Source organism: Bufo bufo, chromosome 1 (assembly GCF_905171765.1).
Source record: "Bufo bufo chromosome 1, aBufBuf1.1, whole genome shotgun sequence".
NCBI classification, from domain to species: Eukaryota; Metazoa; Chordata; class Amphibia; order Anura; family Bufonidae; genus Bufo; species Bufo bufo.
The window spans coordinates 47,770,490-48,923,922 of record NC_053389.1 but is presented as its reverse complement, the minus strand read 5'-3'; the positions used below and the strand labels follow the sequence as shown (position 1 = coordinate 48,923,922).

Here is a 1,153,433-nt window from a genome sequence, read left to right as displayed (position 1 = left end):
AAGACGGAAGGCAACAGGATTGATGACTGACAAGATTTTATAAGGCCCAATAAACTTGGGACCCAATTTCCAGGAGGGAACCTTCAGTTTAATATTTCTTGTAGACAACCACACCAGATCACCCACACTCAGGTCCGGACCAGGCACACGTCTCTTATCAGCCACACGCTTATACTTCTCACTCATCTTTCTAAGATTACTCTGAATCTTTTGCTAAATGGTAGACAAAGACGAGGAAAATCTCTCCTCCTCAGGCAAACCAGAAAGAGCCCCTCCCGAGAATGTCCCAAACTGCGGATGGAACCCATATGCACCAAAGAATGGCGACTTATCAGAAGATTCCTGACGGCGGTTGTTCAGAGCAAACTCAGCAAGAGGGAGAAATGAACACCAATCCTCCTGGTTCTCTGCCACGAAACAGCGCAAATATGTCTCCAGATTCTGATTGAGGCGCTCAGTCTGACCATTCGACTGCGGGTGAAAAGCAGAAGAGAAGGACAGCCGAACCCCCAGGCGAGAACAGAAAGCCTTCCAGAACCTGGACACAAACTGCGTGCCTCTATCGGAAACAATATCAGAGGGAATGCCATGCAATTTAACAATATGGTCGACAAAAGCTTGCGCCAACGTTTTAGCATTGGGTAAACCAGGGAAAGGTACGAAATGAGCCATCTTGCTAAAACGGTCCACCACCACCAGGATCACCGACTTCCCTGAGGAACGAGGAAGATCCGTGATAAAGTCCATGGACAGGTGTGTCCAAGGACGGGAAGGTATGGGTAACGGGAGAAGGGAACCTGAAGGCCGTGAACGAGGGACCTTAGCGCGAGCGCACGTCTCACAAGCAGCCACAAAACCCTCCACCGACTTACGAAGAGCCGGCCACCAAAATCTCCGAGCAATGAGATCTACCGTGGCTCTACTCCCGGGGTGACCAGCAAGAACAGTATCATGATGCTCCTTGAAGAGTTTGTGACGTAGCTCAGGAGGCACAAACAACTTCCCAGAAGGACAACGGGCAGGTGCCTCAGTCTGGGCAGCCTGGACCTCGGCCTCCAAATCCGAATATAGAGCAGAAACAACTACCCCCTCCGCCAAAATGGGACCCGGGTCCTCGGAGTTTCCTCCTCCCGGAAAACAGCGAGAGAGAGCATCAGCCTTCACATTTTTGATCCCAGGGCGGAATATGATGACAAAATTGAATCTGGAGAAGAACAGAGACCATCTGACCTGTCTCGGATTCATACGCCTGGCCGACTCCAAGTATGCCAGATTCTTATGGTCGGTAAAAACTGTGATAGGGTGCCTGGCCCCCTCCAACCAATGGCGCCATTCCTCGAAAGCCAACTTGATGGCCAACAACTCCCTATCTCCCACATCATAGTTTTTCTCTGCCGGGGAGAGTTTTTTAGAGAAAAAGGCACAGGGTCGCCATTTGGCAGGAGAAGGGCCCTGGGACAAAACCGCACCCACACCCACCTCGGAAGCATCCACCTCAACAATAAAAGGTAAGGAAACATCGGGATGCACCAAGACGGGAGCAGATGCAAAACTCTCTTTAATCTTAGAAAAAGCTGCAAGCGCCTCCTCCGACCAAGAGGAAAAATCCGCCCCCTTTTTTGTCATGTCAGTGAGGGGTTTGACCACAGAGGAATAATTCAAAATGAACTTTCTGTAATAGTTCGCAAAACCCAAAAAGCGCATCAATGCCTTCTGGTTCTCAGGAAGCTCCCACTCAGGTACAGCACGGACCTTCTCCGGATCCATGCGAAAACCAGAAGCAGAGAGGAGAAAACCCAGAAATTGAATCTCCGATACCATAAAAACACATTTCTCCAGCTTGGCGTACAATTTATTTTCCCGCAGAATCTGCAGAACCTGAAAAAGATGATCCTGATGGGTCTGAACATCAGGGGAAAAAATCAAAATATCATCAAGATACACCAATACAAATTTCCCCATTAAATGGTAGAAAATACTGTTAACAAAATGCTGAAAGACGGCCGGAGCATTCATCAGGCCAAAAGGCATAACGAGATTCTCGAAATGCCCGTTAGGGGTATTAAAGGCCGTTTTCCATTCATCCCCCTCTCTGACCCTGACCAGGTTGTACGCGCCTCTCAAATCCAATTTGGAAAAAACCTTGGCCCCAACAATTTGGTTGAAGAGGTCCGGGATCAGAGGAAGGGGATAGGGATCGCGAATCGTGATACGGTTCAGCTCCCTAAAATCTAGGCAAGGTCTCAGAGAGCTATCTTTTTTTTTAACAAAAAAAACCCAGCGGCAACAGGTGATTTTGAGGGACGAATATGCCCCTTATCGAGACTCTCGGAGATATAGGTTTGCATTGCGATTCTTTCCGGTTGTGAGAGATTGTAGAGGCGAGCTTTTGGCAGCTTGGCGCCGGGAATGAGGTTAATGGGACAGTCAAACTCCCGGTGAGGAGGTAGCTCCTGAACACCGCTCTCGGAAAACACGTCCGAGAAATCAGAGAGAAATGATGGCACAGTTTTAGTAGACACCTCTGCAAAAGTCGCTGTAAGACAATTCTCTCTACAAAAGTCACTCCACTCATTTATTTGCCTTCCTTGCCAATCAATAGTGGGGTTATGTCTAGTGAGCCAGGGTAACCCCAAAACTAGAGGAGAAGGCAATCCGTTAAGGACAAAACAAGATATATCCTCCACATGAGTGTCACCTACAGCTAACCGGATATTGTGAACAATGCCCTTCAGAGATCTCTGTGAGAGTGGAGCAGAGTCAATAGCAAAAACAGGTATAATCTTTTCTAATGTGCAAACCTGAAAACCATGCATGGCTACAAATTGAGTGTCAATAAGATTGACGGCCGCTCCACTATCAACAAAAATCTCACAAGAAATGACTTTGCTCTCTAGCGCCACCCTGGCAGACAGGAGAAAACGGGAACTGCAGGTCAGAGGAAAAGCATCAATTCCTACATCAACTTTACCCAAAGTAGCAGATGAAGCAGAGTTTGATGATTTACCTTTTGAGGTTTTTCTCTTATTATCGCTCTTAGTACAGTTCAAGAATCTCCTAGACGGACAAACATTTGCCAAATGACCTATGCCCCCACAACAAAAACACACCATACTCTGAGGACTAAATCCTCTTTTATCAGGGGCAAGTCGACCTAGCTGCATGGGCTCCTCCTCAGAGGGGAGCGAGACAGGATGAGGCCCCTGCACACTGAATGAGTCCGCACCACTGCCCCTAGACTGACAATGGCTGGACAGAGAGGTCTCGTTTCTTTCTCTTAGACGCCTGTCAAGGCGTACCGCCAATGACATGGCAGACTCTAAGGACGTTGGTCTCTCATGGAAAGCAAACGCATCTTTCAATCTCTCTGAGAGACCATGACAGAACTGACTCCGGAGTGCAGCATCATTCCAACCTGAATCAGCTGCCCATCTCTGAAATTCAGAACAATAAAGCTCCGCAGACAGTTTGCCCTGGCATAAAAAACGTAAGTTAGATTCGGCCAGAGCAACACGATCCGGGTCATCATATATCTGCCCCAGGGCCACAAAAAATCCTTCCACGGATCGAAGGGAGGGATCCCCTGATGGCAGCGAAAAAGCCCAAGTCTGAGCATTACCCCTGAGCAGGGAGATGACAATCCTCACCCTCTGCTCCTGATTACCAGAGGAATGTGGACACAAGCAAAAATGGAGTTTGCATGCCTCTCTGAAGCGAACAAAACTCTCACTGCCCCCGGAGAACGTTTCCGGAAGTGAGACCTTTGGCTCGCAACAGACTCCATGGGCCGGAGCAGAGCCCAATGCTTGAAGCTGAGTCATAGATTGACGGAGATCCGCCACCTCCAAAGAAAGACCCTGCATGCGGGCAACCAGGCCAGAAAGCGGATCCATGTCAAAAAAGACGGTTTTGGTGGATTATAATGTCACGGCTGTATGTGTGCAACAAGAGCATGCACAGAAAATAGAGCTACTGACCGGACCCAAACTAGGGAGGATAAAGGGTGACCCCTGTCAGACCCTCAAAAGCTCTCCCTATGCTGCTAAGCCCATGCCCGGATCCAAATGGTGGAAGGAGGCATGCCCGCGTACCTAAGACTGATGACCACTGTAACCCCTACAATAGTGGAAGGGGCACGGCCACCGGTGCCCTGCTCAGTATATGGAGGGAACCGTGGTCGCCTCGGATCCAGTCAGAAAACACACAGATACACAGCAATGTCTGCACACTTAGCTGAAGGGCTGCAGCCGCAGTGAAGACGGATCCAAAGACAGGCTGGCAATATCCGGAGTACTTGCTGCAGCAGAACACAGGTCCAGTGAAAGGATAGCATACAAGGGAAGATACTCAAGCAAGAGCTACAACCCAAATGAGAAATATAATCCACATCTACAATAGGAGGAGGGGGAATATAAAGGCAGGGAAATCAAACGGAGGAGGAACAGCTGGGAGGAAGGAAACAGAAAACTCCTCCCAGCTCTAGTAGTGACATCATCACAGGGGTGGAGAAACAGAGCTGTGAGAACGTCCCAAAGCTCTGGTAGTGACAGGTGCTCAGGTTTTGAAAAGCCGCTGGTTGACAGGTACAGGCGTCGAGAAAAAACGCGTCCCATGGGCATGATTCTGCAAGCAAATACTAGGAGGCCGAGCAGGGCCTGCATTTGCCGTAACGTGAACGATTTGACGGAACGGAAACCATCGATCAAACCTAACAGTTTTTCTAACTTATTCTGAGGAAGACGGAAAACCATCAGGCCGGTATCGATTTCGATACCTAAAAATGTGATAGTCGTCGTGGGGCCAAATGTGTTGTCTTCTGACAGAGGGACATCGAAACGGGACATGAAAAAACAGAAGGTGTTGAGAAGGAATTGACATTGATGAGAATCACTTGGGGACACGAAGAAGGAATTCATCCAGATAATGGATGATGGAATGGGCACCTGTCTCGTAACGAATAACCCATTCTAAAAAAGTGCTAAAAAGTTTGAAAAAATGCCACGAGATGGAACAGCCCATTGGCAGACAAGTGTCATAATAATACAAGTCGTCCACCATACAACCCAGTAGGTGGTAACAATCTGGGTGCACCGGAAGCAAGCGAAAAGCCGCATCGATGTCCGACTTAGCTAGCAAAGCACCTGGGCCCGCCGTTCTGACCAGGACCACTTCCCTATCGAAAGGCACATAGGACACAGAGTCGTCATCCTTGGAAATACCATCGTTAACAGATGTGCCTTTGGGAAAGGACAAGTGGTGGATCAGGTGGTACTTGCCTGGTTCACTTTTGGAGATGAGGCCTAATGGTGTAATACAGATGTTATTAAAGGGGGGGGGGGAGAAAATGGTCCCACTATCCTACCTAATGCAACCTCTTTAGAATTTTTTCCCACAACAGGCTCAGATTCTCCTTAGCAGACTTTAAATTGCTAGCAAATGTAGGTGAACGGGAAAAATAGAAGGGGATAAAAAAAAACAAAAGCCAAAACTAATTTGGGCAGCAGCTTCTTTATTGGGGTACAGGTGTAGCCACTGGGACATCGCGGACACGCTCACTGGGGTCTTTCCCACCAGCGGAGGTTGGGTATTTTTGCAAGAGGGGGTTACGTGAGCAACGGGCAGCAGCGTGAGATCCTCTGCAAAAGGAACACTTGTGCTTGTACTTGCACAAGGCGAAAAATTTGCAATGTCCCTCGTTGTAAAGCCAGCAGGCCCTGAGTCTGCGCACGGCCACTGGCACCTACATGTTTGATGATGAGCCAGCGGCCGCGGAAGGAAAGGGCTGTTCTTTCTGTGCCATCATGAGGCGGAGCCATAGGTAAGTGGCTTTAACCCCCCCCCCCCCCCCCAACCTATTTCCGGATGTAGAGCTAAACGTCGACGGAAATCTTCGTCATAACTCCACCATGCAGAACCTCCGTGACACTTATATATGTAATAGATGGAATCCATATATTCTAAGATCTCCGCCGACCGTTCAGGATGGCGAAGAGCCATTGTGTAACCTAACATGGAAAAGGCGTGTAGCCAATTACCTATCGTATGGGCGACCTTAGGTCTTCGGTCCACAAATCTATTGGAGTTAGGTCTCCGCTCTTTATCTACTGTGTGCTGGTCCACTGAAACCAGATATCTACATATTGATTTGACCATATTTTATTTTTAATCTCCTCTTCTAGATGAGCACCTAAGGGGCTATGGCTGCAAAACAAGGATTCCTTATGATCACTAGTTCGGGACTTAACGGGTTGTGAAGCTGGGGAGGGGGGTGCATCAAGGGCAGAACTAAGGTCTAACTGCGCTAATAACGCCTTAAGGGTGGGCACTAGCCCTTTCGCTAGTGTCTGCACCCCACGCCCCCATAAAATTAAACTCACCAGGTGTAGAAGAAGCCGAGGGAGCCTCTGAAATGGCCTGAGGAGCCATGTCTGGAACCGCGCTGACTGGTTCAACCCCGCGGGAGGACCTCCTGGTCGCATGTCTGGGTTCTCGCCTCCTACGCGTTCTTGACCTGCCGGAACTGGATCCGCAGAAGCTCAACTCCGACTACAAGGGGGACCGCCACCTAGAAGATCTTGAATGGGTAGATCTACGGCTCCGTCTGGAAGATCTGGGCACGTGGCGGGAACAGCGGTGGCGATGTGATTCCAACCTGCGCCTATCTTAGCGGACAGGAACATTAGTGGCGATGCGATTCCAACCTGCGCCTATCTCGGCGGTTGGGAACATCAGTGGCGATGCGATTCCAACCTGCGCCTATCTTGGCGGTCGGGAACATCATCAGGTGACTGCGATCTGGTGGTGGAGAGGCGGGTAGGAGTCTAGACCAGGGGACCGCTTAGAGGCTGCCCTGTTATAGTGGGCAGTGGCTCAACTAATGCAGGCTGTGAAGCCATGGGGGGTATGGTGGAGTAGGGGGGTGGGTTCAGGCAGGGCTGTTGCTATGGAGGAGACAGGAGGCAAGCCTTGGGTTGGGGGGAGGACTGTGCTCACTGACACGATGGCAGAGGCAGGGGGCAAAAACTGGGAGACTCAGAGGCTGGTGTGCTGCTTCTGAACGGCAGCGCCAGATGCAGGGAACGGGGGCGTGGCTTCAGAATGCGCGGCCAGAAGCGCTGAGGTTTGCCTGGCTGGCGCGCTGGTTAATGAGCCCCCCCATCTTTTCCCTCTACCAGAGGAACGACCAGGTAAGGGAGGGGGGGGCGGGCTAAGGCGAGTGGGTGGGCGGATATTACGGGCAGTCCGCCTGCCACCCGCTCGCTCAGAAGACTGTACAGAGGGAGCAGTGGGAGGGAGTGAGGGTTGAGCAGGGGCTTGTAATCCCGCCAGCAGGCGAGATAGAAAAGCCGGCCCTTAATTTTGAATATGCGCTGCAAGCGCATTCTGTGGCCATACCAATACACTTTAATGGAGGCACAAAAGATGGGGACAGCACACCGTCCATTCCGTGCGCCTACAAAAAATAGAACATGTCCTATCCTCATCTGTTTTACAGACAATGATAGGACTGTTCTATAGAGGGCAGGACGTTCCGTTCAACAAATTGTGGAACGCACATGGCCGGTATCTGTGAAAACGGTCATGTGCCGGAGCCCTAAGAGGGACAATAATGGTGAGACACTCCAAGTAACTGCAAGGGGCATGAGAAGAGTAAGAAAGAGAGGGGCGATGCTGATATTATTACCCAGCCTTGTAGACTGAGAAGGAGACTGGGAGACCAAACTGCAGGAGATAAAAAGTCTCTCCCACATTGGCCTTAAATCGATAAACTTTGTAGAAAAAATCTCAAAATACTCAATACACAGTAGATTCTGTAGCAATGGGATTTTTTTCTTTTTAGCAAACGACCCATCTAAATCCCCCCCATCGACTTGGGAGCTGATATATAGGTAACACACATATATCACCGAGATCCCAAGTGTCAGTAGATAAGAGATTGGGTCTTTACAATCACATATGTAACCAGTGGTGTACCTACCATAGAGGCAGACCACATGGCTTCCATGGGTTCTGAGTGGGAGAGGAGTCAGGTGCTGATCTTCTGTTTCTGACATACAGTATATCCACAGCATTTTCCAGCAGCCGTCACTAGGGGGAGCTCAGCATATAGAGTGTTTTTACAGCTTTCATTAAGTTCAATGGCGACTGTATAAAAGCACTGAGCTCCCCCTAGTGGTGGCTACAGGCAGACAGTTTTATCAAGTATACATGAGGGGAAGCAGAAGACATAGATCTGTATGTGGGAGATTTATCAATGTATTTATGCCAAGTATCTGGGGTGAATACATTGAGCAATATAGTGTTCAAAACCTAGTGCAGGGATGGCCAACCTGCGGCTCTCCAGCTGTTGCAAAACTACAACTCCCAGCATACCCAGACACCCTACAGCTATCAGCCTACAGCAGGGCATGGTGGGAATTGTAATTTTACAACATCGGGAGAGCGGCAGGTTGGCCAGCCCTGTCCTAGTGGGTGAGGTGGAGAACAACTTTTTTTTATTTTTATTAAAAAATGTAATTTGTTGGGAGGGGGGGGGGGGGGCACACAAGGTTTTCTATGAGATCTGTGTACTCTCCAGTACATAACATATGCATATTAACAACCCCCATAAATCGGACCCTCTTGCCCTCTTGTAGCCGGTCGGCGCGGTCACATGATGGCGTCTCGGTATTAGTATAAACAACTTAATTGATTTTATCATTACCGGTCCAGTTGCTCAGTGTTTTGCACAAATTAGTCTTCAGAAAAGCCTGGTGTCAGCATGCCCGATGTCTTCATTAAGTCCTAGCCGCTCTCAAACCCAATTTCTCGAATGTCAAACTAGAAGATACAAAGTACCGTAATCTTTTCTACTGGGAGGAAATGAAGAAAATAAAAAACTAACGAAAGGGTTGAATGTGACCTTTGTCCGGCGTCCCTTATGTTCCCCCCCGGTGAACGCTTAATTACAGAATATCTCTGAATGCATCTACAGGAGTCTCAGACCGGGATTAGCATCCATGGTGGGATTTCAGGTGGTCATTAAGAGTTGGGGACGTACATACATTGAATGATCAAAAGAATCTCACAATAAAGCTGAATCCCCCCCCCCCCGTCCCCCCAAAAAAACGTACCCCCCCCCCTCACTCCCCATCATCTATGAGATTTTTCTGTTTCACGTCTCTTCACTGTCTCAGACATCTTCATGGAAAGGTAAGGAGAAAGCAGCTCCATTATCTGCTGAGGAGAAGGAGCCGCCACTTTACCAGCCTCACTAGCTAGGAAAGTAACTGCACTTCCCCCATTACGCATTCAGCCTAGCCTTTCTGCTGCCTGAGGCGAAAACTGAAACGGCGCCCCCACCCTCAATGCCAATTTCTTAACCTAATCCCTTTCCCACAATGAAAACGCTCATTGCCCATGGCCGTTCCGCTGCCCCCCTCTTGCCCCTACCCGGTGCTGCCTGAGGCGATTGCCTCACCTGGCCTCATTGGTGGTGCGCCCCTGGCTGCTTGTTATCTCAGCCTGTTATATGTGTATATTCACATACAGCAGATTTATTGTATACATCAAATAAATGAAGCATATCTGCCATTTTCATGCTTTTAGATCCAGTGAAGAGTTATGACATTAACTTACATAGTATAGCACCACCCGGTGTTCAAAGTGTACAGTACTGTACATGTCCATCTACTGAGCTGGGAGCTGGGGACACACATGCTCAGTCACTCTCCCCACAGCCAGGTCTGAGCAGGGTGTCCTGTCCACTGAAGGGCAGCCCATAGTCATAGCTTTCTGCCTGCCTATCAAGAAGGAGCAGGGTCATATTAGTATGGTTTGAAAGACTCCTGCTGCTGAGGTTATAAGAGAATCGGTTGTCAGCTGCCAGAGGGAGAAGGAGGCTGATTCAGTCCAGAGACCTCCCTCTTCCCCCAAGTAGGCCAAATTAGTAGTTGCACTAACCGGGACACTTGGAAGCAAACACGATGAAGAAAAAGAGCTATTAAAGGGGTTGTCTCACTTCAGCAAATGCCATTTATCATGTAGAGAAAGGTACTTACTAATGTATTGTGATTGTCCATATTGCCTCCTCTGCTGGAGGCTATAAGGGCTACGACCACCCTGAAAACCAGCAGCGGTGGTCGTGAGAGCACATTATAGGAAAACTGCTGCTGGATTGCAAAGTGTTCATAAACCCTGGAAACGAGCAGTTTACAATGCAATGGGAAAATGAATCAATCTCATACTCCATGCTTTAGGCCTCATGCACACGACCGTATTTTTTCACGGTCCGCAAAACGGGGTTCTGTTGGTCCGTGATCCGTGACCGTTTTTTCATCCGTGGGTCTTCCTTGATTTTTGGAGGATCCACGGACATGAAAAAAATGTCGTTTTGGTGTCCGCCTGGCCGTGCGGAGCCAAACGGATCCGTCCTGAATTACAATGCAAGTCAATGGGGACGGATCCGTTTGACGTTGACACAATATGGTGCAATTTCAAACTGATCTGTCCCCCATTGACTTTCAATGTAAAGTCAGGAGTTAATATACCATAGGATCGGAGTTTTCTCCAATCCGATGGTATATTTTAACTTGAAGCGTCCCCATCACCATGGGAACGCCTCTATGTTAGAATATACCATCGGATTTGAGTTACATCGTGAAACTCAGATCCGACAGTATATTCTAACACAGAGGCGTTCCCATAGTGATGGGGACGCTTCTAGTTAGAATATACTACTAACTGTGTACATGACTGCCCCGTGCTGCCTGGCAGCACCCGCTCTTTTACAGGGGGCTGTGATCAGCACAATTAACCCTTCAGGTGCCGCACCCCTCTATTGTAATATCATTGGTGGCCAGTGTGCGGCCTCCGTCGGTCCCCCTCCCCCCCCTCTATTGTAATTTCATTGGTGGCCAGTGTGCGGCCTCCCCTCTCTCCCCCCCCCCCAGATCATTGGTGGCAGCGGAGATTCCGATCGGAGTCCCAGTTTTATCACTCTGGGGCTCCGATCGGTAACCATGGCAACCAGGACGCTACTGCAGGCCTGGTTGCCATGGTTACTTAGCAATATTACAATATTAGAAGCATCATACTTACCTGCTGGCTGCTGCGCTGTCTGTGTCCGGCCGGGAGCTCCTCCTACTGGTAAGTGACAGATCATTAAGCAATGCGCCGCACAGACCTGTCACTTACCAGTAGGAGGAGCTCCCGGCCGGACACAGACAGCGCAGCAGCCAGCAGGTAAGTGGGACTCCGATCGGTATCTTCGGATCTGTCTGCATGAAAGTAGCCTACGGCCACGGACCACGGACACGGATGCCAATCTTGTGTGCATCCGTGTTCTTTCACGGACCCATTGACTTGAATGGGTCCGTGAACCGTTGTCCGTCAAAAAAATAGGACAGGTCATATTTTTTTGACAAACAGGAAACACGGATCACGGATGCGGCTGCAAAACGGTGCATTTTCCGATTTTTCCACGGACCCATTGAAAGTCAATGGGTACGCGAAAAAAAACGGAAAACGGCACAACGGCCACGGATGCACACAACGGTCGTGTGCATGAGGCCTTAAACTGCAGCCCTGCTTTTTCAGACTGACTGGTTTTCAAACACAATTTACACCTCGGGTAACTGACGCACATAGGTGACCAACCTTAATATGATGAGACCTTGGCAGCAGCCTTATCTGTTCACCTGCTACATGCTGCACCCTTCCCTTTTTGCTCGCACTGATTGTTTTCGCCACGTGGCACACTTGGTCCCCCATTTATATGCTCTTTTCGCCCCATTTGTTTTAGCTCATCAGTAACCAAGCACAGATTGCCCTGTCCTAATTCTACTATATAGCAGCGTCATGCCGCTTGGCTGTCTATTACCAGCGAGCACAGTGTGAGGGATCCAACAGCAGAGCGACCAATCCCCCCCCCCCCCCCCCCCCAGGCACCAACATTTCTGGGGATAAACCTCTAAGAATTGGAAATGTTTCTAGAAATATCGGCCCAAGGACATGAGTACCGACAAAGCGGCCTGTACTGTCCTCACACTATGACCACTCCGGGGGGCACAAACTTGTAATGAGCTTATGTCAGTGATGAAATCTCAGGGATTATACAGAGATAAAACAGATTATCACATCCGGATCCATCAATACAGATTTCCAGAAGTTAATGAATGTGTGTACAGGACAGAAATGAGAGATTACTCGCTGCAGTGAGTCCGGGGCTGCGGTGCTTTATACTGTATGGAACCTGGAAATCAGCAACATAGAAGCAAATGGCAACATAACATCGCTATATAGTATAAAATACCGCAACTGAGGGTAGAAAGAGGGAGTAAAGTCAGTGAAAGAGTGACCTGAAACATAAGTGGTACCAGTATACATATTCTTATACATAGGAGGCAGCATTATAGTAGTTATATTCTTGTACATAGGAGCAGTATTATAGTAGTTATATTATTGTACATAGGAGGCAGTATTATAGTAGTTATATTCTTGTACATAGGAGGCAGTATTTTAGTAGTTATATTCTTGTACATAGGAGCAGTATTATAGTAGTTATATTCTTGTACATAGGAGCAGTATTATAGTAGTTATATTCTTGTACATAGGAGCAGTATTATAGTAGTTATATTCTTGTACACAGGAGCAGTATTATAGTAGTTATATTCTTGTACATAGGAGCAGTATTACACTGCGTGCAGAATTATTAGGCAAATGAGTATTTTGACCACATCATCCTCTTTATGCATGTTGTCTTACTCCAAGTTGTATAGGCTCGAAAGCCTACTACCAATTAAGCATATTAGGTGATGTGCATCTCTGTAATGAGAAGGGGTGTGGTCTAATGACATCGACACCCTATATTAGGTGTGCATAATTATTAGGCAACTTCCTTTCCTTTGGCAAAATGGGTCAAAAGAAGGACTTGACAGGCTCAGAAAAGTCAAAAATAGTGAGATATCTTGCAGAGGGATGCAGCACTCTTAAAATTGCAAAGCTTCTGAAGCGTGATCATCGAACAATCAAGCGTTTCATTCAAAATAGTCAACAGGGTCGCAAGAAGCGTGTGGAAAAACCAAGGCGCAAAATAACTGCCCATGAACTGAGAAAAGTCAAGCGTGCAGCTGCCAAGATGCCACTTGCCACCAGTTTGGCCATATTTCAGAGCTGCAACATCACTGGAGTGCCCAAAAGCACAAGGTGTGCAATACTCAGAGACATGGCCAAGGTAAGAAAGGCTGAAAGACGACCACCACTGAACAAGACACACAAGCTGAAACGTCAAGACTGGGCCAAGAAATATCTCAAGACTGATTTTTCTAAGGTTTTATGGACTGATGAAATGAGAGTGAGTCTTGATGGGCCAGATGGATGGGGCCGTGGCTGGATTGGTAAAGGGCAGAGAGCTCCAGTCCGACTCAGACGCCAGCAAGGTGGAGGTGGAGTACTGGTTTGGGCTGGTATCATCAAAGATGAGCTTGTGGGGCCTTTTCGGGTTGAGGATGGAGTCAAGCTCAACTCCCAGTCCTACTGCCAGTTTCTGGAAGACACCTTCTTCAAGCAGTGGTACAGGAAGAAGTCTGCATCCTTCAAGAAAAACATGATTTTCATGCAGGACAATGCTCCATCACACGCGTCCAAGTACTCCACAGCGTGGCTGGCAAGAAAGGGTATAAAAGAAGAAAATCTAATGACATGGCCTCCTTGTTCACCTGATCTGAACCCCATTGAGAACCTGTGGTCCATCATCAAATGTGAGATTTATTACAAGGAGGGGAAACAGTACACCTCTCTGAACAGTGTCTGGGAGGCTGTGGTTGCTGCTGCACGCAATGTTGATGGTGAACAGATCAAAACACTGACAGAATCCATGGATGGCAGGCTTTTGAGTGTCCTTGCAAAGAAAGGTGGCTATATTGGTCACTGATTTGTTTTTGTTTTTGAATGTCAGAAATGTATATTTGTGAATGTTGAGATGTTATATTGGTTTCACTGGTAAAAATAAATAATTGAAATGGGTATATATTTGTTTTTTGTTAAGTTGCCTAATAATTATGCACAGTAATAGTCACCTGCACACACAGATATCCCCCTAAAATAGCTAAAACAAAAAACAAACTAAAAACTACTTCCAAAAATATTCAGCTTTGATATTAATGATTTTTTTGGGTTCATTGAGAACATGGTTGTTGTTCAATAATAAAATTAATCCTCAAAAATACAACTTGCCTAATAATTCTGCACTCCCTGTATAGTAGTTATATTCTTGTACATATGAGGCTGTATTATAGTAGTTATATTCTTGTACATAGGAGGCAGTATTATAGTAGTTATATTCTTGTACATAGAAGGCAGTATTATAGTAGTTATATTCTTGTACATAGGAGGTGGTATAATAGTAGTTATATTCTTGTACATAGGAAGCAGAATTATACTAGTTATATTCTTGTACATAGGAGCAGTATTATAGTAGTTATATTCTTGTACATAGGAAGCAGTATTATAGTAGTTATATTCCTGTACATAGGAAGCAGTATTATAGTAGTTATATTCTTGTACATAGGAGCAGTATTATAGTAGTTATATTCTTGTACATAGGAGCAGTATTATAGTAGTTATATTCCTGTACATAGGAAGCAATATTATAGTAGTTATATTCTTGTACATAGGAGCAGTATTATAGTAGTTATTTTCTTGTACATAGGAGCAGTATTATAGTAGTTATATTCCTGTACATAGGAAGCAGTATTATAGTAGTTATATTCTTGTACATAGGAGCAGTATTATAGTAGTTATATTCTTGTACATAGGAGGCAGTATTATAGTAGTTATATTCTTGTACATAGGGGCAGTATTATAGTAGTTATATTCTTGTACATAGGAGCAGTATTATAGTAGTTATATTCTTGTACATAGGAGGCAGTATTATAGTAGTTATATTCTTGTACATAGGAGGCAGTATTATAGTAGTTATATTCTTGTACATAGGAGGCAGTATTATAGTAGTTATATTCTTGTACATAGGAGCAGTATTATAGTAGTTATATTCTTGTACATAGGAGGCAGTATTATATTAGTTATATTCTTGTACATAGGAGGCAGTATTATAGTAGTTATATTCTTGTACATAGGAGCAGTATTATATTAGTTATATTCTTGTACATAGGAGGCAGTATTATAGTAGTTATATTCTTGTACATAGGAGCAGTATTATAGTAGTTATAATCTTGTACGTAGGGGCAGCATATTAGTAGTTATAATCTAATACATATAGAATAATATAGAAGTAGAATAGTAGAGGATCCAGTATCTATTTAATGTAGTTTGTCAGTGGTTTTGACCGTACTAAACTGTTGACAGCAGCAAGTGGTGACTAGTGAGAACAGGACAAACATACCTTATATGGAGCTTTTATTTTAAGGAGACGTGTGAATAGGAAGTTTTATTATGCTAGGTTCTAGTCTTGTGAATTCCCAGCTTCACTGTGAAGTGCTTTCTGCATTGAATTGCTTCACAGCCCCTTCACTCTGCTTTGAGTGACAGATGTCTCACCCACCAGGACACCACTACCACTACAGCTGTCAATCAGAACAGAGGTTACAGCATGTGAATTCGGTCAATCTGAAAGCAGATGGCACTTCCCAGGTAAGCTCCATCTCCAGTGCCCTTGTAGGATCAGAATCTGGCAGAATACACATTTATATTAACACTACTCCTGATAATAAAAGCTCCACAAAAGTGAAATGTGAAGTACGATTAAACAAGATACTTTTAATAGACCCTTCATAATCCTGTTTTTAGGCTACACATCTCGTGTCTCCAACTCTTTTGTGCATCCTATCAGATGAGCTGGATATGCTTGATTTTTGGCAGTATTATAGCAGTTATTTTCCTGTACATATGGGACAGTACTATAGTATAGTTTATAAAAGGGACAATATAAATAAGATTCCGGTTTAACGCGACTATGCATTAGTTTTGCAAAATGAGTAGATAAATAAAACGTAAACGCTGCGGTGTGACTGGGGACTAATAAGCCTCTTGTAGACCATGCATTATTAAGTGGATTTGCAGATTGTTCTGGACGCTGCTTGGTTTGTTCTGGGTTTCTCTCTGCCCCATTCTTAATGAATAAAACAGTGCGACATATGTTATTTTTATGTTGCAGCGCGGACTGGGCGACAATAACGCTTTTTGGCAGAGCTCCAATTCTGAATATTTTTAGAGTTCGCTCCTTTTGGTTCGTGGTGCTGAATCACCAAGTTTACACTTAAAGGTAAAATCTAAATCTAAATCTCACCCACGTAGGCGTTGTTATAGGCAGCACTTGGTGTATAAGGAGTAGTTGTGGATGGGTACTAGTAGCTAAGCACTGTAGCATAACTCTATAGATACATTTGAACAGGTTTATATACCTATTGGTCGTCTTGATGCTTAAGGAAAGTTCACCATTATTGGAGTAAGGGAATTACTAGTTTATCCCCTGGCATAACTTTTCATGAAATCCAAACATCTAATTTTGTAGCAGCAGCAGCTACATTATGTTTTCTCCGTATAGGTGAATATGAAATTGGCCCCGCCCCTGAGGAGCATCACTGAATAGTAATTTTCATTTTTAAGATCTTAAGATATTAAATTGTGATCTCGAAGAAGAAAGCAAATGTAAGTTGAGGAATTATAAGGTTATCATTTTCCACACTTTTTTTTTGTTTAGTTTTTTTCTCTTGGCTTCTTATAGCTCTGCTGCATTTAATTATCCACTGTAAGGCCTCATAGCAGCTACTTCACTTATTCCTCTTGTTCTGTACATTTCCTGTAAAGGCTAATAATTTAACCAGTGTCCACATGACAGTTTAGGTGGTGGGCCCCGTCAACTGCTGGGCCCTATAGAAGCTGCTAATTAAGGAACAAGGTTATTTTATTGTATTCTTCCAGCTGTAATTATATATTTTTCCTTCTGTCTATATATATATATATATATATATATATATATATATATATATAAAATAATGTATAAGTGTTATATACTGGAAATATCCTCTGATATTCCTAGCTGCAGCTGAAGATCTTGGTGCTGCTCTAGTTAATTACTGCTGCCATGGCACGCAGGTTTTTATTCCTTAATTGCTCGTCCTCTGTTGCTATTAATTTCTGATAAGCAGAACAAGTTTGAAAAAAAAATGAAGTGGAAAAAAACAAGGAAAAAATGAGCAGGGAGTGATGTATTGTGATAAAATACATGTCAGTAAATAATTAAAACCGTGTATAACCAGCCGAGCATATATTAACATAATAGAGCAGCAGACTGTGCAGGAGAAAGGCGTTCAGCAAGGGTTATAATGTACAAGGACATGTGTATGACATAGGCTGAACTCCATGTGCACATTATGTGGTAAAGTAACATTTTTCTGCCCAAAGAAACTATAATAAAATTTTGTATGGTTCCTTGCAGTTTGCTTTCTGGCCACCAGGTGGCAGAACTGTGCACTACAATTAAGAAATGCATGAATTTAAGATTCTTGGCAATATGGATAAAAAGTGTTTTTTTTTTCTCCAGATTTGTAAGAAAGCCTGTTTCTCTGGATGGAAAATAAACAGCTTGTAAGAAAGTTCTCAGGTCATTATCTGGACCTGAAAAACTGCTACTTCTCTTCTTTAACCACTCTGGATTGTAGGGGCTAAAGCTACCCCTAGGTTCTTCACCAGAGCCTGTCACAGGACCAGATGGACTTGCCTGCTAGTGACAAAGGTTATTTCTGTGGATTAGGGTAGCAGAAAACAGGTGTGAGTTCACTAGTAGCAGACCTACCAGAATGACTAGGGAGAAACCAGTAGAGACAAATACAGCCAAATCACTAGACAAGGGGTTAATCCGGAGACAGGCCAAAGTTAGTTCACCAGGCGAATCAATTGACTTTGAATCAGCACACTAAAGGTTAATCCAGAAGCAAGTCAAAGTTAGTTCACCAGAAACAGTAATGCAGGATTTAGGAATGCAGGGGAGCCAGGAAGCATATGAAATAACAGACAATTAGGGTCCATTCACACGTCCGCAATTCTGTTCCGCATTTAGCGGAATGGAATTGCGGACCCATTCATTTCTATGGGGCCACACTATGTGCTGTCCGTTCCCGAAAAAAATAGAACATGTCCTATTCTTGTCCGCAACTGCGGACAAGATAAGGCATTTTCTATTATAGTGTCGGCGATGTGCGGTCCTCAAAATGCAGAAAGCACATTGCTGGTGTCCGTGTTTTGCGGATCCGTGGATCCGCAAAACACATATGGATGTGTGAATGGACCCTAACTCAAAGCCTTCAGATTGGAGCCCTGATAATCGTCTAGGGCTGATCTTAGGTAACTAATTTGTTATAAATCTCCATGGTAAATGCAGAACATCACTTATGTGTGCTGTCCTTACATCATCGGGAGAGGGGGCGCCGACATAGTGACTGCTTTAGTGGTGACAGGCTATGCCAAGATGTCACAGCATGGGCTTGCTACAAATGGGTGCCTCCTGTATGAATAACATGTCTTCCTGCAATGGTAGGTGCTCGATAATGAGCATCACCTATTTTCCGTGGTGTGCTCTCTTCTCTATATTGGCGCCATATACCACTATCCATTTGATCTCCTGATGAAGCTTGCATCAGAAACGTGCATCAAGGCAGATTGGTCTCCCGGAATGACACTCCCCCAACATGTCACAGGGTGGGTAGTGTTTTTGTTGGAATTAGGGGCACATGGGTTACCTGTGGTTTAGCTTACAGCGGTACCAAAAATGTTATGATATAATATTGTGGGCATTAAAGGGGCTATCCAAAGATTAACACATGCCCCCCAATACCTGAGCCCCTCATATAGATTGCTTAACATTACAATAATACTTCAGTTGGAATGCCCTATTCATTGCATAGTAATACTTTTTTTGGATAACCCCTTTAAGTCATTTGTTGTATTTAGTGGCACCCCTAGCTCCATCTCCAAGGGGTTCTCAATATTTTGGGAAAACTTCAACTTCTTCATGCCCACCCAGTCCGCCAGCTTAGCTCATCCCTAGAATATGGCAGGCATTGCCTCGTGTGGGTGAGTATATTGGTCTCATCTGCCAGTCATACAGCCTCACCAGCTGTTCCTCAGCCTCTTCCTCACTTATTTATATTCAAACCTGACTGTCACTTTTCCCAGGTGCTGTCTCTGATCTGTCCTGACTTAGCCCATACCACGAGCTGCTTATTTTATATGTCCGTCACAATGAAGGGGACACAATTGTCCAAAATATACAGAGTTTGAGGGCCCAGTGAAAGTTTAAATTTCTTGGTTTCTGCAAAATTTGTGAGCCTGAGTAGATCAGGATGGGTTTTCATGAACGTAAACATAAATGTTTCCATACACTGACAGTAAACAGTGATCTGTAGAAGGTTAGAAATAAATAATATGTACAAAGTAGTTTGTACCAGAATTTGTCACAAATCATGGCATGCATGAAAATTTTGTTTATGTCACTTGCCAAAAATTGAAAAATGACTTGAGAAGTGGGTGTGACCTACAAGAAGTGGGTGTGATTTTTAAGATGTGGGTGTGGTCTATAAGGGATTATCATAGTCTATAATGGGTAGGCGTGATTGTGTTCTATAAGGAGTGGGCATAGTTTATGAGGAGTGGGTGTGGTCTATGATGAGTTGGCATAGCCTTTTAGTAATGGGCATGGTTTATAAGGAGTGGTTGTGATCTATAATAGGTGGACATGGTCTATAAGGTGTAGGCATGGGCTACAGGATGTGATCATGGCCTATAGGATTTGGGCACAGTTTATAATTGGCAGGCATGGTCTATAAGGAGTGGACATGGCTTATACCTTGTGGGTGTGGTCTATAGGGGCAGGAATGATGTGTAAACGGTGGGCATGGTCTATAATGAATGTGCATGGTCTATAAGGAGTGGACATGGTTTATAACTTGTGGGTGTGGTCTATAATTGACAGGTGTGGTCTACAAAGGGGTCGAAGTAGTTTATACCTCATGGGCGTGGTCTATAATTGAAAGGTGTGGTCTATAAGGGGTGGATTTGGTTAATACCTCATGGGTGTGGCCTATAAGGGGCAGGCAGGGTCTATAAGGGGTGGGTGTCATTAATACATCATGGGTGTGGTCTATCAGGGGCAGGCAGGGTCTATAAGGAGTGGGTGTAGTTAATACATCATGGGTGTGGTTTATAAGGGACAGGCAGGGTCTATAAGGAGTGTGTGTAGTTAATACCTCATGGGTGTGGTCTATCAGGGGCAGGCAGGGTCTATAAGGAGTGGGTGTAGTTAATACCTCATGGGTGTGGTTTATAAGGGACAGGCAGGGTCTATAAGGAGTGTGTGTAGTTAATACCTCATGGGTGTGGCATATAAGGGGCAGACAGGGTCTATAAGGGGTGGGTGTCATTTATACCTCATGGGTGTGGTCTATCAGGGGCAGGCAGGGTCTATAAGGAGTGGGTGTAGTTAATACATCATGGATGTGGTCTGTCAGGGGCAGGCAGGGTCTATAAGGGGTGGGTGTCATTAATACCTCATGGGTGTGGTCTATCAGGGGCAGGCAGACATGAATTTCCTTTTCTGTCGTTCGAAATTGCCAATGAAGAAATATTAATTTTAAGAGTACGGTCAACCTGGGAGGATTTTCCACGGCAAAATCCACAGTGAATCTGTACCACATTTACTATGGATTTGCTGCAATGCATTGCAAAGGGTGAAATCTGTGGTTTGTAAAATCTTATCCACTGTGATATCCTGCGATTGCCCGTCCGTAATTCTGTGGTGGAAAATCTGCAGCATTTCCACCCTGTGTGATCATTACTGCAGGCGCTTTTAAAAGCCCAGCAGCATATGAGCTTACCTTCTATATGTCAGGTCATTAAATAGGCAGTGATTAGGTGAAGCCAGGGCTCTTAACCACTGATCCAGCTTGTAATGACTTTTTCCACCTGAGCTGTGGCTCTGGATAGATCGTTGGTTTATTCCAGCAGTAATAATTGAGTCGTTAATTGCCCGAGACTCGGAGGCGCACCGCTTTATACCCAGTACTTGTGTCATCAGCGCGTTATCCCTGTGAATGTCAATCATGTCTATGGCTTTTATCTCTTGGTGTTTGCGCCAAACCTGCGAGGACACTTTAATCAATTTCGGCTCCTTTTGTGTTTTCCCATTTAACAATGAGCGGCTCGAATTTTTTTTTTCCCTCCGTGAATCTCTCTTCTATAGTCAGCACTGACCAGCGCACCTCCAATCACGCCGGACCGCCGCCGCGTGCTTCGCTTAAGTATATTTGTCTTCCTCGTTGGTGCGGGTGCCCTAATGGATTTCATTATCATTGATAAAAGCCATTTTTGTCTTTTTTTTTTTTTTTTTAAACCCGGCAGAAAGTTTATGCTGATTATAGAATAAAATTTTCTGCCTTCACGTCGGCTTGACAAATGGGAAATTATACTCTGCTGAGCAGAAAAATCTGGTGTCAGCGAGAAAAGATGCAAGAGTGAAGATTAACAGGCCCATCCCTGTGCATGCGTCTCCATTCACTTGTGTATGTTGTTATTCGGATCACAGCGCGCGCTGGCCCTTTAAGAACATGGAATCGGATTTGACCTGGAAATCTAAGTCGCTGAAGTCTTTTTCTGCTCTACCCCAATGTACGGACTCCATCTAAGGGTATTTTCACACTAGCATTATTCTTTTCCGGTATTGAAATCCGGTAAAAGGTCTCAATACCGGAAAAAACGCATCCGTTTTGTCCTAATGCATTCTGAATGGAAAGCAATCCGTTCAGTATGCATCAGGATGTCTTCCGTTCCGTTCCTTTTACGGTATTTGACCGGACAGCATGCTGCGGAATTTTTTCCGGCCAAAATCCCGGAAAACAATACCGCACTTGCCGGCATAAAGTTCCATAGAGGTATATTAATGCCGGTACCAAGTGTTCTTGAAATTGCCTCATCGCCGGTTTTCCGATCTGCGTATGCGCCGGGATATAGGAGGAGCTAGTTTTGCTTTTAATACCGGATCCGTTATTCCAGATGATACCGGATGAAACGGATTCGGTATATCACCGGATCCGTCTAACGTATCCGGAAAACAAGGATATCCGTTTGCTCACAGTTTGCCGGATTCCAACAACGCTAGTGTGAAAGTACCCTAAGTGTCTATAGCGGTTGCCCAGAATCCGTAAATGATGCAGGACGGCGCAGGTCCCTGTAGCGCCTCTGCTCCTGCAATCTGGCAGAATTGTTGGAGACAACCAGGGACCCCGAAGGAGAAGACAGAAGCATTTGCGGTATATCCACTTCTGGCTGCCTTTTTTCTGCCAGTGGGTGCTATATAATGAGCAGAGGAAGAAGTACTGCCCCTAGTTCTATTGGATGTGGCGATCATGTTATCCCTGGCTACCACCCCCCAGCATGGCGGGTCTGTAGGGTCTTAGAACACCCAGATCAGGTCTAACAGTGACAAGCACCACCACAGAGGGAGTCATTTATGATCTCCTGGACAACGTATTACGTATCAAAAATATTGACATATACAAGTATAAAAATATATATATATATATACACTGCTCAAAAAAATAAAGGGAACACGAAAATAACATCCTAGATCTGAATTAATTAAATATTCTTCTGAAATACTTTGTTCTTTACATAGTTGAATGTGCTGACAACAAAATCACACAAAAATAAAAAAAAATGGAAATCAAATTTTTCAACCCATGGAGGTCTGGATTTGGAGTCACACTCAAAATTAAAGTGGAAAAACACACTACAGGCTGATCCAACTTTGATGTAATGTCCTTAAAACAAGTCAAAATGAGGCTCAGTAGTGTGTGTGGCCTCCACGTGCCTGTATGACCTCCCTACAACGCCTGTGCATGCTCCTGATGAGGTGGCGGACGGTCTCCTGAGGGATCTCTTCCCAGACCTGGACTAAAGCATCTGCCAACTCCTGGACAGTCTGTGGTCCAACGTGACGTTGGTGGATAGAGCGAGACATGATGTCCCAGATGTGCTCAATTGGATTCAGGTCTGGGGAATGGGCGGGCCAGTCCATAGCATCAATGCCTTCGTCTTGCAGGAACTGCTGACACACTCCAGCCACATGAGGTCTAGCATTGTCTTGCATTAGGAGGAACCCAGGGCCAACCGCACCAGCATATGGTCTCACAAGGGGTCTGAGGATCTCATCTGGGTACCTAATGGCAGTCAGGCTACCTCTGGCGAGCACATGGAGGGCTGTGCGGCCCTCCAAAGAAATGCCACCCCACACCATTACTGACCCAATGCCAAACCGGTCATGCTGGAGGATGTTGCAGGCAGAAGAACGTTCTCCACGGCGTCTCCAGACTCTGTCACGTCTGTCACATGTGCTCAGTGTGAACCTGCTTTCATCTGTGAAGAGCACAGGGCGCCAGTGGCAAATTTGCCAATCTTGGTGTTTTCTGGCAAATGCCAAACGTCCTGCACGGTGTTGGGCTGTAAGCACAACCCCCACCTGTGGACGTCGGGCCCTCATATCACCCTCATGGAGTCTGTTTCTGACCGTTTGAGCAGACACATGCACATTTGTGGCCTGCTGGAGGTCATTTTGCAGGGCTCTGGCAGTGCTCCTCCTTTTCCTCCTTGCACAAAGGCGGAGGTAGTGGTCCTGCTGCTGGGTTGTTGCCCTCCTACGGCCTCCTCCACGTCTCCTGATGTACTGGCCTGTCTCCTGGTAGCGCCTCCATGCTCTGGACACTACGCTGACAGACACAGCAAACCTTCTTGCCACAGCTCGCATTGATGTGCCATCCTGGATAAGCTGCACTACCTGAGCCACTTGTGTGGGTTGTAGACTCCGTCTCATGCTACCACTAGAGTGAAAGCACCGCCAGCATTCAAAAGTGACCAAAACATCAGCCAGGAAGCATAGGAACTGAGAAGTGGTCTGTGGTCACCACCTGCAGAACCACTCCTTTATTGGGGGTGTCTTGCTAATTGCCTATAATTTCCACCTGTTGTCTATCCCATTTGCACAACAGCATCTGAAATTGATTGTCACTCAGTGTTGCTTCCTAAGTGGACAGTTTGATTTCACAGAAGTGTGATTGACTTGGAGTTACATTGCGTTGTTTAAGCGTTCCCTTTATTTTTTTGAGCAGTGTATATATATATATATATACAAACAAACAAACAAATCAATTGAAAATGACGCCATAGTGGTCCCGAGGCCATATCTATAAGGTATCAAAATGACTGGCACAGATTGGAACCCATTTCTATGATCTATTTTGTTGTCAGTTTGCAAATGTAAAGAATTAAAGGACTGACATTTGAAAAAAAAAAGAAAAAGATTTTTTTTAAAACTTTTTGTACAATTTCCCCCAAGTACAAATGAAATAAAAGTTGTTTCTCTACATAATGCACTCAAACATTCTGTGTGTCATAAAAAAAAAAAAAAAAGTAAAAATGTTAAAGCTATTAAACCAAAACAGAGTGCCTGGCCATTAAGGGGTTAAATGCACATTGTTATTTATTGCTACATATCAATGCTCTTTTTGTTTTTAAATTTATTTTTTAACTTTTTCTCTCCTACTGCACGTCATAAACACAGTGCGTCAGTCCTTACTGCAGTTCTTGCATTCTATTCAAGAAGCTGAAAGATGTAGATACTGTTCCCTTCCAGGTGGGGGCGTACTGCAGTACATGGGATTGTAGGAATCTACTGTACATGTGTTACAACCACGTTGGGCCGCCATTACAGTGTCGTCTAAGGTAGGAGGCCCACCGTGAAGTGAAATGTGCCTGGAGGAAAACGATGCCAACTTTTTCACATGGCTGCACCCGGCCGCGGTACCACGTGTGTAGAGCATCTCTAGTGACCTAAGAAAATCTGTGCCGCTGCAGGTAAACGCAAGCTTTCTAGAATTGCACCTTCAAATGGTTTTCCAGTTTGAGGTAAAAATAAATAAATAAGTAAATAAATGCTTGCTGTCATTGAATGGAAAATGGTATTCTTGATTACATAGTAACAGAGTTGACAAGGTTCATCAAGTCCAACCCGAACATTTTGAGGAAGGCAAAAAAACTACTACGAGATCACCAATTATCCCATTTTAGTAAATTAAAGTCAAAGATAACTGACTGTATGCATTCTTACACACTGAGCTCCCCCTAGTGGTGGCTGCAGACAGCCAGCTTTGGAATATTTTATGTAAAAGGCAAGCAGTGATTTAGAGCTGTATGGGCGAAATTTATCAAAGTATTTAGGGCAATTGTCTGATGTGAATGTCGAGAAAAAAGGGTGTTCAGGGTGAGCCGTATTTATAGCGCTCCCTTCTCCAAAGGAAATCAGACAAAATGGGTGAGATGGAAGGTGACTTTATTTTTATAACAATTTCTTTTTAATGTAAAAATCACTTGAAAAAAAAAGTAAATTCATCCGAAATTTCAGGGAATCTGTATAGGGCTGGTGGGGCCCACACTAAGTTTTGACATCTGTGCCTAGGTATAAAAAAAAATCATTAGAAAAATCTCTGCCTGGTCATTTATATATTACTACATTGTAATTAGGTCACCCATTAAATAACTCCAAATTGGATAACGCGTCTTGTACTACAACCCAGGTGTCCGCTGCTCTACACAATACTCCATGTGTGGTCTGACTGCTGATTCGTATAAAGGGAGAATTACAGTATGTTCTTGTCACGAGCTCCTAGGCCTCTTCTGATAAATTCTATTTGCTTTGGCAGCAGCTGCCTGGCATTGGTCACTCAAGTTAAATATACTCTGCACCGATATCCACAAGTCTTTTCAGTGTTGGTTTTACACCAGCGGTTTACATTTATTACATAACTGTACATTTGCCTGACCTTACAGTCATCCGTAATGAGCTTCATTTGCCAGTTCTCCACCCAAGGCTCCTCCGTGATATGATATTATACTCCCGTGTTGATTGCAGAATATCATACATTTGCATATATGATATTCGTGGCTGAAAACCTGACCTCAGCTAATCCTTCTTCTTCAGGCCATGGTGATGTGAATTAAGGTTTTTTTTTCCCTGAAAGACAGAAATCAAGCCATGGTGGATCGGTCACATGATGGACACCAATGGCGCCGAACGGACCCTCTGCATCTGCTGCGCCCTCTCCACTTTGATTGACTTTAGAAAAGTCAGGGCCATGAATAAGGATTAGAGAGGAGCGAAGTTCTAAAAAAGAAATTCGATTTATGACGAATTACATAGTCATGAAGTGCATTTCTATGAATGTAGCGGGCGCAGTGATGGAGAACGGCGATCGCGTTGACCCCGCCATCATTGAACCTCTCAGATGCCGCGTTCATCGCTGATTGCAGCATCTGAGGCCACCATTTAGGCCTTTCAAGGGTTAGTCAGGGTACAAAATACTCACTTTATCCCTTTGCTCACGTAGAGGCCGTTGCCGCCATGTTGATTGAAGACACTGCGCCAAAAAATCTCACATGATGACATCAGGTCATCACGGTGATGTCATCAGTGATGACGTCACCACACCCGGCCAGTGTGCACGAGATTTCATGCAGTATCTTCAATCAAAATGGCCCTGACTGCCTCTTTGTGCGCAAATGGATAAGGTGAGTCTGTAATTTTTAGTTTTTACTGTTATTTCAGGGAAAATTGATTCATTACCACGAAGTGCAAGGACATTTGGCTTTGCAGCGAATCACATTTTTCCAGAAATTCGTATCGAAGTCAATTAGTTTGACTTCGATGTGGTCAACAATAATAAGTATGTTTTCACTGCCTGACCCTGTTCATCAAAGTGGAGAGGACGCGGGAGTTGCAGAGAGAGCAGAGCCTCTAGGTGTAATGGCAACGCCCCCGCATACCTCCAACCGCCCTGGATCCGGCGGGACAGTCCTGGATTTCAGTGGCTGTCCCGGTATGGGGGAGGTATGTCCTGCTTTCTGGCAGCTGTCTCTGCTTCCATAGGAAGCAGAGACAGCTGCCTCTAATGATGAAGCAGAGAGCCAGCCGTGGGCTCTCTGCTTCATCATTCCTACCCCCTGCCGGCCCTCCACACTGCAGGTCTGGATAGGGGGCATGGCAGAGCCGGGGTCCGCGGGGAGCTTTGTGTATCCCGCCGCTGCTGGTGGCGGCCTCCGCTCCCTGCCGGCTCTAGTGCTCCGTGTCCCCGCAGATTCCCCGCTCCAGTGATGCCGCCCGCTGGATGGATGTGTGTACGCGTCTTATGGTCAGGGCTCGGCAGATGACAGAGGACTTCTCTCCTGGAGATGGGCTGGCTGCAGCAGAGGGGGCGCCATTACAATGGAGCAGAGTATGGCGCCCGCCACCTACAAGTATGTACCCCGCTCTAGAGACCCCCTGAAATATTCTGGGGTGTAATAAATGTATAGAAAACATCCCTGTAAATTATAATTCCTGATCAAATGATACAATTGTTCAAGGACCTAAATAACCCCCCCCCCCCCCCCCCCCCCCGCACTGAACCCCCATAATCCTGCCTGTGAAGGAGGCACTTTACTGGGCATATTACTGTGAGGGGGGCACATATCTGGTATAACTACTGTGAGGGGGCATAAAGGGGGAATAATTACTATGTGGGGGCATTTAGGGGACTGGTTGGGATTAGGCATTTAGTTATGTTTTGGGCGGAGTTAGAGGCTGTGCTGTCCGCATCCCCATTTCCGGTCCGCGGCCCCAAACTTCCTGTCCGCGGCACCGCAAAAAAATAGAACATGTTCTATTCCTGTCCACAGCTGTGGACAAGAAAAGGCATTTCTATTGGGGTGCCGGCCCTGTGTTTTGCGGATCCGCAAATCACTGCGGACATGTGAATGGACCCTAAGCCAAAGATCTGCACCTGTTCTGTGTTTTTGACCTGCACCTGGTTTTGGCTCCCAATAACTGATTAGAAATAACTGATCAAATAACTGAAGTGAGAACTCAGCCTAACAGGTCAGCCAGTGTCATAGGTACAAAACTGCTGACAGATGGACTTTAAGGTCTCATGCACGCGACTGTATCCATGTGCATTACAAGGATACCGTCCGTGTGCATCCCCTATTTTTTCCTTCCGCAGGTCCCGTACTATGTAACAAATGCCTATTCTTGTCTGCAAAACAGACAAGAATGGGACATGTTTTTTTTTTTTTTTTTGCGGGGCTGCGGATCGGACATACAGATATGGACAAAACAAGGTGTGCTGTCTGCATCTGTAACACCCCAGAGTGGCATTACCACCTTTGCACCTCGCTACTGTCTTTATTGGTTAATCTCCTCATGTCATCATGTGTATTTATTCCAGGTCCAAACACTGTGCATTTCCTATTTTGCAACTGTTATGTTCACGTGAAATGTGCCTGGTTCGCCAGCAGGTGGCAGCTAACAAGGCAGAGCTATAGTTACATAGAATGGAGCTTTCCATTCCATTCTAACACCCCCCTCTGTGGAGGAGTGAGCGAGTCCCACTTCCTGCAGGAAGGGTGGAACCAGTTTCTAGAGCAGTCTAGCTTACTTACCCCCTGCTAGGGGAATGAAGCAAGTGCTGGCCAAGCCAAGCCAAGCCAGCTAGAGCACCGTCAGCTCTGCTGGATGTGGAGGTCACAGCTTAGAGCCTCAGGAGCCAGAAGGAGAGTTCCCTGGCATAATTAAGAGACAGACCATACAAAGAGAAGTTGCAGCATCCAGAGGAAGCTAAGTTATACAGCTACAGCTGTCAGTACAGAAGCACCAGAGAACAACAGATGTAGCACGAGTTTGCCTGCCAGAGTTTTAATGCTAAAGCCTGCTGGAACTAAGACAAAGTCTGTAACCCGTTTGGAGAAACGTTTATGCCAAGTAAAGCTGTTATTGAACTTCATCACAAGGTCTGGATTCAATTTATTCTTCATCCCCAAGTTAACTACCCCCCTTATTTGCTGCTTCGGAAGACAACGCCTGGGGTCCAGAGTATCCAGGTAGGAGCACCGTGAACATACAAAACAGTAAGGAACGTTGTAGGCCACTCACTACCACTCGGCCATTCCTACACCTTGGTACCATCACCAACACCATTTCTTAAAGGGACTCTGTCCCGTTGTTGCTTTACTGCAACTGGCGTCACAAATATTTCATATAGGGGCCCTTTGCCGCTGTCGGACGTTGCACATCTTTTTTGGTTCCATTAAAATGAATGGGTCCGCATCCGATCAGCAAAAAATGTGGATCATATGCAGAAAAATTATATGGTCATGTGCATGAGGCCTTTATCTCATCTTCTTTGCTGCAGATTTCTCTCCCGCAATTCCACATTGTAAAATCTGCAGCGTATCCATCCCACGTGGACATACCCTTAAGCCGTCCACGTGTCTAATCTCTCTGGGATTGCCCTGTAGATCTCACTTTTGGCCTGTTAACCCCCTCTCCTCCCAGGTTCTTGTATCTTGTATCTACAGATGTTGCCCCCCTCGTCAGCCGCCCGGCGCCGAGGCCGTTACTGCAGATTCCAAATGTTCTCATTAGAAAACAAAAGCAGAAAAAAATATCTCAACCACTTGCAAATATTTTGTGCGATTGCTTAGCCGGAACTAATGCGTCCCCCAGCTTCCCATTTAGTTGATGATTGCTCCGGTTTATGGCTCCGCGTAAGTGGATTCAATATGACACAAATAGATTGTGCGGTACGGTGAAGGTGGAGGAAGGGGGGACGCTGCAGATGGCACCGAGCGGAGGAATGTGACCCTTTGGATCCAGGGAAATGAGACACATTGTAATTACCCCCTCAATTCATGTATAATTAGGTATCCCCTGTACATGTGCATGTTACATCGGTGCAGTTGCCCCCATCATTGGGTTGGGAAATAATTTGCTGCTCGCTGTATGTCGCCCCCTTCAGCTGAGCCAAGAGGGGTCACACAACACACTGAACTATGGACTCCAAGGAGTCAGTTGGGGCATGACTCGCATATTCTTATCCCAACTTTGGGGGTAGTTTTGCAGGTGCAATTGCTCCTATTGGCAAAGTTGTGATATCCTACAGATGCTTTTGTTTGGAACCTGCCCTGAGGACATCTCATATTTTCCTGTTTGAGATTGTAATTAGAGCTTTTATTAATCTCGGGTTCTTGGTCCATGGTCACCCTTGGTGCAAAAGCTTTAGGCGGTTCGGAGCCTGAACCTTCCCCAAATCCACTGGTGTTATTTTTTTTAAGGCTATAGACCCGTTCTGAGCCATTTTTCTTTTTATTTAGATGTTTTTTGTTTTATGCAATAGGTTTCTGTAAAAAAATGTTACTTTGACTTCTGCAGCTTCTGTGTTTCAGGGTACATAGCAGCTGCAGAGTGCCATTCACAGTAAAATCTATCAGATGGCTCAGTCTCCAGCCCCTCTCGGACCTCTGCTGAACAACCTTCTAAGCTGATTTCTACCCATTCAGAATTCATCCCAAATTTCTTTAAAAAAAATCAGATTCTAATGAACTTCTAGTGATTCATTCCGGGCAAATCAAATATGCTCCAATTGCCCTGAAAATTGGTGTATAGCACCAAGAGAGTGAGATAGAGAAGAGAGAGCAAAATATATACAAGTGTATAGGAACGAGCCGTCCCATTGAAATGAATGGGACGGCTTGGGTGTAATTACACCTGCTTACTGCTGCAGACACGACGGCGATCAGGTAAACAATGAGGAGGAGGCAGCGCTGGCACGGCGCGCGCCTTCTCTTCAAACAGCTGATAGACGGGGGTGCCGGCTGTCGGACCCCCGCCGATCTGATATTAATAATATCACCTTTAATTGCAGTAAATAGTAACAGAGGGCGTGCTCACATTTAGGAGAGAGTCCAGCCATTTATGCTAGGTGCATAAGCCCCCCTAAATGTCACACCCGTCCCTCTACTCTGTGAGCTCAAGTCAAGATAAATCACAGCATACTTGTGTTAGGGGTGCAGGCGTGATCTGTTACGGTACCTCTCACAATATGTGATATGCGCCAATATTCTGGGTACATTGACGGGTAGTGCACACTAAATGCACGTATCCTGTTTGGCTTCTTCTTTAGTGCCCCCCTAGTCATTGCAGACAGGGAAATAATACAAGAAAGACGTAGGGCAGGGATCAGCCACCGTCGGCCCTCCAGCTGTTGCGAAACTACAATTCCCAGCATGCTCCATTCATTTCTATGTGAGTTCTTAGAAGAGCAGAGCAAGTATGCATGCTGGGAGTTGTAGTTTCACAACAGCTGGAGTGCCGGAGGTTGCCTACCCCTGACATAGGGAGTCGTTTACCATGCAAGATTTCTGGTATAAAAAAAAGTCGCAAACTGTTGGTTTGAAAGGCCATTGCTTTCAAATTCAGGCTCAAGTGGTGTTTTTATGCCGCCCTCGCAACTTACCAAAGAAGGGGCGTGATGGGGGGGCCAGTTTACTGCCTTAAATGATCATTGAAATCTTTGACGCAGAGATGGCGTTCTTCATAAATGACCCCCATAATGTTAGCTTAAAGCCTTGTGGGAATGTCCAGGAAGGGGAGAAGAACTGCCGCCACGTCTCTTCATATAACGTTATCACATCTACTATGGAAAAATGCACATAAATTACAATGTTTCACGGAAAGTTCTAGGATGTATGGTACTTCTCAAGGGACTCACATTTCCGGTTTTGCCCTGATTCGCAGCCCGATCATGCAACTCCGTCACCACCGGAACTTTTACACGCCTGGTCACATGTAATGGCGCTACCAATCACATAGCGTACATAGGGCAGAGCTATTCTCCGGACCTCCTGCAAATAGAGAGAATATAAACGTGCACAAATCATTGTGGATAAATAATGGCTGCCTGCTCAATTTTTGGGTGAAACTAAATGGCTGGTTGACATTGGGTAATTGTCCGTCACTGCATGGAAATGAGAAGCTGGAAGTAGGTCTAGGGTGACCCTGATGTCTTGCCTGAATGTTCATCGACTGACATCTAAATTATAGCAGGACTCCTAATAATAGGCTGCCGAGTCTAATGGGCGAAGACAGTGTCAACGTGTTGAGAACCGTCTGCCCCCACTCCGAAGAGAGACCTTTCTCCATGTTGTCCTAAAAACATCATCCTAGGAAGTGATGGGATGGAGGACGCTGGCTGACACCGAGTCCCTGTGCGCCCCTAACGCTCTTAACTGCCAGTAACGGCTTAATGACTGCAGAAAATTGCAAAGTAAAACATATTCCGGTTGTCATCTTTTTCCCACCTTTTGCGCTTCTGCCAAAAATCCCTTTTTAAACAGAGCGCTCCTCTCCTTACTATTAGCAAGGATTATGGGTTTAGAAGACGCAGTGTTGCAGATCCCGGTTAATTTTATTTAAAATATTTTTTTATGAAGTGTTGCCCTTCTCAGATGAAGAAATATTTGCTAGATAAACCCTTCCAGGCATGAATTGAAGGAACACGGGAGCTGAATTGAAATGCCCAATCACTTGGAAAGCTGATTTCTCTTTAAAGATATGTAATCATTTTCTTTTTCTCCGGCTCTGACAGCATTCATCTCTTGCAAATGGGAATTTCAAGCACAGTAAAGCTTGAACCCGGGAGCTGACAATCTATCATTGTAACGCGGCGATAAAGAGCGGAGACGTTGTAAAATCAGGAATGTATCCCATATAAATAATGATAAAGAAGTCATCTGGGATGAACAGCGTTGGGAATTGAGCGGTCACGTCTCCACCTATGACAGGTCTGGTGCTTCAGAAGACTCAGGCGCAGGGGCGTAGCTAGAAATGACTGGGCCCCATAGCAAAAAAAATTTATGGGCCCCCCCCCTCCCGGATCTCCCACCCCCACATACCTCTCAGACCTCGCCGCCACATCCGCAGCTCCTCATGCACTTGCGACGGTTACGCGTAGGACTGAGCACAGACGGTTGGTCACTGGCAACGCATTTGTGCCAGTGTAGGAAATGTATGAATCTAAATGTCTGTGTATTAAAGAAGATTGTTAAATTGTACAGGGGTCTGTAACACAAGAAGGTGAAAGTACATATCGTGGGGTGTGTATGTGTATTAGACAGAAGGTAGGGAATCAGGGATATGTAACTGGTGTAGTTTGGGTATTAGGGAGAGTAAGGGGTATATATCTAGTGCTGATACACGTGTAGGTGAAGAGCCGCTCTGACATAATTCGTCTCTTTCATATTATAAGCTCCCCTTATGTATAATTTACTTACAGTTCTGAAGACTCAGGGGTGCTGGCAGGCTTGGCCTCAGGGGTGCTGGCTGGCTTGGCCTCAGGGGTGCTGGCCGGCTTGCCCTCAGGGGTGCTGACAGGCTTGGCCTCAGGGGTGCTGGCAGGCTTGGCCTCAGGGGTGCTGGCTCGCTTGGCCTCAGGGGTGCTGGCAGGCTTGGCCTCAGGGGTGCTGGCTCGCTTGGCCTCAGGGGTGCTGGCAGGCTTGGCCTCAGGGGTGCTGACAGGCTTGGCCTCAGGGGTGCTGACAGGCTTGGCCTCAGGGGTGCTGACAGGCTTGGCCTCAGGGGTGCTGACAGGCTTGGCCTCAGGGGTGCTGACAGGCTTGGCCTCAGGGGTGCTGGCTCGCTTGGCCTCAGGAGTGCTGGCTGGCTTGGCCTCAGGGGTGCTGGCTGGCTTGGCCTCAGGGGTGATGGCTGGCTTGGCCTCAGGGGTGCTGGCTTGCTTGGCCTTAGGGGTGCTGGCTTGCTTGGCCTTAGGGGTGCTGGCTGGCTTGGCCTCAGGGGTGCTGGCTCGCTTGGCCGGGCAGAAGGAGTGTGGGAGACTGTGAGGCCTTTTTTCTCCAAGCTGCTCCGGAAAAAAAAAAAATTTCATTACACCTCAGGTCAGACCACCAATCAGACCCCCAATGTTAATCAGACCTCAGCTAACAGCCCCAATACATCCCCAATGTTAATAAGACCCCAATAAGACCTCAGATCACACCTCAGCTCAGACCCCAATATGAATGACCCCCAATCAGACCTCAGATAAGAGCCCCATGCCTCATAGCAGCCCTCAGTATCCTCATAGCAGCCCCCAGTAGCCTCTCTATCAGCCCCAGTGCCTCTCCATCAGCCCCCAGTGCCTCTCCATCAGCCCCCAGTGCCTCTCACCAGCCCTCAGTGCCTCTCCATCAGCGCCCAGTGCCTCTCCATCAGCTCCCAGTGCCTCTCACCAGCACCCAGTTCCTCTCCATCAGCCCCCAGTGCCTCTCCATCAGCCCCCAGTGCCTCTCACCAGCCCCCAGTGCCTCTCACCATCCCCCAGTACCCTCTCCATCAGCCCCCAGTGTCTCTCACCAGCCCCCAATACCATCTCCATCAGCCCCCAGTGTGCCCTCCCCGGTATTAAAATCATTGGTGGGCAGTGCACCCCTCGATATTAAAATCATTGGTGGCCAGTGCACCCTCCCCCCCCCTCAGTATTAAAATCATTGGTGGGCAGTGCACCCCCCCCCTCGGTATTAAAATCATTGGTGGGCAGTGTAATGCTGGGGCTCCGATCCGTTACGATGGCAGCCAGGACGCTACTGAAGTCCTGGCTGCCATGACCAGTTACTCTGCAGCATACTTACATGCGCTGTGGCCGCCTGGCGCTCCTTCTTCTTGTAACTCGTCACAGGTCTGTGCGGCGCATTGCTTATGCCTGTGACGAGTTACAAGAAGGAGGAGCGCTCGGCGGCCACAGCGCATGTAAGTATGCTGCAGACTGAGTAACTGGCCATGGCAACCAGGACTTCAGTAGCGTCCTGGCTGCCATGGTAACCGATCAGAGCCCCAGCATTACACTGCTGGGACTCCGATCGGAACAGCCGCTGCCACCAATGAGGGGGGAGGGGGTGGCCCTATCGCACCGCCACTCGCATTTTTTTTTTTTTTAAATCCTCAGCCGTCAGCCCGGGCCCCCAGTGGCGTAGGGCTCCATAGCCATTGCTATGGCTGCTATGGCGATCCCTACTTCACTGCTCAGGCGGTTTCCATTGCAACCTGTTAGATTCCATCCATATTTTCTGGTTAATTAAATGTTGGGTTGCATCATACATGATGACCATCATTTCTATCGTCCCCACCACTATACTGATCCCTGTCACCTGTACCACCCACATAACCCACATTTCTAACATTTCTTTCTCTGCATCGTCACCTCCTCTTAGCCTCCTCCATCATCCTCTACATCTTCTCGACTCTTCCTAAACATCTATATTGCCTCTCATGAAATAGTCCCCCTTCATTTCCTTAGCTTCTGCCACTTTTTTGTCCCTTACCCTTAATCTCCTCTACATTCTCCTAACTATACTGCTTTCCACCATTCTCCACCATTCCATTTCAGCATTCTTTCCTCACTATGATTGCCTCCACCATCTTGTCCTTATTGCTTTCAATATCACATTGATCATGATTCTACTAATGATGGTGTCCAACACCTCCTACCTTAATAGATTCCACCTTTATGGTGGTTTCCATCATTCTCTTCCACATTCATGGTATTTTCCACAATTCTCTTGCACCTGTTCAGTGTTTTTTTTTTACCATTCTTTCCTACCAACATGGTGGTTTCCACTATTGTACATTGATGGAGGTACCTTCCATCCTCTCTATGAATGCTTCCATCATTATATCCTTCTTATGGAGGCCTTGACAATCCTAGCATTTTCCACTGTCTTTGATTTCTGAGGCTTAACTTACCTGTCCAAATTATGCCCACTATTTTTGACTCCTGGCATGGTAACCTCCATGATCCTACCCTTCTCATGATGGATTCAACTATCATCATACTAGTGTCCTCCATATGGCATCTTGTACTGTCGTTGCCTCATCTTCACCTCCCACATAGTGCTGCCCTTTATTGCATTACATACATACAGTGCATTCAGAAAGTTTTCAGACCCTTTCACTTTTTTTCACATTGTGTTATGTTGCTCCTTGTGCTAAGTGCTAAAATGAAAAAATAATCTAGTTTCCCCCCTCAATCTGCACTACCACATAAAGTGAGAACAGATTGTTAGAACTCTTTGCTAATTTATTTAAAAGGAAAAACTAAAAACTTGCACTGACATAAGTATTCACACCTTTTAATCAGGACTCAGTTGAAGCCCTTTTGGCAGTGATTACAGCCTCCAGTCTTCTTGGGGATTATGCCACAAGGTCTGCACACCTGGATTTGGGAATTTTCTGCCATTCTTCTCTGCAGATCCTCTAAAACTCTGTCAGGTTGGATGAGGACCGTTGGTGGACAGCCATTTTCAGGTCTCTCCAGAGATGATTGGGTTCAAGACAGGGCTCTGGCAGGGCCACTCAAGGGCATTCCCAGAGTTGTCCCTAAGCCTCTCCTGTGTTGTTGTGGCCGTGTGCTGAGGACCGTTGTCTTGTTAGAAGGTGAACCTTCAGCCCAGTCTGAGATCCAGAGCTCTCTGGATCAGGTTTTCATTAAGAATATTTCTGTACTTTGCTCCATTCAGCTTTCCCTCAACCCTGACCAATCATCCTGTACCAACCACTGATAAACACCTCCACAGCATGATGCTGCCACCACCATGCTTCCCTGTAGGGATGGTATTGGGCAGGTGATGAGCAGTGTCTGGTTTCCTCCCGACATGACGCTTAGAATTGAGATCAAATTGTTCAATCTTGGTTTCATCAAACCAGAGAATCTTGTTTCTCACAGTCTGAGAGTCCTTTAGGTACTTTTCTGCAAACTCTAAGTTTTCCTGTGTCTTTTACTGAGCAGGGATTTCTTTGTGGCCACTGCTATAAAGCCCAGATTGGTGGATGCTGCAGTGATGGTTGACCTTGTGAAAGTTTCTCCCATCTACACACAGGATTTCTTACTTAACATCTTTCCCCCGATTAGTTACTTTACTTAGAGTCCTGGTTATTCCAAACTTTTTCAATTTAAGAATTATGGAGGCCACTATGGTCTTGGGAACTTTCGGTGTAGCAGAAATGTTTTGTCCCCTTCTCCAGATCTGTGTCTCCACACAATCCTGTCTCTGAGCTCTACAGGGAGTTATTTCCTCCTCATGGCCTCATTTTGCTCCGATATGTATAGTCAGCTGTGAGATATGATATAGACAGGGCTGTGTCTTCCCAAATCATGTCCAATCACCTGAATTTACCACAGGTGTCTCCAATCAAGGTGTAGAAACATCTCAAAGATGATCAAGAGAAAAGGGAGGCCCCAGAGCTAAATGACAAGTGTCATAGCAAAGGGTGTGTTTCTAAAATTCTGTTTTCACTTTCTCATTATGAAGTATTAAGTGCAGAGTGATGGGGGAAAACTCGGATTTATTTTTCTTTTAGCACAAGGAGCAACGTAAGAAAATGTGAAGAAAGTAAAAGGGTCTGAAGACTTTCTGAACGCACCATATTTTGTCATGTCTTGTTATCCTGACCTCCAGCCCATGGTGCACACAATCTGCATGAGTTGGCAATACAAGAACATGATTCCTGTGACTCCAGGTTGTTCTTACTCTGAAAATTGTCAACTCATATTCTCACCTTTCTTAAACTGTATATTGAAAAAGGAAGATTTCATAAGTTGCAGGGCTGAAATGACTCCCCGGCAGGAGTGAGAGTCATGAGAAATAACGTCCTGTAGTGCACAACATCTCCCCTTTCTCCTCACACAAAGCTTCTGGAGGTAATTCTCCTTCTAAGATATTAGTAGAAATGAGTGCCATGCTTCCAGGTCCTCTTGACTTTGGACTCGTTATCCTCCCTTGTGATTAAGACGTGTTATAGGAAAGGACAATTCTCAGCGCTATTGATTTTTTTTTTTATTAGGTCTAAAAATAAAGGAGCCGTGGCTGAATGTTTGGAGACAGCACATGATACTCTGTCCGGGGAGAAAACAGCCATGAAGGGTATGAGCGCAAACAACCGATAGAGTCCAAGAGCCACAAATCAGCGCCAAACACTGAGGAGGACAAATGTCATCAGCCAGGAGGTAGAGAATAACATTCATTCTGAAAGTAACAGGGAAGAACTGTAACCTTGTGAAAAGAAATACATAACCCCCCATGTAATACATTGTAACCCCATCTACAAATCCACACATATTCCTTTTACATCTATTCCATCTGACAACCAGCCTCTATATCATAGCTGAGTGGTTGTCACACTCCTGAATCAGTCTGTAATAGTATGATGTCCAGTGTCCCCAAATACTGTCCTGCAATAATACTACTACTGGTACACAGCCCCCTGAAAATACTAGCACCATATAGTGCCCTTTAAAGTAATTGGTGACCTCTATAGTAATTTGTGTCATGTATAGTGCCCTCACAGATAATTGTGCCCCACAAACAGATGCCTCTTGACAGTAATAATGTCTACCAAAAATATTTCTGCCCTCTAGGTTCCCCTGAAAAATTATTTGGCAATTAGCTAGTGCCCCTGACAGCAACAGCCCAAGCAATACTTCCAAAAATAATTGTAAGAAGCAAAGTGTCCCTACAAGAAATAGTTCCCAAAGAGTGCCCCCAAATAATTGTGCCAAGAATACCCCATTAATAGTGTTCCACTATAGTGTGCCACAGTGCCTTCAAAAGTGCCCTCAATAGTAATTTCTCCCCAAGCGTGCCCAGCTTTTAAATAGTGTCCCAAATAGTACCCAAAATGTTAGTTATGCTTCAACATTAAGCCTCCAATAGTAACAATGCTCCCTCCAGAATATTCTCATTTGTAATCAGGGGAGGATTGGCCATAGAACCTACAGGGACATTTCCCGTCGGGCCTTTTTTTTTTTTCCAGGGAAACTTTAAGATCTGCCCCTGTTTGTAATAGTGCCCCAAATGGTAATAACGCTCCCTCTTTAGTAACCATGCCACCATACTGCCCTTAATAGTAATACTGTTCCCCAGAGTGCCCTCATTTGTAATAATGTCCAAAAAGGTAGAAAGGCTTCAATATTAGTAACAGTGCCACCATAACAGTAATAATGTGCCCCCAACATGACCTCATTTATAAAAGTGCCCCCAAATGCCCCCATACTACACCCAGTAGTAATATTGTTCCCCACAGTATCCCTATCCGTATTAGCGCTACCCAACAGCCCCTGCAGGTGAATAGTGGGTCAGGGAGCTGCAGGCTAATGTGCCCCAATGCAGAATTACATAACTGGATCTGTGTCCTAAGGCTGTGGATACAATTCATTTTGGAGATTATTGGTAGATTCCGGCACTGGGCACAATATCTGGCCCATATGCGCCTGCTGGAAATGCCAACGGCTAAAGAGCATCTATTCTTATGACTATCTGTTGTACCAATCCTCTATTATTCCTGCTAGAAGTTATGAATGAATTACTAGCACTTTCGAGTGAAGGTCCAGATGGGTGTTACCAGTTGGGTGTCTCTGAAAGTGTCAGACTGGTAACACTCCTAGTAATTCATTCATAACTTAGGAATAATAGAGGACACAACTACTAGAGAATTGTTATTACATAGGGGATGCAAGTAGCTGCTTAAACAGACCTGCCAGGAGAGGGGACGGGTACTCGGTAAAGGATTAATCTACCCAAAGCATTTCTCTCTAAATATTTTTTTTTTTACTTTAATTCTAAGAAATTGAGAGCAAAAATGGTCTCTTATGTCTGCTTGTGTTCTATGAGTATGGTCCTTGTACAATCCTTCCATCTGACGGAGGTGACTTTGATGTCACTATGGTGGCTGGTGCAGTCTATTATTTTCCGGTCTCATTTGCATATATTAATGAGCGGCCGATTACTCCCAGTGTCTTGGTGCATCACACCAGGGACGTTTCATCCCCGATGACTTGGTGGAAATGATGATCACATCTGAAGGTAATTCAGCGGCTCAGGCTCATGTTTATCCAGGGATTGTCCTGTTTGCATTGTGTGTGAACAAACAGACATCATCCAGGACTTCATCCTCCTCCACCGCTTACAGAGTGATATCCCTGGAGAGGCTGGAGCCTGACAGCGGTACACGATGGGGATTGTAGTGCTGCGGGGAGCGCCAAAACTGCATCACACATGATAGGCTTAGATACACAACTCAGCAGACCGTATCACACATGATAGGATTAGATACAGCAGCTCAGCAGACAGTATCACATATGATAGGATTAGATACACAACTCAGCAGACAGTATCACACATGATAGGATTAGATACAGCAGCTCAGCAGACAGTATCACATATGATAGGATTAGATACACAACTCAGCAGACAGTATCACACATGATAGGATTAGATACAGCTGCTCAGTAGACAGTAATACACATGATAGGATTAGATACAAAACTCAGCAGACAGTATCACACATGATAGTATTAAATACACAGCTCAGCAGACAGTATCACACATGATAGGATTAGATACAGCAGCTCAGCAGACAGTATCACACATGATAGGATTAGATACAGTAGCTCAGCAGACAGTATCACCCATAACAGGATTAGATACACAGGTTCAGCAGACATGATAGGTCTAGATACAGCTTCTCAGCAGACAGTATCACACATGATGGGATTAGATACAGCATCTCATCAGACAGTATATATCACACATTATAAGATTAGATACACAACTCAGCAGACAGTATCACACATGATAGGATTAGATACAGCAGCTCAGCAGACAGTATCACACATGATAGGATTAGATACAGCAGCTCAGCAGACAGTATCACACATGATAGGATTAGATACTGTGGCTCAGCAGACAGTATCACACATGACAGGATTAGATACACAGGTTCAGCAGACAGTATCACACATGATAGGATTAGATACACAGGTTCAGCAGACAGTATCACACATGATAGGATTAGATACACTAGACAAACATCATGCTGTTCCTGGGGAATATTTTATAATGTAATTCATTAACATTACATGCTGGCCTTGCTGGGAGTTGTAGTGCTTCTGTATGTACAAACATTGCTTTGCTGAGATTCCTCCTGAGAAGGGTTGCCTTTATACCAGATAGTAATGAGCATTTCAGCTCCCACAATGCCATGCAGGACATTTTAGGAGCTCCTCTAGGTCTATTGGGGAAGCGTGTGTCGGCACAGTGCAGATACATCCTAGGTATCCATATTGTGACCGCAGCATTGGATGTGACTGGAGTAGAAGACATGATATAACTCGTTATCAGTAGAACAAAGTGCTTACACATTTACTAAGCAATATTTCAGGTATTTACATAGATCCAGCTCCACAGTAACCCTCACAGTATATATATAGAAAGTATGTGTCAATGTGTATTCTTTCCCTTTAAATCAGAGGCATCAATGGGGCATAAAATGGCTGCCTCCACTGTATCTGATGCCTAGCGTTCTTCAGAGGGAGATGTTGAGAGTATTCAGCCGGCGTTACTGCATTAAACACTCCTGAGCGTACAACCTTGCTGAAAATCTGCTACATTATTCACTCCCCACAGAATCGTCTTCTCGCCGCTGTCTCTGGATGTCAGAGCTCCTTTCCTGATAAAAGTCAATACTCTTCCATTAAAATTCATTTTTCTTATAGTTCCCAACACCAAATCACAGATCTGAGCCCGTGGAGATTGACACGTCTGCAAAGCTGCGGCATCAAATATAAATTATAAAAAAAAATCATATTAAATGGTAGTGAGAAAAATGGAATAGGGCAGTAATAGCGTTCCTGGCGGCTCTCAGACAAGCAGCTCCATTACCGGGAGCCTCAAGCTGATTCTCGCAGGTAAAAGATGCTAATTGTCGCCTCTCATTGTCATAAACAAATCAATTTCTTTAGAATTTCTTAAAGCTCATCTACCATTTATTTTAATTCCAGTTGAAACCTATAGGCTTAATAATATGGTTAATTTTCCTAATATATTTGAGGCTCCGGTGCTTTGCCACTTTTCATATAGATTCCTGTTTCTCTGTTGCCCCTACAGAGATTTGTAAAATTCTACCTGCCTCTGTCGAGGCTTGTACTTACCTCTTCATACAAACAAACAAATCAGCTGTTAATGGTCTTTGTGGTGTCAAATATAAGCACCATTCCTTATTGACTGCTCAGGGGTGGGGCAGCTTTGTAGCCCAGCCCCCAAGGAGCTCAATGATGTGATTCTCCATCAGGTCAGTGGGATAGGAGCAAATTCCTGCAGATTGACAATTATCTTCAAACTTAAATTCTGTCCCTAGCCCCTCACCATTATATTATATCCTAAATGGTGGAACATAGTCTTATTATATTACAAGAAAATTTAGACTAGAACACTCAGAATCACAGGTGCATATCCATGAAGCAAACATGATTATAAAAAGAAGAAAATGGCTGCACACCATTATACATACAAACAATAGAGCTAAGAAATGGGTGTCATTCTAAATAAAAGTGGTACCATACCTACTATAAACGAGTCAATGGAAGCTCTTAGCGCACATATTTGATCAAACGTGTGTCGGGCCCATCTACCAGGCGTCAAGGTGACTTCCGCAGATGGGTCCCTAACACTAGTATACTGCCTCTCTTTGGACTTGTCTAAGCCTTTGCTTTATGGATATGCACCTGTAATTCTGAGTGTTCTAGTCTAAATTTTCTTGTAGTATTAATTGAGGGTAGCGCCTCTTTTAGACTTAACACGCCCATCTACCTGGGACTTCTGAGCAGAGTACGTATGTAGCTGGTTCCTACACTGCCCTGAATATTGTAGGCTTAGACAAGTCCAAAGTGAGGCAATATTCTAGTGTTAGGGACCCATCTGCGGAAGTCACCTTGACACCTGGTAGATGGGCCCGACACACGTTTTGATCAAATATGTGCGCTAAGAGCCTCCATTGAACCATTTATAGTAGGTATAATATCACTTTAAAAATAAGGGGTTGGGTCAGCACAACCTGCCTGTAGGTGCACATCACTATGGCGAAATACATATACAAACGGAAAATGCAAATGTGATCGCACACTACATCCAGCACTCTGCCCTCCATGCTGGACGAGACATTGGTTTATATTTTGGCCAAAGCATAGTAAGCCACTCAATATCACTTTTATTTAGAATGATCCCCATTTCTTAGCTGTATTGTTTGTATGTATAATGGTGTGCAGCCATTTTCTTCTTTTTTATAATCTTATTATATACCAGTCTCTCATAAACATTGGTGTATCACTGGTGACCGGTTATTTCCGTACAGTTAATCTCAGTTGCTGTTTTATTTGTGTCTGTTTTAACCTGCTGTAATTTTTCCCAGCAGACTCTCAGACACTGATGGTTTTGAGACTAAATGAAATGACAATTCCTTTCCGACCGCTGTTTGAGGAAATAGAATGTAATGTGATGTCCCGGACACTGGAAGCGAGTAAAGAATCTCAATGTGTTTCACATCAGGTCTGCAGTAAATGCCCAAACAAAAGCTGTTACGTAACGTTAATGGGACTGACACAGCACATACTGGAGGAGCTGGGAGCCGTATTTGAAGGATTCATAATTTTATTTTATTTTTTATAAAACTTTCATTACTTAAGAACATGCATCTGTTAATTTCTTTTACACCTAGATGAGGAATATTACCAGACAGTAAACTTTGAAGAGCTATTCATGTAATGCTAATAAATATTGTAGTAAAGATGCTTAATGTATGTTTACCTTAATGCTTTAAATGCCCATGCCTATGAAATCTCTGTAAGACACATATTTATATAAAACTGGCTCTTGTGTACAAGAATATAACTACTATAATACTGCTCCTATGTACAAGAATATAACTACTATAATACTGCTCCTATGTACAAGAATATAACTACTATAATACTGCTCCTATGTACAAGAGTATAACTACTATAATACTGCTCCTATGTACAAGAATATAACTACTATAATACTGCTCCTATGTACAAGAATATAACTAATATAATACTGCTCCTATGTACAAGAATATAACTACTATAATACTGCTCCTATGTACAAGAATATAACTACTATAATACTGCTCCTATGTACAAGAATATAACTACTATAATACTGCTCCTATGTATAAGAATATAACTACTATAATACTGCTCCTATATACAAGAATATAACTACTATAATACTGCTCCTATGTATAAGAATATAACTACTATAATACTGCTCCTATATACAAGAATATAACTAATATAATACTGCTCCTATGTACAAGAATATAACTACTATAATACTGCTCCTATGTACAAGAATATAACTACTATAATACTGCTCCTATGTACTGTCACGGAACCATGAACCAGACGTACAACAAGAGATAAGTGAAAATAAGAAGGCTTTATTGAAAATAAAGCTGTAACGCAAAAGTCCAAGCGGATGGCGAAACCGAAGCAGAGTCTTTGCGAAGCCAGAGGTCAGGAACCAGAAGGGTAGTCAGAGGAGGCCAGGATCAGGAACCAGCAGGGTAGTCAGACGAAGCCAGGATCAGGAACCAGCAGGGTAGTCGGACGAAACCAGGATCAGGAACCAGCAGGGTAGTCGGACGAAACCAGGATCAGGAACCAGAAGCAGCAGCAGTCTAGAAGCATGTGAACACAGGAGGACCAAGCAAGGAACTGAAGCCACAGACCTCCTATAAATATGAGCTAGGCATCCAGCTCCTCCCAGTGGGAAGGAGAAGCCGCAGGGTGGGAGGCTACAAGAAACCCAGAAACCAAGATGGCCGCCAGCACATGTCAAACGAAGGAGAACAGCAAGAAGGTAAGACCATGACAGTACCTCCCCCTCAAGGGCCCCTCCTCCGCGGAGTAAAGAACGGTTTCTGAGGGAAGCGTGCGTGGAAGGCTCGGAGCAAGGCAGGAGCATGGACATCTGCGGAGGGAACCCAGGAACGCTCCTCTGGACCATAACCACGCCAATGGACCAAAAACTGCACCCGACCGCGGACCAGGCGTGAGTCCAGGATATTGCTCACCTCATACTCCTCACGATTACCCACTTGGACCGGACGAGGCCGAGGAACCGAGGAAGTGAAACGATTACACACCAGTGGCTTCAACAGGGAGACATGAAACACATTGGAGATCCGCATGCCAGGAGGAAGCGCAAGGGCATAGGCTACCGGGTTAACCCTGCGAAGCACTCGGAAGGGACCAACAAAGCGAGGCGCCAGCTTGGGAGTGGGCACTCGAAGGTTGAGGTTGCGGGTGGACAACCATACACGGTCTCCGACCTGGTAGGAAGGATCAGCCTGGAGTCTCTGGCGCTGCGCAGAGACCTCAAGGGACTTCTGGATCAGTACCCAAGAAGCACGTAGAACGGAAAGGTGATCCTCCACAGCCGGAATATCCTGGGGAGAGAATACCTCCGGTAACACGGCAGGTTGGAACCCATAATTGGCCATGAAGGGAGACGTCCCAGAGGAAGAGTTCACCGCCGTGTTCCTGGCAAACTCAGCCCAAGGCAGGAGGTCAACCCAATTGTCTTGGTGATCGGAGACATAGCAACGAAGGAATTGCTCCAAGGCCTGATTGGATCGTTCTGCGGCCCCATTGGACTGAGGGTGGTAGGCCGAGGAGAAGGAGAGATGAATCCCCAACTGGGAGCAAAAGGCGCGCCAGAACCTGGACACAAACTGACTCCCCCGATCCGACACAATCTCCTTGGGCAAACCGTGCAACCGGAAGACCTCCCTGGCAAAAATCGTGGCCAACTCTTGTGCAGAGGGTAACTTCTTGAGAGGAACACAGTGGCACATTTTGGAAAACCGATCCACAATCATGAGAATGACCGTATGGCCTCGGGATGCAGGGAGGTCCACAATGAAATCCATCCCCAGGTGTGACCATGGGCGCTCCCCGGTGGCTATAGGTTGCAGAAGGCCCAACGGAAGGTGCCGAGGGGACTTACTCTGGGCACAAACGGAGCATGCCGCTACATATGCGGCGATGTCGGAACGTAGGGAAGGCCACCAGAACAGACGTGAAACAGCCCAGGACAGCTGATTCTTTCCAGGATGCCCCGCGGTCTTGGAGTTATGGTAGGTTCGCAACAACCGAGTGCGCAACTCCTCAGGCACAAAACATCTGCCGTTGGGTCTCCCAGAGGGAGCACCAGATTGAGCCGCCAAAATCTGCTCACCCAGGGGAGAGGTCAGGCTGGTGCGAATGGCGGCCAAGATCTGATTCGGAGGTATGACCGAAGTCGGAATCGACTCCTCCCTGGACAGCTCGGAGTACTGCCGTGATAAGGCATCCGCCCTGATGTTCTTGGAACCGGGTAGGTAGGAGACCACGTAATTAAAACGTGACAAGAACAGAGCCCATCTGGCCTGACGTGGTGTCAATCTCTTGGCCTCAGAAAGGTAGGTCAGATTCTTGTGGTCCGTCAGGATGAGGACCGGAACCACCGAACCCTCGAGCAAGTGCCTCCATTCTTTAAGGGCCTGCACGATGGCCAATAACTCCCTGTCACCAATCTGATAGTTGCACTCCGCGGAAGACAGTTTCCGGGAGTAAAACCCACAAGGAAGCAGAGGACCCTCTGGTGTTCTACGCTGAGACAGAAGGGTGCCTACTCCCGTCTCAGACGCGTCCACCTCGAGGACAAAGGGCAACCCAGGGTTGGGATGCGACAGAATCGGAGCCGACACAAAGGCGGACTTTAGAGCCTCAAAAGCTCGGATGGCCTCGAGCGGCCAGACCTGGGAATTACTGCCCTTCCTGGTCAGATCCGTGAGAGGCTTGGCTAGCATGGAAAAGTCCCTGATGAACTTCCGATAATAATTGGCGAAGCCCAAAAAGCGCTGCAGGGAACGAAGACCACTGGGCTGGGGCCACTGTAAGACAGCCGAAACCTTCTCAGGATCCATGGAGAACCCCTCAGCGGAAATGATGTAACCTAAGAAGGTTACCTGGGATCGGTGAAATTCGCATTTCTCAAGCTTACCGAACAGCTTGTTCTCTCGTAACCGTTGCAACACTCGTCTGACATCCAGAATGTGGGCCTCCATGGATTCAGAATATACCAAGATGTCATCCAAATAGACCACCACACACTGCTGCAACAGGTCACGGAAAACATCGTTGATGAATTCCTGAAAGACTGCGGGCGCATTGCACAACCCAAAGGGCATAACCAAGGATTCATAATGACCGGTCCTGGTGTTAAACGCGGTCTTCCACTCATCGCCCGCCTTGATCCTTACCAGGTTATATGCCGCCCTCAGGTCGAGTTTGGTAAAGACCGTGGCCCCTTTAAGGCGATCGAACAGCTCGGAAATCAAGGGTATCGGGTAAGCGTTCTTGATCGTGATGCGATTGAGACCCCTGTAATCGATGCAAGGCCTCAACTCACCGCCCTTCTTTTTCACAAAGAAAAATCCAGCCCCTGCCGGGGACGAGGATTTGCGAATGTGTCCGCGTGAAAGCGCCTCCCTCACGTACTCCTCCATGGCCTCATTCTCCGCTACCGACAGTGGATAGACTTTGCCACGAGGAGGAACGGCACCAGATTGTAACTCTATGGCACAATCGTATGGGCGGTGCGGAGGTAGGGCAACCGCGCGCACCTTATCGAATACATCCCGGTACTCCTCGTATTCAGGAGGCAACAGAGAGTCCGAGGAAGTACACAGCAACTTGACAGACCCATGGATGCAACTAGCCCCACACTGCGGTGACCACGAGAGGATCTCGGCCGATCTCCAATCGAAAGTCGGATTATGCTTCCGGAGCCAGGGGTACCCCAAGACCACCGAGTAGTGTGGAGACGAAATAACCTGGAGGCAGACCGACTCTCTGTGAACGGCACCAATGGCTATCCCCACTGGAAGGGTCTCATGAGTCACGTGTGGCGGCAGAAGGGGTCTGCCGTCTATCGCCTCAAGAGCCAGTGGGGAACCTCGAGCCTGCAGAGGAATGGAATTGGCGGCAGCGAACACTTTATCAATGAACAAACCACCAGCACCAGAGTCCACCAACGCCTGGGTCGTCACCGAGCCCCCGACCCAGGAGAGGACAACAGTGATCAGTGGTTTGTCAACACGGGAAACCGGGGACGAGGAGACTCCACCCAAGATCTGCCCCCGACAGGATCTCAGGTGCGAGCGTTTCCCGGACGGTTCGGACATGCCAACCGAAAATGCCCACCGAGACCACAGTACATGCATCGGCCCTCGCGTCTCCGGAGTACCCTCTCCCCCTCGGACAGGCGAGCAAACCCCAGCTGCATGGGTTCACCCCCAGACAAGTCATCCCCAGGAGGCGTGGGAGGAGAGGGAGGCACGGGTGGGACAGCAAACGTAGGCGCCAATCTGTTAGAAAACCTCCGCAGGCTCTCCTTAAAGGAAGGTCTCTCCCTGAGTCTGGTGTCAATCAAAATCAGGAAAGAAATAAGAGACTCGAGCTCCACTGGTAGGTCCTTAGCTGCAACCTCATCCTTCAAGGCATCCGAGAGACCATGAGAGAAAGCAGCGACCAGAGCCTCATTATTCCAGCCCACCTCTGCTGCCAGGGTACGAAACTCAATGGCGTATTCAGCTACGGATCGTGAACCCTGTCTGATGGACATAAGGAGCTTCGCAGCAGAGGCAGCACGAGCCGGCACATCGAATACCTTCCGAAGAGAAGCAACAAAACCGGAAAACTCGGCAACCACCGGATTGTTGTTCTCCCATAAAGGGCTGGCCCACGCCAAGGCCTTGTCCGAGAGCAGCGAGATCAAGAAGCCCACCTTTGATCTCTCAGTAGGAAAGGCATGTGGCAGCAACTCGAAATAAATGCCCACCTGGTTAAGGAAACCTCGGCACTGAGTTGGCTCTCCCCCAAAGCGCTGTGGAAGAGGGGCAGAACCGGTCATACCCCGAAACACCGCAGGTGCAACAACAGGTGTCGGGGTAGACTCTGGCGCAACAACCGGAGCGGCAGTAGGAGCGGGCCCAGGAGCGACAACCGACCCATCGGCAACGGGAGCGAAATGAGCCGTGCGTTCAAGCAGGGTTTGCAACGCCACAGCGAACCGACCCAACAGGTGATCCTGCTGATCAAGTCTGGCAACCAGCGTGGGTAGCGAGGATGGCCCTGTACCGTCAGAATTCATGTCTTGGTCCTAATGTCACGGAACCATGAACCAGACGTACAACAAGAGATAAGTGAAAATAGGAAGGCTTTATTGAAAATAAAGCTGTAACGCAAAAGTCCAAGCGGATGGCGAAACCGAAGCAGAGTCTTTGCGAAGCCAGAGGTCAGGAACCAGAAGGGTAGTCAGACGAGGCCAGGATCAGGAACCAGCAGGGTAGTCAGACGAAGCCAGGATCAGGAACCAGCAGGGTAGTCGGACGAAACCAGGATCAGGAACCAGCAGGGTAGTCGGACGAAACCAGGATCAGGAACCAGAAGCAGCAGTCTAGAAGCATGTGAACACAGGAGGACCAAGCAAGGAACTGAAGCCACAGACCTCCTATAAATATGAGCTAGGCATCCAGCTCCTCCCAGTGGGAAGGAGAAGCCGCAGGGTGGGAGGCTACAAGAAACCCAGAAACCAAGATGGCCGCCAGCACATGTCAAACGAAGGAGAACAGCAAGAAGGTAAGACCATGACATGTACAAGAATATAACTACTATAATACTGCTCCTATGTACAAGAATATAACTACTATAATACTGCCTCCTATGTACAAGAATATAACTACTATAATACTGCTCCTATGTACAAGAATATAACTACTATAATACTGCTCCTATGTACAAGAATATAACTACTATAATACTGCCTCCTATGTACAAGAATATAACTACTATAATACTGCCTCCTATGTACAAGAATATAACTACTATAATACTGCCTCCTATGTACAAGAATATAACTACTATAATACTGCTCCTATGTACAAGAATATAACTACTATAATACTGCTCCTATGTACAAGAATATAACTACTATAATACTGCTCCTATGTACAAGAATATAACTACTATAATACTTCTCCTATGTACAAGAATATAACTACTATAATACTGCTCCTATGTACAATAATATAACTACTATAATACTGCCTCCTATGTACAAGAATATAACTACTATAATACTGCTCCTATGTACAAGAATATAACTACTATAATACTGCTCCTATGTACAAGAATATAACTACTATAATACTGCTCCTATGTACAAGAATATAACTACTATAATACTGCTCCTATGTACAAGAATATAACTACTATAATACTGCTCCTATGTACAAGAATATAACTACTATAATACTGCTCCTATGTACAAGAATATAACTACTATAATACTGCCTCCTATGTACAAGAATATATCTACTATGATACTGCCTCCTATGTACAAGAATATAACTACTATAATACTGCTCCTATGTACAAGAATATAACTACTATAACACTGCTCCTATGTACAAGAATATAACTACTATAATACTGCTCCTATGTACAAGAATATAACTACTATAATACTGCTCCTATGTACAAGAATATAACTACTATAATACTGCCTCCTATGTATAAGAATATAACTACTATAATACTGCTCCTATGTACAAGAATATAACTACTATAATACTGCTCCTATGTACAAGAATATAACTACTATAATACTGCTCCTATGTACAAGAATATAACTACTATAATACTACTCCTATGTACAAGAATATAACTACTATAATACTGCTCCTATGTACAAGAATATAACTACTATAATACTGCCTCCTATGTACAAGAATATAACTACTATAATACTGCCTCCTATGTACAAGAATATAACTACTATAATACTGCTCCTATGTACAAGAATATAGCTACTATAATACTTCTCCTATGTACAAGAATATAACTACTATAATACTGCCCCTGAGGGGCCCCTATGACCCTTGTATCACATGAGAAGACACCTGTTTTATTGAAGGTGCATGCTGGTCAAGTTACACCTCTGGCTGGAGGGAAGGTGTTAGTTCAAGAATTTGGCATGGTGGGGGGTGCAGTTAAAATTTTTGCCTCAGGCAGCAGGAAGGCAATGTGTTTCCCTGCCCCTGGCCACAAAGCAATGAGGGATGGGGGGCCCAAGCTAAACTCTTGCATCAGGGCCCATGAGCCTTTAGCTACGCCCCTGCGAGCACCTGAGCTGCAGATGGCGGAGGAGATCCCGGCACTGGTAAGGAGAATGGGGGAGGTAAAGCACCACAAACAACTGCTGCAGATGCAGATAGATTGTGTGTATAACCTGAAAACTGTGCACCCCGATAGTAACACCTTGTATGATACCAAGCTGCACTCACTGAGCATAGAGCTGGCGGAGGTGGTGAAGGAGATGGACTGTGTCCTGGAGAGGATGGGGCCTCTGGCCGAGTCCTACAGGAACCAGAATATAACTACTATAATACTGCTCCTATGTACAAGAATACATAAAGGGAATCAACTCGGTAAAGGAGGAGAGCATATTTAAAAGAAGAAAAACTACCACAAGAGGACACAGTTTTAAATTAGAGGGGCAAAGGTTTAAAAGTAATATCAGGAAGTATTACTTTACTGAGAGAGTAGTGGATGCATGGAATAGCCTTCCTGCAGAAGTGGTAGCTGCAAATACAGTGGAGGAGTTTAAGCATGCATGGGATAGGCATAAGGCCATCCTTCATATAAGATAGGGCCGGGGGCTATCCATAGTATTCAGTATATTGGGCAGACTAGATGGGCCAAATGGTTCTTATCTGCCGACACATTATATGTTTCTATGTTTCTCACAGCAGAGACAGAACTGTGACTCTGGATCCCGCTCCTCTAGAGCACAATCAGGGTCCGTGTCCCCAGATGAGCCTTGGCATGTGACACAACCAATCCTGAAGCCTGCAAGTTTCTCTTTCCAGAAGGGAGGTGGGCGAGAGCAGCCGCAAAATCCCTTCAGATGTCCCTGAGCAACATCATGGAGCTGTGGCACCACAAGTCCCAGCAGAGACAGTGCAACAGCAGGAAAGTGTACAGAATGATGTGTGTAATTTCCACCCCCATAAAAAAATCCACACCAGATGAGACGGTCCCCTCTAGTGCAGACACGCACCCCAATACTCAGGGAAGTGAGCCCCGTCATGATCCTCCCAGAAATGCCTGGAGACGCGGCGCTCCATCCTTCACCTTCAGTGCAGGATATATCGGCCGGGCGTCTAAGAGGAGGAACGTGGTTTGAACGCTGAGGCACCAAAGAAGACCTCCCAGATAGGAGGTTTGTAGTGAGAGAACTCCTGTGCCACCAGATGGGGTTTGTTCCAGCGGACATCCTGGCAGTAATAAACCTACAGTACCAGGCAGGGCTATGATGTCAGCTTTAAGCTCATGTCTAGTCTGGATAGGTTCTGGGCAAACTTTGCCAGGTTTAGGGACACAGAAGGTTAGAATAGGTTCATTTTCATTCCAATTTCCAAGCCAGACACAGTTATTGTCAATGTCATCTTCTGTAATGAATCTGTTCCTCCCCAGGACATTGTGGTGTGGCTCCGGAGGCACTGTGGCCTTGTGTCTGACCTCACCAAAAACGGGGACGATGATGGTGTCTGGACTGGAGGGTGGAAGGTGCTGGTGAAGCTGCGCCAGCACAATAACATCACCTTACATCTCCCTAATTCCTTCTTTATTGGTAGAAAAAAGGTGTCTGCTTCTATTCTGGGCAACCTAGGAAGGGCTTCAAATGTGGCAAGGTCGGTCATGTGGCAAATGTGTGCACAGTGGTCAATTGTAACCTGTGCGGTGAGCTCGGCCATCTAAGTGCCATGTGTCAGAATGTTAGATGCAATCTCTGCGGACAGATCGGCCACTCTCATAAGGATTGCCCAGATGCCTGGCATAACGTATGCAGGGAGCTTCCAGATGAAGAATTAGTGGAGGCTGCAGACGCTATAGAGGAGGAGTCTGTGATGTCAGGGACCATACTGACAAGGCAAGAGGTGCAACAGGGGTCCGGTGAGAACACCGAACCTCAGCCTTCAGAGAACACACAGGGCACCATGGAGGTGGCCACTCAGGACCAGCCTCAGGCAGCCGCCTCTGTATAACATCAGTGTATAAAGAGGCAAAGAGGAACAAAAGAAGGAAAAAAGATAAGTCTTCCCGTAAATCTGAGGAAGAACATAACATGGGCCAAAACACCAGGAAAAAAGTCAATAACGGTGCAGGAGTCATGGTCCTATCAAACAGATGGCGCTTTATCAGAGTCAGATGGTGATTAGAAGCAAGAGCTGCAAAGAATAGATAACGAATGTGAAGCAGACACAGGGGACCCCCAACAAAGAAGAAGCCCCTCCTGTAGAAGCTCCTATAGAGTCAGATATGGAGACTGGTGGTAGGCAGGGAGCCTCTGATTCTGACCTATGATGATGGGAGTTACTTACATAGTAACTTAGTAACATAGTATATAAGGCCGAAAAAAGACATTTGTCCATCCAGTTTGGCCTGTTATCCTGCAAGTTGATCCAGAGGAAGGCAAAAAAAACCCTGTGAGGTAGAAGCCAATTTTCCCCACTTTAGGGGAATAAAAAATTCCTTCCCGACTCCAATCAGACAATCAGAATATCTCCCTAGATCAACGACCCCTCTCTAGTAGCTATAGCTGGTAATATTATTACACTCCAGAAACACATCCAGGCCCCTCTTGAATTCCTTTATTGTACTCACCATCACCACCTCCTCAGGCAGAGAGTTCCATAGTCTCACTGCTCTTACCATAAAGAATCCTCTTCTATGTTTGTGTACAAACCTTCTTTCCTCCAGACGCAGAGGATGTCCCCTCGTCACAGTCCCAGTCCTGGGGATAAATAGATGATGGGAGAGATCTCTGTACTGACCCCTGATATATTTATATATAGTAATTAGATCTCCCGTCAGTCGTCTTTTTTCTAACGTGAATAACCCTAATTTTGATAATCTTTCAGGGTACTGTAGTTGCCCCATTCCAGTTATTACTTTAGTTGCCCTCCTCTGGACCCTCTCCAGCTCTGCTATGTCTGCCTTGTTCACAGGAGCCCAGAACTGTACACAGTGCTCCATGTGTGGTCTGACTAATGATTTGTAAAGTGGTTGGACTATGTTCTCATCCCGGGCATCTATGCCCCTTTTGATGCAACCCATTATCTTATTGGCCTTGGCAGCAGCTGCCTGACACTGTTTTTTGCAGCTTAGTTTGCTGTTTATTAAAATTCCTAGATCCTTTTCCATGTCAATGTTACCGAGTGTTTTACCATTTAGTATGTACGGGTGACTTGCATTATTCCTTCCCATGTGCATAACTTATCTGCTCTTTTTCTGTAGTCTTATGATGGCTGGGTTTTCTTTAAAAGTTGCTTCAAGCAATGTGAACAGCATCAAAGTAAGAAGGACCAGACACGCGGTATACGATCACCTCAGATATCTAGATGCAGATGTCATCTTTCTACAGGAGACACGTTTGACCACCTTAGGGCATCTACGTGAGGCTGAGAGTGAATAGTTGTCTGGTCCTTCTTACTGGCTATGGAGCCATATGCCTGGGCAGCCATATTGTTTAACACCAATTATGTGACACAGGTTTACGAAGGTAACTATGGGAAGATGCCTGGTGCTGGAAGTGACCATCCATGGTAGACGGTTCTGCTTCATTAATATTTACGGCCGACAGACAGTGGCTGAGAGAATCCAGCTATTTAATGACATGAAGCAATATCGTTTCACTTCTATACCTGTGGTGATGGCGGGGGACTTTAGTGTTGATCGAGCACCAAAGTGCTCGGGTGCTCAGGCCGAACACCACGGGATGCTCGGGTGCTCTACAGAGCACACGAGCACAATGGAAGTCAATGGGAGAACCTGAGCATTACACCAGGCGCCCCCTGCTCTGAAGAGGGGAGGGTGTCTGGTTCACATGAAAAGGTCAGAAATTGATGGAAACACAACTGAAATGGTTCAGGAACAGCATGGGGAGGATGTCTGGATGCATCTTGGACTCCCAGGTCGCTGCTAGGAACGATGTTGTCCGAGTAGTACGCCACTTTTACAGACTGACAATAATAAGCTCAAAACCAAAGATAAAATCGATTTTAGAGGAAAAATTGTTAGGAAACATTCTTTCCTGTACATTTACTTGTATATAAAGTGCAAGTGCTGCCAAAAATTACAAGGAAGAGGCACTCCGGTACAACCTGTATATCACATAAAGGAGGGCCTCATTCACATTGTGGTACAATAGTTCAGGTAGTGGGACTCCTACACTCATAAATCCTATGCACTAAGTGAAAGGGCTGCCAAAAAGTACAATGAAGAGGCACTCCAATACACCCTTTATTACACATAAAGGAGGGCATCATACACCCTTGAAAAATTATGATTGATGGCCTGCTGGTGAGCTGACCCTCTAAAGAATTATATGCGAGGGCCTGCTGGTGAGCTGGCCCTGTAAAAGATTGTAGGTGAGGGCCTGCTGGTGAGCTGACCCTCTAAAAAATTATATGCGAGGGCCTGCAGGTGAGCTGACCCTCTAAAAGATTGTAGGTGAGGGCCTGCAGGTGAGCTGACCCTGTATAAGATTGTAGGTGAGGGCCTGCTGGTGAGCTGACCCTGTAAAACATTATATGCGAACGGCATATATGCGAGGGCATTATATGCGACGAATAAGCATGTTGATATGATGGAAGAGGAGGAGGATGATGAGAAAAGGAAGATTCAACCATATACCCTTGTTTGTGGTGGAAGGGGTACATGGGAATACAGTGTATTCTGTACATTATAAAAACACATTTAAAGTGCCTTTATGTTCAGCCGCTTTCCTCTGGTGGAGTTGAGAAGTCGGGGGCAATCCAGGCCTTGTTTATTTTGATAAGAGTCAACCTGTCAGCATTTTCAGTTGTCAGACGGATACGCTTATCTGTTATAATGCCCCCAGCAGCACTAAATACCCGCTCAGGCAAAACGCTGGCGTCAGGGCAGGCCAGCACCTTCAAGGAGTAGAGCGCTAGTTCGTGCCACGTGTCCAGCTTGGACACCCAGTAGTTGTAAGGCACAGAGGGATCACTGAGAATGCTGACACGGTCTGCTATGTACTCCTTCGCCATCTTCCAAAAATTTTCCCTTCTTGTGACAGTAGGCCGCACATCAGGGTGAGGGTGTTGGCGGGGTGTCATGAAACTGTCCCAGGCTTTGGAGAGTGTTGCCCTGCCTCTGTTGGAACTGCTGTGCAGGGGCGGATTGGCCATAGACCTTACAGGGAAATTTCCCAGTGGGCTGATGCCCAGGGGGCCACCTGGGCCCTCTTTACAGCCGCCAGTGGAAGTTTTTAGGTATGTATTTTGTGCTGCTGTCGGCAGTATTTTGTGATGGACTGTGGTATTTGGCTCTTTTGGGGTGGTATAATGTGCCACAATATACTATTGCTGGCCCTGCCTTCCATCAATTTGGACCCGACTACAAAACGGGGCCACTTTTAGTATTTTTTCCAGGGCCACTTCAAGTTCCCAGTCCACCCCTGCTACTGTGTGTTCCCCTTGTCTCCCCTCCTCGGTAGCCCAAGGAACTACAGTCTCTGCCACCAGCATTGTCAGATGGAAATTTTTGGAGCAATTTTTCAACAAGAACCTTCTGGTATTGCACCATTTTACTCGTCCTCTCCACCAGAGGAATGAGAGATGAGAAGTTATCTTTGTAGCGGGGGTCGAGAAGGGTGAACAACCAGTAATCCGTGTTGTCTAAAATGCGTACAACACGAGGGTCACGGGAAAGGCAGCCTAACATGAAGTCAGCCATGTGTGTCAGAGTACCAACAGGCAAGACTTCACTCTCCTCATCAGGAGGATGACTCTCAATCTCCTCATCCTCTTTCTCCTCTTCTGCCCACCCACGCAGAACAGATGGAATAAACCTGCTATGGGTACTACCCTCTGTACCGGAGGCAACTGTCTCCTGCTCCTCCTCCTCCTCTTCATCATCCAATTTGCTCTGAGAAGACGAACCGAGGGTGGTCTGTCTATTACCCTGTGTAATGTCTTCTTTCCCCATTTCCACCTCTTCCACATGCAAAGCATCGTCCTTAATTGTGAGCTGCGAGCGTTTGAGTATACACAGAAGTGGGATGGTGACGCTGACAATAGCGTTATCGCCGCTCACATCTGTGTTTATTCCTCAAAGTTTCTTAAAACCTCACAGAGGTCAGACATCCATGCCTACTCCTCGCTTGTGGTATAGCAGAAGCTGACTGGAAATGCGACGACCATGTTGCAGCTGGTATTCCACTACTGCCCTCTGCTGCTCAAAAAGCCTGGCCAAGTGGCCAACATGTGAAACGTGGCGTTCCAGCGCGTGCTCACATCTCACAACAACCGGTGAGCTGGCAATTTCCAGCGCTGCTGTAGCGTTGACAGACCGGCTGAAGCTGTCGATGACTTGCGGAAATGTGCACACACGCGGCGCACCTTCACCAGTAGCTCAGAAAAATTGGGGTAGGTTTTGAGAAACCGCTGAACCACTAAGTTTAAGACGTGGGCTAGGCATGGGGTGTGTGTGAGCTTGCCGACCTCCAAAGCCGCCACCAAGTTACGGCCATTATCAGACACAACGATGCCTGGTTCTAGGTTGAGTGGCGAGAGCCACAGCTCAGTCTGGTCTCTCATCCCCTGCCACAGCTCTGCGGCGGTGTGCTGTTTGTCCACTAAGCAGATCAGCTTAAGCACGGCCTGTTGCTGCTTCCCCACTGCAGTGCTACACTGCTTCCAGCTACTTACTGATGTCTGACTGGTGTTGCACGTGGATAATTCATAGGTGGAAGTAGAGGAGGAGGCGGAAGAGGAGAAGTGGGGGTTGGAGCCACTAACGTAGGTGCTGGCGGAAACCCTGATTGACGTAGGGCCCCCAATCTTTGGCGTCGGTAGCACCTGTGCCATCCCAGGGAACGACTCGCTCCCGACCTCCACAACGTTAACCCAGTGTGCCGTCAGGGAAATGTAGCATCCCTAGCCGAATGCACTTGTCCATGTGTTCGTGGGTTAAGTGGACCTTCCCAGTAACTGCGTTGGTCAGGGCACGTGTGATGTTACAGGACACATGTTGCTGTAAGGCGGGCACTGCACGGCGTAACGCGGGATGGCCACTGACATCAGGCAACATTTCCAGGGCCAGTAATTTGGAAAGTTGCGCATTTAGTGCTATGACCTGTGGGTGGGTGGCTGGGTATTTGCGCTTGCGTTCAAATGCCTGGGGTAAGGACATTTGGACATTTGCGCTGGGATACGGAAGTGGATGTGGTCGCTGATGGTGCTTGCGAAGGTCCAGGTGCCGGGTGGGAGGCATCCGGGCCTGCATCTTGGACAGGGGATTGGCCAGCACGTAACACAGGGGAAGAGGAGACAGTGGTGTGACCCGCAGACACACATTGTGGACCCAGGCGTTCTTCCCACTTATTACGGTGCTTGGATGCCATGTGACGGATCATGCTGGTGGTGGTGAGGTTGCTAGTGTTCACGGCCCGGCTCATTTTGGTACGGCACAGGTTGCAAACTACTATTCTTTTGTCGTCCCACTTTCCTCAAAAAAACGCCATGCTGCGGAACACCTACCCCTTCGCAAGGGAGATTTCCGCAAGGGGGTGCTCCATGGAACAGTTGCGGGCCTGTTTGGTGTGGCCTGCCTTCTCCCTTTTGCCACCCCACTGCCTCTTCCAGCCTGTTGCGGTGCAGCAGATCCCTCCCTCTCTACTGCTGTCCTCGCTCAACTTTCCACCTTCCCAGGTTGGGTCAGTGACTTAATCGTCCACCACCTCCTCTTCCACTTCCTCACTCTGCTCATCCTCCTGATTTGTTGACCTAACCACAACCTCAGTGATTGACAACTTTGTCTCATCCTTTTCATCAACCTCTTGAGACAGTAATTGCCGTTGACATATTGGAAACTGTGTCTCATCATCATCCACCTCATTAACCACTTCAGCCCCCCTAGCTTAAACACCCTTAATGACCAGGCCACTTTTTACACTTCTGACCTACCCTACTTTCACCGTTTATTGCTCGGTCATGCAACTTACCACCCAAATGAATTTTACCTCCTTTTCTTCTCACTAATAGAGCTTTCATTTGGTGGTATTTCATTGCTGCTGACATTTTTACTTTTTTTGTTATTAATCGAAATTTAACGATTTTTTTGCAAAAAAATGACATTTTTCACTTTCAGTCGTAAAATTTTGCAAAAAAAACGACATCCATATATAAATTTTTCTCTAAATTTATTGTTCTACATGTCTTTGATTAAAAAAAAATGTTTGGGTAAAAAAAAAAAATGGTTTGGGTAAAAGTTATAGCGTTTACAAACTATGGTACAAAAATGTGAATTTCCGCTTTTTGAAGCAGCTCTGACTTTCTGAGCACCTGTCATGTTTCCTGAGGTTCTACAATGGCCAGACAGTACAAACACCCCACAAATGACCCCATTTCGGAAAGTAGACACCCTAAGGTATTCGCTGATGGGCATAGTGAGTTCATAGAACTTTTTATTTTTTGTCACAAGTTAGCGGAAAATGATGATTTTTTTTTTACTTATTTTTTTCTTACAAAGTCTCATATTCCACTAACTTGTGACAAAAAAAAAAACTTCTATGAACTCACTATGCCCATCAGCGAATACCTTGGGGTGTCTTCTTTCCAAAATGGGGTCACTTGTAGGGTAGTTATACTGCCCTGGCATTCTAGGGGCCCTAATGTGTGGTAAGTAGTTTGAAATCAAAATCTGTAAAAAATGGCTGGTGAAATCCGAAAGGTGCTCTTTGGAATGTGGGCCCCTTTGCCCACCTAGGCTGCAAAAAAGTGTCACACATGTGGTATCTCCGTACTCAGGAGAAGTTGGGCAATGTGTTTTGGGGTGTCATTTTACATATACCCATGCTGGGTGAGATAAATATCTTGGTCAAATGCCAACTTTGTATAAAAAAATGGGAAAAGTTGTCTTTTGCCAAGATATTTCTCTCACCCAGCATGGATATATGTAAAATGACACCCCAAAACACATTGCCCAACTTCTCCTGAGTACGGAGATACCACATGTGTGACACTTTTTTGCAGCCTAGGTGGGCAAAGGGGCCCACATTCCAAAGAGCACCTTTCGGATTTCACAGGTCATTTACCTACTTACCACACATTAGGGCCCCTAGAATGCCAGGGCAGTATAACTACCCCACAAGTGACCCCATTTTGGAAAGAAGACACCCCAAGGTATTCCGTGAGGGACATGGCGAGTTCCTCGATTTTTATTTTTTTTGTCACAAGTTAGCGGAAAATGATGATTTTTTTTATTTTTATTTTTTTCTTACAAAGTCTCATATTCCACTAACTTGTGACAAAAAATAAAAACTTCCATAAACTCACTATGCCCATCATGAAATACCTTGGGGTGTCTTCTTTCCAAAATGGGGTCACTTGTGGGGTAGTTATACTGCCCTGGCATTTTAGGGGCCCAAATGCGTGCAAAGTAGTTTGAAATCAAAATCTGTAAAAAATGGCTGGTGAAATCCGAAAGATGCTCTTTGGAATGTGGGCCCCTTTGCCCACCTAGGCTGCAAAAAAGTGTCACACATGTGGTATTGCCGTACTCAGGAGAAGTTGGGCAATGTTTTTTGGGGTGTCATTTTACATATACCCATGCTGGGTGAGATAAATATCTCGGTCAAATGCCAACTTTGTATAAAAAAAATGGGAAAAGTTGTCTTTTGCCAAGATATTTCTCTCACCCAGCATGGGTATATGTAAAAAGACACCCCAAAACACATTACCCAACTTCTCCTGAGTACAGGGATACCAGATGTGTGACACTTTTTTGCAGCCTAGGTGGGCAAAGGGGCCCACATTCCAAAGAGCACCTTTCAGATTTCACCGGCCATTTTTTACAGATTTTGATTTCAAACCACTTCTCACGCATTCGGCCCCTAAAATGCCAGGGCAGTATAACTACCCCACAAGTGACCCCATTTTGGAAAGAAGACACCCCAAGGTATTTCGTGATAGGCATAGTGAGTTCATGGAAGTTTTTATTTTTTGTCACAAGTTAGTGGAATATGAGACTTTGTAAGAAAAAAATAATAAAAAAATCATCATTTTCCGCTAACTTGTGACAAAAAATAAAAAATTCTAGGAACTCGCCATGCCCCTGACGGAATACCTTGGGGTGTCTTCTTTCCAAAATGGGGTCACTTGTGGGGTAGTTATACTGCCCTGGCATTTTCCAGGGGCCCTAATGAGTGGTAAGTAGGTAAATGACCTGTGAAATCCGAAAGGTGCTCTTTGGAATGTGGGCCCCTTTGTCCACCTAGGCTGCAAAAAAGTGTCACACATGTGGTATCGCCGTATTCAGGAGAAGTTGGGCAATGTGTTTTGGGGTGTCTTTTTACATATACCCATGCTGGGTGAGATAAATATCTCGGCAAAAGACAACTTTTCCCATTTATTATACAAAGTTGGCATTTGACCAAGATATTTATCTCACCCAGCATGGGTATATGTAAAATGACACCCCAAAACACATTGCCCAACTTCTCCTGAGTACGGCGATACCAGATGTGTGACACTTTTTTGCAGCCTAGATGCGCAAAGGGGCCCACATTCCTTTTATGAGGGCATTTTTAGACATTTGGATCCCAGACTTCTTCTCACGCTTTAGGGCCCCTAAAATGCCAGGGCAGTATAAATACCCCACATGTGACCCCATTTTGGAAAGAAGACACCCCAAGGTATTCAATGAGGGGCATGGTGAGTTCATAGAAAAAAAAAATTTGGGCACAAGTTAGCGGAAATTGATTTATTTATTTTTTCTCACAAAGTCTCCCTTTCCGCTAACTTGGGACAAAAATTTTAATCTTTCATGGACTCAATATGCCCTCAGCGAATACCTTGGGGTGTCTTCTTTCCGAAATGGGGTCAAATGTGGGGTATTTATACTGCCCTGGCATTCTAGGGGCCCTAAAGCGTGAGAAGAAGTCTGAAATATAAATGTCTAAAAATTTTTATGCATTTGGATTCCGTGAGGGGTATGGGGAGTTCATGTGAGATTTTATTTTTTGACACAAGTTAGTGGAATATGAGACTTTGTAAGAAAAAAAAAAAATTCCGCTAACTTGGGCAAAAAAAATGTCTGAATGGAGCCTTACAGGGGGGTGATCAATGACAGGGGGGTGATCAATGACAGGGGGGTGATCAGGGAGTCTATATGGGGTGATCACCCCCCTGTCATTGATCACCCCCCTATAAGGCTCCATTCAGATGTCCGTATGTGTTTTGCGGATCCGATCCATGTATCCGTGGATCCGTAAAAAACATACGGACATCTGAATGCAGCCTTACAGGGGGGTGATCAATGACAGGGGGGTGATCAATGACAGGGGGGTGATCAGGGAGTCTATATGGGGTGATCACCCCCCTGTCATTGATCACCCCCCTATAAGGCTCCATTCAGACGTCCGTATGTGTTTTGCGGATCCGATCCATGTATCAGTGGATCCGTAAAAAACATACGGACATCTGAATGCAGCCTTACAGGGGGGTGATCAATGACAGGGGGGTGATCAATGACAGGGGGGTGATCAATGACAGGGGGTGATCAGGGAGTCTATATGGGGTGATCACCCCCCTGTCATTGATCACCCCCCTGTAAGGCTCCATTCAGACGTCCGTATGTGTTTTGCGGATCCGATCCATGTATCAGTGGATCCGTAAAAATCATACGGACGTCTGAATGGACCCTTACAAGGGGGTGATCAATGACAGGGGGGTGATCAGGGAGTCTATATGGGGTGATCACCACCCTGTCATTGATCACCCCCCTATAAGGCTCCATTCAGATGTCCGTATGTGTTTTGCGGATCCGATCCATGTATCCGTGGATCCGTAAAAAAACATACGGACATCTGAATGCAGCCTTACAGGGAGGTGATCAATGACAGGGGGGGTGATCAGGGAGTCTATATGGGGTGATCACCCCCCTGTAAGGCTCCATTCAGACGTCTGTATGTGTTTTGCGGATCCGATCCATGTATTCGTGGATCCGTAAAAAACATACGGACATCTGAATGCAGCCTTACAAGGGGGTGATCAATGACAGGGGGGTGATCAGGGAGTCTATATGGGGTGATCACCCCCCTGTAAGGCTCCATTCAGACATCTGTATGTGTTTTGCGGATCCGATCCATGTATCCGTGGATCCGTAAAAAACATACGGACATCTGAATGCAGCCTTACAGGGGGGTGATCAATGACAGGGGGGTGATCAATGACAGGGGGGTGATCAATGACAGAGGGGTGATCAGGGAGTCTATATGGGGTGATCACCCCCGTCATTGATCACCCCCCTGTAAGGCTCCATTCAGACGTCCGTATGTGTTTTGCGGATCCGATCCATGTATCAGTGGATCCGTAAAAATCATACGGACGTCTGAATGGAGCCTTACAGGGGGGTGATCAATGACAGGGGGGTGATCAGGGAGTCTATATGGGGTGATCAGGGGTGATCAGGGGTTAATAAGTGACAGGGGGGGTGTAGTGTAGTGTGGTGCTTGGTGCTACTTATTACTGAGCTACCTGTGTCCTCTGGTGGTCGATCCAAACAAAAGGGACCACCAGAGGACCAGGTAGCAGGTATATTAGACGCTGTTATCAAAACAGCGTCTAATATACCTGTTAGGGGTTAAAAAAATCGCATCTCCAGCCTGCCAGCGAACGATCGCCGCTGGCAGGCTGGAGATCCACTCGCTTACCTTCCGCGCCTGTGTGCGCGCGTTCACAGGAAATCTCGCGTCTCGCCAGATGACGCATATATGCGTGACTCTGCGCAGGGCTGCCGCCTCCGGAACGCGATCCTGCGTTAGGCGGTCCGGAGGCGGTTAAACAGTAATTGCCGTTCATCACCGTCATCTTCTTGTGACTGTGGATGCTCAAGAGTTTGGGAATTAAGGCGCCACATCTGTCCCTCTTTTTAAACGTGCTTGGCGAGAGGACCAAATCAAAGAATGGCGCTGAAAAGAGCTCCTCGGAATAGCTTAGTGTGGGATCACTTGTTTGCCCAGACTGTAGATGGTGGGAGGAAGGAGGATCGGGGTAAGGATTGTGTTGAGCAGACTCTTGGCTACTGACACTGGACTTGGTGGAAGACAGGGTGGTGCTTAACCGACTGGAAGCATTATCTGCTGGAATCCAACCGACCACCTGGTCGCACTGGTCTGACTTCAACTGGGACATGCCTCTAGGTATCGTGGATGATTGTTTTTCTTGTGCTCTGGCAGCAGGCACAGTTTCACCAGCATCACAGTCACTGCCCCGTCCCTTACTGCTCGCCTTTTCATATTAAATGTTATATATGCTTGAAAGTATGTCACACGTACAGTAGAGTAGGATTTGGAAGTGTATGCGCAAACAAATTTAAAAAGGTATTTGGGATGTGGAAACGTCACACAGGAGATATCCCGCAGATAATGTCAATGCTGTCACCAGCAGCTAATAAAAAATTACAGGGAATGTCACAGGTGTTTGGAATGAGAAAACGTTATAAAGCAGAGGTACCACCAGTAATGTCACTGTCCGCAGCGTCTATGAAAAAGTACACTGTATATCACAGATAAATGTTTACACTGCAGATGTGGCACTGGTAATGTCACTGTCAGAAGCGGACACCGTCTATTTAAAAAGTACACTGTATGTCACAGATTTTTTTTTTATGTGCACACTTTACACAGGAGATGTGGCACAGCTAATGTCACTGTCCGCAGCGGACACCGTCTATGGAAAAAGTACACTGGACTTCACAGATATTTTTTGGATGCGCACACTTTACACTGGAGATGTAGCGCAGGTAATGTCACTATCCGCAGCGGACACCGTCTATGGAAAAAGTACACTGGATGTCAGATATTTTTTGGATGTGCACACTTTACACTGGAGATGTGGCGCAGCTAATGTCGCTGTCTGCAGCGGCCTAACTATTGCACGCTATTTAGTGCAGGATGCGTTAAAAATAGATATTGCTGCTACACACAACAGTCCTTAAAGGGGTATTACCATCTCATTGATCCTATTTTAATTTGTTATAGAAGTGCCTGTGAGCATTTTTGTAATTATGTTCCATTAGCAAATCCCTACCTATCTTGGAAAAAATCTTTTAATCCTACCCCACTGTTGTCTTCTGGTATCCACTAGATACGGCCACCGCTTGTGTGCCGCATCAGTGGGCCGCGCCTGCATAGAACACATTTTCTTCCCCCGGCCGGGCCACACATCGCTGTCTTGAACGTGCACACCCCCGCGCGTGCGCCATGGTGACTTCTTTCTGGCCAGTTTAGTACAGAGCCGTGAATGAGTTCACCGCCGTGCACGCGCAATGGTGACTTCTTCCTAGCCGAGTATAGTACAGAGACGCACATGCTCTGTATGCAACGCAGCTCTGTACTATACTCAGCCAGGAGTGCTGAGCATCGAGATGCTCGAGCCGAACTGATGTTCGGCCGAGCATGCTCAAACACTAGTTACTATGTCACCAGATGTCAGGTCCTCGGGCAGAGCGGTGGTCAGAGACTCCAGAGTCTTACGTAACATGATATTGCAGGCTGGCCTAAGTGATGTCTTTGCACTGGGTGGTAGGAAGCCAAATTTCATATATTCTTGTGCTGACATGAGTAGTAGAATAGACATGGCGTTTTTGAATCCTACAGAGATTGTTAGCGGGATGAGTGAGAAGGTCGTCCCCTACTTTAACCACCTGGCTTTGGTTTTTTGCTTGGGAGCCACTAAACGCTCTGATATTGGTAGGGGGCTATGGAGGCTTAATTCCAGCATCCTGGATGATGTCTATGTCCAGGATTGTGTCCACTTCCTTTTTTTAGGTTCGGCTACAGAGAGTGGACTTTTATAACAACATGGCTGACTGGTGGGATGATCTCAAGGAGATTAGATCCCTCTTAAAGAGACTGTCAGTTAAAAGAGGGAAGAGTAAGCATAGCCAGTCAGGGGCGTACACAGAAATCATTGGGCCCCATAGCAAGAATTTAGATTGGGCCCTTATGCCCGTTCCTAGTCCCTCCCACTATGCGCCCTGGCTCCTCTCACTACCCTCCCTAACTTCTCCCCTGCCCCATCTCGTGCAGCAGTACTCACGCTGGAACCCAACAGACCCATTATAGTGAATGGGATCCGGTAGGTTCCAGCAGTGTTCAGCATATATTGACAAAAATCTGGGGCATTACATGATGTAATACCACCCAACTTTCCTGCTGTCCAGCATGGCACATACGCAGAGACATGAGAAAAGTTTGATGAAGTGAGTGTCCCGCTTCCCCCGTCCTCTGTGTCATGCAGGACAGCTGGGATACAGTGACATTACTTGCTATCCTGCATGACACATGTGCAGAGACAGGAGTCTTTGGGAAAGCTGAGTGACCCCCTCCCCCTGCCTTTCCATGTTCTTATTATCTGCTTTTATACCTTGCAGGATAGCAGGAAATCTGAGTGACATTACATGATGTAATAGCACCCAGCTTTTCTGCTCTCCTGCATGGCACATGTGGAGAGACATGAGAAAGCTGAGTAACACAACCCTCATATCTTCTCCTGCCTCTGCACTTGTGCCATGCAGGACATCAGGAAAGCTGAGTCACATTGCATAATGTAGTGACACCCAGCTTCCCTCCTGTTCTGAACGGCCTATGTGCAGAGGAATAGCCTGGGAAAGCTGAGTGACCTTGCCCCCTTCCACACATACACCTCTGCACTGTCCTCACCTACAAGTCCTTACTTACTTCATTACTGGTTGTGGCAATCCAGAGGAATCAGGCGGGGGCGGAGCTAACAGACAGGAGGCGGGGCTAGCAGACGGGAGACAGTTAGGAAGATAGACAGGGGCGGGGACTCTCCTCCACTGCAGGGCCCCCCCTTCCTCACGGGCCCCATAGCAGCTGCGTGGTCTGCCTATATGGTAGGTACGCCACTGTAGCCAGTATCTCAAGCTGCGGAAAGAATTGAAGTCACTCTATTCGGCGGGTGGGGATAACAAACAAAAGATCGACCTACTGAAAACTGAGATAAGACCGTATCAGTACAGCAGGTACACCACCCTGCTATTGGGATTATAGGTCCTTAGGCGCTCCTGATCCCTTTGAGAATTGCAGGGAACGTGTGGCTAATAAATCGGTCGCAGGTCTCACTGACTCCCAGGGCGTTTTGCAGGAATCTCAGGAGGGTATCCTGGGGGTTGTGAGATCTTACTATGCTGACTTGTTTCAGAAGAACATTTTGAATAAGGACAAAATTGCTCAATTCTTGGAGGCAACTCCAGGCCCTGATACTAATGATGTGGATTTTTCTCCTCTGACAGAAGAATTAACGGTTGAGGAGGTTAAAGAGGCCATTGATCAGTTACATCTGAAGAAGGCACCAGGGCCAGATGGTATAACAGAGTAATTTTATAAGAAATTTAGGGACCTCTTGGCTCCAATCCTCATGGATGTGTACAAAACCTGTCTAGAAAATCACCTGATGCCTCCGTCCATTAAGGATGTCCTTGTTAATTCTGCTGTCTAAAGGTAAGGAGCCTAGTGACATCAAGAACTGGAGGCCAATTGCCCTCTTGAATGTCAACAGGAAGATTCTGGCAAAAATCCTGTTCTCTAGATTAGTCAGTTTCTCCCGGGCACTGTTGGCAGGCTGTCAGTTTGGCACAGTTAAAGGGCGGAACATCTCTGGAGCAGTCATCTCGATAAGGGAGATGTTTGAGAGAGCCTTCGAGTATCTATGGGCCACTTTGTCAAAGTACGGTATTCTGGGACAATTTGTTGATTGGCTAAAAACTTTATATTGTGAGGCGAAGAGCTTTCCTCTGATTAATGGTTGGCAAGGAGACACATTTGAAGTAGAGGCAGGGGTGAGACAGGGTTGCCCGTTTAGTCCACTGCTGTATGTGTTTGCCTTAGACCCGTTCCTGAGGTCACTGCAGGAGTGTGATTTTCTGGGGGTGCTGATCCGTCATTGCTTGCCTATGAAAGTAGTTGCCTACGTGGATGATGTGACTGTGGTGATATCTGAGCCTCGTGAGGTGCAGATGTTATCGGCCGCCATCAAAAGCTACTCGGAGGCCTCTAGTCAACCTTGAGAAGAGTCAAGCTCTCTGGACTTTGAGTACTGATACTGGCTTTGTTCTGCCACAATTTGCAAAGGCCTCCACCCATATTAAATCATTGGGGTCAAATTTGGGAGGGAAGATAATGCCAAACTAAATTGGGAAGAAAACTTAGAATCCGGAAATGCAAATGTTTAGCAATGGAAAAACTGGAGACTGACCTACAGATGTAGCAGGGTTAACACACAAACTCTTAACTCAAATTTTTTATGTTATCTTGAAACAAAAGACATTGAAAAGCAATTGAAGGTGTTTGCTTAACGCATTTAATTTAGATAACACATCTCATAAAGCATGTGTTATAGAGAAAGGGTTACAATGTTGAAGACTAAGGCTACTTTCACACAAGCGTTCGGAGCGGGTCCGTCTGATGTCTGCTCAGACGGATCCGCTCCTATAATGCAGACGTTTGTATCCATTCAGAACGGATCCGTCTGCATTATAGTTTTAAGTGTGAAAGTAGCCTGAACGGATCCGTCCAGACTTTACATTGAAAGTCAATGGGGACGGATCCGTTTGAAGATTGAGCCATATTGTGTCATCTTCAAACGGATCCGTCCCCATTGACTTACATTGTAAGTCTGGACGGATCCGTTTGCCTCCGCACGGCCAGGCGGACACCCGAACGCAGCGTTCAGGTGTCCGCTCACTGAGCGGAGCGGAGGCTGAGCGCTGGCAGACTGATGCATTCTGAGCAGATCCGCATCCACTCAGAATGCATTAGGGCTGGACGGCTGCGTATCGGGCCGCTTGTGAGCCCCTTCAAACGAAGCTCACAAGCAGAACCCCGAACGCAAGTGTGAAAGTAGCCTTACCTGGTCCCTGTCTTCTTATATGTCTCTGTTGTCTTTCATTTGCCAGAATATTTCTCGGCTAGGCTCTTTAGCCTGTTCTTCCAACTTTTGTGGGGAAACAGGTTGAACCCAATAAAAAAAGGGATCATCTACCTAGAGAGGAGAGAGGGTCGGTTGGATATGCTAAATCCAAGAGTTTTCTTTGAATCCATATTTCTAAAAGTTAAGTTTGGTAGCCTGGACTCAAACAACAGTCCCCTGTGGGTGAATAGTATCAGGAACTGGATATTGCCGTTTGCAGAGTCTTGGATGCGAGGCGGCAGTCTCAAGAGGGGTCGATTGACTTGTGACTACCTCCCCCAGTACCGGTAATATGGTCTAAAGTGCGTGAAGAAATGGGGAATAGATAAGGTGTATCTGGAGACTAAGACCAGGAAGGATCTCTATATCAGGATCTGTATGACCTTCTATAACTTGCAGCCAGCACTGAGAGACTGCACAAAGGCCATCTTGCAGGAAAGTCTAAAGGTCCTCAATGGACCGAGGCTTCCTGCAAAGTTTTTTTACATCGCCTGGCAGTCGTTGCATGGGAAGCTTTTCGTCAGAGGCAATTAAAAATTTCTGAGTGTCTCAGATCACATGTGTCCCTTGGGCTGTCAGCAAGAGGAGACTATGGAACATTTTATAACCGAGTGCTGGGGAGGGCGACAGATATGGCAGGAGATAACCAGTAAGCTAAAAATTCCAAGACTGCAGTCTCTAACCTACCCAGACATTGTATATGGTGTAACATCACAGGTAGCTGACATTGACTGGGGGACCATGCATCTGATTTTATCACAAGACACGGAGGCTTCGTATTGCTTAAACTTCCTTTACTGTTACCATAGCAGCAAAGAAATGAGCATGTCAATCACAAAGAAAACACCATAGAAACCGACTCCTCCCCCTTTATCCCAGTATATATAGACTCCACTCTCTGGGATCATCCTCTTTCTTTGCTGCTGCCATGGCAGATAAGTATCCTCTTTACCTATAATATGCTGTCTTGTCATGGTTAGGATTATATTGCGCTTTGGTGTAATTTCATCACTCAGGTTTGTCTGTGAGAGGTTTTTGCCCCTTCCCACTTCTTTACTAAGTTCTACCTAGTATCTGTATTTTGGCTTTTCCTTCTTCCCCCTTCTGGGTCCGCTGCCCAGTTCCCTGTTCTTGTTTGTCCCCCTAAGTCTTTTCTTTCCCTTTGTTCCTACCGGTTTGGCCCGATCCTTCCGACATACTCCTGCACGCTGCGGCCATATTATCGCGTCGCACGAGTTCTTTCCTCCTGCCCTCCGGAGCTCCCGGCACTTGCGGTGACGGCCGAAGTCTCGCGATCCGCGAGATTTCGGCCTCCGCTCTCCTAGGCATCGGCGCTCCTATCCGGGACTGCGGCCACTTGAGATCTCGCGAGATCTCGGACTTTACCTCAGGAGTTCGCGCCGTTTTTTCGCCACTGCTTGTGTTCCTACAGCCCCTTCTCACCCGGTGCCGAATCTTCTTAGGTTAGTATATATCTTTGTGCCCTACATTGTACCCTTTGTCCCTCAGGCCCTCATTGTTTTTCCCTCTCTTTTTCTTTCAGGTTTTCTTATTGTGGTCTGGGGTGACTAACTCCTTCCACTTCTCTCAGTATGTCCCGCCGCAGTAGTTCTTCCTCAGTTAGGCAGGACAGGGCTGCCCCTTCCCCCAGCTCTCCTAATGCGCTCAGCCTAATTAATAATGCCACACAGGAGAGACATAATGCTGCGCTGCAGCAGTCTATTTCTGAGGCGATCATGGTTGCTATGGGCTCCATGTCCTCAGTTTTATCGCAGTCTATATCTCAGGCCTTATGTGCTCAGGCCCCTGAGGCCACACATGATCCAATCTTGGACACTGAAAGGCCATCTGCCTCCAGAACATTAAGAACCGATGGTATTCCATCACATGACCACGCGGTTGTCCCGCGGAAAAGAGCCTGCGCACGACAGGCAGAACATTCTCGTGCTTGGAAATCGGCCAGGACCTTACCTGAGCCTTTGTCCGATTCTGATAGAGAATCCATTGAGGAGGTTCAAAATGAGTATCATTATGACTCAGGGGAGGAGCTTGAGGACGTCGATACTGACCCTCAAAACTTGCTACCAGCTCCTATCCCATCCACGCCTACGGGCGACTCTCAGGCAGGTCCTCCTATACCTGACGACCTTATGATTGACCCGCTAGGTGCCCCCCTATTTAATCCAGATGAGCTACATCATCCCAGATCAGCAGAATGGCTCCCTGCCACTCATGTAGCACATTATTTAGAGGAGAAGATCCGTGCCCCCTTAAGCAAGGAGTCCCGCAGTAAATTGCGGGCGGAATGCCCTCGCCCTCTGATCCCTAATAAGGTGTGTGAGACACCGACCGTGGACCCTAAGATGGTTCAATTCCTTACTAAAACTAAATTTAACCCTAAAAAAGGGCTGGACTCAGCTTTACGAGCAGTTCAGGATAAGCTTTTGGACATCACGGGCCCTCTGGCAAAGATCTTTGACATGGCCGAGTCCGCCAAGGCTGAGGGTAGATTGGTAGACCCTGTCGAGCTAGGAGGATGGGTGCAGAGGGCCATTTGCATTGCAGGCAATGTGAATACCTCCTTAGCCATCGAACGGCGTAAAGCCATCTTGATGAAGGTGGAGCCTAAGCTCTCCAACCTTGCACTGTCAGAAGCAGGCAAAAATGCTCAGGGCCTCCTTTTCGGAGACTCATTTATTAAGGAGCTGGGCAGATATGTCGGGGCCTTTACGGCTTTAGATAAAGCCCAGACTTCCATGAAAAGGGTTTTTAACACCCGTTTTTCCAACAGGGCTGGCAGCTCTAGGGGCCGTCTGTCCGGCCGGTCCGATTTCCATTCCCGTGGTTCGGGAAGAGGCTCCTTCAATTACAGATCCTCCCTTCAGGATGCCAGACATCAACCCTCCTTCTTCCCAGCTAGGGGTTTTTCAGGACGTTCCAGAAGTTACCGTGGAGCCCCATCCTATCGAAGACCAGTTGGTAAGTGCCCTTCCCCCCATACCGTTGTTTTCTTCAACAGAATGTGTCGGGGGCAGACTCCGTCACTTTTCCAATGCCTGGTCCGAGATCACCTCAGACCGGTGGGTTTTAGACACCATCATGGGTTTCACTATAGACCTGGTAGCCCCTCCAAGCATTCTACCTATCCCCAGACACATTCTTGGGACTGGATCGGTGCAACAACAACTGCACAGAGAACTAAAGGAACTCGTCCTCAAACAGGCGATAGAACGCACCTCACCCCTTTCAGCTGCGGTTATCAGCAGTATGTTTCTGGTGCAAAAGAAGGGCGGCCAGGCGCGCCCTGTCATCAACTTAAAGTCCCTCAACTCTATAGTCCAATATCGCCATTTCAAGATGGAGGGCATCCATCTTCTGAGAGATATGCTCATCCCAGGAGATTGGATGGTCAAACTGGACCTCAAGGATGCCTATCTCACGGTCCCGGTGGCTCCAACTTCCAGGAACCTGCTTTGCTTTCCTTGGGGAGACCAACTTTGGCGTTTCACCTGCCTGCCTTTCGGTCTCTCATCCGCCCCTTGGTGTTTCACCAAGGTAATGAAGCCCGTAGTTTCTTGGCTCCGCAGCAGAGGGGTACGCATGATAATTTATCTAGACGATATTCTTATCATGGCACGGAGCCCGTCCCTGCTTCACTTACACCTGTCCATGACCACCAACCTCTTGTCCAGGTTAGGTTTCGTCATAAATCAGGAGAAGTCATGCCTCAATCCTTCAACTTCTATAGAGTTCCTGGGATTCAGGATAGATTCCTCTTCTCTGACCCTTCACCTTCCTCTGTCCAAGGTCCGCGCTATCCGCAAAGAGCTGCGACATGCCCTGCTTCGACCCCAACTATCTCTACGCCACTTAGCACGCCTAATAGGTCTCCTGGCATCGTCCATCCAGGCCATCTTCCCGGCTCCCTTGCACTACCGAGCTCTCCAGAGACTCAAAATTGCACACCTACGCACCGGAGCCACATACTCAGACATGGTCACTCTCGATTCGGAAACGAGAGACGAGCTTCTTTGGTGGATTCAGAATCTATCAGTCTGGAATGGCAAAGCCCTGCTCGGGCCCCTTCCGGACCTGGTTATAGAATCCGACGCCAGCTTACACGGCTGGGGGGCACATTGCAATGGGATATCCATCGGAGGTCCTTGGTCCCCAGAGGAGTCCCGCCTCCACATAAATGGCCTGGAATTATTGGCAGGGTCGTTGGCGATTCGCAGTTTCGCCAACGGCACAGTCACGACCTGTATCAGATTACGGATGGACAATGTCTCCGCGGTCCGATACGTAAACGGGATGGGCGGTACTCGTTCTTCGGTTCTGACTTACCTAGCTCAAGATTTCTGGGAGTTTTGCCTTACCAAAGGCATTGTAGTTATAGCGGAGCACCTTCCGGGTCTCCGCAATGTAGTAGCAGACTGGAATTCTCGATATCTTTCGGATTCCAGCGATTGGAAGTTAGACGAGGGGGTATTCCTAACCTTATCGTCTCACTGGGGTCTTCCATCGATAGACTTATTCGCGAACCGCTTGAACGCCCAAACTCCCAGATTCTTCAGCTGGCGTCCGGATCCGCTGGCAGAAGCAGTAGACGCTTTTCTGCAAAACTGGGGGGGAGCACTGATGTATGCGTTTCCGCCTTTTGCCTTGATTCCCCGAGTTCTCCTCCAAGCCCAACTCCAGTCGGCGGATCTGATTCTGATCATCCCGCTGTGGCGGTCTCAACCCTGGTTCCCACTACTTCTGAACTTATTAGTGGATTTTCCAATCCTCCTCCCGGATCTCCCCGGGCTTTTGCGGGATCCTTGGGGGGCACATCACCCCCTCATTCGGACAGGCGGACTTCGGCTTCTCGCTTGCAGGATCTCGGGTGTCCCATCTCACTCTCTGGAGTTTCGGACACGACTCTTTTCTTACTGGAAAACTCATGGGCCCCAGGAACTAGACGGGCTTATCGCTCCGCCTGGGACGCTTGGGCTCGCTGGTGCGGAGGAAGGGACCTGGATCCCTTTCGGGCCCCTATAATATCGGTTTTGTCTTTTCTGTCTTCTTTATATGACTCAGGTAAGGCCTATCGTACTATTAATCTTTACAGATCGGCCATATCTTCCCGACACGAGGGTTTCGAGGGTTCTCCGGCGGGTCAACACCCTTTGGTGTGTCGCCTGTTGAAGGGCTCTCGCTTGTCTCGACCTCCCAGACCGCGTTTCTCGGCGACTTGGGATGTGGGATTGATTTTAAATTTTCTGGCTTCTTGGTCTTCTAATGACCAATTATCACTACGCCAGTTATCAGCTAAGTTAGTCACGCTGCTTTGCCTAATTTCGTGTAAGCGGGTGTCTGATGTGCGGGCGTTAGATCACGATGCACGGTCTTTTACACCGGAAGGGGTCGTGTTTAACATTTCCAGACGCACTAAGACGAACATTCATTCTGTTGCTTATCCCGCTTTCCCTCAGTCCCCACAACTGTGTCCGGTCGCATGCCTTCAAGAGTACGAGTCTCGTACTGCGCCTTTACGTGTCTCTACTTTTCCTAACTTGTTTATTTCTTTTAGGAGACCTTATGCTCCAGTCGCCAGTGTGACACTGTCTCGCTGGGTTAAGGAGATTATGAGTCAGGCAGGTATCGACACTAATATCTTTACGGCTCATTCTGTCCGCAGTGCTTCCGCTACTTCTATGTCGGTCTCTGGGGCCCGTCTGGAGGATGTGATGCGTTTAGCGGATTGGTCTAGGGTTTCCACTTTCCGGGAATTTTACTTTCGCCCGGAACCTCATGCTTTTAATTCCGTTATCTCTCAGCTTTAAACTAGCAATACGAAGCCTCCGTGTCTTGTGATAAAATTTCATGATTTTCCTATTTCATGACGTAAAGTCATGATTTTATTAAAGACACGGAGGCGAGTATTGCCCACCCTTACCCACCCTTGGGTTTTCAGAAGAATCTATTACAAGTTATTGTTATTTATTACAATGTATGTTGCTTATTTATGCGTTATGATTATCTTGTTTTTGGTGTACCTTGTATGGTTTTCGTTTCTCTTGCTATATCCTTACGGTACTACCTCGTATTTTGTGTTCTCGTTCGCAGGTTGAAGTGTCTCCTCCTCAGTGTTGTTGGACTAAACACACACGATGTTGCTTTTCAAGGCTACTAAAGTTCGGCTGTTTGTTCGGTTGACGAGTTCGTCCTAAGGTTCAGGACGGTTGTTTCGTTCAGGAAGATCCAGTTTCTGGAAGAGTCAGCGATTTGATTGGCTGTTCAAAGAAAGAGGATGATCCCAGAGAGTGGAGTCTATATATACTGGGATAAAGGGGGAGGAGTCGGTTTCTATGGTGTTTTCTTTGTGATTGACATGCTCATTTCTTTGCTGCTATGGTAACAGTAAAGGAAGTTTAAGCAATACTCGCCTCCGTGTCTTTAATAAAATCATGACTTTACGTCATGAAATAGGAAAATCATGAAATTATTACCACCATCAAATATTACCACTGGCATACAAGAACAAGAGTGTCCATCTACAGTGAGCCCTTCAATCATAGGAAAGCCGTAAATCTCATCCTGTCAGAGCTAAGGTGGATCAGATCTATAGAGGTTAGGAGGAAGGACAAGTATGAAAAATAATGGAGGGATGTATATTTGGAGTAATTTTGGCTCATGTATCCTGAAATTATGTTTATTTATTTATTAATTTTTTTCCCATTTATTTGTGATGGACTCTTAAGTTAAAGTTATTATAAATTTATTCTTTAGACGATAAGTATGATTTCTGTGAAATAATTGTTTATTCATTCTGATTATGAAATGTATTATTGTATTTTAAATAAAAATGGCCTCCTATGTACAAGAATATAACTACTATAATACTGCTCCTATGTACAAGAATATAACTACTATAATACTACTTCCTATGTACAAGAATATAACTACTATAATACTGCTCCTATGTACAAGAATATAACTACTATAATACTGCTCCAATGTACAAGAATATAACTACTATAATACTGCTCCTATGTATAAGAATATAACTGCTATAATACTGCTCCTATGTACAGGAATATAACTACTATAATACTGCTCATATGTACAAGAATATAACTACTATAATACTGCCTCCTATGTACAAGGATCTAACTACTATAATAATGCTCCTATGTACAAGAATATAACTACTATAATACTACCTCCTATGTACAAGAAAATAACTACTATAATACTGCCTCCTATGTACAAGAATATAACTACTATAATACTGCCCCTATGTACAAGAATATAACTACTATAATACTGCCTCCTATGTACAAGAATATAACTACTGTAATACTGCCTCCTATGTACAAGAATATAACTACTATAATACTGCTCCTATGTACAAGAATATCACTACTATAATACTGCTCCTATGTACAAGAATATAACTACTATAATACTGCTCCTATGTACAAGAATATGACTACTATAATACTGCCCCTATGTACAAGAATATGACTACTATAATACTGCCCCTATGTACAAGAATATAACTACTATAATACTGCTGCTGTGTACAAGAATATAACTACTATAATACTGCTCCTATGTACAAGAATATGACTACTATAATACTGCCCCTATGTACAAGAATATAACTACTATAATACTGCTCCTATGTACAAGAATATAACTACTATAATACTGCCTCCTATGTACAAGAATATAACTACTATAATACTGCTACTATGTACAAGAATATAACTACTATAATACTGCTCCGATGTACAAGAATATAACTACTATAATACTGCCTCCTATGTACAAGAATATAACTACTATAATACTGCTGATATGTACAAGAATATAACTACTAGGGGCGGAGCTTGGCCGCTGAGCTGCATGGCTGCTGGTTTCTGAACTCCTCATCCTAGCTGGCACAAACCCCCTTTTATAGCACCTTTCAGACGCTCAAAATGGGCAAAGTGGGGAGAGATCGCCCCAGGGAACCTGCTGACCCACCTATGAGCCGCTCCAAACAGCCTGACATGGAGCAATTCCTGAGGAAAACTTCCAAGGGCATCGCTGCAGGGACACCTAAGATGGCGCCGGCTCCTTCTCTTCACTCCGATGCGGAAGAATTTTCGGAAGCGGGAAGTATTTCGGATGCTTCCGAATATAAAAATCGCAAGCGGGGATCGAATCTTTCTAAAGCGATTCTTCGCGAAATTCTGGATTCCGCCCTGGCTCCCCTGAAGCAGGACTTGGCTGAAATAAAGACCGATCTTTGATCCATTGGCCAAAGAGTCGCTGCGCTGGAAAATTTGCAGGACTCGATTATTCGCTTCGGTGAGGAAACCTGCTCGACGCTTGGATCGCATAAAGATCTTATCAACCTCCTGCGAATCGAAGACCAGGAAAATCGAAGCCGCAGACGCAATATTCGTATCCGTGGTCTCCCTGAAATATTCGCTTCGGAAGTTCTCGAAAAAATCGCGAAAGAAATATTCGCAAATCTTTTGAATCCAGAAAGAGCGGCAAATATCATCATTGAACGCATACACCGCGCTCTTCGTCCCAAGCCAAAGGCATCGGATCCTCCGAGGGATGTTGTCTGTGGCCTCATCAGTTTTGTGGACACTGCAGCCCTATTGAAAGCCAGTAGAGAGGTGGACCGCCTGGAATATGAAGGCTCACAGCTACAGTTCTTTCAGGACTTAGCACCCTCCACGCTGGCAAAGAGACGTATTTTGCGTCTGCTTCTTGAAGTTCTCAAAACCTCGGGAACCCAGTTTCGCTGGCTGTACCCCTTTGGCTTGGCTGTCTTCAAAAACGGAAGGCAGATCACCATACGCACTCCTCAGGACTTATCCGGGGCCTGGGTCCTACTAGGTATAGCTCCAATTGAAATCCCATCCTGGATGCCGGCGGACCAGGGAGATCCTATCCCCTCGACTCCAACAGCAGACACCTGGTCCCTTGTGCCTACCGGGAATAAATCCCGACCCAGTCAGAGTTCTCAGGCCTCCGCTGCAGCGGGTCGCTCTCCTCATCGCTGAAGCCTATCTGCTGAGATGATCACAATTCTCTTCCGGACACAGTTCCGGTTTTCTCCTGAAGTGGACTTCCGAAGTTGCGGATCTTTCCTTTTCTGCTCCTCAGGACAGGCTCCAAGGCTGTTTAGTTTTTGACATGGCTTTCTTGGATGTATCCAGGCCTTTGTTTATTTCCCTAAGGACTTCTCCTTCCTGAGTGCTTTCTACCTCTCCCCTCCCACCCCCCTCTGCACAGGGGATTTGTTTGCCACTGTTCTCCTCGTTGACTTCCTTGTTACCTGATGGCCTTCCCTTGGCCTACCCCAGCTCTACGAGACCCCCCGCCTGATGGATCCCGGCACCAGTCTGTGATGGGAAAGGATCATATGATTCCCAGGCGCTCCGTGGAGCTCTCAGTTCTGCATTATGTGATCATGATTTATTGTTTGCCTTATTGTCTACCTCCTTTTGCCCTTATGTGTTTCCCCTCTTGTGTCCTTGTATCTCATCCTTATGCTCTTATTTGGTACGCTCAGATTGTGATTACTATGTGCTTTCCTACTGACTTAAAATGGCATCTCTTGTAGTTTCCTCCCTTAATGTCCGGGGCCTGAACGAGCCGTGCAAAAGATCTCAGGTGATTTCCTTGCTACAAAAAGATAAAGTTACCATCGCTTTTTTTCCAAGAAACGCATTTTCGGTCAGGTAAGATTCCCAATCTTCCTTCCAAGAAGTTCACTCAATGGTTCCACAGTGGGCAGACCTCTGCTAGCCGGGGTGTCAGCATTACCATTCACAAGCACGTGCCCTTTGCGGCTGTAGCCTCCTCCTCGGATCCTGACGGCCGGTACTTGTTTGTGAAGGGCTCTATAGCAGGCACACCGGTTACACTGGCCAATATATATGCGCCTAATAGGGGACAGGTTGCATGGCTGGTTCGGACCCTCTCTGCGATTGCTGCATTCAAACATGGTATGGTAATTCTGGGGGGAGATTTTAAAGTGACCCTAGACCCACTCCTAGACTCCTCCTCGGGGAGATCGGCTATCACTCATGTTCGTCTTAGACGCCTGAAAGTGGCTCTGCGTAAATTGGGTGTTATTGACACCCTACAGGTCGTGACTATTCGTTTTACTCCCATGCCAAGTCCTCACACCATAGACTAGATTATGTGTTCCTTTCCTCTGAGCATGTCAAACAGATTGTTAACACCTGAATAGGCAACATCACGTTGTCGGACCACGCCCCTGTTTTTCTGATGGTCTCACTGTCCACTCTCCCTACAAGAGAATGGAACTGGCGTCTCAATGAAACCATCATTCAGGATCAGGTATCATCCGAGAAAATAGCCACCTCTCTACGGGAGTTCTTCAGTAATAATACCACAGGTTCCTCTCCTCCCTCCACTGCTGTAATCTGGGAAACCCACAAGGCTGTGATCCGTGGAGAGCTTATCGCTCTCGGCTCCCATATTAAAAAACAAAGGGCCCAAGCCATATCCACCCTCCTATTACATATTGCCACTCTTGAGCTCAGCCATAAGCAATCTGTGACGGTAAAGTACACTACACACAGGGGGGAGGATAGTGACCACTGCGCTCCACCCTCACCCCTGGCCCTGCCTACTTGCCTCGCAAGTCCTAATGACAGGGGACAACTAGACGGCAGTCCCTAACTTAGGATACATGCTGGGAAGACAGACAAGACAAATAACAGAACGTGAACGGACTGGGTCAATACCTAGAGAGCTACGCAGTACTAAGGAATGAGCAGAGAATAGTAAGTAAAAGCCGAGGTCAAATACCAGGAGAGAAACAAAGTACAACAGGAGTCCGCAAAGAATCGTCAGGTGGAAGCCGGGGTCAGGATACCAGGAGAGATGCGCAGTACAGGAGGAGCAGGCAGAGAATCGTCAGGGAACACAGGATCAGGTAAGTATGCAGGAACAAAACAATCACCAGATACCTAAAATTAACAGGCAACCTGTGGCCAGCAGGCTGCCTGTATTTATAGTGGGGAGTGAGGGTCATGTGACGTGGCCAGCATCACATGACCGACTGTCACGACCGCTATCCCAGCAGCAGTCGTGTCGCACCAGAGGGAGGGGAAGGGGGACCCTTATCTACGGATGGGAAATAGAATGGCCACCCCTGAGTAACCCTAAGCTGGCACCTGTCTGCCCTGATACCCTAGACGGGGTGTGAACCCGTGTGGTGAGCAGGATGCCTAAACCCTCAGTCGCCCTAGCACTGGACTGGGGAAAGGCCGATGGGAGCGCTAGTCACCATCACTCACGTCTAGGAAAACAACAGGGGAAGACAACAACAAACAAACAACAGCAGAGATAGACTTATCCAGTCACGAGCAGAGAAGGCGATCCCAAACACGACAGTCCACGCCGGACAAGAGCTCCACAGCAACACCATCAAACGATCTCCTTCCAAGGTCAGAGTAGCACTGGAAGTAAGGACTATATCTGGCAATGACTGCAAGTGAAACTGAAACTAATATAGTAGCTGGGAGTGGCAGACAGGAGTCACCTGAGAAGGATGCCTACAAACTCCCAGTCAGGACAAAAAGGTTCACAAGACAAAACCCAGATGACATACCCTGAACCACAGAGCAAACTCACAAGCTATCGCGAGTAGCAAGTCGCTGCGACCTTCTCCTCCCAGACCTGTCTGGATCAGTCACAGTCGTGACAGTACCCCCCTTTCTACGAGGGGCCCCTGGACCCTCAAGACCAGGCCTCTCCGGATGGGAGCTATGAAAAGCCCGAATGAGTCTGTCCGCTTTTATCTCTGATGCTGGAACCCACATTCTCTCTTCGGAACCATAACCTTTCCAGTGCACCAGGTACTGAAGAGAGCGGCGAACATATCGTGAATCAACAATCTTTTCTACCTGAAACTCAAGACTGCCATCAACAACCACCGGTGGAGGCGGTAGTGGCAATGGTTCAGGAGGTTCTACATATCTCTTAAGCAGAGATCTGTGGAAGACATTATGGATCCTTAGAGTCTGAGGTAGCTCCAGACGAAAAGCCACCGGGTTAATGATCTTAATTACCCTATAAGGACCAATAAATCTCGGACCCAATTTCCACGAGGGAACCTTCAACTTGATATTTCTGGTAGACAACCACACCAAGTCATTCACCCCAAGGTCCGGACCTTCAGAGCGCTTCCTATCAGCCGCATGTTTGTATCTACCACCAATTCTCTTCAAACTTTCTTGCACACTCTGCCACACTGAAGAAAGTGAAGACGCAAATCGTTCCTCCTCGGGAATCCCAGACGGCCCCCCCCCTCACTAAACGTACAAAACTGAGGATGGAAACCATACACACCAAAAAATGGTGACTTATCGGTGGATTCTTGACGACGATTATTAATGGCAAACTCAGCTAACGGTAAATAAGATGACCATTCCTCCTGATTTTCGGAAACAAAGCATCTCAAATATGTCTCTAGGTTTTGATTGGTACGTTCAGTCTGACCGTTGGACTGGGGATGGAAAGATGAAGAAAACGACAGATGAACCCCTAAATGAGAACAAAAAGCTTTCCAAAATTTAGAAACGAATTGGGTACCACGATCCGAAACAATATCGGAAGGGACCCCGTGAAGCTTCACGATGTGGTCAATAAAAACCTTAGCCAGTGTGTTAGCATTAGGCAATGCGCCAAGAGCAATAAAGTGCACCATTTTACTGAATCTGTCAACAACTACCAGAATAACAGTCTTCCCCTCTGATACTGGTAGATCCGTAATGAAATCCATTGACAGGTGCGTCCAAGGCCTGTTGGGGATGGCCAGAGGTAAAAGACGCCCTGCCGGACGAGTATGATCTACCTTAGAACGAGCACAGGTAGCACATGCAGACACAAAATTCAACTCCTGGCGCCATTTAGGCCACCAGAACCGACGAGACACTAACTCAGAGGTTGCCCTACTACCTGGGTGTCCTGCCAGTGTGGAGTTATGGTGTTCTTTTAGTATCTCCAGTCGTAAATTTTCTGGCACAAACAGTTTACCCGAGGGGCAGGAGGCCGGGGCGTCCCCCTGAGCTTCCAACACCCTCCCCTCCAAACCTGAGTGTAATGCAGAGACCACCACCCCCTTTTGCAAAATGGGCTCTGGTACCTCAACATCACCCCCTCCAGGAAAACTTCGAGACAATGCATCCGCCTTAGTATTTTTTGCCCCCGGGCGATAGGTTATTACAAAATTAAACCTAGTAAAAAATAACGACCACCGAGCCTGTCTAGGGGTGAGACGTTTAGCAGACTCCAGATATAATAAGTTTTTGTGATCAGTAATCACCATGACGGGATGAACCGCCCCCTCCAAAAAATGACGCCACTCCTCAAAGGCCAACTTAATAGCCAAAAGTTCCCTGTTGCCAATATCATAGTTCCTTTCTGCAGTAGACAATTTCTTCGAAAAGAAAGCACACGGACGCCATTTACCAGGGGACGGGCCCTGAGATAGTACCGCTCCCACCCCCACCTCTGATGCGTCAACCTCTACAATAAAAGGAAGCGAGACATCTGGCTGTACGAGAATAGGGGCCGAGGTGAACCTCTCCTTCAGAGACGCAAAGGCAGTTTTGGCTGCATGTGACCATTTGGAAAAATCGGATCCCTTTCGGGTCATGTCCGTCAGTGGTTTGACCACCAAGGAATAGTTCTTTATAAACTTTCTATAAAAATTGGCAAACCCCAGGAAGCGTTGCAATGCCTTCAGGTTCTCAGGCAGATCCCAGTCTATAATCGCCCGAACTCTCTCTGGATCCATGCGGAAACCTGAATCTGACAACACATACCCCAGAAATGGCAGTTCTTTTACGGCGAACACACATTTTTCTAACTTAGCAAACAATTTGTTGGCCCTTAATATCTGCAGCACTTGTCTCACATGGATCTTATGTGTATCCAGATCTGGGGAATAGACCAGGATGTCATCAAGATATATCACAACAAATCTCCCGATAAGGTGACTAAAAATATCGTTGACAAAATGTTGGAATACCGCAGGCGCATTAGTAAGACCAAATGGCATGACCAGATTTTCATAATGCCCTTCCGGAGTATTAAAAGCCGTCTTCCACTCATCCCCCTCTTTGATGCGAACCAGGTTATAGGCTCCTCTGAGATCCATTTTGGAGAACCATTTAGCACCAGCAACCTGATTAAAGAGGTCGGGAATGAGAGGAAGAGGATAGGGATCTCGGATAGTTATCCGGTTTAATTCCCGGAAATCCAGGCAAGGACGTAGGCCCCCATCTTTCTTTTTAACGAAAAAGAACCCTGCAGCCACAGGTGAAGAAGAGGGTCTGATGTGTCCCTTAGCCAAACTCTCCGAAATATAATCTTTCATAGCCTTCCTCTCTGGGCCGGAAAGATTGTATAACCGGGTTTTAGGTAGTTTGGCCCCAGGTAATAGATTAATCGGGCAATCATATGGACGATGAGATGGTAACCCCTGACAACCCTTCTCAGAGAACACATCCATAAAATCTGACAGAAAGGCAGGTAAAGATGTTACAGAGAGTGTAGAGCACCTACTACTCAAGCAGTTGTCCTTACAATGTTCACTCCACTCCACAATCTCCCCGGCCTGCCAATCCACCACTGGATTGTGAGTCACCAGCCAGGGAAGCCCCAATACCATAGGAGACGGAAGACCGTCCAGGACATAACACGAGATATGCTCTTTATGGAGGTCCCCTACCTGCAGATGGATATTATGAATGATCTGAGTTAACTCTTTCTGAGTAAGAGGGGAGGAGTCGATGGCAAAAACAGGAATAGTTCTGCGTATCGGTTCTGGAGTAAAACCCAGAGCCTGAGCAAACCGTGAATCCACCAAGTTGACCCCCGCCCCACTGTCCAAAAAGACGGAACAGATCTCAGTTTTATTGCCCGCCTCAACGGTAGCGGACAACAAAAACGGAGACATGCGTATGGAGGAAACGAATACGCCCAGACTGTTCTCCTCCGCACAATCTGGGGACTCTAGTTTTCCGGCGGCTCATTTGTTTGTGGTCTCTTGGGTTCTGAGGGACAAACCTTTACAAAATGACCCCTCCCCCCACAACGAAAACAAACCTCTGACCTACGGCGGAATTTAGGAGGATTCACCCGTCTAGTGGCGCCCCCTATTTGCATTGGTTCGACTGGACCATAACAGACCGATCCCTGCCCTATAGAGGCCTCCGTAAAATTTAATAGTCTCTCCCTGAGTCGTCTGTCGATTCTTATGGACAGAGACATAGCAGCCTCAAGAGACCCAGGGACCTCGTATACCGCCAGCGCATCTTTTAATTTTCCAGACAACCCCTGGCAGAACTGACTCCTAAGGGCCGAGTCGTTCCATAACGTATCAGTAGCCCACCTACGGAATTCGGAACAATATAGTTCAGCAGACCGGTTCTCTTGCCAAAGTCTACGTAGCTTAGACTCAGCCAGTGAGACCCTGTCCGGGTCATCATATACGAGACCCAGGGCTTCAAAAAACTCCTCCACTGATCGTAAGGCCGGAGAGTCTGATGGTAGGGAGAAAGCCCAAGCCTGCGGATCTCCTTGCAGGAGAGAAATTACAATGCCCACCCGTTGTTCCTCACCGCCGGAGGATCTAGGGCGTAACCTGAAGAACAATTTGCAAGCTTCTCTGAAGGTTACAAATTGGTCTCTCCCTCCTGAGAACCTATCAGGTAAAGCCACTTTTGGCTCAGGAGTACCTTGGTTTCCCGTAGCAACAGTGGAACCCAAGGATTGCTGCTGCAGCACTGTTGCTTTTAATCCTGCCACTTCAAGGGATAACCCCTGTAATTGTTTCGCCAAAACCGAAACCGGATCCATAGTGGAACAGACAAAATACAAAGCAAAACAGCAAGCAAAAAAAATAAAATAATGAAATGTCACTTTTTTTTTTTTTTTAAAAGGCCAGATATACTGTCACGACCGCTATCCCAGCAGCAGTCGTGTCGCACCAGACGGAGGGGAAGGGGGACCCTTATCTACGGATGGGAAATAGAATGGCCACCCCTGAGTAACCCTAAGCTGGCACCTGTCTGCCCTGATACCCTAGACGGGGTGTGAACCCGTGCGGCGAGCAGGATGCCTAAACCCTCAGTCGCCCTAACACTGGACTGGGGAAAGGCCGATGGGAGCGCTAGTCACCATCACTCACGTCTAGGAAAACAACAGGGGAAGACAGCAACAAACAAACAACAGCAGAGATAGACTTATCCAGTCACGAGCAGAGAAGGCGATCCCAAACACGACAGTCCACGCCGGACAAGAGCTCCACAGCAACACCATCAAACGATCTCCTTCCAAGGTCAGAGTAGCACTGGAAGTAAGGACTATATCTGGCAATGACTGCAAGTGAAACTGAAACTAATATAGTAGCTGGGAGTGGCAGACAGGAGTCACCTGAGAAGGATGCCTACAAACTCCCAGTCAGGACAAAAAGGTTCACAAGGCAAAACCCAGATGACATACCCTGAACCACGGAGCAAACTCACAAGTTATCGCGAGTAGCAAGTCGCTGCGACCTTCTCCTCCCAGACCTGTCTGGATCAGTCACAGTCGTGACACCGACAGACCGACCAGTCGAGCACCGAGTGATCAGCTCGGCGCTCAAGGCAGACCTAGGAGCAGGGAGCCTCCCAGCTAGCAAAGCTTCCCTGGGAACAAGGTCAAACACAGATCCTCGCACCCGAAGCTAAGCAGCAGGTCTGCGGCTGATGGGAGACAGAGTGCGCCTTCGGCACCCCGTTACACAATCCCAAGCGATAAGCCTTGCGGAGGAGCTTTCTGCCGCGCAAACTCAACTCAAAAATATGCTAAACGTTACCTGGGCTAAACTGCTCCTACGGGCACGCTTTAAATCTTACGCCCACGGGGACAGAGAGAACAAACTTATGGCGGCGCTGACTAAACAACAATATTCTGACTCCTTCATACCGGCAATCAAAGGCGCTGCAGGTAATCATCTTAAATCTACCCCTGACATAGCCAAAGTATTCTGTGCCTTCTACGAAGACCTCTATAATCTCCCGGCCCCTCCAGGCTCATCTCCCTGTTCCATCGCGGATGCCTCAAATAAGTTTCTCTCCTCCCTTCAACTCCCTTCTATATACCCAGACCAGTCCGCCCAATTACTAGCTCCCATTTCCGACCCCGAAGTCCTAAAAGTCCTAGCCACTATCCCCTCCGGTCGTAGTCCTGGTCCCGATGGTTTCACCATCTCTTATTATAAAACTTTTAAACCCATACTGGTCCCTCACTTTAGCTCTTTATGTAATCTCCTTGATGGGGGCCACCTCCCTCCCCAATCACTTACAGCCCATATCACCATTATTCGTAAAGAGAATAAAGATCCGTTGCAATGCAGCAGTTACCGCCCTATTTCCCTACTAAATACGGACATTAAATGGTGGGCTAAGATTTTAGCCCAGCGAATTCAAAGAGTCCTCCCAGATGTTATTCACAAAGAACAAGTTGGTTTTGTCTCTGGCAGACAGGGAAATGAGAATACTGTTCGCCTTCTTCATCTTATGAACTGGGCACGGACTACCTCTACTCCGCTAGCTCTGCTAAGCACTGATGCAGAGAAAGCTTTCGACAGAGTGAGCTGGCAATATACTGTATGTCTCTGGCTTTGTCGAAATTTGGCTTTCCTGATCAACTTATTTCAGCTATTCTCTCTCTATACTCAGCCCCCTCTGCCAGGGTCAAAGTCAACTCTTTCACCCGCCTTTGCCATTACTAATGGCACTAGACAAGATTGCCCCCCCCCTCCCTATTCGTGATAGTCATGGAAACTCTCCTGTGTAAAATTAGGCAAGATCCTGATATTGAAGGTCTTTGGAGAGCCTCCCACACACACCTCACAGCTGCGTTTTTTGGAGGCGATCTCCTTATTATGACCACCAACCCTGACAAATCCTTCCCCCGGCTACACTATATATTTGAAGAGTTTGGTTGGATCTCTAATTTCAACTAAGATCAACTATAGCAAATCCTTTGCCTTGAATGTCACCTGTAAACCTGCTCTTGTTGCGTCGCTTAAACGCTCCACCCCCTTCGCATGGGCCACCCGTGATATCACATTTTTGGGGATTCACATCTCTGCCAACCTGAACGACCTTTTTAGCCTTAACTACACCCCTATACTTAACTCTATTAAATCCCACCTACAATCGGTTAAACTCCCTTTCATCTCTTGGATAGGCAGGAAGAACTATCTTAAGACTTTCATCGTCCCCAAACTCCTTTATCTGCTGCAGACGTTGCCCATATGGCTCCCGCGCTTATACTTTACGGAGCTGCGTCGGAGATTCTCCCTTTTTCTCTGGTCGAACAAACCATCTAGGATAGCTTACTCCACATTAACGAGGGAAAAGAGGTTTGGGGGCTTCGGCCTACCTGATGTCCACCTATATTATGTCGCTACGCACCTGAATAGGTGTTTCTCTCTCTCCTTTCCCGAGGATCCCCGAACCTTTGCACAGCTCTAGAGCGCGACCTTATCACATACCAGGATAAACTCATCCTATGGGGGGTTCGTAGCTGTACCCCCTCACACTCCTTTGTCTCTCCCATTTGGAAAGGCATGCTCATTGAATGGGCTAAACTCTACAAATCTAAAGATCTAAGATTCCCAAGCCGCCACCTTCCTCTTCACCTTTTAAAAAATGTAGTACACCCTGAAACCTCTGCCCCTTCAGGTGTTTGGTATAGGTTGTCTGACCGCACCCTACAAGAAGTTATATCCACAGCTGGGGACTTGGCATGGGACACAATTCAGGCCTTACCCGAGGTTCAAAAGCAATCCTTCCTGGCTCTCGCAGCCTTTCGCAAAGATGTGGCGATTTTAAAACTTCCTCCTATTTGCACTTAAGAACCCACCTGGCTGGAAAAGAAACTAGATATGCCGATCCCCCCGAAGAAGCCCCTGTCGACTCTCTACAAGGAGTTACTTTCTTCCACACCTCCAGCACTATCCTTTATACCCGCCTGGGAGAAGGAACTTTCGTTCACCTTTCAGAACCTGAAAAAGCATTTATCCTCTCTAATTCGCATGGATTCAGTCGTTGTATTAAAATTCAGGAAAATTCCTTTAAGTTACTAACGCGTTGGTACAAAACGCCCAAATTCCTACATAATCTTAATCACGAGATCCCTGACCAGTGCTGGCGGTGTGGAACAGAGAAGGGGTCCCTATCTCACATATGGTGGTCCTGTAGTCTAATCCGTCCCTTCTGGGAGCAGATTGAGAGCTTAATCGACCGAATCTGTGGATCCCCTATCAAACTGGACGCGCAACTGGTCCTGCTCTGGTGTCCCAATATATCCCTCACCCCTTCTAAGAACAACTTACCAACATTGCTTCTTACCGCTGTCCGACTGCTGATCCCTGTTCTGTGGAAGAATGATTCTGCGCCTACGTTGCTGATGTGGCAAGAGAAAGTTGACCAGATATGTCGTTTTGAAGAACTGGCTCACTGGGAATCTCACACCCGCCCTAAGTTCCTAGACATATGGAGTCCCTGCAAGGCCTATCGCCACCCGGCGAACTGAGCGACCCCATCATGTACTGAGCGATTCCTCCATTATTGTAACTACCCCCCCCCCCACCCCCTTCTTTTCATGTGTGTGTTCTTCTCCCTGTCTGTTAATCTTGTTTGTTTATTTGTGTTCATTCCCCCTCATATGTTTTAAACACTATTGTATTTGACTGCATATGTCTAATGCCATCTGCGTATGGCACTTGTCATACTATTGCACTATTTAAATATTTGCTTTCTCAATAAAAAGAGATTTGGTTAAGAATATGACTACTATAATACTGCTCCTATGTACAAGAATATAACTACTATAATACTGCTCCTATGAACAAGAATATAACTACTATAATACTGCCTCCTATGTACATGAATATAACTACTATAATACTGTTCCTATGTACAAGAATATAACTACTATAATACTGCTCCTATGTACAGGAATATAACTACTATAATACTGCTCCTATGTACAAGAATATAACTACTATAATACTGCTCCTATGTACAGGAATATAACTACTATAATACTGCTCCTATGTACAAGAATATAACTACTATAATACTGCTCCTATGTACAAGAATATAACTACTATAATACTGTCTCCTATGTACAAGAATATAACTACTATAATACTGCTCCTATGTACAAGAATATATCTACTATAATACTGCTCCTATATACAAGAATATAACTACTATAATACTGCTCCTGTGTACAAGAATATAACTACTATAATAGTGCTCCTATGTACAGGAATATAACTACTATAATACTGCTCCTAGGTACAAGAATATAACTACTATAATACTGCCTCCTATGTACAAGAATATAACTACTATAATACTGCTCATATGTACAAGAATATAACTACTATAATACTGCTCCTATGTACAAGAATATAACTACTATAATACTGCTCCTATGTACAAGAATATAACTACTGTAATACTGCTACTATGTACAAGAATATAACTACTATAATACTGCCTCCTATGTACAAGGATCTAACTACTATAATACTGTTCCTATGTACAAGAATATACCTACTATAATACTGCCTTCTATGTACAAGAATATAACTACTATAATACTGCTTCCTATGTACAAGAATATAACTACTATAATACTGCTCCTATGTACAAGAATATAACTACTATAATACTGCTCCTATGTACAAGAATATAACTACTATAATACTGCTCCTATGTACAAGAATATAACTACTATAATACTGCCTCCTATTTACAAGAATATAACTACTATAATACTGCCTCCTATGTACAGGAATATAACTACTATAATACTGCTCCTATTACAAGAATATAACTACTATAATACTGCCTGGAGTGCTGCAGCCTATTTAACCTGCTAATACATGGGGGCTTTGATATTTGGATCCCCTCCAATCAGATATGAGTCATCAATTTTTAATTCCTGGGAATCGCCTTTAAATGCTTTTAAACCTCTAATAATTTTTGTTGATCCTCTGATCTACCGCCCCTCTACTGATCTGATCTGCTCCTGGGCTGACGACCTAAAATGTTTGGAAACAATTTAACTATCAAATCGATCTTGTTATTAACGTTTGTGGGATCTGTGGGACGTGCAGGTCTATATTATGTTGGTTTACAGAACATTTACTGCATTGTTTGGAAAGCGTGATCTTTTAACCAGTAGTCATATTAACGTGCGCTACACCTTGTCCTGTAAATACTCCGCTGGCCGCCCTGCCATTCAACCTCTGTCTTGGTTCATAGTCCAAGGCTGACTTCATGTACAAGTTATGTATCTTCAATGTCATATCTAAGTGTGTATCCCGCAGTGCAGAGGACAATATCTCATATCTATCTATCTGTCTAGTACAAAATCAGGCAGAACTCTTTCAAAATGTTCCTGCTCAACATTTCAGCTTTTCTCAAGCATGCATGCTCAATGTTCGAGAAAAGCTGCAATACTGAGCTGAAACGTCGCAACTAAAGATCAGCGAAGTTTGGAAAAATTAGATTCAGCTATTTTGCTGAAGTTCACTAAGAAATTAGATTTGTTATGAATCACTATATATCAGATATTCCCAGGCCACTCTGCCTTATGGTGCGGCCATGCTGTGGGCGTGTTGCAGCAATGCTGCAGTGAATTAGCCCACATTTACTAATGAAGACAGCACTGTATAGTCCTTCTTCATTGGCACTTTTAAACAGGGGCTGCTGCTGGAATAGTGTTTGACTGGTTAGGTGGGGGGTGGACAATATGCAAATGATTGCTATTCTTGCCTTCAATCTCCTGCAGGTTGTTTGACAGTAAACACTGAATATTAATCAGCTCTAGCATACCCACTTCTCCAACCCCAGCGCTCTCCTGCCCTACAGGTGGGAGCCCTTCTTCTGCCATCTGCTTTTCCCCCTCTTCCACATCATCTAATATCGATGAGAATATGTCAACAGGAACATCCAGCTCCTCCTCTCTCTGCATCTTGCTGATTTTTCTAGGACATGGAGAGTGGAGACTTTAAAGTATAATTTGGAAGAAGTAAAGCCAGCAAAAGATGGGGATTGTAATCATTAAGACCTGGGGATGAAGACTGTATGGTATTGGTTGGCACCGTGGCAGTGAAATAATAAAGGCTTTTATCTTATTAGTATTGCCATTTTAGTTAGGAAAACCTGATTCGTTACCACGAAGCGCGAGAAAATTCTGATTTGTTTCTAATCGAAGTCTTCATAAACTTCAGACCAAAGTCCGCTTTGAATGCTTCATTTCACTAAACACTAGTCACAACCACGTGTATGTGAATAAAATAATGTTTTTTTTCTCTGTTGGGAGAGTGCTGCTTGATTTTGAACTTTTTAATCTATCTATCTATTTATCTATCTATATCTGTCTATTTTATTATCTATCCATTCAGGTACAGCTCAATAAATTACAGTATCATTGAAAAGTGAATTTATTTTAGTAATTCAATTCAAGAAATTAACCTCATATATTCTATACATTCATTATACTGTATATAGAGGGATCTACTCCAAGCCTTTATTTCTTCTAATGTTGACAATTACGGCTTACAGCTAATAAGACCCCAAAAGTCAGGATCTCAGAGAATTAGATTATTTTATAAGATTAAATAAAAATATGATTTTTGATACAGAAATGTTGGCCTCCTGAGAAGTCTGTCCAGTATATGCGATCAGTACTTGGTCGGGGCTTCTACTTCATCAGTGCAGCAATGTGACATGGAGGCGATCAGTACTGGTCGGGGCTCCTACTTCATCAGTGCGGCAATGTGACATGGAGGCGATCAGTACTGGTCGGGGCTTCTACTGCATCAGTGCGGCAATGTGACATGGAGGCGATCAGCCTGGGGCACTGCGGAGGGTTCTGGAAGCCCATGATGCTTTGATAGCGGCCTTAAGCTCATCTGCATTGTGGGGTCTGGGGTCTCTCATAGATTCTCTATGGGGTTTAGGTCAGTCAAGCCCAGTGATACTGCGGTTATTACACCAGGTGTGGGCAGGGGCCAAGTCCTGCTGGAAAATGACATCAGCATCTCTATTAATCTCATCAGCAGAGGGAAGCATGAAGCGCTCTGAAATCTCCCTGTAGACGGCTGCACTGACTGTGGACTTGATATAACACAGTGGACCAGCACCAGCAGAGGACATGGCTTCCCAACCATCACTGACTGTGGAGACTTCACACTGGACCTCAAGCACCTTGGATTGTGTCTCTCCACTCTGCCTCCAGACTCTGGGACCTTGATTTCCAAATGAAATGTAAAATTTACCTTTATCTGAAAAGGACTTTGGATCAATGAACAACATCCCAGTCCTTTTTGGACCAAATAAGACGCTTCTGACGTTGTCTCTGGATCATTAGGGGGCATGTGACCATTGTATCCCATGCCCTGGATAAGTCTGTGTCTAGTAGCTCTTGAAGCACTGACTCCAGCTGTGGTGATCCTTGTGAATCTCCCCCAAATTCTTGAATGGCCTTTTCTTGACAATCCACTCAACTTTCCATTAATAAGCTTGGATACAGCACTTTGTGAACAGCCACCTTCTTTAGCAATGATGTTTTGTGGCTTTCCCTCCTTGAGGAGTTTATCTATCTATCTATCTATCTAGAAAAAATTATTCCATGGTACCTCCAGATAAAGTAGTAAAGTGTGTCCTTTATTCACATCTATCTATCTATCTATCTATCTATCTATCTATCTATCTATCTATCTATCTATTAGTCTGTCTATCTATTCTGTCTCTATTGATCAGCTGTTTCAGGCTCTCACTGGAATCTATACAGAGGATGGAACCAGAAGCAGAAGGCACTGTACTGAGGTACTACAGCTCAGCTCCTATTCAAGTGAATGCTGGTGCCAGAAGCTACGCTGTGGGTAGAGCCTTCCTTCCATTGTATAGTTTCCGAAACAGCTGATCTGTGAGGAGCAGGGTTTCGGACCCCCACTGGTCTGATATTGATGACCTATCCTGAGGATAATCCATCAATATCCAAGTGTCGGAATATCCCTTTAATACATTTGCACTTTAGAAGGCTTCTTTTCAGTTATATTATATTGGAGTTTGTGTGTCCTGGTTGTAGGCTACTAACTCTCTCTTCCAAACTCTCTTGCCTTTGAACTTTTACATAATACATTTAGTAACAATTCACACCTTATCAGCGAGTAGTAAAGATAAAGCAAAGTATTTACCATCATTCCAGGGAGGTTTCTCACAGTCATGGAATGTCTGTGTCCATATGATCTCTCTGGTTATACTGGGAACGTCGTCGATGTACCAGTAATATGTTTATAGGATTTGTATCTAACAGAATTTGTTGCCATATCTAAGAGTTGCTGCAATATCTGTGGACACAATGGGCCTAAAATGGGTTATGATGGGAATGTGATACTGTTGCAGGATTTAGCAAGGGTTATCTAGAGCTGATTATCATGGTAACAGGGGGGCTCAGTGGTTTGTAATGCTGATCTGTAGCACTGGACAACCATGGACAACATTTGCTTGGAATTTGTATGTTCTTCATGACATGGATTCCTTCAGGGTTTCTGGTTTCCATCCACAGTCCAAGAACATGCTTATATAGTAAATTGGAATTAAGATTGTGAGTCCCAATTGGGACTGATGTGAGCGATGACAATCTCTGTACAGCACTATGGAATATAAAAAGCCCTTTAAAAAATGGATAAAATAAATAGATAAAACACCTATTCTGAAGTTTCAGGTCTTCCTAGCATCACCCATGCTACTTTTAAGACATTTTCATCTTCTGTTTACTGGAAATGAACTTTCCTTGTTTTCCATCTGGCTATCTGCACAGCACTGTATTCTCTTCATTGAGGTATGCTCCACTAGTCTGAAAATAATTTAATTATTAGTGTAGAAGTTTGTGCTTCAGAGCTGCTTTTCTTATTGAACTTGAATCAGGAACTCGCTACCATTCAGTCAGCCAATGCTGTCACTTATGTGGAAACTTTAAACCTATCAGACCCCTCTGCCTTCTGCCCATTGCTGTTAAACTAATGGAGGAAAAGCTACATGATGGCAAACATGTATCCAGAGAGCTAGAAATGCAGACTCCTCCTATTGAGATATCAACACATTTTAATGAAAGGAAGAATCAGGGAGAACGTCTATAATAATATGACAAGACTTACATTTAATTTGAGATATATATATATATATATATATATATATATATACAGTACAGACCAAAAGTTTGGACACACCTTCTCATTCAAAGAGTTTTCTTTATTTTCATGACTATGAAGGCATCAAAACTATGAATTAACACATGTGGAATTATATACATAACAAACAAGTGTGAAAGAACTGAAAATATGTCATATTCTAGGTTCTTCAAAGTAGCCACCTTTTGCTTTGATTACTGCTTTGCACACTCTTGGCATTCTCTTGATGAGCTTTAAGAGGTAGTCACCTGAAATAGTCTTCCAACAGTCTTGAAGGAGTTCCCAGAGATGCTTAGCACTTGTTGGCCCTTTCGCCTTCACTCTGCGGTCCAGCTCACCTCAAACCATCTCGATTGGGTTCAGGTCTGGTGACTGTGGAGGCCAGGTCATCTGGCGCAGCACCCCATCACTCTCCTTCATGGTCAAATAGCCCTTACTTTCAAAGTTTTCCCAATTTTTCGGCTGACTGACTGACCTTCATTTCTTAAAGTTATGATGGCCACTCGTTTTTCTTTACTTAGCTGCTCTTTTCTTGCCATAATACAAATTCTAACAGTCTATTCAGTAGGACTATCAGCTGTGTATCCACCTGACTTCTCCTCAACGCAACTGATGGTCCCAACCCCATTTATAAGGCAAGAAATCCCACTTATTAAACCTGACAGGAGACACCTGTGAAGTGAAAACCATTTCAGGGGACTACCTCTTGAAGCTCATCAAGAGAATGCCAAGAGTGTGCAAAGCAGTAATCAAAGCAAAAGGTGGCTACTTTGAAGAACCTAGAATATGACATATTTTCAGTTGTTTCACACTTGTTTGTTATGTATATAATTCCACATGTGTTAATTCATAGTTTTGATGCCTTCAGTGTGAATCTACAATTTTCATGGTCATGAAAATAAAGAAAACTCTTTGAATGAGAAGGTGTGTCCAAACTTTTGGTCTGTACTGTGTGTGTATATATATATATATATATATATATATATATATGGATAAGATAGATAGATAGATATAGATAGATAGATAGATAGATAGATAGATATTGGATAGATAGATAGATAGATAGATAGATAGATAGATATTAGATGGATAGATGAATAGATAGATATTGGATGGATGGATAGATAGAATAGATATGAGATATATAGATAGATAGAATAGATATGAGATGGATAGATATGAGATAGATATTAGATAGATAGATAGATATGACAGACAGAAGAGATTTAAGGTGCAGCTCTGCAGAAACTTTGAACAAATCAGTGGAAATCTCATATAAAATACGGTATAAAGTCACGAGCCTTTATGCATTTTACAGATATATTTATTTCTATAATTCATACCAAAATAAAATCTCTCTGTCGTATCTACAATAATTTAAACTAGGCGCTGATTATAACTCAGAATTTCTTTGAAATCTTAATTTGCATATAGTAAAAGCAAAGTGATTTATTTCTGATTAACTGTGCGGCTGATGAATCTTCTTTACACTTTTAATTTGCAGACTTAGTTGAAGCATTTGAAAAGATCAGCATTATATCGCAGCATTGTGTGGCTCGATTCTTCTAGTGCCGTGCTGATGCTGCAGTCATTCACCCAGGTCATGATTTCTGAGGTTACAGGTCCTCTCTGGTGGAGTAGTGATGTCATCGCACAGGCTAAATGATGTCACCTAATATTTGATACCACCCTGGAGAACACTACTTCAGTCTGATCCCAGTTTGTATTATGTGTGTTATAAATGTATGCTTTGTCGCTGCTGTGTATAAAGGTGGCAATTTCCAATGTGGTCATAGTTACTTTCTTGGACAGCCCCCAACCATGCTCCCAATTATGGAATAGGGTAGTAATGAAGGGCTCTTACTCTGTAGGACTACACAGACATGGAGAAACTAGCCTAAACTCAACGGGTCCCATGCAAACCATTGGTCCTGTGTCTCCAGAAGTTCTCCGCACTGATGTAAAGTAGTAATCACGGGGGATGGGGTCTACACTTCCTGTCATTCATTCCTTTGATAAACACCACCTCTAGCTATTGTGAGAATAGCTTTTACTCTATAGGACTATGCAGACATGGAGAAACTAGCCTAAACTCAATGGGCCCCATGCAAACCACTGGACCCGTGACTCATGTCTCCAGAAGATCTCAGCACTGATATAAAGTAGTAATCATGGGGGACAGGGTCTAAACTTCCTGCCACTTATTCCTTTGATGAACACTACATCCAGCTGCTATAAGAAGCTGTTACTCTATAAAACTACACAGACATGGAGAAACTAGCCTAAACTCAATGGGCCCCATGCAAACCACTGGTCCCGCGAATTGTAGTAATCATGGGGGACAGGGTCTAAACTCATGTCACTCATTCCTTTGATGAACACTACATCCAGCTGCTATAAGACTAGCTCTTATTTTATAGGACTACACAGACATGGAGAAACTAGGCTAAACTTAAAGGCCCCCATGTAAACCACTGGTCCCATGACTCATAGTAATCATGAGGGACAGGGTCTACAATTCTTGTCACTCATTCCTTTGGTGAACAGTACATCCAGCTGCTATAAGAATAGCTCTTATTCTATAGGATTACACATACATGGAGAAACTAGCCTCAATAGGCCCCATGCAAACCACTGGTCCTGTTCTCAGCAATGATAAAAAGTAGTAATCATGGGGGACAGGGTCTACACTTGCTGTCACTCATTCCATTGATGAACACTACATGAAATAGCTGATATCAGAGTTCAACAGAGAAGACTGCAGTGCCCAGTAATCTCAGTTCAGCCCGTCTATCCCCTCTTTTACGCCCCTAACCACCCCTCATCTAACGCGGAGGCATTTTCGTGCCTTCTCTCTGCTCTGTTACTGATCTGCTTAGAGGATAAGTGCCGCAGTCACGGCCTCTTGTTTTCTCCCTCAGGCTACATAGAAAATCTGATCAATAGATCAAAGCTCTGTTTTGGAAGTGGCAGAGATTTTCTTTCCATGTCTTAATTTCAAGCGTTTCGTATACCATTCAGGTCTAGAAGAAGATCTCTCCTAGAGCCAGGACTGACCCATGGTCAATGCGCCAATTCACACATGTGGTTTTCCCGCAGTGACCATCGCAGAGATAACAGCAGCGTGATCCATTGAGTCCTTATTTTACTGCAAGACTTGTCCATTATAATGAACGGATGCGCAAGAAAAGTGGACCGCCATCTGTGTGTGGTCAAAATAGGGTGACTCCCGATCATGACATGTTACAGTGGCGTCATCTCTGTCATGACATATCAATAAACACTATGGGGCAAATTTATCAAAACTGATGTAAAGGAAAACTGGCTTAGTTGCCCATAGCAACCAATCAGATTCCACCTTTCATTTTTCAGAGCTCTTTTGGAAAATGAAAGATGGAATGTGATTGGTTGCTGTGAACATCTGGCTTAGTCGCCTATAGCAAACCAACCAATCAGATACCACCTTTCATTTCTCAGAGCTCCTTTGGAAAATTAAAGGTGGAATCTGAAAGGTTGCTATGGGCAACTGAGACAGTTTTCCTTTTAAACCAGTTTTGATAAACCTCCCCCATAGTGTTTGAGGATTTAGGAAACTGTCCATAGCAACCAATCACAGCGCAGGTTTCAGAGCAGAGTATGAAATGAAAGCCGTGCTGTGACTGGTTGCTATGGGCAACAGACAGCTTTGCTTTTAGGCAGGTTCATATGTCTCTGCCATAAGTTGGCAAATTATGAAAATGAAGGGGAAAAATGCCTCTGTTGCCCATAGCAACCAATCACAGCAACACTTTCATTTTCCAAGAGCAAGATATAAAATGAAAGCTGTGCTGTGATTGGTTGCTATGGGAAACAAAGACATTTTTTCTTTCAGACAGCGTTATAAATCTCCTGCAATGTGCCATAATTTACTTCATAAGCTGAATACGTTCTGATACTGAAGTAAAAGTGTCTGCACTCAGATAATTATTAATACGAGGCCTCGTTCCACTGGGCTTCATACTTGACAACTCTCTGGGAATGTCTGGGAGGCTCCTGGAAAAAGAGACCTCCTGGGCTTCTGCGAAAACATGGCAGGCCGCTTTCTCACAGAAAGTATTCCTCCATGTAGAAGTCTGTAAAATTAGGTGCCCAAAATGCATTGGGTGGGGGAAGGGCGCCATACCAAGAGGGTAGGGTGACACAAAAGGAGCAGTGCTCTGTACAAAGGGTGTGTGTCCACATCCGCAAAATTTTGCACGACATACTAATTTTAATACCACGTAAATACATTTTCATATTGTGCTGCGACGCTAAGTGTCAGCGTAATCAGGGGTGGTACAGGGGCCGAGAGGAACTGAATGGGTCACCTTATGGGCAATGAATGGGGCTCATGCTCGGGTGAACCAGTCCACTAGTCTAGGTCAAAGACACCGATCAGCCATAACATTACTACCACTATGGACCATCTGGTGACAATGCCACCTGTCAGGGTCTGGATATATTAGGCAGCAAGTGAACTGTCCATTTTTGAAGTTGATGTGTTGGAAGCAAGAAAAATGAGCAAATGTAAGGCTCCATTCACACGTCCGCAAATGGGTCCGCATCCGTTCCGCAATTTTGCGGAACGGGTGCGGACCCGTTAATTTTCTATGGGGACGGAATGGATGCGGAAGGCACGCAGTGTGCTGTCCGCATCCGCATTTGCGGAGCGCGGCCCCGATCTTCAGGTCCACAGCTCCGCAAAAGATAGAACATGTCCTATTCTTGTCCGCAGCTTGCGGACAAGAATAGGCATTTCTATAGGGGTGCTGGGCGGGTGTGTTGCGGATCCGCAATTTGCGGGTCCGCAACACACCACAGACGTGTGAATGGAGCCTAAGGATGTAAGCGACTGTGACGAGGGCTGAATTGTGATATGTAGACGGCTGGCTCAGAGCATCCCCAAAATGTCCAGTCTTGTGGGGTCTTCTTGTTATGTAGGGGGTTGTAGCTTTAAAAATGGTCAAAAGAAGGACGACCGGTGAACCGGTGACAGGGACATAGGCAACCACAGTTATGGAAGCTCATAATGATCAAAGCCTAGCTCGCCGGTAGTGTACATTTTTCAGCATAAATTGCTGATAAAATTGATGCTGGACCCCTTTAGGGGTGTCATCGCTGGTTTGTGGGAATGAGGATGTGACGTACAATACTCTGTCATACAAATCCAAGCAATCTTCATCAGTGTGTGTATGCTCTACTGAAATGTCAGTCGCAGTAATGTGGGGAGGTATCTGGAGGGGGCTGGTAATGTGGCATCGCTGGAGGGAGTCAGCTTTTGCAACCAATGGGTTCAGCAGATTTGTCCCTATGACACTGGCTGACCTGGTACATGTGCGCTTGGCAGCTGAAGACATCTGTGTTGGTCCCATGTTCCTATGTGCCCGCATTGCTGAGAAAAATGATGTTTTATTATATGCAAATGAGCCTCTAGGAGCAACGGGGGCGTCGCCATTACACCTAGAGGCTCTGCTCTCTCTGCAACTGCCATGTCCTCTGCACTTTAAATGACAGGACCAGGCAGTGAAAATGTGATCACACCTGGCGCTGTTAATCAAATTGCATTGGGTACAGTAGCTGCAGAGAGACCAGACCCTCTAGGTGTAACGGTAACGCCCCCGTTGCACCTAGAGGGTCATTTGCATATATTAAAACATCATTTTTCTCAGCAATGCGGGCACGTAGGATCATGGGACTAACACAGATATCTTCAACTGCCAAGCGCCCATATAACAGGTCAGCCGGTATCAAAGGTACAAATCTGCTGACAGATGCCCTTTAAAAGACATTCCTTCAGTGCACTATTAGAATACCAGAGCGTAGTCTCTTAAGGGTCATTCTAACTATAGCATTACTGTAATTGTACATATAATTTCAAAGGCAAATACTCCTAATCTCTGTTTGCATATGACGTGGAGCGTTCAGGATGCACCCTGCCGTCCTATAATAACAAGCTATGGCGGCTGCAGCTGAAGGCTACACGTTAACCCTAAAGTCACTCTTTATATTCATGTGCAGATAATAGATTACATAGCATTCTGTCACATTGTAACTCATCCTAATTATCTATATTTGGTGTAAGCGCTCCATCTTTTTTTTTTTACACATCCTTCATCATCTATGGGGTTAATGCTGACGCCAGTGTTACACTATAGACATAAAATATGCATATTCCCCAAAATCTGGAAAAAAAAATCCCATCTCTAAAAGTTCAGCTGTGAGTTACTGAGCAATGAGAAGTAATTACTGCGAATGTTGGTGTTTTTACCTGCTAGGCTCCAGGATTTATCTTTCTGTCTCTTGCCTGTATGAATACAGAATATATGTATTAGGGCAAAAAAAAAAAAAAAAAAGGTAAAAAAGTTTCCGTCTTGCAGAAAAGACTTTAGTGCGGTGCCACGAACTTGCTTGAAGCTGCAGTTTATAACGGTGCATTTGTCAAGAGAATTGCAGTTGTAGACAATGAATAATTATCACATTTCCGCTTTTATGTCCTGTACGTGGATGTAGCCAGTGTCAAGATCTGACTCTTAACAAGCTTCCAACCTCTTTGTTGGTGAGTTCACTGTACGCCCTTGACTGGCAGAACAAGGACAAGAGGGTAGAGGATGCCCTTTGGCAAGGGCACAGTCTGTAGGTCTACATCCATAAACCTGGGAGATACTTCATCCGCCAAGAAACGCAGGTGGAAGTTTCTGCTAATGCAGTAGATGTTGTTATCGATGACCACACACTGGAAGGGTGTCGGATAAGGCATCGCGTATGTGGCACATTCATACCAGATCCTGGCTCGAATGTTGCAACGGTGGACACTTATCCCCATGCTGCGGTTCAGGTCAAAGCGGTAGAGGAAGTTGTTGGCGATTACGATCTCTGTCGTCCTGTCTTTGCTGCCGCTGATGTGACTGTTCTTCCAGATTTTCTCTCGATGGTTATATCTTAAGAGCATGTATCGTATGGTTCCACCCGTCACGTAAATCTCATCGTCATACGCAGTCGCCATATGAGCGACCGCAAAGGTGTCATTCGGAAGAGGCGCTATGTAACTCCACTTGTTTTGGCGTGGGTCATACCTTTCAACGGTATGAAGGCATTCCCCCCCGATGGCATAGAGGCAGCCATCAAGGGTTACAAGTTTGCAGTGAGGCCTTGCTTCTTTGAGCGAAGCCACCTCCTTCCAAGTGTCCATCGAGGGGTTGTAGCAGAGGACACGTTTGGACGGTTTCATTTGCCTCTCAAGGCCGTCTGAACCAAGCACGATGAAGATGTAGTTGAAGAGAGTGGCCATGGAAGAGCCTCTGCTGACAGCTTCACTTGGGATGTGGGACAACGCGTGCCACTGGTCATTGTCACTGTCGTAATAACTCAGACTGCTGCTGTTTTCAGGTGCATTGGTGGCTTGAGTGTCAATGTCAGCAACAACCACAAAACGCCTTCCCTTCATCCTGGCCTCAAGAATTAAGTCTCTCTCCATGGCGTTGAGACGTCCATAGATTGTTGGGTTTTGTAGAACCTGTAAGTAGTTGTCACTCATTATTTTGTAAGCCGCTGCTATAAGGACATCGTGGTTGTATTTCTTTGCCAGGCACAAGACTTCATAACAGTTTCCCAAATCAAGATGGATATCAAGAGTGGACTCTTTATCCAAAGAAATGTGGTAGGTGTTTGGTGCGGACTGTACCACTCTAGCACTGTCCTGGTCTTGCTGGTTGGAAAATGATGAGGATGCAGTGACAGAAGAAATTATATTGGATTTGATTCGCTGTGTTTGTGTGTCGTTGGTGGTTCCTTTGTCTTCTTCCTCTTGGTTGTCTTTTAGGTTTTGGATTTTGCTCATTTCCTCCTGAATGTTATCCTTTGTACAGTCATCATCATTAGTTGGTTCTAGTTGAGCCGTGATGCTTATGTCCCCTTTGTTAGCAGATGATTGTAAATCTGTAAGGGGTATCTGGTTTTCATGAACCCCAGTATCAAGGCGATGATCAACTTCATCTATGATTGCCTGAGAACTGGATTCCACCATCTTCTCTCTTAAGCCTTCTGTTGTGAGTATCTGGGTTTGGCCACCATATGTGATGATATCACCTTGAATTTCTGTTGAGATAACCTGGGGTGAATTTTCTTCTGGTCGATTTTCGTGACTTGCAGACAAATCTTCAGATTCCTTTCCCGTGGAACCATTTGCCATTTCTGACTTTTCTTGCATTTCTCCACCTTCTGGATCCTGCCTGCAGTCCTGGCTCTGTGTTTTGTTGATGACGTCTTCTCCATCACACTCATCTGTTTGGCCTGCAGTATCATCTCTAGTTTGTTGTTGGCTTAGCAGGGGGTCAAGCTTCTTGTGCACTTGTTCACTCGTTAGACCACTTTGATCTTTCTGGGTGACATCACCAATCGGTAATCCCTCTTGAGCCTTATAGTGAGTCTGGTTTGCAGGGTTCTTATTTCCGTGATCTGTGACCGAGCTGTTCTGCAAGTTGTGTACACACCTAAATCTCAGGTTACCATTTTCTTCACCTATGTAATCCCGTAAAGGAGTTTCTTCAGTAGGGTTCTTCTCTGTGACACTGCATGGGACATGATTGCCATTTGGATCAGTGCTCTCTAGTTTTCGTAACTTATAAAATCTATAAGCGAGTGCCAAAATAAAGACAGCAGTTGCTGAGAGCGCTACTTTTCCTATCAGCTGCATGTCCAAATGCCAGACTCTGCTCTCCCACGGCGTGTTAATCATTATTCTATATCAAGTGTGAGCTCAAGAATCTCAGGAATCCATGCAATTACCTTGGCTGCTGAAAACCAGTTGGGTCTGCTCTAGAGAAGAGTCCTCTGTTTCTCGGTGCTACCTTGTATCTAAGGGACAGGTGAGCATGAAATAGCCCAGAATCCTGCACCACAGGCTGGGCAGGACCGCATCGCCATCTGCTCCACGAGGCTTTGCATATTTAAGGAAAAAAGAGGAAGGGCAGGACACCAAACACGCAGAAACAATATAACACTGGGCTACTGTGTACTAAGTAAACACGTTCTGTGTTTCCCTCTACTAAATAGGGTGCATTCATATTACATGTTAATACCTGGACTGACCAGTTTCTTTACCTGGAGCATTGCTACCTCTAAGTCAACTTCTCTGCAATTTACACAGTGGAGCTGGGCTTATTCTGGATTCGTGTGTACTGTACAGAGAGTCAAAAGTCAAAAAAACACTCAAATAGATCACATATTATAAGGCTGCTGCTACGTGGCGATTGTGGCTGTGAAACCTGTTGCAATACTAAAGGTCGTACTTTCACTAAACTACATTGTACATTGCAGCACAGTGAGTGTGAATGGAGTCACGTCCAGACTGCTGAATTGCCCCAACCAAGGCTCTAGAGTCACAAGAAATCCAATCCTGATCGATTTTTTTAAAATTTGTCTTACCTTGAGACACAACGCAACTCTATTCATCTTCTATATGCTATGATGTAGCATAGTGAAAGGGAGATCTTAGGTCACCAATATCACCATGTAGCCCCAGCCATGAAGTCAGATAGATCATCATCATTACAATTATATAAAGGACCGTGGGGGTTTGCATTTGGTTTATAATATGGTAACCAGACTACTGACCCTACATTGCATTACTTATCCTGTACTGATCCTGAGGTAACCCCTGTATTGTACTCCAGAGCTGCACTCACCATTCTGCTGGTGCAGTCACTGTGTACATACATTATATTACTTATCCTGTACTGATATTGAGTTATCTCCTGTATTATACTCCAGAGCTGTACTCACTATTCTGATGGTGGAGTCTCTGTGTTACAAGCATTACATGAATTATCCTGTACTGAGCCTGAGTTATCTCCTGTATTATACTCCAGAGCTGTACTCGCTATTCTACTGGTGGAGTCACTGTGTACATACATAACTTATCCTGTACTGATCCGGAGTTATATCCTGTATTATACTCCAGAGCTGCACTCACTATTCTGCTGGTGGAGTCACTGTGTACATACATTACATTACTTATCCTGTACTGACCCTGAGTTATATCCTATATTATACTCCAGAGCTGCACTCACTATTCTGCTGGTGAAGTCTCTGTGTACATACATTACTTAGCCTGTACTAATCCTGAGTTATATCATGTCTTGTGCTCCAGAGCTGCACTTACTATTCTGCTGGTGGAGTCACTGTGTATATACATTACTTATCCTGTACTGATCCTGAGTTATATCCTGTATTATACTCCAGAGCTGCAGTCACTATTCTACTAGTGGAGTCACTGTGTACATACATTACATTACTTATCCTGTACTTATCCTGAGTTACAACCCGTATTTTACTCCAGAGCTGCACTCACTATTCTGCTGGGGGAGTCACTAAGTACACACATTAAATTACTTATCCTGTACTGATCCTGAGTTACATCCTGTATTATACCCCAGAGCTGCACTCACTATTCTGCTGGGGGAGTCACTGTGTACATACATTACTTATCCTGTACTGATCCTCAGTTACATCCTGTATTATACTCCAGAGCTGCACTCACTATTATGCTAGTGGAGTCACTAAGTACACACATTACATTACTTATCCTGTACTGATCCTGAGTTACATCCTGTATTATACTCCAGAGCTGCACTCACTATTCTGCTGGTGCAGTCACTGTGTACATACATTACATTACTTATCCTGTACTGATCCTGAGTTACATCCTGTATTATACTCCAGAGCTGCTCTCACTATTCTGCTGGTGGAGTCACTGTGTACATACATTACATTACTTATCCTGTACTGATCCTGAGTTACATCCTGTATTATACTCCAGAGCTGCACTCACTATTCTGCTGGTGCAGTCACTGTGTACATACATTACATTACTTATCCTGTACTGATCCTGAGTTACATCCTGTATTATACTCCAGAGCTGCACTCACTATTCTGCTGGTGCAGTCACTGTGTACATACATTACTTATCCTGTACTGATCCAGAGTTACATCCTGTATTATACTCCAGAGCTGCTCTCACTATTCTGCTGGTGGAGTCACTGTGTACATACATTACTTATCCTGTACTGATCCTGAGTTACATCATGTATTATACCCCAGAGCTGCACTCACTATTCTGCTGGTGCAGTCACTGTGTACATACATTACATTACTTATCCTGTACTGATCCTGAGTTACATCCTGCATTATACAGGGAGTGCAGAATTATTAGGCAAGTTGTATTTTTGAGGATTAATTTTATTATTGAACAACAACCATGTTCTCAATGAACCCAAAAAACTCATTAATATCAAAGCTGAATATTTTTGGAAGTAGTTTTTAGTTTGTTTTTAGTTTTAGCTATTTTAGGGGGATATCTGTGTGTGCAGGTGACTATTACTGTGCATAATTATTAGGCAACTTAACAAAAAACAAATATATACCCATTTCAATTATTTATTTTTACCAGTGAAACCAATATAACATCTCAACATTCACAAATATACATTTCTGACATTCAAAAACAAAACAAAAACAAATCAGTGACCAATATAGCCACCTTTCTTTGCAAGGACACTCAAAAGCCTGCCATCCATGGATTCTGTCAGTGTTTTGATCTGTTCACCATCAACATTGCGTGCAGCAGCAACCACAGCCTCCCAGACACTGTTCAGAGAGGTGTACTGTTTTCCCTCCTTGTAAATCTCACATTTGATGATGGACCACAGGTTCTCAATGGGGTTCAGATCAGGTGAACAAGGAGGCCATGTCATTAGATTTTCTTCTTTTATACCCTTTCTTGCCAGCCACGCTGTGGAGTACTTGGACGCGTGTGATGGAGCATTGTCCTGCATGAAAATCATGTTTTTCTTGAAGGATGCAGACTTCTTCCTGTACCACTGCTTGAAGAAGGTGTCTTCCAGAAACTGGCAGTAGGACTGGGAGTTAAGCTTGACTCCATCCTCAACCCGAAAAGCCCCCACAAGCTCATCTTTGATGATACCAGCCCAAACCAGTACTCCACCTCTACCTTGCTGGCGTCTGAGTCGGACTGGAGCTCTCTGCCCTTTACCAATCCAACCACGGGCCCATCCATCTGGCCCATCAAGACTCACTCTCATTTCATCAGTCCATAAAACCTTAGAAAAATCAGTCTTGAGATATTTCTAGTCTTGACGTTTCAGCTTGTGTGTCTTGTTCAGTGGTGGTCGTCTTTCAGCCTTTCTTACCTTGGCCATGTCTCTGAGTATTGCACACCTTGTGCTTTTGGGCACTCCAGTGATGTTGCAGCTCTGAAATATGGCCAAACTGGTGGCAAGTGGCATCTTGGCAGCTGCACGCTTGACTTTTCTCAGTTCATGGGCAGTTATTTTGCGCCTTGGTTTTTCCACACGCTTCTTGCGACCCTGTTGACTATTTTGAATGAAACGATTGATTGTTCGATGATCACGCTTCAGAAGCTTTGCAATTTTAAGAGTGCTGCATCCCTCTGCAAGATATCTCACTATTTTTGACTTTTCTGAGCCTGTCAAGTCCTTCTTTTGACCCATTTTGCCAAAGGAAAGGAAGTTTCCTAATAATTATGCACACCTAATATAGGGTGTTGATGTCATTAGACCACACCCCTTCTCATTACAGAGATGCACATCACCTAATATGCTTAATTGGTAGTAGGCTTTCGAGCCTATACAGCTTGGAGTAAGACAACATGCATAAAGAGGATGATGTGGTCAAAATACTCATTTGCCTAATAATTCTGCACGCAGTGTACTCCAGAGCTGCACTCACTATTCTGCTGGTGCAGTCACTGTGTACATACATTACATTACTTATCCTGTACTGATCCTGAGTTACATCCTGAATTATACTCCAGAGCTGCACTCACTATTCTGCTGGTGCAGTCACTGTGTACATACATTACTTATCCTGTACTGATCCTCAGTTACATCCTGTATTATACTCCAGAGCTGCACTCACTATTCTGCTGGTGGAGTCACTGTGTACATGCATTACATTACTTATCCTTTACTGATCCTCAGATACATCCTGTATTATACTCCAGAGCTGCACTCATTATTCTGCTGATGGAGTCACTGTGTACATACATTACTGAGTATTTCAGTTGCTTGACTTTGGAAGAAAGGTTGCCAGATCAAGGTAACGCGTGCCCCACCTATTATTAATTTTGGGCACCATAGATGCCAAGATATCCCAACCCGGACTGTGGCATAACAGCACCTGAGAGCAGACCTGTCAATGACACTGTATGAATTAGCACCAAGATGAGGTGGGTGGGGGTTGGGGCTGGGTCCTTGGTGTAGCATCCCTTCACAGAGGTGCAGAGTTTTCTATAGTCGTCCCTGAGCTATGGTTCTCCGCTACATCTGTGTTTGTTAAGTGCAGATAGTTTCTATAGCAAAATGACTACAAGGAGAAAAAAAATATTATGGAAAAATGTTAATGAAGAAGATTCTGCATCGCGGTCATGGACTAACGTGTCTGTCCGCTGTTTCCGCCGTTGAATGTGAGATATTGATTGAAAACCCGATCCTGGTTCTGTATTATGAAAATCTAATTTTAAGCCTCTGCCTCCGACTTTATTTTTGACTGGCTGCATCTGGCGCCTCGGCGTACTTAAATATACGAATCTGGATGCGGTCCCAGGGGCTGAGACGCACTTGCTGAAATAAATTATTTTAAAAGAGAACAAGGAGATGAAAGAAATAAATGAAGACAGCGGCGGAATTAACAGATAATTGGAGACTCTCCGGCGGCTTGTGTACACAGCCTCCCTGCTTCTCTTTTGTCTCTTCTCCGAGAAGTTTAGAACCCCCCAATGTTTGCCGAAAAAGGCGGATCACAATATCTCCGGCAAATACAAAGTGTGAAATTTAAATAAACAAGATATTTCATCCGGGATTAACGCCTCGTCGTGCGCGCCTCACTATCGTAGCCTTGACGGGAACCCACCGAAGAGAGAGATTTTCGCAGCTTCCCGCTTTTTTACATAAAAGTCAAACAAGTACGACGGATTAAACGGAAGGGAGTATTCCGTAGGCGAGGCAGGGGAGATAAAACCGATGACAGGAACCGCAGCTGGCGCGTTTCGCTCCGTGCGACGCTCAAGAATTACACGACTTGATTCCCTATCAAGAAATTCACATGCCATCTCCTGCTAAAACGGTACCTGACAAAGCGGGAAATGGTGATGGAGGCGCTCTAATACTTTTGCACACGAGAAGCCTTAAAGGTATAGTCGCACCTAAATTCCAAGTCAGTATGGGACATAAAGTACGGTATTTTAATTCAGTGAGCATTTCTCTTTAAAATCAAGTCACCCCTGCGACCTCCTTAGTTGCCAACAGTCTTGAATTTGCAGGTACGTTCCCTAACTTTCAGCGACAGTACCATGAAATTCTAGCCGCCCTAGGCCGAAAATGGGTGGGACTTATATTAGCCCTATCCATACATGGGCAGTCCCGATCATAGTTGCTTTGGGGGCATTTCCATGGGCAGGGCTTACGAGCCCCAAACTGCAATGTTGTTAACTATGGTCCTCTACTAAAAAGTTCTTGAGTAATCTATTCAGTAGGTTTTGTACTATCTTAGTCTCTTACATGACTGACAGACCACCCACATAAATAAGGTCCTGTTCACACATTCATGACTTGATGAGGATTGGAGATACTCCAATCTTGGCTTTTCAACCTGTCAGATGTCACGATCAAGAGTGGCACCAGCATTTCAAACGTTGGGCAGAAGGTGGGGTCTCGCTCTGTACTCCAGTCACCCATATTGTGATGCAATTGCAGTTTGCCAAGCAGTTATCATGGCACCCGAGGCCTATTGAAGGCCATCAGACCTGCTGTGGTAGTACTTCTAGTGAAACTAGGTAATGCATAGTTGTCAACACTCCCAAAATTGAAAGGACTGTCCTTAAATTTCAGAGACAATCCTTCCAAATTTGGGCAAAAAAAAGGTGGGGCTCATGTATGCCTCAAATTTAGGAGCAAGAACATTAGTAAGTATGATATCGGTAAAAGCACAGTACACTGAAATACAGAAGTAGGTTCAGGTTCAAGTCCTGTAGGGGGACCAAAAAAGTTTTCTTTTCCCTAAATTTCAGAGACAATCCTTCCAAATTTGGGCAGAAAACAGGTGGGGCTCATGTATGCCTCAAATTTAGGAGCAAGAACATTAGTAAGTATGATATCGGTAAAAGCACAGTACACTGAAATACAGAAGTAGGTTCAGGTTCAAGTCCTGTAGGGGGACCAAAAAAGTTTTTTTTTTTAAAACATAATAAACTACAAATATTAAAAGTGAAAAAATACGAGTGTTATCTCCACCTATGAAAATGTCAAAAATATTACAATATCGTGTAATGTATTTAGCAGGTGAACAATGCAAAAATAAAAAAATAAACGTGTAATTCCACAATGGCTATTGTTGGTCACTTCCCTTGCAAAAAAAAAAGAAAAGAAATAAAAAATGATCAAAAATTTTATGCAGTATACACCAAAATAACAACACAAAAAACCTATCCCTCGCAATGATGGAACTGCATTTTTTTTTTTCATTCCACCCAAAAAATGATTTTTTTTTTGTTTTTTTTTAAGGTTTTATAACACATTACAAGGAATATAATTAAAAAAAATAATTAATCTTGCAAAAAACAACTCCTCATACGACATGATAAATGGGGCACATTTACAGCAGAGATCCAACTGTTTAAGCCCAAACGCTGCCCCTGCAGGAAATAAATGGAAAGGCAGGCAGTTGTGCTCCTCCTCCTAACACTTAATCCCTCCCAGTGTAGGAGTGGCTTGGACATTCAGATTGGAAGTGCAGAGGTGTAGCTCGGCTTTCCTGCACCCACGGCAAGGATTCAGGACTGTGTCCCCCCCTTCCGCTGCATATGTGTCACTCAGATGGCAAATTACATTAAGAAGAAAAAGTAAAGCGCCGTGTGTAGCGTGCTGCAGCAATTCTTTTTACACTAAGCCACTCCTCTAACTCCGCCCAAAGCATAACTATACTCACCCAGTCCCACCTAATAAAATCTATCATAGGGTACATGTCGGTACCAATATTCCTCGCAATACATTAAAGAACCAACTGGTCCTACCTCATCCAGGGTGTCGCTGGCGTCGGTGTGATGTCTGCTGGATTCGGACCAGGGATGGTGACTGCTCCTGTGAAATCCCCAGCAGGGAAGTTGTGCTGCCCTGTAAGACCGAGCCATCCCAATGTGTAACAGGGTAATGTAGGGCATTTCTCCTTAGTGCTAACACACCATACTTATGCCAACATTGTGACCCTCACAGTAGTTATGCCCACATTATGTCCCCTCGCAGTACTACTGCTAATGTTCTGTCCCCTCACAGTAGTTATGGCCATCTTTTTGCTCGATCACAGTAGTTATGCCCACCTTTGTTCCCCCTCATAGAAGCTATGCCCACCTTGTGCCCCCTCACAGTAGTTATGCCCACCTTTGTTCCCCCTCACAGTAGTTATACCCACCCATGTGTTCCCTTACAGTAGTTATACCCACCTTTGTGCCCCCTCACAGTAGTTATGCCCACCTTTGTTCCCCTCACAGTAGTTATGCCCACTTTTGTGCCCCTTCACACTAGTTATGTCCTCCTTTGTGCCCCCTCACAGTAGTTATGCCCACCTTTGTTCCCCCTCACAGTAGTTATACCCACCCGTGTGTTCCCTTACAGTAGTTATACCCACCTTTGTGCCCCCTCACAGTAGTTATGCCCACCTTTGTTCCCCTCACAGTAGTTATGCCCACTTTTGTGTCCCTTCACACTAGTTATGTCCTCCTTTGTGCCCCCTCACAGTAGTTATGCCCACCTTTGTGCCCCCTCACAGTAGGTATACCCACTTTTGTGCCCCCTCACAGTAGTTATGCCCACTTTTGTGCCCCCTCACAGTAGTTATACCCACCCGTGTGTCCCCTTACAGTAGTTATGCCCCCCTTTGTGCCCCCTTATAGTAGTTATGCCCACTTTTGTACCCCTTAACAGTGATCATGTCCTCCCTGTTCTCCCCTTTGGCCCCTAGTGCCCCCTCGAGCGCCATGAAAAAAAAACCAATAAACAAATACTTACTTGCTTCCCTGATAATCGGCACTGCTCCCTGCTTCACTATGGAAATGAACCGCCGACGGGTGTGCCCCCCCCCCAGCCTCTATATATTTTCTCGCCACGGTCTTTGGCGATCAGCCAGGGCATCGTCAGTGTGAAGTGAAAGGATGATTGGAGTTGTGTTTTAAATGAAGAATGGGAATTCAAGGCCAAAAATAAAGTTTACATTATTGATCTGGAAGCTTTACATCCTGGACAAAAATTGTGTTTTTCTCATTAATATAGTGGCAGCTTATGAATGCCCTTATCATGTGTTTGTTTCTGCCAACTTCTAATTGCATTCTCAGTCTCCATAATGAATAGAGAGTTTTAATCTCCGGGAAACTGTCTGCGAAGGGTACGGATCTGAGGAGAATGGTAATATGTGCCCATACGTACTGCCAGATATCTCCTACATACTAATACTACATACTAATCACCCGCCAGTCATATCAGCATGCCGTCCTATAGATGCAGATAGGGGAGCTTGAAAACAAACCTCCTTCAGACATGGAATAAATGACCAAGTACCTCCAAAATCTAGGAATTTATGATGGTTTTACCAGTGGACCCACAACCGTTTTAGGCGCCCATAAACTTAAAGGGGTTCTCCCATGACTGATGTAAAAAATGAAACTCGGACATCATATAGTACATGATGATACCTTTCTAATAAAGCTAGAACCAGCCCTGTACCTCACATGGGTCCAGAGATCTCCTCATTCACTGGCTCTGCTAGATTATCTTTAGCTTGATAGCTCGGGGGGGAGGGGGTGTCCTTTCTGCTGCAGCTCTCTCCCTGTAACTACCACAGCTTCTAACAAGGTATGGCTGGTGGCAGTTGAAGATTTAAACTGAGCATGCTCGACCAGGTTAGTGACACGGACAAAAAACAAGGAAAAGAACAAACAGCAGGTGGCGCTATGCAGACACAATTTATTGAATAGCTCAGTGGCTACACTAAAGTTTAAATTACATGCAATTATAAAAGTATTAGAATCTAGGTGCTGGTTTGAAAAATGTAGAATATGTTTTGTGACACAACCCCTTTAAGAGCAAAGTCAGCTGAACCTGCGAATGACAGGAATAGCTGTTGGCTAAGTGAGTGATTAAATGGGATCTGTCACCTCTCCCGACATGTCTGTTTTATTAACTACTTGCATCCCCATGTAATAACCAATATTCTTATGACACTATTATTCCTGCCAGAAGTTATGAATGAATTGCTAGCACTCTGCAATGAAGGTCCAGATGGGTGTTACCAGTTGGGGGGGTGTCCCTGTACAAGTCTGACACTGGCAGCACTGATTTGATAGTGTCAGACTGTGCAGGGACACACTCTCAACTGGTAACACCCATCTGGACCTTCACTGCAAACTGGTTGCAATGCATTCATAAACTTCTCGCAGGAATAATAGAAGAATGACACAACATAAAGTCATAACACGAGAAACCCCAGAGTTGTTATCACATGGGAAATGCAAGTAGTTACTAAAACAGAACTCTAAGGAGAGGAACAGGTCCTCTTTAAAAATGTATGGTCAGTCTTATACCTAATGGCAGAATGTTAGGGCATAGGGTAGAAGTTGCAGTCGGAACCCAGTGCCAGGGGGGGTAAAGTTCTGCAACTTTCTAATAGACTGGGACAGATTTACTAATCCTGACTAATATTTAGAATTAGGGAATTTATCATAGAGCGGCATTTGACACATGGCGTGCACCTCATCATAAATTTGACGCATCCTCCGGCAGTCTGTGTGCCTGTACCCCGAGCTGCCATAGATTTCAGTCTTCTTTCACACCAGAAAACTGGCACAAAAAAAAACATTAATTTGCTGGGTCCACTGGTCCCACCTCCTCCCCACTGGTGGATCCAAGGAAGGGGGGGGGGGGCAACGGGGCAATTGATCCCCCCCCCCCGAGCTGGCGGTGCGGCACTGGTGAAAAGTGGGGGGCGGCGGCGGCAGGGCACAGGGAGATGAGCGCTTCCATTGTGGAAGCGCTCATCTCCATAGTCATCTGTATCGCCGTCCTCAGGACAGTGATACAGATGGCTGTGCTGTGGGGCAGGGGAGGGAGAGGCGTGTCCCTTCCCTGTTCCTCTGATAGGCTGCCGGCACTAGGCCGGCAGCCTATCAGAGGCCGGTGCAGGTGGCGTGATGACGTCATTGCGCCTCCTGAGCCGTACAGCGCGGGACACAGGTCGGAAGAGGCTGCATCGCATCGCTGACAGGGTGGAGGTAAGTATAACAGTTTTTTTTATATATATGTACAATACTTTTACTGGCACATGAGGAGGGGCTCTTGTTACTGGCACATGATGGTGGGGTGCTCTTGTTACTGGCACTTGATGGGGGGTGCTCTTGTTACTGGCACTTGATTGGGGGGGTGCTCTTGTTCCTGGCACATGATTGGGGGGGTGCTCTTGTTACTGGCACATGATTGGCAGGGGCTATTGTTACTGGCACATGATTGGGGGGCATCCATGGGGGCACATTTTACTGGCACATTATTGGGGGGCATCTATGGGGGCACACTTTACTGGCACATTATTGGGGGGCATCTATGGGGGCACTTATTATTGGCACATTATTGGGGGCACTTTTTATTGGCACATTATTGGTGGGCACTATAGGGGCACCTATTGAGGCCACAAAGAAGGGGCATTTTATAGGGGGGCTATGTACAGTAGCATTTTATACTGGGACACATTATGGTGGGTACTATGGGGAAGGGGGGAGAGGAGCACTATGGGGTCATCTACAGGGGGCACTAAAAAGGGGTATTTTAAACTTGCAAATTATGGGGGACACTGAGGGGATCTACTGGGGCACTATATTTGGGGCATTTTATACTGGTACATTATGGTGGGCACTAGGAGGAAGGGGGGAGGGGAGTACTATGGGGGCATTTACTGGGGCACTATATAGGGGTATTTTATACTGCCACATTATGGGGGCACTATGTGGACATTAGCTCAACTGGGGGCATTACAAGGTGGTATTTTTTGCACTGTCTATTATAAGGAGAATTATTACTACTGGGGGGGCATTATGGTGGGCTTTATTACTCCCCCATGGTATGACCCCCTAGTAGCAGCACCAGCCTCTCCCTGCTCTGCTATCCCTCTGCCCCTTCCCCAAATCCTTATTATGAAATCTTTCTCATTAGGATAAAACACAACATCAGCTCCGCCGAGCCCCCGGCCAAGTGTTGAAGTGGTGTCCGAGATCCCCAAGGGCCAAGTAACTGTAAGTTTTCATGTGAAATATGTTTGTTATACACATATACCGCTACACTGTGCCACACAATATACAGTATACCTTTACACTGTGCCACACAATATACAGTATACCTCTACACTGTGCCCCACAATATACAGTATACCTCTACACTGTGCCACACAATATACAGTATACCGCTACACTGTGCCACACAATATACAGTATACCTTTACACTGTGCCACACAATATACAGTATACCGCTACACTGTGCCACACAATATACAGTATACCTCTACACTGTGCCACACAATATACAGTATACCGCTACACTGTGCCACACAATATACAGTATACCGCTACACTGTGCCACACAATATACAGTATACCTCTACACTGTGCCACACAATATACAGTATACCTCTACACTGTGCCACACAATGTACAGTATACTGCTACACTGTGTAGTCTGTTCTATAAGCACCCTATTGTTTTGTGGCGGCGGACAGAAAATAATCTGGAAGTGCCCCTCCCGAGACCAGGCTCTGGATCCGCCACTGCTCCTCCCGCCCTCCCCATGCCCCTTTTCAGGAAGGTGGCGAGGGCAGCTTAGAAACGCCACTTGCTCCTAGAATTCCATCCATTGTTTGATAAGTTTTGGCGAATTTTTAAACCTTACACTTTTTTCTAGAATTTATTAACGCTGCTCCCTACTGGAATGAGTTTACGACTTTTTTGCAACTTTTTCTTGCAAAATCTGGAGTAACTCGCCCCAAAACTTCTAACTTTTTTACTCCAATATTCTGGCAAAAAAGAATGGTATATTGCCCTCACGCTGTCTAAATTTTAATGAATCTGCCTCATAGTCTAATAAAAAAAGTAGTAGAAAACCCTACTCATATGTTACCGTTCTCCTCCTTTCTTTTCTTCATCTTTACCATGTCCTGAACATTGAACATGTTTATTCTGGTGACAGGAAACAATATCAAGATGACAAATGATAATACCTAGGTGAGAGGGGATGATGCCCAGGTGGCAGGGGACAATATCTAGGTGACATGGGATGATGCCTAGGTGACGGGGACAATGCTCAGGTAACAGAGAATACCCATATGACAGGGAATGATGCCCAGGTGGCGGGAGACGTGCTCTGCTAACAGGGAACAATGCCTGTGTGACAGGGGACAAGGCCTGGGTAACAGATGACAATACCCAGGTAACAGGGAACGATGCCCAGGTGACAGGGTATGCTGCCCAGATGACAGGGGACAATGCCCAGGTGACAATGCTCAGGTGACAGGGAATGAAATCCAGGTGACAGGCAACAATTCCCAAATGATCATGCCTAGATGACTGTGGATGATGCCCAGGTGACACTGCTCAGGTGACAATGAAGGATGTCCAGGTGACAGGGGATGATGGCCAGATAACGGGGGACGATGCCCAGGTATCGGGTGACAATGCCCAGGTAAGAGGATAATACCCAGTTGACAGAGGATTAGCTCCATGTGATGATGCTTAGGTAGTAGGAAGCAATGCCCAGGTGACAGGAGATGATGCCCTGGTAACAGGGAACAATGCCCACATGACAGGGGACAATGCCGAGGTGACAGAGGATGATACCTAGTTAACAGGGAACAATGACTAGATGACAGGCTCCAATGCCCAGGTGACAGCTGAAAATGCTCAGGTTACAGGGAGGGATGCCCAGGTGACAGGGAACAATTCCCAGGTGATCATGCCCAAGTGATAGGGAATGATGACAAGGTGACGGGGGACGATGCCCAGGTGACAGGGTGCTAGTACATGTCACTGCTAAGCTTGGGTTTTTATACTTTATCCTGCCATTGAGAAACTTTTTGGAAGCAGCAGAGACAACCCCAACCAGGCAAAGCTCCTATAAATCAGTGCATGTCCTTAAAAAAATGAGAGCAGTGATTTTATGTCTGAGACACGGCAGGGTAATAATTCCCATAGTGTCCTGTACTCAGGAGATGACACTCCATGAAAGGCTTGAAGATGGAGATTGTCTGACAGCCTTTACAGAAATAGAGCGAGCCGGGGATCTGCAGAAAACACTGTCATTTAATTAAAGCGTCCTGTAAAAATCAATCTCCCCTGTTAGCTGGGAACATTGTCAGAGCCGCAGACCACGATCTTTTAATGGGGCTTTCACGCCGCTGACAGATGTCTTATACTCTTATCAAGCTTCTTACACGCACAATTAGCCTCTTTTAGGGCCAGTCAAATACTTAGAAAAGTTTTTGTCAAGTCTTGTTTAGCTCTGGGAATCGTTTACTTTACCGCTCTGAATTTTGTCAGCAGATTTTCCTCTGTTTTACAGAGGCATTACCAATTTTTTTGGGACATACAGTGCTAAGTCTCCAGCAATATTCTAGCGTCGTCATGGGTTCATCTAAGCTCTGTTAAATCCATGCATGTTGGACCCTTTCATTATGGGCCGCTGTGTCATGTGATCCCAGTCTGACCACCAGTCCACAGTTTGCTCTCCTGTGTAGGCAGGTTACCAGTCTCTCCTGTGCGGCTGACTTCCTGTGACCTATAGAATTTCTTCAATGTGTAATAAATCCCTCCTGTCAGCTCTCAGATCACTCTCACCAAGCTCTGCCCTTCTCGTTCCTCTGTTTGCCCTTTCATAAATAGAGTCTGATGAATAAATCATTTCCGGCCTAAACCTTTTTTTAGCTCATAACTTCTAACCTTCCACAGTGTAGCCGTCCCTGAGATCCGCCTCCCGGTCACGTGGTCCCTCCAGATGGATTTTCTGTTCTTCCGGGCGAAGTACGTCTCCTTGTCTCCCGGTCTTCTCTTCCTGCCTTGAGCAGGAGATGGAACGTCATGAATGTCGTCACCGCCTCTTGCAAAATAAAGTTCCGCCCAACTGTCCTCACTCACCACGGATGGCAAACAGGGAGCAATGGATGGCACAAAGGGGCACTGGATGGCACAATGGGGGCAATGGATATCACAATGGGGCAATGGATGGCACAATGGGGGCAATGGAGGTCATAATGGGGCAATGGATGGCACAAAAGGGCACTGGATGGCAAACAGGGGGCACTGGATGGCACAATGGGGGCAATAGATGTCACAAGGGGGCAATGAATGGCAAACCGAGGCACTGAATGGCAAACGGGCACTGGATGGCAAACAGGGGCACTGAATGGCAAACGGGCACTGGATGTAAACAGGGGCACTGGATGGCAAACAAGGGGGCACTGGATGGCACAAGGGGGGCAATGGATGGCAGAATGAGGGTACTGTAGATGGCACAGTTATGGACGCACTGTGGATGGCGCTGTTATGGACGCACTGTGGATGGCACTGTTATGGGGGCAGTGTGGATGGCACTGTTATGAGGATACTGTGGATGGCACTGTTATGGGGGCACTGTGAACGTCACTGTTATGGGGGCGCTGTGGATGTCATTGTTATGGGCGCAGAGTATAAGTGATAGGGCTCGTGCACAGAACCGTATCTGTCTGCAAGTCGCGGATCCACTTACTAAGGTTACTGTCCGTGTGCGATTCACATTTTTTTGTAGTCCCATTGAGTTCTATGGGTTTTAGATCTGCATTATGAGGACCAGAATAGGACATGTTCTATCTTTCGCAGGACGGACATCCGGATGTGGAGAGCACATGGACGTCATCAGTGTGTTTTCTACATCCGTATGTCAGTCCCAGTAAAGACAGAACATGTCCAATTCTGGTCTTCAAAATGAGGTCCTCAAATCCATGGAACTCAATGGGACTGCAATGGGATCGCAAAATGGATACGGTCGTGTGCATAAAGGTTTAGATACACAGCTCAGCAGGCTGGATCATACAAAATGGAATTAGATACACAGCTCAGCAGACTGTATCATAGAAGATGGGATTAGATACACACTTCAGCAGGCAGTATCGCACACAACAAGCTCAGGCACACATACATGTTAGGATTAGATACAGATGTGTTTGGACGTGCTTGCCGATTCAAGCTGTTTTTCACCCTCTGGAGATGGTGAGGGAAGGGAAGAGCCCGTGGACGGTCAGCGATGAGTTTAGATACACAGCTCAGCAGGCTGTATCACACAGGATAGGATTAGATACAGATGTGTTTGGGTGTGCTTGCTGCTTCCAGCTGTTTATTACACTCTGGAGATGGTGAGGGAAGGGCAGAGCCGGTGGACGGTCAGTGATGGGATTAGATACACCGCTCAGCAGGCTGTATCACATAGGATAGGATTAGATACACATGAGGGCAGAGCCTGTGGACGGTCAGTGATGGGATTAGATACACAGCTCAGCAGGCTGTATCACACAGGACAGGATTAGATACACGAGGGCAGAGCCGGTGGACGGTCAGTGATGGGATTAGATACACAGCTCAGCAGGCTGTATCACACAGGACAGGATTAGCTACATATGAGGGCAGAGCCTGTGGACAGTCAGTGATGGGATTAGATACACAGCTCAGCAGGCTGTATCACACAGGACAGGATTAGATACACATGAGGGCAGAGCCGGTGGATGGTCAGTGATGGGATTAGATACACAGCTCAGCAAGCTGTATCACACAGGTTAGGATTAGCTACACATGAGGGCAGAGCCTGTGGACGGTCAGTGATGGGATTCAGACACTGGGTGAGAAGTAGATTCCTGTCTGGGTGAAGAAAGATGGACACAGGAGGTGTAGTGGGTGGAGCTGCTGCAGGCAGAGCAGAGTGGGGGGCGTGGCCAGCCTGTGACTCATCTCTGTGCAGTGCAGCCAGGCTTGTGTATCAATAAAGTTATGTATTCAACAAAACAAGAAGGGGAGAAAGTAAACCAATCTGCCAGGATAATGTGATGTCTTCCAGGGGGGAAGGAAAGCTCGGACATGTAAAACAGGTATTGGGGGCATATGTATGGATGCTGAGGGGTGTTAGGAGCACATAAAAAGAATTTTGATTTTGGGACCGGACAACCTCTTTAACCGCCTCCGGACCGCCTAACGCAGGATCGCGTTCCGGAGGCGGCAGCCCTGCGGAGGCGGCAGCCCTGCGAGATTTCCTGTGAACGCGCGCACACAGGCGCGCGCGTTCACAGGATCAGAAGGTAAGCGAGTGGATCTCCAGCCTGCCATCGGCGATCGTTCGCTGGCAGGCTGGAGATGCGATTTTTTGAACCCCTAACAGGTATATTAGACGCTGTTTTGATAACAGCGTCTAATATACCTGCTACCTGGTCCTCTGGTGGTCCCATTTGTTTGGATCGACCACCAGAGGACACAGGTAGCTCAGTAATATGTAGCACCAAACACCACTACACTACACCCCCCCCCTGTCACTTATTAACCCCTTATTCACCCCTGATCACTCCATATAGACTCCCTGATCACCCCCCTGTCATGGATCACCCCCCTGTAAGGCTGCATTCAGATGTCCGGATGTTTTTTACGGATCCACGGATACATGAATCGGATCCGCAAAACACATACGGACATCTGAATGGAGCCTTATAGGGGGTGATCAATGACAGGGGGGTGATCACCCCATATAGACTCCCTGATCACCCCCCTGTCATTTTTCACCCCCCTGTTATTGATCACCCCCCTGTAAGGCTGCATTCAGATGTCCGTATGTTTTTTACGGATCCACGGATACATGGATCGGATCCACAAAACACATACGGACATCTAAATAAAGCCTTATAGGCGGGTGATCAATGACAGGGGGGTGATTACCCCATATAGACTCCCTGATCACCCCCCTGTCATTGATCACCCCCCTGTAAGGCTGCCTTCAGATGTCCGTATGTTTTTTACGGATCCACGGATACATGGATCGGATCCACAAAACACATACGGACATCTAAATGGAGCCTTATAGGGGGGTGATCAATGACAGGGGGGTGATCACCCCATATAGACTCCCTGATCACCCCCCTGTCATTGATCACCCCCCTGTCATTGATCACCCCCCTGTCATTGATCACCCCCCTGTAAGGCTCCATTCAGACATTTTTTTGGCCCAAGTTAGCGGAAATTATTTTTTTTTTCTTACAAAGTCTCATATTCCACTAACTTGTGTCAAAAAATAAAATCTCACATGAACTCCCCATACCCCTCACGGAATCCAAATGCGTAAAAATTATTAGACATTTATATTCCAGACTTCTTCTCACGCTTTAGGGCCCCTAGAATGCCAGGGCAGTATAAATACCCCACATGTGACCCCTTTTCGGAAAGAAGACACCCCAAGGTATTCCGTGAGGGGCATATTGAGTCCATGAAAGATTTAAATTTTTGTCCCAAGTTAGCGGAAAGGGAGACTTTGTGAGAAAAAAAAAAATAAAAATCAGTTTCCGCTAACTTGTGCCAAAAATTTTTTTTTCTATGAACTCGCCATGCCCCTCATTGAATACCTTGGGGTGTCTTCTTTCCAAAATGGGGTCACATGTTGGGTATTTATACTGCCCTGGCATTTTAGGGGCCCTAAAGCGTGAGAAGAATCTGGGATCCAAATGTCTAAAAATGCCCTCATAAAAGGAATGTGGTTCCCTTTGCGCATCTAGGCTGCCAAAAAGTGTCACACATCTGGTATCGCCGTACTCAGGAGAAGTTGGGCAATGTGTTTTGGGGTGTCATTTTACATATACCCATGCTGGGTGAGATAAATATCTTGGTCAAATGCCAACTTTGTATAAAAAATGGGAAAAGTTGTCTTTTGACAAGATATTTCTCTCACCCAGCATGAGTATATGTAAAAAGACACCCTAAAACACATTGCCCAACTTCTCCTGAATACGGTGATACCACGTGTGTGACACTTTTTTGCAGCCTAGGTGGGCAAAGGGGCCCACATTCCAAAGAGCACCTTTAGGATTTCACAGGTCATTTACCTACTTACCACACATTAGGGCCCCTAGAATGCCAGGGCAGTATAACTACCCCACAAGTGACCCCATTTTGGAAAGAAGACACCCCAAGGTATTCCATGAGGGGCATGGCGAGTTCTTAGAATTTTTTATTTTTTGTCACAAGTTAGTGTAATATGAGACTTTGTAAGAAAAAAATAAAAAAATCATCATTTTCCGCTAACTTGTGACAAAAAATAAAAAGTTCTATGAACTCACTATGCCCATCAGCGAATACCTTAGGGTGTCTACTTTCCGAAATGGGGTCATTTGTGGGGTGTTTGTACTGTCTGGGCATTGTAGAACCTCAGGAAACATGACAGGTGCTCAGAAAGTCAGAGCTGCTTCAAAAAGCAGACATTCACATTTTTGTACCATAGTTTGTAAACGCTATAACTTTTACCCAAACCATTTTTTTTTTTTACCCAAAATTTTTTTATTATCAAAGACATGTAGAACAATAAATTTAGAGAAAAATTTATATATGGATGTCGTTTTTTTTGCAAAATTTTACAACTGAAAGTGAAAAATGTCTTTTTTTTTCAAAAAAATCGTTAAATTTCGATTAATAACAAAAAAGTAAAAATGTCAGCAGCAATGAAATACCACCAAATGAAAGCTCTATTAGTGAGAAGAAAATGAGGTAAAATTCATTTGGGTGGTAAGTTGCATGACCGAAAGTAGTGTAGGTCAGAAGTGTAAAAAGTGGCCTGGTCATTAAGGGTGTTTAAGCTAGGGGGGCTGAGGTGGTTAATGCTAGTTTCACACTAGTGCTAGAAATCCGCCAGACTGTTCTGGGAGGGAACAGCCCGCCAGATCCCTCTGCATTCCGGCATTGCCAAAAACTTGAAAGTCTCCGTCTGGCCCACTTAACTATAATGGGGACTGGCAGAGATCCAGCCGCAACTCGGCAAATATGCAGAGAATCGGCCAGAAGAAAACCGCCAGCGGATCTCTAGTACTAGTGTGAAGCTAGCCTAAGAAATCAGGAGTGCAGTAATAAATTAGATGAGTCCGTACAATAATTAGTCATAAAGCCTCACTTACTCTGCCTGTCTATGCTTTCTGTGTGCTGTGCTCAGTATCTCCAGTGTATCCTATGAGATCTACTGTAGCTTCACAGCAGTGTGAGTCAGGGAAGAGCAGTGTGAAGCTAGAGCTCATAGGATACATTGGAGATCCTGCACACAGCCCACACAGATAGTATAGACAGGCAGTTTGAATCTGTGGAGTTTTATCTTACTATCTGTGTGTGCTGTGTGCATAATCTCCAGTGTATCCTATAAGATGCAGCTTCACACTGCTCTTTCCAGACTCACACCGCTTGTCTATGCTATCTGTGCATGCTGTGTGCAGAATCTCCAATCTATCCTACGAGTTTCAGCTTCATATTGCTTTTCCGCTCACATACTTGCAAATGCTGACAGGTATAAATCTATCCCAAGCAGGAGGCAGGGGAGACAGGCTGAAGTGAATTACCTAGGATACACTGAGACTGCAGTGTAAGGAAACCGCTGTTCTATATCCCTGATCTATTACTTGCTACCCTCATAAGGGACTCAGGGCAAGTTTAGTATGAGACTCTAGAGACATGATGGAAAATGTAGGCCGCAATAGGGGAATGATATCAGAGGGAAAGATGGAATCAAAATCTCAGACAACCATAGATATCACTTCACCTAAAACAGGTTTACACAAGAGCCTCTACATTACTGTACTGTACCCCTGTACATGGGTCTTTAAAGATGGTGCCAGCTTAGAAGCTGGTGCAGACACCACGGCATCTGACCTCTGCGTTCCAGTCGTTTAATTGGTTCCCTCACCCCAAGATCAAGCAAGCCATTCAGTTTCTATGACAGCCACAGGTTTTTTGAAGGATCCAAGACCCGCCACAGCGACGATTCTATTATAGAGCCTGCTTGTGGCAGGGCTCCATAGGAACACAATGAATCTCCCATAGTCTGCAATGTTAAATCATTGCAGTCTATGAGAGGAGCGATTAGACAACTGCATGTAAAAGTCCCACAGAGGGGAGTTAAAATATGTAAATAAAAAGTTTTTAAAAACACATAAAAATTCTAATTACCCCACCTTTTTCCCATGGTAAAAATAAATAAACAATACCAAAATAAAGATCATTAGTATACCGGCATCTCAAAACACCAGTAGTATTAAAGCATAAAAATATTGATTTTATTTATTCATTTGCTGTATATGGCATAACATTAACAGTATTAAAACAACAGAAAAATTATAAAAATGTGTTATCGCTGTAATCATATTTACTCAGAGAATGAAGGCAACTGGTTAGTTTTGCATCACTAAACCCATAAAACTAAACCCATTAAACAGAATTGTGTTTTTTTCCCCAATTTTATCCCATTTGGAATTTTTTTCCAGCTTCCCACGACATCGTACACAATATTCCATGGTGCCATTAGAAAGTGAAACTTGTCCCGCAAAAAACAAGCCCTCACACGGCGATGTGACTGGAAAAATAAAAACGTTATGGCCCCTGGAAAGGCCTGGAGTAAAAAACAAAAATGAAAAAAATTGAAAATCGTAGGGGCAGGAAGAGGTTAATGCTGCACTACGTAGGCAAACATTTCTTTTTTCAATTCACGTCTAGATTCACAGTTTTATTAGTTTACCGCGTATCTAGTTATAATCTTTATATCATATTGAAATCTTGTACTGATCCTGAGTTACATCATATCTTGTACTCCATTCACATCCACAGCTGCGTTCACAATTATGCTGGTTTTTGTGTCAGTAATATGCTGGCAGACATATGTTACCCACACTACCTGAGCTCCTGTGATGCATTGCCTTGTGTAAAGTTTACATGCGGCACACTGTGTGTATGCAGCTTTGGATGTAACTGGAGTATGAGATCTTATTTATGATCAGCACAATACAGGATTATTCCTCATCCTCTGCAGATTATATCTACATGTAAATGGCTGGGCTCATATCGGCTGCGTCTGGCTTGGCTCGGTCTGGCTCCGTGTCATACTCATGTAATCATGCATTGTATCCACCCCACCCCCACCCCCATCCCCATCCCCCGAGTCCTGGAACGGCTCCCGTAGAGGTTTATCAATGTGGATTCAACCGAGAAACTGCAAAAAATCCTAATTAAAAAATAAAAAATAAGAGAGAAACCTCTCCCTGGCAGGAATGTCTCCTCTCCACAAATAATAATAATAATACCTTCCGCAGGCGCGGTGACTGGCAGGCGGCTCTGATAAGGAAGCGCGCCTCCGTCTAGCCGCTCTGTTTTCATGCAGATATTTTGGAATTTTATTTGTGCATTGAAGAAAATTAAGACAATTAAGAGAAGTGGTGCCCCTGCTTATCACCCCGGCAGCACCTTCAGTGCGAGGGAAATAAGGAAACGCAAGACGCGGGAGAGGAGATTCTCTATCTTTTCTTGAGCGTTTGACTGACAAATAAATGCTCTTGGGCTGTGAAGAAAAGTAAAGTGAAGGGAGATGTCTGTTACTTAAAGGGGTTGTCCAGGGTTTTATTTTTGACGTGTGAAGAGATCTATACTGCTCCCCTCCGCTCCAGTGCTCTGGCTCCCGTCCCCGCCTGTCTACTTCTGCATGGACCGGATCACGTGCTCCACTGCAGACAATGACTGACCTCAGCTGTGACGTGTTCCAAAGTTGGGTCATGTGCCGCTTGGGGGCGTGTCACCGCTTGGCTGCAACGGCACACGTGACCTTGTCCATGAGGATGTTGATAGGCGGGGACTGAAAGTCCAGCCAATATAGCCCGGAGTGGCAGGGAGCAGGTAAATATGGATTTTTTCACAGGTACCGTTGGGTGGGATGGGAGATAATAAAAAACAAAAAAACAAAAACAACCCTTTAAGGACTTGGTTGCTCTCACTTCATGGCTATTGAGCAGGAAGGAGCGGAGAGTCAGCAGGAGGGACCTAACGCACGTTTCCGGAAAGTGGTCGATTCTGGAGTCATTCATTTCCTGTGGATGAATCTACTCTTCAATGTGATACTGTGTGTTGAGCTGGTGTATCTAATCCTACCCTGAGTGATACGTATTTTGCGGAACGGAACAGCTGGCCCCTGTTGGGGCAAAACCCCCATCTCTATGATTGTCGGGATGCCACTTGAAGTTTTGTTGATGAACGCTCAGAGGCGGCTGACACAGACATACTTGCTGAATCAAATCCTCTCTCTCTCCTTTATTCCATAAAAAGCATACATTTCTATAACACTATAGATAAGTACAGACAAATCTGGCACACCACCAAGAGGGTGGAAATCGAAACGAATGATTCGATTGGTTATTCATAAAAGGTAATACTTCCGCATCATACTAAAAGAATTCTAATTAATTAAGAAGTTTCCGTGAAACTGAGAAACCAAAACATAACATTCTTGGACATCAAACTCTGATAAGGGGAGCCAGGGAGCTGCCTTACCCTGGCCTTGAAGCTAGGATACACAGAGACTCCCCACCCCCATCCTTCACAGCTGTCTCAGTAATTTTCCACATATGAACAAGATGGAGGACATATTTATACAAAATGGATTCTCATGCCTCACATTTCCCCCATTTTGAGATATCTTGGAACTGACATCTTAACCCAGAGGTACTTCAGGTGGGATAGTATCACGGTCGGCGTGGCTATCACATACGTGACACAGAGGGAGGGAACGAGGAAGGCCCTGCCCAAGTGAGAGGGAAGATGGTGACCCCTGACTCACCTGGCGGCTGGCACCTGGCTGCCCTGACGTCCCTAGACGGGTTCCTCACCCGTACGCCGATCACGTGCCTAAAGCCCTGGCTTTCCCTGAGCTGAGCCCTAGGTAGTGAACAGGGCGATGGGAACACTAGTCCGCACCACTAACTCTAAGGGAAAACACCAAGGGGAGGACAGACAACACAGACTCAACATATATTCCCAGGTGGGCGACAACAGGAGACAACAATAAGCCCAACAGGGATCCGGAGGGTAGCACTCAGGAACGACAAGCAGGATTCACCACTCCAGTGGGTCAGTATAGATGTCCAGGCAGGAAGCTCTATAACTGGCAACTAGAGAAGTGTGAGGGGAGAATATAAGGAGGTAGGGAGTGGCAGACAAGAAACTGAGGAGGAGAAGCTACGGATCCCTGAGAGAGACAAAAAGGATAGCAAGGCAAACACAGAAAACAATCACTAAAAAACAACGTGATCTTTAGATATAGAGCGCGCAGCCACCCGCTGCGACTTCCTGACCCCGGGTATAACGGAGTCAGACGTGGCTCTTGATACCCTCGTGACAGTACCCCCCCTTTCACGAGGGGCCTCCGGACACTCAGGACCAGGTCTCTCCGGATGAGAGGCATGGAAAGTCTGAATTAACCTGTTGGCGTTTACCTCTGACGCTGGAACCCACATTCTTTCCTCGGGACCGTAACCCCTCCAATGCACCAGATACTGAAGAGAGCGGCGGACCCGACGAGAATTAACAATTCTGGCTATTTGAAACTCCAGATTACCAGCCACAATGACAGGAGGAGGTGGCAGCGGCGATGGTTCTAGAGGTGGAACATACTTCTTGAGTAACGATTTATGGAAGACGTTATGGATCTTAAAAGTCTGAGGTAGCTCCAGGCGAAAAGCCACAGGGTTAATGACGGCTACTATTTTATAGGGACCAATGAACCTAGGACCCAGTTTCCAAGAAGGAACCTTCAACTTAATATTCCTAGTAGACAACCACACATAGTCATTCACTCCTAGGTCCGGACCTGGCGACCGTTTCTTATCGGCCATGCATTTATATTTACTACTCATCTTTTTCAAGTTAACTTGCACCTTCTGCCATACCGATGAAAGAGATGAAGAAAACCTTTCCTCTTCGGGAACCCCAGAAGACCCCCCCTCTTTGAAAGTACAAAATTGGGGATGAAAACCGTATGCACCAAGGAATGGTGACTTGCCAGTGGACTCCTGATAATGATTATTTATGGCAAACTCAGCTAACGGTAAATATGATGACCACAACTCTTGGTTTTCAGACACAAAACACCTTAAATATGTTTCTAGGTTTTGGTTGGTACGCTCAGTCTGTCCATTCGACTGAGGATGGAAAGCTGAGGAAAAGGACAAGTGAACCCCCAAACGGGAACAAAAAGCTTTCCAAAACTTAGAAATAAACTGGGTTCCCCGATCCGAAACCACATCGGAAGGGACCCCGTGAAGCTTCACGATTTCAGTGATAAACACCTGAGCGAGAGTTTTAGCATTAGGAAGTGCGGGTAGCGCAATAAAGTGTACCATTTTGCTAAACCTGTCTACTACTACCAAGATAACTGTTTTACCCGCCGACAACGGTAAGTCAGTGATGAAATCCATTGATAGATGTGTCCATGGCCTATTGGGGATGAAAAGTGGCAATAAAGACCTAAAGACCCTGCTGGACGTGTATGAGAGACTTTCGCGCGTGCACAAGTAGAACAAGTAGACACGAAATCCATTACATCCTGACGCAACCTTGGCCACCAAAAACGACGAGATAAAAGCTCCAAGGTTGCTTTACTACCCGGGTGTCCAGCAAGTGCCGAATTATGATGTTCTTTTAATAATTCAAGACGCAGGTTTAACGGTACAAACAATTTCTCTGAGGGGCAAGAGGCCGGGGCGTCCCCCTGAGCCTCTAACACCTTTCCCTCTAGAACAGAGTGTACAGCAGAGACAACCACTCCTCTTTGTAAAATAGGTACCGGATCACAAACATTACCCCCTCCAGGGAAACTACGAGATAATGCGTCTGCCTTGGTATTTTTTGCCCCAGGACGATAGGTGATTACAAAGTTAAATCTGGTAAAGAATAGCGACCACCTAGCTTGTCTAGGGGTGAGACGCTTAGCCGATTCTAGGTACAGAAGGTTCTTGTGATCCGTAATCACCGTGACGGGGTGGATTGCTCCCTCTAAGAAGTGACGCCACTCTTCAAGCGCCAGTTTAATCGCCAACAGTTCCCTATTTCCAATATCATAATTCTTCTCCGCAGAAGATAATTTTTTGGAAAAGAAAGCGCAAGGACGCCATTTGCCAGGAGACGGACCCTGAGACAATACAGCTCCCACTCCCACCTCTGACGCATCTACCTCGACAATAAAAGGCTGGGAGACATCAGGTTGAATTAGAACAGGTGCCGAGGTAAACCTCTCCTTTAGAGAGGAAAATGCATCTTTAGCGGCGACAGACCATTTGGAAAAATCCGTCCCCTTCCTAGTCATGTCGGTAAGGGGTTTAACGATCACTGAATAATTTTTAATGAACTTTCTATAGAAATTAGCGAAACCCAAAAACCGTTGTAGGGCTTTAAGGTTCTCAGGAAGATCCCAATCTAAAATTGCCTGGACCTTCCCAGGATCCATGCAGAAACCTGAAGCAGATAATAGATATCCCAGGAACTGTAATTCCTGAACAGCGAAGACACATTTTTCAATTTTCGCATATAATTTATTCGTCCGTAGGACCTGCAGTACTTGCCTGACATGCACCTCATGTGTTTTCAGATCAGCCGAATAAATTAAGATATCATCTAGGTATATGACTACAAACCTGCCGATGAGATGACTAAAAATATCATTAACGAAATGTTGGAAGACAGCAGGGGCATTGGTCAGACCGAAAGGCATAACTAGATTTTCATAATGCCCCTCAGGGGTGTTAAAAGCTGTCTTCCACTCATCCCCTTCCCTGATACGAATCAGATTGTAGGCCCCCCTAAGATCAAGTTTGGAGAACCACTTAGCACCCGCAATCTGATTAAAAAGGTCAGGAATGAGAGGAAGAGGGTATGGGTCACGGATGGTTATCTGGTTTAACTCACGGAAATCTAAGCAAGGACGCAGGCCCCCATCTTTCTTTTTAACAAAGAAAAACCCTGCAGCCACGGGTGAAGAAGAGGGTCTGATGTGTCCCTTAGCCAGACTCTCGGAGATATAATCCTTCATGGCTTGTCTCTCGGGACCCGAAAGATTATACAACCTGGACTTGGGTAATTTTGCCCTGGGAATCAGGTTAACCGGGCAATCATAAGGACGATGAGGTGGTAGTTTCTGACAACCCTTTTCAGAAAAAACGTCCTCAAAGTTCCGAAATAAATGTAGGTAGGGAAGCTATGGAGGCGATTAAGCAATTGTTATTTAAGCAATTCTCTCTGCAATGCTCACTCCACTCCAATATCTCCCTGGCCTGCCAATCCACCACTGGATTGTGCGCTATCAACCAGGGAAGACCCAATACCACTGGAGAGGGAAGGCCCTCCAGAACGTAACATGAAAGACACTCATTATGGTGGTCCCCTACCCGAAGGTGTAAATTACGAACAATGTGGGTGAGGTTTCTCTGAGACAGAGGAGCAGAATCTATAGCGAATACGGGAATAGGTCTCTGCAGCGTACAGAGAGACAAACCCATAGTGCGGGCAAAATGGGCATCAATCAAGTTTACCCCTGCTCCACTGTCTAGAAAAACAGAAATAGACTCCGTCTTAACACCAAAAACAATGACCGCTGGTAACACAAATTGAGATGTTCGTATGGAGGAAACGTATACCCCCCGGCTGACATCCTCCGCACAGCCCGGGGTTAGTAGTTTTCCGACGGTCTTTTGTTTTTGAGAAAGGAGGGACAGACATTAATGAAATGACCCCTCCCCCCACAGAAAAAACAAGCCCCCCCCCCTACGGCGAACCTCGGGAGGACGGACCTGACGAGAAGTTCCGCCTAGCTGCATAGGCTCATCTAAGTCAGTACAGGCTGACTGTTGCTTGGGAGAGGTAACCAATTGCTCCGGAATTTTCAATCTCTCCCTAAGACGTCTATCTATTCTGATAGAGAGGGACATAACAGCATCAAGGGAAAGGGGGGTCTCATACAGCGCCAGTGCATCCTTAACCCTTTCAGATAACCCAGAGCAGAACTGACTCCTGAGAGCCGGGTCGTTCCACTGAGTATCCGTAGCCCACCTACGGAACTCTGAGCAATATTCCTCTGCTGACCGATCTCCCTGTAGGAGTCTCCGTAACTTCGACTCAGCCAGGGCGACTCGGTCAGGGTCATCATATATGAGACCCAAAGCCCCAAAAAATCCCTCCACTGACCGAAGAGCCTGAGAACCAGGGGGTAACGAGAACGCCCAGGATTGCGGATCCCCCTGAAGCAGGGAAATGACAATCCCTACCCGCTGTTCTTCATGACCTGAGGAGTAAGGGCGCAACTTAAAATATAATTTGCAGGCCTCACGGAACGTCGCAAATTTGTCCCTTCCCCCAGAAAATCTGTCGGGAAGAGCAACCTTGGGTTCAGTGACAACCTGGTTACCCATAGCAACCGCTGGGGGTGCGGTCTGCTGCATTTGCTGCTGTTGTTGGAGAAAAGACGCCTTCAATCCTGCCACCTCCAAAGACAGGCTTTGAAGCTGTTCTGCCAAGGCATCAATAGGATCCATATTGGATTCTAAGTAGAGAGAGAGAAAAAAAACAACAAATAAAAAATTATATAAATTTTTATTTTATTTTTTTCTCAAAAAGTAAGGGCCAGTTATAATATCACGGTCGACGTGGCTATCACATATGTGACACAGAGGGAGGGAACGAGGAAGGCCCTGCCCAAGTGAGAGGGAAGATGGTGACCCCTGACTCACCTGGCGGCTGGCACCTGGCTGCCCTGACGTCCCTAGACGGGTTCCTCACCCGTACGCCGATCACGTGCCTAAAGCCCTGGCTTTCCCTGAGCTGAGCCCTAGGTAGTGAACAGGGCGATGGGAACACTAGTCCGCACCACTAACTCTAAGGGAAAACACCAAGGGGAGGACAGACAACACAGACTCAACATATATTCCCAGGTGGGCGACAACAGGAGACAACAATAAGCCCAACAGGGATCCGGAGGGTAGCACTCAGGAACGACAAGCAGGATTCACCACTCCAGTGGGTCAGTATAGATGTCCAGGCAGGAAGCTCTATAACTGGCAACTAGAGAAGTGTGAGGGGAGAATATAAGGAGGTAGGGAGTGGCAGACAAGAAACAGCTGAGGAGGAGAAGCTACGGATCCCTGAGAGAGACAAAAAGGATAGCAAGGCAAACACAGAAAACAATCACTAAAAAACAACGTGATCTTTAGATATAGAGCGCGCAGCCACCCGCTGCGACTTCCTGACCCCGGGTATAACGGAGTCAGACGTGGCTCTTGATACCCTCGTGACAGATAGGTCCAACTGCCAGCCGGAGGACAGATTTCCTCTCAGGTATTGATGCCGTTCCCAAGACCTCTCAATAATCCTGGTAGTTTCTCCTGTTGGTACAGAACCCGTTGGTGCACATAAACATAAGCTTAATCACAGCATATACTACTATTATAATCAACACTACTTGCATTATTGTTTGTCTTGCCACCAGGGAGCCTCCACCCACCCTGCTATGGGGAGAGAGACTGCAGTGGAATTATACACTGCTCAAAAAAATAAAGGGAACACAAAAATAACACATCCTAGATCTGAATTACGGTAATTAAATATTCTTCTGAAATACTTTGTTCTTTACATAGTTGAATGTGCTGACAACAAAATCACACAAAAATAAAAAAATGGAAATCAGTTTTTTAACCCATGGAGGTCTGGATTTGGAGTCACACTCAAAATTAAAGTGGAAAAACACACTACAGGCTGATCCAACTTTGATGTAATGTCCTTAAAACAAGTCAAAATGAGGCTCAGTAGTGTGTGTGGCCTCCACGTGCCTGTATGACCTCCCTACAACGCCTGTGCATGCTCCTGATGAGGTGGCGGACGGTCTCCTGAAGGATCTCCTCCCAGACCTGGACTAAAGCATCTGCCAACTCCTGGACAGTCTGTGGTGCAACGTGACGTTGGTGGATAGAGCGAGACATGATGTCCCAGATGTGCTCAATTGGATTCAGGTCTGGGGAACAGGCGGGCCAGTCCATAGCATCAATGCCTTCGTCTTGCAGGAACTGCTGACACACTCCATCCACATGAGGTCTAGCATTGTCTTGCATTAGGAGGAACCCAGGGCCAACCGCACCAGCATATAGTCTCACAAGGGGTCTGAGGATCTCATCTCGGTACCTAATGGCAGTCAGGCTACCTCTGGCGAGCACATGGAGGGCTGTGCGGCCCTCCAAAGAAATGCCACCCCACACCATTACTGACCCAATGCCAAACCGGTCATGCTGGAGGATGTTGCAGGCAGCAGAACGTTCTCCACGGCGTCTCCAGACTCTGTCACGTCTGTCACATGTGCTCAGTGTGAACCTGCTTTCATCTGTGAAGAGCACAGAGCGCCAGTGGCGAATTTGCTAATCTTGGTGTTCTCTGGCAAATGCCAAACGTCCTGCACGGTGTTGGGCTGTAAGCTCAACCCTCACCTGTGGACGTCGGGCCCTCATATCACCCTCATGGAGTTTGTTTCTGACCGTTTGAGCAGACACATGCACATTTGTGGCCTGCTGGAGGTCATTTTGCAGGGCTCTGGCAGTGCTCCTCCTGTTCCTCCTTGCACAAAGGCGGAGGTAGCGGTCCTGCTGCTGGGTTGTTGCCCTCCTACGGCTCCTCCACGTCTCCTGATGTACTGGCCTGTCTCCTGGTATCGCCTCCATGCTCTGGACACTACGCTGACAGACTGTCACGGAACCATGAACCAGACGTACAACAAGAGATAAGTGAAAATAAGAAGGCTTTATTGAAAATAAAGCTGTAAAGCAAAAGTCCGAACGGATGGTGAAACCGAGCAGAGTCTTTGCGAAGCCAGAGGTCAGGAACCAGAAGGGTAGTCAGACGAAGCCAGGATCAGGAACCAGCAGGGTAGTCAGACGAAGCCAGGATCAGGAACCAGCAGGGTAGTCAGACGAGGCCAGGATCAGGAACCAGCAGGGTAGTCAGACGAAGCCAGGATCAGGAACCAGAAGCAGCAGCAGTCTAGAAGCATGTGAACACAGGAGGACCAAGCAAGGAACTGAAGCCACAGACCTCCTATATATATGAGCTAGGCATCCAGCTCCTCCCAGGGGAAGGAGGAGCCGCAGGGTGGAAGGCTACAAGAAACCCAGAACCCAAGATGGCCGCCAGCACATGTCAAACGAAGGAGAGCAGCAAGCAGGTAAGACCATGACAGTACCTCCCCCTCAAGGGCCCCTCCTCCGCGGAGCACAAAACGGTCTCTGAGGGAAGCGTGTGTGGAAGGCTCGGAGCAAGGCAGGAGCATGGACATCTGCGGAGGGAACCCAGGAACGCTCCTCTGGACCATAACCACGCCAATGGACCAAAAACTGCAACCGACCGCGGACCAGGCGTGAGTCCAGGATATTGCTCACCTCATATTCCTCACGATTGCCCACTTGGACCGGACGAGGCCGAGGAACCGAGGAAGTGAAACGATTACACACCAGTGGCTTCAACAGGGAGACATGAAACACGTTGGAGATCCGCATGCCAGGAGGAAGCGCAAGGGCATAGGCTACCGGGTTTACCCTGCGAAGCACTCGGAAGGGACCAACAAAGCGAGGCGCCAGCTTGGGAGTGGGCACTCGAAGGTTGAGGTTGCGGGTGAACAACCATACACGGTCTCCGACCTGGTAGGAAGGAGCAGGCACTCGTCTGCGATCAGCCTGGAGTCTCTGGCGCTGCGCAGAGACCTCAAGGGACTTCTGGATCTGTACCCAAGAAGCACGTAGGACGGAAAGGTGATCCTCCACAGCCGGAATATCCTGGGGAGAGAATACCTCCGGTAACACGGCAGGTTGGAACCCATAATTGGCCATGAAGGGAGACGTCCCAGAGGAAGAGTTCACCGCCGTGTTCCTGGCAAACTCAGCCCAAGGCAGGAGGTCAACCCAATTGTCTTGGTGATCGGAGACATAGCAACGAAGGAATTGCTCCAAGGCCTGATTGGATTGTTCTGCGGCCCCATTGGACTGAGGGTGGTAGGCCGAGGAGAAGGAGAGATGAATCCCCAACTGGGAGCAAAAGGCGCGCCAGAACCTGGACACAAACTGACTCCCCCGATCCGACACAATCTCCTTAGGCAAACCGTGCAACCGGAAGACCTCCCTGGCAAAAATCGTGGCCAACTCTTGTGCAGAGGGTAACTTCTTGAGAGGAACACAGTGGCACATTTTGGAAAACCGATCCACAATCATGAGAATGACCGTATGGCCTCGGGATGCAGGGAGGTCCACAATGAAATCCATCCCCAGGTGTGACCATGGGCGCTCCCCGGTGGCTATGGGTTGCAGAAGGCCCAACGGAAGGTGCCGAGGGGACTTACTCTGGGCACAAACGGAGCATGCCGCTACATATGCGGCGATGTCGGAACGTAGGGAAGGCCACCAGAACAGACGTGAAACAGCCCAGGACAGCTGATTCTTTCCAGGATGCCCCGCGGTCTTGGAGTTATGGTAGGTTCGCAACAACCGAGTGCGCAACTCCTCAGGCACAAAACATCTGCCGTTGGGTCTCCCAGAGGGAGCACCAGATTGAGCCGCCAAAATCTGCTCACCCAGGGGAGAGGTCAGGCTGGTGCGAATGGCGGCCAGGATCTGATTCGGAGGTATGACCGAAGTCGGAATCGACTCCTCCCTGGACAGCTCGGAGTACTGCCGTGATAAGGCATCCGCCCTGATGTTCTTGGAACCGGGTAGGTAGGAGACCACGTAATTAAAACGTGACAAGAACAGAGCCCATCTGGCCTGACGTGGTGTCAATCTCTTGGCCTCAGAAAGGTAGGTCAGATTCTTGTGGTCCATCAGGATGAGAACCGGAACCACCGAACCCTCGAGCAAGTGCCTCCATTCTTTAAGGGCCTGCACGATGGCCAATAACTCCCTGTCACCAATCTGATAGTTGCACTCCGCGGAAGACAGTTTCCGGGAGTAAAACCCACAAGGAAGCAGAGGACCCTCTGGTGTTCTACGCTGAGACAGAAGGGCGCCTACTCCCGTCTCAGACGCGTCCACCTCGAGGACAAAGGGCAACCCAGGGTTGGGATGCGACAGAATCGGAGCCGACACAAAGGCGGACTTTAGGGCCTCAAAAGCTCGGATGGCCTCGAGCGGCCAGACCTGGGAATTACTGCCCTTCCTGGTCAGATCCGTGAGAGGCTTGGCTAGCATGGAAAAGTCCCTGATGAACTTCCGATAATAATTGGCGAAGCCCAAAAAGCGCTGCAGGGAACGAAGACCACTGGGCTGGGGCCACTGTAAGACAGCCGAAACCTTCTCAGGATCCATGGAGAACCCCTCAGCGGAAATGATGTAACCTAAGAAGGTTACCTGGGATCGGTGAAATTCGCATTTCTCAAGCTTACCGAACAGCTTGTTCTCTCGTAACCGTTGCAACACTCGTCTGACATCCAGAATGTGGGCCTCCATGGATTCAGAATATACCAAGATGTCATCCAAATAGACTACCACACACTGCTGCAACAGGTCACGGAAAACATCGTTGATGAATTCCTGAAAGACTGCGGGCGCATTGCACAACCCAAAGGGCATAACCAAGGATTCGTAATGACCGGTCCTGGTGTTAAACGCGGTCTTCCACTCATCGCCCGCCTTGATCCTTACCAGGTTATATGCCGCCCTCAGGTCGAGTTTGGTAAAGACCGTGGCCCCTTTAAGGCGATCGAACAGCTCGGAAATCAAGGGTATCGGGTAAGCGTTCTTGATCGTGATGCGATTGAGACCCCTGTAATCGATGCAAGGCCTCAACTCACCGCCCTTCTTTTTCACAAAGAAAAATCCAGCCCCTGCCGGGGACGAAGACTTGCGAATGTGTCCGCGTGAAAGCGCCTCCCTCACGTACTCCTCCATGGCCTCATTCTCCGCTACCGACAGTGGATAGACTTTGCCACGAGGAGGAACGGCACCAGATTGTAACTCTATGGCACAATCGTATGGGCGGTGCGGAGGTAGGGCAACCGCGCGCACCTTATCGAATACATCCCGGTACTCCTCGTATTCAGGAGGCAACAGAGAGTCCGAGGAAGTACACAGCAACTTGACAGACCCATGGATGCAACTAGCCCCACACTGCGGTGACCACGAGAGGATCTCGACCGATCTCCAATCGAAAGTCGGATTATGCTTCTGGAGCCAGGGGTACCCCAAGACCACCGAGTAGTGTGGAGACGAAATAACCTGGAGGCAGACCGACTCTCTGTGAACGGCACCAATGGCTATCCCCACTGGAAGGGTCTCATGAGTCACGTGTGGCGGCAGAAGGGGTCTGCCGTCTATCGCCTCAAGAGCCAGTGGGGAACCTCGAGCCTGCAGAGGAATGGAATTGGCGGCAGCGAACACACTATCAATGAACAAACCACCAGCACCAGAGTCCACCAACGCCTGGGTCGTCACCGAGCCCCCGACCCAGGAGAGGACAACAGTGCTCAGTGGTTTGTCAACACGGGAAACCGGGGACGAGGAGACTCCACCCAAGATCTGCCCCCGACAGGATCTCAGGGTACGAGCGTTCCCCGGACGGTTCGGACATGCCAACCGAAAATGCCCACCGAGACCACAGTACATGCATCGGCCCTCGCGTCTCCGGAGTGCCCTCTCCCCCTCGGACAGGCGAGCAAACCCCAGCTGCATGGGTTCACCCCCAGACAAGTCATCCCCAGGAGGCGTGGGAGGAGAGGGAGGCACGGGTGGGACAGCAAACGTAGGCACCAATCTATTAGAAGACCTCCGCAGGTTCTCCTTAAAGGAAGGTCTCTCCCTGAGTCTGGTGTCAATCAAAATCAGGAAAGAAATAAGAGACTCGAGCTCAACTGGTAGGTCCTTAGCTGCAACCTCATCCTTCAAGGCATCCGAGAGACCATGAGAGAAAGCAGCGACCAGAGCCTCATTATTCCAGCCCACCTCTGCTGCCAGGGTACGAAACTCAATGGCGTATTCAGCTACGGATCGTGAACCCTGTCTGATGGACATAAGGAGCTTCGCAGCAGAGGCAGCACGAGCCGGCACATCGAATACCTTCCGAAGAGAAGCAACAAAACCGGAAAACTCGGCAACCACCGGATTGTTGTTCTCCCATAAAGGGCTGGCCCAGGCCAAGGCCTTGTCCGAGAGCAGCGAGATCAAGAAGCCCACCTTTGATCTCTCAGTAGGAAAGGCATGTGGCAGCAACTCGAAATAAATGCCCACCTGGTTAAGGAAACCTCGGCACTGAGTTGGCTCTCCCCCAAAGCGCTGTGGAAGAGGGGCAGAACCGGTCATACCCCGAAACACCGCAGGCGCAACAACAGGCGTCGGGGTAGACTCTGGCGCAACAACCGGAGCGGCAGTAGGAGCGAGCCCAGGAGCGACAACCGACCCATCGGCAACGGGAGCGAAATGAGCCGTGCGTTCAAGCAGGGTTTGCAACGCCACAGCGAACCGACCCAACAGGTGATCCTGCTGATCAAGTCTGGCAACCAGCGTGGGTAGCGAGGATGGCCCTGTACCGTCAGAATTCATGGCTTGGTCCTAATGTCACGGAACCATGAACCAGACGTACAACAAGAGATAAGTGAAAATAAGAAGGCTTTATTGAAAATAAAGCTGTAAAGCAAAAGTCCGAACGGATGGTGAAACCGAGCAGAGTCTTTGCGAAGCCAGAGGTCAGGAACCAGAAGGGTAGTCAGACGAGGCCAGGATCAGGAACCAGCAGGGTAGTCAGACGAAGCCAGGATCAGGAACCAGAAGCAGCAGCAGTCTAGAAGCATGTGAACACAGGAGGACCAAGCAAGGAACTGAAGCCACAGACCTCCTATATATATGAGCTAGGCATCCAGCTCCTCCCAGGGGAAGGAGGAGCCGCAGGGTGGAAGGCTACAAGAAACCCAGAACCCAAGATGGCCGCCAGCACATGTCAAACGAAGGAGAGCAGCAAGCAGGTAAGACCATGACACAGACACAGCAAACCTTCTTGCCACAGCTCGCATTGATGTGCCATCCTGGATAAGCTGCACTACCTGAGCCACTTGTGTGGGTTGTAGACTCCGTCTCATGCTACCACTAGAGTGAAAGCACCGCCAGCATGCAAAAGTGACCAAAACATCAGCCAGGAAGCATAGGAACTGAGAAGTGGTCTGTGGTCACCACCTGCAGAACCACTCCTTTATTGGGGGTGTCTTGCTAATTGCCTATAATTTCCACCTGTTGTCTATACCATTTGCACAACAGCATGTGAAATTGATTGTCACTCAGTGTTGCTTCCTAAGTGGACAGTTTGATTTCACAGAAGTGTGATTGACTTGGAGTTACATTGTGTTGTTTAAGTGTTCCCTTTATTTTTTTGAGCAGTGTACTTTTGATCATCAGGCCCTGGTCTTCTTTGTAAGACAAACTGCCAACAAGACATATGAATAAGTTCTTTAAAAGTCAAAGGGATTGCCAGATAAGGCATCGTTCTTGAACTCATTGAGTCATCTAAACAGCACCTGGTGGTGTCTGAAAAGTGCATTGTCCCAATTATCCTTCAGTTATTGGTAGGATGGCCATCAGCAGGAGGAATCTCATCCTTGGGCGTCGGAATTTTCTTGCAGTGAGAAGCGTGTATCCAGTTAGGCTTTCCTTCAACCTTTACTGCTGTATGAGTAGTCAGCAGGACTTGGAAAGGACCATCAAATCTGGGATCCAGGCCTTTCCTCACATGTCTTTTTATCACCACCCAGTCTCCTGGTTGCAGACTGTGTGTTCCTTCTTCTGGATCTGAAAGGGAAGCAAACACTTGTTTATAGGTGTGCTTAAGCCTCTTTGTGAGGGCCCGCATGTAGCTTGTTGGGCTATCATGGTTCATTTGCAATTGTTGTGGAAAATACAATCCTAATCTAATTCCAAACCGAATCTCAAATGGGGATAATCCTGTCTGATTCAATAACTTCAGGGACACCATACCTGCACACCAGTTCACTGACCAGCTTCTTTGCTGTGTTCTTTGCATTTGCCTTTGCTACTGGGAAGGCTTCCGGCCACCCTGAAAAGAGATGATCACACACAAGGACAAATTCATATACCCGTACCTTAGGCAGTTTTATATAGTCTATCTGCAGTCTCTGGAAAGGGTAAAGTGGTCTGGGGGTGTGCTTGCTTGGAGTCTTCACCACTTGACCGGGATTGTTCAATGCACAGACCATACATCCTTGTACAAACCAAGCGGCTACTGTAGAAAATCCTGGATCAAGCCACCCTGCATTAACCACACTTACCATGGCACCTTTTGATGGTGGTCAGTGGGCCCGTGGGCCTCCTGAGCCATAGCTGGGTATAGAGGGCGTGGTAGACCAATTTTGTCCTTGTTTTTCCAAATTCCATGTTCATCAGGTTTGGCCCCTTGTTTTGCCCAAAGTTCATTTTCCTCAGGAGGGGCTTGTTCGAGCATTCCTTGAAATTTACTTATAGAAATGTCCTCAGGTCTCAACAAGCCTCTCACCGGGGTGGCATCAGCATTTAGTGGATGGAGTGCAGCTTGTTTGTCTGCCTTGTCTGATCGATCATTGCCTTTTGCTTCCACCGTGGTACATCTTGCGTGAGCCTTTACCTTAATAATAGCAACCTCCTCTGGTAATAACAGAGAGTTCATAAGTTCAAGTACAGAGTCTTTATTTTTAATTGGCTGGCCTGCTGATGTTAGAAAGTCTCTAGCCTGCCATATGGGTCCATAGTCATGTGCAATACCAAAAGCATACCTTGAGTCCGTGAAGATGTTCACCTTCTTCCCCTTGGCGAATTTACACGCCTCAGTAAGTGCCTTCAGCTCCGCGTCTTGCGCTGACATGTGAGGTGGCCGTGGTTCAGCTATCCCTACCTCATGCTGTGTGACCACTGCATATCCAGTGTGGAACCCGCCGTCCTCTCCCATTAACCTGCTTCCATCTACAAAATACTCAAAATCAGGGTTATCAAGGGGGTTTTCATGGACATGATTAAATCCTGACGTTTCTTGTTGCATTCATTGTACACAGTCATGGAGGTCATGTTCCATCATGTCATTTAGGAGGCTGCCTGTACCTCCTATGCCCCCTTTCCCCATTTCTGAATCTGTGATTGGTAACAAAGTAGCAGGATTAAGAGTAGTACACCTTTTGAAAGAAATGTTAGCGGCATGAGGAGTGCACATTGGAGTCTGAGTTGCCTAGCCATAGAAATGTGCTTAGGTTGAACCTGTGTTAATATGCCCTGTATGTCATGAGGTGTTTGTACAATCACCGGGTAGTCTAACACAATTTCAGAGGCTTTTTCTATCATTGCCTGCACTGCCGCTACCGCCCTGACACAGGAGGGGGCGCCTCCTGCGACAAGAACTAATCTGGCTGAAAAGTATGCCACTGGCCGCTGACGGTCACCATGTTTCTGAGTCAATACAGCAGAGCTGTGACCCTGCATTTCTGAGAAGAACAGGTTAAATTTGTCACGAGGGTGTCAAGAGCCACGCCTGACTCCGTTATACCCGGGGTCAGGAAGTCGCAGCGGGTGGCTGCGCCGTCTATGTAGAAAGATAGTGTTTTCTTTATGGTAGCTTTCTGGGTTTGCCTTGCAACCCTTTTTGGCTCACTCAGGGATCCGTAGCTCTTTCTCCTCAGCTGTTTCTTGTCCAGCACTCCCAACCTCCTTATATTCCCCTCTCCGACTTCTCTGGTTGCCAGATATAGAGCTTCCTGCCTGGACTTCTATACTGACCCACTGGAGCTGTGTAGCTGTGTTCCCTGGTTGTTGTTCCAGAACGTTACCCTCCGGATCCCTGTTGGGCCTTCGTGGTCTGCTGTTGTCGCCCACCTGGGATTATATGTTTGTCTGTATTGTCTGTCCTCTCCTTGGTGTTTTCCTCTTAGTGTCAGTGGTGCGGAATAGTGATCCCACCGCTCCGTTCACTACATAGGGCTCATCTTAGGGAAAGCCAGGGTTTAGGCACTTGATCGGCGTACGGGTGAGGAACCCGTCTAGGGACGTCAGGGCAGTCAGGTGCCAGCCGCAAGGTGAGTCAGGGGTCACCACCTTTCCCTCTCCCTTGGACAGGGCCTTCCCATTTCCCTCCCTTTGCGTGACGCCGGTCATGACATTATATCTGGCCCTTATTTTGTGTAGGTAAAAAGAAAGAAAAAAAAAAATAACTTTTTCTTTCTACCTACTTAGAATCCAGTATGGATCCAATTGCTGCTTTGTCAAAGCAACTTCAAGGCCTGTCTTTGGAGGTGGCAGGATTGAAGGCGTCGGTCCTCCAGCAACAGCAGCAATTACAACAGACCGCAAGCCCAGCGGTTGCTACTGGTAACCAGGTTGTTGCGGAACCCAAGGTTGCTCTTCCTGACAGATTTTCTTGGGGAAGGGACAAATTTGTGACGTTCCGTGAGGCCTGTAAATTATATTTTAAGCTGCGCCCTTACTCCTCTGGTAATGAAGAACAGCGGGTGGGGGATGTTATTTCCCTGCTGCAGGGGGACCCGCAATCCTGGGCGTTCTCTTTACCCACTGATTCCCAGGCTCTCCGGTTAGTGGATGAATTTTTTGGGGCCTTGGGTCTCATATATGACGACCCTGACCGAGTCGCACTGGCTGAATCAAAATTACGGAGACTCCTACAGGGAGAGCGGCCAGCAGAGGAGTATTGCGCAGAGTTTCGTAGGTGGGCTATGGATACCCAGTGGAACGACCCGGCTCTCAGGAGTCAGTTCTGCTCTGGGTTATCCGAAAGGATTAAGGATGCGCTTGCGCTGTATGAGACTCCCTTTTCCCTTGATGCGGTTATGTCCCTTGCTATCAGAATAGATAGACGTCTTAGGGACAGATTGAAAGGACCGGAGTAATTGGTAACCCCTCCCAAGCAGCAGTTGGTCTGTGCGGACTTAGACGAGCCTATGCAGCTAGGAGGAACTACTCGTCGGGTCCGTCCTCCTGAGGCTCGCCGTGGGTGTGGGGTTTGTTTTTTCTGTGGGGAGAGGGGTCATTTTATTAATGTCTGTCCTTCCTTCCTCAAAAACAAAAGACCGTCGGAAAACTACTAACCCCAGGCTGTGTGGAGGATGTCAGCCGGGGGGTATACGTTTCCTCCATACGAACATCGCAATTTGTGTTGCCAGCGGTTGTTGTTTTTGGCGTTAAGATGGAGACTATTTCTTTTTTTCTAGACAGTGGAGCAGGAGTAAATTTGATAGATGCCCATTTTGCCCACACTATGGGTTTGTCTCTCTGTACGCTACAGAGACCTATTCCCATATTCGCTATTGATTCTGCTCCTCTGTCTCAGAGAAACCTCACTCACATTGTCCATAACTTACACCTTCGGGTAGGGGACCACCATAACGAGTTGCTTTCATGTTATGTTCTGGAGGGGCTTCCCACTCCGGTGGTGTTGGGTCTTCCCTGGTTGGTAGCGCACAATCCAGTGGTGGATTGGCAGGCCAGGGAGATATTGGAGTGGAGTGAGCATTGCAGAGAAAATTGCTTAAATAGCAATTGCTTAGTCGCCTCCATAACTACCCTACCTACATTTGTTTCGGACTTTGAGGACGTTTTTTCTGAAAAGGGTTGTCAGAAGTTACCACCTCACCGTCCTTATGATTGCCCGGTTAACCTGATTCCCGGTGCAAAATTACCCAAGACCAGGTTATATAATCTTTCGGGTCCGGAGAGACAAGCCATGAAAGATTATATCTCCGAGAGCTTGGCTAAGGGACACATCAGACCCTCTTCTTCACCCGTGGCTGCAGGGTTTTTCTTCGTTAAAAAGAAAGATGGGGGCCTGCGTCCTTGCCTAGATTTTCGCGAATTAAACCGGATAACCATCCGAGACCCATACCCTCTTCCTCTCATTCCTGACCTGTTTAATCAGATTGCGGGTGCTAGGTGGTTCTCCAAACTTGATCTTAGGGGGGCCTACAATCTGATTCATATTAAGGAAGGGGATGAGTGGAAGACAGCTTTTAACACCCCTGAGGGGCATTATGAAAATCTAGTCATGCCTTTCGGTCTGACCAATGCTCCTGCTGTCTTCCAACATTTCGTTAATGACATTTTTAGTCATCTTATCAGCAGGTTTGTGGTGATATACCTAGATGATATTTTAATTTATTCGTCTGATCTGAAAACACATGAGGTGCATGTCAGACAGGTACTGCAGGTCCTACGGACTAATAAATTATATGCTAAAATTGAAAAGTGTGTCTTCGCCGTTCAGGAAATACAGTTCCTAGGTTATTTATTATCTGCTTCAGGTTTCCGTATGGATCCTAGGAAGGTCCAGGCAATTTTAGATTGGGATCTTCCTGAGAACCTCAAAGCACTGCAACGATTCTTGGGCTTCGCAAATTTCTATAAAAAATTCATTAAAAATTATTCTGTGATTGTAAAACCCCTTACTGACATGACTAGGAAGGGGACTGATTTTTCTAAATGGTCTGACGCCGCTAAAATTGCTTTTTCCTCTCTAAAAGAGAGGTTTACCTCGGCACCTGTACTAATCCAACCTGATGTCTCCCAGCCTTTTATTGTTGAAGTCGATGCGTCAGAGGTGGGAGTGGGGGCTGTGTTGTCTCAGGGTCCGTCTCCTGGCAAATGGCGTCCTTGTGCTTTCTTTTCTAAAAAACTATCTGCATCAGAAAAGAACTATGATATTGGCAATAGGGAACTATTAGCTATTAAACTAGCGTTTGAAGAATGGCGTCACTTTTTAGAGGGGGCAATCCCCCCCGTCACGGTCATTACGGACCACAAAAACATTCTGTACCTCGAATCAGCTAAGCGTCTCACCCCTAGACAAGCTAGGTGGTCGCTATTTTTTACCAGGTTTAACTTTGTTATTACCTATCGTCCTGGGGCAAAAAATACCAAGGCAGATGCATTATCTCGTTGTTTCCCTGGAGGGGGTAATGTGAGTGATCCAGTACCCATTCTGCAAAGAGGAGTGTTGTCTCTGCGGTACACTCTGTTCTGGAGGGGAAGGTGTTAGAGGCCCAGGGGGACGCCCCGGTCTCTTGCCCCTCAGAGAAATTGTTTGTACCGTTGAACCTGCGTCTCGAATTATTAAAGGAACATCATAATTCGGCACTTGCTGGGCACCCGGGTAGTAAAGCAACCTTGGAGCTATTGTCTCGTCGTTTTTGGTGGCCAAGGTTGCGTCAGGATGTAATGGATTTTGTGTCTTCTTGTTCTACTTGTGCGCGCGCGAAAGTCTCTCATACACGTCCTGCAGGGTCTTTATTGCCACTTGTCATTCCCAATAGGCCATGGACACATATGTCAATGGATTTTATCACTGACTTACCTTTGTCTGCGGGTAAAACAGTTATCTTGGTAGTAGTGGACAGGTTTAGCAAAATAGTACACTTCATTGCGTTACCCGCACTACCTAATGCTAAGACTCTTGCTCAGGTATTCATCAGTGAAATCGTGAAGCTTCACGGGGTCCCTTCCGATGTTGTTTCGGATCAGGGAACCCAGTTTATTTCAAAATTTTGAAAAGCTTTTTGTTCCCGTTTGGGGGTACACTTGTCCTTTTCCTCAGCTTTCCATCCTCAGTCGAATGGACAGACTGAGCATACCAACCAAAACCTTGAGACATATCTAAGATGTTTTGTGTCTGAAAACCAAGAGTTGTGGTCATCATATTTACCGTTAGCTGAGTTTGCTATAAATAATCGTCGTCAGGAATCCACTGGCAAGTCACCATTTCTTGGTGCATATGGTTTTCATCCCCAATTCTGTACTTTCAAAGAGGGGGGGTCTTCTGGGGTTCCCGAAGAGGAACGGTTTTCATCATCTCTTTCATCGGTATGGCAGAAGGTGCAAGCTAACTTGAAAAATATGGGAGGTAAATATAAATGCATGGCTGATAAGAGACGGTCGCCAGGTCTGGACCTAGGAGTGAATGACTATGTGTGGTTGTCTACTAGGAATATTAAATTAAAGGTTCCCTCTTGGAAACTGGGTCCTAGGTTCATTGGCCCTTACAAAATAGTAGCCATCATTAACCCCGTGGCTTTTCGCCTGGAGCTACCTCAGACTTTTAAAATCCATAACGTCTTCTATAAGTCGTTACTCAAGAAATATGTTCCACCTCTAGAACCGTCACCGCTGCCACCCCCTCCTGTTGTTGTGGATGGTAATCTAGAGTTTCAAATATCCAAAATTGTTGATTCTTGTCGGGTCCGCCGCTCTCTTCAATATATGGTGCATTGGAGGGGTTACGGTCCCAAGGAAAGAATGTGGGTTCCAGCGTCTGAGGTAAACGCCGACAGGTTAGTTCGGGCTTTTCATGCCTCTCATCCTGAGAGACCTAGTCCTGAGTGTCCGGAGGCCCCTCGTAGAGAGGGGGGTACTGTCACGAGGGTGTCAAGAGCCACGCCTGACTCCGTTATACCCGGGGTCAGGAAGTCGCAGCGGGTGGCTGCGCGCTCTATGTAGAAAGATAGTGTTTTCTTTATGGTAGCTTTCTGGGTTTGCCTTGCAACCCTTTTTGGCTCACTCAGGGATCTGTAGCTCTTTCTCCTCAGCTGTTTCTTGTCCAGCACTCCCAACCTCCTTATATTCCCTTCTCCCACTTCTCTGGTTGCCAAATATAGAGCTTCCTGCCTGGACTTCTATACTGACCCACTGGAGCTGTGTAGCTGTGTTCCCTGGTTGTTGTTCCAGAACATTACCCTCCGCATCCCTGTTGGACCTTGGTGGTCTGCTGTTGTCGCCCACCTGGGATTATATGTTTGTCTGTATTGTCTGTCCTCTCCTTGGTGTTTTCCTCTTAGTGTCAGTGGTGCGGACTAGTGATCCCACCGCCCCGTTCACTACATAGGGCTCATCTTAGGGAAAGCCAGGGTTTAGGCACGTGATCGGCGTACGGGTGAGGAACCCGTCTAGGGACGTCAGGGCAGTCAGGTGCCAGCCGCAAGGTGAGTCAGGGGTCACCACCTTTCCCTCTCCCTTGGACAGGGCTTTCCCATTTCCCTCCCTTTGCGTGACGCCGGTCATGACAAAATTCCTCTTCATATTTTGGAATACCCAGGGCTAGGGCCGAGGTTATGCACAGCTTCAATGTATGGAAATTATTCAGTGCCTCTTCTGTCAGGTGAAATAGGTCAGCTGACAGGCAATCATACAGAGGCTGCATTAAAATGGAGGCATGTCTAATCCAGGGGCGACAGCATGACACCAGCCCCAAAAACACCCGTAGGCTTTGTGCTCCTTTGGGCACTTGTATCCTTTCAACAGCCTCCTTTCTTTCTGGGGTAAGGTGGCGAGCTCCATGGGAGAGACAGAAATACAACCTTGTTTTTACAAAACTACAGCTTCTGTTTTGAGGCTTTACACCCGTTCTGATGCAGGAAAACCAAAAGATATATATTTGCTTCACAGCAAGTCTCATTGTCTTCAGCACACAGGAGCAAATCATCCCCATATTGTAACAGGACCGCTGAGCCGGGCGCTGCCCAGTTTGTAGGACAGATTGCAGAGCCTGTGTATACATGGTCGGGGAGTTCTGAGCACCCTGAGGCAGGACGGTCCAAGTATACTGGTTACCCTTAAATGTCAAGGCAAACAGATACTGACATTCTTGGTGCAATGGGACACTAAAGAAAGCATTTGCCAGGTCTATCACTGTGAAACACCTAGCAGTGGATGGAACTTGTGACAGTAAGGTATGTGGGTTTGGCACTATTGGAGTTTGTAAAAGTGTCACCTTGTTAACTTCTCTAAGATCATGAACCATCCTGTAACTGACAGGCTGTCCCTTAACTGGTTTCTTCGGAACAGCGGGGTATTAGCGGGAGATACTGTTTTTATCAATACACCAGCCTGGAGAAAAGCATCAATTTGGCTGGCCATTGCTATCTCCTGGGCATGACTGAGGGGGTACTGCTTCACTCGAGGGGGCTGACATCCTGGCTCAAGATGTACAATGACCGGAGACACGGGAAGTTTCCCTTTGTCTGTTTTTGATGTTGCTCATAAATCCTTCGGTACCACCTCAAGAACAGCCTGGTCTACAAGGATTAATTCTGATGGTTCAGTCTCAGGCAGGGCCAGTGTCACTATTAAGGGACATAATACTTCCTCTGGGTCCCCAAAATCTACACGGGTAGTGCCATCGGGGTCAAAGTGTATGTGGGCTCCCAGTGCTTGCAAAACATCAGTCCCTAAAAGAGGTTCTGGCAGGTTTTCTTAAACTAACAAATGGGTAACAATCGTACTGTCTTTTATCTTTAGTTTAACTGGCTCAGATTCACGGACAAAAACTGTTTCTCTTGTAAATCCCACAGCCGATACATAACAAGGGGTTAACTGATGAGGCTGCTGTGTGAGCTGCCTCCTCCGAGCCTGCACGCCGGGCTTCTCCTCTCCATCTCTCAGTTTCAACATCACAAGCTACTTTTATCCATATATCAACCACTTCTTCACATCCATGATCCTTTATCCAACCTCAATGTGTCCTACTGAATCTTTCCCAGACTAGCTTCCTCAGAGCTTTCTCCCTAAAGGGTGCCACCGTGCTAGTACTCCTAGGGTTAAGATTCTCATACTTCATGCCTACCTTCTCTAACACTCTGTCCACATTCTTCAGACCCTCTTTCCTTAACCAATGTTTTGGCTGTCTTATAACCTTCGGGTATACTAAAATTATTCTCCATTGCTCTTCAACTGTACCAGAACAACTATAGAAAGTAACAACATTTACAGACGTCTGTTTTCCCCCAGTTTTCCCCAAAGCTTCCTCACTATATTCACCTAGTGTACTCTGTACTGAGATTTATTATACAAATCAAGTCTACAAAACGGACATCGGAGTCCAAGGACTTTGATTTCCCTTTCTATAATGTTCTGCAATTTTCCAAACACAGTAAAGAACAAACCAAAAGCCTAAAGCCAGACCAAAAACATCCCAATCAACGTTACTCATGAACAGAAACTAAACCAACAATCATAGGTATTTTCAACTTTCAAGGTTCTTTATCAATATGGTCTCTACTTTAAAAGGACTTTATACGTACGTTCCTTCAACAATCCCTCGAGCCAGACAATCGGTCAGGGAGGCACAGATACAATTACATGATTTTCCTATTTTATGACATAAAGTCATGATTTTATTAAAGACACGGAGGCGAGTATTGCATCAACTCTCTTTACTGTCCACCATAGCAGCAAAGAAGGAACAGTACAATCAGAAAAATTGATTTGACATTTGGGAATTAGGCGCCCAATCAGCGAGAAAATTCAAAACTACACAAACATCCCAGGTGGCCGAAAAACGCGGCCTGGGAGGTCGGGAGAGGCGAGACCCTTTCAGTAAATGACACACAAGAGAATGTTGACCCGCAGGACAACCATCGAAACCCTCGTGTCTAGAAGAGATTGCCGATCTCTACAAATTGATCGTACGATAGGCTTTCCCTGAATCGTAGAGCGAGGATAAAAAGGATAAGACCGTATTCACAGGAGCCCAAGCGTCCCAAGCGGCTCTATAAGCACGTCGTGTTCCTGGGGCCCACGCGCTTTCCAGTAGGAAGACAGTTGTTTCTGAAACTTCCGACATCTCGCCGGAAAAGGAAAAACTGTAAAGCAATAAATTAGAATAATATAGTAACCCAAAAGGGAAAAGACAACGAGCCAAATATATAGAGATATATAACACAAATATACATTAACAACTAGAAACACGAGCTGAAGCCCAGAGGTACTTATCTACCTTGGTAGCAGCAAAGAAAGAGGAGGATTCCAAGGGGGTTGAGCCCATATATACTGGGATGTAGGGGTGGAGCTGGTTGCTATGGTTTCTTTTTCTGATTGTACTGTTCATTCTTTGCTGCTATGGTGGACAGTAAAGAGAGTTGATGCAATAGGAGCCTCTGTGTCTTGTTATAAAATCTAAGATAAAGTCTCTTACCTTGCAGCGCTGCCTTTTTATCTGTCCGTCCCGGTCCGGATTCTCCAAGTTGCCGGGAGATTAATGAAGTGTCCTTAAGTCGAGCCCATAGTTGAGGCGCCAAGTTTTGTTGGGGCAAAACCCCCATCTCTATGATTGTCGGGATTCTAATTGAAGTTTTGTTGATGAGCGCTCAGAGGGAGCTGACACAGGCACACTTGCTGAATCACATCCTCTCTCTCTCCTTTATTCTATAAAAAGCATACATTATTATAACACTATAGATACCAACAGACAAATCTGGCAGAAACTAATGATTCGATTGGTTATTCATAAAATACTTCCGCATCATACTAAAAGAATTCTAATTAATTAAGAAGTTTCTGTGAAACTGAGAAACCAAAACATAACATTCTTGGACATCAAACTCTGATAAGGGGAACCAGGGAGCTGCCTTACCCTGGCCTTGAAGCTAGGATACACAACGACTCCCCACCCCCCATCCTTCGGAGCTGCCTCAGTAATTTTGAACAAGATGGAGGACATATTTAGGACAAAATGGATTCTGATCCCTCACACCCCTAATGGAACAGTCCTATCCTTGTCCGTAACGCGGACAATAATAGGACATGTTTTATCTTTTTGAAAGAAACTGACATGTGGACCTACAGACACGGAACGCACGTGGAGTCATTTCCGTTTTTTTCCAGCCCAATTGAAGTGAATGGTTCTGCATACGGGCCGCAATAAAAGCCGGAACGAAAACGGACAAAAATACGTTTGTGTGCATGAGCCCTTAGTCTGTCATGGGTGATACTGTCTGCTAAGCTGGGGTATCTAAGCAGGGCCGGCGTCATAACCCGGCATCCCCGGGCAAGTGCCGGGGCCCAATGCTCCTGGGGGGGCCCACTGAGCTGCTATGAGCACTTCCATCAATACAGATGGGAGCTCTCACTGCTGTCATTTCACATACGCAGTACCCCTCTGGTGGGCCCTCTGAGCTGCAGAGACTCAGGACACGCCCCCTCTACACAGGACACACGCTGCCTGAGGAGACTGGAGAGAGACCGCACGGCTGGAGCTGGAGCAGAGAAGTGTGAACACAGTCTGTGAGTGAGTCTGCACTGTGACTGTCTCTTCTCTGTGGGACAGAAGGAAAGGGGGGGACACTGCTGCTTCATTCTATTTAGTTGTGTTACTGTTTTATTAAGCTGATTGTCTCCATGACACCTGCCCCCCCCCCCCATATCCTGTCCTATCTCATCCTCATGTAGCCCCTGCTGTCTCCTTTCCTCCCTCATGTATCCAGGGCTCCTGTTCCACCCTCCTATCTCCTATTGCTGCCCTGCACAGACCTCCTGCCACTACTTGTATGAATCCCCCTCAGAGCCCCTTCAACCTACTTGCTGTGTCCACCCCTCCTGTCCATCCAGGGCCCCGGGCCCCTGTCTCACTCCTCTGCCTCTCATTATGGTGGCATCTGAACCGCATTCACCATAAGGACCTTCTAACATCACAGGGTCATGTGACTGTGCCCCCACCCCGTACTGTGCCCCTTTATACCCTGCATTGTGCCCTCTTACCACACTCTGTGCAGTGCCCATAGTCATTCCCTGTACTGTGCCCTCTTATACCCTTTTATCCGGTCACTGTATGGTGGTTTTATCCTTGTATGGCGGTGTTATCACTATATGGCGGTGTTATCACTATATGGCGGTGGTATCCAATAACTGGATGGCCATAACTGTATCCCTTTCTGCCCACACCACTTTTTTTAGACCTGGCATGAGCGGGAAAAGATACAGATTGCGGTGTTAAGGACCTTTGCGCCACATCTGTGTCAGAAATACGCCTAATATAGACGTATTTCTATATAATAAATGACCCCCTACTCGTATGATTATTCGGGGGGTGGGGCTAATATCTTTATATTATATAGATTCTAGTGTATTATACTGTGCCCTGTATTTTCCAGTAGAAAATGATCCTTAGGAAGCACTGTCCTCACCCCTGACCACCAGGACCAGGTAGCGCTCTGTCAGTACATGGCGGCCTCCCCTCTCCGCCATGCTGCTCCGCTGTGTACTGGGGCTTATTCTGACACTAGGGCTGGGTTCACATCACATTTTTGCCATCCATTTAATGCATACTGAAAATGTATGCATTGACAGATGCCTCAGACTGATGCCGCACAGTGGCGTCCGTTCACCATACAGTTCCATGGTAAAAAAACATATACGTTAACGTATGCATTTTTTACTTGACTCTGCAGGATACAAAAACGTGGAGTGCTGCACATGTGTATACATCAAACCGATAGGAAAAACGTAATGTGAACACACATTGGGGGGGAGGGGGGCGTACTAAATTTCGCTGTGGGGCCCAGTCAGTTCTAGCTCCATCACTGCACATCTCCTTCTCTCCTCCAGGCCTGGCTCACTGCTACAGCGGGCCGGAGGAGAGAAGGAGCGCAGGGAGCTGCAGTTAGTGAATGACAGGACCACCAGCTCCCCTGCAATGATAGGTATGTGAGGGGGCCACTGGGGGGTCATTCATCACACTGTGAGGGTCCCTTACACAGTATAATGACTCCCAGTGCCCCCCATTTAGTATAATGATCCCCATTGACCCTCCATTTAGCATAATGACCACCAGATCCCCCATTAAATATAATAACCCCTCGTGCCCCCTCCATACAGTATAACCCCCAGTGTGGGGGCGACTGGGGGTCATTATTCTGAATGGAGGGTCACTGTGGGGTCATTATACTGTGAGGGCCCTTTACATAGTATAATGACCCCCAGTGTCCCCCATTTAGTATAATGATCACCAATGACCCTCCATTCAGTATAATGACCCCCAGAGCCCCCTCCATACAGTATTCCCCCCGTGTGGGGGCTACTGGGGGTCATTCAGGGCCGGCTCCAGGTTCATGTGGGGAGCTGGGAGCTGCGGTTAGTGAATGACAGGACCACCAGCTCCCCTGCAATGATAGGTATGTGAGGGGGCCACTGGGGGTCATTCATCACACTGTGAGGGTCCCTTACACAGTATAATGACTCCCAGTGCCCCCCATTTAGCATAATGACCACCAGATCCCCCATTAAATATAATAACCCCTCGTGCCCCCTCCATACAGTATAACCCCCAGTGTGGGGGCGACTGGGGGTCATTATTCTGAATGGAGGGTCACTGTGGGGTCATTATACTGTGAGGGCCCTTTACATAGTATAATGACCCCCAGTGTCCCCCATTTAGTATAATGATCACCAATGACCCTCCATTCAGTATAATGACCCCCAGAGCCCCCTCCATACAGTATTCCCCCCGTGTGGGGGCTACTGGGGGTCATTCAGGGCCGGCTCCAGGTTCATGTGGGGAGCTGGGAGCTGCGGTTAGTGAATGACAGGACCACCAGCTCCCCTGCAATGATAGGTATGTGAGGGGGCCACTGGGGGTCATTCATCACACTGTGAGGGTCCCTTACACAGTATAATGACTCCCAGTGCCCCCCATTTAGCATAATGACCACCAGAGCCCCCATTAAATATAATAACCCCTCGTGCCCCCTCCATACAGTATAACCCCCAGTGTGGGGGGCGACTGGGGGTCATTATTCTGAATGGAGGGCCACTGTGGGGTCATTATACTGTGAGGGCCCTTTACATAGTATAATGACCCCCAGTGTCCCCCATTTAGTAATGATCACCAATGACCCTCCATTCAGTATAAATACCCCCAGAGCCTCCTCCATACAGTATTCCCCCAGTGTGGGGGCTACTGGGGGTCATTATTCTAAATGGGGGCGACTGGGGGTTATTATTCTGAATGCAGGGCCACAGGTGGTCATTATACAGTGGGGGGGAATTGGGGGTTCATTATACTGTGTGAAGGGCCACTAGTAGTCATTATACTGTATAGGGGCCACTGGGGGTCATTATACCGTGTAGGAGCCACAGGGGGACATGTCAATGTAAAAAAATGCCTCATGGGGGCCGACTGGGATTTATCGCCCAAGGGCCCACATGAACCTGGAGCCGGCCCTGTATCTAAGCCCATTATATGTGATAACGTCTTCCAGGGCCGTTGCTAGGTTAAAACATTTGTGGCCTCTGCTCCCCGGATGTTTTGTCCCAGGCCCCAAATGTCCTGCCTGCCAGCTAGATAGAACTGTACAATTGCATCTAATGCATTGTAAAAGCTGAAGGACCTGTGGTGACATCAATGGTCATGTGACCAGTAAAACAGGCAGTGGTTTCTTCAGAGTGACCATTATAACAGTAGGGGGCAGTATAAATACTGGGGGACTGTAGGGTTATTATTATAAATACAGGGGACATTATAGGCATTCTTATTACTACTGGGGGCTCTATAGGAGTGACTTATAGCTCCACCTTATTTCTACTAAGAGCACTATGGGGGCCTTTTTACTACTGAGGGGTCTGCAAAGAGCTTTATTACCACTGGGGAAACAATAGGGGGCCTTATTACTACTGGGGGCTCTGTGAGGGTATTATTAATACTGGAGGGCTCTTCTACTAATGGGGGCATTCTTGGGGAGCGTTATCACGGTTAGGGGCACTGTAGGTGGGCAGTATAATTACTGGGGGCACTGTAGGGGTATTATAAATCCAGGAGACATTAGGTGGTCTTATTACTACTGGGGGCTCTATAGGAGGGTCTTATAGATCCGCCTTATTTCTACTAAGAGCACTATGGGGAGGGGCCTTATTACTTCGGAGGGGTCTGTATAGAGCTTAATTACCACTGGGAGAAGATAGGGGGGCTCTGTGAGGGTATTATTTCTACTGGGGGCTCTGTGAGGGTATTATTAATACTGGAGGGCTCTTCTACTAATGGGGGCACTCTTGGGGAGCGTTATCACGGTTGGGGGCACTGTAGCGGGCAGCATTACTAATGGAGGCATTCTTGGCGAGCGTTCTGACGGTTGTGGGGACTGTAGGGGGCAGTATTACTAATGGGGGCATTCTAGATAGGAATTACTATTGGTGGGACTATAAGGAGCACTATTACTATGGGGGGTACTCCTTTTCCTTCAGGATAGTATTTAGGGGTATTGGGGCTGGGGCACAGCAAGCAGCAGGATAACACTGTGGGGACTCCAGGTTGGGGGATGATGATAGAAATGTGAGGAAGCTAAGATGTCCATGTGTCACAATCTGCAGAGACGAGGCAGCTGAGAGAAGTTGTCTGAACCAAATGGAGAAGATGATGACAGAGAAGATCTTCATCGGAGGAGACGTCACCTGGAAGCTCTGGATGTGAGAGGTAAGTGCTGCTGTATAGCAAGTACAGGAAAATGCGGTGTGCAGGGGGAGGGTCAATTTCGAGAACTGGGCCATATTCATTGGGGCTAGGACCCCAGATCCTTTGAGACCCTAGCAATGCCCCTGCCATCTTCTAAGCTGTTGTATCTAAGCTTGTTATATGTGATACAGTCTGTTGAGCTGTTGTATCTAATGTAAACCTTTCATTTGTGATAATGTCTGCTAAACTGTTGTATCTAAGCCTATCATGCATGATACTGTCTACTGAGCCTCTGTATTTAAGCCCATCATGTGTGATACTGCTGGCTGAGCCGCTGTATCTAAGCCTACAGTATATAACCAGTTTTCAGCTCCAGCAGAACTGTACAGATATTTGGCAGGTCCTGGTGATCTTCCCTTCTGCATCATCTCCTGTAGGTTTTGTTCGCACTTCCATACACTCTGCCCCAGGTCACCGCGTCTCTCAATGTGATTGCTTTCAATCCTGAACATAATAAGGAATCTGAAGTCATAAGCGCTCAGCGAGACTGCGTACAATAGGGCAGATTTATCATACCTTCACTCCAGGATTCTGGCTTCAAAAAGTCACAAAATAGGCGTTTGTGACTTCTTGTACCTGCGCAAATATTTTGCGATTTTTTTTTTGCATTTTTACACCACCCACTCCAGTGGTTAGCTATGTTAATTAGCCTGACCCCAGATTTATCATCAAGACTTTTTTTAAAAGTTGCAGAAAAGTCACAATCTCACTCCAGAAAGAGGGTGGAGTAGGAAAACTGAAGGAGCTTTTCTAGACAAAAGTGTAAAGGGCTCATGCACACAAACGTATTTTCTTTCCCTGTCCGTTCCATTTTTTTACAGACCATATGCGGAACCATTCATTTCAATGGGTCCACAAAAAAAACTGAAGTTACTCTGTGTGCATTCTGTTTCTATATGTCCGTATGTCCAGATATCCGTTCCGCAAAAATATAGAACATGTCCTATTATTGTCCGCATTACGGACAAGGATAAGACTGTTCTATTAGGGGCCAGCTCTTCCGTTCCGCAAAATACGGAATGCACACTGAGGTCATCCGTATTTTTTGCGGACCGCAAAGTACATACGGTTGTATACCTGAGCCCTAAGGATGAGACAATGGTATCAAACAACATGAGAGATTTGCTAAATGTGGCATAAAGTACACCAACGCAGACTCAAGCAAAACTGATTTCAGATACTCCCCTAACTGAGGTTTATGATTCACAGGTAATCCTGAAGAATAACTGCTCAGGAGTATAATGGGGGTTGTACCTCTCACCGGCATCCTCAACATCATTGAAATGAGCTAAATGAGGAGGGGACAATATCACCCTACAAATGTCTAATTAACACTAGTAGACCCCATATATACCGTATATGAACACACTGCTCTGGTACCTATAGTAAATGGTTAAAGGGGTTGCCCCATGAAAAATATTCTACATTTTTCAAAGCAGCACTTGTATCTGAATACTTTAGTACATGGTGGTCGCACATGCTCATTTGTTCTGTCCCCACTGCCCCCGGCCGTATCTACTGTTAAAAGCTGCAGCAGTTACAGGGAGAGAGCTGCAGCAGAAAGACCACGCCCCTTGAGCTGTGTTAGGGAGAGAGCTACAGAAAAAAGTACACGCCCCCCTGAGCTGGGGTAGAGAGAGAGCTGCAGCAGAAAGCACATGTCCCCGTAGCTGTAATTTTTTTTAGGTCTGGCTTGTATTGCTTGATTGTTTTTTAACCTGCTTGAAAAAGTGTCAATGTGTGCTGTCTTTCTTTGTATGTGTTTTTGCATGGCGTATTTTTTAATCAACGCTGTTTTTTCATACCGGTCTAGAGAGGAAGTGACATTAGAGCGGGTTACAAAGAGATGCAGACCACAAAAAGGCTGAAATGCTGATGCAATTCCTCTAGAGATGAGCAAATCTATTCTAAACTACCCTAAATGGATTTTGTAAAAATTCAAGCTGCATCTGAAGCCAATTCTTTGGTGATTTGAATTGAGCAAATTTTAGAGAGAGAGAGATGGAAAAAGGAGACATGGAAATACAGCGAGCCCTGGAGGAGTCGGTGTAGAGGATAGGAGTGGTAGTAGCCCTGATGAAGTGTTCTGTCACTATGTACTCCCTCGGGCCGTTGCTCCCTGGGGATAAGTGCAGTGGAGTTGTAGTACTGAAGAATGAGGCCAGAATTGAATGTAACAAAGTATTTTTACTAAGTGCAACATAGAACTTTAAATACATAAAATAGCAGCAAATTTCAAGTTCACAATTTTCTGGCACCGGTAAGGATTATAGAGGCAGGTTGGATGTTGATAATTTAGCACTTAGGTTGTACTTGCCTAGTAACGTTGTGGGTGATGGGTGTCTTTGCTGTAGTCCCTCACTTTGTAGCAGCATCTGGAGATGCTGGTTATAGCAGTTCACTCTGCTGTCAAACTTCTCAAGACTTCACTTGCCCCAAAAGAATAAGTGATCGCTTTAGAGAGTCTGTAAAAGGAGCAGGAGCTCTGGCTTGTGCTTCCTCTCTTCTGTCTCTGGACAGGAATTGGATTCTAAAGATCTCTCTGGAGTGTTGGTCTTACAGGAGAATTAGATCTGGTTCCTAGGAGTAGGAGCTCTGACATGTGCTTCTTCACTCTTCACTGTCTGGACTGGAACTCCCCATCCTGGCAGGAAGCAGGACCAGCCCAATTCTACCAAGAGGGGAGGAACAGGATGGTTAACCCTGTTCCTTGCCAAACTTTGCCATCCACATACTTACTGGTAATGGCTAGAAGCATACAATAGGAGACACAACATTATAATATTAAATGATATCAAACTATTTACAGAATTGTAGTACCCCCCGGTTTGGAGTACTACAGAAAGAGAGGGGAAGAGATAGGGAGGTGGAGAGAAAGGAATAGAGAGAGACAGGGAGATGGAAAGAGAGGGATATGGAGAGAAAGATGGAGAGAGGGAGATGGAGAAAGAAAGGGAAAGAGATGGAGATTCAGAGAGAGACAGATGGACAAATTGAGAGATAATTGGAGAGAGAGATAAAAAAAATTATATATATAGAGAGAGAGAGAGAGACACTAGAGAAAAAATATAAGTCCTAGGAGACTTCAAAGAGTCATACACAAATTTCCAGGTCAGTTGGGGCACTTTTGATTCAGGTAAACCAAACCCGACTCGAATTTAGATTGTTTCACTCATCCCTTGTCTAAAAACAATACCCGGCCTCCTACCTCTCCCTTCGCTTCCCTGTACAGACAGCCACCCATGGATAGACGTTCTAATCCAATGTTTTACATTGGCTGCACTTAATTCACTCCGGAAGCTTCTTTGTCTCCGGGTCTCCACTGTGCAGTAATCAAGGGGACAAAAGAATTATTATCCTGAAGAGCGTACGTCCTGATACTCCATTGTGACGGAGACAATTAAGAGCATTGTGTCCTACATATCTCCAGGTTCACTATGTTTATTTGGTGTTCTGTAAATGTCTTCTCTATTGTGCAAGTCCTTGAAGAACAATTCTTAATAGACAAGTCTGGTAAAGAGAAGGACTGGAAGCTAGATTTTGGCTTTGTCCCGCAGAGGAATAGAAAATCTGTTCTGTGTCACATTGTGGGGGAAGTAGTTAGGTCTGTTTTAGATTTTTGTCTTATTTTGTTGGTTCTCCATTTACGATATAACTGTGCTGAAGAGTCACCATGGTGGCATGAGTCTTGAAATGGTTGTACCAAAATTGGCCCTTGTCATCTATCCACAGTACAGATCATAATTGTCTCATAGGTGGGAGGAGGGGTCTGACTGCTTGCAACAATCACAAAAATGGGAGTCTCGTGTCCTTCATTTGAATGGAACGGAGTTGATTCAAAGTATATGGGACTGCCAAACATAGTTGAGCTCTGTACTTGGCTATCTTCAGAAGTCCCATAGGGAATGAATGGAGATCAGGGCTCATGCTTCAATTGGGGTAGATGGGACCGTTGCTGTTGTGATCATGGTGGACCGAGCAGTCCTTCCCCAGGTGATCAGACACTTATCACCGATAATTGACAAGCATTTACCTTTGTGCTACCGATTTAGGATGACACACTAGATGGTCCTGAATGGGGGTGTTTCAACTCCAGGGAAATGAGATTCCCATCCATTTGTTCCAGGAGAAGATAAGCCATGGCCAGAAAAAAATATGTCAATAGCTAATTTACCTCTCCCCATTGAAAACACATGCACAGTCTTACAAGTCCAGAGTACATATGGATGAAGAGTCAGAAGGAACATCCGGTTGGCCAACAGCGGTCCAAAGTGTATGGCCTCAATAACATTTTTTACTCATAGTACATGTAGATTAAGTACTTAGTACCTGTCTTATTGGCTTAATTATCGTGGTACTTTCACAACCAATGACGTAAGTTGGACATGGAACATCTGACTCTAGGAAGTCATGAACATCCGTCTCGCCAACACTGAGAAGAACAGGTTAAGATCAGTCGAGACCTTCCATCCTAAGTAGCAGCTCCATCCTCCCCTGTAGTTACTCAACTTTAGCCAAATCGATGGAGGAGGCCAGGTCTGGTCAGCTCAAAATTCATGACTGCAACAACTTAACCAAGGCTTCAACAAAATGATGGATGGTGACCTTCTCTGAGTAATGTCCTGGCATTTTTTACTTGATTGTGATTGCCAGATACAGAGTTCATGGAGATGTGACCAGTAAAACCATATTCAGAAGTGGAGTTGCTCTGGGATACTTGCTGCGGCTACTACCCGTTTTGGCAAAAGGCCACACTTTTCCACCCAGAGGTGTTAATGTGCAGTTGTCTAGTGGCCACCAGTTCTCCAGGCAGATCTTTTTGGATGTTCCTTTACTGCAGTACCAAGAAATGTTAGCCAACAAGCAAGTTGCTCATCTCAATAATGGATCCTAGTAATGGTTAATGATGTAAGAACAATGCCCCGAGCGTTAGTCACATCTCATGGTTGCAATTCAATATGCTGCTCACTGACCCACTTACCTCCAGGCTGTGAAGAAGCGAACCCTTACCTCCTAACGTAATGATAGTCCATTACTGCATAAATAACAAAGAATCGAAATCACCACATCATTAACTGTCTGCTAATTAGAAGAGGAATCCAACCTGCTACCAAGAAGCTTTAACAACTTCTCTTCTCAGAGAAGATTATTTCACCGTTGGTACGAAATGAGAGTCCAGACACTGAAAACTGCAACATGAGGCAACCTCCATTTTGACAGTTGTGCACAGGATTAAGGTATTGCAGAGGGACCTATCACAACCAGTTATAATCTTGTACATAGGAGCAGTATTATAGTAGTTATATTCTTGTACATAGAAGCAGTATTATAGTAGTTATATTCTTGTACATAGGAGCAGTATTATAGTAGTTATATTCTTGCACATAGGAGCAGTATTATAGTAGTCATATTCTTGTACATAGGAGCAGTATTATAGTAGTTATATTCTTGTAAATAGGAGCAGTATTATAGTAGTTATATTCTTGTACATAGGAGCAGTATTATAGTAGTTATATTCTTGTACATAGGAGCAGTATTATAGTAGTTATATTCTTGTATATAGGAGGCAGTATTATAGCAGTTATATTCTTGTACATAGGAGCAGTATTATAGTAGTTATATTCTTGCACATAGGAGCAGTATTATAGTAGTCATATTCTTGTACATAGGAGCAGTATTATAGTAGTGATATCCTTGTACATAGAAGCAGTATTATAGTAGTTATATTCCTGTACATAGAAACAGTATTATAGTAGTTACATTTTTGTACATAGGAGACAATATTATAGTTATATTCTTGTACATAGGAGGCAGTATTATAGTAGTTATATTCTTGTACATAGGAGCAGTATTATAGTAGGTATGTTCTTGTACTTAGGAGACAGTATTATAGTAGTTATATTCTTGTACATAGAAGCATTATTATAATAGTGATATTCTTGTACATAGGAGCAGTATTATAGTAGTTATATTCTTGTACATAGAAGCAGTATTATAGTAGTTATATTCCTGTACATAGGAGCAGTATTATAATAGTGATATTCTTGTACATAGAAGCAGTATTATAGTAGTTATATTCTTGTACATAGGAGCAGTATTATAGTAGTTATATTCTTGTACATAGGAGCAGTATTATAGCAGTTATATTCTTGTACATAGGGGGCAGTATTATAGTAGTTATATTCTTGTACATAGAGGCAGTATTATAGTAGTGATATCCTTGTACATAGAAGCAGTATTATAGTGGTTATATTCCTGTACATAGAAACAGTATTATAGTAGTTACATTTTTGTACATAGGAGACAATATTATAGTTATATTCTTGTACATAGGAGGCAGTATTATAGTAGTTATATTCTTGTACATAGGAGCAGTATTATAGTAGTTATATTCTTGTACATAGGAGCAGTATTATAGCAGTTATATTCTTGTACATAGGAGCAGTATTATAGTAGTTATATTCTGTACATAGGAGCAGTATTATAGTAGTTATATTCTTGTACATAGAAGCAGTATTATAGTAGTTATATTCCTGTACATAGAAACAGTATTATAGTAGGTACATTTTTGTACATAGGAGACAATATTATAGTTATATTCTTGTACATAGGAGCAGTATTATAGTAGATATATTCTTGTACATAGGAGCAGTATTATAGTAGTTATATTCTTGTACATAGGAGCAGTATTATAGTAGTTATATTCTTGTACATAGGATCAGTATTATAGTAGTTATATTCTTGTACATAGGAGCAGTATTATAGTAGATATATTCTTGTACATAGGAGCAGTATTATAGTAGTTATATTCTTGTACATAGGAGCAGTATTATAGTAGTTATATTCTTGTACATAGGAGCAGTATTATAGTAGTTATATTCTTGTACATAGGAGGCAGTATTATAGTAGTTATATTCTTGTACATAGGGGCAGTATTATAGTAGTTATATTCTTGTACATAGGAGCAGTATTATAGTAGTTATATTCTTGTACATAGGAGCAGTATTATAGTAGTTATATTCTTGTACATAGGAGGCAGTATTATAGTAGTTATATTCTTGTATATAGGAGCAGTATTATAGTAGTTATATTCCTGTACATAGGAGCAGTATTATAGTAGTTATATTCTTGTACATAGGAGCAGTATTATAGTAGTTATATTCTTGTACATAGGAGGCAGTATTATAGTAGTTATATTCTTGTACATAGGAGCAGTATTATAGTAGTTATATTCTTGTACATAGGAGGCAGTATTATAGAAGTTATATTCTTGTAAATAGGAGGCAGTATTATAGTAGTTATACTTTTGTATATAGGAGCAGTATTATAATAGTTATATTCTTGCATGATACTAGATCCTTTTTTTTAATATAGGTACTGACATGGAAAATTAAAAAAATGTAAACAGGTCATTCTCTGTGATGCATTTCCATTAAAGAAGAGGATGTGGGGTCTGGGATCAGTAGCAGGATGGGTCAGTTCTGGGATCTGTAAGCAGGAAACTTAGGAAGCTGCACGCAGAGGTTGTCTGATCTGGGGTCTGTAAACTGGCTAGGTTTTTCTTTTGGTGGGATTCTTATTTGGTGTCTATATGGGAGATTAATCATCTCCTTGCATTATTTTTCTGGTGTAAAAAAAAAAAAGAAGCAAGTTATCCATTCTGAAAAGGTGGTGTGGCGAGGGTGGGGAGTATCTCACAAAAGTGAGTACCCCCCTCCTATATTTGTAAATGTTTTATTATATCTTTTCATGGGGACAACACTGAAGATCTGACACTTTGATACAATGTAAAGTAGTCAGTGTACAGCTTGTATAACAGTGTAAATTGGGTGTACTCTCAAAATAACTAAACACACAGCCATTAATGTCTAAACCACTGGCAACAAAAGTGGTACTCCTAAGTGAAAATGGCCAAATTGTGCCCAATGTGTCAATATTTTGTGTGGCCACCATTATTTTCCAGCACTGCCTTAACTTTCTTGGGCATAGAGTTCACTAGAGCTTCACAGGTTGTCACTGGAATCCTCTTCCACTCCTCCATGAATATATTATGGAGCTGGTGGATGTTATAGACCTTGCGCTCCTCCACCTTCCTTTGAGGACGCCCCACTGATGCTCAATAAGGTTTAGGTCTGGAGACATGCTTGGCCAGTCCAGCACATTTACCCTCAGTTTCTTTACAAGGCAGTGGTCGTCTTGGAGGTGTGTTTGGGGTCGTTTTTATGTTGGCCCAGTTTCTGAAAGGCGGGGATCATGTTCTGCTTCAGTATGTCACAGTACATGTTGGCAATTATGGTTCCCTCAATGAACTGTAGCTCCCCACAGCCGGCAGCACTCATGCAGCCCCCAACCATGACACTCCCACCACCATGCTTGGCTGTAGGTAGGACACACTTGTCTTTGTGCTCCTCACCTGGTTGCCATCACACACACTTGACACCATCTGAACCAAATAAGTTTACCATGGTCTCATCAGACCACAGGACATGGTTCCAGTAATCCATGTCCTTATTCTGCTTGTCTTCAGCAAACTTTTTGCGGCTTTTCTTGTGCCTCATCTTTAGAAGAGGCTTCCTTCTGGGATGACAGCCATGCAGACCAATGTGATGCAGTGAGCGGCGTATGGTCTGAGCACTGACAGGCTGACCCCCCACTCCTTTAACCTGTGCAAAAATGGTGGCAGCACTCATAGAACCTCTGGATATGACGCTGAGCACGTGCACTCAACTTCTTTGGCGGACCATGCCGAGGCCTGTCCTGAGTGGAACCTGTCCTGTTACACCGCTGGATGGTCTTGGCCACCGTGCTGCTGCTCAGTTTCAGGATGTTGGCAATCTTCTCATAGCCTCGGCCATCTTTATGTACAGAAACTGTTCTTTTTTCAGATCCTCAGAGAGTTCTTTGCCATGAGGAGCCATGTTGAACTTCCAGTGACCAGTAATGAGAGAGTGTGAGAGCGATAACACCAAATGTAACACACCCGCTCCCCATTCACACCTGAGACCTTGTAACACTAACGAGTCACATGACGCCGGGGAGGTGAAATGGATAATTGGGCACAATTTGGTTGTCCAATGAAAAGATATAATAAAATATTTACAACAATGTGAGGGGTGGACTCACTTTTGTAAGATACTGTATCTTAATTTGAGTCTCTTTTTTTTGGTGAAAAAAGCTCAGATCCGCCGTATATTTCATTGTGGTGCACGGACAGCCGGTGTATGCACCTCATCATATATTAGTCGCACCCTCCGGCAGCGCAGGAGATTTCAATCTCCCCCTATATCTTTTCTTTGGGAGCATAAGGAGTGGATTCTGCCAAATGTGTGCCCTGGAGAACCTAAAGCTGCTAATATGTAGATACCACACTGCAACATTGGCTACAAGGAGCACAACGTCTTCCCCAGTGCAGGGAAGGGACCAGTACAGACACAGTGGGAGAGATTCCAGTTCCTTCAGATATCCTGTCGCTGTCTTTACTGTATTATTGTTGCGGAGCTGCAGATCCTCCGGACCTCTGAAGGTTTTTATCTCCTAATGGGTCAGGTGTCAGTCGCTCAGATCCCCTGTGGATACAGAAAAAAAAAAAGCCGACTAATTCTGGATTTGGTGTTTTGTAGAGTGAAGTCTTTTTTTCTGCGCCTGAGGAGTTTTGAACCAGTTTTTCTAGGTCATCGTCTGTGTAGACGAAGTCTTCATGTAATAATAACTTCAGTTACAGGACTCACATTAAAGAAACCGTGGAACTGTAAGTAACCCCCAACCTGCAGCCTTCTGTCTCTACAGGCGGAGTGCCACAGAGAAGAAAGCCTGGGAGGAGCAGACACCTCGCTGCTGAGCTTTTTAAAGTTACGGAAACTGAGGAGCATCGTTATTTGAGGACATCTCTAATTTACTGTATATGCAAACGACAGGGTGTAAACTCCATGGAACTTCTCTGTAAACATTTATTTCATAGAAAAAAGGTATTTGTACAAATCACTTAGAAGGGTTGTCCCATGAAAAATATTCTACCTTTTTCAAGCCAGTATCTGGATCTGAATACTTTTGTCATTTCATGTAATTCAAAATTTTGCATAACCACTGAGTTATTCAATAAAATGTATCTGTATAGCGCCACCTGCTGTTTATGTTGTACTTTTCCTTATTTCTATGTCCACATATCTGAGGTGGTCACGCATGCCCAGTCCCATCCTTCAACTGCCACCATTTGTATCTACCTTTAGACGCTGTGACTGTTATACGATGAGAGCTGCAGCAGAAAGGACACACCTCCTGAGCTGTGATAGGGAGAGAGCTGCAGCAGAATGGACACACCTCCTGAGCTGTGATAGGGAGAGAGCTGCAGCAGAATGGACACACCTCCTGAGCTGTGATAGGGAGAGAGCTGCAGCAGAATGGACACACCTCCTGAGCTGTGATAGGGAGAGAGCTGCAGCAGAATAGACACACCTCCTGAGCTGTGATAGGGAGAGAGCTGCAGCAGAACGGGCAAGTCCCTTAAGCTGGGATAGGAAGATAGCTGCAGCAGAAAGGATGCATACCCTGAGCTGTGATAGGAAGACAGCTGCAGCAGGAAGGACACTCTCCCTGAACTGTGATAGGGAGAGAGCTGCAGCATAAAGTACATGACACCTGAACTGTGATAGGGAGAGAGCTGCGGCAAAAAGGACACTCCCCCTGAGTGGTGATAGGGAGAGACCTCCATCAGAAAGGACACACGGTCTGAGAAAGGACATGCCCCTGAGCTGCCACCTAAAAATCTTTTGTAATAACATGTATTTAAAAATTACGCCACCCGCTATTTGTTCTTTTAATTATTTCTCTGTCTACCTGGCTGAGGTGGATGCACATGTTCATTTCCGTCCTTCAACTGCCATAGCCATATCTACTTTTAGAGGCTGTGACCGTTATAGGGAGAGAGCTGCAGGAGAAAGGAAATACCCCCTGAGATGGGATAGGGAGAGTGTACAGGAAGATAGATTCTTCTCTACATTCAAAGGAAGATGATTTCCGCCAATATAGATGTAAAGATGGAACATCCATTGCTGTGATGCCTTGTGATGGGTTGGCGCCTGGCTTTATCTAGAAGGCAGTAAATTGGAAGGTTCTGATTGTCTCAGCAGTGAGGATGAGGCATGAGGCAACAGACAGGGATAGTGGTCACTCACTGATAGCTGTTTATGGGGTGGTCTTAACCACCTCCCGACCGCCTAACGCAGGGATGCGTCCTGCGGGCGGCCGAGTTATTCCTCCTGGACGCATATACGCGTCATCTCGCAAGACGCGAGATGACGCGCATATGCGGCCCACACATGCGCAGTGCGGGTCGGCAAAAGGCGCACAAGGAGTTGGTCACCAGCCTGCCAGCCAATGATCAGCGCTGGCAGGTTGGTGACTTTTAAAATAACGAACCACCAGCCATATAACACATTATATTTATAAATATAATGTGTTAAATGGCTTCTGTGCTCTCTGCTGGGTCCTTTTCGTCGGTTGGTCCCGGCAGAGAGCACAGATCACAGTGAGTACACCAAGCACTACATATTTAGCCCCAGATCACCCCCCCCCCATCACCCCAATTAACCCCTTGATCACCCCTGTCAATCACTAGTGAAAGGGAAAAAAGTGATCAGTGTAAACTGTCACTTTTTTTCCCCACCAGTATTGACTGTTAGGTTTAGATTAGTTTAGGCCCCTTTGGTAGGTAGGTAGCTTCAGTTAGCGCCCAGCCCACCGCAGCGCAGTCACTGATTCGCTGATGAGCATATCGCTAATCAGCATTTGTACTTTTATAGTATCTGTAAGTGATCAGAAGTGATCACAGTCAGATCTATAATAGTATTAGTGTCACCTTAGCTCGCCCTCCACCCAAAACGCAGTGTTTGCCCGATCAGGCCTGATCGGTCGCCCACACGTGCGTTCGCCCACGCCCGCCCCGCCGCAGTGACAATTATTATTTTTTTTTATCACTGCACAATCACTTTACAAGCGCTGCGGCGATAAAAAAATCTGTTTTGATATTCTTTATCAATCGCAGCGGCTTCCTGTACTTCACTAGCCTCGTATTTGTAAGACAGGCTTGGTTTTTTTCTTGGATAGTCTCAGGGAATACCCCCTAAATTTAGTAGTCCAAAATGTCAAACAGGGGGTATTCTTCTGAAGAGGCCTACAGGATTATGACCCAGTCGGATGAGGAATAGGAACCCTCATCTGACGAATCCAGCGGGTCCAAATACGAACCTGTAGAAAGCAGTGGCAGTCTGTCTGTAGCAGGAGTGGAATAAGGTGTGACACCCCCTTTTTCTGCCCTGACCACCCTGCCCTATGCTTAGGGGAGTGTTTCCGGAAGTACCACACACAGGTACACTTAGTATAGAGATTGTGTGACACAGGACAGGCACACAGGGCTATTAGGGCCCTTTCACTCACAGCTGCTGCAAACCTCTCCTTTCACCTGGGATAAAGTGCATAACGTACTTCGCCACATCTTTGGGCGATTTGCGCTTTGCACATTGTCCCATGGGGAAGGAGAGGTTTGTCCTATAAAGGTAAAAAAATAAATAAAATAAAAATCACAGGTAAGCAAAAAAGTTAATGTTCCAAAAGTTCAATAAAGTTGATAAAAGTTAATGTTCTGTTTCAAATGTTATATAAAGTTAATGTTAATAAATTTATTGCGTTGCTGCCTGTTTTTTTTTTTTTTACCTTCTAGGTGGACCAACCGATGAACGAGCTGCAGCACTGATGTGCATTTTGACAGAAGCATTGCGCTGCTGTCAGATTACACAAAAGTCGGTGTATGCGGCGCTGCAAGACGAGATTTCTCCTCTGCAGTAAAAAAGATACGTTTGCTGAGGCTTATGAGCTGAGGAGGTGGCGGTGTTCATATACTTTGGCAAACACTTTGTATATATAAAAAAATAAAAAAAATAATTCCGGCAATGATTTATTCATTCACATCGATTGATGTGAATGGAGAAATCGGGTTTGCCAGGGCATACGGGCTGAGTGGGTTTGGATGTTGGCAGACGCATTTCCCCTCTTTTTTTTTTTTGCACATTTTTTGGCAGAGATTTTTTCATCCACATTGATTGATGCGAATGAATCTGTGCCGTTCATTTTTTCTTTCAGCCCAGAGGCTGAACGGAAAAAAAAAATCTCATTACCCGTATGCTCAATATAAGGAGAATAGCAGAAACTCCTAATGATGGCCATACATGTAATGATTGCGGAGACCCTCAAATGCCAGGGCAGTACAAACACCCCACAAATGACCCCATTTTGGAAAGAAGACACCCCAAGGTATTCGCTGAGGGGCATATTGAGTCCATGAAAGATTGAACTTTTCGTCACAAGTTAGCGGAAAGGGAGACTTTGTGCCAAAAAAAAAAAACTTCTATGAACTCGCCATGCCCCTCACGGAATACCTTGGGGTGTATTCTTTCCAAAATGGGGTCACATGTGGGGTATTTATACTGCCCTGGCATTTTAGGGGCCCTAAAGCGTGAGAAGAAGTCTGGAATCCAAATGCCTAAAAATGCCCTCCTAAAAGGTACTCATTGGAATTTGGGCCCCTTTGCGCACCTAGGCTGCAAAAAAGTGTCACACATGTGGTATCGCCGTACTCAGGAGAAGTAAGGCAATGTGGTTTGGGGTGTATTTTTACATATATCCATACTGTGTGTGAAAAATATCTCTGTAAGGCCTCCTGCACACGACCGTATTTTTTGCGGTCCGCAAAAACGGGTTCCGTTTTGCCGTGATCCGTGACCGTTTTTTCGTCCGTGGGTCTTCCTTGATTTTTGGAGGATCCACGGACATGAAAAAAAAGTCGTTTTGGTGTCCGCCTGGCCGTGCGGAGCCAAACGGATCCGTCCTGAATTACAATGCAAGTCAATGGGGACGGATCCGTTTGACGTTGACACAATATGGTGCAATTTCAAACGGATCCGTCCCCATTGACTTTCAATGTAAAGTCAGGAGTTAATATACCATAGGATCAGAGTTTTCTCCAATCCAATGGTATATTTTAACTTGAAGCGTCCCCATCACCATGGGAACGCCTCTATGTTAGAATATACTGTCGGATTTGAGTTACATCGTGAAACTCAAATCCGACAGTATATTCTAACACAGAGGCGTTTCCATGGTGATGGGGACGCTTCAGGTTAGAATATACTAAAAGAACTGTGTACATGACTCCCCCCTGTAGTTAACACATTGGTGGCCAGTGCGGCCGCCCCCCCCTCCCTCCCCTGTAGTTAACTCATTGGTGGACAGTGGGCCCCCCTCCCTCCCCTGTAGTTAACTCATTGGCGGCCAGTGCGGCCGGCCCCCCTCCCTCCCCTGTAGTTAACTCGTTGGTGGCCAGTGGGCCCCCCCTCCCTCCCCTGTAGTTAACTCATTGGTGGCCAGTGGGCCTTCTCCCCTCCCTCCCCCTCCTAATTAAAATCTCCCCCCTATCATTGGTGGCAGCGGAGTGTACCGATCGGAGTCCCAGTTTAATCGCTGGGGCTCCGATCGGTAACCATGGCAACCAGGACGCTACTGCAGTCCCGGTTGCCATGGTTACTTAGCAATTTGTAGAACCATTATACTTACCTGTGAGCTGCGATGTCTGCGTCCGGCCGGGAGCTCCTCCTACTGGTAAGTGACATGACACAACTCAGCTATGAAAAAGTTTTTATGCAGACGGATCTTCGGATCCGTCTGTATAAAAACTAACCTACGGATCACGGACACGGATGCCAATCTTGTGTGCATCCGTGTTCTTTCACGGACCCATTGACTTGAATGGGTCCGTGAACCGTTGGCCGTGAAAAAAATAGGACAGGTCATATTTTTTTCACGGCCAGGAAACACGGATCACGGATGCGGCTGCAAAACGGTGCATTTTCCGATTTTTCCACGGACCCATTGAAAGTCAATAGGTCCGCGAAAAAAAACGGAAAACGGCACAACGGCCACGGGTGCACACAACGGTCGTGTGCAGGAGGCCTAAATGACAACTTTTTAAATTTTTTTATGCAAAGTTGTCAATTTACAGAGATATTTTTCACACACAGTATGGATATATGTAAAAATACACCCCAAAAACACATTGCCCTACTTCTTCTGAGTACGGCGATACCACATGTGTGACACTTTTTTCCAGCCTAGGTGCGCAAAGGGGCCCAAATTCCAGTGAGTACTTTTAGGATTTCACAGGGAATTTTTACGCATTTGGATTCCAAACTACTTCTCACGCTTTAGGGCCCCTAAAATGCAAGGGCAGTATAAATACCCCACAAGTGACCCCATTTTAGAAAGAAGTCACCCCAAGGTATTCCGTGAGGGGTATGGTGAGTTCATGTAAAATTTAATTTTTTGTCACAAGTTAGTGGAATAAGAGAATTTGTAAGAAAAAATAAATAAATTCCATTTCCGCTAACTTGTGACAAAAAATAAAAACTTCCATGAACTCATTATGCCCATCAGCGAATACCTTAGGGTGTCTACTTTCCGAAATGGGGTCATTTGTGGGGTGTTTCTACTGTCTGGGCATTGTAGAACATGACAGGTGCTCAGAAAGTCAAAGTGCGTAAATACATTTTTTTGCACCATAGTTTGTAAACGCTATAACTTTTACCCAAACCAATAAATATACACTTATTGCATTTTTCTTTTTATCAAAGACATGTAGAACAATAAATTTTGAGAAAAATTTATATAGAAATGTAGTTTTATTTGAAAAATTTTACAACAGAAAGTGAAAAATGTCTTTTTTTTTATTAAAAAAGTTAAAATGTCAGCAGCAATGAAATACCACCAAATGAAAGCTCTATTAGTGAGAAGAAAAGGAGGTAAAATTCATTTGGGTGGTAAGTTGTATGACCGTGAAAGTAGTGCAGTGCAGAATTGTAAAAAGTGGTCTGGTCATTAAGGGGATTTAAGCTAGGGGGGGCTGAGGTGGTAAATTGTGTTGTTTCGGTATAAAGAGTCTGGGCTGCTAAGGAGGGTCTTCAGTGTTAGGCCTCATTCACACAAATGTATTTTCTTTCCATGTCCGTTCCGGGTTTTTTTTAGGACCGTATTCATTTCAATGGGTCCGAAAAAAAAACGGAAGCTACGCCGTGCGCATTCCATTTCCGTATGTACGTATTTCCATTCCGCAATTTTTTTTTAATAATGTGCTATTATTGTTCGCATTATGGAAAGGATAATACTGTTCTATTAGGGACCAGCTGTTCCGTTGCACAAAATACGGAATGCACACGGACGTCATCCGTATTTTTTGAGGATCAGTTTTTTGTGGACTGCAAAATACAAACAGTCATGTGCATGAGGCCTTATACTGAGTGCTGAAGACGCTTGTGTGTAACAAGTCAGATAGGCAGGGTGATGGCAGTGATATTATTTAGGGCACATGTACATAGTCAGGGGCTGGGGTAGTGACAAGCGGTGCAGGAAGCCTCTGCATGTTACACACAGGGGTCTTCAGTGCTCAGTAAAATGCTGAAGAAGACTCTCTTTAGCTACACTGTTAGAGCTTTTGCTAAGAAGACTCTTTACACCCTGTTCCTTAGAACAAATAAAGATCTTTCCCTAATAAAGTATTGTAACGGACCGTTTCAGCAGACAAGGGGTTAAAATCCGTTTAGGCGATATGCCCCTTTTCTGAGAGACAGGCACAGCTACTGCAAGACACCAACCTCCCGAACTGGATACAAAATAGCACTCCAAACTGGAACCTCACGAATAGCTGCTAGCAGACGAACAGGGATCAGCTTACACTTCTGGCAATCGGTCTTCTAACAACATACAGTGAATCCCCCCAATAACGAGACAAGGCTCCGTGTTGAGGGTCAAGCAGTGGTCTGACTGTACTTCACGTACAGCCTCTTTTATTCATAAACCACAAACATAGTACTGCCCACAGGGGTTTGAAATACAACCAATCAGTAATTTACAACACATACAATGTAACTACAGCAACCAATCGTTCACGCCCCCAGAGGACCAGAATGAAGACTGTGACATAGGACAGATACAATATATCCCCACAATGCATCATGGTTTCCTCCTCTCTGTCCCGGAGACAACCTGAGGAGCAATCCAATTATCTCTCAGGACAAAGGGAGATCGCCAATACACATGTGCAGACAACAGGACAGACATCACCATTTAAACACACAATGGGACAATGGCACAATAGAAACACACCCAGCATTTTCCTCCCAAGCTGACAAGTTACACTTATTATAAATTGTTACAACTTTGTGAGTTTACATTGGCCATACATATAACTTACATCAATTTAAACAGTATAACTTGGGGACAAACCTATCCAAAATTCACTTGAATAGGTTCCAGGGGTTTAAAAGTTAGTATGGGCCATAATCCTGAGGCAAGAGGCTCTTAGGTATCGCCACAAGTATATTATAAAAAATACAAACTCAGAAAAGGCCAAGATATAAATGAGTAAATTACAAGTTTTACTAAATCTATTCCCTCAAAACTTTATATTAATCTGTTTAGCTTCTCCTGCTCTATAACATGCTGCCAGCAGATGGTATAGCATTTTGTGTATGTAAGTCACGATCAGTACAGGATAAGTAATGTAATGTATGTACACAGTGACTCCACCAGCAGAATAGTGAGTGCAGCTCTGGAGTATAATACAGGATGCAACTCAGAATTAGTACAGGATAAGCAATGTAATGTATGTACACAGTGACTGCACCAGCAGAATAGTGAGTGCAGCTCTGGAGTATAATACAGGATGTAACTCAGGATCAGTACAGGATAAGTAATGTAGTGTATGTACACAGTGACTCCACCAGCAGAATAGTGAGTGCAGCTCTGGAGTATAATACAAGATGTAACTCAGGATCAGTACAGGATAAGTAATGTAATGTATGTACACAGTGACTGCACCAGCAGAATAGTGAGTGCAGCTCTGGAGTATAATACAGGATGTAACTCAGGATCAGTACAGGATAAATAATGTAACTACAGCAACCAATCGTTCACGCCCCCAGAGGACCAGAATGAAGACTGTGACATAGGACAGATACAATATATCCCCACAATGCATCATGGTTTCCTCCTCTCTGTCCCGGAGACAACCTGAGGAGCAATCCAATTATCTCTCAGGACAAAGGGAGATCGCCAATACACATGTGTATACAACAGGACAGACATCACCATTTAAACACACAATGGGACAATGGCACAATAGAAACACACCCAGCATTTTCCTCCCAAGCTGACAAGTTACACTTATTATAAATTGTTACAACTTTGTGAGTTTACATTGGCCATACATATAACTTACATCAATTTAAACAGTATAACTTGGGGACAAACCTATCCAAAATTCACTTGAATAGGTTCAGGGGTTTAAAAGTTAGTATGGGCCATAATCCTGAGGCAAGAGGCTCTTAAACAGGCCTCTCCAAAACCCAGTGGCGAGGTTGGTTTCACCACACATCTCCCCCCCCCAGGGAAGACTAACCAGATACCTGACCTCACGCCGGTCGGTACCTGAGTTAGTCTGGCAGCCCACCCACAACCCAATACTGGACCTGTTGCATTGGGTAGCCTGTCTCTGTCCAGTGAGTCCACCAAGGTTATGTTGGAAGCTGGTACTCCCGGTCTCTGTGTTGCTCCCTGGCTTAGAGTCTGGTTGTTGGAGGGGGAGACCGACTGTCTCTACCCCCTGTGCTGTAAGTGCAGAGACCACGGTCCTATCTGCACTGTTGTGGGGCTTACTGTCTCCCCCTGGTGCGTTAAGCTGCCGCTGGGGAGAGGGGGTAACGAGCTCCTCTCCCATACATACTTCCAGCCGCTGGGGATGGCGACTGACCGTCTCCGCTCCCAATACAGTGTCCTGCTGCTGGGGAAAGGAGACTGGACTCTCTATTCCCTGCTGGACACTCTGCCGCTGGGGAATGGAGACTGGGCTCCCAATTCCCAAAAAATCACTCTGCTGCTGGGGGGCAGGAACAACTACCTCTGCCCCCTGTAACTCAGCCTGCCGCTGGGGAGGGAGGACGCTGCTCTCCTCTCCCTGCATTTCATACTGCCTTCCCGGCTTATCACTCTGCTGCTGGGGGGCAGGAACAACTACCTCTGCCCCCTGTAACTCAGCCTGCCGCTGGGGAGGGAGGACGCTGCTCTCCTCTCCCTGCACTTCACACTGCCGCTGGGGAATGGAGACTGGGCTCCCAATTCCCTGCAGGACCGGTGGAGAGACCTCGGTCCCATCTCTACCGGCCACCTGGGGTCCTTCCCAGTAACACTCTACAATATCTGCCCAGCTGAATGGGTCTGGATCTGGGTCTGTCACCTTACTGTCCTGCTGAGCCTTCCCAAATGGAGTGGAAGAGATCTCGGTAGTCCTGCTCCAGTTCCCACTTCAGGGTTGCTAGGTGAGCCAGTTCTTGCTCTACTTCATGGGGGTCATCCCACTCATGCCTAGCCTCCCTCTCATAGAAAATGTCCTGAAGTCTGGACTGTGCAGGGCTCCCGAAGTCAGGCTCTGCAAAGGACTCCCATAACAAGCCAGGACCATCAAACTCCTCTCCCTCTGGCTTGTCATGTTCGGCTGTCCAGGGTATATACTGTGCCATATACCACCAAAGCGCCTGGTAGGCATCCTCCAGCCATAGCTCCTGCCATACCCGGTGCTCTAGTTCCTTCACCCATTCCTCCAGGGGCTGCTCTCCCAGTAAGGGCATCCGCAGGGCCACTTGCTTCTGCAACCGCTGCTCTTCACTGGGGAGACTCTCACCCCACTGGTATTGTACCTTATCCAGGGCCTGGTACCAGATGCCTTTCCTTAATGCATCCCGGCCATCCAGGTCCTCCTCCTCGTATAACACTGCTGATTCCATCCTGGTGCTTTTAGGGTCGCTGTACTGGGACATGCGTTGTCCTTAAATTGTAGAATCCACAGAAATGGTGTCTCCTGTAGCTGTCCTTCTGGCTGTAGGAACGATCCCGCTGCTTGCCACCAATGTAACGGACCGTTTCAGCAGACAAGGGGTTAAAATCCGTTTAGGCGATATGCCCCTTTTCTGAGAGACAGGCACAGCTACTGCAGGACACCAACCTCCCGAACTGGATACAAAATAGCACTCCAAACTGGAACCTCACGAATAGCTGCTAGCAGACGAACAGGGATCAGCTTACACTTCTGGCAATCGGTCTTCTAACAACATACAGAGAATCCCCCCAATAACGAGACAAGGCTCCGTGTTGAGGGTCAAGCAGTGGTCTGACTGTACTTCACGTACAGCCTCTTTTATTCATAAACCACAAACATAGTACTGCCCACAGGGGTTTGAAATACAACCAATCAGTAATTTACAACACATACAATGTAACTACAGCAACCAATCGTTCACGCCCCCAGAGGACCAGAATGAAGACTGTGACATAGGACAGATACAATATATCCCCACAATGCATCATGGTTTCCTCCTCTCTGTCCCGGAGACAACCTGAGGAGCAATCCAATTATCTCTCAGGACAAAGGGAGATCACCAATACACATGTGCAGACAACAGGACAGACATCACCATTTAAACACACAATGGGACAATGGCACAATAGAAACACACCCAGCATTTTCCTCCCAAGCTGACAAGTTACACTTATTATAAATTGTTACAACTTTGTGAGTTTACATTGGCCATACATATAACTTACATCAATTTAAACAGTATAACTTGGGGACAAACCTATCCAAAATTCACTTGAATAGGTTCAGGGGTTTAAAAGTTAGTATGGGCCATAATCCTGAGGCAAGAGGCTCTTAGGTATCGCCACAAGTATATTATAAAAAATACAAACTCAGAAAAAGCCAAGATATAAATGAGTAAATTACAAGTTTTACTAAATCTATTCCCACAAAACTTTATATTAATCTGTTTAGCTTCTCCTGCTCTATAACATGCTGCCAGCAGATGGTATAGCATTTTGTGTATGTAAGTCACGATCGGTACAGGATAAGTAATGTAATGTATGTACACAGTGACTCCACCAGCAGAATAGTGAGTGCAGCTCTGGAGTATAATACAGGATGTAACTCAGAATTAGTACAGGATAAGCAATGTAATGTATGTACACAGTGACTGCACCAGCAGAATAGTGAGTGCAGCTCTGGAGTATAATACAGGATGTAACTCAGGATCAGTAAAGGATAAGTAATGTAGTGTATGTACACAGTGACTCCACCAGCAGAATAGTGAGTGCAGCTCTGGAGTATAATACAAGATGTAACTCAGGATCAGTACAGGATAAGTAATGTAATGTATGTACACAGTGACTGCACCAGCAGAATAGTGAGTGCAGCTCTGGAGTATAATACAGGATGTAACTCAGGATCAGTACAGGATAAATAATGTAATGTATGTACACAGTGACTGCACCAGCAGAATAGTGAGTGCAGCTCTGGAGTATAATACAGGATGTAACTCAGGATCAGTACAGGATAAATAATGTAATGTATGTACACAGAGACTGCACCAGCAGAATAGTAAGCACAGCTCTTGAGTATATTACTGTCACAGTAGGTAAGATAAGGGAAGGAAACAGAACACGGCAAAGCAAACAGAACAACTGACTAGGCCCCAAATGCTAGGGAACAAAGGGGTCACCTCCTAGCAATCCCTAAAACACTTCCCTTAAGCTGCTATGCCCATGTGCATATCTCAATGGTAGACATGCACATGCCCACGTACCTAAGAGTATAACACACTGAACCAAACCCTCAGCTTTAGGGAAGAGGGAAAGAGACACCCAGCTCCTTCAACAACCGAATGAGCTAGCATCACCCTAGAGGCCTAATCAAAACAGACACAGAAGGAACAAGGGTTAATGACTTATCTAGAGTTGTGTTGGAGCACACGATCCACCAAACTTCCAGAGCTCGCACAAGGCAGAACTATAACCCGGAAAGGCTATAGGGAGAGGGAGGAATAAATAGCCTCACCAATTATCTAAAGAGCAACACATGGGAGAAGGATTCTGCTCAAACCCACAACAAAGCAAACGGTCAGATCGAGTCACGTGCAGCAACTCTGACAGATCTCCTCAGAACACCCACAGGGCAGGGCGTGACAGTATCCCCCCTCTACGGGTGACCTCCGGACACCCAGGCCCAACTTTATCCGGGTGTGCCTTGTGAAAGGCATTCACAAGGCGGCTAGCATTAACATCGGTAGCCGGAACCCACATTCTTTCCTCGGGACCGTATCCCCTCCAATGCACCAGGTACTGAAGGGAACCCCGGAGAACACGTTAGTTGAGAATTCTAGAGATCTGAAACTCCAGATTACCATCAACCAAAACAGGAGGAGGAGGCAAAGGAGATGGTTCCGCAGGTTCCACATATTTTTTCAACAAGGACCTGTGAAACACATTATGGATCTTCCAGGCCTGCGAAAGTTCCAGACGAAACGGCACCAGATTGACAATGGCCAAGATTTTGTAAGGGCCAATAAACTTTGGACGCAATTTCCAAGAGGGTACCTTCAGCTTAATGTTTTTAGTGGACAACAACACCAAATCACCCACACACAGGTCCGGATCAGTATTTCGTTTAGATCTTTCACCCATTTTTTTTCAAATTAACTTGAATCTTCCGCCAGATGGATGACAAAGAGGAAGGGAATCTCTCCTCTTCCGGTATCCCAGAAGATTCGGTCCCAGAAAAAGTACCAAACTGAGGGTGAAAACCATATGCGCCAAAAAATGTTGACTTATCAGTTGACTCCTGCCTATGGTTATTCAAGGCAAACTCAGCTAAAGACAAGAACGAGGACCACTCATCCTGATTCTCAGTGACAAAACACCTCAAATAGGTCTCCAGGTTTTGGTTAGTGCACTCAGTTTGACCATTCGACTGAGGATGAAAAGCCAAAGAGAAAGACAACTGAATACCCAGACGAGAACAAAGCACCCTCCAAAACCTGGGAACAAATTGCGTCCCCCTATCAGACACCACATCAGAGGGAATGCCATGTAATTTCACAATGTTATCAATAAAAACCTGAGTGAGAGTTTTCGCATTGAGCAAACCTGATAATGGTACAAAGTGAGCCATCTTGCTGAATCGAACCACTACCACCAAAATCACAGTTTTCCCAGAGGAGCTTGGCAAATCAGTAATGAAGTCCATGGACAAATGCGTCCAAGGACGAGATGGGATGGACAAAGGAAGAAGAGATCCTGATTGCCGAGTGTGAGCCACCTTCGCGTGTGCACAGGTCTCACAAGCTGCTACATAACCCTCAACACCTTTACGCAATCCTGGCCACCAAAATCTCCGGGAAATAAGATCTATAGTGGATCTACTTCCAGGATGTCCTGCAAGGACAGTATCATGATGTTCCTTGAACACATTGTATCGCAGTTCAGAAGGAACAAACAACTTGCCTGGAGGACAAGAATCAGGTGCCTCCTCTTCAGCCCCCAACACTTCAGTCTCCAGCTCGAGGTAAAGAGCGGAAACCACCACCCCATCAGCCAAAATCGGAGCGGGATCCTCCGCACCGCCCCCAGGAAAGCTACGTGACAACGCATCCGCTTTGACGTTTTTAATCCCAGGGCGATAGATGACCACAAAATTGAACCTGGTAAAAAACAATGACCATCTAGCCTGCCTAGGATTTAAACGCTTTGCAGATTGCAGGTAAGCCCGATTCTTATGGTCAGTAAATACCGTAATCGGATGAGTAGCCCCTTCTAGCCAATGACGCCACTCTTCAAAGGCCAATTTGATGGCCAACAACTCTCTATTCCCAACATCATAATTTCTTTTGGCGGCCGAAAGTTTCTTGGAGAAAAAAGCACACGAGCGCCATTTGCTAGGAGAGGGACCGTGCGACAAGACTGCTCCGACTCCCACTTCTAATGCGTCAACCTCCACAATAAAGGATTGAGACACATCAGGTTGCATCAGAATGGGAGCAGAAGCAAAATATTTCTTAATACCAAAAAAAGCCTGTAATGCCTCATCCGACCAGACAGAGAAGACAGCACCCTTCCTAGTCATATCTGTCAAAGGTTTGACAATGGTGGAATAATTCAGGATGAATTTTCTGTAGTAATTAGTAAATCCTAAAAACTGCATCAGGGCTTTCTGATTCACCGGCCGGTCTCATTCCAGTACCGCGCAGACTTTTTCGGGAACCATACGAAAACCGGAGGTAGAAAGCAACTACCCCAAAAACGGCAGCTCCTGAACAGCAAACACACATTTTTCCAACTTAGCATGCAATTTATTCTCCCGAAGGATCAATAACACTTGTCTCAAATGATCCTGATGAGTCTTCATATCGGGTGAGTAAAATAGTATGTCATTGAGGTAAATAACAATGAACCTCCCCACCAAATGATGAAAAATGTCATTTAAAAAGCGCTGAAAGACTGCTGGAGCATTAGTTAAACCAAAGGGCATGACTAGGTTCTCGAAGTGACCCCCGGGGATATTGAAGGCCATTTTCCATTCATCTCCTTCCCTTATTCTGATCAGATTATAAGCTCCTCTTAAATCCAATTTAGAAAACACCTTGGCACCAAAATCTGATCAAATAGATCCGGAATCAAGGAAAGGGGATATGGATCACGGACAGTAATGAGATTCAGTTCCCAGAAATCTAGGCACGGTCTAAGGGATCCGTCCTTCTTTTCTAAAAAGAAGCCAGCGGCCATAGGAGACTTAGATGGTCTAATATGTCCCTTTGCCAAACTCTCGGCAATATACTCCCGCATAGCTACTCTTTCGGGTTGAGAAAAATTATATAACCGAGATTTTGGCAATTTTGCTCTGGGGACTGGACAATCATACTCTCAGTGAGGTGGCAACTCCTGAGCTCCACCCTCCGAGAAAACGTCCGAAAAATCGTAAAGAAACTGAAGCTACACTTTAGTGGAAACCCCCGAAATAGAGGCACTAAGACAGTTGCTCACACAAAATTCACTCCAATTACTGATTTGTCTTGTTTGCCAGTCAATGGTAGGGTTATGTTTTATCAACCATGGTAAACCCAGAACCATTGGAGCAGGCAAACCTTTCATAACAAAACAAGAAATGACCTTAACATGAGAATCACTCACCCTCAAATGAATATCCTGAACAATATGAGTTAGAGATCTTTGCGAGAGGGGGGCGGAATCTATAGCAACCACTGGTATCTCCTTGCTTAATGCGCTAGTTTTAAAACCATGACTCTGAAGAAATTGAAAATCAATAAGATTAACCCCTGCGCCACTGTCAACAAATACCTTTAACTCAAAATTTCCAGAGTCTAGCGCCACCATGGCAGGCAGGAGGAATCGGGTACTGCAGGTAGTATACTCGCCATTCACACTACCAAAAGTAAGGGAGTTTATTTTTTTCTTTGAAGGAATCCACTATTTATTTTCATTACCACTTTAAGGTTTAATAAAAGGTCACACATTAACGAAATAACCTTCTTTACCACAGAAGTAACACAGTCTATTCAGCTTCCTAAAATTCCTTTTACCAGAACAAGAAGTAAACTGACCCAATTGCATAGGCTCCTCTCCAGCCCCTAATTCAAGTGTCATAGTACCCCGAGGAACAGGAGGTACTGATTCTTCACCAGACAGCACCCCCTGCCTGAGGGGAACCTTGCACCTCTCCCTAAGATGGTACGGCCAAAGACATGGCCGCCTCCAAAGAATCAGGTTTTTCATGAAATGCAAGGGCATCTCTTAATCTCTCAAATAGCCCCTGACAGAACTGACTACGGAGTGCAGGATCATTCCACTCCGAGTCAGTCGTCCATGTTCTGAATTCAGCACAATACGACTCAGCAGTGCGTTCTCCCTGGCACAAGCTGCGCAACTTAGATTCAGCCATAGAGACGCGGTCTTGGTCATCATAAATCAGACCCAGGGCTCCAAAAAATTCATCCACTGACCGGAGGGACAGTGAACCGGTCGGCAGAGAAAAAGCCCAAGACTGAGTGTCACCTTTTAGCAGAGAAATAATAATCCCTACTCTTTGGTTTTCGTCTCCAGATTAAATCGGACGCTGACGAAAATACAATTTACAGGACTCCCTGAACCGAACAAAGTTATCCCTTCCCCTGGAAAACCTATCAGTGAGAGCGACCTTAGATTCCAGGCAGACCTGGTTTGCCTCGGCGTCGCCAGATGCGAGAGAACTCGGACACCGTGCAACCGAATTGCGGAGGTCAGCTACCTCCAATGACAATCCCTGCATGCGATCAACCAAAGCATCAATAGTTTCCTTTTTGCAAACAGCAAGGGGGAAAAAAAATAACGATATGGCGGGTTATAATGTCATGGTAGGTAAGATAAGGGAAAGAAACAGAACATGGCAAAGCAAACAAAACAACTGACTAGGCCCCAAATGCTAGGGAACAAAGGGGTCACCTCCTAGCAATCCCTAAAACACGATCCACCAAACTTCCAGAGCTCACACAAGGTAGAACTATAACCTGCAAAGGCTATAGGGAGAGGGAGGAATAAATAGCCTCACTAATTACCTACAGAGCAGCACCTGGGAGGAGGTGGGATTCTGCTCAAACCCACTACAAAACAAACTGTCAGATCGAGTCACGTGCAGCAACTCTGACAGATCTCCTCAGAACACCCACAGGGCAGGGCGTGACAATTACAGGATGTAACATGGGATCAGTACTGGATAAGTAATCTATTGTACAAGATGACTCCACCAGCAGAATAGTGAGTGCAGCTCTGGAGTATAATACAGGATGTAACTCAGGATCAGTACAGGATAAGTAATGTAATGTATGTACACAGTGACTCCACCAGCAGAACAGTGAGTGCTTTTTTCCAGGCATTGATACAATGGATTGCTGAGGGATTGCTGGAAGGCCGTGTCCCCTATCGTCTAGTGCCTCCTCTGGCCTCGCAGTCTCACACTTCTGATGCTAATTGAATGTAATTGTGCCTTCAAAGTTCCATGAAAACACTGGCTGAAATTCCTGAATTCGCTAAACATGGTTCCTAGGGGGGAACTTTTTGAATTTGCCCGAAGAACAGCGATTAATTTTTTACCAACTAATCAGACCTCTCAAGCAGATTGTCAGCAAACGAGGTGTCACTGCTCATCAATAATGAACCGATCCAGGCAGATTCAAGCCCTGTAGCCTCCTGCATTATTTACTGACAGGTCTTCAAAAGAAATAAAATCTGAGCTTTTATTTGATGTCCTTTGTAATTTTGCAGTGAAGACTGAGCATACGGCAGAGGAGGACCCAGGCCGCTGAATGAAAGACCCTGACGGTCGGACACATTGAAGAAACATGACAGTAACTGTAGTACCTAAGTGCGTCTCATTCCGGAAATTTGTAACTGATGGGTAATATGCAGAATTCAAATCTTCAGGTCGAACGGTCTCAAGTCATGTGTTCATTCCTATGTGACATCCAGGGAATTCAGATTTAATGCAAAATCAGGAAATGTAAGAATCATTTATAAGTCAGCAGCCATCTGTCTGCATTGTGAGAAGTACAGCCTGTAAACCCTGGGTGCTAAAAAAAACTGTTGTCCCCAACACGTCAGCCATTCAGTGCAACCAGTAGGGGTTGCCTACTTCCCCAAAGCCCAGACTATGAAAACTAGACACATCCCTATTATGTAGTCAGTCCTCTTTTTCTTTGCCTTCATGATTTTGGTAGTTTGTGCAGTGGCTGGGTTTGGGGTGGCCCCAATGCTTTGATGTGTCCCCTGAACACCATGGAGGCATCGCCACGTGTTGCTGCTCTCCGGAAGGAATGGTACAGCGTGGTGCACCCCAATGGGAAATAAATCCAGAGAGTCAGGATCTGCAGTAAACCAGGGTGCTTCTTTACTGGAGGAATTCAGGTGTAGAACAATACAGGCGAGGCGTAGGGCTGGCTTCTCCAGTCTCCTACCTGGCAGGGATGCTAGGGAAAGGCCTGAGCTAGCTGTCCCTCTCTGTCTCAGAAGGCTGGTGGCCCAGGGTCTGTGGCTCAGTCGTCCAGCTGGAGCCCTGTTTAATGGACTGGTAACCTGGGATCTGTGGCTCAGCATCTTCTTCTGGTCACTCATGCAGTCTGGCAGAGTCTCTTCTACTAAGCATTTGTTCCTATCTGCAGACAAGGGCTCTGACTGGTCTCCTTATATACAGTTTCTAGCTGAACTAGAACCTTCTAGTGAGAGGGGTAGAGTGGAGAAGCACAGCCTAAACAGAAACATTGTTACAATTTCTGTCATAAACTTGTATAGAGCTTCAATGTAAGTCTATGTGAATGAATTAGCAGTTTTTCCATGTCTTTAGACATTACAGAGCTAAACCAGAAGGTTAGTGTGCCTATTTTTATTCCCCTCCAAAACTTTGCATAGCTAGAAAGTCAGTCTCAGTATTTGCTGGCTGTGCCCGCTGCTCTGTTCCCGCCCACTTCCAGGTCCTACTTAATCCCCTGACCGATGCGGCAAATCACAGGGTTTAATTATCATGTGCCAGATATCTGAAGGTAAGCCTTGCATTTCTGCCAAGCAGCTATGTGTCGGATTTGCATATTGCACATGTGAACACAGCCCAAGGAAGTCTGGAGGCCAAGCTGATACATTTTTACCTGAACAGAAACATTGTAGCAAACTATGAGGACAAGGAACAGATTTGTGCTGCTACTGTATTTATCTCACCGGTGATTGCCCAGACCGATAATGATTTAGGACAGGCCTTCATCCTCTGCACATAAAGAATGTTTACGTAGTCTGACAGCAAGCAGAGATTCTGAAAGCGATGACAAATGGAAACACTATATAATGAATAAAGGGCATCTGTCAGCAGATTTGTACCTATGACACTGGCTGACCTGTTCCATGTGCACTTGGCAGCTGAAGACATCTGTGTTGGTCCCATGTTCATTTGTGCCCGAATTACTGAGAAAAATGAAGTTTTAATATATGCAAATGAGCCTCTCGGAGCAACGGGGGCGTTGTCGTTACACCTAGAGGCTCTGCTCTCTCTACAACTGCCGTGCCCTCTGTGCTTTATTGACAGGACCAGGCAGTGAACAGATCATAACGCTTGCCTGGTCCTGTCAACCAAAGTGCAGAGAGAGCAGAGCCTCTAGGTGTAACAGTAACGCCCCCGTTGCTCCTAGAGGTTCATTTGCATATAATAAAACATCATTTTTCTCAGCAATGCGGACACATAGGAACATGGGACCAACACAGATTCCTTCAGCTGCCAAGTGCACATGGAACAGGTCAGACAGTGTCATGGGTACAAAACTGCTTTACTTGCATGCGACTGGCCCATAAGACTTTGTTCACATGTTGTGGCAGATGTGTGAGTGTGATGTGGACAGAACCACACAGCCCTCAGATTGGCACGATTTTCAATTTGAGTGCAGCTAAAAGCAGCTTGATGGCAGTATTGCAAGTATTAATTGCATTACTATGCGGTCATTAATAATCAAACTGCGTCCAGTATGAAAACTGCGCCGATCTGCAGGTGATGCGGCTTCTACTAAGATGCAGTCACCTCCAAAACTGCATGAAGTTGAGCAAAGACAAGTGGAAAATAGGAGAATATTTCTCAAGAAATATCGAAATTTACATTCCGTTCCCGCACTTGCCACGTTCTTCTTTCTACCTATTTTAAACCTGTTAATTAAGAAAAAATGAATTATACCTTCAGCCGAGGCGCCATAAAAACGTCCTGTTCTGAAGGAATAAAGGCTGCGCCGCGCGTTCTGCACAATCCCCAGGTTTGGAATTTAATTTTTTGCTGGAATAGATGATTACTCTCTTAATTGTGCAGGCGACATATATATTTTTTTGTAGCCTCTGCAGTAACTTGGAAGTAGCTGACATCTGCGAATGAGGAAAGTGAATAGAACATTTTCTTAGATACATTGTGAAAATAACTAGTTTTATTTCCTGCAGTTACAGCAAATTGGGGATCTTCAGGAGGTGAAAATGTATAGAAAGGGAGTCGGGATGTGTCCAGAAATGAAATACCCGTATATCATGTGTGGTCTATGATGACAGCACAGTGGAAGGGGGAGATTACACCGTCCAGCAATCCTACAGCCCTGTGCGGCTCTTAAATTTCCATGCAGCAGTCACTATGGATATTTACCATCAATTTAATCGCAATGCCCCATATTTTCTTTATCATGGGAGGAGATTTCTCTTGTGCTCCATGCTACACTCTGTGGAACACTTATATTAACCGCCAAGAGGTGTGGAGGAGGGGTAGTGACAACAGCTGCCACGGCGGCCTCTTCACGCTCAAATGGATAAATGGAGGTAAATATGATTTTATTTTATTTTTTTTATTGCCATTTCATGGAAAGTCGATTCATTATCATGAAGCACAAGGAGATTCGGCTTTGCAGAAAATAATTTTTTTGCTGAAATTTGGATCTTAGTCCACTTTGTCAACTTCGATTCGCTCAACACTAGTCAGGAGATCAGAGATAAGAACTACACATGAGCCTTTCGATGACGAGATTCAAAGACTTACTGTCTGCAAACCAACTGATTTCTAACCCTGTATCATAGAAACGGCTGAAGATTTTCAATAAAGACCAGTTGAAAAAAAGATTTTTAGCCCAAAATGAGTAGATTTGCAATCATAAAAAATACCTTTAAAGGCTATAGTAACCTTTGACATAGAAAGATGATTTTTACGTTTGTTGACTACCCTGAGAAAAACAGAAAGTTGCATTGAGTTTCAGGATGCAATCTTCATTTATTTTCAGACCCCCTGATATTCAGTTTGTAGCCTTCTCCTAGTATCAGCCTTTTTACATTTGGACTTGTCCCTCCCAGTAAAATCCACTGGATCTGTGTGTCCAGGATACTGCTGCTTTCCCCCTGGAAACTGCCTTGTGTGTGCTTTCCTCTTGCTCTACAGCCTGTAGGAGTTGTCCTTCTTGGATGCTTTTCCACACTGATCTGCCATGTACAACCTCCTCCCCATCCCTGCAGCTATCTCTAAATATTGAGAGAAGGGAGGGGGAAAGCAGAGAGAGCTATCAGAAACAGGAGAAGAATTCTGATAGATTTAGGTCAGATTCAGCATCACCAACAGCTAAGTGAAAGGCTTACACACACTCTGCAGAAGGAAAATGGTAGAAAACTTTTAGAGGGGTTGTCCAAGGCCCAGTAAAATATATAGGGTGGCCGGAGAAGGTTTAATAACAAAAAAACAACAACAAAACCTTATTTTTTCAGTAGTCCATGGATTCCAGCTCCACTGCTCCTGTCCTCGCCAGACTAGAAGTATGACACACCATGCACAAGCAGTCTGATTTCAACATGTCTGATCCTTGAGGAGATAAGCCATCGGCATAAGTGCTTACTCCCCTGTCCCCACGTAGAACACATGCATCCTCAGCCGAACCATGGAGGGGTTAGGAGACACATGGATCGGATATTATTTATGACCACCATACAAGGTATATCCCTCTATATTCCCTCCTGATGCAATTAAAGCCTTGCTGCCGGTCCACCTACTTTTTTGGTTTCTTCAAAAACATTGTACTGTACCTTTTTGTGGGTAATAACAACGTGGTGTTGTTTTTTTTGTTTGCAAATTTTTATTATTTTTTGTGTTAATTTTTTGCTAATTTCATTCGTGGTGCTATAATGCATACTTTTAATTATGGCTACTCATGCTGCTGTTTTAATTTTCTTACACTAAGTGGTGGGGGGGGGCCCCATCTTATCTCGCTACGGGACCCTATGAATTTTAATGATGTACCTGTTTAACCCCTTACGTCCCACTCACAGCAGCATGCATGACCTTGGTGTTTTCCCGGGGTTGTTTTTCCGCCACTGTCCGGCTCACTAACTCCTCCACTCCTGAGGAGGCGAGCCCAGGGCGGCTCAGTAATGTGTGATCGCTGTGTGAACATCAGACGGCTTGACAGCCGGGGCGCGACTATCGCACCAGTAGCCCAGCGACCTTTACAGCACTCCTGTGTCTTTAATGCTTTCTTTTTTTTGATCATGGTTCCAGGCTAAAACTTTTCATTTGCATTTAAATGGAGAGTCGGAAGTCTGTAAATCTCAATTTTCTTATTGAGTGGGCATAATGGTTGTTTAATCATGTTCAGAATGACGCCTGCAGCTCCGAAGCAGGCGAGGGGCAGCGCATATCTAATTCTGCACAGGGAACATGGATGCCCCCCTACCTCCTCCTCTCTACCCCCTCGCTCATGTTCCCTCTGGACCTATATGACCTTATTACATGACCCAGTCACTGAGTCCTCCCAATATCGAAGCCTTGCCCTATGGGCTGGAAGTCGAAAGCATGCGTGAGCCGTCCGTTAACCCCTCGCAGGCCAGATACAATCCCAACTCCTGCAAGAGCTACCTACTGCATGTGATGTGACCATTATACAATTAAGTTTTATGCCTCCCCTTTATGACTTTACTTTCCATCTTTTTACAGCTGACACGTTTCACGCAGAGCACCGTTCAAATTTTAAGCATTTAACCTGATTTAAAAGAGGCACCTTCTCCCAGAAAGCAATTTTTCAGCGTATTAGGACTTTTATAGGAATCGACGGCGGCGGCGACGGCTCTTGTGCATCTCTGACTCGGCGACGTCTTTTTGTTTCGAGAACTTTGTGGAACTTTCCTACAAGCCCAAAGCGATAAATCATCCGCATCTCCTCTTCATACCGAATCTAGAACGTATGGGGTTGTAATAAAGTTAAGTCAATAAAAATGTTCTCTTTTTCTGGCTCTTGGCTTTATTTTTTTATTTTTTGTGTGTGTCCGGAAAGTGACGTTTTATCATGAAAGACTCAGGACCTGAAGATTTAGATTGGATCTATCTTCAGACTAATAAGTTGCATTTAGAGGGCACTGGTGACAGGAGGAGTAACAGAGGTCAATGATTGACCCCTCACCCCACATAATTGTGTAGTGGTTTAATGACATATCATACATTTTGCCTCACTGATACATTCTAGCAAACAATCTAAAAATTTCTGCTGTTCCTCGTACTTGGCATCCCCAGTCACCAATGCTTGGGACTGTATTACAGTAGGTGGATATATTATTATTATTATTATTATTAAAGCACCATTCATTCCATAGCGCTGTACATATGAGAAGGGGTAAACTTACATAATACAGACAATTGCACTAATCATAAACAAGACGAGTTACAGACTGGTACAGAAGGAGAGAGGGCCCTGCCCGTGAGGGCTTACAATCTACATGGCCATCTCTTTTTATATAGCGGCAACATATTCTGCAGCTCCGCACTGAGATTGCTGACACATCAGTCCCTATCCCCATCATTGAGGCTCATAATCTAAATTCCAAATTAATCTATGTTTTTGGAGGGAACTAATGCAAAAACAAAGTTGAACATATAAACTCCAGATGTTGCCCATGATCGGATTTGAACCCAGGACTGCAAGGCATGAACGTTCACATGGTGCCGGCCTCGGCATAGATTTGGGGGATGTCCCTACACGCCGTGTGACAGACTAAAATCTACGACCGCAGATTTCTATCTTCATTCACACCGGAAAACTGGCATAAATGAAGATAAATGTGCCAGCCCTGCTGGTCACGCGCCCTTCCACCCTCACCATGCCCCCTTTTCTAACAACATTAGTGGAGAGAAAGAGGAAAAGTGGCAAATTATGCCGCAAAAATTATGTGCGTCGTAAACTGAGACTTTTTAACACGTCAATAGCATGATAAATGTCCCCCCTAAGTTCTATCCTTTCATGGTAGGTTGCTACAATGTTTCCATGCATTTAAAGGGTCACTGAGGTTTGGTAAAACATTTGATATGTCCTAGAGACATATCAAAAGTTTTGATCAGTGGGGGGGCTGAGTGCTGAGACCCCCACTGATTGCTAGAACGAGGGGAGAAAAGTGCTTGCAAGTCGCACCCTCTCTCCCCTCACCGTAGAAGACAGACTCAGAAAAAGTCTATGGGCCCATCAAATGCAGTGAGGAGAGAGCGCTATGTGCGCGCTTCTCTCCCCTTGTTCTAGCGATAACTGGCGGGCGATCAGACCCCCACCAATCAAACCTTTTGATATGTCAAAGAGAGAAGGAAGACAAGCACACTGCAAGCGGCGTTTGTTCTTACAGCTGATCGTCAGGGGTGCCGGGTGTCGGACCCTCGCCGATCTGATATTGATGACTTATCCTGAGGATAGGTCATCAATAGTAAAACCCTGGACAACCCCTTTAATGTATCAGTCTGATCTGTAGCTCACAATGTCTATCCTGGATACAGGTGTAGCAAGGCTTTCGTGTGAGTAAGTAACTGGCTGAGTGATAGAAAACAGAGGGTGGTTATTAGTGGTACACACTCAGATTGGGTCACTGTCACTAGTGGAGTACCTCAGGGGTCAGTATTGGTCCCTATTCTCTTCAATATATTTATTAATGATCTCGTAGAAGGCTTGCACAGTAAAGTATCAATTTTTGCAGATGACACTAAACTGTGTAAAGTAATTTAAACGGAAAAGGACAGTGTACTGTCTATATACTACAGAGGACAGTATACTGTATATATGCTACAGAGGACAGTATACTGTATATATGCTACAGAGGACAGTATACTGTATATATACTACAGAGGACAGTATACTGTGTATATACTACAGAGGACAGTATACTGTATATATACTACAGAGGACAGTATACTGTATATATGCTACAGAGGACAGTATACTGTATATATACTACAGAGGACAGTATACTGTGTATATATATATAGTACAGAGGACAGTATACTGTATATATGCTACAGAGGACAGTATACTGTAATATATACACACACACTACAGAGGACAGTATACTACTACAGAGGGATCTGGATAGATTGGAGGCTCGGGCAGATAAGTGGCAGATGAGGTTTAACACTGACAAATGTAAAGTTATGCACATGGGAAGGAATAATGCAAGTCACCCGTACATACTAAATGGTAAAACACTCGGTAACACTGACATGGAAAAGGATCTAGGAATTTTAGTGAACAGCAAACTAAGCTGCAAAAACCAGTGTCAGGCAGCTGCTGCCAAGGCCAATAAGATAATGGGTTGCATCAAAGGGGGCATAGATGCCCGTGATGAGAACATAGTCCTACTACTTTACACATCACTAGTCAGACCACACATGGAGTACTGTGTACAGTTCTGGGCTCCAGTGAACAAGGCAGACATAGCAGAGCTGGAGAGGGTCCAGAGGAGGGCAACTAAAGTAATAACTGGAATGGGGCAACTACAGTACCCTGAAAGATTATCAAAATTAGGGTTATTCACTTTAGAAAAAAAGACGACTGAGGGGAGATCTAATTACTATGTATAAATATATCAGGGGTCAGTACAGAGATCTATCCCATCATCTATTTATCCCCAGGACTGTGACGAGGGGACATCCTCTGCGTCTGGAGGAAAGAAGGTTTGTACACAAACACAGAAGAGGATTCTTTACGGTAAGAGCAGTGAGACTATGGAACTCTCTGCCTGAGGAGGTGGTGATGGTGAGTACAATAAAGGAATTCAAGAGGAGCCTGGATGTGTTTCTGGAGTGTAATAATATTACAGGCTATAGCTACTAGAGAGGGGTCGTTGATCCAGGGAGTTATTCTGATGCCTGATTGGAGTCAGGAAGGATTTTTTTTCCCCCTTAAGGCCTCTTTAAAACGGGCGTCCCTGATTTGCTTCAGATGCATCGCGTGTGCACTGCGGAAAACCTGCGCGAGTGCGCACGCAATTTCAGTCAGTTTTGACTGCAATTGCGATGTGTTGTTCAGTTTTTATCGTGCGGGTGCAATGCGTTTTGCACACGCGTGATAAAAATCTGAATGTGGTACCCAGACCCGATCCTGGACTTCTTCACTAAAGTTCAGGTTTGGGTTAGGTGCTCTGTAGATTGCTATTATTTTATAAGAGAAAATAATAGCATCCTTAATACAGAATGCTTACTAAAATGTCGATTGAGTGGTTAAAAAAAAACAAAAAATGTATCCACTTGATCGTCATCTTCTTCTTTCTTCTTCTTTCAAGACCTGCAAAAGGACCTTTGATGACGTAATCACGCTCACCACGTGGTGACGTAATTTTTTTTATTTTTTAACCCCTCAAGCCACATTTTAGTAAGCATTCTGTATTAAGAATGCTATTATTTTCCCTTATAACCATGTTATAAGGGAAAATAATACAGTGAATTTACTTTAATGGGGTCCGGGGTTGCTCATCCCTATCTTCACATAGTAACTATGCGTGAAAATCGCACCGCATCCGCACTTGCTTGCGGATGCTTGCGATTTTCACACAGACCCATTCACTTCTATGGGGCCTGCGTTGCGTGAAAAATGCTGAATATTGAACATGCTGCGATTTTCGCGCAACGCACAAGTGATGCATGAAAATCACCGCTCATCTGCACAGCCCCATTGAAGTGAATGGGTCCGGATTAAGTGCGGGTGCAATGCGTTCACCTCACGCATTGCACCCGCGCGGAAAACTCGCCCGTGTGAAAGGGGCCTTAAGTGAGGAAAATTGGCTTCTACCTCACAGGAGTTTTATTTTTGCCTTCCTCTGGATCAACTTGCAGGATAACAGGCCGAACTGGATGGACAGATGTCTTTTTTCGGCCTTATAAACTATGGTACTATGTATATTCTGGAGGTAAACAAGAATGTTCTCATTCACTGACAGCAAACCGAGATCTGAAAAATTTAAATAAAGTTATGAGAAAGTCATGATATTTTCCATTTCTGCAGAAAACCAGAAGTCTTTTAAAAATTTTGTACAAAGAAATAGTATTATTTATATTACAAGATGTCAAAAGCGAATCCGTTTAAGTGAGGCGAGTCTATGGGAGGAGGCTGCGTGGCTCCGGGATTTCTGCTCAATTCTAAAGATTTGTAAGATTTGGTTTTAGCCAAATAGATAGGATATAATCCGCTTTGATGTTCAGAACTGGCGGTTATCGTGTGCTGAAGTCACAGATAAGATTGTATCGTTCACTTCCCTCCCAAGTAATCTGCATATGCAAATCAGCATCAGGGCGCAGTTTGGCATCGGCTAGAATCCTTGGTCTGCAGCCATGAAGTTTGCATGATCCTTGTGTCTATATGAATTCCATCATAGGGATAATGCTGCTGACATTTACTATCTGACAAGGCAGCGATCATTTTATGGATTTTCGCGGTGCTGGATTTTCTTAATGAGCGATGACTTCATACGTTACGCGCAGTTTGCATTTGACCAACTTTACATATCTGGTGATCTTTCCATACTGCCGGACCTCATTGTCCTGACCACTTTCAAAATGGTGGCACAACCCAAAGCTGGAGCGTTGTGAACAGGTCCATGCTTAGGAGGACTCTATCAAATTGACCTGGGCATAATAGAAATGCAAAGATATTATTAGGAGAACCAGGGCTCAGTGGAGGTTTGCACAATGTCTGAAAGTCCCAAAACACGGACATTTGACATTTCTCCAGACAAGTGTGGTTAAAGGGGTTACCCAATGAATAGTATTACTATGCAGTGAATAGCGCATTGCAGATGAATTAGTACTGCAATATAAAAGAAATGAAAATAGTGTTCTATTTTTTATGTACATTTTCCTCTCTGATAGCGCCCCCTGCTGTTTATCCTTCTGGTCCACCTTCTCCTGCAATCACAGGTGGACTAACATGCTCAGGGTCTCTGAAAATGTGATGTAGTACCCAAAAACCATTCCACCAAAATCTGTGCTCCAAAAGCCAAATGGCACTCCCTCCCTTCTGAGCCCTGACGTGTGCCCATACAGCAGCTTATATCCACATTAATGGCATTTTCATACCCAGCTGAACCCACCTATCATTTCAAGTGTGGTATGAAACGGCGCACACTGGGCACAAAATGTTGGCCCCTGAAATGCCATATCTGTGTAAAACTTGCAATTTTCAGTTTGCACGGTCCGCTTCACATACATTTCTGCAAAATGCCTCTAGCGTCAAAATGCTCTCTCCACCCCTTAATACCTTGACCAGTGGAGTTTCCAAAATGGGGTCACTTCTCGGGGGTTCCACTTATTATTTCACTCCAGTTGTCAGAACGACATGAGTAAACGACCACATTGGGCCTCAAATGCACATGGTTCTCTTTTACTCCCGGGCCCTCTGATACAATCAGGTAAAAGATTAGGGTGACATGAAGGGTGTTTCTCAAACCAGGAAACACAACATAATAATACAAGGGCTGAATTTTCACTGTGGTAGATGCTGGGCGCAATATACTGTGCAGTGAAATGGAATATCTTTGAAAAAATAGCAATTTTCAGTTTGCACCATCTGCGGGGTCAAAATGCTCACAACACTCTTTAGTAAATACCACAAGGGGTGTAGTTTCCAAAATGGGGTCCCTTGGCAGGGCTCCTTTTATTATTTGAACCTAGAGCCTCTACAATTGTCAGCACAAAATGTGTAAATCAAGTTGAGCTTCAAGGGGTTGTCTACTTTATTTATATTGATGACCTGTCCTCAGGATAGATCATCAATATCAGATCAGTGGTGGTCCGACACCCAGCACCCCGGCCAATCAGCTGTCTGAAGAGAAGGCCACGCTCCTGCCAGTGCTGCCTTCCCTATTTTGTCTACTTGCTCGCTGTCACAGCCGTCCTAGTCACTTCTATGGGACGGATCCTTCCTATACACTTGAAAAGGAAGGAGCCGTCCCATAGAAGTGAATCTTGAGGATAGGTCATCAGTATAAATAAAGCAGACAACCCCTTTTAATTTTGCATGGTGCACTTTTACTCCTGAGCCCTGTGATAAGTAAAGAAAAAAAGATTACAGCCACATGTAGAGTGTTTCTAAAACCAGGAAGCTCGTCATAATAATAAGAGGGCACACAGCACACGATGGGCACAACATACTGGGCATTGAAATGGCATAACTTTATAATAAGTGCAATTTTCACTTTGCACCATCTGCCGTGAATTAATTTTGAGTTAATGACCACTGCACCCCTTGGTAAATTTTGTGAGTAGTGTGGTTTCTAAAATGGGTTCCTTATTGGTAATTTTTTTATTTATTTAACCTCAGAGCTTCTGCAGTTGTCGGCCAGTGCTGTCTAAATCACCAAACTAGTCCTTAAATGCACCTGGTGCTCCTTCTCTTCTGAACCCTGTAGTGTGCCCATACAGCAGTTTACAACCACATATGGGGTGTTGTCTTATTCAGGAGAAAAATGGGTAACGAATTGTGGCATCCTATTTCTTCTGTTTCCCCTTGTGAAAATGAAAAATCTAAGCCAACGTTTTATTGGAGAATATGTAATTTTTCATTTTGACAGCCAAGTGTTTCTAAATTCTATAAAATGCCCATAGCTTAAAAGCACTTACTACAGCCCTCAATAAACTTCTTGAAGGGTGTAGTTTCCAAAATGTGGTCATTTTGAGATGTCCACTGTAGGGGTTCCTAAGGTCTCTTTGAATGTGACAGGGCACCCAAAAACCATTCCAGCAAAATCTGCCCTACAAAAGCCAGCTGGCGCTCCTTCCCTTTTGTGCCCTACTGTGTACCCATAGAGCAGTTTATGACCACATATGGGGTGTTTCTGTAAACTGTAGAATCAGGGTAATACATTTTGAGGTTTGTTTTGCTGTTGGCTATTGCTGTGTTACAGGAAAAAAATTGATTCAAATGGAAAATCTGCAACAAAAAAAAAGTGAAATTTGGAAATTTTACCTACATATTTCTTTCATTCTTGTGAAACACCTAAAGGGTTAACAAAGTTTGTAAAATCAGTTTTGAATAATTTAAGGTTTGTAGATCCTAAAATGAGGTAATTTACGGGTGGCTTCTATTATGTAAGCCACTCAAAACCTGAATTGGCCCTTACAAATGGTGGTTTTCGTGAAAATGTGAAAAACTGCTTCTAAAATTCTAAGCTGTCTAATGTCCTAAAAAAAAAAAAAAAGGACATTTACAAAATGACGTCGACATAAAGCAGGCATATGGGGAATGTTGATAAATAACTCTTTTATGATGTATTATGAAGTCTTAAAAGCTGAGAAATTCAAATTTAGAACATGGCGAAACTTTCGGTAAATTTTTGACATTTTCTAAGGTAAAACATACCAACTCATCTTTACCACTAACATGAAGTACAGTGTGTCACAAGAAAACATTCTCAGAACGGCTTGGATAAGTAAGACCATTCCAAGGTTATTACCCCATAAAGTGATGCATGTCATATTTGCAAAATTAGGCAAGGTCAGGGGGGTACAGAGGTTGCCAGCGTTATTTTATGCAAGGAGGGTCACTTTAAGCGCTCATGCACACGCAAACAGCGCATCCGCAATATACGGCACTGGCTGTGTGTTCTCTATATCACAGACCCATCTACTTAAATGGGTTCCGCAACCTGCAAGATACGGAGCAGAAGCACTACGGAGCGCTGCCGTGGGATTTCAGTTGGTACCTCTGCTTCGCAAACAAAAATATTCTAAAAATGTTCTATTTTTTTGCAGTGCGGACTGAATCTTGCAGATCAGGGATCTATTCAAGTGAATGGGTCCGCATCCTTAAATGGCAGGCACATGGACGGTGCCCGTGCATTGCAGACCGCTATTTGCGGTCCGCATTAGGGGCACGGGGCGCACACGTGTCGTGTGCATGAGCCCTAACACGTTTTGTTGTATTACTGTCATGTGTTCTTGTTGAGTTAAAGTCCTAATGTTGACTACATGTATGTTATTGACCACAATCTGATCATATATATTGGTGGGAAACCGGAAAAATGAGATCTTCTGAGGTTTTCTATTTCTAGATGTGACTGGAGTATGAGACCTGATGCAACAGCAAACTTTTTTTAATGCAGCTCTGTATGTGATTGGAGCATAATAATGGTGTTATAAAAAGTTTTAGACATCACGCCGCTGCTATTTGGAAGCAGTTAAGGTTAAGTAAAAAAAAAAAAAAGTTTAAAAGTTAAAAAGTAAGAACGTCAGCCGGAGGTTTCAGTGACCTGAAGAAATGTTCTGTTCCTGGAGGGACAGAAAAGGGGAATACACAGAAGCGCACAGATGGACGGCGTTTGGTTTCTGAGTTTCTGTATAGACAATTCTGTGACATTACAAGATGACGAGGACGTTCTGCATTATTGAGGAGCATATGCTGATGTGAGGACGGGCCGGGACCCTACTCTGCTGCGCTCAGCACTTCTGGCCCTCCTCCCATTCACACAGCAATCTGTAAATGATGGCGTCTGTCCCTCGACGACTATTTTTCTGCTTGAAATATGGCCCAATATCAAACCAGCTGTGTCACCCAAAAGATCAATCATCGGCGTGACGCATCCAGATATTGCACATTCCCGCACCTCCCTCGGATGCAACTTAGGCCTCTTGCACACCACCGTGTGTATTTTGCGGCCCTCAAAAAACTGATCCTCAAAAAATACGGGTGACCTCCGTGTGCATTCCGTATTTTGCGGAACGGAACAGCAGGCCCCTAATAGAACAGTACTATCCTTGTCCGTAAGGCGGACAATAATAGGACATGTTCTATTATTTTGCGGAACGGAAATAAGGACATACGGAAACGGAATGCACACGGAGTAACTTCCGTTTTGTTTTTTTTGCGGACCCATTGAAGTGAATGGTTCCGCATACGGTCCACAAATAAAACGGAACGGACACGGAAAGGAAATACGTTTGTTTGCAAAGAGTCCTGAAACAATGTCGGGTTCATTACCGGACGTCGAGAGAGGAAAAGATAGTGAAAAGAAACATTTTCAAGCATCAAGAATCTCCGGGATGAGCCGAACTGACACTAATTGCAGCAGTCGAGGCTCAATTGATTTGTCTTTCAATAAAATTCTGGCGTTCCTACGATCCATCAGTCTGCGGGCTGAGCGGTTTCCCCAAGTGAAATGGTGCTTAGCTGGCGACGCAGCGAGCTCCGCATGTCACCTGTGATCGCCGCTAAACCTAATCATAATGACTGAATAGGGCAATTAGATGACAGCCGAGGAAGAATTCGCCAAGAAATACGGCAGCTCCTCCATGACGGATAAGACACAGTATCTCCACTCTGTACCGTACAAGACGGAGCGTGAGTCGTGCCGCAGCAACCAGGATACTTCTGACCAGAGGACGCCATGAAATCCACAGGTATGCAGCCTCCATGTATAGAGGCATCAGGGCAGAGGTTGTCATCGTAAGGTAGCAGGTGTCACCTGCAGTCCTATGTAACACCACAGATAACACAGTGATAACTCTCTGAGTACAGATAATGTAGTAGGTGTCACCTGCAGTCCTATGTAACACCACAGATAACACAGTGATAACTCTCTGAGCACAGATAATGTAGTAGATGTTACCTGCAGTCCTATGTAACACCACAAATAACACAGTGATAGCTCTCTGAGTACAGATAATGTTGTAGATGTCACCTGCAGTCCTATGTAAGACCGCAGACAACACAGTGATAACTCTCTGAGTACAGATAATGTAGTAGATGTCACCCGCAGTCCTATGTAACACCACAGATAACACAGTGATAGCTCTCTGAGTACAGATAATGTAGTAGATGTCACCTGCAGTCCTATGTAACACCACAGATAACACAGTGATAACTCTCTGAGTACAGATAATGTAGTAGATATCTCCTGCAGTCCTATGTAACATCACAGATAACACAGTGATAGCTCTCTGAGTACAGATAATGTAGTAGATGTCACCTGCAGTCCTATGTAACAACACAGATAACACAGTGATAACTCTCTGAGTACAGATAATGTAGTAGATACACCTGCAGTCCCATGTAACACCACAGATAACACAGTGATAGCTCTCTGAGTACAGATAATGTAGTAGATGTCACCTGCAGTCCTATGTAACACCACAGATAACACAGTGATAGCTCTCTGAGTACAGATAATGTAGTAAATGTCACCTGCAGTCCTATGTAACGCCATAGATAACAGTTATAACTTTCTGAGTACAGATAATGTAGTAGCTGTCACATTCTGTCCTATGTAACACCACAGATAATACAGGGAGAACTGTGATTACAGATAATGTAGTAGATGTCACCTGCAGTCCCATGTAACACCACAGATAATACAGTGCTAACTCTCTGAGTACAGATAATGGTGTATTAGATGATACTTGCAGTCCTATGCAATATCATAGGCATATGTGCCAAAATGTGGAGCTGGTGATCACACCTTCAGGCATCTCCTGTCAGTGAATGGAAATATTCAGAGGATGAACAATAGCCCTGCTCAGACAGCTGTGGGTTTGTTACAATGTAGCCAATCCACTGTGAGCTGAACACAGCAGCTGCACAGACCTCTCTACTGACTGATGGGTTAGCTATTACCTGCACTAATACATTGTGACAACCCAGCAGCCTGTGTGAACAGTCCTTAGTCTCAGCACTGCGGAGATCATTCAGCCTGATTTGTTAACCCCTTCTCCCTCCTCCTGTGTCTCCCTGCTTTCTGCATCCTGCGGCATCTGCAGCTCAGGCCGAAGCATAAAGTCACGCTCTGTAGCTGAATTTTCCATTACAAATTCATTCTCCGCTACTACAGCCGGAGTGCTCGATTTCGGCCGAGCAAATCTCTGTGCCGCTCTCTTATTCTCCAGTCTATTAACCCTTCCCTGCAGCCCTGAGCTTTTCTCAGATCCTCTGCCCAAGGTGTCTCCTGGTGTCCAGAAGAATAGGGCAGATAACAGAGAATAGCGGCTCGGATGTGGGAGACTTAAAAAAAATTATCTCAAAAAATAATTTGATTCATGTAAATCAGTCCGGGGAGAAGGACGCGCGGTCAGTTCTGGGCTGGGGAGACACTTTAGATCGCCGGTGGCCGAACGACTAACTTCCCCATAGACTTGCGGAAAGGGGAGAAGGTTCTCCTCTAGCGGTGGCTTATCTCCCCTAAAAAAACGGAAGGATCGGGTATTTTAAAATCCAGAATATTGGAAAGGTCAACAGAATATGCTTTCCGGCCAGAGGACTACCGCAAAGTACATATAATGCAGGTGGCGGATGCCATATACAGGCCGTGAGCGTATCGGTCTGGTGGAGTGCTCGAACCCTGAGTATAGGTTCACTCTATGGATTTACACCATGAAAAAAACTGCTATGTAGAACTGAGCGAAGTTTTAAAAAATTTGATTCGCCTGCTTCGTCAAACTTTACAATAAAATCTGCTTTGTGCGAATTTCTCTGTAAGCAGTGGGTGCAATGACAGGAAGCAGCGATTGTGCCGCTCCCCGTCATTGTACCTGTGACGAATACCGTACCCCGACTGACGTCGGACGTCAAATACGTAGAGCCAGCGAAATACTGTATGGTCACTGGTTACCAAGGCGTGACGTTACGCCGTCCCTGAGGAGGCAGGTAAGTGAAACAGCGCTTCCTCAGCTCGGGAAGACTGCCACCAGTTTCCGCTAACGGGATTATATTGGGTGAGAAACCAACCCGCAGTAGCGTATAACTAGGCCGAAACACGGACGTGGGGATTCGTGATCGAAATTCCAGAACAGCACAAGATTAAATTATATATTTATTGCCTTAGGGGGCTCACTAGACATAACATATATATACAGAAAATATATACAGTGATCTGAGTGGTAAATACAGATGGTGGGTACAAACAGGGTTAAGGCAGAACAAGAGGTCAGTTTACCAGGTATATGAGTCCTTTGGGTTGTGATGACGAGTTCTTAGCTGTAGTCACATGGGAAGCAGTGATGTCAGCCGGTTGCAGGACCCTCTAAACACATGGCACGATGTGACCTCCCTTCAGAGAAAAGACACGCCCGCTTGCTGGCATAAGCCTTTTAACCTGTAGCCGGCCCCTCCCCTCCCCGGCCCTCTGAGAGGAGTCCAGTCCCCCTCTGCTGGGGCTGGCAGCAAATGAGCCGCAGAAGCGATTAGGGTTCATGGCTCCAGACCAGAATGTCGAAGGGAGGTGGTTCTGGGACCAATGGGTCCACCTGGGTTCCGGCTACCAGTAGAGTCCAAGCATGGTACCATTATTTGGTTTCTGTGGGGAGATATGTATATCTCCCCTCCCTGGAATCCCACCACCAAACTATGACCATGGGCCTGTTCATCGTGGCCACAGGGACACAAATATGTATCTGGTTTATGTCTGTGATGGACGGGCAATTCATAATTCCTTATGAATCGCTGGTTCCATGATGTCTGATAATGTTCATTGAACTGGGGAATGGCCTAGACTCCTGCAGAGAGTTTTTTTCTGTCCCATTAGCTGGGTTCCTGGCTGGCTGAATGGAGGTGAGAAATTGTAAACAAAGGTGGCCTGCAAGAAGTTCTCTGCCATTTGGCTGGGCTTTGAAGCAGGGTCCCCCTGTGGAGTTCACTACCTCTGCTATCTGACAGCAGATGGCTGGTGTGGGAACATGGCTGACATTGAACAATAATCCATATTCCTCACACCTCCCCCTTTTAGAGGGCGCTAGGGGCAGCACATTCCTGTGTTTCCCCATGTGCCCATCCGCACCCTCTCTGGTGGTGAATGGAAAAGTGGTATGCATGACACCAAGGCCACAATTACCGGCTTCAGTCGGTACTATAAACGGTCGCGTGAAGTCGGCTGCCTGGGCTACCGGGAAGCTGGAAAGGGCGTCCTTCAGCGCCTGGAAGGCTGTCCCGCAGTTGTTTGTCCAATCGACTGCGGAGGTCCGTCAGGGGCCTCGCCAGGCTACTATAGTGGGGCGCGAACCACCTATAGTACCCTGCGGTGCCCAGGAAGGACATCACCTGGTTCTTGTCCCGGGAATGAGCCAGGATGCGCTGGCATCCACTCTCCCGGGCTCTGGTTTCAAAGCTTCCCCGCCTGCCAGGGGCCCCTAGCTTATGCCCAGCTGGCACTTTCCTGACGTAAGGGTCAAGCCTGCCTGGCGGATTTGCCCGAGCATCTGCGCCAGATGCTCTTGGGGATCCTCCCATGTAGGACCGAAGACGGCAATGACCTCCAGGTACGTGGCCGCGTACCCTTCGAGTCCCTTAAGCACCTTGACCATCCGCTTAGAAGTGGCAGGGCATACTCCATGCCCAACCGAATCTCGGTTGACCCTGTCCTGAACGGATAAGGTACCACAAATTGTCGGTCCCTAGGCCACGCCTCCGGTGAGCCCTGCTGGACCGTTCCCCATCACAACCGTCCTGGGTCCCAGACCGCCCTCTGGAGGTCTGAGTCCAAGGGAGGCCGTGCCACCTGCTCCGTGAGAGCTTTCAAGCTGGTGCTAGCCCCTAACGCCACCTGAAACCCCTGGTGGGACGTGGTGGGAAAGAGCAGGGTAAAAAACAGTAATTTTACATTTTAGGTTTTGGTCCCCCTCAAGGCAATGTAAAATATGTAAATTAGTATGAATACCATTTGCAGTGAGCAAGATCCTGAGAAGCTGCTGGTGCAGAGAATAGGAGTGGTAGTGGCAGTGAAGAAGTGTTGTGTCACGGTGTACCCCCTCAGGTCATTGCTCCAGAAGATCACTGCAGTGGAAAGCTAGTTTGAAGAATGCGGCCAGAAGTGAACTTAACATTCTCTTTTTATGTAGTGTAGAATATAACTTGCGGCACATTAAGCAGCAAAGTGCAGTTTCTGGCACCAGATGAGACTTCAGTACAGGCTTGATGTTAGTCGGCCTGGATGTGGTTTGGGTTGGGTATGATAGGTGTATGAGCTGTAGTCCTTCACCTGCAGCAGGGTCTGTAAGTCGAAATTTTGCTGATCACTCTACTGTCATGTCACTCTGATGCTTTCTGGAAGCTGTGTTTCTGATGCTGATGATGTCTCTGGAGAGTTGGTTTCTTAGGAGTAGGAGCTCTGACATGTGCTTCTTCTCTCTTGTCTATCTGAACTGAAACTTCTCCTCATAGCAGGAAGCAGGACCTCAGAGGGGAGGATAGGGTGGTTAGCCCTGTTCCTGCCAACCACTGCCAACCATTACCTCCCTGCTGAAATGAACGACCAAAACATGAAAATACAAAACTCTATAACCATGAAGATTTGCAGATACCCCTAAGTCTGGAGTACTGCATATTCAGCTGCAGGGTAGCCTTTGTCATAGAATGGTTAATTCTCATTTTCTTTTTTGTGTTATCCCTCTACCTCTACCTCTGACCCCCCCCCCCCTTCCCCCAAGTTTAAGTAGAGACTTAACGCAGCAGCTGTATTACCAGTCTCCCCATTGTGAAAACATTTTAGCATTTAATAAAATCTTTAAATCCCCCAGGGGTCTGCCAGGCCGCCCCACACCGAACCTATGCAACTCGTGTCAATAAGAAGTTAGAAAAAGCTGAAAAGAGAAGACGAAAAGCTGAAAAAGTAGAAAAGCAGAGTAAGAAACAAAAAAATCCCCCACAAATGACCCTCAAAGCGTCTCCAATCAGGAACTTTATATTCTCCGTATTTTAGGACATGCACATCTCCACAGGAGCCCACTCCTTTCCTGAAATACTCTGTGTTTGCTGGGAGACATTACTCTTTTCAATAGGGTTGTCACTCTCAGTGTGTGACCTCCCAAGATCTGCACACTTTTCTACCTAAATATTCTGTGCTGCTGGGAGGACCTGCTATTTCAGCTATAAAGTATGTAACTATCAGTGTATGAATTTACACTAAATTGGCTCTACTTTAATGCTCTGTGCTGCTGGGAGGACCGTGCTCCTTCTGCAAAGCGTGTAGGGAGATGGGGTGGATGGGACTGTGGCGGTGGCTACAGGGTGGTCGTCGTCCTCACAGAAGCTTATTCCCAGCTCTCTCCCAGGCCGGACATGCAGTGCATTGAGGGATGTAACCCTTCTTCCCCTTGGGGGACTCCCTGGATTTTGGGGTGTCCTGCATTATGTTGGCTGGGGGCCCCTTAATACTAGAGGACAACTGGATGCAAGGCAGGAGCCCAGATCGGATATGGAGACCAAATGACCAGGTCAGCTTGGTTGTAAGTAAATATGATCTCCCTGTTACTGAATAGATGATGGGGGCCTGCAGTAGGCAGAGTTCTCAAGTATGTCATATCATATCTTTTTCCAAAAGCCTTGATATAGCAGTGATGATGAGAGTCCTCCCTGAGTCTCTTTCTATAATAAAAAAAAAAATCTTCCCAAATGACCAAAGGCTTGAAGTCTAGATCAGATGGCCAGTCCATCTCATTAGCGTGGCCAGGCGCCGGAAGCAATATAACCCAATCCACATGCAGTAAGTCTGCAGCCGTATGCGTGAATTATCTTTGTCTTGTTCAAGCCCCGTCCTTTATAATCCTCAAGCTTCTGCAAAAATTCAACTTTAGAAGTGAACTGACACATATGATAACATTAACCCCTTAGCAGTGATCCAGCGGGTCACTATACGTCACTCTCCAAATTACAGTTTAAGATCAGCTAACTTTTCTACTTAAGTATGATCCGCTGGCTGGGGACCATGCTCCTTTAAACTCCAAATGTTGGACTTCCTGCTTAGATCAGTTTGTACTAAAAGCGGTCCTCTCACTTTAGCAAATGGCATTGATCATGTAGAGAAAGTGAATACAAGGCACTTACTAACGTATTGTGATTGTCCATATTGCCTCCTTTGCTGGCTTCATAATTTTTCCATCTTGTTATACACTGCTCGTTTCCATGGTTACGACCACCCTGCAGTGGTGGTCGCGCTTGCAGACTATAGAAAAAAATCGCCGGCCCCTCTGGTGGCTGGGAACGTGGGAAGCGCACATAATCACGCATGCGCAGCAGCTCCTGTGCCAAACACCTTGTTTTCTGCGCTGCAGCGGTGCCGTAACTCCTAGAAACGAGTCGTGTATAATGTGATGGAAAAATGAATCCAGCCAGCAAAGGAGGCAATATGGACAATCACAATACATTAGTAAGTGCCTTGTATTAACTTTCTCTACATGCCATTTTGCTGAAGTGAGACAACCGCTTTAAAGGCTATGTGCTGTTCCTCCACTCGCTCTCAAGGTCAGCATACTTTTCTGTTTAAATACTCTGTGCTGCTCTTTGGATTATGTAAGTCTCAGTGTCCTGGCTTTTTCACAAGATCAGCTTTGCTGCTGGGAGGACCCTGCTCCTTCCAACTATAACTCTCAGTGTATGACCTCCCACAAGATCAGCTGTACATAAATACTCTGTGCTGCTGGGAGGACCCTGCTCCTTCCACTATCCAGCTCTCAGATCTAGAGAAGATCTGAACATTTGTGCTGCACCTTTTGCTGTACCCATCCCTCCAATACTATTACAGACAGGTGCTTCCCCTAGTGGCAGGCGGTTGTATTGCACAATCCTGTTTACACCTGCCTTTTGCCGTTATCCTTTGTCCCCTCTGTACTCATTCAGGGAATATCACATCATGGCCGCGGATTTCATACTTGTCAGCTCCGAGAGTAATGATATAGGACCACGTCACATTGTAGCAACTTGTCATATAATAAGACTGTGGATTGTCACCCGTGCGGTTCCCCGGACAGACGCCTCGGTGTTGGGGACTCGCTTTTTTCTTTTCTTCGGGCCCCTGGTGCTTTGTTTGTCTTGGTATTTGCTCCACAAGGACCTGCAGCCTGAATCTGGGACACGGAGTTTCCAAGTTACATCCAATAATCTACGGATGTGTCCAATTACGGATCCACAATGTCATCTTCCTCGGATACATTAATCTTCGCGTGTCCATCTAACCGATGCAAGCACCTAAAACCGCTTAATGAGAGCTCGGATCCATCCCCTATTGATACCGCGTCGGCCGCTGCACACCCCAGACTTTAGAGAACCCGAATACGTAGACGCTCATGAGTCGTCCTGAGATAATTGAATTCCGTTTTTATTGGGGGCGCCCATCAATAGGACCATCATTGCATGGTTTGTAGAGGCCGTCACCCAGCTTTCCAGACTCGAAAGGCAAATCAGCCCAGCTCAGGGGGACACCGTATGTACGCCTTGTATAAAACGGTACGTCGTCACGCGGGACCGAACCGTGCAAATCCATCTCTTACAGGACAAGCAAAGTCAATGAGATTTTAAGGGTATGTTCACATTTCAAAGATTTGCTACCGATCCGATAGAGGGACTAATCCGTATACAAGCAGGTCGGCTACCCGTGACATGCCCTTCTTGATGTGGATATCAAATCTATGTGGAAGAAAAATCATTGGCAGTATGAACAATAATGCAGATTCCCATAGGAAAACAATGCAAAGTGGATTTTACGTGGATTTTGTTAAACTCCTCGTGAAATTTACCCCCAGTGTAAACATACACTAAGAAATCATATCCATGTGCTGCAGAAAAAAAATGATCAATCTTTGCTGCAAAATTTTCCACCGTTGATTTATAACCCTTAGTATGTTCCCAGGGAAGATTATGCCTTTGCAAAATCTGCATCTGTACTTCACAGCAGAAGCCATCATGGTTTTCTGCCAAGGTCTTTCACTTTGAAAGCCACCGACCTGCTCACAGTTACGCCTCATTGACATAGTTGCCAACTGTCCTAAATTTTGGCAACACTGTCCCTGATTGTCATAGACATTCCTGGCAAATTTGCGCTGTCCGGGCTGAAAATGGACGGGACAAGCATAAATCCCGCCCCCATCTGTATTTTCACGGCAGAAGCCGCCATGGGTTTCTGCCAAGGTCTTTCACTTTGAGTGCCACGGATCTGCTCGTGTTTCGCCTCATTGACATAGTTGGCAACTGTCCCAAATTTGTCCCTGATTTTCACAGACAGTCCTAGCAAATTTGTGCTGTGCGGGGCTGAAAATGATGGGGCTAGCATAAACCCCCGCCGATAAGTGGGTGTTCCCAGGTGGGGCGTGGCTTATATGCCCTGATCTTATCAACTGAAACGTTGGTAAGTATCCATTGAATTGTGATAAATTGCGAACAAGACACCCGTCCTGTATTTCCAGCGTGCTGTGCAGACATTGCACCAAGAAACACGCGCGGTCACAGCATGCACACGAACCGTTGTTTGCTTCCGCGTCTGTCCGCCGATTTTAGCGTTTCAGGTGCGGACCCATTCATTTCTATGGAGCCATTGAAAGTGCACCGTTTGCCATCTGCGTCCGTGATCCGTGGTTCTAGTCCGTCAAAAAAATATAACCGGTCCTATTCTTGTCCGCGAAAACGGTTCGCGGACTTATTCAAGTCAATGGGACCGCTAAAAAAACGCCGAGCACACAAGATTGTCATCCTCGTCCGCGCGTCCGGTCCGTTTTATTCCTATCATTTGCATGGCATTTTTTTTGCCTTCCTTTAGGTCTGGTGATCCTCCAAAAATAAAGGAAGGCACACGGAAACAAAAACGGAAACGGATACACGGAACAACGGAACCCCATTTGCGGAACGGAACACAACAACGGTCGTATGCATGAGGCCTTAGGCTACATGCACACGACCGTATGTGTTTTGCAGTCTGCAAATTGCGGATCCACCCAAAAAAGCGGATGACCCCCGCATGCCATCCAATTATTTTTTTTTGCGGATCCATTGTAACAATGCCTAAGGCTACATGCACACGAATGTTGTTGCGTGTCCGTTCTGTTTTTTTTTTGCGGATAGGATGCGGACCCATTCATTTCAATGGGTCCGCAAAAAATGCGGACAGCACACCGTGTGCTGTCCACATCCGTTATGTCCGTTTCGAGCCCCTATTCTTGTCCGTTTTAGGCATTGTTACAATGGATCCGCAAAAAAAAAACAGTTGGCATCCCTTTTTTTTGCGGATCCGCAATTTGCGGACCGCAAAACACATACGGCCGTGTGCATGTAGCCTAAAACGGACAAGAATAGGACATGTTCTATTTTTTTTTTGGGGGGGCTACGGAACGGACATACTGATGCGGACAGCACCCGGTGTGCTGTCCGCATTTTTGCGGACCCACTGTGTGCATGTAGCCTTAAAATGACGGCCCGGCCTGACAATATAAGGCAGAATTTTGGTGCAGTGTGAACATACCCTTAGCAAGGCACAGGGCGAAATCCGTGCAAATTCAAGACAAATGTCACAGTTTTGCTGCAAGATCCGCAACGGAAAATGTATTTGCCGCAAATGATGGACCGTTGTGGTCCATAACTGCGCTTCCGGAGGTCTGAGGTCACGCCTGGATCTAGTTTTACTTTCCTCCTTTTATATAGGGGCCCCCATTATGCCATAAAGCCACACCAATGACTGCGATAAAGACGGAATTAGGACTGATGACCAGGGTCAGGGGCCCGGAGGTGACCCGTCCTATTGCACAGGCTGGGCCTCGGTCCCCTCTGGTCTGACTCTTGCCTCGTCGGAAGCCCGGCCGGCCTAATATATGCTAATTTGTTTTAATGCAATCCAAATTCTTCGGCTGCGGAGCGGCTCGCGCCGCAGTAAGTTCTAATTACATCTAATTGGTAATTCTAACATAACAAATTCCAGGATAAATTATTCCTGGTTAATAGCCCCCAGAGAACCACTAAGATTTTCCCTTTTTAGTGTAACTCTATCTAATCATAAAATCCTGAATTCATCGGCTGCGAGGGTTCGGAGGGAGAAAGCCATAAAACCGGATTTTTTTCCCCTCTTTTTATAGGATTCGTTCAGGCCGCCGCTCGCCGTTCTCTGGGTCAGAGGCCGTTTTTACGTCAGGCCAAGTGTCTCTCGGGTCAGCTCACGGCATTACTGGTGGGGGGGGGGGGGGTTGCATAAAACGGCAGGCTCTGATGGTCGCTATGATCTAGTGGCGTCGCCGGGAAACAAACGTCGGGTTGCACATAAACAAACCGCATTGACGGTCGTAAATACTTTATGTCGACTTGTGCTTTATATCTCGCGTAAGCGTGCATGGCCCAGAAACCATTTAGGCCGTTTTATGAGGCGGATGTGCCAAGCTTTTATACCTGGGAAAAATGGAAATATCCTAGATAAAAATAAAAATAAAAAATAAAAAAAACACGCGTCACGCAGCACAGAGCACGCGAGAGATAAGGCAATGTCTTTAAAGAACGCCCCGTGCACCGTACGGAGCAGAGGCCGTCATATTACTGATGGCAGAATTGACGTTTATCGTGTTCGTCCAGTCTAAAGCCTCATTATACAAGATGTAATCCGTGATAAGATCGTCATTGATTCATCCGTCAAGATGTCCATGAAGGATCCATGTTTGGTCCGCGTGTCCGTTTTCTGCTCTCCGCGTGTCATCCGTGTTTCACCGGGCACTGCACAGCTCAAAAATTCGTTTTCATTGGCTCTCCTTCTGATGGTGCGTGAAACACAGATGAAACGCGGTTGGCATCCATCCGTGTTGTGTCCGTGGTTTTCACGGATCCATAGACTGTAATGGGGGTGATGGACGGACAAAATAGAGAAAGCTTCCGTGCTAAAACCACGGACCGTGCTGAAATACGGATGTGTGAATACACACATAAGGGGCTCACGCCAAAAAAAAAGGATCTGAAAAAAAATACGGATGACGTCCGTGTGCATTCCAGAACAGCCGGCCCCTAATAGAACAGTCCTATCCATCTCATAAAGCGGACAAAACCAGGACAAGGTTCTATTTTTTTGCGGAACGGAGATACAGACCACACAGAGTAACTTCTGTTTTTTTCTTCTTCTTTTTTTGCGGACTCTTTGAAATGTATGGTTCTGCATACGGTCCGCAAAATAAAAACGTAACGAACAAGGAAAGAAGATACGTTTGTGTGCATGTGCCCTAAAGTGATGGGGTATATGTGAATCACTGACTTGTGGATAATGGCTTGAAGGTGTCCTCTCACTTCAGCAAATAGCATTGATCATGTAGAGAATGTTACTACAAGGCACTTACTAATGTATTGTTATTGTCCATATTGCTTCCTTTGCTGTCTGGATTCATTTTTCCATCTCATTATAGACTGCTTGTTTCCCATGGTTACAGACCACCCTGCAATCCATCACCAGTGGTCGTGCTTAAACAATATAGGAAAAAGCGTCAGGCTCTCTGGTGGCCGGGACCATGGGAGCTCTCATAGGCTAGTGCTTTATCCTATATTGTGCAAGCACGACCACCACTGATGGATTGCAGGGTGGTCTTAAACCATGGAAACGAGCAGTGTATATGAGATGGAAAAATGAATCCAGACAGCAAAGGAAGCAATATGGATAATAACAATACCATTAGTAAGTGCCTTGTAGTGTCATGTGATAGAAAAAATGAATCAAGTGCCTTGTATTATTACCACTTACTAAAGTGAGAAAACCCTTTTAAGACTTTCTTCAAGGCCTCTGCTTGCTGTCATTAATAGAAACATTCACGTTTATATCTGTGGCTGAAGTTTCCTTAGATACAATTCCATTCCATTTTGAGGTTGACTGCTTCCCAATGTTCAGGATCTCTGCTTGTTTGTCTGTGAACAAGCCCATTCATCGTTCACTTTTGGGCTAAAAACCTGTTGTGTCCTACAAATGCAGGACGACAAGAAGACAGAGCCCTGGTACACTGTCACGAAGCCTGCAGTTGTGTGAGCCGCACATTATCCGCACAGGTAAAATGTTCTCATTCACTAGCAGCAAGCAGAGATCTTGAACACGAGGACGTAAAACACAAAAGTCGCAGAACCTCTCAGGATTAAGTTAAATTGGCATTGAACTGAAGAGCTGTGCCCGCCCCAGTGCCCGCACCGACTGTCTCACACTTGTTTTTTATGTGGAAGATGGAGAGTTCGTGATTTTGGAGTCAGGTGAATCTGCGCTTTGTAAACTCCTCCGGAGCTGGAACGCGCCCGGAGAACACGATTTGACATTTCGGCTATTGTCTGGGAGAAGGTCCCCGCTATTGTAGATGCCAGCAATTAGAGCTTTCAGCATCCACGAAATAATCTGCCATCATACTGGCAGAGGCGGGCACCGCCGTCTCCTTGTTCTCCTGCGCCTCTATTACACGCAGCGTTCAGCGCGCAATTCTTAGCCGCACTCGCTCCCTGGATATTATCTGCCAGTGCTGGAGAAACCACAGTGACCACCATTAATGCTGCCAGGCCATCGGGGTCTTCATAACCAAAAACAGGGAACAGAAAAAAATGTAACCCTGTGCAGCCCGGCCTCTCCACACGAACGTATTCATTCTGTTGCCGTATGCGGGCCGCATGCGGCGGTTCTGCAACACACGGGTCACCAGCTGTGTCCAATCCGCATCACGAATGCGGACCCATTCACTTGAATGGGTCCGCAAATCCGGAGATGCGGTGACGTACGAAACGGAAACACGGAACCCAGAGTGCTTCCGTGGGGTTTCTGTTCCATGCTTTCCGTTCCGCATAAAAAATAGAAACTTGTTGTATCTTTTTGCGGAACGGACGGATTCACGGACCCATTCAGGTTGAATGGGTCTGGATCCGTCCCGGCCGCCGCACGGACGTTGCCCGTGCATTGGGGACTGCAAATTTGCGGTCGCCAATGCACAGAGCGGAACGAATACGTTCGTGTGGCAAGAGGCCAAAAGCAGAGAAAGATGTAACATAGTTTATAAAGCTGAAAAAAGACCTCTGTCCGTCCAGTTCAGCCGGTTATCCTGCAAGTGGATGCGATGGATTTTCTAGGACATGATCAAATATTGGGGACAAATATTGCAGTTTCTGCTACTACAACCCTCAGTAGAGTCATCCAACATGTCTTCCTTGGATAGTAAGGCCGGGTTCACAGCACATTTACCGATCTTAAACTTACCGTGTATGTTACAGAAAACAAGAATGCAAAAGTGTAGCACACACTACGCCTTTCAATCCTGCACAGTCCAGCAAAAAAATATACGTTATTGCATACGTTTTTTACAATGGAACTCTATGGTGACGGAGGATGCTTTATGGCATCCGTTTAACGCGTACGGTCTTTGAATATGTTAGGTGTAAGCCTAAGGCTGGGTTTACACGGGCGAGATTTCCGCGCTGGTGCAATGCGTGAGGTGAACGCATTGCACCCGCACTGAATCCGAACCCATTCATTTCTTTGGGGCTGTGCACATGAGCTGTGATTTTCATGCACGGTTGCTAAGATGAAAGTCTATTCACGGTATTATTTTCCCTTAAACATGGTTATAAGGGAAAATAATAAAATTTACAGAATACTGAACCTAAACCCAAACTTCTGTGAAGAAGTCCAGGTTCGGGTCTGGGTACCAAACATGCCGATTTTTCTCACGCTCGTACAAAACTCATTAAAACGCTTTGCACTCGCGGGAAAAAATCGCACATGTTCCAGCAACGCACCCGCAACTTTTTCCGCTACGCCCGTGTGAACCCAGCCTAAGCCTAACTCCATCTCTTCACTGTGTGACGTCTGTTTGGGCGTGTGGCATAAACAGCTGAATTCTAAGTGCTCACCTGGCAAAGGGTGCCCCATAACATTACCAGTCACAATCAGTGCCCATAACATTACAGTCCAATCAGTGCCCCATAACATTACCAGTCACAATCAGTGCCCCATAACATTACCAGTCACAATCAGTGCCCCATAACATTACCAGTTACAATCAGTGCCTCATAACATTACCAGTCACAATCAGTGCCTCATAACATTACCAGTTACAATCAGTGCCTCATAACATTACCAGTCACAATCAGTGCCTCATAACATTACCAGTCACAATCAGTGCCTCATAACATTACCAGTTACAATCAGTGCCTCATAACATTACCAGTCACAATCAGTGCCTCATAACATTACCAGTTACAATCAGTGCCTCATAACATTACAGTTACAATCAGTGCCCATAACATTACCAGTCACAATCAGTGCCCATAACGTTACCAGTACAATCAGTGCCCATAACATTATCAGTCACAATCAGTGCCCCATAACATTACCAGTTACAATCAGTGCCCATAACATTAACAGTTACAATCAGTGCCCCATAACATTACCAGTCACAATCAGTGCCCCATAACGTTACCAGTAACAATCAGTGCCCCATAACATTACTAGTCACAATCAGTGCCCTCATAATCATTGCCAGTCACAATCAGTGCCCCATACATTGCCAGTCATCAGTGCCCTCACATCATTACCAGTCAGTCAGTGCCCTTATATCATTGCCAGTCACAATCAGTGCCCTCATACATTGCCAGTCACAGTCAGTGCCCTCATATCATTGCCAGTCACAATCAGTGCCCTCATACATTGCCAGTCAGTCAGTGCCCTCACATCATTACATCACAGTCAGTGACCCATAACATTACCAGTCACAATCAGTGCCCCATAACATTGCCAGTCACATCAGTGCCCCATACATTACAGTCACAATCAGTGCCCCAACATTACCAGTTACAATCAGTGCCTCATAATATTACCAGTCACAATCAGTGCCCCATAACATTACCAGTTACAATCAGTGCCCCATAATATTACCAGTTACAATCAGTGCCCCATAACATTAACAGTTACAATCAGTGCCCCATAACATTACCAGTCACAATCAGTGCCCATAACATTACCAGTACAATCAGTGCCCCATAACATTACCAGTACAATCAGTGCCCATAACATTACCAGTACAATCAGTGCCCCATAACATTACTAGTCACAATCAGTGCCCCATCATTACAGTCACAATCAGTGCCCTCATACATTGCCAGTCCAGTGCCCTCACATCATTACCAGTCATCAGTGCCTCATCATTGCCAGTCACAATCAGTGCCTCATACATTACAGTCACAGTCAGTGCCCTCATATCATTGCCAGTCACAATCAGTGCCCTCATACATTGCCAGTCAGTCAGTGCCCTCACATCATTACCAGTCAGTCAGTGCCCATATCATTGCCAGTCACAATCAGTGCCCATACATTGCCAGTCACATCAGTGCCCTCATATCATTGCCAGTCACAATCAGTGCCCTCATACATTGCCAGTCAGTGCCCTCACATCATTACCATCAGTCAGTGCCCATACATTACTCACAATCAGTGCCCCATACATTACCAGTCACAATCAGTGCCCTCATATCATTGCCAGTCACAATCAGTGCCCTCATCTACATTGTCCAGTCAGTGCCCTCACATCATTACCAGTCACAGTCAGTGCCCTCATATCATTGCCAGTCACAATCAGTGCCCTCATACATTGCCAGTCAGTCAGTGCCCTCACATCATTACCAATCACAGTCAGTGCCCCATAACATTACCAGTCACAATCAGTGCCCCATAACATTACCAGTTACAATCAGTGCCCCATAATGTTACCAGTCACAATCAGTGCCCCATAACATTACCAGTCACAATCAGTGCCCCATAACATTACCAGTTACAATCAGTGCCCCATAACATTACCAGTCACAATCAGTGCCCCATAACATTACCAGTCACAATCAGTGCCCCATAACATTACCAGTCACAATCAGTGCCCCATAACATTAACAGTTACAATCAGTGCCCCATAATATTACCAGTCACAATCAGTGCCCCATAACATTACCAGTCACAATCAGTGCCCCATAACATTACCAGTTACAATAAGTGCCCCATAACGTTACCAGTAACAATCAGTGCCCCATAACATTACCAGTCACAATCAGTGCCCCATAACATTACCAGTTACAATCAGTGCCCCATAACATTACCAGTCACAATCAGTGCCCCATAACATTACCAGTCACAATCAGTGCCCCATAACATTACCAGTTACAATCAGTGCCCCATAACATTACCAGTCACAATCAGTGCCCCATAACATTACCAGTAACAATCAGTGCCCCATAACATTACCAGTCACAATCAGTGCCCCATAACATTAACAGTTACAATCAGTGCCCCATAATATTACCAGTTACAATCAGTGCCCCATAACATTAACAGTTACAATCAGTGCCCCATAATATTACCAGTCACAATCAGTGCCCCATAACATTACCAGTCACAATCAGTGCCCCATAACATTACCAGTCACAATCAGTGCCCCATAATATTACCAGTCACAATCAGTGCCCCATAACATTACCAGTCACAATCAGTGCCCCATAACATTACCAGTCACAATCAGTGCCCCATAACATTACCAGTCACAATCAGTGCCCCATAATATTACCAGTTACAATCAGTGCCCCATAACATTAACAGTTACAATCAGTGCCCCATAATATTACCAGTCACAATCAGTGCCCCATAACATTACCAGTCACAATCAGTGCCCCATAACATTACCAGTCACAATCAGTGCCCCATAACATTACCAGTTACAATCAGTGCCCCATAACATTACCAGTCACAATCAGTGCCCCATAACATTACCAGTCACAATCAGTGCCCCATAACATTACCAGTCACAACCAGTGCCCCATAACATTACCAGTTACAATCAGTGCCCCATAACGTTACCAGTAACAATCAGTGCCCCATAACATTACTAGTCACAATCAGTGCCCCATAACATTACCAGTCACAATCAGTGCCCTCATATCATTGCCAGTCACAATCAGTGCCCTCATACATTGCCAGTCAGTGCCCTCACATCATTACCAGTCAGTCAGTGCCCTTATATCATTGCCACTCACAATCAGTGCCCTCATACATTGCCAGTCACAGTCAGTGCCCTCATATCATTGCCAGTCACAATCAGTGCCCTCATACATTGCCAGTCAGTCAGTGCCCTCACATCATTACCAATCACAGTCAGTGCCCCATAACATTACCAGTTACAATCAGTGCCCCATAATATTACCAGTCACAATCAGTGCCCCATAACATTACCAGTCACAATCAGTGCCCCATAATATTACCAGTTACAATCAGTGCCCCATAACATTACCAGTCACAATCAGTGCCCCATAACATTACCAGTCACAATCAGTGCCCCATAACATTACCAGTCACAATCAGTGCCCCATAATATTACCAGTCACAATCAGTGCCCCATAACATTGCCAGTTACAATCAGTGCCCCATAACATTACCAGTCACAATCAGTGCCCCATAACATTACCAGTCACAATCAGTGCCCCATAATATTACCAGTCACAATCAGTGCCCCATAACATTAACAGTTACAATCAGTGCCCCATAATATTACCAGTCACAATCAGTGCCCCATAACATTACCAGTCACAATCAGTGCCCCATAACATTACCAGTTACAATCAGTGCCCCATAACGTTACCAGTAACAATCAGTGCCCCATAACATTACCAGTCACAATCAGTGCCCCATAACATTACCAGTTACAATCAGTGCCCCATAACATTACCAGTCACAATCAGTGCCCCATAACATTACCAGTCACAATCAGTGCCCCATAACATTACCAGTCACAATCAGTGCCCCATAACATTACCAGTCACAATCAGTGCCCCATAACATTACCAGTTACAATCAGTGCCCCATAACATTACCAGTCACAATCAGTGCCCCATGACATTACCAGTCACAATCAGTGCCCCATAACATTACCAGTTACAATCAGTGCCCCATAACATTACCAGTCACAATCAGTGCCCCATAACATTACCAGTCACAATCCGTGCCCTCATATCATTGCCAGTCACAATCAGTGCCCTCACATCATTACCAGTCACAGTCAGTGCCCTCACATCATTACCAATCACAGTCAGTGCCCTCATATCATTGCCAGTCACAATCAGTGCCCTCATACATTACCAGTCAGTCAGTGCCCTCACATCATTACCAATCAGTCAGTGCCCTCATATCATTGCCAGTCACAATCAGTTCCCTCAAAACATTGCCAGCCAACCAGTCAGTGCTCCTATAAGATTACAGAACACTCATTGCCAACCACAGTTAATGCCACCATAGCATTGGCAATGACAGTCAGTTCACACTGCCAGCCACAGTCCTGCACAGTCCCATTAACGTGCCAGTCACAGGGCCACCTACCCTCTTAGCACATGCCCGCGATGCTTCCTCTATTGATGCCTCCTGACCCTATGGACTGATAAATGCCGGTCTGCTTATACTTCTATGTTGTTGGACCAGGGTGGGCTAGATGTGGAAAGTTAAAAACAAGAACGCCCAAGGAGAGGGAACATGGAGACAAAGGGTTCAATTTGGGACCATGCACCTGGCACACTGGGCCAATGGCTCTGGCAATGCTGCGGCGCCTGGTGCCAGCAGTAAATGGGTCGTCTTGACAGCAAATTGTCCCTGGAAATCATTATAAAACATTGGCACCGGTGACTTGGCTGTAGCCGTCTCATGAAATTAAACTTGTTTGCTTTCTCCCTGTTATGACGCTGACGGTGCCAAGTGTTTTTATTGATTTTCTTTTCAGATTCATACAAACAATAGGACGGCAGAAAGTGAACTGCTAAGAACATCTCATCCTCCGCCTCCTTCCTTCCACCATTAACATTTCACTGTTAAAATAAAAATAAAAATAAAAAGTTAGCTTGTTACAGTCTTCATTTTATTGATCTTGAGTTCCTCCAGTCACATCCAGAGCAGCATTCAAATTATGGAAACAAAAAATCCCCTCTAAGAACACGACACAATACATTTTTCTTTAGAAAGGCAGCTTTGGATGTGACTGGAGTGTAAGACATTGGATTTACAAAGTTATTCAACGTCGTGCGAATTGTAAAGTTATAAAATGTTGGCGTAAAAGCGGAATTATTATTTTTTTTTTTACCAGACTCCAGCGAGCGGCTCTGACCTTCATCTCAACTTGACAAGAGTCTCATAGAAGAGCTTTACTGATGAAATACCAGCGGGTATATGTGGAGCAGCTCTGGGTGCTTCCCGAGTTTAAAGGAAATTTTAAGGAGTTGATGATTTGACTTGGATGAAGCAGAGAAGAAGCTCTGTGATCTGTCACGTATGAACCGATTATGTCTTATTTTATTACAGGTTAAAATATTTCAACTTGGTCTAATTAATAGATTACTAATAAATGACAGTATAACAACTTTTAAGTATTTTATAAAAAAGAAGTTCAACTTCTGATCTTTACTAGGAATTAAGACGAAACATGTTTCCTCTATCATTTGTCCTTATAGGAGGTTTCTTCTGTATTTAAAGAGGACCAGGAATCTAACTACTATAAGGCCCCTTCACACGGGCGTTGCGGATTGGGGCCGGATGCGTTCAGGGAAAAAGGTGCGATTTCGACACTAAAACAAGTCAGTTTTCACTGCGATTGCGTTCCATGTTTGCGTTTTTTTTTTCGCGCAGATGCAAAATATTGTAATGCGTTTTGCACGCGCGTGAGAAAAATCTGCATGTTTGGTACCCAGACCCGAACCCGGACTTCTTCACAGAAGTTGGGGTTTGGGTTAGGTGTTGTGTAGATTTAATTATTTTCCCTTATAACATGGTTATAAGGGAAAATAATAGCATTCTTAATACAGAATGCATAGTACAATAGGGCTGGAGGGGTTAAATTTTTTTTTAACTCACCTTAATCCACTTGATCGCGCTGCCCGGCTTCTCTTCTGTCTTCTTCTTTGAGGAATAGGACCTTTGATGATGTCACTGCACTTGTCACATGGTCCAATCACATGATCTTTTACCATGGTGATGGATCATGTGACGGACCATGTGATGAGCGCAGTGACGTCATCAAAGGTCTTTTTCCTGTGCACAGCAAAGAAGAAGACAGAAGAGAAGCCGGGCTGCGCGATCAAGTGGATTAAGGAGAGTTATATATATATTTTTTTTTTTTAACCCCTCCAGACCTATTGTACTATGCATTCTGTATTCAGAATGCTATTATTTTCCCTTATAACCAAACATGGAAAAATAATAATGATCGAGTCCCGATCGTCTCCTAGCAACCATGTGTGAAAATCGCACCGCATCCGCGCTTGCTTGCGGATGCTTGCGATTTTCACACGGCCCCATTCACTTCTATGGGGCCTGCGTTGCGTGATAAACGCACCATATAGAACATGCTGCGATTTTCACGCAACGCACAAGTGATGCGTGAAAATCACCGCTCATGTGCACAGCCCCATAGAAATGAATGGGTCGGTATTCAGTGCGGGTGCAATGCGTTCACGTCACGCATCGCATCCGCGCGGAATACTCGCCCGTGTGAAAGAGGCCGAATACTGCCTCCTACAGTGGTGCTCATAAGTTTACATACCCTTGCAGAATTTATGATTTCTTAACCTTTGTCCAGAGAATATGAATGATAAAACAAAAACTTTTCTGTCACTTGTGGTTAGTGGTCGGCTGAAGCCATTTATTGTCAGACAGCTGTGTTTACTCTTTTTAAATCATAATCACAACACAAACTACAAAAATGACCCTGATCAAAAGTTTACATACCCTGGTGATTTGGCCTGATGACATGCACACAGCTTGACACAAAAGAGTTACAAAGGCTATTAAAGGGGTTCTACAGGGTGGGCCATTTATATGGATACACCTTAATAAAATGGGAATGGTTGGGGATATAAACTTCCTGTTTGTGGCACATTAGTATATGTGAGGGGGGAAACTTTTCAATATGGGTAGTGACCATGGCGGCCATTTTGAAGTCGGCCATTTTGAATCCAACTTTTGTTTTTTCAATAGGAAGAGGGTCATGTGACACATCAAACTTATTGGGAATTTCACAAGAAAAACAATGGTGTGCTTGGTTTTAACGTAACTTTATTCTTTCATGAGTTATTTACAAGTTTCTGACCACTTACAAAATGTGTTCAATGTGCTGCCCATTGTGTTGGATTGTCAATGCAACCCTCTTCTCCCACTCGTCACACACTGATAGCAACACCGCAGTAGAAATGATAGCACAGGCTTCCAGTATCCGTAGTTTCAGGTGCTGCACATCTCGTATCTTCACAGCATAGACAATTGCCTTCAGATGACCCCAAAGATAAAAGTCTAAGGGGGTCAGATCGGGAGACCTTGGGGGCCATTCAACTGGCCCACGACGACCAATCCACTTTCCAGGAAACTGTTCATCTAGGAATGCTCGGACCTGACACCCATAATGTGGTGGTGCACCATCTTGCTGGAAAAACTCAGGGAACGTGCCAGCTCCAGTGCATAAAGAGGGAAACACATCATCATGTAGCAATTTCGCATATCCAGTGGCCTTGAGGTTTCCATTGATGAAGAATGGCCCCACTATCTTTGTACCCCATATACCACACCATACCATAATTTTTTTTGTTCCAACAGTCTTGGAGGGATCTATCCAATGTGGGTTAGTGTCAGACCAATAGCGGTGGTTTTGTTTGTTAACTTCACCATTCACATAAAAGTTTGCCTCATCACTGAACAAAATCTTCTGCGTAAACTGAGGGTCCTGTTCCAATTTTTGTTTTGCCCATTCTGCAAATTCAGTGCGCCGATCTGGGTCATCCTCGTTGAGATGCTGCAGTAGCTGGAGTTTGTAAGGGTGCCATTTGTGAGTAGCTAATATCCGCCGAAGGGATGTTCGACTAATGCCACTCTCCAGTGACATGCGGCGGGTGCTACGCTGTGGGCTCTTGCTGAATGAAGCTAGGACAGCCACTGATGTTTCTTCATTGGAGACAGATTTCATGCGTCCACATTTTGGCAAATCCAACACTGAACCAGTTTCACGAAACTTAGCAAGCAGTTTGCTAACTGTAGTATGGGAGATGGGTGGTCTCGTCGGGTGTCTTGCATTGAAATCTGCTGCAATGACCCGGTTACTGCGTTCACCAGACATCAACACAATTTCTATCCGCTCCTCACGTGTTAACCTCGGCGACATGTCAATGGCTGTAAACAAAGAGAAACTTGTAAATAACTCATGAAAGAATAAAGTTACGTTAAAACCAAGCACACCATTGTTTTCCTTGTGAAATTCCCAATAAGTTTGATGTGTCACATGACCCTCTTCCAATTGAAAAAACAAAAGTTGGATTCAAAATGGCCGACTTCAAAATGGCCGCCATGGTCACCACCCATCTTGAAAAGTTTCCCCCCTCACCATTCCCATTTTATTATGGTGTATCCATATAAATGGCCCACCCTGTACAGTTATTTTAAATTGATGATCTATCCACTGGATACATCATCAGCATTTGATCGGCGGGGGTCTGACACCCGGGACCCCCGCTGATCAGCTGTTTGAGAAGGCAGCGGCGCTGGCAGTAGCGCTGCAGCCTTCTCGCGGTTTACCGCAGGCCCAGTGACGTCACGACTAGTAGAACAGAGCTTAGCCCCGCCCAGGCCATTGATACTAGTCGTGACGTCACTGGTCCTGCGGTAAACCGCGAGAAGGACGCAACGCTACTGCCAGCGCCGATGGCTTCTCAAACAGCTGATCGGCAGGGGTCCCGGGTGTCGGATCTCCGCCGATCAGATGCTGATGATGTATCCAGAGGATAGATCATCAGTTTAAAATAACTGTAGAACCCCTTTAAAGGTAACCATCTTCCCCTGTGATCTGTTTGCTTGTAATTAGTGGATGTGTATAAAAGGTCCATGACTTTTTTGACTCTTGACCCTTGCATCTTTCGTCCAGTGCTGCGCTGATGTTGTTTGGATTCTAAGTCATGGGAAAAGCAAAAGAATTGTCAAAGGATCTGCGGGAAAAAGTAGTTGAACTAAAAAAAAACGGAAAGGGATGTAAGAAAATATCAAAGGACTTGAGAACGCCAATCAACAGTGTTCAAACTCTAATTAGGAAGTGAAAAAGTAGGGGTTCTGTTGAAACCAAACCACGGTCAGGTAGACCAACTAAACCTTCAGCCACAACTGCCAGAAAAATTGTTCGGGATGCAAGGAAAAACCCACAAATAACTTCAGGACTCTCTGAAACAATGTGGTGTGACTGTTTCAAGATGCACAATAAGGAGGCACTTGAAGAAAGATGGGCTGCACGGTCGAGTTGCCAGAAGAAAGCCAGTACTACGCAAATGCCACAAAGTATCCCGCTTACAATATGCCAAACAGCACAGAGACAAGCCTCAAACCTTCTGGCACAAAGTCATTTGGAGTGATGAGACTAAAATTGGACACAACCATAAACCCTACATTTGGAGAGGAGTCAACAAGGCCTATGATGAAAGGTTCACCATTCCTACTGTGAAACATGGCGGTGGATCGCTGATGTTTTGGGGATGTGTGAGCTACAAAGGCACAGGAAATGTGGTCAGAATTGATGGCAATATGAATGCAGTAATGTATCAACAAATACTGGAGGGAAAATTTGCACTCATCATCGCGGAAGCTGCGCATGGGACGTACTTGGACATTCCAACAGGACAATGATCCAAAACACAAGGCCAAGTCGACCTTTCATTGGCTACAGCAAAATAAAGGGAAGGTTCTGGAGTGGCCATCTCAGTCTCCAGACCTCAATATCATTGAGTTACTCTGGGGAGACCTCAAACGTGCAGATCATGCGAGACAGCCCAAGAATTTATGGGAACTGGAGGCTTTTTGCCAGGAAGAATGGGCAGCTTTTCCATCTGAGAAGATAAAAAGAGCCTCATCCACAACTACCACAAAAGACTTCAAACTGTCATGGATGTTAAAGGGGGCAATACACGGTATAAAGAACTGGGGTGTGTAAACTTTTGATCAGGGTCATTTGGGTAGTTTGTGTTGTGATTATTAGCCAGCGGCACAGCACATGCGCTCTGGCTTTGCAAGATCTGGAATTGCACTTAGTCCTTGCGCACCTTCTTACTGCGCAGGACATGTGCAACATGCAGCCTGGTTCTACCGACCCTCTTAAGTTTCTGCGCATCCTCTGTGCTTGTCAAGTAGCGGTCATGTTTAGAAGTCCATGCGCACTGTTGTTATTAGTACATGCCCACTGCATATCGTAATTGGAAGAGCCATACAGGTAAAATATAGGGGGGGGGGGGGGTGGAACAGTAGTATGATAGGTGGTTTCTGTGATTCATCCACACCCACAGTGGTGTTACTATAAGGCCCCTTTCACACGGGCGAGATTTCCGCGCGGGAGCAATGCGTGACGTGAACGCATTGCACCCGCACTGAATCCGGACCCATTCATTTCTATGGGGCTGTGCACATGAGCGGTGATTTTCACACATCACTTGTGCGTTGCGTGAAAATCACAGCATGCTCTATTTTGTGCATTTTTTTTAACGCAACGCAGGCCCCATAGAAGTGAATGGGGCTGTGTGAAAATCGCAAGCATCCGCCAGCAAGTGCAGATGCGGTGCGATTTTCACGCATGGTTGCTAGGTGACGATCGGGATGGGGACCCGATCATTATTATTTTCCCTTATAACATGGTTATAATGGAAAATAATAGCATTCTTAATACAGAATGCTTACTAAAATGTGGATTGAGGGATTAAAAATAAAAAAATAATTAACTCTCCTCCTCCTCTTGATCGCGTAGTTGCCGATCTCTTCTTACTTCTTTAATCATGAGCTGCCGGCTAAAGGACCTGTGGTGACGTCACATCACATGGTCCAATCACATGGTCCATCACTGTGGTGATAGACCATGTGATTGGACCATGTGATGAGCTCAGTGACGTCACCACAGGTCCTGAAGAAAGAGCAGAGACCGGTGTTCTGAGATATTTTCCTACCCGGCGAACTGAGCATGCTCAGTACAAGTAAAGTCCCCACCCACATGTAAAGTTCCCGCCCATTCTCCCCACCCATTATATTTTCCTACTGCTTCTGTTCCCGATCTGCTGAATTCATTGTGTCTCCTGCTGTCACATTGAACAATTTAAAACCAGTAGGAACTTACATGTGACAGCAGGAGACACAATGAATCCAGCAGATCGGGAATGGGTGGGGACTTCACTTGCAGTGATGGCCAGTTCGCCGTGTTCGCCCGATGAAGGCCCCCGGCGGCTGTCCTCGGAACTGCCTGCTCCCACTGACCGCATTTGTTTCAGACCGGCTCGCGGCACAGGTAAGGGCTTACCTGTCCATCGCCGGACTTATGAGTTAAGATGGCAGCCCGCATGTGTTCGCTGGCGAAAACGGCGAACTGGCCATCACTGTTCACTTGTACTGAGCATGCTCAGTTCGCGGGTAGGAAAATATCTGAGGTAGGAAAATATCTCAGAACACCGGCAGCTATGGAGGAGGTGAGTTAATATTTTTTTTTTTTTTAACCCTCAATTGACCTTCTACTAAGCATTCTGTATTACATAATGCTATTATTTTCCCTTATAACCATGTTATAAGGGAAAATAATAAAATCTACAAACCACCTAACCCAAACCCGAACTTTATTAAAAAGTTCAGGTCTGGGTACCACATTCAGTTTTTCTCACGCGTGTGCAGAACGCATTGCACTCGCGCGGAAAAAACTGAACCACGCAACGCAATCGCATTCAAAACTGACTGAAATTGTGTGCTCAATCGCACGATTTCCCCGCCACGCACCCGCATCCTATCCGACCCCAATCCGTAACGCCCATGTGAAAGAGGCCTTAGTCAGTAGGACTTTGAATCATCAGTGTTATGCCAGGTGCCAGTGAAGTAACTGGCCAAGTAATAAAGGCGTTTATCCAGTGTGTAGTCACAGCTAGGGAGAGTGCATATCCCAATCAGTGATAAGCCTACCAATCACTAACACACCAGGCATCATAGACAGACAGCAGTTTATTTTTAACCATCTGTTTTGGCTCACATAGCAGTTTTATTATAACCAATAAAAGCTATGTTTTAATCAGACACTATATCTGGGTCAAGATAGGTTACTAGCCAATTAGGCTTTTGTTAGTATTGTTGTCTATGTTCAAAAATATACCTACTATAATACTGCCTCCTATGTACAAAAATATAAGTAATATAATACTGCTCCTATATACAAGAATATAACTACTATAATACTGCTCCTATGTACAAGAATATAGCTACTATAATACTGCCTCTTATGTACAAGAATATAACTACTATAATACTGCTCCTATGTACAAGAATATAACTACTATAATACTGCCTCCTATGTACAAGAATATAGCTACTATAATACTGCTCCTATGTACAAGAATATACTACTATAATACTGCTCCTATGTACAAGAATATGATTCTATAATACTGCCTCCTATGTACAAAAATATAAGTAATATAATACTGCTCCTATATACAAGAATATAACTACTATAATACTGCTCCTATGTACAAGAATATAACTACTATAATACTGCTCCTATGTACAAGAATATTACTACTATAATACTGCTCCTATGTACAAGAATATAACTACTGTAATACTGCTCCTATGTACAAGAATATAACTACTATAATACTGCTCCTATGTACAAGAATATAACTACTATAATACTGCTATGTACAATAATATGACTACTATAATACTGCTATGTACAAGAATATAACTACTATAATACTGCCTCCTATGTACAAGAATATAACTACTATAATACTGCTCCTATGTACAAGAATATAACTACTATAATACTGCTCCTATGTACAGGAATATAACTACTATAATACTGCCTCCTATGTACATGAATATAACTACTATAATACTGCCTCCTATGTACAAGAATATAACTACTATAATACTGCCTCCTATGTACAAGAATATAACTACTATAATACTGCCTCCTATGTACAAGAATATAACTACTATAATACTGCCTTCTATGTACGAGAATATAAAGACTATAAGACATTCCTATGTGCAAGAATACAACTGCTATAATACTGCCTCATATATACAAAACTATAACTACTATAATACTGCTCCTATGTTCAAGAACACAACTACTATAAAACTGCCTCCTATGTACAAGAATATAACTACTATAATACTGCTCCTATGTACAAGAATATAACTACTATAATACTGCTCCTATGTACAAGAATATAACTACTATAATACTGCTCCTATGTACAAGAATATCACTACTATAATACTGCTCCTATGTACAAGAATATAACTACTATAATACTGCCTCCTATGTACAAGAATATAACTACTATAATACTGCTCCTATGTACAAGAATATAACAACTATAATACTGCCTCTATGTACAAGAATATCACTTACTATATACTGCTCCTATGTACAAGAATATAACTACTATAATACTGCTCCTATGTACAAGAATATAACTACTATAATACTGCTCCTATGTACAGGAATATAACTACTATAATACTGCTCCTATGTACAAGAATATAACTACTATAATACTGCTCCTATGTACAAGAATATAACTACTATAATACTGCTCCTATGTACAAGATAATACTGCCTCCTATGTACAAAGAATATAACTACTATAATACTGCTCCTGTGTATAAGAATATAACTACTATAATACTGCCTCCTATGTACAAGAATATGACTACTATAATACTGCCCTACCCAAGGGCAGAAGAATAGAATATTGACACAGTCCTGACCTCAGTATCTGAGGAAAGGGATTTAGGAGTAATTATTTCAGAAGACTTAAAGGTGGAAGACAATGTATAGAGCAGCACGAAATGCCAGCAGAATGCTTGATGTATAGGGAGAGGTATAAGCAGTAGAAAGAGTGAATTGCTTATGCCGCTGTACAGAACACTGGTGAGACCTCACTTGGAGTATTGTGCGCAGTACTGGAGGCCATATCTCCAGAAGGATATAGATACTCTAGGAGAGTTCAGAGGAAAGAGCTACTAAACTAGTACATGGATTGCAGGATAAAACTTACCAGGAAGATTAAAGGACCTTAATATGTATAGCTTGAAGAAAGAAGAGACAAAGAGGGGATATGATAGAAACTTTTAAATACATAAAGGGAATCAACTCGGTAAAGGAAGAGAGCATATTTTAAAAGAAGAAAAAACTACCACAAGAGGACACAGTGTTTTAAATTAGAGGGGCAAAGGTTTAAAAGTAATATAAGGAAGTTTTACTTTACTGAGAGAGTAGTGGATGCATGGAATAGCCTTCCTGCAGAAGTGGTAGCTGCAAATACAGGAAAGGGTTTAAGCATGCATGGGATAGGCATAAGGCCATCCTTTAGATAAGATAGGGCCGGGGGCTATCCATAGTATTCAGTATATTGGGCAGACTAAATGGGCCAAATGGTTCTTATCTGCCGACACATTCTATGTTTCCTAGTTTCTATGTACAAGAATATAACTACTATAATACTGCTCCTATGTACAAGAGTATAACTCACTATAATACTGCTCCTATGTACAAGAATATAACTACTATATACCGCTCCTATATACAAGCATATAACTACTATAATACTGCTCCTGAGTACAAGACTATAACTACTATAATACTGCTTTTCTATGTACAAGAATATAACTACTATAATACTGCCTCCTATGTACAAGAATATAACTACTATAATACTGCTCCTAGTACAAGAATATAACTACTGTAATACTGCCTCCTATGTACAAGAATATAACTACTATAATACTGCTCTTATGACAAAAGGTGTAGTCAGAGGTTAGTATTATGCTCCGGTACGTGGACAGTTCTTCGGTCAGGTTTGGATATGGATCCAATACGGGATAATTTATCATTTATCTAGAGGCCGGTTTCCTCTTGTGCTGCATGGAGATAACAAGATCAATCCCCTTATAAAGTCACATCAGTGATATTTCCGTCCTGCTGGATATTGTGATGCAGAAGATTTTCACAGCCGTCAGTCTTGTAAGATTGATATATGGCCCCATTAAAAGATACCGCGAGCTGTCAGCTAAGCAGATGCTTTTACATTAAGCCCTGTTGGGGTTACCCAAGGAAGGCATCGAAGACTAAACAACATATAAAACACAACAGCTCGAGATATAGGCTGACATTTTATTATACAAATGCACCGCAGGGAGCGCCTTTTATATGACGCACTCGCTTTCTTGTAAAACATGTATAAACCTTATTCATGAGCCAACACATCACATGGCGGCATAGCGTTCGTTAGTGCTGCTGTATATGGACACCAGGCGGCATCCTGCAGCTCTAATAGCCCCCAAAAATAACCAATCACCCTTCAGTCTGTGAAATGTGGGTCTTTTTCTTGGGTTGATGGTCAATGCAACAATGTATTACATGATTGCCCATTTACATTAGTGAGTGCGGTGTAATTTTACATTTCCCCAATGAATCCGGATTTGGCATGAGCTCCTGCCGCCAGCAAGAACCTCACAGAAGGGAGATCATCCTGGGCAGATAGCCTCTGTATAAGGAAGAATTTCTGGGTGGTTTATGGGTAACATAGGCCAGACTGCACCGCCATATGTGTTTCAGAATATTTTTTATGGGGTTGTAAAGTGAACTCGGGGATGGGCCTCTTCGGCTCTTCGCCTGCCCTGGCCTTTCCTTGAAAGATACATTTTCTATTTACAGTATAGTTATGCCTATAGCTATAATCCCATTATTAAATGGATATCCAAGAGTCAGACAGACCTCCCAGAGTGGCCGACCCACGGTGAAGATCATGCTTACCAGGTCCCCGACCCTGGGTGTGGTGTCTAACGTTCTTGGGCCAGCTTTTCCTCTCCTTGCCATGCGGAGATCAACATCGGTCCATAAGGGGTCAGGACAACTGGTCAGGTGATGCAGGTCAACTCTGAGGCCTGTGATTGGCTGCAGTAGTTCACATGCTCTCATGCCTTGACAGATGTTGATCTCAGTTTGGCAAAGAGAAGAAATGCCGACCCGGGGAGCGACAGAGTCTGAACCCAGCCAAACAGGGACCAGGTAAGTAGATCTTGGGGTCAGCCATTCTGGGAGGTCTGTCTGACTCTTGATAACCCCTTGTCACGGATGGTGTACAGGAAAACAAGACAATGCAATATAATCAATGACTCACTGGATCCACAACTAAAGGAACAAAAGGGTGAGCCCTGCATGGACCTGGCAGACTGTCCCCTGACTGCTCAGCCTATGCGAACACCCCAAAGGTGAATGGTCGCATATCCACGTACCTCGACTATCTAACACCTGAAGAGCCTACTAATAGTGAGGGGACACGACCACCGGCTCCCTACACAGACACGGAGGAGTCAGGGTCACCTGGATCCAGCAGACAGAAAATCACAAATACATATACAGCACTTTATCTTGCAGACGACTGGGAACTAGGAACAGCAAGCACACACACTCCAGGAAGTTGTATAAGCCGCAACCTAATGCATTATGGGGAGGAATTTAAAGGGATGCAATCAGTCCAAACACATGACAGCTGAGATAGGCTAACGAGATGATGAACTGAAAACCAAAACAAAGAATCTCAAGGAGGAAGTTCTGAAAGGTTTCTGTCAGAGCTTCTCAGCTGTCTGGTTTGTGGCAGTACCCCTCCCTCTACGAGTGGACTCCGGACACTCAGAGCCCACCTTCTCAGGATGGGACCTATGGAAAGCCCTGATGAGACGAGTGGCCTTAATGTCCGTCACTGGGACCCACATCCTCTCCTCAGGACCATAACCCTCCCAATGAACGAGGTACTGGAGAGAACCGCGGACAAGACGAGAATCCACAATCCTAGAGACCTGAAATTCAAGATTCCATCAACCATAATCGGAGGAGGAGGCAAAGGCGAGGGTACAATGGGTTGAACATAAGGTTTCAATAAGGACTTATGAAAAACATTATGGATCTTCCAAGTCTGAGGAAGATCAAGACGGTAGGCAACAGGATTGATGACAGACAGGATCTTGTAAGGCCCAATAAACCTAGAACCCAACTTCCAGGAGGGAACCTTCAATTTGATATTCTTGGTAGACAACCACACCAGATCACCAACATTCAGGTCCGGACCAGGCACACGTCTCTTATCTGCCACACGCTTATATCTCTCACTCATGCTCTTTAGATTATCCTGAATCTTTTGCCAAATAGATGACAAAGAGGAGGAGAATCTGTCCTCATCAGGTAAACCAGAAGACCCCTCTCCAAAGAAAGTCCCAAACTGCGGATGAAAACCCATATGCACCAAAAAATGGTGACTTATCAGAGGACTCCTGACGACGGTTATTTAAAGCAAACTCAGCAAGGGACAAAAACGAACACCAATCCTCCTGATTCTCCGCCACAAAACAGCGCAGATATGTCTCCAGATTCTGATTGACGCGCTCCGTCTGGCCATTCGACTGTGGGTGGAAAGCAGAAGAGAATGACAAGCGAACCCCCAAGCGAGAACAGAAAGCCTTCCAGAATCTGGAAACAAACTGTGTGCCCCTATCAGAGACTATGTCTGAAGGGATACCATGCAATTTGACAATGTGATCAATAAATGCCTGCGCCAGCGTCTTAGCATTGGGCAAACCAGGAAAAGGGATGAAATGCACCATTTTGCTAAAACGGTCCACCACCACCAGAATCACAGTCTTCCCCGAGGAACGAGGCAGGTCCGTTATGAAGTCCATGGACAGATGTGTCCAAGGACGGGAAGGAATGGGTAAGGGAAGGAGAGGACCTGATGGCCGTGAATGAGGGACTTTGGCACGAGCGCAAGTCTCGCAGGCTGCCACAAAACCCTCAACCGACTTACGAAGCGCAGGCCACCAGAATCTCCGAGCGATGAGATCCAGTGTGGCTCTTGCCCCCCGGGTGCCCAGCAAGGACCGTATCGTGGTGTTCCTTAAAATCTTGTGTCTCAAAGTGAGAGGCACAAACAACCTCCCAGGAGGACAAAGATCAGGAGCCTCTGACTGGGCTGCCTGCACCTCCGCCTTCAATTCAGGAAAAAGAGCAGAGACCACCACACCTTCAGCCAAAATGGGACCCGGGTCTTCAAAATTCCCACCTCCCGGAAAACAACGTGACAGGGCATCTGCCTTCACATTCTTAACCCCAGGGCGGAACGTGACAACAAATTAAACCTTGAAAAGAACAAAGACCATCTGGCCTGTCTCGGGTTCAGACGCTTGGCTGACTCCAAGTAGGCCAGATTTTTATGGTCAGTAAACACGGTAATAGGGTGTCTGGCTCCCTCTAGCCAATGGCGCCATTCCTCAAAAGCCAACTTGATGGCCAACAATTCCCTATCTCCCACATCGTAATTTCTTTCTGCGGAGGAGAGTTTCTTAGAGAAAAAGGCACACGGTCGCTATTTGGCAGGAGAGGAAACCTGAGACAAGACCGCACCCACACCCACCTCAGAAGCATCAACCTCAACTATTAGAAAAAGCCTTACGCGCCTCTACCGACCAGGAAGAAAAATCTACCCCCTTTCTGGTCATATCAGTGAGTGGTTTAACAATAGAGGAATAATTCAAAATAAACTCCCTGTAATAATTGGCAAAGCCCAAAAAAACGCATCAGCGCCTTCTGATTCTCAGGAAGCTCCCACTCAAGCACAGCGCGGACCTTCTCGGGGTCCATGCGAAAACCAGAAGCGGAGAGAAGAAACCCAGAAATTGAATTTCTGGAACCGCAAACACACATTTTTCCAGTTTCGCGTATAATTTATTCTCCCGCAGGATGAGCAAGACCTGACGTAAGTGGTCCTTATGAGTTTTGAAATCAGGAGAAAAAATCAAAATGTCATCCAAATACACTAATACAAATTTTCCCATTAAATGATAAAAAATGCTGTTCACGAAATGCTGAAAAACGGCTGGGGCGTTCATCAAACCAAAAGGCATAACCAAATTCTCAAAATGGCCCTCAGGGGTATTAAAGGCCGTCTTCCATTCGTCTCCTTCTCTGACCCTGACCAGGTTGTATGCCCCTCTTAGATCTAATTTGGAAAAGACTTTAGCCCCAACAACCTGGTTAAACAGGTCCGGGATCAGAGGAAGCGGATAAGGGTCACGAATAGTGATACTGTTCAGCTCCCTGAAATCCAGACATGGTCTTAAAGAACCATCTTTTTTCTTAACAAAGAAAAAACCAGCGGCAACAGGTGACTTCGAGGGTCGTATGTGTCCCTTTTCTCAGACTCTCAGAGATATAAGCACGCATAGTTACCCTCTCAGGTTGGGAAAGATTGTATAAACGAGATTTAGGCAGCTTGGCACCTGGGATGAGATTAATAGGGCAATCGTACTCCCTGTGCGGGGGCAAATCCTGAACTCCACTCTCAGAGAAGACATCCGGAAATTCAGAGAGAAAAGGTGGTACAGTCTTAGTAGAAACCTCAGAAACAGATGTCGTGAGGCAATTCTCTCTGCAAAAGTCACTCCAACCATTTATTTGCCTCGCTTGCCAATCAATGGTGGGGTTATGTTTAGTGAGCCAGGGTAGCCCCAACACTAGAGGAGTAGGCAAACCGCTAAGGACGAAACATGACACATCCTCAACATGAGCATCACTCACAATTAAACGGATATTGTGAACTATGCCCTCTAATGATTTCTGAGAAATAGCAAAAACAGGAATATCCTTTCCCAAAGTGCATACCTGGAAACCATGAGTTATTTCAAATTGATTATCAATGAGATTGACAGCTGCTCCACTATCTAAAAAAATCTCACAAAAAATGCTCTTGCTCTCTAGCGCCACCCTAGCAGGCAGGACAAAACGGGAACTACAAGCAAACGGAAAACCTTCAACTTCCGCCTCAACCCTGCCAATAGTAACAGACGGAACATTTTTTAAAAGATTTTTTCCTTTTTGTTTCTTTATTGTTCCCAGAAAACTGCCTGAATCTCCTAGAGGGACAAACATTTGCCAAATGATTTATACCTCCACAACAAAAACAAACCCTCCCATGCGGGCTGAATCCTCTATTGTCAGAGGCAATCAACCCCAGCTGCATGGGCTCCTGCTCAGAAGGGGCTGACAGCGACTGAGACCCCTGCGTACAGAATGAGACCGCCTGCACTGTCCCGGGACTGAGTATGACAGGAAGGAGAGATCTCTCCTCTCTCTCTAAGACGCCTGTCAATACGAACGGCCTGAGACATAGCAGAGTCCAAGGAGATAGGCCTCTCATGAAAGGAAAATGCATCTTTCAATCCCTCTGAAAGACCATGGCAAAATTGACTTCGGAGTGCAGCATCATTCCAACCAGTATCAGCTGCCCATCTCCGAAATTCTGAGCAGTATATCTCTGCGGATTGTTTACCCTGGCATAACAGACGTAGTCTAGGACTCAGCCAGAGCCATACGATCCGGATCATCATATATCTGACCCAGGGCTAAAAAGAATTCATCCACTGAACGGAGGGGCTGTGCCCCCTCTGGCAGCGAAAAGGCCCAGGACTGAGCGTTACCCCTGAGCAGCGATATAATGATCCCCACCCTCCGTTCCTCATCACCAGAGGAATGGGGAAGAAGGCGAAAATGGAGTTTGCAAGCCTCTCTAAAACGCACAAAATTCTCACTACCCCCGGAGAACGTATCCGGGAGCGAGATCTTAGGCTCAGAACAAACTCCATGAACGCAAGCTGAACCGGTCACTTGAAACTGAGAAAAAGTCTTACGGAGATCAGCTACCTCCAATGAAAGACCCTGGAAGCGTTCAGCCAAAAGTGAAACCGGATCCATGCTTGAGACGGTTTTGGCGGCTTATAATGTCACGGATGGTGTACAGGAAACAAGACAATGCAATATAATCAATGACTCACTGGATCCACAACTAAGGAACAAAAGGGAGAGCTCTGCATGGACCTGGCAGACTCTCCCTGACTGCTCAGCCTATGCGAACACCCCAAAGGTGAATGGTCGCATATCCACGTACCTCGACTATCTAACACCTGAAGACCCTACAATAGTGAGGGGACACGACCACCGGCTCCCTACACAGACACGGAGGGAGTCAGGGTCACCTGGATCCAGCAGACAGAAAATCACAAATACATATACAGCACTTATCTTGCAGACGACTGGGAACTAGGAACAGCAAGCACACACACTCCAGGAAGTTGTATAAGCCGCAACCTAATGCATTATGGGGAGGAATTTAAAGGGATGCAATCAGTCCAAACACATGACAGCTGAGATAGGCTAACGAGACGATGAACTGAAAACCAAAACAAAGAAACTCAAGGAGGAAGTTCTGAAAGGTTTCTGTCAGAGCTTCTCAGCTGTCTGGTTGTGACACCCCTTTAATTTAAAAAAAGAAAGAAATCAGACATCATATAATGCATGGCGATCTCTTTCTAACAAAGCTAGAACCAGCCCTGTACCTCACATGGATCCAGAGATCTCCTCATTCATTGTTAAAGTGGCTTTGCTAGATTTATTACAACCTAGCAGCTCAGGGGACGGTTCCTTTCCTCTGCAGTTCTCTGCCCATCACAGCTCGTACGGGTGTGCCTTTTCTTCTGCAGCCCTCTCCCTATCACATTGTCCTTTTGCTGCAGCTCTCTCCCTGTGACAGCTCATGAAGCATGCTCTTTCTCAGGGGCTGTGTCCTTTCTGCTGCAGCCTTCTTCCTATAACTGTAACAGTGTCTAACAGAAGATATTACTGGTGGCATTTGAAGGATGGAACAGAGCGTGTGCGTGCACCTCAGAGTGGTGGACAGAGAAATCAGAAAAAGAACAACCAGCAGGTGGCGCCATACAGATACAGTTTATTAAATAACTCGGTGGCTAAACATCATTTTTAATTACATGCAGTTACAAAAGTATTCACATCCAGGTGCTACGTAGTTTGAAAAATGTAGAATATTTTTCATGGGACAACCCCTTTAACATAATACTTGGGAACCTCATGTCGGCTGTTTCGGCGTTCTTTTCCCTCATTTGCACACAGTAGGGTACTGGCTTTGATGCATTTTGGGGGGTAGTGTTTCTCAGATCTGCATCAAAGGCTTCTCACCCAGCCATGATTGCCCTGCTCTGTATCGCCCCCTGTGAGCTACAGATATTGTTGCCTCCTTTCCCAACAAAAATTACTGGCCAACTTAAGCCAAAACCCAAAGGGTGTGTGGTTGTGGGGGCGTGGCTTAACACAGGGTGTTAACTCGCTGTGTCATAATGTGGCTCCCAGTATTAATAGTGCCCCCATCAGTGACCCCCAGTAATATTAATGCCTCCATTAGTGCCCTCTAGAATGGATAATGCCCCCATTAGCACCCTCCAGGATTAAAAATGCCCCCATTAGTGCCCACAGTAATAGTAATGTCTCCATTAGTGCCCCCCAGAATTAATAATTCCCCCAATAGCGCCCCCAGAATTAATAATGCCCCCATTGGTTCCCCCAGTAATAGTAATGTCCCCATTAGTGTCCCCCAGAATCATTAGTGCCCCCAGTAATAGTAATTCCCCCATTAGTGTCCCCCCCAGAATTAATAGTGCCCCCAGTAAAAGTAATGTCTCCATTAGTGCCCCCCAGAATTAATAATGCCCCCATTAGCGCCCCCAGAATTAATAACGCCCCCATTAGTGCACCATATAATAAAAAATGCCCCCATTAGTGCCCTCCAGAATTAATAACGCCCCCATTGGTTCCCCCAGGAATAGTAATGCCCCCATTAGTGTCCCCCAGAATTAATAGTGCCCCCAGTAATAGTAATGCCCCATTAGTGCCCCTGTAACGGTCGCGTACACACACACACAGGGGGGAGGGAAGTGACCACTGTGCTCCACCCTTACCCCTGGCCCTGCCTACTTTCCTCGCGAGTCCTAATGACAGGGGACAACTGGACGGCAATCCCTAACTTGGAATAAGTGCAGGGATGACAGACAGACAAACAACAGGACGTGAACGGACCGAGTCAATACCAGGAAAGCTACAAAGTACAAATGGAGCAAGCAGAGAATTGTCAGGAGAAGCCGGGGTCATAAATACCAGGAGAGCAGAGAAGTACAAGAGGAGTCCTAAGAGAGTAGTCAGGTGGGAGCCGAGGTCACAATACCAGGACGGATGCGCAGTACAGGAGGAGCAGACAAAAGGATGGTCAAGGAACAGGATCAGGTAAGTATTCAGCAGTCCAACAAATACCAGGAAGCTAGAAATTAACAGGCAACCTGTAGCCAGCAGGCTGCCTGTATTTATAGTGGGGAGTGAGGGTCATGTGACGTGGCCAGCGTCACATGACCGACAGACCAACCAGTCGAGCACCGAGTGACAGCCCCGCAGAATTAATAATGCCCCGTGCCCCCAGTAATAGTAATACCCCCATTAGTGCCCCCCACCACACCACACTACAGTGCAAGCAAATGGAGGAAGTGAGTGCTTTTTTTTTCTCCTTAGCACAAGGAGGAGGCAAAGGCTATACTAATGAGCGCTCCACAATGTTAGCGCTCTTTAGTAACAGTCCATACAGAAAAATACCGGCAATTAATATTGCTGGGCATCAAAAAACACTGGCACCGGCAGAGCCAATAAAATACCGGCTTGGTGAGTGAGACACTGGCCTAGCTACAGATGGGTCGCTCTTCCTATTGCAGGAGTCTCTAGATTTGCAGCTATTTTTTCTTCTTTTTGTAGAAAATCTTATTTACAGATATTTCCCCATGGAGCATTGCCTGAAGTAATGGCACAGCACTCAGCCCGAATCGGTAAATTTGGCAGCTTTTTTTCTTCAAAAGGGAATTAAAACACATCTTCCCGAGATACAGTATACAGATAATGCATTTCAAGCTACAAGTTCTTAGAGGGAGGCTGTCACCAGGAACCTCACTGATAAACCCAGCTCCATGCCTCGTAGGGTTAGCTCAGGTGACCGCGAGGACACCTTTCACTCAGCCACCTGTTGCTTCATTCTGAAGAAAAATACTTTTAATCCATATGCAAATAAGCAGTTAAGTGCACTGAGGGAAGGCCCAGGCCACTCAGTGCACCCTTGCTCCTCCTTCCAGGACCAGATGAGATGACTATGCCCTGTCAATCAGGAATCTATATTTGCACTTGGGCATGTTGTGCACCCTACATATATTGTACCGTGCCTTCCTGGTAGGGCACTAGGAGAGGGTGGATATATAATATGCCCTGGAATAGTAGGGCGCTAGGCAGACAATGTAGCACATGTGCAGCCAGTGTAGCCCAGGGGCAACACGTGAGGTGCACGGTGGACCGATGAGGGGCCAAATAATATAACACCCAGTTCATAGGTTTACTCACGGTTAGCAGATAGCCTCCCATGGCTGGCAGCACAGTGTTGAGGTGGACAGCACGAAATCCTCCGGGGCACGCTCTGTGGTAGGAAGCATCAGCCAAGATGGTGGTTGAGGTGCCCTTGATGTTAGGGGTGCTTAGGGTGCTTGTTGCGGCTGAGTCCCTTGATGGTTTTTGTCGTGACACCAGTACCGTTAAAGTTATGGCCGGACTGAAGGGCGTAGCCTTAGGGGAGGGCATCATGACAGGGGTTTGGTTTAGGGAGACCCCTGGTAGTGGGTTAGGTGGGGTTAGTGGAGATGGGAGGATGAATCTGGGTATAGGGAGATTGGGTGGTTTGAGTGTAGGGGTGTGGTCAAGGGGTTAAATAGGGGAGCAGTGAGGAAGACAGGGGCCATTTTGTGGAAATCTGAAGCGAACTGGTACCTGTACTCTGCAGCATGGACCAGCTTGAAGAGACCATCGCTAAACTGCGGGCAGCGGCGGCGGTCTGCGGCGCCGAATGGTTGGAAGCGCAGGTGCAGCAGATGCTCCAGGGGGCGGCAGAGGCTCCAGCTGGGCCTCAGCCCGTAGATGTTAGCAGAGGTTTGGGTCAATTGTTAGGCGGGCTAGCAGGTTTGCTTGCGGGCTGGGGGATGGGGGGTGCGTCTCCGTTACCAGCGTGGGGGGTGTCTGGTTTTTCTGGTGGCGCGAGTGGGAGTGGGGGAGCCGGTTCAGGGGTAGGATCTGCGGTAGCGTCAGTACAAACGCAGGCGGGGGGGGGGGGGGGGGGCGGCGGAGGACAAGACGGTGCGGATGGATGATAGGGCGAGAGGGGAGGTTTATGTCTGCTTTGAAGGCCCTTTGGGGGCGCATTTGAAACAGGAGGTGAGGGAAAAGATTTGGAAGGGGGAGTATGTGGAGATTTTTTCTCTGCTTCCCTTGGACAAGTTTAACCTGGATAGGGTGAGACGGGAGGAGGGTAGGAAGGAGGAGGAAGAGAAGCGGAGGTACCGGCTGATACCGCGGACGTTTACAAACTGGCTGCAGGCGTTCGCAATATTAGCAAGCGTAATTGGGGAGAAGGCGCCGGAGTGCTGTTCGGCGTTATTTTGTTATTTAGATGCTGTTGGGGAGGCGTACAGGGTGTATGGGGGGGTAGCGTGGCTGCGGTACGACGAACAGTTCCGGCAGCGGAAGGCGGTGCGGCCCGAAATAAAGTGGGACCATAAGGATATCGCGCTGTGGTTGAAGGTTACGGCACCGGTGAGACAGGGCCAGTCCTTTCGGGGGGATGCAGGAGGCGGAGGGCAGTCCAATGTCGCGTCTGCATCAGCGAAAGGGCTTTGTTTCGGATTTAATGATGGGACATGCAAATTCGGAGCGAAGTGTAAATTTAAACACGAGTGCTCGGTGTGTGGAGGGTCGCATGGGGCAGCGCGGTGTTTTAGGGGTAACAGACAGAGGGGGGGGGGATTTTAATAGCAAAGGGGGAGACGCCAGTACGGCTGGGAAGGATGGGCCAGTTTCTAGATAGATATCCGGATAGGGATGCGGCAGCTTTATTGCAGGAAGGTTTTTCGGTTGGTTTTCGGATACCGTTTGTTCAGGGTGATGGGTGGTTGATTAACCGCTTGCCGCCACGCTAACGCCGAAAGGCGTCATTGCGGCGGCTCCCCCAGGCTACACTAACGCCAATAGGCGTCATCTCGCGTGAGCCGAGATTTCCTGTGAACGCGCGCACACAGGCGCGCGCGCTCACAGGAACGGAAGGTAAGAGAGTTGATCTCCAGCCTGCCAGCGGCGATCGTTCGCTGGCAGGCTGGAGATGTGTTTTTTTTAACCCCTAACAGGTATATTAGACGCTGTTTTGATAACAGCGTCTAATATACCTGCTACCTGGTCCTCTGGTGGTCCCCTTTGTTTGGATCGACCACCAGAGGACACAGGTAGCTCAGTAAAGTAGCACCAAGCACCACTACACTACACTACACCCCCCCCCCGTCACTTATTAACCCCTTATTAGCCCCTGATCACCCCATATAGACTCCCTGATCACCCCTCTGTCATTGATTACCCCCCTGTCATTGATCACACCGCTGTAAAGCTCCATTCAGACGTCCGCATGATTTTTACGGATCCACTGATAGATGGATCGGATCCGCAAAACGCACACGGACGTCTGAATGGAGCCTTACAGGGGCATGATCAATGACTGTGGTGATCACCCCCCTGTCATTGATTACCCCCCTGTCATTGATCAACCCCCTGTAAAGCTCCATTCAGATTTCCGCATGATTTTTACGGATCCACTGATAGATGGATCGGATCCGCAAAACGCACACGGACGTCTGAATGGAGCCTTACAGGGGCTTGATCAATGACTGTGGTGATCACCCCATATAGACTCCCTGATCACCCGCCTGTCATTGATCACCCCGCTGTCATTGATCACCCCCCTGTCATTAATCACCCCCCTGTCATTGATCACCCCCCCTGTCATTGATCACCCCTCTGTAAGGCTCCATTCAGACATTTTTTTGGCCCAAGTTAGCGGAAATTTTTTTTTTTTCTTACAAAGTCTCATATTCCACTAACTTGTGTCAAAAAATTAAATCTCACATGAACTCACCATACCCCTCACGGAATCCAAATGCGTAAAATTTTTTAGACATTTATATTCCAGACTTCTTCTCACGCTTTAGGGCCCCTAGAATGCCAGGGCAGTATAAATACCCCACATGTGACCCCATTTCGGAAAGAAGACACCCCCAGGTATTCCGTGAGGGGCATATTGAGTCCATGAAAGATTGAAATTTTTGTCCCAAGTTAGCGGAAAGGGAGACTTTGTGAGAAAAAAATAAATAAAATCAATTTCCGCTCACTTGTGCCAAAAAAAAAAAAATTCTATGAACTCGCCATGCCCCTCATTGAATACCTTGGGGTGTCTTCTTTCCAAAATGGGGTCACATGTGGGGTATTTATACTGCCCTGGCATTCTAGGGGCCCTAAAGCGTGAGAAGAAGTCTGGGATCCAAATGTCTAAAAATGCCCTCATAAAAGGAATGTGGGCCCCTTTGCGCATTTAGGCTGCAAAAAAGTGTCACACATCTGGTATCGCCGTACTCAGGAGAAGTTGGGGAATGTGTTTTGGGGTGTCATTTTACATATACCCATGCTGGGTGAGAGAAATATCTTGGCAAAAGACAACTTTTCCCATTTTTTTATACAAAGTTGGCATTTGACCAAGATATTTATCTCACCCAGCATGGGTATATGTAAAATGACACCCCAAAACACATTCCCTAACTTCTCCCGAGTACGGAGATACCACATGTGTGACACTTTTTTGCAGCCTAGGTGGGCAAAGGGGCCCACATTCCAAAGAGCACCTTTCGGATTTCACAGGTCATTTACCTACTTACCACACATTAGGGCCCCTGGAAAATGCCAGGGCAGTATAACTACCCCACAAGTGACCCTATTTTGGAAAGAAGACACCCCAAGGTATTCCGTAAGGGGCATGGCGAGTACCTAGAATTTTTTATTTTTTGTCACAAGTTAGTGGAAAATGATGATTTTTTTTTTATTTATTTTTTTCTTACAAAGTCTCATATTCCACTAACTTGTGACAAAAAATAAAAACTTCCATGAACTCACTATGCCCATCAGCGAATACCTTGGGGTGTCTTCTTTCCAAAATGGGGTCACTTGTGGGGTAGTTATACTGCCCTGGCATTCTAGGGGCCCAAATGTGTGGTAAGGAGTTTGAAATAAAATTCTGTAAAAAATGACGAGTGAAATCCGAAAGGTGCTCTTTGGAATATGGGCCCCTTTGCCCACCTAGGCTGCAAAAAAGTGTCACACATCTGGTATCTCTGTATTCAGGAGAAGTTGGGGAATGTGTTTTGGGGTGTCTTTTTACATATACCCATGCTGGGTGAGAGAAATATCTTGGTCAAATGCCAACTTTGTATAAAAAAAAATGGGAAAAGTTGTCTTTTGCCAAGATATTTCTCTCACCCAGCATGGGTATATGTAAAATGACACCCCAAAACACATTCCCTAACTTCTCCCGAGTACGGAGATACCACATGTGTGACACTTTTTTGCAGCCTAGGTGGGCAAAGGGGCCCACATTCCAAAGAGCACCTTTCGGATTTCACAGGTCATTTACCTACTTACCACACATTAGGGCCCCTGGAAAATGCCAGGGCAGTATAACTACCCCACAAGTGACCCCATTTTGGAAAGAAGACACCCCAAGGTATTCCGTAAGGGGCATGGCGAGTTCCTAGAATTTTTTATTTTTTGTCACAAGTTAGTGGAAAATGATGATTTTTTTTTTATTTATTTTTTTCTTACAAAGTCTCATATTCCACTAACTTGTGACAAAAAATAAAAACTTCCATGAACTCACTATGCCCATCAGCGAATACCTTGGGGTGTCTTCTTTCCAAAATGGGGTCACTTGTGGGGTAGTTATACTGCCCTGGCATTCTAGGGGCCCAAATGTGTGGTAAGGAGTTTGAAATCAAATTCTGTAAAAAATGACGAGTGAAATCCGAAAGGTGCTCTTTGGAATATGGGCCCCTTTGCCCACCTAGGCTGCAAAAAAGTGTCACACATCTGGTATCTCTGTATTCAGGAGAAGTTGAGGAATGTGTTTTAGGGTGTCTTTTTACATATACCCATGCTGGGTGAGAGAAATATCTTGGTCAAATGCCAACTTTGTATAAAAAAAAATGGGAAAAGTTGTCTTTTGCCAAGATATTTCTCTCACCCAGCATGGGTATATGTAAAATGACACCCCAAAACACATTCCCCAACTTCTCCTGAGTACGGAGATACCAGATGTGTGACACTTTTTTGCAGCCTAGGTGGGCAAAGGGGCCCACATTCCAAAGAGCACCTTTCGGATTTCACAGGTCATTTACCTACTTACCACACATTAGGGCCCCTGGAAAATGCCAGGGCAGTATAACTACCCCACAAGTGACCCCATTTTGGAAAGAAGACACCCCAAGGTATTCCGTGAGGGGCATGGCGAGTTCCTAGAATTTTTTATTTTTTGTCACAAGTTAGTGGAAAATGATGATTTTTTTTATTTTTTTTTTTCATACAAAGTCTTATATTCCACTAACTTGTGACAAAAAATAAAAGTTTCCATGAACTCACTATGCCCATCAGCGAATACCTTGGGGTGTCTTCTTTCCAAAATGGGGTCACTTGTGGGGTAGTTATACTGCCCTGGCATTCTAGGGGCCCAAATGTGTGGTAAGGAGTTTGAAATCAAATTCTGTAAAAAATGACCAGTGAAATCCGAAAGGTGCTCTTTGGAATATGGGCCCCTTTGCCCACCTAGGCTGCAAAAAAGTGTCACACATCTGGTATCTCCGTACTCAGGAGAAGTTGGGGAATGTGTTTTGTGGTGTCATTTTACATATACCCATGCTGGGTGAGAGAAATATCTTGGCAAAAGACAACTTTTCCCATTTTTTTATACAAAGTTGGCATTTGACCAAGATATTTATCTCACCCAGCATGGGTATATGTAAAAAGACACCCCAAAACACATTCCTCAACTTCTCCTGAATACAGAGATACCAGATGTGTGACACTTTTTTGCAGCCTAGGTGGGCAAAGGGGCCCACATTCCAAAGAGCACCTTTCGGATTTCACAGGTCATTTACCTACTTACCACACATTAGGGCCCCTGGAAAATGCCAGGGCAGTATAACTACCCCACAAGTGACCCCATTTTGGAAAGAAGACACCCTAAGGTATTCCGTGAGGGGCATGGCGAGTTCCTAGAATTTTTTATTTTTTGTCACAAGTTAGTGGAAAATGATGATTTTTTTTTATTTTATTTTTTTCATACAAAGTCTTATATTCCACTAACTTGTGACAAAAAATAAAAGCTTCCATGAACTCACTATGCCCATCAGCGAATACCTTGGGATGTCTTCTTTCCAAAATGGGGTCACTTGTGGGGTAGTTATACTGCCCTGGCATTCTAGGGGCCCAAATGTGTGGTAAGGAGTTTGAAATCAAATTCTGTAAAAAATGACCAGTGAAATCCGAAAGGTGCTCTTTGGAATATGGGCCCCTTTGCCCACCTAGGCTGCAAAAAAGTGTCACACATCTGGTATCTCCGTACTCAGGAGAAGTTGGGGAATGTGTTTTGGGGTGTCATTTTACATATACCCATGCTGGGTGAGAGAAATATCTTGGCAAAAGACAACTTTTCCCATTTTTTTATACAAAGTTGGCATTTGACCAAGATATTTATCTCACCCAGCATGGGTATATGTAAAAAGACACCCCAAAACACATTCCTCAACTTCTCCTGAATACAGAGATACCAGATGTGTGACACTTTTTTGCAGCCTAGGTGGGCAAAGGGGCCCATATTCCAAAGAGCACCTTTCGGATTTCACTCGTCATTTTTTACAGAATTTTATTTCAAACTCCTTACCACACATTTGGGCCCCTAGAATGCCAGGGCAGTATAACTACCCCACAAGTGACCCCATTTTGGAAAGAAGAGACCCCAAGGTATTTCGTGATGGGCATAGTGGGTTCATAGAACATTTTATTTTTTGTCACAAGTTAGTGGAATATGAGACTTTGTAAGAAAAAAAAAATTAAAAAAAAAATCATCATTTTCCGCTAACTTGTGACAAAAAATAAAAAGTTCTATGAACTCACTATGCCCATCAGCGAATACCTTAGGGTGTCTACTTTCCGAAATGGGGTCATTTGTGGGGTGTTTGTACTGTCTGGGCATTGTAGAACCTCAGGAAACATGACAGGTGCTCAGAAAGTCAGAGCTGCTTCAAAAAGCGGAAATTCACATTTTTGTACCATAGTTTGTAAACGCTATAACTTTTACCCAAACCATTTTTTTTTTACCCAAACATTTTTTTTTTATCAAAGACATGTAGAACAATAAATTTAGAGCAAAATTTATATATGGATCTCGTTTTTTTTTGCAAAATTTTACAACTGAAAGTGAAAAATGTCATTTTTTTGCAAAAAAATCGTTAAATTTCGATTAATAACAAAAAAAGTAAAAATGTCAGCAGCAATGAAATACCACCAAATGAAAGCTCTATTAGTGAGAAGAAAAGGAGGTAAAATTCATTTGGGTGGTAAGTTGCATGACCGAGCAATAAACGGTGAAAGTAGTGTAGTGCCGATTTGTAAAAAAGGGCCTGGTCTTTAGGGGGGTATAAACCTGTGGTCCTTAAGTGGTTAAGAGAAATTTGAGGTCGGCGTTGGAGCATCCGGAGGTGGTAGCTGAGAAACTTAGCAAGGAGGTCAGTCTAGGCAGGATGGCGGGACCATTCGTGGACCCACCTTTGCCGAATTTGCGAGTATCGCCGTTAGGGGTAGTGCCGAAGAAGGAGAGGAATAAGTTTAGGCTTATTCACCACCTGTCTTTTCTGAAGGGCTCGTCGGTCAATGACGGTATAGACCCCGCCTTGTGTTCAGTGGTTTATACCTCGTTTGATGCGGCAGTGCAGTGGGTTAGGAAATTTGGAAGGGGGGCGCTATTAGCAAAGACTGACATTGAGGCTGCGTTTCGGTTGCTGCCGGTTCACCCGGATTGTTTGCATTTGTTGGGGTGTTTTTGGGGGGGGGAGTTTTTTGTGGATAGATGTTTGCCTATGGGCTGTTCCCTGTCCTGTGCGTACTTTGAGGCGTTTAGCTTATTTTTTGGAATGGGCGGTGGCGGATTCGGCGGGTTGTGAGTCTATTATTCATTACCTAGATGATTTCCTATGTATTGGTCCGTCGGGGTCCAGGGTGTGCGCATTGTTGTTGCATACATTAGAGTCGTTGTTTGGAGTTTTTGGGGTCCCGTTGGCCTCGGAGAAGACGGTTGGGCCGGTCACGGAGTTGAGTTTTTTAGGTATTGTGATTGACACGGTTAGGATGGAGTGTAGGTTGCCCTTAGATAAGTTGGAGGATCTGAAAGTGGAGGTAGTGAGGGCGTGTCGTTTGAAAAAGCTACAGTTGAGGGAACTACAGTCGCTGCTTGGAAAACTTAATTTCGCGTGCCGGATTATGCCTATGGGGAGGGTGTTTTGTAGGAGGTTGTCTATGGCGACGGCGGGGGTGGTCGCACCACATCATTATGTTCGGTTGGGAAAGGAGTTGAGAGCGGACTTGAAGGTGTGGGGTTCCTTTTTGGATTGTTATAACGGTCGCTCTCTGTTTATGGGTGATGTGGTGTATTCGTTTGATTTTAAGTTGTTTTCGGATGCAGCAGGGAGTGAGGGTTTTGGGGTTTATTGCCGGGGGCAGTGGTGTGCGGGTCGGTGGCCTGACAGCTGGGTGGAAAGAGGTTGGGTAAAGAATGTGGCTTTGTTGGAACTTTTTCCTATTGTGGCGGCGGTGGTGTTGTGGGGGGAAGTGTTCCGTGACAGAAAAGTTCGGTTCCACTGTGATAATTTGGGAGTGGTGCAGGCGATAAATAGGTTGTCAGCCTCGTCAGGGTTGGTGGTGCGGTTGTTACAACAGTTGGTGTTGGAGTGCCTGTTGATCAATGCGTGGGTGGTGGCGGTGCATGTGTCTGGTGTCGAAAATGGTATAGCTGACGCTCTTTCTTGTTCACAGTGGGACCGGTTCCGGCAGTTGGCTCCAGACGCGGAGGAGTTTGGGAGGGAATGCCCGAGTTGTCTATGGGAGGTTTTGGAAGAACGGTAGCAAGTCTCATTCAGGCATCGCTGGCGCCTAGGACGTGGGAGTTGTATTTAAAATCGTGGCAGTACTGGGAGGATTGGTGCAGTCAGTTGGGGGTTGGGGAGGGGGACCTTGAGGTTCCTATGTTGTTGTTTGTGGGTCACTGTAGGGAGGAAGGCTGGTCTGTAGCGAAAATGAATAGTTGCATGGCCGGATTGGCGTTCGGCTTTAAGTGTAGACAGCGGCCGGATGCGACTAAGTCATTTTTGGTGATGCGGGCGTTGAAGGGGTGGCGCAGGGCGGGTACAGGGTGTGATGGCAGGAGACCTGTGTCCTTCGGGTTATTGTTAAGACTGGGCGAGCAACTGGGGGTGGTATGTACTTCCGCCTCGGAGGTTCGTTTGTTGCGATTAGCTTTTTCGTTGGCGTTTTTTGGGGCATTGCGGGTAGGGGAATTGGTTAGTCCAACGGTGCGTAAGGCAGGGGGGTTGCAGAAGACGGATGTGGAGTTATTTCAGGACAGGCTAGAGTTCGCTATTCGCCGGTCTAAGACAGATGCGGAAGGACGGGGGCGCAGGGTAGTGTTGTTTGGGGTCCCGGAGTGCGCTATGTGTCCGGTATTGAGCTTGCGTGAATATTGGGGAGGTAGGAGGAGCGATACGTTGCCGTTGTTAGTGCATGGGGATGATTCCTTTTTGTCGCGCTTTCAGTTTGCGGCGTTTTTTTCGAAATGTCTAGTTAGGTTGGGTTTGGGGCCTGACGGGTATTCGAGTCATTCATTCAGAATTGGGGCGGCAACGGAAGCGGCGAGGTGGGGGTTGGGGGATGAGATTATAAAAAGGATTGGGCGGTGGGAATCTGTTCGGTTCAGGTCATATATTCGTTTGCATAGATTGTAAGGGAACGGCCGGGGGGGCTGGTAGGGGAACGGTTTTTCTGTATGCAATGTTATTATTGGTTGGTCTTGGTTTGTTTTTCTTTACAGATGCAGTGCCGGCCCTAGTGTGGATCCTCGGACATTCTTATGTCTTTTGGGGGGCTGGCCGGGCAGCGGTTCGGCCGGATGGTCAGCAGCTGGGGTTCTCGAGGTCCGTGGCGGTGGTGAGATAGCTAGGGCGGAGAAGTATGGTTTGGGCCGGGGTGTTGCCGGAGATTCACAGGTTTGTGAGGCAGGATAGGGCACCCGAGGTGTTGGTTTTGCATGTGGGGGTTAATGACCTGGTAGCGTGGCCATTTAGGGAGTTGTTGCAGGGCATTAAGTTTGACTTGCTGAGGATATGGGCGTTGTTCCCGCGGATGGTGACGGTATGGTCTGATATCGTGCCTAGGATGGTGTGGAGGAATGCAAGGTCCGTGGAGGGCGTAAACAGGGCCTGTGTTAAGGTGAATCGGGCGATGGGTCGGTTCATGGCCAGGAATGGGGCGGTGGCAGTGAGGCATATGGAGCTTGAGAAGGGTGTGGGGGGGTTTTGGCGGGCTGACGGAGTGCACTTAAATGCGGTTGGTTTGGACATGTGGTGCTTGGCAATCCAGGAGGACATTGAGGTGGCCTTGCGTTTGTGGAGGAACGCTCAGTCTTAAGGCGGTCAAGTCTTCGCGTCAGTGGCGGGGGGAGGTCCTTGAAGTTGGTCATATTCACAGAGGAGGATGCTGTGAGGGCTCCATGGTGAGGGCTGGACTCCCAGTGGTGACGGATTTTAAAGGGGCCATTCAGTGGTGCTTCTGAGCTGGAGGGCAACGGCTGGAAGCAAGATGGCTCATTCAGCGGGGTTTCTTGCAGTTATTTGGGGGCTTCAAGGACCTCCCCTCGGGGGGGAATTGTTATTTATAAATTGTTATGTTTATTTGTTAATAAAAGACGGCTGCTGTGGCCGATTTATTCCAAGATCGGTGTCTGTGTGTCATTTTGGGGTCAGGTTGAGTCGAGAGATGGGTGGATTTAGGTTCAGGATTTTGGTGAATAAAAGGGAGTGTTGGGGGTCGAGCGGCAGATAGCCAATACCCCTGTCATGGTGGTACAACCAGTAGTGGTAATGTAGTGTCCCACTAGGTAAAGGTGGGCACTACACAAGGGTCAATTGGGCCACGTTGTTCTCCACCTCCTGTGGAACAGTGGCATTGTATTTTACCTCACATTTTAATGTGCATTGCTATGCTTTTATGTGCATGTTTCCCTGTTTAAATGACTATCAGGCCTATTAGGGTGTAGTTCAACATCTTAGACACTAGAGGGATCTAGGGGACACCTAGTATATATATCTAGACCCAGACAGGGAGGAGTCAGTCTGTGTAGTCAGGAGTCTGTGTAGAGACAGAAGCAAGAGGACACTTTAGCCAGAGAGCAGCTGAAGTGAGCTTCTGACATGCAACTAGACAGCCCAGGTTTCTAGTTGACACCAGGAGGCTAGTAAGTGCAGACTAGCTAGCCTGTGGATATTGAGCCAGAGTTAGCTCAGAAGATTTGTCACCAGGGGAAGAGTTGCCTCCTGAGAAACCAAGTTCCCATAAGCAGAGCCAGTATACCAGCTAGACAAGTAAGCTGAAGGGCAGAAGGATTTATTCATTAAAGGAAGGATATATACGAGAGGAAGTTTTCTACCAAGGATAAAGCCAGCATTAGGGCATCCGGGCCTTGGGATAAAGACAGCCAGGAGATCTGAGAAACAGTGTACAGTATTTCTGAGGAGAAGGTACAGCCTGATCTGTGAGTGTGTTTAACCCTCTGAGTATCTTGCAAAAACATTGTTGCCTGCCATCATTATAAAAGCCTGCTTGTGATTTGCTACTGTCATATGGAACTGAACCTAAAGAACTGTATATAGTTAACTACTTCAGTAAACAAAAGTTTTGGTTCACTACAAACTGTGTTCCTCACTTATTACTGCTATCAATCGGTGTGCCACCGTTACCGGCACTGGCGTCACGAATCTTAAAGGGATCTTGCCACAGGCACATTAAACCTGAAACACCCAGGGCACCTCACCTACCACCGGCCTGGTCCCTATACACTGAGAGTGCCCCAGAGGACTACTGTGCCAGCCTCTCCATCACTGCTGTACGCCTGCCCAGGGTCATCCTAAAAACTGTGAGTAACCAAGAGCAACCCTCGTTTGTCTAGTAACCGTGACCTCACAATTGTAATACCCTGCAGGGCTGCGTACTGCAGTAATAAGGAAGTAGACAGTGGTAAGATGCAACTCACAACTTTTACTTTGGATGTCTTTTAGTTGCAGCAGTACAATTATGCAGTCTCTAGATAGTACAGAGTTAATTCTACAAATCCCCTGTTTTAGACTGTTTAGGTTTCTTGGTTTTGGAGCAGTAGGTTACTTCAATGTCTGTGGAACCTCTGGTGAGGTTGCCGGAGGCTATGGTATCCTTCACCTAAAATATCCCAAAGGTCCTTTATGCCTGGTTTACGGCTTTTATCCTTTGGATGAATTTGAATTTGTCCTTTTTCTTTGTCCCTTTCTGGGCTAAAACTTCTCTTTAGAGCTGAAGTGCTGGATCTGCACCTTTCCACTCTCTCAGTATCAGTCTACTTACTGATCTTCACACTGACCTCTGGTCCCACTCTATTCAACTATTCAACTCTCATCTGCAGACCTCCCAACCTGCAAAAACTCATTTCAGGGAGGTGCACTTCTTATTTCAGGGAGGTTTTCATTTTTTTTTTCTTTCACAAACTTTTTATTACATTTTCCAAACATATGCAGTATCTGCACACTTTGCTCTATGGTGTGGAGGACTGGGCTCATTACCCTGCTCCAAATTATCATATTTATGTATATGATTAAAGGGATTCTGTCACCACCTATAAGCCCTGTGAGCTAAACATCTGCTCATGTCCAGGGCAGCATTCTGATTTCTAAGGTGGCCTTATAAAAGCTATTTGTGGCTTTATTCTGCGGAAAAACAGGTTTTACTAACCTGTCAATCATTGAATTAAGGTGCCCAAGCAAGGGAGGTCTGTGGATGCATGGTGCCCGGCTGCACGCATCGCCGTTCGTGCCCAGCGCCGCCTTCTACTCCTCAGTGCCGCCTTTCCCTCCCTCCCCCTCCTCCCACTTTGAGATCCCGCGCGTGCGCACAGGCTCAGCCTGATGCGCCATTGCGGACTGCTGGCATCGGCTTCTTCTTGCACTGTGCGCACGCGCCGAGAAGGGGACACTGCTACATGTTGCGGGAAAGGTTTACTGCGAGTAAACTAGAGATGGGAAGTTCGGATCTTTCGCATAAAATCGGTTCATTTGAATCAGTTCATTCAAATGAACCGATTCATGAATCAAATCTTCGGTTCATTCGCTGAGCTGACAAGAAGCAAGTGAACCGAAGCTTAGGTTGCGCAATGCGCATGCGCGGATGCTTGGATTCACTTGCTGACTCGCTGAGTCGGCTCTTGGTCTGAGTCAGGAAGTTTATTCTTTAAAACCCTGTGTGCAGTGCTTGAAGTGGGCCGGAACGCGGCGGTACTCAGTACCGCCACTTCCAAAAATTGCCCTGGAGAGTACCAGCACCTCTCCGTGCGCCCAGTACGTGGGTTTCCGGTACCGGAGCGCAGGGCCGGCCTTTGGGGTGTGCGGGCTGTGCGGCCGCACAGGGCGCCATAGTAACAGGGGCGCTGGGCGGCCGACAGCTCGCAATGTAATATGCGGCAGGCGAGGCTGAACTTGTGTTCTCCCTCGGGGCGCCCCCTCCATCTAGCCCTCCCCTGTCTGACCTGATTCGTTCCTCCTCCCCTGTCTGACCTGCCTGCTGCCCCCGCCGCTGCCAATAAGAAGAGAGACGGGAGGAGGAGGGGAGGGGCTGTGGCCACTGCGCCACCAATGAAGATAACTGACCTGAATACAAAAACAGGAGGCGGGTGCTGGAATCAAATAGCCGACACCCGACCTCTGTGACAGGGAGCTGCGATCAGCTGCAGTTGAGTTAACCCTTCAGGTGCGGTACTGGAGGGGTTAATTGTAGCTGATCGCAGCTCCCTGTCACAGAGGTCGGGTGCCGGCTATTTGATTCCAGCACCCGCCTCCTGTTTTTGTATAAGAAACGTTTGTGGCACAGTGCGCCCCCCCCCCCCCCCAACACCCCAGTATAAGAAACGTTGGTAGGCAGTGCGCCCCCACCCCCCCCCCTCAGTATAAGAAACGTTTGTGGCACAGTGCGCCCCCCCCCCCCCCAACACCCCAGTATAAGAAACGTTGGTAGGCAGTGCGCTTTCCCCCCCAAACACCCCAGTATAAGAAACATTGGTGGCTCAGTGGGAAGTGCCAGTGAGGGTTAAAAAATAATAAAAAATTTTTAACTCACCTCCTCCAGATGATCGCGTAGCTGCCGTTCTCCTGTTTTCTTCAAGACCTGTGGTGACGTCACTGAGCTCATCACATGACCCATTACCATGGTGATGGATCATGTGATGCTAACAGTGATGTCACCACAGGTCCTTTGACAGGTCATGAAGAAAGAACAGAAGACGATCAATTGGAGGAGGTGAGTTAATTATTATTTTTATTTTTTAACCCTCATTGGCACTGCCCACTGCGCCACCAATGATTATTATATTGAGGGGGGGCCCACTGCGCCACCAATGATTATTATATTGAGGGGGGGCGCACTGCGCCACCAATGTTTATTATATTGAGGGGGGGCCCACTGCGCCACCAATGTTTATTATATTGAGGGGGGGCGCACTGCGCCACCAATGTTTATTATACTGGGGTGATGGGGGGGCGCACTGCGCCACCAATGTTTATTATATTGGGGGGGGCGCACTGCGCCACCAATGTTTATTATACTGGGGTGTTGGGGGGGGCGCACTGCGCCACCAATGTTTATTATACTGGGGTGATGGGGGGGCGCACTGCGCCACCAATGTTTATTATACTGGGGTGATGGGGGGGCGCACTGCGCCACCAATGTTTATTATACTGGGGTGTTCGGGGGGCGCACTGCGCCACCAATGTTTATTATATTGGGGGGGGGCGCACTGCGCCAATGTTTATTATATTGGGGGGGGGCGCACTGCGCCACCAATGTTTATTATACTGGGGTGATGGGGGGGCGCACTGCGCCACCAATGTTTATTATACTGGGGTGTTGGGGGGGCGCACTGCGCCACCAATGTTTATTATACTGGGGTGTTCGGGGGGCGCACTGCGCCTCCAATGTTTATTATATTGGGGGGGCGCACTGCGCCAATGTTTATTATATTGGGGGGGGCGCACTGCGCCACCAATGTTTATTATACTGGGGTGTTGGGGGGGCGCACTGCGCCACCAATGTTTATTATACTGGAGTGTTGGGGGGGCGCACTGCGCCACCAATGTTTATTATACTGGAGTGTTGGGGGGGCGCACTGCGCCACCAATGTTTATTATACTGGGGTGTTGGGGGGGCGCACTGCGCCACCAATGTTTATTATACTGGGGTGTTGGGGGGGCGCACTGCGCCACCAATGTTTATTATACTGGAGTGTTGGGAGGGGCGCACTGCGCCACCAATGTTTATTATATTGGGGGGGCGCACTGCGCACAATGACGGGTTAGGGAAATTTCACAGCAGAGTGCGCATGCGCTGGGAGCCTCGCCGGCGGTTAGGGTAGGGAAAAATTATGGGCCAGTGCACAGGTGCGGTGATCGGATGGATGTTCTCAGCAGGACACCGGCCGACACTGCGCATGCGCTGGGAGCCTCACCAGCGGTTAGGGTAGGGAAAAAGCACTGACCCGTACATAATTTTTCCCTTCCCTAACCGCTGGTGAGGCTCCCGGTGCATGCGCAGTGTCGGCCGGTGTCCAGCTGAGAACATCCATCCGATCACTGCGCCTGCGCACTGGCCCATAGTTTTTCCCTACCCTAACCGCCGGCGAGACTCCTGGCGCATGCGCACTCTGCTGTGAAACTTCCCTAACCTGTCATTGTGCGCCTGCGCGGCGCTGCACACCTCCTCACGTCATGTCCGGTGCGACCGGAAGTGACGAAGGTAGGGAAATCTCACGAAGTAGGGAAGTATAACATTACACCGGCCTTTGGGGTGTGCGGGCTGGTAACTACTTGGTTGGATAGTCAGCCAGCCTATGCCATGATGCCAGCAACAAGCAGTGTTTTTTTGTTTTTTTTTGGGGGGGGGGGGGGCGCCACAAGGTTAGCTCGCACAGGGCGCCTGGACACCTAAGGCCGGCCCTGCCGGAGCGCAGCGGAGAGCTGGCAGTATCTCCTCCCTAATGTCGTTGGCTGGGCAGCTAGTGGAGGGGGGCGGGTCGTTGCAGAGTACGGCTCAGGCTGGCGCAGGCAGGGAGTTGACCTCACGTTAGGTGACGTCAACTCCTTCCCGCGCGCCTGTGACTGAGGAGCGATCAGTGCGGCGACCAGTGACTGGTCCTCCTTGGAGTCAGGAGTCGGACGGTGCAGCAAAGAACATCGACTTTGCTTTGGAATCCAACTTCTGAAGAGTACTGGTGAGTGACAGGCACCCCCCCTCCCCCCACACACATTAGTTCCTCTCTGTACCAGTACCCCCCCCCCCCCCCCCTGGCAGGGGGGTACTGGTACAGAGAGGAATTAATGTGTGTGATGAGGGGGGGGGGGGGGGGGTCTGATGTGCAGGGGGGTACTGGTACAGAGAGGAACGAATGTGCGGTGGTGGGGGGGGGGGGGGTACTGGTACATAGAGGAACTAATATATATGTGTCTGATGGGTGGGTCTGATGTGTAGGGGGCCCCTGCACATCAGACCCCCCCATCACACACATATATATTAGTTCCTCTATGTACCAGGACCCCCCCCCCACCACCGCACATTCGTTCCTCTCTGTACCAGTCCCCCCCCGCACATCAGACCCCCCCCCCCCCCTCATCACACACATTAGTTCCTCTCTTTACCAGTACCCCCCCCCCCCACCACCACCACACATTAGTGCCTCTCTGTACCAGTACCCCTCTGCACATCAGACCCCCCATCACACACATATATATTAGTTCCTCTATGTACCAGTACCCCCCCCCCCCCACCACCGCACATTCGTTCCTCTCTGAACCAGTACCCCCCTGCACATCAGACCCCCCCCTCATCACACACACACACACATTAATTCCTCTCTGTACCAGTACCCCCCTGGCAGGGGGGTACTGGTACAGAGAGGAATTAATGTGTGTGTGTGTGATGAGTGGGGGGGGGGGGTCTGATGTGCAGGGGGGTACTGGTACAGAGAGGAACGAATGTGCGGTGGTGGGGGGGGTACTGTACTGGTACATAGAGGAACTAATATATATGTGTGTGATGGGGGGGTCTGATGTGCAGGGGGGGGGAGCACCGGCGCCTAATAGAGTACCGGCACCTCTTTTGGCCCACTTAAAGCACTGCCTGTGTGTAATTATCTACCCCACTGTAGGAAAAAAACAAGCATCCAGGGGGGTGAATTTAACACTGGGGTAAATAATATAATTAAAATGGAGGGTTAAATGTGTAAATGTATTAAAAAAAAAATACATCTCTCTCAATAGTTCTATAGCTACTGAATGAGACAGAAGAAGGGATGCCTTTAACATGTATATCTCCTTGAGAAGCCAATTTGACCCTAACGGGTTAATTCAACCTGTGAATCTAAACTCTGTGTCCTGTCACTTCTCTATCTCTCTGCTCTGCTATCAGTGAACCTTTCCGGGATATATTGTTTCACATGCGGGCATCAAGGAGCCGCTATCTAATAGCGAGAGACTCCCTGAACGTCCGGGAGACTTGAGATCCCTGCATCTGCCTCCACACACTAACTAGGCCTGACTTGAGTATATATAGGACCTGAAATTTATCCCCATCTAGTGGTGGGATGTATAAATTACACCTAATAGGCCTGTTAACAGGGATTTTGCAGATACATAAATGCAAAGTTATACCATACTGTACAATGCAATTGTTAGGATCAAAAAGTACTTTTAAGCAGTGCCCACTCACACGTAGTGGGACGCTGCACATGTAGCAGTTTATATAGCAATTCACTTTGAAAGAAGACCCAGTAATTAAAGGAATATTCTGGTTATTCCAAGTTAGGGGATATCTTTTGATCAGTAAGGGCTTGACCACTGGGATTGTTACCAATCAGGAGAACGGGGTCCTGTACCCTGTGGGGATCCAAGAAATGAATGGAACGCAGGTTGAGCAGGCACACTGCCACTCCAGTCATCTCTATGGGATTTCAGAGATAGTTGAGTACCAGCACTGGGGTATTTCCAGCATCCCATAATTCCTTAGATATCTTCTGCTCCTCTATATACCAACCTGCTCTGTGCGCTGCTGCATGGCTGTGTCCAATTACTAATATGCTGCTCCTATATACTGTATACCTGAGTGTTTCCTTCATTCCTGGCATAAGCAGTTGGTCTCTACAGATCTTGTCAGGTCTCTCTAACTTGCTAAAGCCTGTAAAAGAACTATTATCTGCCTGGTTCATGACTTGTGGATTGTTTTATGGATTTACACATACTCTGCCTGCCCTGACTTCTGCCTGTTTACTGACTATGAGTACTGCCTGTTCCCTCGGTGCCACGCACAGGTGTCTCTGACTCCTGTGGGTCAGCAGCGAACCACACCGGGACTATTCCCGGCAGCTGTCGATGGGTTGGCTGCAAGGATGATCTCATATCCGAAGTGACCAACACATCTTCAAACAGCCCTCTTTTTGCAGGTGCGGTAGGATTGGTACTCGCACCTGTTTTGCTGTGGGTGGAAATTCCTCTGCCAGTGCCCGCAACAGCAGAATGCAGCATCTCTCGCAGCAAGGCCTGGAAATGCTGCATTCTGACAGCCCTCTGTGATGCTGGTAACATGTTCTCTAATTTGTGTTTGTACCGGGGGTCTAAGTACGTTGCCACCCAGTACAGGTCCTTGACCTTTATGCTTTTTATACAGGGGTCCCTCTTCAAACACTGGAGCATGAAGACCCCCATTTGCACTAAATTGGAAGCGGCCTGGCTCCTGCTCATCACCCAGGAGAATGTCGTCCTCGGTCTCCTCCCCCAGCCACGGACAACACCAGGGATCCCAGAAAAGTTTAAAGCCTGTTCTTCTTGCTCCTCCTCCCCCCAGGCACCATGCTCCTCTGACTCCTCTTTAGACTCCTGCTGACTTGTCTCAGATGGAGTAGCCCCCCCTGGGAAGTCATTCAGCATTGCAACTTCCTCATCTTCCAGCTCCTGCTCCTTGATGGCTTGATCAATGACACGACGCAATGCACGCTCCAGAAAGAAGGCGTAAGGTACGATGTCACTGATGGTGCCCTGGCTGCGACTGACCAATTTGGTGATCTCATCAAATGGCCGCAGAAGTCTGCATGCGTCACGCATGAGCAGCCACTGGCGTGGTGAAAAGAAACCAAGCTCCCCAGAACCTGTCCTGCATCAGTTCGTACAGGTAGTCGTTAACGGTACGTTGCTGCTGGAGCAGCCTATCAAGCATATACAAGGTGGAGTTCCAGTGCGTCGGGCAGTCACAAATCAGACGTCTGACGGGCAGCTGGTGTTGCCTCTGAACGCCAGCAAGGCGAGCCATTGCCGTGTAAGATCTTCTAAAATGGCCAGAGATTTTACCTGGCCTGCCGCAAGACGTCCTGGACCCCGGGGTATTTGGCAACGAATCGCTGCACAACTAAGTTCAGGATGTGTGCCATGCACGGCACGTGTGTCATTTTGCCCTGTTTCAGCGCGCTCAGCAGATTGGCACCGTTGTCGCACACCAGTTTATCAACTGTCAAAATGAGTGGGTTTAGCCACTGATCGTCCTGTGACCGCAGAGCTGAAATAAGTGCAGGATCGGTGTGGCTCTTGGCTTCCAGGCCAGCACAGCATGACAACGTCTCACCTGGCACGTCGAATAGGTTTTGGGTAGCTTGGGAAATGCAGCGGAAGAGGCGGTAACACTGGAAAAGGAGGAGTCAGCTGAGGAGGAGACGGAGGATGGAGTAAGAGGGGGAGAAAAAGAGGCAGGCCTGCATGCAATCCATGGCGGTAACACCAAATCCACACAGGTGCCACGGGTTACATGCTTGATGGCCGTCAGAAGATTCACCCAGTGGGCATTAAAAGTTATGTACCTTCCCTGCCAGTGTTTGCTAGACCACATGTCTGTGGTCAGATGTATCTTGGCACCAACACTGTGTGCCAGAGATATATTAACTTGCCGCTGAACGTGGCCATATAGCTCTGGGATACCCTTCTAGGAGAAATATTTCCTTCCAGGGACCTTCCATTGCGGTGTGCCAATGTCCACAAATTTTCTAAAGGCTTCAGAGTCCACCAATTTATATGGCAGTAGTTGGCGGGCTAGCAGTTCCAACAAGCCAGCGGTCAGACGTTGGGCAAGAGGGTTATCAAGCGTGATAATTTTTTTTACGCTCGAACATTTGGGCCACGGAAGCCTGCCTTGTGCCAGATGAATGCAACGATGGCACAGTGGAAGGTGGAGTGGAGGACAAATGGGAGGAGAGAGGAGAAGGAGAAGAGGGTCAACATGCGTGTTGTCTAAAATGCGTATAACGCGTGGGTCGCGGGAAAGGAAGCCTAACATGAAGTCAACAATGTGTGCCAGAGTACCAACAGGCAAGACTTCGCTGTCGTCATCAGGAGGATCACTCTCAATCTCCTCATCCTCTTCTGCCCACCCACGCTGAACAGATGGAATTAAACTTCCATGGGTACTACCCTCTGTAGAGGAGGAAACCGTCTCCTGCACCTCCTCTTCATCGTCCAATTCGCGCTGAGAAGACGAACTGAGTGTGGTCTGGCTATCACCCTGTGTAATGTCTTCCCCCATTTCCACCTCTTCCACATGCAAAACGTCGGCCTTAATTGTGAGCAGTGAGAGTTTGAGAAGACACAGAAGTGGGATGGTGACACCGATAATAGCGTTATCGCCGCTCACCATCTGTGTTAATTACTTAAAGTTTCTTAAAACCTCACAGGGTTCAGACATCCATGCCCACTCCTCCCTTGTGAAGAGCGGAAGCTGACTGGAAAGGCGAGGACCATGTTGCAGCTGGCATTCCACTACTGCCCTCCGCTGCTCACAAAGCCTGGCCAACATGTAGAACGTGGAGTGCACGTCGCGCAACAGCCGGTGAGCTGGCAATTTCAAGCGCTGATGCAGCTTTGACAGAAAGGCTGAAGCTGTCGATGACTTGCGGAAATGTGCACACACGCGGCACACCTTCACCAGTAGCTCAGGCAAATTGGGGTAGGTTTTGAGAAACCACTGAACCACTAAGTTTAAGACGTGGGCTAGGCATGGGATGTGTGTGAGCTTGCCAAGCTCCAAAGCAGCCACCGAGTTACGGCCATTATCAGACACAACCATGCCTGGTTCTAGGTTGAGTGGCGAGAGCCACAGCTCAGTCTGGTCTCTTATCCCCTGCCACAGCTCTCCGGCGGTGTGCTGTTTGTCCCCTAAGCAGATCAGCTTCAGCACGGCCTGTTGTCGCTTCGCCACTGCAGTGCTACACTGCATCCAGCTACTGACTGATGACTGACTGGTGCTGCACGCAGATAATTCGGAGGTGGAAGTGGAGGAGGAGGAGAAGTGGGGGGTTGGAGCCACTAATGTAGGTGCTGGCGGAAACCCTGATCGACATTCACCCAGTGTGCCGTCAGGAAAATGTAGCATCCCTGGCTGAATGCACTTGTCCATGTGTCCGTGGTTAAGTGGACTTTCCCAGTAACTGCATTGGTCAGGGCACGTGTGATGTTACGGGACACATGTTGGTGTAAGGCAGGCACGGCACACCTTGAAATATAGTGGCGGCTGGGGACTGCGTAACGCAGGATGGCCACCGACATGAGGCTGCGGAAGGCCTCAGTGTCCACAAGCCTAAATGGCAACATTTCCAGGGCCAGTAATTCAGAAAGATGTGCATTTAGGGCTATAGCCTGTGGGTGGGTGGCTGGGTATTCGCACTTGCCTTCAAATGCCTGAGGTAAGGACATTTGTACGCTGCACTGGGACACAGAAGTGGATGTGGTCGCTGGTGGTGCTTGCGAAGGTCCAGGTGCAGGGCGGGAGGCAACCGGGCTTGCACCTTCGACAGAGGATTGGCCAGCACGTAACACAGGGAAAGAGGAGGCAGTGGTGTGACCCGCAGACACAGATTGTGGACCCAGGCGTTCGGCCCACCTATTACGGTGCTTGGATGCCATGTGACGGATCATGCTGGTGGTGGTGAGGTTGCTTTTGTTCACACCCCTGCTCATTTTGGTATAGCACAAGTTGCAAATTACAATTCTTTTGTCATCCGCACTTTCCTCAAAAAAGTGCAAGACTGCGGCACACCAACCCCTTAGCAAGGGAGATTTCCGCAAGGGTGTGCTCCAGGGAACAGTTGCAGGCCTGTTTGGTGTGGCCCGCCTTCTCCCTTTTGCCACCCCATTGCCTCTTCCAGCCTGCTTCGGTGCTGCGGATCCCTTCCCCCTCTGTACTGCTGTCGTCGCTCGGCTTTCCACCTTCCCAGGTTGGGTCAGTGACTTAATTGTCCACCATCTCCTCTTCCACTTCCTCACTCTGCTCATCCTTCTGACTTGTTGACCTAACGAACGTCAGTTATTGACAACTGTGTCTCATCCTCATCATCAACCTCTTGAGACAGTAATTGCCCTTGAGTTATTGGCAACTGTGTCTCATCATCATCCACCTTATTAAACAGTAATTGACGTTCCCCATCATCATCTTCTTGTGATTGTGGATGCTCAAGAGTTTTGGAATCAGGGCACACGTACAGTAGTGTAGGATTTGGAAGTGTATGTGCAAACAAATTTAAAAGGGTATTTGGGATGTGGAAACGTCACACAGGAAATATCCCGCAAATAAGGTCAATGCTGTCACCAGCGGCTAATGAAAAATTACAGGGAATGTCACAGGTATTTATGATGAGGAAACGTTATACAGGAGAGGTACCACCGGTAATGTCACTGTCCGCAGCAGACACCGTCTACGGAAAAAGTACACTGTATGTCACAGAATTGTTTTTGAAGCGCACACGTTACACTGGAGATGTGCCGCTGGTTATGTCACTGTCCGCAGCAGACACAGTCTATGGAAAAAGTTCAAAGTATATCACAGATAAATTTTAGAAGTGCACACGTTACACTGCAGATGTGGCACTGGTTATGTCACACTGTCAGAAGCGGACACTGTCTATTGAAGAAGTACACTGTATGTCACAGATATTTTTTGGATGCGCACACTTTACACAGGAGATGTGGCACGGATAATTTAACTGTCCGCAGCGGCCTATTAGATGCAATTTAACGCAGGATGCGCTAAAAATATATATTGCTGCTGTCACACACAGGACTTTTTGGTCTCTGAAAAGTTTTTCTAATAAAAATCTTTCAATAACACTCCCTACACTGTCTGTCTCTTCTTATGCTCAGCTCTCCCTGAGCCGAACACGTGTCATCGGGTGCTTATATCACTGTAATGCCAGTAGCCAATATGGCTACGGCATTATAGTGCATGCCAGTACCCCCCTGCAGGTTTATTGGCTGTGTGGCAGCCAAGAAACGCGCGGTGGGGAGACTCGAGCATTGCGCTCAAGCACATGCGATGCGATACTCGGCCGAGTACCGCCATGTGCCGAGCATCGAGATGCTGGAGCCGAACTGGTGTTCGGCAGAGGATGCTCGATCAACACTAGTGATTACGAATCTCTAGTTTGAAAAGCGTAAGTAGTATAGCCAGTGACGTATCTGAGACATTTATGTCCTGTCAATAGGATATACCATAAATGTCCGATTGGTGTGAGTCCCATCTCTGGGACCGTCTCCTATCTGAAGAATGGAGAGCAAGGCCCACACGCACGACAACCCACCATTCTCCGAGCGCTCAGTCGTGGATAGGATCGTGAATGGATAGGTCGCCGCGCATGCATGATGTACCTTTTACGGCGGGGCTTCGTTCTTGTCATAGGAGAGGGTCCCAGAGGTCTAATCGGACATGTATGGAGCATCCTATTGATGTCTTATAAATGTCCCAGGTGGGAATACCCCTTCAACTCCTTCTGGATCGTTCTGCAGTTTTTTTTATATCCACAGGCTTCTCTCGCTATTGTGCGCTCGGCTGGAAACAAACTTTGCAAATGTGGTTCGCTGTCTACAGTGTTTCACTTTCTATGTTGCCTGATGTGAGTCTCCATACACTTATGGATTTCTTCATTAAAAACCAGTGCCCCGCTGAGCTGCGTCAAGGCATCTCATCCAGCCAGCCAGCACCCCGCTGCGTACTAACAAGAAGCAAGAACCCAGACTCAGCCGCCTACAGGTGGACCGCTCAGACCGCTCTTCATTTTGCAGGAGTCTCTGGTTTGGCTGGTATGAGTTACAGCTAATTTACATGCTTTCGGCTAAGGCTGTTTTCACACAGTCAGTGTTTAGTCAGTGATTAGTGACTAGGTGCAGTTCAAAAACATAGAAGAGGTGCAGATCTTTCCATTATACCATAAAGGGGTAATCCAATAGTACAAACACCCCCACAATTCCTGGGCCCCTCCTATAGATTATACTTACCAGGTCCCTGGCACCCGTGTCCCTCCGGATCCTTGTGGTGCAACCGCTGCATCCAGGGGCGTAGCTAAAGACTCACGGGCCCAGGTGCAAGAGTTCAGCTTGGGCCCCTCTTCTCCCAGTGCTTTGTGGCCAGGAGCAGGGAAGCACATAGCCTGCCTGCGCATGAGGCAAAAATGGAAACGGCAACCGCCCCCCCTCCACATGCCAAATTCTTGACCTAACGCCTTCCCTCCAGCCAGAGGTGTAACTTGACCAGCATGGACTTTCTGTAATACCAGTGTCTTCTTATGCGGCACAAGGGTCTTTGGGTCCCCTCAGGCCCCTGGGCCTGGTAGCGAATGCCACCTCTGCACCCTGTATCGCTATGCCCCTGGCTGTATCTCCCCGTTGCGAGGATCAAAACATCCGGCAATGGGGGGGGGGGGGAGCAGCCAATACCAGGTCGAGACGGTGACGAGCCTCCCTAGCATCGTGGGTGACACTAGGAAAGCTGGTCACCCCCGTCGCCAGATGTTTTAATTGGCGCGACGGGAAAATGCAGCAGTGGCACCGCAAGGATCCGGAGTGACGAGGGTGCCGGGGACCTGGTAAGTATCGTCTATAGGAGGGAATTGTGGGGGGGGGGTATTTGTGGGGGGGGGGGGTATTTGTACTATTGCATAACCCCTTTAATGGCTACCTCTCTGTAGCGTTCAGTCCTGGCTTTGGCTCACAATCACCTAAGGGCGCATTCACACAACCATATCCATTTTGCGGTACGCAAATCGCGGATCCACAATATACGACAGACGCAGTCCATGGGCACCTCACACTTTCCGCAGGCGCCATAAAAAATAAATAAAATTCTTGTCTGCAAAACGGACAGGAATAGGAGGTGTTCTATCATTTGCTGCCTGGAAGCGGACATCCGTGTACTGTCTGCATTTTCTGCAGCCCTGTAGAAATGAATGGGTCCGCGTGCAATCCGATCCGCAAAAAAAAAATGCAGTCGGACACGGACCAAAAATATGGTCGTGTGACTGCACCCGTAAGCAAAATTCAAAACCGAGATCCCGGTCCTTTCACCCCCCCCCTGCAGGTTCTGAACTAGTGAAGGGGTTTAGTCCGCGCCTCGCCACGTTCGTCCCGAGCGCCTCACTGTCAGCACTGCCATTTACTACCAGTTTTTTTCCCTGAATAGTTTTTATTTCTGAGGGATTTTTTCCTGTTCCTGTCACCGTTTTCATTGCTGCCTACAGTAGATATGAGCGCGGCATCTGGAGGGTGATAAACAGATAAATGAGTGCGATAAATCTTTCCTATCAGCAGGATCTCACCTGACATACGACCATACAGCACAACGCACCGCGTACAGCTCTCACACTACATCTTACCTATACAGCCACGTGTAATTACACTTCTTCTTACTGGGATTTCTATTCTATTAAACTGTCAGTCTTTTATTTTTGTAATGTGTAGGGGCAGTGATACCGACCGTTTTTGTAATATACTTTAATTACTGAAAATGTTCATTTTTATTAGAAAAATAGCTCTAAAATGGCCCATTTATTTTCTCTTAGCAGCACTGCCCGCCTTAACTGTGAAGACGCGCTCCACGCTGACTGCTGCCGCCCTCACTGCCTCTCTCCACATTTATATATATATACATACATATATACACATACAGTATATACAAATGTGGAGAGAGGCAGTGAGGCAGGGTGGAGCGCGTCTTCAGAATTAAAGGGGTCCTCTCACTTCAGCAAATAGCATTTATCATGTAGAATAAGTTAATACAAGGCACTTACTAATGTATTGTAAATGTCCATATTGCTTCCTTTGCTTGATGGATTCGTTTTTTCATCACATTAGTCACTGCTCGTTTCCATGGTTATGACCACCCTGCAATCCAGCAGCAGTGGTCATGCTTGCACAATATAGGAAAAAGCGGCAGCCTATGTCAGCTCCCACGGTCTTGACATTTTCCTGTAGTGTGTAAGCACGACCGCCACTGATGGGTGGTCGCAACCCCTGGAAACGAGCCGTGTATAATGTGATGGAAAAATGAATCCAGCCAGCAAAGGAGGCAATATGGAGAATCACAATACATTAGTAAGTGCCTTGTATTAACTTTGTATTAACGTTCATTTGATAAATGCTACTTGCTGAAGTTACACAACCCCTTTAACTGAGGAGATGCGCTCCACCCTGACTGCTGCCGCCCTCACTGCCTCTCTCCACATTTGTATACACTGTATATGTATGTACATGTATATGTAGTTAAGGCTGCCCGGCCGCCTGTATTTGTGGGAGGGGCTGAGGCCACCCCCCTTTTCTTTATAACCCCGTGCTAGCACTTAGGCGGGACGTGCAGCCGGGTACTTCCGGGTCACGTCGCGCTCGTCCTGTACTCTGCTCCGCTACAGGTTGAGGCCGTTCATATTCCGATCGGAGGGAGGCGACACGAACAGGTGATTGGGTTCGGGTGTTGGGGCCCGATGCAGAGCCTGGCAGGTGCCATTCTAGGGTGGGGGGAGGTGCCGCCTACCTTTGCCAATGGTGCGGGGGGAGCTGGTGGTCGGGTCCGGATCCACGCGGGGTTCTGTTAAGCCGCAGGTCCGGTCCTATGGTCATGTGACCCTGTCTTACGCATGCATAGGTCGCATGCTTATCATCTTAGATACAGCAGGCATTTATCTGGCGGTAGTGATGGCAGCGGCGCCTCTCGGGGTCACTTGCTGTCATCGGCCTGAGGAGCCTCTCACACTGCTCTGGCTGCTGCCTCTGTCATCGCTCCCCCCTCCGCTCTCACACACTCCAGGAGCAGAGCACTGTATCTCCATTAGGGCGCCATGTTGTATTGCCGGTTACCTGGCAACCGAGCCTACTCCACACCCTGACACCACGGCCTCTTCAGCAGCAGGACATTGCAAGCTCCAAGGTAACGGGTGTCGCGTCACGGCCGCCCATGGCATCGCATTGAAGCGCCGCCCACCTGTGTTTTTCTACTGCCTTTCCGAGTGTCCATTGTCATGTTCTGTCAGGGGGGAAAGGAATATAAAGCTGATTGTATTTAAAAAAAAATAATATGTGTTTTCGTTTTCTGTTGTCAGGTGATAGGGTCTGTGGTCCCACGAAGCTGAAGCTTCAGGCCCAATCTCGCAGACGTCTCTTTTTCAGGCTATCAAGTGGTACATCCAGGTCCCAGTGGCATTTGCCAGGTATCCCACGCATATTGTCATGATAGTGTCACCATGTTAAGTGTGGCATACAGGCTTTGCTGGGGCTCCATGTTGGTGTGTCTTTACCTGGTGCGTCCAGGCGTGTCATTTGTCCTCGTTTAATGTATTCCTGAAGGTTCAGGTTCCTGTCATGTCCACGTCTGCTCAGTGTGGGGGTTGTTCCAATAAGTGTGGCACCAGAAGCGGTCAGGCGTCCTGTCACGGCTATCACCATGTTGGCTTGCTGTCCTGCCTGGTACCTTCAGGTGTTATGTTCGTCAGTCCTCATTGCACGTCCGCCTGAAGCGTTCAGGGACCATGTCACGTCTGCCGCCGCAGTGGCATGTTGTCCTGCCTGGAACGTCCAGGTCGTTATGCTCGTCAGTCCTCGTTGCACGTCTGCTTGAAGCGTTCAGACGCCATGTCACGTCTGCCGCCCGCGGTGGCAAGTTGTCCTGCCTGGAACGTCCAGGTCGTTATGCTCGTCAGTCCTCGTTGCACGTCTGCTTGAAGCGTTCAGGCACCCTGTCACGTCTGCCACCCGCGGTGGCATGTTGTCCTGCCTGGAACGTCCAGGTCGTTATGCTTGTCAGTCCTCGTTGCACGTCCGCTTGAAGTGTTCAGGCACCCTGTCACGTCTGCCGCCCGTGGTGGCATGTTGTCCTGCCTGGAACGTCCAGGTCGTTATGCTCGTCAGTCCTCGTTGTACGTCCGCCTGAAGTGTTCAGGCGTCCTGTCACGTCTGTCACCCATGGTGGCATGTTGTCCTGCCTGGTACGTCCAGGTCATTGGGTCTCGGCGGTTGTTAAAAAAAAAAAAAAACACTGGTGGTGGGGTGTCCGCCAGTCAGTTCACTTCTAGCATGTGTGTCGCCTTCTGCATTCCGGTTATGCAGGTATTGTGTTCATCATGAATCTCTTCTTCACGCGCCAGCAACTTTTAGGGTGCAACAGTTATCTCCGGCCTTCGTAAAGCAGGGCCACCACCCCCTTCAGATTGTTCGTGTCAACTTCCACGGTACCTGATCCAGTCACGTCCTCAGTCATACCCAGGTAAGTGTTTCAGCGCTTGTCCACGTGTCACCATCCACCGTCTTGGGTCGGCCCATCTCACCCCTGATGGTGGCCCCCGGGTTCCTTCCCCTGTCACCAGGGTTTCCTCAGCATGCGTTCTGGGCTCTTCACGATCTCCCATCCACATGGGCTTTTTCTTGTAACTAATGTTTTTAGTCCTCAGGTGGTTACCGGTCCACGGCTCTTCGGTCGGTACGGGCGACATGTCCCAGGCTTCAGACATAGAAGACTCATCGTCCATCCCCGAGTCTCAGATATCCGGACAGACGGCACATGGATCCCTCAGGAATTGGACTATTCCGAAGCTGGTCGCTGAATTAAACAGAAGGGGCATCAGCCACCCGGTGTCGGACAGAAAGGCGGAGCTTTATAGACTTCTGGTATCTAATCTGGGACCTTCCAGTGATCAAACTTTCTTAACCTCAATTCAGAGTTCATTGGCACAGCTGCACGCCACGATGGGAAGTCTGGCTATTTCGGTAGCAGACATCCAGGCCAGGGTCATGGAGCTCGAATCCAGGGCACCCGCCGCCTCGCAGCCAGTGGCGCCAGTGGCACCCGTGGCACCCCCCCCCCCCCCCTTTGGCCTCTGTCAGGTTCCCCAGGTATGTCCATCACTCCTCCGGCCATCGCCCCGGCCCACTTTGTGGCAGAGAATATCTGGAAGGACATATTGGCAGGGAAAGACGTCAACCTGGCATCAATTCTGATAGCATCTCACAATGCTAATGAGAACAAAACGATAGATTGCGGAGAGGTCTCAGTAGTATTAAAATCCAAAGATTCCCGCCTCAATCGGAAGCTTTCAATACCCGAATTTGTGCTAGCTTTCAGTCTTTACAGGGATGTCATCTGCTCTGCTCAGCCGAATAGGAGGGAAAAGCTTGACTCGTACCTCTACCAGGTCACCGACTTAGGCCACAAGTATGGTGGCACGGCCTTCTATGATTATCATCGTTCCTTCAAGGCCAAGGCAGCAGCCGCCCTGGCACAATTCCAGTTTTTCACAAATTGGGCTACTCTCGACATAGAGCTCTTTTGCAGACATTTTGCAGGTCTCCGAGCCCCCACTTGTGGTTCATGTCAGTCCATCTTTCATTCTACTGAATAGTGCCCGAATGAGTCTGTTTCCCAACCAGATAGAGCCCTTCCTGGCCCGTCTGGGGTCCCCAGGGGCCTATTTGGGGAAAAGTCAGATATGCAACAATTTCAATTTCGGTCACTGCTTGTTCAGCGGCTGCAGGGCCCTTCATGTTTGCATAGTCTGCTTCCGTGCTCACCTGTCACGGATGATATAGCAGATAGCTGAAAGTTATGGATAAACATCCGACTGGCTTGATCCCAAACTAAGGAGCATAAAGGTGACCCCTGTAAAACCCTAAGAGCTCACCCTGACTGCTAAGCACATACAAAAGGTCTCAGAGGTAGACGATTGTAGTGATGAGCAGCAGGGGTCATATTCGAATTCGCGATATTTCGCGAATATTTTGTAGAATATTCGTCGAAAATTCGCAAATTCGAAAATTCACGTTTTCTTTTTTACTCAAAAAATCGGAAAGGTAATGATTGTGTAATATGCGAATTTTCGGAATTCGAATTTTCTAATTAGAATTTTTTATTGCGAATTTTTCAACTTACAACTATTAGACAAAGAAGATTATATCACTATATTAGCTAAATTGCTCTATTTGATTTTTTTTGAATATTCTCTATATTGCTATAACTTCGTTTTTTTGAATATTCGTAATATTCTAAAACAAGAATATATAGCAATATAGCGAATATTCAAAAAAACGAATATAGAGCAAAATTCGCAAACACTACTACTCCTAAAGTCAAGTATATTGCAGCCTTCTTATTGGACTACAAGCTAGAAGCAGTGAGGGATCATGTGTACTGAAAAAAATTCGAATATTCGAAATTTCGAATATATATATAACTATATTCGAAATTTTCGCGAATTTTCAAAGTACCTATATTCGCGATAAAAATTCGAAATTCGAATATTCGTGGTCAACACTAGACGATTCATGCACTCGTACCTAGACTGTATGACACCTGAAAACCCTATAATAGTGAGGGGACACGACCACCGGCTCCCTGCACTTAATACTGAGGGAGTCAGGGTCACCTAGAATCAAGCAAGCAAAGAAACACAATACAAGAAAGGACTTATCTGAACAAGCAGTAACAGAAGTCTCCAGCAGTGATCACTTCAATCCAGGAAGTAGTATAAACCGCAAAGTGAGGCAGTATGGGAGGGAATATAAAGGGAGGCAATTAGTGTGAATAGGTGACAGCTGGGAGAAGGAAAAGAGATGACAAAGTGAAACCAAAACAAAGAACATCATGCAAGAGATACAGAAGAACGTCTACCAGACCTTCTCAGAGAGCTAGCGGTGACATCACCCCAGGTCCACATGTCCCAAAAGATCCTCCAAGCAGCCATGACTAACCGACATAAACGTGGACCTCCTCGAAGCGCTCCTAAGGGGTCATCTCGATCGCCAGTTTGTAGCTCATTTATTAACGCGTCTTTCGCTTCGGTTCCATACAGGGTTGGTGGCCCTCCCTCAGTCCAACTGGGAGTGTGATAACCTTCTTTCCGCAAAACGGGATCCGGAGGCTGTGCAGGCATCGATTGACTCAGAATTGAACAAAGGGTTCCTCATCGGCCCCCTCGATTCCATTCCCTTAGATTTTTGGAGGGTCAACCCTATCGGTGTGGTGGCTAAAAAGATTCAAATAAAAAAAGGCTTATTTATGACCTCTTGGCTCCTCATTCTTCCATTGTGCCCAGCATTAACTCCCTCATACCATCAGAAGAATTCAATATGAAGTACTCTTCCATTGATGAAGCCATACAGTTCATACTCAAGGCAGGTAGTGGAGCTTGGTTGTCCAAAACGGATATTGCGGACGCATTCAAACTTCTTCCGATCCTTCCTCAACTTTGGCAATACTATGGTATCAAGTGGGCGGGCAAGTATTACTTGCCAATCGCTTAACTTTTGGCTCCAAAAGCAGCCCGTGGCTGTTTGACCGGCTCGCTCAGGCACTACACTGGATCCTGGTCAAACACGGTGAGACCCCCATGTGCATCCACTACCTGGATGACTTCCTGCTGGTAGAGCACCCATCCCAGCTGCCTTCCAGCTTGTCCACCCTATTAAAACTATTTTCCGCACTTCAAGTCCCGGTAGCCCCAGGGAAAACGGTAGGCCCATCCAAGGCTATCAACTTCCTGGGGGTCATTCTCGACTCTGTTAGGTTAGAAGCTAGGCTCCCCGAGGAGAAGTTGCTGCAGATCTGGATGGTCATCAATAAAGCCACCGATTCCTGCTTCCTTACCAAATCAGATCTCCAGTCGTTGCTGGGTAGGCTGAACTTCGCCATGAGGGTCATGCCCCAAGGTCGGGCCTTCATTTCGCGTCTCTTGCTTCTCCTGCCGTCTGCTCCTGAACAGGACAGTATCATTCACTTGGACCAACAGGCCATGGCGGACCTATCCATGTGGAACACTTTTATATCCACATGGAATGGTGTAAGATTGTTCATTCCCCCCGGGAATCATGTCCCTCATGCGTAGATTGGTTTGGCTTTCAATGGTGTACAATTTCTATTTTGAGTGCTCCCACATTCAGGGTTCCAGAAATATTGCCGCCGACGCTCTGTCCCGCTTTCACTTTAATGTTTTTTTCCAGAACTTGCCACAGGCGGACACAACAGGGGCGTCAATTCCAGAGTTCAGCGACCTAACTTGGGATTAGCATCCTTGATCATGGCAGCTAAAGATCTCTTGCACAGAAGTCTCTTGGTGAACACCGCCAGGAATTACTGCACGGGCTGGAATCTCTACAGGGAATTTGCAGATAGACATCCGCAGGGCGATATCGATGACGTCTCGTTCATGATGGCATTTATCTCCCACTGCCATTCCAACCTCGGGCTCTCTCCCAACACCATCCGCCTATACTTGGCGGGTGTGCAACACCTTTTTACGTTAAGCGACCCAGCCCGAGGCTCATTCTTCACGGCTCAAGCCATCAAAGCAACACTCAGGGGCATTGAGAAAGTCAGTAAAAATGGGCCATTGGTCCGACAACCCCTGTCCAGCTCAATGTTCAGGCAGCTGTCTTCGGCCCTGGACGGTAATCCTTTTGGGCCTCTCATCAGCACAGTCGTCAAAGCCGCAATATACCTAGGATTCTATGGGTTCCTCCGGCCCGGGGAATTCACTGCCACCATTAGGGGCGGGCGTCATCTCCAGAAACAGCATTTGTCATGGCACCACGACCACTTCTTACTCAGCATTCCTTCAACTAAGACCGCACAAACAGGGCCTCCGGCCCGGTCAGCGCACTACAGCAATTAACGTCGGGGCTTCAAGCTGCAGCCTCAGATAGTCCTTTGCTACCGTTCAAGGGTGGTCCACTTTCAACTTAACAGTTCATTTCTCACGTACGCTCGTTAGCGGCAGGGTTGGGTTATGATCCGAAGACCATCTCCGGCCACTCCTTTCGCATTGGGGCGGCCTCAGCTGCTTCTAGACACCAAGTACCTCCGCACGTCATCAGGAACATGGGGCGTTGGAGGTCGTCTTGTTTCTCCAGATATGTCCCGAATCCTCAATCTGAAATTCGCAATGCTTTTTGCTCACATGCCCTGTAAATCTAACAATAAAGTTGTATTGCAGTATGTTGTGCCTCTATTCTTTGCCCCCTTTTAGGCCTACCCTCATTCTTGGTTCCCGGCATTAACCAGCCATCGGTAGGGTCCGGTTTAATACGGTCGGGGGCCGTCGCCCCGACCACAAATATATATATATATATATACACTCACCTAAAGAATTATTAGGAACACCATACTAATTGGGTGTTGGACCCCCTCTTGCCTTCAGAACTGCCTCATTCTACGTGGCATTGATTCAACAAAGTGCTGATAGCATTCTTTAGAAATGTTGGCCCATATTGATAGGATAGCATCTTGCAGTTGATGGAGATTTGAGGGATGCACATCCAGGGCACGAAGCTCCCGTTCCACCACATCCCAAAGATGCTCTATTGGGTTGAGATCTGGTGACTGTGGGGGCCATTTTAGTACAGTGAACTCATTGTCATGTTCAAGAAACCAATTTGAAATGATTTGAGCTTTGTGACATGGTGCATTATCCTGCTGGAAGTAGCCATCAGAGGATGTTCTCATTCTGTTTACGCCAAATTCGGACTCTACCATTTGAATGTCTCAACAGAAATCGAGACTCATCAGACCAGGCAACATTTTTCCAGTCTTCAACAGTCCAATTTTGGTGAGCTTGTGCAAATTGTAGCCTCTTTTTTCTACTTGTAGTGGAGATGAGTGGTACCCGGTGGGGTCTTCTGCTGTTGTAGCCCATCCGCCTCAAGGTTGTGCGTGTTGTGGCTTCACAAATGCTTTGCTGCATACCTCGGTTGTAACGAGTGGTTATTTCAGTCAACGTTGCTCTTCTATCAGCTTGAATCAGTCGGCCCATTCTCCTCTGACCTCTAGCATTCACAAGGCATTTTTGCCCACAGGACGGCCGCATACTGGATGTTTTTCCCTTCTCACACCATTCTTTGTAAACCCTAGAAATGGTTGTTCGTGAAAATCCCAGTAACTGAGCAGATTGTGAAATACTCAGACCAGCCCGTCTGGCACCAACAACCATGCCACGCTCATTCCCATTCTGACATTCAGTTTGGAATTCAGGAGATTGTCTTGACCAGGACCACACCCCTAAATGCATTGAAGCAACTGCCATGTGATTGGTTGACTAGATAATTGCATTAATGAGAAATAGAACAGGTGTTTCTAATAATTCTTTAGGTGAGTGTATATAAATGTGGAGAGAAGCAGTGAGCAGTCAGGGTGGAGCGCGTCTCCTCAGTTAAGACGGGCAGTGCTGCTGAGACAAAAAATGGGCCACTTTAGAGCTATTTTTCTAAGAAAAATGTACAATATTAGTCATTAAAGGATATCACTGCCCCTACACTTTACAAAAAAATAGAAAAAATTACAGTTCCATTTGGAAGATCTCTGTAGAATTATTCCTACCAAAATGCAGGTTCTATCTGCTGCATCGGTGACCGCCTCTTTCAGGTTCATATCTCTTAGATCCCTTTCACACGGGCGAGTTTTCCGCGCGGGCGCAATGCGTGAGGTGAACGCGTTGCACCCGCACTGAATCCGGACCAATTTAGTTCAATGGGGCTGTGCAGATGAGCGGTGATTTTCACGCATCACTTGTGAGTTGCGTGAAAATCGCAACATGTTCTATATTCTGGGGCTGCGTGAATGGGGCTGCGTGAAAATCGCAAGCATCCGCAAGCAAGTGGTTGCTAGGAGATCATAGGGATGAGAAACCCCTGACCCCATTAACGTAAATTCACTGTATTATTTTCCCTTATAACATGGTTATAAGGGAAAATAATAGCATTCTGAATACAGAATGCTTACTAAAATGTCGATTGAGGGGTTAAAAAAATATAGAAAAATTAACTCACCTCATCCACTTGTTCGCGCAGCCGGCATTGTCTTCTTTATTCTTCTTTCAGGACCTGCAAAAGGACCTTCTATCTTCATTCAGCAGTCCTGAAAGAAGAAGAAAGAAGACGATTGCGGCTGCGCAATCAAGTGGATGAGGTGAGTTAATATATTTTTTTTTTTAACCCCTCAATCCACATTTTAGTAAGCATTCTGTATTAAGAATGCTATTATTTTCCCTTATAACCATGTTATAAGGGAAAATAATAAAATCTACAGAACACCGATCCCAAGCCCGAACTTCTGTGAAGAAGTCCGGGTTCGGGTTTGGGTACCACATTCAGATTTTTATCACACGCATGCAAAACGCATTGCACCCGCGCGATAAAAACTGACCAACGCAACGGATTCGCAGTCAAAACTGTGTAAAAGAGGCCTTAGGCTACATTTGTATCATATACTTTGATATACCTTTTTTAATAACAGTGTATTAAATTTAAAGGCTGGACCTCACAGAGTGGCTGGACCCGTGGTGGTGATCATACTTACCTGTTCCCTGCCACTGGATTTTGGCTCCACCTTCGCAGGTCTCTAGGAATCGACATCCTGTTGACGCAGGTCATGTGACTGCTGCAGCCAATCACCCATGCGACACGTGATACAGTTACTCTCATTAAAGAGATCCATCACTAACGACCGGGATAACATGATTCAGTTTGTTACAATTGATCATTTTGATTATTTATCAGCTTTTCTGGTCACAGTATTGACACTTCTTGCTAGGTGTGCAACCACCATTGCTCTGATTATAGAGCTATAAACCCGCATTGCTAGAAGACAACTGAAGTACCCCAGACGTAGGGGTATCTGCAAAGTTTGGGTTTGTAATGTAATGTTTTTTGACAAGCTATGCACTGTTACACCAGCAGATGGCTTATGGGTGGCATTGGGAAGGCAGTTAACCACTATAACCCCCCTTCCTTCTAGGAGAGGGTTGGTCCGACTTCATGTCAGGAGGAAAAGTTAGCTTTGCAAGCCAGGAGTGAGGGAGTATGTCCATCTGCTCCTGCTCCAAGGACTAGAGATCCAGCTCATCTATGAGGACCACTGTTCCAAGGAGACTGTAGGGTCCCAGGCCACAGAAGTTCTGCAAGTTTCAGAATTCACCGCTGCAGGTGAGGGGAAAGGTGTTAAGACACCCATAACCACATTTCAGGACAGGCACATGCAAAAGCCTCCAGTTCACAAGTGGACACCTATAGCCACAAGTACCAGTTTAGTGCTTTTAGCAAGAGAATCGGGAGAGAGAGACTTTTGCCAGCTAGTATTTTCAGAGTGCCATCGTCTGCCACCATACCTTATTTTCTGGGGAGAGAAATTGCACTTTGTAAAAACTACAGCTGGATGTACTACAACTTATCTTTTGCATTTAGTAAAGAGAGACTTTTTTACTTCTGGCCTGATACCTTGCACCATCTTTTCACTTGGCTAATCCCCAGGGAGCGACATCTCATCAGGGTCACTACCACTCCCATCCTCTGCACCAGCTTCCTAGGGACTCGCTGCACAACTTGTAGTCTCACACATGGAGTACTGTGTACAATTCTGGGCTCTTGTGAACAAGACAGACATAGCAGAGCTGGAGAGGGTTCAGAGGAGAGCAACTAAAGTAATAACTGGAGTGGGGCAACTACAGTACCCTGAAAGATTATCAAAATTAGGGTTATTCACTTTAGAAAAAAGACGACTGAGGGGAGATCTAATTACTATGTATAAATATATCAGGGGTCAGTACAGAGATCACTCCCATCATCTATTTATCCCCAGGACTGTGACTGTGACGAGGGGACATCCTCTGCGTCTGGAGGAAAGAAGGTTTGTACACAAACACAGAAGAGGATTCTTTACGGTAAGAGCAGTGAGACTATGGAGCTCTCTGCCTGAGGCCTCATGCACACGGCCGTTGTGTGGCCGTTCCGTGCATCGGGGACCGCAATTTGCAGCGGCCGGGATGGATCGACACCCATTCAACTTGAATGGGTCCGTGATCCGTCCGCACCGCAAAAAAATAGAACATGGGAGGTGGTGATGGTGAATTCACTAAAAGAATTCAAGAGGGGCCTGGATGTATTTCTGGAGTGTAATAATATTACAGGCTATGGCTACTAGAGAGGGGTCGTTGATCCAGGGAGTTATTCTGATTGGAGTCGGGAAGGAATTTTTTTCCCCTAAAGTGAGGAAAATTAGCTTCTACCTCACAGGTTTTTTTTGTCTTCCTCGACTTGCAGGATAACAGGCCGAACTGGATGGACAGATGTCGTTAGCCCTATAAACTATGTTAGGCTACTTTCACACTACCGTTCAGAGCGGATCCGTCTGGGGTCTGCACAGACGGATCCGCTCATATAATGCAGACTTGGGATCCGTTCAGAACGGATCCGTCTGCATTATATTGTAGAAAAATTCTAAGTGTGAAAGTTAGTCAGACGGATCCGTCCAGACTTTACATTGAAAGTCAATGGTGGACGGATCCGTTTGAAGATTGAGCCATATAGTGTCAAATTCAAACGGATCCGTCCCCATTGACTTACATTGTAAGTCTGGACGGATCCGCTTGCCTCCGCACGGCCAGGCGGACACCCGAACGCTGCAAGCAGCGTTCAGGTGTCCGCTTGCTGAGCGGAGCGGAGGCTGAACGCTGCCAGACTGATGCATTCTGAGCGGATCCGCATCCACTGACAATGCATTAGGGCTGGACGGATGCGTTCGGGGCCGCTCGTGAGCCCCTTCAAACGGAACTCACAAGCGGAGCCCCGAACGCTAGTGTGAAAGTAGCCTTACTATGTTACGTTGCTCTACAGGTTTGGTCACTCAGATCGGGTCTGAACATAATATTGAATGAAGGACATTATTCCTGCACTCACAGGAGACGGCTGCAGTCTTGGGGCTTGGATTTCCTTGTCCTGATGTTCTGAGGTGACCTCTTGCATCAAAAAAAGGTGTCTCTCCCCAGTGAACAAGGCTTAGTCTGCACCAGTCCGTGTCATCCAGGCACTGCCAGTGCTGCCGAGGGACGTCTCCTGCCTGGTAAGCTGCAGCTTGTGAACTGTGACGTTCTGGGCATGTAATAAATTAAGTTTTTGTGTGTTTTACCCTCTTGTCTCTGACTCCATCTGAACCATATTTGTTCAGCTGAATACATTTCTGAGAATTGTTCCAGCCAAAAAGTAAAAGGGAAATTTATATATTTTTTCCACCTTTTGGTTGACAGGTGACAAGTTCTTTCTTCATTCTCGGTTCAGATGCTCCTTCGTCCAGACAGATGACACAAAAGATTTTGGTCCTTGGCTGATGTACACCTGACTAGTGACAGGTGACACAGACTATCATGGCCCCTGGTTTATCTCATCCTCTGCTATGTGGCACGCACTGTCCTCTGCACTGCCCTGTACAAAAACAGGAGATCATTATCCTGGTCTCCTCTGTATAGATGGATGACCTTCGGGTAGACCTCTCTGTGGACCAATGACCCTTGGTTGGTCTACAACTTTCAGTTCCTAGTGTGACACAAGATTCCTTATCCTGGGGTTACCTTGAACTTTTTAGGGACAGGTGAGGAAGTTACACTAGTCCTCAAATCACCCCACCTCCTAATCAATAGGTTACACTCATCCTGATGACCAACATGGTTGCAAATCCAAACTACAGACTTCTGTAGGTCTTTGGCTGTTACCCTTGGGTTCTTTCTCACCTCTTTAATGGGGCATTCCCATCTGAGACAATGGGGCCATATTGCTAGGATATGTCGCTATTGTCTGATAGGTGCGGGTCCCAACGCTGGGACCCACACCTATATCGGGAATGGAGCAGGGAAAGCGGTGGCTGGAGGACACTGGGTTTCCCCGTGTCCGGCCACCACCAAGCGCTCTCCCCATAGAAGTGAATGGGAGTGCACCGCTCCCGCTCCCATTCATTTCTATGGGGCCTGGCATCAGCTTTTTTTGGTGGCCTTATAGAAATTAATGGAGGGCAGCCGCGCATGTGCGGTGCGCCCTCCGCGACTTTGCCGGCTGTGTTTATGAGATAGGTGGGGTCCCAGAGGTGGGACCTTCACCTTTCAGATAATTGGGGCATATCCTAGTCATATGCCCCCATTGTCTGAGATGGGAATACCCTTTTAAGGATTGCACGTTGTGCTTTTGGAATTATCTGAACTGGATGCTAATAGTCCTGTATTTCTCCTTTTGTAGATACATTTTCCCTTATTGGTTTCCACCATAGACTTAGTGGTACTTTTAAAGCCTTTTCCAGCTGCGTGTGTCTCTATAAGGCTAGTTTCACATCTGCGGCAGCAATTCCGGCAGGCTGTTCTGACAGAGAACAGCCAGACAGAATTCTCCGTATCCGGCACTGCTGGATGCAGCCGGAATGCCCGCTGGTCCCATTAACTAAAAATGACGAGAATTGGCCAGACAAAAACTGCTGCACGCTGCGGTTTGTGTCCATCCGATTCCTGTCACTGTCTGCCGTAACTGGCGGTAGGGTCGCAATGTGGCAGATGCAGGGGAGCACCACCAATGAGGCAAGGTGAGGCGATTGCCTCTGGCAGCACCAGGTAGGGGTAAGAGGGGGGCAGACGAAGGGCCATTGGCTGAAGGGAAGGGATTAGGAGGGACGCCGTTTCAGTTTTCGCCTCAGGCAGCAGAAAGGCTAGGTGCACCCCTGGGCAGATGTGAAAGTAGCTTAACATGTTTTATGAAAGCTGTTTGCATCGAGGCAGAGTTCACACTATCCAATCTTTATAGAAAAGAACATAGTTGTCAGTAACCAGGCTTTGTGTGCCTTTATTTAATGGGCAAAGCACTTGTGAAAAACCCACACGTCCAATCTCATCTCCTTAATTGTAAAACCTTTACCAATTCGCACTTGGAGAAGTCATTAACACAGGGGTTCACTTACTTTTTCTCCCTGCGCTGTGGATGTTTGCTCCATGCGCTCACTACAAAACATGGACGGTGCAACTGACTGTGCGTTATTGGTTTCATCAGATCACATTTTATTAGTAATCCATGCAGGTAACTCCAAAGGGGTCACTTACTTATTCTGTAAATTGAGAATAGGATTAGGGCGGTTGATGAGGTCATCATTAATATGCATGCCTGCTAAATCCCCTATAGGGGCTGTAAGGTCTTAGTTGAGATGAGAGAAGTCACATATGGCGGCACTGGCGGCAGCGTCAGGTGTCCTGTGCAGCAATAATCCATCACACAGACGATTTCTTTCCATTCCGCTCCATGGGTTGGATTTGCAGCCGCCTCCTTCTGGGCTCCATTAATAGAATTTAAAGCTCTTTATATTGTTCTGTTTCTCCATCACTCGAAGGTCAGATTACTCTAAAGCCTTCTCTCTGTAAGTGCATTTATTTTAATGTCAAACTTGAATAATTTCTTTGTGCCTTAAAAGGACAAAATGCTTAGAAGCTTTATTGGTAAAAAGCGAGGAGCTGAAAGGAAGGAGGGGAGTACACAGGAGAAGGAGCGAGAAGACTCATACTAATCCTAAAGATGGCGTAAGACAGGAGGACCTGCAGCAGATCTGCCACAGGGGCTCAGGCTGGACGATGACTGGGGTGCACTTTTCTCTGGCTCTATACTCTTAGGGTCCATTCACACGTCCGCAAAATGGGTCCGCATCCGTTCCGCAATTTTGCGGAACGGGTGCGGACCCATTCATTCTCTATGGGGACGGAATGGATGCGGACAGCACACAGTGTACGGTCCGCATCTGCATTTGCGGTGCGCGGCCCCGATCTTTGGGTCCGCAGCTCCGCAAAAAGATAGAGCATGTCCTATTCTTGTCCGCAGCTTGCGGACAAGAATAGGCATTTCAATGGGGGTGCCGGGCTGGTGTGTTGTGGACCCGCAACACACCACGGACGTGTGAATGCAGCCTTAGGGTTAATGCACCCCGGCTGTGCCCGTATTGCAGCCAGCAATATGCTTGCACTGGCTATGTGCTCACCGCATCATCGATGCAGACCCATTCACTTGAATGGGTCCGCAATCCGGAGGGTGGGGTGCCGAATGGATGCACAGAACCCCATGGAAGCACTACGTAGTGCTTCCGTAGGGTTTCTCTCCATACCACCACACCGCAAAAAAAAAAAATAGATCATGTTCTATTTTTCAAGTTGAATGGGTCTGGATCCGTCCGAGGAATCCGCACATTGCGGTCCCCAATGCAGGGAAGGTCTGAGCAATTTAGGGCTCATGCAGACGACCGTATGTATTTTGCCGTCCGCAAAAAACAGATCCGCAAAAAATACGGATGACGTCCGTGTGCATTCCGTATTTTGCGGAATGGAAAAGCTGGCCCCTAATACAACAGTCCTATTCTTGTCCGTAATGCAGACGAATGTATTTTCTTTCCAGTCCGTTTTTTTGAAGACCGTTTTTTTTCGATTGGCCATAACTCATATTGTAGATATTTAACCACTCAGATGCCCTGGTCAATTGTGACCACGACATCTGAGGCGTCTTTCCCCAGGGACACTGCGTGCCCGGGGCCTGACCGGCTTCCCCACACAGTGATTGGGGAAGCCGTTCATTTTCTGTAATAGCCTGGAGCCCAGGCTATTATAGCTGTCGTTCATATGGAGACCTGCAGATGGCAGGGCTCCATAAGAATATAACACATCTTCCATATACTGCAATGCTCATTTATTGCGGTGTAAGGGAGAAGCAAAAAAAGTAAAAAATTGTTAAAAATATAAAACTTTAGAAAATATATATATATAAAAAAAATGAAAATTCTAATCCCCTGACCCTTTCCCCATAATAAAAATAATAATAAACAATAAAAAATTAAGATCATAGGCATTGCCATGTCCCAAAATGCCCATACTATTAAAATATAAAAAGGATTTATCCCGTATGGTGAACACAGTAACGGAAAGAAAATCATAATTGGCCAATTCGCCATTTGTCTCCTTACCTCCCCCCCAAAAAATGAAAAAAATTTAATAAAAAGTGATTAAAAAGTCAAACACACTCCAAAATGTTATCAATAGAAAGAACATATAACCCCCAAAAAAATCATCCCTTAGACATAACTATAAAAAAGTTATGGGTCAGAATATGGCGATGAAAAGAAAAAAAAATGCAAAAAGAAAAATGCAAAAAAAAAAAAAAGGAAAAAGAGTTAGGCCTCTTTCACACTTGCGTTGTCCGGATCCGTCGTGTACTCCATTTGCCGGAAGTGCCCGCCGGATCCGCAAGTGAACTGAAAGCATTTGAAGACTGATCCGTCTTCAAAATGCGTTCAGTGTTACTATGGCAGTCAGGACGCTATTAAAGTCCTGGTTGCCATAGTAGTAGTGGGGAGCTCCAGAATGACGTCAGAGCGCCCCATGCGCATGGATGATGTAATCCATGCGATCACGTCATCCATGCGCGTGGGGCGCCCTGACGTCACTCTGAAGCGCCCCAGGAGCCGCACGGACGGTAAGTATACTGCTCCCCCACTCCCCACTACACTTTACCATGGCAAACAGGACTTTAGCGTCCTGGCAGCCATGGTAACCATTCAGAAAAAGCTAAATGTCGGATCCGGTAATGCGCCGAAACGACGTTTAGCTTAAGGATTAATGCCTTTCAATGGGCATTAATTACGGATCCGGCCTTGCGGCAAGTGTTCAGGATTTTTGACCGGAGCAAAAAGCGCAGCATGCTGCGGTATTTTCTCCGGCCAAAAAACGTTCCGGTCCGGAACTGAAGACATCCTGATGCATCCTGAACGGATTTCTCTCCATTCAGAATGCATGGGGATAATCCTAATCAGGATTCTTCCGGCATAGAGCCCCGACGACGGAACTCTATGCCGGAACAGAACAACCCAAGTGTGAAAGAGCCCTTAGGCCCCTTTCACATAGGCGAGTATTCCGCGCGGGTGCAATGCGTAAGGTGAACGCATTGCACCCGCACTGAATCCGGACCCATTCATTTCTATGGGGCTGTGCACATGAGCTGTGATTTTCACGCATCACTTGTGCGTTGCGTGAAAATCGCAGCATGCTCTATATTCTGTGATTTTCACGCAACGCAGAACCCATAGAAGTGAATGGGGCCGTGTGAAAATCGCAAGCAAGTGCGGATGCGGTGCGATTTTCACGCATGGTTGCTAGGTGACGATCGGGCTGGGGACCCGATCTGTATTATTTTCCCTTATAACATGGTTATTAGGGAAAATAATAGCATTCTGAATACAGAATGCAAAGTAAAATAGTGATGGAGGGGTTAAAAATAAAAACTCACCGAGTCCACTTGATTGCGTTGTTGCGGATCTCTGTCTTCTTCTGTAATGTTGAGCTGCCGGCTAAGGACCTGTGGTGACGTCACATCACATGATCCAATCACATGGTCCCTCACCATGGTGATTAACCATGTGATTGGACCACGTGATGAGCACAGTGACGTCATCAAAGGTCCTTTTCCTGTGCACAGCAAAGAAGAAGACAGAAGAGATGCCGGCTGCGCGATCAAGTGGATTAAGGTGAGTTAAATTTTTTTTATTTTTTTTTTAACCCCTCCAGCCTTATTGTACTATGCATTCTGTATTCAGAATGCTATTATTTTCCCTTATAACCATGTCATCTACAGAACACCTAACCCAAACCCGAACTTCTGTGAAGAAGTTCGGGTACCAAACATGCCGATTTTTCTCGCGCGCGTGCAAAACGCATTACAATGTTTTGCACTCAGGCGGAAAAATCATGCATTTTCCCGCAACGCACCCGCATCTTATCCGGGCAAAAAACATGACGCCCGTGTGAAAGAGGCCTTAGGCTTCGTGAACATGAACATCGTTTGTTTCCGTTTCCGTTCCATTTTTTTGCGGATAGGCTGCGTACACATTCATTTCAATGGGTCCGCATCAGTATGTCTGTTCCGTAGCCCCGTAAAAAAAAATAGAACGTGTCCTATTCTTTTCCGTTTTAGGCATTGTTACAATGGATCCGCAAAAAAAATGGATGGCATCATTTTTTTTTTTGCGGATCCGCAATTTGTGGACCGCAAAACACATACGGTTGTGTGCATGTAGCCTTAACCTCCTCAGGACCGCCGTACGCAGGATTGCGTCTTTGCGGCGGTCCTGTTGTTCTGGGTGGACGCGCCGGTGCGTCCTCTCGCGAGACGCGAGATTTCCTGTGAACGCGCGCACACAGGCGCGCGCGTTCACAGGATCGGAAGGTAAGCGAGTGGATCTCCAGCCTGCCAGCGGCGATCGTTCGCTGGCAGGCTGGAGATGTGATTTTTTTAACCCCTAACAGGTATATTAGACGCTGTTTTGATAACAGCGTCTAATATACCTGCTACCTGGTCCTCTGGTGGTCCCCTTTGTTTGGATCGACCACCAGAGGACACAGGCAGCTCAGTAATATGTTGCACCAAGCACCACTACACCCCCCCCCCCCCCGTCACTTATTAACCCCTTATTAGCCCTTGATCACCCCTGATCACCCCATATAGACTCCCTGATCACCCCCCTGTCATTGATTACCCCCCTGTCATTGATCACCCCCCTGTAAAGCTCCATTCAGATGTCCGCATGATTTTTACGGATCCACTGATAGACTGATCGGATCCGTAAAAATCATACGGACGTCTGAATGCAGCCTTACAGGGGAGTGATCAATGACTGTGGTGATCACCCCATATAGACTCCCTGATCACCCCCCTGTCATTGATTACCCCCCTGTCATTGATCACCCCCCTGTAAAGCTCCATTCAGATGTCCGCATGATTTTTACGGATCCACTGATAGACTGATCGGATCCGTAAAAATCATACGGACGTCTGAATGCAGCCTTACAGGGGCGTGATCAATGACTGTGGTGATCACCCCATATAGACTCCCTGATCACCCCCCTGTCATTGATTACCCCTCTGTCATTGATCACCCCCCTGTAAAGCTCCATTCAGATGTCCGCATGATTTTTACGGATCCACTGATAGACTGATCGGATCCGTAAAAATCATACGGACGTCTGAATGCAGCCTTACAGGGGAGTGATCAATGACTGTGGTGATCACCCCATATAGACTCCCTGATCACCCCCCTGTCATTGATTACCCCCCTGTCATTGATCACCCCTCTGTCATTGATCACCCCCCTGTAAAGCTCCATTCAGATGTCCGCATGATTTTTACGGATCCACTGATAGACTGATCGGATCCGTAAAAATCATACGGACGTCTGAATGCAGCCTTACAGGGGGGTGATCAATGACAGTTGGGTGATCACCCCATATAGACTCCCTGATCACCCCCCTGTCATTGATCACCCCCCCTGTCATTGATCCCCCCCCCCCTGTAAGGCTGCATTCAGTCTTTTTTTTGGCCCAAGTTAGCGGAATTTTTTTTTTTTCTTACAAAGTCACATATTCCACTAACTTGTGACAAAAAATAAAATCTCACATGAACTCACCATACCCCTCACGGAATCCAAATGCGTAAAATGTTTTAGACATTTATATTCCAGACTTCTTCTCACGCTTTAGGGCCCCTAGAATGCCAGGGCAGTATAAATACCCCACATGTGACCCCATTTCGGAAAGAAGACACCCCCAGGTATTCCGTGAGGGGCATATTGAGTCCATGAAAGATTGAAATTTTTGTCCCAAGTTAGCGGAACGGGAGACTTTGTGAGAAAAAAATAAAAAATATCAATTTCCGCTAACTTGTGCCAAAAAAAAAAAAATTCTATGAACTCGCCATGCCCCTCATTGAATACCTTGGGGTGTCTTCTTTCCAAAATGGGGTCACATGTGGGGTATTTATACTGCCCTGGCATTCTAGGGGCCCCAAAGCGTGAGAAGAAGTCTGGTATCCAAATGTCTAAAAATGCCCTCCTAAAAAGGAATTTGGGCCCCTTTGCGCATCTAGGCTGCAAAAAAGTGTCACACATCTGGTATCGCCGTACTCAGGAGAAGTTGGGCAATGTGTTTTGGGGTGTCATTTTACATATACCCATGCTGGGTGAGATAAATATCTTGGTCAAATGCCAACTTTGTATAAAAAAATGGAAAAAGTTGTCTTTTGCCAAGATATTTCTCTCACCCAGCATGGGTATATGTAAAAAGACACCACAAAACACATTCCCCAACGTCTCCTGAATACGGCGATACCACATGTGTGACACTTTTTTGCAGCCTAGGTGGGCAAAGGGGCCCACATTCCAAAGAGCACCTTTCGGATTTCACTGGTCATTTACCTACTTACCACACATTAGGGCCCCTGGAAAATGCCAGGGCAGTATAACTACCCCACAAGTGACCCCATTTTGGAAAGAAGACACCCCAAGGTATTCCGTGAGGGGCATGGCGAGTTCCTAGAATTTTTTATTTTTTGTCACAAGTTAGTGGAAAATGATGATTTTTTTATTTATTTATTTTTTCATACAAAGTCTCATATTCCACTAACTTGTGACAAAAAATAAAAACTTCCATGAACTCACTATGCCCATCAGCGAATACCTTGGGGTCTCTTCTTTCCAAAATGGGGTCACTTGTGGGGTAGTTATACTGCCCTGGCATTCTAGGGGCCCAAATGTGTGGTAAGGAGTTTGAAATCAAATTCTGTAAAAAATGACGAGTGAAATCCGAAAGGTGCTCTTTGGAATATGGGCCCCTTTGCCCACCTAGGCTGCAAAAAAGTGTCACACATCTGGTATCTCCGTACTCAGGAGAAGGTGGGGAATGTGTTTTGGGGTGTCATTTTACATATACCCATGCTGGGTGAGAGAAATATCTTGGCAAAAGACAACTTTTCCCATTTTTTTATACAAAGTTGGCATTTGACCAAGATATTTATCTCACCCAGCATGGGTATATGTAAAAAGACACCCCAAAACACATTCCCCAACTTCTACTGAATACGGAGATACCAGATATGTGACACTTTTTTGCAGCCTAGGTGGGCAAAGGGGCCCACATTCCAAAGAGCACCTTTCGGATTTCACTCGTCATTTTTTACAGAATTTGATTTCAAACTCCTTACCACACATTTGGGCCCCTAGAATGCCAGGGCAGTATAACTACCCCACAAGTGACCCCATTTTGGAAAGAAGAGACCCCAAGGTATTCGCTGATGGGCATAGTGAGTTCATGGAAGTTTCTATTTTTTGTCATAAGTTAGTGGAATATGAGACTTTGTATGAAAAAAAATAAATAAAAAAAAATCAGCATTTTCCACTAACTTGCGACAAAAAATAAAAAATTCTAGGAACTCGCCATGCCCCTCACGGAATACCTTGGGGTGTCTTCTTTCCAAAATGGGGTCACTTGTGGGGTAGTTATACTGCCCTGGCATTCTAGGGGCCCAAATGTGTGGTAAGGAGTTTGAAATCAAATTCTGTAAAAAATGACGAGTGAAATCCGAAAGGTGCTCTTTGGAATATGGGCCCCTTTGCCCACCTAGGCTGCAAAAAAGTGTCACACATCTGGTATCTCTGTATTCAGGAGAAGTTGGGGAATGTGTTTTGGGGTGTCTTTTTACATATACCCATGCTGGGTGAGATAAATATCTTGGTCAAATGCCAACTTTGTATAAAAAAATGGGAAAAGTTGTATTTTGCCAAGATATTTCTCTCACCCAGCATGGGTATATGTAAAATGACACCCCAAAACACATTCCCCACCTTCTCCTGAGTACAGAGATACCAGATGTGTGACACTTTTTTGCAGCCTAGGTGGGCAAAGGGGCCCATATTCCAAAGAGCACCTTTCGGATTTCACAGGTCATTTTTTACAGAATTTGATTTCAAACTCCTTACCACACATTTGGGCCCCTAGAATGCCAGGGCAGTATAACTACCCCACAAGTGACCCCATTTTGGAAAGAAGAGACCCCAAGGTATTTCGTGATGGGCATAGTGAGTTCATGGAAGTTTTTATTTTTTGTCACAAGTTAGTGGAATATGAGACTTTGTAAGAAAAAAAAAAAAAAAGAAAAAAATCATCATTTTCCGCTAACTTGTGACAAAAAATAAAAAGTTCTATGAACTCACTATGCCCATCAGCGAATACCTTAGGGTGTGTACTTTCAGAAATGGGGTCATTTGTGGGGTGTTTGTACTGTCTGGGCATTGTAGAACCTCAGGAAACATGACAGGTGCTCAGAAAGTCAGAGCTGCTTCAAAAAGCGGAAATTCACATTTTTGTACCATAGTTTGTAAACGCTATAACTTTTACCCAAACCATTTTTTTTTTACCCAAACATTTTTTTTTATCAAAGACATGTAGAACAATAAATTTAGAGCAAAATTTATATATGGATGTCGTTTTTTTTGCAAAATTTTACAACTGAAAGTGAAAAATGTCATTTTTTTGCAAAAAAATCGTTAAATTTCGATTAATAACAAAAAAAGTAAAAATGTCAGCAGCAATGAAATACCACCAAATGAAAGCTCTATTAGTGAGAAGAAAAGGAGGTAAAATTCATTTGGGTGGTAAGTTGCATGACCGAGCAATAAACGGTGAAAGTAGTGTAGTGCAGAAGTGTAAAAAGTGGCCTGGTCTTTCAGGGTGTTTAAGCACTGGGGGCTGAGGTGGTTAAAAGGGTTGTTCAAGTTAGAAGATCCATTATTCTTTGAAACACGCGTTGTCCCATTGATCAGCTGCGATCTGTAGAAGAATCCTGTCATCAACTGCTCAATATCCCTGCAGCACCACCACAGGTGAAACTGTGGAATGACACAGTTCCCATTGAAATCATGATTACGTTAGCATGCTGTAATAAGAAGCTATTATTCATTTTCACAAAACCGCCCGACTGGTTCAGGGCCTGACCACGTCACCAGCGCCTCTTCTGGACTCTCAGAAGATGGGAATTCTCCTCCATCCGAAGCAGTATCGATGGCAGAGGACAGGATTCGCCATTCGCGTATATGTATCATGTGACACTCTTCGCGGCCTTGTGTTCTGGGCTTGTTTGCTGGAAGCAAAGCCGAGAGGAGACATTCCCCCCTAAGCTTCCCTTGGAGACGTCTTGAGCTTCTTGCATGTTACCAGAACAAATTTTCCTTGAACAAAAAAAAAGTGCAGATGTCGGTGGAGGAAGAAAAGATAAATATTCATCCACAATCTGGGCTGCGTGTTAAACACAAGGAGCCGCGCGGCTCGCCATGAATAAATGATGCGCCTGCAAAATAAAGTCTGTTTCCTTGTTAAAATCAGTTCGGTGGATCTGACCTCTAGTTGACACCAGAAAATGATGCGGTTCCCAAAGGCCTGTAAAGCGGTACCTGATACAATACATTATACATTCTGGAGGAGCCATAGTGTGAATACTAACATGTCTGCCTCATTACGTTGTTACACGAGGAGGCGGCTTCCAGAAATAGCAGGCGTAACGACTGAGCTGGTAACACACAATATGTCACTTCTCCCAGTCCCTCCAGGCTCCGCGTTGTCTGATAAATCAACGCTTCCACCCATCCCAACCGCAGCGTTCGCACCACAAATGTCACACGGGAGCAAAAACTATTATTTTTCTTATTCAGATCACATCACAAATCTGCTGCGGCCATCAGCAACGAGCTAGTTTGTATCACGCTGGTTGTATTCTAGTATTTCACCACTCGTCCAGTAGGAGGCGTTACATCCATACTCCTTCCTGTGCTGCTCCACCTCCAATCCTCCTTCTATGGCTTACTTCTCCATAGAATACTAGATACATTGACTGGTTCTATTGTACTGATCCTCAATGACACATCAGTCACATCCAGAGCTGCATTCACAGTTCTGCTGATTTCCTGTTAGGCTCTGGCACCTTAGTTCCATTATCTGCTGATCGGATGCTATATAAGGCTTCATGCCACGACCACATTTTTTGCAGATTGGGATTGGTTGCAGACCCATTCATTTCATTCAATGGGGCCGCTAAAAATGCGGACAGCACAACGTGTGTGGTCCACCTCCATATGTCCGCACATCCTGCAAAAAAATAGAACCTGTCCTATTCTTGTCCATTTTGCGCATAAGAATAGTTTTTTTTCACAACTAGGCCCGTGGAAAGTGAGTAATGCATATGGCTGGTATCCGTATTTTACGGATCCGCGTTTTGCGAACCACAAAATACATATGGTCGTGTGCATGAGGCCTTAAAGTGAGGAGGAAAAAAAAAATGAAAAAAATTGTTTTTCATCATAATCGAAACCCAAGAAAAAGCTCCACCTGCACAGACACGAGATCGCTGGTGGGAATTGTGGGTAACTTGGTGTTTACAGGCGGCTTTAGACCTTATACGTAACCTTAAAAGGGGTTGTCCGGGATTTTCAGAAAACTGAGTAAGGGTACTTTCACACTTGCGGCAGGACGGATCCGACAGGCTGTGACGGCGGCGGAGCTCCGGCGCAGCACGGCGAAAGCCGCGGAACTAAAAGGTCCTGCATGTCCAACTTTTTAGTCCAGCGGCTTTCGCTGTGCACCGCCGTGCTGCGCCGGAGCTCCGCCCCCCGTCCCCATTATAGTCAATGGGGACAGAGCGGCGGTCCGGCGAAATAGCGGAAGGACGGATCCGACATGGTGAACAGCCTGTCGGATCCGTCCTGCCGCAAGTGTGAAAGTAGCCTAAGAGCAGGAAATGGTGCAAGATAAATAAATAAATAAAATAAATAAATATATATTTCTCACTTGTTAAATCCCCCATCACTCCAGTCCTCTGACATGGTCCCTGCTGATACTGCAGTGATGATGTCATATTATGATGTGCCATACATCCAAGCGCCAGCACTTATGGGATGACATCGGCGCTGGATCGGCAGGGAGCTCCGGAGCAATGGAGGATTTAACGAGAAGGCTGTAATTATTTTTATGTTGCAGCATTTCCTCCTCTACTCAAGTTTCTAGATATCATGGATTTTATGGAAATGTAATCATTAAATAATGATTACATTCAATTAGGCTTCAATTCCTCACCATTCTCAAGATCTCTTTAAGATGTCAGTGAATAGAAACATTCTTGTTTTAAGGGGTTTTCCTCAGGCTGGGGTGGCAGGGGTCTAACTCCCGCACCGCCGACAGTCACCTGTTTAAAGAGGCTGCAGCGGTGCGATGAGCCTCCTCACAGCTCACCAAGCACAGCGCCACCCATTGGATAGTGTCTGTACTTGGTACTGCAGCTCAGGCCCATTCACACTTAAATGGGACTGAGCTGCGCCTAGGTCATGTGACCAATGATTGTGACATCACTGGCCTAGGCAGAGGCCACAGCGCTTCAAACAGCTGATTGACAGGTGGTGCCAGGAGCCGGACCCCCACGATCAGATACTGATGACCTATCCCTGGGATGGCTAACCTCCGGCACTACAGCTGTGTTAAAACTATGACTCCCAAGATGTAAACTTGCTTGGCTGTTCTCAGAACTCCATAGAAATAAATGGAGCATGATGGGGGTCGTAGTTTCACCACAGCTGGAGTAGCCATCACTGGATTGGGCGTCAATATTAGACACCCCGGACGACCCTTTTAGACCTCATGGCTGAAACTGGTCTTTACTTTGTCCTGAAGGTTGTTACAATGTATCAGCAAATGCAAAACTGATCGTCCTGGAGCCTGGGGCAGTAGAGAGATTTGTTACAACAGTATCATTGCGACAAAGCTACAGAAATCCAGAGTCTCAGTCACCAGACTGTAAGCTGTTACAGTAACCACCCTGATACATTGTAGCAAACCTTCAGCGGTGATAAGAGGGACTAAATCTGGATGTTTTTACCTTAACGCTTCCATTCACATCAAGCAGAAATCTTCCATATGGCGAGCAAATTTAAAGAATATTAGAACGCTGCAGTACAATGATGAAGTCTCATTTAGAGAAGACGGCCCACTAAAGTGAATTTCCGCAATTTTAAAAACATATCATTTTAGGCTGAACATTCTGTGCTGATCAGTTTCTTAATTACAAATAGAGCTCAATTTTTCTGATACACAGCGCCAAATCCTCTGCATAAACATAGGGTGCTATAATAAAATTTGGGTTACACGTAGCCACCACTAGAGGGAGATAGTGTGCGAGTCTCATAGGTGGTACCTGCACCTATCCTAGTGATATACCATCAAAGTCAGAGATGACAAAACCCCTTTAAATGCCATAATAAGGCCCCATACACACGGCCCTCGCCCGGCAGTGCCCGTACTGCAGCTCCGCAATATGTGGGCACTGGCCGTGTGCACCCCGTATCACGGTGCGGAACAGAGGCACAGAACCCCACGGAAGCACTACGGAGTGCTTCATTGGGGTTCTCTCCGTGGTTCCGCACCGAACATGTTCTATTTTTTTTTACGGTGTGGACTGATAATGGACCCATTCAAGTTGAACAGATGGTGCTCGTGCATTGGGGAGCGCAATTTGGAATGGCCGTGTGCATGAGGCCTAAAGCAGTATGCAGTTAGCTCTGAAGCTCCCCCTAGTGGTGGCTGCAGTCAGAATAATTGCACTATGTCTATACAGGGGATTTGGAGCTGTGTGCAAGAAAAAACTGATGTCTGGTTGCTATAAAACTAAATTATGCAATGTATTAGCAATATGACCAGAAAGCATTATGTAACCATGACAACGTTGTATATTAATCCCCCCCCCCTTCTCATGTTACATTATAGAGGATAAATGACGAGCGGATACAAAACATTCTGATTTTATTCATGTCGCCCAAAATTATCTTTTTATTTTATATCTTTTTATTATTATTATTACTAAATTCTCGTCACTGCTTTGTGTCCATCGTTAGGCAGATGTCCTTTATTATATCCCGTGGCCGCCATCTTTGTTTCCGAGGTTGAGCTAAAACCAAACTTCAGCCAAATTTCCCAGTTCTCCGAATCCAATAGAAGTGTACCGCGCTTCTCTATGAAGTCACACGTCCGGACGGTCAGACCGTCACCGCACAGAACTGCAGTTCAACATCGAGAAGGAAAGATTTTGTGTGGTTTTTTGTTTTTTTTTCTTCTTTTTTTTTTTTTTTCCGTTTTTTAATTTATCAGCTCAAGGAAGCTAAAACACAGACAGAAACCAACAAGACGGGAGCTAGTATAGAAAATAAAACTGACGTGGGAGTGATGGATGCTTTGTGGAGTCCTTATTGGGGGGGGGGGGGGACGGGTTAGACGAGCGCCCTATTCTCACGTGAGTTCCAAAATCACTGTCAAAAGTATGAGCACCAAAATTAGTCTTGGGTGGCTGTACATGGAGACAGAACCTGCGGGAACAAGGAGACAAATGTTAGATCTGAGGGTGGAACAACATAACCAAGGGGAGACTTAGCCATACACATAAATGTAGGCTGGACTGGTCAACCATTTAAAGGGGTTGTCCGAGTGTTTAATACTGATGAGCTATCCTCAAAATAGGTCATCGGTGTCTGATCGGTGGGGGTCCGACCTCTGGCACTCCGGCCAATCAGCTGTTTGAAAAGACACCGACGACTCTTCCTTGGACAGTTACATCAGTCATATGGCGTAGGCGCAGCTCATTCCCATTCAAGTGAATGGGACTGAGCTGCAATACCAATCACAGCCACTAACCAATGGAGGCGCTGTGCTTTTGTATACTGCGAGGGGGAGCGCTGCAGCCTCTTCAAACAGCTGATCAGTGGTGGGTTCTGGGCATAATGAGGATTAAACACTCGGACAACCCCTTTAATGTGTATTAGGGCCTCCCAATGTTGAGGCAGAAAAGGATTGGGCTGTTTGATTTCAACATGTCCAATCCTCAAATTTTTTTTGACAGATGAGTCAAAGCCTGATGCGTTACTTTCAGGGCAGCAGAGGATGTTATCACTAATAGCTTTAGGGCTCATGAACACGTGTGCATTCCGTATTTTGTGGAACGGAACAGCCGGCCCCTAATAGAACAGTCCTATCCTTGTCCGTAATGCGGACAATAATAGGACATGTTCTACTTTTTTGTGGAACGGACATACAGACACGGAACGCACACTGAGCCATTTCCGTTTTTTTGCAGCCCCATTGAAGTGAGTGGTTCCGCATACGGACCGCAAAAAAAACTGAACGGACACGGAAACAAAATAAGTTTGTTTGCATGAGCCCTCATACAAAAAGAAGCTCATTCACTGTTTCAAATTCAGTCCTCCACCTGAAGTTAAGTCTCTGCTTGCTGTCAGTGAAAGGGCACATTGTTGGTTACATCATAACATAGGCTGGAAAAAGACATCCGTCCATCCAGGTCATCCACAGACCAAACATTCTTCCTGATACAGCTGACGTGACCGAGGCTTTTGTTACATTGTATCAGTGCAGGAAAAATGCATCAGCCTGAAGTCCGGTAGAAAGATTTGTGTTGCAGCAGAGGATGGTTTAATCCGATGCATCAGCAGGACTGAGTAAGGCCTCATGCACACGACAGTATTTTTTCACGGTCCACAAAATGGGGTTCCGTTGGTCCGTGATCCGTGACCGTTTTTTCGTCCGTGGGTCTTCCTTGATTTTTGGAGGATCAGACCTGTCACTAACCAGTAGGAGGAGCCCCCGGCCGCTCCACTGCCACCAATGATGGGGGATTCGGAACGTGATTTTAACTGGGGGGGGGGGAGAGGGGAGGCCGCACTGCCCGGCAGCACCTGATCTCTTACAGGGGGCTATGATACGCACAATTAACCCTTTAGGTGCAGCACCTGAGGGGTAAGGCTACTTTCACACTAGCGTTCGGGTGTCCGCTCGTGCGCTCCGTTTGAAGGGGCTCACGAGCGGTCCTGAACGCATCCGTCTGGCCCCAATGCATTCTCAGTGGAGGCGGATCCACTGAGAATGCATCCGCCTGCCAGCGCTCAGCCTCCGCTCCGCAGCGTTCGGGTGTCCGCCTGGCCGTGCGGAGGCGAGCGGATCCGTCCAGACTTATAATGGAAGTCAATGGGGACGGATCCGCTTGAAGATGACACAATATGGCTCAATCTTCAAGCGGATCCGTCTGAACGGATCCGCTCAGGCTACTTTCAGACTTAGAAATTTTTCTAAGTTATAATGCAGACGGATCCGTTCTGAACGGATGCAAACGTCTGCATTATCGGAGCGGATCCGTCTGATGAAACATCAGACGGATCCGCTCCGAACGCTAGTGTGAAAGTAGCCTTAATTGTGCGGATACCAGCCCCCTGTAAAAGATCGGGTGCTGCCAGGCAGCAGGGGGCAGTCATGTACACAGTTCTCAGTATATTCTAACTTGAAGCGTGAAACTATGGGAACGCCTCTGTGTTAGAATATACTGTCGGATATGAGTTTTCACGAATCTGAAAAAGATTTTATGCAGACGGATCTGTGATCCGTCTGTGTGAAAGTTGCCAACGGCCACGGATCACGGACGCGGATGCCAATCTTGTGTGCATCCGTGTTTTTTCACGGACCCATTGACTTGAATGGGTCCGTGAACCGTTGTCCGTCAAAAAAATAGGACAAGAAACACGGATCACGGCCGCGGATGAACAACGGTCCAAAGTCAATGGGTCCGCAGAAAATCATGGAAAACGGAACAACGGCCACGGATGCACACAACGGTCGTGTGCATGAGGCCTTAGTCTGTGAATTTAGGCAGTGTTTCCAATCAATGACAGCAAGCAAAGTTCTTGAAATTGAAATAAAAATTAAAGTAGGAAATTTTAGTTTCTTAAAAATGATGTCCCATCCAGACAGCGTCCTGGTTACATCACGTAGAAAGGCCACACCAAGAAGCTTTTGCGCAGTCATGGTGCAGCCTGTGTACTGCACTACCACTGCTACATGTGAGCGGAGCTGACTGGCCGTTACAGTTGCTATAGTTAACACTACTTTTCCATCCTTTGGTACCTTTTCCGCATATTCTGCACACTGCTCTTGCAGTTACTGGAGGGGGGCTCTCAGAAAAACCACAATGACGATTGGTCACCGGTGGACGGTTTTGCGATGATAGGATGATTTCGATTGAGTGATGTCACCTTTCATCCGCCATCACCACATGATAGGTTTGTACAGATGTAGCAGGCGTTAAACTATTTCCTGGCGCATTAACGCACAAGCTTATGACACTGGCTTAGTTTAACAATGTGCAAAGCTTGTTACACTGTCGGGTTAACGCCTTAAACCCACCGACGTTGGCGCCTGCCAGGTCTGTACGTGTTTTTTAAGGCCAGGTGCGCAGGCAGAATCCATTCATCCCGCGCGCCTCCATCACATAATTGACGTAGCAGAGTCCTCACAAATTATCTCACTGTCATGAAGATTTTAATCGCTGTAATTTTCCGAAAGTTTCTCAGAAGCAGAATTAAGGAGAAAATTGCCGGAGCGATCAGCAGGAGTTTTCTTTACGGTAAAGACATGAATGCAGTGAAACTCCGGAGATGAAGGAATAAAGCTTATAGAAGAGAAGGCCGGGTGTGGCCACACTGTGAGGGCCCATGCATTGGGGACCGCAAATTGCGGTCCGCAATACACGGGCACCGACCGCGATCCGCATCCGACGGTCTGCACCAATAAAAAGTAGTGCATGCACTACTTTTTTGCGGTGCAGAGGAACGGCCAGAAACATCACGACCAGAAACATCTGTAGTGCTTCCGTGGGGTTCCGATCCGTGCTTCCGCACCGCATCTCCGGGTTTGCGGACCCATTCAAGTGAATGGTTCTACATCCGTGATGCGGAATGCACACGGACCGTGACCCGTGTATTGCGGACCCCCGGTATGCGGGCCGCAATACAGTCATGGCAGGGCAATGGCCGTGTGCATGAGCCCTAATGGAGGAGAACGATCAGGTACTGGAGGCGGTTTGGGGTTGTAAAAACATGCTGACAGGTGCCCTTTAAGGCGAGTACTAAATGATAACACAAGGACTATGTCAAGGACTTGCACACAACAATATACAATACCTCCACTGGTCGTGTCTAGTGTTGAGCGGACTTGTGTTTTAAGTTCGGCGTCTAAAGTTCGGGTTCGGGTTATCGAAGAATCGCGTTATGGATTCTAAATTCCGTTATGGTCCGTGGTAGCGGAATCTATAACGCGATTCTTCGATAACCCGAACCCGAACTTTAGACGCCCGAACTTAAAACACAAGTTCGCTCAACACTAGTCGTGTCACATCACCAGCGCCCGCACAATCAAAGGGGTTTTCTCATGAGCAGCATTCATCTCCTATTCACAGGCAGTGAGTGTCTGCTGTCTGGGGGGGGGGGCCCACAGATCACGAGAGGAGGACCCCACGGCTGCCGTAGATCCTCACAGTAGGACTCCAGTGAGGAGGCGCTGGAATGCAGCAGCGGTCGAGGATACATGTGGCCACTCGATTCTGAATCTATGAGATTGATGAAGATAGTGAAGCGCCCATTTGGAATCGCTGCTCTCCACTCAAGCTCCAGGGACCCCATTTGCATTGTTAGTGGGAGTCCCAGCGATCGCACTCCTACCCATCCGCTGTTCTCTAGCCTAATGTATAATCTATAGTATATTGTAATAACCTCATGCAACAGTCAGGGAGTGAGGGGTGAGCAGGGTCAGGTGTTAGTATGAAGGAAGGAGAACGCTGAGAGGAGACCCGGGACGTAAGGAGAACAAAGTGCAAGGTAACACAGGGGAAGGAAAAGCTTGGTGACGGATTCCTGCTCCTTATACAAATTCAACATCCTTAAGGCTGATGCACATGTGCCGGCCGTGTCCGTATTGCGGCCCGCAAACAGCAGGCAATATACGGGCTCCCGCCGTGTGCACACTGTATCGCTTGAATGGGTCTGCACTCCGGGAGATACAGTGCGGTGCGGAATGAAGGCATGAAAGCACTACAGAGCGCTTCCGTGTGTTCTCTGTCCGCACCGCAAAAAAGTGGTGCATGCACTACTGCATAGACTGTTGGATGCGGATCGCAGACCCCATTCAAGTGTAATTTGCAGTCCGCAGCACGGGCAAGGATCGTGTTGCTTGAGCTTCCACTCGAACCTCCGCAGAAGCCTCAGAGCTCACAGCTGAGGGTTTGTTACAATTGTCTCCGGTCTACACAACCCTTTGTGAACTGAACACAGCAGCACAATGCCCCCTCATGTTGAGATTTTGCAGGTTCCTGCATGAACCATACCCCTGCTACCCTTCCCATGCAGCCATGCATTTCGGGGAATTGCTATTTAAGCCCCTTCCCCCCTGGTCCTGCAGGATGCTGTCTGTGGTATCGGCCCTCGCACCGGACTCTGGGACATAAATTGCAGATATTAAGTGCGCTGCCGCCTGACGGTATCATCTCCTTTCACTACTTTATACGTTTCTTATCTTCCAAACAGTTTATCTGCAGGGGCCGCCGTCTATTTTTTGCTCCTGTTGCTAATGGAGACAGTTGTTAATTTATTTTTGGGAAAAAAAGCCCCGAGCGCTCCTGGCTGGAAGCGGCAGAGATCTATTTTAGTCTCGTTCGCAGATACTTTCTGCTTTCGATCTTAACTCACCGTTTGAATCCTCTGTTCCCCTCGGAATATTGGGATTTTCTGCGAGGAAACAGACAGTTTATTAGAGAAGGTTACAATGTGGCCCTCCACGAATACAATGTATCACCCCGGATTCTGCGCCACAGTCTGTACAGAGCCTCACGGAAACATTTCTTATAAACCCATGTCCCCTGGGGGTAAAATTTTCCAGCTCATGACCTTAAGCTCAGCTGATACGAAGCCACTCCTCACCCCTTTCCTAAATTTTAGGGGGGGCCCAGACCTCATTTTTCCCCCATGCAAAATAGGAGGGTGGCATAACCCTAGAGGCCACTTCATTTCTTACCTGTTTCGGGCCCGGTGGAGAGTAAACCATCCTGACAGTGGCCATAGCTGTAAAGGGGTTTACATAAAATTTAAAGGGGTCTTCCGCGACCAACATATTGATGTCATACCACCCCGTTAGGTGATAATTGTCAGATTGGTGGGGGTCTGACACTCCACACACCCACCGGTCAGCAGCAGCACCCATGGTTCCAGAAGTAAGTAGTGTACGGGTACAGAACACCACAGCACCACATGCTATGTAGTGGCTGTTCTTGGGTACTGCAGCTGCAACTCCTATTCAAGAGAACGGGAGCTCAGTTGCAATACCTGAGAATGGCCACTACATAGTATATGGCGCTGTGGTGTTGTGGCCCCATACACACTGTTAGCCTTCAGAAACTGCGGCTATGCTAACAGCTGATCAGTGGGGGGTGCCGTGTGTCAGACCCCCACAGATCTGATATGGATAGGTCATCAATAGGTTAGTCCTGGAAAATCCCGTTAATCATTGAATAATGATATGTTCCGTGACTTTCAAAAATATGTCAAATTCTCAAGATCTCTGCTTGCTACCACTGAATAGAAACAAAAAATCCCTATCAGACCGAAAACCTAAGATTTATCACTGCTGATGGTTTGTTACAGTTGTATCCAATTCAGAAAATTATCTGTGGCTGTCAAACGCTACAATTTCTCAGTGCAGGCAAAACGTATCAGGTCATGTCTATGGGGACTGTCTAGACTGGATACGACTGTAGCAGACCCTCAGCTGTGTGAATTATTAGGTCTACATGTGCTTTCAGACTCCCGGTGTAAAAAAAAAAAGGTTCCTGCTCACTGACAGAAAGCAGAGTTTTTGAAAAATGGCGAGGAATTGACAATAAATACACAAAGTGTATTAGAAACTCGCAGAACATTCGATTATAAACCAGCGCGATACAGATATCTGTAATATAAGGAATATCTGATCGGTGGGGATCAGCTGTCTGACCGCGTCACCTCCAGTTTTGATCGTCTGAAGGGTTTGAGGATTTCCAGGTACAGGTGAAGTGTTTGGCTGGATCTGGCTTTTCTGGGGCCCCAAGCAAAACTATATCTGGGGGCCCTGTTGAACTGCTAAACTCCACCCACATGGCACTTCTAAGCTCTGCCCTGTCACATGGCTAAGCTCCACCCTATTACACAGCTAAGCTCTGCCCTGTTACACTGATAAGCTCCACTCTGTCATACAGTTAAGCTCCTCCCAAGTCTCACTAAGCCCCGCCCTTAATTTAGCAGTGCAGCCTGCACACTTCTGCTCTACAGCTGGGAAGATCCCCCCTTTTTGCTAGGAAGATCCCCTCTTTTCCTGCTGGGCCCCTGTGCAGCTGAACTAGCGGCAGAGACATTATGTCATTTATTTTAGCCAACCGTTTGTGGCCAAAAGCGGGCACCCTGATCTCTGGGGCCCGAAGCATTTGCTTGGTTTTTCCGGTGGTGTATGGTGGCCCCTGGACATACGGTATAAGGTGTTATAATCACGGATGAAATAAAGGAAGTTGTGATCTACAGCCCTGGAGAACCTGGATGTCTGGAACCTGGTCCTCTTCTCCTCATTCATTCCCTTTAAGAGCCCATTTCTCCTTCCTCCAAGTAACACCGGACCCAGCTCTCTACGTGTGCAGGAACGTTACTATAAAACCTCTGACATTTTAATACAGACTGCAGGGGGCGCTAATATTTCCTAAACTAAGATCTTTGGCCTGTTTCACACTTACGTTGTGGCATCCCGGTTTTGAGATCCAGCAGAAGATCTAAAAATTGGTTCCGTTTTGTCCCCATTCCTTGTCAATGGGAACAAAATTGATCAGTATGCCTTCTGTTCCGTTTTGTTGCGTTTTTTGACCGGACCCAAAACTGCTGCAAGCTGCGGTTTTGCAGAACAAAGCAGATCCGGCAGCAAAATCAATGTAAGTCATTGATGACGGATCCATTTTTTTCTGATTCGTCACCCACCGACTTAGGCCTATTGCACACAGACGTTTTTTTTCCCCGTTTACTGGACGTTTTTTGCGTTCCGTATACGGTCCGTATACGGAACCATTCATTTCAATGGGTCCGCAAAAAAAACGGAATGTACTCCGTATGCATTCCGTTTCCGTATTTCCGTTTTTCCGTTCCGTTTTAACATAGAACATGTCCTATTATTGCCCGCAAATCACAGTCCGTGGCTCCATTCAAGTCAATGGGTCCGCAAAAAAACGGAACACATACGGAAATGCATCCGTATGTCTTCCGTTTCCGTTCCGTTTTTTGCTGAACCATCTATTTAAAATGTTATGGCCAGCCCAATTTTATCTATGTAATTACTGTATACTGTATATGCCATACGGAAAAACGGAACGGAAAAACGGAACAGAAACGGAAACACAACGGAAACAAAAAACGGAACAACGGATCCGTGAAAAACGGATCGCAAAACACTGAAAAAGCCATACGGTCGTGTGCAATAGGCCTTAGGCCTCTTTCACACTACCGTTTTTTTTTCCGTTTTGCGGTCCGTTTTTTGCGTTCCGTATACGGTCCGTATACGGAACCATTCATTTCAATGGTTCCGCAAAAAAAAACGGAATGTGTTCCGTATGCATTCCATTTCCGTATTTCCGTTTTTCCGTTCCGTTGAAAGATAGAACATGTCCTATTATTGCCCGCAAATCACGGTCCGTGGCTCCATTCAAGTCAATGGGTCCGCAAAAAAAACTGAATACATACGGAAATGCATCCGTATGTCTTCCGTTTACGTTCCGTTTTTTCTGAACCATCTATTGAAAATGTTATGGCCAGCCCAATTTTTTCAATGTAATTACTGTATACTGTATATGCCATACGGAAAAACGGAACGGAACGACGGAACGGAAACGGAAACACAACGGAACCAAAAAAAACGGAACAACGGATCCGTTAAAAACGGAACGCAAAACACTGAAATGGACATACTGTAGTGTGAAAGAGGCCTTACAATGATTTTAGTGACGGATCCGTTTTTTTTTTTCGTTTCAATGTAACACAACCGCCCCCTAACGGAACGGATCCGGATCTGTTAACATCAAACGGAAATGTTTTGGTTTTGAGATTCTCTGCCGTATCTCAAAACCGGAAACCAAAACACAAGTGTGAAACAGGCCTTAGTCCTTTGGTGCCGTCCTAGCTTTGCGTCTTCTCATCATCTTGGCTTTTTACATCATAGTGAACACAATCGCAGAATGTGCAGGAAAGAACATTAGAACAGAGCCTATAAAAAAAACTAGGAATCCTCTGCCCCCCCTCACTGCTGCGGCGGGGGGCTGCCTCTAGAACTGCACTTACCAAATACTATTAACCGTGTATGTGTGTCTGTAGAGCCCAGCGGGTTCTGAGCTGTGCAGCGGTACATAGTGCCGTTCAGCTCTGCCGGAACCCTCTCCAGGACCAGTTCTTTGCCATCATGCTCCGAGCTGCCGTCCAGAAGTCGCCCTCCAACCCTCATCCATGTAAAGAGGGGCTCCGGAAAAACCTCGTTCTGTAGAGAGGAATAGGAAGAGTTAATAATTAGTGTTGGTCGAGCACCAAAGTGCTCGGGTGCTCGAGTAGAACACTTCCCGATGCTCGGATGCTCTACAGAGCACCTGAGCACAATGGAAGTCAACGGGAGAACCCGAGCATTACACCAGGCACCCCCTGCTTTGAAGAGGGAAGGGTGTGGGGATTCCAGCAGGATTCGAAACCAATAACGTTGTTGAACCATCGAGCCTTCAAACTTTATCCAGCAAGCACACACCAGTTGTACCCGCTACAATGCTTCACTATGTATGTGTCTCTCTTGATGTCTTACAGGATGTTTAAATAAGAAGTGGCGCACGAAATGTACTGGTGTGTGCTTGCTGGATAAAGGTTGAAGGCTCGATTGTTCAACAACTTTATTGGTTTCGAATCTTGCACGGTCCCCCGATACATGTACTGATTTTTGTGAATAAGGACCCACTTCACTCTCGGGACTCGCTGCAACTTGGACCATCCAGGCAACGTATTGGAAACTATTTATTGACTGTTCGGCTTAGGAGTCCCTGCTCTGACTCCATATATGAGACATCTTCTGTATAGGAATACTTACTAGTAGTAGTAGTGGTACTAGTGTAGTGGTTAACATTCTGGGCTGTAATGTAGAAGGTTGTGAGTTCAAATCCCGACAGAAACTTTTCAGAAATAGAGGCTAAATTTAATTTAAACATATATATAAGTTTTTAGCCATAATATATTTACATATATTATTATATATTTAGAATATATAATATATTATAATATATGTAAATATATTATGGCTAAAACATCAGTAGTAGATTTAGCCTCTTTTTCTGAAACGTTAAACGGACAACTTCTTCTGAATATCCGGGGTCGGCATCAATTCTCTAGGATCCTACGTGAAGACTGTTACTGTCAGTCTGTCATCATATTTCTAACCAGAGATGGAGAATGACCCTATTAGAGGGAGAGATCCTCTCCTTGTTATGTTAGTCATGAGGGAGATAAGCAGCTGCCTGACACTAAAGCCGCTTATCCCAGGGGGAAACAGAAAAGTAGGACAAAAAATACATCCTATAGGATCCTTTACTTCCAGCGACATTGCTGGGATCTACTGGGCACCATTTTCACAGGGGGAGGGGGTGTCCCTGCTGCCTTGGACACTTAAAGGGGCGCTGCATTCTCACAAAACACCCCATAAATGTCTGATAGATTTGGGTCCCCAATCTGGGACCTGCACCTATCTTCAGAATGGGGGTTCTGCATAGAAGTGAATGGGGAGAGAGTCCACACTAGGATTTGGCTGCCAGAGGTTGCCTCACTAGAAGGAAGGTGCGGGTCCCAAAAGATATGCCAGAAATGTCTAAGATTGGAATTAGTGTTGAGCAAATCGAAGTCCGCGAAGTGGTAGCGAATCGATTTTTCCTGAAATGGTGTAAAAAGACAATAAAAATCATACTTACCTCGTCCATTTGCTCGCGACGGGCCGGCAGCCTCTATCTTGATTGAAGATCTCGCACAAAATCCTGCGCGCGGTGACTTATGACATCACCACAGCGGCTGACGTGATGTCGTCATCACGAGCCGCGCAAGATTTCGCGCCAGATCTTCAATCAAGATGGCGGCCACCGGCCCGTCGCGATCAAATGGATGAGGTAAGTGTGATGTAATTTTAGATTTTTATTTTACACCGGATTATTGCTATCAGATGCCGCGATCAGCTATAAACGCCTCTGAGGGATACAATGACGGGGAACGGCGCAACCGTTGTTCCCTGTGATTGCACCCACTACTTACAAAGAAATGGAAGATTTGGCGAAGCGGCCGAACCGAATTTTTAAATACTTTGCTCAACGCTAATTGGAATACTCCATATTTAGCTATAGTGAATGTTTTGGGGGTGACAGTGCTTATCTGCTTTCATGAACCCCACAAAAAAAAAAACAACGCCAGAAATGAGGCGCAATGAGGAAGGAATGAGGCGCAATGAGGAAGGAATGAGGCGTGTCCCTCGTCCCAGTGGATTCAGTGTCAGGGATGGATGGGAAGCTTCATCAGTACCTGAAAGCCTTGCACTGTCATCCGGACTGTGTCCCCCACCCGAGCTCTCAGCGGAGTCATGGATATTTTGGGTCCTCTCGGAGCAGCTGTAAAGACAGGAAAGAAGGGAGACTCTTATTAAACAGGAGGCTTCTCTGACACCTCCAGAGGTTGGAGCGCGGCCGCAGTCTCCCGCGTCTTACGGAAATGTCTGCCCAACGAAGCCACAAAGCAATAAGAATCAATTGTGCAAAACAGCTGGCCATTATATTATTATTAGAGACGCCTGGCGCCCGTGTCGGCCATTTGTTCCACTTTGGTGTCCCCTCTTATTATTTAGCCCGTGTCTGGATGTTGTTCTTGTTGTGCGGGGACATCATTAAGGAGCGCGCTGTGATATGTAAAACACCGCGCAGACAGAAGAGTGAGAGTCGCCTCCTTGACAATTCTGCTTTCAGGAGACTTGATTTCTCGGCTAATTGGTCCCAATTAACTGTTCTGGGAATCAGGACACAATCAAGGTCACGACTCGGTCTCCCTGGCACCGACACTGCAAGCAATAATTATACTCAGGAACTGGAAGTGATTGCAAAATAAAGTCCCTGCCGGTACCCCAGTCCTGCTGCACTGCGCCCCTCATAGGAAAAAGTTACTAATCGCCCCCCCCCCCCCTCACTAACCTCTCCCCTCGCTAATGCATCCTGAATGCAACAGCCAGGCTCATCTACCTGTCCACCTGCTAAACCGATGCCTCCTCCCTGTACCAGTCTCTGCACCAATGCCTCCTCCCTGTACCAGTCACTGCACCAATGCCTCCTCCATGTACCAGTCTCTGCACCAATACCTCCTCCCTGTGCCAGTCACTGCACCAATGCCTCCTCCCTGTACCAGTCACTGCACCAATGCCTCCTCCATGTACCAGTCACTGCACCAATGCCTCCTCCCTGTACCAGTCACTGCACCAATGCCTCCTCCCTGTACCAGTCACTGCACCAATGCCTCCTCCCTGTACCAGTCACTGCACCAATGCCTCCTCCCTGTACCAGTCACTGCACCAATGCCTCCTCCCTGTACCAGTCACTGCACCAATGCCTCCTCCATGTACCAGTCACTGCACTAATGCCTCCTCCCTGTACCAGTCACTGCACCAATGCCTCCTCCATGTACCAGTCACTGCACCAATGCCTCCTCCCTGTGCCAGTCATTGCACCAATGCCTCCTCCCTGTGCCAGTCACTGCACCAATACCTCCTCCCTGTGCCAGTCACTGCACCAATGCCTCCTCTCTGTACCAATCACTGCACCAATGCCTCCTCCCTGTGCCAGTCACTGCACCAATGCCTCCTCCCTGTGCCAGTCACTGCACCGATGCCTCCTCCCTGTGCCAGTCACTGCACCAATGCCTCCTCCCTGTACCAGTCACTGCACCAATGCCTCCTTCATGTACCAGTCACTGCACCAATGCCTCCTCCCTGTACCAGTCACTGCACCAATGCCTCCTCCATGTACCAGTCTCTGCACCAATACCTCCTCCCTGTGCCAGTCACTGCACCAATGCCTCCTCCCTGTACCAGTCACTGCACCAATGCCTCCTCCCTGTACCAGTCACTGCACCAATGCCTCCTCCATGTACCAGTCACTGCACCAATGCCTCCTCCCTGTACCAGTCACTGCACCAATGCCTCCTCCCTGTACCAGTCACTGCACCAATGCCTCTCCCTGTACCAGTCACTGCACCAATGCCTCCTCCCTGTACCAGTCACTGCACCAATGCCTCCTCCCTGTAACAGTCACTGCACCAATGCCTCCTCCATGTACCAGTCACTGCACCAATGCCTCCTCCCTGTACCAGTCACTGCACCAATGCCTCCTCCCTGTACCAGTCACTGCACCAATGCCTCCTCCATGTACCAGTCACTGCACCAATGCCTCCTCCATGTACCAGTCACTGCACCAATGCCTCCTCCCTGTGCCAGTCATTGCACCAATGCCTCCTCCCTGTGCCAGTCACTGCACCAATACCTCCTCCCTGTGCCAGTCACTGCACCAATGCCTCCTCTCTGTACCAATCACTGCACCAATGCCTCCTCCCTGTGCCAGTCACTGCACCAATGCCTCCTCCCTGTGCCAGTCACTGCACCGATGCCTCCTCCCTGTGCCAGTCACTGCACCTATGCCTCCTCCCTGTACCAGTCACTGCACCAATGCCTCCTTCATGTACCAGTCACTGCACCAGTGCCTCCTCCCTGTACCAGTCACTGCACCAATGCCTCCTCCATGTACCAGTCACTGCACCAATGCCTCCTCCCTGTGCCAGTCATTGCACCAATGCCTACTCCCTGTGCCAGTCACTGCACCAATACCTCCTCCCTGTGCCAGTCACTGCACCAATGCCTCCTCTCTGTACCAATCACTGCACCAATGCCTCCTCCCTGTGCCAGTCACTGCACCAATGCCTCCTCCCTGTACCAGTCACTGCACCAATGCCTCCTCCCTGTACCAGTCACTGCACCAATGCCTCCTCCCTGTGCCAGTCACTGCACCAATGCCTCCTCCCTGTGCCAGTCACTGCACCAATGCCTCCTCCCTGTACCAGTCACTGCACCAATGCCTCCTCCATGTACCAGTCACTGCACCAATGCCTCCTCCCTGTACCAGTCACTGCACCAATGCCTCCTCCCTGTACCAGTCACTACACCAATGCCTCCTCCAAGTGCCAATTACTACCAGGCTGCTTCCACCCTGTATCAGTCACTAAACCAATTCCTCTCCCAATGCCAGTCACATCGATAATGCCTCCTCCCTGTACCAGTCATTGCGCCAATGCCTCCTCCATGTACCAGTCATTGCGCCAATGCCTCCTCCGTGTGCCAGTCACTGCGCCAATGCATCCTCCATGTGCCAGTCACTGCACCAATGCCTCCTCCCTGTACCAATCACTGCACCATTGCCTTCTCTCTGTACCAATTACTACCAGGATGCTTCCACCCTGTATCAGTCACCGAACCAATTACTCTCCCTATGCCAGTCACATCGCCAATGACTTCACTCTGTACCAGTCACTGCACCAATGCCTCCACTCTGTACCAGTCATTGTACCAATGCCTTAGCTCTATGCCAGTCACTACACCAATGCCTCCACCATGTGCCAGACATTGCACCAATGCCTCCTCCCTGTGCCAATTACTACCAGGATGCTTCCACCCTGTATCAGTCACTGAACCAATTCCTCTCCCTATGCCAGTCACATCGATAATGCCTCCACCCTGCACCAGTCACTGCACCAATGCCTTAGCTCTATGCCAGTCACTACACCAATGCCTCCACCCTGTGCCAGTCACTGAACCAATGTCTCCACCCTGTACCAGTCACTGCACCAATGCCTCCGCTCTGGGTCAGTCACTGCACTGGTTGCCCATACAGCATAGAATCAGGGTAACTCCCAGCATTGATAGTTTTAGACGCACCCTAAAAATCACATTTTTTTAGGGTGGTTTATCATATCCCTTAATCTAGAGGCGGCTTACACTGTCCGATTGTTGGGGACATCATCGAGGATGAAACTTCTTACGAACACTCATTCCCTATAATCTGCCAGTCTAAAGATGCCACAGATCATCGGGTGACACAATCTTTCATGTGGTCACCTAAATGATCATTTCTGCCCACAAACAATGCAGCTGTATCAGGACCGGCAAAAGCAGCAGCCATCGCTCGTCCTCATACTGTGGAGGTGATCGCTGTGTGTAAATGCAACGCTTCACCTCCACTAATGAGCAGGTAACTGTCGGGAGAGAACGCTTCCTTCCAGTGTGCTCCATCTCTGCGCGTAAACGCAGCATAATTCTCCTCCATTCATCCCCCTTCAACATTACTCCTCCGACCCCATGCACTCAGAAGCACTGCATACACTGGCTGGTGGTTGGCTCATGCAGCTTTATATGTCCCCACCTATATACTTAAAGGGGTCGTGTCCTCTCAAGCATTGGTGGCATATGGCTACGATATGTCACCAATGTCTGATAGCTTTTGGTCCCTGCTCTGGGACCCCCACCTATCTCTAAAATGCAGCCCGCTAAGTAAAGGAGAGTGGACCTCGCATGCGCAGCCGCCCTCCATTCATTTCTATGGTAGTGCCGAAAATAGTGAAGCACCCCGGTCAGCTATTTTCAGAAGTCCTATAGAAATAGACAGGAAGCGCACACTGCGCAAGCGCAGCCGCCACTCCGTAAACTTCTTCGGGCCTGAAGGAAATGGCCGAGCCGAGCCAGTGGGGGAGGAATGAACACACACAAGGCAGTTTGCAGGGGGAAGGCAGCAGCATCCTGGACACACAGATCCGGCATGTATTACTGGGAAGGATGCGTCCACATGAGTAAAGTCTGAAACTAGGAAAGGGCTGCAAACTGAATAACAAGGGGGTCTGAAAATGAAGGACGTGGACACTTCCCAATCATTATGTCTTGTGACTATACAGGGAATTCCACAATCATGCAGCTTAAAGTAATAGCAGGATCACTATGCGTCCAGGCCGCCATTACCCCAGTGACAGTCCCCATGTCCCTCCATTAAAATGTCCAAATCAGGTAATGAGCTCCCCAGTCAGACAGGTCGTTCCGTCTGCACCATTTCTGCAGCTTATTTCTCAGCTGAGTCTGTTAGCCTCGGTATATAGGACCGAGCCCTGTACTGTGAGCAAAGCGCCCAGGGCGCGCTTACAGCTTCCGAAACTAATGTTATATTAATGCCATCCTCCTGCCATCTGTACGCCCCGACTCCTCATAGGAAGAAGATGCAGCAGTCATAGAGCGGCTCAGAGAGGCCAAGATTTGGTGCCCTCAGGGTATCATCTCCCAGTGATTCTTACAATACGGCTCCATTCACTGTGATCAGATCCATTACTTACAGAACCCAATGTGGGAAATGATGTCTGTAAACCTGGCGATCAATCGTGGAAAATACCGGCGAAGCCACATGTGAGACTACTCCACCTATCAGGACATCCCAGGAGGTAAGTGTGCAGAAATGTCATAGGACCTCAGTGTCCAGCCTCTACTATGCTACATTGCCCTGCAGCGACTGGATGATGAATTAGCATTGCTGAAACCATTTCTTGACCTAGCCCTGCTCACACAGCTGAAGGGTTGTTACACTGTACCACTCTAGACGATCCCCTAAGGGTAACTTTCACACTTGCGTTAAAGTTTTCTGGTATTGAGTTTCGTCCTCAGGGGCTCAATACCGGAAAAAAATCATCAGTTTTAGGCTACGTCTACACGACGACATTTGCCGCGCGACATTTTGTTGCACTAATGTCGCGCGACTATTTTTATAATGGCAGTCTATGGTGTCGCACTGCAACATGCAACATGCTGCGACTGCGACGCAACAGTCGCAGAAAAATCCATCTCGAATGGATTTTCTGCGACTGTTGCGTCACAGTCGCAGCATGTTGCATGTTGCAGTGCGACACCATAGCCATTATAAAATTTGTCGCGCGACATTAGTGCAACAAAATTTTGCGCAACAAATGTCGTCGTGTAGACGTAACCTTATCCTAATGCATTCTGAATGGAGAGCAATCCGTTCAAGATGCATCAGTTCAGTCCCTCTTACGTTTTTTGGCCTGAGAAAATACCGCCGCATGCTGCAGTTTTCTCTCCGGCCAAAAATCCTGAACACTTGCCGGAATGACGGATCCGGCATTCATTTCCATTGAAATGCATTAATGCCGGATCCGGCCCCAAGTGTTCCGGCAAAACGGATCCGGTTTTGCGGTCTGCACATGCGCAGACCTTTAAAAATGAGAAAAAAATAAATACCGGATCCGTTTTTCCGGATGACAACCGGAAAGACAGATCCGGTATTGCAATGCACTTGTGAGACGGATCCGGCAGGCAGAACTGACTGCTGGAATCCTCTGCCTCAAGTGTGAAGTACACTAAGCCAGGGTTTCTCAACTCCGGTCCTCGGGGCCCACCTACCGGTCATGTTTTCAGGATTTCCTTAGTATTGAGCAGGTGATATAATAATGTCCATGCATCAGGACTTACCACAGGTATTCATTCTGTGGGATATTCTCAAATCCTGACCGGTAGGTGGGTTTCGAGGACCGGAGTTGAGAAACCCTGCCCTAAGCAGATCGGCACCAGTCCCGTCCTGCACGCCAGTATCATAGTTCCTACGTCTGATACACTGTTACATGCTCATTAGGGAGCGTTCACATCACCTTCTCATTTTCTGTTCTTAGGGCTCTTTCACACTTGCGTTCTTTTCTTCCGGCATAGAGTTCCGTCGTCGGGGCTCTATGCCGGAAGAATCCTGATCAGTTTTATCCTAATGCATTCTGAATGGAGAGAAATCCGTTCAGGATGCATCAGGATGTCTTCAGTTCCGGAACGGAACGTTTTTTGGCCGGAGAAAATACCGCAGCATGCTGCGCTTTTTGCTCCGGCCAAAAATCCTGAACACTTGCCGCAAGGCCGGATCCGGAATTAATGCCCATTAAAAGTCATTAATCCGGATCCGGCCTTAAGCAAAACGTCGTTTCGGCGCATTACCGGATCCGACGTTTAGCTTTTTCTGAATGGTTACCATGGCTTCCAGGACACTAAAGTCCTGTTTGCCATGGTAAAGTGTAGCGGGGAGCGGGGGAGCAGTATACTTACCGTCCGTGCGGCTCCCCGGGCGCTCCAGAGTGACGTCAGGGCGCCCCACGCGCATGGGTGACGTGATCACATGGATCACGTCATCCATGCGCATGGGGCGCTCTGACGTCATTCTGGAGCGCCCCGGGAGCCGCACGGACTGTAAGTATACTGCTCCCCCGCTCCCTGCTCCTACTATGGCAACCAGGACTTTAATAGCGTCCTGGCTGCCATAGTAACACTGAACGCATTTTGAAGACGGATCCGTCTTCAAATGCTTTCAGTACACTTGCGTTGTTACGGATCCGGCGGGCACCTCCGGCAAATGGAGTGCACGACGGATCCGGACAACACAAGTGTGAAAGAGGCCTAATCCATCAGAAGAACAGAAAGAAAAAAAAAAACAGGATCCTGTAAAAAAACAGGACCTGTGCATCAGATATGTACATTTAGCATCCGTTTGAGCCATTTTCATCTGAGATCCGTTTTTTAGTCCTGCATGCAATACTTTTTTCCCATCTAAAAAAAAAGATCTCAGACGGAAATGGCTCAAACGGATGCTAAATGTGCATAACTGATGCACAGGACCAGTTTTTTTTTTCCCGTTCTTCTGAGGGATCAGAAGAACGGAAAATGAAGGGGTGATGGGAACTCTCCCTAAGCCGTGTGAGCAGGATAGATGTTGGGTTTTCAGCTTCTGTTTGCATTCATTCACAGCAAGCAAAGATCTTGCAAATGGTGAGGAAGTGAAAGACAGAAGGGGGAATTTACCAAGCTCCTGAACTTCAGAATGCTGGTTTTATGACTTTTTTTTAGGGCTTTTGTGACTTTTTGGGCTTTTTTGCACTCGCTCCAGTTCTGAATAGTGAGTGGGCGTGGTTATGCATGCTAATTAGTTTCACATCAGATTTATCACTGAGAGTTTTTTGTTGTTTTTTTTAAGTTGCAAAAAAAATAAAGTTCTAGTAAAAACTTGAGTAATAGCTCTCTAGACAAAACGGTTAGAGCCTGTTTACACGGTCACAGTTTCTGCCATGGTTGTTCACTTTGGATGTCCTGGACCCGCTCATGGATAAGCTCAACTTAATGGAGACAAACCGCGAGTGGAGACCCGCCATGGCTCCAAGCTGCGGCTGTCCGCACACTGCGACAAGAAGGGACATGTCCCTTCTTGGCGTGGTTGCAGCTTTAAACCGCTGGGCCGTGAATTGGATTGCTGCCTCCCAATGGGACGCCACATGGCCACCGTCGTAATTTCTGCATGGTGTCCACACCTATATTCCGCCGGCAAAGTCTGCCACGTGAAGGGCCCCTTAATTTTACAGATGCGCCAAATTCGACAACCAAGTCCATCCAAAGTATATTAGAAAGTTGCAGAATGTTCCATGTTCTGATCATTTAGATCTACAGAAGATGGAACAAGCCCTCGACGGAGGATGACCGTTGTCATGATTAGCTCCCAATTTCCTTCCCACATTGTCTGGATATTTTCCTCTTGTGGAGGAACCAGTGAGCGGCAGCTAATTAATGTCTGCAGAGGACAGCGCTTGGTTTGGGGTGATCCGATGCTGCTGGAAGTGGAAGGCACGGAGAGTAAAGGTTCCAGTCCGTTGCTACAGAAACATTTTCTTCTCCCGGCTCCTGGGAGATCAGGAAGGCGACGAGGAGGAGAATAGATTTTGACATACAAGATCTTTGTGCTGAGCACTTTGGCTGACAAAATGAGGGCAGGAGAATGACTGTCCCCGGCGAGCCTGCAGCCCCCCACCTGTGAAATCATCTGCAGTGCTGCTCATAATGAGTTACACCTCAGAGTCCAGCTATTTTACCGTTATTTAGGACTATTTTCTATTTATTTCTGCAAAGGTATGGCCCGATGGTACGACTGCATGCGGCCGGCGGATGATGAAAGGCATCTCCACACTCCATGTAGGAAATCTCAGTCCCAACCCTAAATTAAAGGGGTTTTCCAGGAGTTCAATATTGATGGCATAGAGTCCAGTGATGGCTAACCTCCGGCACTCCAGCTGTGCCGAAACTACAACTCCCAGCATGCTCCATTCAATTTTATGGAGTTCTGAGAACAGCCAAGCAAGTATACATCTCAGGAGTTGTAGTTTTACCACAGCTGGAGTGCCAGAGGTTAGCCATCACAGGGACAGGCCATCAATATATGATCAGTGGGGCTCCAACTCCCGGCACCTCTTCCATCAAGGGCCGCGGCACTCCGATGCACCACAGGTGATTGCTGAGACTCTGACTGCTGGGACCCCAACCAATGACAAGAACAGGAGTCCCCTGTGTGAATGGGGCAATGGTGCACATTCCTGACCACGGCTCTAGTCACTTCTATGGGACTGATGGAGCCAAGTGTTGTACTCCGCAGTCCACTGAAGTGGTGGTCATACAAGTGCACTGGTACTCCATCCACACAGGGGACACAGAGACCCCATTCTTGTATTGAGAGGTGGTCCCAGCAGTCACATCATACATTTATCTCCTATTCTGCATAGAGTATTTGTGCAGTGAGAGCTCCAACAAGTAGGAGAACATTGGAGCATCTTCTTATGTGTCTGGCTGGACAATGGTCCTCACGGCATTGGGGCCCGGTCGTTAGTTTGTGGATTTGTCAGCAACGGTTCACATTCATGACCACGGTTCTAGTCACTTCTATGGGACTGATGGAGCCAAGTGTTGTACTCTGTCGTCCACAGAAGTGACTGAAGTAGTGGTCGTATAAGTGCACTAGTGCTCCATCCACATAGGGGACACGGAGACCCTATTCTTGTCATCAGTGGTGGTGCCAGCAGATAGATCATACATTTATCTCCTATTCTGCAGACAGTATTTGTGCAGTGAGAGCTCCAACAAGTAGGAGAACATTGGAGCATCTTCTTATGTGATTGGCTGGACAATGGTTCTCACGGCATTGGGGCCCGGTCGTTAGTTTCTGGATTTGTCAGCAATGGTTCACATTCATGACCACGGTTCTAGTCACTACTATGGGACTGATGGAGCCAAGTGTTGTACTCTGCAGTCCACAGAAGTGACTGAAGTGGTGGTCGTATAAGTGCACTAGCGTTCCATCCACACAGGGGACACGGAGATCCCATTCTTGTCATTAGTGGTGGTGCCAGCAGACAGATCATACATTTATCTCCTATTCTACAGACAATATTTGTGCAGTGAGAGCTCCAACAAGTAGAAGAACATTGGAGCACCTTTTATATGTCTGGCTGGACAATGGTCCTCATGGCGTTGGGGTCTGGGTCACTGGTCTTCGAATTTTTTCAGTTTACGTTATTGGTTTTATGTGTGAACAAGCCTGAATTACGGCTGCATTATGTGATCCGCTGTGAGATACGCCACCCAGGATCTAATGCGCTGCTTGCAAAATGTTCCCGAGGAGCTCATTGCAGAACTGGCAGATTAATAGAGGAAAAATGATGGCCGGGGATGAAAAATTGATATGTGTGATTTTAATGAGACTCCCAAGTAAGGACTGCACTGACTGTATTACCAGCCCATCACGGGTCTTGCTCGGAGGCAGGCGAAGATGATTGCACCTCGCTGCTTCTCACTTAATGGACGGAGATTTTAATTTATATTCCTAAAGACAGCTTAATGGTAAAGGAGCTTCTCCCTCAACTTCAGAGGAAATCATCTGACGTTATAGATGATGTGTAAACTCACCAGGGAGCGGCTGAGGTTTCATCTCTACCTGCAGCTCTACCAAATCGTGAGGAAAGGTGATTCAGCTACAAGTATCAACGGATACGATCCACGTACAGATATAGCAGAGTTAAGGGCCCTTTAATGATCGCCCGAACAATTGTTCGTACACCTGCACATGGTTAAACATGCCCTGATGCCCACCGATATGTGGGTGGCCCTCTGAAACCACAGCAAGAATGAACAGGTCAGATTTTTTGGGGTGGATTTCAAATCTGGGCTGTATAATCTACTGGTAGCCTTTTCCATTGAATGTACGTACATGTATGGACGCTTGTAACCGAAACTTACAGACTTGAGAAAAGCCAACATGAGTGCTGACCTTGTGTTAAGACGCAATAGATTGTCTTTAGATTTGAGGCTTCCTCAGCGAATGTCGAAAGCGAGTTTCATCCAGTGGCAGAATGTAATATGGGTGGTCGCCTGGTCCCTGAGGCTCCCAGGGGGCCCACAAGTACCCAAAGTGTCCAAAAACTTGATGCACGAAGCTGTTTTAATGCAATTTGGCTGTGAATCCATGCAACAAGCACAACAAAACTGCATTGATTTGTAGGATTTGTAGAAGGAACTACACTTGGACGCTTGACCGTGTCTATGCAAGTCCTAAAGGCAGAGTGTGAGCTGCTGTATAAGGCCTCTTTTACACTGGCGTTAGGCTTGTCCGGCAGGCTGTTCCGGCCTGCCGGATCCGTATTAACGTTTGCACACGTGAGCACTATGCGTTTTTTGTCCAGCCGCCTCTCTGGCCCGTTCCCATTATTGTGAATGGGGCCGGGGCGGACTTCCGGAAGCACACGTGTGCAAACGTTAGTTCTTCCCCTACCGGACAAGCCTAACGCCAGTGTGAAAGAAGCCTAAGTGTATGGGGTCTGGTCTGGGATCTTTATTTGTTTAAGGGGTCTGCTCTAGCCTCTAGGGTCTATTTAGGGGTTCTGATCTAAGTCTGTACTTAGGAGATCTTGAGTCTCAATTTATTTAGAGGATCCGGTCGGAGACTGTATTTAGAAAGTCTGGGAGGGTTCCCCATTTGTTTGCATTTATATTAAGGATTTAGTGTAGGTCTGTATTTAGAGGGTCTGTTTCGGGGGTCTATATTAATTCAGAGAGTCTGGTCTATGGTCTGTATTAAGGGGGTCTACCCTGGGTGTGTATTTACTGGATCTGAAATGATCTAGGGGTCAGGTATGTATTTAGAAGGTCTGGTTTGGGAGTCTGGTCTAGGGTCTGTATTTAAGGGTTCTCGGGTTCAAAATCATCTAGGAGTCTGGTATGGGCCTATATTTAGAAGGTGTGGCTTGAGGATCTGGATTTATTCCGTAAGTTTGGTCTAGGGTCTGTATTTAAGGGTTCTGGGTCTAAAACTTTCTAGGCGTCTTTTATGGGTCTGTATCTAGAAAACAGTTTTGAGGGTCTGTGTTTATTCAGTGAGTCTAGTCTAGGGTCTGTATTCAAGGGGTCTGCCTTGGATCTGTATTTAAGGGTTCTGGGATCCAAAATTATCTAGGGGTCTGGTATGGGTCTGTATTTAGAAGGTGTGGTTTGGGGGTCTGTGCATATTCAAGGAGTCTGGTCTAGGGTCTGCATTTAAGATTTCTAGGGTCTAAAATTATCTAAGAGTCTAGTATGGGTCGGTATTTAGAAGGTGTGTTTTCGGAGTCTATGTTAATTCAGGGAGACTGGTCTAGGGTTTATATTTATGGGGTTCTGGAGTCTAAAATTATCTAGGGGTCTGGTTTGGGGTTATATATATTTAGTGAGTCTGGTCTAGGGTCTGCATTCAGGGAGTCTGCCCAGGGGCTGTATTTAAGCGGCCTGAGGTGTGAATATATCTAGAGGATCTACTGAAGGTTTATATTTAGAGGGTCTGGTTTGGATGTCTGTGTTTATTTAGGGAGTCTGGTCTAGGGTCTGTGTTCAGGGGGTCTGCCCGGGGGCCTGAGGTGTGAATATATCTAGAGGATCTACTGAAGGTTTGTACTTAGAGGGTCTGGTTTGGATGTCTGTACTTATTTAGGAAGTCTGGTCTAGGGTCTGTGTTCAGGGGATCTACCATGGGTTCATATTCAAGGGTTCCAGGGTCTAAGATTACCTCGGTAGCTGGTATGGGTCTCTACTTAGAGGGTCTGGTCAGGAGGCCTGTTCTGGAGCCTATATTTGTTTGGGGAACAGATTTGGGGACATGCTGTGGGACCATCCCAAGCAATTGTGGTCTGCTAGTATCTATCACTGGTTTAATCGAACACATTGTGCTCCAGGCGTTTACTGATATAAGATCACTGAAAGCGAAGCCTCTGTGTAATAATAAAAGCCGTGTATGATTTATATATCTGTAGAGGTAAAACCTGAGAGGAGGCGACACTAAAGTTCTGTACGAGTTTTTGGTGCATTTGTCATAACTAATTCATAAAACCAACTTTGAAGCCAAAAACCTCCTGACTACAGCGAGAGAGATTAATCCTCTGACAGAAGCGCAATATGTCAATGACAATCAGGCGAATCTTCCAAGAGGAGGGTTTCCAATTTTAGTGAGCAGATGGCAATAATTGACGGCATATTTTAAACTCAATGTACACCAACATAATCATGGGGAATGTAAGAATTCAGACATGAAAAAGATAAGAAAAACACTTCTAGTGAAGAAAATCTGTCGCTGCAGAGAATCGTAACCCCTTCTGTGCTCCTGGAGAACTGCATGCAAATGAGGAAGGTTTATATATAGTCACTGGGTAGAGGAGACCATCACATGGAGCCTTCAAAGTCTCATGAGGGGCACAAGATACACACCGGGACCTGAGACCTGCACAAGGAGCACTGGAGGAAGAGGAACTTACTGGTGAAGACACTTCTTATGTAACAAGACTTTAAGGGGTTCTCCAGGAATAATGAGTTTTTAGCAAATGAAGCCTGTCTCTCTAAACAGAAGAGAACGTTGCTGTGTCCATACTGCGGACCTGGCAGTGTGGACATCCGACACAGCATGAGAGTGGTCACAACAAGCTCCGCTGCAGCCATTGACTGGTTTCAGCGGTGGCGTACTGCTTGTGACTATGTCACTGCTGAAGCCAGTCATTGCCCCAGCGGAGCACATAACCATGCCCATGCTGTGCCAGCACTGCTGGGACTGGGACATGGACTCAGTGACGGCCAGGTGGGTATGCATCTTCTGTTTAGACAGGCACGCTTTGGACACTTGCTAAAAACTCCTTATACCCAGAGAAACCCTTCATCGCATACATCACTTATCATAATGTATGTACACAGTGACTGCAACAGCAGAATAGTGAGTTTGTAGTGTACGGGGACTGTAATGCCCGTCACTACAGAAGGGTCACTTGTGTGCTGTCGTGTCCCCTTATTTATGGGGAAGTTGGTATAAGTTATCTTTATAAACTGTAATGCTATGTATTTCCCTGTTACTGTGAAACTTGCATGTACAGGCCTGCTAGGGGTGTCATTCCAGCTCTTAGTCACTAGAGGGAGCTAGGGAGCCCTAGTTTATATAAGGCCCAGTCAGGGAAAGGAAAGTCAGTCTAAAGTGAGTCTGTAGTGAGAGTCTAGTCTAAAGTCGGTCTAGGCTAAAGCCAGTCTACAGCAGTTGGAGTTTAGACTATGTCAGAGTCAAGTCCAGGCCGGAAGCCTGCAGACCAGGAGAGGGTATTGCTGTCCCTGTAACCGGGTTCCAGATTCAAAGAGAAGGTTCCCCTCCTGAGTTCCCATATGCAGAAGCAGGAACACCTCAGTTAAAGAGCCTGAGGAAGCTGAGAGAGAGACAGAGGCATGTCAAGGAAAGCAAGAGGTACTCAAGACAACAGAGGAGGTACTTGATAAAGATAAAACCAAGGATATACGCCAGAGCTAGGGCATTGGGCCTTGGAGAAGATTTTCTATGTTCCAGGATCAGTCAGGAATAGAGTGCAAGCCGCCTGTACTGCAAGTCCTGTGTTTAACACTCCGAAGTCACCTTGCTATACATATATTGCCTGCATCAACTGTACTGAAAATCAACTGTCTGCAAAGGAACTGCGTTTCCATTAATGTCCCTATATGATGACTACTAAAGTTTGAGTTCTGCTTTAACATCACGTGGTTCCTCAATTATTCCTGCTATCAGCAAACGGCGTGCCACCGTTTAATTGGCACTGGCGTCACGAACATTACCTATCATCACCTGCCCTTGCAGAGAGTCAGCCGTCTCAGGTTAGTGTCACTATTGCACTACAACACCCAGGAACATTTCTAAACCTAACTTGAGTACGCTGCAAGTTCAGCTCTGGAGTATAATACAGGATATAACTCAGGATCAGTACAGGATAAGTAATGTAATGTATGTACACAGTGACTGCAACAGCAGAATAGTGAGTGCAGCTCTGGAGTATAATACAGGATGTAACTCAGGATCAATACAGGATAAGTAATGTATGTACACAGTGACTGCACCAGCAGAATAGTGAGTGCAGCTCTGGAGTATAATACAGGATGTAACTCAGGATCAGTACAGGATAAGTAATGTAATGTATGTACACAGTGACTGCACCAGCAGAATAGTGAGTGCAGCTCTGGAGTATAATACAGGATGTAACTCAGGATCAGTACAGGATAAGTAATGTAATGTATGTACACAGTGACTGCACCAGCAGAATAGTGAGTTTAGCACTGAAGTATAATACAGGATGTAACTCAGGATCAGTACAGGATAAGTAATGTATGTACACAGTGACTGCACTAGCAGAATAGTGAGTGCAGCTGTGGAGTATAATACAGGATATAACTCAGGATCAGTACAGGATAAGTAATGTATGTATACAGTGACTGCACCAGCAGAATAGTGAGTGCAGCTCTGGAGTATAATACAGGATGTAACTCAGGATCAGTACAGGATAAGTAATGTAATGTATGTACACAGTGACTGCACCAGCAGAATAGTGAGTGCAGCTCTGGAGTATAATACAGGATGTAACTCAGGATCAGTACAGGATAAGTAATGTAATGTATGTACACAGTGACTGCACCAGCAGAATAGTGAGTGCAGCTCTGGAGTATAATACAGGATGTAACTCAGGATCAGTACAGGATAAGTAATGTAATGTATGTACACAGTGACTGCACCAGCAGAATAGTGAGTACAGCTCTGGAGTATAATACAGGATGTAACTCAGGATCAGTACAGGATAAGTAATGTATGTACACAGTGACCACACCAGCAGAATAGTGAGTACAGCTCTGGAGTATAATACAGGATGTAACTCAGGATCAGTACAGGATAAGTAATGTAATGTATGTACACAGTGACTTCACCAGCAGAATAGTGAGTGCAGCTCTGGAGTATAATACAGGATGTAACTCAGGATCAGTACAGAATAAGTAATGTAATGTATGTACACAGTGACTGCACCAGCAGAATAGTGAGTGCAGCTCTGGAGTATAATACAGGATGTAACTCTGGATCAGTACAGGATAAGTAATGTAATGTATGTACATAGTGACTCCACCAGCAGAATAGTGAGTGCAGCTCTGGAGTATAATACAGGATGTAACTCTGGATCAGTACAGGATAAGTAATGTAATGTATGTACATAGTGACTCCACCAACAGAATAGTGAGTGCAGCTCTGGAGTATAATACAGGATGTAACTCAGGATCAGTACAGGATAAGTAATGTAATGTATGTACACAGTGACTTCACCAGCAGAATAGTGAGTGCAGCTCTGGAGTATAATACACGATGTAAATCAGAATCAGTATAGGATAAGTAATGTAATGTCTGTACACAGTGACTGCACCAGCAGAATAGTGAGTGCAGCTCTGGAGTATAATACAGGATGTAACTCAGGATCAGTACAGGATAAGTAATGTAATGTATGTACACAGTGACTGCACCAGCAGAATAGTGAGTGCAGCTCTGGAGTATAATACAGGATGTAACTCAGGATCAGTACAGGATAAGTAATGTAATGTATGTACATAGTGACTCCACCAGCAGAATAGTGAGTTTAGCACTGAAGTATAATACAGGATGTAACTCAGGATCAGTACAGGATAAGTAATGTAATGTATGTACACAGTGACTTCACCAGCAGAATAGTGAGTGCAGCTCTGGAGTATAATACAGGATGTAACTCAGGATCAGTACAGGATAAGTAATGTATGTGCACAGTGACTGCACCAGCAGAATAGTGAGTGCGGCTCTGGAGTATAATACAGGATGTAACTCAGGATCAGTACAGGATAAGTAATGTATGTGCACAGTGACTCCACACAAATTTTTTATGTGATTTGTACAATGGTGATTGGGGTGGGGGGAGGTGATATGCACTTATAATGTGTTCCTGTTCAGACCAGTGTATCAGTATTTTTCTTTACTTGGAAACTATTCTGTTAAAGAAATTGCAGCGGCATAAAGAGATGAGTGACGGAAGCTGGCGCCGGCTGTGGGGATTAGCCCTAAGCAGCAGAAGAGGAGAAGACGTCTGGCTACTTGAGTGCATCTAATTATGGGAAGTCTTCGCAGTACAGGTGTTTAGGCCAATTAGCCTAACGATGAAGAAGACATTCAGACAAAGAAAGCAGAGATCAGATGAGTGATGTGTGGATCAGAGGACGGATCCCTTTGTCCATGCCTGCCAGTCACCATCCCTTTCTCTCGTCAGCAGTAGCTGTTCATTTAGCTGACTGTTCATTCCTTCTATCTCGCCTGGCCGAGCATGCATGTGTTCTCAATGGGACACGGGAATAAGCTGCTGCCAGACACCACAACGTCAGGATGGGACATGTTACAATCCATCTGCCTGATCCTACTCTCCCCGGAGACTTATACACATTAGATCTTCTGTGATTCAGCTGCCACTGTGTATGGTCATTTCTAGGGATGAGCGAATCGACTTCGGATGAAACATCTGAAGTCGATTCGCATAAAACTTTGCTTCAATACTGTACGAAGCGAGCGCTCCGTACAGTAATAGAATGTATTGGCTCCGATGAGCCAAAGTTATTACTTCGCTAAGTCTCGCGAGATTTCCCATACTAACTTCAGAAATAAATTTGTACTGTAAAAAAACATTTCCCGAACTCGGGTTCGGTTCCAAGGTACCGCTTGGATGTTTCATCCCAAGTCGATTCGCTCATCCCTCGTGATGACGTCCTGCACGTCCAGTCAGCAGCGAGTGTTCACAGCGGCGCCATCAAAAGGAGGAGGTGAGTTATTTTCTTTTTTTTTTTTGCACAAGCAGAGAAGGGGGCACTACTAATATTGGGGGGCACTAATAAGGACATTATTAATTCTGGGGGGCACTAATGGGGGCATTACTATTCATTGGGGGCGCTAATGGGGGCATTATTAATATTGGGGGGCACCAATGAGGGCATTATTAATTCTGGGGGGCACTAATGGCAGCATTACTGTTAATTGGGTGGCGCTAATGTGGGCACTAATAATATTGGGGGGTACTAATGAGGGCATTATTAATTCTGGGGGGCACTAATGGGGGCATTACTATTGATTGGGGGCGCTAATGGGGGCATTATTAATATTGGGGGGCACTAATGAGGGCATTATTAATTCTGGGGGGCACTAATGGGAGCAATACTATTAATTGGGTGGCGCTAATGTGGGCACTAATAATATTGGGGGGCACTAATGACTAATGAGGGTATTATTAATTCTGGGGGGCACTAATGGGAGCATTACTATTACTGTGGGCACTAATAGGGCATTACTATTACTGTGGGCACTAATAGGGCATTACTATTACTGTGGGCACTAATAGAGCATTACTATTACTGTGGGCACTAATGGGAGCATTACTATTACAGTGGGCACTAATAGGGCATTACTATTACTGTGGGCACTAATAGGGCATTACTATTACAGTGGGCACTAATGGGAGCATTACTATTACTGTGGGCACTAATAGGGCATTACTATTACTGTGGGCACTAATAGGGCATTACTATTACTGTGTGCACTAATAGGGCATTACTATTACTGTGGGCACTAATAGGGCATTACTATTACTGGGGGCACTATTGGGGGTGTTGATAATTCTGGGAGGCGCTAATAACAATAAAAAGAATATTTATATAGCGTCAACTTATTCCGCAGCGCTTTACAATTCAGGGGTTAATGGGGGCATTATTAATTCTGGGGGCACTAGTTGGGGTATTAATATTACTGGGGGGCACTAATGGGGGTATTATCAATACTGGGAGACACATTATGACATAGCGACTTAACACCTGTGATAAGCCACGCCCCCACAGCCACGCCTCCCTTGGGGTGTGGCTTAACTTGACCAGTATTTTTTTGTTGGGAAAGGTGGCGACCCCAATTGAATCCCACCCGTTTCCCTCTCTCTAATGAGAAGGGGGTCTCCAGGTACGGTTGGCCAAGCGGTCCACACAGGCCCCTGTAGACCTTCATCGGGCCCTGGCCGAATCGGGAAAGTTCTGCTGCTGGAAGAACTGACGCTACTACTATGCCGTAGGGATATATACAACGGTAATGATCTATACCGCCATGAAGTGAGTCCAGGAGAGGCCTCACAGCTAGATGTAATGGTTTGCACAGACGCCAACGCTGCCTGAGAAGGGGACAGGAACAGCCGCCGCGTGTGACGGCAGAAGCTCTCCGCCTTACATTTCCTTTTGATTAATGAATGCGCCAAAATTAACTTGTAAACAAAACACAAGAGGAAATTGTGCAATTTACTTCAGGCTTTTCTTCAGAAGATGCCGAATAAGCAAAACTCTGTGCAAACATTCTCTGCCGCTGCAGGGACGGCGCCCGGTCCTCTTCATTTACATCCCATGTACTGCCATCATTAAACCCCCAGCCCCGGGGGCCGCAAGAAACAAAAAATGATTATATATATGTTGGTCTGTAGAAATGGAGCGTTCATGCTGGAGCCGAATTAAAGGGGACCTCCCAAGGTGGTTCAGATGTGAAATAAAGCTAGGGCGGGGGTGGGGTCTCCTCACTGTATAATATATATTGTTCTATAGCAGAGATCAGAGCCCCAAAACCTTTCCTGTCAAAGTGTATTCCCTCTGCAGGACTCCCTGGCAGCGAGGAGGAGTCCTACAGGTGGTTCACCATCACATGACAAATAGACAACCCTCATGACCAGGAAGAGGGCGGCTCTTATTGGCGGCTGCCCCTCCTCTCTATATAATACATTGTGGTCATATATAACCCCCCTGTCCCCCTCCTCTCTATATAATACATTGTGGTCATATATAACCCCCCTGTCCCCCTCCTCTCTATATAATACATTACAGTCATATATAACCCCCCCCCCCCCCCCGTCCCCCTCCTCTCTATATAATAGATTGTGGTCATATATAACCCCACTGTCCCCCTCCTCTCTATATAATACATTACGGTCATATATAACCCCACTGTCCCCCTCCTCTCTATATAATACATTACGGTCATATATAACCCCCCTGTCCCCCTCCTCTCTATATAATACATTATAGTCATATATAACCCCCCTGTCCCCCTCCTCTCTATATAATACATTACAGTCATATATAACCCCCCTGTCCCCCTCCTCTCTATATAATACATTGTGGTCATATATAACCCCCCTGTCCCCCTCCTCTCTATATAATACATTAGTCATATATAACCCCCCTGTCCCCCTCCTCTCTATATAATACATTACGGTCATATATAACCCCCCTGTCCCCCTCCTCTCTATATAATACAGTACGGTCATATATAACCCCCCTGTCCCCCTCCTCTCTATATAATACATTGTGGTCATATATAACCCCCCTGTCCCCCTCCTCTCTATATAATACAATATGGTCATATATAACCCCCCTGTCCCCCTCCTCTCTATATAATACATTGTGGTCATATATAACCCCCCCTTGTCCCCCTCCTCTCTATATAATACATTACGGTCATATATAACCCCCCTGTCCCCCTCCTCTCTATATAATACATTACGGTCATATATAACCCCCCTGTCCCCCTCCTCTCTATATAATACATTACGGTCATATATAACCCCCCTGTCCCTCTCCTCTCTATATAATACATTACGGCCATATATAACCCCCCTGTCCCCCTCCTCTCTATATAATACATTATAGTCATATATAACCCCCCTGTCCCCCTCCTCTCTATATAATACATTGTGGTCATATATAACCCCCCCTTGTCCCCCTCCTCTCTATATAATACATTACGGTCATATATAACCCCCCTGTCCCCCTCCTCTCTATATAATACATTACAGTCATATATAACCCCCCCCCCCTCCCCCTCCTCTCTATATAATACATTACGGTCATATATAACCCCCCTGTCCCCCTCCTCTCTATATAATACAGTACGGTCATATATAACCCCCCTGTCCCCCTCCTCTCTATATAATACATTACGGTCATATATAACCCCCCTGTCCCCCTCCTCTCTATATAATACATTGTGGTCATATATAACCCCCCTGTCCCCCTCCTCTCTATATAATACATTACGGTCATATATAACCCCCCTGTCCCCCTCCTCTCTATATAATACATTACGGTCATATATAACCCCCCTGTCCCTCTCCTCTCTATATAATACATTACGGCCATATATAACCCCCCTGTCCCCCTCCTCTCTATATAATACATTATAGTCATATATAACCCCCCTGTCCCCCTCCTCTCTATATAATACATTGTGGTCATATATAACCCCCCCTTGTCCCCCTCCTCTCTATATAATACATTACGGTCATATATAACCCCCCTGTCCCCCTCCTCTCTATATAATACATTACAGTCATATATAACCCCCCCCCCATCCCCCTCCTCTCTATATAATACATTACGGTCATATATAACCCCCCTGTCCCCCTCCTCTCTATATAATACAGTACGGTCATATATAACCCCCCTGTCCCCCTCCTCTCTATATAATACATTACGGTCATATATAACCCCCCTGTCCCCCTCCTCTCTATATAATACAGTACGGTCATATATAACCCCCCTGTCCCCCTCCTCTCTATATAATACATTACGGTCATATATAACCCCCCTGTCCCCCTCCTCTCTATATAATACATTGTGGTCATATATAACCCCCCTGTCCCCCTCCTCTCTATATAATACATTGTGGTCATATATAACCCCCCTGTCCCCCTCCTCTCTATATAATACATTATAGTCATATATAACCCCCCTGTCCCCCCCCTCTCTATATAATACATTGTGGTCATATATAACCCCCCCCCCCCATCCCCCTCCTCTCTATATAATATATTGTGGTCATATATAACCCCCCCTTGTCCGCCTCCTCTCTATATAATACATTACGGTCATATATAACCCCCCTGTCCCCCTCCTCTCTATATAATACATTACAGTCATATATAACCCCCCCCCCCCCATCCCCCTCCTCTCTATATAATACATTACGGTCATATATAACCCCCCCCCCCCATCCCCCTCCTCTCTATATAATACATTACGGTCATATATAACCCCCCTGTCCCCCTCCTCTCTATATAATACAGTACGGTCATATATAACCCCCCTGTCCCCCTCCTCTCTATATAATACATTACGGTCATATATAACCCCCCTGTCCCCCTCCTCTCTATATAATACATTGTGGTCATATATAACCCCCCTGTCCCCCCCTCTCCATATAATACATTGTGGTCATATATAACCCCCCTGTCCCCCTCCTCTCTATATAATACATTATAGTCATATATAACCCCCCTGTCCCCCTCCTCTCTATATAATACATTACGGTCATATATAACCCCCCTGTCCCCCTCCTCTCTATATAATACATTACGGTCATATATAACCCCCCTGTCCCCCTCCTCTCTATATAATACATTACGGTCATATATAACCCCCCTGTCCCCCTCCTCTCTATATAATACATTACGGTCATATATAACCCCCCTGTCCCCCTCCTCTCTATATAATACATTATAGTCATATATAACCCCCCTGTCCCCCTCCTCTCTATATAATACATTGTGGTCATATATAACCCCCCTGTCCCCCTCCTCTCTATATAATACATTACGGTCATATATAACCCCCCTGTCCCCCTCCTCTCTATATAATACATTACGGTCATATATAACCCCCCCTGTCCCCCTCCTCTCTATATAATACATTATAGTCATATATAACCCCCCTGTCCCCCTCCTCTCTATATAATACATTGTGGTCATATATAACCCCCCTGTCCCCCTCCTCTCTATATAATACATTACGGTCATATATAACCCCCCTGTCCCCCTCCTCTCTATATAATACATTATAGTCATATATAACCCCCCTGTCCCCCTCCTCTCTATATAATACATTGAGGTCATATATAACCCCCCTGTCCCCCTCCTCTCTATATAATACATTACGGTCATATATAACCCGCCCCCCCCCCCATCCCCCTCCTCTCTATATAATACATTACGGTCATATATAACCCCCCTGTCCCCCTCCTCTCTATATAATACATTACGGTCATATATAACCCCCCTGTCCCCCTCCTCTCTATATAATACATTATGGTCATATATAACCCAACTGTAACCCCCCTCTCTATATAATACATTACGGTCATATATAACCCCCCTGTCCCCCTCCTCTCTATATAATACATTATAGTCATATATAACCCCCCTGTCCCCCTCCTCTCTATATAATACATTGTGGTCATATATAACCCCCCTGTCCACCTCCTCTCTATATAATACATTACGGTCATATATAACCCCCCTGTCCCCCTCCTCTCTATATAATACATTACGGTCATATATGACCCCCCTGTCCCCCTCCTCTCTATATAATACATTACAGTCATATATAACCCCCCTGTCCCCCCCCTCTCTATATAATACATTGTGGTCATATATAACCCCCCTGTCCCCCTCCTCTCTATATAATACATTACGGTCATATATAACCCCCCCCCCCCCCCCCCCTCCCCCTCCTCTCTATATAATAGATTGTGGTCATATATAACCCCCCTGTCCCCCTCCTCTCTATATAATACATTGTGGTCATATATAACCCCCCTGTCCCCCTCCTCTCTATATAATACATTAGTCATATATAACCCCCCTGTCCCCCTCCTCTCTATATAATACATTACGGTCATATATAACCCCCCTGTCCCCCTCCTCTCTATATAATACAGTACGGTCATATATAACCCCCCTGTCCCCCTCCTCTCTATATAATACATTGTGGTCATATATAACCCCCCTGTCCCCCTCCTCTCTATATAATACATTACGGTCATATATAACCCCCCTGTCCCCCTCCTCTCTATATAATACAATATGGTCATATATAACCCCCCTGTCCCCCTCCTCTCTATATAATACATTGTGGTCATATATAACCCCCCTGTCCCCCTCCTCTCTATATAATACAGTACGGTCATATATAACCCCCCTGTCCCCCTCCTCTCTATATAATACATTACGGTCATATATAACCCCCCTGTCCCCCTCCTCTCTATATAATACATTGTGGTCATATATAAGCCCCCTGTCCCCCTCCTCTCTATATAATACATTGTGGTCATATATAACCCCCCTGTCCCCCTCCTCTCTATATAATACATTGTGGTCATATATAACCCCCCTGTCCCCCTCCTCTCTATATAATACATTATAGTCATATATAACCCCCCGGTCCCCCTCCTCTCTATATAATACATTACGGTCATATATAACCCCCCTGTCCCCCTCCTCTCTATATAATACATTACGGTCATATATAACCCCCCTGTCCCCCTCCTCTCTATATAATACATTACGGTCATATATAACCCCCCTGTCCCCCTCCTCTCTATATAATACATTACGGTCATATATAACCCCCCTGTCCCCCTCCTCTCTATATAATACATTATAGTCATATATAACCCCCCTGTCCCCCTCCTCTCTATATAATACATTGTGGTCATATATAACCCCCCTGTCCCCCTCCTCTCTATATAATACATTACGGTCATATATAACCCCCCTGTCCCCCTCCTCTCTATATAATACATTACGGTCATATATAACCCCCCTGTCCCCCTCCTCTCTATATAATACATTATAGTCATATATAACCCCCCTGTCCCCCTCCTCTCTATATAATACATTACGGTCATATATAACCCCCCTGTCCCCCTCCTCTCTATATAATACATTACGGTCATATATAACCCCCCTGTCCCCCTCCTCTCTATATAATACATTACAGTCATATATAACCCCCCCCCCCCCATCCCCCTCCTCTCTATATAATACATTACGGTCATATATAACCCCCCCTGTCCCCCTCCTCTCTATATAATACATTATAGTCATATATAACCCCCCTGTCCCCCTCCTCTCTATATAATACATTGTGGTCATATATAACCCCCCTGTCCCCCTCCTCTCTATATAATACATTACGGTCATATATAACCCCCCTGTCCCCCTCCTCTCTATATAATACATTGAGGTCATATATAACCCCCCTGTCCCCCTCCTCTCTATATAATACATTACGGTCATATATAACCCGCCCCCCCCCCCCCCATCCCCCTCCTCTCTATATAATACATTATAGTCATATATAACCCCCCTGTCCCCCTCCTCTCTATATAATACATTACAGTCATATATAACCCCCCCCCCCATCCCCCTCCTCTCTATATAATACATTACGGTCATATATAACCCCCCTGTCCCCCTCCTCTCTATATAATACATTACAGTCATATATAACCCCCCTGTCCCCCTCCTCTCTATATAATACATTATAGTCATATATAACCCCCCTGTCCCCCTCCTCTCTATATAATACATTATAGTCATATATAACCCCCCTGTCCCCCTCCTCTGTATATAATACATTAGTCATATATAACCCCCCTGTCCCCCCCCTCTCTATATAATACATTACGGTCATATATAACCCCCCTGTCCCCCTCCTTTCTATATAATAGATTGTGGTCATATATAACCCCCCTGTCCCCCTCCTCTCTATATAATACATTATAGTCATATATAACCCCCCTGTCCCCCTCCTCTCTATATAATACATTACGGTCATATATAACCCCCCTGTCCACCTCCTCTCTATATAATACATTACGGTCATATATAACCCCCCTGTCCCCCTCCTCTCTATATAATACATTACAGTCATATATAACCCCCCTGTCCCCCCCTCTCTATATAATACATTGTGGTCATATATAACCCCCCTGTCCCCCTCCTCTCTATATAATACATTATAGTCATATATAACCCCCCTGTCCCCCTCCTCTCTATATAATACATTGTGGTCATATATAACCCCCCTGTCCCCCTCCTCTCTATATAATACATTACGGTCATATATAACCCCCCTGTCCCCCTCCTCTCTATATAATACATTACGGTCATATATAACCCCCCTGTCCCCCTCCTCTCTATATAATACATTACGGTCATATATAACCCCCCTGTCCCCCTCCTCTCTATATAATACATTGTGGTCATATATAACCCCCCTGTCCCCCTCCTCTCTATATAATACATTACGGTCATATATAACCCCCCTGTCCCCCTCCTCTCTATATAATACATTACGGTCATATATAACCCCCCTGTCCCCCTCCTCTCTATATAATACATTACGGTCATATATAACCCCCCCCCCCTCCTCTCTATATAATACATTATAGTCATATATAACCCCCCTGTCCCCCTCCTCTCTATATAATACATTGTGGTCATATATAACCCCCCTGTCCCCCTCCTCTCTATATAATACATTGTGGTCATATATAACCCCCCTGTCCCCCTCCTCTCTATATAATACATTACGGTCATATATAACCCCCCTGTCCCCCTCCTCTCTATATAATACATTACGGTCATATATAACCCCCCTGTCCCCCTCCTCTCTATATAATACATTACGGTCATATATAACCCCCCCCCCTCCTCTCTATATAATACATTATAGTCATATATAACCCCCCTGTCCCCCCCTCTCTATATAATACATTACGGCCATATATAACCCCCCTGTCCCCCTCCTCTCTATATAATACATTACGGTCATATATAACTCCCCCCCCCCCCTCCTCTCTATATAATACATTATAGTCATATATAACCCCCCTGTCCCCCTCCTCTCTATATAATACATTACAGTCATATATAACCCCCCTGTCCCCCTCCTCTCTATATAATACATTACGGTCATATATAACCCCCCCCCCCCTCCTCTCTATATAATACATTATAGTCATATATAACCCCCCTGTCCCCCTCCTCTCTATATAATACATTACAGTCATATATAACCCCCCTGTCCCCCTCCTCTCTATATAATACATTATAGTCATATATAACCCCCCTGTCCCCCTCCTCTCTATATAATACATTACGGTCATATATAACCCCCCTGTCCCCCTCCTCTCTATATAATACATTACGGTCATATATAACCCCCCTGTCCCCCTCCTCTCTATATAATACATTACGGTCATATATAACCCCCCTGTCCCCCTCCTCTCTATATAATACATTACGGTCATATATAACCCCCCTGTCCCCCTCCTCTCTATCTATATAATACATTATAGTCATATATAACCCCCCTGTCCCCCTCCTCTCTATATAATACATTACGGTCATATATAACCCCCCTGTCCCCCTCCTCTCTATATAATACATTACGGTCATATATAACCCCCCCCCCTCCTCTCTATATAATACATTATAGTCATATATAACCCCCCTGTCCCTCTCCTCTCTATATAATACATTACGGTCATATATAACCCCCCTGTCCCCCTCCTCTCTATATAATACATTACGGTCATATATAACCCCCCCCCCCTCCTCTCTATATAATACATTATAGTCATATATAACCCCCCTGTCCCCCTCCTCTCTATATAATACATTGTGGTCATATATAACCCCCCTGTCCCTCTCCTCTCTATATAATACATTACGGTCATATATAACCCCCCTGTCCCCCTCCTCTCTATATAATACATTATAGTCATATATAACCCCCCTGTCCCCCTCCTCTCTATATAATACATTACGGTCATATATGACCCCCCTGTCCCCCTCCTCTCTATATAATACATTACAGTCATATATAACCCCCCTGTCCCCCTCCTCTCTATATAATACATTACGGTCATATATAACCCCCCTGTCCCCCTCCTCTCTATATAATACATTACGGTCATATATAACCCCCCTGTCCCCCTCCTCTCTATATAATACATTACGGTCATATATAACCCCCCTGTCCCCCTCCTCTCTATATAATACATTATGGTCATATATAACCCCCCTGTCCCCCCCTCCTCTCTATATAATACATTAGTCATATATAACCCCCCTGTCCCCCTCCTCTCTATATAATACATTACGGTCATATATAACCCGCCTGTCCCCCTCCTCTCTATATAATACATTACGGTCATATATGACCCCCCTGTCCCCCTCCTCTCTATATAATACATTACAGTCATATATAACCCCCCTGTCCCCCTCCTCTCTATATAATACATTGTGGTCATATATAACCCCCCTGTCCCCCTCCTCTCTATATAATACATTACGGTCATATATGACCCCCCTGTCCCCCTCCTCTCTATATAATACATTACAGTCATATATAACCCCCCTGTCCCCCTCCTCTCTATATAATACATTGTGGTCATATATAACCCCCCTGTCCCCCTCCTCTCTATATAATACATTGTGGTCATATATAACCCCCCTGTCCCCCTCCTCTCTATATAATACATTACGGTCATATATAACCCCCCTGTCCCCCTCCTCTCTATATAATACATTACGGTCATATATAACCCCCCTGTCCCCCTCCTCTCTATATAATACATTACAGTCATATATAACCCCCCCCCCCCATCCCCCTCCTCTCTATATAATACATTACAGTCATATATCACCCCCCCTGTCCCCCTCCTCTCTATATAATACATTATAGTCATATATAACCCCCCTGTCCCCCTCCTCTCTATATAATACATTACGGTCATATATAACCCCCCTGTCCCCCTCCTCTCTATATAATACATTACGGTCATATATAACCCCCCTGTCCCCCTCCTCTCTATATAATACATTGTGGTCATATATAACCCCCCTGTCCCCCTCCTCTCTATATAATACATTGTGGTCATATATAACCCCCCTGTCCCCCTCCTCTCTATATAATACATTACGGTCATATATAACCCCCCTGTCCCCCTCCTCTCTATATAATACATTACGGTCATATATAACCCCCCTGTCCCCCTCCTCTCTATATAATACATTACAGTCATATATAACCCCCCTGTCCCCCTCCTCTCTATATAATACATTGTGGTCATATATAACCCCCCTGTCCCCCTCCTCTCTATATAATACATTGTGGTCATATATAACCCCCCTGTCCCCCTCCTCTCTATATAATACATTGTGGTCATATATAACCCCCCTGTCCCCCTCCTCTCTATATAATACATTGTGGTCATATATAACCCCCCTGTCCCCCTCCTCTCTATATAATAACTGCGACACCTTCTCCATTCCCAACGTCATCCGTCATCTGGAGAAGCTGATCGACCCCAAACCTACCGGCACCCCTACACTCCATGATAAATATATGGGGTCATTTATCGTGTGGAAAGGCCTCGTTTTCAGGTTCGGGGTTGACACCAATCCACAGATGAGATTTCATCCATTCTCGGTCCATTGGGCCACATATCCTTGAGCTGCTCTGACAACTAGAACATCGATCTTTGCACCTGACAACAAAGTATCACTCTTTATCGGTGCACACATATCCAATGATTTTATTTCTTTTTTTGGCATATTAAATCGCTGCATGCGTCTTGCGTGCATCTTTTTCGGCCAGCGAGCCACTTACAAGGACAGTTTATTTTTGGCCGCCACGTGCGTGTTTGCTGCTGGCAGAACGCAGTCTCTGCCTCTCTCGACTCCATGATGAGTCATTACTCATTTCCTTTTTAAATAATTGTATTCCGGTTTATCAGCTGCGGTGATTTATGCTTTTCTAGGCGTTTGCCAAGGGTTTATTAAATGTTCCAATCTCTCGTCTCCTGCAGAGCCTCTCGCAGCACACAGCAAGTTCCGTGTCGTCCTCTGGAGCACTTTCTCCCGCGCTGACATTTATCTTTATCAGGCATCGGATCGAGATTTGCAGCCCTGCGTCTTTTGCATTTACTTAGCTTTCGAGCAGGAATTAATTCCCTGCTCGGAGACAACGGCGAGAGGCCCTAAAAATTGTCACTGTGAATAAATCACGGACAAGGTGGGAAGAGAAGAAGGCTCGGAGATCACGCCGGACTGAAAATGAAGCTTATTAAAGCATCCTGACAGCTAAGGTTGTAATGTTTATGCGTTATAATGTGGGGCTCTGCCTCAAGTCGCTGCCAGGACGGAGGCAAACGTGACCGCACATCTCCCCCTGCACAAACCCACCCCCTCCGCAATCAGAGGATGCCCTTGTGGGCACGTTTACTGCATGCATTATGACTTTTGGGGAATTTTTAGCCTTTTTAGACATAAGCCCCTCCCTCAAATACTGGCCACACCCCCATGTCTATGCAAATAGCTGGATGGCGAGGTCGCTGGCGACAGATTACCTTTAATTTTTATTTTTATTTTTTATTTCCAATAGGGGAGGTGAAACTGCAATTTTTTTACCGCTTTTAAAATGCGCTGGTATATCTTGTGCCTGTATATTTTACACGGTCCGTGATTTCCATCAGTGAGGGCTCATGCACGCGACTGTCAGCAAAACACGGATCCACCAAAAAATTTAACATTTGACTTCTGCATTTTTTTGCCGATCCATTGTAACAATGCCTGCTCTTGTCTGCAAAACGGACAAGAATAGGACGTTCTATTTTTCGCAGAACGGACTTGCGGACATACGAATACGGAATGCACATTTTCCGTTTTTTTTTAGGCAGCCCCCTTGAAATGAATGGTTCTGCATACGGGCGGCAAAGAACACAGAATGGACACGGACAAAAAAAATAAAATACGCTCGTGTGCATGAGCCCTGATTGTATGCTAAAACCAGGCACTGGTTTCCATTATACCTTATCTCTGTGTAGCCTCCACTCCTGGATTTTTTGGCTCACAATCACTGATCAAACACTGAACAAACACTGACCATGTAAAAGCGGCCTAAGGGCTCGTACACTCGGCCGTAGTTTTGGTCCGCATCCGCATTTTTTGTGGATCAGATGCCATTCGTCTCAATGAGCCCCCAAAAGATACGTGTGCAGTCCGCATCTGTAAGTCCGTTCCGCAGCCTCGCAAAAAAATAGAAGATGTCCTATTTTTGGCCGTTTTGCAGACAAGGATAAGACATTTCTGCAGGAGTAAAAAGTAAAAATGGAGTCATTCACTTGGCCGGTATCCGTGTTTTGCGGACTTGCGATTTGCGGACCGTAAAAACGGATACGGTCGTGTGCAGGAGCCCTAGTAGTCATACAGTCATGGCAGGTTTTTGTTAGGTCCCCCACTCGAGGGCGATACATTGTCACCCTGCAACTGTGTTCATGGCGGGCCCATGAAAACCAAGCGAACCCCCCTCTCTCTGTCTACTTGCCTAGATGCTGTGCTTGCTATTGACCGTGGCATATAAGGGGGTTTAACAGCCAGGATCGGAGTTATCTCTGATCCCGGCTGTTACAGTCAGTGCCAGGCTCCCGAGTCACTGCCAGGCTGCTGTGGTGTTTGTGCGGCAGGATCGTGCTTCACAGAAACAGTGATTAGTCAAATGAATTTAATTAATTGCCCAGCCCTAATACTAATGTTTAAATTCCCAAAATCAGGATACTGAAGCTCTGCCCCTAGAACACCCCCAAAATGGGCACTTTTTAAAAAATAACACCTTGCCCTTTTTTGGGTTTGTCCAGCGAAAATTGAAAATGCTGGCGTGAGATGCCACCGCTTATCTCTATCAGCGGCGGAAAATTTTGCTTTCTTTAAAAAAAAAAAGAGATTAGAAACCCCTCTTTTGATCTTATCAATTGATGTTTCAGATGCCATTGCTTGGGATCCAGTCTAGACAATCCTTTGGATTGAAAGACTGGTACATTTTACCTGCGCTGATACATTGTAACAAACTATCAGGAGAGGAAGGAGATTTGTGCTGCTGCTGGGTTTTAGTTACATCTTTCATTTGATTGAAGAAATTGAGGTCAAAAAATAAAAAATGATGGAAATAATTGAAAGATTGGAGTCTTTGCTGCTCTGAGGTCGTTCTATATTTTTCTGTAATTTCACCTAATTAACTTCCTATTGTTAGTTAATTTCTTTGCAGAAATAAATCCAAGGTCAAAGATTCCTCTAAGAAATGTCAAGGATTAAAGGGAACCTGTCACAGGGATTTTGTGTATAGAGCTGAGGACATGGGTTGCTAGATGGCCGCTAGCACATCCGCAATATCCAGTCCCCATAGCTCTGTGTGCTTTTATTGTGTAAAAAAAACCGATTTGATACATATGCAAATTAACCTGAGATGAGTCCTGTATGTGAGATGAGTTAGGGTAATTTGCATATGTATCAAATCGGTTTTTTTTTACACAATAAAAGCACACAGAGCTATGGGGACTGGATATTGCGGGTGTGCTAGCGGCCATCTAGCAGTCCATGTCCCCAGCTCTATAGACAAAATCCAGGTGACAGGTTCCCTTTCCGTTTGTCCGCATGGTCGTTTCGCAAAAAAGTAGTGCATGTCCTATTATTGTCCGCAAATCACGGTCCGAGGCCCTATTCAAGTGAATGGGACCGTATGTCATCCGTATTTCATCCGTATTTTGCGTATCCATACTGTAGAAATGCTATGCCCAGCCCATATTGCTCATGTGTTTGGTGATTAATAAGTTACTGTTTCTGTATACGATCCGCAAAAAACGGATCAAATACGGAAACCATACGGATATGTTTTGTGAAATAACGGAAACGGAAGAGGACTTAAGGCTACATTCACACGTCCGTGGTGTGTTGCGGACCCGCAAGTTGCGGGTCCGCAACACACTAGCCCGTCACCCCCATAGAAATGCCTATTCTTGTCCGCAAGCTGCGGACAAGAATAGGACATGCTCTATCTTTTTGCGGAGCTGCGGACCCAAAATCGGGGCCGCGCTCCGCAATTGTGGCTGCAGACAGCACACTGTGTGCTGTCCGCATCCATTCCGTCCCCATAGAGAATAATTGGGTCCGCACCCATTCCGCAAAATTGCGGAAAGGATGCAGACCCATTTTGCGGACGTGTGAATGGAGCCAAAATCAGAGGGGAAAAAAACTCAGATACGGAACAACGGATCAGTGAAAAACGGACTGCAAAACAACAACGTTCATGTGCATGAGCCCTAAGGATGATTTTTACTACAAGCAGAGATTCAGCTTTCATCTTCTACCAGTACTGATGACATCTTCTCCCCCATACAGGGCCAGTCAGGTCGGTGTCCTCCAACAAATCCATGCACTGCTGCTAGCTACTGTATCTAATGGTTAACAAATAATGTCATCTCTGTATTCAATGTCAGGTCCTTTGATATTGTGCCTTGATAACTTTACTATGTAACGGTTATGTATTGTTATTACATGCACTGTGCCTGGTTGTCCAGCAGGTGGCAGTGTATCTGGCAGAGGGAGATCTTTAGATAGAATGGAACTTACCATTCCATTCCTCCCCTTTTTTGGGCAAAAGTGGATTAGTCCTGCTTCCTACCAAGGGAAGAGTAATAGGAAGCTAGTGTAGTGAGTTGAGAGAGAATTGAGAGTTGGAAAGGAGACCAGATATGGCGCAGTTAGGGAAACATCCTGCCCTCATGCTGCAGGAGCCCTGGGAAGCAGCTTGTAGAGCACCACGGCTCCAGGCAGTTCCCAGACTGGGTATTACGAGGGGATCAACAGCCAAAGGCACCCCACTCAGAGGTACCAGAACTTTCATAAAGTCCTGTAACCAGAATAAAGCCAGAGGTTAGCACAGCAGAGAAATAAAGCCAAGTATTCAAGTTCACCTGCCAGTCTACTCTAAAACCTGCTGGAGCCAGAGAAAGATCAAGTAATTTGTAGATGCAAGTTTATTCAATAAAACTGTTGAACTTTATAAAGTCTGGACTCAGCTTATTCTCCACCAACTACAACTCTCTGCTTTGAATGCTGTGGAGACTAACCCTGGGGGATATCCAGTTAGGAGCACCGTGACACAAACTATTCAGGCCACATACTACTCGGCATTCCCCACACTGGGACCCAATCGGCCCTGGGGGCCGCACGCTGCACATGTGTATGGGAGGGGGGGGGGGGGGTCGGGAGAGATAGCTGTTGGTAAAACATTAATTCAGCCGCCAAGTATATCATGTCGATGGTCAGCTTTACAACTCTGTTCATCCTTAAAGGGGCTGATATTCATGGCCAGGACTATCAATATCCGATTGGCGGGGGTCACACACCCTATGCCGATGCAGGTCAGCTCTAGCGCCTGGACTACACAGCTCCATCTGCTGTGTAGTGGATGAACCTGGTTACTGCAGCTCTGCTCCCAATTCATATAAATGGATGTGCTTCCAACGTAATGACCTGTATAACCGGCGCCTATTTCCAGCAATACTTCCGAACAGCTGATTGGTGGGAGTACAGGAGATCGGACTCCCACTGACCTGATACTAATGGTCTATCCTATGAAAATTTTGGACAACACCTGGTTAAATTGTTTAGCCCCCAAATTTAAAACAGTTTTTTTACTCACCTAGCTATGGGTGGGTAGTAGCTCATCAACCATCTGCACTTGACTGGGTGCATTGCAAATAACTCTTAATAACCCCTTCCTGCATGGAAAGTAGTCCCTCACATACAGCACCAGAGATACATATGGTATGTAATTCCCCCAAAATTTCTTTCTCCCGTGTCTAGAACAGAGATCAGCAATTCTGATGTCCTGAAATTACAACTCCCAGAATCCCCCTTTCACTTCTATAAGGGTTACAAGAACAGCAAAGTAAGTGTGCATGCTGGGAGCTGTAGTTTCACAGCAGCTGGAGTGCTGATCCCTGTTCTAGAGAGAGAGAGATGAATGAATGGCGTCCAGGCCGCATCACTATGAGATCACTGCATCAGCTCTGAGGGAGTAGGGAAGCTACTGAGCATGTCCGTCCACCACTGAATGCAGGAGAAGGTGGACCAGAAGGAGAAACAGCAGGGGGCGCTACCAGAAGAGGAAAATGTAATATAAGGAAAAATAAATAAATAAATACATTTTTATTGCATGTATATTGCATAAAGATTACATTTACAATGCCCTATTCATTGCATAGTAATACTTTTCATTGGAGAACTCCTTTAATTAAGCAGACGCTAAGGCCCCTTTCCCACGGGCGAGTATTCTGCGCGGATGCGATGCGTGAGGTGAACGCATTGCACCCGCACTGAATACCGACCCATTGATTTCTATGGGGCTGTTCACATGAGCGGTGATTTTCACGCATCACTTGTGAAAATCGCAGCATGCTCTATATTCTGCATTTTTCACGCAACGCAAACCCCATAGAAGTGAATGGGGTTGCGTGAAAATCGCAAGCATCCGCAAGCAAGTGCGGATGCGGTGCGATTTTCACGCACGGTTGCTAGGAGACGATCGGGATGGAGACCCGATCATTATTATTTTCCCTTATAACATGGTTATAAGGGAAAATAATAGCATTCTGAATACAGAGAGCATAGTAAAACATCGCTGGAGGGGTTAAAAAAATAAAATAAAATAAAATTTAACTCACCTTAGTCCACTTGATCGCGTAGCCCGGCATCTCCTTCTGTCTCCTTTGTTGAATAGGACCTGTGGTGAGCATTAATTACAGGAACAGGACCTTTGATGACGTCACTCCGGTCATCACATGGTACGTCACATGATCTTTTACCATGGTGATAGATCATGTGATGACCGGAGTGATGTCACCAAAGGTCCTTTACCTGTAATTAATGCTCACCACAGGTCCTGTTCAGCAAAGGAGACAGAAGGAGATGGCGGGCTACGCGATCAAGTGGATTAAGGTGAGTTAAATTATTTATAATTTTTTTAACCCCTCCATCTCTAATTTACTTAGCATTCTGTATTCAGAATGCTATTATTTTCCCTTATAACCATGTTATAAGGGGAAATAATACAATCTTACAGAACACCGATCCCAAGCCCGAACTTCTGTGAAGAAGTTCGGGTTTGGGTACCAAACATGCGCGATTTTTCTCACGCGAGTGCAAAACGCATTACAATGTTTTGCACTCGCGCGGAAAAATCGCGGGTGTTCCCAGAACGCACCCGCACATTTTCCCGCATTGCCACGAGCGAGTATTCCGCGCGGATGCGATGCGGGAGGTGAACGCATTGCACCCGCACTGAATACCGACCCATTCATTTCTATGGGGCTGTTCACATGAGCGGTGATTTTCACGCTTCACTTGTGCGTTGCGTGAAAATCGCAGCATGCTCCTCTTTGTGTGTTTTTCACGTAACGCAGGCCCCATAGAAATGAATGGGGTTGCGTGAAAATAGCAAGCAAGTGCGGATGCGGTGCGATTTTCACGCACGGTTGCTAGGAGACGATCGGGATGGAGACCCGATCATTATTATTTCCCCTTATAACATGGTTATAAGGGAAAATAATAGCATTCTGAATACAGAATGCATAGTAAAACATCGCTGGAGGGGTTAAAAAAAATAAAAAAAAAAAATTTAACGCTACGTCTGGACCTACGCTTATAGTCACTGCAACTTTTTGGCAGCCATTTTGCGGTTGCTAATCAGCATTTGTTTCCAGTGCAGAAGACCAAGAAACGGCTTGAAAAATTGTTAGGACCCCACAGGAGGCGACTCCGGGATATTCCCAATTCTAAAGGCGTTTCCATCTTCTTCAGTCTATGGCTGGATTATAATCCCAGCGCGGTAAGTATGCGACCCCAGTGGTAATGTGCGGCCCCATCAGTGTAACATTGAGCACAGGCCTCTGCTGGAGCGATGCAAGAGGTCCAGATACGTCTGAGGATGCAGGTCTCGCGTGGTGCCGCTGCTTTCATCCGTCCATCACATGTGCGTAGTTTTCAGCCGCTGAAACACGTAACGCTGTACGATCCGTCTCCTGTCATCGGCTTATGCACCAGGGTAATATGATGGCTTGACAAGTAACGAAACTCAAAAGGTTACTGTGTCATCGGCAAGACTCTCCTCGCCCCGTACGTCTCCGCCAGCTTTAATATGCGCCGCATATGGATGTAAAGTGAGCGGCGATGACGAGTTGATGAGACGCCACGACGCCAAACACGGCTGAATCTCTATTTTTTATTACATGAAACTTTGATATTACTAGAGAATACATGTCTTATAAATATTCAGGACCGTGTTATACTTGTCAGACCGCAAAAAAAAAAAGCGAGCAAGATAAAAGGAAAATAACTGGAGGCGGAAGTTTATAATCCACATATAGCGCAGGCAGCAGAACGTGTATCAGAGCTCAGACTCATATTCGCCAGGAGGCAGGGTGGAAGAGCCATCAATAGCCTGTGTTTAAAGGGGAATTCCAGTCAATACACCGAAGACACGGGTGACCCCAGGTCAAGACTAATGCTGATCAGCCATGTAAATTGTATATAGATGTCACTGTGATACATCATGTCCATCTATCATTTCTGAACCCTTTCCCTCCCTGCTTGGAGCCGAGTTGTCACATGATACGAGGAGGTGGAGTCTGTCAATGGGAAAAATGTAGTTAATGGAGTTTTACAGCCCTTGGATTTAAATATAAAATAAAAGGAGTGATACTTACCTTACCGATCCTGTACTGATGCTTCACAGGTCTCTCGCCAGTCTCTGACGAGGAAACTTGCTGCAGCTGATCACTGACCACGGTGGTGAACTCAGTGTTACAGGCAGTGATTGGCTGCAGCTGATCACTGACCACGGTGGTGAACTCAGTGTTACAGGCAGTGATTGGCTGCAGCTGATCACTGACCACGGTGGTGAACTCAGTGTTACAGGTAGTGATGGGCTGCAGCTGATCACTGACCACGGTGGTGAACTCAGTGTTACAGGCAGTGATTGGCTGCAGCTGATCACTGACCACGGTGGTGAACTCAGTGTTACAGGCAGTGATGGGCTGCAGCTGATCACTGACCACGGTGGTGAACTCAGTGTTACAGGCAGTGATGGGCTGCAGCTGATCACTGACCACGGTGGTGAACTCAGTGTTACAGGCAGTGATTGGCTGCAGCTGATCACTGACCACGGTGGTGAACTCAGTGTTACAGGCAGTGATTGGCTGCAGCTGATCACTGACCACGGTGGTGAACTCAGTGTTACAGGCAGTGATTGGCTGCAGCAGTCACATGTCAACATACCATGTCATCACTTAGGCTGGTAAACAACATGATGAGGGACCAGGGGACTAGAAAGTTGAGTATTACCCCTTTCATTTTATAACATTTTAAAGGCATTGTTCAGCCAGAATAAAAAAAAGGAAAGAAAGAAAAATGAAGCAGAAAGGCTTAAAAAAAAAAATCCTCACTTCATTACCACTGCGTTGCTCCCGTTTCAATGCTTCCCGATCCTCTACCAGTTTCTACTTCCTGGTCCTTTCCAACTCAGAACTGTGACTTCTCAGCCAATCACTGGCTGAGGCGCTTCCTCATTGCAGCCAGTGATTGGCTGAGCGGTCAGATTTCCTGTGTCGAGAAGGACCAGGAAGCGGAGGACCTGGGACACATCGGCATGGGATTGGTGCGGGATCTGTGAGTTATTCCTTTTTTTTTTAAAAAGCTATTCTTCCCCTTTAAAAAATAAAATAAAATCAGCTTTTTTGGGCTGCTTGCAAAAAATTTCAAGGGTCTGGACAACCCCTTTAACTGGGACAATAGTATGGCCACCTTACTATATCAAGCACTGAGACGACACCCTATGAATTCATTCACAGGTCCAAGTACAACCTCTGCTCGCATATGGTCCATAAGACCTTAAAGGGCAAGTCTGCAGACACTACCCACCATCCAAGCGCTCGTCCTTTACCGCTGGAAGCCATTTTTTGTACCATTAGCAAATATTTGATTATTCAGTAAATTTTCCAGAAACATCAAAGCGTCTGAGACCCACTTAATTACAGCGATGGCTGCTACCCCATACCCTTAGCCCTCCTTGAGTTTCAATTAACAGCAGAAATAGATGCGCCGGTGGCTCCCTACCTGCAATTTGCCGCCGCGCGGCTTCAAAAATGTTCAAACGCGTTGGTAAAGAGACAACTTTGTAATGAGCTTTAAAAAAAAGAAAAAGTAGAAGAAAAACGCAGATCAAGGAGATGAAAAAAAATAAAAAATCTGCGAAGCAAAATGCATCTTAATTTCTTCCGGAGGTGGGAAGGCGGCTATAAATACACATTACGCCCGGGATGGTATATTTATTTACAGCGCTCGTTCCTACATCTAAAGAGAGAGAGACCGGACCGGGGGGAACAATGTCTAACCACGAAGGCCCGATAAAACAAGTCCGGCCGGCCGGCTGCAGGCTTCGCTCGACGTAATGGAGCACCATAACTCATCGCGATCCGGCGAGTTTCATTAGATCACAAATCACGGCGCGTAATCGTCGGATAGGCCGTGGAAATGAATTTAGGATGTCATCTGCCATGTAATGATAAAGCCAAAGGCCTTGAATTATGGGTCTCAATTATAGCATAGGAGCACTTCATTACCGAGCGGTTCCTCCCACGAACAGGCCCGCTCGCCAAACCGAACGCCGAGCACATCTGCTTCGACAAAAGCGAAAAGACAAATTCCCATCAAGCCATGAAGAATAAGGTGGGGGACAGAATGAGTCACCGCGCCATAATCGGTCATTTCTATACTTTCACACCAATTACCGTGATATATGATGTTACTTAAAAGCTGCAATGGAAGCGTTCCAGCCGCATTTAGATAATGAGCTGAGCGGTCGGGGTTTAACCCTGTCCTCCCTGCAGCAGGCCAGCCAGGGGTAAGGGGCGGCCAATGCAGAAGAAGTCACGAGAGGTTAAAGTCCCGCAGTCCTGGTGGATTCGGAAATTCAGTTTGTTCTTTTTTTTTCTCCTTTGCTACTTAGCATCAAGTGCACATTTCCGATTGGCCTTTTCCGATAGAGGTGCGCTCGGCGCAGGCACTTACGTGAAAGCCTTTTATAGATTCCTTTTTAAACGGTGACCTTTTTGTAATTTCCTGCTTTATCAAGATTTGTTTACAGGAGCAGGGACTTTGTTTCCTGAACTTACCGTCTGCATCAAGTCGCATCTGGAATATCGTATTTCTTCAGGAGCAGGTAATGGGTAGGGCGACCCCCCAACCCCCCCTTACCCTTTCCCATAACCCCCCTCCCCAACTAGTTACTAGTTTTCCACAGTCACCGAAAGCAGGAAGATTTTAATTTTTAGTAACTTTTTTAATACTTTACTTTTGTTGTTCTGATTTATTGTTTTAGATCAGATTGATATTCACATCTGCAGGTTTTTCGATGCAGGAGTGGATTCGATATTGGTCCTTTATCTTTTTTTCTCTTTTATGATCTACTCCTGATTTTGGCTATAAAACCTGTACATGTGAATACGCCCTTGTACTCTGGATTGTAGTGTTCCAAATTAAAGGGTTGTCCCATTATGACAACTTATCCCCTATCCGCAAGATAGGCCGCTTTCACACAGTCAGTGTTTGGTCAGTGATTTCCATCAGTGATTGTGAGAAAACCAGGTGCAGGTCAGAAACACGGAAGAGGTGCCTTATGTCTGTGGAGGCACCACTCCTGGTTTTGGTTTACAATCGCTGATGGAAATCACTGACCACATAACTGACCGTTTGAAAGCCGGCAAAGGTCTGACTGTAGGGCCCCTTACAATGGAGCGACTGGAGACCCATGCTCCGCCTCTTGAATGCAAGGGCCACACGAATGCTCAGTGGGGCTGCCAGAGACACTACGGCAGACCCATAGAGGTGAATGGAGCGGTGGAAACACATGTGCGTATGCCGCTTCCTTCAAATGGAGAGCACGAGCCCCATTCTCATGACTGGTGGGGGCCCCAGCGGTCAGACCACCGCCAGTCAGACACTTAAATGTTGGCTTAATGTTATCTTAAAGGGGTTGTCCGGGATTATAAAAAAATGGCTGTTTTCTTAAAAAAAAACAGCACCACACCCGTCCATTTGTTGTGTCTGGTATTGGGGTCAATGGGGGAGGGGGAGGCCTTTTTTAATGGGCTAGACGGGGTTAAAAATAAAATAAAAGTATCACTCACCTCCACTGATCACTTGCTGTTGCATTTCAGACGCTGCTCCTATTGCCGCTGCTCTCCGCTTCCTGGTCTCAGCTCCAGATGCAGAAAATACGTGGAATTGGCCAGTGATTGGCTGAGCGGGCTTCTCCAGCCATTTCCTGTGCATTGAATCGGCAGCAGGGATCGGATCAGTGAAGTTGAGAAGGGCTTTTTTTATTTTTTAACCACTTCTAGCCCTCTTTACCTCTAAGGCGGCTCTCGTATCACTCCCTGCTGGCCCGCCATCTTTATATGCTCTCTTGGGTTCATGCACACAAATGTATTTTCTTTCCGTGTCCGTTCCATTCATTTTTTTTGCAAACCATATGTGAAACCATTCATTTCAATGGGTCAGCAAAAAAAACTGAAGTTACTCCGTGTGCATTCCATTTCTGTATGTCCGTTACGCAAAATAAATAAATAAATAGAACATGTCCTATTATTGTCTGCATTACAGACAAGGATAGGACTGTTCTATTAGAGGCCAGCTGCTCCGTCCCGCAAAATACGGAATGCACACGGACGTCATCCGTCTTTTTGCGGACCGCAAAATACATACGGTCGTGTGCATGAGGCCTTTATGGTGGTGCCTTGTGGGAGAAATGGTGCTGTGTCCAATACTGAACACAATAAACAGATGAGGTTTGCACCAGTGTGCCAAACAGTGTGAGATTTCCGCTCTGTATAATGCTGACTAATTGCAAACCGCAGCCAGCCAAATGATAAATTCTGCTCTGGATGTGACTAGGGTGCAAGACGTTAGATAAGTCATCATGATGTAACTGCTGAAGACGTAAAGACGACAGGGAAACCACTGCACCGCTCCATCACGTCTGCAAGTCACTTTCAATGAGTAATCTACATATCCTCTCAAGAAGCTCTGCAATCCCATGTCGTATCATCCAGAGCTGCATTCACCATTCTGTTTGCTGTGCCTTAGCACTCTGTCTGTTCTGGTCGGACCAGTAGTCTGAAAGAGAAAACACTATTTTATACCATTATGCATTGAACCAGAGAGTGGAATCTCAATCAATCTGAATGCAGCTCTGGATGTGACTGTAGTATAAGACATGATATACCATAATCCAAGACTAAGGCCTCTTTCACACGGGCGAGTTGTCCCGCGCGGGTGCAATGCGTTCACCTCACGCACTGAATCCGGACCCATTCATTTCTATGGGGCTGTGCACATGGGCGGTGATTTTAATGCATCACTTGTGCGTTGCGTGAAAATCACAGCAAGCTCTATAATGTGCGTTTTTCACGCAACGCAGGCCCCATAGAAGTGAATGGGGCTGCGTGAAAATCGCAAGCATCCGCAAGCAAGTGCGGATGCGGTGCGATTTTCACGCAGGGTTGCTAGGGGATGATCGGGATGGGGACCCGATCATTATTATTTTCCCTTATAACATGGATATAAGGGAAAATAATAGCATTCTGAAAACAGAATGCTTAGTAAATTAGGGATGGAGGGGGTTAAAAAAAAATAAAAAATTAAACTCACCTTATCCTCTTGTTTGCGCGTTGTCTTCTTTCTTCTTCTTTGATGACCTGGGAGGAAAAGGACCTTTGGTGACGTCACTGCGCTCATCACATGGTCCATCACCAATAATAAGTAATAAAATCTACACAACACCTAACCCAAACCCGAGCTTCATTGAAGAAGTCCAGGTTCGGGTCTGGGTACCAAACATGCTGATTTTTCTCACGCACGTGCAAAACGCATTAAAACACTTTGCACTCGCGGGGAAAAATTGTGCATTTTCCCGCAACGCAACCGCATCTTTTCCCGCACGTCACCCGCAACGCCCGCGTGAACCCAGCCTAAAGCCTCATTCTCACATCAATATTTGACCAGTGATTTCCATCAGTGATTATGAGCCAAAACCAGGATTGGAGCCTCCAGAGACATAAGCTATAAGGGAAAGATCTGCACCTGTTCTGTGTTTAGAGCCGGACCTGGTTTTGGCTCAAAATCACTGATGGAGATCACTGAGCAAACACTGAATGAGGCATAAGGGTCCATTCACACGTCCGTAATTTGGGTCCGCATTCGTTCCGCAATTTGCGGACCCATTGACTTTCAATGGGGCTGGAATGGATGCAAATCCACATTTCCTGGATCTGCATCCGCATTTTCGGGATCCGCATCAGTTTTTTCAGGATCCGTTTTTTCGAGATCCGCAATTTCGTTCCTGAAAAAAATAGAACATGTCCTATTCTTGTCCGCAATTGCAGACCAGAAAAGGCATTTTCTATAATAGTGTTTGTGATGTGCGGATCCGCAAAACACTTACGGACGTGTGAATGGACCCTTAGGATGGAATATAATATATCTGGAAGTGATCTCCATATAAAGTGTCACTATGGCCACCTTTACACCCATGTCATTCCTCCAGTGGATCTATAAATTTAAGCAACTCCGCAAGCAGTATTGGATAAAAATATCCTAGAGCTCCTATGCAGACCTATGTGTATCCATGGTAACAGACTACAAACAAACCCTGTGTAGTCTGACTCTGCAGTACTGTGTTAGGCTAAGTTCACACGAACGTGCGTGACCCGTGGCCGTATTGCGGCCCGTAAATCGCGGGCCCCAATACACGGCCACAGTTCCGTGTGAATTCCGCATCACGGATGCGGACCCATTCACTTCAATGGGTCCGCTAATCCGGAATCGCGGAACGGCCGCACGGGACGGGACCCCTCGGAAGCACTACGGAGTGCCTCCTGGGGTTACGTCCCGTTGTTCCGTTCCGCTAAAAGATAGAACAAGTCCTATCTTTTCGCGGAACGGCCGGATCGCGGACCCATTAAAGTGAATGGGTCCGCGATCCGATGCGGCTGACCTACGGCCGGCGAACAAGCATTGCGGCCCGCTATTTGCGGGCCGCTTCACAGGCACGGGTCACAACCCGGCCTTAGGCTGAGTTCACATCACCGATCCATCAGAAGAAGAGAAAAAAAAAAAAAAAAGATCCTGTTGCACATTTGGCATCTGTTTGAGCCATTTCCGTCTGAGATCTGTTTTTTAGACAGGACTTTTTTTTTCAGTCTAAAAAAAAGGGATCTCAGATGGAAATGGCTCAAATGGATGCCATATGTGCAACAGGATCCGTTTTATTTTTATTTTTTTACAGGATCCGTTTTCAGGTTTTTTGTTACGGTCCGTGGTAGCTGAATCCATAATGGAATTCTTAGATAACCCGAACCTTGCATGCCGAACTTGAAACGAAAAGTTCGCTCAACACTATTCAGGACCATTAACCTTCCTGCTCTTCTGAGGGATGAAACCCCCAATAGTTCCAGCTGCGCCCCCTTTCCTGACTACTGTAGAAGCTGCTCCGGGTGGACTTGGCACGTTCTTGTATTGCCTCGCGTCCCCTCCACGCCGTTCTGCATCCATTACTGGGGAAATGAGCTGCAAAAATACAGCAAGTTGAGTGATTTCACAGCAAGACAACGCAAAACTGGATGTGATTACTGGCTTCACCACGTCCCACGCCCGCCATCGAGGGGGAGGACCCCGCTAAACCTCGTCAGGCACTAATTACCCGGCTAGTTACTCAGGATAGGGCAGCTGGCCAGACAGCACGCAGTATGCGCCATATGTTCTGCTGCTGAATACGGCTTCTTTATTGAGGGGGAGGAGAAATCGGACACATGGAAAGGAACCAAGATCTAAGGACTGAGCTGCAAAGACGTGCATGGAAATAAGAATGACTCCAAAGATGTCTATGTAGATGAGACTTCAGGAGTGACCTACTGTATCTTGCCAGGTTCTGCCCTGATCATGTGGCCCTTAACCTTTAGGGCCAGCCCACGTGAAGTCGGAAGAGGTGCACATCACTCCATGGTGGGTTTCAAAACTTTTGGGTTTATCCCACCTTTCAAGTTAGGCTCTGCGCATCTTCATCTTAGCCCAATGTCCAGTCCTCATTTTTTGTGGATCGAAAACCGTCCCATTCATTTCAATGGGCAAAAAGGATAGAAGATGACTTTTATACCTGTCCGTTTTGAGGACAAGCATAGGAACTTTCTACAGGAGTTTGAAAAAAAGATGGTGGCATGCACACTGCCGAGATCCATTTTTTGCAGATCGGTCATTTGCGGACCAAAAAAAAAGGATACTGTTGCGAGCATGAGTCCTTTCGAGTATGGGCAAACGCTGTGTCATCTCCTTGCAACCAAACGTGGGGTGGCCAATGGGTGTCTGATTTTGAAGGTAATATCTCGGCGAGATCATGTTGGGATTCGAAGGCATGTGAACACCATAACATTTGGTGTTCATAGGAAAGCGAACAATGTTTCAGCTGTGCTGCCGGAGGAGATGATGGGAGTGCCAGTTGTGCAACTGCTGGCGAGCCACAGATTGGAGACCACTGCTCTACTGGATATTTCTCATCTGTATAGGGAATGGGGCACTCACTACTGCCCCCTGTGGTTATGGATATGTATACAGGAAAAATGTTTTGCTTCCTAAATGCATTTCGATGGGATTGCCCCCCATATTAGTCCGTGGCATCCTGGTCCAGCTATGGTTCACATCAAAACCACTGACCCCCAGAACCAGCACCCCTCCCCTCACAGATCTCCTCCAGGGCCCTATAATAACTGGCTGTATAATGGTTTCGTTCGGAGGGTATTTTTATAGTGGTGCAGCTGTGGGCACGTCCATGAAAGCAGCTGTGTTGACTCCTTCTGCCTCATCAAAATGACGCCCGTTGATTAGATCCCAGCTGCCATCAAAGGACAATCAGAAGCATCAGGTTATGTAGAGGCTGATGATGAGGATGTTCCCCCTGCCAGCCGTTGGCATGACACCCTACAAAGCGTTGGGCACTCCCAATTATATGTCCTTCTATAAGGGTGGGTGGGGGACGACGACACTGAGCTGACACCTGGACCCTCGCAATCAGCGTCATGCAGGATCTGGAGGCTGCCAGGAGATGTGCAAGGACAGACAGATCCCCGCGCGTCGTGCTCTGATTATCCGCCCAGGAAGCTTGGCAACGGCTGAAATACGACTTAAATTTACACCCGCAATTTACGGCCAAAACTGTTCCTGTGCAAGAGTCGAACAAATCAGTTTTGCGCCGTGTCGTGGGACATGAAGAACAGCTGGGAAGGCTACGTGCTATCACTTATGGTCTCCACGTGGCCTCATTACTCATCCCCAGGAAAAACAATATGAATTATCGCAACAAACTCAAAGAACGCAGATCTTCTAAGACTGAATTCATAAATGACCTCCAAGTATCACAAACCAACCGGCCGTAGACCTGGTGTAATGGTCACCAGACACCTCAAACATGTCATCATCATCATCATCATTAGACTGAAGCTCAGTATGTGAAGTCATCGTGTCCAGAGTATAGATGGTCCAGGCGCTCACTGACCACAGTTTACTAGAACCAGGGCCGGGATACCTCTAGTACAGGGATGGCCAACCTGAGGCTCTCCAGCTGTTGCTAAACTACAACTCCCAGCATGCCCACGCTGCCTACAGCTATCAGCTTACAGCAGGGCATGTTAGGAGTTGTAGTTTTACAACAGCTGGAGAGCTGCTGGTAGAGTATAAGACCCCAGCCCCCATGACAACACTTGTGGCACCGCTAGCTTCTTACAGGGCAGAGCAAACTTTGGGGACTTTGGCTGTGAAGACCCAGATGTCACTACAATCCCTGGTTAATCCACTGGCCTCATTATAGCAAAGGCAAGAGGTGCAAATTCATAAAAAACACCAACAGTTCCTCCAGATGTTTTACTCCAAGATCAGGGGGCCCGCTCCACTTCCATCAGATTGACTAGTTTGATTTGCACAGTATACGGCCTCATGCACACGGCCGTTGTTTTGGTCCGCATCCGAGCCGCGGCTCGGATGCGGACCCATTCACTTCAATGGGGCCGCGAAAGATGCGGACAGCACTCCGTGTGCTGTCCGCATCCGTTGCTCCGTTCCGTGGCCCCGCAAAAAAATGTAACCTGTCCTATTCTTGTCTGCGCTTTGCGGACACGAATAGGCAGTTATATGTAAAGGCTGTCAGTGCCGTTCCGGAAATTGCGGAACGTGCACGGACGCCATCCTTGCTTTTTACGGTCGTGTGCATGCGGCCTATGGTTGCATTTTTTAACGATCACTATTTGGATTATGTAAAGTATAGGGACAATATTTGGGTACTGTATGGGGGTATTATTTAGGTACTGTAGGGTTATGTTATCTGGATGTTAAATGTTGGTATTTTTGGGCACTGTATAGTAGGATTATTTATGTCCTGTATGGTTATGTTATATGGATGGTAAATGCTGGTATTGTGGGTTGTATGTTATACGTATCATGTAGGCACTGTAGGGCACTGTTATTTGGGTGGTTTATTGCGGTATTATATATCGGCAGTGTATGTGTACTGATATTTATCATTTATTATAATCGTGTGATGTTTGCTGTACTGTTTTTTATGTTTTATCTGTAGCTTAATTCCGGGTAGTGCCAAACCTGCCAATCTCGGTGGGACTAGTTAACCATCTAAAGTATATGGGGATGCCCCAACCATCCCCTGACAGCAGATCTCAGGAAACACAGGACTAGGCTGTAGAAGTTCAACATGCCTAATCCTTTTACTCTCAGGAGAGATACGCCTCCAGCAGACGCTCCGTTCAGAACACATGCATGCTTGGCTGAGCCGAGATTTCATGTGCATGGGGTAAGAGCATCGAGAGAAATCTGGGGATAGCTGTTGTCCGCCATCTATCTAAATTGTATGCCCGGATTTATATTCTAGCTGTTGCAGTGCAGTGTGTTGAGTAGTGTGATAGGTTCTGCTGTCCATACATACATGCAGACCTGCTAAAATGTGAAGTTTCACGTATTGCGGCAAAATATTCGCATCATTAGTGCCGATTAGCGCAATTGCGAATATATTGGAGCACTCTAACTGCATATGAAGCCATTTTTAATGTTCTGCCGTGCCAACCAGTTTCAGGAAACTTCTAGCAGCTTCGAAAATGTAGTAAAAGTGACCCATGCCTGTATTTTGCGCGCATTACGCGAAAATTACATTGCTGATTTTTCGCAATCAAGAAAATAATCTCTAATTCACAAATTTTCGAATATTCGCCCAAATATTTATGAAATATCGCAAATTCGAATATAGCCCCTGCCACTCATCACTAATAATGAGTGGCCAAATATGCAATCCCATGGAAAGAGTAACGACATGTATATGGCGGATACATAGGTCAGGCTTATAAAGATGCCACGTATGCATCTCTGTCACAGACGTACCGAGACATACGGACATTCCCGCGACAGGTGGCAGGAGATCGTGAGACTGGCAACACGTGGTTTGATCTGACATGTTTTCCTTTTGGATCAAATGACGTCTGTGTTGTTTCCGATGCTTGTCACACCTTCTTTCTCCAGGTGTGGCTATTGTGGTCATTTTACCTTCTCCATTTATCATTGTTTCTCCCACAATGCTGTGCAGTTTATAGCTTCTGTTGGACTTGTGGTTAGCTTGTGTTTTGTTCTCGGCTGAGTTCCTGGTGCTACCAAAGCTTCATTGAAGATAAATGTTTCCTTTCCCTTTTGTATTTTGTTTATATATATATATATATATATATATATATATATATATATATATATATATTATATACAGTACAGACCAAAAGTTTGGACACACCTTCTCATTCAAAGAGTTTTCTTTATTTTCATGACTATGAAAATTGTAGATTCACACTGAAGGCATCAAAACTATGAATTAACACATGTGGAATTATATACATAACAAACAAGTGTGAAACAACTGAAAATATGTCATATTCTAGGTTCTTCAAAGTAGCCACCTTTTGCTTTGATTACTGCTTTGCACACTCTTGGCATTCTCTTGATGAGCTTCAAGAGGTAGTCCCCTGAAATGGTTTTCACTTCACAGGTGTACCCTGTCAGGTTTAATAAGTGGGATTTCTTGCCTTATAAATGGGGTTGGGACCATCAGTGGCGTTGAGGAGAAGTCAGGTGGATACACAGCTGATAGTCCTACTGAATAGACTGTTAGAATTTGTATTATGGCAAGAAAAAAGCAGCTAAGTAAAGAAAAACGAGTGGCCATCATTACTTTAAGAAATGAAGGTCAGTCCGTCAGCCGAAAAATTGGGAAAACGTTGAAAGTAAGGGCTATTTGACCATGAAGGAGAGTGATGGGGTGCTGCGTCAGATGACCTGGCCTCCACAGTCACTGGACCTGAACCCAATCGAGATGGTTTGGGGTGAGCTGGACCGCAGAGTGAAGGCAAAAGGGCCAACAAGTGCTAAGCATCTCTGGGAACTCCTTCAAGACTGTTGGAAGACCATTTCAGGGGACTACCTCTTGAAGCTCATGAAGAGAATGCCAAGAGTGTGCAAAGCAGTAATCAAAGCAAAAGGTGGCTACTTTGAAGAACCTAGAATATGACATATTTTCAGTTGTTTCACACTTGTTTGTTATGTATATAATTCAACATGTGTTAATTCATAGTTTTGATGCCTTCATAGTCATGAAAATAAAGAAAACTCTTTGAATGAGAAGGTGTGCCCAAACTTTTGGTCTGTACTGTATGTGTGTGTTGCATTTCCCTGTTGTTTGTCATTAGGCCTGAGAGAGACTCCTGTTCGTCCTTCCCTTTAGAGGAACAGGTTGTCTCAGTCCTGACATTATTTCCAGGTTCCTATAGGGTGAGATAGAATTCTAGGTATCTGGTGTATAAACTTGCCTACCTTTGGGGCCTGTTCACACTAGTAGTCTCTCAGGACTGGAGTTAGGGTTTTCTCTAGGAGGTGTCCATTTTCCTTCCCTAGTTTCGTGGCCTTCGTCAGGGAGAGCGTTCTGCTGAGATCTATTGCTCTGAGTTTAGGAGGTGGGCTACGGATATTAAGTGGAACGATCCGGCTCTCCATAGTCAGTTCTGTCAGGGATTATCAGAGAGACTGAAGGAAGCTTTGGCCTTTCATGAGAATACGGAGTCTCTGGAAGCCGCTATGTCTCTTGCAGTATGCATTGATAGATGCCTGAGAGAGAGATCTAGGGGCCCCCACTCTCAGGACGTACTATCACATAACGTATTGTCTTCCTCTAACACTTTGGGTGAAGCTACTCCTGGGTTTATGTCTAGGAACGAACCCATGCAGTTAGGGGGAGCCACTCCTGGATCCGCTTTTAAGCATACTGGTCGACAGAAAGGGCATTTTATCAATGTATGTCCATGCATTCAGCCTCAAAAAGAAAAAAAACAAAAGGGACGTTTAATTCCCATCTGACTCTTAGAGAGGTGGGAGGAGAGTCAGAGAACATGAATTTGTCTTTAACTGGTAGTACCCGATTTCTCCTGACTGCTGAGGTGGCGCTAGAGTCAAAAACCGTGGGGATTGAGGAGTTTATCGACAGTGGGGCAGGGGTGAACCCGATTGATGCTTATTTCGTCCATATGCACGGTTGTCTCCAAGTGCTTTTGAGAAAAACATTTCCATTTTTGCTATTGATTCTGATCCTTTAGCTCAGAAGTGTTTATCTCAGATGGTGCATGACATCCGATTGTGGGTAACTTTCATCAGGAATTCATCTCGTGTTTTGTGTTGGAGGGTCTCCCTGCTCTGTTGGTTCTGGGTTTACCGTGGTTAAACAGGCATAATCCAACCATCGATTGGCAAGCTAGACAGATTCTGGATTGGGATGATTATTGCGTTGACAATTGTCTGAATACATCTTTTTCTGCTTTAACCACTAAAACATTACCCTCTTTTATATCTGATTTTGCCGATGTATTTTCTGAAAGTGGATGCCAGGATTTATCTCCGCATCGGGAATATGATTGTCCTATCAACCTTATTCCCGGAGCTAAATTGCCCAAATCTAGGTTGTATAACCTTTCTGGACCTGAAAGAATGGCCATAAGAGAGTATATTACCGAGAGTTTGGCTAAAGGACACATAAGACCTTCCAAATCTCCAGTGGCAGCAGGGTTTCTCTTTGTTAAAAAAAAAGGACAGAACTCTTAGGCCATGTCTGGATTTCCGTGAGCTCAATCGGATTACTGTCCGTGATCCTTACCCTCTTCCTTTGATTCCTGATTTGTTTAACCAGATTGTTGATGCCAAGGTGTTCTCCAGGACTTAAGGCGGGAATATCATCTGGTCAGGATCAAGGAAGGGGATGAATGGAAGATGGCTTTTAATACCCCAGAGGGTCACTTTGAGAACCTGGTCATGCCTTTTGGGTTGACCAATGCTCCTGCGGTTTTCCAGCATTTTGTGAATGACATTTTTCATCAGCTGGTGGAGAGGTTTTTGTCGTGTATTTGGATGATATTCAAATTTATTCTCCAGACGTGGAGATATATCAGGATCACGTTAGACAGGTGTTACAGATCCTAAGAGATAATAAAGATAAGTGTGTTTTTGCTGTACATGGGGTGCAATTCTTGGGCTACCTGCTGTCATCTTCAGGTTTTCGAATGGATCCTGAGAAAGTCCGTGCTGTGATGGACTGGGATCGCCCCGAAAATCTGAAGACTCTTAAGCGGTTTTTGGGGTTCACCAACTATTACCGAAAATTTATTCAGAATTATTCGGCAGTGGTGAAACCCTTAACTGACATGACTAAGAAAGTGGCGGATGTCTCAGTGGAGGGGGTGATTCATCTAATCACGGTGTTCACAGATCACAAAAATCTGGCTTACCTGGAGTCAGCTAAACGACTGAACCCGAGGAAGGCAAGATGGTCTTTGTTTTTCACCAGATTTAATTTCATTGTCACTTATCGTCCTGGGGTTAAGAACGTCAAGGCAGATGTTTTCCTGGAGGTGGTGATTTTGAAAATCCGAGTTCGATACTGTCGGAAGGGGTGGTGATATCCGCTCTATACCATGACCTAGAGGTGAAGATGTTAGATGCTCAGGGAGACGCACCGGAGTCTTGCCCCTCTGGAAATTGTTTGTTCCATCAGAATTGCGTCATAAGGTGTTTGAGGAACATCACTGTAAGGTTCTTACAGGACACCCTGGGAGTAGATCCACTGCCGACCTCATCTCTTGTAGATTCTGGTGGCTGGGGTTGCGTAGGTGTGTTGAGGACTATGTGTCGACCTGAAGTATCTGTGCACGCGCTAAGGTGAAACATACTCGACCTTCTGGATCTCTACTTCCGTTGCCCATCCTGTCCAGACCATGGACTCACTTGTCTATGGATTTTATTACTGATCTGCCTAATTCGTCTGCAAAGACAGTTATTCTGGTGGTAATTGATCGTTTTAGTAAAATGGTACACTTTATAGCGATGCCGGTCCTACCTAATGCTAAAACACTTGGCATTCCCTCTAACGTGGTCTCGGATCGTGGGACTCAGTTTGTGTCCAGATTCTGGAAGGCGTTCTGTACTCGGCTGGGGGTACAACTGTCTTTTTCTTCTGCTTTTCATCCTCAAACGAATGGACAGACAGAGTGCACTAATCAGAGTCTGGAGACTTACTTAAGATATTTTGTCTCTGAGAACCAGGAAGAATGGTCCTTGTTTTTGTCTTTGGCAGAGTTTGCCATAAACAATCGTAGACAGCAGTCCACTGGTAGGTCGACGTTTTTTGGGGCATATGGGTTTCACCCACAATTTGGCACATTTTCTGGTTTAGATACTTCTGGTATTCCTTAGGAACAACTTTTTTTATCATCATTGTCTTCTATATGGCAGAAAATTCAAAATAACTTAATGAATATGGGCAACAAGTATAAACGTGTGGCTGACAGGAAACGTATGAATGGTCAGGACCTAAGTGTGTGTGATTTTGTGTGGCTGTCCAAAAGAAATATTAAGTTGAAGGTTCCTTCTTGGAAGTTGGGTCCAAGGTTTATTGGTCCATATAAGATCACTCCAATTATTAATCCTGTAGCTTTTCGTCTTGAACTTCCTCAGGCTCTGAAAATTCATAATGTGTTTCACAAATCTTTGTTGAAGAGATATGTTGCCAAGATTATTGACTCTCGAGTTCTTCGTAGATCTCTTCAGTATCTTGTTCACTGGAAGGGTTATGAACCAGAGGAGAGGATGTGGGTATCGGCATCTGATGTGAATGCTAGTCGTTTGGTAAAAGCCTTTCACAGGTCTCATCCGGATAAGGTTGGTCCTGGGTGCCCGGAGGTCACCTGTAGAAGGGGGGGGGGGGGGGTACTTTCACGGACATACCGAGACATACGGACGTTCCCACGACAGGTGGCAGGAGATCTGTGAGACTGGAAACGCGTGGTTTGATCTGACATGTTTTCCTTTTGGATCAAATGACGTCTGTGTTGTTTATGGTGCTTACCATACCTTCTTTCCTCAGGTGTGGCTATTGTGGTCATTTTACCTTCTATATTTATCGTGTTTTCTCCACTATGCATTGCAGTTTATAGCTTCTGTTGGACTTGAAGTTAGCTTGTGTTTAGTTCTCGGCTGAATTCCTGGTGCTACCAAAGCATTATTGAAGATAAGGGTTTCCTTTCCCTTTTGTATTTTGTTTATATATATGTGTGTGTGTGTTGCCTTTCCCTGTTGTTTGTCATTAGGCCTGAGAGAGATTGCTGTTCGTCCTTCCCTTTGGAGGAACAGGTAGAGTCAGTCCTGACATTAGCTCCAGGGTCCTATAGGGTGAGATAATATTCTAGGTATTCGGTGAACTTGCCAACTTTTGGGGCCTGTTCATACTACGGTAGTAGTCTGTCAGGACTAGAGTTAGGGTTTTCTTTAGGAGGTGTTCATTTTCCTTCCCTAGTTTCCAGGCCTTATTCCGGTATCCCCTTTTCCCTCCTATGCTCGGTGTGCTCCAACATACTACGAGCGTGACAATTTCCAGCTGTTGCTATACAACAATTCCCAGCATGTAACCAGGGCATGCTAGGAGTTGTAGTGGCACAACAGCTGGAGAGCCATAGGATGCATATCAAAGGTCTAGACCAGTGATATTCAAACTGTGGTCCTCCAGCTACTACAACACCCATCATGCCCTGTAAGCCTACAGTAATGCTAGGAGGAGAAGTTCAGAAAGAGCTGAAGAGCTGCAGGTTTGGGACCAGTAGGCTAGATTGTGAAGGGTTAATTCCCAGAAATCATATTAAATCTGCTCCTTGAGTATGGGGAATAATACACAGGAGAAGGTCTAGCAGTTGGGATGCTCTAGCTGGTTGGGTAGTGATTGAAATATGTAATGCATATATATCCAGACGCCCTCCTCCACGCACATCACACCGGATACCGTGCGGGCAAAGGCTGGAAAGTAAAGGTTTATGAATAAATAAAGGTTGCGACATTTCAGATTATTTCACAGAAAAAAAATAAAGTTTCTTAAGTTTCCCAGAGGAGAAAGCTGCAAACCTTGTCCTTCAGATTTAGATGTGGTCACATTTAGACCCATGCTCATCTCAGCATTGTAATTCCTATTCCACTGTGATAACTCAGGATTAATAATGGAAAATTATACAGTATACCAAAAAATACCCAGGTTATACCAGCATGCTATATATCACTATACACAAGAAGATGTAAAACCTATACCAGCTGTATATATATAATTATATACAGGAGATGCCCAGGTTATACCAGCAGGGTCCACATCACTATATACAAGAGAATATATAACTTATACCAGCTGTACATATATAATTATATAAAGGAGATACCCAGGTTATACCAGCATGGTCCATATCACTATATACAAGAAGATGTATAACTTATACCAGCTGTACATCTATAATTATATACAGGAGATACCCAGGTTATACCAGCATGGTCCATATCACTATATACAAGAAGATGTATAACTTATACCAGCTGTACATATATAATTATATACAGGAGATGCCCAGGTTATACCAGCATGGTCCATATCACTATATACAAGAAGATGTATAACTTATACCAGCTGTACATCTATAATTATATACAGGAGATACCCAGGTTATACCAGCATGGTCCATATCACTATATACAAGAAGATGTATAACTTATACCAGCTGTACATATATAATTATATACCGGAGATACCCAGGTTATACCAGCATGGTCCATATCACTATATACAAGAAGATGTATAACTTATACCAGCTGTACATATATAATTATATACAGGAGATACCCAGGTAATACCAGCATGGTCCATATCACTATATACAAGAAGATGTATAACTTATACCAGCTGTACATATATAATTATATACAGGAGATACCCAGGTAATACCAGCAGGGTCCATATCACTATATACAAGAAGATGTATAACTTATACCAGCTGTACATATATAATTATATACAGGAGATACCCAGGTTATACCAGCATGGTCCATATCACTATATACAAGAAGATGTATAATTTATACCAGCTGTACATATATAATTATATACAGGAGATGCCCAGGTTATACCAGCATGGTCCATATCACTATATACAAGAAGATGTATAATTTATACCAGCTGTACATATATAATTATATACAGGAGATGCCCAGGTTATACCAGCATGGCCCATATCACTATATACAAGAAGATGTATAACTTATACCAGCTGTACATATATAATTATATACAGGAGATACCCAGGTTATACCAGCATGGTCCATATCACTATATACAAGAAGATGTATATCTTATACCAGTTGTACATATATAATTATATACATGATATACCCAGGTTATACCAGCATGCTCCATATCACTATATACAAGAAGATGTATAACTTATACCAGCTGTACATATCATATATAATTATATACAGGAGATACCCAGGTTATACCAGCATGGTCCATATCACTATATACAAGAAGATGTATAACTTATACCAGCTGTACATATATAATTATATACATGAGATACCCAGGTTATACCAGCATGGTCCATATCACTATATACAAGAAGATGTATAACTTATACCAGCTGTACATATATAATTATATACAGGAGATGCCCAGGTTATACCAGCATGGTCCATATCACTATATACAAGAAGATGTATAACTTATACCAGCTGTACATATATATAATTATATACAGGAGATGCCCAGGTTATACCAGCATGGTCCATATCACTATATACAAGAGAATATATAACTTATACCAGCTGTACATATATAATTATATACAGGGATGCCCAGGTTATACCAGCATGGTCCATATCACTATATACAAGAAGATGTATAACTTATACCAGCTGTACATATATAAGTATATACAGGAGATACCCAGGTTATACCAGCATGCTCCATATCACTATATACAAGAAGATGTATAACTTATACCAGCTGTACATATATATAATTATATACAGGAGATGCCCAGGTTATACCAGCATGGTCCATATCACTATATACAAGAGAATATATAACTTATATCAGCTGTACATATATAATTATATACAGGAGATACCCAGGTTATACCAGCATGGTCCATATCACTATATACAAGAAGATGTATAACTTATACCAGCTGTACATATACAATTATATATAGGAGATACCCAGGTTATACCAGCATGGTCCATATCACTATATACAAGAAGATGTATAACTTATACCAGCTGTACATATATAATTATATACAGGAGATGCCCAGGTTATACCAGCATGGTCCATATCACTATATACAAGAAGATGTATAACTTATACCAGCTGTACATATATAAGTATATACAGGAGATACCCAGGTTATACCAGCATGCTCCATATCACTATATACAAGAAGATGTATAACTTATACCAGCTGTACATATATATAATTATATACAGGAGATGCCCAGGTTATACCAGCATGGTCCATATCACTATATACAAGAGAATATATAACTTATATCAGCTGTACATATACAATTATATATAGGAGATACCCCGGTTATACCAGCATGGTCCATATCACTATATACAAGAAGATGTATAACTTATACCAGCTGTACATATATAATTATATACAGGAGATGCCCAGGTTATACCAGCATGGTCCATATCACTATATACAAGAAGATGTATAACTTATACCAGCTGTACATATATAAGTATATACAGGAGATACCCAGGTTATACCAGCATGCTCCATATCACTATATACAAGAAGATGTATAACTTATACCAGCTGTACATATATATAATTATATACAGGAGATGCCCAGGTTATACCAGCATGGTCCATATCACTATATACAAGAGAATATATAACTTATATCAGCTGTACATATACAATTATATATAGGAGATACCCAGGTTATACCAGCATGGTCCATATCACTATATACAAGAAGATGTATAACTTATACCAGCTGTACATATATAATTATATACAGGAGATGCCCAGGTTATACCAGCATGGTCCATATCACTATATACAAGAAGATGTATAACTTATACCAGCTGTACATATATAATGATATACAGGAGATGCCCAGGTTATACCAGCATGGTCCATATCACTATATACAAGAAGATGTATAACTTATACCAGCTGTACATATAATTACATACAGGAGATGCCCAGGTTATACCAGCACGGTGCACATCAGTATTTACAGGAAGGAGTCCTTTCAGTCACTCTGACACATAAATAGCGGCTTTCTATTTTTACCCTCAGTAAATGGACTGCTGTTGGCCGCCCTTGTATCTGTGCTGCATAAAGCATATTCATGCGGTGCCCGCCTGTGACTCCTCGCATCCATTTTTATGAGATGATCAAAATAAATATAGTAGAAAGTGTTTTGCATCTGATGCACTTGCCTTCATAAATAGGTCATATTGCTTCTTCTGTAATGTTTTAGGAACAAACCAGCAGCCGCGCACCCGGAGGAAATAAAGTGCTTCATATCAAAACCGCACTCCCTCCGAAAATTTACTATACTGGCATTTGTGGGGGAAGGTGTTGGTCCCCCTTTAAAGCACGTTATTAATAAGACCGCTAGAATATTATAATACCCTGCAGAGCTTATTAGGGACGAGAGGTGAGCGGAAGGTCCCATCGACTCACGCATTTTGGGAACCTTTTTTTCGGATTCCGATGAGAGGTCTCAGTTTTGGTGGTAGAAGTTGTGTCCACTCCGGGTTCATCACAATCATCGACTTGGATTAACCTGTTTAATAATGCTAGTCGATGGCTGCAGGCAGCGCGTTTCCATCCGCGGTGGAGGGGCCGGAGTTGGCGGAGGGAAACCATCAGCACAGTTACCATAATGAATTTCCTTAAGAGATTAAAATGCCATGTCTGATAGGTGGCTGGAATATGACTTGGTGGCACTGGAGGGCGACAGTGTGATCGGCTGGCAGCGGCTCTGTGCCGCAGATAATACACTGAATACAATCACGCCGGGAATCAATCACATTCCGGGATTTGTCCTCCTAGGAGACATATAGAACGAGGCCCAGGATGTATTTACAGGAGGGATGGCGCCGCCGACTGCAAACCTTTTTATCTGACAAATGATAATCCCTAAAAATGTATCTTTATCTCCAATACCAGTAAGTGTCGCCATCCACTGCCGGCGTCCGTCTGTATCACAGTCAGCCTCGTCCGGCTCTGGAGAAAAGACGATGTTGTCTGCAAGTGTCTGAGACATCTGTATGATGGCACAAATAATAGACGGGCCTGGACCCAGCGCTGAACTCCTGTTTGCTGGGTGAATACTGGCCGGCAGCGAGATGTGATGAAGGGTTCAGGAGCACGCAGGCTGGCTCTGGGCTCTGCTGCATTTCTGGCCACATTTAGGGTTTTGTTTGGATGGTGAGAGCTGAATGCAAAAATGTGAGATGCTCTTCACTGCGTGGAAGTGACCATATGTTCTGTCACCAGTGCCACAAACAACAGCAGACAATTTACATATATAGTAGTTTACAGCCAAGAGGTTTACTAATAACATTCCTGGTGTCCAGGAGGCTAGTAATGTCATACTGTACATGCTGTATAGGTAATTAATATTAGCACCCCTGGTGTCTAGAAGGTTCGCAATGTCATCCCTGGTGAATAGGTCCTTAGTAATGTCATCCCTGATGAATAGGTCCTTAGTAATGTCATCCCTGGTGAATAGGTCATTAGTAATGTCATCCCTGGTGAATAGGTCCTTAGTAATGTCATCCCTGGTGAATAGGTCATTAGTAATGTCATCCCTGGTGTCTCTGGGGTTGGTAATATCATTCCTGGTGTCTAAGGGGTTGGTGATATTATCTGTAGTGTCTACGGGGTTAGTAATGTCATCCCTGGTGTCTAGGGGGGGGGGGGGGGAAATGGGCAGTTATTTATTTTCTAGTGTACAGGGTTTAGTTATATCATCTCCGGGGTCCATAAGGTTGATAATGTCATCCCTGGTGTCTAGAGGGTTAGTAATATAATCCCTTGTGTCTATGGGGTTGGTAGTATTATCTCTAGTGTCTATGGGGTTAGGAGTGTCATCCCTGGTGTCTAGAGGGGCAGTCATTTATTATCTAGTGTCTAGGGGTTAGTAATGTCATCCCTGGTGTCTAGAGGGGCAGTCATTTATTATCTAGTGTCTAGGGGTTAGTAATGTCATCCCTGGAGTCTAGAGGGGCAGTCATTTCTTTTCTTGTGTCTAGGGCAGTGAGAGCAAAGTGCCAACATGGTAATTTCACCTGAATTCTACAGTCCAGCATAGTATATCTTCCATGTACTTTATCACTTACCTGTCTTAGCCTGCCTACATTCAGTGCGCCGCCTGTGCCGTACATAGTGCGCCCTGCGCTGATGAATGGCAGGAAAAGTCTAAGGCATATTGGTACACCATAGACTTTTTCCAGGGTGTGGGTGCCCACAGAGAGGGCTCTCCGTGCCATAGGTTCGCCACCACTGGTCTAGGGTTTAGCCATCTCTTTCCTGGTGTCTAGGGGTTAGTAATGGGAGCATCCTATGACCAAAGATCAAGGTGCCTAGTTGCCTACAGCACTGAAGGGACCAGATGTCTTCTTCTGAGCACTCTTCCCATTCAGCATCTAGCTGGGACATCTATCATGGATGTACAAGTCTTGTTAAAAGATAAATGGAACTTCAAAGTCTGCATTTCTGAGCTCTGGAGAACCCCTTTAACGTGGATTTTCCATCTAGCCTTTTGCATATATTCTCAGTATTTTTTTTTTACATTTTAGACATTGGTTTAAGGGAATAAGAAAACATCTATATTTTACAGAGCAGGCATTATAAAAAACCTTGGTGCACCACATGTCTTCCACAAAATAGAAATATCCCCCGGTATGGACAGAAATGGAGCAGAAAGAATATAGAAAATTGACTTCCCGTGGGGACAGATAAAGGTTGCACATTTACCAGGAAATACAGTAAATTCTTAGAAAGGCACATGCTAAAACATGAGGGCTATCATCAATACAAGGTGGACTCTAAATAGCTATTTAGAGAACTGTTTGTTCGTGTCCCCGGTGTATCGCGATCGACCCTTCCTGCATGTCGTTCCTTTTTTCAGCCTTCCTGCTGATCAATGAAAAATTAAGTATCTGATCGATAAAATGGCATGCCGAGTATCAGAGAAAAGGCCTCCATTGATTAGAAAGCCACCAGCTCAGAGGGGAATAATATGTGCCTATTTTACATGACAATGCAGAGAGAAGAGCCCTTGTAATGAGCGAAACCTGCAATTGTGTCTTCAGCGAACACAGGATGTTTTGTATCTGCAAGTGAAGTAAAGGTGAACGCCAAACCGGCCTCCAGTGTTCACTTTAGGACATCCTCAGATGTTATGGCCAAATATCAGAATAATGGCCGCTTGAGATAAGATACTCTGCCTGACACCTGACATCTGACTCCGACATCTGACAAGCACCCAACATCTGACTGACACCTGACTCCATCTGATAAGCACCCAACATTTGACTCACACCTGACATCTGACTGACTCCGACATCTGATTAACACCTGACTGACATCTGACTCCGACATCTGACAAGCACCCAACATCTGACTGACACCTGACATCTTACTCCGACATCTGATAAGCACCCAACATCTGACTGACACCTGACATCTGACTCTGACATCTGATAAGCACCCAACATCTGACTGACACCTGACATCTGACTCCGACATCTGACAAGCACCCAACATCTGACTGACACCTGACATCTGATAAGCAGCCAACATCTGACTGACACCTGACATCTGACTCCGACATCTGACAAGCACCCAACATCTGACTGACACCTGACATCTGATAAGCACCCAACATCTGACTGACACCTGACATCTGACTCCGACATCTGACAAGCACCCAACATCTGACTGACACCTGACATCTGATAAGCAGCCAACATCTGACTGACACCTGACATCTGACTCCGACATCTGACAAGCACCCAACATCTGACTGACACCTGACTGACACCTTACATCTGACTCAGACATCTGATAAGCACCCAACATCTGACTGACACCTTACATCTGACTCAGACATCTGATAAGCACCCAACATCTGACTGACACCTGACTCCGACATTTGACTAACACTTGACTGACATCTGACTCAGACATCTGATAAGCATCTGACATCTGACTGACACCTGACTCTGATAACATGTGTTTGCCTATTACATATTACTGCCTGAATGTGCTCACTTTAGGACATTCTCAGATGTAAGATCAGAATAATGGCAGCTTGAGATAAGATACTCTGCCTGACACCTGACATCTGACTAACACCTGACATCTGACTGACACCTGACATCTGACTGACACCTGACTCTGATAACTGACTACTCAATGCCCAAACATGTGTTTGCCTATTATATATTACTGCCTGAATATCTTATCAATAAGCAATACAGTAGTTTCATGTAGTTATAGTGTATTGCTTTGAGATCATGCCGCCTGTGACAGACAGTGTCCTAACACAGACTCCTTTGGTAATCTCTTACCTGGGGGTAATCTCTCTTACCTGGAAATATCTGCAATTGTATATAGGTATGTTGTCACGGTAGGGAGCATACCCGTCCCACTATCTCTACCTACTTGCACAATCTTCCCTAGGCAGCGGCCCACAACTGGTCAACGGTCCCTTCCTAAATAAGTGCTGGGGCCTAAAAGGAAGAAGGAACCTAGTGACAGATCGGCGAACACACAATGATACAAGCGGAATAAATTAGCCGGGTCAGACCAGGAGAGACAAAAAAAAAACAAATCAGAACCAATAAATCATTGCCAATACCGAATGCATAAGTCAAAACCAGAGGGGCATTCGGCAAACCAAAATCAGATATGACACAACGAAGAAGCCATTGGCGCTGCCTGCTAAGGAGCACGCTCGCCAGCCCTGACATAACATATGAATTGTAATGAATGTTTATGTTTTGGCTTCGTACTCTAGGATGGTATGGTTGGCAGGGACAGGGCTAACCACCCTGTTTCTCCCCTCTTGGTAGGAGTGGGCTGGTCCTGCTTCCTGCCAGGACGGGGAGTTCAGACAGTAAAGAGTAAAGAAGCACATGTTAGAGCTCCTACTCCTAAGAACCAGATCTAATTCTCCTTTGAGACCAACACTCCAAAGAGATCTTAGGAATCCAGAACACTGGTTCGAGAAAGCATCATTGTGTGAAGACAGCAGAGTCATCAGTGATATTGCAGTTTTACAGACACTGCTGCAAGGTCAAGGTCTACGGAAGTTCGGGGCCGCGCTCCTGAAATGCGGATGCGGAGAGCACATAGAATGAATGGGTCCGCAATAATGGGAACGGATGCGGACCCATTTGCGGACGTGTGAATGGACCCTTACGAGCCTCTGGGCTCGTTCTCCAAACTAACTTTCCACTGCACAGATCCTCGGGGAGCAACTGCCTGAGGAAGTACACCGTGAGACAACATCAGGGCAACTACTACTCCCATCCTCTTCAGTGGCAGCTCCTCAGGGGCTCGCTGCACAACTGGCCTAGCAGAACTACGCCGGTCACTTAACTATCTGTGCTCAAGAGTTCACTTCAAGGGTGCTATTCCTGCCCTGTAAATGGCTGTGGTACTCTGCTACTGAGACTTTAGTATGGAGACCGAACCTGTACAACACTGTATCATTCATCTTCTGTTGTCACCCGCACTAGCGCTTGTATTATTTTGTATATGACAACAGGCTATATAGAAAATGTCTGAATTTTTCACTAGAAACATCTTGCATGGGTAATGGTTAACCTGAATGTACTAGCTTAGCCAGAGTTCACACCACAAACTTAAATGATATATGACTTGTTTCACTGATCAAAGTCACAATGAGTTTCAGATACTGTATTTGCTACCTAGATCACCTAGTCAGAGAAAATCATTTTATTGACAGCAATAGAGCCTGCGGCCTAAAGGGGTCCTCTCACTTCAGCAAATGGCATTCATCATGTAGACAAAGTTAATACAAGGCACTTACTAATGTATTGCGATTATTCATATTGCTTCCTTAGCTGGCTGGATTCATTTTTCCATCACATTATACACTGCTCGTTGGGCGAGCATGCTCGGCTGAACACCAGTTCGGCTTGAGCATCGCTATGCTCGGCACATCGCGTGTGCTCGAGTGCGATGCTCGAGTCCGCGTATTTAAATCTAATTTAGCCTCTATTTCTGAAAAGTTTCTATCTCCTTATACCCTGCTCGTTTCCATGGTTACGACCACCCTGAAATCCATCAGTGGTGGCCGTGCTTGCACACTCTAGGAAAAAGCACCAGCCTATGTGGGCTCCCAGAGTTCCAGCCACCATATAGGCCGATGCTTTTTCCAACAGTGTGCAAGCACGGTGACCAATGATGGATTGCAAAGTGGTCGTAACCATGGAAACGAGCAGTGTATAATGTGATGGAAAAATTAATCAAACTAGCAAAGGAGGCAATATAGAGAATCACAATACATTAGTAAGTGCCTTGTATTAACTTCCTCTACATAATATATGATACAGTATTTGTTGAAGTGAGACAACCCCTTTAAAAGGGCCTCTGTCAGCAGTTTTGTACCTATGACACCGGCTGACCTGTTATATGTGCACTTGGCAGCTGAAGGTATCTGTGTTGATCCCATGTTAATACGTGCCCACGTTGCTGAGAAAAATGATGTTTTACATTTATGCAAATGAGCCTCTAGGAGCAATGGGGGCGTTACCATTACACCTAGAGGCTCTGCTCTCTCTGCAACTGCCATGTCCTCTGCATTGTGATTGACAGGACCAGGTGTTCAGGTGCGGGCACATACGAACACGGGACCAACACAGATGCCTTCAGCTGCCAAGTGCACATGTAACAGGTCAGCCGGTGTCATAGGTACAAAACTGCTGACAGATGCCCTTTAATTGCTATGACATCTGCCTCACTTACAGCAGTCTTGAGTTCTATCTATCTATCGATGGGTTCCCACATTTGGATGACACCAGTTGATGGTCCGGCGCCCTTGATGCAGGCTCTGTACAGGTGGACCTCCTGCTTTCTCCTACGCTCGGTGGAGGTTCTGCTCTCGGCTCTCATGTCCTACAAATGTCACTTGCTAGTAAACTGAAAGTTATTTGGGAATTGCATAAATAATTAACATGGATTTTACAGCCACCTCGCTCCAGATCTAATTGAACAAGATGTTCACCTGCTCCTGGGAAATCTGCGCAAGAGCGAAATGCTCCTCATCTGATAAGGTCACCTCCACCCCTTCACTGCCAGAGACCAGGGGGGAAGGGGGGGTAATGGAGAAGAAGACCTATGTCCAGCAGAGACACGCCGCCAACACAAACTCATTTCACATGAGCGGCCTCCCATGAGAGAGACCACCAACTGATCCATCCCGTTAGGGCTTCCATTGTCTATAAACATCAACATAGAGCTCATCTGCTCCGTTCATCCTCAGCCTCCTGGTTCATGAACAGAATGCCAGAACTACAGTGGAGACTGACACATAGGCAGATTAGGGAAAAGTAGAAGAGGGGTAAAACCATTACCGGTTTTTATCTAAGATAAGTCAGACCCACAGGAGAAAACACATTCGCTCAGCTCAGGATTTTGAGATATTTTACCAACATTATCCTATGAATCACTTAGGGTCTCATCCTCTTAGACCAGCTTGAAATTCCCATAAACATGAAATACTCTGTGCTGCTGTTAGCTAGTGCTCCATTTCCTTAAGAGTCGAGGTTTCATACATTTCTTTTTAATATTTCATTTTGAGATGACTTGACTTTAACAAACTTCCCCCCTCTGAATAATTCAGACGCCTGGTAAATAATTAACAATTTGCATATGTGATAAAAGCTCTGCCCGCTGCAGTCTGTCAGCTCGGATCTCTCCCATGTACAGCCGCAAATCACAACTCTACCGCTACGCCCCCCAAAATCTGCCCATTTGGGAAAGGGGGGGGCGTGCGACATACAGTGGAGAAAATAAGTATATGATACACTGGAGATTTTGAAAGTTTCCCCCATCTACGAAGAACGGAGAGGTCTGTCATTTTTATCGTCGTACACTTCAACCATGAGAGACAGAATCTAAAAAAAAATCCAGAAAATCCCAGTGTACGATTATTAAATAATTCATTGGCATTTTATTGCATGAAATAAGTATTTGATACAATAGAAAAACAGAACTTAATATTTGGTCCAGAAGCCTGTGTTTGCAGTTACAGAGGTCAGACGTTTCCTGTAGTTCTTGACCAGGTTTGCACACACTGCAGCAGGGATTTTGTCCCACTCCTCCACACAGATCTCCTCTACATCTGTCAGATTTCGGGGCTCTCGCGGAGCAACACAGAGTTTCAGCTCCCTCCAAAGATGTTCCATTGGGTTCAGGTCTGGAAACTGTCTAGGCCACTCCAGGACCTTGATATGCTTCTTATGGAGCCACTCCTTAGTTGCCCTAGCTGTGCTTTTTGGGTCATTGTCATGCTAGAAGACCCATCCACGACCCATCTTCAATGTTGTTACTGAGGGAAGGAGGTTGTAGGCCAAAATCTTGTGATACATGTGTAGTGTCCCACTAGGTAAAGGTGGTCACTACACAAGGGTCAATTGGGCCACGTTGTTCTCCACCTCCTGTGGAACATGGTTATCGTATTTTATATGTCATAATATAATGGTCATGTTATCTATGTTAATCTCCTGAGTACCAGGCCTATTAGGGGTAGTTCCTCCTCCTAGACAGTAGAGGGAGCTAGGGAACCCCTTATATAAATAGTTAGGCCCAGACAGGGAGATGTCAGTCAGAAGACAGTGTGTACAGGAGCCAGAAGTCACCTTAGCCAGACAGTAGCTGAGGTGCAGCTTCTGACGTGCAGCTAGATAGCCCAGGCTTCTAGCTTGCCACCAGGAGAAGAGCCTACCTCCTGAGAAACCTGAAGTTCACATAACAGAGTACAGTGCAGAGCCAAGGTGTTTCCAGCCAAACAGAGAGCTGAAGGGAAGAAGGATATATATGCAAAGCAAGGAGATATATACCTGAGGAAGTTTCCCTAACCAAGGATAAAGCCAGCAATAGGGCATACGGGCCTTGGGATAGACAGACAGGATTCTGAGGGAAAGTGCAGCCTGATCTGTAAGTGTTTAACCCTCTGAGTATCTTGCAAGAACATTGTACCTGCCAATTGATGTCAAGCCTGCATGTTACTGCCTCTTACTTATGGAGCTTTTGACCAAAGACTGTAAATAGTTAACTGTTCAGTAAAAGGAAGTTTTGGTTCACTGCAACGTGTATTCCTTCATTATTACTGCAACAAATCAGTGTGCCACCGTTACCGGCACTGGCACCACAAACTTTAAATGATCTTGCCACAGGCACATTAAACCTACAACACCTCGGGCACCTCACCTACCATCTGGCCTGGTCCCTATAAACAGAGAGTGCCCCAGAGGATCCAAGTGCCAGCCTCTCCATCACTGCTGTACGCCTGCCCAGGGTCTTTCATAAACTGTGAGTAACCAAGAGCAACCCTCGTTTTGCCCATTAACTGTGACCTCACCATCGCAATACCCTGCAGGGCTGCGTACTACACATGGCCCCATCCATCCTCCCTTCAATACAGTGCAGTTGTACTCTCCCCTTTGCAGAAAAGCATGATGTTTCAACCTCCGTGCTTCACGGTTGGGACGCTGTTCTTGGGGTTGTACTCATCCTTCTTCTTCCTCCAAACATGGCGAGGGGAGTTGATACCAAAAAGTTCTATTTTGGTCTCATCTGACCACATGACCTTCTCCCATGCCTCCTCTGGATCATCCAGATGGTCATTGGTGAACTTTAAATGGGCCTGGACATGTGCTGGTGTTAGCAGGGGGACCTTGCATGCCCTGCAGGATTTTAATCCATGACGGTGTAGTGTGTTACTAAGGGTAATCTTTGAGACTGTGGTCTCAGCTCTCTTCAGGTCATTGACTAGGTCCTCCTATGTAGTTCTGGGCTGATTCCTGACCTTTCTCAGAAACATCCTAACATCCTCTGGTGTGAGAGCTGCGTCCTCTTGTGTGAGCGCTGCGTCCTCTGGTGTGAGCGCTGCGTCCTCTGGTGGGAGCGCTGCGTCCTCTGGTGGGAGCGCTGCGTCCTCTGGTGGGAGCGCTGCGTCCTCTGGTGGGAGCGCTGCGTCCTCTGGTGGGAGCGCTGCGTCCTCTGGTGGGAGCGCTGCGTCCCCTGGTGTGAGCGCTGCGTCCCCTGGTGTGAGCGCTGCGTCCCCTGGTGTGAGCGCTGCGTCCCCTGGTGTGAGCGCTGCGTACCCTGGTGTGAGCGCTGCGTCCTCTGGTGTGAGCGCTGCGTCCCCTGGTGTGAGCGCTGCGTCCTCTGGTGTGAGCGCTGCGTCCTCTGGTGTAAGAGCTGCGTCCTCTGGTGTGAGCGATGCGTCCTCTGGTGTGAGCGCTGCGTCCTCTGGTGTGAGCGCTGTGTCCCCTGGTGTGAGCGCTGCGTCCCCTGGTGTGAGCGCTGCGTCCTCTGGTGTGAGGGCTGCGTCCCCTGGTGTGAGCGATGCGTCCACTGGTGTGAGCGCTGTGTCCCCTGATGTGAGCGATGCGTCCCCTGGTGTGAGCGCTGCGTCCTCTGGTGTGATAGTCTATGGAGTTGCACTGCGACAGCGACGCGACAGTCGCAAAAAAATCCATTCGACTTATTGTCGCGCGACACATGTTGTCGTGTAGACCTAGCCTTAGTCTCATCATGGCTTAGGTTTTGTAGGATTGTAAGGCTCATCATGCTCACGGTGGAGCGATTTCTGCCGATAAGAGGATGATACATAAGGTATAATTCGCGCCAATGTGATAGCCCCTTTGACATTTTTAACAAATTTCTGGCATGACGCATTCTTTATGGTGAAAATTCTGGAGAAACCAGTTGATATATTTGGGGCAAATCAAAACGCCCTTCTTTTTGCCGCATTGTACGCCATAATTCTGACTTAACATGCTTAGTAAATGTCCCCCTATACTGGCGCTGTATTACACCGCGTTTTTTCCCGCACAGGAATCCGCATGGGAAACTTTGTTTCCGTGTGCGCTCCGTTTTTTTTTTTTTTTGCAGATTGGATGAAGGCCCATTCATTTCAATGGGTCCGCAAAAAATGCCCTGTGCAGTGCTGGTGCCTCTAGTTCCACGGACCCGTCCTTGGCCGTACCCGCTGCGATACGTCAGCAGCTCACCTGTCAGGGCACTTATTAGGGTGGAAGGCGACGTCTTTGTATATGGCTCCCATCCCCCCTCCCCGCTGTCATCCTTCTGCACTGATGTGCTCCTCTCCCTTCGCTCCTCATCTCCATCACCGGGGGTTGAACATCTTTCCTGTTAGCGGCTTCTCTTGCTGCGCCGAGCGAGCGGCCTTTGTGTTCTCCCCTTTAACAAATCACGGGCCAGCGTTTTGTTAAACAGGCCGTCCCTTGCTAAGGAGAAGCCTTAAATATTTCATCAAACATGGCCGTGTTCGGTTTCCTAACTGCACTGATGAATTATTAGTGCCTGATGGAAAGACGGCGGCGGGCAAAGCGGGGGGCAACGTTTCACCTTCCCGCCGGCGAATGTCCTTGTGTCACCTCCAACAGACACCGCTTTATCCGTCGGCTTCAAGGGGGCAAGAAGAAAGCGAGGCCTGACTTCTGCTATTCACGTCCCGGAAAATGTCAGCCCCCCCCCCCCTTCTGTAAGCTCCCGGATAATGACAGCGTGTCAGGAAACAGGATTTGGAGTTTTATGCCCTAAATAATGTCTGCGCGCATTTAGATCAGCGGGGGGCTCAGCGTCAAGCTGTCTGCAGGTAGAAAGGCCTAACTATCTGTCCGGGAGACGGCCGCAAACTAACTCAGGCAATTAAGGGCTTGTCTGCGGTGGAGTCGGGTGGAAGAAAGCGTCGCGGTGACAGCGCAATGTGACGGCTCCTTCAGATATTCACAGGAGCTTCCATAGAGCCGAGGAGCGGCACAGTGCACCGGCGGGACTGGTGGCGACTCCCAGGACATCCTGACAGCGAGCGTCACCGGAGAGGACGCGGAGGAACTAATTAGTGATGTGTTAAAGGGCCCGACTCCTCCTGTCATATCAGAAAGCAGCGGGAAAAAGGATTTCCTGCTTATAGAAATCATTGTCTCCCTCCTGCCCTGATAGTTTGTTACAATGTATCAGTCTGGAGTTCACAGAAGATTGTCTGGACTGGATACAATTGTAACAAACCCGAGCTGCGAGAAGTATCAGGTCTCTAGGAATTTTCTGCCTCTGAGTGCAGATAAGTGTTCTCATTCAAGAAAGCAAGCAGGGATCTTGAAAATGATGAGGAGTTACTATCAATACATATTAGGCTACTTTCACACTTGCGGCAGGACGGATCCGACAGGCTGTTCACCCTGTCGGATCCGTCCTTCCGCTATTTCGCCGTGCCGCCGCTCCGTCCCCATTGACTATAATGAGGACGGGGGCGGATCTCCGGCGCAGTACGGCAGTTCGCGGTGAGAGGCCGTCGGACTAAAAAGTCGGACATGCAGGACTTTTAGTCCGGCGGCCTTTTGCCGTGCACTGCCGTACTGCGCCGGAGCTCCGCCCCCGTCCCCATTATAGTCAATGGGGACGGAGCGGCGGCACGGCGAAATAGCGGAAGGACGGATCCGACAGGGTGAACAGCATGTCGGATCTGTCCTGCCGCAAGTGTGAAAGTAGCCTTAGAAAGTTAAAGCAATTTTCATTAAAAAGGGATCAAACTTTTTTACATCATGAAATACTTGCCTGCTGAGCTGCTGTATCTAAGCCCATCATGTGTGGTACTGTCTGCTGAGCTGCTGTATCTAAGCCCATCATGTGTGGTACTGTCTGCTGAGCTGCTGTATCTAAGCCCATCATGTGTGATACTGTCTGCTGAGCTGCTGTATCTAATCCTATCATGTGTGATACTGTCTTCTGAGCTGTGTACCTAATCCCATCATGTGTGATACTGTCTGCTGAGCTGTGTACCTAATCCTATCATGTGTGATACTGTCTGCTGAACTGCTGTATCTAATCCCATCATGTGTGATACTGTCTGCTGAACCTCTTTATCTAATTTTATACTCCTGTCATATGTGATACTCTCTTCTGAGCTGCTGTATCTAATCCTATCATGTGTTATACTGTCTGCTGAGCTGTGTATCTAATCCTATCATGTGTGATACTGTCTGCTGAGCTGTGTACCTAATCCTATCATGTGTGATACTGTCTGCTGAGCTGCTGTATCTAATCCCATCATGTATGATACTGTCTGCTGAGCTGCTGTACCTAATCCTATCATGTGTGATACTGTCTGTTGAGCTGCTGTATCTAAGCCTATCATACTGAGAAGCTGTATACAAATATATTATGTGTGATACTGTCTGCTGAGCTTCTGTATCTAAGTTTATCATCTGTGATACTGCCTGTATTTATGACTGCCATGTGTGACACCTTCTTCTGAGCCATACATCTAGTCTATCATATGGCCGAATGGATAACACAGATACTCAGAGTGGACAATCAATGTCGCTAAGAAGAGGGTTGAGGTTTGGGACAGACAGGATGGGGTACAGGGAAATAAGAACCAGAAAAGGGGGGATACGTCAGCAGTACCACATACAGCACAGAATTAAAAAGAAGAAGAAAAGAAGTGGGGTGAAAGTTATTCCCTCCAAAAAGATCACCAACTAGAAGACAATCTCTAGCTCCCTGAAGGCGCCTCGTCATAAATTACATGCCTCCTCCGGCAGCACGGTACGAGTAACACACACTGGCCTTGATAAATCAGGGCCGTAATTATTTTTTTACTGTGTATACCAAATAGCAATGAATGGGCAATATATGGTTAACACTAGCAGATTATGTTAGGTTTCCATGGTGATGACCAGGTCCGCCCCCTGGTGAGTGACTGGAGTATTAGCAGAGCTACACACAAGACCTACATGTGAAAACTCCTGCAGCCTAGGCCCAAGTCCAGAAAAATTTTCTCTTTAAGACTACAGCTGCCAAAGAAGCAACTTGTCATCAGAGTACCCCTGAAGGAAAGAGACCTGACATCTTAAAAGGTCCAGATCCGTAAAGATCGTGTAAGATAACATCAGTAAGGTGCCGCTCGTTTGTGGCAGAAAGACTTTGCTGCAGTGGAAAGGGTATATTGCATCCCTCCCGCACCCGCTACACTTTGAGATGGACTGCCCATCCGGATCTAAATTGATATACTTTGGAACTAACTAGATGTACTACTACTCCCATCATCAAGTTAGTAAAGAAAGATGTTATTTGATTATTGAATCCACCATCTGTCTGCAGGCCTCTGCATCCGTACTGCTGCATTGCATTCTGCTAACTATCCACCATCAAGGCCACCCCAACTACCACCAGGCAGGAGTCCCAAGTCAAGGGTGTGCCCTGAGAGAAGAAAGGGTGTGCCCTCCATTCATTGCATGCCCAGGGAGTGCCAAAGAGATAGATAGATAGGAGATAGAATTATTACATGAAGGTCATCCACTCAAGTCTATAAAAATGGAGAAGACCAGGGAGCGCGACTACAGGACAGAGCATCGGAGTAGAGGTAACTAAATTTATTTATTTGGGGTCTGATCTGAGATCTGATGGGGGTCTCATATAGAGGTCTGAAGGGGGTCTGATCTGAGTTCTGATATGGGGGTCTGACAAGGAGGTCTAAAGGGGCTCTGATCTGAAGTCTGATATGGGGATCTGATTTGAGGTGTGATATGGGGCTCTGATCTGAAGATCTGATATGGGGATCTGATTTGAGTTGTGATATGGGGGTCTGATTTGAGTTGTAATATGGGGGTCTGATCTGAAGATCTGATATGGGGGTCTGATTTGAGGTCTGATATAAGTTCTAATATAGGGGTATGATCTGAGGTGTAAGGGGGGGTAAGGGGATATGTAAGGTGGTATTTTTTGTACTGGTGTACATTATAAGGAGGTATTTTTTGTACTGGCGCACATTATAAAGGGGTATTTTTTGTATTGGCACACATTGTAAGGGGGTATTTTTTGTACTGGCACACAATATAAGGGGGCATTTTACTACTGGCACACATTATAATGAGAATTATTACTACTGGGGGACTATGAGAACATGAGTACTAGTATGGGAATAATGGGTGTATTACTACTATTGGAGGCACTGTTAACACTATGCACTCTGGCAGATAATTATTCCTCTTGGTGGGACTTTGCAGAGCACGATTACTGTGGGGGGCCACCCTGGCACAGTATTAGCTTAGCATAATTATTTTTGGGGCACATTATGGTTACACTATTAGTGTCAGGGACACTATTTGCTGGGTGCAGTTATTTTTTAGGGCGCTGTGTGCCAATAATTATTGAAGGGGAACTATCTGTGCCGTCCTAGTATTTTCTGGGGCATTATCTGTTTCTACAGTGTAGTATTGGGGAGCACAGCGGGCACAGTATTGGGGGAGGCAGGATGGGATGTTCAGAAGGTGAGAAGGATGATGGAAAGTAGGAAGCTAAGATGTCTGTTTGTCAAACTCTGCAGAGACGAGAGATGGGTGAAAGGAATCATCATGGTGGTCTGGTCTGAAAGGAGAAGATAAGGAAAGAGAAGATCTACATCAGAGGAGACGTCACTGGATGGAAGAGGTACCTATGTGGCCGTCCATCACAAAGCACTGAGGGAAGGGGGGGCCCAAGCTGAACTCTTGCACCAGGGCCCATGAGTCTTCAGCTACACCCCTGCCCACCCCATAACACTGAATGATTAGCTATGAAGACCCTGCACGCATCGTCATCAGAAATGATCCACCCAAGTTCATATGTACAAGCAGAGTCAATTCCCATGAACGCCCAGGTGCTGCCACCATAAGAGGGTGCTTGAAGAGCTTACAGGATGGGTGTGTCCTCAGAACTGTAAGGAGATACCGGGGCACTTCATGTGCTTGTAGAACTTCCCTATCCTGTATTCTGTCAGCCGCAGCCCCCGCCAGACCCCAGAGCGGCTGAAGATGGTGGGCAGGAGGGGGCGATCTTCTGGAGTGCACTCTATTAATTCAACACTTTCTTTAAACAAGAAGCGCATTAACCTTAATGGTTTGTAAACGGATGAGACCGCACGGCCTGATCTGCATACAAACCTCATTAGAATCGGGAAATTTCTATCAAGGGCGGCTGCGAGGAAGAGACGCCAGCACTCACACAAGAGCCATAAAGATGCTTCATTACCTAATGCAGCCTCAGTGCATGGCGGCGGGGGGCAGCTCGCGGGGACGCTGCGGCCGCCCTGGATTCAGCACCCTGGAGAGCCACCGCGGAAAGCAAAGTGGCCCCCGTCCAGAAAAGACCATTAGGTTAAAAGCGGCCATTAGACAGTTTATATCAGAATGCTGGAAGCTCCGGGGCCTTCACTAGGCTGCCGTCCAGGAGGCGTCTTTAAGATGCACTGACATAGTCTTACATTAAAGTCTCTTCCAGACGACAAAACTCTGCTACATATTATACCCAGTCTAGACAATCCTCTGTGAGCGGAGCAACAGAGCAAATCTCTCTCCTGTCCTGTCCGTCACAATGTATCAGTGCAGAAAAGTGTGCAAAATAGAGTTTCAAAAATGTTACAAATTGGCTTGAAAATGACCGCTCTGTTAAACATGGCTATAACCGTTACTTTCTGTTACTGAAATACTCCAGCTGTGAGATACCCTCTTTACAGCATTATAATGGCGCCCTCTGCTGTATAATCTGTAAAGTAATGTGCACACCCACCTACTGAAGTGGTCGCACATGCTCAGTTCCATCTTTCAACTGCCACCAGCCATATCTACTGAAGCTGAGACAGTTACAAGGAGAGAGCTGCAGCAGAAAGGACATGCCCCTGAGCTGTGATAGGAAGAGATCTGCAACAGAAAGGACACATCCCCTGAGCGGTGATAGGAAGAATGCTACAGCATAAAGGACATGCCCCTGAGCTGTGATAGGAAGAATGCTACAGCATAAAGGACATACCCCTGAGCGGTGATAGGAAGAATGCTACAGCATAAAGGACATACCCCTGATCTGTGATAGGAAGAATGCTACAGCATAAAGGACACATCCCCTGAGCTGTGATAGGAAGCTTTTAAATTTTTACATAAGATTTTCATTTTTACATAAATGATGGGAGAACCCCTTGTATGGTCTATTCACACATCCGTATTTCTTGGTCCGCAACCGTTCTGCTATTTTTTGGAACGGGTGCGGACCCATTCATTTCAATAGGGTCGCAAAAGATGCGGACAGAACACTGTGGGCCAGATTCATCATTACTCTTACAGCTCACTCCACTTTCACATATGGCTAAAGTCAGTTTTAGCCAAGTCAGATTTATGATCGGCCCTTTAAGACTGTAATAAATGTGGTTTGACGGTAGCAGTTTATCCGTCAGTAAGCAGCTTTACAAAAGTCGCACATCTTTACGAAAAAGTCGCATGTTCTATTAAAAAGTCTCATAAGATATGCATGGTCCTCACTGGAGTGAAATTGCGAATTTTTTTGCGACTTTTTAAATAGTCCCAATAGTAAATCTGTCTAGAGATTCATTTACATAAGAAAACACGCCCACTTTCAGAAAACTGGCGAGCATGGTGCAGAGCAGAAAAAAGTCGCAAATTTGTGCGCAGTTTTAGCGTTTGCGCATTTTTTTTAGACTTTTTCACTCCATTATTCTGACTTGAGCTAATGATAAATCTGGCCCTGTGAGCTGTCCGCATCTGTAGTTCCGTTCCGTGGCCCCACAAAAAATGCATGTCCTATTCTTGTTCACAATCACGGACATGAATAGGCATTTCTATCAGGGCCGGCCATGTGCGGTCCGCAAACCACTTACAGACATCTGAATGGATCCTAAGGATGATGTTCCCGATTACCGCTCTCTCCTGATCCGGCAAGGAGAGATGTCTGCGCCGCGCAGGTCTCATTCCCAGCACTGACTAATTGAGAGTTCATCGCTATCTTGTCATTTAAATAGCAGATTTATAAAGGTTACTGTGTAATGGCGGGATTCATTGTCTGTCCACACGATACCGCGTCCCGGCCGCCTGACACACATTAAATATTACAATTACAAGGAATAATCATCGGCCGCTCTCTGCCAGTTATAGATTTACTCTCAATTTGATAACAATGCTTTACCTAATTCTTATTTTCCGCAGCTTAAGGTGACTTTAATATATTACAATCTATGTAATGGAAATGGAGCCGGAGAAACTCAAGAATACGAGCAGCCGTCCTCACCGGACTGCAAATCTCTGAGGAAGACTCGTCCAGGTCCGCACCAAGCAAATGTCTGTCTCCTAGACTCAGCGTGTCATCGTCCTGTACCCCAAGTGTCAGTGTCAATATCCTGTACCCCAAGTGTCAGCGTGTCATTATCCTGTACCCCAAGTGTCAGTGTCATCGTCCTGTACCCCAAGTATCAGTGTCATCGTCCTGTACCCCAAGTATCAGTGTCATCGTCCTGTACCCCAAGTGTCAGTGTCGTTATCCTGTACCCCAAGTGTCAGTGTCATCGTCCTGTACCCCAAGTATCAGTGTCATCGTCCTGTACCCCAAGTGTCAGTGTCATTATCCTGTACCCCAAGTGTCAGTGTCATCGTCCTGTACCCCAAGTATCAGTGTCATCATCCTGTACCCCAAGTGTCAGTGTCATCGTCCTGTACCCCAAGTATCAGTGTCAATATCCTGTACCCCAAGTATCAGTGTCATCGTCCTGTACCCCAAGTATCAGTGTCGTTATCCTGTACCCCAAGTGTCAGCGTGTCATTGTCCTGTACCCCAAGTGTCAGTGTGTCATTATCCTGTACCCCAAATGTCAGTGTCATTATCCTGTAACCCAAGTGTCAGCGTGTCATTATCCTGTACCCCAAGTGTCAGTGTCATTACCCCAAGTGTCAGTGTCATTATCCTGTACCCCAAATGTCAGTGTCATTATCCTGTAACCCAAGTGTCAGTGTCATTATCCTGTACCCCAATTGTCAGTGTCGTTATCCTGTACCCCAAGTATCAGTGTCATCATCCTGTACCCCAAGTGTCAGTGTCATTATCCTGTACCCCAAATGTCAGTGTCATCGTCCTGTACCCCAAGTATCAGTGTCATTATCCTGTACCCCAAGTATCAGTGTCATTATCCTGTACCCCAAATGTCAGTGTCATTATCCTGTACCCCAAATGTCAGTGTCATCGTCCTGTACCCCAAGTATCAGTGTCATTATCCTGTACCCCAAGTGTCAGTGTCATTATCCTGTACCCCAAGTGTCAGTGTGTCATCGTCCTGTACCCCAAGTGTCAGTGTCATTATCCTGTACCCCAAGTGTCAGTGTGTCATCGTCCTGTACCCCAAGTGTCAGTGTCATTATCCTGTACTCCGGTTACCCTACTGAGATCAGCTGATCATGGGGGCTCCTATCAGTAGGGCCCAGCAGCTGAGGGGTAAGGGAATATAAAAATCCCTTTAAAGGGGTTCTCTGGGAATTAAGAAAATGAAAAAATACTTAAATATTATTTTATTATAAATATATTCCCAACTACCTTTCATTAGTTATAATCGCTTGTTTTGTCTGGGGAACAATCATTAGGAGAAATAAAATGGCTGCCGTCCTATTAGTGCACACAAAACCTGTCCTAATCACACAGGAGGATAAGTTACTTCACAACACTGAGCTAAAGAGCTGCCTCCTCCTCCTCTCTGCTCTGCTTGTCAGGGATTATGATCCTGAATACAGCTGATAAAATGAATCTCTGTAGGAATGGAGTTCATGAGGAGACATGAGGTACAGAGAAGAGGGTGGGGTAATAAGCATCAGCACTTGTATGCAGTCTCCATTACCTCAGTCTGTCCTGTCCATCCTCTCTGTACTTCATGTCTCCTCATGAACTCCATTCCTACAGAGATTCAGCTGAAGATCTTATCCACTGTATTCAGGATCATAATTCCTGACAAGCAGAGCAGAGAGGAGGATGAGGCAGCTCTTTAGCTCAGTGTTGAGAAGTAACTTCTCCTCCTGTGTGATTAGGACAGGTTTTGGGTGTACTAATAGGACGGCGGCCAGTTTATTCCCCCTGATGATTGCTCCCCAGACAAAACGAGCCATTCTAACTAATGCATGCCTCCCAAGTGTCCCTCTTTTGGCTAATATTTAAATGGATATTGAAGTGCAAGAAAACAATTGTTCGAGGGTCTTCACATGCAGTAAAAAAAAAAAAAAGATAAAGTAACTCACACTCACCTAACCGATTCCCAGCTGGTGCAGTTGTGATGGAGTCAGTTATACTTTGGGCGGAGTTAGAGCCGTGGCTTAGTATGAAAAAGACTGCCACGATGAGCGCCACACATATTGTCCCTCTTTGCAATTTTTGAACATTGGGAGGTATGCTAATGAAAGGTATTTGGAAATATATTTAGAAAAAAGTCATATTTAAGTATTTTCATTTTCTTAATTCCGGGAGAACTTCTTTAATGGAGCAGGAGGATTATACTTGCAGAGTTTGGGGAAGACCTGATGGGGATACTGTGCCGCTCATTATCTTCTACATGGAAGTAAAGTAAAAAGGTAAAACTTTAAAAGGTGAAATAAAATCTGCTGCATCCTATAAATCCAGGCCTGAGAAGGACGAGACTCGAGGACTTCACTTCATTTGTACACACGGCGCAAAAGTCATTTCTTCCACTTTTATGAGAAGATTAACACGGTGTCCGCTTTTACACGTTTTATACGAGACATTTTCCAAAGTCACTGAAACAAAATAAGTCAGTTTTCTAAAAAACAATAAAGCGCTGACGTTCATCTGTTATCTGAGACCTCTGCAAGTATCCTCGTACCCGGACCCCTCACTGAGCCCCTTCCACATTGCTATATCTATTGGAATCCGTGAGGTTGTGCGGACATGACAGCCTTTATCGGGGGTCAGATATTGTACCCCTCATTAGACACGGTGCGGCTGATTGATGCTATTCTAGATTTCGAGGCAGAAAGTGCGTCCAAATTTATCACAACGGCCATGCTGAATAAACCTACTGCATCCTGCGAGACATCTGAGACACTTGTCCTTATATCACCTCTTTACACCTGAATATTGTTTAAAAAATGCCATTAATAAATCTGGCACATTTTAGGACTCCTATTAGCCACGCCCCCTTTCAAGGGGTGTGCAAAAAGTATCAAAAACACATAATAAAATTTGAAACCATTTTTGTTGTAGGCCTTCAGTGCAGGTTTCTCGACACAAACTCATTGCAGTCCCAAAGAAGTGAGCAGCCATCCAAAGAGGCAGCGCAGGCAGCTGCAGTGGGGCCCATTACGAAAGGACCCCTGCTCAGGCTACACATCTATGTAAGAGCAGAGGATCGCGGGGACTGAACTGCAAGCACAAGGCTATGTGTGTAAAGACATGAACCACAACTCCGAATTTTTCTATATACTCCCCTGTTTGGCACATGAAGAATTTTCAATTGAAAAAAGAAGGGCATCTGTCAGCAGTTTTGTAGCTATGAAAGTAGCTGAAGGCATCTGTGTTGGTCTCATGTTCCTATGTGCCCACATTGCTGAGAAAAATTAAGTTTTAATAGATGCAAATGAGCCTCTAGGAGCAATGGGGGCGCTGCCGTTACACCTAGAGGCTCTGCTCTCTCTGCAACTGCCACTCCCTCTGCATTTTGAATGACAGGATCAGGCAGTAAAACGTGATCACATCTGGTCCTGTCAATTAAAGTGCAGAGGGTGTGGCAGTTGCAGAGAGCGCAGAGCCTCTAGGTGTAATGGTGACGCCCCCATTGCTCCTAGGGGCTCATTTGCATCTATTAAAGCTTCATTTTTCTTAGCAATGCGAGCACATATGACCATGGGACCAACACAGATGCCTTCAGCTGTTTCAGCTACTTTCATAGGTACAAAACTGCTGACAGATGCCCTTTAAATTCTTTTTTCAATGGTGCCTTCAGCTGCCAAGCGCACATGTAACAGCACAGCCAGTTTAACAGGCACAAAACTGCTGACAGATGCCCTTTAAAGCAATATCCATAAAGCACGTCTTACCTAGCGTGACTTCGGACTGCATGGGCATGGTGAGGGCCGGGTGCTTCACCTCACAGCTAAACAGCGCCTCGTTGTCCACTTGCGGGTTTAGGGTCCAGGTGAGCATGGCTCGGACCTCCACGGTCCCGTCACTCATTGGAAGATGCATTTGGTGGAAGAAATAAGTGGGATCCGTACTGTGGACCCAGCGGGGGAACTCCAGGCTGACCACCGTCTCTGGAATCGCCTCCGTCACGGGGCTTAACATAGGTCCTTGGTCAGATGTGCGGGATCGGAAGGGGTTTTCCGTGAAAGAGTTCGATCCCCTTTCCTCAGTGTCTAACAGTAAAAGTGATTTTTGCATTTTCGTGTCATCCATGTCTCGGTTCAGAAGGTTCCTGGATCCACGATTATTCAATAGTCCGGCTGCTGCAGGCGGTGGATCCATCATGGTCACCACCTCGATCAGCTCCCCGTCCCTCTTGAAATATACCTGGAAGAAAAAACGCAATGTTACATCAAGGCGTTCCTCAGCCGTAATCATCTACAGTTCCTGACAACCAACATGGCCTTTTGGTCAGCTACATCTCCTAGGTCATTTATCAAACTGGTGTAAAGTAGAACTGGTTCAGTTGCCCATAGCAACCAATCGGATTCCACCTTTCATTTTGGACAGCTCCTTTGGAAAATGAAAGGCGGAATCTGATTGGTTGCTAGGGGCAACTGAGCCAGTCCTACTTTACACCGGTTTGATAAATGACCTCAGTATTTCTCACATCCAGTCCTCAGTTACTTTAGAACCCTGTTCATACAGACAGCTGGACCCTCGGGCAGTAATACTAATGCATGTGTGTAATGAACCCAGGAAAGGACTGGAGTACAACGCTCCGAATTTATAAAGAGGCCCTGTCGGGAGACCCCCGTCCCCTCACGCTAAGCTCCACAGTATGATTTCTGACTTTTTATACCTCTCGCCACTATCAAAAGGGTGAAGAGGTGTAAAAAAAATCACAAATAAAACGTGCGCCATAACTTGAATCTTTTCTATGTCGAAAAGCCTTTAATAAATCCCCCTGTTCACTGACAGCAAGCAGATTTCTTGAAAATCTGTACTCTGCACACAAAAAAGTGGGTGGGGTTAGCAAAGGGGGACGGTAACATTTCTGCTGCCCGACAGATTGGACATAATCAACACTAGAAAAATTACGTAAATGATAGCACAATCTACACCAGCTCAGAGGGTCTTTTTGTGTGTTTTAGTGTTTTATTTTAAAAAAACACAGCACATTTCGCTACAAGAGTTAAAAATGCCAGAAAAAAAAACATCTGTTTAAGGGCTCATGCACACAATGTTTTAATATATATGCAAATGAGCCCCTAGGAGCAACGGGGGCGTTGCCGTTACACCTAGAGGCTCTGCTCTCTCTGCATCTGCCGCACCCTCTGCACTTTGATAGGACCAGGCAGTGAAAAAGTCATCACACCTGGTGCTGTCAAAGTGCAGCGGGCGCGGCAGATGCAGAGAGAGCAGAGCCTCTAGGTGTAACGGTAATGCCCCCGTTGCTCCTAGAGGCTCATTTGCATATATTAAACCTCATTTTTCTCAGCAATGCGGGCACATAGGAACATGGGACCAACACAGATGCCTTCAGCTGCCAAGTGCACATGTAACAGGTCAGCCAGTGTCATAGGTACAAAACTGCTGACAGATGCCCTTTAATAGGTGTATGGCCAACAGTTACTCCTGCTGACCCCCTCATACACATGTACACCCGGCTCGGCTGAGGGTGCATGTGTTGTCAGAAGGAGGCAGAGTGTAAGCTGCTGTCAGACGCCGCTGTCGGATTTTCTCTCATCAGTATGGGGGCCTTATGATGAGCATAGCCGCTCAGACCATCCCTCAGCTCAGGACTGGCCATTACTACCGGGCAGTGGTCATCTGGTCACGTGTCATCTGCTGCTGTGGAATGACACGAATGATCTGCCGCTGTCAGTGACGTCCATACGATGGATGTCTCACGGCAGAGATGCTGGAACAGTGTGTGGTTTGCTGTGACACAGAACAATTGATTAAGTTCAGATCCCGTCCGGCGCTCCTGACAAGCTGCATCTGTGGCGGGCGGTGTGCGTCAAAGTGTTAGACACGAGCCTCCATCGATTCTCCTGCTTTCCAGATGAGGAATCTGACGGCTCTTTAGCGGGGTCTTCCCTCATGAAATCGTTTCACTCCTGTCAGGGCCGTCAGAAGAAATGATCTCATTCCGGGAGTCATGCAAGAAAGCGTCTCGAGTTACCCATAATCTTCTGTCCTTGCTGTGATCATCGGTGTAAAGTAATGCAGTGTAAATCATGGGGGACGGGCAAAGTAGAGGCCCGAATTTATGACAAAACTGGCGGTGGATTTCAGACTACCACCGCCTCCTAAAGGCATTGCAGTTAAGCTGGAGTTACGGGACATCGCTGTGTCCTAATGGAGCAGAGCTACGGTATAAGGGGACGACTACACGGAGTGACCGCACAAGACCCAGCTGCGCCATGTCTACTAATTATAGCCACAAAACCGCACGGTTTGGCGCTTTACCGGGGCGGCCATTAATGATGGTAACTGAATAAACAATGGCGTCACAGAACAGAACTCACAAGATGCAGCAACCGCAACCCCAGAATCACAGAAATCCAGCAATGTTAATTAATCTGTGGTGCGGATTTTAAATCCACATTATGTCAGTTTACAGTATGCTGTGGGTTTCCTCCTTTGCTATGCAGATCCTGCTGTGGATTTGTCAAGGACTTTTCAGCGGATCTGCAGAAAAATCTGCTGCAAATTGCTGCAGCTGCTCCTTAAAGGGGTTGTTCCCCCTAAATATATTCTACATTTTTCGAAACAGGCACCTGGATTTCGATACTTTTGTCATTGGATGTAATTGAAAATGTAGTAAAGCCACTAAGTTATCTGTATAGCACCACCTGCTGTTTGTTATTTTCCTTATTTCTCCGTCCACCTTGCTGAGGTGGTCGCACATGCTCAGTTCCATCCTTTAACTGGCTTCAGCCCTATCTGCTGTTAGAAGTGTGACAGCTACAGGGAGAGAGATGTAGCAGGCAGAACAGGCCCCCTGAGCTGTGATAGGACAAGAGGAGCAGCACAGAGGCCACACCCCTGAGCTGTGATAGGACAAGAGGAGCAGCACAGAGGCCACACCCCTGAGCTGTGATAGGACAAGAGGAGCAGCACAGAGGCCACACCCCTGAGCTGTGATAGGACAAGAGGAGCAGCACAGAGGCCACACCCCTGGGCTGTGATAGGGAGAGATATGTAGAACAGGGATGCCCAACCCGCGGCCCTCCAGCTGTTGCAAAACTACAACTCCCAGTACTCCCAGACAGCCTACAGATATCAGGGCATGTTGAGAGTTGTAGTTTTGCAACAGCTGGAGGGCCGTAGGTTGGGCATCCCTGCTGTAGAAGAAAGGACATGCTCCCAAGCTGCCAGCTTGCAAGAAATCTTGCAGAACCATTGGAGCAATGAATGGGGAGATCTCTGGACCCATGTGAGGTACAGGGCGGATTCTAGCTTTGTTAGACAGAGATTGTCATGTCCTATATGATGTCTGATTTTCATTATTTAAAGGGTTTTTCCGAGATTCTAGTATCGATGACCTATTCTCAGGTCAGCTAGGACCCTCACCAATCAGCACAGGATAGGGCAGGGATGCCCAACTTGCGGCCTTCCAGCTTTTGCAAAACTACAACTCCCAGCATAACTGGACAGCCTACAACTATTGGTCTACAGCAGGGCATTGTGGGAGTTGTAGTTTTACAACAGCTGGAGGGCCGTAGGTTGGGCATCCCTGGGATAGGGGATAAGCTTCTGATTGTCGGGTTCCAACCACTAGGGCCCTCGGCTATCAAGAGAATGAGGGTCCGTGCTCCATGCGCGTCTACTGCTCCATTCAACTCGCCTATCTCCAGCAGCCCTATGGAGCATGTATAGCCACTGCTTCATTGAAACCAGGGAGCACCGGGCCCTGGTGGGGGCCCCAGCAGTCAGACACTTATCCCGTATCCTGTGGATAGGGGATACCTTGTCTTAATGAGAAACCCCCTTTAAGGCTCCATTCACACGTCCGTGGTGTGTTCCGGACCCGCAAATTGCGGATCCGCAACACGCCCGCCCGGCACCCCTTGCAGACAAGAAATGCCTATTCTTGTCTGCAGCTGCTGTCCGCATCCATTCCGTCCCCATAGAAAATGAATGGGTCCGTACCGTGCGGACCCATTTGCGGACGTGTGAATGGAGCCTTAGATTCCTCTCGTTTTTTGCATCGCTGTAAAGGATTCATCCAGGGGCAGCTCTTCTGGAGATGACGAGAAATGAGGCAGCGTCCTCCAGCCATGGCTGATGGAATATTCCTCGTATTGTTCCAATTTTAGTCGATTTTCTGCCATCACATATTCTCCCCATCCAGAAGAATTTCAGGAACCCCGGCCAAGAAGACCTCGGTTTGGCAGCCGGTCGCGCTTGGATTCGGAAACACTCCATTGATCTGTGTGATGTTGTTTCTTCATGGCTTCTAATGGAATCAGTCAGTACATACACAGAACATGGCTCCGCCACGCAACCGTATCCTGACACGTAAAAAGACCAACCAAAACAGGTGCGAGCGGCGTGACCGGAGCAGCCGAGGTTCCCCTAGAGGACGGCGCATCTGCATGGAGATGATGGAGGGCTCTCCAAAGCGTCAATGATTTAACCTCCTCGCCGACACGCGGCAGAATTAATCCGTTTCCTCTCGGCCTTCGCCCCCGACAGCTGCCGATGAAGCCTAGTTAATTCTCAATGCTCAGATGTCGTCGTAGGGGCAACGCTCCCATCAGGTTCCTGGGACAAGTTTTTGCATTTCGCCAATTGAAATCTTTAATGCCTAAAAATTGATTTTTCGACAATTTAACGTAGGATTAGAGGGTTAGCGGACAATTGTTGAGAAGGCCTTGATTTATTGCAGTCACATCCCCCCCCCATGGTTAACAAAAGATGACGGTAATAAGCAAGGCTGAGTTTTCACCATACGTGGCGGATGTGACACCTCAAGGTGCAGGCGCAAGGACGCGACTTTCCTATAGACAGTCGCTGACAATGTCAACCAGAACCCCATGAGATCCAATGTCTACGGGGTCCGACTGATGATCCCTCGGTATTAGTGTTGAGCAAACTTGTCTTTTAAGTTCGGCGTCTAAAGAACTTTTATAGACGAGATCACTAATTATACTGTGCCTTTAAGGAGCAGAGCTGCAGGGTAAAGCTTGGGGATATAGCAGCAGCCTAAATACTAATACTTCTCACAACTAATAGTTTGTTACAGATGTATCCAATCTTGACAATCCTCTGTGAGCTCAGCAGCTTGGACTCCAGATACATTTTACCTGCACTGATACATTGTAACAAACTATAAGGAGAGAAGAGAGGGTTGTGCTGCTGAGAGAGGATTGTCTGGACTGGATACAAATTGGAGAGGTATTCAATGATAGTACTCTGTATAGATTTTAATAGCAGAGGGCCTCGCTACAATGTATCAGTGCAGACAATCCTCTATGTCCTAAACAGCTTGGACTCCAGATTGATATGTTTTACCCGCACTGATACATTGTAACAAACTATCAGGATAAAAGCACAGCTTGTGCTGCTGACAGAGGCTTGTCTAGACAGGATACAGTTGTAGAGGTATTCGTTAATAATAGCAATCTGTAAAGATTTACTCAGCAGAGGAACTTGTGACAATGTATCAGTGCAGACAATCCTATGTGGGCTAAAAGTCCGTGCTGCTTAGGCCTCATTCACACAGGTCTGTGATGACACGATGGTCAGTGGTTCATCGGTAAAGGATCCGTGTTTGGTGGTTTCTTGCCCTCCGCGTGTCTTCTGTATTCCACAGACACTGCTAGGCTGAAAATGAGTTTCCAGAAGATCTCCTTCCAATAGTCCATGAAAACCACCCACGGGCCAAACACGTGATTTTTAAGGACCCACGGGCTATAGTGTGTGTGTTAGGGATCCGCAATCAAGGACAAAATAGGGCATGCTTCCTTGGTGTCACCACAGACCACGGAAAACCACAGATGTGCGAATACACGCACTAAAGTCAATGGATGTGTGAGCGGTTCATGGAGACCACGGAGAGCGCGCGTCTGAGATTCATTGAGGCCTCAGCATTGTTTAGATCAGATATACGGTAGGAAGCCCTCCGCTAGGAGAAGTATTCAGTCTGTCCAAGATTTCAGCTTCTGAATGCAAACAATGAGTCAACATTCATTGAGAGCAAGCGTAGATCTTGAAAATGGTGAATAATTGCAACACTGAAATCCACAGAACCTCTAATTTTACAATGATTAAAGGGCATCTGTCAGCAGTTTTGTCCCCATGACACCGGCTGACCTGGTACATGTGCGCTTGGCAGCTGAAGGCGTCTGTGCTGGTCCCATGTTCCTATGTGCCCGCATTGCTGAGAAAGATGATGTTTTATTATATGCAAATGAGCCTCTAGGAGCAACGGGGGCGTTACCGTTACACCTAGAGGCTCTGCTCTCTCTGCAACTGCTGCACTTTGATTGATAGGACCAGGCAGACAAAATGTGATCACACCTGGTCCTATCAATCAAAGTGCAGAGGGCATGGCAGTTGCAGAGAGAGCAGAGCCTCTAGGTGTAATGGTAACGCCCCCGTTGCTCCTAGGGGCTCATTTGCATATATTAAAACATAATTTTTCTCAGCAATGCGGGCACATATGAACATGGGACCAACACAGATGCCATCAGCTGCCAAGAGCACATGTAACAGGTCAGCCAGTGTCATAGGTGCAAAACTGCTGACAGATGCCCTTTAAGCTTTATTTGTAAAACTGGAAAAACTCGTTTGCTGATGAGCCCTGAAGCAAGGCCTGGTAATGTGCCACCATCGGTCCATCCATCCAGCTGTGACAGAATTCAACATCACAACCTGGGAACTTCAAACACCCGGCTGAAATCCAGAGCACAATCACGTAAAGAGCTGCTCACTTTGCTCGCTTTGTGCGCCTGTTGTGCCACAAAGCACGCGCCGTCACCCCTCTCCGTGCCTCCACCGTGGGAGCCGCAGGGCAGAAGGTCCCCTCGGTGTCAATTAAACAGCAAGCGACTCCTTCTCTTTTCTGCCAAGTGTCTTTTCAAGGCATTGATAAGAGTAAACGCGGCTTTAATAGCGGCTGAATAATAGCGTTCAACGCGAAAGAGCGCCTTTTTTTTTTTTTGATCTTGGTAAGTCAGGGGCGGCTTCAAAGTGTCTCTCTTTTTTTTTTATTCTTTCCTCTCTCAATAGCATTTTAACATCGCTAGGCACCCGTCACACGGCGCGCGCCGCGGAGGGGGCAAGAGACCAAATTATGCATTCCGATTACCGAGGATGAATAATAGGCAGGATGGAGGCTGTGCAACGCAAAACAAGAGATGCCTTGATTGGAAAGGCTCGTGAGCGGCGCTGAAAGGAGAGAGGATAAACGCGGCGACACGGAGCTCGATACCAATCTACAAAGCGCATTAAGATGTATTAATTTAGCAGGTCGATTCCGTCAATAGGAGGCTGCCGCCTGGATTGTCGCTGCCGCGAAAGGCAACGGAACAAGAACTCGTAATGATGTTTGCTCATTTCTTCTTTTTTTCTGCTCTCTTTTTATCTCCAAGTGTCGACTTTGTGGAAATACTTATCACAACAAGCGTGGAGCAGACGTGGAAATCTCCAGTGACAGCCGCTGAGCCCACCGCCTGCATGACAATCACGAGGCGAGGTGCCAACCACAATAATGAAGGCAGCTGTCGCTTGGATGATGGGTGTGATAGTACAGATGTGCACATACATACACAGTCAAGTCCCATTATTCTGACCACCAGTTAATATCCACGGACAGACTGCGAGTGACTCCGTACGGTCCTGGTAGGTTGTCCCAGGTATCTGGAGCCAGGCTGACAGAGGCTGGAGGGGGCGTGAGCGAGGATCCAGCGATGGAAGTGTTCCCACAGAAGCTCAATCGGGTTCAAGTCTGTAGAACTAGGGGGCCAGGGAAGTACTTGGAAGTCTTGGTCATGGTCTTCTAACCAACGTCGGGCGTTTCTAGCCGTGTGACATGTCGCGTTGTCTTGCTGGAAGATCCCCTCGACCCAGGGAAGAAAATCAGCATGTAGGGGGGAACGTGATCACCAAGGATGGATTCATCATACCCAGATCAGTTGACAGTGTCTTCCACATGGATGAGTGGCTCAGAGAATGCCACGAAAACCTTCCCCGGACCATAACGCGGCCACCACCAGCTTGTGTTCTTCCAGCAATGGTTGCAGGGCGTCTGTTCTCTGGTGTTTCTGTCCTCACACACCGATGTCAATCCGTTTAATAAAGCAGAAAATGTGACTCATCGGAGAAGACAACCCTTCAGCAGAGGTCCAATTCCGAATCTGCCACGAAAACCGAAGCCTATTCTGCCGATGCAGCTTCGTTATCAGAGGTGCAGTGACCGTCCGTCTGCTCTGGAGCCCCATACACAGTAGGGTTCGCTGGACAGTTGTGTTAGACACGTCTGGTATCCCCTGGTTCATTTTGGCGGCGAGCAGCTCCACTGTAGAGGGCCGGTCCACCCTCGCGCACCTTCATAGCCGATGTTCACCTCTCACATCAATGGCACGTGGCGCTCCGCAGTTTTCACCTCACTTATTCACAATGGGGCCATTTGTCCACTCACCATACACTTTCACCACAGCAGCACAGGGACAGTTCACACTGTGCAGGTTCAGAAATACCGCCACCCTCAGTCCGAAAGCCAATAATCATCACTTTTTACAACTCTGATAAATTTCCCCTTTTACCCATGACAATAACAAGGGACATGTGCGGACAGCCTATCACACACCTTATATACCCACCGAGCCAGCTCAGAACACCTTATATACCCACCGAGCCAGCTCAGCACACCTTATATACCCACCGAGCCAGCTCAGCACACTTTATATACCCACCGAGCCAGCTCAGCACACCTTATATATCCACCAAGCCAGCTCAGCACACCTTATATACCCACCGAGCCAGCTCAGCACACCTTATATACCCACCGAGCCAGCTCATCACACCTTATATACCCACGAGCCAGCTCAGCACACCTTATATACCCACCGAGCCAGCTCAGCACACCTTATATACCCACCGAGCCAGCTCATCACACCTTATATACCCACGAGCCAGCTCAGCACACCTTATATACCCACCGAGCCAGCTCAGCACACCTTATATACCCACCTAGCCAGCTTAGCACACCTTATATACCCACCGAGCCAGCTCATCACACCTTATATACCCACCGAGCCAGCTCAGCACACTTTATATACCCACCGAGTCAGCTCAGCACACCTTAAATATCCACCAAGCCAGCTCAGCACACCTTATATACCCACCGAGCCAGCTCAGCACACCTTATATACCCACCTAGCCAGCTCAGCACACCTTATATACCCACCGAGCCAGCTCAGCACACATCACTTCCTTCATGACCTACTGTACGCGCTGACGACGTCGAAATTAGGAAGTGGTCAGAATAAGGGTCCATTCACGCGTCCATGTGTGTTTTGCGGATCCACGGATCCGAAAAACACGGACATCGGCAATGTGCGTTCTGCATTTTGCGGACCGCACATCGCCGGCACTAATAGAATATGCCTATTCTTGTCCGCAAGAATAGGGCATGTTCTATTTTTTTTCGGGAACGGAAATGCAGACCCGGAAGTGCGGGTCCGCATTTCCGGATCCGGGCCACACATCGTGCAGCCCCCTAGAAATGAATGAGTCCGCAATTCCGTTCTGCAAAATGTGGAACAGAATTGCAGACGTGTGAATGGACCCTTATGGGGCTTGACTCGATATATATATACAGTCAGGTCCATAAATATTGGGACATCAACACAATTCTAACATTTTTGCCTCTATACACCACCACAATGGATTTGAAATGAAACTAACAAGATGTGCTTTACCTGCAGACTGTCAGCTTTAATTTGAGGGTATTTACATCCAAATCAGGTGAACGGTGCAGGAATTACAACAGTTTGCATATGTGCTTCCCACTTGTTAAGGAACCAAAAGTAATGGGACAATTGGCTTCTCAGCTGGTCCATGGCCAGGTGTGTGTTATTTCCTCATTATCCCAATTACAATGAGCAGATAAAAGGTCCAGAGTTCATTTCCAGTCTGCTATTTGCATTTGGAATCTGTTGCTGTCAACTCTCAAGATGAGATACAAAGAGCTGTCACTATCAGTGAAGCAAGCCATCATTAGGCTGAAAAAACACAACAAACCCATCAGAGAGATAGCAAAAACATTAGGTGTGGTCAAAACAACTGTTTGGAACATTCTTAAAGAGAAGGAACGCACCGGTGAGCTCAGCAACACCAAAAGACCCGGAAGACCACCGAAAACAACTGTGGTGGATGACCGAAGAATTCTTTCCCTGGTGAAGAAAACACCCTTCACAACAGTTGGCCAGATCAAGAACACTCTCCAGGAGGTAGGTGTATGTGTGTCAAAGTCAACAATCAAGAGAAGACTTCACCAGAGTGAATACAGAGGGTTCACCACAAGATGTAAACCATTGGTGAGACTCAAAAACAGGAAGACCAGATTAGAGTTTGCCAAACGACATCTAAAAAAGCCTTCACAGTTCTGGAACAACATCCTATGGACAGATGAGACCAAGATCAACTTGTACCAGAGTGATGGGAAGTGAAGACTATGGAGAAGGAAAGGAACTGCTCATGATCCTAAGCATACCACCTCATCAATAAAGCATTGCGGTGGTAGTGTCATGGCGTGGGCATGTATGGCTGCCAATGGAACTGGTTCTCTTGTATTTATTGATGATGTGACTGCTGACAAAAGCAGCAGGATGAATTCTGAAGTGTTTCGGGCAATATTATCTGCTCATATTCAGCCAAATGCTTCAGAACTCATTGGACGGCGCTTCACAGTGCAAATAGACAAGGACCCAAAGCATACTGCAAAAGTAACCAAAGAGTTTAAGGGAAAGAAGTGGAATGTTCTGCAATGGCCAAGTCAATCACCGGACCTGAATCCGATTGAGCATGCATTTCACTTGCTGAAGACAAAACTGAAGGGAAAATGCCCCAAGAACAAGCAGGAACTGAAGACAGTTGCAGTAGAGGCCTGGCAGAGCATCACCAGGGATGAAACCCAGCGTCTGGTGATGTCTATGCGTTCCAGACTTCAGGCTGTAATTGACTGCAAAGGATTTGCAACCAAGTATTAAAAAGTGAAAGTTTGATTTATGATTATTATTCTGTCCCATTACTTTTGGTCCCTTAACAAGTGGGAGGCACATATGCAAACTGTTGTAATTCCTGCACCATTCACCTGATTTGGATGTAAATGCCCTCAAATTAAAGCTGACAGTCTGCAGGTAAAGCACATCTTGTTCGTCTCATTTCAAATCCATTGTGGTGGTGTATAGAGCCAAAAATGTTAGAATTGTGTCCATGTCCCAATATTTATGGACCTGACTGTATATACCACAGCCACAGTCATGATAAATGCGGCCCGGCAGCTACGCTCCAAGGGCTGGACCTTCTAAATCGATCCCACAGTGCATCCTGATGGCTCGTTATCTTCTACTAGATACTGTGAAAGCAGCATCTGATGATACAGAAAGTCTTATAATCCGGCACCTAAACTGCCGTACAAGCAGAGGGAACCAGTAAGGAAATTCAATTTCTTTCCCAATTTGATATCAGTTGTTCCATTTGGGACATTTATGGTTTATTGCTAGGATATGCTATAAATGTCTGATAAGAGCAGGCCCCTCCTCCGGCACCCGCTCCTATCTGAAGAATGGGCATTGTCCCCATTCACTGCTATGGGGCACACGAAAAATAACCAAGGGAGCTAATGGAGAGGGTGGCGGCTTGTTCTCCATTCACTTCGTCAGAGAGAAGCGGGTTCCTCCAGAGGTGGGCCGCACCTGTTGGACAATTTAGGGCATAGCGCATACCCTTTTAACTTTTGCACTTCTGATCTTCCGGAAAGTTCTCAGTTAGGCCTCTTGCACACGAACATATTTTCTTTCCGTGTCTGTTCTGTTTTTTTTTGCGGACCGTATGTGGAACCATTCATTTCAGTGGGTCAGCAAAAAAAAACGGAAGGTACTCCGTGTGCATTCCGTTTCCGTATTTCCGTATATATCCGTTCCGCTAAAAGATAGAACTTGTCCTATTATTGTCCGCATAACAGACAAGGATAGGACTGTTCTTTTAGGGGTCAGCTGTTCCGTTCTGCAAAATACGGAATGCACATGGACGTCATCCTTATTTTTTGCGGATCCGTTTTTTGCGGACCGCAAAATACATACGGTCGTGTGCAAGATTTTTTACGACTGTTTAATAACACCTGATAATCTGGCACCGGTCAGGTCTCATCGGCTCTTAGATTTTGTGCGACTGTTTAATAATCCGGAATATTTGATAATCTGGCACCAGTCAGATTGTTAACCCTTCTGTAATCCTTACCCGCTACTTGCAGGTGCCCGGCCGCTCTCACACTGCTAGAACATCAGCCGATCACCAGTGATGCCGGCGAGGTCCTTTGTAGCTGGCGATGACTGGCAGAGGGCACTGGTACGTGGGCGCCAGCATCCCGCTATGTACCCGGGTCCATGGCGGACAAACCGATCAGGCACAAGTACTGAGGGAGCGCGCGTGAAAATGACAACAGCATCACAAGGGAGGAAGATCCATCAACAGCATCTTAAAACATGCAGCCATACAAGTGCACTTAAAGGGACACTGCCCCGAGAATCCCCCTCCCCCTCAGAAGGCACTGACCTGTGGAGCTGGCTTTCCTCCGCACACAATGCACACCAGAGTGAAGTTCTGCGCCTGGTACCGGCTGAATGCCGCCGGGGTGTCCGCAGCGATCACGGCGATGGAAATGGGAGGAGCTGGAGGGAGAAAAGACGTTAACGTTACTAATTGCATCCAATATGTGAACAGTTAGGCCTCATTCACATCCGTGATAAGATGGTCAGTGATGCATCCGCGTTTGGTCCGTGTGTCCATTTTTTCCTCGCCGTGTTTCACGGACACGGTAAACAGAACTGTCATACCATCTTCTCCTAATGGTCCTTGAAACGCGGATGAAACACGGATGGCATCCTTTCACGGTCCCATAGACTATAACAGATGTGACAGCCAAAATAAAGCATGCTTCGTGCTAAAACCACGGACCGTGGCAAAACACGGATGTGCGACTACAAGGGCTCGTTCACACAACTGTATGGTTTTTTTCAGTGTTTTGCGGGCTGTTTTTAACGGATCTGTTTTTCATATGGCATATACAGTAATAACATAGAAAAAATTGGGCTGGGCATAACATTTTTAATAGATGGTTCCGCAAAAACAGAACGGATACGGAAGACACGGAGTACATTCTGTATGTGGAGCCACGGAACGTGATTTGTGGGCAATAATAGGACATGTTCTATCTTTGAACGGAACGTAAATACGGAAACGGAATGCATACGGAGTACATTCAGTTTTTTTTGCGGAACCATTGAAATGAATGGTTCCGTATACGGACCGTATATGGAACACAAATAAACGGCCCGTATGCGGAATGCAAAAAACGTTTGTGTGAACGAGCCCTAAAATGAATGGGTACGTGTGGAGAACACGTACGGTGCACATCCGTGAATCACTGACGTGCGTATGAGGCAACAGTGGCAGCGCCGCGATACAGTACTGTACAGATGTACACAGTCCGTCCCTCCTCTTGTGGCACATGAACAGTATCTGCAGGCAGTAGGACTTGCTGATGGCGGCGTGGTTGGCACTAGCGGCACTGAGGATGACTAGGCCGCTGACCAGCTCATGGGTATGGGGCCCTCCTGACTCTGGGTACAAAAAGTTGATAAAAAAAATTTTCAACTTCGAGCAAATAAAGTGGGCGGAGTTAGTCAGAAGGATTTGCTATCATTAACCCCAGGGGTCATGCACACAATTGTATTTTCCTTCCGTGTCCGTTCCGTTTTTTTTTTTTGCGGACCGTATACGGAACCCATCACTTCAATGGGTCCGCAAAAAAAAAAACGGAAGTTACTCCGTGAGCATTCCGTTTCCGCATGTCCGTATTTCCATTCCGCAAAAAAATAGAACATGTCCTATTATTGTCCGCGTTACGGACAAGGATACGACTGTGCTATTAGGGGCCGGCTGCTCCGTTCCGCAAAATACGGAATGCACACGGACGTCATCTGTATTTCTTGCGGACCGCGTGCATGAGGCCCAAAGGCGAGCACAAATCTACATCTGCTGATAGCAAAGAGGGGCCGAATGGATTATGAGCGCGCTTTGGTTTAAAGGGGTTCACCGCTTTCGACAATCCCTACTGGTAAGAAGGTAATTAAAGCGTCCCTTCTTGGCGCACGGCGGGTGTCCATTCAGTAGAGCTAAGCCACAAGGGGGCGCCATTGTATGTGCCACATGAACGTACCCCTAGTCCGGCTCACATAACTGATTGCTTGTTACAATGTATCCGGTCTGGACAATGCTATATAAGAAACACTCTACAGGGAATGTATCATGACGGGATTTTCTGACGTTGGATTGGCTTCCAGTCTGCATTGGGGCGAAAGATGCGCCAAATTTATGAAAGATTCACTTGCTTGATAACTTTTGGCGCTAGAAATGCCACACCGGGTTCCCTATGCTGCCCCCTACTGCAAATAAACTTTAAATTTTGCAACTTTTTAAATAACTTTTTCAAAAAGTTGCTGTGAATCTGAAACTAATAGTGTTGAGCGAAACTAGTTTTTTTTAAGTTCTGCGTCCAAAGTTCGGGTTAGCGTAGAATCTCGTTATGGAATCCGCTACCACCGACCATAACGGAATTTGGAATCCATAACGGGATTCTTCGATAACCCGAACTTTGGACGCAGAAACTTAAAAAACAGGTTCGCTCAACACTAGAAACTAATTCAAATATCTAACCAACTTGGCGCAGGTGGCATAAAGATGAAAAAAGTGGCAAATTTTGGGGAAAAAAAGCTGCACTTGCGCCCAAAATTTGCGACTCTCCCCTCCCCCACTGATTCCCCTTTATGTCCATGTCCAGCACACATGAAGGGGATTTAATTTGGGGTGTGTGATTGGCGGTGAGCCCAGAGAGAGAAGGAGGCAGGAGAGACGGTCCTCCCTCCAACCAGACATAAAGCGGCCCTCCGCTCTGACAAGGGAGCATTTGCATTTATTTAAATGAGGTATTTTCAATATTTAAATCTATTCAAATGAGCGGATCCTGCTGCCATCTCAGGCGCTGATCTGCCTGTGGAGGATAAATGACTCTATCGCAATAATGAAGTCTGGGGAATCTCTAGTAAATTGATCTCTCACTTACCTGGTACAACAGTAAATCACGGGCAACGTGGAGCCTAAATCACCCAAATGTCACATCATCCACTTCCCATAAGTTCCTCTCATCATGCATATTCAGCTCAGTGTACCCCACAGGTGCCTGCGGCCGACGGGGTCGCCGGTGCATCATGTGACCCATCCAATGTCAATGGGCGTCCTACAAGGCTATACGCAATGCATTTTAGGGAATTTCTCAATAAGTGCTTTACACTGCAGCTCTGCTCCATTAAGGTGCAACTATGATCAGTGAGTCCAGCTTAGCTACCCTACCTATTGGAGTCTGTCGTAGCCTCCACCTATGAGGCTCAGGATGCCGCTCTTTCCTCCTCATGCTTTACACTACAGCTCTGCTCCATCAGGGACCAGCTATGATCAGTGCATCTAGCTCAGCTACACTGCCGAGTGGAGTCTGTAGTGGTCTGAAATCCACCTCAGAGGCTCAGGCTACAGCTCTTCCTCCCCATGCTTTACACTACAGCTCTGCTCCATCAGAGCACAGCCATGATCAGTGAGTCCAGCTTAGCTACCCTACCTATTGGAGTCTGGCGTAGCCTCCACCTATGAGGCTCGAGCTGCTGCTCTTTGCCACTCATGCTTTACACTACAGCTTTGCTCCATCCACTACAGTTTATTATCAGTGAGTCTAGCTTAGCTACACTGCTGATTGGAGTCTGTGGTGGTCTGAAATCCACCTCAGAGGCTCAGGCAGCGTCACCATTTCCATGCTTTACACTGCAGCTCTGCTTGTTTATTAAATGAACAGATAAACATAAACTACAAGGAACCAAACCACATGTAAAACCCTGCACGTAGACTGGGGGAGGAGCCTCAATAAAGGAGGGAGTGGCCTCCTTTAAAATGGGAATTAATTATTGATCATCTATAGCACATTGTTGAGGGTCCGATTCCCAGCCCCCCCGATCAGCTGTCGGAGAACCCCTTTTAATGTTGAAACTGAAAGGAATTACATTCAGCCTCTGATAACAGAGAGCAATAACACTGGGCTGCACAGCAAATGGAGAGAAGATGAAGTGCAGGTTCCGCGCCCCAGAAAGGGTCGGATCCGATCCTGCGAGACTCATTCTGCCTCTGCTATGTGTTGTACGCCTGTTTTTTAGAACCGGAGGCCCCACAACAACCTTCCAGGGTGCAGCAGACGTACGTGTATTCTTTCTCACCGCTCCGAGCCTCCGGGGACAGACGGCAGTAAAGGCGCAGATATCTGCCGGCGTATTTTACTCACAGATCATAAAGAGGCCAATTAAAAGGGGGGAAAAAAAGAGAGTTGTAAAAAAGAAAAGGGGCCGGCAGTTAAGAAGACGGCACCGCTTGTGTTCTTTCCTCGGTCTTGCCAACGGCGGGGGCCTTAATGACCTACCTGCGCTGTACGCACAACAGCGGGGAGGGAAGGCGAATTATGGGGGCCCATAAAAGAGCGCCAAGGCAGAGGTTTATTACTGAACCCACAGTCCCACTCCTTTAATTAACTTCACTCCTCTGCTATATTTTTTGGGCTATTCCCTCCTGCTATGAACAATCCCCTCCCCCAGTGTTGTATACACCGGAGCGAGTCCTTTATCTTTTATAGCGATGCCTTACTTTATAAATTATTGTTAAACTTTCCTCGAAGTCGTCACCTAGACCTCGCCGTCTTTTTAATTATCGCTTTATCTTCTGATTTGTGTCTGTGCAGCTGCAGATGAGAGGGGTGTCAGGAACCCAGGAGTGTACGCTCAGGAACCGCTGGAGCCGTCACCTAGACCTCGCCGTCTTTTTAATTATCGCTTTATCTTCCGATTTCTGTCTGTGCAGCTGCAGATGAGAGGGGTGTCAGGAACCCAGGAGTGTACGCTCAGGAACCGCTGAAGTCGTCACCTAGACCTCGCCGTCTTTTTAATTATTGTTTTATCTTGCGATTTGTGTCTGTGCAGCTGCAGATGAGAGGGGTGTCAGGAACCCAGGAGTGTACGCTCAGGATCCGCTGAAGCCATCACCTAGACCTCGCCGTCTTTTTAATTATCGCTTTATCTTCTTATTTGTGTCTGTGCAGCTGCAGATGAGAGGGGTGTCAGGAACCCAGGAGTGTACGCTCAGGAACCGCTGAAGCCGTCACCTAGACCTCGCCGTCTTTTTAATTATCGTTTTATCTTCTTATTTGTGTCTGTGCAGCTGCAGATGAGAGGGGTGTCAGGAACCCAGGAGTGTACGCTCAGGAACCGCTGAAGCCGTCACCTAGACCTCGCCGTCTTTTTAATTATCGTTTTATCTTCTTATTTGTGTCTGTGCAGCTGCAGATGAGAGGGGTGTCAGGAACCCAGGAGTGTACGCTCAGGAACCGCTGAAGCCGTCAACTAGACCTCGCCGTCTTTTTAATTATCGCTTTATCTTCTGATTTGTGTCTGTGCAGCTGCAGATGAGAGGGGTGTCAGGAACCCAGGAGTGTACGCTCAGGAACCGCTGAAGCCGTCACCTAGACCTCGCCGTCTTTTTAATTATCGCTTTATCTTCTGATTTGTGTCTGTGCAGCTGCAGATGAGAGGGGTGTCAGGAACCCAGGAGTGTACGCTCAGGAACCGCTGAAGCCGTCACCTAGACCTCGCCGTCTTTTTAATTATTGTTTTATCTTCTGATTTGTGTCTGTGCAGCTGCAGATGGGGCAAGGGGGTGCAGGAACCCAGGAGTGTACGCTCAGGAACTGCTGAGATTTTTAGGTAAGGAGGTTGCATTCATTCACATTTGCACTATTCGGGTATGATCACATGACACGTAATCCACCTCCCTTGTCCTTTCAAGGAGCGCCAAATTTCTCATATCAATAACCACTGTATGGCTCGCCATGGGTTCTGTGGCTTTTAATGGTAAAAAGCAAGAATAGCACAGCATGCAGAGCCAGTCGTACCATGGACCCAGCATGCAAACCAGACAAATGGCTGTGGTCCTAGAGGTCAGGGGCTCAGTGGGGTGACAGGCCAGAACCTAGCATCATAATGGGGCAAAGCCTAGCAGTATAATTGGGACCCCCAGATATAACTTTGCTTGGGGCCCCAGAAATGCCAAATCCGCCCCTGTATATATCCAGTATATACATCCAGGCACCTATCTCTCTCTATAGACACACACACACACGCGCGTTTCAGTCTTCAGTAAGCAGCGCACACCCCACATTCATACATATATAATAGGAAATCAGAAAGAGACGATCATTTTGGAAATCAGCAGCTAAATTAAATTGAATCTATCATTGAGATTTTGCATAATCACATGTAGAGAGCAGCGTTGCCTGGAGGGCGCACGGTAGCTGCTCTCCCAGAAGACGTCTTCCATGTATTCTCTAGGTGTTCTGGCGGTATCAGGATGAAGACGTCTGGCTGACAGATTATCCCGCCCTCCTTCCTAACGATTGTCACACAAACAGGTGAATTATATAAATGACATTGCCTCGGTCACAGCCTCAGTTACACGCATAGTCTCGGGAACGTTACACTGCACATTATTTCACTTTTCCGAGGAGCAGTTTGTGTTCCAGAGCTGCACTTCCTGATCTAACTGGAAATTGCAGCCACAGACCGTTACAAACCAGGCTGAAATACAATCACCTGCCTGTAGTTGTATTCAAATCCGATGAGCGGAATTTATCTTAATGTCAACTTTCCTTCAGTCTGTGTTTGCGTAATTGGCGGCAAACTTATCATATGACGCGGCTTGCTTGTTAAATTTGGAGCATTTTTTAACCTAAATCTTGTCTAGAAAGGCTACTCCTGTTTTCTACACCACCCCCCAACTGTTTTTTGTTTTGTTTTTTACTTTTTTTTAAAAAAAGTTCCACTGATAAATCTGGAGGGAAACTCATTGACATAGCTAACCGAAACCACTTTCCCATCTACAGGGAGAGACAGAGAGGCAGTACTATCTGTACTTACATCACTTACAGGGAGAGACAGGGAGGCAGTACTATCTGTACTTACATCACTTACAGGGAGAGACAGGGAGGCAGAACTATCTGTACTTACATCACTTACAGGGAGAGACAAGGAGGCAGCACTATCTGTACTTACATCACTTACAGGGAGAGACAGGGAGGCAGTACTATCTGTACTTACATCACTTACAGGGAGAGACAGGAAGGCAGTACTATCTGTACTTACATAATTTACAGGGAGAGACAGGGAGGCAGTACTATCTGTACTTACATAACTTACAGGGAGAGACAGGGAGGCAGTACTATCTGTACTTACATCACTTACAGGGAGAGACAAGGAGGCAGTACTATCTGTACTTACATCACTTACAGGGAGAGACAGGAAGGCAGAACCATCTGTACTTACATCACTTACAGAGAGAGAAAGGGAGGCAGTACTATCTGTACTTACATCACTTACAGGGAGAGACAGGGAGGCAGTACTATCTGTACTTACATAATTTACAGGGAGAGACAGGGAGGCAGTACTATCTGTACTTACATAACTTACAGGGAGAGACAGGGAGGCAGTACTATCTTTACTTACATCACTTACAGGGAGAGACAAGGAGGCAGTACTATCTGTACTTACATCACTTACAGGGAGAGACAGGAAGGCAGAACCATCTGTACTTACATCACTTACAGAGAGAGAAAGGGAGGCAGTACTATCTGTACTTACATCACTTACAGGGAGAGACAGGGAGGCAGTACTATCTGTACTTACATCACTTACAGGGAGAGACAGGGAGGCAGTACTATCTGTACTTACATCACTTACAGGGAGAGAAAAGGAGGCAGCACTATCTGTACTTACATCATTTATAGGGAGAGACAGAGAGGCAGCACTATCTGTACTTACATCACTTACAGGGAGAGACAAGGAGGCAGTACTATCTGTACTTACATCACTTACAGGGAGAGACAGGGAGGCAGTACTATCTGTACTTACATCACTTACAGGGAGAGACAGGGAGGCAGAACTATCTGTACTTACAACACTTACAGGGAGAGACAAGGGAGGCAGTACTATCTGCACTTACATAATTTACAGGGAGAGACAGGGAGGCAGTACTATCTGTACTTACATCACTTACAGGGAGAGACAGGGAGGCAGCACTATCTGTACTTACATCACTTACAGGGAGAGACAAGGAGGCAGAACTATCTGTACTTACATCATTTACAGGGAGAGACAGGGAGGCAGCACTATCTGTACTTACATCACTTACAGGGAGAGACAGGGAGGCAGAACTATCTGTACTTACATTATTTACAGGGAGAGACAGGGAGGCAGAACTATCTGTACTTACATCATTTACAGGGAGAGACAGGGAGGCAGCACTATCTGTACTTACATCACTTACAGGAAGAGACAGGGAGGCAGTACTATCTGTACTTACATCACTTACAGGGAGAGACAGGGAGGCAGTACTATCTGTACCTAAATCATTTACAGGGAGAGACAGAGAGGCAGTATTATCTGTACCTACATCATTTACAGGGAGAGACAAGGAGGCAGTACTATCTGTACTTACATTATTTACAGGGAGAGACAAGGAGGCAGCACTATCTGTACTTACATCACTTACAGGAAGAGACAGGGAGGCAGTACTATCTGTACTTACATCACTTACAGGGAGAGACAGGGAGGCAGTACTATCTGTACCTAAATCATTTACAGGGAGAGACAGAGAGGCAGTATTATCTGTACCTACATCATTTATATGGAGAGGCAGTACTATCTGTACATACATCATTTACAGGGAGAGACAGGGAGAACTATGTATTACTTACAGGGAGAAACAGGAATGCAGTACTATCTGTACATACATCATTTACAGGGAGAGACAGGGAGAACTATCTGTATCATTTACAGGAAGAGAAAGGAAGGCAGTATTATCTGTACCTACATCATTTACAGGGAGAGACAGAGAGGCAGCACTATCTGTACTTACATCACTTACAGGGAGAGACAAGGAGGCAGTACTATCTGTACTTACATCACTTACAGGGAGAGACAGGGAGGCAGAACTATCTGTACTTACATCACTTACAGGGAGAGACAGGGAGGCAGTACTATCTGTACTTACATCCCTTACAGGGAGAGAAAGGGAGGCAGTACTATCTGTACTTACATCACTTACAGGGAGAGACAGGGAGGCAGTACTATCTGTACTTACATCACTTACAGGGAGAGACAGGGAGGCAGTACTATCTGTACGTAAATCATTTACAGGGAGAGACAGAGAGGCAGTATTATCTGTACCTACATCATTTATATGGAGAGGCAGAACTATCTGTACCTACATCATTTATATGGAGAGGCAGTACTATCTGTACATACATCATTTACAGGGAGAGACAGGGAGAACTATCTGTATCACTTATCGCAGCTCTCCGTCATAGAGGTCAGGTGCCGGCTATGGGATTCTGCCGCTGGCACCCGCCTCCTGTACCTATTAAACGTTAATTATCTTCATTGGTGGCGCAGTGGCCACAGTCCGTCCCCTCCTCCGCCCCTCTCTCTCCTCTTATTGGTGGCAGCGGCACAGGGGTGAGGGAGGGATGGACTGCTTCCTTCTCCCCTGTGCTGCTGAGGGAACATGGCGCGCGCTGAGAGCAGCGAGCTCCATGTTCTCTGATACTAGGCTGCGCACTAGCGCAGCCTAGTATTGGTAAAAGGCAAATCCTGGTAACGAATCGATACCGGTACAAAAGTAACAATTGGGTATTGATAATTTAATACCCAGTGCAACCCTAGTTTCTGCATCCTTTACAGAGAGAGGCAGGGAGGCAGTACTATCTGTTTCTACATCATTTACAGGGATAGACAGGGAGGAAGTACTATCTGTACCTACATCATTTACAGGGAGGCAGTACTATATGTACATACATAATTTACAGGGAGGCAGTACTATCTGTACCTACATCATTTACAGGGAGGCAGTACTATATGTACATACATAATTTACAGGGAGGCAGTACTATATGTACCTACATCATTTACAGGGAGGCAGTACTATATGTACCTACATCATTTACAGGGAGGCAGTACTATATGTACATACATCATTTACAGGGAGGAAGTACTATATGTACCTACATAATTTACAGGGAGGCAGTACTATATGTACCTACATCATTTACAGGGAGGCAGTACTATATGTACAGTCGTGGCCAAAAGTTTTGAGAATGACACAAATATTAGTTTTCACAAAGTTTGCTGCTAAACTTCTTTTAGATCTTTGTTTTAGTTGTTTCTGTGATGTAGTGAAATATAATTACACGCACTTCATACGTTTCAAAGGCTTTTATCGACATTTACATGACATTTATGCAAAGAGTCAGTATTTGCAGTGTTGGCCCTTCTTTTTCAGGACCTCTGCAATCCGACTGGGCATGCTCTCAATCAACTTCTGGGCCAATTCCTGACTGATAGCAACCCATTCTTTCATAATCACTTCTTGGAGTTTGTCAGAATTAGTGGGTTTTTGTTTGTCCACCTGCCTCTTGAGGATTGACCACAAGTTCTCAATGGGATTAAGATCTGGGGAGTTTCCAGGCCATGGAACCAAAATGTCAACATTTTGGTCCCCGAGCCACTTAGTTATCACTTTTGCCTTATGGCACGGTGCTCCATCGTGCTGGAAAATGCATTGTTCTTCACCAAACTGTTGTTGGATTGTTGGAAGAAGTTGCTGTTGGAGGGTGTTTTGGTGCCATTCTTTATTCATGGCTGTGTTTTTGGGCAAAATTGTGAGTGAGCCCACTCCCTTGGATGAGAAGCAACCCCACACATGAATGGTCTCAGGATGCTTTACTGTTGGCATGACACAGCACTGATGGTAGCGCTCACCTTTTCTTCTCCGGACAAGCCTTTTTCCAGATGCCCCAAACAATCGGAAAGAGGCTTCATCGGAGAATATGACTTTGCCCCAGTCCTCAGCAGTCCATTCACCATACTTTCTGCAGAAGATCAATCTGTGCCTGATGTTTTTTTTTGGAGAGAAGTGGCTTCTTTGCTGCCCTTCTTGACACCAGGCCATCTTCCAAAAGTCTTCGCCTCACTGTGCGTGCAGATGCGCTCACACCTGCCTGCTGCCATTCCTGAGCAAGCTCTGCACTGGTGGCACTCCGATCCCGCAGCTGAATCTTCTTTAGGATACTATCCTGGAGCTTGCTGGACTTTCTTGGACGCCCTGAAGCCTTCTTAACAAGAATTGAACCTCTTTCCTTGAAGTTCTTGATGATCCTATAAATTGTTGATTGAGGTGCAATCTTAGTAGCCACAATATCCTTGCCTGTGAAGCCATTTGTATGCAACGCAATGATGGCTGCACGCGTTTCTTTGCAGGTCACCATGGTTAACAATGGAAGAACAATGATTTCAAGTATCACCCTCCTTTTAGCATGTCAAGTCTGCCATTTTAACCCAATCAGCCTGACATAATGATCTCCAGCCTTGTGCTCGTCAACATTCTCACCTGAGTTAACAAGACGATTACTGAAATGATCTCAGCAGGTCCTTTAATGACAGCAATGAAATGCAGTGGAAAGGTTTTTTTTGGGATTAAGTTAATTTTTATGGCAAAGAAGGACTATGCAATTCATCTGATCACTCTTCATAACATTCTGGAGTATATGCAAATTGCGATTATAAAAACTTAAGCAGCAACTTTTCCAATTTCCAATATTTATGTAATTCTCAAAACTTTTGGCCACGACTGTACATACATCATTTACACGGAGACAGTACTAGTAGATGCACAAATTATTCTCTTCTTGGAAAGCACATGTAGTGTATATAGTGATTGGTAAATGTTTCTTCATAAGAATCCATCAGAATAGAAGATAAGAGAAGAATGGGAGACTATTCTGTATTATTTCACTTCCTCAGAGTAACCTAGCCACATTTTGTGTTGGATAGAAATATATTTTAGGTAACACTGGTCTATTCCACTGGAGAACCTTTACCCTGTATAGGTAAAATAATTATTAAAAACGAGGCTATGAAAAAAAAAATATGGACAATTCCTTTAAGACCTGAGACGGACACAAACTGCCTGTAACATATTTACTGCCGTGTTGTCATCCAGAATCCTTTGCTGGGCAGAGAATCCCAAACAAATAAAGACATAAGACACAGAGATAAATCAGTTTAGTGTCTTGGCATAAATGTAATTGAAATCTCCCCCAGTACGAGGAGAAAACGATCTACGAGGGGAAGTCTAATAAAGACGCCATAACGAGGTGGTCAGGCCGGTTAGCAGGAGAAATTGCTATAAGCCACGTGAAATGAGGAGTAGAGGAGACGCGAGGCCGCCGCCGAGCCGCCAACGAACTGGTTAAGATTTATCAGCAGAAATACCTCGCTCCCGCAGTAATCAGATGCCGGAATTCACTTCCGCACAATCTATAGACTTCAAATCAGTTGATTAATTTAAGAGGAAATTGGAAAGACGAGAGCGAACGTGTAACAATCTGTAGGGTCCCCCATGTACAGCCTTCATCAGGAATCAGAAAACCAAAGTCCCGGATGATCTGGATCCTTGGAAGACATGAGATATGGACTACAGGAAAGTGCAGTATATGGGCATATATAAATGGAAAGATATAGCGGGTGCAAAGGATTTAAAGGGCAGGTCCATAAAAGAAAATGATGCTGCTGAGCTGAAATCCTTATTCTGTCATCAATACGAAATCAATGGAGGTCCATATTTGAAGAGGCGCCAACCCCGGGGCGAGCACTGTAGTCCCTTCAAACTGTGCCAAGCACAGCGCCGTACATTGCATAGTGGCTATGCTTGGTATTGCAGCTCGCTCCCATTCACATGATGCAGAAAAGCCATGTGACTGATGAAGACGACGTTACCGGTCTGAAGACGAGGTCGCGGTTCTCGCTCCCAAAGTACGGGGGCCCTGTGCCTCCCTGTATGAATGGAGTGGCAGTCGAGCATGCATGCTCTCACTCCATTCAAATGTATGGGACCACCGGAGATAGTCCAGCAGTGTCCCATAGAGATGAATGGAGCAGCAGCAAGCGGAGGCGCACCTAACGAGGCGAAAACTGAAACGTCCATAATAATGATACCGGCCTCGAATAGGCTACAGAATATTTAGATACTTAGACTGTGCTTTACACTGCAGCTCTGCTTGCTCTCAGCAAGAAGTCGGCCACAAACTCCAAATTACTTAAGCGCCAGTGAGAAAATACAATATTGTTCAGCAGTTTCCAGACTCCGGTGGATTCTTAGATTATTTTTTTGGCGCATTTCTTCCGAAATGAGGGAATGATCCCCGATACGTAGATGAGGAATAGGACAAGACGTCTTATTATCTGGTGTAAGAGAACTGAAAACCTTTGATGGATGCTCGGTCTAAATGCTCGCATTTCCATCATAGGCGACTTTGATGAATCCGTCTCAGATAAAATAAAATGCATTTGGAATATTATCTCCGCCAAATGGAGTTTCATGAATCAACCAGAAAAATGGAGGCAAAAATACACGGATATCTACAAAAAAAAACAAAAAAAAAAAACGCCTTTGAACTGATGGATTATGGGTAATAGGAAGAGAAAAATCACCGGTAAAATGCCAGGGCATTAATAAACATTACTGGTGAGGACTTAAAGAGATAGCGCTCCATTATATCCCTGCAAGCTGGCGGCGTGGGCCCGAGGTCTGCACCTTCTAGCCTTGAGGGTCGTGGATCTCAAGCGGGACAATCTGAGGGATAATCGGCATGGAAAGTGACAATTTAAAGGGACACACACTACATAGAATTTAGAGCTAGGAAATCACTCCTGCCCTGCTATACATCACACCTCTCCAGTGCGGAGGACCTCCGGAAACACGTACACCCATATGTGAGTAGGGTCACCCGGAAACGCATATTATATGACCTCCAGAGATCTGCAGAACATTGCTCTGTCCTCTCTACCTCCTGACAGATACATAGTGATCTATTCTGCAGATGATTACACCACTCACCTCTCTAGAGATCTGCAGAGCATTGCTCTGTCCTCTCTACCTCCTGACAGATACATAATGATATATTCTGCAGATGATTACACCACTCACCTCTCTAGAGATCTGCAGAACATTGCACTGTCCTCTCTACCTCCTGACAGGTACATAGTGATATATTCTGCAGATTATTACACCACTGACCTCTCTAGAGATCTGCAGAGCATCACTCTGTCCTCTCTACCTCCTGACAGATACATAGTGATATATTCTGCAGATTATTACACCACTGACTTCTCTGGAGATCTGCAGAACATTGCTCTGTCCTCTCTACCTCCTGACAGATGCATAGTTATCTATTCTGCAGATTATTACACCACTGACATCTCTAGAGATCTGCAGAACATTGCTCTGTCCTCTCTACCTCCTGACAGATACATAGTGATATATTCTGCAGATTATTACACCACTGACATCTGTAGAGATCTGCAGAGCATCGCTCTGTCCCCTCTACCTCCTGACAGACACATAATGATATATTCTGCAGATGATTACACCACTGACCTCTCTGGGGATCTGACTAGCATTGCTCCCTCTATCTCTTGACGCACATAGTGATAGATTCTGCAGATGATTACACTTTTTATATGTCTGCAGTTTTTAATAAACTAGACATTCTTGCCCCTGGAACCCCATGTTCTTGCTCCATGTTATGGAGAAGATAACAGGAAAGACCCCCAAGGACCCCCGAGCACCAGGCATTTCATCTCTTAGACCCGCCATACATCTTCGTCACCTTCCATCTTCCTTCTATAAAGTGCCCGGATGACCTTGAGGAGATGACACAAGGTGTATATAAGAGGCCTCCATCTACTGACTGAGACGTCTTGATTTAGAAAATCAGCAATCAGAAGTAAAGTACACGGATCCGCTAAAGGTGTCGGGGGAGGGGAGGGGAGGGGGGGCACTGACGGGGGAGAAGTTATTGATTTAGAGTCTCAGGTAAAGGACACAAAAAATGATAAAAACAAAACCTTTCTTCATAAATCTTTTCCTGGTGTGAAATCTATCAAGGGGAGAAGCCGAGAGCGGAACTATCTAAATCATCAAAATCCCAATCTCTGACCTTCACGCTGACGCACTGAGTCCGTACCGTAAACTCCTAAATCCCGCTGATGGCGGCGCTGACCCTCACAGTCCGCGGATCAGGGAATGGAGCTTTAAATAAACCAATGGAAGAAAAATCGGAGGTTGTTACATTGTTAGGCCTCCTGCACACGACCGCATGGCTTTTTCAGTGTTTTGCGGTCCGTTTTTCACGGATCCGTTATTCCGTTTTTTTCCCGTTGTGTTTCCGTTTCTGTTCCGTTTTTCCGTATGGCATATACAGTAATTACATAGAAAAAATTGGGCTGGACATAACATTTTCAATAGATGGTTCCGCAAAAACGGAAACGGATGACCTACGGATGAACTTCCATTTTTTTGGCGGACCCATTGATTTGAATGGAGCCACGGAACATGATTTGCGGGCAATAATAGGACATGTTCTATCTTTCAGCAGAACGGAAAAACAGAAATACGGAAACGGAATGCATACGTACATTCCGTTTTTTTTTTTTGCGGAACCATTGAAATGAATGGTTCAGTATACGGACCGTATACGGAAAGCAAAAAACGGCCCCTAAACGGAAAAAAAAAAAAACGGTCGTGTGAAAGAGGCCTTTTTCAGTGTTTTGCGGTCCGTTTTTCACGGATGTGTTGTTCCGTTTTTTTGTTTCCGTTGTGTTACCATTTCGTTTTTCCGGACGGCACATACAGTTTATAGTAATTACATAGAAAAAATTAGGCTGGGCATAACATTTTCAATAGATGGTTCCTCAAAAACGGAACGGATACGGAAGACATACTGAGTACATTCTGTATGTGTTCCGTTTTTTTTTGCGGACCCATTGACTTGAATGGAGCCACGGAACGTGATTTGCGGGCAATAATTGGACATGTTCTATCTTTCAACAGAACGGAAAAACGGAAATACGAAAACGGAATGCATTGAAGTGCATTCATTTTTTTTTGCGGAACCATTGAAATGAATGGTCACGTATACGGACCGCATAAGGAACGCAAAAAACAGCCCGCAAGCAGAGAAAAAAAACAACGGTTGTGTGCAGGAGGCCTAAACTGGACACAATGGGGGGTCATTTATCAAAGACAGGCTTTTTATGCCATTATGTCTTCGCTGCGCTGCCGGCGCCGTCCTCATCATAAATTAATTGCACCTCCGGATGTCCATGCGCCTGGAGTGAAAACGACGCCAGCCCCCTGACTGAAGTTTTTTCCCCCTCTTTTTGCTAGTGAATGACCCCCAATGTTACCAAAAAAAGAGAATGCCTGAGCGCTCAGTGGAAACAGGTAACACGAGCGCCATATTTACCTACATTTCTGCCAGGTTTAGCGCACACCTCGTCATAAATTAGGTAAATCCTTCGCCAGTGCAAAGGGAAAACAACAAGCCAGTTTTTGTAAATGACCCCCAATAACCTGAGCTGTCGCCTCCAGGAATACAGGGTTTGTGCTGGGCTGTTTTTTGGGTTCCGTATACGGAACCATTCATTTCAATGGTTCCGCAAAAGAAACGGAATGTACTCCGTATGCATTCCGTTTCCGTACTTCCGTTTTTCTGTTACGTTTAGAGATAGAACATGTCCTATGATTGCCTGCAAATCACGTTCCGTGGCTCCATTCAAGTCAATGTACTCCGTATGTCTTCCGTATCCGTTCCGTTTTTGCGGAACCATCTATTGAAAATGTTATGCCCAGCCCAATTTTTTATATGTAATTACTGTTTACTGTATATGCCATACGGAAAAACGGAACGGAACCGGAACCACTACTGAAACAAAAAACGGATCCGTAAAAAACGTCCCGCAAAGCCATACGGTCTTGTGAACGAGCCCTAATTGGTATCATTTTCTGTTACATTCAATTTTTTTGATCACTTTCTATTCACATTTTTTAGTGGGGACAAGGTGACCGTTATGTCATACGATGCACTAGAAAAATGATTTGATATTTTAATAGTTCTGACATTTTACTTTCGACGCTGTCCTTTTTAGTCCCCTTGAGGACTTGAACATGTGATCTTCTGATTGCTTCTCCCATAGACTGCAATAGCGTACTATTACAGTCTATGGGATTTCCACAGGCTGCAGTCACTAGCCATGAGAGGCCTGGGAACATTCACAAGGCCCTAGGCCGACATGACAACTGATCAGAGCCCCACGAATTTGCTGTTATTGATAACGGCATCTGAGGGTTAAATGACCGCCATCCCAGTCAATGCCGGCGGGTGCCTACTGTATTACGGAGCTGGCACCGACAATGTATGGAGCGAGCTCCATACAACCCCTTAACACCAATCACACACAAGTATGCGATTATGCGTTAAGGCAGGGAGGCTCAATGCATGTTGCAGTGCGACACCATTGACTATCATTATACAAATTGTCGCGCGACATTAATGTCGTGCGACAACTGTTGCCGTGTAGCCCTAGCCTTGACCCCTCACCTCTCCTGACATTTCTGGTGTAGTAACTACTTGCATTTCCCCATGTAATAACAATTCTGGAGACTCTATTCCTATAACTCCATGTTGTGCTATTCCTCTTTTACTCCTACTAGAAATTTGCAATGAGGGTCCAGATGGGTGTTACCAGTGGGTGGATCCACTGTGGTACAGTTTCCTCATTTCTAGCGTGTACGATATAGTACTTCGAGCTGGAGTAAACTTCTTTGATTGATAACAGAGGGACGGCCTATTTAAGAAGCACAAGAAGAAATACTCCACAGGACCGACGCTGTATATACTGCAAACCTCCATGAATTATGGAAAGCACGAGAGTATTGAAAAGCATCAGAGCAGAAAAGAATAAAACTGTTTATTCTGCCTGAGAACAGAATCTAATCCACTGATTAATCCAGATCCTGTAAATTAATTGAATTATTAGGAGTAATAAAAGTGTCCGCGGGAACCAGAGTCTTATTTACTCCCCTAATTAGCACATATCCTTCTTACCAGCTATCCTCCGTTAGTACAGACACTTCTCTAGGAATGGAGGTTCCGCTAGATTTACTGCTCTGCTCCTGAGGACACAACTGGCAGCAATGGTGTTCAGAACTGGGTGTGGCCTAAACGCTACAGGGCGGAGCTGTTCTCAGGTTCCCTGCAGCGACCAGACAGGTGGGATGTGGTAGTACATGTCATTATATGTTATATATGAATGTCAGCGCTGTGCTGAAAAATATTGAAGCCTGCAGAATTATAAATGCTGCTCTGAAGTATAGTACAAAGCAGTTATACATAGAGTGACCATTTCCATCAGACCCTCACAAACATATTCTGTTCACTGCTATTTGGAATCAATGCAGTAAAGAAAGCACTGAATCCTGAAGAATTGTGAATGCAGCTCTGGAGCATAATACAATGCAGTTCTGCATGGAGTGACCAGTTCCGTCATAGCCTGCAGAATTGTGAACGCAGCTCTGGAGTATAATACAAAACAGTTCTGCATGGAGCGACCAGTTCCGTCATAGCCTGCAGAATTGTGAACGCAGCTCTGGAGAATAATACAAAGCAGTTATACATGGAGTGACCATTTGTGTCACAGATGTTCATGCATATTCTGTGGGCTGCTGCTTGGAATCAATGCAATGAAGAAAGCGCTGAAGCCTGCAGAATTATGAATGCAGCTCTGTAGCATACTACAATGCAGTTATGCATGGAGCAACAGGTTCCATCATAGCCTGCAGAATTATAAACGCAGCTCTGGAGTATAATACAAAGCAGTTCTGCATAGAGCGACCAGTTCTGTCATAGTCTGTCTGCAGAATTGTGAATGCAACTCTGGCGTATAATACAAAGTAGTTATACATGGAGTGACCGTTTGTGTCATAGATGTACATGCATATTCTGGTGGCTGCTGACTGGAATCTGTCAGAGCTCTGCTAACAGCTATGAAACCTGCTAAATTGTGAATGCAGCTCTGGAGTATAATACAAAGCACTTATACATGGAGCAGCTATTTCAGTCAGACCCTCACAAACATATTCCGTTACCTGCTGCTTGGAATCAGTGCTATGCTGAAAGCATTGAAACCTGCAGAATTATGAATGCAGCTCTGGAGTATAATTTAAAGCAGTTATACATGGAACAACTAATGTCATCAGTGCTGTGCTGAAAACATTGAAACCTGCAGAATTCAGCATGTAGCTCTGAAGTACAATAAAGTAGTTATATATGGAGCAATCATTTCTGTCATTGCCCCACCTTCATATTCTGCTGGCTGCTGCTTGGAATCTGTCAGCGCTGTGCTGACAGCTATGAAACTTGTGAATGCAGCTCTGAAGTATAATACAAAGCAGTTATACATAGAGTGACCAGTTCCCTCTTAGCTTGCAGAATTCTGAATGCAGCTCTGGATTCTAATACTGAGCGACCATTTCCATCATAGCCACAGATACCTTTTCTGCTGGCTGATGCTTGGGCTCCTCTGTCAGTACTTTGCTGACAGCTTTGAAGCCTGCAGAATTGTGAATGCAGCTCTGGAGTATAGTGCAAAGCAGTCACACATGAAGAGACCAGGTCCGTGTCCAGTGATGTCAGAAGACACTTGTTCGCAGCAGATCCACACAAAGCGCTGGCGCTGGATACATTTTGTATCATCTTGTTACTTTCTATCCTGAGCAATTCACTGTACAGAAAACTGACAGTCGGGTCGCGCGTCATTATCATCAGGATTGATGGGCAGTGGTCACTGTACATGATCTGGTCTGGTCATATTTCTCATGGTTCCCACCCCCCCCCCCCCCCGCTCCGTCTTGCGATTACGCACAATACGCGGATTGTTCTGCTCTCATCGCCTCCCGCCTGATTCCTACCCTCGGCGGATTAATTGACAAATGGGGCCTCACTCATTAAAGACAGCATTTTTCCATTAAAATGTCATTTTCTGGTCCAAAACCTGCAGATCTTACTGATTTGAGTACTTAAAAGCCTCCGCTGTCAGGGAGATCGTCAATAGAGATGGAAATTCGGCTAAATTAGCACTTAACATAAATTATGCACTGATTTATCTTCAGGCGATGGTGGATTGTAACCTCACCAAGTCCTGACCCTGCGGACTGGAGCAGAGAGGGACGGGCACCGCCATGATGGACCCTCTATCTATGGGTGGGGGCGGCCAGGACCTAGGATGTATAGGACTGTACAGGCGCCGTCCAGCAATGTGACTATAAAGACCATGTGCTGTAATAATAGGGGTGCAAAGAGAAGCCCCCTACACCCCTGGGGGCCCAAAATTCCCTAATGGTATGAAACTATCATGGTGATTGCAGAGTGATGTCATCTGATGACATCACATATAGTTTTCAGTGAGGCTACATTTTCCTTTCCGGTTTAAAGAGGATCTCAAAACCGGAGGAAAACGCTTCCGTTTTGTCGCCATTTATTGTCAATGGGGACAAAACTGAACAAATTGGAAGGGAGTGAACCAGAACGCATTACGTTACGTTTTGTTGCGTTCCCATGCCGGACAGAAAACCAGTGCAAGCAGCGTCTATGTGTGCGTCATGGGAAACTGATCAAGACGGATCCGGCATGAAACACAACGTAAGGCCTCTTTCACACAAACGTATTTTTTTTTTCATTTCCGTTCCGTTTTTGCGGTTTCCGTTTGTGGTCCGTATGCGGAACCATTCATTTAAAAAAATAAAAAAACACGAAAATGATAGAACTTGTCCTATTATTGTCCGCAAATAACGTTCCGTCGCTCCATGCAAGTCAATGAATACAGAATGCATATGGAACACATCCGTATGTCATCCGTATTTTGCGGATCCGTGCCCATTTTGCCCATGTGTTTACTGTTTACAAACATTATAGTACATTACAGTAATAATGACAAATTTTATGTTTCCGTTTGCGATCCGCAAAAAAAAAAACGGATCGCATACGGAAACCATACGGAGATGTTTTTGCGGAAATACGGAATGGAAACAAAAAAAGGAAGAACGGATCCGTGAAAAACGGACTGCCAAATGCATAAAAATACATACGGTCGTGTGAAAGAGGCCTAAGGCCTCCTGTACACGAACGTGTGTGCCCCGTGGCCTGTGGCCATTGAAGTGAATGGGTCCGCATCCGTGATGCAGAATGCACACAGAACGGTGCCCGTGTATTGCAGATCCGCAAATGCGGTCCGCAATACGGCAACGGGACACCTACGGTTGTGTGCAGGAGGCCTAAGTCAATGGTGCCAAATCAGCTTTTTCAGATACACACAAAAAAACGGATCCAGTACTAAAACCATTGTAAGTCAATGGACGCCTGATTTTTTTTTCGTGTCTGAAAAAACGCATCCGGCACTTTTGACTTGCATTGTGTTTCATGCCGGATCCGTCTTCGTCAGTATCCCATGACGTCTTGTTCATTTTAGAGATAATACAACCGGATCCGTTCTGAACGGATGCAGACGGTTATATTATTGACCGGATGCGTTTTTGCTGATCCTCTGCCGAATCCAGCAAAACCGCAGATGTGAAAGTAGCCTAAGGTCCGGCAGGGTTCAGCAAAAACGCTTCCGTTACTGATAATACGACGTCTGCATCCGTTATGAGCGGATCCGGTTGTATTATCTTTAACATTGCCAAGACGGATCCGTCATGAACTCCATTGAAAGTCAATGGGAGACGGATCCGCTTTCTATTGTGGCAGATTGTGTCGGAGAAAACGGATCCGTCCCCATTGACTTGCATTTTGGGTCATGCCGTATCCGTCTTGCTCCGCATCCCAGGACGGAAAGAAAACCGCAGCCTGCTGCTCTCCGGTATGAGACCGGAACGGAATGCGTTTTGGAGCGCTCCGTTCTGTTCAGTTACGTTTTGTCCCCATTGACAATGAATGGGGACAAAACGGAAGCGTTTTTCTCCGATATTGAGCCCCTATGACGGATCTCAATACCGGAAAATAGAAACGCTAGTGTGAAAGTAGCCTAACTGAGTGACACGTGTACCTCTAAGGTCCCATTCACACAACCGTATTTTTGGTCCGCATCTGATCTGCATTATTTGCGTATAGGATGCGGACCCATTCATTTCAATGGGTCCTCGAGAAAAATACTTGTGCTGTCCGCATCTGTATGCCCGCAAAAAAAGTTAGAACGTGTCCTATTCTTGTCTTTTTTGCAGACAAGGATAGGCATTGTTGCAACTGATCCGCAATACAAGCGTCACACGGACGCCATCCGTTTTTTTTTGGAGACAGCAAAATACATATGGTCGTGTGAATGCACCCTTAAAGAGACGAATGGATACAATGTTCTTACTTGCCTCCGCAGATACATGACTATGGATGTAGCCATGACAACCAGAATGAAATCCTCCATTCTTTACACTGCAGGATGCTGTTGAAAAGTAATTAACTTCCTGATTACACTGGCATTAAATTTGCTGACACTTTTATAATGTTCCATTCTCAGGTCCTATCTCGTTGTCCGTCTGTACGTTTCGTGCGTCGATAAACGCCCGTTATCCAGAAAAGTCGCACGACTTCTCAGCGTAGGGAAGACGCCGTCCTGCGTTGAGCCCCCGTCGGGTCTCTCGTCACTCCGCGTGATCTTCAGATATGTTTTTCAATTTCCTGAATCCTCCTGCCGCTTGTCTAGATAGCGCAGACGTTGGAAGGTCGCTTTCCTGGGTTTGACCCCATCATTACCGCCTGACGTCTCGTGGCATTTTCAAGTTCATTTTTTAACTCTCGATGCCGCGATCTCGTTCTGGCATTTCTATTACTCTGAAAAATGTTCCATCCCCGACACTTATTAATATCCTCCGCTGGACGAGAGCAGGAGGAGGACGCCCCAAGTATTGCCTGCGCCCCCGGGTCATTTCACATCTGTCACCGGGATTACCTGGCTCCAACAACTAGTAATTACTGTGCCGGCCCTTTGGCTTCAGATTCACAGAAATTCCCGTTCTCCAATGCTCAATAGATATTCAGCAACTCTGAGATGGAATTTCCTTCTCCAGTTACATCCAAAGCAAGAGCCAAAATTCTGTTGATTGCTATTTGGAAACTGACATTTAAAAAATAGAGTATCGCCTGCCAGCAACACAGCGCAATGCGCGGTAAATTATCCGGCTTTGGATGTGAATAGAGAAGAAAACATGATGCATCAGAAAAATACGTGGACAATTAGGGTCTATTCACACGTCCGCAATTCTGTTCCCATTCATTTCTATGTGCGGCCCGGATCTGGAAATGTGGACCCGCACTTCCGGGTCCGCATTTCAGTTCCCGAAAAAAATAAAACTTGCCCTATTCTTGTCCAAGAATAGGCATATTCTATTAGTGCCGGCGATGTGTGGTCCGCAAAATGCGGAACGCACATTGCCAGTGTCCGTGTTTTGCGGATCCGCAAAACACACACACACGTGTGAATGAACCCTTAAAGGGGTCCTCTCACTTCAGTAAATTGCATTTATCATGTAGAGAAAGTTAATACAAGGCACTTCCTAATGTTTCGTGATTGTCCATATTGCTTCCTTTGCTGGCTGGATTCATTTTTCCATCACATTAGACACTGCTCGTTTCCATGGTTACAGACCACCCTGCAATCCATCAGCGGTGGTCGTGCTTGCACAATAAAAAGCGTCAGCCTCTCTGGTGGCCGGGACCATGGGAGTGCACATAGGCCTGTGCTTTTTCCTATATTGTGCAAGCACGACCATCACTGATGGATTGCAGGGTGGTTGTAACCATGGAAACGGGCAGTGTATAATGTGATGGAAAAATGAATCCAGCCAGCCAAGGAGGCAATATGGACAATCACAATACATTAGTAAGTGCCTTGTATTAACTTTCTTTACATGATAAATGCCACTTACTGAAGTGAGAGGACCCCTTTAATATTTTACTTTTCTATGGTGAGTAGGTATTTTCCATATGTGCTGTAACTGTGGGGGTCACTTACTTCTGCGGTCACTGGCAATGGCGGCCACCAGTCTACAGAAGTGAAAGGGCAACACATAGATGATGTATTGTCACCACTTCTGGGTAGACGGCTGGCAGCTTCCACTCAGGAATCCAAACATAAAGGGGTTCTCCGGGAATTAGGAAAATTAAAATACTTGAATATTACTTTATTATAAATATATTCCCAAATACCTTTCATTAGTTATAATGGTTCGTTTTGTCTAGGGAGCAATCATTAGGAGAAATAAAATGGCCGCCGTCCTATTAGTGCACACAGAACCTGTCCTAATCACACAGGAGGAGAAGTTACTTCCCAACACTGAGGTAAAGAGCTGCCTCATCTTCTTCTATGATCCTGAATACAGTTTAATATGATCTTCAGCTAAATCTCTTTAGAAATGGAGTTCATGAGGAGACATGAAGCACAGAGAGGATGGTGGGGATGTGGGTAATGAGCAGCAGCTCTTGTATGCAGTCTCCATTACCACAGTCTGTCCTGTCCGTCCTTCATGTCTCCTCATAAACTAAATTCCCCAGAGATTCAGCTAAAGTTCTTATCATCTGTATCTGGAAGATGAGGCAGCTCTTTACCTCAGTGCTCAGAAGTAACATGTCCTCCTGTGTGATTAGGACAGGTTTTGTGTGTATTAATAGGACGGCGGCCATTTTGTTTCTCCTAATGATTGCTCCCTAAACAAAATGAGCCATTCTAACTAATGAAAGGTATTTGGGAATATATTTATAATAAAGTAATATTTAAGTATTTTGATTTTCTAAATTCCCGGAGAACCCCTTTGGTCGTAGTAATGGGGGATCTGCTGCGATGCGACTTCCTATAGAGAACTTGAAGAACAGGCTGAAGACGTCTTGGCTCTTCTTAAATGATTAATAAGTAAAGTGCTGGAGTCTTGTGAAGGACAGAAGTTCTTCCTTCGGACGTTGGGTAGGTGTTCGGAGCTGGAAGGGAGGTTTCGATCTGGCAGAGGCATACGTAGCGCCCGTCCTTGATGAGTCTGAGAGCCGCACTCGCTTTGAACGCCGGCTACTCCTTCCGTAATGAATTGATCTGGCGTCACTCTCCCTTTCTATTAGCGGCCATTTATCTTGGCCCCCGATGCTGCAATCTCGGCCTGTTTACCGGAGATGAAGACCTTGAGTTTGTCCCGAAGTGATGAAAAACGCGAGGCTGTAATGACTGCAGAGAAGCGAGGGCCACATTAAAACAATATTATTCCTGCCCTGCGCCGACTTACGGCTTCCTGAGCTGATTGAAGGAAATCATCGAGACGATTTTGCTTGGAGAAGACATTTAACATTAGGGAATCCTCCGCCACGCCGCTGCTAGATGAATGAGAAGCTGCAAACATCCGACTGAGCCACGACACGAGGCAAGGAAACTAATTACAGCGGCTCCCTCTAATTGAACATTCCTAATGACCCTTAAACTCGAGGAGATTTTCTATATAGGGGAAGGAAAAGCTCCTACAATTGGTTTCTGTAGCTGGTTATTAAGGTCAATGAGAGCAGGTAATTAACGAAGCAGATATGGCGGGATTGTGTGTGTGCGCACAGGTGGGGGCGGGGGGACTCTAGAAGGATCACAGGAGGGGGTTTATGGAGTTACAGGACGCAGGGTATTAAAGGGAACCCGTCATCAACTTTAAGCTGCCCATACTATCGGCAGAATAAAGTAGACACAGGTGAGTTGATTTCAGTGGTCTGTCATTTTTAAAGTAAGTGGTTGCCGAGAACCGACATCACAATCATTGCAGACTGGGCCTGGAGAAGAGTCATGGCCACCTGAGAAGAGTCATGGTTATTCATAAATGCCTGCTCTCCTGACCACCTGCTGATGACTGACAGTCTTCTACCTAGTTTTCTCTCTTTCTCTCTAGGAGAGAACTGCCAATGATCAGCAGATGGGTGAGAGAGCAGGAGATAATGAATAACCAGGACTCTTCTCAGGTAGATGTGACTCTTCTCCAGGCCTGGGCTGCAATGATTATGATGCTGGTTCTCGGCAGCCAATTACTTTTACCTCATGATTGACACACCGCTGAAATCTGCATTTCTGTCACTAATTTATGCTGCCCTCGGTGAGATCAGCATAAAGTTGATGACAGGTTCCCTTTAATAAAACTTTATCAGCTCTATTGCGCCAGCGCAACATCAAGGCGCTCTATTTGGCTAGAAGGGTACACTCCCACTTGCATCCATGTTCTCGGGACGTAGACACTGTTGCAAGCTATGGCGGAGTAGGCAGGGCTGAGTCCTCGCCATGTGGTGACATCATCACACCGGAAGAGAAGCTCCATTCTTTGTAGGAATGGGATTGTGTGATTTTTTTTTTTAAAGGGGTTTCATCATCTCAGACATGGGTGACATAACGCTAGGATAGGTGCAAGTCCCAGAGGTGGGAACCAAAACTATCTCCAGAACGGACCCCCCCCCCCCCCAAAAAAAAAAAGTGAAGGAGAGCGCACCCTACATATTCAGTGAGCTCTCCATTCATTTCTATGGGAGTCCCAAAAATAGCCGAAATTGGCTATTTTCAGAACTCCCATAGAAATGAATAGACGGTGGCAGCACTTGGGCGGCTGCCCCATGTTCACTTCAGGGGTCTTCTTCTGGAGACGGGAGTGGGTCCCAGAGGTGGGTCCTGCACCTATCTGATGTCCTAGCGATATGCCACCAATGTCTAAAGTGAGACAACCCCTTTAGTCTTTTTATTAATAATAACACTTTAATTAGTATTTTTCTGGGGCAGTTTTACTGCAGTGGGGATTACTATTACTATGTGGGGGCCCTAAAGGGACATTTTTTCATTATGTTGAGCCTTAATTAGGGGCACTATTATTATGTTAGGACAGTGGCACTAAAGGGGTACTTTTACACTGCTGGGGCTTACTTAAAGGGTGATACTAGCAATGTGTGAAGGGCAGTAAGGGGGCACATTTTCTAAGTAGGAGGCACTAAGTGGGCACTTTTACAAAGTAGAGGGCAATTTAAGGTAGTGGGGACACTGTGTAAGCACAGTAACGAGGGGGGGGGGTACTATTGAGGAATTATTACCATCTCGGACACTACATGTTTGGCACTATTATTGGAGCAACTATAGCTATGCCAGCAATGTGGGCACTTGGGGAAGCAGCAGGATATGATCGTTGAAGGGGCAGCAGGATGGGAGGTTTATGTGGAGAGAAGTGCTGGAAAAACGAGGAGCCACATATAGTATGTTTTGGCAGCAAAATCTAAAGAGTCAAGTCAAGGTGGTCAGGGCCACATGGAGAAGAAAAAACTAAGTGAAAGCATCCAATCAGAGACGAAGTCACCTGTGAGTCATATAGCTGTACTGTAATTACTGCCTGTGTAGAGCTGGTATTTATGACTGTATGGAGGTATTATTGGTCTTTGTGCAATGGCTTTGATTCTGTAAAAGTATGGCGGTATTATTTAGTCACTATTTGATAGTTACTTGACCCTTGTATGGTGGTGGTCAAGATGATTGTACCTAGACTGTGATAATTAGAATTGTACTGTCACACTTATTCGGGGGCAGCTCTTCTTTTGAGGCTCCATTATAGCGTAATATCCCGTGAGTTTACTGCTGAGCCGCGGTATCTAAACCCGTACACGTATACCATAGGGCCTGCTCAGTCCTGGGATGAACTGAAAATATGCTTTTATACGTAACATAGTTTCATTTGCTAATAAGGGCGGCTTCCCATCAGCGTTAGTAATTCCGTTATAGTGTAGAATATAACGGAATTATAGGACGGAATACAAAACGATAGGCATTCCGATTTGCTCCGTCCTAGACGAAAGGACTTGTTTTTCCGTCATGCATAACGGGGAAAAAACTGAACCGTTATTTGTGCCCATAGAAATGTATTAGGACGGAGAAAAACGGAATGCCTCTTAAAGGCTTCCATTTTGCATTCCGTCCTAACGCTGACGCGAACCCGCCCTAACCCAATTAAAACGGGATTGACACTTTTTTGCTGCGTTTTTTTAGTTACAAAAAGCGCCATCTCCCGATGTTAGCTGTAAGTCTACGAGAAATGTTAAACATAGTACAAACATGCCTTTTTAGGGGCATTGTTCCTCACTTGTGTTGTGGCGGTTTCTGGCTCATTACCATTGTGACGCCATATACATCCCCTGATCGAAAAAACACATCTATCAATGTGTGTTGCATTTTTATGGCATTTGAACTTATTTTTTTGTGTGACATCAGATGGGATGCAAGCGATACTTTCCTGTTCAAAAACGTTTGGACTGCAAAACAAAAGCAACAAAAACCATATACGTGTACACTAGAGCACACTGCTTGTGGAAAACAGCACCGAAAATCCTGAAAAAAAATTCAACATAAATCAATATGGAACCAAATTTATGTGTGAAGGTCCCTAAGGGCGCATTCACATCACCGTCTACTGTTCTGTTCTTCTGATCCATCAGAAGAAGAGAGAGAGAGAAAAAAAACGGATCCTGTTGTATCAGTTGTCATCCGTTTCAGCCATTTCTGTCTGAGATCCGTTTTTTAGACGGGAATACAAGTCCTGCGTGCAGTTCTTTTGCTTCCGTCTAAAAAAAAAAAAAACGGACCACAGGCTACTTTCACACCAGCGTTGTTACTGTATCCGGCAGGGTTCAGCAAAAACGCTTCCTGATAATACAACCGTCTGCATCCGTTATGAATGGATGCGGTTTTATTATCTTTAACATGGCCATGACGGATCCATCATGAACTCCATTGAAAGTCAATGGGGGACAGATCCGTTTTCTATTGTGTCAGATTGTGTCCGAGAAAACGGATTCGTCCACATTGACTTGCATTGTGGGTCTTGCGGTTTGCTCTCCGGTATGAGAACGGAATGCATTTTGGAACATTCCGTTGTGTTCAGTTACGTTTTATCCCCATTAACAATGAATGAGGACTAAACGGAAGTGTTTTTTTCCGGTATTAAGACCCTATGACTGATCTCAATACCGGAAAATAGAAACGCTAGTGTGAAAGTAGCCTCAGACGGAAATGTCTCAAATGGATGACAACTGATGCTACAGGATCCTGGATTTTTTCCCCCTCTCTCTTCTTCTGACGGATCAGAAGAACGGAAAGCTAAACGGTGATGTGAATGCACCATAAGGCCTCATGCACACGGACGTTTTTTTTTGCGGTCCGCAAAAACGGTTTCCGTTGTTCCGTGATCCGTGTCCGTTTTTTCATCCGTGGGTCTTCCTTGATTTTTGGAGGATCCACGGACATGAAAAGTGAAAAAAAAAAACGAAGTCAAGTTTGCATTGAAAATGATAGAAAAAACGGACACGGATCACGGACACGGATCACGGACGCGGATGACTATCTTGTGTGCATCCGTGATTTTTCATGGACCCATTGACTTGAATGGGTCCGTGAACCGTTGTCCGTGAAAAAAATAGGACAGGTCATATTTTTTTCACGGACTGGAAAAACGGATCACGGACACGGAAGCCAAATGGTGCATTTTCCGATTTTTCCACGGACCCATTGAAAGTCAATGGGTCCGCGAAAAAAAACGGAAAACGGAACAATGCCCGCGGATGCACACAACGGTCATGTGCATGAGGCCTTATGCATAGGATTGCATAGGATCCGTTTTTTTACAGGATCCAGTAAAAAAAAAGGATCCTGTTGCATCTGATGTCATCCGTTTGGGCCATTTCCGTCTGAAAAAAACAGATCTCAGACGGAAATGGCTCAAACAGATGACAACTGATGCAACAAGATCCGTTTTTTTACTGGATCCTGTTTTCTCTCTCTCTCTCTTCTGACGGACCTCTTCAGACAAGCCATAGTCCTTGGCCATTGCTGTATCTGGATCAGACACAGCTTTGACCAGCTGGAGCACAACACAGTGTAAAGCATGGGGGACAACATGACACCGGAGAGAACTAGAACGTCACCCACTAACACGGCAGTCGGTATAGAAGCCCACCAGACACTGTTGAATGGGACTGCAGAACTCCTGTGCCACATCAGAGAACAGTATTAGAAATGTCATGTGCTGATTCAGGGGCCCCAGGATAGATTCCGTATAGGGCCCCGAGTAATGGTGAAGGCAGATTTGTGATCACATATTTCTTCCGGGGAGATTCTCGGAGCACAGATTGATGAGCCCCATATTTCCGTGCTCACAGTAGATGGGAGGAGGCTGCCCCTCCTGAGAGCTAATAAGAGGAGGGGGCGCCGCATTATTTAGGAGGACAAATGAGCCTTGACTCACATCATGCAACACAAATGATGAGCGCCGTCCCCTCCATTGTGAGCTGTATTACCTACACAGATATAACCGCTACGTCTTGTACTGTAATCTAGGTCATTAATCGTCTCCCTGGTGGAGCCCAGAACCTGACATTCCGAGAGGCTTCATAAAACAGGTCATTAATGAGATGATTACAGATACAACTCCCAACATCCACTGATCGTTCCCCTCCTAATGAGTCTCCAACACACTCCTCATACACCGTACAGAGGGAGCCATCAATTCTGTATCTGACTACTAATAGCCTACCCACCCATCTACATTTATTACAGCCGCCTGCAACCAGATAACCGGCAGTCCTATGTAACACCACAGATAACAGGGAAATGCAGAGCACAACTACAGTATTAGTTGTTACCTGCAGTCCTATGTAACACCACACATAACACAGTGATAGTTTGTCAGTACAGATAATGTAGTAGATGTCACCTGCAGTCCTATGTAACACCACAGGTAACACGGTGATAGCTCTCTGAGTACAGATAATGTAGTAGATGTCACCTGCAGTCCTATGTAACATCACAGATAACACAGTGATAGCTCTCTCAGTACAGATAATGCAGTAGATGTCACCTGCAGTCCTATGTAACACCACAGGTAACACGGTGATAGCTCTCTCAGTACAGATAATGTAGTAGATGTTACCTGCAGTCCTATGTAACATCACAGATAACACAGTGATAGCTCTCTCAGTACAGATAATGCAGTAGATGTCACCTGCAGTCCTATGTAACACCACAGATAACACAGTGATAGCTCTCTGAGTACAGATAATGTAGTAGATGTTACCTGCAGTCCTATGTAACACCACAGATAACACAGTGATAGCTCTGAGTACAGATAATGTAGTAGATGTCACCTGCAGTCCTATGTAACACCACAGATAACACAGTGATAGCTCTCTGAGTATAGATAATGTAGATGTCACCTGCAGTCCTATGTAACACAGTGATAGCTCTCTGAGTACAGATAATGTAGTAGATATCACCTGCAGTCCTATGTAACACAGCAATAGCTCTCTGAGTACAGATAATGTAGTAGATATCACCTGCAGTCCTATGTAACACAGTGATAGCTCTCTGAGTACAGATAATGTAGTAGATATCACCTGCAGTCCTATGTAACATAGCGATAGCTCTCCGAGTACAGATACTGTAGTAGATGTCACCTGCAGTCCTATGTAACACCACAGATAACACAGTCATAGCTCTCTGAGTACAGATAATGTAGTAATGTCACCTGCAGTCCTATGTAACACCACTGATAACACAGTGATAGCTCTCTGAGTACAGATAATGTAGATGTCACCTGCAGCCCTATGTAATACCACTGATAACACAGTGATAGCTCTCTGAGTACAGATAATGTAGTAGATGTCACCTGCAGTCCTATGTAATACCACAGATAACACAGTGATAGCTCTCTGAGTACATATAATGTAGTAGATGTCACCTGCAGTCCTATGTAACACCACAGATAACACAGTGATAGCTCTCGGAGTACAGATAATGTAGATGTCACCTGCAGTCCTATGTAACACCACAGATAACACAATGATAGCTCTCTGAGTACAGATAATGTAGTAGATCTCACTTGCAGTCCTATGTAACACCACAGATAACACAGTGATAGCTCTCTGAGTACAGATAATGTAGTAGATATCACCTGCAGTCCTATGTAACACAGTGATAGCTCTCTGAGTACAGATAATATAGTAGATATCAGCTGCAGTCCTATGTAACACAGCGATAGCTCTCCGAGTACAGATAATGTAGTAGATGTCACCTGCAGTCCTATGTAACACCACAGATAACACAGTGATAGCTCTCTGAGTACATATAATGTAGTAGATGTCACCTGCAGTCCTATGTAACACCACAGATAACACAGTGATAGCTCTCGGAGTACAGATAATGTAGATGTCACCTGCAGTCCTATGTAACACCACAGATAACACAATGATAGCTCTCTGAGTACAGATAATGTAGTAGATCTCACTTGCAGTCCTATGTAACACCACAGATAACACAGTGATAGCTCTCTGAGTACAGATAATGTAGTAGATATCACCTGCAGTCCTATGTAACACAGTGATAGCTCTCTGAGTACAGATAATATAGTAGATATCAGCTGCAGTCCTATGTAACACAGCGATAGCTCTCCGAGTACAGATAATGTAGTAGATGTCACCTGCAGTCCTATGTAACACCACAGATAACACAGTGATAGCTCTCTGAGCACAGATACTGTAGTAGATGTCACCTGCAGTCCTATGTAACACCACAGATAACACAGTGATAGCTCTCCGAGTACAGATAATGTAGTAGATGTCACCTGCAGTCCTATGTAACACCACAGATAACACAGTGATAGCTCTCCGAGTACAGATAATGTAGATGTTACCTGCAGTCCTATGTAACACCACAGATAACACAGTGATAGCTCTCCGAGTACAGATAATGTAGTAGATGTTACCTGCAGTCCTATGTAACACCACAGATAACACAGTGATAGCTCTCTCAGTACAGATAATGCAGTAGATGTCACCTGCAGTCCTATGTAACACCACAGATAACACAGTGATAGCTCTCTCAGTACAGATAATGCAGTAGATGTCACCTGCAGTCCTATGTAACACCACAGATAACACAGTTATAGCTCTCTCAGTACAGATAATGCAGTAGATGTCACCTGCAGTCCTATGTAACACCACAGATAACACAGTGATAGCTCTCTCAGTACAGATAATGCAGTAGATGTCACCTGCAGTCCTATGTAACACCACAGATAACACAGTTATAGCTCTCTCAGTACAGATAATGCAGTAGATGTCACCTGCAGTCCTATGTAACACCACAGATAACACAGTGATAGCTCTCCGAGTACAGATAATGTAGATGTCACCTGCAGTCCTATGTAACACCACAGATAACACAGTGATAGCTCTCTCAGTACAGATAATATCTACTCTGGAGATAGGGCCCTGCGCACTTAGCGCCATGACTGGCTCCAGGACACAGGAGAGGCTCCTCTGGCGGCACACAGGACCCACCTTCCTGTAAAGTGACTTTATTAGGGAAAGAAAGCCCCGGCGGAGAGCTCGGCAGGTAGAATAAAGCCTCTTATTACAGATCATCAAGTCAGAGTTTGATAAATGTGTTTCCCTGGAATTCATTTTCCAGAGAGAGCGTGAGAAAGTTCCCCCTCCGGCCACGACGATCATTCAGTGGCTGTATCAGCTGCAGCCTGTGATTGAGTGCCTCTCCTGGATGCATATGTAACTGAAGATGTATTTTGCATAAATAAATATGTAAAAAGGATTACGCTGCACGCCGATCATCTATTTTCTTTTTGTAGGCAAAGATGAGGGAGATATGTGTCATTTATCATCGTCGCACCTTGGTGCCCCAGGAAAAGCACGCCATCCGTAGAGCTGCACTCCTGCCGGGTATTTGCCACATACCGGAGTCCTGGAGCCGCACAAGGATGAAAATCTATAGAATCCAGGAGGCAACCATGACACCGCCACAATAACATGTCACCTATTGTTACAGGGATTCCTGGAAGGGAAAGTGTCCTCCTCCAGAGCAGACGTTCTCGTCTCATCCAGTACAATCTCGTCTCTTAATATACTTACATTTTTTATTACCCATATCTCCTCTTCGGCAGTATAATACAAGATAAGTAATGTAATGCAGTAACTCCACCAGCAGAATAGTGAGTGCAGCTCTGGAGTATAATACAGGATGTAATTTAGGATCAGTACAGGATAAGTAATGTAATGTATGTACACAGTGACTGCACCAGCAGAATAGCGAGTCCAGCTCTGGAGTATAATACAGGATATAACTCAGGATCAGTACAGATCAGTAATGTAATGTATGTACACAGTGACTCCACCAGCAGAATAGTGAGTTCAGCTCTGGAGTATAATACAGGATGTAACTCAGAATCAGTAGAGGATAAGTAATGTATGTATGTACACAGTGACTCCACCAGCAGAATAGTGAGTGCAGCTCTGGAGTATAATACAGGATGTAACTCAGGATCAGTACAGGATAAGTGATGTAATGTATGTCCACAGTGACTGCACCAGCAGAATAGTGAGTGCAGCTCTGGAGTATAATACAGGATGTAACTCAGGATCAGTACAGGATAAGTAATGTAATGTATGTCCACAGTGACTGCACTAGCAGAATAGTGAGTGCAGCTCTGGAGTATAATACAGGATATAACTCAGGATCAGTACAGGATAAGTAATGTAATGTATGTCCACAGTGACTGCACTAGCAGAATAGTGAGTGCAGCTCTGGAGTATAATACAGGATGTAACTCGGGATCAGTACAGGATAAGTAATGTATGTACACAGTGACTGCACCAGCAGAATAGTGAGTGCAGCTCTGGAGTATAATACAGGATATAACTCAGGATCAGTACAGGATAAGTAATGTATGTACAAAGTGACTGCACCAGCAGAATAGTGAGTGCAGCTCTGGAGTATAATACAGGATGTAACTCAGGATCAGTACAGGCTAAGTAATGTAATGTATGTACACAGTGACTCCACCAGTAGAATAGTGAGTGCAGCTCTGGAGTATAATACAGGATGTAACTTATTATCAAAACAAGCAAAAATGCAATTTATTTACAAGCTGGCTACATTTTATACATGTACATAGGTAATATCTGCACAGAAAACACAGAAATGGTGCTTTAAGAATCAGGTAATGGCGTGTATATCAGGGATGGCCAACCTGCGGCTCTCCAGCTGTTGCAAAAAACGACAACTTAAAGCATGCCCAGACTGCCTACAGCAGGGCATGGAGGGAATGTAGTTTTACAACAGCTGGAGAACCGCAGGTTGGCCATCCCTGATATATGATATAATACCGTAAGTGTTGAATGAGATAACCATTTACATTTGTACCTTCAAATTTGAGAAATAGGCTTGAACTATATATTATTTATAAAGTAGAAAGACCCTATTATCAGGGATGATACAGAACTGAGGGATATCAAGAGAATCGCAACATTGTTGCAATACAGGAGCACAAGTCTTGGCACTATACCAGGATCTGGGGGGAGGCTAAAAGAGCTATGGCTACATTCACACTAGCGTTTTTGCTGGATCCGGCAGTGACTCTTAGGGTGCATTCACACGTCCGCAAAATGGGTCTGCATCCGTTCCGCAATATTGGGTGCGGACCCATTCAACGGGGCAGCAAAAGATGCGGACAGCACACAGTGTGCTGTCTGCATCCGCACTTCCGTTCTGCGGCCCCGCAAAAAAATAGAACATGACCTATTCTTGTCCGCAGCCACAGACAAGAAAAGGCATTTCTATTATAGTGCCGGCCATGTGCGGTCCGCAAAATGCGGAATGCACATGGCCTGTGTCCGTGTTTTGTGGATCCGCAATTTGTGGACCAAAAAAAAGTTGCGGACATGTGAATGGACCCTTATTATGAGCGGAGGACAATGTGACTTCAGTAGGAGCAGAGTGCAGAGCTACTTTCCCCAACTTATGATTAGTCGGAGTCTGCAGGAGAACGCGCTCCAGTGCGGAGCGGAAAGGTTGAGCCTGGCATTGTACCCGGCGGCTGCTCTTTCTCTGGGCATTGCAGGGCCATCTGCCATCACGCTGCACAAACATCACACTCCGCTCCCATTACTACAACGACAGGACACACAGCCCCGGGACGCCATCCACTCTGCAGCTGTGACAGGCAACGTTTGCAACTTTTTTTTTCCCCAATTGAAAATTAGTTTTTGTGCGGAGTTCTCTCGGCCTAAGGAAAGATTCACAGTTCAGGCGAACCGGAGAAAATTAAGATTTTGAGACAAAAGGGAACCATTCTCCACCAGGCTGCCGACTCCTCCGAGGAAAGGAGGAAAACTTCAGGAAAGCACAATGTCTAACACAACCAGCTGCAAACGTTCATTTGGCAGAGCAAGATACTAAAGCTGCGCCGGCCCTAATATACAATGTACATAACGCCGGGTCCCCTGTGCTTCTACTGAAACAAACCTAAATCACCATAGACCCATACATCCCGCCACTAGTCCTGTCTAGTATTCCAGGCACATCCAAAGATAAAGGGACTGGCAACCTGTCAACTGTAATCAACAGGTCGATCGCCGAGCGGTGCCATACAGATCACCGACCAAGAGTCACTTCTAACTTTATCCACAGGCATAAAGTTTAAAACTGCTCAGGAGCCACCATCTCCATGCCCAGTTGTGCCCTCCGTTGGTAACTACCAGTAAGAAGCTGAAACCAAGGAGAAGCTCAATACTTGTCACTAGAGCTGCAGTGAATGATTATTTTAGAAATCGAGTATTTTATTGATTATTTTTACGATTAATCGAGTACTCTAATAAGAAAAAATGAATTAATAGACTGTTTTCCTTTATAAAAACTCATCAGACCCTCTGCCATCAGTCCCCAACACCCTTAGTTCGCCCCTGTGCGATCAGCCCAAGTGCTTCAGTTCCCCCCAGTGCCATCGGCTCAACTATCCCCCAGTGCCATCAGCTCTTCCCCACCCCAGAGCAATCAGCTCCCCCCCTTGTGCCAGCAGCTCTCCCCCTCCTTGTGCCAGCACCTCTCCCCCCCCCCCTTATTCCAGCAGCTCTCCCCCCCTTGTGCAAGCAGCTCTCCCCCATGTGCCAGCAGCTCTCCCCCCCTTGTGCCAGCAGCTCTCCCCATGTGCCAGCAGCTCTCCCCCCTTGTGCCAGCAGCTCTCCCCCCTTGTGCCAGCAGCTCTCCCCCACTTGTGCCAGCAGCTCTCCCCCATTTGTGCCAGCAGCTCTCCCCCCTTGTGCCAGCAGCTCTCCCCCCTTGTGCCAGCAGCTCTCCCCCACTTGTGCCAGCAGCTCTCCCCCCTTGTGCCAGCAGCTCTCCCCCACTTGTGCCAGCAGCTCTCCCCCACTTGTGCCAGCAGCTCTCCCCCCTTATTACAGCAGCTCTCCCCCCCTTGTGCCAGCAGCTCTCCCTCATGTGCCAGCAGCTCTCCCCCCCTTGTGCCAGCAGCTCTCCCCCCTTGTGCCAGCAGCTCTCCTCCCTTGTGCCAGCAGCTCTCCCCCACTTGTGCCAGCAGCTCTCCCCCCTTGTGCCAGCAGCTCTCCCCCACTTGTGCCAGCAGCTCTCCCCCCTTGTGCCAGCAGCTCTCCCCCCTTGTGCCAGCAGCTCTCCCCCACTTGTGCCAGCAGCTCTCCCCCATTTGTGCCAGCAGCTCTCCCCCCTTGTGCCAGCAGCTCTCCCCCCTTGTGCCAGCAGCTCTCCCCCACTTGTGCCAGCAGCTCTCCCCCCTTGTGCCAGCAGCTCTCCCCCACTTGTGCCAGCAGCTCTCCCCCACTTGTGCCAGCAGCTCTCCCCCCTTATTACAGCAGCTCTCCCCCCCTTGTGCCAGCAGCTCTCCCTCATGTGCCAGCAGCTCTCCCCCCCTTGTGCCAGCAGCTCTCCCCCCTTGTGCCAGCAGCTCTCCTCCCTTGTGCCAGCAGCTCTCCCCCACTTGTGCCAGCAGCTCTCCCCCCTTGTGCCAGCAGCTCTCCCCCACTTGTGCCAGCAGCTCTCCCCCCTTGTGCCAGCAGCTCTCCCCCACTTGTGCCAGCAGCTCTCCCCCACTTGTGCCAGCAGCTCTCCCCCACTTGTGCCAGCAGCTCTCCCCCACTTGTGCCAGCAGCTCTCCCCCACTTGTGCCAGCAGCTCTCCCCCACTTGTGCCAGCAGCTCTCCCCCACTTGTGCCAGCAGCTCTCCTCCACTTGTGCCAGCAGCTCTCCCCCTTGTGCCAGCAGCTCTCCCCCTTGTGCCAGCAGCTCTCCCCCTTGTGCCAGCAGCTCTCCCCCTTGTGCCAGCAGCTCTCCCCCCGTGTGAAATCAATTCCCCCCCGCTCCTCCTGACACCCGGAGTGCACAGTGTCATTAGTTGCTATGACGCTGTGCACTCAGGGAGCCCCGGCCTTAGTCGCACCAACTTGCTCTGCATCTGACGTCAGACAGCGTGTCAGGTCACGGCGCGCGTACATCAGGAGGTCAGTGCAGCGCTGGAGCATGGATGTGCTGTGGAGTGTCCAGGGGCCCCCTGCTGGAAAGGTGAGTATAGCGATTCACTCCCGCTTTGTGGTCACGTGACTTTTTTTGTGTCGAATTACTCGATTCAATCGAGTACTCGTTTCAGCCCTACTTGTCACCACTATATGTATGCGATTAATGGAGGATACTTTTATTTAGTGCAGGCCTTGGCACTAAAAGTGCCAGTATGCCATGCACACATCTCTCGACTGGCAGTCCTCCAATGTTGCACTGCCTGTTTCATAAGATATGCCCATCGCAGGTCACCGACAGGCACCCCATTCCTTAAAGGGGTTGTCTCATCTCAGACACTAATGGCATATGGCTGAATACAAATTCACGGCACACTTCTCAGATTTTTATTTATTAAACATTTTGAAAACCTTGTATCATTTTCTTTTCACTTTACACTCTACTACTTTGTGTTGGTCCATCACATGAAATCCCAATAAGATAAATGTACGTTCATGGGTGTAACGAGAAAAAAGTTCAAGGGGTATGAATAATTTTTCAAGGCACTGTACTGTATGTTAGCATGGCACAGCGGTCTGGACCGTGTATTTCAGCACAGCTTTGAGTGATGACAGCGGGGGTAATATGGGGCAGCAGGACATTGTATTACTGCAGGTAATAGTCCAGACAGCACGACCACCACTACCTCACCAATTAATGGGGTACTGGTACTCCTTACATAACTATTACCACTCCATTATTATATCACTTCTCCACATCTTCCAATACTCCACCATATGCTTCATGATTAACTATATCTACTAGCATCGTACTACTCACTGCACCACTATCCACATTCTCCAGCACTCTACTGTCCATTTCACTACTACCTGTATCTACATCTACCAGCACCCCACTATTCAGTACTACCTGTATCCACATCTACCAGCACCCCACTATTCATTACTACCTGTATCCACATCTACCAGCACCCTACTATTCATTACTACCTGTATCCACATCTACCAGCACCCTACTATTCATTACTACCTGTATCCACATCTACCAGCACCCCACTATTCAGTACTACCTGTATCCACATTCTCCAGCACTCTACTGTCCATTACTACCTGTATCCACATCTACCAGCACCCCACTATTCAGTACTACCTGTATCCACATCTACCAGCACCCCACTATTCATTACTACCTGTATCCACATCTAACAGCACCCCACTATTCAGTACTACCTGTATCCACATCTACCAGCACCCCACTATTCATTACTACCTGTATCCACATCTACCAGCACCCCACTATTCATTACTACCTGTATCCACATCTGCCAGCACCCCACTATTCATTACTACCTGTATCCACATCTACCAGCACCCCACTATTCATTACTACCTGTATCCACATCTACCAGCACCCCACTATTCATTACTACCTGTATCCACATCTACCAGCACCCTACTATTCATTACTACCTGTATCCACATCTACCAGCACACCACTATTCATTACTACCTGTATCCACATCTACCAGCACCCCACTATTCATTACTACCTGTATCCACATCTACCAGCACCCTACTATTCATTACTACCTGTATCTACATCTACCAGCACCCCACTATTCATTACTACCTGTATCCACATCTACCAGCACCCCACTATTCATTACTACCTGTATCCACATCTACCAGCACCCTACTATTCTTTACTACCTGTATCTACATCTACCAGCACCCCACTATTCATTACTACCTGTATCTACATCTACCAGCACCCCACTATTCATTACTACCTGTATCCACATCTACCAGCACCCCACTATTCATTACTACCTGTATCCACATCTACCAGCACCCTACTATTCATTACTACCTGTATCCACATCTACCAGCACCCCACTATTCATTACTACCTGTATCCACATCTACCAGCACCCCACTATTCATTACTACCTGTATCCACATCTACCAGCACCCTACTATTCATTACTACCTGTATCCACATCTACCAGCACCCCACTATTCATTACTACCTGTATCCACATCTACCAGCACCCTACTATTCATTACTACCTGTATCCACATCTACCAGCACCTACTATTCATTACTACCTGTATCCACATCTACCAGCACCCCACTATTCATTATTACCTGTATCCACATCTACAAGCACCCCACTATTCATTACTACCTGTATCCACATCTACCAGCACCCCACTATTCATTACTACCTGTAACCACATCTACCAGCACCCCACTATTCATTACTACCTGTATCCACATCTACCAGCACCCCACTATTCATTACTACCTGTATCCACATCTACCAGCACCCCATTATTCATTACTACCTGTATCCACATCTACCAGCACCCCACTATTCAGTACTACCTGTATCCACATCTACCAGCACCCCACTATTCATTACTACCTGTATTCACATCTACCAGCACCCCACTATTCATTACTATCTGTAACCACATCTACCAGCACCCCACTATTCATTACTACCTGTATCCACATCTACCAGCACCCCACTATTCATTACTATCTGTAACCACATCTACCAGCACCCCACTATTCATTACTACCTGTATCCACATCTACCAGCACCCTACTATTCATTACTACCTGTATCCACATCTACCAGCACCCCACTATTCATTACTACCTGTATCCACATCTACCAGCACCCTACTGTTCATTACTACCTGTATCCACATCTACCAGCACCCTACTATTCATTACTACCTGTATCCACATCTACCAGCACCCTACTATTCATTACTACCTGTATCCACATCTACCAGCACCCCACTATTCATTACTACCTGTATCCACATCTACCAGCACCCCACTATTCATTACTACCTGTATCCACATCTACCAGCACCCCACTATTCATTACTACTTGTATCTACATCTACCAGCACCCCACTATTCATTACTACCTGTATCCACATCTACCAGCACCCCAATATTCATTACTACCTGTATCCACATCTACCAGCACCCCACTATTCACTACTACCTGTATCTACATCTACCAGCACCTACTATTCATTACTACCTGTATCCACATCTACCAGCACCCTACTATTCATTACTACCTGTATCCACATCTACCAGCACCCCAATATTCATTACTACCTGTATCCACATCTACCAGCACCCAACTATTCATTACTACCTGTATCCACATCTACCAGCACCCTACTATTCATTACTACCTGTATCCACATCTACCAGCACCCCACTATTCATTACTACCTGTATCCACATCTACCAGCACCCCACTATTCACTACTACCTGTATCTACATCTACCAGCACCCTACTATTCATTACTACCTGTATCCACATCTACCAGCACCTACTATCCATTACTACCTGTATCCACATCTACCAGCACCCTACTATTCACTACTACCTGTATCCACATCTACCAGCACCCTACTATTCATTACTACCTGTATCCACATCTACCAGCACCCTACTATTCATTACTACCTGTATCCACATCTACCAGCACCCCACTATTCATTATTACCTGTATCCACATCTACAAGCACCCCACTATTCATTACTACCTGTATCCACATCTACCAGCACCCCACTATTCAGTACTACCTGTATCCACATCTACCAGCACCCCACTATTCATTACTACCTGTAACCACATCTACCAGCACCCCACTATTCATTACTACCTGTATCCACATCTACCAGCACCCCACTATTCATTACTACCTGTATCCACATCTACCAGCACCCCATTATTCATTACTACCTGTATTCACATCTACCAGCACCCCACTATTCATTACTATCTGTAACCACATCTACCAACACCCCACTATTCATTTCATTACTACCTGTATCCACATCTACCTGCACCCCACTATTCATTACTACCTGTATCCACATCTACCAGCACCCCACTATTCATTACTACCTGTATCCACATCTAACAGCACCCCACTATTCATTACTACCTGTATCCACATCTACCAGTACCCCACTATTCATTACTACCTGTATCCACATCTACCAGCACCCCACTATTCATTACTACCTGTATCCACATCTACCAGCACCCCACTATTCATTACTACCTGTATCCACATCTACCAGCACCCCACTATTCATTACTACCTGTATCCACATCTACCAGCACCCTACTATTCATTACTACCTGTATCCACATCTACCAGCACCCCACTATTCATTACTATCTGTAACCACATCTACCAGCACCCCACTATTCATTACTACCTGTATCCACATCTACCAACACCCCACTATTCACTACTACCTGTATCCACATCTACCAGCACCCCACTATTCATTACTACCTGTATCCACATCTACCAGCACCCCATTATTCATTACTACCTGTTTCCACATCTACCAGCACCCCACTATTCATTACTACCTGTATCCACATCTACCAGCACCCTACTATTCATTACTACCTGTATCCACATCTACCAGCACCCCACTATTCATTACTATCTGTATCCACATCTACCAGCACCCCACTATTCATTACTATCTGTATCCACATCTACCAGCACCCCACTATTCATTACTACCTGTATCCACATCTACCAGCACCCCACTATTAATTTCACTACTACCTGTATCCACATCTACCAGCACCCCACTATTCATTACTACCTGTATCCACATCTACCAGCACCCTACTATTCATTACTACCTGAATCCACATCTACCAGCACCTACTATTCATTACTACCTGTATCCACATCTACCAGCACCCCATTATTTATTACTACCTGTATCCACATCTACCAGCACCCTACTATTCATTACTACCTGTATCCACATCTACCAGCACCCCACTATTCATTACTACCTGTATCCACATCTACCAGTACCCCACTATTCATTACTACCTGTATCCACATCTACCAGTACCCCACTATTCATTACTACCTGTATCCACATCTACCAGCACCCTACTATTCATTACTACCTGTATCCACATCTACCAGCACCCCACTATTCATTACTACCTGTATCCACATCTACCAGCACCCTACTATTCATTACTACCTGTATCCACATCTACCAGCACCCCACTATTCATTACTACCTGTATCTACATCTACCAGCACCCCACTATTCACTACTACCTGTATCCACATCTACCAGCACCCCACTATTCATTACTACCTGTATCCACATCTACCAGCACCCTACTATTCATTACTACCTGTATCTACATCTACCAGCACCCCACTATTCACTACTACCTGTATCCACATCTACCAGCACCCCACTATTCATTACTACCTGTATCCACATTTACCAGCACCCCACTATTCATTACTACCTGTATCCACATCTACCAGCACCCCATTATTCATTACTACCTGTTTCCACATCTACCAGCACCCCACTATTCATTACTACCTGTATCCACATCTACCAGCACCCTACTATTCATTACTACCTGTATCCACATCTACCAGCACCCCACTATTCATTACTACCTGTATCCACATCTACCAGCACCCCACTATTCATTACTACCTGTATCCACATCTACCAGCACCCCACTATTCATTACTACCTGTAACCACATCTACCAGCACCCCACTATTCATTTCACTACTACCTGTATCCACATCTACCAGCACCCCACTATTCATTACTACCTGTATCCACATCTACCAGCACCCTACTATTCATTACTACCTGTATCCACATCTACCAGCACCCCATTAATTATTACTACCTGTATCCACATCTACCAGCACCCCACTATTCATTACTACCTGTATCTACATCTACCAGCACCCCACTATTCATTACTACCTGTATCTACATCTACCAGCACCTACTATTCACTACTACCTGTATCCACATCTACCAGCACCCCACTATTCATTACTACCTGTATCCACATCTACCAGCACCCCACTATTCATTACTATCTGTATCCACATCTACCAGCACCCTACTATTCATTACTACCTGTATCCACATCTACCAGCACCCTACTATTCATTACTACCTGTATCCACATCTACCAGCACCCTACTATTCATTACTACCTGTATCCACATCTACCAGCACCCCACTATTCACTACTACCTGTATCCACATCTACCAGCACCCCACTATTCATTACTACCTGTATCCACATCTACCAGCACCCCACTATTCATTACTATCTGTATCCACATCTACCAGCACCCCACTATTCATTACTACCTGTATCCACATCTACCAGCACCCCACTATTCATTACTATCTGTATCCACATCTACCAGCACCCTACTATTCATTACTACCTGTATCCACATCTACCAGCACCCCACTATTCACTACTACCTGTATCCACATCTACCAGCACCCTACTATTCATTACTACCTGTATCCACATCTACCAGCACCCTACTATTCATTACTACCTGTATCCACATCTACCAGCACCCTACTATTCATTACTACCTGTATCCACATCTACCAGCACCCTACTATTCATTACTACCTGTATCCACATCTACCAGCACCTACTATTCATTACTACCTGTATCCACATCTACCAGCACCCCACTATTCATTACTACCTGTATCCACATCTACCAGCACCTACTATTCATTACTACCTGTATCCACATCTACCAGCACCCCATTATTCATTACTACCTGTATCCACATCTACCAGCACCCTACTATTCATTACTACCTGTATCCACATTTACCAGCACCCCACTATTCATTACTACCTGTATCCACATCTACCAGCACCCTACTATTCATTACTACCTGTATCCACATCTACCAGCACCTACTATTCATTACTACCTGTATCCACATCTACCAGCACCCCATTATTCATTACTACCTGTATCCACATCTACCAGCACCCCATTATTCATTACTACCTGTATCCACATCTACCAGCACCCCACTATTCATTACTACCTGTATCCACATCTACCAGCACCCCACTATTCATTACTACCTGTATCCACATCTACCAGCACCCCACTATTCATTACTACCTGTATCCACATCTACCAGCACCCCACTATTCATTACTACCTGTATCCACATCTACCAGCACCCTACTATTCATTACTACCTGTATCTACATCTACCAGCACCCCATTATTCATTACTACCTGTATCCACATCTACCAGCACCCCACTATTCATTACTACCTGTATCCACATCTACCAGCACCCCACTATTCATTACTACCTGTATCCACATCTACCAGCACCCTACTATTCATTACTACCTGTATCCACATCTACCAGCACCCCACTATTCATTACTACCTGTATCCACATCTACCAGCACCCCACTATTCATTACTACCTGTATCCACATCTACCAGCACCTACTATTCATTACTACCTGTATCCACATCTACCAGCACCCCATTATTCACTACTACCTGTATCCACATCTACCAGCACCCCACTATTCATTACTACCTGTATCCACATCTACCAGCACCCCACTATTCATTACTACCTGTATCCACATCTACCAGCACCTACTATTCATTACTACCTGTATCCACATCTACCAGCACCCTACTATTCATTACTACCTGTATCTACATCTACCAGCACCCCACTATTCACTACTACCTGTATCCACATCTACCAGCACCCTACTATTCATTACTACCTGTATCCACATCTACCAGCACCTACTATTCATTACTACCTGTATCCACATCTACCAGCACCCTACTATTCATTACTACCTGTATCTACATCTACCAGCACCCCACTATTCATTACTACCTGTATCCACATCTACCAGCACCCTACTATTCATTACTACCTGTATCTACATCTACCAGCACACCACTATTCATTACTACCTGTATCCACATCTACCAGCACCTACTATTCATTACTACCTGTATCCACATCTACCAGCACCCCACTATTCATTACTACCTGTATCCACATCTACCAGCACCCCACTATTCATTACTACCTGTATCCACATCTACCAGCACCCCACTATTCATTACTACCTGTATCCACATCTACCAGCACCCTACTATTCATTACTACCTGTATCCACATCTACCAGCACCCCACTATTCATTACTACCTGTATCCACATCTACCAGTACCCCACTATTCATTACTACCTGTATCCACATCTACCAGCACCCCACTATTCATTACTACCTGTATCCACATCTACCAGCACCCTACTATTCATTACTACCTGTATCCACATCTACCAGCACCCTACTATTCATTACTACCTGTATCCACATCTACCAGCACCTACTATTCATTACTACCTGTATCCACATCTACCAGCACCCTACTATTCATTACTACCTGTATCCACATCTACCAGCACCCCACTATTCATTACTACCTGTATCCACATCTACCAGCACCCCACTATTCATTTCACTACTACCTGTATCCACTCTGCAGAGATAAGTCAGGGCTGGAAGAAGTCATCATGGTGGTCTGGGCAACGCAGAGAAGAAATGGAAAATAGAATGTCTACAATCCTAAAAGTCATCACTGGATGTAATTGTTGTGTATTTTGCCTGTGGTTGCATCTGATACTGGATTGTGTATTGTATGTTATGTAGCATTAGTGATGGCATCTTTTAAGCAATGCCCAGGAAACTTACATACTGTACTAGTTCTGCCCCTAGTATTAAATCTTTAAACCTTTCCTGAAGTCAAGGAGACAGTGGCCGGCCCAGGCCATGTCTCATCCATAAATAGCAAACTTTTAGCACTTGTTCTGCAGAGCATGCATGTTAATGTAATGACAAATCCAAAGTGGAAAAGCAGAAATGTGCGTAAACTTTAGTTTGTCACATTTCCGAGCGGCCGCTACAATTATTCAATTATGAAAGGCTTGAAATGGGCTGTCTCCCTCTAATCCATTAAGACGCTTCCAGTAACAAAGCCGGGCTGGAGGCAGCCTGGCACAAGGTCATTTCTGACTCACCAGAACGGCTTTCTACAAAGTATCGTCTAATACAATTGAAAAATAGCATCCGGCCATCTTGGCTTTTAGTTAAAATATGTAACCTTTCCATTGCCAGGAAAACATCAATAATCTCCATCCATCAAAGCGAAAGAAAACGATCGTACAGTTATTTAGATGAATGGGTCCCTATCTGTACATCCAAGTGTCCTGCTGGACAATGCTGGAACCACATCCATCTGTAAGATGTGGCTCAGTCCTTAGAGGCTATGGACACCCATTTTTTTATTGCATACACAATTGGTTTTCATTAAAAAATAAATCACCTATGAAGCCTATTAGTACAGTCCTGATCAAAAGTTTAAGACCACTTAAAAAATTGCTAAAAATCTTATTTTACATTGTTGGATCTTAACAAGGTTCCAAGTAGAGCTTCAACATGCAACAAGAAGAAATGGGAGTGAGACAAAACATTTTTTGATCATTCAATTTAATGAAAACAACGAATAAACTGAAACAGGCTGTTTTTCAGCTGATCAAAATTTTAGGACCACAAAGATGTGATGTGCAGAGATGTGGATTCATTGTCATTTTCTGTCAGGTAGTCACACGTTGTGATGGCAAAGGCAAAAAAACTCTCCCTTTTTGAACGCGGTCGGGTTGTTGAACTGCATAAGCAGGGTCTCTCACAGCGAGCCATCGCTGCTGAGGTGGGACGCAGTAAGACAGTCATTTGGAAATTCTTAAATGATCCTGAGGGTTATGGAACAAAAAAGTCAAGTGGAAGACCCAAAAAATGTCATCAGCACTGAGCCGGAGGATCCAATTGGCTGTCCGTCAAGACACTGGACGATCCTCGACCCAAATTAAGGCCCTTACTGTTGCTGACTGCAGCCCCATAACCATCAGACGGCATCTGAGACTGAAGGGCTTCAAAAACAAAAAACGTCTTCAAAGACCTCGTCTCCTTGAACGCCACAGAACTGCTCGTTTGGACTTTGCAAGAAAGCACCAAACATGGGACATTCAAAGGTGGAAGAAAGTTTTATTCTCTGATGAGAAAAAATGTAACCTTGATGGTCCTGATGGTTTCCAACGTTACTGGCCTGACAAGCAGATCCCACCTGAGATGTTTTCTACGCGCCACAGTGGAGGGGGCGCCATAATGGTCTGGGGGGCTATTTCCTTCAGTGGAACAATGGAGCTTCAGGAAGTGCAGGGGCGTCAAACGGCCGCTGGCTATGTCCAGATGTTGCAGAGAGCATACCTTATGACTGAGGGCCCTCGTCTGTGTGGTAACGACTGGGTTATTCAACAGGACAACGCTACAGTACACAATGCCCGCAGGACAAGGGACTTCTTCCAGGAGAATAACATCACTCTTTTGGCCCATCCTGCGTGTTCCCCTGATCTAAATCCAATTGAGAACCTTTGGGGATGGATGGCAAGGGAAGTTTACAAACATGGACAACAGTTCCAGACAGTAGATGGCCTTCGTGCGGCCGTCTCCACCACTTGGAGAAATGTTCCCACTCACCTCATGGAAACGCTTGCATCAAGCATGCCGAAACAATAACGGCGGAGCTACTCATTACTGAGTTCATGTTTGGAAGTTGGATTTCTGTTTTGGGGGGGTTTAGTTTTTTTTGGAGGTGTGGTCCTAAACTTTTGATCAGCTGAAAAACAGCCTGTTTCAGTTTATTCGTTGTTTTCATTAAATTGAATGCTCAAAAAATGTTTTGTCTCACTCCCATTTCTTCTTGTTGCATGTTGAAGCTCCACTTGGAACCTTGTTAAGATCCAGCCATGCTAAATAGGATTTTTTGCCATTTTTCAAGTGGTCTTAAACTTTTGATCAGGACTGTATATACAATGTAATGCAAAATGCTTGATGCCGTTCTGCGCTAAATCCGGCAGCCGAGCTCTCAGTCGGTGTCTCTTTCTGCTGTCCACTCCTGAAGATAAACTTAGCTCAAATCCTATTTGAGTCACAATTTCTTGTATTATTATTTTAGTTTCAGTTTACTTTAGCTTCACAAAGTCATAGAAAAGGGTCTGATGGATTTAGCACAGAATGGCATGGGGAAGTTTGCAATGTAGTTTATAAACATGAAAGCTGCAGAAATCAAATGGCAGAAAATGTTTAATGAAAACCAAAACTGCAACTCTGTTTCATTTGTAAAAGTGCATGCAATGCTATAAAGCAGGGGTGGGGAACCTCCGGCCCGAGGGCCGTATGCGGCCCACGGTATCATTTCATGTGGCCCCCGGCCCCCTGCCAGAACATAATGTGAAAATGCTTATGACCCCTTCCATTATGGAAGCGGTCATTAGCATACGGGAGGCACAGGAAGGTGAGAACAGCACTGCACTGGCTGTCCTCACCTTCCCTGGTCTTCTTTCAGCCCCACACTGTGTCCTGACACATCCAGCGTCAGGACGCAGTGCACGTAGACGTGCACTATGACCTGACGCTGTGCGGTGTGAGGTGACAATATAGTGCGGCAGGAAGAAGAACAGGGAGGGTAAGTGAATCTGCCAAGAGGCAGCGCCGTACGGAGCTGGAGAGGTAAGTTTATTTGTTTATCTTAAATACAGTATCTGATCTGATGTCTGATTGGGGCTGATCTGAGGCTAAAGGAGGGTGGGGAGGGTCTGATGGGGGTCTGATCTGAGGCTTGGGAGGGTCTGATCTGAGGCTGGGGGTGTCTGATCTGAGGCTGGGGTTTGATAGGGGTCTGATCTGAGACTAGGGGGGCTGATGGGGGCTGATCTGAGGCTGGGGAGGGTCTGATGGGGGCTGATCTGAGGCTAGGGAGGGTATTATGAAGGTCTGATCTGAGGCTGGGGGGTCTTATAGGGGCTGATCTGACCCTGGGGGGTCTGATGGGGGCTGATCTGAGGCTGGGCGTCTGATCCGGGTCTGGTCTGAGGCTGGGGGTCTGATGGGAGTCTGATCTGAAGCTAGGAAGGGTCTGATTGGGGTCTAATCTGAGGCTTAGAGGTCTGATGGGAGTCTGATCTGAGGCTGATGTAGGCCTGGGGGGTCTGATAGGAGGCTGATTTCAGGCTGATGGAGGTGGGGGCAGATATTTTGCTGAGAAAGGGACAAAGGCAGGGACAGTTGCGAAGAAAGAGGCAGGGAGAGTGAAAGCTGGGTGAACCCCTCTCTGGACCCCCTGGGTTTAGCTTCCTGCCATTAATGTCAAATAAGTAACATTCTGAACTTAAAAATTAGACTGCTATGTGTGGTCAATATGGCGCCTGTATTGTATGTAATATACTGTATATATATAGTGCAGGCGCTATTTTGTGCTGCAAAAATACAGCCCTCTAGATTATTTTAATTGAAGTGCAATTTCTGTAACTTATCCCTAAGTCAATTATATGTTTGACCAAATACAGCAGTAAAAAATTTTTATTGAGAATTTTGTATGGCCCCCGAATGATGTTACAAATATCCAAATGGCCCTTGGCAGCAAAATGGTTCCCCACCGCTGCTATAAAGAAATGGCTTCAAAGGAATCCACAGCCTTTAAGGGCTAGTCCAATCCTTTGAAAATAAAGTTTCATCTTTCGCAACATTCTAACAGATTGTTTCCTGTTAAGAAATAGGCGCATTCTTAATCTGAAATCTGAAAATGTAAAAATCTTCCTGACATGATTTACTACAAATGAATCCAATCCTCTGGAAGCAAAACCAGAGGACAACAGAGACATAGGTGGTCATTTCAGTCTCACTTGTTTTCTTAAAGGGGTTCTCCCAAGGAAAGTATTACAATGCAATGAATAAAACATTTCAAATGAAGCACTACTGAAATACACATGCAATAAAATATTGTAAGCTTTTGTTATGTACATGACATTTTCCTCTCTGGTAGCGCCCCCTGCTGTTTCTCCTTCTGATCCACCTCCTCCTGCATTCAGTGGTGGACGGACATGCTCAGTAGCTTCCCTGTTCCTTCAGAGCTGATGTAGTGATCTCATAGTGAAGCGGCCTGGACATCTTCCATTCATTCCTCCCTTCTGTATTCATAGAAATATATTATATCCCTCACTCTAGACAGTGGAGAAGGAGATTCATACCATATGTATCTCCGGGGCTATATGTGAAGCACTATTTTCTATGCAGATGAGCTGCTGCCCTCCCACAAAAAGGGAGGGAAATCCCAGTTTTAAATTCTAGGGTTAACCCCTTTAAACTTAATTGTGGAGAAGGGAATCTCTACATACTCATGGGCTGCACACACTAAGGCCTCATGCACACGACCGTATGTATTTTGCAGTCTGCAAAATGGATCTGTAAAAAATACGGATGATGTCCGTGTGCATTCTGTATTTTGCGGAACGGAAGAGCTGGCCCCTAATAAAACAGTCCTATCCTTGTCTGTAATGCGGACAATAATAGGACATGTTCTATTTTTCTGTTCAAGTCTATGGAAGACGTACTGTCACAACACTCCCACCCCCTGCATTGGAAGAGAAGAATAACCTCTAGCACTCCTTTCATAGTTACATAGTTGGTTGAATGAAGTCCACCAGGTTCAACTGTCTAAGGCTGCATTCACACGACAACGGACTCACTGCCAGTTTTTCATAGCCATTTTTCAACCATTTTTATCCATTCATTTTCCTGCCGTCTATCCGTTTTTAATGGCTATTTTGCACCTATTTTAAACAGCCATTAAAAACAGATGTTTTTCATTGGGTTTGTAAAGTTAAAACCCCAACCCTTGCGGTGCCCCCCCCCCCCCCCCTATAAATAATGCACCCAATTTTCCTCCTCTAGTTATAACGGCTCCCAGTTCTTCCTATATATATATATATTAGTTTTGCACGCCACGAGCACTCACATTCGCTCCTCACTGGATGCGCAGGACCTGCACTCCCAGAGTGATGACGTATTGCAGGTCCTGCTGCATCCAGTGAAGAGGACACTGACTCCTCACAAGATATAGCTTGAAAGGACCTGTAATGACATCACCATGCTGGGAGGGTAAGGTCCTTCTGCATCCTGTGAGGTGCGCGAGTGTTCCAGCTCGTGCAAGTGGTAAGTATTATTATGATTTTTTTTTATTTTAACCCCTTAAAAAAGCCTTATTTTTTACTAGTGTACCCGTTTTTAACGACCATTTCTAAACATCGTTAAAAACAGCCCCATTAATTTCACGTCCCATTTTTTGACGGCCGCTATTCACTGGCCATTAAAAAATGGCGCTAGGAACAGCGTCATAGAATGCAATAGCTCAGAAAACAGCAGTGTGACGGCCACTAAGAAAACGTAAGTCACATGGCCGTTTCTCACCGTCATATGAATGCAGCCTAAAGGCTCATGAACACGGCTGTGTTCCGTGGTCCACAAATCGCGGATCTACAAAACACAGATCACGGTCTAGTGGATGCCACCAATTCTTTTTAACGTCTGTAAAGCCATTGATCGTGATAGATAGGTCTGTTGGGGGGGTTGAGCAAGATGGGAGAAAGATGATGAATTCTTTTTTGTCCATGCTAAGTTTTAGAAAGAGAAAGGCGAAGAAGGAGGATATGGAAGATAGACATTGTGGGATTCTGGATAGTAAGGTGGTGATGTCTGGACCAGATTAGATTTGTGTGTCGTCAGCATAAGAATGATACTGAAAGCCATGGGACTCTATGAGCTGTCCCAGGCCGAAAGTGTAGATAGAGAAGAGCAGGGGTCCTAGGACAGAGCCTTGCGGGACACGAGTGAGAGTGGGAGACGCTAAACATCCGGTCTGTGAGGTATGATGTGATCCAGGAGAGGGCCAGGTCAGTGATGCCAAGAGATCAGAGAGTTTGCAACAGAAGGGAATGGTCAACAGTGTCGAAGGCAACGACAGGTCAAGGAGAAGGAGGACAGAGTAGTGTTTCTTGGTTTTGGATGTTAGTAGGTCATTGGTGACTTTGGTAAAAGCAGTCTCGGTCGAGTGGTGAGGTCGGAAGCCAGATTATAGGCGGTCAAAGAGGGAGCAGGAGGAGATGTGAAAAGACAGTTCAGAATGGACATGTTGTTCAAATAGCTTTGAGGCCTACGGAAGAAGTGATAAGGGGAGATAACTGGACAAAGAAGATGGGTCAAGTGAAGGCTTTTTGAGGATGGGTGTAATGGTAGCATGTTTAAAAGCAGAGGGGAAGACACCAGAGGTTGGTGATAGGTTGAAGAGATGAGTTAGGGCTGGGATAAACACTGTGGTGAGGTTAGGGATGAGGTGGGATGGGATGGGACTGGGTCAAGTGCACAGGTGGTGAGATGTGATCGGGAGAGTAGAGTGGAGAGTTTTTCTTCTGTAATGGTGGAGAAGCGTGTTTTGGGAGAAGAGGACCGAGCTGTTGTGTAGAGGGTCCGTGGGGACTGTGTACTGAAGCTTTCTCAGCTGAGATGAGAGGAGAGGGTGGGGGCATTGGGGGACGGAGAAGGGAGTTAATACTCCATTATTAACAATTAAACCCAAATCCATTTTTTTTGGTCCCAACATGTATAACCTTATAACACTTGCAACATTAAACCCCATCTCCTATTTTGCTGCCCATTTGGCCAGTTTATGCAGGTCACCTCGTAGAGATCGGACGATGATAACGCTACAAAGTTTTGTGTCATCTGCAAATACTGAGAAGGTGCTTCTGAAATACAGAAAAATTAACGAGATTGAGAGGCGATCTCCTGCCTGCACTGAAGACTTGAGTCGAGAGAGACTGAGAATCTGTAAGTAACACAAGTCTGTGCTGTAGGGCTCTAGCGCAAGTGGGGAACATCTGCTTGGATAAAGACCTCCTCACACTAGGGCCGGGAAAGAAGACATTTTACTTCCATTAAACCCTTGCTGTTTTCTCTCTGCATGAACAGCATCATTGGGATATTCATTTAACCCCCTTACGTGTCCAGATTACCTGCAATGCAGTTCTCCTATTCCTACAAGAAAAGGTTTCATATTCTTTGCTTCCACCTGACTGCAAGTCACACTGTGCCGGGGGGACCAAGAACCCTTTACATATATTTCTATTCTTTGCAATAAAACACACAACTATTGGGATTGCTGTTCCTGGAACATCTGCCAGTGTGGGAAATATGACACATTCACACTTTTTCTAATTAAATGACAAGAAAAATGAACAAAATCCCTGCAGTCTTGTTCTGATAGGACAGAATGGGGGATGGCATCAGGGGGGCTCAACGTAATGATGACTATTCCAAAAGATGTCAACAGAGAAAGACATTCCTTCAAAAAACCAGACGATATCTGGTGGGAGTGCCAGGCCATGGCCGTGCCACAATTCACTGGCGTGTAATGTCATGTGTAGCTGCTGGGGTACAAGGCTGCAAAAAATCTGGAGATGATACCCAAATACAGCTAATTCCAGTTTGTGGTGATCAGAGGTGTGTGCAGAACTTGCAGCGTCACCATCAGAGTTATCATTTATGACATTTAATCCACCATGGATGGCCAATATGGCTGCTGGAGCCATAATATTAGCACCACCCGCCTAATATTGTGTAGGTCCCCTCTTATTCTACCAAAACAGCTCTCATGGACTCCACAAGACCTCTGAAGGAGTCCTGTGATATGTGATGTTAGCTCCTGTAAGCCTCTCCACAGATCTGACTTTTGTTTCCAGCACATCCCTCAGGTGATGATCAGATTGAGATCCGGGGTATTTGGAGACAAGTCATCACCTTGATCTCTTTGTCATGGTCTTCATTTCAGGACAGTTTTTGAAGTGTACCCTTAATGTTTAGTTAGGAGGTACGAGTCACATCCACATGATGTCAAGACCCAAAGCTTCTAGCAGAACATTGCTCAGAGCATCACACTGCCTCCACCGACTTTTCTTCTTCCCATAATGCATCCTGGTGGTCTCTCTACCCCACACCACACATCAATGAGTTTTGAGCACCCATGACTCTGACACCAGTCCACCGCTTGTCCTTTCTTGGACCAGCTCCCTGCATAAAGGGAACACTCCAGAAGACCAGACATTTTGGAGATGCTCTTACCCAGTCCCATCCAACTGTAGGCACCGGCATGGTGGTCAGGCAGTTACCAAGGTCTGTAGATATTTCTTCCACCCCACAGTGAAACTTCACTTAAAGCATTTCTACTACAATGAAAGTTTTTTTTACCTGCACCAGGTGTAATGGATAAAGATGAAAATGGACGGCACCATAGATATTCTCTGTTCTAGACCTAATAGAGATGGATAATTAAGAGCTTCTCCAGAGCTCCACTTAATGGAGGTCTTTCTTCTAGTTTCTGTGTTAAAGCATCTCAGACTCATTCACTTTAATGAAGATGTAATGCCAGAAGCAACCCGAGGTTGTAGTGTCAATTCTGCAAGAAAGTGGCCAGGCCTTTCTGATCCTGGGAAAACTCTTTAAACTTGTTAAAAATCATCTAGTGCACAAAGAGATGATGGGAGACATCCTGGAGACCAACAGTACAAGAACAGAGTTGACTGAAGCTACCAGATAGGAAGACAATTTAATTCCTACAAACAGGAGTAGTGTTCTGACATCATGGACGTAGCTCTTCAGCCCTCATTTCACATGGTCCCTAAATTTCTTGCCCATGATTCAGTGAATGGTCTTAGAATACAGACTGTACTCATGTAGGGCCATACTACAGGAGGTGATGATCTAATGCCCTGGAGGGCCAGAATACATCGCGCCTTTCCAAACATTGGATATCATCATCAGTCTCTAGTCAACATCTTTACACGGCCCTCACAAATATCAAGAGACAGGAAGACCTCGGCTATTTAGTTTTGATTAAAAGCTAAATTTTCTTCCCCCTGGCAAAGGAAGCTCTTATTATATCAAAGTCCTGTCTCTATAACAAAGTCTCATTATCTTATATTGTAAGACATTGTTTTAATCATGTGCCAGAGCTACCTGCCAAGATCACTCCTGACCCACCGGCATCAAATTCTGGGCACAGAAACACATTTTAGTGTAATAAAAAGGATTATATTATCCTACCTAAGCCTATATTATACCTGATTCATTATATATACAGCTGATCTAAGTTATACACCTTCTTTTATACAGTGATATGGACCATCCTGGTATAACCTGGGGATCTCCTGTATATAATTATATATGTACAGCTGGTATAAGTTATACATCTTCTTGTATATAGTGATATGGACCATGCTGGTATAACCTGGGCATCTCCTGTATATAATTATATATGTACAGCTGATATAAGTTATACATCTTCTTGTATATAGTGATATGGACCATGCTGGTATAACCTGGGCATCTCCTGTATATAATTATATATGTACAGCTGGTAAAAGTTATACATCTTCTTGTATATAGTGATATGGACCATGCTGGTATAACCTGGGCATCTCCTGTATATCATTATATATGTACAGCTGGTATAAGTTATACATCTTCTTGTATACAGTGATATGGAGCATGCTGGTATAACCTGGGCATCTCCTGTATATAACTATATATGTACAGCTGGTATAACTTATACATCTTCTTGTATATAGTGATATGGAGCATGCTGGTATAACCTGGGCATCTCCTGTATATAATTATATATGTACAGCTGGTATAAGTTATACATCTTCTTGTATATAGTGATATGGAGCATGCTGGTATAACCTGGGTATCTCCTGTATATAATGATATATGTACAGCTGGTATAAGTTATACATCTTCTTGTATATAGTGATATGGACCATGCTGGTATAACCTGGGCATCTCCTGTATATAATTATATACGTACAGCTGGTATAAGTTATACATCTTCTTGTATATAGTGATATGGACCATGCTGGTATAACCTGGGCATCTCCTGTATATAATTATATATGTACAGCTGGTATAAATTATACATCTTCTTGTATATAGTGATATGGACCATGCTGGTATAACCTGGGTATCTCCTGTATATAATTATATATGTACAGCTGGTATAAGATATACATCTTCTTGTATACAGTGATATGGACCATGCTGGTATAACCTGGGTATCTCCTGTATATAATTATATATGTACAGCTGGTATAAGTTATTCATCTTCTTGTATATAGTGATATGAAGCATGCTGGTATAACCTGGGTATCTCCTGTATATAATTATATATGTACAGCTGGTATAAGTTATACATCTTCTTGTATATAGTGATATGGACCATGCTGGTATAACCTGGGCATCTCCTGTATATCATTATATATGTACAGCTGGTATAAGTTATACATCTTCTTGTATATAGTAATATGGACCATGCTGGTATAACCTGGGCATCTCCTGTATATAACTATATATGTACAGCTGGTATAAGTTATACATCTTCTTGTATATAGTAATATGGACCATGCTGGTATAACCTGGGCTTTATCAGAACTTGGGGGAATCTTGTAGCAAACACTCGCTTTTGGTGGGTTCTGCTTGTTGCAGCCCAGGATGTGACCGATGGGTTGATCAGCCATAAACTGTATAAAGTGCTCCATTATCCTATTATTACTGCCATCCTGATATGGTAGCCCAGGCCATCTGACCATTAATCTACCACTATGTATGTAGCTGCAGCTTTAAAAAAGTTGTCCAGGTTTAGAAAAACATCCCTGCTTTCTTCCAGAAATGGCGCCACACCTGTCCATGGGTTGTGTCCGGTATTGCAGCTCAGCTCAATTGAATTGAATGCGACTGAGCTGCAATACTACATACAATTTTGTAAGCAGGTGCGGCGACATTTTGGAAAGAAAGAAGCCATGTTTTTCACATCCTGGACAACCCCTTTAAGAGGACAGGGCTTCGGTGGCTGAAGGAGCTTGGATACATGAATGGGCGGTGCAGGTTGGTTTAATTCCCTCCAACATTGACCTTCTAGTATGATAGGCAGAAGTCAATTTAGGGTATGCTCGCGTGGCGAAATTTTTTATGTTTCACATAAAACCACTTCAATTAAATGTCCCGTTGATTTTAACGGAAATCCGCAACATAGTTCACTGTAGTAGTGGATTTCATGTGCACAAGGCAGAAAAAAACTACAGAAATGTCTGTTGTAACCATGAATTTCATGTGGAAACCGTCGCTGGAATGGGGCTAAATCCACACTCTGATCCGATCGGATTTTTGTAGCAGACTCCATGCCAGATTTTTCAGATAGAAGGATCCGTGACGTGAACCTTTCCTAAGGCCCCTTTCACACGGGCGAGATTTCCGCGCGGGTGAGATGCGTGAGGTGAACGCATTGCACCCGCACTGAATCCGGACCCATTCATTTCTATGGGGCTGTGCACACGAGCGGTGATTTTCACGCATCACTTGTGCATTGCGTGAAAATCGCAGCATGCTCCTCTTTGTGCGTTTTTCACGTAACGCAGGCCCCATAGAAATGAATGGGGTTGCGTGAAAATCGCAAGCATCCCTAAGCAAGTGCGGATGCGGTGCGATTTTCACGCACGGTTGCTAGGAGACGATCGGGATGGGGACCCGATCATTATTATTTTCCCTTATAACACGGTTATAAGGGAAAATAATAGCATTCTGAATACAGAATGTATAGTACAATAGCGCTGGAGGGGTTAAAAAAAATATTTTAACTCACCTTAATCCACTTGTTCGCACAGTCCGGCTTCTCTTCTTTCTTCAGGACCTGGGTAAAGGACCTGTGGTGACGTCACTACGCTCATCACATGATCCATCACCATGGTGATGGATCATGTGATGGACCATGTGATGAACGCAGTGACGTCATCAAAGGTCCTTTTCCTCACAGATAAAGACAGAAGAGAAGCCGGCTGCGCGAACAAGTGGATTAAGGTGAGTTAAAATATTTGTAATTTTTTTTTAACCCCTCCAGCGCTATTTTACTTAGCATTCTGTATTCAGAATGCTATTATTTTCCCTTATAACCTTATACACAACCTTGAACCCAAACCTGAACTTCTGTGAAGAAGTTCGGGTCCGGGTACCACAGTCGGTTTTTTATCACGCGCGTGCAAAACACATTGCACCCGCGCGATAAAAACTGAACAACGGAACGCAATCGCAGTCAAAACTGACTGCAATTGGGTACCTACTCGCGCGGGTTTGCCGCAATGCACCGGGACGCATCCGGACCTAATCCGGACACGCTTGTCTGCAAGGGGCCTTACATTAGCATTGTTTCATTCAAAGCTCTCGAGGAACGCCAGGTTTAAATACGGAATTTTCGCTTTTGTTCATCTTTTGCCTCATCTGGCGTGCTGTTCCGGCGTAAATGACGGAGAAAAAACGCTGCATGGAGCTGTATTTGTCTACAAAAACCGGGCATTTATGCTGGAAACCCGCCAGATCCTGGGGATCCGGTGGTACTGGGTCGTGTCCAGCCATACCAGGTACGGTGAGCTACCAGATCATTCCAGATCAGATCAGGCTACCAGATTCCCAAGGCTACTGTAAAACGTACCTTCATTGCTGACATGTGAAAATTTCCCAAATTTTTGAGATTATAAGGGCACTTTCACACTAGCGTTTTTCTTTTCCGGAGTTCCCTCCTAGGGGCTCAATACCGGAAAAGAACTGATCACTTTTATCCCCATGCATTCTAAATGGAGAGAAATCCGTTCAGGATGCAGCATGCTGCGATATTATCTCCGTCCAAAATTCCGGATCAGTTTCCCCGGAATGCCGGAATGAATTTACATTGAAATGTATAAGTGCCAGATCCGGCATTAAAAATACCGCAATGCCGGATGCTTCCTTCCGGTCTGCGCATGCGCAGACTAGTATAAATGTGGAAAAAAAAATAGAAACTGATCCGTTTGTCCGTATGACAAACAGAGAGACGGATCGGTTCTTGCAATGCATTCGGATCTGTCTACAAATGCTGTCTGTTTGCATTCAGATTGCCGGATTCTGGCGACGGAACTGCTTGCCGGATCACTCTGCCGCAAGTGTGAAAGTAGCTGAACTCTTTCCATCTACGCAGGAGACACAGAAAAATACAGTACAATAAATAATATGGCAGCTGCAGCCCATTGTGGGCGTCTCACAGTGTGGCCGGATCAATAATGAACGATATCATACACGTATATCAATGTGGGTTGTCAGCAGCCGCGTGCGAAAAATCACCTGACCGAAGTCCTACAAAGCGATGCTTCTCCGCGGCGTACCGAAGCCCCGAGGAGTTCTGGGCTCCTCGTTGCCTTGTAATTGGGCGAGTGGAGCCGCCGGCGAATGCAGAACGTACAACAACCAAACAAGATTAATTCTGCGGCAAGGAGAAGCAATGAGAGGACAGTAATGGCGGAGAGCCGGGATGGGGATCGTTTGCCTAATGAGCATAAGATGACTCGGCATCACCCCCTGAGATGCTATTATTAATAAATGGGATTACGTTGACCTCGTTCTCTCTGCTTACACTTCCAAAAACTCGTCTCCTGATACTCATTGATATAAGTGAACACTTTGCTTTTACAAGCTTATTAAATCAGCGCGGGCCCCTACGGACATCAGGCAGGTAACGGCATGCACGATATTTATGTGGAGCAGACCAGTGCCCTCAGCAACAAATAAAAACAGAGGATAATGCATCGGATATAAAGAGCGGAGGCAACCGCAGGATGTCCGTATTATAGTCTGGGGGACAACCAGTATGGCAGCCATTAGCGCTCCCGTGACCCCTGTCTAGCGAAGATGATGAATACTCATTGCATACAATAAGCGTAATAAAGTGTAATATAAAAGTCAAGGTAATATGGCTGCCATCACTGTTCTCACAGGAGTGGTCACCCCCTAACACTATTGCCCTTAAAGGGACTTTCCAGAATGCGGTCCTTTTTTAATTAAAGGGGGTATCCTTCCCATCTCAGACAATGGGGGCGTATCGATACATCGAGAGCGGACCCCTGAAGATTGTGGAGGGCGCCCTGCGCATGCACGGCCGCCCTCCATTCCTTTCTATGGAGCAGCGTTTTCCGTAGAAATGAAAAGGAGCGGTGGCCGCGCAAGCGTGGTGCACTCCCATTCAATCCTATGGGGAGAGTACTTGCCAGTGGCTCCGTTCTCAGTGTAGGTACGGGTCCCAGAGGTGGCCCCCATGTCTCAGATAGGAATACCCCTTTAAGTCCCCAAGGTTGTGGTACATAAGGAAATAAATCATCTGTGCCTCGGTCAGGCATCCGCAGTCCTCCGGTCCCAGGCAGGTTTTAATTCAAACAGATCATGTGCGCTGCTGCCGCCATTCACTGGCCTCAGTGGTGACGTGCCCCTGAGCAGCATGTGATCCAGCAGTGATGAGCTGATCAGGGACAGTCATTGGTCACAGCGACTTACGTGACCCCATTCGTCTGGAAGTTTACAGGACGAGGAGTAGAAGACTTCTGAAAAGATCGGGGAAGCTGGATCGGAGCAGCAGTGAAGAAGTCCAAACAACTGGACAATCCCTTTAAGATACCGCGCACCTTACCATTTCAAAATCTATATGATCAGTGCAAAAAAAGAAGGAGCAGGTATCAACAGTCAGGCCGTAACTGAAACCCTAATACTCTTGACCACCAGGGATATTAGCATCAACCCAGCCAATACAATAGACCACCAGGAAAGCTTGCATTAACCCCTTTACCACCATAGGCTACCAAGGAGGTATCATGGAGGGGAATTCCCAAGATAGACGTTTATGAAATATCCACACTGAAGGTCCGACCACAGGGACTGCCACCGATCTTGAAAATGGGTGCCCAGTGCCCCCCTAATAGTGAGGTGGGCTTGAAAGGTGTGGCTGCCGAGCATGCATGTTGTGGCGGTGCACTGAGGAGAAACGGGGGACCCCAGGGGCCACACATTTATCAGGCTTCCTGTGGATAGGTGAAAAAAACTGTCGATCTTGGGAATATTTGTTACTTTATAGAATGGGAAGTCTGGGAAAATGAATATAATTAACAGATGTTACAAAGTCTAAAGGCAACAATGTTGCGAGTTTCTTACGATCCTTCTTTGCTGCGCTGTTATTCTGATTGAAAGTTAATAGCTCCCTGGACCCGACTGATGTATCCTGGAGGTCTGATGGAGACGGGTAAAGAGCCGTCATTATAAATGCTCCTTCTGGAATTCACTTTTGTAAATCCGTGTTTTCTACGGTTTAATCTATTTTTAATCTACGTAAGAAATGATGAAGTCGTGTTAAGTGTTGGGAATAATTCTTTATAAATTAAAGTGGTTGTCTGGCCCAATGAAAAAAAAACGTATTGCCGACAGCGGATGGAAAAATAAAAATTCACCCACTTTTCCATGCATCCTCTGTTCTGGCAGCCCAGTTCTAACTGGTCCCTGCTGAACCGGAAGTGCGGTTCTTGGTCATTAGACTGCTGCAGCCAATCGATGGCTTCAGCAGAGACGTGTACAAGAACGCCGCGCCGCTGCTCAGAAATGAAGTGTCATTCTTTCACAAGTCAACGCTAAGACCACCGATTAGGCTACAGTGGTCTCATGACCGAGAATGGGTTCCCTTCACTTCTGGAGGGGACTGTCGGGAGCAATGTTGCTGGAACAAAGGACACACTGCTGCCGGCAATACTTTTTTGAAGGGGTTGTCTACCTTTTTGGGGCGCTGGCTCCCTGCTCCTTCTCTCCCCAGTCTCTGCTGCTTCGACTACCAAGATACAAACTTCCATTCTGACACCAATCATTGGCTGCAGTGGTGACCTGATCCCCTTCAGTCACATGACCATTTGTCATGATGCTAGGAGAGCAGGTCACCGCTGCAGCCAGCACTTGTTTACATGGAAGAGAGAGAGCAGGGAGCCAGCAGCGGGAAGCAGGTATGTATGCTTCCTTTCATGGGTCTGCCCAAGAGGAGGGGTTTGTGACACCCCCCCCCCCCCCCCCCCCCCCAAAAAAAAAAAAAAAAAAAGGTACACAACCCCTTTAATGCTGTTGCAGGACATACAATGACACATGGACATGGTGGTTTTAAAAATATTAAAGTTCAGGCTTGGCTATTTATGGTATCCCACGGCAGTGAATGAAGAGCATGCTGCACATGCGCAGTGTCCTCCCCATTCTGAAGATAGGAGCGGGACCCACACCTATTTGACACTATCCTAGCGACATGCAGTCAGAATTGCTCAGCGTAAAAAAGGCAGTTTTTTAAAAAGTTTTTTTCCTTCTGTTGGTTTCTATACATGTTCTATAATGCTGGGCCCTTCCTGCTGTGCTGTGTACTCTGTACTGTGGCTCCTCCTGCCCTTTGTCCTGTTTCAGTGACAGCCTGCAGCTGCATCCCCCACCTCTCCCCCTCCTCCGTCTTTTGAGGTGCACTGAGGGGATAGGCCCCACCTCTCAGTGCACTGAAGCCCTAATTTGCATAAAGAATAAAAGGTTTTCCTTCTCGGGAATGCTTCAACCGATTTTCACAAGGCCGGTGTCGTTTTAGTCAGCAGGGTCAACCCTACCAAGCAGGTTGCTCTTTATGCAAAGTAGCTACATAGTTGCAGCTGCCTGAACTATCCAGCCCTTTATTTACTATCATCTGTCTCGATGGTTACATGGTGGTCAAGGATCGATGGTGAAATAATTGAGACGTCTTGCTTGTGCCTATTAAACGCTCCTCCAGTTCTCTGCTGCTCCCAATTGCTGGCTGTCATCCAGGACGTATGGATTGCCGGTAACATTGCGGCGACTTCATTAGTGCTCATTACTATCGGTGTGTGAATGTTGCGTTGACCTCCCCGACCCGCTCCGTCTCTTTCTAAGGCCTCTGTGAATCTGGATTTCCCTTCTGTTGCAAAAATACATAGCAGTTAATTACATTTCATGTCCATAGGAAAACAGGATTTCTCAAAATACAGATGTCAAATTCATCAGCAGATGGCGAGGGGGCCGCGGACACTTTAGCGCTGACCTCAGACCTGTCAAAGTTTTAATTACGTTCCTCTCACTTTGCCTGAAACCGATTCTAACTAACAAGTAATAAGCACTTAAAAAAGAAAAGAAAACCGAAGCGGCGGCTTCATCCATGAGCCGCGGAGGGAGAGCAGCCTTGTTAGCTCCTGCCTCGCGGCAGATGAAGCCCGGGTCCTGGAGTAATGGCGCTACACAGGAGATGACTGGAGCAGAGTCTCAAAGAAGCCCGTGTGGAGGCAGAAATGGTCAATGTGGACCGAGAACAGGAAGGATCCCACCAGAGGAACCTCTAGATTCTTTAGAGAAGTCCAGGCCCCTGCATCCTCACTTGTGAGTTAGGGAAAAGCAATAACTTTTTGATTTGACCTCACCCATCAATTCACCTCTGCTGTCATTCTGTGCTGCAGGAACATCCACTTAAAGGGCATCTGTCAGCAGTTTTGTACCTATGACACTGGCTGACCTGTTACATGTGCGCTTGGCAGCTGAAGACATCTGTGTTGGTCCCATGTTCATATGTGTCCGTATTGCTGAGAAGAATGATGTTTTATTATATGCAAATGAGCCTCTAGGAGCAACGGGGGCGTTGCCGTTACACCGAGAGGCTCTGCTCTCTTTAACTGACACACCTTGGTATGGTCACACCTAGCTCCGACTTCTAAAGTGGAGAGGGAGCGGCAGTTGCAGAGAGAGCAGAGCCTCTAGGTGTAATGGTAACGCCCCCGTTGCTCCTAGAGGCTCATTTGCATATAATAAAACATCATCTTTCTCAGCAATGCTGACACATAGGAACATGGGACCAACACAGATGTCTTCAGCTGCCAATCGCACATGTAACAGGTCAGCCAGTGTCATAGGTACAAAACTGCTGACAGATGTCCTTTAAAGGGTAGATATGCCCAATGGGTGGGACTATACAGACAGTTCTCTTCCTCGTGGAGGAAGGCTAAATTTCATCATACCCTTTTTCAGGGCTGCACCACCAATGAGGCCAGGTGAGGCGATCGCCTCAGGTAGCACCAGGTAGGGGCAAGAAGGGGGGGGGAATCCGAAGGGCCATGGGCTGAAGGGGAGGAGTTAGGTTAAGAAATTGGGGGGGGGGGGGGGGGCGCCGTTTCAGTTTTCGCCTCAGGCAGCAGAAAGGCTAGGTACGCCCCTGCTCTTATTCCAGGGTGCATAGCCCAGCTTGTAAGACTCTAAGGCCCCTTTCACACGGGCGAGTATTCCGCGCGGATGCGATGCGGGAGGTGAACGCATTGCACCCGCACTGAATACCGGACCCATTCATTTCTATGGGGCTGTTCACATGAGCGGTGATTTTCACGCATCACTTGTGCGTTGCGTGAGAATCGCAGCATGCTCCTCTTTGTGCGTTTTTCACGTAACGCAGGCCCCATAGAAATGAATGGGGTTGCGTGAAAATGGCAAGCATCCGCAAGCAAGTGCGGATGCGGTGCGATTTTCACGCACGGTTGCTAGGAGACGATCGGGATGGAGATGCCGGGCAGCGCGATCAAGTGGACTAAGGCGAGTTAAATTTTTTATTTTATTTTTTTAACCCCTCCAGCGCTATTGTACTGTATTCAGAATGCTATTATTTTCCCTTATAACCATGTTATAAGGGAAAATAATACTATTTACAGAACACCGATCCCAAGCCCGAACTTCTGTGAAGAAGTTTGGGTTTGGGTACCAAACATGCGCGATTTTTCTCACGCGAGTGCAAAACGCATTACAATGTTTTGCACTCGTGCGGAAAAATCGCGGGTGTTCCCGCAACGCACCCGCACATTTTCCCGCAACGCCCGTGTGAAAGAGGCCTAACAGTCTCCACAGGATGAAAAAGCCCGTCCCAAGAGCTATGGATTGTGACCCAGACCCCAGTGTATACAGAGGATAAGTTCTCCCCCCGTCCGTGGTGCTGAAATCTAGCACATGGTTCAGGAACACAGACGTGACACATATATACTGCAGATATCCACCCAGCGGAGTCTCAGCTCTCCGAGTCAGGTCTTCAGCTGTCAGACTGTAGACAGACGCTCAGATTTCGGCTTATTTATAGTAACACGCGTCATGGATGTAAAGGCATAAAGTGGCATTGATATGACACATAGCGCGTGCAGCACATCCGGGGATCTGGCGGCTGCTGAGCGGAATGGTTACACAACAAATGTGCACTAAGAGGGTCCTCAACCAGCGTCCACAGCACACGATGCAGAGCATCTTAAAGGGAAGAAGGTGTCATCAGAAAATGGGTTAAAATCATGTTTTCATTGAAAACACCATTTTAAAGAATTTTTGGTGATGTTTAAGGGCTCATGCACCCGACTGTGCTTTTGCTCTGCAGCTGATCCGCATTTTTTGGGGAGCGGAAACGGACCCATTCATTTCAATAGGGCTGCAAAAGTGTGCTGTCCGCATCCGTATTTACATTCCGTTCCACAGCCCCGCAAAAATATAAAACATGTCCTGTTCTTGTCCATTTTGCTAACAAGAATGGGCAGCTCTAAAGAGGGAAAACTTTGTTCTGCAAAACGCGGAACGCACGCGGCCGGTGTTTTTGTTTTGCAGATCCACAATTTGCGGACTACAGCTGAGACCATGTGCATATAGCGCCACCTCTTGGTCTCTACAGATCAATTTTACTGCAGTCATCTGCTTATCATTACAGGTAGGATTAGAATGACAGATAGCACCTCCACATATAGATAACACGGGAGTCAGCATTCACAACAGGTGATATCACAGCTTATCGGCTCCCTCCTGACCTCTGCACAGATCACAGAGCATGAATAGAAAACTCTCCCATACAAGTCAATAAGGTCAGCTCCTGTCCATTGTGTCTATGGTTCATGGAGGCTGCTGTAAAGCATATCTCTAAATGCTGTTAAAGGGGTTGTCGAGGAACAGGAAAAACATGGCCGATTTCTTCCTATAACAGCGCCACACCTGTCCACAGGCTGTGTGCGGTATTGCAGCTCAGCCCCATTCACTTCAATGGAGCGGAGCAGCAATACCAGACGCAACCCATGGTTAGAGGGCCACCATAATCACGTTCAGGAAATAGAATTTAAAAAAATGTGGATTTAACTCTCGGAAAAAAATGTTGATGACACATTCCCTTTAAGCGGGTGTGAGGAGAAGCAGCATCTTTGTGGAGACCTTCCACATCCAGGGTATTACAGGGAGGCAGATTCAGGGGATCCTTTATAGGTTACACAAGTAGAAAAATTCAGGGTCACCAAATTTGTATGTCAGAAGTGCTGGAGCAAAAAGGTGAGGAAGGCCTGTGATGTATCTAACCCACTCAGTACTGTCTAAGCGCTCAGTGCGCGAAAATAGTGGTCCGCAATGCACAGGCAATGTCTGTGTGCGCTCCGTGATGCAGATGCGAACCCATGGACTTGAATAGGTCCACGATCTGCAAGATACGGCCAAAGATAGAACATGCTCTATCTTTTTGCGTAGCGGACGCACGGATGGGAAGCCCATGGAAGAGCTTCGTAGTTCTTCCTTAGGCTTCCGATCCGTGTTTCCGCTCCGCAAATGATAGGTCAAGTCCTGTCTTCGGTCATATTTTGCAGATTGCGTAGCCATTCAAGTCGATGGGTCGGCATCCGCACCACGGCGCCATTACTCCTGTGCGCATGAGACTTTAGGCTACTTTCACATTAGCGGCAGTTCAACTGTCGGAACAGCCTGCCGGATCCGTGCTGCTTAATGCCGTGAGGCGGCCGGAATAAAATTAAGACATGCCGTAGTTTTATTCCCGGCCGCCTCTCGGCATGTTCGCCGTGCTGCCGCCGGACCTCCGGCCCGCCCCCATTATAGTCAAAGGGGCCGGAGCGAAACTCCGACGGTACACGTGCACTAGCGGCAGCATGGATCCGGCAGGCTGTTCACCCGCCAGAACAGCCTGCCACTAATGTGAAAGTAGCCTTACAGTATCTACAGTATGTCGGATACCAGAAGTTTTCTGCAGAGACTGAAACCTTCTTTTCACAGCTGAAGGTTTGCTAAAATCAAGCCATCTGCGATCTATATCATCCGCTCATATCTATCTACTGTCTTTCAATTTGTTACAAAGTATCAGTGAAGGTAAACTGTATCCGCCTAAAATCTGGAATATCCTGTAGTTCACAGAGGATTGTCTAGACTGGATACAATTGGAACATAGTCTCAGCTGAGGCAAGTATTAGGTCTGGAGGGATTTTCTGTCTGAAAAAAAAAAAATTCCACTCTCTGACAGCAAGCAGGATCTTGAAAATGCTGAGAAATTGATGTATTAAGGACTTGATTTATTAAACTCTTTTCAGTTGTTTCACTTGTGAGACACAGTTATCACAACAAATCAAGTTTTTTTCTCCTGCTATGTCAACTTCAGAAATCCGGGCATTTGTGGCTTTTTCTGTGTTTTTTTTGGGCTTATCGAATATTTTACATCACTATTGTGATCATAAAACAGGTGCAAATTATGGTGCACGCCATACTTGTGCAGTGATTGGTGACTTTTTCAGAAAAGTTCCGAGAAAAGGAGCCGGGCTTAGCGGGACGGGGTGGGGCTTTGTGCCGTCTGCCAGATTTAAAGAGCTTCTCCAGGAATTAAGAAAATGAAAATACTTAAATATTACTTCATTATAAATATATTTCCAAATACCTTTCATTAGTTATAATCACTCGTTTTGTCCGGGGAGCAATAATTAGGGGAAATAAAATGGCCGCTGTCCTATTAGTTCACACAAAACCTGTCCTGATCACACAGGAGGAGAAGTTAAAGAGCTGCGCCATCTTCCTCTCTTACTTGTCAGGGATTATGATCCTGAATACAGTTTAAGGCTACTTTCACACTTGCGGCAGAGTGATCCGGCAAGCAGTTCCGTCGCCGGAACTGTCTGCCAGATCCGGCAAAACGTTTGCCAACTGATGCCATTAGTAAGACTGATTAGGATCCTGATCAGTCAAAAAAATGCATTGAAATGCCGGATCCGTTTTTCCGGTGTCATCCAGCAAAACTGATTATTTTTTTCACCTTTTTTTCGGTCTGCGCATTCCGGTACTAACACATTCTATATTCTACTATGGAAAAAAATGCCGGATCCGGTAGTAATACATTCGTATGGAAAAAAAATGCTGGATCCGGCATTCAGGCAAGTGTTTTTACCACAGTCTGTCCTGTTCGTCCTTCATGTCTCCTCATGAATTCAATTCTTACAGAGATTCAGCTGAAGATCTTATCATCTGTATTCAGGATCATAATCCCTGACAAGTAGAGCAGAAGAGGAGGATGAGGCAGCTCTTTAGCTCAGTGTTGTAAAGTAACTTCTCCTCCTGTGTGATTAGGACAGGTTTTGTGTGTACTAATAGGACGGCGGCCATTTTATTTCTCCTGATGATTGCTTCCCAGACAAAACGAGCCATTATAACTAATGAAAGGTATTTGGGAATATATTTATAATGAAGTAATATTTAAGTATTTTCATTTTCTTAACCCCTTCACGTGCGTCATCGGTCCGGTCTTTAAACATGGCGCCTGATCGTGTGTGGACATTTAACCCCTTAGATGCCGTGGTCAATCCTGACCATGGCATCTGAGCGCTGAAAACCGAAAGCGCACGCTTTCAGTTATGCTCTGGCTCCCCCGTGTGGCGATCGGGAGGAGCCAGAGCTTGTGTGCAGCAGCCCCTGTCTTTGTGAATGACAGGAGGCTGCTGCATAATATTTCCTATGGAGCTCTTGCCTGTAATAGGACTCCACAGGAAAGTAGTAAAATCATCATAGATTCCAATGCAAGTGCAGTGGAATAGTTCCCTATGGAAACTATAAAAAAGTGTAAAAAAAAAAAAAAAAAGTTTAAAAAAAACCCCCAAAAAACATAAAACTTTAAATCAGCCCACTTTTCCCAAAATAAAAATAAAAGAACTAAAAAAATAAAAAAAATACATTTCATGGGTGTCGCGATGTTCGAAAACGCGCATAGTATAAAAATATAAAAATATATTCCCCATACGGCAAACAGCAAAACAGAAAAAAGCGTCCAAATGGCCGATTTGCCGTTTTTAGTTGCTTCATTTTCTACAGAAAAATTAAATAAAAAGTGATCAAAAAGTCATACACAACCCCAAAATGGTATCAATAAAAAGTTCAGATCGCCCCCCCATACAGCTCCGTACACATAATTACAAAAAAGTTATAGGTGTCAAAATATGGTGACAAAAAAATAAAACAGATTTTTTCCCACTTTTTTATTTTTTTATCACTATCAAAATGCGCAAAAAACTATACATAGAAGGCCAGATTCGTACTGACCTGTAGAATAAAAGTAACTGGTCAGTTTTATCACACATCGAATGTCGTAAATAAAAAACTTGTTAAACTGTGGTGGAATTGCTTTTTTTTTGCAATCAATTTCACCCCATTTGGATTTTTTTTCCCCCGCTTTCCACTACATCATATGCAATATTAAATGGCCCTCATATGGCTATGTGAACAGAAAAATAGAAAAGTTATGGCTCTGGGAAGGAAAAAAAGAAAAACACAAAAAAAAAACAACAAAAAAAAAAACTCCGGGGGTGAAAGGGTTCATTCCCGGAGAACCCATTTAACATATCTTTTGCCAGAAAGTGAAGTAAGTTATAGCTGAAGTCTATGCCAGCCTGAAGCTGGCGTAGACTTCAGTTTCTGCCGCATGGCAGGGCAGAGATGCGCCTAATTTATTAAAGGGCATCTGTCAGCAGAAATATGGGCAATAACCTGGCGGACATTAGTGATGTGCTAATGTCAGCTGAACATGACTATCTTAGTCCCTTCTCACTACGTGTCGCTATTATTGAGAAAAAATAACTTTTATTATATGCAAATGAGCCTCTAGGAGCGGAGGGGGGGGGGGTTGTTCCTGCTCATAGAGACTCCATTCTCCCACCTCTGCCTACGCCCAGTGGAGCACCACCAATGAGGCGAGGTGAGGCGATCGCCTCAGGCAGCACCAGGTAGGGGCAAGAGGGGGGCAACGGAAGGGCCAAGGGCAGTGAGCGCTTTCGTTGAGGCAAAAGGGTTAGGTTAAGGAATTGGCATTGTGGGGGAGGGGAGGAGTCGCCGTTTCAGTTTTCCCCTCCGGCAGCAAAAAGGCTAGGTGCATCCCTGGCCACACCCTGCTAGACTTGATTGACAGGGCCAGACAGTGTTCGCGTCATCCTGCATTGCCCTGAGTTTGGGTGAAATCTTCAGCCGTTTAGTATGTGGCGCAGTGAAGAAAGGATGCTCGCCAGCTGCGGACTTCCTTACTGCGCCTGCGCCGCATACATCACAGACACCCGGAAGAACAGCAATGCCCAGGGGCGTTGCTAGGTCAAAACATTCGCGGCCTGGGCCCCTGATGTTTTGTCCCAGGCCCCGAATGTCCTGCCTGCCTGTTAGATACAACTGTATTGCTGTCCTCAGGACGGCAATACAATTGAATCTAATGCAGGGCAAGAGCTGAAGGACCTGTGACGACATCAAAGTCCATGTGATCAGTTCTTAATGCAGTAGCTGAAAAGGACCTGAGATGATGTCACCATCATGTGACCAGTGCAGGAGAGGAGGCTCAGCAGTGAAGAGAAGTCCTGGGAAGAAGCTGTGGTGAGGTCTGCTACATGAGGAGAGGTAAGTGAAGGGAGAGGCAGAGCAATGCTGGGAGTTGTAGTTATTTAACTGGGACTGTATGTTAGGGCTGAAGGGAGGGAAGTTATTTACATGGGACTGTGAGGTGGAGTAATGTTAATTACATGGGACTGAAATTTGGAAGTGGCTGGGGTAGGGTGATGTTATATACATGGGACTGTATGTTGAAGGCAGCTGTGGGAGGGAGTGATATTATTTACATGGGTTTGAATGTTAAGGGGTAATGTAAATGTTATTTACATGGGACTGCGTGTTAGAGGTGGCTGGGGAGGGGGTGATTTTATTTACATGGGACTGTATGTTGAAGGTGTCTGGGGGAGGGAGTGATGATATTTATATAGGACTGAATATTGAGGAAGTGATGTTATTTACATGGGACTGTATGTTGAAGGCGGCTGGGGAGGGGGGATGTTATTTACATGGGACTGTATGTTGAAGGTTTCTGGGGGAGGGAGTGATGTTATTTATATAGGACTGAATATTGAGGAAGTGATGTTATTTACATGGGACTGTATGTTGAAGGCGGCTGGGGAGGGGGGATGTTATTTACATGGGACTGTATGTTGGAAGGGGTAGGAGAAATGTGATGTTATTTACATGGGACTGTATTTTGGAGGGGGCTGGAGAGATGCTGTGATGGTATTTATATGGGACTCGATGGCGGAGGGAGGGAAATAATGTTATTTGCATGGGACTGTATGGTGGAGGGGTGAGGAATTATAATTTCTGAGGACACTAAACTGAGGAATATAAATACTGGGGCACTGCAGGCGGTATTATAAATATTGGGGCGAGCATTATAACAGTAGGGGGCAGTATAAATACTGGGGGCACTGGGGGGCATTTTAAATCCAGGGGACATTAGTCGTTCTTATTACTACTGGGGGCTCTATAGGAGGGATCCGCATTATTTCTACTAAGATCACTATGGTAGTTTCAGGTGCTGCACGTCTCGTATCATCTGAAGGCAATCGTCTATGCTGTGAAGATATACGAGATGTGCAGCACCTGAAACTACGGATACTGGAAGCCTGTGCTAGCATTTCTCCTGCGGTGTAGCTATCAGTGTGTGAAGAGTGGGAGAAGAGGGTTGCATTGACAATCCAACACAATGGGCAGCACATTGAACACATTTTATAAGTGGTCAGAAACTTGTAAATAACTCATGAAAGAATAAAGTTACGTTAAAACCAAGCACACCATTGTTTTTCTTGTGAAATTCCCAATAAGTTTGATGTGTCACATGACCCTCTTCCTATTGAAAAAACAAAAGTTGGATTCAAAATGGCCGACTTCAAAATGGCCGCCATGTTCACCACCCATCTTGAAAAGTTTCCCCCCTCAGATATACTAATGTGCCACAAACAGGAAGTTAATATCACCAACCATTATCCATATAAATGGCCCACCCTGTACAACTCCCAGCACGAACACTTACTTGGCTGTTCTTGTAACTCCCATAGAAATAAAAGGAGGATTCTGGGAGTTGTAGTTTCAGAACAGCTGGAGGTTGCTGATCTCTGCCATAGAGCATTGCCAATAAATTCCAGTAAGTCTCCATACTGGTCTCTTTAAGGACCTAAAGCACCGCACTCAGCCATCCATACTGATGAGGAGCGCGCGCCCGAGATGGATATTTTCCTTCGTCGTGTTCCAAGGCTTGTTAAAAAGTTGGACTCTGACTCACAGGGAGTCACTTCCACAAGGTGGCGCTAGTGAGATGGCAGTGAGATCCTGCCGCTTTGCACAAAGATAGAGGGGAATTAGCGATCTGACGACACAACACGTCTTGGGTGGTCCGGGTGATGCTACACGCATGTGCACTTCATGTAATTACGGTAGACGCCAGTGACGGTGACCCCCATGTTCTCCCGTTCTGGACACACTGTTCCACTCCCTGCTGCCTTAATGAGAGAATTACAGATGAAGCACGAGTGGAAGTACATTAATTAACAAGTGCAAGCTCTTGAGGTCAAGTGCGGCTACAGTCAGATCTGTCGTAATTAGTCATTTTACGGAAATGCTGCATTTTCTGAGAGAAAAGATGATGAGTTTTTCAAGTGGGGCTGGAAACTTGGGAGAGAGGACTCTGCTGACACACGAGGAGGCGAGAAAAGCGATTCAGTCACTTGTGCAATGGGCATTAAATTGGAGAAACACTTAGAAGGAGCGAACAGGCGCCGCCGCACTGTTCAGGCTGATCAAACAAGATGGACGCTACCAGATGTGCTGTAGAGGCCAGGACGGGGGACCATAGGGGGAAACATTAAAAAATACGTAATCAATCCCGAAAAATTAAAAAAGAAAAAATCAATTCCCTTCAAAATATAAGGAATAAAACATGTCCTATTCTTGTCCGTTTTAGGCATTGTTACAATGGATCCGCAAAAAAAAAAAAACGGATGCCATATGGATGTCATCAGTTTTTTTTGCGGATCCGCAATTTGCAGACCGCAAAACACATACGGTCGTGTGCATGTAGCCTAAGGCCTCTTGCACACAAACTTTTTATTTTCCGTTTATGTTCCATTATTTGCATTTCGTATATGGAACCATTCATTTCAATAGATCCGCAAAAAAAAACGGAAGGTACTCCGCCTTCCATTTCCATTTTTCCGTTCAAATATAGAACATGTCTTATTATGCTACTTTCACACTTGTGGCAGAGGATTCCGGCAGGCAGTTCCGTCGTCGCCTGAACTGCCTGCCGGATCCGGCAATCCAGACGCAAATGGATGCATTTGTAAGACGGATCCATCTGACAAATGCATTGAAATACCGGATCCGTCTCTCCGGTGTCATCTGGAAAAACGGTTTCCGGTATTTATAAATTTTTTTGCATTTTCAAAGGTCTGTGCATGCGCAGACCGGAAAACTGGATCCGTTTTGCTGGAACACTTGATCCGGCACTAATACACTTCAATGTAAATTGATGCCGGATCCGACATTCCGGCATGTGATCAGTATTTTTGGCCGGAGAGAAAACTGCAGCATGCTGCGGTATTTTCTCTGTCCAAAAAACGTAAGAGGGACTGAACTGATGCATCTTGAACGGATTGCTCTCCATTCAGAATGCATTAGGATAAAACTGATCAGTTCTTTTCCAGTATTGAGCCCCGAGGACGGAACTCAACACGGGAAAAAAAAAAATGCTAGTGTGAAAGTACCGTTAGGCCTCTTTCACACGGGCGTCGCGTAGAGGACTGGATAGGATGCAGGTGCGTCGCGGGAAAATGCACAATTTTTTTATAGGGTTGCATGCGCGTGAGAAAAATCGGCATGTTTGGTACCCAGACCTGAACCCGGACTTCTTCACAGAAGTTCGGGCTTGGGATCGTTGTTGTGTAGATTTTATTATTTTCCCTTATAACATGGTTATAACGGAAAATAATAGCATTCTGAATACAGAATGCATAGTACAATAGGGATGGAGGGGTTAAATTTTTTTTAATCCACTTGTTTTTTTACTTATTTGCATTATTGTACGTTAATCAAGATATTTTACCCGCAGTCAGAATGGCGACACATCGCCGCGTGACCAGTATGGGTTAATACAATCCAGAACAATGTGATAGGAAGCCATAATGAACATGGAGAGATCCTAAAACGCTCCCAATCCTCACAGTAATATCGCTTCTTGTGCAGTCGCGCTTTGCCGCCCCCATGACCTCAATAATAAAAGCGAGGCGGTCACGTGGGACGCGGCACGGCGTGGTCTTATGTAACGTTCTGGCGCCTGAACGCTGCTGAACCTCAGAGAGCATTAGACAAGCAGATTGCTGCTCTGACCGGTAAATCATTTCCTCGCTCGGGGGACCGATAGCGTTCAGTGGTGAGCTGCGGAGCTTCCCTCGCTGTCCCCGCGGTGGAGATAATATAATTTACACAACAGATATACAATCTGTTTCATTAAGCTGTTTGTTTGAAGAGCCGGCCGGGGGCGGGCAGGCGGTCTGAGCGGCGGCGAGATCAGTAGGACCGCCCGGCTTCTATTTGACTCTGTTTCTACATTAGGCCTCTTGCACGTTACCGTGTGTCCCCCGTGGCCGTATTGCGGCCCGCATACGGCGGGTATGCAATACACAGGACACCGGCCGTGTGCATTCCGTATCACGAATGCGGACCCATTCAAATGAAATCCGGAGATGCGGTGCGGAACGGAATAGAACCACAGAACTGAAGCACTACGGAGTGCTTTTGTGGGGTTCCGTTCCGTGCTTCCATTCCGCAAAAAGATAGAACTTGTCCGATCTTTTTGCGGAACGGACGGATCGCGGACCCCATTCAAGTAAATGCGGCTGGCCCACAGTCGGTTCCTGTGGATTGCGGACCGCAATTTACGGTCCGCAGCACTGGCACCAGGAAATTCACTGATAAACCCAGCACCATATCTCGTAGGGTGAGCTCTGCTGAATGTGATGAAACCTTTTACTTAGCAATCTGTTGCTTCAATCTGGATAAAAAAAGGACTTTTAATCTGCATGCAAATGAGCCGTTAAGTGCACTGAGGGCGTGCCAAAGTCACTCTGTGCACCCTTTCTCCTCCTGCTTCCTCTGCCAGCCCTTCCCTCTCCTCCTTAGACAAGAGAAACCTACCTATGTCAGTCAAGAAGAGGGAGGGGCTGGCAGAGGAAGGAGGAGGCGCAAGAAGGCACAGCGTGGTTTGGGCCTGCCCTCGGTGCACTTAAAGGCTATGTACACCTTTGGTGACATTTTTTTTAATTATTGTATTGTAATTACTTTGAGCTAAAAAATATTTTATCAATTGGTCTTTATTAAAAATGATGAGCCGTTTTCCCTGCACAGCTTTGAGTTTATCTACTAGCAGGATCTGTATTTTCTCTCTGCTCCGACAGGCAGGGAGCTGACGGGCTCCTTATCTCTGCTCTCTGACATTATAAACTAACTAACTAACTCTAGAAAATGGCATTTATTATGTAGAGAAAGTTAATACCAGGCACTTACTAATGTATTGTTATTGTCCATATTGCTTCCTTTTCTGGCTAGACACATTTTTCCATCACACTTTACACTGCTCGTTTCTAGGGGTTATGACCACCCTGCAGTCCAGCAGTGGTGGTCGTGCTGGCACACTGTAGGAAAAGCGCACATAGGCACGCATGCGCAGCAGATCCGTCCTGACCACCTTGTTTCTGCTTTACAGTGGAGCCCATAACCCCTGGAAAACGAGCCGTATATAATGCGATGGGAAAATGAACCGATCCAGCACAGGGGGCAATATGGACAATCACAATACATTAGTAAGTGCCTTGTATTACCTTTCTCTACAGGATAAATGCTAAAGTCAGACAGCCGCTTTAACCCTTTACATGAGATATACTGTCTGTGACCATCCGATTATGTAGAATTTTAGAGAATCAGGCCCCGCTGATGCCGGATGAAGGGGATAACACTATATACGCTCTGTAGACATCTCAGCAGCTTTTTCCTGGATTCCCTATGAACACTCGCCAGCGCGCAGCAGCTATTTACAGTTTTCCTCGCCGTCTGTCTCACCCCAGTACGATAAAACATGAGTGAATTGTGAGTGCAGGAAAACAGAGTCGAATTCCTTCCAGCGACTGCGAGATCAGCCGCAGACAAACGAGCGGAGACAGATCTGCCTGTGCCGGCATGTCAGGAGGGATGAGGGATCGCAGGCAGCCAACACATTGCACCACGCAGCCAATAAAAGATGATGCCGGGCACGAGTGGCGGAGACAGGGTGCACCGTTAATCAGGGGGTTTAATCATGGCACCGCTGTGTGCGCTAGACGGCCTGTGGATACCACTGACACATTGTTTTGCGAGGATGATGAGGGGGGCGACAGGACGTAGCAATGGAGCAGGGGACGTCCTGCTGCCCCCCATGGACAGTGCCTCTAAGGCCTCGTGCACACGGCCGTTGTTTGGGTCCGCATCTGAGACCGGATGCGGACCCATTCACTTCAATGGGGGCTGTAAAAGATGCGGACAGCACTCCGTGTGCTGTCCGCATCTGTTGCTCCGCTCCGCGGCCCCGCTAAAAAAATATATAACATGTCCTATTCTTGTCCGCGCTTTGCGGACAAGAATAGGCATTTATATTGACGGCAGCCCGTTCCATTCCGCAAATTGCGGAAGGCACACGGGTGGCTTCCGTTTGTTGCGGATTGCGGACCGCAAAAAACGGAACGGCCGTGTGCATGAGGCCTAAGGCTACTTTCACACTTGCGTTTTGGCTTTCCGTTTCTGAGATCCGTTCAGGGCTCTCACAAGCGGTCCAAAAACGGATCAGTTTGGCCCTTAATGCATTCTGAATGGAAAAGGATCCGCTCAGAATACATCAGTTTGACTCCGATCAGTCGCCGCTTTGGAGGCCCCTTGCAGCGTTTTGGCGTCCGTCTGATGAAACCGAGCCAAACGGGTCCTGACACACAATGTAAGTCAATGGGGCCGGATCCGTTTTCTCTGACACAATCTGGCACAATAGAAAACTGATCCATCTCCCATTGACTTTCAATGGTGTTCAAGACGTATCCGTCTCCAGATCCATGACGGATCCGCACCAAATGCGAATGTGAAAGTAGCCTAATTTACGCCTCAGAGAGGATGGAGCACCCCCACAATGAAAAATTCTGAAACTTTCTAATATACTTAGTCTCACTTATTCTCTGTTTGCATTGATACCCTGAATCATAATGAGATCGGCCTGAGCTTCACCTATGAAACCCAATTAGAGCAGATTACCTTTTTGGACGTGGTGGTGAGTAAAGTAGAGGGTACCTTAAATACATCTGTTTTTCGGAAACCCACGGCAACCAACAGTATCCTCCATTGGGAGAGCCATCACCCCACCGCGGTCAAAAAGGGTATCCCAAGGGGACAATATCTGCGAGTCCGCAGAAATTGCTCGTCGGGAGGCAACTTCTATCAAGAGTCAGCAAAGCTCAGGAAGAGACTGAGTGAAAGGGGTTATCCTGCCAGGATCCTTAGGGACTCCTTTCAGTTTGCAGAGTCAAAGAAAAGAGACGAGCTCCTGATACCAAGATTGAGAGATACAGATGACCACCTGATACGTCTCATCTCTACCTTTGACTCTGGTAATGGTGAAGTGGTGTCTATACTTAGAAGGCACTGGGCAATTTTAACTATGGACCCTGACCTCACACAGGTAATTAGGGACTATCCGCAGGTAACTTACCGTAAAGGAAGAAGCCTGCGAGATCGGTTAGTCCATAGCCATTATGAAGGCCCAAAGAGAGAAGGCACATGGCTAGACCGTAGGCCCCTTGGTGTCTTTAAGTGTGGTTCCTGCAAAGCGTGTAACTTCATAAACCCATCTAAAACAATAACTTGCTCGGTAACTCAACGATCCTTTGCGATTCGTGACTTCGCCAATTGCAAAACCAAAGGCGTAGTATACATTTGCCAATGTAGCTGTCCTCTCGACTACATTGGTAAAACTAAGAGGGAATTACGGAGAAGAATTTGTGAACATCTGAACGATATTAAAAAATTAAAGGATACCCCGGTGGCTTATCATTTCAATAATTGCCACAGAGGAGATGTGAGCTCTGCTCGTTTCTCGGTGTTGGAGGTGGTCCCCTTTCCTGAGAGGAGGGGCGACTGGGACAGAAGGATTCTTCAAAAGGAGTCCTCCTGGATTTACCGTTTCCAATCCCAGTCCCCCCTCGGTCTCAATGAAAGACTCAATTTCGCATGCTTTATTTAATATCCTCCTTGTCTTGTGTTTAAATCCATGACGCTCCTCAGTAAGTTTATTTTCTCAGTATCACTGGTATGTGACCCTTGGTCTCTGTGCCGATCAGTGCGAAAAGCACCACATTTTATTTAAAAAAAAAGGGGGGTATTCAAGACTGATTCCCCCATATCTGTAAATACTACCTGTTACCTCCTAAATTTTATCAATATTAATAAAGAGGCAGGTTGTCATCCATCATGATTGATATCCTATATATACTGTCTGCTCTGTGATTCTTGTCTGTCCCTTTTTGGAGGCTGTTACTGTGGGTTTCTTTAAATAACTGTGCCCCCAGGGTATATTTTTCCCGATCCGTTAGCACAGTTTTATTTCGGACATATTTACTCACAGCCGTCACTCTCAGTGTTAACATACTGGCCGTTCTTCCAATCTAAACCCCCTATGACCAATTCTGCATTGATAGCACGGCCTCTGCTGTCCTCCGGTGCCGGCATCGGGCCCTATGCGGCTCACGATGCGTTCCACGGCACCGGAAGTGACGCGGACCGGAAGTCCTATGCGTTCCATTATGCGCTCCAGGAGACCGGAAGTGCTTTTTCCGGCGTCCGGACGCATCGACCAGACCCTATAAATGGGTTCTATAATGACTGGCACCTTACCTGGGCCCAAAGCAGGCTACTGGGGGAGTTTTGGCCAGCACCAGCACTATGTAAGTTTTGCTATACTTCTTATATCTCCTGAGAGTTATCTACTGAGCTGTGACTGATTATATTATTTTATTTTATACTGAAGTGTCCCCTTTATACGTATTTCTTTCTAGGTATCACGTGTTGATGTAGTTATCTTGCCCTTGGTAATACTATATCTACGCTCCCTCCATTGACCATCTATAGCTAAGTATCGGTTTAATTATATTGTCATTTTTGTATCATTGGTCACATCTACATCTTTGCTGGACTTTGTCCAAATGTTTAACCACCTCCTGATGAGCCTGTTCGTATACAGGTGAAACGCGTTGAGGTCTGTGTTATAAGATGGGCATATTTTAAAACGTGCGTACTGTGTATTGGAGTGGAATGGTGATCCCCAGAGCATCTGGACCCCCTGCCACCCACTTGTTTGTATTTATTTTTGAATTCCGGAGAGGAAGGGTGGTGACCCTGGTCATCTGAACCACCGGTCCCCTCCGTTATATATACATTTATTTTTTGATACTGTCACCGTATTTCCATTATCTTTCCCTGGTCAGGGTTAATCTAGGGATTTGACAGTCCTAGGTTCGGGGACAGGGAACCTCCACCATCAGGGGGTTACCCTGGGCTGAGCAGTTTTTAGGGCTTTTAGGGTAAGCATCTTGTCTGCCCTGCCCTCCTCAGACCGTGTACTATTTTTCAATTTGATCCTCGATCCGCCTGAATTGATTGACAGTTTTTTCTGTGTCACTAGCATATGTGTTTACCAGGGGTCACTACTCCCCTGTCAAAAGAAATTTATATATAAATCCTTTTGAAATTGTAGTACACCTTTTTTGGTATGAACATACCTATACCCACACTATAACAAAATAAAGGTATTTTTAAAAGTCACTAATTCCGAATAGCAATTTATGTTTAACTCTTGTGATAAATTAATCCAATAAAAATCTAATTATTAGGCAATTATTGTTTGAAATTAAGTATGGCCAGTTTCTTGACGGGTACTATTTTTACTGAGGACCTTATCAAAGAAGTCAAGGAAATTTTCTCAGACAGGGAGGTTGCTGGACTGACGTCGTCAGCCAGTTGCAAAATTGTCTTCAAAGATCTTTACCAGGGGTATAAGGATAATATCAAATCGTGGTGGGAAATCAAGTCCCTAGAAAATTATTTGGAAAATAAAATCGTGCCAAGAGGCCTGCGTATCCCTCTTAGACCGGCAGAACGTGTCCAGTCCCCAGAATTTGTGACTAAGTGGGAGGAAGAGATCACAACTAGTTCCCTTAGACTGATGTCACTTCTCCTTGGTGAGGAAAAACAAATCTTTGAGAGCACATCATCCAAATTAAAGGGACTTATTGAGTCAGCATTAAAACTTAAATCGGATCCCGATTTTGATAAACGGGAGTCCTCATTACAATCAGCCGTTGAAAGATTTCAGAACCTCATCAAGGAGAGGAAACATCGACAGTTTATCAAGGATCTGGGTGAATTTAGAGACAATAGAGCATACACCTCTTTGAGTACAAAAAATTCAGTGACTGAGTCAGAGATATCATCCTCAGATCAGGAATTCTCTGACTCAGAAACTACTGGTGTGTCCTACACACGAGGAACCATCAGAGGAGGTCGTTACTCTAAAGGGAGAGGGTCTGGTCAAAGATGGAGAGGTCCAAGAGGGCAGAGGGGCAACTACTGGGGAGGACGAGGATCCGGAAACAGAGGATCCGGACCATCAGGGCCACAATACCGTACACAAATAGAGAATCACTCCCTGTGTATCCCCTATCAAGGCCTGCCTGTGAACAATACTGCTTCTGCCGCCCCGATAGTGGATCTCAATCCTCCTTCAGCTTCCACCTCATCTTCCTCTTCTTCTTCTTTTTTAGCCAAGGGCCAGGCCGCGTATCAATTGAGGGACCGCAGTCGAAACAACTGACTGATCAGCTGCAGGTAATTAACCTGTCAGAGTATCACCTGACCCCCGCTGAGACCATTTTACTCCAGAAGGGCCTGTCCTTTGTGCCGACAACCAAACATGATACCTTTACCTGGGTAAAGGATTTGAATTTATTTGCCAGAAAATTGAAATGGCATAAATTCTTTAAAAATCACAACAAAAAAACATGTTTGGAACTGGGAATTAACCCCGATGATTTCGGAGATTTCCAAAATCTAATGGAACTCAGCGAAGAGGGAACCAGGGTCCCAGGAAAAGGCCCCTTTACTGAATTGCGGCCACGAAGTACTAGGTTGCCACCCCCGGTCAGTACGGAGCATATTGATATTTTCTTACGCCTTGTTATTGCCGATATCGAGAAATTACAGGGTATGCCCCTTCATTCAAACCTCTCGGCATCAGAGTTCCAGGCTCTGAGGAACCTAGAAAATAACAAGGACCTGATTATCAAACAATCAGACAAGGGTGGGAACCTGGTACTTCTGGACCACCACAAATATCAATCTATGTGTTTGACCTTACTGAACGACAAAAATAATTATAAAAAAATCCCTGCAGACCCGACGGAGGTATTCCGTACCGACCTTACTGGGATCCTCGGTCAGGGTCTTCAACAGGGTGTCATCAGTAAGACTGAATTTGATTTTCTTCTTCCAAAAACCCCTCAAACGGCCACCTTCTATTGTCTTCCAAAAATCCACAAGGGGATACACCCCTTGAAAGGGCGTCCCATTGTCTCGGGTATCGACTCCCTGACGCATCACGGTGGAATCTACCTAGATAAGGTACTCCGTGATTTCGTCTCTAGCCTTCCATCGTTCACCCGTGATACAATGGATTTTCTCCGCAAAATTGAAACCCTCACGATAAATCCGAAAAGCATTTTGGCGAGCATCGATGTGGAATCGCTTTACACCTCGATTCCACACGACAAGGGAATCTTAGCTGTGAATTACTATCTGAATACGAGAGGAACCCAGTTTAGTGCACATAATGGTTTCATCTTGCAACTACTGGAATATATTCTAACACATAATTTTTTCCTTTTTAAGGGCTCCTTCTACCACCAGCTCAGGGGGACCGCGATGGGGAATTCCTGTGCCCCCACGTATGCAAATCTCTTCCTGGGCTGGTGGGAGGATACCGTCGTCTTCCCAGATCAGCACCCATGGTGGAGTGAGAACATCTCTTTTTGGACTCGTTATATAGACGATGTCTTCCTGATCTGGGAAGGAAGTATTCCAGCTTTCCACAGTTTCATTGATACCCTGAATCATAATGAGATCGGCCTGAGCTTCACCTATGAAACCCAATTAGAGCAGATTACCTTTTTGGACGTGGTGGTGAGTAAAGTAGAGGGTACCTTAAATACATCTGTTTTTCGGAAACCCACGGCAACCAACAGTATCCTCCATTGGGAGAGCCATCACCCCACCGCGGTCAAAAAGGGTATCCCAAGGGGACAATATCTGCGAGTCCGCAGAAATTGCTCGTCGGGAGGCAACTTCTATCAAGAGTCAGCAAAGCTCAGGAAGAGACTGAGTGAAAGGGGTTATCCTGCCAGGATCCTTAGGGACTCCTTTCAGTTTGCAGAGTCAAAGAAAAGAGACGAGCTCCTGATACCAAGATTGAGAGATACAGATGACCACCTGATACGTCTCATCTCTACCTTTGACTCTGGTAATGGTGAAGTGGTGTCTATACTTAGAAGGCACTGGGCAATTTTAACTATGGACCCTGACCTCACACAGGTAATTAGGGACTATCCGCAGGTAACTTACCGTAAAGGAAGAAGCCTGCGAGATCGGTTAGTCCATAGCCATTATGAAGGCCCAAAGAGAGAAGGCACATGGCTAGACCGTAGGCCCCTTGGTGTCTTTAAGTGTGGTTCCTGCAAAGCGTGTAACTTCATAAACCCATCTAAAACAATAACTTGCTCGGTAACTCAACGATCCTTTGCGATTCGTGACTTCGCCAATTGCAAAACCAAAGGCGTAGTATACATTTGCCAATGTAGCTGTCCTCTCGACTACATTGGTAAAACTAAGAGGGAATTACGGAGAAGAATTTGTGAACATCTGAACGATATTAAAAAATTAAAGGATACCCCGGTGGCTTATCATTTCAATAATTGCCACAGAGGAGATGTGAGCTCTGCTCGTTTCTCGGTGTTGGAGGTGGTCCCCTTTCCTGAGAGGAGGGGCGACTGGGACAGAAGGATTCTTCAAAAGGAGTCCTCCTGGATTTACCGTTTCCAATCCCAGTCCCCCCTCGGTCTCAATGAAAGACTCAATTTCGCATGCTTTATTTAATATCCTCCTTGTCTTGTGTTTAAATCCATGACGCTCCTCAGTAAGTTTATTTTCTCAGTATCACTGGTATGTGACCCTTGGTCTCTGTGCCGATCAGTGCGAAAAGCACCACATTTTATTTAAAAAAAAAGGGGGGTATTCAAGACTGATTCCCCCATATCTGTAAATACTACCTGTTACCTCCTAAATTTTATCAATATTAATAAAGAGGCAGGTTGTCATCCATCATGATTGATATCCTATATATACTGTCTGCTCTGTGATTCTTGTCTGTCCCTTTTTGGAGGCTGTTACTGTGGGTTTCTTTAAATAACTGTGCCCCCAGGGTATATTTTTCCCGATCCGTTAGCACAGTTTTATTTCGGACATATTTACTCACAGCCGTCACTCTCAGTGTTAACATACTGGCCGTTCTTCCAATCTAAACCCCCTATGACCAATTCTGCATTGATAGCACGGCCTCTGCTGTCCTCCGGTGCCGGCATCGGGCCCTATGCGGCTCACGATGCGTTCCACGGCACCGGAAGTGACGCGGACCGGAAGTCCTATGCGTTCCATTATGCGCTCCAGGAGACCGGAAGTGCTTTTTTCCGGCGTCCGGACGCATCGACCAGACCCTATAAATGGGTTCTATATTGACTGGCACCTTACCTGGGCCCAAAGCAGGCTACTGGGGGAGTTTTGGCCAGCACCAGCACTATGTAAGTTTTGCTATACTTCTTATATCTCCTGAGAGTTATCTACTGAGCTGTGACTGATTATATTATTTTATTTTATACTGAAGTGTCCCCTTTATACGTATTTCTTTCTAGGTATCACGTGTTGATGTAGTTATCTTGCCCTTGGTAATACTATATCTACGCTCCCTCCATTGACCATCTATAGCTAAGTATCGGTTTAATTATATTGTCATTTTTGTATCATTGGTCACATCTACATCTTTGCTGGACTTTGTCCAAATGTTTAACCACCTCCTGATGAGCCTGTTCGTATACAGGTGAAACGCGTTGAGGTCTGTGTTATAAGATGGGCATATTTTAAAACGTGCGTACTGTGTATTGGAGTGGAATGGTGATCCCCAGAGCATCTGGACCCCCTGCCACCCACTTGTTTGTATTTATTTTTGAATTCCGGAGAGGAAGGGTGGTGACCCTGGTCATCTGAACCACCGGTCCCCTCCGTTATATATACATTTATTTTTTGATACTGTCACCGTATTTCCATTATCTTTCCCTGGTCAGGGTTAATCTAGGGATTTGACAGTCCTAGGTTCGGGGACAGGGAACCTCCACCATCAGGGGGTTACCCTGGGCTGAGCAGTTTTTAGGGCTTTTAGGGTAAGCATCTTGTCTGCCCTGCCCTCCTCAGACCGTGTACTATTTTTCAATTTGATCCTCGATCCGCCTGAATTGATTGACAGTTTTTTCTGTGTCACTAGCATATGTGTTTACCAGGGGTCACTACTCCCCTGTCAAAAGAAATTTATATATAAATCCTTTTGAAATTGTAGTACACCTTTTTTGGTATGAACATACCTATACCCACACTATAACAAAATAAAGGTATTTTTAAAAGTCACTAATTCCGAATAGCAATTTATGTTTAACTCTTGTGATAAATTAATCCAATAAAAATCTAATTATTAGGCAATCAAGATCTCTGCTTGCTGTCAGCGAACTGAAGCAATCTTGATAACATGATGAAGTAGAACACCTGTAAAAACCTAAAACAGCTCACAGCTGAGGGTTTGGTACAACTGCGCCCAGTCTACCTGGACTCCAGTCTGAAACATTGCACCTGCACTGATACATTGTAACAAACTAGCACAACAGGAGAGGCACGTGCGCTGCTGAGGCTGATACAGGCTTGTCTACACTGGCTGCAACATTAGCAAACCTTCAGCTGCATCTGTCAAGCCACTCTATAGAATGAAGAATGTTCCCATTCACTGACAGCAAGAAGAGATCTTGAAAATGATAAGAAAATGGGTAACAAGTACTTAACATACAGTGAGATGCAGATGGATTTATCAAAGCTCATGTAAGTTACTATGTGATGCTGAGTAACTGCAAATATTTTCCTTTATCGTGTGCTGATTTTGTCACAGCTTATACTCCAGTCACACCCAGAGCTGCAACTAGAGGGGTTCTCCAACACTTAAAGGGTTTTTCCCATTTGGAAAATGTATGCCGTATCAATACCATATGACATCAGTTCCTTATATTGGGACCCACTCCTATCTCGAGAATGGAGCCCCAAAGTGAATGGAGGGTGCACTGCCCATGCCCAGCCAGCGTCCATTCTCCGCAGCACCGGCTCATAGCAGTGAATGGAGAATATGCCGCACATATCCATTCACTTTGGGTCCCGTTCTTGAGATAGGAGGGGGGCCCAGAGGTGGGGCCCATATTTGTCTGACATTTATGGCATATCCTATTGATATGCCATAAAAATGTCCCACAAGGGACAACCCCTTTAAATACTGATGACTAGAGTTGAGCAAAGTTTTTTGAAAATTTGATCCGGCAGCTTCGCCGAATTTTACAAAAAAATTCGCTTTGTGACGATTTACTTCGTTACGAAGCACATTTTTTTGTAAGTAGCGGGTGCAATGACAGGAAGAGGCGATAGTGCTGCCCCCCTCCCCCCATCATTGTACCCCTCAGATGCCGCGTTCATACATGATCGTGGCATCTGAGAGAAAGAAAACGGTGTAAAATTTACAGAAATTAACGATGGGCCGGCCGCGCCGCCATCTTGCTTGAAGATCTTACGCGAAATCTCACTCAGCCCGAGATGACGCCGGACTCGTCACGCCAGCCGGTGTGGTGACTTCATACGTCACCACGTACGGGATTTCGGCTGAGATCTTCAATCAAGATGGCGGCGGGCAAATGGATGAGGTAAGTATGTGTATTTTTTTGTATTTTACACTATTTCAGGTTAAATCGATTCGCTACCACGAAGCACGAGGAAATTCGGCTTTGCGGCGAATCGAATTTATCCTGAAATTCGGATAGAATTCCACCTCGTTGGATTGGATCCGCTCATCTCTATTGATGACCTATCGTCAGTATTTTATCGGTCTGGGTTCGACTCTCGGGACGCGTTCTTGGCCTGTGACATCACGTCTAACGGGCACATGGCCTTGGTGTAGCTCAGTCCCATTCAAGGGAATACTGTAGGACTGAGCTGCAATACCAAGCACAGCCACTATACAATGTATGGCGCTGTGCAGAGAGAAGGCTGCAGCTGATCGGCGGGGGTCCTGGGCGTCAGACCACCGATCAGATACTGATGATTAATAATCCCAGAAAACCCCTTTAATTTGAGCAGAGTGCTACCCCCTAAGATAATGTAAGAGTGGAGCACCCTTACCTGCCTCCTGATACATTGTAACACATTCTGCGCTGACCTGCACTGCGCTGTGTGATTTATGGCCTGCCGTAAAACGACCTTTCTTACCGTCACATTAACACATTACAGGAACGATTCAGGGAAAGCGACGAGACGTCGAATGTTAATTCACTTTACAGCCAAAGTCGAGAAATGTCGAGGCTGAAATGTCAGAAAGTTGAACTTAAAAATGTAAAAAAAATAAAATAAAATAAAATGATAATGGTAAGCGCCGGACGCCATGATAAGATCACCGGCTGCAGCCTCACGGACGCTGAAGACTCCTCCCCCACCGCACTGAGCAGTGTAATGGTTAACAGAGCCCGGCGCACTATAAAGTATCTGGCGGCCTGATTATTACACATCCTATACCGCCTGATTACGCTCCGCCGCTGACAGTGGGAGATAAACATATCCGCGTTGCTTTGTCCTTCCCATAAGACTGGCTTTGTCCTTCGCAATCTACTGATAAACATGTTCTGGAGCCGCGTCCTTCGAGCGTCGGAGAGTTAAAGGGATTGTCCATAAAGCCTCATCGTTGTATAATGAAATGTTCTTTGACTTTCCAATAAACATTGGGGGATATTCACCAAAGACTGCTGTTCCATAATGTAAGGCCTAGTTCGCACTAGTTATTTCCATCAGTGATTGTGAGCGGAAACCAGGTGGGGGTTAAAAAAAAACAGAACAGGAGCAAATCCTTCCCTTAGGGCTCATGCACACGAATGTTACTGCTTTGCAGTCCGCAAAAACACGGATACTGGCGGGGTGCATTCCGCATTTTGCAGAACGGTACGGGCGGCCCCTAGTGGAACCGTCCACTAGACAAGAATAGGACATGTTCTGGTTTTTTTTGCGGACATGGAATGCACACAGAGTCATTTCCTTTTTTCTTTCGTTCCGCATACTGGCCGCAAAAATAAAACGGAACGGACATGGGAAAAATAAAATACATTTGTGTGCATGAGCCTTCATACCTTATGTCTCTGTAGGCTTCACTCTCGGTTTAGCTCACAATAAGGGCTTAAGCACATGAACGTATTTTTTTCCGTTCCGTTTTTTTTCCAGCCCGCAAAACACCCCCCCAGAAATGAGCATTCCGTGTCCGTATGTCCTCATGGTCGTTCCGAAAAAAATTAAATAGAACATGTCCATGGATAAGGATAAGACTGTTCTATTAGGGGCGGGATGTTCTGCAAAATGTGGATTGCACACAGCCGGCATCCATTTTTTGCGGACAGCAAACCGGACGTGGTCATGTGCAGGAGGCCTAACTGACCAAACACTGAGCTAGTAACTGAACTGTGCAAAATAAAGTAGCTTGAGAGAAGTGGCAGAGGCGAAGTGTGCCATTTTTATTGAAGAAATGCACCATTTTTTCATGGTTTTTAACATACAGTCAGGTTCATAAATATTGGGACATGGACACAATTCTAACATTTTTGGCTCTATACACCACCACAATGGATTTGAAATGAAACAAACAAGATGTGCTTTACCTGCAGACTGACAGCTTTAATTTGAGGGCATTTACATCCAAATCAGGTGAACGGTGCAGGAATTACAACAGTTTGCATATGTGCCTCCCACTTGTTGAGGGACCAAAAGTAATGGGACAATTGGCGTCTCAGCTGTTCCATGGCCAGGTGTGTGTTATTCCCTAATTATCCCAATTACAATGAGCAGATAAAAGGTCCAGAGTTCATTTCCAGTCTGCTATTTGCATTTGGAATCTGTTGCTGTCAACTCTCAAGATGAGATCCAAAGAGCTGTCACTATCAGTGAAGCAAGCCACCATTAGGCTGAAAAAACACAACAAACCCATCAGAGAAATAGCAAAAACATTAGGCGCGGCCAAAACAACTGTTTGGAACATTCTTAAAGAGAAGGAACGCACCGGTGAGCTCAGCAACACCAAAAGACCCGGAAGACCACGGAAAACAACTGTGGTGGATGACCGAAGAATTCTTTCCCTGGTGAAGAAAACCCCCTTCACAACAGTTGGCCAGATCAAGAACACTCTCCAGGAGGTAGGTGTATGTGTGTCAAAGTCAACAATCAAGAGAAGACTTCACCAGAGTGAATACAGAGGGTTCACCCCAAGATGTAAACCATTGGTGAGCCTCAAAAACAGGAAGGCCAGATTAGAGTTTGCCAAACGACATCTAAAAAAGCCTTCACAGTTCTGGTAGAACATCCTATGGACAGATGAGACCAAGATCAACTTGTACCAGAGTGATGGGAAGAGAAGAGTATGGAGAAGGAAAGGAACTGCTCATGATCCTAAGCATACCACCTCATCAGTGAAGCATGGTGGTGGTAGTGTCATGGCATGGGCATGTATGGCTGCCAATGGAACTGGTTCTCTTGTATTTATTGATGATGTGACTGCTGACAAAAGCAGCAGGATGAATTCTGAAGTGTTTCGGGCAATATTATCTGCTCATATTCAGCCAAATGCTTCAGAACTCATTGGACGGCGCTTCACAGTGCAGATGGACAATGACCCAAAGCATACTGCAAAAGCAACCTGACCTGAATCCGATTGAGCATAAATTTCACTTGCTGAAGACAAAACTGAAGGGAAAATGCCCCAAGAACAAGCAGGAACTGAAGACAGTTGCAGTAGAGGCCTGGCAGAGCATCACCAGGGATGAAACCCAGCGTCTGGTGATGTCTATGCGTTCCAGACTTCAGGCTGTAATTGACTGCAAAGGATTTGCAACCAAGTATTAAAAAGTGAAAGTTTGATTTATAATTATTATTCTGTCCCATTACTTTTGGTCCCTTAACAAGTGGGAGGCACATATGCAAACTGTTGTAATTCCTGCACCGTTCACCTGATTTGGATGTAAATACCCTCAAATTAAAGCTGACAGTCTGCAGCTATTGGAAATCCAATATCAATAGCGGAAAGGGAAAGCTCAGGTGTGAAAGTAGCCTAAATACAATAGTGCCATACTCAGTATAGAAAATGTACTAACGCTACATTTTAAATGTGAGATTCTTGGCAAATACATTTGTGCCTGTCCGCCAACGGCAAGGCGATCTCCTTAGGACAGGAACCTACACTAATCACTACCTCCACTGGTACCTTACTGGCCTCCATTAAATTCAGGGAATGCAGGTTCCACATGCATGCTGAGCCCACACTATAGTGATTATGGCACTCTCCAGTGGCTTAGCTATAGGGGCTGCAGAGGTAGAGGTTGTCTACTGGGCCCAGGAGACTGAGGGGGCCCAAAGACCCTTGTGCCACATCAGAAGACACCGGTATTATAGAAAGTGCACGCTGGGAGGGCTCTGTTATAGATTGTGCACTTGGGAAGCTGAACTCTTGCACCAGGGTCCACGAGCCTTTAGCTGGCACCATTGTGTTTACAAGAATATTAAATGTCCATTTTACCCTCCCCCACTGCTGTAACACAGATCAGAGATGGACCAGCGTTACAATGTATCAGTCTACCACAGTTTATTTACTCCACTATGAGCACAAATACTTAAAGCTGACTGCAGGAACCCTCGTGTGATGCTATGGGGTCCGAGAGGGGCTGTGTTATTTGGTGTTGTAGTGCACAGTAATCAACCACTGACCGCAGTGCCCTCTGCTATGTCACAGGGCAGCAGCTCTACATGGAGAGAGCTGCAGACAAACAGCTGCTTATATCTCAGCTTCCTGGATCCTTGCATGTATAACACGGGCTACGGGGGGAATATAGCGGTTAATTGCAGTCAAAACTGAGTTTTTAGGTTTTCAAGTAATCTTAGGGTCACACAGGGCGGCCCCGGCGCAGACCGGATGCTGCTGAAAACCTCAGCGTTCTGCGCCAGTCGGGATTTTTAAATAGAGTTGAACCCGGACATACCCCCATTTTCACCCCGGCAGCCCCCCCTGACCTGAGCATTGGAGCAGTTCATGCTCCGATGTTCTCCTTTGCCCTGCGCTAAATCGCACAGGGCAAAGGCCTTTTCCGGAGTTCCGGTGACGTACCGGGCTCTCCATAGGGCTGCCAGGAAGCCTGGTGACGTCACCGGCACTGATGGGCGGGTTTTAGTGCTGCCCTAGCCTGTAAAACGCTAGGGCAGTGCTAAAGCCCGCCCATCAGAGCCGGTGACGTCACCAAACACACTGCTGGGTGGAAGCCTCCGCCCGGCAGTGTGTGATTGTAAATGAAAGAGCCCTTGCCCTGCGCGATCTAGCGCAGGGCAAGGGAGCGCATCGGAGCATGAAATGCTCCGGTGCTTACATCAGGGGGGCTGCCTGGGTGAAATTATGGGTATGTCCGGGTTCAGCTCTGAACCCAGACAACCCCCTTTAAGTGGGCGCAAACCATATGGCCCATAACCATCATGTCAATGCTTGCGCTGTTTTTCCCAGTGCCCAAAACTGTGCCCACCGCATGTGGTTGTGGTTGTTTCCACAACATGTACCTGCTGGTACTTGGGACCATTGGCGTTACTATAGGCATAGCACATTCTATAGGGCCCAGAGGTTGAGGGGGCCCAATCAGGTGCAAGAATATTGCACCTTTTTGTGTGGAAAAACAATATGGCAGCTTTTTGCTATAATGTTGTTTTTTTGATACACTGCCATTATATCTGCCTTTAAATATTGTTATTTAGGCTACATGCACACGAACGTTGTTTGTTTCCATCTCCGTTTTTTTTGCGGATAGGATGCGGACCCATTCATTTCAATGGGTCCGCAAAAAATGCGGACAGCACACCGTGTGCTGTCCGCATCAGTATGTCCGTTCCGTAGCTCCGCAAAAAAAAATAGAACATGTCCTGTTCTTGCCCTTTTTAGGCATTGTTACAATGGATCCACAAAAAAAACTGATGTCATCCGTTTTTTTGGGCGGATCCGCAATTTGCATGCCGCAAAACACATATGTTCGTGTGCATGTACTGATGTTTTCATTTTTTTACACTAGGTGGTGGGGGTCCCATCTTGTAATGGCGCCCGATGGATTACACTTACAGCCCTGCTTGGGACGGTACCCTTAAAGGGGTTATCCAATAAGTCATGTAAAAAGGAAAATCAGACATCATATAGTACACAAAACTATCGACCCTGTACCTCACATGAATCCAGAGATCTACCCACCGTTTCTATTGCTCTACTAGATTTATTTCAAGCTGGCTGCTAAGGGGGCATGCCCTTTCTGCTGCAGCTCTCTCCCTATCACAGCTCAGGGGCTTGTCTTTTTTGCAGGACCCCCGTGAACTGGGCATCTGCAATTTTTTGGTAATGTATTGTACTGTAGTGTTGTGCTGTTCCTTGCTGTGTAGTGTGACACACCCAGTATGCTTAAAGGAGTCCTCTCACTTCAGTAAATGGCATTTATCATGTAAACATAGTTACTACAAGGCACTCACTAATGTATTGTGATTGTCCATATTGCCTCCTTTGCCGGCGGGATTCATTTTTACATCGCACGGCTCATTTACAGGGGTAAAATCCACTACTGCAGCGGAGATACGAGGTGGCTATGTGAGCACCCATGGTCCTGGCCACCAGAGAGGCTGGTACCTTTTCCTATAGTGTGCAAGCACGACCACCGCTGCTGGATTTCAGGGTGGTCGTAACCTCTGGAAATGAGCAGTGTATAATGTGATAGAAAAATGAATCCAGCCAGCAAAGGAAGCAATATGGACAATCACAATACATTAGTAAGAGCCTTGTATTAACTTTCTCTACATGATAAATGCCATTTCCTGAAGTGAGACAACCGCTTTAAGCATGGGACATGCATGGCTTTAGTTAACTGTCCTGGCCCAGCCTTCTCTGGAGCTTAGGGTGTGGGCTGGTCCCTCCCCCTGGTTACAGAAGATTATGGTTCTGCTAGGTGTAGGCAGAGTGAGGACAAGACTGGAGGAAGGAGGAGCAGCCAGCATGTACTCCTATTCTCAGGCATTCAGAGTCAATGCTTCTGGAGACTAACAGATCCCCGTGTCTCCTCCGCTATCATCAGTGAGACAGAAGAGAAGATGTTAGAGAATTTCCATGGCTACAGTAGGAATATCAGCAAGGTAACCAGCGTGAAGCATTACAGACTTTACTGCTGCGTTGGGGGAAAAAAAAAAGTTAAGACACCCTATGCAGTCCAGATTAGTGAACTTGGAGGCTACATTTTAGTCAGCAAGGTGATCAGTGTGCAGCATTCACAGGCCCTGCTGCAGTGGAGGGATAATGACTTTAGACACCCTGCACACTACAGGTACGAATATGCCAGTCATATTATTGGACCCGCACGCCGTTGTGCGAATTGCGCACCTTGTGACAGATTACAGTTGTTAGCCAGTGATCCCAATACTAGAGACTGTAGCAAGAGAAAGATTACTCTGAGGGCCATTGCTGTAAACATCTGCTCAGCTCATGCTTGGACATCTGGGGAGAATTTGCATTGTGTACAGATGCCTGCTGGATGTACTACAACTCCTATTTGGCACACAGTAAAGAAAGATGTTATGTTAAGTACAATCTGCCCTGTTTACTGACTCTCCTAACACTACACACTAGCCACGGCATCATTTCAAGCCCTCCCTTGCACCAACGTGGACATTTAAAGGGGTTCTGCAGTTTTTTTAAACTGATTATCTATCCTCTGGCATCTGATCGGCAGGGGTCTGACACCCGGGACCCCCGCCGATCAGCTGTTTGAGAAGGCAGCGGTTCTCGCAGTAGCGCTACGGCCTTCTCGCTGTTTACCGCAGGACCAGTGACGTCACGACTAGTATCAATGGCCTGGGCGCGGCTAAGCTCTGTTCACGTCAATGGGGCCGCAAAAGATTGCTCCGTCTTGTCGGGCCATTAAAAAATAGAACTTCCTATTCTTGTCCGTTCTGTGAACAAGAATATGCATTTTTATGATGGGCGACCCGTTCCATTCGCGAAACGTTAACGGGCGGCATCCTTGTCTTGCGGATCCGGAATTTGCGGACCGTGTGCATGAGGCTTAATACAAGTAAAAACTTGCTCCTTGCCTAAGGAAAAGTTCTTCAACTTGGTTATACATTGTGTTTCTCAAACCCTCCTGTCATACTGAAGATATCTACTTGCTGTCAGTGAACGGCCACATTCATCATACAAATAAACAGCTGTATGTTATAGACCTTACACGGAGGACGGTTCTCCGGTCGTCTCCTCCTCCCGCACAGAACTGCAGCTCAATACAAGCACAACCAATCATCAAACCTGTAATGTAAGACGGCAGAGCTGGAGGATGAATGCACCTGCATGGTGCTCTGAATGATAGGTGCGGGATCAAGTACAGCAACCCCCATCATTAAGAGCTGCTTATTCTGAATACACGTTCTTACGGGTCACTGCATTCTGCACACTGCAAATCATGGTGGCTGCAGGATTAGTCACCCTTAAAGTGACACAACATCTGTACGCCGGCAATTACTAAAGTATACACTAAGAAAAGTCAGCAATGTCCCCTCCTCCCCAGAAAACTGAACTCTGGAGATGTGAAATTGTACCGACACTCACATCACTGAGGAAATACCGTATACCATATGCCATAGGAGTGGCAACCATCACTGCAAATCCCAGTATATATACAGAGGAAAGGCTGTTTACACAGTGACCCCACCAGCAGAATAGTGAGTGCAGCTCTGGAGTATAATACAGGATGTAACTCAGGATCAGTACAGGATAAGTAATGAAATGTATGTACACAGTGACTGCACCAGCAGAATAGTGAGTGCAGCTCTGGAGTGTAATACAGGATGTAACTCAGGATCAGTACAGGATAAGTAATGTATGTACACAGTGACTGCACCAGCAGAATAGTGAGTGCAGCTCTGGAGTATAATACAGGATGTAACTCAGGATCAGTACAGGATAAGTAATGTAATGTATGTACACAGTGACTGCACCAGCAGAATAGTGAGTGCAGCTCTGGCGTATAATGCAGGATGTAACTCAGGATCAGTACAGGATAAGTAATGTATGTACACAGTGACTCCACCAGCAGAATAGTGAGAGCAGCTCTGGAGTATAATACAGGATGTAGCTCAGGATCAGTACAGGATAAGTAATGTATGTACGTATTGACTCTACCAGCAGAATAGTGAGTGCAGCTCTGGACTATAATACAGGATGGAACTCAGGATCAGTACAGGATAAGTAATGTAATGCATGTACACAGTGACTGCACCAGCAGAATAGTGAGTGCAGCTCTGGAGTATAATACAGGATGTAACTCAGGATCAGTACAGGATAAGTAATGTAATGTATGTACACAGTGACTTCACCAGCAGAATAGTGAGTGCAGCTCTGGAGTATAATACAGGATGTAACTCAGGATCAGTACAGGATAAGTAATGTAATGTATGTACACAGTGACTGCACCAGCAGAATAGTGAGTGCAGCTCTGGAGTATAATGCAGGATGTAACTCAGGATCAGTACAGGATAAGTAATGTAATGTATGTACACAGTGACTGCACCAGCAGAATAGTGAGTGCAGCTCTGGGGTATAATACATGATGTAACTCAGGATCAGTACAGGATAAGTAATGTATGTACACAGTGACTCCACCAGCAGAATAGTGAGAGCAGCTCTGGAGTATAATACAGGATGTAACTCAGGATCAGTACAGGATAAGTAATGTAATGTATGTACACAGTGACTGCACCAGCAGAATAGTGAGTGCAGCTCTGGAGTATAATACAGGATGTAACTCAGGATCAGTACAGGATAAGTAATGTAATGTATGTACACAGTGACTCCACCAGCAGAATAGTGAGAGCAGCTCTGGAGTATAATACAGGATGTAACTCAGGATCAGTACAGGATAAGTAATGTAATGTATGTACACAGTGACTCCACCAGCAGAATAGTGAGAGCAGCTCTGGAGTATAATACAGGATGTAACTCAGGATCAGTACAGGATAAGTAATGTAATGTATGTACACAGTGACTGCACCAGCAGAATAGTGAGTGCAGCTCTGGAGTATAATACAGGATGTAGCTCAGGATCAGTACAGGATAAGTAATGTATGTACACATTGACTCTACCAGCAGAATAGTGAGTGCAGCTCTGGACTATAATACAGGATGGAACTCAGGATCAGTACAGGATAAGTAATGCAATATATTTACAGATGAATGTACAGTATATAAATCATATTCATTGTATACATATTCACAAGCTGCAGAGTGATGGATACAGGAGACCTAGGGGGTGCAGAGTTCTTCTCCCCCTAGTTGGATCCTGATTTTTAAGCATGCTATAATTCAGGTCTTTAGACGTCTTTGTGTTCTGTGAAATCTGCGATAGATTAAATATCACCGGATGTTATATATATATATATGTGACAGGCGATTTCTACAAATACCTGGTTAATACTAGCTGTGGGCAATCTGCAATCCGTCCTATTCCTACCCCCGTCATCAGATATTAGCGATTGAGGCCGTTCCAATTGCCCAGGAGAGGAATCTTGATTCATCCATCTGACATCGGCCTTTCAGAATGATGGAAAAGTTATTAAACTTGAATAACCCATGTGGTAAGTAGTGCATTGAGAAGCGGCACTCCGCAGCCACAGGAGCAGATCTGCAGCGTCTGATGTTGTATCCGCGAGCCCCAAGAACCGGGCTCGAAAAAGATAAAATAAGTAATAAGCAGCGCTCCTCATCTGTCAGATATGATGGATGCTGCCGGCCATTCTGCTCATTTTAATCTCCCTATGTCCATCTCATATTAACTTTCTTACACCTAACTTATTTCCTGACTGCTTACAATTCTTGACCTACAAACGGTTCGAGGGCAGGTTTCCGGATGCCAAGTCATTATCGCCGGAGCGCCCAAAAAAATCTTAAACGTCAAAATACACTTAAAGAGGAGCTCTCCCCTCTCCTGACATGTCTGTTTCAGTAACTACTCGTATTTCCCATGTAATAACAATTCCTCAGCATCTTTTCATATAACTTGGTGTTGTGCCAATCCTCAGTTATTCCTGCTAGAAGTTGATGAATGAATTGCCACTCAGGATCAGTACAGGATAAGTAATGTAATGTATGTACACAGTGACTCCACCAGCAGAATAGTGAGTGCAGCTCTGGAGTATAATACAGGATGTAACTCAGCATCAGTACAGGATAAGTAATGTAATGTATGTACACAGTGACTGCACCAGCAGAATAGTGAGTGCAGCTCTGGAGTATAATACAGGATGTAACTGGATCAGTACAGGATAAGTAATGTAATGTATGTACACAGTGACTCCACCAGCAGAATAGTGAGTGCAGCTCTAAGGTATAATACAGGATGTAACTCAGGATCAGTACAGGATAAGTAACGTAATGTATCTACACAGTGACTGCACCAGCAGAATAGTGAGTGCAGCTCTGGAGTATAATACAGGATGTAACTCAGGATCAGTACAGGATAAGTAATGTAATGTATGTACACAGTGACTGCTCCAGCAGAATAGTGAGCGCAGCTCTGGAGTATAATACAGGATGTATTTCAGGATCAGTGCAGGATAAGTAATGTAATATATGTACACAGTGACTGCACCAGCAGAACAGTGAGTGCCGCTCTGCAGTATAATACAGGATGTAACTCAGGATCAGTACAGGATAAGTAATGTAATGTATGTACACAGTGACTCCACCAGCAGAATAGTGAGTGCAGCTCTGGAGTATAATACAGGATGTAACTCAGGATCAGTACAGGATAAGTAATGTAATGTATGTACACAGTGACTCCACCAGCAGAATAGTGAGCGCAGCTCTGGAGTATAATACAGGATGTAACTCAGGATCAGTGCAGGATAAGTAATGTATGTACACAGTGACTGCACCAGCAGAATAGTGAGCGCAGCTCTGGAGTATAATACAGGATGTATTTCAGGATCAGTGCAGGATAAGTAATGTAATATATGTACACAGTGACTGCACCAGCAGAACAGTGAGTGCCGCTCTGGAGTATAATACAGGATGTAACTCAGGATCAGTACAGGATAAGTAATGTATGTACACAGTGACTGCACCAGCAGAACAGTGAGTGCCGCTCTGCAGTATAATACAGGATGTAACTCAGGATCAGTACAGGATAAGTAATGTAATGTATGTACACAGTGACTCCACCAGCAGAATAGTGAGTGCAGCTCTGGAGTATAATACAGGATGTAACTCAGGATCAGTACAGGATAAGTAATGTAATGTATGTACACAGTGACTCCACCAGCAGAATAGTGAGTGCAGCTCTGGAGTATAATACAGGATGTAACTCAGGATCAGTACAGGATAAGTAATGTAATGTATGTACACAGTGACTGCTCCAGCAGAATAGTGAGCGCAGCTCTGGAGTATAATACAGGATGTAACTCAGGATCAGTGCAGGATAAGTAATGTAATATATGTACACAGTGACTGCACCAGCAGAACAGTGAGTGCCGCTCTGGAGTATAATACAGGATGTAACTCAGGATCAGTACAGGATAAGTAATGTATGTACACAGTGACTGCACCAGCAGAATAGTAAGTGCAGCTCTGGAGTATAATACAGGAGGTAACTCAGGATGAGTACAGGATAAGTAATGTAATGTATGTACACAGTGACTGCTCCAGCAGAATAGTGAGCGCAGCTCTGGAGTATAATACAGGATGTAACTCAGGATCAGTACAGGATAAGTAATGTAATATATGTACACAGTGACTGCACCAGCAGAATAGTGAGTGCAGCTCTGGAGTATAATACAGGATGCAACTCAGCATCAGTACAGGATAAGTAATGTAATGTATGTACACAGTGACTGCACCAGCAGAATAGTGAGTGCAGCTCTGGAGTATAATACAGGATGTAACTCAGGATCAGTACAGGATAAGTAATGTATGTATGTACACAGTGACTGCACCAGCAGAATAGTGAGTGCAGCTCTGGAGTATAATACAGGATGTAACTCAGGATCAGTACAGGATAAGTAATGTATGTATGTACACAGTGACTGCTCCAGCAGAATAGTGAGCGCAGCTCTGGAGTATAATACAGGATGTAACTCAGGATCAGTACAGGATAAGTAATGTATGTACACAGTGACTCCACCAGCAGAATAGTGAGTGCAGCTCTGGAGTATAATACAGGATGTAACTCAGGATCAGTACAGGATAAGTAATGTAATGTGATTTCATTAAGTCACCTCATTTCGTCATACAGTAAAGTAGAAGATGGCAGCAGAATTTCTAATCCAATATGCCATGATTTTCCATGCAAGTGTTACATATGTTCAATTAACAAGTCACATGAACGCTGCTGCAATCGACAACTTGTTATACAGCGTTAATTAAGTTCTTTGGTGTTTAATAAAAATGCATTCATTAGAATCGGAATTAGATTAAAAAACAACAGGCATACATTTCACTGCTCTCAAAAAAAACAACAACCTGCTTTTATAAAGGACAAAAGAAATGGTATGATACTGAGGCGGAAGGTGAGCTTTGATTGACAGCTGGTGCTGCCCTCTAGGTGTGAGCAGGAGAAGTGCGGATGAATACTAACAGCACCATTGTCCCTGCTCATCAAAACATGAACAAACAAGTAATGGGAGCAAAAAGTCTGGAGACGGGAGGAACGATGTAGAGCAACCGCCACGTTTAAGGGTCCATTCACACGTCTGCAAAATGGATCCGGACTCGTTCCGCAACATTGCGGAACAGATCCAGACCCATTTGTTTTTAATGGGGACGGAAAAGATGCGGACAGCACACAGTGTGCTGTCCACATCCGCACTTCTGTTCTGCAAAAAATAGAACAGACACGGACAAGAAAAGACATTTCTATTAAAGTTCCGGCCATGTGTGGTCCGCAAAATGCAGAACGCACATGGCCGGTGTCTGTGTCTGTGTTTTGGACCGCAAAACACTTGTGGACGTGTGAATGGACCCTAATGGGGATATTAGGGTTTGAGGACACAGGATTATAGTATTGTATCAGAAAAGTACAAATTCAAGTAAAAAAGTACAAGATTAGAAGGAAGAAAAGAGTAACATTGTGTCAATTCACAACAAAGTGGACAAAATATATTTTGTAAAATGGGGCAGAATTTTGACAATCTGTCACCAGGAATTTACTTTCAAACCCAGCACCATGCCTTGTAGGACTGGATCAGCTGAATGTAATGATACCTTTCACTTGGCGATCCATTGCTTCATTCTGGAGAAAAAGCACTTTTAATCCATATGCAAATGAGCAGTTAAGAGCACCGAGGGTGGTCCCAAGCCACCCTGTGCACCCTTGCTCCACAGGTACAGGTTAGGCAGTCCAAATCGGCAACAGGAGAGTCAAGGTAAGCAGACAGGGATCAAACAGGTAGCGGAGTCTAGAAACACAAGCATGAGTCAGGAACACGAGCAGAGATAACAGCATCCTTGGCAGAACACAAGGACCTTGACGCTCAGGCATCTGGGAAGGGGGCTGAGCCGCTTATATATGAGCAGGAGAGCTAGGATAGGTCAGCGAGGTCACATAATCTAACCCATAAAGCCCAGGAAGTGACGCACGCCGGCCCTTAAGGATGAGCTGCAGGGAACAAGCAGCAAGCATACTGTGCCCAGGACTGCAGCGGTGAATGTGGAAGCACTGGCAGGAGATCACCGCTGAACACGGCCCCCGGGACCACGGCGGTAAGCAGGGGAACGGCGACGCACAGCAGCCGCTATTACACCGCAGGGCACTGAGCCTGGTTTATAGTGAATTTGTTGGTGACACACTCCCTTTAAGTTGCACCTAACAAACTGGTTTTGCATGACATTTATTATGCGTTTTAGACACCTTTTGTGCCTCGATCAGCACGGAAGTGTGGCTAAGAGGGAAAGGAGATGGGCTTAAGATGCGCCATTATGTAAGAAAATTTTGCTGCAAGGTAAGCTAACCAATAGGTGGAATAAAGCTAGAAACATTTTTCACCAAATTTATCATCCAGCCTGAGCCACTGAGATAAGTGTATAACAGCCTTGACACCAGCGACTACTACTGCAACACATATTCAAAGGACCCTTAGCAGAATGCAGGTAAGACACCCCCGCTGCATCCTCAGGTGCCTATATGGTCCACCATCACACCCCAAACAGACCAACCAATCAATCATTAATACCAGGACTCAGCAGCCTGGACGCCTCCACTCCAATCCAGATTACTAGAGCATTCACCTTCCACTTCCTCAATCCCATGATCCAGAGCTCTGCAGAGCTGTCACAACCTGGAGAAGACCAAAAGAGGGTTAGTTGCTGAACTGTCCCTCACCCAGCCATTCGACTGAGAAGCGGATCAATGCTGTGCACAAAAAACTGCTGCAGTGCACACACCAGTAACGCACATCTCTAATCCTGTCCCACTGTACACAGTTGTAGCGACCCCTGTGGTCTTCAGCTTCTGTATGGCAACACAAATGTTCCCGTTCACTGACACCAGCCAGGAGCTGTTGTCCAGGGTGCTGAAAGATGTCCCTCCTTCACCAAAAACCATTACCAGTAAGTCTGTAGCAGTAGCATACTTCCGTATTCTTGCCCCTGGCCATAATACTGCATGTCCACTCTAGCCAGTCCTGTAGATGATGCAGAGTACATAAAAGGAGATCTCACTGGTCATTTAGTAGGCGTAGATTAGGTAAAAGTTGCTTCCCTACTGGACCCATAACCAGGAGTAACATCATCCTGCACTAAGGCCAAAGCTGTGCCCAGTCATCAGGAAAACCTACAAGCAACAAGTGTTGTCTACTTTAAGTCCTTGATAACTAATGACATTTACATTTTCCTGCTTGTTTCCGTCTTTAAGGCTATGGGTATGTTTGCACTGATCTTTTTACAGTATATTGTTCATTTGCTTCTTGAATGCAAAATGCCCTCCCTTCTGTAGAGTGTGTGCAAGTCCTTCACTTAGCTGCTGATTCTGATCGGACATAAATCCAGCAGAGCTCTGCTTCCTGCTCTAGCGACTCTCTCTGCTCTCCCCCTCCCGTCTTTCAGTGTTAAAGGGGCTGTCTCACTTTTTCATGTACAGAACGTTAATACAAGCCACTTACTAATGTATTGTGATTGTCCATATTTCCATCGCATTAGACACTGCTCATTTCCATGGTTATGACCACCCTGCAACCCTACAGCGGTGGCTGTGCTTGCACACTATATGAAAAAGTGCTGGCCTCTTTGGTGTCCGGGACTGTGGATGCTCACACAGGCTGGTGCTTTTTTCTATAGTGTGCAAGCACGACCACCACTGATGGATTGCATGGTGGTCATAACCATGGAAATGAGCATTGTATAATGTGATGGAAAAACAAATCCAGACAGCAAAAGGAGGCAATATGGACAATCACAATAAATTAGTAAGTGGCTTGTATTAACTTTCTCTACATTATAAATGCCACTTGCTGAAGTGACACAACCCCTTTAAGAGATAGCAGCAAGGGGGAAAAGGGTGTATACAGCAGATCGGAGGGTAGAGAAGGGGGAAAAGCATGGAAGCAGGACAGATCACAAAGCTGTAGATAGGGAAGAAAGTGCACAAAAGGCAGTTTGCAAGGGAAGACAGCAGCATCCTGGACACACAGATCCAGTATGTATTACTGGGAGGGAAATGTCCAGAAGTCTCAAACTAGCAGTAGGTTCTAAATAGAATATCAGGTAGTCTGAAATGAATGAATGAAGATTGCAGTCTGACATTTAGTGCTCTTTATTCTCAAGGTAACCACTAACAGATGTCAATAATTTTTTCAATGTTCCAGGTGTCCATAGTTTTTATATCATTGGCCTGTAAGAACATCAGAGCGAATCTCCAGTCCAGTTATAACACATCTGGTGGACATTAACCTCAAAGTCGTTTATTCACATCAGACTGTGCACTGAATTCAAATAAGAGAAAGGGACAGCAGAAGTTCTGAATTTCTATGAAGCTTGGACAAAATGATAGCTGAAAAAAATGGCAGCTGAACACCGGAATCGAAGGACATGTCGGACTTTCTTAAAGGGGCTGTAAATAAAGCTTAATCATAGTATTTTTCCACCAGCACCTTGGTGTCCCTGTTATTTAGGGTCCAAGCTTTAGATCATCTGAATCATCTGCAGTCGGTGAAGAGCCGGCTCATTGGTAATCACTTCACCAGATGCAACTTCTAATTCCGTGATTGATTTCTTGTCAGGATTTTCTCACAAAGTCATCTAGAAAGAAGTTAAATGGAATGGAATGTATAGGTATCACAGAGAGCGGCGGCGCGGGCTGACCATCACAGAGGACCCGGCTAATGACTGCAGCCTTCATCACTTCTTAATTAGAGCATCAAAATTTTGGCATGAAAATCATTGAGTTATTGCATTGTCAACATATTAATGTGATAAACATATTGGAGCAAAGCCTGAGGCGAAGGACTGTGCACATCTAAAGATTCCCATAGCATCCATTACTTAACGTGTAGCATCACTTCTCACTGAACCCAATAGATTGTTATGTCTACTGCAAGAAAAAATGCTATGTTTGGAGGAAAAAAAACACAGCACCAAAACCTCATCCCAACTGCAAAGCATTGTAGATGGAGCATCATGGTTTGGGGCTGATGGAAAAAGTATCATGGGTCAGCACTGGTGGAGTAGTCATCATGTCTAGAGCTGGTGGAGGGATCATCATGGTTTAGGGTTGGTGGAGGAAGAATAATGGTTTGGGGGTAGTGGAAGGACATCATGGTTTGGGGCTGGTGGAGGGAGCATCGTAGTTTGTAGCTGATGAGGGGATCATCGTGATTTGAGGCTGATGGAGAAAGTATCATGGTTCAGCACTGGTGGAGCGGACATCATGTTTGGAGCTGGTGGAGGGATCATCAAGGTTTAGGGCTGGTGGAGGTAGAATCATGGTTTGGGGTTGGTCAAAGAAGTATCAAGGTCCAGCACTGGTGGAGCAGACATCATGTTTGGAGCTGGTGGAGGGATGATCATGGTTTACGGCTGGTGGAGCTAGAATCATAGAAAATATAATAAATTGGTGGTTGGCTCACACTCAGGTGATTATGGGCAGGTGCTACTAACTCACAACTTGGGTGCCCGAACCCAAAAGAATTAGTGAACAATAGAAATAATAGAAATAAAAAGGAGTGAGCACTCACATCATCTGGACCATAGGGAATAATTGATATTTAATAAATGGTAAACAGTATATCACATCAACATTAAAATCCAATAAAATTACATAAAATAGTGGATGGTACCAACATAAAATCACACTGATGAATGGTAATTGTGCAAACCTTGCGTAATTGGTATTCAAAGCTGACACTTTGCACCGCGTAGAGTTGTATGGTAACAAAACCAATCTAAATAGTAGTGATACCGCAGACCGCAGTCGGCAGCTCTAATGTCCCAGTGAGAAGTTCATATAACTCCGGATTATTACTGAAGTGTCCACGTACATAGAGATGTCTCTCAATATGGCAGTCTCTCCACAATTGATCCGATATAACCACACAGGGCTATAGATAATAGGTGCACAGTTCAGGTTCCTACCTTATCCCAAGTTGTACCAAACTGTTCCACGCTGGGCCGTCCTACCACGAGCAGCGAGTGATGCCGGCTGCTTCGGCGTCTCACGTCACAGATCTCGGGTTGCTGACGTCACGATATCGCGGGAACACAAAATTCGGCTAATATGGATGATAGATCGTTATTGGAACCTGTAGTTAACTCCTGTGTCCTAGAAATGTATTAATGGGATTCCTTATCGCATGGCCATGCAATGTATTTAATCAGAATCCAGTGGGTTAGGTGGGCGCTTCTCTTCCAGTCACCAGACGCGTTTCGGGGCGTCTACACCCCTTCCTCAGTGGTAACTGAGGAAGGGGTGTAGACGCCCCGAAACGCGTCTGGTGACTGGAAGAGAAGTGCCCACCTAACCCACTGGATTCTGATGAAATACATTGCATGGCCATGCGATAAGGAATCCCATTAATACATTTCTAGGACACAGGAGTTAACTACAGGTTCCAATAACGATCTATCATCCATATTAGCCGAATTTTGTGTTCCCGCGATATCGTGACGTCAGCAACCCGAGATCTGTGACGTGAGACGCCGAAGCAGCCGGCATCACTCGCTGCTCGTGGTAGGACGGCCCAGCGTGGAACAGTTTGGTACAACTTGGGATAAGGTAGGAACCTGAACTGTGCACCTATTATCTATAGCCCTGTGTGGTTATATCGGATCAATTGTGGAGAGACTGCCATATTGAGAGACATCTCTATGTACGTGGACACTTCAGTAATAATCCGGAGTTATATGAACTTCTCACTGGGACATTAGAGCTGCCGACTGCGGTCTGCGGTATCACCACTATTTAGATTGGTTTTGTTACCATACAACTCTACGCGGTGCAAAGTGTCAGCTTTGAATACCAATTACGCAAGGTTTGCACAATTACCATTCATCAGTGTGATTTTATGTTGGTACCATCCACTATTTTATGTAATTTTATTAAAATTTGAATGTTGATGTGATATACTGTTTACCATTTATTAAATATCAATTATTCCCTATGGTCCAGATGGTGTGAGTGCTCACTCCTTTTTATTTCTATTGTGGAGCTAGAATCATGGTTTGGGGGTAATGGAAGGACATTATGGTTTGGGGCTGGTGGAGGGAGCATCGTAGTTTGTAGCTGATTGAGGGATCATCATGGTTTGGGGCTGATGGAGAAAGTATCATGGTTCAGCACTGGTGAAGCAGACATCATGTTTGGAGCTGGTGAAGGGATCATCATGGTTTAGGGCTGGTGGAGGTAGAATCATGGTTTGGGGTTGGTGGAGGAAGTATCAGGGTCCAGCACTGGTGGAGCAGACATCATGTTTGGAGCTGGTTGAGGGATCATCATGGTTTAGGGCTGGTGGAGGTAGAATCATGGTTTGGGGGTAGTGGAAAGACATCATGGTTTTGGGCTGGTGGAGGGAGCATCATAGCTTGTAGCTGGTGGAGTTGGAGTCATGGTTTGGAGCTGGTGGAAAGAGTGTTGTGGTTTGGGGCTGGTAGAGAGAGCATCATCGTTTGAAGCTGCTTTGCTCCCTCAGGGCCTCGAAATCTTATGATCATTGAGGGAACAAAGAATACTAAGGTAATTTACAAAAGAATGGTTGAAAAAGAAGATTTGTGTTTTAGAAGTCACAGTACTGACCATAACCCTATCAGATACTGTGGAATGACCTGAGAAGGCTGTGCATGAAAGGTATCCTAGAAATATTGAGGAACTGAAACAGATTTTCAGAGAGGAATGGTCCTAAATTCTACCTCAAAGTTGTGCAAAATTTGCAGCTGCAGGAATCATTTGGTAGAGATGATTTTTGCTAAACGGTCATTATATTTAAGGGTTCACTTACTTTTTCTCTCTGCGTGGTGGATGTTGAATCCATGTGCTCAATAAAAGACATGGGCGGTTTGTGTGTTATTGATTCACTTAGAATGTGTTTGTCTAGTCAACATGTTATTAGTAATCAATGCTGGTCTGAAGGTTTCACTTACTTTTTACTGGTTGACTGCACACAAACTGTCCAAGCCACAGTCACCAAAATGATGAAGCAGATGAATGAAGAAAATGTGCATTGTACCCTTCCTGCCCGCAGGTACCCGCCTGCCTCATTATCACATAATACAAAGACCAGTGAAACCATTGATGATTGCTCCATACATTCCTGTGTGATGCTTCTCCAGCAAGGAAGAGGTTAAGACAGAAAGTCTGGTTGGCGCCTATTGGATGCTGCACCTCTCAGGGAACCTCTGCCATGTCAGCCGCTGCCTCCCTCTCATCCCCTCCAGCTACCAGATCCTCCATGTGTCAGCTCCGCAACCTCACTACAGCATGCCAACCGCCATCAAGACGGAGGTGTAAAAATAATCCCGGCATCTGCTCCTCTCTCCGGTCTGGGTGCAGATGATCCGACGTGTTGGCAGCGCTACCTGTGTGGGAGGAAGGACGCATCTCTGTAACCTTCACATCCTGGTGAGGTGGTATCCTTCTCCTTCCTGGTGCCCTTCATAGCATGCCACATTTGTATCCACATCAGAGGGTGGCATCCGCATGCAGCCACACCTCAGGAATGACCCTGCCAGCCCTCAACAGGAGAATCAAGCCCATGGTCAAAGCAGCTTACACCAAGGAGATGCAAGCCCTAGGAGGTCATATCTAAGAATCCATAAGACACCAAGGTCTGGTCATGGGCCACCACCATCGGTCCATAAAAACAGTGACTCATAGTTTGTGACTGGCTGATGTGGAAGCCCCCAAAGTTTTCCTGCCACAGTTACTAACCACATACAGTAGAACATCTTACGACTAACTACTTTCACACTAGCGTTGTTCGGGATAACTTCCTGCCGGATCCGGCAAACCGTATGCAAATGGAAATATGTTTTTTCCGGATATACCGGATCCGTCTCATCCGGTATCATCCGGCATAACGGATCCGGTATTTTTTTTTCTTTCAAAGATCAAAAGCAAAAACAGCTCCTCCTTTGTCCCGGGGCAGGCGCAGACCGGAAAACTGGATCTGGCAACGCAGCAATTTCTGGAACACTTGGTACCGGATCCGGCATTAATACATCTCTATGGAAATGAATGCCAGATCCGGCAAGTGTGGTAGTGTTCAAATACGGTACAAGGGACGGAATGGAAGACATCCTGAGGCATACTGAACGGATTGCTTTCCATTCAGAATGCATTAGGACAAAACAGAAGCGTTTTTCCCCCCCAGTATTGAGACCCTTTACTGGATTTCAATACCGGAAAAGAATAACGCTAGTGTGAAAGTGCCCTTATTCTTGGTCATGGTAGTGTTCTTGTGTTGAGTTGAGTACATTGGGGAGAAGAAAAGGTCCCCAGGGATGAACAATTCCTTTAATAGCTCAGACATTGACCATAAAATAGTTACCTCCAATAGTTGGCACTGGAGGGACAGCTTTCTTTCTCCTGGAGGAGAGCTAATTTGCATATCATTTCCCAGGTAGCACTGCGCCTGTAAGACTCCATACAGAAGCTGTAGGTCTCCACAAGCAGAAACAGTACCCCCAGGACCACCTTGAAAGCCTTCTCATCCCGTACCTTGCTCTGTACTGCTAAGGAGCAAGTAACCCAGACCAACTACTTACAAATGGATGCCTCTGATTTGTCGAAAATCTGTAGTTATGTTCCAAAGCCTTTTAAAAGGGAAAAAAATATTTAAGAATGGGTACAAAAAATAAAAAAATTCTCCACCACTGCTGCTCAGACGCCGCTAGTGTCCCGGCTGCCCGCTCTGCCGGAGTAGTGTTGGAACGGCAGCGGTGGGAATCTATGAGGGTGAGTATTGATATATATATTTTTTTATCTTTAACCCATTCCAACCTGGTAATTAAATACATTTTTCCCCGGAAAGATCCTTAAAGGGGTTATCCATCCCCTATAATGCCTCCTCTAACGCCCGGGCCACTTATACAGTTTATACTTACCTTGATCTCCGGCATCCGCATCGCTTCTGATGCCCGCACGGCCGCCACTGCATCTCCCCGTCGCACAGATCAAGACATCCGGCGATGAAGGGGGTAGCCAATAGCAAGCCGCGACGGGAACGAGACTCCCTAGCATCTCGGGTGATGCTAGGGAGGCTTGTTTCCGTTGCGGCCACCTATCGGGTCAACCTCGCGTCGCCGGATGTTTTGATCCGCGCGACGGGGAGAAGCAGGAGTGACGCGGGTGCGGTGGAGCAAGGTAAGTACAATCTGAGGGGCCCGGGCATTTGGGGGGACATTATAGGGGTTGGATAACCCCTTTAAAGTATCAGATATTAACTCACTGGTAGCTACCTATAGGTGGCACTACAGAGAGCCAAATTAGGGCCAAAATATATACCTGCAGTACCTCCTCCTAGCCTGCAGATGTCACTGTTGCCAACACCAATACTTAACCAAAGTGATCGATAGAAGCGGGAGGAGGGAGGGGAGGTTGTACTGTAACTTTAAGTAGCTTTAAAACCGTGGAGACGACTCCTGAGTGATAATTTGTGCGGCGGTTCCAGTGATAATACCTCTGTTTTAATTAGTGAGGAGCAGCACACACATTTTCCATAATGAACATACAAGCCTTCGGCTACGATTGATTGTCTATGAAAAACCCTGCGCGGAGCTATTTATTCTGAGAGCGTTATCGACCCGGAGGGGGTGTCGGGATAGATACTCACACATGACGTTGAGGAATACGTTGTCTGAAGCTAGCACCACTTTCTCCCGCGTGGCCCGGTCATATATCCCGACGTGACACTCGTAGGGTCCGTTGTCTGAAATCCTCACCTCGGGGAGCCTGGAAGAAGACAAGAACGGGAGCGGTTAATTATATCAGCCGAGCGGAACGATCTTACGCGCCTTTTTAACGGTCACAGCCAGAACCCAATAAAGGATCCCGTTTTATTGGAATTACATTGGCCACAATAATGGAGCGAGCTCCGTGGAGGCTTTATGGGGTGTGAAAATGGCTGTTTTATCGCCTGGTCTCCTCGCAAATGCAAAAAAAAGTTTCTTTGAAGAGTAATAGATCCAAGGAGAGGAGGGGGGGGGGGGATGGGAAGGAGAAAAATATCAGATGATGGCTGGAAAATCCGGCTCCGTTCCTGCCCACGCCACCACTTCTAGTCCCGTAATAATGAATCTACCAATTAAGGGTAACCTTGACAAGAAGCAGCTTAACGTCGGGTAAACATATAATTACGTTGGATATGAGCGCCGTGACGTGCGCTCCACTGACACTGCGAGAAATATTAGTCTTCTATCCCTTCAACGTGTTATTTTCTCGCGCGCCATTAGTGCTGGCATCTGTGAGGGTGTAATTGGGGGTTTCTGGCACCTGGGAGGTGGGTCCGCTCATACATTACATTATACGAAGTAACAAGTAAAAGCTACAAGAGGCATTAACCTATCGGAGGGCGGATACAAAGTATCAGACTATGTTCACCTCATGTTCTGTGATGGTAAAGCTGCCAACGTACATGTTCAAAGGCATCCATAGGGTTACCTGTGGCGGACGGAGGCCGAAACTGTCCTCCGGTATAGGTCAGCTGTTTGAGTGTCACATGACCTCGTGATGTCCTACACTCCATCCCTTTACCATCCCTTCTTTTACAGAAAAAAAAAGTGTCAAATTTTATATCAGGGCTACATGCACAACACACGTCTGTTTTAAGACCAATGGTAGTCTATGGGGTTAATCATGGTCAGTGAAAAACGGACGTCGAAAATTAGAACATCTTGTCCGTTTTTCACTGATGACTACCCCCATACAATTGAATGGGCCCGTTTTTAACGTCCGTTTCTCAGAAAGGCATCAGTGGGAAAAAAAAGTCAGTTAAAAGTGGACAGCGGATTGACCTAAGGCTACATGCAAAACGTCTGTTAAAAACTGATAAACTGTCCATATCAGTGAAACACGGACAAAATAGAACATTTTTTAGATTTTTTTTTTAGCGTCCGTTAATCACTGGCTGTCAAAATAACTGTCATGTGAATAGCCCCATAGACTAGCATTGGTCTTAAAATGGACGTTGGTCTAAAAAAGTCCATCACACGTCCGTTATTTTTTCACTGTGCATGTAGCCTAAATCTGGTAATATTTATTTCAAATATTTACAAACATAAATATTTATGCTAAAAACTAAACAAAACATTGTAATCAGAATGAAGGTTTACTCATCAATATCTGATCAATGGGAATCCGACACCCGACAACCCCACAGCTGTTCTGCAGTGGCTTCGGCCCCAGAACTCCACAGCTCCATCCGTTTTCTAGTGGACGGAGCTGGTAACTACAGCAATTTGTCCGTCCGCTAGAGCTCTGACCTTTGACTCTGAAACTATTGGTAGGCGGGGTTTGCGAGGTCCCCGCCAATAAGACAGTGATAATCTATCCTGGGGATAGGCCTGATTTAGCCCTGTGCACAAAGCTGATTGGTTTGTAACAATGTATCAGTGCAGAAAAGAGCTATCACTCTTGTTCTGCTGCTGCACCCATAGACTGTACAAGTCTAGCATCATCAGCTGTGTGAACAGGGCACTAGGTTTGGGGGTTCTCTTTCTTCTTTTTTTTTTTTTTTTTTGCTTTCCAAATCAGAGACAATGCTTCCATTCACTGACTGGGAGCAGAGATACTAAATGATATTGAATCATACCAATGCATGCAGCTCATGACTGTGTGAGGCCATGATACGGCTACATCTATCTTCACCTCCTGAATCATGTAATCACGAGAGAACCGACGTGTTCGATGTATGTCTGGCTACAGGGAGAACTACAACTCTCAGCATGGACTGTTCCTATCTACAAAGTGCAGGAAGAGAAATATAAAACTGCTGGAGACTTTAGAAAGGCTGAAGGACGTAAGGGGCGCAGGGTCTGTAGGGCCGTGGACTGGAGATGAATGGACCCATCCTTTAGTTATGGAGATGCAGGAAACCATATCTGTAAGCCGGATACATATTTAAACATTTGCTTCGGGTCTAGTTTAAGTTCTCACAACTCTGAAATCTATTCTTCTCTGACTATACATTATTCAGACTGTTCCTTCAATTATTCAACTGGCCCTTTATGCTGAAGTTATAAAGGGGTCTTTAGTCTGTGAGTCTCCCACAAAATCCACCTGTAATCCCTACTGATACACAGTGACAGATGTTTATTTTATGCACTTATATAGCGCTGACATATTCCGCAGCGCTATACAGACATTATCATCACTCTGTCCCCAATGGAGCTCACAATCTAAGTTCCCTGTCAGTGTGTGGGAGGAAACCGGAGGAAACCCGGAGGAAACCCAGGCAAACACGGGGAGGACATACAAACTCCATGCAGATGTTGTCCTTGGTCAGATTCGAACCCAGGACCCCAGTGCTAACCACTGTATTGCACCAGTGACAGTCCTTCCTGATAAACAGTTAGAGAAACTAGACAGGCAGAAATGACAGTCTCATGATACACAAGGACAGACACTAGATGGACAGGAATGACGGTCCCTTCTGATAAACAGTGATAGAAACTAGATGGGCAACGATGACAGTCCCTCTTGATACACGGTGACAGACATTAGATGGGCAGAAATGACAGTCCCTCTTGATACACAGTGACAGAAAATAGATGAGCAGGAATAACAGTTTCTTCTGATGCAGTTTTAGATACTAGATGGGCAAGAATGGCAGTCTCTCCTGATACACAGGGGTAGGTACTAGATGGGCAGAATTGATAGTCTCTCCTGATGCACAGTGACATGCACTAGATGGGCAGGAATGACAGTCTCTCCTGATACACCAGGATAGATACTAGATGGGAAGGAATGACAGTCTCTTCTAATACACAGCAACAGACACTAGATAGGCAGGAATGACAATCCCTCCTGATACACATTGATAGATATTAGATGGGCAGGAATGATAGTCTCTCCTGATATACTGTACAGGTATAAATACTAGATGAGGGGAAATGATAGTCTCTTCTAATACATAATGACAGACACTAGATAGGCAGGAATGACAATCTCTCATGATACACAGTGACAGACACTAGATAGGCCGGAATGACAGTCTCTCATGATACACAGTGACAGACACTAGATAGGCAGGAATGAGAATCTCTTATGATACACAGTGACAGACACTAGATAGGCCGGAATGACAGTCTCTCATGATACACAGTGACAGACACTAGATAGGCAGGAATGAGAATCTCTTATGATACACAGTGACAGACACTAGATAGGCCGGAATGATAGCCTTTTATGATATACAGTAACAGACAGTAGATGGGCAGGAATGGCAGTCTGTCATGATACACGGTGACAGACACTAGATAGGCAGGAATGACAGTCTCTCATGATACACAGTGACAGACACTAGATAGGCAGGAATGACAGTCTCTCATGATACACAGTGACAGACACTAGATAGGCAGGAATGACAGTCTCTCATGATACACGGTGACAGACACTAGATAGGCAGGAATGACAATCTCTCATGATACACAGTGACAGACACTAGATAGGCCGGAATGACAGTCTCTCATGATACACAGTGACAGACACTAGATAGGCCGGAATGATAGCCTTTTCTGATATACAGTAACAGACAGTAGATGGGCAGGAATGGCAGTCTCTCCTGGTAAACCTTGACTTTGATCTATCTCTACATAGCTTGACAGATCAGTCATTCAGAACGTTAGGAAAGCTCACAACTCAAGTGAAAGCGGCAATGGTGGCCAAATTGGTAGTCACCCAGCTTTTCCAAAAAATAAGTTACAGTATAGCTAAGACCTTGATGACTCCAGGACATATATCTATGGGGAATCTTCACGTTAGGTAGCAGCGATGGACACTTGGGTCACACACATTGTCCTCCTTATATGCGGTCAGGTGAAGGTTTTTCTGTGATGTATGTGCCGGGGTTTTGAGATGAAGTTGTGATCAATTTACCTCCTCCTGTCACAGACCCCTCTGCAAAGTGGATTAAGAACACAGGCCGCACATTCGCATCAGGAATTAAGGAGCATCGATCAGGGGCGGCCGAGCAGTCGGCGGTCAGGACTCAGATAAGAGAGGCCCGGGATGGACCTGCTTTCAGCAGCAATATGGTAAAATCAATAAACTATTAATAACCTCACAGGACAAGCAGATTGCCGCCTAATGCAGTTGAGTTGCTGGAGTTTACCAACACTGACAGTTCCTCAGAAGGGTAAGTAATTGTGTTACAGAGCCGGGGCTGACATGGCGATCAGAGCCGAGTGCCAGCCGCAGATAATGTAAGTATTAAATCCCACAGCACCCCACCCCCACCCTAATCCGGCCCTGCTGCCGATGCTGGAAGCTTACCACATACTCGAAGAGGTCTAGAGCTGGCATCCTCCGCACTGATGCTCGCAAACAACCTACAGTGATAGATTGCAAGCTTCTGCGGCACACAATTACCCTCCTAAAGCTTCAAGTCTAATAATAATAATTAGAGAATAATATTGTAACCAAATAATAATAATAAATTATATTACAATATATATAATTATAATTAATAATAATAATACACAAAGCATGATCTTTTCACGGGAGAGAGTTGCAGTACCACTCATGGCCACTACACAAAGTACGGCGCTGTGTGATTTCCACTGTCCATTCCAGAGCGCCGCGACCACTTCAATCAGCTGATCGGTGGGAGGGCAGGTGGTTGGACCCTCACCGATCTGATGTCCTATGGTTAGGTCATCAACATTAAAACTCCTGGAAAACCTCTTTCTGGGCATGCTGTGAAAATTCTGAATTTTATATCTAAAAAAAAAAATCCTGCAATTTCCTAATAGACTTTGCAATTCCTCAATTCTTTCACGATCTCGTCTTGCTGTCCATGAGAGGCTGAAAACCTATTCTGACCTATCCTGCTCATACAACTGAGGGTTTGTTACAACTGAACCAGTGCTCTGTGAGCAAGTCTTTCTGACCTGTCCTGAGGGTTTGTCACAATGTATCAGCCTTGGGGCTCATGCACACGAACGTATTTTCTTTCCGTGTCCGTTCCGTTTTTTTGGCGGAACATATGCGGAACCATTCACTTCAATGAGTCCGCAAAAAAAAACTAAGTTACTCTGTGTGCATTCTGTTTCCGTGTGTCCTTATTTCCGTTCCGTAAAAAAATAGAACATGTCCTATTATGGTTCGCATTACCAACAAGGATAGGACTGTTCTATGAAGGGCCAGCTGTTCCATTCCGCAAAATACGGAATGCACACGGGCGTCATCTGTATTTTTTACGGACCACAAAATACATACGGTCGTGTGCATGAGCCCTTTGGATGTAAACAAGAATATTCCCTATTTCTGACAGCAAGCAGAGATATTGAAATTAGAAAGGTGCATTTTTTTAAATCTTTAAACAGCAATTAAGATTTAAGTCGGCCACTTAAAAAAAAATAAGCTCACGTAAAAAAAAACTGACGTAAAATAGTAAAAGTAGTAACACTCACCCCCTGCTCCCTTACTTATGCTTCCTTTATTTATTTATTGGTGTTCATTTGGTCTCTAAACTTCCTGGTTCCTCTTGATACAAACATATGATGCTGCAGCCAATCACTGGTCACAGCAAGACCTGTAATAGCCACTGATTGGCTGCAGCGATCACATGTCCATTTTGAGAGAAGCCAGGAAGTATTTAGACCGGCAAGGGATCTGGGACGCATCAGAACGGGAGCAGTGGGGGATCGGTGAGACGAGCATTAGGCTACTTTCACACTAGCGTTTTTGCTGGATCCAGCAGGGCTCAGAAAAAAAACGCTTCCGTTACCGATAATACAAACGTCTGCATCCGTTATGAACGGATCCGGTTGTATGATCTATGACATTGCCAAGACGGATCCGTCATGAACTCCATTGAAAGTCGGAGGGGGATGAATCCGTTTTCTATTGTGTCAGATTGTATCAGAGAAAACGGATCCGTCCCCATTGACTTGCATTGTGGGTCATGACGGATCCGTCTTCTGCTGTATCCCAGGACGGAAAGAAAACCGCAGCATGCTGTGGTTTGCTCTCCGATATGGGAACGCAACCAAACAGAACGGAATGCATTCTGGTGCACTGCGTTTAGTTCAGTTACGTTTTGTCCCCATTGACAATAAATGGGGACAAAACGGAAGCGTTTTCTTTCGGTATTGAGACCCTATGTCGCATCTCAATACCGGAAAAATAGAAACGCTAGTGTGAAAAGTAGCCTTACTTCTTCTATTAATTTACACTATTTTGACCATTTGATTTTTTTGTTTTTTGTTTAATTAAATGGCCAAGCAACCCCTATACACAAATCTAACTGGACAGCCCTCTTAAATATATCAAACTGGACAACCGCTTTAAAATGTCTAACCGACAACCACATTAAATTTATTAGACTAGACAACCTCTTTAAATATGTCAAACTGGACAACCCCTCTAAATATCAAAAATTGGACAACCCCTTTAAATATACCAAACTGGAAAACCCCTTTTTAAATATATACAACTGGACAACTCCTTTAAATATATCAAACTGGACAACCCCTTTAAATATATCAAACTGGACAACCCCTTTAAATCTACCACACTGGATAACCCAGTGGGGTGCTATCATGGTATTATTCTGATCAGTATGGCGGTGAATGTAAACGCCAATTGTCTGATCTAGACACATACAAAATATTAAAAGGTGACCGCACCCTTCAATACCAAAATGAGTTGAAAAATTATTGTGAGAAAAGGGCTTGACGAGGGAATCCTCCTCGAACATGAATACAGATATATAATTGGAACACCAAAACGACTGCCCGTTTTTTATTGCATCCCCAAAATTCATAAAAACTATACTGAACCACCAGGGAGACCCATAATCTCTGGTATTGGCTTAATATCATCAAAACTGTCACAATACATAAATGGATTATTGCAACCTACAGTGAAACAGATTCCGTCCTACATAAAAGATACCACAGACAAAATTAGAGGTCCAAGATCATTGGATACTGGGGACTATGGACGTAAATTCACTTTATACAATCATTGCTCATAATCAAGGGGTTCAGGCGCTGGACAGTCCGTTACAACTCAATAGCACTCTAAAACAGGGACTGACTGATTTTATAACAGAGGGTGTCAAGATATTTTTAACACATTTTTTTTTTTATATATACGGCTCTGAATATTACTTACAGGAACGAGGCACAGCCATGGGTACCAGATTCGCCCCCAGCTATGCCAATCTATTTATGGCTCAATGGGAGGCCGACACCACCGGCCATCTGCTGGGGACGAGCCTGGTACTATGGCGCCGCTACATTGACGACATCATATTTATCTGGCAGGATACAGAGGTTCTCCTGAGCGAGTTTTTGGCACAGATTAACAATAATGAGAGAAATTAGAAATTTACCACGAATACAAGTAAATCAAAAATAGAATTTTTGGATTTAACCATAAAAACAGATCATAGATTTATATGTAACACTTACCACAAGTAATACAAATTGCTATATTTTATTTTCAAGCTGTCATCGCCCTAGGTGGTTATTAAATATCCCCACAAGACAATTTAGACGCCTTAAAAGCAACCGTACATCAAATGAACAATTTGAAAATGAGGCCAGTCAATTAAAAACAACAATTTTTAGATAAACAATACCCAGAGAAATTATTAGATAAAGTAAGAATTATGAACCTACAAAGTTTTTTTTATGTCAGATAAAAAGGAAACTAAACAAGATGAGAATTTTCGCATAATATTACCATTTCACTGACCATACCGTACAGTGGAAAAAAATCATAAAGAAACATTGGGATCATATACAACGTGATAAGATAGTGGGGCCCCTATTACCGGACACCCCCTTAATGACATATACAAAAGCACCGAGCTTAGGCCTAAGAGTTGCTGTGAAAAGAAACACCCCAAAAAAGAACAACTGGCTATTTTCAAAAGGGTTCCATCGATGTGGTAAATGTAGCAATTGCAAAACTACTCATTTTTCTAAAAAAAAAAAAAACACAAGTACAATCAACCCAAAACACATTCTGTTACACCATCAAAGACAGTTTATGTTGTGATACGACAGATGTAATATACATCTTAGGGCTCTTTCACACTTGCGTTCTTGTCTTCCGGCATAGAGTTCCGTCGTCGGGGCTCTATGCCGGAAGAATCCTGATCAGGATTATCCCCATGCATTCTGAATGGAGAGAAATCCGTTCAGGATGCATCAGGATGTCTTCAGTTCCGGACCGGAACGTTTTTTGGCCGGAGAAAATACCGCAGCATGCTGCGCTTTTTGCTCCGGCCAAAAATCCTGAACACTTGCCGCAAGGCCGGATCCGGAATTAATGCCCATTGAAAGGCATTAATCCGGATCCGGCCTTAAGCTAAACGTCGTTTCGGCGCATTACAGGATCCGACGTTTAGCTTTTTCTGAATGGTTACCATGGCTGCCGGGACGCTAAAGTCCTGTTTGCCATGGTAAAGTGTAGTGGGGAGCGGGGGAGCAGCATACTTACCGTCTGTGCGGCTCCCGGGGCGCTTCAGAGTGACTTCAGGGCGTCCCACGCGCATGGATGACGTGATTGCATGGATCACGTCATCCATGTGCATGGGGCGCCCTGACGTCATTCTGGAGCGCCCCGGGAGCCGCACGGACTGTAAGTATACTGCTCCCCCGCTCCCCACTACTACTATGGCAGCCAGGACTTTAATAGCGTCCTGGCTGCCATAGTAACACTGAACGCATTTTGAAGACGGATCCGTCTTCAAATGCTTTCAGTTCACTTGCGGTGTTACGGATCCGGCGGGCACTTCCGGCAAGTGGAGTACACGCCGGATCCGGACAACGCAAGTGTGAAAGAGGCCTTAGAATGTTCATGTCAAAAACAATATGTAAGAAGGACTAAAAGAACTTTAAAACAAAGCGTATCAGAACATACTGCAAATATCAAAAAAGGATTTGAGAATCATTCTGTCTTTAAGGCTACTTTCACACCTGCGTTTCTGTTCCTCCATCTGGTATCTGCACAGACGGATCCGCACCTATAATGCAAATGCTTGCATCCGTTCCGCTTGCATTATTCTGTTTAAAAAAGTCTAAGTCAAATGGATCCGTCTTGACTTACATTGAAAGTCAATGGGGGACGGATCTGTTTTCAATTGCACCATATTGTCAGTGAAAACAGATCCGTCCCCATTGACTTACATTGTAAGTCAAGACGGATCCGTTTGGCTCCGCATCGCCAGGCGCCTCCAGAGCGGAATGGAGATGGAACAGAGGCAAACTGATACATTCTGAGCGGATCCTTATCTATTCAGAATGCATTAGGGCAAAACTGGTCTGTTTTGGACGCTTGTGAGAGACCTGAAACGGATCTGAGAAACGGACCCAGAAACGCCAGTGTGAAAGTAGCCTAGGATTGACCAAAATAAGGACTTGGAGAGGTGCCAACCACGTTGCTAATATGTCTAGAGCCGAATAACGAAACATCTTTGAATTCGACACAATGATCCCCGCCGGCCTAAATGCTGAGATGGAGCTGTTTGGTTTCCTGTGATACGGGGTGGGTGCCGGTTGGAGATGGGACATGGAGGTCCGGCTGTCTACCAGCACCTCAATCCCCCCCCCCCTCTGGCCGGCCTCTACCACCATACGTACCTCAAGTTTGGGACATTCCCTTAATTTAATATAGTGATCAAGAATCCACGGGAGACACAGATATAAAAATAAGAACTCAGATTATAAAAAGATACATAAGTACACCACAACATATTTTAATACATGCAGTTTATATGAATATCCGTGATACCAATAGATATATTTTACACTGTAAAACATAAAAATTATACACCTAGGGTAGTGCATACAGACCTGTAACCCCAAATATGTATTCAAGACGATTATCGCACCAGAAACGCAAAGTTGTGTTTTTATATTTTTTATATTATCTTTTTTACATCTTTTTTTAATATCTTTTATATAATTATTCTGTCATTTGGTTATTTTTTCCCAATATTCCTTTCTTAATATGCTCTTTTATTAATTTATTCATTGCATTTTTTGAGGAGTTTTACAAATCGTGTAAAGGTTCATACTATGTCCTGATCCATTTCATATATTGAGTTGGACTCTATCAGAATGACAGGCACCTCCTCCTAATCAGAGTATAAAAGGATCCACAATAGTGCATGGTATTGCCTCCCACTGATGAAGGAGCAGGAGGCTCCGAAACGCGTCTCAGTTTTAAACAGTTAATACTTGCACGCATAACCAGACTACATGTTGGAACCATTGCAGAGGATAACTACCTACAACAAATAGGAGCGCTCTGTAATTCTGAAAGAATAAGTCAGCGAGGAGTAGTGGGGGCCGGCAATCCAAGCAAACGTGGGACGCCGAGACAAGTAAGGAGAGAAAGGACATGAAAGACACCGCGGTCCACCTTGATCTGGAACAAGTTGCTGTAATGTAATTACTGACCCCCTTATACCCCTCCTCAATCTATTCCATATTGCTGGTCGAGAACTGTCTTACTAAAGTGAAAGGAACACTGCATATACAACAGTGTGTTACAGAATTTCCTATATGATTCCTACCAGATGATACTGCTGAACGCTACCTATGCATCATAAAGAATATCTGTAACAGTTGTCAATTGGAATACAGCTGGCTGATAACATGTAACCATGAGAACATAGGTGGATATAAACTCCCCTCTGTACTTCATGTATTCAGCAGACAGCCATATGTACAGTCGGGTTCATAAATATTGGGACATCGACACAATTCTAACATTTTTGGCTCTATCCACCACCACAATGGATTTGAAATGAAACGAACAAGATGTGCTTTATCTGCAGACTGTCAGCTTTAATTTGAGGGTATTTACATCCAAATTAGGTGAACGGTGTAGGAATTACAACAGTTTGCATATGTGCCTCCCACTTGTTAAGGGGCCAAAAGTAATGGGACAGAATAATAATCATAAATCAAACTTTCACTTTTTAATACTTGGTTGCAAATCCTTTGCAGTCAATTACAGCCTGAAGTCTGGAACGTATAGACATCACCAGACGCTGGGCTTCATCACTGGTGATGCTCTGCCAGGCCTCTACTGCCACTGTCTTCAGTTCCTGCTTGTTCTTGGGGCATTTTCCCTTCAGTTTTGTCTTCAGCAAGTGAAATGCATGCTCAATCGGATTCAGGTCCGGTGATTGACTTGGCCATTGCATAACATTCCACTTCTTTCCCTTAAAAAACTCTTTGGTTGCTTTTGCAGTATGCTTTGGGTCATTGTCCATCTGCACTGTGAAGCGCCGTCCAATGAGTTCTGAAGCATTTGGCTGAATATGAGCAGATAATATTGCCCGAAACATTTCAGAATTTATCCTGCTGCTTTTGTCAGCAGTCACATCATCAATAAATACAAGAGAACCAGTTCCATTGGCAGCCATACATGCCCACGCCATGACACTACCACCACCATGCTTCACTGATGAGGTGGTATGCTGAGGATCATGAGCAGTTCCTTTCCTTCTCCATACTCTTCTCTTCCCATCACTCTGGTACAAGTTGATCTTGGTCTCATCTGTCCATAGGATGTTGTTCCAGAACTGTGAAGGCTTTTTTGTATGTCGTTTGGCAAACTCTAATCTGGCCTTCCTGTTTTTGAGGCTCACCAATGGTTTACATCTTGTGGTGAACCCTCTGTATTCACTCTGGTGAAGTCTTCTCCTGATTGTTGACTTTGACACACATACACCTACCTCCTGGAGAGTGTTCTTGATATGGCCAACTGTTGTGAAGGGTGTTTTCTTCACCAGGGAAAGAATTCTTCGGTCACCCACCACAGTTGTTTTCTGTGGTCTGCCGGGTCTTTTGGTGTTGCTGAGCTCTTCCGTCTTTTTAAGAATGATCCAAACAGTTGTTTTGGCCAGGCCTAATGTTTTTGCTATCTCTCTGATGGGTTTGTTGTGTTTTTTCAGCCTAATGATGGCTTGCTTCACTGATAGTGACAGCTCTTTGGATCTCATCTTGAGAGTTGACAGCAACAGATTCCAAATGCAAATAGCAGACTGGAAATGACCTCTGGACCTTTTATCTGCTCATTGTAATTGGGATAATGAGGGAATAACACACATCTGGCCATGGAACAGCCGAGAAGCCAATTGTCCCATTACATTTAGTTCTTTAACAAGTGGGAGGCACATATGCAAACTGTTGTAATTCCTGCACCGTTCACCTGATTTGGATGTAAATACCCTCAAATTAACGGGCAGCTATATGTATCCAGCGTGAACTTTTATATTCAGCAGAGATTGAACCGTTTCTATGCTGACGTATTCAACGGGCAGCGTGAATTTTTATACTCCTCTATTCAGCGGACAGCTACATGTATTCAGCGTGTACTTCTATACTCAGCATAGAGTGTTTTTATATTTCCGCAATGATTGGATCTATTCAGCATGTACTTGTGTATTCAGCAACAATCTGATGTACTCAGCCATTAATACATAGAATAAGCAATTTACAATTAGCGGAACATTCTGATCTTATAATATCATGTTCATATCTTTATTCCTATGTACATAGCATTTGTTCCATGTACCCAGCAGGACACTCTATGTTTGTATAGGCAATAGTAATGCATACTGTCTGCATCCTTGTTCCACAGATTCTTGCAGATTAGGAACAAGGATAGAGACAGATACATCCGGAAAATTGTTTTCCCAATTTCTGCCTTTTACATTTTATTTCAATAATATCTTTTAATTTGAATAAACTGATGTTTTTACTTGATGAAACACCAGATATAAGAGTGCCTTCCTTTTTATAATAACACTGGATAACCCCTTTAACTAAATCAAATTGGACCAGCCCTTTCATGACTTTTCAATTTTATTACTGCAGCTGCATCCCCCTCCTCTCCCTACCACCTTGGTATGTATTGTATTTCAGTAGATGGATGTTTCGGTGACGGAGGAGGTTTGGGATCAGAGAATCTGACAGGGAGAGGAGAGCTTCAGACGCTGAGGAACAGGACATTTCCTTTAAGAACTTGTGTTACGATGTTTCCTATATGGACACATTGCTGATACATGTATAACATAGTAACAGACCGTCCTCTGTACACTAGTCCCACCGTGTCAGCTCTGGAGCATGACTCCACCACTCTACGAGGTCTATGGCCTTGGTCTCTCAGGTGTGGCGGTCTCGGGGGGTCTCTGCAGAGTGTCGCTCCCTCCTGCAGTTTAATCCTTTTCCATATTGTTTGCTTTTTCAAAGACAATCCTTGAAGCAGAATCACTCAGCCTGACAAAGGGTCACATAGAGAAGCGCGGGCGATGTGGGGGGAGCGGAGGGGGAAATCAATGGTTTTGGGGAGGTTTTTGTGAGCGAAGTAAATTTCAGTCATTCTCCTCTTGGCTCCGTGCACCTGAGTGAAGAGCCAGCACCTGCTTCCAAGGATCACGGAGCTGCCAAATCTGAGCGAGCTGCTCATCGACTCCCTGCCATCCACATTCTGCCAGTCAATATGTGACGCCATGTACTGACCCTTCCCCTCCCAATTATTGATAGACCTACAGTATTTAAACACAGGAACACGATACGGGGCATCCGTCTGTAGAGTCTTCAGAAAGTGGCGCGCCCCTTTCATTAAAAAAACAGGTACACATCATTCAAGCTGCTTTATCTTAACATTGTATCCATATTAACCACACATTGTATCCATATTAACCAATGAGTCAATTAATGCCACATGGGTGGGGGGGGGAGCCGCTCTCGATTAATCAGCGGGCCTGTAGGCGGACTATTTACCGAAGAATACGAGAAAATAAAGGCAGTGTGACACGAAAATTGATACTCATCCCAAACATGTGTCAGACGTCGCTGCTCCTGACAGCTCCTATTGACGGCGCGTATGTCCATAGACACGAATGGTTGCATTTGAAGAAAACACAAGCGTCGGTGAGAAAAAAAGCTAATATTACTCCATCGCGCGGAGCGAGGACAATCCAGGAACACAATGGACTCACGGCTCATTACTCTTTATGTGGGCTTCATTATAACAGCTATGTATTTATATGTAATATTACCTACAAACAAGCCGGCGGGAGATGAGGCTGCCAGTATATGACGCATCCGTGAGAGCAACACGAGCTGGTGGAAGACGGCGGCGGATTGCAGACTTCTGCACGGTTTGGAAAATTGCACATAAAGTAGGGTTTGCAGTAGGTGATGGGCATATAATAAATCGCGATATTGGGTCTTAATGATATTGCCACATGCTGCTCACCAATCAGGAAAATCTGGGTAATATGACCCCGCCCCCGAGGAGTCAGCTGTTGCTTGTAAAGTGAGTAACAAGGGGCTTTATGAAAGGCAATGGATCCATTATACAGTTTTATTGCTGTATATTCCTTTAGCCTCCTTTGTCGGACATTACCGTCCTTTAAAGGGGAGCCTTAGCAAGAGTCTTCTGTTTACATAACACAGTCTCCACAGTAATGTAAACAGAAGACAGAGGAGCGTTGCTAAGGCTCAAAATGGGCCACTTTAGAGCTATTTTTCTAATAGAAATGTAGAATTTCAGTAATTAAAGTATATTACAAAAATATTCAGTATCATTGCCCCTACACATTACAAAAATAAAAATAAGAATGACGGTTACACTTTAAGATAGATTATTAATATTATACTCCTGAAAAACCCTTTTAAGAGAAAGGACCTAATAGGAACAGTATTGTTCTACTACAGTATGTGAAATGCCATATTTTGAATAGAGCTTCCCCAGGCACAGAAGACAGCATAGTCTTTAATATAGTAACATAGTTTATAAGGCCGAAAAAGCCCTCTGTTCACCCAGTTCAGCCTGTTATCCTGCAAGATGATCCAGGGGAAGGCAAAAAGTAGAAGCCAATTTTCCTCACTTTAGAGGAAAAAATTCCTTCCCGACTCCAATCAGGCAATCAGAATAACTCCCTGGTTCAACGACCCCTCTCTAGTAGCTATAGCCTGTAATATTATTACACTCCAGAAATACATCCAGGCCCCTCTTGAATTCCTTTATTGTACTCACCATCACCACCTCCTCAGGCAGAGAGCTCCATAGTCTCACTGCTCTTACCGTAAAGAATCCTCTTCTATGTTTGTGTACAAACCTTCTTTCCTCCAGATGCAGAGGATGTCCCCTTCGTCACAGTCACAGTCCTGGGGATAAATAGATGATGGGAGAGATCTCTGTACTGACCCCTGATATATTTATACATAGTAATTAGATCTCCCCTCAGTCGTCTTTTATCTAAAGTGAATAACGCTAATTTTGATAATCGTTCAGGGTACTGTAGTCCCCCGATTCCAGTTATTACTTTAGTTGCCCTCCTCTGGACCCTCTCCTGCTCTGCTATGTCTGCCTGGTTCACAGGAGCCCAGAACTGTACACAGTACTCCATGTGTGGTCAGACTAGTGATGTGTAAAGTGGCAGGACTATGTTCTCATCCCGGGCATCTATGCCCCTTTTGATGCAACCCATTATCCTATTGGCCTTGGCAGCAGCTGCCTGACACTGGTTTCTACGGCTTAGTTTGCTGTTCACTAAAATTCCTAGATCCTTTTCCATGTCAGTGTTACCGAGTGTTTTACCATTTAGTATGTACGGGTGACTTGCATTATTCCTTCCCATGTGCATAACTTTACATTTGTCAGTGTTAGGGTACTTTGACACTTGCGTTGCTGGATTCTGGCAATCTGTATGCAAACGGAAACCATTTGTAGATGGATCCGGATGTGGATCCGTCTCACAAATGCATTGCAATACCGGATCCGTCTCTCCAGTATCATCTGGAAAAACGTATCCGGTATATATATTTTTTACATATTTAAAGATCTGCGCATGGGCAGACTGGAAGACTGGATTCGTCAATGTGGCAATTTTAATATTAATACATTCCAATAGAAAAAAATGGCATTCCGGCAAGTGTTCAGGATTTTTGGCCGGAGAAAAAATGCAGCATGCTGTGGTTTTTTCTCCGTCAAAATTCCATAAAAGGACTGAACTGAAGACATCCTGATGCATCCTGAACGGATTGCTCTCCATTCAGAATGCATTAGGATAAAACTGACCATTTTTTTTCCGGTATTGAGCCCCTAGGACGGAACTCAATACCGGAAAACTTTGATGCAAGTGTGAAAGTACCCTTAAACCTCATCTGCCACTTATCTGCCCAAGCCTCCAATCTATCCAGATCCATCTGTAGCAGTATACTGTCCTCTGTAGTATATATACACAGTATACTGTCCTCTGTAGTGTATATATACAGTATAGCGTCCTCTGTAGTGTATATACACATTATACTGTCCTCTGTAGTGTATATATACAGTATACTGTCCTCTGTAGTGTATATATACAGTATAGCGTCCTCTGTAGTGTATATACACATTATACTGTCCTCTGTAGTGTATATACACAGTATACTGTCCTCTGTAGTGTATATATACAGTATACTGTCCTCTGTAGTATATATATACAGTATACTGTCCTCTGTAGTGTATATATACAGTATACTGTCCTCTGTAGTATATATACACAGTATACTGTCCTCTGTAGTATATATATACACAGTATACTGTCCTCTGTAGTGTATATATACAGTATACTGTCCTCTGTAGTATATATACACAGTATACTGTCCTCTGTAGTGTATATATACAGTATACTGTCCTCTGTAGTGTATATACACAGTATACTGTCCTCTGTAGTATATATACACAGTATACTGTCCTCTATAGTATATATATATATATATATACACACAGTACACTGTCCTCTGTAGTATATATACAGTATACTGTCCTCTGTAGTATATATATACAGTATACTGTCCTCTGTAGTGTATATATATATATATACACAGTATACTGTCCTCTGTCGTATATATACACAGTATACTGTCCTCTGTAGTATATATATACAGTATACTGTCCTCTGTAGTATATATACACAGTATACTGTCCTCTGTAGTATATATATACAGTATACTGTCCTCTGTAGTATATATACACAGTATACTGTCCTCTGTAGTATATATATAGTATACTGTCCTCTGTAGTATATATATAGTATACTGTCCTCTGTAGTATATATACACACAGTATACTGTCCTCTGTAATATATATATATACAGTATACTGTCCTCTGTAGTATATATACACATAGTATACTGTCCGTTGTAGTATATATACAGTATACTGTCCTCTGTAGTATATATATATACAGTATACTGTCCTGTGTAGTATATATATACAGTATACTGTCCTCTGTAGTATATATACAGTATACTGTCCTCTGTAGTATATATACAGTATACTGTCCTCTGTAGTATATATATATATACAGTATACTGTCCTCTGTAGTATATATACAGTATACTGTCCTCTGTAGTATATACACAGTATACTGTCCTCTGTAGTGTATATACAGTATACTGTCCTGTGTAGTATATATATATACAGTATACTGTCCTCTGTAGTGTATATATATACAGTATACTGTCCTCTGTAGTGTATATACAGTATACTGTCCTCTGTAGTATATATACAGTATACTGTCCTCTGTAGTATATATATACAGTATACTATCCTCTGTAGTATATAGACAGTATACTGTCCTCTGTAGTGTATATACAGTATACTGTCCTCTTCAGTGTTAATTACTTTACACAGTTTAGTGTCATCTGCAAAAATTGATACTTTACTATTTAAGCCTTCTACAAGATCATTAATAAATATATAGAAGAGAACAGGGCCCAATACGGACCCCTGAGGTACCCCACTAGTGACAGTGACCCAATCTGAGTGTGTACCGTTAATAACCACCCTCTGTTTTCTATCACTCAGCCAGTTACTTACCCACTTACAGACGTTTTCTCCCAGTCCGAGCATTCTCATTTTATATACTAACCTTTTATGTGGTACAGTGTCAAATGCTTTGGAGAAGTCCAGATACACGACATCCATTGATTCGCCGCTGTCAAGTCTAGAACTTACCTCCTCATAGAAACTGATTAAATTAGTCTGACATGACTTTAAGATGCTATATATATAATGTTCTGCGGATTCACTGAAGTGTGTGTGTCTCAAGGTGTTTCCATGGCTGGATGATTCCTCGCAGTCAGAAGGAGAGAGGACGCCAAAAACCTAATGAGCAAGCCGATTATTAATTGAATGACGTTTTGGCAGGTGCCTGCATATTCTAAGGAGCCTCACGGAAGATCGCAAACCATATGTCTTATGTGCCCAGAGACGTTCTTTACAGGTCTGTAAGAAGTAACACAAGGAACTCTGCATGTAGAGCTACAGGTCAGATTACTGGAAAGAATCATAGTGTGAAGATGTTAGTAAAGGGGCGGAGCCGTGACAACCTCTCAGACATGATATAGAGGCTGGTTGTCAGCAGTAATAGATGAATAGCTGTTCCTGTAGTATAAGGTGTGAGGATCTCTTGTCTGATCACAATGTACTGATATTATATTATATCAGTGATGTCAGTGACAGGGGGCGGGGCTGTGACAACCTCTCAGACATGATATACAGGCAGGTTGTCAGCAGTAATAGATGAGTAGCTGTTCCTGTAGTATAAGGTGTGAGGATCTCATGTCTGATCACAATGTAATTATATTATATCAGTGATGTTAGTAACAGGGGGCGGGGCTGTGACAACCTCTCAGACATGATATACAGGCTGGTTGTCAGCAGTAATAGATGAATAGCTGCTCCTGTAGTATAAGGTGTGAGGATCTCATGTCTGATCACAATGTACTGATATTATATTATATCAGTGATGTCAGTGACAGGGGGCGGGGCTGTGACAACCTCTCAGACATGATATACAGGCAGGTTGTCAGCAGTAATAGATGAGTAGCTGTTCCTGTAGTATAAGGTGTGAGGATCTCATGTCTGATCACAATGTAATGATATTATATCAGTGATGTCAGTGACAGGGGGCGGGGCTGTGACAACCTCTCAGACATGATATACAGACTGGTTGTCAGCAGTAATAGATGAATAGCTGCTCCTGTAGTATAAGGTGTGAGGATCTCATGTCTGATCACAATGTAATGATATTATATCAGTGATGTCAGTGACAGGGGGCGGGGCTGTGACAACCTCTCAGACATGATATACAGGCTGGTTGTCAGCAGTAATAGATGAATAGCTGCTCCTGTAGTATAAGGTGTGAGGATCTCATGTCTGAACACAATGTAATGATATTATATCAGTGATGTCACTGACAGGGGGCGGGGCTGTGACAACCTCTCAGACATGATATACAGGCTGGTTGTCAGCAGTGATAGATGAATAGCTGCTCCTGTAGTATAAGGTGTGAGGATCTCATGTCTGATCACAATGTAATGATATTATATTATATCAGTGATGTCATTAACAGGGGGCGGGGCTGTGACAACCTCTCAGACATGATATACAGGCAGGTTGTCAGCAGTAATAGATGAATAGCTGCTCCTGTAGTATAAGGTGTGAGGATCTCATGTCTGATCACAATGTAATTATATTATATCAGTGATGTCAGTAACAGGGGGCGGGGCTGTGACAACCTCTCAGACATGATATACAGGCTGGTTGTCAGCAGTGATAGATGAATAGCTGCTCCTGTAGTATAAGTTGTGAGGATCTCATGTCTGATCACAATGTAATTATATTATATCAGTGATGTCAGTAGCAGGGGGCGGGGCTGTGACAACCTCTCAGACATGATATACAGGCTGGTTGTCAGCAGTGATAGATGAATAGCTGCTCCTGTAGTATAAGGTGTGAGGATCTCATGTCTGATCACAATGTAATTATATTATATTATATCAGTGATGTCATTAACAGGGGGCGGGGCTGTGACAACCTCTCAGACATGATATACAGGCTGGTTGTCAGCAGTGATAGATGAATAGCTGCTCCTGTAGTATAAGTTGTGAGGATCTCATGTCTGATCACAATGTAATTATATTATATCAGTGATGTCAGTAGCAGGGGGCGGGGCTGTGACAACCTCTCAGACATGATATACAGGCTGGTTGTCAGCAGTGATAGATGAATAGCTGCTCCTGTAGTATAAGGTGTGAGGATCTCATGTCTGATCACAATGTAATTATATTATATATTATATCAGTGATGTCAGTAACAGGGGGCGGGGCCGTGACAACCTCTCAGACATGATATACAGGCAGGTTGTCAGCAGTAATAGATGAGTAGCTGCTCCTGTAGTATAAGGTGTGAGGATCTCATGTCTGATCACAATGTAATTATATTATATCAGTGATGTCAGTGACAGGGGGCGGGGCTGTGACAACCTCTCACACATGATATACAGGCAGGTTGTCAGCAGTAATAGATGAATAGCTGCTCCTGTAGTATAAGGTGTGAGGATCTCATGTCTGATCACAATGTAATGATATTATATCAGTGATGTCAGTAACAGGGGGCGGGGCTGTGACAACCTCTCAGACATGATATACAGGCTGGTTGTCAGCAGTAATAGATGAATAGCTGCTCCTGTAGTATAAGGTGTGAGGATCTCATGTCTGATCACAATGTAATTATATTATATCAGTGATGTCAGTGACAGGGGGCGGGGCTGTGACAACCTCTCAGACATGATATACAGGCTGGTTGTCAGCAGTAATAGATGAATAGCTGCTCCTGTAGTATAAGGTGTGAGGATCTCATGTCTGATCACAATGTAATTATATTATATTATATCAGTGATGTCAGTGACAGGGGGCGGGGCTGTGACAACCTCTCAGACATGATATACAGGCTGGTTGTCAGCAGTGATAGATGAATAGCTGCTCCTGTAGTATAAGGTGTGAGGATCTCATGTCTGATCACAATGTAATTATATTATATCAGTGATGTCAGTAACAGGGGGCGGGGCTGTGACAACCTCTCAGACATGATATACAGGCAGGTTGTCAGCAGTAATGGATGAATAGCTGCTCCTGTAGTATAAGGTGTGAGGATCTCATGTCTGATCACAATGTAATTATATTATATCAGTGATGTCAGTAACAGGGGGCGGGGCCGTGACAACCTCTCAGACATGATATACAGGCAGGTTGTCAGCAGTAATAGATGAATAGCTGCTCCTGTAGTATAAGGTGTGAGGATCTCATGTCTGATCACAATGTAATGATATTATATCAGTGATGTCAGTAACAGGGGGCGGGGCTGTGACAACCTCTCAGACATGATATACAGGCTGGTTGTCAGCAGTAATAGATGAATAGCTGCTCCTGTAGTATAAGGTGTGAGGATCTCATGTCTGATCACAATGTAATGATATTATATCAGTGATGTCAGTGACAGGGGGCGGGGCTGTGACAACCTCTCAGACATGATATACAGGCAGGTTGTCAGCAGTAATAGATGAATAGCTGCTCCTGTAGTATAAGGTGTGAGGATCTCATGTCTGATCACAATGTAATGATATTATATCAGTGATGTCAGTAACAGGGGGCGGGGCTGTGACAACCTCTCAGACATGATATACAGGCAGGTTGTCAGCAGTAATGGATGAATAGCTGCTCCTGTAGTATAAGGTGTGAGGATCTCATGTCTGATCACAATGTAATTATATTATATCAGTGATGTCAGTGACAGGGGGCGGGGCTGTGACAACCTCTCAGACATGATATACAGGCAGGTTGTCAGCAGTAATAGATGAATAGCTGTTCCTGTAGTATAAGGTGTGAGGATCTCATGTCTGATCACAATGTAATGATATTATATCAGTGATGTCAGTGACAGGGGGCGGGGCTGTGACAACCTCTCAGACATGATATAGGGGCAGGTTGTCAGCAGTGATAGATGATATAGCTGTCACTGACGTTATCTTTCACTCTTTCTTTACATAATTATTCATTGGCCTCAAAGCTAAAACCACAGGGAAAACTTTTCCTCTTTCTAGAGGCAGAACCTGAACTTTCTGAGCGCAGAAACCGGACGCAATGTTCTATTTTCCTGATTCATAATTATAATTTCACAACCAGAGATCAAAGATTATTCAGTCCGAACAAAAACTAATTACATGGTCTATAAATCATATCCAGAGCCGCTTTCTATTCCCAAAAATGCCCAATGAGATATGAAGGTGCAGATCACGGAAGAGAACTGTAATGTTACAGGAAACAGTCCGGCTACTGATATTCCTATGATCCAGAATGACATCATATCTTATGCTCCAGTCACCTCCAGAGCTGCAATCACAATGCACTGGAATCCATGTGCACTGTGCTTACAGGTGCACAATCACCGGCTCAGTGTAACTTCACTCACGTCCGTCATATTGTTGGGGATGTTGTCGGATATCTGGTGCACATCAGCCGCAATGCACCACAGCAGGAGACGACCTGACCAGACCCCGAGGATCTGTAAATCGGGTCAACTGATGCCCTTAAAGGGGCTGTCCATTTATTCTCAAGGATTGACCACACGATTTCTGACAGCACAGACAGTTATCCGTTCTCCAAGTCTCAAGTCTTGTACTTTGTGTTTGCAAGATCTTTGCTTGCTGTCAGAGAATGAGACTGTTAAATGTCTAGATAATAATCCTCTGTGAGATGTAAAGGATATGAGCTCATTCATACGAACATAAAGGCCTCCGTGCCCATGCCGCGGACCTCGTGCAATCCGTGTGCGGCGGATGCGGACCCATTGACACGAATGGGTCGGCGATCCTCAAAATACGGCAAAAGATAGGACATGTCTTATCTTTTGCATGGACCTGAAAGCTCACGGAAGCTTGGTTCTGTCCTATATTTTGCGGAATCGCGAACCCATTCAAGTCAAAGGGTCAGCATCCGCAGCACGGAGTGCACACAGCCGGTGCCCATATATTGAGGACCCGCCGCTTGCGGTCCGTAATAGGGGCATGGAGCCCTTATCGTCTATCCGCGCCTCCAATCCGCAAAAGATAGGACATGTCCTATCTTTTGCAGATCGCGGATCCATTCAAGTCAATGGGTCCACACATCCGCGGCACGGACTGCACAAGGCCGCTGCCCGTATATTGAGGACTCGCCTTTTGCGGCATGGAGCCCGTACGGTCGTGTAGTGTTACCTGCATTGATACATTGTAACCAAGCGCAATGTTACAAAGTATTTCCTAGACTGGATACATGGTTGCAAGCAGTGCAGTGCATAGTCACCCTCTGGATGTAAATGTTGTCATTCAGTGACAGCAAGCAGATAATGTGAAAAAGGAGAGAGATGAGACTACAGAATATTAGGAAGCGGCAGAACTTATTGTACAGTGAGCAGGGCTGATATGTGCAGGGTATGAACATCCCACCCCAGGAAGCAACGGTGCAGCAGGAAATGTTTTCCCCTCGTGGTTTTGTAGACCACAGCTTGAGGGGCATATGTGGAGTACAATGTACAGAATGTAAATCGAGGTCAGTCTCGTAGACACTTAGTGACCTCGCTAAGATAAATCTCATTAATTCCAGACATATGATGAGATGTTATGGGAAACATCCTGCAGAGGATTCATCCAGGGGCCACGTGTCTAACCGGGCCCCCTGTGATGTGCCAGGCACACAGCTGCACTGCAGACACAGAGGACAGTCAGCTCCCCCCGGAGCCTCCGAACCATATGCGAGGATTATCCCCCGGGCAGGGCTCATGACGTCTTCTTATAGAGCTGATGTCACTGCGGAGCTCAGTCATGTGAAGAGCGGGGACATGGAAGCCAGGGGATATCACAGGGGACGGAGATGTCCTCCCTAACGTGAAGATTAATGATGGTGGATGGGGAGGTAACCCCACTGTCACATAGGGGGCAGCAGCCCGGGCGGTGCAAAAAGGCCATATCTCCAGGCTGAGGCTACATGGAGACTATGGGGAACGTCTCAAGTCTGCGATATATTACTTTATGTCACGTGTTTGATACATTTGTTTTAAAGCTACTTCAGCTTTCCCAGTTTCTACTGGAGCGAGATTGTGAATTTAAAAAAAAAGTCTCAGTGATAAATCTGAAGTGAAATTTATAACATAGCTAACTTGTTTGTGTAAGCGAGCCAAAAAGCCCCATTTTGTGACTATTTGAAGCCAGAATTCTGGATTGTCAGTGTCACTTGCAAGATAATCCAACACTGCTACACTTTTTGCTGTATTATACTCCAGAGCTGCACTCACTATTCTGCTGGTGGAGTCACTGTGTACATACATTACATTACTTATCCTGTACTGATCCTGAGTTACATCCTGCATTATACTCTAGAGCTGCACTCACTATTCTGCTGGTGCAGTCACTGTGTACATACATTACTTATCCTGTACTGATCCTGAGTTACATCCTGTATTATACTCCAGAGCTGCACTCACTATTCTGTTGGTGCAGTCACTGTGTACATACATTACATTACTTATCCTGTACTGATCCTGAGTTACATCCTGTATTATACTCCAGAGCTGCACTCACTATTCTGCTGGTGCAGTCACTGTGTACATACATTACATTACTTATCCTGTACTGATCCTGAGTTACATCCTGTATTATACTCCAGAGCTGCACTCACTATTCTGCTGGTGCAGTCACTGTGTTCATACATTACATTACCTATCCTGTACTGATCCTAAGTTACATCCTGTATTATACTCAGAGCTGCACTCACTATTCTGCGGGTGCAGTCACTGTGTACATACATTACATTACTTATCCTGCACTGATCCTGAGTTACATCCTGTATTATACTCCAGAGCTGCACTCACTATTCTGCTGGTGCAGTCACTGTGTACATACATTACATTACTTATCCTGTACTGATCCTGAGTTACATCCTGTATTATACTCTAGAGCTGCACTCACTATTCTGCTGGTGCAGTCACTGTGTACATACATTACATTACTTATCCTGAGTTACATCTTGTATTATACCCCAGAGCTGCACTCACTATTCTGCTGGTTCAGTCACTGTGTACATACATTACATTACTTATCCTGTACTGATCCTGAGTTACATCATGTATTATACTCCAGAGCTGCACTCACTATTCTGCTGGTGCAGTCACTGTGTACATACATTACATTACTTATCCTGTACTGATCCTGAGTTACATCCTGTATTATACTCCAGAGCTGCACTCACTATTCTGCTGGTGCAGTCATTGTGTACATACATTACTTATCCTGTACTGATCCCGAGTTACATCCTGTATTATACTCCAGAGCTGCACTCACTATTCTGCTGGTGCAGTCACTGTGTACACACATTACATTACTTATCCTGAGTTACATCCTGTATTATACTCCAGAGCTGCACTCACTATTCTGCTGGTTTCAAAGGTGAACTGTCCCGTCATTCCTTGCTTCTTTTAGTGATTTGCACTATACACTAATCTGATGCAGGAAAATTCTGTTCCTCCTGCTGTACTAGTTATGGCCTATAATCTGATAATCTGGCAACTATCAGGTCCATTCAACGCCAGATTAAAGGATGAATTGGATTTCTACAAAACACCCAATAGTTTCTAGATGTAACTATGCTGAAACCTGTGCGCTCCTTTCCAGAACATCATAGGCAGATATTAGATTTTGCTAATTTCCATTCCATCTGTGTTTTTTGCCGCCATCGTCACCATTTTGGAAATGTTTCTCCGGCATTTGGCGCCAGTGTTTGGCGGCGCCATCTCTTAGCATCGTCCTCGCTCCTGTTTGTCATTCACAGATTATATTATCTGATTTTGCATCCGAACCGAGTTGCGGAGTCTTTAGCTTCTCTCGTCGCTATCTCGGGCTGTCTAATTTTTTTTTATCACCTCGGCTGCTCCCAATCTCTTTCATCTGCCGCTCTCACTATCTCTCCTCCAGAAACAGAATGCGCTATTGTGCCGTTTATGCAATTCATCCAACTTTCTTACTGTTGTATAAAAACGAGGATATTTGCCCCGAGCTGCATGAGCCAACGACTCTCGGAGTTTGCATTATTCATGGTAATAATGATCAGGGAGCTCACAAAACTCATGGAGGATGTGGAGCAAGTGACTGACAGTCAGCTAATCCGACAAGGAGAAGTGGTCAATGATATTGGGATGGGGTCCTGTCTTATTCATACTACAAGAGCTTAGATCTTAAAGGGGTCAAACCTCAAGTATACCGTTTCAGAGGCAACAGAATAATTCGATATGCTGTATTTTTAAATGGCAACAGACAAATAGAACACTGTCCCTTTAAGAGACAACATTTTGCATTCTCTCTGGCTTGTGCTGCACCCAGCTCCCTGGGCATCGACACTCTGGCTCTGGTCTTCTATCTGTGGCACCAATGAAGATAGTTGTGTCTGCAGCAGGGGTGTACCTAGGATTTCTGCTGCCTGAGGCGAAAACTGAAACAGAGCCTCTCTCCCGAATGCCAATTTCTTAATCTAACCCCTTCCCTTCAGCCCATGACCCTTCGGCTGCCCCCCTCTTGCCCATACCTGGTGCTGCCTAAGGCGATCGCCTCACCTGACCTCATTGGTGGTGCACCCCTGATCTGCAGGTATCACCAGGGCTTTCTATTCATGTGGCACAGCACTGGACAATATACCCTTCCTCGACAGACACAGTAATGCACACAGTAGGGTTGCTTACAGCCTGCAGGTTTTATGGTGTTGGTCACAGGCCTAACTAATATATTGGCCTAGACTGCTATCAGGAGACAGACTAGGCAGCTTCTTTCAACTCTCAGCTCTAGACTCAGTTAATCTGTGGCTTTTTCTCGGCCTTGAGGTGTTGTACAGTTATGACCAATAGCAATACCCTCCACTTGCTAGTTAACTACACGTAGGAGTATTGCTGGTTTTGTTTTCAGTGGAAGCTTTCCAGGTCACTCTTCAATCTCCTGCCTGCTTCTGAACATGAGGTCAGCAAAGCAGGGTCATTTATCCTCTCCCAGCAACGTGCTCTCACTACATCTTATGGACCTAAATAAATTAAGAAAATTAAGTCACATGTCCAAAAGGTCCTGTGCCTCTCAAAGCATATTAACAGTAAGCCATAGCACTAGTGCCAAACTAAATAAAGGGTTTTCCAGGGGTACAATATTGATGACCTATCCTGAGGGCAGGTCACCAATATCAGGTTGGTGGGGTTCCACTTCCCGGCAATCCCACCGATCAGGTGCTTAAAGAGGCCGCAGCCCTTCAGTCAGCACTGCGGCTTCCTCAACTCATACCAAGCACAACACCATACACTGTATAGAAGCTGTCCCTGGTATTGCAGCCCAAGCCCATTCACTTAGAGCAGGGGCAGGCAACCTCTGGCACTCTAGCTATTGTGTAACTACAACTCCCAGCATGCATACGTGCTCTAAGAAGTCTTTTAGAAATGAATGCAGCATGTCGGGAATTGTTGTTTCACAACATTTGGAGTGCCAAAGGTTGCTGACCCCCGAGTTAGAGGGAACTGAGCTGGATAAAGGTCAATCAAACAATGAAAGTGACATCGCCGGAGCGGTGCGGACTCTTCACACAGCTGATCAGAGTGGGTGACTGGGATAGGAACCCTACCTACTGAGGATAGGCCCTCAATATTGTACTGTTTTTACTATTTCCAACCCTCCTACAGGCAGGTTTTCACTAAGCAGAGGTGAGCAGAAGCCACCATCCATGATAGTTGCAGGACTTTCTGACCTGGAGGATTGGACAATAGGTTGGTGGCCCTGAACCCTTGACAGATGACTTGCATAGACATCTGAGTGAGCACTTTTTTGTGCCACCAACAGACTCAGACTTTAAAATAAAAAATAAAAAATCACCCATTTTTACCAAATAGGTAAAAATAAGGAATCCACTCAAGATAAGAGTGGCCCTAAAAACATGCAAAAAGGGCCCATTCACCTTGGAGTCAGAGCCACCATCATATATCAGAAGGGAGGTGATATTCTCCAGCCTTCTGGTAGAGGAGGTCAGTGCCTATAGGAAGAGGGTCATTCTCCATGGGCAGCTGGCTCTGTCGTACACAAACCCAACGAGAGCAGAACCAGAACTGGTCCTGAAGCTGCTATTGCGGAGTCAGACGCCTCGTCTTCATTCTACGCGGTGCAGGCTGCGGCACAGGAGCTTGCTCTCTACGTTCAGCTATTTCAGCACCGGGGACAAATCTTCTCTTTTCTTATTAGTTTTTCTTATTTCCAGAGGCGAAGTGAATTCTGCCATGATCTGAACAGGATGTAATAAATGGCTACAATTGGACTTTTGTTATGCAAATACGGTACCCCGGCCCTGTTAGTGAGAACTTGTAATACGAGGAGCAGGCGGCCGGAAGAAAGCGTCTGAGCGACCTCCACATGATTCTAATTGCGATACAAGCGACCTCAATTATTGCGCGGATCGGAGGTGTCGGTTACAGGCTTGTTCCGCTTGACCTAGAACAACCTCCCGCTTTATTTTCTGTCCATTTTCCGGGATACGAATACACCAGAGAGGAAAGACGGGAGAAGAAACTATTTTTTACCTCGGTCTGCTACCTTAAGTGCAGGGGGTATGTAAACTCTCTGCGGCCATAGCTATTGATGGCCGCCAGGATGAAGGGTCAGGTAATTTTAAGGGGTCAGTAAGGAACCATGGAGGGGAGGTGTAGGCTCCGAGATGGTGAAGTGCTTTGTATCCCTGGTACATGCAACAATTGCATCAGAATATAACATAGAAGGATACACCGGAGAGCCCGCAGGAGTCACTGCAACATATGCTACAGGTAAGTGCACATTGTAACCCATCTGATGTATACAGGATCTATAGGTACGCACGTAGACTTAAAGGGACAAATATCCCACACGGTCTCCTGACAAACCTGAACATTCGGGCTCTGTTACTGTATTAGGTCTCCGTTATGGTGTGGTGCCCAGATCCTCCTCTATTAGCAGTACTTCCTGGGGTCCTGGGGTCAAATCCATATGTGCAATCCATATGGGAACTTAGATTGTGAGCCCCACTGGGGACAGCTTGATGCTAATGTCTGTAGAGCGCTGCGGAATATAGTAGCGCTATAGAAGTGCGTAAAATAATTAAATATTCAGTACAACTTGTGTAAAGCACTGCAGAATATGTTGGTGCTATATATGGTACATAATGGAAGGTTAGATCAGATCTCAGTTTCTGATTTACAATTAGTCATTAAAGGGCATCTGTCAGCAGTTTCGTGCCTATGACATTGGCTGTCCTGTTACATGTGCGCTTGGCAGCTGAAGGTAGGGCTTCAGCAAACGATTACTTTAGAAATAGAGTATTCTACCGATTATTTTTATGATTAATCGAGTACTCTAATAATAAAAAATGAATTAATAGACTGTTTTCCTTTATAAAAATGTATCAGACCCCCTGCCATCAGTCCCCAACATCCTTCATTTCCCCCTGTGCGATCAGCCCAAGTGCATCAGTTTCCCCCAGTGCCATCACCTCCATTCCCCCAGTGCCTTCAGCTCTCCCCCACCCCAGTGCCATCAGCTCCATTCCCCCAGTACCATCAGCCCCTCCATCCATTGCCATGTCCCCTACTTCCCCAGTGCCTCCATGCCATCCATGGCCATGTGATGTCCCCCACTGCCATCAGATCAGCCCCTCCATGCCATGTCCCCCACTCCCCCAGTGCCATCTGCCCCTCCATGCCATCCATTGCCATGTCCTCCTCCCCCAGTGCCTCCATGCCATCCATTGCCATCTGTCCCCCTCCCCCAGTTCCTCCATGCCATCCACCATGTCCCCCACTCCCCCCAGTGCCATCAGCTCCTCCATGCCATTTCCATCCATGTCCCCCAGCGCCACCAGCCCCTTCAAATCACAGATGCACAGCGTTAGCCAGCGTGCTGACGATGTGTGCAGGTGAGGCCCTGGCCCTGGCATCGCGGTGCGGACGGGAGGCCATGGCGCGGTGAGTGAGAGGCTTCTCTTCACTGACGCTCACGTGGTCACGTGATTTAAACGAATCCCCGATGTAGGGAAATTGCATTAAAGATTTTTTTGCATTGATTACATCGATGAATCGTTGCAGCCCTAGCTGGAGGCATCTGTGTTGGTCCCATGTTCCTATGTGCCCACATTGCTGAAAAAAATGATGTTTTAATATATGCAAATGAGCCTCTAGGAGCAACGGGGGCGTTACCATTACACCTAGAGGCTCTGCTCTCTCTGCAACTGCTGTGCCCTCTGCACTTTGACAGGGCCAGGCAGTGTAAATATCATCACCCCTGGCCTGTCAATCAGAGTGGTGAGGGCTGAGCGGTTGCAGTGAGAGAAGACCCTCTAGGTGTAATGGTAACGCCCCCGTTGCTCCTAGAGGCTAATTTGCATATATTAAAACATCATATGTCTCAGCAATGCGGGCACATAGGAACATGGGACCAACACAGATGCCTTCAGCTGCCAAGTGCACATGTAACAGGTCAATAGCGAAACCGGCCGGCACTCGCTCGTCTGTGCACACTGCCGAGGGAAGGAGTGAACCCCACTGGCACAATACGAAAAATCCCAGCAGCCGTGTCTTCTTCTAAATGTGTGTGCTTTATTCCATCAACATCATATGTCCCAAGAACCAGGACGCGTTTCGGCTATATGCCTTCATCAACATGTACATCCTTGTGCGTAGGAGCACGATATATATATATATATATAGGAAGATGATTAAGCCACATGGAATGACGTCAGACGCGCAGACCGGGGGCGGTAATCATCCGGTGGTAATTAATCCACTTCAAAACAAGATAACATAAAATAACAACATAGTATTCCACTTCTAAACAAATCATGGGTTTTTACCACTGTTTTGGGATGTGGCTTTTGGCAATTCTATCAACCGAGCGCCTAGGGGATCTTTCAACAGGATGGCGCTCCTCCGCACTTTTGCAGGTGACTGAACGGCCCTGAGGTCGCAGGACTTGACGCCTTTGGACTTTTATCTCTGGGTTCATTTAAAGTCCCTTGTGTATGCGGAAAAAATATGCAGTACGGCTGATCTGAAATGGCGAATCCCACAGTGCTGCGAAGAAGTATCAGCGTGGTCAGGATTAAACGTGGTCAGGATTAAACGTTTGACCACGTGCATCCGGCAGAACGGTGGACACTTGGAACACATTATGTAAAGCACTTTAGGAAACGTTGACCTCATTTAACTACTAAACAGGTAAAGACAGGTCCGGACGGACAGTTCTAGTGTGTACGTTCCAGACAAGACTGATATATCACATGACCTTCTTCCCTTTGAAAAAGCCTGAGCTGAATTCAATATGGTAGATTTGAAAATGGCGGCCGAAAACGTTTCCTCCCCCAAATAATGCAGCCTCCCTCCCAGTTAAGGCCCAGTTAACACTTTCCATCAGTTAGGGCTTATGCACATGACCGTATGTATTTTGCAGTGTGCAAAACAGGGATCCGCAAAGAATAAAAATGATGACATTCGCGTAACGTCCGTGTTCTAACCTTTTTTTTGTGGATCCATTTTAACAATGCCTGTCCTTGGACTTGTGAACATCCCGAATGCACGAGTCATTTCCGTTTTTTTGCAGCCCTATTGAAATGAATGGTTCCGCATACGGGCCACAAAAAAAAAAAAAACAGACCGCACCGACCTTCCGAATTGCGGGCCCACTAAAGGGATGTGAAGTGCACACGGCCGGTGCCTGTATATTGCGGATCCGATGTTTGCGGGCCACAATACGGGCAACGGCCGTGTGCATGAGGCCTAAATGGTAGAAATACCTGACCAAATAATTGAAGTGTGAACTTGGCCTAAATACTTTCACACAAATTACACCAGTTGAGCCTCATGCACACGACCGTTGTTTTGGTCCGCATCCGAGCCGCAGTTTTTGCTGTCCGTGTGCTGTCGGCATCCGTTGCTCCGTTCCGTGGCCCCGCAAAAAAAGTATAACCTGTCCTATTCTTGTCCGTTTTGCGGACAAGAATAGGCAGTTATATCAATGGCTGTCCGTGCCGTTCCGCAAATTGCGGAACGCACACGGACGCCATCCGTGTTTTGCGGATCCGCGATTTGCGGACCGCAAAACACACAACGGTCGTGTGCATGTAGCCTTATAATGTTATATTTATTTTGTATTTTAAGCATCAGTTATGCACATTTTGCATCTGTTTTCGCCATTTCCGCCTGAGATCCGTTATTTTAGATGGAAAAAAAAATACTTTGTGTAGGACTTTTTTTTTCTGTTTAAATGGAGTGGAAACCAAACAGATCCATTCATATCAGTTCTGTGCCAAATCCGACATTTCCAAAATTTTTGTTCTTCTGCTTCTAAAGCCTCCTCCACACGTCAGTGTTTTTGGTCAGTGATTTCGACCCAAAACCAGAAGAACTGAAAATGATATCGCTAATGTGAACGTAGCCTTAGGCCTTATGCACACGACAGTTGTTTTTTGCGTCCGCAACAGCATCCGTTTTTTTTGGGAGGATCTGTTTTTTCCCACAGATCCCTTGTAAGAAATGCCTATCCTTGTCCGCAAATGTGAAAAAAGTAGGACATGCACAATTTTTTTTTTGCTGAAGGGAAACACGGACAACGGACGCGGAACACAAACGGATGAACTATCAGCATTTTTTTGCTGACCCATTGAAATTAATGGGTCCCCATCCTATCCGCAAAAAAAAAAACGGAACAGAGGCCGAGAAAAACAACTGTCGTGTGCATGAGGACAGAGGTTAGGATGAACTTTCCTCCTCCGATTATACAGATGATCTTCTCGTTTACTGCCAGCAAGCAGAGATTTTGAAATTGAATCCACAGAGGGGTGCAGTAAAGGCTCATAGGAATCTATGGGCGACTTACTGCACCTCTGGCAGTTACACCGTCCGTCCTGCAGGGTGGCATCGGGCACGGTTGTTATGTCCTGAGGAGGTCAAGTAGGGAAATAGGAATCTGCTAAAATGACTGTAAATTGTGTGGACTCTGCGCGTTACATTACTTTGCTGAGGATCAGAAGGCGCGGGAGGAATCGGCTGGTTCACAGGGGGAGTCTGAACTATGGCCGTTGCCGCCATTCTTCTCCCTGATTAGTGTATGAGAGGAGAACAGAGGCTCGTTCGGCTCCGCACAGCAAGGCGCTGGAAATGGCTTTCCATTCATGTCGTTCTGCGGCCATCAGGCTGGAGACGGTTATACGGAATTTTCCGGGAAAAGATCAGTCGCAGTCCTATTGTCATCTTCTCCCCGGAGCCGTCCGTATCCAGTTGGACCATTATCTCTTGATGTTCATCTAATTGGACGTATTATCATCTCCTTCTATCCTTTATTGTGTATCTCCAGACTTGTAACTTGGCAGCGGGGATCTGCGCTATAACACAGGTGTAAAAAAAAGAGAGATACCGAGAGCGTCTGATCGCCTGAGAGACAGCCGGGGGAACCAGAGACAGCCCGATGCTCAGGGATGGCTCCACCTTGGGTAGATCTCAAAGGATTAGCCCCTTACATGAGGGCTCATGTGTTGGCCGTTCCGTGCAGACGGATCCAGACCGATACGACTTGAATGGGTCCGTGATCCGTTCACACCGCAAAGTGTGGAGGAACGGAGAGGAACCCCATGCCCTTCGTCTCTACGTGCCGCACTGCTCCTTCCGGATTGCGGATGTGCAGTATATTGCGGACCTGCTGTTTGCGGTCTGCAATACGGACACGGCGGGGCAATGGCCGTGTGCGTGAGCCCTAAGGGTGCTATGACATGTAGCGTGCACTTGTGTGCCGTGTTGGATTTCACCGATTCCAATGAACTTCACCATGGAATTGCGCCAATTTGCAGTAAAGACGCAGCCGAGAACACAGCACCATGTGAATGCACCCTTGGTAAATGCTAATCGAAGTAAATGGAGAATGATGATTGGATCCAACCAATAACATCCAAATGGGCAACGTCTGCACCAGGTTAAGGGGTCATAAACATGGCCGTAGTTTCAGTCCACATCCGAACTGCATTTTTCGCGGATCGGATGAGGACCCGATCATCTCAATGAGGCCGAAACAGATGCAGACAGCACACCAGCAAGTCCGTTCAATAGCCCTGCAACATGTCCTATTCTTGTCCGTTTTCTGGTCAAAGATATGACATTTCTGCAGGAGTAAAAAAAAACAAAGATGGCGGCATGCACTCGACCGGTATCCGGCAAAACACCTACGGCCGTGTGTATGAGCCCTAATGTGTAGAGAGCTATCATGGGGGATGGTTTCCACCTGAAGCGTTTGCTACAATTGTACCCAGTTTAGGCCTCTTTCACACTTGCGTTGTCCGGATCCGTCGTGCACTCCATTTGCCGGAGGTGCCCGCCGGATCCGTAACACCGCAAGTGTACTGAAAGCATTTGAAGACGTCTTCAAAATGCGTTCAGTGTTACTATGGCACCCAGGACGCTATTAAAGTCCTGGTTGCCATAGTAGTAGTGGGGAGCAGGGGAGCAGTATACTTACCGTCAATGCGGCTCCCGGGGCGCTCCAGAATGACGTCAGAGCCATCCATCCATGCGACACGTCATCCATGCGCGTGGGGCGCCCTGACGTCATTCTGAAGCACCCCGGGAGCCGCACGGACGGTAAGTATACTACTCCCCCGCTCCCCACTACACTTTACCATGGCAAACAGGACTTTAGCGTCCCGGCAGCCATGGTAACCATTCAGAAAAAGCTAAACGCCGGATCCGGTAATGCGCCGAAACGACGTTTAGCTTAAGGCCGGATCCGGATCAATGCCTTTCAATGGGCATTAATTCCGGATCCGGCCTTGCGGCAAGTGTTCAGGATTTTTGGCTGGAGCAAAAAGCGCAGCATGCTGCGGTATTTTCTCCGGCCAAAAAACGTTCCGTTCCGGAACTGAAGACATCCTGATGCATCCTGAACGGATTTCTCTCCATTCAGAATGCATTAGGATAAAACTGATCAGGATTCTTCCGGCATAGAGCCCCGACGACGGAACTCTATGCCGGAACAGAACAACGCAAGTGTGAAAGAGCCCTAAGGCAATCCTCTGTGAGCTAAACATCCTGCACGCCAGGTTGTTACAATGTATCAGTGCAGGAAAAATTTAACAAACTATCAGGGCAGTGTCAGTGTTTTCAAGATGCCTGTTTGCTGTCACTGAATGAGACCAGAGATGAAAAAGCCATGGTGAACCTAAACAATTTGCTACAATTGTATCCAGTTTGGACAATCCTCTGTGAGCTAAACATTCTGGATGCCAGGCTGATACATTGTAACAAACTATCAGGCTAGGAGAGAGAGATGTGTGCTGATGTGTGTGGCTCACAGAGGATTGTCTAGACCAGGGATGCCCAACCTGCGGCCCTTCAGATGTTGCAAAACTACAACTCCCAGTATGTCCGGACAGACTACAGCTATCAGTCTACAGCCAGGCATGATGGGAGTTGTAGTTTTACAACAGCTGGAGGGCCGCAGGTTGAGCATCCCTGGTCTAGACCTCCTACAAGTGTAACCAACCCTCAGCTGTGAGAAATATCAGCTATGCCACTTTCTATTAGACTTGGTTTCCATTTCCCACCGTTTTCAAGATGCCTGCTTGCTGTCGATGAATGAGCATAGAGATGGAAAAGTCATGGTAAGGCTACTTTCACACTAGCGTTGTTGCTGGATCCGTCAGGGTTCATCAAAAACGCTTCCGTTACTGATAATACAACCATCTGCATCCGTTATGAACGGATCCGATTATATTATCTGTAACATGGCCAAGACGGATCCGTCATGAACTCCATTTAAAATTCAATGGATCCGTTTTCTATTGTGGCAGAGAAAACGGATCCGTCCCCATTGACTTGCATTGGGGGTCATGCCGGATCCGTCTCGCTCCGCATCCCAGGATGGAAAGCAAACTACAACATGTTGCGGTTTGCTCTCCGGTATGGGAACGCAACAAAACGGAACGGAATGCATTTTGGAGCGCTACGTTCTGTTCAGTTACGTTTTGTCCCCATTGACAATGAATGGGAACAAAACTGAAGCGTTTTTTTTCCGGTATTGAGTCCTTATGACAGATCTCAATACCGGAAAAATGAAACGCTAGTGTGAAAGTAGCCTAAGGCCTCATGCACACGACAGTGTTTTTTCACTGTCAGTGATTTGGCTTCAGTGGTCCGTGTCCGATTTTGCTTCAGTTGTGTTTCCTTGTGTCTTCCTTTTTTTTTGTCTGACAGGGGAAAAAAAGGAAGGTTAATGAAAAGTGTAATTTTATTGCACCAAGGTCTTGTAGAAAAAAAACGGACACGGATGACATACCAGTTGTGCATCCGTTTTTTTTGACGGACCCATTGACTTGAATGGGTCTGTCCTCCGTTTTCCACTGACAAGAATAGGACAGGTTATATTTTTTTGACGGACTGGAATCACGGATCTCGGACGCGGAGAAAAAACGGAGGACTATCAGTTTTTTTTCACAGCTCCATAGAAATAAATGGGACCTCCGCTAAACTGTGAAAAATGACGGAACGGACGCGGAGAGTTTGCTACAATTGTCTCCAGTTTCAATCCTCTGATATATTTTACCTGTGTTTGGCTCAAAGAGGACGTCTAGACTGGATACAAGTCTAACAAAAAGCTATAAGACAATTGAGCTCGACACGTTTTTAGTGTATGGATGCAAAGAAGTATGTTCCAATACAGTGACAGCAAGCAGAGATCTTAACGACGGTAAGTAACATTAGAAATGTATAGGAATCTCCATTGCACCAGGATTGAGCTGTATTTATGAACATAAGAAAACGGAAAAGTCTGATGTGAAATCCACATTTGACAAGACGGGTGCTCTCGTTACAGCATCTCCTCCCTGACGCCGTCCATCAGCCGACACATAAATAAATGTTATTATCAGCAGGATGACAGGCCGCGGACGCTCTTCCATTCCTAGCGCTAAAGCGGGGGCTTCGGAACAGTGATAAAAGTATGAATGAATGGTCGCTTAGCAACAAGACCGTCAAGAAAATTATAGGAAGACCGAAGCCGGCACTGAAAGGTCCTGCCATCTCGAAAAGAAAAATTCTTCACACACACATGTAAAGAAACGATATAATCTCTATCAGACAGTGACGGCACGCGGGCCGGGGGGAGGCGCGGAACGTCATGGAGAAAGCAGCACGGAGAATTCATTCCCAAATGTTACCAAAAAAAATTCTAAACATAAAAGTATTAGAAAGGCAAACAAACAACAACAACAAAACAGAAATGAAGCAGATACAAAGTATCCACAGGATTGTGAGTGTGAGAGCAGCTGGATGGATCAGGCGAGGTAGCAAAGGTTAACGCTCAGCCAAGTTAATGACATGAAGAACCGAAGCGCTGCGCAAATCTTCTGCTTTACCGATCACACCGGTTACATTGTGTCTTATACTCCAGTCACCTCCAAAGCACAATCACTAACTGCTCCCAATAACACCGTGCACTGGTATTCTCATGGCTTCATAGTTGATGAGTTTGAAACAACAGACAGGGGTCCATCAAATCTAACCTACTGTACAGTCCTGTGTGGATCCAGAGGAAGGCAAAAAAAAACAACAGATGAGGTGGACACCAAATACCCCAGAATAAGGGACAAATTCCTTCCCGAATCCAAATAAATCCTCAGATGAACGTCCCATCTCCAGGAACTTAGCATCCATAACCTGCTCTATCTGTACATTCAAGAAAGGTAAATCAAAAGAAGTAGTGGGTGCACAACCTTTGTTATGAAAAGCAACAACTGGGTGCTGCACTGCCATACCTGGGTGCTACACTGCCATACCTGGGTGTCACACCCAGTGCTACACTGCCATACCTGGGTGCTACACTGCCATACCTGGGTGCTACACCCAGTGCTACTCTGCTATACCTGGGTGCTACACCCAGTGCTACACTGCCATACCTGGGTGCCACACCCAGTGCTACACTGCCATACCTGGGTGCCACACCCAGTGCTACACTGCCATACCTGGGTGTCACATCCAGTGCTACACTGCCATACCTGGGTGCTACACCCAGTGCTACTCTGCTATACCTGGGTGCTACACCCAGTGCTACACTGCCATACCTGGGTGCCACACCCAGTGCTACACTGCCATACCTGGGTGTCACATCCAGTGCTACACTGTCATACCTGGGTGCCACACCCAGTGCTACACTGCCATACCTGGGTGCCACACCCAGTGCTACACTGCCATACCTGGGTGCTACACTGCCATACCTGGGTGCTACACTGCCATACCTGGGTGCTACACCCAGTGCTACTTTGCTATACCTGGGTGCTACACCCAGTGCTACACTGCCATACCTGGGTGCCACACCCAGTGCCACACTACCATACCTGGGTGCTACGCTGCCATACCTGGGTGCTACACTGCCATACCTGGGTCCCACACCCAGTGCTACACTGCCATACCTGGGTGCTACACTGCCATAACTGGGTGCTAAACCCGGTGCTACGCTGCCATACCTGGGTGCTACACACACTGCCATATCTGGGTGCTACACTGCCATACCTGGGTGCCACACCCAGTGCTACACTGTCATACCTGGGTGCCACACCCAGTGCTACACTGCCATACCTGGGTGCTACACTGCCATACCTGGGTGCCACACCCAGTGCTACACTGCCATACCTGGGTGCTACACTGCCATACCTGGGTGCTACACTGCCATACCTGGGTCCCACACCCAGTGCTACAATGCCATACCTGGGTGCTACACTGCCATACCTAGTATCGCTATAAAGATAACAAAGGAACGATGATAGACAATTAGAGATGTACAAGCCAAAAAAGACAAGCTGCTTGTAGTTAAGTTAAGTTCCAGTTAAATTAATGAAACGCTATCATCTGACTGGTGCATGCGTGCCGACTTAAAGGGGTTGACTGACTTCAGAAAATGGCATTTATCATGTAGAGAAAGTTAATGCAAGGCTCTTACTAATGTATTGTTATTGTCCATATTGCCTCCTTTGCTGGCTGGATTCATTTTTCCATCACATAATACACGGCTCGTTTCTAGGAGATGTGACTATCCTACAATCCATCAGTGGTGGTCGTGCTTGCACACTATAGGAAAAAGTGCCGGCCTTTCTGGTGGCTGGGACTGTGGGAGCAGGGGCGTAGTAGCTAACGGCTCATGGTCCCTGGTGTAAGAGTTCAGCTTGGGCCCCTCTTTGGCCAGGAGCACATAGCCTTCCCGCTGCATGAGTCAAAAATTGAAACCGCAAACCCCCCATCCCAAATTCCCAAATTCTTGGCCTAACCCCTTCCCTCCAGCCAGAGGAGTAACTTGAACATTCAGGAATCAGGGCCCCAGTGCAAAATCTATACCAGAGCCCTCCCAGCATGCACTTGCTATAATAATACTGGTTTCTTCTTATGTGGCACAAGGGTCTTTGGGCCCCTCAGTCTCCTGGGCCCGGTAGCGACTTCTACCTCTGCACCCCCTTATAGCTACGCCGCCTGCATTGGAGCTCACATAGGCTTGTGCTTTTTCTATAGAGTGCAAGCACGACCACCAGTAATGGATTGCAGGGTGGTCTTTACCATGAAAACGAGCAGTGTATTATGTGATGGCAAAATGAATCCAGCCAGCAAAGGAAGCAATATGGACAATCACAATACATTAGTAAGTGGCTTGTATTCACTTTCTCTACATGATAAATGCTATTTGCTGAAGTGAGGCGACCGCTATAACTACAAGCAACTTGTCTGATATTTGTTGGCGCATGCGCACCGTTTGGTTCTCGGGGACGCAGCGGGCGCTCACGCTCTGTGATTTGGGTTATGTTGTCATGTGGATATGGTATTATCTATTAGGCAAAATGTAAACGGGCGGCTCACCTCCAAACCAATTAGGATCAGGTGCTCACGTATATGTTTACCCCAAAAAGAAGCAAAAAGTTAAAATATGTAGGGAGTGGCATCAAAAAAGTTTATATAAACATATCACCATAACATTAAAATTAACATTTAAATCAAATCAAATCAACATTCGAATATAAATCGACGTTATAATCGACTCTTGAGAATAATATTCGAACAATATCGATTGAAATACTCAAAAGGATCAGTTGTTAAGAGCATCGATTGTTGGGAAAACCACAAAAAAATCGAGTGATAGAAAAAAAGGGGGGAATCGTAACAAAGTCCTCCAGGTGTTATTCCCAATGGTAGCATATTTGACCACTTGTACTTCCTTTGTTAGGATATGTAACCATTCGTAGCTTCATATAAACAAATAAACGAACATATGGATAGAAACAAGCAGTCTCTTTACCGTGTCTTCGCCACTTCCCAGTGGTTTTTATTCAGCGAGACAGACCGCACGCTTAATCAGCGATAATTTTTTTCCCCCAATAGTCCGATATAAATGTAGGTTTCGGTAGCGTATCAAGCGAAACTTACGAGTGGTAATCCCGTATATTCGGAGGGTAATCGCGTACCTGGTGGCGTCTCACGTGGTTTCTGTACGTCACCTCTTATGTCATCCGTAATTGCTGTAGTCAAATTGCCATACGCGTTTCGAGGTTTACACACCTCTTCTTCAGTGGCTGCCTTTCTCGGTGACATCGGCACGCATGCACATAGTAATTTACACCACGCCGGGCAGCCATGTTATTACCCCAACGCACATGTATTATGCTCTGTGCACAGGCCCGGTGCTATAATGAGGCAGGCCAAGCGGCTGCCTTAGGGCGCTGAGAGGGGGGGGGGGGAATGAAACCTTTTTTTTTTCATTAATCACTTGCATGCCGCCAGCATCCTGCAGCTGTTCTCCTCAGTGTGGTGGTCCTCATATCTTCTCTCTGGGCTTCTGAGTCCCGACAAGTTGTTTGAGGACCTTTCCCACTCTGCCAATCAGTGGCCGCAGCTGTGTCATGTGTCAGGGCAGCAATTTCCCGCTGAGCCAATCACTGGTCTGACACATGACACGGCTGCGGCCAATGATTGGCTGAGTGGGAAAGGTCTTCAAAGTCTTGTCGGGAGCCCAGAGAGAAGATACCAGGACCACACAGAGGAGAAGAGGAGCTGCTGCAGACGGGAACAGGCCCAGGTGAGGAGCATAATGTTTATTTTTACACAACATTAATGGAGGGGGAGAAAAGTGACATGGAGGGGGTTGAAATGTGACATAGGGGAAATGATGTACCATGGGGGGGGGGAGAAATGTGACATGGGGGGGTGATGTGACATGGAGGGGGAGAAATGTGACATGGAGGGGAGAAATGTGACATTTTTCCCCCTCCATGTCACTTTTCTCCCCCCTCCAAGTCACATTTCTCCCCCTTTCATGTCACATTTCAACCCCCTCCATGTCACATTTCTCATCCCCCTCCATGTCACATTTCTCCCCCTCCATGTCACATCACCCCCCATGTCACATTTCTCCCCCTTTCATGTCACATTTCTCCCGCTTTCAGGTCACATTTCTCCCCCTTTCATGTCACATTTCGCCCCCCTCCATGTCACATTTCTCCCCCTTTCATGTCACATTTCAACCCCCGCCATGTCACATTTCTCATCCCCCTCCATGTCACATCACGCCCTCCTTTTTACATCACCCCCACCGAGTTGTGTGGGGGGGGGGCACCAAAATGTAGCTTCGCTTGTGTGTGCAAAAATCCTTGCCCCGGCCCTGTCTGTGCATAGTCAGGTGAATATACACACCCCTTTCTTTTATGTTCTTTTCATATGGTTTGTTACTTTTTAATTGTCTCATCTATCTACCATGTAACTACCATGTATAAAAGAGTTCCATTACTCAAGCCAGGTAGCGAGCGATACGCATAGGGTGGTTCTTCCCGTCCCCTGGCCCAGGCTGCACTGTGGTGTAGAGATCTATTGTACAGGTTTATGGGTTATTCATTATTCTTCTAGTATTTGTTAATACCATGCTGTATTGATCATTTTGGTTAGTTGTAGACCTTTGTGCATTGTCCCTGGGCACAGAGAGTGGGTGGCTGCGTATCATGGTGACCCCCTTTTTGTGCTGGATTAGGGACCTGATATACTTAATAAAGATAACTTCCCATTATGGATTTTTTGGTGTGCACACCTGTAATTGCCTACCGTCATTCCTTTGTACATTGTACTTAGGCCACCCCCTAAATAACTTTGATAAAGTGTCTTGCACTACAAGCCACCCATCCCCTGCGTTAGACCTCATGCACACGACCGTTCCGTTTTTTTTGCGGTACGTATACGGAACCATTCATTTCAATGGTTCCGCAAAAAAACCTGAATGTACTCCGTATGCATTCCGTTTCCGTATTTCCGTTCCGTTGAAAGATAGAACATGTCCTATTATTGCCCGCAAATCACGTTCCGTGGCTCCATTCAAGTCAATGGGTCCGCAAAAAAAAAAAAAAAAAAAACGGAACACATACGAAAATGCATCCGTATGTCTTCCATATCCGTTCCATTTTTGCGGAACCATCTATTCAAAATTTTATGCCCAGCTCATTTTTTTCTATGTAATTACTGTATACTGTATATGCCGTACGGAAAAACGGAACGGAAACAAAAAACGGATCCGTGAAAAACGGACTGCAAAACACTGAAAAAGCCATACACTGAAAAAGAGGCCTAAGCCATCTACGATACCTCTGGTAGTCTATCCCGACACAGGAACAGGCTACTTACAGAACAAACCCTTAGTTGTCGATCATGGTTGGACTGTGAAGGTTGTCGTCTTTGATGACGTCAGCATCATGGCCAACCTCAGGTGATTTGCATATACCCTATGCTTTACACTGCAGCTCTGCTCACGTACAATTTGTGACAATACATGCTGCAATCTGGAAAAGACTATAAGGAGGCATTATGATAAAACCCTTGCTTTGCATCTAGTTTTATTATTAGTTTATTATTCCTTTATCCGGTGACGTCATCGGGATCCCCATGGCCCAGCCACGGCAATAAACCCGGGGAGGAGGCCTGGGCCAGAATGAGTTGTAAATGAGTTTGGAGTTTTAATCAATTCCTCCTGTGGGTGAAGCCGGCGCTCGCGCTGAGTTAACACAGCCGCACCGTTTCTATTTTAAAGCCAAGTAATTTAAGACATTACACGAGGGGGGCAGTTTTTCCATTAAAGTGCTCTAATCTTTCTCCTCGTCTCTGACAGCTAATTGCAGCTCGGGCCTTTACCTACTCATTATCCCTGCTACTGTTCAAAGGCAAATCTCTGCGCATCTCCGAAGGAAGGGGTTAACGCCAGACGCGGCAACAAAAGACAGCTGAAGTGCGGCGCAGAAATCATATGCCAACAATTGCAGGTGCGGATGGAGAAGGCGACTGTCTATTAGTTTACTGACTCATTAGCACTCGGCGACGGCGAGCCCGAAAAGAAGAAGGAGCCGCGTGTTCCTCAGAAGTCGTCGAGATGCAAAGCTCAGGAACATGGAGGAACGAGACCGTTAGAAGTCTCATTTAAAGGAATTTTCTACTCTATCTTCTGCGGATTCGCAGCTTGTCACGCCACATATCTGCACACGGATTCTCACCATGCTTTACATACAGAACCATGTCACCTTCTTACCCCCCGGAAACCACCACCAGTACCTGCCTATTGTACTCCAGTGTTTTCCAAAGGTGTCAAGACGTCCACACCCTTAGCCCACCCAGCCAGGCTTGACTGACGACCCTGTGGACAAGAAACGTTATTACACGCCAAGTAAAAATCCTTGCGCGTGCGTCGCACAGTAAAGTAGGTGCATGCACTGGAACTGTACTGTGCCACTGAAGCCGGGCCAGGTAAACCCTACTTCACTGCACATGTGCAGACCACAGACCACAATAGCGCATGCGCAGGACTGTTGTCGTATTGAGACATCTCTTGGGACAACTGGGGATACTTTTGGACGCTACTGGAGCACAGCAGGTCTGGTGGTGGTCTTCATGGCAAAAAAGTTCTGAAGGGTTCTTCTTCTGGTACGTCACACAGTAAGGGTCCCGTCAAAGGCGTAAATCCGGGTCCCACCTACCATGTGCTTTTTATAATCCTGTGGTCTACTTAGGCTACTTTCACACTAGCGGCACGGACCTCCGTCAGGCTGTTCCGTCGGGTGAACAGCCTGTCGGATCCGTCCTGCCGCTAGTGACCGTGTGCCCCCGGACTGCCGCTCCGTCCCCATTAACTATAATGGGGGCGGAGTTCCGGCGGAGGCACGGCAGCGCACGGCGAGAGGCTGCCGTAATAAAACTACGACATGTCCGACATGACCGTGCGCTGCCGTGCCTTCGCCGGAACTCTGCCCCCATTATAGTCAATGGGGACGGAGCGGCAGTCCGGGGGCACACGGTCACTAGCGGCAGGACGGATCCGACAGGCTGTTCACCCGACGGAACAGCCTGACGGAGGTCCGTGCCGCTAGTGTGAAAGTAGCCTAAGGTAGGAGAAGGGGCTGTGGGATGGTAATAGGATAAGGGTACTTTCACACTTGCGTTGTTTGATTCCGGCAGGCAGTTCCGTTGTCTGAACTGCCTGCCTGATCAGGCAAACTGTATGCAAACGCATGTCATTTTTTTCTGACTGATCAGGCATTTTTCAGACTTTTATCAGGATCCTGAAAAATGCATTGCAATACCGGATCCGTTTTTCCGGTGTCATCCGGCAAAACGGATCCGGTATTAATTTTTTTCCACATTTTTAAAGGGCTGCGCATGCGCAGACCGGAATACCGGTTCCGTCAATGCGGCAATTTGAGAGAGCACTAATACATTCCTATGGAAAAAAATCCGGCATGTGTTCAGTTTTTTTGGCCAGAGATAAAACCGCAGCATGCTGCGGTATTATCCCCGTCCTGAAAAATCTAAAAGACTGAACTGAAGACATCCTGATGCATCCTGAACGGATTGCTCTCCATTCAGAATGCATTAGGATAAAACTGATCAGTTCTTTTCCAGTATTGAGCCCCTAGGACGGAACTCTATGCCGGAAAAGAAAAACGCTAGTGTGAAAGTACCCTTAGGCCACACGTAGTAGACATTTTCCATCACCTGGAATCCACTGCATGTGTTGTACACAGTTTTGGCTGAATATTTGCTGCAGATTTCACTCTATCCACAGGAAACAGATCCAGCTACAACGTATCATTCTTCCAATGTCTTTACCGCATTGTGTGTGAATGTTTACTGCAGATCACTGTCTCTTGCACGCCCCGATACTTCTGGCAGGCTGCCACTGAGCAGGTGCTGCTGCTGTCCATTACTGATGGGTGAGCGCAGGTTGAGCTCCCCCCGGTGAGTGGTTTTGGGCGCTGCCTTTCTCACATTTGTCGCACTTTTGCTTGCATAGACGATGTTTGGGAGCAGCCGAGTGTAGGAGAACTTGTCATAAACTACTGGCACACCGTGATGAAACAAAGGACAGGTTAGAGGGGAGAGATTTAGAGGAGGAATTCTCCTGTTGAGGCCACAGATCTCTCGCTCAGCACACAGCGTGACAGCGCAGCCTCTGCCGGGAGCCTGAAAACGTGATGCAAGACCACAGCGCCGCAATATTTCCCAAAACTGAAAGAAGCCAGAACATCACAGACTCTAACACAGGAGAAATATCATTAATAAAGGCGCAGACGTTGTATTTACCAAGACTGTCCATGTAAGCCGCGGAGCAGAGGATCAAACGCTGCAATTCACAAGAGTAGCAATTCCGATAGTCTCATCCAAAGGAACATTAATATCCAGAGCAATCCGACCGCGGAACGACGAGTGACAAGATACACAAGAGAATACAGTGCACTTATACTGAACATACCGGTGCAGCTCCATCAATCAGAATATCGTCCAAAAGTGAATTATTTTCAGTAATTCAATTCAAGAAGTGAACCTCATATATTCTATACATTCATTCCACACAGAGGGGTCTACTCCAAGCCTTTATTTCTTCTAATATTGATGATTACGGCTTACAGCTAATGAGACCCCAATAGTCAGGATCGCAGAAAATTAGATTATTATATAAGACCAAATAAAAATATGATTTTTAATACAGAAATGTTGGCCTCCTGAGAAGTCTGTCCAGTATATGCGCTCAGTACTGGTCGGGGCTTCTACTGCATCAGTGCAGCAATGTGACATGGAGGCGATCAGTACTGGTCGGGGCTTCTACTGCATCAGTGCGGCAATGTGACATGGAGGTGATCAGTACTGGTCATGGCTTCTACTGCATCAGTGCGGCAATGTGACATGGAGGCGATCAGTACTGGTCGGGGCTTCTACTGCATCAGTGCGGCAATGTGACATGGAGGTGATCAGTACTGGTCAGGGCATCTACTGCATCAGTGCGGCAATGTGACATGGAGGCGATCAGTACTGGTCGGGGCTTCTACTGCATCAGTGCGGCAATGTGACATGGAGGCGATCAGTACTGGTCATGGCTTCTACTGCATCAGTGCGGCAATGTGACATGGAGGCGATCAGTACTGGTCGGGGCTTCTACTGCATCAGTGCGGCAATGTGACATGGAGGTGATCAGTACTGGTCAGGGCATCTACTGCATCAGTGCGGCAATGTGACATGGAGGCGATCAGTACTGGTCGGGGCTTCTACTGCATCAGTGCGGCAATGTGACATGGAGGCGATCAGTACTGGTCATGGCTTCTACTGCATCAGTGCGGCAATGTGACATGGAGGCGATCAGTACTGGTCGGGGCTTCTACTGCATCAGTGCGGCAATGTGACATGGAGGCGATCAGTACTGGTCGGGGCTTCTACTGCATCAGTGCGGCAATGTGACATGGAGGCGATCAGTACTGGTCGGGGCATCTACTGCATCAGTGCAGCAATGTGACATGGAGGCGATCAGTACTGGTCGGGGCTCCTACTGCATCAGTGCGGCAATGTGACATGGAGGCGATCAGTACTGGTCGGGGCTTCTACTTCATCAGTGCGGCAATGTGACATGGAGGCGATCAGTACTGGTCGGGGCTCCTACTTCATCAGTGCGGCAATGTGACATGGAGGCGATCAGTACTGGTCGGGGCTTCTACTGCATCAGTGCGGCAATGTGACATGGAGGCGATCAGTACTGGTCGGGGCTCCTACTGCATCAGTGCGGCAATGTGACATGGAGGCGATCAGTACTGGTCGGGGCTCCTACTGCATCAGTGCGGCAATGTGACATGGAGGCGATCAGTACTGGTCAGGGCTTCTACTGCATCAGTGCGGCAATGTGACATGGAGGCGCTCAGTACTGGTCGGGGCTCCTACTGTATCAGTGCGGCAATGTGACATGGAGGCGATCAGTACTGGTCAGGGCTTCTACTGCATCAGTGCGGCAATGTGACATGGAGGCGATCAGTACTGGTCAGGGCTTCTACTTCATCAGTGCGGCAATGTGACATGGAGGCGATCAGTACTGGTCGGGGCTTCTACTGCATCAGTGCGGCAATGTGACATGGAGGCGATCAGTACTGGTCAGGGCTTCTACTTCATCAGTGCGGCAATGTGACATGGAGGCGATCAGTACTGGTCGGGGCTCCTACTGTATCAGTGCGGCAATGTGACATGGAGGCGATCAGTACTGGTCAGGGCTTCTACTGCATCAGTGCGGCAATGTGACATGGAGGCGATCAGTACTGGTCAGGGCTTCTACTTCATCAGTGCGGCAATGTGACATGGAGGCGATCAGTACTGGTCGGGGCTTCTACTGCATCAGTGCGGCAATGTGACATGTAGGCGATCAGTACTGGTCGTGGCTTCTACTGTATCAGTGCGGCAATGTGACATGGAGGCGATCAGTACTGGTCGGGGCATCTACTGCATCAGTGCGGCAATGTGACATGGAGGCGATCAGTACTGGTCGTGGCTTCTACTGCATCAGTGCGGCAATATGACATGGAGGCGATCAGTACTGGTCGGGGCTCCTACTGCATCAGTGCGGCAATGTGACATGGAGGCGATCAGTACTGGTCGGGGCTCCTACTGTATCAGTGCGGCAATGTGACATGGAGGCGATCAGTACTGGTCGGGGCTTCTACTGCATCAGTGCGGCAATGTGACATGGAGGCGATCAGTACTGGTCAGGGCTTCTACTGTATCAGTGCGGCAATGTGACATGGAGGCGATTAGTACTGGTCAGGGCTTCTACTGCATCAGTGCGGCAATGTGACATGGAGGCGATCAGTACTGGTCGGGGCTCCTACTGCATCAGTGTGGCAATGTGACATGGAGGCGATCAGTACTGGTCGGGGCTTCTACTGCATCAGTGCGGCAATGTGACATGGAGGCGATCAGTACTGGTCAGGGCTTCTACTGCATCAGTGCGGCAATGTGACATGGAGGCGATCAGTACTGGTCGGGGCTTCTACTGTATCAGTGCGGCAATGTGACATGGAGGTGATCAGTACTGGTCGGGGCATCTACTGCATCAGTGCGGCAATGTGACATGGAGGCGATCAGTACTGGTCGGGGCTTCTACTGTATCAGTGCGGCAATGTGACATGGAGGTGATCAGTACTGGTCGGGGCTTCTCTGTATCAGTGCGGCAATGTGACATGGAGGCGATCAGCCTGGGGCACTGCGGAGGGTTCTGGAAGCCCAGCTTGCATGGATAGCAGCCTTCAGCTCATCTGCTTTGTGGGGTCTCTCATAGATTCCTATGGGGTTTAGGTCAGTCAAGCCCAGTGATACTGCGGTTATTACACCAGGTGTGGGCAGGGGCCAAGTCCTGCTGGAAAATGACATCAGCATCTCCATAAATCTCATCAGCAGAGGGAAGCATGAAGCGCTCTGAAAGTGTAAACTTTGAGACTTTGCTATTGTATCTGGATGATATTATTATATACTCAAATCCTACGAAGACCATTTACAACACCTGTCTGAGGTATTTGCTATACTCATAAAACGTGGACTCAAAGTAAAACCATCCAAGGGCCACTTATTGCAGTCTGAGGTGCACTATCTGGGGCATGTGGTCAGTGCTCAAGGAGTCCTCCCTGACCACAATAAATTCGCTGCAGTTAAAAATTGGCCCGCACCTACCAATATCTATGAGGTGAAGACATTTCTAGGCTTTGCTGGATATTACAGGTGATTTATTCAAGATTTTACTAAGATTGCAGCCCCTTTGCAGGACTTTTTAAGAGACCAGCCTAATAAAAAAGGTTCAAATAAGACGACTGACTATTGTATGGACTGATGCTCAGGAAAAAGCTTTTAATGATCTGAAATGGAAACTTACCGAAGCCCCTATTCTTGCTTACCCAGACTATACTGAACCCTTCAGACTGTATACCGATGTATGTGAAAGGGCTTGGGAGCAGTGTTGGCTCAAGTGCAGGACCAACATGAACGGGTCATTGCATACGCCAGGCGATCACTTAGGCCTGCTGAGAGGAATGACTGTAATTACAGCTCTTTTAAACTAGAATTGCTCGCCTTGGTCTGGGGGGGTTACAGAGAAATTTGGGGAATATTTTGACCGCTACTGAATTTGTGGCCTACACAGACAACAACCCGATGGTTCATTTTTCCATTGCACATATAGGTGCCATAGAACAGCGCTGGGTCTCCAGATTAGCTAATTACAAATTAACCATCAAATACCGTTCTGGCAAATGTAATAATAATGCAGATGCACTGTCGAGATTTCCTATAGGTGCACCAGCCAACCTGCCTGAGGACTACTCGGAAGACGTTGAAATGCCAACCTTTTTCATCGTGGGGCTCAAGCAGGATACGATCACTGCCAGAGAGGCTAGTCAACAAAATCCATCCATCCACAAGCAGCCAGAATGGATTCCCTGACTTCCCTGCATAACGGAAACGGGACGGATCAGTTTTGCAGCCCATAGACTTCTATTATGACGGAATGAATAACGGAATGCCTCTAAAGGCATTTCGTCATAGAATTGCGTTATGGGGGACATCCTAAAACATTTAATGTGAAAATGGCTTAATGTAGCTTAATGTACCATAATGTGCCTAAACCTCAATCAATTGCCTTGAAACTTTGCACACCCTAATATCTCAGCTTCCCATACATCGGAGTTGTTTTTTGTACGTTAAGCCACATTAAGCTCTCCAAAAAAACAAGCTTAATGTCACTCATTTGCCTTGTGGGTAGCCAAAATCCATGAAACTTCCAGGATAGGTTTGGGAAGCTGGGAACTTAGGTTGTGCAAAGTTTCAAGGCAATTGATTGAGGTTTAGACACATTACGGGACATTAAGCTCTTTTTACATTAAGCTGTTCACATTAAATGTTTTAGGATTGGAATAAAATAGTTTAATGTGAATAACTTTTGGTATATTTAACCCCTTAAGGACACAGCCTTTTTACACCTTAGGACCAGGCCATTTTTTGCTAATCTGACCAGAGTCCCTTTAAGTGCTGATAACTTTAAAACGCTTTGACTTATCCAGGCCGTTCTGAGATTGTTTTTTCGTCACATATTGTACTTCATGACACTGGTAAAATGAAGTAAAAAAAAAAATTTTTTTTTGCACCAAAAAATACCTAATTTAACAAAAATTTGGAAAAATTTGCAAATTTCAAAGTTTCAGTTTCTCTACTTCTGTAATACATAGTAATACCCCCAAAAATTAAGATGACTTTACATTCCCCATATGTCTAGTTCATGTTTGAATTGTTTTGGGAATGATATTTTATTTTTTGGGGATGTTATAAGGCTTAGAAGTTTAGAAGCAAATCTTGAAATTTTTCAGAAATTTACAAAAACTCAATTTTTAGGGACCAGTTCAGGTCTCAGGTCACTTTGCGAGGCTTACATAATATAAACCACCCAAAAATGACCCCATCTAAGAAACTACACCCCTCAAGGTATTCAAAATTGATTTTACAAACTTCGTTAACCCTTTAGGTGTTGCACAAGAGTTATTGGCAAATGGGGATGAAATTTGAGAATTTCATTTTTTTGCCTAATTTTCCATTTTAACCCATTTTTTCCACTAACAAAGCAAGGGTTAACAGCCAAACAAGACTGTATCTTTATTGCCCTGACTCTGCCGTTTACATAAACACCCCATATGTGGCTGTAAACTGCTGTACGGCCACACAGCGGGGCGTAGATTGAAAGGTGCGCCGTTTGGTTTTTGGAAGACAGATTTTGCTGGACTGGTTTTTTGACACCATGTCCCATTTGAAGCCCCCCTGATGCACCCCTAGAGTAGAAACTCCATAAAAGTGACCCCATCTAAGAAACTACACCCCTCAAGGTATTCAAAACTGATTTTACAAACTTTTTTAACCCTTTAGGTGTTGCACAAGATTTAATGGAAAATAGAGATACAATTTCAAAATTTCACTTTTTTGGCAGATTTTCCATTTTAATATTTTTTTTCCAGTTACAAAGCAAGGGTTAACAGCCAAACAAAACTCATTATTTATGGCCCTGATTCTGTAGTTTACAGAAACACCCCATATGTGGCCGTAAACTACTGTACGGGCACACGGCAGGGCGCAGAAGGAAAGGAATGCCATACGGTTTTTGGAAGGCAGATTTTGCTGGACTGTTTTTTTTTACACCATGTCCCATTTGAAGCCCCCCTGATGCACCCCTAGAGTAGAAACTCCAAAAAAGTGACCCCATTGTAGAAACTACAGGATAGGGTGGCATTATTGTTGGTACTAGTTTAGGGTACATATGATTTTTGGTTGCTCTATATTACACTTTTTGTGAGGCAAGGTAACAAAAAATAGCTTTTTTGGCACTGTTTTGTTTTTTTTTGTTATTTACAACATTCATCTGACAGGTTAGATCATGTGGTAATTTTATAGAGCAGGTTGTCACGGACGAAGCGATACCTAATATGTATGCTTTTTTTTTTTTTTTATGTAAGTTTTACACAATGATTTCATTTTGAAAACAAAGAAAATGTTTTAGTGTCTCCATAGTCTAAGAGCCATAGTTTTTTCAGTTTTTGGGCGATTATCTTAAGTAGGGTCTCATTTTTTGCGGGATGAGATGACGGTTTGATTGGCACTATTTTGGGGTGCATATGACTTTTTGATCACTTGCTATTACACTTTTTGTGACGTAAGATGACAAAAAATTGCTTTTTTTACACCGTTTTTATTTTTAATTTTTTACGGTGGTCATCTGAGGGGTTAGATCATGTGATATTTTTATAGAGCCGGTCGATACGGACGCGGCGATACCTAATATGTATACTTTTTTTTTTATTTATGTAAGTTTTACACAAGGATTTCATTTTTGAAACAAAAAAAAACATGTTTTAGTGTTTTTTCATAGTCTAAGAGCCATAGTTTTTTCAGTTTTGGGGCGATTATCTTGGGTAGGGTATGATTTTTGTGGTATGAGATGACGGCTTGATTGTTACAATTTTGGCGTACATGCGACTTTTTTGATCACTTTTATTACCTTTTTTTGGGAAGTAAGGTGGGCAAAATTTCAATTTCATCATAGTTTTTTATTTTTATGGCGTTCGGGTAAAGTAACATGACCGTTTTATAGATCAGGTCGTTACGGACGCGGCGATACCAAACATGTGTAGGGAATTTTATTTTTTTCATTTTTAATTAGTGATAAATGTGTTTTTTGATTTTTACTTTTTTTTCACTTTTTTTCACTTTTTTTTTTACCCAGACCCACTTGGTTCTTGAAGATCCAGTGGGTCTGATGTCTGTATAATACAGTACAGTACAATATATAGTTCTGTACTGTATTTTACTTACACTGAACAGATCTATGCTTTTAGCACAGATCTGTTCAGCACCATGGACAGCAGGACGCCTGAGGCGTCCTGTTGCCATGGGAACCTTCCCCGTCTGCTCAGAACTTCGCAGACGGGGAAGGGTAAGGAGGGGATCTGTCGGGGGGCTCTCTGGGGGCTCTCTCCCTCTCCATCGGGGGGCTGCAAAGGCACTGCAGCCCCCCGATGGGAGAAGGAGGGAGCTCCCTCTTACTGTTAACTTTTTCCATACAGCGGTCCGTACGGACCGCTGTATGGAAAGGGTTAAACGGCTGACATCACATCGCAGATGTCAGCCGTTTATACCAGGGTGCCAGCAATGTGCTGGCACCCTGGTATACCCACTAGAAGCCAACGATTATACAAGGGGAGGCGGGCGGGGGATCGCGAGGGATCAGAAACTGGCGGGGGATCAGAAACTGCAAAAAGCGCATCAAACCGCAGGTCTGAATTGACCTGCGGTTTGTTGCGATCGCCGACATGGGGGGGTCACGGGACCCCCCCGCGCATTTAGCCTAGGTGCCTGCTCAATGATTTGAGCAGGCACCTTGTTCCGATCACTGCCGGCCGGGCGGCAGTGATCGGAACAACACATGACGTACCGGTACGTCATGTGTCCTTAAGTACCAGGACATCATGACGTACCGGTACGTCATGTGTCCTTAAGAGGTTAATCAAATTACCCAAAATCTTCAGAATATGTTGGCATAGAGAGAGTCTTGTAGTATGGAAGGTTTGGGGGAAATCGGTTTCAATGTTTCAAGGCAATTGATTGAGGTTTATTCACATTAAATGTTTTAGAATGTCCCCGTTATGGTCCGTGGTAATGGAAATTCACCTTTTACCACCAAAACGAAGTGTGAACGAATTTCAAAATATGAATTTTGCTCATCTTTAGTTGTGATATATACCCTGTTCATTATCACTGTATTTACATGGCTCTGTGGAAAGGATTAATGAATACTGAGAGACTGTTAGGGCTGTGATTGAGAAGCTGGTAATTTTCCACAGCTGCCAGAGGGTTTAAAGAAGAGCATGTTTTGGAGGGAAACCCCCTGACATTGTTTACCACCAAAAAGCAGACAGCCTGACCTTTTAAATGTCTGGTTTTAGTTATGTTGTTATGTGCGGAAACTTGTTTTGGTTTGGAAAACCTGCTGTGTCATTGCCATTGGGTATCATGGAAGCTCTAATGTAAGTCTATACCAGACGGGAGCTGAAACATTGTATCTGTTTGAGCTGAGTTTCTCCACTCCACCCCTCCCACTAGAAGGTTCTAGTCTAGCAAAAACTGTATATAAGGAGAGCAGTCAGAGCCCCTAGTGTGTTGCATTAAGGACCAGTGCTTGGAGGGGAGACTCTGCCAGACTACTGAGTGACCAGAAGAAAACGCTGAGATGGGAAGGCTGAGCCACAGACCCTGGATCACCAGCCTTGGACCAGGGTACCAGCCTTCTGAGACAGAGAGAGGGACAGCTAGCTCAGGCCTTTCCTCAGCATGAAACCCTTCTTCTGCCGGGGAGGAGACTGGAGAAGCCAGCCCTACGCCTCGCCTGTATTGTTTTGTACCTGAATTCCTCCAGTAAAGAAGCACCCTGGTTTACGGCAGACCCTGACTCTCTGGACTTATTTACCATTGGGGTGCACCACGCCTTACCATCCCTTGCGGAGAGCAGCAACACATGGTGACACCTCGACGGTGTCCGGGGGACCAAGCGTAGCGTTTGGGCCACCCCCAATCCTGGCCACTGCAAAATCTCCTGGCAGACGGCTGCGCTGACTGTGGACTTGATATAACACATCGGACCAGCACCAGCAGATGACATGGCTCCTCAAACCATCACTGACTGTGGAGACTTCACACTGGACCTCAAACACCTTGGATTGTGGCCTCATCACTCTTCCTCCAGACTCTGGGACCTTGATTTCCAAATGAATTGTAAAATTTACTTTCATCTGAGGTGCTGGGTCCTCCAGAAACAGTGTTTTCTGTAGCAGTTTTCAGTTCTGAGACCTCCTTGTATCAACTCAAAATGTCCCCATAGGGTATTTTAAAATGTATTTTCACAAAACCAGACAGTCCATTTATCTCAGAGAATTGTTATCTGTACACCAGGAGTGCACCAAAGCACCATGATATCACTGTGCTTGACTGACCAGCAAACTCGCCTGACCTAAATCCCATAGAGAATCTATAGGGTATTGTCAGGAGAAACATAAGAGACCCCAGACCCCACAATGCAGATGAGCTAAAGGCCAGTATCAAAGCAACCTGGGCTTCCATAACCCCTCCGCAGTGCCACAGGCTGATCGCCTCCATGTCACATTGGTGCAGTAATTCTGGACATACGTATGGTGCATATACTGGACATACAGTAGGCTAACATTTCTGTATCAAAAATTATTTCTTTAATTGGTCTTATATAATAATCAGCATAAAAAATAACCAAATTAAACAGATCCCTCTGTGTGTAATGAATCTAACAGAATAAACTGGTTTCACTTTTTGAATTGAATTACTGAAATAAATTACATTTTCAATGATATTCCAATTTTTTTTTGATGCAACTACAGTATATAAGCAGTAAACTACTGATCAACCTCCCCACCCCTAAACTCTCCCCTCTCCAATCCACCCTGAATACAGCAGCCAGATTCATCTTTCAAATCACTTCACCTGCACCCTGTGCCAGTCACTGCACTAATGCCCCTGTCCTGTACCCGTCATTGCACTGATGCCTCTGCCCTGTACCAGTCACTGCACTGATGCCTCTGCCCTGTGCCAGTCACTGTACTGATGCCTCTTCCCTCTACAAGTCACTGCACTGATGCCTCTGCCCTGTACCCATCATTGCACTGATGCCTCTGCTCTGTACAAGTCACTGCACTGATGCCTCTACCCTGTACCCGTCATTGCACTGATGCCTCTGCTCTGTACAAGTCACTGCACTGATGCCTCTGCCCTGTACCAGTCACTGCACTGATGCCTCTGCCCTGTACCAGTCACTGCACTGATGCCTCTGCCCTGTACCAGTCACTGCACTGATGCCTCTGCCCTGTACAAGTCACTGCACTGATGCCTCTGCCCTGTGCCAGTCACTGCACTGATGCCTCTTCCCTCTACAAGTCATTGCACTGATGCCCCTATCCTGTACCAGTCACTGCACTGATGCCTCTACCCTGTACCCATCATTGGACTGATGCTTCTGCTCTGTACCAGTCACTGCACTGATGCCTCTGCCATGTAAAAGTCACTGCACTGATGCCTCTGCCATGTAAAAGTCACTGCACTGATGCCTCTGCCATGTAAAAGTCACTGCACTGATGCCTCTGACCTGTACCAGTCAGAGAACTGATGCCTCTGCCCTGTACAAGTCACTGTACTGATGCCACTATCCTGTACCAGTCAGAGAACTTATGCTTCTGCCTTGTACCAGTCACTGCACTGATGCCCCTGTCCTGTACCCGTCATTGCACTGATGCCTCTGCCCTGTACCCGTCATTGCACTAATGCCCCTGTCCTGTACCCGTCATTGCACTGATGCCTCTGCCCTGTACCAGTCACTGCACTGATGCCTCTGCCCTGTGCCAGTCACTGCACTGATGCCTCTTCCCTCTACAAGTCACTGCACTGATGCCTCTGCCCTGTACCCATCATTGCACTGATGCCTCTGCTCTGTACAAGTCACTGCACTGATGCCTCTACCCTGTACCCATCATTGCACTGATGCCTCTGCTCTGTACAAGTCACTGCACTGATGCCTCTGCCCTGTACCAGTCACTGCACTGATGCCTCTGCCCTGTACCAGTCACTGCACTGATGCCTCTGCCCTGTACCAGTCACTGCACTGATGCCTCTGCCCTGTACAAGTCACTGCACTGATGCCTCTGCCCTGTGCCAGTCACTGCACTGATGCCTCTTCCCTCTACAAGTCATTGCACTGATGCCCCTATCCTGTACCAGTCACTGCACTGATGCCTCTACCCTGTACCCATCATTGGACTGATGCTTCTGCTCTGTACCAGTCACTGCACTGATGCCTCTGCCATGTAAAAGTCACTGCACTGATGCCTCTGCCATGTAAAAGTCACTGCACTGATGCCTCTGCCATGTAAAAGTCACTGCACTGATGCCTCTGACCTGTACCAGTCAGAGAACTGATGCCTCTGCCCTGTACAAGTCACTGTACTGATGCCACTATCCTGTACCAGTCAGAGAACTTATGCTTCTGCCTTGTACCAGTCACTGCACTGATGCCCCTGTCCTGTACCCGTCATTGCACTGATGCCTCTGCCCTGTACCCGTCATTGCACTGATGCCTCTGCCCTGTACCCGTCATTGCACTGATGCCTCTGCTCTGTACCAGTCACTGCACTGATGCCTCTGCCCTGTGCCAGTCACTGCACTGATGCCTCTGCCCTCTACAAGTCATTGCACTGATGCCCCTATCCTGTACCAGTCACTGCACTGATGCCTCTGCCCTGTACCCGTCATTGCACTGATGCCTCTGCCCTGTACCCGTCATTGCACTGATGCCTCTGCTCTGTACCAGTCACTGCACTGATGCCTCTGCCCTGTGCCCGTCATTGCACTGATGCCTCTGCTCTGTACCAGTCACTGCACTGATGCCTCTGCCCTGTGCCAGTCACTGCACTGATGCCTCTGCCCTCTTTCAAATCACTTTACCTGCACCCTGTGCCAGTCACTGCACTGATGCCCCTGTCCTGTACCCGTCATTGCACTGATGCCCCTGTCCTGTACCCGTCATTGCACTGATGCCTCTGCCCTGTACCCGTCATTGCACTGATGCCTCTGCCCTGTACCCGTCATTGCACTGATGCCTCTGCTCTGTACCAGTCACTGCACTGATGCCTCTGCCCTGTGCCAGTCACTGCACTGATGCCTCTGCCCTCTACAAGTCATTGCACTGATGCCCCTATCCTGTACCAGTCACTGCACTGATGCCTCTGCCCTGTACCAGTCACTGCACTGATGCCTCTGCCCTGTACAAGTCACTGCACTGATGCCTCTGCCCTGTGCCAGTCACTGCACTGATGCCTCTGCCCTCTACAAGTCATTGCACTGATGCCCCTATCCTGTACCAGTCACTGCACTGATGCCTCTGCCCTGTACCCGTCATTGCACTGATGCCTCTGCCCTGTACAAGTCACTTCACTGATGCCTCTGCCATGTGCCAGTCACTGCACTGATGCCTCTTCCCTCTAGAAGTCATTGCACTGATACCCCTATCCTGTACCAGTCACTGCACTGATGCCTCTGACCTGTACCAGTCAGAGAACTGATGCTTCTGCCCTGTACAAGTCACTGTACTGATGCCACTATCCTGTACCAGTCAGAGAACTTATGCTTCTGCCTTGTACCAGTCACTGTTCTGATGCCTCTTTCCTCTACAAGTCATTGCACTGATGCCCCTATCCTGTACCAGTCACTGCACTGATACCTCTGACCTGTACCAGTCAGAGAACTGATGCCTCTGCCCTGTACAAGTCACTGTACTGATGCCACTATCCTGTACCAGTCACTGCACTGATGCCTCTGCCTTGTACCAGTCACTGTACTGATTCCTCTGCCCTGTGCCAGTCACTGCACTGGTTGACCATTTATTATAGAATACCATTTAAACTCCTTACTCTCCCCTGCAAAGCTCTCCACAGTGCTGCACCCCTACATCTCCTCCCCTGTCTCTGTCTACCACCTTACCCAAACCAATGATCTCAAACTGACATCCTCCATAATCCGAACTTCCCACTCCCGTCCATAAGACTTTACTCCTGCTTCACAGGTTTTCTGGAATGCGCTGTCCCCGACCATCAGATTCATTCCCAATATCCACAGTTTCAAGCATGCCCTAAAAACATATCTCTATAGGTAGCCTACGACATTCCCTAATGTAATTCGGTTATGCTCCTTCTATATTATCCCCTAGAACCTGTACCCCTCCTCCAACCATAGCATTGTATATAGCAGCAGTATTATAGTAGTTATATTCTTGTACATAGGAGCAGTATTATAGTAGTTATATTCTTGTACATAGGAGCAGTATTATAGTAGTTATATTCTTGTACATAGGAGCAATATTATAGTAGTTGTATTCTTGTACATAGGAAGCAGTATTATAGTAGTTATATTCTTGTACATAGGAGCAGTATTATAGTAGTTATATTCTTGTACATAGGAGCAGTATTATAGTAGTTATATTCTTGTACATAGGAGGCAGTATTATAGTAGTTATATTCTTGTACATAGGAGCAGTATTATAGTAGTTATATTCTTGTACATAGGAAGCAGTATTATAGTAGTTATATTCTTGTACATAGGAGGCAGTATTATAGTAGTTATATTCTTGTACATAGGAGCAGTATTATAGTAGTTATATTCTTGTACATAGGAGGCAGTTTTATAGTAGTTATATTCCTGTACATAGGGGCAGTATTATAGTAGTAATATTCTTTTACATAGGAGCATTATTATAGTAGTTATAGTCTTGTACATAGGAGCAGTATTATAGTAGATATATTCTTGTACATAGGAGCAGTATTATAGTAGATATATTCTTGTACATAGGAGCAGTATTATAGTAGTTATATTCTTGTACATAGGAGCAGTATTATAGTAGTTATATTCTTGTACATATGAGCAGTATTATAGTAGTGATATTCTTGTACATAGGAGCAGTATTATAGTAGTGATATTCTTGTACATAGGAGCAGTATTATAGTAGTGATATTCTTGTACATAGGAGCAGTATTATAGTAGTTATATTCTTGTACATAGGAGCAGTATTATAGTAGTTATATTCTTGTATATACCGTCTTTCCCCGAAAATAAGACATCCCCCGAAAATAAGACCTACCTCTAGTTTTGCCTATCGCTGTAATATAAGGCATCCCCCCGAAAATAAGGCCTCCCCGATAATAAAGCATCCCCCGAAAATAAGGCCTCCCCGATTATAAAGCATCGGCCGAACATACCGTAATGCCTCCCCGATTATAAAGCATCCCCCGAACATACCGTAATGCCTCCCCGATTATAAAACATCCGCCGAACATAATGCCTCCTCGATTATAAAGCAAGCCACCACAGAATGTAAGGAGCTCACTGATTGGCCACAGCCGCCAGGACAAGCTGCCGCCTTCTTCCGCCCGCTGCTCGCTCTGCCCTGATGGAGTCTCACAACTTGGCTGGCACGGACACACAGGGGACGGGGTGACAGGTAGGGGGGGAATATCTGATGGAAGGTGGGGGATGTCTGGTGAAGGGGGGGGAGACTAAAAACGGTAATTAAAATGACACAGGGTGATCAGAGGGGGGAATCAAAATGACACAGGAGGATCAGAAGGGGGTACTAAAATGCTCTAGTAATCCCCCCCACTGATTCTCCTGTACCATTTTGATTCCCCCTTCTGATCCCCTTGTGTCATTTTAAGTGACACCCCTCCCCACCCTGATACCCCTGTGTCATTTTGCTTCCCTTCTCTGATCACCCTGTGCCATTTTAAGTGATCCCCCTCCCCACCCTGATTTCCTTTTTTTTTTTCAACAATAAATGTGTACCGTATTTTTCTTCATGGAAAAATAAGACATCCCCTGAAAATAAGACCTAGCGCATCTTTTGGAGCAAAAATTTATATAAGACACTGTCTTATTTTCGGGGAAACAGGGTAGCAGCAGTATTATAGCAGTTATATTCTTTTACATAGGTGCAGTATTATAGCAGTTATATTCTTGTACATAGGAGCAGTATTATAGTAGACATATTCTTGTACATAGGAGGCAGTATTATAGTAGTTATATTCTTGTACAAAGGAGCAGTATTATAGCAGTTATATATTTTTACATAGGAGCAGTATTATAGCAGTTATATTCTTTTACATAGGAGCAGTATTATAGTAGTTATATTCTTGTACATAGAAGCAGTATTATAGTAGTTATATTCTTGTACATAGGAGCAGTATTATAGTAGTTATATTCTTGTACATAGGAGGCAGTTTTATAGTAGTTATATTCCTGTACATAGGGGCAGTATTATAGTAGTAATATTCTTTTACATAGGAGCATTATTATAGTAGTTATAGTCTTGTACATAGGAGCAGTATTATAGTAGTTATATTCTTGTACATAGGAGCAGTATTATAGTAGTTATATTCTTGTACATAGGAGCAGTATTATAGTAGTTATATTCTTGTACATAGGAGGCAGTATTATAGTAGTTATATTCTTGTACATAGGAGGCAGTATTATAGTAGTTATATTCTTGTACATATGAGCAGTATTATAGTAGTGATATTCTTGTACATAGGAGCAGTATTATAGTAGTTATATTCTTGTACATAGGAGCAGTATTATAGTAGTTATATTCTTGTATATACCGTCTTTCCCCAAAAATAAGATATCCCCCTATTCTTGTACATAGGAGGCAGTATTATAGTAGTTATATTCTTGTACATAGGAGGCAGTATTATAGTAGTATTATTCTTGTACATAGGAGGCAGTGTTATAGTAGTTATATTCTTGTACATAGGAGGCAGTATTATAGTAGTTATATTCCTGTACATAGGAGCAGTATTATAGCAGTTATATTCTTGTACATAGCAGCAGTATTATAGTAGTTATATTCTTGTACATAGGAGGAGTATTATAGTAGTTATATTCTTGTACATAGGAGGCAGTATTATAGTAGTTATATTCTTGTACATAGGAGCAGTATTATAGTAGTTATATTCTTGTACATAGGAGGCAGTATTATAGTAGTTATATTCTTGTACATAGGGGCAGTATTATAGTAGTTATATTCTTGTACATATGAGCAGTATTATAGTAGTTATATTCTTGTACATAGGAGCAGTATTATAGTAGTTATATTCTTGTACATAGGAGGCAGTATTATAGTAGTTATATTCCTGTACATAGGAGAAGTATTATAGTAGTTATTTTCTTGTACAAAGAAGCAGTATCATCGTCAATACACCCATTACATGACTCAGCATGGTTCATACTGACGCTCCTCCCAGAGTAGTGAGACAATGGATTGTGTTTTATTCTCGGGTTGGAGGGACATTTAGAATCATAATGAGACATAATAAAGCCAAATTCTGAAATTGTCCTCACTATTGGTTTCTGGATGACAGCTGTTATAGGTAACCTGCAGTGTGATATACAGGACATTTGTGCAGCATCTGGAGTTTATTATTTCTATAATTGCTCGGTGGCTGGAAATGTTCTGAGGATCACAACAAGCTGTTGGGACAAGGAAAACACCTCATCACTTGTGCAAACAAAGATGTTCAATACTCCAGAACCGTCTGTGAATGCAGCCTCGCGTAGAACATGCAGATATATAATAGAGACCCGGTGTCCAGCGCATGCTCTGGGCTCAGTCCTCTGCCTGTGACCGTTTATCTTCTCCCTTACATCAGTTCCTTTTCCATGTTCCACTGGTTTAATCATCTATTAACATTGTGTAATTCATGTTATACTAAATGAACCAATAATGGAACTAAAAGAACACTGGAGCCTAGAGATACCTAAGGGGCGAAGAAGACTGAGGCAAGAAAAACTGCTTCAACTTACCCTCACACACATCAGTTCCTGATCCATCACTGCCCTATCTGGGTTTGCCTCTTTACCATCTGTCGTCAGTGGGGTCTGCGTCCTGCAAATGGCATTGGTCTGAATTTCCCACTGGGCACAATGCTGGAGGTTGGCGACCTGCTAATGGCCCATAGCTAGAGGGTCGTGGTCTATAGATGGCATACAGCCTAAAGTTAACCCTGGTGAATGGCACAATGCCAGGTGGTGGCGACCTGCTGACAGCACACAGGCTGACGATCGTGACCTGAGGATAGCTCACCTCCAGGCCCATCCCTTATGGTAAGGGACAGTGGTGAAGATCGGTAGTCTATAACATCTCTGCACATCATGGAATCCCGAACCAACCACTGACCATATAGTAAGTCCACCTCTCCCCACCATCATGGAGGTGTCATATGTAGTTATAGGGGGTGCATAAGACAACAATGCTCTCTGATGATGCCCCTGATAATGTGGGAACCAGTTACAAAGCTGAATAAAAAGTCATCAGAGTTTTTGGGGAGGAGATGGGTGGGGTTCCTAATTCCGACCCAGGTGGTGGAGCTGCTGCTGCAATTTAAGTGGTTGCACCTGCAGGTGAGATAATGAACTGACTAAGGCCTCATGCACACGACCGTTGTTTTGGTCCTCATCCGAGCCGCACTTTTTGCGGCTCGGATGAGGACCCATTCACTTCAATGGGGCCGCAAAAGATGCGGACAGCACTCCGTGTGTGCTGACCGCAGCCGCTGCTCCGTTCCGTGGTCCGCCAAAAAAATACAACCTGTCCTATTCTTGTCCGTTTTGCGGACAATAATAGGCAGTTATATCAATGGCTGTCTTTGCCGTTCCGCAAATTGCGGAACGCACACGTACGCCATCTGTGTTTTGCGGACCGCAAAACACACAACGGTCGTTTGCATGAGGCCTAAGCCTGTGATGTCCCTCAGTGTGGGAACCTGGTAGTCAGTAGTGTTGGGCTCGAATATTCGAATAGCGAATATTATTCGTGAATATCGGCACTTTGAGAATTCGCGAATATTTAGAATATAGTGTTGTACAGTGGATATAAAAAGTCTACACACCCCTGTTAAAATGTCAGGTTTCTGTGCTGTAAAAAATGAGACAAAGATAAATCACTTCAGAACTTTTTCCACCTTTAATGTGACCTATAAACTGTACAACTCAATTGAAAAACAAACTGAAATCTTTTAGGTGGAGGGAAGAAAACAAAAATAACTAAAATAATGTGGTTGCAGAAGTGTGCACACCCTCTTATAACTGGGGATGTAGCTGTGTTCAGAATTAAGCGATCACATTCACAATCCTGTTAAATAGGAGTCAGCATACACCTGCCATCATGTAAAGTGCCCCTTATTAACCCCAAATAAAGTTCAGCTGCTCTAGTTGGTCTTTCCTGAAATTTTCTTAGTCGCATCCCACAGCAGAAGCCATGGTCCACAGAGAGCTTCCAAAACATAAGAGGGATCTCATTGTTAGAAGGTATCAGCCAGGAGAAGGGCACAAAAGAATTTCCAAAGCATTAGATCTACCATGGAACACAGTGAAGACAGTCATCATCAAGTGGAGAAAATATGGCACAACAGTGACATTACCAAGAACTGGACGTCCCTCCAAAATTGATGAAAAGACGAGAAGAAAACTGGTCTGGGAGGCGACCAAGAGGCCTACAGCAACATTAAAGAGCTGCAGGAATATCTGGCAAGTACTGGCTGTGTGGTACATGTGACAACAATCTCCCGTATTCTTCATATGTCTGGGCTATGGGGTAGACTGGCAAGACAAAAGCCTTTTCTTACCAAGAAAAACATCCAAGCCGGGCTAGATTTTGCAAAAACATATCTGAAGTCTCCCAGAGTCTCCCAGAAGCATGTGGGAAAAGGTGTTATGGTCTGATGAAACCAAGGTTGAACTTTTTGGCCATAATTCCAAAAGATATGTTTGGCGCAAAAACAACACTGCACATCACCACAAGAACACCATACCCACAGTGAAGCATGGTGGTGGCAGCATCATGCCAAGGGGCTGGTTTTCTTCAGCTGATACTGGGGCCTTAGTTAAGCTAGAGGGAATTATGGACAGTTCCAAATACCAGTCAATATTGGCACAAAACCTTCAGGCTTCTGCTAGAAAGCTGCACATGAAGAGGAACTTCATCTTTCAGCATGACAACGACCCAAAGCATACATCCAAATCAACAAAGGAATGGCTTCACCAGAAGAAGATTAAAGTTTTGGAATGGCCCAGCCAGAGCCCAGACCTGAATCCGATAGAAAATCTGTGGGGTGATCTGAAGAGGGCTGTGCCCAGGAGATGCCCTCGCAATCTGACAGATTTGGAGTGTTTTTGCCAAGGAGAGTGGGCAAATCTTGCCAAGTCAGAATGTGCCATGCTGATAGACTCATACCCAAAAAGACTGAGTGCTGTACTAAAATCAAAAGGTGCTTCGACAAAGTATTAGTTTAAGGGTGTGCACACTTATGCAACCATATTTAATTTTTATTTTTTTTCTTCCCTCCACCTAAAAGATTTCAGTTTGTTTTCAATTGAGTTGTACAGTTTATAGGTCACATTAAAGGTGTAAAAAGTTCTGAAGTGATTTATCTTTGTCTCATTTTTTTACATCACAGAAACCTGACAATTTAACAGGGCTGTGTAGACTTTTTATATCCACTGTATATTCGTAATTTCGAAAATCCAAACTTTTTTTCCATCAGAAACCTCCCTTCTTTTGTGGGCCAATGAGAAGGCAGCAATATCTTTGTCTGAGCTTAGCAACATCCCTAGCAACCAATAGGAACTTTGCCGACCCCTTACTATATAAGAACCTCCCCAGCAGCCCTTGTATGCAGTATGTTGCAGTTCTGAGACAGACAGCAGTGTTATTACTGTGCTCTCTGCTCTCCTGTGTCATTACATTAGAATAGTTAGTTAGTTAGCATATATATATATATATATATATATATAATGATAGTCAGTGTAGGTTAGATAGTGATATAGTGTAGCTGATAGGTTCTGCTGTCCATACATACATGCTACATACATAGTGCTGTGATGTCACAAGTTCACAACAATACTTAGTGCACCAATCACTAATAAGTAGTCAGACCTGTTAAAATGTGAAGTTGCAAGTATTGCGCCAAAATATTCGCATCATTGGTTCCGATTTCGCAATCACGAACATATTGGAGCACTCTATTTGCACATAAAGATATTAAAATGTTCTGCCGTGCCAACCATTTTCTCCAGTCTCAGGAAACTTCTAGCAGCTTGAAAAATGTAGCTGACCCACGTCTGTATTTCGAGCGCATTACACGAATATTATATTGCCGATTTTTCGAATATTACATTGCCTATTGCCCCCATCATTGGTGGCAGCGGGACAGTGTAATGCTGGGGCTCTGATCGGTTACCATGGCAGCCAGGATGCTACTGACGTCCTGTCTGCCATGGCCAGTTACTCTGCAGCATTATACTTACATGCGCTGTGGCCGCCCAGTTGCTCCCTCCCTATAAGCATAAGCAATGCGCCGCACAGACCTGTGAGTTACAAGAAGAAGGAGCGCCGGGCGGCCACAGCGCATGGAAGTATGCTGCTGGCTAACTGACCATGGCAGCCAGACAGGACTTCAGTAGCGTCCTGGCTGCCATGGTAACCGATCGGAACTGCCGCTGCCACCAATGATTGGGGGGGGGAGGGTGCACTGCCCACCAATGATTTTAATACCGAGGAGGGCGCACTGCCCACCAATGATTTTAATACTGGGGAGGGCGCACTGCCCACCAATGATTTTAATACTGGGGAGGGGGGGAGGGCGCACTGCCCACCAATGATTTTAATACTGGGGAGGGCGCACTGCCCACCAATGATTTTAATACTGGGGAGGGGCAGGAGGAAGGCGCACTGCCCACCAATGTTTTTAATACCAGGGGGCGCACTGCCCACCAATGATTTTAATATAGGGGGGGCGCACTACCCACCAATGATTTTAATACCGGGGGCGCATTGCCCACCAATGATTTTAATACCGGGGAGGGAAGGGGGAGGGCGCACTGCCCACCAATGATTTTAATACTGGGGAGGGGGAGGGCGCACTGCCCACCAATGATTTTAATACCAGGGGGGAGGGTGCATTGCCCACCAATGATTTTAATACCGGGGAGGGGTGCATTGCCCACCAATGATTTTAATACCGGGGAGGGTGCATTGCCCACCAATGATTTTAATACCGGGGAGGGTGCACTGCCCACCAATGATTTTAATACCGGGGAGGGCGCACTGGGGGCTGATGTAGAAGCACTGGGGGCTGATGGAGAGGGTACTGGGGGCTGATGGATATGCACTGACTGGGGGGCCTGGGGGCTGATGGAGAGGCACTGGGGGGCCACTGGTGAGAGGCACTTGGAGCCGATGGAGAGGCACTGGGGGCCGATGGAGAGGCACTGGGGGCCGATGGAGAGGCACTGGGGGCCGATGGAGAGGCACCGGGGGCCGATGGAGAGGCACCGGGGGCCGATGGAGAGGCACCGGGGGCCGATGGAGAGGCACCGGGGGCCGATGGAGAGGCACTGAAAGCCGATGGAGAGGCACTGGGGGCTGAAGGAGAGGCCCTGGGGGCTGATGGAGAGGCACTGGGGGCTGATGGAGAGGCACCGGGGGCTGGTGAGAGGCACTGGGGCTGATGGAGAGGCTACTGGGGTCTGCTATGAGGCTACTGGGGGCTGCTATGAGGCATGGGGCTCTTATCTGAGGTCTGAGGTCTGGGGGTCCGAAGTTTCATCCGAAGTCGATTCGCTCATCCCTACTAGCTAACTACATGCAGGGACCTGCAGCTTCTTTCAGCTCACACTAGTGCCGTGTCTCTTTCTCTTGGTGTCTCCTGTGTCTGACCACGAGACAGAGCTTTTGTTTCTATTTGTTTCCTCTGGGGAGGTGCTAGGTTATGCTGGGAGCGGTGGTGGCCTTGTCAAGAAAGAGACTTGACCTTGACACCTTCATTAGTAAACCTACCCACAATTTAAATTATTCTAATATATGAAGATTTATTTCTTAGCCCCCGACTGGCACTTTGGGAACACTTTTAATGAGTCCAATTGCACCTTCTGGTTCATCTAGGATGCCCTCACATAATGTAGGCTGACCTAAATACAACTTGCTGTAACCAGCTGTCTGTATGCAGCTAGAGATACTGCATCTGCACACACTCCACAGTCGGAATATTTTGTCTTCCAGAGGACATTAAACCGAATAGTAAATTACTAGAGACAACTGGACGCTCGGGTTTTATGATCAAAGTCGCACAGATGACGGCAACTGGAACACGGCAAACAATAGACCGCAAGACGAAACATCAAATACAGATTAGTCTTTAGTTTTTGATACAACGTGACACATAAAAGATTCAGTATTGCTTGTGTTTGGAGGTAGCAGAAAGCGCTAGGGGTCAAAGGCTTTTACAGGGAATCGATTGTAGGAGATTAATTGGAATTTATTTACCGTGTAATACAATGTAGCAACACTCACCTGAACAGTGAAGCTTGTCCTCCGCTAAACACAATTTACAATACAGCGGCCCTATGGTTCAAGAAAAAAAATCCTAATAACTGGGATAGAGCAGAATATTTACCTAGTGTCCTCCTTCATCTTTTCAGCTGTAGATCCGCAAATTCACTTCTATCCCAATTCAACTGTTGGATCTGAAGCTGAATAGATGAAAAGGAGGTCCCCAGTGTTCTGCTCCTTCACCAGTTACTGTGTTGTTTTTCTTCAACTGGAGAGTGGCTTCTGGTTTCTCTTGTATACAGGATATCTGGGGTGAACCATAACCCCCCGCACTTTGATAGGAGGCTTCTGAACAGAGAGGAGAGGTCTAACCTACTGCATTAGGCCTCATGCACACGACCGTTGTTTTATTCCGTGTCCGTTGTTCCGTTTTTCGTGATTTTCTGCGGACCCATTGACTTTCAACGGGTCCGTTGAAAACTCGGCTAATGCACCGTTTGTCATCCGCGTCCGTGATCCGTGGTTCCAGTCCGTCAAAAAAATATAACCTGTCCAATTTTTTTCACGGAAAACGGTTCGCGGACCCATTCAAGTCAATGGGACCGTGAAAAAACGCGGAGGCACACAAGATTGTCATCCGCGTCCGCGTCCGTTTTTTTCCTATCATTTGCATGGCTAACTTGACTTAGACTTTTTTTTACTTTCCTTCATGTCTGGTGATCCTCCAAAAGTAAAGGAAGACACACGGAAACAAAAACGGAAACGGATCACGGAACAACGGAACCCCATTTTGCGGAACGGAACACAACAACGGTCGTGTGCATGAGGCCTTAATGGAAGCAAAGGGATCCAGTAACAGCCAAGTCTGTGCAATGAGCATAGGACGATGCTGAAGATGATTACACGGACATGGGTGGGGTGGGGGTATGATAATAATCATATCATATTATAAACTGGGGTTATTGTGCTGCAAACCCAGCAATAATGAAAAACATTCGCGGCCCATATACCGTACCTTCCGACACAAAGTCAGAGAATCAACCTCATCCATGTAGAACCAGCCAGGTGACACAAGATGTACAGTAGAGCAATTTTCTGCTTCTCCTACAAGTAATAATTCCAGAGACTGAAGAGGCAGCATGGAGGTTAGTGACCGGATAATGAAAGGTTTAGATAGAAAAGTGCAGGGAAAGCCTCCCGACATGTACATGTCAGAGTCAGCGCAGGGAGGGCTCAGCTACATGAAAGATAGAAGGAGAGCGATGAGGCCGCAGAAAACTCGTGAGGGCAGAGGGACCTGGAGGCTGCTGCCACACCAGGCTTTCTAGTTTGTGTATTTTTTTTGGGGTAAAAAAAAACAAACAAACAAACAAAAAACATTTTCTTTTGCCATTTTAGGTAATGTTTTTGTTGCTTTTATGTGCCACTTTTTTAAAGGGAACCTGTCACCTGGATTTTGTGTATAGAGCTGAGGACATGGGTTGCTAGATGGCCGCTAGCACATCCGCAATATCCAGTCCCCATAGCTCTGTGTGCTTTTATTGTGTAAAATAAAACCGATTTGATACATATGCAAATTAACCTGAGATGAGTCCTGTCCCTGACTCCTCTCACGTACAGGACTCATCTCAGGTTAATTTCCATATGTATCAAATCATGTTTTTTTTTTACACAATAAAAGCACACAGAGCTATGGGGACTGGGTATTGCGGATGTGCTAGCAGCCATCTAGCAACCCATGTCCACAGCTCTATACACAAAATCCCGGTGACAGGTTCCCTTTAATAGGGTGTTTGTTTGTTTCTGTTCCCTTTAATTCTGTCTCTTTTAAATTATCTTCTATATTCTGTGTAATGATATTCCTTGAACATACACAATCCCCCCAACAAAACCCCCATTGTGCAGAGAAAGCCAAATTCCTTAGTGGTTATCTCAAAGACATGTGTGCTGCCCACTGGAGGAGGGGCTGAAAGGTATAAACCTGCCACACACAGACATTTAATTGGCACGCCATTGAGGAACTTCATCCATAGTTGAAACACTATCCATATCTCTTGTATAACCATGGGGCGTCGGCAATGTGCTGCGACATGGCATACTCGGAATCCCCCCATATTGTATGTGTAGGCCAGGGATGATTATTTACTACTCTGTGTGACTTGTTTGTCTTACCTCATATTTAATCACACATTTTTATCACTTAACCTGTTAAGCCTATTTATTCTCAAATCTTTGAATTCACGTTAAAACAAACAGTTAACCCAGGCAATGTTTGTGTGCTGTGGACACCGGTTGGTCCAGCCTCCTCTGGTTAGTTAGTGAGTCTTGGCTGAGCAGAGGCATCATCTACATGTGTGAGCTCCTGCCAAGTATCCCCTAAAGAGAAACCTAATCCACGAAACTCACTCCCGAGATTGAAAAGCTACCAAAGGACGACTTAACTTAGAGACAACCCCTGAGGGAAAGAGAACAGACATTCACAGAAGGTCTTGAACCATCAAGGTTGTGCTGGACCCAGACAGTAAGGTGTATGGAAATAAGACATTACTGCTGGGGAAAGGGTATCCTTCTTTGGTGCCCATGACACTTTGAGATGGACTGACCATCCAAATCAAAGATCTGCCCCCTGCAACTAGGAACTGCAGAAAGAGTTAATGAGAATGGAATTGTACGCTTGGGATTATTTGGGAAGACGGCAGAGTGAGGCTCAGCACTTCTACTACTATTATTGCTACTGCCTATACACAACTATTGGGAGAAGCCTAACATACCTCAGAACTGGGCCTATTGCTGCTATTTGTGCTGCTATCACTACTCTCATCTTTAATTCAGTAAATACTTTACTATTATTCCCTCCTGTTTTGCACCCATCCACATAACATCAAGGGCACCCACCTAACACCAGTCAGGAGCCCCAGAAGGCCCAGGGTGTGCCCTCCATTCTCTGCATGGCCCTAGGGAGCATAGGAGTTAGGACAGCCACCGTGAATCAACTACTACTCCTTTCAGAGTCACAACTACCACTCCCCTCCTCCCAGCTCTCAACCTACAGGTCACTGTAAGTACCGTATGTACCCTCCTCTCTGATGTTACTTCCTCTGCAGATCAATATGTAAAAAAAAAACAGGATTAAAAAAAAAATGGAATATAAAACACAACACACATTGACACTTGACAGTTTTTTTCAAACCAGACGAAAGACATTTGGAACAAAAATGCCAGAATTTGAGGCAGGTCAACTGGTCACGTGATGCAAGGGGGTCAGGTCACCACTGCAGCCAGTCATTGGCTGCAGCGTTGTCAAAACTGATGAGGATAGGTCACCAATTAAATTTTTCTGGAAACCCCCTTTAAAGGAGTCATACAAGTAAGTTGAGCTGTATCAGGTGATGTCATCAACCAGGTTCAGGCGCCATGGCTCCTTCACTCTAGTAATGGTCCCAGCACCCCCCTACATACATAGAGCTGAATGTACTAACCCCCCATTACCAATGTAATACCACCCCCGATATACACATTCTTATCTGATTTCTTTTCTCTACTTTTTATCCCATATTTCCAGCTCATCTCCTCCCAACTGGGCTGGCAGCCATCTGCTATAACTTCTGGTTTCATGGGTGGAGGCTGTTCGCTCACAGGTCATTTGGTGAATTATAATATGTCTGTATCTGTAATCAAACGATATCACTTCCTGTCTGAGTGACCACCGAGGCACGTCCTCCATCAGACTGAGCTGCGGTGGTCACTCAGATAGGAAATGATATCATTTTACGGACAGATGCAGACAGGATGACATCACTGGGGGGGGCAGAAATGGCAGCGTAATGCAGAAGTGTCGCCCTTGGCCGGAGGAGAAGCGGCTGTGGGCGGCCGGGCAGACAATGAAGCCTCCTGGCCATGAATGGATGGCAGGGGATGGATAAAAGAGATGATATTCATTATTTGTGAGAGTTTTGTTTTATCGTTAAAATAGCAATTTCCATTGAATGGCGGCTTAGTGGTGCGTGTGCGGAGCCTGCACCGCGGAGAGCTGAGGCAGCAAATGGAAGAATCAGGCAGAAATGATTTGCAGTGCGGGTGCGGGACGCGGCAGAGGTGCAGTAATACAAGCCATCCATCCTCCTCATAAATTAATATGTCATTCACACTGTAAATAAATGAGATTTATATCCAGCGCCGGTAACAATTATTGCGCGTCTGGTAAGAAACTCATTACCTGGAGCGACTCCTCGGGGCGGCAGCTTCACCCGAAGACACCGCAGGAACGTGCTGGAGCCGCAAAAACTGCAAACACAGACGAAGTGATCAACGTGGTGACCGGACGGGACGTCGGCAGCACCGGCATGCCACCTGCATCACCGCCACAAACAGAAAACTGACGCCAGACCGCCGGGAACATCACATGTGATAACGGGAGGCGAGAGGCACAGAGGGTCAAGGGGGCCAGGACATGATGGGGGTTATAGTACTACATAGTGGTCGGAGACCGTATCACACGTGATAGGATTAGGTACAGCAGCTCAGCAGACAGTATCGCACATGATAGAGTTAGATACCAGAGCTCAGTACACAATATCACACATTACAAGATTAGATACACAGCTCAGCAGACAGTATCACACATAGGATTAGATACAGCAGCTCAGCAGACAGTATCACACATGATAGGATTAGATACAACGGCTCAGCAGACAGTATCACACATGATATGATTAGATACAGCAGCTGAGCAGACAGTATCACACATGATAGGATTAGATACAGCATCTCAGCAGACAGTATCACACATGATATGATTAGATACACATCTGAGTAGACAGAATCACATGATAGGATTAGATATACATCTCAGCAGACAGTATCACACATGATAGGATTAGATACAGCATCTCAGCAGACAGTATCACACATGGCAGGATTAGATACACCTCTCAGCAGACAGTATCACACATGGCAGGATTAGATACAGCTCTCATCAGACAGTATCACACATGATATGATTAGATACACCTCTCAGCAGACAGTATCACACATGATATGATAAGATACACCTCTCAGCAGACAGTATCACACATGGCAGGATTAGATACACCTCTCAGCAGACAGTATCACACATGGCAGGATTAGATACACCTCTCAGCAGACAGTATCACACATGGCAGGATTAGATACACCTCTCAGCAGACAGTATCACACATGGCAGGATTAGATACACCTCTCAGCAGACAGTATCACACATGGCAGGATTAGATACACCTCTCAGCAGACAGTATCACACATGATATGATTAGATACACCTCTCAGCAGACAGTATCACACATGATATGATTAGATACACCTCTCAGCAGACAGTATCACACGGGTTAATGATTTTCCTTCTCTCCTCCTGTACTATGAGCTCCAATGTTCCTCGCTCCAGATAAACACGATGGAGGAATCCATGGAGAATACAACTGAAGACTTGTGAAATCCTTTAATGTGGCAGAATTTTGCTGGTGTGAAGCGGGCGCACCTGTCCCAGGGTGACGCCCGCCCTAATAGACAAGCAGCACAAGGTACTACAAACTGCAAACAAGTCGTCAGAAGATGGATTTACCAGAAGAGGAAGCTCAGAGACAATTCTGAACATCGTTTCCCAGGGTAAAGTCACCCTGTCTTATACTCTAGTCACATCCAAAGCTGCATTCACACAATTATGCATAGAATCTTCTTTCATCTCCCAGACAGACTCCCCCCGTATTAATAATGCATAATGGGGTATAGTCATTCTGTCCAGTGCCTGGGAGAGTGAAAAGAAGCATCACATACCTTGGGGTTAAAAGGAAAGCAACAGAATCTGCAGCTTTTTATGTGACTGGAGTATAAGACATAAGTCAAGCAAAAGGTAAGTAAAGCATTTACAAAGTTCCTGAATGTTAAATGCAGAATCTAATTGGAAAGCATTGCCGGAGAGTGGAGCGAAGCTGTAACCGGCAGCTCCTTGTATGTGACTCAGATAATGGAAGGAAATTGAATAGACTTTATAGATGCATTAGAGGTTCCCTGCCTACTGTGTGCGGCTTTTATCACTGTATATAGTGTAATATATATATAGTCACCGTAAGCTGTGTACATCCACTCCAACAATGAATGCAAGGAGATGAGACATTACTGATGGGGCCGCCCAGAACATCATCAAAAGCTGCAGTCATCACTGCTAATGCACCAAGTGATGTCCTGAATGAAGACGTTCTGTTATATAAATGTGTACCGCCAAATGGTGAGGATGACTGCATCTAACATGGACGGGCTATGCTAGAAAGCACTTCAACTTCTATGTGAAGAAGTAATATAAAAAGCTGACATATATAAATACTTTAGCTTAGTTATCCTGAGTTACCTCTCGTATTATACTCCAGAGCTGCACTCACTATTCTGCTGGTGCAGTCACTGTGTACATACATTACTTGTCCTGTACTGATCCTAAGTTACATCCTGTATTATAGTCCAGAGCTGCACTCACTATTCTGCTGGTGCAGTCACTGTGTACATACATTACATTACTTATCCTGTACTGATCCTGAGTTACATCCTGTATTATACTCCAGAGCTGTACTCACTATTCTGCTGGTGCTGTCACTGTGTACATACATTACTTATCCTGTACTGATCCTAAATTACATCCTGTATTATACTCCAGAGCTGCACTCACTATTCTGCTGGTGGAGTCACTGTGTACATACATTACATTACTTATCCTGTACTGATTCTGAGTTACATCCTGTATTATACTCCAGAGCTGTACTCACTATTCTGCTGGTGTAGTCACTGTGTACATACATTACATTACTTATCCTGTACTGATCCTTAGTTACTCCCTGTATTATACTCCAGAGCTGCACTCACTATTCTGCTGGTGGAGTCACTGTGTACATACATTACATTACTTATCCTGTACTGATCCTGAGTTACATCCTGTATTATACTCCAGAGCTGTACTCACTATTCTGCTGGTGTAGTCACTGTGTACATACATTACATTACTTATCCTGTACTGATCCTGAGTTACATCCTGTATTATACTCCAGAGCTGTACTCACTATTCTGCTGGTGGTGTCACTGTGTACACACATTACATTACTTATCCTGTACTGATCCTGAGTTACATCCTGTATTATACTCCAGAGCTGCACTTACTATTCTGCTGGTGGAGTCACTGTGTACATACATTACATTACTTATCCTGTACTGATCCTTAGTTACTCCCTGTATTATACTCCAGAGCTGCACTCACTATTCTGCTGGTGGAGTCACTGTGTACATACATTACATTACTTATCCTGTACTGATCCTGAGTTACATCCTGTTTTATACTCCAGAGCTGTACTCACTATTCTGCTGGTGCAGTCACTGTGTACATATATTATATTACTTATCCTGTACTGATCCTGGGTAATATCCTGTATTGTTCTCCAGAGCTGCACTCACTATTCTGCTGGGTGTTACTGGAAACTATAATCAAGCTAGGGGCTAGACACCTCTCTGACAGCTTAGCAGGGCATCTGCACTAGATTACTGTACGTTACCGAGAATGCAACTCAACAGAACAAGCTCCGCAGACACTGAACAAGCAGTGGGATGCAGTTTTCAGCTCTGAAGTACAATGCACACTCCATATTAGGATCGGCATAAGGTAAATAAGGTAAAGTACAGGTACTGTACTGTACTGGAACCCACCTGAGGGTCTGAAAATTGTGGAAGTGTAAAGCAGGGAGGAGCAGAGAGAAGCATGGTGATGACACACATAGGTATAGAGATGATGAGGGTACATATTACATTAAGTGCTACCCTGATTTTTAACATCTTGCAGTTGAAATCTTCACACGATGCTTAGTAATACTGCAAACCATTTGAAATTAACTTGCAGCATGTGTTATACTCTAGTCACACCCAAAGCTGCACTCAAAACTCTACTGCCTGCTACTGGAATATGTCAGTAGCTCACACCTTGGCTCTAACTGTCTGCAATGCCCTGTGCTCTGGAAACAGGAAATGAACAAGATCGTGAATGCAGCTTTGGATGGGAGTAGAGTATAACAGATCAGTAAAGTAAATACAAAACGTTCTGGTAATCTGTAAAAGCATAGTTTTCCTTAGGGAGTGATTTATAAACATCTTTATGCCATTCTTACCCCCTTTTTGTGACTTTTTACACGCTGTGCACCAATATTTTGACACACGGGTGTGGGGGGGCAGTATTTCGCCCCCGCAAATTTGCTATGAGTTACGTCTGAAAACAGGCGTAAAACAAGAGTAAAAACTACTTCAGTCAGGGGCCAAAAATCTGCAGTTTTTCCAGCAGCACAGAGTATTTCAGGAAAGAAGCGTTCTGATCTTGTGGAAGGTCACAGACTGAGGGTAACATGCTGGAGGCAGCAGGTTTCCCAGCAGCACAGAACATTTCAGGAGAGGGACGTCACAGACTGAGGGTCACATGGCAAAAGCAGCACAGAGCATTTCAGCACAGGAGTATGCTGATCTAGTAGCAGATGGTTTGGCATCACATGGTGTCTGCATTAGCCCGAGGCGAGCTGAGTAGCTGCAGCTCATCTGTAGCAGGTGTATGGCACACGTGTCTACACAATGGTACGGGGAACTTTGATGCTTTATGCTGTTTGTGCAGAGTCATTTTTGAAGTCAGATAAAACCTGCAGAAAGCGATGGGGAATATGATGTGGAATAATTATTGGAACAGACATGAAGAAACGTATGTGACTACCCTTCCTCAATACACACAAGAACTACAGCACATCTTTTAATAGTGCACCTCTAGGTGCAATGCATTGTGGGAGGAAGGAGAAGGAGTCAGGCAGCAAAAGGACTACAGGTATGGACTAGCTATTGTATTGTCCTAATCACTGCCCTTTACTCAGACATTGTATGTGCCACTATATGGTCACTATAAGTGGTCATATTGCTCCAAAATTTACCTAAGGCTTGTAGGGCTTTATCCTGAACTGTAGTGAGTTACTTCCTGTATTATACTCCAGAGCTGCGCTCACTATTCTGCTAATGGAGTCACTGTGTACATACATTACATAACTTATCCTGTACTGATCCTCAGTTACATCCTGTATTATACTCCAGAGCTGCACTCATTATTCTGCTGGTGCAGTCACTGTGTACATACATTACTTATCCCGTACTGATCCTGAGTTACATCCTGTATTATACTCCAGAGCTGCACTCACTATTCTGCTGGTGGAGTCACTGTGTACATACATTACTTATCCTGTACTGATCCTGAGTTACATCTTGTATTATACCCCAGAGCTGCACTCACTATTCTGCTGGTGCAGTCACTGTGTACATACATTACTTATCCTGTACTGATCCTGAGTTACATCTTGTATTATACCCCAGAGCTGCACTCACTATTCTGCTGGTGCAGTCACTGTGTACATACATTACTTATCCTGTACTGATCCTGAGTTACATCTTGTATTATACCCCAGAGCTGCACTCACTATTCTGCTGGTGCAGTCACTGTGTACATACATTACATTACTTATCCTGTACTGATCCTGAGTTACATCCTGTATTATACTCCAGAGCTGTGCTCACTATTCTGCTAATGGAGTCACTGTGTACATACATTACATTACTTATCCTGTACTGATTCTCAGTAACATCCTGTATTATACCCCAGAGCTGCACTCACTATTCTGCTGGTGGAATCACTGTGTACATACATTACTTATCCTGTACTGATTGTCAGTTACATTATACTCCAGAGCTTCACTCACTATTCTGCTGGTGCAGTCACTGTGTACATACATACATACATTACTTATCCTGTACTGATCCTGACTTACATTATACTCCAGAGCTGCACTCACTATTCTGCTGGTGAAGTCACTGTGTACATACATTACTTATCCTGTACTGATCCTGAGTGCATTATATTCTAGGGCTGCGTTCACGATTCTGCAGCACTTAGAGCTGAAATCTCAGTCATTTCATTGACTTAATAGAAAGTCATTTTCCGCATGCAGCAGTTTTTCTGTCACTGACAAGACTGATATATAATTTGAACAGATTCCTATCACTGTTGAAGCGCAGGATGGAAATTAGGTTGGCCCAGCAGCGCATATACAGTATATATTCTCCTGTGTATGTGAATGTGGCCACTCGTGCAATGATCTGATTACATCCCGATCCCAGTCACCTATGGGGGAAGGATATGTGTTCATTATATCCAGAAGCAATCTGCAGAGTGACTGCTATGAGATGTAAAACTCGTTAGCTGCTCAATGAACGAAGTGCAGGAAGAAAACCAGATTATACATTATTGAAATCTGTTATTAGAAGGGGCTTAGCAGCTGCCACTTGGCTGAGGAGCCTCTTCTCTCCTTTTCCAGCCTGTGGTTTGCATAATTATATACAATATTCACCTGTTCCAGAATCCTGTACATCGCTGGAGGACAGTAGGAATGCTGTGTTAAGAAACTGAAGGGGCGTCATATTTCATTGCTTTGTAATAATCGCTCCATAGCTACAGTATACATCCACAGAATGTATCAAATACACACCCACAGTATATATGCTTCCATCATTTTTCATCATGTTGCCAGTTGGAAATTAACCCCGTCCCACCCGCTCTAGTGCTTATCTGCATCCTTGCCCTCTTTAGGCCCTGACGTGGTGCACTTTAATGCTAGTGCGAAATGCTAGTGCCGCTCACCTCTACTACTAGCTAGCTACATGCAGGAACTTCTACTGCTAGCTAGCTACAAGCAGGAACCTCTACTGCTAGCTAGCTACAAGCAGGAAGTTCTACTGCTAGCTAGCTACAAGCAGGAACCTCTACTTCTAGCTAGCTACAAGCAGGAACCTCTACTGCTAGCTAGCTACAAGCAGGATCCTCTACTGCTAGCTAGCTACAAGCAGGATCCTCTACTGCTAGCTAGCTACAAGCAGGAACCTCTACTGCTAGCTAGCTACAAGCAGGAACCTCTACTGCTAGCTAGCTACATACAGGAACTTTAACTGCTAGCTAGCTACAAGCAGGAAGTTCTACTGCTAGCTAGCTACAAGCAGGAAGTTCTACTGCTAGCTAGCTACAAGCAGGAAGTTCTACTGCTAGCTAGCTACAAGCAGGAAGTTCTACTGCTAGCTAGCTACAAGCAGGGACCTCTACTGCTAGCTAGCTACATGCAGGAACCTCTACTGCTAGCTAGCTACTTTCAGGAAACTCTACTGCTAGCTAGCTACAAGCAGGAAGTTCTACAGCTGACCTGTGACTCAGCCCAGCTTCCACTGTGTTACCAGGCAGTAAACCCTTCACTGTCACCAATGTACTTTAACATAATTGCAATATTGCAATAAACAGTGCCACATACAACATATACAGCGTAGACCATCCTTAAGACCCCTCCACACCCTGCCTAAGGTGTATAACTGCTCAGATGTTGGTATGCTGTCTCGCACTGCCTGTAAAGTCATCAATATGCATTCTGCCACAGACCCAATACAAAAATACATATAAAGGATATACTTTAACTTGGATGAGAGGATACGGTCAGGTTCTACCTTCTTACAATTCACAGGAGCACCTCATAGAAGTCTGGTGACTGCAGTTTAAAGTCTTACAGGGCATCTGTCAGCAGTTTTGTACCTATGAAACTGGCTGATCTGCTACATGTGCACTTGGCAGCTTCATGTTCATATGTGCCCGCATTGCTGAGAAAAATTATGTTTTAATATATGCAAATGAGCCTCTAGGAGCAACGGGGGCGTTGCCATTACTCCTTGAGGCTTATTTCTTTCTGCAACTGCCGTGGCCTCTCTACTTTGATTGACAGGACCAGCAGTGTAAACATGAGCCCGTCTACCCCTGTCGATCAAAGTGCAGAAAGCGCGGAAGCTGCAGTGAGAGCAGAGCTTTAAGGAGTAATGACAACGCCCCCGTTGCTCCTAGAGGCTCATTTGCATATATTAAAACATCATTTTTCTCAGTAATGCGGACATAGGAACATGGGACCAACACAGATGTCTTCAGCTGCCAAGAGCACATGTAACAGGTCAGCCAGTGTCATAGGTACAAAACTGCTGACAGATGGACTTTAAATCCACCTCTTGATCCCCAGGCTGCTGATGTTCTGTCAATCCCCCCATGCTTTACACTGCAGTTTTGCTTATTCAGATACTACTGTTACTAAGCTGCAGAAGATCAGTGCATGGAAAGCTGGTTTTCTGTAAAGGAAGGGAATTCTTTCGGTTTATTGCATATGTTGCACACCTATGCACTGAGAGTAGGTGGATACGTAGTGGCCATCACCGGCTGCAGATCCTCTGGATGATCCAGGCAGGGATATCCTCTCCTCCGCACAGCCGCCCTGCGCTGGATGCAACATCACGTCTGATAAGAAGACAGCAGTGACCTATGTGTCATGTTTACATCTGCTCGGGACCTGATAAGGACGGGATATCGAGAACACTGTTCAAAAACACCAAAAGCGCAATTAATAATTCACAAGCGTCTAATTAACGGAACACAACATCAGCCGAGTGAGCGGGCAATATCCATGTAATGTATCAATATACAGTCAGGTCCATAAATATTGGGACATGGACACAATTCTAACATTTTTGGCTCTATACATGACCACAATGGATTTGAAATTAAACAAACAAGATGTGCTTTACCTGCAGACTGTCAGCTTTAATTTGAGGGTATTTACATCCAAATCAGGTGAACGGTGCAGGAATTACAACAGTTTGCATATGTGCCTCCCACTTGTTAAGGAACCAAAAGTAATGGGACAATTGTCTTCTCAGCTGTTCCATGGCCAGGTGTGTGTTATTCCCTCATTATCCCAATTACAATGAGCAGATAAAAGGTCCAGAGGTCATTTCCAGTCTGCTATTTGCATTTGGAATCTGTTGCTGTCAACTCTCAAGATGAGATCCAAAGAGCTGTCACTATCAGTGAAGCAAGCCATCATTAGGCTGAAAAAACACAACAAACCCATCAGAGAGATAGCAAAAACATTAGGCGTGGCCAAAACAACTCTTTGGAACATTCTTAAAAAGAAGGAAGGCACCGCTGAGCTCAGCAACACCAAAAGACCCGGAAGACCACGGAAAACAACTGTGGTGGTTGACCGAAGAATTCTTTCCCTGGTGAAGAAAACACCCTTCACAACAGTTGGCCAGATCAAGAACACTCTCCAGGAGGTAGGTGTATGTGTGTCAAAGTCAACAATCAAGAGAAGACTTCACAAGAGTGAATACAGAGGGTTCACCACAAGATGTAAACCATTGGTGAGCCTCAAAAACAGGAAGGCCAGATTAGAGTTTGCCAAACGACATCTAAAAAAGCCTTCACAGTTCTGGAACAACATCCTATGGACAGATGAGACCAAGATCAACTTGTACCAGAGTGATGGGAAGAGAAGAGTATGGAGAAGGAAAGGAACTGCTTCTGATCCTAAGCATACCACCTCATCAGTGAAGCATGGTGGTGGTAGTGTCATGGCGTGGGCATGTATGGCTGCCAATGGAACTGGTTCTCTTGTATTTACTGATGATGTGACTGCTGACAAAAGCAGCAGGATGAATTCTGAAGTGTTTCGGGCAATATTATCTGCTCATATTCAGCCAAATGCTTCAGAACTCATTGGACGGCGCTTCACAGTGCAGATGGACAATGACCCAAAGCATACTGCAAAAGCAACCAGAGTTTTTTAAGGGAAAGAAGTGGAATGTTCTGCAATGGCCAAGTCAATCACCGGACCTGAATCCGATTGAGCATGCATTTCACTTGCTGAAGACAAAACTGAAGGGAAAATGCCCCAAGAACAAGCAGGAACTGAAGACAGTTGCTGAAGAGGCCTGGCAGAGCATCACCAGGGATGAAACCCAGCGTCTGGTGATGTCTATGCGTTCCAGACTTCAGGCTGTAATTGATTGCAAAGGATTTGCAACCAAGTATTAAAAAGTGAAAGTTTGAATTATGATTATTATTCTGTCCCATTACTTTTGGTCCCTTAACAAGTGGGAGGCACATATGCAAACTGTTGTAATTCCTACACCGTTCACCTGATTTGGATGTAAATGCCCTCAAATTAAAGCTGACAGTCTGCAGTTAAAGCACATCTTGTTCGTTTAATTTCAAATCCATTGTGGTGGTGTATAGAGCCAAAAATGTTAGAATTGTGTCCATGTCCCAATATTTATGGACCTGACTGTATATACTCCCTCTGAGCCAACCGCACTTCTAAAAGAGGTTCTGCAGTAGCTGGGGTGTCAGGCACTCAGGGTTTTACAAACAGCTTCAACACAAATACCAAAACGGGACCCCCTGCTGGTGCATGGCATCATTGCATTGAATGAGGAGAGGAGGAGCCATGGGTCAATCCTTCTTTTCAATGGCCGCCTCTCCTCAGGGGCCCGCATGGTGCCTATACCCTTGACTATACCGTCCATTGCTCCAGTTGTTGGATGCCAATTAGTAATTAGAACATTTCATAATCAAAAAGAGATTCTGCAGCAGCTGAGATTTTATCATAATGCATGAGCGCTGTTCCCACTCCCAGCTGTAAATTAGGAGAATATTATAGACTGTGACCTCCCGGGCGAAGGGGGGGGCATATACTGTACCCCATGCCCTTCTGCCTCTTCCTGCATGTAGTGAATGGAGCATCTTGTGCAGGATGACGCCCCCTGCTGACCCCTAAACAGAACAGAAGATTCTATCACATTCTGTTATTTTTAACCTGTGGAGGTGAGGGGTGACAATGTGCTGTAAGCCCCCAAATGTCCCAGATAACAGAACGACCCCCGGAGCTGCACTCCTATTCCCAGAGCTAAGCATTTCTGTGAGTGGTAAATGGGTCACTGACTGCAGCTGATCCTGAGGCAGCAGATGCCCAGAGCCGCCTGTAGTGTGCCCGCAGGCCAGCACGTATCACTGATCGATACAGACAGCTGGTGACACTGACACCACTGACAAGTCCTCTGCATATAGGTCACCTGTGCCGCTGGTACATGGGCGGGTCTATAGCAAACTGCATTCAGCTCCCAATCAATGGGTGAATGGGTCCGCACCCAAGCCGCAAAAAAAGCGCCTCGGATGCGGACCAAAATAACAGTCGTGTGAATGAGCCCTAAGGAGCAAGGTGACAGCACCACTGACAACACTGCATCTCATATCTATATAGCTAATATCTATATTTCTGTATATCTAATATCTATCTAATATCTATTATCTATCTCTCTATCCCTGTAATATCTATCTATCTATCTATCTATCTAATATCTATCTCTTATAGTAAGACCCCCTCAGCTCCTATCCTTGTGTCACCTCAGCCTCCCCTCCATCCCTCCTTCTTCTCTCCTCCATGTCCATCTCTCCCGCTGTTTCCATTCTCTGCTGGAAAAAGTGAAAATCTAAATATCTTCATTTAAATGTAAATTTGCCCCTTTTTCCTGGTTTCCAATCTAGCGATATTGCTGCCAGTATTACCCGGCGCTCCATGCCTTAATGCAACATTTACTCCTCTTTAATTCAAGTCTCTTTTTTACTTCACTAACTTTGGATTTCCCACTGAACGGTCTACACTGAGTCATGGACATAAAACCTGTGGACCTTGAGCGGTGTCTGAACTACATCTCCCAGCATGCCCGCTGACTATTGAGGCTACGTGCTACAGTTTTCCTGTGGTAAAGGAACTACAACAGACAAGTTTTGGGCTTGGAAAGTGATAATGATACATGTAATTGACTTTACTACCAGGGTAATAGGTCTAGCAGCTGCCATGGGGCCCAACAACCACTTAGCATAAGGTTCATCACCACATACAGTAAGGTGCAGTTAGTAATGACTACAGGTGATGGAAGACTGCATTACATTTTGTATTATCCCTGTATTGTGACATCACTGTGTTTATTATCTCTGTACTGTGACATCACTGTGTTTATTATCCCTGTACTGTGACATCACTGTGTGTATTATCTCTGGACTGTGACATCACTGTGTGTATTTTCCCTGTACTGTGACATCACTGTGTTTATTATCTCTGGACTGTGACATCACTGTGTTTATTATCTCTGGACTGTGACATCACTGTGTGTATTATCCCTGTACTGTGACATCACTGTGTGTATTTTTCCTGTACTGTGACATCACTGTGTTTATTATCTCTGTACTGTGACATCACTGTGTGTATTATCCCTGGACTGTGACATCACTGTGTTTATTATCTCTGTACTGTGACATCACTGTGTTTATTATCTCTGGACTGTGACATCACTGTGTTTATTATCTCTGGACTGTGACATCACTGTTTATTATCACTGTGTGTATTATCCCTGTACTGTGACATCACTGTGTTTATTATCCCTGTACTGTGACATCACTGTATACATTATACCTGTACTGTGACATCACTGTGTGTATTTTCCCTGTACTGTGACATCACTGTGTGTATTATCTCTGGACTGTGACATCACTGTGTGTATTTTCCCTGTACTGTGACATCACTGTGTTTATTATCCCTGTACTGTGACATCACTGTGTTTATTATCTCTGTACTGTGACATCACTGTATTTATTATTCCTGTACTGTGACATCACTGTGTTTATTACCTCTGTACTGTGACATCACTGTGTGTATTATCCCTGTACTGTGACATCACTGTGTGTATTATCTCTGTACTGTGACATCACTGTGTGTATTATCTCTGTACTGTGACATCACTGTGTTTATTATCTCTGTACTGTGACATCACTGTGTTTATTATCTCTGTACTGTGACATCACTGTTTATTATCTCTGTACTGTGACATCACTGTTTATCTCTGTACTGTGACATCACTGTTTATTATCCCTGTACTGTGACATCACTGTGTGTATTATCCCTGTACTGTGACATCACTGTGTTTATTATCCCTGTACTGTGACATCACTGTGTTTATTATTATTGATGAGCGAATCGACTTTGGATGAAACATCCGAAGTCGATCCACATAATACTTCGTTACCACTTGGAACTGAACCCGAGTTCGGGAAACTTTTTTACAGTAGAAATTTATTTATGAAGTTATTATGTGAAGTCTTGCGAGACTTCGCGAAGTAATAACTTCAGCTCATAGGAGCCAATACATCCTAATACTGTACGGAGAGCTCGCTCCGTACAGTATTTCAAACAAAGTATTATGCAAATCGACTTCGGATAAAAGTCAATTCTCTCATCCCTATTTATTATCCTGCACTGTGACATCACTATATCTTTTTTATCCTCCTAATGTGACATCACTGTGTGCATTTTCCCTGTGTGTTAGAGAAACCAAAATAATTAACAGCTTTGCATGTTCTGGACTTGCTGCTGTAGGTGGACATTCTGTCTCGGGGCCCAGTAATTACTTGTTATGCCCTTGCTCACAGATGAAGTACTGTTACATTGTATCCAGTCTAGACAACCCCCTAGGGACTGAACAGTCTGGACTCTAAGCTGCTAAACTGTAGCAAACATGAGTGAGCTTTGCACTTTGTGTTCAGACTGGATACATTGTAACAAACCTGCTGATGGGTTTCAGTCCTTAAACTTAACATTTTAATAAAATCGAACTGTTTTAGGAACCATTAGAAGAACCTTGAAAAAATTCTGTTGAACAAAACAAGAAATAAACCTCTGCCAGTGATTGTTTCTCGTGGGATGGTGACAATGCCAACCTCTGAGCTTATCAAATAGAGTCACAATTATGACATGGAGCCGGGATCGCTCCAGAGAATGGAATAAGTGTATTTTTATCTTTGAAATGATAAAATTTGCCTCACGCCGGTTGATTGTCGCTGTGTACCCTCAGGATCCGCCACAAAAAATTACTTTTATCTTTTCCTCCCTTTCATCTACTCTCCCTCTCCCCCTTTCCCTGTGACTCTGTATACTAATGCCGCCCTGCGCAAGGAATCAGAAAGGCGTCTGCGGTTGAGTCTCTCTCTCTCTCTCCTGTGAAGTTAATGACTTTAGACTGAGGCCGGTGTCTGCTCCATGTGTGACCTTGGGAAAAAAAGTTTGCCGGTGAATGAGCGGCGAGAACAGCTGACTCGGTTCTGACAGGTAATGCAAACGCACGGATCGCCGTCCGGTCAGGCGCGAGCTGATGGCACGCGACAAGCTCATCCCTCCCCCACTCCGGGAGCTGAATGCACGTTACATGGCTGCATTGATTGATGAGTCAAACGCCATAGCGGTGATTGGAGAGGAAATACTCCTTTTTTCAAGAAGAGTGCTGGTTGCCAGCCTGCAGCATTTTCTGTATGTTCCAGAAATCCTGCAGAGAACACAGGATTAATCTCCCGCTGATCTCCTCCATCTTCAGCTGGTGGGGCAGGAATTAGTTAAAAAAAAGGGAAACGCTTAAAGGCTATGTACACCTTTGGGGGCAATTTTTTATTATTGCATTGTACTCATTTTTTCAATTGATCTTTATTAAAAATGTTGAACCACTGTCTCTGTACAGCCTTGTGATTCTCTAGTAGCAGGATCTGAATTTTTACTTTGTTCCATGGCCCCTTATCTTTAATCTCTGACCTCCTAAACACTCATTATAGCTAAATCCTTATCTTACTGATAAGGCCTCATGCACACGAGCGTTGATCGGCCGTTCTGTGCATTGGGGACCGCAGACAGATCCAAACCCATTCAACTTGAATGGGTCTGTGGTCCGTCCGCAAGACAAAAAAGTAACGTATACACTACTTTTTTGCGGTGCGGGGGCACGGACAGAAACCCCATGGAGGCCCTCTGTGATTTCGCACCCATTCAAGCTGTTTGCAGGCCGCAATACAGGCACGGACGAGCAACGGCCATGTGCATGAGGCCTAAGAAAGTGGCTTAAATAAGTGTTTATGACCTTTTAGTAATTTAGAGATAACGGTTATTAGATGACCGGCAGAAAGTGAAAGCACAGCTAGACAAACATCTAACCTTTTGTGACAGCTCAATTGAAGAAATGAATTTTAGCCCAAAATGAGTAAAATGCTATCATAACATAGCCTTTAACAATCATTTTGTCCTACTATAGATAGCACAGAGGGGGGAGCCTCCTGCTGCAGCCAGCTGTCTTCCAGCCAGATACAGGACAGTACGGAGACACATAGCAAGGAACATGGCGGAGCTCCTGGGACACATAGTGAAGATTTCTTTATGTATTTCTCCGTTTTTTAAAAAAAATCTTCTTTGTGCATTTTCTAGTAATTGCAGCTATGTTATAAACAATTGCATATGAGCTAAAGTTAAAAATTTACCGATTTACCCTTCCTGGTGATTCCTACCAAACTGACTTGCAAGATTACAGGCTGAACTGGATGGACAGATGTCTTTTTTTTTCAGCCTTATAAACTATGTTCCTAAAATATGACGCAGCATCTTAAACAGTGAAATTCAGTATATTGCCTGAATTCACAGCAAAAGTATACACTGTAGATAGGGCCCACTGTTCAACCCGATTCCGCAGGAGGATGGAAAAAACGGGGGCGACAACCCTATAGTGACGGCCATCAGCAAATATGTCAACTGCCATAATAAACAATGTCACACTTCTAATAAACAGAACTAATGTCCTATCGTGTACAGCAGTGTTTCCCAACCAGTGTGCCTCCAGCTGTTGCAAAACTACAACTCCCAGCATGCCCGCACAGCCAAAGGCTGTCCGGGCATGCTGGGAGTTGTAGTTTTGCAACAGCTGGAGGCACACTGGTTGGGAAACACTGGTGTACAGCACTGGACATGCACGGTCTATTCCCATCACAACAAATCCATAGACATTCTGATGACCAGGGTGACGTCCATCAGTGGTCACCATGAAGCCTGCATTGCACTCCCGGATTAGTGCAGTTTTTCGGGGTGCGTTGGTGTAGCCCTGGTCGCATGCATAATTTGTGGTGTTCAATGGAGGTCGCTGAATGAGGTCAGTAAGATTCGGGGCTCTCAGCCGGCTCAGTGTTATCTCATACTCACCGCACGGTTGACTGATACAGGAGGTCCTCTCTCTTGCGATAATTCTCCATATGTGAGTAATTGGTTGAGAACATGGCATCGAAAGTGAAGATCTTCTGTTTAATGGTTCCTCCATCTGTCACCTGTAGAAGGAGGACAGCGACACATGAGACGCAGCAGGAACACGCCACATGGAACATTTAACGGCACCAGGAACAGCAGAACGAATGGAACCACCAAGTCGCTTTCACCTAGTCAGTGTTTGATCAGTGATTTCCATCAGTGATTGTGAGCCAAAACTAGGAGTGGTGCCTACACAGAGATAAGACGTAAAGATGCATTGGCTGCAATCCGCAAAATATGGGTGACGTTGGTGTGACGTCTGTGTTGCATCCTTTTTTTTTTTTTTGCTGACCCATTGACTTGTGGCCAAGAATAGGACATGTTCTATCTTCTGCGGAATGGACATACAGATGCGGGAGGCACACAAAAGCACGGAAACCATCCGTATTTTGCATCCGAGCTGCATTTTCTTTTCACTTCAATGGGGGCGCAAAAGATGAGGACAGCAGTCCGCATCCATTTCTCTGTTCCGCAAAAAATAGAACATGTCCTATTATTGTCCGTTTTGCGGACAAGAATAGGCATTTCTATCATAGGGCGGGATGTTCCGTTCCTCAAAATGCGGAAAACACATGGCTGGTATCCGTGTTTTTTGGATCCGGAATTTGAAGACCACAAAACAGGGTGCGGACATGTGCATGAGGCCTTATAGAAAGATTTGCTCCTGTTCTGTGTTTAGAGACCCGCACCTGGCTTTGGCTGACAATCACTGACCAAACACTAAGTACTTACTAAAAGTCGCACATTGATGAATTAGACCAGGGATGCTCGACCTGCGACCCTTCAGCTATTGCAAAACTACAACTCCCAGCATGCCCAGACAGCCTACTGCTGTCAGCCTACAGAAGGGCATGGTGGGAGTTGTAGTTTTACAACAGCTGGAGGGCTGTAGGTTGGGCATCTTAGACTAGACTTATTATTAGTATGACCTCTGGTGGTTGTTTTTCAGCTCGACAGGTTTATATTCACTTAGACTGGTCTAATTTATTTGAGCATGAAAAAGGTTGAATCTTTGCGGAGGAAAGTTGCATGTCTACAGGAAAGTGCGGGTTTTAATGCAAAAAAGTCACACCTCACCACTCAAAACAGATGAAGAAAAGTACTGTAATTACTGCACAGCCCGAGGTAAGAGGGGCATATATGGAATCTGCTTACATTAACAAATATAATAAGTCAAAAACTGAAAATTGGGAGTTGGGGGGTGACAGAAGCCCTTTAAGAATGGCGCCCCTTCTCTGACACAACCACCATCATCAGCTGATGAAATAAACTGATCGCCACTCTTCTCTGCTGACTTATCCTTGTCCTGAACGCTCAGCCTTCTTCATTTTTTTTAACCTCAGCCTCTCATCTCCCGCACACGCAGCATCTCTCCCATTATATATACTGGGGTACTATGCGGGGGCCATTATATATATACTGGGGTACTATGCGGGGGCCATTATATATATACTGGGGTACTATGCGGGGGCCATTATATATATACTGGGGTACTATGCGGGGGCCATTATATATATACTGGGGTACTATGCGGGGGCCATTATATATATACTGGGGTACTATGCGGGGGCCATTATATATATACTGGGATACTATGTGGGGGCCATTATATATATACTGGGGTACTATGCGGGGGCCATTATATATATACTGGGGTACTATGCGGGGGCCATTATATATATACTGGGGTACTATGCGGGGGCCATTATATATACTGGGATACTATGCGGGGGCCATTATATATATACTGGGATACTATGTGGGGGCCATTATATATATACTGGGGTACTATGCGGGGGCCATTATATATATACTGGGATACTATGCGAGGGCCATTATATATATACTGGGATACTATGCGGGGGCCATTATATATATACTGGGATACAATGCGGGGGCCATTATATATATACTGGGATACTATGTGGGGGCCATTATATATATACTGGGGTACTATGCGGGGGCCATTATATATATACTGGGATACTATGTGGGGGCCATTATATATATGCTGGGGTACTATGTGGGTCCATTATATATATACTGGGGTACTATGCGGAGGCCCTTATATATATACTGGGGTACTATGCGGGGGCCATTATATATATACTGGGATACTATGCGGAGGCCCTTATATATATACTGGGGTACTATGCGGGGGCCATTATATATATACTGGGGTACTATGCGGGGGCCATTATATATATACTGGGGTACTATGCGGGGGCCATTATATATATACTGGGGTACTATGCGGGGGCCATTATATATATACTGGGGTACTATGCGGGGGCCATTATATATATACTGGGGTACTATGCGGGGGCCATTATATATATACTGGGATACTATGTGGGGGCCATTATATATATACTGGGGTACTATGCGGGGGCCATTATATATATACTGGGGTACTATGCGGGGGCCATTATATATATACTGGGGTACTATGCGGGGGCCATTATATATATACTGGGGTACTATGCGGGGGCCATTATATATACTGGGATACTATGCGGGGGCCATTATATATATACTGGGATACTATGTGGGGGCCATTATATATATACTGGGGTACTATGCGGGGGCCATTATATATATACTGGGATACTATGCGAGGGCCATTATATATATACTGGGATACTATGCGGGGGCCATTATATATATACTGGGATACAATGCGGGGGCCATTATATATATACTGGGATACTATGTGGGGGCCATTATATATATACTGGGGTACTATGTGGGGGCCATTATATATATACTGGGATACTATGTGGGGGCCATTATATATATGCTGGGGTACTATGTGGGTCCATTATATATATACTGGGGTACTATGCGGAGGCCCTTATATATATACTGGGGTACTATGCGGGGGCCATTATATATATACTGGGATACTATGCGGAGGCCCTTATATATATACTGGGGTACTATGCGGGGGCCATTATATATATACTGGGATACTATGCGGGGGCCATTATATATATACTGGGATACTATGCAGGGGCCATTATATATATTGGAGCACTATGGGGGGTCATTGGATGTCCAGGGGCACTATGTGGGGGCCATTATATATACTGGGGTACTATGCGGGGGCCATTATATATATACTGGGGTACTATGCGGGGGCCATTATATATATACTGGGATACTATGTGGGGGCCATTATATATATACTGGGGTACTATGCGGGGGCCATTATATATATACTGGGATACTATGCGGGGGCCATTATATATATACTGGGGTACTATGCGGGTGCCATTATATATATACTGGGGTACTATGCGGGGGCCATTATATATATACTGGGATACTATGTGGGGGCCATTATATATATACTGGGGTACTATGCGGGGGCCATTATATATATACTGGGATACTATGTGGGGGCCATTATATATATACTGGGGTACTATGTGGGGCCATTATATATATACTGGGGTACTATGCGGGGGCCATTATATATATACTGGGGTACTATGCGGGGGCCATTATATATACTGGGATACTATGCGGGGGCCATTATATATATACTGGGATACTATGTGGGGGCCATTATATATATACTGGGGTACTATGCGGGGGCCATTATATATATACTGGGATACTATGCGAGGGCCATTATATATATACTGGGATACTATGCGGGGGCCATTATATATATACTGGGATACAATGCGGGGGCCATTATATATATACTGGGATACTATGTGGGGGCCATTATATATATACTGGGGTACTATGCGGGGGCCATTATATATATACTGGGATACTATGTGGGGGCCATTATATATATGCTGGGGTACTATGTGGGTCCATTATATATATACTGGGGTACTATGCGGGGGCCCTTATATATATACTGGGGTACTATGCGGGGGCCATTATATATATACTGGGATACTATGCGGAGGCCCTTATATATATACTGGGGTACTATGCGGGGGCCATTATATATATACTGGGGTACTATGCGGGGGCCATTATATATATACTGGGGTACTATGCGGGGGCCATTATATATATACTGGGGTACTATGCGGGGGCCATTATATATATACTGGGGTACTATGCGGGGGCCATTATATATATACTGGGGTACTATGCGGGGGCCATTATATATATACTGGGATACTATGTGGGGGCCATTATATATATACTGGGGTACTATGCGGGGGCCATTATATATATACTGGGGTACTATGCGGGGGCCATTATATATATACTGGGGTACTATGCGGGGGCCATTATATATATACTGGGGTACTATGCGGGGGCCATTATATATACTGGGATACTATGCGGGGGCCATTATATATATACTGGGATACTATGTGGGGGCCATTATATATATACTGGGGTACTATGCGGGGGCCATTATATATATACTGGGATACTATGCGGGGGCCATTATATATATACTGGGATACTATGCGGGGGCCATTATATATATACTGGGATACAATGCGGGGGCCATTATATATATACTGGGATACTATGTGGGGGCCATTATATATATACTGGGGTACTATGCGGGGGCCATTATATATATACTGGGATACTATGTGGGGGCCATTATATATATGCTGGGGTACTATGTGGGTCCATTATATATATACTGGGGTACTATGCGGAGGCCCTTATATATATACTGGGGTACTATGCGGGGGCCATTATATATATACTGGGATACTATGCGGAGGCCCTTATATATATACTGGGGTACTATGCGGGGGCCATTATATATATACTGGGGTACTATGCGGGGGCCATTATATATATACTGGGGTACTATGCGGGGGCCATTATATATATACTGGGGTACTATGCGGGGGCCATTATATATATACTGGGGTACTATGCGGGGGCCATTATATATATACTGGGGTACTATGCGGGGGCCATTATATATATACTGGGATACTATGCGGGGGCCATTATATATATACTGGGGTACTATGCGGGGGCCATTATATATATACTGGGGTACTATGCGGGGGCCATTATATATATACTGGGGTACTATGCGGGGGCCATTATATATATACTGGGGTACTATGCGGGGGCCATTATATATACTGGGATACTATGCGGGGGCCATTATATATATACTGGGATACTATGCGGGGGCCATTATATATATACTGGGGTACTATGCGGGGGCCATTATATATATACTGGGATACTATGCGAGGGCCATTATATATATACTGGGATACTATGCGGGGGCCATTATATATATACTGGGATACAATGCGGGGGCCATTATATATATACTGGGATACTATGTGGGGGCCATTATATATATACTGGGGTACTATGCGGGGGCCATTATATATATACTGGGATACTATGTGGGGGCCATTATATATATGCTGGGGTACTATGTGGGTCCATTATATATATACTGGGGTACTATGCGGAGGCCCTTATATATATACTGGGGTACTATGCGGGGGCCATTATATATATACTGGGATACTATGCGGAGGCCCTTATATATATACTGGGGTACTATGCGGGGGCCATTATATATATACTGGGATACTATGCGGGGGCCATTATATATATACTGGGATACTATGCGGGGGCCATTATATATATTGGAGCACTATGGGGGGTCATTGGATGTCCAGGGGCACTATGTGGGGGCCATTATATATACTGGGGTACTATGCGGGGGCCATTATATATATACTGGGGTACTATGCGGGGGCCATTATATATATACTGGGATACTATGTGGGGGCCATTATATATATACTGGGGTACTATGCGGGGGCCATTATATATATACTGGGATACTATGCGGGGGCCATTATATATATACTGGGGTACTATGCGGGTGCCATTATATATATACTGGGGTACTATGCGGGGGCCATTATATATATACTGGGATACTATGTGGGGGCCATTATATATATACTGGGGTACTATGCGGGGGCCATTATATATATACTGGGATACTATGTGGGGGCCATTATATATATACTGGGGTACTATGTGGGGCCATTATATATATACTGGGGTACTATGCGGGGGCCATTATATATATACTGGGGTACTATGCGGGGGCCATTATATATACTGGGATACTATGCGGGGGCCATTATATATATACTGGGATACTATGTGGGGGCCATTATATATATACTGGGGTACTATGCGGGGGCCATTATATATATACTGGGATACTATGCGAGGGCCATTATATATATACTGGGATACTATGCGGGGGCCATTATATATATACTGGGATACAATGCGGGGGCCATTATATATATACTGGGATACTATGTGGGGGCCATTATATATATACTGGGGTACTATGCGGGGGCCATTATATATATACTGGGATACTATGTGGGGGCCATTATATATATGCTGGGGTACTATGTGGGTCCATTATATATATACTGGGGTACTATGCGGAGGCCCTTATATATATACTGGGGTACTATGCGGGGGCCATTATATATATACTGGGATACTATGCGGAGGCCCTTATATATATACTGGGGTACTATGCGGGGGCCATTATATATATACTGGGGTACTATGCGGGGGCCATTATATATATACTGGGGTACTATGCGGGGGCCATTATATATATGCTGGGGTACTATGCGGGGGCCATTATATATATACTGGGGTACTATGCGGGGGCCATTATATATATACTGGGGTACTATGCGGGGGCCATTATATATATACTGGGATACTATGTGGGGGCCATTATATATATACTGGGGTACTATGCGGGGGCCATTATATATATACTGGGGTACTATGCGGGGGCCATTATATATATACTGGGGTACTATGCGGGGGCCATTATATATATACTGGGGTACTATGCGGGGGCCATTATATATACTGGGATACTATGCGGGGGCCATTATATATATACTGGGATACTATGTGGGGGCCATTATATATATACTGGGGTACTATGCGGGGGCCATTATATATATACTGGGATACTATGCGGGGGCCATTATATATATACTGGGATACTATGCGGGGGCCATTATATATATACTGGGATACAATGCGGGGGCCATTATATATATACTGGGATACTATGCGGGGGCCATTATATATATACTGGGGTACTATGCGGGGGCCATTATATATATACTGGGATACTATGTGGGGGCCATTATATATATGCTGGGGTACTATGTGGGTCCATTATATATATACTGGGGTACTATGCGGGGGCCCTTATATATATACTGGGGTACTATGCGGGGGCCATTATATATATACTGGGATACTATGCGGAGGCCCTTATATATATACTGGGGTACTATGCGGGGGCCATTATATATATACTGGGATACTATGCGGGGGCCATTATATATATACTGGGATACTATGCGGGGGCCATTATATATATTGGAGCACTATGGGGGGTCATTGGATGTCCAGGGGCACTATGTGGGGGCCATTATATATACTGGGGTACTATGCGGGGGCCATTATATATATACTGGGGTACTATGCGGGGGCCATTATATATATACTGGGATACTATGTGGGGGCCATTATATATATACTGGGGTACTATGCGGGGGCCATTATATATATACTGGGATACTATGCGGGGGCCATTATATATATACTGGGGTACTATGCGGGTGCCATTATATATATACTGGGGTACTATGCGGGGGCCATTATATATATACTGGGATACTATGTGGGGGCCATTATATATATACTGGGGTACTATGCGGGGGCCATTATATATATACTGGGATACTATGTGGGGGCCATTATATATATACTGGGGTACTATGTGGGGCCATTATATATATACTGGGATACTATGCGGGGGCCATTATATATATACTGGGGTACTATGCGGGTGCCATTATATATATACTGGGGTACTATGCGGGTGCCATTATATATATACTGGGGTACTATGCGGGGGCCATTATATATATACTGGGATACTATGCGGGGGCCATTATATATATACACTGGGGTACTATGTGGGGCCATTATATATATACTGGGGTACTATGTGGGGCCATTATATATATACTGGGATACTATGCGGGGGCCATTATATATATACTGGGATACTATGCGGGGGCCATTATATATATACTGGGATACTATGCGGGGGCCATTATATATATACTGGGATACTATGCGGGGGCCATTATATATATTGGAGCACTATGGGGGGTCATTGGATGTCCAGGGGCACTATGTGGGGGCCATTATATATACTGGGGTACTATGCGGGGGCCATTATATATATACTGGGATACTATGTGGGGGCCATTATATATATACTGGGGTACTATGCGGGGGCCATTATATATATACTGGGATACTATGCGGGGGCCATTATATATATACTGGGGTACTATGCGGGGGCCATTATATATATACTGGGGTACTATGCGGGTCCATTATATATACTGGGGTACTATGCGGGGGCCATTATATATATACTGGGATACTATGCGGGGGCCATTATATATATACTGGGGTACTATGCGGGTGCCATTATATATATACTGGGGTACTATGCGGGTGCCATTATATATATACTGGGGTACTATGCGGGGGCCATTATATATATACTGGGATACTATGTGGGGGCCATTATATATATACTGGGGTACTATGCGGGGGCCATTATATATATACTGGGATACTATGCGGGGGCCATTATATATATACTGGGGTACTATGCGGGTGCCATTATATATATACTGGGGTACTATGCGGGGGCCATTATATATATACTGGGATACTATGTGGGGGCCATTATATATATACTGGGGTACTATGCGGGGGCCATTATATATATACTGGGATACTATGTGGGGGCCATTATATATATGCTGGGGTACTATGTGGGTCCATTATATATATACTGGGGTACTATGTGGGGCCATTATATATATACTGGGATACTATGCGGGGGCCATTATATATATACTGGGGTACTATGCGGGTGCCATTATATATATACTGGGGTACTATGCGGGTGCCATTATATATATACTGGGGTACTATGCGGGGGCCATTATATATATACTGGGATACTATGCGGGGGCCATTATATATATACACTGGGGTACTATGTGGGGCCATTATATATATACTGGGGTACTATGTGGGGCCATTATATATATACTGGGATACTATGCGGGGGCCATTATATATATACTGGGGTACTATGCGGGTGCCATTATATATATACTGGGGTACTATGCGGGTGCCATTATATATATACTGGGGTACTATGCGGGGGCCATTATATATATACTGGGATACTATGCGGGGGCCATTATATATATACTGGGGTACTATGTGGGGCCATTATATATATTGGAGCACTATGGGGGGTCATTGGATGTCCAGGGGCACTATGTGGGGGCCATTATATATATACTGGGATACTATGCGGGGGCCATTATATATATACTGGGGTACTATGTGGGGCCATTATATATATGCTGGGGTACTATGCGGGTCCATTATATATACTGGGGTACTATGTGGGGCCATTATATATATACTGGGATACTATGCGGGGGCCATTATATATATACTGGGGTACTATGCGGGTGCCATTATATATATACTGGGGTACTATGCGGGTGCCATTATATATATACTGGGGTACTATGCGGGGGCCATTATATATATACTGGGATACTATGCGGGGGCCATTATATATATACTGGGGTACTATGCGGGTGCCATTATATATATACTGGGGTACTATGCGGGGGCCATTATATATATACTGGGATACTATGTGGGGGCCATTATATATATACTGGGGTACTATGCGGGGGCCATTATATATATACTGGGATACTATGTGGGGGCCATTATATATATGCTGGGGTACTATGTGGGTCCATTATATATATACTGGGGTACTATGTGGGGCCATTATATATATACTGGGATACTATGCGGGGGCCATTATATATATACTGGGGTACTATGCGGGTGCCATTATATATATACTGGGGTACTATGTGGGTGCCATTATATATATACTGGGGTACTATGCGGGGGCCATTATATATATACACTGGGGTACTATGTGGGGCCATTATATATACACTGGGGTACTATGTGGGGCCATTATATATATACTGGGGTACTATGTGGGGCCATTATATATATACTGGGATACTATGTGGGGCCATTATATATATACTGGGATACTATGCGGGGGCCATTATATATATACTGGGATACTATGCGGGGGCCATTATATATATACTGGGGTACTATGCGGGTGCCATTATATATATACTGGGGTACTATGCGGGTGCCATTATATATATACTGGGGTACTATGCGGGGGCCATTATATATATACTGGGATACTATGCGGGGGCCATTATATATATACTGGGGTACTATGTGGGGCCATTATATATATTGGAGCACTATGGGGGGTCATTATATATACTGGGATACTATGCGGGGGCCATTATATATATTGGAGCACTATGGGGGGTCATTGGATGTCCAGGGGCACTATGTGGGGGCCATTATATTTACTGGGGTACTATGCGGGGGCCATTATATATATACTGGGATACTATGCGGGGGCCATTATATATATTGGAGCACTATGGGGGGTCATTGGATGTCCAGGGGCACTATGTGGGGGCCATTATATATACTGGGATACTATGCGGGGTCCATTATATATATACTGGGGTACTATGTGGGGGCCATTATATATATACTGGGGTACTATGTGGGGGCCATTATATATATACTGGGATACTATGCGGGGGCCATTATATATATTGGAGCACTATGGGGGGTCATTGGATGTCCAGGGGCACTATGTGGGGGCCATTATATTTACTGGGGTACTATGCGGGGGCCATTATATATATACTGGGATACTATGCGGGGTCCATTATATATATTGGAGCACTATGGGGGGTCATTATATATACTGGGATACTATGCGGGGTCCATTATATATATACTGGGATACTATGCGGGGTCCATTATATATATACTGGGATACTATGCGGGGTCCATTATATATATACTGGGATACTATGCGGGGTCCATTATATATACTGGGGTACTATGTGGGGCCATTATATATATACTGGGATACTATGCGGGGTCCATTATATATATACTGGGATACTATGCGGGGTCCATTATATATATACTGGGGTACTATGTGGGGGCCATTATATATATACTGGGGTACTATGTGGGGGCCATTATATATATTGGAGCACTATGGGGGGCCATTAGATGTCCAGGGGCACTATGTGGGGGCCATTAGCTATACTGGGGTAACATATGGGGAGTCACTGGATGTCCAGGGGACACTATGGGGGACATTATGAATACTCAGTGAACTGCAGTATTCAAAAAAGCCAATAAACATCTGTTTTTAACAGCCATTAAAAACGGATAGTCAGAAAAAGATGCAAAATAGTCATGAAAAACTGACAGCGTATCAATTTATTTATATTTTTTTTATTTCACTCATCAAGCCCTTGGCTCCCTTAAAAGTTGAAATTGGACCCTCACTGGTCAGCAGTGCAGGAAAGGGCCCCTGTGCAGAAGCAACTATTAGGGCCTCACGCATACAACCGTAGCAGGTCCATGCTCGTATTGTGGCCCGCAACTAGCAGGTCGGCAATATACGGGCGCTGGCCGTGTGCACAATGTATCACGGATGCGGACCCATCCACTTGAGTGGGTCCGCAATCCGGAAGACAAGGCGCGGAATGGATGCGCGGATTGGAAGCCCACAGAAGCACTACGGTGTCCTTCCGTGGGTTTTCTGTCTGTGACTCTGCACCGCCAAAAAATAGTGCACGGACTACTTTTTAGCGGTGAGAATCGTCAGATATGGATCGTGAACCCCATTCAAGTGCATCTACAGACGGCGAGCAGATGGTGGGTGCCCGTGCATTGCAGACCACAACTTGCGGTCCACAGCACGGGCACAGCCGGCACAAGGTCGAGGCCTAAGGGTTTCACCCGAAGTCGATTCGCTCATCCCTAGTGGCCACATTCGAGCTGTCCACGCTGAGCCCCTTTCCCATAATCCTCCTCTACAAATGCATGAATATTCAGCCTTCGGGTCATGTGACTGCTCACAGCAGCGCAGGATATTTCAGCACGCAGGATGGACTAAGCCGTAAGTGCCACTAAATGGCAATAAAAGTGGATCCTCTCCCCTCCCCCAACCGCTATCGGCTGCCAGATAATACAATCTGTTTATTTAAAAGCTGCCTGTACATATCATTTCCATCGGCCCGACCTCTCCATAGACATGAAAGGTCATCTAATAACCAGACATGATGTGGGGCTGAGCGCGCTTCACGTAGCAGAGACTGGATTACGCTCATTTGCTGCTTTTTGGAAATCCTGGTGTCGCACTGGTTCACGTCCCAACTGGGATTCATGAAGACTGAAGGTTAGATAACGGGCAGGATCAAGGCCCCCCCCAGAACCTCTCATTACAATACTCGGCCTTGTATTCATCCAATATGGCGCCTGATGGGAGTTTCATCCACGTTTTCTGGTCTTGTTAAACCCTCTGCCAACGAAATACATCAGCGGCACAAATCTCTCTCCTGTTTGTTACAATGTATCAGTGCAGGTAAAATGTATCAAAGTCCCTGTCGTTTAGCTCACAGAGGATTGTTTGGGGACCATGGATTTGCAGTGGACATATTGCGGATTCGCACGCAGATTTAGCTCCTAGTCCGGCTGAACCACACAATAGGTTTGTTACACTGTATCAGTGCGGTTCTTCCCCTGCCCTTATAGCTCGCTACAATGTATCAGTGAAGAAACAAATATTTAGGCTACTACACATTAGCGTTAATATTTTCCGGTATTGAGATCCATCAATGGGGACAAAACGTAACTGAACAGAACGGAGCGCTCCCAAATGCATTCTGTTCCGTTCTCATACCGGAGAGCAACCTTCCCTTTAAGTGGTGTTTTTTTTTTTTTTGCACCAGAGTCTTTGGTATGTTTTTTAGTGGCAAAAACACCAGTTCTGGATGTTAGCTGAAAGTCTATGGGAAATATGAATTGAAACACATTGTTTTTTTGGCTACTGGCAACCGCTCTACTGACTGATAGGCCTCAGCCCTAGTGACACATGCTGAGTTTCATCCTTTAACTGCCACTAGCCGTATCTACTATTAGAAGCTGTGACAGTTACAGTGAAAGAGCTGCAGCACAAAGGACATGCCCCTCTGAGCTGTCATAGGGAGAGAGCTACAGCAGAAAGGACATGTTTCCTGAGCTGTAAGAAGGGTAGAGGTGCAAAGGAAATGACACCCCCCCTGAGCTGTGATAGGGAGAGAGCAGTGGCAGAAAGGACATGCCCCCTGAGCTGTGATAGGGAGAAAGCTGTGGCAGGAAGAACATGTCCTCTGAGCTGTGATAGGGAGAAAGCTGCAGCAGAAAGAACACGCCCACCCGAGAAAAGACACGCCCCCTGAGCTGCCAGCTTGAAATAAATCTAGCAGAGCAATCGGAGCAAGGAATGTGGAGATCTCTGGATCCATGTGAGGTACAGGGCTGGTTCTAGCTTTGTTAGAAAGAGGTCGTCATGTACTATATGATGTCTGATTTTCATTGTATACATTAATCATGGGAGAATCCCATTAAGCCTCATTTACATAAGACTAGGTCACCCTATAAAAGGCACAAGCCGTTGTCTTCTCCGCTGCCGGCTCATAGCACTGATACATGACAGCAGACCCAGCTCTGGTCGTCCAGCATGCGCGGAGTTGGTCGACGTGAACGCTTTGTTACCCCGAGGCCTCTATTTCTGAGAGTGAAGTTGTGTCAGGCGCTGAGTTACGGATGCAGAGCCTTGCGCTGGTACTGAGTGGATCTTCAGGAGCAGGGTTAGCAATAAAGAGACGAGTTCCTCAAGTCGAGTTTGTTATGACAGTATAAATCTCTCTGGAAGCAATAAAGCAGCTCTCGGTTCACATTATCCGGCACTGTCCGCTGATTCCGCCGCCGTCCCCGGCTCCTTCAATGCTATTTTGCAAACTCTTAGCTCCAAAGGTTTAATAGGTTTTAAGCGTTCTCCGAAGACCTCGTCAACTCGGCGCTGTCTGCCACCGTATAGTAACCAAATGAGACAAGGCAATTTATGACACCAGCTGTCTCTGTCAAAACTCCAGCTCCCAAATAGGCTTTAGGAGAGCAAATTATCACTTACGGCAGCCTTTGTGCGACATTCGGCTGCGGCATGGCGTGGCGAAGAGCTGTAAAGGGAGGAAGGGGGTTACACCAGGAGGCGTCTTCGGCATCTTCTGAGGCATGAAAAGGTCAGGGAATGACTGGAGATAGCCACTTGTCAGGGACGGGTTTTAATGCACTGGTGATAAATAATAGATGTCACCTTCTCCATCCTCAGGGGCCACCTCCAGATCCTTGCACATCTTCTGGAGTACACAGCGATCCTTCAATTGGTAATTCCGTTGCTCCTACTTGTGTCACCTCAATGTATTCTCACCTTGGTCTCCTTCAGGTTTTAGGATGTAGAATCTATTCTGCACTTGGCTCCTAATCTTCACACCTGTGAGATTCCTTTCCCAACACGGAATTATCTTCACCAGTATTTCCTTGCAGGCAGGGGTGCGCCGCCAATGAGGCAAGGTGAGGCGATTGCCTCAGGCGATGCAAACCAGAAACTAGTGGGGGCGGCATAAGGGAGGTGAGAACTTAACGCTTCCAATTACCCTGTATATTTTGTAGCATTGTATGCAATGTTTTCGAAGTATGTCTTTAACAGTAGGGCTGGAGGGAAGGGTCTGATATTGATGACCTTCGATGACCTGGTAAAGGGAGGAAGGGGGTTACACTAGGAGGCGCTCTCGGCATCTTTTGAGGCGTGAAAAGGTCAGGGAATGACTGGAGATAGCCACTTGTCAGGGACGGGTTTTAATGCACTGGTGATAAATAATAGATGTCACCTTCTCCATCCTCAGGGGCCACCTCCAAATCGTTGCACATCTCCTGGAGTACACAGCGATCCCTCAATTGGTAATTCCGTCGCTCCTACTGGTGTCACCTCAACGTATTCTCACCTTGGTCTCCTTCAGGTTTTAGGATGTAAAATCTATTTTTCACTCGCCTCCTAATCTTCACACCTGTGAGATTCCTTTCCCAACATGGAATTATCTTCACCAGTAACTCCTTGCTGGCAGGGGTGCGCCACCAATGAGGCAAGGTGAGGCGATTGCCTCAGGCAATGCAAACCAGAAACAAGTGGGGACGGCATCAGGGAGGTGAGAAATTAACGCTTCCAATTACCCTGTATATTTTGTAGCATTGTATGCAATGTTTTCTAAGTATGTCTTTAACAGTAGGGCTGGAGGGAAGGGTCTGATATTGATGACCTTTGATGGCCTGGTAAAGGGAGGAAGGGGGTTACACCAGGAGGCGCCCTCAGCATCTTCTGAGGCATGAAAAGGTCAGGGAATGACTGGAGATAGCCACTTGTCAGGGACGGGTTTTAATGCACTGGTGATAAATAATAGATGTCGCCTTCTCCATCCTCAGGGGCCAACTCCAAATCCTAGCACATCTTCTGGAGTACACAGCGATCCTTCAATTGGTAATTCCATTGCTCCTACTGGTGTCACTTCAATGTATTCTCACCTTGGTCTCCTTCAGGTTTTAGGATGTAAAATCTATTTTGCACTTGGCTCCTAATCTTCACACCTGTGAGATTCCTTTCCCAACACGGAATTATCTTCACCAGCATTTCCTTGCAGGCAGGGGTGCGCCGCCAATGAGACAAGGTGAGGCGATTGCCTCAGGCGATGCGAACCAGAAACAAGTGGGGGCGGCATCAGGGACGTGAGAACTTAACGCTTCCAATTACCCTGTATATTTTGTAGCATTATATGCAATGTTTTCTAGTATGTCTTTAACAGTAGGGCTGGAGGGAAGGGTCTGATATTGATGACCTTTGATGACCTGGTAAAGGGAGGAAGGGGGTTACACCAGGAGGCGCCCTCGGCATCTTTTGAGGCGTGAAAAGGTCAGGGAATGACTAGAGATAGCCACTCGTCAGGGACGGGTTTTAATGCACTGGTGATAAATAATAGATGTCACCTTCTCCTTCCTCCCACCTCCAAATCCTTGCACATCTCCTGGAGTACACAGCGATCCTTCAACTGGTAATTCCATCGCTCCTACTGGTGTCACCTCAACGTATTCTCACCTTGGTCTCCTTCAGGTTTTAGGATGTAAAATCTATCTTGCACTTGGCTCCTAATCTTCAAGCCTGTGAGATTCCTTTGCCAACACGGTGCGAACCAAAAACAAGTGGGGGCGGAGGCGGGGAAATGAACGCTTCCAATTACCCTGTATGTTTTGTAGCATTGTATGCAATGTTTTCCAAGTCTGACTTTACCAGTAGGGCTGGAGGGGGAAGGGGTTAGGTTGATAATTTGTCATTGGGGGGAGGGGGGGCACGCCATTTAAATTTTCACCTCAAGGAGCAGAAAGGCTAGGTGCACCCCTCAAATTAATTGGCTTGCATCTCCTGCCTTTGGATTGTCCTCACCGAGGATCACCAAGCCGCCATCACGCCAGTAACCAATATCATTTACATTGCTTTTCATACGGGAGCTCCCGGCTGTCGGGGAAAATAATGATCCCCTCAAGTCATCTCCCTGCAGAATGCAATGGAAATGCGTGCTTTTCATTGTTGACAGCTCGTGTTTATTGCTGTGAGTTGTGTCAGGAGATCTGAAGAATGAGAGCACTGCTTACAGGACTAAAGAAGAGATGACAAAGAGAGAGGGGGTCCAGGTGAGAGACCCCCCACCAGCAAGCTGTCACCACGCCACAACTTTTATAATGAATCTCACTCTCCTGTAAGGCTTGTGCTATGTGCTGACTAAGGCCTCGTTCACATGTTCGTGTCCGTTTGACGTCCATGGAGAAAAAACAGAAACACAAACCAAACAGGGATCCTTCAGGAACATCTTCACAGAAGAACCACGGATGTCACAGATGTCATCACGGACGTGTGAATGAGGTCTTGTACACATTTCTATGTCCATTTCACGTTCATGGAAAATCTATCTGTGTTTCATCCGTGAAAATATTCATGAAGGATCTGTGTTTGGTCCGTGTGTCCCTTCGTGTGTCATCCGTATGCCATGGACGCTGCTCAGCTGAAAATTAATTTCCGAAGTATCTTCTACCAATGGTCCATTAAAAAACCACTGATAGAACACAGATGCCATCTGTGTTGTGTCAGTGGCTTTTCACAGACCCACAGACTTTAATGGGCGTATTTGGTCCGCATCATGTGCGGCAAGCTCTTGAGGAGTCAGTGCAGAGGATGGGAGTGGTAGTGGCCCTGATGAGATGCCTTTGTGTCACGGTGTCGTAAGTCAGACCGTCACTCCCTGGGGTTCGGTGCAGTGAATAAGTGACGTGAAGAAATCGGGCAGAGATAGAACAAAGAAGGTCTTCCTTTACTGAGTTCAAAGACAGACAGCAGCCCACCCAGGAGCAGTTCGTATAAAATACAATTTCTCCTCCCAGATAATGGGGTATGGTGTCTGGCAATGTGGCAGAAGATGACGCTCAAAAATTTGCTAACTGACAATGTGTTACCCACATTGTCCACTGTATGATGCAGGTTTCTAGCTATGCCTGTCCTGAACTGCAGTAATGGTGTCCTAATGTGTTACCCGCCACCTTGCAGCAGAGTCTTTTTAGCTTGATTGCTTTACCACTCCACTATTGTCGCACAGGCGTTAAAATAGTCACAAAAATGCCCTTAATGTCCCCATTTTGTCTGATTTAACAGTGAAGGAGAATCGCAAAAAGAATCATTAGACGAACCTACGGCAGTCTGTGCACCTGCCGTAAAAACTACCCCTGACACGCCCCCATCCTGTTCCACTGCCAAACATGGCGTAAAAACCCCCAAAAAATCGGGCAAAAATGGGACTTGAAACTATTTTTACGTCTAGGGCTACTTTCACACCTGCGCGTTTCCTTTCCACTTTTGCTATCCGTCATAGGATCTCAATACCAGAGGAAAACGCTTCCGTTTTATCCCCATTTATTGTCAATGTGGACAAAACTGAACTGAAGGGAACGGAACCTTACAATGGTTTTAGTGACGGATCCGTCTTGGCTATTTTGGAGATAATACAACCGGATCCATTCATAACGGATGCAGACAGTTGTATTATCGTGACGGAAGTATTCTTTTGCTGGTCCATGACGGATCCAGCAAAAACGCAGATGTGAAAGCAGCCTAAGGCTGAGTTCACATCACTGTTTAGCTTTCCGTTTTTTCTGATCCATCAGAAGAAGAGAAAGAAAAAAAAAAGATCCTGTTGCATCAGTTTGAGCCATTTCCGTCTGAGATCCGTTTTTTTAGATGGAAAAAACGTCCTGCATGCAGTACGTTTTTCCCCCCCGTCTATAAAAAAAAACGGATCTCGGACTAAAATGGCTCAAACGGATCCGTATTTTTTACAGGATTCAGTTTTTTCTTTTTCTTTCTCTTCTTCTGACGGATCAGAAGAACGGAAAGCTAAACGGTGATGTGAACTCAGCCTAAAATAGTCGCACGTCCCTAAATAAATGACCCCCAATGTTCTCAGTTGATAATGAAACTCTGCAGTTCTTTCAGAATTTCCAGGGTAAAAAAAGGAGGATACAAAGGAGTAACACCTTGTGTAAATAAAAATCGGATTGTTGTTTGTACCGACCAATCGGATCGCAGCTGTCACCTTCCTTGTGTAATCAGATGAGCGCCACAACAAGTTGCTATCTTTGCTTTGAATTTTAGAATTTTTAATTTTCCTGCCTCGTTAAAATCCAAAAATACCCTCCGTATCGCGGACCTTGGTTACTAAGCAACAGGACAGAAGCCGGCGACAGAAGGACAGAAGCCGGGTGACATGGGTTATGCTAACTGCGAAACACATGTGTTAGGGTACGTTCACACTTGTGGCAGGACGGATCCGACAGGCTGTTCACCCTGTCGGATCCGTCCTTCCGCTATTTCGCCGTGCCGCCGGACTGCCGCTCCGTCCCCATTGACTATAATGGGGACGGGGGGCGGAGGTCCGGCGCAGCACGGTAGTGCACGGCGAAAGGCCGCCGGACTAAAAGTCCTGCATGTCCGACTTTTTAATCCAGCGGCCTCTCACCGCGAACTGCCGTCCTGCGCAGGAGCTCCGCCCCCGTCCCCATTATAGTCAATGGGGACGGAGCGGCAGTCCGGCGGCACGGCGAAATAGCGGAAGGACGGATCCGACAGGGTGAACAGCCTGTCGGATCCGTCCTGCCGCAAGTGTGAAAGTACCCTAACAATGCATTGCGGGGAACAATATGCAAATCTACAGCCTGATACATTGCAACTTCTCATTTTGACACAATGTATCAATGCAAGACCAGCCCAATGCCATAAACTCCCAGGACCCAGGGCCCCATCTGCAGAATCCTGGGGTGATATATCTAGATTATGGAGGGGCTGCTCTTCCTGTCATATATTTCACAGCACTAACCCAGGGTGATGTCCATGGCATCATTGTGCCCGGTGCCAGCTGGATTCCAAATTTCTGCCTCTTTCAAAATACCTTTCAGCTTCTTTGATAGTCACAAAGCGGCGTATTCCGCCCTCACAAGCGCGCATTAGCAGCTCATTCATTCTCTCTCTATTCAGCTGCGACAGGCTTTGGATTGATGCCTGGCTCTAAAGTCCTGGATGTGATCTGTGGTGCAAAATTTGAGCAAGTGACATAGAATTTACACCCTGTGTGTGGAAACAACTGCCAAGCCGTCCGCTGGATGCCGTGGACTATGTGCTGAGCCGGAGAAAGTGGCAAGGTGCTAAATAAGAATGAAGCTCAGAAAGTAAAGAGTGTTTTATAGAGACGTGTGCTGAGCAGAATTATTCCGTATCGTATCACAGTTCTACTAATACAGCTATGGGCACTGTATATACAGATATAAACAATATAAATACTGTATATGTGTCCTGTACACATACATTACATTACTGATCCTGAGTTACATCCTGTATTATACTCCAGAGCTGCACTCACTATTCTGCTGGTGCAGTCACTGTGCACATACATTACATTACTTATCCTGTACTGATCCTGAGTTACATCCTGTATTACACCCCAGAGCTGCACTCACTATTCTGCTGGTGGAGTCACTGTGTGCACACATTACAATACTAATCCTGTGCTGATCCTGAGTTACATCCTGTATTATACTCCAGAGCTGCACTCACTATTCTGCTGGTGCAGTCACTGTGTAGATACATTACATTACTTATCCTGCACTGATCCTGAGTTACATCCTGCATTATACTCCAGAGCTGCACTCACTATTCTGCTGGTGCAGTCACTGTGTACATACAATACTTATCCTGTACTGATCCCGAGTTACATCCTGAATTATACCCCAGAGCTGCACTCACTATTCTGCTGGTGGAGTCACTGTGTGCACACATTACAATACTAATCCTGTGCTGATCCTGAGTTACATCCTGTATTATACTCCAGAGCTGCACTCACTATTCTGCTGATACAGTCACTGTGTACACACATTGCTTATCCTGTACTGATCCTGAGTTACATCCTGTATTATACTCCAGAGCTGCACTCACTATTCTGCTGGTGGAGTCACTGTGTACATACATTACTTATCCTGTACTGATCCTGAGTTACATCCTGTATTATACTCCAGAGCTGTACTCACTGTTCTGCTGGTACAATCACTGTGTACATACATTACATTACTTATCCTGTACTGATTCTGAGTTACATCCTGTATTATACTCCAGAGCTGCACTTACTATTCTGCTGGTGCAGTCACTGTGTACATACATTACATTACTTATCCTGTACTGATCCTGAGTTACATCCTGTATTATACCCCAGAGCTGCACTCACTGTTCTGCTGGTACAATCACTGTGTACATACATTACATTACTTATCCTGTACTGATCCCGAGTTACATCCTGTATTGTACTTCAGAGCTGCACTCACTATTCTGCTGGTGCAGTTACTGTGTACATACTGTCACGGCCAATTTATATTGACCGTGACGCTGTTGCGTGCAGACTGGTTGCCGGGGGCAACGTGTAGTTTTCTGTTTGCACGTACACTTTCCTTTATTTGGTGCATTCCCCGTTTTGGTGGTAACGGGGTTAATTTAGGTGTGTCTGCTAGGTGTGGTGGGTGTGACCTCAGGCCTCTTTATATGATGGTGTGTTGGAGCCTGTGGTCACTCTTATTTTGTTGTGTGCCTGAGTAGGAGCTCTGCTCCCTGGCGGTATGTCTTTGTGTCTGTGTGATTCACCCTTATTTATTATATTGATTCCTTGCCCTGGCTGTGTGTCCCCTCCGGTGTGTCTCTGTTTTCCTCCCCCACCTGGTGTATGTTGTATTGGTGTGGTTGGTGTATGGAGGTTTTCTGGTGGTGTCTGGGCTCCACAAGGGGTGTGCTTTCCCGGAGGGGTTTAAGCGAAGACAAGACTGTGGGTTTCCCAGCCTGGAGCCTCATTCCATCTTGGCTACGGCAGGTAAGTGTGGATTGCATAATTATGTTGCTGTGTAACTTACCTGCCGTACTGTTTATCCCATGGTCTTGCTTCCTGTCTGCCACTGGGTCTCTGGAGACACCTTTTCATCCGTGGTGTAGGATGAATGGGTGGTCTCTGCCCTGTAGTTTGGCCTAGGGCATTACAGGGATAGTAGGGTCCTAGGTTCGTGAGCATGAGCCCCCTTACCATCTGAGGCGGGTCATGCGCTAGGAGTCCAGGGAGAGCTCAGGGTTACTTTAGGTGGTGACCAGCTCCTTGTGCCCTGCTATCTTGCGTTGCAGCCACTCCCATTGCACGGTGGGGGGTTTTCCCCGCTTCTCGCCGTGACACATACATTACTTATCCTGTACTGATCCTGAGTTACATCCTGTATTATACTCCAGAGCTGCACTCACTATTCTGCTGGTGCAGTTACTGTGTACACACATACATTACTTATCCTGTACTGATCCTGAGTTACATCCTGTATTATACTCCAGAGCTGCACTCACTATTCTGCTGGTGCAGTTACTGTGTACATACATTACATTACTTATCCTGTACTGATCCTGAGTTACATCCTGTAAGTCAGTGGTTCCCAACCTTTTTTGCACCAAGGACCAGTTTCATGCAAGACAATTTTCCCAGGGACCGGGTGGGGGGAGGAAGGGGGCGGTGGTTCTGGGGCGGGGCTTAGGGGGTGGGCAGGGCTGACTGATTCACGCACATAACAAAACACAAGGTGCATATTAAAATATATAACACTATATAAACTGACTATGGTCTCTGCTGCACTGGTCTCTGCTGCACTGGTCTCTGCTGCACTGCACCCTATTTTTCGCCTTATAAGATGCACCTAGGTTTTAGAGGAGAACAATAAGAAAAAAATATTTTTCATTACACCTCAGGTCAGACCAGCAGTCAGACCCCCAATGTTAATCAGACCTCAGATCAGACCCCCAATGGCTCAGATCAACCCCCAAACCTTTAGCCATTTATCAGCCCCCCATGTCAGCCATAAACCCCCCATGTCAGCCATAAACCCCCCCATGTCAGCCATAAACCCCCGCATGTCAGCCATAAGCCCCCCATGTCAGCCCCCAGGTCAGCCATCAGCATCTCATGTCAAACCATTAGCCCCTCATGTCAGCCCCTCATGTCAGCCCCACATGTCAGCCATATGTCAGCCCCACATTGGATGGTTTAACATTTCACAAAATGCTATCTCTGTACAGACACCAAACAAGCAGGGAATGCTGTAAACGTTCAGCTTCAAAGCCTGCAGAATTGTGAGTGCAGCTCTTGAGCATATTACAGACTGTATTTTACTGCAAAAGTGATGCATATTTTGTCATAGCTCTGTGAAAATTTCAGCAAAAACACCAAACGATGAGCATATGACCTAAGTATATAGTCTGCTCATTGTACGAAAACCCTGAAAATACATTGACGAGACTTGAGGAATGGAGATGGGAAATTCTGCTATACAGCAAAGTCTGCAAGTAACATTATTTTATGGTCATTGATTTTATATTATTTATTTTATTGTCCATAGACATTTATTGTTCATTGATTGAGGAGGTATCTAAAAGCGGAAAACGGGAAGAGAGGCTCAGTTCACAGAAGTATAACAGCTCTGACGTTTGATACGGACATGGAGAAGATGAAGGTGCACAACATCATTGGAGGTGAAATAATAAGGTCATTGAACAAAAAGGACAAGGGTCCAAGCGCTGCTGGACCGAGGAACTAGTACTATCAAGAGTGGTCAACATGGAGGTAGTATAGGGCTGGAGAAGAGACCACCACCCTTACTGTTAGAAGGAAGTCAACATGAGAAGCGTTGACAATTTGGAAAAGAGTTTGCTGCTCACTGAGCAGGCGCTCTATGGGGTAGATGTGGGGGAGGGTGGTAGCATGGAGGCTCAGGAAAGTGAGTTAGCTAGCTGGATAACAGTTAGAAAGCAGGGTAGCGGGAAGAGTGCCAGGGAGGCTAGCCCTGATCTGACACACCCCAAGTTTACAAGATTTGCAGATGAGGTGGATGTCAGTTTAGGGAGAGCACTGCTGCAGCCGGACCCTTCCTCTGCCAGTCAGGGGAATGTCAGCTCCAGTAAGCAGGGAACCAGGAGAGCAGGCCAGACAGGTGCTGGTAGTGGGAGACTCTATTATTAGGGGTACAGATAGGGCGATCTGTCACAAAGACCAGGATCGTCGAACGGTGTGTTGTCTTCCTGGTGCTTGAGTTCGACACATTGCGGATCGGTTGACAGATTACTGGGAGGGGCTGGAGAAGACCCAGCGGTCATCGTCCATATCGGAACCAATGACAAAGTTAGAGGAAGGTGGAGAGTCCTGAAAAATGATTTCAGGGATTTAGGGCACAAGCTTAGGGCAAGGACCTCAAAGCAGGGGCGAAACTACCATAGCGGCAGACCATGCAACTGCTATGGGGCCCAGGGCAAGAGGGGGCCCAGTTGGGATAATCTCCTCTTCTACTGGGGGTGAAAACTTGATCAGGACTCTACCTTCCAAAGAAACAACTTTTAGCAAATGAGACAGTGGAAAAATGGCCCAAGGGTCATTGAAAAGGTTTTAAGTGGAAACCCTTCTGTTCTGTTTGGAGGGCCTGGTTTAATCCCTGCTATGGGGCCCTTACTTCTCTATGTACGCCACTGCCTCAAAGGTAGTGTTTTCCGAAATACTGCCTGTACCACACAAGAAAGGCAGCGGGAGATTAGGGAGATTAACAAGTGGCTCAAGAACTGGTGTAGGAAGGAGGGGTTTGGGTTCCTGTAGAACTGGGCCGACTTCTCTGTCACCTACAGGCTCTATCGTAGGGACGGGCTGCACCTCAATGGGCAAGGGGCAGCTGTGTTGGGGGAGAAGATGGCTGGAAGGTTGGAGAGGTGTTTAAATTAGAGATTGGGGGGAGGGAAATTACGTTATAGGAGGAGAAGATAGTGCAGATAGAGACCGGGGCAAGGTGGTGGGACTGGGGGAGGAATGGAAGGAGGGACTAGAACAGTTCAGAAGGAAAGGTGTAGGGTAAAAAATATACATAAACCTCTTAATTGTAAGTATAATAATGCCAGAAGCCTGACTAATACAACTGGGGAACTGGAATTAGTGATGTGCGAGGAGGGATAGTGGGAATAACTGAGACATGGCTGGATGATAGCTATGACAGTGGGAATAACTGAGACATGGCTGGATGATAGCTATGACAGTGGGAATAACTGAGACATGGCTGGATGATAGCTATGACATAGTGGGAATAACTGAGACATGGCTGGATGATAGCTATGACAGTGGGAATAACTGAGACATGGCTGGATGATAGCTATGACAGTGGGAATAACTGAGACATGGCTGGATGATAGCTATGACAGTGGGAATAACTGAGACATGGCTGGATGATAGCTATGACAGTGGGAATAACAGACATGGCTGGATGATAGCTATGACATAGTGGGAATAACTGAGACATGGCTGGATGATAGCTATGACATAGTGGGAATAACTGAGACATGGCTGGATGATAGCTATGACATAGTGGGAATAACTGAGACATGGCTGGATGATTGCTATGACATAGTGGGAATAACTGAGACATGGCTGGATGATAGCTATGACAGTGGGAATAACTGAGACATGGCTGGATGATAGCTATGACAGTGGGAATAACTGAGACATGGCTGGATGATAGCTATGACAGTGGGAATAACTGAGACATGGCTGGATGATAGCTATGACAGTGGGAATAACTGAGACATGGCTGGATGATAGCTATAACTGGGCAGTTAATGTACAAGGTTACAGTCTGTTTAGAAAGGATCATCAAAACCGGAGGGGGGGGGGGGGGGGTCTGCCTTTATGTAAAGTCCTGTCTAAAGCCCACAGTCCGAGAAGATATAAGTGAGGGACATGAACATGTGGAGTCACTGTGGGTAGAGATACATGGAGCCAAAAACAATAAATTACTAATAGGAGTTTATTATAAACCACCTAATATACCAGAGTCCATAGAAAATCTACTACTAAACAAGATTTAAAAGGCGGCAAATCATAATGAGGTGGTTATTATGGGGGACTTCAACTACCCAGATATAGACTGGGAAACTGAAACTTGTATATCTCATAAAGGAAACAGGTTCTTGGCAATAACTAAAGACAATTACCTCTCCCAACTGGTTCAGGACCCGACTAGAGGGACGGCCATACTGGACTTAGTATTAACCAATAGACCTGACAGAACAACAGATGAGCAGGTTGGGGGACACCTGGGAAATAGTGACCATAAAGTAATAACCTTCCAATTGTCACTCAAAAGAGTGTTTCTTCAGGGAGGGACTAAAATACCAAACTTCAAAAAAGCTAAATTTAGAAGAGGCCATAGGCCTAACTAACTGGGACAAAGTCCCAAAAAAAAAATACAGCCACAAAATGGGATATTTTTAAAAGCATCCTAAAAGCTCATTGTGAGAGGTACATACCGTATGGGAAGAAAAGGTTAAGGAACAAGAAGAAACCAATGTGGATAAACAGAACTGTAAAGAAAGCAATAAATGACAAAAAGAAAGCATTTAAATCACTAAAACAGGAGGGGAGCGAGGAAGCACTGAAAAACTATAAGGAAAAAAATATAATATGTAAAAACAAATAAAAGTGGCCAAACTAGAGACTGAGAGATTAATTCCCAAAGAGAGCAAAACTAACCCTAAAATGTTCTTTAATTATATAAATGGTAAAAAGTATTAATCTGAAGGTGTTGGCCCTCTACAGAATAATGAGGGGGAAGTTGCAGAGAGTGATGAGGAAAAAGCAAAGCTATTAAATATATTTTTTCTCTCCACTGTATTCACTGAGGAAAATAAACTGTCAGATGAAATTCAGAATGTAAAAGTAAATTCCCCAATAAAAGTGTCCTGTCTGACCCAGGAAGAAGTACAGCGGCGTCCTTGTTGAGGGAAGTTTGGATTTAAATATATATGTATATATGCCCTTACATATATGCATGTATATTGGCCCTTTTGCATGGGCCGGTCCAGGTGGTATGGGTGTATACATGGAGATGTATGTATGCCCCCTTGTCAGCATACATCTCTATGTATAATATATCCATATGCAGGTGGGCTTATTACTGCCCATTTATGATATTGTGTATATGGACATGCATGTAGATGTGCCCCAAACATCTATATGGATGTATATACCTAAGTATCCCCAGGTTGTGTAGTGTGTATATGTGTACATATATATATTGATCAGCCTGGTTCGTTTATGACGTGGGAGTGTGTGATGTTATTTTGCAGCAGCTGGAGGCTTACAGCAGGAAGTCCTTTGTTTCAGCTCTAGCATTCCGTCACACGACCCCACGATGATGTCATCACCCTCCTGTTGAAGAAGGAGGGGGGCTGCTTTTGAGCTATAAAACCCAAAGTCAGGGCAGAGGTGCGCTCTCTTGGATTCCTGGACTGCAATGACAAACATGGGAGCTGCACCCTGAAGAGAGGCCACATGGCCCTGAAAAATGGCTGAGTACCAACCATCCCCTAACCCCTGGCTGCTGACTTCATGTCTCAGCATTAATCCTTGATGAGCTTGTACCCTGGAAGCAGCCCAGTCACCCCCTGTATAACCCTTGGTTACCCTTATCCTCTCCTGCCCTGAGTCCCCCTATAATCCTAATATCCCCTGTGTTCCCCCAGGATTGTAGATCCCTCATATCCCCTGTTCCGTAATAACCCCTGGTTATTCCCCGTAGGGATAGTATATTGTCAGGATTGGGTGGGCTGCTGGTAAAGTGTATGATGTTGGGGAGGACTTGGGACCGTAATAGTGTATTGTTATAGCGTGTGTACTTATATTGTTGTGTGCTGCTATAAATATATATCTATTCCATTGATATAGATATATAATTATAAGCAAATATTAGACTGTGACATATAGTGTGTGAATAAATCCCTGCAGAGCATTAACCTCTACATTGCCCAGTCCCTGCAGAGTCCTGACCATTAAACCCTTCAATGCCTGATCCCTGCTACCACTGTCCTGACAACTCATAACCCTGGGTCCCTTGGCCTGCAGGTATTAATCCCCTGCAGAGCCACCATTGTGTTTAACCCCTTGTACCCCATAGGGACAGTGATTAGTCAGGCGGGTGGGTTACTGATATTTGTGTGTATGCGAATGTATTATTGTATTATATAGATAGTGTGTGGGGTGGAATTTGGGATTGTGCTGTGTAGAGTAGTTAGGCTTGTATTGTGTTTATTGTAGTACCATTTCTATACTGCGGTGTGTACTTCTGTATGTATATATATTCATATCCATTGATCTATGAATATATATAGATATAGCATATTGTTAGACTTGTATAATTGTATTGTGTAATAAATATTCCTTATTGTTCATAATACAGTGTATGGTGTTTTTACTAGTCGCCGCCGTAGTATAGTGATAGTAAGTCGCACGTAGTGTAGTTCAGTGTAGTGTATAGGCAATCAGTAGTGTTTTATACTTATTTAGGTATAAATGGGCGGAGTCATCAATAGACGGCTCCTCCCATTTATGAATATTAATTATCGATATTTGCATAAATATTGATTAATATTCCCCCTTAACATTGGCGAGCCAGGCCCACTGCTAGGAATTTGTTTTCTGTGTTTGTTTTTGGTGAAAAAAAATCGTTTACGCTGTGAACTAGTCAGACAGGAGGGATGCGGTCAGTGGATTCTGAGCGTCCATTGCCTGATAGTTCGTACAGGTAAAGCGTTTTGTTCAATCAGAACCAAACACGGAGCAATCTCTACAGCAGAGAATTTAAATCTTTCTGATTTGTGTATTAACGATTTTCTGATTGCCTTGCACGCCCACTGAACACTGGAGAGAAGTCGTCGCATACGTCACTGAAGAGAGGACCATCGCCGTTGGAGCTGAACAGAGAAGTCCGGCTGAGCGGGAGAAGGCGTTCCAGATACTACAGGACCTTCTCCACGCAGCATACAAGGGACAACAAAGGACAACACCAAGGAAGATGACCTCTCATCAAAACGGGAGTATGGACTTCTCCACACTACACCAGCTAGCTAAACACAGCACATTTAACCCCATCCTCCCCACCACTCACAAGTCAGCAGAAATGCTGTGGTCCGATTTGTTAACACAGGCTTGTAGTTACGACAAGCTATGTGTTAACAAACGGACGGTTTTTAACAAGGCCACCAAACGGCTTCGGATGCTGGCCAAACTCGTTCATACGTTTGAGGCTAGCATCTGTAAGCCAAAGGAAGTGGCGCTGGTGTCTCAGTCAACGGAGACAATTCCTCCGGCCATTCACTGCCAGTGCTGTACCAGTAATTCGGACCAGGTTTCGGCATTGCGGGCACAGCTGGCAGAGAATGTGCAGTCTACTGTTGACCAAGATGCGCAGGTGGCTAGGATAGAATCACAGTTAGTAGAGCTGCAGAGGCAGAAGGAGGAAATTGAGGCTAAGTTGACTCAGTCTTATACTGAGGTCAAGGCCTTCAAGGAGCGGACTGCCTCTACTGACGTGACGGTAGCCAAATTGAAGGCTCAGGTTGCTGTAAGGTCCCAGCTAATGTCTGGCATGCAACAGGTTATCACCAAGTTGGTGCCGGCCCTTTCTTTTTCCATAAAGCCAGGGTCGGAATCTCCCAAAATGTTGCCCTGTGCAGGGTCACAAGGGGGGAGAGTAGTCAGTGACCGGTCTAATCATCAGGTCAAGCCGGTCCAGACTGACAGAGATTTTTCCCTGACTTTGGGAAAAAGAACTGTGGTGAAGAGTGCGTCCCTGAGGATGGAACAATTCAGGAGAAGGTAGCACGGCTGCAGTGTAGATGGACCTGGGCCATGCAGAGCAAACATCAGATGTTTTGCTTGTGGTGGCCTAGGTCACATAGCGAGACACTGCAAAACAGATGGGAACATAACACACAGGACAGGAAACCAAGTCACGTGTTTCAGGTGTGGGAACAAAGGACACATTGCAAGGAATTGCCCTTGTGCAAGTAATTGCAATGTGTCCAACAGTATCAGCCAGGTAACAAATTGTGCAGTGGGGTCTAGTCAGCCTGACCATAACGGGGTTACCTCTCGGCAGCATCACCAGCTGCTGAGGGGTCAGTGGCCAAGCTAGGCTAGGCAACATTTGACACCCCTGTACAATTTGTTACACCGTTTGTTCCCTGTGTATGTCCATGTTGTGTGTTTTTGTTATCTGTTTGTAAGTTTTTCTTGATGTTGGTGGTGGTGGGCCTTGTCTACGGATGTGTTCCACCATGCTGATTTTTGTAGTTTACATTCCTTGCTGTAAGTCCAGTCGCTGCTGTGTTTGTTTCATTCTGTGTCCCCTTGCAGTGGAACAGTGTTATACTGTGGATCGAGAACATATAGGCTCGCGAGCAGATAATTTCACACGGGAAATCCTACACAAAGGATGATGTGATATTATTCTGGGCAGCCAGGGTCTCAGATCGATACAGATAACGCTGTTGTGCTCAAGGTTTTCGGTAGGGCTGTGTTGCGCTGGGGACTGGGGCGGACAGACAACATTGGTGTAATGTTGTGCTGCGCACTTGATTCTAGTCCGGTCAGGTAGCACAGCTCTGATAGGGATTGGACGCAGAGTGTTTGGCAGCAGAATGTGGACTGGGTTCTTGTGTTGTGGGGTCCTGGGGAGCCAGGGCATGATTATGCCATTGGTTCTGCGGGCCCCCACAAGATGGGATCACAGGGGGAAATCAGCCTGGGTACACATGAGTGGACAGGGATGCGGTGCCATCAATAACAAGATGGTGCTTTGTCCACAGAACTCCAGTTATCCTAACCTAGTAGGGTGGCCATCCTTATCTGTTGGTGCAGAGGGATGTGTAGCAGAGGACACGCTCCTCTGAAGGTAGGGTGTTCAGACACCAGTGTTAGGATAACGAGGGGTCCTGTGAGATAATGGGCAGCCCAATGCCTTTCTCTACTCATGGGTCAAAGGTATTGGTGCTGGGATTTTTGACATTTAATTGCACCGTGAGGGGAGAAATCCCCCAGGAGCGCCTGGTATTTTCTTCTGCCATAGGTGTGTTTATATGGAGCAGAGGAAAAACCCAGATGACGCCACAGAGACCAGCTATTCCCCCTGACACTGTTGTGAAGCTCCAGAGGATCCCACTGGATTTTGGCAACTAAGCGACCTCTGCCTAGAGGTGTTCTAGAGATGGAAGACTGACACAATCCAGCGGGAGCATTATTTAAGGCTCTAGAGGAAGATTTGGGAGACGTTCGGGTGGAAGAACCTACTATCACTTGTTTCACCCAGTGAAACTTCTTCTGGTTCTGGTCATCGTCATCGGAGGGTCAAGGGACTTATTGACCAAATACACCAGAACCAGACAGAACTTTACAGAACTATCCGGAGGGGGAGGCTCATGACATAACCCAAACATTGTTCCTGTAGCCAAATATTGTATGGACACACTTTGTTTCCTATGAGGGTTCGGGACGTATAATTTGTACTACCCTGAAACCCCATAGCACATTGTATTGTACATTTATTGATTGTTTGTTGTTCGATGGTGTACCCATAGACACTCTAGGTACAAATGTGTGACAGCCCACACCCAAGGAAACTCTCCCAACACACTGTGGTGAGTTATTATTTGGCTGTACACATTTGCATCCTATAGTCGTTTCCCATTGACACAGGGGTCTGCGACCTACCTGTGTCTTTGGAGGTGTAGAGATATGCCAGGTTGCATGAGTCTATATGGGTACACACATTTAATGGAATCTGGTGGTGTTGGGAGGGATGTGACCTGTTTTTGTGTGAATGGGGAAGAGTAGATTCCCTAGGGACAGGCCCCCCCCCCCTCCTTTACCAAGTTCATTTGCCACTTTAACCCCAAGAACGGTGACGTTTGTAAGGGTTGGACTGAATGTCAGTGAGTGCGGTGTTCTTTCCCGCAGTTAGTATTTAGGTACTATGACATCACCTCTTACCAGAAATTCTGACCTGCCTTGTAAAAACCTACGTATCTGTCCATGGGAGAACCTCTCCAACAACTGAGTCTAAAGTTGTACTTGTGTTAAAAGGTCAGCCTACGGCCGTCCGTACCCCATAAGGAGGTGCTACATGGATTAAGGGTAAAGTCATTCTGGAATCATTGGGAGTGACTGACACCGAAAGACTGGCACTGACATTGGGGGTGACGGACGCCAGAAGAACAACACTGGCAAAGAGAAAGAACACGGTCGCTGATTGGAGTGATAAAAACAGCGAAGGTGAAGCCATTCCCGAGTCAGAAATAGACTACATAGGGAGTGGCTGACACCTGAGGATCATAATGTAAGATGCAAATAAATTCCAGAGAAGAAGACGGTGTATTCTGTGGATGGAGACGCCTGGTTACGTTGAAGGGCAGTACGGAGGTGTTAGTGCACGATGGGTGATGACTAGGTACCTAAGGGCCATATTACTTCAGTCCTTCCTGAACTGTTACCAAGAGGGGGGTTGAGGGGGCAAATATATCCCAACACTTCCCCAAAGTTTATTGTCGAATTGCGACAACAGGGGGATTGTTGAGGGAAGTTTGGATTTAAATATATATGTATATATGCCCTTACATATATGCATGTATATTGGCCCTTTTGCATGGGCCGGTCCAGGTGGTATGGGTGTATACATGGAGATGTATGTATGCCCCCTTGTCAGCATACATCTCTATGTATAATATATCCATATGCAGGTGGGCTTATTACTGCCCATTTATGATATTGTGTATATTGACATGCATGTAGATGTGCCCCAAACATCTATATGGATGTATATACCTAAGTATCCCCAGGTTGTGTAGTGTGTATATGTGTACATATATATATTGATCAGCCTGGTTCGTTTATGACGTGGGAGTGTGTGATGTTATTTTGCAGCAGCTGGAGGCTTACAGCAGGAAGTCCTTTGTTTCAGCTCTAGCATTCCGTCACACGACCCCACGATGATGTCATCACCCTCCTGTTGAAGAAGGAGGAGGGGGGCTGCTTTTGAGCTATAAAACCCAAAGTCAGGGCAGAGGTGCGCTCTCTTGGATTCCTGGACTGCAATGACAAACATGGGAGCTGCACCCTGAAGAGAGGCCACATGGCCCTGAAAAATGGCTGAGTACCAACCATCCCCTAACCCCTGGCTGCTGACTTCATGTCTCAGCATTAATCCTTGATGAGCTTGTACCCTGGAAGCAGCCCAGTCACCCCCTGTATAACCCTTGGTTACCCTTATCCTCTCCTGCCCTGAGTCCCCCTATAATCCTAATATCCCCTGTGTTCCCCCAGGATTGTAGATCCCTCATATCCCCTGTTCCGTAATAACCCCTGGTTATTCCCCGTAGGGATAGTATATTGTCAGGATTGGGTGGGCTGCTGGTAAAGTGTATGATGTTGGGGAGGACTTGGGACCGTAATAGTGTATTGTTATAGCGTGTGTACTTATATTGTTGTGTGCTGCTATAAATATATATATCTATTCCATTGATATAGATATATAATTATAAGCAAATATTAGACTGTGACATATAGTGTGTGAATAAATCCCTGCAGAGCATTAACCTCTACATTGCCCAGTCCCTGCAGAGTCCTGACCATTAAACCCTTCAATGCCTGATCCCTGCTACCACTGTCCTGATAACTCATAACCCTGGGTCCCTTGGCCTGCAGGTATTAATCCCCTGCAGAGCCACCATTGTGTTTAACCCCTTGTACCCCATAGGGACAGTGATTAGTCAGGCGGGTGGGTTACTGATATTTGTGTGTATGCGAATGTATTATTGTATTATATAGATAGTGTGTGGGGTGGAATTTGGGATTGTGCTGTGTAGAGTAGTTAGGCTTGTATTGTGTTTATTGTAGTACCATTTCTATACTGCGGTGTGTACTTCTGTATGTATATATATTCATATCCATTGATCTATGAATATATATAGATATAGCATATTGTTAGACTTGTATAATTGTATTGTGTAATAAATATTCCTTATTGTTCATAATACAGTGTATGGTGTTTTTACTAGTCGCCGCCGTAGTATAGTGATAGTAAGTCGCACGTAGTGTAGTTCAGTGTAGTGTATAGGCAATCAGTAGTGTTTTATACTTATTTAGGTATAAATGGGCGGAGTCATCAATAGACGGCTCCTCCCATTTATGAATATTAATTATCAATATTTGCATAAATATTGGTGATTAATATTCCCCCTTAACAGTCCTAAAAAGATTAAAATAGACAAATCGCCAGGGCCAGATGGCATACACCCCCGTATCCTAAGGGAATTAAGTAATGTCATAGCCAGATCCTTATTTCTGATATTTGCGGACTCTGTACTGACAAGGAATGTTCCACGGGATTGATGCATAGCAAATGTTGTGCCAATATTCAAAAAGGGTCCAAAAACAGAGCCTGGAAACTATAGGCCGGTAAGTTTAACATCTGTCGTGGGTAAACTGTTTGAAGGTTTTCTAAGAGATGCTATCTTGGAGTACCTCAATGAAAATAAGCAAATAACACCATATCAGCATGGCTTCATGAGGGATCGGTCACGTCAAACTAATTTAATCAGTTTCTATGAGGAGGTAAGTTGTAGAATTGACAGCATCGGATCAATGGATGTCGTATATCTGGACTTCTCCAAAGCATTTGACACTGTACCGCATGAAAGGTTAGTATATAAAATGAGAATGCTCGGACTGGGAGAAAACGTCTGTATGTGGGTAAGTAACTGGCTCATTGATAGAAAACAGAGGGTGGTTATTAGTGGTACACACTCAGATTGGGTCACTGTCACTAGTGGGGTACCTCAGGGGTCAGTATTGGGCCCTATTCTCTTCAATATATTTATTAATGATTTTGTAGAAGGCTTGCACAGTAAAATATACATTTTTGCAGATGACAATAAAATGTGTAAAGTTTAATTACTTTACACATTTTATTGTCATCTGCAAAAATTAAAGAGGACAGTATACTACTACAGAGGGATCTGGATAGATTGGAGGCTTGGGCAGATAAGTGGCAGATGAGGTTTAACATTGACAAATGTAAGGTTATGCACATGGGAAGGAATAATGCAAGTCACCCGTACATACTAAATGGTAAAACACTGGGTAACACTGACATGTAAAAGGACCTAGGAATTTTTGTGAACAGCAAACTAAGCTGTAGATACCAGTGTCAGGCAGCTGCTGCAAAGGCCAATAAGATAATGGGTTGCATCAGAAGGGGCATAGATGCCCGTGATGAGAACATATTCCTACCACTTTACACATCACTAGTCAGACCACACATGGAGTACTGTGTACAGTTCTGGGCTCCTGTGAACAAGGCAGACATAGCAGAGCTGGAGAGGGTTCATAGGAGGGCAAGTAAAGTAATTACTGGAATCGGGGGACTACAGTACCCTGAAAGATTATCAAAATTAGGGTTATTCAATTTAGAATAAAGACGACTGAGGGGAGATATAATTACTATGTATAAATATATCAGGGGTCAATACAGAGATCTCTCCCATCATCTATTTATCTCCAGGACTGTGACGAGGGGACATCCTCTGCGTCTGGTGGAAAGAAGTTTTGTACACAAACATAGAAGAGGATTCTTTACGGTAAGAGCAGTGAGACTATGGAACTCTCTGCCTGAAAAGTTGGTGATGGTGAGTTCACTAAAATAGTTCAGGAGGGGCCTGGATGTATTTCTGGAGTGTAATAACATTACAGGCTATAGCTACTAGAGAGGGGTTGTTGATCCAGGGAGTTATCTGATTGCCTGATTGGAGTCGGGAAGGAATTTTTTTCCCCTTAATTCGGGAAAATTGGCTTCTACCTCACAGTTTTTTTTGCCTTCCTCTGGATCAACTTGCAGGAAAACAGGATGAACTGGATGGACAAATGTCTTTTTTCAGCCTTATAAACTATGTAACTATGAGGTGGTATAGGGCTGGAGAAGAGACCACCACCATTACTGTTAGAAGGAAGTCAACATGGAGATGGTATAGGGCTGGAGAGGAGACTGCCAACCATTACGGTATTAGAAGGAAGTCAACTTGGAGGTGTTTTAAGGTTGGAGAGGAGACCACCACCATTACTGCTAGAAGTAAGTCAATATGGAGATGTTATATGGCCAGACAGGAGAACTCAACCATTACTATAAGAGGGAGGTCAACATGGTTTGTTATATAGGAGGGCAAAAGAAATGTATCATTATTAGGAGAGGGAGGTCAATATGGGAAATGTTATATGGCTGGAAAAGAGGATGCCACCATTACTATGTGAATGAAATCAACACAGAGGTGAAATGAGGCTGGACAGGAGGACTCCATGATTATTATGAGAGGTAGGTCAACATGGGGTGTTATATGACTAGACAGGAGGATGCTACCATTGCTTTACGAAGGTGGAAGTGTTCTATGGGTAGACAAGAGGACTCCATTGCCATGAGAGGTAAGGGATGTTTTATTGCTGGACAAAGGACTACTATGAGAATTAAATCACCAAGGGGGTGTTATATGTTTGGACAGGAGGACTCCACCGGGACAGAACTCCTTTACTATGAGGTGGGAATGGCTGGACAGGAAGATTCTATAATTTCTATGAGAGGGAGGTCAATGTACTGTAGATGTTCTCCATGGCTGGACTCCATCACTGATGACCTTCATGTTCTCATTATTTTCAGTATAATAGTAAAGTTCTCCAGCCATATACAGTATCAAGTCATTATTACTGATGTGAATTAACGAGAGATAGAAGTAAAGCAAAGCTTCAAAATCCGTCCACATATGGGTGGTGTTGGGGGTCAATGTAGGGTTGACTGGAACTGTTCCATCTTTATTCAGATGTCAAGGATGAAGATGAACTAGGTTATGGATCTATTAATCTACTTATACTCTAAAAGTAAGGCCAGGGACAATAGGGGGTCTATGGAGGAATACCCCACCATGATGAAAAATAAGGTCCTTGGCTTTTTGACCATTGTACAAAAAATGTTCTCATACAAATAAAGAGTTGCTGATCTCCATTTCTCACTTTTGTTGGTACCAGGATGGCAGTATGATGGTTACCACTACTGGAGAGTGATCCTATCACCTGGAGCTTCATATTACACAGATGAAGTCACCTTGGAACATGAGCCTTAAAAGGCTTCTGTAATTGATCTACATTGTAACGTAGTAAAGGAACAGTTGCAAGAAAAAGTGAAGCCTTTGAAATGACCTGGATTTCTGCATTGATTGATAATAAATTGGACTCTGTTATCTAGGTCACAGTTATAGACAAGCAGAATGTCACTACACTAATAACACATAAGCCGTCCATGTCTTATATTGAGTAATCGTTCATGTTGCAAGAGGAAAAAAAAAAAAGATTTGCACAACATTGAGGAGAAATTTTGGTCCATTCCACCCTGCAAATGTGTTTCATAATTCATCAGTATTTCTCGTGTGTACAGCCCTTCAGGTCACAGCACAGCATCTGATAGGGTTAAGGTCAGGACTCTCTGACATGTCCATTCCAAAATACAAATCTTCTGTTTCAACAATTCTATAGTTAATTTACTTGTGTGGTTTGGGTTATTGTCTTGTTGCATCATTCGATGTCTCTACAGCTTGAGGTCATGGTCGGCTGCCCTTACATTCTCCTGTAAAATGTTTTCATACATCTTAGAATTCATTGCTCCCTCAATGATCAGACGGCATCCAGGCCCTGAGGCAGCAAAGCAGCCTCAAACCAGAATGCTCCCTCCACCAGCCTTAGGGCTCATGCACACGACCGTATGTATTTTGCGGTCCGCAAAAAACTGATCCGCAAAAAATACGGATGACGTCCGTGTTCATTCCGGAACAACTGGCCCCTAATAGAACAGTATTATTCTTGTCCGTAATGCAGACAATAATAGGACATGTTCTATTTTTTTTGCGGAACAGAAATACGGACATACGGAAACGGAATGCACACGGAGTTCCGCATACAGTCCACAAAAAAATGGAACAGACACGGAAAGTAAATACATTCCTGTGCAAGAGGCCTTAAACCATGACACTTCTTCCACCAGCCTCACACAATGATGCTCCCTCCACCAGCTTCAAGCTATGATGTCCCCTCCACTACATCTAGGGTCACACTATCGCTAGAGATCCGGCAGGCTCTTCGGCCAAGGAAGAGCCTGGCGGATCCCTCTGCATTCCAGCATTGCCATTAACAGAGACTTTCAAGCTTTTGGCAATGTCGGAATGAAAAGAGATCTGGCAGGGAACAGCTTGCCGGATCTCTAGTGCCAGTGTGAAACTAGTCTAACCCAAACCATGATCCTTCCTCCACCAGTTCCAAACCATAATTCCCCCTATACCATCCTCAGATTAGTTCCCAGAAGTTGCATAAGGAGCAGTTTTCTATGACAATCAATCTTTCTCCCTTGTTTCTCCAGGCTGGAGGGATGTACTATGTCTGCTGCACTGTATAATGATATACTTCTGTATCCTCTCTAGGAATACTATATTCTGACAGGTGTCCTTTCTGTCCTTGGTTATGGTGGGCAGCTTGTAGCTTAGAATCTCTCCACCTAATGCAAAGGAGACTAGAGTCTGATAAACGACAGTTACCTTCCTTTGCCAATATTCTCACTCCCTCTCTGAGTTGCCTGGTTCCTCTGTAATATTTCCCTTCTAAAGGCCGGTACATGGAACTAACTATGGAGTTTGGATACCTCTCCAAAATGGCTGCTGAGGTCAGACATCACACACACTGACCTTCCTCTCCTTCTCCTCTGTACTGTGTTCAGGGCGGAGTCAGACTGTGTGCAGGGCGGAGTCAGACTGTGTGCAGGGCGGAGTCAGACTGTGTTCAGGGCGGAGTTAGACTGTGTGCAGGGCGGAGTCAGCCCTGGGAGGCTTGTTAAAACCTCCCCCTCCCTATGCAACTTTATTGGAACTCCTATACAAGCACAATTTACATGACACACAATCACAGTATTAAGCAGTGTGTTTCAGGACACTGCAGACACCACAAGGAAAGTCGCTACTGTCCAAAAACAACATTGCGGCCCATCTCAAGTGTCCACAAGACCACCTGGACGTTCCACAAGGCTTCTGAGAACATTTCCTATGTACAGATGAGCTAAAGTAGAACTTTTTAGCATCAGGGTGCTGTGCTCATCACACAATATGTCATACACCAGGGTTCTTCTACCTGAGCTTCCTTTTTGCTATCACTCCAGTTGGGGTATAACATATGTTCCAGGCGTGCCAGCAGATGTTTAACATGGGCGCAGGGCATATAAACTGTGCGTGGGTGTAAAGACTTCACATCACTGGAGCCATCGAGCCGAAAAAGAGGGAAAGAAAATAATCCTCAGTCAGAGATGTGGAGCAAAATGCGCAACATTTTCCTTTCAGGTTAAATTATTCGTCACATAATATGGCAGAGATAATTAATCCGTGCGCCTGGTGTCAACTTAACCTCGTCCCTACGAAATCAGCCCCTTCAGACCTTACAATCGTTATGTGACTTATCCAAGGCATTGACACAAATAGAAATTCAATACCGCGGGATCCGACCATATGGGCACAGTAAGTGGGTCAAGAGCTTCTTATCGGCTACGGAAAGGGCAGCAAACCGTTCCAAAGAGGAATCGGGAAGAGCGGCCGCCCCCCCCGTCCACCAAGGCGAAATATCGATTTAAAGAGAAACAAAAATAATGCAATCGTCGGTAGACGGGCCGAGCATCGTCGCCGCTTGTGTTCTGCCTGACCTGAACCTTAAGCAATGCCTTCAAATTACTGCCGCAGACAAATAAATATTACTGCAGCCAAGGTGGGAGCCTTTGTAGCGAGAAATGATGTGTAATTTTCAGAAATGTTAGCAGTGCATCAAATCATCAGGCTGTGTCAGGCAGGGAGAGAGATGATGGATAGATAGCGAGCCCGCTGCAGCCGCTGACTGCACTCTCCTCTGCCCGACAGGAAAGAAATCACAGATGAATTTCTTCCAGCAGACCACATTATAAGACGCAGATATTGGAGCCCCCCCCATGTCTTTTCATCTCTTCCTGTATACAAAGATCTGCAAGGGGAAGGGTGTTATCATTAATATTACAAACAATATATTCCAGCAATGTGCAGAAAATTAGCATTTATCCCATATCCCAATAATAAATTAGTTTGGGTGCAGAGGGGGTTAAGGAGCCGGAGAAAAATATATTGCAATATTCTGGAGCGATCGGAAAGGAAAACGGGACATGAATAAATATAGAAAAGAGGGAGAGATAAAGGGAAGTCAAATATAACTATAATAAAGAGACAGTATCAGAATACATTTCTGCCTTTTCAAGCATTAACCCCGGAAGGGTCTGCGTCTGTGGCGCCGGGGTATAGAGTGACGGCGTCCATGTTAAAGAGGAGCGTTCCCAGAGGGTCAGGGGTTAAACAGCGTCCGGCATAAATCACCACCGCAGGGCGAGCTCCGAGAAGAGAAATATTAATGGTAACTGGAAGCGACAAAGATAAGGCTGGATGCTGAAAACGCTTCAATACATCACTGTTATAGGGAAGTCGTCCGCACATAATGCACGTCGGCTTATTATATGCCATGAAGGTTGCAATAAAAACTTTCCCATACATAATAACAGCCGGCTAAGTGTTCTCTATCCGTCAGTGTGAAGAATACGGTGTGTCTGGATGTGCTCCCCTTTCAATGGGATGCGCAAGGTCCTGGTATATACAGTGCTCTCGGAAAGTCTTTACAGTAGACACATTCACTAGTTTCACAAATAAAATAAAAAACTCCAGTTTTTTCCATCATTCTGCGCTCAGTCCTCCATAATGAAAGTGAGAACAGAATCTTTGCTAATTTATTGAAAAGGAAAAACTATAATCTTGCACCGACATAAGTATTCACACCCTTTACCCAGGACTCAGTTGAAGCCCCTTTGGCAGTGATTACAGCCTCCAGTCTTCTAGGCGATGATGCCACGAGGTTTGCACACCTGGATTTGGGGATTTTCTGCCATTCTTCTCTGTAGACCCTCTCAAGCTCTGTCAGGTTGGGTGGGGACTGTCGTTGGACAACCAATTTCAGGTGTCTCCAGAGATGTTTGATTGGGTTTAAGTCAGAGTTCTGGTTGGGCCACTCAAGAACATTCACAGAGTTGTCCCTAAGCCTCTCCTGTGTTGTCTTGGCCGTGTGCTGAGGGCCATTGTCTTGTTGGAAGGTGAACCTTCGGCCCAGTCTGAGGTCCAGAGCTCTGGATCAGGTTTTCCTTAAGAATATCTGTGTACTTTTCTCCATTCAGGTTCCCTACAACCCTGACCAGTCTCTCTGTCCCCCAGCATGATGCTGCCACCACCATGCTTCACTGTAGGGATGGTATTGGGCAGGTGATGAGCAGTGCCTGGTTTACTGTAGACCTCGCTTAGAACTGAGGCCAAAAGGTTCAATCTTAGTTTCATCAGACCAGAGAATCTTTTGTCTTACAGTCTGGAAGTTTCTCCCATCTACACACAGGAACTTTGGAGCTTAGCCAGCGTGACCATTGGGTTCTTGGTCACCTCTATTACCAAGGTCATTCTCCTCAGATTACTTAGTTGAGTGGAGTGGCCAGCTCTAGGTTGTTTCAAACTTCTTCCATGTAGAAATTATGGAGATCACTGTGCTCCTAGGAACTTTCAGTGCAGCAGAAATGTTTTCCCTCCTTCTTTCGTGAATATATTGGAGCACTCTATCTGCATATAAAGCTATTGTAATGTTCTGCCGTAACAACCATTTTCTCCAATATCAGGAAACTTCTAGCAGCTGGAAAAATGTAGCAACAGTGACCCACGCCGGTATTGCGTGCGCAATACGCACATATTACATTGCCGATTTTAGCAATCAATAAAATAATCGCGAAATCTCGAATTCGCGAATATATGACGAATATTCGCCCAAATATTCGCGAAATATCGCGAATTCGAATATTGCCCCTGCCGCTCATCACTATAGCAGAGCTGAAGGAGTACAGATATAGCAGAGCTGATTGTGTTTGCCAGCCAAAACTTATGCCAAAACCTGCTGATGACTAAGATAAAGTTGGAAGATTGTTCTCTGATGAAAGTTTACTCAAGTGAAGCTGTTTCAATGTTAATAAAAGTCTGGACTCCATTTATTCTACAAATCCCCGGGTGCCGCCCTGGGTGCCGGCTCTGATGGGGGTGCCAGCTGGCCCAGAAGCAATGAGCGCTTCCATCAATACAGATGGAAGCGCTCATTGCTGAAGCGCTGACACCCGTGACCCAGTCCCACATACTGCGGCGGGGCAGGGAGCGGAGCGCATAGTTCCCTGCCCCGCCGCCGATCACCGCCATAGGCTTCAGGCCTATGTGCCAACTTTGGGAAACATGAGGGGGCCGGGGTGCACAGAGGACGTGTGGGGGCAAACTTTTATTTTATGTTATAATCTGGCAACTTTGGGGGACATGAGGGGGCCGGAGTGGACAGAGGACGTGTGGGGGCAAACTTTTATTTTATTTTATAATGTGGCAACTTTGGGGGACGTGGGGGAATCATAGTGGGATACTGTGTGGCACAGTGGGGGGGGGGGGGGGCAATTTATTATGGGAGGGATGGCAATGTGGTGGACACTACTGTGTGGGGGGCAGCGTGGGGGACACTACTGTGTGGGGGATACTACTGTGTGGGGGGCAGTGTGGGGGACACTACTGTGTGGGGGCAGTGTGGGGGACACTACTATGTGGGGGCAGTATGGGGGAAACTACTGTGTGGGGGCAGCAGGGGGGACACTACTGTGTGGGGGGCAACGTGGGGGACACTACTGTGTGGGGGACACTACTGTGTGGGGGGGGACACTACTGTGGGGGGGGACACTACTGTGGGGGGGGGACAATACTGTGTGGGGGGACTATTGTGTGGGGGCAGTGTGAGGGAAATTACTGTGTGGGGGCAGCGTGGGGGAAATTACTGTGTGGGGGGCAGCGTGGGGGATACTACTGTATGGGGGCAGTGTGGGGGAAATTACTGTGTGGGGGGCAGCGTGGGGGACACTACTGTGTGGGGGGCAGCGTGGGGGACACTACTGTGTGGGGGACACTACTGTGTGGGGGCAACGTGGGGGACACTACTGTGTGGGGGACACTACTGTGTGTGGGAAATTACTGTGTGGGGGACACTACTGTGTGGGGGGCAGCGTGGGGGACACTACTGTGTGGGGAGCAGTGTGGGGGAAATTACTGTGTGGGGGAAATTACTGTGTGGGGGGACTATTGTGTGGGGGCAGTGTGGGGGACACTACTGTGTGGGGGCAGCGTGGGGGAAATTACTGTGTGGGGGACACTACTGTGTGGGGGGACTATTGTGTGGGGGCAGTGTGGGGGACACTACTGTGTGGGGGCAGCGTGGGGGAAATTACTGTGTGGGGGGCAGCGTGGGGGACACTGATGTGTGGGGGGCAGCGTGGGGGACACTGATGTGTGGGGGGCAGCGTGGGGGACACTACTGTGTGGGGGACACTACTGTGTGGGGGGACTATTGTGTGGGGGCAGTGTGAGGGAAATTACTGTGTGGGGGGCAGCGTGGGGGAAATTACTGTGTGGGGGACACTACTGTGTGGGGGGCAGCGGGGGAAACATCTGTGTGGGGGGCAGCGTAGGGGACACTACTGTGTGGGGGATACTACTGTATGGGGGCAGTGTGGGAGAAATTACTGTGTGGGGGGAAGCGTGGGGGACACTACTGTGTGGGGGGCAGCGTGGGGGACACTACTGTGTGGGGGACACTACTGTGTGGGGGGCAACGTGGGGGACACTACTGTGTGGGGAGCAGTGTGGGGGAAATTACTGTGTGGGGGGACTATTGTGTGGGGGCAGTGTGGGGGAAATTACTGTGTGGGGGCAGCGTGGGGGAAATTACTGTGTGGGGGGCAGCGTGGGGGACACTACTGTGTGGGGGGCAGCGTGGGGGACACTACTGTGTGGGGGGCAGCGTGGGGGACACTACTGTGTGGGGGACACTACTGTGTGGGGGGCAGCGTGGGGGACACTACTGTGTGGGGGGCAGCGTGGGGGACACTACTGTGTGGGGGGCAGCGTGGGGGACACTACTGTGTGGGGGGCAGCGTGGGGGACACTACTGTGTGGGGGGCAGCGTGGGGGACACTACTGTGTGGGGGGCAGCGTGGGGGACACTACTGTGTGGGGGGACTACTGTGTGGAGGAAATTACTGTGTGGGGGCAGTGTGGTGGACACTACTGTGTGGGGGGCAGTGTGGGGGGCAGCATGGGGGCCTTTCTATTGGAGAGGCACTGTAGAGGCCAGTCTATTATTTCTGGGGACACTATAGAGGGATTATTACCTGGAGCACAATATAGGGTGTTATTATTACTGGGGGTCTCTAGGGGACATTATAGCTGCTGTAGACACTATAGGAACATTTGGGGTCATTTATCAAACTGGTGTAAAGTAGAACTGGCTTAGTTGCCCATAGCAGCCAATCAGATCCCACCTTTCATTTTTGACGGCTCTTTTGGAAATCCAGTTCTACTTTACACCAGTTTGATAAAGGACTCCAATTATGTCTATTAGGGCTCATGCACACGACAGTATTTTGCGTTCAGTATACTGGCCGTTTTTTGAGTTCAGTATGCGGTACATATACTGAACCATTCCTTTCAATGGTTCAGCAAAAAAAACTGAAATGTCTCCGTGTGCATTCCGTTTCAGTATTTCCGTATTTCCGTACCGTGAAAAGATAGAACATGTCCTATTCTTGTCCGCAAATCTCGGTGCTTGGCTCCATTCAAGTCAATGGGTCCGCAAAAAAAACGGAACACATACAGAAATGCATCCGTATGTCTTCCGTATCTGTTCCGTTTTTGCTGAACCATCTATTGAAAATGCTATGCCCAGCCCAATTTTTTCTATGTAATTACTGTATAATGTATATGGCATACGGAAAAACGGAAAGGAAACGGAAACACAACGGAAACAAAAAACGAACCGTAAAACACTGAAAAAGCCATACGGTCGTGTGCATGAGCCTTTAGGGTCACAATTTTTTCAGCAGTATAGTACCTGGGACATTGGGGACAGTATTGGGGGAGGCAGCAGGATGACACTGTGGGGACACCAGGATGGGGAGGTTGATGGAAAAATTGAGAAATCTAACGTGTCTGTGTAACAAACTCTGTAGAGACGAGATGCGGCTGAAAGAATTTCTCATGGCGGTCTAACGGAGGAGAAGAGGAAAGAGAAGGTCTACATGACAGGAGATGTCCCTGGGTGCCAGAGAAATGACCCGCCCCGGGTGCCAAACATCCTGGGCACGCCACTGCTCTGAGGCCTCCCATTTTTCTGGATCATCTTTGAGATGTTCCTCCACCTTGTTTGGAGTCTACCTGTGGAACATTCAGTTGACCGGACATGATTTGGAAAGACACAGCCCGGTCTAGATAAGGTCTCACAGCTAAAATTTAGCTTTTGCTTCCTCATTATGGGAATTGAATGCAGAATGATGGGAGAACTACAAGAAGTCCACAACATAATAAAATGCAAAACAGTCAAAGGGTCTGAAGACTTTCCGAATGCGCTGTATATAAAGATTTACCAGACGTAGACTCCGCGCAGCCGTAGATGTCTAATGCTGCCCATCGAGCAAATGAAGGTTATTCCAGTCACGTATAACACAAAGCACCTATACGGTCCTCATATTATGATCGTTATTGACCGCACCACGTGACAAGAGGGAATTATCCATCCTTATCACATGAGCAAACAGAGGAGAAAGCGGAGCGATTATTAATAGCCGCCCAATAATACAAAACCCTTGTCGGATGGATTAGAATAAAATTAAAGAGAGATTAAAGGTACTTCTAGCATAAACCTATCTTCATATGTATGGAGGATAAGAAACACTTATCATAAGCGTCTATTCAGGTCAATGTCGGCCATTCGTATACGGTAAGAGGAGACGTGAACAGCAAGAAGAAGCGAGGGTAGAGAACACAATAGGTATGTGTGATATAGGAACAGGAAGAATTAGAGGAGATTTCCAGGAATTCTCCACCATACCTTGTCCCTGATAGGTCATCCATAAGCGATTGAGTTGTTCCGACCCACGGGAACGCCTATCGTGAGGAGAACGAGTGCCGCTGGCCCTTTAATACGTTGCCAGGTATAGCAGCACATCTGTCCATGATTGACACCCCAGTGAATGGAGCTGGAGCCGCCGCATGTATGTTCTACTGCTTGGTGGGGGTCCCAGGGGTCAGACCACCAGCGATTGCAAGAATAGTGCATCAATGTGTATTAACACAGTCTTTAAAGGGGTTCTCCAGGATTTTGATATTGATGGCCTATCATCAGGACAGGTCATCAATATCAGACCAGTGAGGGTCCGCCGAATAGCTACAGGCAGAGGCCTCGGGACTCCGTGAGCACTCCGGCCTTTCCGTAGGCCAGTGATGTCATGTTCACCGGTCACATGGCCTAGGCGTAGCTTAGTCTCATTCAAATGAATGAGGCTGAGCTGCAATACCAAGCACAGCCACTATAAAATGGACGGCGTTGTGCTTGGTAAGCTGCGAGGAGCTTCGGGAGCGCCGCGGCTTCCTCAAGCAGCTGATCAGCCGGGGGTGACGGGAGTCAGACCCATGGCGATCTCATATCGATGACCTATCCTTAGGATAAGTCAGGAGGCCCCCATAAATGCTAAAGGGGTTGTCAGAGCTCAAAGTGGTTGTCAGGGCTATAGATACCGAAAACTTATTCTCAGGATGGGTCATCAATAGTGTTGAACGAAGCGAAGCATCCAAAGTGGAATTGGTCCGAAGTGTGACATCATCACGCCCAGTGCAGGTCTTTTTCAATCAAGAGGAGCGGACTGCCTCTATGCGAGAAAGAGGATGAGGTGAGTGATTCATTTCTTTTTTTAAACCTAAAAGGCCATATTGCACTAGCGCAGGCGTCAGCAACCTTTAAAACTACAACTCCCACCATGCAAACATGCTCTGCTGTTTTTTAATCCCCATAGAAGTGAATTTAGCATTCTGGGTTTTGTAGTTCCAGAACAGCAGGAGCGCCGGAGGCTGCTGATCCCTGCACTGGCGTATTACCGTTTTTAACAGCGGTTAGACTACACCTCTGTCTAAGCGGCCATTAAAACCAGTCCCATTGACTGATAGGCTGAATGGAGTTTTAACATAGCGATTCGTAACAAATCAAATTTCTTGTCAAACTCCGAGTTTAATTTTTCCAAACTTGGTTCACCTCTAGTCATCAATATCAGATCAGTGGGGTCTGACACTCGGTGCCCCCTTTCATTCAGGTGTTTTGGCCAGCCACAGCCCTAGAAATTATACAGTATACAGTACAGAAGCTCTACTGTGTAGTATCCAGTGCAGCTCAGCTCCCACTCAATTATATAGGGGCTGTAGTACCTGACATGGCCACTACACAGTGTATGGCGCTGTATGCTTCTAATCCATACATTGCATACTTTCCACTGCCGAAAATAGCTCATCTGATATTCATATTAAGTAATATTAATATCTGTAGCCTGGAAAACCACATTTAAAGGGGTTGTTCACCATTGGGGAGGTTTTGGCACCCCCCTTCCCTCTTGGGCAGACCTGCAAAGGGAAGTTTACTTACCTGCTTAACGGCACGACCTCATCTGCGCCGCTGCGCTCTCAGGATGTAAATTTCCATTTTTGCGCTGCTCCACACCCTGTGGCCACTTTTCCCTCTTCAGTCATGTCTCAGTTAGGGAACATGCACACTTTAATAGGGCCAAAGAAGATGCGGACAGCACCGCACATCCGTTCTGTGGCCCCGCTGTAAAGCACCCGATGACACGTGGTTCGGCTCAGTCTCAGTCAGGGAGAGCTGGAGAGCAGAAGGGACAGACAGTGTAGGGACAGCAGGGTTTAGTGTTGGAAGGTGTTAGAGACCGAAAAGTCCTTTTAAGGACTATTATTTTATCTGGCTGCCATATATATTATTAGCAAAACCTGCGCTAAATTGCGTGCAATTGTTTGGCCGCTGCAGACAGTGACACAACCTCTGCTACATTTGTTGTGTTACATTTGCGCATCCTAAATATCTGTCACATTCAGCGCAATTGTTTGGCCGCTGCTGACAGCGACATTACCTGCGCTACATCTCCTGTATATCGTTTGCGCATCCTAAATATCTGTGACATTCCGTGTACTTTATTTGCGCATACACTTACAAAACCTGCGCTACTGTACGTGTGACAGACTTGCAAGCATATATACCATTTAATATGCTCAAGGCGAGCAGTAAGGGACGGGGAAGTGGCCGTGCTGCTGATGGTGCACGCAGAGGCCGTGGCCCTGGGCGCGGTGAAACTGTGCCTGCTGCCAGAGCACAAGAAACACAATCATCCACGATACCTAGCTTCATGTCCCAGTTTGCAGGGCGGCGCAGGACAACGCTCCTAATGTTTTAGAGGGTCAGCTCAGCAGGTCCTCTACCCTAATGTTTTAGAGGGTCACCAGCAGGATCTTGCTCTTAATGAGGGTCACCAGCAGGCCGTCAATCATAATTTTTCAAGGCTGTGTATGATGCCCTCCTTCATGTGTAATAAAAGGTGTATTGTAGCGCCGGTTCCTTGTACTTTTTGGCAGCCCTTTCACTTAGTGCATAGGCTTTATGAGTGTAGGAGTCCCACTACCTGACCAATTGTACCACAATGTGAATGAGGCCCTCCTTTATGTGATATACAGGTTGTATCGGAGTGCCTTTTCCTTGTAATTTCTGGCAGCACTTGCACTTTATATACAAGTAAATATACAGGAAAGAATGTTTCCTAACAATTTTTCCTCTAAAAACGATTTTATCTTCGGTTTTGTGCATATTATTGTCAGTCTGTAAAAGTGGCGTACTACTCGGACAACATCGTTCCCAGCAGCGACCTGGGAGTCCAAGATGCATCCAGACATCCTCCCCATGCTGTTCCCGAACCATTTCAGTGGTGTTTCCATCAATTTCTGACCTTTTCCTGTGAACCAGGCACCCTCCCTCTCCAGAGCAGGGGGCGCCTGGTGTAATGCTCGGGTTCTCCTATTTACTTCCATCATACTCGGGTGCTCTGTAGAGCACCCAAGCATCCCGATGTGTTCTACTCGAGCACCAGAACTCCAGGGCACTTTGGTGCTCGATCAACACTATAGGCAAGGCAAAAATAAATGTACCCATGGCCACAATGCAGTTGCAACATGTGAACACATATAGCTGCCACCCAGCTTTCCCAGTCCCCGCTGCCTCCATATTGATCCAGACTATGGGAAGGCTGGGTGACAATCCATGTGAAGCCCCAGCTTTCCCAGACACGAGATGGTTGAACAGAATGGTAATAATCTGACACACCTGCACATTGTAGTTGACGTCTCCGCTGCAGGATCTCCTATGTGGGGACACTGGAGCGGAGCCCCCACAGCGGCCGCCTTTCCAGCCCCCAGACCCAGGATTTCAGCCCGTTCCTCTTTGTACTAGATTTGCACAGTTCTGCAGCAGAAAACTCTCTAATATATAAAATGTCCTATTAATTCCCATCACGTCCCCAGCACTGGAAGCAGAGAAAATGAGTTGGAGACGGCGCGGCCCCTCTGAGCCACAGGAGAGCCTGTAAATCCCTGCAGCGGGGCCCCGGCCTCCAGCATTCACACGGTTAATAGCCATTCATTAAAGCAATGAGACATTGTGGACGATTTGTCTTGTGTTGTTGTGCTGATATCACATTAGTGACCCCTCTCTGCGGAGCAGGTTACATACAGACAGCGCGCATTACATGTGGAGGGGATAAAGACAAATATCACAAATGAAGAGTAATGGGAAGGAGGCGGCGGAGGAACGTCCCGGCGAGGGCGACAAATGTTACTGCAAAGACAGGACACCCCAAACATGTGTGTCATCTGAGGGAAGGGAATCTACATGTATGTAAGAGGGAAGGGTCTCTACATGTATGTACTGTCTCAGGTGTAATACCCCAGAGTGGCATTACCACCTCTTTTATACCCCCACTATCTTGGTTGGTGCATCATGTGTCATCCTATATATATATTTATTGCCATTTCCTGCAATGTGTGTGTGTATTTCCTTGTACTGTTAAAGCGTAATGTGCCTGGTTCACCAGCAGATGGCGGCATCTAAGGAAGAGATAGTTTCCCTGGAGAGGAGCCTTCTAGTTCCCTTCCAGCCCTGTCTAGAGAGGGAGGAGTTAGTGTTAGTCAGTCTAGCTTACCCTTCCAAAGGGAAGGTTGTGTGTCGGCCCGCAGGCCCCACCTGGGAAGTCTACATGGTTGCTTGTCCCCTCCTGGGCTCGCATTGCCTACAAGCCAAGCTAAGTATGCTTGAAGCCAGGAACAAGTTCCTAGGACTAAAGATAAAGTAAGAGACAGACTACAGCTAAACTAAGTTCCAGCAGAAGAGGAAAAGTTCCTATTTATTAACCCAGCTAGCATAGCCGAGCTGAAAAAAGCTACAGCATATTAGAGCTGAGAAAGCTACAGCACAGCAGAGCTGAGATTATTGCAGAAGTGTTTGCCTGCCAAAGTTAAGCCAATACCTGCTGATGAGTCTGACCAAGATACCATTTGGAAACTGTTTGGATTATTGTTTATGCCAAGTAAAGTTGTGTTCTACGTTAATACAAAGTCTGGACTCCATTTATTCTACTTATTCATCACCCAAGTTCAACAACCCCCTTTTGCACTTGCTTCGGACTACACCACGTCTGGGATTCAAGGATATTCAGGTAGGAGCATCGTAACACATGCATACAACACCTTCAGAGAGACTTTAGGCCACTCTACACCACTCTGGCAATCTTATATCTGGGCCGCTGCACAGGGAAGGGTCTCTACATGTATGTGTTATCTGGGGTACAGGTCTCTACATGTATGTATGTATGAGGGAAGGGTGTCTACATGTATGTGTTATCTGAGAGAAGGGTCTCTAAAAAACAGACCCCGCACATGCATGTCCTGCCCCCCCAAGTGTCAGTGTGTCATTGTTCCCAAGTGCCAGTGTGTTGCGGTCGTACAGAATAAAGCCGACTACAGAACCCTACACTTTGCATGCAGAGAAATTGTACTGAGCGGTGACTCCATCGGGGGGTGCTCCTGGGAGTCACTTCATCCCATAACATCTTGACATAAATAAACAGGGAGAAGAAAGTAATTGTCTCGGCCCCGAGCTGCGAGCGCTTCCTTCCGTCCTGCAGACCCATTATGTATAATTCATCCCCGCAGCCTGTGAGATGTTTGTAAAGGTGAGCGCGGCGTGTGAGCAGGAATAAGCACGTGCAAATAAACGCCCAGGACCTCTGCTTATTTACCGCAGGGTTTATTGACTCCCCTCTGCCTTCTTAACTGCAAATATCAAAGCGCCGAGGCGTCCTGTCACTTAAACAGTCAAATTAGCTTTAACATGTGGGGCTGGAGTTTACAGAGACAAAGCGTCTTCCGATAATCTGCTTGTATCTAATACGTTCCGTTTTTTTTTTATAGGTCCGTATGCGGAACCATTAACTTCAATGCATCCGCAGAAACACGGAAATGACTCTGTGTGCATTCTGTTTCCGTATTTCCACATGTCTGTTCCGCCAAAAAATGTAACATGTCCTATTCTTGTCTCTTTTGCGGACAAAAACAGGCATTGCTACAATGGATCCGCAGAAAAAACGGATGCAATATGGATGTCACACGGAGGTCATCCTTTTTTTTTTTTTGCGGATCCGTGTTTTGCAGACTGCAAAATACATACGGTTGTGTGCATGAGCCCTTAGACATCATGCACATGGTGAGCACTGGGCCGCCTTTCCTCTGCCGAAAAAAACTATTGTGGGGTCTGCCGTCAGGATTCTGTGTCAGTTTTTTTAGCAGTGTTTTTTATTGCAATGTGGTTTTTAATGCGGTTTTTAATCCTGGACATTTCAATGGGAAGTTTGGATGTGGATTTTATGCACAATTAGCACCAGGAATGGACACATCACTTCTTTTTTCCATGGTGCAAGCAATAATAAAAAAAAGTTGTTTTACCATGAGAGATGACAACCATTTTCGAGCTCAGTGTGAACATACCCTTATACAGTAGAAGAGATTTTGAAAGTCTCATCTACATTGTGCAGACATTTTTAGCAAGGAAATTGACCGGCCGTGCAGATTTTGAAATCCTCAGAATGCCGGATTTTCGGTGCGGATTTCGCATTTCTGTACCATATCCACGCCAAAATCCACATGTATTTCTTGCAGATTTTTCATGGATTTGGCCCAGATTTCACCCCAGGTTGACATGTTTGTTAAAAAAATCGCATCTGCGTAGCCGGTACTGTATTATGCTGCGGATTTCCGCATGAAAATCTGCACGGAGTGGCTCAGCCACGCTCTCTCTCCCCAACCGCAAGAGAATTTATGCCAGGCACTGGCTGCAGGCCCCTCTCTGTGCCGGACTGCAACCTGGACCTTCCACCTACACTGGCCATTTTCCAAACCCCCGCCTTGTGTGACGCCTCGGAGACCCCATCTTCTGCTTCATCTTCGGGCAGTAAATACTCTAAGCGCCCGAAACTGAAGGGATTAGGGATAAGCGAACCCGTGGAAGTTCGGGTTCGCTGGGTTCAGCCGAACTTCAGGTCAAAGTTCGGGTTCGGGACCCGAACTTGACCCCGAACCTGGACCCCATTAAAGTCAATGGGGACCCGAACTTCACTTTATTATTTTCCGTTATAACATAGTTTTAACGGAAAATAATAGCATTCTTAAGACAGAATGCTAAATAAAATGGCCATGGAGGGGTTAAAAATAATATAAAAAAACTCACATCATCCACTTGATCGCGCAGGTCTTCTTTCTTCAGGACCTGCAAAAGGACCTGCGATGACATCACCGCACTCACCACATGGCGAGCCCGGTGATGTCACCACAGGTCCTGCTGAATGAAGATAGAAGATTCACGTCATCGCAGGTCCTTTCCCAGGTCTTGAAGAAAGAAGACCTGCGCGATCAAGGCTGCACAATCAAGTGGATGATGTGAGTTTTTTTTTATTATTTTTAACCCCTCCATGGCCATTTTACTTAGCATTCTTTCTTAAGAATGCTATTATTTTCCGTGATAACCATGTTATAACGGAAAATAATACAATCACCCGAACACCGAACTTCAGTAAAAAAAAAGTTTTTGCAGTTGGGGTTCGCTCAACCCTATGAAGGATATCTGGTCCCTCCTCAGTAACCTACTGTCATGGTCTTACCTTCTTGCTGTTCTCCTTCGTTTGACATGTGCTGGCGGCCATCTTGGTTTCTGGGTTTCTTGTAGCCTTCCACCCTGCGGCTCCTCCTTCCCACTGGGAGGAGCTGGATGCCTAGCTCATATATATAGGAGGTCTGTGGCTTCAGTTCCTTGCTTGGTCCTCCTGTGTTCACATGCTTCTAAGACTGCTGCTGCTTCTGGTTCCTGATCCTGGCTTCGTCTGACTACCCTGCTGGTTCCTGATCCTGGCTTCGTCTGACTACCCTGCTGGTTCCTGATCCTGGCTTCGTCTGACTACCCTTCTGGTTCCTGACCTCTGGTTTCGCAAAGACTCTGCTTCGGTTTCGCCATCCGTTTGGACTTTTGCTTTACAGCTTTATTTTCAATAAAGCCTTCTTATTTTCACTTATCTCTTGTTGTACGTCTGGTTCATGGTTCCGTGACATTAGGACCAAACCATGAGTTCTGACGGTACAGGGCCATCCTTGCTACCTGTTGAGGAGCGGTTGAGACGTATGCATGTATATCCATGCATGCCTGCAAACACGTGCGGGCATGTATGGTATATATATGCATACATTAACCACCGCATCATGGGGTGATGTGCGCAGATGTGCCCAGCATCTGCGCACGTCTGCCCATGGTGATCCCCAGGGGCTCATGGTGGCCCCTGTGGGAAATATGTGGTCCCTGGAAGCTGTGCCCCCTTATATTAGTAAATATATGTGCCCTCTTATATATGTCCCCTGTATGCCCCAGATATATGCGAGGGTGTGTGTATATATAGATATGTGTGTATGTATTTGCACACGTGTCTATGTATATACACTTATGTCAGCATGACAGTATGAGCCCCCAAGCATCTGTGGATATATATATGCATATATGCAATTCCAGCTGTTGTCTACAGAGTTGTTATAGCCTGTAGGATAACAGCTGATTAGCATCTAGTCCCCTTTTGTTCAGGCCCAAAGCAATCAGACGCTTTGGCACCGTTTGTGAGGGGACCTTCTAACCAGACATCAAGAATCTGAGAACCTGTTTTTCCACACCTCTGCCCATGGCTAAAACTCCATCCCACTACTCCCAGCATCTTTGGGACTAGGGGGGGGGGGGGACTCTGGGGATTGTAGGCAGGCATACGTCACAGTGACACTATGATGTCACATCCCTGAGGAGGGGGTTGCTTTTGGGCTATAAAACCCCGAACCGGCCAGAGGTGCTGGCTCTTGCAACCAGACTAGATACATGGGAGAGTGCAGCTCCATGATGACCGCCTGTAAATGGCCTACTAACGCTGGAAGGATTAAGTATATCCCCTGACCCCCGACCGCTATATCTCTCCCCTGGTTAACCCACACCCCTGGTCCTGTTACCCCTATATTTGTGTCCCTGATGTGTACCCTGGGCCCTGATTTACCCTTGATGTGATGTGACCCTGGGCCCTGATTTACCCTTGCCGTGTTACTGGACACCCTGATCCCCAAACCCTTGACCCCTGATTACCCCCACTCCCTGCTGTGTCTGTACACCCCTGGTCTCCCCTGGTTACCCCTGTTTCCCTGTGTGCCTGCTCTCCCCTGGTTCACCCCCCATAGACCCTGGTCTCCCCTGAATAACCCCTGTTTCCCTGCCTTGGTTCCTTTGTAGAGCATGCTTCTGCTCTGCAAACAAATCCACCATTAACCCTCGTCGTACCCCGTAGGGACAGTGAATAGTCAGGTGGGGTGGGTTACTGATATTTGTGTGCATGATGTATTATTGTAATGTATAGATAGTATGTGGGGTGGAATTTGGGATTGTGTAGTGTAGTTAGGCTTGTATTGTGTTTATTGTAGTACTGTTTCTGCACTGCGGTGTGTACGTCTATATGTATATATATTCATATCCATTGATCCATGAATATATATAGATATAACGTATTGCTAGACTAATATACTTGTATGTGTGAACTGTTTAGTTAGTTGATGGGTGGAATATGGGAATGTGTAGTGTAGTTTAGGATTGTATATTTGTAGTGCTGTGTATTGTTAGTATTGTGTGCGTAGTGTATTGCTTGGTGTAATAAATACTGTTATATTTGTACCCTTTTGTGTAGCGTGTACTTGTTAGCGGTAGCGAGTTAGTAAGGCGCATGCAGTTAGCATAAGTGATCAGTGTAGAGCATAGCGAAGGTATTGTTATTATTATATAAAGGCATAAATGGGCGGAGTTATCACTAGGTGGCTCCTCCCATTTATGAATATTAATTATCGATATTTGCATAAATATTGGTGATTAATATTCTCCCTTTACATTGGCGAGTCAGGCCCACTGCTTAGATTTTGAAATCTGTGTTTGGTTTTGAGGCTATAGTTCGGTTATACTGTCAATTATCAGGCAAGAGAGACGCGGTCAGTGGTCTGAGCGTCTAGGACCTGATAATTCGGACAGGTAACGCGGCTCTACCTCACAGCACCAAACACGGATCAAAATCTTTAGCAGAGAATCTATTGTCTATCTGTGTATTAATATTTTGCTGTTTGCTTTACACGGTCACTGCATCGCTCAAGTGATTGCAAGGGAGAAGAAGACACATCACTGAAGGAGATCCATCTTCGTGGGAGCGGCGTACAAGTCAGGCTGGTCGGGAAGAGGCGATCCGGGAAAATGGACTTCTTCCAAGCAGCTGCGAGGTACGGCGCCAAGAAGAAGATGGACACTCATCAAACGGTGAGTATGGACTTCCCCACACTGCAACACTTGAGCAAACACAGCACATTTAACCCCATCCTCCCCACTACATACAAGTCAGCAGAAATGCTGTGGTCCGATTTGTTAGCACAGGCTTGTAGTTACGACAAGCTTTGTGTTAACAAACGGACGGTTTTGAACAAGGCCACCAAACGGCTTCGGATGCTGGCCAAACTCGTTCATACGTTTGAGGCTAGCATCTGTAAGCCAAAGGAAGTTGCGCTGGTGTCTCGGTCAACGGAGACAATTCCTCCGGCCATTCACTGCCAGTGCTGTGCCAGTAATTCGGACCAGGTTTCGACATTGCAGGCACAGCTGGCAGAGAATGTGCAGTCTACTGTTGAGCAAGATGCGCAGGTGGCTAGGATGGAGTCACAGTTGGTAGAGCTGCAGAGGCAGAAGGAGGAAATTAAGGCTAAGTTGACTCAGTCTTATACTGAAGTCAATGCCTTCAAGGAGCGGACTGCCTCTACTGACGTGACGGTAGCCAAATTGAAGGCTCAGGTTGCTGTAAGGTCCCAGCTAATGTCTGGCATGCAACAGGTTATCACCAAGTTGGTGCCGGCCCTTTCTTTTTCCGTAAAGCCAGGGTCGGAATCTCCCAAAACGTTGCCCTGTGCAGGGCCACAAGGGGGGAGAGTAGTCTGTGACCGGTCTGATCATCAGGTCAAGCCGGTCCAGACTAACAGAGATTTTTCCCTGACTTTGGGAAAAACAACTGTGGTGAAGAGTGCGTCCCTGAGGATGGAACAATTCAGGAGAAGGGAGCACGGATGCAGTGTAGATGGACCTGGGCCATGCAGAGCAAACATCAGATGTTTTGCATGTGGTGGCCTAGGTCACATAGCGAGACACTGCGAAACAGATGGGAACATAACACACAGGACAGGAAACCAAGTCACGTGTTTCAGGTGTAGGAACAAAGGACACATTGCAAGGAATTGCCCTTGTGCAAGTAATTGCAATGTGTCCAACAGTATCAGCCAGGTAACAAGTTGTGCAGTGGGGTCTAGTCAGCCTGGCCATAACGGGGTTACCTCTCGGCAGCATCACCAGCTGCTGAGAGGTCAGAGTGGCCAAGCTAGGCTAGGCAACATTTGACACCCCTGTACTATTTGTTACACAGTTTGTTCCCTGTGTATGTCCATGTTGTGTGTTTTTGTTATCTGTTTGTACGTTCTTCTTGATGTTGATGGTGGTAGTCCTTGTCTACGGATGTGTTCTACCATGCTGATTTATGTAGTGTTGTAAGTCCCGTCTGCTGTCTTTGTTTCATTCTGTGTCCCCTTGGAGTGGAACAGTGTTATACTGTGGATCGAGAACGTATAGGTTCGCGAGCAGATAATATCACACGGGAAATCCTGCTGGTCGGGAGAAGGCATAAGGACCTTCTCCATGCAGCACACAAAGGATGATGTGATATTATTCTGGGCAACCAGGGTCTCAGATCGATACAGATAGCACTGTTGTGCTCCAGGTTTTCGGTAGGGCTGTGTTGCGCTGGGGACTGGGGCGGACAGACAACATTGGTGTAATGTTGTGCTGCGCACTTAATTCTAGTCCGGTCAGGTAGCACAGCTCTGATAGGGATTGGACGCAGAGTGTTTGGCAGCAGAGTGTGGACTGTGTTCTTGTGTTGTGGGGTCCTGGGGAACCAGGGCATGACTATGCCATTGGTTCTGCGGGCCTCCACAAGACGGGATCACAGGGGGAAATCAGCCTGGGTACACATGGGTGGACAGGGATGCGGTGCCATCAATAACAAGATAGTGCTTTGTCCACAGAACTCCAGTTATCCTAACCTAGTAGGGTGGCCATCCTTATCTGTTGGCGCAGAGGGATGTGCAGCAGAGGACTCAATCCTCTGAAGGTAGGGTGTTCAGACACCAGTGTTAGGATAACGAGGGGTCCTGTGAGATAAAGGGCAGCCCAATACCTTTCTCTACCCATGGGTCAAAGGTATTGGGGCTGGGAATTTTCACATTAATTGCACTGTTAGGGGAGAATCTCCCCTGGGAGCGCCTGGTATTTTCTTCTGCCATAGGTGTGATTTTTATATGGAGCGGAAGAAAAACCTAGGAGATGCCACAGAAGAGGCCAGCTATTCCCCCTGACACTGTTTTGAAGCTCCAGAGGATCCCACTGGATTTTGGCAACTAAGCGACCTCTGCCTAGAGGTGTTCTAGAGAAGACTGTGCCACAATCCAGCGGGAGCATTATTTAAGGCTCTGGAGGAAGACTTGGGAGACGTTCGGGTGGAAGAACTTATTCAATTGTTTCACCCAGTGAAACTTCTTCTGGTTCTGGTCATCGTAATCTGAGGGTCAAGGGACTTACTGACCAAATACACCAGAACCAGACAGAACTTTACAGAACTATCCGGAGGAGGAGGCTCAGGACATAACTCAAACATTGTTCCTGTAGCCAAATATTGTATGGACACACTTTGTTTCCTATGAGGGTTCGGGACGTATAACTTGTACTACCCTGAAACCCCATAGCACATTGTATTTATTGATTGATTATGTTGGTTGATTGTGTACCCATAGAGACTTTAGGTACAAATGTGTGACAGCCTATACCCAGGGAAACTCGCCCAACGCATTGCGGTGAGTTATTATTTGGCTGTACACATTTGCATCCTATAGTAGTTTCCCATTGACACAGGGGTCTGCGACCTACCTGTGTCTTTGGAGGTGTAGAGATATGCCAGGTTGCATTAGTCTCTATGGGTACACACATTTAATGGAATTTGGTGGTGTTGGGAGGGATGTGGCATGTATTTTGTGTGAATGGGGATAAGGTTAGGTCACGATAGGGACAGGCATCATTCATTTGCCACCTTGAACCCTGGAACGGTGAGGTTCTTAAGGGAAGGGCTGGAGGTGTAGTGTGGCGGAGGTGTTCTCCGCAGTAGAATTTAGGTACTATGACATCACCGCTTAAGAGTCTGACCTGCCTTGTAAAGACCTATTAATCTGTCCACGGGAGAACCGCACCCATCAAGATGGAAACAGATGTTGGATAGAAGAAAGTTGGGACAAAGACTGTAAGGGTGAACCCGCTCCAGAATTGGGGGGGCGAAGATACCTGAAGATCGGCAGAATTACCGAGAGACTGTGGGGGTGTGGTCACTCCAAAGTGGGGGTGGCCGACACCAAGAGACTGTTATAGAAAGGTAAAGACTGTAAGGGTGAACCCGCTCCAGAATTGGGGGGGACGAAGATACCTGAAGATCGGCAGAATTACCGAGAGACTGTGGGGGTGTGGTCACTCCAAAGTGGGGGTGGCCGACACTAAGACTGTTAAAGAAAGACCAGCTAACCAAGAGACTGTGGGTGTGTGGTATCCTAAAGATGTCAAGAAGAAGACAGAAGGGCAGGTCGGAGGAAGCTGGATTGGGGATGTCTAAGTACCTAAAGATCAGTGTGCACTACAGTTCTTCCTGAACTTCCACCAAAGATGGGGTTGAAGGGGGGCAAACATATCTCAACCCGTTCCCCCATTATATTGTCGTATTATATTCCGACAACAGGGGGATTGTTGAGGAGCGGTTGAGACGTATGCATGTATATCCATGCATGCCTGCAAACACGTGCGGGCATGTATGGTATATATATGCATACATTAACCACCGCATCATGGGGTGATGTGCGCAGATGTGCCCAGCATCTGCGCACGTCTGCCCATGGTGATCCCCAGGGGCTCATGGTGGCCCCTGTGGGAAATATGTGGTCCCTGGAAGCTGTGCCCCCTTATATTAGTAAATATATGTGCCCTCTTATATATGTCCCCTGTATGCCCCAGATATATGCGAGGGTGTGTGTATATATAGATATGTGTGTATGTATTTGCACACGTGTCTATGTATATACACTTATGTCAGCATGACAGTATGAGCCCCCAAGCATCTGTGGATATATATATGCATATATGCAATTCCAGCTGTTGTCTACAGAGTTGTTATAGCCTGTAGGATAACAGCTGATTAGCATCTAGTCCCCTTTTGTTCAGGCCCAAAGCAATCAGACGCTTTGGCACCGTTTGTGAGGGGACCTTCTAACCAGACATCAAGAATCTGAGAACCTGTTTTTCCACACCTCTGCCCATGGCTAAAACTCCATCCCACTACTCCCAGCATCTTTGGGACTAGGGGGGGGGGGGGACTCTGGGGATTGTAGGCAGGCATACGTCACAGTGACACTATGATGTCACATCCCTGAGGAGGGGGTTGCTTTTGGGCTATAAAACCCCGAACCGGCCAGAGGTGCTGGCTCTTGCAACCAGACTAGATACATGGGAGAGTGCAGCTCCATGATGACCGCCTGTAAATGGCCTACTAACGCTGGAAGGATTAAGTATATCCCCTGACCCCCGACCGCTATATCTCTCCCCTGGTTAACCCACACCCCTGGTCCTGTTACCCCTATATTTGTGTCCCTGATGTGTACCCTGGGCCCTGATTTACCCTTGATGTGATGTGACCCTGGGCCCTGATTTACCCTTGCCGTGTTACTGGACACCCTGATCCCCAAACCCTTGACCCCTGATTACCCCCACTCCCTGCTGTGTCTGTACACCCCTGGTCTCCCCTGGTTACCCCTGTTTCCCTGTGTGCCTGCTCTCCCCTGGTTCACCCCCCATAGACCCTGGTCTCCCCTGAATAACCCCTGTTTCCCTGCCTTGGTTCCTTTGTAGAGCATGCTTCTGCTCTGCAAACAAATCCACCATTAACCCTCGTCGTACCCCGTAGGGACAGTGAATAGTCAGGTGGGGTGGGTTACTGATATTTGTGTGCATGATGTATTATTGTAATGTATAGATAGTATGTGGGGTGGAATTTGGGATTGTGTAGTGTAGTTAGGCTTGTATTGTGTTTATTGTAGTACTGTTTCTGCACTGCGGTGTGTACGTCTATATGTATATATATTCATATCCATTGATCCATGAATATATATAGATATAACGTATTGCTAGACTAATATACTTGTATGTGTGAACTGTTTAGTTAGTTGATGGGTGGAATATGGGAATGTGTAGTGTAGTTTAGGATTGTATATTTGTAGTGCTGTGTATTGTTAGTATTGTGTGCGTAGTGTATTGCTTGGTGTAATAAATACTGTTATATTTGTACCCTTTTGTGTAGCGTGTACTTGTTAGCGGTAGCGAGTTAGTAAGGCGCATGCAGTTAGCATAAGTGATCAGTGTAGAGCATAGCGAAGGTATTGTTATTATTATATAAAGGCATAAATGGGCGGAGTTATCACTAGGTGGCTCCTCCCATTTATGAATATTAATTATCGATATTTGCATAAATATTGGTGATTAATATTCTCCCTTTACACTACCCATGCTGGTTGCCAGACTTGATCAGCAGGATCACCTGTTGGGTCGGTTCGCTGTGGCGTTGCAAACCCTGCTTGAACGCACGGCTCATTTCGCTCCCGTTGCCGATGGGTCGGTTGTCGCTCCTACTGCCGCTCCGGTTTTTGCCCCAGAGTCTACCCCGACACCTGTTGTTGCGCCTGCGGTGTTTCGGGGTATGACCGGTTCTGCCCCTCTTCCACAGCGCTTTGGGGGAGAGCCAACTCAGTGCCGAGGTTTCCTTAACAAGGTGGGCATTTATTTCGAGTTGCTGCCACATGCCTTTCCTACTGAGAGATCAAAGGTGGGCTTCTTGATCTCGCTGCTCTCGGACAAGGCCTTGGCCTGGGCCAGCCCTTTATGGGAGAACAACAATCCGGTGGTTGCCGAGTTTTCCGGTTTTGTTGCTTCTCTTCGGAAGGTATTCGATGTACCGGCTCGTGCTGCCTCTGCCGCGAAGCTCCTTATGTCCATCAGACAGGGTTCACGATCCGTAGCTGAATACGCCATTGAGTTTCGTACCCTGGCAGCAGAGGTGGGCTGGAATAATGAGGCTCTGGTCGCTGCTTTCTCTCATGGTCTCTCGGATGCCTTGAAGGATGAGGTTGCAGCTAAGGACCTACCAGTGGAGCTCGAGTCTCTTATTTCTTTCCTGATTTTGATTGACACCAGACTCAGGGAGAGACCTTCCTTTAAGGAGAGCCTGCGGAGGTCTTCTAACAGATTGGCGCCTACGTTTGCTGTCCCACCCGTGCCTCCCTCTTCTCCCACGCCTCCTGGGGATGACTTGTCTGGGGGTGAACCCATGCAGCTGGGGTTTGCTCGCCTGTCTGAGGGGGAGAGGGTACTCCGGAGACGCGAGGGTCGATGCATGTACTGTGGTCTCGGTGGGCATTTTCGGTTGGCATGTCCGAACCGTCCGGGAAACGCTCGTACCTGAGATCCTGTCGGGGGCAGATCTTGGGTGGAGTCTCCTCGTCCCCGGTTTCCCGTGTTGACAAACCACTGATCACTGTTGTCCTCTCCTGGGTCGGGGGCTCGGTATTGACCCAGGCGTTGGTGGACTCTGGTGCTGGTGGTTTGTTCATTGATAGTGTGTTCGCTGCCGCCAATTCCATTCCTCTGCAGGCTCGAGGTTCCCCACTGGCTCTTGAGGCGATAGACGGCAGACCCCTTCTGTCGTCACACGTGACTCATGAGACCCTTCCAGTGGGGATAGCCATTGGTGCCGTTCACAGAGAGTCGGTCTGCCTCCAGGTTATTTCGTCTCCACACTACTCGGTGGTCTTGGGGTACCCCTGGCTCCAGAAGCATAATCCGACTTTCGATTGGAGATCGGCCGAGATCCTCTCGTGGTCACCGCAGTGTGGGGCTAGTTGCATCCATGGGTCTGTCAAGTTGCTGTGTACTTCCTCGGACTCTCTGTTGCCTCCTGAATACGAGGAGTACCGGGATGTATTCGATAAGGTGCGCGCTGTTGCCCTACCTCCGCACCGCCCATACGATTGTGCCATAGAGTTACAACCTGGTGCCGTTCCTCCTCGTGGCAAAGTCTATCCACTGTCGGTAGCGGAGAATGAGGCCATGGAGGAGTACGTGAGGGAGGCGCTTTCACGCGGACACATTCGCAAATCCTCGTCCCCGGCAGGGGCTGGATTTTTCTTTGTGAAAAAGAAGGGCGGTGAGTTGAGGCCTTGCATCGATTACAGGGGTCTCAATCGCATCACGATCAAGAGCGCTTACCCGATACCCTTGATTTCCGAGCTGTTCGATCGCCTTAAAGGGGCCACGGTCTTTACCAAACTCGACCTGAGGGCGGCATATAACCTGGTAAGGATCAAGGCGGGCGATGAGTGGAAGACCGCGTTTAACACCAGGACCGGTCATTATGAATCCTTGGTTATGCCCTTTGGGTTGTGCAATGCGCCCGCAGTCTTTCAGGAATTCATCAACGATGTTTTCTGTGACCTGTTGCAGCAGTGTGTGGTGGTCTATTTGGATGACATCTTGGTATATTCTGAATCCATGGAGGCCCACATTCTGGATGTCAGACGAGTGTTGCAACGGTTACAAGAGAACAAGCTGATCGGTAAGCTTGAGAAATGCGAATTTCACCGATCCCAGGTAACCTTCTTAGGTTACATCATTTCCGCTGAGGGGTTCTCCATGGATCCTGAGAAGGTTTCGGCTGTCTTACAGTGGCCCCAGCCCAGTGGTCTTCGTTCCCTGCAGCGCTTTTTGGGCTTCGCCAATTATTATCGGAAGTTCATCAGGGACTTTTCCATGCTGGCCAAGCCTCTCACGGATCTGACCAGGAAGGGCAGTAATTCCCAGGTCTGGCCGCTCGAGGCCATCCGAGCTTTTGAGGCCCTAAAGTCCGCTTTTGTGTCGGCTCCGATTCTGTCGCATCCCAACCCTGGGTTGCCCTTTGTCCTCGAGGTGGACGCGTCTGAGACGGGAGTAGGCGCCCTTCTGTCTCAGCGTAGAACACCAGAGGGTCCTCTGCTTCCTTGTGGGTTTTACTCCCGGAAACTGTCTTCCGCGGAGTGCAACTATCAGATTGGTGACAGGGAGTTATTGGCCATCGTGCAGGCCCTTAAAGAATGGAGGCACTTGCTCGAGGGTTCGGTGGTTCCGGTTCTCATCCTGACGGACCATAAGAATCTGACCTACCTTTCTGAGGCCAAGAGATTGACACCACGTCAGGCCAGATGGGCTCTGTTCTTGTCACGTTTTAATTACGTGGTCTCCTACCTACCCGGTTCCAAGAACATCAGGGCGGATGCCCTATCACGGCAGTACTCCGAGCTGTCCAGGGAGGAGTCGATTCCGACTTCGGTCATACCTCCGAATCAGATCCTGGCCGCCATTCGCACCAGCCTGACCTCTCCCCTGGGTGAGCAGATTTTGGCGGCTCAATCTGGTGCTCCCTCTGGGAGACCCAACGGCAGATGTTTTGTGCCTGAGGAGTTGCGCACTCGGTTGTTGCGAACCTACCATAACTCCAAGACCGCGGGGCATCCTGGAAAGAATCAGCTTTCCTGGGCTGTTTCACGTCTGTTCTGGTGGCCTTCCCTACGTTCCGACATCGCCGCATATGTAGCGGCATGCTCCGTTTGTGCCCAGAGTAAGTCCCCTCGGCACCTTCCGTTGGGCCTTCTGCAACCCATAGCCACCGGGGAGCGCCCATGGTCACACCTGGGGATGGATTTCATTGTGGACCTCCCTGCATCCCGAGGCCATACGGTCATTCTCATGATTGTGGATCGGTTTTCCAAAATGTGCCACTGTGTTCCTCTCAAGAAGTTACCCTCTGCACAAGAGTTGGCCACGATTTTTGCCAGGGAGGTCTTCCGGTTGCACGGTTTGCCCAAGGAGATTGTGTCGGATCGGGGGAGTCAGTTTGTGTCCAGGTTCTGCCGCGCCTTTTGCTCCCAGTTGGGGATTCATCTCTCCTTCTCCTCGGCCTACCACCCTCAGTCCAATGGGGCCGCAGAACGATCCAATCAGGCCTTGGAGCAATTCCTTCGTTGCTATGTCTCCGATCACCAAGACAATTGGGTTGACCTTCTGCCTTGGGCTGAGTTTGCCAGGAACACGGCGGTGAACTCTTCCTCTGGGACGTCTCCCTTCATGGCCAATTATGGGTTCCAACCTGCCGTGTTACCGGAGGTATTCTCTCCCCAGGATATTCCGGCTGTGGAGGATCACCTTTCCGTCCTACGTGCTTCTTGGGTACAGGTCCAGAAGTCCCTTGAGGCCTCTGCGCAGCGCCAGAGACTCCAGGCTGATCGCAGACGAGCGCCTGCTCCTTCCTACCAGGTCGGAGACCGTGTATGGTTGTCCACCCGCAACCTCAACCTTCGAGTGCCCACTCCCAAGCTGGCGCCTCGCTTTGTTGGTCCCTTCCGAGTGCTTCGCAGGGTAAACCCGGTAGCCTATGCCCTTGCGCTTCCTCCTGGCATGCGGATCTCTAACGTGTTTCATGTCTCCCTGTTGAAGCCACTGGTGTGTAATCGTTTCACTTCCTCGGTTCCTCGGCCTCGTCCGGTCCGAGTGGGCAATCATGAGGAGTATGAGGTGAGCAATATCCTGGACTCACGCCTGGTCCGCGGTCGGGTGCAGTTTTTGGTCCATTGGCGTGGTTATGGTCCAGAGGAGCGTTCCTGGGTTTCCTCCGCAGATGTCCATGCTCCTGCCTTGCTCCGAGCCTTCCACGCACGCTTCCCTCAGAAACCGTTTTTTGCTCCGCGGAGGAGGGGCCTTTGAGGGGGAGGTACTGTCATGGTCTTACCTTCTTGCTGTTCTCCTTCGTTTGACATGTGCTGGCGGCCATCTTGGTTTCTGGGTTTCTTGTAGCCTTCCACCCTGCGGCTCCTCCTTCCCACTGGGAGGAGCTGGATGCCTAGCTCATATATATAGGAGGTCTGTGGCTTCAGTTCCTTGCTTGGTCCTCCTGTGTTCACATGCTTCTAAGACTGCTGCTGCTTCTGGTTCCTGATCCTGGCTTCGTCTGACTACCCTGCTGGTTCCTGATCCTGGCTTCGTCTGACTACCCTTCTGGTTCCTGATCTCTGGCCTCTCAAAGACTCTGCTTCGGTTTCACCATTCGTTTGGACTTTTGCTTTACAGCTTTATTTTCAATAAAGCCTTCTTATTTTCACTTATCTCTTGTTGTACGTCTGGTTCATGGTTCCGTGACACCTACCCACTAAAAATGATCTGGAAGCTATTATTTTGAGGGTCGAGTCCAAACAAGACAGACCGGGTTAATATCTCTACTCAACTGACCACCCAGGTGCAAGTCTCTTCTACCTTGGACTCTCGCCTCACTAAAGTTGAAGAAACTCTGGCCTTGCAGCATTCCATGAACAGATCCATGCTTTTACAATTGGATGACGAGGAAAACAGAGGTCGGCGCAATAACATTAAACTGCGCGGGGATCCTGGAGGAGGTGCCTGCGACTGACTTGCGCAAGGTTGTGTCCACCATTTTCAACACCCTTCTCTCCAGACCAGCAGACGCAGCGACTGAGCTGGACAGAGTACATAGAGTCCTGGGACCCAGACACCCGGATAACCCAGCACCCTGGGATGTTCTATGTAGGGTTCATTTTTTCAGGGAGAAAGAGGAGATTCTGCAACGGGCCTGGAGGCAGGGTCCCACTATGTTTGCGGGTGCTCAGATTCAACTTCTGCCAGACGTCTCGAGGCGAACCCTGACAATGAGACGTATTCTTAAACCTCTTCTGCAATCTATCACTGACGTTGGGGCTACCTACCGTTGGGGACACCCGTTTCATCTCATTATTCGCAAAAATTGACTCTCCTTTGCTCTGCACTCCCCAGACCAAGCTGGGGATCTGGCTCTCCCGGACTAGTTGGATGTCCCCATTTCCACTCCTCAAGCGGCTCTGCCTCCTCCGCGTGCTCGTGTCAAGTCTCTACGTGGACCCTCTCCAGGGATACCGACATCTGAACAGGAGACCCACATGGAAACGATTGAGGACTGCGGTTGATTTCTGTAGTCTGCGGGGACTAGCCTAATAGTGGTGTCTGTAAAGCTGAGGCTACCACTACTTACTAGCTGGTTGGCAGACTATGGCTACCACTACTTACTAGCCGGTTGGCAGACTATGGCTACCACTACTTACTAGCCGGTTGGCAGACTATGGCTACCACTACTTACTAGCCGGTTGGCAGACTATGGCTACCACTACTTACTAGCCGGTTGGCAGACTATGGCTACCACTACTTACTAGCCGGTTGGCAGACTATGGCTACCACTACTTACTAGCCGGTTGGCAGACTATGGCTACCACTACTTACTAGCCGGTTGGCAGACTATGGCTACCACTACTTACTAGCCGGTTGGCAGACTATGGCTACCACTACTTACTAGCCGGTTGGCAGACTATCTGCCCTCGGTGGTACAGTAGTTGATTTTGCTCCCATATATGACCTGACCTCCTCCAGAGGTTTTCTTGTGTTATGTTACATTTGGCCCAGGGGAAGGGAAGCAATTATATTTGCTTTTCCTCTCCCCACGTAGAAACGCGATTCTCGGTCTGGGAACCTCGAGGTTCGCCAAGTGGATTTTTTCCACCGTTTTTGTTATAGATATAATTTTCTTGGTTTTTATTCCTTTTGCTACTTCTTTTTCTCTTATTCTATTTGGCTTATAAAGCTAACCTACTGTATACCTCTCCTCTTAGGTCAACCTTTGTGTGTTGTCCCCCCTAACCTTTTGTTCCTACCTTCCTCTCTCCTTCCCTCCCGCCCCCCCTTCTCCCCTTTTTTTTTTTTCTCCTTCTTTTGTAGGTCAAGAATATGTCAACCATTAACTTTGCTTCCATTAACGCCAATGGGTTGAACACACCTAAGAAAAGATCCTCCATTCTCCGGCTCCTATGGTTCAAGAAGGAACAAATTGCATTTATACATGAGACCCGCTTCCGCAAGGGGCTCTACCCCTTTTTAGACCACCCAGGTACCTGGACGCTTACCACAGTTGCTATTCAGTTTCAAAGTCGAGGGGAGTAAGCATACTTGTCTCTAGAACCACCCCATGGGAACTGGTAGATGTCCAGACAGATGATAATGGCAGATTTCTGCTTTTAAAAGGTACCACCTAGCCGGACATCTTTATACCCTTGCCGATGTATATCTACGCAACAGCAATCAATTTACGGCCTTAGCGGGAATTCTGTCGAGGGCACACTACTGGTCGGGGGGGGATTCAAATTTTGCCATGGACCCACCATTGGTGGATGTCTTTAGGGGAGGCTCTCATTTGGCTTACTCCTATCTCCATCGCATCAAACGTCTCCTTCAGTCCCACCAGTTGGTTGACGTGTGGAGGGCGGTTAATCCAGATGTTTGAGATTATACTTATTATTCTCCAGCAAGGGATGTGTACTCTTGGCTAGCTTATTTCCTTATACGGCACTCATACGAAAACGAAATGCACACGGAGTAACTTCTGTTTTTTATGAGGACCCATTGAAATGAATGGTTCCACATAAGGTCCACAAAAAAACCCGGAACACACACGGAAAGAAAATACATTCATGTGCATGAGCCCTTAGAGAGTGCGGCCTCGTCACCTCCCTGCAAAGTGCAGGCCCGGGTGGCAGACTTCATTGAAGAGGAGCTCCAGAAATCTCGGCATTTTTGATGTTTTGATCATTTAAATGCAGACATTTTTTTCCACCGTCGTATTTTAAATATTTATGAATTTATCACATAATAAGAAAGAGCCAAGAAATGTGTGAGAACAGAAGATAATGAGGAGGTGCCAGGCGCGGGCGCACACTCCTATCTCCTAATGTTTACAATTAACTTAGATCGGCTTTTTCTTATATTTTATTCAAATCCCCTGACGAGGCTCGGAGCAAACTGCGGAGCAGATGAATGGAGGGAAATATAGAAGAAGACCAGGGAAGACCGAGACCTCCTGAGCAGATCCTTCACACGGCGTGAAAATCAAGGAGAGCAAATGAAATTTCATGGAATTAAGACGGGTTTCTGCTCATTTCTTACAATCCTCCTGTTCTCACTGCTGATACATATTCTTCAAGATGCATTTCCAAGTAATATCAGCAGCGTTAGAATGAAAAGCCCCTCACAATATCAGTGATTGTAGACTAGAGAGACCCCGGCTGTACGACAGGAGAACACCATCTACTGCTACCCAGTATCACACATCTACTGGTCTCTGCTTTATGGGAAATGTCTGGACGCCTCAGTAACAGAAAACTATATGTAATCAACAAACTAAGTTCTGTATAGACACTGAACAAGGGGAATTTCAGCTGATAACCAGCAGAATAGTGAGTGCAGCTCTGGAGTATAATACAGGATGTAACTCAGGATCAGTACAGGATAAGTAATGTATGTACACAGTGACTCCCCAGCAGAATAGTGAGCGCAGCTCTGGAGTATAATACAGGATGTAACTCAGGATCAGTACAGGATAAGTAATGTAATGTATGTACATAGTGACTGCACCAGCAGAATAGTGAGTGCAGCTCTGGGGTATAATACAGGATATAACTCAGGATCAGTACAGGATAAGTAATGTATGTACACAGTGATTGCACCAGCAGAATAGTGAGTGCAGCTCTGGAGTATAATACAGGATGTAACTCAGGATCAGTACAGGATAAGTAATGTATGTACACAGTGATTGCACCAGCAGAATAGTGAGTGCAGCTCTGGAGTATAATACAGGATGTAACTCAGGATCAGTACAGGATAAGTAATGTATGTACACAGTGACTGCACCAGCAGAAAAGTGAGTGCAGCTCTGGAGTATAATACAGGATGTAACTCAGGATCAGTACAGGATAAGTAATGAAATGTATGTACACAGTAACTGCACCAGCAGAATAGTGAGTGCAGCTCTGGAGTATAATACAGGATGTAACTCAGGATCAGTACAGGATAAGTAATGTAATGTACACAGTGACTGCACCAGCAGAATGGTGAGTGCAGCTCTGGAGTATAATACAGGATATAACTCAGGATCAGTACAGGATAAGTAATGTATGTACACAGTGATTGCACCAGCAGAATAGTGAGTGCAGCTCTGGAGTATAATACAGGATGTAACTCAGGATCAGTACAGGATAAGTAATGTGTGTGCACAGTGACTGCACCAGCAGAATAGTGAGTGCAGCTCTGGAGTATAATACAGGATGTATTTGGACCTTGTAGACTGCCCGTGCCCCTGAAGACGCCATGTATATGGCGAAACATGTCGGGGGGCAGTGTATAAGTTTTTAGGCTATATAGACCTCTGTCCGTCATAAATATAGACCCGGCTTAGTACCACCGAGTGGTGACTGGAGCAAGCGCGCCGCTGCCAGGCCACTATTATAATAGCACAGCTAGCAAAACAAACGGCACATCAGAGGTTCTATTAGATAGTTTTAATAGTAGGTTAGGTAGTTCATTTCTATTTTAATAAGTTAGTAATAAAAGCTATATTTTAATGTCAATGCTCAATATACACATGTCAAGAGAAGGCAACCAGTAGTATCGCACTATATGAAAATAGAAATAATACAGGATGTAACTCAGGATCAGTACAGGATAAGTAATGAAATGTATGTACACAGTAACTGCACCAGCAGAATAGTGAGTGCAGCTCTGGAGTATAATACAGGATGTAACTCAGGATCAGTACAGGATAAGCAATGTAATATATGTACACAGTGACTGCACCAGCAGAATAATGAGTACAGCTCTGGAGTATAATACAGGATGTAACTCAGGATCAGTACAGGATAAGTAATGTAATGTATGTACACAGTGACTGTACCAGCAGAATAGTGAGTGCAGCTCTGGAGTATAGTACAGGATGATACTAAGGACTAACAACTCAAGGATTGGTAGTGATATTTATTGATGATGTATAGAAGCAGTAATTGCATAAAGACCTTTGCTGATTTACTAATCCATCAGCCATTTGTGAAACCCAGTAGTAGGGTGGTCTCCTTGCGGATGGGTATAACACAATGCATTAATATAAGGGGCAGCTAGTGGGTGCTGTAATGTTACGATCTGTCATTTGGGTGAAGTTTTCCCCCCATTCACCATTATTGTGGATAAAATATCACAATGCACCCGGGATACAGGACTACCCCCCTTGTACTAAGCCCCAGCTCCGGTCCGGCTGTGCAGAGCATTGCTCCTTGCATCTCTCCGGTCATGACCGGCCGCACGTCCTGCATCACAGCGTCCATTCCACATTCCACATGATTTAGCCACAGGTGATGGACAGAGATGCTCGCTGATCATTTCTCATCTTCTCTTGCTCGAGGTGGGAGATTAAACCTCTTATAGGGGCCGTGCCCCCAATCTGACCCTGCACAAGTTGCAACTCAACCTGTTTTGATGGCATTTGGACTTTTAATTAAACCCTGCGGTGGCAGCTCCCGGCGTCCATGCCACCGAGCAGCCGGGGCTGGTTTACATTGCAATTATTTGTAGAGATCTTATCGGGGACGACGTCTTCAGGTGGTCTCTTCTCTCTCTCGGGGGGGAGGGGAGGGTTGAGGCTGACGGACACAATAACACACCGCAACTTAACGCTCAGCGAATCTCAAACCTGACAATTTTCATTAAAACAAAAATGTACATTTTATCGACAAACACATTAGCAGCAATTTTCTACGAGAAATGAAGCTTTTTAGCGGCAGGTGGTCAGCGGCGGCTCACGGAGGGGGGCCAGGGCTATGATTGTGATGATTGCGCTTCATGCATTGGCTGTCCGCGGATTACACAAAGAAGCTCCGTTCACCCACATCATCGAGCGGGCACCAGAAAACGAACGACTATTATGGCTTGGGTGCTCTTTATGAAAGGAAGAGTTGGAATTCTTCACCGTTTTCGAGATCTCTGCCAGCTGTCAGTGAATGAGAACCTTATTGTATTGGACAGGTATGGCCTCCACCTGCTCCTCAGGGACATAGCTATGGGAGGTGCAGAGATGGTAGTCGATACATATGTAGCAGAGATAACAATCACAGTTCTAACACAATGTGATAATTCACCAAGTGTGACTGTTAGCTCTGCTACATCTGTACGTGGCACATGATAAGTGGAGGGCACTGATTTTGCATTGGGGCCACACAGCCTCCAGCTGCTATATGAACACGATAGCGTCTATTGTCTATCTACATTGCGCCCGCTGGCTGTATATGGCCGCTGCGGCCTCTTGCCCTTCCGTTGGGTGACTTTCTAGAGATGCCCTCTGCTCTGGTGCTCCGCCATCTCCGGTCACTGCCGATAACCGAGTAAAACAGCGACCTTTACTCTACGGAATTCTCAGTGGCGGAAAGGGCTTAAGAAGAAGTCGCCATGGTAACCCATCTCCCGGGCCGGAGGCTGCGATGGATGATGTTCTAGAGTGTTCCCTGCATTGTGTGCAGTCAGCGGAGCAGAGGTCCCCGGAGCTGAAAATGGAAAGCACAGAGGCCGAGCCGAGGGGGAGACAGGACCAAGGGCCAGGCAGATGGCAGGACAAAAAACTGAAAGGAACCCGGAACTGCAGAGACCAAGCAGGGCATAAACAGGACTGGTCCAGGCTGGAGAAGTCTTATTATTATATATCACCCATCAGCCATAACATTAACATAACCAGGAGAAGTGAAGAACATAGATTGTCTAGTGACAATGGAATGCAAAGAATTAAGCTCTGCGCAGACACTGAACAGGCAAGGGGTCAAGAGAGATTTCAACTTCCAAGCTGCATAATTGTGAGTGCAGCTCTGGAGTATAATACAAGATGTAAATCAGGATCTGTACATGTGTGTAATGTATGTATACAGTGACTGCACCAGCAGAATAGTGAGTGCAGCTCTGGAGTATAATACAGGATGTAACTCAGGATCAGCACAGGATTAGTATTGTAATCTGTGCACACAGTGACTCCACCAGCAGAATAGTGAGTGCAGCTCTGGGGTATAATTCAGGATGTAACTCGGGATCAGTACAGGATAAGTAATGTAATGTATGTACACAGTGATTCCACCAGCAGAATAGTGAGGGCAGCTCTGGAGTATAATACAGGATGTAACTCAGGATCAGTACAGGATAAGTAATGTATTTGCACAGTGAATGCACTAGCAGAACAGTGAGTGCAGCTCTGGAGTATAATACAGGATGTAACTGGATCAGTACAGGATAAGTAATGTAATGTATGTACACAGTGACTGCACCAGCAGAATAGTGAGTGCAGCTCTGGAGTATAATACAGGATGTAACTCAGGATCAGTACAGGATAAGCAATGTAATGTGTGTACACAGTGACTGCACCAGCAGAATAGTGAGTGCAGCTCTAAGGTATAATACAGGATGTAACTCAGGATCAGTACAGGATAAGTAATGTAATGTATGTACACAGTGACTGCACCAGCAGAATAGTGAGTGCAGCTCTGGGGTATAATACAGGATGTAACTGGATCAGTACAGGATAAGTAATGTATGTACACAGTGACTGCACCAGCAGAATAGTGAGTGCAGCTCTGGAGTATAATACAGGATACAACTCAGGATCAGTACAGGATAAGTAATGTATGTACACAGTGACACCACCAGCAGAATAGTGAGTGCAGCTCTGGGGTATAATACAGGATGTAACTGGATCAGTACAGGATAAGTTATTATAAGTATTATAATTGCATAACTCGATATTTGATATGAATGATATTTTATCTGATGTTCAGAGATGGACATGAATTTCACGATCTGACACAGTTTTTCATTAAGTCCCTGGGTTTGTTCTGTGAGGTTTTTCCTGAAAAATTTGATTTTTGCTGGCTTTACAATTTCACTTAAGTTCCTTGCAGAAGATAAACCTGTAATATTCATGCCATCAAATGCACATATTTTGCAGATAATCATTTCTGAAACAATCAAGTTTGACACCTTCAGTGCAAATCTAAAGGGGAAGATGCGATCTCATTCTGTGTCAGCAATGTCACTATTCTTCATTCAATTTGTTAAAGCACCGGTGGTATGCTCCATTTAATTTGCTAAAGTGATGTTACTACGCTTCATTGAGTACGCTGGTGCAAAAGTGACATCAAATTGTTAATGTGACATTGTGGCACTCCATTCCATTTATTAATGCGATGCAGAGCCGTTCTCTGGGAGAAGACTGTACGGGGGGCTGGAGGGGAAGACCCTGCAGCTTTACCATCCAGCCACAGAGCAGGCAGGATAGCCGAGTCCAAGGGCGAGCAGAACTTCTCACCTCATTGGATTTATCTATACCCTTCTTATCAATGAAAATGAAGACACTTGTATTCTGGCCTCCAGGGTTATCTCCTGGATAGCCTTGGACACATACTACAATTTATAAAATATATGGCGCATTTTAAACCATCCTCTTCCTGCCAAGCCACACCCATTTCCATTAAGCCACACCCCTTGTCTGCTGTTGAGTGGCAAAAAAGTGTGTAAAACACACAATAAATGTAGTGCAGGGTATGGACGCCAGTTTTTTGGTACAAAATGAACCAGAATTGCAGAGCATTTAGCTTCATAAATCACCCCCCACACACATAGGGCTCATGCACACGACCGCGGTTTTATCCGTTCTGCATATTCTGCGGGTCAGATGCGGACTCATTGTCTTTAATGGGGCCGCAAAAGATGCGGTGCTGTCTGCATCCGTATGTCCGTTCCACGGCCAAAGAAAAAAATAGAACATGTCCTATTCTTGTCCGTTTTACGGACAAGGATAGGGCAGTTCCATAGAGGGCAGGACATTCTGTTCTGCAAAATGCGGAATGCACACGGCCGGCATTCGTGTTTCGCAGATCCGCAATTTGCGGACTGTAAAAACGGCTACGGCCATGTGCATGAGCCCATACTTTGCAGTTCTAATGTCGTGCATGCACACGAAGGTATTTTCTTTCATTGTCCGTTCAGTTTTTTTTGCGGATCATATGCGGAACCATTCATTTCAATGGGTCCGCCAAAAAAGGAACCACGGAAGTTACTCCATGTGCATTCCGTTTCCGTATGCCCGTTCTGCAAAAAAGTGTCCTATTATTGTCCGCATTACGGACAAGGATAGTACTGTTTTATTAGGGGACAGCTGTTCTGCTCCGCAAAATACTGAATGTACACTGATGTCATCTATTTTTTTTGCTTATCCGTTTTTTGCGGACCGCAAAATATATACACAGTCGTGTGCATGAACCCTTAGTTACTTTGTATCTTATACTCCAGTCACACGCAGAGCTGCATTTAAAATTCTACCAGTTTAATGTTAAAGGGATTTTCCAAGTGTTTAATACTGATGACCTATCTGTTTGGTGGGGGTCGGCTGATCAGCTGCTTGAAGAGGCCGCAGTGCTCTGGTGAGTGGCGTGGCCTCCTGGTAGCTAATGAAGAACAGCGCCATCCATTAGATAGTGGCTATCCTTGGTATTGCAGCCCAGAGAGCTGAACCTCCATCGATCAAATACTGAGTATTAAATACTCAATTAACCCCTTTAACTTACAGGCTGCAAGAGCCCAATTCTCACTTGTTACCCCTAGCGGCTAAACGTTTGTACCTACATTACCATGTTATCCTCTTTTTGAGAAGCCAGCAGAATTGTGAATTCAGCTCTGGATGCTGCTGGAGTATATGACATGATGCAACTTTTTTTTTTTTTGCAGATATTCAGGATGAGGATGTTATTGTGGTCAGAATCCAACCTATGACCCCAAAAATACAAGATGGTAACAGTGTCCCTTTTTGCCTTTTCTTGATACCTATCAAAAATCTACATTTGTCTTGTCAGATAGAGGAGATTTTATGGGCCGTTCTCATGAAAAGACACAGCATAGCTCAGGAAAAAAAATCCCTGAAGGAATCTAAGAACAAGGAATATGACAAGGCTGAGAGATAAAAGACCAGACCCCTCAGTGGAAGGAAACTTCTCGGCGAGTGTGAATCAGTTCTGCAGCGAAAGCTGCACCCAGCGCGACGTTGGAGGGACAGGATCTTGACAGGATGCAAATAACAAGTGTTGTGTACTACTTAGCACCCAGGACTAATTAACGTAATAATAGCGGAACAGATGTTGACGAAAAATCCACAAACTGCAAATCCGAATACTTAGTGTCAGGGATGACAGGTAGGCAAAAGAACAAACAAGATACAATGTATCATCCGATACAGGCGGAAAGCAAAACAAGGAGATTCTGTATCACAACGTTCCCACAGCTTCACCCACGGGGCAATGTTCCCACTGACAAAAGCCAGAGGCGCCTCCTCGGTGGACATGCATGCTCGGAATACTGCTTAATTAAAGGGTATGCACACTTTTGCAACCAAAATTCTTTATTGCTTCCATGCATCTATAATACAAAAACAAAGCAAGTTTGCAAATAGTCTGGATTAAAGGAGTTTTCGGGGAGTAACATTTTTGAGGATCTAACCTCAGGATAGGTCATTAAACAGATCGGTTGGTGTCCAACTCCTGGACTGGATCATATCAAGCATAGCCATTATGCAATGTACGGCACGGCGCTTGGTATTCCGTGAGGGGGCCGCCGTATATATATGTCCAAGCAGCGGGGGTAGTCGAATCCCCACTGATCTGATAGGGATCAGCTATCCTGAGCATAGGTCATCAATATTGTATCACTTTAAAAAGCCTCCATTGTTTGGTGTTTATTATTTTGATGAAAACCTGTGTCTCCATGGTTACAGACTACAATCAGTTCCTCTGTAGTCTGATCCTGCAGTCATGGGTTACACTTCTTTCTGGCGGAGTTCTTGCCACCGAGAAAGTGAGGAGGATACTTTTTCGCCTTCATATACTGTAGCAGGGCATTGCAGTGTAAGCAACAGCCCTTATCTAAAATAATTTTTGGCCTAGCTCATAATGCAATTCCCTGAAATAATATTTATACTGGATTTAAAGGGGATTAAATTTTGGCAGAACCTGCTGGTTTGTATGGGGGCCTTCTGCCTCTCTCCCTATGGCAGATGTCAGGAGAAATAAGGATCGGCTAGTTGGATTTCACCCCTCTCCCATAGTGGACATATGTATGATGGGGGGGGGATTGGGAGAGATAGCTGTCAGGGAACGAAGCAGCCTAAGGTAAAGCTTCAACCTGTCGACACAAAAAGCAAGATTGGCATGGGTTTTGTTGGCATTGCTATACGTTAAGGAACAGGCGCTCAGGTCTGAAGACTCCATTCCAACGTTTCTGCTGCAGCCAAGGAAGAAAATTGGCTAAAAAAGAAAAAAAGAAAAATCAAGACAGCGCGAGGGTCTCAGATCTGGCAAACAGATGCCCACTGTTTTGCTGCAGCCAAGAAGATAAGCCAGCAGAGGAGAGGATGAAAAGAAATAGTCATTCACAAGAACCAAGACTCTGAGATAAATAGGAAGGGCGAGATGAATACAAAAAGTCTCCCAAAGCCAAGTGCATACATACACTACATAGTGGTCCAGGGCAGCCATTAATTACATATAATCAGACGGGCTGGATGGTCGTGCACCGCTCTACTCTCCGGCGGAACAAAAGATAAAACCAGTAAAGCCTTTGTTTGCTCTTTCTTTGCTGGTTGCAGAGTGTTTACTACATCAGCGCTGCTCCGGTAGAGTAAATGCTGCACAATTAGCAGGACTCTGGGCTCTAAAATGTCAAAAATAAAATAAAAAAATTGGCCAGCTATTCCTTAAGAAAATAAATAAATAAATACAATGCAACTGCCTCTGCAAACCAAATAAAGTACAAAAAAGTATTCTAATGCTATGCTTATTAAAGGATAACTGTCGTATTTTTTGCTAGTTTATTAGAGATAGGCATGTATACCTGAGTTAGTCTGTCAATGATTGTCAAAAGGTCTGTAATTACCTTATAATAACAGCTTTCATTAATGTCCCCTGTCCCTCTCCACTACTCCCTTAAAAGACAGTTGCTAGGGCTTGTCTGTCTTCCCTTTAGTATAAACAGAAGACAGAGGGGCGGTCCTCTACACTGCATGCCTGCATTAGGCTTCAGAGTGAGGAGGCGTGTCTCTCATTAATCCAATCTGATTGGCTGGCACCGAGCTGCTGGCTACAGCAAGTTTGTATGGGCAGTGAGGGGAAGCAGTTTTGGCCTCAGAGAACTGGGAAGCCATCTTGAGAAGGTCCTCATATTGTAAATGTTTAAACAGCCGTAACTTAGGGAAAAATCGAGGAAAACTGTGGTATGGGAAGGAACTAAAGATTGCTTTATGCATAATGCTGCTGCAGCAGTAACATGTGCTCAAACTATTTTTTTGATGAAAACATGACAGTTACCCTTTAAGTAAATTTTAGATTCTTGGCAAATACATTTTGTACAAAATTATTTGTGCCCATCTGCCACATTCTACCTGTTATGTGCCATGATGACTACCAAAAAAATCAGGGAGTGTAGGTTCCACATGCATGCAGGGCCCACTTAAATTTTTGTCATTTTTTGTGCCAAAATGGCCTCCATTAAATCCTGGGAATGCACCAACATGCATGCCGAGCCCACTCCACACCTCTCCTGGTGCCAGATGGCCCCCAACGAATGCAATGAGAGTCCACCCTATACCTCTCCTGGTGCCAAAAGGCTTCCAGTGAGTGAGGGAGAGCAGGCTACAGCTTTATACTAACACTAATTAAAATCAGCCTATGGGGCAGACGAGCTGGTCAGGCGTGCACGACTGAAGAGTCAGCCACACCTCCGGTACAAACTGCAAAGAAAAAAAGGGGTCAGTCTCCACATCCCAATTGCCAAGAATCTCAAATTTACTTAATAAGCCTAGCATTAGCATTAGAATACTTTTTTGTACTTTATTTGGTTTGCAGAGTGCTGTTGCGTTGTATTTTTTTCTTTGTGTTTTCAGCCATAGCAGCGTGCACCCACCTGTGCATTGGGATGTGTTGACTGAACCCTTTTTTTCTTTGTAGCTATTCCTTAAATATGAAAGGAAGGACGACATTGATCAACACTAAGACCAAGAAGGTAAAGAAAAAAAAAAGCATGTTACTGAGAGGATGTGAGATATGTGGCCTAATTTATCAGGATGACAACCGCCATTGTCCTTTGCTTATGCACAGTATATGACTCCTCGGGGGCGGGGACTGACCGGAGGGGGGCGGCTCCCAGGGAATCTGTGCTCTATCCTAAGGCAAAATGAGAGAGGCTTTCAGACTAAAACAGAGGCATTCAGAAAATTTGAGTATATGCAAAGTCTGGAGTAACTCTCTTCGGTGCTTAGTGCCATCCCCTGAGGAGTTACATAATGTTCATATGCAACCAAGAGGAGAGGGGGAAGGGAAGTGACAACTGCTCTGAGCATATTTGTGTCTGACAATGTAGGTGGTCACATTTAATCACCTCACCTCCTTAAAAACTGCTAAGAATGGTGTAAAACAATTAAAGTAGTAAAGTAGTAATACTCTCCTTACTGATCCCCCGCTGCTCCCATTCTAACACTTACCAGGCCTTGGTACTCTCTGCTCCCTCTCAACATGGATATGTGACCACTTTAGCCAATCAATGATGTAGAGGGTCAACACCACTGAAATTGCATTACAATCGCAAGATGATTACCATCTGCCAACTCTCCCGGAACACCTGGACTCCCGGAACAGTGCGGAGGGCTGCTTTAAGCCACCTGCGCCCAATACGTGCTCTGCAGAGGTGTGACACATCACAGAAAGGGGTGTGGCCAATGCAGGAAAGAGGGATGCCTGAAAAAAATTCTCTCTGACTTTTCCATTATGTCAACTTTTAAAAGTTTTACAATATTGGAACTGAGTTAGTACCGTGATTTTACCACGACTCAACATCAACCATATGGCGCTGCGGAGCCGTAGCCTCAGGCCCAGTCTGCACGGTGCACGATGATTGCATTGTATGATTGCAGTAGATCACAGAGCAATATTACACCTTATCACCGCGAATGTTAGCCTATGAGGGGGTGACACTAATAGGCTAATATTACACTCTAATCTTCCACGATCAGACAGGGCAGTAATAGCCGTTCATCCCGTTCCTAATTGCGTATCCATTTCCCCAGATAAGATGTGGATGGCAAGAATCCAGGCAAATGATGGACCCGAAAGAGCCAGGACGCTGCCGCATGTTAACTTTTTTTATGCAGTTTTTGAAGCCAAAATAAGGATCATAACAGGAGAGACAGTATTAAAGGGTTTGGCCCATCTCATACATAGGTGGCATATGCCCCCATTATATGACAGGTTCGGGTCCCAGAGGTCTAGAACGGAGCCCACATGCGTGGCCACCCTCCATTCATTTCTGCCGAGCAGCGCACTTGGCTATTTTCGGAAGTCTCATTGAAATGAATGGGAAGCGCGGCCACCAGTCCATTCACTTCTGTGGGATTGACGGAAAAATATTTACGGCAGTCCCATAGAATTGAATGGAGGACAGCAGTGCATGCGAGGCCACCCTCCATTAATTTCTCCCGAGCAGCGCACTTGGCTATTTTTTGGAAGTCTCATTGAAATGAATGGGAAGCACACTGCGCAAGCGCAGCCCCCCGTTCCATTCACTTCTGTGTGGTTGACTGCAGTTTCATAGAAATGAATGGTGGACACCCAGTAAATGCGTGGCCAACCCTCATTTCTGCCGAGCAGCGCATTTGGCTATCTTCAGAAGTCTCATTCAAATGAACGGGAAGCGCACTGCGTAAGCGCAGCTGCCGTTCTATTCACTTCTGTGTGGTTGACGGCAGTTTCATAGAAATGAATGGAGGACGGCAGTGCATGCGTGGCCACCCTCCATTAATTTCTGCCGAGCAGCGCACTTGGCTATTTTTTGGAAGTCTCATTGAAATAACTGGAAAGCGCACTGCGCAAGCGCAGCTGCCGCTCCATTCACTTCTGTGAGGTTGACGGAAAAATATTTATGGCAGTCCCATAGAAACGAATGGAGGGCAGCCACACATGTGCGGTCCGCTTACCTTCTCTTTGCAGGCTCTGTCCTAGAGATAGGGGCAGGTCCCAGAGGTGGACTTTGGGGGCATATCCTATCGAACTGCCCCCAATGTATGAGATGGCCCAACCCCTTTAAGGGCAGATACAACTTCTCCACTTTTTTTTTTTTCAATCCACTCCTGGTTTTGCCTTTAAAAACTTGATCAAAAAACCCAAATGTGCGGCAGCACCCCAACTGCCGAGAGACGCCCACTGATACAATGTAACGAGGGACAGGTTGGAAATAGACACATTGTAACTTTTCTTGTTCTAAATGAAACAAAAATGAATCCCAGCTGAAATCTGCAGCGCAGAAAAAAATAAATAACCCGCGGCATTAAAGCCGCAAAGATGTGGGATTGAGAGATTAGAGCTGCGGAGGCTGCAAGAGGATTATTCAGGAAGCGCAAGAGGAGATTACCGCCAAAGAAGAGGAAAAAAAAAAAATGATTTTATCAAAATTACTAAGAAAAAGGAAGCGAGTTCCTGGGATGGACGCGGGTGACGCTGGCACCGCGGGATTCTGGGTAAATAATTCAGGGCGCACATATGAAGGCATTGTCGTAATCCGTGTTCTGTATCATTAAAATTTCATTTTGGACACAAGAGAAGCATTAGGGGCAGCGCCACGGAGCGCGCACAACTCCCATCTCTGCTTCATACAGCGTAATGCGCTCTTATTTATCCGGTACAATCCCCGCATTGTGTCGCGCTCCAGGGCGGGCTATTGTCCCGTACAATGGAGGAGCAGTCACATAATGCATTGGGCTGGGGAAACGAAGGACGGTGACCTAGTTTAAATAATTAATTGGATTACATTTTCTCGATCTTTATTTTAAATCGAAGATTCAGCGCGTTTTACAATCACTGAGGCGATGTGCTGCGTGTAATCCCGTATTAAGCTCGCAGGCTAAGTAACGGGGACAAGTTTCCATCTCAAGGTGCACAGAGCGGAAGCAGGTGCGGAGGTACCATAGAGGCAGCTGCTGCGGGGCCCATAAGAAGAGGGGGCACAGCTCAGGCTGAACCTATCCTCCGAAGCGATGGGCAGGCAGAGGATCCTGGTACTCTCCAGGAAGGGGGTGCCAGGAAACTGTATCCTAAAACTGAGGGGTGTGATGGCACGGACCAAGGGGGGCATGCTTGTTATGGGGCGGGGCCCCCTCTGCGGCATGCACACCCCGAGGTGGGCGCCAGAGAACGGAGACCAAGACTCAAGAACAAGGGACTGCAATGGCAGAGAAAATACTGTGAAATGGATTTCAGACTAGCCCAGACTCCAATAGACCATGCAGCTAGGCTTGAGTCACTGATGGAGCAGACTAGTAGGATAAAGCATGGTGAAAGGACAGGACAGTAGTCCAAAAATAGGAGGTGGATTTCAGGCTACCTCAGACTCCTATAGACAGTGCAGCTGAGCAATATTCACTAAGTGTAGGTGTGGTCTCGTGGAGCAGAATGACAGGGTAAAGCATGGAGAAGAGACAGAACATAAGCGTGAAAGACGAGAGGTGTATTTATGACTACCTCAGACTCCAATAGACAATGCAGCTAGGCTTCAGTCACTGATTGTAGCTATACTGTCATGGAGCAGAATGGCAGGGTAAAGCATGGAGAGGAGACAGAACATAAGCCTGAAATACAGGAGGTACATTTCTGACTACCCCAGTCTTCTATAGACAGTGCAGCTGAGCAATATTCACTGAGTTTAGGTGTGGTCTCATCGAGCAGAATAGCAGGGTAAAGCATGGAGAAGAGACAGAACAGAAGCCTGAAAGACAGGCGGTGTATTTCTGACTACCTCAGTCTCCTATAGACAATGTAGCTAAGCTTCAGTCACTGATTGTAGCTGTACTTGATGAGCAGAAATGCAAGGTAAAGCATGGTGAGAGGATAGAGCAGAAACCTGATTTCAGACTACCTCCGACTCCAATAGACAGTGCAGACAATTGCGAAGAATTATTAAGGTGTGCGCATTAACCCCCTGACTGCTGCGCACTGGATAGGTTTTATCATTGTTATACACCTTACGGTAATAATGATGAGACAGATTAGAGTAAAGCAGAAACATCTGTCCTATCTGAGATGAAGGATTTGCGCAGGATGCTACACGATTACCGTTTTTGGCCGCCCTATAAGCCTCCTGCCCGCTGCACTCCATTATAAGATAAATGCTTCCTTATAAAAATAGACCCGACTCACACAGGCAATAACTTTCTAAATGTTTTATCAGTAGAAAATGATTGCCGCCATTGTGGCAGATCTCCAGCGAGAGCAAACCCAGCATTTCAGACGTGCTGCTGAACACGGGCAAGACGATCTCACTAAAGGGCAATGTTACTGTAATCATATTCACCGTATACTGCTATATTCTGCAACTTGCTTCAATTCCTCACTTTGTTCAAGATCCACGCTTCCTGTCAATGAATGGAAATATTCCTGTTTACATCCAGAAGATGGAAACTTCTACTGACCTCATATTTCCCACAGCTGAGGGTTTCTTATGATTTCTCACAATCATCTGTGAGGTGAACACATCAGCAGCACAAACCTCTCTCCTCTCTTAAAGGGGTTGTACCATGAAACAAGTTCTATGTTTTTCAAATTTCCACCTGCATCTGAATACTTTTGTAATTGCATGCAATTCAAAATTTTATAAAACCGCTTAGCTATTCAATAAAATGTATCTGTATAGCGCCACCTGCTGTTTGTGCTTTTCCTTAATTCTTGTCCACCTCACTGAGCTGGTCGCACACGCTCAACTGTCACCAGGTTTATGTTCTGTTAGAAGCTGTGGCCGTTACAGAGAAAGAGCTACAGTAAGAAGGACACTCCCCCTGAGAAAAGACACGCCCCTGAGGTGCCTGCCTAAAGATAATCTAACGGAACAATTGCAGCAAAGAATGAGGAGATCTCTGGACCCATGTGAGGTGCAGGGCTGGTTCTAGCTTTGCGAGAAAGAGATTGTCATGTACTATATGATGTCCGATTTTCACTTTTTACATCAGTCGTGGGATAACCTCTTTTAGGGGTTTGCTACAATGTATCACTACAGGTGAAAAATATCTGCCTGGCTTGTCTATATGGGATACAACTATTGTAGTAAACCTTTAGCTGTGAGATGTATTAATTCTGCACTGAAAGGCTTTATTGTTTTTGTTTTTTGTAAAACGAACATACCGGTATTGTATTCTTTTTCTTTTTTAACACATACAAATACAGACATCAAGTGGAGTCAAACATTCTCATTCACATCAGAGTCAATGAATACACAAAATAAAATTGTATTCAAAGAAAAAGCAGTGTGCCTTCAGTAGTAAAAAAAAAACTGATTTCATATGCGGTAGCTTCAGTGTACGAATTTATAAATAGACTTTATTAAAAAAAAAAAAACTTTGACCGTTCTGCTTCTGCAGGGTGTGTGCGCAAGTCCTTCACCTAGCTGCTGGTGCTGCTGAATCTGACATAAATTCATCACTCTGATCCCCCCCTACACACACACTCTTCTGTCAGTGTTAGGGCTCAAGCATACAAACGTATTTTCTTTCCGTGTCCATTCCGTTTTTTTTTTTCTTTGCGGACCATATGCGGAACCATTTATTTCAATGGGTTCACACAAAAAATAAGGAAGTAATTCCGTGTGCATTTCGTTTCCGTATGTCCGTATTTCCGTTCCGCAAAAAAATAGTAACATGTCCTATTATTGTCCGCATTACAGCAAGGATAGGACTGTTCTATTAGGGGTCGGCTGTTCCGTTACACAAAATACGGAATGGACAGGGACGTCACCCATATTTTTTGCGTATCCGTGTGTTATGAGCAGCAAGGAGGGAGAGGACGTTGCTTAAGACAGATCAGAGAGTGGATGGAAGAGAAGGATCCAAGGAGGGCAGATCACACAGGCTGCAGACAGAGAGGAAAGCACACACATAAGGAAGTTTGCAGGGGAAGAAAGAAGCATCCTGGGCACACAGATCCAGCATCTGTTACAGGGAGGGAAATGTCCACGTGAGAAAAGTGTGAAACTAGGAGGAGGCTGCAAAAATAATAATAATAATAATATCAGGGGGTCTGCAAAGTGTGTCACTTTTTGCAATTTTGAGCCCAAACAGAATTATTCCTACATCAATGACAAATATATGCTTCAGGCATCATGCACACGACCGTGCCGTTTTTTTTGCGGTCCACAAACCGCAGATCAGCAAAAAACGGAAGCCACCCGTGTGCCTTCCGCAATTTGCAGAACGGAACAGGCGGACCATTGTAGAAATGCCAATGCCAATTCTTGTCCGCAAGACAAGAATAGGACATGTTATATTTTTTTTGTGGGGCCACGGAACGGAGCAACGGATGCGGACAGCACACGGAGTGCTGTCCGCATCTTTTGCGGCCCCATTGAAGTGAATGGGTTCGCATCCGAGCCGCCAAAACTGCGGCTCGGATGCGGACCAGAACAACGGTCGTTTGCATGAGGCCTTATTATATAAAAGTAATCCTATAAATAATGCAAATATTTCTCTCTAGAGCAGGGGTCAGCAACCTTCCGCACTCTAGCTGTTGTGGAACTACAAATCCCAGCATGCTCCATTCATTTCTATGAGAGTTCCGAGAAGAGCAGAGCAAGTTTGCATGCTGGGAGTTGTAGTTCCACCACACCTGGAGTGCTGGAGGTTGCCTACCCCTTCTCTAGAGGGAAAATAAAAACTTTAGCAAGATGTCAAAGGGCAATATCCTAAAAGCATCATCTCCGAATTGTTCTCCACAAACCAGGTGACAATGTTGGATCACCTATGTAATGTATGAACGTGGCTGCTTCTTCCTCACTAATTAACCCCACGCTCTCCAGGGAGATGGACATCCGCTCCAACTTTCGCACAGCTCTGTATTATCCCTGAATGACTGACAGATCTGCTGCGGCTTTGCCGGACTCGTCAGTGCAGGACTGGCAGTTTTGATTTGCATAGGAAATAATAATATAAACGTCGGTAAGGATGGAGAATTCCAAATGAAATGTCTTAAAATATGCAACAAATCCCCTCCAAAGCCCAAAGGACAATGAAATAAAGCCCTGAACATCTCTTTAACATTGGGAAATACTCCGAGGGAGGGAATAAGCTCCAACAGCATGAGAGATCAGTAGAGGGAAAGTGGGTTAATCTTATCTTACCAGAGACCACTCTGCGTACGTCGGTGGGTGGGCGCCATGCCAGGAAAGAGCCACAGGCACAAAATGGCACAGACAAAGCTAAAAAACCGGCCACCACCTGATGGCACCGGATACACTGTAACACCCAAATATTACACCGCAGCAACGTGGCGCCAGATATGTACCATTATGTTCAGTGTGCAGAAATTCTACAGTTTATACACAGACTGGGGGAATGTATCTCACCCTGCACTCCAGAATACTGTCTTCAAAAAGTCACAGAACAGGGTTTTCCAAAATTTTTGGTCACTTGTATAAAAACTTTTTGGACTTTCTGCATTTATACACCATTCACTCCAGGTTTGAAAAGTAGGTGGGAAAGTAGTTGTGATTGGCGATGTTAATGGGCTTCACTCCAGATTTATCAATAGCACTTTTTTAAAAAGTTGCCAAATAAAAGTCACTCCAGTAAAGGGGGGGGGGGTGCAGAAAACTGGAGTTAGGTTTAAGGATACCCCAAATTTACCAGAAAATGTGCGCTGCTTCATACATATGGCACAAAGTATGTCAACACAGACACAAGGAAGGCTGACTTCAAATATTCCCTTTATGATAAATTCCTCCCAGTGAATCTACATAGAAATCTGAGTCATTCAATGTAGGATAAAACTCAGGATCGGTACAGGACAAGTAATGTAATATATGTACACAGTGACTCCACCAGCAGAATAGTGAGTGCAGCTCTGGAGTATAATACAGGAGATAACTCAATATCAGTACAGGACAAGTAATGTAATATATGTACACAGTGACTCCACCAGCAGAATAGTGAGTGCAGCTCTGGAGTATAATACAGGATGTAACTCAGGATCAGTACAGGATAAGTAATGTAATGTATGTACACAGTGACTCCACCAGCAGAATAGTGAGTGCAGCTCTGGAGTATAATACAGGATGTATCTCAGGATCAGTACAGGATAAGTAATGTAATATATGTACACAGTGACTCCACCAGCAGAAGAGTGAGTGCAGCTCTGGAGTATAATACAGGAGATAACTCAATATCAGTACAGGACAAGTAATGTAATATATGTACACAGTGACTCCACCAGCAGAATAGTGAGTGCAGCTCTGGAGTATAATACAGGAGATAACTCAATATCAGTACAGGACAAGTAATGTAATATATGTACACAGTGACTCCACCAGCAGAATAGTGAGTGCAGCTCTGGAGTATAATACAGGATGTAACTCAGGATCAGTACAGGATAAGTAATGTAATGTATGTACACAGTGACTCCACCAGCAGAATAGTGAGTGCAGCTCTGGAGTATAATACAGGATGTATCTCAGGATCAGTACAGGATAAGTAATGTAATATATGTACACAGTGACTCCACCAGCAGAAGAGTGAGTGCAGCTCTGGAGTATAATACAGGATGTATCTCAGGATCAGTACAAGATAAGTAATGTAATGTATGTACACAGTGACTCCACCAGCAGAAGAGTGAGTGCAGCTCTGGAGTATAATACAGGATGTATCTCAGGATCAGTACAAGATAAGTAATGTAATGTATGTACACAGTGACTCCACCAGCAGAATAGTGAGTGCAGCTCTGGAGTATAATACAGGATGTAACTCAGGATAAGTAATGTAATATGTGTACACAGTGACTTCACCAGCAGAATAGTGAGTGCAGCTCTGGAGTATAATACAGGATGTATCTCAGGATCAGTACAAGATAAGTAATGTAATGTATGTACACAGTGACTGCTCCAGCAGAATAGTGAGTGCAGCTCTGGAGTATAATACAGGATGTATCTCAGGATCAGTACAAGATAAGTAATGTAATGTATGTACACAGTGACTCCACCAGCAGAATAGTGATTGCAGCTCTGGAGTATAATACAGGATGTATCTCAGGATCAGTACAAGATAAGTAATGTAATGTATGTACACAGTGACTGCACCAGCAGAATAGTGAGTGCAGCTCTGGAGTATAATACAGGATGTAACTCAGGATCAGTACAGGATAAGTAATGTATGTACACAGTGACTGCACCAGCAGAATAGTGAGTGCAGCTCTGGAGTATAATACAGGATGTAACTCAGGATCAGTACAGGATAAGTAATGTAATGTATGCACACAGTGACTGCACCAGCAGAATAGTGAGTGCAGCTCTGGAGTATAATACAGGATGTAACTCAGGATCAGTACAGGATAAGTAATGTATGTACACAGTGACTGCACCAGCAGAATAGTGAGTGCAGCTCTGGAGTATAATACAGGATGTAACTCAGGATCAGTACAGGATAAGTAATGTAATGTATGCACACAGTGACTGCACCAGCAGAATAGTGAGTGCAGCTCTGGAGTATAATACAGGATGTAACTCAGGATCAGTACAGGATAAGTAATGTATGTACACAGTGACTGCACCAGCAGAACAGTGAGTGCAGCTCTGGAGTATAATACAGGATGTATCTCAGGATCAGTACAGGATAAGTAATGTAATATATGTACACAGTGACTCCACCAGCAGAAGAGTGAGTGCAGCTCTGGAGTATAATACAGGATGTATCTCAGGATCAGTACAAGATAAGTAATGTAATGTATGTACACAGTGACTCCACCAGCAGAAGAGTGAGTGCAGCTCTGGAGTATAATACAGGATGTATCTCAGGATCAGTACAAGATAAGTAATGTAATGTATGTACACAGTGACTCCACCAGCAGAATAGTGAGTGCAGCTCTGGAGTATAATACAGGATGTAACTCAGGATAAGTAATGTAATATGTGTACACAGTGACTTCACCAGCAGAATAGTGAGTGCAGCTCTGGAGTATAATACAGGATGTATCTCAGGATCAGTACAAGATAAGTAATGTAATGTATGTACACAGTGACTGCTCCAGCAGAATAGTGAGTGCAGCTCTGGAGTATAATACAGGATGTATCTCAGGATCAGTACAAGATAAGTAATGTAATGTATGTACACAGTGACTCCACCAGCAGAATAGTGATTGCAGCTCTGGAGTATAATACAGGATGTATCTCAGGATCAGTACAAGATAAGTAATGTAATGTATGTACACAGTGACTGCACCAGCAGAATAGTGAGTGCAGCTCTGGAGTATAATACAGGATGTAACTCAGGATCAGTACAGGATAAGTAATGTATGTACACAGTGACTGCACCAGCAGAATAGTGAGTGCAGCTCTGGAGTATAATACAGGATGTAACTCAGGATCAGTACAGGATAAGTAATGTAATGTATGCACACAGTGACTGCACCAGCAGAATAGTGAGTGCAGCTCTGGAGTATAATACAGGATGTAACTCAGGATCAGTACAGGATAAGTAATGTATGTACACAGTGACTGCACCAGCAGAATAGTGAGTGCAGCTCTGGAGTATAATACAGGATGTAACTCAGGATCAGTACAGGATAAGTAATGTAATGTATGCACACAGTGACTGCACCAGCAGAATAGTGAGTGCAGCTCTGGAGTATAATACAGGATGTAACTCAGGATCAGTACAGGATAAGTAATGTATGCACACAGTGACTGCACCAGCAGAATAGTGAGTGCAGCTCTGGAGTATAATACAGGATATAACTCAGGATCAGTACAGGATAAGTAATGTAATGTATGTACACAGTGACTGCACCAGCAGAATAGTGAGTGCAGCTCTGGGGTATAATACAGGATGTAACTCAGGATCAGTACAGGATAAGTAATGTATGTACACAGTGACTGCACCAGCAGAATAGTGAGTGCAGCTCTGGAGTATAATACAGGATGTAACTCAGGATCAGTACAGGATAAGTAATGTAATGTACACAGTAACTGCACCAGCAGAATAGTGAGTGCAGCTCTGGAGTATAATACAGGATGTAACTCAGGATCAGTACAGGATAAGTAATGTAATGTATGCACACAGTGACTGCACCAGCAGAATAGTGAGTGCAGCTCTGGAGTATAATACAGGATGTAACTCAGGATCAGTACAGGATAAGTAATGTAATGTATGCACACAGTGACTGCACCAGCAGAATAGTGAGTGCAGCTCTGGAGTATAATACAGGATGTAACTCAGGATCAGTACAGGATAAGTAATGTATGTACACAGTGACTCCACCAGCAGAACAGGGAGGACATGAGCTTTAAGGCTATTTCTCCATCACATTCAGACACATTCCGGAGTGCTGTACTATACACTTTACTAAGCACATGAGATTATGGCTTTCATTCTTTAATCCCTTGCTGGTCTTCATGGGTGACAAATTACCAGGGATAGCGGCTAGGACAGAAGTCGGGGGACTGTAGACTAGAGTGAGGATGTCTTTATGACCTGTTTTCTTACCCGGTACCACACAATTTCTCGCATCCTGCCGTCGGTCCTGAAGTTGCATTTCAGAGTCACTGCATCTCCAACCACTACCGGAGGAAGGGGCTCAATGGTGACCGTTAAATAACCTAGAAGGGAAGAAGACATTCTGTAAGTGACTGGTCTCTAACATGCAGCAAAAATACATTATCTGCTTTGGGGGGCTATTCAGTATGGACATCAGAACAGCTCCGATGGGGGTTATCAATCATCCAACGTGCCGAACACCTGAATGTCACAGTCTGCACCAGTGCGCAGCAATGCCTCCTGTGCTCCCCTCCAGTACCACAGCATCAGGACCCCTAGTATCAGCCTCATACTGGTACGGCAGGAGGACTATTATGTATAGTTTGTGCCCTCAATAAGAGAAATCACAGCTTTATACACTGGGAAATAGATATGAGGGTTATATTCAAGCAATATTGATTGTGGAAAGAGTTCTCAGGAACATCTATGGCTTGAACCCATAAGATGCGCAGTCAGCCTGTGCGGCAGAGAACCCCAAGCCATGCGAGCAGACTGAAGACAGCGCTCGGCTCCGTCCATATGGCTCCAGGCTGCCGCTTTTCACTCTTCTATGGAGAATCAAGCAAAGAAGAAAGGACAAAATGAGAGAATCACAGAATTTAGATGATTAGACAGAAAACCTGCGGCCAGAAAGGGAAACAAAACCGAGCGCAGGAATAATTAGCAATATGATTTGAATGAGGTCTCCAGCCCTGAAGATCACAGATGGAAAGACACGGACACCATGGATGTTATAATGAGCTCCAAACCCTCTGCAAAGACCTGGAAGTACAGGATAATAATAATACAGAATAATATACTGTCTGCCTGCAGCCACCACTAGGGGGAGTGTAGGAGCTTACTGCATACTGTGTTACTTTTGAGCTCAATCCTTAAAGGGCATCTGTCAGCAGTTTTGTACCTCTGGCTGACTTGTTACATGTGCAATTGGCAGCTGTGTTGGTCCCATGTTCATATGTGCCCGCATTGCTGAGAAAAATGATGTTTTATTATAGGCAAATGAGCCTCTAGGAGCAACGAGGGCGTTGCTGTTACACCTAGAGTCTCTGCTCTCTCTGCAACTGCAGCACCGTCTGCACTGTGATTGACAGAGCCAAGCATGATGCCGTTTTCACTGTCAATCAATGTGTAGAGGATGCAACAGTTGCAGAGAGAGCAGAGCCTCTAGGTGTAATGGTGACGCCCCAGTTGCTCCTAGAGGCTCATTTGCATATATTAAAACATAATTTTTCTCAGCAATGCGGGCACATATGAACATGGGACCAACACAGATGCCTTCAGCTGCCAAGTGCACATGTAACAGGTCAGCCAGTGTCATAGGTACAAAACTGCTGACAGATGCCCTTTAAGAAGTATGTCGCAAGTTCTAGAACGCCCTCTTGTGGTGGCTACATGTAGCATTTAATGCTTTATACTGGGGATTTGGAGCTCGGTATCAGAGAAGCAAAACTCTTGTAGCAATAAAGGTAAAGATTTTTACATATTCTAGTGGTAACCTTGAGTAAAAAAAATAAATAAAAAAAAGTTGCACTAAGTTTACTAAGTTTCAGGATGCAATCTTCATTCCTTCGTTCATTTTCAGACCCCTTGACATTCAGTTTGTAACCTGCTGCTACCTTCAGACTTTTCTCATGAAGATGTGCCCCTCCTAGTAATATACGCTGGATCTGCGTATCCAGAATACTGATGCTTACACCAGCTCTCATGTATCAGTGCAGCTTCATTCGTAAACAGATTTCCCCCTCGTACAGGCCAAGATGGATCTCTTCTCACTTCAAACTAAAGAGTGTGCAATTCCTTTCCGCCTCCCTGTAGAGTTTGCTGAATGTGCTCTGCTTTTTCTGTACACTGCTTATGTGATTTTCATCCAGCAAGTCTTTTATGTGCTCTCCTCCTTATGTACAGCCTCCCTGGATTCTCTTCCCCCTCTCCACACTCTGATCTGCCATATACAACCTCCTTTCCCTCCCTGGATTCTCTACCCCCTCTCCACACTCTGATCTGCCATATACAACCTCCTTTCCCTCCCTGCTGCCATCTCTAACAATAAAAGAAGAGAAGGGGAGAGCAGAGAGAGAGAGACAATAGATACAGGAGTAGAGCTCTAACATTTTAATGTGAGACTCAGCAGCACCACCAGCTAGGTGAAGGTCTTGCACGTACTATGCAGAAGGAAATGGTAGGAAATTTTTAATAAAGACTATTTATCAAGTTACTTAATTTTGCATCATGAATTTAAAAAAAATCAGTGCAATCAGGCTGGTTTAGTGAGGAAGAAAGTTGGATAATTCTGCATCTGTTCTGAGTCTATGGTTTTGGAAAATAATAAGAAATCTGACACATCCTCCATCTTTGTCCCTCACCTGACACTGCAGGTAACATCAGCGCACAATCCCTTTGTCTTCAGATTGGCTAAATGGTTTCATTCTCGAAAGAAAAAGCAATTATCTGTGAAGTGGCCCCAAAACACCCAACAAGCACCCCTGTAGGAGCCTCCCTGCAATAATTACACCTGCCAAATGCTCAGCCCTCCCTGACTCAGCAAATGCACATTCTGCTTCTCCAGCGATTCTCCACTTTGGGGGGGTGCAGGGTATCTCTGCCTAGGGGATCCTTACGTCTTCAAAAAGTTCCTGCCTTTGAAAGTGTAAGGGGTTAACTAAAGAGAGCTGGCATCCATTAAACGCATTAAAAAGGGGGGGAAAAAAATCTTTTCATTCTCACAAACAAGATTCATTTGCATCTGGCAGGTCATATGCAAATCAGCCGCATACAGAACGAAGGCAGGATGAACAAAGCGGTGGCGCCATGAGGTTCTGGAGGAGTATGGGGTGGCGGCGTAGGTCAAAAGGGTCAGACGTACAACAGGGGGAAAAAAATGATTAAAATCCTTGCCATTTCAGGAATGATTTTTATTGTTGTCACAGAGAGATGATACGAATGTTGCAACATTGTAACCGCCGAGACAAAGAGCAAACTGGATCAAAGGGTTAAAGCAGCGTCTATTGCATTTGCGTCTATTGCGTTGTCTGTGTAAGACCTGAGGTGCAGGACGTCCACCAGAAGAGGACATGACGGCGGCTGCTAAAATTCTGACTGTAATTACTTCTAATGAGCTAGGCAAAGAAAAAAAATGGAAAAAGAAAAAAGAAATTGCCATTTGTGTCCTAAAAATAGACGTTCCCTGGAGAAATGCTACGGGAAGACGAGGAATCTACAGGATCAGGAGCCTTTATGTCGACTGATGGTCTACCCTATCTATTGCTGAGGGTCGTTACATTGTGTCCTGGGGGACAGGACAGGAGTGTGAATTATTTTGTGCCGCCCGGTAATCCAGGTCCCGGGTTGCAAAATCTTCTGCAAAACTAATGGCGGGTTTTACAAGGGGCAATTATCAGGAACGAATGTTAGTATGAAAGTATGGTTCCTGATAATTCCAGAAAAAATGAATCTGCAAGAGGATGATATATATATCTATAAATATATCAGGGGTCAGTACAGAGATCTCTCCCATCATCTATTTATCCCCAGGACTGTGACGAGGGGACATCCTCTGCGTTTGGAGGAAAGAAGGTTTGTACACAAACATAGAAGAGGATTCTTTACGGTAAGAGCAGTGAGACTATGGAACTCTCTGCCTGAGGAGGTGGTGATGGTGAGTACAATAAAGGAATTCAAGAGGGGCCTGGATGTGTTTCTGGAGCGTAATAATATTACAGGCTATAGCTACTAGAGAGGGGTCGTTGATCCAAGGAGTTATTCTGATGCCTGATTGGAGTCGGGAAGGAATTTTTTATTCCCCTAAAGTGGAGAAAATTGGCTTCTACCTCACAGGGTTTTTTGCCTTCCTCTGGATCAACTTGCAGGATAACAGGCCGAACTGGATGGACAGGTGTTTTTTTTTCAGCCTTATAAACTATTATGTTACTATAAGGAGTGACTGCAGTAGCGATCACTCGTCCCCCTACAGTGGAGGCGTTTCCTCCAGTGACGAGCAGGCAGTAATTGGGAAGGAACGGTCCCTTCTCAATAATTACCTTCTGGATCTGCACATGTAAATGCGTCTTAGAGGGGTTGTCTAAGACTTTCACATTGATGGCTTATATTCAGGATAGGTCATCAATATCAGATCGGTAAGCGTCTGACTCCTGGCACCTCTGCCGATCAGCTGTTTGAATAGGCGGTGGCGCTCCGGTAAGCCCTGCGGCCTCTTCCTAGGTCATTGACGTCAAGTTTATCGGTCACATAGCCTAGGTGCAGATCAGTCCGCACAGGCGCTGTGCTTGGTAAGTTAAGAGGAGGCCGCTGATCGGCGATCACCTATCCTGAAGATATTCCATCAATATCAAACATTTGGAAAGCCCCCTCTAAGCCCTGCAACATAAAGATCTACTTGGCTGATTCTGGGTGGTCTTGTAGTCCCAAAGGGCTTTGTCATCCATCCATAAAATGAAACAATGTATCAACGTGTTTTTCATTCCACATTTTTTATTTCTGAATGATTTTGAGATTAATCCTGACTTGAAAACAGATTGTGAATTTTGCCAGAAAAAAATGCAGTTTCACTAATTTCTGCAGACACAATACTCTTCCGGGACCTTCCTCCCCCCCCCCCCCCCCCCAGAAGTACTGTTCTCAGCAGGCTCTGGTGTGGAGCCCATGGTCATTCTTGCCTATTGTGAGCCCAACTTGTCTCTCTTCAAGTCTCACTGCATCCAAAAGGGAGCTGAAGGGGAAGGACAATGGCTGGGCATTCACACGGACTGCCAGGAGGAGGATGCAGCATGAAGAACATGCTGATGTGGCCTTCAGGTTCCTCAACCCTTGCAGAACCTCTTGGGCTCTCCGCCCGGGGAGAGTCCAGACCTAGATTGTTGAGCTCCAGCTGACACCTTGGGTGGCAGCCTAGGCAAAAGCCGGAGCACAGACCCGTGTACCCTCGGCTTCGGCTGAGCGTTGCCACTTGTCCCATCCCTTGCTGGAGCCTTCTGGGGAATGGTTTACTGGGGGGCATGCGATGGATCTCAACCTAGTGCACGCTGCAAGATTTTGATGCATGGGTGTAGAAAGCATGTTTCTGGGGAAAAAACCAAAACCAAAACCTGCTGATGGAATCCTATAGGTTTGTAGGTTGAGGAGATGACCGGGAGATCAGAACACAGCGCACCCTCAGATACTGGAGCATATGTTCATCTTTGGCTGGAGCTCCACTTTAAAATGATCTTCCATCTCTCCATGTCTTCTGGAAGACCGAGCGACTCGAAGGGATTAACATCCTGCAAAACTCATGCTGTTGTTTCAACTACAACTCCCAGCAGGCACACACCTGCTCGACTGTCCTCAGAACTTCCATAGAAGTAAATGGAACATGCTGGGAGTTGTCATTTGACGACAGCTAGAGTGTTGCAGGTTGTTGACCCCCTCATCGATGGAGATATTGAGGACTCTTTAAGGCTTCATGTCTGTGCTATGGTCCACAAACCGCGGATGCGCAAAATACAGACGCCTTCCGTGAGTAATCCGGTTCCATAGAAATGAATAGGTCCGTGTGCGATCCACAAAAAACGCGCATCGGACACGGACGCAAAATACGGTCGTGTGCATGAGGCCGAAGGTAAGTCCACATCTACCAAAAGAGTCCATCGCATATTTCACCACACGTTACAGAGCGAAACTGCAGCAAAGATGAGCAGCAAATCCGTGATGTGTGAACGTGGCCTTCATCAGACGGCCACGGTATGGTCACCTACAAAGAGACGCCTCATAGCACACTGAGAGACTACCTCTGTCATCAGTCTAGAAGAGACTGACTCACCTCCTGTGCACTGTGACATTGGAACATCACGAGACAGCTTGATTTACTGCTGTCTTCTCTCTAGAAATGACAGTCTCTTGGTTAGCTCTCTAGTGGACAGCATTAAATCGTGCTGAATGTCAGCGCTGTCACTTCTCCAGAAACAAACGACACTAAATCACGATCTCCTACCAGAGAGACCGCATTTAATCAAACGGTCTCTTAGGATAGTATCACCTCCCTGGAAGAGACAGCAGAGCAGAGAAGAGATGTATCTATGTTCAGCGTGACCTCTGCAGTAGAGACACAATCTCTTCCTCTTCTAGAAGAGACAACCCCACCGTCTCTCCAGTACTGACTCCATCTCCAGATGAGACCACAGCATCCTGGACTGTTTGTCAAGGTGTGTCATCTCTATAGAGATTTCACTAGGTCTCTTTATTCCTTTTTAAGACATCAGACTGTCTCTCAGAGAAGCGTCATCTCTCTAGAAGAGAGAGATAGATGAGGCTCTCTCAGCAGTGTTAACTCTCTAGAAGACAATATATCACCTGTTTTCTGCTCTCTAGAATAGATGATATACATCAGACTGTCTCTCAGAGAACTGTCACCTCTCTACAAGAGACATCTATATATAAGAAGAGACAGCAATGAATCCCATTCCCAGCTGTCATTGTCTCTTGTACAGCAAAGAAATTACTCCATTCCCAGTCTCTTATCAGTGTCACCTCTCTAGAAGAGACAGCTTTACATCAGTCTCATATCAATGTCACCTCTCTAAAAGAGACAGTTCAACACCAGTCTCTTATCAGTGTCACCTCTCTAGAAGAGACAGTTCTACACCAGTCTCATATCAATGTCACCTCTCTAGAAGAGACAGCTTTACATGACTCTCATATCAATGTCACCTCTCTAAAAGAGACAGTTCTGCATCAGTCTCTTATCAATGTCACCTCTCTAGATGAGACAGTTCTGCATCAGTCTCTTAACAATGTCACCTCTCTAGATGAGACATCTCTACATCAGCCTCTTTTATCAGTGTCACTTCTCTAGAAGAGACAGTTCTACATCAGTCTCTTTTATCAGTGTCACCTCTCTAAAAGAGACAGTTCAGACACATCCGACGGTCTTTTGTGGCATTGGGTGTAAATCTTTGGGCGTCTCTATCGTTATGGGCACTTTGCTCTCTTCTGCTGAAATACTCTGCACTTCCTTAATAGTTTTCCTGACCTGAGCTAGGGGCACACGGTGGGATTAATGGCCGCGTCTGGACCCCCGTTAGGATCATTAATTCTCCCCGAGATGCTTAATAGCTTCTGCTGTCTCCCCGAGCTCAGACTCGCCGCCTTCTCGTCTTTGCCCCCTCTCGGAAGACACTGGAGGAGACTGGCTTATATGGGTTATAAAGTACGCCGGCGTGATAGAATCTGAAGGCTGCGTCCGGCGCGCCCGATAGCATCTCGCCTTGTCTCTGACTCATATTTCTCGCCGCTGACTCGTATTTCTGGCTCGGTGGCTCCCTGCCGGCCTCGTGCCGAGTATACAGATCACGCTGTCTGCTCCGTCTTACAAGGAAAGCCTCGGCTCATCTTAAAGGAAGAAAATAGAACCGCCGTCATCTCCCTGGTGGAGGTAACAAAAAAACAAAACACGAAAAAGGTGACGATTTACAGCGCACGCCCCACAACGAAAGGTGATACCAGGAATTGCAGCAAAGCCCCTGTAACGACTCATTCGGGTGACGGCTACCTCTCCAGCCCTTCCCCGCCCATACACGTGCATGCTCGGCTGAGAGTGCATGTATTCTGAATGGGGAGAAGGCAGCTGCTAGACTCCTCTGTCAACTGCCCGATCCTCATCTCCCCTGACATCTCGGGAGTCGGGAGGCCCCCCTATACCCAGGGGCGCACCACAAATGAGGCCAGGTGAGCCGATCGCCTCAGGCAGCACCAGGAAGGGGCAAAAGGGGGCAGGAGAAGGGCCAATGGCAATGGCCCTTCCATTGTGGCAAAGGGGTTAGGTTAAGAAATTGGCATTGGTTGGGGTGGGGGGGGGGGGGGGGCGCTGTTTCAGTGTTTGCATCAGACAGCAGAAAGGCTAGGTGCACCCCTGCCCATACCTTCATTGTATATATGGGGGCCCCTGCAGATCCGCAACAGGTCCGCATGCTGTGAATATCAAACACAGCTCTGCTGCACCATTTATGCCAGAATATACTCCAGTCACATCCAGAGCTGCATTAAGACTTTTGTAGGTTTCCTGGCACCAAAGCAGTGCCATTTGGTAGATGAAAGGAAAGCTCCACGGTAAAGGACAGCCATATGCATTAACCCTCGTTCGGCCAACAGCTATCTCTCCGAAACCCCACCCCTAAATACACATGGACTCCCAGCTCAGCCGAGTGTGCATGTGTGCTCAGTGGGGAGAAGGGAGTGAGCTGCTGCCCCAAAGAATCCGAGTCTGATCCTTAGGCCTCCTGCACACTCGGGCTGCAATGCACGAACACCGTCCGTGGGGCAGCCGCAGCGGATCGCGGACCCATTCACTTTAATGAGTCCGCGATCCGATCGTTCAGCAAAAAGAAAGGACATGTTCTATCTTTTTGCGGAACGGAAGTGCGGGACGAAACCCCGCGGAAGCACTCCGTAGTTCTTCCGTAGGGTTCCGTTCCGTGCTTCCATTCCACACCGTTCCGCATTTCTGGATTTGCGGACCCTTTGAAGTGAATGGGTCGACATCCGTGATGCGGAATGGACACGGAACAGTGCCCGTGCAGGAGGCCTTATCTCCCCCGACGTCTGCCATCGAGGGAGAGTCTATAAATTGAATGGTCGGCCAGGCGGTGGGCAGGTCACATGACTGACCACAAAGCATGTATACAAATTGCACACGCAGCTCTGGATGTGACTGGAGTATACGACATCATAATTGGAGAAGAGTTTACGTTCAGTGTAAATTCTGCTAAAACTCCCGACGTCTGCAGCTTCAAAAGCCAGAACCAAGATTACAAGAGACCAGTGTGTAGCCAAGAAGAAGATCCGCGTAAAACAAAAAGCGGTCTGTGAGACGCCTGGGGGCCGCCTGATGAATAATGCAGCGCAGGAGATGTGCGGCGGTCTCACACTTTGTCTTCTGACAGACGGAGAAGAGACCATGCCTGAGAGACAGGTACAAGGGGTCTCCAGCCGAGAAATGACCCCCCATCATGGCCCCTGGGATCCTGTACAGGACACTCCACAACTACTCATGTACTATAGGAACCAAAGAAGGAGGCAATGATGGGGATTGTAGTGCTGTGGGCGTCTCGAGATAGACAGCAGCTCAGGATTCCAGAGTGTAGCGCTGTGTGGCTGTCACATCATGTCACACATGATAGGCTTAGATACAGCAGATCAGCAGACAGTATCACACATGGAAGGCTTAGATACGGCAGTGTGGATAACACATCAAATAACTCAATATAGGCTTAGATACAGAGGCTCAGGAGTCCAGAATGTAGCGCTCCGTGGTTGTCACTTGGTATTGCACATTATAGGATTAGATACAGCAGCTCAGCAGACAGTATCACACATGATAGGATTAGATACAGCAGCTCAGCAGACAGTATCACACATGATAGGATTAGATACAGCAGCTCAGCAGACAGTATCACACTTGACAGGATTAGATACACTGGCTCAGCAGACAGTATCGCACACAATAGAATTAGAAACAGCAGCTCAGCAGACAGTATCACACATGATAGAATTAGATATGTAACGCCCCATAGTGGCATTACCACTTCTGCACCCCGCTACTGTCTTTATTGGTTAACCTCAGGTCACCATGTGTATTTATGTCAGGTCCTAAACACTGTGCATATTTATTTCTTGTAACTGTTATTGTTCATGTAATTTACCTGGTTCACCAGAAGGTGGCAGAACTATATTTACAGAGGATAGAACCCTTCTTTCCATTCTAGTTCTCCCTCTAAGGAGAGGCTTAGAGGTCAGTCTAGCTTCCCCCCTGCTAGGGGAAGGTTCAGCTTACCGCCTCCTATGGGTAAGGTGTGCAGCAGGTGCACGTCCCTGCTGGACGTGCTATGTCTAGGCCAGCTACAGCATCTTCAGCTCTGTTGGATGTGGAGGCTACAGCTTGGAGCCTCTGAAGCCAGGAGCAAAAGTTCCCTGGATTAAGCTAAAGTCAGACTACAGAGAGAAGTTGCAGCATCTTGCAGAAGCAGAGATTCTATTTAAGCCTGTCAGCACAGCAGAGCCAGAGAGCAACCGATGTAGCAAAGTTGAGTGTGTTTGCCTGCCAGAGTTAATACTAAAGCCTGCTGGGAACCAAGCCAAAGCCTGAAACTGTTGGAGAAACGTTTATGCAAAGTAAAGCTGTTATTGAACTTCATCACAAGGTCTGGACTCAATTAATTCAATCATCCCCTTCATCAACAATCCCCATTTTCATTGCTCACAGGCCAACGCCTGGGGTCCAGCGTATCCAGGTAGGAGCACCGTGACATGTGCACAAACATTAAGGGACATTTAGGCCGCCCTACACCACTCTGGCATTCCTACACCTTGGTACCATCCACAGTATCACTAAAAGGGGCCCTGTGCCCTTGTTGCTTCAATGCACAAGTACTAGTACTCTTAAAGGGCCCTGGGGGGAGGCGCCCGCTGCAGATACAGCAGCTCAGCAGACCGTATCACACATGATAGGACTGGATACAGCAGCTCAGCAGACCTTTTCACATATGACAGGCTTAGATACAGCAGCCCTGGAGTTTCGCCACCGCGTAGATGTGTCGTCACATTGTCTCAGTCACTATCAGTTTTAGGCCTCATTCACACGTCAGGGTTTTCCGTCAGTGATTTTGAGCCAAATCCCAGCGCGGGTCAGAAACACAGAACAGGAGGAGATCTTTCCTTTACACCTTACCTCTGTGTGGCTCACAATCACTGATCGAACACTGACGTGTGAATAAGGACCTATTCAGCCGATCTGGGACATGCATGCACTGTAGGTCGGTGTCACCAAGGAAAAGGTCACGGTTAATGGTGACAGATCCGAGGACGTCTCTCCATTAGAGGGGCGCCGCCTGGGACAGGAGCCCTGCGCTCAGTGAAGCCCTGACAGGGACGGTCGCGTGGTGTCACGGAGGTGACGCTTAATGCAATGACGGAATTATTTGGGCTTTTTCCTCGGCTCCATTACTGACCTTGGAACGCGCGGGCCGGGAGGCTGCTGCAATCAAACACTGTGATTTCCCGCCACGCCGATTAGTATGCGGAGAGAGGCAGCGGCGCCTTCAGCCGGGAGAGAGACGGCCTGAAAGATGTCATTTTTCAGCCGCTGACACAATCCTCTCCCTCGCTCCCTACAAACGCCTGATATTTATCGAAGGAAGGGATATACATATACATATATATTTTAGGTGATGGGAGCGAGAGATGCCGGCTCCCTTGAGGGGAAAATAGATCTCATTTGCCACTTCCTTCAAGGAGAGATTTGTGAGGCTCAGAGGTTACTGCCTGTCGCTTCCCCTCCGCTGCTAACAAGCAATGTTCTGCCGCGTCCTCACAGCTCAGGGGTTCTCGACTCAAGTCCTTCCCAAGATGATACCCCTAATCCGGAACCTGGGCCAGTGATGGCAAGCTCCTGGGACTAGAGCCAAGTGTGAGCCAATGAAGAGCAGCCACAGACTGGAGGAGAGGGAAATGTCCAGCATATCCCCGGACACAGGCATAGCCCATCTGAGAGCATATACCATGAGTGGGATTACATCTCACTAGAAGTCAAAAGAAACAACATGGCAGCTGCCATATACCTAAACCTCTGACCATCTGCAGGAACACAGCTATTAGCTAGTACATTACATTTATACCTGATCCTGAGTTACATCCTGTATTATACTCCAGAGCTGCACTCACTATTCTGCTGGTGCAGTCACTGTGTACATACATTACATTTATACCTGATCCTGAGTTACATCCTGTATTATACTCCAGAGCTGCACTCACTATTCTGCTGGTGCAGTCACTGTGTACATACATTACTTATCCTGTACTGATCCTGAGTCACATCCTGTATTATACTCTAGAGCTGCACTCACTATTCTGCTGGTGCAGTCACTGTGTACATACATTACATTATTTATCCTGTACTGATCCTGAGTTACATCCTGTATTATACTCCAGAGCTGCACTCACTATTCTGCTGGTGCAATCACTGTGTACATACATTACATCACTTATCCTGTACTGATCCTGAGTTACATCCTGTATTATACTCCAGAGCTGTACTCACTATTCTGCTGGTGCAGTCACTGTGTACATACATTACATTACTCATCCTGTACTGATCCTGAGTTACATCCTGTATTATACTCCAGAGCTGCACTCACTGTTCTGCTGGTGCAGTCACTGTGTACATACATTACATTACTTATCCTGTACTGATCCTGAGTTACATCCTGTATTATACTCCAGAGCTGCACTCACTATTCTGCTGGTGCAGTCACTGTGTACATACATCACATTACTTATCCCGTACTGATCCTGAGTTACATCCTGTATTATACTCCAGAGCTGCACTCACTATTCTGCTGGTGCAGTCACTGTGTACATACATTACATTACTTATCCTGTACTGATCCTGAGTTACATCCTGTATTATACTCCAGAGCTGCACTCACTATTCTGCTGGTGCAGTCACTGTGTACATACATTACTTATCCTGTACTGATCCTGAGTTACATCCTGTATTATACTCCAGAGCTGCACTCACTATTCTGCTGGTGCAGTCACTGTGTACATACATTACTTATCCTGTACTGATCCTGAGTTACATCCTGCATTATACTCCAGAGCTGCACTCACTATTCTGCTGGCGGAGTCACTGTGTACATACATTACATTACTTATCCTGTACTGATCCTGAGTTACATCCTGTATTATACTCCAGAGCTGCACTCACTATCTTGCTGGTGCAGTCACTGTGTACATACATTACATTACTTATCCTGTACTGATCCTGAGTTACATCCTGTATTATACTCCAGAGCTGCACTCACTATTCTGCTGGTGCAGTCACTGTGTACATACATTACTTATCCTGTACTGATCCTGAGTTACATCCTGCATTATACTCCAGAGCTGCACTCACTATTCTGCTGGCGGAGTCACTGTGTACATACATTACATTACTTATCCTGTACTGATCCTGAGTTACATCCTGTATTATACTCCAGAGCTGCACTCACTATTCTGCTGATGGAATCAAGAATTGCAACTTGATCAGGTTTAATATTTATGATAAAAATATATACAGATACAGACCTAGCACTTCTCACAGCTGAGGGTTTGCTATAAATGTATCCAATTTTCTAGACAATGGAGTCCAGGTTCCTTAGCTCACAGACTGACAGGCACATAAGACCCTTTAAAAAAAACAGAGAGTAACTGTGAAATTCTGAATGTGGTAGTGGACTGGGTGAGGAAAACGATGCGACAGGATGCTATATTTGCCTAGAAGTGGACTGTCCCTTTAAGAGTGACTGTTCCACTGCCTGACGTAAAGCGCGCAGTGGGTTATAAAGAACGGGATCTCTTCAGTTATAAAGCACAAGGCTCGTGCTGTAGGTTCTCGCGCAGAGCAATGATTCCTTCCCCTTAATTAAACCACGTATGGAGCGCCGCTTCCAAGAGGGGATTTATACATTTGTTCCAAGGAGAAGGGAGCCGAGCGGCATCGCTCCCAGGACCGGCAAGCTTGGAGGAAAAAAAAAATATAGATTTATATAGGTCACCAAGCTTACAAGCCCTGGTTGTAACGCTCGCCTCCTCTGTATATGCTCCCAGGCGGTCCGGAGTCCATCCGTCAGATGGATTTATCCGGTCATAACGCCTCTCCAGTACAATGTAACGGAGCGCAGAGGGTGGAGCGGCAGATCGCGGCAATTATAGGATACTACATGGCACCCGCACATATAGAATACACATCATTATGGAGGGTCCCCAAGGGAGACCACAATATCATTCACAGACAGGGGATAAACTGACATAATTAACGACATATAATGAAAAACGCAACGAGTGCGATATTAGAAAGGTGAAAAATGTTTCATTCAAGGAAATGTGTCATCAGAAAATGACCTATTTATGCTAAACGTATCTTTTAAGGAATTTTCGGTGGTTATTTTTAATTTTCCATGTCAATGTCAATATAAAAAACAAACAAACAAAAAAAAAAAACATAAAATCCTGCAGTTTTCTCACTGGCCACTACGGCTAATAATAGGCGCCACTTCTTGGTCTGTACAGATCACATTACTGTAGTTATCTGCTTATTGTTATAGGAAGGATTAGAATGACAGATATCACCTCTCTATATAGATAACACAGGATCCACTATTCATAATAGGTGATATCACAGCTTATCTTCTCCCTCCTGAACTCTGCACAGAGTAGGCCTAGATAGCTCTCCTATAGAAGTTAATGAGGTCAGCTCCTGTCCATTGTGTCTATGGCCCACGTGGCTGCCTCTAAATGCTGTTTAGAGTAGCTCCGAGCAAGATGGACTCCCCCATAATTATGTTGAAAACTAAGAATAAGAAAAACTAACAACTCAGAAAATAAAAATGTTTTGAGGAGGCTCCGGAACTACTGCGCTACAGTAACGGGCTCCGTCCACTACACAAAGGATGGAGCTATAGTTCCGGAGCTACTGCAGAACAGCTGATGGGCGGGGGTGCAGAGTGTTGGATCAGATATTGACGGCCTATGTGGAGGACAGCCCATTGATATAAAAGGATCAGAAAATATATCTTTTTGTAAAAGGAGAGTCCACATAATCAATGACTGTGCCACTGATGGACCCCCAGTGCTGGAAAACCTGGCAAGCAAGTGAGTAATTCTCTAACAGTGCCTCCACAGGAAAAATGAGGCATTACACAATAGTCACATGTGTAAAACATGGATGTGCCTGGTCCTCCATGGACAAAATGTCCTTGTAGATACTTTCTGCGCTGGCTAATTCATGGAGATTTCAATCCTTCTGATTAAGGATATTGGTGGCGGGTCATCAAGAAAGGCCGTCAATATCAGATATCAGGGGTCTGATTCTAAGTAGGGGCGATGCAGGGAATTGCAGTTCACCCTATTCAAAAGAAAGGCTTGAAGATGCAATATTAAAGGGAAGGCTCACCAGCCGACCAGAATTACCATAATGGGATCTGAGATGCTGGCTGTAGGACAAAAGCTGTTGCACACAGTGGTTTTTGTAAGGCAGAAAACTGGTTGGGGGTGTGAACCTACCCTAAGTAGGGCGCATGCAACAGACAGAGGTACAAGGAAGAGGCTACATCGCTCGCGCTACAACTCCTTCAAACAGTTGAGCAACGCTGGTGGAGACCCTCACCAATCCGATATATCGATGGACTACCCTGAGGATAACCCATCAACATCCTGAATTTAGAAAAGCCTGTGGAAAATCTGCAAACTTTTACAGTAGCAGCAAAGTAAATGAGACTTAAATGGGTTGTCCGGGTTCAAAGCTGAACCCGGACATACCCTTATTTTCACCCAGGCAGCCCCCCTGAGGCTAGCATCGGAGCATCTCATGCTCCGATGTGCTCCCTTGCCCTGCGCTAGGCAGTGTGTTCGGTGACGTCACCGGCTCTGATGGGCGGGCTTTAGCACTGCCCTTGCCGTTTTACTGGCTAGAGCAGCTCTAAATCCCGCCCATCAGTGCTGGTGACGTCACCGGGGTTCCTGGCAGCCCCATGGAGAGCACCGGTACGTCACCGGATCTCCCAAAAAATGCCTTTGCCCTGCGCGATGTAGCGCAGGGCAAAGGAGAGCATCGGAGCATGAACTGCTCCAATGCTCACATCAGGGGGCTGCCTGGAGGAAAATGGAGGGATGTCCGGGTTCAGCTCTGAACCCGGACAACCCCTTTAAAGGCTATGTACACCTTTGGGGCAATTTTTTTAAATTAAATTCTGCTCATTTTGAGCTAAAAATAATTTTTTCAATTGGTCTTTATTAAAAAATATGGAGTCCTTTTTTGTGTACATAGCTGAGATGCCCTAGTAGCAGCCTGTGGATTTCCTGTCTTTTCTGTCAGTTGGGGAGCTGACGGGCTCCTTATCTCTGCTCTCTGAAGTTATAAACACTCATTATAGCTCAGTTCTTATCTTACTGATAAGAATGTGGGTTAAATAAGTGTTTATGACCTCTCAATAGTTTAGAGATAAGGGTTGTTAGATGAAAGCCCAAAGTGAAAGTACCAGTCACACAGCTAGAAAAACAGTTAACCCTTTGTGACAGAATGGCTCAATATTTTTAATGGAGGCCAATTGAAAATGTGATTTTTAGCCAAAAATAAGTAAAATGCAATCATAAATAAAAATGGCCTCCGAAGGTGTACATAGCCTTTAAGCAAATGTCATCCACCTGCTGCTCAAGAAACTGACCCGATGGTACTGATTTAAGGGGCACAGCCACGCAGGGGGGAATTTTCACAACGGCCTTGTGGCATATATGTGTTTCAAAGGGAAACTTAAAGTGGCCCTGTAAAAACCTAAAAGTGGCCCCAATGTTGTAGGTGGGTCCAAACTGACAGAAGGTGGGGCCAATACCAGTTGGCAGGGTCAGCGATACCATAGTGCAGCCCAGAATACCTTCCCACAGAACCAAACACCACAATGCAGCACAAAATACCTCCCTTGTCCCTCTATGGTGGCCAAAAAATAGCTGCCACCTTCTGTCCTACTCCTTCTCTAATTGTCTCTATTTAAGGTATGGTGCAGGGGGCTTAGAAGGTGAGATGTGGGCCATGACACCAAGCCATCCCTACCTTCAGCATGATACCTGGACTTCCTCTAATAATGACCCCACTAGTGACCCCAGTGGTACTGTATGTACCCAGCTAGCGGCAGTGACGAGGGTTCAGGTGGCCCCATGGGCATTGGCCCACCGAGAAAAAATCCACTGAAAAAAAAATCTCGGTGAGATTTGCTTTGATCTCATCCACTTCACTTCTTTTGTAAAATGGCGCAGATTATCCACCACGTGTGGCCATACCGTAAATCCATGGCTAATGTACGCTGCGGATTTCATCCTTCGTAACGCCTAGGGTAAAATCTGTTACAAAATCTATAACAAATCTGCTGCAGAATTTCCTCCCCGTTTAGTCACATCTTAAGGGCACAGGAACACGGATGTAGCCGTTTATACGTCCGTAAATTGCACATCCGCAAAACACAGATACCGGCCGCATTTTGCAGAACGAAACGTCCTGCCCTCTGTAGAACTCTCCGTAAAATGGGCAAGAGCAGGACATTTTTGCGGGGCCGCAGAACGGAGATACACGGTGTGCTGTCGGCACCTTTTGCGGCCCTGTTGAAATTAATGGTTCCACATTCGACCCGCAAAAAATGCTGATCAGATGCGGACAAAAAACACGGTCGTATGTATGAGCCCTAAGTCCGAATCTTCTACTGGGGTATTTTAAGACTACTTTCACACTAGCATCTCTATTTTCCATCATAGGATCTCAATACCGGAAAACAAACGCTTTGGTTTTGTCCCCATTCATTGTCAATGGGGACAAAACGTAACTGAACAGAACGTAATGCTCCAAAATGCATTCCGTTCCGTTCTCATACCGGGGAGCAGCATGCCGCGGTTTTCTTTCAATCATGGGATGCGGAGCAAGACGGATCCGTTATGACCCACAATGCAAGTCAATGGGGATGGATCAGTTTTCTCAGACACAATAGAAAGCGGATCCGTCTCCCATTGACTTTCAATGGAGTTCATGACGGATCCGTCTTGGCAATGTTACAGATAATACAACCGGATCCGCTCATAACGGATGCAGACGGTCGTATTATCAGTAACGGAAGCGTTTTTGCTGAACCCTGCTGGATCCAGTAACAAAGCTAGTGTGAAAGGGTTTCCTAAACTTCACGACCCCCTCGGATACAATGTAACAATACACGTTTCATACACGACAAGCATTCCCATTCTTCTCCGCTTTCTTCCCCATTTTCTTCACAATCGGCGGCAATCTACAAATAGATAAGGAGCGCCGGGCGCCATAAGACGTTATCGCGCGGCACATATGACTTTCCCTGCTCCAGTAAATCACAGCTTCTTGTGAGAATTATCTCAGGTTAAATGAGCATCAGCGTCTCGTGGGCAAAGATGTCTCACAGTCTAATGATGGTTTGTGCTGCGGGGGTCTACGGGACGGACCCTGGCCCCCTACCCCCTCCCAAAACCTCCGGGGAACGTCGCTGATCGCCTGGCGGGACAAACAGCAGAATAAATACTTGAGGCCGGTTAAGTGTTGCACGGTATAATTCAATTTGGCAGCACACTCGTAGATTTGACACTTCAGAGCGACTGTGGTCCTTTTTCACACGCGGCGCGTTATTACTCTGCTAATTAATAATCCGGCCGCTCGAAGGACAAATGGATGCAAATCCAAACTCATTAATATTTAATTGGGAATGAAAGACTTAGCTCCTTCATGCGCATAAACATTCGTGTAAGCGAGGCCTCTGAAGACGTGAAATATTCCCCCCAGTAAATGAGAGGAGCCGCTTGTTAGCCATACAGGCTCCTATAAATAGCAGAGCCAGCGAGTCCCTGATTAGATACAGAGCAGCAGATCGGAGGGTGGGGGGGTGGGCAACCGGACACGGAATCCAGGATGAGGGTCCCAGTTTCAATATGGAAATATCTTCATGAAAGCAAACTTTCCATCTGCGGCAGAATACATACGACGTATGGATGTATATCTGATAGATACAGACCTCTCAGATTCTCCCCTGCCGCCAAAACGGAGACCACACGACCTCCGCCCTGTCAAAGGAGAGGTCAGGGGCTCTCCATTTATTTGCATGATGCTTCTGAAAACCGCCAGACTGTACACCACACTGTCCTCTACACACTTTCTAGTCTGGTTAAGATGATGGGAGTCATTTACTAACATCCGCAGCTAGTATTTGGCTTAAAAAAAGTCACATGACCCGGTTTTGCGCCCTTTTAAATGCCCGTGCGACATCGTTTTTATGCCACTCTTGCCACTTGGGATGGGGCCCGGAATATCCTGGCAAATTTACTAACATTTACGCCTGGAAGCAGGCAAAAATGTTGGCGAAGAACTACTGCAGGCGCACAGACTGCCAGAGGATGCGGCTAATTTATGACGAAAGGCGCGCGTGTGTGTTTGGAAGGGGGGGGGGGGGGATTAATGACCATCTTAAAATTCCAGTCTTTATAAACGACCCCCCATGTATTTTAGCGTAAGGCCTCATGCACATGGCTGTAGTCCGCTAATTGCGGATCCACAAAACACGAATACCAGCTATGTGCGCTCTGCATTTTTCGTATCGGAATGTCCTTTTTAAGAACTGCCTATTCTTGTCCGCAAAACTGACTTTTTTAGATCTCCCATGGAAGTGAATGGAGAGAGCTGGGCATGAGCAGCCACCTCTCCATACCCAACACTGGAAGATGGGACCCCCTTCTTGAGACAGGTCAGGCATGTGAGGACCTCTCCATTCACTTCTATGGGATGTCCGAAAATAGCTGAGCACCCTTACTCAGGTCTTTTCAGATCCCCCATTAAAGTAAATGGAAAATGCTGCGCAAGCGCAGCCACCTCAGCGTTTCTGGCTGCATGAGACGGGACCCCCTTCTTGAGATAGTTGCAGGTCAGGAATGTATGGACCTCTCCATTCACTTCTACGGGATGTCCAAAAATAGCTGAACTCCCTTACCCAGGTCTTTTCAGATCTCCCATGAAAGTGAATGGACAAAGCCGCGTGTGCGCACCCACCCCTCCGGTCTTGGCGGTGTGAGACGGGGCCGTGTTCTCAATGTGGGACCTGCACCTCTTGGACATTAAGGCATGAAGACACCATAAATGTCCAGATGGGAATACCCCTTCGAGGGTACGTCCACTCAGGGCTCTGAATGAATGGGTCCGCCTCCATTCCGAAATTTTGCGGACCCATTTATTTAAATGGGGCTGCAAAAGATGCTCACAGCACACGGTGTGCTGTCCGCATCCGCGGCCCCGCAAATAATATAGAGCATGTCCTATTCTTGTGGACAAGAATAGGCCTTTTTTTATATATAGCGCCTTCCCTGTGCGTTCCACAAAATGCAAAATGCACGCAGCTGGTATCCGTGTTTTGCGGATCCGCAAAACCTTCTGAATGAGCCCTTAGGATGCTTTTCTGCAGAGGAAAATCTGCAGGAATTCTGCATCAGTCAATTTTTTTTGCTGCGGATTTCTTTGCAAACAGTGGAAATCCACGGCGTAACGCGACATGCTGCAGATCTAATATCCGCATCTCAGGTCAAGTTATGCGCGGTTTCCGCTGCCGATCCTTTCCAGATTCTGCAAAATCTCATCCACTATGCTGGTACTGTAATATACTGCAGCATGCCGATCCGTGACAGATAATCTGCAGAAAATCTGCCACGTGTGAACCAGTAGTTACCGGGATACTATGCGTCGGACGGCTTGTCTCCCGCTAGTGCCAGCGCCTTCCCTGGCTGCACCTCTCATATTAACACTCTGACCAAATAACGAAGAAGCGGTAATTAAAATCCAGTCCTTGACAGAGAGCGCTGGGTATTTTTAGCGAGGGCGCTTAATTATGTACCGCTAGCCTCAGTTATGAAGATAAATGAGAAAGATGCCTTATCGCTGCACTAATTACTACATCTGCGCAATCAGCTCGGTGGCACCCGTAAACACATGTTCCCGCACCCTCCTGTACAGGGAAAGCAGCGGTCATATGCTCCGGCGAGGAGAACGAGGCGCAGCGGCTGCCAAGAAGATTCCGTTATTCATTGCAATTTGCAGCGGAGCCGGTTACAGACACCAGAATTGGGCATACGTGTCCGACCACCGATAAGTCCCTGCGCCACTATCCGCGGTCAGTACTGAAGGGCGAGACAGCAACTATTGCCAATAGGAGAGCGGTGGCTGCCGAAAAAGCAAAGGCTATAGACCGGAAACATAGATATTGTGCTAGAGGATGGCCCCCAAAATATTAGCTGCATCGGACTTCCATTGGACAGCTTGAGTCCTGCTCCTACCGTATTTTGTTTCCGAATCTGTTCCGTTTTTTTTTTGCAGATAGGATGCGGACCCAATCATTTCAATAGGTCCGCAAAACATGCGGACAGCACACTGTGCGCTGTCCGCAACTGTATGTCTGTTCCGTAGCCTCGAAAAAAAGATAGAACATGTCCTATACTTGTCCGTTTTGCGGAAAAGGATAGGCATTGTTACAATGGATCCGCAAAAAAAAGGATACAACACCGATGTCACATGGACGTCATGCTTATTTTATGCGGATCCGCGTTTTGCGGACCACAACATATATACATGTCGGGTGCATGAGTCCTGAGGGATGTGGATGCAGATATTGGGGGAGATTTATCAAAAGTGATGTAAAGGAAAACTGGTTTTAGTTGCCCATAGCAACCAATCTAAGCCACTTTTCCTTTAGGGCACGTGCCCACGAACATAAGGGCTCTGTGCCCGTGCTGCAGAATACAAATAGCGGTCCACGATGCACCGGCACCGGCCGTGCTGCGGATGCGGACCCATTGACTTGAATGGGTCGGCAATCCGCAAAATACGACAAAAGATATCTATTGCGGTGTGGAGGCACGGATGGGAAATCCCACAGAAGCCGATTCCGATCCGTGCCTCCGCTCTGCAAAAGATCTCAGTCTTCGGTCGTATCTGGCGGATCATGGACCTATTCAAGTCGATGGCTCCGTATCCGCAGCGCGGAGAGCACCCCGAAGTTGTCATTCTGCAACCTGTCAATTTCTATTTCTGTTTTTCTCCATTGAGTTTAATAGGGAAGTCAGAATCTGCCAGAACACATCATTGTTGTAAACTGCGATACGGATTACCTGCAGAGCCGCAGCAAAATCCGCAGGACGGAAAATTGTGATGACACGTGTCCACCGCAGTCAGTCACAGCCTTCAGCCGGATTGGGTGTGGATTTCCCCGTGGTCTCCGTCTCTTGCAGCAGATCCAACCCGTGTATGTTCACACCACGCTACAAATTTAGGTGCGGAATCCTTTTCAAAAATCTATTGGAAGTGGGTTTTTTTTGATACCAGTTTTGATACGACTTTTTTGACCTCCTATTGAGTTCAATGGTAATTTTCACCCAGAATCTGCACCAAGAAGGAACATGTTGCTCTCTTTTTCCCTGAAGGAGATTATCAATCGACATGCAGAACTGATTTTCAGCTGCAGAAAGTTCTGCAACACGATCTGCTGTGTGTGAAGGTACCGAGGGTTTCACATTTGAAAACAATGGGGGAGATTTATCAAAACTGGTGTAAAGGAAAACTGACCTAGTTGCCCATAGCAACCAATCAGATACCACCTTTCATTTTTCAAAGCTCCTCTGGCTCAGTTGCCCCAGTTGCCCTTAGCAACCAATCAGATTCCATCTTCCATTTTCAGAGTTCTTCTGGCTCAGTTGCCCATGGCAATTAATACGATTCCACCCTTCATTTTTCAGAGCTTCTCTGGCTCAGTTGTCCTTAGCAACCAATCAGATTCCACCTTTCATTTTCAGAGCTCTTCTGGCTCAGTTGCCCATGGCAACCAATCAGATTCCATCTTCCATTTTCAGAGCTCTTCTGGCTCAGTTGCCCATAGCAACCAATCAGATTCCAGCTTTCATTTTCAGAGCACCTCTGGCTCAATTGCCCTTAGCAACCAATCAGATTCCACTTTTCATTTTCAGAGCTCTTCTGGCTCAGTTGCCCATAGCAACCAATCAGATTCCAGCTTTCATTTTCAGAGCACCTCTAGCTCAATTGCCCTTAGCAACCAATCAGATTCCACCTTTCATTTTCAGAGCTCTACTGGCTCAGTTGCCCATGGCAACCAATACGATTCCACCCTTCATTTTTCAGAGCACCTCTGGCTCAGTTGTCCTTAGCAACCAATCCGATTCCAGCTTTCATTTTTCAGAGCTCCTTTAAAAAAATAAAAGGTGGAACCTTATTGGTTGCTATGGGCAACTGAGCCAGTTTTCTTTTACACCAGTTTTGATAAATCTCCCCTAATGGGATTGCGAGCAGAATCTGTGCAGAAAGTACACCAAAATTCATGTGAAAAATCCACCTTGCGAGCATGGCGTCATACTGATAGGCCTCATTCACATCTCCATTTGTGGAGATGAGCCAGAACAGCCTGCTGGATCTCACAGATCCCGCATCCCTGGATCCTCTATTTCACTGCTGGATCCCCAATGACTGCAATGGGGTCCAGTCGTGATCCGGCCGATTTCCCGCACAAATACCGGTGTCTGTCCGAAAGCCGTCATTTTTGCCGGAAATCAGTCGGATCACCACCGGACCCCGTAGCAGTCAGTGGGAAGAATCCAGTGGTGAAGTAGAGGATCCGACAACGCCGAATCCGTGCAAGAACAGCCTGCCGGGTCCACAAACGGAGATGTGAACGAGGCCATACCTCGTCCCAAGCCTGTTAGCAGGGAATGATCAGGAAAGGTTTTCAGCTTCTGGGTGTAAATTAGGATGTCAGAATTCACTGACAGCAGGCAGAGATCTTGAAGTTGGCAAAAACTTGAAATCGAACAGATTAGTAATGGTGATTAAGCACATGAAGGGTGCATTTTGGAAGCGTATCCATGGGCCTGGCCTGCAGCCATAATCAAATGATAACGAGAGGTATAGAATTATACAATACAACCGCTCCGATTCAGTAATGAAAATGACTGCACTTTTCTCTCTGTTACTAATGATTTTCCTATCTATTCATTAAATGGTAATTATACAACTTGTACGAAGAAGGATATGAAAAAAATGCATTTCAAATACTGAATATTTATAAGCGCCTTCACCTACAGTGATTTTCATAAATAGGGAACGTGTAAATGACATCTGCTCTTACTCGCTGCTCCTCCTGTGGGGGCACAAAAAAATACCTAAATGTAGGAGGAGGACAGGATTCTGAACCAAAGCAGTTCACCGTGAGGAAGCTGCCGATTACACGCACTCTCTGAAGTGCTGAATGTTCCTCATGTTCCTCTAGTGGCTGAGGAGGCGTTTTAAGATTAAGAGTGCGCACAATTAATTGTAGTGTATCTTCTGACACGTCGCAAAAACATGAAGGTGGGTGTACGAGCAGTGAGACCCCCACTGGCATAAAAAGACGCACGGCTTCTGAGGGTCAGGCCTCTTGGCTTCTGGTCAACTTCTCTCCGGAGAGAAGCTCCCAGACCGTTGACAGCACTGGCTCAACATCTTCTCCCCTCAGTTCTTGGCACCAAGAAGGACAGCACAATTTTATTTGTTCTGGCAATTGCTGGATATCTTAATGTTATGATTCGTTTTCATATATATTTTTTTCTATGAGTTGAGTATTTTCTGAACATCTGGAGAAGACAAAAGCCCAAGTCTGATGGCCTGCAGAGGTCTCAGCCTAGTCCTCTGTGAAAACCCCAACCAGGTCCTCTGCAGAAGCCTCAGCCTAGTCCTCTGTGGAAGCCCCAACCTGATACTCTGCAGAAGCCTCAGCTTAGTCCTCTGGGGAGGCCCCAACCTGGTGCTTTGCAGAAACATCAGCCTAGTCCTCTGTGGAAGCCCCAACCTGATCCTCTGCAGAAGTACAACAGGCGGCCTACTCCTAGGGCCCTCTATGTCGCGTCCCAGGTCTAGGAAATGCCAAGTGGTATGTTGCAGCCTAAAATGTCTCTTTATGTGTCATTGTGCTCCTACCTGGATACGGCTGGACCCCAGGCTTTGGCTCTGAAGCAATAAATAGGTGAAATAATTGAGGGATTTGAAGAAATAACTTGAGTCCAGACCTTGAGGTGAAGTTCAATGGCAGCTTTACTTGAATAAAGGTTTCTCCAAACAGTTTCAGGCTTTGTCTTGGTTCCAGCAGGCTTTAGCATTAAACTGGCAGGCAAACTCAACTCTGCTATAACTGTTTCTCTCTGACTCTGTTGTACTGACAGGTTGGCTGTATAACTCAGTTTCTTCTGTATGCTGCACTTCTTCTCTGTAGTCTGACTCTAGGTTATGCCAGGGAACTTTCCTCCTGACTCCTGGGCTCTGGCTAGCATGGGCACATCCAGCAGAGACCTGCCCCTGCACACCCTTCCCCTAGCTGGGGGTAAACTAGACTCCAACTGAAACCGGTCCCCACCCTTCCTGCAGGAAGTAGGACAAGCCCACTTATCTCCAGAGAAGTTAGAATGGAATGGCAAGTTCCATTCTTTCTAAGGCTACTTTCACCCTAGTGTTAGAATAATCCAGAAGGCAGTTCCATTGCCGGAACTGCCTGCTGGATCCGGAAATACGTATGCAAACGGATATCTTTTTTTTCCGGATATGGATCCATTAGACTTTTGCATTGAGATACTGGATCCCTCTTTCCGGTATCATCCGGTATACGGGATCCGGTATTAAATTTTTTCAAAGCTAGAAATAACTGCGCATTAACAGACCAGACAACCAGATCCGGCGATGCAGCAACAAGCTGCAGTATTTTGTCCGGTCAAATACCGTACAAGGGATGGAACGGAAGACATCCTGATGCATACGGAACGGATTGCTTTCCATTCAGAATGCATTGGGACAAAATTGATGCTTTTTTTTTTATGGTATTGAGACCCTTTACCAGATTTCAATACCAGAAAAGAATAACGATAGTGTGAAAGTACTATAAGATAGCTCTGCCGTCTTTGCTGCCACCTGCTGGTGAACCAGGCACATTACATGAACATAACAGTTGCAAACAGATTAGGCATGCACAGTGTGGAGAACCTGTAAATAAATGCATAAGGTGACATTTTGTTAGACCAATAAAGACAGTAGCAGGGTGCAGGAGTGGTAACACCACTCTGGGGTGTTACATAAGCCTCGGCCTAGTCCTCAGTGGAAGCCCCAACCTGATCCTCTGCAGAAGCCTCAGCCTAGTCCTCTGTGGAAGCTCAAAACTAATTCTTTGCAGGAGCCTCAGTCTAGTCTTCTGTGAAAGCCCCAACCTGGTCTTCTGCAGAAGCTTCAGCCCAGTTGTTTGTGGCTGTTTCATGCTAGTGTTCTGTGGCAGTCCCAGCCCAGTCATCTGCAAAAAACCCAACTCAAGGCCCTTAATCAGCATCAGTCCCGTTCCCTGCAGAAGTCCCAGCTTGCTACTCTGAGAAGCCCCAGCCTGGTCTTCTGCAAAAGTCCCAATAATATGCAGAAGCCCCAGGCAATCCCCTTTGGAAGCACCAGCCAAGTCCTCTGCACAAACCCCAGTTTAGTCTTTTGTGGGAGAAAGAAGGTTCAGTGGCCCCAACCTGGCCTTCTGCAAAAAGTAGACTCTTCACTGGGTAATCTGGGTAAACGTGCAACTTGATTTCATCAAGGTCCCACGTGCTAGCTTTCCTTCCAGTCTTCACGAATGCTAAAGGGCAATACCAGTGGTGTAATTTATGCAGTTCAAGTTACCTTCTTGATGGGCACTTTTGGCAGTCTACAAATAGAATGGCCATCATCCCACAAATATCTTGTGCTCCTCGCACACTAATAATAGTAGTGCTAATATTAGGACTAGATATTTGGGTCAGTCAAGGGTTTCCACCTCTTCTTCCACCTGTACCATGACCTGAGTGTAACAGATCCCCCTGTTTTGAAGATGGTTTTTAGCCAGGGCCTTGGATACCTACTCTTAAAAATGGACGCAGATAACACTCTTGGCCATTGTCTTGGTAAAGCCACAGTGTCTACTTGTAAGCTATGTGACCAAGCCCCTGTTTTGTGAGGGCATTATCTTTTACTGTATATTGATTGGTTGCTGTAGTTTGTGTTCCTGCATAAAAGGCCGAGCTAAAGTTAGTTCTTCTTCACCCTCAATCTAGAGTCTTGTCTCTTATTGGGGGTAACAACTATACAGCTTTCACACTAGCTCTTGTAAGAGCTTCTTCACTTGGATCACTACTGGATGCTGAGAAGACTCCTCAATGATCGGGAAAAGGACACCCTCCAGCGGTGGAAACCCCTCTACGCTCTGGGGTGACCGCTACATTGAGCATACCCATGATCTTTACAGTCACTGTCCCAAGGTATTGCGGTTTCTACATTTGGGATGAAAAATTCTGTCGGAGACCCTTCTTGAGACTAAAGGATGTTTGAAATGTCTTCTGCTCGTCTCGGGGCTGTCTATAGATTTTCAATTTTTTTCTTCACGTGTTTATCTTTTGACTCGACTTCCATAATTTTGAGAGAGAAATTGGTTATTTCAGAAAAAGAAAAGCCAAAGTGAATTTTATTGATGCAGAAATCAATGCCGGGAATCAATGGTTTCTAATGCATCTCTGTATCGGCGTACACAAGGCGGACTTGGTGACGGCTCAGCTGTCTCGTGTAATTCCTCACAAAAACTAGAAAATATATCCAACCTCACCTGGAAAGGACTTTCATGCTATCCACAAGACGTGGTGGGGCAGATTTACTATTGCAAATGTACCAGAATTCTGGTGCCTTCCACCATATTTATTGAAGGGTTTCAGACACTTTTTTTTAACCACTTTTTTAAAGGGGGCGTGGTCTCTCACTAAATGGGCGTCACCTGGCTGAAAATGGGGAGTGGCTTAAGATGCACCAATGTGCTGTAAACTCTGCTGTAAAATAATCCAACCAGTAGGTGCTATAATCTCGGGGGGTATTGTATCAAGATGTGACTTTTTGGCCTTTTTTTGAGTGTCTGTTTCATTTAAAGCCATTTTTTTTCAACAAATGTATAATCGTCACACTCCATTTGTTAAAAAGCATCTGTCAGCAGTTTTGTACCTATGACACTGGCTGACCTGTTACATGTGCGCTTGGCATCTGGAGGCATCTGTGTTGGTCCCATGTTCACACGTGTCCGCATTGCTGAGAAAAATGAAGTTGTCATATATGCAAATGAGGCTCTAGGAGCAACGGGGGCGTTACCATTACACCTAGAGGCTCTGATCATCCTGCAACTGCTGCGCCCTCTCCACTTTGATTGACAGGACCAGGCAGTGTAAACCTCATCACACCTGGCTCTGTCAATTACAGTGCAGAGGTCTCGGCAGTTGCAGAGAGAGCAGAGCCTCTAGGTGTAATGGTAATGCCCCCGTTGCTCCTAGAGGCTCATTTGCATATATTAAAACATCATTGTTCTCAGCAATGCGGGCACATATGAACATGGGACCAACACCGATGCCTTCAGCTGCCAAGCGCACATGGAACAGGTCAGCCAGTGACATAGGTACAAAACTGCTGACAGATGCCCTTTAAATTTGTCACTAGCGATGAGTGAAGAATTGGAAAAATCGATTTAGCTGCTTCGCTGAATTTGACAAAAAAATTCGCTTAGTGACGAATTACTTTGTCACGAAGCTCATTTCTTTGTAAGTAGTAGGTGCAATGGCAAGAAGTGGCGATTGCGTCCCCGTCGTACGCCTCAGATGCCGTGTTCATCGCTGATTGCGGCATCTGACGTTAATATTGAAGTGTAAAATAAATTTTAAAAAAATTTACAAAATCATACTTTCCTCATCCATTTGATCACAAAGAGCTGGCCGCCGCCATCTTGATTGTAGATCCAGCGCAAAATCTCACGTGGCTCTTGATGACGTCATCACGTTGGCCAGCGCGGTGATGTCATATGTCACAGTGCACAGGATTTCACGCGGGATCTTCAATCAAGATGGCGGCGGCCGGCTGTTTGAGATCAAACGGATGAGGCAAGTATGATTTTTTGTTATTTTTTACCGTCATTGAGGGAAAATCGATTCATTACCACGAAGCATGAGGAAATTCGGCTTTGCGGCGAATCGAATTTTCCCTGAAATTCGGATCAAATTCCACTTTGTCAGGTTCGATTCGCTCAACACTATGTGTAATCCTATGCATTACAAAGGCTCTGTCAGTTTGTACGCTACCAGGGGCTGGAGGCTGGAGTACACTTTTTGCAAAAAGTCGCCATGCCGCAAAGCCGCAAACCACCCTGAAAATGGTGCAAATACGTCATAAATCTGGCACGAAAATTATAGCAGATTTGCGAAAGCAAATCTGCTTGATTGTGTCTGATATCACAGCGCACAAAGTAAGGGCTCATGCACATGAACGTGCCGTTTTTTGCAGTCTGCAAATTACGGATTCGCAAAAAACGGATGCCACCCGTGTGCCTTCCACAATTCGCGGAACGGAATGGAACAGGAGACCCATTATAGAAATGCCTATTATTGTCCGCAAAACGGACATGCCTCATAATTTTTGCGGGGCCACGGAACGGAGCAACGGATGCAGACAGCACACAGAGTGTTGTCCGCATCTTTTGCGGACCCATTGAAATGAATGGTTCCGTGTACGGACCGTATACGGAATCAAAATACGGCCCGTATACGGAACGCAAAAAACCTTTGTGTGCATGAGCCCTAAAGAGCCGAATTTTGAATGCAGTTTTGGATGTGACTGGCGCATAGAATATGATACGTTATATGGCGATTATATGTAAAGATAAAGAGCGAGATGATCTACACTTAGGGTGTTTTTGCAGGAACCCGTACTGCACGTTACCATCTTCCCTGTAGCTGCTGAGACAGGCAATTTTGCGCAATTATGCTGAAGCGTCTTGCAATTATTTTTTTCACGCGGCCTGGGCGCCAATTAAATTTACAGTAGTTTAGAGCTAACATGAAGGGTTATTTTTTTCCTTTTTTCCTTACCATAAGAAGAAAACTGTGAAACATGAATTGAGGGGGTCCATGAAGAGGATCCGCAAAAAACGGAAGCCGCCCGTGTGCCTTCCCCAATTTGCGGAACGGAAGGCCCATTGTAGAAATGCCTATTCTTGTCCGCAAAACGGACAAGAATAGGACATGTTCTATTTTTTTTGCGGGGCCATGGAACGGAGCAACGGATGCGGACAACACACACGGAGTGCTGTCCGCCTCATTTGCGGCCCCATTGAAGTGAATGGGTCCGCACCCGAGCCGCAAAAAACTGCGGCTCGGATGCGGACCCGAAAAACGGTCGTGTGCATGAGGCCTTAATAAGTACCTGCATTCACCATGCAATAACAATTCAGGAGCATCTATTCTTATGTCTCCATGTTGTGCCGTTCCTCTAATATTCCTACTAGAAGTTTACAAACGATGGACTAGTTGGGGGGGGGGGGGGGGGTGTCCCTGCACAGTCTGACACTGGCAGCTCTGATCGGATAGTGTCATAAACTTGTAGTAGGAATATTAGAGGAACGGCTCAACATGGAGCCATAAGAATAGATGCTCCAGAATTGTTATTACATGGGGGATGCAAGGAGTTCCTAACACACACACGTCAGGAGAGGGGACGGGTCCTCTTTAAGCCAGCACATATATTTAATGTGCCTTTACTCCCCCTTCATTAGGCTAGGGCTAAACGATGACATTGATGTCGCGCGACAATTTTTATAATGATAGTCTATGGTGTCGCGCTGCGACTGCGACACAACAGTAGCAAAATATCCATCCAAGATGTCGCAGTCTGTCGCATGTCGCAGCGCGACACCATAGACTATCATTATAAAAATTGTCGCGCGACATCAATGTCATCTCGTTTAGCCCTAGCCTTATTGTGAACACATGCATGCTCAGCCAAGTTACATGGACGGGGGGGGGGGCAGGTGATGGCCATGGACTGCAAAATTTAATGAACACGTGACCGTGCCGTGTCTTGCGGTCCGCAAAAACATATGCTGGCCGTGTGCGTTCTGCAATTTGCGAAACAGAAAGGGCCGCCCATTATAGAAATGCCTATTCTTGTCCGCAAAACAGACAAGAATAGGACAGGTTGTATTTTTTTTTGCGGGGGGCCACGGAACGGAGCCACGGATGCGCACATCTGCATCTTTTGCGGCCCCGTTGAAGTGAATGGATCCGCATCCGAGCCGCGAAACAAACGGTCGTGTGCCTGAGCCCTAACGCAGAGGAATGACTCCAGTGACTGACCATGGAGGGGGGAGGGTGAAGTGGAAAAATATCCCTTAAAAAAAAAAGAGAAATTTGTCAAAATCGAATGAAAACATGTCTTTCTCCCTAATGCAATTCTGCCATTTCCAATTCCATTGCTGCACAATTTAACGGAGAGATTGCGCTCCGTCTGATGGCTTTGCCTTTCAGAATACATTTTTTGTATTATTTTGACAGCCCTGTATATCACAACCAGCATTTCCTTTTTTTTTAAAGGATTTTAAGATAAATTTTCCAAGCTGACCGTAATGGAAATGGCCTGTGAACGACGCTGTCCACGCGGCATGCTGCGAAATGTCAACCTGTCAGCAGATCCCGGACGAATCACGGGAAAAGAGGAAAAAAAAAAACTCTGATGTTGTGATGGGGACGAAGGGCCTGGAATGGATAGGACACGGAGTGACTGGCGGCTCTACGGCGCCTCTCGCCGACGCCGCTCTGGGCCGCACCGTGGAGGGGTTTATCTTGGAGATCGTTTGGGGGAAACGGTAACATCTGCTTTACATTTCGCTCCAGCGTTCCTGCCCATCTGTGCCCACTGACACACCGGAGCGACACGTGGCAGCCCCAGCCGGGCGCGCAATAGACTGCAAGAGCGCAGAGCCCAGCAATCTCCGGCTCTCCTGAGCTGTGCGCGGAGAATAATTAGCTGCTCTTTAATAATTAATGGGTAGTGATGAACCGCGGTGGTGAGGAGAGAGGTTACCTCACTGAGCAGAGATTAGAAAGGCGTCCTCCCTGGTGGCAGAGGCTGGCGCAGACTGTAAAATTCCACAGGATGGTGACGGAATACAGATGAAGCCACGGAAGCAGCCATTGTTCCAGCTGGAGGCAAGTGGAAGATCTTTATTACAGGATTCACCCCCCCCCCCTCCCCCCAGAGCTTCCGGTTTTATAAAATAAAGTTTAACCGCCGTGCCGTAAAAAATTCTGCAACTTTCCAATAGACTTCTGTGTATCAATGCATTATCTTTTCCAAGATCTCTGGAATCTCTGGAAGTCTGACAGCCCGTACCTAATAAGGCCTCTTTCACACGACCGTATGGCTTTTTCAGTGTTTTGCGGGCCGTTTTTTCCGGATCCGTTTTTCCGTTTTTTTGTTTTCGTTGTGTTTCCGTTTCAGTTCCATTTCTCCGTTCCGTTATTCCGTATGGCATATACAGTATACAGTAATTACATAGAAAAAAATTGGGCTGGGCATAACATTTTCAATAGATGGTTCCGCAAAAAAACGGAACGGATATGGAAGACATACGGATGCACTTCAGTATGTGTTCCGTTTCTTTTGCGGACCCATTGACTCGAATGGAGCCACGGAACGTGATTTGAGGGCAATAATAGGAGATGTTCTATCTTTCAACGGAACGGAAAAGGAATGCATACAGGAGTACATTCCGTTTTTTTTCCCAGAACCATTGAAATGAATGGTTCCGTATACAGACCGTATACGGAACGTGAAAAAGGGCCCGTAAACGGGGGGGGGGGGGGGGAGAAGGTCGTGTGAAAGAGGCCTAACTATCATTTACTATTCATGGCCTATTCTCAATGTCAGATTGGCAGGGGTCCAACACCCCACGACCCTGTCAATCAGCTGTTTCAAGGTAGCTTCAACACCAGAATTCAGCACCGGAGCTATACAGCTCTGTCCAATGGATGGAGCTTGCAACTGCAGTACCAGCTCTGTCCACTACACAATAGGTGGAGCTGTACAGCTCCGGTGCGGACATTTGGCGTTGATCCTACCCTGAACTGTCTAGTTTCAGCGCCAACCTGTTGGGCCAAAGTTGATCAGTGGGGGGTGTGGGGTGTTGGATGCCCACCAATCAGATATTGAGGATAAGTCATCAATACTAAAGGAGAAGACACCTTTAAGAGAGAAAAGAGCTTTGCTTTAGTGATGTGTTTAGAGGATTGACTAGACGGGATACAATGTAACAAATTTTCAAGGGATGCACAAAATATTGTAGGAAACACATAGCTGGATTCTTTCAGAAACAGCGCCACACCCATACACAGGTTGTTTGTGGTATTACAGCTCATCCCCATTAACAGCAATGGAGCAATACTGTGTTGAATGTGTTCGGTCCAATGTAAGGACCTCATGTGGCTGCTACATTCAACCGCTATCAGGCTGCCGGTCATAGTCATGCGCTGTACTCAGCTATTTAGATTAGTCCCATAGACTTTGACTGGAGGTGCAGTGTACATGCATGACCACCACTCCATTCAAAAGTTGACACACGACCCCTGTTCTCCTGATCGGGTTCCCAGTGGTCAGGCCCCCCCACCCATGAAATACTCAACGCCTATCCTGCGATAGGTTTTAATATTACATCAATCTATTCAGCTAATATGATGCAATAGGGCCGTCCGAGTTTTTTGAGCTTCCTGATACATACTAGAAGGTTTTCATTTACTGACAGCAAGCAGAGATCTTGACAACTGTACCTATTCAACTAATATGATGTAATAGGGCCGTACGAGTTTTGAGCTTCTGAAAAAAAAGGAGGTTTCCATTTGCTGACAGCAAGCAGAGATCTTGAAAACTGTATCTATTCGACTAATATGACGTAATAGGGCCGTACAACAAGTTTTGAGCCTCTGCATAGAAACAAGAATGTCACCATTTACTGACAGCAAGCAGAGATCTTGAAAACTGTGATAAAAGCTAACACAAGAAGGTAAAATTACAAGGTGGCAGTGACTTGAGTGCCGTGGGGTCTGCAGCCCTGGAAACAACCACAATAGAGTTGTCATTCTCACCGCCTGATCCACAGTCGGCTCCTCCCCCATGGAGCTGCTTGACACTATAAAGAATGGGGGCTTTGTCGCTGTGTTCTTACTGCAGACATCCTGTTATTACAGTCCGCTACAATATAACATTTTGTGTACATTACGCTCCCGGAGAAGCCCTTCATTGCAGCCTCGCCTGGCTCCACCAGACTGCTGGCCCTCTGGCTGGAGATGGACGGAGGGGGTCAGTCCACGTCGGCTTAGATTTCGATGTACCTCCACGTGAACATGAATAAATGGTTGTTTGCTGATAAGATGGCACAGGAATCGTCCTGCCTATTACGGAGCTGTGCCAATCCTGACGCCGCTCGTCCGCCAACATTCTGCGGAGCACGACACCATTTCTGTCAGACTGGAGGAACTCATTAATCAGGTGAACAGGTAATTAGTTAATTAGATAGATTGCTGGAGTCCTTTGGTCTGATGCGCATTTTCACAAAAAAATCATAACGAGCGGCTGAATGAAACCTTATTCGCCGCTTATCCTGCTTCTCATACAGACATTCATTAGAGTTGCTAACCAGAATTTTTCTTTTTTTTTTCTGGACAACTTATCCCAAAATAACGGACAGCCAACATTTTTTACGGACAACTTGGAAAACCATAATGAATGATAAAGTTGATAAGTTATCCATGTCTATAACTCATTATACCAGCATTTACACTGAGAGGTGAAAGGATGATAATTACCATCAAAATAACCTAGTCCGGTACCAGCAGCCTCAAAAAATTCACCGACATGTCTATTTTTTTTTCACGCACACAGGAAAAAAGTATCTTTTTTTTACAGACTGTCCATAAATTTCTGGACAGTTGGTAGCCGTGCCGCCATATCTTTTACAGCTCATTCCTGCTCCCCCATTTCAATGCTGGAGACTACACGTTACTGTATGAACGGATATCGTTTTTGCCTTAATAATATCTATGTGTCACTGCAGAGCATTCTCCCAAATATCAAGCCTCTTTCACACGTCAGTAAATCAAGGACGTGAGCTATCTGTGGTCTCCACGGACAACACACGCATCCATTGGCTGTAGTCTGGCTTCACATCACCGTTTCGTTTTCTGTTCTTTTGATGCGTCAGAAGAACAAAAAAAATGGACCCTTTATTTTAAGAATCCATTATGCTCAGGCTCAGTTATGTACTTTTTGCATCCATTTTAGCCAGTTCCGTCTGAGAGCAGTTACGGCTACTTTCACACTTGCGTTGTGAGGATCTGGCAGGCAGTTCCGTTGCCGGAACTGCCTGCCGGATCCGGAAATCCATGCCCAAACGGATAGAATTTGTAGACAGATCCGGATGCGGATCCGTCTCACAAATGCATTGCAATACCGGATCCGTCTCTCTGGTGTCATCCGGAAAAACGGATCCGGTATTTATTTTTTTTCACATTTTTAAAGGTCTGTGCATGCGCAGAGCGGAAAACCGGATCTGTTTTTCCAGAACACTTGGTGCCGGATCCGGCATTAATGCATTTCAATGGAAAATAATGCCGGCATGCCGGCAAGTGTTCCGGAATTTTGGCCGGAGAAAATACTGCAGCATGCTGCAGTATTTTCTCCGGCCAAATACCGTAAGAGTGACTGAACTGAAGACATCCTGATGCATCCTGAACGGATTGCTCTCCATTCAGAATGCATTAGGATAAAACGTAAGCGTTTTCTTCTGGTATAGAGCCCCTAGGGCGGAACTCAATACCAGAAAACTTTAACGCTAGTGTGAAAGTGCCCTACTTTAGATGGAAAAAAAATAATACTTTGTGTAGGACTTATTTTTTACCATCTAAAATAACAAATCTCAGATGGAAATGGCTAAAACGGATGCAAAATGTGTATAAGGCCTCGTTGGGCATCCGTTCCGTGCATTGGGGACCGCAATTTGCGGTCCCCACTGCACGGGCAACGTCCCTGCGGCTGCTGGGACCAATCGAAACCCATTCAACTTAAACAGGTCCATGATCCGTCCGCACCGCAAAAAAAAAAAATAGAACAAGTTCTATTTTTTTGTGGTGCCGAGACACGGACAGAAACGCCACGGAAGCACTCCGTAGTGCTTCCGTGGGGTACCGATCCGTGCTTCTGTTCCGCATCTCCGTGATTGCGGACCCATTCAAGTGAATGGGTCCACATCCGTGATGCGGAATGCACATGGGCCGGTGCCAGTGTATTGCGGACCCGCCGTATGTGGGGCGCAATACGGTCACGGGCACACAACATTAGTGTGTAAGAGACGTAACTGAGCATAACGGATACTTAAAATACAGCGTCCCCTTTTTTTCTTGCTGTTGTCTGTTCTTCTGACAGATCAGAAGAACGGAAAATGAAAGTAATGTGAACACGTCCTTTGGGATCACGCACACGACCGTTGTTGTCTTGCAGTCCACAAATTCTGGATCCACAAAACACGGATACTGGCCATGTGCGGAATGGCCAGTCCATAACTGAACAGTCCTATCCTTGTCTGTAATAAGGACAATAATAGCACATGTTTTACTTTTTTGCGGAGTGGCCATGCGGACATGGAATGCACATGGAGTCATTTCCAGTTTTTTTTTGTGGCCCCATTGAAGTGAATGGTTCAGCATACGACCCACAAAAAAAATACGTAGCAGACACTGACAAAACATACGTTCATGTGCATGAGCCCTTAGGACTCTTTCACACGAACGATGCGGATTGTGTTCAGTTAGGCCCCTTTCACACGGGCGTTGCGGGAAAAGGTGCGGGTGCGTTGCGGGAACACGCACGATTTTTCCGCGCTGGTGCAAAACATTGTAATGCGTTTTGCACTCGCGTGAGAAAAATCGGCATGTTTGGTACCGAAACCGGAACTTTTTCACAGAAGTTCGGGTTTGGGATTGGTGTTCTGTAGATTGTATTATTTCCCCTTATAACATGATTATAAGGGAAAATAATAGCATTCTGAATACAGAATGCTTAGTACAATAGTGCTGGAGGGGTTAAAAAAAATAAAAAATAATTTAACTCACCTTAATCCACTTGATCGCGCAGCCGACATCTCTTCTGTCTTCTTTCTTTACTGTGTGCAGGAAAAGGACCTGTGGTGACGTCACTCCGGTCATCACATGGTCCATCATATGATCCATCACCATGGTAAAAGATCATGTGATGGATCATGTGATGACCGGAGTGACGTCACCACAGGTCCTTTTCCTGCACACAGCAAAGAAAGAAGACAGAAGAGATGACGGCTGCGCGATCAAGTGGATTAAGGTGAGTTAAATTATTTTAAATTTTTTTTTAACCCCTCCAGCGCTAGTTTACTATGCATTCTGTATTCAGAATGCTATTATTTTCCCTTATAATCATGTTATAAGGGAAAATAATAATGATCGGGTCTCCATCCCGATTGTCTCCTAGCGACCGTGCGTGAAAATCGCACCGCATCCGCACTTGCTTGCGGATGCTTGCGATTTTCACGCAGTCCCATTCACTTCTATGGGGCCTGCGTTGCGTGGAAAACGCACAAAGAGGAGCATGCTGCGATTTTCACGCAACGCATAAGTGATGCGTGAAAATCACCGCTCGTGTGCACAGCCTCATAGAAATGAATGGGTCGGGATTCAGTGCGGGTGCAATGCGTTCACCTCACGCTTCGCATCCGCGCGGAATACTCGCCCGTGTGAAAGGGGCCTTAAACCCGCACCATTTCGAAGCAATTTCATTTAGTTTTGTCTGTGATTGCGTTCAGTGTTTACGTTTTTTTCCACGCGGGTGCAATCAGTTTTGATGCGTTTTTCACGCGCATGAAAATAAAATTGAAGGTTTACAAACAACATCTCTTAGCAACCATCAGTAAAAAACACATTGCTTCCGGATACAATGCGTTTTTCACTGAAGTCCCATTCACTTCTATGGGGCCAGGGTTGCGTGAAAAACGCAGAATACAGAACGTGCTACGATTCTCACACAACGCAGAACTGATGCGTGAAAAAAAAAAAAACACCCATGTTCACAGACCCAGAGAAGTGAATGGGTCAGGATTCAGTGCAGGCGCTATGCGTTCACTTCACGCATCGCACCAGCGCAGAAAAGTCGCCCCTGTGAAGGGGGCCTAAGTTGCCTGACAGCAATCAGAGATTGTGCAAACAGAGAAAAATTATAATGCAAAATATTTCAATATTTAGTGGTTCCTTAAAGTGCACTGGATGACTCAAATGACTCAGCTCACCTGTAACTTAAAGGACATATGTCAGCAGGGTCAACCCTATTAAACCAGCTGTAGTGCTTGGTAGGGTTCATGCTGTTGATTAAAATAATATCTGTCCGTGGAGAACACGTACAGCGCACATCCGTGAAACACTGACGTGTGAATGAGGCCTAAGTGCACAGAAGCTCTAATTTACATAAATAATAACAGTTGTTTTTTTTCTTTGGAAATCCAAAACCAACGTTTACAAACTGGTATTTTTTTAATCAGCAGGATCACTATGCCTGGTTTAACAGGGTTGATCCTGCTGACAAGGTGATCTTTAAGAATTAGAAATATATTATAGAAATTTTGAATAATAATTTGCAGTTGTTTCCTTTAATTCTTGGCACATGTCCTTCACAATCGGCGAGCAGATCGGGTTCTTCTGCTCTTCCTTATCTCCTCATGTATCATCCTCCCCAACATCTCAGGATACATTCAGCAGTAACGAAATAACCAGAAATGTGAAGACATTTAGACCTGGACCGGTCCCCTGAGAGGTGAGCACAGCGCTCTGCGGAGCAGAACATGACAGCTCCCTGCTCCACGTGAGAGGTCACAGACCTGGCGAAGTACCCCGGCTCACTCAGTCCCTGGAAATGTGCCAAACGGTTGACCCCCACATCTAGGAATACCGGAGAGGAAGGGATAGTGACAGGGCGGGCGCTATGAGAAGTCAAACTACAGAGCAAGAAGATTCTGCCTCCAGCTGATAAATCCTCTGCCGGGCCTGGTTATGTTTGGAAATGATTTTTGATCCTAGATTCAGTGCTGTGCAAAAGTTTTAGGCAGAAGAAATGCTGCAAAGTCCGAATGCTTCTCAAAAACAGAAGTGTTAATAATTTATTTTTTATCAATTAAGAAAATGCAAAAGGAATGAAAAGAGAATAAGTCCAATCAATATTTGGGATGTTCGCCCTTTGCCTTCAACATCAGTTCTTCTAGTTTTTGAAGGAACTCATCTTGGAGAACTAATCACAGATCTTCTGTGGATGTAGGCTTGTTCAAATCCTTCTGTCTCTTCATGTAATCCCAGACAGACTGGATGATGTTGAGATTACGGCTCTGTGGAGGTCATATCATCACTTCCAGAACTCCTTGTTCTACATGGAGGATAGTGCTTAACGAATGATGTTTGGGGCTGCACAATACATTTTAATTTAAAAGGGGTTCTCCGGGAATTATGAAAATACTTAAATATTACCTTATTATAAATATATTACCAAATACCTTTCATTAGTTATAATGGCTAGTTTTGTCCGGGGAGCAATCATTAGGAAAAATAAAATGGCCGCCGTCCTATTAGTGCACACAGAACCTGTCCTAATGACACAAGAGGAGAAGTTAAGGATTATGATCCTGAATATAGTTTAAAATGATCTTTAGATGAATCTCTGTAGGAATGGAGTTCATGAGGAGACAGAGAAGATACTGGGGGTGTGAGTAATGAGCAGCAGCTCTTGTATGCCGTCTGCATTACCACAGTCCGTCCTCTCTGTCCTTCATGTCTCCTCATGAACTCCATTCCTACAGAGATTCAGCTGAAGATCTTCTCATCTGTATTCAGGATCATAATCCCTGACAAGCAGAGCAGAGAGGAGGAGGATGAGGCAGCTCTTTACCTCAGTGTTGTAAAGTAACTTGTCCTGCTGTGTGATTAGGACAGGTTTTGTGTGTACTAATAGGACGGCAGCCATTTTATTTCTCCTAATGATTGCTCCGCAGACAAAACAACCCATTATAACTAATGAAAGGTATTTGGGAATATATTTGCAATAAAGTAATATTTACGTATTTTCATTTTTTTAATTCCCCATTTGAACTATTGATACTTGTATTCTTACTTTTCAGCATTTTTCCACACCTGCCTAAAACATCTCTATCATATAAATATGATCATATGCATATTTATCACAGGTATATATTACTGCACTAATATTTGTGAATGGCATCTAATTGTATTATGTTTGTAAATACATAAACATTTTAATGCAATTCAAAATATTGATCTAAATAAACAGCATCAAAATGGAATTTCTAATACTACATCTCACGCAGCAGAAAAATGGATACAATGGTATTCAGGATGTGCGATCCTAGGCAGTAGAGAGATACAATTTGCAAACCTATACACTGAATAAATGATACATTGTTGCAGCAAACCAAGGCAGGCAAAACAACGTAGATTAGGCCTCTTTCACACGTCGGTGAATCACGGATGCGCGCTCCTCGTGGTCTCCACAGACCGCTCACGTATCCAGTGACTTTAAAAGAGTTATCCAATAGTAACACAGAGCTCCCAGAGTGGTCGACCCATGTTAGTCGTCATACTTATCTGGTCCCCGACGCTGGGTTTGTTGTCTGTCGCTCCAGGGCCGACTCTTCCTCTCCTTGCACATCAACATCTGCGACGGGAGAATATGTGACTGCTGCAGCCAGATAACAGACTGCAGCGGTGACCTGCTCCCGTTGCATCATGTGACCAGTTGTCGTAATGCAAGGGGAGCATATAAAAAAACCAAAAAAAAACCTTGTGATTGGCCTCATCGGTCACATGTCCTCCGCCACCTGAGTCTGAACCCAGCGACGTGGACAGGTAAAGTATAATCTCCATCGCTAGTCGGTCACTCTTGGAGGTCTGCCTGGCTCTTGTATAACCCCTTTAAAGGGGCTATCCAAAGTCGAAAACATGCCCCCCAATTCCCGGGCCCCTCATATAGATTATACTTACCCCGCTTCCCGACACCCACGTCGCTCCTGATCCCCACGCGGCTGCCGGTGCATCTCCCCATTGCGCGGATAAAAACCTCCGGCGACATGAGAAGCAGCCAATAGCAGGCTGTGACGGGGATGAGCCTCCTGGCATCGCGGGAGATGCGGCGGCGGCCGTGCGGAGGATCAGGAGTGACGTAGGTGACGGGGAGTGTGGTAAGTATAATCTATATGGGGAGCCGGGCATTGGGGGGGGCATGAGTTAGACTTTGGATGACCCCTTTAATGTATGCACTCATACATGGGTGGATCATGAAGCATGCCCTATTCTCTCCATGATTACAGATCCCTCGCTTATATATTATCAAGGATCCATGAAAACCACACAGACACAACACAGAGGCCATCCATATTTGCTCTGTGGTTTTCACAGACCATTGATAGGAGATTGTCTAGCAGTGTCCATGGAATACGGATGACACACGGAGGACAAAAAACAGACACATGAACCAAACATGGATCCTTCACGGACATCTTCACTGACCATCTTGTCATCACGGACGTGAAATGAGGCCTCGTTCACATTTCAGCGTCAGCTTGATGTCCACGGAAAATCCGTCCATGTATCATGGAAGACATCCTGATGCATCCTGAACAGATCTCCTGAAGATATCCATGAAGAATTTGTGTTTGGTCCGTGTGCTTGTTTTTTGCTTCCCTCTGTACTCTAAGGCCCCTTTCACACGGGCGAGTTTTTCCGCGTGGGTGCAATGTGTGACGTGAACGCATTGCACCCGCACTGAATCCGGACCCATTTATTTCTATGGGGCTGTGCACATGAGCGGTGATTTTCGCGCATCACTTGTGCGTTGCGTGAAAATCGCAGCATGCTCTATATTGTGCGTTTTTCACGCAACGCAGGCCCCATAGAAGTGAATGGGGCTGCGTGAAAATCGCAAGCATCCGCAAGCAAGTGCGGATGCGGTGCGATTTTCACGCATGGTTTCTAGGTGACGATCGGGATAAGGACCCGATCTTTATTATTTTCCCTTATAACATGGTTATAAGGGAAAATAATAGCATTCTTAATACAGAATGCTAAGTAAATTAGGGATGGAGGGGTTAAAAATAAAAAATTAAACTCACCTCATCCACTTGTTCGCGCAGCCCGGCTTCTCTTCTTTCTTCTTCTTTGATGACCTTAGAGGAAAAGGACCTTTGGTGACGTCACTGCGCTCATCACATGGTCCATCACCATGGTGATGGACCACGTGACGAACCATGTGATGAGCGCAGTGACGTCACCAAAGATCCTTTTCCTCCACGGTCATCAAAGAAGAAGAAAGACGACAAGCCAGGCTGCGCGAACAAGTAGATGAGGTGAGTTTTATTATTATTATTTTTTTAACCCCCTCCATCCCTAATTTACTATGCATTCTGTATTCAGAATGCTATTATTTTCCCTTAGAACCATGTTATAAGGGAAAATATTGAAATCTACACAACACCTAACCCAAACCCGAACTTCTGTGAAGAAGTCCGGGTTTGGGTCTGGTACCACATTTAGCTTTTTCTCACGTGCGTGCAAAATGCATTGCACTCGCGCGGAAAAAACTGAAGAACACAACGCAATCACATCCAAAACTCACCCCACTCGCAGGCAAAAATCGCATGATTTTTCAGCGACGCACAGGCCTCCTATCCGGCCCTCACACGCGACGCCCAAGTAAAAGAGGCCTAAGGACGCTGCTCAACTTTAAATTAATTTCCGGAACATCTACTACCAGTGGTCCGTGAAAAACCACCAACAGAACACAGATGCCATCCGTATTGTGTCAGTGGTTTTTCATAGACCCATAGACTTCAATGTGATTTTTCCATCGAGCCATGGTCAGAGGAAACCACTGATGTGTGAACAAGCACATTCAAAGTCAATGGCTACCTGTGCTGTCCCTGGAAAACATTTATTTCAATGGGCCACGAAAAAAAAAACGGAAATTATTCCATGTGTATTCTGCATCCGTATGTCCGCAAGTACATTCTGCAAAAAAATATGAAAAAAATCCGTTTTGCGGACAAGGACAGGCATTGTTAGGCCTCATGTTTTTTTGCGTCTGCAAATTGTGCGTCCAACCAAAAAAAAAAACTGATGCGCCATCCGTTTTTTTTTTGGAGGATCTGTTTTTTTCCACAGATCCCTTGTAATAAATGCCTTTCCTTGTCCGCAAATGTGAAAAAAGTAGGACATGCACTATTATTTTTGCTGAAGGGAAACACGGACAACGGACGCGGAACACAAACGGAGGAACAATCAGCATTTTTTTGCTGACCCATTGAAATGAATGGTTCCCCATCCTATCCGCAAAAAAAAACGAAACGGAGGCTGAGAAAAACAACGTGTGCGTGAGGCCTTACAATAGATCCTCAAAAAATACAGATGTAACACAGACCTCACATGGATGTCATCCGTTTTATTTTTTTTGTGGATCCGCGTTTTGCGGACCGCAACATACAAACGGTTGTGTGCATGAGCCCTTGGGGCAACCTTTCCCTATGTAAAAAGCCGTACAGTAGGCGACTTTATGACCAGATTATTACACCGGTACTGGTGGCCATCTACAGTACGGTCATCACTGTTCATCACCACATTGGCTCTCCAGTTATTGGGAAACTACAACTCCTGCCACGCTGGGTGTTGTAGTTTTGCAACAGCTGGAGGGCTCCAAATTGGACACCAGGCATAAGGGCACATGCACACAAACGTATTTTGTTTCCGTGTCAGTTCTGCTTTTTTTGCGGACCGTATGCCGAACCATTCACTTCAATGGGTCTGCAAAAAAAACGGAAGTTACTCCGTGTGCATTCCGTTCTGCAAAAAAAAGAACGCATTACGGACAAGGATAGTACTGTTTTATTAGGGGCCAGCTCTTCTGTTCCGCAAAATACAGAATGCACACGGATGTCATCCGTATTTTTTGCGGATCCAGGTTTTTTTGCAGACCGCAAAATACATACAGTCGTGTGCATGAGCCCTAATAGGAATTGTAACTTTAGAAAGGCTAGAGGGTCAATAATTGGAGTTCATTGACCTACACCAACCCACCAGAAAATATCCGGGCAAGGATCGCTGCAAGTCCGTAAATCATTTGAGATTTCCATCTGCTAAATTCCAGTAAATGTGGGCTAATCCGAAAACTATCAATATCCTAATGGCGCTGCTAATCAATGTGTCAATGGGTAAAGCTTGATTCATTAGATCCGTTTAAAACTTGTTCAGGAAAAGAAATAATTTCTAGCAGACAAAGGCTACATGCACACGACCGTGATGTTTTTTGCGGTCCGCAAACCGCGGATCCGGAAAAAACAGAAGCTGCCCATGTTGCCTTCCGCAATTTGCAGAACGGAACGGGCGCCGGCAATATAAATGCCTATTCTTGTCCGCAAAGCACGGACAAGAATAGGACATGTTATATTTTTTTTTTAGCGGGGCCGCGGAACGGAGCCGTGTGCTGTCCGCATATTTTGCGGCCCCATTGAAGTGAATGGGTCCGCATCCGAGCCGCCAAAACGGCGGCTCGGATGCGGACCCAGACAACGGCCGTGTGCATGAGGCCAAAGGCTCTTTCTGATGTATGAACCTCCTCGCCTGCTTTCACAATATATTCAAGTGTAATAATTTGCCGCCATTTTTTAAATTAATGTCATCATGTAATTCCAGCTGTAAGACATATTTGAATATTATCAGATGCTAAAAAAAGGATTGCACCCCCTCTTTCTATACTAATCAACATTAATTTCCATAAAGCAGGTTCACATTTATACATTTATGCCAACGGATTCACACGGGGACTGCGCTGCCCAAACGCTCTTTTCAGTTCCTAATAAGCGCTCACTGAGAATCCGCATCGCCAAGCCCAAAACAGTTTGGCAAAACATCGCTGAGTTATGTCCAAATCAAATATTCTCCGTTATCACAATTCAAATTATCCGTCCGCTTCTCCGAATACAAAGAGAAGAAGAAGTTCTGCTGTATTGTAATAGGATGCAACAAAGAGACCGGGGGGAGATGCCACAAATCTAATGGTAACACAGATAACAGTATAAATCTGAGGATCTGCCTAAACAGCAACAATAAAATTATAATATAGTTTCGGAATTCCTAAGTATTCTATCAGAGAGATAGGACTCTAAGGAAGAAGAGAATGTAGTGTAATTACAAATGTTTCACTGACATGTCTGCAAATAATATTTGTGTATTAGAAAGTCTGACTGTAGAGAGATGAGATCAAATCGACTGGGGAGGAAGTTCTAGTGAGAGAGACCAGGTATATGCTCTACAAACAGGACCACTTATCACTCCAACACCAAATATCACATCAATAATACTGTGCTCCATGTACATGAATATAACTACTATAATAATGCCTCCTATGTACAAGAATATAACGACTATAATACTGCTCCTATGTACAAGAATATAACTACTATAATACTGCTCCTATGTACAGGAATATAACTACTATAATACTGCTCCTATGTACAAGAATATAACTACTATAATACTGCCTCCTATGTACAAGAATATAACTACTATAATACTGCCTCCTATGTACAAGAATATAACTACTATAATACTGCCCCTATGTACAAGAATATAACTACTATAATACTGCCTCCTATGTACAGGAATATAACGACTAAAATACTGCTCCTATGTACAAGAATATAACTACTATAATACTGCTCCTATGTACAAGGATATAACTACTATAATACTGCTCCTATGTACAAGGATATAACTACTATAATACTGCTCCTATGTACAAGAATATAACTACTATAATACTGCTCCTATGTACAGGAATATAACTACTATAATACTGCTCCTATGTACAAGAATATAACTACTATAATATTGCCTCCTATGTACAAGAATATAACTACTATAATACTGCTCCTATGTACAAGAATATAACTACTATAATACTGCCTCCTATGTACAAGAATATAACTACTATAATACTGCTCCTATGTACAAGAATATAACTACTATAATACTGCCTCCTATGTACAAGAATATAACTAGTATAATACTGCTCCTATGTACAAGAATATAACTAGTATAATACTGCTCCTATGTACAAGAATATAACTACTATAATACTGCTCCTATGTACAAGAATATAACTACTATAATACTGCTCCTGTGTACAAGAATATAACTACTATAATACTGCTCCTATGTACAAGAATATAACTACTATAATACTACCTCCTATGTACAAGAATATAACTACTATAATACTGCTCCTATGTACAAGAATATAACTACTATAATACTGCTCCTATATACAAGAATATAACTACTATAATACTGCCTCCTATGTACAAGAATATAACTACTATAATACTGCCTCCTATGTACAAGAATATAACTACTATAATACTGCTCCTATGTACAAGGATATAACTACTATAATACTGCTCCTATGTACAAGAATATAACTACTATAATACTGCTCCTATGTACAGGAATATAACTACTATAATACTGCTCCTATGTACAAGAATATAACTACTATAATATTGCCTCCTATGTACAAGAATATAACTACTATAATACTGCTCCTATGTACAAGAATATAACTACTATAATACTGCTCCTATGTACAAGAATATAACTACTATAATACTGCTCCTATGTACAAGAATATAACTACTATAATACTGCTCCTATGTACAAGAATATAACTACTATAATACTGCCTCCTATGTACAAGAATATAACTACTATAATACTGCTCCTATGTACAAGAATATAACTACTATAATACTGCTCCTATGTACAAGAATATAACTACTATAATACTGCTCCTATGTACAAGAATATAACTACTATAATACTGCTCCTGTGTACAAGAATATAACTACTATAATACTGCTCCTATGTACAAGAATATAACTACTATAATACTACCTCCTATGTACAAGAATATAACTACTATAATACTGCTCCTATGTACAAGAATATAACTACTATAATACTGCTCCTATATACAAGAATATAACTACTATAATACTGCCTCCTATGTACAAGAATATAACTACTATAATACTGCTCCTATGTACAAGAATATAACTACTATAATATTGCCTCCTATGTACAAGAATATAACTACTATAATACTGCCTCCTATGTACAAGAATATAACTACTATAATACTGCTCCTATGTACAAGAATATAACTACTATAATACTGCTCCTATGTACAAGAATATAACTACTATAATACTGCTCCTATGTACAAGAATATAACTACTATAATATTGCCTCCTATGTACAAGGATATAACTACTATAATACTGCTCCTATGTACAAGAAAATAACTACTATAATACTGCCTCCTATGTACAAGAATATAACTACTATAATACTGCTCCTATGTACAAGAATATAACTACTATAATACTGCTCATACATCCAGGAACATATAAATGAGGAGAGGAGAATTCCATTACTGACAGAATTGTATCTTGTTGTACTAAAACTTTCATTTCTTCTTGTCTACATCCTCTAGTTATATTAGATAAGATAAAAGCTCCTTGTTACCAGCTGCACTCAGGTTTTTTTTACAAGCGGTATAACACTGTGCTTTTTAATAAATGGGTTTATTTTTGTGTGTGTTTTTTGAGGCTCTATGGCACAGAATACTTTCTAAAATGTAGTTTAAAGCAAAGAAAGAAGGTAAGATTCACGCTCCATTTCACAAGAAGTGATTTATTGTAGCAACATTTACTAGGATTTATATTCTCTTCGTGTAGACAGCTGACTGTCCAAAGCAAGAGCAATTGCCTATTGCGTTACCTATTCTGTACTGATCCTGAGTTACATCCTGTATTATACTCCAGAGCTGCACTCACTATTCTGCTGGTGGAGTCACTGTGTACATACTTTACAATACTTATCCTGTACTTATCCTGAGTTACATCCTGTGTATACTCCAGAGCTGCACTCACTGTTCTCCTGGTGCAGTCACTGTGTACATACATTACATTACTTATCCTGTACTGATCCTGAGTTACCTCCTGTATTATACTCCAGAGCTGCACTCACTATTCTGCTGGTGGAGTCACTGTGTACATACATTACAATACTTATCCTGTACTTATCCTGAGTTACATCCTGTATTATACTCCAGAGCTGCACTCACTGTTCTCCTGGTGCAGTCACTGTGTACATATATTACATTATATACCAGAGCTGCACTCACTGTTCTGCTGGTGGAATCACTGAGTACATATGTATAAAGTGTAAGGACTACATGTACTTATAGAAATTCACTACTCACAAAAAGTTATGCATTTTTGGCATGTGGGTGAAATTTCAGTAAAAACCAAAAATGCACTCCAACCTTTACAGGTGAACTTAATGTGACCTTCTCTAAACTTTTGAATGCACATGTCCAACTGTTCAATGTGTCAGTACTTTTTGCACTACTTGCTGTTCTCTAACAAGGAGCTTATTGGCAAAATTCACAACAGGTGTTTGATCCGTGAATCACCCAATAAATATCCTGGTTCAATTAGAATTGGCATTTAAACAGTCCTCCTCATCATGCTGTTCACATTTTAACATCATGAGACCAAGACGACACCTAACAATTGATGAACAGTACCTCGCTATTGCGAGGCTTCAAGCAGGATGTTCTCAGATGGATGTGGCCACTGAGCTTAGAGCGACACAGAGTGTCATCAGCAGGTTGTAAGAGAGATACAGAGAGACCGGAAGAGTCACAGAAAGGCAGAGAAGTGGACGTTCTTTGGCCACATCCCACACTGATGACCGCTTCATTGTGAACAATGCCCAGCGGAACCGGATGATGAATGCCACACAACTCCAGGCACATTTAATGGAGGTGAGAGGCACCCAAGTGTCATGTCAGACCATTCAAAACCGTTTACATCAGCGTGGTCTGTGTGCTAGACGACCTGCAAGGAAACCTGACCACACCACCAGGCACAGGTGTCATCGTCTTGCAAGGGCCAGGGAGCATCTACACTGGACGAGGCAGCAGTGGGCCTCAGTGCTGTTCAATGATGAAAGTCGATTCACACTGAGCAGAAATGATGGCCGCCAACGATATTGGAGACGTCAAGGAGAGCGCTCTGCATCAGCCACTGTTGATGGTGGTGGAGTTACAGGGTGGGCAGGTGTGTCTAGTCAGTACAGAACTGCCCTACACTTTGTGAATGGTCCAGTGACAAGCCCAGACTACTTAAATAACATCATTAATCCAGTCATTGTGCCTCTGCAGAAACAACACAGACCTAATGTCATCTTCATGGACAACAATGCGCCAGATCATCGAGATCGCATCATTAGGGAACGGCTGCTGGAGACGGGGGGACCTCAAATGGAGGTGGTCTGCACTTTCTCCAGACCTGAATCCCATTTAAAACCTATGGGCTCAGCTGAGTCGCCATGTAGAGGCTCGTAACTCTGTACCCCAGAACCTCAATGACCTGAGGGCCGTCCTTCAAGAAGAGCGGGATGCCGTGCCTCAGCAGACAATAAGGCGACTTGTGAACTGCAGGAGACGTCGTTGTCAAGCTGTAATTGATGCTCAGGGCCACATGACAAGTTATAGAGACACTGACCTTTTTGTGGAGGTATACCCAGCACTGGTGTGGGCTTTTGTTTCATTAAATAGTTTGAGATGAGGACATCACCATTGCTGCTTCTACTTAACTGACCTACTTTCATGATATGATATTACTGGAGGGGAAACTTTTTACGTTTTCCATAAATTTCACCCGAAAGCCAAATATCTCCACCTTAACCAGAAGCTTTCCACTAAACATCTTTTGGACTGGTCAGTGCAAGAACTTTTATTTCCTCGATGCTCTTTTTAGATGTGAAGGGTTGGTGATCCTTTTTATGACAGCCTGTATTCTGTGAATGGAGCGGTAAGCACAGGCAATGGGCGATAGAGTCCCATGGGCACCAACACTCCATTCAGAGGAGAAAAATCAGGGACCACTTGTTCTCAGCAGAATAGGGACCCTCATGATCTGACCAATATTGACTATCCTGTGTATAGCTGTTTATTTTCATGGGATAGCCCCCTTGAAGGACTTCTGATGCACACAGTCAGTTCTTGGCTCTCACTTCAGCCGCTATGTTAAGTTTACAGAGAACAAACCGCCATCTAGTGTGCTGTGTACAATTCCCTTCTCATGCTGCTCTACCTGCCGTTCAGGGCGGAAGTATATAATGCAGATTAAAGTGGCAGAGACGCGGTGTATGACGCCATTCCGTGCCTTACAGAAGAAAGGAAGCCACCACAAATAAAACTATTTATTCCTTTTGGAGAAAGATATAACATTTAGCATTTTCAGCCTGGGTGACTTCTGGAAGAGACGTATTAATCATGGACTCTCCAGCGGAGCAGCCTCGGCTTAAAATGACATGGCAGGAGCAGAAATTAAGTGGATGAAGTGGTGTTAACGATTACGAGGACTGGACAATTAGTTGCATTAATGAGATTCTTTCTAAGGCTTTGTTACAGACAATGAGACGTTTAACTTTCAAAGAGAAAACTCCATTTTCTTTGTTACACAGGACAGATAGCAGGGTGCGAGCCGCAAGCTTCATCTAGGGATAACGGGCGAACTGCGTCGGGAAGGTCACGCCCCCACCGACACTGTACCAAAATTTACACCCGCATATCGTGACACTGCCTCCTCTACACTCAAATTTAAAAACAAAAAAAACTTTATTGGCCGGACCAAGTACATTTTAGCATTGCCAAAGCATTTTTTTTTAGGGGTGGATTGGCGGAGGTGATGATATCGGGTGAAGGGTAAATCCGGGGGACATATTCAGGGTTGAGGGATGATATAACGGGGGGGCGGGGAGTCCATGTTAGGGATTTAGCAGTCCGGGGTCTCTTATGTTCCTCTCAGTCGGTGGCATCCTGTGACATATTGAGCAGCTATTCTTACCATCGGCTCCTCTTCTCCCAGCACAATGTGGAGTCTCCTCTTCTCTTCCATAGAGGTGAAGTCTGGGATGAGAGTGGAGAGTCTCTGGAAGGGAGTGTCCCTCAGCGCTGAGTACTTGGGGCATTGCAGCAGGAAGTGGCCCTCATCCTCCAGGGCCCCCTGGTCACACTGCTGGCACAGTCTACTCTCCTTGGGCTTGTAGGTCTGTCTGTCTGTGCCGCCCCGTCTCCATTTCCAGGCTGTGGGCGCTCAGTCTCAGGACTTGTCTGTCTTTGGGGTCTTGTAGTCAGTGGCGGATTACAATAGGGACGTTCGGGTCGGCAGCCCCGGGCCCAGCACCGCTGGGGGGCCCAGCGCCGACCCGAACGCCCACCTACTGCGGCGGGGCACGGGAGCGCATAGCTCCCTGTGCCGTCGCCTATCACCGCCATAGGCTTCAGGCCTAGTAGGCCTGAGGCCTATGCGGTAGTGAAATCCCGGCGCAGGCGTGCGTGATGACGTAATCACGCGTGTGCGCGATGGCATCATCACGCGCCTGTGCCGGGACACAGCACATTGACGTGTGCACGCCTGCCGCATCCCGCCTTCGTCTGCGATCAAGTGCCTGGCCCTGGACGGTGAGTATTTAGCTTTTCATTTTTTTTTCCAATTTTTATTTTTTTATTTCATGTGCCTACTTTGGGGGACATGTGGGGGACAACACACAGAGGAGGACATATTCAAGGGACCTCGAGTACATGGGAGAGGGACATGTGGGGGACGACACACAGAGGAGGACATATTCAAGGGACCTCGAGTACATGGGAGAGGGACATGTGGGGGACGACACACAGAGGAGGACATATTCAAGGGACCTCGAGTACATGGGAGGGGGAATGTGGGGGCTGTGTGGGGCTAAATTATTATGGGAGGGACTACTATGTGGGGGCAAATTACTATGTGGGGGCAAATTATTATGGGAGGGACTACTATGTGGGGGCAAATTACTATGTGGGGGCAAATTATTATGGGAGGGACTACTATGTGGGGGCAAATTATTATGGGAGGGACTACTATGTGGGGGCAAATTACTATGTGGGGGCAAATTATTATGGGAGGGACTACTATGTGGGGGCAGATTACTATGTGGGGGCAGATTACTATGTGGGGGCAGATTACTATGTGGGGGCAGATTACTATGGGAGGGACTACTATGTGGGGGCAAATTACTATATGGGGCAGTGTGGTGGAAATTATTGTGTGGGGGCAGTGTGGGGTAATTACTATGTGGGGGCAGTGTGGGGGCAAATTACTATATGGGGCCAATTTATTATGGGAGGGAATACTATGTGGGGGGAACTATTGTGTGGGGAAAATTGCTATGTGGGGGCAGTGTGGGGAAATTGCTATGTGGGGACAAATTACTATGTGGGGGAAACTATTGTGTGGGGGCAGTGTGGGGTAATTGCTGTGTGGGGGCAGTGTGGTGGAAATTACTATGTGGGGGGCAAATTACTATGTGGGGGCAAATTACTATGTGGGGGTAATTTCTACGTGGGGGCAGTGTGGTGGAAATTACTATGTGGGGGTAAAATTACTATGTGGGGGAAATTACTATGTAGGGGCAGTGTGGTGGAAATTACTATATGGGGGTGTTGCTATTGGGGAGGCACTGTAGGGGCAATGCTATTATTTTTGGGGACACTATACAGGGATTATTGCCTGGAGCACAATAGAGGGTGTTATTACTCTAGGGGACATTATAGCTGCTGTAGACACTATAGGAACATTTGGGGTAATTTATCAAACTGGTGTAAAGTAGAACTGGCTTAGTTGCCCATAGCAACCAATTACAGGATTTTGCTAAAGTATGACGTAAAGTCATGATTTTATTAAAGACACGGAGGCGAGTATTGCTATAACCTTTCTTTACTTCTACCATAGCAGCAAAGAGAAAAAAGGTATACAAAATGGAAACCATAGTAACAGACTCCTCCCCTTATCCCAGTATATCCTTCCTTGTCTGCCTGGGCTCTTCCTCTTTCTTTGCGTCTCAACCAGCGCTGTTCAACCGGAACGACTGACGCTGAAACAACCGGATAACGAAAACCTCTTGAACCTGTCGGCTTGGAACGCAACAACCGGACATCCGACCGGACCGGAACTGTGTAACTCAAAAGCATGAAGCCGTTAGTCTCTCAACCTAGGAAAAAGGATATAAAGAAAACCTTCTATGAACATAATCCAGTGCATCAGAAAACATAGGATCCACCTGTAGTAATAATACTAACAATTTCAATATCCTGACCATAGGGTAAATCAACATTACATACTTACTCAAGCCCAAAGGGTGGGTCTAGGGAGGGCAATACTCGCCTCCGTGTCTTTAATAAAATCATGACTTTACGTCATACTTTAGCAAAATCCTGTAATTTTATAACAAGACACGGAGGCTCATATTGCTCGTTTAAAGCTGAGCCACTAAAGAATCAAAAGCGTGTGATGCCGGTCTAAAATAAAACTCGCGGAAAGTGGAAGACCTGGACCAATCCGCCAATCTCATAACATCTTCTAATCGAGCTCCAGATGTTGTCATGGAAGTAGCTGCCGCACTGCAAACCGAGTGTGCCGTGAAGACAGACGTATCAATCCCAGAAAGGGAGAGAATCCACTTAACCCAGCGAGATAATGTAACGCTGGTAACCGGAGCAAATGGGCAAACGGGGATAAGAGACCGACCGGATACTGGTTTTTGTGCGTCGGGAAATGTTAAAGTGGACCCACTCCGGGGTGAAGGATCTAGCGTCCCAATCCAAAGCCCGCACATCCGAAACTCTCTTGCAGGAGATTAAACAGAATAAAGTGACTAATTTGGCCGATAACTGACGTAATGACAAATGATCATTAGAGGGCCAATTGACTAAAAAGGATAAGACACCAGACACATCCCAGGTTGATGAAAACCGTGGCCGAGGTGGTCGGGCCAAACGTGAACCTTTGAGTAAACGACAGACCAGGGGGTGCTGACCCGCTGGACGTCCCTCGAAACCGTTATGCCTGGAGGAAATTGCTGACCTAAAGACATTGATGGTACGGTAAGCCTTCCCTGCCTCAAAAAGTGAGGATAAAAAAGGCTAAAATGGAATTCACAGGAGCCTCAACGGGATCCAAAGTCCGCTCGATGCACCAGCAAGACCAAGAACCCCAGGCGGCTCGATAAGCCCGTCTCGTTCCGGGTGCCCAAGCGCAGTCCAATAAGAACCTAGTCGTTCCTGAAAGTCCAGCGCCTCCTTCTGGACTCCCGAGATTTTGCAAGCTAGGAGACGTAACGATCCGTTCTGTAGGAGTGGATGAAATTCTCCTGCAGGCCCTAGAAGCAGTGACAACTGATCGGGAAGGAGAAGCGGAAAATCCACCAGAAGTTCCAGGATTTGAGGGAACCAAGACTGGGTTCTCCAAAATGGCACAATCAGAACCAGGTTCGCCAACTGCTGACGAACTTGAAGGAGTACCCGTGGGATGAGCGCGAAGGGAGGGAATGCATACATCAGCGCGTCTCCCCAGTGTTGAAGTAGAGCGTCTACCGCTTCCGCCAAGGGGTCCGGCCTCCAGCTGAAAAACCTGGGCAGCTGGGTATTCAAACGGGAAGCGAACAGGTCGACTGAAAAGGGACCCCACAGAGAAGAAATAGCAGAAAAAACCATCTCGTCTAACTTCCAGTCGCTGGAGTCCGAGATGTAGCGTGAACTCCAGTCCGCTAGGGTATTGTGAAGGCCTGGAAGGTATTCTGCCACCACAGAAATGTTCCTGTCGAGACAAAACTCCCAAAAATCCTTCGCCAAATGGGTCAGAACCACCGACCGTGTTCCACCCATACAAATGACATACCTGACCGCTGATATGTTGTCCATGCGGAGTCTGATGGCTGAACTAACCACACCATTGGCAAAACTGCGAATGGCAAACGACCCTGCGAGAAGCTCCAGGGCGTTGATGTGAAGACGGGATTCTTCTTGAGACCATGGACCGCCCGTGGAAACACCACTGCAATGTGCTCCCCATCCGTGCAGACTCGCATCGGATTCTATGATCAGATCCGGTTGGGGACCCACAATTGCTCTGCCATTCCAGACTGACAGGTTGTGGATCAGCCATCTCATTTCGTCTTTTGTCTCTGCATCTAATGTGACAAAATCTGCGTAAGAGGCCCCCGTCCGAAGGTGAGCAATTTTGAGGCGCTGCAACGCCCGATAATGGAGGGGGGCTGGAAAGATGGCTTGGATTGAGGAGGCCAGAAGTCCGATTATCCTCGCTAAATGTCGCAATGACATCTGAGGCAGTCGCAGGACATGCCGCAGTTCCTTGCGGATGGTCTTGATTTTTGAGAGGGGAAGACTGAGGGATAACTCTACCGAGTTCACCTGGAACCCCAGGAACTCTATTAACCTGGAAGGGGTCAGACAAGATTTCTCCTGGTTGACGATGAACCCCAGATTGGAAACGAGCGACACCGTCAAGTGGAGGTGCCTCAGTAGGAGTGTATGTGATTGGGCCATGATCAAGATATCGTCCAAATAGACGATTAGGCGGACACCTCTGCTGCGAAGCCAAGCCACCACTGGGCGCATGATCTTGGTAAAGCACCAGGGGACGGAGGATAGGCCAAACGGAAGGCAGGTGAAGCGCCAGGTCTGAACGTTCCATAGGAACCGCAGCAGGTCTCTTGAAGAGGGAGACAATGGAACCGTGAGATAGGCGTCTTTGAGATCTATCTTGGCCATCCAATCGCCTGGAAGGAGTAGATCTCTCAAAAGATGGATGCCCTCCATCTTAAAATGTCGATATTGTACAAAAGCGTTTAAGGCTTTCAGATTGATCACCGGGCGCATCTGGCCCCCTTTCTTTTGCACCAGAAAAATACTGCTGATCACACCCCTTCGATTCTCTGGTGCGCGTTCGATCGCGCCTTTTTGTAGTAGATCCGACAGTTCCCTCTGAAATAGGAATTGTGCTGAATTGGACAGTGGTATTGAAGGGGGGGCCGGGATGGAACTTGGATCGGCAATCAGATCTATCGTGAACCCCTGCACAGTAGAAAGGACCCATTGGTCTGAGGTTATACCTGGCCACACATGAGAAAAGAACCGGAGTCTGCCTCCGACAAAATGGTCTAAAAAAGGTGGAGGACGAAGAATATAACTTACCAAATGGTCGACGAGAGCTTGGATTTCCTCTGAAACCTCGTGAGCGGAAAGGAGTGCCTCGTGATGGAAAAATGGCCGGCTGGTGTCTCTGATCCTGGAGGGATGCTCTATAATTAAAGGAGCCTCTGCCGGAACCCCGGGCATGAAAATTGGAACGGTCGGACAGTCGGCCCCTTGAACTGCCAGCCCTGTTGGAAAAACGCCCTTGAAAGACTCGACGCATCGATGTCTGGGCCTTATCAAGATCTGTAAAGGCTCCTACATATTTCCCTAATTCCTTAAAAAAAGAGTCGCCAAAGAACAACCCCTGGGCATCTTTGCCCGCTTCAGTCAAGGCCAAGTTAGACAGCTTTGGCTCGATCTTAATCAGTATCGCTTTACGCCTTTCAATGGCGAGCGAGGCATTGACATTACCAGCCACGCATATGGCCCTCTGGGCCCAATCTCTCAATTCTTCTGGGTCTACCTGGCTACCTGCTGCTTTAGCGGACTCAGCCAAATCGAAAATTTTTGCTAAAGGACCTGTAATGTCCAGTAGTTTGTCTTGGACTGCCTTCAAGGCCGCGTCCAGCCCTTTACGGGGGTTAAAACCCGTCTTCGCCAAAAACTGGACAATTTTAGGATCCACTGAGGGCGTTTCACACACTTTGTGTGGTATCAAAGGATGAGGGCACTCTGCTCGCAACTTATTACGCGATTCCTTACTAAGCGGATTGCGTATGCGAGCCTCCATATATTGTGCCACATGCGTGGCGGGCATCCATTCCGCAGAGCGGGGATGGTGCAGCTCATCGGGGTTAAACAATGGTTCCCCAGACGGATCCAATAAGAGATCCTCTGCTGACCCCTGGTGTAGTAAAGGGGTTTCCGGGCATACATTAAGTGCCGGGTCCACAGCGATATCCACCAAATCGTCCTCCACCTCATCAGTCAAATCATAGACATTCTCATGAGTCTCCTCCTCCGACTCCCTATCAGAGTCTGACATTGGCTCAGGTAGAGACCTGGCAGTCTTCCATGCCCGCGTTTTTTCTGCCTGGCGGGTGCAAGCTCGTTTACGCGAACAAAGCGCGTTATCTTGGGATGGGGATGGCCCATCAATCTGAGGTGTTCTGGAGGCAATAGGTAATGGCCCTGGAGGCGGGACCGAGCCCTAGGCAGAAGTGCTAGGACGAGCCATAAGGGCCTGAGAGATAGATTGGGTCAATGCAGAAGACATTGAACCCATGGCGGTTATGATGGCATTTGATATTGATCTTTGCAGTGCCACATCATGGTCGTCCGGGTGGATCACCTCGGACCTCCTATCCTGAATAGGGGAACCCTGATCTGCATGGGGGGGGGTCACTAGGGGCCACTGAAGCAACGGAATTCTTTCTGAGAGACATAGTATTGGAAGGAACGGCAGGAGTTAGTCACCCCAGCCGGAAGTAGCAGGAATAGCACTAAAAGAAAAAGAAAAGAGAAAGAGCATGTAGTAACCAACCAGCAAGAATATAAATAGAGGAAGAAAAAACGGATATATATGAAAGAACTTACAAGGCCCAAAGGAGCACTAGTAAAACCGCAAGGATGAAAAGCTGTGCAGAGCGGTAATGTCCGGTGTGTTCAGAGCGGGGAACTGACAGAGACGGCGAAATCTCGCGAGATCTCGCCGTCAGCAACAGCCGAACAATGGAAAAGGCGCCCGAAATCTCGTTATCACGAGACTTCGGGCGGGGAAGGAGAGGAAGAAGACAGAAAAAGCGCGCGCAATGGCGGACGCAAACTGAGGTAACCAGGGGAACGAAATGTAACTGGAGGGGGAGCGGTTCACACCGAGAGGGCGGAGGAGCCGCAAGGACCGTTAAAGAGGGCAATAACCTATGAGCACTGAGGAATAAAAAACCTGAGGGGAAAAAATAATACACCAGACAAATTATATATATATATGACAGTAATAATGATGTCTGTTAAAGAATATACCCAAACAACCCGAAAAGGGGTAAATCCAAAGAGCTAAAACAAATATACCAGACCCTGAGCAACGCTACAGAGGTGGAGAGTACTTATCTGCCTGGTAGCAGCAAAGAAAGAGGAAGAGCCCAGGCAGACAAGGAAGGATATACTGGGATAAGGGGAGGAGTCTGTTACTATGGTTTCCATTTTGTATACCTTTTTTCTCTTTGCTGCTATGGTAGAAGTAAAGAAAGGTTATAGCAATATGAGCCTCCGTGTCTTGTTATAAAATCAGATTCCACCTTTCATATTTGACAGCTCTTTTGGAAATCCAGTTCTACTTTACACCAGTTTGATAAATGACTCCAATTATGTCTATTAGGGTCACTATCTTTTAAGCAGTATAGTACCTTGGACATTGGGGGGCACCAGGGGCACAGTATTGGGAGTGGCAGCAGGATGACACTGTGGGGACACCAGGATGAGGAGGAATTGAGAAATCTAACGTGTCTGTGTTACAAACTGTAGAGACGAGATGCGGCTGAAAGAATTAGTCATGGTGGTCTGGGTCAAATGGAGGAGAAGAGGAAAGAGAAGGTCTACATGACAGGAGATGTCACTGGATGTAAGAGGTATGTGGTGCTGTATTCTCCTCCATGTCTTTTTTTATTATAATTATATGTATTTTAAATTTGGCGACCAACCAAAGTTGGTTAGACAGCCCCGGGCCTATCATGCACTTAATCCGCCCCTGCTTGTAGTATCTCCAGGTATGGGGCCAGTTTGTATTCTCTCTGCAGTGATTGGTAGACGGTGAGTTTCTTGGAGTTTGCTATGTCATTTCTCCATTCTCCGACAGTTTGCTTTAGAGTTGTTCATTACATCCTTTATTTGGTGTTTTGTTAGGCCGTGTGTTTGGGAGCTTTGGATGGACAGGGTGGAGATCAGTTGTTGCAGCCCACAAGGTTTGGAGTGGTCCTTGTTGGCCAGTAGGGCTTTATGGTGGTATGAGTTGGGGCTGCTGTTCTGTAGGTGGTTCCAATATGATAGCGCCCTCTTCTGTACTGTGAGAAGTAAAGGAAATCTGCCCAGCTCAGCCCGGCAAGCATTGTAAGAAGTGATCCGATGAACCTGGAGGAGGTGTTTGCAAAATTCCAGGTGGAATGTTTCTGTTGGGCTGGAATCCCATTTGGTTTGGTCTGGATAGGTGATGGGGCCCCATACTTCACTGCCATAGAGGAGGATTGGGGTGATGACGCTGTCAAAGATTTTAAGCCAGACTCTCATTATAGAGGCCAGTGCCTCTCCTCACACTCATTACAGAAGCCCATGCCCCTCCTAACACTCACTACTGAGTCCTGTGCCCCTCCCACACTCATTTTAGAGGCACATATTTGGCATTACTACTGTGAGGGGGCACATAACTGGGCATAACTACTGTGAGGGGTGTAAGGGATCGCCTCTTATTCGGGGGTCATTTTTAAATACCGGACTGTTACTTTACTGCCCACGGGGGAGGGGGGCTATTGGCGCCATGATACTGGCACATGGAGGGGGGAGGAGAGAGGCACTTGATACTTGCACATTAGGGGGAAGGGGGAGAGGATGGCACTATGATATTAGCACATGGGGGGGGGGCAAGAAATCGACATGAATCATGAGGGGCAGAAATGTGAAATGATAGGGGGGGGGCAAGAAATAGACATGAATCATGAGGGGCAGAAATGTGAAATGATGGGGGGGGGGGGGGCAAAATGTAAATTTTCTTCTGTTGACAAAAATCCTTGCATCGGCCCTGACTTCGGGCGCGCAATCCCACGAGACCAGTGACCTCCAGAGGTGGGTCTCGCGGGATCACGCGCCAAAGACACATGATCTTGGCAAGAGCCAAGGCAATGTGGACCTGGAGCACAGCGAGGAGCAGAACCTGGTGAGCACCCCTGGCAACCGCACTCTGACAACCTGCACTAGGGTGTCAGAGGCTGCAGGACAGTGACTGGCAGCAGGGTGGCACACACTTGTCTACAGGGGTCAGGGCACACCTGCTGCTTGACTAGGGGGCCATAGATTCTGACTGCCACAGGGTGCCCAGCAGTGGCACATGGAGCCTAATAGGTGGCACAGACTGTCTAAAGGGCTCTGAATGGTACAGGGTGCAGGACAGTGCCAGACTGGCAGAGGGCACAAGGCAGCATACTGTTTTATGTTGCCCTGGTGGCACAGGATTTCAGACAGTGGCTGAATGGCGCCTGGCAGTGAATAGGTGGCACTGCTCGTGTTTGGTGTGCCAACCTGCTGAACAGCGGAGAGTGATTGGCATCACTGGGATGGTAGTAGGTGGCAGACAATGGCTGGATATTATATATACATGACCATAGTCAGACTGGCACAGGGTATGCGACCATAGTCAGACTGGCACAGGGTACATGACCATAGACTGGCACAGGGTACATGACCATAGACTGGCACAGGGTACACGACCATAGTTAAATGTTGCATGCAATAGGTGGCTGAAAAAGGGGCGGGAAAAGGGGTGTGGTCAATGGGCGGAGTCAATGGGCGGCAAAATTAGCTTTTGCCTAGGGTGACAAAAATCCTTGCACCAGCCCTGGGCGCCGGCTACCACATATTCCCCGCGCCACTGCTGCTGCCTCCTCCTTCCTTTTCTGACTGAAGAAGAGGAGCGGCATTGCACAGGGAGAGGTAATGTGGAGGCGGCGTTGTCGCCATCTTAGAAGCTAGACTCCCTCCTGAGACTGAGAGCTGCCTGCTGCACTCATCTCAGGGACATTTGCATATGTATCAAATCATTTTTTTTTACACAATAAAAGCACACAGAGCTATGGGGACTGGATATTATGGATGTGCTAGCGGCCATCTAGCAACCCATGTCCTCAGCTCTATACACAAAATCCTAGTGACAGGTTCCCTTTAAAGTGCATCCAGTTGAAAGTTACGGTGGGGCAGAGAGCCATTGGCTCCATGCCCCACCACTTACTCTGGCAAACCGGGCAGTTCACAGCGAGCAGGATGAAGTCGACGCTAATCATTGGAGTAAGATCAGGTGAGTTTCAGTTTTTTGCATTTTATTGATGCAAAATGGGCATTACCAGTCTAATGAAGCACTGGGGGACATTACCAGTCTAATGAAGCACTGGGGGGGGGGGGGGCATTACCAGTCTAATAGAGAACTGGGGGGGGGGGGGACATTACAAGTCTACTGGAGCAATGGGGGACATTACTATTCTAATGTGGTAGAGGGGAACATTACCAGTCTAATATGGTGCAAGGGGGGCATTACAAGTCTGATATGGTGCAAGGGGGGCATTACAAGTCTGATATGGTACAAGGGGGGCATTACCAGTCTAATGGAGCACTGTGGGACATTACTATTCTAATGTGGTACAGGGGGGACATTACCAGCCTAATGGAGCACTGGAGGGACATTACCAGTGTAATGGAGCACTGGAGGGACATTACCAGTGTAATGGAGCACTAGGGTGGGGACATTACTAGTGTGAAGTGGTACAGGGCGGACATTAACAGTCTAATGGAGCACTGGGGGCATGATTACAAGACTAATGGAGCACAGTGAAGGACATTAACAGTCTAATTGAGCACAAAGTGGGACATTACCAGTTGAATGGGGCAAAGCTGGGGACAGTCTAATAGAGCACAGTGGAGGACATTACCTGTCTAAGAGGACAGCGGGGGATATTACCAGTCTAATGGAGTACAGCGGAGGATATTACCAGTCTAAGGGAGAACAGTGGGGGACATGACCAGTTTAATGGGACACAGGGGAGTATAACCAATCTAATGGAGCACAGTGGAGGATAGTACCAGTCTAAAGGAGCCTAGTGGGAGACATAACCAGTCTAATGGAGCATGGTGGAGGACACTTCCAGTCTAATTGTGCACAGTGTGGGACATAACTAGTCTAATGTGGCGCAGAGACGACATTACCAGTCTAATAAAGCACTGGGTGGGACTTTATCAGCCTAATGGAGCACCGTGGGGGACATTACCAATCTAATGGAGCACTGGGGGCATCATTACCAGTCTAGAGGAGCATAAATAGGGACACTACCAGTCAAATGGGGGCAAAGCTGGGAACATTACCAGTCTAATAGTGCACAGTGGGAGACGTTACCAATCTAATGGAGCACAGTAGGGGACATAACCAGTCTAATGGGGGCATTACCAGTCAAATGGAGCAAAGTAGGGGGGAATTACCAATCTAATAGGGCACAAGGGGGGCATTACAGGTCTAGTGGAGCATAATGGGGACATTGTCAGTCTAATGAAGCACAGGGGGCACATTACTAGTCTTACGGTCTAACTAGTGGTGTGCATTCCTAGTCTAGCAATGCAAACTGGGGGACATTACCAGTCTAACGGGGCACACTAGGGGACATTGCTAGTCTATGGATTACTAAGGGGTTATTCGTAACCCAATTATTTCAACTTAGCATCAATCTAAATATTTTTCCCCTTGAAATAATTTTAGGTAGTGATGAGATATTTACAGCGAGATTTCCAGGTAAAACAACTGTACAAGCGCCACAAAAAAGGAGCGCTGAGCGCTTAAGCCGGTTCTCCGTAATACTTTGCACAGAGATGCCGGCCCTGCACCTATACTTAGACGCCTGCACAAATAAACGCAATTATGTGGCCGTAAGACGCCCATCGATGTGAGGCAGGAAGGGTAAACAGCCGAACGCGGGGCTGAGAGCTCTTGAAAAGCAAAGTACAGCTTGTTTTCTTCTTGCATCTATGGATGGAATAAAATGTCATTAATATTTGTCCCTGGACCGTGAACAGCTCGCAGCTTTGAACCCCTGCGATGAACCAGTTTTACGTTTTATTTATTCTTATTTTTTTTTTTTTGCAATCTGGTAGGATTTTTGCTGCAGGAGAAAAAAAAAAAAAAGAGAGAAAGAGAAAGATCTTTAATGAAATGGAACGGAGGTGACAGCTCTCAGACCCCGTACTCTCCACCACAATGAGCGCGGGGACGGAGCGCGGGCTTAATACAGAATTTACAGAGCATGAAAAGAGACGAGATCGATGATTAGGGGACGACGAATGGGAGGCCAAGGGGTTAAACTAAGAAAACTAATGGGGTAAAAAGAGAAAGGAGATGCGGATATCGCAGCCGTCTGCAGAAATTAGCAGAAAAGGTCTCGCTCAACCTCCGGGTGCGAGGGGAAATCTGTCCCAGAAGCTTATGTCATTCCCCCAGCCGCTCGGCTATACAAAGCACTTGCTTCCCCGCCCCGAGGACGGTAGTGCTTCAAATACAGAACAATCTTCCTCTACTGTGCAGTATGAGGGACAATGGAGGTCTAGGGGGAATATTAAAGGCAGGACAAGCAGGCGGTTTTCTGTAGTGGCGATTTTTCACCCTTGAGATACGTTTCTTTTGGAGTCAATGGCATATTCTCCAAATCACTCACAGCATACTCCGCAATTTTCCCTCATCGTCTTATGTTTTTCTCCCAGAATATATATTTTTTTAAATGGGTGCAAATTTAAAAAATAAAAAAAACACCATAAAAAAAATACCAAGCCATGGATAATAATACACACTATGGGGGTCATTTACTATGAAAAGCGTCGTAAAAAGTTAAATGCCATCGCCCCCTAAATATAGGCGCAAGTGGCGTTTCTACGCCTCTCTCGCCGCTTGCCGAAAAGGGGACGTGGTCGTCATTTATCATTTGCACCAAATTTTTCGGAGGTAAGTGATGACCGAAATCTAGGCCAGCTATGAGATGGTGTAAATGTTAATCTAGGCGCACAGGCTGGCGGAGGATGCGCCTAATCTATGACGAGTCACGCGCCCCATTATCCTCTAGCGGCGCAGGGAAATATGAAGAGAGATGGCGGCCTTGATAAATTACCCTCTACACGTGAGCAAAAATACGTAAAAAAAATGCCAGGACCCATGCAGCGATTTGAAAAAAAAATGCCAAACAAGGGTGAAAAACACGTTTGTCCTGCATTTAAAATTTTCCATTTCAAGGCAACATCTGGATCTCGAATTTCTTACCTAAAAAATGCAGTAAAAGCCACAAAACCCCCATGTCCCAGCCAAAATTCTTCTGTAACAGTATCAACCCAGTGACGAGTGCCCGCCATACTGCCAGCCGTCATGTGACCATACTAGTGCCAACCATCATGGCTCCATAACACTGCTCTAATGGTAGTCTGAGTGCCCGTCCCCAATAGAATGCTCTGAACAAATACGGTGCTGACCAGTACCACGCCAGCCACGCTACCCACCATCCCAAAAATGATGTATCATCCAGCACAAGCTACTGTGATAAATTTGGCGTCTCTTTAGACTGGGGGTAGGTAATCTGCCCCTCTTAACCGCCAAGCTGAACTACCTTTGTGGAGCAGGTCCTCTTGATATGATGAAGGATACAGACATCAGACCTATAATAATCAGCGGGCTCCGTCCCCACTTTACGATTCCGCCACTAACACTACATGAATACGCCCCATTACCGCTGCCGGTTTTGATTTGTGGTGATAAGAGGGAGCGCAGAAGCAGCGAGAGCCCCTGATCTTTGTAAATACACCCGAGCAGCAAAGAGACAGACGCCCTCATTACAGGGCCGCGCTGCTCCTGCCGCAGGAGGTCTGCACTTCGCAATCACAAGCTCTTCTGTGCCCACTTTATGGCTTTGTTTGCCGAAATGTCCATGTGATATAATTCAGGATAAATTATTAGTTATATTTTGAGAATTCCCCTCAATGGCATTGTGTGAAAGGGGCCGAATATAGAGACTTGGTCCCTGGCACTGTATGGCGGGGCACTGTAGGAGCACTTTATGTAGGGGGCACCGTAGATGCATCCATACCTGGCACAGTATTGTGAATCACTGTATGGATGAGGCACGTCAGATGCAAGGATACCTGGCACTCTACGGGGGGGCACTGTATGTAGGGGGCACTGTAGATGCATGTATGCCTGGCACAGTATGGTGGGTCCCTGTATGGAGGGAGCACAGTAGGTGTATGGATCTCTGGCGCTGTATGGCAGGGCACTGTAGCTAGCAGCACTGTATGAAGGTGGCACAGTAGAGGCATGGATCCCTGGCACTGTATGGTGGATCATTGTATGGCAGGGAACTGTAGCAGCACTGTATGGAGGGGGCACAGTAGAGGCATGGATGCCTGGCACTATATGGCAGAGCACTGTAGCAGCATTGTATGGAGGGGCACAGTAGGGGCATGGATCCTTGGCACTATATGGCAGAGCACTGTAGCAGCACTATATGGAGGGGGCACAGTAGGGGCATGGATGCCTGGCACTATATGGCAGAGCACTGTAGCAGCACTGTATGGAGGGGGCACAGTAGGGGCATGGATCCCTGGCACTGTATGGCAGAGCACTGTAGCAGCACTATATGGAGGGGGCACAGTAGAGGCATAGACCCCTGGCACTGTATGGCAGAGCACTGTAGTAGCACTATATGGAGGGGGCACAGTAGAGGCATAGATCCCTGGCACTGTCTGGCAGGGAACGGTAGCAGCACTGTATGGAGGGGGCACAGTAGAGGCATAGATCCCTGGCGCTGTATGGCAGGGAACTGTAGGAGCATTCTACGGAGGGGGCACAGTAGAGGCATGGATCCCTGGCATTGTATGGTCAGGTATTGTAGATGAAATTGCATGGCTCCCTGGCACTGTAGTAACACTGTATGGTGGAGGCACTGTGGAGGGTGATGAATAGTTAGCTATCCCTGTATGTAAAGGGGACACCTTAAGAAAGGCCACAGAGAAGGGCAGTAAATGGAGGGGATCTTGCAAATGCCACTTTATAGTTGCATCACTAATGCTGGCACTCTGTGGGGTTTGGCTCTGTGTTAAGGGACATTACAGATGGCATCAGTTGCTGGCATATCTCCCAACCTTCCTAGATCTGACTGGACAGATTTCTGCAGTGGCCCCGGGATGGTTATTGCATGTGAGGACGCAGATACAACTGAATGCAATGGTGAAGCAGGAGCGGTCAGGTCCAGGTTCCACCATTCCCCCAGCCTGTGCACTCTCCTGCTCAGCTCAGCAGACATGATTACATCACTGCATCGTGCTTGATGCTGGAGAGAACATGCTTCATTCATGGGGGAACAGGGCTAGGTGAGTATTATCAACACTGCAGGGATGAGTATTAATAAAACTACATGGGCTTCACTATTGAAAGGGGGAATACCTACGGTGTGGGAGCACTAAGGAGGGCATAACTACTGTATGGAGCACTACAGGGGCATAACTACTGCTTGGGGACTAAGGGGGCATAACTGCTGAGTGGAGCACTACAAGGGGCACAACTAGTGTATGGGGCACTAAGCACTACTGTGTGTGGGGCACTAAGGGGCATAACTACTGTATGTGGCACTACGGGGGCAAAACTACTGTGTGGGAGCACAAAGTGAGTATAATTACTGTGTGTGAGGCAGTAAGGGCCATAACTACTGTATGAGGCACTAAGGGGGCATAACTTCTGTATGAGTCCACTAAGGGGACATAACTACTGTGTGTGAGGCATTAAGGGGCATAACTACGGTATGGGGCACTAAGGGGGCATAACTTCTGTATGAGACCACTAAAGGGACATAACTACTGTGGGGGGGGGCTCAAAGAGGGCATAACTACTGTGTGGAGCACTAAAGGGGCACAACTAGTATATGGGGCACTAAGAACTACTGTGTGTGGGGCACTAAGAGGCATAACTACTCTATGGGGCACTAAGGGGGCAGAACTACTGTATGGGGCCACTAAGGGGGCATAACTACTGTATGGGACACTAAGGGGGCACAACTACTGTATAGGGCACTAAGGGGGCATAACTACTGTATGAAGCCACTAACGGTAAATAACTACTGTGGAGGGGGGGGGGCTCTAAAAGGGCATAAGTACTGTATGGGGCACTAATGGTACTGTGTGGGATTGGGCATGGAGTTAGAACTTCGGTAGATGAGAAGTTTGGCTAATGGACATCCCCCTTTGAAAAAAGTAGCCCTGCAGCCTGATTAGTTCAGCCCAACACTAAACAAGACCCGTATGCAATACTACAACATGCCGATGACTATCGTGTCGCACATTGTTACCATCTAAATCCTCCATAATTATTATAGCGCCAATATATCCCACGGTGCTTTACAAAGACTCACATCAGGTCTCGGGGCTCCCAAACTAAATTCCACATGAACCTATCCGTACGTTTTTTGAGTGTGGGAGGAAACTGCAGTTCCCGGAGGAAAACCCTGCAGATATGGGGAGAACATGCAAACTCCATGCAGATGCCACCCGTGGTTGTATTCACACCCAGCTCTGCAAGGCATGAATGCTAACCACTGAGCCACCATTCTGCCCGGCATCATTGCCATTTGGTCAATTTTTAGCTCAAGTGAAATCATTAAATAATGAAACACTCTTCTCAACCATGTTCAATATCACTGCTTGATGTCACTGAATCGGAACAATCTTATTTCCATCCAGAGATCAGAAATCCCATCCTCAATAACCCTTGTCACAGCTGGTGTGTTACAACTGTATCCAGTCTGGACAACCCACTATGACCCAACTGCATTGGATACACAATGGAAGACATTTATAAGGAGGGGAATATCTGAAGCCAGTTTTTCTTGAGTCTGCATTGCCGTAATTTTCCTCAGATTTACCAAACGTCACCTAAATTTGCCTCATCTTCAGGGATCACACTTTTTTCTAGAGGGGTTCCTCCAATTTTTGGACAGTGCCCCCTACTGGACTAAGATTGCACCTGTTTTGGAGACTTCTTAAGTAATCGCAATGGATACGTTTGGCATGCACCTCATCAACCATGTTCACTTAAGCCTCATGCACACGACTGTTGTTTGGGACCGCATCCGTTGCTCCGTTCCGTGGCCCCGCAAAAAAAATAGAACATGTCCAATTCTTGTCCGTTTTGCAGACAAGAATAGGCATTTCTACAATGGGCCGCCCGTGTTTCTACAATAAATTGCCCCCTATGTAACATTGTAAATAAAATGTATCAGATTAAGGACAGAAGAAAGGTCTCTGCTGCTGATCTATCTGCTCCCTTGAGATGCTGTATACCAGTGTTTCCCAACCAGTGTGCCTCCAGGCTGTCCGGGCATGCTGGGAGTTGTAGTTTTGCAACAGCTGGAGGCACACTGGTTGGGAAACACTGCTGTATACAATTGTAATAAAGCATTCAGCCTCTAAATAAACCCAAGAATCTATCGCTGACTGCAAGCAGAGATCTTAAAACATGGCGTATATTAGAAACTCTAACGACTTCTCATTATACAATCCGTTGTACACACCAATGCAAAAAGACAAACCCATCAGCTAGCATGGATTCAATCATCCGCGTCCTCAGAGGCATGCCTGACAACCTCCGTGTATGCTATATACTGAGACGTGCAGCTTTATGCCTCGATAGATCTTAAGTCGCGGCAACAGTCAGCAGTTCTGTGCATTAAGGAGAACGCTCGGTCCGCTCCACGTCACCTTTAAGGTTCAAAATCTCATTTCTGCTGAAAAGAAGTTACAAAGCTCCAGGAAACCAATCAATTACCACAACACACTGCTGGGTCGGCACAGTGGATTAAGAGTTAATTTCTCAGCGTGAAGCGCGATGAATCTTTATTTGGAGATGGTTTCGTGAAACGACGAGCCCTGCACTGTATAATCAGCATCTCCTTCCACGGCGTCCAGGACTGCGCAGGAAAATGAGCCGCAGATCAGATGCGCAGGAGACATAATGTATCACCGGGAAAATTATACTTAGAGATAAACATTTAGAAGCGATCATGGCTGACATAATGTACTGGTATTATGCGGGAAGTATACCAACGAGGAGCGGCCACTGCCATCCCATACATTTATTATGTAACACAATTATATAACTGGATGCTAACTAACGGGACATAACTACTGTGGGTGGGGGGCTCTAAGAGGGCATACCTACTGTATGGAGCACTACAGGGGCATAACTAGTGTATGGGGCACTAAGCACTACTGTGTGTGGGGCACTAAGAGGCATAACTACTGTATGGAGGACTACAGGGGCATAACTACTGTATGGAGCACTACAGGGGCATAACTACTGTGGAGCACTACAGGGGCACAACTAGTGTATGGGGCACTAAGCACTACTGTGTGTGGAGCACTAAGAGGCATAACTACTGTATGGGGCACTAAGGGAGTAAAAAATACTGTATGGTTCCAGTAAGGGGGCATAACTACTGTATGGGACACTAAGAGGGCAAAACTACTGTATGGGGCCACTAAGGGGACAAAACTACTGTATGGGACACTAAGGGGGCATTTCTCACAGAATTTATGTTAAACTAGCAGATCCCTGAAAATAATATAACTAAGGCCTCATGCACACAGCCGTTGCCTTGTTGCCGTATTGCAGCCCGCAAACATCTGCCACGTGTACCCCGCATAACGGATGCGGACCCATTCACCTGAATGGGTCTGCAATCCTGAAGGTCGGTCGGTACGGAACGGATGCACGGAACCCCACGGAAGCACTACGGAGTGCATGCGCGGGGTTTCTGTCCGTGCCTCCGCACCACAAAAAAAGTAGTGCATGCGCTACTTTTTTACGGTGTGGACCCACAGATCGATGACCTCATTAAAGTGAATGGGTCCCCGTCCACATACGGCGACACTGCCCGGTCGGCATACATTCATTCATACATTGAATGAGTACTATAATACTGCCTCCCATGTACAAGAATATAACTAATATAATACTGCTCCTATATACAGGAATATAACTACTATAATACTGCTCCTATGTACAAGAATATAACTACTATAATACTGCCTCCTATGTACAAGAATATAACTACTATAATACTGCCCCTATGTACAAGAATATAACTACTATAATACTGCTCTTATGTACAAGAATATAACAACTATAATACTTCTCCTATGTACAAGAATATAACTACTATAATACTTCTCCTATGTACAAGAATATAACTACTATAATACTGCCTCCTATGTACAAGAATATAACTACTATAATACTGCTCCTATGTACAAGAATATAACTACTATAATACTGCTCCTATGTACAAGAATATAACTACTATAATACTGCCTCCTATGTACAAGAATATAACTACTATAATACTGCTCCTATGTACAAGAATATAACTACTATAATACTACTCCTATGTACAAGAATATAACTACTATAATACTGTTCCTATGTACAGGAATATAACTACTATAATACTGCCTCCTATGTATAAGAATATAACTACTATAATACTGCTCCTATGTACAAGAATATAACTACTATAATGCTGCTCCTATGTACAAGAATATAACTACTATAATACTGCCTCCTATGTACAAGAATATAACTACTATAATACTGCCTCCTATGTACAAGAATATAACTACTATAATACTGCCTCCTATGTACAAGAATATAACTACTATAATACTGCTCCTATGTACAAGAATATAACTACTATAATACTGCTCCTATGTACAGGAATATAACTACTATAATACTACTCCTATGTACAAGAATATAACTACTATAATACTGCTCCTATGTACAAGAATATAACTACTATAATACTGCCTCCTATGTACAAGAATATAACTACTATAATACTGCTCCTATGTACAAGAATATAACTACTATAATACTACTCCTATGTACAAGAATATAACTACTATAATACTGTTCCTATGTACAGGAATATAACTACTATAATACTGTTCCTATGTACAGGAATATAACTACTATAATACTGCCTCCTATGTACAAGAATATAACTACTATAATACTGCTCCTATGTACAAGAATATAACTACTATAATACTGCTCCTATGTACAAGAATATACATACTATAATGCTGCTCCTATGTACAAGAATATAACTACTATAATACTGCTCCTATGTACAAGAATATAACTACTATAATGCTGCTCCTATGTACAAGAATATAACTACTATAATACTGCCTCCTATGTACAAGAATATAACTACTATAATACTGCTCCTATGTACAAGAATATAACTACTATAATACTGCTCCTATGTACAAGAATATAACTACTATAATACTGCCTCCTATGTACAAGAGTATAACTACTATAATACTGCCTCCTATGTACAAGAATATAACTACTATAATACTGCTCCTATGAACAAGAATATAACTACTATAATACTGCCTCCTATGTACAAGAATATAACTACTATAATACTGCTCCTATATACAATAATATAACTACTATAATACTGCCTCCTATGTACAAGAATATGACTACTATAATACTGCTCCTATGTACAAGAATATAACTACTATAATGCTGCTCCTATGTACAAGAATATAACTACTATAATACTGCTCCTATGTACAAGAATATAACTACTATAACACTGCCTTATATGTAGAAGAATACAACCACTATAATACTTGCCCAGTAGAAATATTAAATGACTTTAATATCAGGATTTCATTTTGCAGACCCCTTCCCCAGTCCCCCCAGTCACCTGCCAGTAGAAATGATTTGCTGGTTTCTGGCGCTGTTGCCAGCGATCTGTCAGTAAGACTCTGGAGGACTCTGTTCTGTCTCTTCTGGTGATGATACAATTAACAAGGACTGAGAAGTGCCTTCACCTGATACATGTAGAAGTTGTGTTGCGGCGATGGCCGTTCATTCAGTGAAGGACATTGTGTATCTGCCAGTCATAGTCCTGATCTACAGCAGCTACCTGCCAGCTGACAGCCTGCTGTGCGGCGCCCCAATCCATCTCCTACAACTCAGGAGTTACTGCTAATTAACGCCACCGAGTCTCTGAACTGCCAACGGGTGAAAGGATGTGACCAGCCATCAATATTCTACCTGGCTCGCTGCCACGAGCTGTTCCTGGGGGAAGGCGCAGCTGACCGCAGAGAGCTGACCCGCCAGTCCTCCACTTAACACTCCAGACAGAGACAAGGTATTCGAAGCCCACGATACTGGAGCTCAATTCCTTATAGGCTCCAGAATTCACTAGACTCTTCCCAGCACCCACACCGGTGACCATAGAGAGATCACTGTCAATGCTCAAGGTGTCATTTTTTCCCCATACGAGGTCTGAGAAAAATGAGAAAATACTCTAAATAGGTTCAGAATTGGGTCAGAGTTCAGTTTTTCTGATGTGGAGTGTCCAAGGGTCCGTCATAAATGTGAAATGTGACCTGCCTTCAGCAACCACTAGAGGGAGCTAATAGCTATCTGCATCCTGTTTATAGGCGGCATGCTCCCTCTGGTGGTGACTGCAGGTAGCCAGAATGTTTTACCACTATGTTTTTGCAGAGGATTTAGAGATTTGTATTAGAAAACCAGATCCCCAATTGCTAGGTAGTAATATAAATAAAATAACCAAAACTCGTGTTAAAGGGCATCTGTTAGCAGTTTTGTACCTATGTACCTGGCTGATCTGTTACATGTGCGCTTGACAGCTGTGTTGGTCCCGTGTTCATATATGCCCACATTGCTGAGAAAAATTAGGTTTTGATATATGCAAATTAGCCTCTAAGAGCAAAGGGGGTGTTGCCATTACACCTAGAGGCTCTGCTCTCTCTGCATCTGCCACGCCATCTCCACTTTAATTGACAGGGCAAGGAGTTATCACATTTTCACTGCGTCAATCAAAGTGCAGAGGGCGCAGCAGTTGCACCCCCATTGCTCCTAGAGGTTCATTTGCATATAATAAAACTTTATTTTTCTTAGCAATGCGGGATATGAACATGGGACCAACACAGATATCTTCAGCTGCCAAATGCACATGTAACAGGTCAGCCAGTGTCATAGGTGCAAAACTGCTGACAGATGCTCTTTAAAGGGAAAACATTTAATTTAACTACAGTTGCAAGAAAAAGTATGTGAACCCTTTGGAATGATATGGATTTCTGCACAAATTGGTCATAAAATGTGATCTGATCTTCATCTAAGTCACAACAATAGACAATCACATTCTGCTTAAACTAATAGCACACAAATAATTAAATGTTACCATGTTTTTATTGAACACACCATATAAATATTCACAGTGCAGGTGGAAAAAGTATGTGAACCCTTGGATTTAATAACTGGTTGAACCTCCTTTGGCAGCAATAACTTCAACCAAACGTTTCCTGTAGTTGCAGATCAGACGTGCACAACGGTCAGGAGTAATTCTTGACCATTCCTCTTTACAGAACTGTTTCAGTTCAGCAATATTCTTTGGATGTCTGGTGTGAATCACTTTCTTGAGGTCATGCCACAGCATCTCAATCGGGTTGAGGTCAGGACTCTGACTGGGCCGCTCCAGAGGCGTATTTTCTTCTGTTTAAGCCATTCTGTTGTTGATTTACTTCTATGCTTTGGGTCATTGTCCTGTTGCAACACCCATCTTCTGTTGAGCTTCAGCTGGTTGACAGATGGCCTTAAGTTCTCCTGCAAAATGTCTTGATAAACTTGGGAATTCATTTTTCCATCGATGATAGCAATCCGTCCAGGCCCTGACGCAGCAAAGCAGCCCCAAACCATGATGCCCCCACAACCATACTTCACCGTTGGGATGAGGTTTTGATGTATGTGTGCTATGCCTCTTTTTCTCCACACATAGTGTTGTGTGTTTCTTCCAAACAACTCAACTTTGGTTTCATCTGTCCACAGAATATTTTGCCAGTACTGCTGTGGAACATCCAGGTGCTCTTGTGCAAACTGTAAATGTGCAGCAATGTTTTTTTTGGACAGCAGTGGCTTCCTCTGTGGTATCCTCCCATGAAATCCATTCTTGTTTAGTGTTTTACGTATCGTAGATTCGCTAACAGGGTGTTAGCATATGCCAGAGACTTTTGTAAGTCTTTAGCTGACACTCTAGGATTCTTCTTCACCTCATTGAGCAGTCTGCGCTGTTCTCTTGCAGTCATCTTTACAGGACGGCCACTCCTAGGGAGAGTAGCAGCAGTGCTGAACTTTCTCCATTTATAGACAATTTGTCTTACCGTGGACTGATGAACAGCAAGGCTTTTGGAGATACTTTTATAACCCTTTCCAGCTTTATGCAATTCAACAATTCTTAATCGTAGATCTTCTGAGAGCTCTTTTGTGCGAGGCATCATTTACATCAGGCAATGCTTCTTGTGAAAAGCAAACCCAGAACTGGTGTGTGTTTTTTATAGGGCAGGGCAGCTGTAAGCAACACCTCCAATCTCATCTCATTGATTGGACTCCAGTTGGCTGACACCTCACTCCAATTAGCTCTTGGAGATGTCATTCGTCTAGGGGTTCACATACTTTTTCCACCTGCACTGTGAATGTTTACATGGTGTGTTCAATAAAAACATGGTAACATTTAATTCTTTGTGTGTTATTAGTTCAAGCAGACTGTGATTGTCTATTGTTGTGACTTAGATGAAGATCAGATCACATTTTATGACCAATTTGTATAGAAATCCATATCATTCCAAAGGGTTCACATACTTTTTATTGCAACTGTATTGTACAATGTGAAGTTCTGCAACTTTGTGTCAGACTTTGTGTTTCACATTTCTAATTTTATTTATTTATTTATTTTAATTTTATTTTTCATGATCTCTGCTTGCTATTAAAGTATGACGACCTTTAAAGGCTATGTACACATTCTGAGGCAATTTTTTTTATGATTGCATGTTACTCATTTTTGGCTAAAAATAATTTTTTCAATTGGCATTTATTGAAAATATTGAGCCGTTCTGTCACAAAGGGTTAATTAGCTGTGTGACTGGTACTTTCACTTTGTGCAGGTCATCTAACAACCCTTATCTCTAAACTACTGAGACATAATAAATACTTATTTAACCTGCGTTCTTATCAGTAAGATAAGAACTGAGCTATAATAAGTGTTTATTATGTCAGAGATAAGGAGCCCGTCAGCTCCTGGTCTGACGGAAAAGACAGAAAATCCAAAGGGTGCTACTAGAGCATCTCAGCTCTGTACAGAAAAAAGGACTCCATATTTTTAATAAAGACCAATTTAAAAAAATATTTTTAGCTCAAAATGAGTACAATGCAATAATAAAAAATTATAATATAAATATAAAATATTATATTACCGGTATTAGAATATAAAAACATCCATAGTGCATAGTAAACATATAGTTCAAATAAAGGTGTTTTACTCACATTTATACATTTTCATCCCTCTTTTCCACCAAACTCTGCACTTTTCTGGTGCGTGCGGTTGGTGGATGCGTCAGTGGTTGGTTTCCAGACTTTTAGAACCAGTGCTGAGTATAGGGGGCTGAGTATTACATACAACTGAAGCCATAGACCATCCTCCAAACACTCCAGACTGATAAAATGTATCTAAGTATATAACACTCAGCACAGAGGACAGATCCGTGTGGGAGATGTGTTTCGCTCACAGAGCATAGTCCTGATTGGATTCAATTACGTCTGTACACGGTTTTTAATTTCTGCACTTAAATAATAAAGCTCACATTCACTGACAGCAAGTAAAAAGTATATTAGTATATCTCCAGGAGCGGATTTGGCCCCCATATAGACTAAGCAGTTGTCCGTGCTGTGGTCCCCCGGCAGTGACACCACTTTCAGCTACAGATACAGTTGGATACAATGGTGCAGCAGGTAGCCCTCCACATACCTTGTGCCCGGCGGTGAGGTGCTGGCATACGGGAGCTGCAGCTGCACCATTCCACCAGGTAGGTCAGCAAAGATCTGCGGCGGGAGATCTATTCCGTCTGTCGTGGAGACATGGGCCAGGTGAGTATACATGTTGGAGACAAGGCACTCTATTGTTTTTTGGGGGGGGGCACATAGGGGACATCATATTGTTTTGGAGTTACATAAGAGGCCCCGTATTTTGTTGGGAGGCACATAAGGAGCACTATATTGTTCTGGGGACATTTAAAGAGTACCAGGGGCAGGGGCATAGCTATAGGGGAAGCGGCCGGGTCCCAACCTCAAAAAGGGGGCGTCCAAAAAAAGTCTGTGGGGCCCACTCATTTTTAGTTACGCCACTGGTCAGGGGGCACATAAGGAGACCCATATTGTGTTAGAGGAGACTAAGCCTCTTTCACACTTGCGTTGTTGGGATCCGGCATGCACTTCCGTTGCCGGAGGTGCCTGCCGGATCCGTAACAACGCAAGTGTACTGAAAGCATTTGAAGACGGAACCGTCTTCCAAATGCGTTCAGTGTTACTATGGCACCCAGGACGCTATTAAAGTCCTGGTTGCCATAGTAGGAGCGGGGAGCGGGGGAGCGGTATACTTACAGTCCGTGCGGCTCCCCGGGCGCTCCAGAATGACGTCAGAGCGCCCCATGCGCATGGATGACGTGATCCATGTGATCACGTGATCCATGCGCTTGGGGCGCCCTGACGTCACTCTGGAGCGCCCGGGGAGCCGCACGGACGGTAAGTATGCTGCTCCCCTGCTCCCCGCTACACTTACCATGGCTGTCAGGACTTTAGCGTCCCGGTAGCCATGGTAACTATTCAGAAAAAGCTAAACGTCGGGTCCGGCAATGCGCCGAAACGACGTTTAGCTTAAGGCCGGATCCGGATCAATGCCTTTCAATGGGCATTGATCCCGGATCCGGCCTTGCGGCAAGTCTTCAGGATTTTTGGCCGGAGCAAAAAGCGCAGCATGCTGCGGTATTTTCTCCGGCCAAAAAACGTTCCGTACCGGAACTGAAGACATCCTGATGCATCCTGAACGGATTACTCTCCATTCAGAATGCATTAGGATAATCCTGATCAGTATTCTTCCGGCATAGAGTCCCGACGACGGAACTCTATGCCGGAGGACAATAACGCAAGTGTGAAAGAGCTTAAGGAGCATCATTTTGTGTTGGAGGAACATAAGGAACCCCATATAGTATTGGGGACACATAAAAGGCTCTATATTGTGTTGGGGGGCACATAAAAGGCTCTATATTGTGTTGGGGGGCACATAAGAGTAATCATTTTGTATTGGGGACACATAAGGGACACCGTATTGTGTTGGGGGGCACATAAGGGGTAGAAATTTGTGTTGGAAGCACGTTTGGGGCACATAAGGAACACCGTGTTGTGTTGGGGGACACATGAGGGGTTACCAAATTGTGCTGGGGGGCACAAAGGAAGCATTAATGTGTGTTGGGGGCATCATACTGTGTGAACGGCACATAAGGAGGGGTCACTGTGTGAGGGACACATGAGGGGGCATTATACTATGTGGGGGGGGGGGGGGGGGGGGGGGGCACATAAGAGATCACCATATTAGCGGTATGATGGAGTGGGGGCCCCCAGACATAGCACCGCGTGGAGACCCAGAAATGTCAGACCCTTCCTTGGACATTTCATAAGGCTGTGCAATAAAGTGCGTTTCAGGCACATTAAAGCACTGCTGCTGAGATGGAGAGCTGGACGGTGGGGTATTCAGAAGAGCCGAACTTCAGATCAATGTCCGCCTTCTTCAGAAAGCTCACATCTGGCGAGATCTCCCGGGCCGCTCCATTAAACGTCTCGGCGATCTGAGAGAGAACTAGTGATTGCTAAACACATTACACTTCAACGAGAATCTATGTCGCGCTCCTCCGTCGCTGCCTTCTCCCTCTCATTAGAGGGCGGCTGAGCTCCGGAGGGAGCCGGGAAAACGACTCTTCTACGGATGAGGTAGCAGATGAGCGTCGAGGCGCCGAGGCGCAGGGGGATAGAGCGGCGTCAGACCTGGAAGCTGACGGATGGAGAGGAGCAGGACTGCGCTAAACTTTTAATAAAACATAACGAGGCGTGCAATCGTAAAATATTCCTTTAATTCACTGCTCCCCGGAGACGATCTGGTGGCAGTTGGCGTCACGCGGAGCGCAGGGCTGGAAGCTTAGCCAACCTTGGCCGGGAGAATCTTTAACCCATTCCCTGATGGGCAGCCATGACACCAAAGATGACTCTTTTTTTTTTTTTTGGGTTACTCCTCCTAATAAGGGCTCAGGGTGAATATTAAAGGGACACTCCGATACTGCTCGTTATGCCTAGTGTAGGCTTGGAGAGGGGGCGGGGTATGACACAGGGATTCAAAAAGAGAGACCACCCAACGCTCTGCAGTGTATTATGTCCGATCGGAGTGCTCCTTTAACATTACATTTCGGGCTCTTCATCTATTATCCAGACTAATCACTGGAATTTTACTGGACAAGTTAGCAAAGATGGATTCTAGAACAGGATCCACCCCCTTCGCCTACCGGGCTTCATGGCACAAACGCCTACGTGGAGACACAGGGGGCGCCGCAGATGGAAATGCAAGGCCTGTAATATCCTGGATACAGTGACAAGGAAAAGATATAGCCTTACTTCAGAGGTGACATTTCTCTCAGCTATTTATACCCGCTGCTGTCAGGTTTAGCAGACAGACGCTGCAGAGCTGCCATGTGGGAGCAGGTAGGTGCCGGCGTACAGTAGTGGCCCAGCGCTAGGGCTGCAGTGCACGTTACGGGCCAGCAGGGGGCACAGGCGGAGGCCGTGTTTAGATTTCGCAGAGTCTCGGCCATCTCGATCCCTTCCTGCAAAATTCCAGCTCTACTTCTGATCCATCAGTCGGACGCTGAGGACTGAGGACCGCACACTCAGCTGCAGATGTCACCAGGATAAGGCGACTTTCACATCTACGTTTTGCATTGCGGTTTACAGATCCGCAAAACTCCTTCCATTTTGTCCCCATTCATTGTCAATAGGGACAAAAGGGGACAAACCAAATCAGGATGCATTCTGTTCCGGTTTGTTCAGTTTGTTTCGATCAGACACAAAACCGTTGCAAGTTGCAATTTTGCGTCCGGTCTGCAAAACTGAACAAACAGGATACGGCATGAAAAACGGATCCGGCACCCCATTGACTTACAATGATTTTAATGCCGAATCCAGTTTATTTAGTTTCTATTTAATACAAGCAGATCCGGACGAAATGGAGGCACCTGGATTTTTTTTAATGAAACTGAAGAGTTTTAATCAGGTTTTGAGATCCTGTGCTGGATCTCTGCTGGATCTCTGCTGGATCTCAAAACCTGAAAGAAAAACGCTGATGTGAAAGTAGCCTCAGGGCACATGACTGCATCTATTTTGCGGTCCGCAAAACACAGATCCGCAAAAAAAAAAAAGTCTATGTGACTTCAGTGTTGCATCCGATTTTTTTTGCAGACAATGCCTGTCGAATCTGTATAAGTAGAGCAACAAGCCTGCTGACTGTTTCCAGTAACAAACAATAGAATTGTCATTGCAGCTCTGAAGTATAATACAGGATGTAACTCAGGATCTGTACTGGATAAGTAATGTAATGTATGTACACAGTGACTGCACCAGCAGAATAGTGAGTGCAGCTCTGGAGTATAATACAGGATGTTACTCAGGATCAGTACAGGATAATTAATGTAATGTGTGTACACAGTGACTGCACCAGCAGAATAGTGAGTGCAGCTCTGGAGTATAATACAGGATGTAACTCAGGATCAGTACAGGGTAGGGCTGCACGATATGGGAATTTTGTGCGATTGCGATTAGGGTCCTAAAAATTGCGATAACCATATGTGATGCGATATTTTAAGGGAATTGTGCTAGAGGTCTATTTTCTGTGGATGACACTGTTATGGGGGATCTGTGGATGGCACTGTTATGGAGGATCTGTGGATGGCACACTGTTATGGGGGATCTGTGGATGGCACACTGTTATGGGGGATCTGTGGATGACACTGTTATGGGATATCTGTGGATTGCACTGTTATGGAGGATCTGTGGATGGCGCACTGTTATGGGGGATCTGTGGATGACACTGTTATGGGGGATCTGTGGATGACACTGTTATGGGGATCTGTGGATGACACTGTTATGGGGATCTCTAAATGGCACTGTTATGGGGGATCTGTGGATGACACTGTTATGGGGGATCTGTGGATGACACTTATGGGGGATCTGTGGATGGCACTGTTATGGGAGATCTGTGGATGGCACTGTTATAGAGGATCTCTGGATGACACTGTTTTGGGGGGGATCTGTGGATGACACTGTTATGGGAGGATCTGTGGATGGCACTATTATGGGGGGATCTGGGGATGGCACTGTTCTGGGGATCTGGGGATGGCACTGTTATGAGGGATCTGTGGATGGCACTTTTATGGGGGGTCTGTGGATGGCACTGTTCTGGGGGGTCTGTGGATGGCACTGTTCTGGGGGGTCTGTGGATGACACTGTTATGGGGAATCTGTGGATGGCACTGTTATGGGGATCTCTGGATGGCACTGTTATGTGGGATCTGTGGATGGCACTGTTATGGGGATCTCTGGATGGCACTGTTATGGGGAATCTGTGGATGGCACTGTTATGGGGAATCTGTGGATGGCACTGTTATGGGGATCTCTAAATGGCACTGTTATGGGGGATCTGTGGATGACACTGTTATGGGGGATCTGTGGATGACACTTATGGGGGATCTGTGGATGGCACTGTTATGGGAGATCTGTGGATGGCACTGTTATAGAGGATCTCTGGATGAAACTGTTTTGGGGGGGATCTGTGGATGACACTGTTATGGGAGGATCTGTGGATGACACTGTTATGGAGGGGATCTATGGATGGCACTATTATAGGGGGATCTGGGGATGGCACTGTTCTGGGGATCTGTGGATGGCACTGTTATGAGGGATCTGTGGATGGCACCTTTATGGGGGGTCTGTGGATGGCACTGTTCTGGGGGGTCTGTGGATGGCACTGTTCTGGGGGGTCTGTGGATGACACTGTTATGGGGAATCTGTGGATGGCACTGTTATGGGGATCTCTGGATGGCACTGTTATGTGGGATCTGTGGATGGCACTGTTATGGGGATCTCTGGATGGCACTGTTATGGGGAATCTGTGGATGGCACTGTTATGGGGAATCTGTGGATGGCACTGTTATGGGGATCTCTGGATGGCACTGTTATGGGGGATCTGTGGAAGGCACTGTTATGGGGGATCTGTGGAAGGCATTGTTATGGGGGATCTGTGGATGGCACTGTTATGGGGGATCTGTGGATGGCACTGTTATGGGGGATCTGTGGATGGCACTGTTATGGGGATCTCTGGATGGCACTGTGATGGGGGCCTCTGTGGATGACACGGTTATGGGGGATCTGTGGATGACACATATATAGCATCTTATGCTATGTGCCATCCACAGACCCCCCCCCCCCCCCATAACAGTGTCCCTGCAGTGTGAATGACCCCCAATACAGGGGCTGGCGGCCGGCATCTGGATTAGGAATGACAGCGGGGACCGGTGCAGTCCCTGTATTCTAATGCACCGGCCCCGCTCACTGTTGTATAATCTTATCTAACCTGCATTGTTAAAATATAATAATCATGTGTAATCCAGCTGTATTATTTACAACAAGTTCCGTAGCAGAGAGGAGGGAGGAGGCAGGCCGGAAGGCCGGGCTGGAGGCACGTCACTCACTACGTCACGCGCCGCCTGCTCCATTCATAAAGTGGGCAGCACAAGTGCATGACGTAGTGAGTGAAGCGCCGCCCGCCCGCCCTCCCAGCCTGCCTCCTCCCTCCTCTCTGCTACGGAACTTGTTGTAAGTAATACAGCTGGATTACACATGATTATTATATCTTAACAATGCTTACAGGTTAGATAAGATTATACAACAGTGAGCGGGGCCGGTGTATTAGAATACAGGACCTCCTCCCTCTGTTGATACACCCGCCGACCGCGCTGTGCGGCGGGTATTTCATTGTAGGTAAATAATCGCAGCATTTTTGGGTCGGCCAAATCGCCATATCGCAATCGTCGATTATCGCGATAGGATTGCTTTGGCGATATATCGTGCAGGCCTAGTACAGGGTAAAGGTTTATTTAGACGAGTAGATAACTGTTCAGACGACTGACAACACGAGTGACCTATGGACGCAACACCAGTGATAATGAGAAGCATGCATACGAATTCGATCACATACTCTCTTAAAGGATGATCGCTGACTGTGTTCAGACCGGTCCAGCCATCATACCTACCGGCGAAAGGTCGCACGATGCACACTTACATTACCACAATTCATTAACAACAAGTGATTTCACAAGCACAGTTCTAACCGATACCACGTCCCAATTAGCAGAATTTTGAATGCAGCTCTGGACGTGTGTAAAGAATTAGAGTTTAGACACGATGAATTGAAAGGAAAGGTGGAAAGGTGTAGATTTCATATGTTAATCTTCCGGCTATAACATGGCTGCCTCCGCTGCAGCTGGATATATGAGTACCTCGAAAGGCAAAGAGCTCTTAATAAAAGCCGGGATCCTAATTTCCAGCATTGGACGGGCGCAGCAGAATAAATATACGAGGTGTTTTGTAAAGGTCTCTTTTTAAGTATAGCTATGATTAAAGGCTTCTACATAATGGAGTCTGCCCGCGCTCGCCCATCACGCACCATATAAGGTAATTAAACAAGTATCCGACTTTCCCCTGCGACGGCGGTCACTGCCGCACACTGAATGGCCTTTATTCTCCTCCATTCCCTCTCGGCTCTCGCTGGGAGGCTTTTAGCAGTTCAGTAGAGGAAAGAAAAAAATTAATGAAGAAAAAAAAACAAAAAAAAAAGCCAAACACAATTTCCACATTAATGAGCAAACCATATTAACGAGCGCAGGCTTTTCTATTACAACACAACGTTCCATGTAAATTCATTTGTACAAATTATGTAAATGTCTCCCCCCCCCCCCCCCCATGGGTTATCCACCTCCATGATGGTCACAGGCTCAGAAGGGAAAAAACAACAGCAACAATGTATCCAGAAAATAAAAAAAACAGCCCCAAGGGGAAGAAAGCAGCAAACTGAGCAAAGTGATCGGCCAATTAAATGCCTCTGGGGCTGCGAGAAGCTTCATCCTGCAGGTTCTGATAAGCAAATATGCAAATGTCGGGTATTTACAAGGGAAATAACATACAAAGCCAAGACAACGGTAATTGATTTTCAAAAATCACCGTTAAACCTGATGTTTTTGTTTCTTTCTTATCTTTCCATTAATTAGACAGAATTTTTTATTTATTTATTTTCTCTCTCAGATGCAAGATTGTTACAACTTTTTGGAGAACTAACTCCTGTCAATTGTATTATATGTCGGCTTAAATTAAAGGGCATCTGTCAGCAGTTTTGTCCCTATGACACTGGCTGACCTGTTACATGTGCACTTGGCATCTGAAGGCATCTGTGTTGGTCCCATGTTCCTATGTGCCCGCATTGCTGAGAAATATAAAGTTTAATATATACAAATGAGCCTCTAGGAGCAACGGGGGCGTTACCATTACACCTAGAGGCTCTGCTCTCTCTGCAACTGCGGAGACCTCTGCACTGTAATTGACAAGCTGGTTATGTTTTCACTGCCTGGACCTGTCAATGGAAGTGCAGAGGGTACAGCAGTTGCAGAGAGAGCTTAGCCTCTAGGTGTAATGGTAACGCCCCCGTTGCTCCTAGAGGCTCATTTGTATATAATAAAACATTATTTTTCTCAGCAATGCGGGCACATAGGAACATGGGACCAACACAGATGTCTTCAGCTGCATGTAACAGGTCAGCCAGCGTCATAGCTACAAAACTGCTGACAGATGCCCTTTACATGGCCCAATGAAGCAGGATATATTGTCCGTGATCACGTGATAAAGTCTATGGGTCAGTGAAAAGCACGGACAGGGCAGGTTTTCAGTCTATGACTATAAGCAAAAATGTTTCCATTCACTCTTAGCAAGCAGGGATCTTAAAAATAGCGAAGAACTGAAATAGTTTTATTACAAAACTACTAAATTTCTATTATACAGTGGTTAGCTTTAAAAAGCAGGATCAACCCATTCAAACAGTGGCATTGATCCCTCAGATTAAAATAAAACCTGTTTTGTTAAAATCGGTTGCACCATTCTTCTCAAGAAAGAAAGACTTTCATTCTTTATGAAAAGGATGGCTTCAGTGCACCGAAGGGCGTGGCCAGCCTGGCTTTCTGAGGGTCACTGATGGGCTAGGGTCCACCCCTTGCTGCATTGAGTCACTCATTTGCATAAAGAAGAGAAGTCTTTTTATTATTTTTTTCCTCGAGAATGCCACAACCGATTTTTACTTTAATCAGCAGGATCAACCCCACCAGGCATCATGCATAGTTTATAGGGTTTATCCTGCTGATTTCATAGAACTGAATTAGCTGTATTGCAATGTCATACACCCCCCCCCCCACAGAACCGCGGTAGCTCTCTTCTCCATTTTCCTATACTATAGGCTACAGTAAAGGTGTACAGAATAATAAAACATGTCTGCTTCTGTCCACAGCGCCTCACCTGGGTTGTGTCAGGTACTGCAGCTCAGTGAATGGTGCTGAACTGCAATACTCAACGCAGCCTGAGAAACGGTGTGGCGCTGTTTCTGGAAGAAAACAGCCGTGTTCTCTAATTTTGTACAATCCCCTTTACCGCCATGCATAGGTCTCTGGCTCTCGTTCACTATTACGCACGAGCCTGCCTTTATCCCGCTCCTGCGTCTGGTAAGAATACGCAGATTCATGTTACCCAGAGACAGTTTCTTTAAACAGCTGCAGTCTCTGCCCGGCCCGAGGGTCCCGTGTCGTTCTCTGACAGCACGGCAGGGTGGGGTGAGAAAACGCTGTCACCGATCAAGAGCGATCTGAACTCCGGGACCCATCTTGCGGCTTCATCCGCTTCAAACCGCGACCGCGTCCTGATCGTTAAACCAATCAATTCGGCTTTCTTAACCAGGTATGGAAATAGCTGACCCAGGCTGAACTCCTGCTGGAGAATGACCTACATTCGGCAACCCTTGGAAGGATGATCTAATGGAGAAAAACAGAAACGCGTCCCATTTATCAGCTCAGTGCGTTCCCCCAAGAGTAAGGCTACTTTCACACTTGCGTTAGAGGATCCGGTCATCAGCATCTGACTGGTGGGAGTCCGACAACCGGGACCCCCGCCGATGAGCGCCACTGCCTTCTCGCAGCTCAATAAGCACAGCGCCGTATATAGTATAGTGGCTGTGCCTGGTATCGTCCTCAGCCCCAATTTACTTGAATGGGGCTGAGTTGCTCCTAAGCCACGTGATCGATGAAGGTGTCGTCACTGGCCTAGAAGAACCTGTGAGAAGGCCGCGGTGCTTGCAGGAGCGACAGGGCCTTCTCAGCTGATTGGTGAGTGTCCGGGTGTCGGACCCCCACAGATCAGATACTAATAACTTATTTCTCAATGTATTTTACACCAGACAACTGTCCTAAATACACTGAAAAATCTCCTGCTTCCCATCTATTACAAATTTGGCTGCCTGCAGCCACCACTAGGGGGAGCTCAGTGCAGAGGAATTTATCCAGTTACAGTTGACTGAAATGATAGCTGTAATAATCTGTTGAAAGTGAGCTCCCCCTGGTGGTGGCTGCATGAAAATTGGAAAGAGAAAAAAGGAGTTGAGTGCCGGTCCCCCACAGCCATGGGAACTATAGCCAGAGCAGTCAAAGCACTTGCTAGCCTATGGGGCTCGATCAGGCGCATTGTACCTTTTTGTGGGGAATAACAATATAGAGGGTTTTTTTTGTTATAATGTGGGTTTTTATATATATTTTGCATACCTATAATTATTGCTAATTATACTGTTTTAATTTTCTTACACTATGGCGGTTTTTTACTATAATGTGGGTTTTCTGATATATTGTGCTATTATACATACCTATAATTATTGCTTCTCAGGGCTCATGCACACGAATGTGTGGGTCCCGTGTCCATGCTGCAGACTAGGGAGCGACGGATATTGATTTTTTTAGAGCCGATACCGATAATCTGTGAACTTTCAGGCCGATAGCCAATAATTTATACCGATATTTTATATCTCATAATATATATTATATTAGTTGGTAGTCACTGAGGTGGTGGAAATTTGCATTTGGCACTAGTATATTATAAATGTAAATTATAAATTAATAAAGCCCTTAGTTGGTAGTCAATTTATAATTTACATTTATAATATACTAGTGCCAAATGCCAATTTCCACACCATCCCCCCCCCTCCTCACTGAATTTATTAACCCCTATCAGAGCTCAGATCAAACCTTTATTAACCCCTATCAGACCTCAGATCAAACCATTATTAACCCCTATCAGACCTCAGATCAGACCTTTATTAACCCCTATCAGACCTCAGATCAAACCATTATTAACCCCTATCAGACCTCAGATCAAACCTTTATTAACCCCTATCAGACCTCAGATCAAACCTTTATTAACCCCTATCAGACCTCAGATCAAACCTTTATTAACCCCTATCAGACCTCAGATCAGACCTTAGATGAATAAAAAGAAAAACTCCTCACCTCTCCTGCGCCGCGGCTCCTCTTCATCTCTGGGTCCGGCGTCTCGCTCCCCAGTGTTCTCCGGCCCGCACTGCACTGTCGCCTGACAGCGTGCAGCGTCAGGTCATAGTGTGCGCAGGCCCAATCAAAGACGACAAGGGAGGGCGAGTATCGGAAGTGCTTGCTGCGCTTCTTCCCCGCTCCTGGCACCCGATGCATACTAGTGCACGCTTCCATAATGGAAGCGCTCACTAGTATTCGCTTTATACGCATTATCGGTATATCGGCATCTAAGGTTAGATGCCGATAATGTACAAAATCCTGAATATCGGCCGGAAATATCGGTACTTCTGATAATCGGTTGATCCCTACTGCAGACCGCAATAGCGGTCTGCAATACACGGGTACCAGCTGTGTGCCGCCGTTTGTGAATTTCGCAAGATTCAGAACATGTTCTATTTATTTGCGGTGTGGAAGCACGGACCGTAATCCCACGGAAGCACTCCGTAGTGATTCCATGGGCTTCCGCTCCTTATCTTGCGGATTGCAGACCCATTCAAGTGAATGGATCGCATCCGTGATACAGAGCGCACACGGCCAGTGCCCGTCTATTGCGAAGCCGCAATACGGACATGGGCTGTGTTCGTGTGCATGAGCCCTTATGCTGCTGTTTTAGTTTTCTTACACATGGATGGTGGTGGCGGACCCACCCTATATTGCTGTGGGCCCCTTATGATTTATAAGTTACACCCCTGCCCATAGCAGTTGCGGGGTCTGCCTCCACTGAAGGTACGCCACTGTCTACCAGGTACTGTGTGCCTATGGATGAACCCAGAGATTTCTGGATCTATTAAGATAATGGCACTCTAATGCACATTCATTCCATCCTGATGCTTTATTAATGTATATAGCACTTACCTACGGTATTACATAGTCATTCACATTGGTCCGTGACCTCATTGGGGCTCACAATCTAAATTCCACATTAATTTTTATATCTTTAGAGCATGGGAGGAAAGGAAACCTTTACAAGCACAAGCAGAACATATTACAGTACATACTCCATGCAGATGGTGCCCTGGTTGGATCCAACACTGCAAGGCCAACCACTAAGCCACCGTGGCACCCATGCCAAAAATAGGTGAGCGATCACTGGAGATTTGCAGCACATAGATGACGGTGCGATATGTAGGAACCAGAATAATGGGAGCTGCATGAGGGACTATCGTAAGAAGTCTCCATGCAATTATCTACAAAGGCCGCCCTGGTTCTCCTGGAGCAGGGGCCGCTCTCATAATAAAACCCCCGACGTTCATAAGTCACAAGGTTTTATAGATCGCAGGAAGTTCTTACTCATCTAATTGGTGCAAACCGCATTATAACGGCACAACATCCCGAGCAATAAGGGGCCCAGGCCGACTATGATCAGTCTCAATGGTATAATTACAACCTCCAATCCCTGGAAAACTGCGCCCAGGCTCTTCACATAGAGAATAACGGCAGATAATTCCAGTACAGAAGATACAAAGACTTCTCTGCTTATAGGACCAATAATTATACCCACAGCCTCTCTTAGGGTCCATTCACACATCCGTATGTGTTTTGCGGAAACGCAAAACACGGACACCGGCAATGTGCGTTCCGTATTTTGCGGACCGCACATCGCCGGCACTATAATAGAAAATGCCTAATCTTGTCCGCAATCTTGTCCGCAAGAATAGGACATGTTCTATTTTTTTCGGGAACGGAATTGCAGACCCGGAAGCGCGGACAGCACATAGTGTGGCCCCGTAGAAATGAATGGGTCCGCAATTCCGTTCCGCAAAATGCGGAACAGAATTGCGGACGTGTGAATGGAGCCTTATCATTCAATGATTTGCCTCCATCTCCTGCCCTACAATCCGCTGTGGTACAAACAACTTCTAATACGGACTGATACATTGTAACAAACCATCAGGGCCGTTTTGTTCATGTGTTTATCTAACAGAGTATTGTCTAGAGCAGGGATGCCCAACTTGCAGCCCTCCAGCTGTTGCAAAACTACAACTCCCATCATGCTCAGACAGCCTACAGCAGGGCATGGTGGGAACTTAGTTTTACAACAGCTGGAGGGCCGCAGGGTGAGCATCCCTAATCTAGAAAATGGGTCAGCAACCTCTAGTGTTCTAGCTGCTATGGAAGTACAACTCCCAGCGTGCACGATAGCTTGGCTGTACTCAGAGCTCCCATAGACCTGAATGGAGCATGCTGGGAATTGTAGTTCCAGAACAGCTGGAGGTTGCTGAACTCTGGTCTCTAGAGTGAATACATTGTAACAATCCATCAGTGCAGGAAAGAGCTGTGTTGTTGATTATCACATGACCGTATTTCTGGGTCCGCAATTTTGTGGAAAGTATGCGGACCCATTCATTTCAAAAGATGCGGGGACAGCACACTGTGCGCCGTCCGCATCCGTAATCCTATTCCGCGGCCACGCAAAGAAGATAGAGCAAGTCCTATTGTGGATAAGAATAGGCATTTCTATCATAGGGCCGACCGTCTGCGTTCCGCAAAATGTGGAACGCACACTTCCGGTACCTGTGTTTTGCGGATCCGCAATACACTTACGGTCGTGTGAATGGACCCTAACAGTGCATTGTCTAGAGTGAATACATTGTAACCTTTGATCAGCTGTGTGAAAGGAAAGACTGCAGGTCGGCATGGGTTTCCACTCACTGACAGCAAGCATATTGAAAATGGTTAGGAAGTGTAATACAAAGTCTGTTTGAAAGTGTATTATTTATTGAAATAAAGCCAGAAATCCCAATGAATGTATCTTGTCATCACCTGCGACGGTCGGGAACCTTCAGGGGTAGCGGAGTCCCCAGGACTGGCTTCCTCCGCTTTTTCCATTGCATTATTTCATGTCAGTCCCTTGGGTCCAGAGCCAATTTGCTGCCGGCCTTGCAGCCATACTTAGCTGACAGTTGGTAACCAATGCAACCATCTGTTTCTTCGCAGTGAGCCGCGCGGCTAAGAGGGTCCCTCTAAAACAATGGGAGCGGCGGCCCGAAAGACGTTTCTCTTTGTCACCCTCAAAATGTCGTCCGTCAACTTTCATAACGGTCTTATTAATTAAGTCTGCAGAGCTACAAGATAATAAGGCCATTATCATGCTTAACCAGTAAATAACAGGAACTTACTACAATGTGAAGGACACGGTTTATGCCACCGGGACAGAAGGAACGGCAAATTACAGGGACATATCTCGCGGCGAGGAGCGGTATAATTACCGATGTGGGAGGGGGGTTTATAATATTCTACTTTACATGGAAGGTCCGGGCTGTAGGGGCAGTGATAGGAATACTCATTGAGAACATCTCTCCTCAAGCTAGAACCGGCCTTCTAATATTCTACCCAGATACTTCTGAGGAGGAAAGGAAATGTAGTAAAGTCTGGAGCAGGAGTCTGACAGTAAAGTTGACTTGTCTGTTACTTGGCCGCGCTAGTCCTTGGTCACCATATTTGATTCTTCTCCAACATCCACCATCGACAATGCAGTTAGAGATCCTAAGATGACCATCCATAGATGAGACCACTGTGACCGGCTGAAAGGCTGAGGTCCAGGAATGCAAGAATGGACACATGGCCAGACCTGTAAAGGAAAGATGACTTACCTGATTTCCATCACCGGCTCCCCGCTCCTTCTCTTCCAGGCCTTCGATGCTCCACTGGGCTCCCTCAATGTCAACATCGCCGGAACCAATCACTGACGATGGTGGAGACCGGATCCCTTTGCACCGTGTGACCATTTGTCATGATACAGGTAAGTAATATTTCCTTTACAGGTTCGGGCAAGGAGCCATTACATTCTTTTACAACCCCTTTAAGGGTGATCTGCAATCAGCAAGGGACACAAGTCACGGTTTAAGAAGTCCTTGGACAACCTACTGTTCAGTCCAAATTCTTAAGGCGTTCCGATATACCATCAATAGTTGTTGGACCAACAGCCATTCCTTCTGACTCTCCCACACACATGCACAGTTGGTTTGGCTGAGCATGCATGTGTTGTCAATTGGGAGAGGGGAGTAAGCCCCAATGACGGACACTTCATGTGAGAACCAAAGCATCAGGGGTTGAAATGTAACATGTCCACTCCTTCCTTCCACCGCCATCATCTCTCAGGGTGTCAGGAGAGAGTTGGGTATACACATAAGATAGTTGGCTGGTACCACCAAAATTGGAGGGTTTGGCCAACTTTAGACAAGACCATGTCTTCTGCTTTTAACCCTAAAGTCATCCAGGGCGTCCCCACAGTAAGTCTCTAATGATGCCACCCCAAACCAAAGTCGTAGCTAAGGAGGCTACCAGGGAATGTTCCTCAGGTTCCACTTTGCTTTGGCCAGGCTATTTAGATACAGGGCTAGTGAACTGAACCTTTGCCTCAGGTAAATAAAATCCTAACTATGGTTCTTCCCCAAACAGTTCCTCCATAAGTACCAGTCATACAGGCACTGGTAATGGTGGATAGCACCAGCTGGCACTGGTTCCTGTTCATGCCATGTCACTTTTGGGTGTGGATAAGAGACCTCTCCATGCAGATAAAGCACAATAGCGTCTTCATCATTAACCACATCCAAAGGGGGAAGAAAGCTAGCAAAAATAAAAAAAACTTATCTGCTGAAAAACTACGATTAGATTCGTGGCCGAAGGTCCATGAAGGCTGCAACCCTGTTTCCAAGTGCAGGATCTGCCTAGCATTGAAAGGTGTTAACACCAGCCCTGCAGATCACTCCAGACTCCAAATGGGGGCAGCTAGATACAGGAACGACTGTGGGACCATGCAGGCAAAGCCCTAAGGACCACAAATAGGACCTCCAGATCAATGTTGACTGTTTAACTACAGCTCCCCTGCAGGTCATGATGAGTCACTGCACCACACAACCTACCATCAGACAATGCCCATATTGACACAGTTTGAATTTCGAGACAAAGACCACATGTCCAGAACATAAGACGTCATCTACTCCACAACAAAGCAGGAATCATCAGAAGGACAGGTCCTCATGAAGAATCACAGACATGTGTTCATATCCGAGCTTACAGACTTCTGCCCCCCATACACTGCTAGAACTTTAGTCGAATAGTTTTTGTGTTACTTGCTGCTCTGGAATGGAGACAGTTTTGTTGTGATTATGTATCACAGTATATCCAGTCTTATGTAAAGGGCGATAACTGTATCTACTTTCTAGCAATATTTAAAATGCAATTTTATTCATTTTGGGCAAAAAATACTTTTTCAATTTTGGTCTTTATCAAAAAATTTCAGCAGTTTTTGTACTACAGGGTTAAAAGGGTTATCCAACCCCTATAATGCCCCCCCCCCCCCCCCAATTCTTGGGCCCCTCATATAGATTATACTTACCTTGCTCCCAGGCACCCTATTCGCTCCTGTTGCCCATTTGTAAAAATGTTTGCGCATACACTTCCAAATCCTACGCTACTGTACGTGTGACAGACTTTCAAGCATATGTCACATTTAAAATAAAGAAGGCGAGCAGTAAGGGACGGGGAAGTGGCCATGATGCTGATGGTGCATGCAGAGGCCGTGGCCCTGGGCGCGGTGAAACTGTGCCTGCTGCCAGAGCACAAGAAACACACTCATCCACGATACCTAGCTTCATGTCCCAGTTTGCAGGGTGGTGCAGGACACCACTCTTGAAGTCAGACCAGTGCGACCAGGTAGTCGGGTGGATTGAAGCAGATAATGCTTCCAGTCGGTTAAGCACCACCCTGTCTTCCACAAAGTCCCGTCTCAGTAGCCAGGACTCTGGTCAACACAATCCTCACCCTGATTCTCTTTCCTCCCACCATGTACAGTCTGGCCAAACAAGTGATCCCGCACTCGGATATTCCGAGGACCTCTTTTCATCGCCATTACTTGATTTGGCTCTCTCGCCAAGCACACTTGAAGAGGGACATGAGATCTTGTGCCCTGATTCCCAACCTCTTGAGCATCCACAGTCACAAGAACAAGACGGTGGGGAGCGGCAATTAGTGTTTAATGAGGTGGATAATGATGAGAAACGGTTGCCAATGAGTCAACCGCAATTACTGTCTCAAGAGGTTGATGAAGAGGATGAGACACAGTTGTCAATCACTGAGGTTGTGGTTAGGTCAACAAATCAGGAGGTTGACCAGAGTGAGGAAGTGGAAGAGGAGGTGGTGGACGATGAGGTCACTGACCCAATCTGGGAAGGTGAAAAGCCGAGCGAGGACAGCAGTACAGAGGGGGAGGGATCTGCAGCACCGCAACAGGCTGGAAGTGGCAAAAGGGAAAAGGCGGAACACACAAAACAGGCCTGAAACTGTTCCACGGAGCACCCCCTTGCGGAAATCTCCCTTGCCAAGGGGTAGATGTTCCGCAGTATGGCACTTTTTTGAGGAAAGTGCAGGCGACAAAAGAATAGTAGTTTGCAACCTGTGCCATATGAATATGAGCCCGGGTGTGAATACTAGCAACCTCACCACCACCAGCATGATCCGCCACATGGCATCCAAGCACGTTAATAAGTGGGATGAACGCCTGGGTCCACAATCTGTGTCTGCGGGTCACACCACTGCCTCCTCTTCCCCTATGTTATGTGCTGGCCAATCCCCTGTCGAAGGCGCAGGCCCAGATGCCTCCCGTCCTGCACCTGGACCTTCGCAAGCACCATAAGCGACCACATCCACTTCCATGTCCTTACCCCAGGCCTTTAAACGCAAGCAAAAATACCCAGCCACCCACCCACAGGCCATAGCAATAAATGCGCAGCTTTCCAAATTACTGGCCCTGGAAATGTTGCCATTTAGGCTTGTGGACACTGAGGCCTTCCGCAGTCTGATGTCGGCGGCCGTCCCCATTACGCAGTCCCCAGCCGCCACTATTTTTCAAGGTCAGAAATTGATGGAAACGCCACCGAAATGGTTCAGGAACAGCATGGGGAGGATGCCGTGCCCGCCTTACACCAACATGTGTCCCATAACATCACACGTGCCCTGATCAATGCAGTTATTGGGAAGGTCCACTTAACCACAGACACATGGACAAGTGTATTCGGCCAGGGACGCTACATTTCCCTGACAGCACACTGGTTGAATGTTGTGGAGGCCGGGAGTGAGTCGTACCCTGGGATGTCACAGGTGCTACCGACGCCAAGGATTGCGGGCCCTACGTCGATCAGGGTTTCCGCCAGCACCCACGTTAGTGGCTCCAAACCCCCCTTCTCCACCTCCTCCTCCACTTCCACCTCTGAATTCTCATCTTGAAGCACCAGTCAGACATCAGTCAGTAGCAGGAAGCAGTGTAGCACTGCAGTGGGGAAGCGGCAACAGGCCGTGCTGAAGCTGATATGGTTAGGGGACAAACAGCACGCCTCCACAGAGCTGTGGCAGGGGATAAGAGACCAGACTGAGCTGTGGCTCTCGCCACTCAACCTACAACCAGGCATGGTTGTGTCTGATAATGGCCGGAACTTGGTGGCGGCTTTGGAGCTCGGCAAGCTCACACACATATTATGCCTAGTCCACGTGTTCAAGCTTGTGGTTCAGCGGTTTCTCAAAACCCACCCCAATTTGCCTGAGCTACTGGTGAAGGTGCGCCGTGTGTGTGCACATTTCTGCAAGTCATGGACAGCTTCAACTGTTCATTGCCAGCTCACCGGCTATTATGCGACGTGAGCACGCGCTTGAACTCCACATTCCACATGTTGGCCTGGCTTTGTGAGCAGCAGAGGGCAGTAGTGGAATACCAGCTGCTACATGGTCGTCTCCTTTCCAGTCAGCTTCTGCTTTACCACAAGTGAGGAGTGGGCATGGATGTCTGACCTCTGTGAGGATTTAAGAAACTTTGAGGAATCAACACAGATGGTGAGCGGTGATAACGCTATTGTCAGCATAACCATCCCACTTCTGTGTCTACTCAAACGATCGCTGCTCACAATTAAGGACGATGCTTTGCATGTGGAAGAGGTGGAAATGGGGAAAGAAGACATTACACAGGGTAATAGACAGACCACCCTCGGTTCGTCTTCTCAGAGCGAATTGGACGATGAAGAGGAGGAGAAGGTAGTACCCATGGAAGTTTAATTCCATCTGTTCTGCGTGGGTGGGCAGATGAGGAGGAAGAGGAAGAGGAGATTGGGAGTGATCCTTCTGATGACGACAGCGAAGTCTCGCCTGTTGGTACTCTGGCACACATGGCTGACTTCATGTTATGCTGCCTTTCCCACGACCCACATGCTATACGCATTTTAGACAACACAGATTACTGGTTGTTCACCCTTCTCGAGCCCCGCTACAAAGAGAACTTCTCCTCTCTCATTCCTCTGGTGGAGAGGACAAGCAAAACGGTGCAATACCAGAAGGTCCTTGTTGAAAAATTGCTCCAAAAATTTCTGCTTGTGGCAGAGTAAGTAGTTCCTTGGCCAACCGAGGAGGGCAGACGAGGGGAACACACAGCAGTTCCAACAGAGGCAGGGCAACACTCTCCAAAGCCTAGGACAGTTTCATGACACCCCGCCAACACCCTCATCCTGATGCGCGGCCTAATGTCACAAGGAGGGGAACATTTTGGAAGATGGTGAAGGAGTACATAGCAGACCGTGTCCGCGTCCTCAGTGATCCCTCTGTGCCTTACAACTATTGGGTGTCCAAGCTGGAAACGTGGCACGAACTGGCGCTCTATGCCTTGGAGGTGATGGCCTGCCCTGCGGCCAGCATTTTGTCTGAGTGGGCCTCGATTGACCCTGACTTCTCTACTTCACCAGAGGAAAGCGGCTGAACATAAAGGCACTCTAAATGTGTTGCTTGTAATGTACTGAATACACTGTATTCCCATGCACCCCTTCCACCACAAACAAGGGTATAAGGTTCAATCTTCCTTTTCTCATCATCCTCCTCCTCTTCCATCATATCAACATGCTTATTCGTCGCATATATGCCGTTCGCATATAATGTTTTACAGGGTCAGCTCACCTGCAGGCCCTCGGATATAATTTTTTAGAGGGTCAGCTCACCAGCAGACCCTCGCATCTAATGTTTTAGAGGGTGAGATCACCAGCAGGCCTCCACCTACAATATTTTACAGGGTCAGCTCACCTGAAGGCCCCTCGCATATAATGTTTTACAGGGTCAGCTCACCAGCAGGCCCTCACCTAAAATCTTTTACAGGGTCAGCTCACCAGCAGGCCCTTGCATATAATTTTTTACAGGGTCAGCTCACCAGCAGGCCTTCACCTACAATCTTTTACAGGGTCAACTCACATCGAAAGTTGATAGGCCAGACATCCAAATGGATCGTCGCCGTCACGGGGACGTGCGATCGGCCCCAGTTTATCTAGAGTCACCAAAGCAGCAGCAGGCCCTCACCCATAATGTTTTAGATGGTCAGATCAGCAGCAGGTCCTCACCCATAATGTTTTAGAGGGTCACCAGCAGGCCCTTGCTCCTAATGTTTTTGAGGGTCACCAGCAGGCCCTCAATCATAATTTTTCAAGGGTGTGTATGATGCCCTCCTTTATGTGTAATAAAGGGTGTATTGGAGTGCCGGTTCCTTGTAATTTTTGGCAGCCCTTTCACTTAGTGCATAGGCTTTATGAGTGTAGGAGTCCCACTACCTGAACAATTGTACCACAATGTGAATGAGGCCCTCCTTTATGTGATATACAGGTTCTATCGGAGTGCCTCTTCCTTGTAATTTTTGGCAGCACTGGCACTTTATATACAAGTAAATATACAGGAAAGAATGTTTCCTAACAATTTTTCCTCTAAAATCGATTTTATCTTCGGTTTTGTGCGTATTATTGTCAGTCTGTAAAAATGGCGTACTACTCGGACAACATCGGTCCCAGCAGCGACCTGGGAGTCCAAGATGCATCCAGACATCCTCCCCATGCTGTTCCCGAACCATTTCGGTGGTGTTTCCATCAATTTCTGACCTTTTCCTATAAACCAGGCACCCTCCCCTCTTCAGAGCAGGGGGCGCCTGGTTTAATGCTCGGGTTCTCCCATTGACTTCCATAATACTTGGGTGCTCGGTAGAGCACCCGAGCATCCCGATGTGTTCGGCCCGAGCACCCGAGCACTATGGTGCTCGATCAACACTATTTTTTACAATGTCTTGGAAAATCTTTGTGCGCTAAATACGAAAGTACTATTCTGATAAATTCCTACAATGTATCAGTAATATGTATCACCTAGGAGACCAGACTTTTTAGCTAATTCTCTATCCTGAATACGTTGCTGTTGCCGCCTAGAAAAAAAGAGATCAGTCAGTGGAGGACACCATCAAATCTCTACACACTTGTGAAGATCAACCGAGGGGGACAATGGCAGGATTTACAGTTTTTTCATTATGGGCAGCTGTGTCATGTGACCCCAGTGTGACTTCAGTCCAATGCTTGCTCTCCTGTGAGGCTGACGTCATGTAGACTATAAGATTACATAATCATCAAATCCTTCCTGGCAGCTCTCAGCTCCTCCACACCAAGCTCAACCCTCCTTGTTTCTGTTTTTCCCTGTATGTATAGACCCGTAATCAACATTTCTGCCCTAAGTGAACAGGAGCACAGGGATATAACAAATGAGTCTACAATGATTTACTGTAGAGTAGTAAAGCTCCCCTAACTCTCTAGTGCTGTGGGCAGACCCTCCAGTGTATCCTATGAAAATCTGCTTCACACTGCTCTCCCTGCCACCTGCTTTCAAAAACTGACAGGCAGAAACCTATCACAAGCAGAGGCAGGGCAGCAGGGTGAAGCTGTATCAAATAGGAAAACACTTAGACTCTGCAGAATGAGGAAAGACCCTTTTACTTGAGTAGAAGAATGGCCCAACTACTGGGGATGAGTGATGCTTTAGGAAGCAGCAGTTCTACATCACTGATCTATCAGCTGCTGCCCTTCAAGTGATCAGACTTCACCCCGTTTGTCTGTGCACAGCCAGAGGCATGATGAGAGATACAGGATGATTAAAGGAATTATATCTGAGGGGAAAAAAAGAGTCATGATGGTTCGTTTTATCTGAGGAATTATCAGGGGCAATAAAATGGCCGCTGTCCTATTAGTACACACAAAACCTGTCCTAATCACAAGTTACTTCCCAATACATGAATTCCATTCCTACAGAGATTCAACTGAAGATCTTATTATCTGTATTCAGCATCATAATCCCTGACAGGCAGAGCAGAGAGGAGGCTGAGGCAGCTCTTTACCTCAATGTTGTAAAGTAACTTCTCCTCCTGTGTGATTAGGACAGGTTCTGTGTGTACTAATAGGACGGCGGCCATTTTATTTCTCCTAATGATTGCTCCCCAGACAAAACGAGCCATTATAACTAATGAAAGGTATTTGGGAATATTTTTATAAAAAAGTAATATTTAAATATTTTTAGTACCATATTTTTCTTATTAACCCTTTCAACATTATCTTATCTCTAACATCATATAACCTATCATCATATCATCCATATAAAACCTACTGATCTTCACATGTATACACTATCACCTTTCTTATATTCCTATCCAACCTATCATCAATAGCCTATTTCCACTATGTCCCAGCCCATAGCACAAGATAGACAATACGCAAAGCTTTAAGCCAAAAGCCAGGAGTGCAAGCCGACAACCTATCCATAAGACAGGTACAGTCAGCATACCTTGTAATGTCCTTGTGGACAATGAGACATGCAAGACCAGCTCTCTATCCAGAAGGACCTGAGAGCCAGAAAATCTCAAGAAGAGAGATTGCTGAAAACTCAGACCACAGCATCAAAAAAATTATCCAAGCGTTAAAAACGGAATTCATTTGATGTGTTGTTTTTGATCACGTGGTCAAAAATGACCCATGGAAATATACCCTAACTTTCTACATGCCTTCATTAGGACTTTGAAATCTTGTCTGAATCTCCATTGAGTTAACTGGTCTATCCTGAAGAGTAGGGCTGCAGCTAACAATTATTTGAATAATTGATTAATCGATTAATCGGGAAAAAACACCAAAATGACAAAAAAAGGGGTTTATATGATTTTACTTGAAAAATGATGTTCAAAGGCCATATTAAAAAAACTTAGGAGTTACATAATTATAAAAATTTTGCATTACAATGTAAAAAAGACAAGTTATGGGGATCTGTGGATGACACTGTTATGTGGGATCTGTGGATGACACTGTTATGGGGGATCTGTGGATGGCACTGTTATGGGGGATCTATGGATGGCACTGTTATGGAGGGGGATCTGTGGATGACACTGTTATGGGGGGATCTGTGGATGACACTGTTATGGGGGATCTGTGGATGACGCTGTTATGGGGGGATCTGTGGATGACACTGTTATGTGGGATCTGTGGATGACACACTATTATGGGGATCTGTGGATGACACTATCAAGGGGGATCTGTGGATGACGCTGTTATGGGGGGATCTGTGGATGGCACTGTTATGGGGGATCTGTGAATGACACTGTTATGGGGGATCTGTGGATGGCACTGTTATGGGGGATCTATGGATGGCACTGTTATGGGGGGATCTGTGGATGACACTGTTATGGGGGATCTGTGGATGCCACTGTTATGGGGGATTTGTGGATGACACTGTTATGGGGGATCTGTGGATGACACACTGTTATGGGGGATCTGTGGATGACACTGTTATAGGGGATCTGTGGATGGCGCTGTTAAGGGCATCTGTGGATGGCGCTGTTATGGGGGGATCTGTGGATGGCGCTGTTATGGGGGGGATCTGTGGATGGCACTGTTATGGGGGGGATCTGTGGATGGCACTGTTATGGGAGGGGGATCTGTGCACTGCTATGGGGAGGGGAATCTGTGGATGGCACTGTTATGGGGATCTATGGATGACACTATATAGCATCTTATGCTATATGTGTCATCCACAGATCTCCCACATGACAGTGTCTCCACAGATCCCCCTCCCCATAACAGTACCACTGCCATCCACAGATCTCCCAATACACCGGCCACATCAGTATTCAGACTATTCCTTAATTGGCAGTAACTTTTACTTGAACTTTAAATCAGCTCTATGATCTTTATTACCTTACAAATACAATGAAGCTCCGGTAACAGGCAGCGCGGGCGGCGGCGTAACGTCACTCACTCACGTGATGCGCCTGCTCCGCCCACTTTATGAATGAAGCAGGCGGAGCAGGCGCATCACGTGAGTAAGTGACATTACGCCGCCGCCCGCTCTGCCTGTTACCGGAGCTTCATTGTAAGGTAATAAAGATGCGCTGATTTAAAGTTGAAGTAAAAGTTACTGCCGGTTAAGGACCCGCAGGCATAGCGCCTGACCACCCGCTCCCGCCCGCATAGCAACGAATCGGCCGATTATTCGATAACAGGATTCGTCGACAACGAATCCCGTTATGGAATATTATAGATAACTTCGATTAATCGTTGCAGCCCTACTGAAGAGCACAGATCTCAGTTACAGTCATCACTTGCAGTGACATATCTTCCATGGGAGCAAACATGACCAACATGAGGCCCATGGGACAGGGAGGCCTAACATGTAAAACGCTGCATTTTCATGCAGCCACCACTAGGAGGAGCTCAGTGCAAATAGATTTTTACATCTTCCATTGCCGTCAATGATAACTGTATAAATTCCTAAGCACTGAGCTCCCTCTAGTGGTGGCTGCAGGCTGCTCTTTTTATATTATATTACGTGAAGTGAAGCAGATTTATCAATGTACAAATCTGTGTAAATACACTGAGAAATATGGTCTTCAGAATAGTGCCATATTTATGAAGCACTTTCTCCACTCTTTCGGAGGTGGTGATGTGTACCGTATAAGTGCTGGGAGGAGTGTATATCCCACCCAGATACCTCAGGGGGGTGAGATAACTGAAATACAGAAAGCTGCAGAGGTTTCAGCAAAGTGTAGTTTGCTGAGACAGTTTTATCTACATGTTGTTCTGGGCTGGATTTCATGTGGACTGGGGGATAGGTTTGGTAGTGGGATCTGCCAGTCCACACCCTTCCACTACATGTATTGTCTTTTGCCGGAGGTGATCGCAGGTGAGGCCTGCTGCTGTAATCGAGGAGGGATAAAAACAACCCTCTGTGTATGAGAGAGAGAGGGAGAAAGACTGAGGAAGCCTGAGAGAGAGGGGGGCCTGAGAGGCTCTGCGTGGTCTGAGGGGCCACGAGGCTTTGTAAAGCCTGAAGTTTGGGGGGGCCCAGTGACGCCTATGGAAAGAGGGTCGCACGGTCAAAGTGAGGAGGACTTCTGGACCATCTCTCCACAAGGGTGCTGGTGTGGTCACAGCCTGGAGGCTGCTGGACCATATATGGCTGAGGAAGCTGTATCTAATCCCGTGTGTGAAGGTAGAAGGTGAGCTAGAGACAACACGTGTATTAGGTAGAGCCCAGACGGGCAGGTGTTTATTTTCGATGTTTATGTGTGTGTTGGTGCTGAAGTGCCGAAATAAAGCACCTTTTGGACTTGAACCCCGTTGTCAGAGGAGAAGTCTGTGATTGCGACCCCCTGAGAGAGAGCAATCCCTAAGGCTCCATTCACACGTCCGCAAATGGGTCCGCATTCATTCCGCAATTTTGCGGACCCATTCATTTTCTATGGATGGGTAGGATGCGGACAGCACACAGTGTGCTGTCCGCATCCGCATTTGCGGAGCACGGCCCCGATCTTCGGGTCTGCAGCTCCGCAAAAGATAGAACATGTCCTATTCTTGTCCGCAGCTTGCAGACAAGACTAGGCATTTCTATAGGGGTGCCGGGCGGGTGTGTTGCGGATCCGCAATTTGCAGGTCCGCAACACACCACGGACGTGTGAATGGAGCCTTACACCGACTTAGAAGTTGGATAAAATGGGCAAAGCAAATGGTGTTTTTTTTTTAAATTACAATTTATTTAAAAAAATTCTGCTTAATAAAAGAAATTGTAAATTCATCATAAATTTAGGGCATCGAGGTTTGCATTTCGCATTGGCATCTGTACTTGGAAACTAGGTGGGGTCCACGCTAAGTTCTGCCATGAGGTCCTATCAGATCGATGTACACCCCTGATCATACTCATAGAAGGAAGGGGCATCTCAGATGTGGCAGGTTTCTATTAGAAGCTCCTCATCAAAGCGCCAAGTATTGGGAAAGTAAATGCTAGCCCAGAGCAAAGGTTAAACTTTGCAGTAAGTCATTTTGCAGAAGCTTTTTATGTATTTTTTTTATTTCATTTTTTTATTTTCCAAACATTTCCTCAGCCTGGCTAACCTTGAAAGCTTCAACGCCTACAGGAACAAAAAAATAATAATTGCTTAAATTCCTTAGTCAAAACAGACCTCATTTCCATAACTTTTCATGATAAGAGATGCTGAGAACGTTGACAAACAGCTTAGAAAATACCAGAGAACGGATGTTACTGGGGAGAATCATTACGCTGAAATAATTTTATAAAAATCATCAAGACCAAGGCGAGGAGCAGCAGGGAAGGTGATGTGGACTAATCAACGCAAACTAGTCTGGAGACTCATGAAAAGAAACCACCATATGAAATATAAAATAGCGAATCCTAACAATAACTAAAAAATATCACATCCAGATAAAAATGTCGGGTTGCCACAAAGCCCTGCACGCAGTTATGTCTCAGGCAGATAAGTTAATGGTTACAGGTGTGGTCTGATTAGACATTGGGTCTTGCCACAAGAGGGTGTAAAAGTGCTTCCCTCTCTATAAAAAAGGCTCTCAGAGGCTACTTTTGGGTAGTGTCCCTCTTGGTGAGAGATCACTTACTGCTATGATGTACTTGAAGACATTTTGCCCACTTGACAGAGTTTGAGAAGCGGAGCAAAAGCAGAATGGTCAACTATCTGCCTACCGTGTAGGCCGTTCTGACCTAACTATTAGAAGGTGTTGGGAGCAGAAGATACATGAGGGAAGAGGCTCTGGACGGCCCAGACAGGCCACCAGTAGAAAGGATCGTTTGATCTGCCAACAGTCACAAGCAGCTGACAGTTTTGTTGTCCACCATTCAGACTCAGATGGCCCCTTCAATATACACCCTTGTCTCTGCTTGGACCATTTCCAGGTTCTTAGCAAAAGGAAATTTGATGTCACAGTGCCCATTACATTTCCTTCCATTGACAGCAGCCATTGTCGTCTTAGTTTGCAGTGGTGCCGTGAACAAGAAACCTGGACTGTTATGGACTGGAACCGTATTGTCTTTAGCGTCAAATCCAGGTTCTGTTTGGGATCTGACGATGGTCAGATTCCAGTATGGAGGCCTTGTGGTGAGCGCTTAACTCCTGCCTTTGTTGTGGAGCGACACACTGCCCCAACTGCTGGGGATGATCTGAGGAGCCATTGCATATGACAGTCGGTCACCCCTAGAAGTGATACGATGGACACTAACAGCTCAGTGATATGAGCAGGACATCCTGCAGCCACATGTGTTCTTCTCATGGCAGGGCATTGTTCAGCAGGATAATGCTTGTCCGCACATAGCAAGGGTTTCCCAAGAATGTCTTCTCCAGATTATAACACTTCCGTGGCTGCCCGGTCACCAGATTTATCACCAGTCGGGCATCTATGGGACCAGTTGGAATGCCAGCTTCAGCAACCTACGAATGTGCAGGATCTAAAGGCCCAACTGTAAATGTGCCGCAGGATACCATACAGAACCTGTATGCCTCCATGTCCAACCGTATCTCATCTTGTATCCAGGCTAGAGGCCGTATCTCATCCTGTATCCAGGCTAGAGGCTGTATCTCATCTTGTATCCAGACTAGAGGCTGTATCACATCTTGAATGCAGGCTAGAGGTAATATCTCATCTTGTATCCAGGCTAGAGGCAGTATCTCATCTTGTATCCAGGCTAGAGGCCGTATCTCATCTTGTATCCAGGCTAGAGGCTGTATCTCATCTTGTATCCAGGCTAGAGGCCTTATTTCATCTTTTATCCAGTCAAGAGGCCATATATCATCTTGCATCCAGGCTAGAGGCCGTATCTCATCTGGTATCCAGACTAGAAGCTGTATCACATCTTGAATGCAGGCTAGAGGCTGTATCTCATCTTGTATCCAGGCTAGAGGCCGCATCTCATCTTGTATCCAGGCTAGAGGCCGTATCTTATCTTGTATCCAGTCTAGAGGCTGTATTTCATCTTGTATCCAGGCTAAAGGCTATATCTCATCTTGTATCCAGTCTAGAGACCTTATCTCATCTTGTATCCAGTCTAGAGACCTTATCTCATCTTGTATCCAGTCTAGAGACCTTATCTCATCTTGTATCCAGTCTAGAGGCTGTATCTCATCTTGTATCCAGTCTAGAGACCTTATCTCATCTTGTATCCAGTCTAGAGACCTTATCTCATCTTGTATCCAGTCTAGAGACCTTATCTCATCTTGTATCCAGTCTAGAGGCTGTATCTCATCTTGTATCCAGTCTAGAGGCCGTATCTCATCTTGTATCCAGTCTAGAGGCCGTATCTCATCTTGTATCCAGTCTAGAGGCCGGATCTCATCTTGTATCCAGGCTAAAGGCTGTATCTCATCTTTTATCCAGGAAAGAGGCTGTATCTCATCTTGTATCCAGGCTAGAGGCAGTATCTCATCTTGTATCCAGGCTAAAGGCCGTATCTCATCTTGTATCCAGTCTAAAGACCATATCTTATCTTGTAACAAGGCTAGAGGCCGTATCTCATCTTGTATCCAGGCTACAGGCTGTATCTCATCCTGTAACAAGGCTAAAGGCCGTATCTCATCTTGTATCCAGGCTAGAGACCATATCTTATCTTGCAACAAGGCTAGAGGCCGTATCTCATCTTGTATCCAGGCTACAAGCAGTATCTTATCTTGTATCTAGTCTAGAGGCTGTATGTCATCCTATATCCAGTCTAGAGGCCGTATCTCATCTTGTATCCAGTCTAGAGGTTGTATCTCATCTTGTATCCAGGCTAGAGGTCATATCTCATCTTGTATCCAGGCTAGAGGCCGTATCTCATCTTGCATCCAGTCTAGAGGTTGTATCTCATCTTGTATCCAGGCTAGAGGTCGTATCTCATCTTGTATCCATTTTAGAGGCTGTATTTCATCTTGTATCCAGGCTAGAGGTCGTATCTCATCTTGTATCCATTTTAGAGGCATGCCAACAGGGTCCTAGAGCCGCCTTTCACTTGTAAGGTTTTCACCCGATAAACTTCTTCTTTGGCTCTAATATTGTAATCACTTACATATATCATCATTACATTCACACATAGAAAGTTTCATTCCAAGAACTCCTTCTGATTGCGTAATTTATTTTTTTGTCAATGAGGGTATACAAAAAAAATGAAAGCAACAAAAAATCATCCAGGGGGCCGAGACCATTTCCATAAAAACCTGCAGGACAGAATTACTGTATTCTTTGTATATTTTCACATATTTGGCAAGCTGCATCTGGTTCCGATATATACGACTAGAGCTTAGAATAAATGAAGAGGCCTTTTGTGCGTGCAGACGAGATGAGAGCTACGATGAGACGCTTGGATCAGGCCCTTCTGCGCAATTAGGCCACATTGATTTTTCTGGAAAGGTAAATTGAAATTAAATTTCCAAAAGTAATGTCTGTTTCACGAGGAGCAGCGTTGTGCCAGCTCCAGCATTACTAATGTGGCGTGAGCGATGTCTGCTTCTGCTGGGAGTAGTAGTTATTTTACACATACATGGCTCATATATGGCCCCATTAGATTGCCAATACAATGAGAATAAAGAGATTAGGGGGCATCCGCAAAGGATTTAATTGTCAACGGGGGGACATACAGTATTTTCTAATGCCCCACAGCATTGATTAGAGGGGTGGCCGTGCAGGTGCAGCTTGCTCTTCATTCATTTCTATGGGAAATAGGTGAGCCCGCTTGCACTGCTATTTTTGAAAATCCCATAGCAGTGAATGGAGAGCATGTGACGCATGCGCAGTGTGCTCCCCCTTAACAGCAGAGCCTGGTTCTAGAGATTAGAAGGTCCTAGAGGTGGAACCTGCACCTATCAATCATTTATGGCATATCATTTTGTCTTATTCCCAGACTCCCTGTCATGGGTGATTAGGTGGTAGTATCAAGTGGAGCCTGAAAGAGTCCTCATTTGTATCGTGTATGGAATGGATACCCACGTGTATGTCGTGGCTGAAGCTCTGCAGTAATACCTCAGTGTTAAAGGGTACCTGTTGCAGCACCCTAGTACAGGGGTGTATGCAATTGTTTGGTCGTGTACTGTGTATGCTATGTAATGTGTGCTCAGAATATCTTTGCATGGTGAAGGTACAGCTAAGGTTAATTTATCCTAGCCTAGCCCTCTTGGGGGTCTTAGGGGGTGGGCTGGCTTCACCCCTAGTTCCAGAGAGCTCTAGTCAGTCTGAGGAAGAGTTTGAAGGGTGTAGGGAGCAGATCCTCTGCTTCTACTATATTGGAGAATCTGCATGGCCAGGCGAGTTGTCAGTCAGCAAGGTAGCCTGCTTAAAGCTTTCCAGACCCTGCTGCCTTGGTGGGGTTACAAGTTAAGACACCCTACATACTTCAGGAACGACACGCAAAATGCAGGTGTTATCAATAAAATACAGTCACCAGAGATTCTAGAGAGAGACTTGCTTAATTTATGCACAGACATCTGTGAAAAGGATTTGCACCGTGTACAGAATGTTGTTGGACGTACTACAACTCCTATTTTGCATTCAAGTAAGGAAGGAAATGTAATTTGTTGAACAAGGCCTGGTTAGTGATTCCTACTACACCACATGCTAGCCATTGCGTTGCACCTACTGCCAGGTACTCATACAACCCCCAACATCAAGAGTACCCTGAACTACCATCAGGTAGGAGCCCCAACTACAGGTAGTGCCCAGAGGGAAGATAGGATGCACCCTCCTTTTCACTTCACCGGCACTAGCAAGTGATGGCCTGGGGGGGGGGGACCACTGTCACACATCTTGTCAGGGCCACTGCCACTCTGCTCGGGAAGCAGTATCAACCCTATTAATCCAGCCATAACACCTGGTAGTTCTGACCCTGCTGAAATACCCTTCTTCCCTCAATCTGTTCCTGTGTTTATGAGAAAGAAGAATTTAAAAAAATATTCAAATCAGAGCGCAATCGGCCACTGATGGGGACTTGATTTTGACCACATATGGACGCTGCAACACGTGACCCTGCGTCCTAGGACTGTAAAGCATTCATCGAGGGAAGAACGGACCACATTACAGGCCGGCCACGATGCCCAATTAACCCTTCACCTCCAAGTTCCTCGCTGCAGGTCTCGGAGCAGCAGTGTCTTCAGGAATAAATTATCACAACTTATTATTAGCTCCCAATTAACAGGCGCCATGCATTAATTAGCGGCTGCGGCAGGTTATCACATCGCACGCCCTAGGTTCATCTAAGCTGCAGTGCTGAATTCTGCCTCTCACCAATTCTTCAGCCTGGGTCTACACGTTCTTCCCGCCATGGCCTCACACCAATGCGGCAGCGGCGGAGACGGATCGGGAGAGTTGGCCGTTACTTTTTGTGATTAATGAGAGCTATTTTTAAAGGGAATTTTGCAGCTTATGAGCGCGGCCGGTACAATGTGTCACGCAGACAGAACGTTGTTTAGCACACAGCAGATGGAGGCGAGCTGGGAAACCGAATCTACGTGCCGCCAAGACTCAAGATTTGGGAAAAACTTCTGCGCATTTATATAAACCATACGCGCCTCCTGCTACTGCGCCTTTCGTAGGGGGATATTCAGAAGGGGCAGTTTCCACGCGGTTTTGTGCGTTAATTCTCAAATTTTAATGAGCTTCATCAGTGCCAGCAGTAGACGCGCGCCTCGGTGTGGGTTTTGGCATTTTTGAGGCCCAAGCTAAGTTAGGTGTGGTCCCTAAGCTCTGCCCCCGTCACACCACTGAGCTCCACCCCCTGTCAACCGGCTATGCTCCAGCCCCTTTCAGCTTCACCACTGTGAGGAAATAGTTGTGTTTCAGTTCCTCAGTGTGCTGACGGTTTCTGCTTGCTGGCAGTGAATAGGGACACTCTTGCTTACATCCAGAGTCTGAAAACCCGTCCTGACCTAATACTTCTCCCATCTGGGGGTTTGTTACAATTGTATCCAGTCCAGACAATGCACTGTGAGCTAAACCCATTAGCACAAATCTTTGTCCTTTCCTGATTGTTTGTTACATTGTATCAGCGCGGGTAAATAGTATCAGTCTGTAGGTTGGATACAACTGTAACAAACCCAAAACTGTGAGACAGATCCGTACAAAGGGGTTATCCAAACTCTATAATGCTCCCCTATATGCCCGAGCCCCTCACACGTATAGTACTTACCTCTCTCCCCGCCACCCGCGACGCCTCTGAAGCCCGCCCGGCCGCCGCTGCATCTCAGCCAATATCGGGCAGTGACGGGAATGAGCCCCCCTAGCAGGTGACGTTCCCATCGCGGCCTACTATTGGCTGCTTCCCCCCAGACGCCGGATGGGGAGATGCGGCGGCGGCCGTGCGGGCTTCAGAAGCGACGCGGGTGTCGTGGAGCGAGGTATGTATTCTCTATGTGAAGGGTCCAGCCATAAGTAGGAGCATTTCAGGGGTTGGATAACCCCTTTAAAAACATGAAATGTTCCCATTCAATGACAGCCAGCGGAGATCTTGAAAAAGGATATGATAAAATTGCTAAAATGTTCATTATACGACGATTGAAAGACTCCTAGAAGTAATCCTAACATCCTGGGTGATTAAGTATTTACAGTGGGTGATCAGAGGTGGGACCCCCAGAGATCTTGAGAACGAGGGGTCCTTGAGTGCGCACGTTGGTCCGCTGCTCCATTCACTTCTATGGGGGTGACATTAGCATTCAGCCGTGAACCGACATGAGCACTATTTTCGGGAACACTTGGGGTCCCTGTGGCTGTGCCCCCCCCCCCCCCCCCCACCACCACCACCGTTCCAACTTTTTGTGGGCTAAGCCCTTTAATAGGAGGAGGCACAAATGGCCTGTATCTATTGCAATAGAAAGGTGAGCGCCACAGGAGCTCTCTGCCCACTCATCCTTCGGGTTTTTATCCTCTTACATTTGCCATATTTTCGGAGGCGACGCTCAGGAGCAGCACTATCATTAGCTGAAGAGTCTATTGGCATTGGATTCATTTATATTTTAGGATTGTCACAATAAAGGAATGAATGCAAATCACTGACAGAGACTAGGGGAAGAGGACGAGAGCGCGGCTCAGCCCCAGACTCGCTCAAATTGCTCATTACTTGCAAGACATTTCCAGAACAATGAGGTGCGGGACGACTGATGGAGAGCACTCCAGCCTTATTGGCGGCGCCGGCTATAAATGGCGTTAAAAAAAAATAAAAAATCGGAGTGTTACTATTTTAATAAGGATTGCTCTGTTGAACAAAAACTCTCATCGGCTCCGTCTCCAGGGGTAATTTTCTGTGACATTTCTGCGCAACGCCGAGGGGTCCGGAAATATCAATATCTCTGCAGGAGTCATGAGAAAATGTACAGTACAGGGCGAGAGCTTTCTTTTCACAGAGTCTCCCGGGTAATGGCGGCGCTAAACCTAAAAATGGACGAGTTTACTTAGAAAATCGGACTGACGACCTGGGGAGCGGAATAAGGATGCAGACACATTCTAGATCTGAGTCGGCATAGGTTAAACAACGACCCCCTCCGGCCGACACTCTTATTTGGTTTTATTCAGTAACCTACAAGTTGATTTTCAAATCTGATTTTAGCCTTAAAAAGTTATTTTTAGGTACAAGATTCTGTGCTTAAAAGACGCGATGTCTTATAGCGGGCGATAAACTCTGTTTTTCTGCTCCAAAACTCCTGTATAGAGTCACTTGCTAAAACATTAGCTGCCACTAGGGGGAGCTTTAGATCTTACTGCTAAAAGGGTGGGTTCGCATTTGCGTTATTGAATTCCGTTATAACAGAATATAACGGTATATAACGGAATTCTAGGCCTTTAAGAGGCCTTCCGTTTTGCTCCATCCTAATACACGTCTACGGGGACAAATAACGGTTCCGTTTGGTTCCGTTATACATGACGGAAAAAAATAGTTCTGTCGACAGTGCAAACAATGAGAACCCGTCCTTACTGTGTTATTACTGAGTTCAATATGTTCTGCAAGTGCCTAAGCTCCCCCTAGTGGTGGCTTCCAGCAGCTGGAATTTTGGTGCTATGTGTTAGATAAAGGAAGCTTTGCTCCCTATGAAGATATTTATTTTAAAATAATCAGCAAATAATGTTGCTTTTAAAATTTTTGAACAAAAAAATAAAATCTGTGATGATTTCCTTTGTTTTACTAAAGCCCAGCCCTGCTCCTCCAATAATTTCCCTTTTTTAATTTTTGGGTACAGAATAGATCCATGCAGAAGAATCTCCCATGGGCACAAGATGAGACTCCCAGGATCTAGCAGAACAGTCCTGAATTTCAAGCTCTGCCCCACAGTCTCTGGAAGGCTGATGAATGCCCCAACTTCAACTCTTTCTGCCTCCGCAGGAGGCAGATGCAGCTGAATACAATGGTGAAGAAGGAGTCGTCAGCTCTCTGATCCACTAGTGGTTTGGCGCAGGCAGGCAAAATGCAGTGATGTCATCATTCCAACCATAGACAGCAAGGTGCACCGTGGGAATGTGAGTATGCATTTTGGAAGTACATACTGTGTGTGGGGGTACTTATGGGGCATAATACTATGGATGTGGGGGCTCACACTGTGTGGGACACTTAAAGGGGTTGACTGGGTTCCAGATATTGATCTTTGTTTAGCAGAAGTCATCAATATCAGATCGGTGGGGGTCTGACACTTGGCACCTACACTGATCAGCTGTTTCAAGCTGCCATAGTGCTGGAAACCACACAGTGTATGCAGCTGAAGGCAGAAGGCTCCGTACACTGTGTAGTGGCCGTGTTGGGGTACTGCACGTTAGCCCCCACTTACAGTATGCCGGCTTCAGAAACTATACAGTGTATGCAGCCTTCTGCTTCCACTCTGTACACTATATTGTTTCTGGAGCCAATGCTGCCCAAAACAGCTGATGGTTAGAGGTCAGACCCCCACCGGTCTGAAACTGATAATACTAAAGGGGCATCATACTGTGTTGGGGCATCATTACCGTCTGAGGGGCACTAAAGGGGAATCGTACTGTGTTGGGGCATCATTACCGTCTGAGGGGCACTAAAGGGGAATCGTACTGTGTTGGGGCATCATTACTGTCTGAGGGGCACTAAAGGGGCATCATACTGTGTTGGGCATCATTACCATCTGAGGGGCACTAAAGGGGCACCATACTGTGTTGGGGCATCATTACTGTCTGAGGGGCACTAAAGGGGCATCATACTGTGTTGGGCATCATTACCATCTGAGGGGCACTAAAGGGGCATCATACTGTGTTGGGGCATCATTACTGTCTAAGGGGCACTAAAGGGGCATCATACTGTGTTGGGGCATCATTACTGTCTAAGGGGCACTAAAGGGGCATCATACTGTGTTGGGGCATCATTACTGTATAAGGGGCACTAAAGGGGCATCATACTGTTTTGGGCATCATTACTGTCTAAGGGGCACTAAAGGGGCATCATACTGTGTTGGGGCATCATTACTGTCTAAGGGGCACTAAAGGGGCCCAAAACACCTGATTGTTAGGGGTTAGACCCCCCACCAGTCTGAAACTGATGATACTAAAGGGGCATCACACTGTGTAGGGACATCATTACTGTCTGACAGGCACTAAAGGGGCATCATACTGTTTGGAAGCATCATTCTTGTCTGAAGGACACTAGGAGGGCATCACTATTGGGTGGAGAGGCATTAAGGGCCACTATAAGTGTGTGGGGTCGTGGGACACAAAGTGGACTGGGCAGCATTGGTTGTCTACGGATAGAGATTGGATGGAGTTATAAATGTGACTTAATGTAAAAAGAATTTGCTTTGGCGTTGGTAATGTCACTAGTATTATCCATTGTATGGGGGCTAGCTTCTATACCCACAGCTCCAGACATCTGCATCCTAAAGGTTTCCATCCTTTTAAAAGCCCCACCAGGGCTACCAGCTATTACACATCTCATTACGACCTCTCAAAAAGAGGCACGGTGGTGAGCAAACTAGTGCATAGCGAAAAGTTCTGCAACTTTGTAACTACTTTGGGTTTCAATTCCTCATCACATTTTTTATGGCCACGTCAAGGACTTGTATCAGATTTTTAATGCAAATTCCACACTAAAATTCTGCAGCACTACATAATACATACCGTGGATAGGGAATTTTTAAATCCCATTCACAAGTACAGTAGTTGAAAAAAATGGGTTTCAGGCCCAAGGTGCAGACATTCAAACCAATTCGAATAGGGTAACAATTTAGCAGTTTTTCACTTTGATCCATGAAGTTGTCGATGGGTTTGCAACAAAATCAGCAGCAGAAAGTATTTGTTGTATTAGATTCTCTGCAGCTCAGATTTTCAGACTCTTTCATTCACTGACAGCTAGAAGAGATGTTGAAAATGGGAAGGACCTGCAGCACAAGATATTTTAGAGAGTTGCAGATCTCAGTATACAGATTCTGCTTTATTTGCATTACACTGGTCGAGCCATTTCATGATGGGTTCGGTCACTGAGAGGCAGTTAATCAGCCGCTACGACATCTCCAGTCCATTAAGAGACACAAGTTAAAGACCAGTTACCTGGGGAACACAGTGGACGCAACCCCGAATCTTTAGACTATTCTGAGCCTCCAGTTTATCCCCCACCCCCCAATATAGGCTTTTAATGCAGAATGTCATTCATTCCTGTGACAATCAGATATGTGGATGTCCACAGTGACAACAGCTCCTGGTACAGGAGCCCCAGTGTGTGCAGGAGAAGCGGAGGATCTAACCAAACAAGAAAATAAAATCAATCTAAAGAGGAGAAAGGAGGCAGAAGGGGGAGACATGATCCTGCACAGAGAGCGAGAGGAAACCGGGAGCCTACAAAGAGGAGATTGTTCAGAGAAGCGAAAGAGAGACTGAGCTGGACTGACAAAGACTAACAGAATACAGAAAGGAATGTACAGTACATATCGCGATAGAGACCACCGCATACAGGAGGAATGTATATATACTGAGCATATTGCGATAGAGACCACCGCATACAGGAGGAATGTACATATACTGAGCATATCGCGATAGAGACCCCCGCATAAGGGAGGAATGTATATATACTGAGCATATCACGATAAAGACTACCGCATACAGGAGGAATATATAAATACTGAGCATATCGCGATAGAGACCACCGCATACAGGAGGAATGTACATATACTGAGCATATCGCGATAGAGACCACCGCATACAGGAGGAATGTATATATATACTGAGCATATCACGATAGAGACCACCGCACACAGGAGGAATGTACATATACTGAGCATATCGCCATAGAGACCACCGCATACAGGAGGAATGTATATATACTGAGCATATCACGATATAGACCACCTCATACAGGAGGAATGTATATATATATATATATATATATATATATATATAATGAGCATATCACGATAGAGACCACCGCACACAGCAGGAATGTACATATACTGAGTATATCACGATAGAGACCACCGCATACAGGAAGTATGTATATATACTGAGCATATCACGATAGAGACCACCGTATACAGGAGGAATGCATATATATACTGAGCATATCACCATAGAGACCACCGCACACAGCAGGAATGTATATATACCGAGCATGTCACGATAGAGACCACTGCATACAGCAGGAATGTATATATACCAAGCATGTCACGATAGAGACCAACGCACACAGCAGGAATGTATATATACTGAGTATATTACTATAGAGACCGCCACATACAGCAGGAATGTATATATACTGAGTATATCACGATAGAGACCACCACACACAGCAGTAATGTATATATAGTGAGCATATCACGATAGAGACCACCGCATACTGGAGGAATGTATATATACTGAGCACATCAGGATACAGACCACCGAATACAGACGGAATGTACATATGATGAGTATATCATGATAGAGACCACCACACACAGGAGGAATATAGATACTGAGTATATCATAATAGAGACCACCGCACAGAGGAAGAATGTGCATATAGTGAGCATATCACGACAGAGACCATCGCATACAGCAGGAATGTACATATACTGAGCATATCACGATAGAGACCACCACATACAGGCGGAATGTACATATACTGAGCAGAGCATATCACGATAGAGACCACCAAATACAGGAGAAATGTATATATAATGACTATATCACGATAGAGACCACCGCATACAGGCAGAATGTACATATACTGAGTATATCACGATAGAGACCACCGCAGACAGGCGAAATATACATATACTGAGCATATCACGATAGAGACCATCGGACACAGGCGGAATGTATATATTATAAGTATATTACGATAGACACCACCACACACAAGCAGAATGTACATATAATTAATATATCATGATAGAGACCACCGAACGCAGGAGGAAGGTATATATAATGAGTATATCACGATAGAGAACACCATACACAGGAGGAATGTACATACAGTATACTGAGTATGTCATGATATAGAACATCATACACAGGAGGAATGTACATAGAGTATACTGAGTATATCACGATATAGACCATGTACACAGAAGGAATGTGCATACAGTATACTGAGTATATCACAAAGATATGTAGAATCTATATGTAGATATGTAGATGTAGAATCTACTCATACTATGTATCATGACAGAAGAAAGATTTACATACTGTACCATAAATATATAAGATATTGCCAAAAAAGGCAATCCTACTATATACCAATTGTAAAGACAATATACTCTAGTATGCCAAAAAGGAAAATGGTAAATATACACACATTGTATATCATGATATAGGAACCCTGTCATCTCAGGTTAAACAGAGACAGACAGAGGACCTACATGCAAGGTTATATTATGACACGTACATCTGCTTTCGCATTGTGGCAGAAAGTCTACATGTACAGGCGTAAAGCATATATGTACCGTTATATCATGACAGAGAACCTAGAGGCAGCATGATATCATGGCAGGGTCCCTACATAAACCACATACTGACCATCATATCATGACAGAGACCCTATATGTACCATCAAATCATCATTGAGAACCCGCTTGCACAGTCATGATGAGCACTTTAAGTGCATTGACAGGATTAGGACAGTGAGAACTTCAAGCCACACTGCTCCCTCATGATGAAAAATCTAAATACACCTCAGTCATGACAGGAGCCATATACGTCTATTCTAAAACGGCGCAATTGACATTTTCTTAGCAGAAACTAGGTTACAACAGTGGAGTAAGTGGATGCAGCTGAATATCAGGACAAAATGTAGGGGGTTAGAAAAGGAATGGCATGGGAAATGCAATGTACAGTATAAGGCTACTTTCACACTCACGTTTTGTGCGGATTCGTTCTGATAATACAACCGTCTGCATCCGTTCAGAACGGATCCGTTTGTATTATCTTTAACATAGCCAAGACGGATCCGTCTTGAACACCATTGAAAGTCAACGGAGGACGGATCCGTTTTCTATTGTGCCAGATTGTGTCAGTGAAAACGGATCCGTCCCCATTGACTTACATTGTGTGCCAGGACGGATCCGTTTGGCTCAGTTTCATCAGACGGACACCAAAACGCTGCAAGCAGCGTTTTGGTGTCCGTCTCCAAAGCGGAATGGAGACTGAGCTGATGCAAACTGAGCGGATCCTTTTCCATTCAGAATGCATTCGAATGCAAAGTGATCCGTTTTGGAGCGCTTGTTGAGAGCCCTGAATGGATCTCACAAACGGAAAGCCAAAACGCCAGTGTGAAAGGAGACTAAAGTGTGCAAGCCTGATATACAGAGAGATGGTACAGGACGTAATGTATATCATAATATATATGGCTATGATCCCAGCACCGAGAGCTGCTCTGGAGAGGCGTCTACAGAATAGGTGACATGAGGAAAGACACCCCCAAAGACTGTGTGATAGCATGGAAGGCTAAAAATATAGAAGCAGCCGACATATAAGGACAGAATAGTGCAATACTGGGAAATAGAAGAGGGTAAGACACCAGGGCTGCCTCCAAGCTGCAAGAACATTTACATATACATTGGTCTGAGATACAGGGTAACTCTGTACGTTATAATACGTGGGCTGGAATAGGAGGCAGATGCCTATAGATATCACATACAGATTATTGTATCAGACGACGCTTCATAAATAATGTAACCAAATATTGCAGTGAGCAGATCCATATAGATACAAAGTATCAACAATGTAACAAGCGGAAGAACCAAAAGATATCCAGAAGGAAGGATCTAATCCAGAGACTGATCCCAGGACAGGAGAGGCATAAGAGAGAGGGAATAAAGGAGGAATGAAGGAGAGGAATGAAGAGGGAATGAAGAAGGAACTGCTCCTTATTAGAACGCCAAACATTCCAAACTCCTCATCCAAGAGAAGATATAGGGTGCACATCCATAGGTATAGAGGGATGCACAGAGTCAAGAGTACAGGCATGTAGGGGGGCACACAGACATATACAGGGGTACAGGCATGTAGGGGTGCACACAGACGTATACAGGAGTACAGGCATGTAGGGGTGCACACAGACGTATACAGGAGTACAGGCATGTAGGGGTGCACACAGACGTATACAGGAGTACAGGCATGTAGGGGTGCACACAGACATATACAGGGGTCCAGGCATGTAGGGGGGCACACAGACGTATACAGGAGTACAGGCATGTAGGGGTGCACACAGACGTATACAGGAGTACAGGCATGTAGGGGTGCACACAGACGTATACAGGAGTACAGGCATGTAGGGGTGCACACAGACGTATACAGGAGTACAGGCATGTAGGGGGGCACACAGACATATACAGGAGTACAGGCATGTAGGGGTGCACACAGACGTATACAGGGGTACAGGCATGTAGGGGTGCACACAGACATATACAGGGGTACAAGCATGTAGGGGGGCACACAGACATATACAGGAGTACAGGCATGTAGGGGGGCACACAGACATATACAGGGGTCCAGGCATGTAGGGGTGCACACAGACGTATACAGGGGTACAGGCATGTAGGGGTGCACACAGACATATACAGGGGTACAAGCATGTAGGGGGGCACACAGACATATACAGGAGTACAGGCATGTAGGGGGGCACACAGACATATACAGGGGTCCAGGCATGTAGGGGTGCACACAGACATATACAGGGGTACAGGCATGTAGGGGTGCACACAGACATATACAGGAGTACAGGCATGTAGGGGTGCACACAGACGTATACAGGGGTACAGGCATGTAGGGGTGCACACAGACATATACAGGAGTACAGGCATGTAGGGGGGCACACAGACATATACAGGAGTACAGGCATGTAGGGGTGCACACAGACATATACAGGGGTCCAGGCATGTAGGGGTGCACACAGACATATACAGGGGTACAGGCATGTAGGGGTGCACACAGACATATACAGGGGTACAGGCATGTAGGGGTGCACACAGACGTATACAGGGGTACAGGCATGTAGGGGTGCACACAGACGTATACAGGGGTACAGGCATGTAGGGGGGCACACAGACGTATACAGGGGTACAGGCATGTAGGGGGGCACACAGACGTATACAGGGGTCCAGGCATGTAGGGGGGCACACAGACATATACAGGGGTCCAGGCATGTAGGGGGGCACACAGACATATACAGGGGTACAGGCATGTAGGGGTGCACACAGACATATACAGGGGTCCAGGCATGTAGGGGGGCACACAGACATATACAGGGGTACAGGCATGTAGGGGTGCACACAGACATATACAGGGGTCCAGGCATGTAGGGGTGCACACAGACATATACAGGGGTCCAGGCATGTAGGGGGGCACACAGACATATACAGGGGTCCAGGCATGTAGGGGGGGCACACAGACATATACAGGAGTACAAGCATGTAGGGGTGCACACAGACATATACAGGGGTACAGGCATGTAGGGGTGCACACAGACATATACAGGGGTCCAGGCATGTAGGGGGGCACACAGACATATACAGGGGTCCAGGCATGTAGGGGTGCACACAGACGTATACAGGAGTACAGGCATGTAGGGGTGCACACAGACGTATACAGGGGTCCAGGCATGTAGGGGTGCACACAGACGTATACAGGGGTACAGGCATGTAGGGGGGCACACAGACATATACAGGGGTACAGGCATGTAGGGGTGCACACAGACATATGCAGGGGTACAGGCATGTAGGGGTGCACACAGACATATACAGGGGTACAGGCATGTAGGGGGGCACACAGACATATACAGGGGTACAAGCATGTAGGGGGGCACACAGACATATACAGGGGTACAGGCATGTAGGGGTGCACACAGACATATACAGGGGTACAGGCATGTAGGGGGGCACACAGACATATACAGGGGTGCAGGCATGTAGGGGGGCACACAGACATATACAGGGGTGCACACAGACATATACAGGGGTCCAGGCATGTAGGGGTGCACACAGGCATATACAGGAGTACAGGCATGTAGGGGGGCACACAGACATATACAGGGGTCCAGGCATGTAGGGGTGCACACAGACATATACAGAAGTACAGGCATGTAGGGGGGCACACAGACATATACAGGAGTACAGGCATGTAGGGGTGCACACAGACATATACAGGGGTCCAGGCATGTAGGGGTGCACACAGACATATACAGGGGTCCAGGCATGTAGGGGGGCACACAGACATATACAGGGGTACAGGCATGTAGGGGTGCACACAGACATATACAGGGGTCCAGGCATGTAGGGGTGCACACAGACATATACAGGGGTCCAGGCATGTAGGGGGGCACACAGACATATACAGGGGTCCAGGCATGTAGGGGGGCACACAGACATATACAGTAGTACAGGCATGTAGGGGGGCACACAGACATATACAGGGGTACAGGCATGTAGGGGTGCACACAGACACATACAGGAGTACAGGCATGTAGGGGTGCACACAGACATATACAGGGGTCCAGGCATGTAGGGGGGCACACAGACATATACAGGGGTACAGGCATGTAGGGGGGCACACAGACATATACAGGAGTACAGGCATGTAGGGGTGCACACAGACATATACAGGAGTACAGGCATGTAGGGGGGCACACAGACATATACAGGAGTACAAGCATGTAGGGGGGCACACAGACATATACAGGAGTACAGGCATGTAGGGGTGCACACAGACATATACAGGAGTACAGGCATGTAGGGGTGCACACAGACACATACAGGAGTACAGGCATGTAGGGGGGCACACAGACATATACAGGAGTACAGGCATGTAGGGGGGCACACAGACATATACAGGAGTACAGGCATGTAGGGGTGCACACAGACATATACAGGGGTCCAGGCATGTAGGGGGGCACACAGACATATACAGGAGTACAGGCATGTAGGGGGGCACACAGACATATACAGGAGTACAGGCATGTAGGGGTGCACACAGACATATACAGGGGTCCAGGCATGTAGGGGTGCACACAGACATATACAGGAGTACAGGCATGTAGGGGGGCACACAGACATATACAGGAGTACAGGCATGTAGGGGGGCACACAGACATATACAGGGGTCCAGGCATGTAGGGGTGCACACAGACATATACAGGGGTCCAGGCATGTAGGGGTGCACACAGACATATACAGTAGTACAGGCATGTAGGGGTGCACACAGACACATACAGGAGTACAGGCATGTAGGGGGGCACACAGACATATACAGTAGTACAGGCATGTAGGGGTGCACACAGACATATACAGTAGTACAGGCATGTAGGGGTGCACACAGACATATACAGGGGTCCAGGCATGTAGGGGTGCACACAGACATATACAGGGGTCCAGGCATGTAGGGGTGCACACAGACATATACAGGAGTACAGGCATGTAGGGGTGCACACAGACATATACAGGGGTCCAGGCATGTAGGGGTGCACACAGACATATACAGGAGTACAGGCATGTAGGGGTGCACACAGACATATACAGGGGTACAAGCATGTAGGGGGGCACACAGACATATACAGGAGTACAGGCATGTAGGGGGGCACACAGACATATACAGGGGTCCAGGCATGTAGGGGTGCACACAGACATATACAGGGGTCCAGGCATGTAGGGGGGCACACAGACATATACAGGAGTACAGGCATGTAGGGGTGCACACAGACATATACAGGGGTCCAGGCATGTAGGGGTGCACACAGACATATACAGGAGTACAGGCATGTAGGGGTGCACACAGACATATACAGGGGTACAAGCATGTAGGGGGGCACACAGACATATACAGGGGTACAAGCATGTAGGGGTGCACACAGACATATACAGGGGTCCAGGCATGTAGGGGGGCACACAGACATATACAGGGGTCCAGGCATGTAGGGGTGCACACAGACATATACAGGGGTCCAGGCATGTAGGGGTGCACACAGACGTATACAAGTTACAGACATGTAGGGGTCACCCACACAAAGGCACAGGTTACTGACATGTATTCGGTATGGGCACAGGGAGATCCAGGGGGGCACACACTTTGGGGTGCAGGACATATAAAGAGGCTGATAGTTATCTCTATTTCCAGCAGCTGCAAGTGGCAGGACAGTTAAAGTACGGGCTGCACATAGCGCCCCTGTGCGGGGGCTACTTACCCAGTGCCAGGTGCAAAAGGGGCAACAGCAGGGCGCTGAGCCCGGGGCAGCTCATCACTCCCATGCCGACCCCGGTGCCTCCATCTGCTTCACACGCCTGAGTGCAAACCGGCCATTCCCGGAGCCCTGCGACGCTGCGGGCGCATTCCCTGAAAGAAGCCCTCACCCGACGGGTGAGAAAAGCGGCGGCGCCCGAGTGTATGAGCCTGAGCTCGGCGGCTCAGTCCTCACTGCCTGCAGCAGCCACAGCCTGGCATCAACTGCTCCTCCAGCCGCTCACTGCTCCCTCCTCCTCCATCCCCTCCCCAGCCAGCCCGTCTCATGGAGTGCCCACTCCCCTCTCTCCATCACCCACCCCTCTGCCGTCTTGTGGAGTGCTCACTGCCCTACATCCATCACTCAGCCCTGACCTCATGGAGTGCCCACTGCTTCACCACCCTCAGCCTCTCTGCCTAGAGTGCCCACTCATTCAGGACCCTCAGTCTCTCTGCCTGGAGTGCCCACTGCTTCACCACCCTCAGCCTCTCTGCCTAGAGTGCCCACTGCTTCAGGTCCCTCAGCCTCTCTGCCTGGAGTGCCCACTCCTTCAGGACCCTCAGCCTCTCTGCCTGGAGTGCCCACTGCTTCACCACCCTTAGCCTCTCTGCCTAGAGTGCCCACTGCTTCAGGACCCTCAGCCTCTCTGCCTGGAGTGCCCACTGCTTCACCACCCTTAGCCTCTCTGCCTAGAGTGCCCACTGCTTCAGGACCCTCAGCCTCTCTGCCTGGAGTGCCCACTGCTTCAGGTCCCTCAGCCTCTCTGCGAAGAGTGCCCACTGCTTCAGGACCCTCAGCCTCTCTGCTCTTGGAGTGTCCCCTCCATTCTGACCCTGACCTCTCTGCTGTCTCTTTGAGTGCCCAACTCCTTTGTGACCCTCAACCTGTCTCTTAGAGTGCCCCCTGCATAACCCTCATCCTGTCTGCCACTTCTTGGGAGTACTCACTTGTTCAGGACCCTCAACCTCTCTGCCTGAAGTGCCCACTCCTTAAGGACCCTCAGCCTTTCTGCTCTTGGAGTGCCCACTCCACCCTGACCCTCTACCTCTCTGCTGTCCCTTTGAGTGCTCACTTCTTCAGGACCCTCATCCTTTCTGCCTGGAGTGCTCACTGCTTTAAGACCCTCTGCTATCTCTAGGAGTGCCCACTCCCTCACAATCCTCAGCATCTCTTTTTTATTTATTGGAGTGCCCACTCCTTTTTAAGCCTTAGCCTCAACCTATCTCTTGAAGTGCCCACTGCATAACCCTCAGCCTGCCTGCCACCTCTTGGGAGTACTCACTTGTTTAGGACCCTCAACATCTCTGCCTGAAGTGCCCACTGCTTCAAGACCCTCAACCTCTCTGCCATCTCTTGGAGTGCCCACTACTTCAGGACCCGCAGCCTCTCTGCCTGGAGTGCCGACTGCTTCACCACCCTCAGCCTCTCTGCCTGGAGTGCCACTGCTTCAGGACCCTCAGCCTCTTTGCTCTTGTAGTGTCCACTCCTTCTCCTTAGCCTTAGCATCTCTGCTTTCTCTTAGAGTTCCCACTCCTTCCCAACCTTCTACCTGTCTGCTGTCTCTTGGAGTGCTCACTTGTTTATGACCCTCAACCTCTCTGCCTTGAGTGCCCACTGCTTCAAGACCCTCAACCTCTCTGCCATCTCTTGGAGTGCCCACTCCTTCAGGACCCTCAGCCTTTCCACTGTCTCTTGGAGTATCCACTCCTTCAAAGACATTTAGCCTCTCTGCCATCGCTTGCAGTGCCCACTCCCGCATAATCCTCAGCATCTCTGCTATTTCTTAGAGTGCCCACTCCTTCATAAGCCTTAGCCTCTCTGCCTTCTCTTAGACTGTCCACTCCTACCCAACCCTTATCCTGTCTGCTGTCTCTTGGAGTGCTCAATTGTTCACGACCGTTAACCTCTCTGCCTGGAGTGCCCACTCCATAACCCTCAGCTGTCTCTTGGAGTATCCATTCCTTCAGGACCCTCAGTCTCTCTGCCATCTCTTGGAGTGCTCACTCCTTCACAACCCTCAGCATGTCTGCCATCTCTTGGAGTACTCACTCCTTCACGACCCACAGCCTGTCTGCCATCTCTTGGAGTGCTCACTCCTTCACGACCCTCAACATGTCTTCCATCTCTTGGAGTGCTCACTCCTTCACGACCCTCAGCATGTCTGCCATCTCTTGGAGTGCTCACTCCTTCACGACCCTCAGCCTGTCTGCCATCTCTTGGAGTGCTCACTCCTTCACGACCCTTAGCCTGTCTGCCATCTCTTGGCTCACTCCTTCATGACCCTCAGCCTGTCTGCCATCTCTTGAAGTGCCCACTCCCTCATTACCCTCAGCCTGTCTGCCATCTCTTCGAGTGCCCACTCCTTCGCGACCCTCAGTTTGTCTGCCCTCTCTTGGCGTGCCCACTCCTTCGCGACCCTCAGTCTGTCTGCCCTCTCTTGGAGTGCTTACTCCTTCACAACCTTCAGCCTGCCTGCCATCTCTTGGAGTGCCCAGTCCCTCGCCACCCTCAGCCCACTCCACTCTCACTGACAGCCCACTTCCCTGTCTCCATATCTCAACCCCCTGTATAATGGAAAGCCCATTCCTTCCATGAGGTGTTCACTCATCCCTCATCACCCAGACTCTGTCCCCTGGAGTTCTCCCCTCTCCTAAACCCTTTTCTATCTCTTAGTCCTTATTCACATGTCAGTGTTTGATCAATTATTTCCATCAGTGATTGTGAGCCAAAACCAGAAGAGAAGACAACACAGAGATACTGTAATGTATAATGGAAAGATTTCCATTTGTTCTGTGTTTCTGACCTGCACCTGGTTTTGGCTCACAATCACTGATGGAAATCACTGACCAAACACTAATGTGTGAATAAGGCCTTAAAATCATCAGTTACTTCTCGCCATTCACCTGTCCCTGGTGTACTCCATGAGGTCCCACATTCACCTAGCTCCTGTTTCATGGAGCTCCAATTTCTAGGTGTCCATTATCCAACCCCATCATCATGGGGGTGTTTACTGACCTCTCCCAACCAGCTACCTCCTCTCTTATTGGGTGCAAACTCCTTTGTCTCCATAACAGTCCACCTCTTTGAATGCCCCCTCTTATCACCATCTACTGGTCCTATCCTCTCTCACTGAGTATTCATTCCCCTGTCCCCACAAGTCAGCCCCTGACAGTGAGTTCTCACTCCCCTAACGCTATCAGTCCACCCATGTCATTCTGTACTCACTCCCTGGTCACCATCAGTCAGCCCATGTCACTGAGTGCTCACTTCCTTATCTCCATAAGTCTGCCCATGTCATGGAGTGCTCACTGTTTTGTCTCCATCAGTCAGCTCCTCGTGGAGTGCTCACTCTCCTATCTATCAATCACCCTATGCAATTGAGTGCTCACTCTCCTATCTCCATCAGTTAGCCCATGTCACTGAGTGCTCACTCCCTGGTCTTCATCAGTCAGTACATGTTACTGAGTGCTCATTCTCCTATTTCCATCAGTCAGCCCATGTCACTAAGTGCTCACTCCCATATCTCCATCAGTCGGCCCATTTCATTGACTGCTTGCTTTTCTATCTCCATCAGTCAGCCCATGTCATTGAGTACTCACTCGCCTATATCCATTAGTCAGCTCACTCCCATTTCCCCATCAGTCAGCCCATGTCACCAAGTGCTTACTCATCTATCTCCATCAGTGAGCCAATGTGTTAGAATGCTCTCTCACAGGTCTTTATCATGCAGCCCATGCCATTGAGCACTCACTCCTTGGTCTCCATCAGTCAGCCCATGACATTGAGCCCTCACACCTTGGTCTCTATCATTCAGCTCATGACATTGAGTGCTCACTCCTTGGTCTCTATCAGTCAGCCCATCACATTGAGTGCCTACTCACAGGTCTCCATCAGTTAGTCCATGACATTGAGTGCTCACTTCCTGGTCTCCATCAGTCAGCCCATCACATTGAGTGCTAACTCCCTGGTCTCTTTCAGTCAGCCCATCACATTGAGTACTCTCTTCCTGGTGTCCATCAGTCAGCCCATGACATTGAGTGCTCACATCCTGGTCTCTATCAGTCAGCCCATCACATTGAGTGCTCACTCCCTGGTCTCGATCAGTCAGCCCATCACATTGAGTCCTCACTGTCCTATCTCCATCAGCCAAACCATGTCATAGACTGTTCTCTCCCTGGGTTCGATCAGTCAGCCATGACATTGAGCACCCACTCCTTGGTCTCCATCAGTCAGCCCATGACATTGAGCCCTCACTCCTTGGTCTCTATCATTCAGGTCATGACATTGAGTGCTCACTCCCTGGTCTCCATCAGTCAGCCCATGACATTGATTTCTCACTCCCTGGTCTCTATCAGTCAGCCCATCACATTGAGTGCCTACTCACAGGTCTCCATCAGTCAGCCCATGACATTGAGTGCTCACGTCCTGGTCTCCATCAGTCAGCCCATTGCATTGAGTGTTCACTCCCTGGTCTCTATCAGTCAGCCCATCACATTGAGTACTCTCTTCCTGGTCTCCATCAGTCAGCCCATCACATTGAGTGCTCACTCCCTGGTCTCGATCAGTTAGCCCATGACATTGAGCCCTCACTCCTTGGTCTCCATCAGTCAGCCCATCACATTGAGTGCTCACTCCCTGGTCTCCATCAGTCAGCCCATGACATTGAGCCCCCACTCCTTGGTCTCCATCAGTCAGCCCATCACATTGAGTGCTCACTCCCTGGTCTCCATCAGTCAGCCCATCACATGGAGTGCTCACTTCCTGGTCTCCATCAGTCAGCCCATGACATTGAGCCCTCACTCCTTAGTCTCCATCAGTCAGCCCATCACATTGAGTGCTCACTCCCTGGTCTCCATCAGTCTGCCCATCACATTGAGTGCTCACTCCCTGGTCTCCATCAGTCAGCCCATCACATTGAGTGCTCACTCCCTGGTCTCCATCAGTCAGCCCATCACATTGAGTGCTCACTCCCTGGTCTCCATCAGTCAGCCCATCACATTGAGTGCTCACTCCCTGGTCTCCATCAGTCAGCCCATCACATTGAGTGCTCACTCCCTGGTCTCCATCAGTCAGCCCATCACATTGAGTGCTCACTCCCTGGTCTCCATCAGTCAGCCCATCACATTGAGTGCTCACTTCCTGATCTCGATTAGTCAGCCCATGACATTGAGTGCTCACTCCCTGGTCTCTATCACTTCAGTCTGTTCCTATCTCCTCTAGTGCTAACTGCCCTCTACTTTCTAATACATATTCCCTACATGCCGTTCCAGCAATTTTATTTCCCCTTCTTTGCACCCCATCCTATCCCTTCTTGCCCTTCATGCCTGACCCCTTTGCTTTCCACTCATTGTCCTGATTTTCCTCTAATCTCCTCATGGATTTTGCCGCTTTTTTAAGCGGATTTGCTGCTGGGAGAAAGTGAATAGTAGGGGGCTGGGATGTGACTGCTGTACTCCTTCCCTCACCTTATAAGAAACCCATTTTCCCATCTGGATCCAGGCTAAAGGTGCACATTTAACCCCTTGTGAGGAAGCCAGCCTGACAAATGTCACACATATAAATCACTGTCACTTATTAGGTTAGCGATTTAAATAAACAGCCGCGATCTCCGCTGCAGTGTCATTAATCTGAGCTCCCCCATCATTGACAGACCCATCAGACGGCAAATGGGTTTTTCCTACAGCAAGGAACGCGTTAAGGATTAACCCAGTCTGTGCAAAGCAAGGTGACGATGCCTTTCGCTACCAGCTGCTGTGCAGGGGTTAATAGCAGACTGGAGCACATGAACATGTCATTTATCAGTGTGCCAGCTGCGGATGGTGCCAGGGCTGTGTCGTAGAGCGCCTGCTCTGCGGCCATTAACTTGGCATATCTCCGTCATGTTGCTATGATTTACTCAGATGCCTGGTTAAAGTCACACAACCCTCCCTCTCCTTTATGGGCTCTTCATACAGGAGAGGACCTAATGCCTGAACAGGAGGGTAGAACTGGGGCCTATGGTGAATTGTGCAGTATATCTACTGGGCCTGCTTCATGAGTAATAGCCATAATGTTGTAAAGTCTCTGTGAAGCATCCCGGTCACCAGGAATCAGGTCAGATATCTGTATGACCAGATGGGGATGAGGTGTATGACGCATGGGGGTCATTATAGCAGCATACACTTAGCGGGTTATATAGATTGCAATATACAGATGCAACCGTCACATCACTTAAAGAAGAACTCCTACAAAAATGTTTATTTTCTGACCTGTTAGAAAGGTACATAAGGTAAACTGTAGTGAAGGTAACTTTCTTACCAGTGACTGTAGTTGTGAGAGTTATCCCCTCCCTTCAGTTCCTCAGCTGTGTCATGTGACCAGCACTCTGACTTTCCAAATAACACAGCATCTTATGTGTGGACAGGAAGCCAGTTTCTCTATACATGTCAGCCTCATAGGAATGAATAGAGAAGTAACTGACTTCCTGTCCTGTGTCAGTTGGAGATCAGAGTGCTGGTCACATGACACAGCTGAGGAGCAGAAGGGAGGTTATAACTCACAAATACAGTCACTGCTAAGAAGATTACCTTCCCTACAGATTACATCATGTACCTTTTCTAACAGGTCAAAGAATAAAAAAATTGTGGGAGTTCTACTTTAAAGCATTCTTCCCCAATGTGTGACCCTTCAATTGTTGCAAAATGCATAGGTCATGGCTACACAGTGACTTGCGGGCACATGGCAATAAGATCCCAAATGGTGCACTGACAGGGTAGTGAAGGTGGTAGCATAGAATTCCCAGCCTATTTTGGATCATACCCGACTGTCGTGTGGCGGTAACCTGTGGGCCATTGCCCTTTACATGAGATGTAGAAGCGTGACGTTACGATTTTATGTTACACACCCACAAGTTGCTGTGGAGTCTTGGCTTAAAGGGGTTGTCCCACAAATAATATTCTACAAATTTCAAAGCAGCACCTGGATCTGAGTACTTTTGTAATTCCATGTCATTAAAAATGTATTACAGCTACTGAGTTGTTCAATTAAATCTATCTGTATAGCGCCACCTGCTGTTTGTTCTCTTGCTAATGTCTCTGTCCCGCTCACCAAGGTGGAAGCACATGCTCAGTTCCACCTTGAGAAGAATTGGAGCAATAAATGGGGATCCATGTGAGGTACGGGGCTGTCATGGACTAGATTATGTATGATTTTAATTTTTTACATTATTACATTATGCTTTTAATACATATGCAAATGAGCAATCAAGTGCACTGAGCGCGGAACCAAGTCGCTCTGTGCACCCTTGCTTCTCCTGCATCCTCTTCTAGCCTCCCCTTCTCCTTCTTGATTCCCAGGGTCAGGTTCTTGCATAGTCATAGTCTCGCCTGGCTCTGTCAATCAAGAAGCAGAGAGAGGGGTTGGCAGAGGAAACAGGAGGAGCAGGGGTGCGCAGATTAGCTTGGGCCCACCTTCAGTGCACTTAACTGCTTATTTGCATAGGGTTTAAACATGCTATTTCTCCAGAATGAAGTAACAGATCGCTAAGTGAAAGGTGTCATTACATTCAGTTGAGCTGACCCTACAGACCACTACTTAATCTCCTTCCTTACCCAGCATCCACCATATTCATCTATTTTGGATACAGTTGATGTTTTTGCCTTGATGTGTAAATGCTGGAAAACGTGGAACAGCGATCTACTCTTAACACTATGCTGTTTTCAGATCCAGCATTCTGATATCTTTCTCAGGATGAAACCTTTGCCCTTCTTAGGCATAGAGCTGGAGCAACACATCCTGTCTACCTGCAGCCACCACTAGAGGGAGCTTACCGCATACAGTTTTATTATTGAGTTCAATTTATAAAAATATATACAATATGCACCCCTAGTGGTGGATAATTGAATCTCTATGTAGGGGATTTGGAGATATGTTAGAAAAAAATTTACTTTTACTGCAGAAAAATATAATTACTGTGAAATACAAAATGCACTTTGCTTTTTACACCAAGGGGACTTCTTTTGCTCTCTGCAAACTCTCGATACGCTAAACACAATGTTCTTCAAGCTGTGGCTTTCCAGCAATGGGCGTAGCTATAGGGGGTGCACAGGTAGCAGTCGCTACTGGGCCCAGGAGCCTGACAGGGCCCAAAGACCCTTGTGCCGCATAAGAAGACACACAAAGCACTGAGGGAAGGGGGGCCCAAGGTGAACTTTTGCACCAGGGCCCATGAGCCGTTAGCTACACCCCTGTAATTCTAGCTGTTGCAAAACTACAACTCCCAACATGCTATGACAGCCTGCGACTATCAGTACAGGTTGGAGAGCCAGAGGGTGGAGATCACTGTGCTACAGGAACACTAAAGTCAGTAAATAGATACTATAGTAACAGTACGGCTCTGTTCACACTAGACTCAGTCTGCCCTGACACCAGTGAGCAGAGCATTTCCAGGGCACCAGTCTAATAAGCCTGTAGTAGATCTAGGAAACCAGTTACAGGTGTCATCCCTGCGGATCCTCCAGCCATTCCTCACTGCTAATTTGCTCTGTACATAGCTGAATGTCCCCATTATCTGCCTGATAATATGAGGCATTAAGCTCCGAGTGACACCCCACCACCACCACCCCCTCCATCCACTTATCTGTCTTTATAGAAGAGCCAATCATGATTTATATAGTGAGGGTCACTAATGAGTCATTTGAAGAGAGAACACATTTACATGCAGCGCAGTCCACCGAACAGAGAAGATTAGACGCTGAATTCCGGGGACAAGACGGTGAACGAGGTCTACAAATGGAGCCAGAGCTGCAGACTCCAGTACAATGTAACGTGCACGAGCAACTGTCTTGTCCTCTGGAGCACAGTCCACATGTCTCCTCCATGATCATCACGTCTCTTGTAGATCTGTCAGTCCCCAACTCTCCTTCATGACTGTGACTTTTCCAGATGCCGGCAGATGTGGTTGGAAAATCTACAGTAAGTGAATGTAAACCTGGGATGAAGAAAGGGGAAAAAAATATTTTCCGCCATCAGTCTACTATATTTCCTAAGATCATACTTCCTATCTTTAATCCATGACATTCCTTGTCTTCTAGATCTAAGTGAACATCTCTTCTCTGTGACTGTCACTAATTTTCGATATCTCAGTCCACATCTCTCCTTCATGAGCATCACTTCCAGATTTCAGTTCATATCTCTTTTCCATGAGTGTTACTTGTCTTCTAAGTATCAATTTACACCTCTCTTACCTAAATACCACTTGTTATCTAGATATGTTTCTATTAGGGATCAACCGATTATCGGTTTTACCGATATTATCGGCCGATATTCAGGATTTTGACAGTTATCGGTATAGGCATCTATTTTGCCGATATTCCGATAACGTATTGGGAACACAGATCGCGCTGCTGTCAGCGCTCTCCGTGTTCCCTCCGCAGCACAGGGGAGAAGGAAGCAGTGTCTCCTCCCCCTGTGCTGCTGCTGCCGCCAATGACAGAAGATAAGAGGAGGGGAGGGGCTGTGACCACCGCTCCACCAATGAAGATAAGTCTCTCATTAATTCATATACAGGAGGCGGGAGCTGGCTGCAGAATCACATAGCCGGCTCCCGACCTCTATGAGCAGTAGCTGCGATCTGCGGTAGTTAACCCCTTAGGTACCGCGGATCGCAGCTACCGCTCATAGAGGTCGGGAGCCGGCTATGTGATTCTGCAGCCAGCTCCCGCCTCCTGTATATGAATTAATGAAAGACTTATCTTCATTGGTGGTGCAGTGCGCCCCCCCCAAGCCCCCCAGTATTAATCATTGGTGGCACAGTGCGCCCCCCACCCCCATCCCAGTATTAAAAACGTTAGCGGCGCAGTGCGCCCCCCCACCCAAGCCCCCCCCCCCCCAGTATTAATCATTGGTGGCAGTGGCCACAGGGTCCCCTCTCCCCTGCTCCTCCGATCGGAGCCCCAGCTGTGTAAGCCTGGGGCTCCGATCGGTTACCATGGCAGCCAGGACGCTACTGAAGCCCTGGCTGCCATGTTCAGCTCCATGCTGCTGTGTGCACAGAGCACAGAGCAGCAGGGACAGTGCAAGCTCCTATTCACCCTGATAGAGATCTATCAGGGTGAATAGGACAAGGGTTCTAGTCCCTAAGGGGGCTAAAAGTTTGTAAAAAAAACAAAAAAACACAAAAATATTAAGTATAAATGAAAAATAAAAATTGACAAAAAAAATAAAAATTACACGTTAACAATAAACATATTCATTTTCAGCAGATTTGTGTAGGAATTTTATTTTTTTTCAAAAATGAAAATTCCCAGAATATCGGTATAAATTATCGGCTATCGGCCTGAAAGTTCACAAATTATCGGTATCGACCCTAAAAAAATCAATATCGGTTGATCCCTAGTTTCTATCTCTTCTCCTTGACCTTTATGTGTCTTCTAGATCTCAGTTTCTATCAATCCTCCATGACCATCACTTGTTTTCTAGATCCAAGGACCTTTTGATCATCCATGTCCATCACTTGTCTTCTAGATCTCAGTTTACACCTCTTTCCCATGAACGTCACTGGTCTTATAGGTATAAATTCACATCTCTCCTCAATAAGCACCACTCTTTTTTTTTCTTTCTAGATCTCAGTTCACATCTGTTTTCCATGAGCGTCACTTGTCTTCTAGATCTCTCTGCCTTAGGCCTCCTGCACACGACAGTATTTTTTCACGGTCCGCAAAACGGGGTTCCGTTGGTCCGTGATCCGTGACCGTTTTTTCGTCCGGGGGTCTTCCTTGATTTTTGGAGGATCCACGGACATGAAAAATGAAAAAAAAATCGAAGTCAAGTTTGCAATTGAAATGATAGGAAAAAACAGACACGGATCACGGACGCGGATGACAATCTTGTGTGCATCCGTGATTTTTCACGGACCCATTGACTTGAATGGGTCCGCGAACCGTTGACCGTGAAAAAAATAGGACAGGTCATATTTTTTTCACGGCCAGGAAACACGGATCACGGATGCGGCTGCCAAACGGTGCATCTTCCGATTTTTCCACGGACCCATTAAAAGTCAATGGGTCCGCGAAAAAAAACGGAAAACGGAACCACGGACGCGGATGCACACAACGGTCGTGTGTAGGAGGCCTTACTAGTATTATATCTAGATCAATCTACCAGTCTTCCATGCTCACGACTGGTCTTCAAAAGCAGTACTTTCTGTTTCATCACTTGTCATCTAGATCAGTCTCCTTAGTTTCCCTCATAACTAGGTTTTTTTTTAGAGGAGAATCCCAACTTTTTCTTAGCTTTTCCACTTCCTCATTATTTTGTCTCCTTTTACCACCAATGCTTGATTTCCAATTTCTCATCCATGATGCCACGTGTGCTATAGGTCAGTCATTTGGTCTTTATGACTTTCACTTGTCATCTACATCCTGGGCAGAATATGGAAACAACCACTACCCCCTAATGCAGGGAAACAACTTATGCTTCCTACTGTACATCAGATGGTGTAAAGACCTCAAGAGAAAAATGGAAGTCACCAAAACAAGTCAGATGCATACGCTGGACCAGTAGGGGAAATGGGATATTTCAGCTCTAAAGCCTGTAGAATAGCGAGTGCAGCTCTGGAGTATAGTACAGGATGTAACTCAGGATCAGGACAAGATAAGTAATGTATCTACACAGTGACTGCACCAGCAGAATAGTGAGTGCAGCTCTGGGGTATAATACTGGATGTAACTCAGGATCAGTACAGGAAAAGCAATGCAATGTATGTACACAGTGACTGCACCAGCAGAATAGTGAGTGCAGCTCTGGAGTATAATACAGAATGTAACTCAGGATCAGTACAGGATAAGTCATGTAATGTATGACTCTGTACACAGTGACTGCACCAGCAGAATAGTGAGTGCAGCTCTGGAGTATGATACAGGATGTAACTCAGGATCAGTACAGGATAAGTAATGTAATGTATGTACACAGTGACTCCACCAGCAGAATAGTGAGTGCAGCTCTGGAGTATGATACAGGATGTAACTCAGGATCAGTACAGGATAAGTAATGTAATGTATGTACACAGTGACTCCACCAGCAGAATAGTGAGTGCAGCTCTGGAGTATAATATAGGATGTAATTCAGGATCAGTACAGGATAAGTAATGTAATGTATGTACACAGTGACTGCACCAGCAGAATAGTGAGTGCAGCTCTGGAGTATAATACAGGATGTAATTCAGGATCACCACAGGATAAGTAATGTAATGTGTGTACACAGTGATTTCACCAGCAGAATAGTTAGTGCAGCTCTGGAGTATAATATAGGATGTAACTCAGGATCAGTACAGGATAAGTAATGTAATGTATGTACACAGTGACTGCACCAGCAGAATAGTGAGTGCAGCTCTGGAGTATAATACAGGATGTAACTCCGGATCAGTACAGAATAAGTAATGTACTGTATGTACACATTGACTGCACCAACAGAATAGTGAGTGCAGCTCTGGAGTATAATACAGGATATAACATAGTAACATAGTATATAAAGCCGAAAAAAGACATTTGTCCATTCAGTTCAGCCTGTTATCCTGCAAGTTGATCCAGAGGAAGGCAAAAAAAAAACTGTGAGGTACAAACCAATTTTCCCCACTTAAGGGGAAAAAATTTCCTTCCCGACTCCAATCAGGCATCAGAATAACTCCCTGGATCAACGACCCCTCTCTAGTAGCCATAGCCTGTAATAATATTACACTCCAGAAATACGTCCAGGCCCCTCTTGAATTCCTTTATTGTACTCACCATCACCACCTCCTCAGGCAGAGAGTTCCATAGTCTCACTGCTCTTACCGTAAAGAATCCTTTTCTATGTTAGTACAGGACAAGTAATTTAATGTACAGTACAGACCAAAAGTTTGGACACACCTTCTCATTCAAAGAGTTTTCTTTATTTTCATGACTATGAAGGCATCAAAACTATGAATTAACACATGTGGAATTATATACATAACAAACAAGTGTGAAACAACTGAAAATATGTCATATTCTAGGTTCTTCAAAGTAGCCACCTTTTGCTTTGATTACTGCTTTGCACACTCTTGGCATTCTCTTGATGAGCTTCAAGAGGTAGTCCCCCGAAATGGTTTTCACTTCACAGGTGTGCCCTGTCAGGTTTAATAAGTGGGATTTCTTGCCTTATAAATGGGGTTGGGACCATCAGTTGCGTTGAGGAGAAGTCAGGTGGATACACAGCTGATAGTCCTACTGAATAGACTGTTAGAATTGGTATTATGGCAAGAAAAAAGCAGCTAAGTAAAGAAAAACGAGTGGCCATCATTACTTTAAGAAAAATTGGGAAAACTTTGAAAGTAAGGGCTATTTGACCATGAAGGAGAGTGATGGGGTGCTGCGCCAGATGACCTGGCCTCCACAGTCACCGGACCTGAACCCAATCGAGATGGTTTGGGGTGAGCTGGACCGCAGAGTGAAGACAAAAGGGCCAACAAGTGCTAAGCATCTCTGGGAACTCCTTCAAGACTGTTGGAAGACCATTTCAGGGGACTACCTCTTGAAGCTCATCAAGAGAATGCCAAGAGTGTGCAAAGCAGTAATCAAAGCAAAAGGTGGCTACTTTGAAGAACCTAGAATATGACATATTTTCAGTTGTTTCACACTTGTTTGTTATGTATATAATTCCACATGTGTTAATTCATAGTTTTGAAGCCTTCATAGTCATGAAAATAAAGAAAACTCTTTGAATGAGAAGGTGTGTCCAAACTTTTGGTCTGTACTGTATGGACAAATAAGTAAAGTACTGTAAGTGCACCGTTAATTCCATATGTAAACTGCAAGTATGTATTTCCAGGTGACATATGATGTCATTCTCTGACATTGTATCAGTTTACTATATACAGTTCCTTTCTATGGTGTTAAAAAATGACAGTAATCATCCCCTGCTGCTCAGAGCTCTCTGTGATTTGTAGTCCTACATGGCAGTGGATGATTGTGCATTTCTCTCCATAAAAAGGCTGTGTCCTCCTGAGAGGCGGCAGACGCTGCTGTAGTGTAGTCCTCGGCTCCATCTCCCTCCAGCACTGGAAGCCCGAGGAGTCAGCAGCAGGATCATAAAACTGAACTGATGGATTCTCCGCTTCTCTGAGGTGCTTTGAAATCTAAACATGAAGTACAACCTAAGTGAGAATGTATTACTGACACTCTCTGTGCTCCTCGCCTTTCATCAACTTTTATACAGAGCGGACGGATGTACGGGTGAAAATTGTATTCACCGAGAATAAAACCGCCCTTAACCCCTTCCTACCTGTGATATAGGACACCAATTATCAATTGCCCTCAAGAGAAGATAATGGGGGTTTTATCTTAATAGATGAAGACATCCCATTGGTTGCCTTGGGTCTGGCTTCAGAAACCCATGTCCACTGCAGGAGAAGGTATTTTATCATATGGACAAACCTGGTCCATTAGAGCTGCCCTGAGTCATAGAAGGGGCCTCCCCAGCAATGGACCCCCCCCTTCCGTATGACACCCATGTGTCCTAAAATGGTTCAGGGCTCATGCACATGGCCGTAGGGACACCCCCCTTCCATATGACACCCATGTGTCCTAATATGGGTCAGGGCTCATGCACATGGCCGTAGGGACACTCCCCTTCCGTATGACACCCATGTATCCTAATATCGGTCAGGGCTCATGCACATGGCCGTAGGGACACCCCCCTTCCATATGACACCCATGTGGTCCTAATATGGGTCAGTGCTCATGCACATGGCCGTAGGGACACCCCCCTTCCATATGACACCCATGTGTCCTAAAATGGGTCAGGGCTTATGCACATGGCCGTATGGACACTCCCCTTCCGTATGACACCCATGTATCCTAATATGGGTCAGGGCTCATGCACATGGCCGTAGGGACACCCCCCTTTCGTATGACACCCATGTGTCCTAATATTGGTCAGGGCTCATGCACATGGCCGCAGGGACACCCCCCTTCCGTATGACACCCATGTGTCCTAATATGGGTCAGGGCTCATGCACATGGCCGTAGGGACCCCCCCACCCCTTCCATATGATATCCATGTGTCCTAATATGGGTTAGGGCTATGCACACGGCTGTAGTTTCTGTCCGCATCCGATCCGTATTTTATTTTTTTTGCAGATCGCATGCGGACCTATTAATTTCAATAGGGCTGCAAAAGGTTGTGTGCAGTCCGCACGTCCGTTCGGCGGCCCCGCAAAAAAAAGGTCTTGTTTTGCGGTGAAATATAGGAAATTTCTACAGAAGTTAACAAAGAAATGGCAGCATGCATGCGGCGGGGATGTGTATTTTGCGGATCTGCGATTTGTGGATTGCAAAACGCTTTTGGCCTTGTGCATGAGCCCTTATACTGATGGGACTCCTCTTTATACGGCCCTACATGGCTGTGCATCATATGCTATTCTCCAATCACATCTAAAGCTGCATAAACAGTTCGGAGCTTGCGTCCTATCTTATGTGTCTAGCAGAAACCCCATAATGCCATGCAATCTGAAATTGGCAGGCGAAAGGTGTAGCCTTTTCTCCCTCACGACTGCGTGGCAGTAGGACGTGATTTGACGCTGCACCAGCAGAGGGCAGCAGCGAGACATGAGGTGCTGCAAAATAGCGTATGGATGTGCAGCTGTGGTGGTGACTGGAGTGACGGGTGTGCTCGGCTCTACTTTTTCTATCAATAAGTGCTGTAATCTGCACTTTACAAAGGAGTAAATGCCTAGTCAGTGTTGATAGGACGGTCTTACGGTCTCGCCCCCCCCCCCCCCCCAATGACGCATTTTTTTTGTTCCTTCCATACATTTGACCACAGGGCGGGTGATTTATGGGGTTGAGGGGAAGCGTGCTCGCGATGCCTACAATGCGTTAAGTGATCACCAACACATGGCACTCCTAATGGATAAATGATGGGCCGGCTCCAAAATTTCAGCAACATTAGGCGGGTACAGACCCGTGACTGAAGAGAACGGGACAGGGTGACCCTGATGCTTCCTCCGACACAAATCAGCAAAAAAAAAGAAAAAAAGAGGAGGCGCAAACAAAAAACAAAAGCAAAAACAAAAGAAAAAAAAAAAAAACCTTCTGCGGTTTTCCCAGAGCGGAAGGATTGTGACATCGACAGCACGGACACAATAGTGGATTTCGTAGCATCCAGCCAAATAATTACGGCACTGTGCGAGGCGTAGAGCGCTGGGAAGAACGAGGCGCGTACATGACCCAGATAACAGATTATTAAGAGACCTACTAACTAATTCACCTCTCAGGTCATTTATCAACATCTCCCCATTGGGGAGGACGAAAAATCCAGGACACAACTTGTGGGAAAGCTCGGATTCATCCAGCAGGAAAACGCGGCGGGTTCCTCCAGATATTCCCACGACGTTGATCTATTTTCTCCCTGCGCCTGGTTAAAATGCAGACGACGGCTTTATAAATCTCACTCCAGCTGCTAACGAGTCCGCCGCGAACATAGGAACCCTGTGTACTCTGTGGTGTGGAGACGGACAATAAAAGGGCCCTGGGGAAAACGGTCGCGGCGGGGCCCTTATGGGGTCATCAGTCCGATCGGCAACTCTGGGGCCCACACACAGTAAAAAACTCAGACGAATGGGGGTCATTAATCCTCATGTCCCAGTTTTATGTAGATTGTATTAAAACATTTGCAACTTTCTAACGTTATGTTTCGATGTCTCCTTTTTCAAAAACTCTGCTTGCTGTCATTGAATGAGGACAATATATTTTTTTTTTACAACCAGATGCTACTTCAGGAAATTTGCTCCAATGCATCCAGTCTAATCAATCCACTGTAAGCTAAACATATCAGCACAAATCTCTCCGTTCTGTTTTTGAGAATGCAGGAGAATAGTGAGTGCAGCTCTGGAGTATAATACAGGATGTAACTCAGGATCAGTACAGGATAAGTAATGTAATGTATGCACACAGTGACTGCACCAGCAGAATAGTGAGTGCAGCTCTGGAGTATAATACAGGATAAGTAATGTAATGTATGTACATAGTGACTCCACCAGCAGAATAGTGAGTGCAGCTCTGGAGTATAATACAGGATGTAACTGAGGATCAGTACAGGATAAGTAATGTATGTACACAGTGACTGCACCAGCAGAATAGTGAGTGCAGCTCTGGAGTATAATACAGGATGTAACTGAGGATCAGTACAGGATAAGTAATGTATGTACACAGTGACTGCACCAGCAGAATAGTGAGTGCAGCTCTGGAGCATAATACAGGATGTAACTGAGGATCAGTACAGGATAAGTAATGTATGTACACAGTGACTGCACCAGCAGAATAGTGAGTGCAGCTCTGGAGTATAATACAGGATGAAACTCAGGATCAGTACAGGATAAGTAATGTAATGTACGTACACAGTGACTCTACAAGCAGAATAGTGAGTGCAGCTCTGGAGTATAATACAGGATGTAACTCAGGATCAGTACAGGATAAGTAATGTAATGTATGTACACAGTGACTTCACCAGCAGAATAGTGAGTGCAGCTCTGGACTATAATACAGGATGTAACTGAGGATCAGTACAGGATAAGTAATGTAATGTATGTACACAGTGACTGCACCAGCAGAATAGTGAGTGCAGCTCTGGATTATAATACAGGATGTAATTCAGGATCAGTACGGGATAAGTAATGTATGTACACAGTGACTGCACCAGCAGAATAGTGAATGCAGCTCTGGAGTATAATACAGGATGTAACTCAGGATCAGTACAATATAAGCAATGTAATACTGGATACATACAGAAACTCCACCAGTTACATTGATGTACAGGGTGGGCCATTTATATGGATACACCTTAATAAAATGGGAATGGTTGGTGATATTAACTTCCTGTTTGTGGCACATTAGTATATGTGAGGGGGAAAACTTGACGGCCATTTTGAAGTCGGCCATTTTGAATCCAACTTTGGTTTTTTCAATAGGAAGAGGGTCATGTGACACATCAAACTTATTGGGAATTTCACAAGAAAAACAATGGTGTGCTTGGTTTTAACGTAACTTTATTCTTTCATGAGTTATTTACAAGTTTCTGACCACTTACAAAATGTGTTCAATGTGCTGCCCATTGTGTTGGATTGTCAATGCAACCCTCTTCTCCCACTCTTCACACACTGATAGCAACACCGCAGGAGAAATGCTAGCACAGGCTTCCAGTATCCGTAGTTTCAGGTGCTGCACATCTCGTATATCTTCACAGCATAGACAATTGCCTTCAGATGACCCCAAAGATAAAAGTCTAAGGGGGTCACTGGATATGCGAAATTGCTACATGATGATGTGTTTCCCTCTTTATGCACTGAAGCTGGCACTTTCCCTGAGTTTTTCCAGCAAGATGGTGCACCACCACATTATGGGTGTCAGGTCCGAGCATTCCTAGATGAACAGTTTCCTGGAAAGTGGATTGGTCGTCGTGGGCCAGTTGAATGGCCACCAAGGTCTACTGATCTGACCCCCTTAGACTTTTATCTTTGGGGTCATCTGAAGGCAATTGTCTATGCTGTGAAGATATACGAGATGTGCAGCACCTGAAACTACGGATACTGGAAGCCTGTGCTAGCATTTCTCCTGCGGTGTAGCTATCAGTGTGTGAAGAGTGGGAGAAGAGGGTTGCATTGACAATCCAACACAATGGGCAGCACATTGAACACATTTTATAAGTGGTCAGAAACTTGTAAATAACTCATGAAAGAATAAAGTTACGTTAAAACCAAGCACACCATTGTTTTTCTTGTGAAATTCCCAATAAGTTTGAAAAAACAAAAGTTGGATTTAAAATGTCCGACTTCAAAATGGCCGCCATGGTCACCACCCATCTTGAAAAGTTTCCCCCCTCACATATACTAATGTGCCACAAACAGGAAGTTAATATCATTAACCATTCCCATTTTATTAAGGTGTATCCATATAAATGGCCCACCCTGTAGAATAATTCTATACATAAACTATGATTTAATGGCTGGATCCAAATATTTTGAAGGTACATTTACTATACTTTGTAGTAGGTTTGCTTAAAGGAGTTGTGCTATGAAAAGTATTCTACATTTTTTTTAAACCAGGACCTGGATCTAAATACATTTGTAACTGTGTAATTAAAAATTGAATATACCAACTTTTTGGTATATTTCAATAAAATGTATCTGTTTAGTGCCACCAGTTTTTTCCCCCCTTATTTCTCTGTCCACCGAGATGATCGCACTTGCTCACCAACTACCACCATAAATATCTTCTGTTAGAAGCTGTGGCCGTTGTAGGGAGAGAAATGCAGCAGAAAGGACATGCCCACTGAGAAAGGACACGACCCTGAGCTTTCAGCCTGAAAGAAATCTAGCAATTGGAGCAACGAATATGGAGATCTCTGGACCCATGTGAGGTACAGGGCTGGGTCTAGCTATAATAGAAAGGGATTGTCATGTGCTATGTGATGTCTGATTTTCTTTCTTTACATGACTCATTAGAATAGATAGCCCCTTTAATTTGTATAAGTTGTTTTATAATTGGGGGCCTGATCCATGTGAACACTTAGGGCCCTACACTAGAATTTACTCAAAAAATAACACTATAGAAACTGTATTATATTTATATACATTAATGATGTTTTTAGTTTCTTTCTTTTTTTTGCCATTTTTTCCCCTTTAAAGAGAGTGGTGAATAAAGCATGAATTGTTTCTGCATTACGTAGACCAGGGATGCTCAACCAGGGGACCTCCAGCTGTTGTATAACTACAACTCCCACCATGCCCTGCTGTAGGCTGATGGCTGTAGACTGTCCGGGCATGCTGGGAGTTGTAGTTTTGCAACGAGAGCCGCAGGTTGAGCATTCCTGATGCAGACTTTCAGCTATTATCGGGAGCTGTAATTTTTCACTAAAATCCTATGTGTGAACCGCCCCTTACGTGTTTTTTTTTTTTTTTTTATTGCATTAGATCCTCTTCGTCCTCCATGAGGTCGTAGACCGATCTCATTTTGTATAATGCGGTCTCTTCAGTGCGCCCTGCTTGGTGTCCACGTGCGTGGAGCTGGGTGTGATCATCAGCAGTTCTGATTAGGGAGCTGAGTTTAAATTTTTTAAAAACATTTTAATTAATGTATTCTACTTTTTCATTTTGTATTCACTATACTGTGCACATTATATAATTATATATTTGCTAGGTCGTTGCTTGCAACTCTCTAATTACTTTCCAGGCAGCCAAATTTCTCATTAAGACATTTGCAGTGACAGAAGTTTTTGCACCGTATCCAGTGTGTGCGCAGTTTAAAGTGAAATCGCAAAACATGGGAAAAAGCGAATAACGTGCCCCTAGATTGTACCTATGGGGGGCAGCAACACTGATCAGGGGTATTAGCACTCCTAATACACAGCCACATCCAGCGCCAATGAATATTTGAGTAGTGAAGGGGAGGGAGAGGCGTGTCCCTTTCCCTTCCTCTGATAGGCTGCAGGCACTAGGCCGGCAGCCTATCAGAGGCCGGCGCAGGCGGCGCGATGACGTCATCGCGACGCCTGAGCCATACAACACGGGACACAGGCCGGAAGAGGCTGCATCGCATCGCTGACATGGAGGTAAGTATGTGTTTTTTTTTTAATATACAATACTTTTACTGGCACATGGGGGCTGTTATTGCTGGCACATGGGGGCTGTTATTACTGACACAGGGGGGTGCTGTTATTGCTGGCACAGGGGGGGGGCTGTTATTACTGGCACGGGGGGGCTGTTATTACTGACACAGGGGGGTGCTGTTATTGCTGGCACAGGGGGGTGCTGTTATTGCTGGCACAGGGGGGGGCTGTTATTACTGGCACAGGGGGGGGCTGTTATTACTGGCACAGGGGGGGGGGGGCTGTTATTGCTGGCACATGGGGGGCTGTTATTGCTGGCACATGGGGGGCTGTTATTGCTGGCACATGGGGGCTGTTATTACTAGTACATGGGGGGGCTATTATTACTGGCACATGGGGGGCTGTTATTACTGGCACATGGGGGGCTGTTATTACTGGCACATGGGGGGCTGTTTATACTGGCACATGGGGGGCTGTTATTACTGGCACATGGGGGGGCTGTTATTACTGGCACATGGGGGGGCTGTTATTAATAATACTGGCACATGGGGGCTGTTATTAATACTGGCACATGGGGGGCTGTTATTACTGGCACATGGGGGCTGTTATTACTGGCACATGGGGGCTGTTATTGCTGGCACATGGGGGGGCTGTTATTACTGGCACAGGGGGGGCTGTTATTAATACTGGCACATGGGGGGCTGTTATTATTACTGGCACATGGGGGGGGCTGTTATTAATACTGGCACATGGGGGGCTGTTATTATTACTGGCACATGGGGGGGCTGTTATTATTACTGGCACATGTGGGGCTGTTATTATTACTGCCACATGGGGGGGCTGTTATTAATACTGGCACATAGGGGGGCTGTTAATACTGGCACATGATTGGGGTCACTATAGGGGCATCTACTGAAGCCAAAAAGAAGGGGTATTTTATATGGGGCGCTCTGTACAGTAGAATTTTATACTGGAACACATTATGGTGGGTACTATGGGGAAGGGGGGAGAGGAGTACTATGGGGTCATCTACGGGGGGGCACCAAGAAGGGGTATTTTATACTTGCAAATTATGGGGGACACTGAGGGCATCTACTGGAGCATTTTTTACTGGTACATTATGGGGGGCACTAGGAGGAAGGGGGGAGAGGAGCACTATGGGGGCATTTACTGGGGGCACTATATAGGGGTATTTTATACTGGTACATTATGGGGGCACTATGGGGACATTAGCTCAACTGGGGGCATTACAAGGGGGTATTTTTTGCACTGTCACATTATAAGGAGAATTATTTCTACTGGGGGGGCATTATGGTGGGCTTTATTACTCCCCCATGGTATGACCCCCTAGTAGCAGCACCATCCTCTCCCTGCTCTGCTATCCCTCTGCCCCTTCCCCAAATCCTTATTCTGAAATCTTTCTCATTAGGATAAAACACATCAGCTCCACCGAGCCCCCGGCCAAAGTGTGGAAGTGGCGTCTGAGACCCCCAAGGGCCAAGTAACTGTAAGTTTTCATGTGGAATATGTTTGTTATACACATGTAGCCTTCACTGTGCCACACAATATACAGTATACCTCTACACTGTGCCACACAATGTACAGTATACCTCTACACTGTGCCACACAATATACAGTATACCTCTACACTGTGCCACACAATATACAGTATACCTCTACACTGTGCCACACAATATACAGTATACCTCTACACTGTGCCACACAATATACAGTATACCTCTACACTGTGCCACACAATGTACAGTATACCTCTACACTATGCCACACAATGTACAGTATACCTCTACACTGTGCCACACAATATACAGTATACCTCTACACTGTGCCCCACAATATACAGTATACCGCTACACTGTGCCCCACAATATACAGTATACTTCTACACTGTGCCCCACAATATACAGTATACCTCTACACTGTGCCACACAATATACAGTATACCTCTACACTGTGCCACACAATATACAGTATACCTCTACACTGTGCCACACAATATACAGTATACCTCTACACTGTGCCACACAATGTACAGTATACCTCTACACTGTGCCCCACAATATACAGTATACTGCTACACTGTGCCCCACAATATACAGTATACCTCTACACTGTGCCACACAATATACAGTATACCTCTACACTGTGCCACACAATATACAGTATACCTCTACACTGTGCCACACAATATACAGTATACCGCTACACTGTGCCACACAATATACAGTATACCTCTACACTGTGTAGTCTGTTCTATAAGCACCCTATTGTTTTGTGGCGGCGGACAGAAAATAATCTGAAAGTGCCCCTCCCGAGACCAGGCTCTGGATCCGCCACTGTGTGTGCTGTCCTTATCTTTTGAGGCCCCCATTGAAGTGAATGGGTCTGAAATCCAACCCACAAAAAATGCGGATCGGATGCGGACATAAAATACGTTTTTATAGGGGTTGTCTGATCTGAGACATTGGTGGCATATTACTAAGGTAATTTCACGAATGTCAGATAAGTGTAGGTCCCACCTCTGGGACCTGCTCCTATCTCCAGAACGGGGGCCCCAAAGTGAAGGAGAGCGCAATGCGCACGTTCAGCCACCCTATTCACTTCTATGGGTGATTCGAAAAAAAAAACGAGGGCCGGTTCAGCTATTTCCGACACCACCATGGAGGTGAATAGAGAGGTAGCCATGCATGTGCGGTGCTCATTTCTATGAGCCTAAGGCCTCTTTCACACTACCGTATGGCTATTTCAGTGTTTTGCGGTCCGTTTTTTCACGGATCCGTTGTTTTTTTTGTTGGTTTCTGTTGTGTTTCCGTTTCCGTTCTGTTTTTCCGTTCCGTTTTTCAGTATGGCATATACAGTAGACAGTAATTACATAGAAAAAATTGGGCTGGGCATAACATTTTCAATAGATGGTTCCGCAAAAACCGAACGGATACGGAAGACATACGGATGCATTTCCGTATGTGTTCTGTTTTTTTTGCGGAATGTGATTTGTGGGCAATAATAGGACATGTTCTATCTTTCAACGGAACGGAAAAACGGAAATACGGAAACGGAATGCATACGGAGTACATTCCGTTTTTTTTGCGGAACCATTAAAATGAATGGTTCCGTATACGGAACGCAAAAAACGGCCCGCAAAATGGAAAAAAAAAATGGTCGTGTGAAAGAGGCCATACGAAAATAGGCAAGTGCTCTTGTTCGCAGAAAAATACAGTTTTCATTGCTGGTGTTTTCTTATTTTTTACAGGTGAAGCAGATATATTTAAAGGTCCTCTATCAGGAGGATCAACACTATTAAACCAGCCATAATGCCTGCTAGGGCTGATCTTTGCTGATTTTAAACATACGTTTCTTCCTTCAAATCGTTGCTGTATTTAGAAGAAATTACTGTTTTTAGAAATCTGCAAATTGGGGTTTAAAAGGCATCTGTCAGCAGTTTTGTCCCTATGACACTGGCTGACCTGTTCCATGTGCACTTGGCAGCTGAAGGCATCTGTGTTGGTCCCGTGTTCCTATGTGTCCGCATTACTGAGAAAAATGATGTTTTACTATATGTAAATGAGCCTTTAAGAGCAACAGGGGCGTTGCCATTACTCCTAGAGGCTCAGCTCTCTCTGCATCTGCGGCGTCCTCTCCGCATGGATGATATCTGTGTGCTGTCCACAATTTTTGCAGCCTCTTAGAAATGAATGGGCCCGTGCGCGTTCCGCAAAAAAGAGAAAACATCTGAAAACTGCGTGTGGGGAGAAGGAAGCCAATCTCACCCCACAGGGGCCCACACTCTGCAGTGTGGTGGGGTGCGGCTCCCGCTACACTAACTTTGGCTCAGCTGCTCCTCCTTCTTCAACCTGTGGCGGCCCGCTCCTGCTGGATTCTGTGCCCACCTTAAAGTGCTATACAGGGATGTACAGAGTGATGCAAGCGGTACCTGCTGCATTCAGCAAGAACTCCTGGAACAAGAACTCTGCCCTTAAGGCTCCATTCACACGTCCGCAAAATGTGTCCGCATCCTTTCCGCAATTTTGCGGAAAGGGTGCGGACCCATTCATTCTCTATGGGGACGGAATGTGCTGTCCGCATCCACATTTGCGGATCCGCACTTCCGCATCCGTGCTTCCGTTTCCGCAAAAAAATAGAACATGTCCTATTCTTGTCCGCAATTGCGGACAAGAACAGGCATATTCTATTATGTCGGCAATGTGCGGTCCGCAAAATGCGGAACGCACATTGCCGCTTTCCGTGTTTTGCGGATCCGTGACTCCGTGTTTCCGCAAAACACATTGCGGACGTGTGAATGTAGCCTAAAGGCTATGTACACCTTTTTTTATTATTGTATTGTACTCATTTTGAGCTAAAAATCTTTTTTTCATTTGGTCTTTCCCAAACATTTTGAACCCCTGTCTTTGTGCAGCCTTCAGTTTCTCTAGTAGCAGGATCTGAATTTTTACTATCTCTGCTCTTTGACCTCATAAACACTCATTATAGCTCAATTCTTACTGATAAGAATGTGGCTTGAATAAGGGCTCATGCACACGAACGAGTGCCGGCCGGACCTGTGCTGCGGACCGCAAATTGAGGTCCACAATGCACGGGCCCCGACCGCGTGCCCACCATCTGTGGACGCGGACCCATTTACTTGAATAGGGTCTGCAATCTGCGACCGAGAGTCCGCACTACAAAAGTAGTGCATGCAGCACGCTGCAGTGCGAATGCATGGACAGAAAACTCACGAAAGCACTCCGAAGTGCTGACGTGGGTTTTCGATCCATGCCTCCGTTTTGCACTGCACTGTATCACCGGGATTGCACACCTATTCATGTGAATGGGTCTGCATTTGTGATACAATGCGTGCACGGCCGATGCCCGTATATTGCGGACCCGCTATTTGCGGGCCGCAAAATGTACACGGTCGGGGAACGGCCATCTGCATGAGCCCTACATTTTAATGACCTCTTAGTAATTGAGAGATAAGGTTTATCAGATGAAAGTAAAAAGTAGGAGTCACACAGATAGATAAACAGTTAAGGGTTTGTGACAGAACGGCTCAATATTGCAGCATTCCCCCGCTCTCAGAGCTGCGCTGACATACACAGTCCAAACTGCTGCGCTGTGCTAACATAGTGGAGAGGACTGCTGTGCGCACGCACATGTGTCCTGAGAGTGTATTTCAGTGCTGCTCTGAGTGCTGACAGCGGGGAAAATGGGGGGCAGGAGGAAAATGAAAAATAGTGATCTGGACTCCATATCTGCGGGACTACTTATGTATTACTGCCAGTAATGGTTGGAAATCGGGGTGACAGATTCCCTTTAGGGCTCATGCACACGGCCGTTGCCCGGCTATGGCTCATACTGCTGTGCGCAAACAGCGGGTCCGCAACACTCGGGCACCGGCTGTGTGCACCCCGCATCACGGATGCGGACACATTCACTTGAATGGGTCCGCAATAGGAAAAGTCGGTGCGGAACGGAGGCACAGAACCCCACGGATACACTACAGAGTGCTTCCGTGGGGTTTCTGTCCATGCCTCCGCACCGCAAAAGAGTAGTGCATAAACTACTTAATTTTTTGCGGTGTGGACCATCGGATGCGGATCGCGGACCCCATTTAAGTGAATGGGTCCGTGATCCGCATGCGGCGACCCTACAGTTGGGGCCAGTGCGCGCCCGGCCGGCACACATTCATGTGTATGAGCCCTTAGGTGGATGCATTCTCTTCTATTACAGTCACCATCCTGGGACGGACCCTCTACTAGCATTTTATAACCGACCCCCAATAACAATATGGCAGCGCCTCTGCGGTCCCTGTAGCACTCAGGTTTATGTCTTCTAAGGGCTCATGCACACGAGCGTATTTTCTTTCAGCTTCCGTTCCGTTTTTTTTGCGTACCGTATGCGTAACCATTCACTTCAATGGGTCCGCAAAAACAATGGCAGCGACTCCGTGTGCATTCCATTTCCGTATTTCCGTTCCACAAAAAAAAGTTGTGCATGTCCTGCTATTGTCCACAAATCACGGTCCGAGGCCCCATTCAAGTCAATGGGTCCGCAAAAAATACGGAACGCACACAAAACACATCCGTATTTCATCCGTATTTTGCGGATCCATACGGTAGAAATGCTATGCCCAGCCCATATTGCTCATGTGTTTGGTGATTAATAAGTTACTGTTTCCGTTTGCGATCCGCAAAAAACGGATCGCATATGGAAACCATACGCATATGTTTTGTGGAATAACGGAACGGAAGAGGACTTAAATTAGAGGGAAAAAAAACTCAGATACGGAACAACGGATCCGTGAAAAACCAACCGCGAAACAACAACGGTCGTGTGCATGAGCCCTAACCTGTTGATTACTTTGAGGATTACATGTAGTTCTCGCACCACTAATTTTCCCCTCCGTCCGCACACATGCACCAGTAATGCTGCCACAAAGACTGCCAAGGATTAGACCGTTATCCCAGTAAACAGCGATCTGCGAAATCCGACTGGTGAATACTGAGCCCCAGAAGCTTCTGATCCCCCCTCCTCCCTTCTCTCCACTTCACTATGAATCCATTTCCCCCATACAGATTCTCAGAATCACATCTCTGCTGGTACACGGAGCAAATCCAGATAATTCCTTCACAGGCGGAGCAGTATGTGCACAGCACAGAGTATATGACAGGAAGAGAGATAATACACAGCACAGAGTATATGACAGGAAGAGAGATAATACACAGCACAGAGTATATGACAGGAAGAGAGATAATACACAGCACAGAGTATATGACAGGAACGGGGAGAGATAATACACAGCACAGAGTATATGACAGGAACAGAGATAATACACAGCACAGAGTATATGACAGGAACAGAAAGAGATAATACACAGCACAGAGTATATGACAGGAACGGGGAGAGATAATACACAGCACAGAGTATATGACAGGAAGAGAGATAATACACAGCACAGAGTATATGACAGGAAGAGAGATAATACACAGCACAGAGTATATGACAGGAAGAGAGATAATACACAGCACAGAGTATATGACAGGAACGGGGAGAGATAATACACAGCACAGAGTATATGACAGGAATGGGGATAGATAATACACAGCACAGAGTATATGACAGGAAGAGAGATAATACACAGCACAGAGTATATGACAGGAAGAGAGATAATACACAGCACAGAGTATATGACAGGAAGAGAGATAATACACAGCACAGAGTATATGACAGGAACAGGGAGAGATAATACACAGCACAGAGTATATGACAGGAACGGGGAGAGATAATACACAGCACAGAGTATATGACAGGAACAGAGATAATACACAGCACAGAGTATATGACAGGAACAGAGATAATACACAGCACAGAGTATATGACAGGAACGGGGAGAGATAATACACAGCACAGAGTATATGACAGGAAGAGAGATAATACACAGCACAGAGTATATGACAGGAATGGGGAGAGATAATACACAGCACAGAGTATATGACAGGAAGAGAGATAATACACAGCACAGAGTATATGACAGGAACGGGGAGAGATAATACACAGCACAGAGTATATGACAGGAACGGGGAGAGATAATACACAGCACAGAGTATATGACAGGAATGGGGATAGATAATACACAGCACAGAGTATATGACAGGAAGAGAGATAATACACAGCACAGAGTATATGACAGGAAGAGAGATAATACACAGCACAGAGTATATGACAGGAACGGGGAGAGATAATACACAGCACAGAGTATATGACAGGAAGAGAGATAATACACAGCACAGAGTATATGACAGGAAGAGAGAGAGATAATACACAGCACAGAGTATATGACAGGAACGGGGAGAGATAATACACAGCACAGAGTATATGACAGGAATGGGGAGAGATAATACACAGCACAGAGTATATGACAGGAACAGGGAGAGATAATACACAGCACAGAGTATATGACAGGAACGGGGAGAGATAATACACAGCACAGAGTATATGACAGGAAGAGAGATAATACACAGCACAGAGTATATGACAGGAAGAGAGATAATACACAGCACAGAGTATATGACAGGAAGAGAGATAATACACAGCACAGAGTATATGACAGGATAAGAGAGAGATAATACACAGCACAGAGTATATGACAGGAACAGGGAGAGATAATACACAGCACAGAGTATATGACAGGAACGAGGAGAGATAATACACAGCACAGAGTATATGACAGGAAGAGAGATAATACACAGCACAGAGTATATGACAGGAAGAGAGAGAGATAATACACAGCACAGAGTATATGACAGGAACGGGGAGAGATAATACAGAGCACAGAGTATATGACAGGAACGAGGAGAGATAATACACAGCACAGAGTATATGACAGGAAGAGAGATAATACACAGCACAGAGTATATGACAGGAAGAGAGATAATACACAGCACAGAGTATATGACAGGAACGGGAAGAGATAATACACAGCACAGAGTATATGACAGGAACGGGGAGAGATAATACACAGCACAGAGTATATGACAGGAACGGGGAGAGATAATACACAGCACAGAGTATATGACAGGAACGAGGAGAGATAATACACAGCACAGAGTATATGACAGGAACGGGGAGAGATAATATACAGCACAGAGTATATGACAGGAACGGGGAGAGATAATACACAGCACAGAGTATATGACAGGAACGGGGAGAGATAATACACAGCACAGAGTATATGACAGGAACGGGGAGAGATAATACACAGCACAGAGTATATGAGAGGAACGGAGAGAGATAATACACAGCACAGAGTATAGGAGAGGAAGAGAGAGAGATAATACACAGCACAGAGTATATGACAGGAACGGGGAGAGATAATACACAGCACAGAGTATATGACAGGAACGGGGAGAGATAATACACAGCACAGAGTATATGACAGGAACAGAGAGAGATAATACACAGCACAGAGTATATGACAGGAACGGGGAGAGATAATACACAGCACAGAGTATATGACAGGAACGAGGAGAGATAATACACAGCACAGAGTATATGAGAGGAACGGAGAGAGATAATACACAGCACAGAGTATAGGAGAGGAAGAGAGAGAGATAATACACAGCACAGAGTATATGACAGGAACAGAGAGAGATAATACACAGCACAGAGTATATGACAGGAACAGGGAGAGATAATAGACAGCACAGAGTATATGACAGGAACGGGGAGAGATAATATACAGCACAGAGTATATGACAGGAACGGGGAGAGATAATACACAGCACAGAGTATATGACAGGAACAGAGAGAGATAATACACAGCACAGAGTATATGACAGGAACAGAGAGAGATAATACACAGCACAGAGTATATGACAGGAACGGGGAGAGATAATATACAGCACAGAGTATATGACAGGAACGGGGAGAGATAATACACAGCACAGAGTATATGACAGGAACGGGGAGAGATAATACACAGCACAGAGTATATGACAGGAACGGGGAGAGATAATATACAGCACAGAGTATATGACAGGAACGGGGAGAGATAATACACAGCACAGAGTATATGACAGGAACGGGGAGAGATAATATACAGCACAGAGTATATGACAGGAACAGAGAGAGATAATACACAGCACAGAGTATAGGAGAGGAACGGAGAGAGATAATACACAGCACAGAGTATATGACAGGAACAGAGAGATAATACACAGCACAGAGTATATGACAGGAACGGGGAGAGATAATACACAGCACAGAGTATATGACAGGATAAGAGAGAGATAATACACAGCACAGAGTATATGACAGGAACGGGGAGAGATAATACACAGCACAGAGTATATGACAGGAACGGGGAGAGATAATACACAGCACAGAGTATATGACAGGAACGGGGAGAGATAATACACAGCACAGAGTATATGACAGGAACGGGGAGAGATAATACACAGCACAGAGTATATGACAGGAACAGAGAGAGATAATACACAGCACAGAGTATATGACAGGAACGGGGAGAGATAATACACAGCACAGAGTATATGACAGGAACGGGGAGAGATAATACACAGCACAGAGTATATGACAGGAACAGAGAGAGATAATACACAGCACAGAGTATATGACAGGAACGGGGAGAGATAATACACAGCACAGAGTATATGACAGGAACGGGGAGAGATAATACACAGCACAGAGTATATGACAGGAACGGGGAGAGATAATACACAGCACAGAGTATATGACAGGAACGGGGAGAGATAATACACAGCACAGAGTATATGACAGGAACGGGGAGAGATAATACACAGCACAGAGTATATGACAGGAACGGGGAGAGATAATACACAGCACAGAGTATATGACAGGAACGGGGAGAGATAATACACAGCACAGAGTATATGACAGGAACGGGGAGAGATAATACACAGCACAGAGTATATGACAGGAACGGGGAGAGATAATACACAGCACAGAGTATATGACAGGAACGGGGAGAGATAATACACAGCACAGAGTATATGACAGGAACGGGGAGAGATAATACACAGCACAGAGTATATGACAGGAACAGGGAGAGATAATACACAGCACAGAGTATATGAGAGGAAGAGAGAGAGATAATACACAGCACAGAGTATATGACAGGAACGGGGAGAGATAATACACAGCACAGAGTATATGACAGGAACGGGGAGAGATAATACACAGCACAGAGTATATGACAGGAACGAGGAGAGATAATACACAGCACAGAGTATATGACAGGAACGGGGAGAGATAATATACAGCACAGAGTATATGACAGGATAAGAGAGAGATAATACACAGCACAGAGTATATGACAGGAACGGGGAGAGATAATACACAGCACAGAGTATATGACAGGAACGGGGAGAGATAATACACAGCACAGAGTATATGACAGGAACGGGGAGAGATAATACACAGCACAGAGTATATGACAGGAACAGAGAGAGATAATACACAGCACAGAGTATATGACAGGAACAGAGAGAGATAATACACAGCACAGAGTATATGACAGGAACGGGGAGAGATAATACACAGCACAGAGTATATGACAGGAACGGGGAGAGATAATACACAGCACAGAGTATATGAGAGGAACGGAGAGAGATAATACACAGCACAGAGTATAGGAGAGGAAGAGAGAGAGATAATACACAGCACAGAGTATATGACAGGAACAGAGAGAGATAATACACAGCACAGAGTATATGACAGGAACAGGGAGAGATAATAGACAGCACAGAGTATATGACAGGAACGGGGAGAGATAATATACAGCACAGAGTATATGACAGGAACGGGGAGAGATAATACACAGCACAGAGTATATGACAGGAACGGGGAGAGATAATATACAGCACAGAGTATATGACAGGAACGGGGAGAGATAATACACAGCACAGAGTATATGACAGGAACGGGGATAGATAATACACAGCACAGAGTATATGACAGGAACGGGGAGAGATAATACACAGCACAGAGTATATGACAGGAACAGAGAGATAATACACAGCACAGAGTATATGACAGGATAAGAGAGAGATAATACACAGCACAGAGTATATGACAGGATAAGAGAGAGATAATACACAGCACAGAGTATATGACAGGAACGGGGAGAGATAATACACAGCACAGAGTATATGACAGGAACGGGGAGAGATAATACACAGCACAGAGTATATGACAGGAACAGAGAGAGATAATACACAGCACAGAGTATATGACAGGAACAGAGAGAGATAATACACAGCACAGAGTATATGACAGGAACGGGGAGAGATAATACACAGCACAGAGTATATGACAGGAACGGGGAGAGATAATACACAGCACAGAGTATATGACAGGAAAGGGGAGAGATAATACACAGCACAGAGTATATGACAGGAACGGGGAGAGATAATACACAGCACAGAGTATATGACAGGAACGGGGAGAGATAATACACAGCACAGAGTATATGACAGGAACGGGGAGAGATAATACACAGCACAGAGTATATGACAGGAACGGGGAGAGATAATATACAGCACAGAGTATATGACAGGAACGGGGAGAGATAATACACAGCACAGAGTATATGACAGGAACGGGGAGAGATAATACACAGCACAGAGTATATGACAGGAACGGGGAGAGATAATATACAGCACAGAGTATATGACAGGAACGGGGAGAGATAATATACAGCACAGAGTATATGACAGGAACGGGGAGAGATAATACACAGCACAGAGTATATGACAGGAACGGGGAGAGATAATACACAGCACAGAGTATATGACAGGAACGGGGAGAGATAATACACAGCACAGAGTATATGACAGGAACGGGGAGAGATAATACACAGCACAGAGTATATGACAGGAACGGGGAGAGATAATACACAGCACAGAGTATATGACAGGAACGGGGAGAGATAATACACAGCACAGAGTATATGACAGGAACGGGGAGAGATAATACACAGCACAGAGTATATGACAGGAACGGGGAGAGATAATACACAGCACAGAGTATATGACAGGAACGGGGAGAGATAATATACAGCACAGAGTATATGACAGGAACGGGGAGAGATAATACACAGCACAGAGTATATGACAGGAACGGGGAGAGATAATACACAGCACAGAGTATATGACAGGAACGGGGAGAGATAATACACAGCACAGAGTATATGACAGGAACGGGGAGAGATAATATACAGCACAGAGTATATGACAGGAACGGGGAGAGATAATACACAGCACAGAGTATATGACAGGAACGGGGAGAGATAATACACAGCACAGAGTATATGACAGGAACGGGGAGAGATAATACACAGCACAGCCGTTTTGGGCGAACGGGCGAACATATGGAGAAATTCGCGCCCGCCATTTTCTTTTACATTGTGAAGAACTTTGACCCATGACACATCCATCAGGTGGTACAGGACAGCCAATTGAGATGTTTCAGCACATGGACACACCCCCTACCTTATAAATAGACCTGATCTGGCCGCCATTTTACATTCAGTCTTTTGCCAGTGTAGGGAGAGGTTGCTGTGTGGAGCAGGGACAGGCTGTTAGGCCTCTGGCTCTTTCACACGAGAGTGACGGATTAGGTCCGGATGCGTTCAGTGAAACGCGCAACATTTTGCAAGCAAGTTCAGTCAGTTTTGTCTGCGATTGCGTTCAGTTGTTCAGTTTTTTCCGTGCGGGTGCAATGCTTTTTAATGCGTTTTTTAGGCGCGTGATAAAAACCTGAAGGTTTACAAACAACATCTCTTAGCAACCATCAGTGAAAAATGCATCGCACCCACACTTGCCTGCGGATGCAATGCGTTTTTCACGCAGCCCCATTCTCTTCTATGGGGCCAGGGCTGCGTTAAAGACGCAGAATATAGAGCATGCTGCAATTTTCACGCAACGCACAAGTGATGCATGAAAATCACCGCTCATGTACACAGCCCCATAGAAATGAATGGGTCAGGATTCAGTGCGGGTGCAAAGCGTTCACGTCACACATTGCACCCGCGCGGAAAATTCGCTCATGTGAAAGGGGCCTAAGATGTGCTATCGATAGGTGTGATATACTTATAATATGCTTTCTAACATAGAAAGTACAGTCCTGATCAAAAGTTTAAGACCACTTGAAAAATGGCAGAAAATCCTATTTAGCATGGCTGGATCTTAACAAGGTTCCCAGTAGAGCTTCGACATGCAACAAGAAGAAATGGGAGTGAGACAAAACATTTTTTGAGCATTCAATTTAATGAAAACAACGAATAAACTGAAACAGGCTGTTTTTCAGCTGATCAAAAGTTTAGGACCACACCTCCAAAAAAAAACTAAACCCCCACAAAACAGAAATTCAACTTCCAAACATGAACTCAGTAATGAGTAGCTCCGCCGTTATTGTTTCGGCATGCTTGATGCAAGCATTTCCATGAGGTGAGTGGAAACATTTCTCCAAGTGGTGAAGATGGCGGCACGAAGGCCATCTACTGTCTGGAACTGTTGTCCATTTTTGTAAACTTCCCTTGCCATCCATCCCCAAAGGTTCTCAATTGGATTTAGATCAGGGGAACACGCAGGATGGGCCAAAAGAGTGATGTTATTCTCCTGGAAGAAGTCCCTTGTCCTGCGGGCATTGTGTACTGTAGCGTTGTCCTGTTGAAAAACCCAGTCGTTACCACACAGACGAGGGCCCTCAGTCATGAGGAATGCTCTCTGCAACATCTGGACATAGCCAGCGGCCGTTTGACGCCCCTGCACTTCCTGAAGCTCCATTTTTCCACTGAAGGAAAAAGCCCCCCAGACCATTATGGTGCCCCCTTCACTGTGGCGCGTAGAAAACATCTCAGGTGGGATCTGCTTGTCATGCCAGTAACGTTGGAAACCATCAGGACCATCAAGGTTACATTTTTTCTCATCAGAGAATAAGACTTTCTTCCACCTTTGAATGTCCCATGTTTGGTGCTCTCTTGCAAAGTCCAAACGAGCAGTTCTGTGGCGTTCAAGGAGACGAGGTCTTTGAAGACGTTTTTTGTTTTTGAAGCCCTTCAGTCTCAGATGCCGTCTGATGGTTATGGGGCTGCAGTCAGCAACAGTAAGGGCCTTAATTTGGGTCGAGGATTGTCCAGTGTCTTGACGGACAGCCAATTGGATCCTCCGGCTCAGTGCTGATGACATTTTTTTGGGTCTTCCACTTGACTTTTTTTGTTCCATAACCCTCAGGATCATTTAAGAAATTCCAAATGACTGTCTTACTGCGTCCCACCTCAGCAGCGATGGCGCGCTGTGAGAGACCCTGCTTATGCAGTTCAACAACCCGACCGCGTTCAAAAAGGGAGAGTTTTTTTGCCTTTGCCATCACAACGTGTGACTACCTGACAGAAAATGACAATGAATCCACATCTTTGCACAGATTTGGCCTTTTAAAGGCAGGTGGTCCTAAAATTTTGATCAGCTGAAAAACAGCCTGTTTCAGTTTAATCGTTATTTTCAATTAATTGAATGTTCAAAAAATGTTTTGTCTCACTCCCATCTCTTCTTGTTGCATGTCGAAGCTCTACTTGGAACCTTGTTAAGATCCAACAATGTAAAATATGATTTTTTGCCATTTTTCAAGTGGTCTTAAACTTTTGATCAGGACTGTATATTATAGTGCATTTGTATTGTGCAGCAGTTGTCTGCGGTTTTGCTGCGTTACCGCATCTACACAGAGTGCCAAACGCTATTGGAACAAATAATTTCTACTGGTGTGATTTACCAGTTGCCCCCCAAAAAAACTGATTGAGGCAGGGGTGTTATATACCAATAACATACGTTCTATATAGTGCATTTAGGTAGTGCAGCATTTGATTGCGGTTTTGCTGCGTTACCGCATCTACACAGAGTGAAAAACACTATTTGAAGACTGATGCCGTACAGTGGCGTCCGTTCATCATACAGTTCCATGGTAGAAAATAAATTACGTTAACGTATGCATTTTTCTAATGGACTCTGCAGGATACAAAAACGTGGAGTGCTGCACATTTGTATACATCAAACCGATAGGAAATAACATTTTCTAGGCTCCAGCAGGGCACATTTTTGAGAGTTTCCCTTTAAGACGCATAAAAATGGCCCCTGATTAAAATACATATTTTTTGTGGGAATTTTTGCCAATGATCCTCCTCTGGTGTATCACTGTCCGTGTTGTGGGACTATTTGTGTACTTCTAGTAAGGTCCCTTTCACATGAGCGAGTTTTCCTTGCGGGTGCAATGCGGGAGGTGAACGCATTGCACCCGCACTGAATCCGGACCCATTCACTTCTATGGGGCTGTGCACATGAGCGGTGATTTTCACGCATCACTTGTGCGTTGCATGAAAATCGCAGCATGTTCTATATTGTGAGTTTTCCACGCAACGCAGGCCCCTCAGAAGTGAATAGGGCTGCTTGAAAATCGCAAGCATCCCTAAGCAAGTGCGGATGCGGTGCGATTTTCATGCGTGGTTGCTAGGTGACGATCGGGATGGAGACCCGATCTTTATTATTTTCACTTATAACATGGTTATAAGGGAAAATAATAGCATTCTTAATACAGAATGCTAAGTAAATTAGGGAGGAAAAGGACCTTTGGTGACGTCACTGCGCTCATCACATGGTCCATCACCATGGTGATGGACCATGTGACGGACCATGTGATGAGCGCAGTGATGTCGCCAAAGGTCCTTTTCTCCCAGATCATCAAAGAAGAAGAAAGAAGAGAAGCCGGGCAGCGCGAACAAGTGGATGAGGTGAGTTTAAATTTATATATTTTTTTTAACCCCTCCATACTTAGCATTCTGTATTAAGAATGCTATTAACCATGTTAGAAGGGAAAATAATAAAATCTACACAACACCGATCCAAAACCCGAACTTCTGTGAAGAAGTCCGGGTTCGGGTCTGGGTACCAAACATGCCAATTTTTCTCACACGCGTGCATAACGCATTAAAACGCTTTGCACTTGCGCAGAAAAAACGGGCATTTTCCAGCAACGAACCCGCATACTATCCGGCCCTCACACGCGACGCCCGTGTGAAAGAGGCCTAAGTGTTTGCTGGCTGCAAATATGAGCTGAAGGTTTTTCAGGTTCGCCTGCCATTATAGTGAATAGGGCCCGCCGCAAACTTGCGGTTCGCGAACATTTGATCGCGTTCGCGAACCATCCTGACCGATGTTCGTCCATCACTACAGAGAGAGATAATACACAGCACAGAGTAAATGACAGGAACAGAGAGATATAATATACAGCACAGCAGGGGCGGAATGACAACTCATGGGGCCCCTGGGCAATAGGAGATTATGGGGCCCCTGTGTCCCCGCCCACCCTGAAGCCACACCCACACACAGCCCTACCTACACACTAACCTACACTTGGTACAGAACTTTCACTATGTTCAAAATAAATATTTACTAATTAAAAAAAAACCATTAGAAATACTTACATTAAATAAAGTGCAACAATTATACAATTACAAATTGGCTTGTAGTGAACTGGCAAGGGGATTGCAAAATCCATTCCATGGTAGCCAATTTTGAAAATATTTCTAAAGCCTCATGCACACGAACGTATTTTGTTTCTGTTCCATTTTTTTTGTGGATAGGATGTGAAACTATTCATTTCAATGGGTCCACATAAAATGGTGTGCTGTCCGCATCCGTATGTCCGTTGCGTAGCCCCGCAAAAAAAAAATATAACATGTCCTATTCCTGTCCATTTTAGGCATTGTTACAATGGATCTGCAAAAAAAAACGGATAGCATACGTTTTTTTTTTTTGCGGATCCGCAATTTGTGGACCGCAAAACACATACGGTCGTGTGCATGTTGCCTAAGTGGGGAGGTGAAAGAGCGTAAAGCTGGCCATACACCTATAGATTATCTGCAGAAGAATCTGATTGGATGCAGGCATTGTTCAGGTATTTTGAGAGCCAGCGGGGCCGTCTAGCAGTATACTGAAGCTTGGCCCCGTGGGAGATTCCTCCATCCGTACAGTTTAGTGTAGATGGAGGAATCTGTTGCACTTTTTCCATCTGACCATAGAAAATCTGCAGATAATGTAACCTGTGAGTGAATGTGCCTGTCTTTGCAACGCACTAGACGCAGGAGTCTGTAACGCACTGGACGCAGGACTTTGTAACGTACCGGACGCAGGAGTCTGTAACGCACTGGACGCAGGACTTTGTAACGCACTGGACGCAGGAGTCTGTAACGCACTGGACGCAGGACTTTGTAACGCACTGGACGCAGGACTTTGTAACGCACTGGACGCAGGACTTTGTAACGCACTGGACGCAGGACTTAACGTATTTTTTGCCCCATAAGACGCAGTTTCCCCCCCCCCCCTAAAGTGGGGGAAAAATGTCCCTGCGTTTTACAGGGTGAATACTAATGATTAGTACCGGAGGACCGGGAAGCGGTGAAGGCTCTGTACTCACCGCTTCCTGGTCCTTGGCTGTCGGCTGTGCTGTGGCTGCGCACAGCGTGAGGGCGCTCAGTGACCTCACGCTGTGCGAGTCGGGTCACAGCACAGCCGCAGCAGGAAGAAGACAGAGCGCGCTGGAGGTGAGGAGCGGCGGAGTCCAGAGCAGGAGAGGTAAGTGTTTTTTTAATTTTATTTGATCTGTGGCATGGGGGCACATAAATGGCATGGGTGCTCATAATGAGTCTTATAAGTGACATGGGGGCTCATAATGGAGTCTTACAAGTGACATGGAGGCTCATAATGGGAGTCTTATAAGTGACATTGGGGCTCATAAATGGCACTGGGGCTTATAGATTGCATGGGGGCTCATAATGGGGGCTGATAAATGTCATGGGGTGCTGATCTGAGGTATGGGGGGCTGATCTGAGGCATGGGAGGCTGATCTGAGGTCTTACTGGGATCTTATTAACATTGGGGGTCTGATCTGAGGTCTGATTGAGGGTCTTATTAACATTGGGGGTCTAATGAAAAATATTTTTTTCTTATTGTCCTCCTCTATGCGTCTTATGGGCCGATGCGTCTTATAAATAGAAAAATACGGTAATTTAAAAAAAGAACACTCACAAGAGAGAGAATACAAGCCTTCCCCTGGCCCTGCTACCTGCTTGCCCATTCTGTCTCCTCAGTAGGTGCTGCCTGCTCATCCCGTGCCTCCTGCAGAGTCCGCACTGTACGAGAGGCAGGGACAGGGAGAGGCAGTGGCTGTGAAGGGAAAAGTTCCAGAGCACACAATGACCGCCCCAGAGCCTTTCTGCTGCCTGGCCAACTGTATGCTGCCACAGCGCCAGCCTGCAGGACATCAGAGAGGCCTGGGGTCCACATTATAGCACCACTACATTTACATTTATTTATTATGAAAAAGCATTATACATAACTGAAAAACAAACAAACATTCTTTACTGTCCCTTTAAGCAAAAGCCAGAATATAATAAAAGACAAAAACAGACATTAAACTTAACTACATTTATAATGAAACAATTTTCTTACAAAAAAAATGCTATTCTGTCGTCTGCTGTGCCATCCTCTGCTTGCTTCCGCAGATTCTTTCCCCTCCTTTCTGTCTCTCCTCAGTGCGCAGGTGCACTGTTATGTGGGATCTGTGGATGACGCACTGTTATGGGGGATCTGTGGATGACACTGTTATGGGGGATCTATAGATGACACTGTTATGGTGGGATCTGTGGATGACACTGTTATGGGGGATCTATGGATGACACACTGTTATGGTGGGAGGCCGCACACTGTTCCACCAATGATATTACAATAGAGGGAGGGAAGGGGGGCAGGGGGGGGCCGCACACTGGCCACCAATGATATTACAATAGAGGGAGAGAGGGGGGGCCGCACTGGCCACCAATGAAATTAAAACTGGGGAGGGAGGGGGGTCTGCCCCCTCCTGCCTGGCAGCACCTGATCTCTTACAGGGGGCTATGATACGCACAATTAACCCCTCAGGTGCGGCACCTGAGGGGTTAATTGTGCGGATCACAGCCCCCTTTAAGAGATCGGGTGCTGCCAGGCAGCAGGGGGCAGTCATGTACACAGTTCTTAGTATATTCTAACTTGAAGCGTCCCCATCACTATGGGAACACCTCTGTGTTAGAATATACTGTCGGATCTGAGTTTTCACGATATAACTCAAATCCGATGGTATATTTTAACATAGAGGCGTTCCCATGGTGATGGGGACGCTTCAAGTTAAAATATACCATGGGATTGGAGAAAACTCTGATCCGATGGTATAATAGGGACTCCTGACTTTACATTGAAATTCATTGGGGGACGGATCCGTTTGCAATTGCACCATATTGTGTCAACGTCAAACGGATCCGTCCCCATTGACTTGCATTGTAAGTCAGGACGGATCCGTTTGGCTCCGCACGGCCAGGCGGACACCAAAACGACTTTTTTTTACTTTCCTTCATGTCCGTGGATCCTCCAAAAATCAAGGAAGACCCACGGAAGAATAAACGGACACGGATCACGGAACTACGGAACCCGTTTTTGCGGACCGCAAAAAAAAACGGTCGTGTGCATGAGGCCATACATTGTGATTTCCTGAATCTTTTTTTTTTTTATTCTGTCTCTCAGAGTGAGAATGCACCTACAATGTGAATGTCAGACCCCACCATGATTTCTAAGTGGGAGAACTTGCAAAATCGCAGGGTGTTCAAATACTTCTGTTCCTCACTGTATATAGCATAAGATGCTATGTGTAATCATGACAGATAGCATTAGCATCTTATGATATGTGTCATCCACAGGCAGTGTCTAGTAATGCAGTCATGCCTCATTCAAGTTAATGGAGCCCTCAGCATAACTGTTCGGAAAGGCCAGGGATTTTTTTTTATTCCTTTGCAGTTGCAGAATTTAATTCTCAGCCCAATAATAAATCGCCCAATGCGCCCATAAAGATGTTGGCTGGCAGGGAAGTCTGACATACTCACACAGTCACACTCTCGCATGAGCATTGCCGCTGCGTAGCGGGCCGGCCGGCAGCGTAACATCACTCACGGCGTCACGCGCCAGCTCCTCCCACTTTATTAATGAAGCAGGCGGAGCAGGTGAGTGACGAAGTTACGCTTACGCTGCCGTCCGGGTAGGCCTGCCTGCTGCTCTACTTTGATAGTGACTCTGACTCGTATGCGGGGCAGCTTCCCCGCGTTAAAGACGGCCGGCCCTGCTGGAGGAGGAGGAGCCTCTCACGGGGCCGGGGCCCCCTAGTGGCCGCGGGCGGTCGGTCCATGCCCGAGTGCTCAATCTGCCCCTGCAGCACAGAGTATATGACAGGAACGGGGAGAGATAATACACAGCACAGAGTATATGACAGGTGACTACAGGAGAGTCAGGAGGAGAGGAGCAGGAGGTAAGTGTCACGGCTGTGTTACTGTCTCGTTGCTGTTCAGCGTGACACGTTAGCCGTGCATGCTGGTTGCCTGGGGCAACGTGTTGTTAAGGGTCCATTCAGACATCCGTAGTGTTTTGCGGTCGGCAAAACACTGACACCGCACATGGCCGGCACTATATAGAGGATTCCTATTTTTCTCTGCAACTGCGGACAAGAATAGGACATGCTCTATTTTTTGTGCTTGTGGGGTTAACTACCTAGCTGGGTGTGGTCACTAGGTGCTATTTAGCCTGTGGCTGGTAGTCTGGAGTTTAGTTGTCCTCCAGCCTCTGTTGGTGCTGGAGCTATGCTCCTGTCCTGGGTATTCCATCTGCCCAGTTATTTAGGGCCACCTAGTGAGACATCAATGTCATCCCGTTGTTACCATGTCTTCCTACCTTACCCGTTTCTAGGTTTGGTGTGGTTTATGTTCAGGTTTGTGTTATATGTCTAGTCGTTGTTCCATGTTTGGTCTGTACGGTCCTGCATGGATGCTAGACACTCCCCTGTCTGTGCCTTCGGTGAGAGGGCTCCAGGGTTCCCCAGGGGGTGAACAACAAGTCAGTGTGCAGCTCTGCCTGAGGCCGCTATGCACCCTGTCCGCATGGGGGTCCAGCCAGTTACTGGTGTGTTGGTTTTCCTTCCTGTTACTGCGGCAGGTAAGTGCTAGTTGTTCTGGGTTCTTACATCCTGATCCAGTTGCTTTTCGCTGTCTTCCCCTTTCCTTGCATCTAGGCCAGTGGGAGACTCCTGTTCATCCGTATCTTGGAGGAACAGGTCGTCTCTAGTTCCTGACATTATTTCCAGGGTTCATCAGGGCGACTCGGGGTCCGAGGTTCCAGTGTATGAGCCATCCCACCATCTAGGTCCGCTCATATGGATAGGAGTCAGGGCTAGGATGAGGGTGGCATTAGGAGGTGCCCTGCTCCCTTTCCCCGGCGTCCAGGCCTAGTTTCTATTTCCACATCCCATCGGTGTTCAGTGTGGAGTTTACTCCTACACCGCACTGTGACAGTAAGTGACTTCAGGAGATTAAGAGCAGGAGGTAAGTGACTAAAGGAGAGTCATGAAGAGGAGAAGGAGGTAAGTGACTATAGGAGAGGAGTAGGAGGTAAGTTATTAAAGGAGTCAGGACTGGAGGAGGAGGAGGTAAGTGACTACAGGAGAGTCAGGAGGAGAGGAACAGAAGGTAGGTGATTACAGGTCAGGAGGAGAGGAGCAGGAGATAAGTGACTACAGGAGAGTCAGGAGGAGAGGAGGAGGAGGTAAGTGACTACAGGAGAAGAGGAACAGAAGGTAGGTGATTACAGGTCAGGAGGAGAGGAGGAGGTAAGTGACTACAGGAGAATCAGGCGATGAGGAGCAGGAGGTAAGCGACTATAAGGGGGCAGTTTAGTTATTGGGCAAACATCTTTACCCCATCTCTTCACCATTTTCAAGGTCTCTGGCAGAAGCAAAAAACAAGTCCTGACCTCATACTGATCACTGTTGAAGGGCAGTTACAGTGTGTCAGCGACCTCTAGCACCACAGTGTGGTGAAGCTACAGCTCCCAGCATGCTCTATTCTCTTCTATGGGATTTCAGAGAATAGCAGAGCAAGTCTGCATGCTGGGAGTTGTAGTCCCCAGCCCCCTTAGCATAGCCCATGAACAGGGGCATAACTACTATAGTGGCAGACCATGCGACTGCTATAGGGCCCAAGGCAAGAGGGGGCCCAGTCTTAGTTGGGATTATGTCCTCTTCTACTTGGGGTAAAAACTTGGTCAGGACTCTACCCTCTAAAGGAACAACTTTTAGCAAATGAGGCAGTAGAAAAATCGCCCAAGGGCCATTGTAAAGGGTTTAGGCGGAAACCCTTCTGTCCTGTGTGGGGGGCCTGGTGTGATCCTTGCTATGGGGCCCTTACTACTCTATGTACGCCACTGCCCATAAACACCAAATCTCTTTCCAGATGGTTTGCTACAGTGTATCAGTGCAGGTATGAAGTCCTTAGGCCAGGCTGATATGTATAAAGCAACCCTGCAATACATCAGAGAGCAAACTTCTTGCTATGAAAAGCCTCCATTCACTGATTGCAAGCAGAGATCATGAACATGATGAGAAACTCGGAGATTCAGTCAGAAGGTGCATCACTGGTAACAGAAATGCAGAATAAGGCCTCATGCACATTACCGTATGTATTTTGCGGTCTGCAAAAAACGTATCCGAAAAAAAATGCGGATGACGTCCGTGTGCATTCCGTATTTTACGGAACAGCTGGCCCCTAATAGAACAGTACTATCCATGTCCGTAATGCGGACAATAATAGGACATGTTCGTTTTTTTTTTTTTTGCGGAATGGAAGTACGGAAACAGAATGCACACGGAGTAACTTCAATTTTTTTTGCGGACCCATTGAAATGAATGGTTCCGTATACGGTCCGTAAAAAAAAAAATGGAACGGACACAGAAAATACATTTGTGTGCATGAGCCCTAATACTGTCGCTTCTAGGAGATTAGATTGCAAGCTCTGCTGCTCAGCACTTTGTGTACAGGAGGTTTGGTCAGGTAATCTGGTTAGTTCCCTCCATGCTGACTCCAGACCAGTTTCCGTATTTTGCAGATCCACCGTTTGCAGACCGTAAAATTGATACGGCCATGCGAATGTAGCCTAATAGGGGGTTTTCCAATAAACTCAATTTATGACCTATTCACATAGGACACGATGGGGGTTTGATTGCTAGGATCCCATCGACCACGGGAATGGGGGTCCGCGAGTCCCCTGTGTAAACCACTCCTCTACTCATGTCTGTGGGACCGCAGGGAAAGCCAAGCGCTGTATTCATCAATCCCATAGACCAGGGATCAGCAGCCTCCGACACTCCAGCTGTAGAGAAAACTACAACTCCCAGCATGCACACTTGCTTGGCTGTTATATGAACTTCTATGGACGTTAATGGAACATGCTGGGAGTTGTAGTTTCACCACAGCGGCAGTGCAGGAGGTTTCTGACCCCAGGATGGAGTGGCGGTCACGGATTTGTGCTACCACTCCGCTAACACAGTGAACCCCCATTCTCCTGACCTGTTAAACCCCCAGCGATCATGCATCATTTCCTATCCTGCAGAATAGACTGCTGCTTCTGGATGTAAATGTTTAGAGTCAGTGACAGCAAGCAGAGATCGTGAAGAATTTAAATTGGGGGCCCGAGATTTTGAGATTGATGGCCTATCCTCAGAATATCTGATCGGTGGAGGTCTGACTCCCGGACGATCAGCTGTATGGCCCTGCGACCTCATCCTAGGTCGGTGACGTCGCGCAGTTACGGGCAACCTGCGGCACTCTAGCTGTTGTGAAACTACTATGCTCCATTTAGTTCTATGAGAGTTCTGAGAAGAGCAAGTATGCATGCTGGGAGTTGTAGTTTCACAACAGCTGAAGAAGGCGCAGCTTAGTCCCATTCCAATGAAAGGTCCTGCGCTGCAATACCGAGCACAGCCACTCTACAATGTATGGCGCTGTGAGGAGGCAGCGGCGCTCCCCTGAGAGCCACAGTGCGCTGTGAGTCGGACCCCCACACAGTCGATATTCATGCCCTATTCTGTGGATAGACCATCAATGTCAAAATCTTGGACAAAACCCTTTAAATTAGAATAGCTGAAATGACCTGTGCTGGAATATTTAAAGTGACAGGCACAGTACAGGGGTAGCGGGTGCTGTAGACATCGCGCACCCCTTTATTGCAGGCTGGGCAGCCGACGCTAATTAGATGCTTATGTGCCAGACGACGTCTTTCTATCCTGCAGCCGGTAAAGGGTTAAACGGCGTCTTCCCTGGGTGTCAATTTCCTATCTAACAAGCCGCAGCGGCTCCGTCCCTGTTATTCCCTCGCTCTCTATTCATTTTCTTGCCTAATTAAATACAAGTCTGACTTTTTTTTTTCTCTTCCTCTTGGTTCTTAATGTGTTTTAAATGATATCCCAGTCGTGTGAAGCCAAGATTAAAACAGGATGATTTCCATAATTTATCTGTCTGTTTGGATGATCAAATCTGCAAAAAATCAAAGCCCTTTTTACTCCCCCCCCCCCCCCCCCCCATAGCGCTGCTAAATACCGTTCTCCGCTACCGTCCCCGCGGAGCGGTATTCACTATGTCCAGTGCATTCCCCGCACTGCTGCCTCCGCCATCCGTGACTCTCGACCTCCGGCATTCCAGCTGTTGTCAAACTACAACTCCCAGCGTGCTCCATTCGCTCCTATGACAGTTTGTGGAACTTCTGAACAAGTCTGCATGCTGGGAGTTGTAGTTTTATTAGAAGGTTGCTGACCCCTGCTGAAGACAATGTCGCGACTAATGTCATTTCCTAGGAAGATGAACGGCAACATTGTTACCAAAGGAAAGTTACAAAGTTTTCCTGGCTGAGAGGGAGAGACCCCCTACTGCTCCCTGTGAGGGTAGAACAAGCCGAGGCGGCCGGTGGACATCCGAAAACCGTGCAGCCATGCGAGCTTTACGTATAATACATTGACAGTAAGTAGCTTGCTTATTGCTATTGGCCACACAAGTCTGTAGGTTTCCCCAGAAAACTTTGCTGCCATTTAGGCTAAATGCACTCGATCTGCGCGTGGAAAATCCGCACAGTAGGTCATTTGAATTTGAAATTCTCATGCACACAATGCATTTTTTTCCGTGCGGATTTTGACCTACGGAGCGGATTTTTAAATCTGCAGCATGTCAATTTATTTAATTTTTACTGTCCGGATTTTCTTCATTCACTTCAATGGGGAGAGTAAAATCCGCACCAAATCCACACCAATTGATACGGATTTCCCTGCGAACACCTGCAGGCTTCAGTGCGGATTGTCCGCAAATAAATCCTGAATGTGTGCATTTACCCTTACAATAAGGCCTCATGCACCACGTTGTTGTGTTCCGTTCCGCAAAATGGGGTTCCGTGATCCGTTTTTGTTTCCGTGTGTCTTCCCTTATTTTTGGAGGATCACCAGACATGAAGGAAAGTAAAAAAAAGTCTAAGTCAAGTTTGCCATGCAAATGATAGGAAAAAAACGGACGTGGACGACAATCTTGTGTGCCTCCGCGTTTTTTCACGGTCCCATTGACTTGAATGGGTCCGCGAACCGTTTTCCATGAAAAAAATAGGACAGGTTATATTTTTTTGACGGACTGGAACCACGGATCACGGACGCGGATGACAAACAGTGCATTAGCCAAGTTTTTAATGGACCCATTGAAATTCAATGGGTCCGCAGAAAATCACGGAAAACGGAACAACGGACACGGAATAAAACAACGGTCATGTGCATGAGGCCTAAGAGAGTGATTTACAACCGATTCTATAAGGAATTATCGGAAATGGCTGCGGCTCAGCTGCCCGCAGGCCGCCCCGTCTGGTTGTAGCACAAAGCTAAGACATGCTATATTGTAGCGAAATCATGTGGCCATGGGCGCCATGGGTGGGCAAAGGATCGCCTTGAGGCTTCAGGCAAACCATGTGTTCCTGCCTTTAGGCTGTGTTTTAGACATTGCCATCGCTTTCTGGAGTCCTGGCTAAACCGCAGCATTTTTGCATAGACTTTTTAAAACTGCAACAATAAAACGCAACATGTGAACTCATCCTTAGGCCTCCTGCACACAACCGTTTTTTTTTACGGTCTGCAAAAACGGAGTCCGTGATCCGTGACCGTTTTTTTTGTCCGTGGGTCTTCCTTGATTTTTGGAGGATCCACGGACATGAAAAAAAAGTCGTTTTGGTGTCCACCTGGCCGTGCGGAGCCAAACGGATCCGTCCTGAATTACAATGCAAGTCAATGGGGACGGATCCGTTTGACGTTGACACAATATGGTGCAATTGCAAACGGATCCGTCCCCCATTGACTTTCAATGTAATGTCAGGAGTCCCTTTTATACCATCGGATCGGAGTTTTCTCCAATCCGATGGTATATTTTAACTTGAAGCGTCCCCATCACCATGGGAACGCCTCTATGTTAAAATATACTGTCGGATATGAGTTAGATCGTGAAACTCAAATCTGACAGTATATTCTAACACAGAGGCGTTCCCATGGTGATGGGGACGCTTCAGGTTAGAATATACTAAAAGAACTGTATACATGACTGCCCCCTGCTGCCTGGCAGGTGCTGCCAGGCAGCAGGGGGCAGACCCCCCCCCCCTGTTTTTATTTCTTTATTGTCCAGTGCAGCCGGCCCCCCTCCCTCCCCTGTAGTTAACTCATTGGTGGCCAGTGGCCCCCCCTCCCTCCCCTGTAGTTAACTCTTTGTTGTCCAGTGCGGCCGCCCCCCCCCCCTCCCTCCCCTGTAGTTAACTCGTTGGCGGCCAGTGGGCCCCCCTCCCCTGTAGTTACTGTAACTCATTGGTGGCCAGTGGCCCCCCCGTCCCTCCCCTGTAGTTAACTCGTTGGTGGCCAGTGGGCCCCCCCTCCCTCCCCTGTAGTTAACTCGTTATCGGCCAGTGGGCCCTCCCTCCCCCTCCTAATTAAAACCTCCCCCTCCTAATTAAAATCTCCCCCCCCTATCATTGGTGGCAGCGGAGAGTACCGATCGGAGTCCCAGTTTAATCGATGGGGCTCCGATCGGTAACCATGGCAACCAGGACGCTACTGCAGTCCCGGTTGCCATGGTTACTTAGCAATTTGTATAAGCATTATACTTACCTGCGATGTCTGTGTCCGGCCGGGAGCTCCTCCTACTGGTAAGTGACAGATCATTAAGCAATGCGCCGCACAGACCTGTCACTTACCAGTAGGAGGAGCTCCCGGCCGGACACAGACATCGCAGCCTCGCAGGTAAGTATAATGCTTCTACAAATTGCTAAGTAACCATGGCAACCGGGACTGCAGTAGCATCCTGGTTGCCATGGTTACCGATCGGAGCCCCAGCGATTAAACTGGGACTCCGATCGGTACTCTCCGCTGCCACCAATGATAGGGGGGAGATTTTAATTAGGAGGGGGAGGGCCCACTGGCCACCAACGAGTTAACTACAGGGGAGGGAGGGGGGGCCGGCCGCACTGGACAACAAAGAGTTAACTACAGGGGAGGGAGGGCCGGCCGCACTGGACAACAAAGAGTTAACTACAGGGGAGGGAGGGGGGGCCGGCCGCACTGGACAACAAAGAGTTAACTACAGGGGGGGGGGGGGCCTGCCCCCTGCTGTCTGGCAGCACCTGCCAGGCAGCAGGGGCAGTCATGTACACAGTTCTCAGTATATTCTAACTAGAAGCGTCCCCATCACTATGGGAACGCCTCTGTGTTAGAATATACTGTCGGATTTGAGTTTTCACGAAGTGAAAACTCATCTCTGAAAAAGCTTTTATGTAGACGGATCAGCGGATCCGTCTGTATAAAAAGTAACCTACGGATCACGGACGCGGATGCCAATCTTGTGTGCATCCATGTTCTTTCACTTGAATGGGTCCGTGAACCGTTGGCCGTGAAAAAAATAGGACAGGTCATATTTTTTTCACGGCCAGGAAACACGGATCACGGATGCGGCTGCAAAACGGTGCATTTTCCGATTTTTCCACGGACCCATTGAAAGTCAATGGGTCCGCGAAAAAAAAACAGAAAATGGCACACCGGCCACGGGTGCACACAACGGTCGTGTGCAGGAGGCCTTAGAGCTCTTTCACACTTAGATTGTGGCATTCCGGTTTTCAGATCTGGCAGAGGATCTCAAAACCGGGCCAAAGCGGTTCAGTTTTGTCCCCATTTATTGTCAATGGGGGGGGACAAAACTGATCAGGGTGCATTCCGTTCCGTTTTGTTGCGTTTTTATGACCGGACACAAAACGGATCTGTAGCCCATTGACTTAAGCTACTTTCACACTAGCGGCAGGACGGATCCGACAGGCTGTTCACCCTAGTCAATGGGGACGGAGCGGCAGTCCGGCGGCACAGTGAAATAGCGGCAGGACGGATCCGACAGGGTGAACAGCCTGTCGGATCCGTCCTGCCGCTAGTGTGAAAGTACCCTAACACAGATTTTAGTGCTGGATCTGGTTTGTTCTGTTTCGATGTAACACATCCCTATCCTAACAGAAAGGATGCATCAGAATGTGTTAAGATCAAACGGAAACGTTTTGGTCCGGTCTTGAGTTCCTCTGCCGGATCTCAAAACCGTAAACCAAAACGCTAGTGTGACCCAGGCCTTAGCACAATACTTAACGAAGAGCACCAGCTATGGATTGCTGCAACAAACAGGATACGATCCCACTGTGCAGATGGCTGCATGCCGCCATCCGCACCCACCCGCGATAGCCAATGGGATCACGATTTTGCCATAAAATTGCATGGCCATTGGCGGCTGCAGGTGGACGTGGCTTGTCTGCATCGTGGGATCGTACCCTCAGTGACGGACAAACCATAAGCCCAGTACATACGGCTGTCTTCACACATTGAAGAATTTTCCGGGATTGAAAATCAGTTCCGTTTCCCTGAATGAGGGACTGCATAAATCCACGTTCTTGTCGCCCCATTTAAATTATTTGAACTGATTTTCAGTCTGAAAAAATTCTGCAACCAAATCCGCTGCATGTGAAAGCACCCTTAGGAGGCCCTGCGCTCTAAAAGCAGCTTCCTGCTATTAAAATGCCCTATGGATTGTTAGAGCGCTATTACTGTGGGTATCGCTATAATTTTACCGCTACCTGCCAGGTGGCACTTGATCTTGCACCCTGAAAATTGGTAAGTCCAGGTGTAGCTGGCAATTAGCAGCAAATGGCAAGTGCTACCCGGGCTAGGAGATGCATCGTAGGCCTCATGCACACGACAGTGTTTTTTCACTGTCAGTGATTTGGCTTCAGTGGTCCATGTCCGATTTTGCTTCAGTTGTGTTTCCTTGTGTCTTCCTTTTTTTTTTTGTCTGACGGGAAAAAAAAGGAAGGTTAATGAAAAGTGTAATTTTATTGCACCAAGGTCTTGTAGAAAAAAAAACGCGGACACGGATGACATACCAGTTGTGCATCTGTTTTTTTTGACGGACCCATTGACTTGAATGGGTCCGTCCTCCGTTTTCCACTGACAAGAAACAGGACAGGTTATATTTTTTTGACGGACTGGAATCACGGACGCGGAGAAAAAACGGAGGACTATCATTTTTTTTTCACAGCTTCATAGAAATGAATGCGACCTCCGCTAAACTGTGAAAAATGACGGAACGGACGCGGATGCACACAACGGTCGTGTGCATGAGGCCTAGGGCCTCGTTCACATTTCTGTTTTTTGCTGACGTGTGCGGTCCGCATTTTCTGCAGACACCACACGTACCCATTGATTTAAGTGTCTGTTCACATTTCAGTATTTTTTTTTTTTTACTGACCGTGGGTCAGTAAAAAAATTACGGGGACACGCACTACTTTGATCTGTGATGTGGACCAAGCACGCCCATTGAACTCTATGGATTCATGAAAATCACTAACGCATCCGTGTTGTGTACATTTTTCACTGAAGACTAATAGGAGATTCTTTGGAAATTAATTTTCAGCTGAGCAACGTCAGTGAATTACGGATAACACACGGTTGGTAAAAAAGGACACACAGACCAACCACGGATCCTTCACGGATGAAACACGTATGCTTTTTTTCATGGACGTGACACTGACACGGAAATGTGAGTGAGTATCCTTAGGCCTCCTGCACACGACTGTGTGCGCCCCGTGGTCGTACTGCGGCCAGTGCAAAATGTGGCCCGCAATGCACGAACACCGTTCGTGGGGTAGCCACAGCGGATCGCTGACCCATTCACTTTAATGGGTCCGCGATCCGGCCGTTCCGCAAAAAGATAGGACATGTTCTATCTTTTTGCGGAACGGAAGTACAGGACGAAACCCCACAGAATCACTCCGTAGTGCTTCCGTAGGGTTCTGTTTTGTGCTTCCGTTCCGCACCATTCCGCATCTCTGGATTTGCGGACCCATTCAAGTGAATGGGTCCGCATCCGTGATGCGGAATGGCCACGGAACGGTGCCCGTTTATTGCGGATCTGCAAATGCGGTCCGCAATACGGCCACGGAGCGCACAAATAGGCCTTAATGATACATAAGAGGGTGATCTATGATGGGCCATTAGAGAGCAGGGGGCCTGTATACTCTCTGTGCACAGAGGCTCCATGCTCTCCAAAAAACGGAGAAAGCTGCAAAGAAGTCCAGGGTATATGAACGTGTGTTCACATGCAGCGGTTGTGGTGCAGTTAAAACCAAATCAGAAAAAAAGCATATACATATTACCATGGTTTTCTATGCCGGTGTGAGCATGCTTTTACTGCTCCTGTGTGTGACTATATCCTGAGATACTATCCTGGCTACTGTAATGCTCCCAGTCCTCACCGCTTATTACAGTTTCCAATGAATTGTCCATGTCAGAAAACTGCTTCTCAGCCTGAGACACCCCCAGATTATCCGGAATCCCCCCTGAATCATAGCTGGGTGAAATGCAGTAAAAAGGCACATAATCTGCATGCACCCTCCATCACGCCGGCTTTATACTTCAGGTGTTCTCTTCTAGTAGCAATGCTTCCAGGGCAGAATACTTCCGTAATACGACATCTAATCAAATTTGCAACAATTTTCTGTATTGACAAAACAGATTAAAAATAAATAAATATCACAGACTTCTATGGCATCAGAGCCGCCATTATTAATCAGTATTGGTTACAGTGTATAACCTGGTCCTTCCTGGGGTAAATGCGGGGCTGTCAGCAGCCTCCTTATAAAGTATAACAGACAGCGCCCCCTGCCTGTAGAGTCGAGTCATAGGCTGCTCTGTCCAGCGGATGCTATTATTTTTACTTTCTTTGACATTAGTATTAGATGTACACTGACGCTGACGCCCCGCGGGTGATTCTTACTTCTGCTGATCACCTCTTCCCCATTAGGTCTCATCCACACGACCATGTCCGTGACGACTTCCATGACAAGATGGTCAGTGGTTCATTCGTGCCCTTTTGAAACCAGCCATACAACAATATTTACTTGTATGGCCAGTTTTATGTCATGTCCTCCAGTTGGGCATGACACCTGCAGCAGCAAGAAACTAAAACTGATGTAAAACGCTGATCTTAGTAAATGTTCCCCATTAAAGCCAACGGTCGCGCGTGCTGTCCGTGGAGACCACGTGTAAAAGAGGCCTTAGGACACAGCATTGATCAATAGCTCCGGCTTGGCTGCTCTGTCGTCGAGTCTGTTTTCTGTTATGGTAAAGCCATCTGCAGCTCACGCAAAACTATTCTGCTAATCTATATATTAGGAGGTCACTTAAAGGGGTATTCTTCTCCTCTCAGACATTGGAAGGAATATTGCTAGGATATCCCCTGCAATCTCTGATAGGCAGGGGCCCCACCTTTGGGACTCACACCTATACTTAGAATGGAGCCAGCAAAGTCGCGAAGGACGCACCATGCAATTTTTGAAATAAATGGTAGTCGCACTGCGCAAGCGCGGCCACCGCTCCATTTGCTTCCATGGGGCTGACGGAAATAGCTTGCGCTCCTATAGGAAAGAGTGGAGGGCGGCTGTGCATGCACGGTTCTATGTATAGGCGCAGGTCTCCGCACCTATCAGACATTGGGGGCATATCCTAGAGATGGTACAACCCCTAGTGAGGAAGGCTCCAAACTTCAGGTTAGCATAGGGAATCTCATTGATTGTGCTGCCTGTAATGTGACGGGTCTCCTTTAAATCTTTGCTCTCCGTATTAGAGTCCCCTTTGCCAGCCCTCCGCCTCATTACACGAATATTTGGCCGGTGGCTGCTTATTATTGCAGTTGATACAATGTATTACAAAGCGCACGCCACAAAACCTCTGAATCAATATTTGTCAGGGCTGCAGATTGGATTCTTTGTAAACAGAATGCTCTGCGCCTGCAGAAGATCACAACTTGCTGATGGTGAGGTGGGGTCCGTACTGACATCATGAACACTTTAGACACATTTTCTGTCAAATCTGCTTGACAAGGTGACATCGCCCGGGAGCCTCTGTGTACATTTCAGAGCCGATAGATTTCCTCGCAGACTTTTCCACCTTAAAGGCGTATTCCCAACTAAATGAATCCTGAAGATCCATATTGTGCGTTTTATCACCAGACGTTTTTTTTCTTCCATTCCTAGCATTTTTTTAGATTAAGGGCTCACATGGCCACGGCCGCGCCCGTCTTCTGCAATTTTATGGAAGGGAACCGTCCACCCATAATAGAAATGCCTAGTCTTGTCCGCAAAACGGACAAGAATTGGACATTTTCTATTTATTTTTTTTTGTGGCCCCACGGAACGGAGCAACGTGTGCTGTACGCAAAAAATGCGGCTCGGATTTGGAACCCAACAATGTTCGTGTGCATGAGCCCTAAAGGGGATAATGATTACCTTTTCTCAGGATAGGTCATCAATATCAGATCAGCGGGGGTCCGACTCCCGGTGTTCTGCCAGATCTCTATACCTTGCGAAAAGTCTATACCAGAAGTGACGCGGCCGCACAGGAATCAGCTGGAGGAGGGTGTGTGTGGCGCTGCGCAAGCGCACATCCACCGACTTACCAGAGAATCATTGCAGCGCCACGACAGAAGTACTTAGGGGTATAGAGATTTTGCAGCGCCAAATGTTGCATCAGATCTCCCTACCCCTGAGTGCGCAGGCGCCCACAAATCATCAGTTGCAGTTCATCCTTACCGCAGAGCTGAGTGCTGGATACCGAGGTCACCAGTCGCCTGCGCACTCAGGGGTAGGGAGATCCATTTTGCACTGCAAAATCTCTATACCCCTAAGTGCGCACGCGCGGTGCACGAAGTACTTATATCGCAGCGCTGCAATGATTCTTTGGTAAGCCGGTGGATGCGCGCTTGCGCAGCGCCGCGCACACCCTCCTCCAGCTGATTCCTCTGCGGCCGCGTTACTTCTGGTATAGACTTTTCGCAAGGTATGGAGATCTGGCAGAACACCGGCACCTCTGCTGATCAGCTGTTTGAGGAGGCTGCAGCTCTTTGGTAAGTTACTGAGCACAGTGGGGCACATTTACTAAGGGACTTGTGAATATTTTAAGGGTAAAATAGTCACAAGTCTCCTTTTTTAACTGGCTGTGCAACAATATTTAGTCACACAGCCGGTTTTACGGCATGTTGGCCAGTTGGGTGGGATGGAGGCAGAGCGTGGGCGTGCCGGGGGCTGCATCGGGGCCTGGACTCCACCTCCAGCAAATTTACTAACAGGCTCAAATGTTAGCAAAAAAACTACACCAGCAAGGGGCTGACATAATGTTTACGCCAGGCGCATGGACTACCACACGCCTTGTCATAGATCAGACGAATGTAAGAGCAGGGCCGTAAAAAGTGTGCCCCAGTGCTGTCCATTGGATAGCGGCTGTGCTTGGTATTGCAGCTCAGCCCCATGCACATGAATGGAACGGGGCGGCGCCTAGGCCCCCTAACGGATAAACGTGATGTCACTGGAGTTGGACCCCCACCAATCTGATGTTGATGACCTATCCTAAACATAGGCCATCTTTATCAAAATCTTGGAAACCCATTTAAATTCTGTTGGCCCCTGTAATTGTGGAGAAACAAAAAGCACAGAAAAAAAAAATTAAAAACATCACCGTGGATAAATGGCACAGGCAGTTTTTTTGAAGCAGTAAAAAAACAAACAAAAAAAAAACAATGGCAGTCTATGGAAGAAAAACCTCAGGCAATGAGGGAAAAACACCAGACCTACAGCATGCTGCGATTTGATTAAAAAAAAGGCATAAAAAAAAAAAAAGCACCTCAAGGGTGAAAAACACCACTACCTGTTTGTCCTGCGTTTACTCCCATACACTTCCATGTAACATCATGACACTTTGTTGGCAAATACACAAAAAATCGTACAATCCCTCAAAAATTCCACCAGCCTTAGGGCTCATGCACATGGCCGTATTTTGTGGTCTGCCAAAAACGGATCCGCAAAAAATACGGGTTACATCCGTGTGCATTCCGTATTTTGCGGAAAGGAACAGCTGGCCCTTCATAAAACTGTACTATCCTTGTCCGTAATGCAGACAATAACAGGACATGTTCTATTTATTTGCGGAACAAAAATACGGACATACGGAAACGGAATGCACACGGAGTAAATTCCGTTTTTTTGTGGATCCATCGAAGTGAATGTTTTTCGCATATCGTCCGCAAAAAAAACTCAGAACAGACACAGAAAGAAAATATGTTCATGTGCATGATCCCTTAGGTCTCCTGCGCACGAACTCTTCGTTCCGTGCATTGGGGACCGCAATTTCCGGTCCCCAATGCACGGGCAACCTCCTTGCCGGGACGGATCCAGACCCTTTCAACTTCAATGGGTCGGCATCCGTCCGTTCTGCAAAAAGATAGAGCAAGTTCTATCTTTTTTTTCGGGATGGAAGTACAGAACCCCACAGAAGAAATGCAAATGAGCAGAATCTGCCTTGTTTTTCAGCCGAAACACTATTTGCATGTCTTTCCCATATGCCCATGTTTATGCAAATGATGTTTACATGACAAAACAGTATAGAAAGGTTATTGAATATAAATGTTAGGACAATTAGAAAACTGAAATTTTTTATGCAGCCCTCCTAAGCAGTGAGAGAAGAGTTAGCTGGCATCCCCAAAATTTTTTACAATTTTGCCAAATGATAATGATCTAGGTGCTCAGGTCCCCCAAGCCATCCAACAAAAATACAAAAATCAAGCAACTTTGAGGCTTACTGGCTCTCAGTCAGATAAGAGCTGGTCTTGAATGTCTCATTGCACACAAGGCCATTGTAAGGTATGCTGACTGTACTTGTTTCATAGATAGGTTGTTGGCTTGCACATACCTGGCTTTTGGGATATAGCATTTGTGTGATTGTCTGTTATACGTTGTCTATTGTATGTTATAGATAATGATTAATTTTAAAAATAATATAGCATCTATAAAATAAATTATTAATGATAGGTAAAAGAATAACTACAAAAAAAAACAGTATGGATGATTGATAGCATAACAAGGATAAAGAGAAGCTATATACAATAAGTGAAAAAAGATTATAGGTTTATCTAGTGATAAAAAAAATCTAGAATATTCGCGAGATTACGAAGATATAGCGCTATATTCTATATCTTTGCGAATTCTCGAAGTGCCGATATTTGCAATAAAAATTTGCGATTAGAATATTCGCGCTCAACACTATTGCTGAAGTGAGACATCAACATTAAGTTATCCTCTATCCACCGGATATCCACCAAATAGGGGATAACTGTTAGATCAGTGGGAACCCACCAATTATGGGAAGAGGACCCTGTGCCCCTCAGAGCCTCTTGAGATGAAAGGAGTGGCAGGTCCAGTATGACCCCAATTGATTGAATAGTTATAACAAAAAAAAATGTAATATCCCTTTAAATTCCGGGGAATTAAAATTACTTTTTATCTGTCTGGACTCCTCATTTTAAGGTCTACATCCAGAGCTGTATTCACAATTCTGCTCATATTGGAAACGGTTAACAAGCTAGTTCACAGCCCGTAACAGTTTGGCTGAGCACACAATACAGAATGCCTTGTGCTGCATTGCATTCTCGGAGTGATTCGTTTTTTCTTCAACATTTCCATAGTGTGAAGTCCATGATATTTTTATTCACACAGATTTTTCGTTACTTGTAGTTTATAGTTATTCTGTGCCTGCTAGCTTATACACAACAAGCAGAGCTGCAGTTTAAAGCATAGAGGAGGGGCTGAGCACAATTCCAAGCCACTAATGACACAGGAAGTGATTTCAGACTACTATAGTCTCCAGTAGAAAATGCAAGGCTACTTTCACACTAGCGTTCGGAGCGGATCCGTCTGATGTTTCATCAGACGGATCCGCTCCGATAATGCAGACATTCGCATCCGTTCAGAACGGATGCGTTTGCATTAAAACTTAGAAAATTTTCTAAGTGTGAAAGTTGTCTGAGCGGATCCGTTCAGACTTTACATTGAAAGTCAATGGGGAACGGATCCGCTTGAAGATTGAGCCATATTGTGTCATCTTCAAGCGGATCCGTCCCCATTGACTTACATTGTAAGTCTGGACGGATCCGTTCGCCTCCGCACGGCCAGGCGGACTCCCGAACGCTGCAAGCAGCGTTCAGGTGTCCGCTCACTGAGCGGAGCGGAGGCTGAACGCTGGCAGGCGGATGCATTCTCAGTGGATCCGCCTCCACTGAGAATGCATTGGGGCCGGACGGCTGCATTCAGGACCGCTCGTGAGCCCCTTCAAACGGTGCGCACGAGCGGACACCTGAACGCTCGTGTGAAAGTAGCCTGGAGTCACTGGTCATAGCAGTGCCCAAAAAGAGCAGTAAATTGGTAAACCCTGAGTAAAGGAAGCAGCAGGTAAGTGTTACCCGTGGGGCAGTGGCTAAAATTTCTGCTTCCATTTTATGTTACTTCATAGCTGATTTGTTTGGTAGCGCTCTCCTTTTCTTATGAGCTGTATCATTCGTTTTCGATATGTAATACAAAACTGTCTGTGCACTTAATTTAGCTAAGGTGCAATTTTACCAGATTGTTGGAGTAATTCCAGCAGAACGGAGCAAGAAAATGCAGGTGGAACTCCAAAATCCAGACAGATGGAGGCTAAAAATAGAGGAGGGTTTCACCGCATCCTCGACTGCTGGGGAAAATAATGCGGCCCATACATCGCCTCTCTCTGAGGCACATATTCTAATCTGCAAAATCATTTAATAAGATAGTGGTTCTCTGCTGAGAACAGGAGATTGCATCATGTAAAAAAGGAATCACCCCTGTACCCACATACATTACATTACTTATCCTGTACTGATACTGAGTTACATCCTGTATTATACTCCAGAGCTGCACTCACTATTCTGCTGGTGGAGTCACTGTGTACATACATTACATTACTTATCCTGAGTTACATCCTGTATTATACTCCAGAGCTGCACTCACTATTCTGCTGGAGCAGTCACTGTGTACATACATTACTTATTCTGTACTGATCCTGAGATGCATCCTGTATTAAACTCCAGAGCCGCACTCACTATTCTGCTGGTGGAGTCACTGTGTACATACATTACATTACTTATCCTGTACTGATCCTGAGATACATCCTGTATTATACTCCAGAGCTGCACTCACTATTCTGCTGGTGGAGTCACTGTGTACAAACATTACATTACTTATCCTGTACTGATCCTGAGATACATCCTGTATTAAACTCCAGAGCTGCACTCACTATTCTGCTGGTGGAGTCACTGTGTACATTACATTACTTATCCTGTACTGATCCTGAGATACATCCTGTATTATACTCCAGAGCTGCACTCACTATTCTGCTGGTGGAGTCACTGTGTACATTACATTACTTATCCTGTACTGATCCTGAGATACATCCTGTATTATACTCCAGAGCTGCACTCACTATTCTGCTGGTGGAGTCACTGTGTACATACATTACATTACTTATCCTGTACTGATCCTGAGATACATCCTGTATTAAACTCCAGAGCTGCACTCACTATTCTGCTGGTGGAGTCACTGTGTACATACATTACTTTTCCTGTACTTCACAGCACAGCCGACAGCAGGAGGATGCAGATCGCGTTGGAGGAGAGGAGCAGGAAGGGTAAGTGTTTTTTATTTATTTTATATTTATGAGGCTGTTGGACACTTCTGGGGGCTGATGGAGAGGCTGTTGGGGGAGAATTATTACTACTAGGGGGTATTATGCGGAGCTTTACTACTATTGGGGGTCTATGAGGAACATGATTACTAATATGGGCACTATAGGGGCATTTTTACTACTAAGTGTGCTTTGGCAGAGAATTATTTCTATTGGTGGGATTTTGGGGAGCACTGTTACTTTGGGGGGCACCCTGGCACAGTATCAGCTTAGCACAATTATTTTTGGGGGACATTATCTTTATACTATTAGTGTCTGGGCGCAGGGGCACTATCTGTGTGGTAGTAGTATTTCTAGGGGGACTTTCTCTGCAGTATAGTATTGGGGGTGGCAGGATGGGGTGTTCAGAAGATGTGAAGATGATGGAAACGTGGGAAACTAATGTCTGTTTGTCAATCTCTGCAGGGACGGGAGATGGCTGAAAAATCATCATGGCGGTCTGGTCTGAATGGAGAAGATAAAGAAAGAGAACGTCTACAACAAAGGTGAGAGGTATGGGGCGCTATGTAGGAGAGGAGATGCCCCGGCCAACCCGCCCCCCCCCCCCCCTGCCATTTGCAGAAGGAGGATTCAGAGCTGGGTGAGGACGGCCAAAGGGGGCAGCAGGCCACGGGCGGGTGGCAGATGGTGGGGGGAACCACAAGCCTTGAGCAGGATCTGGGGAGGGAGGAGATTGGAGGAGCTTCCTGGCTGTAGCTTGTTGTATAAGCAGGCAGTGCAGTCAGGACAGGCCTCCCCTCTCCGTATGATGTGTAGACAGGCCGCAACTATAGAATGTCAGCTGTACAGTGTGTGTTGGGAGTGGCCTATTATATGTAGGAGGCAGGGGCGTAGCTAGAAATGCATGGGTCCCATAGCAAAAAAAAATTATGGGCCCCCCATAACAGTGTCCCTGACAGTGACTGACCCCCAACAGGGGGTGGAGGCCGACAACTATTGTAAGACGGACCCCGCGTTCCTTATGTAAGTGAGCTTAATGCACTTTTTCATCGTTTAGCCGCATCTAGCCTCCTTGAGAAATCGATGTTTTATTCAGCCGCTGCCCCGTGCTTCAAGTCAGGTTTGAAGTCAAGGGGGCAGCGGCCTAGGCGTCTCCAATCCTGCTCTCCCCGCCTCCCGCCGCCTTTATTGACACGCCGGATCTCAGTGCCGGGACCGCGCTCCCAGCCCGAATGCGCAGTAAAGGGCTGCTGTATCCTGTAGCGCGATCCCGGCTCCGGCTCGTACACTCAGCCGGCTTCAGTTTCGCTACTGCGCATGCGCCCGCCAGCCTTACATACTAGCGCAGTTACAGAAGATGCTGGGCGCATGCGCAGTAGAGGAACTGAAGCCGGCTGAGTGTACGAGCCGGAGCCGGGATCGCGTTACAGGCTACAGCAGCCCTTTACTGCGCATGCGGGCTGGGAGCGCGGTCCTGGCACTGAGATCCGGCGTGTCAATAAAGGCGGCGGGGAGAGCAGCATTGGAGACGCCTAGGCCGCTGCCCCCTTGACTTCAAACCTGACTTGAAGCACGGGGCAGCGGCTGAATAAAACATCGATTTCTCAAGGAGGCTAGATGCGGCTAAATGAAGAAAAAGTGCATTAGGAAACTACTATGCAGCACTATAAGGTACTACATACTAGTACATACTTTGCACAAGTTTATTATTTACAACTTAAAGGGAACCTGTCACCAAAAAAATCGCTTATTAAGCTGTTAATAGTATTTTTTGGTGACAGGTTCCCTTTAAGTTGTAAATAATAAACTTGTGCAAAGTATGTACTAGTATGTATACTACTATCTAATAATCCTTATCTATCACTTGACACTTCACTAACTTACTGGGGACAGTCAGGACTCCTCTCCACGCCAGACTTTTTCTTTTTACTGTGGCAGACTGCTGGCAGTGCACAAAAGATCAGAATCCATTCACTTCTGTATTGATGACACATCCTGAAGATCAATTAGGCACACTGGGCGCAGGGGGGCGGGCAGGCAGGCTCCCGCTCTTCACATTCAAAATAGGCAGCCGGCGGCAGCGTAACATGACGTCACTTCACTCCGTCACGCCGCACGTGCATGGCTGGCAGTGCAGGAGGCGGAGCACAGGGGTGTGATTAGGCTGTGCCCAGGCACACCTCGTGCGCACGCCTATGGGTACGCCCCTGTTCCGGCCCCCTCCACCACCTACCTCATCTTCTGCCCCGGGCCCGCCTGCTCCAGTCCTGAGTCCTGACTTGACGCGGCTTCCCCCCAGCCAGGCCTGAGCCGCGGACCGCCCACGCCCCACTCACTACACTGGGCGGGCGGTCGGGCCTGGCTGCCAGTGCCTCTGTGTGTGTAAAGGCCGATTTATTGGCCTGCATTTGTGGGAGGGGTGTAGCTGCCTTTATAATCGGCATACGCCCCCCCCCCTCAATGAACGTCTCGTCTCATTTCTACCTACCACACGTGCAGGCAGGTGACGGCGGCGTTCCTGGCTCACGAGTCTGCGGTCAAAGGTGAGTATGCTGCCTCATCCAGCAGCCATGTCCACGTAGTCCGGCCGGCGGTGTTTCGGCTCCCCAAGGTGAGGGGGAGCACCACCGGAACGATCGGCAAGGGACCGACATGCGGCTCCCCACGCGGCCATTCATCGTAGGGTTACAGGGGACAGCGTGTTTCCAACTCCGGCGCAGCGGTAAAGTCTTGCACGGGCCGCCGTGCAGTTAGATAGGAAGGTAGAGAGGCAGAGCTGGAGCAGGCTCGGTGGTCTATTAGTCAGGCCTGCCTGCTCCAGCTCAGTGCACAGGTCAGATCCCTGATTGCTGGTGAAGATTAAAATAAAATATTTAGTATATAAGGGGGAGGGGGGGGGGGGGTACATATTTGGTTTAGGCAATTATGTTAAGCACCCTATTTGTAGTTTGTCAGCAGGCTTCTCTAAGTTGCAGCCATTATGTCATATTTTCTAAAAAAAAAAAAAAAAAAAAAGAGGGTGTTTGTGTAGGTTAATCAGGTTTTATTCTCAGTTTGGTTCTATATTATAGTACTGCTTCACAGCACGGTCTTACGCCGTATGATTCTTTGTACTAGGCTTAGTCGTACACGCAGCGCAGCGTTTGTTCCGCTCAGTTTAGTTGCTTGGTTTCCGCATTACTATTGTAAGGTTTTAATTCCTGTTTACGCTTGTACACTGGTGTTTCATGATTTGACGTTCATTTCTAGGTCCGTGCTTCCCTTTTCTCGAGTATCGCCAGAGTTTTTCTTTCAGGTCAGGGTGTGCTATTTTCTTCCTATTTTCCGCGACTCAGTTTCAGTTTGTAACAAAGTCTAGATACCGAGCTGTCTTGTAGACACTTCGCTGGTCTTAAAGCACCATCCTGTACGTTGTGTCAATCCATTTTCCACTCCACAGAGCGGTGTCACAAGGCCTCTGCCGGTTTTCAGACTAGCCCCTCTAGTTCACTGTCTGGACCGGACGCCCTCAGGCCTTCAGGGTCAGTTGATAAGTTAGGTCGACCTGTTGTATACACGCGTTGATTAAAGCCGAGTTGGACAAAGGTTTCCTCATCGGTCCCTTTAAAACCCCCCCTTTTCAGCAGTGGCGAGTCAGCCCGGTTGGAGTAGTCACAGGCAAATTTAGCAAGAAAGAAAGACTCATCATTGATTTGTCAGCCCCGCATGGGTCCCATGTTGCTAGTCTCAACTCGCTCATCCCATCGGAGGAGGTTAGCATGAAGTATTCCTCCATTGACCAAGCCATAGCTATCATCATGCACTTAGGTACTGGAGCAGCTTTATCTAAGGCGGATATATCTGACGCCTTTAAGCTTCTCCCGATCATGCCGGCCCTCTGGCAGTGGCATGGCATTAAGTGGAGAGACCAGTATTACTTCTCTTCGAAGCTCACGTTTGGCTCTAAAAGCAGCCCGTGGCTATTCGATCAGTTGGCACAGGCCCTCCACTGAGTGTTAGAGAACAAGGTACAATGTGAGCATGTCATCCATTATTTAGACGACTTCTTGCTGATAGAGAGGCCAGGAGTTGCCCCAGTAGGTCTCAAGAAGCTTCTGGATTGTTTCTCTCGGTTAGACGTCCCAGTGTCCCCTAAGAAGGTTGAGGGTCCGTCCACTGTCATCACCTTCCTGGGCATTGTTTTAGACTCGCAGAACATGCTAGCGAAGTTACCCACGGATAAACTGGTCAGGATCAGGGAAGTGATACACAGGTTCACGGTTACCACCGTGACCACGAAGGCCGAATTACAATCACTGTTGGGCATGCTGAACTTTGCCATGCGTATAATCCCACAAGGCAGGTCATTCATTTCTCGTCTGCTGACACTCCTCCCCTCAGCACCTTGTCAGGACAGCCCGGTGCACTTAGACAGTCTGGCTCTAGCGGATCTTCACATGTGGGATCACTTTCTCCACCAGTGGAATGGAATTTCCCTTTTCATTCCCGCAATATGTAGTAGTTCTCCTGTAATTCTTTCTGACGCAGCTGCAAGTTCAGGGTTTGCAGCCATTTTTGGCACCCATTGGTTGGCAGGCGAGTGGCCAGACGAATCCCAGGTTTCTTGCAGACCTCAGCACTATTTGAGTTGTATCTAGGGATGAGCGAACCCGAACTGTATAGTTCGGGTTCGTACCGAATTTTGGGGTGTCCGTGACACGGACCCGAACCCGAACATTTTCGTAAAAGTCCGGGTTCGGTGTTCGGCGCTTTCTTGGCGCTTTTTGAAAGGCTGCAAAGCAGCCAATCAACAAGCGTCATACTACTTGCCCCAAGAGGCCATCACAGCCTTGCCTACTATTGGCATGGCTGTGATTGGCCAGTGCAGCATGTGACCCAGCCTCTATATAAGCTTGGGTCACGTAGCGCTGCACGTCACTCTGCTGATTCAAGTGTAGGGAGAGGTTGCAGCTGCGACGTTAGGGCGAGATTAGGCAGATTAACTCCTCCAAAAGACTTCATTCTGTGATCGATCTACAGCTGTGGATCATTGAAGTGCTAATATTGAATTGCTCACTTTTTTTAGGCTGCCCAGAGCATTTTTATATCACTTTTTCTGGGGTGATCGGCGGCCATTTTGTGGCTTGTGGTGCGCCAGCACGAGCTATCACCAAGTGTATTTAACCATCGATAGTGTGGTTATTTTTTGCTATATCCTACATCAGCTGCAGGCTGAGCCTGTGTCACCGAAGAGCATTTAACCATCAACAGTCTGGTTATTTTTTGGCCATATCCTACATCAGCTGCAGGCTGAGCCTGTGTCACCGAAGTGCATTTAACCATCAACAGTGTGGTTATTTTTTTGCCATATACTACATCAGGTGCAGGCTGAGCCTGTGTCACCCAAGTGCATTTAACCATCAATAGTGTGGTTATTTTTTGGCCATATACTACATCAGGGGCAAGTTGAGCCTGTCACCCAGCGCCTAAAAAATAGACCTGACATTTATATTCCTCCAAATCAGTACTGTTTTAGCTGGTCAAGTTATTTGTAGTGACCGTAAAAGCACAGTTTTTGTTCTGGGTTGAAAAACTATTCCCAAATTTGCCATTCTCAAAATTAGTAGTTTCTGCTATATCAGGCCTACTTTAAATCTATCCCAAAAAGGATATCTTAGATTCCAGGTGCTGATAGTGTCATTCTGAAAAACTTAACACACACGCTACCGTGCAGATACAAGTCTAATTCTGTGATTAAAGGTATATCTGTCACACAGCGCGTAAAAAATAGGCCTCACATTTCTATTCAACCAAATCCGTACTGTTTTAGCTGGTCAAGTTATTTGTAGTGACCATAAAAGCACACTTTTTGTTCTGGGTTGAAAAACTATTCCCAAATTTGCCATTTTAAAAATTGTGGTGAACGGTAACAATGAGGAAAACATCTAATAAGGGACGCAGATGCGGACGTGGACATGGTCGTGGTGGTGTTAGTGGACCCTCTGGTGCTGGGAGAGGACGTGGCTGTTCTGCCACAGCCACACTTCCTAGTGTACCAACTACCTCAGGTCCCAGTAGCCGCCAGAATTTACAGGGATATTTGGTGGGGCCCAATGCCGTTCTAAGGATGGTAAGGCCTGAGCAGGTACAGGCATTAGTCAATTGGGTGGCCGACAGTGCATCCAGCACGTTCACATTATCTCCCACCCAGTCTTCTGCAGAAAGCGCACAGATGGCGCATGAAAACCAAGCCCATCAGTCTGTCACATCACCCCCATGCATATCAGGGAAACTGTCTGAGCCTCAAGTTATGCAGCAGTCTCTTATGCTGTTTGAAGACTCTGCTGCCAGGGTTTCCCAAGGGCATCCACCTAGCCCTTCCCCAGGGGTGGAAGAGATAGAATGCACTAACGCACAACCACTTATGTTTCCTGATGATGAGGACATGGGAATACCACCTCAGCACGTCTCTGATGATGACGAAACACAGGTGCCAACTGCTGCGTCTTTTTGCAGTGTGCAGACTGAACAGGAGGTCAGGGATCAAGACTGGGTGGAAGACGATGCAGGGGACGATGAGGTCCTAGACCCCACATGGAATGAAGGTCGTGCCACTGACTTTCAGAGTTCGGAGGAAGAGGCAGTGGTGAGACCGAGCCAACAGCGTAGCAAAAGAGGGAGCAGTGGGCAAAATCAGAACACCCGCCGCCAAGAGACTCCGCCTGCTACTGACCGCCGCTATCTGGGACCGAGCACCCCAAAGGCAGCTTCAAGGAGTTCCCTGGCATGGCACTTCTTCAAACAATGTGCTGACGACAAGACCCGAGTGGTTTGCACGCTGTGCCATCAGAGCCTGAAGCGAGGCATTAACGTTCTGAACCTTAGCACAACCTGCATGACCAGGCACCTGCATGCAAAGCATGAACTGCAGTGGAGTAAACACCTTAAAAACAAGGAAGTCACTCAGGCTCCCCCTGCTACCTCTTCTGCTGCTGCCGCCTTGGCCTCTTCTGCTGCTGCCGCCGCCTCGGCCTCTTCCTCCGCCTCTGGAGGAACGTTGGCACCTGCCGCCCAGCAAACATGGGATGTACCACCAACACCACCACCTGCGTCACCAAGCATCTCAACCATGTCACACGGCAGCGTTCAGCTCTCCATCTCACAAACATTTGAGAGAAAGCGTAAATTCCCACCTAGGCACCCTCGATCCCTGGCCCTGAATGCCAGCATTTCTAAACTACTGGCCTATGAAATGCTGTCATTTAGGCTGGTGGACACAGACAGCTTCAAACAGCTCATGTCGCTTGCTGTCCCACAGTATGTTGTTCCCAGCCGCCACTACTTCTCCAAGAGAGCCGTGCCTTCCCTGCACAACCAAGTGTCCGATAAAATCAAGTGTGCACTGCGCAACGCCATCTGTGGCAAGGTCCACCTAACCACAGATACGTGGACCAGTAAGCACGGCCAGGGACGCTATATCTCCCTAACTGCACACTGGGTAAATGTAGTGGCGGCTGGGCCCCAGGCGGAGAGCTGTTTGGCGCACGTCCTTCCGCCGCCAAGGATCGCAGGGCAGCATTCTTTGCCTCCTGTCTCCTCCTCCTCCTACTCAGCTTCCTCCTCCTCTTCTTCCACCTGCTCATCCAGTCAGCCACACACCTTCACCACCAACTTCAGCACAGCCCGGGGTAAACGTCAGCAGGCCGTTCTGAAACTCATATGTTTGGGGGACAGGCCCCACACCGCACAGGAGTTGTGGCGGGGTATAGAACAACAGACGGACGAGTGGTTGCTGCCGGTGAGCCTCAAGCCCGGCCTGGTGGTGTGCGATAATGGGCGAAATCTCGTTGCAGCTCTGGGACTAGCCGGTTTGACGCACATCCCTTGCCTGGCACATGTGCTGAATTTGGTGGTGCAGAAGTTCATTCGCAACTACCCCGACATGTCAGAGCTGCTGCATAAAGTGCGGGCCGTCTGTTCGCGCTTCCGGCGTTCACACCCTGCCGCTGCTCGCCTGTCTGCGCTACAGCGTAACTTCGGCCTTCCCGCTCACCGCCTCATATGCGACGTGCCCACCAGGTGGAACTCCACCTTGCACATGCTGGACAGACTGTGCGAGCAGCAGCAGGCCATAGTGGAGTTTCAGCTGCAGCACGCACGGGTCAGTCGCACTGCGGATCAGCCCCACTTCACCACCAATGACTGGGCCTCCATGCGAGACCTGTGTGCCCTGTTGCGCTGTTTCGAGTACTCCACCAACATGGCCAGTGGCGATGACGCCGTTATCAGCGTTACAATACCACTTCTATGTCTCCTTGAGAAAACACTTAGGGCGATGATGGAAGAGGAGGTGGCCCAGGAGGAAGAGGAGGAAGAGGGGTCATTTTTAGCACTTTCAGGCCAGTCTCTTCGAAGTGACTCAGAGGGAGGTTTTTTGCAACAGCAGAGGCCAGGTACAAATGTGGCCAGACAGGGCCCACTACAGGAGGACGAGGATGAGGAGGAGGTGGAGGAGGATGAGGATGAAGCATGTTCACAGCGGGGTGGCACCCAAAGCAGCTCGGGCCCATCACTGGTGCGTGGCTGGGGGGAAACACAGGACGATGACGATACGCCTCCCACAGAGGACAGCTTGTCCTTACCTCTGGGCAGCCTGGCACACATGAGCGACTACATGCTGCAGTGCCTGCGCAACGACAGCAGAGTTGCCCACATTTTAACGTGTGCGGACTACTGGTTTGCCACGCTGCTGGATCCCCGTTACAAAGACAATGTGCCCACCTTACTTCCTACACTGGAGCGTGATAGGAAGATGCGCGAGTACAAGCGCACGTTGGTAGACGCGCTACTGAGAGCATTCCCAAATGTCACAGGGGAACCAGTGGAAGCCCAAGGCGAAGGCAGAGGAGGAGCAAGAGGTCGCCAACGCAGCTGTGTCACGCCCAGCTCCTTTGAGGGCAGGGTTAGCATGGCAGAGATGTGGAAAAGTTTTGTCACCACGCCACAGCTAACTGCACCACCACCTGATACGGAACGTGTTAGCAGGAGGCAACATTTCACTAACATGGTGGAACAGTACCTGTGCACACCTCTCCACGTACTGACTGATGGTTCGGCCCCATTCAACTTCTGGGTCTCCAAATTGTCCACGTGGCCAGAGCTAGCCTTTTATGCCTTGGAGGTGCTGGCCTGCCCGGCGGCCAGCGTTTTGTCTGAACGTGTATTCAGCACAGCAGGGGGCGTCATTACAGACAAACGCAGCCGCCTGTCTACAGCCAATGTGGACAAGCTGACGTTCCTAAAAATGAACCAGGCATGGATCCCACAAGACCTGTCCATCCCTTGTGCAGATTAGACATTAACTACCTCCCCTTAACCATATATTATTGTACTCCAGGGCACTTCCTCATTCAATCCTATTTTTATTTTCATTTTACCATTATATTGCGGGGCAACCCAAAGTTGAATGAACCTCTCCTCTGTCTGGGTGCCGGGGCCTAAATGTGTGACAGTGGCCTGTTCCAGTGGTGAGTAACGTGAAGCCTGATTCTCTGCTATGACATGAAGCCAGATTCTCTGTTACGCGACCTCTCTCCTCTGCCTGGGTGCCTGGGCCTAAATATGTGACAGTGGCCTGTTCCAGTGGTGGGTGACGTGAAGCCTGATTCTCTGCTATGACATGAAGACTGATTCTGTGCTGACATGAAGCCAGATTCTCTGTTACGGGACCTCTCTCCTCTGTCTGGGTGCCTGGGCCTAAATATGTGACAGTGGCCTGTTCCAGTGGTGGGTGACGTGAAGCCTGATTCTCTGCTATGACATGAAGACTGATTCTCTGCTGACATGAAGCCTGAATCTCTGTTATGGGACCTCTCTCCTCTGCCTGGGTGCCTGGGCCTAAATATGTGACAGTGGCCTGTTCCAGTGGTGGGTGACGTGAAGCCTGATTCTCTGCTATGACATGAAGCCAGATTCTCTGTTACGCGACCTCTCTCCTCTGCCTGGGTGCCTGGGCCTAAATATGTGACAGTGGCCTGTTCCAGTGGTGGGTGACGTGAAGCCTGATTCTCTGCTATGACATGAAGACTGATTCTGTGCTGACATGAAGCCAGATTCTCTGTTACGGGACCTCTCTCCTCTGTCTGGGTGCCTGGGCCTAAATATGTGACAGTGGCCTGTTCCAGTGGTGGGTGACGTGAAGCCTGATTCTCTGCTATGACATGAAGACTGATTCTCTGCTGACATGAAGCCTGAATCTCTGTTATGGGACCTCTCTCCTCTGCCTGGGTGCCTGGGCCTAAATATGTGACAGTGGCCTGTTCCAGTGGTGGGTGACGTGAAGCCTGATTCTCTGCTATGACATGAAGACAGATTCTGTGCTGACATAAGGCCAGATTCTCTGTTACGGGACCTCTCTCCTCTGTCTGGGTGCCTGGGCCTAAATATGTGACAGTGGCCTGTTCCAGTGTTGGGTGACGTGAAGCCTGATTCTCTGCTATGGCATGAAGACTGATTCTCTGCTGACGTGAAGCCAGATTCTCTGCTATGGGACCTCTCTCCAATTGATATTGGTTTATTTTTATATATTTTATTTTTATTTTAATTAATTTCCCTATCCACATTTGTTTGCAGGGGATTTACCTACATGTTGCTGCCTTTTGCAGCCCTCTAGCTCTTTCCTGGGCTGTTTTACAGCCTTTTTAGTGCCGAAAAGTTCGGGTCCCCATTGACTTCAATGGGGTTCGGGACGAAGTTCGGGTCGGGTTCGGATCCCGAACCCGAACATTTCCGGGAAGTTCGGCCGAACTTCTCGAACCCGAACATCCAGGTGTTCGCTCAACTCTAGTTGTATCCTATTGTCGCGGCCGCCTGTGTTTGGGGTAGCAATTGGTCTAATTGCTCAGTTTTGTTTGTAACAGATAACACAGCTGTTATCGATATTTTAACCAGCGGTTTGTCTAAGTCCTTACATATTATGAGTCTCCTGAGGCGTCTAGTACAACTTTCATTGATGCATCATTTCCATTTCAGTTGTGCACAATTGCCTGGTACACGAAACATGGCAGCGGATGCCTTGTCACGAGCTAATACCTCCCTTTTCTTTCAGATCATGCCAGAAGCGGACATCACAGGTGCCATGATTCCTCCGCATGAGTCACTAGTCCTGGTCTAACTGAACACCTAGCTCCTGCTCACACGTTGCTTTCTAAATCTCTCTCACCTAATACGGCCAGAGCTTACCACACAGGGTGGAACGCATATTGTAGGTTCCAGGAGCGGTTCCCTCAGGGGCAGTCCAGCTTTGTAGAATATGTCCTTGACTTCATAGGGTTTTGTCACTCTGAGTTGACGTTATCCCATAATACAGTTAGGCCCTACCTAGCAGGGGTTCAGCACTTTCTGGCTGTGAGCCATCCGGATCGGGGCTCCTTATTCTCTGTCCACGCTGTTAAGGCCGCTTTGAGGGGTCTGGGTAAATGTAGCGTGAAAGGACGGGTCCGTAGACAAGCCATTTCAGGTCAGGTTTTCCGGGATCTCTCTGACTCCTTAGATAAGGATCCTTATGGTTTCCTCTTTAGCCTTGTGCTCAAAGCTGCTATTTATTTGGCCTTTTATGGGTTTTTGAGACCTGGTGAGTTCACAAGCTCCTCCAATAGCAGTAAGTTCATGTCAATTAGCCAACTGATTGCGAGTGTTGAAGGTTTCTCTTTACTATTGCCAGTGTCGAAAACGTCACAGGTGGGTCCTCCGGCTCAGGTGTCATTCTTCCCCACAGTACACAGTTGGTGCCCCGTCCGGGTACTCCATCAGTTACTGGCAGCATTAGATGGCCTTGGGCCGAGTAGTCCGTTATTGCCTTTCGGCCAATCGCCTCTCACAACCCACCAGTTTGTGTCCCATATACGCCCTCTGTTGGCCAGCTTAGGTGTGGATCCAGCTTCGGTGTCGGGTCATTCCTTCCGCATCGGGGCTGCATCCGCAGCTTCAAAAAAATCAGGTGCCGGCGCACGTCATCCAAAAGTTAGGTCGCTGGCGGTCATCATGTTTTAGCAGGTATATTCCTCATCCTAAGGTCGAAATGTCGCTTGCTTTTCAGAATCTGGTTCTGTAATTTGTGTTGTAATAAAGGAAATCCTGCCTTTCCGTTTGCTGTTTTGCCCTCTATACAGGTGTCCCTACATCGCCGCGGTTACGGCGTACTTATAGCCGCTTTAGAGTTAAGGGGGCCGTAGATGGGGTCAGTTCCTTCTCGCCATCATTAACCACGACCACAAGTGTACAGGCCGATTTATTGGCCTGCATTTGTGGGAGGCCTTTATAATCGGCATACGCCCCTCCCTCAATGAACGTCTCGTCTACCCCTCCCACCCTCCCTTTCATATTACTACTCTTAATATTCAGGCGTCCCTACATCGCCGCGGTTACGGCATAATTCTAGCCGCTTTAGAGTTAAGGGGGCCGTAGATGGGGTCAGTTCCTTCTCGCCATCATTAACCACGACCACAAATAAATGTTAGCATAGCGGGTGAGGGGCACTTCACCTATATACTGTATATAATATTATACAGTGTGGGAGCTGTTGTAGATGAGAGCCCCCTGAGGGGGTCTGAAGCTGCCTGCTACTGTACATGGACACTCAAATCGATTGTAACATATTTGATGGAAAAGAAAGAGAAAAATACATCTCAGAGAATCCACATCTTCATTTCCAGCCGCTCAGACATATTGTCTGCCTCGCTTTTGTCACAAAACCCAGAGTACAAGCAACAAGCAGGGGTCAGAGAGGAGGCTTTACTCTGCTGGATGGGGGTCTGTCCGTCCTCGGTGGCTTTTTACAGACACTCGATATCTCTGCGACTTCCAGCCCCTGGCATTGAACAGCCTCTTGTGGCTGAGCACTTTGCTTTCTGCCATTGTGCAGCTCCTCTGTATAATGCATTGTTAGACGCAGCAGGAGAGAGATGGGGGGCTGCACATTTGACCCATTGGATTTCAAAAGGGAAGGTTTTTCATCCTCCCTATTTTGTCTGCGGCTATGTGTCTGTAAACAGGAGCAGGAATGGATTTTTGAGGCAAAATGGTTGTGAAGTGAATCATCTCGGCTGCTGCAAGTTACCTTCTAGATACACAGTAAATCATCATCTTCCGGGCCCCGCTTTGTTCTGGTATCATAGGAGACGGTGGTGTCGGGGCAGCGTATAAACCCATTAGTACGAAAATAATGAGGGCGTCCAATGTAGAGAGGAATCTGTGGATAGGTAGTCATGACTTTTATCCCTTGATGACGGGATCGTTTGCAGGAGATAAATAATAGGGCCGATGTGACCTCTGTGACCACTTTTTACAAAATTCTGAGAAACTTAGAATTTAATAGCGCACCGAATCCTGCTGCACCTGCTGCACCCGCTTAATGGCGGCGGGTTACACTTTGTAGGTTCTCACCGAACCCCGTAATAATGATACCAGGTTATATGTATATGATAACCCCATGCTTTGCTGAGAACACTGACATCTGTAGGACATGACCACCCAACATGGTGAGACATGGACTTCTAGAGCTTTGGTCTTGTTAAAGATCTGATGTAAATGGGGGCTGTGGTTTAAAGAGGTGGTAGAGAGGGTTCAATGGGCTTAAAGGCTGTGACAATTTCTTTTATGATTATATTCGACTTCTTTTGGACAAAAAAATCTTTTTTTCCGATCTTTATAAAAAAAATTCATCTGTTATTCCTCTACAGCCAGGGGTGCACCTACCCTTTCTGCTGCCTGAGGCGAAAACTGAAATGGTGCCCCCCTTTCCCAATGCCAATTTCTTAACCTAACCCCTTCCCTTCAGTCAATGGCCCTTCGGCTGCCCCCCTCTTGCCCCTACCTGGTGCTGCCTGAGGCGATCGCCTCACCACGCCTCATTGGTGGTGCGCCCCTATCTACAGCTTTCAGCTCCACTGGATCTGCAGACTGATATTTCTCCATCCCAGTGATCAGAGAGCTGCTGGCCTCATTCTGTAGCCCTTTTCCCTAGCGCTCACGAATACTTATTTAATATTTAAAGCGGCTGATTGCTTTTTTTTATATTGATGACCTATCCTCAGATCGTCACCCCCGCCAATCAGCTGGTTGAAGAGAAGGCGCGTGCCGTGCAAGCGCAGCCTTCCCCTCATGGGACAGCTCCTTACTATATACTTGAATAGGAAGAAGCCGTCACATAGAAGTGAATGGGACGTCTGAGCTGTAATTACACCTGTTCACTGCTGCGGTTGTGACGGCGTGAGGAAGTGAACAATGAAGGGAAGGCAGCGCTCATACAAGAGTGGACTCCTCTTCAAACAGCTGATCGATAGGGGTGCTGGGTTTCGAACCCCCGCCGATCTGATATTGATGACCTATCCCGAGGATAGTTCATCAATATTAAAAAAGAGGACAACACCTTTAAGAGACCATTCAGACGTACGTAAGTGTTTTGCGGTCCGCAAATTGCGCATCCGCAAAACCCAGATACCGGCCGTGTGCATTCTGCATTTTGCGGACCGCACACGGCCAACCCTATGATAGAAATGCCTATTCTTGTCTGCGATCGCAGACAAGAAGAGGACATGCTCTATCTTTTTTCCGGGGCTGCGGAACAGAACTACAGATGTGGACAGCCCACGGTGTGCTATCCGCATCTTTTGCGGTCCCATTAAAATGAATGGGTCCGCACCCTTTTCGCTAAAAATTGTGGAACTGATGTGGATCCAGAATTTACGGAAGTGTGAATGAACCCTAATTCTTATCAAAGTGATAATTTCTCTGAAATAAGTGTCACTTGCAGTGGGTGTGGAACCACTGTGCCAAACCAACCGGTTTGACTTTGGGCTACTCCTGAAGACATTATCCTGGCAGTCAACCTTTAACCCTTATACAGGGATCTGTCTTCGCTGCAGAGAAGCCTTCATTCTTCTTGGAATAGTCCCGGTGTGGTTGGCAGCTGGCCCATGGGGGTCAGAGACACCAGTGTCAAGCATCAAGGGATCAGGCAATACTCTTGGTCAGGAAACAGCCAGAAGTCAGGGTTGGCAGAGCTCAGGTGTATATGTGAAACGGGTCTGAGATCAGGGCAGGTGGCACAGGGTCAGAATCGGTACACAGTCAGCCTTACACAGGGACTAGCAAGCTTGATACACCTATTGCTCAGGCACCCACCCCTAGGCGAAGGTGCCTTAAAATACCCACAAGTGGCCAGCTATAGGCTGGAACAGATAAGGGTGTGTATGCTGGTCTTTAAGAGTCAGAAACCACATCCTCACCCTAAAGAGATAGAAAGGAAGGACTAGTCAGCCGTGGCCTGCTGGAAGAAAAAGCCACAGAGGACCGGCAGGAGTGGGAACTTGCGACACTAGCAACAGGAGGAGGGTGAGAGATGGGGCATCCGTTGGCCGGAGAGCAGGACAGTGGCGGGCACCCCCATAACAAAGCCATAATGATCTTTTAGGAAAGTACTCAGACAAGTGCTACAGTTGGACTTGGAGCAGCTCTCTTATGGAATTCACTGAGAAGGAGAAGGAACAGTCTGCCGAAACTGAACGTTGTAGATAATTTCCTTTTTAACAAAGACCAATTGGAAAAATGATTTTTAGTCCAAGTTAAGAAGACTGCAATAATAAAAAAAATTGTCCCTATAGCCATTAATGTTTTGAATAGAGGAAGATGTAACCCTTCTTTTGTTTGGGGTCATCCTACTTATCCACAGTGGTTACCCAGCAGGTACCTGTCGGTCAAACAGCCGAGTCATATTGTACATCATCTCCTCTTTGTGTCACTGTGTGTTCTCTTTGAAGCTTGATTTTAGATGCTCAAGACTTTCCGGGATTCGGTGCCTTTATGTAATGTCCTTCTTGATGGTCTAGGGGGAAGGCGTGTAGGTTTTGCCATCTTCCTCTTCTGGTGGGGACACTTAGAAACAGGGGAGTACATAGAAATCACTGGGCCCCATGGCAAGAATCTGAATTGGGCCCCCTCGTGAGTGACCCATCGCACCCCTTAGGGTATGTGCACATCTACTGCAGAGGTTCCAGCAAAAGCCTCCGTTGCGGATTCTAGCAAAAACAAAGGACAAAACAATCTTGAATGACCGCATTATTGTGAATGGGATCCGGCAGGCGCTAGCAGTGTTTGGCATATGCTGGATCTGGCGATTCTGGTATTCAGCTGGTATGCTGGAACAGAATACCAAAATCTGATCGCAGGTGATTACCTAGCCTTACCCGATGAACTGTGCCCGCTGCTGCTACTTTTTATATAGTGTGTCATCCTTCCCCCATGGACTGTGCCTGCTCCTGCCTCACCTCCTCCCCGATGCTGACTTACCGAATGTGCTGCGGGCCTGGCGCAGATCTTCACAGCACTAGTCTGGAGTCTGGTGACGGTGCAGGGTCAGGTCAGGTCTGGACTGGTCAGTCAGGTCACAGTGCGACGCGTGTTTGGCAGAGGAACAGGACAATACACACCTCAAATGCTGCAGAACCTCATAATACACACCTCAGCTGCTGCAGAACCTCCTAATACATACCTTAGCTGCTGCAGAACATCATAATACACACCTCAGCTGCTTCAGAACCTCATAATAATCACCTCAGCTGCTGCAGAACCTCATAATACACACCTCAGCTGCTGCAGAACCTCCTAATACACACCTCAGCTGCTGCAGAACCTCCTTATACACACCTCTGCTGCTGCAGAACCTCCTAATACACACCTCAGCTGCTGCAGAACCTCCTAATACACACCTCAGCTGCTGCAGAACCTCATAATACACACCTCAGCTGCTGCAGAACTTCATAATAAACACCTCAGCTGCTGCAGAACCTCCTAATACATACTTCAGCTGCTGCAGAACATCATAATCTGTTGCTAGAGAACATAAAAGGCTTTGATCACATCTGTGTTGGGGCCTCATTCGCAGATCAGATCATAAATTCTGGACACAATTTTATAGCCTGGCAGATGGAAACCCGTCAGATCTCATCATGGTCATCGGGATCCGTCGGGTGTTGTCGTCCATAAAGTTCCAGATCCGGAACTGCAGTGATTTTCGTTGATTTGCTCCTATTATTATTATTATTATTATTATTATTATTTATTATTATTAAAGCGCCATTCATTCCACAGCGCTGTACATACAGTATGAGAAGAAGATGTATACATACATAATACAGACAATTACACTAATAATAAACAAGACGAGTTACAAACTGGTACAGAAGGAGAGAGGGCCCTGCCCGTGAGGGCTTACAATCTACATGGTATGGGAGAAGGACACAGTAGGTGTGGGTGAAGCTGGTCGTGGCGGTATAGAGGCAGCAGGGTCACTGGTTGTAGGCTTGTCTGAAGAGGTGGGTTTTCAGGTTTCTTTTGAAGGATTCCACTGTAGGTGAGAGTCTGATATGTTGGGGTAGCGAGTTCCAGAGTTTGGGGGATGCACAGGAGAAATCTTGGAGTCGATTATGGGAAGAGGCGATGAGAGGAGAGAAGGAGGTCTTGTGAGGATCGGAGAGTGCGTGTGGGGATGTATCGGGAAAGTAGCTCAGAGATGTAGGGAGGGGACAGGTTATGGACGGCCTTGTATGTATTTGTTAGTACTTTGAAGTGAATTCGCTGGGCAATGGGGAGCCAGTGAAGGGATTGGCAGAGGGGAGAGGCAGAGGAGTAATAGGGTGAGAGGTGGATTAGTCGGGCAGCAGAGTTGATGATAGATTGGAGGGGTGCTAGAGTGCTAGATGGAAGGCCACAGAGGAGAGTGTTGCAGTAGTCTAGGCGGGAGATAATTAGGGCATGTACAAGCATTTTCGCAGATTCAAAGTTAAGGAAAGCACGAATACGGGAGATGTTTTTGAGTTGGAGGCGGCAGGTGGTGGAAAGGGCTTGGATGTGCGGTTGAAAGGAAAGGCCAGAATCCAAGGTCACTCCAAGGCAGCAGACTTTGTTGACCGGAGAGAGTGTGCAGCCATTGATCGTGATAGATAGGTCTGTTGGGGGGGTTAAGCAAGATGGGGGAAAGAGGATGAATTCTGTTTTATCCATGTTAAGTTTTAGAAAGCGAGAGGAGAAGAAGGATGATATAGAAGATAGACATTGTGGGATTCTTGATAGTAAGGTGGTGATGTCTGGACCAGAGAGGTAGATTTGTGTGTCGTCAGCGTAGGACTGATACTGAAAGCCATGGGACTCTATGAGCTGTCCCAGGCCAAAAGTGTAGATAGAGAAGAGCAGGGGTCCTAGGACAGAGCCTTGCGGGACACCAACAGAGAGGGAATGAGACGAGGAGGTGGTGCGGGAGTGGGAGACGCTAATCGTCCGGTCTGTGAGGTATGATGTGATCCAGGAGAGGGCCAGGTCAGTGATGCCAAGAGATGAGAGAGTTTGCAACAGAAGGGAGTGGTCAACAGTGTTGAAGGCAGAAGACAGGTCAAGGAGAAGGACAAAGTATTGTTTCTTGGTTTTGGCTGTCAGTAGGTCGTTGGTGACTTTGGTGAGGGCAGTCTCAGTCGAGTGGTGGGGTCGGAAGCCAGATTGTAGGCGGTCAAAGAGGGAGCAGGAGGAGAGGTGAGAGGACAGTTCAGAATGGACATGTTGTTCAAGTAGCTTTGAGACATACGGAAGAAGTGATATGGGGCGATAACAGGACAAAGAAGATGGGTCAAGTGAAGGCTTTTTGAGGATGGGTGTAATGGTAGCGTGTTTAAAAGCAGAGGGGAAGACACCAGAGGTTAGTGATAGGTTGAAGAGATGAGTTAGGGCTGGGATAAACACTGTGGTGAGGTTAGGGATGAGGTGGGATAGGATTGGGTCAAGTGCACAGGTGGTGAGATGTGATCTGGATAGTAGAGTGGAGAGTTTTTCTTCGGTAATGGTGGAGAAGCGGGTTTTGGGAGAAGAGGACCGAGCCGTTGTGTAGAGGGTCTGTGGGGACTGTGTAGTGAAGCTTTCTCTGATGTTGACTATCTTTTCTTTGAAATATTTGGCAAAGTCCTCAGCTGAGAAGAGAGGAGAGGGTGGGGGTGCTGGGGGACGGAGAAGGGAGTTAAAAGTGCTAAAAAGTTGTTTAGGGCTGTGGGCCAGGGAAGATATGAGAGATGAGAAGTAGGCCTGTTTTGCATCAGCGAGTGAGGATTTGAATATGAGGAGGGATTGCTTGTATGAGGTGAAATGATCTTTTGAATGGGATTTCTTCCATCGCCGCTCAGCAGCCCTGGAAGCTTGTCTGAGTTTTTTGGTCAGGTTGGTGTGCCAGGGTTGTCTGTTAATTTTTCGGGTTTTGTTGTGTGTGAGGGGGGCAACAGTGTCCAGAGCAGTACTTATTGTGGTGTTATATAGGGTGGTGGCAGTATCTGGGTCTTGGAGAGAACAGATGGTAGAGAGTGGGAGAAGAGAGTCAGAAAGCAAGCGAAAGTCGAGATGTTTAAGGTTCCTGCGGGGGTGTGCTAGTGTGTGGACCGGGGGAGCTGCAGAAGAGACCAATGAAGAGAAGGTGAGTAGGTTGTGGTCGGATAGGGGGAGAGGCGAATTAGAAAGGTTAGATAGGAAGCAGAGGCGGGTAAAGATAAGATCCAAAGTGTGACCATGACGGCATAACAGTGAACGTCACCAGCACAGATGTGAACAAAGCCTAATACAAACCTTAGCGGCTGCAGAACATTATAATAGTAACGAGGGAACTATAAGTCTCATCACCAGATTGTTATTATTGGAAAATAGGGAGCAACACAGGGAGAGGTAAAATGGAGAGAACTACAAATCCTAGCATGTCCAGGCTGTTATTATCGGATACAAGTAGATATTACACAGAGAGAGTATAAGGCCGGGTTCACATCACCGTTTAGTTTTCCGTTCTTCTGATACGTCAGATGAACAGAAAAATAAAGAAAAAACGGATCCTGTATTTCAAGCATCAGTTCTGCACATTTGGCATCCGTTTATGCTATATCTGTCAGAGATCCGTTATTTTAGACGGAAAAAAGTCCTGCATGCCAAACGGAAAACTAAACAGTGTTGTGAACCCAGCCTAAGAAGAGAGAACTACAACTCCCAGCATGTCCAGATTATTATAGGACATCATCTAGTTGTACTAGGTGAGAGCTTTAAAAAGAAATAACTATAACCCCCAGTATGGCCAGACTTATTATGGGGCATCAGTATACATTACAGAGAGGGGGTATAAGAAGAACTACAACTCCCAGCATTGCCAAACTGTACTAGGGAATAAATTGAAATTACATGGAGAGCGATACAATAGGACAGAAGAACTACAACTCCCAGCTTTTCTAGTATGTTATGGGTTATCCCATAACACCACTAACCTCACCTCCAGGCACCACACAGAAGCTCCGCCCCCTCACAGGGATATGCCACAGGTCTTTCACCAGTCCTCAGCACTGGTCACATGATGATGACATCACCAAAGGTCCTTTAGACTTCTGCTGCTTTCTCATTCCTTGGCTTCCTGCACTGGTCACATGGTTGATGACATCACCAAAGGTCCTTCTCCACCTCTTACATTCTAAGGTAGCCATACAAGTGTAATTAGTGGGCGGGACCTATTCTCCACTGCAGGCCCCCTTCCCCCAGGGGCCCCATAGCAGCTGCGTGGTCTGCCTCTATTGGAGGTACGCCACTGCTTAGAAATAGCTCTGGGGGATGTTTGGGGTAGTAGTCTAGACAGACACTAGGGCACATACACTGACCAACAAGAAGGGTAATGATGTTTTGAAGTTTTGACTTTCAGGTTCCATATCTCACCGTCCAATACAGCTTTGAACGTGAGACTCCCATCATTTTATAGACAATCATCTTGGCTATCTCATACATAAATTGGACTTGAAACTACTTAGCATATCATTAGTTATGCAGATCTTTGACATGTAACTGCATTGTTATTGTTTTGCTCCTAAAATTCTAAATTTTAATTTTTATCATTTTGTAAATAGACCTTTGGCTTTCAACACTTCCTGAATCCTTCTGGGCATGCTCTCTATCAGATTCAAGTATGTCTTGACCGAAATCTGTTCCCAGGTCTCTTCTACACGTTCCCAATGTTGGTCGACTCACTTGGGTACAAATACAGCTTTTTCTTCAACTCTACCCACTAGTGTTCGATTGGGTTGAGGTCTGGGGACTGTGGAAGCCAATCCAGCACCTCTAGTTCATTGTCGTTGAACCATTTCTTCACCAATCCCGACGTATGCTTCAGTTCGTTGTCCTCCTGGAACACTATATTGTCCTGTTAATACCCATAGTACTCGAGTGTACGACGTAACTTATCTTGTAGGATACTCACATATAGCTCAGCATTGAGACCACCATTGATCCTGGTCAAGTATCGAACGCCTTTGGCTGTGAAAAAAACCCATATCATCAGGCTTCCTTGTTAGGGCAAAACCACTACTTCTATCATCTGCTGGGGTCCAAATCAGATAAAAGTACGAGTATACTCGGGAGAGATAAATGACACAGGCTCAAGGTTGTATCAGAATGATCTCTCTCTCATCTTTATTGGGCCGATACAAAATATTTATACCCTTTTTCTAGAACTCAAGCCAAACACAAATATTGTTATTTTACGTAAAGATCACGTGATTATTAATAATAATAATAATAATAATAATAATAATTATAACAACTTCTTTTTGATGCTTGCAAGTCAAGCACATTTGATTACAAAAAAACTTATCTTAGCCTTGAAAAGCACCTTGTACTAGTTGCACTCCCAGAACATCAGGTACACATAGTTCTGAGAACTAATAAGCAATTAAGTTTGTTTGCCTCAAATACACACGGCTCAGCAATTCTCAATTCTGACCTAAAATAAACCAGCAAAGTAAAATGGAACCCAGGATCCAAAATTAAGGTGCAATCCCTCACATTCCTCCACCAAACTTGACAGTTCCTGCAATTTCTCAATCCGTTAGCCCCCTTTCCCTTCCAGACCCATTTGCACACATCAGAGCCCAGTCTTAACTTTCGTCTCATCGCTCGCTCCAAATCAGCCATTTCCAATGTTCTACTGTTCGTACTTCTTTGCAAATTCGAGCTGACCCTTCTTATGGTGATATTGAAGTCGAGGCTTCTTCACCTTTTTTCAGGCCACTATTCCAGACTTGTGTAATGTGCGTCGCATGGTGCTTGCATGGACGTCTGTGATCTTACTATTATGAAGCCACCTCCTTGGCTTTGTTTGTCGCACCAGAACTGATAGACCTTGTGATGAGCCGACTTGTTGACTCTGATACTCTGCCTGAATGTCCAACTCTTTGCTTTGGAATGCATGTATGTATGTATGTATACTAATGCCAGAAGCCTGACTAATAAAACTGGGGAGCTGGAATTAGTGATGTTTGAGTAGGACTATGACATAGTGGGAATAACTGAGACATGGCTGGATGATAGTTATGACAGTGGGAAAAACTGAGACATGGCTGGATGATAGCTATGACTGGGCAGTTAATGTACAAGGTTACAGTCTGTTTAGAAAGGATCGTCAAAACCGGAGAGGGGGAGGGGTCTGCCTTTATGTAAAGTCCTATCTAAAGCCCACACTCTGTGACGATATAAGTGAGGGACATGAACATGTGGAGTCACTGTGGGTAGAGATACATGGAGCTAAAAAAAACAATACAGAGTCCACAGAAAATCTACTACTAAACGAGATAGACGAGGCGGCAAATCATAATAAGGTGATTATTATAGGGGACTTCAACTACCCAGATATAGACTGGGAAACTGAAACTTGTATATCCCATAAGGGAAACAGGTTCTTGGCAATAACCAAAGAGAATTACCTCTCCCAACTGGTTCAGGACCCGACTAAAGGGACAGCCATACTGGACTTAGTATTAACCAATAGGCCTGACAGAACAACAGACGTGCAGGTTGGTGGACACCTGGGAAATAGTGACCATAAAGTAATAACCTTCCAATTATCATTCAAAAGAGCGTTTCTACAGGGAGGAACAAAAATACCAAACTTCAAAAAAGCTAAATTTAGCCAACTAAGAGAGGCCATAGGCCTAACTAACTGGGACAAAGTCATCAAAAATAAAAATACAGCCACAAAATGGGATATCTTTAAAAACATCCTAAAATCTCATTGTGAGTGGTACATACCGTATGGGAATAAAAGGTTAAGGAACAAAAAGAAACCAATGTGGATAAATAGAACTGTAAAGAAAGCAATAAATGTCAAAAAGAAAGCATATAAATCACTAAAACAGGAGGGTAGCACGGAAGCACTGAAAAACTATAAGGAAAAAAATAGAACATGTAAAAAATAAATAAAAGCGGCCAAACTAGAGACCGAGAGATTAATTGCCAAAGAGAGTAAAACTAACCCTAAAATGTTCTTCAATTGTATAAATGTTAAAAAGTATAAATCTGAAGGTGTCGGCCCTAGACAGAGTAATGAGGGGGGAGTCGCAGAGAGCGACGAGGAGAAAGCAAAGCTGTTAAATATTTTTTTCTCCAGTGTATTCACTGAGGAAAATAAACTGTCAGATGACATGCAGAATGTAAAAATAAATTCCCCATTAAAAGTGTCCTGTCTGACCCAGGAAGAAGTACATCAGCAACTTAAAAATATTAAAATAGACAAATCGCCAGGGCCAGATGGCATACAGCCCCGTATCCTAAGGGAATTAAGTAATGTCATAGCCAGACCCTTATTTGCAGACTCTAAACTGACAGGGAATGTCCCACAGGATTGGTGCATGGCAAATGTGGTGCCAATATTCAAAAAGGGTCCAAAAACAGAGCCTGGAAACTATAGGCCGGTAAGTTTAACATCTGTTGTGGGTAAACTGTTTGAAGGTTTTCTGAGAGATGCTATGTTGGAGCATCTCAACGGAAATAAGCAAATAACGCCATATCAGCATGGCTTCGTGAGGGATCGGTCATGTCAAACTAATTTAATCAGTTTCTATGAGGAGGTAAGTTCTAGACTTGACAGCGGCGAATCAATTGATGTCGTGTATCTGGACTTCTCCAAAGCATTTGACACTGTACCACATAAAAGGTTAGTATATAAGATGAGAATGCTCGGACTGGGAGAAAATGTCTGTATGTGGGTAAGTAACTGGCTGAGGGATAGAAAACAGAGGGTGGTTATTAACGGTACATACTCAGATTGGGTCACTGACACTAGTGGAGTACCTCAGGGGTCAGTATTGGTCCCTATTCTCTTCAATATATTTATTAATGATCTTGTAGAAGGCTTGCATAGTAAAGTATCAATTTTCGCAGATGACACTAAACTGTGTAAAGTAATTTACACTGAAGAGGACAGTATACTGTATATATATACTACAGAGGGATCTGGATAGATTGGAGGCTCGGGCAGATAAGTGGCAGATGAGGTTTAACACTGACAAATGTAAAGTTATGCACATGGGAAGGAATAATGCAAGTCACCCGTACATACTAAATGGTAAAACACTCGGTAACACTGGCATGGAAAAGGATCTAGGAATTTTAGTGAACAGCAAATTCAGCTGCAAAACCAGTGTCAGGCAGCTGCTGCCAAGGCCAATAAGATAATGGGTTGCATCAGAAGGGGCATAAATGCCCGTGATAAGAACATAGTCCTACCACTTTACAAATCACTAGTCAGACCACACATGAAGTACTGTATACAGTTCTGGGCTCCTGTAAACAAGGCAGACATAGCAGAGCTGGAGAGGGTCCAGAGGAGGGCAACTAAAGTAATAACTGGAATGGGGCAACTTGTCAAACTACAGTACCCTGAAAGATTATCAAAATTAGGGTTATTCACTTTAGAAAAAAGACGACTGAGGGGAGATCTAATTAATATGTATAAATATATCAGGGGTCAGTACAGAGATCTATCCCATCATCTCTTTATCCCCAGGACTGTGACTGTGACGAGGGGACATCCTCTGCGTCTGGAGGAAAGAAGGTTTGTACACAAACATAGAAAAGGATTCTTTACGGTAAGAGCAGTGAGACTATGGAACTCTCTGCCTGAGGAGGTGGTGATGGTGAGTACAATAAAGGAATTCAAGAGGGGCCTGGATGTATTTCTGGAGCGTAATAATATTACAGGCTATAGCTACTAGAGAGGGGTCGTTGATCCAGGGAGTTATTCTGATGCCTGATTGGAGTCGGGAAGGAATTTTTTATTCCCCTAAAGTGAGGAAAATTGGCTTCTACCTCACAGTTTTTTTTTGCCTTCCTCTGGATCAACTTGCAGGATGACAGGCTGAACTGGATGGACAAATGTCTTTTTTCGGCCTTATGTACTATGTTACTATGTGTGGCGAAACCAACCTCGCCACTGGGTTTTGGAGAGGCCTGTTTAAAAGCCTCTTGCCTCAGGATTATGGCCCATACTAACTTTTAAACCCCTGAACCTATTCAAGTGAATTTTGGATAGGTTTGTCCCCAAGTTATACTGTTTAAATTGATGTAAGTTATATGTATGGACAATGTAAACTCACAAAGTTGTAACAATTTATAATAAGTGTAACTTGTCAGCTTGGGAGGAATATGCTGGGTGTGTTTCTATTGTCCCATTGTGCCATTGTGTGTTTAAAATGGTGATGTCTGTTCTGTTGTCCCCACATGTGTATTGCTGATTTCCCTTTGTCCTGAGAGATAATTGGATTGCTCCTCGGTTGTCTCCGGGACAGAGAGGAGGAAACCATGATGCATTGTGGGGATGTGTTGTATCTGTCCTGTGTCGCAGTCTCCCTTCTGGTCCTCTGGGGGCGTGAACGATTGGTTGCTGTACTTACATTGTATGTGTTGTAATATACTGATTGGTTGTATTTCAAAACCCTGTGGGCAGTACTATGTTTGTTTTTTGTGAATAAAAGAGGCTGTACTTGAAGTACAGTCAGACCACTGCTTGACCCTCAACACGGAGCCTTGTCTCGTTATTGGGGGGATCCACTGTATGCTGTTAGAGACTGATTGCCAGGAGTGTAAGCTGATTCCTGTTCGTCTGCTAGCAGCTATTCGTGAGGTCCCAGTTTGGAGTGCTATTTTGTATCCAGTTCGGGAGTTTGGTGTTCTGCAGTAGCTGTGCCTGTCTCTCAGAAAGGGGCATATCGCCTAAATGGATTTTAACCCCTTGTCTGCTGAAACGGTACGTTGCATTGGTGGCAAGCAGCGGGATCGTTCCTACAGCCAGAAGGACAGCTACAGGAGACACCATTTCTTTGGATTTTACAACTTAAAGGCAACGCATGTCTCAGTACAGCGACCCTAAAAGCACCAGGATGGAACCAGCAGTGGAGTACAGATACTCTGTTGAGGAATTTGACCGTATGATGTGGTTGCGGCTGAACTTCTTCGGACCCAATCCAGCTGAGAAATCTGTGAAGTTCGTGGGGAGTCTAGTGTTCAAGACCCTACTATACTGGGCAGAAGGTGACGGTCAGCTGCCACGTTGGGTGGACCTCCACCGGAAGTTACAGTTTCGGGACAGAGGGAGCTCAGTCTCCTCTCCCCAGCGGCAGAGTGTCCAGCAGGGAATTGGGAGCCCAGTCTCCATTCCCCAGCGGCAGTGTGAATTGCAGGGAATTGGGAGCCCAGTGTCACGAGGGTGTCAAGAACCACGCCTGACTCCGTTATACCCAGGGTCAGGAAGTTGCACCGTTTGGGTGCGCGCTCTATGTAAGATAGGGCTGTTTCCTTATGGTAGCTTTCTGGGTTTGCTTTGCAACCTTCTCCTCAGCTGTTCCTTGTCCAGCACTCCCAACCTCCTTATATTCCCCTCTCACACTTCTCTGGTTGCCAGATATAGAGCTTCCTGCCTGGACTTCTATACTGACCCTCTGGAGCTGTGTTGCTGCGTTCTCTGGTTGTTGGTCCAGAACATTACCCTCCGGATCCCTGTTGGACCTTTGTGGTCTGCTGTGGTCGCCCACCTGGGTGTATGTGTTTGTCTGTATTGTCTGTCCTCTCCCTGGTGTTTCCCTCTTAGTGTCAGTGGTGCGCACTAGCGATCCCACCGGCCCGTTCACTATCTAGGGCTCATTTTAGGGAAAGCCAGGGTTTAGGCACATGATCGCCGCATGGGTGAGGAACCCGTCTAGGGACGTCAGGGCAGTCAGGTGCCAGCCGCAAGTTGAGTCAGGGGTCACCACCTTTCCCTCTCCCTTGGGCAGGGCTTTCCCTTTTCCCTTTCTGTGCGTGACGCCGGTCATTAGACCCAGTCTCCATTCCCCAGCGGCAGTGTGAAGTGCAGGGAGAGGAGAGCAGCGCCCTCCCTCCCCAGCGGCAGGCTGAGTTACAGGGGGCAGAGGTAGTTGTTCCTGCCCCCCAGCAGCAGAGTGATATGCCGGGAAGGCAGTGTGAAATGCAGGGAGAGGAGAGCAGCGTATTCCCTCCCCAGCGGCAGGCTGAGTTACAGGGGGCAGAGGTAGTTGTTCCTGCCCCCCAGCAGCAGAGTGATATGCCGGGAAGGCAGTGTGAAATGCAGGGAGAGGAGAGCAGCGTTCTCCCTCCCAGCGGCAGGCTGAGTTACAGGGGGCAGAGGTAGTTGTTCCTGCCCCCCAGCAGCAGCATGATTTTTTGGGAATTGGGAGCCCAGTCTCCATTCCCCAGCGGCCGTGTGATGTACAGGGAATTGGGAGCCCAGTCTCCATTCCCCAGCGGCCGTGTGATTTATTGGGAATTGGGAGCCCAGTCTCCATTCCCCAGCGGCCGTGTGATTTATTGGGAATTGGGAGCCCAGTCTCCATTCCCCAGCGGCAGGCGGAGTTACAGGGGGCAGAGACAGTCGGTCCTGTCCCCTAGCGGCAGAGTGTCCAGCAGGGAATAGAGAGCCCAGTCTCCTTTCCCCAGCAGCAGGACACTGTATTGGGAGCGGAGATGGTCGGTCGCCCTCCCCAGCGGCTGGAAGTATGTATGGGAGAGGAGCTTGTTACCCCCTCTCCCCAGCGGCAGCTTAACTCACCAGGGGGAGACAGTAAGCCCCACAACAGTGCAGATGGGACCGTTGTCTCTGCACTTACAGCACAGGGGGTAGGGACAGTCGGTCTCCCCCTCCAGCAGCAAAGCTGGGTATCCAAAGGGGAGACAGTCGGTCTCCCCTCCAACAACCAGGCTCCAACCAGGCTTCTTCCGTGGTAGCGCTGGTACCAGGACAGAGTACCGCTGATCCCTGCCCACAAAGCAACTCAGAGACCGGGAGTACCAGCTACCAATATAACCTTGGTGGATTCACTGGACAGAGACAGGCTACTAAATTCAACAGGTCCAGTATTTGGTTGTGGGTGGGCTGCCAGACTAACTCAGGCACCGACCGGCGTGAGGTCAGGTATCTGGTTAGTCTTCCCTGGGGGGGGGAGATGTGTGGCGAAACCAACCTCGCCACTGGGTTTTGGAGAGGCCTGTTTAAAAGCCTCTTGCCTCAGGATTATGGCCCATACTAACTTTTAAACCCCTGAACCTATTCAAGTGAATTTTGGATAGGTTTGTCCCCAAGTTATACTGTTTAAATTGATGTAAGTTATATGTATGGACAATGTAAACTCACAAAGTTGTAACAATTTATAATAAGTGTAACTTGTCAGCTTGGGAGGAATATGCTGGGTGTGTTTCTATTGTCCCATTGTGCCATTGTGTGTTTAAAATGGTGATGTCTGTTCTGTTGTCCCCACATGTGTATTGGCGATTTCCCTTTGTCCTGAGAGATAATTGGATTGCTCCTCGGTTGTCTCCGGGACAGAGAGGAGGAAACCATGATGCATTGTGGGGATATGTTGTATCTGTCCTGTGTCGCAGTCTCCCTTCTGGTCCTCTGGGGGCGTGAACGATTGGTTGCTGTACTTACATTGTATGTGTTGTAATATACTGATTGGTTGTATTTCAAAACCCTGTGGGCAGTACTATGTTTGTTTTTTGTGAATAAAAGAGGCTGTACTTGAAGTACAGTCAGACCACTGCTTGACCCTCAACACGGAGCCTTGTCTCGTTATTGGGGGGATCCACTGTATGCTGTTAGAGACTGATTGCCAGGAGTGTAAGCTGATTCCTGTTCGTCTGCTAGCAGCTATTCGTGAGGTTCCAGTTTGGAGTGCTATTTTGTATCCAGTTCGGGAGTTTGGTGTTCTGCAGTAGCTGTGCCTGTCTCTCAGAAAGGGGCATATCGCCTAAACTGATTTTAACCCCTTGTCTGCTGAAACGGTCCGTTACACTATGTTACTTCATTTCGTATTCTTCTGACTGTCCTGGCCTCACATGATGCAGTTTGGCAATTTTCTTGGACGAGATACCGCTATCGATGAGCTGGGTGATGCTGTTTCTCTTTTCTTGGGAAATCTTCTTCATGGCTGCTCCTGGATTCGAACCAGTGCCCTATCACTTGTGAATCAACCTAATAACACACCAAGCTATTAGGGGATGTGACGTAATTTGTAGTTTATGAGAAGAAAAATATTGTTCCACCACCAAGAACAAAACAGTAACAATGCAGTTACATGAGAAGAATCTGCAAAACTAAATCATATGCTAAATAGTTGCAAGTCCAAATTATGTATGAGGTGGCCAAGATGATGGTAGTCTCACCTTCAAAGATGTAGTGGATGATGAGATATGGAGCCCGAAAGTCAAGCGTACAAAACATTGTTACCCTTTTATTTGTCAATGTAAACTAAGCTGCAAGGCTCCGGATTAACTTTCTTCTAGATTAATGTGGGCTCCAACACACATATTGCATTGCCTTCTGTCCTAGATATTGCAAAAACAGCATATACTGCTAGGGCATGGTTCACTTTTTGAGCTCGTGCATCCCCTAATTGGTTGTCGAGCCCTGGATTGATGAGCCTGCTGGACAATCTGCTGAGTTCTCTGTGCACTGGTCACAATATTGAGCCCTGATCCCTTATTTTGTTAGGGTTGAGATTCTTCTTCGGTAATATTCTGGAGGCAGGTTCCAGGGATCTCTCAGCGATTTGTTATTTAGAGTTTTGTCGATAACAGGAACCAAAATTCAGCAAATCATAAAAAGATATTGATTAGGACGGCTCGCTTCTCCATTGTTTGCATCTGCAAATTAGCATGAAGTCCGACAAACAGACAAATCTTCAGTGACTGACTCGTTACGCTGCCAGCTCCTAAATTTATGGTAAATATAATCCCCTTACGAAAAATATCCCGTGTTTTTTTTAATGTAATGTTGATGCCTTTCTAATGATCTCTAACATTTACTGTGTTTCCCAGATCCTGCTGATTTCTGGACATCAAGACGCGACAACCAGCGGTCATTACAGTTAAGCGCCTGGTCATTTAAAGGTAAAATTACTTTATCGAAGTCCGGAAAACTTCTCATAAAAGTTAACAAGCTTTCCTAATCTGGTGAAACAACGCTTAGGCTTCAGCTTTTCTCATTATCTCAGAGAAAGATACAAATTCTACGGTTTTTTTTGGGAGGGGGGCAAAAGTGCTTGTCAATTAAATGTTGCCTTTACTTTTAATCCCATCGTGTCCTCACCAGACGGCTGTAAAGCAATTGCTGTGAAATCATTAAAATTGGCTAAAAAAAGACGAGCGGCAAGACAAAAGAAATCCATTTAAAGTGAAACGATAAAAATTGATTAGAACAAGTCACATTTATCTACAAGACAAAACATAAAAGGCATATTGTAAACTCAACCAAAAAGGCGTAGTCTCTTGTTACCTTGTAACTTACCAACGAGGACTGATAGCAGCTGGAAGTGAGGAGTCGAACGTAATGAATCCCTAACCTTCAACCTACAGAAGAGTCTGAATTATTCTGTACAAAGGTTCTTAAGACCTGTTAGAAATTTTATAAACTAGTTATATTCCACACTGATATGGCATTAAAGGGCTTCTGTCACCCCACTAAACATTTTTTATTTTTTTTGGTTACTTATGATGCCTGTAATGCGACGATTTATGCATACATACTGTAATTAATCATTTTCGTTCAGCAGATTCTGTTAAAAACGTACTTTTAAAATATGCAAATTACCTTGCTACCAGCAAGTAGGGCGGCTACTTGCTGGTAGCAGCCGCATCCTCCTACCCTAAAGACGGTAAGCTATCCTGGAGGATTTGCCCGCCCACATGAACAAAGAGAACATACAGCGTATCTCCATAAAAAAGGAGCGAGGGAGCCAAATTGGTAGTGTTTGAAATTAAATATAGAAGTTTGGGTACAATGAAGGGTTTAAGGAAGTTCTTCCTGCGTATCCAAGAGATGAAGGGGAGTTTAAGGGACTGTAGATGTGTTCTAATATCTTTGAGTAGGGGGCCGTAGTTGAGATTAAATAGGTCATCTTGGTTAGCTGAGATTTGTATCCCTAGGAACGTAATATCACGGGGGGCCCAAGCAAAGGAGGTGGTGCGTTTGAGGTTCTTGACTATATAGGATTTGCATGAAACATTCAGGGCCATGGATTTGCTATAATTAATCTTGAAATTAGAGATCCATCCGAACTCTTCGAACAGAGAATGGAGCAGTGGGAAAGAAATCGTGGGGTTGGTGGTCATAATTAGTAGGTCATCGGCAAATGCTGCAGTGGTATGCATACAAGAACCCATCTTGATACCTTCAATGTCAGGGTCTTGTCTGATCTTGCATAGCAGGGTTTCCATTACCATGACAAAAAGAGACGGGGAGAGGGGGCATCCCTGTCTAGTGCCATTGGATATGGCAAAGGCAGGTGAAAGAGTGCCGTTGACCTTGACTCTGGCAGAGGGGGACGAGTATAAAGAGAAAATAGCCGCGATAAACTGATCAGGGAAGCCAAATTTTGACAGTGCCGCAGACATATACTGCCAACTGACCCTGTCGAAGGCCTTTTCCTCGTCTGTGCTTAGTAAGGCTAGCGGAGTTGAAGTGCTCCGCGCCCAATTCATGAGGTGGAGGAGGCGGACGGTATTTCCGTTCCCCTGTCTGCCAGAGACAAACCCAACTTGCTCCCTATGGATGATATCGGGGAGAATCTGCTGAATTCGCTGAGCCAAGATCTTAGCCCACCATTTTACGTCCGTATTAAGGAGGGAGATTGGGCGATAACTACCACAATTTAGGGGATCTTTGTTCTCTTTATGAATAATCGTAATGTGGGCCGAAAGCGATTGGGGGGGGGGAGTTGGCCTCCGTTCAGAAGGTGATTACACATGGAGCGGAAGGGGGGGACTAGGATATCTTGAAAATTTTTATGGTACGTAATGGAGAAGCCGTCAGGTCCAGGGCTCTTCCCTGAGGGAATAGATGCCAGTACTTTCCGCGCTTCAGAGTCTGTTATTGGGGCTACTAGCTGAGTTGCCTGGGACTGGGTGATATTAGGGAGATGTAGGGAGGAGAGGAATTTTTCCGTGGCGTCCGTGAGGGTATTAAGCGACTGATTCGAGGGGGGTGGAAGATTGTAGAGCTCCGTATAAAAGGTGCTAAAAGCCATCGCAATGTTAGGGGTGGACTTCAGGTGGGTTCCTTTAGCATCTTTGATAGCAGAGATAAAAGAGTCAGAGTGTTGTTTTTTAACTAGCGCTGCCATAAGATTGTTCCCTTTATCGCCATGAGCGTACGATTTAAATCTGGAGCGTAGGAGCAGTTTGGCCGATGTTACATTTAGTAAGTTCTTAAGCTTAGTTCTTGCATCACTAAGTTCAGTGGCACAACTAAGTGCCTGTGATTGTTTGTGCGTAAGTTCGAGCGACTCAATTTGGGACATAAGGGTGGCAATGGCTTGAGAGCGCTGTTTTTTAACGTGGGAGCCGAGGGCGATAAGTTCCCCACGGATCACCGCTTTATGGGTTTCCCATACAATCGGTGGTGAGGGAGGTGTGTGGCCTGCATTATTCCGCTGGAAGAACTCGGTCAGTGAGGAAGCTAGTTTCTGGGAGTTGGCTTGGTCTAAGATGAGGGTGTCATTGAGGCGCCAATTCCATTCCCTTTTTGGAAGAGTAGTCAAGGTGAAATGTATAAAAATTGGGGAGTGATCCGACAGAGTAATATTACCTATTTTGGCGTGCAGGAGCAGTTGGGCATGTTTTGAGGATAAGAAGAAGTGGTCTAGTCTATGGTATGAGGACTTTGCATGGGAAAAGAAGGTGTAATCCCTACCAGAGGGGTTTAGAGTGCGCCATGTGTCAAACACACCTAATTTTTTCAAGGCTAGTTTCAAACGCCTTAGACATATGTGTGTAATAGCCGATTTCCCGGAGGAGGAGTCTAAGCTAGGATCTAGGGATACATTAAAATCTCCCCCTAAAATGACAATAACTTCTTTGAAGGAGGATAGGAGCGTGAGGGTCTGAATCAGCCATTAGACCTGTCCCCTATTTGGAGCGTAAACGTTAGCTAGTGCGATCTGGGTGTCAGCAATTGCGCCCTTCACAAACAAGTACCGACCATCCGGGTCTGAGGAAGAAGCCGAAACTACGAAGGGTAGTTGCTTGTGAATAGCTATGCTAACACCTCTGCTAGCCGAGCTATGCGTGCTGTGGTACCATTGCGAGAATTTTTTGGGTGGGAGTTTAGGTATCTTACCCGACCGGAAGTGGGTCTCTTGAAAGAATGCTATGGAGACTTTGTCTTTCTGCAGTAGAGATAGGATTTGCGATCTCTTACATGGCTCATTCAGACCTCTAACGTTGAAAGAAGAAACTATGACTTCAGCCATCCCCGGGCGGTAGTTGGGTACATTGCATATCAACAGTTGTAGACCAGTCGAGCGTGGAAGAAGGAGGGAAGGACACAGTGGGAGAAGGGAGGACACAGACAAAATGAACAAAACATCTGCAAATAAAGAAAAAGAGAGTTAAATGCAATAACCAGCATAAAACACAGAGAGATGAAAGCTCCACAGGGCGCCCGATGTTAAAGCGATCCTTTTTCATGACGGCGGACAGCCGGGATCCACCGGGCGGGGGGTCTCGTGGAGCACTTGAGGGCCAGAAGGAGGCCATCAGGGGGTAGGGTCGTGAACCAGGTTAGATGCTGGTTAAACCCCAGCTTCTCGGGGGGGGGGGGGGGGGGGGGAAGGGGAAGGTAATGTGAACTATAAAACTTAGCAATAACAAGGTCCCAAATAGAACGTAGAGGGAAAGTCTCTTTCGTGCTGTAACAAGGGACGTCACCAAATAGAACGTAGAGGGAAAGTCTCTTTCGTGCTGTAACAAGGGACGTCACCAAATAGAACGTAGAGGGAAAGTCTCTTTCGTGCTGTAACAAGGGACGTCATCTGGGTGTCATCAGGGGTCACGGGCTGGGTGACCGCCGAAGGAAGTGCCCTTGTAGTGGGCTGTAGAATCGGTTAGTGTCTCATAAGCGTCATATCATCTCAGCGGTGCGGAGGAAATTCGGAAGTGGCGGGAAGAAGATGGCGTTCCCGGTTAGGCTCTTGGAGCTTTACCCGAGGTGACAGTGTTCCACTGGGCCGAGCTTGGAGGCGAGGGTATAGGCTCTCCCTGGTCGGCGGGCATCCAGGACGGTATCTCCAGCGGTGAAATACCCATGTGATCCCAGGCAGCATTTAGATCCTGAGGGGAGCGTATGGTAATCTGTCTCCCGTTCTTCATAACGGTCAGGCCGAATGGGTAAAGCCATCTGAACTGGATGGCAGAGGCCTTGAGAGCTTCTAGGAGTGGCCGGAGAATTCGGCGTTTCGCCAGCGTAGTAGGAGCCAGGTCTTGAAAAAACAAGATCGGTGTGCCTTCAAATTCCAGGCTGTCTGCTTCTCTACTTGCCTTCAGCAGAGCTGCAGTGTCCACATGGCTTAGAAGGCCACAAACAACATCTCTCGGCGGATCAGAGCCTTTAGGCTTAGGTCTCAAAGCTCTGTGTATCCTCTCAATTGTTATTTTCGCAGCTCTGTCTGTTCCCAGAAGATTCGCAAAAATTTCGCATGCAATTTTTTCCAGAGCTTCCGATGCGAATGATTCAGGCAGGCCCCAGATCCGGATGTTTAGTCTGCGGCTGCGATTTTCTTAATCTTCGATGCGAAGCAAAGCATCATTAAGCACGTCATTATGCGATTTTAATGCTGCGCATATTTCTCCCTCGTGGCGAATAATCGCATCATGCGAATTTTCTAATTCCGCCACCCTCTGCCCCATGCTGCGCAGATCTACCTTGATCTCTGCTAGGTCTTGTCGCAGGGGAGCCAGAGCGGAGTCCAGGACCTCCCGAAGTGCCTTCTTTGAAAGAGTTCCACTCCGTTTTCGGGCTCTAAAGGGTCCTTGGTGCGGTCTCTCCCCACTTTGCCCATTTGCGCTGGTAAAAAGGTGCTTTTAATGGGGTTAATCACCAGCTAGTTGGAGGAGCTCAGCAACAGGCAGCCATTCAGCAAGGCAGCCAAGCTCCGCCCTCATAGTAGTTATATTCTTGTACATAGGGGCAGTATTATAGGTAGTTATATTCTTGTACATAGGAGCAGTATTATAGTAGTTATATTCTTGTACATAGGAGCAGTATTATAGTAGTTATATTCTTGTACATAGGAGCAGTATTATAGTAGTTATATTCTTGTACATAGGAGCAGTATTATAGTAGTTATATTCTTGTACATAGGAGCAGTATTATAGTAGTTATATTCTTGTACATAGGAGCAGTATTATAAAAGTTATATTCTTGTACATAGGAGCAGTATTATAGTAGTTATATTCTTGTACATAGGAGGCAGTATTATAGTAGTTATATTCTTGTACATAGGAGCAGTATTATAGTAGTTATATTCTTGTACATAGGAGCAGTATTATAGTTGTTATATTCGTATACATAGGAGCAGTATTATAGTAGTTATATTCTTGTACATAGGAGCAGTATTATAGTAGTTATATTCTTGTACATAGGAGGCAGTATTATAGTAGTTATATTCTTGTACATAGGAGCAGTATTATAGTAGTTATATTCTTGTACATAGGAGGCAGTATTTATAGTAGTTATATTCTTGTACATAGGAGCAGTATTATAGTAGTTATATTCTTGTACATAGGAGGCAGTATTATAGTAGTTATATTCTTGTACATAGGAGCAGTATTATAGTAGTTATATTCTACTACACAGGAGCAGTATTATAGTAGTTATATTCTTGTACATAGGAGCAGTATTATAGTAGTTATATTCTTTATCAAATTTCTTTTTATTTGAGAAAAATACACAGTCATGTAGAGAGTCATACATCTTGTGTCCAGACGCAGCTGGATAAGTGCATAGTCAGCAAACACAGTATATTCAAGATGATTGCATACACGACTTCAAATAATAAAGTGACATATGTAAACAAATATCTAACGAGGGGGGCTATGACAAGACAAAGGAAGGTGGGTTGGGGGAGAGAGGGGAGGGGGGGGGAGTTAGATGTCAATCAAAATCTTAAGTCAAGACATATCTAAGCCTAGAATTTGCGGTATAGCTTCCAAGGAGACCATAGTTTTACAAAAACTGCTCTAGAGTGATTTTCCCAGTGGGCTAATTCTTCAAACCGATATAGTTGGTCAATTTTTTCCGTCCACATCAAGAACGAGGGGGCTGAATCATTTTTCCACAGTAGAGGGACCAGCAGTCGAGCTGCTGTAATAAGCATGGTTTGTAGATTGTACTTTGAGGGGGTTAGCGTGCCATTTGGACACCAGAGCAGCAGGAGTTTTGCATCTAAGGTAATCTGACTTTTACATATCCTGTTTATAGCTGCTTCTACTTCAACCCAAAACGGTTTTATTTTCTCGCAGCTCCACCAAATATGAGATAAAGAACCAATGTCTCCTCCACACCTCCAGCAACCGTTTGGGATAGCGGGATTGAGCTTGTGAAGGAATTCCGGTGTCTTATACCATCTTGTAAGTAATTTATAAGAGTTTGCCTGTATTCTAATACAACGGTTGAAACCATGTGAGTGTGTGAGGATGAAGGCTTTTTCAGGTTCTGACAAGGACAGGGACAGCTCCTTCTCCCAGGCTGCAAGGAACCACAGATCTGGAGGTGCGGAGGAGAGTAGCTCCCTGTAGAATGTGGAGAGAGGTTTCTTGGGGCGAAGGGCGTTAGAGATTTTCCCCTCCAACCAAGAGGGATCTACCGTAGGCCTGGGAAAAGATTCCAAAAGCGCCAAATCTTTCCTAAAAGCCATAAGCGATAGGAAGGAGGCTCCCTGAACCCTCGGGATTTCATATATTTTACTCCAATTTAAGGCACCTGATACAGTTATGATGTCTTTCAGTTTAAAGTTAGATAGTAAAGCCCAAATTCCTGTTGCATCAGAGGTGGTAGGGTGAACGTGTGCCTGCATCAGATCTAAGGGGAGATTCAAGCTTGGGAACCTAAGGGTCGAGGACCTATATAGTTTAGTCCATTCCAGTAACAGACCTTTCCATAAGGGCGAGGAAAACTTATTATTAGCAGTACATTTGCGCACGCCCCATAGAACTAACTTGTCCCTATATGAAAGCAAATCACACTCCAGTCGGGAGACAAGGCCGAGAGGGCGCCAAGAGATGAGGCTCAAAGCTCTGTTCAGCATCGATGCTTTATAGTAAAGGTAGATGTCGGGTAGGCCGAAGCCTCCCAACCTCCTTTCCCGAGTGAGAGTGGCATAAGCCAACCTAGGGGACTTACCAGACCAAACAAAGGTTGAGATGACCCTGCGGACCTCCACAAAGAAGGAATGGGGTAGCCAGATAGGGAGTGTTTGGATGAGATAGAGCAGTCTGGGGACAATAAAAGCTTTAATGAAGTTTTTCCGCCCAATCCAAGAGATAAACGGGAGTTTTAGAGAGTGTAAGTGTGCTCTAATGGATTTCAGTAAAGGGACATAATTTAATTCGAAAAGATCTTCTGGTTTTGCTGAGATATGGGTACCCAGAAAAGGGATTGACTTAGGGGCCCACGAAAAAGCAGCGGAGCCTTTAAGCGTGTTTACAGTAGCAGATGAGCAAGAAATATTCAGGGCCTGTGACTTAGTATAGTTGATCTTAAAATTTGAGACCGCTCCATATTCTTCAAAAAGGGCTTGAAGTCTGGGGAAAGAGGTTAGAGGGTTGGACGTTATGACCAAAAGGTCGTCTGCAAAAGCGGCCGTCAGATGGGTATGTGACCCCAAGGTGATTCCTTTAATGTCCGGATCTTGCCTGATCCTGGCCAGCAGGGTCTCCATGACAATAACAAAGAGGGCAGGTGAGAGTGGGCACCCCTGCCTCGTCCCATTAGTAATGGGAAAAGCTGGAGAGAGTGTTCCATTAATCCGTATTCTGGCAGAGGGGAGCGAATAAAGTGAGAAAATGGATTGGATAAACTGGTCCGGAAGGCCAAACTTCGACAGTGCCCGAGACATAAATTGCCAACTGATCCTGTCAAAGGCCTTTTCTGCATCTGTACTGAGAAGAGCTAAAGGTATTGAGTGCTGTCGAGCATGCGTGATTAATTGTATGACACGGACCGTATTTTCGCTCCCCTGCCTGCCAGAGACGAACCCCACCTGCTCCTCGTTGACAATGCCAGGGAGAACCGACTGAATCCGTTGAGCCAAAATTTTGGCCCACCACTTCACATCTGTATTTAGGAGCGAGATAGGGTGGTAACTCCCGCAATTTAGGGGGTCCTTATTTTCCTTGTGGATTACCGTGATATGGGCTGAAAGCGATTGGGGAGGGAGGGAGCCCCCTTGGAGTAAGTGGTTACATAAGGTATTAAAATGGGGAATTAGGGTCTGCTTAAAGGTTTTGTAATAAGAGATGGTGAAACCATCAGGGCCTGGGCTTTTCCCTGAGGGTATGGAGGAGAGAACCTTACCAATTTCATCGTCTGTGATAGGAGATAAGAGCTGGGCTGACTGAGCGGGGGTAATGGTTGGTAACTGGAGGGAGGAGAGAAACTTCTCTGTCGCTTCACCTAATTGAGCTGGTGACATGTGATCTGGTGTTTTAAGGTTGTATAGGTCCCTATAGAAGGCACAAAAGGTCTTTGCTATGTCTGGGGTCCCTTTATGAAGGACGCCTTTGTCATCTTTAACTGCAGCAATAAAGGAGTCAGTTTTTTGTTTCTTCACTAAAGCGGACATTAGCCTATTCCCTTTGTCCCCGTGAGCATATGAGCGGAATTTGGCTCTAAGTAACAGCTTAGCTGACGTGACATTTAGCAGGTTCTTGAGCTTAGTGCGGGCTTCTGAGAGCTCCAAGGCACAGCTAAGGGCCTGGGAGGCTTTGTGCGTTAGCTCTAGAGTCTGAATCTGGGAGAGAAGTGTCGCCACAGCCTGATTCCGCTGTTTTTTAATATGTGCACCTAAAGCTATTAGTTCTCCTCTCAGGACCGCTTTATGGGTTTCCCAAATAATGGAAGGGGAGGGGGCGTCAGGGCCTGAGGTATTAGATGTGAAGAAATCCGTTATGATAGAAGATAGTTTAGCAGCATGGGAGGGGTCAGAAATAATAGTCTCATTAATGCGCCAATTCCATTCCCTCTTCGGGAGGTCCAGCAGGGACACACTCAAAAATACCGGAGCGTGGTCAGACAGGGTGATGTTCCCTATGTGGGAATTGATGACTCTGTTAGCACAGGATTTGGATAGAAATAGATAGTCTAATCTATGGTAAGATAGTTTAGCAGCTGAATAAAAGGAAAAATCCCTACCAGTAGGGTTTGTGGTGCGCCAGACATCCAGGACTCCTAACCTCTGTAGGGCCAGTTTAAGGCGCCGCAAACGGGCATGTGTAATGGCAGACTTCCCATTTGAAGAATCTAATGCAGGATCGAGGGTAGCATTAAAATCACCTCCTAGAATAACCATTCCCTCCTTAAAGGAGGATAGTAGGCCTAGGGTCTGAACGAGCCAAGCAACCTGCCCTCTGTTGGGAGCGTATACAGTTGCCAGGGTAACAGGAGTGTCAGCGATAGTGCCCTTAACAAACAGGTAACGACCCTCAGGATCTGCAGATACGGCAGAATGCTTAAAGGGGAGCTGCTTGTGGATCGCTATGCTGACACCCCTGCTAGCCGAACTATACGTGCTGTGGAACCACTGGGAAAATCTTTTGGGGGGCAATTTGGGGATCTTACCCTCTCGGAAGTGGGTTTCCTGGAAGAATGCTATAGACACTTTATCCCTCTGCAAAAGGGCCAGGATTTGGGACCGTTTGCAAGGCTCGTTCATTCCCCGGGCGTTAAAGGATGAAATCACAATAGACGACATTCTGAAATAGAAAGCAGACAATCAGCAACTGACAAAATAATATATGACATCTGGTGGTGGGGGAGGGGGAGGGGAGATACACAAGGGAAGAAGGGGAGACAAACAGGTGAGGTACATAACATTAGTGCAAATACATTTTGCGCAGGGAGCTCTACTGAGCACCTGACTACACGACCCTTTCTCATCACGGCCACCAGCCGGGGTCTGTCAGGTGGGGGGTCCCGCAGAGCTATAGAGGGCCAAATACTGGCCATCTCACAAGGAAAAGGGGGTAACCCAAAGGTGAAACCGGGTTAACCCCTGCAATTATCAAATGAGCAAGTAGCAGGCAAGGTCCAGAGCTTTAAACAAACCAGTAAACAATCTGGAAACGGATCAGCCTCATTAGAACCATGGAACAGCCTTCATCCACAACAGGCGGACAGGACAGGCCTGGAATTGGGCCCTGTGCCCTCAGAAAATGGTGAGGCACCAGGTAACTTCTCCAGGAGGCGCTCAGTCCCGGTCATTTCGGTCAGAGCTGGAAACAATGCAGAAATCTTCTGTATAACTTCTTATATTCAGGTAGGAGGATAATCAGGCTTCTCAGCCCTAGCTTTGGGCGACTTTTTGTTGTAAACAGGGCGCCATTCAGCCGCTTGGGGTGGCGGGAGGGGAGGATCCTCCATGTCGGCCGGCATCCATGAGGGAATATCGATCGGGGGTAACCCCAACTGGGCCCAGCTGGCATGCAGATCCCTCGGCGAGCGGATGGAGATCTGGCGTCCGTTTTTGAGGACTGCGATCCCGAACGGGAAAAGCCACCGGAACGGGGTAGCTGCAGCTCTAAGGGCATCCAAGAGCGGCTTGAGGATGCGCCTTTTGGCTAAAGTGGACGGGGCCAGGTCCTGGAAAAACATAAGCGACGTACCTCCATACTGCAGCTGCTCCTTCTCTCTGCCGGCTCTCATGATTGCAGCTGTATCAACAAAACTTAGGAGGCCGCAGATGACATCGCGTGGGGGATCGGTATTCTTAGGCTTAGGCCTAAGCGCCCTGTGGATTCTTTCAATCACGATACGCTCTGCTCTCTCAGGCCCCAGCAGGTCAGTGAATATCTCGTGTGCCACCTTTTCCAGCGCTTCACTGGCGAACGATTCAGGGAGCCCGCGGATCCTCAGATTTCTCCTGCGGCTCCGATTCTCCTGGTCCTCGACCCTCAGGAGCGCTTCATTAAGCAGGTCAGTGTGGGAGCTGATCGCTTTATACGTCTTCTCTTCCCTCCGGATTGCCGCCTCTTGCGCGCCTTCCAGGTCTGACACCCGGTGACCCATGTTCCGGAGGTCCTCTTTGATTTCCGAGAGGTCTCTTTTAATCGGTGCTAACGCTGAATTTAGCACCTCCAGGAGTGCCGCTTTAGTGAATGAGCCCCTCTGCCTCCTCGATTTGCAGGTGGAGGCATCCGAGACACTCCCGCCATCTGTGTCTTCCTCCATGTCGGATGCCTGGGCAGGAGCGGGCGCCATCTTGGGGGTCTCAGCCGACCGAAGCTTCGGTTGTTTTTTAACGAATTGATCCATGTCAGGCTGTCTGGATCTAACATGGACCGGATCAGCCTGATCCTTAGGTCGGTCCCTACCCGTTTTGCCCATCAGAGCTGTGCTGTTAGCTTAATATAGGGGTTAATTAGCCGGTATGGATGAGGAGCTCAGCAATCTGCAGCCATCAAGCTACACAGCCAGGCTCCGCCCCCTCATAGTAGTTATATTCTTGTACATAGGAGCAGTATTATAGTAGTTATATTCTTGTACATAGGAGCAGTATTATAGTAGTTATATTCTTGTACATAGGAGCAGTATTATAGTAGTTATATTCTTGTACATAGGAGGCAGTATTATAGTAGTTATATTCTTGTACATAGGAGCAGTATTATAGTAGTTATATTCTTCTACACAGGAGCAGTATTATAGTAGTTATATTCTTGTACATAGGAGCAGTATTATAGTAGTTATATTCTTGTACATAGGAGCAGTATTATAGTAGTTATATTCTTGTACATAGAAGCAGTATTATAGTAGTTATATTCTTGTACATAGGAGGCAGTATTATAGTAGTCATATTCTTGTAAATAGGAGCAGTATTATAGTAGTTATATTCTTGTATATAGGAGCAGTATTATAGTAGTTATATTCTTGTACACAGGAGCAGTATTATAGTAGTTATATTCTTGTACATAGCAGTATTATAGTAGTTATATTCTTGTACATAGAAGCAGTATTATAGTAGTTATATTCTTGTACATAGAAGCAGTATTATAGTAGTTATATTCTTGTACATAGGAGCAGTATTATAGTAGTTATATTCTTGTACATAGGAGCCGTATTATAGTAGTTATATTATTGTATATAGGAGGCAGTATTATAGTAGTTATATTATTGTATATAGGAGGCAGTATTATAGTAGTTATATTCTTGTACATAGGAGCAGTATTATAGTAGTTATATTCTTGTACATAGGAGGTAGTATTATAGTAGTTATATTCTTGTACATAGGAGCAGTATTATAGTAGTTATATTCTTGTACATAGGAGGTAGTATTATAGTAGTTATATTATTGTACATAGGAGCAGTATTATAGTAGTTATATTCTTGTACATAGCAGGCAGTATTATAGTAGTTATATTCTTGTACATAGGAGCAGTATTATAGTAGTTATATTCTTGTACATAGGAGCAGTATTATAGTAGTTATATTATTGTACACAAAAGGCAGTATATAATAACAAATGTAAACGATTTCCAGCCACCGGTGTTGGTAACATCCATTCAGTTTTATTTCTTCTCCATTCAAAAGCAGTTACAAAATGGTGGGTACAAACCAGCCCCTACATCTCACTGATGTGTTTCGGGTGCATGTTTTTCGCACCCTTAATCATAGAGTCTTTTACCAACACCGGTGGCTGGAAATCGTTTACATTTGTCGCTGTGTGAGTGCAGTCCTGCACTATTCGTGCCCTGGAGGTCCGAGCGGAAGCTGGCGTTTGCTACTGTATTTGCAGTATTACAGTAGTTATATTTTTGTACATAGGAGGCAGTATTATAATAGTTATAGTAGTCTTAAATATGGTCAGTATTATAGACATACATACTGTAAAGGGTTTTGATACAAGTTCAGCACTAATACACAAGATTACTTTTATCTTTTTTTTATCTGATGCCTTCACCACTCTGAATTGTGCAAGTTGAGTTTATAATCATGGATGTTGCATGGTGTAAGACCATTCACCTCCTCATTATCATATTAGCATATGTGATCTTCTATAGTCTTTTCGTTCTTATCAAGTTATTATAAAGTTGCCATTGTATCACTGTAATTTTAAGTGGGGAATAGTGCAGCCCTGTGCTTTCACCCACACCACTATCCCTAGCTGCTTGGATTAGCCATTATAAACTGAAGGCCCTCAACTTGGCGATGGCCCCTGATCTGACTGAAGTGCACTGGGCCTAGCCATGGGGAGTAGAGACAGACCAGGTAAAGCAATGATAGACAAAATCGAGCAAACATTAGACATTAAACATTAAAGCAAAATCAAAACCAGGGATAACGTCAGAGGCAGAATCAGTATACAGAAGCAAAGTCACAAAACTAACAGGGGCTCAGTATTTCAGGAATTCAGACAACCAGTATAACACAGCTTGTGGGGCAGGAAGACCAGTCGCAGGCACCTGTTGCCATCAGCTGTTCAGATGTCCCACTGACAGGAAACATGTGACACCAGCACCGAGCCTGGTTGGGTCAGCCTCTCTGCTTCCTGATAGGCCAACCAGCCTGACTGTCAGCGGGGCTGGTTGCAACAGTAACGAAACGACCCCACTATGCCGCAACAGAGAGGTTGGGCTCACCAGCGGCACACAGGACAGGTAAGTAAATGACAATCACATTGTCTATGAGATACACTGATTCTTCTGGTAACCTAACCTAGCACATAATGGAATAGGGGTCCTAATAAGACTGGGGCTGATCCATGACAACTTACCTCCCTATTGTTACGAGTTGGAGGTCCCAGGAGAGACCACCGCGTTGTCAAGCAATAAACAAACGGAAATCAGATACAGACACACAAGAGTTTATTGCACAAACAAAAATCAGGGAAGGCAGCACAGACAAAACATGAGCTCTATGTACCGTCAGCACAGTGGGAGAAAACCCCCACTGCGCCACTGTCTAGTAATACTCCAGAGGGGCGTGACTAAGCAACTCCTGGTATTCACTAGGGCCCCAGATGGTAGGGTTAGACTTTGCAGCAGGAAGTTGCCAGGGTCCACTCTGGAGCGTGAACTAGACAGTGACAGCAGGAACGAATGGACAACAGGTACCAGAAGGTACCGACGGCACATAGGCATACATAACAGACAGGCAAATACAAACAGGACAACTAATAACACAAGCAGAGGTACATAGCAAGGAAACAGGAGTGACAATGAGCAGAGAAGGACTTGCTCCACCAGTGGTATACTGCGTGGCCTTGCGCATAGCACTCTGCAGCTAGGCGCGCTTCAGCAAGGGCTTGCTGAACCGAGACATATGAATACACACAAGGTAACAAAAAATACAAGCAGGAGTTCACGCAAGGGAGCAGGAGTGGCAATGAGCAGAGAAGGACTTGCTCCACCAGTAGTAAACTGCATGGCCTTGCGCATGCCACTCTGCTGCAACGAAACGTGCAGCAAGGGCTGTCTGAACACAGACATATGAATACACATAAAGAAACTAAAACATAACTGGCAGAACAGATAACAGAAAGACAGGAAAGAGGACAGGAATGAACAAGTAGGAAACCCACAGAGCACAGACAGACAGACACGGATCCCATGGGTCAGCAGCATGGGAGAGTGAGTACAAACAGGAGCAGGACAAGACAACACACACCAGGAGAGCTGACACAGAACCTTAGGCCGAATGCACGCGGCCGAGAGCGGTCCGTGGTATGCCGGGCTGGATTCCTGTTCAGAGCAGGAGAGCACGGCGTCATAGCAACCAATGACGCCGTGCGCTCCTGCTCTGAACAGGAATCCAGCCCGGCATACCACGGACCGCTCACGGCCGCGGAACACGGCCGTGTGCATTCGGCCTTATATACAGGTTCCATGGGTGCAGCAGAGAGGCCACACCCATGGAGGATGAAAGCTCTAAGAAAATTTAACCCACTATGGAGAATTCAGAGATGAAAATCCTGACCTTGCTCCCAGTGGGCCATTATGATTACCTTTCAATATTTTAGTTAGTCAAAGTGTGACACATCAGGTGTATATGACAAATTTGTCAATAATTAGTTTGCTAAAACAGATGTGTTAGTTATTGCCCAGCTTTCTTAAAACGATGAAAAATCTAATTATTTTTCTGGTTACCACCCTTCTGGTACTGAACATCTGGAGTACATTCTAGTTCCAGCCCATTGTTACAACATCTCTTCTTTGTATATTAAATAAAGGCACACAAACCCTAGTAATGACAGAAAATTGGTTATTATGAACCAGGCCTCAATGCAAACACGTTTCAGAAGACCTCAGAAGATGTGTAGGCTACAAGAACATTTCTAAACAACTGTGTGACGTCAATCCATGGTTAGACAAATTATCTACAAATGGAGAACATTTCAGTACTGTTGTTAATTCAGGACTATTGCTTCTCTCCCTAGTCATTGTCCTGTGAAGAACATAGCAGGCAATCTTATAAAAGGTCAGAAAGACCCCAAGGGTAACAGCAAAAGACCTACGGAAGACTCTACAAACTGTAAAACACTATGTTCATGTATCCACTCTTAAAAAACACTGAAGAGGAATAGTGTTCATGTAAGGCAGGCATCCTCAAACTGCGGCCCTCCAGCTGTTGCAAAACTACAACTCCCAGCATGCCCGAACAGCCTACAGGTATCAGCCTACAGCAGGGCATTGTGGCAGTTGTAGTTTTACAACAGCTGGAGGGCCGCAGTTTGAGGATGCCTGATTTAAGGAGTCTAGGGATGAGCGGCAGGGTCAATATTCAAATTCGCGATATTTCGCGAATATTTGGTAGAATATTCGTCATATATTCGCGAATTCAAGATTATATACTTACATCGGCAATGTAATACGCGCAAAATACCGGCGTGGGTCACTATAGCTACATTTTTCAAGCTGCTAGAAGTTTCCTGAGACTGGAGAAAATGGTTGGCACGGCAGAACATTACAATAGCTTTATATGCAGATAGAGTGCTCCAATATATTCATGATTGCGTAATCGGCACTAATGATGCGAATATTTTGGCGCAATATGTGAAACTTCACATTTTAACAGGTCTGACTACTTATTAGTGATTGGCGCACTAAGTATTGTTGTGAACTTGTGACATCACAGCACTATGTATGTAGCATGTATGTATGGACAGCTACACTATCACGATCTGTATTATATATATATATATATATATATATATGTATAAGCTATCTAACTAACTATCTACTGTAATGAGTGGAAAGCAGAGAGCACAGCAATAACACTGCTGTCTGTCTCAGAACTGCAAAATACTGCATACAAGGGCTGCTGGGGAGGTTCTTATATAGTAAGGGGTCGGCAACTTTCCTATTGGTTGCTAGGGATGTTGCTAAGCTCAGGCAAAGACATTGCAGCCTTCTCATTGGCCCACAAGCAAGAAGGGAGGTTACTGATGAAAAAAAAATCTAGAATATTCGAAATTACAAATATACAGTATATCACTATATTCTAAATATTCACAAATTCTGGAAGTGCCAATATTCGCAATTAATATTCGCTATTCAAATATTCACACCCAACACTAGTAAGGACACCACAAAGGAAGCCATTACTGCCTAAAAATACATTGGGACCCACTTTGAGTTTCCCCCAGACCACCTTCCACAAAGCTTCTGGGAAAATGTTCTATGGACAGGTGAGACAAAAGTAGAGATTTGTAGCACAAATGTACAATGCTATGTTTGGAGGAAAAAGAACCCTACACAACAACATCAAAACCTCATCCCAACTGTGAAGCATGGTGGAATGGACATTGTGGTTCAAGGCTGGTGGAAGCGGCATCAGGGTTTAGTGCTTGTGTAGGGGAGATCATGTGTGGGGGCTGGTGAATAAGGCATCTTGGTTTGGGACTGGTTGAGGAAGCGTTATGGTTTGGGTCTGACTGAGGGGGAATCATTTGAGTCTGGAGTAAGAGGCCTCATGGCTCGGGGCTGCTTTTCTCCCTCAGGGCTTGGATGCCTTGTGATCTAAGGTGTTTGAAAACATTTTACTGCAGAATGTAACTTTCATGAAGAGATGTTGGGTGATACAATACGACAGTGATCCAAAGCACACAAGTAAATCAACTAAACAATGGTTGAAGATTACAGTATTTGTATTTTGGAATAGCCAAGTCACAGCACTGACCTTAACGCTATGTAGATACTGTGACATGACCTTAATAGGGATGGGCACAAAAGGCATCTCAGAAAAAGTGATGAACTGTGACACATTTAGAGGAAGGAATGGTCCAAAACTCCTCCTCAATGTGCACATCTGTGTTGCATCCATAGGAAACATTTGGTGGAGGTGACTTACTAAAAGAGTTACTTAAGGGTTCACTTACTTTTTGCTATGTGGATCTTTACTCTATGTGCTCAATATGACATGGACATTGCAAGTGTTAGTATGGTGTTGGTTTAGTTAGATTTTATTTGTCTAGATTTGTGACTTTCATAACAATCATATTTTATTAGTAATCCATGCAGTAATCCCTGTACTTTCAAAGGGTTCACTAACTTATTCTTGCCACTGCATACGTGTAGGGTCTCCTGGTGGTTTGTGGCCAACTGCAAACTGGCTTTGTGGAGCTTCTAATCTTGCAGAGGACGGCTAGAGAGGAGACAACGTTAATCTATCAGGCGTGATGTCAGCCATGGCCGCCGCTTTCCCAGCGAGCCATTAAAAGGGATCGCAACCTTCAAAGTGTCTTCCGTTTGTAGGGTCAAAACAACAACAATGCGGGATTTAACAGAAAGCGTCGGCGGATTATTTTTAGCTGGGAAGATAAAGAGTGAATGGAGAAAATAACCTTTACCGTAATGTTTTGCCAAGAAAAACTCCATTCAGTGAGATTGATAGATAGAGACGATCTATTAACGAGATTTTATTAACATGCCGAGAGTAAGTGATTAGCCAAATCACTGTCTTCATATTAAAGTCACTTCATTGTGCCGCTCAGTCATTCCAGGCTGCTATTAAATGGGGTAATTTCCATCGGACCATTATTGTAATTTAAGGGAGAGCATTTCCTGAGGGCTTATTTTACCCTATGAAGAGAAAGTAATGACCCCCCACCTTTGCACCCCCAATAAGTCGTCCTTCATTTGACCTTGTAAGCGTTTTTCTTTGTTATTATTAATTCCTTCAGTCTTTTTACAATGGGACAAACTAGTTCCTCCATTATCAGATACTCTGAACCCTTTTAAGTCAGAAACTTTTGTCTTGAGATGTTATTCCACTTTCTACACAAGATAAGTGTGTAATATGGAGACAATTTTTGGGGATTTATTAAAAAGTCTCAGTTGATAAATCTGGCTTAAATTCTATTAACATCTTCAGGGACAATATCTTTTTATGATTGCATTTAACTTATTTTTGGAATAAAAATTATTTAGTTCAATTGGTCTTTATTAAAAATTTTCAGCAGTTTTTGTTCTACTTGAGTTAAGTTTCAGCCTAGTCCTGCCATGTTGCTGTTCTGGTGGCTATGTATAGCCCTTACCTCTGAATTTCGTACAGCTCTTAAACACTCATTATAGCTAAATTCTTATTAAACTGATGAGAATATGGCTTAAATGGGTGTTTATGAGCTGCCATGAGTTCAGAGATAAGGGCTATACATCCAGCCCCTTAGGACAGCAACATGATGGGACTCATGTCGTAAACTTAAGCCTGTAGGACTAAAACTGCAGAAATTTTTTAATAGAGTAAAGACCAAAATAGTTTTAGCCCAAAATGAGTAAAATGTAATCATAAAAAATTGCCTCCAAAAGGTATTCATATTCATAGCCTTTAAATCTTCTCAACAAACTAACCACCTCCAATTTCCCACCCACTTTTCAAAACTGTAGAGTAAAAATGGTAAATGTCTCAACAAGTTGGATCAGGTAAGTGTCACCGCCAGCTCTCTGAGAAGCTCTGGCAGACGTTCTTCTGTACCTCTTGCATGATGTTCTTTGTTTTGGTTTCACTTTGTCATCCCTTTTCCTTCTCCCAGCTGTCATCTATTTACACTGATTGCCTCCCTTTATATTCCCTCCCATACTGCCTCACTTTGCAGTTTATACTACTTCATGGATTGTGTTCACTGCTAGAGGCTACAACTGCTGGTTCCTCAGATAAGTCTTTTCCTTTATTTGTGTTTCCATGCTGGCTTGATTCTAGGTGACCCTGACTCCCTCCGTATTAAGTGCAGGGAGCCGGTGGTCGTGTCCCCTCAATATTATAGGGTTTTCAGGTGTCACACAGTCTAGGTACGAGGGCATAAAGATCTTTGCATGGGCGTAGCAGTCGGGGAGAGCTCTAGGGGTTTTATAGGGCTCACCCATATGTTCCTTAGTTTCGGATCAAGTCAGTCGGATGTTTATTTATAACTTCCAGTTTTCTGCAACACCATCCATGACATTATAAACCGCCATAATCGTCTTAAGCATGGATCCGGTTTCAGCCTTGATTGACCGCATGCAGGGTCTTTCACTGGAGGTAGCAGATCTCCGTAAAACTGTGTCTCAGTTTCAGGTGACCGGTTCTGCTTGCGTTCATGGAGTTTGTTCCGAGCATAAGATCTCACTTACGTTCTCTGGGGGTAGTGAGAATTTTGTTCATTTTAGAGAGGCTTGCAAACTCCATTTTTGCCTACTTCCCCATTCCTCTGGTGATGAGGAGCAGAGGGTGGGGATCATCATCTCACTGCTCAGGGATAACGCTCAGTCTTGGGCCTTTTCGCTGCCGGTGGGGGCACGACCCTTCCGATCGGTGGATGAATTTTTTGTAGCCCTGGTTCAGATATATGATGACCTGGATCGTATTGCTCTGGCTGAATCTAAACTGCGTCTTTTATGCCAGGGTAAACAGTCCGCAGAGATATATTGTTCAGAATTTCGGAGATAGGCAGCTGATACTGGTTGGAATGATGCTGCACTCCGAAGTCAATTTTGCCATGGTCTTTCGGAGGGATTGAAAGATGCATTTGCCTTTCATGAGAGACCTGCCTCGTTGGAGTCTACCATGTCTCGAGCTGTTCGTATTGACAGGCGTCTTAGAGAGAGAGAGGAGACTACTCTTTCCTGTCATATTCAGTCCAAGGACAGTGGGGCGGTCTCATTCAGTGCGCAGGGGCCTCAGTCTTTCTTAATCCCCTCTGAGGAGGAGGCCATGCAGCTGGGTTTGCTTGCCTCTGATAGTAGAGGATTCAGCTCTCAGAGAAGGGTTTGTTTCTGTTGTGGAGGTATAAATCATTTGGCAAATGTTTGCCCCTCTAGGAGATTCAGGGAGTTTTCTGAGGGTAATAAAGAAACAAAAAGAAAAAAACCCTCTAAAAACTTTCCATCTGTTACTATTAGCAAGAATGATGCGGAAATTGAAGGTTTGCCGTTTGCTTGTAGTTCCTGTTTTGTCCTACCTGCCAGGGTGGCGCTAGATAGCAAGAACATTGTTTGTGAGATTTTTGTGGATAGTGGAACAGCTGTCAATCTCATTGATAATCAATTTTCAAAAACTCATGGTTTCCAGGTATGCACTTTGGAAAAGGATATACCTGTTTTTGCTATCGATTCCGCTCCACTTTCTCAAAAATCGTTAAAGGGCATAGTTCACAATATCCGTTTGACTGTGGGTGACGCTCATGTTGAGGATATGTCATGTTTCGTCCTAAGCGGATTACCTACTCCTCTAGTGTTGGGGCTACCCTGGCTCACTAAACATAACCCCACCATTGATTGGCAAGCAAGGCAAATAAATGGTTGGAGTGACTTTTGCAGAGAGAATTGCCTCACGGCGTCTCTTTCAGAAGTTTGTACCAAGACTGTACCATCTTTTCTCTCTGAATTTTCGGATGTGTTTTCAGAGAGTGGTGTCCAGGAGCTGCCCCCTCACCGGGAGTATGACTGCCCTATTAATCTCATCCCAGGCGCCAAGCTGCCAAAATCACGTTTATATAATCTCTCCCAACCTGAAAGAGTCGCTATGCGTACTTATATCTCTGAGAGCCTGAGAAAGGGACACATCCGACCCTCGAAGTCACCTGTTGCCGCTGGTTTTTTTTTGTTAAGAAAAAAGATGGTTCTTTAAGACCATGTCTGGATTTCAGGGAGCTGAACAGTATCACAATTCGTGACCCTTATCCGCTTCCTCTGATCCCGGACCTGTTTAACCAGATTGTTGGGGCTAAAGTTTTTTCTAAGTTGGATTTAAGAGGGGCATACAACCTAGTCAGGGTCAGGGAAGGGGACGAATGGAAGACGGCCTTCAATACCCCTGAGGGCCATTTCGAGAATTTGGTTATGCCCTTTGGTTTGATGAATGCTCCGGCCGTCTTCCAACATTTTGTGAACAGCATTTTTTATCATTTAATGGGGAAATTTGTACTGGTGTATCTAGATGACATTTTGATTTTTTCTGTATATAGAAAGGCTGAGCACTCTCCCAATGGACCACACACAGACTATTCAAAATTATTATATTTATTACACCGATATATAGATCAAGAACAAAGTGAACATATAACAAATTACACAATAAAAATACACCTTAAAAAATACAATATAAAAGTTATTTGAATAAAAAGCGTGCAGATAAAAAGCATTAATAATTCATCTGCGGTGGTATACAAAAGGTTAATATATGCAACCTGAATGAAGATATGCTGATTGGAAGAAAAAAAAAGGAGTCGATATCAATTCAATATGTTCGATGTTGCGAAAATAATTTTCGACCATAAGAAAATAAATGTTCGAATAAATATAAGAACAAGTTTTTTCCTTTCGAATAAATGTCCAAACTGGAATACGATATTCGATTAGAACTTGCAGTGATAATGTTGATTAAATATTATTCAATCAATATTCCCTGTGTGGCAATGCGAAAAGAATAAACATTCACTCTTGTAAAATGCCGTCTGGTTATAGCTCACGGTGGCGTCCCACGTGGCTAATGGAGTCGATTCCAGTTATTGAAGTCAAAAACGTCCATCAGCTGATGTGCGGGTCTTTTGAAACCAGACGCGTTTCGGGGTCTTTTCCTAGCCCCTTCCTCAGTGGTAGGTGCTACCACTGAGGAAGGGGCTAGGAAAAGACCCCGAAACGCGTCTGGTTTCAAAAGACCCGCACATCAGCTGATGGACGTTTTTGACTTCAATAACTGGAATCGACTTCTTTTTACCCTGATGGATCCATATGGCATATAGCGAACATTTAAACCCTTGAAGTGACAGAGCTGCATTGAAAGACTCTCCTACTAAAGAATCTCTACACAGAGGGCTACATCGTTCACATTGCTCCTGTTGAATCATCATTAACAGGTACCAGCCGAATCTGACTCCATTAGCCACGTGGGACGCCACCGTGAGCTATAACCAGACGGCATTTTACAAGAGTGAATGTTTATTCTTTTCGCATTGCCACACAGGGAATATTGATTGAATAATATTTAATCAACATTATCACTGCAAGTTCTAATCGAATATCGTATTCCAGTTTGGACATTTATTCGAAAGGAAAAAACTTGTTCTTATATTTATTCGAACATTTATTTTCTTATGGTCGAAAATTATTTTCGCAACATCGAACATATTGAATTGATATCGACTCCTTTTTTTTTCTTCCAATCAGCATATCTTCATTCAGGTTGCATATATTAACCTTTTGTATACCACCGCAGATGAATTATTAATGCTTTTTATCTGCACGCTTTTTATTCAAATAACTTTTATATTGTATTTTTTAAGGTGTATTTTTATTGTGTAATTTGTTATATGTTCACTTTGTTCTTGATCTATATATCGGTGTAATAAATATAATAATTTTGAATAGTCTGTGTGTGGTCCATTGGGAGAGTGCTCAGCCTTTCTATATACATTTTCAATTTATTTGACTGGGTGAGTCATCAGGCTTAGTAGCACCCATCCACAGTGAAAGGCGATAGAGAGCCACCATACTCTTTATATTATTTTGATTTTTTCTCCTGATTTCAAAACTCATAGGGACCATCTACGTCAGGTCTTGCTCATTCTGCGGGAGAATAAATTATACGCTAAACTGGAAAAATGTGTGTTTGCGGTTCCAGAAATTCAATTTCTGTGTTTTCTTCTCTCCGCTTCTGGTTTTCGCATGGACCCTGAGAAGGTCCGCGCTGTGCTTGATTGGGAGCTTCCTGAGAATCAGAAGGCGCTGATGCGGTTTTTGGGTTTTGCCAATTATTACAGGAAGTTAATTTTGAATTATTCCTCTGTTCTTAAACCACTCACTGATATGACTAAAAAGGGGGTAGATTTTTCCTTCTGGTCGGTAGATGCGCTTAAGGCCTTTTCTAGTATCAAAGAGAGTTTTGCTTCCGCTCACATCTTGGTACAACCTGATGTCTTGGAGAGCACCCGACAGTAGTAGGGAGGGTGATGAGGGACTGATGGTGCCCCTTACCCTTCCCAGGTTATAAGCAGGCCCCTACCTGGTTATATGGTCCGGGGGGCAATATATGGCAAATGAGTGGAGATGGAATGGAAAGGGTTAAAAGCGGATAGTGGTGTGGCTATGGAGAAGGAAGGGGAGGTGGCAACTGCAAGGGATATATACGCCCCCCCCCTGCGCCTGCCTCTTCCTCTGTTCAGCGAAGGCAAGCTGGTCCCACCCGCCCTCCCTTGTTATGGTTTTTGATTATCTTGTGTTTGGATGGTCATGTTGTATTTCCTTTTTTCGAGGTTCCTGGTTGGTGTGGAATTCGGAAGTCACAGCTGGCGGCAATGTAGAGAACAGGAGCATGATGGGAGCAGATTTGGCGCACGTGCCCTCTGGTGTCCAGGGGTTGGCACACGCACAGAAGGAGTGGTTGGAGGAGGAGTTTAAAATTGCCTTTATAATGTGAGCTGTGGCCGACAATCACCCAGTAAAAGAGAGTTTTAAAGTTGAACGATGTCCGTGTCCTTTGTTTTAGGATAAGTTAATAACGGGGGGGGGGGCCTGAAGGTATGTCTTATCCTAACCCCCTTTTTTCCTGAATACCAACAGTCCTCTGCCTTTCATTGTTGAGGTGGACGCTTCTGAGGTGGGCGTGGGTGCGGTCTTGTCTCAGGGTCCCTCTCCTGCCAAATGGCGACGGTGTGCCTTTTTCTCAAGGAAACTCTCCTCCGCAGAGAGAAATTATGATGTGGGAGATAGGGAGTTGTTGGCCATAAAATTAGCTTTTGAGGAATGGCGCCATTGGCTAGAGGGAGCCAGACTCCCTATTACCGTGTTTACCGACCATAAGAATCTGGCCTACTTGGAATCAGCCAAGCGTCTGAACCCGAGACAGGCCAGATGGTCTTTATTCTTTTCTAGGTTTAATTTTGTTGTCACGTTCCGCCCTGGGGTTAAAAATGTGAAGGCTGATGCCCTGTCACGGTGTTTTCCGGGAGGGGGGAACTTTGAAGACCCGGGTCCCATTTTGGCTGAAGGGGTGATCGTCTCTGCTCTTTATCCTGATTTGGAGGCAGAGGTTCAGGCAGCCCAGGCAGAGGCTCCTGATCTTTGTCCTCCTGGGAAATTGTTTGTGCCTCTCGCTTTATCACACAAGGTTTTTAAGGAGCACCACGATACTGTCCTCGCTGGGCACCCGGGGAGTAGAGCCACAGTGGATCTTATTGCTCGGAGATTCTGGTGGCCGGCTCTTCGTAAGACGGTTGAGGGTTTTGTGGCAGCCTGCGAGACCTGCGCTCGTGCCAAGGTCCCTCATTCACGGCCATCGGGTTCTCTCCTCCCGTTACCCATTCCTTCCCGTCCTTGGACGCATCTGTCCATGGACTTCATTACGGACCTGCCTCGTTCCTCGGGGAAGACTGTGATTCTGGTAGTAGTGGACCGTTTTAGCAAAATGGTGCATTTCATTCCCTTTCCTGGGTTACCCAATGCTAAAACGCTGGCGCAAGCATTTGTTGATCACATTGTCAAATTGCATGGCATTCCTTCAGACATAGTTTCTGATAGGGGCACGCAGTTTGTTTCCAGATTCTGGAAGGCCTTGTGTTCTCGCTTGGGGGTTCGGTTGTCGTTCTCTTCTGCTTTTCACCCGCAGTCGGATGGCCAGACCGAACGCGTCAATCAGAATCTGGAGACATATCTGAGCTGTTTTGTGGCAGAGAATCAGGAGGATTGGTGTTCTTTTTTGTCCCTTGCTGAGTTTGCTTTAAATAACCGTCGCCAGGAGTCCTCGGATAAGTCACCATTTGTTGGTGCATATGGGTTTCATCCGCAGTTTGGGACGTTTTCTGGAGAGGGGTCTTCTGGTTTACCTGATGAGGAGAGATTTTCCTCGTCTTTGTCATTTATTTGGCAAAAGATTCAGGGTAATCTGAAGAGGATGAGTGAGAGATATAAGCATGTGGCGGATAAGAGACGTGTGCCTGGTCCGGACCTGAAGGTGGGTGATCTGGTGTGGTTGTCTACAAAGAATATCAAACTGAAGGTTCCCTCCTGGAAGTTGGGTCCTAAGTTTATTGGGCCTTACAAGATCTTGTCTGTCATCAATCCCGTTGCCTTCCGTCTTGATCTTCCTCAGACTTGAAAGATCCATAATGTTTTTCACAGGTCCCTATTAAAACCGTATGTCCAACCCACTGTACCCTCCTCTTTGCCTCCTCCACCGATTGTTGTTGATGGTAATCTTGAATTTCAGGTCTCTAGGATTGTGGATTCTCGCATTATCCGCGGTTCTCTCTAGTACCTCGTTCATTGGGAGGGTTATGGTCCTGAGGAGAGGATGTGGGTCCCAGTGGCGGACATTAAGGCCACTCGTCTTATCAGGGCTTTCTATAGGTCCCATCCTGAGAAGGTGGGCTCTGAGTGTCCGGAGTCCACTCGTAGAGGGAGGGGTAATGTCACTGCCAGCTCTCTGAGAAGCTCACTTTGCGGTTTATACTACTTCCTGGATTATGTTCACTGCTAGAGGCTACAACTGCTGGTTCCTCAGATAAGTATTTTCCTTTATTTGTGTTTCCGTGCTGGCTTGATTCTAGGTGACCCTGACTCCCTCCGTATTAAGTGCAGGGAGCCGGTGGTCGTGTCCCCTCACTATTATAGGGTTTTTTAGGTGTCACACAGTCTAGGTACGAGGGCATGCAATTATCTATCATAAAGATCTTTGCATAGGCTTAGCAGTCAGGGAGAGCTCTTGGGGTTTTGTAGGGCTCACCCATATGTTTCTTAGTTTGGGATCAAGTCAGTCGGATGTTTATTTATAATGTCCAGTTTTCTGCAACGCCATCCGTGACAGTAAGTCCATAAAGTCTCAACCGCCTATTCTGAGACTTTAGTCTAGAGTACAAGGCTTGCTATCCCCTCCCTTTAGTTTTGAGCAAAACAACAATTGGTTGCAAGGATTAACATTGGCTCACGAACATAAAAGAAGCAATACCTCCACCTATCCCCCGCTGCTGCTGTTATGATGCAGTCGGGTTCTCTCTCCTTCTGGCTCCTGTCTTGACATACAGGAAATGCCTCAGCAATGACCACTGCAGGTCATTGCTGCTGTCAGTGATTGGCTGAGAGGGCATTTTGATGCATGTCCCCATGCCAAATTCTCAACCTAACCTATTCCCTCCTAACATTACATACAGCAATACGAAACATACAGGGTAAGGCTACCACACCTGCAGCACTACAATCCGGCCACCTGATCCGGTAGAAAGTGCAAGGAATTGGCCAGACACAAACTGCAGCGTGCAACGGTTTGTGTCCCGCTGATTCTCTGCATTTTTGCCAGATTGTGGCCAGATCTCTGCCGGACCCCATTATAATTAATGGGGCCGGCGGGCATTCTGTCTGCATCCAGCAGTGCCAGATCCAGTGAATCACTAACGCAGATGTGAAGGTAGCCTAATACAGCGCCACACACACCTTACATCTCTCCTGATGTAGATGTTCTCTTTCCTCATCTTCTCCATTCAGACCAGACCACCATGATGATTTCTTTCAGCCATCTCTCGTCTCTGCAGAGTTTGACAAACAGACATTTTAGTTTCCTACTTTTCCATCATCCTCCCACCTTCTCAACATCCCATTGTGCACCCCCAAAACTTAGACGCTGTGCTCCCCTATACTATACTGCAGAAACAAATAATCCCCCTGAAAATACTAGTAGCACACAGATAGTGCCCCTTCAATAATTATTGGAACATAGTGCCCTTAAAACTGTGCCCCTGACACTATTAGTGTAAACATAATGTCCCCCAAAAAGAACTGTGCTAAGCTGATACTGTGCCAGTGTGCCCCCCAGTGTAATAGTGCTCCCAAAGTCCCAACAATAGTAATAATTATGTGCCAAAGTGCACCTAGTAGCAATAGTGCTCCGACAGGGTCCCCAAAAGAACTAATGTCCCCACTGTATCCCAGGAGTTATAATGCTCCCATAGTGCCCATACTAGTATTCATGTTCCCCATAGTCCTCCAGTTGTAATAAAGCTCACCAAAATGCCCCTGGTAGTAATAATTCTCTTTATAATGTGTGACAGTAGAAAAATGTCCCCTTATAATGTGTGACAAGTACAAAAAATGCCCTGTTGTATGGTAGTAAAAAAAATACCTCCTCTTAGTGCGCCCAGTAGAGCCAATGTCCCCAGAGTGCCCTCATGTGTGCCAATGACCCGTACTGTGTGCCACTACAAAAATAAAACACTTGTAGTTCCCCCAGTTGAGCTTAGGTGTCCATAGTGCCCCTATAATTTGTGCCAGTATAAATACTCCTATAGTGTGCCCCACATAGATGCCCCCATAATGCTCCTCTCCCCCCTTCCCCATAGTGCCCCCAAAATGTGTGCCAGTATCAAATGCCCCCATATAATGCTCCCATAGTGCTCTTCTCCCCTACTTCTCCATAGTGCCCCTCATAATGGTTGCCAGTATATAGGGCGCCCAGTAGATGCCCCAATAGTTCTTCTCACCCCCACTTCTCCATAGTGCCCCCATAATGTGTGCCAGTATATAGGTCCCCCCGTAGATGCCCTCATAGTGTTCCCCCCCCACACTTCTCCATAGTTCCCCCCATAATGCGTGCCAGTATATAGGGCCCCCAGTAGATACCCCTATAGTGGCCCAGCCCTTCTTCGCCATAATATACTGAAAAAAATAAACACTAATACTTACAGTACCTCCATGCCACTTTCATGGATGTGATGCAGGCCTCTTCCAGCAGTGGAGGTATAACATAGGGGCCCAACGCCGACCCGAACGCCCACATACTGCAACTTGGCACAGGAGCGCATAGTTCCCTGCCCCACCACCGATCACCGCCATAGGCTTCAGGCCTAGTAGGCCTGAGGCCTATGTGGTAGTATAATCCCGGCGTAGGCGTGCGTGTTTACATCATTGCGCACTTGTTCCGGGACGCAGGACCATGAAGATTGCATGCCTGCTGCCTGCCTAACCATCCTGGACACAGGTATGTATTCGCTTTTATTTTAAAAAAATTTTTTTTACCCCAATTATGAAAAATCTAACGTGTCTGTGCAACAGACTCTGTAGAGACGAGATGCGGCTGAAAGAATTTGTCATGGCGGTCTGGGTCAAGCAGAGGAGAAGAGGAAGGAAAAGATCTACATGACAGGAGATGTCCCTGGATGTAAGAGGTATGTGGTGCTGTATTCCCCTATATGTAGAGCTGCTCACCACTGTGACCTGCGTCTCATCTTCTCCTCCAAGTCTTTTTTATTATAATAATATGTATTTTAAATTTGGCAACTAAAATTTTAATTTGTCCCCTGCAGTCCTATGTAACAGCGATAACTTTCTGTGTGCAGATAATGTACAGTCGTGGCCAAAAGTTTTGAGAATTAGATAAATATTGGAAATTAGAAAAGTTGCTGCTTAAGTTTTTATAATAGCAATTTGCATATACTCCAGAATGTTATGAAGATTGATCAGATGAATTGCATAGTCCTTCTTTGCCATGAAAATTAACTTAATCCCCAAAAAACCTTTCCACTGCGTTTCATTGCTGTCATTAAAGGACCTGCTGAGATCATTTCAGTAATCGTCTTGTTAACTCAGGTGAGAATGTTGACGAGCACAAGGCTGGAGATCATTATGTCAGGCTGATTGGGTTAAAATGGCAGACTTGACATGTTAAAAGGAGGGTGATGCTTGAAATCATTGTTCTTTCATTGTTAACCATGGTGACCTGCAAAGAAACGTGTGCAGCCATCATTGCGTTGCATAAAAATGGCTTCACAGGCAAGGATATTGTGGCTACTAAGATTGCACCTCAATCAACAATTTATAGGATCATCAAGAACTTCAAGGAAAGAGGCTCAATTCTTGTTAAGAAGGCTTCAGGGCATCCAAGAAAGTCCAGCAAGCACCAGGATCGTCTCCTAAAGAGGATTCAGCTGCAGGATCGGAGAGCCACCAGTGCAGAGCTTGCTCAGGAATTGCAGCAGGCAGGTGTGAGCGCATCTGCACGCACAGTGAGGCGAAGACTTTTGGAAGATGGCCTGGTGTCAAGAAGGGCAGCAAAGAAGCCACTTCTCTCCAAAAAAAAAACATCAGGCACAGATTGATCTTCTGCAGAAAATATGGTGAATGGACTGCTGAGGACTGGGGCAAAGTCATATTCTCTGATGAAGCCTCTTTCCGATTGTTTGGGGCATCTGGAAAAAGGCTTGTCCGGAGAAGAAAAGGTGAGCGCTACCATCAGTCCTGTGTCATGCCAACAGTAAAGCATCCTGAGACCATTCATGTGTGGGGTTGCTTCACATCCAAGGGAGTGGGCTCACTCACAATTTTGCCCAAAAACACAGCCATGAATAAATAATGGTACCAAAACCCTCCAACAGCAACTTCTTCCAACAATCCAACAACAGTTTGGTGAAGAACAATGCATTTTCCAGCACGATGGAGCACCGTGCCATAAGGCAAAAGTGATAACTAAGTGGCTCGGGGACCAAAACGTTGACATTTTGGGTCCATGGCCTGGAAACTCCCCAGATCTTAATCCCATTGAGAACTTGTGGTCAATCCTCAAGAGGCGGGTGGACAAACAAAAAGCCACTAATTCTGACAAACTCCAAGAAGTGATTATGAAAGAATGGGTTGCTATCAGTCAGGAATTGGCCCAGAAGTTGATTGAGAGCATGCCCAGTCGGATTGCAGAGGTCCTGAAAAAGAAGGGCCAACACGGCAAATACTGACTCTTTGCATAAATGTCATGTAATTGTTGATAAAAGCCTTTGAAACGTATGAAGTGCGTGTAATTATATTTCACTACATCACAGAAACAACTGAAACAAAGATCTAAAAGCAGTTTAGCAGCAAACTTTGTGAAAACTAATATTTGTGTCATTCTCAAAACTTTTTGCCACGACTGTAGTAGATGTTCCATGCAGTCCTGTGTAACACCCCACATAACACAATAGTTTACTGTTATGTTATATAGGACTGTAGGTAACATCTATGACATCTGTACTCAGAGTTATGAGATGGTAGGAGTTTTGAACCCAAGAACACTGCATGTAAGGCAAGCGTCTAAACTAGGGATGAGCGAACCCGAACTGTATACATTTTCGTAAAAGTCCGGGTTCGGGTTCGGTGTTCGGCGCTTTCTTGGCGCTTTTTGAAAGGCTGCAAAGCAGCCAATCAACAAGCGTCATACTACTTGCCCCAAGAGGCCGTCACAGCCATGCCTACTATTGGAATGGCTGTGATTGGCCAGTGCAGCATGTGACCCAGCCTCTATATAAGCTTGGGTCACGTAGCGCTGCACGTCACTCTGCTGTTACAAGTGTAGGGAGAGGTTGCAGCTGCGACGTTAGGGCGAGATTAGACAGTGATTAACTCCTCCAAAACACTTAAGACAGTGATCGATCTGCAGCTGTGGATCATTGAACTGCTGCTATTCAATTGCTCACTGTTTTTAGGCTGCCCAGAGCGTTTTTCAGTCACTTTTTTTCTGGGGTGATCGGCGGCTATTTTGTGTCTTGTGGTGCGCCAGCACAAGCTGTCACCAAGTCCATTTAACCATCAATAGTGTGGTTATTTTTTGGCTATATCCTACATCAAGGGCAAGCTGCCACCAAGTCCATTTAACCATCAATAGTGTGGTTATTTAAATCTATCCCTAAAAGGGTATATTAGATTCAAGGTGCTGATAGGGTCATTCTCAATAACTTCACACACACGCTACTGTGCATATCCAAGTCTAATTCTGTCCGTAAACGTATACCTGTCACCCAGCGCCTAAATAATAGGCCTCAAATTTATATTCAGCTAAATCTGTCATTACTGTTGTGCCTGTATTAGTGTAATACGGTACCTAAATAGATAGCCAGACAGTGTTAGGTGTCTGTAAAAAAAAGGCCTGAATTTGAATTCAATACATAGGCCCGAATAATATTTTTCTTATTGTGGTGAACGGTAACAATGAGGAAAACATCTAGTAAGGGACGCGGACGCGGACATGGTCGTGGTGGTCTTAGTGGACCCTCTGGTGCTGGGAGAGGACGTGGCCGTTCTGCCACAGCCACACGTCCTAGTGTACCAACTACCTCAGGTCCCAGTAGCCGCCAGAATTTACAGGGATATTTGGTGGGGCCCAATGCCGTTCTAAGGATGGTAAGGCCTGAGCAGGTACAGGCATTAGTCAATTGGGTGGCCGACAGTGGATCCAGCACGTTCACATTATCTCCCACCCAGTCTTCTGCAGAAAGCGCACAGATGGCACCTGAAAACCAAGCCCATCAGTCTGTCACATCACCCCCATGCATATCAGGGAAACTGTCTGAGCCTCAAGTTATGCAGCAGTCTCTTATGCTGTTTGAAGACTCTGCTGGCAGGGTTTCCCAAGGGCATCCACCTAGCCCTTCCCCAGCGGTGGAAGACATAGAATGCACTAACGCACAACCACTTATGTTTCCTGATGATGAGGACATGGGAATACCACCTCAGCACGTCTCTGATGATGATGACGAAACACAGGTGCCAACTGCTGCGTCTTTCTGCAGTGTGCAGACTGAACAGGAGGTCAGGGATCAAGACTGGGTGGAAGACGATGCAGGGGACGATGAGGTCCTAGACCCCACATGGAATGAAGGTTGTGCCACTGACTTTCACAGTTCAGAGGAAGAGGCAGTGGTGAGACCGAGCCAACAGCGTAGCAAAAGAGGGAGCAGTGGGCAAAAGCAGAACACCCGCCGCCAAGAGACTCCGCCTGCTACTGACCGCCGCCATCTGGGACCGAGCACCCCAAAGGCAGCTTCAAGGAGTTCCCTGGCATGGCACTTCTTCAAACAATGTGCTGACGACAAGACCCGAGTGGTTTGCACGCTGTGCCATCAGAGCCTGAAGCGAGAAATGATTCTGATACTTGACTATGATATCTGACCATGTCCTAAAATGAACACTGTACTAATGGAAGCACTCATCTCCCGCTGCCCAGCTGCCAAACCTCCAAATGGGCCCCCCTCCCACACTGGGCCCCTGAGCAGCCGGTTCGGTATGTCCACCCCTGAGTGAAGGATCAGTAGAGATGAGTATTCGTTTTTACATGTTTCTAAGCCAATCTGACCACACTGTCACCAATTCTTGTTGCACCGGACTACCTCTTTAAATAAAGTTTATGTAGATTTAATGTAATGGTAGTAGCTGGCCACCAATACTCCCCTAGATACTGCCATGGTTTCGGGCTTTCTGTTCGAGCAAGCACTGTTCTCCCCGGGCACCTCCGCCGCTGTCTGCTTCCAGTCTCATTGCACCTATATTAAGTGGTCCAGCTCTCTTCACAGTTGCCTGAGCGTCAAAGGTCCTTGTGTCCTGCTAAGGTCTGTATTCATACATTTCAGTGTTCCTGAACTCTTGATCCATGTCTGCCTTTCAGATTCCTCTACCTGTCTGATCCCTGCCTGTTCTGTTTTGACTTTCTTTTTGCTGACCTGGATTGCCTGACCTGTATCGGTGCCGCCTGCCCTGACCCTTTTCTTGTACGACTTACCCTTCTGTCCTGCACTGTTTCTCCTGGATACAGCTCAGCCGGTTGAGTACATCCATACCTCTGGTGCCTTGTACTGGTATTCCCTGGTCCGCCTGGGCCAGCTCCTTCGTGTGTCAACCCCCCTCAAGACGACCTGGTGTTCTCCTCGGGAAAGCCTATCACCACCATCTGGGGTATTGTAAAGAATGAAGGGTTCACTTAGACGCCCTTAGAGGAGGTTGGTCATGTGGCACAGTGGGTCCACACCCGCTGATAGTGACATTTAAAACAAGAAAAATCCTACAATCCCACCCTTTTTTTCACTGGCCAGTAAGCCAGAGGCTTCCTGTTCTGTGGAGATCACCTCTCAGCAATCATCTCATTATCATTACATTCAGGATAACAATGAAAGATCATGTCCACAACATTTGTTTTGTGAACATATTTAGTCTATTATGCCCTATGATCCATAAAGGATATCTCTAAATGCTGTCAACAGCAGCTCAGGAAAGATGGCTGAACCTATCATTCTTAGAATGCCTATGAAGGCCTACCTAGAAAACCCACTTTTAAACATGGGACCAACACAGATGCCTTCAGCTGTCAAGTGCACATGTAACAGATCAGCCAGTGTCATAGGTACAAAACTGCTGATAGATGCCCTTTTAAATGACAACTCCTCAAAAATGTTTTTAAAAAAAACCTATGGGTTTTGAACTGAGGAGATGAAAATTAAAACCATCTCAAAGGGGATGTCCAGCCTAGGAGTTGACAACCCCAATGATTGGAACTTAACTTGTCCCCCCCCCCCCCCAAAAAAAAACAAAAAAAAAACACCTGTCCAGAGTCCTACCATCCAAACTATCCCCCCCCCCCCCCCCCCGGCATGTTCCTGGCCAAGTCCAATACCCCCCAGACAGTCAATCACTGGCCTCAGTGGTCACATGTGCTAGACTGCTAGTGATGTGCCGTTCTAGAACATGTAACTGTTGAGGTCAGTGATTGGCTGCAGAAATCACAGGACTAAATCACTTCCTGTCCGGTGGGACCGGAACTGGCTGGAAATGCGGCAGTGGCCACACTTCAGACTAGTTTATTTATTTTATTTTATTTTTAACTGGACACGGGTTCAACCACTGACGGTTCCAATGCTGCACAATCCCTTTAACCCCTTAGGGACCGGGCTCATTTTCACCTTAAGGACCAGGCCATTTTTTGCAAATCTGACCAGTGTCACTTTATGTGGTGATAACTTTAAAACGCTTTGAGTTATCCAAGCCATTCTGAGATTGTTTTTTCATCACATATTGTACTTCATGACACTGGTAAAATGGAGTCAAAAAAATTCATTTTTATTTATAAAAAAATACCAAAATTTACCAAAAATTTGCAAATTTACAAGTTTCAATTTCTCTACTTCTATAATACATGGTAATACCTACAAAATAGTTATTACTTTACATTCCCCATATGTCTACTTCATGTTTAGATCATTTTGGGAATTACATTTTATTTTTTGGGGACGTTACAAGGCTTAGAAGTTTAGAAGCAAATCTTGAAATCTTTCTGAAATTTTCAAAAACCCACTTTTTAAGGACCAGTTCAGGTCTGAAGTCACTTTGTGAGGCTTACATAATAGAAACCACCCAAAAATGACCCCATTCTAGAAACTACACCCCTCAAGGTATTCAAAACTGATTTTACAAATGTTGTTAACCCTTTAGGTGTTCCACAAGAGTTAATGGCAAATGGAGATAAAATTTCAGAATTAATTTTTTAGCAAATTTTCCATTTTAATCATTTTTTTTCCAGTAACAAAGCAAGGGTTAACAGCTAAACAAAACTCAATATTTACTGCCCTGATTCTGTAGTTTACATAAACACCCCATATGTGGTCGTAAACTGGTGTATGGGCACACAACAGGGCGAACAAGGAAAGGAAAGCCATATGGTTTCTGGAAGTTAGATTTTGATGGCCTTTTTTTTGACACCATGTACCATTTGAAGAACCCCTGAAGCACCCCTAGAGTAGAAATTCCATAAAAGTGACCACATCTAAGAAACTACACCCCTCAAGGTATTCAAAACTGATTTTACAAGCTTTATTAACCCTTTAGGCGTTCCATAAGATTTTATGGAAAATGGAGATAAAATTTCATAATTTTACTTTTTTGGAAGATTTTCAATTTTAATAATTTTTTTCCAGTAACAAAGCAAGGGTTAACAGCCAAACAAACTCAACATTTATTACTCTGATTCTGCAGTTTACAGAAACACCCCATATGTGGTCGTAAACTGCTGTACGGGGACACAACAGGGCGCAGAAGGAAAGGAACGCCATTTGGTTTTTGGAATGCAGATTTTGCTGGATTGGTTTTTAGACACCATGTCCCATTTGAAGCCCCCTGATGCACCCCTAGAGTAGTAACTCCAAAAAAGTGACCCCATTTTGGAAACTACGGGATAAGGTGGCAGTTTTGTTGGTACTATTTTAGGGTACATATGATATTACACTTTTTGTGAGGCAAAGTAACAAAAAATAGAAATTCTGAAATCTCATCTCCGTTGGCCATTAACTCTTGTGGAACACTTAAAGGGTTAACAAAGTTTGTAAAATCAGTTTTGAATACCTTGAGGGGTGTAGTTTCTTAAATGGGGTCACTTTTTTCAGTTTCTACTCTAGGGGTGCATCAGGGGGGCTTCAAATGGGACATGGTGTCAAAAAACCAGTCCAGCAAAAACTGCCTTCCAAAAATCATATGGTGTTTTTATTAATTTTTTTTTACAGTGTTCACCTGAGGGGTTAGGTCATGTGGTATTTTTATAGAGCAAGTTCTTACGGACGTGGCAATACCTAATATGTATACCTTTTTTTTTTATTTAGGTTTTACACAATAATATCATTTTTGAAACACAAAAAAAACATGTTTTAGTGTCTACATAAGCTGAGAGCCATAGTTTTTTTTATTAACAAATGTTTTTTTTAGCACAGCTTTTATTTTTTATTTTTTACAGTGTTCACCTGAGGGGTTATGTCATATGATATTTTTATAGAGCTGGTCGTTACGGACGAGCGATACCTAATATGTATACTTTCTTTTATTTTTTTAAGTTTTACATAATAATATCATATTTTAAAAAAAAAAAAAAACATGTTTTAGTGTCTCCATAGTCTGAGAGTCATCGTTTTTTCAGTTTTTGGGTGATTGTCTTATGTAGGGTATCATTTTTGTGGGAGGAGATGACGGTTAGATTGGCACTATTTTGGGGGGCATACGACTTTTTGATCGCTTGCTATTACACATTTTGTGATGTAAGGTGACAAAAAATGGCATTTTTGACACCGTTTTTATTATTTATTTTTTTACGGTGTTCACCTCAGGGCGATACCTAATATGGCACCATGGACAGCAGGAAGCCTGTGAAGGTGTCCGGTTGCCATGGTAAGCATCACTCCCTGCCACAACAGAGCAGCAGGTCATGGAGAGGGAGGGGGGCCCCCTCCCTCTCCCATCGGGGCTGAAAAGGCACAGCAGCCCCCAATGGGAGAGGGAGGGAGCTCCCTCCCTGTTAACCTCTTCCATACAGCGGTCCCTACGGACCGTGGCATGGAAGGGGTTAAACAGTTGACATCTGTGCCAGCACAGATGTCAGCCGTTTCAAGTAGAGTGTGAGCAATGTGCTGACACTCTGCAAACCGCTTGGCCATCCTGAGAGAGGGGGCGGGCGGATGATCGTGCACCTGCCCGCCCCCCCAGCACCGCCCGCACTGCCACACCACCCGCACACCCCCGCTACGCCCGCCGGCACATAACACAAAGGGGGGGCGTTAAACATAAAATAAAGGTATTTTGAAGTTTCTGATCTCGCGGGGATCAGAAACTTACGAAAGCGCTGCAAACCGCAGGTCTGAATTGACCTGCAGTTTGAAGCGATCGCCGATACGGAGGGGTCACAGGACCCCCCTTGGCATTGACCCAGGGTGCCTGCTGATTGATTTCAGCAGGCACCCAGTTCCGATCACCGCCCACCACGCGGCGGTGATCGGAACTACACAGGACGTACCTGTATGCCCTGTGTCCTTAAGTACCGGGACATCAGGGCGTACAGGTACGCCCTGTGTCCTTAACAGGTTAAAGGGAACCTGTCATCAACTTTATGCTGACCATACTAAGGGCAATATAAAGTAGTGACAGAAATGCTGATCTCAGCGGTGTGTCACACATCAGCTAAAAGTAAGTGGTTGCCGAGAACCAGTATCATAATCATTGCCACCCAGGCCTTGAAAAGAGTCGAATCTACCTGAGAAGAGTCATGGTTATTCCTAATCTCCTGCACTCTCCCCCATCTGCTGCTGATTGGCAGTTCTCTCCTAGAGAAAAAGGGAGAAAACTAGGTAGAAGACTGTCAGTCATCAGCAGATGGGCGGGGAGAGCAGGAATTTATGAATAACCATGACTCTTCTCAGGTAGATTTGACTCTTTTCAAGGCCTGGGCTGAAATGTTTATGATCCTGGTTCTCAGCAACCACTTACTTTTAGCTCATAAGTAATGATGAGCGGCAGGGGTCATATTCGAATTTGCGATATTTCGCGAATATTTTGTAGAATATTCGCGAATTCGAATATTCGTTATATTCTACATTTTTTTTACTCTAAAAATCAGCAAGGTAATGATCGCATAATATACGAATATTATGTGATCAATACAGGCGTTGGTCAAAAACTAATATATAGCACTATAGAATTTAGTGCTATATATTTGTTTTTTAGAATATTCGTCATTTTTTTCCATCTGAGGTCATGATTCCTTCCTGCTTAAGTAACTTAAGCAGGGAGGAATCATGACCTTAGATGGAAAAAAATTATGAATATTTTAAAAAACTAATATATACAGCAATATAGCTAATATAGTGCTATATTTGTTTTTCAGAATATTCGTAATATTCTAAAACAAGAATATATAGCATTATAGCGAATATTTAAAAAAAATAATGAATATAGAGCAATTTAGCTAATATAGTGCTATAATAATTTTTTTCCAATCTGGACTTCAGATGAGAAAAAAATTACAACTATTAGACAAAGAAGATTATAGCACTATATTAGCTAAATTGCTCTACATTTGTTTTTTCGAATATTCACTATATTGCTATATATTCTTGTTTTAGAATATTACGAATATTCTAAAAAACGAATATATAGCACTATATCGAATATATTAGATTTTTAGAATATTCGTCTTTTTATTTTTTCTATCTGTACAGTTGTTCCACTTCGGCATACTCCTCCCCGAAAAGTGTCCCTGTCACCATGGGAATGCCTGGGGGTTAGAATATACCATCGGATCTGAGTTTTCATGATCTCACTCAGATCGTGAAAACTCAGATAAGATTGTATATTCTAACCCCCAGGCAAGCGTCCCCATCACCATGGGAGCACCTGGGGGTTAGAATAATTGGATCAGAATTTTCATGATCTCACCGAGATTGTAAAAACTCAGATCCGATGGTATATTCTAACCCCCAGGCGTTCGTGAAAACTCAGATCCGATGGTATATTCTAACCCCCAGGTGTTCCCATGGTGACGGGGACGCTTGTCGGGGAGGAGTATGCCGAAGTGGAACAACTGTACAGATTTAAAAAAAAAAAGACGAATATTCTATAAAACAAATATATTCGATATAGTGCTATTCGTCATTTTTCCCATTTAAAGTCATGATTCTTCCCTGCTTAACCACCTCCGGACCGCTGTACGCACAGACGCGTCCTGGAGGTGGTTGATTCATTCCTCCTGGACGCGCCGGCGCGTCCTCTCGCGAGACGCGAGATTTCCTGTGAACGCGCGCACACAGGCGCTCGCGCTCACAGGAACGGAAGGTAAGAGAGTTGATCTCCAGCCTGCCAGCGGCGATCGTTCGCTGGCAGGCTGGAGATGTGTTTTTTTTAACCCCTAACAGGTATATTAGACGCTGTTTTGATAACAGCGTCTAATATACCTGCTACCTGGTCCTCTGGTGGTCCCATTTGTTTGGATCGACCACCAGAGGACACAGGTAGCTCAGTAAAGTCCCACCAAGCACCACTACACTACACTACACCCCCCCCCCCCCGTCACTTATTAACCCCTTATTAGCCCCTGATCACCCCTAATCACCCCTGATCACCCCATATAGACTCCATGATCACCCCCCTGTCATTGATTACCCCCCTGTCATTGATCAACCCCCTGTAAAGCTCCATTCAGATGTCCGCATGATTTTTACGGATCCACTGATAGATGGATCGGATCCGCAAAACGCATCCGGACGTCTGAATGAAGCCTTACAGGGGCATGATCAATGACTGTGGTTATCACCCCATATAGACTCCCTGATCACCCCCCTGTCATTGATCACCCCCCTGTCATTGATTACCCCCCTGTAAAGCTCCATTCAGACGTCCGCATGATTTTTACGGATCCACTGATAGATGGATCGGATCCGCAAAACGCATCCGGACGTCTGAATGAAGCCTTACAGGGGCATGATCAATGACTGTGGTGATCACCCCATATAGACTCCCTGATCACCCCCCTGTAAAGCTCCATTCAGATGTCCGCATGATTTTTACGGATCCACTGATAGATGGATCGGATCCGCAAAACGCATCCGGACGTCTGAATGAAGCCTTACAGGGGCATGATCAATGACTGTGGTTATCACCCCATATAGACTCCCTGATCACCCCCCTGTCATTGATCACCCCCCTGTCATTGATTACCCCCCTGTAAAGCTCCATTCAGACGTCCGCATGATTTTTACGGATCCACTGATAGATGGATCGGATCCGCAAAACGCATCCGGACGTCTGAATGAAGCCTTACAGGGGCATGATCAATGACTGTGGTGATCACCCCATATAGACTCCCTGATCACCCCCCTGTCATTGATTACCCCCCTGTCATTGATCACCCCCCTGTAAAGCTCCATTCAGACGTCCGCATGATTTTTACAAATCCACTGATAGATGGATCGGATCCGCAAAACGCATCCGGACGTCTGAATGAAGCCTTACAGGGGCATGATCAATGACTGTGGTTATCACCCCATATAGACTCCCTGATCACCCCCCTGTCATTGATTACCCCCCTGTAAAGCTCCATTCAGACGTCCGCATGATTTTTACGGATCCACTGATAGATGGATCGGATCCGCAAAACGCATCCGGACGTCTGAATGAAGCCTTACAGGGGCATGATCAATGACTGTGGTGATCACCCCATATAGACTCCCTGATCACCCCCCTGTCATTGATTACCCCCCTGTCATTGATCACCCCCCTGTAAAGCTCCATTCAGACGTCCGCATGATTTTTACGGATCCACTGATAGATGGATCGGATCCGCAAAACGCATCCGGACGTCTGAATGAAGCCTTACACGGGCGTGATAAATGACTGTGGTTATCACCCCATATAGACTCCCTGATCACCCCCCTGTCATTGATCACCACCCCTGTCATTGATCACCACCCCTGTCATTGATCACCCCCCCTGTCATTGATCACCCCCCCTGTCATTGATCACCCCCCTGTCATTGATCACCCCCCTGTCATTGATCAACCCCCTGTCATTGATCAACCCCCCTGTCATTGATCACCCCCCTGTCATTGATCACCCCCCTGTAAGGCTCCATTCAGACATTTTTTTGGCCCAAGTTAGCGGAATTATTATTTTTTTTTCTTACAAAGTCTCATATTCCACTAACTTGTGACAAAAAATTAAATCTCACATGAACTCACCATACCCCTCACGGAATCCAAATGCGTAAAATTTTTTAGACATTTATATTCCAGACTTCTTCTCACGCTTTAGGGCCCCTAGAATGCCAGGGCAGTATAAATACCCCACATGTGACCCCATTTCGGAAAGAAGACACCCCCAGGTATTCCGTGAGGGGCATATTGAGTCCATGAAAGATTGAAATTTTTGTCCCAAGTTAGCGGAACGGGAGACTTTGTGAAAAAAATATCAATTTCCGCTAACTTGTGCCAAAAAAAAAAAATTTCTATGAACTCGCCATGCCCCTCATTGAATACCTTGGGGTGTCTTCTTTCCAAAATGGGGTCACATGTGGGGTATTTATACTGCCCTGGCATTTGACCAAGATATTTATCTCACCCAGCATGGGTATATGTAAAATGACACCCCAAAACACATTCCCCAACTTCTACTGAATACGGAGATACCAGATGTGTGACACTTTTTTGCAGCCTAGGTGGGCAAAGGGGCCCACATTCCAAAGAGCACCTTTCGGATTTCACTGGTCAGTTTTTACAGAATTTGATTTCAAACTCCTTACCACACATTTGGGCCCCTAGAATGCCAGGGCAGTATAACTACCCCACAAGTGACCCCATTTTGGAAAGAAGAGACCCCAAGGTATTTCGTGATGGGCATAGTGAGTTCATGGAAGTTTTTATTTTTTGTCACAAGTTAGTGGAATATGAGACTTTGTAAGAAAAAAATAAATAAAAAAAAAATCATCATTTTCCGCTAACTTGTGACAAAAAATAAAAAGTTCTATGAACTCACTATGCCCATCAGCGAATACCTTAGGGTGTGTACTTTCCGAAATGGGGTCATTTGTGGGGTGTTTGTACTGTCTGGGCATTGTAGAACCTCAGGAAACATGACAGGTGCTCAGAAAGTCAGAGCTGCTTCAAAAAGCGGAAATTCACATTTTTGTACCATAGTTTGTAAACGCTATAACTTTTACCCAAACCATTTTTTTTTTACCCAAACATTTTTTTTTTATCAAAGACATGTAGAACAATAAATTTAGAGCAAAATTTATATATGGATGTCATTTTTTTTGCAAAATTTTACAACTGAAAGTGAAAAATGTCATTTTTTTGCAAAAAAAATCGTTAAATTTCGATTAATAACAAAAAAAGTAAAAATGTCAGCAGCAATGAAATACCACCAAATGAAAGCTCTATTAGTGAGAAGAAAAGGAGGTAAAATTCATTTGGGTGGTAAGTTGCATGACCGAGCAATAAACGGTGAAAGTAGTGTAGGTCAGAAGTGTAAAAAGTGGCCTGGTCTTTCAGGGTGTTTAAGCACTGGGGGCTGAGGTGGTTAAGTTGCTTGTGGGCCAATGACTCATTGGCCCACAAGCAAGAAGCAGGGAGGAATCATGTTTTCAGATGTTAAAAAATGACGATTATTCGATATAGCAAATATATAGCACTATATTGGAAATCTTCGCGAATTCTCGAAGTTACGATATTCGAGATAAATATTCGTAATTCGAATATTCGTGCTCAACTCTACTCACGAGTGACACACTGCTGAAATCAGCATTTTTGTCACTAATTTATGCTGCCCTCAGTGAGGTCAGAATAAAGTTGTAGACAGATTCCCTCTAAAGGTCTAGACTGGATACAACTGTATCAAACCTTCAGCTGTGTAAGCAGGACTAGATGAGGATTGTTTTTTACATGACAGTAGGAATTTACATACTGTTCTATTATATACGTAGTGATGAAATTGCACAGTGAGAGGTTTTGTCTGGGAAAACAGGTATTTTCTTCCCAGCATGTGCTGCTGGGCTGATTTACAGTCAGGTGAGGTCAAATACCGGACCGGATTTTAGTGACGGTCCGGGTTTTGGCAGCACCTGGCTGTCCTTAAATAGGCAGCTGGGCTCAGAAGCCAGGTCTCTGTGTAGGGATCTGGGAGCCTTGTGTCTGGATGAAGGCTTGCTACCTGTTTGGCATGAAAACAGGTTGGTGCCCCTATGGTCCTTGACAGGATTCTTGAAGGGACACAAGTCAATAATGGTCCGCTGGGATGATCGGGCGGAAGAGGCTTTCTCCGCTTTGGAGTCGGCCCTGTGCGCGTCCCCGATTTTGATGACGCCTGACTTCAAAAGGGAGTTTATAGTACAGACCGATGCCTCCGAAGTAGGCCTCGGTGCTGTACTGTCTCAGGAAGTCAACGGACAGGAGCATGCCATTGTCTTCCTCACCCGTAAGCTCACCCCAGCCGAGACCCGGTATAGTATAGTGGAGAGAAAGTGCCTGACTATCAAGTGGGCACTAGAATCTCTCCGCTATTATTTATTGGGGAGAAAATTCCGCCTGGTGACTGACCACTCCCCTCTCAAGTGGATGAGCCAGGCCAAGGACAGAAATGCCCGGGTCACCTGATGGTTTCTCTCCCTACAAAACTTTACGTTTTCGGTGGAACACAGGGCAGGCCGGTTACAGGGAAACGCGGATGCCCTGTCTCGGGTACACTGTCTGGCGTGTGTTCACCCCCTCAGGGGTGACACAGTGAGAGGTTTTGTCTGGTAAAACCGGTATTTTCCTCCCAGCATGTGCTGCTGGGCTGATTTACAGCTAGGTCAGGTCAAATACCTGACCGGATTTTAGTGCCGGTCTGGGTTTTGGCAGTACCTGGCTGTCCTTAAATAGGCAGCTGGGCTCAGAAGCCAGGTCTCTGTGTTGAGATCTGGGAGCCTTGTGTCTGGATGAAAGCTTGCTACCTGTTTGGCGTGAAAACCGGTTGGTGCTGCTATGGTCAAGGACTCTTTGAAGCAGAATTGCCGCACGGTGTGAATCACCACCAACACCGCAAGATGACCTTTTGTTTGATTTTGAGTCCTTGTTTTGTCACTTGCCTAAAGTGTGAATAAAACACTGAACTGTTTGATCCAAAGAACTTGTTGTTGCCTCTATACTGCGTCCGCTAATCCTGTCTACCAGAGCGAATCCCCACAATATATATTTATATATAATCACTAGATAAGTCCTTTCAGGTGGAGGTTATAACTTGGTAAGGCCTCCGATCACGTATCTTGTCCATCTTCAGTCATGAGGAAGATAAGTTCCCATTAAATTTACCATCATGCAGAATAAACAATAGTCCACATACAATCACTGGATTCTGCCTCCGCAATTTACTGAAGTCGGTGATCCTTCAAGGGAAGATTTGTGTGGAAGGAAAGCGGCAAAGAATCCAATTTGTGCTGTAAAGACAGATCTGGAAAAGAGCAGAGAATATCCTCCAAGCCCTTTACAGATGACTACATGCAATAGCACCAATTCTCCATCCATCCAGCTTGATAGCCCTGAGCTAGTTCCCCCGAGGCATGAGCCGGATTCATACCCTGGTCATAGTGCCATAAATACATACAGTGTATATTACACAGTATCAATCACAGCAGAGTGAGGGTGGGGGTCATGAGATGGGTGGTCAGCAGGGGGTATATTACATACCAGGTCTCTGCATAATAAGCAGAATGTATTCATGACCCCCAGATGGCTAATACTTTGTAGCTGCCTGCTATTAAGATTTTTATTAGTCGGTGAACTTTACTTCTCATTTTGACAAATTTTCTCGTTATTCGAATCTAATGGGTAAAAGTTCATTAAGGTTGGTCAATGTCTGCCTATAGAATATTGTCTTTTATACGTGCACGTACTAAGAGAAGGTGATACTTTCTTTTCTGCTCTTCATGCCACAGAAGTGCCCACCGGATTCATTTATGTAAATTAGGGCCATTGTTCATTGTATTATACCTCAGTTGCAGTATTGCAAGGGTTAACCTTCTCTTGCTCTGTGAGCTGCTACCAGGCTGTTTCCAATTATTCGTCAACCTCAGCTATATAAGCTCTGGTGTTTCTTCCACCCCTTGCCTGAACAATTGGTCTCTCTAGCATGCTAGAGCTTGTAAAGAGCTATGATCCTTTTGTCTGCCTGTGTGCCGGACCTGTGCGTGTCCACCATACTGTTTCTCTGCTGCCTGCCTGACCTTTGGTTTGTTTCACGGATTTGCAAAAACTCTGCCATCCCTGACCTCTGCCTGTTTCCTTACTTTTATTGCCTGATCCCTTGGTGCTTTTCACCAGGACTTCCAAAAGGTAGCGGCCTGGTGATGCCCCTGCAGCAAAGGCCAGATCCCTCCATTAAAGGGTAAAAACTAGGGGAACAACAGGGTAATGCCCTCAGCAATAGAACATAGTCAGTCTTGTTAGTTAGCACAGTCCACACTCCCTACCCATAACAATAACTCACTGTGCGCACTTTGCACTGTCTCTCAAGTATCTCGTTATCCCTCCTCATGACACACATGATTGCTACTTATGCTGCAGCAAGCTTGCTGTTCTTTGTAGTTCTCACCTGGATTTTCCACAGGTCTGTACCTGTTCCAAGGTGTGGGAACTAAGAAGTGCAAGTTGCTACCCCTGCTACTGCTCTCCCCTCTCCACTATGTGGCTGTCACGCCCGTGTGTGGGAGGGAGACACTATACCAGACGAAGAAGGAGAGGGAACAAGGAACAAGGCCTGAAAGCAAGGGAAGTAAGAAGGACACCTCCTAGTCAAATCCCTAGTCACAGTCCTCACTGGCTATCAGTATAAACAGACTCCAAGGTGAGTTCATACACAGGAGTACCTAAAGTCCTAACTCACCTTATAAGACCCTGGCGATAGTGACAGGACTGGGACTACCTGTTCCTTCAGAAAGAAAGGACGACCATAAGTCTCCCTCAGGCCTACAACAAAGGGCAGGGGAAAAACACCACACAGATAAACCAAAACAAAATGCAAAAGGAAAAGGAAGCAATTAACTTTCCAGTAGCTATGAAAGCAACAGGAACTCAGCCGAGAACCAAACACCAGCAGACCACAGATACCACTGAAGCTATAAACCATTGTGGGAGAAGCAACTATAAATAAGGAAAGTTAAATGACCACAATAGCAACACCTGGAGGTCGGAGGTGTGGCCAGCATCAGAAACGACACAGACGCCTATTGATTCACAAGGAAACCTGTCAGATCAAAGCACGTGTTGCCAGTCTCACAGATCTTCTGTCACCCACTGTCGCGGGGACGTCCATATGTCTCGGTACGTCCGTGGCAGTGGCCCTATCTGTGCCCTGAGGTGGCGCACTTTTATGACTAGTACCACTCACCTCCACTTGCTAGCTAGTAGGGATGAGCAAATCGACTTCGGATGTGTCCAAAGTTGATTCGCATAAAACTTTATTCTAATATTGTACGGAGCAGGAGCTCCATACAGTATTAGAATGTATTGGCTCCGATGAGCCGAAGTTATTGCTTCGCGAAGTCTCGAGAGACTTCGGGTAATAACTCCATAAATTACTCGGGTTCGGTTCCAAGGTACCACTTGGAACCGAACCCAAGTTCGGGAAATGTCTTTTAACAGTACAAATGAATTTATGAAGTTATTGCGCGAAGTCTCACGAGACTTCACGAAGCAATAACTTTGGCTCATCGGAGCCAATACATTCTAATACTGTACGGAGCTCCTGCTCCGTACAGTATTAGAATGAAGTTTTATGCAAATCAACTTCGGATGTGTCATCCGAAGTCGATTCGCTCATCCCTACTAGCTAGCTACACACAGGAATATGGATGGATCTGTCTCCAGCAGCAGTTTCTTACCAGCACACAATTTCTCTCTGCCTGCATATCACTGAAACTAGGTCTGCAGGGCACTACTGTACTCATGATCCATGTCAAGGTCTTGCACAATTAGATCATGTAATCAAAAAGGTTCTGTGACCCTAACAGCATATTATCCTACAGCAACAACACATGTGGTTAGTAAGTGGCAGTATAACCACCATGCTGTTTACAAATGTATACATACAGTGCAATACATTTATATCACAGTGCAGTGCACCGTGTTTCTTACTGTCCCCAGTGTGGCTCACTTGCAATGTTCATTGCATCCTGCCCAAGGCAATGTGATTCCCCCCAGAATGGAGAAATGCTCTGGCAGACTGCCTGCCATATCTCCCACCACTATCTAGATAAGTCCTTTTTATTGTAATAACTTTTTACAGTACTCTCGCTGGCGTTCCTGGCCCATATCAGCACATTATTTACCTTTCCACTTAGCACATCAAGCATGGATGTAAGTTACATGGCACACTTATTGTAAGATATAAAAGCATGCAATAAATATAATATAGCATATACATTACTGGCATATTCGTCAGTAATTTGGCATGTCATAGTCACATAACAGTTCCAGTCCATGGTAACTCTTTGCAACAAGTTAACAGTAAGGCCTCATGCACACGACCGTTTTTGTGGTCCGCACTGCACGGTTGTGTGCATGATTCTTTTGTTTTCTTGTACGACAGGTAAAGCTGTTTCGAACCCACTTGTAAGGGTACTTTCACACTAGCGTTTTTCTTTTCCGGTATTGAGTTCCGTCCTAGGGGCTCAATAGCAGAAAAGAACTGATCAATTTTATCCTAATGCATTCTGAATGGAGAGCAATCCGTTCAGGATGCATCAGTTCAGTCCCTCTTACGTTTTTTGGCTGGAGAAGATACCGCAGCATGCTGCAGTTTTCTCTCCGGCCAAAAATCCTGAACACTTGCCGGAATTATTTTCCATTGAAATGCATTAATGCCCCAAGTGTTCCGGCAAAACAGATCCGGATTTACGGTCTGCGCATGCACAGACTTTTAAAAATGCAAAAAATAAATAAATACCGGATCCGTTTCTCCGGATGACACCGGAAAGCCGGATCCGGTATTTCTATGCATTTGTCAGACGGATCCGCATCCAGATCCGTCTGACAAATGCCATCCATCTGCCTGCCGGGATCCTCTGCCGCAAGTGTGAAAGTACCCTAAGCCTTGAAGGGTCCAGGTTTTGGACATTGGGGTCAGTGTTGGCACCTATGGACCTGGAACCATATGGCTTATAGCCCAGCAGCTGGTTAGACGTCCAGTGTCTCTCCCTCGCCTATTGACTGTTATATTTGTCTTTACTGAATTTCTCCATTTTCTTAGATACTTTACAATAAGTTTCCGGTTAATGCTGTTTGTGTGTGACTTTTAACTTGACGATTTGTCCTGAGCGTCTTTCTTTCCCTCTTCTTCATTTCTGTTAATTAAAAATGTGACTTTCAGGACAAATTAGAATGAAAAGCTTCTGTGCGGAAATTGAATTTATTAACCTGTTTACACTGTAGTTGCTGGAAGTCAAGTATTCCACATATACAAGCATGAGAACGTTCTGTAATTAATGCTGGCTTTAGATACCCCTCTTTTATGGTTGTACTGAATTAAACAAAGGACAATTATAATGTGACCTGTAATAAAAGGAACCAAGCACCAAACTGCTTTCTCTTCTTCAGCCTTGGTGTTTGCCCGCAGCTACCACTACAGGGAGCTCACTGTACAAAGATTTATACAGATCCAGTTGGGTTCAGTACTATTACAGTAGTAAAAATCCATATACTGTGAGCTCCCCCTAGTGGAGACTATACTCTTCTGGGATTACTCAATTGAAGTCAGTCCATCCACCTTCTCATCTCAGACTTTGATGGCATACCCTAGGAATATACCATCAATGTCAGATAGGTGCGGGTACCGCCTCTTGAACCTGCTCCTGTTTCTAGGACGGGCCCCCGAAGTAAAAGAGAGCACACCATGCCTGTGCTGGATGATCTCCTTTCGTTGCTTTGGGAGTACCAAAAATAGCCGAACGAGTGCATTCATCTATTTTCAGAAGTTCAATAGCGGTGAATGTAGAGCGCACCACCAACCCAATCATCGCTATGGGACTGCTGGATATAGCCAAGCCAGAGCTTAGCTATTTTGAGAATTCCCATAGAGGGAACGGAGGGTGGCTGCTCACTCTTCACTTTAGGGCAGCCCATTACAGAGCCCACACATGGACAAAATTGTTGGCACTCTTCCGTTAAAGAAAGAAAACCCCACAATGGTCACTGAAATAACTCAAAACTCACAAAAGTAATAATAAATAAAGAAAATACTGAAAAATCTGACATTTTGATTTTGAATTGTGGTTCAACAGAATAATTTAAAAAAACAAACTAATAAAACTGTCCTGGACAGAAATGATGGTCCCTTAACTTAATATTTTGTTGCACAACCTTCATAGGCAATTATTGCAATCAAGTGATTTCTGTAACTCTCAATGAGACTTCTGCACCGGTCCACTGGTATTTTGGCCCACTCCTTGTGAACAAACTGCTCCAGCTGTCTCAGGTTTGAAGGGAGCCTTCTCCAGACTTCATGTTTCAGCTCCTTCCTCAGATGTTCAATAGGATTTAGATCAGAGCTCATAGAGGCCACTCCCATGCTTTGTTCTTAGTCATTCTTGGATGTTTTTAGGTGTTTTTTTGACCCGTGACCTGTGACTGAGACCAAGCTTTCTAACACTGGGCAGCACATTCCCCCCCAGAATGCCATGATAGTCTTGAGATGTCATTGTACCCTGCACAGACTCAAGACCCTGTGCCAAATGCATCTTTCACACAATGTACAATGTTCTTTTCTTTGTTAGCTTCATTTTTACCTCTGAGAACATAGAGCTGATGAGACTTGCCAAAAAGCTCCAGTTTTGTCTGATCTGTCCAAAAGGACATTCTCCCAGAAGCTTTGTGGCTTGTCAATAAGCATTTTGGCAAATTCCAGTCTTTCTTTTTTTACGATTTGCTTTTAACAGTGGTTTCCTCCTCAGTCGTCTTCTATTAAGTCCACCGTGGATGGTGCAATCTGACACTGATGTACTTTGACCTTGAAGTTCACCTCTAATCTCTTAGTTTTTCTGGGCTCTTTGGTTACCAATATTATCCATCTCGTCAATTTGTCATCGATTTTCCTCTTGCGGCCACGTCCAGGGAGGTTGGCTACAGTCTTGTAGATCTTAAACTTTTAAAAAATTTGGGCAACTGTAGTAACAGGAACATCAAGCTGTTTGAAGATGGTTTTATACCCTTTACCTTTAACATGTTTGTCTGTAATTTTCTTTCTAATCTCCTGAGACAACTCTCTCCTTAGCTTTCTTTGGTCCATGTTCAGTGTGGTACCCACCATGATACCAAACAGCACAGTGACTACTTTTCACCCTTTAAATAGGCAGACTGACTGATTACAAGACACCTGTGATGCTAATTACAGGACATACCTTAGTTTAGCATGTCCCTGTGGTCAAATTATTTGTAATCTTTCCAGGGGAACCATCATATTCTGTTGATCAACAATTCAGAAGCAATGTCTGATTTTCATTAGCTGGTTTTCAGTAAATTTTTATTATTACTTTTTTCAGTTTCAAGTTATTTCAGTGATCATTGTGGGTTTTTCTTTTTTTAATGGAAGGGTACAGTACCAACAATTTTGCCTACGTGTATATCTGACATTGATGTCATACCCTAGCAATAAGTCATCAGTGTCTCAGATGGGAATACCCATTTAAAATTAAACAGCCGAAGTTCATTGTAACACGTAGTCTGTAACTTTTTAATATACCTTGTGTTTTAGTTCCTCACCATTTTGAAGATCTCTTCTTGTTGGCTTCCAAATACTTTGTCTGTGTCCTTTGGAAGACGTCCTCTAATACCATGGATTGGGGAACTGATGAAGCCGTCACTGCAGAAGCAATAAACCCAGGACATCCGGTTAAATTCCTCACTTTTTATATCTACTGTTGTCTTAATGCTGAAAGTCAATTCTGGTCTCAAGTATCCATCACTGAAATAACCACATCACTTGTTTTCCGCTTGTATAAATGTGCATTAACTGTGGCTACAAACTATACGTGATGTAAGTTTTTTGTCATGGGCGAGACACTGTCGTAATTTACCGGGGCTATAATCTCACAGGTACTTCCAGATCTAAATAGGTTAAATACAGAATTAAACTTGTAATTACAACATCTGTCTTTGAAAGGCATTACAGACAGACGTGGTGAGCCGCAGCCTCCATGCATTACAGCTTCCGCCAGCAGTCACACAGTTTATTGATCTGCCTGGATATTTCCCCTTAGTTACATGTAAAAGGAATGGGAAGCCTTCTGTAGCCTCCTACCTATGGTGGGTGATTTGGTGGCAATGAGCATGGCGTTAGTGCTTGGAACAGTAGAAAGGGTAGTGTGATAAGGAGAATGTGGTGGAGGTGGAAAGGGTAGTGTGATAGTGGTGGTGTTGGAAGGTAGAATGTGGTGCTGGTGCTGGAAGGTAGAGTGTGGTGGAAGTATAAAGCGTGTGTGGTCTGTGATGATGGTGGAGGTTCAAGGGAGTTTGTGGTGATGGAGTAGGTGGAAGAAGGAGTGTGGTGGTGATTATGGTGGAAGAAAGAGTGTGGTGATGATGGAAGTTGAAGGGGGAGTGTGGTGATTATGAAGTTGCATGTAGGAGTTTGCGGGTGGTGGTGGTGGTGGAAGAGAGAATGTGGTGGTTGTAGGTGGAGTGTGGTGGTGATGGGAGAATGTATTGGTGGCGATGGTGGAAGGGAGAGTGTGGTTGTGGTAGTGGAAGAAAAATGTGACAGTGAAAGCCTGGGAGGGGGAATGTGGTAGAAGAGAAAGTGTGGTGGAAGTAGAATTGGGTCTGGTGGTAATGATTAATGATGAGCGGCATAGGCAATATTCGTTTTCACGATATTTCGCGAATGTGTTGCATAATATTTGCGAATTCTAGAATTCTAAATATTCAGTCATTATTTCCGCGATTGTGCAAATCGGCACTAATGATGCACATATTTTTTGCGCAATACATGCAACTTCACATTTTATCAGGTCTGAGTAGATATTACTGATTGGTGCACTAAGTATTGTTGTGACATCACAGCACTATGTCTGTAGCATGTATGTATGGACAGCAGAGAAACAGTAGTTCCTATCACACTACTTAACACCCTGCACTGGAACCTATCAGCTACACTATATCTCTATATAACCTACACTGACTATCTCCAACTAACTATCTGTATTATATATTTGAGCTAACTTTAGTAACTATCTAATGTAATTGGATAAGGAATCGGATCCAGATGAAAGCACAGAGCACAGCAATGACACTGCTCTCTCTCTCAGAACTGCAAAAAACTACAGAAAATGGCTGCTGGGGAGGTTCTTATATAGTAAGGGGTCGGCAACTTTCCTATTGGTTGCTAGGGATGTTGCTAAGCTCTGACAAAGACATTGCAGCCTTCTCATTGGCCCACAAGCAAGAGGGGAGGTTACTGATGAAAGAAAAAAAACTAGAATATTCACGATTATGAATATATAGCACTAAATTCTAGATTTTCGCAAATTTTCCAGGTGCCGATATTCACGATAAAAATTTGCGATTAGAATATTTGCGATCCACACTAGTGATGATGGAAGTAAGAGTCTGCTGATGGTAGAGGTGGAAGTGGGTTGTGTTGGTGGAAGAGAGAATGTGATGGTGGTTGGGGGAATGTGGAGGTGGTGGAAAAAATGTGGAGTGTATTGCTGATGGTGGTGAGAAAGTGTGGTACTGGTAGTAGTGGAAGGAAGAATGTGGTGGTGGAGAATGAGTTGGTGATGGTGGAAGTGATAAGAGGAGTGTGGTTGTGATGATGGTGGAAAGGAGAATATAGTGTTACTGTGATGTGGTGATTGTAGGGGGAGTGTGGCAATGGAGACTATGGTGGTGGTGGTGAGATTGTGCATTGGTGGTGGAATGGAGATTGCGGATGTGGTGGTGTAAGAGAGATTAGTGGTGGTGGTGGTGGGAGAGTGTGGTGGAAGTAGAAGGGGGTGTGGTGGTGATGGTGGAGGTGGAAGGGAGAGTGTGGTGGTAGTGGAGGCGGAAGGGGGATGATAGTGGAAGACAGAGAAAGGTGGTGGTGATGGTGGTTGTAGGGAGAGTGTGGTGATGATGATTTTGGTGGAAGGTAGACAGTGGTGAAGTTGGTAGAGCATGTTTGTCAAGCCAGTAAAGATATTTTTATCTTTAACAGAATGAGTTAAAGAGTAAATGTCATGTTTTCATCAAAAAATCAATTTTAGCATATGTTACTGCTGCAGCAGCATTATGCATAAAGCAATCTTTAGTTTCTTCACATACCACTGTTTTCCTTGAGTTTTCCCTTAGTTACGGCTGTCTTGAATCCTACAATATGAGGATCTTCTCAAGATGGCTCCTCTGCCAGTTCTCTGAGGCCAAAACTGCTTTCCCTCACTTCCCATACACACTTGCTGTAGCCAGCAGCTCCCTGCCAGCCAATCAGATTGGATTACTGAGAGACACGCCTCCTCACTCTGAAGCCTAATGCAGGCATGCAGTGTGAAGGACCTCCCCTCTGTATTCTGTTTACATTAAAGGGGTTCTGCAGTTTTTTAAACTGATGATCTATCCTCTGGATAGATCATCAGCATCTGATCGGCGGGGGTCCGACACCCGGGACCCCCGCCGATCAGCTGTTTGAGAAGGCAGTGGAGCTCCAGCAGCGCCGCGGCCTTCTCTCTGTTTACCGCAGGCCCAGTGACTTCACGACTAGTATCAAAGGCCTGGTCGAGGCGGGGCGGAGCGCCGCTGCCTTCTCAAACAGCTGATCGGCAGGGGTCCCGGGTGTCGGACCCCCGCCGTTCAGATGCTGATGATCTATCCAGGGGATAGATCATCAGTTTAAACAAACTGCAGAACCCCTTTAAGTTGGGAGACAGAGAAGCCATAGCAACGGTCTTTTAAGAGAGCAGTGGAGAGGGACAGGAGACATTAATGAAAGCTGTTATTATAAGGTAATTACAGATCTTTTAGCAATCATTGACAGACTAACTCAGGTATACATGCCTAGCTCTAATAAACCAGCAAATTAAAAAAAAATGACAGTTTTCCTTTAAATCTCACACTCAGCGTGCGCCTCATACAGAGAGATTAATTAATTCTAAGAAAAAGAAAAAAGTTTTCAAATATTAGTCACTTCAATTTTCTATTTTTGTTCTTGGAATGAAGAGTAACAGACACTCTCCGCTCTCACGCCATGTGTGGCCATCTCACTGTGTCTGCGTTTTTATCTCTCTTTTCCCTTTCCTCTTCTGTTCTTGGTAGGGGGCACAAAAATTGGATATGTTCCCTCCCTGCTCAGAGCTACTGGGAAAATAAATGAAAATGCAAAGATCTAGCATATATCTATATATCCACATATATACTGTATATATACAGTCAGGTCCATAAATATTGGGACATCGACACAATTGTAACATTTTTGGCTCTATACACCACCACAATGAATTTGAAATGAAACGAACAAGATGTGCTTTACCTGCAGACTGTCGGCTTTAATTTGAGGGTATTTACATCTAAATCAGGTGAACGGTGCAGGAATTACAACAGTTTGCATATGTGCCTCCCACTTGTTAAGGAACCAAAAGTAATGGGACAATTGTCTTCTCAGCTGTTCCATGGCCAGGTGTGTGTTATTCCCTCATTATCCCAATTACAATGAGCAGATAAAAGGTCCAGAGTTCATTTCCAGTCTGCTATTTGCATTTGGAATCTGTTGCTGTCAACTCTCAAGATGAGATCCAAAGAGCTGTCACCATCAGTGAAGCAAGCCATCATTAGGCTGAAAAAACAAAACAAACCCATCAGAAAGATAGCAAAAACATTAGGCGTGGCCAAAAAAATTGTTTGGAACATTCTTAAAAAGAAGGAACGCACCGGTGAGCTCAGCAACACCAAAAGACCCGGAAGACCACGGAAAACAACTGTGGTGGATGACCGAAGAATTCTTTCCCTGGTGAAGAAAACACCCTTCACAACAGTTGTCCAGATCAAGAACACTCTCCAGGAGGTAGGTGTATGTGTGTCAAAGTCAACAATCAAGAGAAGACTTCACCAGAGTGAATACAGAGGGTTCACCACAAGATGTAAACCATTGGTGAGCCTCAAAAACAGGAAGGCCAGATTAGAGTTTGCCAAACGACATCTAAAAAAGCCTTCACAGTTCTGGAACAACATCCTATGGACAGATGAGACCAAGATCAACTTGTACCAGAGTGATGGGAAGAGAAGAGTATGGAGAAGGAAAGGAACTGCTCATGATCCTCAGCATACCACCTCACCAGTGAAGCATGGTGGCGGTAGTGTCACGGCGTAGGCATGTATGGCTGCCAATGGAACTGCTTCTCTTGTATTTATTGATGATGTGACTGCTGACAAAAGCAGCAGGATGAATTCTGAAGTGTTTCGGGCAATATCATCTGCTCATAATTGGCCAAATGCTTCAGAACTCATTGGACAGCGCTTCACAGTGCAGATGGACAATGACCCAAAGCATACTGCAAAAGCAACCAAAGAGTTTTTTAAGGGAAAGAAGTGCAATGTTATGCAATGGCCAAGTCAATCACCGGACCTGAATCCGATTGAGCATGCATTTCACTTGCTGAAGACAAAACTGAAGGGAAAATGCCCCAAGAACAAGCAGGAACTGAAGACAGTGGCAGTAGAGGCCTGGCAGAGCATCACCAGGGATGAAACCCAGCGTCTGGTGAGGTCTACGCGTTCCAGACTTCAGGCTGTAATTGACTGCAAAGGATTTGCAACCAAGTATTAAAAAGTGGAATTTTGATTTATGATTATTATTCTGTCCCATTACTTTTGGCCCCTTAGCAAGTGGGAGGCACATATGCAAACTGTTGTAATTCCTGCACCGTTCACCTGATTTGGATGTGAATGCCCTCAAATTAAAGCTGACAGTCTGCGGGTAAAGCACATCTAGTTTGTTTAATTTCAAATCCATTGTGGTGGTGTATAGAGCCAAAAATGTTACAATTATGTAGATGTCCCAATATTTATGGACCTGACTGTATATACATTTTTATATATGAGTTTGAAAAGGAAATGACTGGGCACACCTAAGGATATGTAGTGACCAAAAATTTATTAAGTAAAAGGACAAGTGGGTTTGCGGTAATTACAGTATCAGATATATAAATGCAAAACCGTTGAGTAATATAAGGTTTGCACACTTCAACAATGATTCATAAAAGGTCCATATAAAAATCCATGTAAAAAACACTATATATTTGTGGTTAATGTATAGACCAGTCACTGGATGGTAAGGGTACCGCCCGTGACTGATATCCACGCCTCAAACACAAATGGAATACAAGATAAAACTAGTAACAAAGCAGCAATCTAGTATCAGTTTAAATTCAGTGCAGACAATAGTTCGTAGATATAAAACTTAAGCCGCGATTAGATGGTGATGTTATAATCAACCCGACATACAGTAAGAATTCACTGCCCCGGAGTGGTCATGGGAGTCCAAGTGAACTATATGTTAGTTAGGAATAGATTACTGGCCTTGATGTGGCCAAAAGTGCAGAGATTGTAAGTATTGACTTACTCCGTAGCTGACTTAGCGGCGTCCCGCTTACAGTCAGGAAGGGATCCGACAATAGGATAAAAATGTATTTAGGAACAGTCTTACCGATATTAGAAGGTTTCTCTCGTGTAGAAGAAACTTCGGCCGTCTCTCTCGAAACTTTGTTCCCAGAAGTTTCTTCTACACGAGAGAAACCTTCTAATATCGGTAAGACTGTTCCTAAATACATTTTTATCCTATTGTCGGATCCCTTCCTGACTGTAAGCGGGACGCCGCTAAGTCAGCTACGGAGTAAGTCAATACTTACAATCTCTGCACTTTTGGCCACATCAAGGCCAGTAATCTATTCCTAACTAACATATAGTTCACTTGGACTCCCATGACCACTCCGGGGCAGTGAATTCTTATGTCGGGTTGATTATAACATCACCATCTAATCGCGGCTTAAGTTTTATATCTACGAACTATTGTCTGCACTGAATTTAAACTGATACTAGATTGCTGCTTTGTTACTAGTTTTATCTTGTATTCCATTTGTGTTTGAGGCGTGGATATCAGTCACGGGCGGTACCCTTACCATCCAGTGACTGGTCTATACATTAACCACAAATATATAGTGTTTTTTACATGGATTTTTATATGGACCTTTTATGAATCATTGTTGAAGTGTGCAAACCTTATATTACTCAACGGTTTTGCATTTATATATCTGATACTGTAATTACCGCAAACCCACTTGTCCTTTTACTTAATAAATTTTTGGTCACTACATATCCTTAGGTGTGCCCAGTCATTTCCTTTTCAAACTCTTTCTTTGCAAACAGCGGGGTGACGCTGTTAGACTGAGAGCACCCTTCTTTGATGTATCAACCTCCCTGTGCGTCCGACTAACACTATTTTATCTGACATTTTTATATATGCAGATACAAGGCGGTCGTCAGTAACCTGTGGAGGGGGAAGCGTTCCACTTACAAATACAGTAGATTCATAACTGTGAGTTGTCTGTATTCTTTCTTTGGGGTGTATTAGATGAACTAAAAATCTTGCCGTCACCTACCAGCTTATGAACTACCCCAACAGGACATCCATTTTTAAGTTTACCTATAGACTTATCCTCCATGAAAGTGTAAATAGTGTCAATTTGTAAATAGATTACATCACATATCCTGTACTGGTACTGAGTGAGTGCAGCTCTGGAGTATAATACAGGATGTAACTAAATGATTTTCCTATTTCATGACGTAAAGTCATAGTTTTATTAAAGACACAGAGGCTTCGTATTGCTTTCTCCTTCTTTACTGAACCACCAATAGCAGCAAAGAGAAAAAATTTACATACAAGGAACCATAGCAACCAAGGTCCCTCCCCACTGGCCCCTATAATAGGCCGCTCTTCCTCTGTAACTTCCTCTTTCTTTGAAAACTGATGCTGACATCCCGAACATCCCAACGATAACTCCGAACTTTAAACTGGAACGGAAAGTCCAACGCCCATGTAGCGCAATCAACTAGCCAACCTGGCTAAACTGTAGAAGACCTCAACCGATAACACGGCATCTGATAACGGAAATAGCTTCATCCTGGAAAATAAAACAGACCATAGGCCTAGGTGAAACAAACATGTCAGGACAGAATGTCCGGACTCCATCTACGTAACTGACTCAACAGGTGCAAAATGACAGAAGACAATCAAAATGGCTAAATAACATGCGAACAATGGCAATGCAATAAACAATAGGACAATAAACACCTAAAACAAAATAACTTAAATGGTTAATAATACATAGAGGCAATGATACATGACCCCTGTGACAAAAAACCTGCGAGAAAAACCCCAAGGGAGGGAATAGGGTGGGCAATACTCGCCTCCGTGTCTTTAATAAAACTATGACTTTACGTCATGAAATAGGAAAATCATTTAGTTTTACAGCAAGACACGGAGGCTTCGTATTGCAAGTTCAAAGCCCGTCTATAATAGAAGAAAACAAATTAGGTGGAGGACGGAAATAGAACTCCCTAAATGTGGTAACATTGGACCAATCAGCCAGACGCATAACATCCTCCAATCTGGCCCCCGAAACCGCCAAGGCGGTGGCAGAGGCTCCACGCGCAGAATGGGCCGTGAAGACAGAAGTGTCAACACCCGCTAATGACATGACTCATTTAAGCCAGCGTGCTAACGTAGGGCTAGAGACCGGTCCAAAAGGATGACGAATAGAAATGAACAACTGAGAGCTGGCCGGAGACCGATGCGCCAGCGTCCTGGACTCATATTCCTTCAGGCACGCCACGGGACATAAGACCGGAGAGGCAGGAAAACTGGGATAGGAAGCGAAACAGATGCTAGACTTGGTGCGACGCGAGATGTTAAAGGTAACCCCCTCCGGGGTAAAGGAACGTGCATCATGATCAAGTGCCTTCACATCCGAAACCCTCTTGCATGAGATAAGGCAAAATAACGTCAACAATTTAGCTGACAATTGCCTAAGTGTGAGGTCAGAATTCCCGGGCCAAGAGGCCAAGAAGGTAAGGACCAGGGAGACGTCCCAGGTAGTAGAAAAACGAGGTCGCGGGGGACGAGACAAACGAGCCCCCCTTAAGAGACGGGACACCGAAGGATGTTGGCCAGCCGCGACGCCCTCGAAGCCCGCGTGGGTAGAAGAAATAGCGGACCTGAAAACGTTAATGGTCCAATAAGCCTTCCCCGCCTCAAATAGCGAGGTGAGAAATTCTAGTAGGTGTGCTACAGGTGCCGAAACGGGATCCAAGTCCCGTTCCACGCACCAGTTAGCCCAAGTTCTCCAAGCTGCCCGGTACGACTTCCTGGTGCCGGGAGCCCATGCACTGTCCAATAGCTGTCGAGCTGCTGCCGAAACTCCCTCGAACGATCCAGGTGTCCGGAGATCCGGCATGCCAGCAGCCGCAGGGATCCGTCTAGTAGAAGAGGGTGTTGTAGACCCAGAGGGTTGCGGAGGAGATCCGACTGGGTCGGGAGAAGAACAGGAATCTCCACTAGAATCCTCAGCAACGAGGGGAACCATACCTGAGACCCCCAGAAAGGGATCACCAGAACCAGGTCTGCCCGCTGACGAATCACTTGCAAGAGTGTCCTCGGAATCATCGAGAATGGAGGAAACGCGTACAGGCGGGATACCGACCAATCTTGCAGGAACGCATCCACTGCTAATGCCTCCGGATCCGGACGCCAGCTGTAAAACTGGGTGAGCTGTCTGTTCAGACGAGATGCGAACAGATCGATAGACATCGGACCCCACAATTCCGCAATTGCTGAGAAGATCCGAGGATCCAACTGCCAATCGCTGCCATCCGACAGGTAGCGCGAATTCCAATCCGCCTGAACGTTGTTCAGCCCCGGTAAGTACTCCGCCTGCACCATGATGTCCCTGGACAGGCAAAAGGACCAAAAGTCTTTGGCCAAGCGAGCCAAAGTTGCCGAGCGGATACCCCCCAAACGGTTGACATACTGAACTGCCGATATATTGTCCATCCATAACTTGATGCACGCGCAGGCGATCCCGTTGGAGAAACTCTTCACCGCAAAAGATCCCGCAACGAGTTCCAACGCATTGATGTGCAGAAGGGACTCCTCCGCTGACCAGGGGCCCCCCGTGGACACGCCATTGCAATGGGCACCCCAACCCTGGAGGCTCGCATCGGATTCTATTGTCAATTCCGGCAAGAGCCCGAAGATCGCTCTGCCGTTCCACGCCTCCAGGTTGGCAATCCACCAACTCAACTCCTCTCGGGCCTCCGAGTCCAGCACCACCGCGTCTGCAAAGGATGCACCGGTCCGAAGATGGGCGATCTTCAGTCGCTGGAGCGCACGGTAATGTAACGGGGCTGGAAACACCGCCTGAATGGACGATGCCAAGAGTCCGATGATGCGGGCCAGATGGCGCAATGAGAGATGGGGTATGAGGAGTGCATGTCTCAATTCTTTGCGGATTGCCCGCAACTTTGCCGTCGGCAGACTGAGGGACTCCGAGAGAGAATCCACCGTGAATTCCATCCTCTGAGCCGGGATGAGGCAAGACTTCTCTATGTTGAGGAGGAATCCGAGATTCGAAAGCAAATCCGATGTCCACTGGAGATGTTCCAGTAATCCCGCCCTGGACTCGTGCATCAGAAGGATGTCGTCCAGGTAAATGATGAGGCGGACGCCCCGAGTCCTCAACCATGACACGACTGGACGCAGCAACTTGGTGAAGCACCAAGATACTGAGGACAGTCCAAATGGCAGACAGGTGAACCTCCATACCTCGCCATTCCACCTGAACTGGAGCAAATCCCTGGAGCGAGTGGCCACTGGGACCGTCAGGTAAGCATCCTTCAGGTCCAGCTTCACCATCCAGTCCCCAGGAACTAGTAAGTCCCGCAGAAGGTGGATCCCTTCCATCTTGAAATGCCGGTAGCGAACTACCGCATTCAGCGCGCGAAGATTGATGACTGGCCTCATCTGCCCGCCCTTCTTCTGAACGAGAAATATATTGCTGATCACAGTCCCCCGCGCAGGGGACGCTCGTTCTATTGCCCGCTTTTGTCTGAGGGAGCACAGCTCCGCGTCCACCAGAGCGCAATCTGGGTGTGACAGGGGGACAGGCGGGGGGGAGGGAATAAGGTAGGGAGACCCCGTGAGCTCTATGTGAAATCCCCTGACCGTGGACAGCACCCACGGGTCTGAGGTGATGAGACTCCAAGCATGAAAAAAGAGTCGGAGTCTGCCCCCTACACAAGGTACCATAGAATCCCCAAGCTGGGGAAGACTTACCCAAGGGTCTGCGATGGTTGGGGGTGCCCCGGAAGGAGCGAGAACGCCACTGATTTCCTCTGGAGGCGAAGAAGGGAGACGGATTACGTTGTTCTTGGAAAGATGGACTTTGTCCACCGGCACCTCTACTCGATCCTCGGGCCTGGAAACTAGCACGGCCGGACAGGCGGCCCCTACCACTGCCGGCCCGATGAGAGACCCGTCCCTGAAATACTCTGCGCATCGAACTTTGGGCCTTGTCAAGCGCAGTAAAGGTGCCCACAAAACGGCTCATGTCCTTAATGAAGGACTCGCCGAAAAGGAGGCCCTGGGCTTCCTTTCCCGCCTCAGTGAGCGCCAAATTAGCTAGCTTAGGGTCTATTTTAAATAAAATAGACTTGCGCCTCTCAATCGCCACTGCTGTATTGGCGTTACCGGTAAGGCATATGGCCCTCTGGGTCCAGCCCCGTAATTCCTCGGGGTCTATCAGGGATCCCTCATTCCTGGCTGACTCAGCCATCTCCAAGATCTTGGTCAGTGGACCAAGGACATCTAAGATCTTGTCCTGGCAGCTGCGGAGCGCTGAATCCAGTCCTTTTTTGGAGTTCCAGCCAGTTTTGGCCAGAAATTGAGCCATCTTGGGATCCACAATTGGGGTCTCGCAGACCTTATTGGGCACCAATGGCCTGGGACACTCAGCTCTGAGTTTGTTGCGTGATTCGCGGGAAAGCGAGTGACGCACCCAGTGTTCCAAATAAGCCCCCACATGAGGGGAGGGGAGCCATTCCGCCGAACGCGGGTGATGTAAAGATTCAGGGTCGAACATAGGTTCACCTGAATCATCTAGTACCGCCACAGAGTGGGTAGCGTTAACAGGGGACACCACATCCTTGGCAGAGGAGGTCGCCGCAGCGGCAGCTGAGGGGCCCTGAACTGGGGGGGTGACCTCCTCCTCTGCCTCATAATCCATATCCGCAAATGCCTCCTCGTCTGAAGCTCTGTCAGAGTCAGACAATTCCGGTGATTGCGCTCTCGCGCATTTCCATGTCCGCGCCCGTTCTGCCTGGCGGGAAGAGGCCCTTTTCCGTGATCTAAGCACGGTCTCTGGGGTGGCAAGATGCGCACCAGTCAAAACCTCCTCTGTAATAGGAGGGTCATTGGAGGTAGGCTGCGGTGTGGCAATGGGGTCCTGCACAGGTACATTGAAAGGTGGGACGGACAGGGCCTGAGTAATGGTTTGTGAAAGTATGGATGACATGGAGCCCATGGCTGCCATGATCGCATCCGATACCGAGCGCTGCAGGGCCAGGGCCTGAGCCTCCACCTGAGTGGAGATGGATCCCTCAGGGGGGGAGGGGGGCCTACTGGCAGCATGAGGGGAAGTAGGTATAGACATATCAGCAATCTGGCCTAGCTAAGGTGCAAAACCGTATAAATAAGCAACTCACTGAGCAGGGCAAAGATCTATGGGAGAAGCGCTGGACGCTAGCTGGCAGAGGGAGCAGGAGCCGCCGACCGTGCTGTGTGCAGGAAGCGAATGACCGGAAGGGACAGGAGACGCTGAAGCTCCGCCCCCCCAGAAGCCTGCGAATCGCGGCCGCCAACCGCAAGATGGCCGCCGAGATCTCGCGAGATCTCGCGGCCCCACTGATCAGGAAGTGCCAGAGACGGCGCGGCAGCCAGCAGGGGCGGAGGACCCACCCACCGAACACCGGGAACCGCACTAACCAACAGGTAGGACCATCTGGGTCCAAAATAAGTGGGTTGTGGTAGCGAACTCTCCCTGGATAAGGGAGAAGGGAAATGAAAGGGGGGAGATGCGGGGAAGCGGCAATGAAAGCAATCAAGCGCAGTGATAAGCGCAGGGAACCTAAACTATCAGTCCCAGAAATCGGTAGAACGCATAAAGGAAAGGGAGCGCTGCAAGCAAGCAGGGTTAGTCACCCTGGGAAAACAGTGCAATAGACATCAAACATCAATGACACATGCATAGAAGAAGATGTACTTAACTTGGTGGCAGCAGCAAAGAAAGAGGAAGTCACAGAGGAAGAGCAGCCTATTATAGGGGCCAGTGGGGAGGGACCTTGGTTGCTATGGTTCCTTGTATGTAAATTTTTTCTCTTTGCTGCTATTGGTGGTTCAGTAAAGAAGGAGAAAGCAATACGAAGCCTCCGTGTCTTGCTGTAAAACTCAGGATCAGTACAGGACAAGTAATGTAATGTATGTACACAGTGACTGCACCAGCAGAATAGTGAGTGCAGCTCTGGAGTATAATACAGGATGTAACTCAGGATCAGTACAGGATAAGTAATGTAATGTATGTACACAGTGACTGCACCAGCAGAATAGTGAGTGCAGCTCTGGAGTATAATACAGGATGTAACTCAGGATCAGTACAGGATAAGTAATGTAATGTATGTACACAGTGACTGCACCAGCAGAATAGTGAGTGCAGCTCTGGAGTATAATACAGGATGTAACTCAGGATCAGTACAGGATAAGTAATGTAATGTATGTACATAGTGACTCCACCAGCAGAATAGTGAGTGCAGCTCTGGAGTATAATACAGGATGTAACTCAGGATCAGTACAGGATAAGTAACGTAATGTATCTACACAGTGACTGCACCTGCAGAATAGTGAGTGCAGCTCTGGAGTATAATACAGGATGTAACTCAGGATCAGTACAGGATAAGTAATGTAATGTATGTACACAGTGACTGCACCAGCAGAATAGTGAGTGCAGCTCTGGAGTATAATACAGGATGTAACTCAGGATCAGTACAGGATAAGTAATGTAATGTATGTGAGTGCAGGATGTAACTCAGGATCAGTACAGGACAAGTAATGTAATGTATGTACACAGTGACTGCACCAGCAGAATAGTGAGTGCAGCTCTGGAGTATAATACAGGATGTAATGCAGGATCAATACAGGATAAGATGTACATACTGTACATAGTAACTAGTGATGAGCGAAGTTCTCAAAAATTCGATTTGGCTGCTTCGCCGAATTTTACAAAACAAATTTGCTTTGTGATGCATTTCTTTGTAAGTAGCGGGTACAATGACAGGGAACGGCAATTGTGCCATGCCCCCCCTTCCCCATCATTGAACCCCTCAGATGCCGCTTTCATCGTTGATTGCGGCCAGGGCCGGTGCAAGGATTTTTGCCGCCCTAGGCAAGATAAAAATTGCCGCCCCCCCCTTATCAGATGATCTGCCCATATCATGACATCACATATGTTCCACCCCTTTCTCAGCTTTTAAATAAAAAGAACTGCTAGGTTTCCCTTAGGGTTAATCCAGCTTCTTGTAGCTGTCTTTTTTTGCGGAACGGAATTGCGGACCCATACATTTCTATGGGGCCGCATGACGTGCGGCCCCGATCCGGAATTGCGGATCCGCAATTCCGATCCGGAAAAAAATAGAACATGTCCTATTCTTGTCTGCAATAGTGGACAAAAATAGGCATATTCTGTTAGTGCCGGCAATGTGCGGTCCGCAAAATGCGGAACGCACATTGCTGCTGTCCGTGTTTTGCGGATCCGTAGATCCGCAAAACACACATGGATGTGTGAATGGACCCTAAATGTGAGGTAAATTACTTTCCAATGTAGTATTAATAACTAAACAATTACATAATAAACATATTGCTTTGTCTACTTACCACCAGGACAATAAGATGATCTGGACTCTGGCTGCAGTCTGGCTCTGGGGACTCCCTTGTCACTCTCTTCCCCCCCCCCTCCCTCTCTTGTCACTCTCTTCTCTCCCCCCCCCCCCCCTCCCTTGTCACTCTCTTCTCCCCCACTCCCTCCCTTGTCACTCTCCCCCCCCCCCCTCCCTTGTCACTCTCTTCTCCCCCACTCCCTCCCTTGTCACTCTCATTATTCCCCCCCCCTTGTCAATCTCATTATTCTCCCCCCCCTTGTCAATCTCATTATTCCCCCCCCCCCCTTGTCAATCTCATTATTCTCCCCCCCTTGTCAATCTCATTATTCTCCCCCCCCTGACAATCTCATTATTCTCCCCCCCCCCCTGACAATCTCATTATTCCCCCCCCCCTGTCAATCTAATTATTCTCCCCCCCCCCCTGTCAATCTCATTATTCTCCCCCCCCCCTGTCAATCTCATTATTCTCCCCCCCTGTCAATCTAATTATTCTCCCCCCCCCTGTCAATCTCATTATTCCCCCCCCTGTCAATCTCATTATTCTCCCCCCCCCCCGTCAATCTCATTATTCTCCCCCCCCCTGTCAATCTCATTCTTCTCCCCCCCCCCCCGTCAATCTCATTATTCCCCCCCCTGTCAATCTCATTATTCTCCCCCCCCCGTCAATCTCATTATTCCCCCCCCCTGTCAATCTCATTATTCTCCCCCCCCCTGTCAATCTCATTATTCTCCCCCCCTGTCAATCTCATTATTCCCCCCCCCTGTTAATCTCATTATTCTCCCCCCCCTGTCAATCTCATTATTCCCCCCCCTGTCAATCTCATTATTCTCCCCCCCGTCAATCTCATTATTCTCCCCCCCCTGTCAATCTCATTATTCTCCCCCACCGTCAATCTCATTATTCTCCCCCCCCGTCAATCTCATTATTCTCCCCCCCCCGTCAATCTCATTATTCTCCCCCCCCTGTCAATCTCATTATTCTCCCCCACCGTCAATCTCATTATTCTCCCCCCCCTGTCAATCTCATTATTCCCCCCCCCCTGTCAATCTAATTATTCTCCCCCCCCTGTCAATCTCATTATTCCCCCCCCCTGTCAATCTCATTATTCTCCCCCTCCCCGTCAATCTCATTATTCTCCCCCCCCCTGTCAATCTCATTATTCTCCCCCCCCCCCCTGTCAATCTCATTATTCCCCCCCCCTGTCAATCTCATTATTCCCCCCCCCCCCCCGTCAATCTCATTATTCTCCCCCCCCCCCCCCCCGGTCAATCTCATTATTCTCCCCCCCCCCCCTGTCAATCTCATTATTCTCCCCCCCCCCCCGTCAATCTCATTATTCTCCCCCCCCCCTGTCAATCTCATTATTCTCCCCCCCCCCCTGTCAATCTCATTATTCCCCCCCTGTCAATCTCATTATTCTCCCCCCCCCTGTCAATCTCATTATTCCCCCCCCTGTCAATCTCATTATTCTCCCCCCCCCCCCCGTCAATCTCATTATTCTCCCCCCCCCCGTCAATCTCATTATTCTCCCCCCCCGTCAATCTCATTATTCTCCCCCCCCCCGTCAATCTCATTATTCTCCCCCCCCCTGTCAATCTCATTATTCTCCCCCCCCCTGTCAATCTCATTATTCTCCCCCCCCCCCTGTCAATCTCATTATTCTCCCCCCCCCTGTCAATCTCATTATTCTCCCCCCCCCTGTCAATCTCATTATTCTCCGCCCCCCTGTCAATCTCATTATTCTCCCCCCCCTGTCAATCTCATTATTCTCCCCCCACCTGTCAATCTCATTATTCTCCCCCCCCCCCCTGTCAATCTCATTATTCTCCCCCCCCCTGTCAATCTCATTATTCTCCCCCCCCTGTCAATCTCATTATTCCCCCCACACACACACCTCTAATGTAGCGTGGCCGAGCTCTCTTCGGTCCGCGGTACAGGAGCATTTGTTTCCTGTACCCGGCCGGACTGAAAGGAAGTGCACACTAAGTGAGCACTTCCTGTCAGTCCGGCCGGGTACAGGAAACAAAAGTTCCAGTACCGCGGACCGAAGAGAGCTCGGCCACGCTACATTAACGAAAGCACAGAGCAGACACACAGCAGGCGCAGGCTGCGCAGCAATTAGCCGGCGGCCGGAGATTCAAATTAGAGCGGCAAGCGCTCTGGACTCTGTCCTGAGCGCTTGCCGCTCTAATTTGAATCTCCGGCCGCCGGAGACTCAGGAGGCGCAGCATGAGGGGCGCAGCCGGCCGAACTTATATAACCAACTTTTTTTTTTTTTTTTTACAGCAACGGGCGCCCCCTGCTAAATGGCGCCCTAGGCGACTGCCTAAGTCGCCTTACTGGTGGCGCCGGCCCTGATTGCGGCATCTGAGATGAATAGTAAATCATTTTAGGGGTTACTCAGTTAAAAACAATAAAAAAAATAGTACTTACCCTCATCCATTTGATCGCGAAGAGGCCACTTCGGCCATCTTGCTAGAAGGTCTATATCGCGAAATCACATCATAACGTCAGCCGGCCTGCTGACATCATATGTCACTGCGCACGAGATTTCTCGCGGGATCTTCAAGCAAGATGACTTGGCGGCCTCTTCGCTCTCAAACCGATGAGATAAGTATGATTTTTATTTACCGCCATTTCAGGGAAAATCGATTCGCTACCACGAAGCACGGGGAAATTCGGCTTTGCGGCGAATCATCAGCTTCGATTGGCTTAACGCTAACAGTAACAGGGCTCAGTCTAACAGCTGTAAGACAGTTTGTACATACTGTTACTATTGGGCAGCAACATTTTCCTGAATCCTGTACAATGTCGGTCCCTTGGGAATGGACCACAAAGCACAAACATGATTATTACAGAATTAGCAGACGGAGAACTCTGACAAATTAAAATGAGAAGGCTCGATTCATCAAGATCAGAGAATGCACACCTACAGACGTTAGCATTCATTAGCATCCTAATAAGCTTAATCAAGTTTCTGATGCAAGGAAAATGGAGAAAAATGACAGAAGGAGATCTAAAAGCCGACGTGCACCATCCTCACACCCGCCTGGCACCTGAGCTATTGTCTCTGTAGACCTCTTCCCCAAATCTCCAGCTTGTACAAAGTGAATAAGTGGTCTAATTTTCTAAACTGCCCCCATGAGGTTCCCGAGAAAAACCATTATTATGTGACAAGTGATTTTCAGCATTGTAAACAGAGAACGTTACTGCATTACGTCCCCCAGCCCTTATTACAACAGATCCGATTTCTCCATCAGTTAATCAACATTCACAAGTTTTAAATGAGATATATTTTTTTTTTTCTCAAGGAAATTGTAAATTATGCAGCGAAACCAAAATAAACATTTATTGTTATGTGTTTTGGTTTTTTTTGGCCATTTTTGGGACTTTGGACCTATGGAGTCTATAAGTAACAAAAAGCATTGTTGGGATACAGCTCTGAAAGTGTATGTACACCCCTAAACAACACTTTACATTTTACTTACATAACATGCAGAGTCACGGAGTACATTTACAGCCTGCATTACTCCAGAGCAGCAATCACAATTCTGCTATATGATACAGAAAATAATCATGCCGCCTAACAGCTTAGCTAAGCTCCTATATTGGGAGAAGGCTGGGTTTGTTTTTCCTACATTAGGGTCCAGCTACTTGTCGCAGAAAAGTCATGCAACTTTTTGTGTAATGATAATCAATTTTGTCGCAATGTGACATGCTACGCCTGCAACGTAAAGGTCGCAAAAAAAATCCGACTTGGATGGATTTTTTTGCGACTGCAGTGGCAGCATGTCACTTGTTGTATTGGAGGGAAGGGATGCAAACGAGCTCTGCCTCTAATGCCACCAGATGTAAGGCAGCTATCCTATAAGTCAATGTTCAGCTCTTTAACTAAGCCTTGAGACATGACTTGGATATTAAATAAGCCAGCACCTCATCTGCAGACAGCTGTTTCGGGGTGATTGCCCCTCATCAGTGCAGAGCAGAGAAAGACTTAACTGGGTAGGAGGCCTGTGTCCGGGTCAGGGGGGAACTAACTCTCCTTAGGGCGAGATCACCTTAATCAGTGTGAGGAGACTTATAGGCCATACACGCTCCTCCGGAATTCTGGGAGGGAAGAGGGGCAATCACCCCGAAACAGCTGTCTGCAGATGAGGTGCTGGCTTATTTAATATCCAAGTCATGACTCAAGGCTTATTTTAAGAGCTGAACATTGACTTATAGGATAGCTGCCTTACATCTGGTGGCATTAGAGGCAGAGCTTGTCAAGAGCTCATTTGCATCCCTCCCCCAAAGAATTCCAGAGGAGCATGTATGGCCTATAAGTCTCCTCACACTGATTAAGGTGCTCTCTCCCTAAAGCGACTTGTCGCATTGTGACACTGCTGACTATCATTACACAAAATGTTGCACTATACATGTCGCCGGACGATTAGATGACTGTACAGAGCCCAATGTGAAGATGGCACCTCCAAGTATTCAAATAAAAACAGCAAGCTGCGTACAGGGACTGAGCAAACAGGGATTGCTGGGGGAATTCAACTCTGAAGTCTGCAGAATAGTGAATGCAGCTCTGGAGTATAATACAGGATAAGTCATGTAATCTATATACACAGTGATTGCACCAACAGAATAGTGAGCGCAGCTCTGGAGTATAATACAGGATGTAACTCAGGATCAGTACAGGATAAGTAATGTAATGTAAGTACACAGTGACTCCACCAGCAGAATAGTGAGAGCAGCTCTGGAGTATAATACAGGATGTAACTCAGGATCAGTACAGGATAAGTAATGTAATGTATGTACACAGTGACTCCACCAGCAGAATAGTGAGTGCAGCTCTGGAGTATAATACAGGATGTAACTTAGGATCAGTACAGGATAAGTAATGTAATGTAAGTACACAGTGACTGCACCAGCAGAATAGTGAGAGTAGCTCTGGAGTATAATACAGGATGTAACTCAGGATCAGTACAGGATAAGTAATGTAATGTACAGTTGCAAGAAAAAGTATGTGAACCCTTTGGACTGATATGGATTTCTGCACAAATTGGTCATAAAATGTGATCTGATCTTCATCTAAGTCACAACAATAGACAATCACAGTCTGCTTAAACTAATAACACACAAATAATTTAATGTTACCATGTTTTTATTGAACACACCATGTAAACATTCACAGTGCAGGTGGAAAAAGTATGTGAGCCCTTGGATTTAATAACTGGTTGAACCTCCTTTGGCAGCAATAACTTCAACCAAACGTTTCCTGTAGTTGCAGATCAGACGTGCACAACGGTCAGGAGTAATTCTTGACCATTCCTCTTTACAGAACTGTTTCAGTTCAGCAATATTCTTTGGATGTCTGGTGTGAATCACTTTCTTGAGGTCATGCCACAGCATCTCAATCGGGTTGAGGTCAGGACTCCGACTGGGCCGCTCCAGAGGCGTATTTTCTTCTGTTTAAGCCATTCTGTTGTTGATTTACTTCTATGCTTTGGGTTGTTGTCTTGTTTCAACACCCATCTTCTGTTGAGCTTCAGCTGGTGGACAGATGGCCTTAAGTTCTCCTGCAAAATGTCTTGATAAAATTGGGAATTCATTTTTCCTTCGATGATAGTAATCCGTACAGGCCCTGACGCAGCAAAGCAACCCCAAACCATGATGCCTCCACCACCATACCTCACAGTTGGGATGAGGTTTTGATGTTGGTGTGCTGTGCCTCTTTTTCTCCACACATAGTGTTGTGTGTTTCTTACAAACAACTCAACTTTGGTTTCATCTGTCCACAGAATATTTTGCCAGTACTGCTGTGGAACATCCAGGTGCTCTTGTGCAAACTGTAAACGTGCAGCAATGTTTTTTTGGACAGCAGTGGCTTCCTCTGTGGTGTCCTCCCATGAAATCCCTTCTTGTTTAGTGTTTTACGTATCGTAGATTCGCTAACAGGGATGTTAGCATATGCCAGAGACTTTTGTAAGTCTTTAGCTGACACTCTAGGATTCTTCTTCACCTCATTGAGCAGTCTGCGCTGTGCTCTTGCAGTCATCTTTACAGGACGGCCACTCCTAGGGAGAGTAGCAGCAGTGCTGAACTTTCTCCATTTATAGACAATTGAGGATTTTACTAAGTCATGACGTAAAGTCATGATTTTATGAAAGACACGGAGGCGAGTATTTGCTTAACTCTTTCTTTACTGAACATTTAGCAGCAAAGATAACTGAAGAAAAAAACATCAGGGTAACCATGACAATAACTCCACCCCCATAGCCCCTATATAAGGCGCATCACCACATGACCACTTCCTCTTTCTTTGTGGACTTCAACCGACGAGAACCTTGAACTTGGAACGGTCAACAAACAGCCCGAACTTCGACTGCGAACAACAGCGGATTGCCGCCAGCTGAACACCTGGGAGTAACTGGCAGGAGGCGATCAACCTGAAGAAAAAGATAAGACATCATGGTAATATGGATACTTACTATCCGAGTGTGGGAACACCATACTCGGACTCATTCCCTGTGAAAACCAATAAGGCATACAATAAATAAATAAATACAAATAAATAACATTCTAAAAGGTCATGAGACCCCACAGACCAGATGGGTGGGCATAAAACCAAGGGTGGGAAATACTCGCCTCCGTGTCTTTCATAAAATCATGACTTTACGTCATGACTTAGTAAAATCCTCAATTTTATTTCAAGACACGGAGGCTCATATTTGCTAGTTTAAAGCTGAGCGATCACTGAGGAAAAAACATGAGGAACAGGCCTAAAATAGAATTCCCGAAAGGTAGCTACTCGGGACCAATCTGCCAAACGCAATACATCCTCCAAACGAGCACCAGCTACAGACATAGAGGTAGCCGCTGCTCCGCGCACCGAATGTGCGGTAAAGATGGACGTATCGATACCCGATAGGGATAGGACCCATTTAACCCAACGGGACAGCGTGACGCTCGACACCGGCGCAAACGGACGGCGGAAGGAAATGAAAAGCTGAGGATCATTCCCAGTGCGAGAAGCCAAAGTGCGAGACTCGTACTCCCGGAGACAAGCCACCGGACATAACTGTAGAGAAGAAGGAAAGGACGGATAAGCAACAGACTTAATACCCGTCTTAGTGCGCCGAGAGATATTAAACAAAACTCCTTCCGGCGTAAAATATCGAGCATCAATATCCAGAGCCCGGACGTCAGAGACCCGTTTACAAGAAATTAAACACAAAAGGGTCACCAACTTGGCCGAGAGCTGGCGGAGAGACAACATAGAGTTGGAAGGCCAACCCTCCAAAAACCTGAGAACTGTCGCCACGTCCCAGGTGGAAGAGAAACGAGGTCGAGGAGGTCGTGCTAAACGACAACCACGCAACAACCTGCACACCAAAGAATGTTGGCCGGCGGGAACACCGTCAAAACCCGCATGCCTGGAAGAAATAGCCGACCGGTACACATTAAGAGTGCGGTAAGCCTTCCCCGCCTCAAACAGGGATGTGAGGAAATTAAGAATATCCGTTACAGAGGCAAGTACGGGATCCAAGTCCCGAGAATTGCACCAACGACTCCAGACGTCCCATGCGGCGTGATAGGCTCGTCTAGTGCCTGGGGCCCATGCAGACTCCAATAGGCGTCTAGTTGCCGCCGAAAAGCTGGAGGAGTCCCAGGAACCCCTGAAATACGACAAGCGAGAAGATGGAGTGTACCGTCCAGAAGTAGAGGGTGCGGACGACCGTAAGGGTCGAGCAGGAGGAGTGGGCAAGATGGCAAGAGCCGAGGTTTCTCCGAAAGAAGGCAAAGAAGCTGGGGAAACCAAGACTGTGTTCTCCAGTAAGGAACTATCAAAACCAGCTGGGCCTGCTGGTGACACACCTGGGCGAGCACTCGAGGTATGAGTGCGAACGGAGGGAAGGCGTAAAGTAGAGATCCGCCCCAGGGCTGGAGGAAAGCATCTACCGCTTCGGCGTCTGGGTCCGGACGCCAACTGAAGAACCTGGGGAGTTGAGCGTTCAAACGCGACGCGAATAAATCGATGGACAACGGGCCCCAGAGAGATACAATATCTCGGAAAACCCCCGAATCCAACTTCCAGTCGCTGGAATCTGGAAGACACCGAGAACTCCAGTCGGCCAGTGTGTTGTGTAACCCCGGAAGGTATTCGGCCACAACTGACAGTCCTCTGGACAGGCAAAATTCCCAAAAATCCTTGGCAAGAGAAGACAGGACCCTGGAACGCGTCCCTCCAAGGCAGTTTACATACCGGACAGCTGAGACATTGTCCATCCGTAAACGAACACACGCCCGAGCCGAACCGTGCGCAAAGCTGCGGATCGCAAAAGATCCCGCTAGGAGCTCGAGAGCGTTGATATGTAGATGAGATTCGTCCGGAGACCATGCTCCTCCTGTGGATACCCCCTGACAATGGGCCCCCCATCCCATGAGGCTGGCATCCGACTCGATGACCAGGTCGGGACTGGGACCGAAAATGGCACGGCCATTCCACACAGATAAATTGTGTATCCACCACACCAGTTCGTGTCTGGTCTCCAAGTCCAAGGTCAGAGAGTCCGAGAACGAAGCTCCCGCCCTGAGGTGGGCAATTTTGAGCCTCTGAAGGGCTCGATAGTGGAGGGGGGCAGGAAAAATCGCCTGTATGGAAGAAGTTAGAAGCCCTATCAGGCGAGCTAGCTGACGGAGAGACACCTGTGGGAGAGAAAGAGAATGGCGGATCTCTTTGCGGATCGCTTTGACTTTGGACGCAGGTAAACTGAGCGTCTGACTCCCAGAATCTATGGTGAAACCTAGGAACTCTATCGAAGTGGCCGGCAAGAGGCAAGACTTCTCCAGGTTGAGAATGAACCCTAAGCCCTGAAGAAGGTCTTGGGTCAACTTCAGATGACCAAGCAAAAGGGACGGATCCCGAGCCATAATCAGGATGTCGTCCAAATAAATGATCAGACGAATTCCCCTTCCTCTGAGCCAAGCCACCGCCGGTTTCATGAGTTTCGTAAAACACCATGGGGCGGACGATAGACCAAAAGGAAGGCAGGTAAAACGCCAGATGTGGTCCCTCCAAAGGAACTGAAGAAGACCCGGGATGTGGGTGCCACCGGGACTGTAAGGTATGCGTCTTTTAGATCTAATTTGACGAACCAGTCTCCTGGTTGAAGCATATCCCTTAACAGATGGATGCCCTCCATCTTGAAATGTCTGTAACGAACGAAGACATTCAGGTTTTTGAGGTTTATGACCGGACGGAATTGGCCTCCCTTTTTCTGCACCAGGAAGATGCTGCTCAGTATTCCCGAATGAGGATCGGGGGATAACTCTATTGCCTCCTTCTGAAAGAGGGATGCAAGTTCTGTATCTAAGAGTGTCTGCATCTGGATTGAACAAGAAACCCTCGGAATGGGAGGAAGGTTTCTCGGGGTAGATACCAGCTCGATGGTAAATCCCTGGACTGTGGAGAGGACCCACTGGTCTGAGGTGATCCTTGACCACGCATGGGAAAAGAAGCGGAGTCTCCCCCAACCTGCAGTGAAATCGGATAAGACACACAGAGATGGCTTACCATATGGGCGTCTGGATCCTGGAGCGCCACGGAATCCTCTGGAACGGAAGGAACCTCCACGAGACGGGAAGAAGGTTGGCTGGTACTTGGGGTCCTGAAGGGACTGACGATATTGAAAGGAGCCTCTGCCCGTACCTCTGGGCTGAAAATTGGAGCGGCCGGACAGTCGGCCCCTGAGACTGCCGGCCCTGGAAGAAAAACGATGCTGGAAAACGCGGCGCATAGAGCTCTGCGCCTTATCAAGGGCCGTAAAAGCCCCAACATATTTCCCCAATTCCTTTATAAAGGGATCTCCAAAAAGGAGGCCCTGCGCCTCCTTGCCAGACTCGGATAAAGATAAATTAGCTAACTTGGGCTCTATCTTCATCAAGATGGCCTTTCTTCTCTCGATGGCAATGGAGGTGTTAACATTGCCCACTAAACATATAGCCCTTTGGGCCCAGCCGCTGAGATCCTCTGGGTCGACCTGCGTGCCAGCTACCCTAGCGGCCTCGGCTAAATCGAAGATTTTTGCCAGTGGGCCGGTAACATCAAGAAGTTTATCTTGACACGCCTTAAGCGCAGAATCAAGCCCCTTACGTGGATTAAAGCCGGTTTTAGCCAAGAATTGGACCACTTTAGGATCCACGGTGGGAGTTTCACATATCCTGTTAGGGATTAGTGGACGGGGACATTCCGCGCGCAGCTTGCTGCGAGCCTCCTTGGAAAGAGGCGTGCGGATCCTAGCCTCAAGATATTGAGTCACATGGGTGGCAGGAAGCCACTCCGAGGACCGTGGATGGTGTAATTGGTCGGGATTAAATAGAGGATCCCCCATGGGGTCTATGATTGCGTCCTTGACGTCTTCAAGCGGCTCAGTAATGACACCCGTTGTCAGAGACGGGTCATCTAAGGCAGTGTCAACTGCAATATCAGCTAGTTCATCCCCAGAGTGAGCGGACCAATTCTCGCCTGCCTCCTCAACAGACTCTGCGTCTGATTCAGATACCGGATCCGGTAATGCCCGGGCGGTTTTCCATGATCGCACCCTTTCTGCCGGGCGCGGGTTAGCTCTCTTACGCGACTTATTCGCGCAGTCAGTGGATGGGCCAGAGCCATCATTCAGGAGTGTTCTGGAGGCAGGAGGGGGTATATCAGACATGGGTTGTGCCCTAAGGGCCTGAGAAATCGTCTGTGTCAGAGAAGCTGACATGGTCCCCATTGCAGCGACAATTGCATCAGATATAGACTGCTGCAATTGAGAGGTTTGCACTAAAGGAGTAGGGGCCTCATTAGCCCTGTGAGTAGTAGAGAGGGCTACCTGGGTAGTGTGCCTGTCCTGGGTGGAAAGGGCCGGAGAAGCTGGTACAGAGGACATGATGAGGTTAAGTCTGAAGGAGTGAGTCACCCCAACAGACAGCAAGGAATCGGAAGGGAGAAACAGTAATAAACGGTTAATAGATATGCGGCGCAGGAGGGTACAGTAGATACCGATATGCAGTAAATGTGCAGAGCTGAAAAGATGCGGTCAGTAGCAGAAGCAGGAACGCACTGAAGAAGCCCGGGAAGCGGAGGGGGAGTGGAAACAGCAAGTCTCCACCTCCCAGGAGTGAGGTCCAATGAACGGACGCCAAAACGATGACGTCCGTAATCTCGCGAGATCTCGGCGCCAAGGAATCACCTAGGTAAAGGCGGCGACCGGGAATCTCGCACCTCGCGAGACTACGACCGTGTGCAGCCCGGGAAAAAGCAGCAAGAAGGTAAGAACCAGAGATGTGGGGGGGGAGAAATATGGCCGAACGCCATACAGTATGGAACAAGAGACCAAAGCGTCGGGAACACTACAGGAGCTAAAGCGGCACGATAAGGGCCAATAAGAATAAAATAACAAATAGGTAGCGATAGCCACCACACAGGGAAATATATAGAGAGAAGAGGAAGAATCCTACAGAGAAGTGAAAACGGGCAGACAAATAAGCCCAACTAATAACGGAGAACCCTACATTATAAGGGGTTAAAACCACAATATTTTAAGCAATAATATTTTAAATAATAAAACTATACCGACTAACATACAGCCACAAGCTACAAAAAATCGTGTACTTATCTTTGTGAAGCAGCAAAGAAAGAGGAAGTGGTCATGTGGTGATGCGCCTTATATAGGGGCTATGGGGGTGGAGTTATTGTCATGGTTACCCTGATGTTTTTTTCTTCAGTTATCTTTGCTGCTAAATGTTCAGTAAAGAAAGAGTTAAGCAAATATGAGCCTCCGTGTCTTGAAATAAAATTTGTCTTACCGTGGACTGATGAACAGCAAGGCTTTTGGAGATACTTTTATAACCCTTTCCAGCTTTATGCAAGTCAGCAATTCTTAATCGTAGGTCTTCTGAGAGCTTGTGTGAGGCATCATTCATATCAGGCAATGCTTTTTGTGAAAAGCAAACCCAGAACTGGTGTGTGTTTTTTTATAGAGCAGGGCAGCTGTAACCAACACCTCCAATCTCATCTCATTGATTGGACTCCAGTTGGCTGACACCTCACTACAATTAGCTCTTGGAGATGTCATTAGTCTAGAGGTTCACATACTTTTTCCACTTGCACTGTGAATGTTTACATGGTGTGTTCAATAAAAACATGGTAACATTTAATTCTTTGTGTGCTATTAGTTTAAGCAGACTGTGATTGTCTATTGTTGGGACTTAGATGAAGACCAGATCACATTTTATGACCAATTTGTGCAGAAATCCATATCATTCCAAAGGGTTTACATACTTTTTCTTGCAACTGTATGTAGACAGTGACTGCACCAGCAGAATAGTGAGTGCAGCTCTGGAGTATAATACAGGATGTAACTTAGGATCAGTACAGGATGAGTAATGTAATGTATGTACACAGTGACTCCACCAGCAGAATAGTGAGAGCAGCTCTGGAGTATAATACATGATGCAGTGGCGTAACTAAAGTGTAATGGGCCACCGTGCAAACTTTGGATTGCCCCCCCAATTTATACAAAGAGGCGGCAATTTTTTTTTACACTAAGCCCAATGCATGGCTACACTCACCCAGTCCTAACTGATAAAATCTGTCCCTACCTCATTCAGGGTGTCGCTGGCGTTGGCGTGACGTCCACTGGATCCAGAACAAGGTCCCTGTGGTGATAGAGAAAAAAAAGAATAATCACATACGGAAGGGATGGTGACTGCCCCTGTGAAATCACCAGCAGGTGGCGCTGTGCTGGCCTGTAAGACTGAGCCATGCCAATGTATATCAGGGTAATCTAGGACATTTCCCCTAAGTGCTACCACACAGTACTAATGCCCATATTGTGGCCCTTCACAGTAATTAAGCACACCTTGTGGCCCCCTCACAAAAGTTATGTCCTCCTTGTGGCCCCTCACAGCAGTTATGCCTAGATATGTGTCCCCTAACAGTAGTTATACAAGATATGTTCCCCCCTCACAGTAGTTATGCCCAGATATGTGCCCCTCTCACAGTAGATATGCCCAGATATGTGCCCCCTTACAGTAGTTATACAAGATATGTTCCCCCCTCACAGTAGTTATGCCCAGATATGTCCCCCCTCACAGTAGTTATGCCCAGATATGTCCCCCCTCACAGTAGTAATGCCCAGATATGTGCCCCCTCACAGTAGTTATGCCCAGATATGTGTCCCCTAACAGTAGTTATACAAGATATGTTCCCCCCTCACAGTTGTTATGCCCAGATATGTGCCCCTCTCACAGTAGATATGCCCAGATATGTGCCCCCTCACAGTAGTTATGCCAGATATGTGCCCCCTCACAGTGTATACCATGACCGCTGGATCTTCTCCAGCCCCCCCCCCCCCCCCCATTAATCTGTTAACCAGATCCGCAATATGTCAAACTCAAGTGCCAGGAAGACAACACACTGTTTGATGATCCCAGTCTTTGTGACAGATCGCCCTATCGGTTCCCCTAATGATCGAGTCTCCCAGTACCTGCCTGGCCAGCTTACTGGAGCTGACAGTCCCCTGTCTGCAGCAGTGCCATACCAGAACTGGCATTCCTCTCATCTGACAACTTGGCAAACTTGTTGGGGGTCTATCAGCTCAGGGCTAGCCTCCTGGACACTCTTCCCTCTATCCTGCCTTCTTTTACCCAGCTAGCTACCTCACTTTCCTGCACCTCCATACTGCCACCCTCCCCCACATCTACCCCGTATATTGTCTGCTCAGTGTGCAGCAAACTCCTTTCCATAATGTCACGGTATCTCATTGTTGAAATTCGCTCATCTAGATCCAGGATCTGGACTTTCAAACGTGCAATTCGTTCATATTTTCCACAGCAATCCCTCCCATAATAATTTGCCCCCTCAAACAGCTGCTCAAGGACTGCAGACATTGCACAAGGTGTATGACCATCTTGAGTTGCCTGGAGTAGGAGGACAGAACAAGATCTTTTGTGCTGCACTGTGGTTTTTGCTCCTGCTGGGGCTTTTTTTTGTGTTAGACTGAGATATTTGGCTCTGCTGGGGTGGTACTTTGTGCCGCAATATGGTATTGCTGGTCTTGCCTACTTGTATTGCCTCGCCTTCTGTCAATTTGCACCCACCCAGCCGCCATATAGTAATTTTCCCCCACACAGCCGCCATATAGTAATTTTCCACCACACAGCCGCCATATAGTAATTTGCCCCCACACAGCCCCAATATAGTAAGTTGCCCTCACACTGGCCCCGTGTAGTAATTTGCCCCTAATGCCCCTTCACTAATATGTCTTCCTGTGCCCGCCCAGTAATGTCCCCCAAAGTTGGCACATAAAATAAAAAAAATAAAATAAAAGCTAAATACTCACCTGTGTCCAGGTGCTCACTCGCTGCTGGTACGGCTGGCAGGCGCTCACGCGTCACTGTGCTGCGTCATCATGCCCGCCTGTGTCAGGATTTTACTACCGCATAAGCCTCAGGCCTACTAGGCCTGAAGCCTATGGTGGTGATCGGCGGCGGGGCAGGGAACTATGCGCTCCCGTGCCCCGCTGCAGTATGTGGACAATTGGGTCGGCTTTGGGCCCCCTAGTGATGCCAGGTCATCAGTATCTGATCGGTAGGGGTCCTACATCCGGGTCCCCCGCCGATCAGCAGTCTGAGAAGGCACCCATTCATTTTAATGGGTCTGAGCTGCGCCTAGGCCACGTGACCAGTGATGGTGACTTCACATGGCGTAGGAAAAGCAGAGAGAAGGCCGCAATGCTCACAGGAGCGCCATTCCCTTCTCAAACAGCTGATCTGAGGGGGTCCCGGGTGTTGGACCCTCACCAATCAATCAGATACTGATGACCTATCCAGAGGATAGTATTAAAATCTCAGAAAATCTCAGTAAGGATCCAGTACTGTTACCACCTTGAAGCCATGTTCGCTTTCCAGTAAGAGCCGTGTGGAGTTGCCCTCTACACAGAATACACACGTGTTGTTGAGGCGTGTAATAGGTGAAGTCCCCAGGAATCGTTGGTCTTGATGAGAACGTGGCGTGCACCTGCTTCTATCTTTCCTGGAAATAAAGTTGTCAGTGTTTGACATTCAGAGATCTGCTCACAACCTGCTATTAGTCTTCGGGGTCCTCTGTCTTCTGGCAGTGTTCCCATTGATAGCAATATATTCTCAGACGGCCGGGTCAGCCCCAGTCAGGCTCAATAATGTGTCGGCTTGATCTGGATAACGCCAAATACCCAGCACTTGGGACGTGGGAAGCTCAGTGTTTACAGCGATTGCATTGATAGATTACACTTCATGTCCTCTTAATTACACAGTCCACCACTGCCTCATCCTCTCTGAAGCCTAAATCCATCCTCATATGAAGATCCTGAGGGAGCCCATGTCCTGTCTGAGCAGGAAAGTTATCTGTGAAGGATTCTAGTTATATCCTCGTCTTACATGGCCTGGAAATATGTCATATATTTTTTTTCAGTTTTATCCGGGCTACAGATATTGATGACCTGTCCTCAGGATAGGTCATCGGCGGGGGTCTGACACACAGGACCCCCACTAAACAGCTATTTCAGGCAACCACTGCACTGGAAAACGATACCATGTACGTGGCTGAAGCAGAAGCCTCCTGACACTGTATAGTTTCCAGCACCAGCATACTGCAGCTCAGCCCCTTGAATGGGCTCGTAGCTGTAGTACCCTAGCACGGCCACTACACAATGTATGGCGCTGTGCATGTTATAGTCCCCTGCACCAGCTGATTGGTTGTGGTACCATGTGTAGGACCCCACCCAATCTGATATTGATGACCTACCATAACTTGAGGTCAGGCCTTCAGTATCTGTAGCCCAGACAATGCCTTTAACATTTTATTCCACCATGTCTTGTTATTACAAAGGATACCAATGTGGGGTGACAACCACATAGGAGTTGTCACCCAGCTTTCCACAGAACCTGAATGGCATATGTGTCTGAATTGCCCACCACATGTGCATCCCCCATTACTCCTAATGCTGTAATTGTTTTGTGGGAGACTTCCAATTTTCAGTCTTGCATTGTAACATATAATAATCTATAATATATAATAAAAATCTAATAAATATACATATATACAGTACAGACCAAAAGTTTGGACACACCTTCTCATTCAAAGAGTTTTCTTTATTTTCATGACTATGAAAATTGTAGATTCACACTAAAGGCATCAAAACTATGAATTAACACATGTGGAATTATATACATAACAAACAAGTGTGAAACAACTGAAAATATGTCATATTCTAGGTTCTTCAAAGTAGCCATCTTTTGCTTTGATTACTGCTTTGCACACTCTTGGCATTCTCTTGATGAGCTTCAAGAGGTAGTCCCCTAAAATGGTTTTCACTTCACAGGTGTGCCCTGTCAGGTTTAATAAGTGGGATTTCTTGCCTTATAAATGGGGTTGGGACCATCAGTTGCGTTGAGGAGAAGTCAGGTGGATACACAGCTGATAGTCCTACTGAATAGACTGTTAGAATTTGTATTATGGCAAGAAAAAAGCAGCTAAGTAAAGAAAAACGAGTGGCCATCATTACTTTAAGAAATGAAGGTCAGTCAGTCAGCCGAAAAATTGGGAAAACTTTGAAAGTAAGGGCTATTTGACCATGAAGGAGAGTGATGGGGTGCTGCGCCAGATGACCTGGCCTCCACAGTCACTGGACCTGAACCCAATCGAGATGGTTTGGGGTGAGCTGGACCGCAGAGTGAAGGCAAAAGGGCCAACAAGTGCTAAGCATCTCTGGGAACTCCTTCAAGACTGTTGGAAGACCATTTTAGGGGACTACCTCTTGAAGCTCATCAAGAGAATGCCAAGAGTGTGCAAAGCAGTAATCAAAGCAAAAGGTGGCTACTTTGAAGAACCTAGAATATGACATATTTTCAGTTGTTTCACACTTGTTTGTTATGTATATAATTCCACATGTGTTAATTCATAGTTTTGATGCCTTCATAGTCATGAAAATAAAGAAAACTCTTTGAATGAGAAGGTGTGTCCAAACTTTTGGTCTGTACTGTGTATATATATATATATATATATATATATAATATATATATTTAATTTTTTATTTTTTTGCATATATAAAAACTATAAAGGTTGTGTGTCCAACCCCAGGTTTAGTAAGCCTTTTCATTTTTTTCAGGGAAAAGCTTATGACCACCCCACCCTCCGATTTTTGGGGCCTCGAGCATTTGCATGGTGGCAAAGTCCGCCAACGGCTATGTCAGTAGTTCAATGGCGAGGCCATGACAACCAAAATGGCGGAAGTCGTGATTTATTCATGTAATCCTCTTCTACACAGTAGCCAAACCAGTCCTCCGTCCGGACAAAAGAGGGTGCAACCATGGACGGCCAAGGAAACGGTCACATGAGTAAATAACAAAATCAACGCCACCTCGGTTGCCATTAGACGAGGGGGTATGAAATATTGTGTAGAAGTGGCCTACCCTCTTATCAGTTTGATATATTGTAGCCAACCTTCGAAACAGGAGAGAGATTTGTAGTTTGTGCCACCTTGATTTCTGCAGACGTCTAGGTACTGACCTGCCAGGATCTTCCTGGTTTTTTAAGCTCACTGTAGAACTTATGTTCCCGGCCTCCTTCTTCCTTTTCACTGTACATAAAAGAGAAGGGAGATCACATCATAGGGAGGACCGCCAGATGCAAGAAAAGACACTGGGTGGAAAGCTTCTCATCTGGGTGCAACAACCTGCAGGGCAGCCTACAACAAAATCACTGAGATGCCGCCAGGGACTCCATGTGGATCATCAGTCAGGCCGGATCATACACTGAAAAAGAGAAGAAGATCGGGAATATCACTGCAGAGCAACAAAGTATACAGTAGGGATTCCACTAGTTAGCAGAAAATACTTTAAAGGCTATGTACACCTTTGGGGGCATTTTTTATTATTGCATTGTACTCATTTTGAGCTAAAAATATTTTTTTAAATTGATCTTTATTAACCGCCTCCGGACCGCCTAACGCAGGATCACGTTCCGGAGGCGGCAGCTCCAGGCACAGTCACGCATATATGCATCATCTCGCGAGACGCGAGATTTCCTGTGAACGCGCGCACACAGGCGCGCACGTTCACAGGATTGGAAGGTAAGCGAGTGGATCTCCAGCCTGCCAGCGGCGATCGTTCGCTGGCAGGCTGGAGATGCGATTTTTTTAACCCCTAACAGGTATATTAGACGCTGTTTTGATAACAGCGTCTAATATACCTGCTACCTGGTCCTCTGGTGGTCCCTTTTGCTTGGATCGACCACCAGAGGACACAGGCAGCTCAGTAATAAGTAGCACCAAACACCACTACACTACACCCCCCCCTGTCACTTATTAACCCCTGATCACCCCATATAGACTCCCTGATCACCCCCCTGTCATTGATCACCCCCCTGTAAGGCTCCATTCAGACGTCCGTATGTTTTTTACAGATCCACAGATACATGGATCGGATCCGCAAAACACATATGGACATCTGAATGGAGCCTTACAGGGGGGTGATCAATGACAGGGGGGTGATCACCCCATATAGACTCCCTGATCACCCCCCTGTCATTGATCACCCCATATAGACTCCCTGATCACCTCCCTGTCATTGATCACCCCCCTGTAAGGCTCCATTCAGACATTTTTGTTGGCCCAAGTTAGCGGAAATTGTTTTGTTTTTTTTTGTTTTTTTTCTTACAAAGTCTCATATTCCACTAACTTATGTCAAAAAATAAAATCTCACATGAATTCACCATACCCCTCACGGAATCCAAATGCGTAAAAATTTTTAGACATTTATATTCCAGACTTCTTCTCATGCTTTAGGGCACCTAGAATGCCAGGGCAGTATAAATACCCCACATGTGACCCCATTTCGGAAAGAAGACACCCCAAGGTATTCCGTGAGGGGCATATTGAGTCCATGAAAGATTGAAATTTTTGTCCCAAGTTAGCGGAAAGGGAGACTTTGTGAGAAAAAACAAAAAAAAAATCAATTTCTGCTAACTTGTGGCAAAAAAAATAAAAAATTTCTATGAACTCGCCATGCCCCTCATTGAATACCTTGGGGTGTCTTCTTTCTAAAATGGGGTCACATGTGGGGTATTTATACTGCCCTGGCATTTTAGGGGCCCTAAAGCGTGAGAAGAAGTCTGGGATCCAAATGTCTAAAAATGCCCTCATAAAAGAAATTTGGGCCCCTTTGCGCATCTAGGCTGCAAAAAAGTGTCACATATGTGGTATCGCCGTACTCAGGAGAAGTTGGGCAATGTGTTTTGGTGTGTCATTTTACATATACCCATGCTGGGTGAGATAAATATCTTGGTCAAATGCCAACTTTGTATAAAAAAATGGGAAAAGTTGTCTTTTGCCGAGATATTTCTCTCACCCAGCATGGGTATATGTAAAATGACACCCCAAAACACATTGCCCAACTTCTCCTGAGTACAGCGATACCAGATGTGTGACACTTTTTTGCAGCCTAGGTGGGCAAAGGGGCCCACATTCCAAAGAGCACCTTTCGGATTTCACAGGTCATTTTTTACACATTTTGATTTCAAACTCCTTACCACACATTTGGGCCCCTAGAATGCCAGGGCAGTATAACTACCCCACAAGTGACCCCATTTTGGAAAGAAGACACCCCAAGGTATTCCGTGAGGGGCATGGCGAGTTCCTAGAATTTTTTATTTTTTGTCACAAGTTAGTGGAATATGAGACTTTGTAAGGAAAAAAAAAAATCATCATTTTCCGCTAACTTGTGACAAAAAATAAAAAGTTCTATGAACTCACTATGCCCATCAGCGAATACCTTAGGGTGTCTACTTTCCGAAATGGGGTAATTTGTGGGGTTTTTCTACTGTCTGGCCATTGTAGAACCTCAGGAAACATGACAGGTGCTCAGAAAGTCAGAGCTGCTTCGAAAAGCGGAAATTCACATTTTTGTACCATAGTTTGTAATCGCTATAACTTTTACCCAAACCATTTTTTTTTACCCAAACATTTTTTTTTATCAAAGACATGTAGAACAATAAATTTAGAGAAATTTATATATGAATGTCGTTTGTTTTGAAAAATTTTACAACTGAAAGTGAAAAATGTCATTTCTTTGCAAAAATTTCGTTAAATTTCGATTAATAACAAAAAAAGTAAAAATGTCAGCAGCAATGAAATACCACCAAATGAAAGCTCTATTAGTGAGAAGAAAAGGAGGTAAAATTCATTTGGGTGGTAAGTTGCATGACCGAGCAATAAACTGTGAAAGTAGTGTAGGTCAGAAGTCTAAAAAGTGGCCTGGTCATTAAGGGTGTTTAAGCACTGGGGGCTGAGGTGGTTAAAAAATACATCATCCTTTTTTCTGTACAGAGCTGACATGCTCTAGAAACAGCCTTTATATCTTCTGTCTTTTCTGTCAGACCTGGAGCTGACGGGCTCCTTATCTCTGCTCTCTGACAGTATAAACACTCATTATAGGTCAATTATAGCTCAGTGTTTATGACCTCTCAGTAGTTTAGAGATAAGGGTTATTAGATGACCGGGACAAAGTGAAAACACCAGTCACACAGCTAGAAAAACAGTTAACCCTTTGTGACAGAACAGCTCAATATTTTTAATAAAGGGCAACTGAAAAAATTATTTTTAGCCAAAAATGAGTAACTTGCAATCATAAAAAAAATTGCCTCCGAAGGTGTACATAGCCTTTAAGTTTTCCTGGCAACACGTCTTGGGGCCGCACTGGCCCCTTCATCAGAGGCGAAGGGGCCAGTGCTTCCCCGAAATGAGTTGTCAGGACAACTTGGAATCAAGTATTTTCTGCTAAGCAGTGGAATCCCTACTGTACACCATGGTTGTGCCGCTGCGATGCTCCCGATCTTCTCTTTTTCACTGTACATGGGTCACTGCAAAATACTAACAAGCAGATAGACTTAACTATGGATGGACACTCAAACTGATGGACAAGAACATAAGAGGAGGAAGGAGGAGAGCCTGTGAAACAGTAATTTAATAAGGCTTTTAGGCTGTGAAGGAGACGGGGAGATCATGTCTGAGTCTGACAGACACTTGCCAGTCTTGAATGCATAGAAATGAACAGGTCTTGAACTTGAGCAATCTGAACTTTAATAGAATAAGCTTCATACGATGGATTTTGGAGCAATGTAATAACATGTTTATTCTTGACTGGAGGGGCTCTTTATGTACTGGAGGTGATGTAATACGGATTTTAACTTTTGTTATATTTTGCAGGTTTATTCAATTTTAATATGAAAAGTTCCCTGACAGCACATTCCTATTAATGTTAAAAATGGCTGAATCCTCCGAGGCCAGCCCATTACCAGCTTGTGCTAGATCATTAGCTTCCACCGTTCTCCTCCTTTTCCTATAAACCTGACTCTGTGAACCTCAGTAAAGCAGCTCCAGCCAAGAGATAAAGGGGCGAAATGGAAACGGTGAATTGTTGCCAATCGTATTTCGCAGATAGGATCCGTGGAAAATGGCTGCAGTTTGCTGTCAGTTTGTGTTTTAGAAAGGTTCAGAACAGATCCAGCAGATATAAAACTTCTGAAATCAGGACGACCTAAAGAAATACTTTCAATTGAAGGAAACGCACCAGGGGATAAAAAAAAAACCACTTTATTTGCTGATCTCCTCCAAGAGCGTACTGTCCATCCATTACTTACCTAGATATCCTCACTCCAGGGCAGCGGTGACAGTCCTAATGTATTTCATGCTCTGACATATACGATGATTGGGGGTGACACATCCAGATCTCCATGGGAGTTGAATTCTTCTACATGTTTCTTCTCCTAGCTGCAGCCGATACTACAAAACCCCGATCGTTCAGTCTACAGCTTAGCAAATGACAGGACCAAATAATTATTTGCTGATAAGCCCGTAGATACAGTATTAACATCCTATTAAATGCTAAAATTCTAATTATCTGCAATGCGAATGATAAACTATTGAATGGTCGTTGAACTTACCATGTCACCAATGAATGCCAAAAGAGTAGTCTGAATAGACTTACTGTATCTTGACTTTGGATGCACATTGTGCAGAATAATTGGTAGAACATCACTCCGGGTTGGCTGTATAATCAAGAGAGGTGTGAAAATGTTTGTTACATGGCAACATTGTATCCTTCAGTGTTTAGAGTGAAATATTCTATCACACTCGAACTATCTTGTTTCTGATGACACCTGTAAAATGTGACCCACATCTCAGCTACATTTACCCAGCGTCAGTGCCTGTCATCTTGATGTGTCTTACGACTAAGGCTACTATCACACTTGTGCTTTCCCTTTCCGCTATTGAGATCCGTCATAGGATTGAAAACGCTTCAGTTTTGTCCAAATTCATTGTCAATGGGGACAGAACTGAACTGAACTGAATGGAATGCAACATTTCATTTTCATCGCAAGCAGCATTTTTGAGTGCGTCGTGGCATGCGGGGCCGAACGATGTAAGTCAATGGTGCCGGATCTGTTTTCTCAGACACAAGAGAAAATGGATGCGGCACCCATCGACTTACCTATCCATCATGACTATTTTATAAAACATCCGGATCCATTCATAATGGATGCAGCCGGTTGCATTATCCTAACAGAAGCGTTTTTTTCTGATCCGTGACGGATCCAGCAGAAACGCAGATGTGAAAGTAGCCTAAGCTGTGTCGAAAATATCAAGACTCTTCAAAGAAATCCTCCTATTATAAGAGCTGCCAGGACTGTGACTCTTTTAGCGTCAATGCACACCGGCAGTCCAAAGAAATACATTTTCCACATGTATGATATACACATGATTTCCACATGACATGATGTACATGCTAAAAATGGTAAGGAAAATTTGGCAAGGGAGTGGGTACGATCTCCAACCTTTAGAAAAATTGATTAATAAGTCAGAAAAAGGCATTAATTTTGAAGCAAATCCATATCTGCACATGGCAGGTATAAATTTTATTTTTTGACTTTCACATAGTCCAAAAAATGTAAAACTTATGAAATGGTATATACCTAGGGGTGCACCTAGTCTTTCTGCTACCTGAGGCGAAAATTGAAATTGCACCCCCACCCCCCCAATCCTCATGCCAAATTCTCAACATAACCCCTTCCCCCGTAACATTACATGCATCACTACAAAACATCCAGGAAAATACAGCACCACATACCTCTTACATCCAGTGGTGTCTCCTCTGATGTAGGTATTCTCTGTCATTATCTTCTCCATTCAGACCAGACCGCCATGAGGATTACTATTAGCCGCGTCTTGTCTCTGTAGACTTTGACAGACATCTTAGTCAAATTCTACATTATCACTTTTCCATCATCCTCCCACTGTCACGGACGTTTCCGCGACAGGTGGCAGGAGATCGGTGAGACTGGCAACACGTGGTTTGATCTGACATGTTTTCCATTTGGATCAAATGACGTCTGTGTTGCTTCTGGTGCTTGTCACACCTTCTTTCCCCAGGTGAGGCTATTAGGGTCATTTAAGCTTCTCTATTTATTGTTGTTTCTCCCACAATGCTGTGCGGTTTATAGCTTCAGTTTGAGTTGCTGGTGTGTGGATCTCGGCTGAGTTCCTGGTGCTGCCATAGCCACTTGAAGTTAAGTGTTTTCTTTCCCTTTTGTATTTTGTTTGGGTTACTTTGTGTGTTGCATTGGATAAGGAATAGGATCCAGATGAAAGCACATAGCAGAAAATGGCTGCTGGGGAGGTTCTTATATAGTAAGGGGCAACTTTCTTATTGGTTGCTAGGGATGTTGCTAAGCTCAGACAAAGACATTGCAGCCTTCTCATTGGCCCACAAGCAAGAAGGGAGGTTACTGATGAAAAACAAATCTAGAATATTCACGATTACGAATATATAGCACTATATTCTACATCTTTGCAAATTCTCGAAGTGGCGATATTCGCGATAAAAATTTTTGCGATTAGAATATTTGTGATAAACACTAGTAATCATGTTCCCCATAGTCCGCCAGTAGTAATAAAGCTCACCATAATGCCAACAGTAGTGATAATTCTCCTCACAGTACAAAAATGTCCTCACAATGTGTGGCAATACAAAAAATTTCCTTGTTGTATGCCAGTATAAAAAATACCCCCTCTTAGTGCCCCCAGTTGAGCCAATATCCCCATAGTCCGCCATAATGTTTGCCAGTAAAAAATACCCCTATATAGTTCCCCTAGTAGATGACCCCCATAGTGCTCCTCTCACCCCCTTACTCATATTGGCCAAATAGCATGGTAACAAATGAAAAAATGAAAAAAAAAAAATCTAAATCTTACCTCCATGCGGTGCAGGCTTCTCCTGGCCTGTGACCCGCGCTGTATGTGGCCCGGCTCAGACGCACGATGATGATGATGTCATTGCACCACTTGTGCTGGCATCTGATAGGTTTCAGGCCTAGTGCCTGTAGCCTATGAGAGGGAAGGGGGAAAAGAAAAACATCGCTCCCATGCCCCATCCTGGGGACAGCAATACAGTTGAATATAGAGAGATGAGCACTTCCACAATGGAATCACTCATTTCCCTCGGCCTCCACCACCCCACACTTGTCTCCAGGGCCCTCCATACGCTTTGTAATGAACTTGGTACAATTCACTCCAGCAATTTTTATATTTTTTTACTTATTTATGAAACTCCAGTCTTAGGCCTCATGCACACGAGGCCTCATGCACACGAGGCCATGAGAAGGCTGCATTAGGCCTCATGAAAACTCATCTCTGAAAAAGCTTTTATGCAGACTGATCTTCGGATCCGTCTGTATAAAAAGTAACCTACTGCCACGGATCACGGACGCGGATGCCAATCTTGTGTGCATCCGTGTTCTTTCACGGACCCATTGACTTGAATGGGTCCGTGAACCGTTGTCCGTCAAAAAAATAGGACAGGTCATTTTTTTTGACGGACAGGAAACACGGATCACGGATGCAAAACGGTGCATTTTCCGATTTTTCCACGGACTTATTGAAAGTCAATAGGTCCGCGAAAAAACGGAAAACGGCACAACGGCCACGGATGCACACAACGGTCGTGTGCATGAGGCCTTAATAAATGAGGGACGTAGAGTTGTAAGAGATAAGAGATCTTGGAAACAGCAGCTATCATTGAATAGATACATTCAAGCAGTAGCACTACAAAAATTCTCTGTGTAACCATAGGTTAGGGCTATACAACGACTTTGGTCACACAACATGACCAATGCAGCGCTACATTCAGAGTGTGAGACAACAGTAGTCAATCAAATCCCATGCAGAGTTTTTTTCAAAGGGAGTTTTGCCACCATAGACTACACGGTAAGTGCTAAGAAACTGTAACTCACCTGTGACATATCTGCAAATCTTTTATTTAGCACAGCCTAAATAGAATACAATTAGTATCCTAAAATAGTCACATAACTCCAAAAAAGCAAAAAATGAAAGACCAAGGTACAGGAATATAACTGCTATAATACTGCCTCATATGTACAGGAATATATCTGCTATAATACTGCTCCTATGTACAAGAATATAACTACTATAATACTGCTCCTATGTACAAGAATATAACTGCTATAATACTGCTCCTATGTACAAGAATATAACTACTATAATACTGCTCCTATGTACAAGAATATAACTACTATAATACTGCCTCATATGTACAGGAATATATCTGCTATAATACTGCTCCTATGTACAAGAATATAACTACTATAATACTGCTCCTATGTACAAGAATATAACTACTATAATACTGCTCCTATGTACAAGAATATAACTACTATAATACTGCTCCTATGTACAAGAATATAACTACTATAATACTGCTCCTATGTACAAGAATATAACTACTATAATACTGCTCCTATGTACAAGAATATAACTACTATAATACTGCCTCCTATGTACAAGAATATAACTGCTATAATACTGCTCCTATGTACAAGAATATAACTACTATAATACTGCTCTTATGTGCAAGAATATAACTACTATAATGCTGCTCCTATGTACAAGAATATAACTACTATAATACTGCCACCTATGTACAAGAATATAACTACTATAATACTACTTCTATGTATAAGAATATAACTACTATAATACTGCTCCTATGTACATGAATATAACTACTATAGTACTGCTCCTATGTACAAGAATATAACTACTATAATACTGCTCCTATGTACAAGAATATAACTACTATAATACTGCTCCTATGTACAAGAATATAACTGCTATAATACTGCCTCATATGTACAGGAATATATCTGCTATAATACTGCTCCTATGTACAAGAATATAACTACTATAATACTGCTCCTATGTACAAGAATATAACTACTATAATACTGCTCCTATGTACAAGAATATAACTACTATAATACTGCTCCTATGTACAAGAATATAACTACTATAATACTGCTCCTATGTACAAGAATATAACTACTATAATACAGCTCCTATGTACAAGAATATAACTACTATAATACTGCTCCTATGTACAAGAATATGACTACTATAATACTGCTCCTATGTACAAGAATATAACTACTATAATACTGCCCCTATGTACAAGAATATAACTACTATAATACTGCCTCCTATGTACAAAAATATAACTACTATATTACTGCCTCCTATGTACAAGAATATAACTACTATAATACTGCTCCTATGTACAAGAATATAACTACTATAATACTGCTCCTATGTACAAGAATATAACTACTATAATACTGCTCCTATGTACAAGAATATAACTGCTATAATACTGCTCCTATGTACAAGAATATAACTACTATAATACTGCTCCTATGTACAAGAATATAACTACTATAATACTGCTCCTTTGTACTAGAATATAACTACTATAATACTGCCCCTATGTACAAGAATATAACTGCTATAATACTGCTCCTATGTACAAGAATATAACTGCTATAATACTGCTCCTATGTACAAGAATATAACTACTATAATACTGCTCCTATGTACAAGAATATAACTACTATAATACTGCTCCTATGTACAAGAATATAACTGCTATAATACTGCTCCTATGTACAAGAATATAACTACTATAATACTGCTCCTATGTACAAGAATATAACTACTATAATACTGCTCCTATGTACAAGAATATAACTACTATAATACTGCTCCTATGTACAAGAATATAACTACTATAATACTGCTCCTATGTACAAGAATATAACTACTATAATACAGCTCCTATGTACAAGAATATAACTACTATAATACTGTCTCCAATGTACAAGAATATAACTACTATAATACTGCCTCCTATGTACAAGAATATAACTACTATAATACTGTCTCCAATGTACAAGAATATAACTACTATAATACTGCCTCCTATGTACAAGAATATAACTACTATAATACTGTCTCCTATGTACAAGAATATAACTACTATAATACTGCTCCTATGTATAAGAATATAACTACTATAATACTGCTCCTATGTACAAGAATATAACTACTATAATACTGCCTCCTATGTAGAAGAATATAACTACTATAATACTGCCTCCTATGTACAAGAATATAACTACTATAATACTGCCTCCTATGTACAAGAATATATCTTGTTCCTTTTTTTTCTTCGTCTCCCGTCTTTGTAATGAGGAGAGAAGGAGAATTAGACTCGGGTTAAACATGGATAAGTGAGTGTGACTGTGGTGACACGGGGAGGCTTTACAGGCTATTATGTTACATTACGATACAATGTATCCAGGTTGTTGCTGCTGCTCTGTCACCAGATGTAGCAGTACTAGTCACTGGTGCATCAATCCTCAAAAGGAATTTAATCTTTTTGCAAATTAAATAAGTGATTGTAGCGAGAGACTGCCGCACTAAATCTCCCAAAATGCATTTAATCTCTTGTAATTTAAAAAAATTTATCAAAACTAATATATGAAGGTCTTTGCAGCGTCTTCTGTGTTGGGTTTTCGTAAACACGGCGAGCATAACAAATCCTAGCGTAGCAATCATTAGCGGTGCCAGAAAGTCTTCTCTCTCGCCACGAGCCAGGATCACACCCCCCAACATCTATTTCCATAAGGTAATAACTTCTCCAGACTCCTTTATATAGTAGAATTTGTTCCGGGAGATAAGCCGTAAAGAATCGCCGAGCCAAACAAACTATAAATAAATGTGTCACTTTAACATGTATTACCATGTAATGGAGAGGGTTTCACGTATAATCACAGCCGTGTGCTCTCCGCCATCCGCGGGGTCATTGCCGCACCGCACTGAAGCCTCCCAGAATGCCGCTGTAGGATAAACTGTGTCCTGAAATCCAATGGGTTTTTGATGCAATTATCCAAAGATGCCAGATAATCTCCTGCTTCACACCGCCAGATAACCTTCCTGTTGGTTCTGCCTATTTAAATATATCGCTAAATCTCCAGATTCCCTTCTATTACAAAGCAGTCTGCCTGCGGCCACCACTAGGGGGAGCTCCTATAAGACTTTCTATATCTGGGCCTGATAATCAAAATAAAGCTTCATCTCTGGAAAAGAGCCGAGGCTCGCCATCATCTTTATTCATCATCTCATCTTTATACCAACAACAAGTGTATAATCATTTATGCAGTTACGATTGATTGAAATGGAAGCTGTAATAATCTCTCGGCACTTAACTACCCCTAGGGGTGGCTGCATGAAAATGCAGTGTTTTCACATCCGAAACAGAAGAAGCTCAGTGCGGGGTCTCCCCTGGGCCCCATAGCTGTCACATGCCACTGACTCTGGAGCATCGTATAGACTGTAAGGCTTGTCATACATGACAGATCTCTTTCCTGACTGACCCATACACGTGCACACTTAGCTCATCGGCTGAGCATGCTTGTGTTCTAATTGAAGACAAGGGAGATGGCTGCTGCCTGACACCTGCTTATCCCCCTGTCGAAATCTAACCGCCCCAATCCATATCCCTGACATGTGGCAATATAGATGTAATATGTAGGGGCAATTTAAAGGGGTATTCTCATCTGAGACAATGGGGGTATGTCTCTAGGATATACCCCCGTTGTCTGATAGGTGCGGGTCCCACTTATATCGGGAACGGAGCCCCGCAAAGTGGTGGCTGGAGGACTCCCATCCGGCAACCACCAAGCGCTCTCCCCATAGAAGTGCTAGGACCCGCACCTATCTCCTAAACAGAGCCCCGAAAGTGGTGGAGGGCGCCCTGCGCATGCCTGGCTCCCACTTCCCTTCACTTCTATGGGCCTGACGGAAATAGCCGAGCCAGCGCTTGGCTATTTTCGGCGGCCACATAGAAAATAATGGAGGGCGGCTGCGCATGCGCAGTGCGCCCTCCACCTTTCGGGGCTCCGTTCTCTATGGGACCCGCACCTATCAGACAATGGGGGCATATCCTAGCGATATGCCCCCGTTGTCTCAGATGAGAATACCCCTTTAACTTTTCCTAAAGATCTATGTTTAGAACCTGGAGAGTTAGGATGACTTGGTGGGGTCATGTATCCTTTGACCTCCACGGGTTGTCAGTTACTGACAACCTGACAACTTCTCCATCATGTATATATTTCATAAGATGACCCATTGAGTGACAATGTTTACGAGCTCCTATTTCCTTATCTTTTGCAGATTTGGGAAAGCTAGGTGCTGAATGGCAGAGGTGGCATAGCATTAATACGGCATTGCCATCCTGGACTGGATATACATGGACGGCATGTTGTCAGCCGCCAACCCATCCTCATCCGGAGAAGCCTTGTGAATTAAACGCCTCTTTCAAATCTTGAGCACGAACAAGTCGACGTGGATCTGGAGTTTAAGTAACGTTTACCGCCCAAGGCGCAACCTACAGCCGGTGCCCATACAAATGATCCCGGCTGAATCCTAAAGTATAAAAACAGCAGAGATAAGCGGCAACACAGAAAGTGAACAACTCCCCTCAATATAACAGGAACAGATCCTACAGCAAATACTAAACAATGCGCCAGGATAATTCATCCCCATCAGCGACCTCATCAATGTCAGCCTCGCAGACCCACCAGCTACTACAGGGTTAACGCTGGGTTTTAGCCGGCGTGTTTACCAAGGCATTACTGAGCGGAAGAAACGCCCCTTTAATGAAGAGCTGGTCGGTAATGGGTTTTTGATTATCCCGCTGTGTATTAAGTTAAGATATTCCATTGATTCGAAGCTATTTCATTTGTTTCTCTCTCCTGTTGACCTTTCACATCCTATTAAAGTACTTGTCCCCGAGGGATGCGCGCGTTCATTATCACCGCTCTGAAGCCGCAGACAGGTTAGAAATTCAGATCTCGCCTCTTCTACGGAGAAATCCGGAACAGCGCGCTACAAGAGAGAGAGAGATGTGATTGTGCAGCTTTTACAGGTTTATGGAGTGAACTTACCGCCTGCCCCGTGACCCAGAGGTAGAGACTCGCGGACCGCAGCTCTTTATCAAGTCTAACACTTGTGGGGAGATTTAATTGTAGACTGTGTATACATGGCAACCGCTACAATAGGTGGAATTATGTTGTCACCTCCCTGCCCTCTCTAAGTAATGGGGCAAGTATAACAATCAAAATTGTAGGTACGGGTGGTATTGCTGTCAGTAGGTTTTTCACATTTTAACATTTTGTAATATACTGTATTTTTTTGTATATTTGTACATAGGAGCGGTATTATAGTAGTTATATTCTTGTACATAGGAGCAGTATTATAGTAGTTATATTCTTGTACATAGGAGGCAGTATTATAGTAGTTATATTCTTGTACATAGGAGCGGTATTATAGTAGTTATATTCTTGTACATAGGAGGCAGTATTATAGTAGTTATATTCTTGTACATAGGAGCAGTATTATAGTAGTTATATTCTTGTACATAGGAGCAGTATTATAGTAGTTATATTCTTGTACATAGGAGCAGTATTATAGTAGTTATATTCTTATACATAGGAGCAGTATTATAGTAGTTATATTCTTGTACATAGGAGGCAGTATTATAGTAGTTATATTCTTGTACATAGGAGGTAGTATTATAGTAGTTATATTCTTGTACTTAGGAGCAGTATTATAGTAGTTATATTCTTGTACATAGGAGGTAGTATTATAGTAGTTATATTCTTGTACATAGGAGGTAGTATTATAGTAGTTATATTCTTGTACATATGAGCAGTATTATAGTAGTTATATTCTTGTACATAGGAGCAGTATTATAGTAGTTATATTCTTGTACATAGGAGCAGTATTATAGTAGTTATATTCTTGTACATAGGAGCGGTATTATAGTAGTTATATTCTTGTACATAGGAGGCAGTATTATAGTAGTTATATTCTTGTACATAGGAGCAGTATTATAGTAGTTATATTCTTGTACATAGGAGGCAGTATTATAGTAGTTATATTCTTGTACATAGGAGGCAGTATTATAGTAGTTATATTCTTGTACATAGGGGGCAGTATTATAGGTGTTATATTCTTGTAAATAGGAGCAGTATTATAGTAGTTATATTCTTGTACATAGGAGGCAGTATTATAGTAGTTATATCCTTGTACATAGTAGCGGTATTATAGTAGTAATATTCTTGTACATAGTAGCAGAATCATAGTAGTTATATTCTTGTACATAGGAGGCAGTATTATAGTAGATATATTCTTGTACATAGGGGCAGTATTATAGTAGTTATATTCTTGTACATAGGAGGCAGTATTATAGCACTTATATTCTTGTACATAGGAGCAGTATTATAGTAGTTATATTATTGTACATAGGAGCAGTATGATAGTAGCTATTTTCTTGTACATAGGAGCAGTATTAGAGTAGCTATATTCTTGTACATAGGAGGCAGTATTATAGTAGCTATATTTTTTGTACATAGGAGCAGTATTGTAGTAGTTATATTCTTGTATGTAGGAGCAGTATTATAGTAGTTAGATTCTTGTACGTATGGGCAGTATTATAGTAGTTCTATTTTTGCACATAGGAGGCAGTATTATAGTAGTTATATTATTTTACATAGGAGCAGTATTATAGTAGTTATATTCTTGTACATAGGAGCAGTATTATAGTAGTTATATTCCTGTACATAGGAGGCAGTATTATAGTAGTTATATTCTTGTACATAGTAGGCAGTATTATAGTAGTTATATTCTTGTACATAGAGGGCAGTATTATAGTAGTTATATTCTTGTACATAGGAGGCAGTATTATAGTAGTTATATTCTTGTACATAGGAGCAGTATTATAGTAGTTATATTCTTGTACATAGGAGCAGTATTATAGTAGTTATATTATTGTACATAGGAGCAGTATGATAGTAGCTATTTTCTTGTACATAGGAGCAGTATTAGAGTAGCTATATTCTTGTACATAGGAGGCAGTATTATAGTAGCTATATTTTTTGTACATAGGAGCAGTATTGTAGTAGTTATATTCTTGTATGTAGGAGCAGTATTATAGTAGTTAGATTCTTGTACGTATGGGCAGTATTATAGTAGTTCTATTTTTGCACATAGGAGGCAGTATTATAGTAGTTATATTATTTTACATAGGAGCAGTATTATAGTAGTTATATTCTTGTACATAGGAGCAGTATTATAGTAGTTATATTCCTGTACATAGGAGGCAGTATTATAGTAGTTATATTCTTGTACATAGTAGGCAGTATTATAGTAGTTATATTCTTGTACATAGAGGGCAGTATTATAGTAGTTATATTCTTGTACATAGGAGGCAGTATTATAGTAGTTATATTCTTGTACATAGGAGCAGTATTATAGTAGTTATATTCTTGTACATAGGAGCAGTATTATAGAACAGTTTGCAAATCTTTTTTCTATAACTTGAAAAAAAAGTAAAAACCTCATAGAAGGGCTGCACATCTCAATGTTAAAATCTATCATTTATTTAGCAGAAAACACAAGACAAAAATTAATAGCATTGTATAGAATTACGACCATGTGTTAGGACAAAGAAATACATCTGTCACGACCAGAGGATGTGGATTCTCTGGGTCAGCTGATAGTGGACTAGGAAAAAGTGTTCATTCACACTTGCGTAGATGTTTTGCGAATCCGCAAAACATGGACACCGGAAATGTGCGTTCCGCATTTCACGGACTGCACATCGCCGGCACTATAATAGAAAATGCCTTTTCTTGTCCGCAGTTGCAGACAAGAATAGAACATGTTCTATTTTTTTTCGGGAACGGAATTGTGGATCTGGAAGTGCGGATCCGGAAATGCGGATGCAAACAGCACAAAGCATCCGTTCCTGCCCCATTAAAAATGAATGGGTCTGCAAAATCCAGAACAGATCCGAAAAAAAGAATTGCGGTTGTGTGAATGGACCCTTAGCCCAATATTGCTGACTCCTAGAGTCAGGACCCTGGTGTTTATACCAGTCACCCAGAAAGCAGCTAACTGCAGCAGTGTGTACAGAGTTAAACAAAGGCAGAGTAATGGAACAAAAGATCTTTACTGGCAGAAGGTAGACAAAAATCACTTGAAGCAAAGGCAAAACAAAGTTCAGAGTAATACAGTATACTGGGTCAGAAGGACTCTTAGTCAGGCAGTGCAAGGTCAGAGGTCCAGACGAACTTACAGATGACGGCAGGCAGATTCGTAGTCAGGCAATGCAAGGGTCAATAGTCCAGGTAATCCAAGTAGCAGACGGCAGGCAGAATAGTAGTCAGGCAATGCAGGGTAAATGCTGGAGGCAGACAGGCAGAGAAGGTCTGGGTTAATTGGCAAAAAGTCCAGTACACAGCAGTCCGATAAATACCATAAAAAAATTTAAATAAAAAGGGTGTAAAAAAAATGCAATTTTTGTCACCTTACATCACAAAAAGTGCAACACCAAGTGATCAAAAAGGTGTATGCCGCCCAAAATAGTGCCAATCTAACCATCACTTCATCTCGCAAAAAATGAGCCCTACCTAAGCTAATCGCCCAAAAAATAAAAAAACTATGGCTCAGAATATGGAGACACTAAAACATCTTTGCTGGTATTGTTTAAAACGTAAAAAGTAAATAAAAATAGTATACATATTAGGTATCGCCGCGTCTGTAAGAACCTGCTCTATAAAAATATCACATGACCTAACCCCTCAGGTGATCACCGTAAAAAAAAAACCTGTGTAAAAAAAGCCATTTTTTGTCACCTTACATCACAAAAAGTGTAATAGCAAGCAATCAAGAAGTCATACGCAGACCAAAATAGTGCCAATCAAACCGTCATCTCATCCTACAAAAATCATACCCTACCCAAGATAATCGCCCAAAAACTGAAAAAACTATGGCTCTCAGACTATGGAGACACTAAAACATGATTTTTTAAATTTTAAAAATGAAATCATTGTGTAAAACTTACATAAATAAAAAAAAAGTTGACTTATTAGGTATTGCCGTGTCCGTAAGAACATGCTCTAAAAAATATCACATGACCTAACCCCTCAGGTTAACACCGTAAAAAAAAAAAAGTGTAAACAAAAGCCATTTTTGGTCCCCTTACATCACAAAAAGTGCAATAGCAAGCGATCAAAAAGTCATACGCACCCCAAAATAGTGCCATCTCATCCCGAAAAAAATTAGCCCCTACACAAGACAGTCGCCCAAAAAATAAATAAAACTATGGTTTTCAGAATGTGGAGACACTAAAGAATCATTATTTTTTTTAAAATGCTTTATTATGTAAAACTGAAACAAATAACCAAAAAAATGTTATATTTGGTATTGTCGTGTCCGTGACAACCTGCTCTATTAAAATACCACATGAGCTAACCTGTCAGATGAATGTTATAAATAACAAAAAATAAAAACGGTGGCAAAACAGCTATTTCTTGTTACCTTGCCTCACAAAAAGTGTAATATAGAGCAACCAAAAATCATATGTACCCTAAAATAGTACCAACAAAACTGCCACCCTATCTCGTAGTTTCCAAAATGAGGTCACTTTTTTGGAGTTTCTACTCTAGGGGTGCATCAGGGGGGCTTCAAATGGGACATGGTGTCAAAAAACCAGTCCAGCAAAATCTGCCTTCCAAAAACCGTATGGCATTCCTTTCCTTCTGCGCTCCGCCGTGTGCCCGTACAGCAGTTTACAACCACATATGGGGCGTTTCTGTAAACTACAGAATCAGGGCCATAAATATTGATTTTTGACTGGCTGTTAACCCTTGCTTTGTAACTGAAAAAAATGGATTCAAAGGAAAAATCTGCCCAAAAATTGACATTTTGAAATGTTATCTCTATTTTCCATTAATTCTTGTGGAACACCTAAAGGGTTAACAAAGTTTATAAAATCAGTTTTGAATCCCTTGAGGGGTGTAGTTTGCAAAATGGGGTCATTTTTGGGTGGTTTCTGTAAGGCAATTCGTCTCTTCACTAGGCATCCCTGATACCTGACCTCGGTGATCAGCTTGGATTAAATCTATCTGGCGCCAGGAGAAGGAACTTATCAGATACAACAAAACACGGGTCTGTACAAATTCACTCTAATTTTATTACCCCTTAGTTCAGCCTTTTAACCACCTCCGGACCGCCGAACGCAGCGACGCGAGGCGGTGGTTGATTGATTCCTCCTGGACGCGCCGGCGCGTCCTCTCGCGAGACGCGAGATTTCCTGTGAACGCGCGCACACAGGCGCGCGCGTTCACAGGAACGGAAGGTAAGCGAGTGGATCTCCAGCCTGCCAGCGGCGATCGTTCGCTGGCAGGCTGGAGATGTGATTTTTTTTAACCCCTAACAGGTATATTAGACGCTGTTTTGATAACAGCGTCTAATATACCTGCTACCTGGTCCTCTGGTGGTCCCCTTTGTTTGGATCGACCACCAGAGGACACAGGTAGCTCAGTAATATGTAGCACCAAGCACCACACTACACTACACCCCCCCGTCACTTATTAACCCCTTATTCACCCCTGATCACCCCAGATCACCCCATATAGACTCCCTGATCACCCCCCTGTCATTGATCACCCCCCTGTCATTGATAACCCCCTGTAAGGCTCCATTCAGACATCCATATGATTTTTACGGATCCACTGATAGATGGATCGGATCCGCAAAACACATACGGACGTCTGAATGGAGCCTTACAGGGGAGTGATCAATGACGGAGGTGATCACCCCATATAGACTCCTTGATCACCCCCCTGTCATTGATCACCCCCCTGTCATTGATCACCCCCCTGTAAGGCTCCATTCAGACGTCCGTATGATTTTTACGGATCCACGGATACATGGATCGGATCCGCAAAACACATACAGACATCTGAATGGAGCCTTATAGGGGGGTGATCACCCCATATAGACTCCCTGGTCACCCCCCTGTCATTGATCACCCCCCTGTAAGGCTCCATTCAGACGTCCGTATGATTTTTACGGATCCACTGATAGATGGATCGGATCCGCAAAACACATACGGACGTCTGAATGGAGCCTTACAGGGGAGTGATCAATGACGGAGGTGATCACCCCATATAGACTCCTTGATCACCCCCCTGTCATTGATCACCCCCCTGTCATTGATCACCCCCCTGTAAGGCTCCATTCAGACGTCCGTATGATTTTTACGGATCCACTGATAGATGGATCGGATCCGCAAAACACATACGGACGTCTGAATGGAGCCTTACAGGGGAGTGATCAATGACGGAGGTGATCACCCCATATAGACTTCCTGATCACCCCCCTGTCATTGATCAGCCCCTGTCATTGATCACCCTCTGTAAGGCTCCATTCAGACGTCCGTATGATTTTTACGGATCCACGGATACATGGATCGGATCCGCAAAACACATACAGACATCTGAATGGAGCCTTATAGGGGGGTGATCAATGACAGGGGGGTGATCACCCCATATAGACTCCCTGGTCACCCCCCTGTCATTGATCACCCCCCTGTCATTGATCACCCCCCTGTCATTGATCACCTCCCTGTAAGGCTCCATTCAGACATTTTTTTGGCCCAAGTTAGAGGAAATTTTTTTTTTTTCTTACAAAGTCTCATATTCCACTAACTTGTGTCAAAAATAAAATCTCACATGAAGTCACCATACCCCTCACGGAATCCAAATATGTAAAAATTTTTAGACATTTATATTCCAGACTTCTTCTCACGCTTTAGGGCCCCTAGAATGCCAGGGCAGTATAAATACCCCACATGTGACCCCATTTCGGAAAGAAGACACCCCAAGGTATTCCGTGAGGGGCATATTGAGTCCATGAAAGATTGAAATTTTTATCCCAAGTTAGCGGAAAGGGAGACTTTGTGAGGGAAAAAAAAAAAAAAAAAAAAAATTTCCGCTAACTTGTGCCAAAAAAATAAAAATTTCTATGAACTCGCCATGCCCCTCAATGAATACCTTGGGGTGTCTTCTTTCCAAAATGGGGTCACATGTGGGGTATTTATACTGCCCTGGCATTCTAGGGGCCCTAAAGCGTGAGAAGAAGTCTGGGATCCAAATGTCTAAAAATGCCCTCATAAAAGGAATGTGGGCCCCTTTGCTCATCTAGGCTGCAAAAAAGTGTCACACATTTGGTATCGCCGTACTCAGGAGAAGTTGGGCAATGTGTTTTGGGGTGTCATTTTACATATACCCATGCTGGGTGAGATAAATATCTTGGTCAAATGCCAACTTTGTATAAAAAAAGGGAAAAGTTGTCTTTTGCCGAGATATTTCTCTCACCCAGCATGAGTATATGTAAAAAGACACCCCAAAACACATTGCCCAACTTCTCCTGAATACGGCGATACCACATGTGTGACACTTTTTTGCAGCCTAGGTGGGCAAAGGGGGCCACATTCCAAAGAGCATCTTTAGGATTTCACAGGTCATTTACCTACTTACCACACATTAGGGCCCCTGGAAAATGCCAGGGCAGTATAACTACCCCACAAGTGACCCCATTTTGGAAAGAAGACACCCCAAGGTATTCCATGAGGGGCATGGAGAGTTCCTATAATTTTATATTTTTTGTCACAAGTTAGCGGAAAATGATGATTATTTTTTTTTTCTTACAAAGTCTCATATTCCACTAACTGTCATGGTCTTACCTTCTTGCTGTTCTCCTTCGTTTGACATGTGCTGGCGGCCATCTTGGTTTCTGGGTTTCTTGTAGCCTCCCACCCTGCGGCTCCTCCTTCCCACTGGGAGGAGCTGGATGCCTAGCTCATATATATAGGAGGTCTGTGGCTTCAGTTCCTTGCTTGGTCCTCCTGTGTTCACATGCTTCTAGACTGCTGCTGCTTCTGGTTCCTGATCCTGGTTTCGTCCGACTACCCTGCTGGTTCCTGATCCTGGTTTCGTCCGACTACCCTGCTGGTTCCTGATCCTGGCTTCGTCTGACTACCCTGCTGGTTCCTGATCCTGGCTTCGTCTGACTACCCTTCTGGTTCCTGACCTCTGGCTTCGCAAAGACTCTGCTTCGGTTTCGCCATCCGTTTGGACTTTTGCTTTACAGCTTTATTTTCAATAAAGCCTTCTTATTTTCACTTATCCCTTGTTGTACGTCTGGTTCATGGTTCCGTGACATTAGGACCAAGCCATGAATTCTGACGGTACAGGGCCATCCTCGCTACCCACGCTGGTTGCCAGACTTGATCAGCAGGATCACCTGTTGGGTCGGTTCGCTGTGGCGTTGCAAACCCTGCTTGAACGCACGGCTCATTTCGCTCCCGTTGCCGATGGGTCGGTTGTCGCTCCTGGGCCCGCTCCTACTGCCGCTCCGGTTGTTGCGCCAGAGTCTACCCCGACACCTGTTGTTGCACCTGCGGTGTTTCGGGGTATGACCGGTTCTGCCCCTCTTCCACAGCGCTTTGGGGGAGAGCCAACTCGGTGCCGAGGTTTCCTTAACCAGGTGGGCATTTATTTCGAGTTGCTGCCACATGCCTTTCCTACTGAGAGATCAAAGGTGGGCTTCTTGATCTCGCTGCTCTCGGACAAGGCCTTGGCCTGGGCCAGCCCTTTATGGGAGAACAACAATCCGGTGGTTGCCGAGTTTTCCGGTTTTGTTGCTTCTCTTCGGAAGGTATTCGATGTGCCGGCTCGTGCTGCCTCTGCTGCGAAGCTCCTTATGTCCATCAGACAGGGTTCACGATCCGTAGCTGAATACGCCATTGAGTTTCGTACCCTGGCAGCAGAGGTGGGCTGGAATAATGAGGCTCTGGTCGCTGCTTTCTCTCATGGTCTCTCGGATGCCTTGAAGGATGAGGTTGCAGCTAAGGACCTACCAGTGGAGCTCGAGTCTCTTATTTCTTTCCTGATTTTGATTGACACCAGACTCAGGGAGAGACCTTCCTTTAAGGAGAGCCTGCGGAGGTTTTCTAACAGATTGGCGCCTACGTTTGCTGTCCCACCCGTGCCTCCCTCTCCTCCCACGCCTCCTGGGGATGACTTGTCTGGGGGTGAACCCATGCAGCTGGGGTTTGCTCGCCTGTCCGAGGGGGAGAGGGTACTCCGGAGACGCGAGGGCCGATGCATGTACTGTGGTCTCGGTGGGCATTTTCGGTTGGCATGTCCGAACCGTCCGGGAAACGCTCGCACCTGAGATCCTGTCGGGGGCAGATCTTGGGTGGAGTCTCCTCGTCCCCGGTTTCCCGTGTTGACAAACCACTGATCACTGTTGTCCTCTCCTGGGTCGGGGGCTCGGTGACGACCCAGGCGTTGGTGGACTCTGGTGCTGGTGGTTTGTTCATTGATAATGTGTTCGCTGCCGCCAATTCCATTCCTCTGCAGGCTCGAGGTTCCCCACTGGCTCTTGAGGCGATAGACGGCAGACCCCTTCTGCCGCCACACGTGACTCATGAGACCCTTGCAGTGGGGATAGCCATTGGTGCCGTTCACAGAGAGTCGGTCTGCCTCCAGGTTATTTCGTCTCCACACTACTCGGTGGTCTTGGGGTACCCCTGGCTCCGGAAGCATAATCCGACTTTCGATTGGAGATCGGCCGAGATCCTCTCGTGGTCACCGCAGTGTGGGGCTAGTTGCATCCATGGGTCTGTCAAGTTGCTGTGTACTTCCTCGGACTCTCTGTTGCCTCCTGAATACGAGGAGTACCGGGATGTATTCGATAAGGTGCGCGCGGTTGCCCTACCTCCGCACCGCCCATACGATTGTGCCATAGAGTTACAATCTGGTGCCGTTCCTCCTCGTGGCAAAGTCTATCCACTGTCGGTAGCGGAGAATGAGGCCATGGAGGAGTACGTGAGGGAGGCGCTTTCACGCGGACACATTCGCAAATCCTCGTCCCCGGCAGGGGCTGGATTTTTCTTTGTGAAAAAGAAGGGCGGTGAGTTGAGGCCTTGCATCGATTACAGGGGTCTCAATCGCATCACGATCAAGAACGCTTACCCGATACCCTTGATTTCCGAGCTGTTCGATCGCCTTAAAGGGGCCACGGTCTTTACCAAACTCGACCTGAGGGCGGCATATAACCTGGTAAGGATCAAGGCGGGCGATGAGTGGAAGACCGCGTTTAACACCAGGACCGGTCATTATGAATCCTTGGTTATGCCCTTTGGGTTGTGCAATGCGCCCGCAGTCTTTCAGGAATTCATCAACGATGTTTTCCGTGACCTGTTGCAGCAGTGTGTGGTGGTCTATTTGGATGACATCTTGGTATATTCTGAATCCATGGAGGCCCACATTCTGGATGTCAGACGAGTGTTGCAACGGTTACGAGAGAACAAGCTGTTCGGTAAGCTTGAGAAATGCGAATTTCACCGATCCCAGGTAACCTTCTTAGGTTACATCATTTCCGCTGAGGGGTTCTCCATGGATCCTGAGAGGTTTCGGCTGTCTTACAGTGGCCCCAGCCCAGTGGTCTTCGTTCCCTGCAGCGCTTTTTGGGCTTCGCCAATTATTATCGGAAGTTCATCAGGGACTTTTCCATGCTAGCCAAGCCTCTCACGGATCTGACCAGGAAGGGCAGTAATTCCCAGGTCTGGCCGCTCGAGGCCATCCGAGATTTTGAGGCTCTAAAGTCCGCCTTTGTGTCGGCTCCGATTCTGTCGCATCCCAACCCTGGGTTGCCCTTTGTCCTCGAGGTGGACGCGTCTGAGACGGGAGTAGGCGCCCTTCTGTCTCAGCGTAGAACACCAGAGGGTCCTCTGCTTCCTTGTGGGTTTTACTCCCGGAAACTGTCTTCCGCGGAGTGCAACTATCAGATTGGTGACAGGGAGTTATTGGCCATCGTGCAGGCCCTTAAAGAATGGAGGCACTTGCTCGAGGGTTCGGTGGTTCCGGTCCTCATCCTGACGGACCACAAGAATCTGACCTACCTTTCTGAGGCCAAGAGATTGACACCACGTCAGGCCAGATGGGCTCTGTTCTTGTCACGTTTTAATTACGTGGTCTCCTACCTACCCGGTTCCAAGAACATCAGGGCGGATGCCTTATCACGGCAGTACTCCGAGCTGTCCAGGGAGGAGTCGATTCCGACTTCGGTCATACCTCCGAATCAGATCTTGGCCGCCATTCGCACCAGCCTGACCTCTCCCCTGGGTGAGCAGATTTTGGCGGCTCAATCTGGTGCTCCCTCTGGGAGACCCAACGGCAGATGTTTTGTGCCTGAGGAGTTGCGCACTCGGTTGTTGCGAACCTACCATAACTCCAAGACCGCGGGGCATCCTGGAAAGAATCAGCTGTCCTGGGCTGTTTCACGTCTGTTCTGGTGGCCTTCCCTACGTTCCGACATCGCCGCATATGTAGCGGCATGCTCCGTTTGTGCCCAGAGTAAGTCCCCTCGGCACCTTCCGTTGGGCCTTCTGCAACCCATAGCCACCGGGGAGCGCCCATGGTCACACCTGTGGATGGATTTCATTGTGGACCTCCCTGCATCCCGAGGCCATACGGTCATTCTCATGATTGTGGATCGGTTTTCCAAAATGTGCCACTGTGTTCCTCTCAAGAAGTTACCCTCTGCACAAGAGTTGGCCACGATTTTTGCCAGGGAGGTCATCCGGTTGCACGGTTTGCCCAAGGAGATTGTGTCGGATCGGGGGAGTCAGTTTGTGTCCAGGTTCTGGCGCGCCTTTTGCTCCCAGTTGGGGATTCATCTCTCCTTCTCCTCGGCCTACCACCCTCAGTCCAATGGGGCCGCAGAACGATCCAATCAGGCCTTGGAGCAATTCCTTCGTTGCTATGTCTCCGATCACCAAGACAATTGGGTTGACCTCCTGCCTTGGGCTGAGTTTGCCAGGAACACGGCGGTGAACTCTTCCTCTGGGACGTCTCCCTTCATGGCCAATTATGGGTTCCAACCTGCCGTGCTACCGGAGGTATTCTCTCCCCAGGATATTCCGGCTGTGGAGGATCACCTTTCCGTCCTACGTGCTTCTTGGGTACTGATCCAGAAGTCCCTTGAGGTCTCTGCACAGCGCCAGAGACTCCAGGCTGATCGCAGACGAGCGCCTGCTCCTTCCTACCAGGTCGGAGACCGTGTATGGTTGTCCACCCGCAACCTCAACCTTCGAGTGCCCACTCCCAAGCTGGCGCCTCGCTTTGTTGGTCCCTTCCGAGTGCTTCGCAGGGTAAACCCGGTAGCCTATGCCCTTGCGCTTCCTCCTGGCATGCGGATCTCCAACGTGTTTCATGTCTCCCTGTTGAAGCCACTGGTGTGTAATCGTTTCACTTCCTCGGTTCCTCGGCCTCGTCCGGTCCAAGTGGGTAATCGTGAGGAGTATGAGGTGAGCAATATCCTGGACTCACGCCTGGTCCGCGGTCGGGTGCAGTTTTTGGTCCATTGGCGTGGTTATGGTCCAGAGGAGCGTTCCTGGGTTCCCTCCGCAGATGTCCATGCTCCTGCCTTGCTCCGAGCCTTCCACGCACGCTTCCCTCAGAAACCGTTCTTTACTCCGCGGAGGAGGGGCCCTTGAGGGGGAGGTACTGTCATGGTCTTACCTTCTTGCTGTTCTCCTTCGTTTGACATGTGCTGGCGGCCATCTTGGTTTCTGGGTTTCTTGTAGCCTCCCACCCTGCGGCTCCTCCTTCCCACTGGGAGGAGCTGGATGCCTAGCTCATATATATAGGAGGTCTGTGGCTTCAGTTCCTTGCTTGGTCCTCCTGTGTTCACATGCTTCTAGACTGCTGCTGCTTCTGGTGATCCTGGTTTCGTCCGACTACCCTGCTGGTTCCTGATCCTGGTTTCGTCCGACTACCCTGCTGGTTCCTGATCCTGGCTTCGTCTGACTACCCTGCTGGTTCCTGATCCTGGCTTCGTCTGACTACCCTTCTGGTTCCTGACCTCTGGCTTCGCAAAGACTCTGCTTCGGTTTCGCCATCCGTTTGGACTTTTGCTTTACAGCTTTATTTTCAATAAAGCCTTCTTATTTTCACTTATCCCTTGTTGTACGTCTGGTTCATGGTTCCGTGACACTAACTTGTGACAAAAAATAAAAAATTCTATGAACTCACTATGCCCATCAGCGAATACCTTGGGGTGTCTTCTTTCCAAAATGGGGTCACTTGTGGGGTAGCTATACTGCCCTGGCATTCTAGGGGCCCAAATGTGTGGTAAGTAGTTTGAAAATCTGTAAAAAATGGCCGGTGAAATCCGAAAGGTGCTCTTTGGAATGTGGGCCCCTTTGCCCACCTAGGCTGCAAAAAAGTGTCACACATGTGGTATCGCTGTACTCAGGAGAAGTTGGGCAATGTGTTTTGGGGTGTCATTTTACATATACCCATGCTGGGTGAGAGAAATATTTTATTTTTTGTCACAAGTTAGTGGAATATAAACTTTGTAAGAAAAAAAAAAATCATCATTTTCCGCTAACTTGTGACAAAAAATAAAAAGTTCTATGAACTCACTATGCCCATCAGCGAATACCTTAGGGTGTCTACTTTCCGAAATGGGGTCATTTGTGGGGTGTTGTCTGGCCATTGTAGAACCTCAGGAAACATGACAGGTGCTCAGAAAGTCAGAGCTGCTTCAAAAAGCGGAAATTCACATTTTTGTACCATAGTTTGTAAACGCTATAACTTTTACCCAAACCATTTTTTTTTTTACCCAAACATTTTTTTTTATCAAGGACATGTAGAACAATAAATTTAGAGAAAAATTTATACATGGATGTCGTTTTTTTTTGCAAAATTTTACAACTGAAAGTGAAAAATGTAATTTTTTTGAAAAAAAATCGTTAAATTTTGATTAATAACAAAAAAAGTAAAAATGTCAGCAGCAATGAAATACCACCAAATGAAAGCTCTATTAGTGAGAAGAAAAGGAGGTAAAATTCATTTGGGTGGTAAGTTGCATGACCGAGCAATAAACGGTGAAAGTAGTGTAGTGCAGAAGTGTAAAAAGTGGCCTGGTCATTAAGGGTGTTTAAGCTAAGGGGGCTGAGGTGGTTAAAGAAGCAGAGAGTATAATTTACATAGTAACATCATTAACCAATCATGTGTAGACACATATATGCTTAGTATGCATTAAGCCGGGATGACCTTATAAGGTGCGACTGTTTTAACTAAGGAATTTAAGGGTCTCTAGAAACTGTCCAAAGACAGAGGAAGTCTCCCAAATTCCACAAAGGGGGAACTTAAAACAGTGCATAAAAAAAGATGCTATTACAATACACATTGTTAAAGCAGACAAAATGGAATCACATATATCCCTTCAATCCCCTCCTGGAACCTTTTATATCTTATACTATATGGTTCTTTCTCTTTTCTCCCTTAGTTTGCTTGTAAGCCTTTAGGTATTCCATATACCCTTCAGAAGTATAATCCTCAGGCTTTGTTGAGGTTGTGTTTGCCTCTTCCATCTCTACCGGAGTATAGAGGAATGTTGAGTGTACCCCTCTTTCGGCCACTTTTTGACATATGGCAAGAAGGGAGGGCACACACTGTAGACAACAGCAGAGACACACTATTGCAGCGACCACGGCGAGTGCCACTCCTAAGACATACCTTATTTGACCAAAGTCAGGTATCCAGCCAAAAAGCCAGTCCCACCATCCTTGGTCAACATCTTGTTTTATATGTTTAATCATTTCTTCTAGTTGGCCTATTTTATCTTTTATTCCACGGGAGTGATCTGATAGATTGAAACAACACATCCCTGCAAAAACTGAGCATTCTATACCATGTTGAAGCAATAAATGGTCAATAGTTGCCCTATTCTACAAGATAGCCTTTTTATATGATTGTATATCCAGCAGTATATCTAGTGACATTTATCTGTTTTACCATAAAACAGGCAAGTTTTGATATTGTCCTGTGGTTATATATGGCCAACCCTGGTACCCCTATCATAGATACCCCTAAACTCATGTATTCTGCTCTAGGAGATTCACATTATAGTCACAATTTTCTGGTGGCTGTAGGGAAGTGTCTCTCGTGTGTCGTGTCTGCATTGCTTGGACTAGTGGTATCATTGTTAATGTTAGCCTAGCTATTGTACAGGGTCCCTCTGTAATATTGGCTGGTATGTACGTGTAACTAGTATTTCCACAGGCCAATACCCACCCTGTTGGTAGAGGTACATGTTTGTCTAGGGATGGTACTATTTTTGTAATATTACATTGCATATTCTTTAGATTTATACATATCTCTATGTCTGAACATTTGTGTTGCAGATCCCCACATTTTATGGAGGAACCATCCTAGTACATAATCTCCTTCATCCTGTTTATCAGGATTTTCTATTGTTAACATTATTTTCATGTGCGATGATCTATGCGGACAATGACCTATACCAGAGAATGAAGAGGTGTCCATGTAACAGGTCCCTCCTTCAAGGAGTATCATTCTCTACTAATTGGTAAAATCAACAAGATTATTTAAGCAATCTTAGTCAGTACATTCAACAATTTCCCAGAAAGGAGTGAGGAGCTCATGATGTTGGAGGTCAGGGCTGTCTGCCCCTGTTAGTACCTCTGGGCCTCGTTGGAGGTCAGGGCTGTCTGCCCCCGTTCCTGCCTCCTCTCTTTCTCTCATAAGCTTCACTCGCGTGGCGTGGATCCAAATTGGAGATTGTTCAGTCAGCACAGCTGTTCTGGTTACTGCAACCACGGTAGTAGGTGGGCGATATACGAAATCACCTTGAGCTCTTCCTTTCTTCAGTGTTTTGACCACCACCTCATCCCCCACCATGTATGGGTGGGTGGGTTCCTGTGGAAGAGAGGGAGACTTACAAGCAACTTTTTCCTCAGTTTTGTTAAGTACCTGTATCAATTTGGTGACATATTCTTCCCTTATTAAATCAAGGTCTCCTCCCTGCACTATCAATGGGCCCAGGGGGTGGGGAAAAGCCTTCCCATGAGTATCTCAATGCTGTTATGTCCTACTCCGTGGAAATGTGCTATTAAGATGGAAGCACTGTGTTGGGGAATGCATGGCTACCCCTCTTTGCAGACTAATCCTGACTTAGGATTTTTCTGCAATACTGGATAACAGCAGTCTTGCCGTTCCTGTTCAGTGGCATACCTTTGAAGATCAGTAAGCATTTGCAACATCTTAGGGGTTGGAGGTGCCAGACATGGCATCTCCCAATGGTTACACGGACCTGTGAGGTTGCATTTGGCCACTCGTTTCGCCACCTTATCTGCCAGCGCATTGCCCTGTGAGACATGATCCTTACGATCTGCTGCCGTGAATCCTCTTCTCTGCCAAATCAGACCATGGTCCCACACTACCCCATGTGCGTACCTACTTTCAGTATAGATGGTGACAGGTCTGTCAGCATGTAGAATACATGCTCTAGTGAGTGTAATGAGCTCAGCTGCCTGCTGTGTTGAGTGTGGATGCCCTTGAGTAGGCCTACAAACATCATGTGTAGTGTGCAAAAAGGTTAAATGTCCCAGGGTGTAAGTAGTTGCTAATTCTACCATCATTGCAAAGGCTGCAAGGGAACGCAGACATGCCGGTATCCCCTGAACAGAGGTGGGCATAACCTTTGAGAAAAACGCACAAGGACGCAACTTGCCTCCGTGTTCTTGTGTCAGTACCCCCGCCATGGTTTTACAATTTTGGCGTGCAAACATGTGGAAGGGCATATTATAGTCAGGGAGGCCCAGCCCTGGACTCGACATGAGTGAACATTTCAGATAATCAAATGCATTGTACATTTCAGAAGACCATTTAATCAAATCTGGATTTTCGTCCAGAGTGGCCTGCCTCAAAACATTGTCATAATAGGAGCAATCAGAAATCCATTGTCTACAGTAGGTTATCATACTAAGGAAAGATAACATGTCTTTCTTGGTGTGCGGGGTGACCAAACCCGCAATAGACTGGACTCTTTCTGTGCTGATTCTCCTTTAACCTTTTGTGAGGACAAAGCCCAAGTATTCAACCTACATTTTACACTATTGAATTTTCTTAAGTGCCACTTTGTGACCACATGCTGACAACCATCGTAACAGTGATAAACCATCCTGAATGCTGGCCTCCGCTGACATGCTACACAGTAACAAATCATCAACATATTGCAGCAGCACAGAACCTTGGGGGGGGGGGGTACCATGGTTTTAACGTGGCCTGGAGGACTATGCTGTACACTACAGGTGAATCAGCATATCCCTGGGGCATTCTGCACCAGGTCAGTTGACGTCCATCAAAGGAAAAAGCAAAAAGTAGTCTGGTTGCCTTATCAACTGGGATAGAGAAGAAAGCATTCTTCAGATCTATCACACTGAAATAGACAGCGTCTGCAGGAATTGCAGAAAGAAGTGAGGTGACATCTGGGACAATAGGAGCAATGGGCACAATGATATTATTTATTGCCCTTAAATCCTGTACAAAGCGGGTAGTAACATCTGCCTTTGTCACTGGATTCACGGGCATGCTGTAGGGTGAAATCACCTCTTCCAGGCTTCCCTTTTGTAGGAATTCTTCTACCATTGGCCTAAGTCCATCAAGTTTCTCTCTTGACAACGGGTATTGTTTCTGGAACAGTGAGATGACACCTGGTTTCACAGTAGCTTTGTAAGGTGTGCAATCTATGAGTCCTGTGTCATATTCATTTGAAGACCATAATGCAGGATTAATGTTGTTAGGTTCTGGGTGGTTCTGTATGTTTGCAAGAATCAGTGGCACTGGTGTAGAGATTGGAATGAGATTTGAGTGTACTCTTATGCCCTGATTCTTTGCTGATACCTGCCAGTCAAGCTTAATGAACAAATCTCTCCCTAACAGGCTGACTGGGCAATCTAGTATAATGCTAAATACATGATCTGTGATGTATTCCCTGTCCATGGTCTCAAGTGGTAGTGAGTCAGTTTTGAAAGGTTTTGTCAAAACCTCATTAATTCACATAGAAGGCTCAGACTCTCCTACCTCCCACTCTCAGTCATCTAAGTCCACCCCTTTTAGTCGGACGCTGTGGTCCTCCTTCTGTCCGTCAATAGTGTCCCAGCTGTCCATAAGAACAGAGCTCTGATGTTAAGCACAACACTTAACATGTAACACGTAACTTCAAACATTGAAACAAACAGAACTGACAATACAGACATGAACACACAAAGGGCCCATAAAAAAAAAATTTCATTGACTTCAATTAAAAAAAATGTACTGCTTGATCAACACTGTTGGCACCAATAAAAAAAAAAAAACTTCCAAGAAAAATAAAATAAAATTCTCAATGCGCATCTTATATGAAAACAAATATCGTACTCCATACGCATTCACATTTTCATGTACTCATTTTCACAAACAGCTCATAACCACGCCCTTATACATAAAAACTGTATTGCATTCACAGCTCTGCTAAAAACATCCATCAGTCTTCACACATTTTCAACTCCACTACAACTCAAAGCCACACCCATTCACATTTCACTGAATCATTTGTCTTCCAACCCAGCCACATAGTTTACTTTGTTTCATTCCAAAACTTGCAGCACAGATAAACACAGCTTTCCTGGAAACAGATAGCCACACCACACCCAGAATTGCTGATGGTCTATGTCGCTGTTGTACTGTGTTTTCCAATGTCTTCTAGTCTTCAATCTGTGATTAATCAACTCTTATAAGAAGACAATATACATGTTATTATCATACAGTAATTTTGTTAAACCCAAATCATCTTATATGCCAGGTGGTCTTAGTTAGTGTTTGCACATATATAATAATTTTTGTTAAAAGCTGGATTATTACACATATAACATTACTTACTCTGCATGATTCCCTCCCCCTTTTCCTTTGCCTGCTCTTCTCTTATCTTAGGAATGTTTCTGTGTTAAGGCAGGGGAAGTAAGTCAGTCCATTCACAGGACGTTCAACCGTCTTAAATATTCCTCAAACTTTTACAGATACTGCACCAGACAATACTGTGTTTTCTCACACTAGTTACAATACTTATCCATTAACTGACCAGGCTATGGGTCTTCCCTATTTCCCCATTTAAACACACACATATCATTAGGGTAACAAAACTTAACCAGTTCATTTCTGAACATTTAACACAAGCGCCTTTCTGACTGCAGACACTTTTTCACATTTTAACTTTCAATTCTCCATTAATATCACATCCTGCAAAATTGTCTACCCATGGGTTAACTAGGAAGTAATTTGTGGGACTACACCGTGCAACATAAACTTTACATGTTTCTCCCATCTCAGGTTTGGGCTAATCTGTTTTTGACCCTTGTCCTCCCATGTTGATATTCTTAGTTCAAAGAATAAGCGAGACAATCACTGTCAGGACTGGCTGTACTGAACCGTGAAGGCTCCGTCAAAAATCCTGTCAACTGATCAGCTGATTCGTATCTTAATGTCTCTCTATACTCTTTGGACCCCTATTGACTATTGCTGTTTTGGACCGCCACTTGCGTTCACTGTCTCCGGGTCAGCGGATTTTAATCCTAGCCGAAGGAGTGGGGCATCTTGCGGTCCTCCACAACACAAACAATTTTACACATTAACAGTAGTTAACCCAAAATACATCAATTTGACAATAACAGTGGGATGTGACCGTACACTTACCACCCGGTCAGTATCTCACACAAACAGATAATCTTATCACTTCTAAGATACTTATACTATATATATATATATATATATGAGTTAATCCAAGCTTATAACCTTCTGTTCCCTGAACAGTATTTATTTAGTGCACTTTATATCTATCTACGGTGATGTGGACTCCCGGAGTCCCTTTTAATCACCTTAGGCTCCCTGAGCCTTTTTCTGTGTCCCTGACACAGCGATCTACCGAAGTCTTAAGTAGATGGTTCAACTTACTTGGGTCGAGACGTGGCCAGTGCCCTCGGATCAGACGGAGGACAAAATTGATGTCTTTCTCACTGGACCCGAGGATGACCCTCTCGATCCCGGATGAGCCCCCAAAGCTGTAAGGCAATTCGTCTCTTCACTAGGCATGCCTGATACCTTACCTCGGTGATCAGCTTGGATTAAATCTATCTGGCGCCAGGAGAATGAACTTATCAGATACAACAAAACACGGGTCTGTACAAATTCACTCTAATTTTATTACCCCTTAGTTCAGCCTTTTAAAGAAGCAGAGAGTATAATTTACATAGTAACATCATTAACCAATCATGTGTAGACACATATATGCTTAGTATGCATTAAGCCGGGGTGACCTTATAAGGTGTGACTGTTTTAACTAAGGAATTTAAGGGTCTCTAGAAACTGTCCAAAGACAGAGGAAGTCTCCCAAATTCCACAGAGGGGGAACTTAAAACAGTGCATAAAACAAGATGCTATTACAATACACATTGTTAAAGCAGACAAAATGGAGTTACATATATCCCTTCAGTTTCTATTATGTAAGCCTCACAAAGTGACTTCAGGCCTGAACTGGTCCTGAAAAAGTGGGTTTTAGAAATTTTCGGAAAAATTTCAAGATTTCCTTCTAAACTTCTAAGCCTTGTAACGTCCCCAAAAAATAAAATGGCATTCTCAAAATGATTCAAACATGAAGTAGACATATGGGGAATGTAACATAATAACTATTTTTGGAGGTATTACTATCTATTATAAAAGTATTTTTATAAATAAAAATGAATTTTTTTTACTCCATTTTTCCACTGTCATGAAGTACAATATGTGACGAAAAAACTATCTCAGAATGGCCTGGATAAGTGAAAGTGTTTTAAAGTTATTCACACATAAAGTGACATTGGTCAGATTTGCAAATAATTGCCTGGTCCTTAAGGTGAAATATGGCCGTGTCCTTAGGACCTAAGGAGCCGTGACAATAAGGTACGTCCCATCACTCGATATAACAACCAATGAAACAGGATTTTGGGGACACATCGGTATCTTCTAACCTCAGACACTAAACTTATTCCATTTAATGATACCAAACCCCACCTAATTGCCCGTAGAGCGCCCAACTTGAGGGACAAGCTGGTACGGAGCCACTTTCAACACCCGTTAGGCATGACGGGAGGAGGAGTTAAGTTGAGAGGCACCTATCCTAAGCCTTTGACTTCGGTTGCTGCTTATTTTTTGGAACATCATGGAGGTAGGTGCAGTGGTCTGAAGATTGCCGGTTTGGACTATATTCCTGGTAATATTAAGGGAGCACCTGTGGTTCAACAACTTCTTAAATCTGAATCCAGGTGGATTTTCAACCTGGGTTCTGTTACACCATATGGATTAAATGAAGAGCTTACTTTTACTGGAAATTACACATAATTTATTCTAGTAGGGGTTTTGTTTTTGCATGTTCTTCCACGTTGCATATTAGTGATTAGAAGCCGCTTTCTGAAGAACATGGGTTCTTACACAATTATTCAAGAAAATATTGGGTGGCATGCGACTGACTTTAGTTTCAATACTATATGAATTCTCAGGCCATATTGATTATTTATTTCACTATTATCATTATTTCTACTTATTTATATTTTTATTCATTTTTCAACATTGTACTTCTTCTCTTATTGGTGGTTGCTGATTTTGATTCCTCCCTCTTAGTGTACTCACAACCAATCCCTCGTAATTCTCCGATTGCAGTGGTTATTCATCTGACAGCTTTTACTTTAACCTACTTTTATTTGTCATCCTTTTTTTTTTGGTTTCCCCGCAGCTGGTCCATTTTTCGCAAGCGTTTTTCTATTCTTTCTCCATTATATATCTTTTTTTTTATTTTATTTTTTTACTAGTTTGTTATGACACACTTTATGGTATTTATGGTGGTTATTCCCATCATTATCACTGTTCTTATATTCACAATCATGGCATTTTTGTTATTTTTGTTGCTTTTACAATCATGGTGTAACATTAGGTGTATAGTAATAAGTCTATTAATTGTGTTGTATTTAATAGTTTTTTCCGATTTTAACCTACGCTGCATGGACTATATTTTTTTTGGTGTATGCATTTTAGATTGTTTATTGTGCCGCACTAATTTCAATTATTGAGTATGATCTATGATCTTATATTATATCATGATTTGATTTACTGAACCTGGGCTGTTTATTACCAGTGTTGCATTAATTTTCACCAAGATCTTGCATTGATGATGGTAGAGTCTGACCGCTGCGCAAAGCCTTCTCCAGCACATCCCAAAGATTCTCAATGGGGTTAAGGTCTGGACTCTGTGGTGGCCAATCCATGTGTGAAAATTATGTCTCATGCTCCCTGAACCACTCTTTCACAATTTGAGCCCGATGAATCCTGGCATTGTCATCTTGGAATATGCCTGTGCCATCAGGGAAGAACAGATCCATTGATGGAATAACCTGGTAATTCAGAATGTTCAGGTAGTTGCTGACCTCATTCTTGGAGCACATACTGTTGCTGAACCTAGACCTGACCAACTGCAGCAACCCCAGATCATAGCGCTGCCCCCACAGGCTTGTACAGGAGGCACTGGTCATGATGGGTGCATCACTTCATCTGCCTCTCTTCTTATCCTGATGTGCCCATCACTCTGGAACAGGGTAAATCTGGACTCATCAGACCACATCACCTTCTTCCATTGATCCAGAGTCCAATCTTTATGCTCCCTATTAAATTGAAGCCTTTTTTTCTGGTTTTCCTCACTGATTAGTGGTTTTCTTACGGCTACACAGCTGTTCAGTCCCAATCCTTTGAGTTCCCTTCGCATTGTGTGTGTGGAAATGCTCTTACTTTCACTATTAAACATAGCCCTGAGTTCTACTGTTGTTTTTCTTCGATTTGATTTCACCAAACATTTAAGTGATCGCCGATCACGATCATTCAGGATTTTTTTCTCGCCAAATTTCTTCCTCGAATACGATGGGTCCCCGATATCCTTCCAGTTTTTAATAATGCGTTGGACAGTTCTTAACCCAATTTTTGTAGTTTATGCAATCTGCTTAGATGTTTTCTCTGCTTGATGCATGCCAATGATCTGACCCTTCTCAAACAGACTAACATCTTTTCCACGATCACGAGATGTGTCTTTCGACATGGTTGTTTAAGAAATGAGAAGCAACTCATTGCACCAGTTGGCGTTAAATAACTTATTGCCAGCTGAAAGATAATCGCCCCATGCGGTATTTATCTAATAGGAGGCTCATAACTATCTGCTTAGTTAAATCCAGGTGGCGACTTTTTTTTTGGACAGGCAGTGTATATGTGCATATATATAATTATATTCTTCCCTGGTATAATAAGATATTCACTGTCAATAGTTTTTTATTCAGATTAGTAGTTTTTATATGATTATTATCCTATTTTTTTGCAATGTTTTTATGGAACGCAATTTGGAGTGTACTTCCGGCACATGGAGCGCACTGTGGAACGCATTTCTGGTGGGATGCCATTTTGCGCATGCGCGGTCCTGTTTTGAGCATGCTGGTTAGTGTAGGGCAGCGCCATCTTACTTTATAGAGCAGTGTCTGGGACTATGCACCAGGGAGACCGATCCACCATAATTTTATTTCATTCCCTTGTCCTCCTTCATGTACCTTCTAACAGGTGATTTTTATTTCTTTCTAATTACTAGCCTATACTGTATTTTTCGCCCTACGTTTTAGAGGAGGACAATAAGAAAAAAAAAAATTTCATTACACCTCAGGTCAGACCACCAATCAGACCTAGTGATGGACGAACATCTGCCGGGGACATTTCGCGAACGCGATCAAATGTTCACGAACCTCAAGTTTGCGGCGGGCCACATTCACGTTAATGGCAGGCGAACCTGAAAAACCTTCAGCTCATATTTTCAGCCAGCAAATACTTAGTAGAAGTGTACAACTAGTCCCACAACATGGACAGTGACATACTAGAGGGGGATAAATGACAAAAATTCCAACAAAAAATATGTATCTAAATCAGGGGACATTTTTATGCGTCTTAAAGGGAAATTCTCTGAAATGTGCACTGTTGGATCCTACAAAAAATTTATTTTAGGCCACAGGAGTACGGGGCTTAAAAATTGGGCATACACCTGACATAAAATAAATTGTGATTATGTGGCTCGAGGTACATTATGCGGTCAATGGATAAAAATTTTACTGTATGCCACTTTAATTTTCACTTTTTTGGGGGGGCAACTGGTATATCACACCAGTAGAAATTATTTGTTCCAATGTCGTTTGTCACTATCTGTAGCTGAGGTAACGCAGCAAAACCGCAAACCAATGCTGCACTACCCAATTATATTGGTATATAACACCCCTGCTTCAATCAGTTTTTTTGGGGGGCAACTGGTAAATCACACCAGTATAAATTATTTGTTCCAATAGCGTTTGTCCCTCTGTATAGCTGCGGTATCGCAGCAGAACCGCACACAACTGCTGCACAATACAAATCCACTATATTATGCTTTCTATGTTAGAAAGTACATTATAAGTATATTACACCCCTCAGTATATCACACCTATCAATAGCACACCTATACCAGTCCTTAAAAGGACTTTTGTGGCCCTATTAGCTAGCGTTTGGTGTCCCTAACAGCCTGTCCCTGCTCCACAAAGCAACCTCTCCCTACACTGGCTAAACACAGAATGTAATGGTGGCCAGATTGGGTCTATTTATAAGGTAGGGGGTATGTCCATGTGCTGAAATGTCTCAATTGGCTGTCCTGTCCCACCTGATGGATGTGTCATGGGTCAAAGTTCTTCACAATGTAAAAGAATATGTTTATAATCGCGAACGAGCAAAGTTCGCCGCAAAACGACCGCCGGGCGAACCGCAAGGCCATCTCTAATCAGACCCCCAATGTTAATCAGACCTCAGCTGACAGCCCCAGTCAGACCCCCAATGTTAATGAGACCCCAATCAGACCTTAGCTCAGACCCCAATGTAAATGACCCCCAATGAGACCTCAGATAAGTGCCCCATGCCTCTCATCAGCCTCCATGCCTCTCATCAGCCTCCATGCCTCTCATCAGCCTCCATGCCTCTCATCAGTCACCATTATCAGCCCTTATGCCTCTTATCACCCACATTGCCTCAGATCAGCCCCCAGCAGCCACATGCTTTATAAAATAAAAAAACACTTACCTCTTCTGCTTCTGGACGCTGCTGCTCCTCACCGCCCGCGATCTTCTTCCGCCTGCTGTCAGCTGCGCTGTGAACTGGCGCACACAGCGTGAGGTCACAGAGCGCCCTCACGCTGTGCGCAGCCACTGCACAGCCGAGGACCAGGAAGCGGTGAGTACAGAGCCTTCACCGCTTCCTAGTCCACTGGTACTAATGAGCGCTCATAATAGAAGCGCTCATTTGTATTCGCCCCATAAGACGCAGGGGCATTTTCCCCCCACTTTTGCGTCTTATGGGGCAAAAAATACGGTATATACTTTGGACACAATAGCATTGATTCAGAGACCCCTGAGGAAGCTGGTTTACCCAGCGATACGTGTGGGGAGCTGTACCTATGCACTATGCCTGCCTGTATCAACATTTGATGAGTATCTGCATTACTTTGATGTCATATTTACTGCATATTATGAATTTTGCATATTTTTTTGGCGGCCTACATTTGTCCATATTTAGGACTTGGTGATTACAGGGACGTATATTGCTCGTATTGCTTTGTCTTAACACATGATCGTAATTGTATACAATGCTTTTAATTTTTTGCCTTGTGTTGCTAAATAAATGATAGATTTTGCCATTCAGATGTGCAGCCACTTCACATGGTTTAATATTAATACCGCGGCTTGCACTCTGAGGTTACTATTTATTCGGTGTGCCCCCTGATTGCATTTTTTGTCTGAACAAGTGGCTTGGAAAATGGGGACCAATAGATTTTGAAGTTGCCTCCACTTTGGGACGTTTCGGCAGAGCCTCCACATAGATAATAGTCCTGGGGACCGATTGGGTTTTTAGAAGTAGCCTCCGCTTTGATAAGTTTTGGCTGTGGCTCCCACCAGAAAATGGCATTGAGATGGCCGCGGTTGGTGTTTTTATAGGGGCATGTCTTTGTGATGACCTCATTCTGCATTATGACATCACATTTGTTCCATGATATAATCACTACTGATGCCCCTTCCTCCATTATGACATCACTTCCTGCTGGACTGGGGAATGCATAATGGGTGACATACTAGCAAGAAAGGCTGATAGCAAAGTGGGCGGGGTTTATGCAAATCTACCCCAAAGTGGATGGTTTATGGGAGTTTCCAGGGTGTTCTTGGAATGGGGCTTGCATATTCAGTGATATGTTGGCATCATTTATTGAGGGGCAGAACTTTAAGGGTGCGACCACATATAGGCCGGTATCCGTGGAGATGCAGCACCTACATTCACATTCTGTGTTTGTTTGTTTTTAACATTCAACTTTATTAAAAACATGACACCAAGAGGCAACTGTGTGCCTTTTTTTCAACAATTAACTTTAATAACAACATGTTACAACAGACAGTGGTAGGTTGTTTGTTTCAGCAATAAAACTGACAAAATCACACAGAAACTGTTGTGGGGGTTTTATATATATTTATTTTTATTGTTAATTTTACTGACAACACCTCGTAGATTTCTTTTTTTTTTTACAACATCAGAATATCAGTCAGATGGAGGCAGCCATGGAAATACACCCACAGAAGAGATATTATTGCATCAACCATAACATGCCTCCCGATTTTTGAAAAGAAGGAAGAGGGATACTATGTGCGGTGCGCAAAGCCACGCCTCTAACTCCGCCCAAAACATAACTAAATACCTAATCCCACCCAGTCCCTTAAATGCCCTAACATAGTAATTATTCCCTTTTTATGCCACCACGCAGTATTTATGCCCACATAGTGCCCCTTCACAGATTATGCCCAGATATGTTCCCCCTCACAGTAGCTATGACAGATATGTGCCCCCTCACAGTACTTATGGTATGTCCCTCACAGTAGTTATGCCCTGACATGTGCACTCTCACGGTAGCGATGCCCAGGATTGTGCCCCCTCTCAGTAATATGCCCAGGAATCTGCCACCTCACAGTTAGGGCTCATGCACACAAACGTATTTTCTTTCCGCTTCCGTTCAGTTTTTTTTGTTTGCGGAACGTATGCGGAACCATTCACTTCAATGGGGCTGTAGAAAATACAGAAGTTACTCCGTGAGCATTCCGTTTCCGTTTGTCCGCATGGCCGTTCAGCAAAAAAGTAGTGCATGTCCTACTATTGTCCGCAAATCACGCAAAAATATGGAACGCACACGGAACACATCCGTATGTCATCCGTATTTCATCCATATTTTGAGGATCCATACTGTAGAAATGCTATGCCCAGCCTATATTGCTCATGTGTTTGGTGATTAATAAGCGGATCAAATACGGAAACCATACGGATATGTTTTGTGCAATAATGGAACGGAAGAGGACTTAAATTAGAGAAAAAAAACTCAGATACGGAACAACGTATCAGTGAATAACGGACCGCAATTCAACAACGGTCGTGTGCATGAGCCCTTGGGGTCCATTCAGACGTCCGTAGAATGGGTCTGGAACCACTCATTTTCAATAGGGCCGGAAAAGATGTGTGCAGCACACAGTGTGCTGTCCGGATTCGCGGCCCTGAACTTCCGGTCCATGGCACCGGAAAAAAATTGAGCATGTCCTATTCTTGTCCGCAGCTGCGGACAAGAATTGGAATCCTCTATTAAAAGTGCCGGCGATGTGTGGCGTCAGTGTTTTGCGGTCCGCAATATAAGGACAGCAAAAGACTACGGACTACCCCCTCACAGTAGCAATGCCCAGGATTGTGCCGCCTCACAGTAATATGCCCAGGATTGTGCCCTCTCACAGTAATATGCCCTGATATGTGCCGCCTCACAGATATATGCCCAGTATTGTGCCCCCTCACAGTAATATGCCCAGTTATATCACCCCCTCACAGAAATATGCCCAGTTGTGTCCCCCTCAAAGTAATATGTCCAGGATTGTGCCCCTCACAGAAATATGCCCAGGATTGTGCCCCTTCACAGAAAGTAAAAAAAAAAACAAGCCCCGCTCCTGCACAGACCAGCAGTGTGGAGCGCCGGCAGGGGGGGAGGAATGATGGAGCAGGGAGCCGACTGCTCCCTGCTCCATCATTACAGGCAACTGTGTCCTGTGGAAGCAGGGACAGCTGCCTGAGAGCGGGACATACCTCCCCTGTACTAGGACTGCGGGACAGCCCCTTGAAATCCGGGACTGTCCCGCCAGATCCGGGATGGTTGGGAGGTATGCCATAATAATAATTTGTATTATTCCACCATTATTGCTATTAGGGTAGGCCATGTATGCCATATCACTCTGTTGCTTACTGAATACCAGGGTCACATAAATTTGTGTTTATGTGGGAGGCAGTTACATTAGGGTTGCCAGCCGGCCGGTTTCTCACCGGCAAGGCCAGTGTTTTAGTGGCCCTGCCGTTGCTGGTAATTTTTTGCTACCGGCAATATTTATTGCTGATATTTTTCGACAAGGCCTGTTACTAATGAGTGCTTCCATTGCAGAGTGCTCATTAGTACAGCCTTTACCGCTCCCACCACTTGTGGTAATAATTTTTTTTTTAAAAAGCACTCACCTCCTCCATTTGCTAGCTTTGCAGGGAACACTCATTGATGACTGAAGGACAGGACCTGCAAGACGTCATCACGCTGGGGCGCAGGTCCTGTCCTGCACATCCAATCACCAGGGAGCGTTTACCGTGGCGCGAGGAAATGGAGGAGGTGAGTACTTTTTTTTTTTTTGCAGAAGCAGAGAAGGGGGCATTAATGGGGGCATTATTCTTACTGGGGATACTAATGGGTGCATTATTCTTACTGGGGCGTAATAATGGGGGCATAATTCTTACTGGGAGGCACTAATGGGGGCATTATTCTTACTGGGAAGCAAAAATGGGGGCATTATTCTTACTGGGAAGCACTGATGGGGGCATTAATCTTACTGGGGGCACTAATGGGGCCATTATTATTACTGGGTGCACTAATGGAGGTATTATTATTACTGGGGGCACTAATGGGAGCATTATTCTTAATGGGGGCATTTTTCTTACTGGGGCATAATAATGGGGCATTATTCTTACTGGTGGCACTAATGGGGGTATTATTCTCACTGGGGAGCAGTAATGGGGGCATTATTCTTACCGGGGGCACTAATGGGGGTATTATTCTTTTTGGGGGCACTAATGGAGCATTATTCTTACTGGGGGCACTAATGAGGGCATTATTCTTACTGGGGGCACTAATCGTGGCATTATTCTTACTGGTGAGCACTAATGGGGGGGCATTCATTCTGGGAAGCATTAATGGAGGCATTACTATTACTGGGTGGCACTAATGGGAGCATTACTATTACTGTGGGGCACTAATGGGGGTAGTATTAATTGTGGGGGGCGCTAATGGGGGCATTATTATTAGGGGGCGCTAATGGGGGCATTATTATTACTGGGGGGCACTAATACGGGCAGTATTAATTCTGCGGGTGCTAAAGGGGGTATTATTGGGGGCACAAATGGTGACATTATTAATGCTGAGGGGGCACTAATGGGGTTATTACTATTACTGGGGGCACTAATGGGGGCAATATTAATTCTGGGATTTCGATTTGTTGTTATCGGCAACAAAGACCGCTTCTCCTTTTGACAGTTCCAGAAATCTGCCCTAGTTGGTGGCCCTCTGCCAACCTGATATTGATTACCTATCCTATGGATAGGTCCTCAAGTCTAAGGAAACCTCTTCAACCCCTAGAGGAGAGGGAGATTTTCCATTTTTGCATTTTCGCTTTTCATTCCCCACCTTCCCAGAGTCATAACTTTTTTTATTTATCTGTTCACATAGCCTTATGAGGGCTTATATATTTCGGGACAAGATGTACTTGTTAATGGCATCATTTACGGTTGCATAAAATGTAGTGTGGGAAGCAGGAAAAAAAATCCAAATAGGGTACAATTGGAAAAAAACATAATTCTGCCAATTTACCTTTTACCTTCATTCTTCAGGTCAGTATGATTACAATGATATCACACTTGTATAGTTTTTCTTTTAATACTGGAAAAAAAACTAAAAACCTTGAAAAGAATGTTTTCTTTTTTTTCTAACCCCTATAACTTTTTTGTAGTTCTGCGCACGAAGCTGTGTGAGGGCTTTTTTTTTTTGCGGGGCATTCCTTTCTTTTTAGTGATACCTTTTTGATGTGTGTGTGAATTTTTGATCACTTTTTATAAAATTTTTGTTGGGGAGTTGGAGTGACAAAAAATAGCAAATTGTCCGATTTAATTTTTTTGTTACGCCATTCGCCATATGAGATTAATATTGTTATCTCTTAGTAGTACGGACATTTTTGGATGTGGCAGTGCCCAGGATGTTTATTTTTTATTAGTTAAGTATTTTGATTTTGGGGAAAGGGGGGTGATTTGAACTTTTATATATTTTTATATTTTTTTAAACTTTTTTTACTTCACCCTGGGTGACTATTACTGACAATCATTTGATTGCCCATTGTGTTCATTGATGGCTATATAGCAATCATTGAACACTTCATTTTCAATATAGCCACTGGGTTGCTATGGCAGCCTCCTTCTTAAGGATCCGAGCCCTGCCACAGCTATGTTCCTATGGAGTTTTCCTGTGACGGATAGGAACACAGTGAATTTATAAAATTTTTGGGTATACATAGTGTAAAAAATAGCTTTTATTATTTTATTTTTAAGGGAAAAATAAAAAACTGCAATTTACATTATTTTGGGGAGTTTATTTATGGTATTCACTGAGTGGTAAAAATAACCTACTTTTGTTATGTGGGCCCGTACAGTGATGATAATGCCACATTTCTATATATTTGTTTACTTTTTTTCCTTTCCTCCTGCAGGCTGTCTCTCATTCTTCTCTTGACTGACAGGGAGGGGAGGGGGTGGCTGCTTTAGCTGCTCATATATCTGGTTTGGTACCAGCTAGATATATGAGCTTTATATTGTTTAAAAGCTTTCAAACAATACCAGAATGACAGCAATATCTTCAGTACATGGGAAGATATCACTGTTATAAATCAAGATGCAGTGAATATAGCTGAAAGTGAAACTAAAAGCAGGTTTTATCTACAATCATTTCAAACTCAATTTCTAACAGTGATACCTCCTGTTTAACTTGGAATAATGCTGTCATTTTGGTCAAACAAGACCAGTTGCATGTTGCTAGCTGCTACCAATCAGGAGATATCAGCAGCCAAAAAAGCCCTCCCGCCTCCACATTCTGCCCAAGCTCAGCTCCGGCAGAACAGTTGAGTACTTTTCCCACAGCCCAAGCTGAGATAGGGCAGAACAGTTAGGTGGTTCAAGTCCCCTAAGGGGACTTAAAATAAGTGTAAAAAAAAGTTTTAAAAAGTAAAAAAAAAAAATCCCCTGCTTTCCCCATATTAAAAATAAAAAATATTAATTATTGTTATTGACCAAACTCCAAAACGCCCAGACTATTATGGAGAGCAATTGATACTAATGGGGGCACCATTGAAGAGCATTATTGCTATTAGGGACTGTGGGGGCACTTTTGCAATTGAGAGAAATCTGGGAGTACTATTACTATGAGGGAACTATCTGTATGGTACTATTTTTTTTGCAGTGTAGTATTTTGGGTCATGAGGGAGCACAGAGGAGACAGTATTGGGGGTAGCAGCAGGATAACATTGTCGGGGCACTTGGAAGGCAAAGATTTTGGAAAAGTGAGGAATCTAAGGTGTCTATGTGCCAAACTCTGCAGAGATTAGACACAGCTGAAAGAAGTCATGAAGGCAGTCCGATCTCTGAATGAAGAGCATGAGGAAAGAGAGCGTCTACATCAGAGGAGACATTACTGGGTTTAAGAGGTATATGGTGCTGTATAACCCTGGGTTGGACGAGAGAGATTAGGTTGCACGGTGAAGGGAAGGGGGGAGGGGGGCTGGTAAATATGTTTAGGGCATTTAAATTTTTGCCTCAGGCAGCAGAAAGGCTAGGTGCAGCCAATATATTCTCGTACATAGGAGGCATTGTTATAGTAGTTATATTCTTTATCAAATTTCTTTTTATTTGAGAAAAATACACAGTCATGTAGAGAGTCATACATTTTGTGTCCAGACGCAGCTGGACAAGTGCATAGATAGCAAACACAATATATTCAAGATAGTTGCATACACGACTTCAAATAATAAAGTGACAAATGTAAACAAATATCTAACGAGGGGGGGCTATAACAAGACAAAGGAAGGTGGGATAGGGGAGGGGGAGAGTTGGATGTCAATCAAAATCTTAAATCAAGACATATCTAAGCCTAGAATTTGCGATATAGCTTCCAAGGAGACCATAGTTTTACAAAAACTGCTCTAGAGTGATTTTCCCAGTGGGCTAATTCTTCAAACCGATATAGTTGGTCAATTTTTTCCGTCCACATCAAGAACGAGGGAGCTGATTCATTTTTCCACAATAGAGGGACCAGCAGTCTAGCTGCTGTAATAAGCATGGTTTGTAGATTGTACTTTGAGGGGGTTAGCGTGCCATTTGGACACCAGAGCAGCAGGAGTTTTGCATCTAAGGTAATCTGGCTATTACATATCTTGTTGATAGCTGTTTGTACTTCAACCCAAAACGGTTTTATTTTCTCGCAGCTCCACCAAATATGAGATAAAGAACCAATGTCTCCTCCACACCTCCAGCAACCGTTTGGGATAGTGGGATTGAGCTTGTGAAGGAACTCCGGTGTCTTATACCATCTTGTAAGTAATTTATAAGAGTTTGCCTGTATTCTAATACAACGGTTGAAACCATGTGAGTGTGTGAGGATGAACGCTTTTTCAGGTTCTGACAGGGACAGGGACAGCTCCTTCTCCCAGGCTGCAAGGAACCACAGATCTGGAGGTGCGGAGGAGAGTAGCTCCCTGTAGAATGTGGAGAGAGGTTTCTTGGGGCGAAGGGCGTTAGAGATTTTCCCCTCCAACCAAGAGGGATCTACCGTAGGCCTGGGAAAAGATTTCAGAAGCGCCAGATCTTTCTTAAAAGCCATAAGCGCTAGGAAAGAGGCTTCCTGAACCCTAGGGATTTCATATATTTTACTCCAATTTAAGGCACCTGATACAGTTATGATGTCTTTCAGTTTAAAGTTAGATAGTAAAGCCCAAATTCCTGTTGCATCAGAGGTGGTAGGGTGAACATGTGCCTGCAGCAGCTCTAAGGGGAGACTCAAGCTTGGGAACCTAAGGGTCGAGGACCCATATAATTTGGTCCATTCCAGTAACAGACCCTTCCATAAGGGCGAGGTAAATTTATTATTAGCAGTACATTTGCGCACGCCCCATAGAACTAACTTGTCCCTATATGAAAGCAAATTACACTCCAGTCGGGAGACAAGGCCGAGAGGGCGCCAAGAGATGAGGCTCAGAGCTCTGTTCAGCATCGATGCTTTGTAATAAAGGTAGATGTCGGGTAGGCTGAAGCCTCCCAACCTCCTCTCCCGAGTGAGAGTGGCATAAGCCAACCTAGGGGACTTGCCAGACTAAACAAAGGTTGAGATGACCCTGCGGACCTCCACAAAGAAGGAATGGGGTAGCCAGATAGGAAGTGTTTGGATGAGATAGAGCAGTCTGGGGACAATAAAAGCTTTAATGAAGTTTTTCCGCCCAATCCAAGAGATAAACGGGAGTTTTAGAGAGTGTAAGTGTGTTCTAATGGATTTCAGTAAAGGGACATAATTTAACTCGAAAAGATCTTCTGGTTTTGCTGAGATATGGGTACCTAGAAAAGGGATTGACTTAGTGGCCCACGAAAAAGCAGCGGAACCTTTAAGCGTGTCTACAGTAGCAGGTGGGCAAGAAATATTCAGGGCCTGTGACTTAGTATAGTTGATCTTAAAATTTGAGACCGCTCCATATTCTTCAAAAAGGGCTTGAAGTCTGGGGAAAGAGGTTAGAGGGTTGGACGTTATGACCAAAAGGTCATCTGCAAAAGCGGCCGTTAGATGGGTATGCGACCCCACGGTGATCCCCTTAATATCTGGGTCTTGCCTGATCCTGGCCAGCAGGGTCTCCATGACAATAACAAAGAGGGCAGGCGAGAGTGGGCACCCCTGCCTAGTCCCATTAGTAATGGGAAAAGCTGGAGAGAGTGTTCCATTAATCCGTATTCTGGCAGAGGGGAGCGAATAAAGTGAGAAAATGGATTGGATAAACTGGTCCGGAAGGCCAAACTTCGACAGTGCCCGAGACATGAATTGCCAGCTGATCCTGTCAAAGGCCTTTTCTGCATCTGTACTGAGAAGAGCTAAAGGTATTGAGTGCTGGCGAGCATGCGTGATCAATTGTATGACACGGACCGTATTTTCACTCCCCTGCCTGCCAGAGACGAACCCCACCTGCTCCTCGTTGATAATGCCAGGGAGAACCGACTGAATCCGTTGAGCCAAAATTTTGGCCCACCACTTCACATCAGTATTTAGAAGCGAGATAGGACGGTAACTCCCGCAATTTAGGGGGTCCTTATTTTCCTTGTGGATTACCGTGATATGGGCTGAAAGCGATTGGGGAGGGAGGGAACCTCCTTGGAGTAAGTGGTTACATAAGGTATTAAAATGGGGAATTAGGGTCTGCTTAAAGGATTTGTAGTAAGAGATGGTAAAACCATCAGGGCCTGGACTTTTCCCTGAAGGTATGGAGGAGAGAACCTTACCAATTTCATCGTCTGTGACAGGAGATAAGAGCTGAGCTGACTGAGCGGGGGAAATATTAGGTAACTGGAGGGAGGAGAGAAACTTCTCAGTTGCCTCACCTAATTGAGCTGGTGACATATTATCTGGTGTTTTAAGGTTGTATAGGTCCCTATAGAAGGCACAAAAGGTCTTTGCTATATCTGGGGTACCTTTATGAAGGACTCCTCTGTCATCTTTAACTGCAGCAATAAAGGAGTCAGTTTTTTGTTTCTTCACTAAAGCGGACATTAGCCTATTCCCTTTGTCCCCGTGAGCATATGAGCGGAATTTGGCTCTAAGTAACAGCTTAGCTGACGTGACATTTAACAGGTTCTTGAGCTTAGTACGGGCTTCTGAGAGCTCCAAGGCACAGCTAAGGGCCTGGGAGGCTTTGTGCGTTAGCTCTAGAGTCTGAATCTGGGAGAGAAGTGTCGCCACAGCCTGATTCCGCTGTTTTTTAATATGTGCACCCAAGGCTATTAGTTCTCCCCTCAGGACAGCTTTGTGGGTTTCCCAAATAATGGAAGGGGAGGGAGCGTCAGGGCCTGAAGTATTAGTTGTGAAGAAATCAGTTATGATAGAAGATAATTTAGCAGCATGGGAGGGGTCTGAGATAATGGTCTCATTAATGCGCCAATTCCATTCCCTCTTTGGGAGGTCCAGCAGGGACACACTCAAAAATACCGGAGCGTGGTCAGACAGGGTGATGTTCCCTATGTGAGAATTTATAACTCTGTTAGCACAGGATTTGGATAAAAATAGATAATCTAATCTATGGTAAGATAGTTTAGCAGCTGAATAAAAGGAAAAATCCCTACCAGTAGGGTTTGTGGTGCGCCAGATATCTAGAACCCCTAACCTCTGTAGGGCCAATTTAAGGCGCCGCAAACGGGCATGTGTAATGGCAGACTTCCCATTTGAGGAATCTAATGTAGGATCAAGGGTAGCATTAAAATCACCTCCCAGAATGACCATTCCCTCCTTAAAGGAGGATAGTAGGCCTAGGGTCTGAACGAGCCAAGCAACCTGCCCTCTGTTGGGAGCATATACAGTTGCCAGGGTAACAGGAGTGTCAGCGATAGTGCCCTTAACAAACAGGTAACGACCCTCAGGATCTGCAGAGACGGCAGAGTGCTTAAAGGGGAGCTGCTTGTGGATCGCTATGCTGACACCCCTGCTAGCCGAACTATACGTGCTGTGGAACCACTGGGAAAATCTTTTGGGGGGCAATTTGGGGGTCTTACCCTCTCGGAAGTGGGTTTCCTGGAAGAATGCTATAGACACTTTATCCCTCTGTAAAAGGGCCAGGATTTGGGACCGCTTGCAAGGCTCGTTCATTCCCCGGGCGTTAAATGAAGAAATCACAATAGACGACATTCTGAAATAAAAAATAGACAATCAGCATCTGAAAATGCAGTATATGACATCTGATGGAGGGGGAGGGGGGGGGGGGGAAACACACGAGGAAAGGAGGGGAGACAAACAAATAAGCCACATAACAATGGTGCAAATACAATTTGCACAGGGAGCTCTACTGAGCACCTGACAGTACGACCCTTTCTCATCACGGCAACCAGCCGGGGTCTATCAGGTGGGGGGACCCGCAGAGCTATAGAGGGCCAAATACTGGCCATCTCACAGGGAAAAGGGGGTGACCCAGAGGTAATACCGGGTTAACCCCTGCATATTAGAAAATGAACAAAGAACAAGGAACAAAGAGTAGGCAAGGTCCAGAGCTTTAAGTGAACCATAAGATAGACTGGCACTGGGTAACCTTCAGCTGCACACCGGAACAATCTTCTCCACAACAGGTGGACATAACTGTCCTGACATCAGGCCAGAAGCCTTTAGGCAAAAGGTAAGCTCCAGGGCACTTCACCTTAAGGCAGTAAGTCCCAGGCACACCGGATTAGAACAGGAAACAGAACAAAGGTCCCCTAAGAGATCTCCATATTCAGGTAGGAGGGTGATCAGCCTTCTCAGCCCTAGCCTTGGGCGACTTTCTATTAAACACAGGGCGCCATTCAGCAGCCTGGGGTGGCGGGAGAGGTGGGTCCGCCATGTCGGCCGGCATCCATGAGGGGATCTCGAACGGGCTTACCCCCAGCTGAGCCCAGCTAGCCTGCAGATCTTTTGGCGATCGGATGGATATCTGGCGTCCGTTTCTGAGGACCGCGATCCCGAACGGGTATAGCCACCGGAACGGGGTGTTTGCTGCTCTGAGCGCATCCAGAAGCGGCTTGAGGATGCGCCGCTTAGCTAATGTGGACGGGGCCAGGTCCTGAAAAAACATGATCGGCGTACCTCCATACTGCAGACGATCTGTTTCCCTGCCGGCTCTCATTAGCGCTGCGGTATCGATGAAACTGAGGAGGCCGCAGATGACATCACGAGGGGGATCTGTATTCTTAGGCTTAGGCCTCAGCGCCCGGTGGATCCTTTCTATGATTACACGATCCGCTCTCTCAGGGCCCAGCAGGTCGGCGAATATCTCATGCGCCACTTTCTCCAGCGCTTCACTAGCAAAAGATTCTGGGAGCCCGCGAATCCTCAGATTCCTCCTGCGGCTCCGATTCTCCTGGTCCTCGACCCTCAGGAGCGCCTCGTTAAGCAGGTCAGTGTGGGAACTGAGTGCTTTATAGGATTTCTCTTCCCTCCGGAGAGCTGCCTCCTGCGCGCCTTCCAGGTCTGACACCCGGTGACCCATGCTCCGGAGGTCCTCTTTAATTTCGGACAGGTCCCTCTTGATAGGGGCTAGTGCCGAGTTCAGCACATCTAGGAGTGCCGCTTTAGTAAATGAGCCCCTCTGCTTCCTAGATTTATAAGTCGAGGCATCTGAGACACTGCCGCCATCTGTGTCTTCCTCCATGTCAGATGCCTGGGCCGAAGCGGGCGCCATCTTGGGGGTCTCAGCCGACCGAAGCTTTGCATGTTTTTTAAGGAATTGATCCATGTCGGGCTGTCTGGATTTCACAGGAGTAGGATCCGCTTGATCCCTGGATCGATCCTTGCCCGTTTTGCCCATCAGAGCGGTGCTGTTAGCGTATTATAAGGGTTAATTCGCCGGTAAGGATGAGGAGCTCAGCAACTTGCAGCCATCACGCTACACAGCCAGGCTCCGCCCAGTAGTTATATTCTTGTACATAGGAGGCATTGTTATAGTAGTTATATTCTTGTACATAGGAGCAGTATTATAGTAGTTATATTCTTGTACATAGTAGGCAGTATTATAGTAGTTATATTCTTGTACATAGGAGCAGTATTATAGTAGTTATATTCTTGTACATAGGAGCAGTATTATAGTAGTTATATTCTTGTACATAGGAGGCAGTATTATAGTAGTTATATTCTTGTACATAGGAGGCAGTATTATAGTAGTTATATTCTTGTACATAGGAGCAGTATTATAGGAGTTATATCCTTGTACATAGGAGCAGTATTATAGTAGTTATATTCTTGTACATAGGAGCAGTATTATAGTAGTTATATTCTTGTACATAGGAGCAGTATTATAGTAGTTATATTCTTGTACATAGGAGCAGTATTATAGTAGTTATATCCTTGTACATAGGAGCAGTATTATAGTAGTTATATTCTTGTACATATGAGCAGTATTATAGTAGTTATATTCTTGTACATAGGAGCAGTATTATAGTAGTTATATTCTTGTACATAGGAGGCAGTATTATAGTAGTTATATTCTTGTACATAGGAGCAGTATTATAGTAGTTATATTCTTGTACATAGGAGGCAGTATTATAGTAGTTATATTCTTGTACATAGAAATAGTATTATAGCAGTTATATTCTTGTACATAGGAGGCAGTATTATAGTAGTTATATTCTTGTACATAGGAGCAGTATTATAGTAGTTATATTCTTGTACATAGGAGCAGTATTATAGGAGTTATATCCTTGTACATAGGAGCAGTATTATAGTAGTTATATTCTTGTACATAGGAGCAGTATTATAGTAGTTATATTCTTGTACATAGGAGCAGTATTATAGTAGTTATATTCTTGTACATAGGAGCAGTATTATAGTAGTTATATTCTTGTACATAGGAGCAGTATTATAGTAGTTATATTCTTGTACATAGGAGGCAGTATTATAGTAGTTATATTCTTGTACATAGGAGCAGTATTATAGTAGTTATATTCTTGTACATAGGAGGCAGTATTATAGTAGTTATATTCTTGTACATAGAAATAGTATTATAGCAGTTATATTCTTGTACATAACGGGCAGTAGTATAATAAAAGTTAGATTCTTGTTTACAGGGAGTAGTATTATAGTCAATGGGTGTAATAACATACTAATAATAAATATCTATTACATTATTATTTCTATGTACTTTACCTAGTATAGCTGCCATTGAAACAGAAAAGTTGATATATGCGCAGTTTGTACGTTATATGTATCAGAAACTTTTCTGCTAACATCTTTCATTTTTAGCTAAAATTATATTGCAACCATTAAAAGTTAGCACACAAAAATCTCTGTGACTTTGCTATTATTGTTCCTATACATAAAAGAGTCTAACAATGGTCTACAACCTCTGGGGTTCTGAGAAGCAGCGTGATTATAGGCAGCACTCACAAGCTTGAAGCCATGCCACATACTCAGCAATTTAACCCCAGGCTGCTGAGTCAGAGACACCGAGGCCGTAACGAGAGCAGGCACAAGGTAAGCATTCTGCATGTGCTGACACCATCTCCCCTGTGCTGAGCCGCTCTCTGAAGTTTCCCTCAGCTCCATCTCAATAGAGACTATTGGAATAACATAGCTGGATAAGCTTCAGTCTGACACAGTGCCATTGATTTTCTTTTATCCAGGGTCACCAAAAAATTCTATCTCCTCCCAAGAAGTTTTAAAATCTTGTGCAATGGACATTCATTTCTTCTTTCCAATATCTTTTAATCTTTAAATGAATACTTATACAACCAATCATTTATGTTATTGTATACTTAATTAATAAAATTAATTGAATGTTTACCTGTGTCCGTAGAATGTAAAGGTGTCAGACCCAGTATATTTTTGGCCAGTGATGGTCCTGGACAGACAGGACAGTGCTAACATGGAAACATCGGTTTTACTGAACGTGTGGGGCAATAAGCTTGATGGTTACAGTCTTACAAGGGACAACAGGCTTGGTGGTTGCACAGTCTCTTAGAGGCAACAGGCTTGGTGGTTGCACAGTCTTTCAGAGGCAACAGGCTTAGTGGTTACAGTAGTCTTACAAGGGACAACAAGCTTGGTGGTTACACAGTCTCTTAGAGACAACAGGCTTGGTGGTTGCACAGTCTCTTAGAGGCAACAGGCTTGGTGGTTGCACAGTCTTTCAGAGGCAACAGGCTTGGTGGTTACAGCAGTCTTACAAGGGAACACAAGCTTGGTGGTTACACAGTCTCTTAGAGGCAACAGGCTTGGTGGTTACACAGTCTTTTAGAGGTAACATGCTTGGTGGTTATAAACAGTCTTTTTACTTGGTGACATAGGTTTCCACGCTTCTCTGGCATTGCACCCAACTCAATGGGCAACAACACTCTTTCCTGGAGACTCCCTCTGGTGGTAATGACAAAGATGGCTCCTTGCTGCTTATTTTAGGCTGTAGCTACTCTCCACATGGTGTGACCTCTTTATACAGTCATGACCAGAGGCCAAGGATCTTCTCCACGAGGCTCACATACATGCTCATCGTACTCTGCACACTCTGACTGCCTTTACTTTTCATGGCCATTGCACTACTCTCTACACAGGCTTTTTTTGGGGGTGACAAGGTGGCTGGTCTGTTCCTCATATCATATGAAGCGGTTTTCTCTGCAACGAGTGTTGCTGCTCCAAACTCTACTTAGGTCCTTAGGGTGGGGCACTAATTGATGAGCCTTACTCACCACCACTTGCTAGCTAGATACCATGCAGGGTGGCTGGTCCTCTCTGCTACAGATACAACGTGCTCTTCCCTCTCTCTGTGGGTTCTGACCATGCAGTCTTCTTGTACACTTCATGTACTAACACTTATGTTAGTGCAGGGAACAGACGTTTTATTTGTGGTCGTCGCAGTCTACCATAAACTTTTAAGTATTACCTGTATAATTTAGGATAATGGGGTCTCGTCTAGTGGTACAGCAGTGATTGGTGGGGGGAGATCATTTATTGCTTGGTAATATATTTTTTGTGCATTTATTAATATAGTTTTTTTATGGGCGAAAGATGACCTGCTGCAGTGCCCTCATGAAATGGTGGGTAAAAATTGCTTCAGTCTGCTCTCCAGGGACCCAGGCAGTCTCTAACAGTGTAAAACCCAATATTCGGCTGCTATTCGGGCAGTGGGTTATATACTATAGCCTTAGGGATCTTGACCACCCAACATATATACACATCAGCACATCTTGGGTTGTCCAAGATTTTGATATTGATGGCCTATCCTCAGGATAGGTCCTCAATATCAGATCGGCCATCACAGGCCTAGGGGTAGCTTCGTCCCACTCTAATAAATGGGCCTGGACTGCAATACCAAGCACAACTGCTAACCAATGGACAGCACTGTGCTTGGTAAGCTGATTGGTGGTGGTGGTGTCAGGTGTCGAAACCCAGCCGATCTGATATTGATGCTCTATCCTGAGGTTAGGTCATCAATAGTAAACACATGGAATAACCCCTTTAACACAACTGGTAGAAACACTGTATCCATTGTCCCTATGCAAAGGTGGTTCCTTATTTTCCTTTCTCTCTTGGACATGCTGTCCAGGGGTCTCAGGGTAGGTGAGAGCTTTTACATGAAGAAGAGCTCAGGTAGTCTTCCAGCAGCTGTCATATCTCTGCAGACTGGAAGTCAAATTGAACTAAGTCAAGGAAGCCAGAAGATGAAGCGAAGAAGAAGTAAACCTTCAAGAACAAGGCTCTAATAGCCATTTTGCAATTCTTAAAGTAAAACTGGAAATCCATGTTTCTAGATCTGAAATTACCTTTAAGCAACTGTTTATACAGTCAGAGGCTCTCCTTCCTGTGCACTTGTATTATTGTGCTGCCCATGTTATTTTAACTATAAATTTGTAAGGGGGTAATACCTTACAGAATGGCCCATTTTGGCCCCATGTGGTATATGTGGCTTCAGGAATAAGGTGGACACAGTTGCAACATAAACAAGGTGGTCGTTAATTGATTTATGTGGGGTAAAAAGTTTATGGTCTTCAACTGGCATCAGGCTTAGTGGTTATAGTCTCTCAATGAAGGCACAGACTTAAAGGCAACAGACAAATATGACACTGTCCCTTTAAGAGGTAACAGCTTTCCCTCTGGATTGTACTGTACAGATCCTTGGGCATGGACACTCAGGCCCTGGTCTTCTCAGAGTGGCAGAAATGAAGATGGTTGTATCTGCAGTTATCACCAGGGCTTTGTCTCCACATGGCACACAATCTGCACAGTCTCAGGCACCCCCAGGTTTCAGTAACCCTGACCTCACAACCATGATGCACACACTGCAATGTGTGCAGCTGGCTGGCTGGTGTCTGTTACAGACCTGTTTCTTTTACAGGTCTAGTCTGGGTCCAGGTTGCATGGACTCGGCGGCTTCTTTCTATGCCTCAGCATCAGCTAATTTATTGAAGAGAAAAAACTAAAATCTTGAATTGACTCAAGTATTCACACCTTTTACTCAGGACTCAGTTGAAGCCCCTTTGGCAGTGATTTCAGCCTCCAGTCTTCATGGGGAGGATGCCACAAGGTTTGCACCCCTGAATTTGGAGATTTTCTGCCCTTCTTCTCTGTAGACCCTCTCAAGCTCTGTCAGGTTGGATGGGGACGGTCAGTGGATAGCTATTTTTAAAGCTATTTTTAAGTATTTCCAGAGATGTTCGATTGGGTTCAAGTCAAGGCTCTGGCTGGGTGACTCAAGGACATTCAAAGAGTTGTCCCTAATCAGCTCCTGTGTTGTCTTGGTCGTTTTCTTAGGGTCATTTTCTCTTTGGAAGGGGAAACTTCAGCCCAGTCTGAGGTCCAGAGCTCTGGATCAGGTTCATTAGGAATATCTCTGTACTTTGCTCCATTCAGCTTTCCCTCAGCTCTGACCAGTCTCTGTGTCCCCCCCAGCATGATGTTGCCACCACCACGCTTTACTGTAGGGTTGGTATTGGGCAGGTGATGAACAGTGCCTGGTTTCCTCCAGACATGATGCTTACTACTGAAGAGAGGGGACTTCCTGGTCACTGTACCATAAAGCCCAGATTGGTGGAGGCTGCAGTGATTGACCTTCTGGAAGTTTCCCCATCTGCACATATGATCTTTGGAGCTCAGTCAGAGTGACCATTGGGTTCTTGGTCACCTCATTACAAAGGTCCCCCCCATCCCGATTACTTAGTTTGGTTGGGTGGCCAGCTATAGGAAGAGTCCTGGTAGTTCCAATCTTCTTCCAAGCAAGAATTATGGAGGTCACTGTGCTCTTGGGAACTCTTGGCATATCATCATGGGTGTGAGTGCTGGGAAATATAATAGCAGGTATAAACATACCATTATATCAATGCAAATGGCAACACTATAGCAACAATTACTGTAAAGAGCATTGCTTTCTTTGTACAAGGCTGAGTTCTAACCCTCTTGCAGATTGTGCTGATTTTCCTGCTGCCATGGTACTTTCAGCCTGGCTGCTTTCTAACCTTTACTTGAACTCACATCTCCATGTGGCCATGCCCGGCATAGGATAGGCAAGACATGGATTGACGTAGGAGTGCGAACATTTCTTACATTCCCTTCCCATGTCATGGAAACATATTTCTTTGAGGAATGCACAATAATAGTTTTGCCAGGTCATGGCTGCCGTGTGCTGTAAAGTCTCCTTTGTGTTGAAATATAAAAATAACGAATGTAAGAAAATATGTGCAAATATTCTAGTTCGTGTCCAAAAGCCACGACATCAAGCTTGGCAGACTCTTAAGGAGGTTCTCCCATGATTGATGTTAAAGGATAACTGTCACACTTAGACCCTAATTTCAATTTTCATATATGTAGTTACTAATAACATGATATTCCAGAATCAGTTACTATTAGACTGACTTACCCCATATTTAATAAGATTCAGCCCTTAGCAACCAGTCTGCATAAAACTGCAATTTCACTATTCAGTTAAGATGGCCGCCACTGCCCTCACCCTGAGGCTAATCCCGCCTGCCCTCACTAGCCAGTAACAATAGCCCCCCAAAAGTGTCAGTAACCAGAGCCCTCCCCCTAAAGGGTTAATCTCCTGCAGCACAGAGGGGTCCTCTTACCACATGTTGCTTTCATTTATACACTGAGCAGATGGCAGATCTCCCTTCCCTGCAGGGCTGGGACAAGGCCATTTGGTGCCCAGGGCGAAGATGGCAAACTGCGCCCCCCCCCCCCCCCCGCCCCCCGTTTTTAATAAAGAATCAATGTTGTTTCAAAACAAGAATATACTTAAAGCAATAGAACAAAGGACTGTGGGACTGGACTTTGAAAGTCACAGACACTATAAAGTCCCCCTCATCATCATGTGCCAGTTTTGTAATAAGCCCCCCCAATGTGCCAGTAACACTATTGTAAAAAAAAACAAAAAAAAAACCACTTATACTTACCTAAGTGTCAGCGATGCGATGCAGCCTCTTCCTGTGTCCCACGCTGTAATGTAAGGCTCAGGCGGCACGATGACGTCATTGCGCCGGCCTCTGATAGGCTGCCGGCCTAGTGCCTGCAGCCAGGGGCGTACATAAAAATCACTGGGCCCCATAGCAGGAATCTAAATTGGGCCCCCATTCCCCTTTTATAGCCCCTCCCTTTGTTCCATGAACTATTCTTGCTGCTGCGTTTTATAATTTATGCCATCAGGGCCGGATTGGGATTACAAAACAGCCCTGGCACACAAAAGAGGTATGATAGATGCAGATGTATATTATATACAGCAGTGTACAGTTATGTGAGGTACAGGGTATAATAGATGCAGTGTGTACAGGTATATAGTATATTCCCTAGTGTTCTGATATGTGAGGTACAGGGTATAATAGATGCAGTGTGTACAGGTATATAGTATATACAGCAGTGTACTGATATGTGAGGTACAGGGTATAATAGATGCAGTGTGTACAGGTATATATTATATACAGCAGTGTACAGTTATGTGAGGTACGCGGTATAATAGATGCAGTGTGTACAGGTATATAGTATATTCCCTAGTGTTCTGATATGTGAGGTACAGGGTATAATAGATGCAGTGTGTACAGGTATATAGTATATACAGCAGTGTACTGATATGTGAGGTACGGGGTATAATATATGCAGTGTATACAGTATATACAGTAGTGTAATATGTGAGGTACGAGGTATAATAGATGCAGTGTGTACAGGTATATAGTAAATACAGCAGTGTATTGACACCTCGTACCTCACATATCAGTACACTGCTGTATATACTATATATCTGTACACACTGCATCTATTATACCTCGTACCTCACATATATAGTATATACAGAAGTGTACTGATATCTGTACACACAGCATCTATTATACCTCATACCTCACATATCAGTGCACTGCGGTATATACTATATATCTGTACATATTGCATGTATAATACTGTGTAATATATGCAGTGTGTGTGCATGTATGTGTGTGTATATATATATATATATATATATATATATATACAGAGCAGTGTATTGATGTGACACATAGAAGGTATAATACTGTAGATGCAGTGTTTATAGAAATATGTGGTCAGTTATGCATTATAGTCACTGTGTGTGTGAGGTACATGAGGTAGTGGTAACTGTCTGAAGTAGTATACATGAGTGAGCAATGAGTAAAAACAGGGCATGGAGGGGGGGGGGGGAAATGATGAAAAGTGGAGGACCTCCTCTTACCTCTCCATTCCAGTCTGTATGGATCAATACAGAGCTGCTTGTGAACTTTTAATACTTGCTGTTAGGGGTTGAAGGACCTGTGATGATGTCATCACAGGTCCTGGCAGATGTACCTTTGAAACCTAGGAACTACACCATTTTTGGTGCAGTTCCTTTGCTAGATTCTGCAGGACCTGTGATGTTGAAGATGATGTCATCACAGGTCCTGGCAGATGCACTGTTCTAACCTGGGAACTACACTTTACACTGTGCAGTTCCCTTACAGGACCTGTGATGACATCATCAAAGGTCCTTTAGCTTTAGAAAGGTAAACAGGAGTAATTAGGGGGCGGGGCCTCTCCTCCACTTCGGTGCCTGCCTGCAGCCTATCAGAGGAAAGGGAAGGGACACGCCTCTCCCTCCCCTGCACCTCCGCTGGCACAGACAGTTTACAATGGAGATGAGCGCAATGGAAGCGCTCATCTCCCTGTGCCCGGCGGCGGCTGCTCACTTGGGGGGGGTCATTTTAGTTGGGGGGGCACATGGGGGGGCACAGCATGATGTAGGGGGGGCCGTGGCTGGCACTTCACCTGCGCCCCCCTCCTGTCCGCAAATGGTAGCGCCCAGGGCACCCGCTCCTTCGGCCCCTGCCTTGTACCGGCCCTGCTTCCCTGGTCTGCGCTGCTCCAACTCTGCATTCTCCAGCTCTGCTGAGTGAGGGAGCATCTGCCAAGCGCAGGGACAGGGAGAAGTGCACACAGAAAATGCAAATGTGATCGCACACTACATCCAGCACTCTGCCCTCCATGCTGGATGAGACATTGGTTTATATTTTGGCCAAAGCATAGTAAGCCACTCACCGCGTCAAGGCTGTCTCATGAGTGGTCCCTAACTCTTGTTCCTACCTGTTCATGGGCCATGACAGCCACAGAAGTGCACACAGCCCAGGCACTATCAGCTGCTGGGGAGGACCTGGCTTTAATAATTTACTTACAGTCCCTGGCTCTCAGTAATGTGACCTTGCACGCAGCCTGCTTCTGCGTCCTCCGTCCTTCAACAGATAGACGGACCATGCCGAGCAACCCTATTTTAAGCCCAGGTAAAAGTAGGCAGAACAGGGAACAAAAATGTGGAATTAAGGGGCAATTGAATACACAGTGAAAAGTTGAAATAGGGCCACCAAGGAGATATTAATCACCACAATCCAATACTCAAAAAAAATAATAATATGACAGTTAAACATGAAAATCAGTACATGACAATCCAGCTCTGTACCTCACATGGATCCGGAGATCTCAACATTCATTGCTCCGATTGTCCTACTTTAGGCTTGCAGATTAGGGAGTATGTCCTTTCTAAGGAGATTCTTCCTTTCTGCTGCAGCTCTTCCCTATCACAGCTCAGGGGTCTTGTCCTTTCTGCTGCAGCTCTCCCCCTATCACAGCTCAGGGAGGTGTGTCCTTTATGCTGGAGTTCTCTTCCTATCACAGCTCAGGGGCATGCCCTTTATGTTGCAGCTCACTACCTATCACAGCTCAGGGTGTGTGTCCCTTTCGCTACATCTCTCTCCCTATCACAGCTCAGGAGGTGTGTCCTTTATGCTTCCCATCACGGCTCAGTGGGCATGTTCTTTCTGCTGCATCTCACTTACTATGACAGCACAGGCAGTGTGCCTTTTGTGCTGCAGCTGTATCCCTGTGACAGCTCCGGAGAAATGTCCTTTCTGCTGCATCTTTGCCCCTAGCATAGTGCAGGTCGCGGGTCCTTTCTACTGCAACTCTTTTCACTTTCACAGCTCAAGAGGGCATGTCCTTTCTGCTGCAGCTGTCTCCCATTAACCAAGCTTCTAACAGTAGCTCCAGCTGGTGACAGTTGACGGATGGAACTGAGTATGTACAACCACCTCAGTAGGTGGACGTGCACATTATTATACAGATTAAACACCAGGGGGCACCATTATAATGCAGTAAAGAAAATATTTCACGACTGGAGCAGTTTTTAACAGAAAGTGAAATTCAAAACTAACTAGTTTTCATGCTAAATTATATTAAAATAACATTTAATGGGGGCACAACCCCTGTTTTAAAAGAGAAGCATCAGAAGTGCTAATTAATAGACTGTTAATGATTGATATGACCGGTTGTTTGCAGCTCCTTTAACCCCATGAAAACTCTCCCTGTTCTATCTAGGTTATAAATGGGGGTGTTTCACTGAAGACCTCCCTTTGTCAGTAGAAAGAGTCCAGCTATTTGCTGCCCTCACAGTTGCAGGGTGCCAGCGCCCCCCTCATAAGGGGTTAAAATAGTGTGTTTCATGCATTTTCCATCCTTCATGGTGCACACAGGGTTAACACCAGCCCATGGGAACAGTTGGGGCTTCTTCACCCATCTCCTCCTGGGTGGGGTTGCTACTCAGTAGGTGAGGTGAGCTAGTTGGTGGAAGTGAGTAAGAAGAAGTCAGAGCAGCCAGCAAAGGGGCCTAGAGCGATCCAGAACCCAAACACCTTCCTCTGAGGAAGCAAAAGAGACATGTTCATGACTGTAGAGAAGCCAGCAAAGGGGCCTAGAGCTATCCAGAACCCAAACACCTGCCTCTGAGGAAGCAAAAGAGACATGTTCATGATCGTAGAGAAGCCAGCAAATGGGCCTAGAGCAATCCAGAACCCAAACACCTGCCTCTGAGGAACCAAAAGAGACATGTTCATGACTGTAGAGAAGCCAGTAAAGGGGCCTTGAGCGATCCAGAACCCAAACACCTGCCTCTGAGGAAGCAAAAGAGACATGTTCATGACTGTAGAGAAGCCAGTAAAGGGGCCTTGAGCAATCCAGAACCCAAACACCTGCCTCTGAGGAAGCAAAAGAGTCATGTTCATGACTGTAGAGAAGCCAGCAAAGGGGCATAGAGCGATTCAGAACCCAAACACCTGCCTCTGAGGAAGCAAAAGAGACATGTTCCTGACTGTACAGCAACCAGCAAAGGGGCCTAGAGCGAGCCAGAACCCAAACACCTGACTCTGAGGAAGCAAAAGAGACATGTTCCTGACTGTTGAGCAGCCAGCGAAGGGGCCTAGAGCGATCCATTACCTAAACACCTGACTCTGAGGAAGCAAAAGAGACATGTTCCTGACTGAGCGACCTGTGAAAGGTATTGTCGGAGAAGGACAAGCTTCAAGCATAATGGAGAGGCAGATTGCAGGTCTGCTACAGGACTACACACCGCTTGCTGGGCATTGTAGTGCCACATTTTGAGAAGAGAGAGATTGAGAGGAAAATATAGTACCCCTTGGCTGGAATAGAGAGAGAAGGAACAGATATGTTGGCAGGGTGACTCAGGGAGCGTTGAAATTGTTCACTTCTTATGCAGCCTCCCTGATCATGACTCGTGACTACTTTCGTATGCATGCTTGCACTTTGCCTCCATTATCTTCAGTAGAGAACTGTTATTTGTTACAAAACCGGCCTCGTCTTTGGACCCCCCACCGCATCATCACCGAGTATCTTTCTCAAGGGATCCCTGCCTTGCACCCCACGACACCTCCAACAGCAAGGGCACCTCACATCACCATCAGACAAAAGATCTCTCACACCAGACTGTGCCCCGAGGAGAATAAACTGTACGTCCCTCCCTTGGAGCAGGATCGCCACCATGAGTACTACCTCCACCATCTTCATCACAGCCACCACTCTTATCCCCTCCACCTCACACCTCCTCTGGGGGCCAGCACACTGCACAGTCACCGCAGACTGCTCTTCCTCAGGACCTTAATAGTCAAACTTTGAAGCTACTCCTTGGGCCTCCTCTGCTCAGTGACCCTGCTCAGGAGTTACTACTCAACCTAACTCTGAGCACCACACTTAATAATCCCATTTAATCACTCACTCAGTGACTTACAGGTGATGTCTCCTGTGACTAAAGTTGTTCTATTTCCTTTTTTCTCAGTCCTGCCTATTTAGTAATGCCTTCTTTTATGCCCTCACTCAGTAATTCTCCCCATTTAGGCCCCAGTGCCGCTCATTAGTAATTTCTGTTTTGGCCACAGTAGTTATAATGTCCCCTGTAGTGCCCCCAATAGATATAATACCCCCCTGTTGTGTCCTCAGTATATATAATGCCCGGACCATAGAGCCCCCTGCACATATAAAGCACCCCCGAACTGCCCCACATAGTACCATCTGTACATGTAATGCCTCTCTATAGTTTACTCAGTATAAATAATGCCCCAACCACAGTGCCCTCTGTACATATAATGCCCCAAACACAGTTCCCTCTGTACATATAATGCGCCCATAGTACCATCTGTATATACACTGCTCAAAAAAATAAAGGGAACACTTAAACAACACAATGTAACTCAAAGTCAATCACACTTCTGTGAAATCAAACTGTCCACTTAGGAAGCAACACTGAGTGACAATCAATTTCACATGCTGTTGTGCAAATGGGATAGACAACAGGTGGAAATTATAGGCAATTAGCAAGACACCCCCAATAAAGGAGTGGTTCTGCAGGTGGTGAACACAGACCACTTCTCAGTTCCTATGCTTCCTGGCTGATGTTTTGGTCACTTTTGAATGCTGGCGGTGCTTTCACTCTAGTGGTAGCATGAGACGGAGTCTACAACCCACACAAGTGGCTCAGGTAGTGCAGCTTATCCAGGATGGCACATCAATGCGAGCTGTGGCAAGAAGGTTTGCTGTGTCTGTCAGCGTAGTGTCCAGAGCATGGAGGCGCTACCAGGAGACAGGCTAGTACATCAGGAGACGTGGAGGAGGCCGTAGGAGGGCAACAACCCAGCAGCAGGACCGCTACCTCCGCCTTTGTGCAAGGAGGAACAGGAGGAGCACTGCCAGAGCCCTGCAAAATGACCTCCAGCAGGCCACAAATGTGCATGTGTCTGCTTAAACGGTCAGAAACAGACTCCATGAGGGTGATATGAGGGCCCGACGTCCACAGGTGGGGGTTGTGCTTACAGCCCAACACCGTGCAGGACGTTTGGCATTTGCCAGAGAACACCAAGATTGGCAAATTCGCCACTGGCGCCCTGTGCTCTTCACAGATGAAAGCAGGTTCACACTGAGCACATGTGACAGACGTGACAGAGTCTGGAGACGCCGTGGAGAACGTTCTGCTGCCTGCAACATCCTCCAGCATGACCGGTTTGGCATTGGGTCAGTAATGGTGTGGGGTGGCATTTCTTTGGAGGGCCGCACAGCCCTCCATGTGCTCGCCAGAGGTAGCCTGAATGCCATTAGGTACCGAGATGAGATCCTCAGACCCCTTGTGAGACCATATGCTGGTTCCTCCTAATGCAAGACAATGCTAGACCTCATGTGGCTGGAGTGTGTCAGCAGTTCCTGCAAGGCGAAGGCATTGATGCTATGGACTGGCCCGCCCGTTCCCCAGACCTGAATCCAATTGAGCACATCTGGGACATTATGTCTCGCTCTATCCACCAACGTCACGTTGCACCACAGACTGTCCAGGAGTTGGCAGATGCTTTAGTCCAGGTCTGGGAGGAGATCCCTCAGGAGACCGTCCGCCACCTCATCAGGAGCATGCACAGGCATTGTAGGGAGGTCATACAGTCACGTGGAGGCCACACACACTACTGAGCCTCATTTCGACTTGTTTTAAGGACATTACATCAAAGTTGGATCAGCCTGTAGTGTGTTTTTCCACTTTAATTTTGAGTGTGACTCCAAATCCAGACCTCCATGGGTTGAAAAATTTGATTTCCATTTTTAAATTTTTGTGTGATTTTGTTGTCAGCACATTCAACTACAGTATGTAAAGAACAAAGTATTTCAGAAAAATATTTAATTAACTCAGATCTAGGATTAATTAACTCAGATCTAGCAGTGTATAATGCCCCAAGTATTGCCATCTCTACAAATAATGCTCCCCTCAGACCTAGCGGCTTTCGGGCTATGTGGCTGAATGATGGGGATGGAAACTATTGGCTCCTGTGCCCCGCCATCAACTCCAATGCCTCTTCTCAATCTGGCATTCAGGGCAACTGCCCCTCTCATTACCCACCCAACCCCCCAACCCCCACCCCAGGAACCCTGCACCACTGCCTCCTGGCCACAAGTAATACTGCATGTGTAAATTAAATGCATTGATTTACATTAATACTTCAAGGGCGGAGCAAGTGTACCACTTCCGGCACACTCCAGCTTCAGGCTGTCAGGGCATGTTGAGAGTTGTTGTTTTGGAATAACCACAGAGCCACAGGTTGGAGATCAGTGGTCTAAGGGAAGCAACGCCTATATTAATAGCAAAAAACTATGCAAATACAGGGGTGTAACTACCATAGCGGCAGACCAGGCGACTGCTATGGGGCCCAGGGTGAAAGGGGGCCCAGTCTTAGTTGGGATCATCTCCTCTTCTACTGGAGGTGACTTGGTCAGGACTCTACCGTCTAAAGGAACAACTTTTGGCAAATGAAGAAGTGGAAAAATGGGCCAAGGGTCATTCAAAAGGGTTTAGGCAGAAACCCTTCTGTCCTGTGTGGGGGGCCTGGTATGATGGGGCCCTTACTCCTATGTACGTCAATACCAATACATCTGTGTGATTCCACTAATAATGGTAATATAGTAATAACTGTGTATAATGCAGGGATAGATGAAAAGAATCGCGGCACTCACCCCGGTCTTGAAAATACTTCAGTGCTTTATTGCTTCAATTCATTGCAAAAACATTGGCAGGCTGGGGAACGGATTGGCCCTTGGTGTGGATCGGCGGTGACGGCCGTTTCGCGCATGACTTGCGCTTCCTCGGACCGCTATGACGCACAAGCACACCGCCATCCTTTTATGGGAGAACCTCCGGTCATCACCATGGTGACCAGGAGACGCTCCACAGGTGCGAATCTGTGCAGAAAATAGATACAAAGAGAAGGACACCTTATGCGCATACAATGCGATACAAAAACAAATGAGCAGACAGTATCAGTTCACGGCAACAAGTTGCAAAAGGCAGACACACAAGTAGATGCATAAGGGCTTTAAAGAAATACAGCCATGTCATTTTTGTCATTTAATCCGTGGGGACCCATGGCATTATCCCTGATGATCCATCGGGCCTCCCGCTGCAGCAAGAGGCGGTGGCGGTCACCACCCCTAGGGATGGGTCCCACGGCCTCTATGCCGGCAAAAGAGAGGCTCGATGGATCACCATCGTGGACCGCACGGACATGTTCAATCAAACGAGGAGAACCCCGACCTGTCCTAATGGAACTTAGGTGCTCCCTTACTCTTTCGAATAAGGGTCTTATGGTTTTGCCAATATAAAACCTACGGCACGCACACATTATGGCATTAACTACGTAGGATGTACGACAAGTGATGAAGTCCTTGACTTTATGTGTAACCCCCTCCAAGAATAGTATTTTTCTCTGCGAATTTTGGGGACAGAAGAAACAAGTGCCGCACTTGTAATTTCCCTGTGGTTTTCTATTCTGTAACCAATTAGTTTGCTGGGACTGCCTGAGCACACTGTGGACTAATCTATCTTTCAGAGTGTGACATTTTTTAAAAGTAACAAGAGGTCTTTTTGAAATGAAGTCCCCCAAAGAGGATTCACCCCTCAAAAGGTCCCAATTATTTAACACGGCCTGTCTCACTATGCCTGCTGCTGGGCTAAATTTGAAGACAAATGCAAATCTGTCCTGATCATTATCCTCGATCCTATCCCTAAGGAGATGTGAGCGTAAATGGCGACCGGCACGATGCAAAGCATCAATAACGTCTCTCCTGGGGTAACCCCTCTCCAAAAGCCTTTCCTTAAGTTGGTGGGCTTGCCTGAAATAGCCCTCATCCGTACTATTTATTCTACGTAGACGGATGAATTGTCCAAAGGGGACGGCATCCTTCACCGTGGGAGGGTGAAAACTGGTCTGGTGGAGCAGCGAATTGGTTGCGGTGGGCTTACGAAAGCCTCTAGTATGGAGCGTACCATTGTCTGTGGTGACTCTTACGTCCAAAAAATCCAACGAATCGCCACCAAAGTTGAGGGTAAACCTCATATTCATGTAATTGGTATCGTTTAAGTGTTGTACAAACTGCTTGCACAACTCTTCACTGCCCGACCAGACCAGGAATACATCGACCACATAACGCAGGTAAAGGTGAACATATTTCAGGAAGGGGTTCCCCAGTGAGAAGACGTATGTCTCTTCAAATACCGCCAGATACAGGTTCGCGAAGGTACACGACACAGGTGTGCCCATCGCTGTACCTAGTATCTGGCGGTACCACTGCCGGTCAAATTGAAAACACATTGTTAGTGAGTACTAAATCTAAGGATTCTTGTATGAACCTCGAAAAAATGGGACTCTTATAGGAGCGGCTCAAAACCATGGCAATGGCTTTCAAACTCAAGTCATGGGGAATTCTCGTGTATAGACTCTCCACATCTAAGGACACAAGGCGGATTTCCTCCCGCCACTTGAAGTTATCGAGGGCGAGGAGGAAGTCCCCGGTGTCCTTAAGATATGTGGGAGTGCCCCTGAGCAAGGGCCTCAACAACCAATCAATATACCTAGAGATGGGTTCAGTCACTGATCGTCCCGGGGGTTTGGACAGCGATATATGTATTTTCGGGACGAAATACCAGGCAGGATTCTTAGGAAACTTGGGGATTAGTCTCTCCAAAATGCTTTTGGGCAGAAATTGTAGGTCAATATATCTATCAAGGAGTGACTGTACCCTGCCCAGTATAGACGGGACTGGGTTTTCACTCAATTTTTCGTATACCTGGTAGCTTCCTCCAGATAATAAACCTTGGTCATCAGGACCACATTACCCCCCTTGTTGGCGGGCTTAATGACGACATCGTCAAGACCATCAAGCCACTGTAAAGCAAGCCATTCCTCATGAGTTATATAAGGGGGTGCCACTGGATAAATCAGTGCACGTACAGTACAGACCAAAAGTTTGGACACACCTTCTCATTCAAACTGTTTTCTTTATTTTTATGACTATGAAGGCATCAAAACTATGAATTAACACATGTGGAATTATATACATAACAAACAAGTGTGAAACAACTGAAAATATGTCATATTCTAGGTTCTTCAAAGTAGCCACCTTTTGCTTGGATTACTGCTTTGCACACTCTTGGCATTCTCTTGATGAGCTTCAAGAGGTAGTCCCCTGATGCTTAGCACTTGTTGGCCCTTTTGCCTTCACTCTGCGGTCCAGCTCACCCCAAACCATCTTGATTGGGTTCAGGTCCGGTGACTGTGGAGGCCAGGTCATCTGGCGCAGCACCCCATCACTCTCCTTCATGTTCAAATAGCCCTTACTTTCAAAGTTTTCCCAATTTTTCGACTGACTGACTGACCTTCATTTCTTAAAGTAATGATGGCCACTCGTTTTTCTTTACTTAGCTGCTTTTTTCTTGCCATAATACAAATTCTAACAGTCTATTCAGTAGGACTATCAGCTGTGTATCCACCTGACTTCTCCTCAACGCAACTGATGGTCCCAACCCCATTTATAAGGCAAGAAATCCCACTTATTAAACCTGACAGGGCACACCTGTGAAGTGAAAACCATTTCAGGGGACTACCTCTTGAAGCTCATCAAGAGAATGCCAAGAGTGTGCAAAGCAGTAATCAAAGCAAAAGGTGGCTACTTTGAAGAACCTAGAATATGACATATTTTCAGTTGTTTCACAGTTGTTTGTTATGTATATAATTCCACATGTGTTAATTCATAGTTTTGATGCCTTCAGTGTGAATCTACAATTTTCATAGTCATGAAAATAAAGAAAACTCTTTGAATGAGAAGGTGTGTCCAAACTTTTGGTCTGTACTGTACATCCCTAAGTACTCTTTTGTGGAAGAGGTCAATAGCGGAGCCCGCCGGAATGGGGGGGAGAAAGGTGGACCTGATGCCACCTAAAAATACCTCCTGATGCTCAGGTGCAGTGATGCTTTCGCTCTCGATATCCGTGAGGAATTGTACGCACTCAATCTCCTTAATATCAAAGCGGTGTTGTAAATGGAAATCGGCACACGTCATGTGTGCAGGGACCTCACCTACAAGGGGTGGGGGACGTGTGGAACTACTTTCTGAATTTTTTTTTTTGAGGAATAGTTTACGCACAGCTCTGTATAGGTCGATTTCAAAGTCCACAAGGTTGAATTGTTCCACCAAGCTGTATCCCAGCCCTCGTTGGAGGAGTGAGAGACAGCTCGGGGGCAACTCATGTGCGGTGAGGTTGATAACAAAACTGGGAGAGTCCTGTACACGGAGGGCAGGGTGGAAAGTCTCTACTGTTTCCAGGAGACTTGTCTCCTCCTCCTCACAGATTTGCGGATTTGAGTGCTCCTTTCTTTTGCGCTTCCCTCGTCTCGATTCTTTTCCTAAAGGGGGCGCTGTTCACCCGAGCACTTGCTCCACTTTCTGACTGGCTAGAGTCTGAATCCGTGGTCTAGAAGTCGCTGCGGGTACGGCGTGAATTAAGTCTAGGACGACCAATCTTTTTATTCCAGTCAAAGATTCTATCATTTTCGTAGTCGTTTTTATCTCTTAAAAACTTATCTCTCTTTCTCTCCTTTATTTCCATTTGAGTGACGGTAAGTTTCTTGCTTAACCTTTTATCAAAATTGGTGTATTGTGTCTCAGTTAGTCTAAACTTGAGTTCGGCATGCGCTTTTTCTAGATCCTGTTCGACCTTGGTGTATTCCTGTTCGTCCCGTACTAGGACCAGGTTCAATATTTGCATGGAGAAAGCTTGATGCATTTGTTTCCATGATTCAACGAAAATATCGTCCTCCTCATACTGATACATATCTTTGTAGATTCTTAGGCCCCGCGGAACGCGGTTACATTCCTTGTATGAGGTGAGGGACTTGATGGTCCAAAACAGGCGTACTTCCCTGTCTGCCAGTTGAAAAATCTTTGCCTCCAGGTGCTCTGGTGCTCATTGAAAAAACTTGGTCCTTCTCACCAGGAGACGCTCCACAGGTACGAATCTGTGCGGAAAATGGATACAAAGAGAAGGACACATTATGCGCATACAATGCGATACAAAAACAAATGAGCAGACAGTATCAGTTCGCGGCAACAAGTTGCAAAAGGCAGACACACAAGTAGATGCATAAGGGCTGTAATAACTGTGCATTGGGTTTGTTGTACCCTCTACTTGTAGGAAACCTTGAGATCCATCTGATCCACTGGTATAACCTCAGACAGCTCCGAGCCACGGCAGCCCTACTGAACAGGAAGCATTAAAATCAGCTTTGCAAATTCCCAGGTACTTTTCCTGCACTAATGGGATCCCGGTGTGAGGGAGCAGGCGAATGACCTCACCCAGCCATTTCAGTCCTATAAAAAGATCCGGATGACAATAAAAACGGAAATGTGATGGGGAATAAAGCCAGAGCTGAAATACTGACCGTGAGGTGAAGAAGTAAAGAGAAGATAAAAGTGCCAGCCATATTTATTACCATGGGGCCTGGCGAAACGTAAGCACCTTAAATTGCCGCTACCAGTGTGTATATTAGTCAGGAGCGAGCCTGTAAATATCCCGCACCAGGGTATTATCAGTGGAGTATTATTCTAGTGCAGGGTACCTGGTTCGATGAAGGGGGACGGAACATGAGTTATGGCTTCACCTGACATGAAGTAATGGGGTCCAGATACCTGTGGTCGTATCGTCCTGCACATTGTGTCTCCATATCTAAGTGACCACAATGTCTATAAAACCAATTTATTGCTATCTGCCATGTCACCGCTGCTCTCTAGTGAAAGGATAGGCTGCATTCTCAGAGATGTCACCGCTGCTCTCTAGTGAATGGATAGGCTGCATTCTCAGTGATGTCACCACTGCTCTCTAGTGAATGGATAGGCTGCATCCTCAGAGATGTCACCGCTGCTCTCTAGTGAATGGATAGGCTGCATCCTCAGAGATGTCACCGCTGCTCTCTAGTGAATGGACAGGCTGCATTCTCAGTGATGTCACCACTGCTCTCTAGTGAATGGATAGGCTGCATCCTCAGAGATGTCACCGCTGCTCTCTAGTGAATGGATAGGCTGCATTCTCAGAGATGTCACCGCTGCTCTCTAGTGAATGGATAAGCTGCATTCTCAGAGATGTCACCGCTGCTCTCTAGTGAATGTATAAGCTGCATTCTCAGAGATGTCACCGCTGCTCTCTAGTGAATTTGAAGGCTGCATGCTCAGTGATGTCACCGCTGCTCTCTAGTGAACGGATAGGCTGCATTCTCATTGATGTCACCGCTGCTCTCTAGTGAATGGATAGGCTGCATTCTCAGTGATGTCACCACTGCTCTCTAGTGAATGGATAGACTGCATTCTCAGAGATGTCACCGCTGCTCTCTAGTGAATGGATAGGCTGCATTCTCAGAGATGTCACCGCTGCTCTCTAGTGAACGGATAGGCTGCATTCTCAGTGATGTCACCACTGCTCTCTAGTGAATGGATAGGCTGCATTCTCAGAGATGTCACCGCTGCTCTCTAGTGAATGGATAGGCTGCATTCTCAGAGATGTCACCGCTGCTCTCTAGTGAATGGATAAGCTGCATTCTCAGAGATGTCACCGCTGCTCTCTAGTGAATTTGAAGGCTGCATTCTCAGTGATGTCACTGCTGAAGTTCTAGTGAATGGACAGGCTGCATTCCTAGAGATGTCACTACTGCTCTCTAGTGAATGGATAGGCTGCATTCTCAGTGATGTCACCATTGCTCTCTAGTGAATGGACAGGCTGCATTCTCAGTGATGTCACAGCTGCTCTCTAGTTAATGGATAGGCTGCATTCTCACTAACGTCACTTCTGCTCTCTAGTGAATGGATAGGCTGCATTCTCAGTGATGTCACTGACGCTCTCTAGTGAATGGATAGGCTGCATTCTCCATGATGTCACCGCTGCTCTCTAGTGAATGGATAGGCTGCATTCTCCATGATGTCACCGCTGCTCTCTAGTGAATGGATAGGCTGCATTCTCAGTGATGTCAGTGCTTCTCTCTAGTGAATGGATAGGCTGCATTCTCACTTATGTCACTGACGCTCTCTAGTTAATGGATAGGCTGCATTCTCAGTGATGTCATCATTGCTCTCTAGTGAACGGATATTCTGAATTTTCAGCAATTTTATTTTAGTTTTGTAGAAATTTGCCTTCAGTAACAGTAGAACAATTACAACCAGTTTGTTCTTTATTGTTGAAGGGCACAGTAATTATTCCCTGTTTTCTGTGCTCATCAGATGTCACCTCCTAGATGGTGTCAGTTGTCAGGATCTCAGGGAGTCACTCACATTTGCTCATTCCTCTAGCAGCAAATGACATAATACTAAATGCACAGATACATTGTATCCCCATGGAAAAATATGCTGGAACCTGGAAAATGAAACTTAAAGGGATTTCTCATCACCTTTTAAGGAATATCCCCGGTACATACAATACATTGTCCACTATCGGGGGACCAATGACCTCCATCTGCAGACTCACACTGACTGCTATTGCATTGGCAGTGAATGGAGAGAGGCTGCGTCCCCGTCATCCCCGTGCTTTATTGCAGTCGCCTGCTGAAAGGATTGGAGAATGATATTGCAGAGGGAGAAAAAACGGGACCAAACACTAAAAGCAAATATAAAGCAAATTAATAATTCATGTGTCATTTGGCGTGAGAGAAATGGAGATGCGGAGAAGGAAGCAGAGAAGGCAGGAGACATGGGGCGTGCAAACTTTACTCTGCCTGAGTTTCTGGGTGCATCTCCCCCTCCCCTCGCCTTCACCCCTTAAAAACGCGCAAATCTTGGGGTTGTCACCCAGCTTTCCCAGTCTCCTGAATAGTGACTAGTTGTGTTCATTCCCATTTGCCGAACTCTTCCCCGGTGATGTGCGCGACATTTGACCGCAGTTACAGTATTTCTGCATATTATTTGTGCGAGGATTTGGGCAGATTTCACGCTTCTAGTTATGGGGGATTCCAGCGATGAGTATCTGGGCGCAAACACAGAAACCCGCGGCTCATCCACCAGCGCCGTGTGTGTCCCGTAGCAGACATTTAATAAATATGTTAATCAGCTTCCCTCAGGCAGGTACCTGCGTACAATCACAGCAGCAACGTGCCGCTCCGACAGCAGGGGGGACTCCTGAGGATCTTCTCAGTAACCCCATCAGCTCCGAAATATACGGAGGAACCCTGATATACAGAGCCAGGGGTGGAGGATCTTTCTCTGATCAGTTCTTCAAGGCATGACCTACATACCCACCAATCCACCATAACATTAAAACCGTAATGTGAATAACATTGATTATCTGGTGACAATGGCACCTGTCTGGGGTGGGATAGATTAGGAGGCAAGTCAGGTCTTGAAGTTGATGTGGTGGAAGCAGGAAAAATGGACAAATGTAAGGATCTGAGCGACTGTGGCAAGGGCCAGATTGTGATGTCTAGATGACGGGGTCACAGCATCTCCAAAATGTACAGGGAGTGCAGAATTATTAGGCAAATGAGTATTTTGACCACATCATCCTCTTTATGCATGTTGTCTTACTCCAAGCTGTATAGGCTCGAAAGCCTACTACCAATTAAGCATATTAGGTGATGTGCATCTCTGTAATGAGAAGGGGTGTGGTCTAATGACATCAACACCCTATATCAGGTGTGCATAATTATTAGGCAACTTCCTTTCCTTTGGCAAAATGGGTCAAAAGAAGGACTTGACAGGCTCAGAAAAGTCAAAAATAGTGAGATATCTTGCAGAGGGATGCAGCACTCTTAAAATTGCAAAGCTTCTGAAGCGTGATCATCGAACAATCAAGCGTTTCATTCAAAATAGTCAACAGGGTCGCAAGAAGCGTGTGGAAAAACCAAGGCGCAAAATAACTGCCCATGAACTGAGAAAAGTCAAGCGTGCAGCTGCCAAGATGCCACTTGCCACCAGTTTGGCCATATTTCAGAGCTGCAACATCACTGGAGTGCCCAAAAGCACAAGGTGTGCAATACTCAGAGACATGGCCAAGGTAAGAAAGGCTGAAAGACGACCACCACTGAACAAGACACACAAGCTGAAACGTCAAGACTGGGCCAAGAAATATCTCAAGACTGATTTTTCTAAGGTTTTATGGACTGATGAAATGAGAGTGAGTCTTGATGGGCCAGATGGATGGGCCCGTGGCTGGATTGGTAAAGGGCAGAGAGCTCCAGTCCGACTCAGACGCCAGCAAGGTGGAGGTGGAGTACTGGTTTGGGCTGGTATCATCAAAGATGAGCTTGTGGGGCTTTTTCGGGTTGAGGATGGAGTCAAGCTCAACTCCCAGTCCTACTGCCAGTTTCTGGAAGACACCTTCTTCAAGCAGTGGTACAGGAAGAAGTCTGCATCCTTCAAGAAAAACATGATTTTCATGCAGGACAATGCTCCATCACACGCGTCCAAGTACTCCACAGCGGGGCTGGCAAGAAAGGGTATAAAAGAAGAAAATCTAATGACATGGCCTCCTTGTTCACCTGATCTGAACCCCATTGAGAACCTGTGGTCCATCATCAAATGTGAGATTTACAAGGAGGGAAAACAGTACACCTCTCTGAACAGTGTCTGGGAGGCTGTGGTTGCTGCTGCACGCAATGTTGATGGTGAACAGATCAAAACACTGACAGAATCCATGGATGGCAGGCTTTTGAGTGTCCTTGCAAAGAAAGGTGGCTATATTGGTCACTGATTTGTTTTTGTTTTGTTTTTGAATGTCAGAAATGTATATTTGTGAATGTTGAGATGTTATATTGGTTTCACTGGTAAAAATAAATAATTGAAATGGGTATATATTTGTTTTTTGTTAAGTTGCCTAATAATTATGCACAGTAATAGTCACCTGCACACACAGATATCCCCCTAAAATAGCTAAAACTAAAAACAAACTAAAAACTACTTCCAAAAATATTCAGCTTTGATATTAATGAGTTTTTTGGGTTCATTGAGAACATGGTTGTTGTTCAATAATAAAATTAATCCTCAAAAATACAACTTGCCTAATAATTCTGCACTCCCTGTATAGTCTTGTAGGGTGTACCAGTGGATATAAAAAGTCTACACACCCCTCAGAACTTTTTCCACCTTTAATGTGACCTATAAACTGTACAACTCAATTGAAAAACAAACTGAAATCTTTTAGGTGGAGGGAAGAAAACAAAAAAAAAATAATAATCTGGTTGCATAAGTGTGCACACCCTCTTATAACTGGGGATGTAGCTGTGTTCAGAATTAAGCAATCACATTCAAAATCCTGTTAAATAGGAGTCAGCATACACCGGCCATCATTTAAAGTGCCTCTGATTAACCCCAAATAAAGTCGCATCCGACAGCAAAAGCCACGGTCCACAGAGAGCTTCCAAAGCATCAGAGGGATCTCATTGTTAGAAGGTATCAGTCAGGAGAAGGGTACAACAGAATTTCCAAGGCATTAGATCTACCATGGAACACAGTGAAGACAGTCACGTCAAGTGGACAAAATATGGCACAACAGTGACATTACCAAGAACTGGACGTCCCTCCAAAATTGATGAAAAGACGAGAAGAAAACTGGTCTGGGAGGCGACCAAGATGCCTACAGCAACATTAAAGGAGCTGCAGGAATATCTGGCAAGTACTGGCTGTGTGGTACATGTGACAACAATCTCCCGTATTCTTCATATGTCTGGGCTATGGGGTAGAGCGGCAAGACGAAAGCCTTTTCTTACTAAGAAAAACATCCAAGCCAGGCTACATTTTGTAAAAACACATCTGAAGTCTCCCAAAAGCATGTGGGAAAAGGTGTTATGGTCTGATGAAACCAAGGTTGAACTTTTTGGCCATAATTCCAAAAGATATGTTTGGCGCAAAAACAACACTGCACATCACCAAAAGAACACCATCCCCACAGTGAAGCATGGTGGTGGCAGCATCATGCCAAGGGCCTGGTTTTCTTCAGCTGGAACTGGGGCCTTAGTTAAGCTAGAGGGAATTATGAACAGTTCCAAATACCAGTCAATATTGGTACAAAACCTTCAGGCTTCTGCTAGAAAGCTGAACATGAAGAGGAACCTCATCTTTCAGCATGACAACGACCCAAAGCATACATCCAAATCAACAAAGGAATGGCTTCACCAGAAGAAGATTAACGTTTTGGAATGGCCCAGCCAGAGCCCAGACCTGAATCCAAAATCAAAAGGTGCTTCAACAAAGTATTAGGCCCCTTTCACATGGGCGAGATTTCCGCGCGGGTGCAATGCGTGAGGTGAACGCATTGCACCCGCACTGAATCCGGAGCCATTCATTTCTATGGGCTGTTCACATGAGCGGTGATTTTCACGCATCACTTGTGCATTGCATGAAAATCGCAGCATGCTCTATATTGTGCGTTTTTCACGAAACGCAGGCCCCATAGAATTGAATGGGGTTGCGTGAAAATCGCAAGCATCCGCAAGCAAGTGCGGATGCGGTGCGATTTTCACGCACGGTTGCTAGGAGACAATCGGGATGGAGACCCGATCATTATTATTTTCCCTTATAACATGATTATAAGGGAAAATAATAGCATTCTGAATACAGAATGCATAGTAAAATAGGGCTGGAGGGGTTAAAATAAATAAATAAAATAATTTAACTCACCTTAATCCACTTGTTCACGCAGCCGGCATCTCTTCTGTCTTCTTTTTTGAGGAAAAGGACCTTTGATGACGTCACTACGCTCATCACATGATCCATCACCATGGTGATGGATCATGTGAATGACCATGTGATGAGCATAGTGATGTCATCAAAGGTCCTTTTCCTCACAGATGAAGACAGAAGAGATGCCGGCTGCGCGAACAAGTGGATTAAGGTGAGTTAAATTATTATATATTTTTTTTTAACCCCTCCAGCCCTATTTTACTTAGCATTCTGTATTCAGAATGCTATTATTTCCCCTTATAACCACGTTATAAGGGGAAATAATACAATCTACACAACCTTGAACCCAAACCTGAACTTCAGTGAAGAAGTTCGGTTCTGGGTACCACATTCAGTTTTTTATCACACGCGTGACTGCAATTGCGTACCTACTCGCGCGGGTTTGCGGCAATGCATCGGGACGCATTCGGACCTAATCCGGACACGCTCGTCTGCAAGGGGCCTTAGTTTAAGGTTTCAGTTTGTTTTTCAATTGAGTTGTACAGTTTATAGGTCACAATAAAGGTGATTTATCTTTGTCTCATTTTTTACATCACAGAAACCTGACATTTTAACAGGGGTGTGTAGACTTTTTATATCCACTGTATGTAGTGGTCAGTACCTACCAAAAGTGGTCCAGGGAATGGGAATCAGTGAACCAGGGACAGGACCATGGATGCTTAAAGGCTATGTAAGCCTTTGGGGGAGACGGGGAAGGGGGGGGGGGGGGGGGTTATGATTGCATTCTACTCATTTTGGGATACAATTCATTTTTTCATTTGGTCTTTATAAAAAAAATGACCATCCTTTCTGAGATACAAGGGTTAAAGGGGTTGTCTGGGCTTTTACTATTGATGACCTATCCTCGGGATAGGTCATTAGTGTTGAGTCTCCTCCCTACGCAGCCAATAAAGGTGCGCGGAGGTACTGGCACTCTTTGTAATGCCGTAGCTATGTTGGTTACTACCATTACAGTGATTGGCTGCCCGGAACGCGCCATCGGGTGCTATATAGCACCCGATGATACGTGGTTCGGCTCAGTCTTAGTCAGGGAGAGCTGCAGCAGAAGGGACAGATAGTGTAGGGACAGGAATTGTTTTTTTTTAGGCAGGGTTTAGTGTTGGAAGGTGTTAGAGACCCAAAAGTCCTTTTAGGGACTATTGTTTTATCTGGCTGCCATATATATTATTAGCGCAACCTGCACTAAATTGCATGCAATTGTTTGGCCGCTGGTGGCAGCGACATTACCTGCACTACATCTCCTGTATGTAACGGTCGCGTACACACACACACAGGGGGGAGGGAAGTGACCACTGCGCTCCACCCTTACCCCTGGCCCTGCCTACTTGCCTCGCGAGTCCTAATGACAGGGGACAACTGGACGGCAATCCCTAGCTTGGACTAAGTGCAGGGATGACAGACAGACAAACAACAGGACGTGAACGGACCGAGTCAATACCAGGAAAGCTACAAAGTACAAATGGAGCAAGCAGAAAATTGTCAGGAGAAGCCGGGGTCATAAATACCAGGAGAGTCGTGTAGTACCAAAGGAGTAAGCAGAGGATCGTCAGGAGGAGGCCGGGGTCAGAATACCAGGAGAGCAGCAAAGTACACAAGGAGCAGGCAGAGGATCATCAGGAATTCAGCAGGAGGTAAGTACGCCAGGAAAGACAAAACCACAAATCACCATAAATTAACAGGCAACCTGTGGCCAGCAGGCTGCCTGTATTTATAGTGGGGAGGGAGGGTCATGTGACGTGGCCAGCGTCACATGACCGACAGACCAACCAGTCGAGCACAGACTTAGGAGCAGGGAGCCACCCAGCTAGTAAAGCCGCCCTGGGAACGAGGTCAGACACAGATCCTCGCTCCCGAAGCTAAGCAGTCTGCGGCTAATGGGGGACCGAGTGCACCTTCGGAACCCCGTTACACTGTATAATGTTTGCGCATCCTAAATATCTGTGACATTCTGTATACTTTATTTGCGCATACACTTGCAAAACCTGTGCTACTGTACGTGTGATATACTTGCAAGCATATATACCATTTAATATGCTCAAGGCGAGCAGTAAGGGACGGGGAAGTGGCCGTGATGCTGATGGTGCACGCAGAGGCCGTGGCCCTGGGCGCGGTGAAACTGTGCCTGCTGCCAGAGCACAAGAAACACAATCATCCATGATACCTAGCTTCATGTCCCAGTTTGCAGGCGGTGCAGAACACCACTCTCAAAGTCACACCAGTGTGACAAGGTGGTCGGTTGGATTGCAGCAGATAATGCTTCCAGTCGGTTAAGCACCACCCTCTCTTCCACAAAGTCCAGTCTCAGTAGCCAAGAGTCTGCTCAACAGAATCCTCGCCCTGATCCTCCTTCCTCCATCCATGGAGAGTCTTGGTAAACAAGTGATCCCACACTCGGATATTCCAAGGAGCTTGAAGAGGGACATGAGGAGATCTTGTGCACTGATTCCCAAACTCTTGAGCATCTACAGTCAGAAAAAGATGACTGTGGGGAATGGCAATTAGTGTTTCACGAGGTGGTTGATGATGATGAGACACAGTTGCCAATAAGTCAACTGCAATTACTGTCTCAAGAGGTTGATGATGAGGATGAGACACAGTTGTCAATAACTGAGGTTCTTGTTAGGTCACCAAGTCAGGAGGATGAGCAGAGTGAGGAAACGGAAGAGGAGGTGGTGGACGATGAAATCACTGACCCAACCTGGGAAGGTGGCAAGCCGAGCGAGGACAGCAGTACAGAGGGGGAGGGATCTGCAGCACCGCAACAGGCTGGAAGAGGCAATGGGGTGGCAAGAGGGAGAGAGTGGGTCACACTAAACAGGCCCACAACTGTTCACCGAAGCACCCCCTTGCGGCAATCTCCCTTGTCAAGCGGTAGGTGTTCCGCAGTCTGGCGCTTTTTTGAGAAAAGTGCGGACGATAAAAGAATTATCATTTGCAACCTTTGCCGAACCAAAATGAACCGGGGCGTGAACACTAGCAACCTCACTATCACTAGCATGATCTGCCACATGGAATCAAAGCACCCAAATAGGTGGGCCGAACTCCTGGGTCCACAATCTGTGTCTGCGGGTCACACCACTGCCTCCTCTTCCCCTGTGTTACGTGCTGGCCAATCCCCTGTCCAAGACGCAGGCCTGGATGCCTCCCGCCCTGCACCTGGACCTTCGCAAGCACCATCAGCTAGTGTATCCACTTCTGTGTCCCAGCGCAGCGTACAGATGTCCATACCCCAGGCCTTTGAACTAAAGCGCAAATACCCAGCCACCCACCCACCCACAGGCCATAGCACTAAATGCGCACCTTTCCAAATTACTTGCCCTGGAAATGTTGCCATTTAGGCTTGTGGACACTGAGGCTTTCCGCAGCCTGATGGCGGCAGCGGTCCCTCGTTACTCAGTCCCCAGCCGCCACTATTTTTCATGGTGTGCTGTCCTCGCCTTACACAGCATGTGTCCACTAACATCACCCGTGCCCTGACCAACGTAGTTATTGGGAAGGTCCACTTAACGACTGACACATGGACAAGTGCTTTTGGCCAGGGATGCTACATTTCCCTGACGGCACACTGGGTGAACGTTGTGGAGGCTGGGAGCGAGTCGTACCCTGGGATGGCACAGGTGCTACCGACGCCAAGGATTGTGGGCCCTACTTGCATCAGGATTTCCGCCACCACCTACATTAGTGGCTGCAATCCCCCCTTCTCATTCTCCACCTCCTCCTTCACTTCCACCTCAGAATTCTCATCTTGCAGCACCAGTCAGACATCAGTCGATAGCTGGAAGCAGTGTAGCACTGCAGTGGGGAAGCGGTAACTAATTTGCTTAGGTGACAAACAGTACACCACCGCAGAGCTGTGGCAGGGTATAAGGGACCAGACTGAGCTGTGGCTCTCTCGACTCAACCTACAAACAGGCGTCGTTGTGTCTGATAATGGCCGTAACTTGGTGGCGGCTTTGAAGCTCGGGAAGCTCACACACATACCATGCCTAGCCCACGTGTTCAACTTAGTGGTTCAGCAGTTTCTCAAAACCTACCCCAATTTGCCTGAGCTACTGGTGAAGGTGCGCCGCGTGTATGCCCATTTCCGAAAGTCATCTACAGCATCCGCTGGTCTGGCAGCTCTGCAGCAGCGCTTGCAATTGCCAGCTCACCGACTGTTGTGCGACGTGAGCACGCGCTGGAACTCCACGTTCCACATGTTGGCCAAGCTTTGTGAGAAGCAGAGGGCAGTAGTGGAATACCAGCTGCAACATGGTCGTCAGCGTAACCATCCCACTTCTTTGTCTACTCAAACGCTGGATGCTCACAACGAAGGTGGAAGAGGTGGAAATGGGGGAAGACAGTACACAGGGTGCTAGCCAGACCACCCTCAGTTCGTCTTCTCAGCGCGAATTGGATGATGATGATGAGGAGGAGGAGGAGCAGGAGACGGTTGCCTCCGCTACAGAAGGTAGTACCCATAGCAGGTTTATTCCATCTGTTCAGCGTGGATGGGCCGAAGAGGAGGAAGATGATGAGAAGATTGAGAGTCATCCTCCTGATGAGGAGAGTGAAGTCTTGTCTGTCGGGACTCTGGCACACATGGCTGACTTTATGTTATGCTGCCTTTCCCGTGACCCTCGCGTTATACGCATTTTGGCCAACACCGATTACTGGTTGTTTACCCTTCTCGACCCCCGCTACAAAGAGAACTTCTCATCTCTCATTCCTGTGGTGGAGAGGACGAGCAAAATGGTGCAATACCAGAAGGTCCTTGTGGAAAAATTGCTCCAAAAATTTCCAGCTGACAACGCTGGCGGCAGAGTACATAGTTCCTTGGCCAACCGAGAAGGGGAGACAAGGGGAACACACAGCAGTTCCAACAAAGGCAGGGCAACACTCTCAAAAGCATGGGACAGTTTCATGACACCCCGCCAGCAACCTTACCCTGATCCGCGGCCTAGTGTCACAAGGAGGGAAAAATTTTGGAAGATGGTGAAGGAGTACGTAGCAGACCGTTTCAGCATCCTCAATAATCCCTCTGTGCCTTACAACTACTGGGTGTCCAAGCTGGATACGTGGCACGTACTGGCGCTCTATGCCTTGGAGGTGCTGCCCTGCCTGGATTGCCCCTGACTTCTCTACTCCATGTTTTAGAGGGTCACCAGCAGACCCTCGCCCATAATGTTTTAGGGGGTCACCAGCAGGCCCTCGCCCCAAATGTTTTAGAGGGTCAGCTCAGCAGCAGACCCTTACCCCTAATGTTTTAGATGGTCAGATCAGCAGCAGACTCTCACCCCTAATGTTTTAGAAAGTCAGATCAGCAGCAGACCCTCACCCCTAATTTTTTAGAAGGTCAGATCAGCAGCAGACCCTCACCCCTAATTTTTTAGATGGTCAGCTCAGCAGCAGACCCTCACCTCTACTTTTTTAGATGGTTAGATCAGCAGCAGGCCCTCGCCCATAATGTTTTAGAGGGTCAGCTCAGCAGAAGACCCTCACCCCTAATTTTTTTTAGATGGTCAGCTCAGCAGCAGACCCTCACCTCTAATTTTTTTAGATGGTCATATCAGCAGCAGGCATCGCCCCTAATGTTTTAGAGGTTCACCAGCAGGCCCTTGCTCCTAATGTTTGTGAGGGTCACCAGCAGGCCATCAATCATAATTTTTCAAGGGTGTGTGTGATGCTCTCCTTTATGTGTAATAAAGGGTGTATTGTAGTGCCGATTCCTTGTACTTTTTGGCAGCCCTTTCACTTAGTGCATAGTTTTTATGAGTGTAGGAGTCTCACTACCTGAACAATTGTACCACAATGTGAATGAGGCCCTCCTTTATGTGATATACAGGTTGTATCAGAGTTCGTCTGTCATGGCTGTCATGGTCTGGTGGTAGTTGATCGTGACACTTTTGCCGTGCATGCTTGTTGCTGGTGGCAACATGTTGTTAGCATAATTTTCACTTCCCCTTTAAGGCTGGTTTGTTTAGGATTAAAGGAGTGTGCAAGCTGGAGCTGGGTGTGGCCTCATGGCTCTTCTTATACTGGAGTTGTGAGTCTGAGGTGAGGGTGGTGTCTGCCTTTGTATGAGTAGGAGCTTTGCTCCTCTATGGATGTGTCATCTGTCCGTGAGGGCCTCCTTATGGAACATCAAAGGTCTTTGGCAATGTCCTCCTGATGTTTCCCCGTGTCCCCTTACTGTTCCTCACCTGTTTATGATGTTTGTTGTGGGTTTATGTACAGGGTGTTTGTTGTATGTTATTTGGTGTTCCTTGTCTGGTCTATTTGGTGTTTGTAGTCCAGCATGGTTGTTTGACATTTCCCCTGTCTGTCTGTGCCTGCGGAAGTGGGCTCCATGGTTTCCCGGAGGGGTGAACCACAAGTCAGCAAGCTGTAGTTGTTCCACCCGGTCGTTGGGGCAGGTAAGTGGTGGTTGTTCCAGTGCATGTCGTTTGCGCGGGGCTCTTACCTGCCGTTATGTGTTTATGCTTGCTCTCTGCTCCTTCATTGTTGCTAGGCCTGTCGGAGACTCCGGTTCTTCCGTGTCTTGGAGGAACCGGTTGTCTCTTTCTCCTTACATTTCCATCAGGGATCATCAGGGCGAATTAGGGTCCAAGGTTCCGGATATGAGCCCTCCCACCATCAGGGTTGGCTCATACAGTCAGGAGGTAAGGGATTGTTTTTAGGGATGCATAGGAGGTGACCTGCTCCCTTATCCTGGCTTCCAGGCCTAGTGGCATGGGCTATATAGACATTGTACGGTGGTGGGTTTCCCCCACTCCCAACCGTGACAGCCTCTTCCTTGTAATTTCTGGCAGCACTTGCACTTTATATACAAGTAAATATACAGGAAAGAATGTTTTCTAACAATTTTTCCTCTAAAATCGATTTTATCTTCAGTTTGGTGCGTATTATTGTCAGTATGTAAAAATGGCGTACTACTCGGACAACATCGTTCCCAGCAGCGACCTGGGATTCCAAGATGCATCCAGACATCCTCCCCATGCTGTTCCCAAACCATATTGGTGGTGTTTCCATCCATTTCTGACCTTTTCCTGTGAACCAGACACCCTACCATCTTCAGAGCAGGGGGGGGCCTGGTTTAATGCTCAGGTTCTCCCATTGACTTCCATTGTGCTCGGGTGCTCTGTAAAGTGTTCTACTCCAGCACCCGAACACATCTCTCTTCCTGTCCGCTGCTGCTGTCTATAGTCTCTGCCATAGACAGCATCAGTGAACAAGAGAGACGGGAGATGGCACATGCCCACTGCGCACACAGTCTCCTCATACAGCTGATCGTCGGGGTGCCGGGTTTCGAGCCCCCGCCGATCTGATATTGATGACCTATAGTGTCCTGAGCGTAAAAGCCCGGACAACCCCTTTAACCCCTTCACGCAACATCACGTACATGTACGTGCGGGAATGTGGTGCCTCACCGCATCCCCACCTGCATGTACGTGATCGGCTTTCACTGTCAGCGCAGGGAGCGAAGCGCTGAAGCTTCAGTGAAGCCGGCGTGCTGGGGTTGCTAGGCAACCAGAGAAGCCGGCAGGAGCTGTATTGTAGCTCTGACCCGCCCACGATCGCTGTGATTGGTCCATTACTGCAGAGGGACCAATCGCAGCGCATCGGGGCAGGTAAGGGGGGGTTAGGGAGGGACTATGTGCTTCTCCTTCTCTGATCGCCCCAATTCCTGTCAGGGAAGCGATCAGAGAAGGAGAAAGTGTAAAAATATTCACGACCTATGACGAGTATACTCGTCATGGCGCACTGCTACTTAGCGCGCCATGATGAGTATACACGTCATGGCATAAACTGTCACCATGTCTGCAGACATGGTGACAGCGCTGAGATCCCGGCTGTCACACACAGCCGGGCACCTTGGGTCAATGCCGAGGGGGGTCCTGTGACATGGTGGCGATCGCTGCAAACCGCAGGTCAATTCAGACCTGCGGTTTGTAGCGCTTTCTGCGGTTTCTGATCCCCGCGATCAGAAACTTTAGTATGTCTAAAATAAAGCTTTTGCACCCCCCCCTGCACCCCTGAATGATATTATGTGGGCGGGTGGTGCAGGGGGGGTGTCGCAGGCGGTGCGGAGGTGCGGTAAGGTGCGGGAGGCGGGCGGTGCGGCAGGCGGGATCGCGATCCCCCGCCCGCCTCCCTTTCAATGATCGTTGGTGTCTAGTGGGTATACCAGGGTGCCAGCACATTGCTGGCACCCTGGTATAAATGGCTGACATCTACGATGCGATGTCAGCCGTTTAACCCTTTCCATACAGCGGTCCGCTGTATGGAAAAGGTTAACAGCGCAGGGAGCTCCCTCCCTCTCCCATCGGGGGGCTGCAGTGCCTTTGCAGCCCCCCCGATGGGAGAGGGAGAGAGCCCCCAGAGAGCCCCCCTCAGCCCTGTGCTTACCCTTCCCCGTCTGCGCAGTTCTGACCAGTACTGAGCAGACGGGGAAGGTTCCCATGGCAACAGGACGCCTCTCAGGCATCCTGCTGTCCATGGTGCTGAACAGATCTGTGCTAAAAGCATAGATCTGTTCAGTGTAAGTAAAATACAGTACAGTACAAAATATATTGTACTGTACTGTATTATACAGACATCAGACCCACTGGATCTTCAAGAACCAAGTGGGTCTGGGTCAAAAAAAAAGTAAAAAAAAGTGAAAAAAGTAAAGTTTCAAAAAAACACATTTATCACTGAATAAAAAAAAATTAAAAGAATACACTACAGATATTAGGTATCGACGCGTCCATAACGACCTGATCTATAAAACGGTCATGTTACTTTCCCCGCACGGTGAACGCCATAAAAATAAAAAAATAAAAACTATGAGGAAATTGAAATTTTGCCCACCTTACTTCCCAAAAAAGGTAATAAAAGTAATCAAAAAAGTTGCATGTACGCCAAAAAAGTACCAATCAAATCGTCACCTCATCCCGCAAAAAATGAGCCCTTACATGAGACAATGGCCCAAAAAATAAAAAAACTATGGGTCTCAGACTATGGAGATACTAAAACATAATTTTTTTTGTTTCAAAAATGATATTATTGTGTAAAACCCTGATAAATTATAAAAAGGTAGACATATTAGGTATTGCCATGTCCGTAAGAACCTGATCTATAAAAATACCACATGACCTAACCCCTCAGGTGAACACTGTAAAAAAAAAAAAAAAAAACGGTGTCAAAAAAGCTATTTTTTGTTACCTTACATCACAAAAAGTGTAATAGCAAGCGATCAAAAAGTCATATGCACCCCAAAATAGTACCAATCTAACCGTCATCTCATCCCGCAAAAATGATACCCAACCTGAGACAATCGCCAAAAAACTGAAAAAACTATGGCTCTCAGACTATGGAGACACTAAAACATGTTTTTTTTTTTGTGTCAAAAATGATATTATTGTGTAAAACCTAAATAAATAAAAAAGTATACATATTAGGTATCGTCACGTCCGTAAGAACCTGCTCTATAAAAATAGCACATGATCTAACCTGTCAGATGAACGTTGTAAATAATAAAAAATAAAAACAGTGCTAAAACAGCTATTTTTTGGCAAATTTTCCATTTTAATTCATTTTTTCCCATAACAAAGCAAGGGTTAACAGCCAAACAAAACTCAATATTTATTGCCCTGATTCTTTAGTTTATAGAAATGCCCCATATGTGGTCGTAAACTGCTGTATGGCCACACGGCAGGGCGCAGAAGGAAAGGAGCGCCATATGGTTTTTGGAAGGCAGTTTTTGCTGGACTGGTTTTTTGACACCATGTCCCATTTGAAGCCCCCCCGATGCACCCCTAGAGTATAAACTCCAAAAAATGACCCCATTTTGGAAACTAAACCCCTCAAGGTATTCAAAACTGATTTTACAAACTTTGTTAACCCTTTAAGTGTTCCACAAGAGTTAATGGCAAATGGAGATGAAATTTCTGAATTTCTATTTTTTGTTACTTTGCCTCACAAAAAGTGTAATATAGAGCAACCAAAAATCATATGTACCCTAAAATAGTACCAACAAAACTGCCACCTTATCCCGTAGTTTCCAAAATGGGGCCACTTTTTTGGAGTTTCTAACCTAGGGGTGCATCAGGGGGCTTTAAATGGGATATGGTGTCTAAAAACAATCCAGCAAAATCTGCCTTCCAGAAACCATATGGTGTTCCTTTCCTTCTGCGCCCTGCCGTGTGCCCGTACAGCAGTTTACGACCACATATGGGGTGTTTCTGTAAACTACAGAATCAGGGCCATAAATATTGAGTTTTGTTTGGCTGTTAACCCTTGCTTTGTTACTGGAAAAAAAATATTAAAATGGAAAATCTGCCGAAAAAGTGAAATTTTGAAATTGAATCTCTATTTTCCATTAATTCTTGTGGAACACCTAAAGGGTTAACAACTTTTGTAAAATCAGTTTTGAATACCTTGAGGGGTGTAGTTTCTTAGATGGGGTCACTTTTATGGAGTTTCTACTCTAGAGGTGCATCAGGGGGGCTTCAAATGGGACATGGTGTCAAAAAAAACAGTCCAGCAAAACCTGCCTTCCAAAAACCGTATGGCATTCCTTTCCTTCTGCACCCTGCCGTGTGCCCGTACAGTGGTTTACGACCACATATGGGGTGCTTCTGTAAACTACAGAATCAGGGCCATAAATAATGAGTTTTGCTTGGCTGTTAACCCTTGCTTTGTAACTGGAAAAAAAATATTAAAATGAAAAATCTGCCAAAAATGTGAAATTTTGAAATTGTGTCTCTATTTTCCATTAAATCTTGTGCAACACCTAAAGGGTTAACAAAGTTTGTAAAATCAGTTTTGAATACCTTGAGGGGTGTAGTTTCTTAGATGGGGTCACTTTTATGGAGTTTCTACTCTAGGGGTGCATCAGGGGGGCTTCAAATGGGACATGGTGTAAAAAAAACAGTCCAGCAAAATTAGCCCTCCAAAAACCAAACGGCGCACCTTTCACTCTACGCCCCGCTGTGTGGCCGTACAGTAGTTTACGGCCACATATTGGGTGTTTCTGTAACCGGCAGAGTCAGGGCAATAAAGATACAGTCTTGTTTGGCTGTTAACCCTTGCTTTGTTAGTGGAAAAAATGGGTTAAAATGAAAAATTTGACAAAAAAAATGAAATTCTCAAATTTCCTCCCCATTTGCCAATAACTCTTGTGCAACACCTAAAGGGTTAACAATGTATGCAAAATCAGTTTTGAATACCTTGAGGGGTGTAGTTTCTTACATGGGGTCATTTTTGGGTGGTTTCTATTATGTAAGCCTCGCAAAGTGACTTCAGACCTGAACTGGTCCCTAAAAAATGAGTTTTTGTAAATTTTGGAAAAATTTCAAGATCTGCTTCTAAACTTCTAAGCCTTATAACATCCCCAAAAAATAAAATATCATTCCCAAAATAATTCAAGCATGAAGTAGACATATGGGGAATGTAAAGTCATCACAATTTTTTGGGGTATTACTATGTATTACAGAAGTAGAGAAACTGAAACTTTTAAATTTGCAAATTTTTCCAAATTTTTGGTAAATTAGGTATTTTTTTGTGCAAAAAAAATAATTTTTTTGACTTCATTTTACCAGTGTCATGAAGTACAATATGTGACGAAAAAACAATCTCAGAATGGCCTGGATAAGTCAAAGCGTTTTAAAGTTATTAGCACTTAAAGTGACACTGGTCAGATTTCCAAAAAATGGCCTGGTCCTTAAGGTGAAAATGAGCCCGGTCCTGAAGGGGTTAAAAATAAGTCTGTCATCTGATGGCTCTTGTGTAGCTCTTATCTCTAATTTCTTGACCTCATAAACACTAATTTAAACCACATCCTTATCAGTTTGATAAGAATTGAGCTATGTACGAGGTCCCCTTACTAAGCCATTGTGCGAACTGCATTGGGTAAGTGAGGGACACTGGTATGGCAGAGATATTTTGGGTATGTACATGGTTCACAATTTAATTTCACTGTTAGACCTAGGACTATATTATTATATTATTTTCTTTTTGTGAAATATGATGTACTAATATACCACTATGGCGCTTGCCTGCTCTGATATATAGAGCCCTATAGCTAGCCTTTTCCAGCGTTCCCTCATTCATGTAATTCACCTTGTAATGTGGACTCTTATGTATGGTATTTATATGATCATGATATAAAATAAAGGATTTGATATTTTATGATCGTTTGGACTTCGAATGGTCTGGGTACACGTGCCTTTATTGTAGGAGTTGTATTTATGAGGTCAGGAGATCAGAGGTAAGGACTACATATGAGCAGTCAGATGACAGGATTCAAAGAAAACACAAAATGACAGCTTGCTAATGGACTGATTTTTAACCCTTGTACGGTATCTCAGAAACAACTACTTATTTTTTGAAAGATCAATTGAAAAAAAAATATTTTTAGCCCAAACTGAGTAAAATGCAATAATAAAAAAAATGCTCATTGATGTGTGGGGAGTAGTAGCCCGTCTGCTCGATCCTACAGAAGGACTATTGCTGCAGGAGATGATAGTAAGGTGTCAGGACATACAGGACACCGCAGCTTGCTGTATGTGGATCTGTGAAGTAACGTTCAGTACATAATATTAGGCAAGTGGTCTTAATTGTATGGCTGATAGATGTATAAACCAATGTTATAAAGTCTTAAAGGGAATCTGTCACCTCCAAAAAACATCCCAAGCCGGCAGCAGTACCTTAGAGTAGTCGGCAGCGTGTTTGTAACGATCATTTTCTTCCTGCAGGCAGATGAAGCAAAAGCTGTAAAAACGTTCTTTAATCCCCTGCCCGGCGCGCTTCTCTAGTCAGGCTTGAAGTCACGGGGGCAGCGGCCTCCTTACTTCAAGTCACGGTGACCACGCCCCCTTCCCTGTTCGGCTGTCAGTCACAGAGAAGGGGCAGTTGGAGTGCTTCCGTGGTGTTTCTGCCCGTGCCTCCGCACCGCAAAAAAATAGAACATGTTCTATTTTTTTACGGTGCAGACAGATCACAGACCCATTTAAGTTGAATGGGTCTCTATCCGTCCCGGCTGCCGCATGGACGTTGCGGTCCCCAAAGCAGGCAATTTGCGGTCCCCAATGCACGGAACGGCCGCACAACGGCCGTGTGCATGAGAGCTAAATCAAATGTTCCCCACGATGCACTTCTCTGTTTCCAGAAATAGAGTTTTCCTTGTACAATGTAACCACAGGATGGACACCAACCTCATACTATGCTCTGCGCCTTTTTTACAGGTTTCCGTACACACAGTTAGGCCTCTTTCACACGACCGTATGGCTTTTTCAGTGTTTTGTGGTCCGTTTTTCACAGATCCGTTGTTCCGTTTTTTGTTTCCATTGTGCTTCCGTTTCTGTTCGGTTTTTCCGTTCCGCTTTTCCGTATGGCATATACAGTAATTACATAGAAAAAATTGGGCTGGGCATAAAATTTTCAATAGATGGTTCCGCAAAAACGGAATGGATGCGGAAGACATACGGATGCATTTCCGTATGTGTTCCGTTTTTTTTGGCGGACACATTGACTTGAATGAAGCCACGGAATGTGATTTGCGGGCAGTAATAGGACATGTTCTATCTTTCAATGGAAATACGGAAACAGAATGCATACGGAGTACATGCCATTTTTTGGCGGAACCATTGAAATGAATGGTACGGAATGCAAAAAACAACCCGTAAACGGACAAAAAGTAGGAATATCTCGAGTCTGCCTTGTTCAACCCCTTAAGTACCGGGCCCAATTTTTGGCTTTGCATTTTTGTTTTTATCTCGCCACGTTCCAATAGCAATAACTTTAAAAATGTTCATATAGCCATATCAGGGCTTATTTTTTGCTGGACAAGTTGTATTTTTTAAGGGCACCATTTAATTTTCCATGTCTATTATTTGAAAATAGGAAAAAATATATTTGCGGGGTTAAGGGTACTTTCACAATTGCGACAGAGGATTCCGGCAGGCAGTTCAATCGCCGGCACTGCCTGCCCGATCCGTCAAAACGTATGCAAACTGATGGCATTTGTCAGACGGATGAGGAGAATGTTTCTGTACAGCCTATAAAGTGTTTTCAGACAGCTTATCTCCACAGGGCTTCTACTCGCACCTCTCCTTAACACTGGAATGCTTTTCAAGTGTATAAAGTTCTTTTTCTTTTGCCTTGCTCTGGCTGGTACCTAATTCAGGGCTTTATTCTCAGCTCTTGCACTTGGCATGTGCTCTTATCAGTGTCTAGGCTCTGTCTATCCACTACACTGACCCCCTCCTCGCTATAAAGAGAGGGTGACAACAGCCCCATCTAGTGGCAGGTGTAGATACAGCCTATTAATTCCTTGTTCAGCACAAATACATCAAATGCATATGTTACATGAAAGCACAGATTTACACCCTTTTGCAGTGTACCACTACCATAGTCAGGGGACGTTTCCTATCTAATCCTATCATGTGCGATACTGTCTGACAAGCTGGAGTATCTAAGCCAACCTGTTGTAATGACTGATGAGCTGATAGATACACGTGTGATACTGTCTGCTTAGTGGTTATATTTAAGCTCATTGCATGGTGCTGTCCGCTGATATGCTGTATCTAAGCCTATGATGTGTGATACGTTCACTGAGTTAGTGTGAGTGCTTGTAATGGATGGTGATGTGGATGGTGCGGTCCCTGCCCTTCACCCCCGGCTCCACAGCGCCCCCCTCATTCATGTCAGCTTAGTGGATATATCCTGGAGGCCGCAGCTCATCACTTCAATGGTGGCAGGCGCAGGCCCTCAGTAGATTGCTTCTCTTTGTCCAGGAGAGCGGGAGTTAGGAGGACACTGCTGAAAGGAAAGGCTTGGAAGGAGATCAAGCTTCGCTCGGTGCCTTTCATCAGCTTCGTTCTCACACGATGACATTTTTTTGGTGTTTTCTTAATGTACAATTGGAGAACAAATCTGTTTCTGCCGCCTGAAGGAGCAAAGGATCGTCAGCGGCTCTGAAGGATGTAACGTGGCCACGCGAAGATTAGAGAGCGGCAGAGTAGAGGAGCACGCAGAACCCCGACCACCGAAATCTGCTCCACCAGATAAAGGAAGGCACGCTGCATGACTCCAGTCACATGATCTCATTTGCATATATTTTTTAAAGTAGTAATTTTTAACTGAAATTCCAGCCATCATAGCCGAGCACAATGAGATTCAAGGATACCATGCAATGTTGAACTGGTGAGCCAGGGGCCCACCAGTAGAAGTGACTCTGGGAGCCCACCATATAGTTTCATGCAAATATTGACACCTTCAGGATACAGCTCTCCAAGCAGGGGCGGACTGACCATAGACCCTACATGGAAATTTCCAAGTGGGCCGATGCCCAGGGGACCGCCCGAGCTGTCTGCATGGCTGCCAAATCAAGGTAAGACAGCACTACATACGGAGGCATCTCAGAAGGACCATTTGGTGGCGGTGCCTGCAGTGTTAGGTCCCAGCCTCCGGACTCCCAATAGCAGAAAAGTTAGAAGAAACTGCAGCAGTCCAAGTCTTCATTAAGTTTCCGTGTTTATTTTTCACCAAACAAGCTTGTTTGGTGAAAAATAAACATGGAAACTTTCTGAAGACTTGGCGTGCCGCAGTTTCTTCTACTAATCGGATGGTCTCAGCATTATTAATGCTAGGAGCATCTTGTACTTATGCACCTGGCCAACGGCCGCAGGAGCCCCCCTGAACTCAACTGTATCACCTTCTTCAAGGTAGTGATACAGTTGAATACTGTGGTGAAGGTGGCAGTACTTTGTGCGGTAATTGGTTCTGCTGGGGCGGTATTTTGTGCTGCACTACAGTGTTGTAGGCTCTGCCTACTTGTGTTGCCCCACATTCTGTCAATCTGGACCCACCTACAACATGGAGCCACTTTAACTTTATTTTTTCAGGGCCACTTTAAGTTCTCTGTCCGCCCCTGTCTCCAAGAACTTTAGCTTTTTAATTTTCCCTTTGGCATATCTGCATGAACCATGTAGTTTGACCAAGTAATGGAACCAAGCTGTATGTATAGATATAGTAACAGAACCAAGCTGTATGTATAGATATAGTAACAGAACCAAGCTGTATGTATAGATATAGTAACAGAACCAAGCTATATGTATAGATACAGTAACAGAACCAAGCTGTATGTATAGATATAGTAACAGAACCAAGCTATATGTATAGATACAGTAACAGAACCAAGCTGTATGTATAGATATAGTAACAGAACCAAGCTGTATGTATAGATATAGTAACAGAACCAAGCTATATGTATAGATACAGTAACAGAACCAAGCTTTATGCATATATACAGTAACAGAACCAAGCTGTATGTATAGATATAGTAACAGAACCAAGCTGTATGTATAGATATAGTAACAGAACCAAGCTGTATGTATAGATCTAGTAACAGAACCAAGCTTTATGCATACAGTATATACAGTAGTGGAAGCAAACTATGTGCATAGATACAGTCAGTAACAGAACCAAGCTGTATGTATAGATATAGTAACAGAACCAAGCTTTATGTATAGTTATAGTAACAGAACCAAGCTATATGTATAGATACAGTAACAGAACCAAGCTTTATGCATATATACAGTAACAGAACCAAGCTGTATGTATAGATATAGTAACAGAACCAAGCTGTATGTATAGATATAGTAACAGAACCAAGCTGTATGTATAGATCTAGTAACAGAACCAAGCTTTATGTATAGATATAGTAACAGAACCAAGCTATATGTATAGATACAGTAACAGAACCAAGCTGTATGTATAGATATAGTAACAGAACCAAGCTTTATGCATATATACAGTAACAGAACCAAGCTGTATGTATAGATATAGTAACAGAACCAAGCTTTATGCATATATACAGTAACAGAACCAAGCTGTATGTATAGATATAGTAACAGAACCAAGCTTTATGCATATATACAGTAGTGGAAGCAAACTATGTGCATAGATACAGTCAGTAACAGAACCAAGCTATGTGTATAGATACAGTAATGCAGGCGGCTTTACACTTACTGTACCTCTACACATGCAGCCAGCCTCTTACACACTTACCTCTACACCTGCAGCCAGCCTCTTACACACTTACCTCTACACCTGCAGCCAGCCTCTTACACACTTACCTCTACACCTGCAGCCAGCCTCTTACACACTTACCTCTACACCTGCAGCCAGCCTCTTACACACTTACCTCTACACCTGCAGCCAGCCTCTTACACACTTACCTCTACACCTGCAGCCAGCCTCTTACACACTTACCTCTACACCTGCAGTCAGCCTCTTACACACTTACCTCTACACCTGCAGCCAGTCTCTTACACACTTACCTCTACACCTGCAGCCAGCCTCTTACACACTTACCTCTACACCTGCAGCCAGCCTCTTACACACTTACCTCTACACCTGCAGCCAGCCTCTTACACACTTACCTCTACACCTGCAGCCAGCCTCTTACACACTTACCTCTACACCTGCAGCCAGCCTCTTACACACTTACCTCTACACCTGCAGTCAGCCTCTTACACACTTACCTCTACACCTGCAGCCAGTCTCTTACACACTTACCTCTACACCTGCAGCCAGCCTCTAACACACTTACCTCTACACATGCAGCCAGCCTCTAACACACTTACCTCTACACCTGCAGACACTCTTTTACACATGCACACATTGACATATACAAGCACCATGGTTGCCAACTGTCCCGAGTTTGCCGGGGTCGTCTCCGATTTACAGAGAAAGTCCCCGCAAATTTGCTCTGTCTTGGTCCGAAAATAGGCTGGGGTACTAAAACCCTGCCCATAAGTGGGTGTTTCCAGGCAGGTGTTCCTGGGGGCAGGGCTTATATGCGCCAATTTTACCAACTGAAATGTATGAAGCACTGTTTTGCACTGCACTACACATGTATCCATCACCTACTTCATATGCTGGCTGCAGATTGCAGTTGTGACCCCCAGGTCTAAAGCCAGACTCAGACCCCTTATAGCAGCGGGCTCCAGAGTGACACAGTAGTCCTTCCTTGTGAATAACATTGATGATTCTCTGGAAGATAGCTTGTCAGTACTTTCGATTGACAGGTGTTCCTCTAGTCAGGACTACCATTTGTATTTTTGCAGATGACACCAAGCTATGTAGATTACTGTGCAGTCTATGGAAGATGTCCACAAACTACAAGCTGACTTCAACACTCTGAGTGATTGGGCATCAATTTGGCAAATGAGGTTCAATGTGGATAAATGTAAAGTTCTGCATCTTGGTAGTAATAATATCTGTGCTTCATATGTCCTAGGGGATGTAACACTGGGGGAGTCACTTGTAGAGAAGGATTTGGGTGTCCTTGTAGATGGTAGATTAAATAACAGCACAATGTCAATCAGCTGCTTCTGAGGCCACCAGGATATTGTCATGTATTAGACGAGGCATGGACTCGCGGGGCAGGGATGTAATATTACCACTTTACAAAGCGCTGGTGCGGCCTCATCTGGAATATATGCAGTCCAGTTCTGGGCACCAGTCCATAGAAAGGATGCACTGAGGCTGGAAAAAGTACAGAGGAGAGCGACTAAACTGATCAGGGGCAACTATGTAACCATGTAATTTAGCATACAGATGGGTAACTACTAGGGATGAGCGAACACATGGAAGTTCGGGTTCACTGGGTTCGGCCAAACTTCAGGTCAAAGTTCGGGTTTGGGACCCGAACTTGACCCTGAACCCAGACCACATTAAAGTCAATGGGGACCCGAACTTCACTTTATTATTTTCCGTTATATTATGGTTATAACGGAAAATAATAGCATTCTGTCTAAGAATGCTAAATAAAATGGCCATGGAGGGGTTAAAAATAATGAAAAAAACTCACCTCATCCACTTGATCGCGCAGGTCTTCTTTCTTCTTTCTTCAGGACCTGCGAAAAGACCTGCGATGACGTCACCACGTGGCGAGCGTGGTGATGTCACCACAGGTCCTGCTGAATGAGCGCAGGTGACGTCACCACAGGTCCTGCTGAATGAGCGCAGGTGACGTCACCACAGGTGCTGAAGAAAGAAGACCTGCTCCATCAAGTGAATGAGGTGAGTTTTTTTTTCCTATTATTTTTAACCCCTCCATGGCCATTTTATTTAGCATTCTGTCTTAAATAATAAATTCACCCGAACACCGAACCCAAACTTCAGTGAAAAATTCTGTGTTCAGGTCCGGGTAGCCGATCTCGCAAAGTTCGGTACGAACCCGAACTTTGCAGTTCGGGATTTGCTCAACCCTAGTAACTACCCATGACATTTCACAGAGTACATTCAGTAAAATTGACAATATGTCTCCATTCTTTGCTTTACCGTCACAGACAGGTCAGAGCGCTTCATACAGATGACTAAGGAGAAATACTCACAGCTCCTGTACATTAAAGGGGTTATCCCATCTTAGACAATGGGGGAATATCGCTAGGATATGCCCCCATTGTCTGATAGGTGCTGGGTCCCACCTCTGGGACCCGCACCTACAAGGAGAACGGAGCCGGGGAGAGTTGTGGCTGGAGGACCCCGGGTTTCCTGGGGTCCGTCCACCACTAGGCGCAGCTCCCCGCCTCTCCCATTGAAGTGAATAGGAGCGCACCACGCATCCGCGGCCACCGCTCCCATTCATTTCAGTGGGGCTGACGGAAATAGCCGAGCCAGCGCTCGGCTATTTTCGGCGGCTCCATAGAAATGAATGGAGGGCGGCTGCGGCTGCGCATGCGCGGTGCGCCCTCCTCAACTTTCTCTGCTCCGTTCTCCTTGTAGATACGGGTCTCAGCGGTGGGACCCGCACCTATCAGACAATGGGGGAATATCCTAGCGATATGCCCCCATTGTCTAAGATGGGATAACCCCTTTAAGTACAATGACTCACCAAACAATGTCAGGACTACAATGCAATGTCTTCCTGTCGGCTAGCTTCAGAGATAGCAGGCCACATGTATAGACAGGGGGGGATTTGTAAGTCAGTGAACCTGGAGTTGGACAACAACTACCAAGTTAACAATACAAAGGGCAAGGCAGAAGCAAGGACAGGAACAAGGTAGAGTTCAGGATCAGGAACTAGACCAAGGTCAGTAGCCATGGACAGGATCAGGAGCAAGAAAAAGTGTGCACCTTTAACAACTTGACAAACCATGGTAGGATCAGCCCCCTTTAAATAGGCTTCCGGACTGTCGTCATCCTCTTACAATGGTGTAGAATGATAGGGCAACCAGAAGCCAGGTCATTAGTCAAAGCATTAGGCTGTCTAAAAACTGGACTTGTCCATCAGGAAGAGCTATGGCTACTCACCAGGATGCAGAGCTGGAACCAGGCAAGGTGATTGACAGGCTTAAAGGGAACCTGTCATGTGGATATTTGATTATAATCTAACTAATTATATACAATCATTAACTACTAAAAAGTACCTTAGATGTATTCACTTACTGGTGTGACAGATGGTTACCTTATAATATACACACAAAGATGCCACATGCCGCATGCTAATGCTGATTTGAGTCCAGCGTGATGTCATTGAGTCCAGCGTATATTTAATTCAAAGCTATAGCCACTCCCCTGCCTACCTGCTGCTGATTCATATGGAAAAAAAAACTGTCAATCAGCAGCAGGTGGGCGGGGAGAGTCAGGAGCTCATGAATATTCAGGACTCATCATTATCAGCTGGAGCTTTTCAATACAAGATGTTGGCAGATTGACTGGGTCAATTAAAGAAAGTGACCCAGCATTGTGCTAAGAGAATCAGTCACTTATTTATGTTGCCCTTAGTTAGGGCACCAAAAACCTGGTGACAGGTTCCCTTTAAATACAGAGGTTCAGCAGACAGTACCACACATAATAGGCTTAGATATAGTATCTCAGCAGCACAATGCCCTTGAACGAGGTTTTATATTTACAGTGCATTCAGAATGTCTTCAGAACCTTTCACTTTTTTAACATTTTGTTATGTTGCGGCCTTTTGCTAAAATAAAATAATTCTGCACTCAGTTCCCCATAATGAGAAAGTGAAAACGGAATTGTCTGCAATTCTGCATGGACAAAAGAATTCGGACCCTTTGCTATGACACTTAACATTTAGCTCTGCGGTCTCCCATTTCTCTTGATCATCTTTAGATGTTTCTACACCTTGGAGTCACCGGTGGTAAATTCAGTGGATTTGACACGATTTGGAAAGACACAGCCCTGTCTGTATAAGGTCTCAGAGCTGACAATGTATATCAGAGCAAAAACCAAGAACTGCCTGTAGAGCTCAGAGACAGGATTGTGTGGAGACACAGATCTGGAGAAGGGGACAAAACTATTTCAGCTGCACTGAAAATTTCCAAGAGCACAGTGGTCTCCATATTTCTTACATGGAAGAAGATTGGAACAACCAGGACTCTTCCTAGAGCTGGCCGACCCATCAAACTAAGTAATCAGGGGAGAAGGGCCTCAGTAAGACCAAGAACCCAATAGTTACTCTGACTGAGCTCAGAAGATCCTGTGTGCAGATGGGAGAAACTTCCAGAAGGTCAAACATCATTGTAGCACTCCACCAATCTGGGCTTTATGACAGAGTGGCCAGAAAGAAGCCTCTTCTTAGTAAAAGACACATGAAAGCCGCCTCAAGTTTACAAAAAAGCATTTAAAAGGACTCAAAACTTTTTGTCCTTTTATTCTGAGTCCTGTTTGGAGCAAACCAGGCATTGCCTAGTACCATGCCTACAGTGAAGCATGGTGGTGGCAGCATTATGCTGGGGAACAGAAAGACTGGTCAGGGTGGAGGGAAAGCTGAATGGAGCAAAGTACAGAGATATTCTTAATGAAAATCTGATCCAGAGCTCTGGACCTCAAAATGGGCTAAATGTTTACATTCCGAAAAGACAATGACCCTAAGCACACGGCCAAGACAACACAGCAGCGGCTTAGGGACAACTCCACCAGACGTGAGCCAAAAGGAACATTTCTGGAGAGACCTGAAAATGGCTGTCCACCAACGGTCCCCATCCAACCTAAAAGAGCTTGTGATGATCTGCAGAGAAGAAAATCCCCAAATTCAGGTGTGCAAACCGTGGCATAATCCCCAAGAAGACTGAAGGCTGTAATCACTGCCAAAGGGGCTTCAACTGAGTCCTGAGTAAAGGGTGTGAATACTTATGTCAGTGCAAGATTTAACTCAAGATTCAATAAATAAGAAAAGATTCTGTTCTCACATTTTCATTATATGGGATTGAGTGCAGAACGATGGGGGACAAGTAGAATATCTATTTTATTTTAGCACAATAAAATGGAAATTGTGACGGGATCTGAAGACTTTCTAAAGGCACTGCACTAACAACAAATACTTTCATTCTCTGTGAAGAATTCTATTATCCATTTCTATTTTAATTTGCATCCTGACAGACACATAAATCTCATGTAATTAATGAGAATAAAACTAGTATAATACTGCTCCTATGTACAAGAATATAACTACTATAATACTGCCTCCTATGTACAATAATATTACTACTATAATACTGCCTCCTATGTACAAGAATATAACTACTATAATACTGCTCCTATGTACAAGAATATATCTACTATAATACTGCCCCTATGTACAAGAATATAACTACTATAATACTGCCTCCTATGTACAAGAATATAACTACTATAATACTGCCTCCTATGTACAAGAATATAACTACTATAATACTGCTCCTATGTACAAGAATATAACTATTATAATACTGCTCCTATGTACAAGAATATAACTACTATAATACTGCTCCTATGTACAAGAATATAACTATTATAATACTGCTCCTATGTACAAGAATATAACTACTATAATACTGCTTCTATGTACAAGAATATATCTACTATAATACTGCTCCTATGTACAAGAATATAACTACTATAATACTGCTTCTATGTACAAGAATATATCTACTATAATACTGCTCCTATGTACAAGAATATGACTACTATAATACTGCCTCCTGTGTACAAGAATATAACTACTATAATACTGCCTCCTATGTACAAGAATATAACTACTATAATACTGCCTCCTATGTACAAGAATATAACTACTATAATACTGCCCCTATGTACAAGAATATAACTACTATAATACTGCTCTTATGTACAAGAATATAACTACTATAATACTGCTCCTATGTACAAGAATATACATACTATAATACTGCCCCTATGTACGAGAATATAACTACTATAATACTGCTCTTATGTACAAGAATATAACTACTATAATACTGCTCCTATGTACAAGAATATAACTACTATAATACTGCTCCTATGTACAAGAATATAACTACTATAATACTGCTCCTATGTACAGGAATATAACTACTATAATACTGCTCCTATGTACAGGAATATAACTACTATAATACTACTCCTATGTACAAGAATATAACTACTATAATACTGCTCCTATGTACAAGAATATAACTATTATAATACTGCCTCCTATGTACAAGAATATAACTACTATAATACTGCTCCTATGTACAGGAATATAACTACTATAATACTGCTCCTATGTACAAGAATATAACTACTATAATACTGCTCCTATGTACAAGAATATAACTACTGTAATACTGCTCCTATGTATAAGAATATAACTACTATAATACTGCCTCCTATGTACAAGAATATAACTACTGTAATACTGCTCCTATGTACAAGAATATAACTACTATAATGCTCCTATGTACAAGAATATAACTACTATAATACTGCTCCTATGTACAAGAATATAACTACTATAATACTGCTCCTATGTACAAGAATATAACTACTGTAATACTGCTCCTATGTATAAGAAAATAACTACTGTAATACTGCCTCCTATGTACAAGAATATAACTACTGTAATACTGCTCCTATGTACAAGAATATAACTACTATAATACTGCTCCTATGTACAAGAATATAACTACTATAATACTGCTCCTATGTACAAGAATATAACTACTATAATACTGCTCCTATGTACAAGAATATAACTACTATAATACTGCCTACTATGTACAAGAATATATCTACTATAATACTGCCTACTATGTACAAGAATATAACTACTATAATACTGCTCCTATGTACAAGAATATAACTACTATAATACTGCTCCTATGTACAAGAATATAACTACTATAATACTGCTCCTATGTACAAGAATATAACTACTATAATACTGCTCCTATGTACAAGAATATAACTACTATAATACTGCTCCTATGTACAAGAATATCACTACTATAATACTGCTCCTATGTACAGGAATATAACTACTATAATACTGCTCCTATGTACAAGAATATAACTACTGTAATACTGCTCCTATGTACAAGAATATAACTACTATAATACTGCTTCCTATGTACAAGAATATAACTACTATAATACTGCCTCCTATATACAAGAATATAACTACTATAATACTGCTCCTATGTACAAGAATATAACTACTATAATACTGCTCCTATGTACAAGAATATAACTAATATAATACTGCTCCTATGTACAAGAATATAACTACTATAATACTGCTCCTATGTACAAGAATATCACTACTATAATACTGCTCCTATGTACAAGAATATATCTACTATAATACTGCCTACTATGTACAAGAATATAACTACTATAATACTGCTCCTATGTACAAGAATATAACTACTATAATACTGCTTCCTATGTACAAGAATATAACTACTATAATACTGCTCCTATGTACAAGAATATAACTACTATAATACTGCCTCCTATGTACAGGAATATAACTACTATAATACTGCTCCTATGTACAAGAATATAACTACTATAATACTGCCTCCTATGTACAAGAATATAACTACTATAATACTGCTCCTATGTACAAGAATATAACTACTATAATACTGCCTCCTATGTACAGAATATAACTACTATAATTCTGCTCCTATGTACAAGAATATAACTACTATAGTACTGCTCCTATGTACAAGAATATAACTACTATAATACTACTTCCTATGTAGATGAATATAACTACTATAATACTGCTCCTATGTACAAGAATATAACTACTATAATACTGCTCCTATGTACAAGAATATAACTACTATAATACTGCCTCCTATGTATAAGAATATAACTACTATAATACTGCTCCTATGTACAAGAATATAACTACTATAATACTGCTCCTATGTACAGGAATATAACTACTATAATAATGCCTCCTATGTACAAGTATATAACTACTATAATACTGCCTCCTATGTACAAGAATATAACTACTATAATACTGCTCCTATGTACAAGAATATAACTACTATAATACTGCTCCTATGTACAAGAATATAACTACTATAATACTGCCTCCTATGTACAAGAATATAACTACTATAATACTGCCTCTATGTACAAGAATATAACTACTATAATACTGCCTCCTATGTACAGAATATAACTACTATAATTCTGCTCCTATGTACAAGAATATAACTACTATAATACTGCTCCTATGTACAAGAATATAACTACTATAATACTGCTCCTATGTACAAGAATATAACTACTATAATACTGCTCCTATGTACAAGAATATAACTACTATAATACTGCTCCTATGTACAAGAATATAACTACTATAATACTGCCTCCTATGTACAAGAATATAACTACTATAGTACTGCTCCTATGTACAAGAATATAACTACTATAATACTGCTCCTATGTACAAGAATATAACTACTATAATACTGCATCCTATGTACAAGAATATAACTACTATAATACTGTTCCTATGTACAGGAATATAATTACTATAATACTGCCTCCTATGTACAAGAATATAACTACTATAATACTGCCTCCTATGTACAAGAATATAACTACTATAATACTGCCTCCTATGTACAAGAATATAACTACTATAATACTGCTCCTATATACAAGAATATAACTGCTATAATACTGCTCCTATGTACAAGAATATAACTGCTATAATACTGCTCCTATGTACAAGAATATAACTACTATAATACTGCTCCTATGTACAAGAATATAACTACTATAATACTGCTCCTATGTACAAGAATATAACTACTATAATACTGCTCCTATGTACAAGAATATAACTACTATAATACTGCTCCTATGTACAAGAATATAACTACTATAATACTGCTCCTATGTACAGGAATATAACTACTATAATACTGCTCCTATGTACAAGAATATAACTACTATAATACTGCTCCTATGTACAAGAATATAACTACTATACTAAGAAGTCAGACTGATGAGATGCGGGTCCTGTGTGTCAGCTGAGAGTCTCAGATAGCGATCTTTTCGGTGTTTACGTGTGCGTTGTCATAGAATCCAGACGTCCTGTGTAATACTTATGAGCGCAGTGTTACTGCAGGCTTCACTCAGTGACATGCCAGGCTCTGCTCGTTAGCACATGCCTGCGGGTGCAATAATAGTAATTACCTCCATCTATTGATATCTATGGGACAAGCCTGACTATCTCAGTATCCTCTCCTGATATGGAGACACTGAGACATCTCCTGCACACGACACAATCCGCATGAATGGAGGGTGAGGAGGTGCTTCCTACGGATTGAATGGTTTGATACATATTCTGCAGATTATTCCTCCAATCCTGCCCACCTTAGAGATGTGCATTGCTCTGGGTGATATGTTCCGTATATTATAATGATCTGACGGTACTGGCACTTAGTGGACACTGAGATTTTTGCACCAAATTTTGCATAAAGTGCAGTACAAATCGCGACCTTTTGTAGAGGTCATTTTCACGTCCGGTGGTCTCTGTTGTATATATCTGTATACTGGGTTTTCCCATTGTCGGGTCTGGTGATCCACCGTGCTATATGCTCCAGGAATGCAGAGGGCTATTACAGTGATGTCATTAGCTTCCCTGGGATTTGCGCCACTGATTAATATTTCGCGTGCGTGCCGTAGACTCAGTCCTCTCCCTGTATTAGAAATTAAGAGTGGAAATTAGTACAGCTTGGAATTAATTGCTTCCCCGTCCCTGTAATGTGCACATTACCCTGCGAGGATAATAGCCCAACGCTTGGTGGATGATTAGAGAGCTCATTGTAGATGAGACTTGCCGGACAGTTTAACCTACGCTGTGCCAACCTTGCCCGGTGAGGGTAGTCCGTCCTGCCATACCTGCTGCCCCCTATTTCATCAGCTGCTCATTATTACCACCCACTCTGCAGATAAACTCCATCTTTATATGATCATTCACTTAGAACACACGCCCCAGACCACACTGATGACTATCAGGCTACGAAAGGATCTGCTCACGAGAGCGTCTTGCCAAGTTCACCCATGGAAATAGAGGTAGAGTCCAAAGTGTCTGTACCAGGGATCAAATCCTAATCACGGATAATGTCTTGTGCAGGATGACATCATCACCTCGAACCTCTACCCCCCCCCCCCCAATATAACCTCTGCACCCCTCACTGAGCTGCCGATGTATAGATGTATACACTTGTGTATCACTATCTAGATTTAAAGGAAAACTCCACACCTTTAGTTAAAGCCATTGAAAGATGAGTGGGTGGAGCATAACACAAAGTTTCTCTCTTTAGATTTCTTTAAATCCCTACGTCAGGCTCCGTCCCCCTGGTTCCTGCAATAGACATGATACAATGTATCAGTCCTGCCTGGAGTGTTCCATTAGCCTTATATGAAGCCTGTCAGTTACATTCCTGTTTACGGGGGGGGGGGGGGGAATTAATGGGTGACCACTGTGAAATGTGTGATCAATCTCGTTCCTGCGCTCTGTAATGATTATTATGCGGCTGTAATTCTTCCTGTTATATATTGGAGCTGACTCGGACATTCAGCATTGATCCACCCGTGGGCTGCCGTCCAGTATATTTTTCTTGTACTTGATCATCCACTGAAAAACATAGAATCAATGTCCACTCTGTAGTGGTCAATTATCATTTAAGTACTCTATATAATACGATCCCCTATGTAGAAGATTATAAATGCTATAATACTGTCTCATAGGTGCAAGAATATAACTACTATAATACTGCCTCCTATGTACAAGAATATAACTACTATAATACTGCTCCTATGTACAAGAATATCACTACTATAATACTGCCTCCTATGTACAAGAATATAACTACTATAATACTACCTCCTATGTACAAGAATATAACTACTATAATACTGCCTCCTATGTACAAGAATATAACTGAGGGGAGGTACGACTGAGGGGAGATCTAATTAATATGTATAAATATATCAGGGGTCAGTACAGAGATCTATCCCATCAGCTATTTATCCCCAGGACTGTGACTGTGACGAGGGGACATCCTCTGCGTCTGGAGGAAAGAAGGTTTGTACACAAACACAGAAGAGGATTCTTTACGGTAAGAGCAGTGAGACTATGGAACTCTCTGCCTGAGGAGGTGGTGATGGTGAGTACAATAAAGGAATTCAAGAGGGGCCTGGACGTATTTCTGGAGCGTAATAATATTACAGGCTATAGCTACTAGAGAGGGGTCGTTGATCCAGGGAGTTATTCTGATTGGAGTCGGGAAGAAATTTTTTATTCCCCTAAAGTGGAGAAAATTGGCTTCTACCTCACAGGGTTTTTTGCCTTCCTCTGGATCAACTTGCAGGATAACAGGCCGAACTGGATGGACAAATGTCTTTTTTCAGCCTTATGTACTATGTTACTATGTTACTATAATACTGCTCCTATGTACAAGAATATAACTACTATAACACTGCTCCTATGTACAAGAATATAACTACTATAATACTGCTCCTATGTACAAGAATATAACTACTATAATACTGCTCCTATGTACAAGAATATAACTACTATAATACTGCTCCTATGTACAAGAATATAACTACTATAATACTGCCTCCTATGTACAAGAATATAACTACTATAATACTGCCTCCTATGTACAAGAATATAACTACTATAATACTGCTCCTATGTACAAGAATATAACTACTATAATACTGCTCCTATGTACAAGAATATAACTACTATAATACTGCCTCCTATGTACAAGAATATAACTACTATAATACTTCTATGTACAAGAATATAACTACTATAATACTGCTCCTATGTATAGGAATATAACTACTATAATACTGCTCCTATGTACAAGAATATAACTACTATAATACTGCCTCCTATGTACAAGAATATAACTACTATAATACTGCTCCTATGTACAAGAATATAACTACTATAATACTACCTCCTATGTACAAGAATATGACTACTATAATACTGCCTCCTATGTACAAGAATATAACTACTATAATACTGCTCCTATGTACAAGAATATAACTACTATAATACTGCCTCCTATGTACAAGAATATAACTACTATAATACTGCTCCTATGTACAAAAATTTAACTACTATAATACTGTCTCCTATGTACAAGGATATAACTACTATAATACTGCTCCTATGTACAAGAATATAACTACTATAATACTGCCTCCTATGTACAAGAATATAACTACTATAATACTGCTCCTATGTACAAGAATATAACTACTATAATACTGCACCTATGTACAAGAATAGAACTACTATAATACTGCTGCTGTGTACAAGAATAGAACTACTATAATACTGCCCCCATGTACAAGAATAGAACTACTATAATACTGCCTCCTAGCTGTGCGGACGTGTGTCAGTAGCTCTCCTGATGTCTGGAGATAGTCCAGAGAGGGGCCACCCTGGGCGGGGAAGTTCCCTCAGCAAGGCCCAGGCTTCCAGGCCTACACTGGGAGAAAACTCCCAAACTATTCCTAAAGTGGATGCAAATCCCAAAGTTTCCAGTTAGCGGCAAAAGGAAAAGAATGGAAGTAACATTGTTGTCATGAAGAAAGAAGAAGACAAGAAGGTGAGTGCAGTGAAGATTGCAGCAGTTTCCAGGCCCAGCCAGCAAGGTGCAGAGGTGATGATGAGCACAGGCCATGCAGCAGGTGAGCAGCTCCCCCTCCTGCACACAGACCGAGACGGACATCTCTGGAGAAACAAACCTTACAAGATATCCTAAAACAACAAGTTGTGGTTTCCAGCATGGCCTGCCAAGGCTGCACAAGATCTGCAGCAATGCCTCAAAGAGTTTCCAAAAATCCCATGTCTGCAAATACTGCAAAGTGTGAACAAGCCTCAGCAGATTAAACTGCAGGTACAAGCGGCAAAGCTGGAAAGGGAAAGCTGCAGGAGACTGGTGAATCCAAACAGCCTAGAACCCTGCCCCGACCAGGACAGCAGGTGAAGGAGACCATACGAGCACGGCACCTGAGCTGCAGATGGCGGAGGAGATCCCGACACTGGTAAGGAGAATGGGGGAGGTAAAGCACCACAAACAACTGCTGCAGATGCAGATAGACTGTGTGTATAACCTGATAAACTGTGCACCCCGATAGTAACACCTTGTACGATACCAAGCTTCAATCACTGAGCATAGAGCTGGCGGAGGTGGTGAAGGAGATGGACTGTGTCCTGGAGAGGATGGGGCCCCTGGCCGAGTCCTACAGGAACGTTTCTCACGACAGAGACAGAACTTGGATCCCGCTCCTCTAGAGCACAATCAGGGTCCGTGTCCCCAGATGAGCCTCGGCGTGTGACACAACCAATCCTGAAGCCTGCAAGTTTCTCTTTCCAGAAGGGAAAGCAGCCGCAAACACCTTCAGCTGTCCCTGAGTAACATCATGGAGCTGTGGCACCACAAGTCCCAGCAGAGACAGTGCAACAGCAGGACAGTGGACATGCATTCATGGGTCAGGGCAGTGGCATCGCCAAGGGGGGCCAGAGGGGGTCAAGGCCCCCCCTATATCACGCTGTGCCCCCCAACTGAGCAGCTGGGGGGGGCAGCGGCCGCAGGGCACAGGGAGATGAGCGCTTCCATTGCGCTCATCTCCATAGTCATCTGTATCGCCGTCCTCAGGACAGCGATACAGATCCCTGTGCTAGTGCGGCGGGGCAGGGGAGGGAGAGGCGTGTCCCTTCCCCTTTCTCTGATAGGCTGCTGGCACTAGGCCGGCAGCCTGTCAGAGGGCAGCGCGATGACGTCATCGCGCCGCCTGAGCCATACAGCACGGGACATAGGCCGGAAGAGGCCTGCATCGTATCGCGGACATGGAGGTAAGTATAAGTTGTTTTTTTTTATATGTACAATAGTTTTACAGGCACATTAGGGGGGCTCTAAGCTCTTGTTACTGGGCTGGCACATGATGGGGGGGCTCTTACTGGCACATGGAGGGGCTCTTGTTACTGGCACATGGAGGGGCTCTTGTTACTGGCACATGATGGGGCGCCCCTTGTTCCTGGCACATGATGGGGGGGGGCTCTTGTTCCTGGCACATGATGGGGGGCTTATTACTGGCACATGATGGGGGGGCTTATTACTGGCACATGATTGGGGGGGCTCTTACTGGCACATGGAGGGGCTCTTGTTACTGGCACATAATGGGGGGGCTCTTGTTACTGGCGCATGATGGGGGGGCTCTTATTACTGGCACGGGATGGGGGGCTCTTATTACTGGCACGTGATGGGGGCTCCTATTACTGGCACATGATGGGGGCCTCTTATTACTGGCACATGATGGGGGGGCTCTTACTGGCACATGGAGGGGCTCCTATTACTGGCACATGATTGGGGGCACTTATTACTGGCACATTATTGGGGGCACTTGTGGGCACTATAGGGGCATCTACTGAGGCCAAAAAGAATGGGTATTTTATATAGGGGCTCTGTACAGTAGCATTTTATACTGGGACACATTATGGTGGGTACTATGGGGAAGGGGGAGAGGAGTACTATGGGGTCATCTACAGGGGGCACTAAGAAGGGGTATTTTATACTTGCAAATTATGGGGGACACTGAGGGCATCTACTGGGGCACTATATATGGGGCATTTTATACTGGCACATTATGGGGGCACTATGGGGATATTAGCTCAACTGGGGCCATTACAAGGGGGTATTTTTTGCACTGTCACATTATAAGGAGAATTATTTCTACGGAAGGGGGGGGCATTATGGTGGGCTTTATTACTCCCCAATGGTATGACCCCCTAGTAGCAGCACCAGCCTCTCCCTGTTCTGCTATCCCTCTGCCCCTTCTCCAAATCCTTATTATGAAATATTTCTCATTAGGATAAAACACATCAGCTCCACCGAGCCCCCCGGCCAAAGTGTTGAAGTGGTGTCCGAGATCCCCAAGGGCCAAGCCAAGTAATTGTAAGTTTTCATGTGAAATATGTTTATGTTATACACATATAGCCTACACTGTGCCACACAATATACAGTATACCTCTACACTGTGTAGTCTGTTCTATAAGCACCCTATTGTTTTGTGGCGGCGGACAGAAAATAATCTGGAAGTGCCCCTCCCGAGACCAGGCTCTGGATCCGCCACTGGTCTGGACCGCTCACAGGAGTGTACATTTCTTCTAAACTGTAATCTGTATCCTCTGACCTGCAGAAATCAGCGCTCACTCGATAACAACTAACAGGCAGTGCCTGTATTCTGCAGCCTGGCCCTGTTACCGAAACTAGCCGGGTGGTGTAAGGTTAAGGTACTAGTAGAGATGGGCGGCCGCTGAATCCTGATTTAAAGTTAAAGTTACTGCAGGATATGGATTACAGTTTAGAAATGTCAAATGTACACTCCTGTGAGCGGTGGGAGGGGGATCTGTGGATGACACTGTTATAGGGAGGGAGATCTGTGGATGACACTGTTATATGGAGGGGAATCTGTGGATGACACTGTTATGGAGGGGGATCTGTGGATGATACTGTTATAGGGAGGGAGATCTGTGGATGACACTGTTATAGGGAGGGAGATCTGTGGATGACACTGTTATAGGGAGGGAGATCTGTGGATGACACTGTTATAGGGAGGGGGATCTGTGGATGACACTGTTAAATGGAGAGGGATCTGTGGATAACACTGTTATGGAGGGGGATCTGTGGATAACACTGTTATGGAGGGGGATCTATGGATGACACTGTCATGGGGTGTATCTGTGGATGACAAATATAGCATAAGATGCTATATATGGTATGTGTCATCCACAGATCCCCCTCCATAACAGTGTCATCCATAGATCCCCCTCCATAACCGTGTCATCCACAGATCCCCCCCATAGCAGTGTCATCCACAGATCCCCCTCCCTATAACAGTGTCATCCACAGGCAACTAGGACATATTGAAATCTGAGTGATTTTTTTATTTTTATTTTTTTAACCCCTTAAGGACTCAGGACGCACCGGTACGTCCTAAGTTTAAATCGCGATCGCGGCGGGGGTTAATCGCAACAGGATGTCCGCTGAAATCATTCAGCGGGCATCCTGTTACAACGCCGGGGGAAGTCCCGTGACCCCCCCCCCCCCCCCGTGTCGGAGATCGCAATTCAGACCTGCGGTTTGCGGCTTTTACCTTATCCGACGGGCGGCGGTGCCATCGGGTCCCCATGCAGCTGTCGGGGGGACACGATGGCATGGAAGGCAGCGCGATGTCTAAGGAAGGCATCGCGCTGCCTTCCGGTGACGAGCCTGTGAGATCCAGCCCCCTGGATCTCACAGGCCGGAAGCTGTATGAGTAATACACACAGTATTACTCATACAGCCAATGCATTCCAATACAGAAGTATTGGAATGCATTGTAAAAGGGATTAGACCCCCAAAAGTTGAAGTCCTAAAGTGGGACAAAAAAAGTTTAAAAAATAAAGTTTTCCCCCCCAAAAATTAAAAGTTTCAAGTAAAAATAAACAAAAACGTCATTTTCTCCAAATAGTTAAAAAAAAAAAAAGGTAAAAAATAGGAAAAAAAAAAAAAGTATACATATTAGGTATCATCGCGTCCGTATCGACCGGCTCTATAAAAATATCACATGACCTAACCCCTCAGATGAATACCGTAAAAAATAGAAAATAAAAACTGTGCTAAATAAACCATTTTTTTTGTCCCCTTACATCACAAAAAGTACAACAGCAAGCGATCAAAAAGGCGTTTGCCCACCAAAATAGTACCAATCTAACCATCGCCTCATCCTGCAAAAAATGAGCCCCTACCTGAGACAATTGCCCAAAAAATAAAAAAACTATGGCTCAGAATATGGAGACACTAAAACATCATTTTTTTTTTGTTTCAAAAATCATATTATTGTGTAAAACTTACATAAATAAAAAAAAAGTATACATATTAGGTATCGCCGTGTCCGTATCGACCGGCTCTATAAAAATATCACATGACCTAACCCCTCAGATAAACATCGTAAAAAATAAAAACTGTGCTAAATAAACAATTTTTTGTCACCTTACATCACAAAAAGTGTAATAGCAATTGATCAAAAAGTCATATGCACCCCAAAATAGTGCCAATAAAAAAAGTCATCTCATCCCGCAAAAATCATACCCTACCCAAAGTAATCGCCCAAAAACTGAAAAAATTATGGCTCTCAGACTATGGAAACACTAAAACATGATTTTTTTTTGCTTCAAAAATGAAATCATTGTGTAAAACTTACATAAATAAAAAAAAGTATACATATTAGGTATCGCAGCATCCTTAATAACTTGCTCTATAAAAATATCACTTGACCTAACCCTTCAGGTGAATACCGTAAAAAAATCTAAATAAAAACGGTGTAAAAAAAGCAATTTTTTGTCACCTTACATCACAAAAAGTAACATAGTAACATAGTACATAAGGCCGAAAAAAGACATTTGTCCATCCAGTTCGGCCTGTCATCCTACAAGTTGATCCAGAGGAAGGCAAAAAAAAACTGTGAGGTAGAAGCCAATTTTCCTCACTTTAGGGGAATAAAAAATTCCTTCCCGACTCCAATCAGGCATCAGAATAACTCCCTGGATCAACGACCCCTCTCTAGTAGCTATAGCCTGTAATATTATTACACTCCAGAAATACATCCAGGCCCCTCTTGAATTCCTTTATTGTACTCACCATCACCACCTCCTCAGGCAGAGAGTTCCATAGTCTCACTGCTCTTACCGTAAAGAACCCTTTTCTATGTTTGTGTACAAACCTTCTTTCCTCCAAACGCAGAGGATGTCCCCTCGTCACAGTCACAGTCCTGGGGATAAATAGATGATGGGATAGATCTCTGTACTGCCCCCTGATATATTTATACATAGTAATTAGATCTCCCCTCAGTCGTCTTTTTTCTAACGTGAATAACCCTAATTTTGATAATCTTTCAGGGTACTGTAGTTGCCCCATTCCAGTTATTACTTTAGTTGCCCTCCTCTGGACCCTCTCCAGCTCTGCTATGTCTGCCTTGTTTACAGGAGCCCAGAACTGTACACAGTACTCCATGTGTGGTCTGACCAGTGATTTGTAAAGTAGTAGGAATATGTTCTCATCACGGGCATCTATGCCCCTTTTGATGCAACCCATTATCTTATTGGCCTTGGCAGCCGCTGCCTGACACTGTTTTTTGCAGCTTAGTTTGCTGTTTATTAAAATTCCTAGATCCTTTTCCATGTCAGTGTTACCGAGTGTTTTACCATTTAGTATGTACGGGTGACTTGCATTATTCCTTCCCATGTGCATAACTTTACATTTCTCAGTTTTAAACCTCATCTGCCACTTATCTGCCCAAGCCTCCAATCTATCCAGATCCCTCTGTAGTAGTATACTGTCCTCTTCAGTGTTAATTACTTTACACAGTTTAGTGTCATCTGCGAAAATTGATATTTTACTATGCAAGCCTTCTACAAGATCATTAATAAATATATTGAAGAGAATAGGGCCCAATACTGACCCCTGAGGTACTCCACTAGTGACAGTGACCCAATCTGAGTGTGTACCGTTAATAACCACCCTCTGTTTTCTATCATTGAGCCAGTTACTTACCCACTTACAGTCGTTTTCTCCGAGTCCGAGCATTCTCATTTTATATACTAACCTTTTATGTGGTACAGTGTCAAATGCTTTGGAGAAGTCCAGATACACGACATCCATTGATTCGCCGCTGTCAAGTCTAGAACTTACCTCCTCATAGAAACTGATTAAATTAGTTTGACATGACCGATCCCTCACGAAGCCATGCTGATATGGCGTTATTTGCTTATTTCCCATAAGATGCTCTAACATAGCATCTCTCAGAAAACCTTCAAACAGTTTACCCACAACAGATGTTAAACTTACCGGCCTATAGTTTCCAGGCTCTGTGTTTGGACCCTTTTTGAATATTGGCACCACATTTGCCATGCGCCAATCCTGTGGGACATTCCCTGTCAGTACAGAGTCCGCAAATATCAGAAATAAGGGTCTGGCTATGACATTACTTAATTCCCTTAGGATACGGGGGTGTATGCCATCCGGTCCTGGCGATTTGTCTATTTTGATTTTTTTAAGTCGCTGTTGTACTTCTTCCTGGGTCAGACAGGACACTTTTAATGGCGAATTTATTTCAGCATTCAGCATTTCATCTGACAGTTTATTTTCCTCAGTGAATACACTGGAGAAAAAAATATTTAACAGCTTTGCTTTCTCCTCGTCGCTCTCTGCGACTCCCCCCTCATTACTCTTTAAAGGGCCGACACCTTCAGATTTATACTTTTTAACATTTATATAATTGAAGAACATTTTAGGGTTAGTTTTACTCTGTTTGGCAATTAATCTCTCGGTCTCTAGTTTGGCCGCTTTTATTTGTTTTTTACATGTTCTGTTTTTTTCCTTATAGTTTTTCAGTGCTTCCGTGCTACCCTCCTGTTTTAGGGTTTTATATGCTTTCTTTTTGTCATTTATTGCTTTCTTTACAGTTCTGTTTATCCACATTGGTTTCTTTTTGTTCCTTAACCTTTTATTCCCATACGGTATGTACCTCTCACAATGAGATTTTAGGATGTTTTTAAAGATATCCCATTTTTTGGCTGTATTTTTATTTTTGAGGACTTTGTCCCAGTTAGTTAGGCCTATGGCCTCTCTTAGTTGGCTAAATTTAGCTTTTTTGAAGTTTGGTATTTTTGTTTCTCCCTGTAGAAATGCTCTTTTGAATGATAATTGGAAGGTTATTACTTTATGGTCACTATTTCCCAGGTGTCCCCCAACCTGCACGTCTGTTGTTCTGTCAGGTCTATTGGTTAATATTAAGTCCAGTATGGCCGTCCCTCTAGTCGGGTCCTGAACCAGTTGGGAGAGATAATTGTCTTTGGTTATTGCCAAGAACCTGTTTCCTTTATGAGATATACAGGTTTCAGTTTCCCAGTCTATATCTGGGTAGTTGAAGTCCCCCATAATAACCACCTCATTATGATTTGCCGCCTTGTCTATCTCGTTTAGTAGTAGATTTTCTGTGGACTCTGGTATATTAGGTGGTTTATAGTAGACTCCTATTAGTAATTTATTGTTGTTTTTAGCTCCATGTATCTCTACCCACAGTGACTCCACATGTTCATGTCCCTCACTTATATCTTCACGGAGTGTGGGCTTTAGACAAGATTTTACATAAAGTGTAATAGCAAGCAATCAAAAAGTCACACGCACCCCAAAATAGTGCCAATAAAACCATCATCTCATCCCGCAAAAATCATACCCTACTCAAGGTAATTGCCCAAAAACTGAAAAAATTATGGCTCTCAGACTATGGAAACACAAAAACATAATTTTTTTTGTTTAAAAAAAGAAATCATTGTGTAAAACTTACATAAATTAAAAAAAAAGTATACATATTAGGTATCGACGGATCTGTGACAACCTGGTCTATAAAAATATCACATGATCTAACCTGTCAGATGAATGTTGTAAATAACAAAAAATAAAAACTGTGCCAAAACAGCTATTTCTTGTTACCTTGCCTCACAAAAAGTGTAATATAGAGCAACCAAAAATCATATGTACCCTAAACTAGTACCAACAAAACTGCCACCTTATCCTGTAGTTTCTAAAATGGGGTCACTTTTTTGGAGTTTCTACTCTAGGGGTGCATCAGGGGGGCTTCAAATGGGACATAGTGTAAAAAAAAACAGTCCAGCAAAACCTGCCTTCCAAAAGCCGTATGGCATTCCTTTTCCTTCTGCGCCCTGCCGTGTGCCCGTACAGCGGTTTACGACCACATATGGGGTGTTTCTGTAAACTACAGAATCAGGGCCATAAATATTGAGTTTGGTTTGGCTGCAGAGAATAGATAACGAATGTGAAGCAGACACAGGGGACCCCCCAACAAAGAAGAAGCCTCTCCTGTAGAAGCTCCAATAGAGTCAGATATGGAAACTGGTGGTAGGCAGGGAGCCTCTGATTCTGACCTATGATGATGGGAGTCGATTATCTGCTCTTTCTCTGTAGTCTTATGATGGCTGGGTTTTCTCTAAAAGTTGCTTCAAGCAATGTGAACGGCATCAAAGTAAGAAGGACCAGACACGCGGTATACGATCACCTCAGATCGGTAACAACTAACAGGCAGTGCCTGTAGGCTGCAGCCTGGCCCTGTTACCGAAGCTAGTTGAGTGGTGTAAGGTTAAGGTACTAGTAGAGATAAGTGGCCGCTGAATCCTGATTTAAAGTTAAAGTTACTGCAGGATATGGATTACAGTTTAGAAATGTCAAATGTACACTCCTGTGAGCAGCGGGGAGGGAGATCTGTGGATGACACTGTTACAGGGAGGGGGATCTGTGGATGACACTGTTATAGGGAGGGGGATCTGTGGATGACACTGTTATAGGGAGGGGGATCTGTGGATGACACTGGTATAGGGAGGGGATCTGTGGATGACACTGTTATAGGGAGGGGGATCTGTGGATGACACTGTTATAGGGAGGGGGATCTGTGGATGACACTGTTATAGGGAGGGGGATCTGTGGATGACACTGTTATAGGGAGGGGGATCTGTGGATGACACTGTTATAGGGAGAGGGATCTCTGGATGACACTGTTATAGGGAGGGGATCTCTGGATGACACTGTTATAGGGAGTGGGATCTCTGGATGACACTGTTATAGGGAGGGGGATCTGTGGATGACACTGTTATAGGGAGGGGGATCTGTGGATGACACTGTTATAGGGAGGGGGATCTGTGGATGACACTGTTATAGGGAGGGGGATCTGTGGATGACACTGTTATAGGGAGGGAGATCTATGGATGATACTGTTATAGGGAGGGATGCAGATGTCATCTTTCTACAGGAGACATGTTTGACCACCTTAGGGCATCTACGTGAGGCTGAAAGTGAATGGCGGTCTGGTCCATCTTACTGGTCACTGGCTGTGGAGCCTTATCTCGGGGTGGCCATATTGTTTAACACCAATGACGTGACTGTGCACAGGTTAACGGAGGTAGCTATGGGAAGGTGCCTGGTGCTGGAAGTGACCATCCATGGTAGACGGCTCCGCTTCATTAATATCTACGGCCGACAGACAGTGGCTGAGAGAATCCAGCTATTTAATGACATGAAGCAATAACTTTATAGCTCTATACCTGTGGTAATGGCGGGGACTTTAATGTTGCTTTGTCACCAGGTGATAGGTCCTCAGGCACAGCGGTGGTCAGAGACTCCAGAGTCTTACATAACATGATATTGCTGGCTGGCCTAAGTGATGTCTTTACACTAGGTGGTAAGAAGCCAAATTTCATATATTCTTGTGCTTTTTTAACCCCTCCAGCGCTATTTTACTATGCATTCTGTATTCAGAATGCTATTATTTTCCCTTATAACCATGTTATAAGGGAAAATAATACAATCTACAGAACACCGATCCCAAGCCCGAACTTTTGTGAAGAAGTTCGGGTTTGGGTACCAAACATGCGTGATTTTTCTCACGTGAGTGCAAAACGCATTACAATGTTTTGCACTCGCGCGGAAAAAACGTGGGTGTTCCCGTAACACACCCGCACATTTTCCCGCAACGCCCGTCTGAAAGAGGCCTAAGAAAGAGAACCCATTTTATTGATGTTAAAAAAAAATTGCGCATAAACAATGTTAAGTACTCAATGATATTTCCAGCTAAGCTGAGGGTTGAATGGGAGGAAAAAACTTAGTTTTTTGATAATGCAGAAGCAGTGGAAGAATGGTTGAAAGGAAAGATAAAAGGTTAAGGAGAACAGGGCTGGGGGTTCAAATGAGAGGGAGAAATGCAAGTGAGAGGGCCAGATCCAGATGGTATCCTGGGCCATTTAGCGAGGGAGGGCTAGGGAGGGTTGGGTAGCTGCTGCGGCGTGCACTCCTGAGGGGGGTACAATGTTTGTTTGTTTTTTTTCTCCTTTCCTGCTTGCCTCTTACGGTACTCTGTCTCCCCTGGTCACCCATTCTCCCCCTTTCTCTACTCCGGGTATGTATTTATATATTTTTTAGTAATAGACAGCTATCAATATTTTTCTGAGGGGATTGTATGAGAGTAATTTCATGGAATATTAGGGGATTGGGTAGGGGCACCAAAAGAGTAGCCGTTTTTGACGCAATTCAAAGGTTTCTCCCTGCTATAAAACTACTATAATACTGCTCCTATGTACAATAATATAACTACTATAATACTGCTCCTATGTACAAGAATATAACTACTATAATACTACTCCTATGTACAAGAATATAACTACTATAATACTGCTCCAATGTACAAGAATATAACTACTATAATACTGCCTCCTATGTACAAGAATATAACTACTATAATACTGCCCCTATGTACAAGAATATAACTACTATAATACTGCTCCTATGTACAAGAATATAACTACTATAATACTGCTCCTATGTACAAGAATATAACTACTATAATACTGCTCCTATGTACAGATATAATATAACTACTATAATACTGCCTCCTATGTACAAGAATATAACTACTATAATACTGCTCCAATGTACAAGAATATAACTACTATAATACTGCCTCCTATGTACAAGAATATAACTACTATAATACTGCCCCTATGTACAAGAATATAACTACTATAATACTGCTCCTATGTACAAGAATATAACTACTATAATACTGCTCCTATGTACAAGAATATAACTACTATAATACTGCCTTCTATGTACAAGAATATAACTACTATAATACTGCCTCCAATGTACAAGAATATAACTACTATAATACTGCTCCTATGTACAAGAATATAACTACTATAATACTGCTCCTATGTACAAGAATATAACTACTATAATACTGCCTTCTATGTACAAGAATATAACTACTATAATACTGCTCCTATGTACAAGAATATAACTACTATAATACTGCTCCTATGTACAAGAATATAACTACTATTCCTCCCTGAACGCCCGGGGAATGAACGAGCCTTGCAAGCGGTCCCAAATCCTGGCCCTTTTACAAAGGGATAAAGTGTCTATAGCATTCTTCCAGGAAACCCACTTCAGAGAGGGTAAGACCCCCAAATTGCCCCCCAAAAGGTTTTCCCAATGGTTCCACAGCACGTATGGTTCGGCTAGCAGGGGTTTCAGCATAGCGATCCACAAACAGCTCCCCTTCAAGCACTCTGCCGTCTCCTCGGACCCTGAGGGTCGTTACCTGTTTGTTAAGGGCACTATCGCTGACACTCCTGTTACCCTGGCAACTGTATATGCTCCCAACAGAGGGCAGGTTGCTTGGCTCGTTCAGACCCTTGGCTTGTTATCCACCTTTAAGGAAGGTATGGTGTTTCTAGGCGGCGACTTCAATGTCACCCTGGAGCCTTCCATAGATTCCTCAAATGGGAAGTCCGCCATTACACATGTGAAGCTACGACGTCTCAAACTCGCCTTACATAGGCTTGGTGTAATAGATATTTGGCGCACCACAAACCCCTCTAGTAAGGATTACACCTTCTACTCAGCTGCTAAATCCTCCTACCATAGACTTGACTATCTATTCCTGTCTAAAACCCATGCTAATAGGGCTACCCGATCCCACATAGGGAACATCACCCTGTCTGACCATGCCCCGGTATTCCTGAGTGTTTCTCTGCAGGACCTCCCAAAGAGGGAATGGAATTGGCGTATTAATGACACCATTATCTCTGACCCTTCCCATGTCGCTAAATTGTCCTCTACCATAACAGAATTTTTCACACTTAACCCCCTAGGCCCAGACGCGCCCTCCCCCTCCATCACTTGGGAGACCCACAAGGCGGTTCTGAGAGGTGAGCTGATAGCTCTAGGGGCTCATATTAAAAAGCAGCGGAACCAAGCAGTGGCGGCCCTCCTCTCCCAGATACAGGCGCTAGAAATAACGCACAAAAACTCGCAGGCCCTTAGATGTGCCTCGGACCTGTCAGAGGCTCGCACAAAGCTTAAGAATTTGCTGAATGTCACGTCAGCCAAACTACTTTTACGGGCCAAATTTCGGTCATATGCCCATGGAGATAAAGGGAATAGGCTAATGTCAGCCTTAGTTAAAAAACAGAAAGCTGATTCCTTTATCGCAGCTGTAAAGGATGCCAAAGGGACGTTACATAAAAGCACCTCAGACATAGCAGATTCCTTTTGTGCCTTCTACAGGGACCTATATAACTTAGAGCCACCAAACCAACTCTCGCCAGCCCAAATAGGGGAAGCGACTGAGAAATTCCTCTCCTCCCTCCAGCTGCCTACTATCACCCCATCACAGTCGACCCAACTCTTGTCCCCTATCACAGACTCTGAAATCAGCAAGGTCCTCTCCTCCATACCTTCCGGGAAAAGCCCAGGCCCTGACGGCTTTACCATCTCCTACTACAAAACCTTTAAGCACATCCTGATCCCACATTTTAACATCCTTTGTAATTACTTACTCCAAGGAGGTTCCCTCCCCCCACAATCGCTATCGGCCCATATCACAGTAATTCACAAAGAAAATAAGGACCCCCTAAACTGCGGGAGCTACCGCCCTATTTCGCTTTTGAACACTGATGTGAAATGGTGGGCTAAGATTTTGGCCCATCGGATCCAGTCGGTTCTCCCTGACATTATTAATAGGGAACAGGTGGGATTCGTCACTGGCAGACAGGGGAGTGAAAACACGGTCCGCGTCATACACTTAATCACGCATGCTCGGCGGAATTCTATACCGCTAGCCCTTCTCAGTACAGATGCAGAGAAGGCCTTTGACAGGATCAACTGGCATTTTATGTCTCGGGCACTGTCAAAATTTGGCCTTCCGGACCAGTTCATCCAGTCCATCTTCTCACTCTATTCGCTCCCCTCTGCCAGGATTCGGATCAATGGCACACTCTCTCCAACTTTCCCCATTACTAATGGGACGAGACAAGGCTGCCCACTATCACCGGCCCTCTTTGTTATTGTTATGGAGACACTGCTGGCTAAAATTAGGCAAGATCCGGACATACAAGGGATCACCTTGGGATCTCATACTCACTTGACAGCTGCCTTCGCAGACGATCTCTTAGTCATCACGTCCAATCCCACGACCTCATTTCCCAGGCTCCAAGCTCTTTTTGAGGAATATGGTTTGGTCTCTAATTTCAAGATCAATTATGGTAAGTCACAGGCCCTAAATATTTCCTGCTCAGCCACTTCCATAGAAATGATCAAACGCTCCACGGCATTTACGTGGGCCCCCAAGTCAATCCCATTTTTGGGCACCCATATATCAGCGAATCCTGAGGACCTTTACGAGCTTAATCAAGCCCCTTTACTTAGATCCATTAGAGCACACCTGCAATCCCTAAAACTCCCGTTCATTTCGTGGATTGGAAGGAAGAATTATATTAAAGCCTTCATTGTCCCTAGACTACTTTACTTCATTCAAACACTACCAATTTGGCTACCCCATTCCTTCTTTGTGGAGGTCCGCAGAATCTTCTCAGCATTTGTATGGTCGGGTAAGTCCCCCAGAATAGCATACACCACCCTCACTCGGGAGAAAAGATTGGGAGGTTTCGGCCTGCCAGACATATACCTTTACTATAAAGCGTCAATGATAAGCAGAGCTCTAAGCCTCCTCTCCTGGCGCCCTCTCAATCTTGCCTACCAATTGGAGTGTGATATGCTCACCTATAAAGATAAACTGGTCTTATGGGGTTTGCGGAAAAGTACTGCTAATAACATTTATGCCTCGCCTTTGTGGAAGGGCTTACTGTTAGAGTGGTCCAAACTATATCAGGCCTCAGTCCTTAAGTTCCCTAGTATGAATATCCCCCTGCACCTGCTTCAGGCCCATATTCATCCCGCCACCACTGCACCATCAGGAATTTGGGCCCTACTATCTAGCCTCAAGCTTCAGGATATTATATCTGAGTCTGGTGTTTTAAATTGGAGTGATGTTTTCGCTCTTCCAAAGGTCCAAAAGGCTTCCTTTTTGGCAGTTATGGCCTTTAAAAAGGACCTAAAGCTTATTGAAAAGGTCCCACGACCCACAAATGATCCCTCATGGATGGAGGGGAAGATTTCAGTATGCCAACGCCCGCGGAAGCCTCTCTCCACATTATACAAGGAGCTGCTCTCCTCCGCCCCTCCAGATCTGTGGTTTCTCTCAGCTTGGGAGAAGGAGTTATCCATAACTTTGTCAGAACCTGAGAAAGCTTTTATCCTCACACACTCACACGGATTCAACCGTTGCATTAAGATACAAGCTAACTCATACAAATTGCTCACAAGATGGTATAAAACACCAGAATATCTTCATAAGATCAATTCTGATATCCCCGACCGTTGCTGGAGGTGCGGGGGAGATGTTGGTTCTCTTTCTCATATATGGTGGAATTGTGAAAAGATCCGGCCTTTCTGGATAGAGATCGAAACTATTATAAATAAGATCTGTAATACCCAGGTTAGATTAGACGCAAAGCTCCTAATGTTATGGTGTCCTAATGACACGCTGACCCCCTCAAGGTCAAATCTACCGACTATGCTTATAACAGCAGCTCGCCTATTGATTCCATTGTTATGGAGAAATGATTCTCCTCCATCCCTCTTGATGTGGACCGAGAAGGTGGATCAGCTTTACCGGTTTGAAGAGCTTGCACACTGGGAGACTCACTCTAGAGCAAAGTTTATCAAAACATGGTCCCCTTGGAAGCTTTATCGTAACTTCTAGATTCACACGAAGCATATGATAGACATCTATTACCCCCCCCCCCCCTTACCTCCTTTTCCCCCTCCCCTCTTCCCATGTCTTGTCTTTACTTTTCCGTATTAATTTCTTTTATGCACATGTTAATGTGTTATTGAGTCATGTCGCCACTGCACTTGAATTGATGCGCTTAGTGAATAAGCATTTGTCCAGCTGCGCCTGGTATTTAAGTGATTGATTTGTCACATGACTATTTGCGTTTTCTTCAATAAAAAGGCCTTTGACAGAATCAGTTGGCAATTCATGTCTCGGGCACTGTCGAAGTTTGGCCTTCCGGACCAGTTCATCCAATCCATCTTCTCACTTTATTCGCTCCCCTCTGCCAGAATACGGATTAATGGAACACTCTCTCCAGCTTTTCCCATTACTAATGGGACGAGGCAGGGGTGCCCACTCTCACCTGCCCTCTTTGTTGTTGTCATGGAGACCCTGCTGGCCAGGATCAGGCAAGATCCGGACATTAAGGGGATCACCTTGGGGTCGCATACCCATCTAACGGCCGCTTTTGCAGACGACCTTTTGGTCATAAAATCCAACCCTCTAACCTCCTTCCCCAGACTTCAAGCCCTTTTTGAAGAATATGGAGCGGTCTCAAATTTTAAGATCAACTATTCTAAGTCACAGGCCCTGAATATTTCTTGCCCATCTGCTACGGTAAACACGCTTAAAGGTTCCGCTGCTTTTTCGTGGGCCACTAAGTCAATCCCTTTTCTAGGTACCCATATCTCAGCAAAACCAGAAGATCTTTTCGAGTTAAATTATGTCCCTTTACTGAAATCCATTAGAGCACACTTACACTCTCTAAAACTTCCGTTTATCTCTTGGATTGGGCGGAAAAACTTCATTAAAGCTTTTATTGTCCCCAGACTGCTGTACCTCATCCAAACACTCCCTATCTGGCTACCCCATTCCTTCTTTGTGGAGGTCCGCAGGGTCATCTCAACCTTTGTTTGGTCTGGCAAGTCTCCTAGGTTGGCTTATGCCACTCTCACTCGGGAGAGGAGGTTGGGAGGCTTCGGCCTACCCGACATCTACCTTTACTATAAAGCATCGATGCTGAACAGAGCTTTGAGCCTCATCTCTTGGCGCCCTCTCGGCCTTGTCTCCCGACTGGAGTGTGATTTGCTTTCATATAGGGACAAGTTAGTTCTATGGGGCGTGCGCAAATGTACTGCTAATAATAAGTTTACCTCGCCCTTATGGAAGGGTCTGTTACTGGAATGGACTAAATTATATGGGTCCTCGACCCTTAGGTTTCCAAGCTTGAGTCTCCCCTTAGAGCTGCTGCAGGCACACGTTCACCCTACCACCTCTGATGCAACAGGAATTTGGGCTTTACTATCTAACTTTAAACTGAAAGACATCATAACTGTATCAGGTGCCTTTAATTGGAGTAAAATATATGAAATCCCTAGGGTTCAGGGAGCCTCTTTCCTAGCGCTTATGGCTTTTAAGAAAGATTTGGCGCTTTTGGAATCTTTTCCCAGGCCTACGGTAGATCCCTCTTGGTTGGAGGGGAAAATCTCTAACGCCCTTCGCCCCAAGAAACCTCTCTCCACATTCTACAGGGAGCTACTCTCCTCCGCACCTCCAGATCTGTGGTTCCTTGCAGCCTGGGAGAAGGAGCTGTCCCTGTCCCTGTCCCTGTCAGAACCTGAAAAAGCCTTCATCCTCACACACTCACATGGTTTCAACCGTTGTATTAGAATACAGGCAAACTCTTATAAATTACTTACAAGATGGTATAAGACACCGGAGTTCCTTCACAAGCTCAATCCCGCTATCCCAAACAGTTGCTGGAGGTGTGGAGGAGACATTGGTTCTTTATCTCATATTTGGTGGAGCTGCGAGAAAATAAAACCGTTTTGGGTGGAAGTAGAAGCAACTATAAACAGGATATGTAATAGCCAGATTACCTTAGATGCAAAACTCCTGCTGCTCTGGTGTCCAAATGGCACGCTTACCCCCTCAAAGTATAATCTACAAACCATGCTTATTACAGCAGCTCGACTGCTGGTCCCTCTATTGTGGAAAAATGACTCAGCTCCCTCGTTCTTGATGTGGACGGAAAAAATTGACCAACTATATCGGTTTGAAGAACTAGCCCACTGGGAAAATCACTCTAGAGCAGTTTTTGTAAAACTATGGTCTCCTTGGAAGCTATACCGCAAGTTCTAGGCGTAGATATGTCTTGACTTAAGATTTTGATTGACATCTAACTCTCCCCCTCCCCTCTCTCCCCCAACCCACCTTCCTTTGTCTTGTTATAGCCCCCCTCGTCAGATATTTGTTTACATTTGTCACTTTATTATTTGAAGTCATGTATGCAATCATCTTGAATATATTGTGCTTGCTGACTATGCACTTATCCAGCTGCGTCTGGACACAAGATGTTTGACTCCCTACATGACTGTGTATTTTTCTCAAATAAAAAGAAATTTGATAAAGAATATAACTACTATAATACTGCTCCTATGTACAAGAATATAACTACTATAATACTGCTCCTATGTACAAGAATATAACTACTATAATACTGCTCTTATGTACAAGAATATAACTACTATAATACTGCCTCCTATGTACAAGAATATAACTACTATAATACTGCTCCTATGTACAGGAATATAACTACTATAATACTGCTCCTATGTACAAGAATATAACTACTATAATACTGCTCCTATGTACAAGAATATAACTACTATAATACTGCCTCCTATGTACAAGAATATAACTACTATAATACTGCTCCTATGTACAAGAATATAACTACTATAATACTGCTCCTATGTACAAGAATATAACTACTATAATACTGCTCCTATGTACAAGAATATAACTACTATAATACTGCTCCTATGTACAAGAATATAACTACTATAATACTGCCTCCTATGTACAAGAATATAACTACTATAATACTGCCTCCTATGTACAAGAATATAACTACTATAATACTGCTCCTATGTACAAGAATATAACTACTATAATACTGCTCCTATGTACAAGAATATAACTACTATAATACTGCCTCCTATGTACAAGAATATAACTACTATAATACTGCTCCTATGTACAAGAATATAACTACTATAATACTGCTCCTATGTACAGGAATATAACTACTATAATACTGCTCCTATGTACAAGAATATAACTACTATAATACTGCTCCTATGTACAAGAATATAACTACTATAATACTGCTCCTATGTATAAGAATATATGAAATATTATGATACTGCGCTTAGGACATATTATGCTATATTATGGTGTACAGGTATTGCAGATATAAATGGCTGGCGCACAAAAGTAAATCAATATATAGGTACTAAGTTAGTTTTAAACAAAGTACCTGGAATGAAAACTTCTATTTGTGTGCTCCTATCGGCGTCCCCGTACTCGGTGTGGAAAGGTTTTCTTCTTTACTGTTGTTTCTGTGCTTGGTCTTTCTTCATGCTAGGGATCAGGAAAAGTCCAGGTGTAGTGTGGTTTGGCGTGCTGCCTCGTGCCCCGGCCGGTGGCGCGCTGCTGCCGCAAATGGAGGTATACAGAGGAGTGGTTGGCGCTCACTTAGAGCTTGTGAGTGACGTCACTAAACAGCGGTCATCAATGAACAAAAACTGGCATGGTTCTTTTCTGAGAACGCTACACCTGGGATGTCACACACAACACTGTGGGAGACACATAAGACAGTAATGAGTGGAGAACATATTGCACTAGGCTGTAGGGTTAAAAAGGAGCGGCAGAAAACACTGGAATCTCTCCTTAAGCAAATTGCAGAGAAAGAGTCCACCCATAAACGCTCCAAAGCACTAAATATACAGACTGACCTATGCAAACTTAGAACCCAACTTAAAGATCACCTTAATATCTGCCATGCAAAGGCCTACCAATACTCCCAGTTCAGATTTTACTCACATGGAGATAAAGGTACGAAACGTATGTCCTCTCTAATCAAACAGAGAAAGGACTCTATGTACATACCCAGAATACGGTCTGAACATGGAGACATTTTGCATAAGACGGCAGATATCGCTAAAGAATTTCAAAAATTCTATAAGCAGCTATATGGGCTGGCAGACCATACCACCTCCATGAACCCCCAGCCAGAAGCAGCAATGGACCAGTTTCTGGAACATCTCAATCTCCCCCAAATCACACCACAAGACGGGGAGACCCTTCTGGCCCCAGTCACAGATAGTGAAATTAAGAAAATCCTGTCCTCTATGCCTTTAGGCAAAAGCCCTGGTCCGGACGGCTTCCCAGTAGGATACTATAAGAAATTTGCCATCTCCCTGGTCCCCCACCTAACAGCCTGGTGCAATGCACTTCTTACTGGCTCACAGTTACACAAACAGTCGCTGGAGGCCACTGTAACCATCCTCCCCAAACCTGGGAAAGACACCACACTTTGCGGTAGCTATAGGCCCATATCACTGTTAAATGTGGACATAAAAATCTGGGCAAAACTCCTAAGCCTACTGCTACCAAAAATCATTCACCCTGACCAGGCAGGCTTTGTGCCCGGTAGAGAGGGAAACCACAACTCTTGCAGGATAGTTACAGCTATGCAATGGTCTATACAGAAGCACCTTCCCCTGACCATCCTCAGTGTTGATGCGGAGAAGGCCTTCAACCGAGTGAACTGGGATTTTATGACAAAAACTCTGCATAGGTTTGGCATTCCAGAGCGGTTTCAGGACGCAGACATGACGCTGTATAGAGACCCGAGCGCGAGAATAAGAGTTAATGGCACTTTACCGCCATCCTTCCCCATACGCAACGGGACGCGTCAGGGCTGCCCCCTGTCTCCGACTCTCTACATCCTGGTGATGGAGACTCTTCTCCAAGCAATCAGAGACCACCCCGCAATAAGGGGAGTCAGAGCCTACAACGATTCCATCGAATACACCAATGTAGCATATCCAGACGATTTATTGATATTAGTATCCAACCCGGTTGAGGCCTTCCCGCATCTACTGTCCCTATTTGAGCAATATGGCAAAGTGTCAAACTATAAGATGAATTACTCAAAGTCGGAGGCTATGAACATAACGGCCCCTCAACAAACCATAGCGGTCCTTAAAGCATCCACCCCCTTTCGCTGGCAATCTGAGTCCATCACCTATCTAGGAGTTAAAATCCCCACAGACCCAAACAAGCTATTCCAACTCAAGTACACACCACTACTCACGGAAATCCAGCAACAACTTCAATCACTGCGCATCCCCTACACCACATGGATGGGAAGGAAAAACCTGCTGAAAGCATTCATACTCCCTAAAATCCTCTATGTCATGCAAATGCTACCCATTTTTCTCCCCAACTCATACATTTCTCGCCTTAGGAGATTATTCACCACATATCTTTGGGGAGGGAAAGGTGCTAGATTGGCTTACAATAGGTTAATATTGCGGCGCAATCAAGGGGGCTTTGCCCTGCCAAATATCCACACATACTACCATGCCATACACCTGAGGAGGTGGCTACAATTGTATGTCCCCGGTCACCACACTATGGGAACTGAACTAGAAATATTACAACTTTCACAGGGGCAAAGGGCGGCTTTATGGGACTTGTCCTCCACATCCCTACATTCACAAGTGCTGCTCAGAGGCACTAGCTCAGTCATCAAGCACCTCAATAAGGAGCAGGTCTTATTCCCTACCCCATCTGCTAGGACGCCCGCTAACTTAGCCCCATTCGCAGCTAGGCCCAAGATAAAACAAACACCACAGATATGGAGCAGGCTCAAAGAATATGTGCTAGAGGAATTTCTTGATAGTTCCAGAGGCGAATTACCAAACCAGCACCCTCTGAGAAAGGTTTGGAAGGAATCTAACTTTCTGGACCTTATGGAGCTAAAATCCGTTAGTAAGAAACTTCTGTCTCAGGGAGAACCTAACAGGTCGCCTACATGGTTTGAGAAATTGCTAACACCCACCACGCCCCAACGCAAGATATTCTCTCTACTGTACCTAGCCCTGAATACCTCTATGTCTAGAGCAACCCCACATTATATAAGGACATGGGCAACAGAACTGGACACAACGTTCACTGAAACAGTTATACTGCGCATCCACTCCCACTCAAATGGGTTCTCCAGATGTGTGAAAGTTCAGGAACACTCGTACAAGGTTCTCACACATTGGTACCGCACGCCAAAGAGCTTATTACTTAGTGGCCTAAGTGACAATGACAAATGCTGGAGGTGCAAAGATGGTAGTGGGACTCTGCTGCACATATTTTGGGCCTGCCCCAGAATACGACCATATTGGGACCAAGTCTCAAAGGCCAACTCTGGGCACTAAGATAACACTATCACCGAAGCTGGTGCTTCTATGGCTGCCTACAAAGGCCCTATCACCCTCGAGAGGTAATCTAGCAACACACCTCCTACAAGCAGCTCGTCTGCTCATCCCTCAAAGATGGCTTAGCACAGAACCTCCAACATTCTCTCATTGGGTATCCAAGGTAGACTGCCTACTCAGGCTAGAAGAACTAGCTAGCTGGGACAATAGGACTCATGAAAAACACAGGAAACTATGGAACCCCTGGCTGACCTACAGGCAACCACTCGAGGTCAACACTTCTCAGGCTTAGACACAGAGACCCCTGACGGACTAGCTCTTTCACACCCGACTGGGTGTCAGGAAAGCAACACAATAGGAGTAACAGAACTAGGCCCACTTAGACACTAGTCAGGCACCTTGGAATGTCTCATCGACCACACGGCCCAGTTGAAAGGGCGAATTTCACCCCCCTCTCCCCCGGTTGCCGTTTATACATAAATTGTGTTATCTCATCTCCTGCAACTAGTCAAGCGTATTGCAGGACCTCTCTATAGTTCACAACTTAGCTTTCTACATGTAATAATTGATTGCACATCATGATATTGTGTGAGAAAGAAAACTATGCACTATATACTACGTTATATGCTGTGTTCAGTTCTCCCAACAGCGGAATTAGTGGTACCATGGGGTCGATGTATGATTCCCGCCCTTAATGGTGTCACTAATATGTTTGGCCTTATACACAAAGTATGTGCATATATAAATGTCAATGTTTTCAGGTACGGAGAAAGGACTTATAATTGCATGTAATGACAATAAATGACTTTTATATCCTCTTTACACATGATGTTACTAACAAGAATGCAGCTGATTCGACTTAGAGTTTGTGTACAGATCTTTTGCCTCTCTGAGTACATTCTGTACAATGACTGTGGTTTGTACTTTTGTATAATATAATGTCTTGACAAGCTCTGTACTCACCCATGGATGCAATATGTATGCTCATGCGATGTATGTTGTTATACCTTTTATGCAATTACAGTAAGGAGTTGAATCCTTTACCTTGATATTTTTATTGCTCAATAAAAAGAAAATTGACAAAGAATATAACTACAATAATACTGCCTCCTATGTACAAGAATATAACTACTATAATACTGCCTCCTATGTACAAGAATATAACTGCTATAATACTGCTCCTATGTACAAGAATATAACTGCTATAATACTGCTCCTATGTACAAGAATATAACTACTATAATACTGCTCCTATGTACAAGAATATAACTGCTATAATACTGCTCCTATGTATAAGAATATAACTACTATAATACTGCTCCTATGTAGAAGGATATAACTACTATAATATTGTCTCCTATGTACAAGAATATAACTACTATAATACTGCCTCCTATGTACAAGAATATAACTACTATAATACTGCCTCCTATGTACAAGAATATAACTACTATAATACTGCCTCCTATGTACAAGAATATAACTGCTATAATACTGCTCCTATGTACAATAATATAACTGCTATAATACTGCTCTTATGTACAAGAATATAACTACTATAATACTGCTCCTATGTACAAGAATATAACTGCTATAATACTGCTCCTATGTATAAGAATATAACTACTATAATACTGCTCCTATGTACAAGAATATAACTACTATAATACTGCCTCCTATGTACAAGAATATAACTACTATAATACTGCTCCTATGTACAAGAATATAACTACTATAATACTGCCCCTATGTACAAGAATATAACTACTATAGGGGGGCGGAGCCGAGCCACGCTGCTGAATGGCCGCACGAGCTTGAGCTCCTCCAGCATTCCGGCCCATTTGCCCTATATAAGCCTATAATTTGCTTGATTATGGGGAAACCTGGCAGAGAAAAGAACAGAGGAAGCTCAGAGTCCACCCCACTGCGCTCCAAACAGCCAGAGATGGAGAAGTTTCTCCGGAAAACGTCGAGGTTCACGGCGCAGAAAGGCCCCAATATGGCGACGTCTGCTGCACAAGACTCTGACGCAGGGGAATTATCAGATGCAGGCAGTGGCTCCGATGTCTCGGATAAGAGGCCCAGAGATCCACCTCTCTCAGAGCGAACCCTGCGCCGGGTCCTTGAATCTGCCCTCTCGCCCCTGAAACAAGACCTGTCTGATATCAAGGACGACATGAAGCATCTGGGGCAGAGAGTGGTGGCGTTAGAAGCCACTCAGGAGGCCATCATGACATATGAAAGTAAAGCGTCGGAGGTGCTGGCGTCTCACAAGGCCTTGCTAAATGATGCCTTCCTAAAATTGGAAGACCAAGAAAATCGTAGCCGCCGGCGCAATATCCGCATCCGCGGCCTACCTGAGTCGTTTGCAGCGGAGGCCTTACCGACAGTGGCACGTGAATTGTTCTCTAAGCTGCTGGACCCTGACAGAGCGGCGGGAATCGTGGTGGAGCGCATACACAGGGCGCTGCGCCCTAGGCCTAAACCGCAAGAACCGCCACGTGATGTAATCTGTGGCTTGTTAAGTTACGTTGATACCGCAGCCATCCTCAAAAGCCAAAGAGAATTAGAGGTACTGGAATACGAAAATACCCCGATCCAGATGTTCCAGGACATCGCGCCATCCACCCTGGCCAAGCGGCGCCTTCTCAGGCCTCTCCTGGATATCCTGAGAAAAACCTCGACCCCATTCCGCTGGCTATACCCCTTTGGGTTGGCGATTTCCAGGAATGGTAAGCTACTGACCGTGCGTTCACCTGCTGACCTGGAATCTGTCTGGCGGTCCCTGGACGTCCCTCCGATGGAAATCCCCTCATGGTTACCGGCTGACCAAGATGGCGCCCTCCCCATACCACCTCGTGTCAACGCTTGGCAAACAGCGTCTGCGGGCAAGTCGGACCGTTCGGGACGCAGCAGGATGGAAAGGGATCCCACCTGATTAGAGGTGTTTGTAAGCATACCTTGCTGATATTTCTACCTCCACAGAATAGGAGATGACTGATGCTCACCTATGTGTTATACAGGTTATTGAAGGCGGACATGATCTTCCTACATTTTCAATGTTTTCTACATTTTTAGTGTTTTATTTTTGTGGCCTACTGGGCTCAATGTTATGTTTAAAGGGCCTTGTGCCGTGTCATGGCTGCTACAGGACGCTACCTCTAGGACATTGCATTCTGTTCCTCACTGCAGGGCGATGTCCGGATAGATTAAGATGCTGGACACATCTTTCGTTTTTGGTCTCTTTTGTTCAGACCACAGGTGCTTTACTTGCCCCCTCGCCAGCCCAATCCTGTCTTGGCTGGTGATAGGTAGAGTGCCTAACCCTCCTCGGACGGGTATCTTGTCTGAGTCACTCATTTGTCAACTTGACATGTTTAATGTTCTCTTACTCATTTTTTGTTCTTTTGTACTTCCCCTACCTTTTTTCCCTTCTCCTGCTCATATCATCTGTGTGCTCTTCCATACTTCCATGGATGTATTATGCATTTACTCACCTGAAAGTATGCAGAAATGTCTTCTATAACAGTCGCCTCACTAAACGCGCACGGGCTGAACGAGCCATGTAAAAGGTCTCAAACTCTATCTCTCCTTCTGAAAGATAAGGTCTCTGTGGCCTTTTTGCAAGAGACCCATTTTAGAACAGGCAAAGTTCCTAAACTTCCCCCCAAGAAATTTGTCCAGTGGTTTCACAGTACTCATGATTCCACCAGTAGAGGGGTTAGTATAGCTGTGCATAAATGCCTCCCCTTTAAGCACTCAGCTATCTCAGCGGACCCTGAGGGCAGGTACATCTTTGTAAAAGGTTTACTGGGCGAATCTCCAGTGACCTTTGCTAACTTATACGCTCCCAATAAAGGCCAAGTACCATGGCTCGTTCAGACCCTTAATGCGTTGTCCTCCTTCTCTGAGGGCTTACTAGTTTTGGGGGGCGACTTCAATGTTGCCCTGGAGCCAGCGGTGGACACCTCGGCGGGCAGACCCTCAGTATCTTACAGGCTCCTGAGAAGATTAAAAATTTCCCTGAGGAAACTTAAAGTATTAGATGTCTGGCGGGCCCTAAACCCCAATGGCCGAGATTACACTTTTTATTCACATGCTAAACTGTCTTTCCACAGATTGGACTACATTTTCCTGTCGAGTTCTCACGTGCGTAATGTCTCTGGAGCCCGGATAGGTAATATAACACTGTCCGACCATGCCCCTGTCATTGTTAATTTTTCCCTGTTTGGACCACAGAGAAGGGAGCGCTTGTGGCGTCTCAATGATACCCTGATTCTAGACCCCAGACATGCAGACAAAATTAAGGCCTCAATATCTGAATTTTTCACGCTTAATGATACCCCAGAGTCGCCTCCTTCTCCTTCTATATTATGGGAATCCCATAAGGTGGTCCTCAGGGGGGAGCTTATAGCTTTGGGAGCTTTTTTGAAAAAACAAAGGACACTAGCCCTGGACGCCTTATTGGCGAACATAACCCGTTTAGAATCCTCCCATAAGGAATCTCGGGCTATAAGCATCCTAGCAGAACTAACTGAAGCCAGAACAAAACTAAAAAATCTATTGAATGTCACCTCAGCAAAGTTGATACTTCGTTCCCGATTTAAGGCCTATGCACATGGGGATAGAGGAAACAGACTGATGTCGGCAATTGCCAAGAAGCAGTTCTCTGACTCCTTTGTTTCCTCTATTAAAGACTCCAAGGGCAAAATACATAAGTCCACTCCAGATGTTGCTAAAGCATTTTGTGCCTTCTACGAGGCCTTATATAATTTGCCGCCCCCTAATGGGACTACACCAGGAGATTTATCCGAGGCCACTGATAAATTCTTGCAGTCTCTAGATCTTCCCTCTGTATCCCCATTAAAAACTTCCCTCCTGACTAAGCCTATTTCAGATTCGGAGGTGCGCAAGGTCCTTATGTCTATCCCATCAGGCAAAAGCCCCGGACCGGATGGATTTTCCATTGCATACTATAAATCCTTTCAGGATGTGTTAATCCCACGTTTCAGGAACTTGTGCAACTACCTTCTGACAGGGGGGTCTCTTGCTCCTCATTCCTTATTGGCGCACATCACTGTCCTCCATAAGGAAAACAAAGATCCAACATGCTGCAGTAACTATAGGCCAATATCTTTACTCAATAATGATGTGAAGTGGTGGGCGAAGATTCTGGCTACCAGGCTTCAGGATGTCCTCCCTGACATTGTACATGAGGAACAAGTAGGTTTTGTCCATGGCAGACAGGGGTCGGAGAATACGGTGCGACTTCTACATCTTGTGAATTGGGCCAAGAGATCCTCTAAGCCTTTAGTCCTGGTGAGCACAGATGCGGAAAAAGCCTTCGACAGGGTCAGCTGGCTCTTTATGTCGCGGACCCTGTCGAAGTTTGGCCTCCCGGACCAGTTTATTAGTGCTGTTAACACCCTTTATTCGGCCCCCTCTGCCATGGTCAAAGTCAATGGAGCATTGTCCCCACCATTTCGCATCACAAACGGGACAAGACAAGGGTGCCCCCTCTCCCCGGCACTGTTTGTACTGGTCATGGAGACCCTTTTGTGTAAAATTAGGTCAGATCCTGCTATCAAAGGCCTTCAGATTGGCTCGCAAACCCATGTTACTGCAGCATTCGCGGATGACCTTTTAGTCATGACCTCCAACCCTGCAGAGGCCTTGCCCAAGTTGTTGAATACTTTTGAGGATTTTGGATTTGTATCCAATTTTAAAATAAATTATGGGAAATCCATGGCACTTAATATTTCATGTCCCCAATCTGTAGTCAATAGTCTAAAACGCGCCACCCCATTTACCTGGGCCTCCAGAGACATTACATTTTTAGGAACACGTGTTTCGGCCAATATTCAAGACCTAGCCTCCCTTAACTATGCTCCACTCCTGCAAGAGGTTCGCACTCACCTACAGAATCTGAAACTCCCTTTTGTTTCGTGGATAGGGAGGAAAAACTATCTGAAAACTTTCATTCTCCCCAAAGTTCTTTATTTGCTGCAAGCCATTCCCATATGGCTGCCAAACTCATACTTCTCAGAAGTCCGCCGAGTGTTCACGCGCTTCCTCTGGAATGGCAAGTCTCCACGCATTGCCTACTCTGTCCTTACAAGGGACAAGAAGTTTGGAGGCTTTGGGATGCCTGATGTAAAGTCATATTACACTGCTGTTCAGTTATGTAGATGTATATCTGCCCTGACCCACAAATCTAATTCTCTTTGCTCACGGCTCGAATCTGCACTACTCACCAGCCAAGATCAGCTCACTCTATGGGGTGTTAGGCCCTTTTCAGCCAATCACTACGCTTCTTCCCCGGTTTGGAAAGGAATGCTAGTAGAATGGTCTAAAATGGTCAAATCCCAGCAGTTTAACTTTCCTAACCCCTGTATGCCTCTTAAATTGCTACAGAGCTATATTCATCCTTCTGTGTCAAACCCCTCCGGGATTTGGTCAAGGCTCGCTGGTTTGTCCCTGCGGGATGTCCTTCTCCCAGATGGTAGTTTGCAATGGGATTTAATAATGGATCGCCCCGAAATCAAGTCAGCTCCTTTTTTCCACTTAGCAGACTTTAAGAGAGATACTAAGTTATGCGTAGTGAACCTTGCTAGTAATAGCTCCCCTTCCTGGCTTGAAAAGAAAGTCTTGGCCCCTAGGCCTCCCCTTAGGCCATTATCCCAGATGTATAAGGAATTGCTTTCCTCTTTACCTCCAGAGCTCGGTTATGTGACTTCATGGGAGCGAGAGCTTTCTATGATCCTGACGGAGCCAGAGAGGGCCTTTGTTTTAGCCCACTCTCATGGCTTCAGTCGCTGTGTAAGAATTCAGGAGAATTCTTTTAAGCTACTAAGTAGATGGTACAAAACTCCTGAATTCTTGCACAAACTTAATCCTGAGGTACCTGAGGTGTGCTGGAGGTGTGGCATAGAAACCGGTTCACTATCACATATCTGGTGGCTCTGTCATAAGATCCAACCGTTTTGGAAATTGATAGAATCAATGATTAATAGCGTTTGCAAAACTAAAGTCCTATTAGATGCCAAACTTATCCTACTGTGGTGCCCTAATAGCACGATAACCCCTGCTAAGAATAATCTCCCTACAATGCTGATCACAGCTGCGAGATTACTGGTTCCCCTTTTGTGGAAAACTGATTCCCCACCAAATCTAGATATGTGGACGGACAAGGTAGATCATGTCTACCGCTTTGAGGAACTGGCGCATTGGGAAACAAACTCTCGCCATTGTTTCCTAAAGCTATGGTCCCCATGGAAATCACACAGGAATTTCACATGATAGAGCAGGATTCCCTCACCTCTCTGCCCCCTCCCCCACCTAACCCATTGTCTCCCCCTCCTCCCCTTTTTTTCCTCCTTTTGATGTTTGTTTTATGGTGGTGATGATGATGATGATAATCGCTAGTATTGTCTACACATGACTTGTATGCTGGATAACTACTGTAACTTTTAATGTTATGATACTGATGTCTTATGTAGGCATGTGGCCTTGTTTTCTTACCTCAATAAAAAGAAATATGGTTAAGAATATAACTACTATAATACTGCTTCTATATACAAGAATATAACTACTATAATACTGCTCCTATGTACAAGAATATAACTACTATAATACTGCCTCCTATGTACAAGAATATAACTACTATAATACTGCCTCCTATGTACAAGAATATAACTACTATAATACTGCTTCTATATACAAGAATATAACTACTATAATACTGCTCCTATGTACAAGAATATAACTACTATAATACTGCCTCCTATGTACAAGAATATAACTACTATAATACTGCCTCCTATGTACAAGAATATAACTACTATAATACTGCCTCCTATGTACAAGAATATAACTACTATAATACTGCCTCCTATGTACAAGAATATAACTACTATAATACTGCTCCTATGTACAAGAATATAACTACTATAATACTGCTCCTATGTACAAGAATATAACTGCTATAATACTGCTCCTATGTACAAGAATATAACTGCTATAATACTGCTCCTATGTACAAGAATATAACTACTATAATACTGCTCCTATGTGCAAGAATATAACTACTATAATACTGCTCCTATGTACAAGAATATAACTACTATAATACTGCTCCTATGTACAAGAATATAACTACTATAATACTGCTCCTATGTACAAGAATATAACTACTATAATACTGCCTCATATGTACAAGAATATAACTACTATAATACTGCTCCTATGTACAAGAATATAACTGCTATAATACTGCTCCTATGTATAAGAATATAACTACTATAATACTGCTCCTATGTGCAAGAATATAACTACTATAATACTGCTCCTATGTACAAGAATATAACTACTATAATACTGCTCCTATGTACAAGAATATAACTACTATAATACTGCTCCTATGTACAAGAATATAACTACTATAATACTGCCTCATATGTACAAGAATATAACTACTATAATACTGCTCCTATGTACAAGAATATAACTGCTATAATACTGCTCCTATGTATAAGAATATAACTACTATAATACTGCTTCTATATACAAGCATATAACTACTATAATACTGCTCCTATGTACAAGAATATAACTACTATAATACTGCTCCTATGTACAAGAATATAACTACTATAATACTGCTCCTATGTACAAGAATATAACTACTATAATACTGCCTCCTATGTACAAGAATATAACTATTGCCCCCTATACTGCCTCCTATATTTTCTTTCGCTTTGAGATGTGTATCACATGTGGCTCTTGTGAGGGTATGATGACTGGGGCTCCAGGAATATTTGTACACCCGCCATTTTCCCACATCATGACTGTATGGTGGTGACTGTGTAGACGTTGCTCCTGTAGTCTCGCCCCCGCGCTCATTCTACTTCCCAGTAAACCGTCAGTCTTCCTATCACCTAAATTAAATGAGCTGTAATCTTTAGATTTTTCATGGTGGCTTCCATACGTCCATGTGGAGGAAAGTGGGAATGGTTTTGGCACTAAGGTCTTCTCCATCTGTGGATATTTCGGGGATCATTTGTTGTATGAGGTATTTGGCAGGACGGTAATTGCAGCCTACATCAGTACAATGCGTTTTCCCTTATTAATGACGCTGCGCACCAAGTTACAGCCGGCGTGCTCCGCACAGCTGTTCACATCTCCAGAGACTTTCATCTGACCTTCCCCGAGAATCTCCCAGCCAGGATTTATCAAACCATTGTAATGGCGAGCTCGGTTACACCATTAACAAAGACAAATATTTAACCATCCTCTGGGTGGGTGATCAGCGAGAAGATCTATAGGCGCCATCTGTGAGGATGAGATAAAGATTTATGCTACAAATCAACAGATTATAAGTAGCCTGTACTCTGCATCATCACAGCTAGCCTCCCTGGTGGGATTTGCAGCCCGAGGCTAGGCACAAACCATCATGATGGCTATAACAGCGATGTTTTTGAAGCTTGTGTCTCCATTTCATCCCACAGGAAAGAATGGTGCCTCACATTGTCCCTACACTTGGCGGTTGTCCTCACATAACATGACGCCAGCCATCTCTACGGCCATCTTATCTGCTGGATATTGCACCGTCTGCAGCCCTACCATCTACAGGATATTGCACCTTTTGCAGCCCTACCATCTACAGGACATGACACGTTCTGCAGCCATATCATCTACAGGACATTGCACCTTCTGCAGCCCTACCATCTACAGGACATTGCACCTTCTGCAGCCGTATGATCTGCAGGACATTGCACCTTCTGCAGCCCTACCATCTACAGGACATCGCACCTTCTGCAGCCCTACCATCGCAAGGACATTGCACCTTCTGCAGCCATCATACCTGCTTTAGTCCTGCCACCTACAAAAAGAAAAACTCCTTCTCCTCCCATGCAGCAGCTCTGTGAACCGTCCACACGTGGCAACTGCAGTGACCAGTACTCCACGTCCTGAACCACGGATTTCAGTTCAAGTCCACTTTTCTTTGCCTAGTTTACAGCCCTTTTTGCCACTACTGCACCCCTTTAGCACGCTTCCTTTGTGCCTGCTCCCTTATGGCTGGGTGGGGTGCAAGCACATCATGAGGCTTGTGCTGCACTCCACCTCTAAGATGACATCTGTCTAGTGTTTATCACAGGGTGCTACTTTCAGCTAGCAGCACCGCTCCCATGACATCAGAAGACCACTCTGGGGGTATCTGCTTCTGTAATGTGCGTTGCCTCTCCCAGCTGGGACAGTACTGTCAGAGCGACAGCATGGCTTGTTTTCTTAATGGGGCCCCTCACTGTAAGGTTGGCTTGTGCTCCCAGCTTACCTATAGATTACATTGGCATTTCACATTATAATGCAGTCATAATATAACAAGTCTATGTATTACCAGGTCAGACCTCCCAGCACCACCTGCTTGTTCACTATATAATTTATCTACATGACATGGTCTGTAAAGCATTGCGGAATAGGTCAGTACTATATAAGTGAGTGAAATAAATAATCAAAGTGATAACTAAATAACTTATGTAGACCACCTAAATCATGTAGCAAATTGGAGGATGATCAATCTAAAACTTAACCTTTAATTGATATGCAATAGAACAATAGGTCCCAATATATAGATACTAAGATACTAACTCAAAATACACCTATGGAGTGTCAGTAGGAAGGCCCTTAGTATATAACACCACTCTGTGGCCAAGAGTACTCAAGATGCAACAATAAAGTGCTCGGCGGCACCTCAAAGTGTAACCATTGGTCCTACCGCTCCAGTAGATACGTTCCTTGTCCAGCAGTGGCCTCGCCGTTGATAGATAATAGCAGTCGTCCGAAGCTATAGAGGATAACAAGGAAGGGTTAGGGAAGCTAGCTACCTTGCCCTGGGATTCCCTGCAAGGTCCCACACTAACCCTGATCCCCTAGTCACGGACCCCCGTGACCAGGTGCTACAGGAACCTAACCCTGGAATTGGTGCGCCATAGTAAGCCCTCTCCTGCCTTATCCCTACATGCACGTTTTGCTTTATGATGAGTAAAAAGCTCATCAGGGGAAACGCAAGGGAGCTGTGGGCTGTTTGGTAGCTAGGGCGCACGGAGATAGATACCATCCGTGCCGCCCTGATACCAAAATATTGTCCAGAGCAAAGATGGGGCTTCAATTGGACAAATAGCAAAATAACCGGGGGAGGGCAATTGATAATAGTACCCTTCCTCCTTCAAAAGCAATGGCGCATAGACCTGATGTAGTCCGCGGCGGCGGTGGATCCCGCCACCATTTAAACGCTAGCCTCAAAGCGAGGCTTGGTTAATGTCCCGCCCCTACTACGTCATGCTGCGTGTCTGTCACGGATGATGTTGCAGATAGCTGGAACTTATGAATAAACGTCCGACTGGCTTGATCCCAAACTAAGGAGCATATAGGTCAGCCCTATAAAACCCTAAGAGCTCTCCCTGACTGCTATGCCCATGCAAGGGTCTCAATGGTAGCCGATTGCATGCCCACGTACCTAAGACTGTGTGACACCTGAAAACCCTATAATAGTGAGGGGACACGACCACCGGCTCCCTGCACTTAATACGGACGGAGTCAGGGTCACCTAGAATCAAGCCAGCAAGAAAACACAATACATAAAAAGACTTATCTGAGCAAACAGCAGCAGCAGCCTCCAGATGTGAACACTTCATCCAGGAAGTAGTATAAACCACAAAGTGAGGCAGTATGGGAGGGAATATAAAGGGAGACGATTAGTCTAAATAGGTGACACCTGGGAGAAGGAAAGAAGATGACAAAGTGAAACCAAAACAAAGAACGTTATGCAAGAGGTAGAGAAGGACGTCTGCCAGACCTTCTCACAGAACTGGCGGTGACAGTACCCCTCCCTCTATGGGTGGACTCCGGACACTCAGAGCCCACCTTCTCAGGATGAGACCTATGGAAAGCCCTGATGAGATGAGTGGCCTTAATGTCCGCCACTGGGACCCACATCCTCTCCTCAGGACCATAACCCTCCCAATGAACGAGGTACTGGAGAGAACCGCGGATAATGCGAGAATCCACAATCCTAGAGACCTGAAATTCAAGATTACCATCAACAACAATCGGAGGAGGAGGCAAAGAGGAGGGTACAGTGGGTTGGACATAAGGTTTTAATAGGGACCTGTGAAAAACATTATGGATCTACCAAGTCTGAGGAAGATCAAGACGGAAGGCAACGGGATTGATGACGGACAAGATCTCTTAAGGCCCAATAAACTTAGGACCAAACTTCCAGGAGGGAACCTTCAGTTTGATATTCTTTGTAGACAACCACACCAGATCACCCACATTCAGGTCCGGACTAGGCACACGTCTCTTATCCGCCACACGCTTATATCTCTCACTCATCCTCTTCAGATTACCCTGAATCTTTTGCCAAATAAATGACAAAGACAAGGAAAATCTCTCCTCATCAGGTAAACCAGAAGACCCCTCTCCAGAGAATGTCCCAAACTGCGGATGAAACCCATATGCACCAAAAAATGGTGACTTATCAGAGGACTCCTGGCGACGGTTATTTAAAGCAAACTCGGCAAGGGACAAAAAAGAATACCAATCCTCCTGATTCTCCGCCACAAAACAGCGCAGATATGTCTCCAGATTCTGATTGACGCGTTCGGTCTGACCATTCGACAGCGGGTAAAAAGCAGAGGAGAACGACAACCGAACCCCCAAGCGAGAACAGAAGGCCTTCAAGAATCTGGAAACAAATTGCGTGCCCCTATCAGAAACGATGTCTGAAGGAATGCCATGCAATTTAACAATGTGATCAACAAATGCTTGCGCCAACGTCTTAGCATTGGGTAACCCAGGAAAGGGAATGAAATGCGCCATTTTGCTAAAATGGTCCACTACCACCAGAATCACAGTCTTCCCCGAGGAACGAGGCAGGTCCGTAATGAAGTCCATGGACATATGCGTCCAAGGACGGGAAGGAATGGGTAACGGGAGGAGAGAACCTGATGGCGGGTGAATGAGGGACCTTGGCACGAGCGCAGGTCTCGCAGGCTGCCACAAAACCCTCAACCGTCTTATGAAGAGCCGGCCACCAGAATCTCCGAGCAATGAGATCCACTGTGGCTCTACTCCCCGGGTGCCCAGCAAGGACAGTACCGTGGTGCTCCTTAAAAACCTTGTGTCGTAAAGCGAGAGGCACAAACAACCTCCCAGGAGGACAAAGATCAGGAGCCTCTGCCTGGGCTGCCTGAACCTCTGCCTCCAAATCAGGATAAAGAGCAGAGATGACCACTCCTTCAGCCAAAATGGGACCCGGGTCTTCACAGTTCCCCCCTCCCGGAAAACAACGTGACAGGGCATCCGCCTTCACATTTTTAACCCCAGGGCGGAACGTGACAACAAAATTAAACCTAGAAAAGAACAAAGACCATGTGGCCTGTCTCGGGTTCAGACGCTTGGCCGATTCCAAGTAGTGTTGATCACGAATATTCGAATTGCGAATTTTAATCACGAATATCGGCACTTCGAGAATTCGCGAATATTCGATTATTTTTTTTAAATACCAGTTCATGCAAATTTTATGCGAATTTTCGCAATCAAGAAAATAATGCCTAGAGATCATGAATTCGCGAATTCTCGAATATATGGCGAATATTCGCCCAAATATTCGCGAAATATTGCGAATTCGAATATTGCCCCTGCTGCTCATCACTAATTCCAAGTAGGCCCGATTCTTATGGTCGGTAAACACGTTAATAGGGTGTCTGGCTCCCTCTAACCAATGGCGCCATTCCTCAAAAGCTAATTTGATGGCCAACAACTCCCTATCTCCCACATCGTAATTTCTCTCTGCAGAGGAGAGTTTCCTTGAGAAAAAGGCACACAGTCGCCATTTGGCAGGAGAGGGACCCTGAGATAAGACCGCACCCACACCCACCTCAGAAGCGTCCACCTCAACAATAAAAAGGTAGAGACATCAGGTTGTACCAAAATGGGAGCGGAAGCAAAACTCTCTTTGATACTAGAAAAGGCTTTAAGCGCATCTACCGACCACGAGGAAAAATCTACCCCCTTTTTAGTCATATCAGTGAGTGGCTTAACAACAGAGGAATAATTCTAAATAAACTATCTGGAATAATTGGCAAAACCCAAAAACCGCATCAGCGTCTTCTGATTCTCAGGAAGCTCCCAATCAAGCACAGCGAAGACCTTCTCAGGGTCCATGCGAAAACCAGAAGCGGAGAGAAGAAAACCAAGAAATTGAATCTCCGGAACCGCAAACACACATTTTTCCAGTTTAGCGTACAATTTATTCTCCTGCAGAATCAGCAAGACCTGACGTAGGTCGTCCCGATGAGTCTTGAAATCAGGAGAAAAAAATCAAAATGTCATCTAGATACACCAGAACAAATTTCCTCATTAAATGATAAAAAATGCTGTTCACAAAATGTTGGAAGACGGCCGGAGCATTCATCAAACCAAAGGGCATAACCAAATTCTCGAAATGACCCTCAGGGGTATTGAAGGCCGTCTTCCATTCATCCCCTTCCCTGACTAGGTTGTATGCCCCTCTTAAATCCAACTTAGAAAAAACTTTAGCCGCAACAATCTGGTTAAAAAGGTCCGGGATCAGAGGAAGCAGATATGGGTCACGAATTGTGATACGGTTCAGCTCCCTGAAATCCAGACAAGGTCTTAAAGAACCATCTTTTTTTTTTTAATTACCCTCAGAAAACTCCATGAATCTCCTAGAGGGGCAAACATTAGCCAAATGATTTATACCCCCACAACAGAAACAAACCCTCCTCTGAGAGCTGAATCCTCTACTATCAGAGGCAAGCAAACCCAGCTGCATGGCCTCCTCCTCAGAGGGGATTGAGAGAGACTGAGACCCCTGCACACTGAATGAGACAGCCCCACTGTCCTTGGGATGAATATGACAGGAAGGAGTAGTCTCCTCTCTCTCTCTAAGACGCCTGTCAATACGAACAGCTAGAGACATGGCAGATTCTAACGACGCTGGTCTCTCATGAAAAGCAAATGCATCTTTCAATCTTTCCGAAAGACCATGGCAAAATTGACTTCAGAGTGCAGCATCATTCCAACCATTATCAGCTGCCCATCTCCGAAATTCAGAACAATATATCTCTGCGGACTGTTTACCCTGGCATAAAAGACGCAGTTTAGATTCAGCCAGAGCAATACGATCCGGGTCATCATATTCATCCACCGATCGGAGGGGCCGTGCCCCCACCGGCAGCGAAAAGGCCCAAGACTGAGCGTTATCCCTGAGCAGCGAGATGATGATCCCCACCCTCTGCTCCTCATCACCAGAGGAATGGGGAAGTAGGCGAAAATGGAGTTTGCAAGCCTCTCTAAAGCGAACAAAATTCTCACTACCCTCGGAGAACGTATCCGGAAGCGAGATCTTAGGCTCGGAACAAACTCCATGAACGCAAGCAGAACCGGTCACCTGAAACTGAGATACAGTTTTACGGAGATCTGCTACCTCCGGCGAAAGACCTTGCATGCGGTCAATCAAGGCTGAAACCGGATCCATGCTTAAGACTGTTATGGCGGTTTATAATGTCACGGATGATGTTGCAGATAGCTGGAACTTATGAATAAACGTCCGACTGGCTTGATCCCAAACTAAGGAGCATATAGGTGAGCCCTATAAAACCCTATGGGCTCTCCCTGACTGCTATGCCCATGCAAGGGTCTCAATTGTAGACGATTGCATGCCCACGCACCTAAGACTGTGTGACACCTGAAAACCCTATAATAGTGAGGGGACACGACCACATAGGGTCACATAGAATCAAGCCAGCAAGGAAACACAATACATAAATAGACTTATCTGAGCAAACAACAGCAGCAGCCTCCAGCAGTGAACACTTCATCCAGGAAGTAGTATAAACCGCAAAGTGAGGCAGTATGGGAGGGAATATAAAGGGAGACGATTAGTCTAAATAGGTGACACCTGGGAGAAGGAAAGGAGATGACAAAGTGAAACCAAAACAAAAAGAACGTCATGCAAGAGGTAGAGAAGGACGTCTGCCAGACCTTCTCACAGAACTGGCGGTGACAGTGTCACGCCCTCGCATTCGCGGTTGGATGTTTTTCGACATGAATGAAGGACGGAGCGCTGGGTGGACGATGGTGAGTAAGATGACATCACAACGTCTGATCTCATTGATTCGCACAAGATCCAAATGATTTGGTTCCCGGCGACCGGGACGCTCTCGCCGGTCCCTGTCATATGCGCGGCCGCTGATATGCGATTGCGCTTCCCTATATGTAAATGGCATTTATGGCAAAATTTTATATAATTGAAGTAAGTTGAATATGTTGGCCCAAAAGAGCCAAATGAAGGAGGATGAGGGGCAGGAATTAAAGCCACCTTGGATGTCACCCACTGCAAGGCAGCCATGCTATATCAAAACAAATGCGCTGGGCAGGGAATGGCATCAATGGCACCACAGAGAGAGGGGAGAAGGAGAACAAGAGGTCAGAGTCAATCTAGATAGAGCAGCTGAAGTTAAGCTGCTCATTCAGACCTGTGGGTGAGACAGTGCGTAACGTAAATATCCAGCAAGCTTCGTGCTGGAGTAGGATGCGATTCCAGTCTCCACCATGGAGTGGGCGTCCAACTTTTTCAATTCCCATGGCTTTTAGACACCTTGGGTTACCCTGGTGACAATAGTGGACATGTCTGGACACCACCGTGTCTCTTCTGTTCTCGATGTCACCAAGGTGCTCGCCCAGTCGTCTGCGAAGTTCCCGCCTGGTCTTCCCTATATATTCAATACCACACTCGCAGGTGATTTTGTAGATTACTCCTTGAGTCCTGCATCTAAAGTCCCTAATGGGAAACGTTCGTTTTAGATTAGATCTATAAAATGTTTTGCCTGTCTGTACCAGAGTACAGGCTATACAGCATCTGAAGCTGCCAATTGGTCTGCGATCCAACCATGTCCCCTGCTGAGAGGCAGGGATAAAATGGCTGTGGACAAGAACGTCTCTTAAGCTATTGCCCCTCCTAAATGTGATCTGAGGATACTCATGTATCACCTCCCTGATATCCGGGTCCATTAGGAGAATGGGCCAATGCTTCATAAGGATCCCTCTCTTGCGGTCAGCACAGCTATCAAATGTAGCAATTAACCAGATTTTTTATCATCTCCAGCTTTCTCTTTTGGTACCAATAGGTTTGAGCAAGCTGTCATGGCAGACCTGTGGTAAGGATTGCTAAGTATATCATCCGGATACCCTCTACTACGAAACCTAGCCCTAAGGTCATCAGCTTGTCTCCTAAACTCTGTCCTCTCAGAGCAGTTGCGCTTTAGGCGCAGATCATGAGGCTTGTGCTGCACTCCACCTCTAAGATGACATCTGTCTAGTGTTTATCACAGGGTGCTACTTCCAGCTAGCAGCACCGCTCCCATGACATCAGAAGACCACTCTGGGGGTATCTGCTTCTGTAATGTGCGTTGCCTCTCCCAGCTGGGACCGTACTGTGTCACGGCCTTTGGTGTGCGCTGTGACACTTGGCCACGCTTGCTGTTGCCTGTGGCAACGTGTTGCTGTGTCTGCATGCGGGGGCAGTGTCACGGCCTTTGTGGTGTCTGCCGTGACATGGTTGCCTTGCATGTTGTTGCCTCCGGCAACGTGTATTTGTTATGGTGTTTTCCCTGCTTTGGTGTGCACGGGGTTAAGGTGTTTGGTAGGTGTGGTGAGTGTGACCTCAGGCCTCCTTATATGTTGGCGTGGTGGAGCCTGAGGTCAGTTTGTATTTTGTTGTCAGCTTGGTGTGGAGCTCTGCTCCTGGGCTGTTGTGATTATGTCTGTGTGAGCCACCGTTATTTGTTATATTGTTTTCCCTTGCTTTCCCACCTGTGGTGTATGTTGTATGGTGTGGGCCTTGTTTGCTGGTGTGTGTGCTCCTAATGGGGCTTGCTTTCCTGGAGGGGTTTAAGCAAACAGCTAAACTGTGAGTTTCCGGTCCATCTCGTCGGCGACAGGTAAGTCCTGATAACTTTTGTTGTCTGTTGTCTTATGTACTTACCTGTCGTTCGGCTATGGCCCTGTCTAGTTGGTGGTCAGTTCCTGGGCTTCCGGAGACACCATTCATCCGTGGTGAAGGATGAATGGGTGGTCTCTGTCCTGTCTTTAGGATTAGGGCACAGCAGGGATTCCCAGGGTCCTAGGTCGGTGAGCATGAGCCCCCTTACCATCTGAGGCGGCTCATGCGCTAGGAGTCTAGGGAGAACCTAGGGTTGCATTAGGAGGTGACTTGCTCCCTGTTCCCTGCTACCCGGCTAGCAGCCACCGCCATTGCATGGTGGGGGGTTTCCCCCACGCCCCGCTGTGACATACTGTCAGAGCGACAGCATGGCTTGTTTTCTTAATGGGGCCCCTTGCTGTAAGGTTCCCAGCTTACCCATAGATTACATTGGCATTTCACATTATGATGCAGTCATAATATAACAAGTCTATGTATTACCAGGTCAGACCTCCCAGCACCACCTGCTTGTTCACTATAGAATTTATCTACATGACATAGTTTGTAAAGCATTGCGGAATAGGTCAGTACTATATAAGTGAGTGAAATAAATCATCTAAATATTAGACATGCAGGGTAACATGGCCACCTATAGACCAATCCTTCATTTCTCAAAATCTCCTGCAGTCTACACATGTAGTTAAATACCATTTTAACTGCCTGAAGCCACCACTAGTGGGAGCTCAGGAGCTGACTGCGTACTGTGCATACATCAAACACCAGAACACAGTGTGCAGTAAGCTGCTGAGCTCCCCCTAGTGGTGACTGCAGGTTGTCAGCGTATTATCATTGTTTATGCAGGGGATTTGGAGCTCTGTATCAGAAAAACAGTTCAGACTGCTATAAAGATAAATATAAGAAGCGTATTGCCAGAGAACTTGGTGTGTGTGATGTATATTCACCACAATTTGGGTCCATTCACACGTCGCAAGTGTTTTGCAGTCCGCAAATTGCGGAGCCGCAAAACACGGACACCGACCATGTGCGTTCTGCATTTTGCGGACCGCACATGGCCGGCACTATGATAGAAATGCCTATTCTTTTCCGTGGCTGCGGACAAGAATAGGACATGCTCTTTTTTTCTTTAGAGGGGCCATTGAAATGAGTGGGTCTGCACCCGCTAGGCAAAATTGCAGATGTGTGTATGGAATCTTAAGGGCATTTTTTGGGGATCTTTGATTGAAAACATTGTCATTCACACCATCCCTGCTCACACACAGGCTGATTTGTTACACTGTATCATTGTAGCCTGACAGGAGCTGTACTGCTGTGTTCAGCTCACAGAGGATTCCCTACACTGATACATTGTAACGAACCCTCAGCTTCTCCTTCACTGATATCCCCATTGACTTCCGGTCTGGTTGATTCTGCTGATTTTGAAAGCCATGTCTTCAGTCTGCCCAGAATGAGTCACGTAGTGCGGTGCTTGTATAAACCCATACAGATTGGCGGTGTCACTGACCTCAGCGCCGCTGATTAATAAAAGCATTTATTCCACATATTCCCCTGAGTTCACGAGGAACAAAACATCTTATTCTCCTCCAGAAGCAGCGCGGCTCTGCGTGTGTCTCGGCCATTTACCTGAAGCCGCGTGTCTTCTACATTTCATGCCATCGGCTATTGATAATTGCTTTATTGAGGCGTCAGCGGCAAGACGCATCGAGGACAGGAGAGAGGTGTTACATAGTTCAGGGCGCCGCTGATCTTCACGGACACCTTTCATATCCTCTCAGCAGACTTTCCACAATCACATGCAGTAATGTGGAGGCCACGAGACCGCTGGCATCCTACACGACCCATGCTCTGGGCAGGTGGACAGCACGTGGGACGTGGGTATCGAGACCAGGCAGAAAAATGTGTGTGTTCATGGTGGGGTCTCCAGAAATACATGGCGGCCAAATGAGTCTTAGCTCAACAGGACAAGGGTGCAGGTAGTACAGCCCTTGTGATTGGCAGTGCGGTATTACAGTGGCCGGAGGGGGATTCAATATCCACTTTTTAGCACCATTTCCACAATTCTGTGCTGGTTTATTTCTTTTCATATCTTTATAGAGGTTGGGGCTTTGATTTTTCTGATAGAGCTCTAAATCCCCTACATAGCTTTACATAATTAAATTCAGTCTGCCTGCAGTCACCACTAGGGGGAGCTTATGAGCTTATTGTATTCAGCGCAGCCACCACTAGGGGAGCTTATGAGCTTATTGTATATGGTGCAGCCACCACTAGGGAGAGCTTATGAGCTTATTATATACAGTGCAGCCACCACTAGGGGGAGCTTATGAGCTTATTATATACAGTGCAGCCACCACTAGGGAAGCTTATGAGCTTATTATATACAGTGCAGCCACCACTAGGGGGAGCTTATGAGCTTATTATATACAGTGCAGCCACCACTAGGGAAGCTTATGAGCCTATTATATACAGTGCAGCCACCACTAGTGGAGCTTTTGAGCTTATTTTATATGGTGCAGCCACCATTAGGGGGAGCTTATGAGCTTATTATATACAGTGCAGCCACCACTAGGGGGAGCTTATGAGCTTATTATATACAGTGCAGCCACCACTAGGAATCTTATGAGCCTATTATATACAGTGCAGCCACCATTAGGGGGAGCTTATGAGCTTATTATATACAGTGCAGCCACCACTAGGGGAGCTTATGAGCTTATTTTATATGGTGCAGCCACCATTAGAGGGAGCTTATTAGATTATTCTATTCAGTGCAGCGTCACTAGTGGAGCTTATGAGCTTATAGTATACAACGCAGCCATCAGTAGGATGAGCATATTGTATACAGTGCGGCCACCACTAGGGGAGCTTATGAGCTAATTGTATACAGCGCAGCAACCAGTAGGGGAGCTTATAAGCTAATTGTATACAGCGCAGCAACCAGTAGGGGAGTTTATAAGCTAATTGTATACAGCGCAGCAACCAGTAGGGGAGTTTATAAGCTAATTGTATACAGCGCAGCAACCAGTAGGGGAGCTTATAAGCTAATTGTATACAGCGCAGCAACCAGTAGGGGAGCATATAAGCTAATTGTATACAGAGCAGCAACCAGTAGGGGAGCTTATGGGCTTATTGTATATAGTACAGCCACCACTAGGCTGAGCTTATGAGCTTATTATATACAGAGCAGCCACCATCAGGAGGAGCTTATGGTATACAGCACAGCGCCACGAGGGGGAGCTTTATGAGCTTATTGTATAGGGTGCAGCCACCAGTAGAAGGAGTATATTGTATACAGTGCAGCCACAAATAGGGGGAGCTTATAAGGTTATTGTACATGGTGCAACCACCACCTGGAGGAGCTTATTGTGTACAGTGCAGCCAACACTACGAGAAACTTTTGAGCTCACTGTATACAGCGCAACCACCACTAGGTGGAGTTTATTGTATACATGCAACCACCAGTAGGAGGAGCATATTGTATACAGTGCAGCCAACATTAGGGGGCGCTTATGAGCTTATTGTATACAGCGCGGCCACCACTAGAGAGAGCCTATGAAATTATTGTATACAGTGCAGCCACCACTAGGTGGAGACTGTGAGCTTATTATATACACCACTAGAGAGAGCTTATTCTATACAATTTTATTACTGAGTTCAATGTGTAACCAGTCTGCACTAAGCTCCTCAGCTCCCCCCAGTGATGGCTTCAGGAGGAAATAATTTTATCATTTAACCATGTCAGTGCTGGGGATTGTTGGACCATTGACCAAGTGAAACTTGATCTGCAGCTAGTTCACTCTGCCCCTTGGTGGGCTTCAGGACCCCTGCGGTACTGTGACTTGTACAGATTCCTGTAATTATCTACCGCCACTCGGCATGGCTGAGATCCGACGCGTGTCGTAACAAGTGTCAGAGGTTCTGGTCGGTTCGCTCCTGCGCTCGGAGCAGAATTGGCTCCCACTATGCGCAGAGCAGACAGATGTAATGCCGTGCAGATTATTAATAATCTAATTCTGACTCCTCCACTTGGTTTAGCTCATGTGTTAAATGAATTTGCCTCCTGCTTGTATTTGGAGTCTGCTTTATTTTCCGCACATGTATTCCAGATCTGCAGATTCATTCGGGGATTTGTTTACCGAGGAACTGAGATGAGGAGGAGACACGAGCGCCCAGCACCGGGCGGGAAGGGAGAAGCCCGGGCGGGCAGGTGTCCAGGGGCGAGCCCCCTATGATTGGCTCCTGCTGGCCAGAGACTGGACTCCATACAGATACGACCACGTGGGATGTTCTCCCCTGCCAAAAGTCCATGGCAGAATCCGCACGAGTTGCCTGCAGAATTGTCTGTGGGTTTTTTGGAGATTTCACCATCTGCTTTGTGAAGTGTGAAATCTGCATCAAAAATTGACATACTGTGGATTTGACATCTGCTCAGCAGGTCGAGTTATGTGCGGATCCACTGCAGAAATTTGTGGATGAGATTTTTAAAAATTTACTGCATGCAAATCCACCAGGAAAAATCTGCCACGAATTTCTTCTAGTATATCCTATAGATTAAAGGCACAAATACTGCAGAAAATATAATGTATTCCTCCCCTGCTCATCCTGAGCCTCCTGGTTCATCAATAGCATGCCAGCTCCACAGTGAAGACTGACATGCAGGCAGACCTACGGGTTTTACTTTCTCAGTTGCCCTTAATTCAGCTCATTTTTCTCTGTTTCCCTCTAGTCCAGTGGTAGGCACTCCAGCTGTTGTGAAACTACAACTCCCAGCATGCATAATTGCTCTGCTCTTCTCAGAACTCCCATAGAAATGAACGGAGCATGCTGGGAATTGCAGTGCCGAAGGTTGCTGACCCCTGCTCTAGTCTATGCCCAGCAGCACTTCTCCTATAGCTCTGTTCATCCTGTTCTTCCTGGTTCATGAACCCTGGCACAGACTCAGACATTTTTTTTTTTTGGCCATATGGTTACAAATTTTCATGCCCACCAGATTTATTTATTTTTTTGCAATTTTACTCCAAATTTATAAAGCTCCTTCTACGCCTTCCGTCTACGGCGGGTCAGATCTGTGTCGTCGAGCAGCTTCAACCTATTGGTCTTTTTATTTTTCCTGCATCTGCCTTTTTGCATTTGGCTCCGTTTTTAGTGACAGAGATGCGGCAGACACGGGGGGGTATCAGCCAACATCCTATTCCACACACACTTCTGGGTCATTGACCCCCGGCTTCCTTCTAGATGCCCAGTATGGCTTCCTGGAAGCCTCTAGCACCTCCACCTCCTGCTTTCCAGATGCTTCATCAGTTTCTCCATCCACGTGACGCCCCCCGCTGATCACGATCTTTATGTCATCAGCAGAAAGCTTAACCCTCCCTGGGAAGCTATCTGTAATATTAGTAATAAGGACATTAAAGGGAAGGCATCAGGAATTAGAGGAGAAGGGGCCGCAAGCTTGGGGGGGGGCGACTCCACAGGAGCGTCTCCAAAATGCCCCCGTTTCAGGCATTCTACAGAGCGAGCTGCCTCCTGCGGTGGCGCCTGTGGAATCAAGGAGACACTGACAGATAGGAGACGGTGAATCCGGGAGGATGCTAAATGAAAGAGAGAAATTGGCGGGCGGGGGGGGGGGGGGGGGGGTACCCAGCAAGACATAAAGGGGGAGCAATGCGGAGACGAAAGCCTGACCTGCAGAAAGAGGCAGCAGCTTCGCTTGTAATTGGGGAGCGGAGGATTTCATAGATCGGAGGCACTTTGGCAATGTTTGCAGAATGAGTACTGCCAATAAAAAAAAAAAATCCAATTCCAATCAAATTGCAAGAGACGGAGAGCGAAATGCTTCAGGAAAAGGGAAGCATCACATCTGCAGCAAACCATGGGGGATACCGAAATCTTTGCACCGAATTTATGCCAACTATCATGTAACTACATCACCCAGCATGCCCTGCGCATAGTGGGAATGGTAGTTTCACGACATCTCAGGTTAGAAACCACTGTAATGGTCTGGGGGCTATCAGTTGGGGGTCATCCTCTTTGGGATATGTTCAGACAGGTTGGATTTTCCGCAGCAAACAAAATGGTCAAAGTTATGCGTAGATACCGAATTTTCCTGTACATCCGAGGTGCGCAAAGGGTGAATGGATCGGGCACATGAGCGAAGCCCTCTCCATGCTGTATGTCGCGGGTGCCGCCTGGGATTAGAGGTAACGCTGATCCTGTTCATTCATCAACCTCTCAGATGCTGCAGTCAATAGCGACTGCTGAGCAATTAGAGAAGGGAGGAGGCTTCCTCTGTTCTCTGATCGCCCGATCAGCCCCTGCCCCGCAGCAGAATGGAGGGGTGCCGACTGTGTTCATGGCAGCCAGAGGCCTTCTAAAAAAAAACTAAACAGGTCTGCCATGTTAGGATACTTTCACACTATCGTTATTCTTTTCCGGTATTGAAATCCGGTAAAGAGTCTCAATACAGGAAAAAAACACTTCCGTTTTGTCCCAATGCATTCTGAATGGAAAGCAATCCGTTCAGTATGCATCAGGATGTCTTCCGTTCCGTCCCTTGTGCGGTATTTGACTGGACAAAATACTGAAGCTTTCTGCTGTATTTTTCCCGGACAAAATTCTGGAACACTACCGCACTTGCCGGATTTCAATAATTTCCATTGAAATGTATTAATGCCAGATCCGGTACCAAGTGTTCCGTAAATTGCCGCATTGCCGGATCCGGTTTTCCGGTCTGCGCATGCACAGTTTTTTCTAGCTTTGAAAAAATGTAATACCGGATCCGTTATTCCAGATGATACCGGAAAGACGAATCCGGTATTGCAATGAATAAGTCTACCGGATCCATATCCGTATCTGGAAAAAAATATCCGTTTGCATGCGGATTTCCGGATCCGGCAGGCAGTTCCGGCAACGGAACGCTAGTGTGACAGTACCCTTAAAGGGGTAAAGTGATGGCCTATCTAACAAATGCATATTTAAATCCCCCATGTAGACTAAAACACTATAAAAATCTGTAGAATAGAGTTTTTAAAAATATTTTGGAAAATTTGTAAAGAAAATCCCATTTATCATATTAAAATAAATAAACCTAAAATGCCCAATCTACTAAAATATCGTGATTTATTTCACATGATGAATGCTGTTTTTTGCTCAGCTCTCCTCCCCCGCCCCCTCAAAAAATGGAATAAAAATGATCATTTCATGTTCCCTAAAATGTTGTGAGTCCTCGTACAGCTCCATCAAAAGGTTTTTAATCTGGTTGTCAAGCGGTTCCTGAAGTCTTCCACCCATCTGCAAGACATACTAAAAATGGCCAGGAAACTTTGCATGCACTTCAGCCACTCGTACACCACAAAGCACACCCTCCTTGAGCTGCAGCAGCAGAATGGCATCCCCCAACATAGGCTGATATGCGATGTTTCCACCCGTTGGAATTCCACCCTCCATATCTTGGACCGACTATACAAACAGAGAAAGGCCATAAACGATTTCTTGATGATCCAAGCAGACAGGAGTACTCCCCTGTGTAACTTCGATGTCAGCCAGTGGTAGCTCATGCGTGTCACCTGCCGTTTTCTCAGGCCCTTTGAGGAGGCCATGTTATTTGTCAGTCGCCAGGAAAACAGGATGAACAACGTTATTCCACTGCTTCATGTCCTAGAACAGATGTTGGTAAATCTGGCTGGTCAGGGGAATAGAGATGTGGCGCCTAGATCTCATGGCCACATGAACCCTGTGGGGGCTGAACTGGAGGAGGAGGAGGACATTGGAGCACAAGCAATGTGTAGTGAAATGGGTGGTTTTTCTCCACAGGTGACAGGAGTAGCAGGAGCAGCCAGAGGAGCTACAGGACAATGAGGAAGACGAGCAGAGGACCCAGACACACCGTGGCAGTATGCAGTGGAGATGGAGGCAGTGAGTCCCTCCGAGTCACTTGCACAAATGGACCGATGCATGCTCACTTGCTTGCGTAGTGACAGCCGAATTGTCAGCATTCGGCAGAGGGATGACTTCTGGCTCTCCACCTTGTTGGACCCTCGCTACCGGTCCAAAATGGGGGCCTTTTTTACATTCGCTGAGAGGGAGGACAAACGGAACTACTATAGAGACATCCTATGTAGTCCGTTGGCCCCTGCCTATCTGCGCCATCGTCCATCTCCTCCCAGGTCTGACCAGGGGGGCCCTCTGCGCTCACGTTCCTCTGCCATGGCTGCTGTGGCAGAGTAGGGGGGGGGGGAAAGAGCAGCACCAGCTCCATCAGCAGCAACTTGAGTCTAGAGTCGCTGATGAGCAGTTTTCTTCACCCGCCTAGTGAAGAAACTATTCACCAGCAGCAACAGCAGCTAGATTTGAAGCAGGACCTGAACGAGTAGGTGGTGGCATACTTGGACAGCACCCTGCCACCCCACATTGAAGATCCGCTGGACTGCTGGGCAGCCAAACTGGATTTGTGGCTGCAACTGGCAGAGTTTGCCCTGGAAAAGCTGTCCTGCCTGGCCAGTAGTGTGGCATCAGAGCGGGTGTTAAGTGCGGCGGGGGCCATAGTTACCCCAAGAAGAACTCGCCTGTCCACCCAAATGCGGAGAGACTGACCTTTTGTCAAGATGAATCAGGAGTGGATCAGCCAGGATTTCCACCCACCAATGCCTAATGCATTAGACTAGATCAGGGATGCTCAACCTGCGGCCCTCCAGCTGTTGTAAAACTACAACTCCGACGATGCCCTTCTGTAGGATGATAGCTGTAGGCTGTCAGGGAATGATGGGAGTTGTAGTTTTGCAACAGCTGGAGGGCCGCAGGTTGACCTCCTGACGAAGCTGAGGCGAAACGCGCGTCGGGGTCCTTTGCCTGTCCTGTGCCTGCTGTCTCTGCCCTCCACCATGTCTCAGGGTATGTTGTGATCTGTGTTTTTTCATCTTACACTTCAGGTTGAGTCCCTCTGCTTACAGCTTTTTAGTTGATCCTATTTATGGGGTCTCTTTTACCTGCAGTACCCTATATGGGCAATCTATGATATATTTATATATTTTTTGTCCATGTCTACATCTGTGACATATTAGGATCCATACGTCTCAGGCCACACATCTTGGTGATGATTACAGACTAGATTACCGCATTGGGTGTATATTTTTATTCCCTACTTTTCTGTCCCATCACCACATTGTGTATCCAATACATGCCCTACATGTGATCCATCTTGTGGTGGGTTATAGAGACACAGGCCCGGGGGACTGCGGCATCCGGAGTTTTTTCCGCTGACTCTCTAAAATTCATCACTTTTTTGTTATTTGTTATATTTTTATTATTATGTACTATTTACTATTATGAAATAAAATATACTTTTATATACTGGGCATTCAATTGTTGTTTGTGGAACGACTTTTTAGGTTTATATAGTTGGTTTTCTTGTTTGCCCTCGACTATGAACATATAGATGAGGCCTTTTTCTTGTTTGGTTCTATGAGCATGCCTGGACTAGATCATCCATGGTGCCACACCAACACTTTGACAAAAGAGACCGGTTTCTTCTGGCTACCTGCCTCAGCTACTACTCTGATGCTGCCACCCGCCTGATGCTGCACATCGGATGCCAAGTGCTCCTTCTTTCACCCACCATCTTCAGCTGGTACTGGTATTGCCATCCACCTCCCCACTCTGTCAACGGGTCACTCTGTGGTCTCCTGATGCTGCTGCCACCTCACCACTCAGGTCTCCTGATGCTGCTGCTGCCACCTCCACACTGTCATTGTGCCACTCTGTGGCCTCCTCCTGATGCTTCCACCTCACCACTATGTGGACTTCTCATGCTGTTCCCACCCTCCCCACTTCATGACTGGGCCACTATTTTGCCTTTCTGCCTGGCTGACATCATCATTTATTTGACCCTTCCTCTGATCTGTCATAAGGAAGGAAAAATGAGATGCACAACGGATCCTGTCTGTGTAACAGCTGTAAGGCCTGTATGACACGGTCACTATTTTGCATCAGAATTGGCTTATGATTTGGTAGCCAAAAGCAAGATTGGGTACAAAACACAGAAGACATGCAAATATTCCATTCACGTGTCATCTCTGTTTTAGATCCACTCCTGGTATTTTTTGGCTTTAGCAATACTGATGGATTACTGACCAAATGCTGACCGAGTGAAGGCGGATGCTCAACAGACAGGATCCGTTTTTTGGGGGTTATTGTTCTGATGGATCAGAAGAAAGGCAAAATAATCAGTGACGTCAACACAAAGTTACTGCTGACACCCTCTCCACTCTGTCGGTGGGGCTCTACTTGTATAAGCGTTTAATAGAACAAATTCTGTAGACATCTATGTGGAATCCACTGCCGACGGTGTAAAAGGAGTGCGCTCTTTCACGCTACAGTAGGATCTTGGGCCTCTGCACGGTTCTTTATACCTGGTGCTAACATCGACCTGTAAGACTGATTTAACAATTGAGTTATTTGGTCAGTTTTGCCCCCGTGAACGCCCAAATAAGTGAAGTGTGCGGTGTTTCTAAGAGTGACGCCAGTAATCTGCATGTCATACTGACTCACAGTATTATTTCACTACCACAGCAGACTCCCTATTCGTGTCACTGCAAGTCACAGTGTTCTACACCACTATATAGGCTCTCTGCAGCCAGGAAATAGCTGTTTTTTTAAAGCGATTCGCCACAAATAAATTCGGATCGAACCAAATTTTTTCTGAAAATTTGGCAAACCGGCCAAATCTCTAGCTGTAATCTCACTGACCTGCAGAGTACGCTCGTCACATCATTCTTAACACATAGTAAAGGCCGTAAAAAATAAACTAAGGACAACAATGGCGGAGTGGTGTTTTCTTTCACTACACAAATAATATTTTTTTGCAGTTACACAATACATTACGTGGGACATTAAATGGTGTCATTAAAAATTACAGCTCATCCTGCAAAAACAAGCCCTCACCGGGCTGTGGATCCCAAAGATAAAAAAAAACTAGTTAGAGTCATAATGGGGGAGATTTATCAAACTGGTGTAAAGTAGAACTAGATTAGTTGCCCATAGCAATATGAAAGGTGAAATCTAATTGGTTGCTATGGGCAACTAGACCAGTTCTACTTTACACCAGAGATAAAGCTCCCCCAATTTGTTTTAAGGTTGCCAGTGTCTGCTGCTATTTTACGGCCACCTCTGTCTTCTCCTGGTCCGTGGCTGCCTGTGTCTGCTGCTCTTTTATGGCAGCCTGTGTCTGCTGCTCTTTTATGGCTGCCTGTGTCTGCTGCTTTATGGCAGCCTGTGTCTGCTGCTGCTTTATGGCAGCCTGTGTCTGCTGCTCTTTTATGGCTGCCTGTGTCTGCTGCTTTATGGCTGCCTGTGTCTGCTGCTGCTTTATGGCAGCCTGTGTCTGCTGCTGCTTTATGGCAGCCTGTGCCTGCTGCTGCTTTATGGCAGCCTGTGTCTGCTGCTCTTTTATGGCAGCCTGTGCCTGCTGCTGCTTTATGGCAGCCTGTGCCTGCTGCTGCTTTATGGCAGCCTGTGTCTGCTGCTGCTTTATGGCAGCCTGTGTCTGTTGCTCTTTTATGGCAGCCTGTATCTGCTGCTGCTGCTTTATGGCAGCCTGTGTCTGCTGCTCTTTTATGGCAGCCTGTGTCTGCTGCTGTTTTTTGGCAGCCTGTGTCTGCTGCTGCTTTATGGCAGCCTGTGTCTGCTGCTGCTTTATGGCAGCCTGTGCCTGCTGCTGCTTTATGGCAGCCTGTGCCTGCTGCTGCTTTATGGCAGCCTGTGCCTGCTGCTGCTTTATGGCAGCCTGTGCCTGCTGCTGCTTTATGGCAGCCTGTGTCTGCTGCTCTTTTATGGCAGCCTGTGTCTGCTGCTCTTTTATGGCAGCCTGTGTCTGCTGCTGCTTTATGGCAGCCTGTGTCTGCTGCTCTTTTATGGCAGCCTGTGCCTGTTGCTGCTTTATGGCAGCCTGTGTCTGCTGCTGCTTTATGGCAGCCTGTGTCTGCTGCTGCTTTATGGCTGCACGTGTCTGTTGCTTTTTTTTTTTTTATGGCCGCTTGTGTCTTCTCTATAGCATGGGTCTACAGCTATTGAATGACAGCCTGTGTCTGCTCCTGATTCAAGACTGCCTGTGTGTTTTATGGCAGCCTGTGTTGAACTGATGGATTTCTGAGGAAACAGTGTAAAATGTGCATTTTCTGCAGCCTGCACCCTATTATCATAATGTTACAGGTGTTCTCTGTTTGCTGTGCAGACAGCGCCACCCCTGTTCATGGGTTGTGTCCGGTACTGCAGCTCAGCTCCATCAAAGTAAACAGAATTCAGCTGCAATACCAAACACAACCTGAGGATGGGAGGGGGAGCCATGGTCATGTACAGACATCACAGAGGCCCCTACAAAAACTTAGTAAGGACCCGAGAGAGGTTTGTGACTAATTTCCCTCTTTATTTATTCTTGGAGGAATTTTTTTAAAATAAAAATGGAGGCAACTCAAGCAATGGTATAAAATAACGAAAAAGCACTACCTCTCTGCCGTTCCAGTGCTGTGGTCCTCCCTGTCAGTCTATGGGCTGCAGAGATGATGTACCTGCTGCAGACAAGGTAAGTATTGAACAGGTAAGGGTGGGTTCACATCTGCGTTCTGGATTCCGTTATGGCTTTCCGTTATAAAGGAAAATAACGGAATCTATAAGATGGAAGGACGGAATGCAAAACGGAAGTCTTTGAAAGGCATTCCGTTTTGACCCGTCTTAATAGAAATCTATGGGGCAGCATAACGCATCCGTCTGGTTTCTGTTATACAGAACGGAGAAAAAAGTTTTTGTTTTCTGTCTTGCATAACGGGACCCAGACGGATCCGTTATGATTCCCATAGACTTCTATTAAGCCGGATCAAAACGGAATGCCTCTAAAGGCTTCCGTTTTGACTTCCGTGTTATGGATTCCGTTATTTTCCGTAATAACGGAAAGCCATAACGGAATCCAGAACGCAGACGTGAACCCACCCTAAGTAATGTTTCTTTTGTTATTTTATGCCTTCGTCTGCTTTTGCTTTTACCCCAATTTTTTTTTTACGATCTTGGATGAGCCCCTTTAAGCCTCAGCCCCCAGCGCTATTCTGATCTGAACAGCTCGTTGGACGGTTTGTATGCAGGGGAATAAAATCCAGACCGTGGTCGGCAGCCGCCGCCGCTTGCGCATTACACGGATCCTTTTAATCTCCAGTCGTCCATTGGAGGAATAGAGATTTGATAAGCACCTGAGCAGCGGCAAAGTTCAGTCTGACAGCTCCATTTATTATATGTGAGACTCATCTGGAGTTCAAGAGCAGAAACTTTCAGCCTCCGTCCTGCTGCCGAAATCTGGAATCTGATGATTAAAAAAAAAAAAAAAAAAAGCGATTTTATGTCCCCGGAGAACGGGCGCAAAATGGATATTATAGAGAAGAGGGGGAAGGGGGGGCAGGGGAGCAATGGAGACACATGCCTGGGCCGAGCCGAGGCAGTCATTCATCTGCTCCCAGATCCTCTGACAGGGAGATTTAGCGCAGTATTTATATATATTACGCCCTCCAGTGCTCTGCTGACAAGTCAATGTCCCAGAGTAAGATGGAGGGGTCTCCGGGGGGACATTATCTACTACTAGAAAGTGGAAGCTTCTCCAGCGTTAAGTGCCCGAACCTCAGCCCCCGAGGCGGCGCTCCCTCTAAACCTCACTGATTTGTTCATCCAATTATCTTTATAAAAACGCAATCGGTAAAATGATTAGAAGAAATGGACGGATATAAATAACCCCCCGGACCAAAGAGCTTACGCTCTAATGTCGTGTGGGAGGTGACTAAGGAGAAGTTGACACATGGTAGTGGTAAACTCTACGGGGATGAGGACATCAGCTTTGTGTTGTCAGCACTGGACCAATAGGCAGTGGAAGAAGGCGGCCTGGTCTGAGGAATCAGGTTACATCACGCGGACGGCCGGATATGTGCGCACCACTTACCTGCAGTTGCCGGCGGAGGCAGTGCCATGCTCTGGGCAACGATGTACTGGACACCCTGGCATCATGTGGACGGAAACGTACCACCTACCTAAACACTGCACGGACAGGTAGCCCCCTTCATGGCAGTGGTGCCCCCTAATGGCAGTGCCCTCTTTTAGCTGGATAATGTGGTGGCCACACTTCAAAAACTGTCCAGGAATGAAGGACATGACGAAGAGATCAAGGTGACGACTTGTCAAAAAAAAAACTCCCAAGATCTGAATCCGATCATCATTTGGTCCGAGCCATGGAGGTTGCACCGAGGAACTTGCAGGATCCGCTGCTAAGGGGGCATTTACACGGACGTATCCGTTTTGCCGCCCACAAAATGTGAATCCACGAAATACGGATGCCGTCCGTGTGCATCTTGCACTTTTCGCGGACTCTATTGAGAAAAGCTTATTCATGTCAACAAAATGGACAAGAATAGGACATATTCTATCATTTGCGGACAGACGTGTGCTGTCCGTATTTTTTTTGCTGCCCCATAGAAATAAATGGGTCCGTGTCCAATCTGCAAAAAATGCGTATCAGATGCGGACTGAAAGTAAGGTCATGTGAATGCATCCTAACGTACCGGATACCATAGGCTTCATGGCTGGTCAGTGTACGCTGCAGTATAATATACCGTACATTGTTACAGGGGACACCCTGTATATACATTGTAATACGTGTTATACATAGTAGCAGTGCGGACCACACATTAGACTGTAGATAAGACACAGTGTGACTTATCAGCATTAGGCTCCACTTACATTTGGGTTGGCAGGTTCTTCTGATTAGATGGCGGCATGCCGGACCTTGTTCAGGATGGCGTCCTGTACTCCTCTTTAACTTTACTGCATCGTCCGGGACGGACCGAAACGTTGGCCACAACTATGTGCATTTTAAGGATGGAATAAAATATCTCTCTTTTCATCTGAAAATAATTTGAGTGCCATGATTTTATAGAATCTGAGTCATCACTGACATCACAATATTACAATAGTTGAGTGCCTACCATTTTCCTGTATTATGTAACATAGTAACATAGTTTATAAGGCCGAAAAAAAGACATCTGTCCATCCAGTTCGGCCTGTTACACTGGCAGGTCCAGGGGGGGGGGCAACGGGGCAATTCCCCTCCCCCCCCACCCCAAGCTGCTCAGAAGTGGGGGGCGGCAGCGGTGGGGCACAGGGAGATGAGCGCTTCCATTGCGTCATCTGCCTGTACTAGTGCGGCGGGGCAGGGGAGGGAGAGGTGTGTCCCTTCCCCTTCCTCTGATAGGCTGCAGGCACTAGGCCGGCAGCCTATCAGAGGCCGGCGCAGGCGATGCGATGACGTCATCGCGCCTCCTGAGCTGTACAGCGCGGGACACAGGCCGGAAGAGGCTGCATCGCATCCCTGACATGGAGGTAAGTATAAGTGTTTTTTTTTTTTGGATATGTACAATAGGTTTACTGGCACATGGGGGGGGGGGGGCTCTTGTTACTGGCACATGGGGGGGGGCTCTTGTTACTGGCACATGGGGGGGGCTCTTGTTACTGGCACATGGAGGGGCTCTTGTTACTGGCACATGGAGGGGCTCTTGTTACTGGCACATGGGGGGCTCTTGTTACTGGCACATGGGGGGCTCTTGTTACTGGCACATGGGGGGCTCTTGTTACTGGCACATGGGGGGGGCTCTTGTTACTGGCACATGGGGGGGGGCTCTTGTTACTGGCACATGGGGGGGGGCTCTTGTTACTGGCACATGAGGGGGGGGCTCTTGTTACTGGCACATGGGGGGGCTCTTGTTACTGGCACATGGGGGGGCTCTTGTTACTGGCACATGAAGGGGGGTGCTTATTACTGGCACATGATGGGGGGGCCTCTTGTTACTGGCACATGATGGGGGGGCCTCTTGTTACTGGCACATGATGGGGGGGCCTCTTGTTACTGGCACATGATGGGGGGGCATCTATGGGGGCACATTTTACTGGCACATGATTAAGGGCACTTCTTACTGGTACATTATTGGTGGGCACTATAGGGGCATCTACTGAGGCCACAAAGAAGGGGTATTTTATATGGGGGGATCTGTACAGTAGCATTTTATACTGGGACACATTATGGTGGCTACTATGGGGAAGGGGGAGAGGAGCACTATGGGGTCATCTACGGGGGGCACTAAGAAGGGATATTTTATACTTGCAAATTATGGGGGACATTGAGGGCATCTACTGGGGCACTATATGTGGGGCATTTTATACTGGCACATTATGGGGGGCACTAGAAGCAAGGGGGAGAGGAGCACTATGGAGGCATTTACTGGGGGCACTATATAGGGGTATTTTATACTGGCACATTATGGGGGCACTATGGGAACATTAGCTCAACTGGGGGCATTACAAGGGGGTATGTTTTGCACATTATAAGGAGAATTATTTCTACTGGAGGGCATTATGGTGGGCTTTATTACTCCCCCATGGTATGACCCCCTAGTAGCAGCACCAGCCTCTCCCTGCTCTGCTATCCCTCTGCCCCTTCTCCAAATCCTTATTATTAAATCTTTCTCATTAAGATAAAACACAACATCAACGAGCCCCCGGCCAAAGTGTGGAAGTGGCGTCCGAGATCCCCAAGGGCCAAGCCAAGTAACTAAGTTTTTATGTGAAATATGTTTGTTATACACATATAACATACACTGTGCCACACAATATACAGTATACCTCTACACTGTGCCACACAATGTACAGTATACCTCTACACTGTGCCACACAATATACAGTATACCTCTACACTGTGCCACACAATATACAGTATACCGCTACACTGTGCCACACAATGTACAGTATACCTCTACACTGTGCCACACAATATACAGTATACCTCTACACTGTGCCACACAATATACAGTATACCTCTACACTGTGCCACACAATATACAGTATACCTCTACACTGTGCCGCACAATATACAGTATACCGCTACACTGTGCCCCACAATATACAGTATACCTCTACACTGTGCCGCACAATATACAGTATACCGCTACACTGTGCCCCACAATATACAGTATACTGCTACACTGTGCCACACAATATACAGTATACCTCTACACTGTGCCACACAATATACAGTATACTGCTACACTGTGCCACACAATATACAGTATACCTCTACACTGTGCCACACAATATACAGTATACCGCTACACTGTGCCACACAATATACAGTATACCTCTACACTGTGCCACACAATGTACAGTATACCTCTACACTATGCCACACAATATACAGTATACCTCTACACTGTGCCACACAATGTACAGTATACCTCTACACTGTGCCACATAATATACAGTATACCTCTACACTGTGCCACACAATGTACAGTATACCGCTACACTATGCCCCACAATATACAGTATACCTCTACACTGTGTAGTCTGTTCTATAAGCACCCTATTGTTTTGTGGCGGCGGACAGAAAATAATCTGGAAGTGCCCCTCCCGAGACCCGGCTCTGGATCCGCCACTGGCCTGTTATCCTGCAAGTTGATCCAGAGAAGGGGGGGGGGGGAATTGTGAGGTAGAAGCCAATTTTCCCAACTTAGTGGCTCGTTCACACATTTTGCGTTCGTATACATCCGTATACGGAACCATTCATTTAAATGGGTCCGCAAAAGATGCGGACAGCACTCTGTGTGCTGTCTGCATCTGTTGCTCCGTTCCGTGGCCCCACAAAAATTATGAGTCCTGTCCTATTCTTGTCCGTTTTGCGGACAAGATTAGGCATTTCTATAATAGGCCTCCTGTTCCGTTCTGCAAATTGCAGAAGGCACACGGGCGCCATCCGTGTTTTGCGGATCCGCAATTTGCAGACGGCAAAAAAAACAGCACGGTCGTGTGAACTAGCCTTAAGGGGAAAAAATTCCTTCCCGACTTTAATCAGGCATCAGACTAACTCCCTGGATCAACGACCCCTCTCTAGTAGCTATAGCCTGTAATATTATTACACTCCAGAAATACATCCAGGCCCCTCTTGAATTCCTTTATTGTACTCACCATCACCACCTCCTCAGGCAGAGAGCTCCATAGTCTCACTGCTCTTACCGTAAAGAATCCTCTTCTATGTTTGTGTACAAACCTTCTTTCCTCCAGACGCAGAGGATGTCCCCTCGTCACAGTCACAGTCCTGGGCATACAATATACAATATACAATATACATTTGCATTGATCACTTCTTAGGCAATTCTGTCAAAATGTTACCCGTCCCAGCTCCAGCACTGGTCTACCGCTCCTCCTCATGCCGAGGCTGCTGGGGTCTCATAGCTTGTAGTGTCCACCTCCCCTAATGCCCTTAGGCTCTGTCTCAGCTCCCCTATCAGTGGAGCTACCGGCGCCTGAATACGATGTCTTGGGTAGCATTTTAAATTAAAACCCTGCCTTTTAGACCCTGCAACTTTAGATTTTGCTAGTTTCTGCTTTTGGACCCGGATTAACCTATGATGCTTATTCTGACCACGCCTTGGACTTCTGCCTGGTACTGGTGGTCGCACAGTTCTGGCTTTGGACTCCACTTCTCTCTTCACCGCTGGTTATCCTGCTGCCAACTCTTGCTTAATTATGGACTATGCTTTAACCTCTTCTACATCAACGCCGTCAGTCCAGGAATACTGTGCGTCCCCTGGGGATTCGCTGTGGGAAATCATTTACAAGCATAGACATATACCACATGTGTAACCTGTGCAGCACGGGAGAGCAATAGGTTACGGGTAGCGTTGAGCTAATCGAAGCATCCAAAGTGGACTTCGATCCGAATTTAAGGGAAAATTCAATTCGCCGATTTCCTTGTGCTTCATGTTAACAAATCAATTTTCCCTGAAATGGCGTAAAAAAAAAATACATACTCTCCTCATCAATTTGAGTGCAAAGAGGCCACCGCAGCCATCTTGATTGAAGAGCCCACGCGAAAGCTGATGTATGATGACATATCACCTCGCCACGCCGGCTAGCATGATGACGTCATCATACACAGCGCAAGATTTTGCACGGGATCTTCAGCCAAGATGGCCACGGTGGCCTCTTTGCACTCAAATGGATAAGGTGAGTATATTGTTTTTAACCTCTGCAAGGCCTCCACTTTTACATTAGATGCTGCGATCAGTGATGAACGTGGTATCTGAGGGGTTCAATGATGGGGGCTGCGCAATCATTATTCTCCATCATTGCGCCCTCTACTTACAAAGAAATGTGCTTCATGACAAATAGTTAAGGCTGCGTGCAGCCTGTAATTGTGGGAGGGGCCAGGTCCCCCTTCTTAAACCCCCTCGTCCAGCTCACATCACCGCGCCCGCCGACTCGCACTTCCTGTGACTCACGTCACTTCCGGTAAGCACGCCTCCCAGGTAAGTATCGCCGCACGCCTCCCGCCTTGTGTCTCCGGTCCGTCCGACATCAGGACCGAGGTCGGCCGCTGCCCCGCTCCCCCTCACCGCTTCCGGCCACCGCAAGCTCCCTCCACCGCCGTCATGTCGCGTCCGTCCTCTCGCGAGAGGTCGGGCGCATGCGCAGCCGGCTACCGGTCCCAGCTCCCGGCTGCCGCATTGAGCCCTGAACGCTGGCCGCTAGGGGGGGGAACAGAGGGGGAGCCCCGCCCACTGCCACGGCCGCTCCCGCCTCCCACGCTCCTGTCAGGGCCGTTCCCAGCTTGCCACACTTCCGTGCCCCCAGAGTACAGGCCAAACCAGTACATCCAAGGTGCAAACCACACTCTGGGGGTCTGATATACATAGCTGAATGCTCATCCTAAGGGTGCATTAAGTCAGCTGCCACCCGTGCCGTTTCAACCAGCCCATGGATATTATGGTGGCCAGCCTGCATTGGTGAATTCGGAGGTGGAGAAAGGGTATTGAGGTCATGACCACCACATTTGGGCGGTCAGTGATATCTGGAATGCATTAATTACCCATCACGCATAGAAGCACTGATGGGTAATTAATGGTCCGCACCCCTTCACGTATCACCTTGCTCCATCCAGTTCGCCCGTTCCTGGCTCCTGTGTTTCTACCTCCAGGCCACCCGCTCCTGCCAGGATGGCACGTGCCACAGGCTCCTCCACGCCCACTCAGGTTGGACCCGTGGCCCTCCAGGCCCGCTCACGCCCCTGCCAACCCACGGCCTTCCAGCCTGGCCCACGGGGGCTCCGGCCCTTGTTGCTCCCAATTTTCACATGTGTGTTCCTTTCCCAGGTGCCAGTAGCGTTCGTGGTCCCCGACGTGTTTTGTCTCGACTTCCTGACGTCAGGTGTAGGTCCTGCAGAAGGTCGCTGCAGGCCACTCTCGGGAATTCTCAAGCTTGAGGGTTTTCAGGTAGGTAATCCTGGGCTGCTCCCCGCAGTTCCTCTTACCTACATCCCGGGTTGCCTCCCCGGAGGCACGCAAAGGATGTTTTCTCTCTCACTTAACCTGAGACGTTCAGGTATCTTCTCTGTCCTTCTTAGCCTGAGGCGTTCTGGTGTCTTCTCTGCCCAGGTACCCTGAAGCGTTCAGGTGTTTTCTCTGTCCATCTCGGCCTGAGACAGTCAGGTGTCTTCTCTGTCCAGGTACCCTGAAGCGTTCAGGTGTCTTCTCTGTCCATCTTGGCCTGAGGCGTTCAGGTGTCTTCTCTGTCCAGGTACCCTGAAGCGTTCAGGTGTCTTCTCTGTCCATTTTGGCCTGAGGCGTTCAGGTGTCTTCTCTGTCCAGGTACCCTGAAGCGTTCAGGTGTCTTCTCTGTCCAGCTTAGCCTGAGACGTTCAGGTGTCTTCCCTGCCCGGGGTACCCTGAAGCGTTCAGGTGTCTCCCCCGTCCGCTGTCGCCTGTAGCATCAGGGTCGTTCCTGGTCTCTTTAGCTCACGGGGGCAGCCACCTTTACGGTAGTCAGCCGGTGCGTCAGGTGTCTCCCAGTTCCTACGTATCTTGCGGCACCCAGGCAACCCTGCTCACGTCCCCAACCTGAAACGTTCAGGTCACTCCTCGCCGCTCGTCCTGGAACTTCCAGGCCTCCTTCTTACCGCAGTCCTTCGACTCCGCCTCCTGGCTCCCCAGATACCCCTTCTTCCGGGTTTCATGTTGCATCCACGTCTCCCTGTTCCCGCTAGTAGCCGACACAGCGGTGTGTCCGCACGCATCAGCATTGGTTTTCAGGTCCTGCGCTCACGTCACTCCTAACTTTTCCAGTCCTCAGGGCCAGCCGGGTCGTTCCCGTCGATCCTCAGACGGTAAGGCAAGGGTGTTGATTCCACGCTCTCAGGTCTCGCAAGGTCTCTGCTATCTTCGGAGCCATGTCGCAGGTATCAGACGTCGACGACGCATTGTCCCTCCCGGGTACTTCGGTCTCCGGCCAAGGCGGCCCAGTAGCCCTCCGAAGATGGACCGTGCCAAGGCTCATCGCGGAGTTGGGCAGAAGGGGTATCAGGCACCCAGCGTCAGCCAGAAAGGCCGAGCTATACAGGCTATTGATGACCGAACCCAGCCCTCCTGAAAGAGAAGATCCACCCCCAGCCATCCAGCAGTCCTTGGTACAGCTACAGGCCTCCTTGGATTCACTCATCTCATCCGTTGCCGACATCAGGACCAGGGTGGTGGACTTGGAGTCCAGAACACCGGCGTCATCCCAGGCGGTGGTCCCCATCACCGATCCCCCTCTATATCAGCTTCCGGCTCCAGGTATGTCCAGAAGCAGACCGGACCGGGGCCCGGATTCCCGGCTTCAGCGACCTGATGTTGGATTGAGGTCTCTGCTGGCAACCGCCAAGGACCTCATGCACCGATCCCTCTCTGTCAACACGGCTCGCAATTACAGCACAGGTTGGAACCTCTTTCAAAAATTTTCCAGGGACTATCCTCAACAGGATACGGCCTTCGTTTCTTACATCATGGCTTTCATGGCCCATTGCCATGTCAACCTCAAGCTGGCACCCAGCACCATCCGTTTGTACCTAGCCGGGGCACAACATTTCTTAGTCCTACAGAATCCAGAGGTTCGCTCGGCGTTCACATCCCAAGCCGTCAAGGCCACACTCAGGGGCATTGAGAAAAGCAGTAAAGACTCAAACCCGTCCCGTCGGCCGGTCTCCGGCGAGCTATTCAGGCAGCTGTCTGCATCCCTAGATGGCAATCCTTTTGGCCCTTCCGTTAGTCTGGTCATCAAGGCCGCAATGTATCTAAGCTTCTACGGCTTCCTACGTCCAGGAGAATTCTCAGTTTCTTCCCAGAAGACGATCTTTCTGAAGAAGAAGCAGCTGTCCTGGAGCCAGGATCATCTGGTGTTAAGCCTTCCTTCCACCAAGACGTCCCAAACCGGTCCTCCCATACAGATCCGCTTCTTCAAGTCCGAAAACGCCTGGTGTCCGGTGGTGGTACTCCAACGTCTCCTTGATTCCACACCATCTCCAGATCCAGAGTCTCCTTTGCTTCCATTCCAAGGGAAACCCCTATCCACGCAACACAGTTCATCTCATACATCAGATCCCTGGTCGCAGGGTTGGGGGTGGACCCCAAAACCATATCGGGACATTCATTCCGCATCGGAGCTGCCTCAGTGGCTTCCAAGCACGGGACGCCTCCGCACGTCATTCGTCACATGGGTAGGTGGAGATCTGCCTGTTTTTCCCGGTACATCCCGGATCCGCTGACTGAAACCCGTCAGGTATTCCTTTCCTTGGTTTTGTAATACTGTTCCAACATGCATTAAACAGCAGCACTTCTCCTACCCGGTGTCTTTTTGGCCCTCTTTTAGGCAGGCCCACGTCCCGTGGCTCCAGGCACACACCAGCCACTGCTAGGGCCCCCTCCTGTCACCTTACTGACCGTGGCCGCGGCCAGGTCCGGTGCAAGGATTTTTGCCGCCCTAGGCAAGATAAAAATTGCCGCCCCCCCCCCCCCTTATCAGATGATCTGCCCATATCATGACATCACATATGTTCCACCCCTTTCTCAGCTTTTAAATTAAAAGAACTGCTATGTTTCCCTTACGGTTAATCTAGCTTCTTGTAGCTGTCCCTTTTTGCGGAACGGAATTGCGGACCCGGATCCGCAATTCCGATCCTGAAAAAAATAGAACATGTCCTATTCTTGTCCGCAATAGCGGACAAGAACAGGCATATTCTCTTAGTGCCGGCAATGTGCGGTCCGCAAAATGTGGAACGCACATTGCCGCTGTCCGTGTTTTGTGGATCCGCAAAACACACACGGATGTGTGAATGGACCCTAAATGTGAGGTAAATTAGTTTCCAATGTAGTATTAATAACTAAACAATTACATAATAAACATATTGCATTGTCTACTTACCACCAGGACAACAGGATGATCTGGTCTCTGGCTGCAGTCTGGCTCTTGGTCTGGCTCTGGAGACTCCCTTGTCACTCTCTTCTCCCGTCCTCCTTCCCTCCCTCCCTCGCTCGTCACTCTCTTCTCCCCCCTCCTCCCTTGTCACTCTGCCCCCCCCCTCCCTTGTCACTCTCCCCCCCTCCCTCCCTTGTCACTCTCTTCTCCCCCCCTTGTCACTCTCTTCTCCCCCCCCTCCCTCCCTTGTCACTCTCTTCTCCCCCCCTACCTCCCTTGTCACTCTCTTCTCCCCCCCTTGTCACTCTCTTCTCCCCCCCTCCCTCCCTTGTCACTCTCTTCTCCCCCCCCTCCCTCCCTTGTCACTCTCTTCTCCCCCCTCCCTCCCTTGTCACTCTCTTCTCCCCCCTCCCTCCCTTGTCACTCCCCCCCCCCTATTTGTCACTCTCCCCCCCCCCTCCTTGTCACTCTCATTCTACCCCCCCTGTCACTCTCATTCTACCCCCCCTGTCACTCTCATTCTACCCCCCCTGTCACTCTCATTCTACCCCCCTCCCTTGTCACTCTCATTCTACCCCCCTCCCTTGTCACTCTCATTCTACCCCCCCTTGTCACTCTCATTTTACACCCCCCCTCCTCCCTTGTCATTCTCATTTTACCCCCCCCCCCCCTTGTCACTCTCATTTTACCCCCCCCCCCCCTTGTCACTCTCATTTTGCACCCCCCCTTGTCACTCTCATTTTACACCCCCCTTGTCACTCTCATTTTACACCCCCCCTTGTCACTCTCATTTTACACTCCCCCCCTTGTCACTCTCATTTTGCACCCCCCCTTGTCACTGTCATTTTACACCCCCCCCTTGTTACTGTCATTTTATTTTACACCCCCCCCCCCTTGTCACTCTCATTTTACACCCCCCCTTGTCACTATCATTTTGCACCCCCCCTTGTCACTATCATTTTGCACCCCCCCTTGTCACTCTCATTTTACACTCCCCCCCCTTGTCACTCTCATTTTGCACCCCTACTTGTCACTGTCATTTTACACCCCCCCCCCTTGTTACTGTCATTTTACACCCCCCCCCCTTGTCACTGTCATTTTACACTCCCCCCCTTGTCACTCTCATTTTGCACCCCCCTGTTCACTGTCATTTTACACCCCCCTTGTCACTCTCATTTTACACTCCCCCCCCCTTGTCACTGTCATTTTGCACCCCCCCCTTGTCACTCTCATTTTGCACCCCCCCTTGTCACTCTCATTTTGCACCCCCCCTTGTCACTGTCATTTTGCACCCCCCTGTTCACTGTCATTTTACACCCCCCCCTTGTCACTCATTTTGCACCCCCCCCCTTGTCACTCTCATTTTACACTCCCCCCCTTGTCACTCTCATTTTACACTCCCCCCCCTTGTCACTCTCATTTTACACCCCCCCTTGTCACTGTCATTTTGCACCCCCCCCTTGTCACTCTCATTTTGCACCCCCCCTTGTCACTGTCATTTTACACTCCCCCCCCTTGTCACTGTCATTTTGCACCCCCCCCCTGTCACTCTCATTTTGCACCCCCCCTTGTCACTGTCATTTTACACTCCCCCCCCCTTGTCACTCTCATTTTACACTCCCCCCCTTGTCACTCTCATTTTGCACCCCCCCTTGTCACTGTCATTTTACACCCCCCCCCCCCCCCTCCTCCCTTGTCACCTCTAGTGTAGCGTGGCCGAGCTCTGTCCGGTCCGCGGTACAGGAGCATTTGTTTCTTGTACTTAGTGAGCACTTCCTGTCAGTCCGGCCGGGTACAGGAAACAAAAGCTCCTGTACCGCGGACCGGACAGAGCTCGGCCACGCTACATTAACAACAGCAGTAGCACAGGGCAGACACAGCAGGCTGCGCAGCACTGAGCCGGAGATTCTTTAGAGCGGCAAGCGCTCAGGAGGGGCAGCATGACGGGCGCCGCTGGCCGGCCAACGGAACTTGTATTACCAACTTTTTTTTTTTTTACACCGCAAAAGGGCGCCCCCTGCTAGATGGCGCCCTAGGCGACTGCCTAAGTCGCCTTACTGGTGGCGCCGGCCCTGGCCACGGCCACAAATAGTTAAGGCTGCGTGCAGCCTGTAATTGTGGGAGGGGCCAGGTCCCCCTTCTTAAACCCCCTCGTCCAGCTCACATCACCGCGCCCGCCGACTCACACTTCCCCCCCCTTTTCCCACCCCTTTCTTTCTACTCTCCCTAGGGTTGGCCCTCTTTTAGGCAGGCCCACGTCCCGTGGCTCCAGGCACACACCAGTCACTGCTAGGGCCCCCTCCTGTCACCTTACTGACCGTGGCCGCGGCCACAAAGTAAATTGTCACGAAGCGAATTTCTTTGGGAAATTCGGCAAAACAGCCGTATCGAAGTTTTCATAACTTCACTCAACACTGGTTATGGGCCAAATGCCACCTTAAAGGCACGTCCAGTTTTCTATTGTCTGTAATATTGCATGCAAGGACTATTGATGGACTGTTAGAGAGACATTAGGGGGCTGTTCTGTACAGGGGCCCGCTACTGAGTCCAGACTCTATGCCCAAATTTGGCCTGTATTAGTTGGATTACAGCTCTGTGGATCCAGGACCGTTTTCTGTATTTCTGAGGGGGCGGCATCCACACAGCAGTTATACACAGTGGGCATTACTACCATAAGGGGGGCACAGTGGGCATTACTACCATAAAGGGGGAACAGCAGGCATTACTACTACAAAGGGGGCACAGTGGGCATAAGTACCATAAGGGGGAACAAAGGGCATTACTACCATAAAGGGGCACAGAGGGCTTTTCTACTGTAAAGGGGGGACAGAGGGCATTGCTACTACAAAGGGGCAACAGAAGGAATGGCTACTGTAAAGGGGGCACATAGGGCACTGCTACTATAAAGGGGGCACAGAGGGCATTGCTACTATAAAGGGGGCACAGAGGGCACTGCTACTATAAAGGAGGCACAGAGGGCATTGCTGCTGTAAAGGGGGCACAGAGGGCATTGCTACTACCAAGGGGCGACAGAGGGAATTGTTACTGTAAAGGGGGCACAGAGGGCATTGCTACTATAAAGGGGGCACAGAGGGCATTGCTGCTATAAAGGGGGTACAGAGGGCATTGCTACTATAAAGGGGTGTTACATAGGTCTGCAGGTGATATCAATAACATTATCTGTACTTGTACCACCCCAGATGTGGCAGAACATTCTCAGAGTTCGGTGGCTACTTGGCTTTCATGCTATTTTTTTAATGGGGGGGGATTAAAAATTTTGCCTCAGGCAGCAGAAGAGCTAGAATCGTCCCTGTGTGGACCCAGTGAGCAGAACCCAGCACTGCAGTAGTATGACACAAACTTACATGAACCAAGATAGAACCCTATTATAAATCTGTGGGGTCAGTTGGACATCTTTAGGCTTCTTTCACATTAGTGTTAGGCCTCTTTCACACGGGCGTCACGCTTTGGCTCAGGATGCGTCCCGGGTGCATTGAGGCAAACCCGCTCGAGTAGGTACGCAATTTCAGTCAGTTTTGACTGCGATTGCGTTCCGTTGTTCAGTTTGTATCGCGCGGGTGCAATGCGTTTTGCACGCGCGTGATAAAAAACTGAATGTTGTACCCAGACCCGAACTTCTTCACTGAAGTTCAGGTTTGGGTTAAGTTGTTGTGTAGATTGTATTATTTTCCCTTATAACATGGTTATAAGGGAAAATAATAGCATTCTTAATACAGAATGCTAAGTAAATTAGGGATGGAGGGGTTAAAAAAATCCACTTGTTCGCACAGTCCGGCTTCTCTTCTGTCTTCTTTGAGGAATAGGACCTGTGGTGACCTAACTGCGCTCATAACATGGTCCATCACCATGGTGATGGATCATGTGATGGACCATGTGGTGAGCGCAGTGACATCACCACAGGTCCTATTCCTCAAAGAAGAAGACAGAAGAGAAGCCGGACTGTGCGAACAAGTGGATTAAGGTAGTTAAATTATTTTTACTTTTTTTTTAACCCCTCCAGCGCTATTGTACTATGCATTCTGTATTAAGAATGCTATTATTTTTCCTTATAACCATGTTATAAGGGAAAATAACAATGATCGGGTCCCCATCCCGATCATCTCCTAGCAACCATGCGTGAAAATCGCACCACATCCGCACTTGCTTGCGGATGCTTGCGATTTTCACGCAGCCCCATTAACTTCTATGGGGCCTGTGTTGCGTGAAAAACGCACAAAATGGAGCTTGCTGCGTGAATATCACCACTCATGTGCACAGCCTCATAGAAATGAATGGGTCCGGATTCAGTGCGGGTGCAATGCGTTCACCTAATGCATTGCACTCGCGCGGAAATCTCGCCCGTGTGAAAGAGGCCTTAGGATTGTCCGGTAGGGGAACAGCCTGCCGGATCCGTACTAAGCTAACAGACGTGCGCTGCCGGAAGTCCGCCCCGGCCCTATTCACTATAGTGGAGACGGGCGGGAGATGCGGCCTCAGCACGACAAACATGCCGAGAGGCGGCCGGACAAAAACCGCAGCACACTAGTGAATGGGGCTGGGGTGGACTTCCGGCAGCACACGTGTGTAAACATTAGTATGGATTGGGCAGGCTGTTCCCCTGCCGGACAAGCCTAACGCGAGTATGACAAAAGCCTTAGGTTGTGTAAGTGACTTACATTGTAGTATAATATACATGGTTACAGTATAGATGATACACATTGTAATACAAAGTGCAAAGATTTTAGGCAGGTGTGGTAAAAAGGTTTCAAAAACAAAAGTGTTAATAGTTTATTTTTATCAATAAACAAAATGCAAAGTGAATGAAGAAAAGAGAAATCTAAGTCCAATCAATATCTAATGAGACCACCCTTTGCCTTCAAATGAACATCAGTTCTTCTAGGTAGACCTGCACACAGATTTTGGAGGAGCATGGCATGGAGATTGCTCCAAACATCTTGGAGAACTAAACACAGATCTGATCTTTTGTGGATGTAGGCTTGCTCAAATCCTTCTGTCTCTTCAAGTAATCCCAGACAGACTTGTCCGTTCTGTACTCATACCGGAGAGCTTTCCGTCCTGGGATGCGGAGCAAAACGGATCTGTCATGACCCACAATGCAAGTCAATGGAGACGGATCCGTTTTCTCTGACACAATAGAAAACGGATCTGTCCCCCATTGACTTTCAATGGAGTTCATGACTGATTTGTCTTGGGTATGTTACAGATAATACAACCGGATCCGCTCATAACGGATGCAGACGGTCGTATTATCAGTAACAGAAGCGTTTTTGCTAAACCCTGCCGGATCCAATAACAACGCTGGTGTGAAAGTAGCCTTACATTGTTACAGTACAGATGATACACATTGTGATACAATTCGGATTGTTCTACATTGTAGCACTGTAAGTGACATACATCGTACTGTGTGCTCCGCAGTGATCCCCATTCCAGTAGATGTTCCTGGCCCATTGCATCCCGTGTATGAATCCTCTGCGGTGACGGCTTCTCTAATGTGTTCTGCTCCAGCCTCGGAGAATACGTTCTTCATTATCTTGTCGTTAACTTCATCTCTACAAGCTGTGTTATGGCAGCAGGTTCAGAGAATTAAGTCTATGAGCGGAGCACATCTTGTATTTATATATAAACCTGTTGTAGCCCGGAGAGCTCGGGATTATTGTGTGGCAGGAGGGTGGGGGGTGAAATCCTACCCCGAGACCTCTGCGGTAATTCTGTCAAAGAGAAATACGTCTGTGAATCCTACAATGCCGACTATTGGAATATAATGTAAATGAGATATGTAGAGCGCTAAGCCTAAAGTTCTCCTTTTATTACTGAGGAGCGGCTGATATCAGTCACACATACTGTATGGATGGAAAAGTCTCTGGGGGGTCTCAGCGCTGGAGATATGTCCCATAAAGTTGTCATCATGGGGGGCAGGAAGGTTTCTACTCTTCATGTCATTCATCTCATTGGAAAACATTACAATCAGCCTTTCCCCAGACTGACATGGCTGATAAGTTTGGGTTTCCGTATAGCAGCGCGTGGCGGGGTTACACTGCAGCTATTTGCCGCAGTTTCTCATCAAGTACAGGCACAACACAGAGAAAAGTGCAGCAAGCGCCCATGAGGTTTTGTGGGTGAAACGGTTGTTTCCCTGCAAACTTAAAGGGGTCCTCTCACTTCAGCAAATGGCATTTATCGTGTAGAGGAAGTTAATATAAGGCACTTACTAATGTATTGTGATTGTCCATATTGCCTGCTTTGCTGGCTGGATTCATTTGTTACCATCACCTTATACACGGCTCGTTTTCAGGGGTTGCGACCACCCTGCAATCCATCAGCGGTGGTCGTGCTTGCACACTATAAGAAAAAGTGACTGTGACAGCTCACATAGGCAACCACTTTTTTCCTATAGTGTGCAAGTACGACCGCCGCTGATGGATTGCAGGGTGGTCGCAACCCCTGGAAACGAGCCGTGTATAAGGTGATGGTAACAAATGAATCCAGCCAGCAAAGCAGGCAATATGGACGATCACAATACATTAGTAAGTGCCTTGTAGTAACATTGCCTACATTGCTAAAGTGAGGCAACCCCTTTAGGCCTCTTTCACACGAGCGAGTTTTCCACGTGGATGCAAATATGCGTGACAGATTTCAATGGGTCCGCATCAGTATGTCCGTTCCGTAGCCCTGCAAAAAAAAATAGAACATGTCCTATTCTTGTCCGTTATAGACATTGTTACAATGGATCCACAAAAAAAAAAAAAACGGATGGCATACGGATGTCATCCGTTTTTTGGGGCGGACCGCAAAACACATACGGTCGTGTGCATGTAGCCTTAATCTGAAGTTTTGAATGAAGCGACTCTGTATGTAACATCTGTAGCTTGCTTCGCCCATCACTGATGTCTAGTGGGGTGCAAAAAGTGTCTAAAACGCATAATACATCTAAAAAAGCACAACAGGTATGCCAATTTTTTCAGTATGTCAAATGTTCTTTCTGGTGCGTGTGCGCTGGTGCTATCAATCTGCCAAAGGGTATCAGTTTTGCTGGTAGTGTACTTCAGTAAGAGCATGCACATGGCATCACCAGCATTTATCTTTGCAGGATATAAGTCTGTTGCTCTTCTTCCAGCTTCCCTTTTGCAGGGAGGGCTACCTGAAGTTACATGCTGCCTGTAGATTCTGCAGCATTTTTTTTATGGTGACAGGTTCCCTTTAAAGCAGGGTTTCTCAACTCCTGTTCTCGGGACCCACCTACCGGTCAGGATTTGAGAATATCCCACAGAATGAATACCTGTGGTAAGTCATGATTCATGGACACTAATTATATCTGCAACTTCCGACAGCGGCAAAGGGTCCCTTTAAGAAATATTTGTGACGCCAGTTGCAGTGAAGCAACAATGGGACAGAGTCCCTTTAAGAAATGGTGTTGGTGGTGGTACCCAGGTGTAGGAATGGCTGAGTGATATAAGGTGGCCTAAAATGTTTCTTAATGTTTGTGTCACGGTGCTCCTACCTGGATACACTGGACCCCAGGCGTTGTCTTTAGACCGTGTGATGAAGTTGAAAAGTAGCTTTACTTTCAATAAAAGTTTCTCCAAACGATTTACACACTTTTTCTTGGTTCCAGCAGGCTTTAGCATTAAAACTGTGGCAGGCAAACTCCTCTCTGCTACATATGATGCTCTCTAGTTCTGCTGTACTGACAGGCTTACATAGAGTCTCTGCTTCTGCAGGATGCTGCAGCTTCTCTCTTGGTAGTCTGTCTCTAAGTAGTACCAGGGAACTCTACTTCCTGGCTTCTGAGGCTTCAGGCTGTGGCCGCTATAGCCAGCAGAGCTGAAGGTGCTCTAGCTGGCTTGCTTCCCTTAGTACGGCGACGTGCCCAGCCTATGCTTCCTTCTCCTAGCAGAGGGTAAGCTAGACTGAACTCTAACTAACTAGTCTCCCCCCTCCTTAGAGGGAGAGTTAGAATGGAAAGAAGGGTTCCATTCTTTCTAACTGTAGCTCTGCCATGCTTGCTGCCACCTACTGGTGAACCAGGTACATTACATGATAACATAAACAGTTGCAAAATAGGAAATGCACATTGTTTGGACCTGAAATAAATACATATGATGACATGAGGTTAGACCAATAAAGACAGTAGCGGGGTGCAGAAGTGGTAATGCCACTCTGGGGCGTTACATATCACCTGCTCAATACTAAGGAAATCCTGAAAACATGACTAGTAGGTGGGTCCTGAGGACCGGAGTTGAGAAACCCTGCTTTAAAGCTTTAAGAGTAGATGAGGCAGGCAGATGGGGACCCAAATTAATTACCGTGGCACACCCATTGCAATAGATATGCTGCATCTTGATAGACCAGGGATGCTCAACCTGTGGCCCTCCAGCTGTTGCAAAACTACAACTCCAAGCATACCCTAATAGCTGTAGTCTGCCCAGGCAAGCTGGGAGTTGTGGTTTTGCAACAGCTGGAGGGCCGCAGGTTGGGCATCCCTTTGATAGATGAGACCACTTTAGACCAGTATTTTGCACCTTAATTGCGAAAATCGTGATGCATGTCATTAATATAGTTGACACGTTTTAGAAAAAATGCCTAGTAAGGTGCAAAAAATACCTAAAACACTTAACACATCTGATGTACAACGGGTATGGCAATTTTTTTTCTTGCACAATTTGCATGAGAATTCTGGTGCATGTGCCCTGGTGCTATCAATCTGCCAGAGGGTATCAGTTTTGCTGGTAGTGTACATCAGTAAGAGCATGCACATGGTATAACCAGCATTTATCTTTACAGGATATATGTCTGTTACTCTTCTTCCAGCTTCCCTTTTGCAGGGAGGGCTACCTGAAGTTACCTCCTGCTCTATAAGCTGCTGCCCGCAGATTGCACGCCATTTTCATGGTGACAGCTTCCCTTTTGCAGGGTGGGCTACCTGAAGTTACTCGGCAACCATTTGGCCTCTTTCACACGAGCGTGTCTGGATAAGGTCCGGATGCATTGCGGCAAACCCGCGCGAGTAGGTACGATATTGCAGTCAGTTTTGACTGCGATTGCGTTCCGTTGTTCAGTTTTTATCGCGCGGGCTAAAAAACTGAATGTGGTACCCAGACCCGAACTTCTTCATAGAAGTTCAGGTTTGGGTTCCAGGTTGTGTAGATTGTATTATTTCCCCTTATAACATGGTTATAAGGGAAAATAATAGCATTCTGAATACAGAATGCATAGTAAAATAGGGATGGAGGGGTTAAAAAAAAAAAAAAAAATTTAACTCACCTTAATCCACTTGTTCGCGCAGCCGGCATCTCTTCTGTCTTATTCTGTGAGGAATAGGACCTTTGATGACGTCACTGCGCTCATCACATGGTCCGTCACATGATGTTTTACCATGGTGATGGATCATGTGATGAACGTAGTGACGTCATCAAAGGTCCTATTCCTCACAGAATAAGACAGAAGAGATGCCGGCTGCGCGAACAAGTGGATTAAGGGGAGTTCAATTTTTTATTTTATTTTTTAACCCCTCCAGCCCTATTGTATTCAGAATGCTATTATTTTCGCTTATAATCATGTTATGAGGGAAAATAATAATGATCGGGTCTCCATCCCGATCGCCACCTAGCAACTGTGTGTGAAAATCGCACCGCATCCGCACTTGCTTGCGATTTTCACGGAACCCCATTCATTTCTATGGGGCCTGCGTAACGTGAAAAACGCACAAAGAGGAGCATGCTGCGATTTTCACGCAACGCACAAGTGATGCGTGAAAATCACCGCTCATGTGCACAGCCCCATAAAAATAAATGGGTCCGGATTCAGTGCGGGTGCAATGCGTTCACCTCACGCATCGCACCCGCGCGCAAATCTCGCCCGTGTGAAAGAGGCCTTTCTCTTTCTATCTCCTTGACTACAATGTAGCAGTTTTCTATTTAGTAAACACAGCAACTTCTGTCTGCTGTACAGTAGACTGCCTCTCCATGCTTCACAGGTGTATTCTGGAGTTCCTCCAACTCGGGCAATAGAAAATAGTGCAAACTGAGGGGAGAAAAGTGCAGGAACAGGAAAAATTGGGAGTGATGTACTATGTGTAGACCGGCCGGGAGCGACATATGGTATCAGATGGAGACCTAGGCTGTAATGTCAGCACATTGACCAATCTCATACTGGAAAGTAGCTGGAAATGAGCAGTAATGTGATTAGTGTAGATGCTCTATGGACCAGTAATGTGTTTCTGTATGTCATAGACTGCTCCTTCAGCATAGAGACAGCTGAGCTAATACTTAGTGACTGCTCCGTTAGCCCTTGCCATCTCTCATGTTCCAGCTGTCTAATCCACTCTCCTATAAAACCCTCTCCCTCAATGATTAGCTCTCCCTTCAGTTCGTTAATTAGTGGTGACGTCCCCTGCTTCCCGGGGAGGTTATTTTTGGGGATTCAGTTGCGTATGTTTTTTTTAATTTTTTTCCAGCCACCCATGTCAAATATGGATCTGGATGAGAGGGGCTGGTTATCAGGTACATAGGCCCAGCTTCCATCCGTGACAGCCCCCCTTCTCTATAGATGAAGCATATGACTCATTTCTTCAGTCGGATTTAAATATACAATGTCAGATCTATAAAGCCGAGGGATCAACCTATAGTCGAGCAATGATGTCAATGTAGCAATGGGAAGATAAAACCGCTCTTGCCTTAAAGGAGAAGCTTCACTTTGATGATAATCCTTTTAATGCTGTGTCCACGTTTGGCTGCAGATCAACCTTTACATGTTCTACATATGTGCTGGAGGGTTTCATCTTGGTAAGAAAGCGATGCCTTCCGTAGCCTGAAAGGCACCGGAATGAACAGGATTCTCAACCTGCACTGATCCCTTTATAGGGGGAGAATGTATTATACAGGAGGAGGACGTCGGTGAGGAGGTCATAGTCAGTGCTTAGAGGTAAAAACTCTACAAAGTGTCCCATCTACAGGTCACAGATCCCTCTGCGTTACAGTCAATGACTAGATAATTGTGCAAAGTAATTCAGAGCCGCCATGCGGTCTGCTAAAACGGTAAAGAACAATCCAGCTTTCATGTTTTCAAGCAAATTTATTATCCGGCCATGCAATCCGCACAAACGTGTGACACTTCAGCCATCACATAATGAACCTTTATCAAACTCAGGCAAAGGAGGTGAAGAATGATGTTCTTTAAAGGCTATGGACAACTTTGACATTTTTTTGTTACTTTAAAGGGGTTGTCCCAGGAAAAATATTCTACAGTTTCCAAACCAGCACCTGGATCTGAATACCATATTTTTCGCCTGATAAAACGCACCTAGGTTTGAGAGGAGGGCAATAAGAAAAAAATATTTTTCATTACACCTCAGGTCAGACCACCAATCAGACCCCCAATGTTAATCAGACCTCAGCTAACAGCCCCAAAAAGACCCCCAATGTTAATAAGACCCCAGAACAGACCCCCCAATCAGACCTCAACTCAGACCCCAATGTGAATGACCCCGTCAGATCTCAGATAAGAGCCCCATGCCTCTCATCAGCCCCCATTGCCTCATATCAGCTCCCAGCAGCCCCCATGGCCTCATGCTTAGGGCTCATTCAGACGGCCGTATGCTGTCCGCAAAAATACTGAATGCTATCCGTTTTTTTGCGGATCCGCAAAAAAAATGAAACATGTCCTATACTTGTCCGTGAAAATCAGGACATGGCCCCATTGAAGTCTATGGGTCCGCAAAAATACTGAATGCTATCCGTTTTTTTGCAGATCCGTTTTTTGCGGATCCGCAAAAAAACGGATAGCATTCAGTATTTTTGCGGACAGCATACGGCCGTCTGAATGAGCCCTTAATAAAATGAAAAAAAAAAAAACTTACCTCTCCTGCTCCGGAGACGCCGCTGCTGCACACCGCCAGCGCTCTTCTTCCTTCTCCTCCGTCGGCTGTGATCTGACGGGCACAGCGGTGAGGTCACAGAGTGGCACAGCACAGGAAGCGGTGAGTACAGAGCCTTCACCGCTTCCTGGTCCTCCGGTACTAATGGAAGCGCTCATTAGTATTCACCCCATAAGACACTGGGGAATTTCCCCCCCCCCCCCCACTTTTGGGAGGAAAAAATCTGTCTTATGGGGCGAAAAAGATAAAATATTTCTTAGTTTTTTTTTTGTCCGGCTCCCAGAGATAGCCACACATGCTTCGTTTCATCCTTCAACCGCCTCCTGAGCTGTGATAGGTAGAGAGCTTCAACCGCCTCCTTTCGTCCTCCATTCAGGCGGTCTTCCCAGCCCCCCTTCTTTATCGGGCTCTCCAGTGCCTGAAGATAGCCCATCTTCGCAGGGGGGGCCTCGTATTCAGATATGGTGTCACTGGATGTGGAGACACGGGACGAGTTGACGTGGTGGATCCACAATCTGTCAGCCTGGAACGGCAGGGCCATCTTCGGGTCCCAACAGGATCTCACGGTGGACTCCGATGCCAGCCTCCTCGGCTGGGGAGCCCACTGCAATGGGGTATCCTCAGGAAGTCTGTGGTCATTGGAGGAGTCAGGCCTCCATATCAATGCCCTCGAACTGCTGGCCGGCTCATTTGCAATCCGGAGTTTCACGAACAACACCGTGGATGCTTGCATACGACTCCGCATGGACAACGCGTTCGCAGTACGTTATGTCAACCACATGGGCGGCACTCGTTCCGCGTTGCTTGCTCGATTGGCGAAGGATTTTTGGAATTAATGTTTTTCCAGGAATCTGCTCGTCCACGCACACTATCTCCCCGGACTACTCAATACCCAGGCGGACTGGAGTTCTCGCCACTGGTCGGACAGCAGCGACTGAAAGGTCAAGGTGGAGGTATTCTCCGCTCTATCTTCTCTTTGGGTCCCTTTGCCATCGACCTCTTTGCTTCCCGGCTCAACGCCCAACTCCCGCTCTTTTACAGCTGGCGCCTGGATCCCGCGGCGGAGGCTGTGGATGCGTTTCTCCAGGACTGGTCCACCTCGCTGCTTTATGCGTTCCCTCCGTTTGCCCTCATTCTCAGAGTCCTTCTTTAAGTCAGATGCCAAGGCGTCGAACTGGTTCTGCTGACCCCGTTTTGGAGGTCTCAGGTGTGGTTTCCCCAACTTCTGGACAGTGGATATCCCCAGGCTGTTGCCGGCCCTTCCGGATCTCTTGTCGGGACCCCTCGGTCAGTGTCACCCCCTTCTTCTGGAGGGCTCATTACCTTTGTTAGCTTGGAGGATCTAAGGGACCCCTGGGATTTCCAGGGACTTCCGATCTCGACTCGACGCTTATTGGTTAACGCTTGGGCCCCCGGCACTAGACGCTCATATAGGTCCGCATCTAAGGCTTGGGCTAGTTGGTGCGTGGGACGGGACTTGGATCCCGTTTCAGCCCCTGTGACGGCCATTCTTCAATTCTTGACGTCCTTATTCGAGGCCGGTCGGG

General features: G+C 45.8%; 2 protein-coding genes across 4 annotated transcripts; both read right to left on the bottom strand.

Annotated features, from left to right (window-relative positions):
- Positions 1 to 99,649: 99,649 nt before the first annotated feature.
- Positions 99,650 to 103,094, bottom strand: KLHDC7A (kelch domain containing 7A). Its single transcript, XM_040423115.1, has one exon. It carries the CDS (start codon positions 102,943 to 102,945, stop codon positions 100,774 to 100,776), a length of 2,172 nt encoding a protein of 723 aa, XP_040279049.1. The 5' UTR covers positions 102,946 to 103,094; the 3' UTR covers positions 99,650 to 100,773.
- A 185,132-nt stretch (positions 103,095 to 288,226) lies between these two features.
- On the bottom strand, positions 288,227 to 799,886 carry IGSF21 (immunoglobin superfamily member 21). Of its 3 annotated transcripts, none has more exons than XM_040423085.1 (10): positions 799,648 to 799,886; positions 679,729 to 679,853; positions 589,618 to 589,739; positions 501,512 to 501,630; positions 391,865 to 391,980; positions 378,985 to 379,456; positions 299,832 to 299,917; positions 297,579 to 297,771; positions 293,928 to 293,966; positions 288,227 to 288,713 (listed from the first exon to the last, which is right to left on the bottom strand). In XM_040423085.1, the coding sequence occupies exons 1-10, from the start codon at positions 799,709 to 799,711 to the stop codon at positions 288,637 to 288,639; spliced, it is 1,413 nt and encodes a 470-aa protein (XP_040279019.1). In that variant the 5' UTR covers positions 799,712 to 799,886; the 3' UTR covers positions 288,227 to 288,636. The 3 variants fall into 3 exon arrangements, with proteins under 3 accessions (XP_040279019.1, XP_040279028.1, XP_040279035.1); XM_040423094.1 differs by having other exon boundaries at positions 679,741 to 679,853; XM_040423101.1 differs by lacking the exon at positions 293,928 to 293,966.
- Between the last annotated feature and the right edge of the window lie 353,547 nt (positions 799,887 to 1,153,433).

Bases quoted from the DNA above. Each gene is read 5' to 3' on its own strand.
- KLHDC7A (XM_040423115.1), bottom strand. From the start codon at position 102,945: ATGATTAACACGCCGTGGGAGAGCAGAGTCTGGCATTTGGACATGCAG.
- IGSF21 (XM_040423085.1), bottom strand. From the start codon at position 799,711: ATGGGAGTGATGAGCTGCCCCGGGCTCAGCGCCCTGCTGTTGCCCCTT. The intron at 391,981-501,511 runs GTGAGTATCTAT...TTCTCCCTCCAG, and splicing joins CGTATTCCTCAACGTCATGT to CTCCTCCCATTTCCATCGCC. The intron at 297,772-299,831 runs GTACTGATGAAG...TCCTCTCTACAG, and splicing joins TGACAGTGCAAGGCTTTCAG to AACGAGGTTTTTCCGGAGCC.